Source organism: Tauraco erythrolophus, chromosome 5 (assembly GCF_009769465.1).
Source record: "Tauraco erythrolophus isolate bTauEry1 chromosome 5, bTauEry1.pri, whole genome shotgun sequence".
NCBI classification, from domain to species: domain Eukaryota; kingdom Metazoa; phylum Chordata; class Aves; order Musophagiformes; family Musophagidae; genus Tauraco; species Tauraco erythrolophus.
Genome location: NC_141469.1, coordinates 24,518,261 through 25,671,693, shown reverse-complemented (window position 1 = coordinate 25,671,693; position 1,153,433 = coordinate 24,518,261). Strand labels below are relative to the sequence as shown.

The window sequence follows — 1,153,433 nt, the reverse complement described above, 5'->3', positions numbered from 1 at the left end:
AATCTCCTGAGTACACTGGGGTTTTTTTGAGTACGTTGAATTTCTTTTCACATGTTTCGTTTATCAGCTGGCCTTCTTCGGGTAAGTCACACAATAAGTAAGTACACAAGTAGCAAAAATGCACAATCAATAAACAGTCAGGAGAAACAATAAATCGTTGCTGGTGGCTGCAATGTACGAAAACAGGGTTTTCTCCTCAGCTCTGTCAGAAATTTGTTGTGTGTCTTTGAACTTCTAACTTCTTTGAACCTTAACTTCTCCTCTTCAGTTGATACTGCTTTACAAAGGGTGGTTAGCCCAGAAAGTGATTCAGGGGCCACATACACAAAAAGATTTGGATGCTCAAGAGTGTGATTGCACCTTTTGGGTATCTGACACAGAGTCCAGATCCCTGAAGTATTGTCTAAGCGTGCATCCTCTGAACAAGGAGACATACAAAACCTGCCAATACAAACGACAAACACAAACCTCTTTGTGAAAACATGTTTTCCTCCACCTCTTAGGCACCAGTAAGGATTTAAGGGGGATGCCTTGCTCATGCAAAGCCAGGAATCCCCTTCGAGGATAGGCAAACATGACCGCTTGTTCTGTTCTGTTTGACAGTTTTCAGCGGAGCTGTGATATTGGAAGTAGTGTCACTAGCTAGCTTTGATGGAATAGAGAGTTCACCCAGCATGCTGAAGACACGCTCTTTTCCTTAGCCTCAGGGAATTGCCAGGAAAGTACTGTAAATATCAGGCTGGCAGCCACGATAAGAGGATGAAGAACTTATTTTTTTTCTTAGTAGTTTCAACAGAGGTAGAAATCTTACTTTTTTTTTCCTTTAGATCCAACAGTCCAATGTTTATATTATGTAGAAAGGAAGAACCCTGGAAAGAAGTCATCCAAAGCCTCCCCATCCAATGAGGCTAAGACTGCGCGTAAGGCTACAAAGCCATGTTAATATTTTTTTCTTACTGTATCTCTCCCTTCTCCTGAAAATGATTTTGTAGAAAGCAGTGCAGCTTCACTAGAAAACGTGGATCATATTTCCAGCCCAGCCTCTAAACCTTAAGATCACAGACTGAAAAAACGTTTTCTCAAGAGCAGTTATTTCATCTTAGAAAAACAAAAACAAAACAGTCCTTTCGATTGAATAATTCCAACTAACATGGACAGGTCTACTCTTTAATTAGGCTGCTTTTGTGGAACAATTTACAAAAGTATCTCTTCATTCCTTCTAATACATTCATAGAATCAAAGAATGGTTTAGGTTGGAAGGGATCTCAAAGATCATCTAGTTCCAACCCCCCTGCCATGGGCACAGACACTTTCCACTACACCAGGTGTCCCTGATGTAAAAAAAAAAAAAAAAAGTAGGTGTAAAAATAAAAAAGTTGGTGTAAAAATAAAAGCAGAACAGATGAGAGACACATCTGTTTTACTTAAACCTTCTTTGAATGATGGATGTTGAGTAAAGGTCTTGCCTAGGAGAACAAACTTGCAACTGAACATTGTACTATCTAAAAGCATTACTTCAGAGCATTGATTTTTAACTAAAGACATCACTTCAGAATGATAATTATAACCACATATTTAAACATATTCATCGCTGGAACATGATATTTGATGTTTTCACGTCTGGGTATACATGTAGTTCTTTTTAAACATAGAAATAATTCTCTCATCTGTTTTTTCCTTCAACATATTTCATTTCGAGATCATATTGTGATACACCCCCATAAAACCAGAAAGATATTTTAGAAAAAAAAAAAAACAAAAACCAAATACCAAATACCAAAACAAAACAACAACAACAAACCACCAGCAAAAAACAACAACAAGAAAAGGCTGTGTAACTCTGCTGTGCAGTTAACAGTGGAGGTTTATGAAGTTCAGAAGGGGACTTTTTACAAGAGTGTCCACTGATAGGACAAGGGGAAATGGGTTTAAGTTGAAGGAGAACAGATTTAGATTAGATCTCAGGAAGAAATTCTTCAGTACGAGGGTGGTAAGACTTTGGAATAAATTGCCCAGAGAGGTTGTGGATGCCCCCTCCCTGGAGGTGTTCAAGGCCAAGTTGGACGGAGCCTTGAGTAGCCTGATCTAGTTGAGAGGCGTCCGTGCCCGTGACGGGGAGGTGGGATTAGATGATCTCTAAGGTCCCTTCCAGCCTGTGCCATTCTATGATACTGTGATTTTAACCTTGCAGCAGAAAGGAAGGTCCTTCATCTCCGTTGTTTATATTGCAGAGAAACGTTGTTTTCAGCACAGGAAAGATACGTTGATAATCAGCCCCTACAGCAGAAAGTACTACCATCTACTTACACAAGAGACGAAAACAAGGGGCAAGACAGATAATATGCCCATATGAAGCTGAGACATGGAAAAACCAAATGGTATGTCTGGGGTCTCGGAGGAGTTCCCTTATAGTCTATGGAGAGAAACTGCCTATTTCATACCCTGTCACCCTAACACAGACATTTGAAATAATCTTAACCATGATATGACAGAGAATGCAGCATGCATTAGAACACTTACCTGTATGTAGCGTCCAACAGTGACTTACTCTATGAATTCCCACAGTTAAAAAACAAGCCCTAAGGCTACAGAAATTCCTATGCTGCTTCCCAAACAGCATTTTAAATCCATTTCCTTCTATATCCATATCAAGTCCAATATGTACTTGTCCTAGGTTACGATTTAAGATGTGCCCAAAAGTATGTATTCTATCACCATCTTCATGAGCTGTTGAGACCAGGCGGGGCAATGTTTCCCTTGCCTCCTCCTCCCAGACTGTTTTCTGTTAATGGGCCATCAATGCCTTGCCCATGACTCGTGGATCACTCCCTGCAGGAGCCGTCTCTGTTTGATGGGCAATCAAGGATCTGCGGCCAGACTCCCAGGACAACATCGGCCCCATGTGAGATGCTCCAGCCGGGAGGGGAGGGGGCGCCTCGCGACTGCACCCGCGCGCGGGAAAGCGGCGGCGGGGGTCGCGCTCTTGCAGGCACCGGGGGAGACAGACGGGCGCTGCTCGCTGCTGCTGGACTGGTTGGGACAGAGCGGCCACTGGAGGTTTGCTGCGTGCCGTCCTCCTAGACCTGGGAGGCCTGGGCCGGCCGGCGTTGACACCCCAGAGGAGCGGTTTTTATTCTTCTTCTCCGCCGGGTTCCCGGCGGCAGACCGGGCCATCTGCGGCACCGCCGGCCCTTCGGAGGGGGCCCGCGCCCTTCGGCACGATCGCTGCTTCTGCGGAGCCACGGCTGCCGTTCCAGGAGGGCTGCGGCCACCATTCGATCGGACCGCTGCCAGCACCCTGACCAGCAGCGTGTCAGGTCGTATTCTGACTCTGTCAGTGGGTTGTTTTTTTTTTCTGTTTGGTGTACCATTGCATTTGGGTGGTGGTTGTTGTTGTTGTTGTTGTTGTTGTTTTCCCTTCTCTTTAATCTTCCTAGTAAAGAACTGTTATTCCTACTCCCATATCTTTGCCTGAGAGCCCCTTAATTTCAAAATTCCAGTAATTCGGAGGGAGGGGGTTTACATTTTCCATTTCGAGGGAGGCTCCTGCCTTCCTTAGCAGACCTCTGTGGGTTTTTTTTTTTTCAAACCGAGACAGTACTCCAATAAAACAATGTTGAGTTTAAAGCTCCATACTAATGCAAAAATGAACTGACATAGAAGAAAGCCGTACTTGTTCTGCAAGACTGATACAAACACATCTCACTCTGACAAAACTTCAAAGGAAAAAGAAATCTAGCACTTTTATACATTTGATGTTTGGAGTAAAATTTAGACTTGTTTTTTATTGCTTGTTTTAGAAACTAAAGCCTTCAGTTTAATAACACCTGCCCCTAGAAGGTCTCTGTTTTCCTTAACAAAGGCTGGGTACAAGTTTACAAAATAAAAAGTCTTGATTGCACAAGGATCTATATTTACCGTGTAGGTGCAGATCTTCCGGGAAAAAAGAAAAAGGATGCGAAAGAGCACTAACCTTTGGTTGTGAGCTCCTGTGTTTGCAGTCACGTAGTTATTCAGTTTTTTCATTTAGACTAGAGTTTTGATAATTTTGATGTTGTGTGGAGTGTTTAGAAGAATTTATTTTTTGTAGCTTCTTGTAGCTTAACTCAGTAGGTAGCTTAGCACCTCATAGCCCTTGCTCACCCCTCGTAGTAGAATGGGAGAGAGAATCGGAAGGGTAAAAGTGAGAAAACACACGGGCTGAGATAAAAACAGTTTAATAAGTAAAAGAAACAAACAACTAAACAAACAAATAGAACTTGCTGAGCATGACATCATCTGGTATGGAATACCCCTTTGGTCAGTTGGGGTGAGCTGTCCCAGCTGTGTCCCCTCCCAATATCTTGTGCATCCCCACCTTACTTGCTGGTAGGACAGTGTGAATAGTAGAAAAGGCCTTGATGTTGCAAAAGCACTGCTCAGCAATAACTTAAACATCTCTACGTTACCCACACTGTTTTGTTCACAAATCCAAACCATAGCACCATATCAGCTACTATGAAGAAAATCAACTCTGTCCCAGCAAAAAAAAAACAGTATCCCCGTGCACAAAGCTCCTGTGAACTGCATTCGTCAGAAAAGTGGGCTTTGATTTAAGGGCAAATAGCCACCTGGTTATGTCTTCCTCCCAAACAACATGATATCCCCCTTGACAAGGAACATGAAGATAATACTTTCCATCATCTCCATGAAAAATAAGATATGTAAAAGGTACATTAACTAGCCTATCGAAACCACCCACCCTTCTCCTGAAACAGGAATTTCCTCTCTATTTTCCTTTCCAAGTAAGGGGGAAAAGCTCCTTCATTTCGAAGATAATAAGAAGACATTTGAATGTTTTCACTAGCAAATCCCTTTCACAAAGAGCTTGAAGTTTAAATGTGACTTTGAAGAAAATGTCTAAGATAAAAAATGATTCTTTAGTGGACAGCTATTTAAACAGCAGTTTGTTTGGGCACAATACAGTAAGGCTGTAATCATAACGAAAACATTCAGCCATTGAAACATATGTATATTATAGAGGGAATTACTTATAGGGAGCTGATTATAAAACTTAGCAAGGAACTCCAAAGAAATAAATGAACTCTTTAAAAATTGGTAAGCAAGAAGGCCAATGCTTTAAAAAACGATATCTAAGCTACTCACAATTAAGCTTGAAAGTGTACTCTAAAACTAAAATTTATATATAAAAAGGCAAGCACATTTGAACATCTAAGAACCTGTCTTAACTCCTGCCAATTTTGTTATACTTAAAGAAATCTCAGAACATCTTCATAACACAAGAAAGAGTAAAATCTCTGAATTTTAAAGATGTTCCAGGACTTCCTTTCACAAGAATAAAGATGCGTATCACACAGCGGCACCTGCATTAAGAAATTTCTTAAGCTAATGAGGCTACCAACACCATCCATAAAGGAATTACGGCAGTAAAAAGATGAAAGCAGGTAATACTTTTTTCTTCTCTTCAGACTCTAAAGGAAAGTTCCATCTCCAAAATTCAGTATTATTCTCATCATTTCTTAGTCTATTCGTCCCCTCAGCTCTTTTAAGGAAAGAAGCAGTGACCAGGATACAAAAATTGAAGAATCCTCAAAGTGTCACCAAAAAGAAACAGTCAAAGAGCCAAGAGTCATTTTTTCCAATTTTTGCCATCACTAAAACTTCAGTATCGATGACAAGACAAGCAAAGGTATAATGATTTTCCCCTTCAAAAAAGCTTCCCAAATCAATTCTTTTTTTAATTATTATTTTGATGGAACCCTGAAATGAGATTTCTAGTCTTAAACAGGAACAGCTTCTCTTGTTGAATACCAAAATGTTTTTTAATATATATTCCCACAGAAAAAAAAATATTAAAATTGGTTAAACGAGAAATATTTACATTCTTACTATTCAATATATTGTGTCTCAAGACAGTTTTTTGCAAGACTTCTGTGTAGTAAATGAATTTATATGCTTTCTTTGATTTCATGTTACTTATTTAAACACATCAGGTTTTTTTCCATTTTTAACTGTTTAGGTTATCTCTGAGTAAAAACCAGGACATATCTAGCCATGAGCCATCTAGCTATTTCCACAAATCTATGCAGTATGTATTATCTGTGATGACTTAAACTTGGTGTTTTTTTCATTTTGAATATGACACCTTTAGCTTTAATTAGAAAACAGTATTCATACTAGTAAGGAACTAAATATGAAGAGTGCATGTGTTTGAGAGAGAAGGATAAGAAAGTATGGCAACTGATGAAAATCATTTTCATATTTAGTTTCAATTTTCTTTTCTCATTTTATTTTTTCCTTAATAAGACAAGGATTTAGTAGTGTTGCGATTGTACTGCTTCCCCTGCATTATACTGTTGTTTGACATAGAGTGAACAACCCATATTGAAAGAAGCAACATTAAATACTGCTTCTTGCTTGTTGTCCAGTCATATAGTTGGCTCATGAAAGGGTTCTGCTTCATCAAATTTTCAAGATAACAACCATGGTTTCTTTGATTTGACCTTTAAAGTGTCATTCTGTCCTTTAGTTCCATCATTTATTACATCAAGGCTGACTCAGTCAACCAAACCATTCCAGAAGTGACCTTGCTTTCATGGCTCAAAGTAGCCAGCAATGCAAATTAATCACAAAACTCAAAAAAAAATGATTATTCTCTTAAAACCATATTGAACTGCATACCAGGAGTAATGATCTTACTTGGGATTTTGCTCATAAAAAATGATATTATTCAAAAGCACTTCTGCTTTTGCAATCCCCCTTGAGAAAATGGAATATAAAAATAAAAAGAAAAAAAAGTCTGGAAAGATTTGTTACTGATTCTCTGAATAGTCCTCGCCCTGTGTGGGTATCATGCATAACAGACTTTGATGTAAGGCTCAGGCTAGTTCCTCTGGAGAGATCTAACAGTTATCACATATTGGCCTTATCATTTACTACTGAAGTTTTTCATCCAAGCTCGATGCTTTGCTAAAAACCAGGAGCTCACGCAGGACATCATCACACTGTGCTGCTGTCAAGTTCAGAGATGCTGAAAAGACTGCAGGAAGCAAGGCTTTCCTTCGTGTGGTGGGGCTGGAAAGCAAAGTGGGCTCAGGTGGAGGTTAGAGCAGCCAACGAGGCTATCGGAGAAAAGCTTAGCCTGAGTGCTGCCCTTAAATACAGGGTGCAAAGCCTCTGAGACCCCACACTCACATGAGCATTCAAAACTGAAGAACTTAACCAAAGTGGAACAGCAAAGAATTACTAAGAATGCATACTGTCTGGAGAGTCTTTGACTGAATCTACCCTCTTCGTGATGGAGTTTTGTCCAAGTTACTCAGTTGCATTATTGTACTGATATCAAGCCACAAAATCTCAAATTACAGCTCGCTGCAGTTCAATATATACATATGATTGTTAAGGATTCTGACTGATGAAGCTTTTCTTACAAAGTTTACATAGAAATGACATCAATTCCCCTTGAAATGCAAGATGCTAGGTTTGAAATGTGTTTCTGAAAACAATATGGAAAACTTTTAATCTACCTAAAGACAAAAATCCTACCAAAGATTATCCTCTCCTATATACTCATTCTTTTAGTATCTAATTGTAGTTTGGCCCAGCTGGCACCTAAGCCGGCATACAGCCGCTCCCTCACTCCTCCCTTTTGGTGGGTTGGAGAGGAGAAAATTGTAAAAAAAGGCCTGAGAGTCGAGATAAGAACAAGGAGGGATCACCTACCAACCATGGCCCTTGACAAAACAGGCTCAGCTTGGGGATAAATCCATTTAATTCGTTAACAGTTCATTCAGAGAGGGTAAGGAGAAATAAAGACAGATCTTAAAAACACCTTCTTCCCACTCCTCCCTTCTTCCCAGCTCTACCTCCTCTCCCCAGTGGCACAGGGGGATGGGGAATGGGAGTTGCAGGTCAGTTCATCACACTTTGTTTCTTCTGCTCCTTCCTCCTCAGGAGGAAGACTCCTTACACTCTTCCCCTGCTCCACAGGGGGCCGCTCCTCATGGGAAACAGTCCATGAACCTCTCCAATACGAGTTCTTCCCACAGGAAGCAATCCTTACCCATCAGATTGCTTCAGTGCAGGCTTTTCCCATGGAGCCACAGCTTCTTAGGGAACAGCCATCCGCTCCAGTGTGGGGTCCTCCATGGAAATAAGATGCATCTCTGCTTCATCGTCAGTCTCCAGAAGCATTGGGGGAGTCCTTCCCACAGAGACAATACTGTACAAGCTCCCTTAGGCTCAGGCATCTCTGCTCCGGTGTGGGGTTCTCCACAGGCTGCAGGTGGGTCTGTGCCCCACTGTGTCTCTCACAGGCTGGGGACGGACCGCTGCCGCTTCACCACGAGCTGCAGGGGAGTCTCTGTTCCAGCACACCTCCTCCTGCCTCAGCTTCACTTACCATAGTGTCTGTGTAGTTTCTTTCACATCCCCTTCCTCTCTCAACCAGCCCAATAAACCTCAGCAGTCCCAGCAGGACGAGCTCCGCCCAGCAGGCGCCCTGGGCACAGGGCACTTCGGAGCTCTCCAAGCTGTGCCACTGTGGCCATCTCCAGTCGAGTGGTGGTGGCCCAGTGTGGGCAGCCATCCATGCAGGAAGCCAGGGAGGCCAACATCTCACCTGCCCCCTCTCTTCACTGCAGGTCCCACATGGCTCAGGTTCCTTTGTCCTCATCTTAAATAGAGCATTCACAGAGGTGTTGGTTGGCTGAGCCCTGGCCAGAGGGAAGGGGGTCTGACCTGGCCAGGGACCGGTCCGACTGGTTTTTGGAGCCCAGGAAGCTTCTCACATCTCTTTACAGAGGCCATCTCTGCAACCCCTTCCCTGCTATCAAAACCCACCATATAAACTCAACACAGTGATGATCATTTTTAATTCAAAAAATAGTTTTTAATTCATACAGTTCTATTTAACTGAAGACTGTGTATGTGCAACAATGTGTCTGGGATCTGTTATACCATAAGAAGGAAATTGTAGAAGACAAAGAGACTTCATAGTCCACGACTAAGTCTACTATCTCCTATGCTTTTAAATGACTGACAACTATTCATGCAGTAATAGCAACTGCATTGGAAAGAAAGCAGTCTGTTCTCTCCAAAAAGATTAACAGTTGCATCTTTCAGAATGATGTTTTTTTTCTTGAAATAGCAAAGATAGCAATTACTTCTGTAAAACCTCCTGTATTTTATGCGCACACATTTTTTTCAGTGGTTCGAAATGGACTGTCAGATGTAAGAAAATATGCAAATGGAATGGATCATAAAATGATTCTAGTATTTCTAAGAACAAAACTATTTCTGTTGCTAAGCAGATTAAAGAAAAAGGTGGTTGCTGCAGAAGCAATAAGAACATATCATTGTACTGTTCGTAGTCGTGCTTGTACATCACATTATAAAAAATTTAAGTAGTGTTTTTTTCCAAGATTAACCCATTGTTAAAATGGTGCATTTTTTAAGTAGTAAAAAGCTTTTTATAATTCCTAGATGTTAACTTTTCTTTGAACTGTAAAAACATGGAAAGTTTTTCTTAAAAGATACATTTCTGATGTCTCAAATTACAGAAATATCAAAATATTTCCAGTAGTTTTTCACTTCTACACATTGAAGCTGGGAATAATCAATTTTCTTCTTCATTATTTGTAAGGCAGCAATGAACTCACACAAGAAAATATTGGAAAATAGGAAAAAAAAACCCCACAACTGTTGCCAATATATCAACATTCATAGACAATAAAAATAAAAAGCTTGTAGCTAATAAAAAACCCCAACTTATAAACCGCAAATGTTAAGCGATCATTCTGACTATAATATTTTTGAAAAAAAAAAGGTGCAATAAAAGCAAAGATACAAAAGCAAAATAAATAATTATCATTTTAACTTGAAACTAACATAAAGACGTTTTTCTCTCTTTGTGTTTGTTAAAACAGTAACAGAATTAATAAAGCTTATATAATGCGAACATTGAGGTGAGCCATTATAAACTGTTTATTTTGACAATTCAAGTACTAAGGAACATAATTGTTCAGGTGCTAAACATTACTTGGCACATCAAGTAAGATTATCCTGTTGTTCTTTAAAGTTGACAAAATTGACAGGCTGATATTTGTATTGTATTTCTTTCACAGTATACTGAAACTTAGTAATACAATCTGAATATAAGAACAATTTCACGTACATTGGCTGAAGATAATGTACCTGCATTTAAGAGTAAGGTCATAAATGGCCAAAGATGCAAATCTTATCTAAAAAGAGATCATCTCACAGGAGGAAAATGGAAGGGACTGAGAAGGGACTTCAGTACTTTCAAGTGGTGACTAAAAATTTTGTAAAGTATGTGACTGTTTACAAATTTGACTGTAGTAAACTGAGTCATGACTTTCAAGAAAAGTATATTGTCTTTACAGGACATGATTAATTTATTAGGAGTCTAACTTGACCAAACACTTTTAATACTTTTTATTTAGTACTTGTAGAATTTACTGCACCATTACAGTTCCAAATGCAACAGTACAAAAAAATATGCTTATGCTATAAAAAAACCCCAATCAAATTATAGAATTATGCTACTTACTGATAGGTCTTAAGCAGAAACCCAAAATAAAGTTAACTCTTACTATCCCCTTGAAAGGTTTTATGAAATTGCTAAGAAGAAGTTCAATGAAACATATTACAATGGATAGGCACTGCCATTTTAACAATGTGTTAAAGATTGTAACAATGCTGACACAGTAAGAAAAATGGTATGTCTCTGGAATGACTCTCAAAATAAGATGTTATCTTTTTTTTTTTTTTCCCTATGGTTGCCTTCTTATCCACCCAAAAGACACAGAGAACTGTCAGTGATCTCAGATGCTGGGATTCTCCTCCTTACGAGGCTTAATATATTCTAAAGAACATGCCCTGTCTTCATCTCAGACACCTCTGTGCTCCGCAACGTGGAAAAAGTAGTGAAAGACCCTCAGGATGGACTAAAATACAGAAAATTACATCCCTGAGAGGATATTATGTTAAACAAAACCAATTATTTTCTGCTCATCTAAACTAATATTTTTTAATTTTGTGTAAGACTACCTGAATATGTAATAGCTCTGTTTCTACACAGTTCCTATTTCTACAGTTATAAACAAAAACATGGCTGGGAGGTCACTAAGGCCATCTGACAAGGAGCAGTCTGCACATTATTAATACAAATTCAAGTGCTGCATCCAAACTTCATTCCATGCTGAGGGATGAGATCACCATCAGTGGTGATTCCTATGAACTTCTCCATTCTGCCTCTCAAGTCCCTGAAACTTCAGTCTAGCCTTGCTTCCTTTTAAACATGCTGTGCATCTTAAAAATTGGCATTGTTTTTCCTCTGAGACAAATCATATTGGAACATTCTGGAAAACTGCAGCATATTTTTGCATGGCAGTGGCAATCCCCTCTTCCATCCCTGGCTCAGTTTTTTCAATAGAAAATGGGTTTCCAAAAATCATTGTCTTCATGTAAAATCTGTAATTCCTGCCTTTTATTGCTTACCTACAGTGGGTGGTTTTTAATGGTTAGAAAAGATTAGAATAGAATCGGCATGCCTGGAGTTTTGAAGAAAATAGGTGGCTGCCTCTTGGATTTGGTGCTCACACAGGAGGTTTTTTAATGGAATTTATAGACACACAGAAATGCAGAAGGAGGCGGCACCCTCCTGCACACAGGCAGATGCTTTGATCCATCAGGCTTCAGTCTTTGATTAAAAGCTTTGGGAATTTGCAGGTGTTCAATTAGTCACCAGAGGGAGCCCATATTATTTCATAAACACAATAAAAATACACTAAAAAGTAGAAGGAAGATAACTTTTAGGGTGACAGAGTGATAGAATTGCTGTATTTCACACAAACACCCACGTTTTCCCCCACTCCTTGATAATCAGACACCAATAGTTTGCTATACAGTGCAAGGTGCGTTTTTCAGCGAGGAGTAAATTTTGAGGAAGATAAGCACAAGCCCTCTTCTTCTTAGGCTATAAATGATTTTTTTATTTGCTGATATATTAAAGGATGCTGGCAAGAGATCCAATGTACTAATATACGGTAATAAAGTTCAGATGCTGGTACAGCAAAATCCCAATTATTACAGAGCCACTTGGGTGACACCAAATATATCTGGATAATCAAAAACAATAGAAAGCAACAGGAGATTAGACAGCTTGCCTATTAATCTGTTGTAAGAGGATGATGGGATAATACAAGATTTTATAAAAGGGGTTTTCACTGGGATTTTTCTCATGGCAATACCCCCTATCCTCTGGGAGACGTAGCCTTCTGTGAGTTGCAAGTCAGCTTTTGTTTCTTCCTATACTAACTCGTAACTCATCACCCAGCTTCTGATTTCCTTCCTCACCTTATCAACAAGAAAGATGTTTTATTAAAAGTGGTATTATTTGCGAGTGTGCTGTACTGCTAACAACTCACTGATCCTATTTGGATAACTTCCTTAGTTATTTACCAGGGAAATGGCCTCAAATGTATCACATTTCACTTAGCAGTATTTGTTGTTAGTATTCTCTATGCAGAATTCTCTGTTTTGCCAATAAAGCAAAGAGGAAAAAAAAAAAAAAAAAAAAAGAAAGCTAGTTTAGCTATATGAATTTTCTTGTTTTCACATATTAATTCTCCTGCAGACATCTACAAATGATCACAGTATTTCAGAAGTCTTTGTTTTTTAGGAGTGAATCATTGGTAGTGGAGCTGTCTTCCTGCCTAATAGAAGCTATCACCCTATCTGTGCCTTCACCCTTTAATTGCAAGGCAATTAAATTCCCCACTGTTTGCAATATCTGTGTCCAGAATGAGTCACCTCATCACATCACTTTTTTTTTCCCCTTGCTTTTGCTACGTGCTTAGTAAGATGTAGCTTAATATTTCTCTGTCCCCATGGAGCTGGAGCTTTCTTCCTTAATTGTTATTTTTCTAAGCTTTACACCTTCGTTGGTCAAAGCTCTCTCACATCACTGCATGGGGAAAAAACAAAAAAAAAAAGTCTGTTTCTCACCATAACGCTATATTTTTGGGATGTATCCAATGACACCACATGTAACAGATAAAGTATGTCTGTGATTGATAAGCACAGATTTTAAGAAAAAATATTCCATCTCCCACAAGGCTGGTACAGAGTATCCAGCATTTAATTTTAGATAGGATCTCAAGCATTTGAAGAAACATTATTGCATACTAAGAAGGAAATGGTCTGAAATGGTTTGGGTGTGATACAGAACCGAATCTATACAGACGCTGTCGCAATTTATCAAAGTGGGCTTTATGGCACAGCGACGGTGAAGCTGCATGCTTTATTTGCCAGCATGAACGGGCAGAGTCTTTGCTTATGGTATTGATGATGTCTTTGCAACTTGATCAGTTGCCGCTGTGCTTTGACACCAGTTTTTACTGACAGACCTGATGCAAGAGATACCAGCAGGATGACCAAGCAAAGAACAGTTCGGTTTCCTCCTGCGCTCTGCACTGCGTCCTTACATTAGAGATGGGACACAAGTATATAATATGATACACTCGTGTTGCCCTTATCCAAGCCAGGGTCTTTCCTTAGTGTTCAATGAAAAGAAAATCCCATTTTCTCAGAGTGAAGTGGCTAGATTTAAATATAAAAGTACCAAAGAGGGGGGACAAGGAGGGAAAAGGAGCTTCTCTCTTTCATTTCAGCTGTTCTCTAACAGCAAGCTTACCAGGTTACGACAATGCAGAGAAAGCAGATTGAAGAACAGTTCTGAATTTCCCCTCTTTCTAACTTTGGGAAGGTTTGACATTAATTATATTAAGCATAATATTTACAGCTTTAGTTATTTGCACATAGTTTCTCTGGCTTTTGGATAGATCACTAAGTTTCCTTCACTTTGAAGTCCCATTCCCCAAATCCTCACATTGTACAGTCTATTATGTTAGGATGAAGAGTTTTCCTGGACACGGTAAGCCTCCTGCCCAATTTCCTCTGCAATGAGATGCTCAGTGCAGAATTATATGTACTGTCTTGAAAACTTTTGGCTTACTAGAGTTTGTGACCTAGCTGTGATATCTGCTTTTTTCTTCCATTTGTCTGCAACTGTGCTGCACAGGGTTATTATCGTCAAAAGGATAAGTCCTGTACAAGGGCCTTCATTTTTGCCTCAGATTTATATAATCTTTGTGTTAAAGCATTTGTTTGAAAGTGAAACACTCTTGGCCACCATGTCTGTTGATGTATATGAAGTAAGTTTTGTTGCTGTTGTCATCATTTTTCCTTAAAATATCTTATTTAACCTGCACACTTCTTTGGAAGGGTAATGTTGACTTAAGAAGCATATAATTAATCTTGGAGTTAAAGAAACTTATTATAGGCACATGATAGATCAGATACTGATAACTTTATTCATAATAAACAGCAATCAGCCATGTTGATAGAGCCACTATGTCAAGGGGACCACTTGCAGTGTACGGTATTACTCAAAATAAGTTATCAGCATCTTTTATCACACACTGTGTTCTAGTATGACTGGTATTACTATGAGTAATAATATATCAATAACTACAACAATAATAATAATGGTATTATAATGAATGTTTGGTCTCACGCAGTTTGCAAGCGTTTCAGAAGATGTAAAATCACAGGCAATACCCACAACTGCCAAAATGCAACGCAAATACATAATAAGAACCTGCCCATCCCTGAAGTACTCACAGTCCATTTTAAGAAAAGCTGTTTGGGAGAGAAGTTAGAGAAAATGACATGCCTATAGTGACATGGAAGTTTAGTGGCAAAGGCAAAAATAAAATAAAATCTAGCTTTCTTTTTGTTGATTGTCTCTGCATTGGACCATATCACCTTTTCTGAGAGATCTCTAACACCTGAAATTTTTGCTTTTCCTAAGCTTTTCTTATATTGCTGTCTCTAAGGTTTGCAAAAATAAAGACATTGATTTTTCTGAAAACAATTTTCAAGCCTCTTTTTGATTCCTATCCCAGTGCACCACCAGATCCTAAGCTGTCTCCCCCTCCCACTAAAACTAAGGGGATGGGGAGAGAGAGAGAGGAAAAAAAAAGATTTTTTGAATATATTTTTTTTTCTTAAATCTTGTAATTAATAAAGTTTGTATATTAAAAACTCAGCCAGGCTTTACACTCCACAATCCCATCAGTTAGTGTAGTTTACGTATCTCCATTAGCATGCTTGCTCACTCAGCAACCTTCTACCATATTTCCCTTGTATCAAGTATATTGCTAACCTTTGCCAGGATACTTCTGAATTAAGCTTATTAGCTGCTGTTGCTATTTTTTTCTGAAATTCTTCGGCTTGAGACTCTCCTAATCAAATGCTTAAAATTTATTTCATTGCAGTTTTCTATGATGATATTTGCTTCTTTTAGATACACTTTTGTTCTTTCCTGAATAGTCAGCACATCTCCATCTCACGGCAATATATACTCCAAAGGGTGCTGGTGGCCAAACTTCACAACACTTTTGAGGACTCCACAAGATGATAAATGGAATATAACAGAGTATGTGAACTCCTGCAACTCCCAGCTATATATATTATAATGAAGTGAGAGATGTGCTGATTATCACATAATACAGATGCACTATATACAAAATAGGCACCAAGAGGAAAGAATGTGCTTTGGTTTTATCACTCACTATTACAAGAAGGAAAGGACCTGGGTATATATAATTATAAGCTGCAAATGTCATGCCTCCTCTCCCTCCTTCCATCATCAAGAAAAAACAGCACATTAAGAGAAGCGGCAGTGCCCTGGGTCTTCCTTATTAGCTACACATCAGAGAACAAAAAGCTCACAACTACTGTCTGCAGTAAAAGAGCTTTTATATCTTGGAAGTTACTTTCTGATTTTAGTTCTCATGGGACTCAAGAGAAGAAGAAACATATTTAATGTAATAAAGGATTACTACCCACTAGTGGTCAACAGTAGATGCTTCAAAAGGAAATGCAAGAAATACGAAACAAAGTTTAAGGGACTGAATCAAGCAAAGCGTCTTTCTTGACATTGATAAGGTTTCAATTGAACCACCTCTAACTACCCCGAAAAGCTATAAACCCAATGGATTTTCCATCTCATTTCTGTTTCCTTCCTTTAGAATTCCTTACTACATCTGTAAAATCAAGTGATGATTTCCAGAGATGATGACCATTCAGAGCCATCACTGACTTAGTCTGAAAACAACCGCCAGTGTACTTTGAGCTCACTGTCCACTCTTGAATGCAGACTTTCACAGACAGGATCCTTAAGAGGCACGTCCTTTTCTTATTCTACTGCTCTAATTATTTCAATTTACTTCCAAAAGCAGGTGGAAATCTAATGTCTGCACAGCTGTTTTGATTATAACCTCTTAGTAAAGATGCCATTCACTTGCCTACTCATTTTCACCTACTCATACTGCCATGCTTTGTTTTCTCCTTCAATTTCTTAATATTTTCTTTGCTATTTTTGTCTTCTGACATATTTAAAGAACCTCTTATGTTTATCTTAATATTCTTCAGCAGTACTGCTTCATTATTCCCATTTGTACTTTCAATGCCCTCTTTATAGTCCCTCTGTTTCTTCACATAAAATTCTAACAATACTACAGATCTTTTCTTTCCTATAATTTTTAAAGGTCTGTTTTGCTTTCATTTAACTTAAAAGACATATCAGTCATCCACACTGAAGTTTAATGCTCGGTTTTACATAATGGTATATTCTCCTTCTGAGCTTGCTCTACCATCTCCTAACTTTTTAGTTAATTTCATCCATATTATCTCTTTCTAAAAAGAACTACCTGTTTTGATTACCTATTATATGGTTAATAATATTAAATGTAACTGTTTAAAAGTTTAGTTAACCTGACTTTCTACTCAAAATGTTATCCAACAAGTGAAATTTGAAATGGTATTCAATAGTAATAATAATTATTTCTTATTTAGTGTCTAAGAGTTGCTTCCTTTATCACCGCCTGTTCATTTGCCCTTTTTGATATCTCGTGAACACAGTGTTTTTCCCTCTTTTATCCCTTGATCCTTAGATGCAACAATTCTTTTGCAGTAAATTTAAGTCCTCAGTCGTTACTGTTATTTTAGATCTTTGAGAACACCTTGCCACCTTGGATTGAAGGATGATGAATATTTTCTGTAATGTTACTCAATATCTAATAAATCAGCCCAAACCCTCTCTTAAAGTTCTCTAACAGAGTGTCCTGGTTTTGGCTAGGACAATTAGTTCTTTTTAGCAGTTAGAATAGATCTGTATTTTGGTTTTAGTCTGGGACTATTTATGAGAAGAATGTTGATAATGCACTGATGTTTGTCACTGAGGCACTGAGGTCTCAAGGACCTTTCATCTGCCATGTTCTTGCCAGTGTGCAGGAGCACAACAGGATAGGTGGAGCATGGCCGGGACAAAGGATGCACAACTCCCCTTCTGATTTGAACCTAGATTTAGGACTGAGGGCTAAATTGGCCAATGAAGTATTCCATATCCTACAATGTCACCCAGTATATAGATAAGAGTTGACCAGAAAGAAGGACTCTTGCTCTTCCGGGGGCTCTCACTCTCAGACTCTCGGAGTGCTTTCCCTCTCTCTCTCTTTTCAGGCCTCTCGCTCATCCGAAATTGTGGTGTCAGAACTTAACCTGTTTCAGAATCATTTACAGGATGGGATGGGACAGGCCTTGGTCACTGGATGGTGAGCAATTACACTGCGCATCACTAATTTGTATATATTATTATCATTATACATATATCTATTCATATATTATTATTAAATTGTTCTTATCTCCACCCAGAAGTCTCCTTCCCTTTTGCCCTTTAATTGTCTTCCCCATTCCCTGTGAATGGGGGAGCGTGAGTAAGTGGCTGTGGGGTATTTAGTTGCCAGCTGGGCTAAAACCATGACATAGAGCTGATAGTATTGATAAACAGATTTACACTGGCTGAGGATGCAGTTCCAAGTTTGTACTGTGGTGTAAGCAACGAAACACATTGCATTGCAGACGTGCATTTCTGGGTGTCTGGCTTATTTCTTCAGCAACTTCTGAACCTGTTGACCAATTCTACTCAAATTTAATAGTGTAAAGTTTGTAAATAAAATGACATACTATAAATCCTTTCTTTATTTTCTTTTTTTTTTTTTTAGAGTAGAACTACCCTATTGATTCCTCCGGTGAGGATGAAGTTGAGCTCAATTCTTATTAGACAACAGAGTATGTACATTCACATGTGACATTATGCCTAGGAAAAGGAAGCTTTAGCTGGAATTTGAAGCTTACTGGGCAGCACAGACACAAAGCAATACAAAACCAGGCTTTATTCGTCCCATGCTCCAGATAAAACGTGCATGATTTGTCATGTAATTGTAGTATCCTCTGTCTTTGAGTATGTAGTGATTAAAATTCTTAAATGTATATTTCCTGGGCTTCACATAGCCACAACTGCCAATGAATCTGAGTGCTCAAGATCCTTGAATTCAGGCCCCAAGGATCCTAAACTGGGTAATCACAAAGTGAACGTAAGTAATTACAAGGTGTATTTTTGTCCAATTCTGACTGGAAAATTATTTGCATATTTGATAACACAGTTTAAACTAATCTGTTCTGTAACAATGCACAAAAATTACTTTTCCACACTTAGAACATTTACAGTACTAATAAAGAAGAAAGTATATTTGATGAGAGGGCTTTGTAAAGAGCCACTGAGCACTCATGCCCAATTTTTTTTTATGCTTTCCCATACTGTTAGCAGAGGCCTCCAATCAAACTCTCAGAATAAATAACTTATCATAGCTTCATTCAACTGAAACTATGACACTTCACACAAGCTCCTTTCTGAGAAATATACGCAGCAGTGAAAGAATAGGAACTATTCTAGAATAGGACTTCTGCTTATTTTATACTATTTCTTGGGATACAGTTCTAATCATGGATCTTTTGCTATGATGTATGTCAAGGTATTTCACAGCAGTATTACATCACACCAGGGTATGTTAGTCATGTAACATTGACCCCAAGATCAAATGATGACAGTTTTCCTCTTGGCAGTATACTGTTAATTAGAACACTTAGGGGAGGAGGGGTTGTTGGTCATAAAGTTTTGTCAGAGAGAGGAGGACAAGGAAAATGAGTATTTGTCCTGAGTACAGGGTGCCCAATGTCTTGTGTGAGTAACTAATCTGGGATAATAAACTCAACAGTGACAGCAATAGCAAGAGAAAGCAGGAAGATGCAGATGGTAACGTTTCACAATGCCTTGTGTCCAGAGTCTTCACAATACTATATTGTAGTCCCCCTCAATCACTTTAAAGGTTCTGTAAAACAAAAAAACATAAACAGACCTTTATCAATGATTACATTCAGGCCAGCAACTACATTAAGACTAGCAAATGAAGATACATATATAAATATCCTCAGAAGTGTTTAGTTCAACTTAGCACATTTGTTGTCCTGCCAATACTTCTTTTGTTGGTAAATTGCCAGCACCGAGGGTCCAGAAGCTGAGGATGGATCGCAGGTATGTTCGAACGATCTTACACTGCCGTCCAAGAGAACACCTGTCACTCCAGCCAGCGAGTCGGCTTTGTCGGAGGCCCATCTCAAGTGTATGTACACCAACGCACGCAGCATGGGAAATAAACAGGATGAGCTAGAGATGCGTGTACATGAGCAGGGCTACGACCTTATTGGCATCACGGAGACGTGGTGGGACGACTCCTATGACTGGAGTGTCAACATGGAGGGGTATAAGCTTTTTAGAAAGGACAGGAAGGGGAGACGAGGAGGGGGTGTCGCTCTCTACGTCAGCAACCGGCTGGAGTGCGTGGAGCTTCGCCTGGGGTCGGAGGACGAGCTGACAGAGAGCTTATGGGTCAAGATTAGAGGACGGGGACGGATAGGGGATGTTACGGTAGGAGTCTGTTACAGGCCACCTGGCCAGGAGGACAGAGCAGATGAGGCGCTTTATAGCCAGATAGGAGCAGCCTCGCGGTCACAAGCCCTGGTCCTCATGGGGGACTTCAACCACCCTGACATCTGTTGGAGAGACAATACGGCAGGGCACAGGCAGTCCAGGAGGTTCCTGGAATGCGTGGATGACAACTTCCTCCTGCAGGTGATAGAGGAGCCGACAAGGAGGGGTGCCATGCTTGACCTTGTGCTCACCAACAGGGAGGGACTGGTGGGCGATGTGAAACTTAAGGATAGCCTTGGCTGCAGTGACCACGACACAGTGGAGTTCAAGATCCATGGGGCAGCAAGGAAACCATTCAGCAAGCTCTGTACCCTAGACTTCAAGAAGGCGGACTTCGGCCTCTTGAAGCACCTGATGGGCAAAGTGCCGTGGGAGGCGGCCCTGGAGGGACAAGGGGCCCAGGAAAGTTGGTCCACATTCAAGGAGCACCTTCTCCAAGCTCAGCAGAGGTGCATCCCGACGAAGAACAAGTCGGGCAAAAAGACCAGGAGGCCGGCGTGGATGAGCAAGGAGCTCCTGGACCAACTGAAAATGAAGAGGTTAGCCTACAGAGGGTGGAAGCGGAGACAGATAGCCTGGGAGGAATACAGAGAAGCTGTAAGAGTGACCAGGGATCAAGTGAGGAAGGCTAAAGCCCTAAAGGAATTGAATTTGGCAAGGGATATAAAAAGCAACAAGAAATGCTTCTATAGGTATGTAGGGGACAAAAGGAAGTCCAAGGAGAACATAGGCCCCCTCCGGAAGGATACTGGTGCTCTGGTTACCCGGGACATAGAGAAGGCTGAGGTACTCAATGAATTTTTTGCCTCAGTCTTCACTGGTAAAGCCTCTTGTCTTACCACCCAAGCTGTGGAAAGAACTAGCAGGGACTGTGAGGATGAACCACCGCCCACTGTACTTGAAGACCAGGTTCGAGAACATCTGAGGAACTTGAAGGTGCACAAGTCCATGGGACCTGATGAGATCCATCCGCGGGTCCTGAAGGAACTGGCGGATGAAGTTGCCAAGCCACTGGCTATTGTATTCGAGAAGTCGTGGCGGTCTGGCGAGGTCCCCGATGACTGGAAGAGAGGGAACATAACCCCCATTTTTAAAAAGGGGAACAAGGAGGACCCGGGCAACTACAGACCGGTCAGCCTCACCTCTGTGCCTGGCAAGGTCATGGAGCAGATTCTCCTGGGAACCATGCTAAGGCACATGGAGAGCAAGGAGGTGGTGGGTGACAGCCAACATGGCTTCACCAAAGGCAGATCGTGCCTGACCAACTTGGTGGCCTTTTACAATGGGGTGACAACATCGGTGGACAAGGGTCGACCAACGGATGTCATCTACTTGGACTTGTGCAAAGCTTTTGACACTGTCCCGCACGACATTCTTCTCTCTAAACTAGAGAGTCATGGGTTTGATGGATGGACCACTCGGTGGATAAGGAATTGGCTCAATGGCCGCACTCAGAGAGTAGTGGTCAACGGCTCAATGTCCAAGTGGAGACCGGTCACGAGTGGCGTCCCTCAGGGGTCCGTGTTGGGCCCGGCCCTCTTCAACATCTTTGTCGGTGACGTGGACAGTGGCATGGAGTGCACCCTCAGCAAGTTCGCCGATGACACCAAGCTGTGTGGTGCCGTCGACACGCTGGAAGGGAGGGATGCCATCCAGAGGGACCTCGACAGGCTGGAGAGGTGGGCCCGTACCAACCTCATGAAGTTTAACCAGGCCAAATGCAAGGTCCTACATCTGGGTCGTGGCAATCCCAGGCATAAATACAGACTGGGTGGTGAATGGATCGACAGCAGCCCTGAGGAGAAGGACTTGGGAGTACTGGTGGACGAGAAGCTCAATATTGTGGAGGAATGGTTAACTGAGAGAGGCCACGCAGACATCAGCCACCTAGCTAGACAAGACCTTGGGAAGCAAAGCACCCAGCTAGTTTAATTGGCCACCTAGCTAAACAAGACCTTGGGAAGAACATCCTGTTTTCCAGATGTCTACAAACAAACAGGATGCCTGCAGATAGATAAGGTACAGCAGAAGGGAGAAGGTAACCGCAGATAGGACCCAGGGGAGAAATTGATTTCAAATATATCAACCAATCATGAGCTTTCCTTTTGCAATATGCATGAGCTAATTAAAGCGATTATAAATGTAGTATTGTTTAGCAATAAAGACGAAGCCTGTTGATCACTCATATTGAGCGTCCTGGTCTTCCCTCCGTCGCAACAAATGGCAACAAATGGCGCCCGAACAGGGACCCTAGAGCGAGAGAACAGGGACCCTAGAACAGCGATCACGGAACAGGAACACTAAAACGGGACTTTGACTACGAGCCACGGTACGACGGAGTCCGGGAACCGGTCCTGCTACAGCAGCTCAGGAGGCGAAAGAGGCGACAGCGAAAGCCCCGCGCCCGGGAGGAACTAAAGAGGGTCCCGCCGGCCACGCACCGCCGAGGTCTTGCAAAGGCTGCAACAGCGCTGACGTCAGGTATGGATAGACAAGCGGTGTATGATTTGCTTAAATGCTTTTTAGAAAAGCGAAGCACACAGGGTATAGATTATAAAAAGGAATTGCCAAGTCTATTAGCGTATGGAGTCGCGAGAGGCTATTTCTTAAATCCAGATACAGTTTTCGACCAATTAGAGTGGCGCAATTTCGGTGATAAATTGTTTGAGGAAGTTATAAAAGATAACAAAACAGCGAAAAAACTTATGAAACCTTGGCACGCAGTTTTTAATGCTCTCTTACAACATCGAGCAGAGCAAAAAGCTGCCGCAGCAGCTTCGGCGAGGCTGAATGATCCCACTGGGTCTGGTTCTGCCATTGCTTCCCCAGGAGAAGATATCGGTAATCAGGCGAGTGAATGCCCTTTACCCCCCTCAGTGCGGTCGTTAGTAATCCCCAAAGGTTCCACGGAGACATGGAGTCAACCTCCACCGTCTCTTGACTCTGATCCATCAGCCCCCCCATCGGGGGAGGAAGGGAAGTCTGAGGAGGGACAGGACAAGCACCCGCCGAGCAAAGACAGCGCTAATCCCTCTCCGGATGGAGAGAAAATAGCTAATGAACGGCAGCAACTGTGGCAGCAGATCGCAGAGAATGCCCTTCTTGACGGCGAGCGAGAAGTTGCCACAGGCATTGTTCAAGAAGCCTTTCCCGCGCTGTATTCACCACCGGATGCCCAGGGCAACATTAACGTAGCTCTCACTAATCTAGATTGGAAATTATTGACTCAATTGCGGGCCACGGTGAGTGAATCAGGCATAAAAGGGGAACCCACTCGACAAATGTTAGATTATATTTGGGGAACCAATGTTTTACTCCCAAGCGATATTCGTAGCATAATGAAGCTGATTCTGACTCAACACCAGCAACTCCTGTTTAATGCCCATTGGCAGGCTGCCTGTCAGGAGTCAGTGGCAGTAGTTAGACAACCAGGAGACCCGTTACATGGAGTTACTCTCCACGAACTGCTGGGTCTGGGACCTTATTTCCGAGCCGAAGCGCAGGCACTGCTGGGGCCAGATAAAGCAAAAGAATCAATGCGACTGGCCAGGCTCGCTCTTGATCGTATTAAGGAGCCGGGAGGAATTCCCTCTTACATGGGTATTAAACAGGGAAGGGAAGAACCTTTCGGAACCTTTATCGATCGTGTCGCAGATGCGATACAAGCAGCAGGAGTGCCCGATTATCTTAAGAGTACTATATTGAAACAGTGTGCCATACAGAATTGTAACCCAACCACACGTAACATCTTAGCCACATTACCAGGGACATGGACCATTGAAGAGGGATTAGAAAGAATGGCTCAGGTACCAGTAGGGCCACAAGCTATGTTAGCTGAGGCAATTAAAGAGCTCGGAGTCAGCTTACGCGAACAAGCGAAGACTACTCAGAGCCAAGTTCTTGCAGCCCTTGCTCCTTTGCAAACCTCAGCGCAGCGATTAAACAACCGCGCCCCCTCCCGTCTTCGATGCTTCCGTTGCGGAGTTGCCGGACACATGAGGAAAGATTGCGGAATTAACCCTGTATGGTGTAGGAATTGTCAATCGGATACTCACAATGATGCTGCTTGTCGTCGCTCCAACTCGGGAAACGGACGATCCAGCGGGAGGAACCGCCCCGCGACGACACAAAAAGCGGCCGCCTATCCAGCAACCTGCAATCCTTTTCTCTCCGACCCGCAACCAGCGGCAGCCTCGGACTGGACCTTGCAACAGCAATAGACTGTACATTGATGGACTCTAAATGGGCGACCTGCAATGGCTAAGACCAGTAGTTGGTATTCCTAATGAGTTGCTAAACCAGCTACGTCCACTGTTAAAAGGAACTGATCCTGCGACACCTGTTCAACTCACTGCACAGCAAAAATGGTCCTACAACAGATAGCAACTCTGATTACCACCCGCGCTACCCACCGACGCCTTGAAGACCTGCCTATTGATTTAACCATTCTCTGTGGGGACCAATATTTAATGGCAGCCTTAACCCAGCAAAAAATAAAAACGGGGGAGAAAGGAGGGACCACCGTGGTGTTGGAATGGGTCGCTCCTCCGTTGCAGCCAAAGCGTACGATACAAGAGAAGGTAGCTACGCTAGCGGAATTAATCAAAAGAGGCCGGCGCCGTATCTTGCAAGTGGAAGGCACCCCGCCAAAAACGATCTGGGTACCCATAAAGCAAACAGACTTAGAGTGGTATCTGCAGAACTCTGAAGATCTTCAAACAGCCCTACTTTGTGACGGAGCTGAAATAGTGACAAAACCACTGCCGTCACCCATCCTCTCATGGATGGAAAATGTGGGTTGGATAACTAAGCCGAAACGGTCTAAGCATCCTATTGCCAATGCCCTCACAGCCTTCACCGACGCTGGTCGTCGGTCTCGGACGGCTGCGATCACTTGGAAAGAAAATCAAGAATGGAAACATCAAATTTTGCAAGCTCAACCAGAGGACTCCTTACAAACCTTGGAGCTTTTCGCAGTGGTATGGGCATTTATCAGTTGGAGGGACACACCATTGAATATCGTCTCAGACTCTCTTTATGTCGTCGGCGTAGCCCTCCGCATAGAAGATGCCGCGCTGCGAGAATCAAAAAATCGACGCCTAACGGGACTGCTAGTCAGCATGCAGCTGGCGATCGCACACAGAACTGCTCCTTATGCCGTTATACATATACGGAGTCACCAGTGGGAAGAGGGCCTCGGGGAAGGCAACACTAGAGCAGATCGCCTCGTAACAAACGTTATTGAGGCTCCTCTGTCCCCGCATTCTCGGGCTCGAGAAGCACACTCTATTTTCCACCAAAATGCAAAGGGCCTAGCCCGAGCCTATAAATTATCTATAGAAGCAGCTCGAGCCATTGTTAAAGCTTGTCCTACCTGTAGCTATCACAATTCCGGCCTAGGACTCGGATGCGGAGTTAACCCCAAGGGTTTGAAATCTAATGAAATTTGGCAGATGGATGTTACTCATGTTTCTGAATTAGGCCGGCTAAAGTATTTGCATGTGACAGTAGACACATACAGTCACATGATTTGGGCTACTCCGCAGCCGGGAGAAAAGGTACGGGATGTCAAGCGACACCTAACCAGCTGCTTTGCAGTGTTGGGGGTACCAAAAGTAGTTAAGACGGATAATGGTCCCGCGTATAGCAGTAAGTCTTTGAAAGACTTTATGCAAATGTGGAATATTACCCACACTACCGGCATCCCCCACTCCCCTACAGGGCAAGCAATTGTAGAAAAGGCAAATGGGACGATCAAGCGGTATCTGACAAAGTTCAAGGATGTTGCAGATGTCAGAGAACGGGTACAGAAGGCACTTTTTGTCTTAAATCATTTATGCATATTTGGGGAAAGTAATGACCCCCCTGTGGTCAAACACTATTCTGAAGACAAACCACCCAAACCGTTAGACATGAAGGTCTTTTATAAAGACGCACTCACGGGTCAATGGTTAGGCCCCGTAGAAGTGATATATCTAGGACGTGGTTATGTATGTGTTTCTACCACTACAGGTAACATCTGGGTTCCGAGTCGCTGGGTAAAGCCTGCGGTGGGAGCTGCTGGAAGCCTCGGAAGTCAACAGTCTGGGACCCCCGTAGATGACCTTACCCCTTGAGACGTCAAAAGCACAAATCAAATGCCACGTCTGTGCCACCTGTGACCCTTGGGTTCTGTGCGTATGCTACACCTGTGAACGGAAGTGGTGGTGTCGGCTGTTTCGAGCCCAACGTTGGTGTGAACAGTGTTTAGTAGAGGAAGAAAGAGCAAGTAGAATTTTGTTGGTTACAGGACACGAGTTACCAGATACCCGCAATTATTGGGTTAGTTGCCATAATTGGTACCACATAGTACGTAACCAAGCTCGGGAAATGCTACTCTTACAAAAAGAGTGTAGCAGAGAGTGCTTGGTGCCCGCCTCTTGGTCAGCTGAGAAAGAGGAGTGGGAACAGACAAAGTTAAAGTGTGCGAAACGGTTTAAGTGGAAACGAAAGAAATGGCGTCATTAGTAAGCCAATTATATCTTATTTGCTCAATAACATGCAGCATTTATACGCTTCAAAATAGTATCTTTGATCCAAGAGAAAATCTCTGGGTCACCTTAGCCCGCTCACTTAACACGACTAGTTTTTGCGCAAGCTTAGCAAGCCCCTCTTCTCCCTTTGCAACCTGCCTGATAGGTGTACCACTGAATGAGAGCCTTGAGCCCTTTAACCATTCCATGTCGGAACTAAGAAAACGATATAACATAGAAAATTCCACGAAGTTTGGTTCTTTCAACCAGAATCTTAAAAGCGTATTTGAGAGGTATGATGATTGGGCTTGGAGACTCCCGGTAGGCCCAGAACCCCAAGAGATTGATCTGGTAGATTCGCTCAATGCCAGCTTCTGTATATATATTGGGAAAGGTGCAGATTCAAGCAATAAAACTGCACCAACCATTCTGTCTCCTATTGGTAATGAGACACAATGGCAAACCACTTGGTGCCAAACAGTGGTTCTTAACAAAACCCATCCTGCCTTTGGTACATCATCACCCCGACGCCTTCCACAAGGGTATTTTTTGATATGTGGCAATCGCGCCTGGTCCGGTATCCCCACATACCCGCGAGGGGGACCGTGCACATTTGGGCAACTCAGTCTGGGAGCTCCACTGCGGCACCCTAACGCAACACACAGGTACCGCTATAAGAGGGACATCACTGAAACTTTATCTTCCGACTGTAATGATGGAGTCGAATTGTGGAATGCATGGGAAACCATATTTGCCTCAATTTTTGCCCCAGGTGTAGCTGCCGCCAGGGCACATAATAATATAAACAAATTGGCATGCTGGGTAGTTAAGCAAGCAAATGCGACCAGCAGAGTCCTTTCACTCCTTGCTCAAGATCTCTCTGAAGTGCAGCATGCAGTGCTGCAAAACAGAGCTGCAGTAGATTTCTTATTGCTAGCCCATGGGCATGGGTGTCAGGACTTTGATGGTATGTGTTGCATGGATCTGAACGATCATTCTAAATCTATTCACAAAGAAATTCAGGACCTCGTACAACACTTTCAGAAAATCAAACAGGACACCGGACTTTTTGGATTAGACGCGTTAGGAAATTGGATGGGGTTAAGCGGATGGATCAAAGGCCTTTTACAAACAGGAATAATGATCCTTGTTATGATAATAATAGTACTTCTTTGTGTAAGTTGCACCCTTTCTTGTATTAAGGCTCTCTTTCTGAAAACAACCACTCGAGCGTATGTTGTGCAAAATAAAAACGGGGGAATTGTGGAGGAATGGTTAACTGAGAGAGGCCACGCAGACATCAGCCACCTAGCTAGACAAGACCTTGGGAAGCAAAGCACCCAGCTAGTTTAATTGGCCACCTAGCTAAACAAGACCTTGGGAAGAACATCCTGTTTTCCAGATGTCTACAAACAAACAGGATGCCTGCAGATAGATAAGGTACAGCAGAAGGGAGAAGGTAACCGCAGATAGGACCCAGGGGAGAAATTGATTTCAAATATATCAACCAATCATGAGCTTTCCTTTTGCAATATGCATGAGCTAATTAAAGCGATTATAAATGTAGTATTGTTTAGCAATAAAGACGAAGCCTGTTGATCACTCATATTGAGCGTCCTGGTCTTCCCTCCGTCGCAACAAATGGCAACACAATATGAGCCGGCAATGTGCTCTTGCGGCCCAGAAGGCCAACCACGTCCTGGGCTGCATCAAGAGGAGCGTGGCCAGCAGGTCGAGGGAGGTGATTCTCCCCCTCTACTCTGCCCTCGTGAGACCTCACTTGGAGTACTGCGTCCAGTTCTGGAGTCCCCAACATAAGAAGGACATGGACCAGTTGGAGAGGGTCCAGAGGAGGGCCACGAAGATGATAAGAGGGCTGGAGCACCTTTCCTATGAGGACAGGCTGAAAGAGTTGGGGCTGTTCAGCCTGGAGAAGAGGAGGCTCCGGGGTGACCTTATAGCGGTCTTCCAGTACCTCAAGGGGGCCTACAGGAAAGATGGGGAGAGGCTGTTCAGGAGGGCCAGTTATGATAGGACAAGGGGTAACGGTTTTAAAATAGAGGGAGGTAGGTTCAGGTTGGATATTAGGAAAAAATTTTTTACCATGAGAGTGGTAGAACACTGGAACAGGTTGCCCAGAGAGGTGGTGGATGCTCCATCCCTGGAGACGTTCAAGGCCAGGTTGGACAAGGCCCTGAGCAACCTGATCTAGTTGGAGATATCCCTGTTCCTTGCAGGGGGGTTGGACTAGATGACCTTTGAAGGTCCCTTCCAGCCCTAACCATTCTATGATTCTATGATTCTATGATAAATTACTGTTTTCAGCATTAAAATACTGCCTTAGCACAAGAGGAGCTGTTCTCCATCTTTTCCAGACATCCAACAGCTTGTGCTGTTGGATTTTGGGGAAAATGCTTCCTGCAAGTGTTCAAATTTAGCACCTGAAGAATCTAATATCAGATCTCCTAATGCTGGATGAACCCTGTATAATTTCATGATTCTCAGCCCAGCAATATGGACAACAGGAGGTAATGAAGTCATGCAGATGAGGGGCCAGACTGTCGTACTGGAATTAGCTCTTTTGTATTAGCACAGGTGGTAGGAAAAGGTCCCAGACTTGGCTGTTTCATTACTAGCTGGCTGATAATTCCAGATTTGCTTTCTTCCATATGATATGCCACACAGAAAACAGTACAGAGTGTACCTAGAGATTATCTTGGTTACACGTCATCATGCATTCAGTGCAACAGCTCGCACCAGTACTGAGTAGCTAAACTTATTGCGGCTCCTTAACTTAAGGGAGCCTGGGGAGGGAGAAAAGAGAAACAAAGCATTACAGCTCACTGTATTTTCAGGTGTAATGGTGCTTGAAAAAATATCTTGACTTCTCATTTATTTTATTTTTTTGGTGTTACATTCTGGGTCTTTCATTTGTATCTTGCCTAGTAAATAGAATAATTATTATATAAGTGCAAGGTATTACTACTACTCATGCAGCAGCTTGTCCACAGTGTGTTGGTTTCATTAAAATTCAGGCCTAGATGGCTGCTGAGTGTTGGAAAGTACATTACCAATATAACTGAATTGATTTTGTTGAACCCTTTGAAGGTGAAAGCATTGGGCATAATTTGTCTAGATTTCAGAAAAAAAACCCACACATTTGATACTTTACCACACAACAGATCCATTTATAAAGCAAGACAGCATAATATAGAGTAAACAAGGTCCTGAAAAACAGACACAAAGGTCAGCTAAAGGAAAACATGCAGAACAGAATCTGATTACATGCAAGATGCTACAAAATGCAGATTTAAAATCATTCCTAGTTTTGCCTTTTTAAAGACTATTCCAAACCTTATTCATCTCAGCATGTCATAGTTAGCTCTCCCCACTTTACTGAAGATCAGATGCAGGATGTTTGCACCAACCTTTCAAGGCTGATTCTGGGAGTGCATATCCTTGAAAGTCTGAAAGATACATTGTTTTGGCTCGCTACGCACATCCATCAGGATTACCAGAATGTGGTTTATTCCATCTTGTCATTACTTGGCACAAAGAGAACAGATGAAACAAAATCTTTCCCAAAAATTTATCATCAGAATCACATAGTAAACCAGTATTTGCTAGTGAGGTGCGAACTCAATGGAGTAACTAACTACCCAATGGGGCTCTGCACACTTTTGAATCAGCTGCAAGTAGAACTGATGAAGATACAGCTCATTGGTAGGGATATTTCATGCCTCGTTTCATGACTATCTAGAGTATTTTGTGAATGCAGTAATGGTGTTTTATTAAGAAAGATTGTTGGAGACATGTTAACTATTAAAAAAAATTCTATCTTAAGAAGTAGGTAAAAGAGTGTTATTTCATATTTTTGGGTTGTGAACTGTGAATAAAGATCAGCCATCCTTGACCTACATGGCTGATGAAAAACTAAGTGGGAGGATGAATTCTGATAGAGAGATAAGATGGTGAGAAAAGAAAGGAATGGATTGAATAATGTGTCTGGGTTTGTAACTAATTCAGAAATAAGTCATGGACCGAAGTGTAACCAAGGACTAGAATATAAATAGTTTGAGCAGAACAATGAGAGTCTTGAGTGAAAGTAAAATGACAGGGTCAGTAATGGAAGGAAATGCAAATGAACTCTGAAGCAGGATAAATTGATGGATAAGAGGTAATTTCAGGGGTATTACAGATCTGTGGAAATATAATAATGAGAAATGCAGAATCAACACCAGGAAAATGCCATGTTTTTGGCCAACATTTAGTTAAGACCAGACATTGATAAGTCAGATTTTTATCCATCCATACGGGATCTTATAGACACATTAAGTGCCTTACGGCAAGGGATTATATAAATTATTTATTATAGATTTCATTTATATTTTATCTCCTTCTGACTTTCTTATTCACCTTTCTCAAAGGGGGAAGAGCGGTCTTGCTCATGAGCTAGTGGGTCTCATTGACAGGGCTTTAAACTAGACTTGAGAGGGAGGGTGATAATATCAGGCTTGCCCAAGACAAGCTGAAAGCACCTGAAGAGCAGCAGAAAGGAATTCCAGTCAGCTTCAGCGGGAGCCCAGCCTAAATGCCTCTATGCAAAAGAATGTAGCATGGGGAACAAACAAGAGTTAGAGATGTGTGCACGCCTGCAGTGCAAAGCATTTGACACTATCTCGCATGACATCCTTGTCTCTAAATTGAAGAGACATGGGTTTGACGGATGGACCACTCAGTGGATAAGGAACTGGCTGGATGGTTGTACTCAAAGAGTTGTGGTCAATGGCTCAATGTCCAAGTGGAGGCCAGTGACGAGTGGTGTTCCTCAGGGGTCAGTACTGGGGCCGGTGCTGTTTAACATCTTTGTTGGAGACATGGATAGTGGGATCGAGCGCACCCTCAGCAAGTTTGCTGATGACACCAAGCTGTGTGGTATAGTCAACACGTCAGACGGAAGGGATGCTATCTAGAGGGACCTTGAAAGGTTTGACAGGTGGGCCTGTGCAAATTTCATGAAGTTTAACAAGGCCAAGTGCAAGGTCCTGCACGTGAGTCGGGGCAATATCAAGCACAAGTACAGGCTGAAAAGGAGAATGCATTGAGAGGAGCCCTGAGGAGAAGGACTTGGGGTGTTGGTTGATAAGAAGCTCAACAGGAGCCGTCAATGTGTGCTGACAGCCCAGAAAGCCAACTGTGTCCTGGGCTGCATCCAAAGGAGAGTGGCTGGCAGGTCGAGGAAGGGGATTCTGCCCCTCTACTCTGCTCTTGTGCGACCCCACCTGCAGTACTGCATTCAGCTCTGGGGTCCCCAACACAAGAAGGACATGGAGCTGTTGGAGCAGATCCAGAGGATGGCTACCAAGATGACCAGGAGAGGAAGGGTCTCCAGCCAGGAGAGGCTGGAGCACCTCTCCTATGAAAACAGGCTGAGAGAGTTGGGGTTATTCAATTCTGCAGTGACCTTCTAGCAGTCTTCTTGTACCTAAAGGGGGCCTACAAGAAAGCTGGAGAGGGACTTTTTACAAGGGCATGGAATGATAGGACAAGGGGTAAAGGTGTTAAATTGAAAGAGGGTAGATTTCAATTAGATCTAAGGAAGAAATTCTTCACTGTGAGGGTGGTGAGGCACTGGAACAGATTGTCTGGAAAAGTTGTGGATTCTCCATCCCTGGAAGTATTCAAGGCCGGGTTGGATGGGACTTTGAGCAACCCAATCTAGTGAACAGTGTCCCTGCCCATGGCAGGATGGTTGGAACTAAATGATATTTAATGTCCCTTTCAACCGGATCCATTCTATGAGTCTATGGTTGCATTATTATTTTCCAATTTTTATAAATGCTGGACCATTGTGACACATCCCAAAGAAATTTTTGATCCTGTTGTTCACTTAGAACAACTTGTACTTAAGATGATACAGTAGAAAATTCTAGAGACATGATTGAGAAGTTTTCATCATGATGGGGGGATTAGGGCTATATTTATATGAATATACCTTTAGTCAATCCAGCTACTTCTTTCCAATGTGCTTTTTAAAATCTCTAAACCACCTGTGGTAACAACTGACAGCACATCAGTGGGTATATAATTCTATCAGGTAGTGCTCTGACACACCTGGTAACAGGACTGAGGTCTATATTTCAGATGCCTGTACCTCCATTAAAAATCCAGATTATGATGCATTATCATTCTGTCAGAATAGTTTCCTGGCAAATGTAGGAAACTGAGGCATCATATTGTAAAATAATCTATTTTGTGTTATTCAGTGACTCTGCATTAGGAGCTGGATCCAGACTGCACGGCCCTTGGACCTCAGTCAAGTGTGGAACACCTTCAGAGAATAAGTGCTGTGAAATCTTTCATATGTCCCACCATTAACATTAACAATCTCCCTTAATTATGCAGAAAGACTCAATGAACTTTTTTATCAAATGTGTAGTTTAACTTTAGAAAATGAAATAAGTTCAGAATTTAAATAAAGTTCAGAATAAAATCATGAACAGCACTATTAAGTATTTTGTCTACTTGAGATCTTCTGTTCTTAGGAAATTTTGGCTACCTTCCTCTTCCCTAAAACCTGACAGGTTGGAGGTCTTCAAGAAGAAATAACAAGCTGCTGTACTTTCAAGTTTACATATGCCTTGCATAGAAAATCACATGCTTTTGCAATGAGTAAAGCCAACAGGATAGTATCTTAAATCTTCCCCCTTGAGTGCCAGCACTATCTTCTCCTCTAGTTTTGCAACATTTATGAAGAGCTTTGTAAATTCACTCCACATTATAAACAGAACATCCATATCACTTACGTGCTAATCACGCACTGTGATACGTCCACTCCACAAGAAAGCATCTCCCATTAATCACAGGATGTGGGTAGAAAGTCAGATATACTTTCACTTTTGGATTACTTTAAAAGCACATTAAGCTCCTGAGTGGAGAAAAATTAGTTCCTTCACTGAGTAGTTCAGAGCATCATGATTTTTACTAGTCAAGACCCACAACAATTCGTAGTTTTTCTTATACAAAACCTGTAGTTTCAGATTGGGATGCTCAGGAGCAATGGGGGCTGGAAAGATCCACGCACTGTAATGCTTCTTTCTTAAGACACTAGGAAAAGAAGGAAGAAATAAAAAATCTCTCTTCTCTTCAGACAGATAGGAGATCAAACATGCTATGAAATGTAATTAATGAAATGGAACCAGATAGGATGGGCAAAGAGGAGTCTTAGGTTGGGGGAATACATACAAAGCAGAAAGAGTTGTCACTTTCAGACATTGCTGCACTCTCCCTTAACCTTCCAGGTTTTTGTTACTCCGCCTGATGTTTCAGCCTTCACAGAAATGCTGTTTTAGCAAGATGTGTGTATTTGTCGTCTGTTTTAGTGAAGACTGATGGCTTAGTTTAAATGGTCAGTGAAGGTGAGTTTAAGCTAAACTGCCTGACTTAGCACTGAACCACACCTGCTGGCTGTCCTGCCAGCTCTGCCGGGAGGCAGCAGCCCACAGCAGAGGGGAGGAGCAGACAGCCAGGGACACCAGTATCTCCAGAAGCTCCAGGCAGATCTCTCAGCTTCCCTGACCATACTCCTACCCGCTGCAGGGAACGCAACTGAAAAAAGGATCAAGGGCAAAACAAGAAGAAAAACTGCAACTGTTTGGTAAGGTTTGTTCCCATTACATAGAGATTAACTCTACATATACTCGTAACCCATAGGTCTAGCACATCAGGTCTGGAATGGATTTATGTTTGTAAACCAGTTAACAAAAATTAATATTTTTTTTAAAAATATATATAGTCTTTTGAAAATTTTCTCTTAACATGGGATAGACTTTTAAGCCCTGTAATAGCAAGCACACACCCCCTCATAAAAAGGGGCAAGAAGCTTCACATGGCTGATTTACACAGAAGATTTACATTGTTGTAAATCTATCTTGCATGGACTACATTGGCAATATTGCCTACCAAATAGTACTGTCTTTCTCAGAACTTTCTGGAAATTCATCAAGTGTGGGAAATTGTGGCTTTTCAGAAGAATAGTCCCTTGGCAACATGACTTAGAGTGGAGGTTTTTCACTATGTAAAAGATGTCCCGAGTCTTTTTGAGTGTTTATTCGAACAAGCATACAAATGGAATGAAGATATTACTGGAATAGTATCTTAATTCTTTTTCCCTACCTTGCTTATTTTCTAGGACTGTATAGACACAGCACCATCCACCTTCCACCTACATTAAAAAGAAAGATTTAGTTTGCAGTCAAGATGTGTGAATAAATAAAAAATTTTATTACTGTGATCAGATAGGTGTTCAAGAGATTTCATATAAATTACCCAAGAGACAATCAGGAGAAAGAAGCTCAGTTCCTAAAGTGAAGAATCACAAAAGTGCTTCTATAACCATCCTACTTTAACCTTCCTACGTGCTTGTCTCTTGTGTCTTACCTTGTAGCAGGGATTTTTATTGCAGAATTAGCGTGATTTAAAATAATTTTTGCAGCCATATGCAAGCTCCCAATTAAAGACATTATCTCTTACCCATATGCTCTTAGTTTTTCCTGTTACGTTGTTTTGCATATTGCCAAGAGAGAAGATGGTTAAAGTACGCTTTGCCAAGAAGCAAGTGTAGTCAACTTTCTGTTAGCCATGGGTGGGTCATCCAGCTGGCACTAACAAAACACTGCAAACGTGGAAGCCAGCTGAAGTCTGGGAAAGCTTATTAGCTCATACGTAGACACGTCCTTACTGGTTCTAGACCTAACTTGAATGTCTCTATACCATGCTCTCAGGAATGGAAGGGATTTGTTAACCCCATCTAATACTGACCCTGACAGACCTGAGCTGGCTTTGCACAGCTGCGTGATTTTTTTTTCTTCCTATTGAATACTCCAGCTTTTGGTACTCTGAAGATTTATTACTGTTGCATTAATGTGACTGAGCTATTTCTTGACCTGAGCTGTCACTATGAGTTATGGGACCCAAGCGGCGGGAGATTTATTCCTTGTGTTTTATTGGATGTTTTGGAAAGGGAGGACTTCCATTGCCCCACTCTGAAGGGACTTTATGTTCACTTGCCTGGAGCCAACTGTTGTAATTTGATGTAGTTCCATTGAACTCGGTGGAGTTATGTCAGGAAACCAGGTTACAAGGGAGAAGATTAAATGCCACATAGTTATTTCATATTACTCTTGATCTTTCGTTAATATCTTATATGCTATTTTTACATCTGCTTTTCTAAGAAGAACTATTTCAACCATTTCCTTGGAACAAAAAATTAAGAGTGATTCCTATAAATATATATGATATACAATTTCATTTTGAATAATGTTTAACAAAGAGTAAAACACATGGCACTGAATTCAATTCATGTTATGTGTTTTTTCTCCCTTATGTCCTTTAAAACTCAGACATCTGTTTTAATAAAATTATCCTGCTAAACTAAATACTAAACATAGTATTTTTAATTTGGTAGAGTATTGACTTATATAGACTGTTAGTTTTCAAGGATATAGTCCATCTATGATTTTGGCATAATATGCCTATCCTACACAGCTTTTTTAAAGCTGCAATACTAAATTAATACTTTTTTACTAACAGAGTTTTGATCCATATACACTTCATCTGAGGGAAAAATGAACAAACATTGAACCAATAAACTAAAATAGACTTTTAAAACTCCTCTTGTAATTACCAGTGTTAACTGGAGAAAAGAAATATACTGAAGCATGCAATTTGGCAGTTCTCCTTCAACACTAGCAGTCAAGAGAAAAATTGTTTTAAAAAGTCAATGTAAATATGAAAGAACAGAAATAATTTTTTCTTAAAAACATTTAATTTCTTTGTGGACTACAAAAGCCTAACCCATCACTAGTTTCAAGTGACCAATTTACATAGTACATGTAACACTAGGGTGCAAGATATAAAGAAATAAGCAATTACTCTCTTATCCCCAAAGCAGGTAGGTATGAACAGTGCAGGGAAAGAGAGAACAAATGGATGAGGCATTTGATATTAGCTTGGAGACATTCACCTTCCTATCTGTTGCACTGTGTAAATAAACCCAAAGATAGGCTCATCTTTCAATGCTGTCGTTTCTCAAAGTTATATGCTTTGTGCACACGCAGAGCTGAAACAGAGGAAGCAATGTCTGACAGTTTGCTGCTAGTAAAGACTAGTGACAAGCTCCTGTTCACAGCAGCAATGGTAGATCTATGAAATAACTGATCTGAAGCATTGTAGTTCTTAGGGAGATATTGTCTGAACATTCCAGTGTTTCATAAAACACAGGTTCAAGCTGTCGTGGGTTTAGGCCGATCCGGCAACTAAACTCCACACAGCCGCTCTCTCACTCCAGTAAAGCGGAGAGGAGAAAAATATAATAAAAGGACTGAGGGTCGAGACAAGAACAGAGGGAGCACCCACCAACCATGGTCCTGGGCAAAACAGACTCGGCTTTCTTAAAGCAAAACTTTATTAACAGTTACTTAAAAGAACAAAGACAAGCAAAACCAGTTACTTAAAAGGATAAAAAGAAAACAAGATCAGATCTTAAAAACAACACCTATCCACCCCCCTTTCCTTTTCTTCCCAGCTCTACCTCCTCCCCCCAGCGGCGCAGGGGGACAGGGGATGGGGGAGTGCAGGTCTGTTCATCCCATGCTGCTACTGCCGCTTCTCTTAAAGGAGGAGGAGTCCTTATATCCTTTTCCCTTGCTCAAGTGGATCCCCTACTCACGGGGAAAATCCACAAAGTTCTCTAGCGTGAGTCCTACCTGCAGGATGCAATCCTTCCCCATCGGATTGCTCCAGTGCGGGCTTTACCACAGTCTCGGATTCAAAGGGAGCTGTTGCCACTTGCTCCAGCGTGAGTCGTCCCACGGACTCTGGATGTGTCTCTACCTTGTCGTGCATCCCATGCTTCACGACCATCCTCAGGCCCAGGCATCTCTTCTCCAACGTGGGCTTCTCCACGAGCTGCGAGTGGGTCTCTGCTCCACTGAGTCTGTCCTGGCTGCAGGGGGCCACCTGCCGTCTCACCACCGGTTGCAGGGGAAACAGCTCCGGCACACCTCCTCCCATTCCATCTTCACTGACTTGGTATCCGTGTGGCCTTTCTCTCAGATCTCAGTCCTCTCTGGGTGAACTCGGCCCGGTGGGCACCCTGGGAGCAGGGTGCTCCACGAGTTCCCCAAGCGGCTCCGCCGCCGCCATCCTCAGCGGGTGGCACCAGCCTGGCCAGGTGCTGGGGAGCGGGGGCAGCACCCCCCTCCCCTCTCCTCGCTCCTGAGCAAAACTCCTTTCTGGTTCCTTTGTCCCAACGTAAATAGGGCAATTCGCAGAGGCGCCAATTGGCTCAAGCTCCGAGGGGGATGGGAGTCTGATCTGGTGGGCAGCTTCTGCCACCAGAACCTCCCCACACACATCAAACCATGACACAAGCAGTCAACCTAGAGATATAACAATTGGAGGAGATAAAAAGCAGACAATTCTGGGATATCACCATATTAATGAGTACAGGAGTGATGTCTGTTTCAGGCTGAGCTTAGAGTAGGCAGAAGCAAGCATCAGACCAAAGAAGAGATGGCTATTAATTTTGAACTCCTCCAAAAGAAAAGGGAATGCAAGACTGACCTGCAATGAAAATAACTAATTTACAGCTCTAACAGCTACACATGAATATTCCCAAGCTGTTTTAAACATCATTCAGCCTTCCATTCATCAATGCTTAGAGGTAATAAAGGTTGCAACTTATCCAAGGGTTTAATATCATGTAGACAATCTGACTATAACAAAGACTTTAGCACCAAAGGCCCTAAAACATGGATAAAAATTGAGTTCTTCTACCTGTATACACCGGAAGGTTAACTTCATAATACTTAATAGCATCCTCGATTGGAATTGTGTCAGAGAGAAGGGAGAGCAAGAAGAACCAAACCTCTGGGAATTCATGAACTGATTGCCCCTTGTCGTTGAGGGAAATCTATTTGCAGAAACAAATTGACCTTGCTAGATAGATAGAGACACAGACTCTAAATGTGTGACCAGGCTCCAAATCTGCTGAATCACATGTAGCTCTTGCAGCAGTGAAGAAAATGGTGGAAGCTATTTTTACCAGGGAAATGACATTTTTGATGAAATAGAAGTGTCTCTACTGAATCCTCAACAGATATCTAATGTAAATAATGGGCATATTAAAAGTCCCACTATATTTTATAACTTTATTAGCTTATCTATTCCCAGTGTCATGTTCATGTTTCTATTAAAATATACATCTTCATTTATCATGGTAGCGAAAGAACAATTACAACTGTTGATCCTTACAAGTGAAAACGTAGCAGAAAAAGCAGAAACAGTCTCACCTATAGAAGAGATGAAACACGCGAAACACAGATCTAATCTATTTTTTAACTTTTCCTGGTTTCAGAGGACTTTTTTCTAAAATAAATAATTCTATACAATACTTTCTAATTTTCCCCACACTTGCAACAAAATCCATTCTGCAGGAGAACTTAGTTCAAAAAGAATGTCTTTAATATTTTTAGTGAACTAAGGTTGCTATGGATTGTCAAGGTTTAGATGAGCTTAAAGCAAGGCTGGACCAGTTCATGAAAGAGAAATCCATTGATAACTGCTAAATGCAAAGCCAGCAGTACCTGAGGCTGGAAAGATACTTATAGAAAGCTTATTGTAAACTGATCTTGTTCTATCGCTCTTCTCTAGGCATCTGGTTTTAACCACTACTGCAAACAGGGTTCTGGTTTAGATGAGCTTTTGGTCTGGGCCAAGAGCAATTCTTATGTTTTTGTGACAACCAGACTCAGGAAACACCAGTTTTCAAACAGTGGTTTATGCTGATCTAGAGAAGAAGGTATTCTATTTACATGACGCATTTTAAAAGTCAAACCTAGAGTTTAATATTCCACATATCTGAAGCATTAATATGTATATCTTGTTCACTGTTGCAATATGTCCTAGAACTTTGCAAATAAGGACTTTCTCAGTAAATTCCTTGTTTGCAGGTACCTTTAGTCAATATTTCTTTCGGTTTCAGTACCAAAGACTGTTTTTGACTAAATGTAGAAGGGCAAAGCAAAACTCAACTGAATCACAAATCTGGCTGCCTGCTGCAGCATCCCAGTTTCACACTGGTTTTATGGAAGGACAGAAAAACAGCTTGCTTTAAGTAGAGTCCAGAGAAGAAAGGAACAACTATGTCCACTTAAATCAGCTTCCACTGATTAAACCTTAAGGTTTATAAACTGCATTAGTATTTTACATTCTGATATTGCTTGAAGGTATTAATTTAAGTTCTAAGTTATTAATACATCAAGAAACATTATAATTCCTTATACCTGAAGATACAAACCAAATGTCATTGCCTGGAACAGAGTCACAGTGATGCTTTCAAAGCAGGCTCCCTGCAAATTACCTAGCTTGGGTACAGATACCAGCCTAGCTTGAGCTGTGTGCCATTCAGTTTTGACTTCAAAACCCACCCAAGAAACTCTGTAGACATGCAGAAGGTTGTTTTATCTTGGTCTACATTCATATCTTACCTACGCTGTTACTCTCATCTAAACTCTCATCCAAGCTGGTTTAAGTGGCTGCAGAGCAGATGCAATTGAAGGCAGAATTGAATACAGCAAAGAGCAACATAAGTAAACAATCAAACAATCCTTGTTAGTGACAACCAATGAAATCAGGACAGACACTGTTTAACCACTGCTGCATATCTTTGAGGACTTCATTAAAGAGAAAAGCATTCAGGTGGATTTAAAAGACAACTAAGTGTAGGTAAATATTGATACAACCTCTGATAAGCACCTACTGAATACTTTAGATATAGTAAAAATCTAAACTGACCAAATTTCAGTCATATTTCTTTCTGGGAAGCTAATTAGATGCACCCCTCCATTCTTCTTACAACTCATCGCTTCAGATATTTTAATATCACATTTCTAAAAGGAAAATGGGAAATTACAAAAGCATGTCAATAATATAATGAGTTATATTTATAAGCCTCCTTTTTAGCAAGTGACTCAGGGCACTATACAGACAATTAAAGTCAAATTATAATCACACAAATTGTTATGAATGCATGTTATTAGCTAATTAGAGAAAAAATCTAAACCCCCAAATTAGACTAAAAATAAACAAATGTGGCATTATTAAAAGTAAACAGTAGAGAAAAACAACAAGTGTTTGTCTTAGTGTTGTTTCATGAAGTTTAAAGATCTTTTTAATAATTTTTGTGATTTGTTTAACTTGTATTTTGTTGGGTTTTTACCTTAAAAGACATGAGGCAGGATTGTCAGACATCTCAAATTCTCATGAAATATTTATGCCTGAAACTTATCCATGACTGGAATAGAGAATGCTGACCCTAGGCAGCTGGGCTTTCTGAAACGTGTGCCAAAGAATAGCTTGAAAAATCCCTCCTCTTAACTAGGGAACAACTTGAAGTTGTCAGCAAGAAGGACACATTCCTTTCCAGAATTTGTGTGTGAAAATCATGGCTGCCAGCAACTAACTCTATCCATTCGAGACTGACATCCTGAAATTTTCTCCTCCATCTGTTTTCAAAAAAAAAAAAATATGGAGTCAGACTTCATTGATGCAATGTACAGACTTTGTAAATATTGAAATTTTTGCTATGGAGGTAATTTACTCTGCCTTCCGGCAAGTTCTCTTCTGAAAAAAGGTTGATCTATGTTTGAACCTTCTCTAGAAAAAGGTGAGAATCCAACCAAATATTCTACTGATTTTTACAGATGGCCACACTATTAAAGTTATGTTATCTGAAAAGAAAATATCTAGCATTTCATAGTGGGAAGAGCTTCACATTTCTGATTTGTGTTAGACTCTGAGCATGTTTACTGAAGCCAGGCTTCAGAGATTTAGGCAGGATGGGAGGTGCATTTCAGCTGAGTTTAGACATTGGCAGCATCAATGTCTAACTCTAAGCTAGTCACTTGGGATCTTTCCATTGTCAGGAGGTGAAGTAAGGATTTTCATTGCTCATTTCATCCAATCTACTTAAGTTTCAGACACTTACTTCTCTTCACTGAAAACCATGAACTTACTTCAGTTCCTTTCTGAAAGGGATCCTCTGTTTACAAGGTGGTTTACCAGGCCAAATAAAACCTAATTCACTGATGAAATCCATGGTCACTTGTATTAAACAATAAATATAAATAAAGGATGAAAGCTGCATCAAGTGATGATCTACTATGTCTTTGACTCAAACACGAGTCAAGTAAGCATTTACCATTTCTGACCAATATCTATCTACCCCGGCCTTAAACATTTACAGTGATGGAAATTGTGTAATTTTTTCAGGTGATCTATTAACCATTTCATGATCCTTACTATGAGCCACTAGAACAGTTTCCCTCCAGTCCAACATAAATCTTCATAGATGGAATTTGAGTCAACTGGTTTTTAACTTATCTATGGTCATGGAGAAGAGTTAGTTTCCTGGTCTGTAGCAAAACCTTCTATATATTTCAATACTGCTACCATGTCTTCATTTGGTCTTGTTTGCCACTTTATAACATGAGACTTTCTTACTAACAACCACAATTCAAAATATTTTGTCATTGTTAAAAACATCAAAAAGAAGGAAAAAATATTTTAAATGCTTTCACTGTGTTTAAATACTTAGGCTTTCAATAATTTTGTTTGTTTGGGTTTTTTTTTCCCCTTCAGCTGAACCGATTTTATTAATGCCAATTTGACAGTTTTCAAACACTTTACCTGTTCTAATTTGAAAGAATAAATGTCAGTTCATAGAACTTCATAGCAAAGTTTTATTTTTTTTTCTTCAAATTAAAGCATAAACACACAAATGTGGGGCACAATAAGGAAGAGAGATTTGAAAGAAATTTCTATCTATTGTATTGTCTTTCACATGACCTACAACAGCTTGAGTACAGTGATTTTATTGGTCTTTTTTTTTTTTTTTGGCTGCTGCACATTGAAAGTTCTCAGAAATTGTTGTTCAGTAGTGATATCACAATTTTTAAATACCAGATCCCAAATATCCCCACGAGGTGGGAAGAGGAGGAGAATCAGCCATATATTGCCTGATGACTCTCTAACCGTACAGGTTTTGGCTGGGACAGAGTTAATTTTCTTTGCAGTAGCTCCCATGAGGTGAAGTTTTGGATTTGTGACCAATACACTGCTGATGTTTTACTTCAGCGATGTTTAGCTACTGCTGAGCAGTACTTACACAGCTTCAAGGCCTTTTGGGCTTCTCACACCACCTCATCAGTGAATAGGCTGGGGGTGTACTAGAGGCTAGGGGGGTGCACCAGAGGCTGGAAGGGGACACAGCTGGGACAGCTGACCTCGACTGACCAAAGGGATATTCCATACCATATGACATTGTGCTCAGCAATAACAATTGGGGGAAGAAGAAGGAATGGGGGGATGTTTGGAGTGATGGCAGCTTCCCAAGTAACTGTTACATGTGATGAAGCCCTGCATTCTGGGAACAGGACACTGAACACCTGCCTGCTGATGGGAATTTGTCAATTAATTCCTTATTTTGCTTTGCTTGCGTGTGCAGCTTTTGTTTTACCTGTTAAACTGTCTTTATCTCTAACCGTGATTTTTTTACACTTTTACTCTCTTGATTCTCTCTCTCATCCCACTGTGGGGGAGTGACTGAGCATCTGTATGGGGCTTATTTGCCTGTCAGGATTAAAACTCAACACAACTCAACACAAAACAACTCAACAGAGTAGCTACTGAGGAGTGATAGTATCATTGCACTACACGCAGAAGACAGTACACTGACAGCAGTGATGCACATTTGATTCAATGGCCAAGTACAATGCCATTTCAAACTGACCCTTGCTAGAAATCTTAAAGTTCCTCCATCATTTTTTTTACGTATCCCTAGTTTAATGAATAGAGCCCTAGATGAAAAAAAAATCAGGGTCTGTTTGCTAAAGCGACTTAAGCGAATGTCTTTCTTCACAATTGGGGCAGCCTGAAAACATGCACAGGGTCAGTAACAGTGGTCAAACTAACAACTCGATTGCTTTTGAAAGTGTGCCCGTTCCTCGGTAATCTTTCAAAATATATTTGTTTATGCCAGTTACCACCATTAATGTAAACCTGTTTCTAGCATATAATTTCTTCCACCTGATTTATCCTGGGGTTCAAAAGAATGTAAAGACCTGAAGATAAGGGGGAGGAAAGATGACAGCTCCCTTTTAAATGCAACTTATTTCAGGTAAACAACTCGCGCTTTCATCATTTCAACGTTAAACATGTACTTCATTTTAACAAGCACTCAGGCCCAAGCAAGGAGAAGTAACTAATGCCAAAAGAGACAGAAATAAAACATTTAAATAGCAGTTCTTTTTCTTTCCATTTTTTTCCCGTTCATCCTGGATGAAACCGATTTCATTTTCTGAGCCTGAAATTACATTGTAATCTCAAAGACTTTTCTATTGTTTGTGCTGGAACACAGAGATTGCTGGTTATACCTGTTTAATTTTTTTTCGCCTTCTGTAAAACAGAAGGCTTGCATGAGAACTATTATGACACAGACTTAAAAGAAAGCAAGAGACAGAGCCAGTAGACAAGTGCTTTATAGTCTCGTGTGTGGTGTATGAAAATTGCATTATAGCATAGTAATCTGTCTGGAAAGAAAATATGAGTAGTGTCTCTGTGTTAAACTTCCTTTCAAAATAAGAAGTCAAACTGTGATACAGCCTTGAAGTATTAAGCATTTGGGTGTGAATTTTGGGGGGAATAAAACAAGTCTTCACAAACAAGACAAGATACAGACAAGAAGGCATGAAGACCTCGGTCTCCAGAAATGCATTCGAGGCACCTGTCATGGATTGAGCAAATGAGATCACTACCATATATGACTCAGATTCAAAATTAAGCATAGGTCAAAATGAAAAACACATCAAAGGTCTCAATTTAGTTGCCCGTTAAGAACTCTAAAGTAAAATGCCAATGGTGAACTTCACAGTAAAGTCAGTAGTAGGGAGGGCCATAAGCTAGGGCTTAGTATTGAAAAAAAGCACAATCTCTCTCTTTTTTGTTTTGTGTAGTTCATGTTTTTATTGTAGATTCTGGATAGTGAGGATCACCTGGTCTTTTTGTTCCAACATTAGGAACAGGAATGATTATGGCTGTGCCTGCCCCTACCTACTGGCATGAAATAGAGCCCTAGTCTAACAATCATTCACATTGGCACAAGGAGAGAAGGTCCTCTTTGGAGGAATATCTCTTCTATTGTGTTTTCAAATTTCACCTGATAAACTCTCAGACATGACTATGGTACAAGTCTGGACAGGAATTCTTAACATCTTTCCATAATATAGATGTAACCTGCAGTTATGCCTCTGTGCTAAAAACAGGCTTGCTGTCCCAGAGAGGGACCTTCAGAAGATGAGTCAGCTTTTCCTAAAAAGAGAAAAACTTTTCAAAAGTTGGCTTAGACAACTACTTTTAGAAACAATAAAAATATCCTGAATCATTATGCTGAGCCCTGTCTCTTTCTCATATCTTCACCTACTCTTTATCACAGAGGGCACTAAGAAAACTGGCTGAGATCAATCATCCTCCTTTTATACAATTACATATGAATAAGGAGAATCTCAGTCCTTGGCTTGAGGGGTCCCTCTGTAGCATTTTGAAGTCTACAAGTATGAATACACCCAGCCATTTAGAGAACAAGTGGACATATAGAGGTATTCCCAGGGTGACATACTACTTCCTGAGACTCGTTTTTGTTTCATTGTTGAATAATTTCGTCAGTTCTAAACTTATTTACTTAATTCTGGACATGAGCTCAGCTGTCCAAGCTAGTAGGGTAGCCATCCACCAAACCAATCTACAGATTCTGCTCTAGTAATATCAATATCTGCAGCATGAATGATTGGCATTATAAAGTAAGATAATGTTTTATATTACATAACTTTCCTATAACATGGCATGATGTATGGCACAGGTTTTGCATTTTCTGAACAAATCCACCAATGTCAATGAATCCAGTCATGTGAGAACGACTGCAGAATAGGGATCATCCTTTTGAAACTGAATAGAGAATTAGAGACTCTCAGAGCCTCCTTTACGAGTTTAATAGAGAATGATATACTCATTTTAACAATTTATAGGATGGTTAAAAAAGCAATTTTAGAAAGACTCTCATTTTCTATTAAATTCTATAGGGTTTTTAGAATAATTTCTCTGGAACTTTGTATTTCCATTTCTATAATTTATGTACAGTTACGAAAAGTTTCTTCTTTTATTCTTACTAAATCCACCAGGCTTTTCCAGAAGGATCTATAGCTTCCTATTTTCAATGTGTTTAATTTTGGAAAAGCTGAGGTTTTTGTTTGTTTGTTTTAAAAACACACACACACACACAAAATCTGCTGTCATAAAATTCAAAGTTATCTGTAAAGAATTAAAATAATTCATATCTTCCTCACTCCCACATTGCTGGCAAGCAGCTTCTGATTCAGCTGTTGGTAGACTTGCTGCAACCATATATACACAGAAATTAATAGTATTAGTTATAAAATAAAAAGAAAAAAGAAAAGGCTCCATTATACTTGATATACCTGGGATAGCACAAGGTAAACTGTGCATAGCACATTGTGCATCATGCCTCCTATCTTAGATGAATGGCCAAAGCCTCTGGAAAGCATATGGCTTAAGCAAATTAAGAGAGTCTGGAGCTGTTTACTAATGAGGAAAAACCAAGCAAACAACCCCAAATTTATTAGTCCATCACTAAGTAAAGGGCACTGTATGACAGCAAGAAAATAAACAGATAAATCAGTAAAATCCAGTAATCCTGACAAATAAATCATAGGCTCGGTGACAATTAAACATAGCCTACTTTGACTCATAAATAGCTTCATGTCCTTCTAGGCTAAAAAAAGATTTTGTAAAACCTCCCATGCAATCATGTTCATTTAAATCACCTGAATTAGCAAACAATAGATGGCACTTAATATGAGAGGGAAAAGTAATTTGGCAGAAAGATCAAGGGTTGTTCAGTTTTGATGCTTTCTCGTACTTTCTTAAAAGACTAAGGCCAGGAAAGGCTATTGCAATCATGTGATCCAGGGTCCTTGTGTGTTTTTATGCTCACATGTGAAGTCAGCTTCTGTAAAAGAAGCAGACTGTCACTTGGTCCACACAGCCAGGCACTGCTCTGAGCTCTTCAGTCAATTCCTATCACCCTCTCCACAATAAATCACCCTCTATTTGGACTGTCCACCAAGTTCTAACACTAAGATTCATGGCAAGGAACATGAAAGTATTATGTTTTAGGAATAAAGGTTTCATGCTAGGACGAAAAGCTAATTGGGAGTCAAACCAAGCTCTGATGCCCCAAGATAGTCAAAGGGATATGTTTGACATCATGTAATGTCATCATCTGCCTGCAGGGCAGCATATGGCTTTATGCAAGCTAAGAATATTTCTTAAAAAGCCTTCTGATTAATAAAATACTTGATTTTCTTAGACCAAATGTAATAAGTAAATTTATATTTTCAGAACATACCTTATCCTCATCTTCAAAGTGGAGCCATCAAATCCAGTCAGAGTTCAGACATCCAGTAAAAGCATTATGCCTCCATGTCATGCCTAAGAGAGCTTTTTACTACAGACTTGACTGAAGGCATATTGTGAATGTGTTATTAATATGTTTTTCTGGTATACAATCTCTAATGTTTGTGGGGAAAAAAAAAAGAAATTTCTGTCAGTTTGGAACATAGTGGGCTTACTGGCTTATCTTCTCCACCACAATTCTTTTCACATAGATTCTTCCAGAAATACAAGTATGCCAGTTTATACCTATCCCTCTACAGCACTGAAGTGGTTTCCTGAGAGATGGAGTAGCAGAGATAGAAAGTACTATTGTTTTAATTTTTCAGAATCTTGACAAAAATGGTCTATCAGAAATTACAGCATTCACAAGTCAAATGAAGCACATGATTCAGAAAAGCCAACACAGATTCACCAAGGGCAAATTGTGCTTGACAAACCTGATCATAGATTCATAGATTCATAGATTTCTAGGTTGGAAAAGACCTTAGAGATCATCGAGTCCAACCATCCCTAATCCCCATTAAACCATATCCTCAAGTAGCTCATCCACCCATCATCATCTTCTGTGACAAAGTAACCTGCTTAGTTGATATGGGGCGAGTGGTGGACATTGTCTACTTGGATTTCTTCAAGGCTTTCTATACAGTTTTCCACAGCCTCCTCCTAGAGAAACTGATGTGTATATGGTGAGTCCAGTGGTCTGTGCAGTGAGTGGAGAACTAAGTGATAGGCTGCACCCAGAGGGTGGTGGTACATAGCTCCTCTTCAATCTGACAATGTGTCACAAGTAGTCTCCCAGGGATCGATATTGGACCCAATGCTGTTTAATATCTTCATAAGTGATCTGGATGATGAGATTAAGTGTACCTTGACGAAGTTTGCTGATGATACCAAATCAAGCAGGGAAGCAGAGACTTTGAAAGGGAGAGCCACAGTAGAAAGAACTGTATAGGCTGGAAGAATGAGCTATCAAGAACCCTATGAAGTTCAATAGGACAAGTGAACAGCCTTGCACCTGGGAAAACATAATCCAGGAGTGCAGTATAGGCTGGGATCTACCCAACTGGGAAGCAGCTCTGTAGAAAGGGACCTAAGGGTCCTGGTGGACAGCAAGCTCAATGTGAGGGAACATTGTGCTGCTGCATCAAAGAATATCAACAGGATGCTGGGTTACATCAACAAGGGCATTGTCAGCAGAGATAAAGAAGTCATTATCTCACCGAACTCAGCACTTGTCAGGCCACGCCTAGAATACTGTGTTCCATTTTGGTCCCTGCTATACAAAAAATATGTGGACAGGCTGCAGAGGATCCAAAGCAGGGCCACAATGATGATCAAAGGACTGGGAAACCTGCCATGTGAGGAAAGGGTGAGATAACTGGATTTGTTCACCCTTGAGAAAAGAAGACTTGGGGGAGACCTTATCACCATGTTCCAGTGTTTAAAGGGTGGCTACAAAGTAGATGGAGACTCCCTTTTTAAAAGGAGTCACACGGAAAAGATGAGGGCTAATGGGCACAAGTTACTCCTGGGGAGATTCCAATTGGACACAAAAAGAAAATTTTTCACAATGAGAATGATCAGCTATTAGAATAATTTCCCCAGGGAAGTGGTGGGTTCCCCAACATTGGACACTTTTAAGATTCGTCTGAACAGCGTGCTGGGCCATCTTGTATAGACCGTGCTTTTGCTAAGAAAGATTGGACCAGGTGATGCTTGAGGTCCCTTCCAATCTGGTATTCTATGATTCTATGATTCATTTCTGAACTTACATCTTGCTGTGCATAGCTTTACGGAAAATTAAGGTCAGATTTCTTGCCAAGACATTGTTTTCCATCTGAGACAAACATGGTGAAGAGGTTCTAAGAGGAGAGGAAGAGTGATTAAAAAGATGAAAAGATGGATGCTTCCAGAAAGCAGTTTTGTTTCTAAATAACCATGCTAAGTCTGTATCACATAATACACTTCCATAGTCCCAAGCAAACTCTGATATTTTTACTTGATATAGTGAGATGTTAGAAGGTGTGGACTACTTTGCTGTAGTAAACCTTTTGAAACCACAGACAGTGGGAAATGAAATCTGAAGTCACGTTTAACCTGAGAGCCACAGAGCCCCTGCACCAAATTAAAACTACTGTAATGGTAGTACTGCTCATTAAAAAGAGAGAAATAAAAATGAAAAAGACAAATTAAAAGCACTCAGAAACTCACTTTCCCTTACAGAAAAAAAATGGCATGGGTGAATTTTTATGAGGGAGTCAGTTAAAAAGACAATTAGCTAGAACTACTCGTATGTGGAGATGCTGATATAGAAAACAGGAAAGGTAGGAAACAGAGATGATTTACTGTGAACTAAAGTTTAACACTAGATTTAGAAAAAACTTTTTGTTACGAATGATATCTTCTTATCCAGAGTGTGGAATTTACAGCAACACTTCAGTTCAAAAAGCAGAAACTAATTTTTCAATTTCTAACAGCTTAGGAGTTAGTGTCAGGTCCCAATACATGACTCCAAAGTTTTTCAAAGAGTTGAGAGACTGGGTAACCAATATCTGTCTTTTGTGTTGCACCCAGAGACAACTTAGCCTATGAGACCTAGCAGAAGAACAACAAGAGATTTTAGACTCTATGTAACGCCTTTCTGGGAAAAGTAGTTCACTGTTGCTTTTAGCTATTGTTTTACTGCCTCAGAACTCTAAAGAGAGATAATTATTTGGGCACTGCTGAATTACTCAGAATGCATACATTGCTGAGCAAAATCTGACTTGACTCTTTCATTCGGAAAGCTTGGTGAGAATAATTATCTAATTTACAGACACTGCAGAAAATGGCTATAATAAATGATGGTCCCTGTTCAGAACAGAATGCATCATGCAGCTAGATTAAAATACAGTTAATTGTACAGAATGAGGGGGGTGTAAGGGGACAGAAATAGGACACAATTTACGAAAGAGAAAACATGCTTTAGAGAGGCATCTCTAAAATACATCTCTAAATATAGAGTGATGATAGACAAGAAAACTAAACCCACAGATTTGAACATCTTTGTGGCTTGAAATCCATGTCCAAACTATACAGCTGGTGCTCATCTTGAACAGGAAATGTCATTTGTAAACTTTTAGTATCATTTAATTTTAAGGCCAACCCATCACAACTGAATTCTAATCAACCATGTACCATTTATTTCCTTTCCTTTTATTAATAGCTCAGAATAATAAAGGGTAGAAAAAACAGGGGTAAATATAGAAGTAGTCAATCAGTAACCACATACTTAGAGAAAATGGAGTGTGTAGAATACAAAAATTTGATCTTCACAAGACTTCCATACACTATACCTAGGACAAATATCCGTCTATCTGAATATTCTTCAGACTTGCTGTCAATTAATATTTTGCTCAGGTTCTGTAAAACTGAAAGATGTGATAAATTGTCTAAAGCTGTGAGTTGTTTCAATACCAATGTTATGCTTCCTAAGTGATAATTTTCTTGTGATTTTAGCCATGAAAATAAAAACACAACATAAACTCACAGCACTGCAAGATTCAGTCTGCTCTCAACAGAGAACTAAGATTCCAAGAGTAACTATACAAGGACTTTTAAATACAAAAGTAAACAGCTGCTTCAGTCACCCTAGATAACACAGCACATTTTCATTAAAGCCATTACAGAAACACCACTGTCTTGGAAAATGAGGTAAACTTACCTGGAGTGATCAAAAGTAAAAGTCAGCTAATGCAGCAAGAAATCTAAGGATTTAACCACAGCTCTGAATACAACTCTCAGTGAATCTGAGGAGTGCTCATAAGATCAGCAATTTTTTAATAATAAACTAAGAGTACCAAATAACCAACTCAGTAGAGTATCGACCTTGGAAGGGGATTCTATACATACAAGGAAAATTCACATCCAGCCTTCACACACCTTTTTGGAATCTGACTTCAGAGTCTGTGAGCACCAGTACAATTACAGTCTGTGCACTTCACAATTATTCCTGAATGAAGCTTGAAAGAAAAAAAGACAAGAACACAGTGAATCTTCTAAAAACAAGTACCCTCACATTACTTGACTTATACTTAATTTCTCTCAATTTAAGTATCTTGGCTACAAATTAGGATTAGTGAGCAACAAAATGAGGGGGGGAAACAGGAGGAGAAAAGAATTGGCTGGATTTTCAAGGAAGTGTTCCAAGAGTTTATGGTTCTGACCAAAATAATTTTAAAAAGGATGTTCCAGCTTACTCTATACTCCTCTTCGTGCTGAAGTGCAATGAAAAAATGCAAGAAAACTCTTTGTCATTCCTCCTGTGAGTTAGATGTTATCTGAATTTTGCAGCTGCCCATCAACTGATATGGGTTTGAACAGAAGTCTTGAAAGTAAATGTCTGGAATATAAAAATAAACTAATGCTACTACTAACATTGGCTGTACTATGTTGGAGTATAGAATAACCAGATGCATACACATATTTGGTACATCATAGCTAGCCCTCACATAGCTGGATATCCATTTGGTAAAAACGTGGACAGAGATAAACGATCTTCAGTTCCCAGTGATGGAAACAGGAAAGCTATCAGGCTCACAAAGGGCCAGAGGGAAATTAATGAATGCATCCTGATTGCACCAAACGAGAAGCCTGGACATCTCTCCAAACGAGGCCTATGTTGACAAACATTCTGTGCTAGAAGCAGCACAGGACAAACACGACGAAGACTTGGTGCTGAAAAGAGACCAGAATCTAAAGACTCAGGCTACAGAAAAGTTACAAGAAGGGAAATTCTAATTGGACATACAAGAAAAAAAGTCTTTGTTATGGTGGAGGTTAAGGATTAAATTATCCCAACAGGTTGTAGAATCTCTATCCTTGAAAATTTTCAGAATTTGATTGAATAAAACCCTGAGTAAATTAATATAACTTCCTTAGCCCTCCTCTGAAAAGGTAGCTCACTGGAGGTCTCTTTACTTAAATCTTTCTCTAATTATATTCTATCAGCCTCCCCAGATTGGAATAGGCATGCTGATCTCAAACACAGACTCTCTTTGTGTGTTTGCCTGCATAGAATGCAAATTATTTGAAAACAGTGATTTTCTGATACAGGGAATATTTTCCTGAAGAGAAAAACATCCTGAAACAATTTCATAAAGTGTCTATTTTTCTCCGTTTACTATAGAAGTTACTAGCTTACTAGCAGATGTGTCATTCTGAATGTCCAAAATCAGATTAAACAAATCCTGCTCTCTGTACGTCCGTGAACTCAGAACTGATTTCTGCAAACTGCCACTTGCAAAGGATCATACTATACTCTTTCATCCTATAAGATCAGTATTTTTCAAGTGCTTTTCTCTTCAATCCTATCATCAAAATGAGAGGAAAACAGCAGTTCACTTTAATGACCAGCATAACATTATACTGTTTTGAATCAAGAACCATGTCTTTCATTTAATCATCATCCGTAACGATATTTTTTCTTACTTCATCTAGAAGGGTTAGCAAATTGTTAGGTTTTACTGTAAGTCCTCCTGCACCACATTTCATAAGAATAACATTAATTCTGGCACTTTTATTTGGATTAAGCAAAGATATTCTGATAAAACCTCTAAGGATGTGGCATAGCTGTCCTAATTTGGGCAGTATTTAAGTTTCTTCATGTTCAAATATCACTTTCTGAAAGTTAAATACATCATATAAATTAATGCACATCTATGGATCTTACTTCACCATACATCTTATGGTATGATTACAACTGGTTTTCATCCCCTCTGAATTTGAAACTAATGAAAATGCAGAGTAAAATTAGTTACTTTTGTAGTCAGGAAGACAAACTACATTGTGAATGAATGATCTTGCAATTTCTGCAAGCACAACAGCTGCAATACAAAATATCTTGAACACAAAAAGTGGACGAGAACTTTGTGCAACTCCCACACATCTCATAGACAAAGAAAATTGCAGAATATTAATTCTTGGAATGCTTATGGAGAGAGATTCACCACAGACATGTTGAATTATGAGCCACTCACTTCCCGAAGAAAGCACAGAGAAGGCTGTGTAAACAGTGGAAACTGCAATTTCCTTAGACTTGAATTTATGTCATCAGTGATGCTCACTATACATTTGCTAAACTAAAAACTCTCTTAAATTAGCAGACAATGAACAGTTGAATAGAAAGATTACGAGTCACGGCATCACTTATAGCTTGTGCTGTGATATCTCTTACAGATTCAGGTGGGGTGTTTCATGTCCTGCAGTGCTTTTGTTTCTTTGCTGAAAGTTGTCCAGATATTCTGATTCTCAATCTTCTGTCTCTTCAGATAAATGCTTATCCAGCTTCTTTTTGATCTTAGAGAGAATAGGGAAACCTACTTTCAGGCAGACTATTCTATCTCCAGCCTTCCTAAAGATGCTAAAGCATAAGTGGTAAGATCTTGGTTTTGTAGAAGAAGGAGCTGTCAGCTTCTCTCAATTTTTAAGATTAAAATGTTTTACAGAGATGATCTGAGTACTCTTCTGATACAATAACAACAGTGACTATCTCATTCCTTCCTATTCACCATTTTAGTAAAGATTGATAAAGACATTAAAAGGCTACAGAGATCATCATTTAAACAATGATCATTCAAAAGAATTAGCACAGATTTTACTGATTTTCAGAAAGGAATGCTGATGGCTAAATGAGATTTCATGTGGGCACAGTCAAACACCAAGGCTAGAAGTTGAGATGGATATGATTTTTATTGCTTTTCGGAAAATATGCCAATAATGACCCATAGACTTCTGCAAATGTTAAGTTACACGGGTAAAACATCCGAACTATGTTTGTAGTTGCTAATCTCTGGGAGAAGGAACATACATGTTGTCTTACATTTTCCAAAACTAAAGGACAGAAGAAAAGCATATGATTAGGGCACAGGATTAAACTACAGGTGTTAATGCTCCTTCTCACTAAGAATTTTACTGTAGTCTACAACCACAATTTTTTGGTTAAAACAACAATCTCCATTCTGATTTTTTGGATGATAATCCTCAGAAATATGAATTTAGTATAAAAGGTGTAGATATGAGATTCTCTGGGAAGGATGAGCTACTCTATTCAGCTCAAGGACATTTTCCTGAAGGTATTTCAGGATAGTAACTTAAGTATTAGTATTTGAATGACTGCAATATGAGAAAAAGGTCACATGAGAATTTCCTGAGAGCATTATTTCTTTCTAACGCTAAAGATTAGTAGCACGTAAAAGTTGCTATCACATTTTATCCCCAGCCATAACAAAGCTGAGCCTTTAAAAGCCTTTTAATGCCCTTGGTGATACCATAAATCAGCTGGACTATATCACATCAAGAACATCTGTATAATTCTTTTACTAGTCTGGATTTAATTTGTTGACTTTTAAAGATATAGATTGAGAAAGTGTGCTACTGCTGCTGCCTTCTGAACTATCTCAACTGGCCTTGTCCATGGTCCATATGTTTATACCGAGTTATTTTCTAAAGTTTCAGAAAGACAAGCAACATGAATTGGAGAGTCACAGAGGTGTAGTGAATGTTTGTGTTTTGTTCTTTTTTTCTTAAATTACGTATTTTTGATACATGAATAGTCAGGAAAAGAAAACAAGATATATTAGTTCTTCAGCTGGATCCACTGATTTTACTCCAAAGGACAGATTAATTGTCCTTGACACAGTTTATAATCCCTTACCATATTATTTGCTTCAGTTTAAATAAATAAAAGCAACAGCATAAGAATATTTAGAAAAATATAACATATGTAACATATATCTAATACAAAGTTTCAAGGAAGGAAGCTTTCTGAAGAGAAACTGATCACTTTAGAATCTCCTTTATGACCAGCACAAGGCATCATAATGCTCATGCTGACATCTAGTCTTAGAATTCCATTGGCACGAGAACTCATCTGACTATGTATCTTTACTGCACAGACATCTATGTCTTACATCCATGTTCAAAGACTAACTCTGACACCCTCCAGAAGTCTCCTGAATTCCTTGCACCCCTCCACACTACCCTTCCAGTAAGTGGCAGGACACAATCTCCAGTCATAGGAACAAACTGACCTGGAGATTTCATCCAGTACTTTACCCTGACCAGGCAGTTTGTAACGTCCCCTGCACAATGTCACCCTCACTGGCCTCTCCTCTGATCCTGACCTAAAAGCACTCAATTAGCCTGTTGCTTAGTCTATAGAAAAGCTCTACACACCCGAGCAGCTCTTTCTCATAGAAGGCAACACCCCGCTCTTTGTCTTCCTTGCCTGTCTTCCCTGAAAAGCCTCTATCTATCCATCATAAGAGTTCCAGTCATACAAGCTATCCCACTCCATCCTGACAGTTCTAATGGCATCACAGTTCTGCATCCATATACAGAAGATTTAGCACCTCCTTCTTATTTTCCAGGCTTTATCCATTTCTGTACAGACATTTCCGTGCCCTCTTTTGACCAGTTTTATCCTTCCTGAAACTTTTATTACTGTGTCTTGTGGACTTATCACCCCTCCTGTTGTTTGCTTCATCTTGCTGTAACATGTTAATGCCAACTCTGAACATATATACTTTAAAATTTCATCTGCTTGACAACCCTGCTGGTGAAAGTAGGCTTATACAGTTTGTGGATGGATCCTGCCTCTTGCTCTGTTTTTCAAAGAAAGACTCGTTTGCAAAAGCCAAAGGCTGCCTGCAACACCAGCCACACAGCCACTTACTAACTCACACAATGCATCCATTTCTACTGGAGTTTATCCCCTATAGCAAATCCAACTGAGGACTATAGAGAGCCCATCATGGCTTCCATATCCTTCACTTTTGCTCATAGAGCTCTGTAGTGCCTCTTGATTTGCTTCACACCTCCCTTGGTACTGGTGCTAATGCAGATGGTACTGGTGCAAATGACCAAAGTGCAGTACTAGTGCAAGGGTTGGACAAGCCTCGTCGGTCTGCAGTTTCCCAGATACAGACTCCGAGCAAGAAACAAGCCTTCTGTGACAGCATGTTCCTTCCCTCAGGTAAAGTATTGTATAAGTAGCACCACATAATGCCAGCAGAAGGAAAGAGGGGGGAAAGATACATTTACACAAATATATACAATATAAAATACATACACATTCAGAAATGTATTTATGTGTGTATCAGAAATTACCTGGTGATGGGATCGCATTCTCAGTTTGCATGTAGCTAATGAAATATTTTCTCAGCTGTGGGAGGCAAAGACTACTGCAGGATGGCCCAAAAGCTGAGGTGCTGAATAATAACTGCATATAATCTGCTAACGAAATAAAGTAGGAAAAAAAGAATAAAGAAAGGTAAAATAAGCAACTGTCCTGCTTGTGATGGACTATCTCTATAAGCTTGTGTTTCCCAGGAGAAAAATCTTTTGAGATTCTCTTTTTCTCCAGTATTCAATATGATTCGAGAACATTCATAACCTTACGGCAGAAGACATTAGCAAGTCAAGGGGTAATCAATTGCCCGAGATAATGCTATATTAGTAAAAGAAAAAAAAAAAAGTCATACCTAGGAAGTGGGGCATTTTTGTCCCTGAGAAGAACAGTAATTGAATAGATGTTATGAAACAGAGTGTTATTTCACCTGACTGGGTTCTGAGTCAGATTTATCCTGCACAGCTGTAGTGTTTCCAAAATTTTCTAGCAAAATAAAGGTATGTGTCAGTTATCTATAAGGTCATGGAGTAGCAGTAGACACAAGTATAAATTGAGAGTGGCTGGAGAGCAGCCCTCCAGAAAGGGATCTGGGGGTGCTGGTTGACAGCAGGCGCAAGAAGAGTCAGCCAAGTGCTCTGGCAGCCAAGAGGGCAAATGGCATCCCCAGGTGCACCAAACACAGCATAACCAGCTGGTCAAGAGAGGTGATTATCTCACTGCTTTTAGCCTTGGTGTGGCCTCATCTTGAGTACTGTGTGCAGTTCTGGGCCCTACAATTTAAGAAGGTCCGTGAACACATCCAGAGGAGGGCAACAAAGCTGGTGAAAGGGCTGGAAGGCATGTCCCGTGAGGAGTGGCTGAAGTCTTTGAGTTTGTCTTGTTTGGAGAAAAGGAGGCTGAGGGGTGACCTTATTGCTCTCTACAGCTTCCTGAGGAAGGGAAGTGCTGATCTCTTCTCCTTGATATCCAGTGATAGGATGTGTGGAAATAGTTCAAAGCTGAGCCGGGGGAGGTTTAAACTGGACATTAGGAAGCATTTCTTTACTGAGAGGGTGGTCAAACACTGGCACAGGCTTCCTAGAGAGGTGACCAATGTCCCATGCCTGTCAGTGTTTAAGAGACATTTGGACAATGCCTTTAATAATATGCTTTAAACTTTGGTCATCCCTGAAGTGGTCAGGCAGTTGGACTAGATGATCTTTGTAGGTCCCTTCCAATGGGAATGTTTTATCCTGTTCTATTGGATTCTAGGACTGTCAGGACTTGGATGCAAGATCGACTAGAACCTTCCTTCTTAAAAAGTACATCAAAACCACCATGAGCAGATATTAAAAACAAAACAATAAAAAAGAGATTTTGAGAACAAAAACAAGTATAAGACTTTCTGGAGTGGAAAAAAGTCAAGAAGAGGCAGAACAGAAAGAAAAATCGTTAACTCCACCTGCTCACTGTGTCTTTGCACATTCAAGTTTGTTCTTTTTCATTTAAGCTTGGTCTCAGCCCAAACTCTCTTCAATGGAATCTTGAATTACAATAAGTTTCACCTCTGGTCACTAGGAAAAAAATATTTGCTATTACACAAGGCTTGGTTATGTGTCAGTTTGACCTTTCTCAGCATTTTCTGATCTCTGCTGTGCTATATGTTCCGTATATCCTGCTGTTCATGTGCCCACCTCTGCTCTCCACAAACCTTCTTCTAATCCTACTGTACCCAGTTGTTTTCTCAGAAGAGGCAGTCTGAGCCCTCCTCCAGAAGGTTTCCCTACTGGGAAGCACTCTACCAAGCAGAAGGCAAATGGTCAAACTACCACCCTGGCACTTAGCTGTATCTGTTTAAGAGACCACAATGTGCATATGTAACTGAACAAGTTAAACAGCTGTAAAATCTCTCATGGATATTCTTAAAAGAATCAGAGTTTTATTATGTTATACCTTTCCCTGACACACTTAGTGAGTGGATATAGATAGATATATATCTATCTCTGCGTGGACGACTCCTGAAAATCCTTTATTCCTTACAGTATCATTGCAAAGCTTCTTGCTTTTAATGGGATTTCAATTGTGTAAGCCCAAGGCTTACTCTGCTACTAACATGGATTTACTCTATTACAATGGATGAGAATTTGCCCTGAGAATCTGTTTAAAAATCTATTAAATAAATGTATTTAATTCTATATTTAATAAAAAGAACAGGTTGATTTGATAGAAAGAGAGGAATAGGTAGGGAATGGAAAAAAGCAGCAGCAAGGATCTTCTAGACCAACCAGTCCTTTTTTAAAAAATAATAAAAATATACAACAAAGTTCATAGCTTAGCTTCTGGCTAAGCAATACAGCATCCTATTTCTCTTCAAACCCCCAGGGTCCATGCATGAAAAACTTTGAGGACTATACCCTGAACAGTACAGATAAGCACTTAGCAGATAAGTACATATCAGCTAAAATCATCAGTGTATGGGCACTCTATCTTTCTACAGTAGAAAGATGTAACTTCACATGAAAACTGTATACAACTAAATGTGATTTAAATATACATCCCAAGAAAATGATGCTGATGGAGACACCTGCCTACCTTCAGCATAGCCATAACCACATGAAGGTAGATCCACCTTGCAGGGGGATTCCCGCACGACATTCTTCTTCCCGCACGACATTCTTCTCTCTAAACTAGACAGGCATGGGTTTGATGGATGGACCACTCAGTGGATAAGGAATTGGCTCAATGGCTGCACTCAGAAAGTAGTGGTCAACGGCTCGATGTCCAAGTGGAGACCAGTCATGAGTGGCGTCCCTCAGGGGTCCGTGTTGGGCCCGGCCCTCTTCAACATCTTTGTCAGTGACGTGGACAGTGGCATGGAGTGCACCCTCAGCAAGTTCGCCGATGACACCAAGCTGTGTGGTGCCGTCGACACGCTGGAAGGGAGGGATGCCATCCAGAGGGACCTCGACAGGCTGGAGAGGTGGGCCCATGTCAACCTCATGAAGTTTAACCAGGCCAAGTGCAAGGTCCTACATCTGGGTCATGGCAATCCCAGGCACAAATACAGACTGGGCGGAGAATGGATCGAGAGCAGCCCTGAGGAGAAGGACTTGGGAATACTGGTGGACGAGAAGCTCAATATGAGCCGGCAATGTGCTCTTGCGGCCCAGAAGGCCAACCGCGTCCTGGGCTGCATCAAGAGGAGCATGGCCAGCAGGTCGAGGGAGGTGATTCTCCCCCTCTACTCTGCCCTTGTGAGACCTCACTTGGAGTATTGCATCCAGTTCTGGAGTCCCCAACATAAGAAGGACATGGACCAGTTGGAGAGGGTCCAGAGGAGGGCCACGAAGATGATAAGAGGGCTGGAGCACCTTTCCTATGAGGACAGGCTGAAAGAGTTGGGGCTGTTCAGCCTGGAGAAGAGGAGGCTCCGGGGTGACCTTATAGCGGTCTTCCAGTACCTCAAGGGGGCCTACAAGAAAGATGGGGAGAGGCTGTTCAGGAGGGCCAGTTGTGATAGGACAAGGGATAATGGTTTTAAAATAGAGGGAGGTAGATTCAGATTGGGTATTAGGAAAAAATTTTTTACCATGAGAGTTGTAGAACACTGGAACAGGTTGCCCAGAGAGGTGGTAGATGCTCCATCCCTGGAGACGTTCAAGGCCAGGTTGGACGAGGCCCTGAGCAACCTGATCTAGTTGGAGATATCCCTGTTCCTTGCAGGGGCGTTGGACTAGATGACCTTTGAAGGTCCCTTCCAGCCCTAACCATTCTATGATTCTATGATTCTATGATTCTTTTCCAATTCCACTCTCTGATGCTTTCAGGTCTGACACGGAAGATATTCATCCTGTTCCTTAGATAAGTATCTTGAGATACAGATCTTCACTGAGCTGTTTGTACTGCAAGTAAAAGGTCCTGAAAGTAGTATGTGTTTCCTCAAGGATGGAAATAAGACAGATGTCACAAACTTTTCCACTACAACCACCTGTCTGCAACCATTTTTTCTCCCCACATTTCTTCTGTTTCTCACTTTTTCCCCTGTCATGTCCAGAAACAGAAATAGCTATTCAGGATAGATGAAACATATGAATGAGGTTCCTGAGCATTTCCTCTGTGAAACTGAATCAGAAATAAGAACAACTTATGGAAATATCAGCTAAATCAATGCAACATATTTTTCCAAGCATTTTTGAATGTTGTTTGTATTTAAGTCACAACTGTCCCAGGAAGTACTGAGGCATTTAAATCAGATGTATTCTAGGATCCCGTTGCACCTGTCAGTCATAACTACATGAAGTTTTATGAGACAGACTCTATTCTGATAAGATTTCTTGCTATTTTTCATGTAAGTCTGAATAGTTTCAGAAGTGTTACACCAACGTACACAGACCATAGATTCACTGAAGCAACATCTGTGTTAAGGAACTACCAAAGCAAGATAACCAATTACAGTGCAATAAAATCCTATAATTTAGGAATATTCACCAAGCTCTCTCGGTGAAAGAAATACCATTTTTGGCAAGCAGATGCAAGGAAAAAAGCAAGAGCTGCACACACCAATGTATAATTTCAAATATTTAGAAAGAGTAACAATCCCTTAGAATTCAACTGTGTGATAGTTTGATGGGGTGGGTGTTCTGGTGGCAGGGGAGGGGATTTGCTCCCTGTGCCACCAGATCTGAGTCCCATCCCCCCCCGGGGGAGGTTGAGCCAAATCGGCGCCTCTGCGAATTGCCCTATTTAAGTTGGGACAAAGGGGCGGGAAAGGGCTTTTTGCTCAGGAGTGAGGAGAGGGGCGGAGGGCGCTGCCCTCGCTCGCGGCTCCCGGCCGGGCAACTGCCTGGGCCCGGGCCAGCGCCATGTGCTCAAGATGGCGCCGGGGGAGCCGCATGGGGGGCTCGGGAAGCGCCTCACTCCCCGGGGTGCCCGCCGGGCCGAGCTCCCCCAGAGGGGATTAAGATCTAAGAGAAAACAACCACAACGACCAGGTCAGTCAAGATGGAGCAGGAGGAGGTGTACTGGAGCTGAAGTTTCCCTTGCAATCGGTGTGAAGATGGCAGGCGGCCCCCCTGCAGCCAGGGTGTACTCGGCGGAGCAGAGACCCACTTGTGGCCCGTGGAGAAACCCACGTCGGAAAAGAGATGCCTGAGCACAGGAGAGGTCGTGGAGCAGGGGATGCGCCACCAGGTACTGTTAATAATGGGGCATGGAATGCACGATGAGGTCGTGGAGGCATCTGGAGTCCGTGGGACGACCCTCGCCGACGCAAGTGGCAGCAGCTCCCTAAGAGGCCGAGACTCGTAAAGCCTGAACTGGTGCAATCCATGGGGAAGGATTGCAATCCTGCGGGCAGGACTCACGTTGGAAAAGTTTGGGGACTTTTTTCTTCATGAGTAGGGGATCCACCGAAGCAAGGGAAAAATGGTGTAAAGACTCCTCCTCCTTTAAGAAAGGAGCGGCAGTTAACAGCATGGATGAACTGACCTGCACTCCCCATTCCCTGTCCCCCTGCGCCGCCGGGGGGAGGTTGAGCCAGGAACGAAAGGAAATGGAGTGGGGAGGTGTTGTTTCAAGATCTGGCCTTGTTTTCTCTTTTCTCCTCTCGAGTAACCGGTTTCGTTCCCTTATGTCTCCTGTTAAGTAACTGTTAATAAATTGTTTTGTTTTATGAAGAAAGCCTGAGTCATGTTTTGCCCGGGACCATGGTTGGTGGGTGCTCCCTCTCGGTTCTTGTCTTGACCCTCAGTCCAAAAACCACAACAAACTGTTTCACATAGACAGAGATCTGTTTCTACACATCTTTTCCCATAATCATTCATATAACAGTTATTGCAAAGCTTTCCTAATAAGCCTCAAGACTTCACCCAAAACTACTCACAGTTCAGAAAAATCTTTTCATAATTAAGATCATACTTCAGACTTCACCCAGATAATTGGGCTATCATTTTAAAAGCCAAACACAGTTAAGAGTAGAGTCTCTTAGGAAAAAACAGGGGCTACAAGAAAAAAACTAGAAGAAAGGTGACATGTTGTACCACTACCTGAATTCCACTCCCATCAAAAAATAATCTTGCAAAAAAATCTACCAGCATTATTTTCTATATTATTATTCTAAACCCACTTCATCAACCAAGTATAACAAAACCTGAAAAGTCCCTTTTATTTCATCAGTCCTCCCTAAAGGATGAAATCTGTAGCACTGATGTCTTTAAACAGCGCTGCCAGAGCCCTAAGTACACCAACAGGCTCTAATTGCCCTGAGCTGACTCAACTGGGTCCTCCACCCATCCACAAGTTCCCTTTGGCCAGACACTGCATTTAAGCTTCAGGCACTTGGTTCTAGTGTTTGCTTGAGCTGTATGGTATGTGTGCTATGCTTGATTCTGTGCTGGTCTTAACCTGCTTGTTTGCCTTCCTGATTTGATCTCAGCTCTGTGTTATGCCCGTGTACTTTTTGATGACTAGCTTGTTGGCAAGCTCTTATTGTTGTCAGTGGATCTGCTCCTCTTGTTCGGGTGCTCAAGTGATATATAAATTTAGTTTCCAGTTGGATAGATGTGCACTGTAAATAGAAAGAGCATCATTGGTATCTCTTATCTAGTGCTGGTTTAGATGTTCTAGGCTTTCTGTGCCATGCATCACTTCCACAGAGTTGTTGGAGAACTGTGATCAAGTGTACCGTAAAGCTTTTTTATGTTGTTAAATCCCTGCAAGGGCTACTGGATAGAAAAAAAAAAAAAGTGAGGAAAAAAACTCCTCTACTTCTGACCCTATTTGGCTTATATGAGGAATCTGTGAGAGACAAACACAGGCTCTCTTGTTGTAACTTTCAGTATTATAACTCTTTTTTTCATACTTACTCCTAAATTAAGAGGCGTGTGCTCAGGACCCTCTGACCTTACCTCCACAGAGGTGTAAGTGCCATTAGGCCTACAGGTTCCAAGCTAGTTTGCTGCAGTAAAGTACAGATGCTTAAATAAAAGTTAAAATACATCTCCTTAAAAACATATTTGAAGAGTGAAGCTTGTGTGTGAAGAGTGAAGCAGTGTAGTGCTGAAACCATTTAGAGTTCCAAGACCTATAGTTACACCAAGCTAGCCAAAGTTTAAAGGTAAATATACTTGAACACATCTTTAATTCAAACGTACCAAAAGAGTACTAACCATTGGTGCTATAGATCATCAATAACAGACAGAAGTAAAGCATATTTTTGACTAAAAAAGCATCTGCTAGGTAAAAACAGCTAATAAAAGGCTCAGTAAACAAAACTCAGTTTTGTGTTTTTCCTTCCAGGTTTACACTCTGTTCAGTTTCGAGTGGTAGGAGAGAGATCAGGAGGAAGGAGGCAACAAATTGTTCACAGCTCTTTTTCAGACCTAGAAAAGTTTTATTTGACGTTGTTTAATTATTAGACCTGCATGTGAATATGAGTTTTGCTGGTCTCATTCTCTACTGTGTTAGTAGCAGGTAGATACTAGCATCTCAATTAGACACCACTTACTGACAAAATGTGTTCCAACTTGGAGACTGAGACTCTCTTCTGGCCAAAGGAGCTTTGAGTACGCTTGGAAACTTTGCTCCTGGGTATATAAATTCAAAATACTAATGGAAGCTGAGCTGAAAGTTAGGAAAATATTCTGGATAAACTTTAGCTTAACTGCAAGAATGAGAAAGAAGATTAAAAAAAGTGCTGTCTTTTTGGTGAAATCTAATTGAGGAAAAAACTCAGGCCTTCAGCTTTCAAATCTGTGCTTTTAAGAAATTTGTTTTTTAATCATGCTTGATAAATGTTGAGTTCACATTCTTGACAAACGTATATTGTATGGTCTTTAGGCTGAACTCTCTTCTGACCTCCAGAGCATGAAAGTGATTGGGAGATTTAATTACTTTGGATTTTTGGGTTTTGTAAATGAAACGATAGGTAGGGGAATACCTATCTAAATGACAGATCATTAGAGACAGACTTCAGATGTCCTAGCTCCTATCTTGTAGTAACCTTTCAGATGCAGAACAACCTAGACATTTTCACTAGTTCCATACTTGATTCCCCTGCTGGCTCATATCATCTAGGGTTTGAGCTCATGATCCATGCACAAACCATTAATAATATCTGTTATTTATTCCTCTTGTAATAAGTCCATCTAAATATCATAGCTCTGAGTCTCAGCAGAATGGAACTTAAATGAAATGGACTGCAAGAGATACAAAAACATTAAAATTTCACTACAATGGACAATAATAGCTTTTTCTTATCTTTCTGATGCTTCCTTCTGTGGTATTATTTCTTCATCTATTATCTTGCTCTCCTATTGAAAACAATTCTCAGGGCCATGAGGGATTCCCCCATAACTAGTTATCAATGTCACGGTAATTCATCCCGGATCAAGCAGAAATAGCCAAATAGATAAAAGATCCAACAGTACCAATTGAACATGCAGCGAAAGGATTAGTTTCTACTCTTGTTTGAATGATGCAAGTCCAAACTAGAGGGCTTTCTTCCAGTATACCTATGTATAACTTATTCGGCTATTATGTAACAGCTTGATGAAATACATAAATCTGCTTTAGAAGGAATGAACATGATAAATTTTGTACTGATATACTTACAGATTTGATACACTGGCTATCAGAGTAGGAATATAACTCATAACAAATAATGTATTTGTGTCCTCAGATAAATGAGTGATGCCCATCATAATAAAATCTCAAAAGGGTTTGGGCTATAGATAATCTTCCCCTTGGAGCAGGGCATGGCAAACTCAGATGACTAAACAGGAAAATGTGTATTTGTTGGATGAAGACACTGAATCCTCAAAACTCAAGTCAGGAACTGCATAAATTCCTGCTTTGCGTAACTATTACATCTTTTGTGTTTTTTTTCTGAGATTCAATTATTGTTCACTGTTGTCAGCAGACTGTTATGAAGGTGACTGTAAAATGCCTACTAAATTGCAGGGCAGGAATCCCAGTATGGATCGGAATATTCAAATCAATATATTTATTTATTTTCTGAATTCCTTATATTTGAATGCTGTGCTCAATGAGAAGGAGTGAAAAATATATACTTATGAAAAAGCAGGGCTTTCAAGAAAGTGATTTTCTTGATAAATTAGTTTCACTTCTTGTGCAAAAGTTTTGATTCTTTTAATGATTCATTCAGCAAGAACTCAATACAGACTTTTGCACCCAAGCTTACACAATAATATTTGGTACGCAGAAATAATTGGCTGTGAGAGTGATTTCAGAACCCATGATTTAATTATTGGTGCTCCTGTGACTTCCATTGTCCCTAAGTCTCTTTACACTCACACCATTTTACTTTCATTTTCATCTTTGATGTCATGCTAGCAATTGTGTTAGTGCTGCTCTATGCCACTCAAGATGATGTATAAGCGTTCATATGTGATCACCAGAAATTTCTTAAGCAGCTGCTGAGATAACAGGACAATAACTCTTCCATGAGGTTGTATTTCTGGTTTACAAGTTAAATGATACTCAAGAGGTGGATTAAGCTTTTTTAAGAAGTGAGATTGGTTTTGAGTTCTTTATTTATTAAAAGAAGAAATGAGGGCTTATTGCCAGAGTTTTGGATATCTTCAAACATGTAGTATGAGATTATGACTATTCCCTCAAGGGTGCCCATTTCCACAAGGCTACCCTTCTCCCTTAACAAAGAAGGGAAAGAGAAGATGCCCGTACTAAGATTCAAGAGTTTTGTTCTCTGAGACAGGCAAGAAAAGATGGAAGAGACCTGGAACCTGGGATAAGTTTCCAAATGCCAACCAATTAATTTGGAGGTGATAAAACTTTGAGGATATTAATTTACTTTGTTCAGCACTGCAAGTGAGTTATAATCCTACCAGATCCTGTGGAAATCTTTTAACATCAGCTGTGAAAAAGTTTAACAAATTTGACTACACCTTTACTGAGACTTACAAGTCCCAATACTTCTAGTGTCCTGTAGTCCTCAGTTAGATGATGGAATAGTATGTGAATAATACATGCAGCCAATAAGAAATAGATATTCTACTTTACTAAGCAATACAAGTAAAAGATAAAAAAGTCTGGCATGTTTCTAATGCCACTTGACTCAACATGTTAATAAAGTTGAAGATGTAGAAAAAAGTTACCTACTTTGAAAGTACGTATTTCATCTTGGTGGTAAGGAAATTATGATGATATCATAATTATGAAGTGATTGGCTACCAATAAGCCTAGCAAAAATAACAAACGTTCAACTGGGACCTGCCAAACAATCTGGTAGTCAAGGAAATCACTGGTAAGAGGATTCATTTATTCAGGAGGGTGTTGGTGATCATGGTTTTCCTCTTTTGTAGTCACTCTTTGTCGCAGTTCACGCAAATCCAGTTTCCAGGTCTATAGTCTTTTAGGATTTGGAGCGGAATCTTCTCTTGTTTGGCAGGTTTCATGTGCTTTTAGTAGCACATCCATCTTGAACTTTTATTTCCAGTAACATGTCATTTATCAGGTGATAAACAAAATAGAAAACAGATCAGATTAAAAGTTGATGACAAATTGGTAGTACTATCTTCCACCTGTAAACAAGCAAAAGAGAAAATGACTTGTCCATTTATTGTACAGGTCATGGTGACTCAGTTCCTGTGCAAAGTACTTATAAATTTGAGTAGCCAAAAACTAGAAATGAACAAAACTCCAACCAGACACATTTTCGCATTCTTCCCTCCAAGACCCAGTTCTAGAATGCAAAAATTTCTTTAGCTAAAATTCCCAATTGCTAATCAACTTACATAGGATATAGGGTCACGTGACTGATAGGCTTCATTTTGTGTTTGAGATAAACTCAGAAAAACTGATATAAAGCAGTGCAGAAATGTCTTTAATGGCCTAGCCAGCTCATGGATGCACAAGACTCAGAAGTGACACTAAGCTAACAGCAGTTCTACCAGAAAACTCAGGACAAGTTGAACAAAGGTACTTGTCTGCAATGTCAGGGGAAGACACAGAAGTCATGACAGTAATAGAAAACTTATGTGAGAAAATGGTAAGAAGCACATAAGAGACACAGGTTACAGAATGAGCAGAAAGAGTAGCTGTGAGTGTAATAATGGGTGCTAAGGACAAGCCATAAGGATCCATGGTTGCTGTAAGAAGATCCTTGAGCAGCAACTATGGCAACCAGAGATTAGTTTAAATAACATGCTCTCACCTGCCAGTAAAAACCTTTCCCCTTGGACTTAAGAAGAAGTGATGACAGGACAGGCAGAGATAACAGAGAAAATGAATGATACTGTCCTGGAATTGTGAGACTTATTCTATCAAAGAAGGGGTAAAGCTGACAGTAATATCAATGGCCTTTCCATTCAGGCTTAGATGAGCTTAGAGGTGTAATTCATAACATCTGTAACAGTATTCTCACTGGTTTCTTGAAGAAATCTATTGTTCTCGACAATGGCGCACAAAGCAATTACTCCATTATGAATAAGTTTTCTCTTTAAAACATCAAAAAATAGTAGAGCCAACACCTGACCATGTGTCAATGTCAGTGAGAAATCACCACTGGCACAGCCCTTCCATGGAAAATTAATTCATTCTATTCTTAGCTATTATGAATGCTTTTCACCTAATGATCTCTGTTCAAATTTGTCATTGTCTTTTGCCATCAGATTATCCTCTATAACTGCATCACATCCTTGCAGGAAAGGATCAGAAATAAATATTATTTGCTAATTACAGTTCCAGTAATTTTTGTCTTGAATTGAGTTGATTGAATGATTTGAGTGATAGGTAAACTCTTCAGATTCTTTCTAATTTACTTGTTACACTTTCTTCACTTACTAAGCAATCTGGCATCGATGTTCTCTAGCCCAAGCCTTCTTCAGTACGCCCCAAGCAAGCATTTGAACAATGGGATTTTTGTCTTAGTTCTCTCTCTCAGCTAAGCATGCTGGGCTGCAGGGCATGGCATTCACAATACAGAAAGTATTTAAAGAAAATGGGAAGAGATGGATGGATGAATAGCATTGGCGTTAATTATAAGACTGTTAACGTCGGAGGCAATTCAACTCATCATTCACTTCCAGAATATCATCTGTGTATAATGGACAGCTCCTATTCAAAGTCGGTTCATTCGAAGTTAATGCTAAGGTATGCATTAGATCTGAACAAATGAAAAACCTACACATCATCTTTCAGTGATATAAGACCGTGTTTATACACGCACCAATAAATAATTTTTGAATATTTCTCAATATACATTGATGTCCTTCAATTCTCAAGAATCCTCTTAATTCTCAAGCGTAAAAATAAAATAAAAGGGAAAAAAAAAGTTCTACCTCAGTTGCTGTGGTTGTCATGACTGTTAAAACCAGGAATATTTCACTATAAAATAAGAATTCTTCAATGTTATTGGCTTCCAATTCAAAATGGAAGTAGGATATACTTTGCAAGTGATTACCTGTGGTAAATAGTATATCCCAAATCAACTGAAGAGGGGGACAGAGTTCCATTAGCTAAGCTAGCAGAAAAGGGATTTCATAGCCCCTGAGATGGTTCTAAGGTTTTGTGACAATCAAAGTCAGTCAAGCCCTAAACAGAACAGCTTGGGCTTATACTGCCAAACACACATACGTGCAGGGTTTATGCAAATTAATGTGTCATTTCTAGAATCCATGTTCCATGGGTGCTATAATGCTTCTCTACTCAGTAAGCACTGTGCAGTTTTTAATCAAGTTTGTAATCAATTCAACACCAAAAAATGATTGGTGAACATCTGTGATTTTAAACTCCTTCCTCATAAAATAAGCTGTGTTGTATAACGTAGGTCTAATCAGTTTCTTCTTTCCTGAAGATATTTGCTGAAGCCAGGAAGAGCCGTAACTAAACTTCAGGAGTCTCTGATGTCTAATGACTGACTGGAACCAACACCAGAACATATGCAATCTCTACAGGAACAGCACTGGCCCTTCAAAAAGAAGCTGCAGATAGATAGCTGTGCCCAATATTACTATGCAACACTGTGTTGGGTTTGTGTGGTGGGGTTTTGGCAGTGGGAGAGGGGCTACAGAGATGGCTCCAGTGAGAAGCTGCTGGAAGCCTCCCCAGTTCCAAGTGGAATCTGCCTCTGGCCAAGGCCAAGCTGACCACCACCTCTGTGAGTAACACATTTAAGAATAGACAAAGAAACTTGGGCCATATGGAACCTGCAGCAGAGAGGGGGAGAAGGGCAGGTGGATGTCTGTTCTGGGCCACAACCCGTCGCCTGGTGCAGGGGGCCGGTGGCCATGGCTTGGAGCTCTCTGAAGCACTTGGGGCTCAGCTGCCAACTGGTCTAAACAATGACAGACACAAATGCTGAACACGAAGATAAAGAGTTTATCTTTCCAAATTGTTTTGTCCGTCACTGCTTCAAGGGGATTGAGAAAGATATATTCCATTTCCTATCTGGATTGCTCTCATGCATTTGATTTCAGGTAATTGATAATCCAAGATGTAATTTAATGTGTTGAGTAAGTGTCTTGTAATATAAATCTGTTATGGCTGGCCATCATGAGCTACGGTCCAGTATATAGTACTGAACACCTGAAGGAGTAAAAGAAAGAAATTAATTTCACAACTTATGTTCTATTTTGTGCTCCTTACTGCATTTTTCTTCTCCTGCTTTTTAAGAAATATAATTTATTACCAAAGAAGAATGAGATATTTTTTATGAGATTTCTGCACAGTTGGCCATCTTAGGTACTTTAGGAGACCAGCTAAACTTAAGATGACTTATTTTTAACTCCTGTACTTCATAGAATTTCAACATTTTGTAAGTATCAGCTGGAAGTGACAATGCTGAAAAACTCAAAAGAGGCAAATATTAATTATTTCACCTTTTGCCAACCCAGTTACAGTGGGGAGAAGAACCAACAACTTGATAAGTGTGAGGTTTTAGTGGAGCTGGGTATCTAGATGGTTTCTCTAAGACATCCACTTTGAAATCTGAGCGTAAGCTTATATAATTGAGTCATTACTTGACTTAAAAGATTTAAAGACTGTAGAAAATGGCAGTCACGTTTCACAGAACCATTCTTTCAGGTAATCTATAGACAGCAGCACTTTTTACTCATTTACTTTTCCCCTCAACTTATGTGGACTGGAAAAATAAATCCTTTCTCTTCAAAAAATTATTATGAGTGGATCTCTTTTTTCAGAACCTTGTTCTTCCTCTGAACATATTCTTATGATCTCTCATAGTGGAGAAACACAACTGAAAGACAAGATTAAATTGATTAGCAATGGAAGTCCATCTCATGCTTATCTGATGTAAGAAATATGGAGCAGACAGGTGGAGATTTTCTACCAGTGAAAATTCAGATTGTATAATGAGCTTTCCAGATGGTCACTATATTTATTAATAATGGGGATAAACAGTCTCTGCCATGGACTTCAGTGCACTGGATTTGTTAAGCTTGGCCACATATGTTCAGATGCATCACAGACTCATTGTCAAATTTCCACTACACAAGAATTATTCATGTCAAAATGGAATGGGAAGAATACACATTTGAGAAACTGAGGCACTTTGCATACTTAAATCTGTATTTTTTGCTTTTCTGTTTGATAACATCCAGAGTTACACAGGTTAGAGGCATCACAAAATCAAAGAGTAAGCGGAGAAGGTACACCCTCCACATTTTATGATCCTCATAGAGGAATATGACTTTTCTTAATGTCTTCCAAACAGCAGTTTATTGCATTGAGTTACTTCAGGGATTCAATAAATGTTTACATGAGAGAAAAAGTGCTAATTTTTGCAAAGTGCAGAACATCGTTCCAGGATATTTTTAAGCTGTTTATGAAGCATGTCATCAAGGCAATTCTGATCTGATGGCAGGGATCTAGAACAAAGGGCAGAAATGTGTGGACAAACACACAAATAAATACTGAAGTGCTCAGCAATTGGACATCTTCTTTGACATTTCATCCTGAGGGTTGGTCTATAGCTCAGATGAGTCCTCTCATGCTGATGTGGGAAAAGTTTGGATATAGTCCACAAACACACTTTAGATAATGTGGAACAACTTCTGAGCTGTTGTGCATGAGCCAAGTCCCAGATGAAAATTTCTCCTTGAGAGCCCTACCTCCAAATGTTCCACAGAAATCACTCTCAGCATCATCGCTGAATGTTGAGACTTCCCGCCCATCTGCCAACAGCTTCCTAGAAAAAAGTGTAGAATATTATGTTATTTTTTTTTGCCATAGAATCTTACTTTGAGTTTATAGCTTTTTCACATCAGGGATCATTTACTGAAATAAGGACAACAATTTTCCTTTCAAGAAGACCCAAAATCCTATAAACTCAAGGAAAAAATATTTGTATGATTTACATATAAGCAAGGGCATGCAGCAATAATACTGGCATTGAATATGCAATGATATTGTCATAAGACTAACCTTTTCTAGCATGATGTGTGGTGTACAGAGGCTCTGATTTCTCCTTTACTTTGGGGTTAAACTTCCCTTCTCTGAGTGGGGGGGTGGGGAGAATATAAGAATATGCAATTTTACTTTGCACAGCTAAAGTTCAGCTGACCTCTTAATGATATATCAAATCAGAAAAATGATCTTCTAGAAGCGCTTCAGTGAAGGCACAGTTAAATGTAACTAAAAAGCCTTCATAAAAAATCAGAAACTGAGAACAAACTGAAGGAATAGAGAAGAGTAAGCAGACATGATCATGGCCTGCAGGTACACGTGCAAGAGGAAAGGAAAAAGCTATTAGAATGGGCGTGAGTTTATAGCTATCCACAGTAAAAGGAAGTTTATGAAGGTGGTATCATCTTTCATAGACCCAGTTTAATAAATCCAGTGATAAGAAGATGGGTAAGATGGGAGATTATGATGTCTTAGAGATATGATTTGTAACGTTGCTTCATACCGACTTTTTTTTGGGTAGTGAAGCACTTGTGTAATCAGCTCCTGTAAAATGCAAGGCAGTCATACAAGGAACGTATTTTATGAGCTGTTAAGTACTTGCCCTTTTTATGCTTGCTGTAGGGGCAAAGCAGGATGCATACACTGGTTTTCCTTTAATTTAAGATACATTTTTGTTCACAATGTTCACTATATGACAATGCATGGCAAACACTGATGTCAATCCACAACCATCTGAAACCACTGTGTTAATGAAGAAACTCTGAAAAGAGCATTCCCTTCTCCTCACTTTAAACTTCCAACTCTGCTGATATTGATGAATTCATTAACAGTAAAATTAGTTTGCATTTTCCAGAATCATGTGAAATTCCACTTTCCCTCTTCTACCATGTCTCTCTAGGAAACAGATAGAACAAAGGAGAGAAATGTGCTGTAAACGATCCTGACAGGAATATCTACATTGTATTCTTAGTACCCACAGGGGTGTGCAGGCATTCCTTTTATTTTCCCCACTAAGAAAGCATCATTAAGAATCTTACTGAACTTTGAAGACCTGAAACAGAAAGAGCTTTCTTTCCTTTCCTAAAGAAAGTTTTCAATGGTTACTTCTCAAGTAATGTTCAGAGTTTATTGAGATGGAGATTATTTTGCACTAACAATGATAAAGTCTAATTTTCCCATGAGCTGTCCGATTGTATTCAAAAGTCACAGCATGTGTCAAATTTTATTAAAGCCATGGGAACACTAGCAAGTGCAACTTCATAATATGTTGCTTAGAAGAATTCAATCATCTAGAAATTTACTGTGAAAACACTGAGAATAAGGAGGAAGGTTGGCAGGTTAGACCTCAAACATCTCCTTATTGCAGGCGTACAGTCCCCTGTAATACTGTCCAGCATGCCAGCCTCCCAGGAAGATGTCTCACCTTATTTCTGTCATCCTCGTCAGACAGTGTTTGCAGATGGGAACCAGTATCCTGCAGCTACACATTGGAAAAATTCCTCTACTTTTATGGAATTAATAAAAATAAAGTCATCCCAGCACAAATAAAGTGAGAGTTTTATTTATTTATTTTTTTACCGAGAGGGTGGTCGAACACTGGAACAGGTTTCCTAGAGAGGTGATCAATGCCACAAGCCTGAAAGTGTTTAAGAGGCATTTAGACAATGCCCTTAATAACATGCTTTAACTTGGTCAGCCCTGAGTTGGTCAGGCAGTCGGACTAGATAAGCATTGTAGGTCCCTTCCAACTGGAATAGTCCTGTCCTGTCCTGCTCCATTCTGTTCTATTCTATTCTGTTCTTTTCTATTCTATTCTTGCTTTACCCTTAGAAAACCATCAGTTTAGAAGACCTATAAGTGTTCAAAAGCCATCCTTTGAGGAAAAAGGAGGCACATCTTCAGCTGATATAAGAACGTAACTCCAGTGAAGACTGACTAGGAACTCACCACAATGTGATCCAAGAAATATACCAGCACTAAGTGAGGAAAAAGTAAACTCTGCTTTCAAAATACTGATCTGTTTTGAAAAGGATTAGACGAGCTGTTTCAGAAGCTCTCATCTGCTGTAACATTAAGTTTTCATAGGCAAGATGTCAAATGAATTTTGGTCCTTTGTACATAATGACAATACCCATTTTATTGTGATGGCTCTGGAGCTAAAGAGAGAACAAGATATTTATTTGCTTTATATAATCTAATCACCAAGACTGACATGTTTTCAGAAAATCTGACAACAATAAAAGAAATCTGCTCCATATGGTCAAAATGAACAGTATTTCTGTATGAGTAAGAAAATATTGAAACTAAAGCAGGGAACAGTCTTGAGATATGGAAGACTGGAATACAGTGGCAGATCTGTGCAACATCATTGGGCAGGCCAGTACAGCAGCTCAAAACTTTGTGACTGCTCTTCATATGCAACCAAGATCTGGTATTTACAATATCTACCTGAGAGGTCTGCTTTCATTGACAACCTAATCTTCCCAGTTGAATTCAGTGGATCTTAATTAATGATGTTCTGGATCTGAATATAGCAAACTTGTATACATTTAGTCAATTTATGCAGTACACAATGTTTGTGATTCTCAAAGCACAGTACAGACAGCGAAGGCTCGACTGGGATACTTAACGTCTGACCTGAAAGTTAATGTAGAGTCACAATAAAAGCCTGTGCCTCAAAAAGTCATAACCCTTTCCCATAGAGATGCCAAGAGAGGAATGGAGTATGTAGGCTCCTTTATTTGGTGCCTTTTCAAAATATCACTGGATCCTGTGGCTTTAAAGAAAATCATTGCATACTTGAACAAGCAACTCAGCCATGCCACTCATTACATCTTTTTTAATTCCTTAGTGTAGGATCCTGGTTATTTAGCTGTTCAGTTGGCTTTTCTTCTGGTTTTACTTCTATTTTGTGACTACAAATCTTTGTTATCTATCGCATAGATGTGAAGTGTCTTCACTCTGCTAAGAGAAGCTGTAAAAAATTACTTATCTGTGGAAACATCCCTATTTTCCTGTGAAGAGCTCTTTGCTACACGGACATTCATAAGAGCCACGTTTTTAATTTTGATTTCTTGTGAATGCAAAAGGATCTCACAGCATTAGGACTGCACAAGAGAGAAATCAACCCAGTTTGCTGATAGAAGTGCTAAGATCGTATTCAGTTCTCATATTGTTTCCTAGAATCTACCTGGTTTTGTGTTTCTCATCACTGCTGCTCCCTGTCCCAGAGGCCAGCTTTGCTCAACTGCAAAGTTTCTCATTCCCTGCCTCAAACTTCTGTTTCTCAAGTTTCCTTTTTCGTCTTTCTTACTTTTCAAGTTTAGTAGATCCAGAAATCCTCACCCTTAAGCCTCTCTGGGAGGTGTGACAACTCCAGACTTTGGAATATCTCTATTCCTGCAATTCATAAAACTAAAAATAATTACTACTCAAAAACCCCTGTATCATGTCAATAGCAAATATCTAGTTGTTATGGTTTGAAGTGTGGGGGGGGTCCGGGTGGCAGAAGCTGCCCATCACACCGGACTCCCATCCCCCTCGGGGCTTGAGCCAATCGGCGCGGCTGCGAATTGCCCTATTTACGTCGGACAAAGGAACCGGAAAGGTGTGTGCCTTTGCCCAGGAGCAAGGAGACGGGAGGGGGGCACGGTCCTCGCTCCCGGCTCCCGGCCGGGCCGGTGCCCGGCTGGGCCGGTGCCCGCTCCGTGCCGGATGCCCGCCCCGTCGAGGATGGCGGCGGCGGAGGCGCTTGGGGAGCTCGGGGAGAGCCCCGCTCTCGGGGTGCCCACCGGGCCGAGTTCACCCAGAAAGGACTGAGATCTGAGAGAAACGGCCACACAGATAAGAGGTCAGTGAAGATGGGACGGAACAACGTGTGCAGCGGCTGAGTCCCCCTTGCCAGCAGCCCCTTTGCAACAAGTCCTCCGTGGAGCAAGCAGAGACCCACTCGCAGCCCGTGGAGGACCCACGTCGAGAAGAGATGCCAGAGCCTGAGCACGGTACGCATCTAGAGTCCGTGGGACAACCCCCGCCGATGGGGAGGTGCTTTCTTAAAGGAGATGCCTGAGCCTGAGACTATTGTGAATCATGGGCACAGGTTGAGGCACATTTACGCATCTAAGTCTGTAGGGAGGCGCATTTAAGGTCGACACGACGACCCACGCCGGAGCGCATTTAAAGTCTGTATGATGACCCACGCCAGAGAGAGTGGCTACAGCTCCTTAAAGGTCCAGGACTGGTAAAGCCCGCACTTGGGGCAAATCCGATGGGGTAAGGATTTGCCCCCCCAGCGGGCAGGATTCACGCTTTCGCCATGAGTAGGGGATCCACTGGATCAAGGGACTATGGTGTAAGGACTCCTTTTTCTTTAAGAGAAGCGGCAGTAACAACTTGGAATGAACTGACCTGCGCTCCCCCATTCCCTGCCCCCTGCGCCGCTGGGGGGAGGAGGTAGAGCCGGGAAGAAGAGGCAAAGGGGGGGAGTGGTGTTGTTTTTAAGACCTGGCCTTGTTTTCTTGTTATTCTCTTAAGTAACCGTTTTTGTTTGCTTTTCTCTTTGTAGGTAGCTGTTAATAAATAGTTTTGCATTAAGAAAAAGCCTCTTTTGCCCGGGACCGTGGTTGGTGGGTGCTCCTGTGTTCCTGTCTCAATCCTCAGCTCTTTTATTACATTTTTCTCTCCTCTCCATTTTACTGGACTGGGAGAGCTGCGTGGGTTTAGTTGCCGGATCGGCCTAACCCACGACACTAGTCTAACCTTTTGCATGGTATCAGCCAAAGAATTCTGCTTATGGGTTCCTGAACCTACCACAAGCACTAAAATTTGAAATATAGGGCATCATTTAGGAAGCTAGTGAAAGCTAAACACAACTAGGTAAAATTATAACATATTCCCTGGTTGTCTTGTCAAGTAAACTCCTTATTTGAAAAATAAATAAATATTAAACCTGCCTCATTTCCATTTTGAGTTTTTCTACCAAAGATTTTTATATGTTTATTTTTTGATTATATGTCTTGCTAAAACAAAAACTACAGGATACTTTTGATTCAAAATTTCAGGTCAATTAGGCTTCAATGACAAATTACTGGACACAAAGGTGCTTATTTTCCTCTTCCAAAATATAGGAAAACAGAAAACCAACATTGGCAATAAAACTGTTCTATAATACTAAATCCTAATCCTTTTCCTGTTTCATTTTACAGATTTTTTTTTCCCACTGGATTAAAAAGTAAAGACAATTGATTTAAATAAACCTCAGAATAGTTGGCCATATTTAGCTTTCACACATTATTTTCAATGCATTCATTTAATGGATGTTACTAAAACAAAATTTATTATTATTATTATTTTTTGTTTTTATTAACAGATAAGAAAACATACAGGGCAGAAAACAGATCAAGAGAGTAAGAAAATGTGAGGGCAGGTATTAGATAGAGGGCAGGCAAACACACCACAAATAAAGATCCAGGCTTTACGTGGAGTTATAGAAACTATTTTTAAGTGAATCTGGCTGAGCCATTAACTTCATTAGTCATGCAAAAAAAGATGTCCAAACTTCAAACTGAATGAATTTGGAGAATATGCTTCCTTTGAGGAGGTTTTCCTTCAGATCTCTCTTGTTATCTAACATACATTTTATTTACATTAAACAGGGAAGACTAGTGTCACGAAAGCAGAGGACTGTGGCACTTCAAACTTAAAAATGTACTAATCAGGATACAACAAATGTATCCTGATTGCCTTGAACGCAAACGTATGCATACTAAAATAGTGCAACCAACAACACATAAATTCTTGTAACGCTGTTATAGCATCCGAGCAATGTGCTGACTAAAGGGGGAAAAATTGAAGACATCCACATGATGAAAAAGGTGCCAAGCAAAGAAGAACATAAGCACAAGGTACTGCAAATAGCCAGGACATCCTCTCTAACACACAAGAAGGACTACTGGCAAAATCAAAAACAAGGTAAGCACTGCCAGGAGCAGAGGAGATCTGCTTTTTCTGGCTGGGCAGATTGGGAGGGGCAAGTAGCATAAAACGACGAGTATGGAAAGGAAAGACAAAATACCTACCACAGAAAAAAACTCTGAAAATAAACTAACAGGAAATGGTTTGATTATGATCCAAAAAGTTTCAGGCGACACAAAATGTGAACACGGCTTGCTTTGCCACATGAGTTCTCAAAAACTCTGTTGAAACTATGCCTTATTTGGAGCCTCAACTATGAAATACGATGTCCTTCATTGAGACAGGTAATGTTTTCAGATGTGTCTTGCTGAGTTTCTGTTTTATAAATCCTTCTGATCATTAATGCAAACGTTACCAGGCAATCACCCCAAGAGCCTATGACTGAGCATCAGATTACCTGCAGAGTCAATCTAAAGGATGCTGCTTAACTGCTCATATAGCTGAATCTCATAAACAATCTATATCCCTTTTTCTTTAAAACAACTAAAAGAATTGTGATAAGTTGGTTTGCATCTATGTAGTCTATTATATAATATTTCTGGAAGTCTTCAAGTGATGAATAAGAAAGAGGTATACAGCAGGTTTGTTAGTTGGGAACACCAATCTCGTTAGCAGCACATGTATTTCTTTCAGTAAGCTGTTCCTTGTTGTATAGGGACTGTCTGCAAATCCCTGCACTGCAGTTATCTCTTGCTAGTCATTTTATGATCCTGTGGTCTGAGTTACCAGTGTTTGAAGATGCATTCCTGCTCAAAGAGATGAGGGAGCTCTGTCAGAAAATTAGTAGTGACTAGTACAATACTAGACCAAGTTTAGTCTTGTACAAAAATCTGAAATAAACACATCAGTGTAACTGAAAATACATTCATTTGTCTTTGGTTCATTGCCAATCTTTAAATTTGACCAGCTAATTTGATCAGTGATACCTCTTTTTACTACTCTAATCTTGGCCTCATTGTGTAATTTCTCTTTCTATAAACGTCTGGTCCAGACTTCAGAGGAGTCTCAATGATTTAGAAGCTCAATATCTTCATTTTCAGAGAAGGCTTAATGTTTCCACTAAGTAGCCAGCAGAATTTACAGAAGTGGCTTAATAAATTGTATGTTAAACTCCTACCGAGAATCACCAAACTTCCTGGGGAGACAATGCTGATCATATGAAATCTGAGGGGAAAAGCTTGTCCCCTCCCCATTCAGAAAGGGGACAAGTTAGCACAATTTTTGCTGTTATTGCAACTGCTCATTCTATCTGTCCATATATATCTCCAGTGATGTGCAAGTGAGATGTATTAGCACACTTCGATGGAAGCAGGTTATGGCTACATGTTCTTGTTTTATTAAATTTCTTTAGGAGGGAATGGTATTATGTATTGTATGCAGCGTTTCTGAGAATATAAAGGGGAAAGCACAATGTATTTTCCTTGGAGAATAGGATTTATATGCTGCAAATCTCTGATATGTAGTAATGGTTTTGTGAGGGATTACTGTCAATACTGCCTGTTTATGAATGAAACCCTATTCAGCAATTGTAAGCAGCTGGAAGCTGAACATCTGGGGCAAGAGTCAGCAGAAAATTTTGCTACCTCTAGATACTGTCTTTGTAGGAGATCAGTTTATCTGGGTTGAAATATAGGCCAGCTGTGAAAACCCAAAGTGAGAAATAAACCTCCCTCAATAGAGTGAGGACAGCAAGGTTGACACAAAGGAAAGTATAGAACCTGTTCCTCAAGAACTATTCTCTTTCCATAAATAATATGCATAGGCAGACAGAGATAAAAGAGTTTTGCATATGTGACAGTGTGCTCCCCCCGCCCCTAAACTGACTTTTATATCCTGTAACCCTGATCAAGTGATAACCACCAGTGGCGGCTGTAATAGATGCATCTGGTTGTGATGGCCACCTTCAACTTAAAGTGGATGTGAGGGAGATAGATAACACCACAATGGCCAAGGTCTAATCTGAGCAATGTGCTCACCTAAGCACGGTACCAGTCAATATTCAACTCAAGCCAGATTTGGAAGAAAGTAACATCTACAGTCAATATGCAAAAATGAGTCAATCATCTTACTCCATAAACAGTGAGCAGCCCAAGAGCCCTTTGAGGTCTCCTGCATGGCACTGAGCTGCACGACAGGATCTCCCCTTGAAGCGAGTTACACCTGCTGTAGAGATCCCTTACTCCTTGACTTTGAGAGATTCCTTGCTGCAACAAATCCTTGGTAAGTGACTAACAGCTTGCTAAACTTTGTAAGCTATGTTAAGATTACATCTTAGGTTAATTGTGCACATACAATCCTTCAGACATAAACCATTGACCAAGTAGTCTAGTCCATGGTGGACGAGAAGCTCAATATGAGCCGGCAATGTGCTCTTGCGGCCCAGAAGGCCAACCGCATCCTGGGCTGCATCAAGAGGAGCGTGGCCAGCAGGTCAAGGGAGGTGATTCTCCCCCTCTACTCTGCCCTCGTGAGACCTCACTTGGAGTATTGCGTCCAGTTCTGGAGTCCCCAACATAAGAAGGACATGGACCAGTTGGAGAGGGTCCAGAGGAGGGCCACGAAGATGATAAGAGGGCTGGAGCACCTTTCCTATGAGGACAGGCTGAAAGAGTTGGGGCTGTTCAGCCTGGAGAAGAGGAGGCTCCGGGGTGACCTTATAGCGGTCTTCCAGTACCTCAAGGGGGCCTACAAGAAAGATGGGGAGAGGCTGTTCAGGAGGGCCAGTTGTGATAGGACAAGGGGTAATGGTTTTAAAATAGAGGGAGGTAGATTCAGGTTGGATATTAGGAAAAAATTTTTTACCATGAGAGTTGTAGAACACTGGAACAGGTTGCCCAGAGAGGTGGTGGATGCTCCATCCCTGGAGACGTTCAAGGCCAGGTTGGACGAGGCCCTGAGCAACCTGATCTAGTTGGAGATATCCCTGTTCCTTGCAGGGGGGTTGGACTAGATGACCTTTGAAGGTCCCTTCCAGCCCTAACGATTCTATGATTCTATGATTCTATGATTCTATGACTAAGATTTGATCCAGCTGCACCTAGACTCCTCTGAGTGGGAGTTTAGAAAGCAAAGGGGTTCTTTCTGAACGTCATGACTCAAAGGGAGAGTCTCCCTGACGCGTCTGACTTATCCTGTCCTCTATTCAGTAAATAATCAAGTGTACCTTGCCATCAAATCTTGTTAAACCACTGTTGCATTTACTATCAACCATTGTTAAATCACTATTTTATAGCAATAAACAGATTGCCGCTTCTCTCTTAATGAGTGAAGTGCATCACTCCATCCATGACAGCATATACCCTCTATAGCATACACCAGTGCACTATGGGCAAGAAGAAATGAAGGACAAATGGAAAATAATCTTCTCAGGCAATGGTCTGTAGCTGCGGGTTTAGACTCTTCCTTAGCACAGATTCAAAGCTGGGATTTTAGGAAACTGCAGCTCGTGTCACTGATACCCTTGAGGAGACATCCAGCTTCGCTTGCTAAATGGGTATGTGACTAAATGGGATTGGTCAGGAGAAGATATTTTACCAGAAATACAGTCATTTCTCCCCTAATTGCTAATCTATGCTAAAGAGTTCAGCGTTCTCTCCAGGCTGTACAGGGATATGCCTCTTTTCTTTCTCTAAAAACGTGCAACAAAGTAATTTCAAGCTTTTCTGTTGAATTTGATGTGCTTTCAATTAGACCTTTTAAAAAGTGTCTAACAGAGCTCTTAGCCAGTAATTAATTCTTCTTCTTACCATTAACAAATGAATGTTACAAAAGGCTTCAATTTCAATGACTGCTGAATACTGGGTAGGGAAATTAGTTTTCTCTAGGTCCATTACTAACTTCGGTAATCTGACCCGTTCCCCGGTATCATAACCGTGGTATTATCAAGGTTATCTACTAAAACCAAGATCTTAATTTTGGCCACGTGGAACTTTGGTTGACAAACCTAAAACACTCAAACTGATGTTTTTGCATGCTAAATATCCACATTGGGCTAAAAACATTTTTGAAGATTTCAGCCAAAACGGTCCTGCGCTTCTAAAGACAACATAAGAGAAAAATGCATTTCTTTCGTTAAGAAAGGAATCCTACCTGGGGAGTTTTAAAGCACAACTAGAGGCTTCCTTTAAATCCCACTTAGGTAGTAGAATTGTAAGAGAAAAGAATTTAAAAAGATAACTGGGGTGCAGAAAAATGCAGTAATTATGTCGACTTTCCACTAATCAACTAAAGCTAAATATCTGGTCTAAAATTTTTTAAGGTTTCTTAGCTCAGTGAAGAGAGAGAAACACTACCAAAGCATGTTTCATGCTGAGGATGTTGGGGAGAGCGTAACTAACTCTCTGAAAGCTTAGAGTAGATGGAGATCAACAGGTCACTTCAGAGTAGACTCTGAAATTTAACATAGCTACAGCTATGTAAGATGAATCCTACACTATCTGAGAATTTGGGGACACTCAGAGAGATTGCTGTAGAAGAAAGGGGAAGGGGCTTGGAGGAAATAAAATCTAACTGATTAGGTGAAAAAGATAATCTTGGATTTCCCTGTTCTTGTCATTCAGGAAAAAGGGAAGTCAGTGAGTTAAATGGCTTAAAAGTAGGAGGAGAAAAGATTTTTCTTTCCCCATCAAAGATTCCAGAAATTGGCAGTGGAAACAGATACAGGTGAGCAAGGAGGTGGAGTCAGGCACTGGGTAAAAGCAATACTTAGTCCAGGAGTTGATGGGCAGAAAAACCCAGTAGAGGCTGTTTATGAATTAAAGCTGTATTAAAGATAAGCACTTAAAGGCCAAGGTAAGAGAACCAGAAGAAGCAATGAAGCCAGTTGAACAAAGTAACTGGAAACTAGGTTATGGGATGTGTGAGGGAGAAAGGAGGATGACAGATTTAGAGAGTGTTTGGGGCTCTCTGTAGGCAATCTGAAGGAAAGGAGAAGCTAGGACTTTTTGAGCTAAACAACTAGTACGTGGCCAAAGGAACAGCAAATACTTGGTTATTCAGTGTAAAAAGTGAGCCTAAAATGAGTAGATGCTCACGAGAAAGGCAACCCTGTATCAGGGTCTAGTCTGAAGGCTCAGCTTAAGACAGGATACAGCATGGTCTAGAGAACACTCCTTCAAGGCTCAGTGATGGCCCCAGGCACGGGGGTCTGCCCAGTGGAGGTAAAGCTTCTAGCCTTACTGACCACTCCTGAGGGCATTAGTGTTTCTCCACACAATGCAATTTTTATTTTCAGTTTACTTAGTGGAAAATAACTCTAGGAAAAATAAAGTTGAAACTATGTTAATGCTAATATTCCCTTGTTTTCGTGCACTCAGCTCTGCAACCTTATTTCAGGAAATTAATGGAATTCTCCTTCAATGTAATTATCTGTATGTAATAAGGTTGTGTAAGAGTTTATAAATTCTAATGTTAGTAAACAAAACTTACATTCCATGGCCTGGGAAAAACAGGCTTTTATGTTAATAGCTAGTGTTGCAACTTTTTGTTATGTTTTCATGTTCATTAAGTCATTTTTCTTTACAGCTACTGCAACAGCAAATGGTTCTGTCATTAAGATCTTCATAGAAATTTACTATGATTTTATTGAAATGGAAAAGAGGCAATGCTTTGAGACTTTAAAGAATTTCTTAATGCACTTCACTAATCTCTGCTTTATTTGAAAACTGCTCTTCATTATTAACGCAGCTTCCCCTGCCTAAAATAATTCCTGTTATTGCCATCTCCATATTCCCAGCCATAGAATGGGTCTGCTGGCTTGTCAGATTTAATCTCTAGAAAGCAGAAAAGTTATCAAAATCTGTCAAAAATATATGTGCATTAACATCTGATCTAGCCCACGAATGGCAGGAATGGGGCGTGAAGATTATGGCTGAATAGACTAACGACATTGTAATGGAACTTCAGTTCCAGTTAATAGATCTGTATTTGTCACAAAGTTTATTTCTTTTGTTGTTTCAAAAATTGTCAGTGTTTAACAGAATTCTTGCTGTCTGTCATACTACCTAGAGTAATTCAACGAAATAGCCCATAGCCTCTGCAATTTTGCCATTCTCCAAAGAAGAAAAAAAGTCTGCCACATAATATGTGCTGAAAGGAAAAAAATGGAATGGTAAAGACTACTAATACTGGAATTTTATGTTCTGGGAAGAGACTAGGAAGACCACAATGAAGGTAACAGATTAGGTTAATGTGGTTAATCTATTTTCGTTAGCATGACTCATTTCTATTTGTATTTCAATTACATAGAAGGTTTCCAACCATGGCTCTCTATCTTATCCCAGTCTGGAAGTTTCTGCCTCAACTAACTTCCTGTCTAAGACAATGAGGAGCTTATAGGAAAAGGCATAAAAATTATAAACAGAAGGCACAGCAGGTAACAATCAAGAGTGTAGATTAGGTTCTGTACCAGAGCATGGGAGGAAAGCGTTCCTGTACCAAGAAGCTAACAAAGCTCTGAGTTCAGTGCCTTGAATAAGATAGATGAGATCAACATCAGTGCCCGTACTGAATCATTAAGAATTGTTCTATGTATATGTTTTCTCAAAACTAGAGCGTAAATAGTCACCTGCTTTGCTTCATAGTTTACAGAATCTTTACAATGCAATAACATCATCTCTGTGTTTTATACTCACAGATATAGGGCAGCAAGACAGATTTTGCATTAGTTCATGTAAGTAGAAACATAAATTAATACCTTTTTATAATGCCTGAAATTCTTGAAATGGAAAACTTGGGTTTAATATTTACTTAAAGACAGGAAAAAGAACAAAACCTGCAGACTTCTTAGCATCTTGCCACCTATGTCTACCTAGAAATATCAATATTGAGGTATTATAATGCTTCTGAATCTAGACATAGAATCATAGAATGGTTAGGATTGGAAGGGACCTCAAAGATCATCTAGTTCCAACCCCCCTGCCATGGGCAGGGACACCTTCCACTACATCAGGTTACTCAAAGCCTGATCCAACCTGGCCTTGAACACTGCCAGGGATGGGGCATTCACAACTTCTCTGGGCAACTTGTTCTGGTGCTTCACTACCCCCAGCGTAAAATATTTCTTCCTTATATCCAATGAAAATCTCCCGTCTTTCAGTTTAAATCCATTGCCCCTTGTCCTATCACTATATACCCTTGTAAAAAGTCCCTCTCCAGTCCTGATTTGGTGAACTTTTTCAAATGTATTTCTAAAAGACTCTTCTAACGCTGTGACACACACTTGCACACACAGAGTCACATCCTCTGTATCTTTGTATTTCAGAGCCTTCTGCCATCCTCTGATCTCAGTTTATTGCAAAAAAAAATGACAAGGAAAGATTATTTGGGTGCTTTGTTCTTACAACTTGTGTCCTGTATTGCACCTTTCTTTTATTTGTTTTTATTCTATCTTACAAAAGCAAATAGTTTCAAAGAAAAAAAAAATAAAGGGTTCAAAGAACAGTGACTGTAACACTGCCCAGAATCTATTCCAAATGAGCCGAAGTTGAAAGCAGGAACGATATATTATCAGACAGGAAAGAGAGGAGAAATTCAGGTGTCTCTTCACTGAAGCGGGTTTTGGATCAGATTGTTGCAATTAGTAAACTTACTGTCTGGATATTTGCTTGGTTTTTTAGTGGAGAAAAAAATCACAGACATTCAATAATCAATGCCAAAAATAGCAATTAAATAAATCGAAAGAAAAAGTAATTACACGTGTTTCAGTGACAAAAATGACATAGAACTTCCCTCCTGTTGCTGAACCTGGAGGATTGTACTGGGTGTTTGAGAAAAGCACTTTCTGCTGGCACTCCCGGAAATATGCACCAGCAACTTCCATATCCATGGGACAACTACGACTGTCTGGAGAAGGAAAATCAATTGTTGTAGCTCCAGCATACTTGTGTATCATTTTTCATCCATGCCTGGAGGAATCTGGGGTGCTTTTCCTAATGACAAGGACACATCCATATGGGATGGACCAGACTTCCTAACACACTTATTTTGTGAGAATAGGAATATATATCCAGCAAATAGCTGAGCCATAGGACCTCTAAAACTCTTTGACTTCCAGTGAGTGCTTCCCTCACCTTTCTGGCCCTGGCCTCAGCTTGGTACCCCACTTCTAACACTGCTAACTAAGTACAAAGAACAAAGTGCAGATCGGCTTCCTTGAAGTTTCATTTCCTCTTAGGCGGTCTCAGAAATAACACATGAAAATGTGTGTAGTAGTTTCAGGAATACATAATATATAAAACTATGCTACATGAAAGACCTGCTGATTTGAGGGAAGCTGAGGTTTGCTCTGCTCTTACCTTGTCTTCCTCAAACAACTGGGTTGGGCAAGCAAATAACCGAAGACCAGCCAATTCCAATCTACCCTCTCACAAACCCTGTAGATTCCTTTGAGCAGCTGTGAGGGAGAGAGGCTGAGTGACTTTTCTTAAGCCTCCAAACCAAATTACCTCAAGCTTTTAGAAAATGAGAGCTGTCTTCCAGTCTCAGAAGAATCAGGGTTTCACTCCTCCTGTCTGGAATCAGAGGAGTTCAAGGAGATGCAGTATTTTGGCATGATTTATGTATTCAGCACAGACATATGTCTGAGAAACTTTTGCAAACCAGCTTTGGACATTCTCCAAATTCAGCTCCAGCAGAGATCAAGGTCTGACAAAGCCCAGAGCTTATGGCTTAGAGACAATTATTAGAAAAACATGGGGACCAGGGACAGATAGCTAAGGAGCGTGCTCATGGTCAGTCCCTTTATTGCTTTCACCAAGCCAGCTGCCTCAGTCCTTGGGCAGACAGCCCTCACTCCTAGGCAATGCCAAAATTGGACAAAAAATTGGATAGGATTCTTTCTTGGCTAAGGACAAGTGTTGACAGGGGCACAGTAATTTGGAAGACAAGAAAAAAAATTCTTTCAGCACTTGTCCCTCAGACAGTATTTTGTCCCAGTACACCAGCAGCCTACTTTTGTGGCTCCTTGCTAGATATTCTGCAAAGCAGCAGGGGAAAAGAGTCCTTCCTGTAAAAACTTTTAGGCGACCACAGACTGCTGAGCACAGCACGCTTTTTATGGGTGGATTGAGACAGGCTTTTTCTTTCTCTGTAAGATTTGTGGGAAAAGCCAGTAAAACAGTATTTTTCTTTATATCAATAAACCATCAGGACTCCATCGAGTAGATGAGCTCCTGCCACCTGATGATTTTAGTCTTTTTTCCTGATTCATTGATCTCTGTCCTGGCTTCCATACTCTTCTCTTCTCCCATCCCAAATTAGACGCTGAGACAACTTGAAGTTTTGGGTGCTGGGAAAAAAAGATAGTTTTGGTCACACTTATGATGTGTTCATTACAGGATGAAAATAGCTGGATCCAGTCATTTTCTAGGGAAGTGATGAAAGACATTAAATTGTTCTGTTCTGCTTTATGAAGGAGAGGCTGAGCCAGTGGAATCGGGTTCTCATTGCCCTTCCTTAAACAGGCTACGACATATGAACACCAGTGATTTGATGCAGAAGTCTGTTCCTAGAGGAATCCAAACCTGCCTCAGTTCTCACATGCTTTCCCCACCGCTTTTACTGTGCCGCACTGGCAGATAATGAACGAACCCAGGCCTTTTTGGGGCGTTCCTGCTGCAGGTAGAACGATCTCAAGTCAAGGAATTTTATTTAATTTATTGCTAATCAACACAAACATCTGATCACTGATTCCAGTATTAAGAAAAAGGACACACACTTTTAAAGAAAAATTGAGATGAACATGTATCCTTGCAGCTCCTGAATTTCACATTTCCTTTGTTTTGCTGCAAGTTACATTCAGTCCACCCAAATTCCTCTAGTGAGGTGAGTGACACATGACTCAGAGGACCCTTTCTTTGAGCTGCTTTTTGTCACTTACTGGTTTTCTTCCATACACTGCGTACTGGTTTTCCTCTTGCACTGTTCCTTAGTGGCCATGTCCTAGTGTGTGACATCCACGTCCACAGCCCCTCAAAGGCTGTTCCTGCATGGATCACCCATGGCTGCTGGGCATCTGGGATGTTTCTGCCCCAGCAGTTGTGACCAGCACAGGGCAGTTCATGGTTTTCTTCCACACAGAGCACCACTGCAGCCCCCACAACATTAACCCTATCACTTGTTCCCACAGCAGTGACATGTCACCTGAAGAAATCTGAGATGCTTTGCCATATAGTCTAAGAGCAGAGGTTCCCTGAATTAATGGGTCTTTCTCTTATGATCCACAGTTAGGGGATTTAATCAGACCTATAGGACTTCCACAAAATCACAGAAAGGGCTCGTAACAGACTTAAACTCACATTTTCCAAGTTCAGCATTAGTCCCATTCAATGAACCGTATTTTCTCTCACATTATACATCTGCTCCCTGCAGAGAAGTCTAAGCAAACATTTTTGCTCTGTTTGATTTTGCTCCTCTTATTTATTAATAAGATCAAATTTAATTTCTGAGGAGGTGGCATTTAAATATCATGTAATTTCCCTATGTTTTCTGCTCTCAAGTTATGATGCAATGGTATCTCTGTTGTGAATATTAACCCCCATAGATATTATTTTATTATAGTTATATGTTTTAATAGTCTAGACAACAGAAACACAAAAAAGATATCCAGGTGCTATAAATTGAACAGATTAGCCATAATGTTTTGTTATATTTAGTATCACATAAAATAGATGTGCTTTACAGATTTAAATACAAATAGCTACTTCATTCATGCAAGAAACATTTTATCTGTCGGTTTACTGGACAACAAATCATCAGTCTTGCACTGTGCTTTGCGTTCTTAAAATCTTCGTTTGGTTTTATTTTTTTGTTAACTAGTCTCCCTGTTATAGACTCCTCTTGTCTTGAGTTAACCATGGTTAGGGTCAAATTCCAACCCAGCTGCTCACTTATGCCCCTCTCCTCAGCAGAACAGAGGAGCAAATAGGATGAGAAAGCTCATGCGTTGAGACCAATAGAGGGCCATCACTTATCACTTGCAGTCATGGGCAAAACAGGCTCAACCTGGGGAAAATTAACTTAATTTGCTGCCAATTAAATTAGATCTGAGTAGTGAGAAAAAAAAAAAAAAGACACAACACTGCACAAATATTAAACCATCACCTTTCCTCTCCCTTCTCCCAAGCTCAGCTACACTCCAGCCCCACTCTAGGCAACAAAAGAGGAGAGGTAGAGAGAGATGGTCAGTTCATAACAGTTCCTCTTGGCCTCTCACACTTTTCTCCTGCTCCAGCATGGACTATGCCCAGGCTGCAGTCTTGCAGCAAAAGGTCTGCTCTAGCACAGGCTCTCCATGGGCAGCAGTTCCTTCAGGAAACATCCATCTGCTCTAGCATAGGCTCTTCCACAGGCTGCAGGGGAATTTCTGCTGCACTGTGGAGCAGCAGAAATGGTATCTTCTGCTTTCCCTGACCTTGGTTCCTTCTGTTATTCCTCACTCTTTTCCTTCTCCTCTGGCTATCCAGCGTTTTCTGCTCTTTCTTAGGTGCGTTTTCCCAGAGGCAACCCCTACCTCAGTCTCTTTAGAGTGCTGCAGTCACATCCATACAGCCTTTTGGTATAGCAGGACAAGTTATCCCACTTGTCTCCCTCTTTCACCGTTGCCCGCCTTCGTAGATCCCATGCTCTGGGGGGAGGTTGCTTCACACACCTGGTAGCCACCCCAGCATGATCACAGAGAGGAGCTTCACCTGCAGAAGTCCGGCAGTGTCATTTCAAAGGCTGCTGCATAATCATGCTGCTGCCTCCGACCCTCGTATTTTATTTATTATTTAACAGTTTGGGAGGGTGTTGGCACCCTGGAAGCTCTAAAGAAGCCATTTTGGAACTGGCTACTATTTCCAGTGTCTCTTGTTCCCTGCCTGGTGAGTCGTAACACTTATTTATTTGTTTTATTGAGCATCCCAAAGAACATTATGCTACATGTGAAAATATCACACTAGATTGTATGAAAGTGTCTCAGGTATAAATGGCAGTGTTTTGGTAGTAGGGAGGTCCAAGAGTGCCTTGAGCAGGACGGAGCTATGGGCTGCCCTGTGCTGGTTGCAAATGGCTGCAGCTGCCTGTGAACACTTCCAGGAGCACACGGCGCTGCTGCTCAGGTTTATTCAGGAAAGAGCAGTAACTGCTAGAGGGAGATGTGTGAAAGTCATGGGGTTTGGCTTGGTTTTAGTGGGATTTTTGTGAGGATATGCTCTATGCCAGAGGAGAGGTGACCCTCTGAGGGGGCCGTGAGTGCCTCAGCTCAGGGCGGGGGTGCCACAGGGGCTCTGGCCCTGGGCAAGCAGGGCTGCCTCTGAGGGACCGCAGGGGACTGAACCCAACTGGGTGAGGGACACTCTGAGATACCTGTGCCACAGCAGGAGGAGGCAAGCAGCATGGTGGAAGGGAGTAAGAAGCAAGGAGGAGCAGGAGGAAATGGTTATTTGCTTCCCACAGTGTCCTGCACTGCCTGTTGGTTGCCTCACAGAAGGAATGGGGATGGACAGAGTGTTGCTCCCAGTGAAAACAAGGCAAGTTAAGGAGAGATGGGGAGAAGTGTTGGACTGGGGTTGAGTGTGGGGAAAGGGGAGGAAGGGTGTTTCCTTAAGTGTTGATTTTTTTTATATTCTTCCCTCAATAAGAAATCAGAACTTTAATTACTTGGTACTAAGGTAAGTGAAATGCTCTAAGTTGGGACTGCCCGCTGATGGAGTGCGTGGGCGACATCAGGACCAGGCATGGTGGGGTTGGAGTTCACTGGTTTGCTACCTGCAAACAGTGTCTAAACAGGTGACAAACAGTTTTTCCCTGTGTTTATATTAAGGCTGTGATGATATTGAAGGTAGAGGTTGTAAAACACTGCCTAAATACAGGCTTCGCCCAGGCAAGGGGTGGAATATATTGGGCATAAACTGCAGGTTTTCAGTAGCAGGGGGAGGTGGGTGACCTGTGTGGGAGAAGGCGGTGAACTGCCTTGTGCTGGTCACAGCCATTTCCAGCACTCCCCACTTGGTGCCAAAACATAGCAGGATGAATTTTTTTCATTAAATGTAGAGAGCTAGTGGAATTCTCTTTATATGACATATCACAGTCAGGGCTGACCAGAAATTCTAATTTCTGAGATATATCTGTGGAGTGCAGTGTGGTTTATTTGTTTTTGTGGGGTTTTTAGTATGTGTAGCGTGTTGTTTTGTGGTTTTTAGGGGTTTTTTTTTGTTAGTTTGTTTAGAGTATTTTTTTTTGTTTCGTTTTTTTTTTAAATCAGTTGGCACAGTTCCTACCACTGACCAATTTGGGAGCAGCCTGTATTGTAAAAGTGGACAGCTGACTCTATCCTTATGTTTCTTCAGCAGTGGCTTAGATTAGATAATTTCATACTGATTAGTGGAACGTTGTAAATTGGTGGATGCCACACCAGCTGACCTTCATGTTCTCTTCTTATTTAGGATCGTTGCTATTTCACGAAAGGGAAAAAAAGTGCCATAATTTTGGTTATGAATTCTGACATGGTCATTTGTGACATGATGCTGTATTAGCATGATCTGATTATACAGTCTGACATGGTCATTTGAGATTAAAATCTGAATTAGTGTTAGGTTTTTAAAACTGGAGAGTAACATTGCTAGACTGTAAAATTTAACATTCTGATAGCCTTATGCTTAAAGTTTCCTCACTGGGTAGCCTGCATTAAACTACTATTTTTCCTTCAAATCCTTTCATGCCTTATTGAGAGAATTATTTTCCAGGTGGGAAACTAAACTGCGTGAGATATAATAAAGCTCCCAGATTGTCATTCTGATCAGTGCAAAAGTCATTTATAATTTACACTAGATAGAAGAGGTTCAAAGAGGTTAGTAGTAAAACATTGGAACTTGCTATATATCATGCTAAATCCTTTTCCTTTCCTATGTAATACTTAAAACAATTTAGCCTTTGAGGTTCTGTACGTAGGGACTTTATCTATGTTGGGTCATGTAGCAATTTGTGCATTTGCAAAATTTTGTAGAGTTATCTTTTTATCTTTGTAAGAAAGCCATTTCTTGGTATATAGAGTCAGATGGTAGCAAGGAGAAAAAATGGATTCAGTTTTTTATCTCATAATTCTGAATATAAAATCTGGAAGTTAAACTTTGTATGTTATTTTATAAAGTTTGTATTTCCTGAAAGGCGTGAAGATGACTTTTTATTTTTTTTGCTTTATCTCTTTCAATTTCGTATATATGCATATACTGGAAGTAATTTGTAATTTTCTGAAAACTAATGACCTGTTAGGATATGAGAAAAAAAGAAGAAATATAAAAGCAACAACTCTAGTCTAACAACTTTTTACATCTAGCTCAAATGGAAATAAGAAAAGCTTGACATTTTACATTAAAAACCAAGGGTTTTGTTGCCAGCAGTTTCACAGTAATATTGCGTGACAGTAGTCTCTGGCTGCAAAACTTCACTGACTTGTTAGAAAATACATTATTTTTCAGTTCTGAATTCCAGAACAGATACAGACTGCAATTAGTTTTGTGCCATTATAAAACTAGTTCTGTAAGATTTTCATCCTCGGCTTGGGACAGAGAGAGAACTTTTCATGTGAAATGCAGAATCCTTTTCAAACTTACTAGGTTCATGTCCTGGGAAGGCTTTCAAGTGGTAGAAAACTTGATTTGGTGAACCAGACCTGTTCCGTGCCTTGTCAGAGTTTCATAACAGTTGTCACCTAATATTTACTTTTATGCCTTCAAAAGCAATGAAGGTTTTGTTAGATGACTGAGTAACCAGTAATCTGAATTTTGAGAAATAATGCAACAGAAAGGGCAGATATTTTGAGTTAACTGCCAAAACCTCTGGGGGATGAGGAAAATAATGCATAGATGTCAAATCTTCTGCTATGGTAATTAAAACTGAGGACGGATCAAGTGCATTGTCTTTGTTGTGACAAATGTTTAATTATAGTGATATTTAGGGTAAAAAAAAAAACCTTTTGCTTGTGGAAATCTAAGGAAAAGAAAGGGTAACATACTTTTCCCCGCTGTAAGACATTTTAAATATTTTTAACTTAGATATTTTTAAGTTAAACAGATGCGCGAAGAATGTGCTATCCATCTGTAATCATAAACAAACTATAACTATACCTAACACGGAAGTTCCACTACTTACTGGTGCTATCTATATGGGAAAAAAGTTGCAAAGACATCTCTGATCTATACAACCACTGCCTCGATTTTCTTTTTTTGGCCACTCGGAACCTGATGTTTTAATAGACTGGCATCTTTGCATAGAGTTTGCATAAACGTCTTCCTCATCATCAAAAGTGATGTGCAGGAGGCATGTTTATTCAACAAATGTTCTTATTGCAGAAGACTAAACCCTGCTACAAATCTCTTCTCTGAATTCTGTCGAACAATTTTGCATATCCTTCATCTTTGTTCTATGTCTATATAAAAATCATCGTGGATTTACTAGACAAGTTTTGGGTTTTCTAAATCCTGAAAAGGGTCAGGACATTGTGGAGACTATCTTTGAAAATTTAAGCAAATTGGTGTAAATGGCATATGAGATGCTGGCCATCTGGTCATTCTCAAGTCGTACTTGCAGAGTTAGTTGGGGTTTTTATGTATGTCTATGTGCGTGCATGCAAGAACACAGAGTAGGTATTCCTATAGGGAAAGGAAACGTGTGGGTTTTTTTCTCTGACCTGCAGTAGCTCCTAGTGCCCTGCTGCAGTGCTGTCACCTGTATAGTCTTAAACTCAACTGCATAGCAAGTCTCCAGTTACCACAACTCCCTGTCCCAGATGTAGGTTGCTGACTGATATGCTGTACTATGACCAGGGGAAGAGGTTGGTGGTGGTAGAAGTGTGGGGGTAGGTGGTGATAAGAAGCTAAAAGATCTGCTCAGGCTGTTCAGAGCTCCTGCCCTGTCATCTACTCATGATGCGCTCCCTAGCACATGACATGCAGGTGCAGCCTACAAGATTGCCTATACAAAGGGGCAAGAGGAAGTCTGAGCCGTTCTCATGCAGAGCAGTCCTGTGCTATTTCTGCGAGCACATGCAAAACACAGAAATACTAAGATTATACTTGGTTTCCTTAACAGTGATTTAGATTCAAGCAGAAAAGTTACCTTCAAGTCTTATTGTGTGTCAACAATCAGGACGATAGCTTTTATTGCTGTTCCACAGTTTGCTCTGTTCGATCTCTTGCTTCTGTTGGAGTTCAGGAGCTGGGAGTTCTGGTAGTTCTGATTCATACCATCCATTGTGAGGGTGGTATTTTTGTTTGGTTGTTTTTTTATTTTTAAGATACAACCTTATTCCTTCAAAGCTACTGCATTTCATAAGCAGTCAAAATCTGCCATATATTTGGATATTCAAATCCCATTTCCAAAGCTAGTGTGTTGTGGTTTGAGGCATTCTTTGCTCTCAGATGTGATATATTGTCAGTAAGTTACTAGAGTGACTGAAAGCTACGGTGCAATGATATGAATATAAAAGTTTCTACAGGCATGAAACTCAATAGAGTGCTAACTGGAAAAAGCATTAACATAAAGTTGAAGAGCAGCATTTATGAGTTGGATGTTTGAGGTTCAGATTCAGCTACATGCTCCATGAGCTAAAGTTTCTGCTTTAGGCTTTTATACAAGATAATGTAGTATTGTTGAATTGCCTGTGTTCAAAATGTGTATGTGGAGGGGCTCATAATTTGTCTTCTATACTTTTGACTGACAAAAAAAACTCCCAAGGGGAAAGAATTAAAGCTGAAGATTTCAGTGAGGAAACCTAAATACAATAAGTCTTCGGACTTTAATCCAATATCCATTGAAGTTAATGGAGAAATATTATCATGAGAGGGTATGGAATTACTGATGTATACTCCTACCTGTGAAAGCTCAGCAAATTCAATATTGAGGTTATGCATCAGTGTGTCGTGGGCCAGGTTTAGCACAGGTAAGCTGCAGTTCTCTCTGGTCAAAAACACTGGTTCATACATACTAAAGTTGGTTTCTTAAACAAAACTTGATCATTGCATTTTGTCTACTTGATGAATATTTTTTTTTAATCCTGCAGAAAACTGTATTTCTGTACAGATTTCAGATTTATTGTTGGGTCATGAAGTCTACAAAGGTGTGCCTTTCTAGTAAGGAGCAGCTCAACATTACTTTTCTGATAGTTAAGGTTTTTTTTATTTTTCAATATAAGACTCCATCTTGCTTGTGCAGGGCAGATTCGTGGTGGGAGATGGGGAAGCAGTTTGAGCCAAGCAGTTACTGGAGGTTTTCAGCAAGGCAGAGTATACTTTTTCCCTGACAGTATTTTGGTCTTCTTTCTAGAAGTGACAAAGCAAAGAATGCATATGTATGTTCTACCTTATAAAATGCAAATGAGAGAAGAGAATTCTTTTAAATCGTGATATTGTTTTCAATACTAAATTGTGACACTCATAAGCTTCAGGCCTTGTATCTATTCCTGGGTGTGGTAGGGAGATTGTCTTATTGTCAAAATGTATTAGATCATTTCACTACTCCTTTTTTTTTTTTTTTTGCCTTGGGGGAAAACTCCATCTTCCACCTTTTAGATAGGTTATCAGAGCAGAAAATGTCTCTTTACTGTTTTACATGGGCAATAGATATATCTAACAGAACTGGGCTAAAATCTCAGATGAAATCTTGGATCCCAGCTAATCTGGGTTTTTTAGGAGGAATGTGCTTTTCATAAAGGCCTTGTTTTTTTTTCAGAATGCTTTGATTTCTTTCCATCTGTTTTTGGCAGGTATGGGTATAAAAAAATCTTGTTCTGCATTAGCATATGTTTTACTTCTTGAATGTTTGTTTATAGAAAAGATTCATGTACCATGCAACTTGTAATTGGATTTTACACTATTATTGCTGTGGTTTTTTGTAAAATATGATTTCTACTAAAATGAGTAGAATATTGAGTAGCTCATCTCAATAATAATGCTGGTTTTCACATAAAAATATGACATACTTACCACTGAAGCTTCTTGCTCAGCTGATGGGCAGGTTTCAGTGAAAACCAGTTTGAAACGTGGCAACAGTGCAAGCTTCAGAGTTACTTTGCTGTTCAAAAAGGTGCATGGATGAGCATGGGCACTCTTAGAAGCCTTCAGATATGGTGAGCTCTATCAAATGCTTCGTGTCGTCCTCTCAATTATTGACTTGTTATTTCTTGTCTTCTCACCCAATTTTTGGTGCCTAGGAGCTTCATTACATCCACTAGTTTCCTCTCCAGCGAGTCATAAACTGCAAATTCTTTTTGGAATGAGTCTACTGTGGCCAAGACTAGTGACTGGTGCAGCAGGAGCATTGGCAGATCTATAACCAGGGAGTTTGTTTAACTTGTGAATGAATATAAAGATACTCAGACCTCCAGTTCTTCTGTATACAGCATATAGTTAACTTACCCTGTTGCTGTGAGGATGATTTATTTTCTTAACAAGAGCTCTGCCATGGCTGATGGATTAGGACTGACAGGCTCTCAAATAATCTACCCACCTTTATGCCCTTGTCACTAGAGTATCTGAGCCTAGTTCATTAAGTAAACAATGTCCATATTCTCTCTCCCTCACTCCCTACTGTATCCAAAGAAGCAGGCTGGGGGATTGCTCTGCTCTTTATAAATGGAAAGATTTGAGCTGCTGAAATTGCAGGAAATCTTGGTCAGGCTTTTCATTTGGCTCTTATTGATGTGAGCCCAGATGTTGTTTTTATTCCTTCTGGCTCAGAAATTTTTGTTTGATCCATTTACTACAGAAGTTCTTGCTCCCGCCATCATGACCTGCCCTACACCAGGCAGCAATATCATCATTTCAGGAAAGTCCAGCTTCCCAGAAAAGTAGGCAGAATCGTTTCTTTAAAAAGTTCTGAAAATCAGACCAGGATTCTGGCCAAGGTTCAATAAGGAAGCAGTTGCACAGAACAGTATCATGTACACCTGGTCGTCTGAGTTCCTCCACTGATGAGATGTTACTAGCTGGAAAAAATGTAGTACCTTAAGGACACGCGAATTTTTGTCTAGATAAAGTGGAACTACAGAAAGGATTTGAAAGTGGCTACAGCGGTCTTTGCTCCACCTGGAGAGGAATGACAGCCAGATATAGGAGCTAGCTGGTAAAGAGGTGGAGGAACATGAAGCTTAGTGTTACAAATCAGGCATTTATAACAATTAGAGAAAGATGAGCCAAAGGATAGGTGAAGGTGAAAAAAATCAGCAGAATTGTGCAACAGGAAGAGGCATACCTTAACCTGACATAATAGCTCGTGGAGGATTCAGAGCACGTATGTCACTGCAGTGCATAGAGATGTTATGAGTTCAGATTTCTTAACGATTTTTGGACAGAATGTAAATGACAGAGGCCTGAAAGGGGTTATGTTAACCTGGTTTCTTCCATGTACTCAAATTATGAGGATGGAAAGGAAAGCATGAATTCCTTGGAATAAACAGAAGTTATCTGAAGTCTTAGAGTTTGAAGATACATTTCCATTCTTAAAGTGAACTTTATTGTAGTTAAATAGTTCTTAATATTCCTTCTTCTTGTAAAATACTATCACCAGTCAGTGACAATTAAAACAAAAATGTATGACGCAATCAAAGACAAACCACTGTAGTGAAGCGGTGTTTTTCCTGCCTATCTGGGACTTGTCTGAGTGCTTGAGGTTCAGCCACAGCTCTTAAAAAAAACTAGAATAGCAAAGATGATACCAATATAGCAACTAATTTCTGAAGAATTTATCTGATGCACTGCAAAGTGAGCAGAAAAATTTAATATTACATTCAGCTGTATGTCTGAAGTGTCACTTTAATAACTATATATATAAAAAATGATAAAAAGATTAAAACTTAAGAATCTTTAGCTGCAAGGATTTACTCTTCCTGATATTCAGCACAAGCAATTGGCATTGCTGCCTGTCATCAGTCATCCTTTTGATGGCCTAAGCATGGCTGAAAAATTAGTTGTTCATGGCTTATTTGGCTGATGTTTTGCTGCTGTGTCAGACTCTGTTTGGATACGTAAACTGCAGGTTTTTTTCCAGTTTACTATATCTTTCTCTCTGGATGGTGCTATTAATAGAATGCTTCTTTTGTTATGTGCATAATTGTCTCAAGCTCATAGTATTAGTTATACTCGCTTCATTTGAGTTTTGCCTTGTGCGGCTGGAACATCGTTAATATGGAATCTGTAGTTCAGAGCGAGCACAAACTGAGTTATCAAGTTACCTAGAGAGCACCAGCATCTTAATCTCTTAAAATTTGATATACAGGGAGGTATAGACCATGAACTTGGGAGTGTGAAATCTAAAAGGACAAGATGAGACATGGACACTCAGAGCAGAAGTGACTGGACTTAGAATAGAACAGAAAGACTGCTGTTACTGACCTTTCTGTAAAAGGAGAAAGTAGATGAAGCCTGCCTCTGAGAGATGTTTTTAAAAAAAAAAAAAAGTGCTCTAAGTGAGGGATACTTGCGTGTATGCGAACGGACAGGGTGTCAGTGAGTGGCTCTAAAGAATGTAGTATTCTTAGTGGATTTTTTAGCACCACTAATTCTTATACCATGTTTTATTCATGAAATGACAAAGGCACTCAAGGAATAGGCTTTTGTTAATGTAGATATTAGCAAGGGGTTTACTCATCTCTTCTTACATTCTCTGAATACAGGAAGTTTTACAATACTGTGTGTCTTCTGGATACATTAGAGATTTGTATTTTAGTTTTTGTGGTTTGACTTATTTTTTTATGTACTGTCCTTCAAAATAGTTCATTTGAGCTCACACACTGTAGTAGCTGCATAAAAATCTGAGGAAAGTTGTGATAAGAAAGATGGGAATGTACTGTACAATATAACAGACTTACCACTCACCTTTTGTTCGTCTAGATCTGTCTCCAGGGCCAAATCACTTCTCCCAGATGCAAAGTGCTACCATTGACTCTTTACAAGTGACAGGAAGGGGGTTGGAAGGGATCTTAAAGATCATCTAGTTCCAGCCCCCTGCCACAGGCAGGGACACCTTCCACTACATCATGTTGTTCAAGGCCTCATCCAATCTGGCCTTGAACACTTCCACAGATGGAGCATCCACAACTCCTCTGGCCAACCTGTTCCAATGCTTCATCACCCTCAGAGTGAAGACTTTCTTCCTTAGATCTCACTGAAATCTCCCCTCTTTCAGTTTAAAGCCATTGCCCCTTGTCATATCACATGCCCTTCTAAACAGTCCCTCTCCAGCTTTCTTGTAGGCCTCTTTTAGGTACTGCAAGGTTGCTAGAGGGTCTCCTCAGAGCCTTCGCTTCTCCAGGCTGAAAGACCCCAACTCCCTCGGGCTATCTTCATTGAAGAGGTGCTCCAGTCCTCTGATCATCTTTGTGCTTTGTGGCCCTCTTCTGGACCTGTTCTAATAGTTCCATGTCCCTCTTATGTTGGGGACCCCACAGCTGAACACAGTACTGCAGGTGGGATCTCACCAGAGCAGAGTAGGAGGGGTAGGATCCTCTCTCTCGACCTGCTGGCCACACTGCTTTGGATGCAGCCGAGGATACGGTTGGCTTTCTGGGCTGCCAGTGCATATTGCCAGCTCATGTTGAGCGTCTCATTAATCAACCAGCACTCCCAAGTCCTTTTCCTCAGGGCTGCTCTCAATGCATTTTCCACCCAGCTTGTATTTGTACTTGGGATTGCCTCGATCCAGATGCAGGACTTGTTGAACTTCATGAAGTTCGCACGGACCCACCTCTCCAGCCTGTCAAGGTCCCTCTGGATGGCATCCCTTCCTTTCAGAGTGTCCATCACACCACACAGCTTGGTGTCTGTCATCAGCAAACTTGCTGAGGGTGCATTCAATCCCAGTATCCATATCGCCAACAGAGATGTTAAACAGCACCAGTCCCAATACTGACCCTTGAGGAACACCACTCATCACTGGTATCCACTTGGATATCAAGTCATTGACCGCAACTCTGAGTGCGACCAGCCAGCCAGTTCCTTATGCACCGAGTGGTCCATCTGTCAAATCCACGTCTCTCCAGTTTAGAGACAAGGATGTCGTGTGGGACAGTATCAAATGCTTTGGATAAGTCCAGGTAGACAATGTCAGTTGCTCCTCCCCTATCCATCAATGCTGTAACCTCATCATAGAAGGCCACCAAATTAGTCAGACACGATTTGGCCTTATTGAAGCCATGTTGGCTGTCACCAATCACCTCTTTACTTTCCATGTGCCTTAGCATAGTTGCCAGGAGGATCTGCTCCATGATCTTGCCAGGCACAGAGGTGAGACTGACTGGCCTGTAGTTCCCTGGGTCTTCTTTTTTTTCTTTTTAAAGATGGGGGCTATGTTTCCCCTTTTCCAGTCAGTGGGAACTTCACCAGCCTGTCATGACTTCTCAAACATGATGGATAGTGGCTTAGCAACCTCATTCGCCAGTTCCCTCAGGACCTGCAGATGCACCTCATCAGGTCCCATGGACTCGTGCACCTTCAGGTTCCTTAGATGGTCTTGGACGTGATCTTCTCCCGCAGTGGGCGGTTCTTCATTCTCCCAATCCCTGCCTTTACTTTCTGCAACTTGGGCAGTGTGGCTAGAGCACACGCCAGTGAAGACTGAGGCAAAGAAGCCATTGAGTCCTTCAGCCTTCTCTGTATCCTGGGTAATCAGGTCTCCCATTTCCTTCTGGAGAGGGCCCATGTTTTCCCTAGTCCTCCTTTTATCACTGAAAAACCTATAGAAGCTCTTCTTGTTGCCCTTGATGTCCCTGGCCAGCTTTAATTTTATCAGAACTTTAGCTTTCCTAACCTGATCTCTGGTTGCTCGGACAATCTCTCTGTATTTCTCTCAGGCTACCGGTCCTTGCCGCCACCCTCTGCAAGCTTCCTTTTTGTGCTTTAGTTTGTCCAGGATTTCCTTAGTCATCTGTGCAGGCCTCCTGGCATTTTTGCTGGACTTCTTCTCATCCTTAACAATCAGAAATAAAAAAAGAATTTCAAAACAAAAATTGAAGTGTTTTCACTTCTGGAAGTTTGAAATGATCTGCTCCACATTTTTTAGAGCTTTGTTTGCAACAGAAAGCATTTCACTCATGTTTTTTGTCTATTTTTTTTTTCTTAACCAGCTGTACATAGATATTTGTTGATACTGAATCACATCTAAATATGCTTTTAGAGAGTTTACAGAATATATGTAAAGTGTAATAACACCTGACAGCTCTATTTCAACTGTAACGTCATAGAAGATGAACCAGAACAAGGGCAGGGCTATCCCAAGAGCTTGCATTCAGGAGAATGTGAGTCATGAGCCTGGTGAAATGCCTGTTACCGGAATGAGTATCTCAAAGAACGGAGACTCCACAAAGTCTCTGAGCAAACATGTTACACTGTTCAGTCACCCTCACAGTAGAAAGCGGGTTTTTTTTCCTCATGTTTGAACTCTCAACCAGCTGAGTCTTCCACTGACACATACAGACACGGTGTTTTGCATGGACATTAAAAACCAAAGCATTGCCTTTTGACAATCCTCAGAAATGTCTCTTCTGTCTTCTTGTACACCGTGGTGTACAGGGAGCAACCAAGCATACTGTGGATATACCAGGAGGATTGTCTACTCATTACAGTGACTAACGCAAACTGAGCAATTAGTCAAAATATGAGTCAGGCCTTTCTCATTGCTAAACTAATCAATTGTTACATCTGGGCTGAACTTTTCAGCCAAAAATGCTACGCAGAAAACTGCAAATTTGAATTGATGAAGAAATAACACGATGTCCATGTCAGTGCTGACAAGTAATTTCAATTAGAAAGTATGACCTTAAGAAAATCTGAGATAAACTGAGGGTTTTGATTTAATTTCAACTGCAAGGTTTTCAGCTTTATTAATCTAACTTTTTAATGATGCAAAGCCTCTCTTTTGGTCCTCGAATGTTTATTAAATATTGGCATGATGAAAAAAACAGGTATTTTTTCAACCACATGAACTATTATTTACTTCCATTGTAAAAGATCTTTCTTATTTGTCTTAAAGTCCTGACAAATACAGGACTGTTACAATACTGATCAATTTGAAGAATTGATTAATGTTTTTGATAGACTGATCAGTGTCATCAGTCAGTGTTGTGGCAATGTCTGATGGTCTAACAGTGTTCTTTGGTAGGATGATGGAAAGGTCTGTAATAACATCTTGGAAAAAAGAAAAAAAAATGTGGACTTCACTGAATGCTCCTATCTAATGAATAATAATTTTAGATAGTAGGGAAATTAGGATGTTCTGTGCAAAAATGGTTTTGCTTATCTAAATATTTCATAGGTATTTACTAAGATTACGTCAAGAGCAAAAGATTAGGAAGTTGGGGCACTCAGCAATAACTAGAGAGTAAATCAGGACTTCAAAAATAGTTTTCTTGTGAATAAAACAAAAATATGGAAGGAATGGGGCTAGGCTTTGGGACCATGGTTTGGAAGGGAAGTTTATTAAATGGACCTAAAGGGAACGTAAAATTTCATGTTTCTAGATTTGTATTATTGCTTCCCCAAATGACTGGTCATTATGAGTAAATAGTTGGTGCTGACCCTTGGCACCAGAGTTATAGAAGGGGTCTTAGTTGAAGCGCCTTGTAATAGACCTCAGTCTGACCTACAGAAAACAGAGAACCAGACCCCTTCTTTATTTCAGAGTTATGCAGAGGCATTATATTTCACAGAAAAAGCCCAGAAACACAAATCTGATCGGAATTTTGTGCCCGATTAGTTGATTGAAGAGGTTTTAGTGGCTGCCGAACACTGTATACATCCTTATTGTTTTGCAGTCACAGAATGAGATCTGTATCTAGATCCACTCTCTTAGTAACGTCACTAACAAGTATTAGCATCATGGGAAAATTATTAGAGACAGTTTAGCTACTAGGCGATAAACTTACCAATTTCAGTCCTGGCACTGTTATGTTGTTCTCACCATGGTGGAACTGTCCCATAGCTTTTGCATATCAAAAGAAGGAATGCCTATGGCTACATCACATGTTGAGGTAACTTAACAGCAGACCACAAATAGGAGATGCTTTTGTGACCTGTGATAAGTTGTCTGTTTTTTGCATCTAGACTATGACCATCTCCTGACGTGGCTATTTAAAAGCTCTTTCTTGGTTGTGACTGAAGCACAAATTTGTACGTACTTTAACTATATTGAGAGTCTGTACGTAGGGCATAGCTGGTGAATTTCTGTTTATTAAGGCATGGTCTTGATCTTTGTGATGGGTTGGTGTGAAGGGGTTTCTGGTGGCAGGAGAGGGGATTTGCTCCCTGTGACTTCCCTGGTTTCAGAACCAGGTCAGACCTGGCTCTGGCCACCAGATCGGACTCCCATTCCCCTCGGGGTTGAGCCAATTGGCACCTCTGCGAATTGCCCTATTTAAGTTGGGACAAAGGAACCAGAAAAGGTTCTTTGCCCGGCAGTGAGGAAAGAAGGGAGGAGGGCACTGTTCCTGCTCCCTGGCTCCTGGCGGGGGGCTGCCCACGCCGGGCCGATGCCACCCGCTGAGGATGGCGGCAGTGGAGCCACTGGGGGAACTCGGGGAGTGCCCTGCGCCTGGGGTGCCCGCTGGGCCAAGTTCACCCGGAGAGGACTGAGATCCAAGAGAAACAGCCACACCAACACCAGGTCAGTGCAGATGGAATGGGACGAGGTGTGCTGGAACTGAGTTTCCCCTGCAACTGGTGGTGAGACGGCAGGCAGCCCCCCTGCAGCCAGGATGACTCGGTGGAGCAGAGACCACCTCGCAGCCCGTGGAGAAGCCCACGTCAGAGAAGAGATGCCTGAACCTGAGAGAGGTCGTGGAGCACGGGATGCACGACAAGGTAGAGACGCATCCAGAGTCTGTGTGACGACCCACGCTGGAGCAAGTGGCAACAGCTCCCTAAGAATCCAAGACGGTGGTAAAGCCCACACTGGAGCAATCTGATGGGGAAGGATTGCATCCTGCAGGTAGGACTCACACTGAAGAAGTTTTTGGATTTTCCTTGTGAGTAAGGGATCCACTGGAGCAAGAGAAAAGGGTGTAAGGACTCCTTCTTTAAGAAAAGGAGTGGCAGTAACAGCATGGGATGAACTGACCTACATTCCCCCATTCCCTGTGCCCCTGCGCCGCTGGGGGAGACAGTAGAGCCAGGAAGAAAAGGAAAGGTCGGGGGAGGTGTTGCTTTTTAAGATCTGGCTTTGTTTCTTTTTATCCTCTCAAGTAACTGTTAATGTTTCTTTTTATCCTTTCAAGTAACTGTTAATAAATTGTTTTGCTTTATTCCCAATCCGAGTCTGTTTTGCCCGGGACCATGGTTGGTGGGTGCTCCTTCTCTGTTCTTCTCTCAACCCTCAGCCCCTTTATTACATTTTTCTCCTCTCCACTGGGGAAGGAATGAGAGAGCGGCTGTGTGGAGTTAAGTTGCCGGATCAGCCTAAACCATGACAATCTTTTATGTTTAAATGGAAACCCTACTATGCATTGAAACAAGAACACTTAACTGACCAGGAAATTTCCCTGGAAAAGTGTCTACCTGATAATGTAGCCGGAATGTGAGGACCCTTAAACTAACTGAGAGCTTCCTCTCCTGGTTCATTTTTGAAACTCTTTTTGTTATGTTTCCGTGCCTATCTATTGTTTGAGCTGTCATCCTTCCTCTGAGGTGATCTCTGCTCCAAGGCTGACTTGGCTTCCTTGCAAGTGCCAAAGTGTTTTCCTGAAGAAAAAGCCCCAGGGGGTGATAAGACGACCAAGAGAGTTTTGAGATGTGTGGCTGGGCCTCTGAAGTGCTCTGACGGCCAGACTGCCTGCTGGGATTCCCTTCCTTCTGAAGGAGTGTGCATGAAGTAGCAGAAACAAAATCAGCAGGACTGAAGTAGAAAGGAAAACGTGCAGCTAACCTGGACTCTCCATCTTCCTTGCAGTCATCTCCTCTGCATCTGTCCATGAAGTCCAATCCCGTTTTAGCTGTTTTGTGGATTAGCCAGAAGCTGCAATTACCAGAATTCCTGAACAACAGGAATTAGTTTGTTTACCCTCTCTAGACTACCTCAATTTTCTGATCAATTTTTGTGACTCAGGCTTCATCCTTTCTTTGGCTCCTGGCCCATTGACAAAACACAGTATCTGTTGTGATTTAACCCCAGCTGGCAACTAAGTCCCCCAGAGCCACTTGATCCTTCCCCTGCAGTGGGATGGGGGAAGGAATCAGAAGAGTGAAAGTGAGAAAACTCATGGGTTCAGATAAAGATATTTTAATAGGTAAACCAAAAGCCATGCATGCAAGCAAAGCAAAACAAGGAATTCATTCACTACTTCCCATTGGCAGGCAGGTGTTCAGCCATCTCCAGGAAAGCAGGGCTCTGTGATGTGTAACAGTTACTTGGGACGAAAAATGCCATCACTCTGAAAGTTCCCCCCTTCCTCCTTCTTTTCCCAGCTTTATATGCTGAGCATGATGTCATATGGTATGGAATAACCCATGGCCAATTTGGGTCCGTTGCCCTGGCTATGCTCACTCCCAGTTTCTTATGCACCTGCACACTGGAAAAGCATGGAAGTCGAGAACTCCTTGATTTCTTAGCAACAACTAAAAACATCAGTATATTATCAACATTCTTCTCATACCAAATCTTACTAAATACAAAACACAGTGCTATTCCAGCTACTAAGAAAATTAACTCTATCCCAGGCAAAACCAGCACAGCATCCCACTACAGGCTTAAAAGAAATAATACAATCCCTATTGCTAACTTCAACTTTCACAGTCCAAGCTGTTTCTCCCAGGTTTGTTCCTGCAGGTATTTTTCTACTCATGTAGAAAACTTCTAAATGGGTATTACCCAGGATCTTCACTTTATGTCTGTACAGGCATCTCCTGCTTATGGTCTGCTGCTAATTGACCCTTGACATCAGATATAGCCATAGGCATTCCACTTTTTGATAGACAAAACTTGCCATTTGGTAACAAAATCAGCAAGTCTCCTATGAAACAGCTGTCCCTGACATGGCTGAGTATAAGCTGCTTTCACAAGGAGGCACAGGAAAACCTTTGGGAAGATACTATGAAATGACCTGACCACAGAGGGGGTTTCTGCTAAATCCCCATTAAAATCAGCTTAAGCCCCAAGGCATGTCAGTTTATAATCGTCTCAGAACTCCTGTCATCTCTTTTTAATATTTATAACTCCGGGCATTTAAATGGATAACAGGAATACTCAATCATTTTTTAATCCAGTTAAACCTAACAATGTCTTGTGGCAAAGAGTTCCACAATTGAGCATTCTATTCACTTTTAATCAATTCTAAAACTGCCTATATGAGAGCTTTTTTTGTTTGTTTGTTTGCAAAGATTTTGGATTAAAGATGAACCTGGAACAAAGCCTGACATGAGAAGAAAAAAAAAAAAAAAGCAAGTTGAGTTCTGAATCAAGATCTGGAACACTATGTCCACCCTTTTTTGCATAAACATTTGGTCTTTTTGAATGCTTACTTCAGCTGATGTTTTCAGTCTCTTAGCTCATTGATGACTGAGAAACAGCTTACATGAAGGGCAAAAAAGAAGGGATGGGGTGAGGGTGGACAGACCAGGGTGAGGAATGCTAGAAGGGAACTTACAAATGGGCAAGAAGGGAGAGAGGTTAAAAGGCCTTCACCCATTTCTTTCTATGAAAAGAAAAGGTCAAACAGAAGAAAATATCTTATTTTGGCTGTTTATATCTGTCTTGTTCCTCAGGGTGTTGTTATCTTGTAATGCTCTCACCTCTGAGTTACAAAAGCAATAGGAAACCATAGTTAATGTGCTAAACTCTGGCTAAAGAGCATGAAAAGCTGCACGTTTCAATAGTGGCAGGAATCTTTGCAAAAACTACTGTATTTGATTAAGTCTTGCATAGGGCTGCAGAAGCGAGTGAGAGCCGTAGAGGCAGGACATCCTGTTCTGTTAGTGTTGAGTATGATTCTCCAGAGGAAGAGCACTGTGGGAACAGAGATCGCTGGAGCAGAGATGAGTGGTACCATTTTCCTTAGGCCAATGTTATGCCTCCTTCAAAGCTGGAGTTACATTAATACCAAATATTCTTTTAAGGTTTATAAAGAACACAATTTGAAGCTAAAGTGATGACATTACAGTGAAAATGCATTCTGTCTTCAGATAGTATTTCAGTGAGGATATACCAGGTGTGATACCTTTCTTCCTGGTATTGCATTATTGCATACTTGTGTTTGGCTCTTCAGATAACTTTCATGTCTGTAGAATATGTTCCCTAAATGTGGATTTAACTGAGCTTGTTTGATTGAGTTCCTGACCAAGATGCTCTGATGTATAGAGGAGTAAGTGGGTGTGTACATGTATAGGTAGATATATAAAATACATGTGTGTATGTGAATAGTGTGATTTTATTTTTTTTTTTTTAGGTATGCTATAATGCCATCCCTGTTTGAAATGAAGTCATCACATAGTTACTAGGTGACTACTGTATAAAGTGTAGTTCTTCATATATGGGAGGATAATAGAAACTTTGACGGCACTTTCTGCTGCATAAGTAACAGTTATGAGTGTTAATCATGAGTTTTAAGCTTGGGTTTTCGTTTGCATAAGTTCACATACTATACTGATACCTCTTGTACCTAAGTGCCTTATCATAGTTTAAGCAACATAATTGACATTGTGTGTACCTATCGTCTCCTCTTCTTCTCTTATGGAGAAAAGTGCTAGAAATGAAGGATCATGTTTTGTTATAAAGTATGCAATTTTAATGATACATGCCCGTACTTGCAGCAGAAGGTGGTAACTGAGTGATTATTGGAATATCTACAGACTGGTTTGGGATAACATGGGGTGTTCTGCTGATTTAAGTTGACCTGGGAAATGGTGCTAGGAGCACTAGCTGGTAGTTGCAAGATGCTTTGGCCTTGCAAAATAGGGGGAACAGCAACTACAGCTGACAAATAGAAAAATCTATCAATCAAAATGGTCAAAGCAGTGTGAATGATCTCCCTTAAGTAATGCAAAATAGATGGAGAGAGACAAAAAAAAAAGCTATACAGCCTCAATCACTTACACAGGCATTACAAATGAGCAGAGAATGTCCCTGCATGCATTTTGAAAAACTGATATTAACAGCCAAGCACAAAGACTTCCAATCCTTCATGCTTGGTGTGTGTTGTACAAACACACCATCATGTCCCGGGCTGGAAAGAGTCATGTGTCTAATTCCCTGCAACCTCACAGTTGTTCAGTGTTCCTGTGTTTTTACAAATCTTTCGTTGATACCTCTGTACTGATTGGATTAGTTTCATCTTTCGAAGGGCTACCCTTCTGTTTTGCTTGTCTTCCTTTGGCAAACCTGATACTAATTCTTACTATTTTCATCCTGTCACTAATTAACTCTGGTTCTCAAAGGGCCTTCAAGCATACTGTAGTATGATAGAGCACTTTCATATCTGCTTTTTCTGGATTGCCTCTTCCCCAGGATATATATCCTATTACATTATTTAAAAAATATCCGAACTATTCCATTTTGTGGGTCTGTTTATGATGAGATAGTTTTGCTTTTTCATGTGTTACGAATATTAAAAGAATATAAAACCAAAAGAAAAAGATGATGGGTGTTTTGTGGTTTGTGGTTTGGTTTTTTTTTTTTTCAATACTGTATTTTCCCCACTGTTATTACTATCGGTGTAAATAAACAGTGAAATAATAGTAGTCCTGTACCCATGAAGGTATTCAGGTTAGGAAAGAGCAGGGTAGCACGGAAATAGTCGTCCTTCAGACCTTCCAAGAGATATTTACCTAACTCTGTAATGTAAGCAGAATACGCGACGGTGGTAGGCAAACTGCAAAGCAGGGTAGCTAGATTGTGTTGTGAGAGGAAGAGGTGAAAGCGATTTTAAATTAGTATGCCCAAGTTCTGCAAATTACATGCATGATTATATTCTATTGCCAGTTACGGCACAATCTGTTTATTAAATAGTATAAAGCTCAAAGAGTTCTACCATTATCCAGGTGTTTTCAGAACTCAAGGTTAGTATTAAAGTCTGCTTATTGATTTCCAGGGTCAAATATAAATGCCCTCTGGGCTGTTTTCAATGTCTGTTTGTATTTTAATGCTCAATTAATAGAACCTATTTTAAGGCTTACAGCAGATTTCATATCTGGCTTGTTCCCAGTTCAGGTCTTTAAAGGATTACCCTAAGTAACAGTAATTGTATCCATCAGGAGCAGAATGAAGGGAATCCAGTTGTTCATGAAGACTTTGCTTTTGTGCTCCGTAAAGGCATACGATCATACCTCTCATATCATCTCCTTTTCTGTGAGAACATTAATAAAGGTCTCTTTCCTATAGTAGCTCAAGAAACTTGTACAACTTTTTGAGAATTAACTCTTCTGATAAAAACAGGTGAAAATGAGCAGCCCGATAAGAATTTACTAAGGAGAAATAATTAATGGTAACATAAGCTTTTTCTTGGAGAAGACGTGGAAGGAGACATTGTGGGGTAAATAGCTGGAGAGACAGTCTTGGAAGGAGACACTCCATACTGGAGCAGGGATACCTTGGATGGTAGCTGTGGACCATGGAGTACCCATGCTGTAGCAGGAACAACCCTGAGAGACTTTGGCCTGGGAAAACAATGAGGTGGAGACTGAGAAGGAGAGAGTAGAGGTGTTGTAGAGAGTAGAGCGTTACCTGGGGATATGGTATTTTCTTACATGTCTGTTTAATTGCAAGTTTTGGTTTGTGGTTTTTTTTTTTTCCTCAATACCAGACTCGGTAATCAAAAGTCTGTGTTGATTGGCAATAAATTCAATTAAGTAGAACTCCCTAGTCAAGACTTGTTTTGCTTGTGACAAATGTATAAGGAGTGTCTGTACCTTCCTTTACATTTAACTCCAGGCTTTTTGTGTAACTGCAGGACAAGCTTGAATCCCAAAGCATAGATTTCTTGCAGACATTTCTCTCCCTTCACTGTGTCCAGGGATGTATTTTGCAGACTCTAGGTTATACATATCTCTGTGTTTTCCCATTGGAAAATTTCCAATGGATCCAGTTTTTGAATCCTGTTTCCAAAAAGTTATAGTTAAGAACAGATGGATTGGTCCCTCTTCACCACCTCTCCACTCCTCCCTTCAGTTTTCTGGGCCTAGAAAATAACATTTGAAGTTAATATCTCCTTACTGTCAGCCAGATAATAACAACCCTTCTGAGATGGACTGCAAGAAGCTCTTTTCCCCTTCAATATAGGAGAGGGGGATGTGTGGACTCCTAAAGGAGACTTCTGTTGCACAGGAGTCTGAAAGAGTTTCACTGCGACATGGGATGGCTCTCTTCCCCTTAAACTATTGATTGGTTGGTTTGTTTGCCTTGAATGCCAAAAGGGAAAACGCAGAATTGATGCAGAATTGCAGAGTTTTTATCATGAAACACTGCAAGCTAAATAAATAAAAACCTTGTGCGTTTGCTAGCTGCTTCTGCAGTAAAACCTCATAACCTACATCTGGTTAGTGATGTTGACCTTGGACTTGCAGCACCATCTAATAAGTTTCAGTTGACTAGTTGAAAAATATAAGACTGGAATATTTGGTATTGGACTTTGAGAAATGATTTTTCTTGAAACAAATACCATTTCTAACCTGAATCTTTGCCATGTTCCATTGTACTTGCTTCTGTGTAGCCCTAAGTGTGGCTTTAAATATCTGATTTGCGGTCTTTTGTTGCACATACCTCCTATATAGTTGGCATGAAGAAACTTTTTAAAAGCTGACTTTAATTTACTGATGCTGCATTGCCCAGATCAATATTATTGCATTTGGAAAGTCTATCCTGCCATTAGATTTACCAACCAGAAAATGGGAACCACTAAAAGGCTTGACTTCAGTTCATATTCCTAATAAATCTTCTACAAATGTAGATTATGACGCAGCATTTTTTTGTTCTTTTGAAGTAGCAAAGAGATTCTCCAGCGTTTCACAAGGGCCACTCTATCATCGCCATATATGATCCTACAGGGTGGGATTAAGTAATTGTCTGCGTCTTGCACTGATTTAGAGCCAAACGCTTTCCACTTTACTCATGCAAACAGATCCAAGAGGTATAATAGGACTGCCCAGGAATGAAGGAAGCAGAACCTGGCCTATAACATCTATTTGTACAGTTTGCTTTCTTCTCTTTCTTATACTTCATTATCTGAATACCATTGGCCAGTAAATGTGTTAAGGAAATGGCCATCCTCTATTTATATGTCCAAATTTGTCGTTTCGGTCATGGAGGGTACATTCCTTGGCTATTACTCGATATTAATGATTGAAGTAAAATTGGCAGCTGCCAAGAAACGCTTCTAAGAACTGCCTCTGATCCAGGATAACTACTACTGCTTTTCTTCTTTACCTTCGTTCTCTGGTCACGTTCCCCTTTGGGATGTTCTCTGTTGTTAGTTTCCTTCCACTGCAAACTCACTAAACTTGACTCAATGAAAGAGGAGGACTGAGAGGAGAAAATCATGCAAGCTTGATGTGTTGCACCTGTGTTACCATAGTAATAACTGACTACTCTCCACTATAAAGATATATAAATGATCAACAAGCAGGTTGTGCTGCTGTATAACAAAGTGGTGTAGTTGTATTTCTCCCCCTACGAAAAACATTTTTGTCTTGAAGTCACCCTAACCAACAAATGTTTTAAGGTTACATGAAAGCTTTTCATGATAACTTAGGGATTCATCTCGTAACAAGCAGAAATTGATTTTTATGCTAGTAGCTAACAATTTGCTATGCTTAATATACTTGTATTTCTAATGAATACTTTGAGTCCTCTTTCTTCCTTTTATTGGCTTCTAAATATGGGGAGATGGGAGGGGGGATGTTGGTGAAGGAAGGAGAGAATACTTAATGATCAATTTCTAAGTATCAAAGCATGACTGTGAAATGCGAAGTTCTAATGCATATTCCACATCTGCAGAACTAAAAGGAATTAGCAAGCTATAAAGAGTAAATCTTTGCCACCGTCTAATCCAGCTGCCATCTACCTGGTGGTGCCTTTAAGTCTATAGCCTAGAGTTTCCCAATAGATCTGTAAATGTCTACATACATGCTGCAAACAGAAATATATAGCTCTAAGGTTAGGGGAATAGCATCGATATTGATGCCCTCTAGAGCAGTTATCGTTTCCTTCCAAGAGTTACTGGGCTCCAGGCATTCCTATGCCATACATATATATATTCCCTTCATTTTGAAAATTTCGATGTAAATATCACCATCACCTTTTCTTTGGACCTTCTGGCCTGAAAGTTTTAAATACTTTGTAAGAAATTATTACATATCAGTAAAATGTCTTGCAAACTTTCTCATTGCTCAAGTAGTTTAATTTTCTGCTAGGCCTGCTTTCCATTTCACTAGAACTGTTACGTCCTTTATTTTATTATTTTTATAAATATGAGTTATTCCAGTGACATGGCAGTAGAATGTTAATCTCATTAAAATTATTAATATTCTATGGTTTAGGTGTGTGGGTTTTTTTTACCCAGAAGCTCAATCTACAGAAGTTCAGCAATGACAAAGTTCAGCTGACTTAGAAAAGATGATGCTGGGGACTCGAGGTGTCCCCTTCTTTGCAGTCAGTATTCTGCTACATGCCATGGTGATTCAAGAATTGCAGTGATTTGACAGAAGGGATACATTACAGGTTCTTTATCACTATACTACATAAATTTGTTTTCATGGTCTTCGGCAAATATGCATCTAGAACTTTAACCTCTATCTAGAAAAGATATCAGAAAAGACAGTCATTCAGGTAAAATAATTGCTTCTAATTAGGAAGATGTTCGGTGTAGCAGCAAGAAGACTGATGACTTGGCTTGTGGTTCTTAGGATGGTTATTCAAAACACAAGGTCTGCTACACACTCTTCATTCTTTCTGCTTCTCCATTTTGCCTGTCTATCTGTACCTCCTGCAGGTCACTCCACAGTCTTGCACTTAAATGTATCGTTGTTTTATAGAAAGTCATCTGAGCGTGAGTGGTGGAACGCATCTCATGGAGTAGCCTGTCTAGAAGATAATTATCAGTTTCTGTGTTGGTTATTTTGTCTCCCTCTATAGTCAGTAGCTCTCACTGAGATGTGTGTGAACAGTGAGTGTTTAGCTCATTTCAAAATTATGTTAATTATACAGACAAGTCCTGGAAGTTCTGGGAGCAGCCAGAGTTAAAAATAAATGTAGCCAGGCAAGCCAAATGATTGCTCGGGTCCTCTTCCTCCCGGGGTTCCTGTCAAGAACAGCTCTCTTCTCCAACAAATTACCTTCCATCAGCTGACTTCTGATAACTGATGCTTGCATCTTCTTACCTGCTGTGTATAATTTAGGACTTTCCACTTAATCTTCCTTGGAGTGCTATGATACAGAGTACCTTGCTTTACATTTGATTGGTACAAGAAGCCCAGGGAGCTGCTTTGCCAGATACCAGTTCTTCCTGAATACTAGCAAAAGCGATTAAACACTGAACTGTTCTTTGCCTGTATATGATCTATGTGCTTCGTGCTTGATACTTTTTAAATTCAGTCCCAATGATTGTTTGATCTTTTTTTATTGTCCTTTTTATTTATTTGCTCCTGAAAGATGGTCTACTTGTTGTGTCTGGTGTAAAATGAGGATATAACACTTATTTAACTTTACTATAAAATTCAGCTATAGGAAGATCTAGATCTTTTTTAATACATATCACTTTTCTCTTTTGAATGGTGTCCTGAATTGTTTAAATGTGTGTGTTATTAGTCCAGTAATAAAGGGTTGTGGCTTCATCCAGCAAAGAGAACCTCTGTCAGCAGAAGTCATAGAGACAGCAGAAGCAATGGATTGTGGCTTTTGCCTTTTAAAATGTAACGATGGTCAGGATGATAACCACTCACTCCTAGGTTGGACAGCATGTACTATTTCTATTTTTTTTTACTTCTTATTCCCTAGTAACTTTTATCTGTTTTTCTTTTTTCTTCATCTTTTCTAGCAAGTTTTCAAGATTCTCATCCATAAGACATTGCAGGAAGGGCACGCTGATTGAGAATTTGATAAATTACTTCTTGTAATATGATTTAGCTTTCCAAATGTTCTTCATTCCACCAGCACTTTTCTCCTCACTTGCTCCATATGCTCACTTTCTGTCATCACCAGCTGTAAGAAAAGTTTTTGACTCTTGACTCCAAGATATGTCCACTTGCAAGGACTGTGTTCTAGGCTGTGCATTTGTTAAAATGCAATCTTAGTTTACTTTTTCTTTGTCAGTCTTGCTGGTCATTTACCTGTGTGGCTCTGTAGCTGAATGTTCCACTGTTTACTGATTCTGAGGTAGGAATAAAGTCATTAGTAACCTCAGACTTGATTTACAAGGGCCTGTTTGCTTTAGCAATTATTTTTTTATTTTCTTGTTATTTCTCTTTTTTTTTTCCTTTTTTTTTTGTAAAAATTAAAAAAAAAAAAAAAAACACCTTCCTTCTGGTATAGGAAATTACCAGGGAAAGAGTCTAGGAGAGCTCAGTTTACTATGGTGTAGTTTAGTCTCATGATACACTACTAGTCATGATACTTACATGTCAAAGGATTCAGAAAGCTCCTAGTGACTACGAAAGGATGGAGCTTTTCTTTGGCAATAATTAATGTAGTTCAAACAACTAATGTTATGGTTCTCAGGGCTGGATGAAGTTATGTGCCTTTTCTTGGGCTCTACTTTCTTAATGTATCGACTCAGTCCACTTGGTACCTGAAACAAAGAAGATAAAAAAGGAAATTTGACAGTTAATACTCCCGTTAAACACTAAAAACCATTCCACTTCCCTATAGTAATTTTTGATTCCTGTTAAGTCCAACATATACTTTTCTCTGATGAGCAGATATTCTGCTAATGTGGATTACTGTTTTGGAATTGAGTATTGTCCTAAACTCAGAATTAAACTTAAAACACAGATTCGAAGATGCCCAGATCTGAGTAAAGTTCTTTCTTCCTCCTGCTGGGAATGAGTCAAGCACCACAATGCTAACTGCTCTGAAGCCTTTGGAACAAGTCAAGTAAGAGAAACAAGGTGCGTTCTCTGTCTAGGCAACAATATCTCAATGACACTTATCTACATAAAAATGACTGTTTCCTCAAAGTACTTGGTTTCTTAAGACTTTTACCCTCTCTCACCTGTAGTGCAGAAGTGGATGCATTGCAACGTTGCCATACAACTGGTTTGACAAATGTTTTGAGCTGAACAGAATGATAGAATTACCACACAATTAATCTGCCTGTTGTGAATGAAAACTCCTATCAATTTTAGTCAGTGTTGGTCCTATGGAAAAGCATCCAGCATTGTGCAGTAGCACTGTTCAAGAGGGTTGGTGGTTTTTTTTTGTCATAGAATCATAGAATGGTTTGGGTTGGAAGGGACCTCAAAGATCATCTACTTCCAACCCCTCTGCCACAGGCAGGGACACCCTCCACTACACCAGGTTGCCCAAAGCCTCATCCAACCTGGCCTTGAACACTTCCAGGTATGGGGCAGCCACAACTTCTCTGGGCAACCTGTTCCAGTGCCTCACCACCCTCTGAGTGAAAAATTTCTTCCTTAGATCTAACCTAAATCTGCTCTCTTTCAGTTTAAAGCCATTACCCCATTGTCACCATTAGTTTGTCTCTGAAATAATACAGGGCTTGCTTCTGCTAAGAGATTATCATATAATTACCGAGATTACAACGGGTTACACTCGGTCCAAGTTTTATAGAGCTCTGCTGGAGACTTTTCTATGTGTTTCAGTAACATGTATGTACGTGTTGTTGAAACTTATGTCTAAGATTCTTAAACAGGCTTTTGGATTGCCCTGCATAAAGAGGAGAATTTTTCTCTGGGTAAATTGCAAACAAAGGGAACAATGATAAACAGTAGAAAAAGGCTGCCTATGAGAACGGGCAAAAAAGAGGGAACTAAAAATGAAAGGAAAGAATAAAACAAAGCTATTTGAAAACTAGTGATGGATTAAAAGAGGTGGTGGCAAGGAAAAGAGAGGCTGCTATGTGCTTAGCTATGGGCATTGTATCTGTATGCGTCTTTATGTATCTACATATAGTTGAAAATCTTTCAGTGAATTGCATTTTTCTAAAAAGTAGGGAAGTGGAGCAAACTGCAAAATTATTCAGATGAAGGAAAAGAGAGGTATTAAATATTGAAATAAAAAACTGGTTTGAAATTCAGCCAGCTGCATAGGCTGGGGAGAGCTAGGCTGAAGACCCTTCTGCAGCTGATTTGGACCATGGACTACACATTCAATTTTGAAAATCCAATGAGTGTCCTTATCACTAAGCTATTAAGTGCTCTGAAATACAGGCCATAAATGGAACAAGTGTAAATGTTCCTTCAGATAGCTTCAGATAAATAGCTGAATTGACAAGAAATTGACAAGCTGTTTTGACAAGAAATTTAACTCCCACATAGTCCCTATCTCTGATATTAAGGTTATTCTGTACGTGTCATGAAAGATTTGCTGGTGTCCCAATGGTTACAGCACTCTCCTGCCATAGGGCAGACTAGTTCAAGTTTCTGAAGTAAATGAGGCAGAGAATGGCATGAATATGTCCCTACATCGTGGTAAATGCTTTAAGTGCCTCTTCTGAAATAGGCATTTATTTCAACCTTAGAAGATGTTAAATTTATCTCTCTGCAGATTAAGAAAATGTTCCCAGCCTAGGAAAATCATTCATCACACAACTAGACATCTGAACAGTCTGCCCCTCCATTCTGACTAGAAAAATATGATCTGAATAGTTGCTCTGGGTTGGAGTTTCCAAGCACAGTGAGCAAGGCTCATCCAAATGCCTTAACCTTTCAGTTTAGGAACTTACTGCTCTTTGTCTGGCGGAAGTCCAGCTAATAATCCTGCCCCTTTTGAATTTGCTGTGTTGACAGTATTGATTCAGCTGAGGTTAGTTATGGTGAGTGCCACAGGTGTCATCTTGCTTCTTATAAGTGAACTTCGAACACAAAAATTCAAGAGCATGAGCTCTTCTGCCACAAAGAGCAATTAATTACTACTGAATTTATACCCTTTCATAAGAGAAGTTTTCCAGAAGTAGGATCAAAACAGGAAAGGATTTTCAGGGTGGCAAGAAGCAGACAAGTAGCAATTCAATTCTTCTAGCCACTACTGCAGAGTTTATTTTTCTTCTTCAGTGATAAATACGTCAAGTGGCAGATTTTCTCCAGCTTCCATCAACTGGTTTTAAATGGTGTCATTAGCAGGAGGGGAGGTCAAGAAAAAAAAACCTAAGTGAAAGCTGTCATAGCTCAAAGCTCCAGGTAAAAGCATGTTACAGATGAAAACTCAAATACAGCGTCCCCAGATTACTGAGCAAAGAAGAAAGCCAGGACAGAAGGAAGCATCCTGACTGTACTGTTAAGTGAAGGTCTGTTTTAGTAACAAAACCTTCTTTCTCCATGTCTGTGTCTAATGGCTGAATTCGCTTCCATTATAAAATGTCAGAAGGCTGATAACCCCAATCCTTTAAGGGAGAATCAAATCTGCTAAACGCTGGCAAGGATTCTGACATTCTTTTAATTACAGCAAGTAGGCAAAGGCTCAGTTAACTAGGAGAAGAAAAAATCGTTGGCTTCTATGGAACATTCACTAAAGCTATGTGGCATTTTCTGACAATAACTCATGTTATTAACAGCTCATGATACTGGATAGATAGAACTTTCCAAAGAGATGTGCCAGTTTTGATGGAAGCCTCCCTAGATGACCTTTAATTCCAGATTTGTACTAGAACAACTCATTTCACAGTTCTTATGGCACTCATGAGGGATTCAGCAGATGCAGATTTGCCAAGAATCAAGTGCAAGGATAGACGAATTCCAAAGATTACAAACTTGTCCAAACTAAATGAATCAGACGTAATAGAAGTCTAAAACAATTGTGTAAATATAGCCATATGTAATAATATTTTAAGATATAAAAATATTTTAAAGAAGCTGATTAAATCTGCAAACTATCAAGATTATGTATGTTGAAATAAATACTTCAAGAAATTGGTTTGTACACATATTAGAGTACTGTGTCAGATTGTTCAAGGCACAATGAGAATGTTTCTTGTGCCAAAAATAGTATTAACAAAGTCAAAAAAGTAAGTCTTGTAAACAAATTTCTTTTCATTTTACACACAGGAAATAAGTCAGGGATTAAATTACTTCCCCAAAAGCGTGGACGAGTATACATTGATGCTAATCGAACTGAAGTGTGAAAGCACCAACTCTGAAGCAGGATTACCCTTGGTTCAGTACCTTTCTAAACCAGCAAGTAATAAGAAATAGTGCTCCCGTCCATGCTTGTTTAATGTATTTCTCAGAGGGGAAAAAAAAAAAATCCATGTTTCACACCTTTGCAAGTCAGCAAATTGAAAAAAAAAATAAAAATTTCAGGTTAACCTTTCCTGTAAAAAGTTTCAAAAAGCATTCAGTATTGATCTCAATTTCTTAGAGTTATTTCAAAACAAAAACTTACTACAAACTGAAAATACTTCCTTTTCATCCCTCTGAAAATAGCTGAAATAGAAAATATTTTATATTTTTAGTCCATTTTTTAAATGAATTAGTCGATACTGGCATCCAATAATTTCAGTTCTGCTAAGAATTTTTGGGTGAGTAGGCAGGGAAAGAAATCGCGTTTATCAAGCTGTTGGCACGTATGTCTTGTTTGAACAATTTGTCAGAGAGGAACTCAATTTTTCCCTCTCTTATATAGTCAACTGTGTATTGTAAACTTCTCAGTTTTATATACAAACAAGAAAATCCAAGCTTTTCTTCCATAGATCCTTTATTTCAGGAGTAAGGGTGAAAGATGTTCAGCACAATCCTGTTATCTTTTGGTAGGTGTTGAGCTATAGAAATTTAAGTCTTAAGCACTAAAAATCAGAAACAACTGTATAATAAATATGTATTTAAGAAGATCTGAAATCCTTAGATCTTCTCCAGACAGTTACAGCTACTAGAACTCTTTCCACTAGAGGCACCCAGATAGTAACATAAAGACTAGTTTAGGTTCCAGAACTCTACTTTAAGATGTCAGAATTTAATACATAGGAGCTGAAAAGCTTAATTTATGAATGCATTTCGTAAGCATCTCCATCAAAATGGTTTTCTGGAATTTTCAGGGAGGAGTAAGAGTTAGCCATATTCCAGTTGAAGTAATTGAGTGAGTTAGTTAAATTACTGACAAGAGAGATGCAGGATGGAAGCTGTCTTATTAATTGGAGAGATTAGAATGTTAAAGCCCTTGTCTTCATAGCACAGAATAAAATCTAAAACCAACGGGGACCTAAATTAATAGAGCTTTCATACTTGTCAGGTTATTCAGTTGAAATCCAGCAAAATCAGACTTAATGATATGATAGGTAAATATTAATATATGTTTTCTAGATCAAAACATTTTAAAATGGAAGACTGGTAGACAACTAAGTCAAAGCTGCTTTTTAAATCAATCTAAATCCAGTTAGATTTGACTGGATTAGTCAGGGAAAAAGGGGGGGAGGGAGGGGAAGGGGAGAAATCCCTATGGATGTATTAAGTGAATGCAGATATGTTACTTCCTAGTTCAGTGTTTTTTAAACCAGAAAAGGTGTTTTAGACAATAACTTAATGTTCTGACATGTTCCAGAGATGCTGAATTGTGTTTTATATGAGATTATTGGCACTGCTTTTGTATGTTGTGCGTGTGACCGTACCGTCTGCCTCCGCGCCCAGCTTCCTCCTCCTTCTCCAGAACTTCGGAACTTGTTGGCTTTGTTTCTGCCAACAGCGGGAGGCTGTATGGATCATCCGGCTCATGGATCTTATCAAGTTTTGGCGGTGCCCAGCACGCAGGTGGCACACGGGGGCGCAGCAGCGGCCCAGCCCCGCATCGCCTCGGGGCAGAGCGGCCCACGGGGGGCGGCGGCGATCGCTCGGCCCTGCGGGGTCTGGTGAGCCCCGCGCCGGACACAGCGCCGCTGCGGCATTCAGAGCCCCGAAACTTGGCCGAGCCCTGAAATCCCTCAGCCAAGAACATGCCCCGAGTCTCCATCCAACCGAGTTCTCAGCCCAGTTGCCCGAAGTAAGACAAAAGAAGCTGGAAGGCTTCCGTTCCAGTGACAACTCTGGGTACTCAGACAACTTTGTGTATTCAGACGGTCGATACGGGGAAACTCGCGCCGCACCCCGCAGAGCCCCTCAGGCGTGGGACCTACACAGTCACGTAAATCCGGGGACAAAAGCCCTGTGACTTGGGTTGGGAAGCAGGAGCTGCTGCTCCAACTACACAGCTGGTCTGTGAGGAGCTGCTTCCCCCCTCGACCGGGACGCGGCCGAGGGAACTTCCCGGGGATTGAGAGCCCGTGTCCGGAGGGGTAAGTGAGAATTTAGCGTGCTGGAAGTCTGGTGCGCTGGTGGGGTGTCTCTCGTGTGTGTAAGAGCGCATTCCGTGGCTCTTGTGTGTGTAATAGCGTATATTTTGTTTTTAAATTGCGATAGTGCAGTCCTCCATCCTATCTATAAAAACGTGCAATAGCGGCATGTTGAACCTGCAAGTGTAGTTGGCTTGAAGCTTACAGCTACACCTGCGAGCGCAGTGCACGTAAACCCTTTGCTTGGACCTTGCAGCCGAGTCTCTTTTCGCCACAGAGGGTGAGAATTGAAAGAATAAAGAATAATTTAACCATCTACATAATTTCTCATAAAAAATAATTTTTAAAAAAGCTGAATAAATAGTGAGGATCATTTAAAAGCTATATTACAGTACCTGACAATTTCCACTTTCTGTTAGTAAAGAACCTACATTGGGGAGGGAGGGGGAGTGAGGAAAGGATTTGGCCAGAAGTATGGTAGTGTACCTACCAGCAGCTTGCAGAATTTCCATCAGGTCTTGCACGGGGATAATTCACTAGTGACTCATTCAAAGGCAAAGGAAGAAAGGCTTAATAATTTTCACAGTTTGGGGGAACTTTCTGTGGCGACATGAAGTGGAAGTGATCGATCTTCAGAAGGCGTCTTCCCTCATCGTTTCTGTGCCTTCTGCTTAGATTAATCCAAATAATACCAGAGTTGGAGCTTTTACAAAGCATTTCTCCTGGGGTTCCGTTGAAGGGGTGCTACAATGCATATCTTCAAAATATTTCCCTGTTGTTCATTTGGGACTTACCTGCCACTTTGATGCATACGCAACAGTCAATCATTGTGTATTTTCCCAATGATTTTCATGTGTGTCATTGCAATGCAGCTGGGCATATGGCATAAATTCTAATTCTTAATTGAACAATAGACAGGGAGATGACCTAGAAAGAGGGTTAGTATGAAGAGAAAGATTTTATCTTTTTAGAGGAAATGTTCAGTTTATCCTTACTATTTTTATCCACTGCTTATGTAAATTAAGATTGCAAGACAAGAATTTAAGGTTGTGACAATATGGGTAGAATGAAGCCCTGCTGTTTAAGATGGGCCTGTGGTTTTCTGGCTGTGCAAGCAGAGCTGTGCCATCTGATGTATATTTTGAAGCCCTATGCATAATAATCTGCTCTACTGCCGTTACCACACACAAAAATATCAACACCTCTATCTATTAGTTTGCTTTGCAGCGTAATCGGAGTTTGTCGTGTGGATTTTGGTGGGGCAGTATATAAAAGAACAAGGATTCTTTTTGTGGGTTTTATTTGTGGCTATGAGGAGACACAGAAGGTGAACGGGATATTTTAATTATTCTCATCATAAACCTCTTCCTGTAGAAGTCAGAAAGCCATTGGATAGAAAATTTGGTTTTTCATTGCAGTGAATTTTTGCATTGCATCAGTGCTTCTGAAAATGCTGGAGGCATGAGAATAAAACTATTTTTATTGGTTTTGGTGTTCCTGTGTTATCAGGACAAGAATGGGAACTTGGGGGAAAAGAAAGTTATGTAGGAACTGCTTGCTTATTGACACAAAAGTGTGTCAATTTAAATAACAAGTGAAATAATTCCATAGTAAAAATTTCACTTAGCATACAGAATGTACTGCTGGGTATTTTTTATGAAATAAGCATAAAGTCTTTCCATCTCAATTTTAACCAGTTACACCGTATTGAAGACAGATCTTTGCTATGTATTGCAGCTAATTAGTGTGGGTTTTTTAGTTTGACTTCCTGAAGGAACAAGATGTACCTATATGCTTCCTTTGCAATAATAACCTCTGGATTCTACCTATTTCAACCAAATTTAGTAGAGGTGTTAAAGGTAAGATGTTCCTACAGGCTTTGTGTAACTAGGCAGCCATGTAGCAGACACAGACCATATTCATGGCCTTCACTTCACTACAAGAAAGGTTATACTATTATCTAATCATTTTGTTAGAAATCGGGAAATATGCTGGTGGAAAAGAAGATATTACTGTCCTAATCATGAGTCCATCTTACATTAGAATTTACATATTATTAATCTCATGAAAATCCAATGCTGGAATACAGAATTAGGAAAACAAGTTTCACAGTACTCCTTAATATATTTGAAAGAATGGGAAAAGCACTGAAAATAGTGGCAACATTTGTGCTTTAAAAGGAAGGTTATCACATGGAGCCAAGAAGTGATGTGCAAGAGATTAAATGTTTAGGTGCTTAACACAGCTGTGTTTTCAGAGGGAAAAAAAGCAGCTTGAAACTTGTGTGGTATTTGGATACCTATCCCAGCATCAAGTTTCATCCAGAAGTGTGTGTCTCAGGAAAAACTGAGGAATCAAGCTATCATATAGAGTACTCCCAAATGTTCTCCCTGCTTGCAGCCATTTTAAAGTCAAGTTCTTCTAGAGAATATAGCAGTTTCTGTTTGTAACAATCTTCACCAAACTTTTTATTCAAAACCTTGTACAATCTCTGTTGGAGTCTTTGTAAGCTTTGAACATCTATAGCCTTCTTTGGAAGGGATTCCCCAGCTCAGGTAAATACACAAAAGGCATCCTCCTGCTTTGCATGGTTTTGGTTTGGTTTGTTTTTTTTTTCCCTTCCTCTTAACGTTTGTTGATCTACAGTCATTAGTTCTTCCATGGAAGGTGCCAACATCAGTCTTTCCATAGTCATCTTCTCCTTGTCACTCATAATTTTATATTTTTGTATGATTTACTGCCGCAGTTATCTCTTTCCAATATAAGACAGTGTAATAATGACACCATACCTCTGATACATCCTCACTGTTAATCTTTGCCCTCTTCCCGATCACCTGGTATTGTTCCTGGGATGCTAGACCATACCTACGTAGTTTTTGAGATAAAAGTAAGCTCTGGATTTATATAATGGCATAATACTGTTCTGTCTTCCTTTTCTGATGATTCTGCACTTAAATTTCTGTGGACACTAATAATGTTCTAAGCTTAAGTCCAAGAGTTTTCTTCATTTAGAAAAAAAAAAGTGTCAAAGTTAATTTTAGTTTTCTGTTAAATTTACTTTATATTTTTCAATACTATTTGAGGCTATGGGAGGGAGGAAGGAAGGAACGAAGGATATTGTCCTTCAAAGACATGTTTACTTTCAATGTAGTAATTGTGGTTTTAAAAAAACCCTAAATAAACCAGCTGTTCTGATGACATCAAAATGTTTTGTTTAAGCTTCTAATATAATATTAAATGGATAAGGTATATCTCATTCTGTAGCAGAAAGCTGGGAATAGAATCAAAATGGAATTAAACAGTAAGGTCTGAAAATGATTTCTGCCACTCTGAGCTGTCAGAATAAATAAAATATTCGTAACTTTTATTTTAAAACTGAAATATCCAAAAGTTGTGGTTGGTTTTTTGTTTGTTTGTTTAATTTCCAAAGCAGTTTCTAGTCCACTAGATCATCTTACTCTGCGGAACTGCACACAAAGAACTCTTTAACAAATACACTAGTATATTGCAGGTATGCACACACAGATAAGTGGCAGGAGAAAGCACGAAAATTCGCTCCATACCCAATGAGAAAAGCCAAAGCACAAAAAGAGACATGGTCACCAAGGGACACCAAAAGTAACAAGTAGATTAGTGCTAATAGAAAGGCCAGTAAATTATCTAACTGATATTCAGAAGAGGGGCAAAATAGTGGATCGATATCTTGGTATGCCTGAAGCTTTTCCCCCTCTTTTCCTCATGCATCTTAAGTCTAGGGGCAAAAAAACTGCCAACACATCATGGGGCTATTATACATACCCAGCCACTGAGAAACACATAAGCCCTCAGTGCAGAATATATTAACTCTTTCTAATTGTAATTTAAACATCTTTCAGCTTTTAAACATCTGTGCCGAAAAACTTTGTTCTAGGTACTTGAGAGGTGACAATGATCTTTAAAGCAGTTAAGGTTTGGGGAATAGATGAGGTACCAGAGGATTGGTAAAGGGACAATTTGGTGTTGATCTTAAAAATGAGAAGAGAAGGGGAGGGGAGCTGGGGATTGATCAACTTCAGATTACTTCTCAAAAAATAGAAAAATAAGCGATTCCTATTACTGACAAGAAAACAAGGAGATAAATAGTGATTATGGATCTAGGTCAGTTAATCTAGTTTCCTTCTACAGCACACCAACAAGTGCTTTAGACAAAGGAGTGTGTCTGAAACAAGTTACATTAGCAGCAGTTTTCACCTTTTAGTAAGTGATGATAACAATTTTAGTAAATCTCTTCACCTGACAGATTATGACATTCTCATAAGCAGCCCAGGGATCCATACCCTAAATATAATTTGAAATATGCCAAGATGGATACAAAACTGTCTTGAAAAACATATGGAGAGTAGTTATCAAAGATTTATTATCAAAACAAAAGACATTTATTTATTTATTTATTAAGAAAAGTTTCCTGGAGTTCTTGGGTTTGTTATCAGTCAATATTGTAGTCAATTTTTTAGAAGACAGCCTATGGTCATTAGATTTTCATAGCTGCAGGTACATTGAAAGAAAGAACACGAACGCAAATGATTTTTGTCAGTTTTAAGATACAGTCTGAATATGTTTAAAGGATGCCATTCACTACAGAAAAAGGCAAGGTTTTACTTTGACACACAAGTAACGAGTCAGAAAATCTGAGAGCGGCAACAGCCAGCAAACTGGTAAGACACTTGTGTGACAGCATTCTGGTTTGTGGTGGTGTATTTCAAGAAGGATGTAGAACCTCTGAGTCTGGGGAAGAATAGGTGTCTGGAAACCATTAACTATGAGGAAGGACAGAGTGACCTGAGGTGGTTGTAATTAGAACATGATAGAGAATGATAAAATCATGATATAATCATGACAAAATCATCAGTTGTACAGAAAAGGTGATTATAGGATGGTCATTCAACTTTCTCTTTTCATGTGAAAAATAAGTAAACTGCAGATGTTATGCAAGCCAAAAGCATGAACAGATATGAAAAATAATAAGTTTTTGAAAGTAATGTCAAGAAGCTCTGGGCTATAGCTGCTGAAGTTTTGGGGAATAGTATGAGGGAGATCTCTCTTTGCATATCCAGTGTTTACAGGATTTTTCTGAACCACGTGTCAAGGACTGCTATTGGAAAGATAATATTATGGTAGTTGGCTGTTAGATCTGGCGCAGTCTGGTCATGTAGATGTTTCTGTGCTCTAGAAAGAGTTAATGGGGTAGGGTACAATAATTACACTATCTCCTATATGTGGCCATACAGAAGAAGGTTTTTGCTGTTCATCGGATGTTGATTGCAAAGCAGTGACTTGGTGACTAGGAAAACTCATATTAGGCAATTGCAGGGGGAGGAAGCACTAAAACAAAGGGCTAGTATAATGAACTGCTAGAAAATACGTAACCTTGCCACCAAATTTGGATATTTTTAACAACAGGTTAGAAAAATGAATAATTTTGTCATGAATAATTGCAGGTTGCAGGTAAAGTTGATCCTGCTTTGCAGGAGGATAAACAACAAGATTTCTGAAGTCCTTTCAGTCCCATCAATCTGTGATGGATCTCTCCCTCGGAGAGAACAGATCACAAATAGCACAATTGAAACCTCAGATTTTAGGGGATTTTCAGTGAGATGATGACTGAGTGATGACTTGTCAAATCTGTCTCTGGTCAGCATGCCAGTTGGCAATCGTATTGGCAAAGAGCTCAGTTCCCCTTTTGACACCAAAATGGATAGCTGAATTTTTCCAAAGTATGGAGTTGTTTGATACCAAGCTCCATTCATTAATTTTAGTTTCAGGATTAGAAGTGTTTGGGGTAAGCAATTTCACAGTAAGATGTGAAGTATTATAACTAGCTGACGTATAATATCTTTATATTCTCCTTGAGATTGTAAAAAGAATTAGGAGTGTTAAGTTCTGCATTATCTCTCTCTTGTATTGGAGTACAGGTAATAAGGCTCTGCTCATATATTCTCATTTTCTTCCAAAATGTGCATCACATATAGATTAAACATTTTAAAAGAACCCCAATTAAATTTCTCTCTTCCTTTCTGCCTATGCTTACATTTCAATGGAGCCAAAGGCAAACAATAAGTAAGGTTGAAGATGGATGTCAGTGGTGCTGTGTTAACAGTTTGAGTACAAAGATACACACTTTTGTGCGTTATAGAATCTCACGGCATAGGAGTGTCAGCAAGAGAATACTTCAGATTAGTTCTGTAGGTTCTTAACTGTGCAAATGTGAATTTGGTGTTTGCTTTGGATTTTAATATCCCCGAAAGATTAAATAATATTTTTACCTTTTGGAAGGCAGGGATTTTATTATAAAACCTGCAGAAGAAATAAACATAGAAATATTCACCTAGGGCTTGGTCTAATTCACGTGAAAGCTGAGATAAAAGCTTTTGTTGTGTCTGCTAAAAGTTGGCTTATTACATATAGTTTAGTAATTTTCTTAGTCAATTAGAGTGGGACTACCCTAGGGGGGCTCATCATAAAGATGCAGTTCAGGAGAATGAGAATGTCTCCCTGTTGGATTTCCACTCGTTCTGCTGAGTTTGGCTGTGTAGAACAGCTACTGATGTAACTACCTTCATTTTTCTCATGTCATGTTTTACCTCTGTCCTGAATCATACTTAATCATTTGCTTGCAGTTGTTTAAAATTTTGTGAATGTGAATCTTGCCTACTACTGATAATACCAGCATAGACTAGAAGGATGTCAGGGTTTGCTCAGTTTGTTGCAAGATATCAACTGCTGGATCTGTCATCAAAAAACTCAACCAACGGTAAAAAAACTCAAACCCAACAAACAAAAAAACTCCCCAAAAATCCACACCCAAACAATAAAAAAAAAAATCAAACAAACAAAAACTCACAAAACCAAACACTTTCTCCACTCCAAACTAACAAATAAAACCCCATTACTCCATCTCTCTAAAGTATTTGCAAATATTTATGTCTCATACTTGATCCACCTATGCATGTAAAGTTTTGGAATAAATATACTCACACAACAAATCATACAATCATAGAATGATTTGGGTTGGAAGGGACCTTAAAGATCATCTAGTTCCAACCCCCCTGCCACAGGGAGGGACACCTTCCGCTAGACCAGGTTGCTCAAAGCCTCATCCAACCTGGCCTTGAACACCTCCAGGAATGGGGCAGCCACAACTCTGCTGGGCAACCTGTTCCAGTGTTTCACCACCCTCATTATAAAATATTTCTTCTTTATATCTAATCAAAATCTACTCTCTTTCAGTTCAAAGCTGTTACTCCTTGTCCTATCACTACATACCCTTGCAAAAAGTCCTTCTCCAGCTTTCCTGTAGGCCCCCTTTAAGTACTGGTGGGCCGCAATAAGATCACCCCGGAGTCTTCTCTTCTACAGGCTGAGGAGCCCCAACTCTCTCAGCCTGTCTTCTTCATAGCAGAGGTGTTCCAGCCCTCTGATCATCTTCATGGCTCTCCTCTGGACTCGCTCCAGCAGCTCCATGTCCTTCTTATGCTGGGGACTCCAGAGCTGAATACAGTATTCCAGGTGGGGTCTCATGAGAGCAGAGTAGAGGGGCAGAATCACCTCCCTCGACCTGCTGGCCACGCTTCTTTGGACGCAGCCCAGTATACTGGGCTGCCAGCGCACATTGCCGGCTCCTGTTGAGCTTCTCACTAATCAACACCCCCAAGTCCTTCTCCTTAGGGCTGCTCTTAATCCATTCTCTGCGGAGCCTGTGTTTGTGCTTGGGATTGCTCTGTCTCAGTCCCTGGCAGCGTTTGTTTTTCTAAGTAAGTAGTATTGCAGTTAGCACCCTGTGTTGCTCACCAGCCTGGGCTGCGGCACCAAGGACACTGTTGCATCTTCCACAGCCAGGAGGAAATGGCCTGCCTCTTGTAGGCAGGATCAGTACCTTGAGTTGATTAGTTAATTAGTAGTTCATTATATTCAACTCAGTCCAGCTGGCTAATAATGATCTGATGCCATAATCCTGTCTTTCCCACCCTCCAAATAAGCACTGTGCTTCTTTCTGAATTTGACATCACCACCCCTCATACCCTGCCCACCCTCTCCCCCCCCACCCCCCAAAAAAAAGAAAATGAGAGGATGAAGAAAAAAACAAAATGAAATCCCAAACCGACTCAAAACGAAAACCAGCACCAGAAAACCTTCCAGTGCATAGCAGCTGTTTGAGAGCAGTGATGGGCAAGAACCCTTCACATTAATGGCTTTCCTACACTGTTGTAAAGACAGAGTGACTTGAACCCTTAAAGTACCTCTTTTTCCCTGAATAAAAGGAGAGCCAAGGAATCATAGAATCATAGAATGGCATAGGCTGGAAGGGACCTTAGAGATCATCTAATCCAACCAAATGTAAACTAACTACTTGGGTTAAATTAATCCTACTAAATTTATCTGAAAAAAAGTACATTTCTACATCTACTTACATATTTCATGGAGATATCTCCATGATAATGTTGGGTGTCTTTGAAATGAGTGACATGACCTCCAGTGGATGTAGCTGTACAGTGAACGGTGCTGGAGCCATATAGAAGAATTTCTCCCTTTCAGCCTCCTGTGCTGGTGGCACTTTGCCATTTCACCAATACCCATACTACCTATAACATGTATAATTAGCTCAGGCTTTCTGACAGCTTTTAAGATAACAAAAGTTTGTATGCTACGGCCATGGTCGATTTGTGCCAACTAACTAATGAATCTTCTGCTTCTCTGCCAGTATATATTCTCCAAGGTGTTTGAGTGACAATCTCGAAGCAGGGTATCAAATGCATGGTTATCTTAGTTGCTTGCATATACAGCTCTAGTCACTGGGTAAGCATTTGCACTGAAAGAGAACGTATAGTACCAAAGAGCTCACAACAGGAAAAGTAACCCAATTATTAACTTGAAACAGCCTAGAAACATCAAGTGAGGGAAAGAGACTAATGTAAAGATACTTTTACATTTAAAGAAAAGTAATGACAAATGAATATTGTAGTATTTTACTGAATGTTCGTCTAGCTCGCTGCGATTGACCAGTAAACCTGTATAACAGAAGAACGCTCAGAGGAAATGGGCAACAGTGGTGTGTCCATGAAGCTCAGGCAAATAATGCAGGCTGGGACTGACCACAGCTGTTGCAAAGAATCTGGCTTTTACCTCAACAGCGAGAGGTCTGGAAGGCAACCTTGGGTTTAGAGAAGCAGTGGTCAACAGCTGAGGGGATCAACTCGTGGTATAAGTATTTCTCCCTGTTCTCATTAAGAGTATGAATGTCTCCCTGAGTTAGCCAGACCAGCATGGAGGCGGTGAGTATGTGGCTCAGCCCAACATAAAGTATAAAAACTGAATAACTAACGGAAGCATTTCAAAGAGAGCAGTGGGCTTGAGGTGACTTCAATCCACATATTCCTTCCCAGCTGTTAGGGATACGCCCAGCGTTGTGATGGTGAGCATATTCTAGATACTGGTGAAAGGAACCACCCTGGTATTGTGATTGAACTGTGTGTTACACTTGGCAATATACAGCAATTGCAAGTTACATTCGTATTGTCGTTTTGGTATATTTTGTGCTAAACCAAAAATCGCGTGTAAAATCAGCTCTCTTCAAATATGTAGCTTTTCTGTTAAACATTACATCCTCTGGGTGTGGAATATCTAAAAGAGCCTGGTCAGAGTATTGGGATCTTGACACTCCGCGTTGGCGAGGTTATCAGGAGAGTCTAGTTTGTTTCCAGAAAACGCATGCTCTCCTTTAAGCATAGATGATACAGCTTTATGTAAGGATTGAATTGTTGAGTTTCTGTGGCTTGTGGTGGAGGTCATAGATTAGATAAGAAAGGACATTTCTTTGAAAGATCAGTCACCAATGATCTTTGTAAATAGGTCCTCTTAAAAAGAAAGGTTATGTAGTCTCTGTATGCTTACGTCCGCACTATTACTTACTGAATACCTTAGAGTTCTTTTTTGTTTGTCTGTGTAGTATCATTGATCTAAAGAAAAAATAATAATTCTTTTTACAAACTAGCGTGTCGGGCACATAGTGGTTGTGTCCACATGTATGGGATATACCTGAGCCTGTTCCGGTGTTACAAGCAGTATAACCTCATCAGCAAGGTACTCCAATCTGTCCCTACTCAGCTCTGACACAGGGTTCGAATTGTCAGTTTACAGCAGTATCTTTTGTCATATTTGAGCTAGTTCAATATTTTTGCAAAATGCTGCAGAGGGCCATGTTGGCATCCATTGTATGATTTTCCAGAGATACCAGTGGATACCTGTAGTGCAGGGAAAATCCCAATGCAGGTCCCTCCAGCCCTAAGCTCTTCTTTCTCTTCAGCCAGACGCTCTGCTGTCGTTCAGTAGACAGTAATTCGAGGTGCAAACGCTTTTTCTTTTCAGAGCATTTTCATGAAAGAGCCAGCTTTCTGATGGCGGTAACTAATGATGGCAATTTGGAGACAGTTATGTAATTGCTTTTTTTGAAATATTTTCACATTGGTTTTTGTGAGCATAGAATTACTATTGGCATATTTTCTGCTTAATAAGTAATTCTTCAAGACATTGCCTAACCAATTAGACAACCAGTTATGCATCTCCTGAGAGCAATAACAGTGTAAGTAATGGAAACCACCAGGTATGATGCTGCAAACGGACTGCTAACTATTCCTTACAGCTCCTTCAAAATTGCTCAGGGTGGTGGAATGGATGTCTTTTTGCTTGCTAACAGAAGGACAAAATTATTTGGTTTATTATTATTCTTTTCTAAGCGTAGCTACTGAGCATTCTTGTGCAGGAACATAACAGTTTAGATACATTATTGTGGTATTGTAATCACCTACTGTGTGCCTCGCCACCTGTTTTAGCTCTAACAATTTATTCCTGATTTGTGTGCAGAATTTTCTTATTCGTCAGTTTTAATCTAACGCAAAAGGTAAATTGGATATATAGCATTTCCTTCCATGATACAAAATAAAGAAAGAAAGTTCATCTAGTGATGTAAAATTGGAATTTTGACCTTAAATATTCGTGAAAATGTGCACCTGCTTGCCGGATTCCAGTCCACACTCCCATATGCAGGGATGTTATATGAAGGAAGCTCAGGGTATTAATCATTGTCTAGAGTGGTTAAAAGGAACATTTGATTTGTTTCTAGAATACCACAGACTTGGAAAGGATTCATCTGTTTAACTGCTGAATCAGTGATTTACGTCCAGTAACAGAAATTATTGTTAATATTAACATTGCCAAAAGGATAACTACCTGCTGGAGAGATTCAGAACCCTAAAATCATGGTTTTATGAAGGAGTCCTTTTAGTCTGTGGGAGCTCGTCTTTACAAATGATCATCTCTTAAACTCTCTCTAATTATGACTCTTCAAAATTGGCCCTCATTTGAATGAGGAGTTGAACCAGAGGTCCCTTTCAACCAACACTTTTTGTAAGCCTTTATGATTTCTAAGTGCGTGTGTGTGCATAAAACTTGGAAATTTAATAAGTAAAGGGTAAGTGGATTTCTGGGCTGAAAGAGTTTACAGGAGATAACACCTACGTACCTAACATGAGACCTTCCTTATGTGGAGAGGGTTTACTGGTGAGAAAGAAGTTCGATAGTGGTTTCTGTCAGAAACACTTGACAAAATAATTACAGGTGAGGAGCAGGAAAGTGCTTGAAGAAAAAGAGGATATGAACAGATAATGCAAAGGTACAAGGCAACTTTCTATTCTAAGGACAGAAGTAATCTTGCCACACAATAGAGTAGCTATCTAAAGGTTGAAATGCTAAGTTTTCTGGACGCTCTTTTCAAACAATGGACAGATAATGTTTTAGGGGACAACTTGTCCTGTGTTAAAACAGGGATAAGTTGGGATAGTCACTGAAAATAAGATTTGTTAGCATCACAATAATATTTTCAGTTACAAACTTTTTTTTTTCTTCACGGTGATATCCATGCCAAGAGTTGCATTTAATTTAAAATATTTTATAATGTTAACCTGATTTCAGTTTAAGTGCATTTAAGAATCCCATTAATCTAAGTTGTAGAAATAATTTATCATTTGATGGCAGATTTAAAGCTGAAAACCTTTGGATGAATGCTAATAAATAAGCAAGTCAAACATTTCTTAGTTTTTCACTTGTTCAGGTACTACTGGGAAGAGATGAGAAAATTGAGGTACAGCAGTAGGTTACGTAAAATAAATCACAGAGCAGTTGAGGTGGGAGGGGACCTCTGGAAGTCATATGGTCCAAGCCCCCTTCTCAAGCAGGCAGAGTTGCCCAGGACTCTGTCTAGATGGCTTTTGAGTATCTCCAAGCAGGGAGACTCCACAGCCTCCCTGGGTAACCTGTGCCAGTACTCAGTTGCTCTCACAGTCAAAAGTGTTTCCTGGTGTTCAGAGGAACCCCCTTGTTATTCAGTTTCTGCCCGTTGCCTCTGGTCCTCTCACTGGGCACCAGTGAAGACAGCCTGGCTGTCTCCTCTTTTCACCCTCTCTTCAGGTGTTTATGTACATTAACAAGTCTTCTCTTCTCCAGGCTGAAGAGTCCCAGCTCTCTCAGCCTTTCCTCATAGGAGAGATGTTCCAGTCCCTTCATCGCCATTGTGGCCCTTCACTGCACTCTCTCTGGTATGCCCATATCTCTCGTACTGAGGAGTCCAGAACTGGACACAGTGCTCCAGGAGTGGCCTCAACCGTGCTGAGTAGAGGGGAAGGGACAACCTCCCTTGACCTGCTGGCAAATGTGGTGGACAGGCTTTCAGCACTGCTAGAGACATTCCAACCTTTGTCAAAGGTTGTTTTCCAAGGGCAATACATTATTTAGGCGCTCACCAGCAGCACAACGTGTTCAAATATGTTTTTGTTTACACATAAGCAATCAAGCTTAGGGGAGCAGTTGGTTTTATCTGATCATCTTTTGTGTATAATTCCTCTCTTCTGACAAAAAAAAATGCACTGGCAATATTTAGGGTGAAAGCAATATTTTAGTTCTATGGAAAACGTGTTAAGGTTTTTAAATTTCTGCATTTCAATGAAATCGTTACCATTTGTGTTTTGATGGTCAGATGGTGACTAGGGGAGCAGCCTTGCTTGTGTGAAAACCAGCTTCAGTTCTTTGTGATGGTTGATCCATAGAAGAGGCTTTCACCTGGCTCCTCAGCATAGCACCTGAATCTGATAACATGGGGTTAATGACTATCCTATTCCCACCCATCTCTGTCTTAGAGCAGAAATTTTGTTGTGGGCTAAAAATATTTTCCAGTTGAAAACTTTTTTAATAGGTTTTACTATATGAACTAGCTCTCAGTGGATGCTTTAACCTTTTTTTTCCCAATGACCTCAACAGTGGTAAGAAAGGAACCGAAACTAAACATTAACCATCAAGCACTGATTCTTCTTCCTTCTGCAAATGGCTCTTGTTTGCTTTATGAGCATATAAGTTTTACTGAAGTGTGAGAATCTGGTCAAAGTTACAGGAATGGGCAGATAATTAAGGGAGAGTTTTGACAGAAACAAACTTCGAACAACTAAATGGGAATTATAAGAGACTGGTATCGAGATAACTATATCCATAATACCATTTTAATACCTAGGTATACACATCAGAAATTTGGATACGGATTTGGAAAACTAGGACCAATGGGAGAGAACTGATTATGGCAGTTGTTAATTTGGGAGGACAGAGGGGCAGAGAAGGCTGAATAGAAGTACAGGCATGGGAAAATGGAGACCAGGCAGGATAGAAGGGGTTGGTTTCATGTCAGCAAACTGCTGGTCACTGTGCTTTTCTGGCTGAGACCTGTGCCTGATCACCACAGTCTCTCCATCTGCTTATTAAAGTAATAATTATTCCTCAGTACTTTTGGTGTGAGTATTGCGAGCTGGCAATGTGCTCTTTGAGCCGGCAGTGTGCACTTGCAGCCCAGAAAGCCAACCATATCCTGGGCTGCATCCAAAGAAGTGTGCCCAGCAGGTCGAGGGAGGGGATTCTGCCCCTCTACTCTGCTCTTGTGAGGCCCCACCTGCAGTACTGCCTTCAGCCCTGGGGTCCCAAACATAAAAAGGACATGGAGCTGTTGGAGTGGGTCCAGAGGAGGGCCATGAGGATGATCTGAGGGCTGGAGCACCTCTCCTGTGAAGACAGGCTGAGAGAGTTGGCATCGTTCAGCCTGGAGAAGAGAAGGCTCCAGGATGATCTTCTAGCAGCCTTCTATTACTTAAAGGGGGCCTACAAGAAAGCTGGAGAGGGACTTTTTACAAGGGAATGTAGTGATATGACAAGGGGCAATGGCTTTAAACTGAAAGAGGGGAGATTTCAATTAGATATAAGGAAGAAACACTGGAACAGGTTGTCCAGAGGAGTTGTGGCTTCCCCATCCCTAGAGGTATTCAAGGCCAGGTTGGATGGGGCTTTGAGCAACCTGATTTAATGGAAGATGTCCCTGCCCATGGCAGCGGGGTTGGAACTAGACGATCTTGAAGGTCCCTTCCAGCCCAAACCATTCTATGATTCCTTATGTGTGTGTTTTATGTGCCTGATTTGTCAGGTCAGCTTTAGATTCAACTAACCAGTGAATAGGATGAGATCTGGATGCCCAGCAACTGAGTGTATTGTGGACTGAGTGCTACTGTCAGATGACACCAGAGACTGACTGCTGGAGAGATTTGGGGGGGGGGGGGGGAGGGGGGAGTGTGTGTGTTTATGTTCTGATACCAAACATCAAGCTGGTCTAGCCAAAGAGAAGACCACTAGAAAGACCCGAGATCTGAGATGGTAACTGGGAAAGGGGCGTGAGTCCATGCCTCCCTGGTTCATGGGATTGTGGATAGACTTAAAAACCTGTGCTGGTATTCTAGGCATCCATGAGTATGAGCGTGTATGCTCTGCTTGAAAGCTGCGGTCTTGATCAGCTGGAGAGGAGGAACAGGGTCGGGCTGTGTTGCTCACGTGTGTGTGACAGTGCCTTGTGGTAATGCGTTAACCGGTGTCGTTGGCCGTGTGTATTTTGTGTGTGTGGTTTTGCATCTTTGGAGCGTGTGCTCAGCTTTGCTGGCTAGACCTGAAAATGCAAACCACAGGAGCCTCATCCACCAGACAGAGTGGGAAGAATTCTGCATTCTCAGGCTCTAACAGCCTGGGAAGGAGACCTCTCCTGAGTCCTAAAATCTGTTAGATTTGTGTACCTGCAACAAAGACTGATAAGTTTGTGGGTGTTGTGGTTATACATAAAAACTCTTCAGTGGCACTTGCGTCTTCTCGCTTGGAAGCCAGACATAAAAACAGCAGGGCAGTGAATGAAAACAAATTCAACAAATAATCCATTAATTACAAACAAGACAATTAGTCTGAATGTTAGTTATGTGAATTTCAACTTGAAAGTATATATTAAATTCAAGTTTTATAGTTTCTGAACATGCTTGTATTCTACTCTGGATGCAAGTTAATGGCTTAGAAAAGCTGAATGTGTTACCTTTGGCGAATATGTAATATAATTGTATTATTTACATGTAAATAAAAGTATTTTCCTTTTTCAGTATGACTTGTATGCCACTTGAAGAAAATTGTACTAATATAAAATATTATCTAAAAGTCTCAAATATTCAAACTTCATTCATTTCTTAAGTAAAACGTATAATTTGTTTTCATTCAAAACTGAATGATTTTGATTTGCACAGCTTTTGTTAAAACACGTCTGACGATTATCTTGCAGCTAAAAAGACTAATAATGGACAACTATTAAATCCACAAAGTAATGAGTGATGAACGTTAAAACAGGTGCATTATGGATACTACCATCTGCTTTGAACTGAACTTTGCTGAGAATTCCTATAAATTTCTTCTGGTATTAAAAAGTAAACTGTCTCTCACCTGTAACAATGTGACGCGTACAGATGACAGATGGCTCGGAAAGCCTTGCAGGTTCTTCTTCCTCCATAAAGAAGCGTTCAAAATGAAGCATTTCATCTATTATTTTCCTGTGCCCTTTTTATCACTTTCTGACTAAACAGAAGAGTGATGTATTACAGGGCAGTTGCCCACACGGTGACATTTCAGATATGATTATCAAAACGCAGCACGCTGGTGGTTGAGCTTTTCTAAATGAATGTGACAGGAGTTTGCGTTTCACGAGCGCACGCTGTAATCTCCACACTGCAGTAATTCCTTGGGTTGCCTGTGTGCCACAGTGGGAGTTCCCACAACTTCGCGGCACAAATTTTGCATTTCTTAATCTGTACAAATCTACAGGCTGCTACTGGGGACTTTTCTCAAATTACTCTTAGAAAGCCTCTTTTAAGGGTAGCATACTTTGCAGACTGAAGCTTTCATCTAAGCTCAAGTTCAACCAGTTCACACTATCTGTGTCTCTCAGCAGCTGCTCTCTTCCTCAAGGACAGCATCTTTAAACTATGCAAACTGCACAAAAGAAATCACATCAGTAATCAAAATCTGGATGACTTTTATCAATCTCTGTTTCGGTATTGATTAGACACAGCAACATGGCAAAAGAAACTGTGTTGACTATCAAGAGAAGACACCGGAGAGACCAGAAAGCAATAAGATCACTAAAAATCATTCCGACTAGTGCGCCAGGAAGTAAAAAAAGGCACTAGTTTTGAGCACTACTCAGAAGAAACTTCCATTACTGTCACTTCCCATCACTTTTAAATCTCTTCAGGGAAGTTAAGACCAAAAACTTCAGGGGGAGAAAATTGCTTATTTCTTGGATTATTCCTCTCTCTGGATGTATATTGGTATCTGACTGCCAGGTTGTACAAACATCCCTAATGCAGATATCATGCATCAGTAATAGAACACAAAAATAATATCTCGTATGCTTATAGAAGGTAGCTGCCTACAAGGCACGCTAACAAACCATGGGCTGTCTCTCCACGTGCTGGCAGAGCATCACTGTGAATCAGGTTTTGACCTTCGTGCAGAGACCTGCATCTCTGTGATTCTGCCAGTGGCGGAAACATCACGTCTGTTTCTCTGTTGGAGCTGCTACGGGTGTATCTACCTCTATAGAGTTTTTAAGGTTTTCTTCTCCAACTCTATCAGTTGTTTGGCATTCTCGAATATCCGTTTTACAGCTGTTTTGTGTCAGAGGTGTGAGGGGCTAGGAGATAACCAGCGAACTTCTGTGGAGGTTTGAATTGTTGGAGTTTATGTCTCTTCATAACCCTTTGCTACATAGGTTTTTGTTTCCGCAGGGGAGCGCTTTACAAACACAATTCTTTTTGCATAAACCGGTTCAGTTGGAGGTTTTTTGCATACTTCAGGGAAGATGGACTTTCTTCTATTTCACTATATTCATGGGAGCTTTTTCAGGCATATTATGGGATGGAGTATTTAGTGCTGTTTACTGGAATGGAGGGATTAGAACACACAGGTGATGGAAGTACAAAAACTACCAAAGATCAGCTGTGACTGTAGGTTACAGACATCTGTGGGCTATTTAAATCTTTCATTTGTCTCCGTTTGTTTCTTGTTGGATAAAGGGCTTTGCACTGCACTAAACAATGATTTTTTTATTTTTTAGATTATGTTTGTTGGTAGAGTAGCTCATTCTAAGAAGAGTCAGACGCATGAGTTGGTGCCAATTTCTTATGTCAAACTGAGTAGCTTTATCTTTTATGTTTTGATTAAAATATAAAAGCGCATAAGTTATTCCACCATTTTAAGCTAGGTAAGAGTCAAGATACTCATACAGGCTGTCCATCGCTTCCAGATGTCTTCAATATTTTTCCACAATAAAAAGTGGTTTCAGATTTCTTCTGCTGTTTAAGCTATTTTCTTCTAGGAATAATCCCCACACCCCGCCCCCCAATTGATACATAAAATCTGTAAATAATAACATGAAAAGACCACCACAGAATTATTTAAAGTCACATTAAAACATGGTTGCAAAACACAGAAGAGGGGATACAGGTGATCTAAGTCCTCTGTGAGTATTTAGCTGTATTACAAGTAACAGACAGTTTTCCATTAATGTTGTGATCCAACACTAGTTTTATGGGAACACTAAGCTTTCTGATAATAATTTAGATAAACTAATGTGACATGGATGAAATCCTGCCCAGAACCAAAACCAATATTTGAGAAAGGTGCTGGTCTGCTAAACTCATAAAATAAGGGTGAAATACGACAAATTGGTCTTGTGTCCTTCCTTACCTTGTGGAAAATAGCTGAGGCACCTAATCCATTTTCTTTTTGTTAACAGCCTGAGGAAATACCGTCTTTAACCTTATATTTTATTCTTGATGCACTGTGTACTCTACAGCTAGTTTGACAATAAAATTATAGTTCTTCTTAGATGATGAAGTCTTAGGGAAATAGCAATTTTTTCAACTTTTCAACGTAAGTGTTGCCTCTGGAAATGGAATTATGGAGGGTGTACATGCTGTTGAAAGATTTGAAAGGAACTGAGACTTTTACTGGGAAAGGGGCATTAAGGGATCTTTCCTGCCCCACCTCCTTTCTCCTACAATAATACTTTCAATTCACTGTAACCCAAACTGCTGCAAAATGTCTCTTCCAAAACCCATGCTTTAAAATGAATGCATGGGAGTTTTTTGGTTGGGCGTTTTTTTTATTTGCTTGTTTATTCTTAACAGAAGTGTTGTGGTAAATAATTCAAAATTTTACAGCATTTAGAAAAAAAATCCTAACAACCTTAGTATTTAGATATAATAGCATATTGTATTATTTAAGGCTACTGAAATGTAATAAGATTCTGCAGCGCACACACAAAAATCCAAATGTTGATATCTCTAATTTTTTATACACACATATCATAATTGATTTGATTTTACAGTTCCACAAACTGGGAACATCCATTCTACCCCACTGTGAGAAACATATTAGCAGCTGGGGAATCCAGAATCAAAACATGTTGTGAATTATTAAAGGAGAGTTGTTTGTCCTGCCAACCCATTGATTGTGCGTAGTGATGGGTTGGCGTGGTGCACTTGAGCACATACATCAGCAAGTACTGTCAAAATGAGTTATTCATGAAGAGTAGGCCAATATCTGCCTGGAATCCTTGTTTCATTTGGAATCCTATGGTACGAAAAATGATTTCCACTGGCACTACATCATTAAACTGTGGATTTTAAACTGCATCATATTTTCTGTGTGTGTCTGAAAAAAATTGTTTCTCTAGTAGGAGACGATCCGTCCTTTGTGTTATAACAGTTCTGTATGGGTAACAGATAATCATGAATTTCATGTTGGTTCGTGAGGATTTTTGTACCTCCTGTGTCGATTCCCAGTTTCATGTTTTTATTTGAATTATGGCAATATGCATGCCATCAACTGATAACTTAGCTTCTGTTCTTAGGTTATTATTCAAATGGATGCTTCAGTATTTCCAACATCAGTCTGTGCATTTACAATACACTGCTTTGCAGTGTCCTGCTGTATGCACCAGTTTCATCCTTGTCATTGCGTATACTTACATGATTTCTATGTGCTTTGTTTGTTTTTTTTTTTAAATTATTATCTTTTTCAGCAATGGAAGGGGCATGCAATGTATTTATTGCAGTTTTTCCATTTTCTGAGTTCTTTTATTGGGCCTCTGTTTCAAAAACATCCTTTTGCAAAATCTTTACTGTTGGGGGGGGGGGAACAAACGAAAACACAATGTTACATAGCTTTCTGGGTTTTAGTATATCATCAGAAGGAAATATAAACACTGTAATTATAACTAGCGTTGGTGCTGTTCACTGCATCGCAGCAGGGTAAAGGCAGTAAGTGGCGGTGCCACACACACGACATTTGAATTGGATCTGAAGTATGGATCAGAATTTGCTTCACAGATTGGCATCTGATGGTAACCGTCTACAATGCAGTATCAAAGCTTCCATTGTAGCCACCAGAGGTCATGTCAACAGTGTCAATAAGTATAGTTCAGATAGTCAAACCCTAAAGTGATAAATTGACCCATAGCTGATTGAGTAACTCACAAAACTATCAGAGCCCTGCTCGCTCAGAAGATCTAACGATAATTGCAGTCTTGACAATGCATTGTAGAATACTGAATTTAAGTGAATTTATCCATGGTCTATAACAAGGGGAATAAGGCCTTATTTTGCACCTACCTGACAGCTGATGCCTCCAGTTAAGCCACTTTTTCTGTTAGGTTTTGGTGGAGGGTGAAGGGAGATGAATTAAGGGGAAAACTCAGGCCAAAGGGAAGAGCCAGACTGAAGGACTATGTGGCAAAGTGAGTAAACAAAACCCTTGAAAAGGTTAAAATTATCCAGTGCCCTGATGGCATTTCCCTTCATCTTGTGCAAAATTTAAGTCCTAGAGGACAACCTTCAGTGCAGAATTCAGAGAAATTATACTGAAGGCTTAGGAGGTGGAATAGAATTTGCACTAGTGTAAAGGACAGGGTTTTTTAAAAAAGCTTTGTTTGTTTTGCCTGTCCTTACTGGTTTTTTATGTGTCATTCCGTCTCTGTAATTCTCTCACATCATTTGCCCCCTCCCTGGAGGTGTTCAAGGCCAGGTTGGACAGAGCCTTGAGTAGCCTGATCTAGTTGAGAGGCGTCCCTGCCCATGACAGGGAGGTTGGATTAGATGATCTCTGAGGTCCCTTCCAGCCTATGCCGTTCTATGATTCTATGATTCCATTCAGTGAAATGATCCTGTGTAGTATGAGCTCAAAAATGCATGTTAGAGAAGTGAACATGCAAGCAGATTACTTTATGCAATTAATGATTCAAGGCAACGTATGGCAGAAAACCCATCCTCGTAAAACAGTCAGGTAGAGGAGCAATTTATTTCCTGGGAAAAGAAGATTTAATGTATGGCTGTAAGCAAGTAAGCAGCTCTCCTCACAGCAGCAAAGAGTAAGGAATGTTATGCCTTCTGCTAATAAGTCTCTGAACAAAAAGGCAAAAGTTAATGCACAGAAGTGTGGAGGAATTCCTTTCCGAGACTGGCCATAATATTCTCTCGGGTATGGACAATCCCTGTTTGGGCCCCAGAGCACAAGGTTACCAACTAGATTACTTTTGTCCTTCAAGTTATCTCAATGGCCTTAAAAGGAAATGTAGACTGATAGCCTGCCAAGATGCACGCCTCCTGGATGCCTCTCCGATGACCGCAATGAGGAGACTGAAGGGATGAGCTTATTACCTGTGTTCTGCTAGCGCTGCCCTATCACTATAGCCCACGAGAGTGTGTTTACGCTAAGCAAGCCAATTGTAGAATGTAGTCGTGTCACATCACATTCCGCTATATAACCTGTGTGTTGTTTGTAATAAACGGAGCATGATCTTTTAACCATATTGGTGTATGTTCATGACTCTGGGCCGTCCACAGTAGGGCACTGCAACACAGAAGTTAGTGTGATTCGTAGAGCGGTTTATTATATGCTTCTTTATTGCTGTAAATTAATATTAAAATATGAATGGGGTAGAGGGAAGAGGAACTGAAGTGTAGCTGTGACCTGTCATTTTCATCTCTGCAAGAAAGGGAATTTCTTCTGTAATGTTTTCACTCTCATTAGAAAACACAATTTTAAGTGCATGTATTCATATATATGTATGTATGATTTTCTCTCATGAAACTGTTTATAAATGGCTGAAGCCATGCACGGTGGGAGGAGAGTCAGAAACGTTAGTAATGGAGAATACAGATGCCTGCTGGTGCAGTTGCGTGTTCCTTCCCAGGCTGCAGGACTGTTCCTTGCAGAGGAGCTGTCAGTGGTTTGCTGGCAGCGTTCTTGTTTCCTCTCAACATGCAGAAGCACAAGCCCATTGTCAGCACAGCTTCCAGAGAGAATTGGTAGCCAAAACTGCCCCTTTTTTTTTTTGCTTTTGATGCACAACTGAACATAGGTTGAGCTTCCTCTTTACTTGTGGAGTTCAGCATTTTCCTATGAATGGTATCCTCCCCTGGCAAAGGCTGTGAAAAATCATTTAAACTGTGGATTGCAGAGTTTTCCTGCCTTTGCTGGAAAAAGAGCTAGCAGGATTCAAGCCCAAAGGGCATGTTATCTATAAACGTCATGTATTAAGATGAAAGAAGGAAAGAAGCTCCTGGATGACGTTGTGAGGGAAGCTGGTCTATTCACCCTAATGCCGGCCTAAAGCCAGTGAGGTTTGATGTTACGAAACAGTTGTCTCGGGTTACTAGCTCTCTCTAAATCTATTTAAGTAAAATCTCTCTATTTCAAAGAGCAACGTAGTCCAACTACTCCCAAACATGAGCTATTCTACTTGTGAGAGTCTTGTTTCAGAGTTAGCGTGTAGGCAACAAGCAGCACAGAAGTCCCATGAGTCCAAACCCTAAGGCCCATAGAATCTTTTTCTTCCACTTTCCCAGTTGTAGAAAGTGTTTAGGATAGCTAAACTGCTCACCACTGCGAAGTCCAGCCTAACGTTAAAATTATCTTTTATGTCCAGCAGCAGGCAATTAGCCCTGTGATCGTGACAGCTCAACCCAAATCTCTGGACTGTGCAGTGACAGTCTCTTTTACATGACATTAGATTGAAAAGTGCTGAAGCAAATGTGAGACAATGTGGAATCCTGTTCGGTTAAATTGTGATGAAGATTTTGTTGGACTGTGTCGTGTTCTGTTTGACAAAATGGTACCTCACTGAGCTGTTACCTCAGTTACTTCATGAGTTGTCCTGCTTATCTCACATGTCATGCTAAGCAGTATAAACAGATATCGGTTTTACTCCCAATAAAGTTTTTGGTAACCTGGATGAACTCATAAGAAGTTCCATTTTCAGTTTTGTTCTGAAGGAACTTGGATTCTTTTTACACAGTTATTTGCATGTTATGTGATGTTCAGCAATCCTACTCTAACTACAAGGTTGGATTTGCTGAGATTGCAATCTATGCTCTTCCCATCTTAAAATAGCTACCAAACGTCTGAATACATAGACTGTGTCTTATTCCTTGCTATTTTTGTGGCAAAATAAATTAAAAAAAAAAAAAGAAATGAAACTCCTAAACTTCTTTTCAATTATATTTACTGCCATCAGTTTCTGTCTCAGATCTTGCTTCCAAACTCACAATAACAGCTTCAGGACTGATGTCTTGTTGTCCAGAGCCATCCAAGAAAAGACATCAGGGACAAGAAAAACCAAACAGGTTTAGTAACCAGAGGTTGCTACTGGGTTTTTGAAACGAGTTATCTTGCGTAAGGGATGATTTAAAATAAGAAATATGTTCTGGGGAGAGGCAGAAGCTAGCAGCTTCCAGTGTTTTCTGGGAGGTTAGCGTTACGTCGCAACTAGCACTGGGATGGTTCAGCTGCAGAGTGATCCTTCTCGAAGGGAGCATCTGTAGACTTCACTAGAATAATCACATTACTTTACAGATGTCTTCCAACCATGATGTAATAGAATATCAAGTGCCTGTGGAAAAGGAAGTAGAAAAATGATGACATAATAGTTGGAGTGTTCCAAAGTTACATGAAAGGACAGACAAATAGAGGTCGACTCCTGGGAGTAGCCTCTGGCCTTAAACTTGAAAAAGACTATTAGTTTCATATTTCAAAGGAATTAAAAAGTGGGGAAGGGGTGAAAGGAGCAAGATTACCCCTTACTTAAATTTGGTTCATCTCACTCGGGTCATGTAAGTGGAAGTTCGTAGCAGATACTGCCTTTTTCATTGTAATGCTAGAGCTGCATTGATCAGCTCCTCAGAGTTTAATAGCTGACCTGACTTTGAGCCAACAGCTGCAACAGAGCATTTTGTCACTGTGTATTTTCTATTCACCTGTTGTGAAGATTTTAATAAATGTGAATTGAATCCCACATAAAAAGCCACAATTTGAAGAGAAAAATGAGAAAAGAGTGTTCGATGACTTGCCCTCCTATATCAGATCAGTGTCCAGAAACCTTAACAGTGTATCTCATGTTTCTCACAATGGTCAACATTCCCACTGAGGGATGGAACATGAGAAAAAGGACAAGCATGGTATAACCACAACATGCCTTTCACCAGTGAGGAAGTTAGGGATTTCAAAGTTGGAGACTGTCTGAATTCTTGTGCTTCTTATCTGTAGGTAGCAAATTCTTTAATCTAATTATTTCATCAGCTACAGGAGTTGCTCCTTTACTTTGCTGGGTAGGCATCTACCAGAGTGCATCAAGGTGCTTGAGTGTGTCCAAAGAAGAGCAACAAAACTGGTGAAGAGTCTAGAGCACAAGTTTTATGAGAAGTGGCTGACAGAAATGGCATCATTTAGTCTGGAGAAGAGGAGGCTGAGGGGAGGTCTCATCGCTGCCTACAACTACCTGAAAGGAGGTTGTAGCGAGGTGGATGTCAGCCTCTTTTCCTAAGTAAAAAGTGATAAGACAAGAGGAGTTGTGCCAGGAGAGGTTAAAATTGGATATTAAGAAAAAATTCTTCACTGAAAGGGTTGTGAAGCATCAGAACAGTCTGCCCAGGGAAGTGGTTGAGTCACCGTCCCTGGAGGTATTTAAAAGACGTGTAGATGTGGTGCTTAGGGACATGGTTTAGTGGTGGGCTTGGCAGTGTTGGGTTGACGGTTGGACTCGATGACCTTAAAGGTCATTTCCAACCTAAATGATTCTATGATTCTATTTGGTGTGCATTGACAATGCCTGAAGGAAGTCTTAGTGCCTGCAAATCTGAGGGTCATACTGAGTTTGGCTGGAGTTTTGCTTGTGAAGTGATTGCTCTTTCTTTCAGTTGCCACCAGTAAGAAATGTCAGTAACGATCTTGAGTGCGAAACCACTTTCTTTCCCTTCTCCCTCTGCCCACCACGCACCAATAAAAAGTAAGGCTTGGCTATCCCTGGCTAACAAAGAAAATTAGGAAAGTGACTGCCACTTAGTGATTTTATAAATGATTGCCTGCCACTGTGATAAGTAATTACCACTTTTGTGCTTTAATGCAGTTCATTATATATGTCAACTTAAACAAGTGCACTTCCACAGCTATGAGCTGAAAAATATTAGTAGTTAGAAGAGCAGGGATGCCAGGTCCTTCTCCTGTCACTTATGGATGGAATGTTCAGATTTGAACACAATGATTGTACTCATGACTGTTTTCCTGAAACAGCTTTCCCCTCATATCTGTCTGAACTTAAAAAAATTCTCTTACAACATCTAGAAACACTTAAGTAACATTGTCAGCATTGAGCTTTTTATATTATGTGAAGTGTTTGCAAATCCTTTTTTATTTTTTCCTTTTTTTCTTTTTTTTTTTTAAACCTCCTTCTTCTGTCAAAATCAGAAGTTTAAATGCACTGTGTGAACAGACTAGCCTTGGCTAAGAGGTTTAGGAAAGTAAGTTTAGTAATTGCAGTCACTGGGAGACTGGACTGTTTTTGTGGTCCCTAGGTTCCCGTGGAGTATTCTTGCTTCCACTAGTGGAGAAAACCTATAAAATATGGCCAGGTGGTACATAAATAGCGGGTGATTTAGATGCCTTCAAACTCATGACATAATCATGCAGAAGGACATGGCATTGCCAACGTTTAGGACGTTTAACATCAAACGCTCGTAAACCCAGTAAAATTTAAATTGCATTCCTAATTACTGAGTACATCTCATCAGTTTCTGTCACTCACAGCACAAACATGAAAAGTTGGCAGTTAGAGCACTTTACTACTGTGTTTACTGAAGGGCAAGCTTTATGAATTTACCTCTGGAGAGTAAAAGACTTCCGACTTTCTCCGTGCTACATCAGCTTTTCTGTCTTCTCTTGCATACAAATACTTTACCTGATGCTTCATTATGAAGTGAGCTGCTGTAGAAGTCGCCATCATTTTTATATGGGTAACAGTGCTGAATGATTAAATCCTATTGTCTGCACTTCCTGTAAAAGTCATTACAGTGGAAAAGAGCTACCTCTAAATTGAAATTCTGCCTTCAAGGTCATTATCATTTTAGCTCCTCTGCCTTGCCTGACACATACTGGTGTATACTCTAAAAGCAGAAAATTATACCCAATTTCCAATTAAAAAAACCAAAGCAATACAATCTCTGTCAAGTTAGAAAATGGGAAAATATCCATCTGCACATTGCTCTCTCAGACTTTAGTTTTCATATCAATGACCCAAAAAGCTATTCTCAAAGCTGTCCATTCCTCCTTTTTCCCCCTACATTATTGCTTGTACATCAGCTGATTCTTATGGCTGTGATGGTGATGATCAGTCTGATTCTGTATCCTTCAGCAGAATAACCCCCAAAACATAATTTGAAATGCAAGGAGGCATACGTACCTTAAGCTCTAATTGTTCACCTGTTCCTTAGACTCATTACTAATCCCGAATAATGATTATAGTGATATCAATGAGATTTTAATAGCTTTAGTGGGTAATATCTGATTCAACACTCAAACGAAAATTATCCTGTGTATTAGCTGGCGTGCACCAGCAGCTGGAATTTTCTGGTATTAAATATGGCTTTAATAAAGTAAAGAAAAATAAAGTATACCAATGCCCTCTACACAAACTCTGCTTCTGCAGAAAATTACTGGAGCATGTTCAGCGGAATTGGTCTATCTGAGGGTGAGAAATATCCTTTGACAGTCTATCGAAGTAATCAATCAAGAACTGCAGTAGCCTAAGCAGATTCTCCATGCCGCAGCACTAACTGAATATAATTGGATAAAACATGTAGCCTATGGACCTAAAGTAATAACCTGAGGGAACTCACTCTTACGCAACCGTCATCGTCTTAACCTAACTCTATAAAATCAAAGAAGTGTCATGAGGAGAAGCTGAATTATCCAGCTGGTAGGACATTGGATTAAGACCCTGGGAAGCTGAGGCTAAATTCGTCTTTTACAAAGGGGAATCTAAGCATTAGATGTCTCTGAGGTAGCTGCCCTAAGTACTTCAAGGGGACAGTTCATTTGACCTAAGACATCTACTTCAGATGTGGTTTGATTCTCTCTACGTATTGATTATAAAGGATACAGTAGCTTTGAATTTAAACTGTGATTTTAGGCAGTGAAGAAAAAGCAGGGAAGTCCTACTTATCTGCCCTAACCAGCATTTTGCAAACCTCCACGTTTCCTCTCTACCTTTTACTCGTCTGTATTTAGATTCAAAGCTCATGCAGGGCAGAGGAGGTTCATTTTCTTTAAAAAGGCCTATGGCAATGGGATTGCAGTCTCTTTTAGGTTACTTAGAGGCTACTATTACTAATACTACTACTATTTGTAGTACAAATTGCAGCAAAAGCCCATCTTTATCTCAAGAGTTGGCATGTATATGTGCACACATTCACACACCTGTATATTTGTTTAATGCAATAATATTCTTTATACTTGCTAAGGTCAATGTTTGCTGCGAAGCAAAAGTCTGACCTGTAGTATCTCAACCTACATGCAAGAAGACATAACCCTCGGAGTGAATTATAACTGTTGTGAAAAATAAGTAATTGGTGAATAGTAAACAGTGCTGAAGTGCATGGGAGACATACCTAAGATCTCTGAACATTTGAGAAAGTGAAAACCAGAATTATTGCTGGTGTAACTCTCCTGCCTTAGTAACTCTTCTTTTATTCTTCAAATTACTGGTGACAGGTGATCAAACTCTTCCTGTAAATGACAAAATGTTCTTACCTGCATGGTTATATGCTTAAACAATGACAAACGAAATGATAAAAAGCTTAGTAAATCATTTTTAGTAGGGGTACTTTCAAACATGCACAGGGTTTGACCTACTTTTCCTCCATCAAAATTTTTTTTTTTAATTTTGCACCGTAGTTTCAATGGCAAAGGTCTTATAACTGTTGTCAAAAGGAAGGAGAATCACAGCAGTGCTGATAACTCAGAAACACTCCACTCCTGAATTCATGTGCATTTCGACACAACCAAGTTTTTAAATCAGTATATGGAAGTGACGGACAATTTTGGCCAGTGTATGGAAGTCATGGTCCAGGGTAGTTGTTGCAGCCTATGGCCACGTCCTCTCCACCTTTCTGAGCATCCTTGGATGTGATCAGGTAATTAACTATGGAGCAGGTAAATTTTTCCTGAAGTCCAGTCCTTTCTGCTTTGCATATCAGAGCTACAGTAAGGAAATACGTGGTTTGCCTTAGTAAAAAAAATTTCTGATTTCTTCTCCAAACAAGAGTTTATCTTTCATTATTGGTCTGTGTGAATTTAATCAGCTGGAACAGACATAGAATTAGGAGGAATGCTTGAATTTAAATCACTCTACTCTCATCTCTATGAGCAGTGTGACAGCAGGAAGGCGGCTGTATGTGCTGGTTCCCCTAATCTAACCAAAAAACCAATAATACTAATGTGACCCACAGAGATGCTGGTTGGCTGGCAAGAATAAGTTTTTAGGTTTATCCAGTGCAGATTTCATGAGACAATAACTAGAGTGGTAGTTGAGGGTTTTATTTATTTATTTATTTTTGTCCTTGATTTTCAATCTCAAGTGGCATCCGTATTTGAGAAAGTGAAACTTGACTTTATAAGACAACTTCGAAACTTCAGTGTTCGATTCAGACTTAAGTGACTGTTTCCAACAGTTGTGTTTTGGTTTTTGGCAGGTTTGGTTTTTTTTTTTTTTTTGGAAGCGAGTCATTTATCTGTCTTACAAATGGGATTCAACGTTTCTTTGTTGGAATGTGGAGGTGGTTGGGTTGTGGTGAATTTTTATTTGGATTTCTTCTGTAAGGCATGTTACTTTTCATATTCTATGAAAAAAATTGTACACAGCTAATTTGCTGCAATGACTTTCAAACATTCAAAATATAGGAAGTTTTATGCAACAGTTTTAACCAGCTGGTCTTTTAGCATGCTATGTTATGTTCAGCTACCATGGTAAAAAAGGAGAATCAACAGGGTTATATCTGGGGTGGCTGCAGAGCAGCTGAGATCACACCTGGCCCAATCTGCCAAGGAGTCTTAATATTCCCAGACACCAATCAGCTGTGGTTTCTTTCTGACATCGTGGCTTCTCACAGAGATGCTGCTCACAGCAGGACTTGTTTCTGCTTATATCAAGACCTGTCTTACCTACTTACGCTATTGAATTTGAACCATTATAATCTTCAGAAGATACTTAAGTTCTTTGAAGTCTGTGCACATGCAAAGATTGTTCCTTCCTTTTCTTTCCAGTGGAATATATTGGTGTTTGTTTATCAGATTTATCTTTAGATTTTTACAGTCTCCTTTCTCAATTGCGTACTATTATCACCTCTTTATGCTAATACTCTCCCTAGCTGCCTGTATTATCACCTCTCCATTTATCTTCTTATCATGTGTGATCTACGGTACTCATTAGCTTCCTATTCTCAGATCACTTTTTGCCTTCTCAGCATGCCAGGTGACCCTTTTATCACTCAGCCGTGTTTCACAATAAGCCCAAATAATGCTTCATACTTCCTTACTATTTCCTTAGCTTTTTGTTTTTGTGCTGCTTGTTACTCGTGGCCATTAATTTCTCTCCAACGAGGCTTGTTTTAATGCTTAATCAATTAGACTAGGTTTTTGTTAGTACTCTATCAGTTGTCTTCATTGCCAGGGTAGTACATTATTGATTTCCGTGGTTCAATATATCAGAGTATATAATTCCTAGCAAATTTCTTTCTCCATCAAATTTATTTAATCCACCATCTTTCCAGTCTCCTCTTCAGACCAGACTTCATATTCATGAGGCCAACAGTACATTAACTGCTTAACTCATTGATTCTTACACCTTACAAAGTGCTTCATCCATAATCTTACACATTCTGCCTGAATTCAGCCAACTTGCAATTCTTGCTCTGGATATGGCTACTTAAAGCACTTGCTTGATGTGTATTTTAGGCAATTTATATGCCTGAGTTGATACTTTTGCGGCCACTGCATAAAATGTTTTCAGCTCATTGGCTCCAAGGTACTTAAATTTGTATTTCCCACAGCTCTCTTCAAGTTTTGTGATTGCTCATGTTAAATAATGAGCTTTAAAAAAAAGAAGAGAGTAGTTGTTATTGTTTTATTCTAAAGATTTTTTCATTATCACCATGACTTTTGGAGTCTAGGAGATTTGTAGACTTTTATATATGAATCCTTTTCAAAATGAAGGTTTCCTTGGTCCTATGTAAACCCTCCTCAGTCTCACATGGGTTTTGATAAGGTAATTGCTCAGATATCTATAAATCGAATCGTCCATATAAAGTTCCAAATGCCATGTGCAAACAAATCTGGATATTGCGTGAAATGTCGTAAACTATATAATATGATGACAGAACAAAGTGGAAAAGAAGTTAAATTAAAGACATTTTTGGATAGCAAATAATTTATTGAGCCTAGAGCAAGATTTATGTACTTCATGGGTTGTTGGACTATAAGGAGCAATCCCAGGAATGAATTTTGTGGCTTTAGTTTTTCTGTTATTTTGAATGATTCCCAAAATGTTGGAACTTTTTTCAGTTCTGGATTATGCAGGAATGTAATAATTAGCACAGACTTCTGAAGTGTTGGGACCTTATATTTGGATAGCTCTCCTAAAATGTTTTTTTGAATCCTGTTTTATGAGTTTTTTCAGGCTTGATCGACCTCCTGGATTTGGTGAACAACTGTGATTATGGAAAAGACATGGTTGAGCCAATTCAGAATTTTGCTGAAGAAATAAATAAATACTGCAGCAAAAGAAAGTTCAGCAGTGGAAATAGTGTTGACTAAATGGCTCAATATTGAAGATAATTTCTTTCCATTTCAAAGTTCTGACTCTATGCACATACAAAATGTTCCAGCCACAAATCAATTTCAACATGTCTCATTCCTCTCACAATCAGAATAGATTGAATTTTTTTTGCTGCAAAGCATACATGATGCTAAATCCTGCATCGTTGTGGCTGGATTATCTGATTATAGAAATTGTTATAGTATCCTATGTTCTGTACTGTCCTTTGTCCAGAAGCAGGCAGACAGGGGACAGGAGTGTGGAGTGTAAGTTTGCCAGTCATTTGTTCATCTTCTTTTCCTGTCAGACCAGCAACACATGGGGTTTTCTGGTCATCTTCATCATTAATCACCTGGAATACGTTGTAGTGGTCTGAGAAGTATTTAATTAAGGAAAAAGTAGTTTGAGACCCTTGCTTTGTCAATAAGGAAGCCTAACCAAGACGACTGCAGACTACAGTTGCAATCAAGAGGCATATTACCACTGAGGAAACAGGAATCAGAATCTTTCAAAATTCTTTAAATATTGTATTGGCTTTGTGATTAGAAGCACTCTGTTGGCACTGTTACAGCAGGTACTTAGAGGCTATCACACAAGTGGTGCAGGCTGGAGACTAGCCTGACCTTGAGGCTGTTCTAGTTCCAAGATGGACTGTTGTTCTACAGACACCTACTTCAGGGTAACAAGGAGGTAAATTAAACCTGCTTTTGAAATTGTCAGTATTTTTACCATCCAAGGAGGCAAACCCCTACATCTGAAGTAAGCAGCTAAATCATATTAGTCATTACTGTTATTACTGCCATTATAGCTGAGATGATCTTCAGACTATCACAGATGACCTCATGAGTATGCTGTCTGAAGGAAGGATGAAAACAAACCTCATATTCTTCAGGTAATGGCTGCTTTCCCCATCAGAAATGTCATGAAAGGGCTGTGGTGGAACACGAGAACCTTACAGATTTTCCTCCCAGAAGGACAACCATCTGCAGAGAAGATGCACTCACATGTACATCACACTGTATTGCAGTAGAAACTTACAGTATTTGCTTCCCGTATCCATCTGGTGATGAGTAGCAGCAGTATGGCCTATTTGGTCAGGAAGCTAACTGCAAAACTTGAAATCTTAACACAGATCTGTGATCAATTCTTCATTACCTTCCCTATGCAGAGAAAATGTGAAAGAGGACATCTGCGAATTTTTTGAGAATTATATTGCAGTTTTCTTTTTATTTAACCTGTGATTTTCCTATCAGCCGCAGTCTTTCTGAAAATAAAAATGAAAGCTACAGAAGGGAGGTACTTTGCATAAAATGGGTTTTCCTTCCCTCCGCGAGAAATAAATGCAGGGAGTGGCTAAGGAAGTGTATATTTGTATATGGCTGAAAATCACTGTAAATTCCCATTTTGCTAGTACAAATTATTTGATTTCTTACATTATCCATGGATAAGTAAGTGCCAGTGGAACTGCTGTAGTACACAAAGTTTCATAAATCAAAACAGAAATTCAAATTTTTTTTTATTTCTGTTTTTTTTTTTTCTCCCAGTATATACATGTACTTCCCTCAGAAGGTGTCACACATAAAACAGTGTAAACGGTTTCCAGGTCACGTTACATATTTGAACACCAAATGTGTGAATAACAGGTCTACTTATCAGCATGTAAAATCTATAAATGATCAGATGGAAATAACTTGAATTTGATCTTAAGATAAACTTTTATTTTTTTATACAGTTAGTTTTAATAAAGACAACTTTTTACCTGAAGGAATCTATGGGATAATTCACAGGCTAATGTAAAGGTTACATAGTATTAGAGCCTGCTCCAACTTTGCTGTTAGGAAAGGAGTTAAACATTGTTGTTCTTAGATAATGAGATTCACAGCTTAGTTAAAGGACATGTAACTGCATTATAGATTTCCCCTTACAGTTCCGACCACATAAATTAAGGGATTGGGAAAAACCGGCTCATTCTATATGTCCCATTCAGCCTTGACCTCCACGTAAAGATCAGCACTTAGTACCTGTTGCTATGCTGTTCTTATTGATGGGAGTCAATCCTCTGGGAGTAGGTGTAGGCCACAACTAGTGTTTCGTGGAGAACTGCCTGATGGGACGAGGCTAGGTGACATTTTGTCCTTCTCTGTTGCCAGTTACTGTGTTCTCAGCTTGCCCTGAAGGGAGTACTTGCAGTACTTGCTTGATGCTAGTTGTACTGGTAGAGGTGCAGAGAGAGGTGCTGGAGCTGGTTGTGATAAAATGAAATTATTTGCTTCCAAACCCATCAATTGAAGCTGAGTTACCACTATGCAAAAGGCTTCTCAAAATGATGTTGCAACACGAGCCTACCTGTGTGATTCGAATCTTTTTCCTGTCTTTTTTTTCCTGGACTTTTTTTCCCCCCAGGTTGTACCACTGGTGACCCTGTTGTACATGGAGGTTATATAACACATGCTGTACACAAGGTGAATTCATTTGGCATGTGACAAAGTTATTGTAGAACAACCCTCAACTGGAGCAGAGTTTTTCCAATGTGCTGTTTTGAATTTTAACTCTGCTCCCATGGAAGCACAGGGAAGGTTTGCTGTTAGCATTAGAGAGGCTGGAACAGTTGAAAAGAAGTGAGTTGTTTTAATAATTAAGCAGCTGATTTTTCCAAGTGTTCTAAATTCAGTTTAGACTGCTATATGGAGGTTAAGAGAAAATATATGAAAAATCATAAACTTTAAAAAAGGGTGCTCATTAAAAGAATCACAAGCTAAGCACGCATTAATACATCTTACAAGCTAAGTTTTTAAAGTATAACACTGTGTAATGATGCAACACGTGCATAAAATCATGCCACTTCATCATGCCCACATTTTTTTCATTACATAAATCAGTGCTCTATTTCAAAGTCTGTACAGCTCAACTGTAAGCACATGCAAATTAGGTTTTTATATGACATATAATACCTCTTATTTAGACCTTTGCACAAAAGGCAATTCATACAACATCCCAGGGATGTAGAGAAATATTCTTATCCCTTTTCTACTGAAACCGACCAAGGTGTGGAACAGCCAGGGGAGAACTTTGAAGTGCTCCAGCAGAAAGTCCAGACCTGCAAAGTGGATATGTTGGCTGTTTAGCTTCAAACACATTTACGATTTCCTAGGCCTGAAAATTCAAATAACAAATAAAGATTTTTCTGTTTGTTTCCAAAACTGCATGTCCTGACCAGTTAGTTGACAAGACTCACTAGATTTCTAAGTGAGATGGCACATAAGTTCTGCGAGGTGTTGGCACAGCTTTACACACCATCATGACAAACTCTTTTGTAAGAGGGAGACCTGTCCTGGCAGCCATCACCGAGACATTCCATAGCAAAAGAAGGTCCCACTGTGCTCAGCGTTTCCTCTTGGCGATTTCTAACAGACTTCTTGCAACTGGTAGAATATTTTTTTTTCTTATTTCCAAGGGGACTGTTTAGAGAGTCATGGCCCTGAAGCCTGCTTCCTCAGTTCTCTCTTTCATCTGGAAGCACATTCCTGAAATGTAGATGTTAACACACATAACAGATGTAAAATGAGTTTAACCCTATGAGACTCCCCGTGATGCACACAAGAAATGTGTGGCAAAGGAGAAGGATGAGCTGTAGTCACTTCTCTCTGTCTGACTGCCTTTTTTCTTCTCTTCTCCATACCAGGGAGGCCTCTGAACACACTTGCTCCAAGTGCCTTCAGTGCCTAATATCAAATAAAGGCCCTCCGACTTACAGTGAAGAGCAGCGCAGCAGAGCCGCGTAGGATGTAAATAGATGTAGAGAGCATGGCTGTGTTTCACAGAAGCACAGCAGATGCAAGCATCTTTTGCTACCTTTACATTTTCCAAGTGCCCCTGTGCTCTGGGGATTTGACCCCATATAACTCTCTCAAAAAACCCTCCTTACCCTTCCTCTGATAAGCTTGATTTGTGTTTTAGAAAGAGGATTCACCCATTGTTATTTCATTCGCATCATCTAGCAGCTGTCAGGTGATAGAGGACTTTGGACTCCTATCGACCCAGACTTCCCTTGAACTGACAACTGGAGGTTAAAGGCTTCTTATCCTAGTAGTGATCCCCCTCCATCAGCATGGTTGTTTGTAATACAATCAGCAGGGATTAACCGATACCCGTGCCTCAGTTCAGGCCTGGGCACACACACAGAACAAAAAGAATTTAGTAGTGAGTGCATACAGGGACGAAAATAACTGAGACCCTGTTGACACTGCTCACTCGTTTGACCCTTTAAGCTAACAGGCATTTAGTTTCACTGGGACTTCAAAATCGACATTGAATAGGATTCCCAGTGAGTTTTACATTCCTTGGCAGGTAACCAGATGATACACTATATGTCTAGTAAACCCATTTCCACACTACATTAGGAATTTATCAAAGCAAGTCAAATCACTTCTCCACAAAAATGAAGGAATCTTGAGAGAATTTTGTGTCTGTGCCTTTAGTTCTTCTTTTGTCCCTGGTTATGATTTATAATTTGGCAGTGTGTTTACTTGAGCTGATATTGAATTCACAATGTGACTTTCTTCCATAATAAAAAAAAAAGGTTTCCTTTTTTCGGTGAAACAATGACTATAGAATCGCTGTGTCATAAAGCTCAACTAAATTGAAGCACTAAATTGCCATATATGTAATTCAAAGCTGTATGCCACATCTCTGCAAACTAATCTGAAACTACTTCCAGATCATTGTTTGTCAGAAACAGTACTTTATGTCTTTACATTTTCTTCTGAAAGCAGTGCTATTCTGTATTACAAGAAATAGAGACAAAATAAGATTTACTATTCATATCTTAATAGATTTTACCTTTTTTCAAAGTCATGTAAATTACATTAACATAGCAATGTAAGAAAGAAAGGAAAAGTAACCTATACATGAGTTAGTGAATGTGCTTTTTAAATGCAGATTTTGCTAGTATTCATTGCAATTTCAAATACGTAGCTTGACTGTTTCCACAGTATTTTGCTAACTAGAAAATTCCTATGTTCATTTTATGGAGAAATATGTCTCGAAATCTTGCTTGAAAAAGGTGTTTCAATGAGCAAATATTTCAAGATATTTTTATTTTATTGTGTGTGTGAGCAACGTGTTTGTATGTGAAGCTGTATGTTTTGCTTTGTTTTTGAGGGAAACAGTCTTGTGAGACTAGACAAGGAGATATTTGATCTTTGAGTCGCTCATAGTAGAATTATCAAAACTAGTGCAAGTGTCCTCAAAATCTCCAATAAGAATAGCAATATTTTCTTATTTCTGTGGGAAAGGAGAAGGGGAATGAAATGGCAAATGGAGGATTGGGAAGGGAACAGGGAAAGCATTAGAAGATAAAGCTTGTAGTTCCCAGCATTGCCAGGAATCCTTCAGATTTGGCATTGCTTCACCCCATCCTGCTCTTCCCCAGTAGTGACTCTCAATATACACATTCCCACCTTTCTTAGTGGTTTAGTTTTTTTTTTTAAGGTTCTGAAATAGCTACATGGATGTTTTCTGTTTGCATTGCTACTCTCAGAAATTGATTTTTTTGCCTAATACTGATACCATTTGCTAAAGAGTTTCTAAACAGTTAATATGTAATGAATAGATTAAAAAAGTTTGCTAAATGAATTATTTCAATCTCAGCAGGAAGATGCATGCATTCTGGATTGTGCTCCATAGCAATTAATGGATGTAATTTATTAGAGGAGACTACTCCCTAATTAACCCCATATCAATTATATGAAATTATAAAATATGTATGAATATATGAAAAAGCCTGTATTACACTGTAGTTTGGACTGCACTGGGGTACGGATCACAGAAGTAGAGGGTACCGACAGAACCACTTTGTGGCAAGGAAATGATCAGCACTACTTTGAAATGTACTGAAACACATCAGTGTTAATTCATCCATCTTTTTATGCCTTTTTTTTCCTGGCTTTGACAATCTGTCCCATACTTGAGGCAAAGATGAGATTCGTGGCAGAATCAAATGCTCTGTTATGAACTGTTGGACGGTTTGCCTCTTCTATCTTAAAAGTATCAAATCCAACTCTTTTGGCTTTTCTAAATCTTTACAGTTCCAAAATATGTTCTTTTTTGCTTTGTTCTGGAGGCAGGCTTTTACTGCCTTTCTTCAGCTTTAAGATGGGTTTTACCTATTTACTTCTCTTGAGCTGTACCTCTTTTTTTTTTTTTTTTTTTTTTTGATTCTCTAGTTTGTCTCCTTGCCTTGGTGTCTCTGTTCTGTGGCTTAAGCCTTCTCAATGACATTACATCATAACTCAGATTTTTCTGAAAAAGCTGATTTGTCAATGGCAGATCTAAAACATCTTCAGTCATCAGCTTTACAAAAAGAAATTGTGAGCTTCTGAGAAGATGACCATGATTTTTGAGTCAGCAATGCTGACAAGTACCTCTTTTATGCACACTTATTCAACTGACAAATATTACCCTGCTGCAAATGATAAAAAATAAAAATTACACTGTACAGCACAGTTCTTCTTTGCTTCTTTCAACATTACTTGGACAAATAAGAGACCTTAAAAACTACAGAAACTTCAAAGGGGTGGAACTTCTTGCAGTGGAATCTACCTGCCTGTGACGATCATCTCTAAGGAGGGGGGCTCCACAACCTCCATCATATAGTTGGATATCCTATATAATATGGATTCTTACCTAATGATTACCACAAGTGATCTTTTAAATATGTATATGTTTAGAGTATATCACAAAACAAACAATAAACCTTTTTAGTAAATACTGCTGATTTGAAATATTTCTCCAATGTTTTCTTTTTAGTACTCCGTAGAGGAGTCCTTCAACTTCATATACTTCAAGCACAGCATCCATTATTGTAAGCATATATTTCAGATTTGAATTTAGTTCTGATTTTTCCTGCCTGCTGTTTGTTTTCTCTTTTGCCCAGGATATTGCCTGTGCAAGTAAATGCCTTCAGTATACTTCATCATTGCTGAGAATCTGTGATGAGATACTAAAAATGTCCTTTCCAGACTGATTGCTAGAAGCATTAAGTATATCGTGACTTGTTCTTTCAAAACTAATGAGCAAGCTGTCCTTCCTTTTGTATGTAATGTAGATAATAGAGTACTTTTTATTAACTTTTATTTCCTGTGGAGAAGTATCTATATGTCCTTGTAATTTGGAAAAGATCCTGCCTTTCGGAAGCTGCTTTGACTCTCCTTTCTACTTGGCAGCACAGGCCTCCATTTTAACTCTTGTCTCTGCAAAACAGGTTAAGATTTTCTTTATATATCAAGATGCTCCACATTCCTAGAGGAGACCGGGCATTGTTGTGTATTACCTCAGCTACTTAGCTGACATCAACGCTGTCACTCTTCTTGATCTCCTGGCTTTAAATTCATCAAGGTTAAGAAACGTGTTACCTCCTTTAAGGATTTACCTCAGAGTAGATAACACAGTGTAGGCACATATTTTTCGAAAGCGGTTTTATTGTGAAGCACTGGGCAGGGTTCTTAAGTTTTATAATTTATTCTCTTTTCTTATTTCTTATATGCTCCTTCAACCTGAAGCTTTTTACACTCGTACTCTTTCAGTAAACATTTAGTTCTCTTCTATCTCTCTTCACATAAGTCTTTCTTCCATTTCTTAATTATATCTTACTAGCTCTCAAAAGCTGCATCCTGAACTGGAGATATGATGTTTGAGATGAGGAAAATAGTCTTATTTCATAGAAAATATGTTTTGTTTTCCTTTTTTTCTTATTTTAAATCCATCTGGATAGTACAGACTGAAGATTTAACTCGGACTTTAATGCTGGGCTTCTGCTCTGTAGAATAGAGTAGAAAAAAAATAGAGGAACAGAGGAAAATATAAATAGCAGAATAGAGGAAAAAAATAAGTCCTTCCAGCATTTTTGCAAATGTATCACTATATTATCTTGTCGTGGGTTAGGCCGATCTGGCAAGTAAACCCCACGCAGCTCTCCCAGTCCAGTAAAGTGGAGAGGAGAAAAATGTAATAAAAGAGCTGAGGGTCGAGACAGGAACAGAGGAGCACCCACCAACCACGGTCCCGGGCAAAAGAGGCTGTTTTCTTAAAGGAAAACTATTTATTAACAGCTACCTAGAAAGAGAAAAGCAAACAAAAACGGTTACTTGAGAGGATAACAAGAAAACAAGACCCAATCTTAAAATCAACACCACTCCCCGCCTTTGCCTTTTCTTCCCCGCTCTACCTCCTCCCCCCAGCGGCGCAGGGGGCAGGGAATGGGGGAGCGCAGGTCAGTTCATTCCATGCTGTTACTGCCGCTTCTCTTAAAGGAGAAGGAGTCCTTACACCATTGTCCCTTGCTCCAGTGGATCCCCTACTCACGGCGAAAGCGTGAATCCTACCCGCTGGGGGCAAATCCTTACCCCATCGGATTTGCCCCAAGTGCGGGCTTTACCACAGTCTCGGACTTTTAAGGAGCTGTAGCCACTCGCTCTGGCGTGGGTCATCATACAGACTTTAAATGCGCTCTGGCGTGGGTCGTCATGTCGACCTTAAATGCGTCTCCGTACAGACTTAGATGCGTAAATGCGCCTCGACCTGTGCCCATGATTCACAATAGTCTCAGGCTCAGGCATCTCCTTTAACGAAGCACCTCCCCATCGGCGGGGGTTGTCCCACAGACTCTAGATGCGTACCGTGCTCAGGCTCTGGCATCTCTTCTCGACGTGGATCCTCCATGGGCTGCGAGTGGGTCTCTGCTTGCTCCACCGAGGACTGGTTTCAAAGGGGCTGCTCGCAAGGGGGACTCAGCTGTGGCACACATTGTCCCGTTCCATCTTCACTGACCTGGATGATCTGTGTGGCCCTTTGTCTCAGATCTCAGTCTTTTCTGGGTGAACTTGGCCCAGTGGGCACCCCGGGAGCGGAGCTCTCCCCGAGTCCCCCAAGCGGCTCTGTTGCGGCCATCCCCAGCGGATGGCCCCAGCCCAGCACGGCCCCCGCTCCCTTCTCCTCGCTCCTGGGCAAAGGCACACACCTTTCCGGTTCCTTTGTCCCGACGTAAATAGGGCAATTCGCAGCGGCGCTGATTGGCTCAAGCCCCGAGGGGGATGGGAGTCCGATCTGGTGGGCAGCTTCTGCCACCTGGACCTCCCCCCCCCGCATCAAACCATAACATATCTTTTGTCTAAATGAAGAAATATATTAGCAAAAAGAAATGCAAGAGAGATCAAGAATTCATTGAATTGGGTTCTGTGCTAGGGAGAAAAGAAGGGAAGGAAAAGAAAGAGAACATGCCCCCTTGTCACTCAGTCTCTGGTTTGTATGTTCCAGCACAACTTCCAGATTTCGGGGCTCGAAGCCTGTGAGTTTTGCTGCAGTCAGAGAGTCATAGAATCATAGAATGGTTTAGGTTGGAAGGGACCTCAAAGATCATCTAGTTCCAACCCCCCTGCCATGGGCAGGGACACCCTCCACTACACCAGGTTGCTCAAAGCCTCATCCAACCTGGCCTTGAACACTTCCAGGTATGGGGCAGCCACAACTTCTCTGGGCAACCTGTTCCCGTGCCTCACAACCCTCAGAGTGAAGAATTTTTTCCTTATATCTAATCTAAATCTCCCCTCTTTCAGTTTAAATCCATTGCCCCTCATCCTATCACTACACACCCTTGTAAAAAGTCCCTCTCCAGCTTTCCTGTAGGCCCCCTTTAAGTACTGGAAGGCTTTAGTAAGATCACCCCAGAGCCTTCTCTTCTCCAGGCTGAGCAGCCCCAACTCTCTCAGCCTGTCTTCATAGCAGAGGTGCTCCAGCCCTCTGATCATCTTCATGGCCCTCCTCTGGACCCACTCCAGCAGCTCCATGTCCTTCTTGTGTTGGGGACTCCAGAGATGAATGCAGTATTCCAGGTGGGGTCTCACGAGAGCAGAGTAGAGGGGCAGAATCACCTCCCTCGACCTTCTGGCCACACTGCTTTGGATGCAGCCCAGGACACGGTTGGCTTTCTGGGCTGCCAGTGCACATTGCCGGCTCATGTTGAGCTTCTCATCCACCAGCACTCCCAAGTCCTTTTCCTCAGGGCTGCTCTCAATCCATTCTTCACCCAGCCTGTACTTGTGCTTGGGATTGCCCCGACCCACGTGCAGGACCTTGCACTTGGCCTTGTTGAACTTCATGAGGTTCTCACAGGCCCACCTCTCAAGCCTGTCGAGGTCCCTCTGGGTGGCATCCCTTCCCTCCAGTGTGTCCACAACACCACACAGCTTGGTGTCATCAGCAAACTTGCTGAGGGTGCTCTCGATCCCATTGTCCATGTCGCCAACAAAGATGTTAAATAGCACTGGCCCCAGTACTGACCCCTGAGGAACTCATCAAGTCCTTAAGAAGAAAGTCTGCCAGCACCAGTCCCTAGTGCTGGTCCTCCAGCCTACTGCTTCTTCTCTAAGACTTCTTACAGCAACAGAGAATCCTAGAAAGAAATAATTTGCAGAGTATTTCCTTCAAGGACTCTCCATCACAAACAGTCACTTTTCATAGCTTTATCAAGTGTTTTAAAGCCAAATATAAAAGGGGATGAATGCCTTACAGATTCCAACTTACTCAAAGGGACCTTAAAGTCCCTCCTAAGTCACTTCATGCACATTTGAACTTGAATCCCTCTTAACAGACTGTTAATGCTATCAATGATTTCTACTAATTAATCACAGGAAAATGTTAGCTTTCAGTGCCGTCATCTTAAAAGATCATTTCACTTCAGGTAAAAGAAAATTCAGCATTTAAAAAAAAATTCTAAGAGGATTATGACTAAGAATTGAACCCACGAGAGCAACCTTCCTCTTAAGCCTACAAGAATAACAACAGTCCTTCCTCTTTTTCATATCACCCTGCTCAAGAATTTGGTATTCCAAGCAGGTCAGATTCTGGCAAACATGTAACTTCTTTGCTTGGACTTATCTTCTTACATGCTAACTCTGTTATCCCTATACTTCATGGAAGTAGAATGTGTGTGCATATAACTTATAAAATAATCTCAAGTTCCAAAATTGTCTTTTTTATAAGATGTGGTCCAGTGATCACAGAATCATAGAATGGTTTGGGTTGAAAGGGACCTCAAAGATCATCTAGTTCCAACCCCCCTGCCATGGGCAGGGACACCCTCCACTACACCAGGTTGCTCAAAGCCTCATTCAACCTGGCCTTGAACACTTCCAGGGATGGGGCAGCCACAACTTCTCTGGGCAACCTGTTCCGGTGTTTCACCACCCTCATTAGTAATGATACATTTCCAGTAAAAGCAGTGTTTTCACACAGGATTTGTTCTAATTTACGAGCCAGGGCGTTTCCTCAGGAGAGTGTTTGGAGGATTTGTGGTTGCTTTTAGCTCATTTGCTAACTTTCTTGTATACTGAGGAGAAACCACTTGAATGATTTGTCAGGCAAAGCAAGCGGCAGTCAGAAAGTTTTGTCTGTAGAGGCATACTAATGAAAGGTGAACAGCTGTCAATTAGTTTTGTATTTTGTAGTTCATTTCACTTGAAGTAAATGGTGTCCGTGTCATTTGGGCCTGCTGCCTTCAGGATCTCAGAAGGCATTGTGGTGATTCTCCGCTCAGGCCAGAATTCAGAACTATTAGCGAGCTTAGCAGAACCTTAATGACATAAGTGGTCTAACTGAAAATAACATGGTGGTTTGCACAATCTCATCCTAAAGCATTTTTGTTTCTGTCCACTGAAGCATGTGGAGTTCAGATGGAACTGGATGGGACTCTAACATCTGTTTTGAAACCACCTATTATTGCTGCTACCCTCATACTGTCATCTCTGAGAAGATAAAAATGCATGGCACTGTCCACACTTTCTTACATTACTTACCATTTTCCAGAACGTATTTATATGTTTCTTTCACACTGTTCCTCTGCATGCAAGTCCTAAAAGTCCAGTTTGTGTTTTCTGAAATCTTATTTAGGGGCTTTATTTTGTATTCCTGAAAAGAACTTAAATTCATCACCTGTTTAAGAGGATCAGTGAAGAGACAACAGAGAATAACATTTTATTCTCTCCTTTCCTGCAAAGTTGCTCCCTAGTCAGGGCCTTCTCATTTGTGTTGCTCATAACTATCTGAAAGCGGTCATCCGAATATGAGTTAGTTTTTAATGCTTTTTTTCTCTCCTGATAGAATGGCAATAAAGGGATATGGAGCAGGCTGAAAAGTACTGGGTATTGGCTCTTTTAAATATGAATATCCATAGAAGGCTCTGTATTTATTTAATAGTACTATTGCTGCTGTTGCAGTAATAAAGGCTATTTAAGATGTTTCTAGGTGGTCATTTTGTTTGTTCATCCATTTATATTGCTTCAGAATTACACAATTTTTCCTCCTTAACCTATTTTGCATGAGATATTAAAATGGCTTCAAGCATATTCCAACAGAATCACTGGTGTTTTAAACTTTTGTCCTTGATTTATCCTTTAGAATTCCCTGTAACCACTGAGTTGTGGCAAAAAAAAAAAATCAAATTTTTCTTTTTAACCTTGATAAAAAGTTTGTGTTACTCAGTAAAACTAATGGTTAATTTTTGCCCCTTTTCGTTTTCTTCCATCAAGTCTACCTACTGTGTTGTATGCGATGCCGTGTTACGAGTTTAATCATGAGAAAAGAAACAAAAGATGTATATGTGTGTGTGTATAAATATGCATATACATATGTTCCTGCATGCCTGGGTTCAGGTCAGAAGTGAACTTTTTGCCTTCTAGATTCAAAAGCATGGGTCCTCATTACTCTGGAATCAGGGTACTTTCAAAATTCAGCTCCTGCTTGTGTGGTTTGGACCTATCAGTTGTTTGTCTCAGGTTTTAGCCTTCTTTCTTTGCAGTCACAGAGTTGAAATAAATCCCAGGCTTCAGAAATGGAGTAAAAGGTGTAATGCTGTTACACTATTTCTCGTTTATAGAAGCTGACCAATTGCTTGCCAGTACTTGCATTTGTTTTGATTTCTTGTGATGGAATTTATTTTTAATTTTACTGGCCAATGCAACTCATTGCTTGCCAGTGCTTGCATTTGTTTGGACTTTCTGTGGTGGAATTTATTTTTAATTTTAAAGTGACTTTCTTCTACAGGAAGGGCAAAAAAAGGAACAGTGTGTGTAACGCTGTGATGTCTTACACCTCCATACATCATTTATACAGGTGCAAAAAGAAGATAGAAGACTTGTATTCTCAGCTTTTGTTGTTTCACTCCCTCTGTAAAGATGCAAAATCTTGTTCAGAATATAAGTCAGCTGGCAACTCAGACCTATACTGAGTTAACCAGAAAATAGATATCATTTCCTGCAAAAGCTCAGAAGTTTGTGTTTGGTTCCCCGAGGACAAGTTTTATCAAAACAAAAGCCATATTGGTATAGCTGGAGGTGAATATTCTATTAACAATAAATATATTCTGCCTTCCTAAGCTCCTTGCATAATAAATGGAGATGCACTTACCCTGTTCAACGTGGTTTGTGTTTGCAAGCAGTTCAAATATTCATCTTGCTTTGGTTTGCTAGTACTTGTGATATGAATAGTCAATATCAAAATTGACAGAGAGCTTTTTACCCCTTTCTCCCATTGTCTATCAGGCACACCCTTAACTGCCACTGCAGGTGAAACGGACATGTCTGTTACTCAATAATAAAACCTTTGCTCTTGTTTGCATCTTGAATTAAATCAGTCTTAAAAAGTAATGCTGAGATATAAGTAAGATCGTTGCTTACCTGCAGAGGAAGTAGCTTTCTGCTGTACATTATTTATCTTGTTTGGAATGAAAGGCATGCTGCAGAGAAGCAGTAGAGTGGATCGGGACTGACTAAAACTCCTAGAAGAAGACCAGAGATGGGCTAAAATAATTTCTTACTCTTGTTTTGGCCCTTAGTGCACTGATGGATGTAATTTTGTCCTGCATAACGACTGTGTAAAGAGGTACATAGCAGTCCTTTGATATGCCTTCTTGAGTCCTTTTTATCCTTCTTATTTTTCATCATTACTGTCTTACTGTCCTTTACAGATTGAGAGCAGGAAGTGTAAGGAAAATGTAGAATGTCTTTTTGCAAAAGACATGAAATAGTCATGTAAGAGGTCTTGGAGAAACGAAGTGAAACTTTGTGAGATAAAGAAGTCCACTGAACAGGTCTCAGGAACCTGGATCTTCAGTCTGATTTCTATATACCCATGCAAAGATTTTGAATGAAAATATCAATTCACTTAATCTCGATATTTCCTTGGAAGGTGCCGTGCCCATATAAAGTTAGTGGGAATTCACTTTTTGCTTCAGTGAATGCTGGAGTAGGTTTCATAAGTATACTCAGTTTGCTGTTTTAAGTTACCCAGTGACCCAAATTACCTTGGAACTGGGCTTTATCTTTCCTCTCGTCTCCTATTTTTTGCGGACCAGCTGCTCTTAAACTAATCAAGGCAAACTGGCCTTTGGTCTGTGCTGTAGACAGCACTGTTCTTCAGGGAAGGAAGTGACAGATGGGAATGAATACAACTCTTTGTCGAATGCATGGTTTCTTCTTTTGCTCAGGCATGTAGCTCCATATCTGCAAACTAGAGAGTAAATCAAGTAATTCTTTAAATATGTCAAAAAGCTGCATGAAAGGAGAGAAACTGCTCTGAGTACTTTCGTTGTTCTGGCTTCCATTTGCAGTCTAATGCCTGGTACTTAAATCTATCTTAATTAAGGATGTTTCCACTGAGGTGGAGAATGCATTTCATCTGTACATCCATTAATCACATCCTCATTAACTTAACTGTTATAAGGGTGTTTGCCTCAAACACATTAGTGGGTTTTTTTATCCTACTGTCTGCAGTCATTAAAAGGGGATTGTTTCCCCTACCCTTAGCGGGTAAACCACTAAATGTGCTCGTGTCTCTTCAGAAATTTTTTAAGCGTTTTACATGCTGTCAGAGACAAAAAGCCAGGAAGCAGTTTGATAAATGAACAGGACCAGTGGAAAAAGCAAACACACAAAATAAAAAATAATAAAAAAATTAATACATTATTAAACTAGTTAGAGCCATTGTGACATCCTTCATAACACAGGCTGTAGGACTTCTCCTGAAAGAATTCTTTTTTCTTGGCAATTAGCTACAACTGAAATTGGCTATTATTTTGTATTTCTCTGTTCAGTCTTATTTTTAAAATGGTTTAAAATGGATGGAGAATCAACTGTAACACTGATCAAGTTTCCAGTCATTCACTATTAAATTATCTTTCCTATTAAAAATATAGATTTTACCTATTGCATAAATGAAATTAGCTACAACTTTCATTCATTAAACCTTATCATAGAAATAGTCTCGAATGTGTTTTCAAGAGATTTTCTGGTCCATCCTTCTGCTTCTTGACAGAATCAAATACAAGTTTTCCTTGTCTCAGGGCAAGATCAACTCTATCTACAATATTCTTAACTACAAATGATTCTATGATTCATAATCTCTTCATAATCATGGAATCATAGAATGATCAAACCGCTTACCATGAGCACAAACACCTTTCATTAGATCATGTTGCTCAAAGCCTCATCCAACCTGGCCTTGAACACTTCCAGGGATGGGGAAGCCACAACTTCTCTAGGCAACGTGTTCCAGTGCCTTATCACCCTCACAGTGAGAAATTTCTTCCTTAGATCTAGTCTAAATCTACCCTTTTTCAGTTTAAATGCATTACCCTTTGTCCTATCACTACAATGCCCTTGTCAAAAGCCCCTCTCCAGCTTTCTTGTAGGTCCCCTTTAAGTACTGAAAGGTTGCTAGAAAATCTCCCCAGAGCCTCTTCTCCAGGCTGAACAAACCCAATTGTCCCTCAGCCTGTCTTCATAGGAGAGGTGCTCCAGGCCTCAGATCATCCCTGTGGCTCTCCTCTGGACTCGCTCCAATAGCTCCATGTCCTTCTTATGTTGGAGACCCCAGAGCTGAACACAGTACTCCAGGTGGGGTCTCATGAGTATGGAGTAGAGGGGTAGAATCTCCTCCCTTGATCTGCTGACCACGCTTCTTTGGATGCAGCCCAGGACACAGTTGGCTTTCTGGGCTACAGGTGAACATTGCCGGCTCACATTGAGTTTCTCATCAACCAGCACTCCCAAGTCCTTCTCCTCAGAGTTGCTCTCAATCCATTCTCTGCCCAGCCTGTACTTGTGCTTGGGATCTATTCCAGTACTTAACTATAGTTATCTTTCGAAAGCTTTTTCCCGAGGTCTAACTTAAATCTCTATTTCAGAAATATAAGCCTCTCATTACTTGTTCTATCCATTGTGAAGAATGAAAACAGATTAGTTCTTTTTTCTTCCAGCAGTCCTATATAGTTGAAAACTATGCACCTCCTCTTCTCCCTGCTAGGGAAGGCGCCTCAGTGGGCCTGTTGTTGGCTAACAGAGGAGGACTTGTGGGTGATGTGATGGTTGGAGGCATCTTGGGCATAGTGATCATGAAATTATAGACTTTTTGATTCTTGGAGAAGTAAGGAGAGGGGTCAGCAGAACTGCTGTCTTAGACTTCCAGAGTCCAGAGTGTTCAGTTTTGGGCCCCTCACTACAAGAAAGACATGGAGGTGCTGAATCATGTCCAAAGAAGAGCAATGAAGCTGGTGGAGTGTCTGGAGCACAAGTCTTATGAGGAGTGGCTGAGGGAACTGAGTTTGTTAGTCTGGAGAAAAGAAGGTTAAAGGGAAACCTCATCACTCTCCACAACTACCTGAAAGAAGGTTGTAGAGAGGTGAGTATCAGTCTCTTTTCCCAAGTAACATGCGATAGGACAAGAGGAAACAACCTCCAGTTGTGCCAGGGGAGGTTTAAATTGGATATTGGGAAAAAAAATATTCACTAAAAAGGTTGTCAAGCATTAGAATAGGCTGCCAAAGGAAATGGTTGAGTCACCATCCCTGGAGGTATTTAAGATGTGCAGATGTGGTGCTGAGGGACATGGTTTAGAGGTGGACTTGGCAGTGTTAGGTTAATCATAGAATCATAGAATCATAGAATGGTTAGGGCTGGAAGGGACCTTCAAAGGTCATCTAGTCCAACCCCCCTGCAAGGAACAGGGACATCTCCAACTAGATCAGGTTGCTCAGGGCCTTGTCTAACCTGGCCTTGAACGTCTCCAGGGATGGAGCATCCACCACCTCTCTGGGCAACCTGTTCCAGTGTTCTACAACTCTCATGGTAAAAAATTTTTTCCTAGTATCCAACCTGAATCTACCTCCCTCTATTTTAAAACCATTACCCCTTGTCCTATCACAACAGGCCCTCCTGAACAGCCTCTCCCCATCTTTCTTGTAGGCCCCCTTGAGGTACTGGAAGACCGCTATAAGGTCACCCCGGAGCCTTCTCTTCTCCACGCTGAAGAGCCCCAACTCTTTCAGCCTGTCCTTATAGGAAAGGTGCTCCAGCCCTCTTATCATCTTCGTGGCCCTCCTCTGGACCCTCTCCAACTGGTCCATGTCCTTCTTATGTTGGGGACTCCAGAACTGGACGCAGTACTCCAGGTGAGGTCTCACGAGGGCAGAGTAGAGGGGGAGAATCACCTCCCTCGACCTGCTGGCCACGCTCCTCTTGATGCAGCCCAGGATGCAGTTGAACTCGATGATCTTCAAGGTCTCTTCCAACTTAAACAATTCTATGATTCTGTTATCTATAAATGAGTATGTCGCTCATTCTTACTATTTTTTTAACATATTCAGTGCTAACATGACTTTGAATTATAGTACAGTGCTTAAAATGACTTTGTTAGCCAAAGAGACGAACTCACCTGTCCTATAAATATGGTTCGTGTTCGTTGCATATAGGTAAAATCTAGTTTTCAGAGGAATGAAATAAGATTTATTTTCTTAAAAAAAAGTGACATACTCTACTATTTTGTCTTAGGGCAATCATGGAAAGAAACAAGATCCATGTTCTTAGGGAACAATTTTGTTGATGATCTTGCAGATCTGAAACTTATTTCTTCCCCTACTTTGTAAGAAAAGGTTACGCCAAGTTGCCATCAACTTTTTAGAAACCATTGCTACATCCTTCATTAAAAGCAACAGGCAGGTAGACTTACAGTGGCTTAGAAGTGCCATAAGTCTCTGGTAACCTTATTCAACAGGCCCATCATCCAGTCCATAATATTTTAATAATCTGAATATATTAATTTCAAAGATGTGCTCCATTTTCTCTTAATGGCCATATTTGAGCTGGCAGAGGACTGACACATCTTTGGAAATAACTATTTCTAAGGTGAGATAAACCTTATCTGATACTTTAAATAGTGCTATAAGAGGTGAAGGAGGGGGAGAGGAAGCTTTGGAAGTTCCTTCTTAGGACACTTGCAATTTATGAAGGTGTCTTCAGATGTTCTTGCAAGATTGTGGTCACGATCAAGACTTAGATTAAAGGTAGAGTCATAAGAGGAGCGGGAATAGCAGTAAAAGAGAGTATCTGGAGCCATTTAAATAATGTAGGAGTATTTTTAAGGAGGTATTCCGGTGAAGTAAGATATGATGCTTAGGAAGGAAAATGAAGTGTCTGTTACATGAAGTGTCTGTATCAAGAACAAGGAAAGATGTGGTATTTGGATGTTGCTATGGAAAAGAGCACTCACATAATCCACAAAAGTTGGTATCTATGTAACACCTCCAGAAAGAGCTATAAAAGTGCTTCTTCTACCTTCCGCATTCTACCTCATAGAGATACGCTTATCTCGGGCCATGGAATATCTTTCCCTTCCCATATAATCCGTGACAAACCTAAAACCAGTCGCACAGTATGCTAAAGTCTCAGAAACTTAAATTCTGCCTGAGAGGGGATCAAGAGAAATCAAGGGCAGCTCAGATTCCTGTAGTAGCAGGAAATCTGTTAGATGGAAATGCCCAAGTGAAACATGTCTGTTGGTGGGAACACCACATTTCAGGGACAGTACCTCGAATGTCATGTTTTCAGTCTGCTCACTGTTTCATCTCCTCCTACAGCTAAAAACTTTTACCTACACTTTTTCCTTCTTAGTTCCAGGCCTTTTCTTCCAGTACTCTTAGTTTGAGTCTGAATAATTCCCACATTTCATTTATATCCTTACCTTGAATATATTTATAGACTGAGATCATGTTTCTCCTGAGCTTTTGCTCTTCCAGACTCCATAAATTTAGCTTCCTTACTCTCATCTTATGTCTTATGATCTTCTAGTTCTTATATCAGTTTTGTTTCCTTATTTTGTATTTCCCTACCTTTCTTCTGTTCTTTCCAAACAGTGGGGAAGTATGTTCCCAAACTATTGTTCTGATGTTGTTTTCTGTTATTATGGCATTCTGTTTTGTTTTTTGTTATTCTTTAATCCAAATTACTATAAATAATTGTTATTATGCTCTTTCCCTTTAAAAATAAGTAAATAGCTGATGCCAAGTTTCTCTATATTTATTCAAGAGGACAACATAATTTAGTGTGTATGAAACAGAACTCTTCCAATAAGTAAGCTGTTTTTTTTTCATCTGGACATCCGTAACGAAGTTCTCAGTTGTGAAGTCTCCTGAAGTCTCTGTAATAATAGCTGCTTCCAGCAAAACAACTCCAAATATCCTTTGCAGTTCGTGCTCCTGTATTCACGTCACGAAGGCTTCTGAAAAGGTAGATAAATACAAGTTACTAGGATCTTTGCAAGGGTAATCAGATACAAATATTTCATCTTTATTACACAGAAAACTACATCCATTTATCTAATGGTCTTTTCCGGGTTTAAATTCAGTGAATGGTGTCAAATCCCTTGTATGAACACTCCCATAGTGAATTTAACAGTTCAGGCGTAATTTTTCAGCTTCAAATGTAATGATAGAAAAGATTGGTCTTCCTCTTGCTTGTTTAGTGGCTAGTGAGAAATTGATGAGTCTCTGGCAGCTACCACTTTGAGGTCTTAAATATTTAGCTTAGACAGTAATATTTCATTTTTATAATATTGTTTGCTTATGACTGAAATCTTACTGCCAGCCCAAGCAAAATCAACTTGCTACGAGAATTGAGTGATCTTCTAAACAAATAAATAAAGAAAACTTTGATTAAAACAAATTTAATATTGAGAATGTATATTATTAGCATTACTGTTAAAAGCTTTAGTTTTAAAAATATTATTTAGAAACTTAATAAATTTGGAACAGAAAGCTTCTAAATTCTTATTTGTGAGATACATTGGGATCGCAACCTGAGAGTAAAACTGTTTGGATTAGACTACAATTCACATTTCTTTTATTTTCTGTGACATCTGACTGGCCATGAATAACCCAAGTGTTTACACTAAAGGATTGTCATCCCTGCTGATAAAGATGATTGCTTAGTGATAAATGTTGTTGGGCTGAGATCTAAAACATATGAAAAAACACCTCATAAGGTCTACGTAAGAGTAATGCATAAATGCCATGAGAAATGTCCCACTCTTTGTAAGAAACGGTCCAGCAGTTCCACAGTCTTTCCACTACCCATAAAACCAATTCGGAGACTCTTTGTGTACATTAACAGATTAAAACAAAGCTGATTTTAAAGCATCATGCAAAGAGTAGAGTGGGTAGGTGAAGGAGTAGTGCATGGGAGAGTTGGGTTGTCTTGTCACCACTTTGTGTCAGAAACCTTTGGGAGATGTCTATGCCATTTTACCTCAGTTTACTGTAAGCTAAAAGACTCATGATGACCTTTACAAGACGCTTAACAATGTATCAGATCTGAGAGTTAAGTGAGCCAGGAAGCACTGTTATCATTATTTGCTCATGTAGGTCTGAGGTCATTTAACTAGAACAAATAATAACCAAAAACTTCACTTATACTCCTTTCAGAAAATGCCTCAAGTCTGCTAAATAGTCTTGAACAGAAAAATCAGTTCAAGTCATTTCCCAGGAACTTAATATCATGTTTTTGGGGTCAATCTTCATAGAATCATAGAGTCATAGAATGGTTTGGGTTGGAAGGAACCTCAAAGATCATCTAGTTCCAGCTCCCCTGCCATGGGAACAACACCAGGTTGCCCAAAGCCTCATCCAACCTGGCTTTGAACACTTCCAGGGATGGGGCATCTACAACTTCTCTGGGCAACCTGTTCCAGTGCCTCACTACCCTCAGAGTGAAAAATTTCTTTCTTATATCCAAATCTGGACCCCTTTGGCTCTGCAAGGAATATCCAATATTTGTACTGATGGGAGCAACACAGCTGTGTGGAGCAAGTAGTATAGAGAAAACACCGACTGTCTGGTTGGATACAGAACACTGCCAATAGGATTAAATCAGTCATTTTTTAATGAGATTTAGTTTTATTTGCATGGTATATTCTGATAGATGATCTGTCAGATTGATAAGGTTACGTTTGTGACTTTATTTTACCCATAATGTATTCTGGCAGTTTGAAATATGATTGAGAACTTCAAAGTGTAAACCTCTTGGAAGACAGAGAAGGATGAAAAGCCTATGGAAAGGTGTAAATTGTTTCATGGTTGAGAGCCAGGGTGAGGACTTAGGAGACCTGATGCATTTCTAATTCTGGCACAGTTCTTCGTGACTCTCAGAATGACAGTTCATTTATCTGTGCTTCAGATATCCATTCGCAAATGGAAATAATAATCCTCACATCAGTCAAATCCTTCTCCCTTTCCTATTCCTTTTTGATCTTAATTACAACGTTTTTCAGAAACCTCAGTATTTTTCATTGGTTTAAGTACAATCAAACCTTAAGAACAGGAAAAGAGAAAGAAAATAGGGACACTTTAGAAGAGGTACCGAAAACTGTAAGTGGTGCTAGATGAAGGCAGCTTTTCTTAGGAAATTCGAGTGAAAAGCAGCTTTGTGACAAGAAAGGGACTTTAGCAGGATACTTTGGTTTCTTTTCCTTTATTTGATAGCACTTTTTCTTGAGAGTTTAATTACCAGGTTGATTAGAAGGAAGGAATTTGTGTTCATAAATGGCACTTATAAAAATAATCTTTTCCTTCTTGGTCTCTGAATGAAAGATGGTCTCTGATGTCAGTTTAACTATGAATAATTGAACAAGAGAGCAAAGTATACCACCTGGAAATGGATTCATTATAGTCTACAGAATGCACATCAAAAATCAACTTAAATTTGTTTTTTACGCTTAACAAACCTGAACTTTATATGAATTATAACTTTGTCCGTACACAGAAATATTTATATTCATTACAAAAAAGGCATATTAATACTCTGTATAGCAGTGTTAAAATCAGTGCTCAGGAGTCAACATTAATGTGCAGTTGCTCTTTAGTAATATGCAGTCTTCTGTAAGGGACTGGCTAGGAAAGCTTCATTCTTAAAAAGGAGCTTTCAATATGCAAATAGAAAAAATCCCCTCTACTTCAGACGGGATGCGCTTACTGTGCCGATAGTTACATACAATTTTTTTCTGCATTAAACAAAGGCAGACAGGCTAGGAAACAGCGGAGCTCCCGAGGTAAGGAACAGAGATGCCTCCTTCCCCAGAACACGTACAGTATGTTCAGCAGTCTTGGAACAAACTCTGAGGTTTTGAGATAACAGTGACTCAGCCAGAGCAGCCCAGATCATTGCAAATTCCTAAAAGTGCAGAAAACAGAATCATGTAGCTTTTTCTGTATCAGTACGTTATTATCTCTACACTCAGCTTGAGGGACCAAGGAGAACACATTCCTTTTTCTCTCTCCTATGCAACTCACAGCTATTTTTTCTTAAAAGGCTGTGTGATCGTTGACCGGAGGAGACAGTCATGACGATTTCAGAAACATCTATGAAAGTCACAAAATCCAACTCCAAAATCCAGTTTGGATTGATAGACTGACTTTTATTCTGCTTTATGGGTTGTGCTTTCTCATTACCTTACTGTTTTCTTCCACTAAATGAGTTTGGTGAGTCAGTGTTTTTCCCTGTTTGGCACAATGAGATTTTGTTAGAGCCCTTGATCTGTTTTGTCTTCAGTCTCTCGTTCTTCTTCAGGCTTTCTGTTTGCCTGTTCTTTGTGGGCACTGCTGTTTCTTCTTCATTTTCTCTCTTGATTGTCTTTGCCTTCAATATTGTCTTTTTCTCTATGTTTCCTCATCTTCCTCTTTGCCCTTTTCATCTTTAAACAGTGTCTGTAATGCTATTCAGTTATTATCCTGTTCCCTACTGTGCTGGAATTTCCAGTCCTTAAGAAAACAATGGACCCCTTCTGCAGGCAACCGTTGATTTCATGTACGCAGAAGAGAAACACCACTTTCTGTACAGTACAGAAGCTGTCTTTCTACCACTGTAGGACAGCTGCTGAAATATTATATTAGGTTGCACAGTGCTGCCTGAGTCTGTTCAGTGTCTGCCACTGAACAGAAGTTTTTATTTCGTTCTTTAGAGGAGTCTCCAGGTGACTCTACCAGCTGAGCCAGGACCAGAATAAGAATGTGGACTGCCCAGGGAGTGTTCCTCCTCTGTTTTCACTTATGAGGAAGTGCTGTCTTTCTTGACGAGTCTTGTTTCTGAGCCTGCAGGTTGGTGAGATGAAGGCTCACAGTAGTGGTACACGAACACCCTCAGGGAAAATATGCATCCCTTGATGGGTGGGAGAGACGATCCAGTGATTCACAATGTGGAAGAAACTAAAGTTAAATATTTTGGGGGGACTTAGTTCTTACTGCTCCAAGATATCTCTGCATACCAACAAGATTTGTAAAAGAAAAGGGGCAGCCAGCAGTGAGAGAAAGGATTAGGGACTACCAAGGGAAGCTGAACATGCTCAGCTCTGTGGGATGCTGAAAGAGTTCGCCAAAGTGATTGGCACAAAACTGTCTCTCATTTGTGAAAAAAGATAACAATCAGAGAAGGAGAAAATGCTAATGTTGTACTCCTTTTATTTAAAAAGTCAAGAAAGAAATATGAAAGAGAAGCAGCTAATTGAAAACAATAAACACATTTTCCCAGGACAGCTGAGGCTTGACTAACCTGATCTCCTTCTGTGATGAAATGACTGACTATATGGACAAGGATTTTCATGTCATATTTATATGCCTGTATTTGTATGTGTTTGTCGTGGTTTTAGGCTGATCCAGCAACTAAAACTCACACAGTCTCTCCTTCTCCAATAAAGTAGAGAGGAGAGGGAAAAAAAAAACACAAAAGGACTGAGGGTTGAGGCAAGAACAGAGGGAGCACCCACCAACCATGGTCCTGGGCAAAACAGGCAGCGCTTTTCTCAAAGCAAAACAGTTTATTAATGATTACTTAGAAGGACAAAGGGAAATAAAAACCGATTACTTGAGAGGACAGAAAGAAACAAAACCAGATCTTAAAACCAACACCTTCTCCCCCCCCCACCTTCCTTTTCCTCCCGGCTCTACCTCCTCCCCCCAGCAGCACAGGGGCAGGGACTGGGGGAGTGCAGGTCAGTTCATTCCGTGCTGTTACTGCTGCTTCTTTCTTAAAGGAGAAGGAGTCCTTACACCCTTTTCCCCTGCTCCAATGGATCCCCTACCCACGAGGAAAAATCCACAAACTTCTCCAACGTGAGTCCAGCCCACTGGAAACAATCCTTCCCCACAGATTGCTCCGGTGTGGGCTATACCACAGTCTCCGGTACTTAGGGAGCTGCAGCCACTCGCTCCGGCGTGGGTCGTCACGAAGACTCCAGATGCCTTTCTGCCTTGCCGTGCCCCCAACACGACCATCCTCGGGCTCAGGCATCTTCTCCCCACGGGCTGCGAGTGGGTCGCTGCTCCACCGAGGCCGTCCTGGTTGCAGGGGGGCCGCCTGCTATCTCACCATCAGCCGCAGGGGAAACTCGGCTCCGGCACACCTCCTCCCGCTCCATCCTCACTGACCTGCTGTCGATGCGGCTGTTTCTCTCAGATCTCAGTCCTCTCCAGGTGAACTCAGCCCAGTGGGCACCCTGGGAGTGGGGTGCCCCCGAGTTCCCCAGCTGGCTCCGCCGCCGCCATCCTCCGTGGGCAGCGCCGGCCCGACGCAGGCAGCCGCCCGGCCGGGAGCCAGGGAGCGGGGGCAGTGCCCTCCTCCCTTCTCTGGTCGATCCTGGGCGAAGCACCTTTTCCGGTTCCCTTGTCCTGACTTAAATAGGGCAATTCGCAGAGGCGCCCTATTGGCTCAACCCCGAGGGGGATGGCAGTCTGATCCGGTGGCCAGAACTAAGCCTAACCCGGATCCAAAACCGGGGAGGTCGCAGGGAGCAAAATCCCTCTCCTGCCACCAGAACCACCCCCCCCCCTCCACATCAAACCATGACAGTGTTTTATCACTATATTTGTAGTCCTATACAGCTTAGACGACTATGAAGTCACATGCTAAAAAACTAACTGCGTAACAGTTTTATTTAGGTTACCTTTGAAGGCTTATTTACTTTGGAGCATTTATTTTCCTTATTGTTGCCTTAGGCCTGGCTGGAGTTTTGGTTAGTATATTTACTTTTGTAAAGCCTTTGCCAAAACATTAAGCAGAGTACACCTCATAGAAATAGTGACCAACAGCTGAATGGGTTAAGATGAGTACGCTAATAAAGCAAGGAGAGCAGTATCACAGCTAGAGGGAGAGAATAAGTGATATATAATTATGGCACATCAGATGCTCTTATGACCATGAGATAGTGAACTTCCCAGCCCAAATACAGGTGTAATGTCAACACAGAATCGTGCCGGTCACTGTATATAAGTGAAATCAGAAATTTCACATATTCTGAATTGACCTAGCAGAAATAGTTTTATGCCAATGTACATGCAGGTACATTAACATTTCACGCCTATTAGCATGTTAAGGTTATGCCTTATGATCAAACCGGCTGAATTTCTGCTGCTAAAGTAAACTTCCAACAACGTTTTGTGTTGTACGAGTAGTACTGGCATCTCTGGATGCCACACGCGCTGGTGCTCAGGTCTTCAGGATGGCAGTGGTGACAATACACGCGCACTAATGACAGAAAGGACTAAGGGCCAAGGAGTGCCACGGCAGCTGCGAACTATGTCATGGGCTCATGTAACCTGTCAAGTGCCAGCTGCCCCTAGAAATAATCACTGGCCTTCAGGCCAAGTGTTTTGTATCCCCATTGCTCAGGGTCAGCCTCTGTAAAGAGGACTGACCGACTTTCCATCCAGTACTGCATTGCATTGGCTGAGTTGCCTATGGATTCCATATGGTGCCCCATGGACCCTAAGATATCATGATTATTTCCGTAAGAATTTTAATCAAAGTGACATCGAGGCTACTGTGGAGTGTGAGGACACTGGGGGCATTTTAGGGTGCAAGGGTAGTCGGGTAGATTTTGGAGACAACCTAACCCGTTATAGTCTGTATCCATACTCTACCTGCAACAGAATGTGCAGAAAACCATTTATTCTGCTCTGTCTAGGTTTACTTTAGGACAAAACTAGCTGGTTTCCCAAGAAAGGTACCACAAAGGCTACCTAAGTGGTCAGGAGACCAGAACTCATGAATGAAACGGTGAGTACATTTCCTCGATGAGAATTTACACGTAGCTGTGAGGATATCTTTTAGAGGAGAACAGATTTCAGTCTTGCAGCCTTCCAGTACCTAAAGGGGGCCTACAGGAAAGCTGGAGAGGGACTTTTTACAACGGCGTATAGTGATAGGACAAGGGGCAATGGCTTTAAAGTGAAAGAGGGCAGATTAAGATTAGATATAAGGAAGAAATTTTTCACCTCTTCACATTTTCAGAGGGTGGTGAGGCACTGGAACAGGTTGCCCAGAGAAGTTGTAGATGCCCCATCCCTGGAAGTGTTCAAGGCCAGGCTGAATGAGGCTTTGGGCAACCTAGTGTAGTGGAAGGTGTCCCTGCCCATGACAGGGGGGTTGGAACTAGGTGATCTTTGAGGTCCCTTCCAACCTCAAACCATTCTATGATTTGAACCTTTCCTCATTTTTCTAGTATAGCTGGAAAACATTGCTAATACAAAACATTTGGCTCCAGATTGTTTTCTGAGACCAGCAAATCACCAAAATACATTAGATGATAACGAATGAGTTCAGAATTTGTTTCTTTTGGTAAAAAGCATCATGAAATTCCTCTATCAAAAAAGTATTTGAAAGTAAGTAGAACATCATTAACCTGCAGGACCCCTTATTACATACAGCACAGCCAGGTGCTTACTGTTGTGTCCCCTAAGCCATGCCCTTGTCAAATCCTTCAAAGGCAGAATGCCACATTGTTGTCATGGTACTGCGGGGTGATACCCAGAAGCATGACTGAATTAAGAAATCCAAATCTGGATGTTCATGCAAGACCAAGTTACACATTGCTGCAGCTCGTTGCTGAGCTAATTCAGTTGCTAATTTAGCAAGAGGAATGCTATAGGTGGTGATTCTGCTCAGTGTGTTATGGATTCTGGATTGACATTTCTTACAAAGTCTCACCCTTGACCATGTTTTTATTTCACTGGAATTACCCACAGGTGTGACTGCAGTCACTGTAGCGTGTGGAACCATGTTGAAGTGCAAAATTTAATCAGTGCTTAATGTAACTGCGTTGTAAGTTTCTACATCTGTCAAACAACCTGTTTCCTTCCTTATTGCCTCTGCTGTTTTTAAAGCTTTCTATATAGTTTTTGCTTTACTGAAGAATATATTCAAAATTTTTTGTATCGCTAGCAAAGGAAGTAGGTAGCATTTCATTGACATCAGCAGCGAAACTGGCCTGTATTGATTCAGTGGCACTTAGTATTTATATAATAATTGCTTCAAGAGACATTTCTGTAGTTTACGTAGGAAATAAGTATCATAATCCTTAATTAATGGCTGATGAAAATGAGATTCCCAAAGGCTGGTGGCACTTGTTCACAGTAAAAAAATAAAACCCACTTTATTTCTCTCAAACCCTAGTCCCTGCTCACTGGGATGTACTACATATACTGTAATTATTTTAAACTATGTTTTATAGTGCAGTGTATTATACTTAGCACTGGAGCCATATGCATTAATAAACATATTTTTATTCTCTTTTTATCTGAATATACATCCCCATTCATTACAAATATACTCACGGGAGTTTTCCTTACGCAGGTGTCTATCTGGTCGTATTATTATATTGGTGCATAATGGTATTAGCACTTTACAGTAAGACAGGACAAAGTATCATCTGGTGATATGGATTCTTCCATTTCCTTTCTCATCATCATTCTCTATAACAGGTGTTGTATCATCATTCATTTTACACAAGTTTCCTTTCTTACAAGTTGGGTATCTAACTTGTACGTGGAAAACTAGACTCCCATTGTAGCTGTTTGCAGAGATGGGATTATTTGGATTGATAGAGTAAATTAATTTCATTCTAAAATAAATGTATGAAGTAGGTAGATAGATAATTTGAGGGCTGGAGCTTGATCCAAATAATTCTTCATGTTGACTTCGATATTATAATCATGTATATGTGGACCTGATCAATAGCATAAACAAAATACCTAACTTACAGAGGGTACTAGTCCATTGAGAAGAATCCCATCCTCATATTAAACTGGGGTGAATTTTCCCTCTGGAAGAGCATATATTTTCCCCTGGATTGTAGAAGGAGCCTGAGAACATAGATAAAAGCAAATATTTAAAATGTCTAGTATCAAAAGGAAGACTCTGGAATAAGGAAACCATATGAAATATTTTCTCACTGTCTTTATATGGTTTATTACATTCTGAGGATCATATTAAATCTTTATACACAGGTCTTACCTAACTTTCACTCTTATTTAGAATTTCCCCAGATGCATTTTACTTTTCCTCCACAATTTTGTCCAAGGCAGAATTTATGGATTTTCTACATTTTCTGGGATTTCTGGACATCAACCCCACTAGACACTGTGATCATACTGCAGGAACTCTGGAAATTATTGATCTAGCTGCTATGTATGTAGAAACAGAGAATCTCCAAGCTTTCCTTATCAAAGGTTGGCTAAACTGCAGGTGTGGTAGGATTTTGAACAAACCTTGTTATTTCTGCAGGAGAGGTGGGAACTGGCTAAAAGCAGGTCTGTTGTAGATCCAGTCTAGCATATGCTCACTTTTTACTGCTCCTGCACGAGGCAAGCTGAGTGCATGTCAGACCAAGCCTGTTCCTCCTTTTCTTTCAGCTGTACAACAGAGATCACCTCCACAATCACCTTCTTCATCGTTAAAAAATCTTTCTTCATATGACCTTATGAATCTCTCAGTTAACACTCTGGGTACCCATGAAAACTACCTACTCTGAGCCTCTCACCATAGGTCTTCCAGAATCCTCTGCCATAAGAAGATCATTCAATACTCAGAGCTGTTTATGTCTGTGCTTCTGATTGGGGATATCTGATCGAAGTGTGATATTCTCACCTGCCTTGCTAACATCATTTACTATTTCTCAGATTGCTTCCCCTCCCCGTACACGTTTTTTTTCTTTTAATTCCCCTTCATCTGTCTGTTCTTTATCGCAGCTATTGGATTTGATTCTATCTCCTACGCTCGACTGAATAGGAACAGTTTGTGAGGTATTCCCCAGGGGTCAATCCTCATGTTGTTCTTCAAAGTTTGCATTGTCAGAGCCCTCTTCACCTTCTGTTTCTGAGTTGTCAGAGTTTCTGTTGGGAATTTTGGGTCACAGTGACAACACAGCAGCTGCCTTTAGAGTCTGTGAAAACGTTTATAGCCAAAATGTTCAAGGCAATCGTGTTGCTTCCAGGCAGATGATGCATCACAGGCAAACAGTCCCCATTTTTGTTGGTTTATCTTTTGTGGGCTGTTCACAGGGATAAGATAACAAGAAGTAGTATATAGATGAAAAGAGAAAAATAAAAGTATTTTCTTATATGAACACTTCTCCTCTTGGGTTTTGTCTGTCAGTAGTTATAATAGCAGGGATCGGTGCAGGTTAACTAGCGCCAGCCCAAGGCCATGTAAGGTGTATCTGGTTAAGCCTCTATAATTGCTTTTATCTCGGAAGAAGCCTTAACTGAACTGTGGAATATAGGGCTCTTCTTTTTCTACTCACATACTGGGTGATTTGATTACTGTGGAATTTAGCCAAGAATGGGCTTCTTTGTGGCCTAGAGACAATTTCCCAAGTTCTTAGTTCCAAAAACTTGTTCCTTCCTGAAGGACTGGAGCAGCTACATTGATGAAGCTTACTCCATACAATGGGAGCAGAGATATTCAAATCCGTAATCGTATGTTAACCCAAGACTAGATGACATCAGCAGGCACAATGTGGATCTGTGCAAGCTTCTGTGAAATCTGCTGTGATTCTTCATCATTCTCCTCAGAACTTCCATTTGTAACCAATCAAGTATTAAAAACTTGAATCTGATATACAAGATATTTTAAATGTATTTTAATATTTATTTTGTCACAAACTTCTATTAGTATTCATCACACATAGTGACACATTTCCACAGTTCAGCAATGTAATTAAGAATGTGTTGAACTTTAAACTCTCCAAGAGAGTCAAAATAGATAAGCATGAACTTGAATTTCATGCAGAATCAGGATCATGATCATGTTTACATTAAATGAAGTTATGCTCTCACCTATTCTGTTGTATAGACATTAATCATCTAGGAAATCTTTCCATTTTCCTCAGAATATGCTTCAATATCAGTGTCTTATATCAATTCATAAGATGTTGTTCCCACTGCTTCCTCATAAATTCAAAGTAATTTCTTTGGTCAGTAATAGCTTCTTTGTATAGTTCCTGCCTTCTATTTAACCAAGATTGATTACATTTGCAAAGGGTCTGATTGTGTGACCAATTTCTTTTCATATCATTTACAGTCTTTTCGCGTTTTTAAACTTGATGGGTTCATCCTTATCACTCATCTGCATTTACAAATCGTAGAATCACAGAATAGTTTGGGTTAGAGGGGACCTCAAAGATCATCTAGTTCCAAGCCCCCTGCCATGGGCAGGGACACCTTCGCCTAGATCATGTTGCTCAAAGCCTCATCCGACCTGGCCGTGAACACTTCCAGGGATGGGACAGCCACAAATTTATCTGGACAACCTGTTCCACTGCCTCACAACCCTCAGAGGGAAGAATATCTTCCTTAGATTTAGTCTAAATCTCCCCTCTTTCAGTTTAAAGTCATTACCCCTTATCTTATCATAACATGTCCTTGTAAAAAGTGCCTCTCCAACTTTCTTGTAGCCGCTTTAGGTACTGGAAGGCTGCTCAAAGGTCTCCCCAGAGCCTTCTGTTCTCCGGGCTGAACAGCCTCAACTCTCTCACCCTGTCTTCATAGCAGAGGTGCTCCAGCCCTCAGATCATCTTCATGGCCCTCTTCTGGACTCATTCCAGCAGCTCCATGTCCTTCTTATGCTGGGGACTCCAGAGCTGAATGCAGTATTCCAGGTGGGGTCTCATGAGAGCAGAGGGGCAGAATCACCTCCCTCAACCTTCTGGCCACACTGCTTTGGATGCAGCCCAGGACACGGTTGGCTTTCTGGGCTGCCAGTTCACATTGCCGGCTCATGTTGAGCTTCTCATCCACCAGCACTCCCAAGTCCTTTTCCTCAGGGCTGCTCTCAATCCATTCTCTGCCCAGCCTGTACTTGTGCTTGGGATTGCCCCGACCCACGTGCAGGACCTTGCACTTGGCCTTGTTGAACTTCATGAGGTTCTCACAGGCCCACCTCTCCAGCCTGTCAAGGTCCCTCTGCATGGCATCCCTTCCCTTCAGCGTGTCCACAACACCACACAGCTTGGTGTCATCAGCAAACTTGCTGAGGGTGCACGCAACCCCACTGTCCATGTCACTAACAAAGATGTAAAGTAGCGCTGGTCACAATACTGACCCCTGAGGAATGCCACTCATCACTAGTCTCCACTGGACATAGATCTGTTGACTTCAACTCTTTTGAGTGCGACCATCCAGCCAATTCCTTATCCACCGAGTGGTCCATCCATCCGTTAAGTTCATGTCTCTCCAGTTCAGAGACAAGCATGTAATCAGATTTTCATCTGATGTGTGCTATATAATTTCTGACTGGAAAATGTTACTGCACCAAAATTCCAGTTTGTATGTTAAATATATATATATCTTTTAATATTTTTAAATTTTGCCATGTATTTGATAACTAAGGGATTATAACTTAGTTTTTAGAAACTTCTCTAGTCTAAAATGTCTTATTCGGTGGTTCACATTCGGTTTGAATGCTTTATTTACATTTACTCAGTATTTGAGAAATCAAATTTAAAATTGGGTGTGACTAACTGAAGTCACCAAATCAACCAGCTGTGATTTGGAAATGCTCTTGATAGCAATGCACATGTGAACATGACCTTTGATGTTTACTGTAATATATAAATATATATTTGAAAGCAGTAAGAATTAGAACTATGATACTTATTTGGGGAAGCAGTTGATCAGTGCTTCTCTGGACATCTGTCTCTCAAGTATTAATTTCTACACCCGTCATCAAGAGAAGCCATTTAGACAAATGCATAAATTGGATGGAATATTCCTTTTCCATAAGTATCATAACTCCAAGTGCCTCCTTGAGTTATTTATAGAGAGCTTCCCACCACTTCAACTTTTGCGTGAGCAGAAGAAAAAATAGAATTTAGTAACCACCCTCTTTAATATGGGGTTAAGAGTTAGCTCAGAGAACATGATTTCTAACAAAATCTATTTGACTGTAAGTCAAAAGGAATAGAATTTGATATTAGAGTTTAAAAATTACTACAAGCCTCGTTACTTTGTTTCTCATACAAGATGCTCTCATTAACTTCACTGTCACAAAGATACATAGCACACAATTCAAATCTTTATAGATATATGAAATATTTATGTGCAGAATGTCTTCTCTAGTCACCTACATATCCGTGCGTATGTGTCTAGCACAGTGCTCCTCCTAGCACAGTTTGGAGAAGGTTTGAAACTGGAAGGATGGCTCCAGTCCTCTTCCAGGAGTTGCACACAGCAAAAGCGCCAGTGTGGCTATCCTGTTGTCAGAACATCTTTCTTAATGTCTGGTAACTGACTTCTTTCTCTGTCTCCCATTTCCTTCCTGAGGCAGGTCTCGGGAAGATCGTTGTAAAATATTCAGCGCCATGTGTAAGCGACACGGGATTTGGTCTAACCACAATGCTAAGACACAGAAATCACTCGGATACCACACTGATAACTGAAGCATCTAAAAGATTGCAGAGAAATATGAAAAGTTTACAAAGGGGCTCGATATACCGGGGCTCTAATATTTTCTAGATTATAGGTACCAAATATAAAAGCTGTCTTTGAATATACAAAAGCAAATTCAGTTCATAAAAACACCACCTAGCATTCCTACAAAGATTCGACATCAAAGTTCAGCCTTGAAAATTTAACTCCAGGCAGAGCGCCCAAAACTCCCGATACATCTATACTCTAATTCCAAATACAATCATTTCAAATAGGCTAAACCGTTAACAAAAGAAGTCCAGCCAGGAGTGCAGCTGAAACAGAAGTGTTCTAGTCTCTTGCCGAACACAACAGGCAAGTGGACCTATCTGACCTTCATTTGCCATTACTAAAAGAGCAGAGATGTTAAGTGGTTGCGTTTCGGTATTCTGTCACACATTGCATGAACACAACTGATTAAGCTGGAGGGAGGTTCGGAATTCTAAAGAGGGTGAAAGTACTGATTGAGGTAGGATAAGAAAGTGCTGATGTGCCAAATCCAGTCAGTGACTGGGAAAACGAGCACTGGGTATGTGCCAGAGCACTACACTGATACTATTGCGTTGGGTAGGAGCAAGGTAATTAACTATTTATTTTTGGTTATCTCCTATGGTTCGTATTAATTTCCTGATGTTTTAATAAAATTCCTACTTGTAGTTTACACTGTTCATTGTTTGAAACTTTGTTTCCTGAAAGAAGTAAAACTGAATTACATTGATTTACATTAATTTTACGTGGTAGTTTACCTGTGCTTGAACCAGTGTTTGCATAGAGGATTAAGTTGGGACTGGCTTCCACGATGGTCTCTAGAACTATTGTGACAACAAACAGCCACTTGGCATGTTTGGATTCTTACATTTTTCCTTTATGTGATGTTTCTCTGCTTTGTATTAAAATTTATTATTTGTTGCTGGTTTTGACTGGTTTCTATGAGCTCTGTGGCTACTTTTCAGTCGACTGGAAGACTCGCAACAGGTTCTCCTTATTACCATAAAGGATGTATATCCAGATAGATACTGCTGTGAGGTTCCCTGTATCTTGAAACTGTGTCTTATCAGATTTGATAGACTCATTTATTCAGTACTACTGCTTTGACCACCTCAGTGAGCTAATGTGTCCTTTTCACGCCACTTGTAGACCCGGATTGTGATACCTCAGCAGTGCAAACAACAGGCACAGTAAGAAACAGTAAAGCTGCCTGTTTTCCTTAGCTCTGAAGAACTACTTTAATTTAGAGACAGCCTTGTTCCTTTGTCTAACCGTCGAACTGAAAGTCAAACTCTCGAAACTGTTCTGAGCCTTTCTATTATCGATACTCATTGCATAGCCTCAGACAAATTCTTGTGACCTGTTTGCGTCTCAGTTCGTCTTTCTGCATAACTAAGATAACAAAATTTACCTAATACATAGGAGTGTTAAAAATTAGTTGCTGTTTGTCAAGATGTGTGAAAATACACAGAACTGTGAAAAAGAAAACTACCCATCTTCATAGTAAATTAAAAGAGCAAAAATTATTGTGTAAGGTTTCACCCAAGAAAGACGAAAAGATGAGAGTAGTGATGAGAAACCGAACAAAAGAAAGATAAATAAATGGACAAAAAGATGGCCATCACATAGATAATGAGAAAACTTCACCAAATAGAAACAGTAAGGCTTACAGAGCATTCTGGCAAACTCCATATCTGGAGGTACACAATATACATATCTGAAGTATGAGTTATAGGATGTTTAAAATCATGCTTATTGTGATTATTAATATCTTGCTGTCTGGTGTCTATTTTAGAAACACTGAACTACATATGCATTTTTGGTGGTCCAACTACAAACTGTCCTGTAATTGCAATTAGTGTGTTGGATCTACTTCACACATTAGATATAATTTTTATTTGCCTTTCAACTTTCAGTTCAGAAGAGGATTCGGGTGACATTAGTTGTTGTTTTCAGAGATGCCTAGGTGTTCATGTTTCTTTTGAAACCCTTAGGATCTGCAGAGACACTTTTAACTAGAGTTGAAACAGTAACAAGCACAAAAAAAAGTGGAAGATGTTTTTGAGGTTGTTAAGCTCAGTGAATTTTTGCTAGAAACTGTTTGGCAGAAGGCATCACATGTCTAAATAAGGGTTCAGGAGTTCTTAATTCATCTCGTACTTTTCATATAGATGTCTTCAATTTCCTTAGTCAATTTAACTGTTTCGTGCCTAAATATTCCTCTATAATATATGTATGGGTTGTACTCTACGCGTGTATGCATATAATATTTACAAACAGAAATAGCATATATATATGTATATATACAAATGCATATGTATATATGTGCAAACACAAGTTGCAGAACAAGTGCTGGAATTTGGTGACTGAATGCATGTTGCGGTGTATTTTTGCAACATGTTGCATGTTTCTGCGTGTTGCAAAACACATACTGGAACAAGGTAAATTCCTGTTTGACAGGGAGGAAAAAATTCTTCACCTTGAAGAATTAGCACTGGAAAAGAGCCTCAGAAATTCACAGCTTACAGTTTTTGAATCCAAACTCGAACATATCTTCTCTAACAGTATAATTGTTTCCACTTTGGTTTAGAACTAGTGTTGTACCTGTGTTTAAAATATTCTCATTTTCATTCATGAAAGTTTTCTGCTTCACAATCCTGACAGAAAGCTGACTCTTCCACAGACACAGGAGTGTTCAGAGGAGAGAGAGTTAGTAAAGCACAAAATCAGGATCAGAGGGCTTGGAGGTTTACAGTCTACTGCACAAAAGTGTCTGTGCAGCAAAGACTATATAGGCATGCTCAAGCTAATGCAAACATTGCGGACAGTGAAAATGTGACATTTTCTCAATGAAATGTTTTGATTTGGTTTAAAAAAATGGGTTTCATTTTAGCATGTATTATAGTTTAAAATGTTAGGGAAAAAAAACTGTGTGCATGTGATGGAAGCAGCAAAAAAAAAAAGAAATCCCATTTGTTTGATAGCATATAAGAGTTTGTATTAACCTAAGTATATAACTGATACTCACATTTGAGAAGTCATGGCAGTCCGGTGAAGTTCCCATCGACTGGAAAGGGGGAAACATAGCCCCCATTTTTAGAAAAAGGAAAAAGAAGACCCAGGGAACTTCAGACCAGTCAGTCTCACCCCTGTGCCTGGCAAGATCCTGCAGCAGATACTCCTGGAAAACATACTAAGGCACATGGGAAAAAAAGAGGTGGTTGGTCACAGCCAGCATGGCTTCACTAAGGCCAAATTGACAAATTTGGTGGCCTTCTATGATGAGGTTACAACATTGATGGATAGGGGAAGAGCAACTGACATCGTCTGCCTGGACTTATCCAAAGCATTTGATACTGTCCCACATGACATCCTTGTCTCTAAACTGGAAAGACATGGTTTTGAGGGATGGACCACTCAGTGGATAAGGAATTGGCTGGATGGTCGCACTCGAAGAGTTGTGGTCAACAGTTCAATGTCCAAGTGGAGGCCAGTGACGAGTGGTGTTCCTCAGGGGTCAGTGCTGGGGCCAGTGCCGTTTAATATCTTTGTTGGTGACATGGACAGTGGGATCAAGTGCACCCTCAGAAAGTTTGCAGACAACACCAAGCTGTGTGGTGTGGTCGACACGCTGGAGGGAAGGCTTGCTGTCCAAAGGAACCTTGACAGGCTTTAAACTGAAAGAGGGTAGATTTTGATTAGATATAAGGAAGAAATTTTTTACAATGAGAATAGTGGGGTACTGGAACAAGGTTGCCCAGCGATGTTGTGGATATCCTATTCCTGAAGGTGTTTAAGGCCAGGTTAGATGAGGCTTTGAGCAACTTGATCTAGTGGAAGGTGTCCCTGCCTGTGGCAGGGGAGTTGGAACTAGATGATCTTTAAGGTCCCTTCTAACCCAAACCATTCTATGATTCTATGATTAAAATGATGTTGCAGTTCAGTAACAATTTTTGATTTTGTAATAAATTTGGTCAGCAAACTGGAATTTGAGTTCGCAACCACACTCTCTAATCTGATGGCCTTATCATGCAAGGACTGTTTCTAGAGTTCATCGTTGAAACGTTTGCCTCTCTGCTGTCAGGTAACTAGATCATCACTTGGTAGTGATTGTTACAGGTTTGCATATCAGAAACATTTAAAATCTTGGCTCACATTCCGCAACTTGAGCTAGCTGCCTCTGCTAATCAATAGTGAAGCATTTAAAATACTTGTTTCTGCTCAATGTAATAGCCATGGTAGTTGTAGGAAGAAAGTCGGTCCTGACCTTTTTAATAGATTACTCACAGTAACAGAAGGAATAGGACAAACTGTAAGTGGGTGATCATAGATTTCACATTTACACAATTTCACTAAAATATATGGATTCATTAACTGAAGGGGAAAATGTGAGGATTTAATAGCAATAACATATATTTAAAGAACTTTTCAACTTCACCTAAATCCCGGCCAAATTACTTTGTAAGTCTGTTTTTTCATAGTAAAAATTTCCTATGCAGCTTCGTTGTCTTGGGTTTGTGTGGTGGGTTTTTGGAAGCACGGGAGGAGCTACAAGGGTGGCTCCTGTCAGAAGCTGCTAGAACCTTCCCAGCTCCAAGTTGAACCCTCCACTGGCCAAGTCATATTCACCTCTGGCCAGGGCTGAGCCAATCTGACCCTCTGAGAATAAAATACTTAAGAGGGGACAAAGAAACTTACACTATGTGGAACCTGCAGTGGAGAGAGGGAGAACACGAGTGGCTGTCTGTTCTGGGCCACCCCCCTTTCCCCCTCGCCTGGTGGGTGGGTGGTGGCCATGGCTTGGAGTGGCTTGAAGCTCCCTGCTCCCGGGATGCCCGCTCGGCAGAGCTTGTCCTGCCGGGGCTACCAGAGTTCCTTGGGCCAGTTTGGCGCGGCACAGCTGCAGTGGAGAGAGGAGAGAGATGTGAAAGAAACAACTTTGCAGACACCAGGGTCAGTGAAGAAGGAGGAGGAGATGTGCTGGAGCTGAGATTCTCCTGCAGTACAAGGAGATTAACAGTGGAGCAGTCCATGAAGACGTGCAGCTGTGGAGGACCCCACATTGGAGCAGGTTGCTACTCCAGAAGAAGGCTGTGTGTCCATTGGAAAGCCCACACTGGAGCAGTCTGTTAGTGAGGGACTGCACCCCACAGGAGCAACCCATGCTGGAGCGGTTCATGAAGAGCTGCAGCCTGTGGGAAGGACTTGTGTCAGAGAAGTGAAGGACTGTCTCCTGTGGGCAGGGCTCCGTGCTGGAGCAGGGGAAGAGTGTGAGGAGTCCTCCCCCTGAGGAGGAAGGAGCAGCAAAAACAGTTTGTGATGAACTGACCACAACCCCCATTGGCTGTCCTCCTGCGCTGCTGGAGAGGAGGAGGTAGAGAAATCAAGAGCAAAGTTGAGCCTGGAAGGAAGGGAGACGGTGGGGGAAGGTGTTTTTAAGATCTGTCTTTGTTTCTCATTACCTTCTCTGATGCAATTGGTAACAAATTAAATTGATTTTTCCCCAAGCTGAGTCTGTTTTGCCCATGGCCGTAACTGGTGAGTGATCCCTCTCTGTCTTTGTCTTGACCCACGAGCCTTTTCTTATATTTTCTCGTCCCCATCCCACCAGGGGCAAGAAGTGAGCGAGCGGCCCTGTGGTGCTTAGTTACTGTCTGGGCCTAAACCATGACATACCCAAATGCAAAATGTGATGATAAGTTAAAAACCAAGTGAACTCATACAAGACTGTAACACTAAATAATGCGCACTATGATATTTAAATCAGTACGTCTCCATGACTGCATACTATTTGTGCTGGAGATGGTTTGATGCTCTCATGGTGGGAATAAAGTAGTACAAAACATAAGCATTTTGAAAATAATTGCTAACAAGGCAACAGCAAAACTTCAGGAGAAATAGTTTGGAATATAACATCTGGGGAAATACATATTCAGAAAGATACAGATATAAATGCAAATTTCAATATCATATTCCTCTGTATCTTGGAGAAAATCATGCTAATAATACTGGAGATAGTGGATGATGTGGGAGAATTACTCCAGGATGAGATGCTAAACAAATTGGAACAACATATTTAAGCAGAAATATTCTAATTGCTTACTGCAGTTTTATGTTCTTCTTGGAAAGAGTCTGGTCATTTCAGCACCAGACCTAGCACATAAAATTTTATTGGAGGTTTTTATACAGCTGGTTTTAAAAAGAGAGAGAATTTATTGAAACCAATGAAGTATACTCTTCTGGATGGCTTTTTTTCCCCTCATATACACCAGTTTTACATCATCATAATTCCATGGAAGTCAGTGGGGTTACTTTTGATTTCCACCAGGATAAAAGAAGGAAGAATCATGCCCCTTTCCTTCCTGTCTGTATTTTTATATCGCTACAGGAGTCTTACTATTTAAAAGTCACAAAGAAAAAGAACAGTACAAAGATTTTTGTTTGTTTCTTTATTTTTTTATTCTCACATGAAAAAAGAAAAAATCAATTAGTGGGTTTTTACGGCTTTTTTTTCAGAAAGGCAAGGGGGTTCTAAATCTTGGAAGCATCAAAGGTCAGAGGTTCCACACCCTTTTAACTCTATTGGACCAGTGCTCCACTCTTACTTACCAGTGGATTTAAAGTAAAGATAAAAAGTCTATGACATCTAACTATCCACAGCGGATATGGAGAATAATTTTATTCCTTTCGTCTTTGCAGCTCTTCTCTGCATGTGTATTGTATTTGAAAATCAATACTATGTGTCCTGAAAGTCTTCTTTTAAGATTCTGTAAAATCTTTCCTAGATCATGTTTTCTAGTTCTTCAGTTATTTTTGTTGAGGATCTCTGAATTCTCCGTCATTCTGGAAGTAGTCAGTCAGCAGAACTGAATGCCTTACTCTGAGTGAGGTTCTAGCAGTTCTTGAAGGCAGGAAGGGATATTCACGTTTCATGCAAATATTCATGATCATAAAACTTAAGACAATGTTCCTCTTTCTAGCAGCAGACTGACACCATTGTTTTATATCCATTTTCTAATCACTTGGAATGCCTGCTTCCTAATGTGCTAGTTTCAATCTTTTATTTCACAGGGGTACCTCCCTTTTTGTACCCATCCTAATGAAAGTCTAAGGAGTATATGTGCTGGTTAGACTAGTGGTTAAGAATTCATGACTTTTTTCTTGAGTTATGGCAAGTACTTTCTTGATTTTTAGAACCCCTGATTTAGTTGTTTTCTTCCCAAGATGTTGTCAAAGGTGCGTGTGATATATTTCTGCTACTGATACAGCAGACTACATCTTGCTCGTGTGAGAATATATAAGTGTACTTTCGTCTGGGACAGTTCACAGAGACAAACAGTTCATATGCAGGACCCCAGAGATAAATAACGAAAAAACATTGCAAAAATAAATTGATTTGTTACAGTATTTGTTACCGTGGGTTTTTTTGGGGTGGGTCCAGAATAAGTCACAACTTTTTACACTTTTTTCGCGATCAGTATTTACAAATAGAGTCATTCAGCTATAACTGTCTCTAATAAAACAGCACAAATGTATCATAACCTCATTTCATTCAAAGTGTTTTAGACATTAATTCCTTTAGTGGTGAGGGGTTGTGTTTTTTCAAAAGTTCTCCACATTAGAGGAATAGGGAATTTTTGTGTACTTGTTTTTTTGAAGAGTTCAGGATTTATTTTGGCAGAGTTTGTAGGGGAAAGCTGATTAAGTGATTAAACTTATATGCAAGTTTCATAATTTACTGCCAGTTAATAGCTAAACAGGATTGAACTAAAGGTACCAGCAAGTGTCAGGCAATTGCTTGGCTCCATGCCACTGATCTTGAAACTGTCACTGTTGTCCAGTAAAGGGACTGTCTAGCTCCAGCGAAGAAAGGGAAATGGCAGAATGTGCTGAGATCTTTCTTCCCCTTGCCCTCCGTACTCCGCTCCACATCATAATTCTTCAGGATTCATTGTAAATGGGTCAGGAACAGGGACACTGTTTTGGCAAATACACTGCTGGCAAAGGTCTTGGTTCTTAGACCCTTTTCCTCTTCTCTTCCAACACACTATTCTACCCACTGGACTAGCAACTCTTACGGGAAGGGAATTTATCCTCCATGTCTGTTATGGTTTATCACTGAGCAGAAAGAGCTGTATGGCCAGAAACGGCATATATAATGCTCACCAGAAATTGATTGATCAGCTGCAATCATCTGTGAATTCCTCTCCTCTCCTCTCCTCTCCTCTCCTCTCCTCTCCTCTCCTCTCCTCTCCTCTCCTCTCCTCTCCTCTCCTCTCCTCTCCTCTCCTCTCCTCTCCTCTCCTCTCCTCTCCTCTCCTCTCCTCTCCTCTCCTCTCCTCTCCTCTCCTCTCCTCTCCTCTCCTCTCCTCTCCTCTCCTCTCCTCTCCTCTCCTCTCCTCTCCTCTCCTCTCCTCTCCTCTCCTTTCCCTCTCCCTCTCCCTCCCCCTCTTCCTCCCCCTCTCCCTCTCCCTAGAAAAATGTTTTCATTAATTTTACCTACTTCCAAAATTTATATGGGATCCATGATTAAGAGATGTGCCATTTGCTGAGGAGGCAGAGCCAAGCAGTTAGGGAACTTGGTTTTGAGCCCAGACTGTTCCACAGCCTGTTCGAAGTGCATTTTCTCTGTTTCCTGAACACTTTGTTTTGAACAGTGGTAGTTCCGAACTAAATTTTTGAATCTCTATCTCTCTGCTTCAGCCATTGTGTTGCCTACTGCTTCTCCTGCCCAGACATCTCGTGGAGGTGAAAAGTCCTCTCATCCTGCTTTGAGCTAAAAACTAAAGGATGACTGACATAAGAACGATTAATTATCATTGTCCTAAGTAACTGTTTCCCTATCAAGCATCTTCCCATATCAGCGTCTTGCCAAACAGGTGTTCTGTGCTGAATTTGATATGTACAATTGTTCTTCATAGATGGGCACACTAGTATTCCGTCAGATATATGAAATTTCTTAAAATGTCTGTGTTTATTTTGAGCTGACACCACATTCCTGTAGCACTGATTTCCCTGCAATGACTGGTAAAAATGACATTCACGTTCCAGCCCTACAGGGAGCAAATGTCTTTTTGCTGTGCTCCTTTTGCAATACAGCCTCCTCACCACTGATTGAATAATAGGTGAAGCTGTGCAAATTCAATGAGTCTGCAAAGCAGCAGTGACTGGAGTGTCACATCAAAACTGCAAGTAGGACTAACTTCCCTGACTGAACCTAGCTCCAGACTTTATTTCCACTTTGTTTAGAGTCGTGAAGGACCAACATTCAAATGCTGAATTCTCAGTACCCAGGCAAAGACAATATTTATTTCATTTTTCTCCCCTCTGCTCACACAGTGTCATGCAAAAGAATAGTAGTATCAATTTGCATTTATACACACTTCTGCAATAGCAAATGATCACATTCATCAGATTAATGTTCCATGTTTATAGATCTATCAAGGAAACTTCTTAATCAACAGTGGGGAAGCCCAAACCTCACAATGCTGAGGACTGCATTAGTGATTCGCCAAGAGCCTAAAGCCTGCACAGAATTTACATATTATATTTACATAATATGTTTAATCAAAACAAATGTACATAACTATGATTTACTTCTATTTGCTCCTTACCTGACAGCTGAGTGGCAGCTATTATGGTTTCCCAGTTTTTCTCCTCCCCTGCTTGGTGTATATGAGCTCTCAAAACCAAATGTACGTTTTGGAGAATGGGAGCAGGAAAATGCTGATGTTCAGAGCGCTGGCTGAGATACAGAACTCAGGTCCTACTTTTCAGTGTAAACCTCATTTGGTGACTTTTGACAATTCACCTGACCTTCCTGTAAGAATATGAAGGATATTTGTTTCATATGGATCTCTTGAGCCAAATTGACCCATCAATGTGCACAGTTTTCAAATGAGATGTGTTGATTAAATGGCAAACTGCGGTGAGTTTGCTGCTACTAGATTTTGTGACTCCTCATGTTGTCAGATTCATTTCTGACTTTGATTTTACTGCTATCCTCGATGAATTTGCCACCTTTAAGATGTAATATGACACTAAAAGGGAGTTTTAAGTAACAGAACATTTGAAAGGAGGAAAAGTGGAATCCAAGAGTAATTCATTGTATCTACCCTGGACACCCACATTCAGAGTGGATAAATCATTCTCTGGAGATGTCTGTCTTTCTCTACCATAGTTACAAAGATGGTTTAGAACACTGGATTAGACGCATGGATTGGATTTACTAATGCGTAGAAACCACTTCTGCCTCAGTAAGTCTCCGAGCTAGAAGCAGTTCGCACATGACAGCACACAGGAAATTGTTATATTTTCTGTGATTCTTATCAGGAATCCATTTTTGTCCATCGACAAGAGACAAGTTGCTGAGCTAGGCAGACCATCTTAAGTCTCTATTAACTAGTAGATGGCAGAAATTTGCTGGTATAATTCGGACATGTCCAAATGAGAATGCCACTGAAATGAAGTGAAGCTTCAGCCAAACTAGTTCTACCAGGAACTGATCCTTATTTCTTGACTCACATGAGTTTCACTGGAATGGTTTGAATGGGAATATAAAAATTACATTTAAGACTTGTCTGCCAAAAGGCTTGTACTCGCTAGGTTCAAGTCTACTTGGAAATGATCTGCATCTCAATCAAATTCTTCTTATGTACTAAGTGTGAGGGAAATATAGTGTGTTAAGTTTAAGAACTCTGGTGTGACTGACTGCGTTTTTACTGCACATTGAAATGGCAATTCCCAATAGCTATTCTCTAAAATTTCCATATTTTCCAGGGAAATTTCCATCTTTAACTAGTCCTTTTTACTCAAGTGACTTTCCTTACTTTCACGTTTAGATAATGAGAAACCATCTCGCTAATTACATGCTGCTACATATCCAAAAAGTCATTCATGTATGATGACATAATTCACAAGTCAGCATCATTGCACTACATTGTGGTGCTCCTTGTTACGATGTTGCACTGCACTTTGAAAACCTGCCTACATCTTGCCTGTATGTCCTCTATGAAGTGTAAAATATTTCATGATATTTGCTCCTGATCATGTCGCCTGATCAAATTTAATCACAACTGTGACCTCATGGTCCTCCTTCTGCCTCCCATTAGCACTTCTTCATTTCAGACTGCCAGGACCTGTCGTCAGTAATGATCTTCCTTGAAAGGTGCATGGTATGCAACATCATTACCTCAGTAATAATGTCATGTTTTTCTGTAACGTGGCCGTCTGCATGCAAATGTTTGCCCATTTATTTCTCCTCATCACTGTATCTAGCATTAGCAACAATCTTCCTTATTCCATGGGCTCAACATAGTGAGAACTTCCCCCTGCCCTCTATGGTGTAGTATTAAACCCTGATTGCATGGCAATGAATGCTTAAAGTTTTAACTTCTGAATGCTCTGGGTGTAAATATAGCCATACTTTTGCTCTGCCTACAAAACGTCAGCTTCCGCTCCTTCATCCCAGCGTCCTGTGGTCACGAGCAGTAAACAGAACGGAAATGCAAATGTGGCTTTTGCGGTGCATTTATATTCGCACACTGCGCTGGTCTGTGGAGCTGGGAGGTGACGGAAAAATCTGTCCAGATGGGTCTGAACAAAACTCTCTATGGTTAATACCTGTGGATTTTGATGAAGAAGTTACCTGTGCTAGTCAAGGGCACTTTTAGAGGAGTTTGTGTGGAAAAAAGAAGAGTTTCACACAATAGGTAAGATCAGAAGCACATTAGTTGATCCTGTTGCAGTGTATTGAGGCTTGAGGATCTAAACAATGAAAGCAGGAAGGAGGCTATTGAACAATCCTTTTTTTCCCCCTCATATGCAAATATACTTAAAGGAGATACGCCTTTAAGTATATAAGTATACGCCTAGGATAATACATCTTCCTTGAGATTATAGTGTCATCTGCATCAGGCACAGCACAAGCAGGAATGCTACAGGAGAGACGATAAGCCAAGAGTGACCACAGCGCAGGCAGTGCCTTCACTGACCAAGATGCAGGCCCACAGCATCTGAACACAGCCAGCAGGGCAGGGTGCTGACAACAAGGTCTGCTGACAGTCTCAGAAAGACAAGCTGAGGAACCGTGTTGCAGGTCCATTCGCGGAGTCCTCCACTCAGGAGCAGCAGGAGATGGGGCCAAAGAGAACTGGAGATAGGGCTACAACATAGATCTGAGAGATCTGTATAGGAGGCAGTGTCAGAGACACAACTGGAGATAGAACCATGGAATGGTTTGGGTTGGAAGGAACCTTACAGATCGTCTAGTTCCAACCCCCCTGCCACAGGCACGGACACCTTCCACTAAATCAGATTGCTCCTAGCCTCATCCAGCCTGGCCTTGAACACCTCCAGGGATGAGGCATCCACAACTCCTCTGGGCAACCTGGTCCAGTGTTTCACCACCCTCATTATAAAAAATTTCTTCCTTATATCTAATCTAAATCTCTCCTCATTCATTTTAAAGCCATTGCCGCTTGTCCTGTCACTACACACTCTTGTAAAAAGTCCCTCTCCAGCTTACCTGTAGGCCCCCTTTAGATACTGGAAGACTAGAAGGTCACCCCGAAGCCTTCTCTTCTCCAGGCTGAATAATCCCAACTCTCTCAGCCTGTCTTCATAGCAGAGGTGCTCCAGCCCTTGGATCATCCTTGTGGCCCTCCTCTGGACCCACTCAAGCAGGTCTAGGTCCTCCTTCTGTTGAGGACCCCAGAGCTGAATGTAGTACTCCGGGTGGGTCTCACAAGAGCAGAGTAGAGGGGGACAATCACCTCCCTTGACCTGCTGGGCACACTTCTTTTGATGCAGCCCAGGACACGGTTGGCTTTCTGGGCTGCAAGTGCACATTGCTGGCTCATGTTAAGCTTCTCATCAAACAGCATCCCCACGTCTTTGTCCTCCAGGCTATTCTCAATCCATTCTCCGCCCAGCCTGTGTTTGTGTTTGGGATTGCCCCAACCCATGTGCAAGACCTTGCTCTTGGCCTTCTTCATGAAATTTGCACAGGCCCAGCTCTCCAGCCTGTCAAGGTCCCTCTGGATGACCTCCCTTCTCTTCAGCGTGTTGACCACACCACACAGTTTGGTGTTGTCAGCAAACTTGCTGGGTACACTTAACAAGATACAGCCAAGGTCCATCCAGGAGACGGAAACAGGACTGATTACGCTTAAAATATAGCCCAGGATGAAGCTTAAATGTAGCTCCAAAGCCCATGGGCAAAGGTTGGGGGTAGGGGCCCCAGGTGGGGCTGGTCAGGAAAATTAAGACACATAGCCCCATTTATGTCATTGACACTGTTACTGCTATCTCCCTGGAATGTAGAAATGCAACGAACAAGACCTCAACCAATTTGCTTTTCATCATTTTTGCTTTCTTCTGGCTTTAGGACATCGAAGTCAACTCTTTATAGTTTTTGTATTCTGGATGATGCAGCTAATCTAGACACTTAGATTGCTGCCACCACTGTAGTGTTTCATTAACATAATGCTGTTGTCTTCAGGTTTCTGAGTCTCTGTAAGACCATGATAAGGACTCCAGTACACGTGACACTGTTCTCCTATTCACTTCAATGAGCGTTTTGTAAGCAGATTGGATTTGGCAACAGGCTAGCCTGTTTTCTAGTGCAAAACTAAAAACAGTTTTTCACATGAGTCTTGGGAAACTTTTTCTTTCTTTAAGCCATATTTAGGATTTTGTGTCAGAGCCATTCTCTATTCTAAAATATTTGTGGTAGATGTAGCTATTAAATAGTTCTCCCTCTTTTATTGCTATTCCCTTTAACTGTCAACATGTAGGAGATGAGAATAAACTGTTTCAGCCATTGGTATGTTTGTGTTAGAGCAAAGCACTTGTGTAGACAAGGAAAATCACATTCTCTCTCAATGGAACTTTTTCTTGCTTAAACATAAGGTTACATCTGTCAGCCTGAATCATCTCAAAGGCTTACTGAGCTGCAAATACACTGGTAGCTGAAATGCAAATGAGATCAAAGCCTAAGAACTGTGTCCATTATCAATTGCCATTTTGTCATCTTAATTTAGGGAGGTGTATTGAATGATTTGTCTTCCCTCTTTCTTTGTGTACTGCTACAGAACAGAACAGTGTATGATCTGCGTTGTCTCCTTCACTTCTGGTCCCTGAGGGTGGACGTTATGTGTTCTGATAATTCTGAAAGGAGTTGCAGTTACACAGTCAAGAAGGGAATTTCTGTATTGCCCCTGTGTGGGCTAGCAGGGCACTGGAACTCTTGTGATTCCTCAAAAAGCTCAACATCCAAATGTAGACTTGATCTTTTCCTTCCCAAAGCAAGAGGAAGAATTCTTTTGCAATTGGTCGGTGTGATAAATAAGTTGGTCTCAAACAGGATTTCAATTAAAGTTTACAATTTATTAAGTGAATAGAGGCAAGCAAACAGCGCTGGGTGCGCCAGGAGTCTCTGCTCCACCAAGACGCACACCCGCTGTAGCAGGTTTTTTTGTATTTATACAGACATACTCATAACCCCCCCCAAAAAGGTCAGTCTTGCCCAGGAAATCATTTCCATAGTCCCCGCCTCAGGATCCGCCTCAGGCTCCTCCTTGGCATGCCTTCTGGTGGTCGTGGGCAGGGGTCTTCAGGATGAAGGCCAGAGGTCTTCCTCACTGTGCACTTTTTACCTCTTCCCTAAAATTCCTGATTTGGCTGAGCTTGAAGAGCCAAACCAGTTCCAGCCTGACCTGTCCTTGAGTGGACATCTGGTTGTCTCTTACCTGTCACTGTCTGAAGACAAATGTTAGTTCTTGTTAGTCCTTATCTCTCCTACGTAAACTAGTCTTTGTCTCCCTACAGATGTACGGGTCATGAGTTATAACCTTGCTGGCGTTTATCTTGTCTCTCCTATCGGCCTTCCCTTCAGGCAGCTAGTATTCCACGACAAGGATCAGCATTTTATAACTTCCAACATTTCACAGAGCTAATATAGTCTTATGCCTACTCCTACACCTATCCCCCCTATCGATCCCCCCTTTTCTATTAAATTCTTGGTTGATATAACGCTGTGATTCAAAGGTCTCGGCTCTAACTTATATAACAAAAACTTCCTTATATGGAATTAATGAGGTTGGGTTAACAGCAAAAATAGGTTATTTCACAACTTTTATGTTTCATTTGAATTTCACAAAAACCTCATGACTAGTTAAGGTCTTCAGTCTTCTTTCACATCTGCTTATCCTGGATAAGCACACCTCACTCCCCATCGTCTATTTGTGCATCAATTGTCCCATACTGACATGAATCAAATGAACACATTTCACAGTCGGTATATTTTTTATTTCACATCTATTATATTTGATCAAAGGTGCAATCAGAGAAGCCCGTCCTGCATAAGAACTGGGAAAAAAAGTAAAGTTTGATTCAGGGTAGAAGCTGTAACCCTTCTTCATTGTCAAATCCTTATTCCTGGATCATATTGCAGTAGCTGAGAATCAAGTTCTAGTGAATTCACCTGGTATTTCTCTATCAACATTAAACAATCTACAATCCAAGTAAGTTTTTTATAACTTTTCTGAGGGAGAAATATTCCAAGACCCATACTCATGTTTTCCTCTTCTTTTAAAATTATTTTTCACAGTGAAGTTGAAATGGCAGTGACTTGTTTATGGACAAAAGTAATATATACTCAATGTACAAAGTGGTATAAATTTGCTATTCAAATGGCTGCTGCAATCAATATATCTCCTTGGATATCAAGCCTAATGTGAATTTTATGTCAGACTCACTATTAGAAATTGAGTAACTTAGTTTGCGAAAAATCGAAACATTGGAAAGACAAAAGGTATTCTTCTGCATTGTTTATAAAAAGTCAGATTTGTCACTGCGTTATGTCTTTTAAAGTATTTTCCATGTGTGCAGGATTAAAACAAATTAAGCAGCAGTAGTTTGTAATACTTTTAAAACTGATGAAAACAGTGCAATACAATAGACAGTCAACTTCTTAATGCAGTTGAAGTAACCTGGTGATGTATCCCAGGGATCGTGGAGCAAAATTAGATGCCAGTAGTTTTACTACTTAAAATAGTCATCAGTTTCTGTTGTTAGGCCCCCTAGGTCTTCCCTTTCCCACTTTTCTAAGCTTAGTGTCTCCTCCTCCCTTCCATCCCTCTCTCTTTAACACATACAGGTTTTCCTCTGCCAGCCCTGGAGCTATGCTGGAGCCTGGCCAATTTATACCAGCTGAGGATTCATTCTAATGACACTTTTGGGACTTTCCTCACCCTTACTACCAGACCTCATACTCAGAGCTATGACTGACCGCCTGGCTATACTCTTCAGATGTTTCGGTGAGCTCAGCTCTCTTTGTTCCACCACATTAACCAATCAGTTAATTTGAACTGAGATACAATTGCTTAACACTGAGTGTTGAGTATCTTCTTCCCTTCAAATGCCCAGATCCTCTTGCATTCCCTGGTAGTGCCAGGGGACACTCCATTGTATTCAGAGAGAAAGTCAAGCCAGCAGGACTAAAACGCCCTAACCAGATGAAGAGCCTCAGTTCTGGTAGGTTAAAAGCAAGATGTGCAATGTTCTGCTTTCCTCAGAGGCAAACGCCATGGATATCGAGAACCTGTGTTGCTAGGAGATGGAGTCTCAATAAATACCAAACACATTGTTCTGCTCCTGTCTCCTGTAGAGCACAGTAAATTGACTTACCCAGTCCTAACGAGGAGAAGCCAGTGAAAACCCAGAGAATCCACTAGATAGAATCTCAGGATGTAAGAATTTAAAAAGAATCCAAGAAACGGCAACAAAAACTTTTGTCAAGTTCTAAATATCAGTGGTGCATACGGTAAATACTTCAAGTGCACTCAATTATAACACATCCGTGAACTGGCGATGGAAAAATCCAGTTCCAGCAGCAGAGATGACTTGCAGCTGCAGCTAATAGAGTGAGGGATGTGAATACAGAGAACACTTACATGATGAAGGCAAGACCGGCAATCAGTTATACGCTTCCGAGCAATAAAGCACAATCAGTCTGACAACAGGGTCCCATTGTTAACTGTGGCTTTCTGTTGAAAGAAGTTGCACAATGGTAGGGCTCTGTAAAAGAACAGCCTTGCCCCAAGCCCTATCACATTCTTCTCTGTGTTGCTTTTTTTTTTTCCTTTACCCTCCCCCCCCCCCCCCCAGCTTTTTAGATGAGATTTCCTCATTAGGGGGTAATTCTTCATCATGGTTAAAACGTTATAAGTTTCCTTACCTTGCTTATATTTTGTTCTGCCTTCACATCAGTAGCTCAGGTCACAGAAATGTCTCTCTGCAAGCTCTGGCTGATAAAGAGAGGTGCACCAATAAAGCAGGTGCAGCTCTGTAACATGCAGCGGCATAATGCCGTTTGCATGCTCCATAGTGGTCCGATCAGCATGCAATGTAGCAGAAGACACGGGTGTACTTTTCCTAGGTTTTGGTATGTATGGATTGAACAATGTAAAGATCACTGTTCAGTTATATTAGAAAGAAAATGTTCTTTTTTTCTTCCTCAATCAGCAATTTTTCTATCAAAACTCTCTTTCCCCCCTGCCCCACCATGGACAAACGAATATTAACATTCATGGGCAGATTTAGCTCTTTTCAGCCGAGGTAGCTCTTCAGAATGGCACAATCCTTTCCCTAATCATTGCATAATTCTTAGTTTCTAAAGCCTTTGAAATGTGCCTTTTGTATTTCTGAAAGACCCATCATTTGGAAGTTTCTTAGAGCTACATTGACTTTCAAGTAGTCTCCTGTCCCAAGCAACAATGGCTTCCTGAACGATAACAGCCTGCTTTTATGAAAAGCCTTGACAGGTTTCCATTCGTCCTGATTCCGTTTTTTGCAGCACATAGAGGCATCCCAAACATTTACATAGAAATAACAATTAACGGCTAGCCCCTGAACTGAACATCTCACTGCAGAGTTTAAACATGGATAACCATACAAAGAAATACTTGACAGGGAAAGAGCAAGCACCTAACCACCAGGGAAATGGCTACAAGAAGTTGAAATCACGAGGACAAGATCATCGTCCTTATTACGCCGTCTGCGCAATAACTTAAATTGTGGTTCTGCTCTCCCTGAAATGAATGGCAAAAATCCGCAGTCTTTGACTTCAGCAGGGTGCAATATGGAAGAAAAAATATGAAAAAGGCAGGTGCTGCCATTCTGATTTGATGAACTTTGACATCTGCTTTAGACGCAGTCGTCTTGCAGTGGCACTGATAGCTGCGCTGAGTGCCAAGTAAGTGAGAATTAGCTCTTCAGTGTTAGGGCAAGAACCTGAATGTGTGTGCTTGCACTGTGTGTCTGTCTGGAGATGGGAGAGATTCAGTTTCTCTTTGCTTTTCAGGAACTAAGTTCTAAAAGTCTTCATGCATGTACCATGAAAAAACATCCTTTCATAAGCGAGTAAAGGAAACTGAGGTACAGCGAACTGTAGAGATGTCTCGTTTGCTGTAAAATGCCCCACGAGTTCTGAAGTAGAAAGTTGCAATGGTTTGCTTTGTTCAATGCGCTGTGGTAATCCGACAGCTTATTTTCGGACCTCCAGAGATCTGACTCCGTATGAAAAGGAAACTAGAAGCAATGTAAATCTGTATAAGGAAGTGATTTCACTGGGTCTCGTATGTCGTGGTACGGAGGTAGTAGAAGCCATGCAACGTGCAGAAGTGTTCTGATCCTTCCGTCAGGAAGGACAGATCAAAAACGGCAATGTTCATACCCATATATACCCATGTATATCTCAAAACTAATCCAACTGGGCATAAAAAGGTGTTCCAAATTAAAACAACTGATGATTGATAATGTCTCTTCAGAATAGTACTTGGATACTACAAACTGCAAAACAAAATTAAATCTCATTATTAAAAGCAAAATCGGGGAGGACCCACAAGGCAGTGTCCTGTTTTGTACTCTGTCCTTAGACATCTGCTATTTATCACTGGATGCAAAGGAAATGAACATTTGTTTTAACCCAGTAAAATGATCCTCAGTTTCTCCTTTGGATTTATATAATTTTGTTTTTTTTGTTTAAATCATGACCGAAAATTTGTGATTTCAATTACAATGAATGCAATCATTACAAGGACCAAACTTCAGATATCCGTATTTATTGGCTGAACACACAAGGACTTTGTTGCATTCATATTGAACAGAAGAATTACTTTGCACATAAAAAAAGGAGAAATTAAAAAAGGATATTTTCACTTAGAAAATTGTTTTACTCTAACCTTTAATCCATATGTTAATATTGCCTCCTTCTTTGTCTTGCAAACCATATCTAATTATTTTTTTTCCTTGCAATTAGTATTTTAAACTGTCAGAGAAAATTTGGATTTCTTTTGTTCAGCTAAGTGAGATTATGCTAAGCAAAATCATGGAATCCTCAAAATAAATGACGTGTGCCATGGGCATCTTGCATACATTATTTGCACAACTGGGCAGTTTGCATTAGTCTTCTTGTAATGTGCACCCGAACATGGTTTGTACAGATTGAAGGAAAATTGAAATTCCTCAGGAATGATTGGTGCACCGTAGATCAGTTAGAGGTCATCATGTTATTTAGTATTTTATGGTGAATAAATCAGACGCTCACTTCAAAATCCCCCTTTTATATGAGCTATAATACATGGAGTTCTTTATGGCAAAGGAGTGAATTTTTATGAACTGAAACTGAACCACATTATTCTGTAAAGTAATAGGGCAGCCACACATATAATGAGCCACACTCACCTTTTTTGTGTTCTCTACGTCACAATGAGAGCACAAAAAGTTTGAACCAAGTAGATTGCTTCTTCCTGTGTTCAAACTGGACACTTGAGGCAGCAAGGGTGGGAGTCTTCGTATCTAGTTTAAACATGTAGAGTAAGATGATTGTTTAGGTTCTCCATACAAGGAGAATCTCCACAACCTTCTAAACATAACTCAATCTAGCAGTGAAGTAAGATACCACCAAAAAATACACACTGAACCAACTTTCTAAAGAGATAAGTGAAATAGCTCTTTACTGCTGCTCGGTCAAGTTTCCTGTGAATGTGCACTGAGATGGTAAAGTCTTGGTCTTCAGAGCACTTGGACAAGATTCTTTGAATCTGACCCTTGATTTATAGCTCAAGCTTTTCTGTTACATTGTGTGCTTAATACCTGTTGCTTTTGATCGGTGCAACTGTAAAAATAGTCTGTGAATAGAAAATATTCCAGACCAGTTCTAAGTGACTCGCGAAAGTAGAAGAGTCACATTATACAGCTTGATTCGTCATACACTTCAGATACTACAGGTATTCTTCCACAACCATTAGCTAAACGCAGAGCAGCATGTGGATTGTAAGAAGTTTGTATAAAATTATTTACTTGTTTCTTAGAATTTATCTTATCATTTTCCAGCTGAAATAGGTAAGAAAGGTGAGAAGAATTTTCTTAATAACTGAGGATAGCTTCTTACCCCAGTTTTTGGTTGTTTTTTTTTTTTTTGCTTTTGCTTTATGGTAAGAGGAAAAAAATATTAGTGAATAGATTTAATTTTTATGAGTAAAAGAATGTTACATAGGGTCAGGGCTCATTTGTTCTGAGATTTAAAGGTTTTTTTTGACTGATTCTTAAATAAATTTTGGTATGTGTTGTAAGGAGGCTGTAAATTACTTGATTAATTTTTATGTGCCCATTCCAGCCTCTTATCCTTGAAGAGAATGATACAATTACCTTCATTAGCAATATAACAGCTGACTGTTGCTTCAAACATGCATTTTGTTGACGTTTCTTTTCCCTGCATTTGCAGATCTGAATTGACATGAAATCCACGATACAAATTGTTCTTATGAAAAAACTCCGTTTTCTAGGTTGGTCAGAAAATTTTGCAACCCTACTCCCTCCATAATCAAAGAAGGAAGATCTAAGAGACAGTTTTTTTTCATAGCTTAGTGTAACACAGCTAAGGGTGCAGACTTAGGGGTGATTCATTTATCTTAAAATTCAGCTATCTGAAATTTAGGTGTCTCATCTAAAGTAGCTGTCTACATATCCTGTCAAGGGAATGGAAACAGATAAACAACTCCAGAAGGCAATACATCTTATCTGTGCTGAGTAACATCTTAGAATGGACCTATTTCTCACTCCAATCACTCAAGGTGCCAAGGCATCCAGTTAGACTTTGTGTTTAACTGGTCTTTAAAGAAAGTTACGTTGTTTTAGAAAACTGTAAATCTTTCCCTTTCAAGCATTTAGCAGGCAGTACCTAAGGAACCACTTACGGTGGAAAAAAAAATGTGGCTGCTATGAGATTTATCACTTAGCTTTTCAACTTCAATGCTATGTCAATGCTGGGGTTTAAAACAAAAACGAGAAAAAAAAGATATTTTATAGATCAAATATTGCTTTCACTATAGGCCTTAACTTGAGGCACTGTGAAAAGCAGATGAGAAATGAATGTTTTGGTCTTCTTTTATTATCTAAATTAAAAAAAAAAAGTTAATGTTATTTCAGCTTTGAATAGGTTTAAATATTATTGGTGTAGAGAAAGCCTTACACGGGAACTTTAGATGAAATTTTTTACATTTAAAGAGTCTTCCTTGTTTTTTCCATTGTTCTTTTTGTCTTCCTGCCGGCTGTGTTTTAAAAATTCATCTATTAATAATGTCTGTTCTACCTTTCCACTCTATGAGAGATAGCAGGAAATAATCACATTTTGTCAGAATCTTAGAGAAAATAGAAGCATCAAAGGGCTAAATTTTTTTTTTAGAGAAACAGTGCATACAATATAAATTCATTGCTGTGTTGTTTTTTTATTTTTTTAAATTAGTCATTTGAGGGTTTTTTTTATTACTGCTGCACCTGTTTTGCTTGTAACTGTTTATGAGATAATGTCTTAGATGTCGTCTCTGCTCATTCTCAAATCAATCAAAAACCTGAGCACAAAAAAACCTCAATCAATGAATATAAATATTATAAAAGCAAATCAGTTAGAACAAGAAAGCCATAATAAAATCAAATGCATAGCAAATGCATTTTTCTTAACTGGTTATTAATATTTTTCCTTAGTGGATTTTCCTTTTTTTCTTATTTGAAGGCATCAGTGCAGTGGCTCAGCATGAAAGCTGAGTCCTGATCTGCAGGTCTTAGTGTCTTTCAATCTCTTCGGTCTAGGTATAGGTAGAGACTGTAGGACACAGATTCTGATAGAGCTTCCTCCATTAGAAATACCTGTACAGAATTGGTGGGAACATTGCCATTCAGGTAGCATTAATGACCTCCCCAAGAAAGGAACTAATGAGCAGTTGGCCTTGTAGCTGAGAATATGTTTGAATCTGATTTGCCAATAGCATAAACTATTTCAAAAGATATCTGAAGACTACCGCAAATTGAAGTCGTCAACGGTCTCTGGCAGAAATGTTGAAGTCCCTGAAAAGGCGTAAAACCGTATTTTTGACTAACAGGAGCTTATAAAGTGCGACTCATGGGCTGGAGAGATGAGGGAGAAAAGACTGGAAAATAATTTTCAGCCTAACATGAGTAAGGGCAGCGCAAATACACAAGGACCACCAGAACCCAAACTCTCCTGTGGAGATCTGTAAGATCTGAATAAAACTGTCTTAACTGTAACATAGCTCATTTGGAAAAGGTGTAGAGATAATTTGGCATAACCTGTAGGCTTTGATAATAAAGTCACACTTTACATGATACAATCTATCACAGTATTTGTGCTTTGAAGTGGTGTGATAATCTGTAATAGTCTCTGTAAAAGAGATTCTCCTGCCCACCTCCTTTGAGGACCAGAAGGTAAGTGGACTAAATGTTTTCCCTCCACTAATTGGGCCCAACTTGTGAATGTTACTGGCCCTCAGCTGATTGCAATGGAGACACGAGTCAGATGTAGCAGTCATTTTTGGTATATTTTCTCGGTCACCTCTGCCTGTGACATGAGAATTCACAGTTCAAGTGGGTCACCTCTACAGCAGCTAGAAGTGCTCAAGCTCCAGGTGCTTGAGCAGCCTGACTTTCGCTATAGTTTAACTCTCCCAAGGCAGATTTGCTACAAGATTACATATAATTGACAGAAACTATGGTAAACAACTTGGTAAAGAATGTGGTCCTTTTTGCAGTAGCACAAGAAAGGGAGCATTTTTAAAACCTGACTGCCATGGGCTTCACTCTTTGGCGAACACTGTTGGGGGAGTCCCTGCCAAAATCTGTTAGAGCCAAATCAAGTCACTGTCAAATTCATTGATTTGAGACGGTGAGGGTAGATGATGAAAAACTTAGCAATCAATTTTCAGTCAGGACCCTAAAAGCATCAAAGATACTTAGTAAATTATTTCATAGTCAGAGTACGAGCTATTTTTGAAGAAAACTAACTCTATTCCAGCCAAAACCAGCACGCTTCTGTTTTGACAAACCTTTCCTCCTAGAGGGGTACCAGACCCTTGTTTTAAGATTCTGTGTTTGGTTTTCAGATTGTGTTTGTGGTTTAGAGGATCCTCCTGATTTAACAAACCTCATCTGTCAGTCTTCATGCAACCTTGAAAATTTCAGTCTAACAGGACATCTGAGAAGAAATAGAGCCATACAGTGAAAATAGTGTTGGCAGATTGATAGAGGCATATACAGAGAGATCTTTATTTCATGAGTAGCCTAAGGGAGCGCAGGTTGGTGTAACTTCTGTTTTAACAGGGCCTGGAGGAAGTGCAAATTGCAGCAACGTAGATTCCTCTGATGTTACCCACTGTGTCTAGATATAGTTCCAGCCCTTGAATCCAGTGATGCCTGTTTCATGCAGAGTGGTGAGTGCTAATTGTCTGACATGATATCCAAAGGCAGCACTGAGCAAACATCTGTGGTGCTGTAACTGTGCTCCGATAGACACTGCCAGGCTGGTGTGCTGTGTTCACAGGTAGACAGCTACCGACCTCAGCAGGATCATAGCTGAAGCATCAATGTTTGAAATGGAGGTGCAGCAAATCTTGGGTCACTGTGGTTTATACAATTTAGAGTCCTGGGACACAATTTCATTGGTAGCTTTATCTTTCTGATAGGGTTTTTTCCACCAGAAACATGGAACAGGACGACGTCTCCCATTCACTTGATCTTCCTTAGTTCTGCTTCTTTCTGACTATCTGCTGACCTCTCAACCCTATCTCCTGCCTTGCTCCAACTTTAGTGCTTGTTGGGTCCTTCCATGAAGTTGCTAGCATGCAAGAAAACAATCAGGCTTTTTTTTCTGGACTTAGTTTCTGTTAAATTAGTGGCATAAAGCAGCTTGTAGAACAGTTCAATGGGTACCAATACCTGCTGGGAGCAGGAGGGACTGGGGAGAGGGATGAATAAGAAGGAACTTCCAGTTGTGGTGACAGAGTTACTATGTTGGCTCACCATGTTGCATGGAATGACATTCTTAATGCTATCCACTTCTTGTAGTATATGTTACTCAAGCTGTAAGTTGTGGTTTATAGCATGCTTTTTCTAGGAAGGACAGACTCCAGATTCTGGCTGCGTAGGACAGCTAGTGCTGATAACCACTTCAGGCAACAAAATGCAAACAGGAGCCAGAACTCACAGAGCTGATTGCCATGGAGGAGTGAAACACCTGAGCTCAATGTTATCTGGGTAGGTTAAATTTGTCTGTTTAGTTACAGCAGCACAGGTTTACAAAACACTTCTGAAGTCCAGGATACCTTAGTAGAGGCTGATCACCAAATAACACCTCCATTGTTACTTGGGTATGAGCTACTTACTAGAACCTGGGTTGGTTATCTCTACTTTTTGCTGCAGGGGTTTGTCTGAACGTGTTACAGACATCTCCTTTGAAATGTTAGCTCAAAATTCAAGAAAAGAGTTAGAATTTAAACTACATGTCACTTTGGGGACCTTACGAATTCTGCTTCCAAACCAATGCTTAACTTTGAGACACGTATAACTCATAACCCACCCAAGGACCTTGAGATCGTCTTTTGGGATAGGTGTTTTGCCCTGCTACTCTCAAAAGATAGATGTATTTTATTATTGTTTTAAAGGGATAAACGCTAGAAACAATGCTTAAATATAATAGCTAGAGTTAGAAAGCATTTTGTATTTTGGCTTTCAAACATCTGCCAACAGAGAGTTACTCTCTACAGTATGTTATATTTTTAACTGTCAACATCAGACTGAGTGTCAGTGCCAGGCAAACTGTGACATTAACTAGTCTCCAAGTGTGAAATGGATTCCAACCTAGGAAATTCTAAGATGAGGCTTCAGACTCACATCATAGCTCTATCCATTCATTTATTATTTAGAAAAAAACAGTCTGTAATGTTTTGTTTCAGTAAACTGAACTGATAGCTTTCAGCACTTCTGGAATAAATCCATACAGGGCTCAGTTCCCAGCCAGGCACAAAAGATTTGTTTGATTAACATTTCCAAAGTTCTTGGTCCACGTCTTGTATTATTTAAGAAACACTCTTAAGCTAATGATATTTGGAGAAGCTTTTAAGCAGGCTCTTCGTGTAGGTTGATGGACATATTTGTTTTCTTCTTGCTTTGTCATGCCTTGAGGAATCTGGCAACAGAATCATAGCAAGAAAAGACAAAGAATAGCTTGTAAACTAGGGACGAGTGTTTTCATTAGGGAAACCAGGGTGCACCTTTCACTGGTCTCTACGTGCAGTTTGAGTTGCTTTTATCCCCATCTTTGTCTATTCACACAGGCAGCAGTCAAGCCAGATAAAGTATATGGGAAGATCTTGGTTACTTTACTTACACTTTACTGCAAAAGGAGAAGTTTCTAAACTTCTAGACAATTATTTCAAAAGAGGAAGATGAAATAAATTTCTGCTTTTTTGAACCCTATAAAAATGACACCTTTGCCTGGTTCTTAATACTGTTCTTGACAATACACCACATTTCATTGACTTTTTTGGCTGCCTTTGCATGCTGATCCACTTGTTTTAGAAAACTTTAGTTCAAAGCTTTTCGTCATGTATGCATGGTTTATGTTATTGTTCTGTAGACATATTACTTTACTCCTAACCATGTAAAAGCACTTCTGCCACTTTTTTTCATGATTCACTCAGTTTTATGAGGTCTTTTTGTAGTTCCTAACCCTCAGTGTGACTTTTGGTTACAAGAAAGGGATTAGAAGCATCTGCAGATGTAAATATTTCATTTTCTATACATTTCTCTCAATCAGCAAGTTTGTTTGGTTGCACAACACTAGCTTCAGCAATGTTTCTTATGGGAGATCCTTCTCCAGTTTCCTAGCTTAAATATTTTTCTATGACCTTGCATAGGTCCATTTGGATTAAACATAGCTCTTCCTTCTGGTACAGGTTTTTCAAATCCCACAAAGTTCCCCAATTTGTAGCAAATTCTCTCTTCTCTACACTGACACCTCAGTGCTGCATTGAGACTCTGGATCTCTGCCTGCCTTTGAGGCTTCACGTTTGACAGTATTGTGAAGAATGCTAGCCTGGAGGTAGTAGTAGCTTGAATATAGGTCCCAGAACTACCTTTGTCTACTTTTCTGCTGTTGGTGCCCACACAGACCTCAGACGCTGGCTCCTACACTGCATATCTGTACAACTTACCTTGTGAGGTCTAAAATTTCACCTTTTCCATCCAACAGCAGGTAACGTTACTATATGGTCCTCTCACATGGCACAGATGCAGCCGTGTGTGCGCCTAATAACTGAATCTCCCTTCTTGCTGCCTGCTGCTTCCTCTCCCTGAAAATCCACAGCAGCAGCATCCTAGGTGCAAGAGGGCACTCTGACATCAGCATGTGTCTTCCCAGGTATGACATCCCCCTTTTCAGCTGAATGCCCTCATTCCCTGAGACTTAATGGGCTGTTGTTTTCAAGTTTCACCACATAGATAATATCTATGAGGCAAATTTTGCAAAAAGACACCTTTTCCTTCAGCTGTGCAGATAATGTTTTAATTATCAGTTGCCTGTGATGTGCTGCTAATACTGTATAAGTGATACCTTGCAAGATAAATTCACCTTTCTCTCTGACAGATCGCATAGATTTCAGAAAAGAGTTTTGTGTGTATCTATTTTAGGAAGTGTACAGCTTGCTTTAGGTGCTACCTCAAAATAGTGTTTGTGCATATGCATATGTTTACCTGTCTGCCTAGTGTTTTCCATCTCTGTGCAGGCTGCATGTGTTGTGCAGTGGCTATGGTACTTAAAATAATGCAGGTAAAGCTGATCTCTGGAGGATTAACTAATTCTTCACGTAATTGCCTTCATAGATATGAGGTTAAAAAAATGTCAGTGCTAAGCAACAAGAATTACAATTAGCTCTGTCAGTACAGGGCTTGTATGAACTTCTGTGGCATCCAGCGTATTACTACTTTTTGTGTTGTTTTCCTGACTAGTTCTTATGGGTAATGAAAGAGCCTTGAAGATTCCTGAGCTAAGAAAATAAACCCTACATATGAGAAAATACACTTTCTTTTCAGTGTATCAATTTTAAATTTATTACTTATCCATACATTTCATATTACTTGTGAGTTTGGTGTGTTAGGTACAAAGGTATGACCACTTTGTGTACAACTTGAATATGAAGTCAAGAGTCCAATGGAGTCTGTCTTGATGATTCCTTTGCATGATATGCTCTTAGCCCCTTTTATAGCTGATGGAGAGAAACAGGGATGTGCTGGATGTAATTAGTCCTCCTGCTCCCTTCCAGACATGGGATTGCATCGCATAAATAAAGCATAGAAGGAAAACACATACTAAAATAATGCTGTCAGGATCATATATTACTTTGCATATGCTGATGAATGTGGTATGTACTTGATTCATATGCATTTGTGTACATTCATGTACATAGTTTTCATTTGGACTGTTGGATTGTTTTTGGTAATTTAATTTCCACTATTTATGATTAACTTTTTATTACAAATGATACAGTGGGATCAAATATACCATGGAGTCTTGTCCTACAGATGAAAAATTAAGCACCTGGTGAGTTCTATAATATTCACTTTGGATGTGCAGCAATGTAAAAGAAAAGTAATTTCCATAGTCAACAAGTTAGGGTGTAAAAAACGATATGTTCCTCATCCTGGAATAGATAAAGTAAGAGTAACTAACTTTGTCAGTTTATCTCACACCTGCCCTAGTCCTAAAAAAAACCCAAAAAACCTGTATGCATTGTCGAGTTCAGATCTTTGTGTTCTCACATAGAGGAGGGTTCAAAACAAACTGTCAACATAGCCTTGTAATCCTGAACCACACTGTTTTGAAGACTGGGAAGAGCCCAAAGGATATAAAAGCCAAGGATTAGTAACTAAGAGCAAGGTTATGCTACCTACAGTGGGCGAAGACATATAATGTAGAGACCTCTGACTGATTTCCAAGTTGGCTGGTATCCCCACATGACAGTGCAGGACTGAGAAGGGATAAGAGATTTCTGCAAAGACTCACATTAATATATATCTTATAGTTTTAAAAGTTGGATTGATTGCTGGTCCAGTCTGTGTTATCAATACACAGTGAAACTGATGTGCTCTGTGACCATTCACTGTTAAGGGTAGACATTACTGATAAAGCTGATGGTTGCAAAAAAAGATTTTAGAATGGTTTTTAAGTAAATTTCCACCTCTTGGAAGTCTGAGGTTCTTTACTTTGCAGCAGGACAGAGTAACCTTCAAACTCATGAGCAGCAAGAAAATCTCCCAATATAAAAATGTCTCCTGTTGTGCTGGGTGGGTTTTCCATACATGCACAGCATGCTTTCATATGGAACAACTTCAATTATAGATTAAGAGAATGAAAATGAAGAAAAGAGCAAAGTTAAATGCTCAGACACAGGCTGCACCTGAAATTCAAACAAAATAACAATGGCAATGGTCCTTATAAAAACTAATCAAACAATTATACTTACTGGAAGACTTAATTGACTCTCTGCATCTTTTAAAATGGTAAACTTTATCTCTTGTATTGTCTTCCTCTATTTGGTAAGTAGGTTAGCAATTAAAACACATGTATTTAAATTTTTGTAGTGAGTGACTGAGGAAAAATGTTATGCATGGCATTTGCTCTATTCAATTTTTTAAAGCCATGTTTTACTAAATAGATTATTTTGATTTCTCTTTGAAAAAGAAAAAAAGCAACAAAATTACCATCCTGGGTTGGAACAAATCATAATTATTACTGTGTGGATGAAATCAGGCTTTGCTAATCCAATGAAGGGCTTCTTTAATGGAGATTTAAAACAGAAGAAAGAAAATCCAGTCTTTCCTTCTCAATATGCCCTCCTAAAAACATTTAAGCCCTTTATACAAGGTTAAATTTTTAATAATCTGGACTCCTTCAAGCTTATAAATATCTTTATATGAAAATACGTTCTAAGTGGAAAATGCGTCAAATCCAGCAGAAGAAGCGTCAAAATGCAAATCTAGTAATTCTCGTTCTGTCACTACCAGTTGTCAGTCCAAGGCAGTTCACCATCTAACATGTGGATATTCTCGAATCGTGTGCTCTGATTTTTTTTTTTTATTTCCTTAGTCAAGGCCTTGAAATATAAATAAACACAAACCATTTACAACCCTGACATTGACTTTTGCTCTATGATCACAGCACATCCATGCCTGTGAGATCCAAAGATGGTACAGCAAAGAACGTTTCTTCTCTGAGGGAAGAAACCATATCAATTCCTATGTTTTGGGAATGTTTCTTTTCGTTAGAAATACCTTTAATTGGAATAGAAATACACTATCAAACTCTGGCTACATCACATCCTCTACTAAGCAGCCAGTGCATCTGTATGTAGAAAAAGTACCATTCAGTACCTATTTCAGAAACAACTGCTGTACTTGCAAGAAACTAATTCAGGCCTTGAGGACCAGTAGACCAACGAGGTGGCACGGACAGAAGCACATGAACATGTGTATTACAGTGCATGTACAAGAAGCCCTACACTTGCTGTGTGGATGTGATCAGAGATAATGTTTGTGTGTACTATAGACTACACAGCGATTTTGTCAGATCTCATGGGAAAAAAGTGGACAAACATTTTTGGAAGTGGAAGAAGACATGTATTGGAAAACCTTAAGTTAAAACTAGCCTTACCAATTGCTCTTTTTCTGCAGTTGGTCCAGTCATGCATGGACACATCATCATGGATTGGATTCAGATGTCTGTAGATTAAGATGCATGTGGTTAGGTGTCTATATGTAGGTGTCTACGTGTGAGTTGGTCATCTAAGTTACCATTGCAGTCAAATGGAGTTAAGTCACTAGATCCTTAGAATCCCTTGATTACATCTCCTTGACTCTAATGGGAGCATAGACGAGTATTTCACATGTAGACACTTAAGTGAAAATGCCTAATTTGAGAAGGTTTAATCTTTAAACAATATCACACTCTATACTGAGACTTAGATTCCTCATTCCACATTTGCAGAATATGTGCATTCCTTTTGACTGATGATCAACACTTCTAAACATCAGGCTGATCTGTTAATGTTCAGGAACACAGTTCTCCGTGAATTAAATTAATACCACATCCATAATTTTGTAAAGGGCTCCTGTGCTTGTGCAAATGAGTATCTGTAGACAAACAGATGAAAGTGATATCTCTTGCGTATTTAATGACTGTGTCTATACTAGTGTCTAAACTGGTTCAGTGTCCAGTCTTAAACACTAGTGTGTTGTACAAACTGCTTATTTATTAATACTGTCTCTGACATAGTTTTGACTCATTCTCAGTCTCCCAAACTGCACGTGATCACAGTCTGGTGCGTAGCACAGACCTGCTCTCAAGGAGTCATAGAGTCATAGAATAGTTTGGGTTGGAAGGGACCTTCAAGATCATCTAGTTCCACCCCCCCCTGCCATGGGCAGGGACATCTTCCACTACATCAGGTTGCTCAAAGCCTCATCCAGCCTGGCCTTGAGCATTTCCAGGGATGGGGCAGCCACAATTTTTCTAAGCAATCTGTTCCAGTGCCTCACCACCCTCATTGTAAAAAATTTCTTCCTTAGGTCTAATTGAAATCTATCCTCTTTCAATTTAAAGCCATTGCCCCTTGTCCTATCACTACACGCTCTTGTAAGAAGTCCTCCTCCAGCTATCCTGAAGGCCTCCTTTAAGTACTGAAAGGCTGCTATAAGATCTCCCTGGAGCCTTCTCTTCTCCAGGCTGAACAACGCCAGTTCTCTTAACCTGAAGCTAAGAGTCACTGTAGCTGAAGCAACCTGTTAAGGAGGGAAAGAGTGTTCAGCTATGTGAATGCCATGACTCCTTCCGTTAGGGATAGAAAACAGATAGTAAAGGCACTCACCTATTTTAGTTGCTAATACAGATGCAGCTAATAAGTATTTGACCTCACCTCTTCTCTCTCTTTTCACCCCAAGAGAGAAATGCTCTTCTTCCATGCTGAAGAGCATCTGAAGCAACTTAAGAAAAATAGGCAGATCACCACTGTCCCCAAATGTGTGCGTTATCTGTTGTCAAGCTCATCTGCATGTCAGAAGTGTGCCCCTTTCCCAGCTGCACCATGCTGATAAGCCTGAAGAAGTCCCCAAAAAAATTGAAGGAGCCTGCTGCTTTTGTCTTTGCTTTTTAATCTGGTTAATTTAGAGAACATTTTTAACAGTTTTTGATCAGAATTATAAACCCTTGATGATATGAAGTTAATTAATATGAATATACTTCTCTCTCTAATGTCAATTTCTTTCAGAGGTGAAAAGTATACAGTTGGCTTGTTCCAGACACTTCATTTTTACACAAGTGTGGACACATATAGAACACACACGTGGAAATTGTTTAGCCTCTGTATGAAAAACTTACTAAATACAGACATACTGGAGTTGTTCTTAACCCAAGCTGATGGGGAAAAAAACATATTTAGAAACTTTTCTATTAAATATAAATTAAATACTTAACCTTAAGTGTGCTTAATATTGCATTAATGTTTTAAAAATTGGCATTTTCAGACTGTCAGTCAAAAAGCAGAGGAAAAGGCGGATAATCTGTATGGTTGAAAAGGTTAAGGAGAGAAATGCTTACAAATCTTTTCTTATGTTGATTCTATATTTCTACTTTAAAGTAGCACGAATGAATAAATAAACACAAAGCCACTAAAAAGTAAATTTCTGAGGAACAGACTTTCAGGCTATGTTATTAAGGCCAAGAGATTAGCAATGTCCTAGAAAAGTAAGTAACTGTTGTAGCTGTCAGCAAAAAGATATTTCATGGGTATGAAAGCCTCATTCTTTCTGGTGTAAACTGACCAGCAAGAGCTAGGAGGAAGAGGAGTTATGCCTTCATACACTTATTCTGTAACAACAGTAATTACAAAATTTTTCTGAACTTTTCTTTGGGTCTGAATTTGATGGACCAAATCTGAGTTCAGAGTGCTCGTCTTACAGACTATCACCTCTAAAGACATCTGGTGCAACCTTTGATTTTTTTTATCACCATGTGTTAAGATAGGCCATCATCCTCAGCATCGTAAGAAATACTAATTTGAAAAAGGTTCATTTGTTTGAAGAGCACGTTCTACAAATAATGTATTTTATCCCAACCTTCTTACCAAAGCAGTCCCTGAGCCTTTTCCCAGTGAGCAGGAAGGACCATACACTATTGTCAAAATGATCAGGTATGCCAGTGACAATCTTTGAGTATTCAGAAGATTTGTGTGTTCAGGAAGCATCAGATTAACTGTACATGCTCAGACTGTCTCTTCAAATGTATGGTAGGTCCATCCACATTCCTGCCTGGGCAAAAGGTTTCCAGAAATAGTAACAAGCAAGGGAGACTGCTGCTAGCAGAGCTGGTTACTCAACCCACTCTCAGTTGTCCTCTTTTCTGGATGTTTCTCAGACTGAAGGAACCAGACAGCTCAGACTGCACCAGCCTTCTCCTGATTGCTGTCTTTCGAAAGCTTTTCTGTCCTTTGTACCAGGCCATGTGAAGTGATAGAGATATCTTTTTTCCTCTGCAAAACAGTGGCAGCTGTTGTCCTGGCACCAAGACATTATATTGGAGGCTAACTGTGGAGGATCCCAAGGAGGAAAGGCCGCTTGGATTGTGCCACAGGCCAGCTAATCTACTTTCAGGTCTCTCATGGATCTCAGGCTGTAAGTTAAGGGAGGTCCCTGCACTACTGGTGTCTCTTTGGCTTACTGACACTTTAGAGAAAGTATCCCAGCTCTCTACTAACGCTGCAGTATTTATTTGCTCACTTACTCATCTGCTTGCAAAAACTAGACTCTTCATATAGTTAAACAGTCAAATATATTTTTGGCTCTGGCCACTGAGTATTCTTCCAAATGATTTCCAGAAGAGTATGGGCATTAGAAAGGGCCAGAGATTGCTTTCAGCAGGCAGTTGGGATGCAGCCACTTCTATTTTGAGTCCAAAGAGCACAGACGTAGACCAAACCATGACTGTTGCTCTGAATAACCAAAGAACAGTCCCAAGGATGTTTAATTTTCTATTACAGATGTAGCCATTGTGCATCACCGATCAAACAGAACAGAATAGGAAAAATTGTCTACCAGCTCAATGCTAAATAATCCAAGCCAAGACTCTCTTTTTTTTAATATGTATTGCATCACTCCCTTATGCAGTATATTGTGCACCTCCTAATGGTTTTCATCTTCTCTCACATAGTTTTAAGCAGGTAATTATTCTACCTATATAATCAACATACACACAAAATCCAGGCTGTAGTATCTACATCTATACAGTTTATGCTTTTATATATTTTAGTGACATATTTGGGCATTTTCCAGTTGTGTGTCCTTTCCTACTGAATGCCACATATATCTTTTCTATTCAGTACCCTGTAAATCTTATGAAGGCTTTCACAAGTTCTTCGATGCATTAGACATCCACCTTGTTAGTCTAATATACATCTCCTTCTCAGTTACTGTGTTAAACTCATTATTTCAGTTGCACAGCTACGACAATTAAATTTCTCATCTGTTAAGCTTCCGTAGTACTTATTTCTCCCATATGCTTTTCCTGTTCTTTGTCTCCATCATCTACTTAAAGGAATTGGAGTCATTTTTAGTCTGCTTTTGCGCTGCACTTCGCTGACTGGAGCTCTCTTTCTGTTGGAGCTGTATGCCATATTGTAAAAAAACCCCAGAAAATAGCTGAGAGTGATGTTTTATAATTTTAACATTTCAAATAAAACATAATTTACCAGTATTCAGGTCTTAATTGTTCTCTCTGCATTAACACTGCCCACTGTCATTAATACTTCCCTAAAGATCTATCAGTGCTAATGCTATCATGCGTTTCTCCTGGACCATGGACCAGCTGCACATCTCAGTTATGCAAAGAATTAGGTGTTTAAATTTTCTTGTATCAGCAGCTATGCAGTTGACATATTTTACGGCACTGAGTTGTAAGACAGGCAAGCAAATGACAAGGGAACAATGTACAAGAGACTCGTATTCGGTTTAGTCCTCCAGTGTGAGATTATCCTACAGACATTACTGTAAGAGTAATCACGGTGTAATGAATGTCCTGAAACAAACTTCTTGTGTCTCTGTATCCACTCACGTATAATGTTATTACATAATCTTGTTAATAAGTTCATGAAGCTTCCTTTTAAAATATTTACATTTTTTAACCGAATACTTCTGCCGTGGGACTTTTCTGGAAACTCATAGCTTCGGTGATTAGAAAGGTTTTTGTTTCAAAGCGGATACAGCTATGAACAGTTTATTAATTTCTGTGCCAGCACCGTTGTTTAACTTCTTCCCATATTTTTTACAGTTTGTGGTTTTGTAAACCAAGTTTTACAGAAAACCTGTGTTTTACTAAAGTAAACAAAGGAAATTCTGTTTATATCTCAGACTCTACTTCATGATAATTTTAGCTATGTTTGTCTTAGTGGACAGATTTATGATGTGAAGTAGTAGGTGGGGGAAAATGTTGCAATAATCAAGATAGGAGCTGCTAATGAACTGGTTGAGAGCCATAGTAAATTATATGTGGAGATGATAAGGGGGATAATAACACCCAGAGTACAGACCCAAAGATCAAGATGATTTTGATGATATAGGGGGAGGATACAGAAGCAGGAGAGGCAGGATAATATTTCAATTGTTTTAGCAAATACAGAAAGTCAGTGTCAAAGAACAAAAAGAGGGGGCCATAGCCAGAATCCTTCAAATGCTAAAAACAGGAGAACGAAGAAATAGAGGAACTACTGACAGAAGAGAGCTGTGCTGAGGGAACTAGAGCAAACATCATAGTACAAATAGTAACATCAAAAGAAGCAGGAAGAAAACTATTGTCAAAGTAAGTCAGATAAAAATTTACAATATTATTCACTTAAAATTTTCCATATCTGTGTAAGAGGGATTAAGAAATGGCTTTCTGAGACTTTATGGGAAGAACAGAGTATAAGAGCCTGTAGAAGGCAGTACAGAATCAAAGTGAACTCCCCCACCCCTCAGCTCTGAAATAAAACAAATACATTCAGGAGCAAATACAGGTGTGTGGCTTTGTGCAGTGTGTTAGTTCCCAACCAGCCCGAGACCAGAGCTGATACAAAATAAACACAACAGCATCCTTTCTTTTTAAACTCTGAGCAAAGCACTAAAAATTCAGAGCAACACTGAGTGATAAACATCACTCCTTCTATAAATGACGGGCCTGTTGCTAATGGCAACAGCTCTGTTCCTAAAGTTGGCTGAGCTCGTACAGTGGCAAATTCAGTGTCCTCACGTAACTTGCAGGATTTAGCTCATCAGTTTTGCCAACTCCTGCAGCCGTACATTTAAGCAGAAACTTTTCCTTTCTCTTTGCGTGATATTTATCAAAGAAAAATACAGTTACAGCTAAAGCCTGATTTATAGTATGCTGAATATGGAAATCTATTCAATATTTAGTCTTGCCATTGTGTGATGCCATTTTATCCTAAACAAATGCTTTTTTGGTTTAAATAATTTTCTACAATACACTAGGGCAGATCCTTTAATTCTTGTTAAAGATGGATGGAAGTCATTCGTCGAAATTGTGAGACATCACTAAAAGGGAACTTGGAACTAAACCATGTGTTGCTTAGAGTTTCGAAGTGTGGCAAGCAAGTGTTTGCTGGGATGATTTGGTGGGAGGAGCAAACATCGTATTAGTTTATGGTTTTGGTTTTGCAAACAGATACACGCTATAACCAATCTCCAGAGTAAATGAGATGATGAGGGTAATGCCTTGTCCTGATTTGTGAGCCTTCCTTTTGGTTTCAAAGACCCTTTCATCAAAGTCAATGAGGAGAACGAAAGTATTTACGCAAGAACTTTTTATGGAGAATTCAGAATTCATTTTGAAAACTTTTTGTGTTTCTTTAGACTTTGGTTTTGAATTCCTGTAATTTAGAAAATTGTGAGTTATAAAACAAGATGTCTAAATTGTTGTATTAAACAATGTTTAATATTTTCTTTAAAAATCTCAATTTAAATTTCATTTTAATATCTTTTTAAAATGAAAAAATGCATTTCAAACAATTTTTTCCTCATAATTACAAACTTCTGGAAACGATTCATTTTTCAGCCATGTGTTGGTGACAAAAAAGATAGATGGGGAAAATGTCTAAGTATCAGTTCATAACCTTTACGTTATTGTACTTGGAACTTCATAAACTAAAAAGATAAAATACAAATTATTGCTTTTCCTCTTTTATGGCTTTTCAAAGGAAGGCATAATCTTAAGTCGACACAATTAAAATTAATGCAGTCACAATCAAAAGCCCCAAAGAGAATCAGATGCTGGTAGCATTATGCACTGCAAAAGCACGGTACTGAGATGTGTATCACCTAAACCCATTTCAGGAAAAAAAAAAAAAAAAATCAATGAGCTAGATAACTCTAGGTGAGACCCGTCTGTTCCATTCTGTGCAATTTTATTTCATAGTCATTGCAACAGTGTCTGAGACTCAGTTTTGTAGTGATATTTAGGCACCCACTTCCAGTTGCTTTTTCTGAGTGTTCGACACATAGATGAGGGCTGGGAGGAAGGAGAAAAAAATAAGAGCATACTTTTTTCACTGATTTGCTGTTAACAAGGGATTATGAGTTTTCATGCTAGTTTTACACAGGATGAGATGTCAGCACCAAGAGCTAAAAGACCTGATGGATCAGGTCATGGATGCTACCAAAAAACTCTTTGAGCTTTACAAACTTTACATCTCTTTTCTCTCAAACACTTTGCGGTTGTTACTGCATGTACAGCGTACTTCCCTGCCCAGGTAAATAGAAATCTGTTTCCTGTAATGCTTTACAAGCATTATTTGCTGCCATAAAATATAAATAAAAGCATGAAATATTGAGGAAGATATAATTTTATTGTACATTAAAAGTAAAAAAAAATAATTAACAAGCGTGACAGGTTAACATTTTACAGGCATCAAAGGAGTAGGTGAATTATGGCGTTATCAGCAGCGGAACAAGCTATCTCACGATTAGCCCTGGAGTACTTTATTTTTCCAGCCATTTCTAATTAGTCTTGAAATGAAATCCTGTTAGCAAACCTCTGAATTACAGGCAGCAAAATGGAGATTCAATCCAAATATTTCTGGTGTAGTACATGACTGTGAGGCCAACACACTATGTTTTGCATACAAAGCATTTGAACTGTACATATGTAGAATGATTATGTGGAAAACTAGGGGAGGAAAAAAGAGAATATAACAGCTCACCATGTAGTTGGCCTTTGTGCATATTTGCCGATGGAGAAATTGCCATGTTGTGCAAAGGGCCAAGAATACTCAAAGGCGCTTTGCAGAAAAAAGGGTGAATTTGACATCAGCATAATTAAGAACTTAGGTGCTTAAGGTCAAGAACTAGAAAAATCACAATCTAAAGCAGGAGAGGGAAAGGGAAGGGGAAAAGGAAAGGGAAAGGGGAAAGACTAACAAGAAAAAAAAGCCAAAAAACATGCAATAAAACCCATGAAGCCTCACATTGATAAAATACAGTATGAAACAATATACCATTGCAAGCAAAAGGCAATGTATGTTGGACCAATCTTTCTTTTTACTGACATGCCACATAGGGTGCACAGATGTATATGTATGCATACGAGTGAAAAAGAAAACATCTGTCTTTAGATTGTGTTAAAGTAAACATTACTACAGGTTCATAGTACTTATTTGATATCTATGACTGAACTATATGCTTTTTAAATTTGAAATAAAAAATTATTTAAAATTAATTATATAAATAATCAAAAACATAAAATGAAGAAAGAGATCAAAGTTGGATTCTACTTAGACTGTGGCCTCAGATTTGCTTTTAGCAATTTTATTCTCCAGCCCAAAACATCCAAAGTGTTCGTGTTTCTCCTTGAAGTTAAACCAGTCTCCTGAGCTGTCACTGAGTGAACCCGCTCAGGAAGGGAATTGTTTAGATACTTCCTGAAACTGCATCCTTTGCAGACAGTAAATGTATAAATAAACAATCGGAGGCTCTGATCCAGGATAATTACTTTAGAAACCTAATGTAGATATGGACATGATTAAGTATTAGTTTCTTAGCAGAGGACACAGGAAGGAAACCAGTCATCTGAAATCAGCAGCACAGGTTGCCTGTGTGGTTAGCGAACTGAGGTAGGTGATTCTGTAGGTTTCCAGGGGGTTCTTTGCTTTACCTAAGGACCTAATATCTTTACAGCCAATGAAGTTACTGGTGCCTGTAAGAATATGTAGTATGAACAGTACTGGAAGGAAATGGTGACTTTCGCTTTCAAGACTTTTTTTTTGGAAAGTTAGTGATGTTTTCCTACTATGAAAAAAATTAAGGAGGACAAGAAATGTTGCAGGAAAAAAAAATAAAAGGAAAATATATTACTGAAAAGCTAGAATATGTTTTATGGGGAAGATATAATAAGTAGGAACCGCATGAAGGTCAAGTCAACCACGGTGTCTTTTATCTTATATCATCCAGAAACAAAATAAATAATACACTCTATGAGCAACCAGAAACATGAGAATATAAAGCAAGGGAAAAAATGAGGGAAAGTTCCTTGAAAATTTTGTTTACAAAGTGGTCATTTCACTACTGGAACAGAGATGGGAGATGGCTCTTGGTGCAATTTGATTTTGTTATTTCACACATCTGGCCTTGCTGGATCCGTACAGAAGATAGACAAAGGTTTCTATTTTAAGAGGGAACAGTCCAATAATAGCAGATTCTGCTGTTTGTCAGAATTGTTCTTGTAGTGATAAGCTATATGCTCTGAAACTGCCAGAAACAGAACCAAGTTGCAACAAAGGAAAGCTTTTGATGCTCATTTCATACGCAGAAATAATAAAATATATGAATGGGTCAAATTTGAAAGGAGGTACCAGGTCCGAGAGGAAGTAACTTTTATTAACCTGGTCAGTCTAACTGAATATGCAAATATGAAATGGTAAAAGGAGACCTAGTAAGGAGGAGGGTACTTGCTGATATCAGAGACACTGATCTATTAGTACAATTTCAGTTACATCTAGACCTCACTGTGGTAGAAGCTCCAGCATAAAAAAATTCAAAAAATAGCGATATGACTCCTTTTTTTTCAGTAGCAGAAGGGGAGATAATCTCAGACAATATTGACTGAGTAAAGAATGAAGACACTAATAAGGAAAGAATTCTATTGAATTTACTAGACTAAGAATTGAAAGAACAAGGAATTTGAGTAGGGCAGGGAGACGGAAAATCTGTGGAAGATGTAGTAAAGCAGAAACTACATCTGACAACTGTGTTTAGCAGAAGAAAGAGGATATAGTTCACACTAGAAGGTGGAGCATGGTACAGCAACGTGTCAGTTTCCCAGAATAATAAAAAAAAAGATCTGAGGAATTTTAGCTTTAGGTAGCAGATAATCCTTATTTCTGTTATAATAGAAAAAACTCAATATGAACAGAATGCTGTAATTCTTAACCAAAAATGGTCATCATAATTTCAATAATAATTTGTAGTCAGTCTAAAAATGGATATTTGTAAAAGCAAACGAAAATATGTACAAGAGTAGTTGCATGGAATGCAACATAGTATGTTTGTGGTCAGTATCCAGATGAACAGGAGAAAAATTCAGTCCTTGGAAAAATATAATGCAAAGACTGTTGCTTTCCCACTAGGTGGCCAGGAAAACAGGGTCAAGGATGCATTGGTAGCAAAAAGACAAATTACCGAAGGGATGTAGCCACTTGTCTTTATGGGAACAGAAGAGTTGCCAAGAGAATATAAAATCAAACTTGACATCAGCAATTATAACAACAGCCTCTGACCTCTGTATTTTCTTGCTAGGGAAGGTAAGAAAAGAGTAAAAGAGACTGGAAGATGTGAGAGGTATTTCACAGATAAAAGTATTTAAGGAGTCATATGCAATGAAAGTCCCAAAGATCAGCAGAAAATTAGCATACATATATGGAGGCAAAAAAAAAGCTTCTTTATTAGCTTTTTTATCGTAAACCAAATATTCTCAAAGTTATATACTTTGAAAGTCCTCTTGGCCTTCCTCCTCCCTGGCTTTTTCATGAAAGAATCTAAGCATTAACTGTATTCATCATCATTATATTTGGAAGGTACTGACTGTGTCAGCTGGCTCCCAGTCAGCATCACTCTAGCAATAGAAAATTTCTGAAAAAGAAATCTCAGATGGTGCCAGGTTTGCTTGGCATCCTTTACCATGAAGAAGATGTGTTGGTTTATCACAGAAATAAAACCGAGCATGATGAATTCTGAGATACCTTCAACACGCTGGCCATGCTCTGAACGAGGCCAAGACCTGTGAAAAGGAGCAGGTAAATCGTGTGCTGTTTAGTATTAAGAAATAGGAGGTTCTGGTGAACCGTCACGTTTCTGCAGTTCCAGAAAAAGCCCAGCAAATTTTGTGAATGTAGCAATGTTGCAATGGTCAGAAGGACCAGATTTTGGAAAGCAAGTAACAGAGCCATTTAACATAATTAAAAGGGTATTGATACATCTACCTCTTTGGCACAATATTCTGTATTGTGCCTGTCACCCCGAGGTAAAGACAAGGGACACGTAGCTGTTTGGGGTATGTATATGTATCTTCCCAGCAAAGAAAACCTGTCTCGAGACAAAAAAACACACTCTGTTGTATTCGTATCAAAAAAGTTACACAGAAATAAAAAAATGGTGTGTTCCAGTGTATAGGCTACTCAGAATGCCCCAGGGTCTAGCAAAAGTCCTGCTCTTTAAGTACTTGGTTAGTTTTATAGCACTAAAACTGATCATAGCATCTCTGCCATTGTTGGATTAATATTCAACAAATTACCTTTCCTTTTAGATTCAAAGACTCTGGTCAGAACTGGTGCTTTCTTTTAATCTCTGACAGCAGCAAATATTCTTATGGAAAGTCTTTGTCAAGCAGAAACTCGTGTAAAAGAACAGACTTTTGAGGAAGATGCCCGAGTAGATATATGTTAATATTGACCTGACAATAATGATACTCTGTCCATCAATAGAAATAAAATGTATTGTTTGTTTCATTATTTATTTAATACAAATCAGATTTATTCATTGCTGCCAAAGAAGAGAGAGTCAAAGGGGATGAAATTCCAACAGACCCATTGCCACAGTAATAAGCACAAGCTGACTTTCAGAGATCTTTTTTTTTTTTTTTCTTTTTGCTGTAAAAATCTTGGAAATCTTCTGGTGCTCTTTGTCAGAGCTCCTACTTGTGATGACTGCAAAGGTATTTCTTCAAAGGAATGAAATGGTACGTTTGTATTTCTTGCTGCAGTAAAGAGAAAACAGGTAACTTAAAATGGTGACAGGAGGTAAAAGCAGAGAGGAATGTCCTCCCCCCAGTCCCTCTCTCAGTCTCGAGGAGCTGCACGTAAAAGCGTCAGGAGAACTGATCCAACCTAATCCGAGTTCAGAATTCGATTCAGAGTTAATTCTGTGGACTGGATGAGAAGATATATCGGTGGAGACAGCTTTGAGCCCTTTGAAAATGTTTCAAACTCTTGATTTAAAGAGACAGGACACATTTTAACATGGTGGAAACATTTTTTTTCTTAATTTACTTCATGGGTGTGTCAGTTAATGTTATCAGTGAATTGTACCAGCCATTAATTCCTTTATAAATGAAATTGCTTAGACTTTTTCTTTTAATGATGAGATATGAAATAACTGTTCAAAAAACCTGTCATCTTCTGAAATAAATAGAACAGTATGCGTTTGAATTTAGAACAGCATACAAAATATCAATCATCAAAATTAGAGATACGTTGCATTCAAAATTTTATGCATGGAAAGAAACTGTTCTGAAACTGTGGATGATAGAAAATCTTCCCCTGCATAGTCATACAGTAAGAATTTTGTGATTTAAATATAGTGTTTCATCTCTGTCTCTATAGTTTGTTTAGGTATCATGTTCAGACTCATTCTTATGTATTCAAATGTTTGGTTCTGCCCTGGTTTATTAATAGCACTGTTCTGCATCTTGGGATTTTCCTCACAAAGACTGATACAAAATATACCTGCTTTCTAAATATACCCATTTCTATTCTTTATTATAAGAAATTTTATTTTATATCATTTCCCTTCGCTTTTAGAGTGCGTAGGCGTAACTTTGCACTGCTCCAGAGAATTGAAGTGTATTTCCTTTGTAAATGTTGTAACTGTTGATTTTGTCTCTTTGGGAACAAGAGGCTAGAGAGTTCTTCCGGAGAGGAAAGTTCTCTTATAAACGTTTGACATATAGAGAGATTGATTTGCTAAACCATTTGCTCGTTTGTCGTAAAGATGCATGTCTCATTTTTCACTTGCGTTCCACCAGCACCTGCAAGTCCCAGTCCTGAAACAAGACCCAGCTACGTTTGGCAGTGGAGAAGATCCATTTTGCTCTCTTTTGGGGAACTGGTGTGCAGCATATTTAGTTACCATGCTCCATGACAATTTTGACGTTTGCCAACGAGTGTTTTGCCAGTGAGTGCCCTCTCTTGCTTGTGTAACAGCCTGGCCCTAGCAGCTGTTGTGTGTGAGGCAGCCATACTGAAGAAGAAGAAAATTTAGCTATATACATCCATCCATCCGGTGTTACTTTGCCTGAAAGCTGAAGAATGGACCTTGACTCCTGCTCTTCACTGTATAGATAGATCCTACAAGCCCGCAGTTCTTGGGCAACCACATATTTTAGCTGAGCATGGAGTCAGCTTTATCCTCCACTGGGCTCTAATTGCAGCTTCCTGCCTCAAATACACAAAATCTAGCCGAGGCTGGTGCTTCAGACCATGAAGGAAGGTAAATTGGGCTGACATGGCACAGGACAGGAGTGGTTCATACTCTGACACTGGGCACAGCTGATGCATTTCAGAGAAAAGCTGAGCTTGGGTGGCGTGGCTGCCTTCCAGCATACCAGGGATCACCTGTGTGCAGCTTGATGCTTCCCATGTCCTTTGGTCAACTATGTGCTTTGTACAGTCACTCTGTCATATTTACTTTTCATAATATTCTGCTTTTATGTATTTCAGAGTGCTCAGCCAAGGGTTACTCTTTGCTAAGCTTGATTCTTTACACCTAGTGAACACTTTTGCTGTTTCTGTCTCCCTTTATAAAGCCAGGGGCTAAAGTGCTGCTGTCCCTGAATTTCAACAAGCTGACCATCCCCCTGGTCTCAATGTGTTATATTCCTGCTGGTATCAATTCAGGGTACTCACAGTATCAGGCCATGCAGTTTTATTTTTCCAAAGTAACAGTAGATGAAACGAAATTGGATAGTTAATATTTAAATCTGCAAATGCTAGAAAATGGCTGAAGAAAAAATTCTCCAGCTTCCTAAAGCTCCTCTGTTTTGTTATAGTTCACTTTCTGTGTTTTGCTATTTGCATAAATATGTTTCTTTATGCTTTCAACATTTGGTGTCTCATAGGTGGTGGTAGGGAGGAATGAGTGTGAGTTATTTTCCTAATACGGAAGAGGAAGATTTTTTTTTTTCTTGACCTTGTTAGTTTAAAAGATTTATAACCAGAAGACTAGATGAATAATTCCTCTGAACAATGTCTCGTAACTCTGGGAAAAGATAAATAATTCTCATTTAAATTAATTACATTTTGGAGCTCTGTATTTTTTTATTTTATTTTACCTGAAGCAATCCAATTGAAATTTAATTGGAGCATTGTTTAATTAAAAGTGGAGAAATAGAGCAATTGCAGAAATTGTTCCAATCTCAAAAAATATATATAAATATATTTATTTTGTCGCAACAAAGCCAGTGAGAGGGAGTTTCAGAAAACATCCTCCTCACATGGCTCTTTCCTCTGTGCAACTAAATGGAATAATTCACAATCAGAATTTATTAATGTCTTTGAAACGGCATCTCATTTTTCACCTCAGGTGTCTGTGTCAGAAACCAGTGCCAACAATAAGACGTCAACAGCTGCACAATTTTATCACACATGAAACCTGGTTTTCATATGTCTGCCCGTTAAATATAGGCTTCCATCTATATTGGTTGGCAAGTATAAATGGGGACAGTGTAATGCATAAACTTTTGGGGACTCACAATTTCTTTTATAAATACATATGCGTTTCCTGTGTCTATAAGCAGCAGTTTATGACACAGTTCTTGTGTTTCTGAAGTGCAGTTAATCCTCATCCCCAGAAACATGGGTTCTCCTGGTAGGATCCACAGCTTTGGACCTTTATTTTCTTTAGAACTTATTAGGCCTCTGCTGTTGTAGCATTGGAGCATGTAATGATTTTTAATACAGTTATCCAATCATACCCTGTGAAACAATAGAATACCAATAGCCCCAGTTTATGGTTCTAATCTATGGTGGGAGATTATTTTTGTGTTTGTCTTCCAGTGAAATATATCTAGGCACCACAGCTTGAACTTGTTGCAAGTAAATGCTCTAGGCATCTCCTATGGAAGCTGTGCAGATGTGGGTCATTCTTCAAAAAGACAACTACAGAAGGAGGGAACAGCATCAGATGTGAAGTCCTTTCTCTCAGAAGAGACACACCAAAACTAGAGGTGTTCTAGGTTTGAGTCCTCCCTTTGAGGGTCATTTGAATCTTTCCATCTTTCAAGTGCATTCTTGGCAGAACTGGAAGGAATAAACTCTTTCATTTCTGGTGAATTTGTTCCACTTATTTTGGAAAAAACTTTAATCTTAAAAAAAAATAGACACCTTCATATTCATTTAGTATTTTATGTTGAAGGCGTGTATGGATCAGATGGGCCACCTGAGTACAAGTCTCCATTACACATAATTCTTAAGAACAAACGGAGCCATTGGACATTTTCCTCTTTCTGGCAAATACCTTTTAATTATTTTTTCCCCATCTTATTTACTTTGTTATGCTTTGCTGTCACTTTTGTGGCTTCTGCAGTGATTTGTCAAAAAGGTCTCATCTGCTAGTCCATGCAGAATACTGATTCTGCGTTTAACGTGCTGGGTGAATCACACAGGCCAAAAGTTTTTGTGCCTCTTGGGTGAAAACGGACCTTATGCTGAGCTTATGATTCCTGCTGTACAGCCCTCGGGGCACAGATTGCTGAGGAGCATAAAATCCTGAAAAGGGGAAAAAGAGATTGGTGGTTCTATATTGTATGAAGAAACTAATTAGAAAGCAAAAGGCTATGAAGAGATACTGGGAGGGGAGATTAGCGTAGAAGTGAGGGAGGAAGAACTTTACTTGGAAAGAAGGCAGGCAATTGGGGAATAATTTGAATCCTATATACAAAACAATGAATTTGAGGATGCATATCTTTCTGGTGAGAGAAGATCCAAGGGTTGTCTGGTGGAAGAGGACAGCACAATTTTCTTTTTCCAAGAGAAAATGAAACTTTTACAAAAACAGAAAGTCATAGTTGCATAGTTGCGTATGCTGTGGAGATTTGTTGCCTCTTTTAGGTTTGTCATAGATGGATTTTTTTGATGTTTTTGGAAGCCAGCGAATGTCTCCTCATCAGATGCTGAGATTTATTTTGTACCTAAAATAATAGGTATGAAAATAGCACCTGATACAGTACGGATATCTTTTTCACGCCAGCTCTCCAAGAGGGCAGAGAAGAAGCAGGATCATGACTTCAGTCACAGTGTGACTGCTCCTGAAAGCTCAAACGCTTTCAGCCTGCACTGCGGAGCTACTCAGCTCCATCAGTGTGACTCAGATGTTAAATTATAAGGGCTGCAATTTGCACTTGCAGTGTTGAAATGGGCATTTAAAAGTCAAACCAAACTTGTAAAATGTCCAAATTTGTATATTTAGAGCTGTCTTGTGTCATGTATTTTCTGCTATCTTCAATTACCCTAATAAAATTTTCGTTTAAGGAAAGAGGTTAGATGTAAAACTGGATAAATTCTTTGAGTTCTTTTTTCTTTTTCGGTTATTTATTAGTGATAACAACTCATGTACTGCTTAAGGGTAATGAATCTTATTAAACACATTTGCAGTTATTTCTTAAATTAATACAAGAGTGCAATTCCAGTGCTAAAGACCCACAGAATAAGACTGGCAGAAGAACTAATATTTGCTTCTTGTGAAAGACTCCTTAGTGCCTCCAGCTAAACGATGTATATCCAATCGAGTTCTTGTTCCTGATAGAGATGTAACATATGTAAGCAGATTAAAACATGAGGTGCTACTTAGGGAAGATGTCTATGGGTTTCGTTCAGAGTATGCCCGCTTCTTGCAAAGACTGTATGATAACTCCTACATTGTTTGTGGCTGTTTATTAGTATGTTTAGCAGATTCTCTTGGTAACCTCAACAATTACCTAGCTCATGATATAGTTTAGTGTAATCGTGCTACATCAGGGATTTTTGTCTTCAGGGATAGAATTATTTCTTTAAGATGCAAGCTTATTTTGGAGGTGAAAGTCAGCTTTCTAAAATGTAAGGAACATGCACACATAGCTACCTCAAGTAAATGTGACTTTAGATATTCCCCAGCTTCTCCAGCCAGTTTAACATGGACCTGGCTAATTGTCAGCTCCCCTTATCTTTCCTTCTCTTCTCCTAGCCCTGCTCTCATAATCTTGGCTTTGGCTCTAGAGAAATACTATATGTGACTGTAGTAAGAAAATACTTGATGGGAATAGGTTATTTGCATTCCCTTTAGCCTGAATATCCTATTAATATTCTGTCTCTCAAGCACAATGCCAAATTTTAATTTAAATGCATCTCTGTGGCTCCTGCGCACTATCGGAGATGAGCTACCACAAAAAGTCAGTTTTATTTTAGCTCCTGAACATGAGATAGAGAGAGATTTGAGGAAGGATTATTAGCGAAGAACACTGAGGAAAAAGTCTGGAATAGAATGAGATTAGCTGTTGGTATTTATAGTCAGGAAATTCTTCAATAATTCTGAAGTGAGTAGTTTCCTTAATCTGCCACCACATGCAGCTGGAGGCAATCGCTGCAAATGAAAATGACCAGAATGGTCCAAAACTTTGGCATAATTTGAAGTTTTTATACCAACTTAAAAATAAATTATCTTAGCCATAAAATGCATGTGTTAACAATTCAGTGAACCCATTTCAGTATTGGAATAATTTGTTTATTTCTTATAACTCCCTAGAAAATGAATTGTCTACATCTCCAAAAAGAAAGTTGTTAGTTTTTTGGGTTTTTTTTTCTTGTTAACTGCTTTGTATAGAGTTAAAGCTGAATTCTGAATTTGACAGTTACTTCGTTTTTGATTTCATGTTCTTGACCTTCTGCATAATTTTTTTTTTGTTGTTGTTATGATTTAAATGAATCTTTGCCTTGAAGATTTCAGAACTGGGCTATTACCAGCATTCCTTGGAAACAGATTTAGTTTTTGGAACAATAATAATGTTTTCTTTCTTTTTTTTGTATAAAGTTTTCTTTAAACATTCTTTAATGTTTTCACCTTCTTGTTTTCATTTGATATGTGATATTCAAACTCGTCTGCCTTCTGAACATCACTGTCATCAGCAGTCAATGTCCTGTTATTTTCCCTGTCAGAATTAGTGCACAGGGAAATACGTATGCATCTTGAGCTGTATAGCAATACATGTTCAGAACACACTGTTTAGAAATACATAGTCAAAGCAACTCATAACCAGAGCTGTTACCACCCGATTCCTCACCTGAAAACTCCTCATTTCACTTTATGTGATATATTTTGCACCAAATTAACAAGCCTGTGAGCACTTACTGTAACTACTCCAGTGCACTGCTTTCTGAGCTGTCATATCTGGTCAGACACAACTATGCTCCTCAATTTTCATGGATTCTTGATATTCTTGACTGCTCGCCATATAAAATTTTGTCACATAGCTGCCTATTGTTAAAGGCCGTTGCAGAAGCACAGTGGCCAAGGCCAGAGAAGATCATTAGATCGTCTGAAATGGCCTTTCTATAATAGAGGACAGAGATATATCCAGCAATTCCACTGCAGGGCTCAGCTCTTCAGAGCCCTCTCTCAGGTGAAAACACTTCTGCAGAATCTGAACTTATAAACAAGCAAACAAGAAATCACTCGATTTCTGGAGGTGATGGGAATCAGTACTTTCAGCTGATTTCCGGTGGAAGTTGTCCATGTTCTGTTTATTTAATAGAATTATTCCCATGTAGAAGTAGATTTCCATGCACAAAGAAATCATCAAATGTCTGTGAAAAGTGATAAATACATTTTATAAAACATTTTTTGTGTAAAGCAACATCTGTCCGTACAAAAAATGCCGAATGAATTTGCTGTCAGCATCATTAGGACATGAGAAGGTCTTTTATTTGTTACCTGCGTACCCTTGCACTGATGGGTACATCTATAATTTTGTTTTATAATAGTGTTATCATGCAGTTGGAATAATACTAATTTATTAAGAGTATCCCTTAACTAATACAATACATACTAGAAAATAAGAAGATATCCCAGATAAAGATGTGTAAAAATGTACCATAAGATTCCCCCCCGCCTCCTTTAGTGGTACAAAGGCCATGACCTCTCACAATGATTTTATCAATAATATATCAATTAATAATTAATGTTCCATTAATTATAAACTGGAGACTCAATTAGGTCTTTCTACAGAGTGTAATGACACCTTGGCAATGAAAGGGATGCTGGATGCAGAGTAAGGCTTGATCAAATTGTTGAAATTGTGAAAGTGGATTAGAACAAGAAAAAAACATGCAGCTTAATTGTAAACTGTCACCTAGCCTTTATACCTTGAGGTGAAAATAGTAAGAATAATAGATATGGGTTTAGTTCTTCCTCAATAAGGATGTTTCTGATGACTAAAAAACACTTGACTCTTTTTCTGTGCCATACTTTTTAACTCCCGTGCTACTGTGGACCCAATATTTACAATATACTGTTGTTGCAGATTTGCATATGAAATGCCAAGTGATGACTGGGAGGTTTTTAGTGTGGACAATCAAATGAATTTATTTTGATTAAATAGTAAAAGGCTAATCTTTAAATACCACTTTTAGAGTTATAAAATGATTACCAACAGATAGCGGGAAAACGGCAGAAAGATAGATAGATAGGCAGATAGATTAATTGCTTGCTTGCTTGCTTGATTTTCTTTCCGGATAGCATTCCACATACCATATTATCAAGTTTTTTCCCTTTGTTTAATTCATCAGAGACAATGTTGCTTTGCATGAACCACTGTTAACTTTCACTAAGGCAATTCATGGACTCCTCTAGCAAACATGACCAGTTTTTTAGATGTTTACTAATCATAGTTTGGAAAATGGATAAGATGGTGCTGAGGAAAACTGGATAGTATCTCTCAATGTAAGTTTTATAGAGCATTTGTTTGCACTTGTGGATCTTAAGCATGACCGCAACGAGACACAAAGATCTGAGTCAAGATGTCTCATCTGACTGAACTAGGAGGATCAAATGCCCTTTTATCGCTTGGTCAACTGGAGCAGTGCTCAGTGGTCCGTAACAAGGGCTGAACTTGCACCTGGACACATACATTACCTGAACATGGTTTTCCACTGGTAGATCAGCTGTTCACTTGTGATAATATTTATGATGAATTATTGCTATACCAGCTCTGCACACAGCGTATTTCTCGCTCTTCGTGGACTGTGGAGGGAGCCTCAACCATTAGCTGAGACTAGGTGCCTAATGCTAATGGAGATGGATAAAGAGATGAAACCCTTATGGATCACTACTGGTTGAGGAGGTTTTCACTTTTTCTTTCCTGTTTGCTCAGGCAAAAGAAGGCCTGCAGTTCAGTGAATAGTTTTCAAAATCCCAGTCTTTTTCAGAAATGGGTAAATAATAACGTTTGCCAAACTTACAGGAATGCTTTGAGCATCTTGCAGAAGATTTTGAACACGGAATATAAGGGTGTATTATATGCTAAGCCTCCACTACCTCTGTATTTACAAGAGATAACAACACTGCACATATACAGGGCCCTACAGGTTTTTCTCCCTTTATGAATTTAGGCAGTTTTTCAAACAAAGCATGTATTATGTATGCAGCAAGGGAAATATCTGCTTCAGAGAAGCTGATGTCTCAAAGGTAAACATGTATAAATGTTTATACATTTTTTAACACATATTATTTACCCAGAAGAGCACAACAGCTGCTTCAGAGTTGTTCTGGTCTCAGTGGTAAATAGGTATTTTGGCAGTTGCTTGAAACAGAAATGACTCTTTGGTTCCATTCCATTCTAGCCTCTCCACTTGTTATTCTAATGATTATTCCAAAGGAATCAGGTGTCAGAGTAGATTGATTTCACTTCACATGAGGATTCTCACAGATTAGACTGGTACCTCTATGGAAAGCCCTGAATAGAATGCATCTTTTATTTTTCATTCTCTGAGTCCTAATTTCGTCTCTACTCCTCCCTTGACCTTGTGATTTGCATGGCCTTCAAACAGAGATGAATTCTTTCCTACTCAGTATCACCTGGGGTTATGTGTGTACTTGAATGTGTGTAGGTGTTCACCAATTAGTCTCATCCCAACTAGCAGTAGCAATCCAATTGCAATGGCATGGTACTGTCTAGATCCGATTACTTGCCCTAGTCGCTATCCAGAACACAAGATGAGCTTGAAAGAAATCTGATTGTCAGCTACTGTCAACACAGAGAGAGAGCAAATGCTCTCACGCGTGCTGCAATGACTTTACTGATGGCTGGATAGACAAAATTTGGCTAGACACTTTGAAGACATAGCTAGATACTTCTGCAGCCTGCAGGAAAGCAGGAACTTGCCCCCTCCAACCCGCCTCTCCCGGCGTTGGGACCCGCAGCTCTAGCAGTCTCCCCAGTGGGCAGTTCACAGGTTTATTTTCGCATTCAGGCCTACACTGATCACTAGTTAAGCCCAAGTGCACACATTGTGTGCATCACTAGTGCTTCTACGTGATATATTTTGTAATTCTCCTAGCTATGCTAATTTGTTACGATATCAGCTCACTCTCTTAACTAAAGTCCTCTGCAGTACTAGAGATGGTTGTTAGCTATGATTAGTCCTGTTGTCATGTTTGCCCTGAAGTTTATCACCAAGATCTAATTTCTCTGGTCTGCGGTAGTTGTTCCAGTTGTTTCCTCACATCCTCATGGCTCTAAATGAACCATTTGAACTAGTTGGAAGGAATAGATCATACTACTTCTGTTGCCTTATGTATTTATCTGTGCAAATACAATTCTTTTTCTGAAGAAGAATGATTATCTGACAGTTTGCTCCACTTCACAGAGCACCACATCATTGCAAACTCCTTTTCATTGTGATTTTAAATTCAGCTACTGAACTATTAAGTGCAGCGGCATGTACATTGGGACGTGTTTTCTTAGACTATACTGAGGGTGTGATAAACTCTAAGAGATGGATGTACGGAGAGCTGAGAGCTCTTATGAGTTAAGCTGCCAGAGAAGATTCTCCAGAGCTCATCTGGAGAGCTCATCTCTGAGAATAAACATGATTCATTCAAACACCAGAGTAAATGTTATGAGATGATCCATTACAGTGAAGTGGCTTTCTTACATATCAGGACATAGAGGAAACAGAAATGTCACTGAATTTCTTAAAAAAAAAAAAAAAAAAGCACTTTATTGCTATTTATTCATGAGCTATCTTAACGTTCAGTGATCTACTTACAGATTTGAGTTCTGTCAAGATTTTTTTGAGTATTATACCAGATATGGCAAATAATTCATGCAAAACATTCATTAAAAGATTAGATGGCTCACAGAGTTGGTGATGGGTTGAAGAAGTAATCGTTGTGAAATCACAGATTGAACAGGAAGTCATTAAGGATGTACTTAAGCCAAATAGTTTCAGTATATAGTTTAAGTTAGTTTTGTAGACTTTCTCTGCAGTCAATGAAGAGTATTAGTCACCTCCAGAAAGTAATTCATCTCACCCATCATAGATATTGAGAATGGATGAATTTTGTCTCAGGAGGCGAATGCCACCTTGAAATTAGTTTTCCAATCTTACGGTTATTCAGTAGTCAGCTGATGTGAATTTAGTGTCTTCACTGTGAGTTCATCCAGTATTCTGCATTCACGAACCAACATAACATTTGCTGACAGCCTTAGATTAGATGAAAAGACAGGCCAAAGTGAACAAATGAAATATTTTGCTGCTGCTAGAAGGTATAGATCAGGAAAGATTAGTTCCTCTTGCTCTTAAAAGAGAGCTGTAGTCCTGTACGCAGTTCTCGACAGAATGATGTAGGTAGGTTAATCAGTGTTCACGTTAGCTAGAGAGATTAGTTTATTAGTGGTGTAATTTCCCCTTCAACAGCATCACATTTACCCACAAAACAATATCTGAAGGATTTTATTTAACAGAGTAGTTACTGGAAGTTGGCAAACAAGGGCAATGCTCATCAGATGTAAAAGTGCATGTGTGTATCTAATGACTGAACTGCATTTCAGAGAAGAATGTGCACTTTATAAATACTGGATGTAACGGGATTCAGTTGATAAAAATCCATCTAGGAGGTGACTTTTTGACAGGATGTGAAGGAGGTGAGGATGTTTATGTGGGAGATGGAGTAAAGTATCTGCATTTTCTGCACCATATCATCAGCATCATTCATATAGAGATGTAGTTTAGCCTGCTTATAAGCATCTTTAATTGATTTTTTTTTGTCTATACTGTCTTATCTTAGATTTAAATGTCTTCAGGAACTTTCACATGCGTTCAGATGTTTTAAATTGGAGTTCTCTTGATGTTGTCTGTGAGTCTTAGTCTCTTACGAAACTCTAAAAACATCTGAAACTTTTTTAAACTCTAAAAACATTTCTATCCACATTGAAAAGAAAATTCCAGCTATAACAGTCTCAGTCTACTCAAACTTGCCACACTTGACTCCTGCAAGTCTCAATTTCTGTTCTTGTCTAGGTCAAATATCTATGTTTCCTATAGCTATGAGGGGATCTCAATGTCTTCACCAAACCCCAACCTTTTTAACAATTTTCTTTTTGTGTATCAGATCAGTAAAATAATAGAATCATAGAATCATAGAATGGTTTGAGTTGGAAGGGACCTTAAAGGTCATCTAGTTCCAACCCTCCTGCCACGTACAGGGACACCTTGGCTGGACTTAATGCAGAATATTAGCTCACGTGTCTTCGGCGATTAATTTTCAGCTTTGATTCTTTTCTTCCACGTCTGTACAGTTGAGACTATCAGGTGTTTTCCTCAGCAAACACTGGATGGGACCAGTACCCTGGTTTCAGGAGCAAGCACCATTAGGTACATTCAGTGTCCTGCATTTAAAAGCCTTCTCATTTTACCTGACTCCATTATGTTACAGACAACTGAGTCTTTTTCCTGATAACTTCTGGTCTGCTACCCTGTACTAGCCTTATTTATCAGCCTTTCCATGAGTTTATTAATCCTAAAGCTCCCTCAAAATATCTAATGTCCTGTTCTGAATTCTTTTCTAACAATCTGCAATCATGATTACTGAAAGATTTACTATGGACTTCTGACTTTTGAGTTCTTCATCCCTTCCCACACAGCTCTTTTTCTTATATGTCACCCATTCTAAGCCCATTCTGACTCCAAGTCTCAACTTCTGTGGACCTTCTGGCATGCAGTTAAAAATGCTTCCATTCTTTAAGTGTTCCATTATCTCATTTTTCCATAAAAGCTAGAAAGGAATCAGACCTTTTCTCTTTCAGAAAATTTCAAAGGAAAAAATTACTATCTGAAGTCTAATGTCTGATTGCTGGTCATTGTAAATTAAAGTCAGGACGCGGGCAAATTTCCCAATAGTGGACGAGAAGGATAGGCTGTGGGTCTCTCTAGACTTTATCTTAATTCATCCCATTCATTTAATACTTACTACATGAATCTGGCTTTTATCCTCGTAGACGTTTATCAACGTTCATCACACAACTTCTCTGAAATAGAACTAGGCTATTTCTACTTTACAGGAAAAGATTCATCAGAGAAGTTAAATTAATAGATCAAGATAAGATCAAGATGAAAAAATCAGATTGACCAAGATTTTCAGTCTCTCTCAGCATCTAGCTATTTCCTTTCTAGCTTTTATGGCCAGGACAGACATTCCTTTGTATCTTATCATGCATCTGTAGCTCGGAAGAAAATTTAAATCTAAGCACAGCTACTGTTTCATAGTTGCTGCTGCTACTCATGCCATCGAAGATCTGTTTATTACCTTTTCCTGACACAATGTTTATTTCATTACTTCTGTCATTATGCACAAAAGTCTTCCTCTGCATGCTGAGAACCCGAGGAATGATCGAGACTGAGTAAATCGAGACCATGGATACTGACTGTGTTGATACAGGATCACCTCATAGAACAGTCAGATCTACCAAAAGGTATCATTCTCCTCAGAAATCTGTCCTTTCTCATGCTCTTAGTGCACTTTACTTTTTCCTCAAGACTGATTGAGTGAAAGAAATGATGAATCTAAATGGAAAAGAAGGTGCTTCACATACTGAGGGGCAGCAAGCAAGGAATTACTTATGGATTGAATAAATTATGTCAACTTCTGTGTGATAGTCTTCTGTTCTTTGCAAAAACTTGATATGATATGCCATGGTAGTAGGTTTCAGTTTTAGAACAATAGTTTTTTAAAGTTGGAGAAGACTATTTTGATCCTCGCTATTAACCTTCTGTATGATACAGGTCTTCTTCTATTCTGCTACAACATGCTATCAAATATCTGGCTTCCATTTTATGTAAGTTGCTTGACTTGCTTAAGCCTGGCCTTTGTTGGAGTATCCTACTTATGGTATCCTGTTATTACCCAGCTGGCATGAATTGAAACTAATGAACTAATTAACTAAGGTTGAGACCCTGCCTACAAAAGGCAGGCCATTTCCTCCTGGCTGTGGAAGATGCAATGGCATCCTTGGAGCTGCAGCCCAGGCTGGTGAGCAACAACTGGTGACCCTGATGTGATATGTCTGAGAAACCCTGAGGACTGTGACTCCCTCACTGGAGCCAGAGTAGCTGGAGCCAGGGCTGGAATGAGAGTCCTTTGGTAAAGAAGGTAAAGCTGCAAGCCCCAATGTGGTATTGGCAGGAGGGAAGCATGCTGGAGTCGGAATGAATGGACTGGGTCTCTGCTCACTGTAAAGCCTTCACTTTCCTCTAAAAACAAAAAACTGTAAAACAAAAAGGGGGAATTATGGTATCCTGTTATTACTCAGCTGGCATGAATTGAAACTAATGAACTAATTAACTAAGGTTGAGACCCTGCCTACAAAAGGTGGGCCATTTCCTCCTGGCTGCGGAAGATATGGCATCCTTGGAGCTGCAGCCTGGGCTGGTGAGCAACACCTACTTGACTCAGTGTTGCCTGTGATAAATGCAGCTAAACTGTAGTAGTAAGTAAGGTATCACAGTGGGATCTCTAGTAACTCTTTTATGTGTTGAGAAGAATCGTAACTTTTGAGTTTAAGACTTGCTTTTGCTCACACATCTCCTTGAACAAATCAGTTTGCCTTTGGGGAAGAATCCTTCAAAGTTACAGAGTTAGCAGTACAGTTAGGGCTTTTGCAGGAGTTACACATGGCTGTGAGCAAAACCACCAGGTTTGTTTCCTTGGGATGGGTATCTCATTTATTGTTTGAGCCTTAAACTCTCATTCCTTCTTTTATCATACACTCTTCTTTGGTCTTTCCAAACACAGGAAGCTACAGAAGACCCTGCCTAGGGGCCTAGAAAAGAAGAGTTGGAAATGAGTGTCTCAAATGCTGATGCTATTTGACTCCTACCTTCCCTCAGCCCACGCACCTCCTTAGTTACTTCTTTGGAAAGAACCAGTCAGAAAATATGATTGGTTTATGATCTCATTAAAGCCTTGTACAACTCACTTTTTTTCATTCAATCTTTTATATCTAGCAAGTCTCTTTTTTGAGGAATGTGCTGTTCATACGCAACTGTGAATAAGCCATGTAGAGAAAGGGAGCAGGGAAAGATGAAGGTGAGAGAGAGGTAGAAAAAGAAAGAAAATCTTGGAAAAAAAACAGGTGATTCATAGACTATGATTTGAAAATCAAAGATAGAAAAAACTTTTCTTCTTTCTTTAGCTGTGTGAAGGCAAGAGGCAAAAATGGAGGAAATCTCCTCCCTTGCCCTCCATTCTTTTCTTTACCTTGTCCAATCACCTCCAGCTTGTAGTGCATGGCCAGATGATTGAACAATTTAAGTTCATGTGGTTGAGGGGCCTGACTAGGATTCAGGAGGCCTATTCCGTATTCCCTGCTCACCAGTTGTTTTTCTGGGTCACCTAAGGCAAACTGTTTAATCTTCTGTTCAAATGTCGTGCCTCTAAAACAGGAATAATGCCTCCTATTTCTGCCTTGTTTAGACTACAAAAGCTTCTTAATAAGCACTGACAAGAAAAACTTGTATAGATATGTCAGTGATAAAAAGAGATCTAGGGAAAATGTAGGCCCTTTCTGAAAGGAAACGGGGGACCTCTCTACCCGGTATATGGAGAAGGATGAGGTTCTCAATGACTTCTTTGCCTCAGTCTTCACTGGCAAGAGCTCCAGCTGCACAATCCAAGTCACAGAAGGCAAAGGCAGGGACTGGGAGGATGAAGAACTGCCCAATGTAGGAGAAGATCAGGTTTAAGATCATCTAAAGAACCTGAAGGTGGACGAGTCCATGGGACCTGCTGAGGTGCATCCGCGGGTCCTGAGGGAACTGGCAGATGAAGTTGCTAAGCCACTATCCATCATATTTCAGAAGTCGTGGTAGTCTGGTGAAGTTCCCAATGACTGGAAGAGGGAAATATAGCCCCCATCTTTAAAGAGGGGGAAAAAGAAGACCCAGGGAACTACAGGCCGGTCAGTCTCACCTCTGTGCCCGGCAAGATCATGGAGCAGATCCTCCTGGCGACTATGCTAAGGCACATGGAAAATAAGGAGGTGATTGGTTACAGCCAACATGGCTTCACTAAGGGCAAATCCTGCCTGACTAATCTGGTGGCCTTCTACGATGAAGTTACAGCATTGATGGATAAGGGAAGAGCAGATGACATTGTCTACCTGGACTTATCCAAAGCATTTGATACTGTCCCACACGACATCCTTGTCTCTAAACTGGAAAGATATGGTTTTGATGGATGGACCACTCGATGGATAAGGAATTGGCTGGATGGTCGCACTCAAGGAGTTGTGGTCAATGGTTCAATGTCCAAGTGGAGGCCAGTGACGAGTGGTGTTCCTCAGGGTTCAGTGCTGGGACCAGTGCTATTTAACATCTTTGTTGGAGACATGGACAGTGGGATCGAGTGTACCCTCAGCAAGTTTGCAGGTGACACCAAGTTGTGTGGTGTTGTGGACACGCTGGAGGGAAGGGATGCCATGCAGAGGGACCTTGACAGGCTGGAGAGGTGGGCCTGTGAGCACCTCATGAAGTTCAACAAGGCCAAGTACAAGGTCCTGCACGTGGGTTGGGGCAATCCCAAGCACAAGTACAGGCTGAACGGAGAATGGATTGAGAGCAGCCCTGAGGAAAAGGACTTGGGAGTGCTGGTGGATGAGAAGGTCAACATGAGCCGGCAATGTGCACTGGCAGCCCAGAAAGCCAACTGTATCCTGAGCTGCATCAAAAGGAGCATGGCCAGCAGGTCGAGGGAGGGGATTCTGCCCCTCTGCTCTTGTGAGACCCCACCTGCAGTAATGCGTTCAGCTCTGGGGTCCCCAGCACAAGAAGGACATGGAGCTGCTGGAGTGGGCCCAGAGGAGGGCCACGAAGATGATCCAAGGGCTGGAGCACCTCTGCTATGAAGACAGGCTGAGAGAGTTGGGGCTGTTCAGCCTGGAGAAGAGAAGGCTCCGGGGTGATCTTAAAGCAGCCTTCCAGTACTTAAAGGGGGCCTACAGGAAAGCTGGAGAGGGACTTTTTACAAGGGCGTGTAGTGATAGGACAAGGGGCAATGGATTTAAACTGAAAGAGGGCAGATTTTGATTAGATACAAGGAAGAAATTTTTCATTCTGAGGGTAGTGAGGCACTGGAACAGGTTGCCCAAAGAAGTTGTAGATGCCCTGACGTGCGGAAATAGACTCCACAACTCGGAAAGTTGTAAAGTAGGTATGTTTATTGCAGCGCTGGGTGCACAGGGGATCGCTCCACCACAAACGTGCACCCGTGTGGCAAAACAAGAACCAATTTATAATGCAAAGGCATACATGACTCACCATTGGATCACAGAATGGTCGTTAACAGTTCCCATTATCTTATCTGCTCCTTCTAAGGTCGTTACCCACAGACAATAGGGTTCCAGTAACAGTTCCTGTTACCTTGATGGCTTTAGATGGCTTCAGATGGCTACTGATCTATAGGATTCTTACTCTAGACAGAGCTTCAGTATTTCGCTAAACTATTTGCTGTGTTGCAATGCCCGACTAAGTGTTATTCTCCATATCAGCCCCATCCCCTGCAGTGTTCAAGGCCAGGTTGGATGAGTGTCCTAGGTTACAATGTAAGATGTGCCCAAAAGTATGTGTTCTATCACCATCCGTGCCAACCTCATGAAGTTCAGCCAGGCCAAGTGCAAGGTCCTACATCTGGGTCGTGGCAATCCCAGGCACAAATACAGACTGGGCGGAGAATGGATCGAGAGCAGCCCTGAGGAGAAGGACTTGGGAGTACTGGTGGACGAGAAGCTCAATATGAGCTGGCAATGTGCTCTTGCGGCCCAGAAGGCCAACCGCATCCTGGGCTGCATCAAGAGGAGTGTGGCCAGCAGGTCGAGAGAGGTTATTCTCCCCCTCTACTCTGCCCTCGTGAGACCTCACTTGGAGTATTGCGTCCAGTTCTGGAGTCCCCAACATAAGAAAGACATGGACCAGTTGGAGAGGGTCCAGAGGAGGGCCATGAAGATGATCTGAGTGCTGGAGCACCTTTCCTATGAGAACAGGCTGAAAGAGTTGGGGCTGTTCAGCCTGGAGAAGAGGAGGCTCCGGGGTGACCTTATAGCGGTCTTCCAGTACCTCAAGAGGGCCTACAAGAAATATCGGGAGAGGCTGTTCAGGAGGGCCAGTTGTGATAGGACAAGGGGTAATGGTTTTAAAATAGAGGGAGGTAGATTCAGGTTGGATATTAGGAAAAAATTTTTTACCATGAGAGTTGTAGAACACTGGAACAGGTTGCCCAGAGAGGTGGTGGATGCTCCATCCCTGGAAACGTTCAAGGCCAGGTTGGACGAGGCCCTGAGCAACCTGATCTAGTTGGAGATATCCCTGTTCCTTGCAGGGGCGTTGGACTAGATGACCTTTGAAGGTCCCTTCCAGCCCTAACCATTCTATGATTCTATGATCTTCATGAGCTTCATGAGGGAGGAGGTGCCTCGCGACTGCGCCTGGGCGCAGGAAAGTGGCGGCGGTCGGGCTCTGGCAGTCACCGGGGGGAGGAAGACCAGGTTTCCTCCGCAGCACCGCCGGACCTTCGGAGGCGGCCCGCGCCCTTCTGCCGGTTCGCGGCTTCAGCGGCGCCACGGCTGCCGTTCCAGGAGGGCTGCAGCCACCATTCGATCAGACTGCTGCCAGCACCCTGACCAACAGGGTGTCAGGTTGTATTCTGACTCTTTTTTTTTTTTTGTTCTAGTGCATTTTTTTTTTTTCCCTTCTCTTTAATTTTCCTAGTAAAGAACTGTTATCCCTACTCCCGTATCTTTGCCTGAGAGCCCCTTAATTTCAAAATTCCAGTAATTCGGAGGGAGGGGGGTTTACATTCTCCATTTCAAGGGAGGCTCCTGCCATGGCAGGGGGGTTGGAACTAGATGATCTTTGAGGTCCCTTCCAACCCAAACCATTCTATGATTCTATGACTCACCACATTCCAGCGTGGTCTCAGGATCTCTTTGCTGTAATGATAGCATGGGACGTAATAGTAAAATAAAGATCATCGTGCCTTACTGACCTTCCCAATTTGATGGTGCAAAGCGTCTTGCAGCTCTTGATGTTGAGCTATGGCACGTTCCCATTCTATCTCAATCCCCCACACTTCAGGGCTGTGTTGGAAATGCAAGAGGACCTAAATTCACCCCATCTAACTCCAGGCGTTTGCAAGGAAGTATTTATGTTCCTTGGAAACCCAGGCCCCTTCTGTACCCTGTGGCTATATCTCTAGATCTAATTCACACTTCAGAAATTCCCATTTTGCTTTCTTTTGAATATCTTCTTATAGCAAAAGTCTAAGGTAAATAGATGCCAAACCTGTGTGCCAGGGATAATTCTCTAAAGTTGAGTAAGATGTGTTCAGGCCAATGTCATTTTTATCTCCTTTTTGGATATGTTTTACTGTGTGGTGTTTTCACACAGTGGAAGTTTTCCCTTCCCTCCTGAAAGGAAATTTCCAAACAGAATAAGAAAAGCAGCAGAAGGTAGAACTGAGCTCTGTGAGAGAACTGGCAGGACGATGCTGCCTCATTTAGAATTAATTTGTTTGTGCAGCCTTGTTAAAGTAAAAGTGGCATTTTACTTGCTCTGATGAAGACAGAATTAATTTTGCTGTGATTAGCATTTCTGCTTCTTAGAGATATTCACTGGTGTTCAGCTTTTTTGCCTGTGATAGAGGATCATTTAAAAACATAATTAAGAGTAAAAGCCCCACTGTCTGTACTGACATGACCGTGCTTCCAAATATTGAGTTCTTATCTACTGCTGTGAAGTTTTTGTTTTAATAATTAGTGTGGCTGATGCGCCTAGTCCCTATCCCTTCAGAATGAGGAGCAGTCATCTTTGGCCATGAAATAAGCTATGGATAGTGTTGGTGAAGATTTCTCCTCACTGTACCTTGTGGTGTATCTTCAAGAGGAAGTCAACTCTGTCTTGCATACCTTCATATCCTTTTGTCTATCTTATCTATTCAGGTCGCAAAATCTTTGGTGGAATAGCGCAGCCCTTAGGCAAAGTTTTAATAGTGCAGCATCTAAGGGCGTCTTGGAGCAGAGGTTTAAGATTTGTTGCGTGTTATCCATCTATAAGTGGGTCCTATTCAGGGTGCTGGTTAACCTTAATCTTGCTAGCTCAGTGAAACACTTCAGTTCTGGACAGATCTTGATTAAATTGGTCTTCACTGTGTGTTTTTACTTCCTCTGCCTTGATGGAGGATTTTCACTTCCTCTGTGACGACCACTGCTGAGCAGCTAACATCAGTGACAGCTGTGGAGTTGTTTCAGTGGCCCACTCAGCTGAGCCAATCATCTAGTGAAGCCTACTACTGATGTAGATTAACTTTGTTCTACTATAGCTTAATAAAATGCTCTGTACCACCTCAACATTGCCAGGAGCCAGAATTGAATTGGACACGTGGTATTTTGCACATGTATACTGACTATTTTCTGAAACTGTTGATGCTTTCTTTCTGTTTGTTTGTTGTTTGTTTTTTTTAATTATTATTTATTTTTATTTTAGCAATACCAGCAATGAACTTCTCTTAATCTTATTTGTTCCTAACACTTTTTCACCATAACCTTTCCTGCACCCATGATCTCAGTCCTCAAGTCTTGAACTGTGACTTTTTGGTTTGTCCAGTGCAATGAGTCAGTAGCACAAAAATGCTTCTCCATGCCAAGTTCTGATACTGATTCCAAAGCAGTCATGTTTATTGCGTACTATACGTGCCTGAATGCGCGGTGGAGCAGGAATTTGATCTGATTAAACATACGTTCCTTCTTACTTTCTAATGGCCAGTGTGAAACAATCATGAAGGTTTCTCAGTTTAATTTGGAAGGAGATACAATTAATTTTAAAGTAGTAGATAATTTTGCATCTAGAAAGCCTGACCCTTTTAGGTCGTTAGCAGAGGTGGAGCATCAGCAATAAGCAGGTCATTTTAACGCAAGCTTCAGGTAGCTGATATTAAATTTTGTATTAACTTTCAGTGATAATTAAGTGTGGTCAACAGCCTTTGACTAAACAGTGTGAATCTCTGGAGACTGTAAAACCATGATCTCCGTTTTACATACTGTATTTTCTACACCACAATGAGATTTTAACAAAAATTCAAAATTAGCTGTCAAGTGTACCTTGAAAGCATGTGATACTTCATAAGATAAGAAATAAAAAGAATGAGAACCTAAACTTTTTGTCCTAAATTTGAATTGCTAGTTACTTCTGTTAGGCAGTGGCATGACCATAGATGCCTTGTTAAATATACATTACATACTTTTTAAAGATATACATTACATGGGGTTTTTTAGGAGAGTGAAACCCTTCACGTGGGCACAGCCAAGTGTGTCATGTATCTTACGTGATGGTACAAAGATTGACTTGCTGTCACAGGGTTGTTTAAATAGCTACCACCAGCCATGTCTGATGAATATATTGCTACATATGACCCCCACTTTTCACATCTTTTTGCAAAGATCCTGTTAGATAAAGAATTAGCTAGTTTCCAATACTGCAAAGATTTTAGCAATATCTTAGTCACGTACTGTATTGAATCATAAAAATCAGTTAAATTCACTATCTATTTAGTTTTTACAAAGTGAAGGACTAAGAAAATTCCCCAGTAGGTAAAATAATACATACTTTTGATATGAAAAAAAGTAACTCTGATATTAAAAAAATAAAAGGGGTAAAACTTGGCATGTATTCCAACAATACATTTATACTGTTGAGTGAAGAAGGAATGATCACAAGCAAAATATCACTGATACCATTTCTTCTAAAAAATTTGGACTGCTAAAACTTAAAATGCTTGTGCTGGGTTTATGGGAGGGGCTGCAGAAACAGTCCCTGTAAGTAGCTGTGAAAAGCTTAATGCGCTGGCTTTACGTGATGCAGTGACCCAAAACAAAAAAAAGATCTTGAGAGAAAGTATAACAAGTTACCTCTTTAGTTCATTGCAGACTTCTGTAACTTCAACAGATCCTGCAAGAACGAGACTGTAGACATTGAGAAATATTAGGTCGATAGTCAAATAGGGAGCAAAAGTGTGTTATCCAAAACCAATACTTCTATGAGACAAGGGTTTTGTGTGAATATCAAGAGTTGTTGGATATTTATGTTTTACTAAAATTGAGGAAGGGACTTGCAGAGATAAAACCTGCCAAGAAATAAATAGGCAAGGCTTTCTTGAATTTTCACAAACAAAAGTTTCTGTCTTAAGTCCCATCAAAAGGTGTAAAGGACATTATTATTGAAAGTACTTGCCTTTGCAGTCCAAATATTGGTCCTTGCCATCATGTTTGATATAATATGTACTTCCCTGTTTGATAATCTGAGTCTGCCTGAAGGAATATTCATCTCACCTGTTATGATGAGGACTATGTCTGTTAACTCTATACACACTCAAAAGTCTTGGAAGTTCAAAAAAATTACTGATTTGGAAGCTCCACCCAAGAATGTTACTGAACTCATGTTTCCTCTGTAGTGTACAGTGTCTGGTGTTTCCTGAACGTTTGAGATTACAAACTTCTTTTATAAAGTCTAATTGCAATTACGTACCCATATAATTATACAAGGTATTTATATGATATCTTCCTAGCATTTTCTTATGTGAAAAGTGATCTGGCTTAAGCACTGTCCAAGAAGGTCACCTGAACTATAATATAATATAAAAAGCTCTCTTAAGTATTTAAGGTATGACTATTAATTAAAGAAATGTGTCTAGCAGCACATTATCACTGACTTCATCAGAGTCAGAGGCTGTGTCTATACTAGTAAATTAAACAGTGAAAGAGAATATTTCTGAGCACTTGAACTTGAATGTTTCTACACTTAAAGTTTTAAGACATGCCTACTAGAACTTTTCCAAACAGAAAAAATTCTGCAGTTAGAGCAAAAGGAAGAGACCTTTCCCTTGCAATATGCCATTTGTGTATATATCTCTCTCCTCTATTTTAAAGGCAAGTGGTTTTATTTTTTTTTTCTTGCTCTATTTTTTTTAGATTTTAAGAAGTAAATGTTGGGGAAAAAGCCCACCATTTGAGAGGCAAAGTTTTTTTATAGAAAAAGAAAGGTTGTTTGGAATTCTTTGAATGGGATTTGAATCCAGTAGACTGATGAAAACTGAGTTTTATTTCATCAATTGAAATGAATGAGAGAATAATTTAAAAGACGATACAGTAGCCTAGGAGAGTGGTAGAGTTTTCAAAGGAACGCCTTGGAACTGATTTTATTTGGTTATTAATCTAAAGGACAGGTGAGCAATAAGTGAAATAAAATTGAAAATAATTAAGTTCAAGTTCTTACTTTTGGGACAGAATTAATCTCGTATAACTTTTGCCGCCCAGAAGTGAGGATCAGGATTCAGATGTGTTGTACTGTAGTCACTAGCTTGTACATAAGCATCTGGATCCTACCCCTGATGCATTTGTGTCATGCTGAGGGAAATGGATAAAACAGGTCAGATGAGTCACTCCTCCAAACTGCCTGTTCCTCATGGGAGTGGGAATAGCTGCTACAAGCAGGTATTAACAACATTGCTCGAGGGACCAATGAGGACTCATTTAGAGTATTATCTTCTCCCCATCTTAAAGACTAGAAGTAATCCAGAGACTGGTCACTGGCCTTCTGGCAGGGATGGAAAGACAGTTTACTAGAGGCAATTTTATAGCTGCCTTGCTCAGCTTCAGGAAAATAAGCTGATCAATGATGACATGTCTAGAAACAGCAGTGACATAACTTCCTACGAATAGGAAAAAAATATTTAGGCTGAAAGATAAAGCTGATAGCAAGACTTCAACATGTGAGAAAAGTCTCCTTAAATTTAACCCTTGGGGCAGTAAGAGTCTGGAACAGCTTTCCAACAAGGGTAGCAGAAGAAAAAAGTTTAATTACTTTGAGAAAGAAATAGATCTGGTTAAAGCTCTTGAGGATGACATTGTCTATATTAGAGAGAACCTGATGACCCAAGAGATTTCTTCTATTCATAGCTTCCTTAAAACACAACCCTTAAAAATACACTGAAAATTTCCTGCCCTGAGAACAAGAGTAATCTGCATATACATTAAGTAAGCTGCATATTCATGAACAGAAAGTATTACAAATACTGAGAAGGTACAGAGCTGGTAAAAAGTTGTTAAGATTTCATTTCAAAACCAGTCAAGAATGACTCGGGAGGCCTTGCCTGTTTCCATAAGGTTATAGAAAGAAGGGAGTAGAAATCATGGGAATTAAACAAAGGGCATTTTTGATTAACAGCTATATGTCTTTGGTATGTTTTACTGCTGTTATCTTGGCTGCACCTACCATGTCCGTCAGGCATGGAAGAGAGAATATGCCTCCTGCTTCTTCTTCGTTGATCCATGCCTTTAAGTTGTAGCCTTTCATCCTGATTTTCTTATGAATTTCTCTTCAAGAAATTTTCTTGCCTGGATATGAGTGTCTGGCATGGATTAGCATATACTTTGTGCACTTAATGTTCAGCAAACGACCTTTCACTATAATGCACTGCAATCCATTTTGGTGCTGATAGCTTTTGCATGCGCCAATATGCTGACTGTCTACCAGGTGCAGCGTATGTGGCACTGTACGGAAGAGGGATGTAGGGGAAGAGTAGTTGCCCAAGCCTCAGTTCACAAATCTTCCTAAAGTCTTAGACCTCTAAAAGCCCATAGGGCATGAGTCGATGTGAGGGAAAGGTGAATATTGTCCAACGTAGGCTCGTGTAGATGGTGGAGAAAACAGAGGTACTTTTTTCAATGTGATGCCCCTCTGAGATGGACTCCTGTCCTTGAAAAATAATTCTTCAGGACTAATAATACAATCCATTTGTATCTGCTGTGTAATTTATAGTTTATATTTGCTGCAGGGATTTAACATGGAAATATAAATGAGGATCTGGGCTATAGTTCCACATTTTTTAACTAAATAATTGAGAAAGTTGCTTCAGTCCATGCTTAATCACCTAAATAACTGTTGAAAGTTTCAGAGACTGTGAACACTTATCTCTTCCACTAGTTAAACAGAACATGTTATTGAACAGGCCTTCTGAAAACCAGAACACTCAAGCACCTAAATTTAGAAACAAAATATGACTGATATTTTGTAAGCTAATTGTCTCAACTCATCTCTTAATTTATAATGAATAAATTTAAAAGAATTCAGTCACTAATCTCTTATGATGCCTTCAAGACAGATATGACTAAACATATGATTTTGTTCCTGTCCTTCCTTAGCAAAATTTGCCACTGTCCTATTTTTTTGCTCAGTTCATTATGTTTTGCCTAAAATTAACTTGAAAGTTGTTTAGTACAAGCAATTCCAAGCATACATTTGGGTCCTGCGAAATACTTGAAAATGCTAAAGCAGTGCTAATAACAAAAGTGAGGTGCTGTGAAACTCAGTGATTTACTTGATGTTTCTAAATTGTTTTGGAATACTCAAATGGGGATCGCATTGCTGAAAAAATGATGTCTCTTGTGGTTATGCTATTTTTAGATATCAGTGTTCTCAAAGCAATATGATAACCTAAGAGAGGAAAATCTGTTTGTTTTTTTTTTTAAGGCAACTGAGTGCGATTGCTTTTGTCAATTACATAACATTGAGGATCAAAAAGATCCACAGAATATGGTATTGAAGAAGAAGGAACTTTATTTCAGATGCAACTGTTGTACTCACAGACCGATACTGCTTCCAGAGGACAATACACCTGTATAACACTAGTCAAACCCACCCTGGCCTCACTGTGCGCACCCTGAAACACTACCAGCTCATGTTCCTATTTCAGAGTTACTCACGTTCCTATTTCCAATTTGTTCAAAATTTTTGGAAAGGTAAATTGGATCTAGATGACATTATGTGAGACTGAGTATTGCTCTGCCCTACTGGTGTACCTTTATGCCAAACACAGCTGTCTGCCTGTGGTCAGCATGAAAGTATGTCGTGTGCTCTGGATAGAAACGCAATCATGTGGATCATCAGTTCAGATGAGATCTGTGCTGTGAGTGATCCAATATAGCACTACAGCTTTAGTAAGACATAATTACGAGCATAAAAAGTATCTTTTTTAAATTGTGGATGATTTAGCTAAATGCAGTGGGACACAAATTATAAGGTGACTGACTTTATGAGCTAATCAGGATTAATATAGTATCATCTCTGAGCTCCGTGAAGTTCCTCACGTTTTTGGTAAGTATAAAACTTTGTCCATCTTTTAGAACTACTAATTCGAGCGTGGGGCGATTTCTTTCACATCACCTATTATGTCGAAAGAAAGACTCCATTCCAGATATTGTAGCATAATATACATGTCTTTGTTCGCATTACTCTGTGAAACAGTGACTGGAAGCATTGAGCTGCACAATGTGTATTGTTAATCACTGGGTCATTAACCTTAACAATGTCAATGCGTTCCCCTATCAGATTCAACTAAATGACTGCCCGAGGTAATAGTTAAGAGAACATTTCACACAGATGAACATATTAATGCTTTATTTGGTTCTAAATGCAGTGTGAAGGATTTAGGTAGGAGCTAATATATGTGAAGAGGAAAAAGAAAGATGAAGTACAATTGAAAAAAGAAAGTTAAAACTTCCCAAAATAAAGCCAGTAGTCCCCATTTTTTTTCTGCAGCTGAGAGCTGTATACCTGTCTCACTCTATTTTTGGTTGCAATGATTCAGATTAAAAATTACGCTACTTTGAGGAGGACTTGAATCAAAGGCCTGAGGTTTTGTTAGAAGCCAGAGACTTTTTAACATCAAATCTCTAATTTCTGTAACTTGTATGAGTTCTCTGATCTGATTCATGTTTATAAATATGTAAAGGATGATTGTCATGAGGATGGACATCCAACAATAGGACAAGGGGAAATGGATATAAGCTGGAACATAGGAGGTTCCGCTTAAACATGAGGAAGAACTTCTTCCCAGTAAGGGTAACAGAACACTGGAACAGGCTGCCCAGAGAGGTTGTGGAGTCTCCTTCTCTGGAGATGTTCAAAACCCACCTGGACACGTTCTTGTGTAATCTGATCTAGGTGGTCCTGCTCCAGCAGGGGGATTGGACTAGATGATCCTTTGAGGTCCCTTCCAATCCCTAACATTCTGTGATTCTGTGATTTGGTGTTTCCACAGTAAAATGCAGATGATAAAACTTTCTTTATAAATAGAGTATAGCTGATGGACTTCTGCCTACATCTAGCAAAGCAGGTCTTATACGTCCCTCTGATGTGAGAATATGCCACTACTATTCACGAAAATGTTTCTATCACACATCCACTACTGTTGACCACATACATAAATTAAACACTGCACAAAACTTGTGTTCACTGCTCAATCTGTATCAGAGAAGAGCCTAAAAAGATGTCATCCAGCAATAGACTTCTGCCAGTGTGACTTATTTTGCAAGCTGATCTTTTGAGACCTCTGTCTAAGGCATGTTTCTCAGACCTAGGTTAGAACTGAGTTCCAGCTCATTAATTTTCCTGGTGCTGCTCCTGGATGCCAAATTTCGCAGGGACCTGAAGGAAGCCTTTAGTCATTTCCTCTCCGTCATTTCCACATGAGCATCTATCACCTTGTGAGGCAGCTCAGAAAGCCAGTGGCACAGAATAGCCTATTGCTGTTGCCTGAAAAATTCACATAATCAGCAGCCATTTCCCAAGTTGCATTCAGGAAGAAGGCTGTAATAATGCACTGGAAATTGGATGATTGGTCCTGGTGGTCTGCAAATGGCCTGGAGGATGTGGAGAGAAATATTCAAATTGAAGGCCTTTTAAAACAACTGCGCCAAGCTTTTTCACAGCAAGTCCTTTCAAAAAGCCTCAGTTCTGGGGCTTTCACGCTCACTTGGAAGATTAATGCGCAAAATGACACATTTCAAACACAGTTCCTGTTAAGCTGTTAGGTAGTCTAATAACTTACTTCTGTAAACATGTAGTATTGAGTCACGTTTGCTGTTGAAACTGGTCCATTAAGGTTGCTCCGCTTAGCAATGAGCAAGGAAGTGATGTAAATATCTGACGAGTGTTACCAAAAAACAGATATAGGAATTAATTAGGGTCTCTCAAAATAGAAAGTGTGATATTGGCTGGTGGGTGTTTAGAGGATCAGGCCACTGGTTTTTCTAGCTTTAATTCCATTCCCTTACTTTTACTTATACTTCCCTGAAGGACCTAAAATTTCCAACTCTGTCGTAATACCATTTGCAGACTGTTACCATGTTCTCTTAGTTACCACTTAGCTAAATTATACTGTTAGAAATGGCTACTGAAGTTGAAAACTGGTAAATATTATTACACAAAGGATTCTTTTTTGTTCATATAATGGAAAAGTTCACCTGGTAGTTTTGTAGTTTCTCTCATAGATATAGATCAGTTGTAATTCCTAGTGAATAAACACTGATAATTCTGCAATAGTTGGGCCTTTCTGGTTTCATGGGCTTGGGAGGGAAAATTGGTAGTGTGTTAATTCTAAGGAAGCTTTTTAATGTCCTATTCCTTTTTGGGATTAAGCATTTGGATGTTAATGAGGGGGAGTGAGCTTTTGTCATCAATTTCAGTGAGAATTTATATTTTCTCCTGATTGTATTTAGTTTTTTTTCTTGTTGCTGTTTTATTTTTCTTTATTTCACTCATTCAAGCAGTCACTGTATGAAGGCTTTTTTTAAGTACTCCAAATCTGTTCTGGTAATGAAGAAATGAATGTCAAGCAAAGCAATTTTTTCTAAATTTACAACTAATTCCCTTAGACAAGATCAAAACTGACATAAAGAAAATATCTTTTATGTGTAAAAAAAAAAGACCAAGCTGAAACTCACCAGTTAGATCCACTGGCATATAGTAAAGTAGCGTTCTTAGCCATTAACAATTTGCCACAACTAATCCCAGTTACTGCATGTCACATTTGTTGATCTAAAAATGAGAAAGCATCAGTAGTAATATTTTATAGGAATGAAGCTTCTGCAGCTGTTGATAGGTCCAACAAGATTTAAGTTCTATTTCTGTACATGTTCTTAGCCTCCCATCCTACTCTCCCTCTCCAGGTAATTGGAATTTGGCCCAGTGATGCTAAAAGAAATGAACACCTACTAATACAGTAAGATACACGCCAAGAGTCTGAAAAGAGAAAGCTATTGCAGCAGAACTAGCTGGATATGGAACTGATATCATATTCTTAATATTTATGTGGACCACTGAGATCTGATTTGTTCTGAGACAAACTTTACCTTCTTTTTCTCTTTCAGCATAGTTTTGATTTTTCATTTTTATTTTGTTTTCCAGAACAGTTCTGACTCTCGTCAGCCTGACAGCATTGTGCAAGCAGCATAACCTGCCTTTTGTAGTAGACTTGAAAAATCACTGAGTTATGCGAGGCAAATCTTTGCACTGCTGACAGATTTTCCTCTCTTTTTGCAAGGAGATACTCCTCAAAGCGCCTATAAATTCCACTTGCATTCTGGAAGATATCATGGTGTAGAAGTGTAGTAATAACCAGGACTGACTGTTCTGGGATAAGAGCAGCTTGATCTGGGAGTACTTTGTTTTTCTTCTGTGCTGCTCTTTATTCCACAGTGGAAACAAGCAAGCTGTTGCAGTAGATTTAAGCTTGCAATCCTACTTAGCCTTATGGATAAATCATTAGAACCTTATTCCAAATCTAGTTTTGCTGCTGCAAATCATCTGTCTGCATGCATGGCGAGTCTAACTCTTAAAGATGATCTCAGATGTGCTCCACATGGAGTGCAGACACACTCAAGCAGCATAATAAATTAGGTTGTGACTGGCAAATGAATATGTGATACTCAGTAAGACACGTAGCTATATCTATATCTGCACCATATCACAGAAAACGAGCCAGAGATGGCCAAGATAATGCTTATGGGTAGATGCAGAAATATGGCTGCATCTGCATGCTCTTGGTGTTATTTTAGTAGGTGATGAGAAACAGAGATCGTTGCCTCAGACTCCAGTTGGCATTTAGTGCTTTGGGGTGTTGATTAGTATCTTCTTGTGATGCGGTGTTGTACTGTATCAGCCAACCATCTCAAGTCATCCGTAGCTTCAGGGTCCTTACATTTTAATTTGTTCTGTAGCATAAGCATGTCCTGCATGTTCATAACTGGGAAAATGGAAATGCTTACAATTGTGTCCTCATATGGACATGGCTTTCCCTATGACGGAAGCATGAAATATCTTTTAACTATGTGGTTAACTAGGTGCTATTAAAATGTCTAGGTCTAAAATGCAAAGTACTTCATCAGCATTTACATAACCTGCACAGGCTTACAACTGTCCTTTTTCATTGATGATGCTTTGTCCTTCTAGTAAGTAAACAAATCTGATTGTACGGTTTTGAGTTCTCTATATGAATATTTATATAGATAATGATCTGGGAATGACACTGTGATACTTAGCTGATAATCTGATGTGCTGTTGATTAGTTCCAACTGCTTGAGAGTATCTGGGCTGACAAATTCATGCTCTAGATAGGTAGTTATTTTATTCATTTCCTTAACTTTAATTATGCATGATTCAACCTTCTTTCTAAACAGCGAATACAGCATCCAGGAAAATAAGTTGGTAAATCTATAAAAACTATTGCAATGTTTGTATACTTATCAAAGAAACAACAAAGTTCTAGGTCACACAACTAGGGTGAGTGTCCATGCTGTTTTTGTCAAAATATTCCTTCCACCTATGGTTGGTTTCCTCTTGCAATAACACTCAAAAATACAGACATTCCACTTTCTTTTGCTAAAGTTAGCATTTTGCTCATTGAAGGCCCTCAAGGGAAGTGGAAACTCTGAAATATGAAATGCGATTTATGCTTGCCTTGTAAAATGCCAAGGAAACTGCTTTAAGACCATAATAACCCTTGCTGCTCATTCCATGAACATGCCTATAGAAAATGTTAATTTAATCAACAAATTATAGCTTAACACAAAGCAAGAAGTGTGGAAATACTGGCAGAGGAGGAGGAAAGGCCTCTCATCATTTTTATGATTAGTCATGAATTTGAGACTCTTTATTATTCTTGCATAAACGAAGAACTTCTCCTAAATGGATTATGTTGCGCTTCTCATTCATTTTATTTCCTGATTCACATCTACATACATGTCCTATCAAAATTTATGAGAACTCACTTATGCTGACATGAATGCATTTTAGTGAAACTGTTGTGGTTTTTTGTTTGGGGTTTTTTTTTTTTTTTGGCTTATCAGAGGTGTAGTTTGAGAGGGAGATCAAACAGAGAGCTAGTACTTTCAGAGGAAACCCTGCAGTTTTCACACTGGTTTCTACCAGCATTTTTAGCCCATGGATACTGATCATGGGATGCCTCGCACTGTCTAAGTGTTCCCTGCCAAATGCTGAAGCAATGAAGTTAGAAATAGGAATACTGGAATGAAAAGGAACAGAAATAGATTTCTACAAGTCAGCTTAAATATCCATTTGCAGTAGGGCAATATTACATTTTTCAAAGTCGTATATTACCTGATTAGATCACCTGCAAATGAAGTGTTAATTAATAATATTCATAATACAATGCAATACAATTACATTAGCAGGAAAAGCTGTCAGATCTATTGTAGCTATGTCGTTTAGGCATTAATCCTAAAGATAATGGACCAAAATCTGCTATGGTTTTTTTTTTTTGTTTCAGCTTATATATGGAGTAACTCCAGTGACACAGGCTGGCTGTACCTTTATGTGACTGAATAGTGAATTAGTCCCATTATCCTTTAATGAAAAGCTTTCTGAAAATACCTGTCAGTGAGGCATACTTGGCAAGCCATCTTTTTGGTTGATAATAACTCAAAAGACAAAATACTGATCCTCAGCTCTGCAGTTTGAGATGTGCATACAGGAAGGTCATGGAGGGAAAGACAGTTGCTTCGAGTCAGCTTTATCTGCCCCTAATGCTAAACTCAGGTAATCCTTTTCTTCGCTCTAATTAATGTCTACTTACGGAAAATCTCCAGGTAAAAATTTTGCAGCAGCAGTAGGTGTAGTTCCAAGGACCAAAAGCACAAAGTTTAAATCTTATGTATTAAATCAGTTTAGAAATCCTTAAGTATCAAAACAGCCGACACCTTATCTGGATTCTGTCTCCAGCACAGCAAAAAAAATTGTGTGAAACATTGTTCTGGCCCTTTGCCTTTATATTTACACTTCTCCTCTTGCTATCAAGCTGTCTGAAGAAATCCCCTTGATTGTTGTGTTTGCGCTTCCTGTGATCTGAGTGTCATACCACTTAATGCAGTGGACATCACTGACTCACTATAAAAATAATAACAGTTGAAAAAGTAATGGGCATCATTATCATCCTGCCTTTAAAACATATGGATTTTAACTTAGGAGCTGGAGGCAGGAAGAAAAAAAAAGTGTAGTTTGTCAAAATTATTTCATTTTCAAAAATGCATTAACAAAGTAACAACCAAACTAGACAATTATCAATCAATTACTCTGATTGCAAACAAACATTTTTCCCTATTCAGGGATGAACTGCCTACAGTCAACAGAGAATTATCTGGTTCTTGTGGAAAAGGAATTTCAGTTCATACACCAAAGCTGAAGTCAGGTCAAAGTCCATCTGACTCCTTTGGTACGTGAGCTGCCACCTTGATTGACAAAATGAGAATATAAGTAAGCATATTTTGAATGAAAAGCATGATTTACTGAAGCTGGAGGTTTTCTGAAGATTGTAAAGGCCTCATGCTCTCTATAATTGGTATAGCAGTAGATCCAATACGAGAAGAGGATCCTGTTGAAAAGCCCACGTCTGCTATACAACAGGACACAGAACCAGGTGTTCTTACTATGCTTAGCATTTAGGCTGAAGGGCTGGGAGGAAAGGGAAGATGGCAAAAAGATCAATAAATACAGTTATTTTCCAAAAAGAAATGTGTTTAGATGCAGAAACATCCTGAGTTTCTTTAGATAACAAGCTCTGCAGTGAACTACTAGAATTACTCTAGTAATTTTCATATCAATACCATTAGTTTGGGAATTCACTTTCTTCAGTGATATATTGCTCCTGCTTCTTGTGGCATTTGAGCTCTGTGGAATATATAGTCAACGAAAGGTGTAGGGGAAATGTGATTTTCTTTACTGTGTGCTGCATTTTTAATTAATCAGGTAGGTTGGAAGTGCCCTGAAGCTGCTCTAGATAAACCTGAGAAAGTGAGTACCACATTGTGCTAACTCGGGCTCATGCCTGTATCGAACAGACACTTTAAAATGTTTTTATATGAGCTCCTCCCTCATTTTTCCTCCAAAAAGAAGGAAAATTTTCCACCTCAAAAAGACACATAAAACAAATAAGTAAGATAAAAATATGTACTTTCCCTGTAGAACAATTGAAGAAACTGGGTAACTGCGTATATGCTCTTGACAATAACCGGCATGTAGTGGGTGGTATTTGCCCAAGGTATTTGCATGAATCCTGAGTGACCAGCTGGCAGTTGTCTCTGCTCTGGTTTCAGCTTCCTGGAATCTACAATCCTTTTGCATTTGCTTAACTTACAGAAGAAAACACATATTTTACCTTGCATGAAAAGAACAGCAATCTTTTGTTATTTGACAAACACTTCCCACAGATCTGAATGTGACTCTCTTTCTGAAGTGATTTTTGATCCACACATCTTTAGAAAGCTTCCCCAGTGCTTTTACTTACGTACCTATCTATTTCTTTCTTTATTGTCTCAAGCAAATAACCCAAACTTTTCTGTTACATGTCTCCCAGCTTCACCAGGGGATTCCATGGCACTTCCCGTTACTACCAGGAAGCTTTTCAATGACAGTTCTCAGCTTGCTTTAGTCCATTGCTTCTTTTCTTCTTTCAGTTGCCATTTCTTGTCACACCCTGCTGATCACATCACAGATTCCCATGACGATTCTTAGCAGTGCAGCTATACAAGTGGAGGTTGCCAGACTGAAACTCAAGAGCACCATCTCTTTTGCAGCAAGGCATTCATGCATGCGCCGTGCTGCCGGGACCTCCAGAGGATAGATGCCAGTAATCACATTGAAACTCAGCCTTTATATTCAAACAGTTGTGGAGCTGTAAGGAGTGGTGCTATGGCTTCATTGATCATAGAAAGGAATAAAAGTATATCTATCAAGTGACTTAGTCTATTCATCAGCAACTGCGTTGTTCTCTGGGGTAGCTATTCCACTCCCTGAAGCAGCTGAGATTTAAATATCTAAGGAAGCAGGTCTTCTACCAAAGCGATTGGGAATTTCTGTTAGAGACACTATACCAATGTTGTTATTAATATTAGTCTTAATTGCATTGCGCAAGCCTTGATTGCTAGTGCAGCCTTCAGAGCTTTAATCAAGGATCAGTGCGTAGGAAGAAGCTATGCAAGGGAGAAAAAGAAGTATTCTCCACCTATGGTGTTTTTAGTCTTTGGATCAACAAGGGGTAGTAGCTGGTGAGTTCTCCCAACATAAAAACACAGATGCCAAATTTGAAATGAAATTGAGGAAACTGTGTAAAAAAAGCTTTCCTTGTAACCAGTACAAGTGGGATGAGTAGTCTGAGACAAGGCAGGTTTTAAGGAAGGATTTAAAAACGATAATGGAATTCCTTTGCAAATATTTGGAGTGACTTTTTCAGCAGAGGCTGTAAAGAGTAGAAGTGTTGATAGGAAAAGCAAATGATCAATAGTAGTGCAAAGTTGAAGGCTGATATCTTGTTCAAATTGTAAGTCTTACAGAAATAGTGTAACGTAAATGACTCTTCAAAGGCTAGCACAGAAAGCTTGCTTTGGGTATGCAAAGGATCAAGCCATACATCACTGGGAATGATGCAATCAAAGCAAGGTGCCAAAACCAACAACTTGAATAATAATGTCTGCATAGACTGAGATCCCAGGCGGATGGGCCAGTTGATTAGTATTAAGGTGAGGAAGCAACCACACTTCATGTATGTTTATTTTTAACTCTCAGTGATGGTATAGTAGTCAGATACCAGCAAAATTTGTCAAAATCTCACATAAGAATGACAACTTGATGAATAGAAAACGTGTGATTTTCTAAATCCTAAGTTATTTGCTTATTTAAAAATATGTGTTTCTTCACAGGGCACTGTCATGATGCTGAGTCTAGCTAGTTTTGCAGGATTTAAGATTCAAAGCTCTCGATTTTCACAGCATCTGCGTATGACAAGAATTTTTTTAATTTTTAGGTGGTATGAGGTCAAAAAGGAAGACCATCTAAGCCATGAAATACAGGGCACTACATGAACCAGGGTAATTAACTTATACAAAAATTGTATTGTGTTTGATTCCATTTAGCAGAGGTGAAATAGACTCAATCAACTGTGTCATCAAAATATGGACTTTTCTGAAGTAGCACAATACATGATGCATTAGGAAGAAATGGAATATTGAGTAAACACTGAAGCAACAGCCTGATAATTTTTAGGGTTTGTGAATTGCTAAAGTAACTGCTTTAGCTATGTTAATTCAATAGGTTCATTTCCACCAACAGAAAAGAGAAACTACTGAAAGTAATGAAACTATTGAATTACAATTTAATATAATGAATATAGAGAACACCAAAGTCAACTTCTGCATTGCATCTGGAATCTGCTAGACTCAGAAAAGGAGGTTTACAGAACCCAGTCCAACTTTTGTGTGGGAGCTCCAGGCCTTTTGCTCATCTTTCCCCAATAACCATCCAAAAGACTGAATGAATAAGATTTAATTCATACAGTAAGAAAACAAATCACACATAGTTAGAGACTGTATGGAGGTGCAGAGGAGCAAAAAGATAGGGTTTAGATTGCACAGACCACCTTAATTTTGGCACAAGAAACGTCTGCATATGTAAGTTCAGAAGAGTTAGATGGTGTATGTTACTGATATGGATATTCCAAATTGGCATTTTTAAAAACAAAATCAAACTAAAATACCCCCAACGCTTAATAAGCAGATCCATTTACAGGTAGCAGGTGATTACTATCTTTTATTTATGTGTGCATGATGGCATGATTTGAAACAAGTAATATTCTGTTACTCAGAGAGGTGTTGATAAATATATGACTAAAATGAAAGAAGAAATTAGTAATATGTTGAAAGGAGTTGCTTTTCCATAAGCACATCAAGAAATAATTTCAGTGATTTATAAATTTTATGTAAGTTTTCTCTATTATTTAACTTTCCTACAGGAAAAAACCCATAAACTTCTTGGCTGTGATAAATGATCTCCTCCATCTATCACAAATGTTAGGGGAAAAATTGGTCTTAGGCATTTTCAGAATTTTTTAGCAGTTTTCAGGTTTCAAGGTTTCAGTTATAGTTTTTTTTTTCTCCCCGTCATGGACATGCCCTGTTAATCAACTATGCATTGTAATTTTGGGTCAAAAGTGGTCCTAATAATTTTTTGTTTAATAAGAGGTAATTCTTTCAATACTGTTTCCAAACTATAGATGAACAGCACACTGTGCATGTGAAAGAAACTTCAGCTTCTTGTACAGAGAGAATTTCTTAAGGACTGTAGACCATGCAATATCTTTGCGAACTAAGTGGTATCGCAATTAGTTTTATTTTAGAATTGTTTTATCAAGCAATTAATGATAACATAATTTTGCCACCACTGAAACCTACTATGGTATCTATACTGATAAACTGATTCACTCCCTGTTTACGTCCAGGGTTCTAGCTTCTAGATTATTGTACTAAAAACACATCATTTAATTCCCAGGGTCTAGAATGGAGGGACACAGTTTCCCCTGCTAAGAAACTCAGGAATAAGACAAATCAGAGGTGTATTCAAAAGAAAAAAAAAAAAAACAGAGAAAAAAAATTCTTTAAAATATCAAATGGAAAAAAAAGAAAAAAGACCCCTCCCCATTGAAGTAACCAGTTTGGCATTTTATTAGGTAAGTTTTTGGTTGATGTCGCCATTTGAGCTAAGGAAGAGAAGAGTGATTTGATTTAGGAATGAGAGATCCTCACGTACATCAGAATCCTGCAGTCGGACACTGTTGGGCCGGTGGGATTCTGCACGGGCCCAGGGTGGTTGGTTCACGGTGAACATGAATGTGCGTGAGAAGGGAAATCACAAGGTTAAGCAGCATCAGTCCCAAAAGTCCCAGTGAGGACTGATGACCATGCAGACAACATCTTTTCTATTATAGATCATATTTTGTGAAAGAAATGTGGTCCTACTGTACTCTGTGAAGGACTCCCATATCATTTCAGGAGGGCCCGGATTTCAGTCATGTATCTTGAGTAGGATGCTTAAACCCAGTGTCACAACCTGTAGGTGCTTCTCAATATGACAGCACCACTGTGTTATTTGGGATGGCTGTGTGGAAATGGAGGATGGGGTGTCGCATCTGTACTTTGCTATGTAGAATAATAAGGCTCACCTTTTTAACACTCCCTACTCCAGGGTAGTTGTAGTTATAAGAGGAAGCAGCTACTCTTTAATATTCCCTGTTGTAGAAAGGGAAGGTTTTATCAGAGGTGGGAATAGGACATAGGTCTCGTGATTCACCAGCCAGATGAGCTGAGGTAAGGATTTTTTTTTTAAATGCTCAGTAATTTGCTCCTTACTCTGAAAAAGGAGAGCTGTTGCACAGGCAGCATTCTTGCTAAGCAATGATGAAATCTTTCTTTTCTTCCTGGGATGGTGGCTTCTTGGGGAATAGCTCCTGTGAAGGTAATAGCTCCTGGTAGCTCCTATGCTACCAACTATTGCTGCCCATCTAAGTCTCATCTTGCCCAGTGCTAGACTGCTTTGTCAGTAAACAGGGACAGATCTCGACTTGCCTGAACTTCAGTGGGAGCTGAGGTTTTGTACGGGATGCTTTCAGCACCTCACTTGCAGATCCTATTGCATTTTTACTGCCATCCAGCAGTCTCCATGGCAACCTTCACTGCAGCGTGGTCTCTTACACCTTGCATATGTGCAGCACACGTCTTCTTTACCTCCTGTTTTTAAACACCTTTTTTTTGTGTGTGTGGTAGTTTGTTTTTTTTTTTTCTACAGAAATCATGTCTTTAATACAGATAACAAGCCTGCTGTGTTGCCAGATGAACACTTGTGCAGCTTTCCAATGGTTTTTTCTGAGTCTAAATCATGAACTAATGATCAAGTGACTTTTTCCTACGCTGTTTCCTGAGGTTAGTTTATAAACACATATTGGTAGTTCTAATGGTACAGCACTGGTGTTTGCACTGCTAAATCTACATAAAAACGAAGGCCAATTAGGATGTATGCAGTCGTGCATGATCTTTTTTGGAGCCATTGTACAATATTTATGCTTCTTTATGCTTCATCTGTTCTGAATTAGATGGCTCTTTCAGCTGGAGCCCTGTTGAAAGCCTTGCACAGAGGGTAAGGCTATTATTGTGCAGTTTATTCAGGAAAGCATGAATTTCGCAATATTGTTACCAACTTCAAATCTGCACAAGCAGTATCTGCGTGAATGCAATTTACCCAGTACCCATGGTGCACTGTTAAGGATTAGGAGAATATCATTGGGCAGCCTGAAGCAACCAACATCTGCTTTTGGACATCTCATATTAGCAGGGACATTGACCACAGGAAATAGATTTTTTTGCTACTCGTGGAACTTTGTCTCTCTGGTTCCTAAGAAGTGTTTCTGCAAGAACGGAAAAAGAAAAGAAGAGGAAAAAGAAATAGAAGAGGTAGAAAAAGTAGAAGAAAAAGAATTGGGAGAGAGAGAGGAGAAAAAAGATAAAGTAAAATAAAAAAGAAAAAAGTAAGAAAGAGAAAAAAAAGAAAAAGAGGAAAAGAAGGAAAAGAAAGGAAAATACTTCAGAGGGATAAAAACCCAATTGACAAATGACTAAGGGAGAGTCCTTGGAAAGTAAATAAAAAGTTACATTGATGTTACTATACTGCTTCCAATAGCACGTTTAAAGGAAGTCAATTAAAGTGTGTAGACCAAACATTTAACTTGGCCTGACCTTCTTGAAAGGTCCATCTCTTCCCTTCTCTGATCTCTTGATCTTGTCCAAGTGTTGAGAATGTTGTTTCCAAGAACACAAAAAGGGGAAGGATCCACAAGTGGACAGTGACAGTCAAGGACTTGAAAGAACTGGATACATCCCAAGCTTACTTTGTTTGGGATGTCAGGTAAAACATTTAGGCTGTGTTGTGCAGTGCTACAATGGAAAAATTAGTTTTGAGTGTTTTGCATTGGAAAAATTAGTTTTGATTGTTTTACATCACAAAAATTGTGCAAGGTTAAAATTCTTTGAAGCTCATGAAGCATTCAGCTAACAGTTATTAGTAGAACAGCTTGGAAATAGTTTTACATTACAAAATGACATTTTAATTTAGCAATATTTTTACATCATGTAGATTTTTTTTGTGAAATTTCCCAAGAAATAAAAATTCTTTCCGGTTAACTCAAAGTGAATGGTGAAAGTAGTACAAGTCATCTTATGAGAGTGCTTCTGTGGAGAGAGGAAGCTGGAAATCTGAAATCTCTGCAGTTAAAGAAAGGCTGGAACAAATGTCTTCTGTTCCCGTCTCTAAATGATTCGATAATCCTGTCTCTAAATGATACCAAATGATATATCTGTATGCTAAAAAAACCCTACATGAGTCAGTTTTATCTAAAAGGATGTCTTAGAAGCTTACGTTTGACAGGAAATTTTAGACATGTGTTCCTATCTGATTCCTGAAACTCAACGTTATAGGCAAATGCAAAGAGTCTAACATGAGGCAATGTCACAGAACCACCCTATCTTCCAGTTTTTCCTGCAGGCTAAATTGGACACCCCTATAGCTTGAGTGCAATAGGTATTGCTAAACTCATTCTTATGCAGAGGAACCCAATTCTTCTGAGATACAGTATAAAGAACATAAAAAACTAACTCAAATATTTCAGTCCCACACAGACATTTTGAGTCACTTGAGCCATTCTAAGGATCTACTTTGGAACAGTTTGCTCAACAATATCCAAGAATCCTTGCTAGGTAAGGAAATTGAGCCCAGCTCTCTGGCACCAACTGAGCAGTCACCTTCTGTTTGTACATTATGCAGAGAAAACACACATTCATCCTAAAGCTACGTCAAGTGACACTGGCTGCAACCTTTACTGAAGTGCATTCCCTGGGAAGCGTTTGCCAAAGAAGTAAACGTAACAGTGTAAAAAGCTGCTTTTGCTTTTAATGGACAACATGAGATGAAACTATCTGCCAAGGAAAGATGAAAATGAACTGACTTTTCCTTCTATTCTCACTGCTATGAAGGCATGATACTTCACAGAAAGGCCATATTCAGAAATCCAGTGTACTTTTTGTAAGAAATAAAGCAGCAACAATGGCACAAAGCTTGAAAACAAAAATTTACTTTTACCTTTTTTGTTTCTGTCCTTAAAGATGAAAGATCTCTGTACAAATTATGTATTAGTGAACATGATATGCAAAAAAGTAAACTGTAGATGTAGAAGAATAAAGCCAGAAGGCAGATATAGGAAAACAATTTAGCATTCATAGAAATATTCCTAACAATTTTTTCTTTTGTTTGTTTCCCTGAAAAGTCATTATGTGCCTTATCACAGTCACGTAACATAAATGTCTGGTTCACTGCTAAGTCCCCTGACCGTCCGCACAAAATGTATTTTATTTTGTTGCTGGAATTTCTTTTGCAATAGGGCAACCAGTTTCTTCTGAAATGAAAGCTGAGTGCAGTTCTCTAGAGCACTCGGGAGCTCTTCTGTACTGAAAAAAACCCTCTATTACCATCCTGAAAGGTCTTACATCCTATGTTTGGCAGACTGTGGCACAGCCCTCACATTATTCCATGTATTTTGATCTGGAAAAACAACTAAAAACTCTGTTTTAGCAGAAACAGTCTAGGGCAAAAGTCAAAGTGAGGTCCAGGCAATATAGTGAATGGAATCTGGAGGGTAACTCAACTGATTGAATTCAGGTAACTAGCTCAGGGTAAACTGAATAGATTACAAGATGCTACTGACTCTATTGATCAGATCTCCGTGGAATATAAATGAGATCTTAGGCAGCTACAGTGCCTGCAGACATTGGCATGCAGGTATTTAAATTTTGGCATCGTTAATTTGGAGCTGAATTCCACCTAGGTACTCTCCTCTGCAGAGCAATAGGCTTCAGCCATGAGATCTCAGACCATTCCGCACATCTTAGTGGGAGGTCCTGGGTAGTCCCTGGGCACGTATATGCCTTTACCTCTGCGCCGTGGCCACTGCTTATGGGGTAGTTTCATAAACACTTTGAACAGCTACAAGCTGTAATTGTTCTTCCCCGCTCCCCAACATTTAAATTCTCATAATGAGAAAATTTACTTCTCTTTCTGTTCTTCATGGGTTTCCTGTGAAAAATCAAGAAGTATTATTTTGGCATGAGTGGGTGAGATCTACAAAACCAAAATGAGCACCTGAAGCTGTAGAAGAAGATCTGTGATCTTTAACTTTATTCTTATGATGGAAATAAGTTTTCTCTCACATCCATAACCTTTGTTTAGGCAGGAAACACAGCTTTCTCTTCAAACCAAGGGTCATAAAAGTCATTATCACCTTGTGCTTTATATCAAGTTAACATCTTAGGCTGCTTTCACCAACACAGCAGACTAAATATTTTCTAAGAGAAAAAAAAAAATAGAAAAGAAACAGAAAGAAATGTCTTCAAACTGAACCTTAGGAAAAAAAGCATTCCACGATGCACACGAAATTTTTCCTGAAGAGAAAGGAAAAGAATAAAAATGAACTGCAAATGATGTGTTTTATTCATGTTGCTAATTCTTGAGTCTTAATCCAAGGGTTTATCTAAACCAATGCTAGTATAGAAAGCAAAAGAAAAAAAAAAAAAGGAAAAGAGTGGTGAAGAAAGTTAATCACCCCATTTAAGTAGGCACACTCCTACTGAATGGTTTGCTACACACTTTAAGGCTTCCTCTCTAATCAAAGAACAGAGAAAGGCTTTTTAGGTGCGTGATTCAAAGCATTTACAGTAGATTTTTGCTTTGAAAGAGGGCAGAAGCACAAGGAACTGGTCCCCAAACAAGACTGTCTGAGCTGAATATCACTGGATAGTACAAAGATGCCTCAGTGACAGCATGAAGTAAAACTTCCACACTGATGAATGACACAAACTATTACCCAGTTTTCCTGAGGTAAGTGGCTAACATATTAGATTATAACATTGTTGGATATCTGCCCTGCGTGGTGCCATATATTTATTCTTTTGTTTCAAGTCAGGTACTGTACTTACTGCAGATGAGTGAGAAGTCTTTGAGTTCAAGTGCCAGAGGCTAAAGAGGTTTTGCCTCAGGATAAAATACAGGAATTATTTAAGAACTGAAAAGTATTTTAAATTTAATAACAATCATGAATAAATTAAAACAGCCTAATTAAAAAATAATAAAATGATAGGTTCTGTAAGAAAAGCCTGACTGTGGAAAGTGTTCTGGTCATATGGAACCATTTAACTTTTCCCATTCCAGTGCCCCCCTTACGGGTGATATCTGTACCATTTTTTTTGGTTATGATAACTTGGTGACTTTGTTTGGCATCTTCTTCTCTCATGAAATGCCAAGTTATCTAGTTCAGTTTGAATTATGTACGTACTATACTCCATTGCTTCACCTTTCCATTTACGGCAGTCATCTGCAATCACAAACAAAGAGTAAAACCAAAAACCTCAGGAGTGTCTTCTGTTTCTTAGGATCTTGCTCTCTGAATGGCCGCAGATGCCATTCCAGGAATTTGCTCCTGTTATCTCGTGCAACTGTTTCTCCATTAATCATAATTATCAGCTCCAAACTCTGCTTCTGACTTCCTCTCTTCTAGGTGCTTGTTTATTCTGTCTTGCTGAGACAGAGAGCTTCACTCCGTGTTGGGTTCATCACTCAGAACCCTTTACTACTCCGGCAATAAGTGTAAAATGATGTATTGTTGATCACAGAGCATAATGGAGGCCAGCAGTTTGGTAGCTGAGATCCGCAGTGAGTTGTGGTTCTTTCTTTACCAGCGTATTTGGCCGTTTCCTATACATTGCATCTCACATTAGTCTACAATTTATTTGCCTTCTATCCTGTATTTCTCATGTGCCTGCCATTTGCTTACGTTCTGTCATCACACTTATTACATATTCTTGCTCAGTTACTAAAGCTCTCGTCCTTGAAAGCACCCACATACCATCTGTGAATCAGCTGAATTTGGTGCTCCGTTCATAATGAGAGTACACACCCAGCAGAAGGTAGACCATAACCTTCTGCTTTCTTGTGCTTGGCCCAATGTTAGAAGCAGAATCATCTTGTCTTTCACATGCAAATAGATTTTACCTGTCCATAGTTACAATTAAGTGTCTCATTTCAGACTCAAATTAACCTACGGACAATATTTATAAAGGCAGAGCAGAAATGCTGTATTTTAACATGTAACTAGAATGTTACTGATGGCAGTCAAGGTTTTAAAATTCCATCATGCCCGTGGTTGCATAAGTTTAAAACTTAATGGCTTTTTTTGTTAATTTATTTTTGTATGATGACACGTTAAGTGTTTTTTCTTGACTGTTTTCCCGGTGCTTTTGTCTCATCCTAGAATTTCTGGCAACCTCCACTGGAAAGAAATACATACCCACATGGGTGTGTGTGTATATATATATACACATATATATAATTTTTTATATATACATATATCAATAAGTATTTTCTATAGAGGATCATTCCTGAAGAAAACAGAAAACAGTAAACAGACAAACAAAACCCCCCCAAAAAGAAAAGACATATCAAAAGATAAACTACACAGAAATTGAATGGTATTTTTAAAAGATGAGATGTGAACTGTAATCAACTAAAAAGAGAAAAAAAAACATTTACTTCACACAATGGAAACTGAATAGTTTCAAACACATAAAGCTCAGCAGATTTAAAATCCACTGAAATCTTATTCTGTACAAATCCTCAAAGAGAAAGAAGGTACTGAAGTGAGGGAATGACCTTTCATTGTCTCTGCTTCTCCTGCAGATGAGCTGGACCCTGTACAGCAAAAGCCTGCTTTCCTGAAGGGCTCTCCTTTGCACCAGCTCTCCATGAGATGAACTCATACAAGTGGACAAGACCATTCAAGAGACTGATAAGAAATAAATTTACTGTAAGTGATGTCCTCCATGGTAATTGCAGCTCTGTCTTTTAGGAAGAAGCTGGATATACTTGCTGGCAAAAGTGTACATAGACTCGTAAGTTTATAAGAGTAGTGAATAATTGTCTTGTATGAATACCTACTCCTTCAAATCAAAAGTAAACATTTTATGCTATGGAACAGAATATTCTTAAACTGATCATTTTACTTGTATACCAAGTATTCTGCTCCTTGGGGTTGTTTTTAATGTTATTATTTGTTATTAGCTTCATAGTTGGGATTTTTAAAAGTCATATGTTAACATATGTGCAATTAAATAACTCTATATACACAAGATATATAGTTAGTTGAGTAGTGTCGTGTATATAGTACTTAATATAGGCATTAACTTCTCCATCTAGAGTTCATTCCACCTTTACTGGAAAAAAAACCCTACAAAATATGTCCGGTTTTAACTCTTTAACCGCTTTTTTTATATGTATTTAATCCCATTATAATGCATTGTTAATGGAAAAAAATACTGATTAATATCTTGCTACAATGACTCCCTAATGTCATATTCCCTAACAAAATTCTTAGTTCATCATTTCTCTGAAACAATCACAGTCTTCCAATATGTAGCTGTACTACCCAACAGGGACACCTTTTTTTTGGCTGGATTTCTTTCTTTCCTTTCATGTGTTACAGGCAGAGAGATGGAAGGCTGACAAGGAGCCAATTGTAAATCTTTCATTTCCAAAATTATATTTTGACCAATCTCTGGAACTGAGGAAATTATTATTGCAGGCTGTGATCTAAATTATGCCACAGGCTATGGGTCCCTCAGTGACTGTACAACACTTGAAAAATGCACATTCCTGTCATTATTTTCTTATTACTCTGATAATCCAATCTTTTCCAGTATTCCCAGCTGGAAGGTGATAGCCTGAAGGGCACAAAGGGCAGGACATAAGATCAGAATTTTAGACTTTGATTTTACAGGAATTATTAGGTTCTATGTTTTCTCCAGTTCTTTTAATAAAGCCACAGAAATTTCTAAGTAATTTCCACCACATCCACAACAGGGTGTTTCCCTGGTTTTTTTTTTCCAAGTCCATTCAGTAGATATTTTTCTATCACAGCTAGAAGAACTTGCCGACGGAGATTCCTTCTCTCCCTTCTCTTGGCACAAGGTCCCCCGGGACAGGATTGCCTTAAACAACATCAGGCAGGCAGGGATGCCGTAAGGAAAGCAGTGACTTGCGCTGTTATTGGCCTCTGGAAAACTGTGCCTCTGGAAAGCCTATAGCAGGAAAAATTAAGACTGCACAAAGAACTTTAAAATATTTACAGAGCTGAATCTTGTCACACGCAGGAGGAAGAGATAAGCACAGTTTGTCTGCTACTGAGGTACCTCTGACAGTAAAATAGGAACTTACGGGATAAGGGAAATTCCCACTGATGACCCAGGCTGGTAAAAACAAGCCCTCTGGTTGCGAGAAGTTGATTTTTTTTTTCTGCTTTTTCATTAGATATTAACCCCCTTTTTTTTTCAGGTAGTGACACTGGCTCAGCTGAAATGCCTGCATGAGCCTGTTAAACATATATGAGCTAGCTTTATTTATAAAGTAGATGCCAGGTTTTGCCAGGTGTGGAGGCACCAGCTGCCCCCTCAGGCAGAACCCCTGCTACTCCTCCCGGCTCCTATTGACTAGTGTTAACCTGAGTTAGTCTGATTTCAATTTCCATCTGAAAGATTTTTTATGGCTATGATTTTTACACCGTGGAAACATTTAGTAAAAGAGGTTTTTCCCTGTATAGGTACTTACAGATAATCGTAAATTGTCTTCCAGTCTTTTACTGAAGCACATGAGGTAGACTGAGCTCGTGGGATCTCTGTCCATGAGGCATATGTTCAAGAATACATCCCAGCTTTATACAACTTGTCAGAAATGTCTCCAGTTTTTTAAAAGGCTAGACACCAGAACTGGACATGGTATTCCAGTAACAGCTAAGTGGTGTTTTCTGCGGACAAAAGCCACTTCCTTCCCCACTCCTGTGGGTGCCTGCTCAAATCTTACACTCACATCACACATAGCACTCCCGTTCAGCTAAGATGCTTTAGCTGAGAGGAGACAAAACATTGGTAAGTGCGTTGAACAGATTGCATCTGTACTGTGAAGAGCTGAATGGAATTTCTGATTTACTAATTAATTTTATACTAAGGCATTTATTCACAAGCAGTAAAGCCATGGTAGTACAGAGGTACGGAAGTCCTTCCCTCCGCCCTCGTGCACACAACATGCTAACGTTGGTGCTGCTGTATGGAATTCAGGTAATGTACGGAGATGGGTACGCTGCACTCAGTGCACTATCATGCATTTGCATTTTGCCTTCTTTGTGGGCTACTTAAAACAATGTTTGAATCCTGGCTACCTGAAAGTGGTGTTATTTGGGGTTGGAGGAGGAAGAGTTGTGGTTGGAAACTCTCTGCCCTACAGTAGAAGAAAGCATTCCTCTTGCAAATGAATAGGCTAAGTGAACTGGTTACGTTCCTTTCATCTGACTCATCTAACTTCGCTGCTCTCCACTTCCTGTCAGAGATGTAATTACTTTGGTTCTTGCTTCAGGCCACTACTGCTCTTTCAGTGCTACTCTGCAGCTGTTGAACTCCTGCTATACTTGCCCTATTAGAATTCTTTTTTTTTTTTTTTTTCTTTTTTTTTTAAATACCAGCAATAAGTAGCTTATTATATTAACACTGATTTCATCTGATGGGCAGCTCAATCTGAAACACAGAAGCTCTGTAAGTCTTCCAGCCACATTTCAGCAGAGACATGGATATATGTGTGTAAAGACTTAGGTTTGTCTTCTACTTACAACCTGTCAAAATGCATGTGACACAGACAGGAAAGACTTTGTTTTATACAGGATTTCTATAAATTATCCACTAACTGATAACGCCACATGCAGAAAGGTCCAATATTTATCCTTATAACGTATTCTGAAACTTAATATAGCTTGCAAGGATATGTGAAGTTAGCAAGACAACCTGAATTAAGAGAAAGAAATTTTAGGTTGCATATCACGAACCCACACTTAATTGTGAAAATTACTAGCTTGCTTTAAACTTCAATGCCTCCTATAATCAAGATGATCAATGATTCAAAATATGTCCTGTGATTTTGCATACACTGTCCTTTACAACTCAGGAAAGACAGCAATTTTACTCACAGGATTCATGTATATAGACACAGCTGTCCTTTCCTATGGACAAACCAGTTCTGCATGCAAATATTATTCTGTATATGCTCATGTTTATATCCCTTATGAGTTGAGGTCAGGCAGAATTATTCATGAAAGATGTTTTAGGTGTCTTTAAGCTCATGTCTTTCCATTAACTATTCAAGGAACTTGGGTCTTCTGAAAGACACTTAAATTAACTTTGAAAAGTAACTTAGATAAAACAAACACCCTGGCTGTCAAATTGAGTTGTGAATACATAGCTTTCCAGTCGCATGTGTAGTTTTTTAGATCTGGATCTGTGATATAAAAGTTAAACTATCCACACAACTCCAGATTTTAAGATAATCAGCATCAGTAGTATGGTATGAATGAACTTGATCTATATTAATTCTGATTACACGCTGGTGAAAATGATGCAAGCACTTAGAAATACCTTGTTCAATATATTCTGTCTGCTCCACAAACCCACAATTAACATGAAGCAATTGATAAGCTGGGTAAATGTTTATTTCACTTTTCATAACTGACAGTTTGCAAAGCAGCCAGTGCCTCTTAAAAAATATCCCTCAACCTAGAGACATGAAAATAGACAGGTCCAGTTGCTATAAATCAAACATAACCTCAGGAAGGCAGACAGCAACATTGCCTGGAGGCAGGACACTTCTGTTCCAATCTTTTACCTAGCCTGGGGCAAGTCGCTTCATTTGCTTTGCTTCCTTTCCCGTATGCAAAACACTGTAAACATGGGCTGCCTGTTTTGTTAGAAGTTAAGTCCTAAGCAGCATCATAGGTGTGTAAGTTAGGAGGGGACTTGTGTGTGCTGTTGTGAGCCCTTTGCCCTGGACTAAGACTTTAAAGAGCATTGACTGCTCTCACAGTACAGACATGAACAGAGGGAACTTCACCTAGAGTGCTTCAAGGTCAGTATATGAGATGTGCTATATGAAAGCTGCGTACAATTACCCTTAACCTCTGCATTCTGGAAAAAGTGAATTAAGCTTTCTATTTCCAATGCAACAGTCATGAGTTAGTTCTACTGGTAAAACATCTGACATATTTCAAACAACTTTTAATGCTCAGCTAAGTTATCACTGCCTTATCTGACTCATGAATAATGGGCCTGGTAAACTTTTCATTCTTTAAAATTTGGTCGAGTGTTCTCCAGGAGCAAATGAATATGGGGTACTGTGAAACAACTGAGCAGGAATGGCTTCATAAAATGTAACTGATGTTTGATACATGATGTATATCGCTTTAAACTCAGTTACAGTCTCATTCTTACTTTTTATAGTTGATTTAAAAAAAAAAAAAAAAAAGAAAAAGCCAGGGATTTTTATTTATTGAAAATACACTGGTGATGTGAAGTGATCAGTAGACACCACAGTCATGTGTATAAAAGCAACTGTCTAACCATTTTTGCTTCCCAGTGTATTTACTTAAAGAAATATATCTCATTTAAAAAGAGCAATTAACTTGTGCAATCACTATATACAGCAAGACATTGATTCTGCTCAGTACTACGTTGCTGTTAGACTCGAGCTGAATGCAATAGCTAACCCAAGGCTGACATGTAACAGAGGAAGAAAATGTTTTTATTTCAGAGGAATCTGAACAACTTTCAATTTCCAAATTATTAGAGCAAAGATGCTCACTGTAAGGAATTGACACCATTAGTCATTTTGTTTGATTGCTTTTCTTAATAAGTCTCTTTGTAGCGCTTGGATTTCCCTTTTCTAGTGAAAGGAGAGATAATTTATATTCAGATATGAGTCGCTGTGGTTGCTGTTTATGAACATACCAATATTAATCCACCAAAGTCTTATTTATTGTATCTGACAAATCAGGCAGAAGAAATCTGTAATGAAAAACAGTGTTAAATTTTATGACTATGAAATCCTGTCATAAAAATTTAAAGGCCAAAAAATACAAGGGTCAATAGGTGTCATTAATTTTATCTTCATGTGCTGCATTGTTTTGGTTAGTATTAGTAGGGAGGTCTAGCAGCTACTGACCAGAAATGAGCAGAATGAGTAAGCAATATAAATCTTTACCTACCTATATCTGTGAACTATAAGCTCTCTCGCCTTTTCCTGTACATATACACACATATACACACAGGTGTAGGCAAGTGTCACAAAGTTTTCTCACTTAGAAATCTCCAAATCTGTCACTTCAGCAAATTCAGTGCCAAAAAAAGCATCTTTTTTCCTTCCTCCCAAAATCATGTTCAGGATTTCTTGAATTTTTGAGACCAGCAGTCACAGCGTTCACCCAAAACCTGGCTCCTGCACCTGTCCCAAAAATGACTTTTTGGGCAACATTCACCTACAACTCAGTCGTCAGACCTACTGTAGATTCTAATGGTGCGAGAAAAAGGAACATCCGTGTATGGTCCAGGAGGACTGCCTCCTGCCTGCCTAAATGTAGAAGTTCCTGCACTGAATAAGTTGATATATTGCCTACAGCAGCCACCTGCTCAGTTATCCTGGCTGCTTCTCTTCACAGAGTCTGTAGACAGCCAAAGTCTGACAGTCCTGGATAGGAGAGAGTGAGGGTGAGTTGGAATTGCTTCTTTGCCTCTCTTGACTTCAGACTTGGTGGTTATTGAAGGATTTGTGTTGAGTGTGTGTAGGAGGTGATGTGAAAATCGATGCCACAGGTTTAGCCTCAGCCTGCCATTTTGCTTAGGCACCTCAAGCAGTAGTGTCCAATGTCTGCATGTTTTTTTCTAATGAAAAAAAAGGATTTGATTGCTTCTCTGTTGAGCTGGAAAGAAAGTGTTTGGCTTTTCTTTTTGTTTCAGTAATGTCTCTGATTACTGCTGGAAAGCTTTTTGCAAAGACAAACTGTTCATTCAAAAAATGAAAGGCAATAATATATCTTCTGTTTCTTTTAATAATTATTGGGAGGAAAATTATTTTTATCTTTGCATATAAATGTGAAGTTCTTCTCAGTCTTGAGAGCCATCAGTCTCACAGTTTTTAACTTCACTTAAATTCCATTCTAAGAATTGAAACGTTTCTTAATTTCTGGGACAGGTTCAGGCACGTCTTTTGAAAAGAAGTGGAAGGAAAAGAGTCACTAAGAGAAAACTTGCCAGGTTTTGCAGGGTATTGTGCTATAACATGGCATGTAGGTTTATGAATTCCACACACTTCTTAGGACAATAAACATTTAGTAGAGAGGTTTGCTGAAATCTGAAACAACAAAACAGTTAAGTCATAATGTGACCTCAAGCTACAGCAAGTTACGCAAACAATCTTATCATTTCTGGGTGGTCCGGCAAAAAAAGACCACTCCATCATGCCTCTGCTACCTTCTTGACTGCCAGATTACCACATCCCACTCAGAGGTCACAGGTTGCACTCCTTATGATTAAATTGCCTGACATGTATGAGTTAGAGTCTTTACAAGTCATTTGTTTCCAAGCATATGAGTTTTTTTGGTTACTCATCATTTACTGCTGAACATAATGTGATTGATTATCTAAACGCGTAATCAGTTGGGTTTCAACAATTGGCAACGGCCAATCAATTATGTCTGTGAAAAGTTAACAATTCTGTTTAAATCTCCGTAGGGTTTGGATTTTAATATCTTTTACACAGCAAAGGACTGTTCAGATTCTATTTTGGGCTGAAAAAAAAGTAGCACAGCCAATATACACCTCCTCACTCATGATAGCTTTTAATTATGCCATGTACACTTATATTAAGCAACGAAAAATGTGGGTCACAGCTTCTTACTACACTATGAGAGTGTCACGCTTTTGACTCATAGTAATATCAGACAGAGTAGAGTTTGAAGAACATGTCTGGATGAACGTTCAAAAACTAGCCAAAGCATTCAAATAATATTGTTACCCACTATTGGAATATTGCTGGGCAATATAAAGATTCATATTATTATGTTTTTGACATGTTTGGATAAAATCTGAACATGCAAGCTTTCAGTTGAGTTTGATTTTGTTTAGAGTTAATAGAGAACTGTAGCTTGTTGTGAAACTTAGTGGAACCAAAGCAATGTAGATGAAAGAAAATCGCTTTGCTATAATTATCCAATCTACCTCTAGTTTTGATTTGTAAACTCTTGAGAACAAAAAATGTTTTTTGTCTTTATGTTTGTATATAACACAGCCCAGGTTCATAACTAGACTTGTAGATACAACTGCAGCAGAAATAAAAAGGTATTACTAAAGCCAAGATGAATAAATGTAATACAGTAGAAAGACCAGAAACAAAGTAGAACCTCCACCTTGAACTAAGATGAGCAGGGGTGGTGATTTTTCATCCAGTTTTTATTGTATCGCACCTCTTAACATCACATTGTTAATCCAGTAGCTTTTGTCATGCACTGGTAGCAATGGGTGATGGAGAATCTGTTAATTAATTTTCAAAAGGGGAACATTCCCATGCAACACATGACTTCCCTTAAATTCCTGCTAAAGGATAGACAGTGGGGTTTTGTGGATTTTCTTCCTTCAAATCCACTTATTTTTCACTTCAGATTACCATCATGTGATTGTCACTGACATTTGCAGTATCAAATCTTCCACCAGTATTTGCTTCACAACTCCTATTCGAATGGATTGTGAGGTAGATGGGTTGACTGGGAGAAAAAAATTGACCCATCTGAAAAGTAACATTTTTGTGGAATATTTCAGTTTTCTAACTTTTTCTGGAAAAATAAACACAAGTAACACAACTATACTGGGTCTTTTTCTTTCAGGACATGGAAGAAAATAGGAAAAATATTTAATCTTGGGAAAATTCTATTTCTGAGCACTTTATTTCCCGTCACTTTTTTTGGGATATCCAGTGGAGCTGTAATTAAACTTTCCAGCCAAACTTGGAGCCATGAAAGTTCAGATATTCAGGATATGAACTTGGCATCAGTGTACATAGCCAGATTGTCTCAATTTGAGCCAGCACGGCCATACAAAGGCTTCAGAGCCTTTCAGAGAGCTCAGGTCTTTCTTCCCCATTATAGCTGCATCATGCAACTTGTTGACATTACAAGATAATTGAACAGCCCAGGTTCATAACTAGATTCCTGTAGGAATGAAACAATCCAGACTAATGAAAATGATATTAGTGAGGTCCAGTCTTGGTGCCTAACCTGGGGCCAAATTCCATGATCTCCTTATTCCCTCAGTTCCCTGAGGATCAAGGTTTGTATCTCATGACCCTGAGTCATGAAGATTTTGGTGTAGGATGAGGAAATGCAGCCATCCCTGCACTGTGGCCTGCCCATGCCTCATTGTTTCCCCTGCTGTGAGTAGTAAAATGTGAAGCACGCGGGACTGAACCAAGCTTTATGGAAAAGCACAAAGAGAAATTCCCCCTGCCCTGTCCAAAGCCATATATCCACGTGCATCCATAAACATGCTGGAGTGTTGATTTTGATCAAATGAGCAAAGCTGGCAACTAGTGCTGTATACTTCAGAGTACAAACTGACATTTCCAAGTTAGTATCCATGGGGCACAGCTGTGGTGGGTTAGCCTTGGTCACCAGGTAAACTCCCACCCACCTGCTCAGTCACTCCCTCTCCCTAATGGGACAGGGAAGGAAAATAAGATGAGAAACAGGAACAAAAAAGACTATAGGTCAAGATAAAGATAGGGAGATCATTCACCAGTTATTATTGTTGGCAAAACAGTCAAAACTCGTGGAAAATTAATTTAATTTATTGACAATTAAAATAGATTCAGTAGGGAGAAACAAAAGACGTATCTGCTTGGGCTTCAGGCAATTACCTGCTCCCTCGCTGTCTCCTCCACAGGTGGCAGGGGAATCTCTGATCCTTCCTCATCTCCATTCTCTGATCTTGCACAGAAAGAAAAAAAAAAAAAAAAGCATTGACTGGCTTACTAGGAAGTGAGGAACAGAAAGGTGAACAGGGTTGTATGGAGGTATACAAAAAATAAGAATGAAGCGAGAACAGAAGCCAATGGGAAAGACAGCCAAGTGTTACAATGACATGCATAATGATTTAAAAAAAAAAGGAATTGTAATAAGAATAGGCACAGTTTGAGAAAGGTATTGAAAAGGGTGGGAATGGAAGAAGAGAGATATGTTATCATGACCAGGAAAAAGTATTAACATAGTGATAGGAACTGATGTATTTGGAGAAACTCTAGATTTCTTTTTTTTGCCTTCATTTTTTGTCAGTTACCGTCAGTAAATCTCACCATCAAGTTATATTTTTATTTTTTCTAATCATTGGCCATGTGATGGAAAATGACCTCCTACAGCTGTCTGTTACGGAGGCAGTTGAAGTGACAGATGTTTATTCTATGGTTCTGAGGTCTCTAGTCTGTCCAGTGACCCAAATTGGAACCATTCTGGAGCCATGTGATGCAATAATACACAAGAAAAACCTTCAGATATTTCATGATGAAAAACTATTCTGCAAGATATTCTCTAACGATGCAAGCCCATGGACTTAAAGCTTACTGAATGCCAAAACTGACAGCTGCCTTTTCATCTAACCCACTGGAGTGCTCACATTATGGTCGTCTTCCAACAAAACTCCGTGACATTTTTCTCACAAGACATTTGCTTCTATTAACTCATAAGCTGGAAGAAAATCATTACCTAGATTGTTCTTATATATTTTTAAACTCCTCATTTACTTTCAGAACAGCAATGAAAACACTATGCGAGCTCCCCAACAATCACCTTTAAGACATTCATTCTCATTAAGATTCATTCTGTTTATTTGTACCGTCCTTTTCCTTCCTTTTTGCTCTGCCCACTTTTCTTCAAGTCTCTCACAGATCCTTTGGTACGGATAAGGAGGAGTAATTGCAAGTGGTTGAGTTACTGTGGCCTAATGAGTAAGTCACCTAAACGATGTTAACTGAGCAAACAGCCTTTTCCAGTTTACTGAATATGTTTTAAAAAAAACAAACAAACAAAAACATAGTGGCTTGTGAAGGTAGTATAAGCTAATACACTGCTTGTGGTTGAGATGGACTTGATTTACACAGTTTTGTTGCTTAGTTGGTGGTGAATCCTAACTCGTTTGGAAAGCAGAGTTCGGTTGCTTTAGACCATCTGCCCATCTCTCCTCACATTTCAATCTATGATGAAGAACAGGTTAAGGGACACGAGATCTCTCTGCAATTGTTGCTCTGATCCCTAAATTCTGCAGACTTTCATAGCTGTTGTTCAAACAAAAGATCTACCAAATTGTGTGTTCTGAGTTGTAAGTTTTTTTTATATCAGTTAATTATGATGACAGGAATATATTTTTAAAAATTAAAATAGCACAGACTTTCTGTAAAAGCAAAAAGCAGATTTTTTATGAGTCTCATTTTCGCTGCATGTGATGCTCCATCTCCCCTGCTGCTGCTGCTGTTGGTGCTCTAACAGCTCTGGTTCTCTGTGTGGCTGAGAAGTGAACCAAAGCAAATGCAGAGCCCAGGTCCCTAATCAAGGAGAGCAAACAGGCAGCCCTGAGCAGACCCACGTGAGTCTGACCCTCTCTGCCTCTGAGTCACCTTTCTTCCTTCTGGACGACAAAACTCAGCTTGACTTCCATATCTGGCCTCTCTCTGGATGACTAGCTGATATTTATCACTTTGTTAAAGGATAGACACAATGGAAAAGAGAGGGAGTTACACTCTGCGCGGAATAATAGATTTTTATATCCTGTCAACTGAAAGTGTTTAATGTGTTCTAGAGGGGAGATGTGATAACCTGCATCTTAGAATAAAAAAAAGAAAATGAAACTGTAAGTCTGCTGTCAAGGATTGTTTTAATTAACAAAGGATCGTTCCATATAAATGAAGACTGGCACATGTAATGTCTATAAAAACATGAGAAAATAATTTACTGAGGTCTTTATTAGCCTGTTAATGTGATCTCAGTAGCAGGGCTGTTGTTGGAAATAACCTGGAAATCCAGACATTTGACCAAACTCTGCTTCATTCAGTAATGTCATTCTAACACACTTAGCAGCATATCTGCACATTTTGAAGTTTTTAGTACAAAGTTTAGTTGTGTCAATTGAATCAATCTAAGCAAATAGAAAAAAATTCAACCTCATGTACTGATGATAAACCATCTTATATTAAGCATCTTTCTTCAGTATCTGATTCTGTATTAAAAAGAAAAAAAAATTAAAAAGTATATCTTGCCTTCCAAAAGACCTAACTTTCCAAAAAGCTACTAGTTCTTTTTCCAACTTAATCAGATCAGGAACTATAGCTTTGTTCTAAAGAAAGCCAGCTTACAGGTCCAACTCATGAACCCAAATTGCTGAGCAGGAGGTACAGACCTATGGGCAATCAGGTGATATTGGCAGTATAGAAACTTGTGTCATGGTTTGATGTGGGGGGGGATTCTGGTGGCAGGAGAGGGGCTTTGCTCCCTGTGACCTCCCTGGTTTTGGAACCGAGTCAGACCTGGTTCTGGCCACCAGATCGGAACTCCCATCCCCCTCGGGGTTGAGCCAATCAGTGCCTCTGCTAATTGCCGTATTTAAGTCGGGACAAAGGAACCAGGAAAAAAAAAAAAAAGCTGCTTTGCCCAGGAGCAAGGAGAGAAGGGAGGAGGGCACTGCCCCCGCTCCCTGGCTCCTGGCCGGGCAGCTGCCTGCATCGGGCCGGCGCCACCCGCTGAGGATGGCGGCTGGGGAACTCGGGGAGTGCCCCACTCCTGGGGTGCCCGCTGGGCTGAGTTCATCCAGAGAGGACTGAGATCTGAGAGAAAAGGCCGCATTGACACCAGATCAGTGAGGACGGAGCGGGAGGAGGTGTGCCAGAGCTGTTTCCCCTGCAGCCAGTGGCGAGATGGCAGGCGGCCCCCTGCAACCAGGACGGTCTCGGTGGAGCAGAGACCCACTCGCAGACCGTGGAGGGAAGATGCCTGAGCCTGAGGACAGTTGTGTTGAGACGCACGACAAGGTAGAGAGGCATCTGGAGTCTGTGGGACAACCCACGCCGGAGCGAGTGGCAACAACTCCCTAAGAATCCGAGACTGTGGTAAAGCCCGCACTGGAGCAATCTGTGGGGAAGGATTGCTACAGGTCTGAATTTTTATTTCTGTAAGGTAAGGTTCAAAATTGTCATGTTTTTCCAGCGTTTAACCAAGGTATCCCAAAATATATCTCCACAGTAATGTTTTCCTTCTCATTTTTTTCTTGGTAGTGTCTTCAAAATCATTAGGAATTGACTAAAAAAGTAGATGTGCCATGGGAAAGAAATCCTGGTTTTAATGCCCTTCCAATGCCTTAATCGAGAAATCATTTTTCTCCCTAACACATTGTGGTTTTACTCTTAAAAACCAACTCTTTCTTGCTGTTAGAGTAGAAGTGTACAAGTTCATCTTTGCACATTTTCTCTCTAAGACAGTCTGTCTCCAATGAGCACAAAGCCTTGTCCGCTGTAAGAATTGGATACTACCCTGTAGCATGTGATATTGTTCAACAAAGCCTTGTTTACCCCGAGTAAGAAATTCTTTAAAGAACACAAGATTCCATTACAAGCACAAACAGTTAAGCTTATTTACATTGGCCTCACAGAAATAGTGCGTAGGTTCGTTTGAAGTACAAGCTGGGGTCTTTTCTAGTCATTTTTAGATACCATGTCTTTTGTGCACCTATCAAAAATTTCAGTGCCTTTTTCAGTTCTCAGAAGCAGTGAGAGGTTTTTTCAAAGCAAATAATGCCCTACAGATAAACAGATAAAGCAAGACCCAAGCAATTTCTGTTTCTCTTTGTGATGCCATTGAATTTAAAGCAGCTCAAGGCTTTTACTCCTATGAAAAGCTTTTGAACTGTTGTGTAAATTTATTCTGATTCTGTAGATCTTGAGCAGTTTTGTGTAGGAACTTAAACAATGAGATTTTCAGCACCTACTTTAGCCATTTAAATGTGTTGATGTCTTAGCACAAGCTAATCTGTTAGGTTTTGAAATGCCCAATTTAGGAACCTGAAGAAGAGAGTTTCATTCCAAATAAACTTAAGATCTCTTTGTTCTCGTAACTAGAAGAAGCTTAGATGACTAAATTATAGTAGATTCTAAATTTTATCCACCTAAAGTCACAGGAATTCGAGAGGCCACTCCAGGTAGACTAGTCATTTCAATTCATGTATTTTTTAGAGCAAATCAATGGTTTTTCCTTTGTCACATGTGAAACACTGAAGCTTTTTCAGGGTCTATGACAGGTTAAGAAGAAAATCAGGCCTCATGTCTGTAAACTCATTCAAGGAACTACTACTTCCTTGGGAAACGTTTGAGTTCAAAATCTGAAAAAGTGCAGTACTGTCTCTATTACCAAGACACCAAGCCTTAGTGTCATTAATCCGACAAATGAGTCAGCCATTTACTATTTGCTTTCCAATTTCTGCGTCTTTAAAATAACACAGAAAGACTTGACAGGAATCCAAAATATTTGACAGCAGGAAGCATAAATAAATGCTGGTGTTCTTTAAAGTCTTTTTCACATTTTAAAATGGAGAACTCCCTAATATTATGCCCTATTTAAAATACCTAGTGGTCTTTTACAGTTCTTTGCTCTTAATTAATTTTCTAAAAGGTATCATCATTGATTTGCTCTTTGTGACACAAGTATAAAATTATTTAATTTGTCTGCTGGCTGAGAAAAGAATATGGAGGCATTTCACAAGTCAAAGCTTTTCTATTTGATTCAGAAGATGCTGTATAGCTCTTACCTTGAAACAACAAAATACTTAAAATTCAAAACTCATGTGTTTCAGAATGGGTTTGGGAATTCATTTTGCTATCTTCTTCGATTCTTGTTGTTAAAGCAATCTAGGAATTGAGAAACACATTAGCTTAACCCTAGGGAAATGCATATGTATGCTAAAAGCTGAAAGAAAGCAGAAGGCTAGAGAGATAATGAATTCAGTAAAGGACATATTTTTTCAACTATATCTCAAAGTTATTTGGTACTTTGAGAAATTAACCCTTACCATTGTTCCAGCTCGGATTAAACTGGCCAAGAGACCAGTTTATTTTATGTCCAGACCTTTCAGTCATCCACTTTCCGGTACATGCTTCGTAGCAGAACAAAAGGGGACTTGAAATGACTGTTTAATACTATTTTATCTATGCTAGTTGTAATATATCTGCGAACATGGAACATGGGAAAAGTAGGGCGCTGGTAATCTACATTATTTTTTAAAGCCTTGTGTTTGTGACACCAAGAACTTGATCATTAGTTTTTAACGCTGTACAGGAGTGGGAACCATACTATAATTTTCATTCAAAGAGCCTGATAATATAAATTATCTTCTGTGTTGAAAACTGGTTGTGGCCCTTCTTTTTATCTGTTGAATATCACTGAAGCCATGATTAAATGAGGAAAAAATAATCAAAATAAACCAACTTCAATTAGATTCTGTAAGGTGCCAAATTTTAATTTCTTTGGTATTTTGTGTCCTTTCAGATTTTCAGTATGTATATGACTTGGTTATTTGTCTGTAATGACACCCTCAGTTATTTTTTTCTCTGTGATAGTCAACTTTTACTATATCTAATGCACCATACTGGTATGAATCTTTTGTACTTTTTGATCTGGAAATACAGAATGCAGTGACACCATATTAAACAAAAATTTGAAAACAGTTAAAGCCCTATCATGACCTGTTATGAAATGGCCCATGTTTAGGGAGTATTTCTTCTGAAAATTAATCTTTGATTTCAGGTCAGGCTGAGGCTTCCCAAAATTGTGGTGAAACAGCACCTGTAGAGTCATAAAATCATGGAATGTTTTTTTTTTTTGGAAGGGACCTTAAAGTGTTAAACCATTCTTTCTAAATTTGTGCTCATATGTTCATTCTAAATATCTACACATACTGAAAAAAAAAGGGATTATGTCCTACAAGAGGTGTTTCCTCCATATGCTTATGTGCTGGGTTTATGGGAGGGGCTGCAGAAATGGTCCCTGTAAGTAGCTGTGACAAGCTTAATGCGCTGGCTTTACGTGATGGGGTTTTGGCAGCACGGGAGGGGATGCAGAAATGTCCCCTGTAAGTAGCTGTGAAAACCTTCCCTGGCTCCAAAACTGGTGGGACTGGCCTCTGGCTGGGTGAGACCCTCCCCATCCCCTCAGGGCAGGGCCGGGCCAGTCAGTGCCTCTTCGAATGCCCTGTTTAAGATGGGGACAAAGGAGCCCGAATGGAGGCTGGAGCTGCACTGGAGAGAGCAGGGAGGTGGGGCTGGTCCCAGGTCGGGGCTGCCCACTCTGGGCCACCGCTACCCGACTGGAGATGGCTACAGTGGCCTGGCTTGGAGAGCTCTGAAGCACCCCACTCCCGGGACACCTTCTGGGAGGAGTTTGACTTGCCAGGACTGCTGAGGGTCGTCGAGAGGACTGAGACCTGAGAGAAACAGCCACTCAGACACCAAGGACAGTGAAGATTTAGCAGAAGGAGGGGTACTGGAGCTGAGATTCCCCTGAAAACTTTGATGAGATGGCAGCAGCCCCCCTGCAGCCCATGGAGATTAACAGTGGAGCAGTGACCCACTCACAGCTCTTGGAGAACCCCACACTGTAGCGGAGATGCCTGTGCCTGAAGAAGTCATAGAGAATGATCTCTGTGAGCTGCTGGAGGCTGACAACAAGGCAGAGAGGCATCTGAAGCCCGTGGAGAACCCCACGCCGGAGCAGGTAGCAGCTCCCTAAGAACCCACGACTATGTAGGGAAGGAGCCCGCGCCGGAGCAATCTGATGAGTAAGGTTTGCATCCTGCGGGAAAGACTCACGTTGGAGAAGTCTGTGGACTGTCCTGTGAAGACGGGATCCATTGGAGCAGGGGAAAAGAGTGTCAGGAGTTCTCCTGTAACACTCCCCATTCCCTGTCCCCTTGCACTGCTAGGGGAGGAGGTAGAGCTGGGAAGAAGAGAGGGGTGAAGGGGAAGGTATTTTTGAGATTGAGCTTTGTTTCTCATTATCCTCTCAAGTAACTGTTAATAAATTGAATTGATTTGTCCCTGGCCGAGTCTGTTTTGCCCGGGGCCACAGTCGGTGAGTGCTCCCACCTTGTTCCTGTTTCACCCTCAGTCCTTCTGTGACATTTCTCTCCTCTCCCCCTCACAGAGGGGAGGAGTGAGCGAGAGACATTGTGGTGGCTGAGCTGCCGCTGGGCTGAACCACGACAGCTTAAAAGCGTTGGGTTCTGGCATTAGGTTTACTTAATTTGATGGAGTCATATTTGAGGCAAATTAACTGATGAAGCTTTTTAATACCTGTTCTACCCAACATCAGTTGAGAAATTTGGGGTTTTTTTTTAATTGCCTTTAATTTAATAAACTATCACCTCAAATCAATAAATATTTATAAAGATGACGTGAATTTGCAGGAAACATGAAATAGTGTTGGCTTGGCATACATTCTAATAGCCTTTTTTATTAATAAAACTGAAAGATTTTATTTAATACCTATGTAAGATCTGTTAATGGAACAAATACCTTTCTGCATTGTGGTTCATTGAGATTTATGTGGCTCTCTTCTGGCATGTTTTACAGAATGATCTCTCTCACTCTGTGACTTTCCTTCCAATCTCTGTTACTAAGCACTCTTCATTTCAAAGTTCTTTGGAATAAGCATGCAACAGTAAAGTCATCTTCATTGGCAAGGGCATGTTTTCCTTTAATTTCATCATCAGTTTCTGCTTGTGATAAAAATCAGCCCAGCATTTTCAGGAATAAAGTTTTGCAGATATCTAGTGTAATCCTGGCCTAGAGAAGTCTAAGGAAAAACCCCTTAAATCAGAAGAAAATTTCATCTGTTGAGTTTTTAGACTAAGAACATGCCTTGCCATAGCCGTAACCTAGTCAAACTTCAAATAGACCATGTAATTTTAGCATTTCCACACTGGCTGTGTATGGAATTAAAGTATATATTTTAAAAAGGCTGCCAGTTATTTACTGTCATTGTTGAAATACATGCATTTGCTTGAATTTGGCAAGCCTCAGTTTTCACCCACTGAATCTTAATATCCCTTTCTCTAGTGGATTAAAGAGCAGTGTAGGAACAGACAAGTGGTCCAGTGCATTAGTTTCCTTCCCCCTACTTTACAGGCATTGATTATCGCCCATTAGTAGTGGCACGATATATGGTAACAGATCTCTTTAAGTTGCTTCTGTCAGATACTTCCTGTAACGTTGTGCGAGGTCCTAATCTAAAGGAGTCTTGTGCTCTAAACTTTTAGCCTGTATGCCACAGTTAAAGGCAGAGATGCTCCAAGGTTGCAGTTTCATTTTTCACCAAGGAATTTTTCTACTGTACTTCACTAACTTTGGATGGTCCTGCCACCACAGCAGTCTCACCCACTACAAAAGGCTGTCTGTGTTTTTCTACCTCCTGTCTAGAGCTCCCTGTGGTGCCTTTACATTTTTTTTTTCTTTTTTAAAATCCTTCTTTGAGCCCTTAAACTCCTCACATATCACCTCAATCCCTCTGTCCTGCTTGAAGTATTTCTAGATCTCCAGTCCCTTCTTTTCAGGCAGGTAAGGAATATTTAGTATTCCTGGTTTGTTTCAGCTGCAATAAATGACCAGTTAAGATTTTTTGACCAGCTATTGCCACAAGTTTGACAATAACATAGCACAGCCATTATCAGCAGTATTTGGCATGTACTTGCATAGATGTATCCAAGAGTGTAATAGGCCCATATTAGCAGCTTCAGGAGACTGACTAGAATTCGTTAATGTGCAGTCAGAACTCTCGATTCATCATGGTGCGGCAGAAACAGGACTTTTCTTCTGTGTTCTGTGACACATGGTTGGATGAATATATCTGAGATTCTTCCAGAACGACAGCCATTCTAATTCTCTTGCAAAACTTGTTGCAGCTTTAGAGCTGCAGTGACTTGGAGATGTAAATCCTACAGCCCTGTAAAAAACTATACTCTGCACTTTGCTTTGGAGGACATACTACAAGAGACGGAGAGAACTGGATTTGTTTTGCCTTAAGAATGTAAGACTAGCAGGAGATCATATAGTTGTCTTCAACCACCAGGTGGGAGAATACAGAGGTGACAGAGCCAGACTTTTCTTGGATGAGCACAGGGAAAAGAGAAGGGACAACAGACACAAATTGAAATTCAGGATATTCCAATTAAATATGAAGATTTTTTTTTTCTCTGTGTCAGATCTCCATTCTTTGAGATATTCAGAGCTCAACTGGAGAAGGTCATGTGAAGCATGTGGACTTACTTTCATTGAGGTTGAAGCAGACACCTTCACAGGTCCTTTACAAACCAAATTATTCCGTGATTCCGTGATGATCCTTTTTCTGAATTCATTTCCGTATGTCATTATTTCTTTTGCATGGTCTTTCTGTAGATACAGCATTTTAAGAAAGAAGACATCCCTGTAGCTGTTGCTGGTGTGAAAGGTGCCCAGTGGCAGCACAAGGCACTGCTGTTCTATCTGCCTGCAGATGGGTGAGTTGTAGGTCCCCATTCTCATGACTTCCTCACCTTTACCACGTGAAGTGGTGTATACTTACTTCAGGGTGAATATTAATTAGAAATTTAAATGTGAAAGATAATCTATTTCTATTGCCCATTAATACATGATTTAGTTAGCATGTATTAATCTATTGATAGCAAAGTGGCTTTATAGAACTTTGATTTCCCTCCAGCTCTCTCTATTGAAGGACTTCTAATTTTAACTTATTGAACCAGCCTACCAATGAAGCAAACAGTAAGATTTTTTTTTGACCTTTTCATTCTCTTGTTTAGTGTTGTGCCAAAGTGCTTTACAGAATATTTTAATCAAATACAGAAGCTTATATAACTCTTAAGATTAATAGTTTGTGTTTTCCAATACTATGTCATTGTGTTAACAAACATTGAAATGTTAATTACAAGAATACATTACATGATACAGACCTTAAATAATTCCACCGAATAAAAATGTAGAGTTTTTCCAGAATTATGAAGCAAGGGGCAAAAAGAGTGGACAATAAATTACCACATGCAATAATCACAAGGCAGCACTTTTCATAGATTCATAGATTTTAGAAACAAAAGGGACCAGTATCATCATCTCAGCTGCTCTGCAGCTTAAGAGGCTTCGAATGTCACCTACTGACTCTTGCTTAGAACCCACAACTAGTTGTTCAAATACGACATATGTATGTTCAAAAGTAAGACAATACTCTCTCTTCAGAGAGCATCCAGGCATTATTTCAAAACTTCGCATGACAGAAAATCAGCGATATCCCTAGGTAAATTCTTCTAGTGATTATTTTCACAATAAGAATATAGAGGGTTGTTTCATGCTCGAATGTTTGTAGCTCTCTAGACAAACAATGAAGGACTTGTCATAGGCACTTGTCCCAAAATGGAAAATGAAGTAATACTGTCTAACCACCCTTTACTGCATAGCCCCACCATTCAGGCACTCACTTGGGAACAGGAGATCAAGGTTTAATATTCTCATTTTACTGAGACTGCTCTGTTCATACAATGAAGCATATTTTGCTATAGGGCACTCGCAGTCTACAGTCGGTGCTGCTTATTAAGCCAATGTGAGAGAACAAGGGAAAATAACTCCATAAATTAGGGATTAGGAACTAATCTAGAGTGCTGGGATTTGAGTCCTAACTTCCATGCATACTTAAGCACCATCAAACCAAGTGGAGCACTGTCAGTGGGATAACTTCAGAGAAAGGCATAGAATAAGCGCATGTTGCAAGTTAACTGGGATACACTGGTGAGTAATGAGAGATCTCGGATTTAATCTCTGCAGGTAGAGAAGAAAGTTGAATTACCTGCCCTGCTTCTTGTTCGAGTGCCTGAAACTGTAGATTACTGACTAAAAGACAGGTGACGTTCCTTCCTTAGATGTGTCCAACTGGGGCCTCCAGAATTTAAACTAGGTCTAGATTGCAAATTTCGCTCAGAACTAGTTAACTTCCTTTTGCAGGTAGCGAAAGTAAAGAGCTATTTTTTATCTTTCTGTGCTGAAATATGGAAGCTCTCAACACGAAGCAGAAATTACAGTAAATGCATGTATTGAGCTGAAGTTAGATCAGGTTTGGTAAAGAGTATTAAAAAGTCATGTAAAGCAGATAAAACTTTGATGATAACATGGTCTGGAAATGATTCTTTGCTGTATTATTAGGCAAGTCCGACATAATAGATTTCAGTGTGACTCCATGCTTTCTCTTTTTTCTCACTGATTTATTTTTAGCACAGTCTATTCAATTTCAATTTCATACATGTATGAGGCAAAGACTTTCTTTGCATACAGTCTTGAAAGTGAAGGGGTAGTAACTGTTTCGGAATGGATACAGATCTCAAAACAAAAATACAAATTGTGCTAATCATTTAAGAGAAGCTCCATATAAGTGGAGTATATAGATCTTATCTATATATATAACAGGAGAAAAACTTAAGAACACATCTGTCTTTCAGAAATTTGCCTATTTTCAACATGTATTGTGTCTGCAAAACAGACGGCTGAGCTGCGCTATTTCTATTTACCAGTCTCTCTTTTCTAATTAACAAGAACGTACATTAAAAGTTCAATATACATTCTTGTATTTGAAAATAAAATATGTTTCCAACAGAATTCATATGTCCTATGGGACTAGAGGAGTATATGTTTAATGGGCTGAAACGACAATAAATAGTAAGATTAAATAACACAATCTGCTTTGCCTTACTGTTGTATAAGCTATTCAAAAGTTAACACAAGTATTCTGGACTGAATAAGCTTTCAGCAGTGCAGTGTGCATAGAATTCATAAACGAGAAGGATTTCAAAGCTGTATAGAAACAAAGTAAAATATTTGTGGTCTATGAAGATACGTTAAATACTGAAGTTACCCAAAATTTGACCTAATATATGTAGAAGCACACACCCCCCCTCTATATATGTGCATATATATACCATGTATATACATAGTGAAGTCCAACTGAATATACTAAGACTGATTATCTTTCTTACCCTGACCACTCTATAGAATATGCTAATGGAAATAATAGCTCTGCCCCAGAACTCTGGAAGATTTTCTTTAAAAAAAAGACATTACGCTTGGGGTTTTAGAGTACATTTTCCAAAGCCTCAGTAGTACATTTTTAAAGGGGCCAATTATTTTTCCACAATAAGATCCTGACGTCTTCAGAAAAAGGAAAAGAAAAGACAGACAATGGGACACAGAGAATTGTACAATGAAAAAGTTAAAATGTAGACTTCTTTTAATAAGAAAACAAATAAAATATATTATTTGTTTTTCATGTAACTTATAACAATGTTCTCTCTTGTAATGCCAAATTTAATACCAGTTGTAATTGTTTATTTCCTCTGACTTTTTCACTAGTATTTAGTGACATTATCATTTTGACACATCAGAGTAGGATAATTACAAAATTAGTTGTTTTTTTAGAAACGAGAACAAACTTTAATGAATTTAACCAAAGCAAGAGAGCTATGTTTAGAACTGTCGTGACAGAGACTGACAGGGAAGTAACTTGCCTTGAGTAAAGACCCAAAAAAGGAGGCATGCTTTCACATGAAAGAAGCTAGGCAATTAGTTTCAATGTTTCTAAATTATTACACAGCCATGAGGGAAGTGGGAAAAATACATAGGGATTTGTTCCGTTAAATCGTAAGGTTGTTAGGTCTGTCATATATGGTCTTCCTGTTTGCAAGCTACACAGATGGAATTGTATATGTGATGCATCAACAAAAAACACAGCATAAGCAGGATATAAGCGTTTAAGGCCAGGTAAGTGTTCAAGGCCAGGTTGGATGAGGCTTTGCGCAACAAGATCTAGTGAAAGGTGTCCGTGCCCATGGTGGGGGAGTTGGAATTGGATGATCTTTGAGGTCTCTTCCAACCCAAACCAGTCTATGATTCTCTGACTTCCTCCCAGAAGTTTGCAGTGAAAGCTTTGGTGAACTTTAATCAGTATATCCATTTTGTTTAAATTTCCAATATGAAGGATTTCACATTATGGATGACTGAGCAGTTCTAGCACTTTGAACAAGAAAGTATTATCTATCGAAAAATCATTCAGAGGGTGAGTGTAATACACCCTCTACCTCCTGTTGTGTCCTTGGTTTCGACGGGGGGATGCTTAGTACAAATACGTGCAGCGGTGAACTTTACAGTGGTTAAACTCATTTAGAGCAAGTTGATAAGAAAGCAGTGTTGACATTCCCTTCTGTGTAATTGGGAGGGAGATATTTGCAGATAGATTTTTGAAACCACTAGTGCATTAATCTACTACCCCTTCACTTCATAATTCTTCTTTCCTGACATAATATGCAATGCTGCAGGTTAATTTTTCACAAAGTACCTGCCTTGTACAATTTGTATACAAATACTAAAATAAATATATTTTAAAATAAAAATACGTAATCTGATAGGTAAATTAAACCTAACTACAACTCAAAAAAACCTGTCTGATCAACTGATAACATTATTACTGCATCAACAGCCCAATTAATTTCTCTCAACAGTCTCTCATTGTAGATTGCTATGTGGATAAATAATTTCTTTGAAAAATTAAAGGACACACAGCAGCGTGAGATTGCCATAAGAAAAGAAAGCTGTGATGGTCATTAAGTGTTACAAAATCAAGTATTTTAAAAATAGCAAAAAATTGTAGTGTTTTTTTCTTTTTTTTTTGCTTAGTTCAAAACTTGATAGCTGTTTAATTTTTTAAATTCGAAATTTTTTTAAATATTAATGAAACTGAGTTTCTTACTGCATTAAATATCCTAGTAATTGGTTTACAATTTAAAAATCTGTAATAATTTTAGTGGAAAATACCATGTCCAAATAAATCATTCCCAGATTTTTAGCAGGTACTATTAGCTATCACTGATTTTTAGGTCAAACACACCTCAGCAATGCAAATCCTCAAGTCTTTACGGCTATGTCATAGTCATGTACATTCAACTTTTATACGTGGGCTCTTTATGAAAAGATGGGTTGATTTAGGTCACACTCAGGTCATTATCTTCACTGTGCATAGTTTGCAGTAAGTCCTACTCTCTTTTCAATCCTCAGTCTATTGAATCTGTCCTCCTTATGCTTTTTCATGTTATGTAAAATGCAAAAGACAAATATTACAATGGCTAAGCATATAGCTCACTGTCACCACGTACCTCCATATACCTCCCTCCTACAAAGTACTTAATGATTCTCATTTTACGTGGGTTGAGATGGGAATTACTTTTTGTTGGACTACGTCTAGTCATGTTAAGGCTATATGACTGAATATAAGCATCACCCTACTAACAGAAATACTATTTATATTTAGTTCAAAGACCTCTGAAAAAAAAATAAAGTTTTTTAAAATCCTGCAATAATTAATCCTGTTGGTCCATCATCCTGAAATGTAAAAGAGCTGAATTATTTGATCCAGTATCATTTGCATCAATGTTGAATGGAAAACTTCTGTTTTCTTGATCTTCTCCTGGGCTTCAGAATGGGTACATGGTTTTCATCACAAGCTGCTTCATAAATGAGGAATCTCAGTTACCAAGATCTCTCAAGCATTTCATACCATCTGCCTCATCTTGCTGAAGCATCCCATACCATGATATGTTCAAAGAACATCAGCACCCATTCAGAACTTCAAAATGTCCCACAGCTTTGTGGTATGTCATTCTTAAAGGTAGCCAGAATTTATTGTCATATTGCTGCTTCATTTTTCCAAAGGTTTCATCATTCTCATGGTTTAGCACAACCATTTAAGGTGAAAACCCCCAAAGAGGTACGTAACAGCTTTCTTTTTTCATTCAAGCATCGTGCATCAACTGCTTTCCCCTTTTCACAAACAGCTGTGTCCTGTAGCCTGTGATCATGGCCCAAACACAACAGCCTGGCCATCACTGATTACCTTCTTGGAGCACAGGCATTAACCACTCCTGGTGCACAGAGCGATTATATTTGCTGGGCCTGTTCAGCTGCGTGATACATCATGATCATACCATGAGCTCCTCCACTTGCCCTTCTTACCTGACTGAAATGCTTGGCAATTTTAGACAATTTTGACTAATGCTTTAGAAATTACAGAAGCTTGCAGTCATTTGATTCCTTCAAACACCAATCTTAAACGATAATTCTGTGGTGGAGCAGGGCATCAATCTGCATACATTGCGTGAATATGAACATTTTGGTTAGCCTTGGTGTACTTCCATTGATACCATCTTGTTTGAAGATGCCTTTGTGTAGCCAGTTGCTGCAGCTCAGGAACAAGTTGCCAGTTAAGATGTTAGCCCACATGTCAGCTGGAGGGAGAGAGAGGAATACAGGACTCAGCAGTGTTACCTGTGTGAACAGCTATTGAACAAGACTGCTGTCTTCACCAGTAGTACTTAGCAGTAAAGTGCAGACTGGACATTATGGAGTTAAGGTGGGGAAGTTTCGCAAAACCTAAAGGCAGCATAAAGCTGCAGAAAATTGCTTGACCGAAATGACTGAGACTTGAGGCAGAAACCGTTCAGCAAATTGGAAATTGTGAGTCATTAATGATGCATATTGTTCAATTTACAAATTAAATTAATTGTGTTAAAAGTTCATGGTTGTGAGTCAAGTAATTTTTCAGAGTACGCATCATATTTAGAACCATTAAGAAATTTCTATGGATGGAAAGTGAGCTGTTATTTGATGATTATGTCTCTTGCCTAAGAACTCTAAATTAAATTTTTAAAATGTCAGGCAAATTACCCGTGTGTGCATTTCTGAGGCACAAAAATCTTTTAAGGATGTTATTTCTTCATCTGGTAAGACCAGCTATGCCTGAATATACACAGCACGGTACAGCATCTGGCCTTTTAAGCATTAAAAGCTTCTGAAACTTCTCAGAGGATAAAGTCATTATGAAGTGTATTTTAAAATTAATCCAATAAATTAAGCAAGAGCTTATTCAATTCAATTTACATTGACTTTTTTTTCTGGTACATAATTATGAAAGAAATAAAAGAAAAAAAAAAAGCATTGCTTTGGTTCCTTGTTCACTATCTACTGCACTGCAAGCGTCTAGATGGCAAGTATGTAACTTGTTCTCTTAGTTCTCTTAGCAGCTTTATTTCTCACCAGACATTAATTTATTGGTTTGGTGGTTGTTTGTTTGTTTTTTTTTTTTTTTAATAGCTATTTATTTTTTGCAGACCAGTACAAAGAGAATATTTTCGAGAATATATTCTTCGAATGTTTCAGTGTTTTCTGCCTGCAGAAAATATAATGCATGATAAAAGATCTTACTTGAGAGAAAGGCATGTTGGTGGGTTTTGGTTTTGTATGGCATTTCACTCTGTACTCCTGGTTGTATCAGCTCCTGTTAGGCGATGTGGTGGTTTCAGTTTAGAAGACAGATTTTCATCTGATGCTGAAGAAAGCTTTCTGTCAAAGCTCATCATCTTATTTCTGCTTAGACAGTGAAATTAGCTGCCAGAGGAGTTTGTGAAATTGCTTTCACTGGAAGTATTCAGAACAAAACTCAACATTAAACTGGGGAAGTTTGCAGAGAACAAAATCAGTTATATGATTAAGTGGTAGACACCTAGGGAGATGTAGGAAGGTTTCTCACCAAGGTACAGCACATAGTTCACCTCAGCTGGTGTTTCTTTATAATACCCAAGTCACAGTCTCTGTGGAAATATTCTGGTACAGAAAGGCAGTGCTGCCTTTTTTGATTTGAAATCTGGTTCTATTCTAACTTAATTACCAGCACGCCAATGGATCCTCACTATTTCCTGGCCCTATAAGCAGGAGATAGAGTGTAGATTTTTATGAGTAAAATCAACTTTCCATGATTTAAAAAAAAAAAAAAAGATGCTGAGAGCATCTTAGTGTGAAGAGTCCTAAGACGACTGCCAGAGGAGCAAGGTGGAACAAGAAGGACTCCTACAATGAGTTTTAAACATTGTCAAGATGAAGTGCCTTTGAAACCCATTGAAAGCTCTTCAAATGTAGACACTTCCATGAAGGTAGGTGACTTTCCTGAGCCTCCAGAAAACCCTGTGCCAGTGATACCCAGCATTCATGGAACCATAGGCACTTAAGCAATAACTGCCTGGTAAGCAATATCACACTCACCAGTGTCTTTAAAACAAACCCCAAAACTCTTTGACTTGATGACAAGCCACAAGTTCCGTGACTTGTGACTGTGGCCCACAAGCCATCAGATGATAACATCCAATTCCTCACTACAAAACTGACATTTCTCTCTGTGTGCTAAATGACTGTTATTCCAAAGCAAAGGTTTTTGTTTTGCAGGAGTGACTTGCGAAAAACAGTTGGGTGAAAGATTATAAATATTAATTCTGAAAATGCCAGAATATGTCTGTCTTACTACCCTGTTTCAAAATTAATGTGTACTGTTTGTACTGAAGAATAGAGTCCAGGATACTGGGTAAGGAAAGCCACCCTCCCCTTTACTCGGGAACAGAGCTGAGCAGTCACTGTTGTCATGCCATTCTGATGTAGAAATGTAAAACTAAGGTGCTTCACCTTAAACACATCTTAGGAATCTTTCATGTCAAAAATCAAACTAGCATGTGCTAAAATATGGTGGTACTAGCTGTCACCGCATGAATAGGGTGCTAGGGTGCTATTTTTGATCCAGTCTGACAAGCGAGAAAGATACTGAGTTAATAATCAGTTCCAGGATTAAACACACCTCTTTCTTAGCTTCATGCTGGATGGCACATTCATGTTTTATAAATTCCTACTGTCTAGATCTGAGGAGGTGTGGAATTTTTTATTTTCACCCATGTCTGTAGTGAGTAACTTAAGGGGAAGACAAAACCAATTTTATTCTTCTTTTACTTCGAGAGATGATTGATTCATTCAAAAGGAATAGCTATATGCAGATTTTAACTGTAACTACTTCGAAAATTGAAATAACAATGGAAATATTTAACTTGATGTATGTATTCTGGGTGGTTTGTGCTTTTAATGCATCCACAGATATTTTACAAGTATTCTTACGGATGATAGTTCTTTCACAGAAATTAGTATTCTATTAACACTGATTAGTAGCAAATGGAATAACATATGTAAGCAGCATGCAGATTGCTGCCAAACGGATAACTCATGTCTCCTCTACAGGATAATAATGAAAAGATAAAGATAAATTTCTATGGAGTAGTGCATGACTGTTGGTGCTCCCAAGCTTTGTTGTGTCATCTGGATAGAAGAAAAACAGAGGAGGGTTTGGATATGTGGCAACTCACTGGAGTTCCCTACTCTGCAACGTGTTACCTGGATGACCTTGGCACATCACTGAGCATCTTTGATTTCACCTGTACGGTATACTGGGAGCAGCCTTGAGGCCAGCTGTGCAGTAACACAGCTCATACAGTCACCTTCTGTCTTATTAATACAAATACTACAGAGGTTCATGACAGTATTTTTCCTGTTGCTCTACACACCTTCGCAATACCTCATTTTCTCAAGATCAGAATGAAATTTTCAGTAATCAGGATTTGGGAGCCTCCCATTTTTAAAAATTGAACATGCCTATACAAAGAAAATTTTCACAGTAGTTCAGTGATCAGTAGTTCAAATGAATGTTCTTAGTGGCATTTGAGACACTCGCAAGTACCCTGTCTCATCTCCAGCTGCCACTCCAGAAAGACAGAGGAATCATGTCAGCTCACAACAGTCGGCTCCACTTGGAGATCTCAGATTCCCTACAAAGTCTTTGGTGGCCCTACCAGCCAACTGGGCAACTGAATTTATCCCTAAGATTTCTCTTTTAACTTTAGGAACTTAAAGCAGTTGCTGAGAAAAGTCCTTTGAAATGCCAGTGTCGTATTTGTCAGCTTCACCAAGATGGACATAGAGTAACTTAATTGGAATTAAACGTCTATTTAGGCAACTGAGTTGCATGACAGCTTTATGAAATTAGTAGTGTGATTCAGATGACTGTTTTAAATGCCCAAATATAGGAATCTACGTGTGGGTGCAATCTGTGGTGATTATGACATGCAGTGTATGCTGGTAGTACACACAGAGGGGGTTAGAGAGCTATTCAGCTCCCCCTGAAGTAGATTCCTACATTCATCCAGTCAGACAAATTGCTGTCTCCATGTCAGTGGGCAAATCAACAAGTGGCTTGATAACATTGCTAAAACATCAGCTTCTAGTGTCATGTAAGATTTGCTAGAGTTCCTGAGATGTTTCCCAGGCTGGTAGATGGGATACCAAAAGTTGTTAATGAAAACAACTTCATTGCCTTCAGAAATAAGACTCTGTTAGAGTCTTCTATTTAGAAGAAAAAGAGAATTTGTAATTCTTCATTATGCCTTTGTCCATATGGGTAGATATGTGGAAATAGTGGTTCTCAAAGTTGATGGGACCAGAACTTAGCTCCAATAACCACAGCTAAAAATTTGTTTTATACCAAGTAAACCCACCAAAAAAACCCTCCGTTATCTTTTTCTGTCTCAAAAAATGTGAAACTCACTGGAACTGAAAGAGACTAAAGTACAAACTAGTATTCAGAATTTTTAGGATCACATTGTGGGTACCAGTAACACCTGGATACAATGCAAAGGACTACATGTAAAAGTGTGTGGACACCAAGAAAAGCAAGTCTGCTAATGGTGCTGATGTCCCTGGTATTGGCTTAGGCCAGCCTTCTTTGAATTCTCCCTAAGGACAAATTATTCTCTAGCTTCAAGATAGCGCCTTCAACTCTTACTGACGTATAGATACCAAGCACTGTTGGATACAGGACACTAATTTAGGGATAGATGTCTCAAAGGTATCTAAACTCAGCTATTCTTTGATTCTATAAATGGTGTAGACTTCAGAGCTCTCATTTCTACAACACTGTTTAATTCCCTCTCATTCATTCATACTGACCTTATTTATCACTATCTGAAACTGATATGACATATGACATATTCTTGGTTAAATTCACTGTTCCAAACACAGCTAGCTGTATTTCTACCTGACTGCATTAAGTGAACTTCTCATTGAGTTAAACAGGTTAAGCTTTTTGTGTAGATGCATCTCCACTTTGCATTAATTTGATTTTTCTCTGCCTGACATTGTAGACTGACTGTGCCTGTGTGTCGCTAACCAATCTATACACTGCTCTGCCTTATATTGCTCTTAAATCTGTGTTTAAAGGCTTGCCTGCAGTTCCATGGTATTATTCCATGCACTAGACCAAAAATGTGAAGAGGTTCTTGCTTCCCAGGAAGAGGTGAAAGTATAGGAAACTGTAGGAAAGAACCATTGGAATATAACAATCCTAAAGGAGCAGCTGAGGAGTCAGGCCTGGGAAACGAAGCACTTCTAGGACAAGGAGCTGAAAGTAGATTATAAGAAAGTCAATTAAGTCAATGACCAAAGGAAAAAAATTGCATTTCTGGCAGTGCATCTGCCAACTATCATTCTAATAAAGAATTTAACAAGATTCTGTCAAAGATTGTGGTTCCAGCTGCATTTTACTGAAGATAATGCCAAAGACAGTGAAGATATGAGATTTCAATGATTCTCATTCTGAGGAGGATACATCTCTCGTTAGTCTCACTGAAGCACAAGGGAGTGGGAGACAGCTGGAGACACTAACTTGAAGACATCAGTTTGCTATCCACCCTAGAGGTCCTGTGGAGGGCACTTAAAAAAGAAAAGCTTTCTCATATGGCCATTAAATAGAATTTATTTTAAGTTTTTTTTTTTGTTTTTTTTTTTTTAAATTTAGAGGCACAGGTAACATTAGTTCTATTGTGGTGTCTTCAGTCTTTGAGGCTAATACAAACAGAAAAGTTCCCTGGATAACCTGTCCAAAGTTTTTATCTCATTTTTTTTTTCCCACATGCTCAAAGCAAACATACTGGGTGTCTCAGCTGTAAAAAATATTACTCTTTGTGAATAAGTGGTTCAGTAGCCCCTCACGAGTCCTTTTGCCTGCTTATCTACTGCATTGTGCATACATCGAAATTTCCTTCTCCTATCCTACTATCCAGTCCCCCACTGTCCCTGAAAATTCTAGTGATACAAACTAAACCAGAAATACATTTACCAAGTACTGCAAAAACTAGACACCATGCAAATAAATTTTCCTTGTCGGTTGATCAGTGTTTTGCTTGAGGTAACAAGGTTCATAGAGTTTTTGTTTTAGATGCTGTTTCAAAGTGTCATATCACAGAACTGTGTGAGATGCAATCCATTGTATTTTATCTTTCCATGTGATAAGGTACATTTCAGGATGCTGCATCATATCACCATGTGAGGTATATTTTATAGCATTTTGTCATGTCGTTCAGCATTCGTATTCTAAAGCCATTCACGTAGACATTTTATCCAGTAGAAAGCGTAGCCTTTTAGCAGCAAGGTAAACTCTTCAGGGGAAACATTTCATAGTGTAAGCTTGAACACATGTGAAAGTACAGAAATACCGTAGAGCACAAATGAGGAAGGAATCTGGGAACATTGTTAACCCCTCTGCTTCTGACAAAACGTATTTCACATGTTTGTGTATGGGAAATATGAAGTACAATAAAAGCTACAGGAGCTCTTTGCAGTAGGTGTTCCATTACAAAGCACAAGTGTCTTGGCTGTTTTTCCAGCTATAGCCTGAGAGTATCTCATAAGGGACCATTTTTTATTACTGGCAGCCCTGGTCAAAAAAAAAAAAAAAGTTTTCTTGGTCCCACTGATAAGGGATTTACTCTGCCACCATGAGAAAGGCCTACAAAGCTTTACTTTTCTTCTCCAAGTCTCGGCTGCCATAGCCCCAGAAGGCAAATTTAGCTCACAGAATGTAAAGCATCTGCCCTATTCTGCCCAATTCCTGGTGAAAAAAAGCTATAAAAGTGGCATTTCAAAATCAACAGCGAAAAATGATCATATTTTCATTGATACCATCTTTCACTTCTGAAGCACAAAACCAATAGGCAATGTCCAGCAGCAGAGTTGCTGAGAACTCAACTGAGGGGAAGACGCAGTTTGCTTTCTGGAAACCTATCTATAGGTGTCTGCTCTTCATCTCTGGACACAACTCAGACCAGCAACATAAGCAGATAACCAAGCTCAGAAATCATACTCACATTTTCAAGATTAAGGAGAAACCTTCTACTGCAGTGTTTCTACAACTTGCCAGAAGACAAACTGTGCTGAAAGCCTAGAGCTGCACAGAAAAATATGAAAATATGATTGGTTTTAAAATTTGGTTGAATCGTTTGCTTAGCTGCAGTATGTATTAAAATTTAATGGGAAGATAAATGACATAAAGATAAAAAATTAGAGACAGGAAGTAATTTACATTAAATATTTGTATATTTTCACTTAAAAATAAATAATGGTTATGCTGAAATGTAATCAGTTATGCTTTTACAAATGCCTTTAATAAAATGTCTTATAAAACATATTTTCAAACACAGAAGTGATTTTCATAGAGTAAAAAAAAATAATTATGAAATAGTTCATTAAATACTCAGGAAATATTTTCTTAAATGTTGATGGAATATTACGTAAAGACTAAAGAAATTATTCCTACCATAAGTTTAATAAAATATAAGTTTAAGATCACCAAAATGGTCCCCATGAAATTATTTTGAAATACATCATGAACTATTTCATTACATTGCATAGAATATTAATGAAATTTTATTCCTCAAACATTATAATATTCATGGATTTTCATAGAAATATTATCAAAATGTCAAACAAAGCATAAAGAAGTAATCACAGTCAAAAAAAAAATTAGACATGAAAGTCACTTTTCCATACATAAAAAATATCCTTCTAAGAGTACACTTGTTAAACTCAAATATAAATAGTATATTTGGATTTTCAAAGAGCTTTTGAAAACACTTCTCTTCAAAGGAAACTAAGTTGTCGTGGAATAAAAAGAAAAGTCGTCCCATGGATTAACTACTGATTAATGAACAGGAGAAAAAGGTAGGAAATAATTACGGTTTTCACAATGAGGGGAAGTTGCCAACATAATCCCAAAGGATCTGTGCTAAAATCTGTGCCTTTCAATGTGTTCACAGGTAATCTAGAAGAAGCTACAGATAGTGAGCTGACAAATGTTACTGATGATTCCAACTTCGCCAAAAGAGATAAAAGGGAAAGTTGACTAAGAATGGCAGAAGGAAGTCACTGGTTTGAATGACTGGAAAATACAAAATGAAATTAGATGTTGATAAATGAAAAGCATTGTTGGTAAAAAATAGTCCAAAGTCTGCAAATTAGAGTTTTATTAACACTCAAAACAGACATCTCAGAGTTACTTGAGATAACTCTGAGAAGATATATTTTAATATGCAGCAATAAGTAAAATGTAAAACAATGCCAGGTTATTGGGAAAGAAATAGAAAATAAAAGAGAAATGCCATTAAGCCACTGCCTAGCTTCTTAGGAGTGGTCTCACCTTGAATACTACTTCTCCCTACGTCAAAAAGCATCAAGTAAAAGTGGAAAAGATACAGAAAAGAAAGAAACAAATGACCAAATGCATACAGACATACAGCAGGGTCCAGGTGAGAGATCAGCATGACTACGAGCTAAAACTTCACGACGGAGCAATGGAAGGTGCTATGGAGAGGGATCGTACAAATGCAGGATTTCCATGTTGGTTCATAAACTAAATTATGTCCATCAGGTAAGGATTTAAACTTAGCTGAAAATAGGGACAAACTCCTTTGTGAATTGATACTTAGGAATTCCCCTGCTCCTCTGTATCAGTGACCTTTATCACTGATTCTCATGATTACGCTCATTTTTGCGGTTGTTAAACTACTATCAGCAGTGAAAATTTCTACATCACTTACATGGTCAAATTTGTTGTTGTTTTAATTTTACCTGGAGACAAGACAGATTTTAGGTATTACAACAAAAGCTATCAGTGCAACATCTGGTCTTTATGAAGCGAGTTTGCGGAGCCGTAACTTCTGCCATGTCTCTCCTACACGGCATTCACACCATGTTATAATAAATGGATCGCCTTGTGAAAGGTCTCTGCACACCGCTGTTTAGAATTCTTTGAAGCTAGAGAAGGCAAAAGAAAGGGTAATTGCTTAGCTGATGTAAAACCGGGCTCAAGGCTGCAATTATTTAAACAGTGATGCCTGCTAGCCATGCCTTCAGCTACTAAACAGAGCTGCTTTCTTTCCTTACATCAAGAAAACTCGCAAAGGACTGAATATATTAGGCACAAAAACGTGTCTTTTTCATTCTGAATAATCTCGTAGTTACTTAACTGATGAAAGATTTAGTTTGTTTGGAAATACTGCGTACACAAGAGAACACTTACTCACCGTTAGAAACAAACCTGAAAGGAATGTTTCGATCTTTCAGATTACTCTCCTATGAATTGCCTTTTTTTGGTAGATTTTCCCATGTAGTGAACTAATCATCCTTTAATCATTTTTATGCAACTTCCCTGGACTGACTCCAGTATGTCCATGACTCTCTTGTACTGGGAAGCCCAGCACTGGACACAGCAATCCAGATGTATCTCACCAGCGCTTAGTAGAAGGGAAGGATCGCTTCCCATCACCTGCTGTCAAAGCTCTGTCTAAAATGAATTTAAGAATTTTTTTTAAAGTTTTGTGTTATTTATCAGAATTCTTAGGAATATGGAATTTATAGATGGTTCTGGATCGTTATCTAGATGTACATCAGCAACAAAAAGCACTGTTTTCCTTAAAAGAAGCTTCTTGTCAAATGTTTATGTTGCCATGAAACAGGTTAACACCTACATCTCTTGAAAATTTATTGTAAAGTGTTTTATTAATTTGTTACTTCCTTTTCCTCCATTCTCTTCCCAATAAGTCTAACATATTTTTTAAAAGTGTATCTTTTCAGAAATTTAAAAGCACAGTTTTTGTTCTTTAGTATAAAAGAAGGTAAATAGCACAGTCCTATATGAGACAACGGGAACAGAATGAAATGAAACAGTATAATAAGAGTCAACATGGTATCATATTTGATTTACATACCGAATTAAAATGAGTGCTGACTTACAAAATGAAAAGGTTTAAAAATTCATACTCTTCGTATGTTCCCATGTCGTCTCACTTAAATGCTTTCTGAAGATCACAGCAGAAGCTTTGTCAGAGCTGAAAAGGAAACCCAGATTTTCTTTCCTGCGCTCCCCTGTACTACTTAAAGCTTTCCAAGGTAGCATACCACAATGTAGTTTTAACTTTCTCAATGGTTGGCCAGACACACAGATAGAAAAGTCAAGCTACTGCTTCATAGCCAGACAAGTTTTTTGCAACCCAATGACTACCAGCAATTGTGATTTCCAAGGCAGTCTGTCTCCCAGCTTCCTTTCTACTTGCAGAGCAGGATCTGGAGACATAATATGATCCCATCATTAAAAGTCTCTCCCCTCCCAGCTCCCAGCCCCAAGACTCCCAGGTAATATGTTATTCAAAATCATCCGCAATAATTTGCAGACTCCGTACTGTCATGCTCCAAAACTGACCACTACCTATAATCAACTAGCAGATGACACCACGTATGTGTGAGGGAGTATATTCCATATATGAGGTTAAAAATTCAGTAAGCAAGCAGCTGTCTAACAAAGGCATGCATACAGCCAGCTAAGCAATAAAAGCTACAAGTGAAGAAACATCCACAGGACAGTTTGGGTTTGCTTGAATAGTTGTAAGGGTGGAGTGGCAGGAAAGAGACTCCAGCATCTGCAATCCCTCTGGCACAGGCTGGCTATCAGAAGGAGAAAGCTATCATAGGACAGAGGAATCTTTTGAATTACTGTGATATTGTTTGACCAAATTCCATGGTTCTTTTAAATGGTTCTTTTCCATGGTTAAATACATGCTCTGCTTTCATGGTGAGTCTTCAAGCTGAATGCATAATATGAGATTTCTTAAATTTTAAGAGCTGTAGGGTAGCTCAGCAGGAGCTATGGGGCAGTTTGCAGAGATGCTTTAATAAATCCAAAACTGTATGTGGAGGCATTTCTTCCTTTTGTACACTTCAGTCTTTAGTCCCTGAGATTTTTTATTATTATTATTATTTTTTAATGCATGAAATATAATAGCAGTAAAAATAGTTAAGGAAGCTTAAAGAGAAAAGCGTTCTTGTGTTATAACCATTCCACTGAACACCTGTGAACTGTTGAGTTTAATTGGGTTACAGCTGGTGCTGACTCTGTGCTTGGAGAGAGGGAGAAAAGTGCGTGAGGAGGTGTTTAATGACTTTTTTTGCCATGTATTTACAGTGAGATGCCTTGATTGTTTCTAGCCATGCCCTTTGTTCCCAGCTTCCACTTTCACAGCAGCAGATTAGAGCAGCCTGGACAACAGAGTAACAGTAACTTAGCCTGCATAAACATTCCCCAGTGTTTGCAAAATAAGGAGTTTACTATACTCACTTCCAGAGCTGCATGTTGAGTGTAGCCCTATTACAGTTACTATCTTCAAACTCCTTACTCAGCCAGTGATTTCCCAGTACGTGGAAATGATTTTCATATATTTCCATATGCACAGCTCTCTAGATCTGTAACGGATGATGGTCCTGAGGAAGCGCAGTCCAAAACCAGATGAATTTTATTAATGCAGTTCTGAAACTGTTATGTTCTATACCTATTTGTAGTTTACTTATATTTGCAAGTATTTTTGTATGTACTCTTAGCACTAATTTAATTGTGTGCAAAAATCGGTGCTGCACGGAATGTCAGCTTAGAAAATCATCATGGACCTTCCTGATCTTAATGGAATCCTAACAAAATGTCTGCCAGAGGCTTTCAGTTCATTAGCTATATCAAAAAGTCAAGGCAATTGATACAGAAAGTCAGCAAGAAAGGACCATCCTGAGAGAATACTGAGAGGATACGCCTTATTGTAACCATACATTATAGCTTTCAAAAGCCAAACCCATGGTGTTCCTTGGCCAAAAATCTGAGTAATAATATGATGAAATAAGAGCTATTGGATTGCAGCAGAGTTGTACAAAATATCTTACCATTTAACTCCTTTTATTTGTAACTATGAGAGATTTCATAATGAGCTGTTTCACAAATTATACTGTGACACAGAGATTAGGATTTTCTGAAATAGGCGGACCCCATGAGACATTTAGGAAGAAAGCTGATGTGCAGTCTGGTGTAGTTTCAGTTTCTAAAGTCACTTGAGGTCTGAGCCATTGCATACAGAACGTGCTACAGCTGAGTATCTTTCAAGTACAAGAACATTGTCACAATCTGCCCATTTTAAAATGAAAAATAAAATGGCCCTTCTGGTAACTAGACAAACTTCTAACATAGATGGAATTTCAGTCCATGCAGGAGATAGTACTTATTCCCATTTTTGTTCAGAAATAGATTGAATCCTCACTTTGTCTTTGATTGTTTCTTCTGATTTGCTGCATTATTTCCACTTTCTAAAGTTTTAACTACCATCCAATTCAGTCTACACCATGCACTGAGATGAAACAGATCAGATTATGATTATATTCTTGAGCTTAATCATCATCAGAAACTCTACACATCCAGCAGACAGATCTTGAATAAATCAATAGAGAGGCAGTTGGCTATGTCTTAAGCCATGTATGCTCCTGAAAACTCACTTACCCAAGTGAAAATCTAGCACCTTGGAAGACAGTGTGCCTATTTTATAAGTCTCTTTGAATAGTCTTGAGAACATTTGCATTCAGTTGCAGAATACATACAGCAATGAAGCCATATGTGTTGAAACACTGACATGTCTTCTCATTGAAAACAAAATCTGTGTCTTTATCCTGACACTTGGCAATCTCTAACTCCTGGTCCTTCACTACAGCACTGAATTCATAGAATCATAGAACGGTTTGGGTTGGAAGGGACCTCAAAGATCATCTAGTTCCAACCACTCTGCCATGGGCAGGGACACCTTCTACTACACCAGGTTGCCCAAAGCCCCATCCAACCTGGCCTTGAACACTTCCAGGGATGGTGCAGCCACAACTTCTCTGGCCAACCTGTTCCAGTGCCTCACCACCCTCAGAGGGAAAAATTTCTTCCTTAAATCTAATCTAAATCTCCCCTCTTTCAGTTTAAATCCATTGCCCCTTGTCTTGTCACCATATACCCTTGTAAAAAGTCCCTCTCCAGCTTTCTTGTAGGCCCCCTTCAGGTAGTGACTGAGGCAAAAAAGTCATTGAGTACCTCAGCCTTCTCCATATTCTGGGTAACCAAGTCTCCTGCTTCCTTCCAGAGAGGACCCGCATTGTCCCTAGTCCTCCTGTTATTACTGACATACCTATAGAAGCTTTTCTTGTTGCCCTTGATGTCCCTGACCAGATTTAATTCTATCAGAACTTTAAGTTTCCTAACCTGATCCCTGGTTGCTCTGACAGTTTATTTGTATTTCTCTCAGACTATCTGTCCTTGCTCCCACCCTCTGTAGGCTTCCTTTTTGTGCTTTAGTTTGTCCAGGAGCTCTTTGTCCATCTATTTGTGCCTCCTGGTGTTTTTGCCTGACTTCCTCTTCATTGGGATGCATCACTCCTGAGCTTGGAGAAAGTGATCCTTGAATACCAACCAGCTTTCTTGTGCCACTCTTCCCTCCAGGGCTTTATCCCATGGTACTTAATCAAACAGATTCCTGAAGAGGCTGTTCAGGTTCCTTAGATGATCATGTTACCAGCGAGTCATTAGAACACAAGTCCTTTTTGAAGGATTAAGAAAAAGTAAGGAGGACAAAATAGCAAGGACCTATTTTTAAATCTTAAAACTGCAAACTGTGTCATTGAGCGCACCCTGTACCTTTGTACATGATGACTGCATATCTGAGCTCTACCCTTTCTCCAAGTAGCAAGGCATTCCATAAACAAATAAAAGTCACGTTCAAATGATTGAACAGAATGACAAAATTTCTATTTATTTTGTCAGTAAGAGAAAAAAAAAAGGCAGTTTTGCATTTGGAGATGCATATCGATAGTAGAGACAGCTTAGAGAAAGAAACTGGACTACCATTCAGACAACCAATTTAAGCCAGGTGAATATGACCCTTGTCAGAGCATCTCATGCCCTTTTAATAAAGGGTACCAGTTTCATTTACATGCACAGCTCTAGTTTTAAGTGAATTCATGATGAAAGCATCTTGGTATGCTCTTCTCTTCTTACAAGATGCAGGACACATTCATGGCATTTCTTAACACTCAAAGGAATTGAATTGAACTTTATCCCAGTGGAAAGGGATTTAGGTATTACTGAAGTAGATTAGTGCAAAGCAGGGACTATTTGAAGAAAAAAAGCACAGCATTTACAAAGAAAATAACATATAGTGACATTAATTGCCAGGCTCTGTTCTGCCTGTTTGTCACGGGTTAACCCCAGCCGGCAACTAAGCACCACAGAGACACTTGATCCCTCCCCCTGGTGGGACGGGGGAGAGGATCGGAAGAGTAAAAGTAAGAAAATTAATGGGTTGAGATAGAGTTTAATAAGTAAAGCAAAAGCTGCACACACAAGCAAAGCAAAGCATGGAATTCATTCACTGCTTCCCATTGACAGGCAGCTGTTCAGCCATCCCCAGGAAAGCAGGGCTCCATCACACGTAATGGTGACTTGGGAAGACAAACGGCATCACTCCGAATGTCCCCCCATTCCTTCTTCTTCCCTAGCTTTATATGCTGAGCATGATATCATGTGGTATGGAATATCCCTTTGGTCAGTTGGGGTCAGCTGTCCCAGCTGTGTCCCCTCCCAACTCCTTGTGCACCCCCAGCCTACTCGCTGGTGGGGTGGGCTGAGACACAGGAAAGGCCTTGACGCTGTGTGAGCACCGCTCAGCAGTAACAAAAACATCCCCCCACTGTTTTCAGCACAAATCCAAGACAAAGCCCCACAGTAGCTACTATGAAGAAAATTGACTCTATCCTAGCCGAAACCAGCACACTATTAAAAGTGTGAGGCACCTTGACATGATTTTATAATGGTGCACATGGGTATTTTTGATGCTGTTTTTCTATCTAATATACTCAGGATCTCGCTGGCTTCATTTGGTTTGAACCTCTGTAATGTGCAACATGGTATCCCAGATCAGATAACTAGACCCACCACCATAACTTCTTCTCATCTGCCAATACCTACTAATTCAAAAGAATATAAAAACTGTTAACAGTGATGTGATAGTCAGCCCAATCATATCACAGACAAAGGCAAAATCATTCCTATCTTCTGCAACTGGAGCATGAGAAATAATTTGCTGTGGGAACTACAATTAAAAAAGAGATTACTAGTATGCTGATGGAGTGCTGATGTAACAGTGAAATATCCTGATGAGCATTCTCTGGTGGTTTATCTGTGTTCCTCATCTTTCTGATCTTCTGTTTCTTTTCTCTTGTCTTGTACTTTGAATACAAGGTCTCTAGAGATATGGAATATTATAGGAAAGGCTTGTATTTCATAACTCAAGGGATCTTTCTCAGTCTCATATTCCTTCTTTAATGGTACACAGGGCAATTACGAGCTTTGTTTTATGGAGCTTTTCTCTGGTAGCTTGCTGATTTAAGCCTTCTGAGAAAGAGGAAGTTTTACTATTAACATGTCCATAAGAAGATTTTTCCTCTGCTGAGTCATCTACAGTATGAAAAAGCTAAACGCCAAGGAGAGGGGGCATATACAAGGTAACCAACATAAACAATTTATTTTTAGTGAGAATATAATGATTTACTAAAGTCTCTGTGGCCAGGGTTCCTTTTAGGACTTGATCAAAATCCCATTGAGGTCAGTTGTAGTCAGCATAAAAACTGAACTTGAAGTGGTAACTTTTACTTTAAAATAATAAGAACTTGCACTGAAAGGAATAGAGCTCACATCAGCCTAATGCATCAGAAGCCATTAGAAAGGTCTGAGTGAAAAGCTTGCATTTAAAATACCATGAAGCCCTTAATGGAAAAAAACAACATAGATGGCAAACACATAGGCAAATTGTATTTAAAATAACAAACCTGAAAGATTTTCTGTATGGGATGTAATTAAATTATTTAGATTATAAAAGGGTTCTGACACTGACAGTATTTCGTATAAAGCTGTTTTGATATTAAAATATGGCAACACAAATGTTGTTTATCAGGAACAGTTTCTAAGTAATGATATGAGGAGGTGTTTGCTACATATTTTATTTCCTGTCTAAAATGTTTTTAAAGATATGGTTTTAAATTTAATGGGTTGTGGAGGAGTGAAGAAAAACAACTACTCTGGAATTCAATTTGTAAAATATTTATATTTGTTCACTTTTTCCCTAATTTTACGTTGTCATTGTTTAAGTCTCTGTTTCACAACTGGAGCTCTTCACACTGCAGAAACATGGAGCTTAAAATGCTTCCACAGACAAATTAAGAATTTTGAATCTTATCCATTTACTTGCACTCTTGCTCCCCTAAAACATATATTAAAAGACGTGTTCTCCGCGCAGGAACGATTATACGCCAAGAAAGAAGTTCTTCAGGCTACAGTTTATTTAATTAGAAAACAAACAAACAAAAGCAGCACAAAAGAAAGTCTAATCTAGAACTAGGACAGAGACCTCAAAGTTTTCCACCAAGTATCCAACTTCTTGTCTGCGCAATCTCAACAGTCACAGATGTCCCTCTTTCTGCTTCCCTTGGAGATATATTCTACTAACTCTACATAAAGACAGATATTGAAAAAATTTACCTGAAACTTGAGCAGAGATGACCCATGTAGAGGAAAATAACTTTGTCAGAGTTCCTAATGTCACGAGGGCTCTCTTGCATGTGCCCTCAGTGCAGAAACTTCAAAAACAAGCACAATGAAATTGTTCTTGGATAAAAAAGACACAGTACTTAAAATTTATACTGCTTGGGTGTTCTGCCTGCAGTGCTTTTTCTTTTAGTGAAATTACCTGGATAGAGAATATTATACTTGAAGGTCATTCCTATGTACATGATAGTACATGACACTGAACTAATGAAAAATGCAAATTTGTCTCACCTCTACCACACTGAAAAGATTCACTGAGGCAAAAATAACGTGAATTCAGTTTTGATGTCTTATCCCCAGCAAGTTCCCAAGCGCAATCCCTCAGACAAATTGTGCTGTCTGCTTCCCCCAGAGCAATATATCCCAGCAGGTAGCCCCAAAGTATTTCTGCCCATTTGTACCTGAGCTTCATCTTCCCAGTGCCAGTTCCTCATCTTCCTTTGCTGTCTCTGAGACATTCCTCACTAAAACCTCCATGTGAACACTACTGCACAAAGATGTGGAGGGAGAAATCCAGGTGTCTTGGTTCTCTCACAGCTCCTCTGTCATATTGCCAGCCAGCCCATGCAGATTTCTTGTCCACTGAGACCTTTAAAACAGCACCAGACCTCTAGCTTTAGGCACCTGCACCACTCTCTGAATCTCCTCCTTTGGCAATCGCTTATGGAAAGTGTGCTCCAATCACGAAAGCAGAAATGTTGGACAAGTACACTTCAGGATGATCTTGAGTGAGAGTTACAAGTTTCTCTGAAAAATGACTGGGTAGTTATCTACAATTCAAGGACTGAAATATGTGTTCAAGAAAAATCTGATGACAGGGTGTTTCAAGTTCAACATTTAATCATTACATCTAGCAATTTGTGAATTAACTACACATAACATTGTTGGAAACATGGACTTCCATTTGAATTGCCTTCAGTGCTCGCTGGATTTCTGCACTAATAGCACTAAGTATAATTAGTTCTGTTACCACCTGTAGCGTACTAATTTAATTTTGGTGCCATCCCAGCACCCATCTGCTCATAAACACCAGTTACAACAGCCTGAAGGCTTCTCTGTAGAGTGCCAAGTTCAGGTGTACACATGAGTGTATTACAGTAGATGCAAAATAACTGATAGAGGATATTTGCCTGTGCTGGGATGATATGGCCACAGTTCTACTCTCTGAATGAATGAAACATTGCAAATTAATAGCATGTGGTTAAGTGGCATGTGTAAACAAATATAAAATTCTATAAACCAAAAGACAAACTGTAGCATGACACCAAAAATTCTTATCAAGTACAGTGTGAATAACCAACTTGTTTGCACAAAAAGGCTTATGCTGAATTACAATGTAAAAATACAAGTCAACGTCTTGTTTTGAAAGAGGAGTGACATTAAATGTGCAAGAATGAGTTCTTTAAGCTCTCTCTCTACATCTGTAAGAGATTCCTTCCCAAATAAGTTCTAGAGTTTTCATTTATTATTCTATTAGACACTACACAACCACAACAAAAAAATCACAGTAAGAAAGGTATGAATAGAAAAATGTGAGACATGCTCTGAAATTTAGTTTACATTTGACAGCACTCAAGGTAAAAGTAAAAATATGAAACAAAACCCAGGGATGGAAATTCAGAGATTGAAAATTACCCTGAAAAACACTGCATTTTTTGTTTGGTAGTAAAACCCTACCAAGCAGGAGCTTTAACTTTCTGCTAGACACATCAGAAGAAATCTAAAATCACAACTATAAGTGGACTACCTTATCAGTATGCACACAATATTTGGGTTTATGTGTTTCTTATGTGAATGTGTTTCCAACTTTATAAACAAAACTATAATCTTTCTCGTTCTTTCAATAGAAGCCATTTACTTTGTACTTTTAGCTTATACAATGTTTAAAGTGGAGTCAAGTGCATTTCATACTCACAGCACAGCACTTCTGCAAAAGCAAAGATTTCAAATAAGTCAGCACAGAGAAACAATCACTCCCTGACTTATCTTCATATCTTAAGAATAGGGGGATTTTTCTCATTAAAGTGAAAGCATCGATTTGCCTGTGGCTAGTGGCAAGCATGAAAAGAAAGACAGCTACTGCCAGGCATGTTCTGTGTCATTTTGGCAAGGGACAAACCCAGAGTGCTTGGACATGCCTGTAATGTCTCAAGGAAGACACTCAAGGGAGAAGGAAGGAAGAATGCAAAGGACTCATCCTGGGCACAAAAAGTGCCATCAATGTTTAAGTGAATTGTCACTTTTTGATACACGCAGACTGAGCTTTCGCAGATACCTAGAGAGCTTAGACTTTTAAGTTTTGAATTTTGAGATCCAAGCATCCTTAATCTCCTGCAAAGCTGTGCGCATTTCACAATCAATTTCCCAAATCAATTTCTCATTGTTTTATGACTGTTTAATAGGTTTAAATTAAAGTCACTCATGTTTTATCTGTCAAATCCCATTGACGTGAATTCAGTGCTGTGAATTCCAGCATTACCATTCACCATCCAATCCGCCCTGCAAGCAGCACTGTCTATTTAACATTTATCATTTCTTCCTCTTCAGCAAAGCTGAATACACACACTTCCCTTGACACCATTAATATATCTAAATGCTGGAAAGATTAGGCTCTGTTAGTTTTGTATGTTTTGAGTAGAAGGTGAGGTCATTTTCTGGATTTGTTTGTTTATTTAAAGAAGTACTTTGTGTTCAAAGGAATGGATTGTGAAATCCCAGGAAGATATAATAGGATTTGTGTCTTAGCTTTAAAAGTTGACCTCGTCATATCCATTGAATTATGGAAAGTTTCCAGACTTAGCATGTGGAAACAGTGAAATTGCAAACCCTTGGTGTATAATAAGGCATTCACCTTCAAAGTTCTCTTCATGACCAACTGCATTCTTGAATTGTTGTTTGGATCCTTTCATCGTGATGGATGAGTTGATCTCACCAAGCCTCATATGCGAAAATGCCTTTAATTCAACTAATATTTGTGTTCTATAAGAGACACAGTTAGCAGTTCACTATATGGCATTCAGTAGGAATCAGTATGAATTCTCAGTCTAACATAATATTATGCGTAGGGGCACAGCCTTGTCAGAAGAAAGTTTTTCATGACAGACTTCAATAATCGAATACTAATTTACACCAGATGTTAAATGAATATGCATTTCTAAAAGATTACGGAATATTAGAGACCTTTCAAGGCTAACATAAATATGTATTTCAGACTCTTAATACTTTCATTTTTTGGTGCTACTTGGTTAAGATTTTGGTGGGTTTTGTTTACTACTAGTGTTTTATTCCTGAATTCAGTCTGAGAAGATATACTTTTGGCCAGCCTCAGAATGCAAGGCTCTGTTAGGATGCTTAGTTATGCTTCCTATCGATGACTTAAACAACGGTCAATGTATCTTATTTTCAGTCATACCTTTCCTAAGCTCAAATGCCTGAATGCATCTAAAATGCTTCTGGACATGCAGGACACAGAGATCTCAGTGTTTAGATGATGCTCTTAGTCATATGATTTAGTTTTAGGTAGTTCTGTGAGGCACAGAGAGTTGGGCTCAATGATCCTTATTGATCCCTTCCAACTTGAGATATTTATTCTATGATTCTATGATCCTAGCCAAGTTTTTCAAATGAATCCTGATTCTTGGGAGCACAAATTAAAAAGCTTATTAAGTGTCTAAGTCAAAAAATACCAAACCTTATGAAAAATCAAATTTCTTGACTAAAGTTTTTGGAAGTTATTCACTGGAAAAATTAAGTGTCCAACAAACAATTGTTACTTTTGAGAACTGTATCTTCTTACTGTCTGAAGTGTTGTCATCTTTTCAGATTTCTGCAGGAATCTTACTGAAAGTGGAATTAAGGCACTTGGTTAGTCTGTTCCACAGATTCAATGCAAACTAAATTATTTCAGCCAAAGAGAACTGCTGAGAGCCAGGCTTCATTGGATGACACTCAGAGCTGAGTGCTGTGGGAAGTACAGTGACAAAGATACTTCAGTCTGTGGGGAGAAATCATAGAAAGGGAGAATAGTACATGGAAATTTAAAAATTTATTTCTGACAGTGGTCAGGAATGCACTCAGGAAGCAAATTTTCAGAAGCCAGAGGAAAGAATAAACAATTTCCTTTCCTCATATCTCTGATTGTCTGATCTTCTGGAATTCAGAGAATCATGTATGTGTTGTTTTTTTTTTTCTTTCCTGTAGTAAAGTTGTTAATGTTGTATACAAATCCTCACTTAGATTCTCTTTTGTTTACTATATGTTCGCATGCCTAACAGGAAAACCCAGAGTAATCATATACACAAAGACAAAAAACATCTGGGCAAATAACATGTATCCCCTTTCTTGCATGTCCTATTCCCTATCATACATGTTTCTCCACTCTACTCCCCTAAAAAGGAGTTAGCTTCACTTTAAATATGGTAATTAACCCTAGAAGTAGGAAATGACAATACAAAAATTATTTTGTTTCTGCAGGACTGGACGATAATTGTTATTATTGTACTAATTCTCAGTCGTCAAGTGATAACTCTGAGAAATGGCATCTGCTAAGAAAAAACTTCTGGTTTACAGTATACTTTATTCATATGTGTCCCCCTTTAAAAGCATCTGGCACATAGCCAGGAAGGCTAAGGTCACTAAAGAGACATGCTTTAAGCGGATATGTCATCATAGCCCTTTGCTAGCTTTGTAATAAATGTTTTAATTAAAGGGTAACATTAGACAGTTCAACATCTGGATCAGATTTAACTGTAATTCCTAATTCTCACAGTTCTGTGTCTTCAGCTCTGAGAGAGCTGAAACACCCTCAGCTAATTATCTTTTGCTATTCAGTATTCTGCAAATGCATTATAAATAGAATTTGAATTTTTAAGGTGCAGTGTTATATAAAAGGCAAGGGGAATGTACTGTAAAGATTACACAGCTAACAGTGTCCTTTAAAATAGAAAACTGACAGATTTGTTAAAATAAAGCATGAAATAGCAACATAGAATGTGACCTCATAAAGACCTGTCTTCAGTGACATCTTACAGTCACTTGTTTGCTAAAATGCAGATAGATATTTATTGTAGAAGGGACAATACTGGCCCAAAAAATTGAGGCAAATTTTTTCTGATACTTTAATTGTAAATATTTTGGATCCATGTTGGTCTTCTTTTGCTTGTGTCTAAATTGTGTGGAACAATAGGATAGCTGAAGCATCCATGATCTCTCTCAATAAATTAACCATAATAATAATATTAATAATAATTTCAGTAAGGATGTCTTCTGGTACTTATTCATAACTTTGTAAAACCTTACACTTTTGCACCTACTTTTTATAAATAATATCAAGGAGTCTTTTGGGAAAACTGGAGTGGAGAGGTCTGTCTTTGAGTAGGTTTTGGTGGGTTTCAAAGCCAGATATGTATTAAAAAATGTAAAGACCCCACATTCTCACTTTATTTTACATAAAGCATAGTTGACTGTATGCTTTGATATCTGACATAGAGTGGTTGCTTTGGGAAGAAAGTAGTGAGAATTTCACTGAGAAATTCAGCTTTGTTATGACCAGCTGTGCTTTTGTAAAGCTTTTTGGGTTTTCATCTGGGAAAAATACGTGTGTATCTTCTAACACATTATGCTGAATTACAGGGGAATTTATCTACCTACAATACAATGAACAAGTCTCCTTGTTTAAGAGACTGAGTGTCTTTGTGCTTGTTGTGATTCTGCCCCGCTACTGTGCTCTCGTGAGACCCCACCTGCAGTGCTGCCTTCAGCTCTGGGGCTCCAAAATAAGAAGGAAACAGTTGTTGGAGCGGGTCCAGAGGAGGGCCACAAAGACGATCCAAGGGCTGGAGCACCTCTCCTATGAAGACAGGCTGAGAGAAGTGGGGTTATTCAGTCTGGAGAAGAGAAGGCTCCAAGGATGCCTTCTAGCAGCCTTCAAATACTTAAGGGGGGCCTACAAGAAAGGTGGAGATGGACTTTTCACAAGGGCATGTAGTGATAGGACAAGGAGTAATGGATTTAAATGCAACAAGAGTAGATTTATGTTATAGATAAGGAAGAAATTCTTCTCTCTGAGGGTGGTGAAGCACTGGAACAGGTTGCCCAGAGAAGTTGTGGATGCCCCAGCCCTGGAAGTGATCAAGGTCAGGTTGGATGGGGCTTTGAGCAAACTGATGTAGTGGAGAGTGTCCCTGCCCATGGCAGGGGGTTGGAACTAGATGATCTCTGAGGTCCCTTCCAACCCAAACCATTCTATGATTTTTGGTGGCCTTCAGCAGTCACAAGATGTCAATATAAGGACAGGTGTCCGATTACTTGCACATTAGTAGAATGGAACGAAATTATGATAATGACCTGGATATATGTCTTTCATCCCAGCAAACTAGATCCCAGATAAATCTTGTTAATCACTTCCATCACTACCCCAGTTTTACACCTCGTACAGGTGGTGACACTTCCACTGGCATTTTAGGGCTCCACCATAGAGCAGAGGATGTGGTTCAGTAAAATGACATTGATTCAATACTAAAAAAAATATGAAGGCACAATTAAAAAATAGGAAAAAATGCCACAGAAACATTTTGTTCTACCACAGTAGTCATGTGACTTTGATCTGACCCTCTCACTTGCCTTCTGTATGGGGAAAAAGGTAATGTTAACTGTTACACTGTGGTCCCCTTGGCTCAGCTCTCTCTTGCTTTGTTTTAGACATCAAGTATGTCTCCTACTAAGAAAGTAGGTCACTTCTAGTTTTATAATGGTAAGACAGTACATCTTTCAGGGCAGTTACATAAATGGCAGACAACCATTGGCCTAGCAGCAGTGTGGGGGCAAAATTTTATGAGCACAGATTTTATTAATCAGAAATTGTTAATTTGTAAAATATTTTTAGTTTAGGGAGTAGGAAGGGAGAAGAAACCAAGTCTCATAGAAAATTTAAACATATGTAATAATTTATTTTAATGTCTTGTTTTTACTATGAAATGAAATGTCATTCAGAGATGTGCAGAACCTGGTAAAAATACTCAAAGAGAAAGCAATAACCTGAAGACCTGAAGAAAATTTTAGTGTGTACAAGGTAAATCATAGAGTCCAGAGATTTTAATGCAGAAGGTTTTACACAAGAAAATCATCATACTAGAAATATTTGGACCTCCTCACTGGCAGAATCAACTGATATGCCATCTACTTGCTACTGGCTCCTAATTCTTATGGGAAGCCTTCACAGAATAAATGGAACTCTTTTTGTTGATACGACTTCCTATTTGCTACCTACTTTACAGACTTTATTCTCCAGGATTGTCAATCCTACAGCCTTCTCCAGCACTAAAACATCACTTGATGTTTTAAGGCTAAAGGTTGGGGTAGGGGGAGCTGAGGGAAATTGTATTATTATTTTTTCAAAAGTTTTCTTTTTGTGTATGTTTTTCAGTCTATTCTTCCAAAACACTGTGGCACTTGCTACTTACAGATATCTGAAATAATGTAGTTAGTTTCTTTACTCTGATTTCTTTCGTTGTTCTCATCCTTTTTATAATGCATAAATCTTTTTGCCACGCTCTTCCTCCTGCAATTGATTTCAAATGCATGCACTTCACCACCAGTGTAGATGGAGCTTCTCCTTTTCTACTGTCATCTGTTCTGAATACACAATGAGCTTCATTTCTCAAGCAGACTCTAATATTTATTGATTTTTAAGGTAACCTCGATATCTATCATTATGTCTGTCCAAATGCAGATTCGTGTCCAAAGGGATACCAGTAATGTGCAAATGGAGATCAGTAACAAACAATGCCCCTCAGGGGTCTGTTTTGGGACTGGTACTGTTCAATACCTTTATTAATAGCATAGATAGTGGGATTGAGTGCACCATCAGCAAGTTTGCGGATGATACCAAACTGAGTGTTGTGGTTGATACTCTAGAGGGAAGGGATGCCATCCAGAGGGACCTTAACAGATTGGAGAAGTGATACTATGTGAACCTCTTAAAGTGCAAGGCCAAGTGCAAGGTCCTGCACCTGGGTTGGAGTAATCCTCAGTATCAGTACAGATTGAGAGATCAATGGATTGAGAGCAGCCCTGTGAAGAAGGTCTTGGGGATACTGGAAGATGAAAAATCAGGTTGGACAGGGCTTTGAGGAACTTGATCGAAAGATACTCCTGTCCATAGCAGGGGGATTGGACTTGATGATCTTTAAAGGTCCCTTCCAACCTAAACCATTCTGTTATTCAATGTTTCTATCATCTGCCATCTGATATCTTCGAAAGAGGTTCTATATGCTGTTCTAGTTAGTCCAAGAGAAAAAGGAAAAGGCTTTGGCCTTTTTACCACATTAAAGCTGGTAAAAAGTCACATTTATTGCTATTGCAAAAACTGATGAGGCTATTCTTCCCCTCACTTCATGGCCTTCCTTTATGTAGTTTAAAACTCTTTGAGGGTTTTTAAAAAGTGAAAGGGATAGAAGGAAAGGAATATGAAGTCCCAGTGTTTCAAATTAAAATCTAACTGATCGTTATCTGATTTAGACTGACATGATGTGGAAATATTTTTACTGAAAGTTATGAGGTTTACATCCTTAGAAGATACATTCTGTTCACCAGTTAAATGCAAGACTGTGATGTAGTGTACTACATCCAATAGGTTCATACCTGCATGCTTTAAAAAAGTGAAACAAGTTTAAATATACGTCCTACATTGAACAGCTCACCTTGAAGTCCCTGGAGCCTGTCAGTTTAACCTGTAAGAAATTTAAGCTTAATCTGGCATTTCTAAATAAGAAGCACAAGGTTTGTTAGTAATGTAGGCTAAAAGGATTTTCAAAGGGATGCAAAAAAAAGATAGAAATTCTTTATCTTTTTTAATATGCTAACCCCCCCCCCCCCCCCCCCCCCCCCCCGAAAAATCCACTTCCCTGTCTTATCACTTGATGTTTTTCTACCACGTTTCCTCATAGAGCTCAGGGAAACTGGTCAATTAGTGGAACTATACCAGAAAAGTAAAATGTGAGCAGATGAGAGGGAAAGACTTCCCTATTATACTATACGGCTATAGACTGTGCAACTTTTTGCTCTGTGCTTAAGTTAGAATGAGAAAAAGAATAACAATGAGAAGATAAAATAGATAATAATATAAGCTTAGGATTTGTGCTTTTACCATATGATGTGAATTTTGAAGGCTTAGAAACATGTTTGGTGTTCCTGCTATATTCCAGTTGTGGAATTAGGTGGCAAATTCTTCTTATCCAGCTTTTACATGATTAATTTGTTACTAATTTCTGATGGATGTTTATTCCAGAAGTAGCTGCTTTTCATATTATTAAAAACTCATTGGAAAATATCTCGGGAGACTCTGGGACAGAACAGGAGATATAAATGGAATATCCTAATAATCCATTAAATTAATAATATCTGTCCAACTGAATCACAGTTATATTTCCTACCAGCTTTTAAATACAGTTTATTTATTTTGGTGTTTAAATTCCCATTGTGTAGAGCTGTGCTAGTTTTTTTTTGTTTATCTTGTGTTCTTCTAAGTGTGTGATGGATAAATTATTGAGCTGGAGGCAGAGGTATAAGAAACAGAAGAGTCTAAGGCAAAATAATGATTTTGACATTGTGTCCAAAGCATAACCACATCTCTCAGTGAATTCCAGACTCTATCTGATTACACATTCACACACTGCTGGATGGTTGTTTATCTGCTTTGACAGTGGGTCCAGAGGAGTGTTCAATGAGCTTTAATTGCATTAATTTATATAGATTGGGGGGCTTTTCTGGGATTACATTTCTCATCAGGTTCCAGCCAGACCTCTTCACGCTGGTCACTTCACGTTTCTATAGAATATGTGCCACTTCATCAGATACTCCACCAGGTTTGAAGAGGTGAATAATTACAAAGACTAATAAGAGGGGATCCAATTGCTTCCACCTGTAAATAAAATAGAAACAACCACAGCTGTGGTAGAAACCTGGAAAAGATTAAGCAATTAATGTTATCTGCTTTTCCTGGGTTCTTTAAATTATTATTTTCATTATTGTTGTTATTATTAAATGCAGATACTTTCACTCTAGGTTTGCAGTGGGAGCTACTTCCTTTTTCACAGTTGTACAAGAAAACAGTCTAAGCTGACATTTCAGGGATTTCTTATGGACCTATGGGCTGCATGTCTTTGGTTCTGATTCCCATATAAGTCTGTAGGTATTTTTCTTAAAGCTAAAACTGGAAGAAGAGTAGTCTTGGTACCTTCATTTTGGATCAGTTTTACTACCTTTCTTGTTGCCATTATCAGTGTTACCCTGGAACTTTCCTGTTATCAATAACTAATTCTACCTAAGAAAGATCAAATTTAAATCTGAATAGGTTAACAAATCAAAGCCTAGAAAAGGAACAACAGAAATGATGACAGAAGTTCATTGTATGAGGTGACACTGAAAGTAACGCTGTAAGCTATTGTATAAAGCAACATAATAGAAGAAATGTAAAATGAAAAGCCAGAAGCCTTGCAGGAAAGGGGAAAGTAGGTATCAATCGCTTCTGAAAAAAGAGAGGGAGATTCAAGAATATGATAAGCAGGTAGACAAATTGGGAATGATGGCAGAAGTGTTTGAACAAAGTAGTGGTTGCTCTTCTTCCCTAAGTAGCTAATCGGTTCTTTGCAGTTGTTGTTCTTATAAATTAATATTGTATTTATTATCCACCTATGCTACCATTTTTTTTTTTTTTTTACTTCAGTCAGTGATGATCTCCAGCTGGAAACCTTAATGTTAAAAATACAGAGAATTGTGTAGTTATGAGTCACTGAAAGCAGTAAAAGCAGATGGAGCTTCCAAAGGAAACCTAGTACTAACCTACAGATGGTAAGCGCTGTGCAGACAGCAGGATTTCAGCTCCCGAGCAGTACTTCCTAGTGAAAGCACTTTGCTCTGGTGTCTTTGCTAAGTTTCCAGGGAAACTAATGGCTAAACTGAGTATGTACAGACTGTTCTCTGAGGTGGAGACATTATTTTCATAGATTCACAGCTCCAGCTAAAATTTCCCAGAGGACAAGTGAGCCAGAACAGAAGAGCTTAGATGCTTACACTGGGATTTCAGTGGCTCATGTTAGTGTAATTTCCAGCTTTGCCAGCTCACCTGTCTCACAGTAGGATAATCTAAAGAATTTAATGTTACACTCAATTATCTGGGATCTTTAATATGAGAGATTGTTTTTTTTTTAAAGATAAAAGTTATGCATGAGTTTAAAAGGCACTTTAGCATTGTAGAGGACAGAGGAAAGTGGTGAAGGACAGCATTGCTGCCACATACTCTTCAATTTTGATGTCAAGCAACGTAAGATCCAAAGGCCCATGTCTCTGCAAAAATACACAGACATCGCTCTGTTCTTCTTGACATTTTAATCTTTATTTTTGTAACTATTATTTAAAAAGATCATGGAGATCTTGTTCAGGATGTTGGTGATCAAGAATATGTAGATAATATCTCAGTCAATAGCTTCCTTCCAGTCAGAGTATTAGTTCTAAAATGTCATCTTAATCACACCAAAAGATTTGAAAATTCTGTTTTATAGCAAATCTTCTACTATATATTCGATAAAATAGTTTAGAGGTCACTAAAATACAAAGTATCCCTCCATCTTCCTTTCCAAGGTAGATAGATAGATACCTCAACCATTCGGCTGCGCTGTCATGCTAATACTGTTTGCTTGATAACTTAAAGAAACTTCAATTATCCTGCACAAAGTCAAAGTAGTGCATTAAAGGAAATTCAAAGATATCTACCTCCTGACACACAGGAATAGCTCATTTACTGACGATTAGAAGAAATCTGAAAATGGTAGGAGTTATGGCATTGAATTCCCTGGGCAGTCAAAAAAATCAATAAATCCACATCCTCCATGAGATTTCGTTCCTGTCACTCCTGGCACTAATGGACAGGCATAACAAATCTCAGTTTGTGATTCTGAGAGGGATTAGGCATCTGACAGATGCAAAAGATCAGTTTTATCACGAATAAGATGGGTTTGGAAATACTCCAGAGGAAATCTTAAGACTCCTGGGGAACCTCTGCATCAGCAGTCACGTTGCCTGCAGATCTTCAGTTTAGGACACACAGGAGAGGAATGACATAGGGAGGTGCGGATATCTCAGTTTGGGGTTTATGTCTTGAATGCAAGAGTCAGACTTGACACTTTAATTTTCTTTATGGATTCAATCCTAAATCACTTCCTTTTATGATTAAGCTGTTCTGCTCACAGGAATCTTGTTGCAAAGCAGTGAATTTGACATAGCATGCAGGTAGTCATCTACAGATGGGACTATATCTCCTTGTCAAAGATGCCGAATGCATTAAAAAAAAAAAGAGAGAAAATGTTCACTTATAATGAAAAAGCCAATTTAGCTTCCTGCCAGAAAGGCCATAACATATGACGTGAAATTAATGCCAGCAACGAAGCAACTTATGGTTAGTTTATTACTGATTTAGAATTAACACTGTCCTTCAGAATTTATTTTTTTTTTAAAAAAAGAGGAAAAAAAAAAACCACAACAAAACAGTACATAAATAGCTGCCTGAGCCAAAATTCTCCCCTATCTGTGATTCTCCCACCCTCCAGTCCTGCATTTGGGATTTTTGGATATTTTGGAGATACCTGAATATTTTTATGAGACCCGTGTTTTGTCATTCACTCTTTTTTTTGTGTGTCTGCGATTTACTCTAATGACATTCCAATATCAATGACCTTGAGTCTGTAGTCCAGAATGTAGATCAGATCAGCAACTCTGTGTTCAGAATAAGAAAATTATTAAGGTTCAGAACAGACTTTTATATCACAGAAGCCAAACTAGAATCAGAACGTAAATTGCCACTGGATGTATCATACTTGGCAACTTGCTTAAAAAAAAAAATTAATACATTAACCTGCTTAGAGTATAAAATTATCATCAGCAATTGTCACTGCTGAAAAGCATTACTCTGGAAATGGGAATTTAAACCAAAGTGACTGAAGTCTAGTTCAAAAGCATGACAGAAAGAGAGAGGGGAGATGAATATAATTTAATCACACTGTAAAGTCAATATCTATCTGCAGGAACATTTGCTGTTTACTGTAATTTCCACAGGCCTCTTACAGAGTTTTCATTTTTAAATGGAGATTTGCATAGGTTTTCTTATGCATAAAGTTTGTGAAATAAATGCTGTAAAGCAGCATAGAAGCTAACAGGATGGCTAAATATAAGAATATACATATGGAGAACAAGTATGAGAATTTATGTTGCCATTCTTAAAATTATGCAGGATAGCTAAGATTTTTGAATAGACACACACAAACTTTACCACAAAAGAAAGCAATAAAATAGGAAGATAAGTTTTTTGACTTACTACTTTCTAAGTTTATGGTCCATGAAATGTATTAAAGAGTTCAAGTCATGTCTTCAGGTGATTTAAATTGATAAAGTTCTTGAAAAAGGAAATCTGTGCTGAATTCCACCGTCTCAGGATCTGCCTCACACAGATGCCAAGTTTCCTTCTTCACATTGCTGTCATAGGTCACATAAAGGGAGAGAAGCTGACTTTCCCACAAAAATCAGATTATACGAGGAAGCTGATCTGAGTTGACATGATTTGATTTGGGCTAGAAGATTAATCCAGACTTCAGCTGCCAGAGGCTTTTAGATAAACAGCACTTAGCCCACTTACACTGAATGGATTTTTTTTTTTTTTTTAAAAGGAAGGATTATTAATTAGAACGATGGTAACTGGAAGCGTAAGAAATCTGCAAAGACTTAGGATTCATGTGACAAAGGTTATGAAATACTACTGTCATTATAGATTATTGTATCGATGTTCAAAATGAAATACACGATTCTATGATCTAGTTAGTGACTGTACTTGCGGCTCGTCTGATCAGGAAAAAAATGTAGTATGTAAGAGCATTGAGGAGAAAACAAAATGGTCTAGCCTGCTTCAAAAGGACTATGAAGACAAAGGCTTGGAAACTATTTCAAATGCCACTCGTGACCTGAGGCTGAGTAAAACCTTAATCCAAGACAGGATGAGCCTTGTGACAACTTCACATTTCAGTGCACTGGATGGGTGACATAAGTTTCATGCTGCCAGCAGTCAGATGTGCTCCTTCTACATGCATTTCCTTCTGATATATCCTCTCTGAAATATTTTTTAACATGTCATTACCCAAGTCTCTTCTTAGATCTGGTTATTCCCTAGATAGCAGAATCTTCTGCTAAGTTTCCCCTAAATTAAAACTAGAAGACCAAAAAAAGATAATTTATTGTAATATATGTATATAAAAATATAGGTAATATTTATTATCTTATCTATTGATAAGAAAAAATGGATAAGAAATATATAATAGCATTTCCTGTCCACAATCTCATTTGCAGTAGATAACCCCATTCACCATCATTCTCTTTATAGGATAAAATTTCAGCCATAACATCCCATGGTTTACTGCTCAAGTAAATTCCAGGTAGGTACTTATTCATTTAATTTACATATGATATAAATATTAGAAGTTATTTGGTTTTTTTTTTCTTTTTTTCTGGAGAAGTAAGTTTACTACAAAAAACATATACTATGCTTTTTTTTCCTCTGTCAAGAACACGAATGTGGAACTAATAGTTACATTTTAAAGTACAAATATCTTTAAGGCCAATAAAATTAAGTTTTTGAAAATTACTTTTGGAATGTCTGTTGAGTTATAACAAGCTCTTTCTGAAAGCTCTGGCAGACAGCCTCACACGTTTTCTTTTTAAGATGGTTTATGATTAGAGCCCTGTGTGTAAATCAAGGAAAATTGGTGACAATTTTCATGGGCTAGAGACAGTGAATATAATCAAGGTTCTCTGTGGTCTGCCAAGATAAATACATAGGTAAGAAACTATTAAACTGCATATTTTCACTATTAAAAGTGATTTCACATTTTCAAGCAATAGAGGATAAAGGAAAACAGAAAACTGATGTTCTTCACTATAAGAATAAGTCAGGAAATAATAATAGAAGTTTTTCAGATCTCCTGTCTGATGTGTTTATAATAATATTCAGCTACTTTCTAGTGTGCTTTTCATCAGCAAACTTCAAAGTATTTTTCAAAGCAGGTCATCTGTAGAAATGCTTGGAAAAATTCCAGCTAAAACATGTTTTCATCAGGTTTTACATAAGAAGGAAAAATAAAACAATTTGATTTCCACTAATCTTCCCAGTCATCAGGTAGATTTTTCATAGAATGTACAAACTGCATCTTGGTTTTATACATTGCGATGTTTTGTGTTGGCACAGACATCACAATTGTGTGAAACACTGTTTGTGAAGGAATTTGCAATTTGTTGACTACTTCTTTAAAATTGCTATTAATCCAACAAAATTATATAGAAATAACTTGGTTTTGAAGTAATCAATAGATGGTTGTAATTAAGGGCTTTAAATTTATAGGTATACATTGAGTGGAGATCACAGTGATTAATGTAGGGAAACGTAAGAGGGGTATGCTCAGGTCACAAAACTGCTTAGAGAGGATAAAGAAAGGTCACTATCAGGTCCCACAGGTTAGAGGGAAATAAAATTTTTAAAAGTAAGCTATTGAAGAGGCAAAATCACCTCAATCCTTAGATGCTTGTGTATCTCCCAATGCATAGACAGTTCTAGTGGCAGGGATATCCTGCAATCTGTGAAATACTGTTTCTTTACTTAAAGCCTGAATATTTTATTGTTCTGTGTCAGGGAGATGAAAGGTAAAAAGACCAAACTAAAGTCATTCGCTAAGGTCCTGGCAGAAGCTTTTTCACTGACCAATCTGATAGCTGACAAGGATTATTGTCAAGCAAGAAGGAACAAAAATACCACCTCTCCAAGAGAAAGGTTTTCAATGCATAAAAGATTTTTTGTGTGTGAGATATGGATGCAGAATGTAAGTGTTTGATGACCCCAGAGATGCCCTCTCCTCCTAAGATATATGATACTGTCTCTTACATATGTCCTAATGGAGTAAAGGACTATATTTCTGCAGAGCTCTGGCACTGCAGAAAGGAGATGTATTAATGATGGTGGCTTCAGTGCTGACTATGTGCTGCAAATAGGAACGCAACTGAAATCTCCATATTCATTTCACAAAGGTCAGTGAACAGCTATCATTGCAATACATCTTTTAAGCCTGAGGGATCTGATTCAATGTTGTATCATTTTAAGTTCATGTCAGTTTAACTTCTCCAAAATCAGGCTGACACTGAAATCAGTGGAGTTAGAAATGGCATAAAGCTGGAAGAAAGTAGGGGTGAGTCATGCCTTTTTACTTTCAAATGTAAGAGCCGAGTGTTTACTGTAGTTTCAGCATGAAGCCAGAATAAACATGGAGATCTGGAGTGAGTTTTGATGACTTGTCGGAACCTGTAGCTCAGAAGACATGAATCCATGCAAATCAAAACCAAAACACAGTGCATGCACACATTCCATTGAACAAAACCTGCTGACTTTCACACAGCTTTAACTGAAAAGTCACATTCATTTGACATTTTTTCCTTGATGAATTGTTCACAAAAATCTGCAAGCAATCAGAGTGTTTGCAGAGAAGAACCGCTTCATAGAAAGAATGAAATCAGAAAAGATTTGCTGGTATATAAAGCAGGTAAAAAGAGAAAAAAGCCAAAAATACACTGAAAACAAAAATAGTATTCTCTCAACCTATTTGTGATTTTACAAATTGATCAGGGAACTGCCCACCTTCGAGCCGGAACTCCTTCTGTAGATTATTGTCCTTCTGATTCGTGGTAAAATGTCCAGACTCTATGCATTAAATTCATATGTTTGGTGATGTACAGCGAAGCACGCCACTTCTTTTCAATACAGCTCACAGGTATCGTTCCCTTATCAGTCATACAGGGAGTGATTTAGGGCTGAATACTGGTAAGGAATGAGTCAATATCCCCCCTATGGGTGTTGCAGTACTACTGTATTACTTGGAGAGTGAAGAAATTACAAACCCTTTTTTTAACCCCCTGAAATATAGCTAGGTCCTGGCCTTAAAGCAGTGCAGTAAAAGGGTGTAAGTGTTGGCATGATATACCATACACTCAGCCAATTTGTGAACACTAAGTGTGTTTTAAAGTTTGTGCACTGCTTCTAACCATTGTAGTAAATCTGGATCAATAAAGGTAGAAGCCCTCAATGTCTTTAAGGATAAAAACCCAACATCTTTTTCACACTTTTCTGGATGGAAACTCTTACTTTCCTTCTCCCCTTATACACTCAATGCACAGAGTGAACTTCAATAAAAAACAACTTAAATAAAATTAATCTTCACCTTCTAGCTTATTTATAATCAGTGACTTAGACTTCATCTAGTATCTGCCATCCTAAGACTGGGAAATATTTTATATTCTAATTTTACCATAAAACTGTTCTATATCGGTACTATTTTCAGTGTTGTATAAAGGCAGAAACTGAGGTGCAAATCTTTCCTGAAGCCATCAAATAAGATTGTGGCAGAGATGATTATAGAATCCAGAACTGCCAAATCACAGGCTCATTCTTTTTCCCTTTGAAAACATGTGATGCAAATAGTGAAGTCCAGCAATACTGCCAAGAGAATAATTTGAAAGCAGTGAAGGCTGCAGGTGTGTCTGAATACCATCTGGGACACAGAACTTGCTCATGTGAGAAATTTTTACTCATTCAGGTAGTCCCATGGCAGGCAGTAATAACATTAAACAAGGAGTGTTTTCGGGAACGGAAGCGTATTGAGCTGGCAAATGTAGAAATGCATGTCCAATAGTTATTTTTTAAAGTACTGGCTTTCACTGTGGTGGCTTAAATCACCAGCTAAAACTGTTTAAGAAAACCAAACTCAAACTATGTCAGTGTTAATTCTCTAATATATACTTACCCAGACTAGTGATCAAACCATATACTATAGTTCATTAATTTAAATATACTGCAAAGCACAGAAGTTTGGGTCCTACATTCCGTGTGCAGTTAATCAGGAGAGAGCGGCTATGAGGGGAATACTGCATTGCAGAGCACCTAAGATTTGCTAATGTGGTTGAATAAAGTGCCCAAGATTCAAAAACTACCTTGGAAAGAGGAATTTGCTCTCACGCAAGCAAAAAATGAAGATATAACACTAAAGGAAAATTATTAGTAAATGAACTCCTGATACAGGGGCTATATCTTTCAAACTTTGAACAGGAACCAAAAAAAAAATAATGACATACCTCTACACTAAGAAAAAAAGAGAATTGGGAAAAAGCCAAGATAGTAGGAGGATGCCAGAAGCCTCATAGTTGTATGGATTGTGTGTTCCTTTTGTAGGAACACTTGAGAACAGATCTTCTAATGTTTTCCTCCTCAGCAGGAAATGAGGCAGAGAGAGGCTCTTCATGGAGATGGACTGCTAAAGGATATAGTCCTGGACTATGCAGGAGTTTGGCTGGCAGTAGAGGATAAATGCAAGACATAGGGAAGGAAAGTACTTGAGAATAAATTATATTGCTCTTGCTGGCCTTTTTCTTTTTTTTAAAAAAAAAAAGAAAATCTCAGATGGCTTCCTGTTTTATTACAGATCACCCAGAAACATAGAACTATATGGCTGGAAAAGCCAAATACACAGTTTTTCTGCCTGCTTCAAAGTAGGTTCAGTTGTGCAGGTCATTTCTAAGAGATGTTTGTGTAACCTGTTCGTAATGATCTCCCATGTTGGCAACTCCACAGCTTGCCTAGTCAATATATCCCTGTGTATCACAGCCCTGATAGTCTTTTTGCTCCTAATATTTAACTTGAATTTTCCTTACTGTAAATTAAACACACTACTCTTTTTCTACCTTTCAAGAAGACGGAAAAGATAATTCTGGTTCTCTTTGCTGAATTAACCTCACGGGATGTGTATGTGGGGTTCTGTGATGGCTCTGATCTATAAGCAACACTGGACTATGAATAGGTACTGTGAATAGCTAAAAGGTGACTTCTGACAGACCAGAGCCCAGCACGGTTCTCTTACTTTCTGCATCTTTGAGCAATACTGTTATTGGCATCTTTGGTGTGTAGATGTCAAAATCACCACTAGAAGGTGTGTGTCTTAGTCAACATGAAAAAACATCGTATGTGATTCTCATCTGTCCACTCTCTTGGTTTTTATGACATTACTACAATCCTCAATTTATTTCTCCATTTGAATTTAATACTTTTTCCCCCCTCGTCATATGCCAAATCTCTCCTTCCCTGCTGCTGCTAATTCCCAAAGTGCTGAGAGATCTCAGAGTGTGTGCAAAACTTTGTGTGAATACAGAATAAAACACCAATTTGTGCATTCAACCCGAATGCTTAGCTTTTACAATTTTTCTTTTCAAACAAAAGTTTGTTTGCTCACAGTCCCTCTAAAAGCAAGTAGAGTTGAAAATGTTCACAGAATGAGTTTTCCAGTTTTGTTCCAATTCTTCTGTTTAGTTCTTTTCGGGTTTTTTTTGTTTGTTAGTGGCGTTTTTTTTGTATTTGTGTTTTTTTCCCTTTATTTACCTTTGTAGCTCCTCATCTACAGTGCTGCACAGAATTCGTTGTGGCACAACAAATTTCTTCATGCAACTCAAGTCACATGAGCTCTGTAATGGGAGATGTTAAATGTGGGGTTGAGTTAGAAATGGAATTGCCTGCCTTACCCTGAAACTCACTGGTATACACTAAAACCTGTCTTACTTGCCCCCTCATTACCACGTTAATGAAATTGAATGAGAAAACTGTGGAAATAGGTCAGAGAGAAAAAACAATTATTGAGCCTGGTGGTCATGACCTCACAAAAACACTGCATGTTCTCATCTCTGGAAAAAATGAAGGTTCAGCAAGAGGAAATAGTCACAAATGCAAGGTCATGATGGAGAAAGTTTTATCACTTGACTTTGGGGGTTTAGGATGACATGGTCACAACATCTCACACTGGTACAGGTATCAATCATTCCTCCACAGCACAGAAGCAGCTGCAAGTTCCTCAGGGTAAGAGACATACAGCCATGTATCACAGGATAGAAATGACATTTCACCCCATCTTCAGGAATGATTTCACCAAGAAACTTCTCTAAACAGCACAGTACCAATTTAGCAGAAAACCACTAAGATGCTCAGCAGCACAATACATACTGAAATTCCCCTGCAAGATTTTGAAAGACTCTGGATTTTTTTCCTCTTCCTTTCCAACAGGAAAAACTCCACATTTTTTACTGTACAAGTAGTTCCAGTGCAGCTGAAACTTTTCCTGTACTAAAGCACATTATACTGCTAACTGTTACTCACCAGGCCACAGCTCCAAGGATGTCATTGCATCTCCCACAGTCAGGAGGAAATGGCCCACCTTTTGTAGGCAGGGCCTAAACCTTCATTAGGTAATTACCAATTCAAGCCAGCTGGGTGAAAGCCATAATTCTCCATTTTGTTTTACTGTTTTTTTGGTTTTCAGGAAGGCTTTACAGTGAGCAGAGACCCAGTTCATTCATTCCAACTCCAACATGCTTCCCTCTTTTGGGGTAGCAGCTTTACCTTCTTTATCAAAGGACTTCTCGCTCCAGATCTGGTTCCAGCTCTTTTGGCTCTAACAAGGGAGTCGGGGTCAAGGTCCTCAGGGTCTCTCATGAGGGTATCACATCAGGGCCACCAGATGTTGCTCACTAGCCTAGGCCTCAGCTCTAAGGATGTCATTGCATCTCCCACAGCCAGGAGGAAATGGCCCACCTTTTGTAGGCAGGGCCTAAACCTTAATTAGGTAATTACCAATTCAAGCCAGCTGGGTGATAGCCATAGCTAACGAATCTTTATGACTGTGTTATAAACTAATTGTTCTCTACGGCTGTGAGAAGACCACATTTTAGATGCAAGTTCTTTTAGTGTAGTATTGATGGCTCTCTCTCATTTACCTGTAGCCATAGTGAATCAGTCATATCTTGTTAAACTACATCCAGATAGCGAAGTCGTGTTTACTACATCCCTTCTTAGGCAGGTAGTCCTTTTACAAGGCAGGTTTCACAATACTCATCACAAAGGAGACAGTACCTGTCAACAAAGATTGCATAACTGAATCAGAAATATTAATTTATACATACTTAGTTAAAATGGGTGGGTACTGCAGTAACTCATCTGTGCTGACAAACATCTCCTGCTCTCTGTAGCAACTGAATTAACAGATTTACTCATAGTGTAATAGGAAGATCTACCTAAAGAAGGAGCTAGGATTAGGACTTAAAGAGAGTACAAGCTTCTGGTTTCAGTCCCAGTCATATTCTTAACTGCAAAGTCAAGCTGTGTTTTCATCTAGGCATTGGTTTGAGCTCCTCTCTGCTTACATCTCCAGGAACATGAAACACAGCAGTTTCTTGATGAGGAGAAGATTACAGAGAAGAGTAATGACAATTCCAGGAAAGCAACACCCCTCCCACACTGGAAGTTGCATAAGCAGGGACCACAGTACTGACCTGCGACTCCAACAGTATAATGAATATTAACTGTGCAGAGGAATATCAATCGTATAAACAGCAATCACGATATTTAGATTCTGTCGCGATTCAGCTGCAGCACAGTGAGGAAACATGACTACCAGGAAAGACAAAGAGCTATACTAAACAGATGATGTTAATTCCGGATAAAACACAGGTATTTGTGATGCTGTGAAGATCAGTACATAAGTCTCGAAGACTTTAATACAGAGTCGTGTATTTATACAGAACACTAAGGGTCAACAATGTTTGGTTCGGTGTCCGGCACAGGCTGTGTAAACAGCTCCACAGAAAAAAGCTCAGTAAAATTAGTAAGATCCTTATGAGCCCATTAGCTGTAGATGAGAGGTATCTTACGCTCTAAGGAGAGAGCTTTGCTTTGTGCCAGTGGGGACAGATTGTAACAGAGAGAAGTGGGCTACTGAATGGACAACCTTTCCCAGAAGTTGTTTCAATTCCTTCAGCCAGGAGTGCTGTCTTTTTTTTTTCCTCCTCCTGTGCTGCTGTGAGGCATTGAACAAATCCCAGTTAGTTTGGTTCATTGTTTAATCATAAGCCTTCTATTGAGTGAAGAGATGTTTCCCTGAAAATTATGCACCAGGGGGATGGAGTGAGAATTTTTACCGGGTTTTATATAACATATTTTACAGTTTGTGGAAGGAAAGGTAAACTGTTGGAGGAGAATATGAAAGTCTGAATGAATGGGAGTAAATTAAATTGCAGATCTGTATTTCTTTGCATATGATCCAACAATTGTGAAGAAGGCAAAAATGCAAAATGATTAACCCGTGATTTAATATAATTGCTAACACACAAAAGCAAAGTATGAAAATAAGTACAAGTTAAGAAAATATACTTAATATAGATGACTGCAGAATACAGTCTACGTGTTCTTACATCTGTTATAAGAGATGCGGACCTAAAGAGCCTCCCAACATGCCTTGGATTGTTTAGGTAAACGATCTGTTTGAGGTATTTTGGATATTTTTTTTTTTTTAATGGACTAGAACAGATATTCCTGACAGATTGCTAAGATCTGTCTCTCTCTAGCTGAAACTGAAGTTTAGGCACAGATTTTATTATTTTGTTCAGCAATGTCCTCTTTCGATTTTGAGTGGTGTCAAGAAACAAGGAAGACAAAAGCAAGAGAATCAGGTTTTCCGAAACCTAAGACTAAAGAAAAGGACAGAAATTAAGACTGTGAGTGAACAGAGACTTATTTACCTCATTAATGCTGTATATCTTTCTGTAGACAAAATCAGAAATTATTTAAATAGATTTGTTCTAAATAGAAACATAACTCAAAATTTCTAAAAAAAAACTGAAGCAAAATTGTTTTAGAAAAGTAAGATAAATTCAAGGCTTTGTTATTTTCTGGAAAAGAACAGACACAGGCTGCCTGATTCATGGAGACTCTATGACCAGCTTATATAGAGTCCTCTGGAGTTAGAGATTTCCTCTGCATAATTGACATAACCTATAAATCAGACAACCCTGCATTTGAATCCTTTCCCTGCATTACAGTTCAGAAATCAATGACAACTTGAAATACTAGGATACCTGGAATGATCTTTGAAAATTCATTCCTTACAAGTTAAGCAGATGGACATAGAAAACTTGCTATTTTGGAAAACATTAGTTTAAGTTAATACTTCAATAAAATATTGCCTTTACAGTGAATCCTCATTTTCAGATGAATACACATCGCATAACGTTCCAGAAAACTCTCTAGCAGAAACTTCTCTGATTTCTCCCATGTGATCAAACTCCAAAATAAGATGCAGAAAAAATTACTTAACGTATGTATGGCTATCACCCAACTGGCTTGAATTGAATGAATTGCCTAATTAAGGTTTAGACCCCACCTACAAAAGGCAGGCCATTTCCTCCTGGCTGTGGAAGATGCAACCACATCTTTGGAGCCGCAGCCTGGGCTGGTGAGCAACACGTATGATGAACACTATTCAATAGTCTGCTGGGAGAACAGATATCTGTAGTTAGGAGAGAAAATACCAGCTGCATTGGTTTAAAAATTACGATGATGTGCTGCTTGGCATGACTCTCACGATAACACACACAGAAGTTCTGCCATGAAAATGGAGCTGACATTTCTGGGCTGTATCTGTGTTTATACACAGTACCTACAGGTATAGTTTTGTATGACACTTTCTTGAGGTGAAGTCTTAGCAAATATGTCATTTGCCCAACTTAGAACTAAAGATCTGTAGAAAAGCTCTGCCCAGAATCAAAATTTCCAGTGTATTGCTTCATCCCCAAGACCATGCTTTGCTTCTCTCCCTTCTCAAACACTCTTTAACGTCTGTTGCGTAAAAGGTGGAGGGAGGCCTTATTGATCAACCGCGAAGTGCATTAAAGAAAACTGTCTAAGTACCTAAATAACTTGTTTATACAAATGATCTGTTCCACGGTAAGTGATGAGGTCAAGAGTCCCATTTGTTGTGGTGTGCCGTTTTATTGATGCAGCAGGATACATCGGCAACTGTAATTTTGTCACGGTCTGCTTTCCAGGCCTCTGAAGGATAATCATTCTTGGGCTGTCAGATGCGTCGAATATCCCAGTGCACACTGCATGTTTGATAGACCGCTACCTTGGTCATTAATCATGCATGGAGTTAAATTTCCTCTGTCAATACAGCGATTCTGCAAGGACAAGAATGTGTTATCAATTTTTATTGAAGAAATGACAACAAAAAGTGGGTCAGTGTATGGTTGCTTTAAAGCAGTTCCTTAAGATTATACTGACTAGCTAAATTTCATTACTAGTAAATAATATGATTTAAGTTTGAAGTATTTTCCATATCCTGTTACATACCAAGTCCCAAGGATTGACTTTTTTTTTCCAAAGTGCATCCCCTTCTCAGTGTAATATCACTTCAGGCAGAAAAAAGATGATTTTAAACATTATCCCATGACAAGATCATGGGCTATGGCAATAAAAAAAAAACAGTCTCTGCAGTCTTCCAGGTTTTGGAAAACATTTCAGAAAAATCTGACAAGGACACTTACTAATCAAATCCTCCAAACTTTCAATAGTCATTCAGATTTTCAAACAGAGGCAAGGACTAATATAAAACAATATGAAATACGTCAGGCATTTCAACTTCACATTCCTGTATTAATTTAGTGTAAGAGTCAAAAAGATTATGAAAAATCAAATCAACTTCAGTAACATCAAAATTCAGCTTATAGAATTGTGGATGATCAGTATTAACACAAAAAGATTGCTGAGGGAAGAGACCTCTTTGATCTCGCAGACAAAAGCGTAATGAGACGCTATGGCTGGAAGCTGAAAGTAGACATATTCAGAACAGAAATAAGGGAAATGTTGTTAACGATGAATGTAATTAACCATTGGAACATTCTACTCAGGAGCACAGTGTTTTTTTCATCTCCTGACATTTTGGAATCAGTCATTGCCTAAAAGAAATGCACTAGTACACTTACAAGTTGTTATGAGCTTGATATAGGAATCACTCTGGTGGGGAGGAAAAAAAATAGGCAGGTGCAGAGCATCTGTTAGAGATCTCTTCATAGCTGCAGTATCCTGTTACTAATCAAATGCATTAATTTTTTTTCCTTGTATGTTCTGATTATAGTGATGAGAACAACTACCCATTTTGTGTTTTCCTTACTCCCTATAATACTGTGACAGAAGAAGTGTTAATTCCATTAAAGGTATTTCATCAGAAGTAGTTAAATTAAGGAGCTGTGGTAAGGGATACAGTTATCTGTAGGGGCACTGTTCCATGACACCAAAAATAGCCACTGGCGTTTAGTACTGGTGATGACGTTATACAAACCTTAAAGGATGTATTTTTTTGTTTCCAGGAGAGAGTAACTAGCTTGTAGGATAGGTTCGGGAGTTAGGACATTAGTAAATACGGTAATCGTCATGTGCAGTAATTAATCTTAAAGAGTGTGGATAATGTTCCAGCAGAATCACTTTGAAAAATTGGATTTTTCCTCAAAGAATGGTTAACTGGTGAAATTCTTTGCTTCTGAAGACCCTCTGCTCATCTTCCCGTGGAACATTTGAACAATCTCAGCATGCAACATTTTCATTTGCAGTCTGTGAAGTTATGCACAGAAGAAGATTCATGTGAATCAAATAAAATATTTATTTTGATGTTTATTCTTTCTTACACTCTCTCTACTTCTACACTGAGATACTAGCCAATGCTAAAGAAATCCCAAAGTTCCCATCAAGAAAAGAACAATTTAACCTTACCTGTAGTAGATTTCCCCATGTACAAGGCCATGTGCATTTTCATCAGGGTAAGAAAACATGAAAAATTGCTGAATTCAGCTTGAGTATCACAAAAGACAAACAATACATGACGCTTTATTTAGTTACACATCTGAGAAGAGCTTCATGTCTCACAGAGAAAAAGGAGTCTTCAAGATTCCCTAAACATGACAAGACAAGGAACGCTTTAGGACTGAATATGAAACTGCTTATTTTGGGAAGGATTTTTTGTTTTACTTTGTTTTAGATGTCCCTGTAAACTATTATTGAACCAGAAGGCGTACATGAGAGGGTCACGGGCTTGAATGGTTTTCTCCACATATTTTAGTTAATGTTTTTTTTGGGAGGGAAAAAACTGAGTCTGCTGAACCCAGAGTTGAGCAGGATTAGATTGATGCCTCTATTCTTTGTGCTAGCAAGTGACCCTAATTCACGTATTCTATTTATTTTAATAAATTGTATTATTTATTGCACTGACTCAGTATAGTATTTTTTTAAATATTTATGGAAGAAGCCTTTACATACGTACTGCTGATGTTTATCCTTGGACTGCTGCCAGAGAACGAGCAGCGTATGGCTTGAACAATGAGTTCGGATTATGCAGTACTTATTGCTTTTCTATTTTATCTCTTTCATACAACAGACAGAAGCTTTCATCTGCTATAAAGTACAATACTGTTTTCTCCACATGATAGTATTACTGCCTTACTAAATTTTTTTCCTAACCCACCCTGTCATTTCTGATTTTGAATTTTCCTTTATGCATCTACACATCTTTTTGTGTTAATAGAACACAAATATTTTACTATTTTCTTGACGTCCCATGTTCTACTAATATTTTAAGAATGTCACACTCCATTTAAGTGTCAGGATGAAGACATCTAGTGTAATCTCTTCTTCCTGTAAGTGCTTCTGACTTCTTTTTTGTCTGTATAATTCTGTCTTGCAAGGAGCCTTTTGCAACTAATGTTCTTAAGAACACTGTAGATGAAAACAGTTCACCTATGGCATTATAAAGAAATGAAACTGGCAGTGGGTGAATAGCTGGGGAAGCGAGATATTAGAAAGAAAAAAAAAATTAATCTAACTACAGTGAAGCAGTCTAAAAGCTTATAGCTGAAATGTAGGATAATGAATTAAAAATGAGTAATATGTATTTCTTCCAAGTGAGCTAAATTCTAGTTTGAGCTACCAGACTGACAGTTCTGAAAGAAGTTGTCTGTGAAAAGGATGCTAAGACTAGAAAAGTGCAAGTTTTTCTCCATCACTGGGCATTCCATCTGGCCTAGGAAGGTCTTAGTAAAGGTGAAGTATGCAGCTAGTTTTCTGCGTGCATTCGGTCTTTCTCTTGGTGATTTGGATCTATCAGGCATTGATCAGGAATGATCAAGTAATTTCATGTAAAGTCACCTTCATGTTGTAATTGTTGATGGTTATTTGCATCCTACTGCACAGATTTGTGTATCCTAGGGAATGCTAAACCTTTGTCCGAGTACACAGAAATAGGAACAAAGCGAGTAACATCAATAACAACAATAATAATAACATATGACTTTATTTAGGAGGAGCTTTGGGGAACAGCTTCTCAGTGTGATAAAGAAGTGTGAGTATTATGTCAGAAAACCATAGTTTTATTTACCAGGCTTGTGTAAGACATTTCAAAGGAATCTGTTGGTGATAAGACTAAAGTTTTAACATTTCACTATAAAAATTTAGAAATTCCTGATACACTAAAACAACTGTCTATGAAAAACAGGAGCACAGTAAAGTAGTGATAATAATCACATGAGGGTACCTCAATTTTTACAGTTTGAAACTGTGGGTAACTTTTTCATTAAATTTACAGAACTGAGAGTGTTATTATTAAGCAAGGCAAAATTTGCCACTGTGAAAACTACATGTTAAAACTAGAAATATATTTTCCAAAAATTCCTGGAAAGTAACATTCAGTCTTTTTGGAATGTATATTTTCACATGACCCATCCGGATTGAAGCTGATAGAAATATCACATTGAGAATAGTATCATTCATACACTTCCTTTCCAAAGAAAATGGATGAGCAGATATTAAAGGACTAATAGAAATATGCTTAAGAGCACTGAGAAAGAAGACATTGAACAAAGCAGGCTTTAAAGAGTGGAATTAAGAGAAATTCTGTGCGTGTTTAAAGACTGTGGAATGAAATTATCAACAAATTCATCCCTTGATAAATAGATAAGATTTGAAATTAATGAAATAGCAGTAAAAATAATTAGATTTTCACAGGTTTCTTGGGAGTGACTGTGATTTTTGGAGCCAAACTAAGATGCTGTCAGGGACAGAGAGAGACAGATCCTTTTGTCTCTCTGGTACACTGATCTTTTCCAGTGTAATTTAAACCATCTTAATGTTGACAACCTGAGCATGCATGCTGGAAACACTTCAGTCAACGATGGATAAGCCAGTAATTTCTTACATGGGACCTAAAAAAAAATACTACTTTTCTTCCACCTTCTGGAGGACAGCTCTGTACAACTGATTATTCTATTGCCAAAAGCATAAAATAGAAAAGCTGAACACACACACACACACACACACAGAGCTAAATTCTTGCCCTTACCTCCAGGGAACTAGATTGTCTCCAACAATATATTTCCTGCATTTAGTCTAGAACACTGACCCTGTCTGATACTGGTATTCAACCTATATAAGTAGATGTTACTCTATTCCTTCTATCCACAGCTTTCTGCTTTTACCCTTCTCACTCTGGTAGCAGATGAATTGACATCCAGTATAAACTGAGATAAATTTTTTTTTTTCTTTAAATTTTCCCTATCTCTGTCCTCAGAACACAAAACAATTCCCTGGATATTTTCTGATTATTGCAAGCAGATAAGTAACAGAGTCCAGATAACTAACAAAGTCTTTGCTACGTGAAAAAGAAGTGAATCCATAAGGATAAAATAAACCCATGTAATAAACTGTGCAGCAAAAGACTAGGACCAAAATTCACAGCTTAGACATTAGTAGGATACTTATTTTATAAAGCTTAAAGTAAATGGCTTCTTTACTTTTATTTGAATTATAAAAAAACCCAATAATCTTTAGTGAGAAATGGCATAACCCTGCAGTCTGTAAATATCCATTAATGGAATTATAAGCTATTGTTCATTTTTATTTGTTCTCTTTTACTAATTTCTTCTGTTTTGCTAGGAAAAAGAATCAATTTAACAATGCAAATTAATTCTACATTTACATAAAATCATTCACCAGCATGATTTTTCATCCTACAATTAAATATATCTTGCAGTTAGGAATGGCAGGAAGTAAATTTCTGTGTGTAAATAGGTACTGTATAAATTATTAACCACTTTATAGGTCAAAATAATCAAAACCAATAAATTGACACTAAAAGGTCTACAAAGTAGAAATAGTTGATGCCTCCTATCCTGGTGTAACTTCCGTCACCATACAGTGGTCTGAGATAATTCTTCTTCATTCTACGAGTGGAGTCATTTATTCCAGCTAGACGAACAAAGACATCTGGAAAAAATGTAACTTCCATCATCCCAAATAAAACAAAGGCAAGATTTCTCCATTTAACTTATTAACTTTTTGGTTTCTTCCTAGCCAACAAGCATTTTTTGTTGCCAATTAGTCTGCAGACTTTATCACAGAACATGCTTTATGCCTGTTAGCTACTGGGAGGAGAGAAGTGATAATACTGCATCCCTGAATGTCATCCTGGGATATACTTAGACCAAACAAGGGGTAATCTGGCAAGGCACCCAGGAGATGAGAAACACTTCTTGGTCTCCAGTGTAGATATGCCCAGTAAGAGAGGCAGTTGGGAATCAAGGTGTATGTTTTAGGATTAATGACAAAGAAAAGAGAATGAGAAATTAGATCCCCCGCAACTGAACAAAACGTATCTCCTCAGTGATATTTCTGAAGGAAAACTAAAAAAAAAAAAAAGCCTTTTCCACTGTACAGAGAATGTCAGGTTAGTTCAGGGTGGAAACACAGAATCTTTTTTTAAAATCTGTATAATTAACCATTTTGGTTCAATTAGCAGGCTGGTAGGTAGCTAAATTGAAATTAGTCCTAGAGTTTGTGGAATTTATAATTTCAAATGTTTCTATTTAGAAACAATTCAAGTTTTAGATAATCTAAAACCAATTTAAAGGTTACAGGCATGGACTGTGCTGACTTGGACATGCTTTAACTTGTGGCATCCACAAACATAGTCATAAATTTTTCTTCTGACCTGAAGTTTTTATTTGATATTTTTTCTTTCTTTGTTTAGTTCCTCTAATACTTAAAATAATATATCCTTGCTATTGCACATTGTCTGCTGCAGGCTTAATTGTCTTTACTTATATAAACTCACGTTTGTAACATTAAGTTCAAAAGTATATATTTATTCATACTCCTCTACCCACACTGGTATAAAACTAAGAGAGTCAAGACTATCACTTTACCTTCAGGAAGGACAGGAGTAAATGCCCTCCTCCCATCACACGTCTCATTCAAACAAGAACATGTAAGTGTAATATCTAAACACATCCATTACATGTAAGTGTAATATCTAAACATGTCTTAGAGCATCACTAACTTTGAATGTTTTACCTAACAATTAAGAATGTGTTTGCTAAAAGGTATTAAGAATGTTAAGAAAGGAAGAGCTCAGCTTCTTGTACCTAAATCCTATTCCATATATCACTATGGTTTACTGGCTAGAGGTATGACACTAACAGATTTTTGAGCTCTCTGGTGGTACTGTGGGATGAATCTGAAAAAGAAGAATATAGCCTAGGTTAGTTAGAAAAGTAGGGGAGCATTGGAATATGATACTGTACTTAAAGAAATATCTACTTCATACAACTTTACTCTTGAATGTAATGACAAGTGAAAAAAATGGCTAAAATCTGGAAGCTGAGCTCACTCTTTTTTTCTCTTCTGTCCAGAGAAGTTGTGGCTGCCCCATCCCTGGAAGTGTTCACGGCCAGGTGGGATAAGACTTTGGGCAACCTGGTGTAGTGGAGAGTGTCCCTGCCCATGGCAGGGGAGTGTGAACTAGATGATCTTTAAGGTCACTTCCAACCCAAACCAGTCTATGATTCTATGATTCTATGATTTATGGATGGTAAGAAATGCCATCAACTGTACAGAAAAGCTTAAGAAGTACTGGATTTTTAAGCAAAATTTTCATCATCAGAAATCGTCATTTCCTCAGCTACAACAGTGAACAGTATTACTGCAGAAGCAACTATACAAAAAAAGAATAAATTGCCCTAAACAAAGACAAGAACCAAGCCTTACAATTCCCCTGTCTTATTGCAGGATTATCATCTACACATAAATATCCTACAGGGAAGCACCCAGTGATCTCAGTCTGATCACGTTTTATGGATATGCACCATATGGATGAAGGGGAAATGTCTACATTGACAATATAAAACACTGAACAAACAAAAATGTTATCTCTGGGGCCCAAAGACAGACAAATTTACATAAGAAACGAGTTGCACAACTTAAGAAGAAGGTTAATTAACCATTTCAAAAGTTTATCTAAGAACATGATCAGTTCCATCAGCTAAAGCCTCCAAATCGAGATTAGAAACCTTTTTAAGTGATATTAACAAGTTTAAATAGAAGTTTTTAGGGAATTAATATAGGCATCACTGGATAAAATGTTATAAGCAGAGCATTCTGGCTTTAGAGTCTATAAATATGAGAAAAAAGGCTTAATGATAGTGGATGATTTGTCAAACAAGACTCCCACTGATGTGGAAAATGACCCCAAAAGCTAATTGCAAGCATAAAATATCCTGTAGCTCTTGCCAAATATTTGCCTAAGTGGTGTCTTCGCTTTGGAAAGACTGCATTAACATTTCCTCACTGTTCTGTCTTTTACAATTCATAAATAAATACTCATAAGCTATAGAAATAAGGATAAATTAACCAAAAATTAATCTGAATGCATATCTGAGTACACTTAGACAGAATGAGTGGGCTGTAGCTTTTTATGTTTGCTCATCCCTAACTATGATTAATGATACAAGTGAATCTGAGAGGGTTTGAAGGTTTAGTGATGTAAGCATGCAAAAACCTTTGAGCCTAGTTAAACATATTCGTATCTATCTGATCCATAAACTGGGTTGAAAAGATGAAAAACAAGCTACCCCATGAGAGCTTCAGATTTCAGTTTCCTAATATATTTTGCCATGCCCTATTTAATATCATTTTCATGTTTAATATCCAAAATCTTTTTCATTTACTTTCCTTTTGAACTTAGTATTTCTAGAGAGTATTTTTTTCTGATATATACTAACAGACTAATGTATTTGGACATGGAAACTGTATTCCTCCCCCTGGTATTATTACAGATGCATGATATAACGCTATATAAATGTCATCTAAGCCTCAGAGGACCATCTACTCTGTTTTCTTGAGCCTATCTTTGCTTCTGAAAGAAAGTAAAATTAAGATTGCTACAAGTGATATGTACAAAGCAAGCAAAGAAACTGGTCGGGTCAATAGTCTTAGCCATAAAATGTGTGTGAGCATTCAGCAAACACGTCCTAATACTCACATAGCAGCACTTTGGCTTTGTGATGAAGTTCAAAACTGCTTCTGTGTTCTTAGGGATCCACATGCTTGTTTCAGCCTGCTCGAACTTTGGTTCTGCTATCAATTTTCTCTGCGGTCCACCATGAAATCTTCCATATTTCTCAGCATTTCTCCTTGTTCAGACTTCCCGATTCCTCTACTTGGAAGTACCCTGGAAGAGCCTACCCAAACTCTTTTTGTAGCTTTAAAAGTTTCACATTATTAGATCACCCAGTCAGATTCCTGTATACCACAAGCCACTTAATGTCACTGAATTATCTTTTGACAGACAGCAGTTACTTTTTATTCCATATACTTATAACATTTTGAGGATTTCAAGAGACCGAAAGGTTATCAATGTTTTTGTAGTTTGATGCATTTATTTTCCATGTTAAGGATTTCTACTTTGTTTTGAATTTGTATTAATCTATTTCTAAATTCCAACCATTATACCTGATTAGATTAAAAGTCCTCTAATACTTGGCATTTTCTTCAATGAGAATATTTATGTGCTCTAATGAAGTCACCTCTCAGTCTCCTTGTGAAGAACCAAACATTTATCACTATATGGCATTTCTTGAGCCTTTGAAACTTTTACTTGTGTCTGCTGCCTTCGCATTTTGCATCTTTTTAATATCCTGCTAAAATCACTGGGCATTCACTGAGTACACAGTATTCTAGTGCTCGGCTCGCAGATGCCACAGCAAAGCTACTGTTAACTTTCATTTTTAATGAACTAATCCCTGCTTTGTACATGAGGAATCACAGTCACATCTCTGCGCATAAAGCTTGATTTTCTTGACATCTATAACTCCTAAATCCTTATACCTCCTTATAAATTTCTAGCACGCAGTCTCCCATTCTGCACGACGGGCATTTGTTGGTCCATGATCTCTAACGCTTTATTCAGCAGTGCTGACATATACTTTGTTTGAGAGATCCACAGATTCATCAACATATCCCATACCGTACCCATACCGTACAGGTATTGGCTGTGAACATCTCCATCTCAGTGTTTCCTTTCACCTCAGTATTTTTGACTGAATTTAACCTCGAAGACCTTTGGGAGTTCCTCTTTACTCTGACAGGGGAATAGCACAAGGGATTAAACATCTGTTGAGGTCTCTAGATAGCACCACAATGATCGATAACTTCACATTTGCATTTTTATAAAGGCTAAGAAGAATTTGGTCCTTTCCACATAGCATTTGTCTCACATCCAAAATAACCAAGATCCCTCCTGGATGAATAAGGTTGGAAGTTACAGATAAATACACGTAAGCACATTTGCTTCACAACTGCAACCTTTGAAAACGTGGGAGAGAAAACTGCATTATCAACAGCTGACAACAGGTGGAATCATGACACAAATCTACTTCTTCTGAATTAAATTTAGTCACATTAGAAGTTGATCTAATGCTGTATGGTTGCAGTCAGGAACAAATTTCAGCCTGATACAGGCTTTTTTGTTGTTTCATAATTTTATCATTTACACCTCAGCCATCAGGATGCACAAATGACCTACAAACAGGCAAGTCACAGAGAGCATCTGGCAGCTTTGTGCTCAACCACCCTTCACAGCATGCATCATTCGCAAAATAATATAGGCATACCTTAGGGCACTGCTGTTCACACCAGCAGCTGCATCAATGTTTCTGTAAGGAATACGGATTTTCATGGATTTTAGTTGTTATAAAACTTGCTTTCATACTGATGCAGACTAACTGTCATGAAGGGATTTTTTTTTTAAATTTATTTTTAAAAGAAAATAAAATTGACAGATTTTAAAGAAAAAAAGCACCAGCTGTACGTAAGTCTTGATATCAGACAAGTTCTTAAATACAGTACAGAGTACAAAGCCTGAGCTACGGGGCATTTTATTGGTTTGTTTTCAAGACACAGTTATTTATTCATGGCAGTCTAGGACATCCTACATAGCTTGCAACCACCAGTCCAGAGGACATATGCTTTTCACCGATCATGTGTCACACCCTTCAGACTTATGAAGATGTCACAGATGTACTACCGTGTTTGACATGGCTACAGATGTCTGATTTTCAGCAACTGACTCAAGACTCTCACATATAGGCAGCTACATTTAGATTTATCAGAACCTGCAAGCTGACTCCCACCCAAAATTTTCATGTTTCTCCTAAACCAGGAGAAGTATTAAACCATACAACGATAAAAATAACAGGAACTCTTGGCCTAATTCTGGTTGCAGCCTTATTTTGAAGTCAGGAAATGTTTTAGTGTTCACTTTTCCCCACTGAATATTTGGAACAGAGGATATTCCAAATACAGACTGCTGTTCATTGCTTAATCTTAATTAAGAATCTCCACTTCACAGTGGCTGTGTGTCTGTACATTTTGTTCTGGTTGAAGTAGCTTAAAAAATAGTCACCAGTAGATAGAAAACACAATATATTTGGTTTCCTTAGATGAACCATCTTCCTGGAACATTTCTGAATAATCAAGTAGTCACAGTCTGTTATTGTGACTACTAAGAAAGCTGAAGAGAACTTTGATTTAAAAATATCAGAGTTGTGATTACCAGTTTTACATGCGGGCCTTTTTTCTGGACTTCTGCACGTCTAGGATCTTCCCCAGAAATTCTAGATACAAGTGACCTGTAAAAGTCACAGGTGAATAAAGAGATGAGAGACAAGGTTATTTTGGGGAGTTGAAAGTAGTATATTGCTCTTCCCTATATAAAATCACAGTTCAGCAAATCAGGCTATTGGGGTCTGCAAGAAAAGGCTTTCTTTCCTTTCTCCCTATTCTCTTCTCACTTGCCTTTCTATAAAAATCCTCCAAAACTTCACTGAAGTTAATGAAATGTCACTAAAGTAAAAGGAATCAATTTCAGGCCATTTATGTTGTCTCACATTTGATCTTCTTCTTGATGTTTTACTTGGTCTTTGTCTTCCTTTCTTATTTCCCAAGAGAACAAAATAAGCAGGATCAGAGCCCAGTTCATCACTGGATTTTTACGCCAGTATAAAGCCATTTATTTCCTTGCCTTATGCAGGTATGAAATTTGATTTATCATGTTTGGATGTGCACATCCACAAAGTGATAAGTTGCAAAGGAAGAATGTTAGAGAAAAGTTAATGAGCTGAAATTCATGATGTTATTTTTCAACTTGAAGTTTGTTACGGATTTTTTTTTTTTAATGAAATATCTGAGAGGTAAGGTATCAAATTGAAGATTGTGGAATTGAAATATAGTAAGATCTTTAACTGTCATGACAACAGCAGATAAAGTATCAATAATTTACATTTTGAATACAATCTGAAATTGAATTTCTTTCATTCCATGACAAAGTTGATAACAAAGCAAAATGAAATGTTCCAATAATGTACATTCCATTTCTGAGAATAAATATGATTTCTTTGATGAGCAACCTGGAAATTGGTACATTTCATGTACAGAGACATTAAAGTACTAAAGTAAGCAATGATTTGCAATCAGAGAAGACTGGAACTTCAAATTAAAATTACAATATTGATATGGTCCATTGCCTCTGTGCATTCCTTATGTTATTACCTACAAACTTTCATTTTCTATTGGTTTTGTATATGCAGTTTTTGTTCATGTTTAGGTAATTTAAAACATAGATTCAACAATGTATTCCAGACACAACCTAGCTATGATATTCCTCAGATAAAATGCCTCTAGAATGTTTTTGAATAATCTGTCTTCCTAAGGTATGTCCAAACAACATCACATCTACTGGTGTCAGCTGTGCCAGTAGTTTCACTCAGCATTACTGGAATTGTATTAAGAGTAAAGTCATATTTAACCTCAGAAGGACAACAAAATTTATTTACAGCCATCAGACATAGCTCTGATTAACTTCTGGAAACAAAACTGTCAGATTTGGTTAATATTTTAATAAAAATATTTTAAAGAAAAACACAAGGTTCAGGGAAAAAAACGCAAACAACTTTTGGAGGACGTATTCTGATCAGATTTTACTTTCAGAACCCAGCGTGGAGCATGTAGTTATGCAATATGAAGCTTTTAAGTATATTTGTTTGTGCAGACTTTTGTTGAAGTGCTTATTCTGTACTTCTAAGGGGAAAGAGGAAAAGCAAGGTTTATAATTCTCATTTTTTCACAAAAGCATGCTTGAGTAATACAGAATGATCGTTGAGTAATACAGAATGAACCCGAAGGATTTTGAGAAATCATCTGATGGCATCTAGTATTCTGCCACTTCAAACAGGTGAAATGTTTAACTTTTTGCCAATGAAAACCTTGCAGAAAACTTTGTTTGGATATCTCTCTTAAACTGGAGGATATGTTTTGTTAACATTTAAAATGTATCAACAAGCAAATTTAGCGCTTTTTTTTTTTTCCCCCAGAGGGCAAGTTATAGTTTCCTTAATTTAATTTATTCTGGCCCCAAAGCAACTTGGCATTTAAACGTGCATAACTTTAAATACATGCTTAAAGACAATAAGACTTCTCACGTGCTTGAGTACCTTACGAGACTGGGACCTACAGGCCTCGTCCAATTTCAAACCGTCTTTTCGTTTCTTTTAATGAGTATTAGGCTGAATGCTGTATGAATTTATTTCATCGTTGTCATCTTCCAGTATTTTACCCTGGGGACTGAGTGCAAATACTTGAGATTCAACATGTGTTGCTCATCACTTTCGATTAGAAAAGATGCCATGTTTCCTATCTTCCCGTTCTTTGAATGGAGATGAACACAGAAGGGCTTCCCACAGGATGCCTTCCTGGGTAGATTTCAATCTCCCCTTCTGTAGATGCTCGTATGAGGCTGAGTTTCATTTGCTGTGAACATTTGTGCCAGTAAAACTTTATTGTCTAGGTGTGTGCAGCAAGTGAACACAAAAGACCTGTGAATGTATGAAACCCCTTAGTGCTAAATGCTTTTTACATCTTTCACTATGGCTGATGAACAGATGAGAGCTGGTCACAGGGATGAGCCAGAGAATTTAATTTTGTCCGTCACATTTTTCAATGGGTTATTTGAAATTTCTCTGAATACTAGACTGCAGAGAGCAGTATGAAGGCCAATATAGAATAAAATCTTTCAAGAATATACTAGAATTCAGTTCAGAGTGACAACAGAGATGGCAGTCAGTGCCTCACACAAAGGAATTTTGGAAACTAAATGACAGCTGATGGAAAATGTTTGAATATGCATTAAGTTTAGGAAAGTAGTAAGGCCATTTTCTGTTGAAACTCTCACATGGCACAGATGAGAATTGTTAAATAGCTGCCACATTCAACTTCAGTGGTTCGATTTCAGTGGTGAGAAAAGTGTTTGTGAAGTGTTACAGGCATGCATGAGCTGTATGCTGAATTATTATATTTGATGATAAAACTTGTGAGTAAATACATTAAATGCTTGCAGGAGAAAAATCTCTTTCCAAGACAGGATTATATCAGATAGAATTTGTATTTATCTCTACATGCAAACCTAATATATTATACAATTCTATAGAAATACTTAGAAGCCAAAATAATGAGTTCACTTTACAGATGACCTCATAAATTGTGTGGTGAAGATGTTTGTGTCCACAAATGAAGGAAATTCCCTTCACACTTGAATAATTAGAAGCTGGAGAGCAAGGGCACAGATGAGGAGAAAAGACGAAGATCCATTTCCTGTGGAAATAATATCCTAAAAGCAGGGTTATCAATCCAACAGGACAGATTCCGTAATACAATAGCTACCTTTTAAATTAGCTCCTGTAAATTAACAACTAAACATTGGCAGGATCTTATCACCATAATGCACAATAAAGTCTACATTATTAAAATTCCACTAAAGAAAACTTAGTATGAGATAAGGCAGACATGAATGATCATTTAACATTAATCCTGATGACAACCATTTCCACTTTGCTATTGAAATTCCCTCCTTCCTGCATTTTCATTTCCAAATACAATACAAACAACTTGCTCTAATCAATCATGTATACATCCACCATAATTTTTATACAAGGCTTTGTATCTTAGATATATAAGCCACTGAAGATAATTTATCTTCCCTCTTCCTTTGCAGTCTCACTAGATGAAAGGACAAGTAGAGAGAGGTAAGGTGCTACAAAGAGTTAGCAGGAAAGATATACAGTTTTAGGGACCATAGGTAGTTTCAACACTGACTTTTGTATTCAGAATTCATTTAATGATGAATGACAGATGTTGGTAACAGTCAAACATAGTCTAGTCCAAAAGAGAGATATGTTTGTCTGGCACAGCATCACTTGAATGTGATTATATTGCTTCCAGACTAGGTCTAAATCAGAATGACGCATCTTGATCATCTCTGCAAAGTGATTCCAAGTCCAGGTTTGTCTCATATGGTGTCAGCTTGATGCTCATCGTTCTGAATTCCCCTCCATCCCTAAGTGCAGGACTAAGTTAAGTTTTTAGTCATCACAGGCTATCTGTAGATGTTGGATGTTTGAGAAGAAGAGATGCTTGCATGGCACAGTTCAGATCACTTAAGATGAGACTGGGCTGCTGATCATGTTTGAGTTTGGTGTTTGTAGAGACAGACTAAGATAATGATGCTCTTATTTAATAACTTATGTTCAGGTGGAGTAGATGATATAAAGACCTGTTCATAAATCCCCAGTGTTCACTCTGAATGGACATCAAAATCTGCAATTATATTTGCATTAAGCACTTGCACACATGGCCTACTTTTCAGAGGGGAATTATCAGTAAGAGTAGTTTGTACTTAACATCTCCAGGAGTAAAAATACATCAGAACACATTAACAAGTTTCCAAGAGATGTTTTAGTTTAGTTATCTGAGCTCGGAATGGTGATTTTACTATCCACCAAAAAAAACCCAAAAAAGCTTCATTCTTCTACGATAAAACATGCATGTGAGCGAAAGGACCTAAGTGTCTTCTCCCACTTTGCCCTTAAACTTTCTAGACACTCTTATTTCAGCAAGTCAGCACAGTAAAAATCTCCAATTTATAAAGAAAAATGTAGATGAAAAATACTTTATGAAAATGTGAGTTGATCCCTAAAATGTTTCTATTTAAATAATTTAATTCATCTCTAAGGAGACTGGCAAAAAAAAAGGACAGAAAATCGCTCTTCTACTAAATATGAGGACCCTTTTTTTCTGAAATCTTCCACACAGATCAGTATAGTGGTACCATTGAAAATTTTGCTTCGAACATGATTTGATAAAAATGTGACTTTGATTTTTTTTTTCTATTTTTCCTGGAAAAAACAATTCTACATAGCTACTGTATGGAATAATTTTCTAAATGAAGATGGCATTTCATTCAGTCTCCATCAGAAAATGCAACTGGAGATTTCAAAAGATGAGCAGAGCATAAAATGAGAAGGAAAGAAAACACAGCCAACATTTTTATCACAATTCACAGTGACAATAGAAAAAGATGTTATGGAAAATGTATGTAAAATGATTTGAAAATTAAGCACATATAACAATGGCTCTGAAAGAAACATGAACTAAGAACTAAAATGAAAAAAAGGACGATAAAATGCAACCATGATGCATGCAAACAAGAACAAGGGTTCAATCAACTCATGCAAATGCAAATCAAGACATTTAACATTTTGAAGATGAGCAATACAATGCAGTAGGAAGAATCTGTAGACAAGAACATGTTCCGGGGACCTGATGAATTCCACCTGAAAAGCAATTCACTTATGTTAACCTGAAAAGAAATATTGAGAATGAGTCATGGCTCAGTCTGACTTCTCTGCATACAGAGCAGGTATTGGTAACCATGAACATTTAAACTGACAAAATCAAGAGAAAAAATCTCTATCAAAGGTATATTGTAGCCAAACATCAGGAATAAGACTAGGGAACAAAGTGCCTGATTAAAACGAATCCCCAGGACCTTTCAAATATTTGCCTTCCAGTAATACTGTAGTTATTGATAAATCAACGCACATCTAGGAAAGTTTCACGTCAGAGTTGATATTGAGTTACTTTGTGACAAAAGATGAGATGATCACCTCTTTTATTAGATAAAATGTCTTTAATACCAAAACAGGATTTGATGCATTTAATATATTTGAACAAACAACTGTTATTATCTCCCCATGCCCTCCAAAATGAACAGTGCAGTAAATCTCTAATCTGCTTGTGGGCTGACAAAGGCACGTGCAAAAGTTGAACAGAAAGTGAGACTTGGGGGCAAGAAAATGCTTTCAGGAGAAAGAACAGATAAAATAAATTGAGAGACAGTTTCCAACAGTAAATATGATGGCCAAAAAAACCCACCTGCCCAGATCAGAAGTATCCAGATCTCCTTCAGTGAACAGGTAAGATCTTATATTTACATTGACTGTCTTTGATGTTTTCAAACTTTGGTCAATATATTATCATCATGGACTCTATATATGCCCTAAATGACAAAAATCTAAACGCCACACTTGAATATACTCCTGTCTGCCAACTGTCTCTATGATATATGTTTTATGATATGTCAGACCACTGGCATTTTGTTCCTGATTAGCCTCACACTAAGCTGTCGTCTTCTGTAACACCATAAGGCACTCGATCAGTCAGTTATAAATATTACAAGGCTTTTAATATAAATATTATAATGATTTTCTTCCAGGAAAGGCGTGTGTTTTTCAATTCCATGTCATTAGATCATTGGAAGTAAAAGCTTCTTGATACTGAGTAGTCTTCTCATTTCATTTGGTTTTAAGATCTCACATATTGAGACCTCTTCTGTTATGGCATGTCCTCGCTCAGCAGATGATGTCTCACTAAATTACTTGCATAAGAACAGATTATAATTGCAGTTGGAAGGGACAGTGATTTAGCCCTTGTAAGATATCTGATTTCCAACTAGATAATTTTTTTTCTTCTGAATTGCTTATCACTCATTAATAGGTCTATGTAGAAAAGGTAAAGTTCTACCTTATTTCTCATGTACTTATGTCTCCTGCCTATCTATTCTTCTCAGTTTTATGAAGTTAGATCATATCTTTCAGATAAGCTTGGTAAAAAAAAATCATTTACAATTTGCAAATTATTTTAAGGAGAAGAAGATGTTTCACAAGAAAATAGAAGTTTCCATGGAGCTTTATCTAAGAAAAGTATTTCAGACTGAAATACATCTTTTTTTTGTCAAAATGTTAATTGCTTATATAAGTATATTCATGCATAGAAACATATATTATATACATGCCAGTGCATATATTTCTTATCTATATACATAGATATAAATGTGTCAACATGTATTCACACAAACAGAGAGAGAAAAAGAAACAAAGGAACCAACTAATCAGTAATTTGGTATTTTGCATACTCTTATCATTGGCTATGAAAACTGCCTTTCAAAACCTGTTCGAAATCAGATCTATCGATTCCAGGACAAATATCCTGGCTAAAGATAAGTTCATCTTGGATGGTACTTATTTTTTCTTATTTCTTCACGTTCAACTATTAAAGTTCTTGTTTTCATCTCAATGCAGAAAGGATTTTTAAGCTATCACTAACTTTCATGGAAAAAAAAATATTTTTTATTTCTCTTCTATTGAGTAACATGCCTACATGTAGGGCTGTATTGGTGGACAGCATGACAAACTCCAACTCCTTCTTCCTACATTTGTAACTCTTGTTCTTACTTTGCTGTTTTGCATTATTATTTTCCAGTTTCAGTCAACTGAGGAGCATTATTTAAGGTACGTACTATTTTGACAGTAAATTTACTTCAGCGCGTCACTCTTGGAAATAAAAGGGAAATAGGTCATGAAAAACAAACCAAGGAATACAAGGATCATTTAACTAGAAATAAAAACAATAACTTTCTAAATGGAAATAAAAAGAATCTATAATTTTGGGTTAATCTAAATAAAACTTGGCAAAAACAGAGTTGCAGATACCACTCCAAACTATGCAAAAACATCTCAGGATTTCTTCTGTGTGAGAAATTCCTGCACTGTCAGAGAGTGGATCTATCTTGTTGCTACCAATGTGAATGTCCGCTCTTACAGGATGCACGGCAGCAGGCAAAAATGTCAAGGTACTTCAGTGGGAGTAAACTAAACTAATCACTACAAGCTAAATATTACTATCCTTTTATTTTTTATTATGATTCATTAAACATCAGTTAAGGTCCACACTCGCAGAGGTCTCCACGTGAGTAAACGCAGCACCTTGTCATAGAAACTCTGTAGAGAGAGAACACAGCATTCAAATTTGACTCTGGGGGGCCTTACCCCAGCTGGGCTTCTCAGTAGCATCATAATATATTATAAATATTTAAACTTAATCCAACATCTGAAGAAATGCAAACTGGACTGGGAGAAGACATGAAGAAAGTCAAAACAGCATACAGACTGCAGAATTATTTGATCAGCTTATAAATTAACGCATATGATTTGAGGAAGAATAAAAGGTCCAGAGGTATTTGCTTTACCTGTCCCATAATACTGGAGAGTAGTGAGGCTTAAGGAACAGACAGTCTGAAATCTTCATTGAAACAGCATTAAATACATGCAACAGTGCTACACTTAAGTATTATAGAAATAATTTTAGTTTCCAGTGTCTCTTAGGGCTAGTAAAATTCATATCTGCAAAACCATTATGAACATTCAATCAATTAAAGACAGAAATGTTATCTCCATCAATAACAGTTTCCTCTTCTTATTTTTCAATTTTAGAAATAAAAAGATTCCATAATGGAAAAAAAATTCTCATCAACCTCTTGATGAATAAGTATCTTCCATCCATTTTTGCTACTTATTTCTCCCATCCAACAGATTTTGTTGAAACATGCTTTCACATTGTTTTGAAATCAATATGCAGACATGGAATTAAAAAAAACACATGCTGTTATTCTCACTGTTCTTCTGTGATCATCTCTCCGTGGGTATTTTCTAGAATCATGCAAAAGGTCTGACTTGGTGAGGAAAAAAATAGAAAACATAAAAAGAATACTATTGTAGCTAAGAGCACAGGAAGCAATAGAGGCATCCAGCTCCAGTTTCCCCTTTATTAAAAGCTGGTCACATTCCTGTAGGCAAATTCTTTAAATGAGACATTCTAAAAGTGTTTTATTACCAGCAACTGGGCATAGACACTCAAAAGTGCTTCATAAATGGAAGGCTGCAAACACTTGAAAAAAAATCCAGCCTGGAGGTCTTTTGTAACTTTTGACTCTTCTAGCTCAGTTCTGCAGTTTTCCCCCTTTAAATCAGTGGGAGTTGAGGATACTTGCCTTATTGCAAAATCACATTCTGTCCCTTGTTTTCCCTGTTTGTAGAATAAAGATAAGAAAATATACTCCCTTCAGCACTGTGCAAGGATGATATAATTAATGCTAGGAAAGCTTTTTAAGATTTGTGGACTGAAGGTGCCCATAACTACTCTTAAATGAGGTACATATCCAAAACCAGCTGAATTCTCTAAGCCTTTCAGCTCTGTAAGGGTCTCAGGGCATTTATCTGAATTCTCTCTGAGTCTCTTTCAAGGCCTTTGACATGGTCCCACACAATATCCTTGTTGCTAAATAGAATTTGATGGATGGAGTACTTGATGGATAAGAAATTGGCTGAATGACCATATCCAAAGAGTTGCAGTCAATGGCTACATCAGATCAGTAACAAGTGGTGCCCCTCCGGGGTCTGTACTGAGACCGGTACTATTCGATATCATTATCTATGTCTTTAATGACATAGACAGTGGGATTGAGTGCTCCCTCAGCAAGTTTGCAGATGATACCAAGCTGTGTGGTGCAGCTGATTTGCTAGAGGGAAGGGATGCCATCCAGAGGGACTTTGACGAGCTGGAGAACTGGGTCCATGTGAACTTCGTGAAGTTCAACAAGGCCAAGTGCAAGGTCCTGAGCATGGGCTGAGGAAATTACCGATACCAGTACAGATATGGGTGGTAAATGGATTGAGAGCAGCCTGACAGAAAAGGAATTGGAGATATCAGTAGATGAGAAACCAGACATGATCTGGCAACATGCACTTGCAGCTCAGAAATCCAATTGTACCCTGGGCTGTATAAAAAGCAGTATGGCCATCAGGTCAAGGGAGTTGTTTGTTTGAAAGAAGTCTTGTGTCTTCATCTAGAAAGTTAATTCTAGATGGTTTGGTTTTGAAGGTTCATTTTTATTAAATTCTTACAGGAAAGAGGGTTTTTCAAGATGGAGGAGATTCTGCTTGTTTCAGACATCAACTATCTTCTATGCAGGTAACATAAACAGTGTCAGGAAAAATAATATTTGGGCTCTGTTCTATAGTGATATTATTTACAATATTGTTTAATATTGTCATTTAGAATTATTACCATAATTCTAAATATAAGGAAAAAAAATCCTATAAAAATGAATCCCTACATTTCAGTGTTTAGACCTGCAGAAATTTTTTGGTACAATGCTCTAAAGCAGGGAGTTCCATGTTACCCTTCTCTCTGCTTTTATGCCCTCATTTCTTGCACTATGAATGAAGTATGAACAAAAAACCACAGCAAATTCGTGGTTATGAAAGTCTTTAGATCTGTCATTCTGCTTCACATTAGAGCTATTTGATATGTCAATGTCATAATCAAGGACGGAACCCCAAGTGAGTCTATGGGAAATAACAGGTAATAGAGATACGAAATGAGTCTTACAGCACAAGGGACTATTATGCATTTCTCATCCATAAGAGATCAGAAGTGATATGTGAAATGACTTTAAAAGCCAACAGGAGCAGATACTGATACAGGATCAGATGCATTTGGCTTTTCAAGGTTCTAGGCATGTTTGAGATCCTCTAAAATTTTCCTTGCTATCTTAAATCTCCTATGTGCAGTCTGGTTGAGATTTGAGGTAGTTCACTAGGTCTTTCTTAAGCACTAAGTAATCCTTTCATTACAGACAGATTGATAAATGTCAGCATTATGTCTGCACTGTACAATCAGATTTTTCTGATGCTCTATATTACAAAAAATAAATAAATTCAGAAGCAACCCTGCATGTTGCAATACATTTCTGCAAATCCTACAGGTCATTTTAGATCAATGAACACATCTAACATATTTCTTACAAGAAAACTGTGAGTTTATATATCCAACAGATTGCTGAGTAAAGTTTAGAAGTTTCAATATCCGCCCGACTATGCTAAACCAGTCAGGTTTAAAAAAAAAATAATTTAGTGGTAGAACAGTTTATTCCTTGCTGTGAAAAAGTCTTTTAAAGTAGTCTTTTGTGGTAGAACTCGAATTCCTCCGAATCAGCAATGCAAATGGAAATATTCTGTTATTCACTGAACCCAAACATAATGCAAGGAAAGGAAAACATTCTGTTAAGCAAACTTTCTGACGTATACTTGAATGGGAAATTTCTCCTTCTTTGCGCTAGCTGATTTATAAACATAAGGCACCAGGACTTCTGTGTTGTCTGCTGCTGGGTCTGACACTCAGAAAAAGTGGATTTTTTTGTTCCCAGATCTGCACTGCATCAGTTAAATGATTAAAAATCCCATTATATTCTCCAAACCTGTACAGCACAGTAATACTAGGCTTAAAATTTGGAAAATTATTCTAATTAAATTCATCCATACCTTCACCCTTTGAATCAAAACCGGGCAAACTGAATGCCTTGACATAACTGAATTTGTCTTTTTGTTTGTCATATTGCAAAACACATACTGTCTTCAGTGCATGGGACAAAGGAGAAATCTGGACTGTTTCTCCTTTCAATAGCTTTCCCCAGCAATACCAAGGGAACCAGATGAACTTTAGCAATGAAAAGGCATCTTTTCCCAGAATTATGTGGGCTATTACTCTGTCTAGCTGAATTATCTGAGATCATTTCCCTTCTCTTTTTTATATGACATGATCTGTAAAATAAGGGTAAACCCCTAATATTTCATAAGCTGCTTGTAAACAGTGTGCAGTTAACATATGTCTACTGTACTTATAGCACAACAGACTTTTGTGATTACATTATTTTCTTCCTTGAATAACTGATCAAATTTGCCTATGCTTATGAAATAACTGTCTGTAATAGAATCCCTCAGTAGTTAATATCTTTAAAGGAAGAAAACATAGTTCAGTTGGGGGCCAGGAGGAGGCCTTTACTTTACCTGCAATAATTTAAGAATAACTCAACAAATAAAAAAACCAGACAAAACCACAGCTTTAGTAACCTCAGTAGGTTTATGCTGTAAAAGACAAAAATCAGTAAGTAATATAGGATTGTACTATCAATTATTAAAGTATCATTATCAATCCAATCAACTGGTGCTAAACAATGATAAAGTTTCTTCTGCCACCACCTCTACATACCACAATGGTTGGGTTTTGTCAATTAAAAACACAAAAGGGCTTTTTATAACTTTATTTCTTTTTTATTTTTTAAATGCTTGATTTGAGAAGCTGCAACTCTGCCCTGATCACAAAACATTTTGCATTGTGTAGCAGTATAAGTCTCCATATGCTATTTACTTTCTCCAGAGACAATTTATTAAGATGCAATGTGTTTTGTTTGCTGGACATTGTTTCACAGAAACACAGCAAGCAGCAATAAACCTCATACTGTAAACCTATGAGCATATTACAATACACCAAACTACAGCCATTCAATCAAACTGTAACAAGATTTGTATGATCCTTAAGAGAGTTATAGAAAGAGCAATTCCAATATGAAAAGACTTCATTTCGTTTGTTTCACTGATTTTTTAAAAAATTGTGAAAGTCCTAGATGTACTGCAGTGATAAAACACAAATATCAGCATTGTTTTGGGTGCTTTCTGGTATTCCCTCTCTGTTTTCCTACTCTGCACCAATTTTGTTGGTAAAAATTAATGTTACTGTTTTTCAGCAATTGAATTTGGTTCAACATATTTTGCTCTGCCCTAGGGAAGACACAGCTCCATATACCATTCATATAGAAGCAAACCAGGTTGGCCTTATACAGTACTGTACATGAAATTTTCAGTTCCTTTCATCTGCCTGCAAAGAATTCTCCACTAAGACTCGTGAAATTAAAGGAAAATGCATTTGTCAAAAAATAATGATGGAGCAAGGCCACAAAAAACATAGACTTGGGCAACGATTTATAGAACTAATTTTAAAATAAGTATCCTCCATTTAGAACTAGGTACTAATCAGTCTGTCAACGTGGGATACAGCCTTCTCCGTGCTTCCACAGTTTAGCAACAACTATGATGATAATTAAAACAGACTGAAACAGTAACCTTTATAAATAAACGCAAAACAGCATCTAAGCTGATTATATTTCCTCATTTTATTGTGATTTTGACACAAATGAAGCCAAGATATATTTTATTCATTTTGTGTTTTCTGTTCATGGTTTGCTTTATGGCCCTTGGGGATACTGGAGTACGGATGTAAAGAAGTCTATAAATTAAAACAAAACCATGTTTTATGGTAAGTACTACCACATCTTTACAATACGTTAGTTTAATGTGAGCAAACAACAGTTTTCATGGTAGTTCATTTGCATTTCATTCTCTGTAGGATCTCAGGTATTTTGAGGTATCAGTACTTAGCTCATGGAAAGTATTGTGAGGGGAAAATTGAAAAAAGGCAGAACAATATCCTCTTAAGTTTTCTCACCTCAACCATTTCCCTTCAAGTCATTCTATACCATCCAGGTATAATTCTTCCCTGCCAATAGGTGGAGATGGAGTGTATGACTCTATCTGAAACCTGCTGCTCATTTATTATTAAGATAATTGGAACATAAAGAATATGTCCGAAAAAAAGTTCTGGGTTTGGGTGCTTACTCATGAAGTTATAATGTTTTGAACTTCAGATGTTAAAACTTACAATTTCACATCCTTAACAACCATGTAGTGCTCTCAGTGTATTATTACAGGGAGTATTCAAAGAGCAAAATAATCTGATAAGAAAATATTCTTTTTTCCCTTTTCTAGAACTGTTCTTAGATTCTCTGCATCAAGGCATCAAGGATAAGGACAGAAAGTTGGGGTTTTTTCTCTCTTTTTTTTTGGTTTTTATTTCTTTTTTTCTTTGTTTTGTTTTAATGAGTGACTAAGATTAGTATTTCACACTTTCATGGACACCAATCTGTCTATCTCGGTCTTCATTTTGCACCTTTCTTTGCTCTCCTTAGTCTGAGCACTTCTTTGCCAAAATAGATACCTGCAGACGACAAAAGTCTTAGCTGAACTTTTTCAGTAAAATATGCCAGAGATATCCCTGCACACTCAAATACGTGTGATGACTTCTGAATGTCTATGAATGATGCTCTAAACATAATGAAATTAATGGTTGAACTGATGTCAAAGGGAGAAGGATATCCTGTACCTTCTGCTACTAGAAGTCATGCTCAGCTATCTAGCATCCATAAATATAATATATAGTCATAAAGAGCTTCTATTGGACAGCCAGAGCTGTGCTTTGTAAGGCAGATTTCACTTTACCTAAGAAGAACATGCACATCATAGATGGTATGCAGGACATTTGATTATTTAATAGATACATATTTATACATCATTGTATAATTTCTTGTAACTCTCAGTAAGATCTAAACAGCAAATGTAGTCTCATTTTTACTGCTGGACAGAAGACCAGAAAACAACACAACACTGACTGGTTTAACAGTCTTCCATAATTCATTCTCATATGTTTTCCTTCTCTTCCTGAAAAGAACTACCAGTGTGTCTGTCTCTACATATACACACAGATACATTGTCTGCACACACATGCACACGAAGATATTTATATATATGCATATTTAGTATGTTCTACACAAGAAAAACTGGAAAGATAATTAAAAAAAATTCCTAACACTTTACTGTATCTTTCACAGGTGCATTTTTCTTTCCTGAAATACTCTCACATTTTCCTACACCTATTTTTGTGCCAAAAAATTTGTTATTATGCCTCATTCCTCCTATAGAGAGGATGGGAAGAAAAGCAAATGTTTCATCTCCATATTATGCAGAAATTAATTGAGTGGAAGAAAGTTCTATTGATTCTAGCTAAAAATACCCTACTTTCAATTGTCATCCTCAAGTCATATGCTTTTTAGGTTTTCATGCAAGTGCATGAGATGAGTATACACCCCATTTAATCTGATCATGATTGTCTGCTATTTTAATTAACCTTTATTGGCATACCTATATTGCCAAGAAAATATATTTTGAGAAGCCCCATTAATAACAGTATTATTTGTCAAGAGTTTTTTTTCATTTTCACTCCTCAAATTCTTTAGACAGATAATAAATCTGTGCAGCCTAGGGTTATTGGTAGGCTGTTTTGTTATGTTTTTTAACAACACAGTTAAAAGTTAATTTTCTGGGAAAAGGATGCTTAAGAAAATAATTTCATTCTTCTCTTACAGAGAGGAAAACTGAGGCAGAGATTATATGGCTTGCCCCTCCCTGTACAGTAGGTCTAGCCAATACTGGGTTCAGTCTGTCTCATATGAGAGAGAACCCAGATAATTCAAATGCTCAATTTCCATATTTGATGATCATACCCTCCCCACTTTACGTCCTTCCTTGCCTCCTACTGATATACCCCTACTTGATTATGGATCATCTTTGCTGGGGGCAGGGACATGATCCAAATCATTGTTCAGTTTCAAATCAATCGTTTTTTTCTGACTATGAGGTCTGTATCTCAATATACTTATTCAAATCTCTGAATCTTTCTGCTCAAGTCAGAGACCATCTGTCCACCTTCTGAATCTTCCAAGTTACAGGTCCCCTCATCATAATGGAGTAAAACGAGACATGTTCTTTTAGACTCGCCCAGAAACGTGATAAAATTTGGTGCAGCCTTTGAAGCGCCACGGTGACAATGGAGCATGTATTTCCTTGAGTGGCATCTCTACAGCGAATCACTACTGACCTGAAGACTTGTCACTAGGAAAAAGATAAGGTTGGACAGAAGCTCAGGTGATTAGTTAATCCTTCTTTCTGTCATAAGGCAGGATCCTGTGCCTGCCTGTATTTTCTAACCTACAAAATGAGTTCCCGAAGGCTGTATTTCAGTAGATTTTCTAAGATATTCAAGACATCAGAATTTTTCTTCTTTTCTGCTATTTTTCTTCTTTGGCAATAGACTTTAACTCCATATGTTTCTTCCTTCTACTATAAAGTTATTAAAGAAAGCTCAGCAGAGCTTCTCCCCCTCTTATTTGGATCACTTTCACCGGGAAGACAGAGTACTTTAGATGATAATATGTGGCTGATTAGTTGTTCTCAGTGGAGTCTGAATGAACTGTCTTGACTATCACCTTGCTCTGTATAAGCACAGACTTATATCAGCAAGAGTAACGTCTGCTACTCTGCATCCACCATGGATTGCACACTAAAGAATGAGCCTGGTCTAACTTTGTTTTTAATAGCCCTAGTAAAACACATGTGTTGAAGTGGGATTTTCCAGTTGCTGCCATTTGAATCATAAACACAACCCTCCATGCAAGTACAAAGCGCAGCTCTGGTCTTACGGGCTACTCCAGAAACGGCCTTGTGAACAACAAATCACAATACATCATAAATGCTACTGAATACTGAAACACATGCAGAGATAACAAGGAGAGAATGGGTCCTGTTTGTTCTCAGTTATGCTATCACATTTTTGGCTGCTTACCCTTGGACAAATAAGTGAAATATTTTGTATTTCAACCATGATCTGTAAGTAGAAAAATAAGGCGTAATTTAAGAGCCAGAAATACCAGTTACTTCTTTAGATTTTCATGATCTTTTGAGTAACGTTACTCAGAAGCCCTTTTATTGTTATTTAACATTAGATGAAACATCTGACAAAGTAGCTGGTAGTAAAATATCACATATGAGAGAGACCAATCTTTTCCCTAACTGGAAATGTGGGGACAATTGGAGATTACATGATGGGAACTGAAGAGAAGGAGGAAGCAGTGACAGATAACTTTGGACATTTAGTGTTCTAAATCTACTTTGTCAAAGTTATTTCTCAGTTTCATTGTTGGTGCTATGAGAGAAATCCAAATAATACTAATGGAAAGCTATCACTTGGTTCAAAAGAAGTTTGAACACCAACTCAGCACAAGCCCACTGACAAAGCACTGAATAACCCTAAATGTTTTCCCCATACAAATCAAGAGCCATATGCCATATGATAATAGGAAAAGCAAGTTTCTCCTAATGCTGAACAGTAAGTTTATTAGAATAAACTAAGAAATACTATTCCCCAAAGTAGCTTTTCTTTCCTCCACTTACTATAATGCTTCTGGCTAAAACCATTCTCAGTTCTCTTCTGCCTGGACACCACCTACAGCTTTAAAGAAGCTGTACATGTTTTGTTTCACATGCTTTTCTTTGCTACAAATAAATATAGAGGAAAGAGAACCATCCATTTTAAATCATTCTCCTTCAGAGGGAATTAATTCACAGGAGTCTCCTTATGTATCTTCTGCCCCTTAATTGTGAGGTTTTCCAAGCACAGCCTGCCCCTACCAGAGGGGTATTTTAGGAAAACGCAATGGGACCTACGGGGTATGCTCAGTATGCTACTGCTCTGGTGATACTGAAATAGCCATCTGGTAGTAAAGACTTCTGTCTTCTGCCCTAGAAATGGTGACTATGACCTCTAATGTCTATGCTCCTAAATTATTACCAGACAGGGTGCCACGAGATGGTTCAACTGTATGTGGGTGTCCTAATTTTAGCTGGGACAGTGTTAGCTCTTCTTTTTAACAGCCAGAAGAGCTCCATGTTTTGGTTTTACTCAGAGGCTCGCTCTGAGAAGAATGCTGATAGTAAGTTGATGTTTGTGGTTGGACGTGAAACTCCAAGGACTTTTCAGTGTGCTGGAGTGCAGAAGCACAGCGGGATAAGGGGGGAGCATAGTTGGGACAAGGGGGACACGATTCCCCTTGTGATTTGTGGTGGAACTTAAGACTGAGGGCCAAACTGGCCAATTAGTATTCCATATCGTGCAGCGTCACGCCCAGTATAAAAGTGAGGGTCAGCTGGACAGAAGGGCTTTTGCGCTTTGGCTCTTTCGCCGCTTTTGCTCTTTTGCGCTTGCTGCGCTTTTGCTCTATTGCTTTTTTTTTTCCTCTTCCAGTACTCCCACTCTTGGAGTACTCTCTCTCTCTGCCCCCCTCTATTTCGGGGCCTCGCGTTCGTCCGGGATTGCAGCTTCGGGACGAGACGGGCTGCGGATAAGAGGAGGTGGTGAGCATCTACACTGTGTATTAAATCATCTGTATTAAATTGTTCTTATCTCAACTCACGGGTTTCCCATTTCTCCTTTAATTCTCTCCCTCATTCTTGGGGGTGGGGGAGGGTGAGTGACCAGCTGTGTGTGGAAGGGGGTCCAGTTGCTGGAGCAGCCCAACCCACGACAGTGGGTACTTCACAAATTCTGCAGAACCAAATAAAAGTAACAGTGTGTTTTAAACAGCAGCTTTTGTGGAGCTCGTAATATCATATCTTTCATTTTACAGACAGGCAAAATGGGATACAGACACTGAATTATTTATGCAAGATCAAATAACGCATAAAAAGTTAAACCAGGAACAGAATCCAGAATGTCTCATTGCCGTATCTGAATATGCATTGGTATTTGTGTATTTTAGTGGGAAGATTATCAAGGCCACAGAAGACCCCAAAAGTTCACAAACTGCGTTAGGCACCAATTCTAATATTCTTTGAAAATGCGCTTCTGCATTCTTCCAGTGGTAGAAGACCACCATTATGTGTATGACGTTGGATCTGAACCTCCTTAGCAGGGCACTGTATGAAACTGAGTTAGTTAACCATGCTGCAGTGCTGAGTAAATAGCTTGTTGTTGAACTTCTTTCTACATGCTTAATTCAAGCAGAGAAAACATTTTTCACTGGACAAGGCCAGCAGGACCATTTCTTAATAGCAAGGACTGCTGAAGAGGTTCCTGGATGGACCATTACTCGATTAAAGGGTCGTCATTCACTCGCTCAACTCTCTTCTTTCTCCTGCCATTGTTTAATTTTCTGCCAAATACAGATTAATTTTATGTGTCTGCTGAGTGATGGATGGTGACTTTCAGATAAAAACAGTTTCAGAAAACCTTGCTCACAATGGACAGTACCCTACTTCATGAATAATTGTTGGCCCCACACCAGTAGGCTCATGTACAGCAGCCTGCAGAACTTCTTTTTAGTCTATTCTAGCAATGGCTTTAACGAAGATTTACTGAGGGATTGTTTTACTTCTGTGCATGGATATCCCTCATTTGTTATTTACATAGATAAATAGAGAAAAGATCTGAATAATCCATTTTTGTAGTAACTATGGAAGAAAAAGGTAGCTACAGTCTACAAAGAATCACTTCTCTTATACTAAACAAATGAGCAAAATAACCTTATTTAATCAACATTTAGTAATATACAAACTGAGAATCAGAACAATTAGAAATTCAGGTAGATTTTCTACCTTGTTCCTGGTACCTCACATTTTTTACCTGCTATTGAAGCTCTCCATAAAAGTAAGGGAAGATAACTTCCTTAGGAGAAGTTTTAAAAGCAGTCCAGTCCAGAACTGTTATACACAATGGTATAGTTACTGAAGGGAAGGACAAGGCTGGCAGGTATACTGCGAAATCCTTACCCAAAGTCTTTTCTCAGAAAAAAAAATAGATGTCTATACATATATATATATATAGAAAAATCAACATAAACCAATCAGGAGTAATTCAAGCAGAGATTAGATGAGATATCAACAGCTAAGCTGATATGTCACAAATAGTGAGCTATCACTCAAATAGTGATATCCCACAAATAGTTCGACTGCGTCAAAACTAAAACTGTGTGGCCTTGGGCAAGGCATGACTGCAGCTTTCATTGAACTGACCACTGGAAACCCATTGTTATGTTGATTTTCACAGCAGACGCTTGGTAGAAGCATTAAAATTGGACAAAAAAAATAAATAAAAACAAGGGTTTTTTGTCCTCTGCCTGTAGAAGATGGAGGTAAAGTAATAAAAATAACAGTTAGTTCACATGGAATCAGGTCTTGTCAAATGCTGGTCAGTTCTTTCAGCCCCCAAAAGGTATGGATATTCAGAAATGATTGTAGGAATGCAAAAATTTCTTATTACTTTTTTCTCCCAAAGAACCTAGAGGATTTATCTAGGGCCACAAAGACTTGCATGACTGGAGCTCTCCAGCCCTGCTAAAGTTGATGCTTTATTGTGTTTGAAGCTGAAGAGGTTGGCTCCATTTCACCTGGCTGTGAAATAATTTAGCACTTAATCTTAGTTGCTTTCTAGTAGTGCTGATTCCGAATCTGGCAATAAGCCAAGGTATAAGGACGGGATAAGGAAACAAACGATAACCTGAAGGGACTCTGGACATAAAAAGTTGTGTTCTGTATAATATGCTGTTGTTACTACTGTTAATATCTGTGGCTATCACAGTGCCTAGAAATCTTAGTCCTAAACCATGATCGTACTCCGATAAATGCCACAGTTTCGACAATAAAAAAGTAAAAGACTCCTAACTTCTTTTCAGGAAGAATACATGCTATTTCATTCCTTAGGGAGCATTTTCTGTCTGTTAATAGTCTGCTAATGAAGATAAACCAACAGCATCTTAATTTGGGACGGATGGACTGCTGCATCTTTTTTCCACTGACAGTAACCTTGGGGAATCCAATTTCATGTCAATGCAATGACACCCCAAGTCCTAGCTGTTTTCTCTATGTTCCTGCTACCTGGGAAATTTCAGTTTTAGCGATCAGGAAACTGAAATATAGAAAGGAATTACTTGTCCAAGGTCACAGGGCAGGTTCTGGCAGAAACAGGAATAGGAACTGGATGGCGACTCATGTTACCTATTCTAAATAACAGACCAAAATGTCTTTTCATTCTCCAGCTTTCTCTAATGCATCTAGGCAGTTACAGGGCAAGTGCAAAGTACAATGCCCTTTTCATTTAACTATTTTGTTTGGTTTTTTTTTCCCCTGAATTTTTAAAAAATACAACAACTTTGTTTAGATATCAGTTTGTTATAGAAAATACTTTGAATTTCTTTAGTTCAAAAGGTAAGGAGGAATCAAAACAATTCTATTTAATTACTGCTGTAATTTTGCTTGTTTGGTGTAGAAAAAAACAGTTTATAAAGTTGATGAGGAAGGAATTTATAAACCTGATTGTTGTATTTGAAATAAAAAATATATCACTGAACAACCAAAGAGAAAGAAAAGTTCTGAATTTTTAAAACTGTGCAAAAGGTTGAAATATAGTGGAAAATAACGAATTGTTCCTAGATTCCAATACTAGTGTTCCTCCTTTTCCATCTTAATGAACACTGAAAGAAAAGTATGTCATCAAAGTGTAATCAGAGCTTGTTTTGTAAATCATTGACAGGGACAGAAGCAGAACTTGGATTTTTTTCAATCATCTGACACTAATACTTCAGCGAGACTCTGAAATGCACTGCATTAATGAAGATAATACTTCCTCAGAAATTTTACAAATGCAAATATACAGTATGTCTCTCATTGCATTATATTCATATAAGCTCAACACATCCACACAGAAGTAAGACGGTTTGTAAACTGGAATGGACTGTCCCAAACTAACACAGTAGGATATGAAATCCAAATTACATAATGTATTTATGCCTGAATAATGTTTAACGCTCCATTGGTAGGGGATGATCGACCGAACAGGGATGTAAGAAATACACTGGCTAATCAGAACCCTCATTAGTTGCAAACTGAAGTAGACTCGTGAAAGAAATCAATACCACCTCAGCATCAGGATAATGACAGTGAACCTTCATCTGCAAATCCTCATTCATAGCAATTGAGATTTCTCATGCAGCTGGTCCCTATTCAAGTAAAAGGGAATAACATCGCAGTAAAGATTTATAGGGCAAGATCCACGATGAAGTTTTCATTCTGGTTTTGCCCAGAATGAAGGGTATTGAGTCTCAAGAAATCATTAAAGTGAACCAAGCAGGTTATACCATGAGGACAGCTCATTTTCCTTTACTAAATGGAAAGAATGAGATGTGAAAAAGACCAGAAGATTTAAAGAACAAGACTGGTCAATAGTTGGTATGATCTTTCCTGGACAGGTCTGAATGAGAAGCAGTAACATGAAAAGATGAAGAAATATTCATGGAGGCATCTTGCTCTACTAGTACATACAAATGGGATTTCTGAAGACTGAAGGCTGTGAAATTGTCAAGGACAAAAACATCTAAGTATTTCACAAAAATACTTCACACTGATGCCAGGGGAGTCCAATGTATAACTGATCTCTATATTCTTGAACTATTAGCAGTTAAGGGTATCTGTAATGAATTAGATTATTTATTCTAGATCCTGGGATAAGTGGGGAAAGGAACTGTAGTCATCATGTTTCACCTTAAAGGCTGTACATGTTGGGGTGGTATTTATCAAGATTTCATCATAATGTTTTGGGTGTGATAACTCTAAAATAAAAGCAAGTTCCTTTTGAGAATGAGAGTAGAAAGAGTAGAAATTTACTTTTTGGTTAATACCTAGCAAAAAAAGCGTATTCCTCTTTTCTACTTCTCAAAGTCAGCATTTGATACATAACTCTGCCTCTTTTTTTTTTTCTTTTTTTTTCTTTTTTTTTTTTTTTTTAGGAACAAAGCAACTAACACCTTTATCTTTCCTATTGATTGGAACTTCTTTATTAGACACCTCAGCAATATATACCTGGAAAACAAACTCTTTTTTTTTCCCCCCTCCATCTGCTACAGAAATTTATAATGGATGGGAAGGAATATCACAAAACGAGATAGTGAATTTTGTGTTGTCACCTCCTCCAGTTTCCATCTTCAAAAATCAGCCATAGACTAGAAAAGAATACTTGTGATAGAAATTAATGCCAACCCTAATTGTGCTGCTTTGATGGACAGAAAGTTCTTGACTAGAACTTGTACTAAATTCTGAGCCTCTGTATGGAAAGCTACAGAACAGTCAAAATTTATTTTGATTCATCACTGACCCACAGTGAGTAAGAATTAGAATTACAGAATTAGAAGTAAAATGATCTAACATCTGTTTGAAATGCCTTGTACTTCAGAGATCAATGTTTGTCCTATATTGTATTTTTACTCTAGGTTAGAGAATCTATTGGTTGTATTAGTCATTATTTCTTGATCGCATTGTGGTTTTTATGTAGTAGACAATAAAACAGCTAGTCCTCATTGGAAAACCAGAACTTGCTATTACAAAGCTTAATTCTTTCCTTATCTTGCATAATTAAAAGATGTCCCATCAATAGTGACCTCCATTTTATTTTAAATAACTTTTTTTATTAACTATGTTTGATTTTAAAGCTAGATTGATTATAGTCATTATATTAGCTTAATATTAATTAAGTGATTACTCATAGTTTACCTTGTTTCTCATAGGCCATTTCTGAAGGGAATTGCAGATACATCATTAGAAGTTCTAATGTTATCTGACACTTCAGCTCAAAATCAATTAGTTTTGAATTCCACAATTTTTTATTTCACTTAGAAGATTCACAAGATCATATTTCCAATATTCAGGGTAGACACTATCTTTCTCCCACCTTACACTAAGAAATTCTCAGTTTTGAGGCATCTTAAATGAAAATTCAGGTGTAAAAAGAGACATGAGGTATTACAAGTAGTGAGAAAACAAAGGAGTACACAACATGTCAGACCAAAGGTACAAACAGATTATTATTCTGTTTTCACTGGTATGCAACAGTGGGGGCTTAGGGGGTGAGAATAAGAAGTTGGGCACCCTTAGTATGAACATTCAGTATTATAACACCTAAATTCTAGTCCATGTAGATGAATCAATGATAGTTAGCTTTCTTTTACAAGGCAAGGAAGTGAAAAACCATCAGAAAAAATTTCTAAGATAACAAACAAGGAAACAAAAGCTGAAGAGAACCAAGTCCTGGAGAAAAGCAATATTTGAAACAGAACTTAATCTGCCATTTCCATTACTGAAGATTCAAAACCCTTTCAGCTTTTCTCAAAGATTCCTACAATGATTATGTTGAAATCCTAGTGTGAGACATGGATGTCTCTTTCTTTTCCAAGGAATCACAGAATAATTGAGGTTGGAAGGCACCTCTGGAGGTCATCTTGTCTCAGTGCTGGAGAACATCTCCAATATCCAGAGACTGCTCTCTGGTTATGTCCATAGCATGAGAAAGCTGCATCCCATTTCTTCCAGTGCCTACTGGAGACTCAGAACTGTAGCTCAGCCCCTGAGAGAGGACTTCAATCATCAGCTCAGAGGTGATTGGCACTGGAGATGGAATAGTCTATTTTGAGTAAGACAGCTATAATCCTTAAGCCACAAAGGAGAAAAGGAAGAAGGGAGGAAAAAGAGAAAATCCAACAGTTTGCAAACATGATCCAGATTCTTAAACTCCACATTTGTAGAATTGCCTTTTGACCGGGGATTTCCATGTTGCAGTGCACGCTCCATAAGTAAACCCTCAGGGCACAGCCTCAAACTCCTGCGTACTCATCCTACTTCAACTACTAAGCTATGGAGGCACATTACAATGTGCTCTTTTTTCTCCCTTCCTTGCCAAATGTATACAAATCCTATATAAACCAGTAAATACTCAATAAAGTGCAAAATTTTAAGCTGTATTCCCTATTTGCTTTCAGTGGGAATAAAACACCTAATTTGCAGTGATACCCAAAGACGCAGTGAAGTTCCTATTTATATATTGCTTAAATATATATACAGAAACCCTAGGATATCTGACTTTCTTTGAGAATCTACCCTTCATGCTTTTCGCAACATCAGGGTCTGTAAGAATGTCAGAAGAACAGATGAAAAATCACACCTTGCTAAAATAAATACTATACTACATTATATTACACTATACTAATTCATCATAAACTGCTAGAAAAGTGACAATTTCAGATTGCAGAAACAACATCTTTGTCCTCTAATTTTTTAAACTGAAGAATAGCTTGATATATAACTGGAAACTGGAAGAAAGAGATTTAATGCAACTTCTGTGTTAGTTTTGTATGGGACAGAAATGTTCTGGCAAAAATGATGTCTGATATTGTAACCTAATAGGAAATTTCTCATTTTGAGTACTTTTGGCAACAAAATTACTTTTGTAATTTCTGATAGGAAAATGTTTAGTAGAAATCTTAGCATTCTATCAGGATATTTGTCAGTGTAAAGTTAAGAGTGTGAATATTTTTGACTGTATGATTTTTGTGTTATATAGAATTCTGTAAAAAAAGATACACTCATGTTACTTAGACATAGATGATCTGAGGGCTCCTCCTTTTTCAGATGCTTTCCAAGAGCATACAATTTTTCCTTGGATGTTGAGGGGAATCACTCAAGAAAATGTACATAGTAGCCTCATGAAATGCACAATGTAGTGTGAAGGTCAGCCCTGCATAAAGATACTAAGAGATCTCCTTTAGTTAGGTTCTGTTTTTTCTGGAATGACTCAGGCTGGTCATGAGAATTTATCTCGCTATGCTACCATTCATTGGCTCAAATGACTCAAAGAAGATTATTGGTGGAATCTGTAGATTGTATAACTCAGGGGTATTACAGATTTTCTCTACTGTGCAGCCTATATAAGAACTACTGCCTTTGATATACTAATCCTCCTTTTAATTTCTTGCATTTTCTTGATGGGAAGGGCTGGATGCTTGCCCGAATAGAATCATAGAATCATAGAATGGTTAGGGCTGGAAGGGACCTTCAAAGGTCATCTAGTCCAACCCCCCTGCAAGGAACAGGTATATCTCCAACTAGATCAGGTTGCTCAGAGCCTCGTCCAACCTGGCCTTGAATGTCTCCAGGGATGGAGCATCCACCACCTCTCTGGGCAACCTGTTCCAGTGTTCTACCACTCTCATAGTAAAAAATTTTTTCCTAATATCCAACCTGAACCTACCTCCCTCTATTTTAAAACCATTACCCCTTGTCCTATCATAACTGGCCCTCCTGAACAGCCTCTCCCCATCTTTCCTGTAGGCCCCCTTGAGGTACTGGAAGACCGCTATAAGGTCACCCCGGAGCCTCCTCTTCTCCAGGCTGAAGAGCCCCAACTCTTTCAGCCTGTCCTCATAGGAAAGGTGCTCCAGCCCTCTTATCATCTTCGTGGCCCTCCTCTGGACCCTCTCCAACTGGTCCATGTCCTTCTTATGTTGGGGACTCCAGAACTGGACGCAGTACTCCAAGTGAGGTCTCACGAGGGCAGAGTAGAGGGGGAGAATCACCTCCCTCGACCTGCTGGCCACGCTCCTCTTGATGCAGCCCAGGACGCGGTTGGCCTTCTGGGCCGCAAGAGCACATTGCCGGCTCATATTGAGCTTCTCGTCCACCAGTACTCCCAAGTCCTTCTCCTCAGGGCTGCTCTCGATCCAATCACCACCCAGTCTGTATTTATGCCTGGGATTGCCACGACCCAGATGTAGGACCTTGCATTTGGCCTGGTTAAACTTCATGAGGTTGGTACGGGCCCACCTCTCCAGCCTGTCAAGGTCCCTCTGGATGGCATCCCTCCCTTCCAGCGTGTCAACGGCACCACACAGCTTGGTGTCATCAGCGAACTTGCTGAGGGTGCACTCCATGCCACTGTCCACGTCACCGACAAAGATGTTGAAGAGGGCCGGGCCCAACACGGACCCCTGAGGGACGCCACTTGTGACCGGTCTCCACTTGGACATTGAGCCGTTGACCACTACTCTCTGAGTGCGGCCATTGAGCCAATTCCTTATCCACCGAGTGGTCCATCCATCAAAACCATGACTCTCTAATTTAGAGAGAAGAATGTCGTGCGGGACAGTGTCAAAAGCTTTGCACAAGTCCAGGTAGATGACATCCATTGGTCGACCCTTGTCCACCGATGCTGTCACCCCATCGTAAAAGGCCACCAAGTTGGTCAGGCACGATCTGCCTTTGGTGAAGCCATGTTGGCTGTCACCCACCACCTCCTTGCTCTCCATGCGCCTTAGCATGGTTCCCAGGAGAATCTGCTCCATGACCTTGCCAGGCACAGAGGTGAGGCTGACCGGCCTGTAGTTGCCCGGGTCCTCCTTGTTCCCCTTTTTAAAAATGGGGGTTATGTTCCCTCTCTTCCAGTCATCGGGGACCTCGCCAGACCGCCACGACTTCTCGAATACAATAGCCAGTGGCTTGGCAACTTCATCCGCCAGTTCCTTCAGGACCCGCGGATGGATCTCATCAGGTCCCATGGACTTGTGCACCTTCAAGTTCCTCAGATGTTCTCGAACCTGGTCTTCAAGTACAGTGGGCGGTGGTTCATCCTCACAGTCCCTGCTAGTTCTTTCCACAGCTTGGGTGGTAAGACAAGAGGCTTTACCATTGAAGACTGAGGCAAAAAATTCATTGAGTACCTCAGCCTTCTCTATGTCCCGGGTAACCAGAGCACCAGTATCCTTCCGGAGGGGGCCTACATTCTCTTTGGACTTCCTTTTGTCCCCTACATACCTATAGAAGCATTTCTTGTTGCTTTTTATATCCCTTGCCAAATTCAATTCCTTCAGGGCTTTAGCCTTCCTCACTTGATCCCTGGTCACTCTTACAGCTTCTCTGTATTCCTCCCAGGCTATCTGTCTCCGCTTCCACCCTCTGTAGGCTAACCTCTTCATTTTCATTTGGTCCAGGAGCTCCTTGCTCATCCACGCCGGCCTCCTGGTCTTTTTGCCCGACTTGTTCTTCGTCGGGATGCACCTCTGCTGAGCTTGGAGAAGGTGCTCCTTGAATGTGGACCAACTTTCCTGGGCCCCTTGTCCCTCCAGGGTCACCTCCCACGGCACTTTGCCCATCAGGTGCTTCAAGAGGCCGAAGTCCGCCTTCTTGAAGTCTAGGGTACAGAGCTTGCTGAATGGTTTCCTTGCTGCCCCATGGATCTTGAACTCCACTGTGTCGTGGTCACTGCAGCCAAGGCTATCCTTAAGTTTCACATCGCCCACCAGTCCCTCCCTGTTGGTGAGCACAAGGTCAAGCATGGCACCCCTCCTTGTCGGCTCCTCTATCATCTGCAGGAGGAAGTTGTCATCCACGCATTCCAGGAACCTCCTGGACTGCCCGTGCCCTGCCGTACTGTCTCTCCAACAGATGTCAGGGTGGTTGAAGTCCCCCATGAGGACCAGGGCTTGTGACCGCGAGGCTGCTCCTATCTGGCTATAAAGCGCCTCGAATAGCACTGTTACATTTGCAAAAAGTGATTTCTCTTCCTTCAACTACAAAGAAATTTTCTTTGTAACATTACCTGTTTTGCTCTGGATACTTGTACCCTCTCTAGACTAACCAAAGAATTAAATAAAAAAAAAGGAAGAGAAATATCTGATAAAGTTAGGTATAAATTTATGGTCAAGTCTTTAACAAGAAAATTGAAGTTTGGATTAATTTAAACCTTATGAATTACTGATGAATTAATTAGTTAAAATAATCTTTTTGTTGCCTTTCAGAATTGAATTCTGACTTTTTAACCCAACAGTGCCATTTGTCTATCTTCACATATTTTTGTCTCATTTTTTTTTTCTGAGTACAAAGTATTAGGTTTTTGCTAAAATGAGCAAGTAAAACGAACGTTTCAAATGACCTAAAAAAATGTTTATTTAAAGCTTAATGTTCTGCTTAAACAGGTTAATCTAAAATTAAAAAACCCCACAACCCTGATTAGTCAATTAAATTAACATTAGAAAAATCTGTTACCAACACAGTTCCAGCTGCTATTTAGTGATAAGTGCATTTTTAACTATCGGTTAGTTAGGAAAAAAAAGAGTCTCCAAACGAAACTTTTTTTTTTCCAGAAAATAAAAAAAATCTGAAATAGCAAGATATTATTTTCTTAATTTAGACATATTAAAATATATAACGATTATATGATTTGACAGAAACCTTGCAAGGAAAGTGATTATGACTTTAAGTATAAAAAAATCCCTGTCTTAAGATTTTCACTTTAATAGATGTAATTGAAAATGTCAAATTCAAGAAAGTATGTATGCATAAAACAAGCTCATTAAAGCATGTACATGCTCAAGTTCGATCCAAATGCTGGTAAAATTTATTCTCAAATTTTAAATTAGGTTATATTTATTTGAGGATTTCTGTAAATCCCTTTATTAATCATACAGCTTCCCAGAATAGGTAGATTTCACGGTTCAGACTATGGGCACAAAATATATAAGTTCAGTTTTTCTCTAACAACTTGTTTATGTCTGTTGTGTTTTCACCTACCTCAGCAGTATTCCTACTGATTTTGACCACTTTATCTATGCAGAAGGTCAAAGCAAAGGTCTATAATTTTGGGGCCATTCAGTCTAGAGAGATACGTGAGAATACATATTCTCTGTGTCTCAATTTTCCCATGAGATCTTACAGACTCAGTTGAGATCTATAGGTCACAACTATGTTCTCTAATGTGCTCTCAAACTCCAGAAAGCTTTTTTTGATGTAATGCTGATTACAGGATGACATATCCACCTTCAGCTCCTGTGCTAAGTCTCTTTCTAGCCAGTATAGGTTAAGTGGACATACAATGAGCAACCTCTAGAAGGGGCCCAGGGTGCTGGGCTTTATATGAGAGAGGAGACTCATCCCTTTCCTGACCATAAAAATCTTCATTTATGGCCCACCTGGAGCCGTTTTTGGTGAAAGCAATTAAAATTTATCTCCAGCATCAAACCAATAACGCAGCAACCAAGGTTTATTAAGACATGGGTAGGAGATATGGTGGGAAGTGGGCAGAAGAAAATTAAAAGAACTAAGAATGCTTAATCTAATTATTCTAAGATCAAATTCAAAAGCTCTTTCTTTCCTTCTTTGTGTCTATCTGACGTATTATTGACATTTGCTTTGCTCCCATGGCCAGCAACAAGTTCTCTGGCCCATTCTGTGTGCTCAGGTTGCTGTAACAGGAAACGGGCTTTTCTTGGCAAAGTGTGCTAGTTTTTATGTTCAATCCTTTTCTTAAATCTCCCTGGGGTTCTATTTAGATTAAAATTCTCCTTCCTCCCACCAAACATTATTGATCCTTAATTTATTTAGGAGGCAGTTTCAGCACTCCTTCTTCCAGGTATTGACTGCCCTTACTGCCTTGGAAATGATAACGGCCCTTCAGAAAAATAGGTGCCATCTCTTGTACTTGAGTAGACATAAGAAAAATATTAACAGCTTGCCCCGACTTGGACAGAAAATTAGTAAATCTCTTTGTGAAGTTTCTTCTATACACTGAACCTTATAGTTCATATTAACGTGTAAACTCCTAATCATACATCAATGGAATTGATGCTTGTACCTCATTAGTTAGTGTTGGTTGAGACAGAAGTGAAAGTAAGAAGATAAAAGTAGGTCTTAGTAAAGTTGACTAATCAGTTTGCTTAAGGAAAAAACAAAGCAGGTCTCTCAGTTCTTTGTATCAGGACCTGTAGAAAACCTAGGTCCAATTGCAACATCAGCATTACCTGTCTGAGGTGTCTCGTCAGACCCTACCTCCTGAAGTTACAAGGCACAAGTCCATTATCCTAAAAAAGAGTTCATGAGTTAACTGTAACACCTGCAGGCTTTGCATGTCCTCTCAGAGATCATAATTACATCCTGCCATGGTTATGAAAGACTATTTCTTGTGTATCACCTGGTAGAACGTTAGTCACCTGTTTTAATAACACTTCCAAACCCATAGTCCTTAAAACAATTCAAAGAATGCTCAGAAAACTTCTGTTGCATCACAGTTGACAGCAACTGACTGTCCAGTTTTATTACACTGACATTTAAGGAGGGGATATATATGTTCATCAGCTGTTGGAGACAGGAGAATTTGCAGTTGAATAATAACAGTTCTGCAGAATGGTCTATCCACATTCTAATATGTCCCTTGTTCCACATCTGTGTCTGAGATTGTGTAATTGGTGTTAATGAACTCACCTCCTACTGTAACAGTGATATAGGAAAGCATCTACATTCCTCAGCTTTATGGATGAAGAAATTATTGAGACAAAGAAACCAGGAGCATCTCCACTTTGTGGCACAGAGCAATGACTTGCGTGACCCTGAGTAGTAACACGATTTCTTGGCCATCTCTCCTCTTCCGGCTTCTCTGTATTTACACACATGGCTTGGGGAACAGACAGTGTGACCTTTAAAAAATCCATCATGAAAATTTTCTTGGTGTTTTCACTTCGCCATAAATCAAAGGCAACTACTGTCTGTGACAAACTCTGCTGGGTAGTCACGTTTGGTACAAAACCTGTTTGTTCTCAGCTATTGTTCAGTGTGTTTATTAAAATAAATCAGCGCTAATGCAGTCGCCTCTCAGAGTGAATTCATGTCCTGGCAAAGGATTTCACTTCCAGCCTAGACTATCACTAAACAAGGATGTGGACTTCAACGCATAAAAGCAATATGAATGGACTCTCTGACACTAAAACTTGTCATTAAGGTAATAGGTATCATGCGCCATTACTTTTAATGGATTGATTAATAACAATTATTGCAGCCTTTTCATAATAATTTTGGAAAGTCGTAAATGTGCTAATATTTGGCTTGCAAGGTAAAGCATTCATTTCTAATTGCTACTGTTTCCTGATCAAGTACTTGGCAGAAACAACTGTCCTCCTTTAACCCACATATCCTTTGACTGGAATCCAATGATCAGCTAGATTAAACCATCACTTTCCTGAATCAGCCATCTCATGACTGCCCCTGCATGAAAGGAAAAGGGAGCCTGCATGCTTAAGTGATACAAAACTGGAAGGCTAAAGCCTCCGAACTTCTATGCTACTGAGTCCAACTGTCTTCCCCCTGCAATCTGCCCAAAAATGCTTTCTAGGAAGAAGCTGAATTATTTGTTATGCGTGTGGTGCCAGCTTCTCCTCTATGTACATCTGCACATGTGTCTTATCCTCCAGCAGAAAAAAAAAAAAAAATAGACATACACAAGAAAACGTCATCTTTTCTTTTTACCCCCATGTTTCTGTGTGTATTCATTCCAGATATAGGTCAATACCTAAAACATCTTTTGTCACTGATTTCAGATCACCCATGTTTGATTCAGTTGCCCCATTAAAAATGGTTATGAGTGCTGATTGACTCATCTCAATGTCTGAAACAGTTAGGGCTTATAGTTATATTCTGAATTTGGTAAGCCAAATATGAAAGGAGCAGATAGAAATCCCATACATTTGTGCAAGAAATGTTCAAGAAGAAACAGCCTACCTGTCCTGTAGTTTCTGGCCAGTCTAGCTCATCTTCCCAATTAACAACCAGTATTACATACAGAGAAAAAAAATAACCACCAAGAAACCAAATCCCTATAGTCTGATATTTTGCCAGCACGTAAGAAAAGGTACCTGACCCAAGGAGCTTTAAGTCATGTTCAGCACCATTTTGAAGTAGAGCAGGAACAAGATTCAAAACCACGCAAAATACATGAGAAAGGGTATTGACAGTGTTTTTCAGCCCTGGTATTACAGCCTTTCTAACAATATTGAGGTTTCCACCATTGCAGTTTAACAACTGTGTGTTGTACCTTTTTCAAAGGAAAAAAGGTGCTGAGCTCATGCTCAGTCTGGAGAAGCAGTCATTGCTCCCCACCCCAAACCCCAACCCTCACGCTGTCTGGGCTGGGAGATGTGCTACCCACAGAGCTGTGACTAGCATAACTCCGCAGATCATAAAATATCCTCGAACTTCCACTAAATCGAAGGTGCTCTGGGAGCCGAAATGATAAAGGAATAGTACTGAGCAAAACCAAAACGCTCCAGATCTGATTTATTGGTTTAGAAAAGAAAAAGTCATAACCTTGAAAGAAAGGAGTGACTGCAAACAGAAGGAGCAACCTGCAGGCTTCTACAGTGCTCAGACCCAGGCAGGAACAGTCACCTGGGAATCTCTCCATCCATGGCATCACAGAGGGAATAGCATGTCTGAAGGTGTAATAGATCAGCACCCAGGGCCTGCAGAACGATATAAAAATCTCCCTATGAAATGATTAGTCACAGTTTGAGCCCCAGGACACGTAAGTGTAAGATAAGATGAGCAACAAGAGAGGGAAGTGCCAATCTGTGCAAACTCCAGAAGTGATTACACACGGGAGGAGAATGAGAAAGGGAGATGCTGCGGGGGTTTAGGCAAAATGATAGTACTGCAAAGAACAAAGCAGCCTGCTGTAGCCTCTGTTCTCAGATTCCTTACTCTTAACATTAAAAAACTTTCAATGATGACAGGATGAGGACCCAACATATGTGAGAAAACTTGGGAGTGTAACAACATAAACGTTTTTAAGGTAAATTTTTAAGAAATAATCTCTTCTGTAGAAATGTAGCTGTAAGACACTGACAAGGCAGAACTCAAAATAAGACTTGTTAGCGACAGGTTTAAGCTTATAGCTACAGGCTACTATTTTGCTCTTGAACATATCATTTAATCCCAGATCTTAAAGCTAAATGGGCTTTCCCACAGGAATTACATGCTTGTGTAACTCTGAAGATACAGGCCTTTTTTTTTAAGTGTAAATTGGAGAATAAAGGCGATGTCCTATGCCACATAAATTGTGAGGATAACTATAATAAAGGTTATAAATAAAGTCATGTAATACAACAGTGGATTCCAAGCAAGAACCGTGACAAATGTATTTTACAAACTCTCCATTGTATTTCCAGCAGAAGCAGACATTACTCTTCAGACTCCAGGTAAGATACTGAATTTCGAAAATGAAAACACAGTGTGCAGTACCACGCTGAGCAAAGAGCCCATCTGGACCGCAGCGCACAGAAGTGACTTAAGAAGAACATACAGTACAGTCGATGATAAAACGTTTGTTGTTACCTCCCTGGAAGTTGTAGAAAATCAATACCCCCATCAGTACCAAGCCCACTGGTTTTAACAGGCTCAGCCTTGCTGCAGGCTTTGATTTCTTGCGTTCAGTCTGCATCCTGAGCAGGGAGGGAAGCACTGTGAGTGTGTCGGTGCCTCTGTGTGTGTGTGAGCGAGCGAGAGATGTGCAGTGGGCTGGAAACCAATTAAATTGTAGTGTGAGACAGGTGACGAAAAGGGCTCTATAGAAGCACGATGGTGCCAGGAGCTGGAGCTAATATAGCACCTGGCATACAGTGAATAATATTAACATCAAATATGTTCCGAACTAATTTATTTGTAGGGAGAATTGGAGTGGAAAAAAAACACTCATTCAAACAAAATGTCAAGTTCAGGCAACAAACCTGTAGGAATGTCACATTTGATGCTTAAAAAAATGCCTGATAGTGTAAAAGAACAGTTAACAATGAAAGGCTTGCAGATTACCAAATCCTGACTGCCAAACCTCCATTAAAAGTAACCCTAAAACGTTAAGTGATTGTGATAAAGACTCTCATTAAGGTGTGGTGTGGAGAGTATGAGTCACTACAGCCACTTTGCCAAATCTCTTGAATTTGTCATCAGTATTCTTAAAGGATACTATCCTCAAAAGATAATGATCCTCAAAAGCCAGGATGGCTTTTGGGCAACTGCAGATGGGAATGTGGCATGATTTACCTAGACTTTCAGCTGACCCCACCATGCTCATGGGGCTCCTGCACCTTCATTTCACTTCCTCTCATTCACAGAGAAGAGAGCTGCAATTTCTGCTGCCTCCTAGTTAGTGATGTGGGAGGCAATAGAGACATTAGGAGAGAGTTTCAGCTAGAAAGTCAAACAGTCGTGGTCCATCTGCCTGAGGCAACAACTTGAACTGTTTAGCCTAGAAACCTGATCATCAATGTAGATATGTCAATGGAGACATCAATGGAGGGTCATTTCCAGAATCTGACTGAGGTTATAGGAAGACCACTTCATCGTGCTTTTCATATTCCCTCTCTGTCCTTTATGCACTTTCTACTCTCTTTGCTCTAATCTTCCAGTTCTGGAGCCCCCAACATAAGAAGGACATGGACCAGTTGGAGAGGGTCCAGAGGAGGGCCACGAAGATGATAAGAGGGCTGGAGCACCTTTCCTATGAGGACAGGCTGAAAGAGTTGGGGCTGTTCAGCCTGGAGAAGAGGAGGCTCCAGGGTGACCTTATAGCGGTCTTCCAGTACCTCAAGGGGGCCTACAGGAAAGATGGGGAGAGGCTGTTCAGGAGGGCCTGTTGTGATAGGACAAAGGGTAATGGTTTTAAAATAGAGGGAGGTAGATTCAGATTGGATATTAGGAAAAAATTTTTTACCATGAGAGTTGTAGAACACTGGAACAGGTTGCCCAGAGAGGTGGTGGATGCTCCATCCCTGGAGACGTTCAAGGCCCGGTTGGATGAGGCCCTGAGCAACCTGATCTAGTTGGAGATATCCCTGTTCCTTGCAGGGGGGTTGGACTAGATGACCTCTGAAGGTCCCTTCTGGCCCTAACCATTCTATGATTCTATGATTCTATGATTCATCTCCCCTTCCCGAGCTACTGTAGCTCAGTCTAACTTTGACACCAGGAAAGCTGCAGCACCATTCTCAGAGAGCATTTTGCCTCTCAGGTTACCACATTTATCAGCTGTATAGCTGGTCAGGCATGTCCACCACTTAATTTTCTGAAAGATAAATAAAACACGGCTCTCTTTATTGCCCCAGCTTTACGGGATGAGGAGAAGGAAGGAAGGAAGAAACCTTTCCTCAGCATGTTCAATCTTCGCATTTACCCATGGCTGTTGAAAACAGTCCGGATGCTCAGGGAAAGTATTCAGAAACAGCCTCCAGCCCTGAGCTGCCTGTAACAAGAAGCTGAATAAAAAACTGAACCTGCACGGTATCTCTAAACAAGATAATTTCAGATTCATTTAGAAAAAAAAAAGGCAAAAAACTGAACATTCCCTTGCATGTGTGTAAAGCCACACAGTCACACTGCCATGCTTGCCCAGTACATAGAGAGCTGTGTACACTAGGGAATGGAAATAATCTCTGGGAATTACTGCACTGAACATTTCTGCCACTAGAACAATTATTTGGAAGCAAACCCACACATACGCATGCATACACACTAAAAACAAGGCAAGAAGGGGATCTTTGTGTAAGGAATAAATGAAGCTACAACTAAACCAATTGAAGACTGTTGTTGTTATATAGCCAGACTAATTAGCATTGTTTTGAATGTTTGAATAAAAGAAATAGTTCGGAAAAGATAAGTCAGCATCCTTAATTAGCATTATGCATTGAATAGCAAAGACATTTGTAGTAGGTTGACATTTTGAAAGACAGGAAGGGGACAAAAACTGATTGTTTTGTACCTCCAATTTTACCTGTTGTAATCTCATTATTTTCTACAGGATTGCATTGTCAAAGAAATAGAGTGAAACAATGAATTAAGCTCAAAAATATTGGCAAAATCAGGTGAAATTGTATACAATATTCAAGTTTCCACCTCTTCAGTTTCTTTCACAAACATCAACAAACATTTGAGGCTTTTTAGAAGCTTGCTTCCTTTTTTTAATGTGTGTTATAGCTTCTATGTTCACAGACTTGACGGTATCAGTGCCTGATGCTGGTTTGAAATCAAAGTTCCACTGATTTTTATTGGTTCTCTTCTAGTATTGAGACCTGTTACCTGCTGTGCAAGGTAAATCGCCACTACTGAAATCAACCGGAAAAAAATAAATCCCTCAAACCCAGAGAATTTAAAATAAGAATCTGGCTGGTATCGTTCTGGTATTAGTGATATGAGAATTAGTTGTCCAATTTTAAATTTGGAGCACTTAAAATCAATAAAGGTGCTTCAAATTTGTGCCCGCATGAGAGCAGCATTGCTTTATTCGATGCTTTGAGCAAATGCACAGGCTGAAAGAACAGCCATATTCACAGGTTTTGATGTGGTTTCACTGGACAAGCTTCAGCACAAGACTGAACAGAAGCAATTAAAAGTGGCACCGGCAGGTTATGACAGTAAAACACCTTTGGAGGTTCTTCTCTTTTCAGAATATCTTAGTAATAGCGTTCCCATTGGGATATCTATTTAGATATCCTAAAAAGACAAGTCTTTAAAAGCATAAACGATCCCATTTCACTCCTACAGGTTTGGAAGCTGAATAGCTAACTGTTATATTTCTTTGAATCTCTCAGCCTTAATGGACAAATATAGGAAGACAGAAAAATATATTCCTTGTAACTATAATAGAGATCCAGTTGGTAGCTCACCATTCAGCAATAACTATTCCATTCTGCATCTCTCAGCAAGAAAGATGGGACACAATACTATTTCACCAAATTTATTATAATGGTAGAATAATTGGAATAATTCTACCAGAACACCTGAAGGGACTGATGGAGTACAAATACCATTTCCATTAGGAAGCAGATATGAGTCAAGCTCACCTGCCAGCCAAAAACCTCTCACATCTGCCCAGGATTTAGCTATGCTTGGTATCTCCTGTTTGATTTTTCTAACAGTCAGTATTATTTCTCCTTTCATGGCATACAGGCTTTCTTTTTCTTTTTTTTTCTTTTTATTTTAAGTGAATATGTAGGCCATTATTTATGTATGGTAGGGAATAGTGCAGTGATCTGTCTATGGAAAGAAAAGCACAATTCATGCAATTTGACTGGTCTTTATTTCAATATGGTTCATATAGACTGTTATAACAGGCTGCCAAATTGCTGTTCCTTCATCAGACCCATTTTGCATAAAAAGTAACACAGGAAAATAATTCTGTGGGGTTTCTCTTTAGCTGTAAAACATATTCAAGCCAGTCTTCCTTTCCTCTCTTTTACACACAAATAACTAATTTAATAAAATACCACAGAGCACAACAGAATAGAAAGGGGGAGAACTAATTTTGAAAATAAGTTCCTTTTGAGAATTTTTCAATGCTAAGACACTGTAAAGATCCAATGCACAAAAGCTGTTTAAATGTCTAGTAGTTAAATACAAACCCCACTGTCTCAAGAACTCATTCATGACTGAAAACTTATCTTGAGTAACATAACAAAACAAAACAAAGCAAACAACAACAACAACAAAAAACAAATCAGAGAAGGAGAGCTGTTGCAGTCTGTTATCAAAACATCAGTGAATGAAAACTGAGATGACTGTTTGGGATGACTCTTAAATCTTCTATATGTCCCTGCACTCCACGAGATTCCTCTGTCCAGCAGGAAAAACTGAGTTCTGTATTCCCAAATGCATCACTGTATCCCAAATATTTTAGAATATATTTTGGGGAACTGTGACCATTTTCCCAAGCATCTCAGATCATGCCAACATTCTTCGTATCCCAGCAATCTGTCTTCTGTATTCGTGGTTTGACAAGATATAGGTCATTGGATATGGGAATGGAATAAATGAGAAACAATTTCTTTAATGACATTTTCCCATTAAGAACTTAATTCGAGATCTGTCTGTTATAAATTTATTAATCCACCTAATGTTCTTTGTTCATTCTATGTATGGAAAGTTTCTTTTATTCAAATGTCAGGCAGCCATATGTCAAATTCTTTAGAGAAAACCAAAGTTTCTGTATCACAAACAGACCTTTTCAGCTAGACCTGAAATTCTGTCAAGGAGACAAGCAGAACACTGTTGTGGTTTAGCCCACCCGGCAACTAAGTACCATGCAGCCGTTCGCTCACTCCTTCCCGTCCTCAGTGGGATGGAGAGGACAAAAATATAATAAAAAGCTCAAGGATCAAGATAAGAATAGGGAGAGATCACTCACCAGTCATAGTCATGGGCAAAACAGACTCAACTTGAGGAAAACTCAATTTAATTTGTTACCAATCACTTCACAAAGGATAATGAGAAACAAAGCCAGATCTTAAAAAACACCTTCCCCCACCCCTCCCTTCTTCTTGGCTCTACTTTCCCCCACAGCGGCGCAGGGGGACAGAAAATGGGGGTTGCAGTCAGTTCGTCACATGTCTCTGCTGCTCCTTCCTCTGCAGAGGGAGGACTCCTCACGCTCTTCCCCTGCTCCAGCATGGGGTCCCTTCCCACGGGAGACGGTTCTCCACAAACTTCACCAACGTGAGTCCTTCCCAAGGGCTGCAGTACTTCACAAACTGCTCCAGTGTGGGTCCCTCCCGTGGGGTGGAGTCCGTCACCAACAGACTGCTCCAGCGCAGACTTTCTCACGAAGTCACGGCCTTCTTCAGGTGCAGCCACCTGCTCTGGCATGGGGTCCTCCACAGCCACAGATCTTCATGGACTGCTCCAGTGTTAATCTCCAGCTCCAGAGCAGGCTTCCCACGGAGTCATGGCCTTCTTCAGGCGCAGCCATCTGCTCCAGAGTAGGGTCCTCCACAGCTGCAGATCTTCATGGACTGCTCCATCATTAATCTCCATAGCCTGCAGAGGACAGCCTGCCGTCTCACCATGGGCTGCAGGAGAATCCCAGCACTGACTGGCTTGGCCCTGTCCAGAGGCAGGACCTACTCAGCCAGAGGCAAGTTCAACTTGGAGCCAGGGAAGCTTCTAGCAGCTTCTCACAGGAGCCATCCCTGTGGCCCCTCCTCCACTACCAAAGCCCTGCCACACAAACCTAACAAAATGACTCCCTCTCAAACAGAGCAACAGCCTCTCTCTGCACTTGTCATCATCATTTGCAGTCCATTTGCATTTGACATGAGCTGCTCCTTCACCTTCTGCATCAGCAGTTGTCTCCTCTTTACAAGTCTGAGCAGTCCTCCCCTTATTATCCCCAGACTTGAGGGAAGGCAAAGCTGTTTTTAAGATGTCCTGTTTCATATTTTTTAAATGTCAACGCCTGTTGTAGTTCACCGCTTCCTTTGCTTTCATTTGCAGCATTCCCACATTTTTTTTGTTGGCCACAAATTCTTTGCACACAGCAAACCTGACCAGGCAATAATCATGGGTTAGTTGTAGAGTTGCTGTATTTTAAATTCATGATTAGCTTTTTACTGAGAACATGAAATTTATCCCTTGCTACGGGACTTCACTGTATTTCTGATGTTTTAAGAACTAAATGGGTTTTGCTGTAACATCTAATTAATACTCTTCAGCTAAAATTGCTTAGGGTAACACAATTTTTGATGTGTTTAGGTCGTTCTTAGAGAGATTAGGTAAGTCTATAATAAATTCCCGCCCAGCAATTTCATTACATACAACTTTAATGAATTAGTATTTAGAGTCCTGTAATTCTCAGCAATCTCCAATTATGAGCATCTGATATTGATCCCAGATATTGTCTCTGCATTCCGATTCTTGAGAATCACCGTCTCCATCATATTTCCTTTCTGAATATGGTGTTGGCAACAGTGCATGTATACTCACTGTTAATAGGCAATTTGAGAGTTGACTTTGTCAGATGTAAAGGACTTCCAGCTCAGATTTCAGGCCTGAATATTTAGACATGACTGGTACATTTTTAGCCTTCTTGCTCCTGTTTGTTTAAAGGTCTCTTGACTATGAAAAGATTTAGATGAAGGCCATCACATTCATACAACCTCTTCTCCTTATACTTGACTCAGTATTCCTTGGTCAAAACTATCAGTCTGGTGCTATTTAAACACTTCATTTCACTATCACCTGGCTCATTTCCTGCCTATGCTGCAGGATAGTAGGTTTTCTGGGAAATTCATGGATAGCCTAGATATTTTTAACTTTCATCTTTCTACCCACATCATTTAAGCTTTCCAGACTCTGAGGAAGAGCGCCAGATGCTGTATCACTGAGCCCATTACAGATGGAACCAAAGATGGCCTGTTTTCAGTCCTACAGTCTTGCTGATCCCTGAGTCATGATGTTTGCCTTTGTTCCCAGAAGGGAACAAATTGACTTGATATCCTCCCAACTTTATAATAAATCCTGTCCACTTCTCTTAGCATTCTCTCCTTTGTGAAAACTGTGTTACAGATACCGTATTGGGTTTCCGTGGTGGGCTTTTGGTAGTGAGGGAGCAGCTATAGGGGTGGCTCCTGTGAGTAGCTGCTAGAAGCTTCCCTGGCTCTAAGTTGGACTCACCTCTGGCCAAGGTCAAGCCAGTCAGTGATAGTGGTGGCACCTCTTTGATAACAAATTTAAGAAGGAGAAAAGAAATTGTTGGGGAACCTGCAGTGGAGAGAGACAGGAGGCACACAACGCAGGCAGCTGTCTGCTTTGGGCTCTGCCCCTCATCTGGACTTGGGGAGTGCTCCGAAGCGTCCCACTCCCAGACTGCTGACTGGGAAGAGCTTGTCCCACCAGGGCTGCCAGAGTTCAGTGGGCTGGTCAGGCCTAGAATGGCTGCAGCAGAGAGAGGAGTGGGATATGAGAGATGTCTCTCTCCCAGCAGAAACCAAGGTCAGTGAAGATGGAGTGGGAGGAGGTGAGCCAGAGCTGAGATTCCCCTTCAGTCCATAGTGAGACGGCAAACTGTTCCCTTGCAGCCCATGGAGATTAACAATGAAACAGTCCATGAAGACCTGTGACCATGGAGGACCCCAAGCCAGAGCAGGTGGCAGCAACCAAAGAAGGCCATGTCTCTGTGGGAAGCCTGTGCTGGAGCAGTCTGCTGGTGAAGGACTGCACTCTGTGGGAGAGACCCATACTGGAGCAGTTCGTGAAGTTCTGCAGCCTGGGGGAAGGACTCACAACAGAGGAGTTTGTGGAGAACTGCCTCCCGTGGGAAGGGACCTCACGCTGGAGCAGGGCAAGAGTGTGAGGAATCCTTCCCCTGAGGAGGATGAGCAGCAGAAACAATGTGTGATGAACTGAACACAACCCACATTCACTGTCCCCCTGCACCACTGAAGGGAGAAGGTAGAGAAATCGGGAGAAGAACTAAGCCAGGAAGAAGGGAGGGGGTGGCTGCAAGGTGTTTTTAAGATTTGGTTTTATTTCTCATTATCTTACTTTGATTTGATTGATAACAAATTATATCGATTTTTTCCTTAAGCCAAGTCTGTTTTGCCCGTGCCCATAACTGGTGAGTGATCCCTCCCTGTCCTTGTCTCAACCCACGAGCCTTTGGTTATATTATCTCCTCCCCATTCCACCGGGTGGGAGAAGTGAGTGAGCAGCTGTGTGGTGCTTAGTTGCTGGCTGAGCCTAAACCCTGGCAGACGCTCTGTTAGTCATATCTGTACTTTTTTCTGAGTCGGGCCATTTTGCCTACGTCAACCATTAACGACCTCTCTGCCATATCCTTCTTTAACATAACTGTTCCTTTGGAGGGGGAAATAGGCTGTGACTCACTTCAGCATCTGCTGACACCATAAGGAGATCTGAATGGATGGGTGGATGGATGGACGGACTGAGCTTTCTGAATTCACTAGCCAAACAGACAGTCTTTCAGTTCCAGTGACAACTTCTGAACATGTCATCTCCCAGCTTTCATACCCTCTGTTGGCAGCTGAGTTGAGGACCTGACTCATCAATATGTTACATTCACACTGAAGTTTAAGGACAGAATAAGAATTATGGAGTTTCTGGCATTCGTAATGCTTTTGCTTCTAACATCTTCCTGGCACTGCTCAATGAGATGTTAAAAGAAATTATACTCTTTGTTTTCAGACTTCGCTTCCCTACCCTCCCATGTCAGTGTGGACCGACACGTAGGACACAAGGCTAGTGGAACCTGGTGCTAAGTGTAAGAATTTTTCCCATTATTAAAAGCTATTATTATTTAATTACTAAAAGCGATTATGAAGAGAGTGGTGGATAACAGTCACTTGAAATATGAAGTATGGCACTTTCTGCAAGAACAAGGGTAGCACAGATCATCAAATTTCAGAGCATTACTGACAGCCAAACAAAAACTTCTTCCAGCTCACAAAGTTTAATGTTGATGTACAGAAAGACTGCACATCAATAAGACTACAAAAAATTATGTAGAGCTATACTAGTTAATATGTTCTGAAAGCTTATTAAGCACCATCTTCCAGTTTTAATACAGACTTTGAATATCAGAGATAAAAAAAAGACATAGTGTAAATAACAGATTATTACACTTCTGCCTGATGTGAAATTCTTGTATATTTCTCTGGGATATCTAGAACCATGCACTGTAAGACACTGGATTCTGTACTGAACACCTCAGGTTTGATCATACATTTCCTTTCTAACTTGATAGCAAATATTCCCAGCTGCTTAAGAAACAGCACTGACAGGCTTTAAAAGGGAATTTCTCTATAGTCTTTGCCTAGAAGATGCTGCCTTTTAGGAGACCAGGACTCAAACCAAGAAAGGTAGGGGTCAAATCACAGTTGTTTTCAGAACACCACAGGATAACTAAAAGCTGACAGATGTAGAAGTGGGAGGCAATAGAAAAGGTTTAGAGACATGAAGAGAAAATTTCTCAAAGACTAACAATTTTAATTTGTATAGACAACCTCTCACAGCTATTTACAAATATTGTTTAGGCTACTGAGGTTATTGTATCACATATACCCCTGGGACTTTAACAGTGAGAGTTGTACTGGATTTAGCTAAAACCTTGGCACTCCCGAAAATTTCAGTTAACCTGAGCAAGCCATCCCTGCAAGTGGAATAATTATTAGCTTATTGTTGTAGACTTAGAGACTTGGAATTATTTTCTCCCCAAACTGTATATTAACCATGCTACCATTTTTCTTGCTCCTTGGCCTGAATCCTATGAGCATGGAATAGTCACTCTTGTATTCAAACAAGTACAATCTGTTAAGAAATTCTCTAAAAGAAAGTAGTAACCCAAATGACACACAATGATCACATTTTCCACACCATGACTCTTGGTGCTATCTTAGGGTTTTGCTCTTTCCTCCTAAAATTTGGTGGTAACCGGATGATTGACATCAACAGTGGTAGCATAAAAACCTTACATCTACGTTCAAAGATCCAGTGTTTCCAACTCAGCTAGATTGCATAGATAAAATGGTGACAACCGTGGATAAAGAGGCTCCATATCTTCCAATTAGACTTCATATTAGTCAGAAAGTTGCATCTTTTCTTAATGAATTTGAAAAAGCTTGTTAAAAAGAAGAAAATCATTTTAACCTAAACAAGAGTAATTGTTTTCAATTATGTTAACAAATCTGCCTCGTGCATTCTTTACATCCGCTTAAGTGTTATATTTTTAATATAAAATAACTGCTTGGTCAGAGCTGGATTTCATTTCCCTTGAGTATAGGCTGTAGGGAACCAGTCATGGGCTCTGCTGAAAGCTTTTTACCTTATTTGCAGATGTTTTCCTTTTAAGAAACCCACAACATCCATAGGAAGTGAAAGAAATAGTGTTGGGTAGAAAACATTTTGAAACTTCTGCATTTTGAGCAGCAGAGAAAAATGTCGTTAACAGCTGATACGCTGGGCACATAATTCAAACTGTCCCTCATTACAGACCTAAATTTATCTTCCATCCCACACAGATTTCTACTCTGTCACACTTTTTCTACTCAAAATTATGCACATCAAAAATGTAGGCTCACGAAATGCAGGGTAGCAGAAGTGTTATTTATGCTAAAGAAACCCATCCCACTTCTTATTTAAGCTTTTCAGACTGTGGGTTTATTGTGTCCTTCCTCTTGGGGCTAAGTCCCATATGGTATCTCACATTTGCACCCAAGCAGATTGAGAATATGGTGCCTTTGCCTCTGAGAGCTTGAATTAATATACCAGGACTCAGTCATAAAGTACTATAAAGAGCTAGAGGCTTTATTGACTTTAAGCTCTCTGGATGCATTTTTGACATGTGAATTATTTAAAGGCCTTTGCGAGCTTCCCTGGGGCCTTTTGAAAAGAAACTCACAATCGCCTTCAAATATGCTGTGGCCAGCCCTCCTTTAAAAAAATCTGCTTTCTCTAAACACCATGAATTCTGGCAGCATCTACCCACCTCTGTGAGGGAATTGGAGCCCAGTAGTCTAAATTTTCAGACCGCTATACAGTTAGAAGTAATTCTACTTTAAGTGACTGGCAATTATTTTTTTTTCCCCAAGATAATGGATAAAAAATTCTGCTAATAATTATAGTTGTTCTGATGTCCTGTCTTGCTTCTATACACAAGTTTTATCTTCCTAGGGAATATGGCAAGCAGTGTTATTTGAGAATTGCACATACATGGCATTATGAAGTCATACAATTTCAAAAAGACTCGGTTTCAGTTAATTTCTATTACATCTATTTAGTAAAGCCACCATTATTCAGGAATTATTTCGGAATATAATAACAAGATTTTCTTTTCACAGTCTTTTTCAAGAATAATTTCTCCATGAAAATCAACTCAAAATTGTATGGGGCACAGAAATTCATTATGAAAGAGTTCTGATAATAGAGTCTGATGATTACCCCAAACAATGCTTCTGGGGAACTTTGTTCCCAAAAGCTTTCAGCTGATGAATCCAAGAGTTCAGTCTTAATATTTTCTGTAGAAAATACAGCAATAATAAAGCTAAATCACCACCAGATGAAATATGGCTCTAATTTTTTTTCTCCATCAGACACCAGTGGAAGTATTTTTATTTTTTTTTCTGTTCCTATAAACTGAAGCAACACTTTTTTTTTTATTTATAGCTAATGAGGAAATCATGTTGCAACACATCAGCTAATTCGGGACACAGGGAAGAAGCATCACTACCCTGGTTTATCATCCTTTTTTCTTCATGTCTCCTCTTCATCAGCTATGATGATATCAGCCCCCCAGGACCTGGTTCAGGCCCAGATACAACTTCTTCACCTGTCCATACATGCTAACAGACTCTAAATAAACAATTTTATAGACTATGCCTTCGCTCTCTTTTTCCACTTTGCTTTCTATTTTGAATTTCTGGCTCAGGCAGGATTTGTCTAATGAGTTCATCCAAGTCTTACCAGGGAAAACCTGCCTTGACTTATATTTGTTATGCACCACTTGCAGTGACAGTCTCAATAAATAATAAGTATTGATAATAAGAACACCACCATTACCCCAGCACTTTGCTTGAGCTGACAACTGTGACACAAGCTGCTACAACACAAGAAACCACTTTATTCACCAAACAATCTTGACATTAACTTCTCCAGCAATAAATAACTACCTAAATTATTTGTAAAATTGTCAAGTAGCAACCTGCATTTTCCTTTGCAGATCCCACTTACATGATGAAATTTCCATTAGCAGCGCATTATAATATTTAAATTGAAGCGTCTTGGATGCTTATAAGATCCTACTCTTACCCTGAAGAAAGATCCTGATGCAATGTAAGATTTCTTTCTCCTTTAAAGTTAACACTAGACAGCACTAGATGAGGATCTAGCCTACAGTTTTAGTAGGGCTTGAACCCAACATAATGAGAAACCTACCTAATGTGTCAGAATCAATAGATTTCTTTCTTCCCTGCAGAGAATTCTTGGTACAGAAAAGTATACCACTTCAAGCAACTGTAGGATAATGACAATTTAATCTCATAAGGAAGGTGGACTTTTGAGATTTCTAGATTTCATGCAATTTTATTCCAGGGCTAAAGTTAACTCGCAAAGGTATAATCAGACATTTCAAAGGAAGATCTCATTTCTTGCTAAATTGAGACAATCTGGGACTGCTGTCTCCAGAGAACAAATTCAATGAAATTTCTACTATACATTTGCAGTAATTTACTCACTCTTCTCTCGAATTCAGATTCTGATTCAGGAGAATAGACTAGCCTGATTCTTACTTTAAACTTGGAATTTTCTCTCAACTGAAGACAAAAAATCATCATTATATTGTAGGTCTATATTTACTTTGAAAAATTCACTCATGGATTGTCAGAATATTACTAATAAGGTAGTGATTCTCAAAACAGTATTTTCAGAGTTCTTAAAATAATTTACAACTGTGAAGAAAAATCAATTTCTTTTTTATATATTAAAACAAATTATAGGTAGATGATTTTGAAATCTTTCAATATTGTAGAATATGTAGAATTCTATGAATCATGGAATCACAGAATGGTTAGGGTTGGAAGGGACCTCAAGAATCATTTAGTTCCAACCCCCCTGCCATGGGCAGGGACACCCTCCAATACACCAGGTTGCTTCTTGGACCACTACAATTGTTAGACACTGACCAAAAAGGTATTAGGACAAAACAAACCAGTGGGAAGACATTTCTAGTTCTTAGCTTCTTCTGGCAGTTGAACTCTACATGCATATGCAAGAACATACTGATCATTGTTCTAATAATATATCTGCATCTGAGAAAACTGTCAGGCAAAATCTCTCATTGAAAGTAAAAACAAATACATAAAAAAAAAAACCAACAACAAAATAAAAAATTGCATTGGGAAGAGTGGATCAGAGATTATAAAAGTCACATTACCAAAGTCTGCAAGAGGACTCATGAGACAGAATAAAAAAAAAAAAATTAAACCATTTCCTACTCATGTCCTCATGATCTACCTCTTTTCCAAAAAAACCCTGCCTCAAACAAACACAAATCAGCACTTCGGCATTGTTTCTAGAACAATAGGTCTTTTTATCAGAAGTTTTCTGCTTCTCTCTGTATCCCCTACCCAAGGATCTGTCTAAGTAGGAACGCTTTTACAAACCCTTTCGTTCCCCAAACTAGCCAGAATAACATTTACCACATACACTCAGAGGGACATTATCCGTCAAAAAATGATTCGCACCTAAGTTGGAAAGCAACTTTGGGGCTTCAGTGGCAGTAAGGACAGTAAACATTTCAGACTTGTGGGAAAGGAAAAGTAACTGCTTCCCAACTTACAGATAGGAAAAAAAAAATAAAAAAAAAATCTATATTTTTTCTTTGCTGTTGCATCCTCCACCCTTCATGCCTAACCACGACACAGGGACCATCTGATCCTTCTTGTGCCTGCATCAGTCATTTCATTTTCTGACAGCAGATACAATAGCTTCTGTAACCACTTTGGTTTGTGTTTGCTCAAATTAGGGGAAAAAAATCCATGTGTTTCGATAAATAACCACATCAGATCAGTTTTAAAGTAAATAGTGAATCAATTAATAAATTAAATTACCTTAATCTTTCTTCATCATAGCACCTTAATGAATTCAGGAGATTAAAAATCCTTTAAGGTTACAAAAGTCTGATTTAATGAATGATACATTCTGTAACAACATGTTCTAGATAATGTCAGAGTCATCTACACATTGAGCTTCTGTCCAAGCAGTGCAAGTGGTGGTCTCTCACTCCCCTCCCTTTTACAGCATATAATTCTCCTGTTTAACTCTTACATAAAATTCATATTTTGCACACTCTCTACCTTATTTAACTGTTTGATGAGCTTTCACTGGACCTGAACAGCTTAATATTTTCGTAAGTGATGCAATAAGACTGAACCTGATGATAAATCTGCATGTTAAACAGCAAATGTGATTTCAAAATGGAAAGGTACGAAAATAAGTGATCAAAAATTAAGAAATCATACTGATAAAGCTAAGGCTTGTACCTCTCAGTACGAATTCACTGTCATATCACACTGAAAATACCTATTGAACAGCATATAATCTCATTAACTAAAAGAGAAAATTACATGTAATTCTTATTCTCTGAAGGTATGAGTTATAATAAATCCTACTGACATACCAGTGCTTGGGCCCAGGAGCTGGGATCTATTATAATCTACTTACCCTCTGAGAACCTAATTTCCACTTGAAATAATAATTAAAAAAAACCCCTTAAATACATTGACCTCTAATACATTCAAAATGTTGGAATAAATCAAGTAACAGAGTTAATAATTGACTCTTTACTAATGTGCTCCTAGGAAAGAAAAGAATTCAATATGCTTAGTGCTATCCCTAATTTGAAGTTCTGTCTAACAGTCCATTCTTCATATTATTCATCCTGCCAATTTCCAAGGTAAACCCTTTTAAGCATTTGCACGAGGGAACAAAGGTGAAATAAGAATGTAGTTGTAGCTACAGTACGGTGATTTGAAAGTGTACATAATCCATTAATTTATGCCACAATTCCCACACAAGATAAAAAAATTTGTTGTTCTTTATTTACCTTGCAATAGAAACTAACACTGGAGCTTCATTGTGGCAAATGGTATCATCAGATTTTAAATAGGTGAGACAGAAAAAGATTGAAAGAAATCAAGCCACACTCTCTCCATTTCAGAGAATGAAGTACAGCATGCACACAATAAAATGGGCAAAAGTCACATTAAAAACTTGAGATAAAGCAGAAAGCGCAGGCAATACGTTCCAGCTGTTAATCAAGCAGTCTGGCTAAATAAGCATCCTCCTTCCCTCATCAGTTCCATAGATGATTATCTGCACATCAAATGTAAAATGTGCATACAAACAACCATTCTCATTCTAAAGTTACAAGAGCCATAGATAAAAAAAAAAGATAATCAAGTTCATCTATGATGAAGGTGTTGCTCACCAGCCCAGACTGCGGCTCCAAGGATGTAGTTGCATCTTGCACAGCCAGGAGGAAATCACCTGCCTTTTGTAGGCGGGGTCTAAACCTTAATTAGGCAATTCAATCAATTCAAGCCAGCTGGGTGATAGCCATATGGAGGGAATTTTCAGCATAAATAATAAACAGTAAGAAATACAACGCTATATCATATTTATTGTATTATTATTTGTATCAAGGTGAATCGGACTGAACATTTTTGGGGAGGAACTCACTTTTTATTAGACACATTATCAGAAAAGAAGGGATCATCTACATTGGTTCTGCAACTGAGTTTAATATCAAACCGTATTGAGGTGTAGTACTTATGATATCCTTGTGAAATCTGAGGGCTAGAGCTCCTCTCCTATGAAGATGGGCTGAGAGAGTTGGGATTCAGCCTGGAGAAGAGAAGGTTCTCGGGACACCTTCTAGCAGCCATCCAGTACCCTAAAGGGGGCCTACAAGAAAGCTGAGAGGGTATTTTTACAAGAGGATGTAGTGACAGGACAAGGAGCAATGGCTTTAAACTGAAAAAGGGCAGATTTAGACTAGATATAATGAAGAATTTTTTTACAATGAGGTTGGTGAAACACTGGAACAGGTTGCCCAGAGAAGTTGGAACCTCATCCCTGAAGGTGTTCAAGGCCAGGTTGGATAAGGCTTTGAGTAACCTGATCTAGTAGAAGATGTCCCTGCCCATGGCAGGGGAGTTGGAACTAAATGATCTTGAAGGTCCCTTCCAACCCAAACTATTCTATGCTTCTATGAAATGTAGCACTGTAACAAGCTATTTGGGCTGCCAACTTTGACAAGAAAAACATGAAACATGACGTTTTTAACATGAAAATGTCAATAGAGGTTTTTGCTGCACTATTTTTTGACTGAATAGGAACACAACATATGCAACGATCAATAACAATATGTTCCAGCATAGTTATTTTTATATTCCTTTTTTCTTTCTCTTTTTTCATTTACTATTATTGTGAAGATGAGATGGGAAAAATACCTTTTCTCTTGGAATTGGAGATATTTAAGAAATTATACATGTTCAAAATACTTCAAATTCAGAAACCACTGGATGACATGAAAAATCTCTTTTAAGTATCTGGGACACTATCCAACAACTTCCATTTTAATACATTAGTGTGTTCATTAAATAAATTCATTAAATAAGGGCATTTGTAAAATTCTCAACTGTGATCTTCCCAATTAGAATCTTAATTGATTGTACAGTTGCATAAAAAAAAAACTTTATTATATTTGCAAAGGCCTAGAAAGTCAAGGACAGGGGAAATGTTGAGTGACTGTCATTGACTGTGTACATGTATTATAATTTAATCATACGATTAAAAGCTTCTGGAAAGTATATTCCTGTCATATCTGTGAAAGTATACGCACCACCTTGTCTTTAGCTTTTTGTCATGTTAATTGTCATATAATTCTATACAATGTAGCTCTTTTTGACTCTTACCAGGCACGGATAACACAAGCTACTTGCTTAAGCTCTAGAAGTAGGGGGGCAAAAACGTTTATCTTTAGGACTCTGTTTCTCATTATCTTTCACAGTAATTAGGTGCCTGTTGATTTGGTCAAAAGCTCTTCCATGGATGTTAATTTGTTCAGCTTGGTTTAACTTGATCAACCTTCTTTTATTTGCTTGCCCGTAATCAGATTGTGTGGCCCAACAGACCTAACATGCAAATGTGAATGCCCAAACTGTCAAACTCATCTAAATTACTTTGGAGCTTCAGCAACTTCAAAGCTAAATATTTTGATCCCTAAATCACAGAAATTCTTTTAAAAAACGTGAAGGCAGAGCTTGGTTTCTCAGTTTTCTGGCAAAATGTTAGATTATTGAGACCAGTGCTTATTGCTACGATAATTGTTTGATGCTATTAGTACTTAAGTAACTGAAGCATTTTACCTTCTAGTTTGATTTTAACCTCTTTAAAAGTCAACGTTTTCAGAGAATGAACAAACTGCATCTTGAATTAAAGTATTTATATTTCTAACCTAACCTAGGTATTATCTCCTAGATAAAGAGTTGCTCAGGCATGTGCTGCATAGTTCTCTTCACAACAGGCACTTGTCACTCTGAATTAAGCACACCTGAAGACATATCAAATTGCTAGCAGATTCACGAACTACGTCAAAAGATCACAACATATTTTATACCAGTTGGGTAAACCTGCAACTCTGATTCACTTGGAGTTAATTACTTATGTCTTTCCTTCACATTATGCTGATATTGCAATCCATGTCTTTGGTGCCAATATTACAGGAGGACTTGTCACATCAATGTGTTTTCAAGTTTAAGACTCCCTGCACTGACCAAAATTCTGCACTGTTGCATGGACATGCAGACAATGCTGGGAAGGTCTGGAGTGAGCATTGCCTAGAGAAAGCATGAAAGTGTGAGACAAACCTGTGGTCTTTTCTTTTGCAAGAGCATTGACAGGCATCAGCATTCAAGTCCAGATGCCAAACAGCCAGAAGTCAGATGAAATGATTAATCATGAAACAGTGACATACCCAATCAGGACCTGACCTGATGATACCACAGAGTATAAATTTCAGGATGGACAAGGTGACCAAGTTTGTGAGCTTCACATTCTTGACTATTGGTATCTAACAGTTTTACGTGAAGGGACAAAAGAGAGCGTGGGGAGCAAAGTGACAGTGTTTGTCTTCCTCCAACTGCTGTGTAATGTTGCAGACATTTCTGCAAAATGTGCTAACCTTATATATTTAGCAGTAGGAAATGAGAAAGGGGGAGTAGGTCTCCAACTGTATCTTTGCTGCTCTGAGTAACTGTCTGGCTGGGTAAGCTGTGTTAAAGAGGACCTCCAGAAACCCAGAACGAAGGAGTAGGTAAATACTAACTTCATGTGTTCAAAGGTTTGGCTTTCTGGAGCTTCTTCAGGAAAATAAAGATTGTGCCAAAACTCATTTTTGAGCAATGCACAGAGTTATGGGTTAGCCTTCAGTTACTCACTCATGTAAAGTGCCATTCCCCAAAAGAGTTCTTTGCACCCAGACATTAATTTCGTTTGTCAAGTTGAGAATGTCTATTCCTAGTTAAGTTAAATTTATTGCTATATCTATGAGACGGGGGTCTTTATTTTCACCTCGTTTCTGTCTCCGAGGACTGACAGATAAACTTGACTTTGATTTAATACTAATTACAATTTACTAGAATTTTCATTAAAATTCTTTTCTTTCTTTCCTTTTTTTTTTGCGTTTTGTTTTTTTTTTTTTTTTGCTTTATAGGATTCAATTTCCTTTGCTAAAGCCTGTGATGTCCAAAATTTAAAGTGGTGAAGAGAGATATGCAAGAAGGCATTAATTCCAGGTGATTTCATATTCATTTGCTTATTTCAACTTAAAAGCTAGCAAAGATTAATGTAGATTCAAGCTCATTAGAATGTTTAACACGTTGCACAGAGAGCTTTGCACTGTACCTATCTCTTGAACATTTGACTTTTTCCTGCTACACATCCTGGATCTTTGTTGTAATTTAACCCCAGCCAGCAACTGAGCACCACACAGGCACTTGCTCCCTCCCCATCAGCGTGATGGGGGAATGAATTTAAAGGGTAAAAGGTCAGTTAAAATAGTTAAAATACATTGATATCTTTCAAGGAAAGAATGATGTTTGGAAATATAAACTGTCACAAGTACAAAATCAGTAATCATAGAATCACAGAATAGTTTGGGTTGGAATCTAGAAACAGTTTGCTAACTACTTATACAAAGGAAATGAAGTCTGTCTTCATAAATCAGCAGCAACTGCGGCTCTTCAAGCAACTGAAATTCAGAAGAAGATAATCAGTAACATGCTCTGTTTAGAAGAACAACACAACACTCTTTTTATGAAATGCTACCATAGACCTATGAGCATCGGTAAATACTTGAAAGCTACTTCAGCTTGTATTGAGAGCCATAGCCACACTCTTCTCCTATTAGTGTGTGCATAATATGCTGCAGCTACTATTTCACACTTATCCTTGCAGTACAGCAGTAAACTTTTATTGTTACGTATGCCACTATTTCGTAATTCATATGCAGACTTGCATCCTGTTACTTTTTAAGAGTTTCCATAATGAAACCTATTTGCTCTGCTTAGGTTAATATACATCTCAGCATGGTCATACATGCCATAGATTTTTTTTTCTCCCAGAATCATACAGAAGGTGCCTACGTATCCAAGGGAGACCAGCCCAACCACACTGAGCAAACTGAGTAGGTTGCAGCCAATTTTTTTGTCCCCTTTGACCTCCGTATTTCTCTGATGATGCTCTTCCAAATCAACAGGACCAGCCATGAAAGCAGCAACTGAACTGATCAAGGCTTAGAGAACAGCACTCCTTCCTTCCCTCTTGAAAAGACCTCCACAGTAGTCTCTATGGAGGATATCAGAATCGCTGCAATGAGCAGAGAAGTGCTAAGATGATATAGTTCTAATATAAGGTGCATGCAAGACCTTATAGAATAGAGAGTAGACTCTCTGCCCTAAAAGCTCTCTTAAAAAGACTCTGCTGTAAACAGCTAGGTTTTTAAGATGTGGATGCTGAATTTGGTAGTTAATACATGACAGACAGGCAATGGAAGACAGAAAGTGAAAACACATGCATTCTACACCACCTATGAACTATTCGTAAAAATTGTTGCAGATGAGATTCCTCAAAAGCATTGCCGATGCTCTTTGTAGAATTAGTGGGAGGAGTCTTTTTCATGCAGGCCCCCAAAAGAGCCCAGGCAGAGTTGCCAAGCAAGGACATGAGGAGAAGATGACTTTGCAAAGAATGTGTTAGCTGCATATAAGTAACTCAGTGATAACATAAACTATATCAAAGACCGCAGCAAGTGAAAGAAACATAAAACAAGAGCTAACATTCCATGGAGGATGTGATAAAGTCTCTAGATGAAATTAGCTCTGCTTGTTACTGATATATGTATTAAAAATGGCTGATGAGGCATAGGAGAGGTGAAGAAAACAGTTTGAAAAAATGTAAGAAACAGCACAATAAGCGACAGCACTAGGATGCAAGAACATGAGAACCAAACCTCTCTTAAAACAAAACAAAGTCTCCTAAGACTCACCTTAATGTGGCACTAAGGCATCAATGGGGCACACGTAAGTCTAAAATCTAGGAAAATCTTTCTCAGAGAAGATCTGCAATGATCAGCTTAAGAACTAAGTGAAACTTGTTTGTCTTTTTTCACTGGTATTGGGCATAATTTGTAAAACAGCAAAACTCTGGAACTTTCATGATGAACAAAATCACACAAGAAGCAAGCCACTGTTTATATGGACACAAACTGTTAGTAACACTACTCTACTTTAGATGCTTTGACTCAGTCAAGCAATGCACATCAGCCATAAGCTTGATTTAGCTGTTATTGCTGCTTTTTACTGTCATAGTAAAACAGCTAGACTATATTGATGAATCTAGCCCATTTCTGTACATATTTTATAACCATCATCTAGTCCATCTGCTTTCATAGACAGAGATATTTTTTTTAATACCGGATACTTTCTAGGTCTTTATTTGATTTTTAGACTGCTTTTACAGTCCAATAAGTATCCAGCCTAGGAGATGTATTTTTCTCTTTCCTGTATGTATATTTCAATGTGTTTGCATTTGTCATTTGCTAGATGCACTCTGAACACACCATGGCTTCGATTCCCTAAAGAACTCCTCATATGATACAGTGATTTGGAAAGCAGCTGATGAAGGCACTGGGCTTATTAAGATCCTAGTAATAGCTAAATCCATACGCCTCAGCAAGGTAACAGCAGATGTTAAAATGTGTTATTGCCACTGGATAAGTACAGTTTACAAAAATAATTTCCAGTAACAGGCTTCCAGTTTTCAATTGCCAGCACATTTATTCTGGTTATAAAATATATACAGAAAGCTTTGTAGAAATACTTTCAATAAGTATGCAGCCATCACAGAGTGCCTTGATCACTGTGTTATCATCAGGGTGAATTCCTGCTTAGTCCAGCTGCCAGAACCTCTTGAAACTATCTGAAGAACAATGAGGCATATCTTCATCTTAAATTAATCTGATTTTAAATGAGAAGAGACCAGCGGGAGCAATTCTGCTCCATGACCTAATTGCACTTTCCCATTCATAACTCCTACAGTTAAGACTATGCTACTGGCAACCAAATTCTGCTATCACGTGTGACTCCAGGGTGTATCCAAAGTGACTTCAAAATTAGTACACAACCACTGCAAAACAGTTCTTGTCTAGGAGAATAAAATCTCAAATGCAGACAAGGTACGATGTACCATCATACTCCATATTAGAACACTTAATTTTAGAGGACTTCATCTTCATTAACATAAGGAAACTACTTGGGCTGCCAATTGAGAGACCACTTTTGATATGTTCACCAAGGAGAGCTTAAAGAAAAGCAAGCAGAGCATTCTCAGCAATGTGGGCAAGTACCTGCTCCAGCTTACTGTGAGGCTCTAAAGCACAGACAGAGTAACATGCCATTTCATGAGTATTTCATTATCAAAGACTACAGGATACTGTGTATTTATTTAGCAGCTACTAGAAATTGACAGAGCTATGATTAATTGAGATACTTCAAACATTATGCGTCACCACAGGGGATTGTGGGTCCTCATGTTGTTTTTTGATGTTTTTAGGTCAGAACTTGCTTCCTTCTGTTCCTTTTTTCATTTTCTTCTCTAATTAGTAATTTGTTATAGACTGCTAGTTGCAACTGTGGAACAAATTTCTCTGTCAGAATAGAGGCACTTTCAAACTCACTTGTGTCAACCTTTATCTCTCATTTATTGTGTTTTTGACTGTCATATCACCTGCTCCTTTTGCTTGGATTGTTTTTGGTCTGTTTTGTTTTGTTGTTTTTTTCTTGTTTCCAGAGAGACATGGTCTGGCTATGTAAAAACAGTCAGACAACACAAGTTATGCTTTATTACAGTGCAAGCTTTTCTGCTTGGTTCTTTGCCTGCCAGCTCTATGACTGGGTTACTTTAGATCCTGCACTGGAAATAAGGTACCTTTTAAATTTAACCACTCTCCAGGACTTAAGCATTCAAACAGAAGTACTTTTTATCACTGGGCAACAACAGCACAAACTGTTTTTTCTTTCAATATCACAGCAGCAGACATGCCTTTCATTTAAAGAATAAAAAAAATAGAAGGAAATGTTGAGAAAAATCTCATTTTAAATAAAAGCTTAGTTAGTAGCATGCAACTGTTGTATAGGGAATGGGGAGACTTCCCACCCCTCTTATTGAAACTATTCCACCTCTCATGGATAAGTAAAGTTTGAGTGAACAGCAGCTTTCCTCTTCAATCTGCTCAGATATTCACCTATAGGGTTAAGATATCCACTCACTTTGCTCCAGAGAAACAAGAGCTCTCACCCTTAGATGATGAAGGTGTACTTTCTCTATTGGCCACTGACTCAGGCCTTAAGAAAGAAATTTTTTACATTGAGGGTGGTGAGGCACTGGAACAGGTTGCCCAGAGAAGCTGTGGCTGTCCCATCCCTGGAAGTGTTCAAGGCAAGTTGGATGAGGCTTTGAGCAACCTGCTCAATGAAAACAAAGGGTGAGAAGGAAGATAGAACCAGGTATAGGGTTAGCAAAGAGAGGCTATATTCTCTGCAGATAGTACTGAAACAGCTTCCTGACCATTAACATAATGTTTCTCTTTAAGGCACACTCAAATGCAAAAGGCAAAATAATGCCAGCAATGGTATTTTCTAAAGGAGGACAGCATGCCAGAGGTGTGATGTATGCATCACATGAGAGCTTTGGGAGACTAGTCATGCTAAGAAGCAAAACTTCAGGTGCTTGGGAAAATAGTATTGAAAAAATATTACAGCATCTGGAGTAAAGTGGCAGCTGAATGGAGGGTTTTTAAGGGTTGCAGTTTTGGTTTCAGATCGTCAAAACTGGACGTGGGCTGAAGCTTATGAATGAAGGAAAGATAGCAGGAGGGAAACAAATATGTACTATTTTTATATATGCCTGTGACATTTAATAATTGCAAAAAATATAGTAAGTGAATTCCATCCATCTGTCCCACAAACCACTATTAGTCAGTAGATTTCTTTTAAGTTTAGTATCAGAAATGGGCGTTGAGACTTTTTTTCCCCTCTTTTTTCACTTTCCCTCATGGATCACACTAATGCGTCACTATTTTTCCAACTATTCTCATTTTTTTTCTCCAAAGTGGCACTTCATACTTCTTAATTCCACTTTTAATTATCTCTTAAGTAAGAGGCTTCACTATATGTGATTTATTTTACACGGGAATTAAAAAATAGACAAAGTCCAGTACTTAATTCTTTCCTTCTTACGTTTTTCCTACACTGAATTAAAAAGTACACGGTGAAAATTCATAAGAATAGTCTTCCAGTACATACAAATTTGGTGCCAGTCTTACAAATTGACTGTGGCTTTATGAAACAATAAGTTAAAATAATTAATTAAATATTAATTAAAATATTAATTGTTGTAATAGCTAATAATTAAAATAATACATTGATAGTCAATGTATAGATGCATATGAAAATAGAAAAAAATACTATGTCATAGTAAGTCTCTCTCCTACTTTTAACCTAAAATAATTTCAAAGTCAGAAATACGTATAATTATTGACTATACGTGCAATTCCAGGTCTGAAAAGTGGGTAAGTCACTGCTTATCTTTTGTTCTCGATTAACTTTAAACTGACACAATAAATGACTGTTCTATCATTTAGATTTTTTCCAAGCAAATCCAAATTGTGTGTGGAAGATGGAAATTGTGATTGCAAAAATAATAATAAAAAAAAACCAAACCAAAGTCAGGAAAACAAGGAAAAGATAGGTCTTGGCAATAAGTAAGATCTTATCTATTTCTTAAAAGTATAGTAAATGCATATTTCTATCATGTGTTCATCCAGGAAGAGGAGATCATCTGATTATTTGACAATAAAAGTATCTTTTCTTACCCTTTTATCTGTAAATTATCACAGTTTAGCTACTTCATTAGCTGAACGTTTTGAATATTTTACTACAAATTTTCTCCAAGCTATTGCTACATCAAAATTAAAAACTTGTACTTGACCTAGAATGTATTTAGAAAGTTATTAACTTTCAATTCAAAGAAGATAAATGATAAAGTTGTTGTTGTAATGACTAATGATACTAATTGTTAAAACTGTGCATTTTACAGCCTCTTATATTGTTGTGGTGGTGTTTTTTTTCTTTTCTAATGGACTAAAGTGCCTTTTACTTTCAGAAGTCTGCTCTCCATGTGGATGAATTTATATAGAACATCAGTAGGTCCTCTCTTAACCTTTACTTGCCAAGTTAAATGCTTGAATGTTTTATGCATTTATTTGTTTATTACTGTTAGGCTGATTTTCCAGAACAACTATATCTTTTCCTTTTTCCAAACCTTTTGAATTCAGCAATGTTCATACTTTATCTATAAGCAATAATACTTTTGTATTGCTAGGCAGTATTGCCTTGATTCTACACCCAGCATTTTATTTGCTAATTTAATAACGACTTCATCCTCTAAACCTTATTGCTTATCTTATACAAAGACAATAAATGGTTTGTAAGAATATACACCTTTCCTTTCACCCACTCCTTCCTGTACCATATCACAATTTTAATACATTTTCTGAAGTTTCCAAGTTCCCTAATGTAGAGCAATAGAAAGATATACATAAACACTGAATTAAGGAAATTAAGAGACTTGGCATGCACACCAGTGTGCTCAAAACTTGACTTTGTGGTGGGGCTGGCAGATAAGATGCAGGATCTGGAAAAGACCCGTATCCCTGTGGACCAATAACTGGAGATCAGATAGATGACTTACGGTACTTCTATTGAAACAAGGAGCCTAGTGTGGACCACTGAATTAAGCCAATACAATCAGTGGAATTTAGAAAGTTAAGGAGCTCACCAGATGAACATCCATTGTGGGAGACCCGAATACCTGCACTGACTGTGTTGATTAGATCTCCTGCTCTATAATATGGGCTTAGACAGCCTAAACTGGTAGATGTGCCCACATTGGCAACTACTTCAGGTGTCCAAATCTTGAAGCCAAACCCCACCTGAAATGGCTGCATTGTGACAATTTACAAATGATAGGGTAGAAGAAAGCTATTTCCCTGCTGCTTTGCAATGGAAAACAACTAAGGAAAATGATATTTGAAGTACTAGACATTAGCGCAGCAATTTCTTTCCTGCCTTGTAGTGTATGCTATACTGTAACTCGAGGACCACGCTGTCCTTATTTTCCCTTTTGAAGCTACTCAAAGTTTCTTAGGTAGCATTGACTTATGCCTGTTACAAGCATACGGATATGCTTGGATATGATCTACCAAGTATTTATGGTCCAAACTAAAACTTGCAGGTGAACTTTCCAAGTTTACTTTCTACGTTTGGTGCACACAACTGGAACAGAGTTCCATGTGAAGAAACACTGTTCTCCTTTAAATGTTAGAGCAATTGTTGCCAGAGTGAACTCAGAAAAGCTAAAACTATTTTGTATTTTTAAACCATGTTTTAATGAAGAAAATGTTAAAATTATGAAAATCTGGAGGGGGGGTGGGGGGGGAAGATTGGATTTTGCCATAGTTAACCATCTAAGCTGAGCTTGAAATCTTATATTTTGCACTGTGGTATTTTTGTACCTACTTGTCTCTCTAACAAGAGGAAAACAACCTTCAAATGCTTTTCTCACATTGCTCAGAAATCCATCAGAGCTCCATGATCTGATAGAAAACTGTTTCATTCAAACTCTGAGCATTAAGTGACCAGAAATGTGACCTTCTGTGAGGTCCTTACTGCCTCATAGCAAGGCTGCACCTGATAGTAGCTCATCAGGTTCAAACTTTCATGGAATAGCATAAGCCTCAGTGAGCAAAACATTGATTTCATGATAATCAAAAAGTTGGAATGGTAAAATGAGTTAGAGCAAGGAGCTCCTGACAGTTTATTTTCAAGCCTACTGGTTTTAACCAGGTGTGTAATTACCCATAGACCACAAAACCAGTTTAAAAAAAATCAGTATTAGCCCCCCTGTTCAGCTCTATTTATCATCCCAATAGTTTAAACCACTGAAATCCTGAATGACATTTAGCACCAGGACAGAAAAGAAAGTAGTGTTTTAACAAAATTATGGATTGTGTGTGAAGAAGTAAAATCATATAGGAAACATATGCAAGAGATTTGTTCTACAGAAACCATGGAGTGTGATTCTGTGTGAAGGAGAGATGTTTTTGGCATTTTCCTCAGTCCTCCCACAAATCTGGAGGGAAAGAAGGATAGTAAAGTAAGCCTAAGTTTCTGCAAATCTGTGAATGTCTTTGAAAACAATACAGACAACGAAGCACTGCTGCGCTCCAGACACTTGGTAGGGTTCCACACAACAATGAAACGTCATGCAGATGAAAGATCGTAAGAATCACAGTGCTCACATACTTCATCCATCTAGAATGAGTCACCATCACGATCACCAAACTGTAATATATGGCTAAATTTAAGTACAAGTGCTACACTTCATACCTGAAGGTGGTTTATTAATGGAATATGCAAAAACTAAGATCTACTATATGTTATGAAATCTTTCATAAATGACAACACCTTTTTATGTGCTGGGTTGCGTTGCATTGCTGGTAAAACTGTTATTTTAAAGCTTAGTACCAGCTTCAACAAGCAAACAAAAGAATCACTGTTACCTGCTTTGAAATGAAACAATATGGAAGTTCCTGTCATGAACTGAAAAACTTTCCAGTAGGCAAAGTTTCTCACTGAAATTGGCTGCAATAAGAAAAGTAGTAATTTAAGTCCTGAAGCATGTCAAATCTGTGTATAATCTTTGAAGAAGGTATGTTGATATAAACCTATTAAAAATGAGATGATTGATTAGTTTTATGAACACACTAGATAATCTATGTGGTCTTCTTTTTATGCAGAAGTTCCCAGTAGACAGCCAGTAATTAATAATTCTGAGAAGTAGAGGCTTCAGAGTCTATCCAGTTTCAGTATCAGCCTCAGTAAGTTACAGATTAATGGTGGAATCTCTTTTAAAAAAATCCCTTGGTCTTGATTCAAAATGAACACGGACTGTGAGCATATTATTTATTTTTCCTCAAAGTGTTCAAAATCTGCATTTTACCCTCCTTGTGGCTTGTCCATCTTTTGACTTCGAGCTACTGGATATTACAATGCTTCTTTTAGTTCAAAGACCCTTCCAGTATCAGATACTTTCTCACTTGTGCTATGTCTACGCAGCTAGTTATACTGATTTTATAGAACTCTCCAAGATTTTGAGCAATTTCTGTATCTCATTCATGAAATCTCCAAACCTGTACTTATATTATGTTTGGATACTACAAGATTTAAAACTTCAGGTGATATTATCACAAAAGATATGGATAGAACTGGATTTATAACTAGTCATTGGAAGACTACAATGGATAGACCATCACTAATACATGGTAATACGTCATTTTCTTTAAAATTACCTTTTGAGGTCCAATGTCAAGCCAACTTTTAACATGCCTTGTGTCACGCTAAACTGACTTGTTGTAAGTATGCCATTGACCTAAAAAAAAAATTAAAAGTGTGCTAGTCTCTGAAAAAGAACTAGACAGCTATGTATAATGAGAAAGAAACTGCAGAGTGTTTTGTTGGTATAGGATCACTATAGGCCTAGTAGCCTACCACGAAAAAATTTTTCAGCTCATCACTCTTGAAATTTTAAACCCTCAGAAAGAGAATATCAGGTTATACACGTGAAGCACCTCTTTTGAGAGGAAACCAGCTTTCTAATTATCAGTCCACAGTCACACTTCAAACACAAATATCACTGGACACATATCTTACTTTTAAGTGCTAAGAGCAACCTATTATTCACAGTTTTACTTTTAGTGACAGAACCACTCTAACAGCATTTCTCAGGTCTGTCATTCAAAGTGTCTAAAGATCACACTTAGCACTCAAGAATAAATTTATCTGGAGCTAAAGATAAATTATATTACAAAGTTGACATCAAGTTAAACTATTCAAGCAAGGAAAAAGAGGTTAACAAAACAAAACAAACAAACAAAAAAAGCCAGAACCCTGTAAGAACTCCAAAACAGAACACCCACAGATCTGCAAGTAGGTGTATCAAGACACAAGTGTTGGCACTAGCTTCTCGGGTAGGTCTCATGCTCACAGAATTGTAAATATCTAGACAGAAAAACTGAGACATCTGAATCCTCCAGCTACTAAAAATTAAACTGATGTGAACATGAATGTAAATACATATGTATTTATAAAATCTGGAACATAACTCAGGAAAAGAAAAACATTCCAGGTTAGCAGACAAATTTTCCCTACTGCCTGGGCTGATTAACTAACAATTTCCCACAGTCATTATGATGGAACCAGGAAAAAAAGGAAAACTTTCAAGTCTTGAGGCAGCATCCTGATGTATACAAGACGACCATTGCTTCATTAAGAAAAACACTACTTAAGAAGAATAAAAAGCTCAGATATCTAAATACACAAAACCCATAAATCAACCCAAAAAAACTAAACAAAAAACACCAACAAAGCTTAGTGGAATCTTATCTCTATGTAATGTAAGAGGAGTTGAAAGGTAGAATCATGAAGGATATTCCCAAGGCTATGCAGGTTAGACACTAGTAAACACAGTGATCTATGTAGTAAATACAAGTAAAGGAGACTAGTTTCCTGTGTCCTAGTTCACTCCAGGAATGGACTGACATGGGGTAACTCCTAAACACCTGATGAGGGTATAGACAAAGAAATATAATTTACAACTTCTGCTGTGGAATATGTAACAGATATTTGTTTTTCCTATACACCAAATAAGAGAATTTATGATTTTTCTATTTACCACAGTCTTCGCACACGATCAGGTATGCAACACATTCGAATTCTATACCACGTCAAAACCTAAGGCAAGTAACTGACATCCAGCTTCCAAAATCTGCAGGCTGAACTTGTCTTCTAGTCCAGAGCTATTAATAGGATATAAGAGTCTTTACACTTTTACTTATTACCAGTATTCAGTTCCCAACTGTTCACGTAGTTCCTCCTTTTCCTTAGTCATACAATAATTCTTCTCATAAAGAAGACAACAATATTTCTATATGGTCTGTGCCTTGTCTTGGAAAGGGAAGTATAGAGGCACTTGACAGTAAATTGAAGTGGGTATTTCAGTTGCTGTGGCTTCCAGTACACAAACCAGGCAAAATACCGGATAAACTAAGCTAAACAGCAGTCAAAAAACTAAACATCGCCAACAAAGCACACTTGAACTCTATAGATTTTTTCATTTTCGCTTTATCACACACTTCATCCAAGGATCTCAAAACTCTTAAAAATATTTATGAAATCTTACAGCACTCCTGAGAGGTAAATTATCATGAGTTGCCACTTTAAAGAGTGGTGCACTGAAATTAAAAGCCAACTCAGCACTTGAGCTAGGAAAAGAATTTCACACATCTAACACCTTCCCTTGAGTTCTGAATAAAAATGTCCTAAGTTGTGTACAAGGGAAAGTACTCAGAGACCCATGGCAGCTCTGACAAGACACATTTATATTGTCTGTTAAATTACAAAAATACATGTTTTGAATTAATTGATTTTCTTTCTTGTTATCCCTTCTCTATTCTGGAGAGTCAGCTAAGTGTTATGGTTCTCAGAACTGAACAGATATATGCCTCCATCGCATCAAATGTCTCATCTTAAATAGAATTTTTCAATACAAATCCACAGAAGTAATGAGTTTGCTGTGTCCTTAAACTCAGATAATCCTGAGAATTTTGCTGAAAAAAGTGTATCCAGAACCACTTATGTCCCCATACATACTAATCTGCACTTGAAAATCTGATTGATTTCAACTTTCGGTATTGGAGGTTGACTGAATGTTCGGTGTCACAGGATGATATTTTCTTTATCAGAGTCTCCCCAAAAAAATGTGTAAATGAAATTAAGTTCACTAAAATGAAATGAAACTAAGACAACTCTACAATATTTCCACAGATTTGGTTGAAGTTCCTTTGTGTTATCTAAGTGTAACAGAGCAGAATTTGGCCAAAAACCTTGCATTAACTTTGAAGTACTGAAAAGCGAAACCCAAGAAGGAGGAATTTCACTGAGAAAGACAGAAAATACTACACTGTAGACAAATGCTTTGTGGTGGCTGATTGCAGATCTGATGGAAACATGAGTAAATTTTTTTCCGTAAGTAGTGGCCTGTTCTGTTTAAGAGACAGTAGCTGTTTAGGAAAGGGACAGCCTCTTTGTGCATTTTGCAGATACATAGCCCTGATGCCCATGTCTGGAACTGGAACATTAACAAAAGGACTCACCCTCAATCATGTTTAAAATGCTAAAAACATTTTCAAACATGCTATATACATAGTCCCCAAAGGGAATTTTTCATTGATCAGCAATAGTGGGGTATTTTTTTGTTTTCAGTGGTCGTTTTTTCCCCTAAGCTGTTCTTTGGACAGATAAATTAATTCAACAGAGTATATATTCGTGAATTGAATGAAAGTGAAGAAAAATGGGGATGTTTTGATCTAGTGCTTCTTGTTTCCTTGTGCTATTTTAGGTGTGAACAGTGCATAACTCAGAACTGGCTAAGGCTAACTGTAAATTGCATGGCTGTGCTTTAATCTATTCCTCAGTTTCAGAAAGAAGATAGTGCAAATGAGGGATGGGTTTCTTGAGAAGTAAATACTTTTGGAGAGTTGTTTGGGTTTTTTTGTTTGTTTGTTGTTTGGGGTTGGTACTTTTCCTTTTTCCAAGTGAGATCCATACTTTCTTATTGGATACCAGAAATGCACACCCTTTGTCATGTTTTGGCATAGACTGGGAATCAATGAGATGTGTAAAATGGTTGGACACAGATCACCCATTAAGCAGCTTTCTGATTTAAGTTATAGTGAAAGCTGAGATCTAAGGGCTGTGAAGGGAGGGCAGAATGTGCTTTTAATTTTTTTTTTTTTTTTTTAAGGATTTCTTTCCCTATATCTCACATATAATACTTGCAAGGGAATTCTTTCCCTATTGTGATAGATGTACCTCATGAACACAATTATATATTCTGTCCTTGAGGCTGAAAGTGTTCTCAAAGAGTTGTTCCTATAACTAAGAGGGCGGGGGCGGCGGGGAGAGAATCTTAGAGAGTGCAACACTTTTTACAGTTTATCAATCCCAATGAGTAGGGCTAACTGTCCATTGATTTACTGACAACCTTTAATAAATTTTCAAGAAATGACTACATGTCCTGAAAAAGAAAAAATACTGGTTAGAATTTTTCAGTCCTGAAGGGCATAATTTTTAATACTTTAGACTCTAGCATACTCCTCACTGTCAGCATTAAGGCTCAGTGTTAAACGAGAACTGCAGACCTGCAGATATTTTCTCTTCTATAAGTACATGCGATTGCAAGGTAGCCAATTAGTTTGCAGCTCTACTACTAGGCTGATTTCAATGGATTCACAGGCTAAAAAAAGTGAGTACCTGTTAATATTTAGACAGAAGACTTCCAGCTTATTAACATATGCACATCTACGTGAGCTGCCTACAACACAGCTGTTTTCATAATTATTCTAGTTCTGAGGTAAGGGACTCCTCTGTCAAGAGCTGTACTAGGGTATATCCCTTTCTTAATTGCTCCTTATCATCCATTCTTCTGCTCTTTCTGAGACTGTGATAACAAGATCTGAATATCACATATTCACTGCCAGCTGAACCTTGTATCCTTTGAGAAGGAAGGTATTTTCTTTTTGCAAAGAGATGAAGTGACTTGTCCTTGATTGCTTAGACAAAACATAGACTGTACAAGTGACTCTAGAGCTCCTTAATCTATTGCAAGGCCACAATCATCCATGGCTAAACCTCCTTCCCGCATGCCTGCCAAATGCTTCTCCTCACATGTTGAACCACACTGTATGGATCTTTTCATTCCCTTCCTTTCAATCTTTTCCTGTTGTGGTTTTTTTTTTTTTTTTTTTATTCTTTTTTGTCTCTAAATTTCTCTTCCTCCATGCCCACTTACCATGTGTTGTATTCTTCCTGATTCTACCATCAAATCGAAATCCAAACTCCCATGATTGGCAGGTATTCTTTGCTGTGTCAGCACAGATGGCCTATAGGATCTCAAAGATCAGCTAGACCACCAGCACACAGCCCAAACGAGTGTCCTGCACATCTTGCACCTCTGCCAACAAAGGCAGAATAGCTTTCTCAGTTGTGGACTCCACTTGTTGAGATGGAAGGAACTGGCACCATGACCACTTCGTTAGTTTTCTCTGTTATGCGGGATTATTGCCATTCCTATTATGGAGCACTGGCACTTCACCAGCATGGCTTCTGCAAAGTGTGGTATAGAGACTGTTTCAGCCCTCTGAGACACGTGCCAGACCACCCACAGTGATCCAAGGTACAGAGCTCGTGGCCATCTGTTGCAGAGATACAGATGCTTGTCACTTAAGGAGACATTTGGTATCCGAAGCAATATTAAGCTGCAACTAGTTGAGGATGACATGGCTAATGGACTATTTAGAGAGGTGCAGCCATACACAAGCCAGGCGTAAAATGGCAATCATGAAAGATTCTTGGATAAACCCCAAAAAGGGGTGAAGAAATCCAGCTTCCCATGTTATCACTGAAATGGGAGGAAATAAGGGAAAAGGACCATCTGGTACCCTTTTTTTTGCCTCTGCAAACCTTTAAAAAGATGATGTTGTCACATTAATATGGAGGAATTGTTTAATTTATTGATTCATCTTTAAAAATGATGGGTGATGTTGTGTACCTAGTCATGACATCTTTTCTTAATTTGATGCATTAAGCAATGTTATATTCAGTTTCATTAAATGATCTCCCTTAATTATGACAATGGGTAACGATGGTCATTAAAGTAATGACATTTGTCACCATCAGCAGTGGCAAGAATAATTAATAATGAACAAGACAAAATTTCCACAGAGACTTTATAGTCTTATATTCCACTTAGCAGCAGTCTAGAAAAACACAGAAACCAAATAGTTCCCTGAGGGCAAAAAAAGTTTGAGGAAGCCAACAGAGAAGCTGCTTCTTTAAAATACTAAAACACACTAACCAAGAAAAATACAGATTAATTACGCTGAAAAAAAACCCACCAAAAGTTAAAAATATTGTGAGCAAATCCATCTTATTAGGTCTGCTATACTATCACCCTGTATATTCTTTTCATAAAGAAATACAAACCAGTTTTTAATGCCAGTGGGATAAGAAACAACAATTCATTTTGTACCCTATCGTCAAAAAGTTAGACAAGAAATATATGTTACTGTAACAGTACCTAGACAGCTCGAAAGAGCAGGCTAGCAAGAACAGTATGAAGTTTAAAAAGACAAGTGCAAAGTCCTGCACCTGGGATAGAATAATTAGTGACACCAGTAGAGGTTAGCACCCGTGTGGCTAGGGAACAGCCTTTCTGAAAGGGACCTGGAGGTCACAGAATCATAGAATGGTTAGAGTTGGAAGGGACCTCAAAGATCATCTAGTTCCAACCCCCCTGCCATGGGCAGAGAAACCCTCCACTACACCAGATTGCCCAAAGCCTCATCCAAGCCTCTGAATGTGAGTCAGCAGTGTGCCACTGCAACAACAAAGGCAAATTAGACTCTGAGCTGCATCCACAGGGGGATTATTAGCAGAAATAGAGATATGATCATCCCACTCTACTCAGTGCTTGCCAAGCTGCCCCTGGAGTACTCTTGTCCAGTTCTGTTCCCCACAATTCAAGAAAGACAAACTGGAGATGGGCCAAAGGAGAGCCATAAGGATGATCAAAGGGCTGGAGAACCTGTCCTGAAAGAAAAGACTGAAGGAGTTGGGTGTTTTCTCCCTGGAGAAGAAAAGGCTCTGGGGGACGTTGTCACAGTATTCCAGAACCTAAAGGGTGGCTACAAAGAGGGTGGAGGCCTTCTCTTCATAAGGAGCCAGACGGAGAAGACAAGAGGCAACAGACACAAGTTGCACTTGAAGAGAATTATTCATTTTGATACAAGAAACATTTTTTACAGTGATGACAGCCTCCCCAGGAACATGACAGGGTCCCCATCATTGGAGGTTTTCAAAACATGGCTAGCAAGGGATGCCAGATAATCTCACCTAGGCTCCCTTTCCCACAAAAAGTTGGACCAGATGAACTCTCAAGGTCTTTCTGAATCTGTCCTATGGGCTGTTCTGTGATTTTACACTGCATCCCAGAGGCTGTATAAATCCAGATCTTGAACAAAATAAGAACTGAGTTAAGAATGCAGGCACATATTTTGAGACTAAAGAGAATTATCTTTTTGTCCACCGTGACTCGATCTTACAGTTAACCTACCTCTGTGATACCTCCTGATTTTTTTCCTGCATATAAGTACAATGGATTCCAAACAGGGTAGTCTTTTAATTTCTCTTTTTACATGAACATCCTATGCATATTCAGAAAGGTACTGCACACGTGTCTTATAGTTAGACATTAAACTCTTCTATGAAAACAGATGTAACATGACATAGTGTGTATTTCTGCCAAGAGGCATGAGGAAATGTTTAGGGCAAAAATCAGCCCAGGTAGTCTTAAACTGCGTAACACAAATATCACCAAATCTAGTGGTATGCTTGTTTTCTTCAAACAGAAAAGGACACCAACCACATTATGAGTGTCCATTCTCTTTGCCCAGATGCTCTATGCAACCACAGGATAAAGCAGAAAGGATACACAAACCGAACGAAAACTGTGATTCCAGCTTAACTATTATTATGCACAATCTCTTCTATTACCTGCAGGACCTATTGCCGATTTAAAAACTGGCAGGGAGAACATTAAGGCTGCTCTGACATGTGCTTTTCTAGGATATGACATAGCTCTGCTGATTTAAAATGAAAGTACACTTTGTAATAAACGCCTTGCTAGCTTTTAATCAAATGATACATTATTAGAAAAGATTAAAGGAACTAATTATGTACAGCATGGTTGAATGATGGCTGAGGAGAGAGAGAGAAGATAACTATCTCTGTGTGTTTGAAAAATAAGCACAAAGAAAATAAAGGATTTTTAATTTTTAAGGCAGCAGAAAGGAGACAGACTTCATTTAAAAAAAACAAAACAAAACAAAAGTTGGAAATTCAGTAATGACAATTTTGAGCTCAATATCAAATGACTATTAGTCTGCAGACTAAAACTCCTCAAATTGATGGTGAAATCTCTGTGACTTTGGCTACTGAAAACTCAACAAGAAAAAGTATTTGAGAAGAACTCAAAGGAGTATTTATTAAGTATGGAAACCAGATTGCCTAGATACATCTTAGACATAAGGGACAGCTGTGCTAGGAGAAAGGACAGATACTGGGCATTGAGAATGATAATTCCTCCTGCTACTCTCATATGGGTGTGATTTAGCTGTTATCATGTGGGTGTCCACAGTCTATGATATGAAAAAGATTACATTAGAAGACCAGAATATCATTTTCCTTACAGACAAATCTGTGACTCTCAGACTTCTTTAAGCACAATTTTGACATTGTTTCAATTAAGTGGTTTAGAAATCAAAATATTTAAAGCGGATTTTAAATAGTAGTTGTGACCATTTGAGGTAGTCATATCATCTTTCTGTTAACTGTGTTAGAGCCATACTAGAGGGCTATATAACTATGTTCTAGTATAAAAAAACCCATGAGTTTAAAAGAAATAAATGGCATAAAAGCTATGTTGAAGTGAAACGTAAAAGATAATAGATTTGAGCATGGAGTAAAGGGGTTTTAATAATTTCATGTGGCGTAGATAAAGCATTTCACTAATTTCAGAATGGAGTTTGCTAATTTTACGTTTGCCTGTGAAAGGAGAGGGCTTACTGCAATGCCCCAGAAAATCTCTACCTGCCCTACGTCCCATGGACATATCAAATAAAGAAAAATGTCCATGAACAGAGCCTCAAAAGCAGTGGAAGTTGAAAACAATCAACTATTCCTTCTCACATGCAGCATATATATTCCCATGTACTGCTGGGCAGCATGGAGAAGAGCTGTAACAGTGTTTCAGTAAATGCCCTGTTCTCTTTACCAAGGACAGTAAAGCATTTTCATTCACTGTCTGTTTTCCCATACTCAGACTATTGTTAGAAACAAGCATGACTTAATACTGTTATTTCCCCCTCCTCCCCCACATCACTCTCCAAAGAGCCGAAGTAAAGGAGAAATAGCTGATGTTATTGCTCCCAAGGCAGGGCTCGGTCCATCAGGAAGTCAAACTCAAGCCTATGATAAATGTGATTAATCAGAAAAAAAAAAAAAAGCTTCTTCAGCTTCAAGAAAACTTTTTTCTTCCCCATTATGAATGTCTTATTCAGCTGAGGACAGTAAACAGTGTTATGTTCAGTGACAGATGTTACATTCAAATGGACTGGAAATGTGATGAGCTATCCAGTTTTGTCCCACTACAAAAGGCTACAGGAAGTACTGGAGTGAAACGCTGAGCAAATGGCAACCAACCAGCCTAGATTTATGCACAATCCAGAGGATAGGGAATATGGAACATGATCAAGAACATAAAATATCTGAAGTTCTTTAAAGTATTAAACCTTTAGAACACTATGTTCACTAAATAAGACTTAGTTGACAAAAAAAACGAGCAGGTACAAACATTATGTGGATTAGCTTGGAGATGATTTAGAGTAAACAGTCCAGAGTACATTTTCTCTTCTCATTTGGCTTTCTATTTGCAAATTGTCTGTGTGTAAGAACTAAAAAAGAGGAACTACGAAAATGAATTAGACCAGAATTACTACTTCACATCATATTAAAAAAACCCAAGAAGCTCAACAGAAGCTAAATCAGAAAGGACCTTGAAACAAACAAACAAATAGATTATGTTTGAAGCAGAAAAGGAGGACTCATGGACATCTGGGAAAAATGAGTAATATGATCAGAGCAATGAGGTAGGAAAAGAATATCTTACAGGAGCTTTTGAAATAAATTGTAGGGGTGAGACAAATACTGTCCAGGACATGCAAGGAGGAGGTTGTGGTAATGAAGATTCCAAACAATGAGGTTTGTGAATATTACTTGCAATTTTCAATCAGCTCCAACACAAACGCTACAATCTGTGTGGAGAACATAAAGTTGGAAGCACATTCTTTTTTCTTTTTTCTCTCCTATGGCATGACTGTATTTTTTCTTTAATAGATATTGCAATAGGTCTATCGGTAGGCCACGTACTTTGTTTCCTTACTTTAATGTGGTCCTTCCTAACCAGCAAATTGCAAACAAAAACCAAACCTAACTATTTTATGGTTGATCTCCCAAACTAAGAAATTATCAATCTGAAATCAGAACAATAACACACAATTGTTTATTTTCTTATCATGGTGTTTCCAGCGTGGAGCAGAGTGAGAATCTCAGTTTAATCTGAGTTAGTCTCATTCTAAATCCCCATATCAAATACACTCCTATGTCACAATTTTTGTTATACTTAACAAGAATTCAATAATCTTTCAGAGAGTTGGCATCAAAAGTAGAGGTTTGATAAAATTTTAAGAACCAAGGTAGGTTCTTAGTACAATGGGCATATTTCATCCAGGCGTCATTTGTCTGATTTTAATAGAGAACCTTACTAAAAGCTGACTGTTAAAAGACAATCGGAGTTTATATTAGAAGCATAAAAAACCCACAAAAAATAAATCCAACGAAGAAGGTAAATAAAATCAAATGATAAATGAATAAACATAACCAGAAGCAGCAAAGGCAAAAATTCATGATTGGTGTAATTCCACAAAAGACAGGAATATTAACTAAGAGAAAGGCAATATATGTAGAAATCTTTTGTGTGTTATATTCTGTGATGTGGAAGAATCCAGATAATTTAGTTTTTAATGATTAATGAAGTCAGAATCATTAGCATGTGTTTTTTCCTACAAAGAATGAAGCAGATGGATCTGTCAGAGCTTTTTAAAGTTCAAATTAAAAATGACGGTTTTCCTCTCCACCTTTTGCCTTCATTCTATTGGAGGAGGAGGGCTGTGAGAAGGAAGAGTAACTGCTATTTCTTTGATCAAATCAATTCAGGATTCTGTACGAATTTTGAATAAACTCCGAGCTGTTACTTTTTTTTTTTTTTTAAAGCAGTTGGGTTTTCAAGTGGGTAAACTGCATTTTATTCCTTCTCAAGAAATTTATATTCTTATTTCTTAATAAGTCATTCCCAAAAGGCTTTCAAGGTAGTTGCACTGCAATAGAGGCGTATTGCTATACAGTCGTATTGTCACTAGAATTCAGCCTCTGACTCAATAAAAGGCCCAATTTAATCCAACTTAACATCATCCAAGTTCTTTCAGCAGAGGTATCATTGCACAGGCATTTGGGATCTTTTTAGCTTACATAACTGTAAATCAGAGCAAAATACCCACACTACTCCTGGGATTTCTACAACAGAAACACTCGCCCAAGACATCATACATAGCACACACGTAGCAACCTTGTTTAACATACATGTCCAATCTTCTTCATAGGTGCACAGTGGCTTTTCTCTTCCCTATTGGATTTACTAATCATACCAATTCTTGTTCTGAAGCTTCTTCATACACAGTTGTCACACTGCTGTAGCTCTTGCTCTTTTAAGATCATCAGACTTCCAGATATTCCAAACCAAAGTAGGAAATCCTCACATCTGCTCTAAAATTTTTCTAAATGGAATACAAGCAATGTAAAGGCTACATGCACATCCAGACATGCAGACTACTTATTCAAACAAATACTAGTGCAGATGTTTTATCATACTCCCAATATCTCCTAATTATAAATTGCCTCTGTAGGATTTTTAATAGCTTCCAGGTTGAGCAGAGAGACAGATATGACAATTGATATGTATAAGTTTGTCTCTGGGACTCAAGTGCCCATGTGGCAAACTGAAGGTCTACAATCTAGGTGATGTTCTCAGAAATGCTGTCTCACAACGATGTCCAACTTTTCCCTGGTGAGTCTTGCTACTTCCTGGAGTTTTGGAGTTCAGAGCTGGAAAGGTGGCAGCTCATGGAAGCAAACCTTCCTGTTTGTGCAGGTAAGCTACAGAATTGCCAAAATCATCTGGGAGCCAGACTGCATTACCCTACATGAGCCAGTCGTGACCTTTTCTATGAAACAGAGGGAAAACATTTCTGGAAGAAAGAGTTTGAATGCAAGTTTTTCCCCTGTCCCAAGGAAGCAAGATCATACTCTGATCCCTTTAAAGAATCTTAAAATCTTTTTTTTGCATAGCAACACTGCTCCACCTTACTTGGATTTGATGAAATTTCTAGTCTTTACAGTCTTTTTAAGTTGAAGAGGGCAATACAAGCTAGGTGTGCAGTGCTCACTCCAGCAGTGTTAGGCAGGCTCAGAGGGACAAGATCAGATCCTACAGCAGACTTATGCAGAAGGAATATCACAGAGGCTCAAGCCTCTGTGATATTCAGCCTCTGTGACTTCAGCCCCACCAAGAGGGAATAGTATTGGGCATACATAGAAACAGTGGGACAGCTACAGACACAGCACAGTCCAAAGCTGTGTAGATAATGACTCAAGTTATTTAACTCTGCTCTCTAATAGTCCATCAGACAAGGATAGTGTTAACCTAGCACACATATTTCTTCTAGTCCTGGCATTAATTCATTCACGGATAGCTTAGGCATCTCTCTGTAATAATCCATTGAGTCACATAGACAAATCTTAGTAAATTGATTACCAGTTTTGAGGATCACAGTCAGACACAGGCAGCAAAATGCACATCAAGCCCCTTGGTGCTCCTGTCGATTTTCTCCTCACCCTAATTCAAATACTTATTTCTGGTCATTTGACTTGGAAATGTTGTGTCCCTGGCTGTCAACAGTCTAGGACTTGTCATCATACAGTCACTCTAACACAAAACAGAAATATGACATCAGAGACCAAAGCAAGCTAAAATTAATTAGATTTATCTGGGATTAAAGAATACCTTGTTATAATTAGAATTATTTCCTGGACACTATCTGTTTAATCACACATCAGTCTGCCTGATTAGTTAATTGAATCCACTTAATTAATTTTCCACTGTCCACTACCCCACGTTATTCTGAAAAAAAAAACAAACCCACCTTTCCAGCAGATCTCAAATAAGAATTGCCTAAAAACTTTTCCAAAACTGTTCTGATAGAAATCATCTTAACAAAAACTTGCATACAAAATTTGAAGCAAAATATGAACATGAAGATATTATCCATATATCTTCTTTAAAAATTGTGCAGATTTCAATGTCATTCCAAGCAGTTACCTCAAGAGTTAAGAAAGATTTGTAGATGTACTTGTCTGCAGTACTAGCCTGTGTGTTACAAGAGAAAGAGAGCCTGCTGTAAGAATATAAACCTCTAATAAGATGAGAGACTTATACTAAGCCACTCATGCTTGGAGTCTATTGAAAGATAATCTTTGGTACAGTACTTCCAGAAAAGCAGTGAACTGAAATCAATATTCAGTAAAAAACAGATTTGGAGACCAAACTAAGGAAATCAGAAGTCACTCAGCAGAACAGACATGCCCCTTAAAGATTATCATTCGTCATGAAAGCACGGAGTCTTCTTAGCTCTAGGGACAGAACAATTTCTAAGGATGAGACCCTGTCTCTTCTCTTTCACAGAAGGTATAAGCTCATATATTGCAATTTTAAATCTCCACATTTTAATTTAAAAATACAGTGGGGAAAAAAATAAAGAAGGTTTAGATATCAGCTGATCACAGAGAGAAAATCTTTTTAAACAAAAAAGGAGCTTCTTTTCCTTCATAAATTTGAATATGTCTCTGTATTTTCTCTCTCTGGAAAACGACAATTTCTTTATTCTGGAGATGAAAGATGATCTTGCAGTTGGGAAACTGGATGAACATTCAGCAAAGGTGAGGCTATTGCCAACTTCTTCCGAGACCTCAGGCCAATCTAATTGCTCCACGGTGCCATTTCCATCTGCAAAATGTCAGTAGTAATAGCATGCATCCTTCCCACTCAGATGGCAAACTCTTTGGACCTGCCATAAAGTCTTACTATGAAAGGAAGCATATAACTTCCTAACACCAAGTTACATGTATTGTGATGGCACACTCTGGTTTCTCTTTCTATATACTTAATATTAAGCTCCTATTTTGTCAAGGCACGATTTTGCCTTCCTTTCCCTCTCCTTTGCTATATGTCAAGAAAATCAATTCGTGTTTTTATTTTCAAACTGTGAAAACTAGGAACACACTTCTTTAATCTTCTAATTACTAGAATTAAGATAAGAAAACACAAGATCCAAAGTATCCTGTAATATTTTTCAGAAAATTCTAACAGTAGAGAAAGGCCAAATATCTTTACAGGAATTGCAGGTTTGATTTCATGTCTGAATGATTAATATCAGCAAGTAAAATAAACCTATTTTAGTAGACAGCACAGTTACTTATTTCCACTGTGACGCAGTTCAAATCCTAGTCTATCCGGTACTAAAAATTTTACATAGGGAAAGTAACACCAGCAGGAATTAACATAAAAATCTATTTCACTCTTCATTAAAGTGTATTAAGTATTGAACACTGTTTAAATATTTCCAACACACATCCATAATTTTTTGGGTTCTTATTCAGCAGGGAGCAACTCACAACCTCAAAATAGTAAACTTCAAAAGAAATTCAGATACTCAGTCCAACTCTATGTGTTTACTGTTGTAAAAAGGAAACATTCTTTTTAAAACATATGCCTCTAAATTTGCTTGATTTTCTTGTTCTCTGGATTTTTTTTTTTTTCTGATTTTAAAGCTTTCTTTTGATACTTCCTATAAAGCCAAAAAATGTTTCACTTTCTTAAATGTTTTTTCACTGTCCTTTCCTATTCTTTTTTCTTACCTTTAGAAGAAGTAAAAGTTTAAATATTTAAACACATTAAAGCTCCCCAAATCTTGGCAACCTTGAAATTCTGCTGCCACAAAAATAGACTCTTTTCCTCTCCAGGAAATTTGCTACTTTAGAGTGAAGCTTCTCCTCCCACCATATCCTTCCTTCCACAGCCACTTACATACAGACAATATTTTCTCCTTATGCTTTCAAAAGAAAAAGAAACAGCAAAACATGAAATAAAGGATAACTGAAATTTTCTTCCCAAAAATACCAAAAGGATGAAAACACAGCTTGAAGACAGCAATGACCGGATGTTTGATCCTTTCTCTCTATTCAGTATTAGGGAGACCCATGGATATAATGGAGTGGACTCCAGAAAAGGACCACAATGATGATAAACGAATTGGAGCATCTGTCATATGAGAAAAAGCTGAGATTCTTGGATTGCTCAGCCTGGAGAAGAAAAGGCTCAGAGGGAATCTTATCAACATGGATAAACACCTGATAGGACGTAATGAAGAAAAGAGAGCCCACATCTTCTCAGTGGTGGTCAGTGAATGGGCAAGAGTCAATAGGCACTAACTGAAATACAGGAAATTTCATTTAAATGTCAGAAAAACCTTTTTTGTTGTGAAGGTGATGGAACACTGGAAAGGGTTGCCCAGAGGGCTTTTAGGGTCTCCATCGCTGGTCCCTTCCATTCTCTAAGATTCTGTGATTCTATAGTTTACAGATAAATGCTGAACTTTCAAAAAAAAAAAAAAGATGTAAATACCTCAATTGTTTATTTAATCATATTTTAATAAGCACTACTAAGTATACTGCATTCCAAGTTTGCTTCTAATGTCCCTCACAAGCAAGCAATCCCAGACGTGCCATACCAGTTGTCGAAACCTCCAAGTTTTTAGCTTTTAAATAATCTTCCTGGAAAGCCTTGCTTCTCCACCCAAAAAAAAAAAAACAAACCCAGAAGAAAAAGACACATATTACCTACAAAACAAGGCCTACCTTAGTGCCCATTCAACTTGTGTATGCCCACTCAGCTTTCAGCCATTTCAAATGATGTTTCCACTGACTTTATATCACAAACAGTACATTGGCTAATTCTGTATAGCGGCAGATTACATGAGACTGAGTACAAAAGAGGTGTAGGAAGCTGCAAAGCCACAATAACTACTACGCAATTCAGGGCTAGGCTTCTGCAAACTCCCGTGCCAACTGTACCATCCACTTGTTTCTCCCACCTATAACAAAGGAGACATGCATCCTGTGATCTTTTTGCCTGTCGGCTTTCCTTCTGTTCCTTCCCTCACCCTCCATTCCCCTGATGTTAGTAAAGCTGTATTTTCACTGCAGAGCTTCATGAAGCATTTCTTACGTGTGCCTTGAGTCTCACTCTTAATTGTTCACAGGTCCTCCACCTCCCATGATCAAGCACAGCCTTCAGACTGCATATGTGGTTTCATAGACTTGGCCTACGTAGAGGTTTGAATTTGGGACAGATTGCTGTAGTTCAAAGCAATAGAAGATCCATTCTGAAATGAGGGAATAAACTGAATTTAAATAAACTGAATTTTAATAAACTGAAGGAGGGGAGATTTAGATTAGATATAAGGAAGAAATTTTTTACATTGAGGGTGGTGAGGCACTGGAACAGGTTGCCCAGAGAAGTTGTGGATGCCCCATCTCTGGAAGTGTTCAAGGCCAGGTTGGATGAGGCTTTGGGCAACCTGGTGTAGTGGAGGGTTTCCCTGTCCATGGCAGGGGGGTTGGAACTAGATGATCTTTAAGGTTGCTTCCAACCCTAACCATTCTATGATTCTATGAATATGAGTCCTTTGCATTGACAGCTCTCTAGTTGTTCTACTTCTATGCTCTCCTTGAGCTCTCAGGACCAGACACATTGTCTCCTGATCCATCTCCTACTGAGGTGGCATGTCCAAAAGAGTCACACAAAAAGACATGCTGTCTTTAGGTAGACTTGCATAGCAGCTCTTCCCTCCCTTTTTGACCCAGCAGACTGAAGATGGAGACTCACACCAGCATTATGGCTTAATAAAAGAAGCACAAATTCCTTGCGTGTAACCCGGTATGGTGATTACTTGAAGTCAGTTTGCATGGCAAACATACTCTAAAATAAAGTAAACGTTACAAAGTTCCCAGACAGTACCTACTAAGGAAATTACACCACATCCTTATGTTTGTGTATATCTGAGCTCCTTGTTTTTTTGCTAACTATCTCGCAATTATAAAAGTGCATATGTATTTGCTGATGTCAGAAAGCAAAACATTTTGAAGCTTTCCAGCAGGAGAAGTGTCTGAGAAGGAAAGGTATAAGACAGTTGCATTCAGGAAGAGTCTTGTGTAATCACGTTTTAAATATTTCTTCTTCAGTACATAGTCATAAATGTCAGCTGAAAGTTAAATTTGTTGTTTATTAAATGTATGTTAATAATGTCGTTGGAAATCTAAGTGCTCTATTGATTGCAAATGTAAATTGGCAATGCTGTGGTCTCTATCTGCCAGTCAATCAGCAGTTCGAGTTAGTGAGGTAAAAGCAGAATAACGGAGCTGATTACAGAAGGCATTGAAGCAAAAGATAGATGGCAGAGAATATTTTTGTATTCAGCAATATCATCAGACTCTCTGCAATATAACTCTTCATGCAGCAGCTGATAAAGATCCATTCCTTAGAGCTTATTTCTTTCAACTTAAAGCTTAGATGAGACACACATCCATACCCACTACCACCTCCTTTAGGAAAGAGCAAGAAGTAATGCTGAGTTACACGACAGAGCCCCTCAGGGAGTACTATCTACACCCACAGCTGCTGGTTGGGATCAGGGACTCCTAGAACATCTCTCTTTTCTTCCAAGCTGTACATTTACTGACAAGATTGGCATAAAGCTTTTTGTGCTAAAACTTCTGAAGAGTGACCATATCTAGAGCAAACAGTAGCTAGAGAATAACCACATCTCAAGAAGGTGGTGAGAAAACTTCCTTTGAGAAGAGAGAAGACAGCCAGCCTTCTTGTAATGGTAGTTCGGAGTTTCAATCCTGCTTTTCTATCCAGGATCTACAAAGGTTTTGACAAAATCCTTGTTAGTAAATGTGAACTCCTTAATATTGTTTGATTTTTGATACTGATAAAAATTCATTTAGTATCAACAAAGACTTACCAAGTGCTACAGTCAACAAGCACTTAAAATCTCAGGTTTATATCTTACCACTCTCTGACTTAGATTTCCAGCTATCAAACAGTGTAACATTATTTTGTAAACCTTCTATGTCTTCCTATATTGTTTACAATAAAAAGACTTCAAATTCATTTGAGCTCCTAATTACCAGTGTAGTCTGAGTAATAGTAAATCAGAACCACATTATTGTAGTATTATGCAGAAAGGGTTGTAAGTGCTATTTGATTGATGCCATTTGTTTCCTGTACACAAATAAGAGTCTCCCTCTGAGCACAGCAGATACTGTCTTGAACAATATTGTTATGGAGATAAAGCACTGTAGAGACATCTTGTAGAGGAGAACTAAAATAACTCATAAGCAGCTGAACTAAAGAACCCTGGTTTCCCATGGATTTGAGTCCTATCTCCTACCGCTTTCCTTCATCATCCTTTTCCCTGTTGCAATACTCAGTACAAGGCAAGCAGCTGCAATGCTCCATCTGCCTTGTCATGGATCTGGACTATTCCCTGGGGAGCTGTATCTGATTTTAAGCTACCTATACATCAATCAGCAAGCAGTAAGTGTGTGCTGATTGATACACTGGCTGGCCAAACAGAATAGACGGAGCTTATATAGTTTCTCTTTAACTGGAACCACTTATTTGGGTGGTTTGCCTACTCAGACAGAACTTTCACAAAACGTTCTGGTCTGTATCTCTCTGGAGATGTTGCCATTTCTGACAAATGGAGCAACAACGGCCAACAGATTCAAAAAGGGTAAAGAGGAAATTAAGCATCAGATACACAAAGAACTTGATCTGATCAGCCTCGTTTGCACACAAAATAATTCTAGATCCCTTCTTCAAATCTTTTAAAAGATTTGTTTCAAATGCAAAAAAAAAACTGCTAAAAGTCAGAAAAATATAAAATAATCTGCTAATAATTAATTTATATAAACATATTATCTGCTAATTTCAGATAAATATGCAAAATTTCTAAGACTGGGAAAAAAATCCCAGATAAAGAAAAAGCAGTTTTGTTAGGTACACAATAACAATGCTGTAAAAATATCTGAGATCTTAAAAATGTCAAGTGACAAATTATTTCATAAATGACTGTTTAAGTCAAGTAGTAGTTGACTTGATTTTTCAAAAAAACCTGTAATTGAAGTACTTTACAATTTTTTTGCTGCCTATATAAAATAAAATAATTGCATAATTAGCACATAATTACTTTCAGGAGTGACTAATTTTGGATTCTATTAAGTATTATTAATTGCTATGCTGGCAACTGAAAAAAAAAAGTCAGAAAGTAAAAGCCTTCCCTTATCAAGGTCAGCATTTGCATCAAAAGACAATCAAAATACTGTTAAATCAATTAAATAGTTCAATATTCAGAGGCTGCAAGGCACGAGTCAGTGAAATGGAAGGACAACCATAGGACTCACAAGAGATTGCTGGCAAGATTCAAGTTGACCTCAGACTCAAACGTCTGATGTTGCACCCTATGAAGACAAATGCTTTCGATGACTTTACCGGTACAGGTTTAGGTCTGTCGACATGTTACCTTGTGACTGATGTTCATTAGCTATGCAGAGTCCACTTTTAAACCTCTTGTTCATACTCTATCATATATAAGTACTCCGACCATTCAGGCTGAGGAGTTATGTAAAGATAATTAAATGTCAAGCTCTTCTTGCAGTGGCTTGTTTTATTTCATCTGTAAATGGGAGCAGCTAATAAGGAATGTGAGTAACAAAAGACATTGTCTCATGGTTTTATTCCTTAAAATCAGGAGGACTCTGTTCTCATTTACTGTTAGCAGCCACTCATCTTAGCTAGTAACCAGCTGCATTAACTAGCAGACAATTAATTTGAAAGAGAAGTGCCAGCAACTGGAATCAGCATAAGAATCCGTCCCAGTAAAGACCACAAACCATGAACCACAGGTTCCCTCTATCCAGTATCACTGCTTTAATCTTTCTAGGTGCCCTGTTCCTCACTTCAGCCACTTCATTAATGCCCAGTTTTACAGACCACGACAAACGATATCAGAAAAACAGTCCCCAGGACTGGTCTTTCTGTAAGGAAAATAAGGGATCTAGAAAAAGTTGAGGCCAGATACGGCTTTGACAAATACGTCCTTGTTTGCAAGGGTAAGTAATTGCATAGGCCCAGCTCATTTTGTCCTGCAAACCAGATGGGATGGCCCTTCAGCCAGCGGAAACCTGTGAACTTGTACACAAAACGCAGAAAAGTCTGACCTCCATAGCACTTGCCAATGATCTAGCTTCCTTTGGCCTCACAGATGGAATTGTTTCCAATAAAGTAAGTGAGCTTTTTAAAAAACTCATCTGAAAAATCATGATTTCTCAGTTTACAGAGTAGAATAATGTATAAGGTTCACATCTTAGTCCAACACGATTGTGATTACAGGAACACTGAAACAAGAAAATTGCATAGACTGTTTTTCAAAACCCTAGCTTGATGCTCATGTTCACAATTCCATTTATAAACAGGTAAGTATGACATGTTCTTAACTCCTTTCAAAACAAATGCTAAGCTCTCTTTGGTCCTTTAGCACCACAAGGACAATTTTTGCACATAAATTCTAGCCTGTTGAATGAAATTCCTGTACCCTCTGTCTCAAATTTCACCTCTAAGTGTCTGTGGGTTTTTGTTGTTTTGATTTTTCCTCCTTTAAATCAGCTGCCAGTTCTCACACTCTGAAGATATTTCAGAATAATTACTCAGAACGGGTAGTTCCCTGTCTTTTTCACCCCTAGGCCTGGAAGTTCTTATGCCACAGAGTGCCAGAATAAATACAGGTAGGTAACTGTTTTCCCTTGGCTTTGAAGAAATCACAACTGGTGGTTTTTCTGTGTACAGGCAACATATTTGAAGGCCCATTTTCTCTCAGTTCACACACAAACTGAAACTACTGAGTTTACATTTCAGATGACCCCAGCACTGCTTCTTCTAAGGCAGTTCAAATACCTAGATATCAAACACATCTGAAATAATGTCAGAGGGTATTGATAATGTGTGCAGCTTTCAACTCATAACACATTTGGCTTTCAAAAACAGACAAAAAAACCTTCAGCAACCAAGGCAATATTCTTCATTCACATTTCTTTACCATCTTACTCTATCTGACATTGTGGGTAACAAGAAGTGTGAAGTTAAATTGATGATTCTTTATTACAGCCAGGAAAAATGAAGTTAATAATCGGCAACTTCACAAGTAACTATTTTGAAGTAGTTGTTGTTTTTTGGTTTTGCATCTTAGATTTTCTACTGATCTGGACAACTGTTTTTTCCAGTACTAATCACTCCACCATCACACTTAAAATAATTCTGGAGGGAGTAAGATCAGCCCCACAGGTGATAAGCACACTAAAATCCCTCTATCTTCCTAATGTAATCTTTTGGAAAAAAAGAAACATACATAAACTTGTTGGGCAAGACAACACTTTCTAAAATAATTAATCTCATTGAAAAGCAGAAATATGGCTTTAAACAACAACAAAAAAATGCGTAAGCTGAGCACAGCACAGACAGAAATGCTTTGAAGTCACTTTCTCCTCATTGAGAGGACTGACCTGTGTATTTCCATCTGGTGTTGTGAAAAAAAGTGATTGTTTTAGGTGCACAGTAAGTGGTACAGGAGAGGGTAAAGATATCACTTTATTCAAAAGAAACCAATAATCATTTCCCCTCATGCTGATAAATTTACCAAATTGTATTCTTCAGTGATGACTTCTGCCCTACACAAGAAAACCCATGTTGACCATAATTAAGAAAAGAGTTGTTACGAACAAGAAAGGATTTTTAAGTGTCCTCTCAGCTTTCTTGATTTTAAGAGGTGTTGTGTTAAGTTTGTTACCCAAAGTATATTCTCTGTCCTTTACCAAACAAAGCCTGCAACACTTGAAAATTAGCCTTTAGGTCTCTACTAAAGATTTCAAAAATGACGAAGTAAATATCAATGGATAGTAATGAGATATCCTCTTTTTTTTGTGTAAACATCTATACCTAACTGACAAATAATATCCTTTGGCCTAAATTAATTCAATTCAAAATGTTACGGAGGCATAAGTAATTCAGTCTGATTTTCAAAGACGTTGAAAAAAGCAGGACCTTTTCTCGTAACTGTTGCAACCTTACTGAAAATGCTCATTGCTATATTTATATTTAAGAGAAAACGTCTACCTATGTATGACTGGGGAGCATGTTAAATTTGTGATATCACTAGAGACATCGGGTTAGGCTTCAATACTTATTCCTCCAGGTTTTGATTTCGTTAGATTCATATTTTGGCAATTTGAAGTAGAAGGTGATTAGAAATAAGCCAAAAATTGTTCTACTAGGTGCTGCCTTAGCAAATAATCTTACATATGACATTAGGAAAAGAAACATCTGGACTATTAAGAAGGATCTCAGGGTTTTGGGAAGAATGTTGAAGGGATCGGGGGCCCAAGTAATATTCTCTTCTATCATACCGACTTCGGGACATGACACGGGACGGAAAACAAAGATTGAGGATTTAAATAATTGGCTACATAAGTGGTGTGAGGAACACAACCTAGGGTTCTTTAACCACGGGCTGACCTTAATGCCAGACATTCTATCCAGGGATGGGGCGGGTTTGTCTCCATGGGGGAAAAGGCTGCTTGCTACAGAACTAGCTGGGATCATCAATAGGGCTTTAAACTAGATGTGAAGGGGGTGGGGGGTATTGTCAGACTTAGAGGATTAACAGGCGAGGACGGCCCTCCATTGGCTGATGAAAGGAGTGTAGGCAGGTGCCTTCGGCCTGCTGCCTCAGTGATACTAGGGGGTGATATGTGTAGTCAGGAGCAACACACAAGTTGCCTAGAGGTAAAAGAGAATCCCAAAAATAACAGCTCAGGTAATAAAACTTCCCCCCCTAGGGGTGCAGTGGGGTCGAAAGCCCAACTTACGTGCTTCTATACGAACGCACGCAGTATGGGCAATAAACAAGAGGAACTGGAAGCCCTTGTCATCCGGGGAAACTATGACATAGTTGCCATCACTGAAACATGGTGGGATGACTCGTATAATTGGAGTGCTACCATGGATGGCTGGCTACAAGCTCTTCAGGAGGGATAGGAGAGGTAGGAGGGGTGGTGGGGTTGCCCTGTATGTAAGGGAAGGTCTAAACTGTTTAGAGTTAAATGTTGGGGATGACTTGGTTGAATGTCTGTGGGTGAAAAATCAAAGGGGGGCCTATGAAGGCGGATATTGTAGTGGGAATCTGCTACAGGCCACCCTATCAGGACAGTGAGACTGATGAGCTATTCTTTAAACAACTGGGGGAAGTCTCGCGCTCACTAGCCCTTGTCCTTATGGGTGACTTTAACCTGCCTGATGTCTGTTGGAAGTATAACACGGCAGTCAGGAAACAGTCTAGGCGATTCCTGCAGAGTGTGGAGGACAACTTCCTATCACAACTGGTCAGTGAACCGACTAGAGAAGGTGCTCCCCTAGACCTGCTCTTTGTGAACAGAGAAGGTCTTGTGGGAGATGTGAAGGTTGGAGGACGCCTGGGGCATAGTGACCACGAGATAATAGAATTCTCAATTCTAGGGGAAGTTAGGAGGGGGAACACTAAAACGGCCAAGCTGGACTTTGGGAGAGCTGACTTTGGGCTGTTTAGAAGTCTGGTTAATAAAGTCCAATGGGAGACAGCTCTCAAGGGTAAGGGGGCGCAGGAGGGATGGTTACTATTCAAAAAGGAAATTCTGGAGGCACAGGAGCGAGCTGTCCCTGTGTGCCGGAAGTCGAGCTGGCGGGGTAGAAAACCAGCTTGGATGATAAAGGAGATTTGGGAACATCTCAAAAGAAAAAGGGATGTCTGTAAGTCTTGGAAGAATGGGCAGGCATCCAGGAATCAATACAGGGAGGAAGTTAGGACATGTAGGGACATAATCGGGGGGCAAAAGCCCAATTGGAACTTAGACTAGCCTGCTCCGTAAGGGACAACAAAAAGTCTTTCTATAAATATATTAATAACAAAAGGAGGGCTAAAGATCACCTCCAGTCCCTACTGGACTCAGGGGGTACGTTAGTCACTAGGGATGAGGACAAGGCTGAGGTCCTTAATGCCTTCTTTGCCTCAGTCTTTAATAATAAGGTCAGCAGTTCCCAGGTGAGCTGGCCTTCGGTGTCTGAGAGCAGGGAGGGAGAGCAAATTGAAGCTCCTATGATCCAAGAGGAATGGGTCAAGGATCTGCTCCTTCGGCTGGATGCCCACAAGTCTATGGGGCCTGATGGTATCCACCCGAGAGTCCTGAGAGAGCTGGCGGATGTCATTGCCAAACCCCTGTCCATTATCTTTGGGCAGTCTTGGCTCACTGGGGAAGTTCCGCTGGACTGGAGGCTGGCGGATGTTACCCCCATTTACAAAAAAGGGCGGAAGGAGGATCCGGGGAACTACAGGCCTGTCAGTCTGACCTCGGTGACGGGCAAAGTCATGGAACAGGTTATCTTGAGTGCTATTAATGAGCACATACAGGTTAACCGGGTGATCAGGCCCAGTCAACATGGGTTTATGAAAGGCAGGTCTTGCCAATCAAACCTGATTACCTTCTATGACAGGGTGACCCGCCGGGTTGACGAGGGAAGGGCTGTGGATGTAGTTTTCCTTGACCTCAGTAAAGCCTTTGATACAGTTTCTCACAGTGTTCTGGTTGAGAAACTGATAACTGCTGGCCTGGATAGGCACACCCTCCTTTGGGTTAAAAACTGGCTGGATGGCCGGGCCCAAAGAGTGGTGGTAAATGGGGCTAAATCCGGCTGGAGGCCGGTCACCAGTGGGGTTCCCCAGGGCTCAGTGCTGGGTCCAGTTCTGTTTAACATCTTTATCAATGACCTGGATGAGGGGATTGAATGTACCCTCAGTAAATTTGCGGACGACACCAAGCTGGGAGGCTGTGTCGATCTGCTCGAGGGTAGGGAGGCCCTTCAGAGGGATTTGAACAGACTGGATCGTTGGGCTGAGGCCAATGGCATGAGCTTTAATAAGGCCAAGTGCAGAGTCCTTCACTTGGGGTATAAAAACCCCAAGCATCGCTATAGGCTCGGGGAAGAGTGGCTGGAGAGCTGCCTGGCGGAGAAGGACCTGGGGGTGTTGGTTGACTACCGGCTTGATATGAGCCAGCAGTGTGCCCAGGTGGCCAAAAAGGCCAATGGGATACTGGCGTGTATCAAGAATAGTGTGACCAGCAGGAGCAGGGAAGTGATCCTGCCCCTGTACTCAGCACTGGTGAGGCCGCACCTGGAATATTGTGTCCAGTTTTGGGCCCCTCGCTTTAAGAGAGATATTGAGCTCCTGGAGCGAGTCCAAAGAAGGGCAACTAAACTGGTCAAGGGGCTGGAAAATAAAACTTATGAGGAGCGGCTGAGGGAGTTGGGGCTGTTTAGCCTGGAGAAGAGGAGGCTGAGGGGAGACCTGATTACGGCCTATAAATACTTGAGAAAAGATGGTGGGGAGGTAGGGGAAGGGCTCTTTACATTAGTGATGGGTGACAGAACAAGAGGAAATGGGCATAAGCTTAGTCAGGGGAGATTCAGGTTGGATGTTAGGAAGTATTTCTTCTCTGAAAGGGTTGTCAGCCACTGGAATAGGCTGCCCAGGGAGGTGGTTGAGTCCCCATCCCTGGATGTGTTTAAGAAAAGGGTGGATAATCTACTTAGCGATATGGTTTAATGGGGATTAGGGATGGTTGGACTCGATGATCTCTAAGGTCTTTTCCAACCTAGAAATCTATGAATCTATGAATATATGGCAGTGGAATAATGATTCCAGTAATATACTTATGATCTAAGTAACAGCAGCTGAAGAAGGCCAAATGATCCTTGAAGAGTAGATTGGGGGGACATCTGATCCAATTAATTCTAGCAAACACAGCTAGAACCTCAAGCTGCTCTCTGAACCAACAAACTGGATTTTGGAAAGCTGCCTGTAGAGCAGAAACAAGATCTTCCACAGCTTGGATGCAAAATCAAGTATGCTGCAACTCTGGACTGAATGACAGCATAGATATGGTGCTCTGGTTACCCAGGACATAGAGAAGGCTGAGGTACTCAATGAATTTTTTGCCTCAGTCTTCAATGGTAAAGCCTCTTGTCTTACCACCCAAGCTGTGGAAAGAACTAGCAGGGACTGTGAGGATGAACCACCGCCCACTGTACTTGAAGACCAGGTTCGAGAACATCTGAGGAACTTGAGGGTGCACAAGTCCATGGGACCTGATGAGATCCATCCGCGGGTCCTGAAGGAACTGGCGGATGAAGTTGCCAAGCCACTGGCTATTGTATTCGAGAAGTCGTGGCGGTCTGGCGAGGTCCCCGATGACTGGAAGAGAGGGAACATAACCCCCATTTTTAAAAAGGGGAACAAGGAGGACCCGGGCAACTACAGACCGGTCAGCCTCACCTCTGTGCCTGGCAAGGTCATGGAGCAGATTCTCCTGGGAACCATGCTAAGGCACATGGAGAGCAAGGAGGTGGTGGGTGACAGCCAACATGGCTTCACCAAAGGCAGATCGTGCCTGACCAACTTGGTGGCCTTTTACGATGGGGTGACAGCATCGGTGGACAAGGGTCGACCAATGGATGTCATCTACCTGGACTTGTGCAAAGCTTTTGACACTGTCCCGCATGACATTCTTCTCTCTAAATTAGAGAGTCATGGGTTTGATGGATGGACCACTCGGTGGATAAGGAATTGGCTCAATGGCCGCACTCAGAGAGTAGTGGTCAACGGCTCAATGTCCAAGTGGAGACCGGTCACAAGTGGCGTCCCTCAGGGGTCCGTGTTGGGCCCGGCCCTCTTCAACATCTTTGTCGGTGACGTGGACAGTGGCATGGAGTGCACCCTCAGCAAGTTCGCCGATGACACCAAGCTGTGTGGTGCCGTCGACACGCTGGAAGGGAGGGATGCCATCCAGAGGGACCTTGACAGGCTGGAGAGGTGGGCCCGTACCAACCTCATGAAGTTTAACCAGGCCAAATGCAAGGTCCTACATCTGGGTCATGGCAATCCCAGGCATAAATACAGACTGGGTGGTGATTGGATCGAGAGCAGCCCTGAGGAGAAGGACTTGGGAGTACTGGTGGACGAGAAGCTCGATATGAGCCGGCAATGTGCTCTTGCGGCCCAGAAGGCCAACCGCGTCCTGGGCTGCATCAAGAGGAGCGTGGCCAGCAGGTCGAGGGAGGTGATTCTCCCCCTCTACTCTGCCCTCGTGAGACCTCACTTGGAGTACTGCGTCCAGTTCTGGAGTCCCCAACATAAGAAGGACATGGACCAGTTGGAGAGGGTCCAGAGGAGGGCCACGAAGATGATAAGAGGGCTGGAGCACCTTTCCTATGAGGACAGGCTGAAAGAGTTGGGGCTGTTCAGCCTGGAGAAGAGGAGGCTCCGGGGTGACCTTATAGCGGTCTTCCAGTACCTCAAGGGGGCCTACAGGAAAGATGGGGAGAGGCTGTTCAGGAGGGCCAGTTATGATAGGACAAGGGGTAATGGTTTTAAAATAGAGGGAGGTAGGTTCAGGTTGGATATTAGGAAAAAATTTTTTACTATGAGAGTGGTAGAACACTGGAACAGGTTGCCCAGAGAGGTGGTGGATGCTCCATCCCTGGAGACGTTCAAGGCCAGGTTGGACAAGGCCCTGAGCAACCTGATCTAGTTGGAGATATCCCTGTTCCTTGCAGGGGGGTTGGACTAGATGACCTTTGAAGGTCCCTTCCAGCCCTAACCATTCTATGATTCTATGATTCTATATTCCCTGAACTGAGGCAAAAAGAGAGTAAAGGGCAAAAGTTTCAGTTCAGTTTCTCAGTGTGGCCCTGTTCCAGCTAGGGTTTATAGGAACGAGGTCACCTGGCCTTAGCACTCTTCAGGAAGAGTTATGCTGATCCCGAAGAGCATCTTCCCCTAAGTGAGGTCCTTATACATTCTGCACCCTTCTCTGAACCAGCATTTCAGAGTAAAAATCTCAAAACTTACAGCTGGCAACAGAGTGAAAGTGTAAACTTAACCTACTTCATGGTCTATGCTCATTTTTTCAGACTATTTTCACATTGATTTTATCTGAAGATGTGTTTACCTGCTGCATGTTCAATATAAGCCCATATAAATTATAAGTAGAAGCTCGATATGGAACAACTATTTCTCTTGCATTGCATCCTGTCCAGTATCTGCTTACACATCACCACTGAACTTTGATGTCTCTAAAAAGTCCAGCTCCCAGGCTTTAGTATACATACACACATCACACAGTTTAAGCCTTTTCCTTTCTTGACATCCTTCAGTTAAAATAAATACTTTCCTGTATCTTTGTGTCTTGTCTGGATCACAAAGCAAGTTGGAGACCACATTTTTTTTAAAATAATCCAGTGTTCCATTTACTGAGTCACACTGATTTGTGAATTGTTGTGTTGTTATTAACTGAGTATTTTTTTCAAAGGAAAAAAAAACCAAACAAGCAACCCACACATGAAACAACTGCATTTACATACCATTTTTGTCTCCTAGGACATCAGGAAAACTTAACACATTCCTACAGTCAACTAAATCTATTAGCACTGCATATATTTCTGACAAGACCTTCTTTAACAGGAGGTCAAACTCCAATTGGCCTTTGAAACTTGTTCATTTTTGTTTGTTACAGCTTTGATACCAACACCTCTCATGATCCTGAAATCACCCAAGATAGCTGAGGCACTGATAATATCAGACATCCTATTTTGGCCACCTCTCATTAATATCACAGTAAAAAAAGACCAAGTTAGTATTTAATTTTGTTTAAAAGTCGCAATACAGTGATAGTTCTTTTGCATTTAAACTCATTTAAAAATGAATCAATATGTATTTATCTGAAACATTAGAAGGTCTGTTTGCAGATTTCAGCCTGGTCCTGCTCCCATTAACACTAATCTTACTGTGTCTTTCAGGCAGCTATTTTTATTATTTTTATTTTTTTTTCCTGCGGTTCCTACATTTGATGCTCCACATCCCATCTGTATTTCAGGTATCTCAAAGTGATAATTAGCTGTACTGGTCCATCTCACCCGTAGATGGACCGCAAGTCATATAAACAGCTGTGGAATAATCTAGGTACCTCAAAAATACCAAAAAACAGGTCACTGCTAAAGAAGTTCAAACAATATGAAGGAAGCAATGTGAGTGAAAGACCTTTTTGCAAGCCTTCCAAGGAGGGTGAGCTTCAATATACTCAGATTGTGTGAGAGAAGGCAACTCTTGCCAATGAGATTAAATTGTCAAAGTGAATGAATTTAAACCCTTGGTTTTAACTTCCTACCTATTTACATATCACATGGAGTTTAACGATTAGCAAACTAGACACAAATCATGTGCAAATCAATGCAAATTGCTGGTTCACTCACACAATGTAAACTTCATTTTTCATGTTGGGATGTAGCCAGTTCCTAGTTAACAAGCATATGGATTTCAGATCTGGGGTAAATGAGCTTCTCTGTCACAAGCCAAAGTTTCCTCTCTTTTCCACCTTCCCCCCGCCCCGTTCCTCCATTTGGCACAGAAACACCAGACTTCTCATTCAATTCACATAATTCAGTCAATACTCGCCTTATGTCAGACTTCGTGTAGGCAGGTAGTAACTTCTAGAGTCATTAAATTAGGCTATGCTTTCTCTAATTTGTGGTCTTTGGTTGGAGTTTTGTGGTCACTTACGCTAATTAGAAATGCTCAGTTTATTAATGGAAGACATATATACACTTTGGAAAGCCCCTTGAGATCACTAGAGTATTTCTAGGTCCCTGCAACATTTGGTTTCTTGGCTTTTGTACTGTATTATATGTAACTACTCTGAACTGAGCTGACAAAAGACCTTTGAACCCATTCTCATAATTAAAAACCATTGCATTCAGTTCTTTCTCCATGCTACTTTTTATTTCAGAGGAGATCTCCCTTTCCCCAGGAGAGATTACATACAATAGGAATCACAGAATCAGGCAATAGTTGTGTCTGGAAGCAACCTCCTGACATCTGTTCTGCAAGCTCTTGCTCAAAGCAGGAGCAACCTCAGAGACAAATCAGTTTCCTTGGGAAACTGCAGCTGAATTTGGAAAATCTGCAAGGTCTGCGATTCCACTCCCTCCCTTGTGTTCCTGCGTGTAAACACTGTGATGGGGGGGCGGGGAGGAAATCTCCTAATATCCAGTGGGAGTTTCCATTGCTGAAACTTGTAGCCTTTGCCTCTTGACCTTTCATTGTGCAACCCCAAGAAGAGTCTAATTCTGTAGGCAGTGGAAAGAAGGTTGCTGTAATTCCCTTTGCATCTTCTCTCATCCCATCCACAAGCATCCTGTGCTCCGATGCCCAATCCTCTCTGCAGTACTTACACCAGTTCCTCAGCTTTGGTGGACTCTGCAAGGTCGCACGGACCCCTCAGCAGCAGTTAAAACATACTACTGTCCATCGGTGTGCTGCTGGCAATTATCTGTGAAGTTTGAATAACAAACTTCTGCAATAACCAGCCACATTTTTTGTCTCTCTCAGCAAATCTGCTTTAACAGAGACCTTCCTTAAAGGCCAGGTAGAGAAAAGGGCACCTGGAAAACTCAAAAGCGTTTCTCATTCTCAGACCGACTTTGATGCGCTTCAGACAGGGAAGATCAAAACAGACAAGTCAAGGGAATGTGACCATTGGCAACGTTCAATCCTTAAAACTCCGATGGATGTCTCAGAAAATCCCGCACAATATGTATGTGCAAGAACAGCTGAACTCTGACCACTGCTGAAGTGGCAGCAGCCTCTTACACTGCCTCAGGCTGGAGCACCTAACTGGTCGTGAGCGATTTCAATTCCTATAAGATGTGAATAACACAATCAAAGACATATGTCTTCTCTGACATGACCCTTAATCACTGCAAAAAGAGAGATGCTGACCTTGATTAACATCGTGCTGCTGAATTTGATGTGAGAAATCCCATCGATCACAGATTCGAACAACTGAGGACAGGCAGAGAGCCTTTACTTTCTTCCCTTCATTTAGTACCTATAGAATTTAAGGTATGATCAAAACAGAGGAGAACATTATACAGGCAGCATCCATGATTTTCTACTCCCTGCTGTATATGAAGCTCTTACCTTTTTTTGTTTGAGACAAGAAAGAAATATTCATATAACCAGAGCTCAAGAGGAAATGCCAGTTAAGTTTCCACTGTAATGCATGTGCAGGAGATAAGTTTCTGCAGGTAACTCTGCAGGCAGTATTTTGTTGACCATCGCCTATGTAATTTCTACAACCTAAATAAATGAAGTATGTAGAATTAAAATAAAATTAGAAGATTTCAGCTTTAAGAGTCAGCTTTTAATCAGAAAGGTGTTTTAGTGTTCTGTAGCACATAGTATGTTCTACAACATATTAAAACGTTATTAATTGTATGCTTTTTTGAAAATTCTTAAAATTAACACCTTTCCCATGACAATTTCTTTTATTATTTTTTGTAAGCTTGCTCATTTCATAGCTCATCTTTCTCCTATCTAAGTTGCTCTTTCCTTTACTCCTTGCCTTGCTGCCCAAAGACATTAATTCTGTTATGCCCACAGTTTTGCATGTATAAAACATCAGATATCAGTGAGCACTGTGTGACCTTCTGTTTCGTTCAGAAGTCTGTTCATTATTCTGTGGCTTCAAATAACCAGGTACTATTCATATTTTTTAGACTTCACAGTCATCCATCTGATGTGTCAAATGTTTTAAGAGGCTTAGCCAACAAATGTACAGAAGGATGAAATTTGCAGAAAGCAGTTATAGTCTGAATCCCAGCCAAAAAATATCTACAAATAATTACAGACCTCTTTCATGTGCCCCAGATATAGTCAAAGAGACTAAGGATACAGCTATATTCTAAATTCGGTGTTCCTGCTAACACTTAGAACCCCAAAAGGTAACTGCAATGGAAAGGATGTGTGGCTGTAGGGTCTGAAAAATGACAGCTGAGTGCAAACTGTTGGCAATGACCTCAGCAACGTCCTGACTACTAAATCACGCTCTGAATTTGCTTCACAGAAAGCTTGTTAAGAGAGTTAGGGTCCAGGTTCAGGTCACCACGTGGATATAATCTGCATTCTAGGTCCTGGAGGCAGCACAGGGGAGACACGTGATGGTTAATGATTTTAACAATAGTTAGAAAAATCTTTTTTAGTTCATTGGAAAAGGAACAGGGAGTTACTTGCAGCTTTGGGTACTTAAGTCGCTTTTGAAATCCTGCCCTCCTGCAGATATCCACTTCTGACAACACCTCAGTGCTTTGGGTTTAGGAATTAACCTACATGGGTACTGTAGTGACAGTATTACTTCCTCAGCTGGGAGAGTTCTTCATTTACAGCCCTGCCCTTGAGATTTTTGCCCCTGTTGCAGCATATAACAGAAACTCATTAAACGAAGCGTCTGCGAGCCACTTGCTTTGCATCTAAAAATAAGATCTGTGCCTTGTTTCCACAATGTGATCAACCCAAGAGGGAGGTGTTTTTCTTAAGAAAATAAAACGTACCATCATGAATGTTTTTATCTCAGAAACCATACGGATTCACAAAGCAAAAAGGTTGTGGGTTGCCCCCCACCCCTTTCCCTTTCCTTCCCTTTCTGACCTCTTAAGTCTGGGCATTGTAGAGGAAGGCTGAGCACTAAACTGCATCCACATAGTGCACGCAGCATTACCCAGGCCTGGCTCCAACGCTTCTATTGAATCAAAATAAGCTGACATAAGCTGGACAATAGAATGACTAGTTTTGTGCTGTCATGGCTTTTAAACCGCTGCTGCAGTTGAGCTGTGATCAGACAAGTTTAACAAAATAAAGCAAAGAAACCCTCCTGAAACAACTCTCTCTGGCTTTGAATGAATGCTATTTTTCACTGGAAAACTTACGCTTTTCTTCTATGTGTTCATTCTGAGCACTTTATCTGCTTCCCGGATTGCTTCATTGTAAAGATGAAGACAAGAACGATAGTGCTCTGAGCCATAGTTCCTTTGGGAGGATCTATCAGGCAAAGCCATTGCTTTCTCAGCTTCTGCAGAAAATTCATTCCAAATATACATAGCTCATCCTAAACACATTTGCCTTCCCCCCCCCCCCCCCCCCCCCCCCCCCTTTTAAATATGTATCCCTCTCTCCAAGTAAACGCAACTTCTGTTGTAGCTCGGATGTAGAGCCTTAGATCTGAAGCACGGAGAATCATGATCAGACTTACCAGGACACGGTGACTTTAAGTACAGCTTCCGTTCCAAATTAGCTGCTTTTCCTTCATAACTGTCCTTTTAATCTTTTCCACAGGCATCACCTCCAGACAGTTTTTCAATGATGCAGTTATCTCTGCAGAGCATTTCAATACTATCTTTCCCTTGTGTCCTAAACCACATCACCTTGATATGGTGCTCATTAAGAGTCTGGTACCCATATGATACTTGAACACAAAAATTGTTTCACTTGCATCCAAAGTCTCCAACATGTGCCTTTCATTCAGCTGCTGTCGCAGGTATAGCAATTTATTTGATTATTTTCCACAGTTTCTCATCTCTGCCAGGAATGGAGGAGCAGGGGGGTAGTTTTGTCTCATTCTCACAGTGTCTGTAGGAGCTCTTACCAAGCATTGGGATTAAATAAAATTGAAGAAGAGTTATTACAATCATAGAATCATTAGGTTGGAAGAGTAGAGAAGTCAAACATGAGTCAGTGTGCGTCTTAACCATAGTGACGGTAAACTGCATAGTTGACTGCATTTAAAAGAGTTTGCCCATTCAATAAAGGGAAACTATTGCTCTCCTCTTTCCAGAATTCATGAGACTGTATCTGCAGTACTTTGTGCCCCTGCCCCAGTAAAAGACAGATGAAGAACCTGGAGACATGCACACAAAAGGATGTGGAAGAAGGGGTTGTTTAGCCATGAAGGGAGAAGACTATTAAATTTTAAAGTTGTCTTTATCTAAATGAAGGAAGGTACAAGAATATAGAACACAGTAAAGCACAGGAGGCAACAGTGAAGATTTGCAAGAAAAACTCTGATTAGGTACAAGGAGAGGCAAGGTGGAGGGCAATAAAAGGTTTTCCCAATGCGACTGGTTAAGTGCCAGAACAGAGGTCCAAAGGAGTGATTTTAATCTTCATCCTCGAAGATTTTCAAGACTCAGCTGAACAAAGCCGTAAGGACCATGCTCTGACTTTGAAGTTGACTTTTCTTGAGCAGGAGATTGGACTATAAACCTCCTAAGGTTCCTCACAATCTCTTTTTTTTTTTTTATGATTTTAGTGCTAACCAAATATAGAATCATAGAATCATAGAATGGTTAGGGCTGGAAGGGACCTTCAAAGGTCATCTAGTCCAACCCCCCTGCAAGGAACAGGGATATCTCCAACTAGATCAGGTTGCTCAGGGCCTCGTCCAACCTGGCCTTGAACGTCTCCAGGGATGGAGCATCCACCACCTCTCTGGGCAACCTGTTCCAGTGTTCTACAACTCTCATGGTAAAAAATTTTTTCCTAATATCCAATCTGAATGTACCTCCCTCTATTTTAAAACCATTACCCCTTGTCCTATCACAACAGGCCCTCCTGAACAGCCTCTCCCCATCTTTCCTGTAGGCCCACTTGAGGTACTGGAAGACCGCTATAAGGTCACCCCGGAGCCTCCTCTTCTCCAGGCTGAACAGCCCCAACTCTTTCAGCCTGTCCTCATAGGAAAGGTGCTCCAGCCCTCTTATCTTCGTGGCCCTCCTCTGGACCCTCTCCAACTGGTCCATGTCCTTCTTATGTTGGGGACTCCAGAACTGGACGCAGTACTCCAGGTGAGGTCTCACGAGGGCAGAGTAGAGGGGAAGAATCACCTCTCTCGACCTGCTGGCCATGCTCCTCTTGACGCAGCCCAGGATGCAGCTGGCCTTCTGGGCCGCAAGAGCACATTGCCGGCTCATATTGAGCTTCTCGTCCACCATAGGATTAAGTATGTGCAAGTTATACCCACAAATGCACAGAACAGCTTCACAGACTTTTAGTTAGCTCTGTTCTTGCTCATTGGCTTCAACAGAAAGGTGGACTGAGATGCAGAACCAGTGTCTGCAGGTGGTAGTATTTGATTGTGCTGTTGTTATCGAGCAGAAAGAGGGAGTTGATGGCATTGATTTAGGGTTTGTGATTTTAAATAACTGACAAGCCAGGCTGAGTCTGTGGATGGATGCTTTCTATTGCAGTCAAATCAAAACAAATAATAGAGTTAAGGGGCCATGCAAACTGTTTTGGTTATTGTCATATCATTGCACCATTTCTATTTCTGTCAAGCATTACTTACATTTCAAAGAATGTTTTTTTCCGCAGCTTTCCGTATGTCAACTGCTATCAAAATAAGTGGAAAGAAAATTAAAATGATTATTTTTCTAGTCTCTGATCTTTAGGTGCTCAAAGAAAATCTCAGATGCTGCAATCTGTGCTAAACGTCCAGCTCTACCCACAACTCTAGGACTACTCTACTGTCTCCAAGGATTGTCCAAGCACTAAAGGACTGCACCCTCAGCCCTGCAGCAAATAACAAACCCAGGCACTGCTTCAGTCATTCAAAACATCTAAAAAAGAGGGCTCAAGGCTGGGATCAAGATTTTCCCATTTCATGTAAATGCTAAATATATCAGTCTCTTTACAGAGATAACAAGCTGTTCTATAGTGACAATATGCAGTGTTAAAAAGTTAAAAATAAGAAATCAAAAGGAACAATATATACTCATACAAAGTGGCACTGTGGGAAAATCTGGCAGAGAAGTAATCTTCTAGATGATTATTCAGTCCCTGTACCTGAAATGCCAAATTAGGTTCAGATCAGTCATCTTATGAAGGTACAACCACAGAATGGTTTGGGTTGAAATGGACCTTTAATCATCATCTAGTCCAACCCTCCCGCCATGGGCAGAAACATCTTTCACTAGGTTAGGTTGCTAGAAGCCCTGTCCAACACTTCCAGTGATGGGGCACCTACAACTTCTTAGGCAATCTGTCATCATTGTCTGTATAGGCATCCTAAAAAGCACATTTTGGGGACCTAAGCCAAGACAAACTCCACTTCATTTCTATTGTTCTTGAACTAGTGTGAAAAAGCATTTTACAAGTTTTGCAGTCACCGTAACTCAAGGTTTTGCTTATGCTCTCCTTGCACAAGGTTTTACACAATACAGTTCATCCAGCAAGGTAGCCTAAAAGCATCTCATCCCAAGTCAATACTTATCAGACAATTTAACAACCCCGTGGCAGAATCTCATGAATAGGTGCAAAATTCAGTTAATTTCGAAGAAGACATAATGTTTTCATTACAGTCATACAATACCTGGCTAATTATATTTAAGAAAATACAGTGTTATGTGTGCTGTGTATGGTAGCATGTCCAAAGAGCCACTTTTGAAGGCGATAATACACGGTATAAATGATTAGTCTGAGAAGTTACATGAGCACATAATCATGTATAGTCTTTAAAGTCTCACAAGAATGAACAAGAATTGCTCCTAAATGGCTGTTTAAAGTCAATTTCAGGTCATAAGAAAGAAGGCATCCATCCAACACACTTCCGTTTCATCTAAAACCAAGCTCCAGGGAGCATGAGCAAACACAAAAAGGAGAAAGTGCTAAAACTATTGCAGTTTTAAAGAAGCAAATACTTTTTACGTTAGCAGAAAGGATATTATTCTGGAGTTCTCTCGACCTATTATGGAAAAAGGTTTCTGAAAATTCAGGTAAGTGGTAGGCAGTCTAGTAGGCATAGTGCTAGGTAAAAGAAATTGCTCACTGTAATTAGCAATATAAATGCAGATTTCAACAGGTGAGTGGCAAGCAATTGCTGAAGTTAGATGTACTTTCAGGCTTAAATTCAGATAATACGAGACACTGAGACAGCTACAGCATGCTAATGTAAAAAGCTACTCAAAAAGTTCAGATGAAGACCTAAAGCCTACTTTGAGTATGTACATTTCTGTTTCAACTTCATTGATGGCTACAAATAGAAGAACAGTTTACACGTGCAGTAGCTCTACAGTTCCTGGTCTCGTGTGTAGGAAAAAGCATTAGTGCCAACCCCATGCTAATAGACTGCAGAGAAACAAAAGCAAAGCAAAAGATGATCTACTTTGCTGAGAGATTTAGGGTTTGATACCTGTGAGAAATTTATTTTAGACAGGTTTATACCACACAATCAATAAAGAACTGAGTTTGCAAGATTATGCATACCTGAGCTCACAATGAAAATTTGGCCAACAAATCACTTGTAACCTTGAGTTTCTCACTGGTTTCCCATCCATTGCCCTTTTCTTTCCTCTCTGCAGTAGCACTTACATTATGCATGATCTCTCCCCTTTTCTGCAAGACATAACCCAGATTTCTCCAGTTTTCTTCAGAGGCATTTCTAGATTCCTTATCACTCTTACTGCTTTCTTCTTCAGTTGATCCACGTTAGAGTTGATTATTTCTACCTAAGTACAGAATTTTAAACTTATTGCTGATGAATCTCAACCCATTTTTTTCAGGCTGTATCTCCAATTTGTCAGCATCATTCTGAATTCTCATCGTGTCCTCCCATGTACTTGCAGTTTTTCTCAGTTTGGTGCAGCCTGAAAGCCAATAAGTAAAGTTCCTATTCCATCACCTGGATCTTAATGAAAATATTTAATAGCACCACACTAGGGCATATCCCTGAAGAGCCTCACTTGAGTCACGCTTCCATTTCTGTCTGTGACTTGTTCTAAATACTCTCTGAAAACAGATCTTTAACGAGCTTCGCACCCCTCAATATTAACTTTATATACACCAGGGATTCAGTTTGTTTTCTTACTATCAGATTCATAGAATTACAGAATAGTTTGGATTGAAAGGGACTTTTAAAGGTCATCTAGTCCAACCCCCCTGCAACGAGCAGGGACATCCTCAACTAGACCAGGTTGCTAAGAGCCTCGTCCAACCTGACCTTGAATATTTCCAGGGACAGGGTATCTACCACCTCACTGGGCAATCTGTTCCAGTGCTTCACCACAATCAGAGTGAAGAATTTCTTCCATATTTTGTCTGAATCTACCCCTTTTAGATTAAAACCATTACCCTTTGTCCTGTCGCAACAGGCCCTACCAAATGATTATTATTATTTCCCCTGGGAATGAGTCCTGGAAGACAGTACTATTAGAAATAAAGGTGGTGGATGGCACCAGTTCTGGTAATGACCCGGATCAGGCTTGTTTATGAGAATGTTTTATATTAAATATCACTGTTTCTTCCTGCTGATACCTCCTTTAAAAGAAAGTATTTCTAAGGAAGAAGCATACAGCAGCCTAAGTTAATCAAGCCAAGCCAATCCAAATACATACTTATTATTTGCTTCACATTGTTCTCACAGAAAGAGAACTTACTGTTAACTGATGGTAACTGATCTAAATGGTAGAATCATAGAATGGTTTAGGCTGGAAGGGACCGTAAAGATCATCTAGTTCCAACCCCCCTGCCATGGGCAGGGACACCTGCAACTAGATCAAGTTGCTCAAAGCCTCATCCAACCTGGCCTTGAACACTTCCAGGGATGGGGCAGCCACAACTTCTCTGGGCAACCTGTGCCAGTGTTTCACCACCCTCAATGTAAAAAATTTCTTCCTTATATGCAATTGAAATCTCCCATCTTTCAGTTTAAAGCCATTGCCCCTTGTCCTGTCACTATATACCCTTGTAAAAAGTCCCTCTCCAGCTTTCTTGTAGGCTTCCTTCAGGTACTGAAACACATAATATTTGAGAGGTAAGCAGCTCACGAGTTACAACCTTGCCTTAAATTTAGAAATACCTTTTTTTTCCCTTCTCTTTTTTTCCTTTTTTTTTTTTATAGGTTTTGAAACAATTAAAAACAGTTTTAAATCATCTGATTCAATTAGTCTTTGTCCTGGACGTATTAGCATAGTGCTGGTATTAATGGTATGTGTTTATTTACACAGGCAACTACATAACCTTTAATGTAAAATACCTTCTGACCTTGTACTTTCTATGGGCTAAAATACCTGACGTTTTTGTCAAATACTACTTGTCCCCTCCCAAAATATATTTATTTATCTGCGTAGGCTTTTGTATTTACTCTTATCATATTACACAGATCCAGCCAAATGGAGGCATCTAAGCAGCTTCACATTAAAAAAAAAAAAAAAAAATCCAAGAAGAAAAAGGTTGCTAATTCACTAGACTTTTCTTAGATCTACAGATTTTCAATATAGTTACAGCTGACCTTGAAACTTTATCTCAGATTTGTGGCCTAAGAGATAGTGGCAGAAGTGCTGATAGACTAACTAGTGTTTTGGGATATGAATCTTTGTTGAGTTTACTCCCAGTAGCGGTATATCATTCTGTAGCTGAAGTATTACTTATTCCAGTACTCTTACCTCTGTCAGCACTATGAGTAGTTATCTCCCTCCATATCATTAAGGGAGAAAAATCCTGTAGAGTGGCAGGAAACAATTTACACTTTGGAACAAGAAAAAAAAAACAACACACCAACCAACATTTTTTTTAAAAAAAGGATAACACAATTTGAGTGAGAGCCATAAGCTGCGCTGCAGTGATAAAGGACTGTAGTCACAGAATGACTGAAAACAAGAGCCTGTTGTTATTTTCTATTACAAGAGATTAAAATAATCTTAAAATGCTCCAAGGGGGTGTCTTTTCTTAAATTTCCAAATAATTCAAGATTATTGATTACCTTACTCATTTTCTCAAAGACAGTAAATAAGCAATAAAACTAATATTTTCAGACTTTTCTGTAGGAAATCAGGTTCTCAGTAGCAAGTAATGTGTTCAGCATCTTTCCAAACTATATCACTTACCCCTTAAAATTCTGAGTCTCAAATTCTCATGGCTAAAAAAGCACTGAAGTTCAGTTTAATTATTGGGACTGGATAATGAAAAGAGGAATAGTGATTTACATGCATCTATGTCATCACATCAACTGATATACCATCATTTGTTGAAAGAAAATAAAACAATGCCTAACATCTTTTTGTATCCTAGGAATCAACTGCTTGCACCAGAGCATCAAGTAGCAATGCAAAACTTCCCCCAGGTTCTGTGGGCAATTATTAAAAAAAAAAAAATAATTAGAAAATCCTAAATGACCATATAGCATTTCTGGATGCTTGTAAGTTACTGAACCATGAGTTAGAGGGATCACTTCTGAAGTTATAAAGTTCTTCAGTGTTCATGGCCGTCCAGACCTTGAAGTCTCTGATAGGAAAATGAGCGCAGACATCCAATATTATCAGTTCCCATAGAAGTTTTAAGTAGGTATTTTCCATTTAAAAAACAGACTGATATCTCTGACGCTAAGCAGACTGCACTGGGAGAAGCAACAGCACTGCTACAGAAAGGCTGAAAACTCTTTGTTTAGATGTCTTCCATAAACATGCCAAAATCTAAATAAATGCCTGCATTGATTTCCAGTGATCCATGTCTCCTGGAAGTGAAAGAAACTTTTACTCAAATGATCCTAAATAATCCAGAAGATCTTCTAAGCAAAGGACTGATGGTGCTATGAGACCTGAACAGAGACACAAATCTTCAAAATTGAGTTTGGAGCAAATTACAGTTGTGTCCAAATGAATAGGCTGTACAGTGAAAACTAAGCATCCAAAACAGAGGGAGGCCATACAGCTTTTATTTTTTCAGTACAGTGGTCACAGATTTAGTGATTGTATCATATAATTATGGCTTTCTCAATATTTACAACTTGGCTTAGCACAGGCTAATCCCTGCACATGCCATCCTAGCATGCGCCTAACCAAAACCGCCATTTCCTTGAGTTTACAGAGGTTCTGCTTTCCCTTTTCCTCTTCACTGTTTGGGATACATTAATGGGTCCGGTCATACTCCAAATTATTTCAGTTGTTCAATATTAATCTTTTCTGGTATATTTTGTCCAGTGCTTGTTTGAGGAAACAATATTGAAACAGAACTTTAAAAACAATGGACGAGGACATAGAGAATGCATTGCAAGTTGCACATCAAGATGACCAGCCAGGACAATTTTAAAGCAGCCAATTTTCACACTTCCCTAGGTGAGTCAAGGAAACATACTTTTAATCAATAAACCTGTCTGACACACAGCCAAATATATGTGTTGGACTTAGGGAAGGTCTAAGAATGATTTGTAAATATTTTGCTACCAAGGTTTATTTTGAAAACCTATAACATTGTCTAAATACAGGGAAAAAAAAGAAGCAGGAATATTTAAAATGCATCTCAAAATGAAGCACAGCAAAAGAGTTACTTCCCTGAATTTGAGACCAAATTGGCCAAGCATATCTTAATCCTTCCCTATTTGTGAGAGCCTGCCCTGGGCACCCATGAACCAGGACCAAATAAGTCACTCCAGATACATGCACTGACTGAGAGAGAGGGAAAGGCGGAAAACACAATACCTCATAGTCCCTGACAGTGACCTGGGTTGTGCAAAGATCCTGAAAATATTGTAAACAAGTGAAACCAACAGAAAATTATATTTCCTGTTATAAGGCACAACCACCAGTCTGTGGAGAGGGAAGGCACTCAGGGGTACTGCAAAGGAATGGATGTTGCTGAGCAGATGCTCAGCCCAGCCTACATATCGAAGGGACTATCCAGCCATCTAGGAAATTACTACTCTCAGCATATGCATAGCAGAGCTATTCCTAGCAACCATTAAATATGCTAATGAGGTCATGGGGCTAACTGGAAAAGGTGCCCTCTAAATCAAAGTGGGTAAAGTCACACATAATGTTAGAACATTCACGGAAGAAGTTGCAAGGATAGAAAGCGAGGAATATACCAGCCTTCTTTTACACACTTGATATCTTCGTACACACAATGTTCTCCATTTCTTTTTCTGTCTAAATTCAGACAAACTGAATTCTATTCTATTCCTGCACATTGATTCTGTTATAGCAGTCCAATAAGGTTCCAAACATTTCAAAGCACAAATTTTTACTATACTGTACCATAACTAATTGGATAAGACCATTGAAGATAAAGACAACATTCTACAATCACAAAATAACTGCTTTGCCAGTGAACAGGCTGTTGAGGATCTTGGGTCCTGACTCAAATTTTACTTTTTGCTCTGCAGGGTGGCCTTGGGCTATTGCTCTGCCTCTTCCCTTGACTTTGTTTTCCCACTTCCGCAAAAGAAAACAATCTGCTTGAACAAGTGCTGCCAGAGATGCAGATATTCTTTACCTGTAAAAGGCATGTAGCCAGGTAATGATACCTACTTAACTGACCCTTACCTCCCACGGCAAATATTCTTTTGCCATTAAGAAAAACAATAACCTGGAAAAGGCACCAACAAAGCATGGAATTAAGATTACCCTTATGTTCTTCCAAGACTGTTTGAAGTAGTCACTCTTCCAGCTAGGGAACACAAATTCTGTGGCAATAAAATCTTGACTCTGTGCTTGCTGAGAAGCTCAAAGACTTTGTGTTTGCAGATTATGCATTCTTATGGAGAAGAGGATCCATGATAATTACTGCTTACCATTTAGATTCCCCCTCCCTCGAAAAGGGAGAAGCTGTCTAGCTGAACCCTACTAAATAAGGCACCTGTCATTGTTTGAGTCCCTAGCTTTCTCCTAGGATCACCTTCATAACTCTTTTGTGACCCATTCCATATCATTCCATGCTGCGCTCACCTGCCCACCACTGCAGCTACAGACTGAAAAAGTGTCACACTTTACAGCATCAATGGCGATACTCAGGAAACAAATTCTGAGCCACCCAATATTGACAAGCACTTTCAATCACACAGAAACAGCAGAGCATCACCAGTAGCCGTTGTCACAGCTTTCCTCATCTCACACATCATTGTTTGCCCCTCTCTTAGCTTCCATTACAGCTACAAAGCAAAGACAGTTTAGCGACTACAGGTAGACACTAGAAATTGTCAGTAGCTCGGGTGTAGAAAGAGTCTGCATGGTATTAGTATTTATTATTTGGGTATTTCCTCTTTTTCAAATATCTGAATGTCACTGCTGGCATATAAAGCAGAGAGCAATGTGAACTCTACCTAATCAACTTGTATTAATGAATAAAGGAAGTAGTCTGTAGTGTACTCTTTTAAATTTAAGTTTTTAATTTTTTTTCTGTTAACTGCAATGGTATTAGAACAGTCTCTTTGTACTGAGAAAATGGAATTCATAATTATAATCAGAATTGTATTTTTATTGGCGAGCTAGAAAGAGAACAGAGTCTATAATATGATATTACTGGTGTGCTTCCACATTCACTGCTTATTTATTTCCCAAGAGCCCAAGACATTTTTACTTTCATCAGTAAAAAAGCAGCAACTTCCCTTAATATCTTTCAGGTCATACAATGTCCATATTGAGGCCATTTCATGCTGTTTTTTCATCTGTAGTATTTTGGGGTTTTTTGTTTGTTTGTTAGTTGGTTGGTTTTTGGTTGTGGGTTTGTTTTTTTTTGGGGGAGGGAGAGGGGAGGTGGGGCATGGAGTGTGTGAAGCAGGAGAGGAAACAGCATTTGAGAAAGAATTGTATAACTGAGACTACATCCTCTAGCTGTCAGTCAGCAGCTCCCAGGTAACAAATTCTGCATCCAAGACACTCAATTTTAAATGAAGAGTTAATGAAGGGTCTATTTTTGAAGGGGTGAAAAAGAAGAAGAAGAAAAAAGCATGATTATTCCAACTTTCAGTAATTAAATATTGAACTATAGGATGATTTCACGTATCTTATTCCTGTTTCAGCCTGGTCACGTGCTCCTTAAGAGATTTATATGAAAACCAGTACATAATCATTAGCAATTTGTATTCATCTGTCAAAAACATACAAGTCTCATCCACATCAAGAGTGATCTTTCTGTGTTTCTTTCTGTACATGCAGCTGACAATTGTCACATTCTGAAGCTTTAAACAGCATAAAGGCTTCACTGATACTTTATCTAATGGATTCACACACTTCTGCATTCACATTAATATTTACTGTTAATTACTGGTGTCAATATAGAGCAAGTAAATGAACTGTGGGTTTTGTTTGGATTTCCGAGTGAAGCCAACATTTCATAGCAGTATCTTAAAGCCTCAATACGTCCCATGAAGTTTTATCATACTTGTGCCATCCAGCATAATGGAAATAAATGCCAAAGACATTAAAAATATGGTCCCGTACTGTTCTTTGAAAAACTGGCTCTATGATCACAATATAGCATAGAATGTAACTTTGTACTTCAAATATTTTTAGTTTCCGTCTGTGTGCAGGAGTGCACTGATAAGATAGTGAAACATAAAAATAAGATTTAACTGAACAGCTTTCCTGTATGTGCAGCTATGCAAGTTGAAAAGATCAAAATCAGCAGCGGGAGTAAAGCAACCAAATCACAGTTTATGAAGGTCTTATGGGAAGATTATTGCATTACCTCCAGTGCAGAAGAGATACAGATCTGATTTAAAATGATTCCAAATCTATTTGGACTTCAGAATTGTTTGGAATGATCTGTTTTGCTCCATTTTGCTGTAAGAGCTCATCTTTAAGCATGTATCATAAATAACAGGGTTTCAGAGAGGCACAAAACACCAACCAGTCCACTGTCATTTCCTTGGGCTGAGTCAGCCCTACTTAACTCAGTGATGGAAATTGGGGCAATATCCTTCAGCCAGTCCCTGTAGCACCCGACTGTCAGGGACCACATGTAGAACCCTCCACGATAGCACATCTTACCTGTGACTGACAACTTTGTATCGTGGCCATGGCAGGTGGGTTGGAACTAGATGATTTTTAAGATCCTTTCCAACCTAAACAGTTCTATGAATCTATGGCCACGTCTTTAAACACCGAGCATGTTGTCTGACACAAGATGCTGTGCTGTGGTAAAGTAGACTCAATAGGACTTGGATATTTATGGGAGATGACAGTGACCAATGATACAGCTGGTCACTTAAAGCAAGTTGAGTGAAAGTGGAACAAGTTAATCTAATTAAAAAAATAAACAAACAACAACAACAAAAAAAACCCAGAAAACTACAACACATCAAGATCTTAAACGAAAACATCTTGAACCATACATGTTAGCCAGTATTTCCCACCAAATTCAACAAAGTTTAATTACTAGCTTTCACCCAGTTAGCCTTCTCTTTCCTATCTCATTTTTCCTCACTTCAGTCCCCAAATCCTGCAATAGAGTTCTATTAAGTGGTTAATGGCTGACATGCGTTCAGCTAGAGGAAGCCATGTCAGGTATGTGTTACTGATCCTCGTACAGATTTCAACTACCAGCTCACCTTAAGAACACTTCAAGAGTAAAGTTCACTTGCTTTTAGTTTACTAATGTAAGATTGACTGCTAAGCTGAACGCATTACTGCAGCAAGAAAAAAAATAAAAAGTGATCAAAACAGAACAATGATTTTTCCTCTCTTCTTAAGAAACACCGCAGCCTGCTAAAACCATTCCAGCTGAAGTACTTCTTATCCTGAGAGGTTCACAAATAGCAGGTTTTATTCTCTACACTCACAAGTGGCAAGGTGGTTAGTTTTCAGATTTCATCTTTCCAGCAAGGTCGTTTTCCCTAGTGATTCAGCACTTTTATCATTTCATTTTCCTCTCTAAACATTAAAAAAAGAGGGAAACAATGCTTGGTGGGAGCACACAGATGCATAAATTTTTGGAGACAAGATGGAGAAGAAAAGGGTCAGATGCTTTCGTATCATGCCAAGGAAATGATGACAGTAACTAGTTGCTTTATTTAGATGTAGTGCAGACAACTTGCAGTTTGTCCGTTAGAACCATCTTACTCTTAATTATATTGACTTTTGAAAGCTTTGATTAATTATGATCCAGAGCAAAGGTTTCAAGCAGAGAGATGACTATGTCAGACAACAGCTACTGATCCTAGCCAGTTTAAGTTAATGTTTACAGCATTTTAAGTCCGATAATAAACTAGAGAAAGCCGTCACTAGCAGAACTGTAGATGCTAAGGAACATTTGTACTGATCAAACAAGTCCATGATTACAGAAGAGTAGCAATCAATATATTTATTTATTTCAATTGGCAGAACAGAATGAAAGGAAAGAGATAGATTTTTTTTTTTGGTTCAGTCACTGGAATGAAAATAAATCAGATTAAAGATATGTATTCAATGTAGAGATGGATTTTTTCCTCCCTCATTGAAATGAACAATTACTCATTTTTTTTTTTTTTCAATTTTGAAAAATTCATTCACCATGTGGTCATTGCTTTGGTCCTTATATGGAAGTGAAAGCATTTGAGAGCCTATGTAAACTGTACACAAAGTCAGATGCTTTGTGTGTCTCTATCTCATTTCCATCAAAACCCTCAGTGGCTTTCAGAGGTTGATGCTAGTCCTTTTCAATATCTATGGCACCATTATGAAAAAAATGATATGCTTTCCTGAGTTGCATAAGAAAAAAATTTGCATTCAATTCCTCAAATAGCCATAGAAGGTTTACTTGTCCTTGAAAGCATCACTTAAAGTAGGATTCATTGAAACCAAAATGATAGTAAAGCTTTTCAATGGCTTTAGGAAGCCAACAGGGGAAAATTGAATTGCCCTCTGCAAGCATTGCTGTCTCTCCAGGAACTAGAGATGAAAGCTAGATGACAAGGTTAGACTAGATGCATAAAGTTACAGGACATGTGTGTCTCTGCCTTATTTTTACACCTTTAATTTGGTAATGGCAGCAATTCCCAAGGCTACTATATGACTGCATATTCATTAACATTTCAAGTCCTGCTACTAATGAAAAGTATAGGTGAAAGATTTAAAAGAGTAACACTCTGGCTTCTTGACTGATTTTTGCAGTGCTGATATTTGTGGCTTCTTAAATCTTACTGTTTCAGGTATTCCCATCTTCTCTGTGTATAGTGGTGCGCGTTTTTTTTTTCCAACCCCTTGACAATTTCTGGTACTCTTTTTCTCCTTTACATGTATGTGCTCTTTTGATGTCACTACAGTGATTGCTTTCTATTTACCCCCTAGAAATATACATCCTCAGATTTTTTCTTCTGATAATCAGATATTGATACTTTTTATTATATTTCGGTTTAGCATTACTACTTAAGTTGTAAACTGTAACCTGCAGTTCTAGTATCCAGACAGAAATGTAAGTCTATTAGAATTAGCTTTATATGACGTTTTCCTTTGTCACCTATACAGTTACCCCATCAACCTTCAGACAAAAGCTTAGTGGGAATAGACTGTAGTACTGTTAGCTCAGGCTTCTAAAGCGCTCTGCTTGAATTCCAAGCTCTGATTAAATCTGAACTACTCCCCAACTTTTAAAGTGCTAGTGGGAAGCAAGTCAACTGGGGAAGAAAACAGCCTCTCAGGAGAGCATACATCAGCAGCTTTGGGGGTCAGACAATATAACACAAGAGACACAGAGAAAATTCAAAAGTCAGCTCATGATGTATTGCTTTCCTTACTGCCTTCGAAATGGAGCTCTATCATAAGCAGTACGGTGATATATTGATGCTGCATCTTCCTCATCCACCCCATGAACTCTCCTCTCCAGATTTGACATGACTTGATACAAAATAGAGCCTACACTTTTTCTAAACTAGTCTCTGGTCACTGGGATGTCCCCCTTTGCTTTAGAGAAAGTTTACCACTCAGAGTTCAAGTTTCAGAAATTCACCTACTTGCCCTCACTGGATTTTAGGGACAAGCAGTCATGGGACACTGGAAAAACAAAGCATAAGCAATGTCTTGACGGAAACTACATTTTCAAGACCTTGTAAGAAGTTGCCTTCAGAGAAGGCATACAAACCGCACATTTTCTATGTATAGTGGGGCAACAAATGTTAGAGGAGCATAGTCACCACATAGTCCTTTGTATTCTTCAAAGGCTACACTTCAGATATCAATTCCAGAAAAGTAAAGCGCTCTTAGCAGTGTCAGTAATCAAACTGAGAAGCATTACAAAAAATCCAAAACTCTTTAACAATCATCACTTGAAAAATCATATTCCTCACTTCAAATCACAGTCACACACACAGCTTTCCAATCTGACACGTAGCACTAAACAGAATACCTGATATTACATACCCACTACGCATACTGAGACATCTGTACAGAGATCCAACCACAGGGGAGCACACATAGCCAGCGAGTTAGCAGATGAAACTTCAACAAATGCAAAGACACCTAAGTGAAAGAAGAACTCAAACTTCCCTGTAATTAAATCTTTTCCTCACTTACACAGGATTTGAATCTGACAATGAAGCTGTAAGCATGTTCTGAAAATTAAGAGGTCCAACCTTTCATCTACAGTCTCAGTTATAGAAACAAATTTTATAGGTAACTACAAACATTGAATAGAAATTCAACAAGGAGTTCAATGAAAAACAAAACTATTAAAGCTTGGTTATCTATATTTTCAATTTAACAATCGAATAACAAAACCTACCTTGCTTCTGTCTTTCCTTGCATGGATCTTTCTTATCATAACACCCACCAACTCACCTTCTCTTATCCCTTTCTTCTACTAGGGGATAGAATGGGCTATTTACAGGCCTGCCCATGCTAATTGCTTGAGTAGCTATTTTCTCCTGGCTACCACGTGGGTGTTACATACTGCAGTAATGTGCAATGTATTGCACCTGTTGTAAAAAATGGGCCAACTTTCCATCCTATTGATAAATTTATACCATCTCTTCTGCCTTATCTCCTTAGGGTAATAGGTTCATAACAGGGAACAAAAATGAAAGCACTGAAGGATACCAGGTCCTCAGGAGCACTAAATCAGAAATTCTCCAATGACTGTGGAAGGAGCAGAAAACGAGCTGTTCCTGATAGCAATGATCTTTAAATTACTGCCCTAATTAAACATTTCCCAACCTGAATCCAGAAGTTCTTAATCAGAGATAGGAGTACATATTTCACAAACGGCTATGCCACAGCTGTAGCAGAAGAGTATCCTCTCAGTTTCTTGTATTGTGAGTAACTTCACTCTCTATCTCCTCCTAAGAGTTATTTATATCTGTGCCCCCCAAAAGGCAACCTTTTCCACTCATTCTTAACCCACTTCTCTCCATTTCTAGAGCAAGGCAGACCTACCCATAACATTTTGAGATTCTTTTCCGTGAAAATTCTGTAGTGAATTTTGACCTTATCTCATCTGCCTCAATCCTCTCCCTCTCTAACATGTATGACTTTTTTTTTTTTTTTAAACTTATTATATTCCCATCGACACCTACCTTCAGTGTGGCACTTTGTAGCCTCTGTAACAAAGACAGTACAAATGACCAGGCTCCAGAGAACAAATTCACACAAAATGTTACTCGTGGTTTGTTAGGAGAAGGACAAAACCAAACCAAAAATAAAACAAAGCCTTCTAGGCTGGTATTGTCAAAAACTACCTTGACACTGCTGTCCTCCAAGTCTCACTTAAAAGTAGTGAGATTCAAACTTTTGGTAACACAGATTTTATTTTATATGTTCCTATACTTAATCATCAAGTTCAGCAAAGGCAGCATCTTTTTACTCTGGGTTTGCACAGGACCTAGCACAGTGAATTTTAGAATCACTTTCCCTTTGTGTTACAGATGATGACTACAGTCTCTCTTCTCAAAGAGTAATTTATTTATATTTTTCTAAAGAAGAGTAAATTATGTTCCACTAACGAAGATAGAGATATTAATGTTTTTCTTATTTTGTATTTCACATCCCCATTGGGATTCATCAGAAGAAAGTTTGATGTAATACCTCCTGAGATTTTATTTACACCCTAGATACTAGCATATATATCCGTGTCATGTAATCTGAGAAAGAGAGAAAATAAGAAGAATATATTAAACAGGAGTGCAGTGGTACAAGTAAAACCTCTAACACGATACTCTAAAAACCTAGGTTACACAGCATCTCAGAACTACTCCAGATTCTCAAGTGCTAATGAAATTTCACTGCTAAAAATCATTCTTTTCAATTAGCAGGAAAGAATTTGATGATACTTCTGCAAAATTTTCTTCCTTGTATTGTTTTCAGCTACTTACAGATCTTTCAGATGGCTTTCAAAGGTCAGAAAGAAGAGGGAAGGGTAAACAAACATTTTTAAACTAGGTGTAATTTTCTCCTTTTTCTTTGGTCAGCTCTATTAGATATCTTCTTTATATAGTCTCAAAAGAATAAAGAAAAAAAAGAAAAACCTATCTTCTTAATACTGCTGAAATATATAAAACTTAGAAGGGCTGGAAATACCCAGCTGGGGAAGAACATATAAATGAATTTTATAACATTTTGAAATGCTTAAGTCCTAAATCTGCAAATTTGTTTTTATTTTTAGCTTATATCATGGAGGAAGAGGATATTTTTTTCCAAAGTTCTTTAAAGTAATTTCTGTCATGACCAGTGTCTTGACTTTCAACTCATGTGACATAAAGAATGGTAGCTTAAGATCTCAGTTCCTATTTTACCAGTCACATCATACACTTTACTTTGATCTCAACTTAATTTGGCTGACCTTTGCAACAAAACCAGGATAGAATCCATCCAATTGCATGAAATGTTTAGTCTTCTCAACCTAATTAAGGAAGAATAAGAGAAAAGCAACCACCTGAAGAACTGTTTGGATAACTAACACCACCAAAGACTGAGGATAAATTATTGGGCTGTAGCCAGTCCTAATCTTAATAACACCTTCTCTTCAGCTGAATCAATTAAATCGAAGGGGTTTTTATAATCAGGGAAAGTGTATTGTCACTAGTGAGTTTCTTCTATGGCATCATCTTCTTATTTTCAGGCTACGCACCTATGTTGGTTCCTGCAATTGAACTTTTCTCAACAAGTTCATTACTTTCCAATTTTTTCCCCTCTATCAATGCAAATTTATTTCAGAAATGCTCCTTAGCTCTTCCAGCTGTCCTTTCTATATGCTGAAAAAGACATTCTCCTGTTTTGTGGTTACTTTCTTGCCTACTGGGACTCCTTTCATAGCTTTTTCTGCAAAGATGTAGGATAGAAGGAACTCAAAGCTTTAGTCTCTTTCCCACAAAACAGAATAATACATTTATTCTGTTTTTTTGAACAAGTGCTTAATCTCTCAGGTCTTTATCATAAGTCGTCTTGAAAACACAACTGGAAAATCACACAGCCTGACTACATATTTCCCAGGATAGCCTACTGCAGATACGAGGTTAGCACAAACAATGCAAGTCTGCTCATGAACAGACTTTATCACCGTCACCACCTTTAATTCCATAAGCCATACACATTAGTCACTCATGGGAAGTCCCATTTCACTTTTAGACCACGATCTTGAAAGAACTTAACAGCACTGAGAGATTTCATGTCAGTACTCATTCCTCTGTAAATTACCAGCTGTGGAGAGCAATGTGGGACCTTGACACTGATTCTTCTCTCCCTTCAATTGTCAGAAATCAGTTTAACTTGGTGGAATTGCATTAGTGGAAAACCAGATAATGGTCCTAATTCAATAAAGCACATTATTTGTTTGCTTTTTATCTGGTGCCAGTCCCACTGAAGTTAACCAGCCTTGAGTATATTCCAGAATAGTGATGCTTTTTGAGTAGGGATTGGAATATAAAGCTGTTTAGCCTGAAAACTTACCCCCTAGCCTAATATAGAACTATGTTTATAACTTAAGAACTTGTGATTTAGGACAAAGAGAGAACTTCCCCCCTAACCTAATATAGAACTATGTTTATAACTTAAGAACTTGTGATTTAGGACAGAGAGAGAGAGGGAGAGAGAAAGAAAAAAGAGCTGACATAAATAACTTCATTGAAGTGCTTGTTATAGAAGGCTTTCTTAGGAATGGAGAACCGTTATATAAAATGGCCAAATTGCCAGCCAGTGTCAAAGAAGGAAGCATTGAGAAAGTAAATTCCTTACTAGGAACATCAGTTAACGATTTGTAGTTAAGCAAACTGAATTTGAACTGTTGATCATATACTGACTGCTAATGGAAGATATTAGGCTATACAAGAGACTTGCAGACTCTAGAACAAAGTAAATAACACAGTTGTTGGAGGTTTCCTAATCTGGTAGACCCACAGAGGCAAGGCTGCCACAGGTCCAACCAGTGAGTCTAAACATCCATTCCCAAGAGTCACACATGCACACAAAATACACACTTGAACAGCGTGATGCTATTCCACCTCTGGCTGATCAGGATGATGATCCACGAGTGGGAAATTATTTTAATATATATAATAAATATATAATAATATGTAATATATTATGCACAAGACAGATGGGCCCAGTAGCTGGGCTTAAACAGTCTATTGAGTAACTGGTCCCTTGATCATCCGCCTCCTCTTGCTTCATGCACACACAGACATACGCAAACAGGTCTCTTAGTTGACTCCCAGGCTCCACAGTTCCTCCTGTACTTGGCTTTGATCTTTCTGATCCCCACAGTTGTGAACTTGCAGACCCTTTGATCTAATATCTGCCCCAGACTTAGGTTTTTCTTAATATCAGGCTCCCAAGCCTCTTACTCTACTTGAAGGATAGTCCTTGATTCTCACTAACAATTACAGAGTGACTTCCGCACCTACATTATATGCATGCATATGCATTCTGATCCCTCCAGTTGCTGGCACTATAGACATACAGACCTCCTTGACCCATGGTCTGACTCCAGTTGCTGGCACTCAGACCCTCATACACACATGTGTGCGCATAATAAACTCCCTCTTAGCCAGTAAAATAGTTAGAAATGGAATTTAATGAGAAGACAGACCAGACTGCACTGATCATGTGCAGGGCACAGCCAGACAAGCACAGTGTCCCTTACACATGACCAGCTCCTTTTATCTCCTTATTACATGCTTGCTCCTCCCCAACCTACCTTGATCCCTCCCTTTCTCTGTCTTTGCTTCTTCCCCTAAACATCCCATAATAAGTCTTATGCAAACTCAAATATTCTCATAAAGTAAGTGTCCCATATCCCCTAGGCAGTAAGCCTTCTGGGTCTGTAAGGCGTTCAGAAAAGCCTGTCCTGTTGACTTGTCATGATGGGTGTCATCCTGGCCAATGGAACTGACAGCTCTCCTGGGACAGTCCTGGAACATCTTAATCCTGGAAGAGGCAGAGGTGGTGCAAAAATACACAAGCTAACTCAACCCTATTGTTGTAGTCAAACAGTGCTGTGTTATGCAGATACAACCATGCAAGTCTCAAAAGACCCTCTTGTCTTAAAGCAGAGCTTTTGAGCATCCAAAAACCACAGTTCACCTGATCCTGCCGTTTTGCTAATTTTTTTTCCCCCAAGATTCCCTGAAAAGTTCCACTAAACAGTATGGAAATGCCCATTGGAATGCTGGTAATAAATGGAAACTCATGGTAAAGAACCTTTTATATTATGTTCTTTTTTTAAAACAAAAAAAAAGGTAACTCAAAATTTTAAGTGTTGTGGAGACACAAATGCACCGGTTAGATGAGACTTGGCTTACTATGAAATGCTGATGAAGCTAAAAGTTCTGTTCTCATTTCTGCGAGGTGTCTTCATAAGTGACCATAGCAAGAGCTGAACTTAATTTTTAGTTTTCTTTATTCCAAGAAAGCTTGAATTAACTAACTCAAAATGGACAAAATGCCACCACCAAATATATGAGAACACATCTGACTGTCAAGAAAAAAATACATAATATGTAAAAACAGTGAATTAAACAGTATGAAGAGAATGGCAGAAAGCTGGTTGTTTCAATCACTTTTAGAAACCCTAAATTAAAACACTGGTGCTGCAGCAAACTATTATGCATTGAAAGTAAAACTGGGCTACATATTCTGGAGCATATGCCATCTTTAATTTCAAAAGAGTAAATCCATTGCTCACTTACACCAGTCCAAACCTTACACACCTCAACTAATTAACCAGAAAAGTTAATTGTGTAGTCCAGAGCAAAAATGATAATTTGAAGAAAATCCTACTCTTCATTATTTATTCCTAATCAATTTAAAAATTCCTCTAACTTTATCCCCAAATTAGCTGACAATTACTATCAAACTAGAATCCCTATGGACAAGAGCTCCCTTCCACAGGTTGGCTCACGTCTTATAAAACAAGACTCATAGTAAGTCAAATCTTCAAGTCACATGAAGATTGCATTTTAACTCTTCTCAGACAAACACAGCTGACTGATTGCCTTATCTCTTTAAGCACTGAGACTATAATAAATTGATAGTAATTTACGTAGGTGTCCAATTAACAGGTTATAATGAAGAGGAGATTAGATCGTTGTAAAAACATACTATTTTGAATGAATACAGTCTCAAGACAGATAACCAAATTAGAAAAAATATTTTGATTGCATTCTATATGATCAACATTTCATCTGCTTTGAAAACGGTGAGCAGTTAAACTATATCAGTTGAAGCTAATTTGTGAAGGAGCTCTGAAATAATACACACAGACATAAATCAAAAGCCTTGAAAGGAATATGCAAGACTTTCAAGTCTGTTTGTGAGGCAGGGAAGACAAGAATATCTTCATATTGCTGCTAGAAGAAGGTGTGAAGATTTAGATGTCAAACTCACTTTTTTTTTTCTAACCTAAAGCCTTCTTGAATAGCGATTGTTGAAAAGCACAAGTGACTCTTGACCATAGTAGAGGTTATAAGTTCCATTAGGACAGGTGGAGGATGGCTTGGACTTTGCTTTACAACTTTTAAGATGGGTTAATTTATCTGCTCCTCGACAGACTTCCTTTATGACTTATCTCTTATGCCTCAGTTCCTATTTCTAAAATAAGGATAACAGCCTTTTTCCTGTCTCTCAGGAATTCTAGGTGGATCAATACATTAAGGATGCAAGACATTCAGATATTGAAGTGATGTGGGCTGTACATCTAGATGGATGGCTGCTGAGTGGAAGCCAAAACCAGAGTTTTCAGAATATCAGAGAGATTTATTATTCTGGTCCTTAAACCGTGTAGAGCTGCATGAAGAAAATGTGACCTTGAGATTCTGCAACTCCTATTTTGATTGCCTCAGTGCCTAGAAAAAGACTGTAAATTAACCCAGACCTCCTCAATTTTCTGCTTCATTTGGGATTCCCAGTAAGTGACCATTCACCTGCACTGACCATTACCCTCTTACACTGTTAGTTAAAAGGGGAGAAAAAATATCAACCCTTTAATATAGTCATATACCTTGCCCTGATGTGATGACACAGATCATAACATCAAGTACAATCTGGTGATGCTTTCGGTCTGTACAAAATTACAATTCTACACAGGAAATAAGCCTGTAACCTACATATTAAAGCGTCATTCCTCATATATCAGTAATTCTCATATATCTTTGCCTCTCAGTTCTCCATGAGCCACAAAAAACCCACAAAAAAAACAACCAACCAAACAAAAAATTTAAAAAATAATCTTTCTTTTCTTCTACCCCATATTCCTGATCCATCAAGATATTCCAGCAAAGACTACTGTAAATGTAGACAAATGCAACAAATTTGTGAAAAGATGGAGATAGATTCGGTCCTACTTCATTTAACTTTTTCATTGGACTTCAAAACGTTAAAGCAAATCTACCAATGTAACCTACCAAACTCAATACATGTCTAAAGCAAGATAAAATGGACAAAACACTCTCTTAGAGAACTATTATAGCTGAATTCAGTTCAGGGTTAGAAAGCAGAATTCAGATCATCGTTTCCTAAGCAGATAAAGCAGAGGTAGGGATGTAAAAATCCGTACCTGGAAATCCAGAAATATGGCTAGAAGTAGCAAGCAAGAACAATATCTGAGAGGGCAAGGTGCTAGAAGTTCAAGTTTTATATTCCTCATTTTAAAACGAAAGAAGATTAGGAAGTGTTATTACTTTCCTTATGTTCATTCACAGCACACTGCTAAAATAGCAGAGAGAATTATTTTTTTTTTTTTTGCACTGAGGGAACGGAAGCTATGTCAACTGAAGACAAGTAGGATACAGCGTACATTTTGATCTTAATTAAACACTTTACCATCACATCCTCAGGACAAACTTCATCTGCTGTCACAGAAATATACTGCCAAACAAGAAAGAAAGGGAATGAGTCAAAGTGGCTGAAATCTCAGATAATGCAGCATGAATGGTCACTAGATTAATATTCTTCATACAACAGCTAAAGTATTCAGTGTTTATTGATTTACTTGACCAATACTTGTGTTATATACATAACAAATAAGATGTCAGGGAAAGCAGTATATCATTGTCTGTTATTAGTACATAAGCACTCCAAGAATTCTCACAAAGCCTTAATGTAAGATAACTTAATCATCAACATGATAAATAAAATAGTTAGTTTAGAGTCAGGACTATCTGGCTTGGCCACAAGAAAATTTATAAAACAAAAACTTAGAAATTGCACCAAAGGATTATGAAGGTCACAGAATCAAAATCACAAAAATCAACCATTGTACTCCAGTGTGCATTATAATGTATTTTCTAATTGTATGAGCTCATGCTAATTCTTTTTTGTTGCCTTCCACAGAGTCGATAGTGCTCAGTTTCCTCCTGAGTTCTTCAGTGGTGCTTATCACTATAGTAACCAAATGGTCTATAAACATTAATTAATTTTCAAAACATTTCTGTGGAATTAAAGCCATCTGGACACAGTCCTGGACAACTGGCTGTAGGTGGCCCTGCTTGAGTAGGGAGTTTGGACCAGATGACCTCCAGAGGTCTGTTCCAACATCAAACATTCTGTGATTCTGTGAAAAATACTATTGTCCTTACTTTGTTGAATGGGAACTGAGGTAGTGGGCGATTAAGACTGATCCTTTTGTATCTCCCTCTCAAAACACCTCTGTATAAAGTTTTAGGCGTACTTGCATTTTTCTCTTCAAAGAACAGCTCTCTCCATCTTTAGTTTAGTATTTTTGCAGATGAGATACAGAGTTTTTCCTCAAGTACCAAAGAACTGATAGTCTCAAAATTGAACCAGCACTCACAGAGGTGGGAGCTGGTAAACAGTCCTAACACTGCCTGGGGAGTTCTTAAGATTTACTGGGGGAGAATCCATCTCTGAGGTGTTCCTAAACTTTTTTAATCGTGAAACAATATAGTCAGCTCCATGTTTCACTTGGTAAATCCATCCAGGAACAGCTTTGAGTTAATTTTACATCTCACAAAGTGAATAAAATAATAGTCCCAGGAAGGTGTAAAGGAGACTGTCTCCATGTCCCATATTCCCTTATTGTAATCGTGGTGCCTAAATGCACAGAAACTAATTTAGGGTTGCAGAGACAATCACTGTTCTGACAGTTTCTGACTTTTGTGCTTGAATTAAGACACAAGATACTTATGTCGAAAAAATGAATAAAATTCACAGTTTTCTAATGTTTACAGCTAACTGTAAACAAAAAATACATCCAACCCCAGCATAAGAAATTATACTGACATCCGCATGGTTCACAAGTGAGCTTGGTAACTCATTTCCATGACACAACTCTCTGCTAAGTAAACTAGCAAAGTTACTGATAACCCCAGGGAATATTCAGCCTTTACAGGAATCAATAGAAGCGCAGAATGGACACAGTGAATTTCTCAGATATTTATGGAAAACAGAACTCTTTCCTCAGATGAGGCTTGAAATCAAGCTGAGGTCTAAGATGCCTTACACCCCCAGGATACAAATGTGCTTGTTTGCAGACTTGAGGAGTTCTTCTATGATCTCCCTTTTCTTGAATCTTCTCGCATGTTTCTTTATACCCTGTTCAGTAATCAGACCACCCGTTTCCATTTTCCCTATTTTTGTTTTCTCTTTCACCTTCTTTGATTGATTATCTTCCCTTTCTCCAGCCAGCTCCTGCTTTCAAGTGCCCCCTTTAGCTCTTGAGGAGATCCCGGTCTCTATTCTAGGTCCAACCAGTCAGTCCTCAATCCTGATACTAATCAGTCCCAGATCTTTTATTTTCCTTGGCTGCTCTCCAGTTCTCAGGATGCTCATCCTAATCTATTGATCCCTAAACCTCAGGCTATAATCCTATTAAGGTTCTCTTGCCAGATAGCTTTGTCTAAATTATCATGTCTACATTTTGTATTTACTGTAGGGAAAAAAGGCGGACACTTCTGTTAGTGTCCGTCCTTCTCCAAAACCCATGCTGAAAAATTCAACACAGAGAAGTTGGCAAGAATAGAAAACTTCAGTTCAAAAAAAAAAAAATTAAATCTTGTAAAGTTATAAACAGCTGAACACACAGCTTTATAGCAAGGAGTGTCAGGAAACAATATTATTGAGTCAACTAGAATATAAAAATATCAGTTTTATTAAATGTATTTCTTGATTAGTAAGTGGATTACACAGCTAGGAGCAAACAATGCACTTAGCAAATTTGAAGAGGGCATTATAGTGCATTTTTCATGTGACTAAGCTAATTTCTATCCTGCTCTGTCTCTGCTTTGTGTGCTGAAGTGAGCTTCTTGTTCAACCTGCAACACAGGAATCCAGTGCTAGACCCATACCTTCTATAGCAAAACAAAATGGGAGAGGGGGTTGACTTTTTCCCCCCAAGATTATTGAATTCCAGATGTAGAAATATGGCTACTAGTCTCAAACCATACCAGCACCAGAATGTCAACCTATCATAGCAATCTATCACATTGGAATTGGAGGTCATAGGCTCAGCTGCTGTGAAGGAGAAAAAGGCCAAAAACAACCAAAAGTTTTTAAAAAGACAAAAAAAAAAAAAAACAACTCAAAAACAGATATCTAAAAATTAGAATCATATACAGACAGAAGAAGTTTAATTCACAAGCTACAGCAGCTTCAACCTGTTTCCCAATTAGGTTACAACTACTCTAAATTAGGATGAGATTTTGTACCAGTTGAGCTCCAAAGGTAAAAAAAAGCTTTTTGGGTATGAGCTTTTGTCTAAAGCTTTGCTTCTCTAGTGGAATTTTAGGGGCTAGGGAACTTAATCTTGCTTGACATCACAGCTGAAATAAACAGTTGGTATGACACCAAGTAATTCAGGGATTTTAACAGACCCATGTCAGGGCCAGGCTTCCAGCCCAGGGTCAGAGTTACAAAGTCAGCAGCCTCTGCATAAAGCAAGCTCCAGCGCTGTGCTGGCTTTTTGCAGCTAGGCAAAGCTTTGCAGGTAGCTGGATCCCAGGCTGATGCAACTCCAGCCATCTGGCAGGCAGCAAACTACTTCATCAAACTAGTCCTACTGAGTCCAAATCAACAGACCCTCAGAAACAGGAAGAGATTAGCGATCACAAACTTCCAATTTCATTATTTATAGCAACAACGATGGCCAAATAATTGTGTTCTTGGGAGCCCATATCCCAACAGGCACACTCGCATGACTTTTTCAAAATTATGTGGGTGCCAGATTGAAAGTACAGGTACAATAAGCAGAAAAAGATTGGACTTTTCCTGTTTAAATTAGTATTGTTCTTTCTAGATCTTTCCAGCAACTTCCTAGCCACTATTCAATACTCCCTTTGTCAACACAATGTCAACTTCCAGCAGCCCCACATTCACAGTGGAAGGTCCTAATCCCTATGACATACTCTTTCCCATATATCAACTTCACTGGGTTATGAAGAGCAATTCCACCTACTTTAACACTTCTCTTTCCATGAAGCATATAGGTGGGTCAGGCAGGCAATGCCTGTGTAAAAAACCTGGTGGAATTTAGCAGCTGAAGCAGAAACAGCTGATGAGATCCTCAATATTTTCCCAAACTGCTGACCTCAAGCCATGGTTTTGGGTAATAATGCCAGCAGATTAATTAAATGCTGATGAGACTCTATGAAGCAAGACCAAGTGAAATAGATAGCGTTGCAGTGGGCTCCCCAGACAGTGCGGAACACATGTCTTTTTCACAGTAGAGCCTCTATGATATCTTTGCTTCCTGCACTGTCACAGGTAAACAAAAGCATGAAAAGGAGTAAAAAGAGCTTGTAACTGGTAGAAAAATGAGCATAAAAGTTGCTGAAAGGAGGCAACTACTTTATTCCTTTACAGGACTGTACCTACAGAGTTGGCTGAATTTTTTGTTTCCCATGCTAATTTACTGTCTACACCACTGACTCTCAGTCCTTTTTCATCGAGACCACTCCATGCCTGTCTTTCTTACAGTCCTCATGGGATCCTGCTCAGTTCATGTTGTTTCCTTTTTCACCAGAACTTTAACATGCCCTTTACTATTCACTGTGCTCATTCAAGTGCTAGGTACCATATCCTCTGCCCACCTCGTTTATTTAGGTGACAATTCTTCAGTGCAAGTTTTGTCAATGTCTCTGGGTTTGCACAAAATTTAGCACTAGTTGCCCTACTTTTAATGGCAATTATAACAAAACACACAAACAGTAAAAGGAGTACTTCAAGACTGAAAGTAAGAACGGTCATAGAAGAAAAGCCTTCAGGCTTGTTCAGTCTTGAAAATAAATTAAGAATGGAATTTGTGGCATTATTTAGGACAGCAATAAAGGTGGGAAGTAAGATCCTGTATTATTTTCTTTTTTTTTTTTTACTAGCTATGATCATATAAAAATATTACTTCTTTTACTGAAAAAGTTACAGTCTGTATAAACTCTGGCTAAACCTGTGCTTTCTTGATCTTCCATAGAACTACATGGTTATACTGCACAGGCTTGAGTCTTTGCAGGCTTGAGGCTCAAAACTTCTCTGAAAAGACAGAAAGTTTTGGAAATTGCATGGAAACTGAGTGCAGTTTCCACTAGTTAAAAGTGGTAATAAATCAGGTGTCTCAAGAGAATGTTTTTATATGGCATTGATGTCATGTATGTATTCTATGGTTGCATTTTAAAAACTCCTTTTGAGACAGACAATCTTTATTATTCCCATTTTATAGAGAGGACTGAAATACAGAAAGAAGAATCTATCACCGTACTTGAAATCTGCAGTAGGGTCAAAAATTAAAACAGTGGTACTGTTTAAACCACAAGACTATGTTTCAAATACAACTTGCTAGACAATAAATATTTTCATGAAGTACTAATTGATTATGCAGTACTCTTGATGTTATTTTTAATGTACTACAGATGTTTGGATATTTTACACACTAGATTTCAAATTGTTCATAGAATGGATGACCAGGTGTGGAGAACCTTGTAAGAACATTTAATATCTTAGCTATTATGGGTTTTTTTTGACTTGAGTTTCATACAATGAAGCTAAGGATAATAATAGATTTTTTTTTTTCTCTTCTAATGTGTCTTTATAAGTTATTTCACTGTGCAAACATATACACAGAAATGTAATATATATGCATGTGAAAAAGAGCTCTGTGGTATCATAGAATACTAATGTACCCTGCGGCATTTTTATTACTAAGCTATGAATTGTACCTAGAGAGGCACTGAGATTACTGATGCAGAAGGCAGAACTTCTTCAATGTAGGTCTATTTTTTTAATAATCCAGTTTCACCAAGCGGTAGGCATTCATCCCTTCTGCAGTTATATAAAATGTCTTCACAGCTCTGTTTCAAGTAACAAGACACTACTGCCATTTGGGGTTTAGTGTGGTGGTCAGAGCTATGGCAGAAGCACAGAATAGGTGACCATTCAGATTACTTGCTCTGGTCCTGACCTCCTAGGTGCCCTTTTAGTGACTTCATTTATACTTAAACATCCACATTGAGGCTTTAATCAACCTGATCTAGTGGAAGGTGTCCCTGCTCATGGCAAGGGGGTTAGAACTAGATGATCTTTAAGATTCCTTCCAACCCAAACCATCCTGTAATACTATGATTCTATGAACATTCCCAGATAAATCTCTATATAATATCAGTTTATCCATTACACTGTTTTGGGGTAGATAATTTCTTGAATAGTTGTGTGAGTTGAAGCTGGGGAGTTTGAGACAATCATCTCGTCCTGTTGCTGTTGTGAAAAGTGACAGTAGCAGACATCAGAAGATTCAGCAACCCATATGTGTCAGATCTGCTAAAGTTTTATAACGGATTGGGCTTGGCAGAGAGCCTCTTCTTGGTTTGCATATGGAGAGGTGAAATATCAGTTCCGATGTTTGGCAGGGAACAAGACCACTCATGGGTAAAGGAAAAGGAAGAAAATCTCCAAAACTGAAGGAGAGAAGACATATGTATGTCATTTCTGTATTTTGCCCTGTTTAGATGCTGCACAGAAACATAGATGAAGCAAAAGGATTACCGAGAAAACCCTCCTTCAGGCTAGGGAGACAGGGAAAGTGTCTTTCTTGAAGTCTGCAGCTGAGCAGATATTCCACAGACCTCATTTGCTGCTGAAACATAGGATGTAGGACCAACACAGCAATTAAGTGTCTGAAGTCGTAAGTGGATCAAAGTGCATTTAAGAACAGAACGCAAATATTAAAGTCTTTAGAATTAAGAGTTTTAAATAGTGAATATATATAAGGATTAGGGAATATATATAAATCCTCCACATTTCCTAAGGAGCTTTCCTTGATGCCATGCATAAAATAACTGCCTGCTGTACAGTATTTTGCATTATCTGCTAGCCACCAACAAGCACAAGATGTTGAAGTAAATGAAACTTCAGCTGTGGCCTGATGGCAATTCCTCTTTCCTATGAATAGCCTAATGAAAAGCTCTCTTCCACAAAGAGCAACCCAAATAATACAGTTCCTGAATTTCAGTCAGGGGTATTGAAGTACTCATATTTTGGCATTGTGGGTCAAATCAGACAAAGACTGAAGAGAAGCACAGAACCTACATATGATTTTAACATAATCTTGTTTTCTGAAGGTTGGAAGATAAAAATAAATATCTAGTTAAATCTTAAGATGAGAAATAATTATTCCATTCAAATAATCTAAATAGAAGGCTGCAATTTTAATTATTATAACAGGATGTAATTGTGACTAAATTGAGAAGCTGGTTATTCACAAACCAACTGTGCCATTCTTCTACGAATAAAATGAGACAAAATGTATTTTGTGGTTCAGAAGTTTAGCTAATACTAATGCAGTCACTATATTTACTGATGTGAATCTTATTCATAGTTAAGTGAGTTCCAATCAATTTTCTCATATAAGCTGCATGTACGAATTTTAACTGGCAAATTAGATAGATGTCATCTTTTGCCTCTTTTGGGAAACAAGAAATCCCTCAACAAGATCATCAAATTAGTTTTCACCAATTTATGAAATGATATGAAGTAATACCAGCCTATGTTTTATTTATGCAAAAGTCTGCATCAGGAATTGATAAATCAAACCCAGCAAAATAATCCCATGTGTAATTTTTATGAAAATGTCTATTTGAAACCATTGAGTGAAGGTGACAATTTTTAATTACTTGGGCACCTGTATGACTCACACACAACCTCTGTAACAGATTAGGAGGCAGAGCTAGATTTACATCCCAAATGATCCACTAGAAACTCAGTGATCTGGAGGTATAACCAGGTATAATCTGCTCCTCCTTGATAGGAAGCACCAGATTGTGTAGTCATTTTAAATCATCTGATGAGGGAGATCACCATCCAGTAATAAGCAATAACGTAGGGACGAGAAAGCCTCATAGATCATGCCAGTGAATTTTTGCCTCAAATAGTACCACTTTTAAAACTCTTTGTGTATGTTTAGCCTTTATCCAGGGCTAAATGATAGACAGCTGTTCTGTTGCCCAGTGACCCTTTCCCACCTGAGAAAGGGAATCAGGAAAAGAAAAGAAGACCCGTGAGTTAAGAACTATTTATATAATTGAAATAAAATAAAATGAAAAATAATAATGATAATAATAATTATATAGACAAGTGATGCAATTGCTCAGTACTCCTTGACCAATGTCCAGTCCATTCCCAGCTAGTGACCCAGAGCAGGAAAATCCCAAAACCACAATCCCAGAAGAGAAAGAGTAGGCCTTGGAAGCAGAATGATGGACAAGACCCTCCAAGGATGGCGACCATTAAGGAAGTGAGATCATCCCCAACAAATTTTCCAATTTATAGAGAGCATGATGTTAGATGGATATGGAATACTCATTCTCTTTTACATCTTATGTAGAAACCTAATAGAGTTTACCAAATTAGGTTACTGTAAGATATATATGACTGCATTAATTAGACCAAAGTGTATCTATTAAAAAAAACCCCACAGGACACTTAAATGACATTACAAGTTACTTGTGTGCAAAGATGGAGTGAAATTTGAGATCGGACAACTGCAGCTATCAATTATGAATGAAAAGGGAACTCCGCAAATAAAGACATGTAACCGGAACTAAGTAAAACAATTTTCTAGTGGCATGACTAAACCACTTGGGAACTGAATAGAATAGACTTGTTTTGTGGTCATGTAACTAAAAATTATTTTCTGTTCCCGCTTTCTATATTTTAAACTTCCTCTTAACATTAACTATTAATTATTAATATTAATTTATTTTAATATCTATGCCAATCCAATAGTTGAGGATGTTTACAGTCATTTATAACCTTATTTTGGTTAAAATTACTCATTTTCAGCCTGGACTCAAGAATACTTTAGTTGTTCAATTCCCATTTGTAATACTCATAAAAAATAAAACAAACCAAAGGAACTAACAAACCATTAAACCACCGAACCATATTCCTAATAAATTCTGTAGATTTTCTAAAATAAATATGGTGTGTTATCTCTCCATGCAGTCAATGAGGAGAGGTAGGTACCCCCAAAGGACAAGTCACAGCACAAATTACAGCTGACATAGATAATGCAGACCCTCAACATGTGTCAGAGCAGCAAAGGATGTCCTGAGAGTATATTGTTACAGCCTAATCTCCATGGAAAATACAAAATAGAAAGAGGAATCTGCTTCTCTCACATGCTATTTTATAAATTCACTATGCATTGATCTAAGAATACATATTCAGGCGATTGTTTTAAAAACAAGAGTTTGAAAAGAGTATCTGTCTATATTTTTATCAACAGTGCTAATAGATCATTTCCATATCTGGCACTGGCACCATTTACAACCTTCTAAGTCTTACGCAGTGCCAAAGAATAGCTAGGCTTCTTGCAGTAAGCATAAAAACGCAGTGTTCCCTAGAGGTTTGTAGGTGAGAAATGCATGTCTGCAATCGTGCTTCCGAGGAACCCTGAGTACAAGAACCCCCGAAGGACTGGGTTCAAAGGGGACAGGGAGGAGGGGAAGGTGTGAGAGAGCAAATTGGAGTAGCAACAGAAACACTCAGTGGACAGTGTTCCTTCTCAAAGGCTGCAGTTAACTCATTCTACTTCTATTTTATGTCATTCCCACACAGAAAAATGATATTCACTGTGAACATAATGAATGCATATTGAGAGCTAAGTATAAGTAAACATATAAGTGTTTTAAAAGATACAGCAAAAATTACACAAACAGTGCAATAACTGGGTAAACAAGAGCTGCAAGAGGAAATTCTGAAATACAGTTGATCCGAAAGAATTTTGCTATTTTTTAAAAAAATATTGGGCGTGCACCATATAACCAGAGTTCCTCAAATAACTTAAATGTCATTCTGCCAGAAAGTCCTAAGGGGGGATGACAAATAAACGACCTTTAAAAGAGTATTTATCTGGGACAATAGATAATAAGTAGCAGCAAATACAATCTTCTTAAATTATATCACTGTAGCCTAAATTAGTCAAGGAGATGTGACCGCTGAATCTACAATAGTTTATTTTTTAAAAAGTAATCTTTGTGTATAGTTATGAAATTTAATATAGCAAATGAAATCTGTATGCTGAACTATTTATTCAATAGCCCGTGATTTATAATCCATCTATATATGGTGAAATAAATCACAAAATTCCTACTAACTTCATCAAAGGTATAAATATGTATATGCACACACACATATATATGTGTGTGTACAGAACACCTTGTATAGATACCCAAAGTATCTTTGGTTACGAAATAGAGACTTGGGTCAGAGAGAGATTTGATATTTTAGTCTTATCATCCTGCATAAAGCCTGGGAAGATAAACTTGATGCCACCTTCGGCTGGATTTAGAAAGACTCAAGGAATTGCTCTGGCATAACCCTTAAAGCTTAACTGCGTGTAACAGCTTCACATTCTTCACTTTGGCAAAAGTTACTTCTGCTTGCATGGATTTAGTGACGCAGCAAAATGTCACTGAGTCTTCTGCTTCTATAAAGATTCAACATTTCAGAGGGAAAATCTGGCTGTGCTGGAGTCAGAAAGCATTTTGCAGTGTATTTAAACAGAGCTAAGCTTTCTTCTTTGCATTTGAAAGCGAGGACTGAAGGCCAATGACTATGGCTGATGACTAAGCCCTGGCTAGAGGTCAGGGAAAAAAGAAGGTCCTGATAGCACTGGCAACTACTTCATAACATTGTACATCAGGCAGAGAAAGCAATCGGTCAATAAATAACAACATTTGTCTTATTAGGATACAGGTTTAAACTCATTTAAGATCACTAACTTTTTTCTAATGATTTTGAATGATTTATCTTAAATAAGTTTTATGTCAAACGGTATGATCTCCAAAAAATACTAATTATGTTTGACTCCAAAGATTTGAAAAGTCTCATCACATTTCTCAAATAATTTAAACGGAAAAAAAAATAAAGTACATTACAGAAAGGCCAAAATATTTTGTTTTGAGATACTCCAAGCAAACATTCAATTTTGCATGTTGAAAGAATATTCTTTTCCACTACACCCACAATCAGCATGAAATGGTTTAAAAGAGGAGCTCAGATGGAACCAAAGTGAAACTTTTTTTTTGCACAGCTCCAGGTATGAATTGCATGTTCAGCCAACACTGAGAGGCAGACTCAGCAGCAGAAAGAAATTCAAATGGAAAATGAAATAACGACCTTCTCCTCAGGGTCCTTCTAGATCATTCCTGAAGTACACCGAAGCTTTTACTGTCACTGTCTAGGCAGTACTTGCTTGCTTTGTCATTAAATGGGTGAATCAATCAACACAGGTCCTGAATTTGGTGGAAAAATACTGGTCAGTGGAGCTATGCCAGCTCAGAAAAAAATGGCCCATTGACTTCTGCCTTTTAGAGACAAAGGGAAATGTTCTTTCAGCAACAGGCAGAATTGATGGCCTTTTATTTTTGATTATAAAGGTCAAAAGTCTGAAGGAAAAACATAGCAAACGCATAGGGAAAAACTACTTTGCTAAAGAGCCCATCAACTATCACTGGCACTGAATGTTTTGCTTCAGTTTGCATCAACACCCTCAGAGAGGTTTCTTGACCACCTTCTCTTTGGCCTTATTTACCCCTTAACCGTAACGATATATTAATGATACTGACTCATCTCTTGCTACAAATACGATTCCAAATTTGAAAGCCTTAATCTGATCCTTTGGATCACTAAAACATCCAGAAGTTGTTTCCATGCATCGGTACAGAAATGCAGCAACAAGAAGCACAGTCTGAAGTAACATCGTGTGCATATATTTTCCCCAGGTCCTGTCCTAACATCTGTGATGTCCTCTTGCTGTTTGCACCAGATGAAGCATGAATGATTATCCCCTCCTTTTACAAGGGGAATCAACAAGACTTTGAGGATAAATCATGGATTTTTGTTATTGCGTAGCCGCAGGGAAGATGCTGAGCACACACTGGAGTCCAGGCTTTTTAACTAGCCTCAAAGTCGTAGACTTCCCATCATTTTTGCCCGCTACTTCAACCATCACAACTCTTCTAGTCCAGATTTCTGTAACTGACTTCTAGTTCTTACACTTGCTGTCTTTTTCTGCCTGGATTTGGCACCTGTGTCTCTACACTTGCATTTTATTCCTGGTGTGCCTCCTTATTCCATTTGACAACCTGAGTATCACTGCTATGGTAAATATGAACTGTACATTGTCTGTCTTAATATTTTGAGACAATTTAATTTAGGCTGTAGTTATCTTTTACTGGAGAAGCCAGTGTAACCTCACAGAACAGCAGTATATGTATATATGTAGGCCATGTGAGATTGCATATTTTTTAAAAAATGTGTCACAGATTTTTTATCAGTTGGTTTTTAGTTTGTTTTTTTTTTTTTTTTTTTTTTAATGCAACTGCTTGATCTCTTCAGTGCTAACCCTGTACAGAAAGCACAGTTGCAACATGTACTATCCCAGCAAGATTTCCTGGGAGCACAGAAATAAGTCTCCTTAAGCAGATCAGTTTATGTGCAACTCCAAACACGTGCTAATTTGAACTGATTTATTGATGCCAGCATCTCACCCACTGTGTGGGAGCAGCTGCCCCACTTTAAAGGATTCATAATGTGCCAACGGGGGTAAACGGCTCTGCGTCCTGACATCCTTTCCCTCTTCCCTGCTCCAGGCATTATCTTCTGTGCTAGCCCCTGGGCTCCCTGATCTCAGGGACCACAACTGTGTCTAGCCTGGAGTAGGCTCTCCAGAGGGAGCTGGGAAAGCTTGTTTGCACTCATCTCCCATTTCCCCAGCACCCACACAGGGTCAGGCACAATCAAGCCTGTTGTGTTTGAACAACTCTTCTGTTCATTTTTCTCCCCCTGGGAGTTCACAGCTTGAGTAAGAGCTTATCTTTTATCTGGATGAAAAGAATACCAGCTGAATTTAGCAGCTTTTCTTGCATCCAGCTTGCACTAGGGGGGTCTGATCCAAAACCCGTGGCAGCTTTTCCAGTTATTTCAAAGAGATTTGGATTGTGCTTTTAGCAACAGGATTGTCTTCTGATGAACCTAATTGTTCCACAGAGGCTGATGAGGCGCATGCAGCCAAACTGGCCCAGGCTGTCATTGCCACTCATAAGTTAAGCTAGGTGGCCCTGGAAGTACATCTAAGAGAATGAAAAGTGTTGTGTGACTTTTTTACAAGTGCTGTGATATCTGCAGCTGGCAGAAGGATTATTTGATTTACCCTGGGTAAAAAAGCCAGTCGCTGATTGACTGTGTACTTATTCAGTAATTTATTTCAATAACTCCTTGATTCCACTACCACTACAGAGACCAGTAAACAGAACCCAAGGATTTGTTCAGCAGGTGCCTTTCAGCCTTCTTCTAAAATCTATCAGTGATTATGGGTACTGTCCTGGAGATAACATATCCCTGAAAGTTACTCCACGTTGAACAGGTAAGTCTTGAATCAGAGGTAATTTTTAAAGAGAGATACACACATTCAAGTATTCCTTCGTTTATGCAACATGTTTTAGGAAGATCAGACGGCTGCTGATTCTCTTTGCACACGTAGTAGAAGAGAGAAAAACATAGTGAATTTCTTATGCATTCACGTGATGGCTTCAGCCCACAGGTCTGCATCAGCCTTCTGTGAATGACTTCTGTACAGAGACGATTTGGTAGACGTTTTGACAACCATTAGAGTAAAAGAAACCATATAAATATAACTTCTTTTTAAAGAAGACATTTACTTTTCTCTTAAAAAAATATTTTTTTTCTAATTAAAAAAAAATAAATTAACTAGAATTAAATTATTCAGCCACAGGACATAGAAGAACTAGAATATAAATGCTCAACCTTTTCAAGAGACATCTATTCCCTTTGGTGTACTCTCTACTAAAATCTTTTAAGATCTGAGATCTACTTTGAAGATAACCAGGTACTAGAGAAATCTAGACAAAATCCCACCCCCCCCACCCCCACCCGCCTTTCCTAAGGGAAATATCACTAAGTTGTGATATTAGTTCATTCAAAAAGTGCCATAAGAAGTATATAAATCAAAGAGAAACTATGGTATCTTCAAAGGGGAGAAGAGCTGAGTATGCTGAGGACATCTGAAAACCAATCCTATTGTATTCTATTTCACAGAGCTCTCCACAAATTTATATTTCCTATTCCATAGCACCGGTATCATAAGATTCCTATAATTATTTCCTTGCCTTTGAGAGACATGAAGCTCACTGTGGCATTTTTACCAGTTTTTTGAAGGTATCTGTCTAATGGGGCATATAGTTATCTAAAGAGGTTTTTCAGAAGCTACATCTTGCTGTATGACTTGATAGAAGGAATAATATTAAAGTACCTGACAAACATGGACACCTACCTGCTTTTGATCATCTTTCTAGATTGCTACTTACATTTTCAGGCACTCAAATATGTTGACAATTCACTCCCTTTGCTATTGCCAGTAGAAAACAATATAATAGATAACATCACTTTGTGTTGTAATGATAGCAATACTACACACAGATCCGATTTCCATTCAGTCTAATTTTTAGTTAGACCAATCAGAGTATGAATTGCATGGCATAAAAAGTGCTGTCTCACTTAACCTGGGATGTAGAACTTAAAATTTGTATTGCTTTCTGGTCCAAAGAAGAAGAAAAAATTAAACAAGAATGAAAAAAACTCAAAAATTATCTTTAAAGAAGATATCACTATTTTATAATTATATAATATGACACATTCTATAACATTATTATTATTATTAACCATAAAAATGCAAGCAATGTCAAAGATAAACTACTTTTGAACGATGCATGACCTTAAGAATCAGACCTAGGGATTTTCTTGCAGGAAATAATACTCTTTCAGATTTGTCCTAGTCATCCATTTTCCAAAACAAATAGCTGTGATACTCTTCATTCCCCACATTCAGTTAAAAACCCCATGTCCCAGACCAACTCAAGTGTGCTTCTACCATGTGACTAAGTTGCACAGCAATTTTGCAGTAGGCCCTATGAGAATAGGTAAGGGTTTCTTTCCAAGTAATTTGCAGAGTAGTATAGGGGAAAAAAAAAAGCAGTTAGATAACCTTGTGCTGCTCATATCTATGCCAGCAGTGGAAAGATATTTTTACTTTTTTTTTTCAGAGGGTGGACAACATAAAAACTATTTTTTAAAAACAACAACCACATGAAGTGTTGGTTCCATCTTGCCAATACATCAGCTAAAGGAGCTAAGCCAACCTGAGTGACCACATTAGAAGAACTAAGCCATGCCAAGTAGAAACTGGCACAGTTTCTTATCCTCCAGAGCAAGGAGGAAGCAAGGACCAAGTTTCTGAACTCCTGAAGTTCACAATTTGGATGCAGGTCTGCTTGCTAGGCAGCAAAGCTGTGCACAGCCCCTCAGGAAGGTCTAAAATCACTTCCACTAGTTGTCCCTGTAGTTTGATTAGCAGTATTTAAAGGCATTTTGTAGTTGTACTGTACAACCCAGTAGGCAATACCATCTTAAAGAAAGAATATATATTATATTGTCAAATCGAGGTGAAAATGATACATAAACTCCAGAAGATTTATTGCAAGTTTCCAATACTCTGTGACCTTACATTGTAAAGATTAGAGACAACGCAGTACACTACTTTGGTAAATAACAGTTCTGAAAACTGAAATGCTTCAGTCTTCGGAAAACTCAAGTCTGATCTTAAAAAATCCACCTCATATATACTTACATCTACATTCAGAGGGTGAGACTGAAGTTTCCCTATACATCAAACACAAGTTTTGCACTAAAACGTCAAGCGTCCCAGTGAGAAATCAGCCTCCTCAAGGAAGAGGCTGAAGGGTTATATTACAGCACAATAAGTATTATTATCCACAGCAAGAGGAAAATAGGACCATGTGTCACCTTGCAGAGCACCAGTGGCTGATTTCAGAATGGCCCAATTTCAGTCAGAGCTGCTAGTGACGCAAATTAATAAGGAGATGAATGAAGGAGTTGGCTAATGTAAATGGGTTGGCTTATTCACCAGTATGAATGCCTCGTGAGATTAAAAGGTCTCATCCCTATGAAAGGCAGAAACTCTATTATGAGTTACAGAAAGTGCATGAGATCCCTTTTATTTTAATATTATACTCCTTTAATTCAAAATGAAGGATTCAGTTGATACACACACGTTTCAGCTATTCAGGTACTGTTGAACATTATCTTTTGTTGTTTTTCCTTTCTTCTTTTCTCGTGCAAAGAATAAACTCTGCGTATCTGTCTAACCCTGCTCACCTTTCTAGTCTTAATTTTTTCTTTTTTTTTATTCTATCACATATACTTATGATGATTAGTCAAAAAACCCATCAGATTTTTTTCTTCCCCCCCCCCTCCAAAGCTTTCATTTGCTCTCATATCGCTCTGTTTCCTTTCTTGCATTAACATCAAACAGTTCGTCTGTGAAGACAGTCACTCATCAAAACCACTTGGAGTAATTTCAATTTCACACTGATCACGCAGATCTGAAACCTCTCCAAGCAGAGATTTTCATCATGAGAGAAAATTTGGTCTCCAGTTGGGATTGTTGGTATTTCAGCTCTGTCTCTTGTTAGCTCTTGGAATAGATGTGTCATGGGAGCTTACCTACAAAATTGAAATGATTGCAACAATGATTCAGGATTAAACAAGATTGTTGCATTTCTTTCCAAGGAGCATTTGTGCTGCGTGTTGTCTTTTTCTTTTCTTTTCTTTTCTCTCTTTTTTCTTTGTCTTTTTTTCTCTCTTCATTTTCATTTTGAAACATGGCCATTTTGGACAGTATAAAATCAACTTCTGGTTTTGTCTCACTTGTTTACGGCTTCTTTTGATCCTCTTCTTATGGTGTTTTTATGTTATTAGATATTTGCAGTTACACCTGGAGTCCTCAATCAAGACCAGAGCAGCAGTGATGACAGGTACTGCACAGATTGTGAAGATAATCCCCACAGCTTTCCAATACAAAAACAAAGGCACAGAAAATGGAGCAGAAAGACAAAATGCATTTCTTATGATCTATGAATGTGTCCCAGCTCTTCTGAATTTTCTGGCCGTGCTCTGTTTATGTCTTCTGCTGTATTACTGGCTTTACACAGATTCGCAGCTGTCCTGTAGACTGTGAGATTGTTGATATCGATTAAACTATTTTTTTGGATGTTTGGAAGCTGCCATATGAATATAAATCAATAATTATCCATGGAGCACAGCAACTAAGGTGACTAAATTTTATCATAAGAAAATATTTACTCCTTTTAACTAACTTCATAAAACTAGCCCAAACCAGTTAAATACACTGATTTTGAAGGCATTCTTCAGAGATTAATTCTTCAGTATAGAAGATTATTAAATACTGTAGGTGTTATATTCATACATTTGATGTTTATTCAGATTTCACAAAAGCTTTTTCTTGAACTTAAAACATTTTGGACATGTGCTTGTAAAGGCACATGTTAGATACTCTGATAATAATCTGAAAAAGACACTGATGATTAAGTCACCAGAAAGATGAATTTCCAGAGCAATCTCAACAATGTTACTATAAAAAAAAAGAAATGGATCATGGAGAGAAAATATTAATATTAATCTCTCTTCAAAATTACTCAAGATTGATTAAAGGTAAACAGCACATCAATTTACCCCACTTTTTATGACTTTAAATCTGGCACAGGTGAAGTTCAAAAGCTTGGACATTAACTCATGCTTATCCAATTTCATGAAGTTTTGCCTTCTCTTTCGAACAACTTCATACTTCAAAGGAAATCTTCAGCCTCTACTGTAATCCAAAGAGCTGGTTCTAGTGAATCTCTGCTGTACTCTTTTTTGTGCTTCCATTTTTTGAGGGAGTGGAATTGTAAAGGTCTTCTCTGGATACAGATTTGCCCCAAAATAAGGTTTACATTATATGCAAAATAAAGTTTGCATTATGTGCATTTCTTATTTTGCATTTTGATAGTACTGTCTGGAAACAACGGAAATACTGAAAAAAATCTGTAATCCTCTGGGAGATAAATAAATGCAGATTTATTTATCTGCAAAGGTGTCTGAAGTCATGTAGGTAAGAATCACAGGGGATGAGGCACACTGCTGGATCCAGATGGTGTGCAATCTAGCAAGCCTTGTACTCTTGATCAAGAAATGGTCCTACAGGTAAGCATGCCTTCATGACATTACTTTCACAGGTAATGACTGCTTATCTGTCTTCAGGCATTAATCAGATACCTCTTCATCAGATCAAAACCTTTGGGAGACTTTAGGTATTTGGAGAATAAACAAGGGAGACTGTCAACGATCCGATTTCTCATCTTGTAAATCAGAAATTATCCCATGGATCAATATAAGTATATTCAAAACTACAGACTGAGGGTGATGATCATGAATTGCAGCTAGGGAAATTTCAATGACATATTAGAGAAAACATTTTCACCATGAGGATATTCAGGCACTGGAACAAGTTGTGCAGAGAAGTTGTGGAATCCCCATCCCTGGAGAAATCCAAGGAGCAGGCCTTGAATAACTGGTCTATTTTAAAAGTTAGATGCAGCTTCATGTCTCAATGACCTCCAGACGTCTCATCCAGGTTACATGACTCTGAGTTTATTCTTCAGCTCTTGCTCTTATCCAGAAAAGAAAAGTGTCTCCATTTTCTTTAGCAGCTCAGAACTCAGGGCACTTAGCCGGGATGTGGAATACATGCCTGATTTACTCTTTCCCTGAGAGGATTCAAAACCTCGTCTTTCTCCAGGAGAATGCACTAAGCACCAGACTACAACTATTCAGGATGAAAAGCGGAAAGGAAATCCTCGAACCCTTCCTTTTGGGTCTGTTTCATTTCATATAACGCAGTAAAAGATTCATTAAGTTAGAGGGAGAGAGAGAGTTTAAATCCCTAGCCTAGTGGTTGATGACTTCATCTGGGAAAGTTCTGATTTGTGTTTTTTGCTCCAAGTACTTTCACAGTATTTAATACAGTAACTGTTTTACTGAGAAGTCAGCATCAGTCTTTGCTGTTTAGGTACTGACAGGAAGAGGAAATTAAGTTGTAAACAATAGTGCCATTACAGAATTTTTCTCTTACTTTCATCCCCTATCCTCTCAGACGAATCATTGCTTTCTGTGTATCATATTGAAAAGGTTCAGGAAGTCTTTAACCTTATGTTTAGGTCATGGAGGCATGAAGATGGACAGAAGGGAGGTAACTCCCTTTATTCCACCATGCCTTGAGCACCCAGCTGTATGCAAGTGCTTCACCTTATCACCTCTGCTCCAGTACAGGCAATGGTGGTGACTGTGACTTCTTTAGACCTTAAGATATGAATACAGCTCATTGCAGGGCCCCTCATCAGAGCCTTCATGCAATGCAGGCAAAGGAATTCCTCCTCATTTGTGACTTCTAGCCAGGCTTAGTCACTGATTAAGCTTTGGGAGTTGAACCTAAGGCTACCCAGGAAATCTTTGGGAAAGTTGACCCCCACTTTTTCTATACTCACATTCATACCATCATGAGTGAACTATCCCTGTACCACCTTCCTTATGAAGAATGCGGTGTATAGAGGTAAGAATAAAGAGAACAATGAGAGATATATACATCCAGCTCAAATCTTCAGACAATTCCTCACATCTCTGTTACGTCTTTTGTAACATATGGCTAATTTCAGCCTCAGACACACTATATGAATAAAGCACAACCATGTATTTCCTGTTATCCCTCATTTAGAATATCTGCCTACCAATATTCTGTTACAGCATAATATGCTCGTCTTCTCCTCCATGCAACCAGAATAATCTTCGAGTAACAATAGCCTTGACAAACAAGATATCTTCAAACAGCATCTTCAGTATTAGCTGACTTCCAGTTGAGAGACTGTTATACTACCAAATAACACGATGAACAGGAAAATATTTTTATATATATTTGTTATATAAAACATGAGATATTTATCTTCCTAATCTTTAAAGGTTAAGGAACAACAGATACAATCAAGAAGGGAAAAGCTGTATCAACTTAGACTGCAGACTGAGACATATTTGTCCTATAAAAAAACCCAGAAAGCATGCTAAGAGCCATACGTTGTTTCCAAGGGGTAGAGTAAGCAGCTCTTTAAATGCTGGCAGAGATCTCTTCTTTTTAATTTTCACACTTCTCTCAGTTTTTAGACCTAGGAAATGCTGGACTTAAAAAAACAACAACAACAACAACAACAAAAAAACAAAACACAAAAAACAACAACAAACCAAAAAAACAAACCAACAACATTGCAGTAGTGCTAATCCTGGCCTCCTTAGCTGTGGAAAGTCTTGAAAAGCTAAACTCTTCTCACAAGATGGAACATGCTTTACTCATCCATGTGCTCATCAAGCTTAATTTATCCTTCAGGGGAAGAGTTGATACAAAGTTCATTTTCATCTCAAAACCACCTTGATAGTCAAGAAGAACCACACTAAAGAAATTTTTTTAATTCTCCTACTTCTTTTTTCAGAGAAACTGTTTTCATTGTCTCTTTATTTTTATTAACAAAAGAGTGTTTGTCCCTCACTTGCCTATACATTCCCTAGGGCTCTTTCTTCTAGTGCATATAGGTTAAGATTCACTTCTCCTAAATTTATGTAACTCTGTACCTGAGCAAGTCTTCTCGGGTTCCCTTTTTTTGTCAAAGGACAAAAATAATTGTCTTAGAGTGTGATTTGCCTGACCAAAGGTAGATGTCTACTTTAGGATACAATTAACCGCAGCCTAAATTTGCTTGCTTGTTTTCTTTTACTATAAGAGGAATTTTCAGTCATTCACTCTCATAATTTCAGTATCTGAACTACAGAGATCCATCTTTGGTCAGACAAATTTTATCCCTGACATTAGGCTCATACAATGCATTTTTAGCCAGTTAAGCTCAGAACATTTAATCTTCTCTGATCATTTAGGCTTCCTCTAGAGACATCAGGACTTAATATGCTATTAGATACAAATCAGCCACTTCTATGCTGTGCCTTCCGTGCAATGCCCGTTGCACGTGAATCTTGGTATTTTCAATCACTTTGATTTAAATATCCAGATAATAAAAAAAAAAAAAAACCACAAAAATTTGGAGATTATTTGAATCTATAATTGCTTCCTTTTCCCAAAATACCACAGCGCTCATTTTTGGGGAGGACAGAAGCTCTCTGAAGAATCAGTCTCAATAATGCCAACACTTGTTCGTCTCCCGAAGAAACATGAGACAACAGCAGCCACAGCGTTCCCACAGTGCACAAGAACAGCCAAAACTTTTCACAAGAGAACAAATCAACACCTTCTTCAGTGCTGCCCAGGAGCACAGCACAGTGACGCTATTCTCTTTAGAGCCTCTTATTTTTCCCAATATGCTATTAGCTACTCCTCATTGTACAGCAACTTTTTTAGAGGGTGTAGTTTCACCAAATGGCTTTACATAGGCATATAATCTATTCTCATTTCTTTCCACAAAAACAAGCCCTCGTGTGGCTCATGTCTAAAAATCCTTCTGTAAGAATATGGGGTTTTCTTTCAATTTTTTCCCCAGAGATTTCAGATTTTCTGTGTACTCCTTGTCTCCAATGAAAACCTGAGCAGATCAATCTATTGTCCTCAAGGCTGAATCCTGTTTCATTACTACTGACAAGTGTAAGATTTTAATGACTGAATATAAGAGGAACACAAGACAACAAGAGGTCTTTCTGTGGTCAAAAGTATGAGCTACAAATTACTGGAGAATTCAAGGAGTGCGTATTTAATGGAAACTTAAAGATGTAATAGGTCATAAAACTTCTTTCAGCATAACTAGAATTTTGTTGTCACACAAAATTGCACAAAAAACCAATTATGACACCGTCAAGGGAAGTGATGTTGTCAGAGTCGGTTTGAAAATTTAGTCCTCACTGATTTTTACTTTTCCACTCATATCAGTCATTGATTTTTTTCCCCTCTTATCAGCTTTTCTCTAGTAGGTAAGCAAGATTCCTACCCTTTAACATTTTTTTTTAATTGCCTGTGACTATTAAAGAGCCATTCATTTTCAATCACTGTTTTAGCCCTCTCTCAGCTAAAGACTGTGGTTAACTCACTTTATATTACAGTAATTTTACACACATCAGAAATGTCAATAAAATAAAAACAGGCAGTTACAAGCTTCTGCCTGTTTTATCACATGCTGTATCCACGCACTGTAAAAGGTGTTCTTCCCTGTAAGAGCTGGAAACTGATAAGTTGCTGACATTTAAAGAGGAGGCTGTGTGGTCTGGGAGAGATGTACTTTCAAATTAGAAATGTTGGTAACAGAGACCTCTGAAGTTACGCAAGGAGTTTTTTATGTGTTCACAGATTGTCAGTCGCCATTAGAAAAAGATCTGAATAAATCTAAAAGTATCTAAATTCACCAGATAATTTCATCAAAATCTCATCTAAAAGATCCATTCTCTCTTCAAGCCAGCAAAGCTATTACTGGATTTTCAAACTTAAACATCCTATCTTAGGTGATTTATACGTCTTTATATGCACCATTCCTTGAAATTAAATTTCAGATAGTTTGCACGATCAAATGTCCTGCAAAAGTCAGAGGCAGGAGTCGTGAGATGTAGAAAAGGTATTGGAACAGTACGAAAGGCTAAGGGGAGTCAGAATGTTTGGGGTTATTGGAGTTAAGGGACACATTGCTGGGAACAAGGGATTTCACCACTGAATCTTTCTCTTCGCATTACCTGCCCAGATGTGTAAGTGCAATGGGGTTGGATCAGGGGGGTTTATGCTGTTAATGCTCATGAAAACACCATCTGCATGAACTGCATCTTAGAGGGGTCCTTAATGCCCTCTGCAGTCCTTGACACTGGTGATGAGTTATGACCCAAAGCACTGAAGTCTTAGCGAAGTCTTCCTAAGTTCTCTTGGGGTGTGAAACACATCCAGATCCTGGCCATAAACACCACTAATTTAAATTAACACAGTCTAAGAAATAAAATAATTTTAAAAAGACATAAAAAAAGGAATAAAATCTGAATTACTCTACATGAAGGTGGATTTAACCTGAGAGGGCACTGATGTCTCCTAGGCATTCTCCTTCAGTGATTCTGAACTGTGACATTTTATTCCCATAATCACAAATGAACTGAGGGTCAGCACTGTATGTGGGAAATTAAAAGCAACAGTAGAAGCAACCTGAGAAGGGATTCCTCTGTGAAATTTTCCTGCCAACACATAACTGAAACTTGAACACTGCCAGCCCTGGTAGGCAGCAATATCAGAACCTGGATAGATAAACTGGTAGATTAAATTGAAACCAGTGAGTTAAAGCTAAGGGGAGTTGGAATCACATTTTAACTGGCAGAGGCCTTCAACTGTTTGAAGATTCAACTGTAGAACTGATACTGAGTCCGTAAAATGAATACCCATAATAAAAAATAATAAAAAAAAAGTGTACAAGCAACCAGACAGGCTAGGAAGCGGAGGTGGAGCAGATGGGGGATAGGGTGGAAAGAGACCATCTTGAGCAAGAACAAGCAGTTCTGAGGAAGGGGAATGCTAAATTATATATCTTCAGCTAGTCTGTGATGTCTGATAGATGTTTCCTGGGAGTTATGTAACACAGTAATTGCTGTTATTTTTTTCATACCACGCTGATTTTATTAAACCATTCAGCAAATGCTAATTTCAGCTTTTCCAATTAGTCACGACATTTTATGGGTATCTCTGCTATTGAGCAGTTTCTTCAACCTTTGCTCCTACTGAGTAATGTTTTTAATCCCTCAAATAATGCCTTGTGCTTCGCAGGGTAAAGATGGTAGAATCGGCCCCGAACATTTTGCTGTATACAAGTCATTTGCTTAGTCTTAGGGTCAATGGAAAAAAAGACGACTCTTGCACATGACGCTCTCTGTAGTAAACTGGAAAATCATATCTCAATCTAAACTTTGATAGATAAAACATGCATTTTGTTTTAAACTAGGACTTAAAAAAATAAAATGTTTTCAGGGAAATAGAGATAAGAAATTAGTACTTTTCCACTTCAGTTTAGATGTGACTGTTCTCAATACGTAGATTTTCTTCTGAAAGCTGAAAAAACACCCCTTGATAATTCTCACTTCCAAAAAAAAAACCAACCCCAACCCCTCTTTTTGTCAGATTGCTGAAAACAAATTTTTAAAAAGAAATGTTCAACAGAACATTTTCAAACAGCCCTATTAAGTATGACAACAGCATGCTACTCAATCTTTTTTAGCAGGTAGATATTGCACTGAAGAACGATGACTTATCTGGCACAAGAAGAATGTCTGATCTGTTGTACATTTTAACAATTCCTAGTTTATTTAATTGAGCAATGAACATTAATTTATTATACTGTTATGATGTACCAGACGGTGGAAATGGTATTTTATGATACTTCACTTTGTTGTCTGTAATGTAACTGATTTCAATACCTCTGTCTGTAAAACAGAGACAATAGTTGTGCTTACTTTTTTTCTTCATCTTTTTTCCCTTTCTTAAAAATAAAATTTCACTGATGGGAAGTGTTATATGAGAATCAAAGTCCTTACCCTTGAAACATTTTCAGTACAGTTGTATTTTAGTTAAAAAAAAAAGTCATAATGATTATTTTCAATTATTGCAAGAGACGATTATTTCAATTATTGCAGCAGAGGATTATTTTCACAAGCATATTAAATACATGAATGTCAGGGATTTGAAGTGCATCTTCCTTCATAACATCTCTCAACCTAAGTTCCAGTAGTTCATCATAAGATAAATCTTGTGCCTCCATTACTAGCTGACCCAGCCTTGTTCCTTGCCACATCACAAGAATGAACTGACATAGAAATTTGTATTTCTTAGGGACAGAAAATCACGTGCTCAGCTTTACACAGATGTTGTTAATACATAAACTTAGTGTCTACATCGATGTTCTGCTTTGAGATTTCATGGAAGTTTGCACATAAAACATACTAAGACTTGGAGTTTAGTCATTGTCTCCTTCTACTGTTCAAAAACTTTAAAATGCGTTTTCTTGAGTAAATTGCTTTGCTCATTTTTTCCTCCTTTTCCAGTTGAAAGAGGGCAATTCTGAATATTTTTCAAATTCTTTTAATAAGAAAAAGTAGTTTATTTTCACAAGGTAACAATATGTTCTAAAGAAAGATTTCATGATTAAATCCTATAGAAAAAATGGTCCAATTTTGCACTTATCTGATTTCTTGGGTCTCAGGATAGACAGAAAGCTAATTGTTTTTATTTCACACCTCATGCACAGAGCAGGAAGGACAATGCTCACTTAATCAGCTGCCACTTGATACTCTCATCTTTTAGTTTATTGGCCCTTCTTTTATTTACTCTGCCCTAGTCAACTCCAGCTCCAAAAATATAATTATTAATTTCTTCCTGACCCTTCTATGGTGCTCATCACTGTAGAAACCAAGTGCTTCATAAATATCAAAGAAGTTACCCTTGCTAGGAGGCAACAGTATCTCCATTCTACCAACAGGCAAAGGAAGTGCAACGAGAATAAAGTCAAATATATAAGCTAATTGGGAATGCCCAGCCTGAAACACCTGAAATGTTATTTTTTCAGGGTACTTATCCCTATATGATGGGGTTTTCTTGCAAGCACAGTAGTCAGTGACTTTGCTACTGTAGGAGCTCAGACTCCTGCCAGTCATCACTTACGGTCTCAAGATGACACACTGGGAGGAGAAGGACACTCAAGTAACGATCATTTGTGTCAAGTTTGGTTTTAGGGACTTGCTGGGTACCACACAAGTTGAAGGCAGAGGATGAAACATGATTAACTCCCTAGAGGAGCATGCGGCTACCTCACCATGAAGCTACCTCCTCTTTCTGAGATCCTTTGGCTTGCTCTGTACAGTTTTGACAGAACGTGAGGATGAAGTCTGACAAAAAGCCTCCTCTACTATGCAGTCATGGCATATCCCCAGAAGTCCATCATACATGTGGAATAAGACAGCATCTTGTGCAAAAAAATATTGTCCGTGCTTAAATAATTAAAGATCGTATCATAGTCTAGACCAACAGGGGACAGGAACCGGGCTGGGCGGGTAACAGACAGTCAGACGTCTCAACTTTCAGTTTTGCCTAATTTTGCAGTGTTAAGGATGTGCTGTTAGCTATATGTTGCATGCATACATTTGTGCTTTGTGATTTTCTCCCTGGCAGTCACTAATCATACTACATTTCCCAGAGAAACACTGCTCATCTCACAGGCTTTGACTTCCTTCCATTGTCCTATTTACTTTCTTTGAATAATATTTAATTTGAGAAGTTGTCAGTGTGGACATCCATGAGCAAATCATCCCAAACTGCCTTCACAACCAATAGTGAGAAATAGGCATTTCCGAGGGCTCAGTTAATCTCACATATTTCATGATTATATGTTAGGACATAATGAACTGCAGCTCAGCTGTACCTAGCAGTGTCATCTTTGACTACAAGATTTACGCATCTGCATTAAGCCAGATGAATGTGTGTGATTTCCAATCTTTGAAAAAATAAATCTGAAAACACAGCAATCCTGTGTGCCCTGCATCCACATTCTTCAAGTGGAGATGCTGTTAGTATTTAGATAAACCAAGTAATTACAGGCACATCAGCCTGAGGCTGGTTCTGAGGAAAATAATGGTTGACACAGGATAGAGCAGATAAAGACCTAAAGGAAGGCACTATAATTCGCATCTTCTTCTGAAAGAAGATCTTATCAAGCTAATTTGATACCTTCTTTCATGAAATTGCTGATTTGGTTGATTGTAAAAGTTTATGGTGCCAGTTTTGCATGCTGAGATTTCTACAAGGCATTTTTTACGGCATCACGCACTATCTGGGTTTAAAAAAAAAATAATCAGAATAATATCTAACTCACAGGAAGAATATTTAATGTGTTGAAAACCAGCTAGCAAATAACCTACCTCTTCACTGAGATGCAACTGTACATGAAGAATCATCACTGCAAAATGTGCTATAAGAGAAATCTGCTCTTATTTCTATCATCCATACCTACTTCATCAAAGCCAATGTGACCCTCTCCACAAAGGCTGCGCTGTGCTATGTAAACCCACCTTAGAGGACATTTGAGTTGGTGACACCAATGGCACATTGCAATGCTCCACTTACATGGTGAAGGGAACATGGCTCACAGCGGGCAGTGGTCCTCTTGACCTAGTAGTCCTCTTTGACTAAAACCAGACTACTGGCCACAGGTAAAGCAGGACCATGGATGGTGGGTTCAGCTCCAGATAATGGAGAGAAAACCCATTCTGCAAGGAGACTGACACTGTTTGTGTTTACTCAGAGCAAAACAATACCTTTTTTTCTTACCCTTATCCTGATATGGGACAGAATTGGTCTAGGTGATGTATTTTTTTCACCTGCTTCCTAAACACACAGTGTAGAAATTGTCAGTACTAAAGACTATACTTCAGCAAAATGGCCAGCATCCAAAAAGTGGGTCTTTTAAAGGCATATATTGGATAACTGTTTCAGTAACCAGACCCTGGTGAATCTTACCTATTATACTGCAAGTGAAGATTGCAGTAAACTATCATGTTGTTAAAATCCTAGCAGGTATTAACTTAGAAGACCTTAAAGAGATTAATTTTTGGTGTCAGTGTGGTTGTTCTAATTCTCTTTAAAACAGAACTAGTTGGAACTATATTGTTAAATTTCTCTTCCACAGAAAAAAAGTTCTTTTTTTTTTTTCATAGAAAGCTTTGTTTGATTTAAAATTTGACAGAGGGAAGATCAGTTGCTCACTGTAATCTTTCAATGCCTTAGTATAGATTTTTCTTACTGAGAGTGGAAATAGATTTGGTATTTTGGGAAACTATAGTTATTGGATTTTTCCCCTAAATTAAATGCTCAGAAAAATTTTATGAAATAATGTAATAAATATTTTTTCCTTTCAAAGTAAATACAGACAGTTTCCTAGCCAAGTCTGCTTCAAAAGGATGTGACTCAAAGCAAGTAATATTTTTAACTGTTTGTCTTTTCTTATATTTATTTTAAGGTGCAATTGACAGGAGAGAGGGAGGATTATGCTTAAGGATACAGTATCAAAGAGGTTTCCTCTCAGTTACAGAACTGCTCTTCCTACTAGGAAGATATGGAGCACAAAAATCTTTCAAGCCTTGGATATATGCTATAAACTAAAACCTTCACCAGTAGCTCTTAAAATCTTATTGCAAAATTATTCTTCATTTCTATGGCAGAGGTACTGATATGGCTCATCATTTGAATAACATCTTATTTCTTGTCCTCCTCCAGAAAAATAAATATCCAGGCTCCGCTCAATATGAGAAAGAGATCATTAGAAAGAAACCAGAACTGCCAATGGCTATTTCTTGCATGGAGCATCACAACTCTTCTCTAACTGTCCTGGAAACACAAAGAGTAACAGAAGGCTCCTCAGTTTGCATGGAAGTGTTACAAAATACAGAAATCCAATTGTTTCCAGACTTCATTTTCTCTACCTAGCTATACATTTCCCCTACTTGACATGTCATTCTGTTGGTGTCAAGATGTTCTCTGTTTCAGGAGTTATTCTTAAATACTCCAACTTTAACACGGACACGTACTCATTAGTAACACAGTTCTCCGATTTCCTTTTTAGTTTTATAATCAGAGACAGCGCTGTGCCTTGTACTCACTGTATGCTTGTGAGAGTAGGTTTAAATGCTTTCAGTAAGGCCTCTTTGACTAAAACCAGAAATCTTAGTGAAGTCACAGTGCAATAATAAAAAGAGGACAGCTGTAGTCAATGTTAAACCCTCAGCCATTGATTGCTGATGAAATGTTCTGCTTGCACTTCCATAAGATTGTTTGTTAGGATCTTATTTAGAATTCTCGGTGAGACTTCATCAAATAAACAGTTTTCTACAGTTTGAATACCTTCTAAGTTCACCAGAAACTTTAGGTTGTTTAGGGTTGGGGTCTTTTTTCAGTTTATCTGAACTCACTGACTCAAACAGCCTGCTGTTAAAACCAAAGCTGTCTAAATATGGGACCATATTCTGCTCCTGTTTGCATCAAGAAGTCTACAATATTCGCACAGATGTACAAGTTTACAAATTGTAAACAAAAAAAATACACGAAACTATAGAGATGAATCTGGATCTGATGCTGCATTAGTCTAGTTAAATATCAGTAGTTAGCCCTCTCCCCTGGAGAGGGGCTCAAGAACAGGACTAAGTCATTTCTCAAGCTGTTTTGCATATGGAGAATTTAAAAGGCATAAGATTCATGAAGCTGCTGATCTCTTTAAAGAGAGCCATTGACCACGTTGCCAGAAAAAAAAGCAGGGCAAGCATTTTGAACATGCTCTGTATGCCAGGGATGTCTGCCATGGTGCAAAACAGTCCTTCAGCTACTCCTAACCAACAGCTTCCACCTCCGTACTCTGGTGCTTCTTTGGCTTCTTGCATAATATGGATTACTATGAACTAGTAAAAGGAAAATCTTCTATTTGTATATGTGGTGTTCATAGGTTAACTATTAACTAGGTTACTTAAACTTATAGCACAGTTCTCTGCCCAGTAAGACCAAGCAGCCCAGCTCCAGTGGCCAAGCATCTTCAGAGCTGCCTATGAAAGATGCTAAAGGAAAACCTGGGCTAGCATTTTAAATTTTATAAAAAAAAAATACATCAAAATTGCAACAGGATTCCAAAAAGGTAGTAACCTGCCATCGAACGATATTGATTAACGTAAAAAAAGAAACATTCTCTTCTTTAAAATAAAAGAAAATAAATAATAAAAATAATATAATAATAAATAAATAACAAAAAAAACACCCCACTGCTTATGGAAAAGATGTCCTTGCTAGTACAGATTTAAATCTGAGTCAAATCACTACTGTTAGAGAAAACAGATGTGTAAGAACAAGATCTTTATTCAGTATCAGCATATTATAAGTAAAGCTAATTTATGACTGAAGGGTCATTGTGACAAAATAATTATAGGAAATTTATGCTAAAGAGAGGGTATTTTGAATTTTCTTCTGTTTCATTTGTATACATAAGGGATATAAAGTCATTTAAATGTTACTGCACTGGACAAGAATCCACAGTTATGAAGCATTTATATTACAAAATGATACATGGTTTCTTAACAGAACCTCAGGCAAAGATAATTAGAATAAAGGATGTTTGTGACAATTTCAAATAAGATTAATATAATCTCCTGATAAAATTCTTCACAAGGGGCTGCAGCACTGGTGATATGATTCATCGCTTTAGTATTAGACATCCTTTACTGGCGCTTAATCTGCCAATGTATGGATATTAATATAGAATTAATTGTGGATAGAAGATTTTAGATAGCATATTTCTGAAGTTCCCATTCATTGATACACATATATGACTTCAGAAGTGGGTCTTTTGCAATTTCTCGATCACTTATTGTCAAATTTATATTGATTTCTGAAGCTTCCTCCAGCAGAGAGCTTCTGTGCTCAAGTGGCCTCTTAAAGACAAACAGTCAGATCGTGCAGGTTAATGAGACAGGCAGACAAAAGTGAGAATAAAAGCAGAGCAAATAGGTTAAATAAAATTTCACTGAGATTCATGCTATTACACACAGGCTGCTTCTGGTACCCAACTGTCCTAGTTTTAGTTGGGACAGAGTTCTTAACAGCTAGAAGAGCTCCGTGTTTTGGTTTTACTCAGAGGTTCGCTCTGAGAAGAATGCTGATAGCAAGTTGATGTTTGCAGTTGGATGTGAAACTCCAAGGACTTTTCAGTGTGCCGGAGTGCAGAAGCACAGCGGGATAAGGGGGGAGCATAGTTGGGACAAGGGGGACACGATTCCCCTTGTGATTTGTGGTGGAACTTAAGACTGAGGGCCAAACTGGCCAATTAGTATTCCATATCATGCAGCGTCATGCCCAGTATAAAAGTGAGAGACAGCTGGAAAGAAGGGCTTTGCGCTTTGGCCACCCCCAGTTTCCACGTCTGACACACTTCTATTTATTTTTTTAAGCATCTGACATTTTAGGAAAGCTTAGTTGCACCTCCAAATCCAATCTAACCCAAATAATTACGTTAGATGCCCCAATACTGTCTTTTAAGCCCTACTTGCCGAAAACAATCCAGCAATTTATTGTCATTGAGCATATACATTTCTATACTGCAGACTGCAAGTAAGACTGCAAGGCACCAGCCTAGAAATGGAGCCAATCAAGTGACTATAAAAAATATAACAACACTTCAGGTTCTGTCTGCCTTTATGAAAGATTAAAAGCCTGGGAAAAGAAGATTTACAGGCAAAGGAAGCTCTTGCTAAGAGTGCCAATGCTCAGCAGTTGGTGCACACAGTAAGAGTTGTGCCATGTGATGCACAATTTCAGTTCAGTAGGACATACACATCCCTATCACATAAAACACAAAAGCTAATCTCTCTCATCAAAGTCTGCTTAGAGAAATTGCACCTTGACAGGACACTAACCATGTGAAAAAAAAAAATAAATCCAACCCCCAAAAAAAAAAACAGGGCCAAAATAGAGGGAAAACACAGTCCAGTTTCAAGCTTGAAATAGCTGGAAAATGAAAGGTGTCCCAAAAGTATATGGAATTGCTGCAGAGAAATTGTATGCTCCTCTCTTCTGACTTTAGGTTGCTGGCCCACAGAGGGGAGCCCCTTTGGTATTTTCCTGGGGTATCTCAACCAAGTTACTCTCAAGTACCCGAGCAGCAAACTGAGCAAAGTGGTTTGGCAAAGAGCATCTCAAGGGTCACCACTGAGTTCATTATAACAAGATAATACAGAGAAAGCTATTGGCTCTTTTCTCAGTGGAATTGTCATGGAGCATATAATCCAGAGGAACATTTAGCTTCTGGCAAATAATGTTCTGAAGATGGTCTGGGATAGCTCTGCTTTGGACAATCATAAATCACATACCTGGGACAGAGAGCATGTATTCACCCTACAACAGAGCACGGGGCAGAGAAATGCCAGCTTGGAGTAGACAGAGAAACGCTAGGAAAAGTTGGGGGGAGAAGTAGATCCTCCCTGAAGAAAGGCGGAAATCAGGCTCCAGAACGGGGCCATAAGAAAAGGAAAAGACAAAGGAGCAGGGAGCATGTAGTTCAGAGAAGGGCATCTGTGTGATGCATGGAGCAGACACGTAGCCCAGCAGTTGAAGGAGATGGGAAGGGAGATACTTTGAGTACTGTTTGCTGCCAGTCAGAAAGCCAATGATTGCTGGAAACTAAGCCTGAACTCAAGGCACCAGCTGCAACAATGCAATGGACGAAGGTAAAGTTGTTTGTATTGCTTTTTTTTATTATTATCCTCTTTGTTCAATACATTTTTACATTTTATTTATGTTAAAGAAATATTATGGTATATGTTCTAATGAATCTGGACATATAGATTCTTTTCTAGAGAAAAGACGTCATTTCTGTTGTGAAACCCTTGGGTTTAATAAGGCTGTTATCAGAGTTTTACTTTGATAGAAAATGGCTGTGATGCAGTTACTCTGCTTCTGGTTTCAGACTCAAGACAGGCACAACCGCTTTGCTTAGGTACAAGTCATGCTCTGTGGCACAAGACAGACACAATCTCAGAAAACAACACAAAAAATAAAAGAGAAGCTAGGCTACGGCCTGGAACCATCTGAATGGTGCAAGATGAATATCCATGAGAATAACATGGACCTGCTGGAGTGGGTCCAGAGGAAACCCACGAAGATGATCCGAGGGCTGGAGCATGTCTCCTATGAAGACAGGCTGCGAGAGTTGGGGCTGTTCAGCCTGGAGGCTGAAGGCTCCGGGGAGACCTTCTAACAGCCTTCCAGTATCTCAAGGGGCGACAAGAAAGCTGGAGAGGGGCTTTTGATAAGGGTTTGTAGTGACAGGACAAGGGGCAGTGGCTTTAAGCTGAAAGAGGGGAGATTTAGATTAGATATAAGGAAGACATTTTTTGCAATGAGCACACCTCGTCCCGTTCCATCTGCACTGACCTGGTGTCGGTGTGGCCGCTTCTCTCAGATCTCAGTCCTCTCCGGGTGGATTCGGCCCAGCAGGCACCCTGGGAGCGGGGCGCTCCGCGAGTTCCCCAAGCGGCTCCGCCGCCGCCATCTTGAGCACGTGGCGCCAGCCCGACGCGGGCAGCTCCCGGCCGGGTGCCGGGGAGCGGGGGCAGCGCCCTCCTCCCTTCTCTCCTCACTCCCGGGCAAAGCACCTTTTCCGGTTCCTCTGTCCTTTGTTTTGTAAATAGGGCAATTCGCAGAGGCGCCGACTGGCTCAACCCCGAGGGGATGGGGGTCCGATCTGGTGGCCTGGTTCCAAATCCAGGGAAGTCACAGGGAGCAAATCCCCTCTCCTGCTACCAGAACCCATCTACACAAAACCCAGCACAGACGTCCATCCCATTAGGTTAATGTAAACAATCATTCTTCCTGAACTCAAAATGTTGAGGGGGGGAAGAAAAAAGGTCAGTTGGCTATATTCGAGGCAAAATGCTAGAGAGTTTTAAAGTCATCAAATCATCAGTAATCGAGTATTTATTTAAGCAAGAACAGAGCTTTGAGTAGCTTGACTGCAAACCTAAAATCCCATGGCTTTGGAAGGAGTGCAAAGAATCTGAAAGCAAAAACTAAAAAGCAAGGTGCTCTGCGTGATTGAATTAATAATGTAGAAAAGACTTCCCGAATAAGAAACACCAGCGCTGAAAGGAAAAATAAAACTTCTCTGCAATCTAAAGTAGTTCATCAATAATAAATGAAATTCGCTCTTGAATGAGTTCTGTTAGCTCATTGTTTCCTGTAGAAATGCTGTGAATACAGGTTACCTACCACGAGTAACCTTTGTCATATCACAAAAGATGTACTCCTCTTTCCAGCTCAGCCGTATCCGACAATTGGACTATGAGCCTTTGAAGCCCCTACCATCACCCTTGCAGCACGCAAGTCCACGTACCGAACAGATTAATGTGACAGTCTCCCTTGCCAGTAGCCATACCATTACCACATATTCGGATTCAGGAAGTACCTTTTATTCAACTAAGAAGGCTTTTACCAGGAAAGCCTTAGGGGAAGCAATTAAATTTAATGGGAGGTATAACTCGTAAATAAATCCGTCTCTTAGCCAAGGCATCAGGAAGCGAAGGCCATCTTACTCTCTGCAGCACGTGAGATACTCTGAGACATTCTCACATCCACTTCAGCATTTCCATTTTTCTTTTCAAGTTTAATTTAGGTCCTCATTTCCTAATGAGCTGCACTAAAGCAATAAGCCTTGATGAGGAGGGCATTATCATGAGACAATTTAGTATGCCCAAAACATGATGCTGTACGGGTCAATTATAAGGTCAATTAACAAACCATATTCTCAGTCAGACATTTTTGGTAGAAAGAATGGTATAAATTAACAGGCTTTGGAACTGCCCTAGTAATTTTCTTTTTCTTTAAGTCTGAAAAGCATTTGAGAAGGAGATTAAGAATAAAGTCATTTAAGAAGCCATTTCTTTACATCTTCATTAAACCAAGGCAGTAGCTTCTGAAATGGAGACAAATGTCAGTCTTCTACAGTTATATTTGTGTCTGGAAGCAGCTTTCTGCTTTATCTTTCTGTAGCTGACAGAAGGAACTTAAAAATCATTGCAACTACATGATACAGGAACATGATACTGGCCAGCAGGTCGAGAGAGGGGATTCTGCCCCTCTGCTCTTGTGTGATCCCATCTGCAGTACTGTGTTCAGCTCAGGGGTCTCCAACCGAAGAAGGACATGGAGCTGTTGGAGCGCTACCAGAGGAGGGCCATGAAGATGATCCGAGGGCTGGAGTATCTCTGCTATGAAGACAGGCTGAGAGAGTTGGGGTTATGTTCAGCCTGGAGAAGAGAAGGCTCCGGGGAGACCTTCTAGCAGCCTTCCAATACCTAAAGGGCCTACAAGAAATCTGGAGAGGGACTTTTTACAAGGGCGTGTAGTGATAGGACAAGGGGCAATGGCTTTAAACTGAAAGAGGGGAGATTTAGATTAGAAAAGAAGAAGAAATTCTTCCTGTTGAGGGTGGTGAGGCACTGGCACAGGTTGCCCAGAGAAGTTTTAGATGCCCCATCCCTGGAAGTGTTCAAGGCCAGGTTGGATGAGGCTTTGAGCAACCTGGTGTAGTGGAAAGTGTCCCTGCCCACGGCAGGGGGGTTGGATCTAGATGATCTTTGAGGTCCCTTCCAACCCAAACCATTCTATGATTTTGTGATTCTATGAACATGAGTCAGGCCGACAAATTTTAAATTTAATTTAATTTTAAATTTAATTTTTTTAAATACTTTGACTTTGAAAGAGAGTGACCACAGACTGTAGTTCTTTAAGAAGGTGAGTTGCAGGTGTTGTGTGTTTGTTTTATGCTATAATACTTGCAGATCTGGAAGAATTAATAGACAATTAAATATGTAGCAGAGTGTTCTTTTTGGTTTTATTTTGGTTTTCCTTTTTTGTCTTCAGTGGCTTTTATTGACTTGTACTTGATAGGAAAAAAAACCCCACACAACTGAATTTTTTAAAAGATTCTTTGAAATTACACTAGATAAATAAAAATTAGCTGAGGAAATTGTTGATGTTATAGTAGGATGTAGTAACAAAGTGTGTCTGAACATCTAACCCAAAACAGTAAAAAAAATGTTGGTTTTATCGATGAAATATGTTAAAAAGATTAACACAGATTACTGGTTTACATGTGAGTATCTATGTGGATGTAGACTTAGGTTAATACTTGACATTCAGTTTTGTTTTTCTTACCTTCAACTGGGTTATGGGGGTTAAGTGGGAGTCTCCATTATCTATTTCTCATTCTGGGAAGACAGCAGCCATGATGTTTTAGGACATTTTTAGCCTGGGAATTTATATAAAACCTTTGAAGACTTTTTTTTTTTTTTTAGTTTTAGCTTTTGTTTTCTTCTTGAATATATGATGAAACGTATCTGCCTTGTCTGGGGACCATAGATTGAGCGATGCTGTGCCTGCTAGAGCCCAGGTCTTGGCAGACGTTACAGCCCTCTGCCTTGACCCTGCATGGCCACATGCCAGCTATAGGAGTCAAGATGGTTGATGTCTATATTGGACAAGGTTGGTCCAGGTCTGAGCTCCTACAGATGACTCTTGTGGTGGTGATGTTGCCACCTGTCCAAAACTTGATCCTTAGACCCATGAGATTTACACAAAGTTGGATGGGAAACATTGCATCAGCCTGGGCAAGCATGTGCTCATTCAACTGCTGATGTCACCATGACAAGTCCTTAAGGCAATGAAAAGGGGTGGAGAGAGACTCAAGATGAATTAAAACCTTGTGTTTCTTACATTATTCCTTAAGCTTTATTAAATTTTAAATTATAAAGCCTCCATACACCTTTACTTCTCTTTAAAATTTAACATCAAATAAGATGCATCCAAATAAATACTTCTTTAAAGGTATTTTCACTTTTTTCTTCATTTATTTCCAAGGAAATAGGCATTTACATGACCCTGACAGAACTTTGAAATACTATACCTGATAATTTCCTATTTTAGCTCAGGATTTGTTTTTTCAGACGTCATTCCAGAGTCTTTTCAGAGACACTAGTGCAAAATGCTTTTTCTCCTCCTCCTCCCAAAGATCCTTACTCAAAAGTTTTCAAGGTATAAAGTATAATGGCTTTCACACAAACACTGTCATACAGATATGGAAAATAAACCCTTTTTCATGACACTTTTAGAAATAAAGTAATTAGAAAAATGATTGCTTTTGTTACCGAAAATCCGGAATAAGAAACTTATCAACACCAATGGGATGTAGATAAGCAGACACTTCTTTATTGCGGTGCCGGGTGCACGGGGGATATCTCCTCCTAGCGTGCGCACCTTGCACCAAAATTAAACTTCTTATATAGAGCTTACACATGCATAAACAAATTATTTCCTGAAAATCATTAGCATATTCTTCCCCTATTTCCGATTCTGCGCAATAAAATTTAGAATCATCTGGAAATGAGTCTGGGGTATAATATGGGTAGGTGGTCTATGAGTCGGTGGTCGCGATCTCCCCCTGCCGGAATTACATTTTGCTTAAGTTCACAGTTTCTGGTAATTACCTCATGGTTTCTTGGCAAGTACCCATAACTTGTTAAGGCTGGCCTTCTTCATTCTCATTAACCCAAACCTTGATAGCTACATGCATTCTTCTAGTTCTATGTAAGTATCATAAATCAATGGGTAGGTCAACTTGTACTTGTTATCTAATTTCTACATGATTCTAACTTATCCCTTTGGTCTTGGTACAGGATTATACAAAGACTTTCATAGCAGCATCTGGTTACTGTACGAGCATACTTTTCATTGAAATATTTCTTATAGCTTTATATTATTAAAATCAATTGCAAACTATATTAATTACAAACTATTGATTAAATTCTAATTACTAAAATTCTAAGTATCAGTAACACTTTGATTGTGCCAAATTCAAATACCTAAAATTTTAGTAGGCAAAACAGATATCCGAGTCCTTTTCAATAATGTGACTCTCCACTGTTTCAGTCCTTTAGATGAGCTCTCCTGTCCATAACTTCGATTTACACTTGTACTACAGCTTCTTCATGCTGCAGTGATGTAAGTTTCTGTAAAAGAGAAAGAATGGGTAGAAATGGATTAGTCAAAGCAAGGAAAAAGTATAAAGAAATAAAGAAATAAAGAGGAAAAGCAAGCAGCAGGATCTTACCCAATCCAGTTTTTGTAACTTAAGAAAATACCTATAATTTATGAATTTATATCACTCCTTTCCCTTCCCATAGATAGTTCTTTCATATTGTGCACATGCAAAATAGGTGTTGAGATCTAAATTGGGTTTTTGTTCCACTTAACCATTTGACAAATCACTGTTCTAGCTAAAATTAAAATAAAGGCGCTTTCTATGAACAATAGAAGCACTTGAAGATGCACACACTGAGAAAAGCTAAAATCTCTTCCTATGGAATGGTGACTTATATTCACTGTGCAATATAGCTGATGTATAAGATACGTGTACCACACCCTATGATCTCAGGCAGAGAATGCTTCCACCAAAACATAAATCTGTCGTTTAAACTGCTCCCAGTGAAAGGGATCTCCCATAGTGTATGAGATCCAGCTAATGTGATTTTAGAGATATCATTGCCAGTGAAGACAGATCATAACTGTGTCCCCCTGCCTCACTAACATACATAATTGCCTGAGCACCCACATCGGCTTAGATCAGGGCACTAGGGAAAACCAGAGGAGGTTTTTTTTTTCCACAGGGCGAATAAATGGTTCACTGAAATACCATAGAGCTTCTTTGAGCTCTTAGCTGTGCATGCTGCAGATTTAAAACCCTGTCTCAAGGGACAAATGAAACTAAGAGGCACGTAGGCTTCACATAGCTCTATGACAAAGTCTAGTGATCTTAATTTATTCCACAATTATGGCCCAAATAATGGATCTTCTTTACAGTCTCACATGTAGACCGGGGTCTAATTAATAATGAAAATTGTATATGACAACTAGCAGGGTCTCTGTTAGCTCCTGTAGGTTCCAGACACCGGGCTGCGTAACACTGAGTAATGCTGGGCAGTAACACAGCTGGCAAGCTAATGGAAATAAGGAGCCTATGGCTTAACTGAATCAGGCTTGACTTCCATATCGCCAAATGTATATATATCCACACACGCACATATATATGGATACATATACACACATATATATGCATCTATACACAGATAAATGTATTTGAAGGGACAGGTATGTGAATCTTCAGAGATCTTAAAAACTCAATACATCTTGTACAGAAGGTCTTGTGACATCCGTGTGATGTTCCAGCTAAATAAAGGCAACACTGGCTTCCTGGGGAGCAGGTTGCTACTTGGTAGAGTTTCGGCCATCTAAATCGCTGTGTAGCCTGGGAATTTTTGTGTGTGTGCATGCAAGTACACACAAAAGTACACATTAATAAAAACAGCCACAGTTAAAGAAAAATCATCAAATAGATTAGGAGGAATTAAGATTAAAATAAAAGGATTTTTTCCCATTTATACTCCTGTAAGTAGCCAAATCTATGGTTCAGTGAGGACATGGAGCCATTAAGACAATTTAATATCACCTCCGGAAATGCAGGCCAAAGACCTTTTTTTTTTTTTTTATAATTTCTGCATGAAATGTTTCAGAAAAAAAAAAAAAAAAAGATCAAATACATCCTTCTAGCAAAGTCCTTACCTCTGAATATTCTAGGAGGCTTTAGAAACATTATTGTATTTCTCATTCTTCCTTCTATTTAATTTTCAGCCAGCTGGGATAAAGCAGGTAAGTAAAAACATTTCACATTCTGCAAAGATGCACCTCTTTTCAAGTCCATTAATATGCAGGAATTACCAAACAACACTGGATCTTTGAAATTTTACCCAAAGGAAAGAAAAATCTGGTAGCAGCTACTCACCTATGACACCTCACCTGATTTATCAAAAGAGGAAACATTACTCAAGTAATTATTTATTCCTTTACAAGTATAACTAGAGCATGAAAATGCATTTCTACCTCCCACAGCTTTTATCAAGCTGTCAAGTTCTCCATAGCTTGGTGTTAACTGAGTCAGAAAGGGAAAAATATCTAAAGCAGGAAAAATGTGTGAACCTTTGCTTGAGGATGCACTTGGTCATTCAGCGAGAAACCAGAAAAATTTTTGACGATCCCTGATCTCTGCAGATACAAGTCAGCAGCAAGTTCAGTATGTGTTTAACTTCATGAGAAGTGCTTGAATTCACTGCTAAAATGACATGGGATAATCTGTCTGTCCTTGGACACAGCTTCAGCTGTGACTTTTCTCTTCTGGGCAAACTACTGTTAAGGTATGAACCGATAAAACCTTCTCTTCTTTTTCACTTCCAGCTTCCTTCCTTCTCCACATATGCATTCATCCTCTGCCTTGCAAAAATAGCTGAACAACCAAGTCTGATCTGAAAGGTTCTTTGAAAGCGTATTTACAGAGTGAAAGGAGATACATTGCCTTATTTCCATTATAAGCCTTTAATTTAGTTTCATACTGGGGGGCTTCAAAAACAAACAAAAACCCAAAATGAAAACCCACGATTCTTTTTTGCTTAAAAATCCCATTGAATCTATATTTTAAGCCTGTAAATATACATCTTTATTAAACTCAAATTTCATAGAGACATAGAAAACTTATTTTGGTCGGCTTTTATGCAAAGATATAAAAAAAATATGCCAGATATAGAAATATCTATCCAGTATTTTTGTCTTTGTGGGATTGTTTCTCACTGCATTTCCACACCTTTGTCCATCTGTACTTAAAATGTAAAAGAACTGAACTATTGATTGGTATTTCACACTCTAAGGACACAGTAGCAAGAAAATACTGGATCAAAGTGAATCCATGCTGAGCCTTATCCCCTGCTTCCTTATTATCAAAGCATTTGTTCAACTTTAAGCATATGAAAACTATCATTTATATGCAGCCAAGCACTTAAACTCATGTGTAAGTTTAATGATGTAATTGAGATCACTGAGGATTAAGGATAAGAAAGTGCTATGTATGAGTAATGTACTACTCAAAATAACTAAAGTTATTTTGCTACACTCAGGTTTCTCTTCTTTGCTCTATCCAAAACCTATATTCCTCTGTAGTAATATGCCTTGCTCAGTAGCTCCTTGACTAGTAGCTCCTTGACCTAGAATACATATTCAGGTATTTTAACTCTTCTTCTCACTTTCAAATTCTTAATATTAATAAATAAACCAATACAGAATCTTAGGAAAATTATTTTGATAATTATCTAAAAGTTTTCAGGCTGTTTTCTCTGAATTCTTAATTCAGAAATTGGCTGCTGTTCTTACTGATGAAGTATATTATAAACTTAAATATTCTGCTAATCCTTTTTCCATATTTTATTAAGATGGGAAGTAAGCCAAATCCCTTTCTCTAGCTTTCTCCTCATAGCTGCAGGTCAAAAGATAACAGCAGTTTCTGAAAGAAGTATATAACACTCTTGCAACTTGGGCTTCTAGTTTCTCCTAGACAGGAAACAATTCCTCCCATGTGAATAACAAGAGGAGTGACCACAGCACGGGAGACCACACTAGGATGGAGACTGACCTTAGCGCAGAGACGCCTGTCTGACCTCCACGCTGATCTTGGAACCAGTCATTTGCTGTACATTCATCTGCTGGAAGCAAATAACTATTTAAAAATAACTAAATTCTGCCATCAAGAAACATATAATTGTAATTTCTTGAAACAGCAATGCAATTGCTTCTTTTGCATTGTAGGTATAATTTGAAGAGAAAATTCCCAAGGTTGTATGTATACAGGAATATGTATGGTACCCATACATTTATCTTGTGCACCAAGGTGATAGTCATGAGAAACAGATGTGGATGAAAGGTTGTGGAAGTGTGTAGTTCTTCACTATGCTGTTCTGGTGATACGAGTTCTGTTATGCTAGTGGAAGGCTGGCAGTAGTGAATATTTCCAAAATCCACACACATTATTTTATGCCTACACTTTATATTAAAGGTCTTTGAGATCTTTAAGATCTGCAAGGTTTCAAGATGGAAAGTCTGTGGAACGAATTCTTCAATCATGTAGCCAATGGAATTGTTATCGTTGTGCTAACTGTGACAAAAATGAATTTCACAATTTTTTTTTTTTTTAATTGAACTTGCTGTTTGATAATTCATTGTGTCATTCCTAATTTTTGAGCTATAAAGACCAGTGATTACCTATTCCTTATTTATTCATCTCATAGCCTCACTATTGATGATCCTGAAGAAACTGGAGACTCTTACCTTAATCTCTCCTTATATGAAAGCAATTCCAGAGTTAGGAATCCTTCTCATGTTTCCATCCCACAAGATTTCTTCTTTCAGATGAGTAGATAAAAACCAGAGGAAATATTCAAACATAAGCACATTCTTGATGTATAGTATCATCCAATATTTTCCTCTTTCTCTGTTAAATGTCTTCTCATCAATCTTAATGTTCTATTGGCTTTACTACATGAGCCGAGCACTGACCTGGTATGTTCTGCTTGGTTTTGGTTCTTGTTTTCATATGCATTCCTTTTCATTTTGTCGACACTGGATTTCATCATGCTACCACAAAGATATTTAAAGCATAGATGGGCCCATTGAAAAGGTAAATAATCCAACCTAAAGTAGGACTCTAATTCAAGTGAACTAAGTTGCCCAAAATCATTCTGGGTTTTACCTTCATAAACTCTAATTTCCCTTTGCATTTTGCAGACACCATCACTATTTTGACTGAGTGACTGATAATGGATTCCTTGAATTGCAGTCTTCCTCTTTAACCATGGAGCCCTAATCAGTGGACACTCTGCAAGACATGTTCGTAGATCTTGTTGTCTATATGCTTTCTTCTAAGCATCTCTGGGTGTGGGATGCCTCTTATAGAAACAATATAATTTTAAAGCAACCGTTGGGTTAATTCATCCCAATTTTAGACCAAAACACTTCTGAAGAAGTGCTATTACTTTTGTTTGTGGCCAGTTGCCTATTTTCTTTTTTCATGCACCATACTGAGACATTTTTATTTGTCTGTTATTTGGTATTTTTCCTTTAAACTCGGTATCCATCTTTTGTCTCTGTACTTTCATTTGTAAAGATCCCAATTACTTTTAGGTAGCTTATTGGTACCACAAGTAATGCTACTGTATGTCAGACTACAGGACATGACTGGGAAAGCTCTTTAAGAGGTTCCCCACATCTTCTAATGTATTTTGATCATGTGTACGGGCTACAGTTCTGATTGGGGAACCTTTTCATTATACAGTACAACTAAACAAAGCAAAAATAGTACTTTCCTAAAAGGCCTCTGAGACTATATTTCTTTATAAAGATTGTGTGAGAGGGCAATAGAACAAAATTTGGTACATTGTGATTCTGAAGGATAATCAGTGTATCTGAGAGGCATCAAAACATCTCTCAAAAATACTGTAAGGGACATATCACAGTGTTTTGAATCCCTTATGAGGTCATGAATGTTCTCTTAAGTTGTTAGTGTTTAATTATAGGAAAAATAAATACATGCTCATTATTTTATTTTCATATATACCAAGATCTTTTCAGAACAATAATAAAATCTCTGTAGTTGAGCCAACTGTTGGGGCTGAAAGGGAATAAAAGCAGATAACAATTTATTTGCGCAGTGGTTTTTATACAGGTGCATACAGTGTGGCACAAGAGAAGGTTTCCAAGGTTCTGAGATGTCAACCTTATCAGCTTAATAAACTGAACTATCTTTATGCTGTTTCTGAGCTGTTGTATTTAAACAAACAGTTTCATCCCACACTTGATACATATGTCTCATATGTATTGAGGCTTAAATCCGTCTCAGATTTAAACTCTGTTTTTGATCCACCGACCATATTTGGCTATCCTGGTTACAAAAAAATGAGAAAATGAATGTAATGTTGTCTTTCCTTAACAGAAGAGAAGAGCAGAGCGTGAGGCAAAATGAATAACTGAGTACATCAACTATGATGCAGGAGATATCTGTGCATTAAAAGAAACGAGCCATATTGAGGATTCCAAGATTAAATGAGTTTATTGAGTTAGTGGTTACAATGGTATGTCAGTTACCTGTAATCCAAGCTACACCTACATATTTGCCTCTAAGTTCTCACACTGTCAGTTTCCGTGTCTCTAAACATTCCACCACCAGGTCTTCTATTACTAATATAATAATAATCATAATAATAATCATAATATAAAAGGCAATGTCAATCACCATATTGTGCTTCATACTCCACCATAAGGAATTCAATTGGCAAAAGTAAACTTCTGGTCATATTAATGGGATTAATTGAAATGTGAGCAATCATAACACTGCTAGAATATAAAGAACAAAATATGGTTTAAAAGAAGCATTTTTAAGATGAATTAGTTTGTATGTTTTAAAAATTCACATACTATAATGAAGATGACTTAAAAGTTATATCATTTAATTATTGGGCCACACATTTAAGCATATTGGCTAGTACATTTTTGCACTGGAACAGAAGCAATACAAGCTTTATGGTCTACCATTACAATTCCTTTTTTTTTTTTTCACTTAATATACCTGCCAACCTAATGTTTCTTGCATGCATAAAAATTTCTGGGTTTAGACTTGAATTTACTATTTAACCCACACATACCCCTGTGATGCAAATTCTTTGGCCAATTTAATGCTGTAGTTTAGTTTAAAAATTAAGCTTGGAATAAGTCCGTTTAACATCGGAAGAGAATGCCCTGAATTTTGGCATTGCAGAAAGTTAGTCACTTCAATAGAGTCTCAGGTTGCATGCAAATTGACACTGCTCCCCCCACCCCATGCCAGACGCATACAAGTCGGCAGGTACGCATACAAAAAGAATATAAAACCCTCCTGGTAAAGCTTAGTGGTTTAGAACGAATCCATAGCTTTAAATTCACTTAAGGCCTGTACAGGGGAAATGTGTTTCTTCTGGGACCCTCTTCTCACCCTTGTCTGATATTCTTCTGGTTTTTCTCTCTTTACTAGAGGTTTCTTCTCGGGGGCCTTCATCTTCCAAGATACAACTGGTGAGTTCACTGCAGCAGTACCATAGACCTTCTGGTATTTAGTAGAAGCCACATACGATGCTTTCACTGTAAGGACCACAGCGTTCATCAGATTTTTAGCTGCCTGGATGAGAGATGTGGCACTGTCCAGCTACAAACAGAAAAGAGAATGAAACATGGCAAGGTTACTCCATGACTGCATCACTGAACCGTTTCCTGACTGAAATCTGGATGCTCTCAGATCTCATTAAAGATGAAATGAATCCTCTCCCTCAGGATTAATCAAGTAGCTTGTAGTAACAAGTATCAGCAACAACAAGCATCGAACTGTAAAGGTAAGACTGTGGTACTTCACATTAAATTTTTTAATAATTCAAAGGAAAAGCTTGTGATGGTCGATTTTTTGTTGTTGATTCTTTTTCTACGAGTGAAGAAGTTGCCTCGTTTTTCACGAAAAAGTGGTACTTCTCACTTAAACCTTTAAAAATTTACTTTTACGTGTCAGAAGTCACAAAACAAGTCAACAGGGATTTTTTCCAAGTGTTCAAGTTTGTTCTAATTATTCCTATTAAGCTCAGGATAACAGCCTCAATGATGTCTACAGGAACAGTGTGAAGCCAGTGCTGAGCTTGTTAGAGAATCCCGTCTGAAAAGATGAAAAGAGATTTTGAAACCCCTAAAGAAATAAAAAGATGAAACAGTTAACTGCAGGTTTTTGTTGCTACTGTAATATTTGTAATATGTTCACAAGGAATCTTACTTTATGATTAGCTTTTCATACATATATCCTTGTGTTTCACCCATATAGGAGCCTGCCTGTGGTTCCTGGGTCATCTGGATGTACTTGTTGAACTTCAAACCACTAGGACTTCCAGTCAACAAGCTTCCATCATACACTGAAATCAAGTACATATCACTGGCCAAATTCTTCAGAAGGATTTAAGTATATAATGGGACTTCCAAAGCAATGTTTCAATGTTCCAAAACACGAATTAGGCACTTGCCAAATCCAACTGGACATCCTCAAATTAGTAGGTGCTAAAAATATGGTCTTACGTACTATAGCAACCCAGGTCACTCTTTGGGATGCTCAATTATCCTCTTCCCAAAAATATTAAAAAAGTGACATATACTCTTTGTGATAAAGCTTTTCCTTCTACCATGGAAGTTGGATGAAATTTTCCTAAGTCTTTCACAGTTTCTAGGAAGGAATCATTTTGGATGTAATACTATTTTAAATCTTTAATTCCACCCCACTTCCTCAGTAAGTTCATAGCTATTTTTAATTAGTATAAAAGGCCTTTCTCCCTCCAAACCTTTCCTTATCCACACTTTGGGAGCATATGATTCCTTAGTATGAATTCTAAGCAAGGTAACTAGGATCAATACTCATAAGGCAATAACAAAACACATATTATACTTCACCTCAAGTATTTTGAATCTTCAACAGAAGAAGTGTACAAGAGAAACCTCTTTCTGAAGTGTCAGAGACTGATGTGTGCAAGAATACACATTACAGAAAGCCTGTGTCTGGAACCACGTTGATCTAAAGACTTACCTATTTTTGATTTCCTCAGCTGTGGCTTTATACTCAGTATGATTCATTAAATACATAAACAGCTACATACAGTGGGGTGAAAAACAAAAAAGCATTTTAATGATTTTCACGTACTTGGTGCCATTCCCTGAAATGCATAGTTAATTGCCTGCCCCCAGTAAATATTTTTCCTGAGGACTAATTTGTATTTTCTGTTAGTAAAAGAAACTAAGTTAAAAGATGGAAAATTACATTATATGGCAGAAACATGACTGTTCAATAGGCAGTAATGAAATATAATTCAGTACAGCGTTACTCTATAACCACACTACTGCATGATTTATAAGGCAATCTGTATGTTTGTTGGCAAATAACAGATCATACTCTATTAAATTAGGATATTCTAATTTACTGCAGAGATCTACAATCAAGCATTATTCATTGTTAAACCATTTTTTTTTTTAAACACTGGTGGATTGATATTGAATATAAAGTGATGCCATCAAATAGTATTTACTTCATAATCAATGTGGATAAACTGACTGGATGAAGCCTATATTGCACATTCCTGAATGAATGCTATTTACTGAAGGTTTCTAATAGTCTCACATTTTCCATCATTTCTTTAATGAAAGATTTTTGGTAGCTATTTTCTATGGGGCATATATAAAGGAACAGAATGATTAAAGGCATCATTTTGAAACGAGGAGACACCTAAATTAGATGTTTAGAGATGAAATCTACATCTTTAAACACACTCGTAATTTTATGGACTGTATTGATAAGGGTGTGCAGAAATATGTGCTTCTGCAAGATTGGATGTGGGTTGCAATGAAGTCTTTTAGAAAACCACGTTACATATTTAGATGCCATTTTAGCTACCTCTAGTTTCTATCTGCTCTTATAGTAGATAAGACCTCCCTATTTTCACCATAATTAATCACATTTTAACATGCAGGTACTTAGTCCTTTCCCCTAATATCCATTTATATTGTAAAATGCTTTCAAGCCTTGGACTCAGAAAAGAGACATAAAAACCCCATAATAGTATTAGGCTATGAGTGTTCTCCAAAATCTGCTGGTAGCCATCCCACGTACCCAATTTGGCTACCTAAGCAGTTCCAGTCATTTTCTTATTGCCTCCAGCTCCTTGCTTGTATTATGGCTCAGTAAAGAAGAATTAAACTGAATGAACATCATTTCAATTAACATTTAGCTCTTACTACACCACTGTGTTACTTCAGTTTGAAGCTGTGCATTGTAATCAGCAGAGCTATAGTGGCATAAAGCTGGAACGAGGCAGCAGTGAATCAAACCCTTAGTGCACTAATTCCTTACAAAATCTGGGCACAGAAACATATGCACTTTTCCAAACAGATAATGTAAATAATAATAAAAAAAAATAATAAAAAAAAAAGAAGAGACATTAACATTTCGAATAAAAGTACCACTAGGAAATTATTGCTCAGTACAGAAGGCAAACTTCACTCCCTAGCAATGGTCAGGGAATTATGAATAGAACGATAACTTTCAGGGGTAACAGCTAACAGAGGCTTTGACTTGCTACACAAAGTAATAGTGTTCTGCTACTTAGATCTCTTTATAAATTCGTTTGCCTCCTTTTAGGAAAAAAAGTCCTCTTAAACATAAAAGATAAATTTAGCTTATTGGCCCATAAAACTGAAAAAAAGGAAAATGCTGGTTAAAATTCAAAATCCATAAAGAAACGAAGAATCACAGCACTGGAGCTGGTCACTTATCCAGGTTAAAACTGCCATCTACCCAGGGAAGGCATAAATCATTCAGAAAAAAATACAAAAAGGCTTTGATACAAGCTAACTTTGCAATTAGTGAATGCAAGGGTAGAATACTGGAGCAGCAGAGCCTATTATCTGCCAAGAATATAATTTCAGGGTTTTTCTCCCCTAAAAATCCATAAGGCTTTGAGGAGTTTTTGATCTGTTTATAAGTTGTGCTACATTTTTCTTGCACTATATGCAGAATTTTCCAGAATTTTGTGACAATCAAGATTTCTTGCTTCTTTCACATGTGCAGATAATCTGGGTAAAATAACCAGCAATTACAATACCAAAATAGCTGAAGAAGCAGGAGAGAATCAAGCTGGAAAATTTTCTCCTTAACAGTAAAGCAAAGGAAAAGAGATGTTCTCCCTGCATTGTCACACCACTCTAACAGGGAAGAATTATACCTCAATTTTTAGAAAGGATAAAATTTAATTTCCAGATACATATTCGTATTTATAATCAGAAATATACTGTAAAAAGTAAAGGAAATCGAGAAAAAAAATCTATGTTTCCAGTGAGTAAGGATATCATGTAGGTAGTTTTAAAAGAGCTGGTTAAGAATGTTCTATATCGTTATTGTTAATTTTAATAAACCTTGAAAAGCAGGGGAAGACATCAAAAGAACTGTAGATAGTTCCTTGTCTGGAACAGGGCAAATAAGAATGACCTGTGAAATTATAGGCCAGTTCAGCTGACAGCACTCCCAAATAAAATAACGCAATGTCCGTGACAGACTCCGTAAATAAAGGGACGAAAGAAATCCAGGCAATGGTAACCAAATGGTTTTGTGGGTAAAAATGTTTTCAAAGTAACTCACACCATATTTTGATGTGATTAAACTTTAGGTTGATTAAAATAATGCTGTTGATATAATTGGGCCTTTCAAAGGTGTTTTGCTTGGTACTACACGACAATTTGATCAAAATCTCAGTTGATACAAAACTAACAAGGTACATAAAGAATGATTCAAAATTCTCTAATAGCTATTTTTCCAAAAGTATATATACACACACACACAAAAAAAAAATTGCTGAACAGTGACTTTTGCAGTGGGCTCTTGGAGAAACTATTTGTCAGCTTTACAGTATTAATACTTCTGTTAAAAACTTGGAAAAAGTCACTTGACTGATGAAATTTGCAGATAACAGTTAGGAAAGTAGTAAGTCATACAGAGGGCAAGTGATTGACAGTAAAAGTTAGTAAATTGACAGTAAAAGCTAGTAAAACAAGTCAGTAAAAGTTAGAAATGCAGATTTCCATTTGGTCAACTTCATAGCAGATGATGCCTACTTATTCAATAAGGAGCTTTACCCGTGGCAGGATCCTGGGCAGTCACTCCTTGAGAATACAAAAAGGAGGACACTGATGAAACAGGTTAAATTGTCATATTCAGTTTATCATATGTCCACAATTATGAAATTTTGAGGTCTCAATGCAAGAACAACGCTAAGGAACTGGGAAGAATTTAAAAAACCTCAAGAACAAAACCTGTTTTTTTTTTAATGAGAAATATTCAGTCAGCTCTGTTTTTTCTATTAATGACATGAATGATTAAAAAACGAGTTGATCAAAATTAGCAAGTACATAGTAATAGAAAGCTGATAATATTCCACATATTAGACAAAGATATAACAGAACTTCATGGTGAAAGGTGAAGCAGGTCATTTTAGCTATCAAGTAACTCAAAATTTTTAGCAGTGATATTAATTAACCACAAAAAGTCGTGAAAGATAGTAATTCTATCTCTAGAAATTGTGGAATTAATATTGGATGTTTTTAATATGTACACTCGAGTATAAGTATAGCTATTGGACATTTTTAATGCACATCAATTCAGGGAGCCTATGCATCAGTTATGCAGGAAGACACCTTAAATTAAAACCATGGCCCATATAGACTTTGAAATGTATGAATGCAAAAAAATTAATAGCAGTGATTATTGATAAATAGGGTTGACTTTGCACAGACCAGGAAGAGCAATTGTCATATATTTAACATGCTGAAAAGAACATGTAACCCTTTGAATACTCTTGGCTATGACTTGATTTATATGCCTTTAGCAGGTAATTTAGGCATTGCCTAACCCTTATAGCCATCTGTGAATTCTGGGTGCGTTCCCTGCTTCTCCTTTTAAAAGCAAATTCATACTTTTGTGGACAGGTACAGTTGCTGTTACCACAAGCCAAAAGTCATTAACAGCCTCTAGAGCACCTATGGTTACATGAAACAATTATGAATCTGGAGGTTGAATCAGGAATACTCTTTTCCCAGATCACACTCGTGTGCAACAGAACATTTTCCTCTCAGTTGTGCTTCATAGTGAATCCAGTCCTACATATGTATGTAAGATATATGTAAGAAAAAGATCTTATTCCTAATACTCATGTCTTATATTTCTATGGCACGTTTCATGCATAAACCACGATACTATCAGTGACAACCAATGCGAGAATGGCCTATTTGCTATTCAAATGCACTCATCCCTGTGGTAGGAGACATCTGCTGTTTATCAGCTCTACTGTGCAATGGCTCAGGCGGTACTTCAGTCATTCGTTTGAAAATGCGGATAAGGATTTTGCTAGCTATGGGTCCAATGTGAGAAAACTGTCCCATCTATCTGAAGTTCTATAACAAACAGAACATCATTGTTTGGAATGTAATGTAGTCATAATGGTGGTAAAAAGGGATCTATGGCTACATAGAGAAAATTGTATTGTACCCCTCTTTTCCTAGCTATTTATTTTCATATTTCATTGCGATTAACTTAATCCTTTATACATGTTGAATATTTAATTCATGCTGGGGGTAGTTGTATTTTATAGGTGGCCAATCCACTGAATAACTGGCCTGGCCTCATCTGCATTTTTTCAATTACGGGTGAGAAACCCCAAGATCATTTGGTTGTGTCTAACAAAGGCTGCCATCTCTTAGGACAACAGAAAGCCCACAAGCATACCAAGAACTATGAGTATCTTCTGTCTTCCATAGATCATTGCCATTTTAAAACACACAATTAATTTTCAAGGTCAACAGGTTACTGACTGCTTTCTGCCAGTTTGAAAGAGGATAAGCATATAAAACGCTCCCAATAAAAGACGACAAAGACATAATACAGAAAATTTGTAGAGATTAATTTATACAGTTGATTTACTTATCCCAAGCTATTTTAAAAGAAAAAGGATAAAAGAGAAAACGATATCCCAATTCATTTGCTTTGAGGAGAATACTTAATATGAAACTAAACCCAATATAATCATAATACACAATTCAGCACTGGATATCACTAAAATTGGGGTGGCGGGGGGGGGGAAGTTATACTTCATTCACTAGATGAAGAGGTTTGAAGAAATAATCTGTTCATGATGAAGAATATTAACCCTGTAAAGTTAAGGAATACCACCTAAATGCTCTCAAATGTATCCAGCAATACTACAAAAACAACCTTAATTTTTTTTTGGTGGCAAGACACAGAGGTTACTTCACTGAAGCACCCCGAGGCCTGTGTATCTTTTCTTTCTCAATCAGCATCTGAAATAGTAAACCATGCACCAACTCAGAAATGCTCAGCTAGCAGAGACTGTATTTGAATTCCATAGTGGGTGCCAGAAAGCTTACAAATATATCTTTTTTTTTGAGGAAAAAAGATTTTTTTGCCTTCTGAGTTGAAAGACTGAAACATGGGTTTCAGCATCAGGATCATTTGCCTGTTTACTCTGCTTTGCTTTGCATTGTCCTCTCCCTTGATCGGTAGCTGCAAGCAGATGGATCTTTTAACAAGAAGCGTTGCAAAAAGCCTCACCCACAGGTTACAGGCTGAAGGATACTGAATCCAATTGTCTTTGGCCCAGGAGGATAATATACCATGAGAGATACGAGGCATAGAATCATAGAATCATAGAATGGTTAGGGCTGGAAGGGACCTTCAGAGGTCATCTAGTCCAACCCCCCTGCAAGGAACAGGGATATCTCCAACTAGATCAGGTTGCTCAGGGCCTCGTCCAACCTGGCCTTGAACGTCTCCAGGGATGGAGCATCCACCACCTCTCTGGGCAACCTGTTCCAGTGTTCTACCACTCTCATGGTAAAAAATTTTTTCCTAATATCCAATCTGAATCTACCTCCCTCTATTTTAAAACCATTACCCCTTGTCCTATCACAACTGGCCCTCCTGAACAGCCTCTCCCCATCTTTCCTGTAGGCCCCCTTGAGGTACTGGAAGACCGCTATAAGGTCACCCCGGAGCCTCCTCTTCTCCAGGCTGAACAGCCCCAACTCTTTCAGCCTGTCCTCATAGGAAAGGTGCTCCAGCCCTCTTATCATCTTCGTGGCCCTCCTCTGGACCCTCTCCAACTGGTCCATGTCCTTCTTATGTTGGGGACTCCAGAACTGGACGCAGTATTCCAGGTGAGGTCTCACAAGGGCAGAGTAGAGGGGGAGAATCACTTCTCTCGACCTGCTGGCCACGCTCCTCTTGATGCAGCCCAGGATGCGGTTGGCCTTCTGGGCCGCAAGAGCACATTGCCGGCTCATATTGAGCTTCTCGTCTACCAGTACTCCCAAGTCCTCCTCAGGGCTGCTCTCGATCCATTCTCCACCCAGTCTGTATTTGTGCCTGGGATTGCCACGACCCAGATGTAGGACCTTGCATTTGGCCTGGTTGAACTTCATGAGGTTGACACGGGCCCACCTCTCCAGCCTGTCGAGGTCCCTCTGCATGGCATCTGCAACTCTGCTGTGCAGCCAGCCCTAGGAAGTCATGTGTGCACTGAAATTGCTTTACTGGGTCATCTGGTAACGTAGTGAAAGATCCAGTTTTAAGTCCTGTCAAAGTTTAGGTTTTTGCTATGTGTGATAGGCTACCCAAAACAGTTCTAAACGCACTAGAGTGTGTGTTCTGGACCAAACACATACATGGGGAATATTAACATTGGAAACACAGATGCTTTGTGAGGCTGGAGTTTGAGGATCCCAGCTCAGGGATGAGATGCTTGTACCAGTTTTAGGCAGGACGCAGATGCTTATTTTCTTTTACTTCAGCAAATTTCACATATGATTTGTTGTACTTGTGGGCATCACTAAATGCGCTTCTGATTTAGACATTATCAAAATGTTATTTTTATACCTTTCACTGATGTTCTATATTTTCAGCGTTTGTCCTTACGAGCTAGCACGAAAGCTCATATTTTCACAATTGAAATGGTGAAATGAAAAGCACGACAATTGGAAACAACTAAAAGTAAATGTTACCCAATTCTTTTTGTGAAATGTAATTATTCCTGAGTCCTCTCCAGCCTGGCAGGTCCCAAAAGTGAAAGATATAGTTAGGGTTTTTTTTAGGATATTATATTTTTTCTATTCATCAACTGTATTTACCGTCAATAAATTATTTATCCCATAAGACATTATTGCTATGACAGAAAATTTACAATTTTTCTTGTAGATACCAAACATAACCTAGGTTTTTTCCTTAATATTTAATTAATATATTGTTGCATTCTTTTCAGAATTTAATAGAGGAAAATATTTTGACGCATAATGAAAAATTCCTCACAACCAGTTCTTTTACTTCTGTTCATTATCTGCCACTGCACAGCAGGAAGAAGATGCCAAAACAGTACAATTCATATCATATACCAGAAACACTGTAAGGACAAGCAATCATGTATAGCATTGAATTTTTAAAATAAGCTTGCTTTATCAGTACTTTTCATGCTACAACACTGCCTCAAAACTTTCAGAGTCTGTTACTGAATTAGGATATTTGACATCAGTCTGAATGCCCAAACATCTGGAACAATTCAATAGACCAAGGAAGAAATCCTTAGTCAGTGGAGTCAAAGGAGTTTTGTAGATGAGAACAGGGTTTCCCCTCACAACTTTGCCAGAATTATGGTTGCATATACTACACGTTTTCTTTGCTAAAGTTGAATGTAGAGGAAGAAACATGGGAATGAATCTTCTGCCACAACGGTTCAAGGTTTTCTTCTCTAAATCTGACTCATTCTGCACAGAACTAATGCCTGGAGGATTATGCCTATGATGGAAGGTCATGGACAAAAAATATGATTTTCTAATAGTCATCACAGCTGCATTACTAATTGTAGCCAAATTAGTACAACCATGTTTACAACTTTAAAATCGTTCTGTCCCATGGAATGGTTTGATCTGAATCCTTGGATGTTTAACAGGAACCAGACTTTCATGGGACTGATTTGAAGATAGGCTCCTACCTGATCTTCAAGAAGATAAAAAGCCTGTAACAAAGATGAAGTTTGAACTACATTTGACAGGATAGACTAACTCAAACTATAACTAAGATTTTGTGATACTGCCAGGAGGCTTAATGAAGAAAATTAGCTCAGTATCAGGCCTAATAAAAAAATCATTATTACAAAACTTTATGTAAGTGCCTTGCATATTGCCAGGATTGCACACATCATTTTACACAGGGATTCATACGCCTGAAGTCTACACAAGATATGACATTGTCTGAACCTGATGTCACAGATAGAAAAGCACAAACAGGACTCTGTCAAAAGCATTACAGTACAAATTTCTGTTTTCATATCCAATTGCTGTTAAATCTGAAAGAGGAAATATGGGATATCTAACTAGACTGTGCTACTGATCTCCTTCCTCCTGACTTGAGTTCCGATTTGTATGTAATTTGAATACATCTATCATCTTTAAAAGCACAGAATAATTTAATGCTCCTTCAAATTCAGTTTTGGAAGCAAACCTTTTTTTTTTTTTTAATCTAGAGAACAGGTATAACAACAAGAAAAGCATGTCTGTCTTATAGTCTTACCTGAAGGTAGTCCAAATCATGTCTGGTTGGCTGGAAATTGTACTCTCAGTGATAAAATGCAGGAGACTTTGGATAAAAAGAAATCAATAAAGCATAGAAACACTATATTCTTTACATAAGAATGTGCTATCTCCTGCTATTCCTTCTGATTTTGTCACAATGAAAACAAAAAGAAAAGCAGTATAATGCATGATTTCAGACTGCAATGTTGAGAAATGTGATATTTTCCCAACTTCCTTTTTGATTTTTAGAAGTGTCAGAATGATATCTGTATGTGAGTTATCTCCATGTCTTCAACTGTGAGGATCTGCCACATTTTGAGGCAAATTTGCTCCTTCACCCAGCTTCATATCTCTAAAGTTATGCTTGCCCAGGTCAGCACAGAGACACTTTGAAGACAGCTGCTCTACAGGCATAGCTGGCTTTTCTCAGAAAAGGGCTTGGAAACAATGCATCAAACAGAGTCAAAATGAATAAAACAAAATCCTCTTGTAGAATGGGAGATAGTAGGAGGACAACTGTTCTTTGCTTCCTAATGTTTGCCTGCTGTTGTTCATGTATATTTTATGTCTCATAGAAGCAGATAAAGATATTGATCACTTCTGAGGTCCTTAAAGACTTTTACTTCCTTGGAGTTGAGAGTCCTTGCAGTGTTCCTCAGCTCAATCAGTGGAAACGTTCCTTTCTCTGTTTGATTCCCTGAACACTTTTTAGGACTTTACAACAGTATGCAATGAAATAAAGAAACAAAATTGGATTCCCACAGTAGTGTTCGAGACAAAGCCCCATTTCAGCTTTTCAGAAAAGTCCCGGAACTGACAGAGCTAGCTTAATAATATATGGTAAATTATTTGTCAAGGAAATTCTAACAATTTATTTCAAATACATTATTCACAATTAACTGTTCTATTTGTTTGACCAATTCAATCAATGGTTAAATAACATTAGTAAGTGTTTCTTACTACAAGGTTTTTTCCCTGGTCAATTACTGAGTATACAATTTGTGAATACATTTATTCATTCTATTTTTAACTTTAGCTAACACTAACTGTTATTAAAAACCAGCAAAACAGGTAAGAATAAGAATGACTGGAGACTGCAAACAAATGAAACGAGAACAAACCAGAAACAATTGTAAAGGCTGCTGCAGCTCACAAGGAAAGAACAAAAAAAGATGACAGCAACTTAAGAACAAATTGGAATGAGTGAAATGTTGCTCTGAATTTTAAAGGCTCATTTTTATTACTCACATTTTATTATGCAAATATTCATATAATCATAGAATACCTTAGGATGGAAAGAACCATTTGAGGTCATCTAGTCCAACGTTCTGTTCAGAACAAATTGAATTAGATGAGGTTGTTCAGGATTTTGCTCAAATTCAGAGTATCTCCAAAGATGGATAGTCTGCCACATCTGTGGACTAGAGGCCTCCACCCTGCGCTTGAAATTCACTACCTGTAAAACTTTTTTTCTTATGTCTAATTGGAATTTCCCATTTTTAAATTTGTGTTTGCTACCCCTTTTCCAGTCACTATGCACCTCTGACAAGTCTCGATCTGGCTCTTCTGGATCCTCCTGTTAGGTACTTGTAGACAACTATGTCTCCCCTTAGCCTTCTCTTCTGTATACATGCAAATGTATCTTAAAAAGTAGTATAGAAGATGTTGGCGATCTCATTTTCACTGTAACAAGAGCAAATATCTTATTCAAAGGGAAAAACTGAGTAACTGTAGAAGGGAGGAAAAAATATCACCAATTATTGACAAATATTTAACAGCTTGCTCAAGTTGGTTAAGTCCTGTACTACTCTCTTCAGAAAATACGCGTGTTAGGAAATGCTGATTTATTTAGTTGGTTTTCTTTTGTCATTCAGCACTTTAGATAGCATTTTCCCTGAACAACAAATGCAGAAGTACTTATATCCTCAATGAGTCACATAACCCAAATGGTTTCTGTGGTTTTCACCTCAGGACAATCTTCCCTACACCAAAACAAATTAATTCAACCATATCTCCAAATCTTCCCTCTAATACAGAATTTATGTAAAGGAGATGAAGATACAAACTCAGCTGTTATTTAGAAGAATGGTGAAATGAAAAAGCATTTGCACTGGCTCTCTTATAAAGCTTTTTTGCTTAATTTAAATATTGTATGTTAGTCATGATTATCTAGAGACTTGTCTGCATTTAATTGGCATCAGAAAAATTGTGACTGAATGTCTTTTAATATTCATAGAATCATAGAATGGTTTGGGTTGGAAGGGACCTCAAAGATCATCTAGTTCCAACCCCCCTGCCATGGGCAGGGAAACCCTCCACTACACCAGGTTGCTCAAAGCCTCATCCAGCCTGGCCTTGAACACTTCCAGGGATGAGGCAGCCACAACTTCTCTGGGCAACCTGTTCCAGTGCCTCACCACCCTCTGAGTGAAAAATTTCTTCCTTAGATCCAATCCAAATCTCCCCTCTTTTCAGTTTAAATCCATTGTCCCTTGTACTATCACTACACGCCCTTGTAAAAAGCCCCTCTCCAGCTTTCCTGTAGGCCCCCTTTAAGTACTGGAAGGCTGCTATAAGATCACCCCAGAGCCTTCTCTTCTCCAGGCTGAACAGCGCCAACTCTCTCAGCCTGTCTTCATAGGAGAGGTGCTCCAGCCCTTGGATCATCTTCGTGGCCCTCCTCTGGACTTGCTCCAGCAGCTCCATGTCCTTCTTGTGTTGGGGGCTCCAGAGCTGAACGCAGTATTCCAGGTGGGGTCTCACGAGTGCAGAGCAGAGGGGCAGAATCACTTCCCTCGACCTGCTGGCCACACTGCTTTGGATGCAGCCCAGGACACAGTTGGCTTTCTGGGCTGTCAGTGCACATTGCCAGCGCATGTTGAGCTTCTCATCCACCAGCACTCCCAAGTCCTTTTCCTCAGGGCTGCTCTCAATCCATTCTCCACCCAGCCTGTACTTGTGCTTGGGATTGCCCCGACCCACGTGCAGGACCTTGCACTTGGCCTTGTTGAACTTCATGAGTCAGGGTCCAAGAACTGTTCATAACTGGTGGCACTAGAACCCCCAGAAGCATTTTTTCAGATGTCTGTAATTGAACAGTTTCTCTATGAATGCAGGCAGGAAAAATAGGGCTGCTCGTAAAAACCTTTGAGACAATGTGCTCTGTGACCTAGGCAAGGTTTTTGAAGTTTCCATTTCTATAAATGGTCTTAGCCTGCACTAATTCCAGGTGCTGGACCAAGGCATTCCAGAGTCCTTCTGTGCTTGGTAGAGAAGACCAGGAACCATAGAGCACCTGAGATCTTTCACAGGTTCATTTCATATGGAGATGGGCCACAGTACCTCATCTTTTTAATTATATTTAGAGATCCTAAATTGCATTAGAATCCTAAAGACAGTACAGTGAATCTGGGCAGAGATGCTCAACATCTGCAAAAAATTGTCCTTGTATTTGACCAAATAGTCCCCAAATTCAAAGAAACTTAATGAGTAATTTGTTTTCCTTAGTTCTTCTCATTTGATCCCCAATAGTTTCAAATAGGGGAAAACCAGATACTATAAAACATACTAAAATCTCTACAATTTACAGACATTAATGAGATTGGAGCCCTGAAAGAGCTAATTTATATAGACAAATGCTCTTTACAAAACAATTTAAATACTTCTGTCCAGAAAAAATCAGGCAGTTTCCTTTCTCCAGCAGCTAAGTTCACAGAAAGTTTACATCACTTACACATGAATATATGCCTTGAAAACAGCCCCAAGGCTAAACTCCCTGATTCTATGCTTGTCTGAATACATGGTTTAGTTCTCCTGCCCGTGCCTCTGTAATTTTTTAAAGATGTTAGTAATCTAACCAGTTGTCAGCATCTACCTGAAACAAGAATTTCAGCTTTCTAGAAATGGCTATTGAACTCCGCTAATTATATAAGAAGCCTAAAGTGACCAGCTCAGATGCAGATGTTTACACTTGGCTAGATTAATCACTCTCTACATAGCAACAGAGAGAACAGTCAGAAACTCTTCATAATTCAAGCAAAATCTTTCTGAATAATAAAATACTCAGTTTTCATTACACCATAGACCTACTCTTATCTTTTGCATAACTTGAGTGGGGTAGCCTCCCTCTGTTACTGCAAGATTTTTTCCCAACTTTATCATTTTCAAACCATACTTCTTAACTACACTGAACTTTTTTTCCTGTTTTTATTTTTTTAATTTTTATTTGGACATTCAGAGTGGAAACTGGAATATAGAACGGAAGACAGAAGAAACGCTTGTCTTGAAAATTATCTGAGTCTTGGAGGAGGACATAGTGTTTGAAACTCATCATGATTCTATCGATCTTTTCTGCCATGAGTGTGTGCAGTATTCTCATTTGCAGAAGGGACATAATGACAATATTTGCTTCTGTTTTCAGTTTTACGAGGGTGCACCATCATGTTTGCTTTGAGACACTCAAATGGGATTAATGAAAAGCCAAAGGATTATGATTGAATAGAATCATATTTAATGTCTTTGAGATGCAAGTGTCCCAGAAACAGAAAAGGCCAGGGTGTTAAGGGAGTCCTAGCCTCCTCCTATCACTATGCTCGGCGCAAGTGTTATCGAGCATTTTTGTTGACAATTCAAATGTGCTGAGGTTGAAGTTTAAAAGCATTGCAATTTAAATTAACATGAAGAGTCATCTAGAATGCTGTGTACTATCATTGTGACTTCTTTTGCTTAAACAAGATTAAATCAAAAGTAATTCATTTTGAGTCAATGGTGTTATCCCAGCCTAAAACTGCAGTTAGAGAGGGCAGGCTGATGAGCATCTATCTGCCAGCTGACACAGTTTGTGAACAGATGGTGCATTTCACAGCTCTCCCTCACTTCTTATATAGCAAAGAAGAAGGTAAGAACCAGCCCACAAAGTTTTAATTCAACTTGTAAGAGAAATCAGCCTGGCAAATACAGAAAATTTGGGAATTTTACATAGCCATCTTAATCACACTGAAAAAAATGTTTGCTCCTTATATATGATCTTGCATCATTAAAGTATTGCTCACACCTTGCCGGTACAACTGGGTAACAAATCTGTAATTTAAATGCTGACCTGCTTAAATATATAGGTATAAATATACTAGTTACTGGTTTTGCTTTGAGTCAGTAATACACAATATGCTTGCAAATATAAACGAACAATTTTTAAGAATGCCCTATCATAAGTTTCAGTTTGCAAAACACTGAAGATTTAACTCATTTAAATTAGCATATATTGGAACAAGTCACTTAGATATTTGCTTTCAAAAGTTTTTATATTACACACTAAATAAAATCAGATGGGATCTAGGCCTTATTATGTTTTACTTTAATTTATGTACATGTAAATAATGTACAATTAAAATAAACATCGCAATTGACTGAATACTCATTCAAGCCAAAGTTGTAAAATATAAGAATCTGTGCACTTCAGACATGCTATTTTTTTTTTTTTTTTACAGGGAATTAGCTCAGTAAATGTAATATTACACTATTTATATGATCCCAGTGTTAAGGTACTCAGGCAAACTCACATCCTGGGGTTGCATGGACCAAAATTTGTTATTAAATTTGACACAGGCAGATTCCAGGTTAATTATTACAACGGTTTGTCATTTTGAATATCATTCTCTCTACAAAATCCCCCCTATACATAAGTCAGCCAACTGCTAATTTGCTCATCTTACAAGATAAATTTAGAGAGCAAATTTATCTGGATTTAAACTAATCCACTGACATCTCTGTTCCACAATATCCCCTCAGTGCTGATCACTATCTCTAATTAATCAAAATTACTGGATGGTATCAATTCTGATTTCCTGTTCTTTATCCTCATATCACTTTTAAAGAGTTTCCCTCTCTATGCCACTAAAATGCTTTTGTATCATTGAAGTGAGATTACGGACGCTGTAGATTTGGTCCTTATGTTTTTCCAATTCTGTGCAAAAATTCCAGTCTCCTGCATTATGCAAGAATAATTATGTGCAAAAACAATTTTGTAAACTCATCAGCAAAGGATGTGCTTAGGATCTAAATTAAATTTTAACTCAAAGCATTTGCCTCTGAAAAGAATAAACCTCAAATCGTCTTTAACAGCAGCAATTCCTATAAAGTTTTCCCAATGAAACATTAGAGATTGACTAACCTGTTTTTCCTTTCCCACTTAAAAGCTCAAAGTTTGCTTGGGAAGCTAAATTTGCTAGGCAAGTTCTTGGCTTTGCAAAGGAAGACTTGGAGACGTCAATGTTTGATTCACTAAAGGAATAAGCAGTAGTAATAAAACTCCTTGCACACATTATTCAACGTTAGAAAAGCTACCACCTGACAGGGAGCCAATTTTTATATTGTTTGTCCTTATTTTTCTCTCTGACAGGAAGGGAAACAGTCATTAGTGAAAGTTTTGGTAGCTTTGTAAACAAGACTTTCATCCTCCCAGAATTTCATTCAGATCTCCTATGCACTGATACAAAGAGCATCACTGAGTCATCAGGGAGGAATATCTATCCATCACCACTGACCAATCACCAATACATGCCACTGACCAGAAGATGGAATGGTCTGCATCCTATACCCAATTCCTCAAAGCCACCTAGTCACCTGAAAATAGAAGCACTTCATCAATCAGACTATGGACCACCTCTGCTGAAAAGGCTGTGATTGCACTCTCTTTGTCTTTGATTTATAGAGTATGCATTGCTGCCTTTTGGTGCCTTTCGGTGAGATATGACAAGACCCCACATGGAGCTGGTAAAGAGCTTTAAATGATGAAGAACAGCAAGATTTGCAATATCCCTGGGGGTCAAAATCCTCATATGATCCTTCTTCTGCCCTTCAGTATGAAAGCTCTGACATCTTGGCAGCTTTAATAGGTACCCAAGAGGCAGAACAAGAAAGGAAGACCTTTGTAGTCCATCTTGACTTTTTTAAAATGCTGAGGGATATTAAAACAGTGAAGCAGTAATACTCAAGGCCAAGGGAAATAGGTAAAAAGACAGTGCTTTAAAGTAAAATAATCATGCTTAGGTAGTGACACAAGAAAAAAAACTGTGAGATTCAGTTAGCAATATCACTGCTCATCTCAAATTCTTATCACAGAAAAAATTAAATGCTTTAATTTATAATTCCAAAGGTTGAATTTCAGTTACATCTCCTGGGATTTGATTTCCTGCTTAATGTCAGATCTTCCACAATTTACTTTTGAATTTTATTTCATCTATAAAACAGGTCTTATAATTGGCTTATTGTCAATACATAGCTCCATAAACATTCTGGATAAAGCACATAAAAAACAGTAACAGAGAATATAGAAAATAAAAACCCTCTCCTGTATAAATGGGGATTATCCACAGTTAACAATGATAAATATATAAATAACACCGTCTATCTTTAATCACAAAGTACTTTAGAAAAATGATGGCCCAGCACTAGTGTAATAAAATTAATAGAATTTTAGTAATTGAGTTCAAGGGAACCAGAGTTTGCCTTTTCACAATGCAAGGTAAACATTGAAGGGTCAGCTTAACCACCAGTAAATGGACCACCTCTGCAAAGAAAGGTCATAGTTGCTCTACAGATGACATTAACTCTGGGTTAATTAAAAAAAGAAAAAAAGAAAAGCTAACAAAACCCCCTCCCATTCCCATTCCTCTTCCCTCCACCCCCAGATCTAAAGACAGAGTTAAAGATATAGATGAGACAGGAGGTTACTCACCGTCGAGGAGTCACTGCTTCCGGCCTCAAGCGTAGCTCCCTCAGCACAGGTGGGTGGGTGGGTAGAAAGTTGACTAGCCCTGCCCCCATCTATGACATCACACTCTACCTCATAAAAGGTAGTGAAAGTGCTCTGAACTCCAGTCTGATTTCCGAGAGATACAGAAAAGAGATAGTGAGAGAGAGAGCAAGAGAAATATCGTGCCGTAGCGTAGAGGTGAGGAGAGAGGAAAACGTGTGCTGAAGGAGCTGTGCTTGGTCAAGGAGACAGGGACTCCTCCACGATGAGTAACCCGCTGTCTGGTGGTTCCTCTCACTCGCTCCCATAGCACAGGTCAAGCATGCAAGCCCTGCAGGGTTTGCTGACTGGGAGAGGGGATCAATTTGGGCACTTTTTGATGAAAACCAGAAAGGATAGAAAGCTCTATCTCCATTAAAGGCTGACCGACATCAGATCGGGTGTGAATTTGGTTAATAGACTTTCAGGTGGCATTATTTTGCCCATTGTTTTGAACAGCCAAACTGCACAAAAACATAAACGCTGATGCAGGCAGCTGAAATTCCAGTGACTACAACTGGAATTACGCTTGTGTTCACCAGTGCTGAATAAACGTTACACAACGCAGCCCTCTGGGCTGACCCTTGAACAGAGTAAACCAGAGGGCAGACGACCTACATCACCATATGAAGGAGGTCAGGAAAGAATTATGTTTTGTTTTTTTTTCATTGAAAATGAAAACTGACAAGCTGTGCTGAAGGACCAAGTGAGGGAAGTATAAAAATTCTGGGCATACATTTATTTACAGAGCACACTTTCAAGTTCCAGAAAATATCAACAAAATTGCAAAGAGGTGATGCTTTTAAAGACCATACCTTTTTAGAGAACCTTACAGGCTGAAATACATTTTTTTTTCAAAAAAATTCCCAAGAACTGAAACTGGAGGGCTTAAAATGGGATATTCATTCTAATTTATTGTAAACTGAATTTTTATTAATCATATTCTGGAAAAGCAGTTTCAAGAGTAAACATAATTGCTTATATTATTCACAGGGATTTTCTTAATAACCTAGTTGTATACTAAAATTGAAAAAAAAGAATATATGCTGCTAAACCTAGCTCCATTAAATAAAACTCCTCAGAGAATGGGGGACTACTCAGTTCCAGTAAAGACTGGATCCTGCCTTTTGGAAGATGAAAAATGAATGCTCCTTAAATCTTTTAAGAGTATGCATTAGAAGCACACAGTTAATATTGACGTTTTCCCTTAGGCTTTTTGTTGCTACAAAGATCATGTAAACTGTAATCTAACCATGATTATTTTTTCAGTCTTAGTAATGATTAATGGGTACTTCCCGCTCTGTTTGTGAGGTCTTCATTTCTCTCTCCTTTTCTTCTGTTTAAAAAAAGAAAGTGTGTAACTAATGTCCAGTACCAGTCACTTCACCTAACAACAGAAGTCAAGAATTTATCTTCTCAACCTTCAAAAATTTTATCATCATCTACTCCTATAGTATCTGCAGATGCTACTTTAAACTAGTATATTTGTGGATTTAAAAACTCAATAAATTGGCTAGTCCAGTTGACTAAATGAAGAGCTATTGTGACTGGTAGAGATGACATATAACTTCAGGAACACAATGTAAAACCAGGCTGCATCTGAGTAATGCAAAGTGATGATAGTGCTGTAAATTTCAGTTCGTAATTGAATTAAACATATGTCTGCCTGATTTCTCATTACATGATCTTGATTTCAAGCTATTTGCATGTATGAAGATGGAGAGGAGGAAAAACACCTCTGGTCCTCTGTATTGCATCTGCTCCTCATTAACATGTATGTCTATGAGCCCGCCAAAGAGAAAAGAAAAATTGAACTTTTAAAGGCTTTTATGGTAAAAAGTACCATGTAGAATTCACTTAATTCATAACTTAGGTAACCTATGACTTGACTATTGCACCACAGTTGTTTTTGCCAAATGAAGTAGGAATATGTTTCAAACTCCTGTGACCACCAGACCTTATGAAGCCAAAGCAAGCTTGCTCATTCAGATAAAGAGAAGGATGTTCAGAGGATATATCCTTAAATGTGAGAAATATTACACTTGTACTAGCAGTTCTAAGATCTCCTAAAAAGAAACAAATTGTCTTTTATTGGAATAGAAACATATGGAAGTAGCACAATTAAATTCCGGAAGACTTGAGTATGGCCAAGAATATTCTTCAGTAACAACACAAGATGAGAAATATGGAGAAATATGGTAGATTCCATCATGATAATGCGATATAAACAGTTCAATAGATTAAGTAGCAGATAATATCCCAGATGGTATTTTGGGCTAACAGTGCTCAAATCTGAAATCTTGTTTTGACCTCCTTATTATATCTGTGGTTCATAAAGAGAAAATTTAGGAAACAAAAAAGATTGATTTGTGAACATACACTAGAACACATTACTCTCTTAAACAGTGAACAAAAGCAGAGAAAGAATATACCTAACTGAAAACATTTTAAATATATATATACATGCCAGAAAGGAGAGAAATCCTCCAAGTGTTCCAAGGAATACAACTAAGACAAATTGAATGAACGCATGGAAATGCAAAGAGACAGTAAATGAAGACTTTAATACTCTAAAATATTTTCTTAAGGGATGTAAATTAAGCCTAAGAGCATAAGAAAACTATGTGAACGCAGATCAAGTCATTGATTTAATCACTTGCACCCAGGCATTAGAAATCAAGTTAAAAAAGGGTCCATGTGCAGGTTGACATCAAGGATCTGTCAGAAACAAACACCAAAGTGCTTTCTTTCTTGCTTAAAAAGATAGTCAGATGATGGGGAATGGGCAGGCACCACTAAGGTACCAGGGGCTGCTGTCTATAAAGTTTGAGTACAGCAAGACTGTGAAAAGCTGAAGGATACCAACCATGTAGAAACATTACATGAGCTACTAGCATACCTACAGAAGGTAAAAATGGATATATTTTAAGAAATTGAAGCAACAGCTTGAAAAGGCCATGTAAAAACGCCAAGCTGACACCTATTATGAAAGTTTGAGACCTTAACACAGACACGCCTCTGACCCAAAGATGTCCTGTTGCTGTAGTGGATCAGCTTGATGGATGAATGAAAAAATCTTTTTTGTTCATTATCTGTCACAGCTAAAGAATGATGAAATATGTAACATCCCATCTGAGACTGAGTAAAGCTGTAACTTCTCTTAACTTTTTGACAACGGCAACGTTGAATCTAGTTGCAGGTATAAAAAAAAGATGAAAATGTTTCTGCAGTCTTTTGGATCAGATATTGATGCTCTAATCCAGTTATCCAGTTTTATAGAGTTCCAATTTGGTCTTTGATGAGATTCAGGACAAATCATTTGCATGTTTCGTCTCATTTTCTAGTGATATTATTACCTATCTGGTATCCTAGTTCATATGGCATCTTGACGATGTATTAGTCCAAATTAGAAAGAATTGATGTTAAAAGAAAGCATTTGAGAATATCTAACAGTAATAGGTCAGGATTGATTTTTCTGATACTGGATAGTTTTTTACTTTGACTCCGTATCAATGTCTTGAACACATTATACAAAACAAACATTTTTTGTTGATGTAGCTGCTTGTCAGTTATGTAAGAACAGTGATGTGATGTAAGAACAGACATATTATTTCTTTTGTCCTATGAGGTTCATAAATAGTTAATAGTAATAATATATTCCAAGTGTGGAAGAAAATTAGAGGTTAAAGATATAAAGTAACTTTTAACCTTCCTCACTGAGTTTGATTTCTTCCTAAAGGCCACATTTAATGGAAATACATTCCTATCGTGAATTTTATTAAAGACTTTATCGTAAGTGGTTTTGTTAATATTTGCAATTGATTCTGCTCAGGCTGGGAAAACCTGTTGATGATGTCCCTTGAGGGTATGTCTTGACTGTGAGTGTTTCTATGTGTGTGTGTTACTCATCTGCAACTCAGGTTGTCAAGAACTATAATTAAAGTGAAAGAAATTGATGAGTCTGAACAGAAGCTGTTACTCTTTTAATATCTGCAAAAGCAACATCTGACAGTACTTTTAGAAGTGAGATTAAGTCTCACCACTATCAAAATCAGGAAGTTAAATAATTGCAAAAGCTACAAGAGGAACTTCTGTATAAGGAACACAGTCCAAAACCTCCTATTGTGTGTTAAATCTGTCATTGTGTAAAGTCAGTTCTACATAATTCCACATGCAAGAAACAAACCTAATTTGTATATAAAGCCTCAGGATGTACCTGAGAATGCCCCAGGGAAAACAAATTCTTATTTAATAGAAAATGGTGAAGGTTGGTCCCAAACCATCTCCTTTAAAAGCAGGAAGACAGGAAAAGAAATGAACATGAGATAGCACTGAAGTCCTCTCTTTCTTTAGAGTAATTTTTATAGGAATAGTCCTTTAGGATCATACCTTAGGGTATGTTAGAATGGTCTCTAGGCCTTGCTAATTATTGCAGGGCTGGTGCAGTTTGTGTATTACAAAGCCATAATATTCCCATTCTCTCCCCATCTTATTCATCATGGCCTGGAATAGGAAAACAAGCTGGACTGAAGCCATAACTGCTGTAGCAGGCAAACTTTAGATTTTAGAGTGGTTACTCCTTTCAAAAAAACACCGCAGTATGTAATGAAGAACATACATTAACATTTCCTTCAATTCTCTAATCTTTTTCTATGATCGTATTTGCTTCAAGCCTCAATCTTGAATCCATAACACGTTGCTTTGTTCTCATGGAATTAAATGGCTTAACATTATTTGGTATCAGAAATGCTTTTCTTAGCAGAAAACTCTTCTAATGAGAAATTTCAATAAATGTAATCTTCAGAAATTCATGAATATTTGTTACCTGGTAAAGCACAAGAGCATGTTCCCTGCAGCCAAAATGCTTCTTAATAAGGATAAAAGTCTGACCTGTCTAAATTTTAACCTACTAAACGTAGACATATAGATGGTGTGTGTGCTTCTTGTCTCCATGAATATATTCTAACGAAGACAAGTGCAGTGTGATTTTGCTTTGCAAATGAAATTCTAGATAACTTCTTTCCATTTATGCAGGATATATTGTTTCATATTTACGTTTATGTGTGTTTACATGTCCATTTATATACAGTGAGATATTTTCTTAGTCCTGAAAATAGCCTTCTATCAAAACACTGTAGCTTCAGAAGAACTGAGATTATTTCATAAAAAATGTTTTCTTGTTGATTTTTCAGTCATGTTTTAAGCTTCATTCATTCACTTCTTACATGATGTAACCTCTGCCCACTACCAATCCACCTTCACTCAGCTGCTTTGAAGAAATAACCATAACACTAATAAAAATAAAACAACCTTTCCAGTCTTCTCTGCTATTCTTTATGTGCATCATACTTATGATCCCCCAGATGCCACAGCACAAGGTGCATATTATTGTCCAATCCAGCAACAATTACACAGGCAAAACCATGTGAACTCACAGATGTAGAAATAAGATCCTATGAAACCTTTCACTGGGCTGAATTAAAACACCGTACAAATGTTGCTTGAAAGAGACCTCTGGAGATCTCTTGTACAACTTTTGACTTGAAATGAGTTGATTACCGACATTAGATCCGCTCAGCTGCTGCACTGGAGAGGGATTTTTTACAAGGGTATGTAGTGATAGGACAAGGGGCAATGGCTTTAAACTGAAAGAGGGCAGATTTAGATCGGATATAAGGAAGAAATTTTTCACTCTGAGGGTGGTGAGGCACTGGCACAGGTTGCCCAGAGAAGTTTTAGATGCCCCATCCCTGGAAGTGTTCAAGGCCAGGCTGGATGAGGCTTTGAGCAACCTGGTGTAGTGGAAGGTGTCCCTGCCCATGGCAGGGTGGTTGGAAGTAGATGATCTTTGAGGTCCCTTCCAACCCAAACCATTCTATGATTCTATTGTCTAGCTGTGGCTTGAACCTTTCCAAGGATGCTGATTGCATCAACTCTCTGGGTCCTGATCCGTACTACCTTTACTGGGAAGCAATAGGTAACCTTCATCTAATGAACTAAATCTTTATTATTTTTACATATTTGGAAGGGGTATTGTAAATGGCTCTAAAGCCACTACAGATACACTTATTTATGTCTGTCTTTTTGTCTAGTCTTTGAGCTGTTTCATAATTAGGAACTCTTCACTATTTTAACTTTCAGAAAGCCCCAAGGCAGTGTTTCCATAAAATACATTTTATATAATGAATATATGACCATGAGGATTTTATCAGCACTCATTTTGATTAACCTGCATAACTCACTGATGCCTTTATCCTTTAGGAGTAGTAAATTGACTCGGTGTCAGGATGATGAATTTTTTATATTACCACATCACCAGGTAGTCCCTTTCTTGGACAGTGTATTGAGAGTTATAACCTGTGCCAGCAGGAGTTGGAGACTCCTGTATAAGTAATTTATATATATAAATAAAAAAGCTCAAACAATTTGTGCAAGATAAAGGCTTATCAAAACTTGTATATTTATAAGTATCACGTGCTTCATACAGCCATATATTTTGGAACAGAGTACAGTTACTATGGCTTTATTTCACTCTCTTATATATCAATATGTCTGCATACATTCAAATAGACATGCAGAGATTACTTAAATATATCTTCATCCCAAAAGGCACAGCTGAAACGTCTCCCTGTATTTTTCATTTCTTTCATTTCTTCCAAAGCAGATGACATGAGCTAGTTTAATATACAGTGTAAATCAAGGTCTTTCACTTCTCCCACCTAGCCTCAGCCTTCTTGTCCTGGAAGTTGTCTTTTTACAGTGGTAACTTCAGAGCCGAAATAAGGACCCTAAGTTTTTATTTTCTCTCCTTGCTTGTTCTACTAGAAGAGTAGAGATTATTGTGAAGTCCAACCAATTTTATGGTCCTGACTTTATCTAAGTCCTTTCCCATCATTGCAATTCTTTGATTTCATATTCCTATCTTGCTTTTGAGTTGACTTTTTCTTCCCCCCTGATTTTTTCATATCTCATATTTCAAGTTCCTTGGCTTACTTTCATATTATTTCCAAAGTCTTCTCCTTTATCCACTGTTTTCGTTCCAAATCTCAAAATAGAACTCCTTTCCACCAAGACCATCCTAAATAAATATCTTTAAATTAGTCCTATATCACATTATTTTCACAGTATTGGTACATATGATACACTCTTCATATTTACAAACTCCCTTTTTTGACATTCTAACTTCTTACTACAATCTTGTGGGTGGGTTAAACTGGGTAAAAATGAGAAGCAACTTGCAAAAAAAAAAAGAAGCTTAAATTAAAAAAGAAAATCACAAAAGTCAAATTATATTCTCACGTAATTTAGTAATTATCTATAGGGCCCCAGGGTCCATCATTCCCTTCCCTTTGTCAATTTGAGTATATTCACTTGTGTTATATTCACTTGTTATGTCTTACCATAACCCAAACCCCAGTCTTGCAAAGGTATCAACTTAAGCATAGCACTATATCTCTTCTTTGTGGTGTGTAACTCTTTGAGCACCTGCTGTCCAACAAACACGAACACAGCAGTTATTTAGGAATAACTACTCTTACCCTCAGCTCCAAGCAAATTGAATCACTAGCGGACAAACCACAAAATTTCTGTTACTGGTATCTATTAATCATTAAGTACAGCTAGGTTGTAGCGCAAGTGTTTTCTACTGAAAACACTGACAGCTTGCCAGTTCAAGCAGTCCAGTCCAGAAATATCTACAAACCCTGCTTTGTCAGACTGTTTTCGTGAGTATATGTCATGTAGCATTCTTCCATTTCTGTTATAAATCAATAGTAAAACTTAGTTTGTTGATAGCTAAATAACAGGAGTAACCTTTTTGCTCTTCTGAGAATCTTGAAGAAAAGGAACTGGACAGTTTTGTCAACTTGCCATCTCTCCCTTCAGCAGATCTTCTTTTACATAATTCTAAATTCTTGCCTGATTCAGGAGGAATTCAATTACTTTATTTACCAAACTCCAAACCAACGTTTTCTCCAAACTCTTACGCATTTTAAAAGCAAAGGTTCTCTCTGTTTGCCTATTTGAAAACAAACAAACAAAGCAAAACCCCAGAAAGGCTTTCTGTTGCCGGGAAATGAAGTACCACATCTGTGGCTCTCAAGGAACTACTTATGCACAGGCTTTTAATCCAAATTCAATGAACGACGGCCCTACTGGCTTTTGATAGCAGGCAAACTTCAAATTACCTGACTTTTCTTTGAGCCTCTAGAATTCATAAGTACCAACCTGATACTCCACTGCTCAAACCCATTCCAACTTGCTTTTACAGCATGAGGTAGTTTAGAGCGATTCAGCCTTCAATGAAAGAAAAGTACGACCTTTAAATCGTTTTGTTTTACTAGATGTAAGATCCATAGGCTGAATTGATAGGGAAACTGTTTGCTGCCTCACCTGAAGTAAATGCTGGATGCATGCTGTTATTCTGTGATAAATAGTAAGAGGCTAATTCTTTTTTGATGAGGACTAGCTATTTCCAGTTACCTTATTCTTTGCACTGATCAAGAATTAACATACAGATAATTATTTTGCAGTATATGCTCTATATGTTAATACTTTTATGTATTTGACCTCCCAGTCCAGGTGTTATGAGAATTTTCATAATGTCCTACTCAAAGCTAACGGGGTAGCTCCAGCCCTTTAATCTTCCTTTTTCTCTCAATGTCCTCAACTACATTCACTAAGCAAGAACTCCTGGATAAAGTCACAATTTTAGCTAGATTGTCTTGTATCTTCAAAATGTTATAAGAATCCTTCTCTTAGTATTGTAGCTGAGCCCATTATGCTAAGATAAATGAGCCTTTGAAAATAATTGGAAATTGGACCCAGTTAAAGTATATGTTTGGAGTGTGCTTTGCCTATTGAGTCAATATTTTTGGACAGTGTTCAAAGGTACGTGGTTGTTACTCTGTATGACACTGCATATCTATCTGGCTCAGAAGTTTAAGACTCTTTGGGCAAATTTTCTGATAATACAACTGATTATTTCTGTAGAGTTGTAAATCAAACCTGAACACAATAGAAGGCTGCGTTGGATAAGGGATTTTCTTAGATTGTGTTCAATCTAATCCTGCAGGAAAGACTGTAGCAAAGCTACTAACATAAACAAGAATTTTAAAAAATGCAAGCTTATAGCCTAAATGGATAGTAGGTAAATGAGCTGATCAGCTTCCGAGAAGCAGTAAACAGAACAAATGAATATTTATTCTAGAGTAAGAAATGAATATATAGATCTTTTTTATTATAATGGTCTAGCTAACAAGAGTGAGACAGGAATACTAAAAAAATAAAGCAGCCCTAGAGTTAGAAGTCTGAGTTTTCTTCCAAATAACAAACACCATGGTTAAAACTAATGCTATTCAACAAAAGTAGCTACCACAAAAAGGCTATCTATTAGCATGAGCTAAGTATATGTAAATGGTATTTACTTCACTGAGAGTGGCATATGCTCCACACTTCAAAGGATTCATTCCAATACAATGGTGCAACTGATTACGAAGCAAATACACATTACATTAAAAAAACTAAGGCAGGAAACAAAGAAGATTATTTTGAAGTGCTTTTAGGTTGTGATTTTATTAAAGGAAGTTGTTTATTCTTAGAGGGGAATTAGAAATTGAATATTCAAATTTAAAATTACAGAAATAGATATCTGTTTATGGGTCGGGGTCAGAGAGACTTTTATTAGGAACAAGAATATAATCTTCTTTTATATATATAATATATATTTTTTATATATATAATCTACACAGATTACAAATACTTTTAAAATATTTTTTATTTTTAAAATATTAATTACTTTTTGCTTTTATCTAACTTCCTCCTCACCTCTCTTCTTTACTTTCTTTCCTACAATCTTAGTTTACAAGGCTCCTCACTGAAGAACAGGTATCACACAGTTTTTCCTTATTTCACCTTTCAGAACTCAATTGGAATCAGGAATTAAGAGCCTCACCCTGCAACATAAAGGGCCAAGTCAACAGACAGTCTAAATTGGCCTTGCTCCATTGATATTAATGAGGTTAGGCTGATGTATGCTCTCAATTGCCAGATCTTACTTATCCGGTGAAAATAATTTTGCTATCTGCATGCAGGGAATTTGATGGGAAAGTTCAAAGGAGAGAAAGAGCTGGGGGAAAAGGAATGGAAGAAAGAAAGGGAAAAACAACAGTGGGTTCTTTCCTTTACTCAAATAATTTACACTTCAGGAGCGTGACATTTTCTTACTTTTTGATCTGTTTTTCTATTTGCAGCAAAGTCGATGCCAAAAAGAATCCCTTCATATACTATGCTAGTATCGTATCAATCTATGGAGGAAAAAGCAAACAAGATCAGCTTTATGCTTATTTTCAGAGATAAACCATACTGAACTACAGAATCTTGTGGGAAAAAAAGAAATGGAAGTTTCACCAAAAGATATATAGCACATTATATGTTACGCACACAGTATTTTTGAAGTTGTTGCAACACATTTTTCTGTAACAGAACTATAAGAACTGTGGGGTGGCTTTCATCTGTCTTTTAGGTTTTAATTGGTTTTATGTCTCTTTCCTTTTTACATAAATATACATATGCCCACACAGATTCATATATATATGTGCATACATTCATTTCATTTATAAATATTGATTAATATTCTTAATAATGCAAAAATTCAAGCAGAGATTGTACTCCCCATATTAGTTCTGAATCATAACTCATCTTTTGGATGAATCTGAATTATATTGGGGTTCTTTGTAAACAGAGCAGTAAATTACAATATTGTAATAATCATCCTGGTTCTTGATATTTACATCAAAACTCTTAAATATAGTGAATTCACATGAACTTACTTCTGTAGTCATAGGTTGGGAAGCTTGAATTATGGATTTCTATTGTATTTCTACCATTGTACTGTATGCGAGTTGCCAAATAATGGTATTTCATTTTAACGTAAATAAAATACTGTTTATTTGTAATTGGCTATCCAAGAGAAAATGAAGAAGAAGATGGAAGCAGAAGCAGCAAGTAGACAAGCAGATGTAGATGTGCACTTGGATACCAGATCTCTGGATAGCAAAGGAGCATACAGTACCCAGCACCTTGAAGATAATCAGCTTGGAAAACACTATCAGGAAAGCACTGCACTGTGTTAGACCAGATAACAAGATAATGCTCTCAAAAAGGGATGCACAGGAGTTCGACTCTCTATATCACCTCCTCTTCAGAGCAACAGCTGAAGAAGCAAGCTGGGCAATCTTAAACTTTTCTGTATGTCAGTACTACTGAGTCTTTGGAACAGACTCAAATAATTTCTGTGGGTGAAGCTAGTTTTGCCTTTGTCTGCAAGTGACTAAACAAACCCAACCCAACAGAAACACAATGGTGATGAAGCCTGGTAAGCAGCAGACGCTAACAATGCCAGACTGGAAATGATGGAGTCAAGCGGTTCGGCCACTTAAATTTCACAACGGATGGTGATGTTCCAGTAACAAACAGATGCTGGAGATTCACAATGGCTTATTCAGCATCCACATACACTGAATAAAGAGACTTGAAAAAGAAACACACACAACCACAAAAGCCAAGCTGGTAGAAGCACTGATTTGGGTAATTGTTATAGATAGATGAATATGACAGCTCAATGGGTATGAAAAGCTGGACCCACATGGCAGTAGGTAAGAAAAGATCATAGCATTTACTATGCAGCATAGCTGTCAGCGATACAAGGACAGATCACTCCATTAGTACCAGGAAAATGGAAGAGGATCTTTTCGTTGCTGTGGGAAGATCAAGGTATTAAAATCACATATGTACATACGTCAAGAAGTGAAGACCAATTGCAGGACAGACATAGGAATATTTAAGTAGCTCCTTTTAGGATTGCATATATGACTTCAGAATGTTTGATCCAAGAAAGCCTGGCAAATGTTTAAGACCTGCTATGGTGCTTTGGAAAAAATAAAAATGTTATGTAGTTGAGAACAGTTGCTCTGACTTCTGATATGTTTGAGGAAGGCCAGTGATTTCACTGCAGAATCTTATGGATGAAATGAAGGGCACAAGTTAGTTGTCCTAACAATCTTCATACTTGATTGGGCTTAAACAATGAAAGGGTGCTTTTTCAAAACTGCATTTGAAAACAATCTTGTTTAAAGTATCTTGGGTCTTACAAATCACTATCATTTTGAAAACACACTCAGGAGAGTGAAACATACGTTTACATATATTTGGTCTGTATTTGAGTTAGAAGACAACAAAAGTGTCATGGGGCTAATACTAGGGTGATTAGTTAAAAAAGAAAAAAAAAAGATACTCATGAAGAGCAGCAATTGCTACTGCTTGGTTCTAGTAATCTCCCAGAGGCACAGAGTCCAACATTAGGAGAAGGAAAGAAAAAATAGTTTAAAAATGTAGAAAACTGGTTTATAATATTACTGTTGCTGTACATTCCTGTCTTTATTTCTAAAAAAGGTTGTGTGTTAAAAAGTTTATAGTGTTTATTGAAAATAACTGAAATAACTGGATGTGAATTAGAATATATAATCATTGTTCTTGCCAAACGTATTTGAAAACAGCACGTGCATCAAAAATTAAAATATTTTGCTGGCCTTCCAGAGTTTTTCCTAAACCTAGTGTGCATTGGAATCTGAGTGAATGAAATCCCATTAGTCATCACCATCTTAACAATATACACTTCATACAGAGCTGGCTTCTGAACAGAGGACGGAAATTATCAGTACTAACAAAGGAAAGACGATTTATAATGAGCAAATATATAAAAGCTCCAAATAATTATAATATTCACAGCTTGGCAATGACTTTCTAGGCTATGAAATTACTTTTCTTTTGGAAGAATGAAGATTTCACAAGGTTAGTATAAACAAAGGGTAATTGGAAAATCAAATTGCTCTATGCAAGTTATTGTAAGGTCTGGAATAATGGCGATAACATTTTAAAAAGCTTGCTTATGAGTCACTGTATTTTTGTTTTATACATTATTGCCATCGAAAATCTCCCTTTCAAGTGCTACATGGGAAATATAAATGGCTAAATACAAATACCAGCTTACCCCTGATACAATAAGTTCTCCTCCCAGGTTCTGAACTTCTGCCTTCACTTTGCTGCAGATATTGAGTTGGTGGCAGTAAAGGGCAATGCGCTGCAGGTAGGCTAGCAGATCCTGTTTGCAGGCTGAGTCCGGGCACTACAGGCAAAAGAAATATTTGATTAGATGTAGCTGAGATTATATGATAATACAGAGGTTATCAGAGGAGATAGAGGCAATGTGTGTGTATTAGGTGGATCCATTTCGCTTCGTCTTTACAGGAGATACTTGACAAAATCTGAAAATTCAAACCGTACCTTTCATTTAACTCAAGACTTGTGAATTGTAACTTGAAGATGCACTATACTTTTTTTGTAAAAAGAAGAAATCTGTCAGCAACTAATGAAAGGCAATGAAAATAATACGATTGCTATGTTTGTGGGAGAGGTTCACTTATGATATCAGTTTGTACAGAACAGAAGAACATACTGAGCAACCAAAAGACCAAGTTTAACCTGAAACTCCAAGTTGCCTGCCAGGTGTTCAGGTTAAGAGGCAACAGGGACCAGTTTAAATACAGATAAACCCAGTTCTGACTGACTACATCCACTCTAATGCCAACTCCTGACTGTCCTGGCAGCTTCCCTGGCATTTCTGTAGACCTTCAGAGGACACAGCTCTGCTTCAGACTTGGCAGGGCCAGGCGCCTTACTGACATGCTGAGGACTTGAGAGGAAAAAGTGAGGCTGCTTGGGTTTGGTATTGACAGATTTGGCAAGCTTATTGTTAATGTATAAATACCTTAATTTGTGCCAGAAAAAAATTATTTACTAAAGTCTAAGTGACATATTACAGAGTCTCTCAGCAGATGACATCAGTATTGCAGCCCTTTTCAAGAATGCAATGAGATAAGTTGGCCCCTCTGCATGTCCAAGGGATAGCTCTTCATGCTAGAGGGAAGGTTATCTACAGTCCTCTACCATTTCGGATGTCGTGCATTTCATAGATTTCATAGATTTCTAGGTTGGAAAAGACCTTAGAGATCATCCAGTCCAACCATCCCTAATCCCCCATTAAACCATATCCCTAAGTAGTTCATCCACCCTTTTCTTAAACACATTCAGGGATGGGGACTCAACCACCTCCCTGGGCAGCCTAAGGTATCTCAAACGTGTTTTGACGCAAACAACATTAGGTCAAACGTGGTAGACTCAGAGAAGGTTTTATAATCAATATAACTAGAAAAGGCCCAAGTACAATTTATTCATAGTCTTTGGGATTCTTAATAGAAACAGCATCATCCCCCACAATATCAAGAGCATAATAAACAACACTCTTGTAGTTAATATTCAAAATCTTGCCTCAAGAGAACAGACCTCAGTAATTCACTCTGATGAAACACTGGTAAAAGGGTCCATTGCTAATAGTATGTCTCCAATAAATACTCTTTGTGTCTCTGCAACAAAGTCTGACTGACAATGTTCTTTGATTGCATCGCTTGGGGAACAAAGATTCCAAATATGTCTCTTTAGCATCTTCGAAAGTTTATGCTCAGTTTTTGTAAAATATTATCAGAGCTCTTCAACAAAAACTGATAGAATTAAACACACACGAGTCAAAAGCATCGCAACCTCTGACTTCAGATGACTGCTCTAGCCCCAACAGCTGATACGGGCAAAGCAGCAGTGAAGTAGTTGCATATACTGTCATCTATAACCTTGAAAGCAGTCACTTTGCTCTTTTCTCTCCCTTTATAACTAACAATAAACAAAGCTGGAGGTTCATTGTGGCTGTTAGGTTTAATCTGCTCTATACTTACGGCAATGCTATAATGCCTCTCTTCTCAGGCAGTTGCCACATCTTTCAGGCATGAATCCCTAAGAGACCTCTTCTCTCTACCAGTGACAATTTAATACAGAAATATTTACCCTACTCTTGAAGTCTATGAACTGAAAGAAATGAACTTTAAAGCAATAGTTCTAGAGAGCTGACAAGGCTTTAAATACAAGTACCTTGGAGCGAATGAAAACGTAAAATCTCTCTCATTGGAACAGTAATTAAAAATGCAACTGTCCATAAAAAGTTTATATTGCATGAGTGTCTCCAAAGTTCTGTAAAATATCATTAAAGCGCAAGCATTAAAACAAACACTTCATTCTTACAGTGATTTTACTGTTTATTATTAAAGTGTGCATGCTACAGTCTTCTGAAATTTAAAATGTGTCTCAAGTCACTGCACTCTAAGCATAGCAAGTCTCTTTACTTAGTGTTTCTTTCTTTAAAATATTCCACCTCTGCAGACACTGTAGACTAGGAATTTCATCAGCTGACAGATTTCTCCTTTCTTACGCTAAAATGAACAGATGCTACATTTGAAGAAAGGGAATGGGTTAACTACAAGAAAAATGCTTGCTGACAATGAAGAAAAACTAACCCCCAAATCTCTGAGGTTATAGGAAAACAGGCAGCGTCAGGTTTCTTGCCACTCTGGTCCATATTCCATGGCAGGATGTACTACACACTACTATATGCATAATATTTTCTTGAATAAGAAAAAGAAATACTTATTTTGAAGAGGAAGACTAGAGGCAAGGAAGTTATGGTTCCCACTTCCAGTAAACTTTCTCCTGACAACAATGAAAAGAAAGAAACTATAGGAAGTTTACAAGAGGAAAAAATAGTCAAATTTAATTTGCCTAAATTTAAATTACTTCCCTAGTACCTGGATTTGAAATTTGGGTCTTGACTTTTAATATGATGCTTCCTCTTGCTCTCCAGATGGATACAAAATCCAATTTGAAAGAAAGAGGCTGAATATAGCAAGTTCATCTTTCCATTTGTGACATGATTTTGGTAACGGGACTGAGGACACAGACCCTGGAACATGGAGCAGAGGTGGAAACATGATACCCTAATGCAAAGCAGAAGAAAGGGAGTCAGGGAATCTTGAAAAAGAAAAGTGTAATACCATGGAAAACTACGGGAAGAATGTGCTGAAAAGAATATAAAGATTCCTCAACATATGGCAAGGCTAACAGAGCATCCAAGTCTCTACTGCTTTCATGACAGCAAATATATCAGCTTAATTCTAATACAATCACCTGGGTCCAGAAGTGAGTCTGTGGAACAATTCAGGCACTTCTGAAGTTTAGAGAGATTCATTTATGACTTCCCTGTACTGTAAACCCCAAATTGATTGGTATAGATAAAACAACTTATATTCAATGGGTAGGTCAGTAGCCAGGCAGTGACTTTCAACACGTAATTTTCTGCCAAGTAAAGATAACCTTTTCCTACAAAACTCATAGATAGAAGTTACATTATATTTCTACTCATTTTTGTTGTTACCTGATCAGCTACCGCACGTGCCAATTTGTCCATCCTCGATCCTGCCTCTGCAATCTTCTTGGCTGCATTAATGACATCCGATGTATTCTTCAGGGGACCTTTACCTCTGTGAAATACAATATAATTATGCATAATCTAAATAAAACATGAAAAGCAACAGTTTTAGTGATCCTGTTTAGTGTTTAATTTTAAAATAGTAACATGAATGACTTCTTAATTTATTACGACTTCACCTTCTAACTACTTTATACTACAGCTTGATTAAGAAATCGGTCTGCTATATTTCCTCTCTCTCACAAAATGCCTCGCTAGCAATTTATTCTGATGGTGCCTTCAAGCACATGAACTATACTTACTAGTATATGCATTTTTAAGTGCTCATTAAGCCAACATTCTTTCTGGAATACACAACTATTTCAAAATTATGTTTTTTTTTCAAGCCAGTGCTAAATATTAAGCCTGTCATATCTAGCTCGCATTTTAGAAAACTTTTTCTGGTAGGTCTTTGTGAGAAAACAAAAATACTTGAAGCATAAACCTTATGTTACACTTAAAACATGTATAATTAGCTTAAAGGCTGATCTTTGATTATACTCTTAAGATGATGCACAAAACTCTGATTTTAGTCATTAAAGTTACCAAAATGTATTTAGACAAAAAAGTAAAAAGTCACTGCAAACTTTTCTCAGTTTGCTTCAAACTTTAATTCTCTTTGTAATAGTAAATTTGCTACTGCTCCTGAGAATGGCTCAGATGGAAGTGAGACGATTTTCTTTTTTTTTTTTTTTCTTTTTTATACTATGTGGAGAAATATAGCTTCAGATAAGACTGACAGAAAACCATAATATGATCAAATAGCTTTTTAAAAAAAAATAAAACTGAAGGCATTTTTTCTAAGCACAACATAGTATTACTTTTGCATTTTTTCATCTACAATGCCAAGAAAAACATACTGAAACATATTTCCATTTTGATCTTCTTTTCCAACTTTCATTTCCACCTTAAACAGCTACTGAAACACAAAAATTTTAAGTTCAGCTTTCGTTTAACTTAAACTCTAGCAGAAACCATTCTTAGTGACCTCGTATGCTTCTACATTAATTACGTCAGCAGATCTGACTGCCACAAACTCCATGCATTTGAAAAATTATTCTATTTTAACACTGCTGAGGTTACAGTCAACCAAAAAGGTGTGAAATGCTTTGTTCTGTTTTAATGGAACATATTAAACAAGTTTTTGTTGAATCTGATGTAGACAGAGGTGCACTTTGATTTTTTACTCCTCTCTTTAATTTTCTTCAGTTGTGACAGTTTTCTCTCATTCTCATATTAGTTCTGTTCTTTTGATGGTAGAAAATGTAACTACAAAACTTTCAATTTGATGCTCAATGTATCAAAGGTTGTGAGGGAGTTTGCGGAATGTGTTCATATTATGAGCTGTTGCTTTAGAATATTATTTCTTCATTCCGTGAAATGATGGCACTGTTTGGAGAGTTTTTCACTCTGTTTTTGGGCAGAAGGGTCATAGACCCAAAGACAATACAAATACAAAAGTAATTAAGATTCCTCTTAAATATCATCCTTCACAGGAGGTTCTACACTGTCGCTTGGTATACAGGAGTGGTGAGTCTACTGCAAAAAGAATACTTGTAAAAGCACAAACTGAGAGAAAAACAAGCTGAGAGAATAATTAGTTCGAAAGAAGTATGGTAGTAAGCTATTAAAGTAAGTAAACTTTCTATATGCATATTTAAAAATAAATTGGATAAAAATGTTTGCTACTACCTATTACTAATTAACTACCTATTCAAGTGCAAATAGTGAAGTTATTTGCAAATTAATGGTCTTTATACACCCCACGGCCCCAAGGTATGTGCAAACTCTATACTGTCAATGCAGACACTCTCCAAAATGGGTTAAAGGCTCCAGACACAAGGCATGCAATCAGCTGGAGATTAAGAAATCTATTTAAGCATCTCAGCGAGATGAATAAATGGATGTCTTATTTTAATTCTGAAGAAAAACATGAAGATTTTTGTCCAGTTTTGTCTAATCACATTTTGATAAATATATTTAATCTTTCGAACTCCCATTAAAAATAAACACTGAAAAAACTTTGATTTATTATGGTGATCTGTAATTCAAAGAATCTTGTAAAATGTTCTCCCTGGTGTGATTAATAATATGACTATATTTAAACACAATAATTCTGTTTATATTATATCATTAATGAATGGCCTTTTGATGCTCTGCAATTAAAAAAGAACCAGACATCAGTAGGAAAAAGAAATGAAAGCAAAAAAAAAAATCATTACTGACAGGCTCCAATAAATTATTAGATCAAAACAGTTTCATTTCATTTGGGATTTTTTTGGAAAGAAGTTCAGTGTTCAGAATGATATAAATAGTTTCGCCATTATTTTTGATTGACACAAATTGTGTTGAAATGTTGAAAGTTCAGAGAGGCACATGCATTTAGATGGGTACTAAACGAAATGTCAGGTGACTGTCTGTAAGGTCACAGACTATCTCTGCTGCTGAAATTCAAGATGATCTGCAAATAAAACAGATTCGCAGATAGGATAAAAACTTCATGTGCTTAATCCCATTTGGATTCCCATTTAATCACGTGCTTAATCCTATCTGGTGAAATATATAGAGTAGTTATGTGTAGAGAACTGTACGACTCATCCCAGTATGTATGATGTGTGTCACCTAGCTCTGCATCCCCCGAAACACAGCCCATCATAGAATGATTTGGGCTGGAAGGGACCTCAAAGATCATCTAGATCCAACCTCCCTGCCATGGGCAGGGACACCTTCCACTACACCAGGTTGCCCAAAGCCTCACTCAATCTGGCCTTGAACACTTCCAGGGATGGGGCAGCCACAACTTCTCTGGGCAACCTGTTCCAGTGCCTCACCACCCTCAGAGTGAAAAATTTCTTCCTTATATCCAATCTAAATCTGCCCTCTTTCAGTTTAAAGCCATTGCCCCTTGTCCTATTGCTACACGCCCTTGTAAAAAGTCCCTCTCCAGCTTTCCTGTAGGCCCCCTTTAAGTACTGGAAGGCTGCCATAAGATCACCCCAGAGCCTTCTCTTCTCCAGGCTGAACAGCGCCAACTCTCTCAGCCTGTCTTCATAGCAGAGGTGTTCCAGCCCTCGGATCATCCTCGTGGCCCTCCTCTGGAGGAGGGCCATGAAGATCATCTCGACAGGCTATAAATTGCAACAAAAAGGAAAAACGTGGGATATCTGAAGAAGTCCTCAGTAAACATTATTTTGTCTTACCTAGTAAAGTCTGTCATTTCCATCATAATCATGCACATCTGCTTTGCCAACACAATGATGTCATTACCACTGTCATCCCACTTGGCCACCTCTGCATCCAGTTTGCTCTTTTCTTGGTGGAATATCTCTACCTGCTCGGCAATCTTAGCCTTCTCTTCCTGGGGAAGCTGAGCCATGATAGCCTGGAGAAAAAAACAAGAGAAGTTGGGCATGAAAAAAAGGAAGCTAGAAACTATATACATTCCCAGGGGTTCAAACAGCATTCCCAATTTCTACTTTCTTCTTACGGGATTTGAAGATGCCAAGCAAAATCCAGTAGACATCTGATTTCTGTTAGGATGGGCAAAAAGAAATTAATAGGATGTTTATACCTCATCTTATACCTTCAAGAATTTCAAAATTATGTATGTGCTGCCATGATATACAGATTATTCACCACTCTATACAGGAGGATTTAAGGAATCTCCAGTTATATGTTAATTTTTAGGAAGAACAAAATAAATGAAATCTGTGGGAAAAGGCAGACTGAATTACCAGTTATCTCCCCCAGTCTCATTCTCTTTCAGAAATATAGGTTTTCTGCCTAACCCAACACTATAATAAGCTATGACATGGAAGATAATACATTTGAAGTGAATCGTAATGAATGTACCTTTCAATAATATTTAGTGGTTTAATTGTCTCTTGGAAGATATGCAAAAAGGCATTAAACAGGTTGATACTAATCTGCCTCGACATTACCAGCAAAGCAGAAAGTTCCCAGCCCCTCCAAAACAGCAAAAAGAAAACCCTACAAAATTATAATAATTACTTTTGAAGATCAAATGGACACTTCCAGTAATGATTTCCAAGTTGAGCTACTATTTGGCTGTAGGGGTTCTGAAGACCGCATTATGCATTTAATGGGGTGTGACACATATTTAAGTGTCATTACATTTTTTCTTGTTTATGTCACTTTCAATCAGCTGAAGTCTTTCTCTACGTATTCTTAAAACGCTCTTGGCTTTTAAAAATTCATAATTGACCTTTTCCAAAACCGAAATTAAAAAAAGGTTATAAACAGTAGATCAGAAAAGGAGAAATTTGCAAGTCAATCAAATTAAAATTCAAGATGAGTTTTAATTAGCCCTGATCAATGTAACTCAGCAGTTTCAAATGTTAGCACATTAGTCTCTGCACAGAAAAATGCAGTGTAAGTCAAGCTAACAGAGAAATACATAAAATACATGTAAACCACTAGAACAGACAAATTAACTGAAATGAAGAGAATGTGATAGGAGTGGTAAAATTTGGAAAGCTGATCTGTATGTCTTGCACATGGTTTCTCTCTGTGGGCAGCTTCACCTGCACACTCTTTAAACCGGTGTTCAGTGTTTTAACATTTCTTTTCCAGTTGCTGACATGTTTTCAAATAAGCTACATCCTATAGCGAGTGCAGCTCATATATTCAAGTTTTATTTCTGTTGAAGACCAACACAAGTCTTTCTACTGAAATACTAAGAGCTTTACAGAGTAAGCACATGAAACAAATCTATTACACTCCACAAATAAAAATCCTGCTTTTGCACAGAAAAGGTTCAAATAACATACTATTCTCCTTAGCAGACTCATTTCAATGAGTCACTCAAGACTGTGGACTGGGCAGCTTCTGCTTAGCATGTTTTCATTTCGGGTTTTCATTTTCATTTCATTTGTTTTCTCTTGTGACATATTGCATTCTACACTATTCAGGAATGGGACTGTCTTTTTAATATATTATGTTTATACAGTGTATAGGTGATCAAAGCAGAAGGTTTTAAATGCAGCAGTGATAATATCATAATAAATGTGATAGAATTTAGGACTCTTAAGTCCTTAGATTACCAAGGATCTAGTTCAAAATATATTTTGCCCAGAGAGGTGGTGGATGCTCCATCCCTGGAGACGTTCAAGGCCAGGTTGGACGAGGCCCTGAGCAACCTGATCTAGTTGGAGATATCCCTGTTCCTTGCAGGGGGGTTGGACTAGATGACCTTTGAAGGTCCCTTCCAGCCCTAACCATTCTATGATTCTATGATAACTGCAGTTTTTATTTCGTTTTCAGATCAAGAAAAGATTATATGCTACCCAATTCTAGATGTAGCCCCCCCAAAAATTAAAAAGACTGTATCAAAATACATTTGTACCTGTGACTTAATTTAGTAGTCAATTCTTTGCATGTATCAAACAGACTTTATGTTCCTTAAAATATAAAAATCCCAGAAAGATAGTCAGCTGCATCCAGACATAGTTCTGTTATTGTTCTCAGGGTAAGGTATCCAGGTATCATTCTGCAATTCTCCTGACTGCATGGTTGACATGGTTTAGCCACAGCTGGCAACTAAGCACCTCGCAGCCCCTTGCTCACTCCTACTCGGCCCCCAGTGGGATGGAGAGAAGAAAATATAATAAAAGGCCCAAGGGTCGAGACAAGGAAGGGAGGGATCACTCACTAATTACGGTCAAGGGCTAAACAGGCTTGACTTGGGGAAAAATCAATTTCATTTGTTAGCAATCACATCAGAGACAATAATGAGAAACAAAGCCAGATCTTAAAAACACCTTCCCCCACCCCTCCCTTCTTCCCGACTCTACTTCCTGCCCTTGAGCAGCGCAGGGGGTCTAGGAATGGGGGAGTACAGTTAGTTCATCACATGTCATTTCTGCCACTCCTTCCTCTTCAGAGGAAGACTCCTCACACGCTTCCCCTGCTTCTGCACGGGGTCATTCTCACAGGACCCTGTTCTCCATGAACTTCTCTTACATGAGTCCTTCCCACAGGATGCAGTCCTTACTCAGAGTGCCCCAGCGTCAGCTTTCCCACAGAGTCAAGGTCTTCTTTGGGTGCAGCCACCTGCTTCAGTGGGGGATCCTCCACGGGCTGCAGATGCATCTCTGCCCCACTGTTAAACTCCAGCAGCATGGGTCCTTTCCCACAGGATTCAGTTCTCCACAAACTCCTTTGAGTGCAGCTACCCGCTCTGGTGTGGGGTTCTCCACAGGCTGTGAGTGGATCTCTGCTCCACCGTTAATCTCCATGGGCTGCAGGGTGGCACTTGCTGTCTCACCATGGGCTACAGGGAAATCTCAGCTCTGGCACACCTCCTCCCACTACATCTTCACTGACCTTGGTGTCTGCAGAGTTGTTTCTCTCACATGCCCTTCCTCTCTCCACTGCAGCCGTACTGGGCCCAACTGGCCCAATGAACCTTGGCGGTCCCAGCAGGACAAACTGTGCCCAATGGGCACCCCAGGAGCAGGGCTTTTCAGAGCGCACCAAGCCACACTGCCATAGCCACCACCAGCTGAGTGGTGCAGCCCGTCCAGGAGGCCAGGGGCCAAGCCCCCACCTCTCCCCTCTCTCAGCTACAGGTCCCATATTGTGTGGGTTTCTTTGACCCTTCTTAAATACATTATTTACAGAGGTGCTGATTGGTTCAGCCCTGGCCAGAGGTGGGGTTGAGTTGGAGCTGGGGAAGCTTCTAGCAGCTCCTTACAGGAGCTATGCCTGTAGCCCCGCCCTCGCTACCAAAACCCCACCCACATAAAACCAACACAATGGTTTTCGATGCCAGTTCCTGCTCACCCAGCTCTCTGGCATAAGACCTACAGTCCATCTGCTCTTCCTCTAGGTCATAATGATGTATATGATATGTCTTTGATATACAAGGATAAAATTTTTTGTCCTTGGGATATAGTGATAGAAAACAGCTTTTCTGATACATGGTATGGTTTATTTACCATCTGTATTCAATATTCAAGGAAACTAAGTTAAGAAAAAAATAAACCTCTGCCCATTCCACTGTATTTGTGTCTCACATTCCTCTCATACCTCTGAGTAAGCTTCACTTAGGTTTGTGTTACTGTACTGTTTCATTTCAGGGTATAAAATGCTTATGTCAAACCCTAACATACTGTGGGTCTTCCTACAGCCACTGAAAACTCCTCCTTCCTGGTCCTCTTAATTGATCTTTCAAACCTTCATTGCCTTTTGTTCTTCAGATTTTCAGTCGTACAAAACCTCTCAGAATTCAAGGGAAGAAGTCACCATTTCATTTATCAGCTTTTGCTACAGTGTTTGAGTGTGCGTGGAGAGGATGTTTCTCATTTAGTCCATTACTTCACTTTTACCACTTATCAGAGGAAACCACAGCCATGAAAATCATTCAGGTAATTCCCAGTTCCCCACTGGTTCTCTGCTGCAAAATTTCAATGCTTTTTTTTAAACTCTCTTTCCAGTCAAATATATTCTCATGATGTCGTTTGCCCCCAAAATTGTATTCTCAAGGAGTTTTTTTTTATAATCTGAGCTGAGCAGCCTATTTAGTAAAAGGTAAACATTCATCAGAGAGTGGCATAATCCTGAATGTTAACAAACTTCACTTCTCCAGCACCTGTGACCCCTGAAGCACTCATCAGCTTAATTTGCACTCCCCATGCACAACCGAAGGTCGCAAATCACAATGACTTGAGTTTATCATGATGTAATTACCCCAGTAAAATTACATTGACTCAGTAACAAATGTCTTCAATTACAATTAAATTACAGGGACTACTCAGTAGCTTAAACAGATCTTCTTGACAGGTTTGCACACTGGGAAACATGACTAATGTAAGATTTCTCTACATACAGCACACGGTGCCCTGATGGGAATTTTTTTTTTTTTTTTTTTAAATTAGCTGACTACTCCCACAGTTACAGCACATTCCATGGCTGCCTTGGGCATAGGGAGGCAAAATGATAAGAGTTTTTGATTCTTGGAGAAGTAAGGACGGGAGTCAGCAGAACTGCTACCTTAGATTTCCAGAGGGCAGACTTTGGCCTGTTTCTGAGCCTGGTTGACAGAGTCTCTTGGGAGGCAGTCCTGAAGGGCAAAGGAGTCCAGGAAGGCTGGACATTTTTCAAGAAGGATATCCTACAGGCACAGGGGCAGGCTGTTTCCATGTGCTGAAAGATGAGCCTGCAGGGAAGACGACTGGCCTGGCTGAAGAGAACACTTTCACTGGAACTCAGGAAAAAAACGAGGGTTTATAACCTTTGGAAGAAGGAGCAGGCAACTCAGGACTACAAGGATGTTGTGAGGTTATACAGGGAGAAAATCAGAAGCACCAAAGCCCAACTAGAACTTAATCTGGCTACTGTGGTAAAAGACAAATAAAAAAGTTTCTACAGATACATTAGCAACAAAAGGAGGGCTAAGGAGAATCTCCATCCTTTATTGGTTGCGGGGGGGGGGAAAGGTTAAGTGACAGGTCTGGCACTTGAATCACAACAACCCTATGCAATGCTACAGGGTTGGGAAAGAGTGAGGCTGGAAAGCTGCCTGGTGAAAAAGGACCTGGATGTGTTGGTCAACAGCTGGTTGAATAGGAGCCAGTAGTGTGCCCAGGTGGCCAAGAAGGCCAATAGCATCCTGGCTTGTATCAGAAATAGTGTGGCCAGCAGGACTGCAGAAGTGATCATCCCCTGTACTTGGCACTGGTCAGGCTGCATCTCAAATCCTGTGTTCGGTTTTGGTCCCTAACTACAAGAAAGACATTGAGGTGCTGGAGTGTGTCCAAAGAAGGCCAACAAAGCTGGTGAAGGGTCTGGAGCACAAGTCTTATGAGGAGCGGCTGAGGGAACAGGGGTTGTTTAGTCTGGAGAAAACTAGGCTCAGGGGAGACCTTATCGCTCTCTACAACTACCTGAAAGGTACTTGTAGCGAGGTGGGTGTGTAGCGAGGTTACTTCTTCCAAGTAACAAGTGATAAGACAAGAGGAAATGGCGTCAAGTTGCACCAAGGGAAGTTTAGATTGGATATTAGGAAAAATTTCTTTCCCAAAAGGGTTGTCAAGCATTGGAACAGGTTGCTCAGGGAAGTGGTTGAGTCACCATCCCTGGAGGTATTTAAAAGCCATGTAGATGTTGTTTTTAGGGACATAGTTTAGTGGTGGACTTGGCAGTGGTAGGTTAGTGGTTGGACTCAATGATCTTAAAGGTCTTTTCCAACCTAAACGATTCTATGGAACCTGCAAGGTCTTCTCCTACAGCACTAGCTGGAGGAAGCAGCTGATACGAGGCATCTTATAAGCCTAAGGAAGATCATTCAATAAAGTCAGGACTTTTTGAATAAATGAGGCATGGAAAAACTTTAAATGCTTAGGTTAACTTACTCCCATCCCTTCTTAAGTGACCCTGAAGATTTGAAATCACTGCATTTGCTTTCGGAGGCACAGCTTTTCATTTGTAGCTATACAGACACTTAATGTAGTACATGGGTTTTATACTCACCCTTGCACTCTGGCCAGCAATAAGCTGGTCATCTTCAGTCTGAACACTTGTTCGGCTGCGAACGTCATAATCTTCCTGCTCAAAGTCTGAATCATCCTCTAGCTCTTCAGGGGTCTAGAGAGAGAGAAAGGGAAAGAAAGCAAAAGAGAGGAGATGACAAGCTTATAAAGGATACGGACAAAGTCCTATGTACAGTAAGCTCTTATTTCATCGACTACCTGCCCAGAGAATGCTGTTTCTCTTTCTTTTAAAATTAACTTTTCTGTCCAAGCAGTCAAGAACTGAAATTGAATTGTCTTCTAAATTAAGTTGTTTCAGTTCTAGTTTTCTTTACAAACAGCATTTATCGTTACCTTGCTGAAACTCTTCTTAGCCCTGTTAACATGATGAATGTAGTTCCAGGAACAAATATCCTTTTGAAACAAAAGGAATGTATTATTTCAAAATAATGTTATTTCATATATAAATGGATACTACTATTATATTACTGGAATCTCCACATAATCTTCAAAAGAGAAAGTAAATACCTGGGAAAAAGTAACTAACATCCTGGAAGAAAAAGTTATCAAAGCAAATATGAGATTTCCCCTTGAAAGAAAATGTGAATGTAAACCACATGTCAACTAGTTTTGAAGCAAATGTAAAATTTATAATCTGTTTTAGCTTGTTGGTTCACACAGTTCTTTTCAGATACAGATCTTGGAATTTGTCTCCACATTGTTGTGGTTTAGGCCGATCAGGCAACTAAACTCCACACAGGTGCTCATGCACTCCTGCCCCCAGTGAAGTTGACAGGAGAAAAATATAATAAAAAGGACTGAGGATTGAGACAAGAACAGAGGGAGCACCCACCGACCATGGTCCCGGGCAAAACAGACTCGGATGCGGGATAAAACAATTCAATTTATTAACAGTTACTTGAGAGGATAAAAAAGAAACAAAGCCAGATCTTAAAAAACACCACCACCCCCCCGACTTTTTCCTTTTCTTCCCGGCTCTACCTCTTCCCCCAGCGGCACAGGGGGACAAGGAATGGGGGAGTGCAGGTCAGTTCATCCCATATTGTTACTGCCGCTCCTTTTCTCAAAGGAGGAGGAGTCTTTACACCCTTTTCCCTTGCTCCAGTGGATCCCGTACCCACAAGGAAAATCCACAGACTTCGCCAGCATGAGTCCTACCCGCAGGATGCAATCCTTTCCCATTGGATTGCTCCAGTGCAGGCTTTTACCACAGTCATGGATTCTTAAGGGTTTGTTGCCACTTGCTCCAGCGTGGGTCGTCCCACGGACTCTGGATGCGTCTGTACCTTGTCGTGCATCCCATTCTCCATGACCTCTCTCAGGCTCAGGCATCTCTTCTCTGCCGTGGGCTTCTCCACGGGCTGCGAGTGGGTCTCTGCTCCACTGAGTACACCCTGGCTGCAGGGGGGCTGCTGCCGTCTCACCACTGGTTGCAGGAGAAACTCAGCTCCGGCACACCTCGTCCTGTTCCATCTTTACTGACCTGGTGTCGGTGTGGCTGTTTCTCTCAGATCTCAGCCCTCTCTGGGTGAACTCGGCCCAGTGGCACCCCGGGAGTGGGGCACTCCCCAAGTGGCTCTGCCGCCGCCATCCTCAGTGGGTGGCGCTGGCCTGGTGCGGGCAGCCCCCGGCCAGGAGCCGGGGAGAGGGGGCAGTGCCCTCCTCCCTTCTCTCCTCACCCCTGGGCAAAGCACCTTTTCCGGTTCCTTTGTCCCAACTTAAATAGGGCAATTCGCAAAGGCGCCAATTGGCTCAACCCCGAGGGGGATGGGAGTCCGATCTGGTGGCCAGAGACGGGTCTGATCCGGTTCCGAAAACAGGGAAGTCAAAGGGAGCAAATCCCCTCTTCTGCCACCAGAAACCCCTTTACACAAACCCAACACACATGTCTAAACTGAAACCATGTTATCTCTATTGGTGGCGCTACGAATGGTGAGAGGATCTCTGGGCAGATTGATTAAATCTAGTTATGTATGTGCCATCTTCAGACTGTTTAAAATGTTGGAGGGAAGGAGAAAAAAGATAACTGATGGATCTGTTTATTTGATATTTTCAGCTTCTAGCAAAAAATTAGCAGCAAAAAAAAAAGTTTCTTTGTGTATATTCAGAGACTCAAAAAGCCTACTTTAAACCCTTATTTAGTACTATATTTAATATACATGGTGCAAAAAGAGAAATAGGCTTTAGAAGGAAGATTATTTTCCATTTTATGCCTGAATAACATCCAATAGAACAATCTGGCCATGAGTAACTTTTGTAGGTACAATACATGATCATGCTAATAGAAAAAGAAGATCACAGTAACTGTGCAAAGAAATCCTCACCTTACTGGATACTCATATGCCTCAGTGTTAACCTAGAGGGCCAACCACTACAGAAGAAATCATCCACACTGGCATTTCATGCTTGGAGGCAACGTCAAGTTTGCTAGCAGAGGTGCTAATCATTGCCAGTTGTCATTACAGCTCTGTCTTGAAGATGCTCAGTCACTAGGAACTGGTCCAAACCCTCTAACAGGATGTAGAGAAGTCTTCTGGCGTTATTTATATTACAGCCTGGTTTCCAACATGAAGTGCACATCACTGTTTGTAACGGAAAATCAGCTGCTTTGCTAGCTACGTAGTGAAGTGCACATGATGGGGAGAGTAAAACAGTCATCACACGATCATTTGGCTTAAAGAATGTGAATTCAGTATGTGTTTGGATGCTGAGTGCTGGAGGAAGAAATAACCAAGTATGACAGTATGGTAATGAAACTCAGGCTGCATCTCTGAAGAGATGCATGTACAAATAGTGTATATCACAGGACAGAGAGGAGGTGAAGTTTAGGTGAAAAAATGAATTCTGCCACAGAATGTCCAATGCTCTTGCCTTCCAAGCACTTTTAATCACTTTATTCTCTCTGCTCAGCTGCTTGAGGTTAGGATGGGACTTTAAAATCTGCCATAACCAAAGCAGTTATTAAGAGAATGATGTAATTCCCTGAGTGAAAGAGAGTATTTCCTATCACAGGGCTCAGCTTTTTATCTCCCTAGGCTTTATGGTGAAGAGCTCCTTCTTCACAAACCAGCTGGCTCTTCCCCATCCTCCAAGGCCATTCAACTAGTCAGTTGCACTGGTCATTGTAAAACCAGCACCCTTTCCCCTCCAGGTATACGATTCTTAGTTTCTTTTGTCTACACTTTTATAGATAAGACTATAAAAGACAATGTGCAGCCCTTTCCCAGGCCTTCGTAGTCAGAGTTGCAGTAAAGTAAGGGCATAATATTCACAGCATTACATCTCGACACTGTAACCAGCCAGGACATGAGGATGCCTTTTAAAAAGCTAAAATATTCTGAAAATTCTGCATTTCAATGATTTATTATTTAAAAACATCCAGAAAAAATGTACTGCTGTTACTGTGTGACATTCGAAATTGTAAAATTTGTGGTCTTTAAAAGATTCAAATTTAATGGGAATAGATGTTGAACTCGGAGAAAATGTCGTGCAAAACAAAAGGACAAGTTAATGCAACTGTTAATAATATACTATGAGTGCAAGAAGTCTTGTATTTCCCCTCTCTACAAGTGAGATTTAATTCAAAACGAACTTTCAGATTCACTCACTTAAGGTTTTCGAGTGTGGAGAATTTAACACCCTCATTTTCTTCCAAAAATAGCTACATTTTTCATTAAGACGAAGAACAGCAGTTAACCTTGATCTGCATGCAGCCATTTCAAACATGCTGCATGCTTTTCACTCTTGCACCATTGCTTTGGTTTATCTGGTCTCTTGGAGATGCAGCCCATATATAACAGGCTGTCCTATTTGTTCAGGCACAAAGGAGAAAAAAAGAAATATTGCATTGAAGTACCTTGACTTAAAGATTTTTACTCTTAGCAAGGCCTTCTAAACATACCATAACAACTCTAATTTTTCTGCACGACTAACAAGACCTTGGTATTTAAACCCCAGTTTCCAAGACAACAAAGTCTGGAACTTAATTTATCTGAGTTGGAAGACAGAAGGGCTGAATCCGAGTTGCAGACACCTGAATCTATGGTCACACAAACATAGGAAACATGGATTTGAGATCGGAGACAGCTTCCAAACAAAACTCTGGCAACCACCAGTGGCAAGAAGAGCGAGAGTAATTTTCAAAACTAATAGATTTTAGGAACACATTGATTTTAAGAGAAAAATGGACCATTTTCAGAATTTCCAGTCTGTTCTGTAGCACAGGAAGTAAGACTTCCCAGGACTAATTTTTTTCTAATACGGTATCTCTACTACATATAGAGCATATTCTTCACTTCATTCATCTAATTCAGATGAATTCTCACAGTGTAGAAGAATCTTTCACAATCATGGACAAATCACACAGTAAATATATACTTTCTCTTTTAAGATGCATGCTTTATTTCTAATATGAACTCGATGACTTTCAGTTTCCAATTATTGGATTTTTTTTTTTTTTTAAACTATCTCTCTGGCTGCTAGACTGAATATCTTGCTGTAAACAAGTTATTTTCCATCAATATAATTTTGTTTTATCTTTTGTAACTGCAGTGCAAAAATGCAAATTATGCATGTATAAGTCATAAAATGGCATATATATGCAGATTTATAAATGCTATTTGCTTAATATTTCACCAGTTCAAATATATTTGATAAAGATAGAAACACCACTACTGTACAGTACTGTATGAACTTAAAAAAAAAAAGTAAGATGCAATTATAAGAATTTCAGGACTGTAAACATCAAATCAAGCTAACCTTGTAACGAAAGGAACGAGACTGAAAAGATATTCCTCCATTTTTTACTACAAAAATACCCTCTAATTCTAAAAGCGAAAGAAAAAAAAAGCCCTTATAATATGCTTTTCTATTCAACTCCATGCTATTCTGTACATTTGTTTTTGTACAAAAGCAGTTGCAGCCTTTTAATGATTTACAGTAAAAACTCTCTAAACTCAACCTGACAGCAAGAGGCAGTCAATATAGACAATGGACCTCAGAGCACCCTTTGGAGATAGGTTATTTAAAAAGATGGTGGGATTCTGCACCAAGTCTAGTCTTCCAGAAGATCTAAGATGTAGCACCACTTTGGATTTCATCACAGTGGCTAATCCATAGGTGATAATGGCTAAGCCTACATTGACAAGCGTGGAAGAGCAGAAGAGGATTCATACATCCACACAGTTGGGGCTCAGGACCCCACATTTCCACCACTCTCATTTCATTTTTATTTAGACTCGCTGCAGGCTTCTCCCACAGACTGAAAGTCCCTTAATGATAGAATAGAAGTGCATTTAAGATGCTTCTAGAGCGCATCTCCCAGGACTACCCTAAAGAATGGAGTTCATATGCTCTAAGACTGTAACATGAACTAAACATGTCAAGAGGGAACAACTGGAGATTTGCGCCAAAAGTGCACTTCTGATCCAAACAAATAGAACACTAATGCTGACGTAGATGCAACTTACTGTGAGGTTGCCAATAGCAAAGGTCATGTGTGAAAAGAGAAGACTGGCCTGGGAGATGCATAAGAATGAGAAAAGGTGCCAGTGTGATTCTTCTTAACTGTAGAGAGGGTTTCTTTCTAATAACGGAGGGAATTTCATTAGCAGCTATGGAAAAACAAAGTGTAATTTGATCCCTATGCAGTAATATAAAAGATGTTGGAACCAAGTTATTATTTTCTATCTTAATTTTAGGTTCTATAATTATACTCCTAAATGTATTTATACTATTTCTTAAGTTGGGAAAGAGATTTTTTCTTCTGTACAGATCACAATAATATTCTCCAATGCAAAAACGAGTACTTTCTCCTCCAAAGGGACAATAAAATCTCCACTTTTAAGGGAAAACAGAAGAACAGAGATTATCCCCCTTTCCGTCAGCCTAGTGAAAGTAATAACACCAAAAAAAATTAATTTAAAACGTGGCTTTATTTCCTCCATGGAATGAAGGAATCATCTCACATAAATTCAATCTTTCACGGCATGCACATGAACAATTACTGCCTGAAAATAATTGTTTGTGTCAGATGCTTTAAAAAGTTTGCAATTTTTTTTTTAATAATTCTGCAAGAAGTTTTACAGCCTGAATTAAAAGAGTGCATGAGATTTAATAGATTATTAGATAAAAATATTCTAAAGACTATCTTTTATAGCTTAATACTCAAGCTTTAATTATACATTCTATTTCAATATGAGATGACTGGATGAGAATTTTAAAGTGTCTCAAACTGAAACTAATTTTGTTTTCTACAGAAAATAAGGTTCTGATTTAGCAAATTCTGGTCTATGTAAGTTTATATATGTGGATTTTCCCAGTTAACTCACAAGGATAATGAGTCCATTTATGTGCTTTAGTTCTCTGCCTGGATAAGGAGCACAGCATTTAGCTCCATAAATAAGTTCATTGTCTGAATGCAAAAATACATCTTCCTAATCTGGGTAAGCAGAATTCATTAACTCATATCATACAAGGAGCGGAAAGTGGTAGTGATACAATGGCCAAAGTAACCTGGGATGTTTCTAAGGAGACTGAGAAGCCTGCATGCTGATCAGCTTTCCAAGCTAGTGATTAACATAACAGTAAAACAGCAAAGAAATAACTGAATGTGCTTCCAGAATTTAAAATGGTGCTTTGGCTTAGCAGAAACATCTCACCCAGTATGGACAGTCTCGTGACAAACTCTCTGGGACAGCTCTGATGTACAGGAGGGTGCTGGAAGCCAGAACTCTGCACAAGGGACCACAAAGCGTGGCTCTATAGCAGATCCCACCTGATGTTTGTGTCTCGTGAAGCAGTTTAAAATGACTCATGAGAGATTATAAAAGATCGAAATGCACTCAGAAATGTTCATGTCCTAAAAGAAGTTTGGAAACTGCTGTTACAGACTAAGAAACTGGATAATAGAAGGAAAAACGAAAACCCTTTACTATGCAGATCTTTTGTTTCCATCCCGGTCTGGAAGAGTCGCAAATACCTCAACGTTGCACACTCAGAAAACAGGACAGGTTTGCCTCCATTCTCACTCATGATTATAATTCAGGCTACTTGAGATTGGCACTGGGTATAGGAATGGAATTTATGTTTCGCGGTTATAAAATTAAGCCTGTCAAAAGCTTTTTCTGAAAATGTTAATAGATAGTGACGGATGACTAAAATGAAGCTATTTTGGAGTGCTCCAACTGCCTGAAGTCTTACAGCAGTGCTGTACTCTACTCACAACCACAAGTGTATTTTACCTGTTTGCTCAAAGGATGAGTTGTTGTTTTAGCACTGTTATTTGCTTCATAAGTTCTCCTTTTGTTTTTCGCCACAGCTTTGTTGTATGTGGCTTTCACTGGGGCAGCTTCAAAGGAATTTGAGTTTCAAATGAGAGTTTCAATTGCTAAAGTGATGTCCAAACCCAGTTTGGTCTGGTTTTGGTTTTGCTTTTTTTTTTTTGTTTTTAAATCTTTGACTGTAGACTACACTGAAAAGCAATACACACATCTACTTTAACAATAATTATGTTGTTCTGTGGGTTTTTTATGTATTTGTTTGGGTTTTCTTAAAAGATGCCTAAGCAAATTGAATCAACTGGTTAGTCAAAGCTGAAATGACACATTCTTTACCTCAGTAAACATTCAAAACCATCCCTGCATAGGCTTACTGGAGCAGCAAGATAATTTATTTATTCATTTAGATTTTAACAAGACTTACCTCATATCCTAGGCAGCACACATACATTAGGAAAAAAAAAAACAACAAACAAGCAACAAAATTCTACATAAACTTTGAAGATCTTAGCAAATTAATGGAATTGCTATGGAAACAGTAATGAAGTGTGTATCTATGGGCAGCTGTGACCAAATCTTCTCCTAAGTGATTAACAAATTAATTGTGGTTCATCCCCTAAAATACTCTCATCTCTTTACTTACAAATTCTTTTTTGCTGCACATGCTTTTGTTTCATGCTTGTTTCAATGCCAAGCCTTTCTGACTTATTATGAAACAAAGTTAATTCAAAGAAGCCTTTATATTCCCCTTATCCAAAGTGATACTTCCCTGTAAGTCCCAACTTTTATTTCCCAGGTGCCTTACATACCCTTATCATCAGAACAGCTTTCCTGATGTCACGAACTCCATCATAAACCAAGCGGGAGGCATCGATGAACTCATTCTCTTCAAATGGCTGTGGGACATTCGCACTCAAAGCTTCAATGGCAACTTCAACTTGTTCAGCAAAACGTGGCATAACTAGATTAAACCAAATAAAAGGCAGTAAGATTAGACACTTTCTTTCATGAACATCTTCCCCCTGCCCTTGGGCATAAATACTTTCCAGTAGAGATGGTACATACTGTTGTTACAATTTGAAGACCCAAAAAGGCTCATGGGGTGGGTTTGTATCGACTCTACACACGCAGAGCTCTGGCACATTTTCTGACAGCATGGAAATAGCCATCTCCATAGTCTCTCCTCCAATTGCACAACAAAGAACATAAAACTTCCTTTAACAAGTGTGATTTGCTAACTTTTAAAAGACTGCAAGCTATCTGAGCTATCAGTAAAGTACATTTGAAAGCTTTACAACTTGGAATGAACACAGTATGTATTTATACCAAATGATCAAAGCAATTGTAGCCGTTATGCCTACTAATTTAGATAACTAAGTGCAATCTAGCTTATATTCAATAATTATAATTGTATAAGGGACAAAACATGTTTAGAATGCAAAATCTAGAAAATTACTTTTGTGAAGATATGTAAATGGACATTCTGTTTCTTCACTATCTTCATGTATATAACACAAAAAATAGACATAGATATTAGCTAACGGTATTATAAACTGTGGTATGAGCTTTTTGAATACATATCTTAAAGCAATTATTTACTTATGTAAATAGTATAAAAGCATTCCTTGAAGTAACCAGAGGCTTTTATTCAAATTTTACACCGGATTCCTTTGAATGTATAATCATACACAGAAAGATACATTACACACACAAAAAGATAAATGCTCCCCAAATCACTCCTCTAACAACTTAAACTCCAGTCCTACACACAAGAACATGAACACCAGATCTCACTAATTATAATGCAAATACACTCCTGTATACTTCTATTCAATATTTTAATGCTAATATATGAGCGTTAAGCTTTCATATAACACAGGACAAATAAAATTAATGCTTCAGTAAAAAACTGGATAAAAAAGACATTGGGATTAATTCTTACAAATTAAGGAATTTGGCTTAAGCCTAAGATTTATAGACAGTAATTTTTTCATTATATTCACATCATTTTATTGTTTTCTTTTTTTCTAGCATCTAGGTATCCATATCATATACCATTGGCTTTATTACTTCAGCATAATAACTGGAAGAATGGGAAAAGATTATTCCTAACTCAGTTGCCTTTTTTTTTTTATAATATCTTTCTTTATCGCGTTGTCCCTAGACTCTATTTTTAATACACTTGTTGGTAGCCTGATCCCAACTGATAAATACAAAGGAGAATTTCTATTGTCTTTTTCATGAAGAGCAGTGACAATCTTTCATAGGAAGTAAACTGTTATACTGTGGCAAGAAACCACATTTTCTTCTTGACTTGTCCTTAAATATACTTTACTCATAACGAAAACTATGTTTTATGCATCTTACTTATCATCTGATTTAAAGTGAAAACACACAAAAAACCATGATTCAAGACTAGTTTACATTTTGAAGAACAACTGGTAGCAAGTATGAGCTTAACATTTCTTTTTCAGGCATTTAAGTATTACTCATTGGATGCTAAAGGAGAACCCTTTAAAGGGATATATCTATTCGAATCTTGTTTATTCTGCCTATATATGTCCAAACGTACAGATATATATGCTATATATACACATCTATCTATATGTATATATGTGCTTAGGGACATGGCTTAGTGGTGGACTTGGCAGTGCTGGCTTAACAGTTGAATTCGATGATCCTAAAAAACTTTTCCAATTCAAACCATTCTAAGATTCTCTATATGTGTTTGTTCATGTACACATATGATGAAAGGACAGATTTGTATCTTTCATGTAGATAATGTTCAATAAATGCTTCATATATATTGCAGAAAATAGGAAAAAGTGACAGCAAGAATAGACTTTGAAAAAGTAAACATTAACAAAACATTGCTAGGCAGAGGGGAAATATTTTAAGTAGAAAAAGAGTTTGAGAGCGCTGGAAGTTTTGGAAAGTATTAACAAATGCATATATCAAATTATCTTAATTAACGGAACACTTGAAAGTGTAGTAGGAGATGAATATGATTGCATAAGGAAGTCTTTAGCCTGAACTTCAAAAAGCAGTCATTAAAAATATGACAAAAACAAGCAAACGTACAGAATAGAAGAAAAATTATTTAGGGTCATAGGGATAAAACAAATAAGGCTAGAGATGGAACAATGGCAACAGATAAGGAGGTAAAAAATCTTAATATTTAATGTCCTTAAATTTCTATCTAGAATTTCCTAAATAGCAGAGGTGGTCAGCTATTTAATATAATTAATAGTAAGTGCAACAGATCTGAATTAGGAATTGCAGTTTTGAAAACATTTACATAAGCATAAGAAAATGTATCTATTAAATATGTCTTCAAGTTAACAGAGCATAGTAAAATTTACCCTGGAGTTCTTAAGAAAATAATCAAAGCAATTTCTGAACCATGTTTGAGAACTCAAGAAAAACAATAACAGTGAAAGTTCCAGGGATTTATAAAAAGAAGAAAAAGCACATATCTATTTATATAAAGGTATAGAAGAAAAGAATGAAGAATTACAGGGTATTCAGCCAAATTTCAGTACCCAGACAGAAAATGAAACATGACGTAAAGCAATTACTGTTTAATTATCTTGTAAATAATGAGCAGATGTCGGACAGGCAACAGATTTGTCAAAATACGTTGCATCAAGCTATTACAATATTTTTCTTGACAGGGCAGCTAACTAGTGGGTTGGGGGAACCAGTAGATATGATACAGCTTGATTTTGGTAGGATTTTTGACATGGCCACACATGACATTCTTCAAAACAAAACAAGGGAAATGTAAATTAAATTACTGTAAGGTAGACATGGAACTCATGAAAAAAAACATCTCAAGGAAGAAGTACCTGTGGTACCTTGTCAAACCAGAAAGATATGTCAAGCAGATTCTTGCAGTGTGCCTAACAATGTTATGCTATTGTACAAATTGCAAATGCCAGTCTAGATTTATTACAATATATAGAAAAAGACTTGAGAGAAGATACTGTGAGGCTGCACAGTTAAGCCCTAGTTGCTCTATATCCATTTTTTAAGTACCCAACTGAGATTTCTGTAGCACGCATACAAGAAAGATGTGCAAATGTTTTTTATAACCTCATATTTTGTGGTTGTATCCAAACATATTTCTATGTTTCCATAACATAATTTAGTCCAAATAACATAAATGTTTCTATACCCTTATTCTACAAGCTATTTCTCAATCATATTTAAAATACTCAAATGAAGGAACTTCCACTAACTCCTCAAGGAAATTGTTTATAGCCTGATAGAATTCACTAGTCTGATTTTTTTCCCCAAAAAAAGAAGATAAAGATGCTTATTTTAGTTGACTATTGCAATTAATTTATCTTCTTGCAATATATATTGTAATTTACATTTAACATCTAAACATTTTATTTGGGCTACAATTATTGTTTTCCAATTTTGCTTTTTACTTGGCCTTCGAATATGAAAGCATACAGAAAAAGGAGGCAGAGATACATGTTGTATTTGTCTTGCTAGTCTGGTCACAAGCAGATCCCCTGAAATTGTAGTCTTAGGCCCAGAAATCTACAAGGGAGATACAGAAGTGAAATATTTTAAGAGGGTAGTTACTTGCTAAACCAGAACTCCCCTCCGCCCCGTTATCTGGAAAATTAAAGTATTTAACGGGACGCTATAGGGTCTTTGTTCAGCACAATATCCTGCAAAACGCACTACAATACGAAAACACTCCTCACCAGAAATAAACATTTAATTTCTGAGAGATGTTTGAAACTTATATATTACTTTACTAACACAATGCTATTGAACTTAACGATCACACTTCGCTTGTAATGGATGTACAAGAGGAACAAACAGATGCTGGTCACAGCAGAGTTCAATTGTCAAAGGATGACAAGATCTTCCATATTTTTCCATACTCTTTCTGTATGGGATTTTTTCCTTTCTACCTAAATTCTAAAGTCCTTCAGCTCATTCAATGAATCTTTAAATCAATAGTGTTCTGGATTGAAGCACCACTTGTAATTTTCTCACTATGCCACTGGAAAGATGCCAACAGTCCTGACTCCATTTGTTCGTTCGAGAAGCTGCAGTAGCAGATTCACAAGCACCAGGCCATGGGGAGAAGATGGAAAGTTACATTTTGTTTGTTTCAGTGAACATGCAGCGCTCATTCTTGACCACATGTATTACCACGATGACTGCCCATTGGCTGTGAAAGCTTCTTTCAATAATTTTGACCTTATAGACCTTAATTTACATTAATACATGTGAACATGATCTGCAGTTTCAAAATGGAAATAAATAAACTTTAAGATACATTACCAATTGCTTGCTTGCCTATTGCATTTTTACATCAGTGATCTTTTTTTATTAGACAAGAAAGAAAAAACATCTTAAACTAATAAGATGTTATTACTTATAGTTTCTCTAAGCATATGTTGTCATTTAATGCAGTAAAGTTTGGGGAAATTGAGTTAAGAACTGTATTATTCTCTAGTTAAGGTTATTGGGCCACACTTGAGGAGCTCCACAACAGCGATGTATGGGGAAATACCTAACTGAATTCCACCCACAAACCTCCAGCCTTTCTTATCTGTCATTTACTGCACTAGGAAGGATATCCTTATGCTGACAGTGAAAGAGCTACAAGCAAATTTCAGGCAAAGGCACGCGATCCGTATCTGGACTTGAAACTTGTAAATGCATCAGACAGAGGATGATTCATTTATTAGGTACAGGGAGATTATCTATGAATTTCAGATTCAGAAGCAAACATATTTTCAGGGAAAAATTAAATATCGGTTTCTTAGTTTGAACTGTGGTCTTGAAAACTGTTACGCATACACGTAGACTGAAAAATGTGATCCATTAGCATCTCTCAGTATAACTACATGAATTAATCAGGCACCTGCAAAAATGTTGACAGAATCAGGTCCCAAGTTTACAGCAACATTTCCAATTTACTGACATTGTCATTCTAATAAATAAAGATTTTAAAGCCTTTCTGTAGATGAGTTTTCAATAGCATTAGAAATAACATCACTGCAAACAAAATCTAGGCTGAACTGCTGCTAGAGAACAAGCTGGGAAACAACAAAGATAAAATTACTTCTATTTCACCTATTGATTATAATTCTTTTTTTTAGTATCAGCATAATAGAAAAATAGCATATCACCACGGGTGAATTCGTATCTTGATAAAACCCCGTATTTTCTTGTGAACCATCCTACTCCACACAGAAAATATATTCTTTAAAGCTTTTATTGGTTGTTTTTTTTTTTTCCCCCACCCCATCCATATCTCCTACATATTCAAATTACCAAGTAATTATTGATTTTATAAAAATATTCACTCCACTGACTTTTAATCCTGTGGTAATCAGTTTGAACTGCAATGTTTGTACTTAAAACCATAGCCAAAAATGTTGTTTAGCTACAAGGAGAACAATAAGATCACTTAGGTTACATAATAATATTACTGAGATTAAAAAAAAAAAATATTCAAAAAATGTTTGGTCGTTATTCTTTATAGCATTAGAATATTAAGTTTCATTATATACAAAATTAAATGAATGCTTAGTTAGTTATATGCACTTTCATGGCCTTATTATTTAGGAATGTAAATTCCTCACAAATTTAAGTAGATGTAAACGTTCAGTAACCTAGAAGGGGAGAACTAAGAGAACGAAAAAAAAGTCAAGGTGCCTTCAGGTGCACAGGTTTGTAATTCTTGGTGGCATCAATGGGAGTTAGGAACGTTGGCCTGGCTTCGTCTTACTTCATACATCTTAAAGTTAGAAATTTGTGTTATCCTATAACAAATGGAGATTAGACTATTAATCACACCTACTTTAAGAAAGCAGTTCAAGTTCAGTTGAATCAAATTCGGACATTCTTCTGCCCACTGAATAGAGAGGAAGGACAGATGATTGACCAGATACCTGCTTTCGACAACCAACTTTAGGCATAAATAAATCCCATTCTTGCACCAAATTCTAGAACACTCTTGGCTCGAAATCAGAAGAGAGCCCAGGAGAGCACTGGCTGAGCAAAAAGTGGCTACTTTCCACCCAAATCTCACTGAAACTGTGAAGCGTTCCCAAAAGTCTCCACTTGGGGGCATTTTTTTCTAGCCAGAAGTCTATTTTTGAATGGCATTAGCAGAGCTACTTCTTAGAGCTTCATTTTAAAGAGACAAGCACCCACACTACTCTTTTTAGTAGCCAGGGGTTTGGGTCCAAGGGAATCACCCTTCTGAAAGATGAGAGGTTGTCCTCTGGAGCCAAACTGTCCTCAGTCAAACCAGATGCTTGAGCTCCAGAGAAATGACTGATCTCATATACATTCCTATATTCAGCTTTGCCCTCTGGGTAGCTCTTGGTAGCTCTGCATTCATTTAAGCATTTGTAGTTGTCCTTTGGAAATTTGATTTTCCCTATATATATAAATATATATTCTTTATATTTAGACATAAGGAAGAAATTTTTTACAATGAGGGTGTTGAGGCACTGGAACAGCTTGCCCAGAGAAGTTGTGGCTGCCCCATGCCTGGAGATGCTCAAGGCCAGGTTGGATGAGGCTTTAACCAACCTGGTCTAGTGGAAGATGGGGTTGGAACTAGATGATCTTTAAGGTCCCTTCCAACCCAAACCATTCTATGACTGTATGATTCTATAGCATGTTTATAGAGACTAGACACACACTTTTAGGTGCCAATCACCTGGCTGAAATAGCCCTTAAGTGGCTTTAAAAATCTGGTCTAAATTGAGTAAGATTATTCAAGAATGACATGACAGTCTAAAGGTTTGGACTGATACACTGCTAGAAGTTGAAGGAAGGATCCCTGAAAAATCTCATGCAGAGAATCTGTTCCTAATACACAGTTGTGGATGACAAAACAATAAAACTACCCAGGATGATTGGTGGTATTGTAAGCTGAGACTTATCAGGGGAGACTAATAAAGCGAAAATCCATGAATGACTCACTACATTAAACAAATTATGCTCTGTTAGGAAAAAAACCCAGCCGTTATCCACATTTAAGAGGTTTTAGTAAAAGAAATTCACAAACCTATAGCTTAAAATTTCAGAGTTTTGAATGAAATTTCTTCTAGACTTTTGGTTTGGTCTAGTTTTTTATTTTGTTTGTTTATTTATTTATTAGCCCATTATTTTACTTAATTAACAAAAGAATGAGTTAATACTAGGAAGTTTAAGTATTTTAAAAAGATATTTTAAAAATGATCCCTATGGGATATCTGACCTATTTTGTCGAAGACAGTACAGTTTCTCAATTTAGTTTGAAGGAAGAATAAGGAATCAAACATAATACCTAGTTTAGCTCGAAGTCTTTGTCAAAGTCTGTTTTTAGAAGCACCATAAATTCCTTATCAGAAGATTCTAAATATTTCAAAAAATGTTTATTAAACCCTGGTCTGACATCATGTAATAATTTACAACATTTCAGTCATGGTTATTATATTGCTAATTAAAAAGAAAAAGCTTTATAAAGCTCTAATGAAATAGTATACAATATGTAACAGTATTAAACCAACTGGTTTTCAGGGAAGCAGATTTGATTTAAATATTTTGTTGCTTGGGCTGATGTATGCTTCCATCTACATATCCTCATAGCACAAACTGTGCATAGGCATATCATGCATACACATACGTATATGTCGTGGTTTAGGCCGATCCAGCAACTAAACTCTACACAGCTGCTCTCTCACTCCTTCTCCAGTGAAGTGGAGAGGAGAAAAATATAATAAAAGAACTGAGGGACGAGACAAGAACAGAGGGAGCACCACCAACCACGATCCCGGGCAAAAGTAATACTCAGCTTTCTTAAAGCAAAGCAATTTATTAGAAGTTACTTAAAAGGACAAAGGGAAACAAAACCAATTACTTAAGAGGATAAAAAGGAACAAAGCCAGATCGTAAAAACAACACCCCTCCACCCGCCTTTTCTTTTCTTCCCGGCTCTACCTCCCCCCAGCAGCGCGGGGGGACAGGGAATGGGGGAGTGCAGATCAGTTCATCCCATGCTGTTACTGCCGCTCCTTTCTTAAAGGAGAAGGAGTCCTTACACCATTGTCCCTTGCTCCAGTGGGTCCCCTACTCACGAGGAAAATCCAGAAACTTCTCTAGCGTGAGTCCTACCAGCAGGATGCAATCCTTCCGCATCGGATTGCTCCAGTGCGGGCTTTACCGCAGTCTCGGATTCTTAAGGGGTTGTTGCCACTCGCTCCGGTGTGCGTCGTCACACAGACTCTAAATGCGTAAATGCTTCTCCACCTGTGCCCATGCTTCACGACTGTCCTCAGGCTCAGGCATCTCCTCTAAACAAAACACCTCCCCACTGACGGAGGTCATCCCACGGACTCTAGATGCATACCATCCTCAGACCCAAGCATCTCTTCTCCAACGTAGGTTCTCCATGGGCTGCGAGTGGGTCTCTGTCTCTGCCCCACTGAGTACACCCTGGCTGCAGGGGGGACGCCTGCCGTCTCACCACCGGTTGCAGGAGAAACTCAGCTCCGGCACACCTCGTCCCGTTCCATCTTCACTGACCTGGTGTCGGTGTGGCCGTTTCTCTCAGATCTCAGTCCTCTCCGGGTGAACTCGGCCTGGTGGGCACCCCAGCAGCGGGGCGCTCCCCAAATTCCCCAAGTGGCTCTGCTGCCACCATCTTGAGCTGGTGGTGCTGGCCCAGCGCAGGCAGCCCCTGGCCAGGAGCGGGGGCAGTGCCCTCCTCCCCTCTCTCCTTGCTCCTGGGCAAAGCACCTTTTCTGGTTCCTTTGTCCCAGCGAAAATAGGGCATTTCGCAGAGGCGCCGATTGGCTCAAACCCCGAGGGGGATGGGAGTCCGATCTGGTGGCCAGCTCCTGCCACCAGAACCTCCCCCCCACATCAAACCATCACAATATATTAATAATATTTTGGTTGTCATGGATGAAGACATGCCATATATAATTATGTCTGTGTTTTACATCAAGGGACTGGGTTTTCAGAGTGTTTTCCGTTCTGTTCTGAGAAAAGCGGTCACCAACTTCTTTTACAGCTAAATACTCATCAGTAAAAATGTGAATACTCATCAGTTCTGGATATCAAATCCTACACGCCTCACGTTGGTCACTCAGGAAAGAGAAAAAGCAAATTTAGGGCAAAATTTGCAGAATGCTGGTTTAAGTGCTATGGCATAGAAAAGGATGAAACATCACTGTCTGAAGAAAAAGACCATTTTTTCTCTTCAGGTTGCCTACCAATTCACTTTTCCTCTGATGAAATCGTTAAAGGATAGATGTAAAATAACGAATACTCATGCTTTATGGCATTTTGTAGTAAACACAAGACTTTCAGGAAGAATCAGCCTTCACTGCCAATACACTGAATCACTGGTTTAGCCACAGACTGTAAAAATCAATGTTCTCAGGGTGCCTTGAATTTATGGCCAAGTGCTGACCCTTTGGCCCATATGTGTTAAGTCAGTCTTCTGGCACTCCACTGAAGGCTCCTACTTTATCTGTGGCTATGTGCAAGTACACAATATAGACATGGTAATGCAACACTTTCAGGAAATGTTGGATTTGCTCCTGTGCAGTATGGGCGAGCTGTACATTATAGAAATTAATGGGATGCCTGGAGTTACATTACCAAGTATCATGAAATATAGACACATTTAAAAAAAACCACACCAAAACCAACAAAAACCCACAAAAAAAAAGTATCAAACTTTGTCCTGATTGAATTGTCATTCTCAGAAAGATAAAATGTCAGGGGGGAAGGAAGGCAAGCAGTATCTGCAGGGAGGTGCCTTGTGGCCAGCACAGCAGGCAATCACGTAATAAAAAGGTACATCACAAAGCAGACAAAGAAGGATAACAAATGATGGCAGCAGGGACATACCTGTCTCACCAATTTCAGACGTTTCACTCAGTCTCCTGACTACTCCTGCAAATAAAGACTACCTACAGCGAGTAACCTCACAATATTACTACTACTAAACGGAACTCCCTTCTGGTTATTACTTCAGATAAAAGCTAGCTGCAGCTTTTCAAAAAATCCCCTCAGGAACACAGTTGCGTGCTGTTGGACAAAAAAAATGGTTTATGTAACCCTAGCAAAACACTCCTTCTTTTATAACTTTAGTTATAAGTTTGTGTATATCTGTATGTAGGTGTGTGTAGGCAAGGGGGTGCAAGGAATGCCAGTGCTTTTATTTTTAAAGATCATTGTACAATTCACACTTATCTTCACAAAACATTCTGTTGGAGCTAGTCAATATTCACCGCATTTTTCTCTCTATGTTGTCTAGACTTGGTATTAATTCTTTTTCTACCTCCACAACCATCCTCTTTACTTTAAAAAAACGACTCTTAAGAATACAAGATGTTTTTGAGAAAAGATTTGAAGAGAGACTAAATAATGACGGTCTATGAAAATGGATACTTCTATTATACTAATCTACTATTCATTATGCAAGGTGTCTGGTGCATCCAAAATAGATAATCCTAGTCTTTTTAAAGTCTCCTGGAGTTATTTTGCCTTCAAATCCTCATATTTATTTAATTTTTTCATCCTTATATCTTGACCTTCTTCCAGTTCTGGGAGATCTTTAGATTGTGGAGATCAAACCTGAAACAACTATTCGGGGCATTCAGTGAATATCCTCCTTAATGTACAGGCTAACATCTCTAAACATTGATACAGGGCTGTTGTGCATGGAAAAGGTATTTTTCCCCAGCTGTCCATAATGATGCCGTATTTTTTTCTGAGGGAATGAGTTAGCTCAGAGCCTTCCTGTCAGTGTAGGTAATAGAGTTCGAATTGTTCCACTTACCTAGAGAAATTAAATAAAATTATCTTTTAGCATTGTCTTTCTGATAAGGAAAATTCCCTACTCCCACCAGCCAAACCAGGATTTTCCTTTTGGCAAACTTTGCTTCTGTCTGTTCACCCCTTAATTAATACATTATGCAACACCAACCACAGTGCTGACCCCTGAAGCATCACAGGATTCATCCTTCTGCCTGCTGAGAGATGGTCATTTATGCTTTTCTTGTGACTTGTAACCAGTTCTTAATCCATCAAAGGCCTTAACATTCACTCCACGGTTACCCATCTTCCAAACATCTGTGTGTGCCGGACTTTATGAAAGGCCTTTGAAAATCTAAATCAATTATATTATATTCTATTTTTAAACTCTAAAAGTGGAGACAAAAAAAATGCTTTTTTAAGCTTTTGGACACCATACTGACTTATTCATCTCTATGTGTCACATTTAATTGTTTATAATACATTTTACATGATTTCTTACTGTATTCCTCCGCATATTGAAGGCAGTCTCTCTGCTTAAAAATTCTTTGGATCAAACCAAGAGCTGATGGAACATAATGTTAGGTATTCGCTGGTACTTTTGTAAAATACCTTTTTTTTAAAATAATGTATTAAATGTTTTTTGTTGGTGACACCTTGACCTTTGAATTTCAGTTTAGCAAAACTTTGAAAAAATACTACAGTGCTTTGCAGAATAAAAGCCATAATTTCATAAAAAACCTTGGATAAATGATCTCATGTTCTCAGGATGATGGCACCCATAAGTTCTACTATAACTATCTGAAACTCCCATAAAATATGGATTTAACATAATTTATTTTTTAAATAGGTTCCATTTCGCAATTTTTAGCTCTCCCTCAGATTCAGTATGGGTTTCTTTGATTACAGCTATGCTTAAATTCATCTTCTTGCTTCTACATTTTGTTTCCCTTCATACCACTACTGAAAAATCCATCTTGATCACAATGTAGTATTAGCTTTGATAATATCATTGAGCTGCCTTTTTCTAGTGATAAATATCTTTAAAGTTTGTCCTACTTACACTGATAAAACTCTCACAGGCTTATTGCTGAATTGCCAGAAATACTGATTTTGAACTTTAGTCCCTTCTGATAAAGACAAAATAAAAAATTTAAGTCAAAACAGAAGTCAGAGAGCAATCTATTTAAAAACAGCTAGTTACCAAGTTATTAAGACATTTCTAAAACATGCTAAAAGCTGAAACTCATATTTCTGATTTGAATAAGACAATTTCAAACTTCCAATGTCTATCGGAGGAGTGACTAATCCAAGTACTACTAGCTTCCAGGATGGTTTCCAGGCATCCCAATGCAAACTGAAGAGGAAAAAAAAAAATACTGGAAAGCTTCCGCAGCCCTTCCCAGGTGGTTCTTGTCCCATTTGTTCTGCTTTTCTCCTTCAATTCCCATTCATTCCCTTTCATTACAACCCTGCAAAGTCTACTCAAAGTCTGCCCAATTTAAATTCAACTCTTTGCCTTTTAAAGAATTTCACAGCTTTTTCTCCTCCCTGCATCTCAGAAATCTTGGAAAAACAATATTCAATCTCGTTGTCTGTTATTTAATTTATTTCTATGGACAATTCTTTTCACCTGTTTAGAAATTCATGTTTATTCCCTTCAGTTCTTAGAGCTTCACAACCAATTGCTGAGTAGACTTCAATCTCCTCCTTACTAAAGGCAATGAGATACTCTCAGCTGGTCCCATTCACTGCTAGGACAGGTTGCTGAGCAGTATGAAAGATCTCAAAACTAACATGGAAATTGTTTTCACTGTTTTCTCTTTTTTATTTCCCTTCACATTCTTCTTTGCCTTTACTTTCTCCTCTCTTTTAATTTCCGCCCTTCTCTCCTTCCTGTTTTCATGGACCATCTGTACTAGGATAACTTCATACCTGTCACAAATACTGAATGCCAATATAACGTTTAACAAGAGCCATCAGCATGGCCCTGCCTACCGATCCCTGGACTGTGTCTGACTCCGATTACCCTCACTGGGTCTGATCCTGACTCCCACCTGTGGGCTGACATCCCAGCCTGGCCTCACGTCATCCCTTGCTCCTAATGTCCAGGGCTGGGGCTGCCACCACTGGCCCTTGCCCTTTAGGCAACCAAAGCAAAGCTATCAGTAAAACTTCACAGAGCTCAAAAAAGCAAACAAAAAAAATTAAACCCTGGAGCTCTGGTTTACTCCTGCACACAATTAACATCCACTAAAATCTATGAGTTTTGTGTTTGTTCCCAGCAAGCCCTGTAGACTCTGTGGTTTTATAAGTTTCCGTCTTCGATTTATAAGAAAGTCAGCAAGTGAGAGTCAAGTTTCTATTTGGTTTTAGAGGAAAATAAAAGTACGCAATTTTAAAAAGACTAACTGATACGTCACTCTCTAATACTGCTGTCAGAGATAAGAATCGAGCCTCTACCAAGTTCTTGGCTAGAAAGGCAGTGGGATAGTCAAGGGCAGGCAAGAAAGCACTAAAACACTGAAAAAAGCCACCCCATATATTCTAAAGGCTGTAAATGAAAACAACAAACAAATAAAACTTTAAGGTGAAACTAGTTATTAAAGTAAGGTTTGCATAGTTTCAATTTCTCAGAACCTACCAATATCACTTTCATTAAAGATTAATTTTCTACCCTCCAAAAAAAACATTAGCAAGGTGTTTCTCTTTCCAAGGCATTGTATCTGTAATTCTGCACTATCTGTGGATCAAACATATGAAATCCCTGGAAAAGGGGACTTATCAGAGGCTTTCCTTGTCTGAGCTGACAGGAAAAGTAAATAATAATTATAAGAGAAATGTAATGTGCTCATTTCCTTTTTGTTTTCATTTAACTAAATTTTTTCCAGCTTTCTAAAGCATTTCATTTAAAAATAAATGAGGGTTCAATTAAAAATAAGGAAGAACAAAGATGAAAAAGAGAAGGCATTCATCACTGTGTTTCTCACAGAGATTTTGATATGTGCATCTGTGGGTGGAGCCTGACTCCAGATAAATCACTCTCATCATTCCTGAGTGTTTGACAAAAATCTGAGTAAGATCTCAAGGTGACGAACAGCATGAATATATAAATATACACATGTATTCATAGATTCCCATATCTCTATATCCATAGCTACACTGATGCATATGTAGACAGAGACCATTTCTGGGGGAGAGGGCAGAGTATAAACAGGCAGGGTACAGAATGGCATAGAGTGGTTTAAATACCATTTTCACCACTTTATTCTAGGATGACAAAATGAGTCAGGATATTCTACCTTTTATAATCAACAGTCATAGAGAAATAACAATCAATGCCTTTGTAAACGGTCTGAAAAGCTGCAGATAGAAATTGTGCTGTAATATTAATGATCCAGATCCACGTCTGGCATAAATTGTTTTAGTTTCATTGAATTTGGGCCTATTCCGTCTTCTGAACTTCTGTTGCACAATTTGTACATGATGTACAGTTCTTAACATTTAAAATACGATTTTTTCTTTAATTTTATTTTTTATTCCTCACAAGTTTACTTACATTTTACAAAATAAGTAATAACTTTGACTTTGAGGGACTCAGTCTGAAATATTGAACCCCAGTATTAACAAGTTAATGTTGTCAAGATGCACTTGGTCCAGAGTTTCTAGCACTTAGATATAATTCAAATTATATCAAAAAGTGGATTAAATACAGAACATATTTATTGTGTCTATTATTGATCTATATAACTGTGCTTCATAACTGTTGAAAAATTATTAATAAAAAATTTTACAGAACATTAGGTCAGAATTTTAGTTGAATCAAAAGCCTGAAGATATGTTTTGTTTTGCTTAATAAAGAAATCTTAGTGACAGGAAGAATTCTTCAAAATTGCTCCTTAACGAAAAGGAGACTTTAACACAAGAGTGCAACAGAATATTTTACCATATCAAACCAAACAGATTATTTTCTTTCTGTGAATTTCACTTCATAGACTTTTTAAAATAAGCTAAATTTACAGTGCTCATTCCATTGATCTCTTAATCGGTAGCAAAAAATAGTGAGACCAATAAAAACAATTATCGGATTCACTTTTGCTTCTCTGACCTAAAAACCACATGACATAGAATCGCTAAACTTCGAGGAAAAAAAAAGCAAACCTTATTGCGTTGTCTTCGAGCTGCACAGAGGCAAAACCTGACCCTCTGGGTTCAGCCAGAAAGTTAATTCCTACAGGTTGGTGTGAATGTACGAGCATCGTGAGTGTTCAAGGCACAACTTTCTAGTCATAACCACAATCACATTAATCCACACTTCAGCTCTAAATTTCAATAAATCTTAATGAAAGGCCAGAAAAAGAAGAAATTCTTCGTTTTGGTCATTGGCATTTATCTATGCATATAGGGCTTGGGGTTCCTATTAGGACTAAATATAATAAGCTGAGGACAACAATAATACAAGTAGTATATTAAGTCATCTCAACTTTTTTGTTTTAGCTCATTTTGCTGATTTTTGTGCTTAAATCTAACACAGAGGTTGCCAGAGCTACAACGGTTTTTGCCTTTTCATCACACAGGGAGATGTCTGGGTATTTTGTTCCTTCTAAAATAATCTTGATGTTTTTACAGCCCAGATGAGCAAGTGCAGCCACATAGCAGAGGATCAGCTCAGACATTTTCAGACATCTACACTAAATGCATCTATACCCTAGCTGGTCACTTGTGCAGTGTGTGGAGACCCAGTCCGTAAAGTCAGTGAAATTCAAAGCATGATTCATCTGAACAAATTGTAGACAACTGCTTTAAGATGAGAGCACTTCATAGTACCGCCTGCACTGAACAATTCAGAGGCACATAGCAACAGATAATACTGAGTATAAAGGAGTTTAAAATGACTAGCTTAGATGTAATCACCTACACATAGATGAATGCAACCCCTGCTCTGTGAAGGCAAAACCAGGTTTAAAAAAATAAAATGTTTTCTCCCAGTTTACACATCTAGCAGACTTATTTTTTTATATCATCAATTTATTTTATATAATATATATATTTTATATAATCTAGTAGACTTTTATATTTTTTCAATCAGGTAATACATTTTCAGTTGCAGAAATGTGTTTTCAATGGAAAAATTATTTTGTTTAGAAACACAGCTTCAGTCACCAAGTACATTCACCTGCACAGACCACAGAGTAATGTTTGTAACGATTTTCTAGAGACACATCATACATCATCAACCGTCTCAGAAAGAACGTGAAGAAAAGGCTTTGTATTATTCACTCAAGTCATTGAAACCTCGATGAAGTAGACTAGCCTTGATGAGTTACTGAATCTCTTCTCCTATGCAGCTCTTGTCAATATGACTTCTGCAATAGCATTGAGTAGAAATAAAAAAACCACTCATGGTCATTAATTTGTTTGTTTATATCTTGTTTTCAAGCACAGGTTCCCCTCAGAGTTACAGATTTCAGAGAACTAACTGAAAGTTTTAAGCAACTTAATATTGAACAAAATTTCGATTAAGCTTACCAGTTTCAGAGAGCAGTTTTGTAGCTTCCAGTACCTTCTCAGTATAAACTCCAGTTTCATAGTTTTCCATCTCTGCATTAATAATGTGAATAACTCTGGCGGCACGGCCTCGGATGGCACCTGCGGTTCTGTCCAGTGTATCGACATCACCCTCTTGGAGAGCAATCACACACTTATTCACATCTTCCAGAATATGGTTTTCTGGAATGTAGGAAAAAAATAAAGGCTCATTTGGTTTCATTCTCCCTCATAGCAAAGCTTAGTGATTTGGGTAAATGGCAAATGTTCGTACGTTAAAAAATTGATATCTGCCCTTACCCTGTTCTGCTAAAAAAAATATCATTCTGTGATATTATGCCACATAACTGTAAAAGTCCCAAGTGTGATATTTATCTTCAAAAGGCACTGGGCTACGTCCTTTCACCTATACTGCAAGTATCAACCTGTAACGCTTTGAAAAACAGTCACATTAATTTCAAACATTACACCGAATTCTATTGTAATGAAAGTGTAATAAAAATCAATTCAAAAAGGAAAGTGGTCAAATATTATGCAGATGCTCTAATAAACAGTTGGGCAATTTTCTGAAGATGAATTTACACGTTCTCATAAACGTTTAATACGTTTGGTTCATTTGTGTCTAAATAAGTTAGAAAAGAAAATAAATCATTTTGAAAAGACAATAGCAAATGGCCTTTGTAGATATAGCAAGGAGCCCGTGCACAGGCAGTTTATCTCCTTTACTCCACCTATGCCAGAGATTAAACTGTGAATTTTTCATGACACACAGTATAATTATATGTGCCTGTGCATATTCTGAAATACGAATCGACAACAGTGATTCTGCTCAGCTGATGTAGTATCAAGAAGGTTTATTGAAACCTTGGGAGTTGCATTGTTTTTTCTCAGCTCCAAATCAGGCCATCTACTCTCACGTGCTGCAGTATCATAGTTTATATACTATTCCCAAATACAGATAAAGTGAAGGGATGAAGCAGATTTTGACTAGCTCAGACATTATTTCCCCGCAGCCACTACAGTTAAAAATCATTTCAATAATAAAACTATGCCCAAATTTCTTCTTTGAGCAATTTCACTCTGAGAAACTGAGCGACTCTAAACAGTAACTTACTTTTCTGTAACAGACACCACTAAAGTGAAAATGAAATGCTGTCCTTTGTAGCAGTGATAAACAAAACAAAATCAATCAGTTCACCACTGCTTTTTGTTAATTATCCTTGGCCACAAAATCAGAATGACATACCAGTCTTCGCTGTTAAAAGTCGCAAGGTTGGCTCACTTGAGGGCTTCTGAAATGTTTTACATGACATCGAATTTTGAACTGTAACAGCTCTGAATGAAAAATGAAAGTCCCTGAGCTGTGAATCAGAGTAACTTGCAAGGCAGAATTCTTTGTTTAAAAAACCTCTCTATCCACATTTCAAAAATGTTGCTTTGCTAAAAGATTTCTTCACTATTTCCTCCTCACAATCTCCATTTTCTTTACCATGGCATAGCCGATATTTTGCCCAACAAGAAGTACTTTCTGAACATGAACAGCCACTGCATTTGGAATATAAAGTAACCCATTAAAATTACGGTTAGCCCTCTTTTGGTAGCCACTGTAATAATAAAACATACCATCAACTGTGACACTCAATATGAAGAGGAGGAGGTGTCACTTCATGAGGTATGTTTAACCAGACACCAGCCCATTTTTAATGCTTCACTAGTTTAACATTCAAAAATAAAACTACTCTGTGTAAGTTGAGGCTTTCGAGCTTTCAGCTAGGAGCAACAAGTTTTCTGGAGACATGAGATGTTTTCTCATTTTTAATAGATGGAGATGTCTACGGACAGTATTAGAAAGAAATCTAAAAACAAATACTACTTCTTAGCTGTCTTGGGAAGATTGGATCTGAGTCAAGACTATGTCAGAAGAAAACATGATTTGAGAAAAAAAGAAAATAAAAACGTTATCCATTCAAATAACTTCTGGGTTTATGGATACAAGCACTCGGAGTGAACAAAGTCCTTAAACAAATAACCAAATGGCCATTGAAATGTGCTTGCCATCTCTTTGGCTTGAGAACTGGTTCTGCAGTTCACGGCTTGGTCTGCCCTTTCATTGTAGAACTAGATCTGTTGAAGAGTGCCTGCCACATTCAAATCTCAAATAAAAATCTACATGCTACCAGATTCTGAAGTACTCTTTTATTCTGAGAGTTCATTTTCATCTTCTTTCATGGCTTGAGGTAAGCACTACCAGTGGTGTTGAACAGTGGAGTGTAATTATACTACATCAAATCATTTCCCTTTTACTAATGATAGTGGACTACAATCAAACAAAACAAAGAGGAGGGGAAAAAAAATTAAGGATTTTTCTTAAAGGATAAATATCTTTTTCCAAAGATCTTAAACTTTTACTAGGAAATTTAGGAAATGTCAAAGAAAAGACTTTAGAATGAAACATAAATTTATGGCCAAGCTATCACCTGAAGTTTGATTTTTCTGTGATGTTAGCTTCTAGTAAGCTCAGCACACTTGCCACACTGTATATCCTTATTCACAACAGCAAAACTCACCTTTCAATCCATAATAGGAAAATTAGTTTTCTGCAGCAGACAATTAAACCAAGACATGCAGTACTTGGCAATTATAGTATTCATTGTGTATGCCTATATTACAACAATACACTCTGCTACAAGTTGTAGCACTTTACGAGGAGGATGGAGAAAAGACTGTGACCCAAGAAGTCAACGTCCTTCTCTTCTCCATCTCTTCTTTACGTAAGGGCTAAGATACTTTGTCTATTTTTGTAGAAGAGCTTGCTTTGCATTGTAATCCTTCCAAGAGAGGTCAGAGAAGTGCAAAGATTTGCTGGTTCTTATACCACTCTACTACTTCTCTCCGCTTGGTTGCATTGTTACGCCAACAGCTCTGGGATTCTGAAGTGCTTTCCAGCTCTTCGGAAATGTACACACTGGTCATGTCCTGACAACATACCTAGATGGGACTCATTCATGTACAGCATTTGCCTATTTCCCTTCTTCCTATCCCTCTTCATGGCCTGGTTACCTGGTACAGATGATCAGCGGGCAGGACTGTATGGTACATCTGCCCCACTTAGACATAGCTGAGCTGAGCAAAGCTACAAAATAAAATACGGAAAGTTCATCTTTCCTCCTTTTGCCTACAACTGCATAAGGACTCTAACAGTTTTTACAGATACTGTCAGCTTGTCACAGGTCTGCAATAAATTTTTAAAAGGTGGACAAAATCCTACTTTGTGCCTGAGATGAAATAAAACCTCTCTAGAAATAGAAGCACAAATAGGATGCTGTTTTCTGGGAGATGAAAAGCTAACCATTGCTACCAGGGATTAATTGGCACGGCTTGGTTGCTCCTACTGAGTGCAGATGATCAGCATTCCAATAAGGACAGAGTAAAGGACTAATGATGCTTTAGTAATAATAACTTTTCTCTGCTCTGACCCATTACTTTAATTTAGCGGTATATTTTTAGAAGAATCCCTTGATCCCAGTACCTGAAACGGAGAGGAAATCATCCACCGAAGTGATGTCATCAACAGCTTCAGTGAGAACTCGGACTTGTTTCTCCCACTGATCTTTAAAGACGTCCATGTTGTCCTGTGCTACTTTGCTCTGGGGTCTTGCAGCCAATGTGAGCGCGGCATTTATTACCTGTTATTCAAAATAATTTGTTACCAGGAGGGGAAAAATTTCTTCACAAGGGAAAGAACATATAGATTATGGACTGTGCTAAAAATACTGCATCCGATATACAGATCTCAAGATACAAATGTATTTTTCACAGTTCATGGAAAGCAGACAACAATGTAATGACAAAGGCAAGGCTATAATCTTCGTCTAGGCTGCTTTCCCCATCACAGCTAACCGATGCTTTTTAATGCCAAAAGAGTTCCCAAGTACTTTTTAACAGGAATCTCACTTACCTGTGGGCACAGACTATCAATCTGTGTTGCTGCCATACGGACTAACTTCACACCTTCTTCATTATTCGAGATTGAACAAGCCAGATTTGCAACCTGCAATGAAATCAGCAGAATGAGAATCAAGTCTTAGGCAAGTGGGCCACTTCATACCCTTCTCTCTTCTTATTGAGCCTTGCCTGGAATGAAAGAGTTGCATACAAGAGGAAAGATGCAGCATCTTCTGTGCCGGTGAACAGAAATCCACGTTGATTACGTCCTTACTAGCAAACTGAACTAGCCGCCTCCATTGTATTTTTCTCAAAATCTTCCTACAATGTCAAGTGTTTCACATCCTCCTCTGTAGTTTGAAAATAATCTACTGAGAAGTCGTACGGAGAACGTAGAGCATTCAATTATCTATAAGTTTCCTTTCCTCACCATTTCTTTTTGCTTTTCTTAATTGTGTCCATTATGAAACTAGTAATCAGGCTCATCCATATGCTCTGAGCTTTGCGACATGAAGAATCTTTGATGTCCTAACACATGGAATTGTGCTTTTGAGCCTATAAACAAAACCCTGATATCTTCACTGATACTGGGAAATTACATATTTCTCAAGTATCTTCATTGTTTCAGATCCTGACGGTTTTATGCATTTTAAAATAATTTTAAATCTCAGGTGGACCTCTAGTTTTACATGATTGTCTACCCTAGAGTAAAATGTCCATTATCAAGAGTATCGTAACTTGGTCATGTGAAATTTCTCTGTTAAAAGCCTTATTCTGCCATGTATGCCTGAAGATCCTATTCAAAGATGTAGGTATCTACATGCACTTGTTCTGGTATAGCTTTGAGAAGTCTGAACTGCACAAGACTGCCAGCAGTTTGGATACAATCATAGAATCATTTGGGCTGGAAAGGACCTTAAAGATCATCTAGTTCCAACCGTCCTGCCATGGGTAGGGACACCTTCCAATAGATCAGGTTGCTCAAAGCCTCGTTCAGCCTGGCCTTGAACAATTCCAGGGACGGGGCAGCCACAACTTCTCTGGACAACCTGTTCCAGTGCTTCAACACCCTCAGAGTGAAGAATTTCTTCCTAATATCTAATCTAAATCTCCCATCTTTCAGTTTAAAGCCATTGTCCCTTGTCCTATCATTATCTGTCCTTGCCAAAAGTCCCTCTCCAGTTTTCTTTTAGGCCCCCTTTAGGTACTGGAAGGCTGCTAGAAGGTGACCCTGAAGCGTTCTTTTCTCCAGGCTAAACAACCCCAACTCTCTCAGCCAGTCTTAATAGGAGAGGTGCTTCAGCCCTCGGATCATCTTTGAGCCCCTCCTCTGGACTTGCTCCAACAGCTCCATGTCCTTCTTCTGTTGAGAGCCCCAGAGCTGACCACAGCACTGCAGGTGGGGTCTCACGAGAGTAAAGTAGAAGGGCAGAATCACTTCTCTCGACCTGCTGGCCACATTTCTTTTGATGCAGCTGAGGATATGGTTGGCTTTCTGGGCCACATTTCCAACTGCTGTTGAGCTGCTCATCAACCAACACCTTCAAGTCCTTCTCCTCAGGGCTGCTTTCAATCCACTCTTCTCCCAGCCTGGATTTGTGCTTGGGGTTGCCCCGACCTATGTGCGGGACCTTGCTCTTGGCCTTGTTGAACTTCATGAAGTTCTCACAAGCCCATCTCTCCAGTCTGTCAAGGTCCCTCTGGATGGCATCCCTTCCCTCCAGCGTGTTGACCACAGCACACAGCTTGTTGTCAACAAGCTTGCTGAGGGTGCATTCGATCCCACTGTCCATGTCACCAACAAAGATGTAAAATAACGCTGGACCCAATACTGACCCCTGAGGAACACCATTCATCACTGGCCTCCACTTGGACATTGAGCCGTTGACCACAACTCTTTGAGTGCAACCATCCAGCCAATTCCTTATCCACCAAGTGGTCCATCCATCAAATCTATGTCTTTCCAGGTTAGAGACAAGGATGTCGTGTGAGACAGTATCAAATGCTTTTGGTAAGTCCAGGTAGACGATGTCAATTGCTCTTCCCTTATCCACCAAAGCTGTAACTCCATCATAGAAGGCCACCAAATTAGTCAGGCAGGACTTGCCCTTAGTGAAGCCATGTTGGTTGTCACCAATCATCCCCTTAATTTCCATGCGCCTTAACATAGTTTCTAGCAGCATCTGCTCCATGATGTTGCCTGGCACAGAGATGAGACTGACTGACCTGTAGTTCCCTGTGTCTTTCTTTTATCCCTTTCTAAAAACGAGGATGAACACAGATGAATGAGATGAAGACAGGGAAGATTTAGGGAGACACCTGAGTAAGGTGTAGCAATCAGACCGTGCCTCCAGACACTGCAGAGCTGCACCTGTGCAGCTCAGATGCAAGTGGTAGAGTATGTTTTCCCAGCTCACTCAGTGCTTTTTGAAAAAAATCCATTCCCAAAAGCTTTGTGCCAAGTCCATAAATCTGCCATGGGTTTTCCAAACAGCAATTCACGTCACAGTGCACATAATTAAGCTCATCAGTGATATATAAATCACAAAGGTACATTCTGGGAGGGGAGGATACAAGATTTTTTTTTTAATCATCCAAAAGTATGGCTCTTAATTCTAATCTACATTAAAACAAACTTATAAAATTTTAAATATGCTTCCTTGATATTATTCACTGTGCCTGAAGGCATAACTATCAGTTGGAAATGATTCATGAATTAGTTCAAATACTCCCATCTTTCCGATTTCCCTCCAGTCTCCCCTTGTGGTATTAATCTGTTCTCGTCTCCAGTGCACACTGCCACATTAGCCCTGGTCCATCTGTTCTGCATAGAACCTACTTCACTTCACAGTTATGTAGAACGTGGTTTGCATATATCAGGGTGCCAAAGCCCAGAGAAGAAAAGAACCTAAGGCTTCAAACAGTCTTGCAGGCATCTCCTCCCCGAGATTTTATCATAATGTTGTGATTTTTATTTTCGTTTCATGGTGAGACAAATGAGTTAGTCTGTTTGTTAACAGCCTTACAGCGCTCATGTCGAAAATGTTCTCCTAAGCTGACATCTTCCAATTAATTTACCATCTTCCCTTAATTTACCATTTTCTGTAGTCACTTCTTTGCACACATCAAACAGATCCCTTTAATCTTCATGAAAAACAAAAGCTAAGCAGGATAATAATTAGAATGCATTAACATGAGTGGAAATTACAGACCTTAAAAACTAAGAAATGGTATTAAGTTCAGCAAGAGCCATCTTCCTGTATTTTAAATCAAAGGTTTTTCAGATTGCCCTTTCATATTGTGATTACCCTGATGAAAATCTGTCCAAATGCTTCAGATGCACCATATATCTCACTTTTTCTCAGATAGCAGTAAGACATGTGACTGAAAGGGGCTGGGTGCCATGAAATGGCAATCAAATTATTAAGCAGGTCTTTGAGTTCTCTTGGAACAAATTTTTGCAGAAGAAAAAAAAAATTGGTGAAAATAAAACTCATTTCTTCTCTGTTAATTACTCTTTCAATAGAATCTGAGGAGATAATATTTGTAAAGTGTCCTGGTTTTCCAAGGAAGGATACAGACATAGAGAAAACTTTTTCTCCCTTTCTGTAAAATAATTTAGAGTTCAGTACATTGTTTCAGATGTTACTGTGTATACAGAAGGAGTACACATTTAATCTATGGCTACATTAAATATGCATCAAAAAAGCATTGCAGTTACCTATTTTTTTTTTTTTAAAAAAAAGATACATATCATGTATGTTCCTAATCTAAGCAGTTTCTGTGGTATATTTCAAGTCTTGTATAAATACAGTCCTGTACCATCAGCAGTCAGAAAGCAATAATACTTTCACAAGGCACCAGGGAGTAAGCCAGCCTGTACCGTGGGAAGATCTGATTATGTCAAATAAGCATAGAGATAAGCAGATGCTACAAAGGTAGATGCAATCTGGATAAAATTTAATTTAGCACTACATATCAGAAATATTATGACTTTACCTAAAACTTATTTTTAAAACATGGCAAGAAATAGACATCACTGGCTAAAGCCTGTATTTCAATGCCATCATATAAGCATGGATCTGTGAAACAATACAAGTTTTAAGTGCACTCAATCACCAGATATGACACTATTTAATTATTTTGATTGACTTGGTTATCAAATACACAATCAAGTTATCTTCAGTTAAGATTCTTGGCACAGCAAGGCCCGTATGAATGCTCTCCTCTCAGCTGATAGAAACTGTTACGTAATTCAACATGCTTTAGCCTGTTATAAAGTAAGCAACTTCAGATATTTTTCCTACCTAAAACTATGACTGAAAAAGCTTAGATCCAGTTCCACCCCACTTAGTTGAGACACTTTGGTTAGGTGCCAAACTAATCTCTTTAGATAATGGATAAAAAGAGAAAGGCACTTCCAGAGACTGTTTTAGATCTTTGGTTGACTCTCTGATCCTCTAGATGTGTCTAGTTTATTATTTAATCTTAGATTACAGGTGGCCCTGATGATTGTTGAAAAAGCTATTCTTGAAATAAAACAGGTTTTAATGATTGATTATAACTTGTTTTGCCTGTGCATATTTAATGCAACACACTTTGCAAAGAACCCAGACTCTTCAAGGTTGGGAATTCATTTAATACGCCACTCTTGAGTTGGATGGAGCAGATAGCTTGGAAAGGAAAATAAAAAGGTTTTATGTTATCGTAGCTGTCAATTTGCCAAAACTTTGATTTGACAGCCTTTACCTTTACGCTTCAAGGCTCTGTCTCCAACAAAGCATTGAAGAGGAGGTTTCATGAGAGGCTGTGGAAGTAACCAGGTAATTAATTTTTCTTTTTTTCTTTTTTTTTCCTTCCTTTTTTTTCTGTTTACTAAGTTTCTTGCGCATACCGAATTCACTGATTGCCTAAACAGAACTTAAGTTTGTATTAAGATCAATGTGAACTGTCTGAAGAATATTTATATGAATAAATAAATTTTAAATACCAAAATAATGAACTGTGAATCACCCTCGAAATCCATGGAGAACTAAATAACAGTGAAACGTCTGTGCAGATAAACATTATTGTCCAGAATTTCAGGTCTGCTAAGCTACTCTTACACCATCAAAACAATTGCTAAACACCTTAAACCTGTGCTGCAAGAGCATGGAAAAGTAATGAGTAAGGAAATAATACTCCAGCTCCAGTGATGCTGTATTTTCTGCAATCACCAAAGCCATTGAATCAATATTAAAATTGGGGAGGTGAAAAGGTGCATACAAACGCCTTCATTTTAATTTCCTATCAGTGGCACTGATAGCCAAAGATGCAACTCTGCACCTTGCTTGGTATCTATCTTTAATCATGCAAATAGTTTCATTAGTTTCAGTTATTCAAAATATATGCAGGATCAGTCCCAATAAAATGTATTTGCATGTATTTCAGCCTCAAGCAGTTTTGTGCTGTACAGCAGATGAGGGTGGGGAAGGACTTTGTTTCCAATACAAATCTTTACTACCATTGTTGAAAGGACATATCATGGACAGGATTTATCTAAACATATATTTATATGGCAGCTGGAAATGTAAGTACTGTATGGATAGGCAATGTCTACACTAGTTTTTTTGCTAGGTAGCAACCGAAGTATGGATTAGCATTATTCCATTGCTTTTGCCACACGTACTACTTGGGACAGGAAAACTTTATTTCTGCCATAAAATTGCACTCCAAGTTATGAAAGTAATCCGGGATCTTTCATACTAATTTACTTTACTTTTACACTGATGAAAGTCAGCTGTAGTTGTCTTTCATTATGCTTTTAAACTAGACTATTTCCAATTTTGACTGGAGTTCTTAGTATTATTCAAGGTAACTATGACTATCAAAATGTATTGTCCCCTGGTTCAAACTTAAATTCAAAGATTTAACATGGCCACTCTGAATTTAATGTAAGGGAAAATATCCAAAAAAAGAAATCCATCGCTTAGAGCAAAACTGTGAAAAAAGGAAGCAGCATCTGCTATAGCACAGGAGCAATGTCAACACAAATGCTGCAGAATATTGCAGCTAATGTATATATCCTATTTCTTCTTTTATTCTTTTTTCCCACCGTAGATTGCTTAGAAGAAAAGATACAAAACCCCCTCTATTCAGCTTCCCCAACGTTTAGATATTCTAAGGTAGAGAATGCAATCTATTTATATCCTAGCTTTGTGTATTCTTTGTAAATACACTTTTTTTTCCACTTTTGTTATACATGTCTTTCCTATTTCTGTCATTTATTTTTTCACTGTAATTTACTGATGGAAATATTAGGAAGAAAAAAATTTACAGCAGGTTATTCTTTTTTTTTTTTAGGGAAATATAGAAGAACAAACAAATCCAAGATATCGTCAGACTTACCTGTCTACAGCACACATTCAAGAAACTGAAACTTTCTGAGTTATTGAGCTTGAGTTCAAGGCGGTTAAAGAGATTTCTATACCATTCACAGTGGCCTAAAGCCAAGCAAATAATCAGTTACCATGTTTCAGGTGATGAGTGGTAGCCTGCTGAACTGTGGTATCTTGACTATTCGTAATTATTTATCTGTCCACTCAGTAATTTATCCAGATATCGTTACAATCTCTGAATCTTTCAAAATTTTGACATATATTAATGTTGGTACTTCTGTAGGCAGCCCAGTGATATTCATGGAGCCATAAATAAGATTTTTTCTGAAGGAGAGCCCAGAGTTGAAGCTAAGTAATCCAAGATCTTCAACTTATTTATCCTCACTCTATTCACTCAAGCGTTATATTATGAGCAAAACTCTATTTATCACTAGACAGGATGTTTTTGCACATACACAAACAAGTGCCAAAAATCAAAATGTCACTGAAAGTACATATTGCAGCAGATTCCTCTTCATGCAGTTCAGTGCCAGTTTGTACTACCAAGAAAATATCAGACTGTGGTCTCTTTCTCAGTACCTATTCCATATGGCATGGGCAGAACCTCATACTGGATAACGTTGCCAGTTGTCCCTCATTTATATTAACTAGTCCCATAGTCTTATCTAAAGAAGAGATGTATTTTTAAGTTGTTCACATGTACACACATTGATATGTATTAAAAAACCTAATTGTACGCACAGCAGTAAAAAAAGCATTTCTTTTGGAAATTACTAATGATCTAATTTATTGAGTTTGACGTTTCCTGTGAAAATCTTTTAATATAAAATCCTGAAGTTATTTAATATAAACTGCTCAAACATTTACAATACTCTGTACATATCTAAGCAGGTGGTAACTGCAGGACATTAGAAAGATACAGAGAATTTAAGCACAACAGTTGAATACTTTATTTCATGTCCTATATGCTGCCCACTGAACCTATGAAAAACTGCTTTCACTTCTTAAAAGGTCAACAACATATTCACTCATACTTAGTACAGGAATAAGGCTTTTCCACTCACTCAAACTTCCTTGAGACTTCCTCCATATCAGATTTAGTTGAAAGAGCCTTAGGAGATTTCTGCTTTTGATAAAATTCAAAGTAACTCTGACTTGAACAAATTCAATGGGTCTTGGACTGAGATTTTTGAAACAAATTGAAGTGTTAGAAGCCTCGTGTACTGGAGGCTCAATTCAAAATGCAAAAATCCTAGCTTAGGATAATTTCAGTGACGTGTTGCTAATACAGTCCAAATCTCCTTCATTTCTAGGACCATTCTGGTACATACCATGATTATTGCCTGTAGGTTGGAATAGAAGTCAGATCAAAAGTGAAACACCTTTAGAAGTCCTTCTAGTTGACTGTTTTCACAACTAAAAAAAAATAAATACATTGGTTCATGTTCAATTATAGAGCTGCCAGTAAGGAACAGAAGAAAAGGGTATTGTATTACATCTGATCTTTTAATATTAGACAATAACAATGATTTTAGATAGGAATAAAAAAGGTATTCACCAACAGTAAATACTGACTCTATTTTTTTTTTTCCTTTCTTCTTCTCTTTTTACATGAATTTTCCATTCTCAATGGAATTTGACCATAAAACTGTTTCTTCCTGAAACAGGACAAGTTTCTACACCACACCAATGAGCTTCAACCATGATATATATGCCTGATGGCAAGCACAAGAAATCCCAGACTATGCTCCAAACACCTACTCAAACAAGAGGGGTACGAAGCTAATGTGCACTTGCAAATTTAGACCAACTTTCCAGGTCACTGAGATTTCTGAGCACGGTCAGCCCAAGCATTCTCTACAGAAAACGAGGGAAAGCAAATTGATTAGAGAAAAGGCAGGTGACAGCTTCAGAACATTTTTCCAATTTACATCCGAGAGAAATAATTCTGGAAACCTCTTAAGTTTCATCTGTAAAATCATTCAAGCAGTGCTGTTGGACACTTGAGTGGAGCTCTGTCCAGAACTATCAACCTGTGTCCTCAGCTAGAACAAACAGGCTCAGAGCTGTTCCAGTTACCATTCACAAAGACCCAATCCCATAATCAAAAGTCTAGGTATACATCTGTTATGGGTTCTGCATTCCAGCATACCTCTGAACAGCTTGAAATTCAAGGACTTTAAAAAGTGGGTGCGCATATTAATTCCTAGAGCTGAAATTAATAGAAATGCTTCTGCTTTGACAGAAAACTCTCTTAGGAATTACAGATGAGACTCCCTCATTTTCATCAGAGCATGTTTCTGAGGCATTCAGCTGGAATACGACCAATAAATATTAAGTAGTAGTGGGGAACCAATATACCTCCCAGCTGGCCAGCAGGGAAGGACATGAGGACAGCAGAAAAAGTCTTCTCTCCTGAGGTTCACTCCTGCAGGAGTTCAGAAACGCAGTGGGGCACTCAGCTTTGCATACATGGGACCTCTCCCTTCAACAGTTTTCTCTCCATATTGATGTAATTGCTGAATTTTCTCTGTATACATGTGCATCCATTGCTGAAGAAATAAAGAACAAACAGCTGTAGTAAACCAAGAAGAGGAGCATGATGTAGCCTCAAGAACACAGTTAAGATCAGATTCCTGCTTTAATTTTAACTGGTCTTGAGTGGTATAGCATTGCACTGATGAAACGCAGTAAGTCCTTCTCCTACAAGAAAGCAGCTCATAAAGCCGTAGGGGATTTGCTCTCTATTGTTCATCTATTCAGGTGGGCCAAAAGGCAGATATCCTGTTCTAAACCACATAGAATCATAGAATGGTTTGGGTTGGAAGGGACCTCAAAGATCATCTACTTCCAACCACCCTGCCATGGGCAGAGAAATCCTCCACTACACCAGGTTGCCCAAAGTCTCATCCAACCTGGCCTTGAACACTTCCAGGGATGGAGCATCCACAACTTCTCTGGGCAACCTGTTCCACTGCCTCATCACCCTCAATGTAAAAAATTTCTTCCTTATATCTAATCGAAATCTGCCCTCTTTCAGTTTGAATCCATTGCCCCTTGTCCTATCACTACACACCCTTGTAAAAAGTCCCTCTCCAGCTTTCCTGTAGGCTCCCTTTAGGTACTGGAAAGCTGCTATAAGATCACCCCAGAGCCTTCTCTTCTCCAGGCTGAACAGCCCCAACTCTCACAGCATAGGCTTCATAGCAGAGGTGCTCCAGCCCTCGGATCATCTTCGTGGCCCTCCTCTGGACTCGCTCCAGTATGTCCATGCCTTTCTTGTGTTGGGGACTCCATAGCTGAACACAGTATTCCAGGTGGGGTCTCACGAGAGCTGAGTAGAGGGGCAGAATCACTTCCCTCGACCTGCTGGCCACACTCCTTTTGATACAGCCCAGGATACGATTTGCTTTCTGGACTGCCAGCGCACATTGCCGGCTCATGTTGAGCTTCTCATCCACCAGCACTCCCAAGTCCTTTTCCTCAGGGCTGCTCTCAATCCATTCTCCACCCAGCCTGTACTTGTGCTTGGGATTACCCCGACCCATGTGCAGGACCTTGCACTTGGCCTTGTTGAACTTCATGAAGTTCTCACAGGCCCACCTCTCCAGCCTGTCAAGGTCCCTCTGGATGGCATCCCTTCCCTCCAGCGTGTCCACAACACCACACAACTTGGTGTCACCTGCAAACTTGCTGAGGGTGCACTCGATCCCACTGTCCATGTCTCCAACAAAGATGTTAAATAGCACTGGTCCCAGTACTGACCCCTGAGGAACACCGCTCGTCACAGGCTTCCACATGGACATTGAACCGTTGACCACAACTCTTTGAGTGCGACCATCCAACCGATTCCTTATCCACCAAGTGGTCCATCCATCAAAACCATGTCTTTCCAGTTTAGAGACAAGGATGTCATGTGGGATAGTATCAAATGCTTTGGATAAGTCCAGGTAGATGATGTCAGTTGCTCTTCCCCTATCCATCAATGCTGTAACTTCATCATAGAAGGCCACCAAATTAGTCAGGCAGGATTTGCCTTTAGTGAAGCCATGTTGGCTGCCACGAATCACCTCCTTACTTTCTATGTGCCTTAGCATAGTCGCCAGGAGGATCTGCTCCATGATCTTGCCGGGCACAGAGATGAGACTGACCGGCCTGTAGTTCCCTGGGTCTTCTTTTTTCCCCTTTTTAAAGATGGGGGCTATGTTTCCCCTTTTCCAGTCACTGGGAACTTCACCAGATTGCCACGACTTCTGAAATATGATGGATAGTGGCTTAGCAAATTCATCTGCCAGTTCCCTCAGGACCTGTGGATGCACCTCGTCTGGTCCCATGGACTTGTCCACTTTCAGGTTCTTAAGATGGTCTCGGACCTGATCTTCTCCTACAGTGGACGGTTCTTCATTCTCCCAGTCCCTGCCTTTGCCTTTTGTGACCTGGGCTGTGCAGCTGGAGCTCTTGCCAGTGAAGACTGAGGCAAAGAAGTCATTGAGAACCTCAGCCTTCTCCATATCCCGGGTAGCCAGGTCCCCGTTTCCTTCCGGAGAGGGACTACATCTTCCCTAGATCTCTTTTTATCACTGACATATTTATAGAAGTTTTTCTTTTCCTTGTTGCCCTTGATGTCCCTGGCCAGATTTAACTCTATCAGGGCTTTAGCTTTCCTAACCTGATCTCTGGTTGCTCGGACAATCACTCTGTATTCTTCCCAGGCTACCTGTCCTTGCTTCCACCCCCTACAGGCCTTCTTTTTGTGTCCGAGTTGGTCCAGGAGCTCCTTGTTCATCCATGCAGGCCTCCTGGTGTTCCTACCTGACTTTCTCTTTGTCGGGATGCACTGCTCCTGAGCTTGGAGGAGGTGATCCTTGAATATTAACCAGCTTTCTTGTGCCCCTCTTCCCTCCAGGGCCTCGTCCCATTGTACTCTAGCAAGGAGATCCCTGAAGAGGCCAAAGTCTGCTCTCCTGAAATCCAGGGTAGTGAGCCTGCTATGCATCCTCCTTGCTTCTCTAAGTATCTTGAATTCTACCATTTCACGATTGCTGCAGCCAAGGCTGCCCTTGAGCGTCACGTTCCCCACCAGCCCTTCATTGTTGGTGAGAACAAGGTCCAGCATAGCACCTCTCCTCGTTGGTTCCTCTACCACTTGGAGACGGAAGTTATCATCCATGCATTCCAGGAACCTCCTGGATTGCCTATGCCCTGCTGTGTTGTCCTTCCAACAGATATCAGGATGGTTGAAGTCCTCCATGAGGACCAGGGCTTGTGAACGTGAGGCAGCTCCTATCTGTCTGTAGAGGGCCTCATCCACCCGGTCCTCCTGGTCAGGTGGTCTGTAGCAGACCCCTACTACTACATCCCCTGTCCCTGCTCTCCCTTTTATCCTAACCCATAAACTCTCAGTCAGGACCTCATTCATCCCCAGGTGCAGCTCCATGCACTCCAGCTGGTCCTTGACATAGAGGTCCTAGACATAGTCCTCCTCCTCTCCTTCCCTGCCTATCCTTCCTAAAGAGCCTATACCCTTCTATTCTGACACTCCAGTCATAGGAGTCATCCCGCCACGTCTCCGTGATGCCAATAAGATCATATTCCAACAGGCGCGCACACACTTCTAACTCCTCTTGCTTATTCCCCATGCTGCGCGCACTGACATAAAGGCATTTAAGTTGAGCCCCAGATGAATCTGACTTCCTGGCTGGAGCGGCTGGAATTCCCTTCTTCTGTTCTACAGGTACTTCCAGCATATCTTTATCATTCTTGATATTACCCCCCTCCCCCTTCAAATCTAGTTTAAAGCCCTGTCAATGAGCCCTGCTAGCTTTTGCGCTAAGACCCTCATTCCCCTCTGAGAAAGACAAGTTCTATCTGGTGCCAGTAGGCCTGGTACCATGTGACCCATGCCATTGTCAAAGAAAACAAATTTGTGGCAATGACACCAGCCACGGAGCCACTTATTAATTGACTGAATGGACTTGCTTCTTCCAGTGTCATTGCTCGCAACTGGAAGGATGGATGAAAAGATTACCTGTGCCCCGGATCTTCTTACCACCTGTCCCACGGTCCTGAAATCCCTCTTGATCAACCATGGCCTCCGTGTTTCGGTTTCATCTCCACCCACATGGAAGAGTAGTAAAGGATAGTAGTCTGTGGGCTGTACCAGGCTAGGAAGTTTCCTAGCGACATCTTTAACCCAGGCTCCAGGGAGGCAGCAGACTTCCCTCAGAGCAGGGTCAGCCCGGCATATTGGACCTTCTGTCCCCTTCAGATGGGAGTCGCCTATAACTACTACCCTTCTTTTCTTCCCTGTGGAGGCAGTCTTGATACAACGGGTAGCCCTCTCTGACCCTGGTGACACCTCCAGTGCAGATGGTCCCTCAGCTTCACCATCCATCGACGGGCCTTCCACCTCCAGAGCCTCATACCTCACCACATAACTAACACAACTGATGAGTCTAGGTAGTACAGCTAGAATTGATCAATTTGATTTACTGATTTTCTGAGTTACAGGTATAAATGCATTTTACATTGCAGTGGTACACATTTATTTTCTTCCTTTCACAGAAAGCAAACGTAAAACATCCAACTACAAGAATTCTTTCTGTGTAGGTCGGAGACCAACAACCCACTTCAGTGTTCTTTTACCTCTGTTAGCAGGATCAGGTTACTTTTCTATCTAATTTGACGATAGGCAAAGGTTTTCTTACACCATTCTTCCATACCTGGTCTATTCATACCGAAAAAATAACAAACAAAGAGTATAGAGGAACACCAAAACCTATAGCAGCATCTCTGAAACGTCAGACAACAGAACCTTCGACCAACAGTAACTTCTATGCTCCAAAGCATGCAAAAAGGCCAAAAGAAATTATTATTTTCATATACTAACAAACAAGGAAGGAATTCAGGGTTTGTGTATCATTATTAGTCCTTTCTGGTCAATCTGCAATCAAGGACACTGCTATTAAAATTCACAAGGAATTATGAGCAATGTATACTGAGACACTCAAGGGGTGAAAGGGCAGTTGGTGTCCTATGGAAACAAGTTTTACAAGATTGTATAAGTTGATCCCATAAAGCAATTTTGACAACATACCCCTGGCAGTGCTACAATTAATAGATATTAATAGCAAGCAGTTACCAAAGCAATCCATCTACCTAATAACAGTCGAGTATTTTGGCAAACTACTCAGTGACCCTAGAAGAGGGATGCATGCCTGACTAGGTTGTGATAATTAAACATTAGTTATATTATCAGGAAGCTATATTTTGACAGTTGTTGAAGAAAAAGAGAGGATTGTGGTAGGAACTCAAAAAAGTTCATGATAGTAACAGAAGCTTTGAAGATATTAACACAGTGTGATATCAGACACCCCAGGGTATAAACAAATCACAAATTATAATTACTGATCCCTAAAGAAACATAACTTGCGAGTTAGATGGAACCAATTTTAGAGCTGAAGTTGAGCAGATAAAGGAAGAACTGTATAACAATTGACTACAGCTGCTAGTGATTGATAGCACAGGTGGGAACATCTTTAAATTCTATATAAGCATCCAACAATAGCAACTTGTTGTTCACATGAAAACCTGAAAATTGGGTATGCAGAACCAGTCACCCTGCTATCCTGCACCGCTATCTTTGTAAATATTACTTTATTGTCATTAAGGGAAAACATACCTCTAGTCCTTGTGTTTTATCCATGACCCTGTGCTTTAGCCCAGCTGGCAACTAAACACCACACTTCTGCTTGCTTACCCTGCCCACCCCTGGGGAATGGAGAAGAGATATAAAGGGGAAAAGGAAAAGAGACTTGAGGGTTGAGATAAAAACAATTTAATAATAATCATGATAATATAAATTTTAAAGTAATAAAGATAAAATAATAAAAAAATACGGATATATGTATTATAGTATATTACAAACAAGTGATGCACAGTATAATTGCTCACTACTTGGTGACCAATGCCCTTCCCATCCCAGCAAGTGATCCTGAAACACATAAGTCCTAACACTGCAATTCCACATGAGTGAAAGGCCTGAAAAGACAATGACAGAGAGATAGAACTCCAAGAGAGAGCCCTCAGAAGAGCGAAAGCCTCTTCTCGGTCAACCCTCATCTGTACACTGGGCATGACATTGAACCATATGGAATACTCCATTGGCCAACTTGGCCCTCAGTACTATGTCTAAGTTCAAATCATAAGGGGAGCTATGGGCCCTTTGTCCCCGCTATGCTTCTCCAGCCTGTTGTGCTCCTGCACACTGGCAAAAACAAGGGGAAGCTCAAGTCCTAGAGGCCTCAGTGCCAACTATAAATATCAGTGTGTCATCAACATTCTTCTCACAACAAAACCCAGACTAAATCCCAAACACAGAGCTCTTCTAGCTGCTAAAAAGAAGAGGTAACTCTGTCCCAGCCCAAACCAGGATATTCTGCCTTTGAGGCAACATTAAGATTTGTGATCAGTGAGCTCATCATCCCCTCACTTACATGAAATCCCACATTTGTGTCAAGATAAGCGTCCCACTGAGGGAGAATCCACCTTTTTGCTTTGTTTAGCTTACTTGACAGCCTGGAAGCACTGGTCAGCACAAACACTTATTCAGCCACTGCTCGTACTGCATTTGTCCAGTCAGCAAATGAAACATAGGTAGGAAACATGGAAGGAGGCTTTGAAGATAAGATGAGGAAGTTAATGGGGATGAAAGAATACGGGCACAGATAGAAACTGGAGAGATTGCAATAGCAGAAACAGTGGTACACCAGCATAAGAACTGGAGAAAAACTGTAGGTATTGCATGAGAAGGAACACTGCTAGTGCGAAAGAAATCTGAGATTACCATGGCACGTAGAATGCAAATCTATTTTTAAGAAATTGAGACTTATTAGTTCCCTTGCTCACAGACAAAACCTTGTAAAACGATGATTGCCTTCATAGGGGTGAGTGAAGAGATTTTTATTTAGAGTAATATTTTAAAGGCTTACAAAGTCACATTCAGAGGAAAATGAATTTTACATGTATCCAATTTTTGTGCAATAATAATAGTCTAGAAAATGTTTTTACAATAATTTATTAATGGTTCAAGAGTAATGCAAAATGATGTCATCTCTCCAGAACCAGAATGTGTAGAGAAGGCAACAGAACTAGATGTTCCCTTTTCTATTCCTCCTGTCAGTATGCTTTAACCCTGGCATGGAGAGAACTCATATAGATCATTTAGTTTAGTCATCTGCTTAGTCGCCCTTTTTCCTGCTAATACATGCCCTTTTCTCTCGGAAAAGTCATATTTATGATAATTATTTTTACAATATGAGTCTCTGACACCAAGAAACAAAGACAATTTTGGTTTTGCTACAGTACTAATAAAACTATGGAAATTTTCATCTGAGTATTTAACAGAAAGACATTTTGGGGATATATAAGAGGTATTTTCCTATTTCTATATTATAAAGAACTAGTCAGTCAATTAGTCCTCCCTTTTTGTCCTAATCACTGTGTATCCACAGCTTTTGTATGATCAGAAACAGAGATGACTTACATACGGTTGTTCGACAGTAGCTGCACTTGTAACAGTAAGCTAACCACAGCCAAGACACAGACCTGAGCACTTGCACACCCTCGCTCACCTTTTTCAACCGTAAACATAATCCTTAGCAGAGTTTTACCCTAAACTACCTCATCTGTATAACACGTGGTCTCTCTTATATCTGTTAAAAAGACGTGGGCAAAAGAGATGGCAGTGAGAAACCTTACATCTTGATCTGTTCTTACAGTTAAGTAAAGGACAATGAGGCGAGAAAAACTGCACTTAGATTTAGTCCTCTCTCCTTTTTTGAAAGAGGAATACATTAAAAAACAAACCCAAAACCAACAAACAAAAAAGTCCCAGTATTAATTATTCAATATGTGCTGGAATTAATATCCTTGAATTATATTTTCTCTTAATTTAAGACTGCATTCTTATGTTTTTTTTCATAGAATTTTGTTTTTGCTATAGCACTAATAAAAATATGGAAATTTTCATCTTAATTGTAAACTCAATCATATGGTTTATTTGCTTAAAAACTGTGACATTCTGACTCAGTCTTACTTTTTAGCCCAGTTCTCACACATTTGCAGTTCTATGCATGAAAGCTGATTACCTTTTCAAAGGATCATCATTAGCTCATAAATATCCAAAACCATTTGAACAAAACCAGGATTATTTCTTGTGTACTGGAGTGCTGTTTCTGGCTTTTTCTTTGACTCCTCAAAAAAAATATAAATTATCATATGAATATAACTCACAGGCAAATATTTTTTAATAATGAGGTTTTATATCAAGAGCTCTTCATGTAGACTTTCAGCATTAAATATAAAATGGGAACAAACACATATCTAAGAAATCAAAACTGACATCAAAATTCTAAACAGGACTGCAGACAGAGATCTTTAACTCACTGTGCTCTGATTCATGGTCTTCCTGATGTGCAGAGATCAGTATAGTAAGTCCACTGTCTTTGCTATTAGACTTAATGGCGATATGGGTATGTGTTTGGGCTCCCTTGTAAGCTGCTAGTTCAAACTCTGTGTCCATGGGTTCATGATAAAGCTGCAGGTCTCTCCATCAGTCCACCTTAATTTTTGAAGCTTTTGATTAATGTAATTCGAAGTAACATAAGTTTGTGTCTCAGAAAAATTCAATTCATAGAATTTCAGTGAAAACAGGCAACTGTTTTGAGGACACAAACCTTATTGGCCTCTTAATGCCTCACTGACGAATGAGTTTACCCACGCTGAGGAATTCGAGTAGGTGAGAGATTTCATAAATTTTGTGGGGAAAAGCTGCAGCTGGATCTGACTCTTGACCAGAAAATACAAATCTCTAAGAAACCAGGATTTGTAACATCTAGTGTTTACAGAGCTGCTTGTCTAATAAAAGATCTTAAGTCTTCCTACAAAACTATACCAAGAGCTGCACAGCTAAAAAGTCTTCAACTGGGAAGCAAGAGAGATACTGTGTTTCTGTGGGGTTCCATGTTGGCTACGAGGAGACAGATTTGTAGTAAGAAGATGTTTTAGCATGCTTTTATAGGGACTTCTGACCTTTGTGACACATTTAACTCAAATTTGTTAATATTGCTTTGGACATGTGAAACCCCAGATTGAGCCAAAGAGTTGCTCCACACTTTCGTTTCTTGTTTCTGTAAGAACTTTTCAATAAATCATCCTTAAAATTAGCCACAGGCGAATAAATGAATGGATTATTAGAGAAGATATTTTCCCCTGTGTTGATGAGGAAGCTAGCCTTCATTAAATTACAGCTCATCAATTCAGTTTTCCAAGATCTGTTTTCAGATTAAATAATTCCTGAGATATTATCTTGGAACAGGAAAAACTGAAAAACATAGGAAATGCAAGGACACACACAACAAAATGGAGCAATACTGAGTCTCCTCTCAGGCCCATTCCATGTCATTTTGAGAAGCAGTAATTGTACCCATGAATATGTCTAGATAAGGTGATGGACTGCAAATAGTACATTTTTTTAACCCACAGATTGCTTAGCTGTGGAGCTGGTGAGGAATAACACTTCCCTATGTTCTTCTTTAGGAGTAAGCAAATCAAGTTTCTTTTAATGTTGGGAATATTCTGGCCAAGTTTGATTAGTTTTTTCAGGAGGCAGGAACATCCGTTTCACTACACCAATATTAATATAACATTACTATGAGTTGTGGAAATTGGAGCCAAAATGAGACTTGACAGATGATGCTCCTGTCTGAAGGCAGGATCAGCTATAGCTAAACCATTCCTGGCAGATGTTTGTTTTACGTAGTCTCACGAGTTTACATTGATACCAGTTGTATAGATTTCTATTTCTGTACATGAAACATTTAATTAAGGAAAACAAATAGCAACAGTATGTGATGAGGTCAGATTTACTAGACCAACTGCAATCAGTGTGCACTAATTTGTGCTCAGGGCTCATTCAAATACATATTAAGAGATTGAGTAATGACAGAAAAAATAAAACAAAACAAACAAAACCCCACAAAATCCCATTTTTCTTTCCTCTGCATGTTTCCCCTTTGCAGACTCACGGGTAGCTGAAATCTGGATCAGGGCTATTACACTTTGTGAGTGAAGACAACAAGGAAAAAAACATTTATCTACTGCACAGCAGTAAGGCCATTTGCATCCATTAGGACTATCTTTACACGCTTATAATAAATGCACAGAACTTTAGTACCTTAAAAAACATACAAATCTAAAACCCCTTAAAAAGGGATCTACTGAGAAGCTTTGTATACCAGTGTAGGTGAATTTTTAGCCAAAAGAAATTTTGATATCCCTTCATACCATCTTTTTTCATGTGCATTTCTCCGCTGGAAACACCACCACAAAGGATTATTGGTTAAGTTTAAACAATTAATCTTTTAAATGAAGTTTCCACAGATTACCCAAATTCTTAAGATATCTTTATGTACTTAGAAGACCAAAGGAAAAAAAAAACAAACCATCTTTGAAGGATTTTTCTTTCTCTGACAAGTTATCTTCAGAACAGGTGACATGCTGGTTTCTCTGATCTGTTTAACACAACATTATTGCTGTCTCTACTCAGATGTCTGTAGTATCTTAGTCTCCTCAAATACGATGCTAAAATTTTTGATCACTACTTATATAGTGTTATTTAAAATGTACCATGGTCAACTCTGTTCCATTTATTTGAAAACCAATCCCTGTTCTCACCGTGAGAAACATCAACAGAAGCCCTGAACACATTAAAACGTGCTAGTAAATTTTAAATATAAATTCCTTAAATTGTGTATGTGAGAGTAAGAGACAGAAAGGGTTCAATTGCAGCTATAAACAAAAAAAAAAATTAAGCATTTGCACAGTAAAGAATCACAGCTCACATTCAACATTTAACTCAAGGATGCAATTCTAAAGTAGAAATACAAAATTCACCAACTCTAATATAAATGGACAAGCCTCTTCATGCCATCCATCCATCCAACGAGAGAAACCTGAAGATCCTCAACTGATGTACAGCACCTTTGTTCAACTTCAGCAAAGCTTCGATGATTTACACCAGCCTTTGCTCATACAACACTCTCTCTGGTCAATAAATTGTAGCTTTGACAAACCAAGGTAGAAATGAATTCCACAACCAATCCACCAATGATACACAAACGGCAGTAAACGTTGCTCTGTTTTCACTTCTCTATATGTACAATGGCATTCTAGAAATGTTTATGGGACTCTATGCAGAAATGTCTCTGTGATGCCAACCCATGTAGAGAAAGAGGTAAATAAAAGAGGATTTTCTAAACGTGGCAATTGATCACGAAAGCTTTTTTTCATTGGCATGAAAAAGACATGACTGGTTGACCAGAGAACATGCTGTAGTCTATATATAAAAATGTATATATCGTTGCTACTAGAAATAATGAGTAATGTGTTACAATCATACACTGTTCTTACATCCTTTTGTTCTTCTAACCTGCATCTTTTTAATGGTTAATTTATTATGAATTCACTGAACAACCATTGGCATATATTTGTGCTGCTACAAACTGGAATTTATTCATCTAGTTGCACACTGGGATTTGTTTAGTTATCGAGGGTCAGTGAACATGTAACACAGTTTTATAAACTGATATTGAACAGGAAGAAACTGCATTAGAATGAAGCCAGAATAACAATAAGCCAAGGAGTCAGGTGAGTGTTTCTTGCTTCAGCTGTTATACACACATATTTTTTTCACTGTCAGGAAGCTGATGCCTTTTTTTTTCTTTTTTTTTTTTTTTTTAAATCCTTACTTTCTTTCCATTACATTTCTTTTTTGTTTTTTTGAGCTCTCTAAACCCCTTGGCAGCTACCATGATGACAGCCTCCTGCCAGCTAAAAGGGCAGGGGAAGGAACAGCACAAGAGCGGCCTGATGGCGTGTGGCTGAACCAAGCATACAACAGGGTTTCGGCCCAGAGACAGCGATTCCCAAATGGCAACACAATGTGTTGTGACTTTTCTGTGCTAAAAGCTTTTAACGCTACTTTTTACTCTGTCTTTTTTCAAAACTAAGTTTGCTATCAACTCATTGATTCTCATCTTTCCATATATTTTGCATCCAGTAGTCGTCACCTTCAGTAGAATTAATCTTGATTTACATCATTGTTAGTGACAGAAGAAAAGAGCTCAGTAGTTTGAGGATAACAGCTGTTGAAAGTATTTATTTGCATAAACACAAGGAAATCAATTCCATTTTTGAGTTAATGGAAATATAACCTACCCTAGGCTGCTCCCATCTAAAAACTACCTTTCCTGAGTGAATGTCTGTTGATAGCCTGCAAGTTATTACCTGCTACCTATTATACTAACATTATGCTGCAGACTTAAGAAACATATCAAGAAACAGTGTGAAATCATACAGAATTGTCTAGTAATACAAGAGTGCCATTTGAATTAGGCTGTGAATATGTGGCTGCAATACACGTTCATCTGTTTGGTTAAAATTACAAGAAATAACATCACACACAGACACAGGCACTCACACAGCTCTTCAGGATTCCTTGATTATGAAAAATTTGAAGCAAAAAATATTTTTCAGTTTATCAATTGGGGCCAAAATTCCTAAATTTTCTTTTCCTAGCTGTCAGAATCCAATACAAATAATGGTAATTGGAGTTGCGCTGAGGATATTTGAATAGAACATATGTTGAGAAAAGACTGGTGTACTTAAGATCAGCTTCACTCATTTTAGAAGTTCACAGAAGAACAGCTGATTTTCATGTTGTGTTATTTCCAGTTTAGGCAAGCATTCAATTTGAGAAGGGAGCACAGAGGTGATTTACATTTAATATCTCCATCTCATTTCAAGAGAATGGCTTAAACGCAAACACAGTCAAGTCGAAAGTCTTAAAGTTCTACTTGAATTCACATGATTTGTGAGGAAAAAAAAAAACCAGCAACACACCTACACTGTTTCAACAGGCTGAGAAATGCTAGTTTCATCTACATGGGCTAAAAGAACCCAAATCCAAACAACAAACAAACTAAGATTTAACACTCCAGCTGACATCCGACACTGACATTCAAACTAACATTGCAGCTAAGAATAAATCTTCCTTTGAAAAATCCTAAATATAAAATAGGGCAGATACTGCATTCATCTATACTGGCATAATTAGACAGACTGGACTGAATTAATTTTCTTACTCTGGATTTATGCAGCGTAATTGAAGCCTACCCTCCAGTCTTCAGGCAAATGCCAAATATGCCGCTGAGAGTGCTCAAGTGACAGCTCTTTCTCCTCAGAAACATTGTTCAGACTCAAATTAAGAAAAGATGCCCAAATATGCCTGTGCAAGCCTGCAGTATTATCATGAAAGATTCCAAAGTATTTTGAAGCATTTTTAGCCGTTTTCAGAATCCCTTGTTGGCTTTAGTGAGCTGTTCTTCACATTTGAACTGCACTCATATTCTCAAAAGCCCTATGTGGAGGTACCGCCTTTTCTTTTTTTTTGTTAATACGTGTCTATTTTTCAAAGAATAGCAGTCTCTGCTTTCCAGTTCTCTAGATGTTCACCTTAATATATTCAAGGCCACCATGAGTGGTAAAGTTTGACTATTCCCTTATGGTTCCTTGGATGTCTAGGTCAGACAGCGAGCAAGAGTAGTTAGTCCCTGTCACTCTGGTATCAAAGTGGAGAAAAGTAAAGCTAATCACTCACAAAATCAACCTAATGAGCATCCACAGAGTGACAAGCTTGCTTTCCTGACAAAAGCTGGTGTATCAGACCATAGGCTTCCCATAAAGCTCCCTAAATGTGGGTGAAGAACAAATAGGTGAAGAAGCCACAAGCTTCAAGCAGCTCCCTGAGAGTCTGCCTTTTATAAGGTGTCTAGAGTTTACCTGACAGAATTGAAGTTCTTTGCTTATTGAATAACTACACAAACTCTTTTATTTTCTCCACTTTAATTCTGAGGGAAACTCTTTCCTTTCCACAGTGGGTAAGCCAATGAAACCAAGAATTCTTACCCAACCCAAATAATAACTATTCTATCAAACTGCAGAACAATTTGTGAAGATCTGTGAGACCAGAGGTTTCTTCTCTAGATTACTGGCACACAGGCTGCTTTCAAATTAAATAAGATAATCATCTTCCTTAATATTCACTGATAGCACAGCTGCTGCTATCACAGTTTTCTTCTTTAACAAGCTAAAGCCTCCAGTCCATGGTAAAAAGGTAGATAATGTATAATTAACTAGTCTAAATCTGGAGAGCATTTTAACTTATCAGGGATGTTTCAACTCTGCTTTACAGGGAATTTACCTTTTGTCTGTAATAAAAAAAAGAAGTACGGACAAAGATGAACCAGAGACAATAAGTATCATGGGTTTTTGCTGCTGTGTTATTTTTTTCCAAGCTAGTTCAACATGTCAGGTGGTTACAAAGGGCTATGCAAGTTTGGAAGGGAGGAGCAGGGAGGGCTCAGCTTCTGTCTACAGTATTAAAAATTTGAAACTCAGTTGCTATAGCTAATTAAAAACTGGAGTACCCAAAAGATATTAGTTTTTCTCCAGCTTTATAAATTTATTTAACAAAATCTAGAAAACTATTCTTACTCAAGCTCTCAGATCTCAGCTAGGCTACTATTGCTTTCTGTAGCCAAGGGTTTTTCATTCAGCATTAGCAGTGAAAACTAGCTTCAAGGTATCAGAGAAATTTGTAAGAAACCAAGTTTACAGAACCACAAGCTGGTTTTGCTCTCACAGCACAGATGAGTGAACCAAGGCAAAAAGCCCTCCGTATCAAAGACTCATAGCTGATAACATTTTCCAGGAGGTGAGAATGTACATCCTCTCCCATTTTCCCTCCCTGACTGCAGTGGAATCTCCTTCATTTTGAAATATGTTGGGGAGAGTTAATATATTCCCATCTTTGTACAATAATTTAATTTTTAGACATCTAGGACTATTTCTGTTCTTTGCCTGAACGCGCTCAAGCCCACATCTTTAACCTCTGTAGACAATGCCCAAATAACCAGGCTACAAAGCACTTATACTTGCCACCTTCATCCCAAAGTTTTAACCTATGCCAAAAAACCTTTCAGATTCAGTGAAAAATCAAGAGAAGGTTTTGTTCTGAACTCAAATACAGTCAATTACACATAATTCAGAACCTCCTTCAAATGGAGTTTGAAATAAAACAGTCATCCTTTGGTAAAGCTCAGGCTAAATCAGTTAAAAGTGCTAATGTAAGGAAATTCTAGTTCTTGAAAATCAAAGCAATCCTACCCATTCATTTATGCATCAAAAAGGAAAAATATCAGCATTTGTTTACTGGTGTATTTCTCCCAACAGTTAACGAAACTGAGCTTAATTAAAGACAGTAATTACATGTAATACTTTTTATCTAGAGTATACAATCCTGCATTAAACTGCTACACAGTTTAGGAATACTAACTTTTATATTTTTTCTGATCACTACGACATTAGCTTACTTTTTTTAAAAAATAAAAATAATCCATTCCTTCAACATAAAATACATCTTTATAGGATTTCCTTTCTAACTCAAATTATAGATCATGTATCTCAGACCACTGACTTCCAAATAAAAAAGACAGACAAACATAGGAAATGAAATCTTATAAATTGTTTCCTTGTAATGGTTTCTTTGCTCCTGGCCAGTTGTGGCTAACTGAATACCTTAAAAAAATAAGTTTACATCAAGAAATAACCAAGATCATCTAATTCTGCTATAGTTTTTTTTTTTTTTTCCAAAATTTATGCATTAAATACAGCCTTGAGATCAGTTTTATTTTCTTTAATATGCTATTTTCCATCACACTCACATCTAATAATTCTTTGTTTTTTTCAGGAAAGTCTGGTGGCTTCTATAATGGAGTGTATCAGTGGTTTACAAAAAATCCCTGGCAATTTCACATATCAGCTTAAGGAAGCGAAGAATATATTAACTAAACAAAAACGAGGGGGATTGAGTAAAATAGTTACAATAGTAATTAGTCAGAGCATTATGTTTGCTACTACACACTACTGCAGGAAACATGACCAAGTTTCTAAGATATGCGAGAATTCCCACACAATTTCAAAAGATATTATTAATACATTACTTTACCCTTATATCTTTCCTCCAGATCATTATTGTTAGTTAAGTAGAATATATACATGGGTGAGGGTTGAGCTTTATTATAAACAGACAGATTCAGGAAAATTCTTTCATAATAAGAGAATATAAATACAGAACTGTGCCAGACAGACTATCTGTATGTGAAATATGTGCCAAAAAAATAGAGCTATTTAAATAATATTTTTTTTTCTTTTCAGTGGCTGCAACAAAAAATAATCACAAAAAATTTTCTGAAGTTGACACCAAGAATACTTCTATTAGCCAAATTCAGTAAACTCACAAATTGTTTATGTTGATCTAAAACTGCATTTCTTACCAGGTAAGCATTCATATGAGAGATTTCACACAGCTTCTCTCTAGTTCCAGGTTTTCCTAGAATAACTCAAGCCCGTGATTACCCAGTATGCATTCCTGTACTTAACACCCCCAATGTATATCTGTTTAGAGGGCTCAGAAGACTTCATGTTCAGCTGTACGGATTCAGTGCATCAGCTTCAGAATGGCTCCACCTGTTACTGTGCAAATAAAAGCATTACTTTTACCTGCCACCTACAAGCTTTACCCTTTATTATCAAGGCTATTCTCTTAGTGTTTAGATTAGCGTCTGACATGGCTAACTAAATTTAATGAGCTGTTTTATTTTTCAAGAAAGAGTCCTTTTCGTTGGAAATGTCTACCAATTTTTCACAGAACTGACATTTTGCTGCACCATCCTGCCATTTTTCAGCCTTATATAGTCACTCACTGGAGATGCAAGTCTATTTATCAAACAATTATTATCAATTACCTGAGAGTTCAAGTTTCACAGACATATTATGAATTCCTGAGATTTTTCAGGGTACTGACATGACAAAATACATGTCAGCATGTTATGAAATACTTGAAACTGCATAGCCGAACACGAGGAGGGGAAAAAAGAGAAGTTCAATTTAAGTACCGCTTGCTGCTGCACTTATCTTTAGCATTCTCCCTGTGCGCACTTCAACAAATAATATTCTGGGAAGGAGACTTTCTTTTCAAGAAGGACAGTCTCATGAGAACCTCCAGGTATAAAGTAATTCCCACAAATGACTAAATAGTTTCTCTCTGTCCCTTTAGACTATACACATGTTCCTGATAGATCCTTCTTGTCTTAAAATGCAACTCACTCATGTAACAAGGGATGTAAATAGTTGCTTTCAGAAAGAGATGTTATGCTATGTCTATAATGTTAAATAAGGGAATTCCACTGAATGATATCAGCTCTTGCATTAGCTCTTTGATCCTCCTGTAATCAGAATTATAGACGTACGGATGAGGCTAAAAGGCTCGGACTTAACTCTTCAAGAACTGCCAAAGGAACGTGGATTGCCTCAATGTCCATCAGACCAAGAAACTGCAGAGCACAGAAAAGATTAAGCAGAAATAGAAATTATATTGTCTGATCAATCATAAGGAATGAAAACAACTGACAGGTTACAAGCACAGATGATTATCTATCATAAGCGTCATAGTTGTGTGATCAATTTGAAAGATTAACCGGACCAGATCAGAGATAAAGCATCCAAGACACAGGAACGGATAAAGATGAAGGAAAAAAAATAAAATTAATAGTGACAATTTCAGAAAATATATTAGATTTTTAGTACAAGCCATTGCAAAACTTTACTTAGAACAGTCACATGTGTAAAATGAGCAGTGTGGAGCACATAAGTACAAAGAGATTCTAGGAAGGCTGGGGAAATAGGACATTAGAGGAAGCTACAATAGCATTTTACAAATTCATTTGAGATAAGTGCTTGGAAGGAAAAATAACTAAAGCTTCATGTTCTGGTAAGATTTTCAAAATAAAATTTAGGAGATTTGTGATCATTATGGGTATGAAATTCTAGAATCACCTTCCATATAGCTCTTTGACATAAAGCTTGAAAGTTTCTGGAATTTACATATTAGAAGTGGAACTGGAATTAGAAATTAGATTACGGAATATTTAGAAAATTTGATTTCCTGATTTATCATTCTTGATGATGTTTCTTGCTTTTCATTTCTACAGCATTCAGTATATAAGCAGAGTTTTCAACGTCATCTGTTAAGGCTTTTTTAAAAAAAGAAAGTAAAAAGGCTGTTTGATTTCATAGGCAGCCTCCTGCACCTTCGCAGCAAGTATTGACTAAAATATTCTGCTCTCCTGGTAAGTGTAGGATCTTACACATCCTATGAGAAGAATTTAAGCAAATTCTGGCCTAAATATCTTTTAACATAATGGAACCCCTCTCTTAAACAGATAACGAGATGAAAAAGTAATAATAATAATTACAATGTAAGTATGATAAGAGTTCCAGAATGAGGTAAAAACATGAAACTAATTTGATTACAAAAATTTCTTGAAGATGATTATTTATATAATGTACTTATATACTCTTAACTGTGTAAAAAAGCTTTTTATAAAATGAAAGTAGAGTTTCAAATCAAAATCCTTTTCCTTTATTTCTCTCTCATGCAAGCCTTTTACAAATCAGCTCAATGAAGATTAAATAACTCTCTCTCGCAAGATTCAGATTTCCATTCCTTCATGCACAGAAATACAGATAGGCTTTTTTTTCCCCCCAAATCAATATCACAACAAAAATGCCATAGTTACAGTATGGGATATAAAGAACACACAAGAGCTTGTTTTTATTTATTATATTACTGAAGAAAAAGACAAGCAGGAAGAATGGAAACAAGTACAAAAACTTGTGCAGAAAAAGCTGTAGAGAACCGGACAAGTAAGTAAAAATATAGACTCTGCCTCTCTACTACAATAACTGCTGTGAAACACAGCTTAATTATTAATTACATAAAGTCGTTTTGTCCTTTTTCTTTTGAAAACACTGAAAAAAAAAAGCCATCTAGAACTGGACTTAAACAGTGTGCTCACGTTTGGTAAAGGAAGATCAGTTTATCATGTTTATGTCATTAGATCATAGTACAGGTGTGGTTACATCTGTAACTATGCAGTATAACACAACATTTATCGTTGGTGTAATTGAAAAAAAAAAGACATAAAGGCCCATCTACAAAGTACATGATACGTTCACAGCAGCCCAAAGGAAGCAAGTATTCAAGTATGCTGCTGTGTTATCTCAGTCATTCAGTTTTTTATAAAAAACAAGTATTCCATAAATATTGCACGTTTGTAAAGAACGTGTCAAATATTTCTTAATATATATCCATTGATTTGATTATGTCATTTTCTGGAAATATTTGAAACTCAAACGAGAGTTCGCCAAAGTGTGAGTTGATTCAAAGGCATCCGCGCTTCAGCCCGACAAATGGGATATAAGCTGGAAGGATTGAGCCTAAATTCCTGTATGAAAAATTAATCCTGGACATGAGAAAGTGTAATAATAATCAGCTCTAGAGATAAAAAAAAAGTATTGACAATGGATAAAAATTGCTAATGAGACCATTATCTCTCTGTCAGAGGCCAAGGTATATGGGGCAAGTGTCCTTTTAAAGTGCTTTTTAACAGCTACTGTCTTCTAATCTTCATATTGTAATAGATATATAAACTTACAGTGTTTATTTTTCTTTAGGGAATGGTATTCTTGAGTTCCTTCAGAAAGTCTCTGGCAGAAAATAAAACCTGGCCTGCTAAAGGTTTAGGGCTTTTACCCAGCCTAAAAGGAGGGTAAATAACAGGAGAAAAGAGGGCATCAGGAACTGAAAACAACGATACTAAAAGAAAACGTTCTCAAGGAAGTGATAGTCTTGAGATGATGTGTGTTGAGCACTTTTAGCACAATTTTTGAGTTCCCAGTTGTCGTGGTTCAGCCGAGCTCATAACTAAGTACCACGTGGCCGCTTGCTCACTTCTTCTCCCCCGGTGGGATGGAGAGAAGAAAGTATAACAAAAGGCTCATGGGTCGAGGCAAGGACAGGGAGGGGTCACTCACCAATCACGGTCACAGACAAAACAGACTTGACTTTGGGAAAAAATCAATCTAATTTGTTACCAATCAAATCAGAGAGCATAAGGAGAAACAAAGCCAGATCTTAAAAACACCTTCTCCCCACGCTCTCCCTTCATCCCAGGCTCAACTGTGCTCCCAACTTCTCTACCTCCTCCCCTCAGTGGCACAGGAGAACGGGGGTTGTAGTCAGTTTGTCACATGCTGTTTCTGCGATTCCTTCCTCTTCAGGTGGAGGACTCTTAATACTCTTCCCCTCCCACAGGAGACAGTTCTCCATGAACTTCTCTGACGTGAGTCCTTCCGACGGGCTGCAGTTCTTCATGAACTTCTCCTGAATGGGTCACTCTCACAAGGTGCAATTCTTCACCAACAGACTGCTCCAGCGCAGGCTTTACCACCAAGTCACGATCTTCTTCTAGTGCAGCCACTTGCTCCGGTGTGGGGTCCTCCACAACTGCAAGTCTTCATGGACTGCTCTACTGTTAATCTCAGTGGGCTGCTGGGGGTCAGCCTGCCATTCACCATGGGCTACAGGGGAATCTCTGCTCTGGTGGAACTCTTCCCCCTCCTTCTTCACTGATCTTGCTGCCTGCAGAGTTGTTTCTTTCACATTCTTCTCCTCCCCCCACTGCAGCCGCACCAGGCCTGACTGGCCCAATAAACCCTGGTGGGAAGAGCTCAGCCCAATGGGCACTTCAAGGGCTCCAAGCTGCTCCATCCACGACTGCTGCCCACCCCCTCACCAAGTGAGGGATTGCAGGGGGGTAAAATAGCGCAGACAGCTGCATGTGCCTTGTCCTTTTCTCTGCTGCAGGTCCCAAATGGCACAAGTTTCTTTGTCTCTTCTTAAATACATTATTCACAGAGGCTCTGATAGGCTCAGCCCCAGCCAGAGGTTGGTCTGACTTGGAGCTGGGGAAGATTCTAGCAGCTTTCAGAGGAGCCATGCCTGTAGCCCCTCCCCTACTACCAAAATCCTTCCACAGAAACCCAATACACCAATGTTGCAAGCCTTGTTTGGCCTCAATCTCTTTTCAATGATACTGAGAAATAAGAGTATGACTTCGGAAACACACACTAATGAAGTCCATGTGCACTCCTACCAATGTTATTTTAGCTTCCTTGTCTTGGAGGAAAACGTAAGTTTTCTAGGCATCTCATGCCTATGGTTCTCATCAATGGAAGTATCTTTCAATCTCATGAAACCATTATGAAAACTGACCTCTTTATCTATTCCAATTACAGGATTCCAACTGGCACTTGATAGCTACTCAGCTTGGTCTACATTGTAAGAAGTTCTTGGAAGTTTATTTTATGGTACTGAAATCAGTTTAGCTATTTAAATGCTGAAAGTAGAGGTCAGCCAAGTTGCACTGTGTCCCATCTGTTATGTTACAGTTACATGCCAAGATAGCTTTCAACACACACAAGATGGAAACAGGAGCATCTTTGACAGACACTGCAGACTAAAATAAGCTCAGAGAGCTCAAACAGGTTAAGATGCAATGGACCACAGGCAGTGGCTGCAGGATACTATTCTTTTGCTGCAGCTTAATAAAAAATATACGAGAAACATCTTCAGCTTGCATGAAGTAGAAAATGTTGATGCTCCACTTAAATGGGTGTCACTGGTTGTCTTACTTTCAAAGAGACTTGATATTAAAATTTTATTACAAGGAAATAATTCGATGCAAATGAAGCATTCTGGGCTTTCAAAAGAAAGTAATTACAAGAACATAACATCCTCACTGCAAGTAACTGAGGGCAGAATTAGAAGCACACCAGAGGCAGTAGCGGTGACTTCTGTGGTAAAAATATTTAACCATAGCTGTGATTTTTGTCATTACAGATAGAGGTTCACCATATATTTAACTCAACGTTAGCTGTCTAAAAGGCATTTATTGCCACCTAATTGTCTAGGATTCCTACAAAGCTGTGCAAGAGAGAAAGGTATCTTCAGAGTCAATGCATCTCACGTATTTTGACGGATAAGCCCTACTTTGGAAGGATAAGAAACACCTTTTAGAAGTACATCTCTCTACAGCAATGACCTGGAGGGTGTGGGCAACAGCCATCTAAAAGGCTAAAAGATTAGTCTAAGGCAAAAGTTAGGTAAAATTAATTTCATCATCTATGTTAGAAAGGTTCTAGCTATTTAAAATTAATCTTGGAAGTATACTATGTTTACTTTTACTGGCTTATATATAGTAAAGTGTAGGCTGTATCTAATGGCTTCTAAATGCTCGAAGCTTTTTGCTCACTTGTATCCAGTTTACTATTTTAAGTGATATGTAAATAACCAGTCAACCAAAATTCAAAAGATAGTATGGTTAAAATCTAGAAATTGGAACAAGGAGAGTGAGAGCCTTAGTGATACACCACTGATAGAAATCACAGCGATCAGATTCTTTTTCTCAGTCTCCTACAGGTCCACTAATACACTGGGTAGATAATTTCACCTTCTAGGATGTCACCTACACAGTGGAGATAATATTAATGATTAAATTTAAAAAGAATTTTGAAGTACAAAAAATAATAACTCTGATGTAAGACAGACTTTCGGTGCTTTTGAGCAGTGAAAGGTGTTTGAGGCAAGAACCATCACCCAAATCCCAAGACAACGTAAGCTGTTGTAGTTCTAAATTCTGTCAAGTTAAAAGCCTTGGATTTACACCTGGGTGATGGAGACTGACATTGCACCTGTGAAGATGGACGAAGGCTTATCATTTTACACCAACTGAGCATCTAGTTTTACATGTTTACTTAAGGCTTGCAAAACGCCAAACATTTTTTTTTGTTAAACATTACAAAGTGAGAAGGAATAAACGTCACTACTCTCCTGCTTTGAAGATGCGAGAAGTAATTCTTTGCTAAAAGAGAAAAGTCTTTATGAAGGTAAAAAAGGCATTTAAAGGCAAGGAATGGGATCGTATTCAGCAAAAATACTGGGGAAGAAGCTTTTGTGTTTTTAACTCTAATGCATAGAAATGATAAATCATTCTAATTGTTACCAGATTCGGGTATATTTAGATAACATCTAATTTATTTGCAAATCAACAAACTCAGAAATGGGGAAAGAGATGCAAGTTTTGGGGCAGAAATCTGAGTTTTACGAAACATAAAACTAAAGTATAAGATGATTTTTGGCCATGATATGGTTGAGAAAGAAGGGAACTTCTGCAGAAAATGGCAAAGACAGAAAGTTGTAAAGTAAGACTTAAGGTAAAACTGTACTTGCACATTGCACTCCCGAGCTCCTACTGCTTTCTGGCGTTTTGCCATCTCATTCTCCGTACATCATTTCAGATGGGAAAACTGCTATGAGCGACTTTCAGAAATGAAAATATATGGTGTGACTCAGAAGTTCCTCTCTAATCCAAAAAGGGATGGAGAAGAGAAAAAAGACAGACTTTTACCTGGGGCAGGAGGTGTGTGGAAATAATGAATTCTAGAATATTATAGAACATTTGAAAGATTCATTAACCTCAGTTTTTAATTGAGCAGACAGTAAATATTCAGTAAGACTGACTGAAAATAATCAGATTAAATTAATGATTTATGGCCTTAATGCTTTTATCTGTTAGGCTTTTGAAAATCGTGTGTCACAAATTAGTTTAATTAATATTTCACACTGATGTAGAATCTTTTGTAGGAGGTTGCTAGTGATCTAGTCAGGCTATCTAGATTTACCATTATTCAATGAAATAGGTGAAGATTACATTAATACTGAGATATTTGTACGTGACACGAGGTACAGAATTTGATCTCCTCTTGCTTTCTCTTATACAGACTGTGAACGTGAAATGTTACAGCTTCCTACTTCTGTTACTGAAGTGCTTGACTTTAAATCAGTGGATGTCAAGGTAACTCAGTGATTAGTTCCAATACTGTGTATGATTGCAGGTTTAATATTATACAATATTCTAAGTAAGGCGCTCTGTAGCAGCAACTGCTACCATTTCTGGTGTACACTTTAATTTTTGTAACTCAAACCAACAAAATTATCAAACATTCTTTTGTTAAAAGGGATGTCCTCTGGTATTGTTATTATCCGAGAGGAACAACATAAAACCTCAGTTCTTTTCCTCTCCTACATAAACTCAGCTATATTGGCATCCCAGCAAGAACAATTATCCCGCTGAGGAAGTTACACTCTGAGTAAAATACCATATCATTATTGCTTTTTGCTCATTTTCCCCTCACCTATCTACAAAATTTGGTGTGTTCATTTCCTTGTTCTTTTGTTAATATACATTGCTAAACGCCTGCCTTCTGACATTATGGCAATAGCATTTTTTGGCAACAAAAACACATCCATGGGACTTTTCAGTCATGCCACAAACAGCAGCTCTTACTGTTTCCTTCGGCATGGTAAAATTTGTAAATCCCTTTAAACTATAGAATTGTACCTATTCTGGGTTGGAAAGGTAACAGCTGATCTGTTACACACTCTGCATATCTATGAGTAAGAATTGTACATATTTTAGAATCATAGAATGGTTAGAGTTGGAAGGGACCTCAAAGATCATCTAGTAATGATCAAGTTAACTACAAGTAAAAGAAAAATACTTTAATTACAAGTAAAAGAAAAAACTTTAGTCGTTAAATTGGTACCTCAAAGGATGCAACCACAGAATAATGCACTACAAGGAGACATGTAACACCACCATTTTAGACTCTATAATAAAAGGTTGTCATTATAAAGCAATGACTTGAATTTCTTACCTAGGTATAACGACCCAGACATTAAGGGGATACCACCAGCCTGTAAGTCACTCATTTTTTAGAAGCAGGACCTCTATTCCACAAACCTTTTGACTGCAAGAAGTATGGAGATTGATAAAATCTTGACTTTTCCTCTCTTCTCTACCTTGTGCTTTCAAGCATAACATATCGTAAAGAGATTAAGGCTTACAGAACTGCTTTTCCTGAACTTTTGAAGTCTTGGAACCAATTCAGAATCATCAAAACACAATTTTACCTGTGTACTGTGAAACTAAACTTAATGTTGAGATTACATTTTCATGCTAAAATTCTTTTCTTGGCTACTGATAGGTTTCTTAAGAAGTTGTCTCCAGGCTGAAATTTCTCATGTTTGCTCTGAAGCCATAGGGAAAACTTTCTGGAACTTTGAAAAAAACCCATTTAATTATTTTATTTGATTTTACAGAACTCTGAACTTGGAAATAAACCACTAAAACCAATCATTTTTCATGCTAAGCCATGAAGTCAGTCTTCATTTTTTTATCATCAGTATCACAAAGGATTTTCTACTGAAACGTGATCCACATGTTGACTATGTTATTGTAACAAAGTAGTGAGGTGGTTGTTTTTTATTTGGAAATTTATCTACAAATTAAAGTATAAAAACCATTTTCAAAGTCTAAGGAAACTTGTTATTAAAATTATAGTATTTTAATTAGTAATATCTAGTTATTTTCTGAATGAATTTAGTATTATATTTAACTAATGAGGCATAGTGGGGTTGCAGCACTATAAGTCCTCCAATGTCTCTTTTCCTTCATTGCTGACTTCAAGTTTTTACCTAGTAAGATTATGTCCGAGAATACTTAATTTCTGGATCCATATCTACATTAAATGTTGATTTTTCTTGTTGAATCCATAGGTTGTCAATAAGTTAAAAAAAAAAAAACCCAAACAAATTAATGAGTAAACTCCTGGAAAAAAAAAAAAAAAGTAGTCCTATACATACTTGACATTCAGCAGCAGCACTACAAGCACATATAAACTTCCCAGAAAATTCACCTTAAAACCTTCTCTTCCCCCAACAGCCCCCCCCGACTCTTATTTCTTACAGCCTGCTCTGTGTCCGTTCATTGCATCCCCCTGATCTCTGTTACCATTTCCCTCATGCAATTCTGTAGCTAAAGCTTCCAGCAAGAGATGTAAATTTTGCCCAAATAACACCTATCCTGGGTGAAACAAAGACATGGTTTATTTGACTCTGCTGAGGATCTATTTTGACAGAAAAATATTTTAAAGCCACACAGGCCATCCAAGGCTTAAACTATAGGTGTGCAAACACAATAACAACAGTTATTGAACTTCTCCAAAATGGCAAAAGGTGCATTTCATTACTGAAAACACCTGGAATTCCAGGAAAAGACACAAAACATATTGATATGACAAGATTTTCTCATTCAAGTAAAGCCACAAAACACTATGCCTACAGGTACTACTTCCATCTAGTAAATGCTAAGAAAAAGTAGGACTTTTTATGTTTGTACATAGACATACTCATGAAATTGCTGAAAAAACAGGTAATATAGAGATGAGTCACACAAGTCATTAACCTTTCGGAAAAAAAAAGCTTATAGGAAGAGACCAAAGGACCTCATTTAGCAGCCTAAAGTTTGGGAGCTGTCGGATCAAAATTTGCAAGTATCTATGCAGAGAGCAGATTTATTATAAGAAAGGTTCTTCTTAACAAAGGTGCAGATGAGATCCAGAACAAACTGTAAGGGCTAAAATATATGAAAACCCCATATTTAGACTACAGATAAAGTAATAAACTTCAGTACTGAGGGAAATTCACTGTTGAAGTTATTCAGCGCAATTGATTATGGACTTGGTATCAGTGAAAGTTTTCTAATCAAAACTTGAGATGGGGTAGTTCTGGTCTTCCTAAATAATGAAGACACAAGGGAATTGTAAATATACTGTGGGAAAAGGATGTGAATGCCACTATGAACACTCAAACACAGTTTGTTGCGAAGTTCCCAGCGTACCGCTCTGCCATAGGAACTTTTAAAAGCCAACACAGTCAGCATCACTGACCAGGAACATTGAGGAAATAAGGATTGTTTTGACATTCATGCACAACCAACAGCTACAGTCTTGGCACTGTAGTAGGAGCAGCAGCATATACCTATGATGGGTGCATCATCATAACCACTATGCTTGTTAGAATTTAGCTGATATGAGAGTAAAAATAAAGAATGGGGGTAGCTAGGTGAGGCTGCCTAGAAAATATCACCTTTCAATACAACTAACATGACTTGTGTCTCATTCTCTGTCTTCAAAAGCACGTATTCCCTTCGGATACCCACAGCTGGCAACTGGAAGTAGGAAAGATGTCTGCATTACACAACGCATTGAGGATAGTCACATGAAATGAAGAAATTAATGGATGTAAGCCCTTCTGAATACTAAAGACACAAGTTTTGAAGTCAACACAGTAATAGTAGAGTCTTGCTCTGTGCCCATCCCTTGCTCTGGGTTCATCTTGAAAACTTGTCCAGTGTCCTTACTACATATAAAATGAGTTGAAAGACAAGGACACTAGTAGAAGTCAGCTGTGGCACTAGTTGTATTTCTACCTGTTATATCTAAACTGAAGGATATCCTGTTAGTGCAAAGAGAGGTTCGCTCAAGTTAATCTTTGGCCCTTTTAGCTCCAGCTGCATATCTTGCTGCAGAATGCCCTAACAAATCCTTGTTCCAGTTGCTAGAAAGAACAGCCAATGGGAGAGGAAAGGGTAGTCTCATAAGTGATGCCCTGCTGACACATGAACAAAGCAAGCCAAGTCATAAGACTATCAGAGGCACAGGCAGTTACCATTTTCTTTTACTAACCTCTCTCAAAGGTTAATACCACTTGACGAACTTCCTACTTCCAATCGCAATCCATTTTTTGAGGTAACAGACCATTTTCTTCCATATTGCCAAATAATTAATAGGTTGGTCAGTGTAAAATGTTAGCTATAAATTTCATCCACTAAGCAAAGAGGTTTTCATATTTGCTGCCTAGCAAAAAGAAATATTAAAAACCCCCAAACCTAAAAGAAACTGAAGGTAGGTAAACTACACACCTGCCAGTATTGATTTCTAGCTACTAAGAGTAGCTAGAGCAGTCAAAGTGAGCTGAGCAGTCATGCAGCTGGGAACTTTACGCTGTGTCATCACACAGATGCCATGGATTCATCCTGACAATTTGAGAGCAATGCCTCTGATAACAACTAGTTTTACTTCTCTCATTGATAAGGGAGTAATTAAAGAAGGCTTGTATCTGTCTCAGGAGCTTCCACTTACTTTCATCTCTTCTCTGATAGAAGAGATGACATATCTGTAAATAAAAATCATGTCTATGTCAGAAGTGTTTAAGCTCAAAGTAAAAGGACATTTAGGTTCCAGAGGGCTCCTTCCACTAACAGGTTCAAAGCGATGATTTCCAGCCTAGATGTTGTATGGCATCTCAGTATACTAAGGTAACAAATTCAAACAACTGCTTAGGAGGAGCTAAACACATAATTTATGTAACCAATTAACTAAAATGGTACCAAGAGCTCTTGATTGTATTATTAACGAGTTTGAAACCACATAGACTGCTATGTGATTGGATTGTTATGGTGACATAAACGGATACTAGAGTTTGTAGGAGTCCTATTATTTTGAGAAAATATAACACATGATTCATACAGCAGAGATCAGATGGAGAAGTGAGTCCCTAGCTAAGCAGGTGTTATTCACTAGAAAAATATTTTTATAAAATTACTCAGTGATTAAAAAGGGAGTAATTTAACATCATCTCTTTCACAGAGGCCATAAATCAGCATGGTTAAAAGTTAATTATCTTTAAAAAAAATCAGCTACCTTGATAAATATTGGGAAATTACTAGGAATAATTTTTTTCTGCAAGAAGAAAACTAGATATTTCTTGTGAAAATAATTAGTAGAGTATACGAAGAAAATATATGTTAAATAATTACAGAAAAAAAAAAGTGAAGTGTCTAAAGTACATTTTCATTTGTAGAAAATCCTCCAGCTTTTTTTTCCCCCTCCAAGCAGTAAAAACACATAATACAGTCATTTGCTAATGAATGATGACCTATAGGCAATCGGATAACAGAACCAGCACAGCACTGGCTTTATGTTTACAGCCTCAAAGCTAGAGATGCATTCAAGTTGACATGGAGATTCTGAGCAACCTGTGAGTAATGATGGTTCTTTTCTTCTTCCCAGGAGAACACAAGATTAAAAATTTTTTAAAAAGTGAGTGGTAGATTGCTGAACTTCACGTAGCATTTGCTTATTATGTACATTAAAGAAAGATGCATGAACAAAGAAAAACATCTTTCAACCCTTTTGGTGTTGCTATGAGATGTAGAAGCTTGGCAATATAAGAATAAAGGAAAGAGACAGATGCACAGAAAATAACTACTCAAGATAATGCTAAGAGTCTCCCAGATTCTGGTGTGCTTGTTTACCCGGGTCTTTATTAGCAGGAAGAAATTTTGGAAACAGGACTATATTGCCAAAGAAGCCAACAGATAAGGAAGTTCCTCCCCTTTCAGCCATCCTGGATTCCTGGGTTTCATCAGAAACTTGCTAAGGGCAGGTGTTGAGGGACCAGCATCCAGGGCCTTCAGTATCTGCTGTAGCCAAGTTCTTCATTGCCAAATTGCTTAATTTCACCCATGTTTCTGTGTTAATGATGCAGCGCATAGATCACAGGCAGGTTCTGCAACTGTTTCCTCCTACAGTTGACTTTGTAAGCCCCAGAGCTGGATTCATATTGCCTGAAGGCAGAAATGGCTTTGGGAAGAAAGCAATCTTGAAAATGTAGACATTGATTATTTAACTCCTTTAATAATGTATCTTCTTCAGGGACAGGTACACAAGAGGCTCAAAAAGTCACAAAGCAGCAGTTATTTCTGTGCCTCACCTTTTCTATACGGCAATTTGATTTCATTTCAGCGTTAATCTGGAAACCAGAAAATGAAACTGGCATAGATCCCAGTGGACTACCAACATCCACTGGCTAACATAAGTGAAAAGGCCAGTGGAAAGAAGTCACTAATGACATAGTATTATCAGAAAGTTTTTTCCTGAAAGACAACTCCTGAAAGAGTTCACTTTGCCTTAAAGACATATACACCTCCAAGGTAAGAGATGGACTAACTAGATCCGGCTGCAGCAGGGACTCGGAAGAAAAAAATACAAAGAGTTGAAGCTTTTCATACTCTCATTGCGGATAATTGGACTCGTGGTTTTAGGATTGTCAATATACTCGTGTTGTTTACTAGGAACTAAGAACACCTGTTGCCCATGCAGAGAAGAAAGGCCTGAGATGGAAATTAAAACTAAAATGAGCAGATGAAACACTAGGACACAGAGGTAGCCCACAGCTTTAATTTCAAATAAAATCTTTCAACTCGAAGGGCTTAAATTAAAAAAATCTATGACTTTCTTAACATTCCTTGATTAGAACCAAGGATTACTATCTTCTAAATCTTATTTCTTAACTAGCTTAATGTCAACTAAAGAAAAATACAAAAAAAAAAAAAGAGGTTATCAGTCTATAGGAGGAAACCCAGCTATGTATACATTTTTCATGACAGAAGTTGGATACAGAAGCTATGAAAGAACAGTGACACTTTTTCTTCATTACTAGAAGCAAACAGATAGTTGTATACTGTGATAATGCAGTGATGTACACTTAAATAAAAAATAATAGAACATTTCAAGTATGGACATTATTTGTGAAATGTATCAGTAGGAACACTCTTTGTTCCTTGAAATAAAGTTGCAGAAATAAAACAGCCAATTTTTTTTCCTTTGAGGCTTGTTACTCCGGGTTTTGTCTATCTTAAAGGAAAATCCAACATAGTTCATGAACTTATACAATATTTACAAAAGTACAAATAAAGATTGTTATATATTCCTTATGAAGATCGCTAGTATCTCCTGAAAGTGAGCTAAAGTGCCACACTGTAAACTGTCAGAGCTCCATCAATCTCAAGTGCATTGCAGATTTCCAGAGATCTTCACTCCCTAACAGAAAGTCTAGCTTTGTTTTTCTCACGGATGCAACACTCCCTATGCTTTTCTAACAGATATTTTTCGAAAGAAAAAATACTGGGTTGGATATTAGTTATCTTACTGCTGATATAAATCTAGATTAAATTCACTGTTGACTACTGTAGTAACATTTTCTTTCACATTTTTCCTCTCCCTCCTCATTACTAAATCAAGCAAGCAGGGGTCATTGAGCTGGCCCAATTACTTGTTTTGTGTACTGTGCACACTGGAAGTGATTTTTTTCCCCTCTTGCTTTCAGTGTGCAAGCCTATTTCCACATTTATGATGGGAAAACATACAATCAGTCTGAATTAGGGAACAACAGAGTTCTTGGAAAATAAAGGGTAGCCTGCATTGTGCCTTGTAAAGAAGTTGAGTCTGTTGATTTTTTTTTCCCCTTGACACTGTAAAAGAGAAAATCCAAACCCCTAAACTCCCAAAAGCAATCCCAGTATCCTCTTCAAAGTGGCAATTACACAGTCAGGAGAAAGTTAATAAAGAATCCTGCAAGTCTAATGGACAAAGAGACTATAAAACAGAAACAGAAATGCTGCTGTTAAGTTTCATCTGCTACGAATTACCATCCAACCTTGTGATACTATTGATTTGCTTGTACTATATCAAATTTTAATCAGCATAAACCACTGCCTAGCACAGTTCTTCCACTAGCCAAGCATTCTTAGAGGATAACTTTGACTATTTTGGGTCTCCAGAAATCTTTAAGTTTGTATGAGATGAAACCGATAGATACATATAGGCTCCACAAAATTCTTCATAAAAATTAATTTCTGCAAAATTAGTATGGCATTGTCTTTTCAAAAGATTATATTTAGGTGCTTCAAATTTAGTGCTGCATCAGTTCATGCTAAAGAACAAAATCCCCTTGATCCCAACTTTGTTGGGAATAAGTTGCAAGGAAGAATAATGCAACTGAATTTAACTCTTGTAAATGTTCACTGATAACCAAATAGTGAAGTCTTTCCATAAAAAGAATTTTTAAGATTTAAAAAGATTTAAAACCCAAATCTTGAATCATGAGTAGAACTCTCTTGGACTTTCTGCTATCCTTATGAGGATGGAAAGCCTGATCCAATCCACTAATTTAACTAGAAAGCCCTGTAATCTGTATTTTCACAGTTCTTAATTAAACTTTAAACATGTTGATGTTTCCTATTGAAACCAAATAAACAGCTTGCTATCACGGCTCTTAAGGGTTTACTGGATGCTGAATTTAATCTCCCAGGAATCTGGTTGGATTTAATAATTTAATGTCGTGGTTTTTGGACTGAGGGTCGAGACAAGAACCGAGAGGGAGCACCCACCAACCATGGTCCCGGGCAAAACATGACTCAGGCTTTCTTCTTAAAACAAAACAATTTATTAACAGTTACTTTAACAAGAGACAAAAGTGAATGAAATCGGTTACTTGAGAGGAGAAAGAGAAAACAAGGCCAGATCTTAAACACAACAACCTCCCCACTCCCTATTTCCTTTCGTTCCTGGCTCTACCTCCCCCCCGGCGGCACAGGGGGACAGGGAATGGGGGAGTGCAGGTCAGTTCATCCATGATGTTACTGCCGCTCCTTTCCTAAAGGAGGAGGAGTCTTTACACCATTTTTCCCTTGCTTCAGTGGATCCCCTACTCACGAGGAAAAAAATCCCCAAACTTTTGCAGCATAAGTCCTGCCCGCAGGATTGCAATCCTTCTCCATGGATTGCACCAGTTTGGGCTTTACCAGTCTCGGCCCCTTAGGGAGCTGCTGCCACTGGCGTCGGCGTGGGTCGTCCCACGGACTCCAGATGCCTCCACGACCTCATCGTGCATCCCATGCCCATTATTAACAGTACTTCGTCGTGCATCCCCTGCTCCACGACCTCTCCTGGGCTCAGGCATCTCTTCCCCGACGTGGGTTTCTCCACGGGCCACGAGTGGGTCTCTGCTCCGCCGAGTACACCCTGGCTGCAGGGGGGCCGCCTGCCATCTTCACACCGATTGCAAGGGAAACCTCAGCTCCAGCACACCTCCTCCTGCTCCATCCTGACTGACCAGGTCGTTGTGGTTGTTTTCTCTTAGCTCTTAATCCTCTCTGAGGGAGCTCGGCCCGTCGGGCACCCCGGGAGTGGGGCGCTTCCTGAGTCCCCCATGCGGCTCCCCCGGCGCCATCTTGAGCACATGGCGCCGGCCCGGGCCCGAGCGGCCGCCCGGCCGGGAGCCGGGAGCGAGGGCAGCGCCCTCCGCCCCTCTCCTGTTCCTGGGCAAAAAGCCCCTTTCCCGTCCCTTTGTCCCAACTTAAATAGGGCAATTCGCAGAGGCGCCGATTTGGCTCAACCCCCCGAGGGGGATGGGACTCAGATCTGGTGGCACAGGGAGCAAATCCCCTCCCCTGCCACCAGAACACCCCTCTCATCAAACTATCACATTTAATTTTGTAAGAAACCATCCAGAGTACTAACGGTAAAACCAAGGAAGCTTTACCGAACAGAATAACAAAAAATTATTAATTAGCCACCATATAGTGCTTTGATAGATGAAGGTGCCTGCGTACAGCAGTTAAATGACTTCTCAAGGTCACGTTTGAAGCTGGCAATACAACTCAAGCATTTACTGATTTTCAGTCATTAGAGATAATTTTTATAACGACATTAGAGGAATTCATGAGGTAAAGATCATGACCTAGGAAGGCAACATGACTTCTCTAACTTCAGTTTTAGAAGGCAGAAAAGTTTAGAGATGACTGCTGAAATATGATTTGAAGAAAAGGATTTAGCCATCCAAGTCTGTAGTGATATCATCTAAATTCTGGTTTATTTCATTGTTATTTTTTTACCCCAAGTATCTGTATGACAATTTGAGTCATTCTGGATGATTCACATGATAGTTAAGCTGAGTCTTATTCTTGAGGTGCTCTGCCTTCTTGGACTCTGGAGGGAGTGAGACAAAAAGGCTTTTAACATAGGTATTGCAGATAAAGTGCCTCAAGTTTCACGAGATGACATCTTTACTCTGGGTGTCCAACATAACCCATAGACAAAACTGGCTGTCAGTGAATGTCTAGAAAAATAAGAATTCGTCTTTGTGGTTATTATTCTCAAAAGAGACATGTCACAGCAAGTCAAGGGAAAAGCAAAAGATAAAAAGTTATAAGAGGCAGAGAAGAGAAGACACACAAATAATGAAAGCAGCTCTTAAGAGGTTTAAGTATTCTGCAATGTGGACTATAAAAGAAAGTTAACTTCCATAGGCCTCATTCTTACAGCATGTATTTTTGAAAATATATTGACTACGCAAAGAAAATTTTGCCATTTGTATTCACCAAATATCAAGAAATGCATTTTCTTTTCTCAGAATGATAAAATGTAGCTTTTATATAGAGACGTATTAAAACATAGGTTATTTTTCCTGACCTTTTGATAGACTTTCTATTGAGCTTGGTAAGACATCCAAGAAATTCAGGTTCTGATTTTAAAAATAATGATTAATATTACAGAGCTTTCACAGTATTGGATTTGCAGTGCCAAATTCCTCTAACATAAGCAAGTGCAACTCCACATACTTCAGTGGAACTGTGCTTGCATATATTACCAAGCAATTCTGGCCCTGTGCCTGAGAAAGGATCTTGCATTCCCCAGTCACTTGATTATGTCTCATTTTAAAACCACGTTTTACTATTTGCAAAATACTTGACCCACAAAACCACAGAAGCCCATCTGCTAAAATACCATTGTGCATCGTTAAGTAAAAATTATGTAACTATTTTAAGTGCAAAATCTAGTGTACAAGGGATGTAAATCTATCCCAAATATATATTTTCTTGTGCAGTCTGATGAACCTGAAACTTCAGTTTCAAAATTCTGCTTGCACTAGAAATTAATTTCTTCAAGTTATTTTATTAAGCAAATCAGTAAGAATCCTTACAAATAAAAGATGAAGATCCATTTAAAAGACCCATCCTTGGAAAAGGCTAAGTATGGACCCAAAGGCTAGTACCAGATGTCAGAGACATACAAGAACAATCAAGGATCTGCTTGTAACAGTCTGGATAACCTAAATGGTATAAAATATTAGATATTTTAGTCAGTCCTGCACACAGGTCAGGGCAATCCCAAGCACAAGTACAGGCTGAGTGGAGAAGCAATTAAGAGTAGCCCTGAGGAGGAGGACTTGGGGGTGATGGTTGATGAAAAGCTCAACATGAGCCGGCAATGTGCGCTGGCAGCCCAGAAAGTGCACCATATCTCAGGCTGCATCCAAAGAAGTGTGGCCAGCAGGATGAAGGAGGGGACTTTGCCCCTCTACTCTACTCTTCCAAGACCCCACCTGCAGTACTGTGTTCAGCTCTGTGGATCCCAACACAAGAAGGACATGGATCTGTTAGACTTGAGGAGGCCACGAAGATGATTCAAAGGCTGGAGCATGTCTCTTATGAAGACAGGCTGAGAGAGTTGGCGCTGTTCAGCCTGGAGAAGAGAAGGCTCGAGGGAGACCCTCTAGCAGCCTTCCAGTACTTCAAGGGGGCCTACAGGAAAGCTGGAGAGGGACTTTTGACAAGGGCATGTAGTGATAGGACAAAGGGCAATGGCTTTAAACGGAAAGAGGAGAGATTTTGATGAGATCCAAGGAAGAAATTCTTCACTCTGAGGGTCATGAAGCACTGGAACAGGTTGCCCAGAGAAGTTGTGGCTGCCCCATCCCTGGAAGTGTTCAAGGCCAGGCTGGTTGAGGCTTTGAGCTGTGTGGTGTAGCAGAAGATATCCCTGCCCATGGCAGGGAGAGGAAAACACATAAATAATGTACCTATGGCAGGGAGGTTTGAAGTAGATGATCTTTAAGATCCCTTTCAACCCAAGCATTCTATGATTCTATATTAGAGCCAAGACATCTATTGCTACTAGCATCATTGTTTTATTGGTGCCTAACAGTACCAAAAGATGAATTTATTGGTGCCTTTAGTACCTAAAGATGAAACTCTAGCTTGGACTAAAGTACAAGTCTAACATAATGTTAGGCTTGTAAAACCAAAGCTAGATAACTATAATCACTCTCTTAGTTTTTGTTGGGGTTTTGTTTGTTTGTTTGTTCCCCCCCCACCTCCCCCCAAGTTGAAGAGTTATTTTGATAGTGGGTTTTGGCTTTATTTTTTGGAGGGGTTAACTATAGTCTTTAAAAGATATTTTTGCTCCTTATATGTCACTACCTCTTATCATCTTTTCAAAAAGATCTACTTAGTTACTTTTAACTTTTTAATAATGCTATTAGACCTGTAATTGCAACATTTTGTTGCAAATCTGTGGAGGAGGGGACTATTATAATACCAACCACATATGTTCATTGCATATTATGTATAATGCTACAACTCTGTCTGTCAATACACTATACCTGTGAATATTGTGGAGGGGTTTTCTGTTCATTTGCTTTTTCTTTCTTCATATACTTACTGGCTAGTTCCTTTTTCATTGCGGCAGCTCCAGTCACCAGGCAACAGTAACAAATCTTTGCATAATTGCAAAGAGGAGTCAGGACTGAAAGCTGCCAACAGTCCTGTAGTCCTCTTGCAGATATCAGTAATAAACCTTACTTTATTCAGCATTGTACAGAATCCAGTCAGAGCTTTTAAACCCCAGGACCTCCCTTTAAGTGCCTACAAGTTAAGTACTACAGCAAGCACCTGACTCCCAGGCCCTGAATGCGGTACCTTGACTCCCTGTTTTGTACATGGGAAGAGTGAAATGCTCCAGAACAGCACCTTACTCCCACTAAAAATACTCCCCGCCTTACCTATTTTGTCAGGGAACTGTCTAGCTTTAGTCAGCAGTAACCAAGAAACCCCTACTCATTGCTTCAGCTCAGGTACTAGAGAATTAGGATGGTGTCTGTTTCAAGAACAGAAGTCCTCCAAAGGTATAGTTCAATACCTTTTAAAACAGTAGTTCCCTACTAGCATTTTCCTCTGCTAAAGAACACATGGCATGGCTAGAGAGAGAGGATGTTGCAAAGGGGCTATGTATTCTTCAAAATAATGCTAGTACAGAGAAGTCAATAATGCCACATAATAATATCAAACAAATTACTGAATTATATTTGCCTTCAAGAAATGCAAGCGTTTTTTCATAGTTCTTCATCTGTTAGAGGACAAACTGAGATTAACATCATCATTACTTTATTAAAAGTTCATTCAATGAGCATTCAGGTTTCAATCACTATGTTTTATACTCCTCATGGTAGAACAGAGCTATTTGAATATCGTCCTTAAAGACCTGAAATTATCATTTGACTTTACTCAGTAGGCCTCTTCAGAAAGAGAAGATACTAAACATATATTTGTAATACAGACCTTTCAAGAGCAAAGATGGTCTTAAGGCTATGCCTTCTCTATATGTCCTTTTCCCTTTTTTAGTTCAGCACGACAAGCTCTTAAGTCTGGAGCAGCCTTTGGCCAGTACCAGACACAGTATTGTGAAGCACCTATTTGTCTTTTTACTGAATAGAAATTAAGATCTATTGCACTGTTAGTAAAGCTGAAATGAAATTTACTTCTTGTTGCTCATGACTTTTGACAAAATACTGGAAATACCATTTTTAACACGCTCAATTTCTTTAATGAACTACTAAAGTACAGCACATGCTCTTCTCTGCCAATCATCCAGACATTTTGCTTTGCAATCACTGGGATAAATAAAGTTGGCCAAAACTCCTGAAACCTGTATTGCTGAAATGATACCCTTAACATTTCAGCCAGTATATAATTTTTCTTGCCTCTCCTAGAGAGGCAAGATGGAAATCTAGCTGTGTCAATAAGGTCACTTACCTCAACTAACTTGTTGGCGTGTTCACGGAAGACCTGAGCATACTCCTTCACTTCTTTCTCATTACCGCTTTTTGCAGCCTCAATGAGAACCAGTAATGGGACATTGGTCTCTAGGAACGAATCCGATATATGATCCATTACTGCCTTCCGTAGCTGTGACAAAAGAAAGCAGACCAGTAAATAAAAGGAGAATTATCAATACACATTCCCACTGTATTCATCGGCTACTTTGATTTAAGCATTAATGTGTCACATCTCACAGCACTGTATGAGAGCTTGGGCTTTTGTTTTTTTTTCCTTCTTCCAAGTTATATATTTGCAGCGAGCATACAAATATCAAACACTTAATGGCCCAGGTCTGCAAAACCCTCCTGAGATTCATGCTGATTCACACATCTAATCCTACTGGACTGAATGGATCTATATAGGACGATGGTGATTATCCACATAATACATTGCAAACTGATGAGAATTGAAAGCTGCACGCTACTTTAAAAAACAGTTCAGCTCACTTAAAAGCCAAATATGGATTAAGGAGCTTAACTTCAAGAAACCATTAAAAATATTAGCTGGAATACTTCTAAGCCTTCTCTAATTCCTGTACTGGATTGTATTCTATGCAAAAAATGATAATTTCTTTTAGCACAGGCCTTATGCTTCGTATTTCCTTTCAAATACCTCCGACAGGTACAACCAGAAAACCTGTCTAAGCATTTTCCAGGTGGATTAGAAAACATACAATTTATTCCAAAGGAAAAAAAAAAAAATCACAAACCTGACAAATGACTGAAGATTAAACATCTGTTATTTCATTAAAATATCCGTTTGAAACAATATTACTGTAAGAACGATGTCACTAACTTCTTCTCTACCTTGCTAATAACCACTAATTAATGTCAAAATTCACTAAAATTTGAAAGACAGCCAGAAAGATGACTGAAATTTTAAGTAATTCTTCCTGGAAGCTTAATTGCTCTATAGTGTATAGATCAGAAACGTTCTTAGCATGTTTTCTCCAGCTTTTCAGTTAAGAATGAAAAACTGTGGACTCAAACATAAGCTGGGAGCTATTCAGCCTGGAGGTCTGACTAGCCATTAGTTTTCTTAAATCACGCATTTTTAGTTAGAAGAAACATCAGGGAAGATAATTTTCTCTATTTTGTAGCCCAGACAAGAAAGCTCTGGCTAGACAAGGTGTCATCAAAACACTCAATCATACTGAAAACTGGTATATTGTTAGGCACTGTAAATACATGATCCAAGATGCGTTTGCTGTTTGACAGCAGCAATTGTCATCTCTATTTGAATAAGGAGAAAGCTAACTTTGAATATTTCCATTCAATCCCTGAGTGGTGCAGTGAAAACAAGCAAAGCAAAATAGCGTATATGTGTTTGCATGAGGTATTCCTTTTATTTCTGTTACAACTAAAGCTGCCAATGTATAAGAACACCAATTCTGAATTCCCCTTAAGCATTAATTCCACTCAGATTCTACCTGGAAAGTATTTTTCCACTTCCAGGATGATTAAAGGCACTCAGGATAGCTAACACTAATACATACAAAGGGAAGGGGAAAACAACAAAAAAAGAAGAATATATCAAAGAAATCTGCCAACAGTTAGGAAGCTGGTGTGGGGTTGCTGCTACCTATCATGTTGTACTCTTCCTTTTTTTTTTTTTTTTCTCCTCTCATCAATCTGCTGATATCCACTTGCTGACTCTATTCTTATATTGAAAGCCTTCATCCTTTGGGTCTGTTTGCACAGCATCTTATACAATGAAAGCCTGATCCACGAATAGTTTTCATAGGTACGATCTCGATACAAAGATAAACACTAATATTGCTCCAAATATATCAAAGCATTGCAAAAAAAAAGAAAAAAATATGCTAAGATGTTAAGTGTCAGAGGACAGTGCACCAGCATAGCACAGCACTCTGCATTATATGGCTGATAGGCTTCCAGTCACTGCGTGTATCAATCTTTCTCTGCCAAACGAAGGGTTTCATCTATAGCCAGCATTAAGGGAGAGATACTGCCAGAGAGGGTTTGTCTCATGTTTGCTTAATGACCCTCTGCAGCTGCCCATCTCCCAACACTGCCTGAGAAGCTCTGCTTCCAAGTTAGATGCCTCAGTCCAGTACCTACTGTTAGACTTTTTGAAGTTCACTGGACCGAAATATGGCAAATAGTGGCATTTACAAAGGAATACACAAAGGTTGTAAAGATACCATATGGTTTCCATCTCATTCTCAGAGAAAATCCTTTAAAAAATTCACTTACTCTAGTTCAATGCCTTTATCAATAAAACCTATCATCTACCGCACTGAGAAACTACTTTAAATGTTAAATGAACACTGACATTGTTCTGTTTATGTCGTTCCATAAGGAGGTATCTGTTTCAGAGCGTTGTGTTCAATGAACAAGCAATTCAATTTTTAATCAAGGTTAATGTGGTATTATAGATTCGATTATAACAATATGCCCCATGGAACTGTAAGAAAAGTCTCAGGATGTTCAACTACGCAGCTTATTTTCAGTGGTATTAAATACCTTCAGTCTACAACCACATACTAGAAATCCATAAACAGGACAGTAAGAGCATCAGCTAACCAGCAATTTGTAGTTTATCCAATACACAGCAGAGTTATAGTTGAATAAAAATTAATGAATAAAATGGCTATATTGTTTCTAATGGTAACTGTTTGTTCCCTTCTGCAGTTCAGAGTTGCAGCAGCTGAAAAATACTCTGAATTCTGGCTGTCACGGGTTTGATAAATATAAAATTAACAAATTCTATTTTCCTATGCTGTGTTAATCATAGATGTCAGTAGCATATTTCTGACCCCTCATGTAAACACACATTATAATTTCTTCAGAGATTGGTTATCTGAGTTTTAGGACGCCCTTGCATTGAAGTTGAAAGGTATAGTTAACGTTTTTTATATACGCAGGAGACCACAAATTTTGCTATCCATCACCACAGGCTATAAAGAACGACTTGACAAAATCATTTGTTAAATGTGACGGGAGTATGAACAGAAGACATTCATCCAATAGCTGAAATGGATACATGACAAGGTAATATTAATTGCACAAGACAAGACATTTAAAAGTATTAGCTCAGCATTACCAGTCTATTTGATCCAATTAGGGCTATTCATCACGGTAAAACAACTACCGAAAAAATAAATCTTGTACGTTCCTCTGCATACTGCAACAAAATCCAGCCAACGCGATGGCTTATGCATCCAGAGATTTCACTGTTTCATACAGCTAATCTCAGTTCAGAAGGGAACGAGAGCAGTCTGTGACTTGAATTTAAACGGTCATAAAACAGGCAGCAAAACCATGTCAAGTTTTATTTTAAAACAGAATGAGATCTTGTGCTCATACGTACATTAACAAACGTCTTTGCGATGCCTTAATTGACCCTGCATTCTGATGTAAATATTATGACACAAACTATTACTCATAAGACAATGCTTTAGGGGTTTTATTCTTCACTGAATTTTTCAGTTGGAGGGGATTTCAAAGTGTGGGAAGTGTCCACTACATGAAACTCCATTTGTTGGAGAAGAAAGCAAATTATATAAAGGTCTGTCTTAATTCATTTCGTCAGGGAGAAAAAATTATTAATTAACATGTAGCTAAAAGAATAACAAGTTTGCTAGACCAGCACAAAGATACAAAAGGAAAACATCAAGACCTGCAAATGTTTTTAAAGTATGAATGGTGTATCACAAGGCAGATTTTATGTCTTTCCAGTTCAGTCAATTTAGTCAGTTTACGGTGCAGAGTCAGTTGCTGGTTTTGATAGCATCATGTTCTACTGTTCTAAGCACTATTTAGGGCTGTTTTATCATTGCCGGTTCACAGCTATAATTGAGCTCAAAGAGGTTAAACTGCCCGCTGAAATGATGTTTTCCATGGCTATATAACAATTTTAGAACCAAAATGCCTCAGTGCTACTTACAGCCTAGTAGAGAATTAAATGTCTAATCCTGACACTGGAAGGTAAAGTCACAGCAGGAGATTAATGACTCTAACAGATTGTTAAACTTTATAAAGACTGGCAGTATAAAGCTATCTGTAACAAAAGTTTACCAAGGAGTACCTTATTCACCATTCTCTATTTAATGTGCATTACAAGCTGGACCCAACTCCAGTTTGCAGCTGCAGAGAACTCCCAAACAGGTATTAATTTAACTGAAAGAGATGAAAATAAAGCCTTCTCTGCAGCAGTTAAAACGTGTCTCCTCCAATGTATTGTGAAATTGAGATCTGGAGTATAAGGCAGTGTCTATTAGAAGCTACTGCAGTATAGTGCTAAAGAGAAAATCTCAATCAATTCTGTACACTACAACCCCTGAAGATGTGACTAAAAAGGGTAGACTGGAAAATGTGGACGGTGAGGCCATCAATCATGTCTTCAGCATAAGAGGTTATGCAAAAAAAGATTAACATCTGGTGTAGTGGAGGGTGTCCCTGCCCATGGCAGGGGGGTTGGAACTAGATGATCTTTGAGGTCCCTTCCAATCCAAACCATTCTATGACTCTATGTATCACACTTGGACACTCAAACTACAGATTTCTGGAATATTTAAGTTTTTAAATATTCCATTTAAAATGGAAATAAAACTTAAAAATTTAAAATATTTAAGTTTTGAGCCTAAGAGAAAAACTCAGGAAGAAACGATGTTACAAAGACTGATCATACTTCTTCATATATTTTCCTGTGGGTGAGCTTTCTTCTTTCTAAAGAGAAACTTCCCTAGTCAGGAAAAGATCAGGGACAAATTTACTAATGGAAAGTAACTTGAAGTGACAAGTTTTGACTAGAAATTTGAAAGAGAATAAGACACACACACAAAACCGTTCCTCCTAGTCATAAGTCACTACAAAGAACCTAGTTACCAACTGCTAAGGTACTTAATCCCCACTAATTTAACTTTTTTTGAGGGTGTATGTGTGGGGGCGGAACAGTTTATCATTTTTATGTCTTAGAAATTTTATACTGTTTTTTCAAATAAATCCATTTTTCATTAAGAACAATCCTCGGGCTTGCTAACAACATTAGTGCAGTTACATAAAAGCAGAGGAAAACTTAAAAGCTTGGGGGACAGATATCCGCATAACCCCCAAACATATCAGTGTTTTCAGGGCAAAAACTCTGTCTTGTTTCGTGTTTGGACAGAACAATAAAATCTCAATGTTGGTGGGAGTGCTGGGTCAGTACCAAATATTCATTTTTTCTAAGAATAAAGAACAATATAGAGCATTAAAAAGGTAGAGGACAGTACAGAGATTACCATCAAAAAATGTTGGAAAAACAGGAGGACAGAAATAGAGGCAGGGACTAAACAGTCAGTGGAAAGCACCAGTGAAGTCAAAATAATCCAGAAGTGAAAGATAATTATTAACTTTCACATTCCGTATGACCTGGGAGGGTAGAGTGGTGACAAGGAGAACATAGAAGGATGAAGTTGCAGAACAGGACATTACATGGAGGAACAAAGAAAGGAAAGACTGTAGGAGGTTGCCTCAGCAGGGAAGAAAAGGTATAGGACTTGAAAAATATCCTTGGGAAAACTGAGAACTGTAAAGTGTCAAAAGTGTCACCCAAGACTGCAAGTTAGAGGGTCTGACGCAAAAGAGTTGTGACAAAGAGGATGGTAATGAAGAAGAATAAAAATCATGGATTAAACATCCATGAATTAAACCAAGAACCACAACACATTGTTTATGTGTGGTTACTGTCTCAGGCTCTATTGAAATTATATTTAAATCACGTAGAGTGGCTTTGAAGCTTTACATTTTTTTATAAATACAGTAAATAAAAAAAAAAATGGAGACAAAACTGTTTGGGGGAAGTTAAATAGCTCTTTGGTCACAAATAGGAAGGATGTTGTCTATGAAAACCCTTCACAAAGTTATCCTCACTGTGGTAAGTGTACATGGTAGCTTCACTTAAGAGGAGTTAGACCCAATAAGCTTTAAAGGGTTAATAGAGAAGTGCTACATGTATCATACTTGCATTCTCACCCGCCCCAGCTACATGAACAGGCTGGCATACTAAATATTATCATCAGCTTCTCTAAGACCTAGAGATTTAGGCCCAGTAAAAGCTGATGACAGCTGCCTTTGGTAGATCCATCTATCTGAGTTCCAGACAACAGCTAAAACAAGATTGAAAATTGATTGCATTCCGTAAAAGTGGATTTCTCATCATCCTTCCCAAGAGTCAAAGTCACAAACTGATCCTGCCCCATGGACAGAGATGATTGGTATTTGATACTATCAATTATTATAAATACCTTTCAAAAAAGCCCTTACTGCAGTGAGATCACAGTCTGTTTGGTTTCGGTTTGGGTTTTGTTTGTTTTGGATTTTTTTGTGTTTTGGTCTGGTTTGGGTTTTTTGGGGGGGTGGGGAGAGGCATTTTGTTGGTTTTGTTTTGGTTTTATTTTGTTTTCTTCCTCTTCGGAGTAATTTCTACAAAGCAAAACCTGAAGCCAAAACTTTATATTTCTGGTTGCTTAATAGCAAGTAACATTAAAGACATTTTATAATACTTTAGAAACAGCGTTACTGAACAAAATTAATGTCAATTAAGAAACAAATGCAATGTTGAAATTACATTTGGAAATTAAATTCTACGTACTTTACTATTGCTCATAAATGCATTAGGAGGACAGAATTATATAAGTCTTTGGAAAAGGATTATGTTTTCCTCTGCATTTATAGTGCTCCCTACCTCATGTTACTGCATTATTGATAATGAACATCAAAATTTGTAGCCGTCTTTATGAATCCAAGCTTCTGTAAGCTTCTTTACCTGATGTGACTGCAGGTCATTTTCTGACACTACAGAACAGTGAAAGCTTCTTTATATAAAACTATCATCAACAGAAATTTCTTGGAATAGATTTTTTTTTGTCTTGGTTTGTTTTCTGGTGGGGTTTTTTTTGTTGTTCTTGTTGAGTAGCAACATTAAACACTTCTGTTGAGCTTCTCTCACATTTACAGTGTATCTCATTAAAAAGAGTTTTAAAAAGTCCATACTTGTTTCTCTGCAGTGATTACAGAGCTGTGCATCTTCTAAAGTTCCTGGAGTGAGTACAAAGATTTGCTGAAATATGTGAGCTTTTATGAAGACTCATTATTTGAGGAATAATAGACAAACCATGTGCAGTAATCTACTCTAATGCAATATAGCTGTCACTGAGTTTTTCCTCATAATTCCTCACAAGCCACTTTGAAAGGCCAACTCTCTATGCTCGCAACTTCCAGTTAAAAAAAAAAAAAAAAATCAAGTTCCTGTTTCAAAAAGCAAAAGCAGCTATAGCTACTACACTCTTTGGATTTTGCCAGACAAAAATAATCCATCACGGGTATTATGTTGCAGATCGAAGTTTCCTTCATTTGATGAAAGTGTTACACACTGTAGCCTTACACAAAACTACCTGATACGGGTATAGTTTCCTGAGATATGGCACCATATGTGCATCAGTAAACATTATGTGTAGAGTAAATTAAACTGAGCCTTATAATTAGGCAGTAAGGAAATTACTGCAGACCTGAAAGAGTAAATCAGCAGTATTAAAACACTCTCCATTTCCTCTGAAGCACTTCAGAGCACCATAAAAACCTCAATGTCACAGTGAAAAACATCCAGAAGAAATGTGTTTTGAGGGAGACAAAGACACGTGCATTCAAATAAGTCAAAAATCAAGATTAAGTGCAATTTAAGTAATAGTTCATTGCCTCTAACTCTTTAGATCAGATATTTAGACATTTTTCTTAAACTCCTTTCCTAAAGTAAACACACCAGTTAGTCTGTCAAATGGGAGCAGACAAAAAGCAGATGCAGTATTGGACAGCATGCCAGGGGCTTTTGTTTCTTTGAGTCCAAGCTGGTAAAATTCAGAGTATGCTTACTTCTGTTGCTTTAAGGAATGACTACAAATTCAGTGGAAGCTGAAGGAGCAGAGGACTTGAAAAACTGGAGCATTACTATCTCTGCTTTATAACCCAGTATTACACGAGACTCTTGTCTAATGCATTTGTACAAGCTGCTAGAGGAACCCAGTAAAGAAGTACTGATGTACACACAGTGTGCTGCACCCTCATTAAATGAATACAAGAAATAAGCATGTACTGCCAGGACAGAAATAAATCTGTATTAGCATTTGATAGACTGCTTTCAGAAAGGCAGCTTCCAGATTTCCACAATCAAGAGCACTGGAGTCACCGCAGGTGAAAACATCACCTATTAAGCAAGAAGGAAAAGGTGTTGGTTTTCTAATGAGCAAGGGCTGATGCTGCAGGTGGCCTTAGGTTCAAAGACATTCAGACTGACTTATGGCTGGCTCCCTTTAAAAAAAGGCCAACAGTTTGTCAAGAAGCATTTTCATGCAACAGAATGAGGCAATCTCACCAATCATACTGTGCTTTCCCTTGGGAGCAACCAATACCTCATCTTTGGTAATATAACATAGCCTTAGCAAGACTCCTGTGGATCATCTATTTAAGTATGACCTTGCTTCAACTTTGCCTTCGCAAAATAAATCTTTAGTAAACATTCACACAAGACTAAATTTTGAAGTCACAACCTTCCGGGATGTTCTGCTACTGCTTAACACTTGCATGGAGTTTTGCATCTTCAAAACACTGCATCAACTTTCTTACAAATTCTCACAGTGTTATGTGAGCCAGGTAAGGTCCATGACCCTTCCCCTCTCTGTGTTTTTAGCCCTCCTTAAATTATACAGATCTTGAATTAAAAAAAGACACGTTGAGGATTTATAACCTTAACCGATGCCCTCACTTCTACAACAAAGGGCACATCAGAACCTACTTTCATGGTAACGAGGAGCAGAGCTAGAGCTGCCTTCTCCAGCCCTCCAAGAAACGCACCTATTGCTGTGATGTTGACTGGCTCTATAGCTTGAAAATAAAAGGATTATTCACACAAACCTACCTTCAGGCTCCTATCTTTTGGCTGCCTAAAGGAGGAAGCAGTTTACTTGTGAATCCTTATATGTGAAGAAAGATGAGCTTTTGCAAAATATGTCCTTGAAACCCCAAACCACCTTCTGAAGGTGAACTCTCCATTGAGTATATAGGAGATTGAAGGTAAATCAGCTTCCTTATATTATCACCCAATTTCCATACTTGACATCAGCTGGTGTGAGTTCTCAGAGCTGTCTTTTTCTCTTCCCTCGCTCCCTTAAGATGAGTTTTTATTTCTTTGTATGTGCTGTTCAGCTCCTTAAAGGAGCTCAAAGGAATTGGTTATCTATTAAGTTTAATTAGAATTAGGTTCACTGTTTTCTTCTGAAGATCTTAGTTGTTTTGTTTTCTGAGCACTCATACCTCCCTTGGGCTTATATCTTCATGTGCAGATGCTGTGTACCTCTTCAAATTGGTACAACACAGAATACCTAAGTCGAGGCAGCTTCACCTTCAGAAGCAACCTTACTGTCTTTCACACTATTCTTCTAAAACTGGACAGGAATTCTCACTTGTCTTCATAGGGCATTTTAAAAGGGACAGAGGATAAACAAAAAAATTAAGTCAGTAAATGATGATTCAGGGCAGTAAGATTTAATTTCTAGGTGCCACCGGCCCTCTCTGCAGCATTTGACAAGTCAAATATATATATATGAGACAGTAGCTTTACTGCAAAATGACGATGATAAAATTTCATCTTTCAGAGGGGGTCCTGTGTTTTCTTCAAAGCATTTACATACTGTAAAGAAGCAAACTGTGCATATACTTGAAGAGAGAAAGATTTAAGTCCACAGACTGAACACATTACATAAGTGTCTATCCATAATATAATTTGCATTGTATGGGTTAGCTGCAATAAAATCTGTTCCAACGGAACACGTCTTTTCAGTTTTAGGTGTCCCTTTAGTCTAATTGCATGAGCTAATATTCATGTGTTTTTATTCTGAGAGTCTCTCTAGAGCCTACGTCAATTGTTGGCAGGTTTCAAAGTGCTAAGCAATTTTTTTTTTACCACAAATAGCATTCATAAACAGTAGTGATACAACTTAATCTAAGTGGAAGTGACTGACATAAAGAGCAAATGGAGATACGCTGCCTCTCAAGAGCTAGAAAAAAAAGATATGACAAATAAGCCCAAGAACATTATGAAGCCTGTTATCTAATTCAAGCTGTTGTAACCCATATTAAAGAAAGTACACCAAATTGCGAGTCCTTTCAGAGCCCTATGAAGTAGGCAAAAACTGAATATATTCTCAATAAATTCTCCCCAAGATCTTTGTTCTACCAAATTGGCATGCCTCATCAACCTTTAACCTTTTTAGTTTTTGACTTGAAGCCTGATCTAGTTATTAAAACAGTACTATCAAGGACTAAAAGATAAGAAGTATAATAATTGTAGCTGTGCAACTGAAAGGAAGCATGCTAGAGAATATGGATGATAACAGAATTGATTAGAATACATAAAGAATTGATTAGAGGTATAGGAAGGGCAAATATGACTTGGATTTTTTTATTTTTTTTTTTATTATTTGGCTGCTGCAAAGTATGTTACTGAACAAGTCTAGTGTGTGGCTGGTAGAAAGACACCATAGCACAGTTATTATTAATATTAGTTTATTCCTAAATGGTTAAACCTGGTCCTGAGTACTTGAAAGTGTGTCACCATCCCTAGAGTGTTAGTAGTGGCTACTGGGATAAAGCAGATGCTGAGAAGATGCAATCAATATTCTAAACTCCATCAATATTCATAAGAAAGAGGGAGACTTTCAAATCTATACTGAAATCATGGAAGGGCCTATCTTTCAACTGTCAGCTTACAAAGTAGCTGAGATTAAATAACCAACTTTTAAAGGACAAACCACAGCCACACATGAAAATCATTCTTGGAAAATCATATGAGAAAACAAGTCCCATGGCATGGCAGAAATTATATTGAAGGGTTTCCTTAGGGATGGTAACATGGTACAGTTATACAATACCAATATTACTAGCAAAGTAGCACAGTAGGGTCTCCTAAAATTAAATATATCTCTGAAAATTCAAAGTGTTGTTGCAGACAATGAAGTAAAACAGAACAGGACCATAGTCCTGATCATAAAGGGCGTTGGTTTCAGACTGGTTTTCTCAGGAAATGAGGCTTATTACTGTAAATCTGTACATTTTTTTCAAATACATTTTGTTAGTCAATTTTAAACCAACTGACAGACAGAAAAGGTCTTAAGTATGATAAATAGCTGGAGTTTGATGAAAAATTCTCTGGGCAGGAAAATGCATTAGCGTCCTATTGTTTGAAATTTGAAATTTTTAATTTCAAAGAAATTATTGTTTGAAATTGTTTGAAATTTGTTCTGTGAAATCAGTAGCTGGCTGGCCAGTGTACCAATGTACGTACCAGCTGGCTGACCGCCACGGGGGTACGAGCTGGCCAGTTGGCAGAGGAGGTGCCAAGACCAACCATACATCTTCCTGCATTTCACCAACCAGCTTGGAGAAAAAAGTGAGCTATGGCAGATGAGGTAGTAGCAGAGAGGAGAACGATGGATGTGAGAAAATGAGAAGAAATATGAAAACCAGAGAGCATGAGAATGAACATAGTTATTTCGAGTCCAGAAATGATGGCAACTTTCCACATTCAAAATCACCACCCTAGCTAACTGTGTGTAGCTACTGATAGGATGTTGATGTTACTTTGCTTTTTGTGGTGCCCAGGACATCAGTCTAAATATTCAAAATATAAAATTATTAATCAAAATGCAACTGGTAATGTAGTTATTTCTAGACTTTTCACTTCACAGTTGTTATTAATGTATTTTATAATAAAGTTTTGTTGTGTAAAACTGAAAGGAAAACCAGAAATCCAACTTTAAAAATGTTTCTACTTTGGAAGAAAACCTGAAAATTTCAAAATTATCAAAATGCCTTAAAACAGTGGAAAATGTCCTTGAAAATACTGAAAATATGTTCTTAATTTTCAATATTTATTTATATGTATATAGTTAAATTTGCAATGTGAAGCTAAAATAAACTACTAACTTTCAAAATGAAAATTTGAAACTACTGAAAAAAAACACAAATGTGCCTTTTCAACTGTCAGGCTTTTTTTTATTATTTTCAAAATTAAATTTCTGGATAATTTCTGATGGTTTTCAGTTTTAAAGAAAGTGAAAATTTTCCATTGGGTATTATTTCATAAAGTATTTCTAACTAGCTTTAGTAATGACATAAACCTAAGCCTGCAGGAGGTGAATTAACTGTCCTTAAAAGCTATATAAGCCTATCACTTCCAGTAGAAACTGAGAATCACTGGTAAAAAATCTTCCTATTTCTTTACATTTCCTTCTACTCGGAGGCATACAAACTATTAGTCTGGCTTGAACGGATGAAAACGAAGAATTATTTGATTTCAGTCGACTGTATAGAATACTGCAGGCAGGCTGCTCTGTTAAAATTAATAGGTGTACAGATATCTGCTCTTTAAGAGAAAACTAATGGTTTTGGTTATTATACCTTGCAGGGAAACCGACTGGCTAATACAGCCTGAACAAGCTCAGCTGATCAACTGGAACAGGACACGAGGCAAAGAGACGATGGCAGCAGGGCAGGAGGCAGCGGCACTAACAGGTGGGACACCAGTGGTGGTGACAGCAGAACAGCTGGTGCCGTGCTCATACAACTCCAAATGATCTATAGACCGTGCTGGTCCTCGCTAGGCATCCAGTTTGTGTGTCAGCCAAACTCTTTGGTGTGTCCTTCCTGCTTATCTTTGTTTCAATGTCACCATGGAGTTGCAATGCTTGAAATACTGTGTATGGGCAGCTTTATGATAAGCTGTAGTATTTAAACTCTAGGGTTAGTATATTTTTTCCCCTACGGAGGTAAAACAAATCAACAAAATAACTGGCATCAACAAGCACCCTGCTGCTGGTCTAGTTTGCTATACCACACAGTTGAAGATGCTTTTGTTTAGCTTTTAGTTTTGGTGTTTTTTTTTTTTCTTTTTTTTTCTTGACAGACTTTCATACTGGGGGGGAAAAACACCCCAAATCCTGCCAATTGGCATAACTTGTTATCACACACAGAACTCTGTGCTTTTTCCAATTTGTTCAAAACAAAGTAAGAAATGGCAGCAGTAAGCTATGAGCTGGTGAGACTTGTCTGCTTCCAAGAACTAGTTCAGTCTGACTTAGGTTGATGTTCTTACTGGCAGTTTATATTAAGACATATAATTAGATCCCCGTAATAGTTTTCCAATGCCCAGGAGAGTTTTAATGATGAGTATAAAAGATGTAATTCCATCAGAAAAGGAAATATTGATGTGACTGTAAATTGTGAGATGGGATTTTAGCACCGTGTATCCCAACCACAGTCATTTCACATGTCTGCGTGTTCTGTAGATAATCAAATACAATCTCAGAAATAAAGAGCTAAGTAACCCAGGGCGAGAAAGAAAAATCAGTTTTAGATGGTTGACTACTGAAGCCTTGCAAGGGAGCCTGACTACCACATGAAATATATATACCTTCTTCATTACCAAAACATAGTTTGTAGATTGTCCAGTTTTACGGTGGTAACATTAAGCTTTATAAATGTGACAAGGAAGGCTGCTTTAAAAGCGATTCATTAAAACCAAAAGGCATTATGGTATTCAAAGTTGGTGTTGTCTCCTATGATTTAGTCCAAAATAGAAAGACTGAAATAGTATAACACTGCAATCTCAACTGCGGTTCATTTCTTCTTAATCCTCTCCCCAGCCATTAAACTAAGTCCTCATCGACATCCTCATATTCTGAAATTTAGCAGGGGATGTATAGGCAGGTCTGTGTAGACACGCACGTGTATGCTGTTCGTTATACATACGATGAAGCAGAACATTGATTATGATCCTAAAAGATAATGATTTATAGTCAGAATACACATTATTGAAAGCAGAGACTCCATCTTCCTCTACGCTTGTCCAAAACCCGGCACAGTTATGATCTAATCTTGATTAGTTTACTTGCAACTGCCACAATTTAATAAACATTATACCTACATGATTAACTTTCATAAATATCAGAAACTATATTAAAAGCTTCATCTCCAAGCAGGAAGATATTATATATATGCTTCACTTTACCCCTATATAGAGTTCCAGCCTTTCTGAGATTGAATTCAACACCCATGGGGCTGACTATACACGAGAAGTAGACAGTTTATTAAGAAAGGTGCCATTTTTATATCACGTTCCGGAGTAAATTTGGCTTTAGAGATGAGTAATTCAGGCAACTGTTGAGAGCCTCACACAGAACAGCAACTCATGTGTTAGTCTGCTACTTCCTTCAAGCAATAAGAACAGAGGTGGGAGGCAACACATGGTACAAGCTCCGCTGCAGAACCTAGGATCCCACAAATTTGGAGGTCAGAACAGCAGAGATCTTTCTTCTGTCATTAGCTCAGCAACAGATGTGATGCCAGGCTTTATAAAGGAGAGTCAATGATTCATATTGTCTGTAAGTCCATTGCAATATTTTTATTATCTGGAGAAATAAGATCTGAGAGTCTTTTCCTCAAATACGTTTGCTGAGAGTTGAGGAAGAGATGAAATGAGCTGAGTTTTAGCAGTGCAGAGCACTGATTTCAAAATGCCTATAAGGGCCATTATTTCCAAAACTATCATGTTGCAAATAGGTACTGAAGATACATTTAAGTCTTTACATGGTCTTCCAGATATGTGGATTTTGGATCATTTTCACAGAGGCAAACCTTGATTGGCCAGGTAGTCTTTTTTTAAATTGTTTTTACAGAAAATGCAGAATTAGGGTCATCTCAAAAGGAGAAAAAAGAGGTAAAAGGACGCAATCCCTCTTGCTTTAACTTCAAAAGGGTAAAGAGAAACCTATAGAGGGTTTCTTGCTTTTGTTTTATGTTCTCCCTTCTATTTTTTTCCTGTCTCAAGCTTTTAGAACAAATCTTTCAGTCTGATTGCTAAACACAATGATAAACATGATATAAGAAAGTCAACATTTATGGTTTACACTATGCTTTACAGTTATTCATGAAATCAGAATCATAGAAAGGTTTGGGATGGAAAGGACCTTTAAAGGTCATCTAGTCCAATCCATATCGTGATAAGCACGGACATCTTCAACTAGATCAGGATGCTCAGAGCCCCATCCAACCTGACCTTGAATGTTTCCAGGGATGAGGCATCTACCACCTCTCTGGGCAACCTGTTATTTATTAGCCTTCTGCGTATCTTCATAGGATTTTTATTTAATATGGTAGCTAGAAGTTTTCTTTGAAAATACTCTGCCAATACAAACTTTTTCATATTCTGCTCATCATTCCTGTTATTTCAATGAGAGTATTCAAATAAATACAAATAAGCACATATGCCAGTGTTTTTATGGCTGGGGCTGTGGGCTGCAAAGCCAGTGAAGGTCTGGCCAATCTGCCTACCCTCCTACATATTAAGACCATTGGGGATTACACTTGGAATACGTTTCAGTCTCCCTTTTTTTTTGGCTCAGGAAATACTAGGCCTTTGCTTAATGTCGAGTGTAATGTAGTGTCATATCTAAATAAGGACACAAATTCTTTATACTTCTACAGGTGGTGAAACCAGTATGGAGCTGAAAAGCAATGACTTCCTTGGAAAATTAAGAAGGATTACAAAAAGCTTAGATTACCTGTCTTCGGAGGTCTCGTGTTTTCTTGGTCATTTTGTCAATAGCAATGTTGAGTGGGTCCCCCTTCTCCTTCCTTCCAGTCTGTTGAAAATGAAATTTTGGAGTTAGAGAAAAACACTCCAGAAAATATAAACTTTTTTTTTTTTTTTAAAATAGTACAGATTTATCAAAGGAAATCTATGCATCTCTTTTTGTTTACTTCCATCAAGTTGGCTATTTCCAATGTAATGTTTTTAACATGTTTACTTGCAGGGGGCAGAGCAGATTATTTTAAAACAATCCTAAAATGATAAGAAGAAAGATTAAGGTGACTCACTGGAGAGTTCAGAACTTTTCTACCGATAAATTATGTGCATATATTATAGCCTATGCTCCAAAAATCTGGCAAGACCTTTCACTATAAAACGAATATTAAGAGTTTCTAATCTCCATCCTGCCAGGCACTGGGAATGTTAAACATGATAATAAGCAGCAACACAGCTTGAGGACAGAAGGAAAATGGTCCCTACGCCTGTAACAGGAATCATGTTGGCAGACATTAGGTGCAGTATAAAGAAGACCTCCACTTAAAACATTTTCCTGCAGGAAGTCTCAAAGCGAAAATCCTCACAAAGATTAAAAAAGTGGAAAAAAGCTTTTTGTGTCTCATAATGAATGAAAGAAAAATATTTTTTTAGGTTCAATGGCACAAAAAGCATTAAGTGACTTTGCCAGCTGTATTACCTTTCTCTTAAGAGAAAACTGCTTCTCTAAAGGTTTATCATATCTTTTACCACATTGAACTCTGTTTGATAGCTTTTCATCAAGAATCAAAATGTTCTTCCATTCTTTCTGGCAGCACTCTTTCCTTCCCAACGCTGTTTTCAAATACTGCTATTTAGAACTGTTCCTTGCATATGATTAAGAGGAATTTTCTATTTCAAGCTGAGCCTAATAGCATACATTTCTGGAAACTATTGAGAAGTCACTTTCGGGGTGGGATGGGGATTAAATGTACCCTTTCAATAATGATCTCTCAAATGTACAGCACTGTTATCAGCTACATGGCCACATTGGCAAGTGGCCTGTGTTCCAGCCTTCTGCTTTAAGCATTGATTCAAGGGATACCTGCTTTCTATGATTGTCTGTAATTCTAATTAAGATACAAGGCCAATGCATTTATGATCATTTAGATATCTGTGAAACTCATCCCCTATTTTTACCTAGAAATTCAAACACAAAAATATCAGGTATCACCAGAATCTAATATAAAACACAAATTTACCTCTTAGGTTTTTAAAAAGAACCCATTACAAATTCTGCAGTTAATCATATGGATTGACACCAGAAAATAGAGAGCGAAAGTGTTTGCTATGATACAAGAGAAGGCATCTGTGTAACCCGCTGATATTTTTATCTCACTTTTCTTGTTTTCATCATTTGACTGAGTTCTTCTGGTACCCATCTAAAGAAGAACTGTGGCTCTTTAGCCTAAGCAACGTCAGTACGTACTTTTAGTTTTAGATGCCCTGAATTCAGTCCCTGGTATTTCGTCCAAGACAGCAGCTGTCATATGTGCACACAACCTATATTTTTTCAAGACGAAATTCCACAACAAAACCGAGGCAGACCTGGGCAGATAAGTTTGGTACATGAAACCTCTCCTAACTGTTGAAATGGTGCAACAAGTACTGCCAGATGAGCAAGTCTCAACCAGGTTCCTAATCTCTTAAGAGTACAAAGCTATATTCTAAGAAAATTTTAAATTATTCAGGCTGTGTGCTGTGTACTAGCTGAACCAAGTATCCTTGGTGACATTAGCATTCTGGGATGATTTATTTTCCCAGTCAAATAATTCAATTTCTGTAATATTGTTTAAATTCTTCTCTTCCTTCTCATTGTTTAAGCTTTAATGCATTGACTTAGAAAGATACAAAACCACACAAAACGTTTTAAGACATTTCTTGCAGGGACAAAGATAACCTTTTTTCCCCTCTAAAATCAGGGAATAATTTGCTAAACTGTGCATATTGTAGTGAATATTAACACAACATGAATAATCAAAAAGCAAACACCATGACACTTAAGGCCACATGGGGATGGTATTTTACAGCTCTCAAACAAAGCAACTAGTTAACAATTCTTCTTCACTGATCTCATGCAGTGCAGATGTGTTTTGTGTTCACTGATGTGCAAGGTCAAGCACTTAATGCTTGGCACCCATTTAGGGGGTCAGAATATTGTCCTGAATAGGAACTTGGGACTTCTAGGGTAGTCAGCTACAAGATACAATGACAGTGAATAGATCAGACATCTGATAAAGCATAGTGTTTAGGAGCAAAGGCTCCTGACATTCCCTAAAAGGTCATTGGAAAAAAATAAAAAATTTGAGATCGACGTAAATATTTGTAATTTAGGTTCCTAACCTGGGTGTTTTGTATTGCTTATATGAGGAAACTATCATTGAGAACAGGCCCATGGTAGCCTACATCTAACAGCTCTCCTAAGCCTCTCCTCAAATTTATCCTGTAACTTTTTTAGCCTAGTTTTAAATTACATAAACAGTGGCCCTTAAGGTACATCCTATTGTGAAACATAAGGCAACTGGAGCCCTTCTGTGACCCTTAGGCCACACAACACAAACTGTCAATATCCATCTGGCCAGACCCTTCTCCCTCCAAACCAGAGAAAATCCTGTTCTGCATTGTTTAAAAAAAACTCTCTGCTCTGTGCAATCGCCCGAATCAAGCCTACATGCTATCTGAGATGCTAACTGTCATAAACCAGTCTGTGCTGGAAAACAGGCTACAAGACCAAGTGGACAGAGAGCCAGCTAAGCTCTCTCAAAGGCAGTATTTTATTAACAAATATCATAGAATCATATGAATCACAGAATGGGTTGGGTTGGAGGGACCTTCAAGATCGCTCAGTTCCAAATCCCCGGCCATGGGCAGGGACACCCTCCACTACATCAGGTTGCTCAAAGCCTCATCCAACCTGGCCTTGAACACTTCCAGGGATGGGGCATCCACAACTTCCCTAGGCAACCTGTTCCAGTGCTTCAACACCTTCAGAGTGAAGAATTTCTTCCTAATATCTAGTCTAAATCTCCTGGCTTTCAGTTTAAACCCATTGCCCCTTGACCTATCATTATATGCCCTTGCCAAAAGTCCGTCTCCAGCTTTCTTGTAGGCCTCCTTGAAGTACTGGAAGGCTGCTAGAGGTCTCCCCGGAGCCTTCTCTTCTCCAGGCTGAACAGCCCCAACTCTCTCAGTCTGTCTTCGTAGGAGACATGCTCCAGCCCTCGGATCATTTTCACGGCCCTCCTCTGGACCTGCTGTAAAAGGTCCATGTCTTCCTTATGTTGGGGGCCTTAATATATATGAATAGGGATGAAGTCATAGAGAGACTTCTCATGTTCTGTGCAGTTTTTACTCATACAGGAATTTTAAGTGTCCTTCACCTGTTATAAAACCTTTTAATCTGGACACAAACCCCCTTCTTCACTGTATGATTTCAAAGAAAGAGAAATTTGTTTAGTAAATCACATTATTGAAAAATAAATAGCTTGGCATGTGATGCTACATAGCTTCAGGAAGGTTTTTCAAACACCATCTGGTCTGTGCTGAAAATATAAGTTTATTAAAGTTTATTTATTTAAGTCCTTAAATACTCCTATATTAATGTTGCTCTGTGATAATTTTTGGCCTTCATTCCTAGAAGGGATAGAAAGGAATTTAGTCGTTTCCTGTGTTTCTGAAAAAAAAAACCCACATAAAGCTTGGTATTGAGCCTTATAGCATTTCTCTGTTAATCTGTTTCTGCAAAGCGAAGAAAGATACTTTGGAGACGGGATAAAAAGGAAGTAAAAATTGCTGCTGGCATTGGGTTAAAAAGAGAAGGAGGAGAAATGCACAGAATTCCTTGAATGCCAATATATTGGTATTCAGAGTTCCTGTGGACAGAATTATATCTATTCACAGTGTAATGAGGATAACTTTGTTATAGTAGAATATATTAATCAGGTTCCTGATTTCTAGTGACCATTAACGGCATTTGCTTACTGTTTTTACTCAAGATAATTTCAAACGATTCTCTCAATCTGTGTTACTCCCACCCTAATTTCATTAGAGCTTTTCTCTGCTTGTTTAATTTATTCTGAAAGAGGGTAGAGTTCGATTAGATATAAGGAAGAAATTCTTCACTCTGAGAGTGGTGAGGCATTGGAACAGGTTGTCCAGAGAAGCTGTGGCTGCCCCATCCCTGAGGTGTTCAAGGCCAGGTTGGATGAGGCTTTGAGCAACCTGGTGTAGTGGAAGGTGTCCCTGCCCATGGCAGGGGGGTTGGAACTAGATGATCTTGAAGGTCCCTTCCAACCCAAACCTTTCAATGATTCTATGATCAGGATGAGCTAATTTCCATGGGCTCAGGGGCTGTGCTGTCTGCAGTCCCCCAGGTCATAAATGGGTCTTCCATTGCACTTCTACCCCAAGGCTGAAGTCTCCCTCCCAGATCCTGCAACATAAGATGCAGCTCCCTGAATATATTTTTCAAGTATTTTTTAGAGTTATTTGCCACCTGGCATGAGAAGTTGAGCAGCTTTTCAACCCATCCATGTCCAGTTACTGGAAGAAAACTAGGTAGTGTCCTTTTACTCTAGAAAATGCCTACAATCACAACTACTGTCAACAACATTACTTGAACAATAAAAAAAAAAAAAACAGAATACAATCATTGCCTTCTTTCTGTTCAGCACAGCCTAAAAAGCTTCACAGTTAAAACTTCATAGTATTAAGGTAAGTACTTAGACAGGGAACTTCAACTTCATTTAGTTAGGAAGGGAAAGAATAACAAAAAGCACTTAAGGATGGTAAGAAATTTCAGCATCTGCTAGAATGAACTCTGCTAAGATATGGCACTGTTTTTGCTTTTGAAAAAAAGACTTTTTTCTCTCCCTCCTTTTCTTCTTTTCATGAGCTGTTCACAGTTTATGCTGTTGGAGTAGAATAAAAATCTCCCACAACATTTTTCACAGCTATTAAGGACATTGATATCCCACAACTTGCTCATTACAGAATTCTTTTGATCAGCAGGAGGTATTTAATAGGACACTCCTTTCTAACTCTAGAGAATATCACAGAATCAAGACACGTACAGTCAGGCCAATCAGACTAGAGACATTGCGCATTTTGGATGAGACACAGTCAACCTTGGAAGAAGATGCTCCACACTGGAACTGTGTTGTTAGTTTTGAATAAATTCAAACACGACCAATATGGAAATCATGAAGTTAAAATTTCAGCATATGAGAGAGAGAAAGTGGCTACTACCAAAATTATTATAAAGAGGGCTTAGATAGTATGGTAATAAATATCCTCATATTGAAAAGTTAGGATTACTTACAGTTGTGTAAGATGCAAACCCACTATTTTGAGCATATTATTTAAAAAAAAAATATATAATCAATGACAGATGAACATGGCTGACAATAGAAACCTATTCAAGAAGGGGATGGAATGCCAAGAAACACACAAAAAGAGCAGAAACTGCAGACCTACAATGTAACGTTGCATACAAAAAACTAGTTTGTATGACAATTAAATGAGAGAAATTTGAAAGAACTATTGTCCTTTTGCTTTAAAAGGCATAGTTTAGAAACTAGTATTTTAATATACCAATAATAATGATAATAATAATAATAGCAGCTAAAATGGTGTAAGAAAATTGGAGACCACTGTTTTCACACATTCCTCTGTCTTCTCTGCTGCTTTAGATACAAGCTGAAATACCTGGGAGAGCTCAGTCTCCCAACACATTCCATGTTGCATGTTGAAGATATACTCACTGCTATTAATCAAGTAATTTAGCCTCCAGGAGACAGGTGGAAAGATTATCTATTGATCCAAAAGCTACCAAATCTTGATATACTTTTATATTTTCATCATCCCCTGGGTAGATGGTTCCATTATTTACAGTTTATTCAGAAACTCAATATCACAATGTTTTATTAAGGCGTAAATTGCTGCTCAAAAATATATCTGTCCTAATATTTTATTTTAAATGTTGAACAACATCACTCTTTAAAAACTATGCTCATGTTCAATAGCCCTTTTTAAAGTGATGAAGAGAAGCTTAGTACTAAGACGGAAAACATTTTGAACAACAGACATAAGCTGCATCAGTGCTTTTAAGCAGAAAGCTACGTTTAAATGTACCAATACATAGTCTTCTTCTGACACGTTAAGACTGATTTTGGGTCAGGAAAAGGCTAACCTATATATCCTACCAGAAGTAAGTAGAGATTAAATTTCACTGGGAATTGAAAATTCTACCTATTAGCTAGGGAGATGGGTCAGGAAAACACATTTTAGAAAATCTGTGTGGTCCCTCTATGGATGAGCTGAAGAAGACAGAATAAATAAATTTTTAAAGAAACTGAATGGTGAGAAGTCTCTTAAGAGAATGGTGTGAATGTGAATTACTGTTCTACTCAGCTCTGATTTCATCCATTTTTTATGTAAATTCCTATAAATGGTTTTAGTTTTCAGCATTTATTCTAAGCAATTAGATTGGAGATTCTGCAATCACCTCTTTTCCATCTTCAATTTTGCTAGGGAATAACCTCAAGTAGAATGAAAATTTGTTTATTTGTACATTCTCTTTTCCTCTTAATCATTAATTTTTTTCTTGAGGAGTTAAAAAATAAAAGAAAATAAAGTAAGTTTTGCATAAATGGGACAAAAAAGGTTGCTTAGATATCCTTTCTCTACTCAGGTCTTCTGGCCATTGTTTACGCAGTTGCAAAAGAGAAAGGTTCAGTCACCACAGGGAAAGGACAAGACAGAAAAATTCCAGTATGTCTATTATCTTGCCACTTTGCAATAAAACACTGAATTACAGCCTTTCTTCACGGCGCTTCCACAATACTACTTCAGTTCTAGGATGCCATTCACTAAATAACCTGCTCATAAACACATGTTACGGACAAGAAGTTCTCCTAAAACAAAACAATTGCTTTCAGCAGTTTTTAATTACCTTACAAAATTGTGACCAGATCACAGTGAGTGTAATTGGTTCCAGTGTAGCATGAATAATCACAACTATGCAGAAAACTGGGTAAGCCACATCCTTGCAATCCCATATAGTAAATAAAGCCAATAAAATATAAATGAAGTATGAGCTGGACACGATATCAATACCTCAGGTGTGCAAATCTTGTCGTTGGCCTGGATCCAAGCAAGTTTTATCCAGATCTGTAGACAATTAAAACTAAGTATGTAATGAAATAAAGAGATTATGAAAACTGAGTATGTAAATGGTTGAAGAAGACTCTCTTTTTCTGTTTTATGTATGTTTTTTATGCAGTCCACATCACCATAATATCTGAATGCTTCAAGTGGGGGAACTGGTGAAGTAAGTGGTGTGTTTAATATCAGCCATGTGTGGTTTCTTCTTTTATCTTCTCACAGGAGGGCGAACTTGGGGTGGGGACGGGGGGGGAATATTTTACTTTGGTTGGTTTGTGGCTATTGCTTTTTCTGTTTCGCATAATTCACTGTTGGAACTACTTCTTGTCTTTTGGCAATAACCAAGGATTTTCAGAAACATTATTAATGACAGCAGTTTGATTTGAAAGACCATTCAGGATTAGGGTTTGGTCTTACTAGTTCCCGAGTGGTAGCTGCTACTATTCATAGAATCATAGACTGGTTTAGTTGGAAGGGACCTTAAAGATCATCTAGTTCCAACCCCTCTGCCCACACCCTCCCCAAAGGCAGGGGTGGAGATTGAACTCGGTGCCCTTGGGCTCAGTGTCCCGTGACCTGGCCACTTGTCTATCAGAGATCCCCTATTAATTGATATTTACCCATAATCACGTACTGGTATCTAAGTTTCCTCAAAAAAGAACAGCCTAAAAAATTTATATCTGTAATGATATTAATAGTTGCCTAAACAGTAGAACTTTTTCACTCTTGAGAGGCAGCAATTTGTTGGTTTTGGTGGTCTTTTTTTCATTTGTATATATACTTCATTTGTATATATACTTTGAATATTGCTGTATTTCTGTGTATTTTTGAACTAGAGTTTCCCAGATCACTGTGGTGAGAATACATTCCTCCTCTTCTAGCTACTAGCCTACACTGAATCCTATAGCATACTGAGGTATCAAAAATGCAGAAAAGGCAACTGGTGGGACTTTCCTAGGTAACAAGGCAAGTGTGACATACATATTTCACTGATTTTTGTTAGGTAAAATATGTGCATTGGTTCATTTATTTTTTATTATTTTTTGAGTGGGGGTAAAGTTGTACGTCTACTAGAACTTCTTCCCCAAGGCAAGAATACCCTGCCATCATTTAAGAGTTGTGTCATTTAATTAAATTCAGACCATTATGTAGCACACACTGTCATTTAAGAAAGCAGTGATAGTTTTCAGGGTAGGACCATGTCATTTAATTTTACTAGCTAGAAATACTGAATAAAATCTAGTTATTTGAGCTCCTTCTATATTCAATATATAGCAACAGGCATCTTTAGAGCACCTGTCTGTCTTACATGTCTATTGTAATATGGGACATGTTTCACCACATGGGGTTGCTTCTTTCCATTGACAATGGAGGGGGTTGTGTGGTACGAGATGATTAATTCTTAAACAACTAAGTTGCATGAGATAAAACCCGTTCTTAATAACTACAAAGATTGTCCAGTCCTCCTAAGGATCAAGCTAGTGACTGCATCTTGGACAAATTATGTATGTTTTGAATGATTTTCTCCCCCCAAAATTAAAAATGTTAGCATCGTAAGGGCATCTTTTTTACAAGCTTCCCCAAAAGACATTCCTGTACTTCCAGGTTGTGATTTTTTTAGATCCTGTAAATAATTCACTTTCTTCCCACTGTCTAAAAGAAACACACTCCATAAATCTTAGATTAGGCACTGGATTTTAAGTATCTTGCTGGTTTCTCCATGCTCATTTTCACCCTTCAAAACCCTTAAAATACAAACACATACTCACACACAACACTTCAATACTTTGGTTATCACCACCAATGGCCTTAGGACAACACTGTGTAAAAGCTGTTTCTTATCTTTGTAATAACAGGTGTGATTGCAAGACACAGACAGTTACTGGTCACAGAAACATCACAACCTAAAGCAGAAAACAAACCAATTAAAAAAAAAAAAAAAAACCAGAACCAAAACAAACCCAAACAAACCAGTTATAGCTGGATTTCTCTTATCTGAGCTTTTTCAGATAAAGACATATGTCAGCATTAACCTACTTTGGAACTGAAGGTTGCCGGTAAGAGGGGAAAACAAGGAAATGCAGTTGGAGGAGCCAAGACTGACAACCTGAGACAGGTTTTCTGATACATCCTCAAGAAATCTCTCCAAGACGTGTGTAATGTGATCTATATCTCTGCAAATGCAGGTGATAGGAGTGTCAGCATACTTGTGTACTTCTGAGCCAGGTTTCTGTCCCAATGTCCTTGAGATCTGATGTCTCTGCAGCTTCCTCTCATCCCTCTCTGTTTGAGAGGGGGGGCTTTGTATAAGAATATTGATCTGCAGAATATTTCCTTTAGTTAAAGAGCATCTTTTCCTTTGCAATGCCTCCTCTGAGGACACACAGAGGAAAACATCAGGGTTTTCACAGACTAAACTGCATATTTTTATTCAGACGATGTCAGTACACAAAGTTGATGCTGTTACACTTGCATACATTTAAAAAGTAGAAATTTAGGGGACAGAAATGCGGGTGGTGTACACTGTTACAAAACCATCAGCTTCACTGAAGCCACACTAATTTACACCAGCTGAGAATCCCCCCACTTATCAGTTAAATGAAATCTTACAGATGCTTCCATTTAGAAGGTCAGAAATGTTTACTCCAGAATTTGAAATTATTCTAATTCCTTCACAGACATCCACTTGCAAATGGTCCACTACAAACTCTTCATTTAACCACCAACTGCTTTCCAGCTGCAAACTGCAATCTGCTTTTAAATCATTTCTGCATGGCTTCTCTTAATCTAAAATAAGTGGAGGAAAAGGAGATAGTACACATTTTTTCTTTCCCTTCACATATGGAAGCCCATAGTGAAGGATTATGTAAATGAAAAGTGTTAAAAATGACCTGCTTTAATACAAGCTCTTGAGAGAAGTCTATTCTATTATTATAAGCATAATAATTAATTTTACTAAGTAATGAAATAGTTATTAACAACACCTTATATCATATTTTCTATGAAAATTTTATGTATTGAAATGTTTATATCTGGCAACAAAGAAAAGAGGAGTGTTAGAATAGTCCAGGACATTTATTGGGTAAACCTTTGTTACTCGTCTGTAACCGATTAGTGGGAATAATTGTTAGAAATCTTCACTGAAGTGATATTGGTGTCTGGTATGACCACTAGCCTCGATTTTATGTCTCATTCACTAGAAAGCACTTGCAGACAATCTCTTCCTAGTTGGTTTGAGATTAGTGGTTATATTATGAGTCACGGGGATGAGTGTTATTCACTGAATGAAATGCAGGACATTCTGAGACATCTCAGCATCCCTTAAAAACAACCTTTTAGTATTTTTCAGGTCTCCCTCTTAAGCAGAATAGGAGAACAACAAAATGTTATTTGGTTGCAAGCAAAGATTTTTTTATCTGTTTATGTGTTTAAGAAAAAGCTTCATTTGATGACAATATTTGATCATTACAGAATCATAGAATCATTGAATGGTTTGGGTTGGAAGGGACCTTCAAGATCATCTAGTTCCAACCCCCCTGACATGGGAAGGGACACCTTCCACTACACCAGGTTGCTCAAAGCCTCATCCAACCTGGCCTTGAACACTTGCAGGGATGGGGCAGCCACAGCTTCTCTGGGCAACCTGTTCCCAGTGCCTCACCACTCCCAGAGTGAAGAATTGCTTCCTTATATCTAATCGAAATCTGCCCTCTTTCAACTTAAAGCCATTGCCCCTTGTCCTATCACTACACACCCTTGTCAAAAGTCCCTCTCCAGCTTTCTGTAGGCCCCCTTTAGGTACTGAAAGGCTGCAATAAGATCACCCCGGAGCCTTCTCTTCTCCAGGCTGAACAGTTAGGTTGACTTCTGTAGTGCAGAGCTTTATGCATTTTTTTTTTTTCAGCAAAGCTTTATAAACTAATAGACATCTCTGACAAATGAAGTAACTGTTGGAAGGACATCAGAGTTCACAATGTTTACAGGTATTAAATGAACATTTCTGATTAAAATATTGAAGTTCCAACTATGTCATTCTATTTCGATGCAGAATTGTTGTTAATAGCATAAAGGCAGGTATTATATAGCCTTAGAGTTCAAAAGCCCCAAATCTGGCCCATCTATAGGAGGCACAGAAATGTCTTGACTGCATTTACAGTGCTTTGATTATCATATATCTCTTAAAAATAGGATTTCAACTAGTTACTTGCATCAGTCACTATCTAATAGACCTCCTTATGAGATTTGTCTCAAGTATTACATCCGCATTTCTTTCTTTTTAATTGTGTCACGCTTACACTCCTTGGATGATCCACAAGGAAATGAGGTCTTGTTTATTTCCTATCAAAGATGTGTTCATCAATGTATGCAGCTGAAAGTCAATGCTAACTCAATATTTGTACTTATATCAGAGAACGAAATGCTTTTTCAAATTCCTTGCTACTTTCTTTTCCCTATCTTGCCAGTTCTCTCTAGACCACCTGGGGTTTTTGTTGGTTTTTTTTTGTGTGTGTGTGGGTTTGTGTTTTTTTTTTTTTCTCTTTATCCTCCAACCTGTTCTGAACAATTTCAATTACAGTCTACACTGAAACAATATTTGCAATTATTTCCGTTGATGTTTCTTGCAGTCGGTGAAACCACTGCTACTTTCCAGCTCTGACACCCTACTTGGCAGGGTCCTGTGCGGCCTACACAATATCAAGTTAGTGCATGTGTCAAATTTTCCAAGACCAGTGACATGTGTCTGGCAACAAGGCTTTTGAGGCTGGCAGATCTCCACTGAAGACCTCACCTGCAAGCAAACCACGCACGTGAGATTTAATTGGGCGCATACTGTAACTTTAGCTACCGTTCTGAATGAGTGGAGATAGAGGAAAGTCTGGGAAAGAAAATCACTCAATCCTCATTACAGTAATTAATCAGTCACTTTGAGTACTGGCTTCTTTGTGTCCATGTGTTCCTTTGTAGGACATCAGAACCACAAGGCATTAGTGACGAAATAAACCAAAACAAAATAAAAATGAAAGAACTATTTAAACTCCAACCAGAGACATTCAAAAGAACGCAAGAACAAAGGAACAGCTCCTTCTATATTTACAAAGCAAAGCTGCGGTCTATTCTTGTCACCACCTCAGATCAATGTGCTAAGTGATATCCACGCAACTTACTTGTTAGTTTAATCAGGGGAAGTGAAACACAATTACGAGGCATTAGTGTAAAAGCCAGCACAAAATAACAGAAAGTCCATGTGGGATATCTGAAGCACAAGCCTGTTGAAAATAACTCTGTGACATTTTCATCAACAGTCTCTTTACAGAAAAAGAAATACGAACAAAAAATCTTTGTAAATGTTATTACAAACTAATTAAGCATAAAATAATACTTTATAAACTGCTCAGAGTCCTTATTACTCCTTGTAGATATCAGAATTTTTTTTTGCTTTTGTTCTTAGGAAAAAAGCTAAATGCATAAAGATAAAGACCTTTACTAAAACGATAACTGGTGCTCTTACAAAGCCTCTCAGTGCTCCCTCTCAAGTCATCTTCCATTGGATGACTCGAATACCCACTTTACACGAACACTCCAAATTAACACTGAATATAAGATGTATTTTTGGAATCATCAAACAGATGACTTGGATTAAATGGATGAAATGGGAGTAGGGAAGGGAAGGAACTCCTTCTTCTCCCCTGAAGGCACGGATGCAAGAGTGGTGGATTCAAAAGGACAAGCAAATGCAAACCTGCCCCTAAAGCCTTGCCTGAAGTGGGCTCCAGTGTCTGGAGTCCCTCTGACCCTTTCATCCCAAACTGCACCACAGCTCACTTTCAGCAGATATACCCAGCCTGGCAGTATAAAGGAAAGAAGGATTTCTTAAACACCACAAGAGGGAATCAGACCAAGGCCTCTCATTTCCTCGGTGATACTCAACTATTAAAAAAATGAAAAAAAGGAAAAAGGAGGCAGAATAACCTCTGTGATTTAGATACAAAGGAATCTTACTTAGTCTTCAAAAAAACTCAAACTATCAATACATGTCTTCAGGACTGAGCATAAGCTGGAAAAAGCCATCTCCTTCCAGTCCTAACTTCTTTTTTTTTTTTTTTAAGATCCAAACAGGCTCAGATTGTACTGAGCACAGTTAATCTCCTGGATTGAGGTGACTTCACTTTTTTCAGTAGTCACAATGCATAGCCCGGGTCCTGCTACCCCTGTGGTAAAAAAATCACTTTAAATGTTCATGTTGTAATTCTAAGCTTGTAGACTCCGAGGTTTTTAATTGGATTTGGCCCTTTATCTTTTATATTCATGAGACAGTAATTAATTTGACCATCCCTGCCTGGTCCACAGGGTAATTGAATGAATAGCTCTGCACATCCACATAAATGCCTCTTAAAAGAGTTATTACTATGAATGTGTGATATGACAAGTTAACTTTGTGACGTTGATAATGATGGCATTGAAGCTGTTAAGGTAAGTGCCATTGGAGCCCATCTCATAGCTAATGGAAATGGAAGGAAGTCTATGAATATGCAACATGAAAAAAAACCACTGTAAAATTTACACTCTACCTAGCTTTTTAAAATAAAAAAGATAAAGCTAATCCTATCTTTCAAACTTCCTTGATACACCTTCATCTTCTGGCACAAGTAGAATCCCCAAAATATCATAAAAGGGGTTAAAAGCAAGAGAGTTTTTTTGGTAGATTGCCACAAAGACTTCTTGCAGGAAATGAAGTGTAAAAAATTTTAAAGAATGTTAAATGAAATCACTGCAGACTGAAACCTGTGGTTCCAGTGCAAGACCTGAAATAACTTTGAAACAGATGCTAATTGGCACCATCTTCATTCTGATGTTCATAAATGAAACTGAACGAGCCTTCAAAGGTGCCAGAGGAAGACTAGCCGTCCAAGGAACATTAAAATGTGCTTGGATTTGGTTAGTCAGCTCCTAAGTTATTTATATCCTGCTAGGTTATTTAGATGTGTTTGAAAATTCATCCAATGAGACAAGCATGTACATTTTCAAAAGGGTTGAAAGTCTGTGGAATCTAAATTCTTAAATTATCCTGGATAGATCTGCACTATCAGTTAGCGTTGGCTTTGGGGGTGAACTACTGATCTGAGGTTTTACTGAATTATTCACTGCAGATTTTTTACTGGGCAATAGTGCATGGTTAGTACCAAGAAGAACATGGTACTTGACAAGTCTCGGTACAAATCCTGCACTGTCAAAAGTTATCCACAGACATCTGCAGCTGTTTAGGATACTTTTTAATGGCAGATGCATGCAGACACTAATTGCAAGTGGTAAAAGTGCCAATTGACCTCTACACCTGGTTTTCTTCTTTCCCTCCTAAATAACTTACACTTTGATGTTCGAAATTAAACCTATTTTTCATATAAGGATATAAGCTATTTAAAATAGAATAATTCTAGTAATTCACTAATTTGGCTCTGCAGTGACTTCAGTAGCAATTTTGGTAGCAATGCAATGCAGCATTCCACACTCCCTATTTATTACTTCTATGCAATACACTATAATTTCATTGGCATTATCTACAAAATTATAATTGGATAAATGTTTCCTAGAAAAATCAATGATTTCAATAAAACGGGAATAATCATAGAGATTCTGCATGTTACACATGGTCATGATGCACTCCAGCAAGACAGCAACCGAATCCACAGTCTATGGGAATTAGACTCTTCTCCCAGTTCCCACTCCAGTTCTGTTCCTAATAGACTGTATTGTACCCAAGTTTTCTTTAGTATGGCAATTAGTGTTAAGGGTGAGTCAATTCCACGATGATCAAACACCTAAAGAAATTTTAAAAAATAAACTAAAGCCCAGCAGGAGCAGCTCTGTGGCTTTCCACACCGCATGATGCTTTTCACTTCAAAACTACCAAGTAAATTACTGAGAAGAAGTTACTGTGAATAAAATGGGTTACACTGTGTTAAGTAATTATCTCTAAAGTGTGAAATGGGTAGGAAGCATCTCATCTTAAAGTAGTGCCATGATGCATATTACCTCTCTAGTATAAAGTGAAGTCTTTTTTTTTCTTTTCTTTATCTTGCAGGAGCAAGCCCAGGAATGAAAACTTTATTTTTCTAATGATCTTTTATGTGGGAGAGAAGTGTAAAGACTCAACCTGTGAAACTATGCTGTGCTCTGCTATTTGTACCGCACTAATGTTTCTGGAAGAATTTTCTAGAGTTTCATGAGCTCTCAGGAAATGCCCAGTAAATTATAAATGTATTTGGTTAATGCTCCTCATTTAAGGAATACGTGATGGAGATGCGATCTCCTATGTTAAAGACCAGCATTTCTGGGAGTGTTAAGGGATGCGCCCCAGTTAAGATTAATTTGTGAAACACTGCAGAACACAGCTTGCCTTTAAGCACCTCTTGCAAGTATGTCATGCTGCACACTCGTTCTGTTCCTCAGTCCTGAAAACTAGTGGTAAAAAATGGTCATTTTAATAGAAAAGTTATGATCACAGTATGGGTTAGGAAAATACCTTCATGATGCTTCTGAGAGAACAGAGGGGATATTCTTGCAATTAATTAATACCTAGATGCATAACAATAGGCTATTTCACCAAGAAGAAAAGGTGTTTGGGTTTTTTTGGAGGTTTTGTTTTTTTTTTTTTTTTGACAACTGTTATTAAAAGTTGCAGGGATTGAGGAGAAGAACAAAGAAAACCACACAAGAATCAAAAAAGAGATTTCTCCAAGGCAAAAGGTAAACTGGCAGTAATGAATTGTTTATACTATTTGGGTAAAATACTGCTGTCCATTTAAAGAATAAAGAATTTATGCAGAGTACATCTGAAATTCAGTCCCAGACCAAAACCAAGAGGTAGTAGAGATAAAATAAGAGAGTACTAGTCCGGGTTTAATAGCCAACAAGCACAATTTAGAGAAAATATTTTTCCTTAATAATCCATTTCGGCCACATGTAATAGAGGCTTTTGTTTTGTTTTGTTCATATACATAAGAGATTCATTCCAAAAAGATCAGAAAGGGTTATTTTCACAGATTGAGTATCATATGGATAACAGAATTATATTTTGCAAAGGCATGACTTCTGAAAACACACGGAGCCATTTAGTGACCCCGTTGTTCAGGAGAAAGAGCAAAAGCGTATCCACAAAGTGTAAACTCATTTTGGCCTCAGCCCTGACACTGTCTTTGAGGTCTGACCTTCAGGAGAACCTCACGTAACGCAGATGGGTTGACTAGGGCTGGCCACAGGAAAGCGTTTAACAAGTCAGTGTTGCAAAGCACTCTGTAACGATGCGGAACAAGCCTCTAAATATATCAAGTGAGCTCTGCTGAAATAGCAGTGTGTTACTCGCTTGTTCTCTGGGATCAGGGAGTGTTACCTCCAGGAGGGGAATGGCTAGGACACAGTAATTTCAATGCAGGGTTTCGAAATTATATTTCATTATTTCAAATTTTTACCACTTCAGCATTTGTTTAATCTGATCATGTAATAATTTCATGTAATATTTGAAATAATTTTATAAATGTATATACTTTCAGACACGGTAAATGCAAGGTGTGGTATTTAGAGGTAAGCAATGGCCAGTGCCAAGAGATTTTGGAAGCTTCCCCATAACATTGGAAAACTAGGCAAAGGCAACGATGCTACAGCAGGATGGTTGGTCTGGTCATTGTGTTACACACATTGATGGTTGTAGCCCTGATGTCAGCGGACAAGACAGGGAGAGAACAACCTCAAATCCATGATCACATCAGGCAAGACACCTGTAAACATTTCTGCCAAGCCTGTTTCATTAATATCACAAGCTCATGCAAAACAAAAGGAACTGTGTTTACAAAATTAATGTTTCGTGGGCCTCTCTTTAGGCAAATATCTACTTTTTGTTAAAAAGAGTTGCCTTTTATGTACAACTGTGTACACATTTACAGATATTTGTATACTCAAGGATAAGTTTTCATTGTGTAGAAAACTTCCTAAATCAAGATAAGAATGTCCATCAATCATCTAATACAGCTAAACAGTAGAAATTTTGGGTAAAAGTGCTTTTAAAAAAAAATAAAAAATGAGGCTAGCAGAATCACAGCCTATGCCAGTATTCTTTTTGACCGATGAATTCCAGAGCAGTTTACTACAATAAATAGCATCTCCTAGTAAAATTTTCTGCTTCTAATATCATTCTGTTCTCAAAAAACATATATTTAGACATCAAAAACAAATTGCAACAACATGCAGAAAAACAAGCTGTTGTCTCAGAAACCTATTTCCAATATTCCACATAACTTCAAATATTATCAAGACAAAAAGAAAGCTGCATGACATATATTTATGCATTTGTGTGTGTGTGTAAGGCTTTTATCATTCAAATCCACAATGTATTACCTTTATACAATCAAAATAAATAAATAAATCAAAATAACTATGATTTCTTGACTGGCATATTTAATATTTTCAGTGCTAAGAAGGGCAATGCCCAATATTAGGCATTATGTTAAAGATCTTGTTTGAAGTTCCATTTCACTTTTTATGCCAAAATTTGTTCAAATTGCAGAGCCATACACTTGAAAATAAAATATTAATATTACAGCTGCCTGCTTAGCTAGAATTTCCCCTGTTTTTATCCATGCATGTTATGGTACAGTCCTGATTTATATGATCAGATCTTAATTTTTCCACAGGAGCTCTGCTAATGTGCACTGGATATATGAGTCTCATTTATTGCTCAGTTGTGTATATAGCTAAAATATGTTGCTTGCAAAATTAATATAGATTAATATAGTAATCTAAAAATGTTGCTGGGTTTACTGCGTTCAGCTCTGGGGCACTGAACATCAGAAGGACATAGAACCGCTGGAGTCAGTCCAGAGAAAAGCCACAAAGATGATGCGAGGGCTGGAGCACCTCTCCTATAGAGACAGGTTGAGCGAGTTGGGGCTGTTCAGCCTGGAGAAGAGAAGGCTCCAGGGAGATCCAGCAGGCTTTTAGTACCTAAAGGGGCTGCAAGAAAGCTGGAGAGGGACTTTTGACAAGGGCATGTAGTGATAGGACAAGGGGCAATGGCTTTAAGTTGAAAGAGGGGAGATTTCAATTAGATATAAGGAAGAAATTTTTTATGATGAGAGTGGTGAGGCACTAGAACAGGTTGCCCAGAGGAGTTGTGGCTGCCCCATCCATGAAAGTGTTCAAGGCCGGGCTGGATGAGGCTTTGAGCAACCTGGTGTAGTGGAGGGTTTCCCTGCCCATGGCAGGGGGTTGGAACTAGATGATCTTGAAGGTCCCTTCCAACCCAAACCATTCTATGATTCTATAATTCTACGATATTTCAACAGCTTCTTATAAAACCAAAGCCACAATTTAGCTTCAAGAAAACAGTGTTTAAGATTGTATGCACGGCAGAGCAGAATAACTTTCTCTTTTGAAATTTCAGAGAGAATGTTTCTATAAAGCAAAATGGTATTGTTCTCATTGGCATTAATAGGGTATTTAGAAAGTAACGTGAAGTGTCATGGGGATGTTCAGTTATCACATCTGCTCAGACCTCTTTGCACTTTAGAACAAAAAGAGGCTCCCCAGGAGTGATGGAGAGAGAGTTGAGCTGTAGTGATGCTGGAGTGAACAGTATCAGGAAAGTATTTAAAACTCATGAGATTATGAAATTAATTCATCATTAAGTAAGTATCTGCAGAGAAATGCTGTAGCACAGAAAAAACTGTGGCGGAAAAATATTTTCTTCTGAATACAGAATATCATAAAAGGCTTTGATTTCGTATCCTCATGATTGTAACTTACGTTGACTTTTCATAGATTTCATAGATTTCTAGGTTGGAAAAGACCTTAGAGATCATCCAGTCCAACCGTCCCTAATCCCCCATTAAACCATATCCCTAAGTAGTTCATCCACCCTTTTCTTAAACTCATTCAGGGATGGGGACTCAACCACCTCCCTGGGCAGCCTATTCCAGTGGCTGACATATTAACTGGTTTTACTATCACTTCTGATATATTTTCTTATAAGAAAAGACAAGCATTGTTATAATTGGTTACTTTTGTTAACCTTCAATCTAGCACGTTAAATGTGATCATGATTCTTCCCTTCAGAAATAAATCCTGATAACCCAACTGGATTTACATCAGCCTATTATATAGCATGTTCAAGGATATAGAGTAATTTTCAGTTTCTGGGACCAGAAGTCACGATCACATCTAATCTCCTGTGCCTGACAATAAGTTTATGACGGTGGGTGGAAAAGTTCACTGACTTCAGAAGTCATTGAATGAGATCACATATTATTTTAAACAGCACAGTTATTAGTTAAAAAAATAAATAAATAAAAATACAGTAGAAAGAATAACAGATAAACACTCCTATTGCCTAATGTGTTGCTATACACTACATGGATTTTATAGGCTATATTATTCCTCAGATGACACATTGAAATCAACGTAGAAACTCGGAGCAAATGGAGTTGTTTCTGTTTTTTTCACAAGTATTTTTGGAATTTCAAAGTTCACATTTTGAAGTTGGATGTCCCATGCATGGAAGTGTTCAAGGCCAGGTTGGATGGAGCTTTGAGCAACCTGATCTAGTGAAAGACATCCCTATCCATGGCAGATAGGCCGGATCAGATGATCTTTAAAGGTCCTTTCTGATCCAAACTACTCTATGATTCATTGGGAGTTTGGTATGTACTTTTGTTTCAATATTTTTTTTTCCTAATCAATATAACTAAAATTATCAAATTCTGCCCTCTGTATGACTGGACTAAGAATTAATCCACTAGTCTAGGGAACAAAAGTTGCATTTTTGAAAATATCTCAAGCTTCTTCTCTGCATTCTCCCATACTGTATGGAGTACTTGTGTAGTAGCTGTGAGATTCCAGTTGTGCTCTGCTGGGAAACGATGCACAATGGTGGTACGATCAACTGAGTAATTCAGTGAACTGGAATGAGAATTTGGGCATATGCTCTCTCACAACCAAATAAGAGCCATGTCTCCACTTAAATCGCAAACGATAAGAAAAGCCACTTTGTGACTTCCTGCGCACATAAACATGGTAAAATTGATTAGGTTTGGAAGTAATGCATTGTATCTAACTGAACACTGTAAAATCAGTATTTAGATACAATAGTCTTTGTAAAAGACTATGTTTTGTAAATATGACCTGCAAATACTTATTTTAAAAAGTCAATAACCTAAACATTCTTTTACCCAAGATTGTTTGGGGGTTTTTGTGTGTTTTTTGTTGTTTTTTTTTTTTAAATGACATTTACCATAGCAGCAGAGAGTGATCATACAGCTAAATGAGGCTTTAACCAGCTTATTATAATAAATACTTATACTTACTGACTGCAACAGAATATTTATAAAATGTTTTCCGTTTGATCCAGTTGTAGGACTTAAACTGAACTAGCAAACCAGGGAAAGTAAAATAACTCCTCTACTGATTCCTAAAATCACACACAAAACTATAGTAGGAAACACGTTAAAACTATAGTAGGAAAATTTCAACAAATTTTGATATTTAATATCTTTCCAAAATTCTTTTCTAAGCACCCTTGTGGAATGACTCCCCTCTTTATATTCCTTGCAGATAGCATTAGGATACTGTATTGAACGTAATAAAGATATGATCCCCAGACATAATAATGGCAGTCTGAAGAGTTTAAGATCATAATATAGACTACGAAAACAAAAGAATGCTGCTTAAAATACGCAAGCTTTTAAAAAAAACTAATACTTTTTTGTGTTATGCTTATTTGTCTTTTGGCTTCATGTCTTAAGGAACTATATTTCAAATATTTCTATGCATACCCACCGGTGAGAAGTTTCCTTTATTAAAATAAAATTAAGAATATTTTGCATGAAAGAAATAATATGGGAATTTAGAGAAAATGTGAATATTTGCAGATCCAGAAACAAAAGAGATAGCTGCAGTAACTACAAAACATAAATAATATTTGGAATCCTAATTATCCTCCTACTCTCTCATATCATCAAGCCCCTTTTGTGTTCTAGGGCAGAAACCACCTACTCCCCCTAAATCATTTCAGTGAGGCCTGCAAATGCTATCTAACATTTATTTTCTGTTACACAAACATATGCAAATGCTTATCCATATGCATAAGCACCTAGACACACCTCCAGAATAAAACTCAAATCACTCCATCAAGGTCAGTGTCCTTGGACTCGTAGCTCTCATCCCAAAGAGTCAATTGAGATGTGCATTACAGAGATTGAGGAAGGATGGGGGGAAGGCAGATTGGCAATAATAATACCATTATAGAGGCTAGTTACAAGCATGATAGCTTCATGATTTAGTCATTTGTCTCTTTAGTTCCTGAATTCTTACATTTTTTCTATTTTTTCTTGCCCACATCAAAAGCATGATTCAAGGTTCTCTCCTGTTAGCGGCATTTCTATTGCTTATTGCCTAATTTCTTTCCATAAAAACAATCTCAAATTGACCACCTAGCTAGTGTTATGAGTAATTTGTCTTACAACAGAGTCAAAATTATCTTCATGGTCCTTTTCATAAATTCATTTCCCCCATTCTATACCTCCACTAACGAAGCTGGATTTTGTTTGTTAGACACTTGAAATTTTGAGAACACCTACGTGTGCTCAAGAATTTGCTTCAGTTCCACAACAGTGTGTTTTTATTCCCTGAGCTGAGATGCTACCATGGTTCCATATGCTTTCTATGCCTCCTTGCTCATCCAAGTCATTCTCTTTCACCCATGAAATAGTTTCTGGAGTTGCAACCTGTCAACACCTAAAGAGCTCGTGAGGCTTCAATAGAGACACCTCCTGCTTTGTTAAGGCACTCTACTGAAAATGCAGTCCCCCAAAACAGCTCAGTTAAAACCCCTCCTCTTCCTTGTTACTTCCATTTCTTTACTTCAACGGTGCCCCAAATTTTTCTAGCAATTGACCATTAAGCCTTCAGTCTCTTCTGCAGTACAGGATAAGGATAAAGACAAAGTCTTATTTTGAACAGCGGGCTTGAATGTTGTTCAATGACAAGTGTGACTGTCCTTATAGAGAGAAATGAATAACAATTAAATCTGGGAAGGAAGCAAAAAAAGTATGGGAACATTTCACAAGCCTAGGAAAATATTATTTAGAAAACTGAAATTCTATATATTTTTTTTCAGCAATTTCGTACAGTGATTAGTATTACAGCTATTTGTATTTGTGCAAAAATAAGGAAAAGAACTGAAACACAAAATGTTGCAAACTAAACAAAATAATAGCATCAGTCATCTCTCAAATCATTATCGCACTTGAGAAGCATAATAAAACTCAAGCGTACGGGACTTTCCTGAAAATTTCCCACACACTTTTTAAAGACATATGTTCAAAGCAGAAATGCTTTGGGTAAATTTCTGGAGGGAAAAAACGAAAAAAAACCCCTCTGCATCTTCCTTATTCCCCCTATAGATTACACAGTTTATAGTAACATCTTCGGGGCATGATGTGACCTTTTCTGCTTGTACGAATTTCTCCTGGGCGCAGGGCACTCACAGAGAAGCCCTGAATCAGCTTTACGAAGCTTTTCCATGAGAAACAGAAATGGACTTTTACCTTCGCTTTTTGTGTTTACAGACACAGATCCATATTTAACTCATTTGTCCCCCTTAAATCAAGTGCTTGTTACAAAGGGACATCCCCCACCACCCACAAGAACCCGATGGTGGCTGCACTGTGAACAAATTTCGTTTCTATGCTGATATAAGGATAGCATATTGCACTGATCAAAACCGCATTAAACACTGCCAGATTTACAAACAGAGGCTAGAATTTAATTTAAATGTCATTTTAAATTTCCACTATTAGATTTCCTCACTATTACTACACTTTTCTCCTTATTCCAAGGCTACTGAGTATCTTTATGTTCACAGATTTTGATTTTAATTGCATACTCAACTATCCCGAATTATTAGGCAACATACCAAGGTAGCAGCAAATTGGTATTTTACCGTTTTCTCCATATGCTAAGCAGGTCAAACTACATACCCATATGCTATATTCCTCTCTGCTGTGAGTAAACTCAATGAATATGGTCTTTATATCGCTGCAACAGACTGCAGAATTGCTCCAGTGGATCTTGAGGTACCATCACCAGTTCATAAATCAGTCACATTAGACACATTTTTCTCTTAACAAATACTAGATCACTAAATATGTATATTCATGTAACTTTTGTTTCCAAAATTAAACTGTTTCTACTAGTGCAATCAAATTCCTGGAACTTGCTCACAGTATTAGTACCTGTAAATCTATGGGGTTTTCCCTGCCTTTGTTCAATATTGTGTTTCTCCATGTCAGTAACTTTCATAGAATCATAGAATCACAGAATGGTTTGGGTTGGAAAGGACCTTCAAGATCATCTAGTTCCAACCCCCCTGCCATGGGCAGGGACACCTTCCACTAGATCAGGTTGCTCAAAGTCTCATCCAACCTGGCCTTGAACACTTCCAGGGATGGGGCAGCCACAGCTTCTCTGGGTAATCTGTTCCAGTGTCTCACCACTCTCATCATAAAAAATTCCTTCCTTATATCTAATTGAAATCTCCCCTCTTTCAGTTTAAAGCCTTTGCCCCTTGTCCTATCACTACACGTCCTTGTAAAAAGTCCCTCTCCAGCTTTCTTGCAGGCCCCCTTTAAGCACTAGGAGGCTGATAGATCTCCCCAGAGACTTCTCTTCTCCAGGCTGAACAACCTCAACTCTCTCAGCCTGTCTTCACAGGAGAGGTGCTCCAGCCCTCAGATCACCTTTATGGCCCTTTTCTGGACCTGCTCCAACAGGCCCATGTTCTTATGCTGGGGGTCCCAGAGCTGAACGCAGTATTCCAGGTGGGTTCTGACGAGAGCAGAGCAGAGGGGCAGAATCCCCTCCCTCGACCTGCTGCCCACGCTTCCTTTGATGCAGCCCAGGATGCGGTTGGCTTTCTGAGCTGCCAGCGCACATTGCCAGCTCATGTTGAGCTTCTCATCAACCAACACCCCCAAGTCCTTTTCCTCAGGGCTGCTCTCAATCCATTCTCCACCCAGCCTGTACTCGTGCTTGTACTTTCTGCTTTGAATCCTTCTGAATCAATTCAAGGAATCGTGACTATCTTGGGCTTATTCTGGCCATACGAATGTCAGATTTGGCAGAGAGGAGGAAGGCTTACAAGTATTGTCAGTGGTGCCTGACTTAAAATTGCCAGTTTCTAGGTATTTTGTCCAGTTCCAGCTCTGAGATTCCATTTTTGCGCAGAAACAGGAGTGTTTCTGGGGCTGACTGATTTAGGAACAAAAACTTGGGACACAGAAAAGGGAGCTTAGAGGAAGTACTAAGGGGGAAACATGTAACCCATAAGGGAGGACACTCATGCCCAAAATACACATTAATCTGCAGGGTAAATGGCCCTTTTGGAAGCAGCAGTGGTAAAACTCCTTTAAGCCTAGCTGTGTGTTTGTGGCACAGGTAGGTCCAGGCAAACAAAATATGGTGCAGAGATGTGCTCCTTTATCTGTAACTCACGACAGTGAATGAGTACAAGACATGATGCATCTGATAATACTCAACTGCCATCTAGGAACTGGTCTACTGTCCTTTCCTAGGCCAGTCAAGTAAGACATGGTGAAAAACGAGACATGCACTGCGTTATCTGTTTCAAGGGATGTGCAGATCCCAAAGGCATTGGAATTGCCATTGGGATTTGCCTTTGGGATTGCTCCTGCAGATGCTTCTGTACAGGTGATGCTCGGGTGCTGAAAAAATACCACCTCAAACCTGTGTGGCTGTTCGCATGTGGCCATCTCCTGTTGCAACCCCCCCAAAAAAGCAGTAGGATTGGTTCATGTCCTATAGGAAGCAGTAAGATTAAACGAGAAGAAAATCATAATTAGTAATAGAGATGATAAGATTTCATCATATTGGTAAAAAAATCCCTTAAGCACTTAACAGGGGACATCAGATTTGAAGGTGAACTGGGGGAAATTTCATATTATACAGAGCATTTAAAAACTGTAACATGATTCAGCAAAATCATACAGAGACCTTAAGCCTCTGATGTCAAAAGGATTGAGTAGAAAGAACAGCTCTGAGTTCCCCCGCTGCCAGCCCTTTAAAGACCCCATGGTGGAAATGTAGGCCTAGAAGACAGCAGGACTTCTCTGGTCTACTGAGGGTTGATGAGATGGGGCACGTGAGTGTCTGGGTGCCGGGACAGTCAGTGAAATAGCCCCTGTGTGACAATCAACCTCTTTTGAGAGGCAGGTTCCAACGAAACAAAACCTGAGATAAAAATAAAAGAATGAGAAATACAAAAGAATAAGCCAGGTCTGGACAAGCTGTTCTTTTTTCTTTACACGGCTCATTAAGATATTACGACCTCGCAGACATGAAAACCAAATCGCTATGTGGGGATGTGCTGAGAATGATGTGTTTTATGCAACAAACTACAGAAGAAAAGGGTTGGAGGCCCAGGGTGCCAGTTTATGACTTCTGAAGCACAAATTCTCTGCTTCAGCACAGGATTCCTGTGTGGTGTTTGTCATGTTAGCTTAGTCTCTGTCTACGTTCTCTACCTATTTATAAGCAGGGATATTTCACACAGGTGTTTTGAAGATAAATGACATTAAAAAAAATATTGGAAGTGCAAAAATGCTGTTGTTCTGGAAGCTACAGATGTACTTTAGATAGCTAGAAGTGTCTAAAGTATTGGACAGCTGTCAAATAAATGGAAAGTAATAATATAATAGATTATTCCACATCAGCCAAAGTTTCATGGAAATGCTGTTTAGATAACAAAAAATCCTATCAGTTTGTCATTTACATGGTGTGTGTGGCCTTATAAATAACCATCCCAACAAACCGAAACAAAACTTTTTTTTTGCGTATTCCTGGGAGAACAATGCTGCTGAAAAAAATATCACAAGCTTTATTTCAACACAGCAAACCAAAGCTATGAAAGAGTCTCCTAGTCGAATATATTCTGCATATACGATGGTCATTGACTAACTGGGATGGCCTTGAGGTGTTACAGTTTAAGGCAGGCAAATATACATGTAACAACGGATATAATATATTCCAGGGCTTCACTGAAATAGTTAATGTCTTTGAGAGTTCTCACGGTCATAGCTCTCCGGCTCTATGAATTTTGACACATAATGCACGTAATCAGTAATTCAAATGTTATGTGGAGCTCACAGAGACAGGATATACGAATGTAGCACATCTTCTCACAGAGACTTCACAGCTAGAAATGAGAGGATGTGTCTATTTCCATAGTAGAACACTGAAAATATTTTTTAGAATCTTATTTCATATTAAAATAAAAGCTAAGAAAACATGTAATTCGGCACAAAGCAATTTGTGCATCTAAGTGAAGGCTTGGCCATCATCGAGCTCTATGGGAAAGGCTGTTGCACAATTGAAACGGCGAAGATGAGGGCTGCAGTTGTGTAACCATCCATGGGCTCAGAGCAAATGGGAAGAAAATCCCTTTTATTGTGAGTCCTTGCAGGTTCCTTTATTTAAAGTTTAATCCTACTCTACAGACTTTCAAGGCAGGCGGAGGAACGAAGTATGTCTTACGCTGATTATGAGTGCTACCTCAACACTCTTTCTTTCTCTTTACAGGACTCTTAATGCCCAGCTCAGCCCTAGCGTGAGAAGGAAAAAATCTGTTTCGTTCTTCCTGTGTCCTGCCTGTGAGCTTTAGATGGTAACAAAGCAAAGTCACATAACTTCAGCTCAGGCAAAAATCGAGAGCAGAAAAGGAAATCTTGGTAGAGATAAGTTCTTCTTCCATCCTCACTGTTAGATGTGGACACTTCCTTCCGTTACACAGTTTCATTAATATAATATACTGTAATTACCCATGCCATATAACGAGCTTGCTAGCTAAAAGCAATTCTTTGAGTCACTTAGAAATGACACAGAAAGGTCTTTTCTGGGCCCATCAATGTTTCATATCGTCATTAATGACCTAGGTGATGGAACATGGAATACGCTTATTAAATTTGGAGGTGACACCCAGCTGAGAAGCGTTGAAAGTACTCTGGAGGGCAGAATAAAAATTCAAAATGATTCTGACAAATTGCCCTTCTGTCCTCAAAAAGTTTTAAAAAAAAAGAAAGAGAGAGAAGCTATCCAACAGGGTCATGTGCAAGATGTTCACTCAGTCAGGAATAACCAGCTATAAAAACACAGAACGAGTAGTAGCTATGTAGAAAACCTGCAGAAAAGGTTCCAGAGGGTTTTGTGAATCACAGACATCACAGACTGAACAGGAGCTGTCGGTGTCACCCAGGTGAGGAAAAGGCAGAACAACCCAACTGCAGTCAGAGAGACGCTGTTCTCCGGAAAAGCAAGGTCTCAGCTTGAATACCATGGGAATTTTTTCGCACCATGAATCAAGAAAATGTGGATCATTTAGAATGGATCCAAAAAAGGTCAAAAGCAATTGCCAAAGATCAGTAAAAAACACCACCAACAGTAAAAGCTTGGATGCACTGGGCTTGTTAAACTCTCAGAATTTGAAAAGTGAGGCACTGGAATAGATCTTCTCGAGAAATCTTAAATTCTAGAGTTTACAGAAGAAGTTGATGTGTCAAGAATGACAAAGCAAATAGTGCCTTAGAGCAAAAAGAAGGACTAAGTTATTTCTTAAGCCTATTGCATTTCTACAAACTTATGTCCTTAATTACTGTCTAGTCTCCATATTCTAAAACACCACCACTGAAGTCTAACTTATTTTAGATTAAAAGTAAAAAAAAAAAGATCTTAAAATGATAAAAAAATGACTTAAAATAAGCTCCACTACTGTACTGAACCAGTACTGTTTAAAGCGGAAAGTAAATGGAGAAGGTTCATGCAAAAGGTGATGTCACATATCTTGACAAAAACTGCATTTTTTTTCCTAGGGATTAAATATAACCTAAGAAATGGATCATATATACTGTGTCTATACATATTTTTCCATTTATTGATATTTTGATTAAGCTGACTGGACTACAAATTTTACACGAAGGCATTTATTTCTTTCTACTATGTAAAATGTTGTTTCAGCCTGTTAAGAAAAACTTACCTATACACAGAACTTACTCAATTAGCCTTGCCATAATGTTGTCTAAAATGGTATTCACTAAAATTCCAATACTGAATAAACGCACTGCTAGAAAGTAAATATATTTTTATAGTCTGCTGTAGTTGCTGAACTGGTCTATTCTGTTTTGTAGAGAAACATCTGGAAAATCTACTTTAGAATAAAAAGTAAGGAGCGTGGTGTGTGGTATATAGCAAAAGGAGAAGAATTTTTTCAAGTCCTGCAGTTGTTAGGCTAGAAATAAACTGTGGGAATGGTTGTAGGGAAAATTTCACTGCATATGTATAAATACTTATTTATGTTTAATATTGGGCCACAGACATAGCAGTTAAAGTGCAATATCCATCGTAACATTCACTGTTTGATTCAGATTTTAATGGCAGCTCTTCGGTAATGTTGCGTTTGAAATCTCTGAACACAGCACTCGGGGAAAATCCAGTCAGCAAGAAAAAATAAGATGAGAATACGAATGTGCTTGTGAGCTATCCAAGTAACATGCTGGAAGATTTTTGTCCTTGACAAGCACAAAGAAAAGCCAAACACCTGTCAGCCTATTATCCATTACCAATTTCTTTTTAATATCAAACACCTCTGCATTTCAACAGACACTTCGGTCTGTAAAAACACTGAAAGAGAACAAACGCTTCTATACTACTACATTTTGTAAACGTCACACAATCATTTTAAAAAACCAGACTGGTAATGGGAAAGCTAGCAATTTGGTTTTGGGATCATAAATCCAAAGTCTTAAGTCAATATTTTATCTTACCATCAACATGAGCTGATTTTCCAAATGACAAAACAATCCCAGGAATTGCGTGTTTCAGAAATATTTGATCACATGACGAGGACAGAAATTTTAAGGAAGAAATTTTTTATGATGAGGGTGGTGAAGTACTGGAACAGGTTGCCAAGAGAGGTGGTAGACGCTCCATCCCTGGAAACAGCTAAGGTCAGGTTGGATGGGACTCTGAGCAACCTGATCTAGTTGAAGATGTCCCTGCTCACTGCAGGGGGGTTGGACTAGATGACCTTTGAAGGTCCTTTCCAACCAAAACCATTCTATGATTCTATGATATGTTAACAGGAGAAGCAATGCTGATCTTGACTGGATGACTCAGGAAGGACTTACAGGAGGAAATGGTATTTCCACTCTGCCCCTCTCATAAATATGGTGCTCACACCAAGAAAATGACCTGTAGGATTTTAATTGCTTTTACCAGTAGGAGCACCACAGAAGTTAGCTTGATGCTTTTTTTTTCCTCCATATTTTAATCAGAAATAGCTAGCAATCATCTCCCCAGTGCATAAGATCTTTGGGATGCATTTGTAAACCGCATTCTTCACTGATGTGTGTGGCAATTCAATGGGTTCTTAGTGGAGAAAAATACACAGTCCTACAGTTTGGGTGTAGGGGAAGATCTTAAAATGTATGCTCTGCATTTACTAATAGGAGCACAAGGTCTTTTCACTACTAGAATAGAATTTTTGATGAAGTGCCTGGTGGCGAATTTGAAATACTAGCCTGGGGGCCCCAAAGAGACATAATTCATTCCAGTAGCTAGAACAAATCTAGCTTCTACATCCATTTCTCTAAAGTCATTATTGACCCAAGGGAAAATGCTAGCCTTAAGCAAGTTTTAATAAAGACTCTGGTGGAGTAGTTTCTGTAGCACTAAATGCGATAATGAGAAGCAAGCCACTTAGCTGCAATAGACCCAGGACCTGTATATAACCCGAAAGTCAGTTTTCTGAGGTTCTTGGGATTCTTTCCAGAGATGAAACAGGCATCCAAAAGCAATTTAATTACCTTGCTCACTAATTTGTTACATAAAAATCAGCCAGGCTTAAATGGACCAATATTCTGCTTGTCCTATACGAGTATAATTTATTTTAATACTGTTTCTGTGAAGTAAAAATGTCCACAGATTAATCAAGTTTGGGTTGAAAACCAAGGTTTTTACTAAACCAATAAAAGTGTGAACATCTAAATCTGGCCTTAAAGATTGCTCTGCTTTAGAACCTTTTACAGCTGATTTTAAACAATAAATGTTTGTATCTAACTGTGACCATAAGACTTAGTATCAAACAGCATCACTGATGCTACAGACTGTGGCAGTTTGAAAGTTTCTCACACAATTACTGAAAACTGTCTGTGGATGAAGCAGGTAAACAACATCAACAAAACCTGATAAGCAGCATGTATTCTTCTGAAGTTAGATCTGTATTTATTTTTAAAGAATATATAAAAATTAGCTATCGCTCACTCTGCCCGTTTTTAACCATCAACTGCAAAATAAAAGCTTGCTAGACACAGTGGAAGTGATTCGAAAATTCAGCTACAGTCTTGATACAGAGAGATAGAGAAAGGACACTTTGTGTGACTGTTATGATCATTAGTCTCCATCCCAGGCAGAGCAATCACAATCTTTTGTGCCTGTTGTTGATGTCTGGCATTCAAGAACAGAGAGATGCTTTGTTTTACCTCTTCGAATTCTACAGGCAAGTATTTAAGTTGTGAAAGTCAGCGAAGGAAAATGCGTTGATGCTTTGGTAATACAATTGATGGGACAGAATAAAAGCACAAAGAAGACAGGCAGAATATAGCAGTGCTTTGAGCAAGGAGAGGAATCTGAAAATATCCTCATGTCTAATACAATGCAGTAAACCCCTGGTCCTACTTTTGCTCTCACCCAAGACAAGCTGTATCTGGGTACATCATCATCAAATTCACACAGAAATATCATTTGCAACTTTTAAAAAGTCTGATCAAGTATTTACTGTGCATAGCAAAAATAAATACTTTAACATTAAGGACAGGGAGGTACGGACTATACCCTTGACAGTCAAACCATCAAACTTCAAGCCAGTATGCTGTATTTGCAGCTGAGCCATTCATTTATTTCACATAAAAAGAAGTTTTGGGTACTAATCCTTTTTATGAAAACTCCTAAAATATTTTTAAAAGTTATGGGGGAATCAGTGTGTGCTTTATGATCCAGGAGGATTAGTGCTTAGAGGCCTCTTTTTTTTTTTTTTTTTTTTCTTTTTGGTACCATTTGAGTTCAAATCAGATACTCTGTGGTGATTTCCATAAAAGTAAAATTGAATCACGTTTCTGTGAAACTCGTAGCCATTTATATAGATGAGTTGGGATGGAGGGGGTGGGCATAGAAGATGTTTCCAGTTTGAATTGAGATTAAATGTCAGGAAGACTGGAGTTGCCATCTACTGGAGTGTGCAAAGAATGACAACTGACATGCAAAAATCCCGAACTGAAAGCATTAGTCACAATAACAGTCTGAGTACATCATGTATTGCTCCACAACTAAAAATAAATAAAAAAAAAAAGACAAGGAATTATTCTCCACTCATAGCTTTTGAGAAGTGGGGAGATGCATGAAGGAGGCTGTGTTAAATCAGTCCCATTTTCCTACGTCTTTTATCCACATTCAGTAAAAGATTATATTTATCTTCTCATCAGAACACAGATAATTCCACTTTCTAACTTCAAAAGCACAAAACAATGTCAGAATCTGAAAAGGAATGGTAAATTCTTCAAATAGGAGCATCTAATCACTGCTGCGTTTCTAAACCACAACAGTAACACAAGATAATATTACAGAATACCTTCTGTTGCTGAAACACTGACAAACATAACAAAAATCTTCTTAGAGTTGCTTATCATCAAAGACAGTTACTCAATATTCACTGTGCAGTTCCAATAATGTGTAATAAGTTCATAGGCAAGAAAAAAAGTATCTACTCTTATGCTTGTAAATGATCTGAAGTAGAATTTATATTTGCTAATATACAGGTCTTGCAAAACAAATTATTTACATAAGCAAATTAATAAAATAAGTGTTTACAACTGGACAGACAGACAAACCAGACTTCTCCAGGACAGTTCAGAGAACAGAAAGCAAGAATGTCCTTTGAAGTGCTGTGAATGAAATTACACAAAATTAGCAGGAGATATGATGTTGATGACAGCTCCAGCCTGGAAATACTTGTAGACCTGAGAGCAACACATCCCACCTCACAAGACCAAAACCTGGTGACAAACTATACACATGAACTGGGATTTTTTGAAAGGAGTTCAATGTTTTCTCATATTTAGTGAAGATGTTTATTAATCTCTTAGTAAATGCAGAGTATGAAGTGACTGGACAGAAGTATCCGACATGTGAACTATGTTATTATGATTAATGGAGTTCACATATAAAGGGTTATTTCTCTGGAAGACGTCAGATTGAATAATTATTGGAATTAATCCCAAAGGGCTTTAGAAAATTTTCTGCCCACTTTCAAGTCACATTTTAATCACATTTTTCTTTTGACTAGAGGGCGATCTTTAATTGCAGTTTTAAGTAAAACAAGTACTGTAAGCAATTCATCAAACATCATGAAAAATGATGTATTTTTCTAACAGTCCTTGAAAGTAGCTAATTCACTTTTTACCCTCATCTCTAGGCAATATAGCAAAATGCAATCAATAAATAAACTGCGTTTGTTCTGCCTCTGAAACAAAAGAACATATGTCCCAGTTTTTCATGCATCAGGGTAGGTACAGAATATCCTAGAATTGATATATTGGAATATTACTGGCAATATTATTCAGATAAGTAGGGAACGGATGATAGCATTATTTGGTCTCTAGGATTTCTGAAATTTAGTCAGTGTTTAATAGATACAACAGTGACAGCAAATCCAGAAAGCCAGAGAACACATCTCAAAAGACTGAGCTGAACGTATTTCAGGGAAGTATCCCAAGGTCAGCAATACTTTGCAGTGCTGCAGATGCATCTAACAGGCTTCATGGTCCAGCAGACTGAGGACCAAGAAAAAGCAGCATGTATCAAAGGTTGGGTTGTGGGGTTTATTTTTGTGATAAATACTTTTATAACTGCTATCAATATGATTTTCTTTGGGCAGAAGGTAAAGAAGGAAATATCTCCCAACTTCATCCCTTTGGCACTAGGGAAGCTTCTTCCTACTGCATTTGTAGTATCTTCTAAAGGTCATTGCCTTCATGGCCCTCATGGCCATGAAAACAGCTAGAAGTGACTTCTGCTGACCTCACTTTGGTGCACGATCCAAGCTCAGCTAGCAAAACAGGCTGCAGAAAGACAACGTGATCAAACCTCAGTTGTACAGTTTACACAGCTGGGAGCATTGAAACTCACTTATTCTTGCCTCAAACACCAAAGTTGTGTGGATTATGATCATGTTCATTAGGACATAGCAGAAGACAGACCATGCTGAGCATTATGCAGAGACATAGGAAGAGACAGTCCCTGAAATTAAGAGCTAGAAACAACAACAACAAAAAACCCCAACACACTAGATGTAGGAAGAATAAGGAGATAGAACAAGCAAAAAAAAAAAAAAATATATATACAATTAAAAGAAGCAAAGTGAGGATCAGGACACATAGTACTGCTTCCGGGATTAATCTATTTTTTTTTTTTTTTTAAAGCCAGGTATCTGCTCAGACACTGCTACTTCTAGTTTTTTAAGTACAAAAATGATGCCCATTTGCCATTCTCACTCCCCTTCTGATCTCTGTTGGCATATTTGGCAATCACTGTCGTAGCTTGCTTAATCATCTTTTGTCCCCTACCTGCTGACTTCCTAAATGGGCCCTTGTACAGCAGCGTACATGGCAAGTCTGATATAGATCTGATTCTGGGGGCTGAAGAATGATTCTGAAGGAGATTTGGGAACAGCTTCTCTGCCCCTCATCCACAGGGCTGGGGGGAGAAGGGGAATCACTGCGTACAACATACTGTGGAACATGAACCCTCAGCCAGTGTTTATAGACTACATCAAAGAGGTGCATAGTTCAGGAGTTTCCCACCAAGGGTTTCTCACATCTTTAGGATTGCTGTTAGGAACATTACCACTGTAATAAAGAAAAATGGTTACTCTTCCACAGCCATGCATGCAACGCAGAGTATCCACTTAAGTACATAAACACCTTTTCATAGACAAAAATCTCTGAGTAACGGGGAAAGAACTACAATATATCTTGAGCCACAGGCATTTCCCAGATACTGACCTTTGATTTTGATTTAGAAGCTCTAACTAATAAAGCTTGGCTCTACACCAAATCTGAAGAAGAAAATCAAGCACTCTCTTGTCAAATTATAATTAATTTGCACTACAAAAAAAGAGCAGAAGTAAGCCAAGTGTTCTTTAAAAATGGTCTCTCGAATCCAAACACACAGTAAAATGTCCTATATTTTGAAAAACAGGCGAATCTTTTCCTGGTTTGGTGTTTTTTTTGAGTTGATTACGCATCTTTCCACTCATTTAAAATATAAATTGCATCTTAAGAAACAATAAGCTCTTCATTTTACATGAATAATAAAGATTCAAAATTAGAGCAGTAGGAGAGGAAATACGATTCTGAAACATATCTGAAGTGAAACTTACAGCTTTGTTACTATTTGTCCCCCAAATCTGCTGTTTCACCTTTAAAAACGTATGTCATGTGAGGGTAATCGACATTCATATTATTGTACACATGTTGAGAATGTGGTTTACATATGCTTTCTGTATCTTTGCAGGTATATTCAGGATCTTTGGATATGTTATATATGTTATCGTAACTCACTATAGCTTTCTATACATTTATTGAGAGTAAAGGAGCAACACAAAGTTCTGAATACGTTGCACATTTCTTCCTTATAAGACACAAAAGTCTTTAGCATAGACAGATAAATACATGGAAATAAAACCAAACGAGAGTCAGGAAGGCACATTTCAAAGGCTTCCACTGGATGTCATAAAACTAAATTAGCTGTTAGGCAAAGCTGGGTTTCTAAGATTACACATACACCACACACGAACCACCCCCACCATATGAAACTGTTCAGATTGCCTCAGTATTTTTAAGTTGTTTTAAATAAAAAAAAGGTCAAGTTATTCTCTTTTTTTAGAAGGTATGACTATATTTTGTTATGCCTTTAAATATGTCCTTCTGAGACTCCTGACCCATGATTATTGCTCTTAGACATTACATCAGTTGCAAATAATACGTAATGAAGCCATAAATATTTCAGGTAGTCAAAAAATTGTCGTCTTTAAGTTTGCAACAATCACAATGACTTCTATCTGAAATGTGAGTCTTCAACCTGTTTTCTGCATTACTGCTTCCATGTATGAGCTAATGATTCACATTCCCTCTAACCTCCCAATAAGACGCAGTACACAAATGACTCGGATATTTTATCCCGTTTTCCCTTCAGATTATGGATTATCATGAGAGCATAGGGATGGAAACATAAAAAGCCTGCCTTCTCCATCTGCCAAAATAGACCAAGAAGCACACATAACTGAGAATGATACAGTCTGCCAAAGATCCGATTGCCTGTTTGCTATAGGTGCTCTGCTACAGTCCAACATCTATTTCCAGGACTACGTAATCTAGCTCGTATTGGTCACGTCTTTGGTAAATCCAGGAGTCAGATCGAGGAACAGTCCAAATTATATTATTTCCAGGTAACATTATCCAAAAGCAGAGTTTCCCGGTCAAGCTCCCTTCGGAGTCAATTCAAATGATACCCTCTATGATGGAAAAGAATTCAATAAAAGTCTTTAGTCCATTTCAAAATACTAGTTTAGAAACGATTTTACCACCAACCTGTATTTCTTGTAATAATGCATCTACAAAAGCCAGTATAAGATCTGCTATCTTTTCAGACTGTACTTTAAAATACATTTGGAAAGGTGTAAAAGAAACGTATTAAGAACAACTGATTGTCTAATACTGAGAAGAACAGATTTTCTGCTCTGGGAAAATTTTCCAAGAGCAGTTCATCCATTTGTAAAAAGACTTTCCAAGAGACTGCCAGGAACAGCTTTTAACTTGTTCATCCTAGCTTTTAATAATTGATTTCAGAAGTTCATCTCCATTCTCTCTATTTCCTACACCTCGAAAGTCTGAAAAGTGTTTACTGCCACTGAAGTTATGTCGTTGATAGAAAGAGCGAACTGTTTTGCATCCAGAAGGCTATCCCAACATAACACGAATGACTTCTCTGTAGCAGGAGTTTATTGGCATGATTATGCCTGCATTCTCAGGTGGGACTTGCCAGCTTTCTGAGCAACAGAATTTATTCTGGAGAAGGACACAAAATGCCAGCAAGTCATGGACACATGATGGGTTTGCAGCTATAATCGACTTAGCTACAGGGGAGATTTTTCACAGTCCTAACCAGCCCTGCTATTCTGTCTCTTTGTAGTGTATTCATGGTTGCACCATCATTCACAATGATGGTGCAACCATCTCACCGGCTTGATGGATCTGAGATCAACCAACCAACCAACAAACACAAGATACAATGGCGTCAACAGCCATCTTGGATGAGCTACATCCGTGTAAGAAACGAATCCATTCAGAGAAAAGAGTCTCAAAACACAAATAAAAGACCATTTAGTACTATAGTTTATTAAAAAAATAATCCTTACAGATTAACTATCAACAGTGGAAGAGGGCAAAGTAGATGTATTCAAGCGTATGGATAAGCTGTGGCCCTCTTTGTTCTTAAGCTAATTGGAAATCAATGACAGGTCGTTCACTGGCACATTCAGAAATGCTTGGGAAGGTCTTGAGATAAACCTTTCTGGAGTGTCTAACTTAGGATTTGTGAAGGTGGAACTAATTGATTTCCAATTAAATTTGACTAACTAAAACCTTTACAAACGCTAATCATTGCACTCTGCACACGTTTTCTCCAAGACTTCCCAAGGCATTTTTAGAGATATAAATTAGCACGAGTTAATTGAAAACCAAGATTTAGATTTCCACTTTCCATATAAACCAGGAGTTCCAACAACCCGGTATATATAACAACCCAACAACTTGTCTAAAACACACCAATCTTTGCTGAACCAGAATGCTACATAATCTTCAGCAATACGCTGATTAATCACAAAAGGATAGTTTTAACTTCTTGTCATTTTTCCTTTATAACTGGACGTTCACAACCAATAACACAGCCTGGAGCTTTGACAGCACATATAGAAATCCATAGGCAATTTCACAGCTACTTAAGGGAGTCAGGAACTCTTTAGCTTATTCAAGTAGTCTGCAAGTAATGAACAGAGGAGAGAGATGCTTCATCTTACCACTGATATATTTCCCTAAAAATTGGCATCTCCACACTGCTTTGACAATTTGGCACATAGGTCTTTATAGAGCTGTACATGACTACCTGCTATTGAACGCGGCTGATGATGAGAACGGAGTGACTGCAACGAGAGAGAGAAGTGTTTATCACATTGTCAAAAACAATAAGGTGATTCACATAAGAGTATCTATCATTTAAAGGTGGTAACAAATCCAACACTGGTTTGCACCACAAGAATTTAATGGTAGTTATCATTATCACTTTGACATCTTGAATCACCAGTATTTTGGTCAAAAGCTTGGGTAATAAAAGGCATTTTTATATTTACTAAAGGAAACATGTTACAAAGGTGATGGACTTCTTCTCAGCTGAAACCCTAAATTCCATACAGAAGGGACAGCCGACCAAATGTCAGGGATGACCGAAATATAAATACCAGAGAAAAAACAGATTTAATTTGCTTTACTTGGAGTCACGTCTTTTTCTTCCCTTTTCTGTTTTTAAATGTTTCCTTTATACAAAATGCCACGGTTCAGTGCACTTGAAAATTAAAGACTACCATGTAAGATCAAGGTTTGAGTCTGCCCATTCATGAAAGGAAATTAAAATTGCCACTAGAAATCCCACTTTTTATTATACTGATAGAAAACACTCAGAAAATATCAGAAGGAAGAAATATACTCAGTATTTAAGATACTGCTTTGTCTTTTTATATTTTGTTGGTTAAGGTATTAAAACACGTATATATACACAGTTAGACCTTAGTGGCCAGATTCCGATCTTATGCCCCATCCCTGGAAGTGTTCCAGGCCAGGTTGGACGAGGCTTTGGGCAACCTGGTGTAGTGGAGGGTGTCCCTGCCCACGGCAGGGGGTTTGGAACTAGATGATCTTTGAGGTCCCTTCCAACCCAAACCATTCTATGATTCTATTATTCACTCTGTCTTAACCCCTGGATTGAAAACTCAAGCAGGTTAATATCCAGGTACAAACAGTAATGCCATGCAACACAAGGAATTAGTAAATATGAGATGAATCTGAGGCTAGTTAAACAATATGTGACATTAATCTGAACACAACATTAAAAATGTTTAGACTAAACACATTAAAAAATGTTTTCTTTTTTCTACAATCACTGCAAGGTGTTGCCAATGAACTACACTTGTTGTGACTACAAAAAGTAGTTTCCCAGCTAAACTTTCTAAAACTTTACTTACGTTGCTCTTCTGTAACCTACTTTACATTGATTTAATCAATCTCCATTAAACACATATAAACTTAGTTTGTGCTTCTTCAAATGTTTTATAATAGCGCATTTAATAAAGCTAATTTAAATCTGCTAATTTATAGAGATTTGCCAGAGGCTTTGAAATTTCAGAAAATGTGTAAATTTAACAGTTTGGCTGTGATAACAGCTCAGACAGTGGAAATTAAGCCCTTTGCATTACAATCATGTTCAAAGTGGATTCCTAGTTTTATTGCCAAAAAAAAAAAAAAAAAGTACATTTAAAAAATATAAAAGAAACCTACATTTACAGAAGATATTTCAGGGCTAAGATATATATTCACCCAAATTTGTCTTTGCAGATCCACGTGCCACCATTCTTGAATTTGGACACTACTCTGCCTCAACATCACAGTCCCAAACATACGTTGAGAGCTCTCACTTTAAGACTACCTGGATTCTTTTTTCCGAACGAATTTTGGACAAATAAGTGCAGAGTCTCTCATGCAATAAACCTCTGACAGAGCTGTGAGATAGTGTGCTTTGGGCCATTAATTCTGGGTCCCTAATTCTAGTTGTCAGTCTTCCAGCTGATGCTATACAGGTTTGGTACTGTCTGCTCTAATTTTTACCTCTGGAAACCAAAGGATAATAGATTATATGCCAGTGTGGAATAGGCAGATTGGTTAGGATCCAGGCTGTATCCCAGGTGATAGCAAGAAGAAGCAGTGAAAAAGGGTATTCAGCTCTTCAGAGAGATGTATCAAGGAGTATCATCTCTACTAGAGGAATTCTTCACTTTATACATAGCATTTAGGTGGTAACTAAGTGCTCATTATCATCATCCGATTTGCAGAAAATGCCAGCTTTCCTTGAAGACATAGTTGAAATTTTTAGGGCTACTGTTGCATATCTCTCCCCAAACTGTTATATGAGAGAAGGCATTAAGATCTACCACATGAAGCCTCATAGGGTGGTTGTCTTTTAAGGGATACAACCTTACAGCTTTGAACCTTTTTCGGTATCTGTAAAGTTAAAGTAATCTTTTTGCAGATTTTTTCCTGCTAATTGCCTCGAAATATTCAGAAATGCAATCTGGATTATATTCTTGGATGAGGTTTTTTTTAGACTCTTCTCCTGCTTCAGTGCTCTTTCTCTCGGTTCTGTCATTGCTTTCCCTCCTGCTTTTGTGTACTGAGAAACAGAATTAAGGTGTACTGCAACCAGTGGACACTTGCATAAACATCCTGCTTTGAATAAAACAGCCTGATCTTGGGAAAGGAAGAACACATTCAGCTTTCCTGCCCGAATGCTGAAACATATAAGAGATTCATATAGTATTAAAGCATCACATTTGTGCTTTGAGACCACTGAAAAGCAAGGGTTGTGAACAGCAGAAAAATGTAAATAAACTGAATTGGGAGCATAAAAGCATATTGATTCCCTGGTTCCGAAACCGCAGTCATAGTGTTTTATATTTGTAATTTATTTAAGACTTTTTTTTGGCAAATACATTTGTAATGAACCTCCTTCACACATTTTCATGCATGAGAGCTTAAGTTCTCCGGGACTTGTGTAAAACAACTTCTACTGCATCAAATTACTGCATTCCTTGATCTCTACCAGCACACACTCACAGCAGCCAGCCACACTCAAACACAACCAACACCTCCAGGATTCCATAGACTCTGCAACAGATACTTCAAAAAGAAGATTTTTTTTTTTAAAATTGATATGATTGTGAAAAAGAAAATAAATGTAACAGTTTTGCCCTGCCTCCGGCATTTCACTACCGATGCTGACTTAAAATTAGCAGGAGCTTCTGCAATATTTGTATTTCCTCGTGAAACTTCTTCACAGAGAATTCGTGCAGAATCGTGAGCTGTCAGCTCTGATCGCATTCACCAGCACACAGGCTTTAGACTCTACTTCATAATAGGCAAAGATGGCCAGCCTTTTCCTGACAGAAGTATCGTATATTTTGCAGTCAGTCAAAATTACAGAGAGAGCTCATTGTCGATGCGTTTCCCATAGATAATGAGGACTGCAAATTATCAGGCAAGGATTTGTTTGGTACATGGAACAAAAAAAACAGCACAATCTGCAGAACTTATCAACTAATTGGGTTTTAAACCCCTTCTTTGCATGCTGCCAACACGGTCAGAGTAACCTATACATTGATCTTATTCCAAAAGCACAGCAATCTTTATGCTGCGAGAATCATAGTTTTATGTGCCGTAGCGTACACTGCAAAAAAAAAAAAAAAAAAAAAAAGAAGAAGGAGGAAAAAAAAAGCCTTTAGGAAAGGCATGTAATGAACACACACAAAATATGCAGAACGGAAAAAGACCAAATATAATTAAAGCTTATATGAAACCAGACATTCCTATTTGCAGAGCTCAGGCTGCATTTCTATGAGAAAGAACGCACAGAATTTCAAATCATGCTCTATTTAGACAATGTCAGAATAAAACCACGGTCCCCCCCACACACTCCCCTCCACCCCCAAGACTCCGAAAGGCAAATCTCATCATCAGAATTAGAGAGAAAAAGCAATCCGCCGGTACAGGTTTACATATTCCTTCCCATATCAAGAAATCAAGTATCTCGCTCTCCGGGCTAATAGTTTATAAATTCAGACTTTAAACAAAAGCCAAAAAAACCAACCAACCAAAAAAAAAAAAAAAAGAATCCTAATTCTCAGGCTTCCTACTCAGCACTGCCTGGCTCTCGCCGGTTTGCAGCGCGGCCGTGTGCGCGCGCGCGCCCGCCCGCTCGGAGAAATGGCGAGATAGGCTTAAAGTATTTTCCGTTTCATCAAAGAGCATATATTACTTTGCTGGTTCGCTCGAATGTTGGTTTTATGCCCACCCCTTTTCAATCTGCCCATGTCTGAGATGCACGGTGCAGGCGTACAATCCTGAGCAGCTTACGACACTCAGTGAACACTGGGTGCCTCTGCATGCTCTAGCAACACACTGCTCGGCTGAAGGGAAGGGATTCTCGCTGTCTCTCTCTCGGCTCTAAGCATCACCTAACAAGCAAAGCGAACAAAGAATGGGAAATAAAGCTACCCTTAGCCGGTCAGTGAATGAAGGGTAATCTCTCTATGGAGTAAAGGTTGTGCCGGTCACTGGTCGTTGCAAATGACGGACATTAAAGAGATTGACAAAGCCCGTGGAGTCGTTAGTAAAGAGTTTGGAGTTTTTTTCACGCCACAGTGTTAACCGCAGAGAAAAAGGACAGAGGGAGAAGGAGAAGATCAAGCTCATGTACATAGTTGTGAAACTTGCAGGTCCTAGGAGGCAGCTAAAAAGCTAGCTGGACAAGCCTTGCGCTCTTTGAGCAGAAGCGAAGTGAGACACTGTGAGCTTGCCAGCCTTGCACAAAATTGAAAGGGACTGAATTTGTAGCACAGAGGGGTCTTTTTTAGCTCTGCATATAATTAGTCCAAACACAAAGGAAGCAACTGAATGGAGGTTGTCACTCTCTGGAAAAGGGTGGGTAAGACACTTTTTAATTAAATTCTTTCATGAAGAAAGATTTTTTTTTTCTTTGCTGCAGCATTTAACATGAACGAATTCACTATCATTTTACCTTTGAATGTCTGTGAACTTTAATGCTGCACAGCTCCTGCATGCTGTAAAGTGAAATATTTGCCTCTTGTGTTTGTTCTGTTTGCTGTTTTGCTTTGGTTTTCTGGCTTCGTTTTGTCTTTTTTTTTTTTTTTTCCCTTAAATAAAATATGATGTAGAATTTGAAAAGATTCAATGGACATTCTCAAGCATATTTGGAAATATTCTTGCTAATGGATTTCCTTCTTATCGGTCTCTGTTTAAACTGGCTGCTGAGGAAGCCCCCGGGGTTGATATTGTGTACGCTGGGTATCTTTTCTAAAATGCTTCCAGCCGTGAATAGTGGGTGTCCACAGCTCTGTCGGTGTGAGGGCAGGCTTTTGTACTGTGAATCACTGAATCTCACAGAGATGCCTCGCAACCTGTCGGGCATGATGGGCTTGTCTCTGCGGTACAACAGCCTTTCAGAGCTGCATGATGGACAGTTCACAGGGTTAATGCAGCTCACGTGGCTCTATCTGGATCACAATCACATTTGCTCAGTGGAGGGGAATGCCTTTCAAAAATTGCGGCGAGTTAAAGAGCTCACCCTGAGTTCCAACAAATAAGCCAACTGCCCAACACCACTTTCCGTCCCATGCCCAACTTGCGCAGTGTGGATTTATCGTACAACAACCTACAGTCTTTGGAGCCTGACCTGTTTCACGGGCTGAGAAAACTAACAACTTTGCACATGCGGTCGAACGCCATCAAGTTCGTGCCAGTGAGAATTTTTCAGGACTGTCGCAGCCTGAAGTTTCTAGACATAGGATACAATCAGTTAAAGAGCCTGGCTCGAAACTCTTTTGCAGGCTTGTTCAAACTCACTGAGCTGCACCTCGAGCACAATGACTTGGTGAAGGTGAATTTAGCCCATTTTCCCAGGCTCATCTCCCTGCACTCCCTCTGCTTGCGAAGGAATAAAGTTACCATCGTGGTAAACACCTTGGACTGGATATGGCAACTGGAAAAGATGGATCTCTCCGGCAACGAAATCGAATACATCGAGCCTCACGTTTTCGAAAGCGTACCTCACCTCAAATCCCTGCAGCTGGACTCCAACCGGCTGACCTACATCGACTCCCGAGTCCTCGACTCCTGGAAGTCCCTCACTAGCATCAGTCTTTCTGCAAACGCCTGGGATTGCAGCCGTAACGTGTGCGCCCTGGCCTCCTGGCTGAGCAACTTCAAGGGTCGCTACGACAGCAACCTGCTCTGTGCCACCCCCGAGTACGCCCAGGGCGAGGATGTTTTGGACGCCGTGTACGCCTTTCACTTGTGCGAAGACGCGGCCGACCCAACGAGCGTCAACACCCTCTCGCCGGTAACGAACAACAGCGACCAAGCGTTGGGCTACGGCTCGGCCACCGCCACGTACGACGTGCAGGACGGCGAAGGGGACCAGACGACATACTCCATAACCGTGACCATGCCCGGCGAGAACTCGGAGAACGCCGTGCAGATTCACAAAGTGGTGACGGGGACCATGGCCCTGATTTTTTCCTTCCTCATCGTGGTTTTAGTGTTGTACGTCTCCTGGAAGTGCTTTCCAGCCAGCTTACGGCAACTAAGACAGTGCTTTGTAACACAGCGCAGAAAGCAGAAGCAAAAACAGACCATGCATCAAATGGCTGCCATGTCAGCCCAGGAATATTATGTTGATTACAAACCCAACCACATTGAGGGAGCCCTGGTGATCATTAATGAGTACGGATCTTGTTCCTGTCACCAGCAGCCAGCGAGGGAATGCGAGGTGTGATTTTCCTTGGGGATTTAAACAGTGCGCAACCAAATAACAGCGTGCAGGCAGACAGTGGCACGGGGTGGGGGGGGGGGTGGTTTGCTGTGTTTGCTGGTGATTTCTGAAGCGCTCCTCTGCTGAAATTGTTAAGAGGGGCTGTCTAAAAGACTTGATATTTTAGCTTTATCGTGTCTTAAAAAACCTTCAGGACAGTCAATCTTAAGATTTCATATGCTAATACTCCCTTTGAAGATCTGTCAATATTCAGGAATCTGAGAGTGTAAAAAGGTACCAATTATTGATCTTTTGTAAACTAAGAAAACTGTTTAAAATAAAAAAAAATAGCATTTACAGTTTTTACAGACTGGTGTACATTACATGGATTGTTCCCTGTATACGAAATGCAACAGTTTAACCTCTTTTTCTCTTCATACTGAGTGTTGAATGAAAGTCTAGGAGCAAAGAGGCCACGTAAAATAGAAAGCTTAAAATTAACCAGATGGCTTCACGTTGTAATTAGTCCACGTTCACTTACATCGTGTTCCTGAAGATATGAAGCATGACACTAGAAGTTTATTTTTGTTACCGTGCTACCTGTAGTTGGATGTCAGTACAAGGAGCCAGTGCACCTCAGAAAGGCTAAAGTTTTGAGTGTGTCCCTGGGACAGGATTTCTGAGGATTTTTAAGTACAGCTCACTTGGTAGTTGCTGTAAGATCCCTAAAACCTGCATCATAACCCCTAAAAGTATTTTGTATCAAAACTGATCGTATTGCAAAGTCTCACAAAAAAAAAAAAAACCCGAAACCAACAAACAACAAAACCCAAACAACTGAAACACTGCTAAAATTTACTCATGGCAATTTTCTTTAGAATAAAAAACACCCCAAAATATCTAGATTGAAGGGCTTTTACTAGCATTTCCCACTTTTATGCTTGTTTCAAGACATGCTAAGAGCAAAGAAACCCTTGCTTTGTGCACGGTGGTGCCATGGTGAATGGAGAAGAGTAAAAGCTGTTCGGTTCTCAGTGTGTCTTTCAAGAGCAAAACCTTGGCTGCAACACTGCCAGAGTAAGACAGAGAGTTCTTAAAGCATGCTTCTGGGTCCTAGAGGAAACTGCTAGCAAAGCCTGTTTCGTGTCCCTCCCTTTTACCACCAGCCTTCACTAACAACACAACTCTAAAATCTCTGCAGAGGCTGAAAATATACGAACCCTCCTTACTAATGACTGATAAATGGAATTGATGGATATAAGCAGTGATTTAATAATGTAGAATCACACAGCTGTTCTATTTGACTGCCCTTAAATAAAGGCTTCCTTTCCTTGTATTTTGGATTTTTCATTCCAGTATGTGAACAACCTACTGATTGATCTTTTCAACAACTCCTCTCATACTAATGAAGATGAGGTATTTTATAACATCAGGCAGAGCATCTAGAAATTTTCTTCATACAGCATTACATGCTAATAAAATGTCACGGATAATGAATCGGGTAACATTTCTATGCTTTGTACATATTTCTCTATCTTTAGGTTACCACCAATAGAGGAAAATTTCAGAAACCTAACATGTATTTTAATTTAGCACAGGTTGTTTTTTTTTTTTCTTTTTTACAGCATCAAAGTGCCACCTACTCTTAAAAGGCTACAGCAGAGTTATAAAGCAGAGAATAGGCACAGAACGAGGCATTTTTTTCCTGCACAGCAGGTTTTAGACATTAATTTTGAATATAAAGTGTGAATTGTTTTTTTCTGTCCTGACTGACACTATTTTTAAGGAGTTAGAACTTATTTTCCTCTATTTGGTACATCTCATCCTATTTAATATCAAATATGATGATGGCCTCTTAATGAAAATTTTTATTTAGTGAGAACCAAATGTCATTTGTGAAAGCAATGAGATTATGTATTGGGAGAGGACTTTATTTCATAGAAAATTTCATGAAAAATCAACTGCTTTCTTACTAAAACCGCTGAAAATTCACCCACAGCTTTGGAACAAGCTATCGCTGTTAAAACTAGGCTTTTCTCTCTTTAAACAACTGCACATTTCTGATTTTATGGCTCAAACTCACAAGGGCCTGATCCATTCTGAAACTCCCAAGTCATCTGAGAGGGTTGAGTGCCCAGATATGAAACAGTGAGGGCAGAGAGTGGGTAAGGAGCCCCTTGTCTCCCTGGGTGCTTGATCATATTTTAAGAGAAAACACTTTATGCCATGTTAACTGAGGTCCAAAATATATGTATTTTCCCTGTTAAATCCTTCTCTGAAATCTAAAGGGAATTTAACTGTGAAAAATTGGCTCTCTACTTTTGGATTACATTATATGTTCCTCAGATCAATATGCAGCACTGCAACCAGAAGGACTGATTACAGCTAGTTGCCAGGAAGCTTCCAAAACCAACCAAGATTGTTAAAATACTGTCTGCATACTGTAAAAGAAATATAAATATATATATGAATTAGCTTTATTTCTACAGTGACCTCCTGTTGCTAAAAGGAAACGTATCAGTGCAGTCATGGTTTTGCCCCTGTAAATCTGATGCAAGACTGATACCGACAAACAATCAGCCCTTGGTTGTATTTCTGTGTATTTTTAGCATATTTGTGGGTTGTATTCTAAACACACTAGTGATTGCACCCCTCTGGATTTATTCTTGCTGTTTACTGGTGTTAGCAACCTCAAGCTACATTTTCAAAGACGTGAGCAATTCCACCTTTGGAATTTATTCACCTCTGTGCTTCATGCATCTTGCATTGACAGCTCAAGTAAACTGAACAGAACATTTTTCTTTAAAGGTGCAGTGATTTCCTAAGTGAGAGCTGATTTTGGTATTGCCTGTTGCCGTTTCTCCTGGAGACAGGTAATGACCACCAATGACTTGCCACCCTTAGCAGGATGATGGATGGATCCTCCATATAGAGCACAGCACTTATTAAACTTCAGAAAACAGTATCTTTCCAGATCTTCATGCAGAAACCTTTTCTAAGGGGAGTATCTTCTAGAGATAACCTCCTAATGATCTCCAGAGGATATCTAGATAACCTCTGGATATCTACTGGTGGAAAGAGGGGTGTCACTCCTATTACAGGGCACCAAGGTCTTCCACAGGGTTCCCGCATCTCTTCTGAAAGTTTACATGAAAAATATATGGATTGTAAAGAAATAAAGGAGCAAGTATTTCATTTCAATCCAGCTACTGCAAATCCAGTTATTGATCCTGCTCCAGGCTGCTTGCATTGGTATATATGAGAATTATTATATTTGTACTGCATTTATAGCAACTGCAGGGACAAATTTCCCCTAACTCTTCCAAATTTCATTTTCGCCAACTGTCCAGAGATATGTCATTCCCTCTCTTTTGATGCCCTTATTCTGCCTTACAAAATGGCTCCAAAAAGAAAAAGGAAGAAGGGGGGAAAAAAATGCTTTTGGGGTTAGTTGTGACAGTTTTTTGTTCAGCTTGAGGAATATTGAAGGAATGAAAACATTTTAAATATTGCCCTTTTAATGTTCCACATAAGAGGACTAATCTCCCCTTTATAAGTAGGTAATTAACATTATTTTCTTTTTATTTAGGTGTCTTTTAACATACAAGACAGGGTAAAAGGCAAGCAAAAGAACTTCCCTGTTTGAGGATGGTTAACATTACCAGTGTTATAGATCTCTAATATGCAATCTCTTGCTGCTAACATCAATACACACTCCCAGTGCACCCAGCGATGAAGGAACTGTTGCTGTGTATGCTTTGAATGTATATAAGGGATGATTTCTTTTCTTTTCTGTCTTTTTTCCTTCCTTTCTGTACTATTTTACAAAAACAAAAAGAAAAAGAAAAGTGATATGAAACCACAGAATTAATGCTGATGTACCACATTCTGTTTCTGGCCTGAATATATGAAATACAAAGAAATTCTGTGTTCAAGCTGCAAATTCCCTCTGTTACCACGCTGCCCGAGTACTCCAGGGGGTTAGACCAAGGGGATGATCCCTTCCTCCACGTGCACAGCGATAGCTAGATGCTCTGTACCAGTCTGAAGATGCTGTCCCATGCCTGGTTCATAACACGCCTGGCATTCGTGTGCCAGAGAAAGATCACAAATGATACCTAAGGATATTTTTGTATGCTTTAATATATTCTGTATGTTTGTACAGCCAAGGCATTGAAGCGCCTATTTGATCATTTTCTTTGATTCTGATAAAAAGCCCCTCATTTGCTTTTGAGATGGACTAAATTTATTTCTTGTACGTGTCTCATTCTGCATTAATAGCAAAAGGACACTCTGAATTCCCCTCCCCTTCCCCTCAGCTTCGCCAGTGGCATTCAGAATGGCAAATAAGAAGGAGTATTTAATTAGGAAGCTTATTACTAGTGCTATAATAACAGTAATAATAATAAAAGAAATGAAGAAGAGAGAAAAGAGGAGGGAAAAGAGTGAAGTAACAACAACTAAATCAGGTCGTTGCTAGCTCCCTTTTCCTTTTCTTTTTTAAAGATGGTAAATCTAAAGGACTAGCACAGATGTAAAACCAAGACTGAAGGTGGGTGGAGAAAGGAGTTTTAAAAACCGAGCAAGCAGGGATGAAACAGCTTCTGGAAAGGAGGGTATAAGACTAAATAGCTTCATTGAGCAAGAAAAACAAAAGGGAAGGGTGAAGGGACAGGATGAAAGGGAAGATGAGAACCGGTGAGAAGGCAAAGGGACCACTGTGCACACAAGAAAAACGAGATTTTTCAGTGCCTTCACCTCCCACGTTGAAACTGTGGCAAAGACAACAGCAGAGATTTAAGAAAGATACCCGGCATCTCTCTCTCTCTCTTTTTTTTCCTCCCTGTCTTTTCAAACTCACGGTCACACACACTCTCCCATTGACAGAGGCACAGACGGACAGGCTTTCCCAAACACGCACGCACGCAACCCCGTCATTTCCTCTGCCACCTCCCTGTTCCCTGGGAGCACAATGTCCCCCTCATCCATCATTTTGTTCACTGAACTCCAGCACCGTGCCTCTTTTTTTTGGCTGGACTTCTTAACTATCCTTGTCAAAGCTCACCACAGACTTTCTAGAAAATCAGACTTTTCTACCCAAAAAATCTCTTTTTTTTTCCCCATCCCTTAAGAAATCCCCACTTACAGAGAGGGGTGATCTTGAGCTATAGCAGATTCTCTTTCTAATTATATCTACACTCATTCTCTCTCCTATTCAGCTTTCGTATTCACAGCTATTATGACAAACAGATCAGAGATATTTTTGCTGTGTTCAATTTATCATTATGCACCAAGGTTATATTTTTCCTTGACCTGCTCAACCCAGTCTAATATTAACAAATTGAGCATTTATATGGGTTTCTTCCCAAGCATGAAGTTGATTAGGAATTTAGGAAATGCTGGTGATTTAAAGATTAACCTTTCATATAATTACTGACATAAACCAGAGCTATTAAGGTATTAGAAACAACTATTCAGAGTATATTCTACATTTAAAAAAAAAAAAATCATATTTACAGCCATGGTACTCTCCATACCAGCCAATTTTTTTTTTTTTTTACAGTAGAAAAACCTGGTGAAAGGAAAGGAGTAAACGCAGTCTACCTCTGAAGTTACATAGAGGAAAGCAAGGCTACAAAAATATTACGGAAACCAAGCAACAATCTTTTGCTGGCAAGACGCAGCCTGTAATTGGGTGGGTGGCTGTGAAGATCTGAGCTGAATGCTGCAGAGCACTGTAATTTTATTGCCGTGTGTCTGCTTTAAAGTGAACATATTTGCAATGAAATCTGTATTTCCCTGAGAACAGGGCAATTGTTTTTGTTATAAAGATAACGTCACTTGTTGGCATTCAGACACAATTATGCAGCCTTTAAACCAATTACTGTTCTTATTCGCCTTTGCTGGTGTGATGGTTTGGTGAGACAGGCAAATGTAACAGGCTGCATCGAAAGGAATTTGAGTTCAAAATACCCAGATTTGCATTGCAAGAGACGAAATTCAGTTTAAAATAAGCACCTGCTTTTCACGTTTTCCTCTACTTCTCCTCTTCTTGAAAATCGAAACATGTACATCACTTCTAGAAATTAGACATAACTGGCAGTGGCTAAAGGATAACATTATGAGCACCTGTGCTTGGCAAGCAGCACCTACTATTTTGCTAAGGCACTTTTTATTTTAAACCATTTTGCTGCTCTCATGTTCTTCACATCCTCACCAGACACAGTAACTGCCGCCAGAAAGATGTCTTTCAACATGGGCGCTACGGGAACATGACCAATTCGGTTCTGTTTCTGAGCTAACAAAGACGAAACCCAAGATTTCAAAGGTAATAGGTAAGTATAAAAATCTACTTCATCACCGAATTACCGTTTTTAGCACAGCAGATTTCTCTGACAGCCATGGTTAGACACTAAGCTCAGTCATTCATTTATTACAAACTTTGTTCTGGCCTTTTTCATGATGTACCTTTCTCCTGAGAGTAAACAGAGCATGACATTCGATAAAAAAGTAAAAACTGTGTTTTCAGTAAAATCTGAGATTAATAAAAATGTATAAAATCTATATATAGAACCATAGAATCATAGAATGGTTAGGGCTGGAAGGGACCTCAAAGACCAAATGTCCCTGAAGTTTCACACTTCTGTACCCCGATGGTTACAATAAGGTCTGAGCAAACATCCTCCTAATAGCCGTGGGACTGAAACTGAAAACAGATTTCTGTATATCTTTCAAAATATATACTTTCCCTCTAATTTTTATCCCTTCGTACCAATGCCCAATTTTCATTTCCAGAACCTCACACGCAGAGTGAATCAAAAGTGGGGAGGGAGGGAAGAGGGAAGTCCTGAAAATCCCAAACTAAACTGAAAGACAGTCCCCAGCTATTGAATTCCAGATATTTTAATTATTTTAACAACTTCCAGCCCTTTGAAACACATCTGCTATCAACCCTCTTTGCAAGGCGAGAGGTAAAGTTAGCTCTTGGGAGCAAACCTCAATCTGTCTCTGTAGTTCAGTGCCTCTACTGACAGTCTGGCTTGCTAATAGAGCCTGGTAAATATTAAAGAATGCTAATAATAATGAGATAAACCACCTAGGGATTGTTTGCTCCCCTGCCCCCCTTTATTTTAAACTTGGCTCTGTATTAAAGCTTTTCTTGACAGAAAGTTTACTTCTCTGATCCAGATTATTTCCCAAAACATTTTTCAACAGCAACCAGAAATTTGTGGCCGCTGCTAAAAGGCGTGTAATCCCCATCCTAAAGAGGCCACCACATGTCAAATGTTTACCTTAATTTAATGTAAATTTCACTCCATATTGGACATTCTGTAGTTCTTTACCAGCATATGTAGCTGCCTCCATCTTCACAGATGTTCCCCTTGTGCCATACCTACCTTTACGAACAGCCCAGAACCCAACACTACTGTCAGATCAAATTCCCAAACAACAACTGGATGTAATGAATTTATTATATAATTGCTGTAGTCTAATAAATGGATATGGGCTGAAAGACAGAGAAATAATGGAGACAATAAATGAGTAGAAGAAATGCATCTAACATGCTCTCTATAGGGAAAAAACCGACAAAACCAAAAAAAAACCCTGTGCGGGACATTGGTTAAGCTTGCAGAAGGTGGAAGGCATTGAGCATCGACTGCAAAAAAGGTGACTTACATGGGATAGAGAAAATTACTGCTAAAAAAAAAAGGTGAAAATTGAAAGGGGAACAGTACCTATAGAAGATTAATCAGAAAGAGAATTAGGTGATAATCAATATACGAGAAACTCATCAAGGGAAAACAAAGCACTGTGGTGATATTTGATGACAATATGAGTATATAAAAACGTGTTTGCAGAGAAGGAAACAGCAATCCATAAAATGCCAAGAAGCTGCATCTTGAGCTTATTCCTGTCCATCTTTGCTCCGTCATGATGAGCTTTTTGGTATATTTTTTAAATCTTCACTATTTTATTGCTGTTATGCACAGAACTGGATCCTTGGAGACTCTGCTTTTTACTTTATCTCATATATACTAAGCCAACTGTTGTTTCCTCAATGGATGGCACTTTCAGCCTGAAGTGAGCCCTATTGTACCAGGTTTGAGAATGTGTTTCCCTGATTCCAACAACTGTTAAGGATTATGTTAGGTTATTCTAGTTGGTGGAATGAAGATCTTCGCCAAAAACTTCCCCTAAGTAGTTTTATGAAGTTACACTTTATATCTTTCATAAAAAAAGGAGTCAAAAACTTTTCTCTTTTTTTTGCCCTGGTTATGTTTTCCTACTCTGTAGAATAATCTAGTCCCAATCTGTCCTTTTTCATCAGCAAAGGAGTCAAGCTATGGCTGTTAATGATAACCCTTAATGAGGATTTGATGAATAGGACCTGGAAAATCCACTGTGAAACAAACATTAAAATCTGTTGTTTCCCAGGTAATAGAGATGTTAGCAAGTGGGAAATAAAATTTAGAGCGTTTAAAGCACAAGGGTATTTAAACCAACAAACTGGGACATCCAAACGGTGTTTATAAAAAAAAAAAAAATTTAAAAGCGTAAAAATGAAGTGGAGGAGCTAGTAAAAAAAGAAGATTTCTAGTACAAGTAGCTGTTGCATGAAAACCTGAATAATTAAAATACACTGCAGGTCCTCTAGTTTAAAGCTGATTAGAAATGATCCTAACAGACTGGTAAGCCTTATCTCAGTATCTGACAAGTTCATTTCAAGATTTATTAAGGACTGTATCACCATACAATAGGGAGAAATCGACTGGTTGTCTGTGAAGTAACATCACGTGTCTAATAACCCGTAGACCTGAACTTTTGGACTATCATAATAATATTAACAAAGTGGTGTACGAAAAAGGCAAATTTATATTGGGACTGTTAAAGACCTTTTGACAAAATGCCTGTAAAAGATATTTAGTTTCCCATAAATAAGACAAGCTCCATGGTCATAGAAAACTAGCTAACCACTCAAAAATGTAGTGGTCTTTTATTCAGTACAGCAAAAAAACAGAGCGCTGTCTGGTCCCAAGGCCAGGGCTGCTGAATCATCCTAGCTGCAATCAGGAAATGTATGGCATTTTTCAAATGACAGATTATTTATATCACAGAAAGTAATGAAAATCGTGAGGATGCGTAAAGGGACTTCCAAAAGCTGAGAACTGTATAAGCTTTGATGGATGAAATTCTGAATTGTCAAATACAAAGTAAAAGACAAGATATAAGGAATACTGTTCATCCACGCCTCGGAGATGTAAGTTATATGCAACAATTGGAGAACTATCTTTCTGGATATTGCATTGAAAACCTCTGCTTAGTGTGCAGAGTTTTAAAAAAAAAAAAAAAAGAGGAAAAAAGAAAAATGGAATAATGTCTCTAATGTATACGTAACGGAATCGTTCTCAAGAAATTAAATACCTTGCTATAAATCACTGCTATGCCTTCAGTTCGAAAACAGTCCCCGGTTCTGTTAAGGATGTTAGGAAAGGATATAAGTGCTAGATAAGGCTAGGCTACTGACAAGTGAAAGCATGAAGGATTGGGGAAGGTTTGTACTTAAGGTGAGAGGCGAAGAAACCAGACCTACAACTGCAGCGGAACCGCAAATCGTGTATCCATCCCCCCTCTAGTGGCCAGGCCACACAGGGCTGCCGCAAAACCCCAACCAAACCACCAACGGGAAAGGCAATACGGCGGCAACCGATTTTAAAACAAGCACACCCCCTCTCTTTTTTATTCCCATCCCATTTTATGTGGCTTCGCTTTATATTATTATTATTTGCTGTTCCCATTAAACCGCCTGCTGTATTCCTTTGTTGTTTCTTGTCATTACTTAGCACAGAAGCTGTTTTACAGCAGACATAATTTTTTTGGATATACGCTTGTACCTACCTGCAAGAAGAGGATATGGAGTGTGACAGGGGCCCATGCAGGCTCTACTATCATAAATAATCAGAAATTAAAAGATAAACTTTGGAACTCGTTGTACAAGACATCATTGACGCAAAAAAATAGGCATTAAAAAAAAGGAACTGTTGTACAGAATCGAGAACATTGAATTAATTTCGTACATATGCTCCTAAATCTTTTTCGATTAAAACCAGTGCTTTTTTAGGAACAGCGTCTGGGAGAAGGCACACCACGGTGTGGAAATGGTCCTTTTAATTTCCTATTCACGGACCAGTCACTGAATTTCAGTGTTCCCAACCTGCACAGCCCCAGTCTCCTGGAGAAACTGAGATCAGACGAACCCTTCACATCCCCATGTTTTAAATACACGCATGCTCTTCTTGGTCTGTTACTGCTTCCTTTGTCTTCTAAAGGACATTTGCTAAAACTGAGAATCCCCATTTTTACCAATTTCTCTGAATCATAGAATCGTTTAGGTTGGAAAAGACCCTTAAGATCACCGAGTCCAGAATAATGCAATATAACAGACCATTTTCTGTTCCTACCTTTTAACAATCCCACCCTAGAACATTCTGTGGTCTAAAGGAGCTGAGATGCTAAGCTGGATGCACTCAGGGGTGCTGCTGAGGACTGAAAAGGAGCTGTGCTCTGTTTCTGGTTCAGATCATAGAATCATTGGACGGTTTGGCTTGGAAAGGACCTTACAGGTCATCCAGCCCAACCCCCTCTGCCATGGGCAGGGACACCTTCCACTAGATCAGGTTGCTATAAGCCTCATCCAACCTGGGCTTTAACACATCCAAGGACGCAGCATCCACAGCTTCTCTGGGAAACCTGTGTCAGTGCCTCACCACCCTCACAGTGAAGAAGTTCTTCCTTAGATCTCATCAAAATCTCCCCTCTTTCATTTTAAAGCCATGACCTTTACCCTGTCACTACATGCCCTTGTAAAACGCCCCTCTCCAGCTTTCCTGTAGGCCCCCTTTATGTACTGGAAGACTGCTAGAGGTCTCCCCGGAGCCTTCTCTTCTCCAGGCTGAACAGCCCCAACTCTCTCAGCCTGTCTTCATAGGAGACATGCTCCAGCCCTTGGATCGTCTTCATGGCCCTCCTCTGGACTCATGCCAGACACTTTGTTAGGACTGTATGTTTTGTTTAAGTTCCTCTTCTCCACCAAAAAAAACACCAAAAAACAACACCAAAAAAACAACAAAACAAATCACAAACCAAACCATACGAAATAAAACAAAACCCTGGTGTTTTGAAGCAGAAGTGAATATCCCTTGGTTGCACTTGTAGGGAGCCTACTACATTCTCAAGCAAATAAACTCCGCTGTAACAGGCTGTAGCTATAGGGAAGACGAGAAGTAGCAAGGGATTATGTTTTTCTTATGTAAAATCTTTCCACCACTTCAGTTTTCTCAATTTCTGCTTCAAATGCCACCCTTACCAGTGTTTGTTTAGATATAGGTTAATTTATGTACTAGATACGGACAGATGTGGACTTAACCCTTTCTACAAGTGATTTGCTAAGAAACTGTGCAAGAATGTGTTTCCAATTAAGGCTTGTAACAACACACTATGCACTCTTGTATGCATTGTACTAATTAAACAAGGTTACTGTCCTTCTATAGGTTATTCTGAAATTACCTGTTCACCATCTAAGACCATGCCTTGCTATAGCTTAGAGGTGCGAAGACCGAATACCAGTTTAGATGGAGTTCAGAGCTAGCACTTTTATGTTAATTTTAATACGTTGTTACTAATTTATTCAACTGAAACTAAAGAGTAACACAACAAACAAGGCACAGTTTGACTTCTCATGTCTTAAATTTAAAAAATGAACCAATTTCCAATGTGTCTTAATAATTTTACTTGATTAAAATATTTAGAAAACAGATTATTCAAATGATTTGTATATAATAATGTAAGCAATTTTCTCTTCCAGCATAAAATTAATTCATTACTATCCACAGTCAGAGCAAATTTGATAGTCTATGCCTTACTGATGCAATTTCAGACAACTCTTGTATTCATAATGTCTGCTGTCAAGACAGTTTAAAGAATAAGAATAGAAGAAAGTGTACAGAGAATTAAAAAAGGAAAACAAAAAAAATGAGTACTTTGAGAATTGGTGCAAGTAGAAAGAAAAGCTTACAGGGAAACCTAAAGAAAAGTGATTCTCTGCTCAACATGGAAAGAAGACATCCAGACTGATCCATTAAAGGCATCTATTTTCCCACCAACACTTGCAGAGAGGCATACACAGATCTCCAGCAATTACAGAAGTGATTGCAAGTGAGTGACTTACAGTATTTGGCTGAGCACCTCATACCGGGTGGGAATTCTTTAAGTGCAATAATATGCTCAGTTTCATATAGGAAATGCATATTTTCCAACATAGAAATTATTCTTCTCCACCTTATTGCGTCAAATAAAAAAAAAAACATTTTTTTCCTAGGTTTCTCCTCACAGTAGACAAAAGGGAAATCCTGATTTTTAGCTGAAGAGCTGCAAGTTTCTACCAATTGAAGAAAGAGGGCTTCTTCAGAATGACAGCCTAGTGTAATCTGTGATTTCCCTTGAATGCCATTACTGGGGTAAATTAAGTGTCAGGTTTCAGACTAATTCATCACTTATTAATTAACAATATAAATGATTCTTTTTTTCATTACAGATAACACATTTTACAGACTACCAGAGGCATTTTTTATTACTAAACTTATCTCAAAGGCTCTTCCCCAATATCTGCCACAACTAAAAAAAAAATCAAAAAAACCCCAGAAAACATCCACTCATAATTTTATTGATAGTACATTTTTCCCTTCACTAAAATTAAATTTAAAAGCCATTTAATTAAACTGAATGATAACTGAAGGACTTGAACCATGCAGAGAATTGAAACTAAGGATGCCCTCTCCCCAGACACTAAAATATGGCATATTGTTGTTTTACCACAAGGAAAACAAACCTTAATGAAACAAACTATTCCGAGCAGATGTTTCTTATTCATAAATAAGACTCTTCTTCAATAACCTCATTTCTTTGCATTTTCAATTGCAAATATTCACCTGTGTCTTTTTGTCACACGTAGACTGACAAGTTGTTTAGGTCTGACGATGTTCTCTGAACAGCAAACAGTACAACTTCAAAACAAGGTCCAGGTTCTGTTTGATATCTCACTAATTTTAGTAAATAAGGACTAAGTTTTACGCTAACTCTACCTGCTTAAGTCTCCTGATGTGCCTTACAAACACAACTCCCTTTCCACTATTAAATCAGCCTTGACCCAGCTGCAGCTGCACTATCTATAGTACATGAATGCTTTTTTGTGCAACTTCTGCATGATGTTCAACTCCATCCTTAAAGACTATTTGCAACCAGAAGTAAACACTTAGTTGGAGCAACTTCTTTTTCTTTTTAAATGGTGTATCTATTTGTTCCTACTTCAGAAGTTTTATCTGACTAATTGCTAACCTTGTATGAGCTTCTTTTCCCCTTCCAAGGAATTAAAACCAGACATTTTCTTTATATTTCAAATATAATTTGCTAAGTCTCTTAAGAGTGCATTCAGTGCTTTCAGAGGATTAAAGACATTTTATCACCGAAAGAACAGGAAAATAGATTTGCAGATGCAACAATCTTGCAAAACCCAGAGTTCAGAAAAACATTCGCACTACCATCAAGAAGGAAAAATCATTTCCCAAATTGTCCCTAGTGTCTTCCTACAGAGATTAAAAGGACAATGATGCAACTCCTACACAACTCCTTTCAACTGCTTATAACAACAGACCAGCTTCAATTCCACCCCTGTGATTCTGCTCTCAGGATTATTTCACACCTGCCTCTTGGTTCCTATATTCGTTAATGTTGGCATTTTTTGCAAGGTGAACATGAGTTATTTTATACAGAGGTGTGAAAAGAAGAACTGGTCCTTGATGCATTAGTCAGGTTTCCATCACTACAAAGTAAAGCATCAATTGCGATTAAAACTCTAGAAATCACATTTTTTTGAAAGTCTTGCCAACAACATAATTATGCCCCAAATGATTCTGTGCCAGGTGGCTTTGGCTAACAGATGGAATGGTATATTTGTTCATTCTTCATAAACCAAGCTCCATTCCAAAAACTGCGAGCCAGAAGTACCTAAATTATTGACTGACAGTTAGATATGCCTAATAATTAATTAAACTCTAGCTACAAATTGCAGTGAGTCTTGTGAGCACTTAAGAAAAAAAAAACATACAGAAAATGTGTGATAGTGTCTTTACAGTAAAATTTTTCAATCGTGGCAGCTAAAAATAATGGTATGCAATGATGCACTACAGACAAAAGAGCTTTGGTATGAAGTGTCTCAGAAATGCTTAAAGCAGGATACGTTACACAACATTAAAAATTGTTCCTGTAAGATTATTTTTCTCAATCCCAAACTTCACCAAATGCTTACTAAAACCAACTAGGTCTTCTGACCAGACCTAAAAAACGCAGTCAGGTTCAGAAGACTCTTCCTAGACAAAATATACACTATATCATTGCCTTTGATGCTCTGGAGAGAGAAATCAAACTGAGATCAAACCATGAAATAGCTGTTGCTTTATACGTCCTGAATTAGGAGGCATCTGAGGTTTATGTATTTCTTGCCTGCAAATCCCAGATGGATATATGGGCACCTTTGTCATCAGGTGTATGGCCAGAGACTCCATTTCATTTGGATGTGTCAAAATGATTGTGTATGTGCTCAACCGGTAATGAAGGCAAAGACAGTAAATCCAGCGTGGTCTGAAGGTGCCGGACTCCAGCATAATGCAGATTAATTGTGCTGAGGACGCACAGCAGGCGGTTCAGATTGATGAATGGCACGTGTCATCAGTCATTTTCAAGCTGGGAACAGGCTGGATTTTCTGCTCCTGTGCCCATCAGCTGGGTCACAAAGGTACAAGAAGTCTACAGCGGAGCTGACCCCGTCCCATTAAACATTTCCCTGAACGTCTGCAAACGTCACCGATCTTCCAATCCATGCCACGGTCCGCATCAAAATCCCGTGAAGCTGAGGGTAACAATCTCACCCAACCCCACCATGGGAAAACAGTAATTAATTTAAAAAACAGAAAATGAGAAAAGCTTTTTGTCATAGTATATTAATATCCCTACTTCTGCTATCACAAAGCTGTGCCAGAAACACTGATTTAATGGGCACTGCAAAGCAATTACCATGCAAATAATATTAGCCAGCAATTAATTATTTTTTTAGTAAAGTCCTTGTTTTGGCTAGCAGACCATAGTAACAGATTCCAATAAAACTGGGTAATTGAAAGAAATTTCAAGTGTCTAAATAGCTGTGACATCAAACATATGAAGCAACAGTTCTCAGACTGTCCTGTTGGTCTGCTTGCGATTTCCAGTATGGACAACCTGCGGAGCCAATAAAGGAACAACTAACACAGCACAAAGAGAGCACTGGAGCAACGGGAAAGAAAAATATTTAGGAAAGCTCTCTTTTAGTAATGGTGTTAGGACAGAGAATGTTGGAGAATAACGTAGAGGATTGTAAGCCACTTAGGGAATAGCATCCCTGTCCTAACTCCCTCCTTTGCCTCTGGTCCTCATAAGAAACGTTTTATTTGGAGTAAGTCAGTCTATCATTTTAAGTAACATATACTCATCTATTTATAGCACAGGATTGGAAACTCACTTAGATTCCCTCAAGTGCTATGCTCCACGTTCAGCTTTAGAAGTCACACAGCAATCTTCCTGTCTTGGATTGACCAGAGCTACGCAATTTTATCTAAATCGTTTCATTTTTTTTGTTCTTCATCTCACAACCAGAAAATGAACCAAGCTGCTTAGTTCACATCAGAGTGCTGTGACATTCACTGCAAACATTTATTCCATAGTAAGTGGCCAAAATAGGATGGCTCTTGTTCCTTCAGTCCAACATGATTTTGTCTCATCAAATTAGTGAAATAAAAGATTTGATTGTGTGTTATGTCTGCAACTAAAGATGAGCTAATTAAGATTCAGATTCCAGATACAAGGCAGGACTCAATATTTTTTTCTGATCCCCTTGTTGCAGGATGCTGATTATAGAGCATATAAAAATACAGCATAAGTACACGTACCTGTGCTGCGTTTCCCTTACCGCTTTAAAATTCAGATGCTTCTTTTAATTAACAATCTAAATACCGCAAATATAGAAACACATTTCTGTGTATCTTAAGAGGATAAAAAAAAATCAACACTAGCTTATGTCCTGAAACTTCTAAATATTTTGGGGAGGAACAAAAGAACACTATTTTCTAGTTAAGCCAATGAATATACAAATATTGACATTGTTGTGCTCGAGATCAAGTGCAAATTGAATCTGTGATTTCATTTATGGAAATAGGTAAGCCAGGAAACGCAATTACTATCTATAAATCATTTTGCTATAACCTTCTACTTTAATATCCTTAAATAGCAAAATGCAACTGAAGCTATTTTAGTTAAAGCCTGAACAAAATAAATCCTTGTGGCAACACTCATCTATCAGGGGATTTGATGTTCTCCGAAGTACTTGTTGGTATTAAGCAAGCAATCTCTCACTTCTAACAGACTTTCTTATTGATATGTATGAGCTAAGTAGTTTATTATTTATAGTTAAGTGTGAAGTGATATGTCAAAGAAAAACACAAAATTAAGGAAACTGCATATTACAACATCTAAAATATTTAATTCCCATACAAAATAGCTACTGACAGTTGTGTACTTGGAGACATAACAACGTGGCTAACAATTAAATGATGCCTCCTGGGACATCTGGGACAAGAAAATACGCTACAGTCAAGACTATCATTCCTGGAAAGACCTATGAGGATCATCCTATATACACACACTTTTAAGCAGGTCAAGCAGAAGCCAGAAAGATCACTGGAAAGCTAGTGAAAACGCCACTAGTAAAATAGATTTAAAAAATTTTACACAAATCTTTCAGACTATTTGAGACAGTGAAAAAGTCATCAAATTTCCAGCACTCAATTTACTACAAGACTGAATGAAGAAGCAATGTAATGGGAATGGGAAGATCCTATGTTGTGTAATCCAGGTTTATGCACTACCTCACTGCCTTTTACTGAATCGATCTTAATAGAAGTGAACATAAATGTACATAAAAGGATGTGAGGACGTGCCGTATTTGAAATAGATACTGGTGGTCTTAATTTCTTTATGAGTCTAATAATCTTGTCTTAAGCTTATCTTACGAGGATATCTCTGCTGGTATGATAATTGAATTAATACTTCAGTATTTTGCAATCAAAATCCGCTTCATTTCCTCAAGAGTTCTTCAGGCAGAATGGCAGCTCATGACAGAATCAGGCAGGAACACATTTGGCATTTGCCACAAACCTATATCAAGATACACAGTCTTGACTCTCTAGCTTTGCCAAGGAGTAGGAGTATTCACAGGCAAAGATCCCAGTTTTAGACACAAGTTTTTAAATACAATATTGGTGGTTAATAAAGCACTGACTGTCTATACCTGAATTTAATGCACAACGTCAAAGCTTGTATGCATTTTCAAAAAAAGATGTATCATATTGCTGGACTGATTCTGTCCCTGCTGTTTCGGATGTGATTTTCTTTTGGTGGAACACTAACCTGGGGTCATTGATGAGAAGCTGCCACCAGCATTTCTATTTCCATGTAACGTGAACAGTATGACATCTCCCTGTCAAAACACGGATCAAGTGCTGTGTTTTCCCAGGGAACGGAGGTTGGCTTCAAAGTGCTGTGGTATTAATGTTTGAAATGACAATATCTATGAGTTGATTACACTCCTCACCACAGGAGCCTTAGAAACCAAGCTAACTGTGCATAATGAGAGCTCAATTGCAATATTTCTATTCTGTGTAGGCTTTCATAGCCAACAGGTTATTTCTAGACCTGTCCTGAGAAGTTGGTAGCTCAGCTCGGTTAATTTCAAAATATGATTTTATCACAGGAATTTAAAAGATTGACTATTGCATTAGCATCATGGAGAAACCAGAACCTCTTTGGTTATGAAGCTTTTTCCCTTCACCTCTCTGGTGGGAGTACACCTCACTTCTTCAGATGGGAGCTTTGCGTTTATGATGCTGACTAAACTGCAGCAGGTCTGCATGGATTTGGAGAAAGATTTTTTTTTTTTTCTTAGACCCATCACTCCATCAAGGGCTTGGTTAAATCTCATACCAATCTTGACTTCTCATCTATCAATGCAATGCTCCTAAATAACCTTATTGCTGTCTCGTTTCACTGTCAGTGGTTACCTTTGTTAGACAGTGCTTGACGGCTAGTAAAATATAAACATGGACAGTTAGACCATTCTTTTGGAACTCTATGAAAGAGGTTGATTGTAACATAAAGAGATTTTAAAGAGATTTTATCAGGGCCATCAAAGAAGAATAAAAATACTATGTTTTTTTTCTGTTTTACTTCTGCAATGGTAACTAAAAGGCCTGATTTTCAGAAAACAGGTAGTCTAATTAATCCAGAAGGTTTCCATTTCTCTAGTGATGTTACAGGCTTCATTTTGCTGGAAGTTTCTGCTAAATCTGTATATTCAGCTGGCTGGCTTCAGATTTTGCAAAGATGAAAGAAGTTTCTCCAGAATTATGCTGGCAAGGGAGTATCAGCTTGTCCCAGAGACCTGGAGGATTCTTCAGAGTCTGAAGCTAAGACTATGGACACAACATTTCCTCACACAGATTCTAAATGCCTGGACTCCTATTTTGGAGCTGAAGAGGAACCATCTCCAAGCCACACAAGGACACATATGTCCCAGTAGAGAGAGCAGCAGCTTGCTGAAAGTGACTTTGAACAGCTGCTTCCAGTAGCAGTCATAATTTCGGCAACAAATTCCACTAGAATAACTGAAATCACCTCCAGCAAGGTCCTTTGTCTCTGACTGATTGTGCAATACAAGTTTGCCCATCAGGGCTCAGGAACTGTTGCACTCTAAATCCACACCCTACTTCAGAGCAATTTTCTCAAGTAGGTAAGTAATGCTGTTTGAAATATAGATTTGGTTAATGTCAGCAAAGAAAAAAGAATTCCTTGTAATAAGGTACTGACACTGGCATGTCAAATGACTGAATTAAAGCTAATTGAATACTTCCAATTTAGGTTAGTCTAAGCAGTCAGTAAAATAGCACCAGATGATACTCACAGGATAAGAAACTCTATTCTAGACAAAAGTGGCTCTGAAAAAAAGACACAAAGTTTTCACATTTTTTGTAAGGAAAACTGTGTTCAAACATCCCCAATGTCTACGCAGGATAAGATAAGAAGTAATCAGTTCAATTTTCAACAAAAGAGTTTTGGTTACATTAGGAAATTATTTTCTAACTGTAAATACAGTTCAGCAGAGAAGGCAAAATAAATTCTATTTGTGCCAAGAATTTAGACATTTTAATCCTTTATTGCATCTGAATGGTATTAGGACTCTATCAAAAAACTATCCATATCATATTGCTTTTTAGGAACAACAACAACACTTTGTATTTTAATTTGGAAACTTAAGATCTTTTTCACTTACTATCATGTCATCAATTTTCTTAATTTAAACATCTATACACACAGACGTGTAAGTGAAATACAGATGTGCATGTATGTGTATTCATAAATTTCTGTCAGCATGCAAACTGACACGTAATGAAATCATTAAATTGAGTTAAGGAAACAGTGTGCCTTCACCTTAAAGCTATAGGAATACGTACACCTGCATTGGTACATATGTCTCTGCACAATTTTGAACTGAGAAATTACTGAGTGGCCAACAACCATCAGGCAAGTCAGGCAGATGTAGTGAGAATCTTATAGCAAGGTTTGGTCTAAAAGGTGGCATCATACAAGCATCAGCTCATACTCTTGGTTGGAAGTTCATCTACATATTGTCACTAACACAATACAGATTAAATTTATAAATGTTTTTTTTTAGATATTCAGGATAGACTTAACACTACTTATCTTCAAGTTAATGGAAATGCCTGCTAACAGCACAGGCAGACCACTGCTTAGTGATTTTGAAAATAAAGTGCAAGTTAGAGACAGAAACAAGGACATATGATGTTAGCTTTGTTCTGTTTGCTTATTTTATGCATAACACAAAAGCAGAGTAGGACAGAGGTATAAATCCCTGGTTTTATGAAGCTACTAGTTTATAAATTGGACTACTTTTGATCCCTGCGTTTTTCATTTACCTTTTGTTCCAAGAACTTTTGTTCTTTCGCACTAGTTTAAAGAAGAAAGACTGCCAGGAGAAAGAATAGGTATCACTAACTCAGATTTGTCGTATTCAGAACAGGACAAAAATTTTAACAATTCCAGATGAGATTGACAACAGGTATACGGTATAGTTTAATTCAAAGATGTCTTTATACTTTCCTTTTCTAAAATATTGTGTACAAGTGTATTACATATTATTTTGCTCCTAAAATGATAGAAGAAATAATTGAAAGCATTTTAAGAAGCTATTTAGCTCACTTTCCTGCAAATAGGCAAAATCAATTGTTTCATTCCTGACAAATGCTCAGCTATTATCAAAACCCTCCACTGATAAGGATTCTGCAGTGTCCCCAGGCAATATTCTTCTGTGCTGAACTCTCTTTACTCCTAGTACATTTTCCTTAATTCTAATCTGAACCTTCCTTGCAGCAATGTTATTCCAGAACTATTTCTCCTGTCCAGCAGGAAAGTGAAATCTGTTTGTTCTCCTGTACTTTGCAGGAGCATTTTACATAGTTCAGGACCTAGAGGAAGAATGGTAGCAATTTTCATTTCTCCAGACGAAACCACCACCAAGTTCACTCAATCTTCTCTCATCAGTCATATTTTTCTAGGTCTCCGATCATTATTTTTACTTTCCTTTTCAATCAGACTTCATCTCTCTTGCAATCTGGACCCCAAACTGACACAGTATTTCAGCAAAGGTCTCGCAAACGTGGTGAGCTCATATACTGCACTTGTATCTGGCTGGCCTATGAACAGATTATGAAGTACTGTAACTCACCTACATCCTTTTCTACAGAACCTCTGCTTCCTTAATTAGTTGTTTCTTTTTATAAGATGCTTATTTTGGTATGCAAATATATTTAGAGACACTGAGTAGAACATCAAGGAAACATATCCAGGATTTTGCTTTCTTTCTTTGGAGATATCCCTGTTCCTTGCAGGGGGGTTGGACTAGATGACCTTTGAAGGTCCCTTCCAGCCCTAACCACTCTATGATTCTATGATTATGCGTAAATATTTAAACTATGCATAGCAATGCTTACAAATATATTTTTTTTCTTACTGTAGTCTATGTTTTGTTTCATTAATATCTCAGTTATGTTGATGAATTTCAGTTCTCTCAATACTGTGTATACACCAAACTACATTCTTTCAAGGAATCACTTTTTTTTAATGAAGCAACTCATTTGTCTGAATTGACCACACTAAAATACAATTGCATAAGCTGAGTTGTTAATTTATCTGCCTATTTCAGCCAGGCACTTAACCATATCCTCACCCAGAGATATGCTTTACAGTGATCTAAAACCGACTGGGAATAAGGCAGTCATTCTGTATAAAATCAAAAATCCTTCCTCTCGTAAACTACAGTCTGGAAACACACTGTATTGGAAAACACATTTAAAATTATTTTAAGACAACAATTTCGTTTCAGAAAATAATTTAGTCATTGGAACGACAATATATTGGACAAGACACTACTAACCAATCTTTTTTTTTAAAGCATATTGAGAATTTTTTTTGCCATACGAAGACAGGGGTTTAATTTTCTTATCCCAAGAATGACAGCTCTCCTGACAGCACCGCAGTGCTTCTTCTGGATGTGACCCAAGTAAGGTGACAGTACAGAGCTGAGAGGAACTACATTAATAATTACGAGAAGTCGAAGCTGTCTTCAGAATATCTCAAACAACACCATGTGATTCAGTATTGTGTAAAACATGACAGGGTTAAATTACACCCCAAATATTATTTTGAGCTCTGATATTTGTTGTATGTTGTCATTGTTTGATGTGGGGGGGAGGTTCTGGTGGCAGAAGCTGCCCACCAGACTGGACTCCCATCCCCCTCGGGGCTTGAGCCAATTGGTGCCTCTGCGAATTGTCCAATTTACGTTGGGACAAAGGAACCGGAAAGGTGTGTGCCTTTGCCCAGGAGCAAGGAGACGGGAGGGGGATGCTGCCCCCGCTCCCCAGCACCTAGCTGGGCGGCGGCCCGGGCCGGGCCAGTGCCACCCGCTCAGGATGGCCACAGCAGAGCAACTTGGGGAACTCGGGAAAAGCCCCGCTCCCGGGGTGCCCGCTGGGCCGAGTTCACCCAGAGAGGACTGAGATCTGAGAGAAGCGGCCACACCGACACCAAGTCAGTAAAGATGGAACGGGACAAGGTGTGCCGGAGCTGAGTTTCCCCTGCAATCAGTGGCAAGATGGCAGGCGGCCCCCTTGCAGCCGAAGGCAGTCCCGGGGGAGCAGAGACCCACTCGCAGCCCATGGAAAACCCACGTCGAGAAGAGATGCCTGAGGACGGTACGCATCTAGAGTCTGTGGGATGACCCCTCCCATCAGTGGGGAGGTGTTTTGTTTAAAGGAGATGCCTGAGCCTGAGGACAGTTGTGAAGCATGGGCACAGGTAGAGATGCATTTACACATTTAAAGTCTGTATGGAGACACATTCAAAGTCTGTATGACGACCCACGCCAGAGCGAGTAGCAACAGCTCCCTTTGAATCTGAGACTGTGGTAAAGCCCGCACTGGAGCAATCTGATGGGGAAGGATTGCATCCTGCAGGTAGGACTCACGCTGGAGAAGTTTGCGGATTTTCCTTGTGAGTAGGGGACCCGCTGGAGCATGGGAAAATGGTGTAAGGACTCCTTCTCCTTTAAGAAAGGAGCGGCAGCAACAGCATGGGATGAACTGATCTGCACTCCCCCATTCCCTGTCCCCCTGCGCCGCTGGGGGGAGGAGGTAGAGCCGGGAAGAAAAGGAAAGGGAGGTGGGGAGGTGTTGTTTTTAAGATCTGGCCTTGTTTTCTTTTTACCCTTTTAAGTAACTGGCTTTGCTTGTCTTTATTCTTTTAAGTAGCTGTTAATAAATTGTTTTGCTTTAAGAAATCTGAGTCTGTTTTGCCCAGGACCATGGTTGGTGGGTGCTCCCTCTCTTCTTGTCTCGACCCTCAGTCCTTTTATTATATTTTTCTCCTCTCCACTTTACTGGAGTGGGAGAGCAGCTATGTGGAGTTTAGTTGCCAGATCGGCCTAAAACCACGACATATGTCCGTTTTTAATAAAACAAAATTAACCAAACATCAGGAATAATGCTTTCAGGAGAATGTGACTATTCAGAGGGGAGATGTGGATCTGTTTAACTGATGAGTATGCTAAAATGCTTTCATCCCCTGATTCAAAGCCCACTGAAACAAGTGGAAAGACTTCACATATCAATCAGCCCAGGACCAGCCTCAATAGTCAATACTCACAATGGCACCTCACACAAACTTCTGTTTTTTGTCACAAATTCTGTCTTCTTTTCTCTTCCCACCTTGAAATAGCTGCATGCACACACAAATCTGCCTTTTTCTCTGTCTCCAAGGCTAATGATTTTGGGCTGTTCACCATTCTTATGCACCTTCCCATTTTTTCCTTCTCTCACCACATTTTTCTTGGCTGAAGTGTTTTTTCCACACCTTCTTGTGTGTCACCAGCACCTCTTCCTCGACTCGCTCTTGTCTCCAACTCTGCCCTCATCCACGTTATTACTAGCAAAAACATTTTCACATGTGCTCTCAAGAAAGGGTCTCTCACAATCTATCTCCCTTGGCTACAGACTTGATTTTTAAGCCTGATTTTTCATATCTAGCCACATTCTCATTTTTTCATTATTCTTTACTACAACTCTTCCTCTTTATTCTCTTTTTGCTCACCTGACATATGCATTTCCTGCAAAGCCATTACATCCTCAAGACTAACTGTTCTCAATGCATATATTAAGCTAGAGTGACTTCCAAATTTATCAACTTTCTAAGTATATCTGTGACATCACGTATTCAGGCATTTGATCCAGTTTCTACTTGGGATAGGGACTTTCTACAAGGATGTGTAGTGATAAGTCAAGGGGCAATGGATTTAAACCGAAAGAGGGCAGATTACAATTAGATCCAAGGAAGAATTTTTTTACATTGAGAGTGGTGAGGCACTGGAACAGGTTACCCGGAGAAGTTGTGGCTGCCCCATCCCTGGGAGTGTTCAAAGCCAGGTTGGATGGGGCTTTGGGCAACCTGGTGTAGTAGAATGTGTCCCTGCCCATGGCAGGGGGGTTGGAACTAGATGATCTTTGAGGTCCGTTCCAACCCAAACCATTCTATGATTCTATGTAATCTCTTTGGGACATACTCTGTGTCTTCATTACATTTTGTACATAACATTTGATAAATTGTTTTTAAAAAATGTGGGGTTTTTTTAGTTGTCACTTAAAGCTATATCATAGCTAGTATGTGGAAAAGTTCATTCTTTAGAAAGTTTCTATTCAGTCTTAATGCAGACAAAATTTGACTGGATTTAATGAAATCCCTGACTAAATCCAGGCTGATGTAATACTTTGATCTGTGAACACTGGAAGCTTTCCATTACACAAATGAATCCAGAGAAATAATGTAGACACATTATGAATGAGAATACTTATATATATATATATATATATATATATAATTTAATGCTAAAAACTATCTGATTGGATATACTTTTTTTTTTGTATATGCGTGTATGAGTAACCATAGCCTGGTACCTCCAGAGTTTTACTGCTTTTTTATTAGTTATTCCTAAAAATGATTACTGTGTAGAAGCAGACAGAAATGCTGATTACCACACATTAGAAATTTCATGCTATATATTCAGGATTAAATATATTTTTTATGAACATTATTTTTTAACTACCTCATCTTCAGACTCCAGAGCAAGGACTGCCAAGAGTTCGAAGTCAATCAATTTATTTGGGAGGTCACATGAGTAATTTGTATAAACCATTCTTATATTTCACGTAGACACTCCACGACTGTTAAAAGCAGCAGTTCATCTCTTAACTCCAATGCAATCACCAGCTGAATTAATGAATTCACAGCTTGGCCTTGATACTTTACTATTTGGTTTAGCACAGGCAGGGTAAGTATCATATATAATCTCTCCCACACCCCCCCCTCTCTCTCTAGACATATAAGCATATATATACATGAGAGAGAGAGAGAGAGAGACGTGGAGATATATATTCATCATGACTGGTGTTTCTGTTCCAGCCATGCTATTCACTATTAGTCATGAAAAGCTTGAAAAATATTTTGAATTACTTGCATTGCGTTTACAACTATTTAATATTATCAAGGAACTCATATTTATTAGGTTTCTTTAAAGCTCTTGGAATTAATTTTACCAGTGAAGCTAAGAGTGTGTCCACCCTGCTAAAAATGCAGATGTGGTGAAGAGATTGAGCCTTTCGGAGAGAGTCTCTATTATAAGGACAGAGACAATACTTCCTTTTGTTCCTCGTTATTTATCTATTTTTTACTTAGCTGATGCTATTGCTTTGCCTTTTCCAAATACATGACCTTAGTGAAGGCTTACCAGTGATTACTAGTCAAAATTTGGCAAAGATCCCAATGAGATTTGCAATCTTATCAGACAATAATCCTGCTGCTAAAAGGATTTACTTTACTTGCTCCTTTACTGGCATCTTTATATGGCTTTGCTAAAACATTTTTCTTTCTGACATGTCAGCAGCCAAACTAACAAGACTTCAGTGACAAATGATCTACTTCATCCTCCAGAAAGGAATCCCAACTTTTTCTTTTTTTTTTTTTTAAGGACAGTTTTTGCTTTTATGTCTGAAAGATCAGACAAAGACACATTACCTTTCAAGGAAAGTGATGATGCAACCACAATGTTTGGAAAGAATCTCATTCCACCTGAGTGTTTTTTGTCTTTTTGTTTGATTGCTTTTGGGAAGGAAGCAGATACATGCAGAATGTACTAAAAATTTGATCTGCAATGGTGAGGTTGTCCTAAATTTCCAAGATGCTATTTCCCTAATTCAGTAGGACAAACAAATTATCCATGTTTTTAACTTTAAGAGTCTGGAGCAACCATGTACCTCCACAGATTTTAAGTGTCATTAATGAGTTGATGCAATGACACAGTCAAAAAGAATAGATGTAGATGAGACCTTCGGAGGTGATTTAGTGTCTCCCTTTCTCCTTGGTCATTGTTTCATGACCCTATGTCAACCAGGGAATTTTTTTGTTTCTGAATCTCAGACTTTTAAACAAAGTGAGTTTGCTTCAGTTAGGAGATATACATCAAAGAAATGCAGAGAAAAACACTGGTAAAGACTTACTATTACCTTGCAAGAGTTTTGTTTCAGTGAGGGAGAGCTGACTAAAGCAGTTAACATTCACAGATGCATAAAAAAGTGAACCAGGAGATATCTGTAAAGTTATTTAGTCCTTATACAACTCTCAGAGAAGGAAACTCTCAGTTTCTTACTGATTTCAGCATAAGGTACATTAATTCTATTACCAGGAAAGTATTTTTACCTATGAGTGAACTGGCCAAAAGTCTTTTACTCCTTATGTTAACTGAGCCTGGAGTAATTCCATATTTGTCTTGACTTACCTAATCAAGACATTGTTGATCTCCAGCTTTAATCCTTCATGGATCCATCTCATTTATTCTCACCATCTTACACACCACTGGAACTAACGGTTACATAATCAGCTTCAACAATTTATCTTCTTTTTTTTTAATATCCATGCTTTTCAAACACCTACATACATATCACATCCTCCTTCGTTGCTCTAGATCCAATGTTTTAACTAATTCTTCATGACAAGATGTCAATGTCAAGTATTATTGAGCCTTAAACAGAGTCAGGGCTTGCCAAATGTAATATTTAAGCATCTTTCCAACCATTATACAGCAAACTGTGGAGAGCTGATTGTAGGGAGGGCTTGATTCAGCTGCACTTACCTACACTTCAGAGAACAGATTTTTAACCTCTTTTTTCTGTAAGGTTTGTTTCTGATTCTTTGTTCTGAAGGGTGCAATAATCTATTGCTGTAAGGGCTTATTTCAAAATTATGTTCAATTTTCATCACTGGAGCAGAAAAGGCTACGAAGTCAAGGCACAGCAAAGAAGCTCTTGACAAATAATGCGTGGTCTACTTTCTTTTTTCCTTCACAAACATAATGGAAATGATATGATGGTGCAGTTCACAGGAATTTTTCATGGGCTCTTGAAAAATAGATATGAAGCTTAAAATTGTCTTTAAATTTTGAATTAAATGTCCTTTAACAACCATTGTTAAGGCGGATGATTCATAAATGCATGCTATTACAGGAGCAGGAAAACAAAATTGTGAAAATAGAGCAGATTCACTTTTAAAATTGCTGTAATACATCGCTAAACCAATTTTATACATACATTTTAAGAAAATAATAACAAAAATAATCAAGCCAGGCCACACAAGTAGAAATATGGCATAATTACTACTCTTTTGACAACTGTAAAACTACTATTATCAATTTGTAATTCAGTTGAGCTGATGACAGATTTCATCATCACTGATTTATGAGCTCATCTCGTCAACTTTTTCCCCTTCCTACATTATTTACACAAGTTGAGGCAGTTTTTTTTTCTCTCAGAACAAATGGCAACATTTCAAGAAACACTATCAAATTGTGTAAATCCATAACCGGCTTTTGAAATTAAACAGATTTTGTCTGGATGCTATAGCTTAAGTGCAATTAGCACTAGGAAACAATCAGAAAGAAAAACTAACAGAGCACTGTATGATGAGAGTCTGAATGTCTCAAATGTCTTTCTCTTTTTCTTGCCTTTCTTTTTCTCACTCCAAAGACAGTGCCTCCTACAATGAGCAACTTCATGAGGACTGTTCATTAGGAGCAAGTAGATCACGATAGTATGAAAAGTACAACAGAATCCAAAAATCCAATCTTTCATGATATGCGGGGTTTTGGTTTTTAGTTTGCGTTGTGGATTTGGTCTTTGGCGCTTTTTTTTTTTCTCTTTCAGATGCAATTTGATAATTTATTCCTATACTATTTAAATAAACAAATTTTTATGAAAAGCAAATGAGTGGTTGGATCATTAATTAATACATCACTACTGGGCATATATGTAATAAATGAAAACTAATTTATCTATTATCAATATCAATCCAAAGAAGAGCAGTATTTAATAAGTATTTGTCTTCCGTATTTGTAAAATGTCAGCTGACAATGAAATATTTCACATTCCACAGTAACAAGGAAGATATGAAATGAGAACTCCAATGGAAGTTAGAGATTTAAAATCAGCATGTTTAACTGATTTATAGGAAAGAGTCTTAAAAGAGCTAGATAGTGTTCTGGGACATAAAAGATTCCTCTTAGGTACACAAAGAAGAGTCCGCCCTCTAAAATGAACTTCAGAAGTCAAACCAAACACATGGGGAAAGGGAAATTCTATAACATAGTTATTTTCAGGCTGGAATTTTTACAACTTTACTTTTTAGGCAGTGAAATCTCACTGAACTTCTGAACTTCTTTCCAAATATTTCAAAATCCCAGCATCTAAATTCTCAAAATAAAACATATTGCCCAGGTCTTCTGTCTGTCCTTCCATTATCTCCTACAATTTATATAATTTTTTTGACCTTACACCTTCAATACGAAGGATAAGAGTTGGAAGACAGCGTGTAGACATGTAATTATGATACTTTTATTAGCAGATAGTATATGTCCTTGTGCGAAGTTGCGAAACTATAGCAGATAAAACTGCCTTCTTGATTCTTTTGATTAGCTGAATAATCAAGCTGTTGTTTCTTTGAATGACCTTTCCTGTTATGATTTAGCTTATTATCAGCTTCACTACATTGCCTGTCCTCTAAATACTCTTCTCTCTATTGTAATTTCTTTCTTGACTCAGGAGAATATATTTTCTCCTTTACTTTTCTTCTGTTGAAATTGTCAGCATCTCCCACAGTGCTAACTCTTCGACCTATGAGATCAAGGTAATTGAATGCTTATCTCTTAGTTAAATGATACTATTTAAAGTCTCATTTGAATACCACTCTTATTGCATACTACGTATAATTTACGCAAGTTTCTATAACCCTGTCAGTATATGAAATTTCTTCAGAAATACCGGGGTCAGCTAATGCTTTCAGTTCCCTTGTCAAGCATTATATTACTTCATTTAGCCTGAAATACATACAGGAATTTGTTAATTGTATTCAAATGTCGATGTCTACAAAATCCCAGTAAGAAAATTATTGTGTAAGAGTTTCTTGGGTACATGGTCCAGTAACAGTGGCATGGAAAAGTCCAGTGTCTTTAAATAACAGTACTTGCAAGAACAAGGTTATTTAGTATGAATAACTACTGGCCGGCCAGGTCCATCATATCTATGTGCTTCTTTTTGCTCATGGTCCGACAGAGACAATTTAGTTTGCCTGTCTCAAATTTTGGAAAAAATAAAAGAGTGTGAATAGTTTTTGTTGATGTAATTTATGGAGCTACTTTAGAAAAAAAACACATAATGTCAGCAAAGGGAACTATTTTTATCACAGTATATTGTTTAACAACCCTTCACGGTCATCAAATTTAGTGCACCTATAAAACGCAAGGCAGCTGCAGAGGATGAACCAGCAGTTTAAAAATACTAAAGAGCCAAAAATTATCCAATTCCCTATCTCCCCAATCCACTGACATTGTTAGTTCCACACAGAAGTGATGTGTATATACAGCATTTACAAAAAGTTGTCAGAGTTTTAAAATCAGACAATTTTAAGAAGTAATTTAATTATTAGCATTATGACAGTGAGTGACTCTCCAGAGTTACAAGTTGAGTTAATGTCCTCAGAAATACTTTCTTTTGAATTAGAGCAGTGAAGTTCTTACAAGCCTTAGGTAGGATTAACACCACTGAAGTCCACAGGAGTACGTTGGTGTGAAGTCACACGCAGATCAGATCTAGAGGGCCAAATTCAACGCTTAATGTGAGCTGCTGAATTTCATTAACTTCTGAGGAGCTGTGCTCATTTCCATCACAGTAATACAAAAACCTGGTGCATAACTGTAAACTGTTAATGGCCCAAACTCCCATAAACCAATACTTTATAAAAAATAATATTGTGAGGGTTTTGATCTTAGTTTTGCTTTGATCTGCATTCTGATGGCATGTGTAACAATTAATCATGCTCACTCTCCAATTTACTTGGAGAAAAAAAGGTATTGCTCAGAAAAGCCTTGATTTTTTTTTTCTTGTTTTATTAGTCTTCATCTAGCCTCCAAATATTTGGCTCTGTATTACCGTCTTGTCTTTCAGCTTCCATTTCTGCTGCTGTCAAGCCCACATTCATTCTTTCCCCTACTGAAATCTCCATTATCAGTTCTGCCCTTCAGCCTCCCTACCTGCTCCTCTTCCCATCACTCTTTTGAGATTTCATCTCTTCTCTTGGAGTCAAAGACACAGCTCAAAGATTCAGGAAAAAAAAATACTGCTGTGAAAAGTTAGCTAAAATCCTAAGGAAAAGAAAAATCACAACAGCAAGGAATTGGATGCCTGTTCTAAAATGCAATGAAGAACAATTCTTTCATATCTGGACGAAAAGCTCTGAGCCAGCACTGAGTATGGCATCAGGGCAATGACCATATTAATACTTAGCTGAGTAGTATTTAGCTTAGAAATGCGCTGTGTGCAGCAGCCAATAAATGTTTGCTCTGTACTCTTAAACTGTGTGTACACTGTTTGCAGAGTCTCCCTGTACATGGCAAAAGACGCCCCAAAGAAAGTGGTGCAGAGAGGATGGGATACATAAGCAGCCAACTAGGGCTTTCCTCATCTTGGCAGGGCTAAATTTTCCTAATGATTTTACTAGTGGTAGAGCTGCTGACACATGACCTTACGTCACTGCCAGGATAATCCAATCCCAGCCAAAATCCCACCATTGTGGAGAAAAATCACACCCATCACGAATATTTTGCAGCAGCTTGCCAAGTACTCACTGTATTTATGCAGAGTAACAATTCAATTTTAATTTATGAAACCTGTTTGATCTTCTGTTTTGTGCCGAAACCTTCGAAAGTGTAAAAAACATTCCTGCATCTACCACAGCACTAGATGTACAGAACAGTAAGAGTCTGTAAGGCGGCTGATTCATTCTGCATAGCATCCCTTCCCTCCAGCGTGTTGACCATACCACACAGCTTGGTATCATCAGCAAACTTGCTGAAAGTGCACTCAATCCTACTGTCCATGTCACCGACAAAGATGTTAAATAGCACCAGCCCCAGTGCTGAAGTCTGAAGTACACCACTCATCACTGGTCTCCACTTGGACATCGAGCCATTGACAACTCTTCGAATGCGACCACCCAGCCAATTCCTTATCCACCAAGTGGTCCATCTGTCAAATCTACATATCTCCAATTTAGAGACAAGGATGCCATGCAGGACAGTGTCAAATGCTTTGCACAAGTCCAGGCAGATGATGTCCATAATGTCAATGTAAGCTGGTAGATGATGTTAGACTGGGATGGGCTTCCATAAAAACGGAGCCCTTTCCTTCTCCCTGCTTTCTAATCCTGGGGTCTTATAATGGGTTCAAGAGGAATATTTGGTACAAGAACAAAATAGTATCCTTACCAATATTGTACATGTGGATGCTCAACACCTTTCTGTGAGACTGCAGGAACAGCCTACATTCCTGCTTCCTTGTGCTCATAACTTCCACAAAACTTCACACTCCTTGTATTTGTTTTTGTCAAAAAGATATTTCCACTTCTTTGTATGGAATAAATAGTTCCAATACAAACATGAAAAATAGTGACAAAATGAAATGAATACAAAACCAGAAAATAAGCGTAACGCAGCTCAGCATTTACAGCGGAAATCAGCCTGTGTGTGAGAACTAGCAGGATACACAACGTGAAAGTCCTCTGAATATAACAACCATAGCTCGGAAGACAAACTGAAATTATGGCTGTGAGGAAAAAAACGTGGCTCCTTCACATTTTTGCAGTGTGATGGAATATTCTGTAGATTCAAAGCTTTCCTGAGCTAATTTCAGAGTTAGCCCTGCAAAGCCATGTGCAGGGAATACCCATCAGAAATTCAAATAAATGAATTACTTTAATTTGCTTATTAGAATGGGATAGTTATGGCATTACTCTCAGCTTACTCACTAGCTTCGTTATTTACTTTTTCCAGACCCGTCCATGATACTCTGTCTGTCAAGCTAGCAGGTGACAACAGAACTCGTCTAGGAAGATAAATTGATCTACAGACACATGTTTTTTCCATGCTAATCTTCTCCCTCAAAAAGACACATAAACAGCAGCACTCAGAACTCCTACATAAATCACACCACTCAATAACTTTTCCACCTGCATATTTTTCTGCTGTTATCTTAAAAGATGCTGTGATTTTCTACAACAGAAAAAGGATCTGTAAAGTATTTGCAAACAGAAAATAAACACCAGAGATAATCCCAAACATTGACTTTAGGCTATTTTTTTTTTTTTAAATTAGAGAATCCTGATTCATAAGTATTTGACAATTTTGTCAAGACTTTTCTTCACTCTCCTGAACGCATTCTCTGGAAGGAGGAAGATAGACATAAAATCATTCAGACAGACAAAGGGCAGAATAAATAACTTCTCTCTATGTAGACCAATGAATCTTTAATTGCATCTACAAACTGAAAGCTGCAATGGGAGACACTAATTCCACACTCCTACGGTCCTGGTAATTGTTTTGATTGCCTGGCTCAAATTCCTGTGCCAATTCTGGTACAGCAAAGTCTGCATTTCTCATGTCCCTCAGTTATTTAGTATGGGTCTGTGTTTCAAAATACCTTTTGCATCCCACAAGAAAGCTTCGAGGCATAAGAAATGACTTTTTACCCTCATTTTTAACATGTTTTTCTGGTATATAGACGCACAATCACACAGACATATGTGTATATACGCATAGACAAAGGAACAAAGGCACCATGCAAATGAAAGGCATAACTAAAAACCACAGAGAGTAACATATGAAATTACGATTTGATTAAAAATATTATTTTTATTATTAGAAATAACACTCTATTAGTATTAATTTAAGCCTAAATAACTGCAATGCTTAACTGCTAGATTAATCAAGCAGCAAGCTTTTCTTGGATCCTTTCAATAAACTATCCTGGACAATCAAGGCTGAGATCTCTCAAGGCTGAGATGTTGGGACAGCAAATAATGCAGGGAGTTGGATTTTTATTCTCCTATACTCTTTCTTCAGGGCTGAAAAGATGCATTTTGGGGAGATGGGATGAAGAGCACAGTCGGAGGAAATTCTGGGAAAATAAGACTAGAGAACTGTACAAGTACAATTCTACACAGTAATTAATGAAACTTTTTTTTGGTAAAGTGTATGCTTTTTGCAATCTAGACACTTTAATGTTAAAAACAAACATTAAAAGAAAAAGCTTTCAGATGTAGCTCAACTGAGATTACGTGTAACGGAAATAGAATTCGATTTAATTGGTTTAAAAGACTCTTAACACTCCTCCAACCTACACATCTCTTTTCCATTTAACTTTGCTTGGTGCCATGTACCAAAGGGATTATGGTTGTGCACCTGATAGAAATAATTGATTTAGGATGAGCAAAAGTCTATTTCTAAGGATAGCAGTGATAACCAGAGAAATACATATCCTCTGTATGAATAAACACTGGTCTAGGGAAAATTAATCCTGGATGCTCATTCCAAAGGCTACTGAGAAAGACGTCCCGACATGGAAGTGATACATCAGTGACATCAACGTCATTCTTAAAAGGAATTTTAAAAGTCTAAGGATTGTAGTGAATGTTACAGAAGGAAGTCCTTTGTCCATACTCAGAGGGCTTTCCAAATTGTTTCACTAAATCCTAATTAAGCAGAGACACTAGTAACCACGTTTAGGCTAAGCAGCACAACAAATAACTAGAAAAACAGAAAATTCAATATTAAGTGTATGGTCTGACAGCCACACTCCCAATAGTCTACTGGTGCATACCACAGGCACCATCACTAAATGGTTTGGTAAAGACAGGGTTGTTGAACCAGGTGCAGTTACTCATTCTCATTCTCCCTCTGACTATGCTCAGATTTTCTTCTCCGTTCTCACTCCCCTGGCTCTGTAATGGCTCTTTTCTCACCTCTTAATTTCATATAAATATTTTCCAAAGGCTGCTTCAAATGTGCAAAAAAAAAAAAAGGAATCATTGAAAATCAAGCAAGCTAACCAATCCAAACATTCATTTTAGCCATTTTAGTTGCAAGGAAGGCACTTTTTGCCCACACTGATTTATCCAGCACAACCGTTCAATGCTTCATGGCAGCAGCATCATGGCATCGCCTGATGTTTTTGTTTTGTTAGCAAATAAGTAATAATAATAGCTGAAAATAAATGAGCCTATTAGCATTGATTGAATGGAGAAGGATATAACTAAATTAAAAAGAGAGTTAATACCTCCTAGTCAGTCAGAAGAACAAAAAAGATAGTTTATTAGTAAAATCCCTGCAAAGATTCATAGCTTTTTAAAGTTTTTAAAAAACTTTTTAAAGTTTGATATACCTTTGCACTTCAGAAGCCTCATAAAAATGTTTTATTCTACAATGTCTTTTCAGTAATGATTAGGTAATCAAAGTAAATGTTTGTTGTGGTCTTTTTTTAACATTTAGAGGAAAATTATATATTAAATAATCTGAGATTACTAATCTGAGAAACTGGTTTGACCATTTATTTCAAATAAACTCAGTTTTAAAGGCTAAATCGAACTTCCTACTATAAAGTTACAGACTGTTAGTAACTCTATGAAAAAAATGTACTGTTTTGGTATCCTATATCATGTCTACCATCATTAAAAAGTCGTGACATTCAATTCATAAGCTACCAAAACCATTCTGAAAATGAAAAGAAATTTTGAAACAGATTACATGACCTTCAGTTCTTCACCACTGAACAGAAGCTAAAGTGAAATTACATGCTCCTAATACTCAGAATTAACAATAAAAAAAAATAATACTTAACTGAAAGCATTTACAAGAACTCCAGAAGAATTTGATCACCTAAATTTTTGGAACACTAAAAGTTTGGATGATAATATAGCATGCTTATCAGGATCACATATATTACTCCAACATACTCTTCAAAACCTCATTAAGATCTGTAACATAACTGCAGAAAAAAACCAACTTTTTAGTATCCATGACCTTCAGTAACTCAATCAATAAAGTATCATAAAGGCAGACAAAAATTTCCCACCTATTATCAGTAAGAAACAACAGTAAACACCAGGCACGGTAATTTACAACCTTCATGCTGTCTGAGGATAGATTGCAAACTGTCATCCTACCAAGATCATTTCCTACTGAAGTATTGGTGCATCAAGGCTTGAAATCAAATACCGGTCCTGTGGTCAACACACCATTTTTCTTTCTAGCACATTGTTTGGTCAGCCTGTAGAAATGTGATCTTGAAAATTGGAAAACCCTGACTCGTAGATTATTCCACACCTTTGCCAACTGGGTAGGTACTACAGCAGCTGGAAAGCTTGACTATTTAATCCAGTTTCATGCAACAGTGAAAGCATGTTGACATCCTTGAGCCATATATAAGTGCTTAGCCTCAACTGGATGACTTTACAACTATGTTTTCTCAATATGCAATAGTAACAAAATGTAATAAAAACCTTTAATGAGGTAAATTAAGTGCAAGAAGTTAAATGATGCTGATAATATCGTAACTCTGTCAGCTAGCTTGTGCATAACACTCACACTAAGTTAAAGGAAGGAGGCGGTGTAGCTATTCTGTGTATTGAGGGTGACAGTTTTTGAAACCTGAACCATCTTCTCAGATAATGAATTCACAACAGAAAGTCAGGAAGAAAATATGTTTCAGTAGTGTAGAATATCTTTTGATTAGATTTTAATTTTCTGTTTGATTTAGGCCTATTAAAATAAATTAGAAAAAAAAGAAAGAAAAACTTGTAATATATCCAAATACATGCCAAATAGAAAACAGACTGGATATGTACCAGTGATAGTAATCTGGTCTCTTTCTTCCTCTGCGCTTCTCACCCATTATCACTGGAGCTGGAGCGTGTTTGAATTGCCATGTACCTAAATCGTAAGATACAGTGAGACTCCTCTCATTGACATAATTCTCCTTTCGATAAAATCCTAGAGGAGCAAAATGACAGGCAGAAACTTCACAGCCCGCTGCTGACTCCTCTGCGCCTTTCCCCAAGCTCACACAGCTCCAAAGGAATATATGAATACCAAAAAGCTTCACATGCTGATTGTAAAGTTTAAGGTAAGGAGCCTCTGATTCCTAGAAATGTGGAGCACCTCAATGATCCCAAATGACTTGACTGAAGTTTTCTCAATTTGGAAACTGGAGGAAAAAAAAAAATAAAAGAAAAGAAAGAAAAAAGGAGGAAGAGAAAGAAAAAAATAAAAATAAAGGCACTGAAAACATCCACTCCTACTGAAAACGCTGGCCATGAACTCTGGGTTGCTTCAATATACTGTAGGCATTTTTACCATTTCACAGCAAGCATCAGAAGGACGGACAGAAGCAAAATTTACATTTTATAACAATAAGCTGCAAATTCCTCCTTCCAACTTTACCCTAAAACATGCAGTAGTGATGATTTAAGCACTATACACCTTCCACTGGGTAATTTCTTGATCGTACAACTAGCATGGGTCATGGCTGACAGAAACACCGGCGTACACGCTGTGAGTATATAATACACTGCATCCTGAAATGCTGCGTGTACAGCTAAATTGCAATTATATGCATCTCAGTGCACAGACTGCATACATATTATTTTTTCTTGTCTCTTTTTCATATCCTAATCACTCGCAATCCATGTTCCTTCCTCTTAGCTCTGTGCATGCCATTGCAGCCTATTTTACCCGTTTGTGCTGTTAATATTCCTTCCACACACGCGCTTCCCAACCTGCGGGGCACAGGGTTATCGGCACGGAGTTCAGCACAAAGGCATGGTATTGACTGCCATCATATTTTAATTTACTAGCTTTCGAGTGCGCTCAAGTGGTCCCCAAATAAGAATTAATTCTGGTTTATTTTTTCATGGTTGGATGAGACTTGACTTCACATTGATGGTGAAGGTCTTTGAATTACTTATGTTGAGTTCTATTTGGCTTTCTCGTACCAAGTATTTCTATACCTGCCTGGCCCTAACATTGATCCCTCTTTTACCACCATACTACTATACTTCTATAGTTCTCTACTATACTTACATCTGCTCTCTTGTCCTAGGTCTATAGTTGCTGCATATGGTTTCTGGCTCATCACGGCCTCAGCTGCTGTCTTTCCCAATATATGTGATTTTTTGAGGCCTGAAACATCAACTCATTGTCCATCTCAGTTTCTTGCCTCTTTAGTGCATTAGGCTGCCAACACAAACTCCTTATCTCTTCATAGGTTCTGTCTGATTTTTATTATTACTATTTTCAGTATTTCTGTTGTTCTGGTACTGCTCTTTCTCTGTTGTTCTGGAATTCCTGGCCTTGAGGATATTCAAAATTTACCTAGATAGGACCTTGAGCAACCTGATCTAAGATGACCGGAGGCTTGGATCAGAGACCTTCACGGGTCTCTTCCAACCTAATTATTCTGTGATGATCTCACCATGCAATGGACAACTAAATGAGAAACAGAATCTGGGTTGTCCAGTCTGTCTTGAGTGTTATCCATGAAATCTGTACAGCACTACCCAACTTTGTTCTATATTTTCTTGTCTTGCTTTCTTTTGTATTGAAGTCTTGCTTGCCTTTTTTCCCCTTTGCCACCGTCTTTTGAAACTTTGTGGATATCAGGATGAAGTCATCCTGTACTCAAATTCCATGTATAGCTCGCTGTCCTTGCTATTTGGAGGCATTTCATTTGCTCAGATCTGCTTTTCTCAGCAAATGATTCACAATTCCCATGAACACTCCCGCTTCTAATTAGAGATTCGTTAACATTTTCAAGGCTATTCCCAGATATCACAGTTCTAACACCGCACTGTCTACTCTTTCGATTTTTCATTCCACGCAAGAGAACATGTAGAGAGCTCATGAACAATGTTCCCAACCCATTGAGGGCAGGAGTCATCAAAACACACATAATTCTTTACCTTAGTGCCTCTGTAATTTCTTACCCTATATTCCCCTCAAATTAAGGTAGAAAATTCTTAAGGCTGAACTTATAATTTTTATTGCCTCTATATGTACAGTGTCTGTGTTGGTGGCATGATCAGTAACCTTGGTAGCAATACTTATGGAATTTGTTTGCTTGTTGATCATGCTCTCTTCCACATTTTGGGCTTCACCAGATAGACAGTGATTGCTTGTTTTAGCTTGCTTCAGGTAACAGCATTTAAGAGATTCCACACCAGCATAATGAAACTCTTGCCTCATAAGGGGGCACTGACAGACATTCTGAAACTGAAAGGTGCCTTCAAGACTGACTTTCCCTTGTTTCCTCCAAACTTTTATTTCCTACACCTGACTATTTCTCAGGCTTTAAGACAGAGCAATGTAAAGGCATAATTTAAAAGATGTAAAAAGTTTGCACAGAGAATATTGGGGAGCAGAGATTCACAAATACATTAAGTTTTAGAATATTTGGATTAAGAAAAAATATCTCTTTGGGGAAGAGTTTTATTTTTATAATTTGGCTGTCTTCACTGATTGGGTTTTTAATTCAGTCCCATAAATAATTTCACTGAGAAGAGCAACTGGAGGGCAGCTTTGCATGACATGATAGTGAAAGAGCAACCAAGGATAACTGAAATTCTTAAATCACTTTTTTTTTTTTAACCAGAGGAAGAGTAATGTGAAGCTCTCCCCTAAAGGAAATTCTTATGTAAACTAGAGTGGATTACCAGCATGGCCCCAGCTGCTTGTTTATTAAAACATGTATCCGCAGTTGCAGAAATTGGAATAACCCAAAGCTCTCTTGAAATTGATGTCATTACTACAATGCTATAAAGGATGAAATCTTAGAACCGTATGGCCTGATCAAAATCCTACCTACGTCTAAGAAGAATCTTACTGATTTTTATAAGATTTATCTATTGCTTATTGTATTAGTAGTTGCTTTATTGCTGGAGGAAGACATGTTAAGTTGTTCTGCGTTTATAAGTTAAAAGCATGTTTTGAAAATTTCCCTTAAAAAAATATAGTCAGTTAAAACTTTCTGCTGATCTATCCCACTTAAATTTCATATAGATCATTCAGTAGTAAACCAGATTTACTGCATCAGATTTATTTTTTTTCCTGACCTTTTCCTAATACCCCGAAATGATCAAAATGGCAAACTCTGGAATGAAGGTGGCTATTTTCACTATCTGACTATCAAGTTGTAGCTTTACACTTAGAGTTCACGTCAGGAGTAGCAAGTGAAATAGTGTTTCTTTTCAACAATATTCAACAGCAACAATGGAAAAAATCATAATTGAACACCTTGGTTTTCCTTGCATCAATAAGGAAATGGAAAAAAAAAAAAAAATCAGAGCAATAAAAGTGGAGCTCAGCCAAATGGTAAGGTAGTTCAAGAAAAGTATTTCTGGAGTAGTCGAAGTTAAATCTTCCCTACTGAAATAAAACAATGAAAACTAGGATTGCAAAATATTCATGACTTAAATGCATTCCTGAGGATACCTCAGCTTTAAGTAAGACTCTCAAGACAAAAATACAATTTTATCTATAAAAAAATATCCTTTTTTTTAAATTTCCAGTTATGATGAAAGACAGAGAAAGCAGAAATGTAGGAAAATATAGATTAAAGAAAAATGTAAATATACTTAGGGAGTAAAAATAAGATCCAACATCTATTTGCATATTGGTTTTCTGCATTACTATTACACATCTCCAACGTAGCCTCCCTCTGCTTTGCTGTTTTTAAATTGTCAAGTCTATTCTTTTCTTCTTCACATATTCCATTCTTCACTCTTCTGTCTCTCATTCCATTCTTCCCCCTCTCTTGTCCTTTCCCCAGCAGATAATCGTGTGGTTTTGCCCTTATGGCCCAGCCTAGACAGCACTGCTGCTACCCTGCTCCATCTAGTGGGATTCCTGCAGCCTGTGCTCCAAACCCCTGTATCGCACCGCAAAAGAGACGAAGAGGGCAGAAACCAGTGTGGTCACCGATAACAGCCAGCTTCCAAAGACTGCATGGGCTTCTTACATGGGCAGATTTAACTCCAAAGTCCACAGTTTATTTTACAAAAACATGGAGCGCATTCTAAAATCACTACTTGGATTACCTGAATATCATGGCCAGTGTTACGCTTCTTATAGAACATCGCAACTGGGTTTTTATCTCAACTGTATCAAACAAAAGTAAATGCAGATCAGCAGTTTAATATTAACACCCGAAGAGCCAGCCCTGCCTAGAGATTTATGACTGAAAGGGTATTCCTACAGACTCTGAACTCCAATTTGGTCAATAAAGTATTTAAACCCTCAGCACTACGTGGGCTGTTCTAAGATTAATTTTTGAAAGTCTTTTGCAGCGTAAAAAGGTCTTTAATTTATTTTCAATCTAGGCATCACGGCCACCACCAGCGCAGGAAACTTGCACTCCAGTTATTCTTTTAATATCGAGGCTTTTGTAAGCTGATGGACGAGGCAGAACATATAACTTTTGCTTCTATGTATATTCACTATGCATTTAGCCCAGAAGCGCTGACGCGAGGAGAGTCTGTCCTTAGCACACACTAAATAAATACGAAGCTCACTATCAGGCTCACATTTACTCGCGGTGGTGACAGCTGAGTCAGCTGGTTGGGTGAATCTGGAATTTAAGTTGTTGGGAATTCGGGCCAGAGGAGTGACCTTACCTGCCTCTGTGCCCAGTCAGGAAAGGGTCTGCAAATGGGTTTGCAGAGGCACGTCTCAAAAATTCTAATGGCAGTGTCTCCTACCGAGTAATGGGACATCCAGACTGCAAAAAAACCTCAAGAATATGACCCTGATGTTACTGAAGTTGAGAAGATTTGTGAGGATTGAATGGAAAGCTCTAATTTCAGATTTTGCCTTATGGACTTGGCTCTTGGGACAGTGAGGCTGCCTTCTCCATCCCATGTCAAACACCAAACTCACACCTGCTTCAGTTGGGTGCATGGCTTACACACATACACCCACCCAGACGCAAAATAGCACAGAAATCCAGACATTTGTATGCCAGTGCAGTATACGCAACTGCTTTAAGTATGTGGCAACTTCCAACTTGGCCACGCTGCAATGAAGACAACACTGATAGCTGCCTCTTCTTCAGGAGACATGAGGTGAGTAAACAGTTCCAGAAATTATTCAGCAGAAGCACTTTGAAAGTGCTATCATCTCTTACCAGTGCTAACTACATATGGCTGGTACTACCAAACCCTCTCATGGAACACAAACGGGTTTTTGCCACCTAACTTCAGGCATATAACTGAGCTTGGATTCCTTATATAAGTGATGGAGAAAGGGAGGTGCTGTCAATCACAAGGCCATTCAGAGCAGAAGTCGAATTATTGTCTGCCACAGGTTCTCTAAGTCATCCTAAGTCAGGTGCTGAACATAACATAACCCTTTGGTGCTCTCCATGAATGCTTTTGTGCAACACAACTTCTGTGCCTCCGACTGTAAAATCAGCTGCCTCCACAGGTATCCAAGTGTATTATTATCCCAAAGCAGACCATCTGCTCTGCATTTACACCCGACAATATGTTAATTTGGAGTCTGAACATATTACATCTGTGTTGTGGCCATGTCTCACTGATCTAAACAGAGTACCAACCTGGTTCTGTGGGGTACCAGTGCAGCCACACACATTCCTTGGGGATGGCCATCGCATACGGACAATGAGTGCATTGCACAGCACACGAGTACAGGCCGTACAGTGAGTGGCACCATGAGGGATGGCAGCTCTGGGATATGCTCTGTCTACATGTTCAATGGGGTTTACTCTTGGGTATCTACTCATTTGTGGCTTGCATTTTGATTAAATGACATAAGTTCCTACAGAGTAAATTAAGCACACTATAATGAATGCAAATCAATGGATGTATTAAATTCTTTCCCTTCTACAGCTTCAGAGTTACTTTTTTTTTTTATTTTTGAAGCATGCATTTTAAAGCAACCCTTTCAAGAAACTTGAGCAGAAGATACAGATGTACAAACATCACCACTTTCCAACTGCCACAGTTACCATTTGCAAAGCCATCTAATATTTTCATTAAAATTAATTACATTAAAGTTGCAGCACATCTATAATTGTCACTCACCAGAAGAAGGCTTCAGGCTGCAGCTCTAAAGCAGGTTGTCACTTCTCCCACAGCCAGGAGGAAATGGCCCACCTTTTGTAGGAAGGGCCTTAACTTCAAGGTAATTGATTACAAATTCAGCCACAATTCCTAGCAGCTGGATCAGCTAGATCCACAATTCACCCTTTTTTGTTTACTAATTTTTAGAACTTCATGGTGAGCAGAGACCCAGTTAAATAGAATTCTCGCTTCCCTCTTTCAGGGTAGCTTTACCTTCTTTGTTGAAGAAATTCTCGCTCTGGCTCCAGCGGGGTCTCTTTATTATTCTCTTTATTATCATGTTGGGGTCACCAGATGTTGCTCACCAGAAGAAGGCTTCAGGCTGCACTCTAAAGCAGGCTGTAACTTCTCCCACAGCCAGGAGGAAATGGCCCGCCTTTTGTAGGAAGGGCCTTAACTTCAAGGTAGTTGATTAATTGATTACAAGTTCAGCCACAATTCCTAGCAGCTGGATCCACATATAATCACCCCATAACCAGAATATAAAGCATGGCAACTTGGACTGCTCTCTTGAGTTATCTACTGGCAAAACCACCAAAGTGGTTAAAAGGAGTTTTGGAAGCTCATGCTTGTCCTGAATGCAGTATCCCAGTATCTAGGATATATGGGGAGACCACAGCAAAGCAGAGACTACTGTAGTCATGATTTTGCTGTGGTGTATGTGTAGGTGTTTATTTAATAATTCTGGGGGTTATTCTGACTTCAGCACCCTGCAGTCGCTGACCCAACAGGCCACTCAGCTGGATATAAAAGCTGGGCACAGACTGGCTTGCAGATCCTGTTAGTACTAAGCAGAACTGCTTTGCAAGTCCCATCTGCTGGAAGGTCAAGACTTCATTATCAGAACCAGTAAATGAGAGATTAAAATGGACTCTGGCCAAGTTAGCACATCTGCCATGAAGGAACACCAACCACCAGTGCTTTCAGGGGAGATGGATTATGAAATGAAGTTTCTCCAGAGATATAAAAGGTATGAAAAACAAAAATAATGCATCAGCTGCCTCTTACTGGGACAAGTCTTCTTCCTGATCCATCATCCCCACAAACATCCTTGGATGTATTATAACTCTGTATGTTCACTGAGGTGAATGTGCTCCTATGTCCATCTTGATAAGAAGTAGAGTCATAACTAAATCAACACTAAACTTTCTGGCACATATCTGCTCACTTGATGATCAGGCCCAAAACATAAGTTTTTGAAAAATTCTTCAACGTGGCCCATGAAAAAGTGAGTTGAAGAGACATGAGTTAGACCTATACTAAATAAAAAAAATAAATAAATGGAATCACAAAGATGAATCAGGGAGTGGAGCATCTCCCTTATGAGGAAAGGCTGAGGGAGCTGGGTCTCTTTAGCTTGGAGAAGAGGAGACTGAGGGGGGATCTCATTAATGTTTATAAATATGTAAAGGGTGACTGTCATGAGGATGGAGCCAGGCTCTTCTCACTGGCATCCAATGATAGGAAGAGGGGCAATGGATATAAGCTGGAACACAGGAGGTTACGCTTAAACACGAGGAAGAACTTCTTCCCAGTAAGGGTAACAGAACACTGGAACAGGCTGCCCAGAGAGGTTGTGGAGTCTCCTTCTCTGGAGATGTTCAAAACCCGCCTGGACGTGTTCTTGTGTGATCTGATCTATGTGGTCCTGCTCCGGCAGGGGGATTGGACTAGATGATCCTTTGAGGTCCCTTCCAATCCCTAACATTCTGTGATTCTGTGATCCTGTGTAACATCCCTAAATAATATAATTTCCAAAATGAACCCAAATCACCTTGTAAACAGAAAACAACACGTACCCACTAAGCTGTAGGACAAGTACATGCACGCTGATTACCATGTGATGCTGCAAATGGTGGTTCTATTACTTTATTTCATTTTCTTCAATAAGATTAAGAACTAAACAGTATTTTTATTAGGGAACCCAGTTTGACTATAAGACACTTGTTTCCTTAACCCTGACCTATCTACAGAAAGAAGGAAAACATATTTAATATTTCTCTTTCCGAGTGTTTTGATGAACAATTAAAACAACAGTTAGGGTTTCCAATAAACATATGACTCCAAAGAACCCCTAAAAAACATCTCCTCAGACTGAAGAATAACTGAGTTGTTTGGTGAGGTGAAGCCCAATATAATTAATTCGCTATCATTTTGTGTAATGACACTACATCTTGAGAAAGATGGTGATAGCAGCCAAATACATCAGATTCTCCATTTTTTGTCAGGAAAAAATGCTTTTCTTTTTTATCATAGCACAGTTTGGTATAATAATTCTCATGTAAATATAAATGTATCTTTTTAGAATTAAAAGTAGACAAAAATAGCGTATTAACAATTCTAAATCCTGCAACCTCAAAAAGTATAAAATAAATATTGAACGGAGAAGTATAGAGGCTGAAAAAGGCTTTGAGCTCCCTCTCGTTCCAGTCCCATGGTGAGTGTCACTTTTTAACAGGAACAAGAATTCACTAATGATACAAAATTCTCATATCTGTAACTACAACATGAGGAACGGTAGAGTTCACCAGCTCCAGGAATATTTTTTTCTTTCAACTCCAATCACGAACAACACTCCTGCTGTTAATGTCAAACTCCACTAGGTGTCATCTACCACTGGATTTCTACAGGGAATATGAAAACACTGGCTCCTAAGATATCTTGTGTTAATATTTCTATATATTAGTCATTCCTTCTGCTAAGTTCTCGGGTTGTATCTATAAATTCCCATTCTATATATTACTTATGCACATATCTTATTATTACAACCACTGTTGCTACTCTTAATTAAGCTTATTTTGTAAGAAAATGTATCTTCTTGAAGGTATGGAAAGCTGTCACGTTCTTAGAAAAAAACATATCCAAAGTAACTCCAAAGGCAAACAAAACCTGTTCCGTGCCTTTTTGTACGACATTCCTTATTCCTTGAACAGTGCTATTTCTGGATGAACAAACCATTTCTGAGATACAGCTAGAAATTATTTCAGTCTTTTAATAATTCTACCCTGGATGGTGCTGAGACTTTAGAATCCAATGTATATTCCTGCATGGACTGACAGCATCATCATACCTGCGGAGCTGAGAGGCTGATATTCATCAGACGAGTAGCTGGAGCAGGTTAGCTACTGCAAAAAGAACATTAGTCCGGACACACTAAACCATTTACATTTAGTATTCTGACTTTCTACATGTTGAGACAATCTTTACAACCCCCCTGTATGATTCCAATCTACATCTGGTCATAAATAATGCAAATAAAACATTCAGCTGAGATTTGAAACCAGCAAAAAGCAAGATAAATATGGTTTTCAGATGTATGATGGAGTTCATGTACAAGCCAGTATAGAAGGAGATCATTACTGCTGTGTGAGGCATTGATACTGAAACATGACAAAAAATTTCCATCATTCCCGTTCAAGACCTATAAAGCACGAATGTAAATACTGAAAGAAAATTGCTGTCAGAGCACTCAGAAGCACAGGGTTGTCTAGGCAAGGAACGGGGCCCTGAGGAACTTGCTGTGTTAAGAAGAGCGAATAAAACCAGAAGAACATAATATTATGAACAGCCAATACCTCTAGATGAAGTTTAACCAGGCCAAGTGCAAGGTCCTACATCTGGGTCATGGCAATCCCAGGCACAAATACAGACTGGGTGGCGAATGGATCGAGAGCAGCCCTGAGGAGAAGGACTTGGGAGTACTGGTGGACGAGAAGCTCAATATGAGCCGGCAATGTGCTCTTGCGGCCCAGAAGGCCAACCGCGTCCTGGGCTGCATCAAGAGGAGCGTGGCCAGCAGGTCAAGGCAGGTGATTCTCCCCCTCTACTCTGCCCTCGTGAGACCTCACTTGGAGTATTGCGTCCAGTTCTGGAGTCCCCAACATAAGAAGGACATGGACCAGTTGGAGAGGGTCCAGAGGAGGGCCACGAAGATGATAAGAGGGCTGGAGCACCTTTCCTATGAGGACAGGCTGAAAGAGTTGGGGCTGTTCAGCCTGGAGAAGAGGAGGCTCCGGGGTGACCTTATAGCAGTCTTCCAGTACCTCAAGGGGGCCTACAAGAAAGATGGGGAGAGGCTGTTCAGGAGGGCCAGTTGTGATAGGACAAGGGGTAATGGTTTTAAAATAGAGGGAGGTAGATTCAGGTTGGATATTAGGAAAAAATTTTTTACCATGAGAGTTGTAGAACACTGGAACAGGTTGCCCAGAGAGGTGGTGGATGCTCCATCCCTGGAGACGTTCAAGGCCCGGTTGGATGAGGCCCTGAGCAACCTGATCTAGTTGGAGATATCCCTGTTCCTTGCAGGGGGGTTGGACTAGATGGCCTTTGAAGGTCCCTTCCAGCCCTAACGATTCTATGATTCTAAGAAAGGAGCAGCAAAGACTGATTCAAGTTAGAGGGCGATTCTGGCCCAAGAACAACCAGATAAGATAATAAATTAATTTAGGTTAATTCAGAAAAGATAAATAACCAGGAAAACATTAAGGTTTCTGAAATGACTTCTCAGTCAGGAGTAGTAGCTGGCCAACTATTTTTAAGGTGGACATTTCTCAGTTTATCAAGGTTATATGGTATCATTCCTGTTGGAAGGGGTTAGGGAAAAAAGCAAAAATCAATGAATCAATATTGTTGTGAAGCAACTAAGCTAATGTTAAATTTTATTCACATTGTTGATATAAGCCATGTAAATAACTGCATAACATAAATCTATTTTAATTTTACTTTTATTGTGCTCAAACATTTTACTATCTCAAAACATTTCATGAGTTTTCTTCCTCAATGAAACAACACACTTTGAACAACACACTTTGATGTAGTAATCATTTATCTGGGATAAGGAACCAGATGGTACTAGTCAAGAATAATTTTCATTCCTTCTTATTGTATTATTTGTAAGGAACTGATGTGTGAGCAGCTACCAGAGGGTTTCTAATACATTTTAATGAATTTCTACTGTACTACTGTACTATCACTGATATTTAAGTATACTAAGTATACTAACTAGATGTCATAGAAATATCATAACATGTTTATAATCCTAGGCCCACAAGATGCATTTTTTAAAATGTTGATTTTAAATACTGCAAAATCAACAGTTACCTTCTTTTGCACAGACTTTATGCAACACACTGGACACTGGATTTGCAGGATTTGTAAGACAATATACTCCTCTAATTTACATATTGCCTTAATGCTTGGCACATACTGTACAATTAAACTAGGAAGTATTTTGATTTGTGCTTCACACATGCGGTAGGCACTTCAAAAGAGGGAAAAAAAAGTATAAAAAATCCAAAACAATAAACCCCCAGGTATTACAGGCAAAATGCAAACATAGAACCTTCAGGCTGAAATCTGAGTATTGGGAAAGAATGAAAAAGCCCACATAATGGCTTTAAACTGAAAGAAGGGAGATTTAGATTAGATCTAAGGAAGAACTTCTTCACTCTTGACAGTGGTGAAACATTGGAACAGGTTGCCCAGAGAAGTTGTGCAACCATGCCCCATCCCTGGAAGTGTTCAAGGCCAGGCTGGCTGAGGCTTTGAGCAACCTGATCTAGTGGAAGGTGTCCCTGCCCATGGCAGGTGGGTGGAACTAGATGGTCTTCAAGGTCCTTCCCAAACCAAACCATTCTATGATTACGAAGACGGAAAATATTCTACAAAATTACGCAGAATTTGCCCTGTATGAGATGGACCAACATGTCAGTGGGAAATGGCGCAATTCCAAATACTGTCACATCATGTGCTTCAACATACACCCTCCCCAACAGACGTCAGTGCAGGCAGACGAAGGCAATACCCCTCTCTGCTGCTGTTACTAAAGCACATCTGCTGTCACACTCTTGGATCAGAACAATTTATTACAACCACATAATCTGCAGCTATATTTTTCTGTGATGTTTCATGAAAGAGCCAAACTGAAAACTTTGAAAAGTTTCCAACTTCAAGGTGACTTTTGGGAATCATATTTAGCAAACTAACTCAAATAACGGGTTTGGGGTTTTTTCATTTAAAAAAACCCCCACAACTCACTCTGTAAAGATTTAATTTCTTATTTTTTGTAACTTCATCCATGTAATCACACAATGTTTAACTCAAAGCAAAATGTTTCCTTTATTATTAACAAAGATGTTGCCTTGGGGGCTTCCTATACGAGTCTCTATTGTATCTCTCTTCCTACAGTTTCTCTTTACCTTTTTCTAGCAACAACCTCCTTCATTTCAGTCTTTGTATTAAGAATACCTGTAAAATATCGGTGTGTTGAACAAATAATACAGTGTCACACCATATATTTATACTTTAAATTTCGCATGCTAAATTCGCAAATGAGTTTTCAAATTACTTCTCTCAATAGCAGCTTAGTGAAAAGCTTTATATAGCCCACGGATATCTTAGTATCTGAATCAGCTTAAACTCCCAATATTATGGAAAGCTTTTCCCCCTCCCCTCCATGTACATTTATTTGTATTATTTCCATATAACTAGTGCTTTAGAAAAGATGCAGTAGTCGGGCTGTTGAAAGCATACGCCACTGTTACCTGTGATTTCAGTAGGAACAGCTTGGTCAGTCCTAAAAGCCACTTTTTTTTTCTTTCTTTCCTCACAATAGCTCTGCATAAACCTCTCATTAACCCACATCCTAATTAACAGTGAGTCTTGTGCTGTTCCCCCTTTTCCCACTCAATCAACTCACTATTAGCATTAACCAGAAACATCCCGACTTACCAAATATCTTGCCATTTTCTAGGCAAATCCCACAAAATGCAAGCGCTTCTCTCTGATCTTCAAGAGACATTTGGAAATTTGAGTTGTGAAGACCACAGTCTCTGAAAAGACTGCAAGAGCATACAGGAATTCGAGCAAACTGGTAAAAATTCAAATTATAGATGAGTCTCATGCTCCCAGATGAAAGTATAAGGAAAGATTTATTCTGTTTGCAGCTTGGTTTTTCATGCCCTGAAAGTACAGAGGGATTCACAACATATTCACGACTGAGACCATGTATTTTGATATGAAGCTGTACATCCAGAAAAACCATGTCTAGCACTAAATACTATGAATTGATTGTAAAATCGAAGAGAAATCGCAACTTGAAAAATAGTTTTAATGAAGAAATGTTTCCACAAACCCTCACATGAACCAGATCCTACAATACTTTAACCAATAATACTGAGGCCACAACCTGGGTGATGGGTTTTTCTAACATCGAGCAGGAAAGCTGAAACTTCACCAGAACAGAATATTATACCAAGGTAAGACATTAATCTTGCATGGTGAAGACCTGCTTGTGGTTGATTTTCCAGACACATTGTACACTGTCTACCAATGTAATTATCAAGGTGTAAGAATTATTTACACCCCCTTTCTCTTTGAACTTAAATCTTTCATTGATAAGGGTAAGACTAGAGCAGATACTTAAAGCAAAAGGCTAAAAAAAAAAAAAAAAAAAGAAAAAAATAAGAGTAATAGTTATTTTTTGTAATTAAAAAATATGCATGTCTTTAAAAGGCATAACCCCAGGTGTGTAAATACAGAGGGATTCTAATGGAGGTTCCGATTTCTCATTAACATTTTCCATCTTCAATGGCAGGGCTAAAAATGCAAAATCTCTGCCTTGCATTGAAAGGCATCTGGTTACAATGATGTTACAAACTCTGTCATCATTGTAACTATCCTCCTCAGACTCCTTCCAGCTTTCCTCATATAAATAGTTCAAACAGTCACTACTTATGGGGCTTAGTCTGTATAACAACAGCTAGATAACTGCAGATTTGGTTCAGGAAAGGTTACCAGTTCACAAAGAGATTCCAGATCTCCCCACTCCACTCACATGGCAATGTCCATTTTATCTTTGTACATAAACACACAGCAACATTTGCAAAGTTTCCAAATTATTTCATTTTCTTGGGGGAGAGACAAACTGTAATTGGGTGGGCTGCGTAAGCTCATTCTTCCTTCTGCCAGTTAAGTCACGGACATTCATCTTTCCACAAAGAGCCCAAATTGTTCCCTTCTGTCCGAATGTTTTGTTGTCTCATTTTAACTGACCTATCAGACCATAAAGAGTGGAACCAGGCCTTCACAGCTCTTAATTGGTGTCATTAGGAGTCCTTTCTCATTTCCTATGAAAAGGACTAACATCTCCTAGAGAAGAACTGAAAGCCTCATGCGTGACCTCTCAGTACGGAAGTCAGAGGCAACGCTGATTAAACATAATTGTTCATTAAAAGATACGAAGTAGCTGGGATTGGCTTTTGGGGTACACAGACATTTCTTATTAAATTCAAACAAACAAAGTTTCTCCGGCAGTTTTCTTTATCCGGCATTATTCCCCTCTCAGCACTGGCTGCCGGCTCACTGTGAAGGAGAGCAGCAGGATTATATACACATGACTCCGAAGTTTCATCTACGCCTACTTAATAAAATACGTTATTTCACAGAATCACAGATTTCGTCTCTTTTGTAAAAATACTAGTTCCATGCAGGTGTTTTGGAAGTCTCACAGCAATTTAATCATAGAATCATAGAATGGTTAGGGTTGGAAGGGACCTCAAAGATCATCTAGTTCCAACCCCCCTGCCATGGACAGGGACACCTTCCACTACACCAGGTTGCCCAAAGCCTCATCCAACCTGGCCTTGAACACCTCCAGGGATGGGGCAGCAACAGCTTCTCCATACAACCTGTTCCAGTGCCTCACCACCCTCAATGTAAAAAATTTCTTCCTTACATCTGATCGAAATCTCCCCTCTTTCAGTTTAAATCCATTGCCCCTTGTCCTATCACTACATGCCCTTGTAAAAAGCCCCTCTCCAGCTTTCCTGTAGGCCTCCTTCAGGTACTGGAAGGCTGCTAGAAGATCACCCTGGAGCTTTCTCTTCTCCAGGCTGAACAACCCCAACTCTCTCAGCCTGTCTTCATAGCAGAGGTGCTCCAGCCCTTGAATCATCTTCCTGGCCCTCCTCTGGACTCACTCCAACAGCTCCATGTCCTTCTTTTGTTGGGGACTTCCGAGGTGAAAAGAAGCATCTGGGCCGTAGTCGGCAGGATCCAATATCCCAGCTGCCAGCAAACATATATTGGCTGAAGGCCTTGAAACTTCAAGGAACGAATGACCTGTTGGCAGTGTGGCCTCATGGCGGCCTGCGCACACACACAAAGCGGCACATCGAACTGCTGTTACGGCGGTCAAACGGCTTCACAGCGCACCAAGCGCCTGAAGACGCCCTGTTCTCTTGCTGCCTGCACGAAAGACTTTGTTCCTTCACCATTCCTGCACAACACAAACGGCTCTTAGCGATATGATGGCCGACGCAGAAGGATGTTAATAAAGCTGTGATCCAGCCCCTCGAGAGATCCGTCACTATCTAGGTATTTAATAAGGATATTAACGCGGCGTGAACGTCCAGTAATAAGGTCATCGCTACTTGTCTGGCCTTGCTAACAAGATAAACTCATGATGGCTGAACCGAGGTGGCTAAAAGCATGGAGGAGGAGTGTGCAGGAAGGCTGAAAGGCGGACGAAGCCTTGGCTGCTCCAGCCGGAGCCGACGGCTGCATGTACACAGCAAAGCGGTGGCCAAGCTGTGCCGCCGAAGGGGATACAAGAGCAAAGAACAGACTTGGAGATATTTGGTGGCAGCACTGAAAGGACCTAAATGTAAGATAAATTTCCGACCGCCAGGCACGTTTTTAAACATTCTGGCTTAAGACTTGCTTTACCAATTTTAGCATTTACACCGGGGAACAAAACAACAACTAGAAAATCCCATAATGTATTCAAGTACCTGATTAAATTGTACCATGTAACGATTTTGTTGGACTTTCCGGGGCTGATATCTGTTAATCAGGCACTTTATGGAGCTCTTTCATGGAAACATGTCGTAGCTCAACAACTATTCCGTAATTCTCATTCCATAGGTGATGGGATCTGTCTCTAATGTCTTTCAGAAGCGTATCAGGAGCCTGTTTTCTGACTATCTCACTAATTTTTCTAATTTTAAACAAGTAACAACATCATTTTTGGCAATGTTTGAAAAAGGAAAGCTTTCTCTTGACTGCTAATGATGTACATAATAAAAACAATCTAGGGTTTAATTTGCCCTCTACACAAAACTCTTGCAGTCGCAGAAATGGTATACGCTCAGATAGCAGTAGAATTTCACTCTCAGTTAATAAATAAAGTCACTTGTATAACATAATCAATGAAATAAAGAAGTTGTAGCACTTCTGTATCCCTTTTCATCCAGGGCTATATATTAACAGCTCTCCAAATAAGACTGCCAGACTGTTTTTTGCTAAGGGTTTTTTCCTTTCAATAATTGTCTGATGGATCACAGAGACAGTGAAATCCTATATATCAAGGCGATTTCTGCTCTGTCTGGTCTTGCCAACTTTCATACCCCTTCATTGCCTTGCAAACTTCCCTGGAATCGATGGGTAGCTGGGTCACCAGGTCAGTTAGCTCCCTTCAGCATCCGGATTCTACGCTCTGAAATATCGAAGAGTAAAGGAACAGGAGGGGCCGTCTAGCCCAGGGGCTGCTTCTGCAGAAAGACTAGAAATAGGAGAGATCTCAAAAATACCAGGTTTATTTGGTTCACACCTTGTTTTTCTAAGAGGCACCTTCAGTGGATTCATTATCCCTCATCAGAGCTATTTAAGATAATAACCATTTCCATTGACCAGGCTGAGAGGTAGCCATTACCATAGGGAAGATGTCTAAATTTATACAGTTGAGGCCAGTTGGAGTAAATGTCATGTATTAACCTCAAGATACAGTGAGAGATAAAAACTACAAACATAAGTATATTAGTTTTAAAATACTTTTTCAGAATAATTGATTAAAAATGCCTTGATATAGAAGAAGTCATTATTATACCAGCGGTAATCAGTAACTAAGAAAAACTTATGTCTTATCTGTAGTCGTAATAGCTGCTCTGGACATGTTTTCAGCGTATTTCAAGTGGGACAACTGCACTTACGGACTGTTTGCTGCCAAAAGATGTGGTCTTGCTCCTAGTAACACCAATGAAATACTGTTTGGAAAAAAAAGCCCACAGTTCCACCCCAAAGTGTAATCCCCAAAGAACAGAGATGTAATGTTTTTCTTGGATTTTTTTTAATGTTTTAATGACACTTGGTAATTAATCCCTGGAGGGAGGCAGGTTAATATTAACAGGGTTCATACATCCACATACAGACAAAAAAAAGGCTCCACTAAGTAGCTGTAAGTAGAATTGAGGCACTGAGAACCTAACTGCTTTCCCTGAGAGAGTTTCTAATCTTCAGGTGGAATATTTTGGATATTTATTTTGATAGATTGACTCAAAATCAACAGCCTGCATATGGATAGACTCGTCCCAGATATCTTGCGAGCTTCAGATGAAATGCAAATAGTGTGTCCTCTGATACGATTTCATCTTCAGTTTTACCCCCTTAATAATAAGACAGGATTCTGAATCTACCTGTGATGCCTGATAGAGATCTACTTACAAGATTCAATACTTGGCTATTGGAGCTGAACAAATTCAGAAGACCAAAAAATTCTTAAGCAAGAATAATAAACCCAGAGGAAAACTGATCAAGGCTCAGTGAAATCTTAAGATCAAAGTTGCATGGGAAGGGTTCATATCAACTAATTTGAGCTAGTTAAAGTACAAGACCAGTCTAAAGCAGAGTACAGGCAGTGGGGATGGGCAAGACCCCCAGCGGGCAGCTCGATTTATTGCATTTTAAGTAACTGAACATATGGAATGAATCTTTCTTAAAAAATGCTTGCTTTTTTTTTTCCCACTTCCTTAAGAAAGCTGAGACTATATGACTAGTTTTTTGAGAGACGAAGTTAGGTGAGATACATTATTCATCACCTTTCAAAGAAGCACAGGCTTAATCATCGGACCTAATGCAGGTGGAAATTTATGTCGTATGTTATGCCAAAGGTCAGATTACACATAATCAGAATGGCCCTTTTGACTTTAAATCTATAACAGCTATAGATTAGGAACAGCTCCCTTGAAGGCAACGCAGTTACCTGGATGGGGAATTGATGTGAGATGAAAGTCATTCATGACAACTCTGTTATATTTCTTTTTAATAATGGATGTCCATAAAGAACAGCTCAGTTCATTTTTAAATGACTGAACTTTTTGAAGCGATCTGCTAATGGCTCCGGTGACATTGACAAAAGCTGAACAACATTTATCAGGTACATAAAGCTGAGAACATGGTCTGTACCTTGCATCAGAGAAATTCATCCTAAGCTGTCCCATACTTGCTGACATCTTTAAAAAAATGGCTTTTTTACCCAGTAAATATTAATACTGTCTCAAGAGACAGATGATACAAAATTCTTCCATTTCCCAACAAACCAATATATTTTATCTGTATGGAATATTGGTTTTTGACTTGTGTCTGGAAATAATGCAAACAAGCACTTTAATAAACATAATAACTCAGTTGAGTGGGGGAGGGGGAGGAAGCTGAATAACCCCAGATTTACCTTCTTTTTAAATAATCTGACAATGTTGTAATATTTTACCCCATTCAGTTTGGATATTTTCACTAGGATTTGCCATATGCGGGCACCTAAATAAGCAGGAATGAGATATAACTCTGTACAGGACTGGAATTTGCTGGTAAATAGATGCATCACAATAGAATCAGAGAACATATTTTTCTTAAAACATGTACTATAAACCCTTCATATTTTGGCATCTTCATGATTCGTATTTAAATATGATTATTTTCCTCAGTCAGAACAATAAACCAGACTCTATCTTTTTTTTAAAAAAAAAATGTCAGGAGGACTCCATTGACAAAATAGAATGATGTACTTTAGTCATATACCGACATTTTTATTAATACACTGACATAACAGAAACAAAATAATAAAACACAAGAGATATGATTATTTAGCATGGCTGTGAAGGCTAGAGATGTTCAGCGGATAGTAGAAGCAAGACTGATAGCTACAATTTTCTCTGAAGTATTGTTAGTATAATTTAAATTTTCAGTAATTTACGTATCTGAAGACTATTAAGAAATTACTATAAAACCAATTTGGACTCTCAGAAGAACTTCAAAACTTAAGAATTGAACTGAACCACTAGGCAGCCTGCAACAGATGCCTCAGGGATTATAAAACACTTTTAAAAAACCCTACAATTAAGTTAAAGCCTAAATTCTAAGTGCAAAAGTTACAAGTAAACCTGTCAGTAGGGACATCACATGGCCGTTGTCCTGCCTCCCTTTCACCATATGGATTACAAGGAACAAGGCAGTTCCAGAAAGTAGACCAGACAATTCGGTCCCAAAAATCATTGTTATTTTTTTGTAACAGAGAAAAAATTCTTACTGACCCCAAATCTGGTGACTTTAACATTCTTAGGCAGAAGAACTTAATCCCAGTAGCAGCATCCTGCCTGTAACACATCTTTAGATGAGATTCTCCAACAGCTCACAGCAAGGCAAAAAGAGTCAGAGAAATTATGTAATCAAACTAGGAAGGGGAATAAAGTCTTAATGATCATGAAAAGCCTTGGATTATGAGATGAATATAGTATAAACACACTGCAAATCTTAGGTATATCAAAAGGATGCATTTTCAAGACAAATGTTCTCTGGAAGTAAAAAAGTCTTGTTCTTATCATCGTAATCATTGCTGGGAAAATGGGTAAATAAAGTGCTTCTTTATAGTTGTCTTCAAATTTTGAGTAAATTTACTCAGATTTAGGTCCTGTTTCTCTTCCATTTACTATCAGAATTTTCTTAATTTTACAAATCAGTTTTTAATCTGTTTGTCTCTCCATATTTATCAAGTTAGAGCTTCTAAGATCCATCTACTACATACATACACATCACCAGACAAAGGTAGATGAGCAAGGTATAATTAAGCTTTTTAAGGCAGTAGAACAGTACCACCACATCAGTAGGATTTTGTGACTGATTCCTTAGCAGAATCTCTACAAGAAACTATTCGGTACAAGTGAAAATTCCCTCACAGATTTGTATCCTGTTAAAAAAAATCAAAGTGTTAATTTTCCTAATAAGGGGAAGTTATTAGCAGCATCCCACAGGGATCTGCTTTGGGTCTTGGCTCATCTTTATGCCCATAATTGATCTAGAGCTGGTGAGGCAGTGAAATCTGCGTATATACCAAAATATTCAGCATAGTCAAAACTAATTGACAGTGTGAAAGGTTGCAAGGAGCTCAGAAACAACAACAACAACAAGCTGAAATTCAGTATTAAAGCACTTGCAGGACCCCAACAGTATATTTACAACAGTATTTCCTACTTTAGCAATTCGCTCAGGAAGGAAATCTCATGTCAGTTTGGGTTGTTCTCCAGAAGCACAGCTGTAGTGTTATGGGATGATCAAGAACACAAACCGAAGGAATGATTTTGAAAGAGCTAGAGAACAACACAGACACCATTGTCATGAAACCATACAGATGTGGAGTGTGTCTGTGCCTGCAATGGCACAGGTGACCCAAAGAACAGAAAATAGAGAGAAGAGTAATAAAGGTATAAAAATTCTTCCATTCAAAATGAGCTTTGCGGAGAAAGGAGGGGGAAAAAAAAAGCAGACCTATGCATTTATAAACTTAATGGAAAAGGTGAAGAGCAGGTAATTATTCATTGTTCTCATTATACAAGACCTTGGGGACAACTGCACTGAATGATTAGACAGAGGAAAATAAATACATTCTCACATACAAACATTTGTCACAGATATCTTGGAGCCATTTATAAATGGATTCAAAAAATCAGTAAAGCAAATTCAAGAATTATTACATGAGATGTCCCAGATGCAACTTTTATCTCAAAGGTTCCTTGAATCCAAAAGAGAAGCATCACTCAGCACTTGTCCCGCTTTCTTGTTTACTTAAGCAGCTGTTAGCAGCTATTCTCAGAAACAGGTTAAGCCTAGAGAGCTTTGGTTTCTCTACTTCTGCAGGTATAACTACGTTCTTAAAACACCCTAACTTCTTTCCACTCCACATTCCTTACTCTGAGTCCCCAACATCTCAAACTTCTCTCCACAAAGAACCCATCACTCCATGCTATTCCCAAATCCTCTCTATGTCATTCATAACATCTCTTCCCACCCAACTCTCTCAACCTGAGATGGACCTCATCCATCCCAAACCCTTCCATACAATCCTGAGCTCTTTCCACGCTCCTGCCTCATGTCCCTTAACCCAGAGAGCTGTTACAGCTCCTCCTGCTCTGTTTGACGAGGCTCCAAATTGTGCACCGACAGCCACCGCTGTTAGCTACTCTCTGATGCTGAGCTCTCCTACAAGTTTCACTCTCCCTGGAGAAGTAAAGCCCTTGCACTTGCTCTCACAAAGATCAAAACCCAACAAAACCCCTCAGGCAGAAAGCTGTTATCAAAAAATGACATGATTCCAGAAGCCAAAAAGGAGGACATAAAGGAGAAAAACAGGTATAGCTTGTTTCCAGGCAGAATTGGTTACGGTGACTGATTTTCAGAACATTTGTTTCTCTTTTCAGCGCTTCGTTTGGAAGGGGAAAACGTCCTGCGTCATTTACTAACACAAAATGCTCTGCTGAAATGTGAATGCTTAGTATCTTTAACAATCCGTCAATTCATTGAAATGTCTAAAAATGGAATAATAGAAAATTATTTCCTTTCTGTCAGCTTTAAAAAAAAAACAACAGTACACTGAGATTCAATGGTTTCTGTACTGTTATATCTTAGAAAGGCTTAAAAAACCCCAACCTTGAGAACTCCACAACAAGACCGTGGATGCATTAAACCTTTGTGTTAAAAATGCTTCTTTTCCAGAAGGCATAAATAATTGCTGGGAGAATGATCATAAATCTCATCCAAAGTCAGTAGGAAGATTCCCACTGACATCATCATACCTGGATCAAGCCCAATGTTTGCATTATAGCTTAATGTATTTTTATAGTGGCACTGCAACAAATTCCAACAAAAATAAAGTTTTAAAATGTTAAAGGGGAAAGAACAGGTTACACTGCTAAATCCAGGGATATTTTGAAATGGATGTGCTTCCTACACGCAGAGCATCAATTCTGCTCTTCTATTCCTAAAACAACATAAAAGTCCCAGTAGGTGTAAAAATCTTCTCATAATGCTGTCTCCTTTTCAATACATACAAGACAAAATGCACTCCCTAAACATATTTCCCTTCAGAAACTGCTAGTTAAGTAACAATTTCATCTCCTCTCCTCCTCCTTATTTAACTCCCGTATCCCCCTTCTCTAGCTCTGAACGTTTAAAGCACTTTATACCACTGCTGATCCCTGTTTGATTAAATTTGCGAGGCTGTTTATTTCATGCAGTGATTTGAGAAACAATCTATCAATGGAGCTCTCAGATTCTCAACAGAATATACTTGGGAACAGGTGCTCTCTTCTTTAGGGGATAAATCAGTTTTTCAGATGCCACTGCTTAACTCAGGCTGAGAGGTAACCAAATCAACGGTACTGACAATTTTGGAGGAAGTTTCTTACTGCGGGGAAGAAAAACATTTTGATAAAAGTAGTTGTGCTGTAAGGTGGAAACCTTTACCTACAAACACAAACTATCATCAGGTTAAAAAAACTAATCCAAAATTGAGTACGTTCCTCTAAGGATTATTAGGGATTTCATATTTTGTACTTTCAAAACATGCCACGGAAGAACTGGAGAGCACGTTTACTATACTTGATTAAAACTATAGAGATGTTATGATAGAAAACACGGGAATTTTTTCATCAGAGAAGAAACAGCAGTGAAATCTCATTCCCTCACAAATGTCAGGTCAGCTAGGATCATGAATCTTGAATCTGAGCATTGTTTTTTTCTTACAGTACGTCAGATGCAGCTGCTGGAATTGGGATGCAGTAGATGGTTTGTGATCCAGTGCTGGACACTGTGAATTTCAGAGTGGAATGTTGTCTTAGAGATGAAAGACTGCATGAATAAAAGATTAAGGGCACAAGGGTGTGAACTCATCAATATTTGTACTTCTAGAGGACCTGAACCTTGGCCACACACTCCTGCAGCGTCACTGTATGGCCCTTAAGAAAAACAGCACTTTTGTTGTTTTCTTTTTTCCCCTTGCTTGGTGAAAAATGGTGGTAATTATAAAAAACTGCACAGCTACCAAGAATTTAATTTTGTGCTTTAACAATACAGAAATTAGGCACCAGCACAGCTTCTCTAAATGAGATTCGCTTCATTTCCCTGTCTCCTAGACAGAACGCTCCCTCCTTCCAGAACAAAAGATGCGGAAAACTGCAATAGCCCAAGGGAATCCCCTCAACAATGGATCCCCTCCAGAACATGGGCTCATGGAAAGAGATATGTTGGGAGGCTCCAGATAGAAGCCTGAAGGAAACCCAAGGCATATGCCTGTCCCCAACCACCTACTCTTTTCCTTTCCTCAAATTTAAATAGAATAAATTTTCAGCTTACCCTAAGTCTACTAATTCCTTCGAAGCTCGATATTAAGTTTCTTCAGATGTAGGTTAAACATTTTTCAGCTGGTGAGCTAATGCACAACTGCAGATCACAGTAGGATCCATGTCTTTACTGGTAAATGCAGCAAACTGAGCTCTCTGGAGAGACCCGGTGGGTAGTAGCATTCTGAGAGCAACTCGAATCTTGATCAATAACATCGGCATGCCAGATTATGCCGTATTTAATCGATAGACAGAAGTGGAAATATTGCAGTGGAACAGGATTTGTAAAGAAGGATTTAAGCACTGGAATTTGGGCTGCTTTTGGAGAGCTGTTTTGTTTTTTTAACTTGACCAAAGCTATTATATCCTAAGTGTGAAAAATTTACTGAAAAACTACTGATTGTATTACTGAACGAATCAAATAAAGGGGAGCTATACTTTAATGTCAATATTGCACTGTATTTTAATTTCTGATGTCTCAGTAAATATCATCTGAAATGCCCATCCTTCCTACAATAATTTATCTCGCAGAATTTTTTGGCAATGAATATTAATGCTCTTTGCTGATCTGATGTCACTGATATCAGTATTTATTGCAGTTTTTGATTAGCTCTGCTATTATAATTCACAGAAAACAAGGCACAGCACAAATAAGAAATGCTGTAAATCGCTATAGAAAGCAGAAGCAATCAAGTTCCTATCAAGGAGTGTATTTTAGACGCAGCTCTAATAAAGCACTTCGTTGTGCACATAAACTACACCCATCTATATGTTTTAGGTAAGCACAGAATTTTACTTCCTTTGCCACATCAAAACCAAACTTCCAGATATGTGAATGGAAGAAAGAGTGGTCATTACTAAAAAGTGACTTTGTGCTACCATCAGCACTAGGTTACATGGGAGATATGCATCCCTACCTGGAGTATTGCACCCAGCTCGGGAGTCCTCAGTACAAGACATGGAACTGTTGGAGCAGGTCCAGAGGAGGACCCCAAAAATGATCAGAGGGATGGAACACCTCTCTTATGAGGAAAGGCTGAGAGAGTTGGGGTTGTTCAGCCTGGAAAAGAGAAGGTTCTGGGGAGACTTTATTGTAGCCTTTCAATATATAAATAGAGCTTATACGAAATATGAGGACAGACTTTTTTAGTAGGGCCTGTAGCGACAGGAAAAGGGTAACAGTTTTTAACTACAAGAAGGAAGATTTAGACTACATGTAAGGAAAATATTTTGTACAATGAGGGTGATGAAACACTGGAACATGTTACTCAGACAGGCGGTAAATATCCCATGCCTGGAAACATTCAAAGTCAGGTAGAATGTGGCTCTGAGCAACCTGATCTAGTTGAAGATGTGCCTGCTCATTGTAGGGGCGTTGGGCTATATGACCTTCCAACCCAAATCTTTCTATGGTTCTATGATTCTGTATCAAAGTATTTCCCTTTATTTGGAGCAGTCTAAGATTATGACACCTATTGGAAACTGTTCACATTGTTCCAGTGGCCAAAGGACACCCACTTCTTGAGAGAAGAAGTCTGAATGATAGATATCTGAGAGCACTATAGCAATGTAAACTGATAAATCTCTGTAAAATCTACGAAAAATAAACCAAAATCTTGCATGTTTTGGCAGAGCACCCGTATCTATGAAATAAAAAATAAAAATCATGAAATAACACATACTGAAGCTTTAACCTTTTGAAATATGTTTGTCTTTTTCCGAAGACTGGCATTTGTCCCAGGCTGCGTCAATGTGAGTGCTGGAAGCAATCTTAAAAGCAGCGCTACTGCTTCTCCACCCACATGGAGTTTTACGAGGTTTTTCAGACAGTCATGCCTGCCTCAGATGGCAAACCCATTTGGATTTTCCGTCATCGAACTTAGCATGATGCTTTAATTATTCCTTAGGTGGCAGGCAGAAAAATATAGGGGTGCTTAACTGAGTGACAGCATTATAATGCAAGTTATGCAAAATTTATTCCCCTTTTAAAACACGAGTGCAAATTATCAAGTAATTCTACAGATGACTCAATTTTATGTATTTATTTACTTATTTACTTATGGGCGGAAAAGATGGGTGATTGGTAAATTTATAATTTATATATCCCCAAATTAACCTGACATTATTGCCATGTAAATATCGAATAAGAAGTTCCACAGAAGCTTAAAGAAAGATCACTTGCAAAACGGGGCTCTTTCCACATCTAACATTGGCAATATTTGGCACACTGATTTCTGGAAAATGGAAGTTACTGTTGGAGAGATTTCACTTAAACAAAACTCTATTATAAAGAGCTTGGTTTATAATGAAGCAGACATAAATTGTAGGGAAGCAAAGACCAGAATCCAATATGTGAGGCTGATTAAACATTCTACAGAAGTCAGTTTTATATCATAATGGAGAATCTGCAAGCAAATTTCCATTGCAAATGTCAGTTATCTATAAATATGAATGCGTAAATATTAGCTACCACTATTTCATACAGCTGTATTAATACAACTTGCATAGCCACGATGTAAATGACATGGTTTACTATTTTTAAATTTATTACTTAGACATTTTTTATATAACAAAATTTTATAATTAACAAAATAAAATTATAACACCATGTGCACAGGATGGAACATGAGATTCATCACCACAGGTATACTTACACTTGAGAGCAAAAAATTGTGACCACATTAAAGATAATAGTAAAACATAAACTTCAATGAGCAATATTATGTCGCCTCTTAAGATATAAAATTAAGAATGCTCTGTAGATAACTATAATACTATAACACCAGTTATTACTATAACTATAATACTGGTTGAAACCCATTCAAAAAGAAGCCTAAAACTTTCCAAGCTCTGCCAAGTGGTGTCTGTTTGGAGGTAGAATATATTCCCTGGATGAGAGATAGAAGATCTTTAATTGGCAAAAATTAAAACAGTCAGAGAAAAATCCTGATTTTGTAGGAGAACAGAATGAATGACCTAAAATGGCATTTCATTCATCCTGCGAAACCATTGTCAAGAGATGGAGCAAAATTATTGAACATATTGGTAACGCCCACCTGTAAGCAAATAAGAGTGAATAAGGAGTTCTCGTATCAGCTTGGGATGGACATTCCCACAAAAGAGAGCACCAAAGCAGGACATCCAGTACCAATATGAAGGCAGAAAAAGGGAAGGAGCAAGAAACTTATCTTACCTGATGTGAGCCACTCTAATACTATGCCTGTAAACTGCATTAAACAGGAAAGAGAAACGCACATTCCGAGCCTGATTCCTCCCTAAGAGGGGCACTTAAGGCGATGGATAAAATTACCCTCTTGTCTCCTTTTGCTGACAATATAGAAAACATAAAGATGCTTAATTTTAATTGTCCAGAGAGCAGGTGAAGTGCAGAAGGGCAGAGCCCTGGCTGTGTCCCTGGAACAGCCCAGCTCGGCCAAATCAGCACTGGGTGAAAATTAAGAATAGTCTATAAGCACCATTTTGATTCATTTTCCTTGTGCACATAAAGAATGGCACAGATAAATTTCATCCCTACCTCGCTCCTGAAACAGTGTAATTGCTCCTTTTTCAGGGTGAAATACCTGAGTTTGCCCCAAACATAAGCGGTTGTCATTCTTTTGATCATGCCTAACAGAAAATAAATACATGGGAAAGAACTGTGGCAGGTTTTCCTCACTGTATGTGGTATGAACTGAACTCCACTGTCACACTTCGAAAGTTGGTCTACACATCGTGTTAACTGAATTACGAAAAATATGTGGTTTGGCATTGGTTTGTGTATTAATCAATTAATTAATATATATTATGTTAACTGCACTCTAGGTATGGCATACAATTAAGGAATGCATTTTTACCTATTTAATGCTTTTCACTAAAGACTACGTTTGTCAAAAACAGACAAGTACCAGTGAAAAATACGGTACTGCTGTTGTAAATCCAAAGTCCAGGTCTTAACACGGCCTTTGCAAATAGTTTAAGAAATAGGAATTGCATATAAATGACCAATTCATTCCATGCATACGTAGAAAACCTTAAAAAGAAAAACTATTATTCCAGATGAGAACAACTCCTTCCAGCTGAATCAGTCGGTTCCTTTCCAAATCATAACCACAACATGATGGAGGGCTAAAGATTACCTCCAGCCCCTACTAGACACAGGGGGTACGTTAGTCACTAGGGATGAGGACAAGGCTGAGGTCCTTAATGCCTTCTTTGCCTCAGTCTTTAATAATAAGGTTAGTAGTTCCCAGGTGAGCTGGCCTATGCTGTCTGAGAGCAGGGAGGGAGAGCAGATCGAAGCTCCTGTGATCCAAGAGGAACGGGTCAAGGATCTGCTTCGCCAACTGGATGCTCACAAGTCTATGGGGCCTGATGGTATCCACCCAAGAGTCCTGAGAGAGCTGGCGGATGTCATTGCCAAACCCCTGTCCATTATCTTTGGGCAGTCTTGGCTCACTGGGGAAGTTCCGCTGGACTGGAGGCTGGCGGGTGTTACCCCCATTTACAAAAAAGGGCGGAAGGAGGATCCAGGGAACTACAGGCCTGTCAGTTTGACCTCGGTGACGGGCAAAGTCATGGAACAGGTTATCTTGAGTGCTATTAATGAGCACATACAGGTTAACCGGGTGATCAGGCCCAGTCAACATGAGTTTATGAAAGGCAGGTCTTGCCAATCAAACCTGATCACCTTCTATGACAGGGTGACCCACCTGGTTGACGAGGGAAGGGCTGTGGATGTAGTTTTCCTTGACCTCAGTAAAGCCTTTGATACAGTCTCTCATAGTGTTCTGGTTGTGAAACTGGTAACTGCTGGCCTGGATAGGCACACCCTCCTTTGGGTTAAAAACGGGCTGGATGGCCGGGCCCAAAGAGTGGTGGTAAATGGGGCTAAATCCGGCTGGAAGCCGGTCACCAGTGGGGTTCCCCAGGGCTCAGTGCTGGGTCCGGTTCTGTTTAACATCTTTATCAATGACCTGGATGAGGGAATTGAATGTACCCTCAGTAAATTTGCGGACGACACCAAGCTGGGAGGCTGTGTCGATCTGATTGAGGGTAGGGAGGTGTTCTGGTTTTAGCTGGGACCGGGTTAGCTCTTCTTTTTAACAGCTAGAAGAGCTCCGTGTTTTGGTTTTACTCAGAGGCTCGCTCTGAGAAGAATGCTGATGGCAAATTGATGTTTGCGGTTGGACGTGAAACTCCAAGGACTTTTCAGTGTGCCAGAGTGCAGAAGCACGGCGGGATAAGGGGGGAGCATAGTTGGGACAAGGGGGCCACGATTCCCCTTGTGATTTGTGGTGGAACTTAAGATTGAGGGCCAAACTGGCCAATTAGTATTCCATATCACGCAGTGTCATGCCCCGTATAAAAGTGAGGGTCAGCCGGAAAGAAGGGCTTTTGCGCTTGCTGCGCTTTTGCTCTATTGTTTTTTTTTTCCTCTCTCTCCCAGTACTCCCACTCTCGCAGTACTATCTCTCTCTCTCTGCCCCTCTCTATTTCGGGGCCTCGCGTTCGTCCGGGATTGCAGCTTCGGGATGAGATGGGCTTTGCATACAAGTGGGTGGTGAGCATCTACACTGTGTATTAAATCATCTGTATTAAATTGTTCTTATCTCAACCCACGGGTATCCCATTTATCCTTTAATTTTCTCCCTCATTCCTGGGGGTGGGGAGGGGGAGTCAACGACTTGGGGGCGGGGGGGGGTGGCTAGGTTGCCGGAGTGGCCTAAACCACAACAGGAGGCCCTTCAGAGGGATTTGAACAGACTGGATCGTTGGGCTGAGGCCAAGGGCACGAGCTTTAATAAGGCCAAGTGCAGAGTCCTCCACTTGGGGTATAAAAACCCCAAGCATCGCTATAGGCTCGGGGAAGAGTGGCTGGAGAGCTGCCTGGCGGAGAAGGACCTGGGGGTGTTGGCTGACTACCGGCTTGATATGAGCCAGCAGTGTGCCCAGGTGGCCAAAAAGGCCAATGGGATACTGGCGTGTATCAAGAATAGTGTAACCAGCAGGAGCAGGGAAGTGATCCTGCTCCTGTACTCGGCACTGGTGAGGCCGCACCTGGAATATTGTGTCCAGTTTTGGGCCCCTCGCTTTAAGAGAGATATTGAGCTCCTGGAGCGAGTCCAAAGAAGGGCGACTAAACTGGTCAAGGGGCTGGAAAATAAAACTTATGGGGAGCGGCTGAGGGAGTTGGGGCTGTTTAGCCTGGAGAAGAGGAGGCTGAGGGGAGACCTGATTACAGCCTACAAATACTTGAGAAGGGATGGTGGGGAGGTAGGGGAAGGGCTCTTTACATTAGTGATGGGTGATAGGACAAGAGGAAATGGGTATAAGCTTAGTCAGGGGAGATTCAGGTTGGATGTTAGGAAGTATTTCTTCTCTGAAAGGGTTGTCAGCCACTGGAATAGGCTGCCCAGGGAGGTGGTTGAGTTCCCATCCCTGGATGTGTTTAAGAAAAGGGTGGATGAACTACTTAGGGATATGGTTTAATGGGAGATTAGGGACGGCTGGACTGGATGATCTCTAAGGCCTTTTCCAACCTAGAAAAATCTATGAAATCTATGTTCTCTAGATTAATCACTTACTTTGAAACCATACTTGGAGACCACAACCTGGGTCAACCACACTCTGGTAGTCATTGTATAAAGTCGTATCAACTCGCATATTCTAAGAACGCACAGAGATATTTTCCAGATGACAGTGGGGACTGATGTCAAATATAATTTAATATTTTTCCCGTAATTCATTGACTTTTATTTTCTTAATCGTGGACAGGGGAAAAACGAGGGGAATTTTCTGTCACACACGCAAACATGCATATTCAACTATCTGCAAACCAACATAGCTTGGGTCTGCGTAAAGACAGAGTATATCGCTCCTGAAAAAAATAATAACATATTAAATATGGAACTCAGTACTGGTAATCCATAGCATGGACCCAGTGTTAACACCTGCTAACGTCTCCATTCCCATCCCTTGGAGGCGATACAGACAGTTGAAACATTTTACCCTGCAAATCCCCTACAAAACACAAACAAGAGTGAAAATAAACTTACTTTATTCGGTGTTTAAGTAGCTTTTTTTGGACCATAACTGCCTGTTTCCCTAATCAGAGAAATGGGATATAAACAGTATATTCTGAGAAAAGCTGGGACTATCTGGACCTATGTCTAGGTTAATGTTTTTATATGCACTGGGCCTGCCACTGGTACCGTTATTTTGAGAGTGGTTACTAATAAAGAATTTCTCATGGCCTACACAGTCAATCACTTCCACAATGTAAGAAACTGAAAGTCACTGTCTTAACTATCTTATGATAGCTTTCTATAATTCAAATAATTCTACTGCACAAATAACTGAGAAATAAATGCCAGCATTTGATTAAAAAGTAAAAAATGCAACAGTGGCAAATTCCATCCAATATTCTGTTTAAGAAAATACATAAATGAAGCTATTGCTTTAGGGCAGGAAATGTAATTTTCTTTCAGTGTAGAGCATTTAGCATCATGGGATCCAAATCTGGTTGATAAACATGTCTAGCCAAATAAAACAGTCTTTTCCAGTAAATCTGAATACTTTTAATCAACTTGTTTATCACAGCTAAATATTTATTTACTAATTAAAATCTTAAGCACAGGGCTTTTAAACTTAAAGGAGTTAAGCATAGTAGGTCTGTATTGGTTGGATATAAATCCCATGCTGTTTTTAGTCTGCAGTCTCAAGGAACTAAGGTTTGTGCACTCATGTGTGCCATTGTGAACCTATCTGCAGGCTTTCGAGTTATGTACATGAACTTAAACATTATCATAGCATCAGAGAATCATAGAATAGTTTGGTTTGGAAGGTACCTTTCAAGGTCATCTAGTTCACCTCTTAGCATAAGCAGGGACATCTTCAACTACATCAGGTTGCTCCGAGCCACGTCCAACCTGACCTTGAATGTTTCCAGGGATGGGGTATCTTCCACCTCCCTGGGCAACCTGTTCCAGTGTCTCACCACTCTGACAATAGAGAATTTCTTCCTTCTGTCTCATCTGAACCTACCCTCTTTTAGTTAAAAACCATTACCCCTGTTCCCATCGCTACAGATCCCACTGAAAAATATCTGTCCCATATTTCCTATAAGCCCCCTTGAAGTATTGAAAGGCTGCAATAACATCTCTCTGGAGCCTTCTCTTCTCTAGAATGAGTTCTCTAAATGAACACGTAAACCCTGCTCTCAGCTTCATTATAACTTGATAGAAGGGTAATAGCAGCTCTAATGATATCTAACTTCTGAACATACATATTCAGGAAGGTAGAAAAGAGACATCCTATTTGTTCTATAAAAGGCAGTAATGTCAACTCAACCTTTACTATCCACCAGGGAATCCAACCACAAGCCCTACACCCCTAAGAAACAACTTCAGTAGTACCATTATCCACAAACGTGTTTCTTTTTCCTTCAGTCTAGGCTAGATTTAAGAGTAGACAGTCTATGTTCTAGCTTACTTAAGCTGACATAGCAGAAATCTTTTAAATTCAACTTAGCTAATGAATTTTCCATTTGGAGATGAAATCTTGTCTGTCCAATGATGCCAACAGTCACCTGAAAAACTGAGCTTTTAGTGTTGGGTTTGGTCCAATTCCCATTATCATCAACTGAAATGTTGCAATTTAGATTCCTTTACGGAGAATCAAATCGCACTTCACTGGCTCTACTCTAACCACCATATTTTTCAGTAACTTCTTTTCCTCCTGTACTTTGTCACTGCTGATATTACAAAAAGCAATTAAATACTGAAATAACATGAAAAGAATAAATATTTCAATGCTGATGTATCTTCAGTGGATTTTTTTCTTCTCTCTTCCCTGTTTTGCAGGACTAGTCAGAACTTGACCCCGCTCATAACTCTGAATGGCTTTGGCAATTATTGTTTTTCTCTGATGAATTTTTTGAGAGTGAAAGGAGATTCTTTAATTAATTTCTCAATTCATTTGGGATTTGTTTTCTTGGACGGCTTTGGCTCGTCCAAAGCTTGTTAGGCACATTTTGAATCAGACTTAAGTGACTTTACGTTCACACCCAAGGTAACAAGCAGAAAAGTAGCAAATCATATTACAATAAAAGCAACTGACAAGGGATCCTGGTTTAAAGTTGCTGCTGGAACCTCTCTAGCTAAACAATTAGGATCTGGTTTATCTTTGATTTTCTGCTCAATCTGCTAAATCCTGCCACTTTCCAGCATTTTTACCCACTACTGCAGGATAGGGTTATTAGATTTGAGATACCAGAGTATTATCTTACGAATGGTACAAAACACAACAGTTCACAGAAAGGAATGACTCTGCTATAGCAGCATTCTCCACGCTGTGTGGAATTCTCTCTTTATCCTTTTCCCCAAATAGCCTCTATTAAACCCAATACTGCATATTCCCAAAAGAATCCGAAAAGGATCAGCTCTTGAAAAGCGTATTTATTAGCCAGGGTAAAAGTCAGGGTTGATTCACAAATTCAGGGTCTTATGCAGGGTTGATTCACAAATATAAATAGAGGGGTATCTATGTACGAGCAGGAAAGTATTTCTATAACATTTTCCTTAATTCTGAAAACATATATAAATCTATAGATATACAGAGAGAGAAAGATACATGTGTGTATGTAACACACAATCACTTAGCTCTGAGTACACTCCAAGGTCTTAACAGCACCATATGCTTTTGTTTGCTGAAGCAATAAGGTAGTCGGTAACAGTAAGGTAGACATGAATAATCCACTCAAACAAATCCCATTACTCATGAGTTTAAAGATGGGTATACAGTAAACACCTTTATGGTAAGAAACCTGAATGATAAGAAACTAAAAACGATTCTGGAACAATATATTTTTGGCACAGTTCAATGATATACACAGTCATGCCCTGTGTGTGTCTCTCTCTTTTTAAATGACATGTATACATTTATACATTCGATGCTAAACTATCCATTGAATGTGAAATTCAAATGTAACCTAATGTCTCCTGCTTTTGTTTGAAGTTTCCTTCTTGTGCTTTTCATTCATTCCCTGATGTCTCTTCTTTTCCTTGTAAAAAACTCCCTCATCCTTGCACTCCGTCTGATTTAGCAGATTGTACAGTGGGGAGATCTCATCTTTATTGTTGTGAAATTATTGAATATAACAGCAATATATTCAGGGAAGCATCCCCAGGACAAACCAGTCCTCCTTTACTCTTCCTGGAATGGGCTTCTCACAGCAACTTAACAGTTCTTTGCAAAGGAAACATTACTAGTGGGGCTTGGGGAATACACCGCTACTGAAAACAAGTAGAAGCAAAATATCCTGCCAGATCACATACAGAATCACTCACACAAATAATATTTTTTATTTAAAAAAAGATAAAATTAGACTGCCAGGATTCCAAATTCAGAAATGTAATTAATGCTGCAGCCTTGAAGAAAATCACTGAGCCGTGGAAATCCAGTTTCCTCTGGGACCCACTAACGTAGACGTAGAAAATAAAGAATACTACTAATAAAAAGCCCTCAAACCTATGCCAGTTGGGAAGGCAAAGTATGTTCAGAGCTGCTGTCCGTTTGATATACCTGCAATAGCTGACAGTTTTATATTCATGCAATCTGCAGCATAACGCAGCTCAGAACAAGAACCTTCCTAAACACAGCCCAGACAGGTAACAGCAAAATCCCTTCTTATTGGGGGAATAAAATTTATCATACAGAAAATGGATCTTATGATTTTAACACCACAAATATTCAAAATAGCTATAAATTTAAGCCAGCAATTAAAAGAAGGGGGAAAAAAAAAACCCTAACAAATCAACAAACACTTTTCAGAATATTTACTACTTACACTTTACTACTTAGGGATATGGTTTAATGGGGATTAGGGACGGTTGGACTGGATGATTTCTAAGGTCTTTTCCAACCTAGAAATCTATGAATCTATGAATTTATCTCCATGTTAAAATGGAAACTCGTTGAATTTGTCAAGTGTTTCAATGAGACCTTCTTCTTAGCTTTGAAACAGATTTGATGTCTGAAGAGAAGTCCAGCTCATCAGGCTGCGCCAACAATACTTGCTGACGTATTGTCCCTTTAATAATGTATTATTTTATACTAATAATCTATATGAGCCTTCTTGTCTTAACAACAGGAAATACAGCCACAAAGCAATGAGAAATACCAGCAGGATGATGACACTAATTGTACTGTCTTGACTTGAATTAAAATTGCTGAACAGTAAATGAGATTACTAGCCTAAGGATAATCCTAATTTAAATGTGCAGCTGCATTTATCTCATCTCAGATGCAATTTTCCAAAGTGCTTAAAAAAAATAATATCAGGCAGCCATCTAATAGAAATCTTAATATTTCAGAAGGTTTTAAAGATAATTAAAAATGCCTTCATATAATTTGTTCTATTGTCATATTTTATAACAAGCAGTAATTTGCAGGTCAGAAGAGGAAAATCTTAAATTTCTTAAATTGTTATAACTTCTTCTGTCTTTGATATGGTCTTCTAATTTTTGTTGGACATTTCCAACATGGAATGTCTTCTACGAATAGAAGAAGATCTAATAATTAAAATAGATGAAATTTCACAGGTTCGTGAGTTATGGATAGATTATCCTGGATCATATAATTTTCTTGCAGGCATTACAAAGCGTTAGAAAAGCTTTGTGAAAAATATTTTTAAACCATTACTTAGTCTCCCAATTCTACAAAGCAGCCAACGTGTCAGGTTTTTTCTATTAAAAGTTTATGCCAACAAGCTTAACCAGAAGATTCATAAACAGACACTGTGCTTTCATTGTGTTTGCATATACATCTGTCCCCAGAACATACGAGATTTCACTGAAAACATTTTTTTCTTTCTTTTCTAGCGTTTTGAATCAACACTAGACAATATATTAAAAATATGCAATTGGTAACGGCTCCTACACCCCGCCACATATTTGCAGTCCAAGTTCGTTTGCAGATACTTGGGCAAAAAGGAGGATCTCAACTGGCACTAAGCAAAGCCTCAAAATTAAAAAAAATAAAAACCAAAGTAACCAAACACCATCCAAAAAAGATACTTCTGAACAGATTAAAACTTTGTTTTAACATTTTAAATGCAGATTTGCAGCAGATAGGAAAGTCAGAATCTTTGTGAAAATATCTCATGCCTTCTTCAAGCTCTCTTCCAAATTTCCTAAACACTAATAACTCTGAAGTAATACTTATTTATGTTACTACACAATAGTTAGGGAGTATTTTCTATACTCCCAAAATTTCCAAGTACCTTTTATTCCAGTGTAAATTGGATAAGGGCTGCATGTAGCTCCATTAAAAAAAAACGAACAATATTCAACTGCAAAGACTCTTGGACCTAACATGACCCGGAGCACAGATGGTATATTAAAAGTTTTAAGGGGCATGCAGGCTACCATCACTTGAGCTCTCTTTTTTTCACAAATAAATTCACAACTGAATTCTATGTCTGTTAATGCAATATTTTTTTCACAGTAAACATCAGCTTGAAGAACAATAAACTAGGAGTGCTGTAATAAAATAAAACAGTGGGGAAATTTAGCAATTATTAACAAAAAAAAAAGAAAGAAGGTATTTTAATCTAAGCATAGAAATATATTTACAATATAGATCTCTACTCTGATAGATGTCTAAAGACTTGATACATAGAACAGGGTCAGGGTACTTTTAGGTCACTATAAATTAATCTTCTTATAAATGTGCAAAACACATCAGCTGAACCATGCACTAAAATTTCCTGGTTTTCCCATTAACTACTGGAGCATTGTAGCCAGCTCAGATGTAGGCTTCCACACTGTGAAACTTGAAAGTACAGTGAGATGCCTCCTTCTGCTCTTGCAAACGACTGGTGGCTGTGGCTTTTTGGAAAATAATACGAATCAGCATCTACTTTGGGGTCAAACATGCTACTATGCATCCACTAACCCTCGAAAGGTAACCTTCACTGCTATAGTTGCATAAAATCCTCAAAAGATGACTTACGTCATCATCATCTCTCAATATCCCTTTCCTCTTTGCACAGTTAGAATCTACAAGTACTCTGTTGAACGTCTGCCTTTCTGTGAGCTAGCTGTCCCCCAACGGGTTGCAACGCTCTTCATGTAGACTTTCACACAGTAGAAAGTGGCTTCCTTCACCCTACCATTGCTCGTGCTACTCAGAATACAAATACTTCCCTCCGTTCCCGCATTCGAAGGCTTTTGCGCGTAGCTCTGTTTGTCTCAATACGAGGATTTGTATTGATCTTCATTTGAAAGGCAATGCTTTTTATAATTGATAATCTTTTGTGCCTGCATAACTCCAGGCTGGCATTTAACAACAGACTCCAGCAGACTGTGGAAGTGCTGAAATGTAAAGGTCAAGGACAAAACAGAAGCGTTCACGAATTGCAGCTCTCACACCATGTTCCTCACAAACACGCTTTCTGAATTAGCAAGATCTGTTGATGCTGAGCAGACGTAAGAAAACAGACCTGGTTTGTCATCTGAGATACGTTAAATAAAACATCTTATTCCACCCAGCTCAGAATGCCTCGCTGTTCCGTCCATCCACAGTGCTGGCCTTGAATTTGCCACCTCTCATACAACACACCCGTCAATTCTGAAACAGTTTGTTCTCACAAGTCGCGAAAAGTAAATGCCAACTGTATTTCACGTTGTGATAAAATGTCCCAAGATAGACGAACCAAGGTCTGTAGCAAAAAAATTCTGTTCCTTTCTCCATCTTTGATGGTAAAAGTGGTTCGAGGTTAAATCAATGAAATCCCTTTCTCGCCACCAAATGTACACAAACATTGAGGTAGACTTACCTCTTCCTCAATTACAACTCGCAGTCCCTTAAAAAGTAATAATAAATCCATCTGTCACCCCTCCCAGAAGAATCCAGGTTATATCCACAAGGATCATCCAACTTACAGTCTAGATTTACTTTTTTTAAAAAGCCTCTTCCCTCTGGGTAGATGCAATTGTATATTGGCAAAGGCACATTTTCCCAGTATAATATTCAATTATTAATATTCTTTGCTCCTTTTTCCCCCACACACAAAAACTTACATTTATAAAGTATAATCATTATTCTTTAATTCTCCTACTGATATTATGATATCCAATGACCTATTCTAAGCAAATGCAATCTCTTAATTCAGTATAACTGCACAATATCATATGATTTATTAATACTGACTTTATATTTCTCCACTCTTTATAATGATTCCATGAAAGTTGTTCTATTGATTTTAAAAAAAAATTGTTTGAAAGCAATTCTTATGATGAATTACATTCAAAACTGACGTAAGACTGGTGTTATCTGTTTACATGTACTGCGTAACAGATGATTCATCAGAGCATCTATGGAATTTGATACAGAAAAACCTGCATGCATTCGTATTTTTTCTTTCCTTATATTTCCATTGTCATGATACATTTCTAAAATCTATTCTTTCTTGCTCTTTTATTAATTAGACTAGATGATCTCTGAGGTCCCTTCCAACCCTAACCATTCTATGATTCTAATTGAGGGGGGTAGTTTGTAGTTTATTTGAGTTTTTCTTTCTTTCTTTTTTTTTTAAGAATTCCTAGAATTTAGCATTATGTATTTAGAAGACAGCTTCCATTTAGAGATTTAGCTTGTGGTCTTTGAGTAATTGTTTCATGGCTGTTTGTAAAGATAAACTCTATGGTAAATCAAGTCTATGACTCGTGTAATTAATAGGCATAAAGTGTCATAATAAGGACTTAATTCATAGAGTCTTTCGAACTGACCTTCTGTACTAGCAATGTCTACAGTAACGTTAACATATAAGGCAGCGCGGAGTTGCGAGAAAGCAGAAGGGAAGAGTGGAGTAGAAGGTGTAAAACACAAACACAAAACTGAAAATATTTTAATTTCTTTGGGAAAAAAAATGCAATAATAATACTGGATAGTTTGTTATTATTTTCTTTTAGGAAATGATGGGGGCTATATTGAGTACTCTTGGTCATGATTTCTGAGGAGTAAAATATAAAATACGATTATACATATCAGTTTTTGCCTTCTAAGCCACTAATCACCTATCCTGTTTCTCTGCTTTAGGACTCCTGAAGTGCTGCACAAGTGTATGTTGCAAAACAATCAGCTCTCTGTCATATCTAGTTATTGCTTCTATGGGAAAAGATTAAAATGAAACATTAATACACTAATTTGCATATGACAAATCCGCAGACAGATTAAGGGTTCCTTTAATTTCTTCTAACCATAAACACGTAAAATTGAGGCATCCAGTTTAAGATAGTTATCTAAGCTGTCTTTAGAAACAAGGAAGAGAAGATATCTTTCGAAGATATAGTGCAATCATCACAGGCAACTATTCTAGATTAGGAGGAATCCCCTTCTGAAGATAATTCTGCTGAACGCAGAAGGATCATAAAGAACAAGATTAGATTTGACCCTTGCATTTGAGATGGTTACAGTCTGGAGGCGAATTCTACTCTCCTTGATTTTCCTAAGACTACATAGCATGGCTAAGGCAAAAACAACAGAGTATTAGTCTCATGAGTCCCTTAACCACGAGAATCTTTCCTGGGCAGCTGCATAACTCAAACGTTTTCTGCAACAGACACAGTTGATGCATCACACAAGAGAAACAGACAGTCAATTCAGTTACCAAAAATGACATTTCCAAGATACAATTTGGCCAAGTGGACAACTAAGTTGACCCACATGGATATTTCACAGAACATGGTTGATCTGCTCAGAGAAATAGAGTCCCCAGAGGTCATCCACTCACAGATCGTGATGTATTGAGCATACAGACCTGTAATTAGCTGGTAGAACTCCACATTTCATGCTTTTTTGAGACTAGGTAGAAAACATGAAAGAAAAGTTTTGGCTCCCTATAGACCATGGCCAAACTTTTGGAAAAGTTTGAAAAAATGTGGAACTTAAACAGAAATATGAATTTTACTTTTTCGTTTTCCCCCCAATTTTAAGACTATGCCTACATATCCTTTACCAAGAAGAGCAGATAAATGAAATGTCATCTTTTATCCTTTCCTTTTTCTTAGAATTTCCTCCACACATGTTCTTCCTTTACTGACATAATCTATGTCTACAATGAAATTCAGGTTTCAAGAACTTCTTCCTCTCTTTATCCCAAAACTTTCTAAATATCATGGTAGAAGTCTCCCATGTGCATTGACTAAAATACTCCCAAATTGTTTTTTACAATACTACTTTTTATTAAAAAGTACTTTAAAGTACTTTTAAAAGTATGTTTTATAAGAAAAAAGATGCTACTTGTTTAAGAAGGTCCAGTATTTCGTTTGAAAAGCTAAACATCATTGTCATGGTATGTGATAATAAAGCACCATGTCCATGTCTTAGTAGATGTGTAGTAGGGATTATAGATGAATCTTTCAAGGAGATCTTGTGTTGCAGAAGAAAATGTTAAAAAACTGTTGCTTTTCATTATATTAACTTATGGAATTCCATCCGCTAACATGCAGCCATAAAGTAGGACATGTGTTCCAGAAATAACAGAGAAATTATAATGTCCGAGTCAGTGAATTACTGAAGTGAAGCAAAGGTAGGCTAGGCTCAAGAAAAACCAAGACTTTATCTGTTCTTGCACTTCTGCAATGTCCTCTTGGATCCTTTGAATTATATGACACATATACTCCGATCCTGAAAAATTAAGGGATACTCTCCGGACAGTAAAGATAAACTTGGAGAAAAAGCATCAAAAATAGTATTACATGGACCTTGTTTCCTTTCTTGCTTGAGGAAAAAGCCCCCATTAAATACAACCTGCTCAGCATGTATAAAAACACATGCTTCCCTGGGGCTACAGAAGCCAAGTTCTATTTCACCTCTCCCTTTACATCAATTTTCTAGCACTATTCTGCCTTTGGTTTTTTTTTTCCTCTTTTCTCCAAGTTCAGTCTCCTGCCTGCCTTTCTTTTCCCTCGGTTTCTTAATCTTGAACTAATGTAACAGTCTTTCCTTTATATTTTATTTTACAATCTCCTTCTGTGACTTCACAAGCTCACCTACCACTGAAGTTATTCCTGAGTCAACTACTCCTCCTGAGACACATGAGATGGACCGGATGTTCCTCTACCAAATCTATCTCTCATCTTTACACTATTTCATCCATCACCTCACTTACATACCTTCAGATGAGTGAAATGGTCCATGAAGATATGTTACAATTCCCCTGTTTTGCTCCAAACTTTAACTGTATTGAGATCATCTTGCTTCCCCCACCTATCTACAGTCCTCTCTAAATGCATGCCAATAATGCTTTATGGGACTTCTGTTTTCAAATCCTATTTCTTTTTACATGCATTCTGTCTCTATTGTGAGTATTCCTCCTGATTCCTTTTTCTCTTCTGCATGCTGGGCTCACCTGTCTTCTGCTGGGAGTAAAACCCCTTAACTATTGATATGAGTAAATTCATCACCACCTGCGACACCTACTGAAAACAGTAACCATCTTAGTAACGGCTCCAGTCTCTCTTCTACAGAGTGACATGACTTATTTCAGCAAAGTGTATTTATGGAGAAAATGTCCCAATCTTCTTTGCAATGAGCAGATTTTGTTTTGTTTTGTTTTTAAAAAGCTAAATTAGAAATACAGGACTTAAAATGACATAACACAGCTGAAAATACTGTTCCAGGACTATTTTAGAGTTTTGTGCGATTTTCCAGGTTGCTGTAGCAGTCAGGAACTTTGCTCGAGCTCAGCTCCTTGCTCACTTAAACACAAGCTCGCTAGCACATCCACACTTTCTCAATTGGCACGGAATGGCACCTCTGTGTCACTTAAACGTTTGAGCGTACAGGAAGGAACATGTTCACTACAATGCCTTCTACTGACTACCGCAAAGGTAACAGTGGGACTTTGTGCATGCCTGGAGTAGCCTAGCAGCCGCCAGTACTTACACAGAAAGCCTCCAAGAGCAATCAAAGGTGTTGCCAGAAGCGATGGCGTTGATGCAAGATTGCAGCTGGCCTGCTTCTCTCCATGCCAAGAGTAAACTAAAGACTTAGCACAAACCAAGACAACGGTGAGCTGTCACATGTGCTACTATCAAATGACGTAAAATCAGATAAAGTCTGAAGAGCTTGAGGTCAATGGAGATGGCGAGGTAAGCGTTGCCAGAAAAAAAGACAGAAATCATGGTGTTGTAATTAAGACACTCTGCTGATGAACAGACGTCTTGCATCACTTGGGATATGTCACCAGATTTCTGAAACAAAGATAATGCTGTTCAAGTTAACGGTTATTCTACCTGATGAGACTACTTGTCTAATAAGAAGTTATTTAATAAAACTATCAGCAAAAAGTCTTCTTTCTTGTAGCCAAGCTCTTCATAGTTAGACCGATAAAGTACCCTTTACTTACTGCTTACTTAAAGCGTATGTTTAGAGCAGAATTCTTTCTTTAGGATGTTGTGATTTCTACTGCGATGGGCCTCCGAAGTGCTTCTAATAAATACCTATTTCCACTGCATACTAATTTGTTTAATTGTTTTTTCTTATCCACACTTTCGTCCTCATAAAATTCATATTCTTCAATACTTCCATATTTTTCAAATGCTGTTGTATCTTTTTGAAACTGCTATAACCTTTTAAAGGATGGATATACTGTGGCAATAACTAAAAAATCAGTGCAAGCAAAATATTTTGTATACTTTGAAAGGAAAAAGGATGCATACAACTCATCATTATTTTAAAAACAAAGTACATCTTAGGAGGCACATGGAGATATTCTTCTGCTGCTGTTTTAAACCTAAGAAGTAGAGAGAGAGGGAAAGACACAAAAAAGGGGGGGAAAGGAGAAGAAGACAATAACAAAGAGAAAGAGAAAGTTAAGTGAAATAAATACCATGAAGGTGACTTACAGTGGAAGGAAAATATGTGAGTCTCCAAACACAGTTTCTAAAAGCAGTATAATTTCACTTGCTTTTTGGTAATTACCTTCTCTCAGTTTCTTTTTCCCCTTTTTTGGGAAAAAAAAAATAAATCTTAAGCTTTTCTTGTTTTGGAATATATGCCCAAACAACTTAATATTCCAACCTCAGTTTTACATGATGATAACTTTAATTTCCTTCCCAGGTCCTCTTTAGAATTATCAGAACATATTAGAAAACAGTATCAACCCATTTATTAAGGTCATTTAACAATCCTCATGATATTAATTTCTCCAACTGTGTTCTTAATAACCCTAATATTTTTATAATTTGCAATGGTAGTTCGAAATTTATCCAAGAGTTAGCAGCCATCAAGATGTCCTCAAGCTAACCTGTTTACACTTGGCCAAATTATAAGCTTTATAATTTGCACTGTACTGTGAGACCTTGCCAGAAGCACGCTGCTAAAACCTTTCAAGTGTATCATAAGGTCCATAATTTTCTACTAACTTGATTTGATGAGACTTCTTAAAAATACCTATTGGTGGACCAATTCCTCCACACTACACAAACTAGAAACAAAACCATGTCCCTAATATAAGAGTAGTGTCTCATGCAACACAGTGATGCTCTAAGAGTTGTATGGAAACTGGAATTCTCATTTCAGATAAAAAATCCCTGGAGATACAAAGGAGAGTATTTTTGATCAAGTATCACATTTCTTATCACGTGGAAACGCCACAGTTTCTTAAGAAAACTCAAGCTACCATTCAACTATCCAATATTTTCAGTCTCCCAGAGGTATCTGGAATACCCTCACCATAAGCAAGCACTAAAAAAGTGATCAGGGAAATCGGATAGATGACATAATCAGAATTTAGCCAAAACTGAGACTTTTAATCTCAGCATTTCCCATGGAAAAAAATGTCATACTGAGAAATTTCCAATCAGCTTGGGTTATCATCTTTTCAAAGAGCTCAGCCACACTGCAGATCAAAGGGGAGACAGATCTAGAAGTCGTGTTTCCTTCAAATCATACATGAACATCAGAGGTAACTCACATTTACTTATATTATGATTTTGAAAGCAACTGTCAGGAGTAAAGGAGCTCAGTCTGGGCACTAAGAAAAGGCTGCACACCTTGACAAGTATCACACGAAAAATTTTAAAGCAAAGTATTTCGCATCAAAACTGAAGGCAGGACCCTGAAGCTTACCCACAAGGTTTCTCATCTTTTTCTTTTGTCTTTCTGCTGACTATTCCTGTTCCCAACTCTCGTCTTTCAACTCGTACAGTTAATGAAGTAAGGAGCCTACAGAGGCAACCTCATTCATTATATAACACAGATTTATCTCTAAACATAAGTCACTGATCAGTGGTTATGATCAAAGGCTTAAATATTTAAGCTTAATTAAAAGACAAGTTATGATGAGGCCAATCCCTGTCATTTACCCCAGGAGCTGAAACTCGCCCTTTACATTCAGCCATTCACTTCAGGAGTTTTCCGGGTTTAATTTTTGGGGATCCTCCTTGTCCCCCTCTCCCCATTTTATCTTTCATCATATATATTTTTCATAATCAGATCTTTGTCTCTGAACTTTCATAATACACAATAGTGAAGTAAATAGACTCCTGAGACCTTTCCAGCGTACATTTTATAATAATTAAATTTCTTAATGTTATTTAACAAGATTATGCTAAAAAAAAGATGGCAGTGGTTTGAAATCTTAAAAGCAGAACCATTTGATTATTGAAAATCAAAGATTTTTTTGTTTATTCTGTTGGGTGTATAGTGCTTAAGCTTAATTAGGCAGCTTGCAAGAGAAGAAAATTAAATGCAATTGCAGACATTGTAAACAGTGCAGAGAACTGAGATTATTGCCTTTTAATTGGTAAACTCACCTAAAATACAAAACAGACAGACATCGTTATTATTTGAGGTCAAAGGCAAAGACAGGATGTATAAAATACAGTATTAAAAAGTGAAAAGGGGACATTATGGATTTGCAGTGGTTTATCTCAGGAGGAAGCTATACCAGCTTAATAGTTGCATCCTTTCTGATAGGAAAAGAATTAAAAAATACAACAAAACCCAACAAAAACCTAACAGTCTGTTTCTGTACAGCACATACATGGAGAAGAGACGGACGATTTGTAAACCTGAAATCCGAATCAGCGGACAGAGTTTTTATATAGCAAGCGTAAAACTTTACAAATTATTGTTTAGTCAACTCTTTCTCCTACAGTGTACAATTTTTCAGCACCATATATTTTTTCACTTCCTTCCTCCCACATAATAAATCAGCAGTATTTTCTGGCATTTTCTGGGACAACAGATGCAATATTTACAGTGCTTTCTGATAATGCTGAAAAGTACCTTAAGCAGTAAATATTTAGCTTTGCTGGCAACCACTCTGGTTTTCTATTTCTTAAAAAACATATTTCTACTTTATGTGTATATATATTTATATAAGCTATGAATTTCCTCACACGCGCGCACACACACATTTAGATACATCCATGTTTAAATATCTATTGAAAGATAACAACTTTTAAATGCTTATTAGCTCTTTTTATAAATGCAGACACTTTAGAAAATATTACTATTTTAATAATATATTAAAGGATCTTAATTTTTGGCACAATGTTGCCACCTGTGAAAATCTAAGGAATGGAAACATTTTCATACAGTCCCTCCATCAGTTTGATTTGGGCTGCAAAGTTTCCCAGACTGTCATCCTCCTCTGCAGTTGATGATGCAAAATGAAACAAAATTACCCGTTTTTCAGACGGTTTCAGGTGCAGCTCCGATCCAGTTCTCACTGTAACTAAGACAGTTGAGTTCTGACCTAACCTATGAGCCTCATTAGCCTATAAAAACTGTTATTTTTGCTAACAACTGGAGGAGTTTTTCTTTTCTCTCCCCCCCCCCAAACTGTAGTTATTGATCTTTTAAAACTATTGAATGTTTAAAGAATTCGAATTCCACAGATGTATCACAGTTCCTAACAATTCACAAAGTCTGGACAACTGTTGTGATTTGGGAACATGAAAAATCCTCATGGATAAACATTTTTGCATGATATCAAAGACACTATAACTTCATAGCAAATAGCAAAGCTTGGATAGGCGATACATATGACTAGACAGGCATGCTGTGAGAAGATTTGATACTACATTTTGAAAGAAGGGTTGAGAGTCTCTAGTGGTCACAGTAGAGATTCTTATGTGGAAGATTTTGGGGGAAAAACAAGTACAAAATAGGGTAAAAGCATGATAATTTCTGAGGTAAGTATCAAAACATGAATAAATGCTATGAGGATTGAACAAATACTAAACATTAATATGACTACAAATGCATTTTTTTTGTTGTTTTTTTTTTCTATTTTTGAAGTGCCTTCCCATTTTAATATCAAAATGCCTTCGAAAAATATTTTCTAGGAAGTTCTGCCTAATGCAGTATTTCCCTTTCAGTTGCAGAGTAACAGAAGAAAGAAAAAGAAAGAAAAAGAGTTAAGAGAATAAAATACAAAAGAAATTTACTTAAAGATAAGAGAAAAAAAGAAAAAAAATCTACAGCAATTACACAAAGCACCTTTAGTCTAATGACAAAGCACCAATATCAATTTCACCTATTAAAGAAATATGAGTAAACCCTTCTCCTAGGATCAGCAACAGGCCAAGAATTCTTGGCAAGGAGAGAGGGTGCTAAAAGCTGATTCCTTCTTTCTTTTCCCGAAAAAAAAAAAAAAAAAAGCAAGAAACAGTAATTCTGAAAAGCATCAATTTGAATGTGACCCTGTGACTGAGAAAGCAATTTAGAGTTTATTACTTTTTTTTGAACGGCACTAGAGATTTTATATGTGGTTCAACCCAAAGTTATGAGTGGCAACGGAGATCCAATTTGGGTTGAAAAGTTGTCGGAAGCAGCATGTTCCAACGGACAAAGCATTAGACATGGGAAAACAACTTGGGATATTACTGTAGTCTTCTGTGACTTGGAGTAAAATAACAGACAGTACTTAGTTTCCCTAGCTGCAAAATTCAATAGTGATACTTCTTATCCTTTGTCATGTATTTTGACATCTTGAGATGAAAGGCATAAAGAAAGATAAGTAATATTATTTGTGATGAATGCAATTATCTTCATCCACACAACTTTATGTCTTTTTTTTTCTTTTTTTTATAATCTGAGTAGTTAGTTATAGGGATTTTCAAAATCCCACTTTATGTTATGCTAAGTGGTACTATTTTAGAAAAAGAAAGAATACAAGATCATTACACTTGACAGTTCCAAAGGATAATTTATCCCATCACAAATAGTTATAGTCTTAGTCTATAACTCTTTTTTCCCTTCTGTGTATCTCTCCATTCACTACAGAAGGATGATTATCCTACATTAGGTGTATAACTTTTACACCGCTGCAAGAAGAACCCTATAAACACAGAAAATCAAGATTTGGGGTGTAATCTCACAGCTTTTGAGTTGCAAACTACAAAAGCGCACAGTATTTTTACAGTATACGATTTTGAAGCTAAACGCATTTTAAAAATGGAAGCGTGACTCTTCTTTACTTTTCCAATATCATTAATGTGACGATATGGGGAGTTGAATTTTACTGCTGGTGTGTTATAAAATGATATTTTTAATTGGAGAGAGATAAAAGCATACTAGGGATTATGATGTAGGGTCTTGATCTGTGTATTTTAAGCGTTTATTGCCAATATTTTATTTTGGCTATGGATTATTCCTCTCAGTTTTGTGGAAAAGCTATTGATCACTGATCCACCGCTCAAGGTACTTCTGTGGAATTGGTGTGCCAGCTTCTTTCTTATCAGGGGTATAAAAATAAGTTGGATATAATTATTTGTGAATGAATCTTAAACTGTGTTAAAAATTTCCATTGCTTTATGTTTTTTAGTTTAGTTTCAAAAAACCCACAAAAACACATATTCTACTTTTCTCTTTGCATGTATAGCATTTTGACTTCTCTCTAACCCTTTAAAATCTTAAAGAATCCATCTGCATACAGGTAGGTACTTAGGTACCTATATGAAGTCCCTCATTGTTTAGTATCAACTCATTTCAGAAAAAGAAAATAACAGAAAGTGTTCAAGTGAACTATCTGGTTATAAAACCTGCGTACTAATATATGCATATAAACTCCTCTATAAATAAAATATTCTTTTCCACTCATTTACAAATATACATAATTGTTCATGCTTAGAGTTGCCTTCCCTTTTGAGCTGAAAAGCTGATATAAATAGTTGTCTCTATACAGTTCAGCTACTCAAAATAGCAAAGACATTTTAATATTGCTAATCTGGCTAAAGCTAATATTTGTTCCGCAGCAATAGCGTATGTTGTTTTCTTCTCTACAATATTTTGAACTGTTAGAGAGACATCTCTATATTAAAACTAATGGATTTAAAATTAATTCAACATTTATATTCTGAACACATTTTCTAGCATATATCTGAAAGGATGCAATCTGCTGATGATAAAGGGCTACAGGAAACAGTACTGGCTAGTTTGAATTAAAATGGCTAAATTGAAGCTATTTCAGGCTGAAAGGAGCCTATCAATGCCTTTATTTGCTAGGTGCAGTTAAGTCACTGATACAAGGACCAAGTAGGTGACAACTCAAGGTGTAAGTGGAGCAGGACGGGGTGATTGACCCTTTCAGTGCTCAGCAATGTGAGACACAACTCCTCATACCACTTGCTGCTCTGCGGAGGCTGCTGGGGTTAAAGCAATTGCCACTAGAGTTGAAAACATGCTCCTGCACCATTGCCATGGTGTGATGGTCCTGACTTCTTTGTCCCTTCTCTGGTCATCTTTGCAAAGCAGCCAGGAAAGCTCTGGAAACTTGGTTCTCCTGATTTTAATTATACCACTGCCAAGACAGTAACAGTAAATGGCCACATCCCACAGCTGCGGGGTGACTCGGTCTCATATGTACTGACTATGCACTGGCAATCAATTAATTGTAAGGGAATACACGCATACACAGGAGGGGTAAATGATGAAATCATTGAATCATAGAATGGTTTGGGTTGGGAAGGACCTTAAAGATCATCCAGTTCCAACCCCTTTGCCATCGGCAGAGACACCTTCTACTACACCAGGTTGCTCAACACCTCATCCAACCTGGCCTTGAACACTTCCAGGGATGGGGCAGCCACAACTTCTCTGGCCAACCTGTTCCAGTGCCTCACCACCCTCTGAGGGAAGAATTTCTTCCCTAGATCTCATCGAAATCTGTCCTTTTTCAATTTAAAGTCACTGTCCCTTGTCTTATCACTACACGCCCGTGTAAAAAGCCCCCCTCCAGCTTTCTTGTAGCCCCTTTAGGTACTGGAAGGCTGCTCAAAGGTCTCCCCAGAGCCTTCTCTTCTCCCGGCTGAACAATCCCAACTCTGTCAGACCGTCTTCATAGGAGAGGTGCTCCAGCCCTCAGATCATCCTAAATGCCATATACTAATGTTGCAGATATCTCTTTATGTATATGTGACACAATGATATATAAAATTCTATGCATATGCAGAAATAATTTTTGCATACTATTTGAGGTGTGGCCTAACAAGTGCTGAGTACAGTGCAATAAGCATTCCTTAGCCTCCTGGCTGCTCTCCTGCTGACTCATGTTATATTTTTTCCTGGGCATGCCTGAACTTAATGTACAGGCAGGACACTGTGTCGCAGCCATTACTGGCAATATTATCCAAATAGAAAAAATTTATGCGTCCTTGTTCTTCATCATCATCACCATCATCATCAGAAAGGAATCTACACATTTGTGAGAGACTGGTTTTTTTTTTCAGAAGAAAAGGTAGATGTAGCTACACTACTCATTGCATTTAGCTATATCACACCAAAACACGACAAAGACAATTGCCAAGGGATAACAGTGGAAGCCTCTGTATCAGAATCATTCTGTGGAGCAACACAATAATCAGTAATTGGCACGACTCCATTTTAAGGTCAGAAAGAGGTTTTGTCTTCACTTGCCCTGGCAACCATGATCTGCCTATCAGATAGTTTGAACAGGAAAAAAAAAAAAAGCTGAATCACTACTAGCAAACTCAGTCAGTACTACTAAAAAGTCAGAACTCTGCATTTCTACAGTTTTATCAATATATTTTAATTGTTTGGCATTCCACATTATCTGCATTTGGCCAATTATCTGTACTTGTTTGCAACAATGCCGATTTTCATACTTCTAATGATGCTGGACATCTTCAACAGGTAAAAGGCTATGTATCTACATAAATCAAAATATTAAACCCCCCAAATTTTAAGCTTATTGAAATAGAACTATTTCAAATTATGCTTTAGATATAAAGTTGTCTTGGACATTTCCATAACCCTTTTTTTTTTTCTCCCTAAAGACTACATTTTGACAATTCTTTTATATAAGTATAAAAGGATTTGAGAGTTTCCACTTCAGAACTTGTAATATCCTCCTATTGCTTCTGGGTTTTTCTCCACCACAAAAGATTTGTAGTCTTCTACATGGCTGAAGGTCATGGATGGTTTTATCATCCAGCCAAGCAAATAACCAGAATTTGGCCAGGCAGCAGAAAGTAGTTTTTCAAGTTCTGCAGCTGCCTGCCACAGAGAGATGATCGAGCCTGGAGACTTCATTTTAATTAGTCTCTCTTCTCCCTCAAGCTGATCTTCCTTTGATTTAAAAAGGGTCAAAAACTGACCTCGTCCATGACTGCAGAGATTGTTTGAAAATTTTAATAATAATTCACCTGAAGGTGGGATTAACTGCCTCAAATCTTCTCAAATGTCAACCAGCTACTTTGTACTCAGTTAAGGAAAAAAATAAAATCATATTAACTTTACTTTTTAAGCTATTCTTGTTCCATGAGAGACATCATCTCTTACCCAACACAAGACGCTGCATATACATGCCTTCAAACAAATGTTTGTTTGACAGTGAAAGGCAGTAGTAATATAGTATTTCATGTCGAAACACACATCTGGTCTACAAAATCATCTCCCTCAGTTCATTTCAATCATCTGATTACAATCCTTAACAGGCACACTTTGTGTTATGATTAATAATGTTTACAGCTTCCCAGTGAGACTTATCCAACAATGGCGAATAGTCCACAGTGACTACGGACTGGCCTTTTGCCAGGTGCAAGCAATGATCCTTTACAAGAACAACACTTTTCGAGGTCAAAATAAAACACCAGAACAACACTTTTCTAGGTCAAAATAAAGCAAAGTCATGTGTATTACAGCCTTGTGCCCATGCTAACCAACGGGAACACCTCAAACTCTTATCAGGTCTTCGTTACCATCCAGCAAGGTTTGACTTTCAATTATCGCCTCCAATCATGATCAAATCGAGACAAGTATCTTAAAACAATTAAAAAAAAAATCTATCTAGTTAATCTTTAATAGGATTAATTTTCCAGTGAGTTATACAGCCTAAAACTTACTGATAGATATTAGTTCAGGAACTTAAAAGTTATTTTTCCTTTGTAAAACCTGAAACCAACCTTCCCCCTTCCTGCCGGCAAGATGCCATCACTCTACTGGAAGCTCTAGCTAGAAGAGAGAGGAGCAGTAAAGAGCCCTGATTTCTCAGCCACACAAGCTGCAGAGAGAACAGCAAACCTGTCCTTCACTCCTTTGACAGAGGCAAAATGCTTTACTGCAGGAGACAGCTTTTTGTTGCTTAGCTTGAACGTATAGGGGATAAAAAAATCCACAGAAAATAACGTAAATGTCTATCTTCAACAAAAATATAGAGAAGACCAAAGAATATACAAAAATATAGATACACAGAGACAAAAATAAAGCTATAGATATAGGAAGATGAGGAAACAGATCCGGAGAAGAGTGTCAAGAAAATTAAACATTGACAATACAATGCCTATCTTACAGACAAAAGTATTTTTCCTGTGAAAAGGATTAGAGGAAGGATAAATTAATAGTTCATAGCAGCTGTTTGACATATCACTAAATAAACATTACTGGAAAATACTCCACTACTATGGCAGTGAGATAGAAGAAGCAGAAGCTGATAAGCATGAGATCAAGAAAATTTAGGGATTTCAACAGTTGGACCTTTTAAAAATAATTAATACTTCAAATTTGATACATGAGTATAATTTATATTTTAGAAACGTATTCATTAAGACACAGGTTGCAAAACTCTCAAAGAACAGAGCTATAAAGAATTATCATTGGGAAAGAAAAAACAACAAACAAACAACAAACCCATCTGATTTTCCACAGGGTATTACAAATAGTAAAAAAATGGGGTGGAAAAAAATATGCCTATGCCATGCATTCCATGATAATAAAATCTAATTTACAAGTGTGAGAAGAAAAGAATCTGAATCTGGAGAGAGAGAATCACAGCAATCGGAATGAAGCATTGACATTGGCCAACAGTCACTTCACCTTCCCTACCATCACTTTGATTTTTTTTTTTTAAACACCTTACTGAAAAAGAAAAAAAATCAGTGGATGACTCCAGCTGAATTTCAAGTGTAAGTTGAGCTGTGAACCTGCTAGATCTGCACTTCTCGCTGTCCTTTGGGCTAGTTTTCTCTACTGATCTTTTTACCCGTATCCAGAATTTCAATGGCAATTTTTACTTCACTTTGGCACACAAGCCCACCTTTCACACCAATCCTAAAACCAGAATCCAGATTGACTTCACTACTTTACTAAAGTAAATAGTTTATTCTACCTGGCTATCAAGCACTTACTTTATGCTGGCAGTTCACACATCGGTGACTGAGAACAAAAGACTAGACTCATGTTTCAGTTTTCCCTAGAAATTGTTTAAATTATGATGAAGCTTTTTTCCAAACCATACTCTTTCATCATTCAGTGTAATAAAATCTCATTCAAAAACAGATTATTTTTGTTGTTTTTCTTAATCTGGACTCCTAAATTAAGTCCTCCTGCAGTTAACTCTATTTTAAATTATCTTTCTAATGTGTCATAGGATTCATCTACGTGAGAACACTCTTTCAATTTAACCATTCACAATTTGATTTAGTTGAAAGCAACCTTGCTTTATTTCAATTTATCTTGTTACAGTTTAAGTTAATGGGGAATTGACTGAAGTTCTGGCTCAGCTGCACAGAAGCAAACAGCTGTAGTGATTTAAGATGTTCCTGTTCTCCAGCTGCTCACTCTATCCCTCTGCCAGATATTACTGTCCCTGGAAAAGTGGCAAAAGTGAGCCCATGCTCAAGCCCTGGCCACCAGAGCTGACATTCGTGCACATTGATACAAATGCATCTTCACACACGTTTTCTTTGTTGAATCTACTAAAGGAGCAATAACCTTCAGAGAAGGGACACAACAGAGAATGGACACTGTCACATTTGAAGATGGTTTTCTGCTGCTTACCTCTTGATGAACATCACCATTTAACACGTCATGCAGGAGACCTTCTTGAAACTGTCCTTCCACTGGCCTGAGGAAAGTATCTCACATTGCTAAGTCTCCAAAAGTTTTCAAATCTTTGGCGTAATTAAACAGATTTATTTGTTTGCACTGGTCTGCTTGAATTTCTTGCTCTCACGGAAACTATATGTTTTATATCTGCCAGGCTCATTTCAGCTCTTTTCAATACCAAAAATGTTAATTGATTAAAAAAATGGTGAGAGATTAAATTCTTGATTCTAAAAATGGAAAACAAAGTTACAGAAGACAAACATTTAAGGCAATATCATGAAACGATCTCCATTTCAAGATGCCAAACAGGATTTCTCTGTGAAGTCTCCTGAGAGGGGAACTCAGGGAGACGGAACAGCACTCCATCCCTGAGAAGCTACCTTTCAAAAATGACATTTAAAACAGGGGAAAGGAAGATGCTTCCATCTACTTGACGCTTCAAGTCTAGGACTAGTTTGTTTGGAGAAGTTTTGTGTATCTGTATCCTTCCTTGTTTCCTTGCTCAAGACAGGCACCCAGAAACACATTAGCAGAGGGATTATTTTTAGAATAGTCTTCCTGCCCTTCACAACATTTTCGTGTTTGGTGGAGTATTTTTATAAAACGAATGTGTATCTTTCCCAAGTTATCATTTTGCTGTCAGATCTCCCAAAAGACTATTCATGGCATAGTACAGGTGATAGCTTATGCACGCCAAGTATTTTCTCCAAAATCATCCTCCCACCAACATTTCAGGGCTCATGATGTCATAGCAACTACTTAAACTTCCACACAGCCAGATCTGCCTTAGAGCCCATCTGTCACAACTCTGTCTAAAATTACATTAGTGACTCTTCAGAGAAAACAAGACTGAATGTGAGAGGTTGTATCACTTAACAATTTCATTTTTTTAATAGATACACTGGCTCTGTGGGCAAAGTCGTCGGGAAGGTGGAACAGAAGATCTAAAGTGCCTAAAGATTTTTATATTGGTTCTAGCAATAGGTGACTCTTGTGAAATGCTACTAATCACCATGGTTAAACATGCTGTTAACCACTACCTATCAAAATCTCCTGATACTACAGTAGACGTCAGGTTTTGTTCGTTTCTTTTTCCATCTATTTTTCTTTTTCCCTGAGAACTCAAAGGTTATTTCTTATACTACAAAGCACCTTCAAGTAATTACAGGCATCTAACTGCTTTGGGGCTCCAGCATCACTTTACACTGTAGTCTTGAAAACATTTGCTCTCTGGGGGCTATTATTCTTTAGGTTTTACAGAATTACTTATTGCCTTTTTACTTTTCTTAACTGATTAGCTGACAAAACTATATTATGTAGAAAAAAAAAAAAATCCTACTTCTGCCTTCACCTATTTGTTTTTAAAACAAAACTTCATAAACTTTATTACTGTAGTTCTTCCCTCTAAAAGTACAAAAGCTAAACCAGAAATCCTTTAAAAGAATCACAGCATCTCCAACATTTTCTCTTCCAGCCCTGAATGTGAGATGCAGGTGTCCTACTTTTAAAAACAAAAAAATAAAAATCTAATTTCTTTCTTTTAAGGAAAGATATTTAAGACAACAGATTTTTGTGAGGCTAAGAGGGAAAAAGGTTTATCTTATCACTCCCCATTCCAGGAATAAATAGTGCTATGCCAAGAATTTCCAGCCTTTCTCTCATTGCATGGCTTATAAACCGATATACAATAAATCAAGAGCTACCTCTATCCAGTACTTTTCTGCTGACCACACTTGACTCAGAGTCACAGGAGACTTTGTTTTCTTGCTTTTTTCCACCATCCTGACAAGAAAGATTTTGCCTAAGGTACTAGCCAAATTATCTAACAGGAAGTTCTTCACTCTGCTGGTTACGACACCTCAGTATATGGTAAAGTATCACATACTGTATGTCTGCACTGAATAAAAACACAATACAACAAAGTCTGAGATAGTATAGAACAAAGCTGGAGCATTCAGACAGCGAAACACGGCGTGATACAAAGGTGCAGTTGTTTTTGCTTGGGTGGATAAGTCCTGCTCCTTAAACTGACTGACTCCTACTCTAAAAAAGAATACGTTGGAAGGTCCCTCTGCATAATCCCAAATTATACAGATAAGAGCTTTGATGAGGAAAAAGCCAGACAAACTTTTTTCAGTGTAAGATGAACCAGTGTTACTCTTGCATTAAATCACAAGGACGCTCTTTGTATTGTAACGTGTGAATTATTTAACAATACAGGTAAAAACAGTAAAGTGTTAAGGATACTATATAGCGCATGTATCCGAATACGTATATACATGTATATGTACAAAAGCAAGAACTGATGCTGCAAATTCAGGTTTCCAAATAATGTTTCAAAATTCTTCTATGTATTCCTCCTCTAATGTCAAAAAAAAAAAAAAAAATCTATAGACATGCCAGGAACAATTGGAATTTAATATCACAAAAAGGTGAAGAAATCAATTGATTTCTTCGACACATCCATGGCCACAGGTTCACCCTGCAAGAACATCGTTCCACCCTTCCTCTACTCCATGTACTCCATTTTCTGGTGCTTTACTCCACTTGTTGCAAGCGCAACTGAAGATGGATTGCCAGCACTCTCAAAGAGGGAGGCTGCCCACGTATTTCTACCGCGGCATGCTAAACAGACTCTTAGGGAAAATGAAAATGGAAACTGTTTATGAACAACGCCACAGCATACCACTGAGAAAAGCAAGTTCTGTTAAGCTTTATATAAAACAACAGAGTGAACTGAAAATTTAACATGAAAGGCAATTTACCAAGAAAATTGATACAATTTCATGAGTGGCTAAAGGGAAGAAACAGTCTGGTTAGTGGATTGGAAGACTGACAAATGTTTCTTAGGAATCTGAAAAGGGACAGCACTAGATAAATGCTTAATACTGTTCAAATGAGTCAATTATTTCCAAACCAGTAAGTACGACATAAAGTATTAGGTTAGATACGTGCATTTGCCTGTGACTACTTGAAGTATTTTCATAACTTTTTTCACAGCACACAGGTACTCAAATTCCGGGGTGATCTTATTGCAGCCTTCCAGTACTTAAAGGAGGCCTACAGGAAAGCTGGAGAGGGACTTTTTACAAGGGCTTGTAGTGACAGGACATGGGGCAATGGCTTTAAACTGAAAGAGGGGAGATTTAGATTGGATATAAGAAAGAAATTCTTCACTCTGAGGGTAGTGAAACACTGGAACAGGTTGCCCAGAGAAGTTGCAGATGCCCCATCCCTGGAAGTGTTCAAGGCCAAGTTAGATGAGGCTTTGAGCAACCTGGTGTAGTAGAGGGTTTCCCTGCCCATGGCAGGGGTGTTGGAACTAGATGATCTTTGAGGTCCCTTCCAACCCAAACCATTCTATGATTCCATAAATATTGAAGACCAAACCTCCTCCCAGTCCCCCAGAATAGTATTAAGTCCTTATGTCTTTACCAGCCATCACTGAGTTTCATTGCACGTCATCGAGGTCTGCAACTGGATGTAGAGAAGTGGGGGAAAGAAACAACCAGGAAGGAGAATGGTCTCTGTAGATCTCCCCACAACTCATCTTCTCACCTGCACTCCTGAACAGTTTCCCTAGAATGGTGAAAATACTTATTCCACACCACAGAGTTAATCAATCTTTTCTTCCTTTTGTCAAAGAAGGCAGAATCTGATCTGCAAAGAATTTAATTATGGCGTTTAATAATTTGGTTTTCCTGAATGCACAGTGAAAATAGATTAGACACCATTAATTTTTAACCTTGATTTTGAGGGGGAAAAAAGAGAAATGCATTTAAAATGAGAAACTGTGATTGAGAGGAAAATAAACACTGCAAATCATCTCTTCTAATGTTTTGGTGCAGCATTTCAGCCATCTGCAAACCACCATATAGCCTCCCACTAATCTGACTTTTCTAACACACTGCAGGTTGACATCTATTGGCATCAGACTTTAAAAATGCTTCAATCAGGATCTGTATAATCCTCATAACTAAAATGTCTTTTGTTCTGTTTTATGATCAAACATTTCTGAAAACACAGCCACCAGCCCCAGCAAGCATTCGAGATGCTCACAGGTGAGTTAAGGCACAATAAAAAGCACAGTAATCTGGCAAATCTCCTTGGAGAATGTGTTGTTTATCACCAAGCCTACAGACTCTTACACTACAAACGTACTGGCAACCATTTCTAGCAGATCATATACAAAGACATGAATGTAATTTGAAAAGTTTAGAGATGCACAGAAAAAGCAATCAACAGCCTCAATAGGAAATTTCAGGAAAAAATAAAATGATTTGGTAAACATGAATGATTGTTAAGTCCTTCAGTGGAAAAAAAAAGAGGGAATTGAAGAAGCAATGACCTTTCGTACCCATCCTTCAAGTAGCACGTTTTGGAAACTTTTGTATGGCCCATAAAATTAGCTAGCAGATAAATCTCACTATGGTGATTTGCTCTTTATAAGTCCAAAGCCAGTGTTCTGAGTTCTCACTGTATAATTACTTCAATATAGATAAAGCATGAGTCATCTGTTCTACTCTAACCTTTGCATTTAAATTTGAATTTTAGTCTTGCTTATCTTTTTTCCTAAATTGATATTACTGTCTACTATGTTTATTAAAAACAACTTAAAGCCACAGTGCATGTCAAACTCCGCACCGAGGCATCATTTGTTGTGTTATTTTAATTAACGTGTCTCGGGGAGATTACAATTCTAATCATTTCTATTAACTGTGTCGAAGTTTTCTTTTTCTTAAATGTCAGATTTTGTTTCCCATTTCAAATTATGCCTTAATACCCAAGAGGCTTTCAGTAAATGCCCTGCACACCCAGGTATGAAACTCAGAGGCACTGTCTTGTTTTCCTGCTAGCATCACATGGTCGATAAAGCAGTGTCTTTAGCATGTTCCCAAATTTGTCCCCTCTGCACCTCCTCCTCCTCTTCCATTCTTAGTGAGACAAAATTTCCACGATTCAGAATTCAGAAAAAAATATAGATGGGAAATAAAACACTGAATGGTAACTAAAGTACTTCCTAAACTCCAGGAAATACATTCCTTGGCCAAGAATAAGATCGGCTGGTATTCTCCTTCTCTCATTAATAAGTTCATCCCAGAGCAGGACTGTACTCAGAGAGAAATTAAAAAGAAAGTCCCCAAAATCTAGATGACAGTGACAGCAGATTTTAAGGTTTTCACTGCACATTTTTGCCCACGACTTGCCACAATCCTTCAAACACATACTTGGGTAATAAACTGGATCTCATTGTACTTAAATGGCTGCAGGATGAGCTGCTACAAACAGAGGGAAGATTAAGTTAATACCTCGTTTAAGCGAATTTCTTACAATGCTTGGCCCCAGATATCTAACAGTGGCTCTAAGCCACTGATAGAGGAAGAAAAAGCCCACCTTCCTAGACTTTAGCGGGTTGTGGTTATTTTTAAATGTTCCCTTTTTAAGCCTCGTTTTTAACTCCCCTCTCTTTCAGCAACCCAACCATGGTCTCTATTATTTTTCCCCAGCCATTTTGGAACTGCATAGTAACACTTTCTGCCTATCTGAATAAAAGAAACCACGGCCCTTATTCTGCATTTTGAACAGGATCCCTTTACTTCATTAAATACTCTTGTCTCTTCCACGACCGATGGGTATGAGCCGATCGGAAGAAGCGCTAGGCAGCAGTGAGAGCTCGGTGCTCATCACAGCTGTCAGGCTCCCCTGCAGGGACCTGAATCTGGAGAAGGTTTTGCAAGTCGCTAGCAGAGAAAGCAGACAAAGGCACATCAGTCTCAAAGACTCCCACACACCACACTAAGACACTACATGAATAACATTTTCTAATATCCTTTTTTTTTTTAATTAAAGGATGAGTGGTCCATTTATTGCTATCAAGATAGTTTCACAGCCTGAAAGAATATGAGAGTGTTTAGGCTCTTAGTTTTGAGACAGTGGGATGTACCGACACGTGCAATCTCACTACTGCTAATTAAATTCAACAGCGCTGTCTACCTGTTCCTTTGGAAATCCAAACAAAATTAATTGACTCCAGATTGATGTTTTCCTTAGTCTTTAGAAAAGAAAAAAAAAAAAAAAGGAGATTTGGTAGTAATGTCAATCTTAAGATATATTGTTTAACTAATGTGCAAATATGCAAAAGTAGACCTTTCTCTCCGGATTTTTGTTGGGGTCTTGTTTAGAAGTAGAGGTCAGGATGTTTGAGTGGAAAAGATTGAAGTGTTACCTTCCTGAAGTCTTTGCACAAAGCCAGAGTGTTCTGCCTTCCCTTTTGTTGTGTAACACAGGAGAGACTACAAGAAAAAGTCCATTATCGTGCCTGTATCTGTATCTTTCAGATATTTTTAAAATCAAACAAACTCCCTTAATTCCTGCCAGTTTTGCAGTTTCTAACACACCCGTGGATTTTTTCCACTCGTTTTCTCTAAACTGTTTTCTGGTTTTCTTGACATTTGAATGTAGTTTTCTCACCTTCCCCCTTCTGGTGAAAAAAAACCTTGGTTTAGATTTGAGAGTCCCTCAGCGCATGTTCAGAAAGCACATTTTGAAAACACAGCACACCTAGGAACGAGGAGATGCAAGAGCTCTTTTAGCCTAAAAACTTACAAGTAGACATAGAAAAAATCAACTCAAATCCATCAGCCTTTCTAGCAGTTCTTCAACGGATGCTACAGTAACATCCACGTTTGTTCACCCACAGCTTCAGTCCCTGAGCAAGATATTTTCAAGCACTACTCGAACTGGGGAGAATGGAGGCTGTCTCCCAAGTACAAGGCTGTGTGTCACCCTCTCTACTTAAACCCCCAAGACCAAGATGAAAAAAGGAAAAAGAGGTTCCTATGAGGCTATAGGTACTGTAGATCAATGCCGGTCTTTTTAGACATTGCAATCCTTTCTGGCGCAGCGTGTATAAAGAGTGAGAGTAATTGCTGGGCACAAACATTTCCCATCCCTCAGCTGAGCTTTCCTATAAATGCATTGGAAGAGTACAGCCTGTTCTTAAATCTCCTGCATTAAAGAACTGAACTGATACTGAGTTGAGGTGGAGTAAGAACTTCTCCCTGCCTTCCGACTCTGCTGTAGCCCCAAGGAGACCTTGACCTAAAGTCTCAGAGATCCTGAAGGCAGTTGATGCTGGAAAGATTGCAGAGGGCACTTGAAATGATGCAGCAAACACAAGAGTTTAGGTCTGTCGAGATGCACATCTTTCCCATGCTTGTTTGCCTCGAGTGGCATCGGACTGAAGGAACCAAGCAGAAGTGACAAAAACCACAAAACCAGACAAAATAGCTTTATTGTCTGAAACTCAAAATGCAGCATTGGCCTTGCTTTTGCCTAGCTGGCAAAGGTAGAGGAGAGCAGTCGAGCAAGAGGAAAGAGAAGCAAATAAATTTGGACACCAGGATGTGCTCTGCAATCCATCCTCCTGGGAATGGTGTTGCATAAACATCGCTGAAGAGTTCCTAACATCCTTTTCAGGCCATTGTGGGGGAGTACTGTTTTGAGTTTGTGTGGTGGGGTTTTGGTAGTGGGGAAGGGGCTACAGGGATGGCTCCTGTGAGAAGCTGCTGGAAGCTTCCCTGTCTCCAAGTTGGACCCATCTCTGGCCAGGGCGAAACCAATCAACACCTCTGTGAATAACGTATTTGAGAAGGGACAAAGAAACTTGGGCCATGTCAGACCTGCAGCAGAGAGGGGGAGAAGGTACAGGCATCTGTCTGTGCTGGGCCACCCACACTGTTTCCTGGGGTTAGGTGGGGAGCACCGGCCATGGCTTGGAATGCTCTGAAGTGCCGTGCTCCCAAAACACCTGCTGGGTGGAGTTTATCCTGCTGGGGCCACCAAGGCTTGTTGGGTCAGTTGGGTCCAGCGTGACTGCAGTGGAGAGGAGAGGGATGAGAGAGAAACAACTACACAGACACCAAGGTCACTGAAGATGGAGCAGGAGGAGGTGTGCCGGGGCTGAGATTCCCCTGCAGTTCATGGTGACATGGCAGCTGCCCCCCTGCTGACCATGGAGATTAATGGTGGAGCAGAGATCCACCCACAGCTTGTGGAGGACCCCAGGCTGGAGCAAGTAGCTTTGCCTGAAGAAGGCTGTGACTCTGTGGGAAAGCTTGTGCTGGAGCAGTCTATTGCTGAAGGACTTCCCTGTGAAAGGGACTCACACTAGAGCAGTTCACGAAGAATTGCAGCCCATTGGACAGACTCACTTGGGAGAAATTTGTGAGAGAATGGCAAAAAGGGACTCTACGCTGGAGGAGGGGAAGAGTCAGAGGAGTCCTCCCCCTGAGGAGGAAGGAAAGACAGAAACAACACATGGTGAAATGACTGCAACCTCCATTCCCCATCCCCCTGTGCCATTGAGGGAAGGAGGTAGAGAAATCGGGAGCAAAGTTGAGCCTGGGAAGAAGGGAGGACTGGGGGAAGGTTTTTTAAGATCTGGCTTTGTTTCTCAATATTGTCTCTGATCTGATTGCTGGCAAATTAAATTGCTTTTTCCCCAACTCGAGTCTGTTTTGCCTGTGACCATAATTGATGAGGGATTCCTCCCTTTTCTTGTCTCAACCCTCGAGTCTTTTGTTATATTTTCTCCTCTCCATCCCACCGACGGAAAGGAGTGAGTGAGTGGCTGCCTGGTCCTTTGCTGTTGGCTGTGCTAAAAAACAACAAGTATTTAATAGGTGGAGGGCTCCCCTCTCGCTAAATTAGACTCTGGATTTAGAAACACACCTGTACTGCCTATCTCACTGCAGGAACTCTTAAGCACAACTTTGCCATAAGCCTGCATAGTGACTTAGTGAAGTAGCATTTAAAGCGCTTCATAGAATTTGACAGCTTTCCCAGGATAACCGCTTCACTAATTGGGAAGACAAGGAATGAATTTTTTTCCCAATTTTTCCTCAGACTTCGCTAAAACACAGTGTAAGGAAATTCTGCAATCACAGCTGACCAATAACTAAATCCTGCACTTCAGCAGAAGTTGAGGTGGGAAAAAAAAAAAAGATGGGGGGGGGGGGGGAAAGGCAGGAGAGAGAAAAAGCAGCTTTTAATTCTAAGAATTCAAGACAAATAAGAAAGGAGGCATAAAGCAAATAATGTAAAGGATCTTGTTTCAAGTTAGTGTCCAGAAGAAGACGTGAATTAGAACAGAGAAGAGGGAGAAGTTGAGGAAGAACCCATCTAGACATCTAGGCAAATTATTTTATGTCCATATCCCTCGGTTCAGTCTTCAGGGCATTTGTCCACATAAGTCTTTACCAAAGCCTGCAACACGATGGGACTGTAACACAGTGGGACTAATAAATCAGTAAATTTTTTTTTATTTTTTGTGTGTGTGTCACTGCTGATCCTGAAGCAGTTTCTGAATTGATGACACTGACCTGTGCCTACAAGGTACATATAGATTTGGGCACCATTTCAGTACCAAGCAAAGTCTTGCAAAGGAGAATTAGAACACTTTGCTAAAATTTGCAGAGAATGGCTGAGCCATGTAATTAATGACTTCTTGCTTTTCCCTATTTCGTCAAAATATTCAAAACAATGCGATATGAAATGAATTATTTTTGTTTGTTTGGCAGCTATCCAGCATTTAAATATCAGGGTGGCTGCTACGCTAAGGGTTGAATTGTCCCAGCACATTACATTGGTACAATTGCGTCTCTGTAGTACACAATCAGGCAAGGCAATAACACAAAATTTTTTAATATTCTGTCTTTACAACAAGTAAACAACCCGGAAGAGTGGATTTCAAATTTTGGCTGGGGATTAACATACAAATGTTCTGAAATTTAGAGATATAATTACGTGAAGTCAATTACAATTTTCAATTACCTATTTCCTAAGGCTTTATATTAAGCAATGTTGGGCATCCTGGGCTCGTAACTCCTCTCAGTCCTTTGCCTCATCTATCAACAAAGAAACACCACAAGCAAGTGACTCGAAAAAAAGGTTTTAAGAATTTTGCAGGTGAGTGAAAGTGAAAAAATAGTTGTGTGTCTTAGCTTAAAAAAACTACGTAGGGTAGTCTTGGGGCTCTCGATCATCCAAAGTTCTGGCTATGCTGGTGATAGCAACAGAAAACTATACAGATTTATTAGTTCCTGGATCTGTTTATTTTAGGGTTTAATTGTAACACAAAATAAAGTTACTGGTTAATAACACAGATGTGTGTGTGCGCCTTTCTCAAATTCTATTCACAGTTTATAAGTAACAAAGAAGTGGAAGTCTATTAACTGTATTGAATCTAATCACAAGCCCATAAATTCTTTTTACTGTATTGAGTTACAGCGTTGCCTACTAACGGCTCATATTCATTTCTTTTTTTTTCTCCCCTAGAAGTTTTCTGTGCAACATGGTAATTACGTAAATTGCAGCATTCTTTTTCAGTAGCTATTTGAAAAAAGAAGCTATGCATTTTAAAAGAATCATTGTTTCCTTGCTTTTAAAAGAGTCTCACGTCTGTGCACACATGCCTCACACATTCAAAGTGAGCACTGCAGGGAAATATGAGCCATCTCAATGACTGGAGAATTTATTTCAAATATTCTCCAGAATTAGAAGAGTCGACAATAAAGACAGATAATGACAAAGGAAAAGTGACGGTGGCTGGGGAAGAGATCCTCAGATAAAGCGTTAAGTCCATTTAGGGCATCATATTTTATTTAAGACAACCGTAAACTTCTTGGAGAGTGTACAAAGGGAAACTGCAAGAGTGTTGAAGAGATACAGGAAAGACATCCCATAAGAGAAGATTCTTTGTTTACTCTTATGAAGAAAAAATGTGATGAATAGTTACACATTAGTTAAGTACAGTGTGAGTAATGCCAGTCTTGAGAGGACCTTAGCAGGCTAAAAGAACATATTTTGGAGAGGAACTTTGTTTTATCTTGCTATTAAATGAGCAGAAGGGACAGTGTGATTTCTTCAGTTGCCTTGTCAGCAATTCTACAATTCTTTAAAAAGAAGATGAAAAGGCAAATCTGAAACTGAAAGAAGCCTTAAACTATTTCATATAGGTTTTTAAGTTCTACAAAAGCTAATCAACTTTCATTTCTAGGTTACGTAAACAATAATTTCCTATATATTCGTTACATGATTACAAATAGTCAAAAAGTATTTAAATTATGCATGGCTACAAGAATTGCCATGTTTCTCAAGCAAGTTACTGAATACCTTTAGCACACCTCATAAATGTCTCTATATACTAATGACCAAACTCATTGTTAGTATTATTTCTGCTATTCACTCATTACGGTCCCATTTTGGAATATAAAATGTGCTTGATAAAAAAAGAGTTTTCATCAGTTACGTACTGCCAGCTAGCAAAGCAGAAAATAGAGAAAATGGCCATTTCTATTTCATACTGCTTAATATCCATCACTTTAATGGAAATGAGATAAAGTAGATAATGGTTATAAGAATAGTATTACCAGCACATACATATATTACGTATTTCTCAGAGGTACCATTGTTGTACCATTTACATTGTTAATATTAAAATGTCTCGAGCAGCACAACCCAATGTAACCAATACAATAAATATTACCTCTAATATAAAAGAGTTGAATGAGCTTTTAACCTTGAATTTGATACAATGTTGAAAATAACTTTCATACTTATATGACCTAGCTCATGTGAATAGCTAAGTACTTTTTCTCTCAAATAAATCTTTCTCCAGAGTAAAACTTCCTTGGACTATTCTTAGCTGTAACATCTATTGCACATTAAGTGATCATAGACCTTTTCTGTACCTCTTGTAAGTGTAACTCGGAGGCAGAAATGTCAATTTAGACGAAGCCTTTGCAGGTAATATGAAATACAAAGAAACACTTTAAGAAATGTTCCATTTTAAGATTATTTCATTAAAGAAAAGTGTTCAGGAAGGTTATCCACATGTTCAAATATTCTGAGTCCAAGTAGAAATGTGATTGTCCTGGTTTCGTTGGGATAGAATCATGGGATCAATCTTCTGTTCAGAGAAGCTACATTTCTAAAGTAAGCTGCATTTTTAGAAAGACAGCAACACTGGATTTGGTGGGAACAGAGTTGGTAAGACACTTTGGTTTAGTTTGCATCCAGCCACAGTATGCAGACATCTGTAGTGCTCAAGGACTTTCCAACTTGTTTTTGCTAATGACCCAGCCGTCCAAGAACCTGGGGGGAGTGCAGCCAGGGCGACTGACATCTACATTGTCCATACCATGTAACTCATGCTCACTATAAATTGGAAAGTTTATTGGGACAGGCTCTCTTCGCCTTCTCCTGTTCCTCTTGCTTTCTCTTCCTCTACAGTCTCTTTTCCTGGAAGTTCTCGCTCATCATTCTGCTCATTAGGCCTACTCTCTCTCTTTCAGGACTGCAGAAGTCTTTCAGGACATTTCTGCTCTGGGATCACTGGCCAGGAACAAGCAGGATACTGGCCAAGGGGTGGTGAGCAGCTGCACTGCACATCACTTGTCTGTAGATACTATTATTGCTATCATTATTTTCATTTTATTTAAATTATTAAATAGTTTTTATCTCAACCCACGGGTCTTCTTTCCTTTTCCTGATTCCTCTTTTCTAGTGGGGAGGGGTCACTGTGCAATAGAACAGCTGGCTATTGCTTGGCCACAGATAAAGGTTAAACGTAGACGGTGATTTAAAAGTTTGTGAATCAGAACACTTTACAAAAAAAAAAAAAAAAGGGAGAGGGGAAGACAAAAGGAGAGAGCTTTGATTCTTCAAAATAAGCAGCATTTGGATCATAGAAACATTCAGGTTAGAAGAGCTCCCAGGAGGTCGCTAGTCCAACCTCCTACTCAAAGAAAGGTCAGCTATGAGGGATCAGATCAGTCTTCTCAGGGCTTTCTCCAGTTCATCCCATGTATTTGTAACCTAATGGGCTAAACGCTGAGAATGGGAATTAGAGCAGTAGAAATACATACTGCACTTGGAGTGTGGTTCTGTGCAACTGAGTCTGTGAGAGAGCACGTCTTCACTTTGCTCATCCAAAGGTAACAGGGTCGGGAATAGAGCAAAAATGGGAAGTCTGAGCACAAAACAGTAACGGCAGGGTTAGGCAGAAGGCAATTGTTGGATCCTGTCTGCAGGATGCTGCAATATGACCACGGAAGAAATGGCAAGGCAGAAATAGGGGAAAGGAAAAATAGAAAAATCAGTGCAGGAAAGAGGTAAAGTCATTGTCAAATGCTACAAGCTGGAGATGGACATATAAAGGATATGCTATCATCTGACCCAGGCTCCTGGCCTGACTATTTTTATAAAAAGATGGTTGATGTGGGACATTTTTAATTTCCATTTAACTGAGCAACTATGGAGAAAAAAAACTTCACATTTTCTTTTCTTTCTTTTTTTTTAAGCATGATATACCTGAACTTAACGTAGATGAGACTAAGAAGATAGCACCATCAGATACACATGCTGGCAGTCGTGAAATTTGATTATGCAGAAAAATTGGACAGAATCTTCAATACAAATTTGAATGACTATCGCTGTGAAGAACTAGATAACCATGAGGTTTAAACATAAGACATAGGTTAGAACTTAGGAGTATGAAGCTCAACTTCTCTACACTCGGGACTATTGATACGGATTTGTTGTAAGTCAGATAGTCATCAAGTGCAAATGGCAATGGAGGGAAGACCTATTACTCTAAATAAGTATAATCTACCAGTATAATGCATCTGTGAGTAAGGCAAATGCAATACTAGGAGCGTCGGGTAAGCGGAGATAAAAAATATTAACGGTATTGCATAAGGCAGTGGTGAGTTTTCATCTGGAACACTACGTGCTCCTCACCATTTGCGTTCAAGAAAGAGGAATTTAAATGAACAAAGCAGAAAAAAGGAGTTAGGAGGGCTGCTGAAACAAGCTAAAGCAGCTGGAATTGTGTAGTTTTAGCAAAAGGAAGGCTGCAAGGGGACACTGTAGGACTGCTCTTTTAAAAGATATTATGAAATGAAACTCTACAGAGTAAGTTTTATTTAAGATGAAGGACACTTGGCAGAAAATTAATCAGGTATGACTTGGCTAGGAATAAATACAACTCAAATATTATGATGTTTCTGACAATAACAAGACTGGGGTTCTGAAAAAGCCCTTCAGGAAGTGTTGAGGCAAAAATAACCCTTTTCATGAAAAATTTCATGGATTCACAAGAAGGCTTAAAAGACATGTCTGCAATAGTGGGGGTCTGGTCATAAGAAACGTGAGAGGCTTTTTTTTGGTTTGTATTTTGTCTCTCGCAAATCTCCATATAAACCTGCAAGAACTGTTTATCAGTATGGTGCTTCCACTCCATACGCCGAGATACAAACTCCTATGTCCAAGGTGCAAGAGGAAGAATAGAAAGTCCGCTATTAAGAACACAAATACTGTTTTATTTTTCATAAAATGCCATGATGGAGTGATACAGCAACCAGGAAAAAAAAAAAAATAAAATTCAACTTCAGATCTCCCAAGAATGACATTAAAAAGTTAAGCAGCACTTAGTCTTCTTTAAGATGTCATTTCTGTTCAGTGTAACTGTTAGACGCTTAATGCAGATAGATGGGCTAAGCAGACTCTGCGAAGACAAAATTTCCTCCTTTACAACCACTCTAAAAGCTTTTAAAATCTCTCTGTCAGGAACAATTTGACTGCATATCAATTGCGTTCCCCTACTCCTGCAAAACTTATAATAAGGGAATATCACAGCGAAGAAAAAACACATTTTGATAACTCCGACAGTGAAGTGAAACTCTGTCAATCTAATCAGCTGGAAAGCTGGGACTGTACATTAACCTCACTTTGCTCATTAAAGTTCTCATTTAATTAAAATAGCAGCTGGGATATGTCTGAGTGATGCCACACTGTCCTGCTGCCAACAAGTTCATTTCTGGTGTTTCTCTGTTGACCTCATGAAGAACAGGCTCTGGAACTTCAAAGTTTTCTAGAGTATCCACATGGTTTAAAATACAGATCAAATAACAAAAGACAAATGGCTTACCTATATCCTTGACACAAAGAATGTGCAGTGTCTGTATGTACGAAACAATTCAGACATTTTCCTGCTATTTTCAATGTACAGTCTGAGGTTTTATACACCTGTTCTTTAAGTATAGGATTTATCTAGATAAAACCACTCTGCTTTGAAAATGAAAGATCTGGAATAGGTCTTACTTCACATCCTTCTATTTTTTCTCTGTTGGTTTTCTTTCACAAATTAGAGAAAAGGAGATATGAAGAAGTACAAAATTCATAACGTAGCCTGGAGTTCTCAAAAGAACAAAAAAAAAAAATCAGTTTTATCCACAACAGTATATATTTATCAACATACTAAAAGGAGCATAATTGAATCATCTTCCCTACAGGTATATAAGAACAATCAAACTGATCCCCAGGGTGAGAGGCACCATTTCCCAAATGTCTATATTCTATGTATCAGTAAAATTATAATTCTCCTCGTATAGTCTCCATTTAGCTCAGTTTTCCTAATGCCTCTAATAAATAGCAATAATGGTGGATATTTCCAAAGGACAAACTGGTGGCTTTATTCTCAATTCGCAATACTGCCTAGGCAAAAGTAAAAATGAAATAAATGCTAGACATGCAAGGAAGACTGGGAGCAGCTCCATTAAAGTCAATAGTTATATATAAAAATACATAAAACTGGGGAAAGAATAACAAATGTCTTTAGATAACGTATGAGAATCACAGTATGATCCCTCAGCAGATACATCTACAAAGAGAAGCTAGTCAGGAGAACCAATTTTTAACTTGCCATTTTAAGCTAAAGGGAAAAAGAATAAAAATTTCATAGCATCGGCACCGTCTGAAGAACTCTTTTGTGCTTAAATAGTACGTCTTGAACAATTTTAAAGCTCCAAGTATGGAAATTAGCATCACAATCCATTGCATGTACTGCTTTCATTTGTGAACGGAGGTTGTTTTTTAGCAGGGCTGTCAATTTAGTGACCAATACATTCCTTTAAAAAAAATAGATCTTAAAGTGTTTGAATTATTTTCAAAAGCTTTAAAAAGTTGTATTTTTTCATGGTTTAACAAAGTTGCAAGCATCTCTGATTTTCATCCCTGGACCAACTCAGTTTAGTTAGAAGGAGGGGGAAAAAAAAAACTTTTATTTTGTCAAGACTTTATAACAAGTTTTCGTTTAAAGACATGGTTTACGTAAATAATAGAAACTTGCAAACAATCAGGATTAGCACTAGCAGTGCTGATCTGAACTGCCAGTGTACTGATAAAAGAGACACCCATGACACTTCTAAACCCTGTGTTGTGACATGCCCTTCCACTTTCCTAGGAATACATGAGAGGCTGCATGGAGTTTATTCAACAGAAAATCACCGTAAACTGCTGGACAGGAAAGCTGGACTGGAAGAAGAGATCTACAAGGGCAGAGCAAACAGGAAGACTGATTTCCCAACTTCTTCAATAAATGCTGCACTGCCGTGGTTTAACCCCAGCCAGCAACTCAGCCCCACACAGCCACATGCTCACATCCCCGCAGTGGGATAGCGGGGAGAATCAGAAAGGTAAAAGTGAGAAAACTTGTGGGTTGAAATAAAGACAGTTCAATAGGTAAAGCTAAAACTGTGCACACAAGCAAAGCAAAACAAGGAATTCATTCACTGCTTCCCATGGGCAGGCAGGTGTTCCGCCATACCCAGGAAAGCAGGGCTCCATCATGTGTAACGGTGACTTGGGAAGGCAAACGCCATCAGTCTAAATGTCTCCCCCTTGCTGCTTCTTCCCCAGCTTTACATGACGTCACATGGTCTGGAATATCCCTTTGGTCAGTTGGGGTCAGCTGTCCCAGCTGTGTCCCCTCCCAACTTCTTGTGCAATCCCAGCCTACTCGCTGGTGGGGTGGGGTGAGGTGAGAAGCAGAAAAGGCCTTGACTCTGTGTGAGCACCGCTCAGCAGTAACACAACCATCCCTGTCTTACCAACAGTTTCCAGCACAAACCCAAAACACAGCCCCATGCCAGCTACTGTGAAGGAAATTAATCCAACCAACCCAGCACATGCACTACGCCTTTCAAGTCTTCTCCACTTGTCTGTTTAAAGAGGTACAACAGCTTAGTATTTTGTGTTCTTAAGCAAAAAAAAAAAAAAAAGGAAAAAACAAAACTTGGTAGATTAGAAAGCTCCTGATACATCTCGGCTTGCTTCCACCCAGCAAGAGGTACTTATACAGCTCTCGCCAGCTCAGCATCTTCTCGATTTTATACCCTCATCTTGACTGAGAGTGAGACCAAACAGACATGTTTCCCAACACAGACAGAAGATGTCTATATCAGAGATATCTGTCTAAGATCTCTTTATAGGCAATAATAGGAAATCTAAACTTTTCGGTTGCAGTACTTGGTTCTCTAAAGTATCTCTAAGAGAAGTAATAAGATTCTTTATCTCCTTAAGAAAAATTATTTTCTTCTTTACCTAGAGAGTGAGCCTAGGTAATCATTTCAGAGGAGATGGATCTCACCCAGAATGGCTTATAGAGGCACATCTTCATGAACATACGAGGAGTGTCCTTTCTGTCCCACTTTTCTTGCCAAAGACAGTGGATAGCATTGATGAAAATTGCTCTACCATAAGTACGACTAAACGTGATTCCTGGATGAATTTGTTCATGTGGCTCTAGCAGTGGGCTGCTAACAAGGTACTTTATCCGAGAAAGGAGAGGAGAACGTTTGTATTGGTGATGACTAGATGATCTCTAAGGTCCCTTCCAACCCAAACCATTCTATGATTCTATGATTGCCAGTGACCATCTCCACTGCTCTACCATGATGCATTGGGGTTTCAGTGGTAGGACAGTCTCATGAAAAGTATATTCTTCACCAGTGTTAGTGAAGAGCTTCTGACATTAAGGAGAACATGAACTGATTTTTACCACCATGACAGAATTTCCAGATACTATAAGGAATAGATATAATGACAAAATGAGTTTAAAAGCCCGAAAGGTTTTTAATCTCCAAATTCTTTTGTCTCCTTAAGAAGACAAGAGCTACACAGAACATGTTTTAATGTAACGTGACTCTTCCCGTTTTGCTCCACATGTCTATACTTGGACATCTCTCTTTTTTAAATATTTGTTTCCAAGACCTTTCCCTTGGTGACTAATAATTGCATTCATAACAGCCTTCACTGTTTGTCAGGCAAGGCCACTGAAATGCTGAAAATGTCAGACTCCATAAAACCAGAGTCTTAAAATTATACAAATTCTTTTTTGCTGGAGAAAAAACAATTTAGCAATGTGCTGCATTGAGTCTTCTCTCCAGTTTCCAAGTAACTACCCTGTATACTAGCCCTGGTTTCTTCTCATTCCTCCATCCACCAGCTCCAACTTCTCCCTTTTCCAAATCAGTTAGCATTGAGTTGACCAGTAAAAAGGACGTTCTCCACTGGTACATCACTGCTGTGGTGGATCAGTCACACCGGATTATCCCACGCTATGTTTGTGGGAGTGCAACTGAACGTACAGGGACTGTATTCCCAGTTCTGCCATTTGCCTTTGAACGATGCTATATGAGTCGTACCAACTTTCTGTCCTTCAGTTTGCCATCTAAAATGAAGTTATTAATATTCAATATTTTATAAAGTAATTTGAAGTCTACAGTTGAAATAAGATACTACTAAGTCTTTTTTTCTTATTCATCATTGACTCTTCTGATTTTCTAATTTCTTTCAGTCCCACTCTTCCTTCTAAGTTCCTTGGTGGGGTAGGAAGGAGTTGAACACGTTTGGTAGCATGCTGAGTTACAGTATAGATATATATTTATCTGTGAGCCTTTAAGATGTATACTCAAGCATCAGGATCCAGGAAACTCAAGGAGTCATTACATGGTGAACTCAATCGGTCTAACTTTAACAAATACATTCAAGCTTTAAGGTGCTGCAAATGCTCATCAAACAGTTGTTTGCTTTTAAGTAAGATTTTTAAAAAATAATAGATACACTGAATCACTAAAACGCCATCTCTTGCCGCGTATTTTACACAGCTCTCACCTAGCAGTTCAAAATATTCAACAGATTTGTAATGAACTTCATTGTCCCCAGCTGCACTTGGTTTTTACATCCTTTCACACCTAATCCTCACCATCTGCACATTCAAGATTAGACATGATCCCTAGTGGACCTTGCAACGTATAAGCCTCCAGCTCAGTGGTTCTGAAAAATTTCTCTCATCAGTCAAACCACATCCCGTGCACCTACAATTGCTTCACAGCATTAAAGAGAGAGACTCGGTTGAGTCAGAGAAATACATTAATATTACTTTGCAATTATTCAGTATCTGGGAGAATTATACTTTTAAATTACCCATGAATTGTTAACATATAGATGTTACAGGTTTTCAGGTATTTAAAAATTTTATAACTGAAGTTTAGTGTCTGTTTATCACCATATTAACACGAGGCCTGCCTTCTTATTATACTAGATTTAGAATTTACAACACAAGTTTGACCGTTCAAAACAATCTGCGTACAAAGTGTATGGAAATCTCTCTTAAAGGTCAGTTCTAAAACGGTCATTATGGCTTTGGCATTTTAGACTTTTTGCAATTATTTGAAATCTTAGTCCTAGAGCTATTTGCACAGAAAAATAGGCAAGGCAGTTAGACAACTCTAAGCATCTAAGACAGTAGGTGCCCTTTTACTTCACTTAAAGATACTTCTACAGCCTTCATTAATATTGCAAAGTTAGCAGCAATATTCTTGGCTACAATGCCTTTGAAGTCATTATTATCTCTGGCTGCAAAATCAAACAATAAGCTGGCATATTGGCTAGCTCATTAAATGCTGTCTCCTTTCTTGTTGTTTTTGGGTGGGTTTTTTTTTTTTTTTTAAATATTTTTCTAACAAACAGATTATATAGTCCTTTTTCATGTGGGAATTAAAGCCTAAATGATGCAGTCCAGCATTATGGCCCACGAGATCTATATGACAGTCCAATTATGTAGCTACTTTTATAGGTAGCAATTTAAGAAACAGAAACCTAGGGTTACCAAATCAGTGTGTTTGTTTTTCTTACTGAAAATGCATAATTCAACTAAAGAGCACAGAAAGTAATGGTGATACTGCTCCAAACCAAGGGAGCGACATAAATTTAGATTACCAGCACAGAGCCACTGTAACTGAATAAGACAGCATCCTTTTAACCCTACAGCATCAGTAGATGCCCTAAGTTCATGGCATGCTCCACATCCCAGATGCTTTGGGCTGGGAGAAGGGTTTTACACTCCAGTCGGAACACAGGACTGAATTCATTCAAGTGGTCACACAAAGCCTGGGTAGAAAGCGCTCGAAGCTAGTCCTAACATACAGTTAATGCATGTGTCCACATGGATCTGAGGGCTGGAAACACTCTTGCATCCTTCCGTTTAGAGATATCTTGAAGCCTTCTGTGTCTTTTGTGTCCTTATCACTTCACTAGAGTCCTAGGTGCACCTTGAATGGGGACTTAAAACGCAGTCTGTACCTTAAGAACAAGTTACTATTACAGTAAGAAATAAAAAAGTCTACAGGAGTTAGTCTCCACCACAACATAAAAGTAGCAATATTTTCACTTTAATGTAACAAGTCTCTTCCTCTTTAAAAATTCTGGCTGCCAGAGAAGTTTAAATCTATGGGAAATACCGATTTTGTCCTACTGTATTTTCCTTGTTACTTTCAAAATAATAAACAGCTTTAAACAAGAGAGAAAAGAAAGTTGTAATTTCCTCTCTGGAAAAACACCTCTATTTTCTGAAAAGCAATGAGTATGGTTATCTTCTATGGAAGTACAAGGATAATAGGTATTAATGATGGCACTTCTGCTAATTTCATAACCCTTTCTCCCAGATGAGTGAAACAGGATTTATTCAACGAACCTCAATGAATCCAAATATTTGAACACAGTACTGCAACAGCATTGTACAGCATATCTAAACAGTGCAAATACATATATTTTAGCTAGCTGCAGGATGCAATAGATTAACTATATTTGCACTCCTCAATAGCAAATACTCTTTAAAAATAAAATCAGCCTATAGAAAGAATACTTGAAAAGAGTCAGTGAACCCCCATAGCTTGAGGAAATGCAATGCAAGGTCTGTAATAATATATCCTGTAATTCCATTTTGTTGGCTTTAGGGAATTTTCCATGTATTTCCTCATTCCTAATTTTAGAAAACAATTTTCTCCCTTATCAGTTTCTTCAATATAAAAAAGTCATTTCTAGGAACATGAAATACGAATGTCAAAACCCGCCACGCACTACACAGAGTTATTCTCTCTCAGAAGTAACCATGAGAAAGCAATGAACATCAGCACAAAATTCCTGCTTCATAGATCTGAAATTGAATAGGAATCGTTGTAACAAATGGGAGGCTTATTGGTCTTTGACCTACACAAAATGGGTCAATTGATGATCTTTTCCAAAGTCAATGTGCATCTGTTCAGTACCCGCACATTGAAGTTAAGGTACCTGAAGGTGTAGGTGTACTGCACCAACTCACATCTTGACTGAGGAAAAATTTCTGTCGATGGCAGTCCTGGATTTCTGCAAGTCAACTTGGAAATCAGTTCCTAAAATGCAACTGTAATAAGGAAGACAGTGCCACTGTTTTCACACAAGTATCAGTCTGATGAACGCCGAGGAACTAAATGTTCTTGAGACATCAAGAAAAAATACCCCGGCATAACTATTTCTTCAGAAGTTCCCAAGGACATTAGAGAGATAGGGAAGGACAAGAGACCTGGAAATAAGATCAGGAAGGAGAAAGAAGGACGATCGGATGGCAAAACTGAGTGGTACCGGAGAGGGTTGTCTAAAAGAGGTGGAAATTGGCAGCTGATATGAAGTGAATGAGACAGGCTTTCTGCTGGGATGACAGCGTATGATAGTATAATTAAATATTTACCATAATGAGCAGTCACAAGGGAATGTCCATATGCAAAATCCATATTTCCTTCTGACTGTTTGGCCTTGCAACCCTAACACTGCTCTTTTAGCAATGGGGTCTGTGTGTGTGTGCGTATTAAATGTAATTATACACACACGCACTCCAAACCACATGCCAGTTTTCATATGGGATATTAACATTCTTTACAAATTAATTAAGCCTAACAAGATACCCATAATTAGACTGCTAAGGTTTATTATTTCTGTTTTACTATTGGGAAACAGACCCAGTGAGATTAAGTGCCTTATCTGAGTAAATGAATCTCTAAATTATGGTGGGAACACAGTCCAAAGGCCCTGATTCCCAATCAAATGACAATTTAAACTTTGAAGGTTCTATGTACGGGCAGAAAACAAATTTGTCTCCATTTAGTTTTGAACGTGTTCTTTTTCAGCTGAAAAATTACTTCTAAAATTGCATATTAAATGTTTAAGTTGTGAAGCTTTTTCTTAAAAAATTAAATCAATGCAACACCTTTCACAGCTTCCTCTCACTCATGCTCTTAATTTTGTGTTTGCTTTCAGGTGACTTTTAGCAACACATAGTCCATTTACGTTCATCTATATAAGATGAGAGAACAGTGCCTTTACTAAGCCACTGGTCTAATTAACTGAAATGTTTTTGCAGATTGACAAATACATGACATAAATTACAGTTTTTTCCATCCAGCTGTCTGATCAATTTAGGCAGGAGCACATACAGGTACCTAAGCATCATCTGGTTATTTTTTAACCTTCAGCTATACAGGACTTGGTAAAAAGCAATAAGACTTTAGGGACTGTTTCTTCTTTTAGATCACAAATAAACCCTAATTAAAGTACTGAAACGTGACTTTGAGGTGACCATCGTTTTCACAGGCCATTTTGAACAACCACAGATTTAAATATGGAGAAAAACATATATATTTTTTTTAAAAAAGCTGTAGGTAATGCAAGTTGCAAGAGCACAGAGGAACTGAAAGACCATTAGTATAACCTAAAGTGGAAGGTCCTATAGTCATAACGAAAAGAAGCCATATAACAACCTATAGTCAAATCCATTAGCAAAAGTGCATGACCTACTGACCTCAAATCACATTTTCTTACTTCTGTTTTTAATTGCAAGATCACTGAACAACTGTGATTTCAGATCATCTGCATCTAGGTCCTTATAAAACTTCTACATATGGGTGAGCCCTAACGGGTCCTCGTGACAGAGACTATCACAGAACATGTCAGCTTACCTTTGCCTACCAGTCAAGAACTTGAAAGAAAACAAGGCAGTTGTCTTTTTAGGCTTGAAATCCCTCATTATTGATCCGTGGAACATTAACGTATTTCACGGTTTGTTTGTTCCATAAAAATAGTAACTAGATTGTGTTAAAGTGTCACTTTTTAAAGAGACAACAAAACACAAAACAAAGCAACGCAAGCCTCAGTGGGCAATTAGGTTCCACTGATGCTCTTGGGAAAAGGTCATGACTGTCAACTTCCACTTTAGAAAAGCCAAAGTGATTCCTTTACAGCCTCACAACACCGATGTATTTGTCTCTGCTCTTGGCCAGTCCTGTGTACTGGTATACTCTTCAAAAGGTATAGAAATGTCCTCCGCTTTTCGGGAATCTCTTATGTTCTCTTAAAGCTGCAATTGGACCGAGTTCTTCTGTTCTCCTCTCCCCCACCTCTAAAATCTTCCAAGTGCAACAAACCTGTCCTGGCCCTTCATGTTGCTTCTTTAGATTCCCCTGCCTTCTGCCAAGTAGGTGATGGCTTGGTAACTGTTCGCCCTGTATCAGTGTTTCTTACACAGAGACCCAATATTACCAAATGCAGAATTAATGCCTGTAGTCAACATTCCAGAAAGAGAAATTTGAATTTCTACACTAAGCAGCTATGTCAGCAAACATTGTGGTTTTCCATTTGGTATAACTAGCCTTAGATTTTCCTGCTGCCAAAGCAGTAGGCACTCCATAACCACTCAGTTGCTTTCTTCTTGCCAATGTATCTTCCACTGTGACTTACTGCTCTGCTGCAAGTACTCTCAGAACAGACGGCAAACACGGAGGAATTCAAGAACGACCTCCACCAGCAGTATTGGGAAACAGAATAATTTTGACAAAGTGCAAGTACAGCATCACTCTGTCAAACACAACTGATAATGAGCTTGGAATCAGTTTCCAAGCTACTTGAACCGAAAAAGATGAAAGCTGGCCAAACACTGGTTATTTATTACAAAGTGTTCAAAATCTGTCAGTCACATAGGAACCTTTTGACAGATGATACCTTTTCCTTCTCCTAAAAATGACAGATAAAAAGAAAATATCAAGAAAGAAGGATTTTGTTTACTCAGCTCGCCAACCTGCGAGTTGAAAAGCAGTGCCTGCAAGTCCTCTGGTTTCTCTCCTGATCTATAAAGCCCCTCAGAAAAGCTCCAAAATCAGCTGCAGACATCAAGAGTTATCAACCACTTCAGCTACCTGCTCCCCTAAAGTCCTGCTCTATTTCTGGCCCCAGAAGAGGGAAGTGGGTTAAATGGCAGACAAAAATATGAGAATAAACAATTAGTGTTGAAACTATCAAATTCAGACAAGAAATACATATACTTTTTAAACAATGAGAATAATTAATTGCTAGAAAAGTCTGCTAATGGTTATGATAGATTCTTCATAATGGGCCACTTTAAAATAAAGAAAGGATTTATTTCGGGAAGATATGGTCTACTTCGAATGGGAATTTAATGAGGGAAATTCTTTGCTCTGTGTTACAAAGAGGTCAAAACAGATGATCAAAACGATCTTTCCATGATGCACCATCTGTAAATCTATGTGTGTCTTTTGCTAGGAATTGAATTTATGTGCTTCTAAAGGAGGATAACAATGAAAGATACTTCACTAGGGTGAAATGAATTAAAATCATAGGAAATTTTACTTGTGCTGCACTACAGTCTATACCTATGACAGCAAAGTAATGTTTTTTGTTAAGGCAACATGTTGTGCAAAGGCTATGATGCATTTACCATTATGTAGTGCTAATTCAAGTAGCCTAAATTTGAAAAAATAATTTCAAACTGTTCATAACTCCTGAACTGTTGAAACAGCAAAGGATAAAGCAATCTTTAACTTCATGTGATATGCAATGGTATACTAAATACCACAATTGTAAGATATGCAGAAACACAGAAAAATAGAACATAATTGTAGACTTAATATATAGTTACCTGTCTGATAACGATAAGATTTACAGTATCTTAATGACATCCATCGAATTTGCACACAAGGTAATACGGACTCCTAACTTCTGCTGCGTGTCCGCTCCCCCAATACACAAAAATGCATTTCTTTTAGAAATTAAATGTAAATATTTCTTCTTAGTAATACGATGCTGCTACTGTCTTGAAGCCTTTTTTCCACCTATGGTACCTGGGGTACTACTGGGTTTTGGGTTGTTTTCATTTGTGTGCTTCTCAGTGCTGCTTTGTGGTACATAGGGATGTTGTATTATACTTAGCCCTCTAAAATATTTTTCATAGCTTTATGAGCTCTTATTGTGGAAAAGCAGGACCCAACAGTATCTTTCTTCTCTGCTTGCTAATAAGCTTAGTTCTGAGCAATATTCTGTATATCGATTTTTTCCCCATATTTGAAACAAAAAGCTGTCAGAGCTTAAGATTTACAAACAATGTGCATGACATTCTTCTCACTTATTCCCTCTCCTTTTATTCTCCTTCCTCACTTGTTTAATTTTACCATCTACATTTCTTTTATATATCCACCCTCCTTCCCTTCTCCCTGTCTTTATTTTCTCTCCCAAACTACTCCCGCTTTCTCTAGCAACCCCTTTTCACGCAGCTGGCAGGTGCTTGAATTGTGCAGATGGAAGGGCTAAATCTTGTGGTCAGTTTATCAAGGACATGGAGAGAATGAAAAAAAAAAAATAATATGAGAGAGAGAAAATTACTAAACTTCAGAAAATAAATAGAATTACAATAATTTTAGGCTGAATAATGATGCTTACGCTAAGAACAAAAGCACCGCGAGTCACAGAACAGAAGATCATCCTTTGGAAGAATTTATGTTGGAAATGAAAACCTCGAATTTCCAAAATAAATAAACAAACAAAAGACTCTACAAGATGAATTTTTGATTGTGGATCGAAATAGTGTAGGAAAATACAATGTGGAGGGAGGATTTAAATCCTGTCAGATTTTCAAAGCAACTCTTTCTTTCACTATCTAGAGCTCTGATACTCCCTGTCTGAAAATTCAACTTACATTGGCATTTTCTCCTTTCTCTCCTGGTTTAATTTAGCCCTGAATCACCTGTTCTGCTGCTCCTGGGTGCAAGAAGCTGTTAAAAATTTGACGTTCCTCCCACTGTGCTCTAACCGCATTCCAGCTCTTGCTCCTACTGATTGCAAACGAGGCATAGTGATCTCACAGATAAACATATTTATTGTGGTATCGCAACGCATGGTTACACTTACGCCTTGACAGCTAGCAGTACCTATCTAGCAATGAAAATCTTAGGAAGAAGCAACTCTGACACAGAGCACGAAGATTTGGGATGGACAACTCACATCTCCTAAAATGCAGAATTGTCTCCCAGTGGACTCGTATTTATTGTATGTTAAACGGATAGTAACACAGTTTTATGCTAAAGTGCTTCCAATCTGAAAGACGAGACAACGAGCACGCACCGTGTGATGGAGAATGATGAAACCACAAACGTGTGATCAAATTATAATTGCAAATATGGATGGTAAAGAAATGATATTGATGTCAGTTAGTCTTCACGTCTTTTAGCAAAAATCTAGTGTCCTGAACAAGAGACCAGATATCCAATTCTTACTTTGTTATCTACTTCCACCTGTTTGAGTTTTTACATAATTTTGTGTCCAAATTCCTGTGTAATGTGTTAAATAAATTCACATTAAATCTTTGCTTTGGTCTCCCTTGTACACTTGACTTCAGCAGCAGCCAACATCTCCTTTCCACTGCTGGCTATGTTCATCCTCCAATTACCACTAATGACCACCTTGCTTTAAAAAAGATCAAGGGTGTTGAAGGTACATGAAATAAATATACCTGGAGGTGCAAAATAGCTGGCTGAGATACTGAAAAGCAGATGGAAGAAGAAAAACGTGACAGTTTGGGTTTTTTCTGTCTTAGAGAGGAGGGAAGTGAAGACAATAAAGAGAATACTAAAATTATATTGTTTATGAAAAAAAGAGGAAATATACATATGGAGTTTACAGTGGCTGTTTTTACCTCCTTATATTTACAAATAATTCAACACATGGGGGACATTTGAGTGTGATTTTCTGCCCTCTATCCCCTACTCTCTAGTTAAAAGACAGACTAAAAGAACTCATTTACTGATAAATATATAGAAACTTTAATATTTACCAGAATAAGTGTGCTAAATATAGATACTAAATTAAATGTTAAAGCATAAAATATATATATATATTTCTCATCCTGCTTTTACCTTCCCATTACAGACATATTTTTTTGGAAGGAAGGTTATACTTCTAAATTCTAATTCTCATCCTAACAAATATGTTTGGTTTGTTGTTTTTTTTTTTTTTTCCATGCACAGCTCTGTGCTAAAGAGCAGAAACGTTACACTCAAATTTATCATTCCACAAGCTGATTCAGCAAGCATCATGCCATTTCAGACAACAACAGAAATCGTGACCTAGGAGAGAAGTCTGTCTAAAAAAAAAAATAAATCACAGTATAGGGGGCATCAGCTGAAGGAAACCAGTCCACCATCCACATCCCTTTATACTAAGACCATATGTGAGGAACATCATCTCTCTTTCCTGGAGGCACTCTCCTAAGTGCTGAAGCCAGAGCCATCACACTGCAGACACCACACTAATACCACAGCCTCAGATTTTGACATTAATGGGTTTTCTTTAATATATGATGGAGAAAATGTCTCATTTCTCTCCATCTCTCAAAAAGATTTGAAGTTTCCTTAGTCAGCCATGACGGTGCCACCACGTATGATGCCACTCTTACAATTCTGAAGGGAATTACAAAAAATTTCATGGTGTGGAGAAAGCAACAGCTCACTGTATGCACAGAAAAGAAACCTCCAACTAATGTGCAAAACACTGTTATTTATTTTCACAGGTGGGAAACTGAGGATCAGATATGACTTTAGCGAAGTCACGAGAGATAAAAAAACAGGACAAACAGTAAGTTCAATCCTCGCTGCTTCAAGTCCTCCACAACAGTCCCCAACTGTCATCTCTCAATGTTGCAGGGGTATAACAGCTGCTTATTCTACAGAGAGCTGGAAATAAGAAGACCTATAAGAGGACATTAGGACACATTGCATGTTGGACACTGTAATCCAACCTATTCCCAACATCACAGTTGGCTGACAGCACCCCGAGGGCTGCAGAGGACAAGGCAGCTGCTGGGCCAGGCACAGTGGGCTTTGCCAATCTATGCTGCCAGTTAGCACATGTCTGGTAAATGCAAATTAAAAGCTGATACCAACAGGAAAGAAGAATCCCTGCCTCGCCATGCACTCCTTGTACTCAATCCATGATGCTCCCTTTTCTCTTCACGTGCCATAGTCATAGGATTTGGCAGAAAGACTTTCAAACTACGAAGTTTAGAAGAAGTTACTTATCACATACAGGACATGATGGCTTCCCTTTATTCATTTAAACCCATTAAAATACAGATATTAATTAACTATGATCTATTATCTCACGAGTAGAAAGAAATGCACTCCAGTGTCTAAGTGCTACAGCTCCAGCCCTTTCCTCACATTCTTTGTTGTGAGGAAAAGGCTGTGAGGAAAATTTCATAGAATCATAGAACGGCACAGGCTGGAAGGAACCTTAGAGATCACCTAATCCAACCTCCCTGTCATGGGCAGGGACGCCTCTCAACTAGACCAGGCTACTCAAGGCTCCGTCCAGCCTGGCCTTGAACACCTCCAGGGAGGGGCATCCACAACTTCTCTGGGCAATTTATTCCAAAGTCTTACCACCCTCATACTGAAGAATTTCTTCCTAAGATCTAATCTAAATCTGTTCTCCTTCAACTTAAACCCATTTCCCCTTGTCCTATCAGTGGACACTCTTGTAAAAAGTCCCTCCCCAGCCTTCCTGTAAGTTCCCTTCAGGTACTGGAAGGCAGCTATTAGGTCCCCCCGAAGTCTTCTCTTTTCAAGGCTGAACAATCCCAGCTCCCGCAACCTGTCCTCATAGCAGAGGTGCTCCAGCCTTTCTTCTTCAAAGAAGAAATTTGCATGAAAGTTAAAGAGGACACCTGACACATATGTACAGACACTTAAACATTTTTTTAAGCCCATTCCCACTGTTGTTTAGCGAAATGTTGGCGTCTATCACAAAAGCAGCAATAAAGTAGGCTGTTACAACTTTACTAATGAGAGGAAAAATGTGGATAAATGCTCCTGACTGTAGAAAACTGTAGCAGAGATATTTTAATTGCTGTTTGTATTGTGGCATGTGCTTCAGGCTACACCAAAAACAAAGGGCAGATCCCTACCTGTTACTCATTAAGCCAATTTTCTAATACACAATAAGCCATTAACGTAGTAATGAATATTCTGTAAAAGCAATTGAAGAAAATAGAAGCGCTACACACCATAGTCAAGCCCTTTTCCGTAGCACACAAAATTTGTTCTCTACTTCACGGGATATCCGTGATTTTTCAGTTTTTCTTCCACAAGGTACTTTTATAAGCAAGCCAGAGGATTTACCCTGACTTCGCTCTCTCTCCATACTAAGACAGACAAAAAACTAAGAGCATGTGCTGCGGCACATTTCCTTCTTACAAAACAAACTTCTGGCAACTTCAGCAAGAATATAGATTCCTGTAGCATTCAGTTAACCTCTTGGGCAAAACAGTATTTCTAAGTATATCTCCATGAATTTGTAGACAAGAAACAGGCAGTATAATTTTGTGTTGGCTTTGAAATACACAAAACTATTTTATTGGGCCGACATAGCTTTCGGCACTGACTCTCTGAAGTACCCAGTAACGCAGAAAGAAGAAAAGACAAGGCTGGAATTAATTTACTCTAGTGCCATCGATGGGCTCCAGCTCTTTACATGTAGTACGAAGTTCTATTCCTTTCAATTCACACGTATAATTACGTTTCATTTCTGTTACACAGACTCTGCAGGAAGGCTTTTGTTGGTGGGAGCTTTTCTCCTTTTTCTTCACATTTCTCTTGGCTCACAGGAAGACAGAGGTCATTATGAGAGACAGCAAGAAGTTTTTTTTTTCCCGAAACAAAACTTTATGCCATAAAAGTATAATGCAGCTTTTGTTTCTAAGCCTTTGCATTTGGTGGAATGAGACACAGCTACAAGCTAAACATTCAACATGTCTTGCAGGATATAAAGAAGCCAAGCTAAAATCTTCAGGTTTCAGGTACTATTTTATTTTACTTTATTTTAGAAGTGCACGTTTCTGCCTCAGAGAGCTTTGCCTCCTGTTGGCATTCATAGAATCATAGAATGGTTTGGGTTGGAAGCGACCTTTAAAGGTCATCGGGTCCAACTGCCTTGAAATAAGCAGGGACATCTCCAACTAGACCAGGTTGCTCAAAGCCTCACCCAGCCTGACCTTGAACACTTCCAGGGATGGGGCATTTACAGCTTCTCCAGGCAACCCGTTCCAGTGCCTAACCACCTTTATCGTAAGAAATTTCTACGTTATATTTAGTCTGAATCTACCCTCTTTTAGTTCAAAACCATTATCCTTTGTCCTTTCACCACAAGCCCTATTAAAAAGTCTGTTCCCATCTTTCTTATAAGCCTCCTTTAAGTATTGAAAGGCCACAACAAGGTCTCCCTGGAGCCTTCTCTTCTTGAGACTGAAGAGCCCCAACTCTCTCAGCCGTTCCTCATAGCAGAGGTGCTCCAGCCCTCAGATCATTTTTGTAGTCCTCCTCTGGCCCTGCTCCAACAGGTCCATGTCTTTCTTGTACTGAGGACTCCAGAGCTGGATGCAATACTCCAGGTGAGGGAATTATTACACCTGGTGATGTTACCATTTCATGGCATATCGTCTGATAGCATTGTCTGGCACAATTGCACCAAGGACAGTGTGACTTCCCAGAAACACAAATCCCTCTGTGTGTAGGGGTTACAGATAAGATCGTGGCTTCATCTCTTGCTCCCTGACTCTCACACGTTATTTTTTTTTTAACAGTGCAAAATCCACCCATCTGGAATAGATCAAGGAGATGCAATGACATGAATATGCAAAGCTGATCTGTTCTTAAATCACTGCAATATAGGATTGAAGCCCTAGCATTTCTTTGACGCTGTCTGGATGAATCCACAATTCTGCAGTGGCTTTTTCATATACTTCAGTTTCTGATGACAACGATAATTTAACCTATGCTAATAGATGACTGCCAATTGATGTTACAGTTGTCAGGCAGGAATGAAGTTATGGCTGCTGTAAGTTTGTTTCTCAAAGACGAAATCCTAAATATAACTATAGCAACACAGTATACTAGTCCATAGGATCTATCCTACTTTTACAGTCAGGTAACTCCAAAATATTCCCGCTGTTTCGCTTAAAAAAAAAAAAAAAAAAAAAAAATTCAAAAGTTAGCTAAAAGAATCAGGGGAGGGATTAGACATTCAATGATAAGATGAGTAGAGAGACTTTTTGTGTGACCAGATATCAGGAATCAGAAGTTTTCACTGACTTCACCAAATCATGCATTTTTATCGTTTATTTAGTTCAAACTCAACATCTGACGCATGGTTGCCTTTGATTCAAGACATTCACAGTGACAAGAAAAAAGTTTACTGTTAAAGATTAATCATGTTCTTCTGTTCCCACTCTCCTTCTGCTCTTAGCTTTAGGAGGATGCATTCAACTGTAGCTTTATTTTCATATTATGAAAAAAACTGATTTAGATTCCATTTATTTGTAATTTATTATTCCACATTTCTTACTCAATAGACACAAACATGCATTCTGCATGTAATAAGCATTCATTTCATTCTTTATTTTTGTACTTGACTAATAAATGGCAACTACTTTCACAAATTTCTTCTGTTTATCCAAGATTCTAAAACGTATAAGTTTGTTGTCTTCTTCTTTGCTCTTCTCAACTTTAAAATGTCCTCATGGTCAGTATCTCTAAATTTATTATCACTTGGCAAAATTCTTTCTCCTGCCTTCCTGGTTTTCGTACAGCAAGCATGACTACTTACCCTTTCTCAACTGTTTTAAGGCACAGCTCCAACCCTCACCGTGCCCTAAGAAAATGTACGTGCTGTACACCCTACTTGATCATCCACACATTCTAACATCCAGCTATGACATTTTCCTCTTTAGCATAGATGATTTTCTCCTTTACTCTTGTCATTGAGCTTCAGTCTGTGTAAAGCCTACTATAATCAGGAACAGAGGACCTGCCATTCCAAAACTGACCACCTTTATCAAATCACAGTCATTAATAATAAAAAAAGAAATACATCCAATTTTTTCTGATCAAAATATCTCATGCATTTCTTATCCGGAGCTAACAAAGCTGTATTTTCATGGTAAGTAGCAATACTTCCCACATGATTCCCATCAATGTCTACAGAATTCTAGGCTTTTATTTTAAATGATATTAAAAAAGAGATTGTCATTTATAGTTGCAAAGATAACTGCTGAAACATGAAAGCCAGAAAATCAATGCCATAGCTGCCTCCTAAGCCTGACAGCTGCAGTGCCTCTGCTGATGCTCAGAATGAGATGCCAACCAGCCACAGTGAATACTTTAAAAAAAAAATAATTAAAAACAAAACACAAAAGCAACTTTTCTCACTTTTTCAGACTGCATCCTTCCCGCTTGCTGTTGCTCCTAACGAACTTGCAAACTTGCAAGTAAACTCCTTTCTTTTCTGCTTGTCTAGTGTGCCACTTTCTGATGATAAAAAGACACAATTAGAAAGAACTGGACTTGAAAAGCACTCCTCTTTCTAAAGGCAAGCACAGTGTCCTGCACAAAGGAAAAAAGACAAAAAGATGCGACCAGAGGGGAGGAAGGGGAAGGAGGGTGGATCGCTTAGTTCCACCTTTATGTTCACTTTGCTATTGCAAAGCTTTTTATCTTTTCTGGACTTTCACCAACAGCAGCACATTTCCCCATCTGTAGCTCTTCAGCTGCAGGCAGGTAACAGGTATCCCTGACCTGAAGGGTGCAAAATACATTTGTGTGACCTCTACATACAGCACTGAAGTCACTTCTTTTACCGGTGAAGGATGTAATGGCTGCGACATCAAACGGTAGACCTCTCTCTGAGAACACGATCTGCCCCGCTCAGAAAATGTTACCTCGTCTGAATCTAAGATTCAAAATCCAATTCTCAAAACATTTATTTCAACAAAAAACCCACATCCTCTTTCAACACAGAGGTCATCAAACACTTCAGCTATATAGCTGCTGATGGGTTTACCTGAGTAAATTATTATTAGGAGGACAGATAAATCCATTGGTGAGCTGAGAGTGCTGAAAGAGTGCAGAATAGTAAAACTACCATGCATCAGCAAAATCCTGACAGTCAAGGGGTTAACTACAATATTAGAATGAAACATTTAACAGCAATCCCTTTTTATGGTCAATTATTTGCAAATGGGTAGATAAGCAAAGTAAATGAATGTGACATTTTCCTTTCAATGAACTAAATACTGAATACCACGTCACCAGTAATTAATTAGACAATTCAGCTGTATAGTGAATGAATGAAGTAAATATAATAGTATAAAATATAGTACCTCTTTAAAGAAACTTTATTTCTTACTAAAGGAACAGGCAACAGTGGAATTAAAAGTGGGCAAACCTCAGTTATTCAATTCATCAGCAATTAGAGCAGCCCTACAGAGTCAGTTATTGTCCTATGATTGACTACATCTTTCCATAGTAATGGGCATTGCATTCAGAACTGAAGGATGATATTTTATGGACTGCTGAAAGCTTTTAATTCCTTTAGAGCACATTAAAACATAGTCAGTCTTTTAGCCATTTTAACCTTGTTTAGCACAAATGGTTGAACTTGAAATTCATCGACTTATATGGTCCATGGAAGATATCATTGAGAATTGCTGTACTGGATTTTTTTTTTTTTTTGAGCTTGTAATGCATTTAATTATTAATGTCCCTCTATCATTTATGGCCCATTGTTTTTCAGATTTCCCACATCTTTCACCTTATCTGTCCAAAGAGTTACAGGAGCCATAACATAATATTCCAGATATAGACAAAGACATTTGCTGTTATCACTAGACCCTGCATTAGTCAAAAGTGTCTATACTTTGAGTCTTGGTGGTTATACAAATACCCAAGGTTAAACTGAATAATGACCTGAGGGCAAAGCTATCATATACACAACACAGTCAGTTTTGATACACTATATGCTCATACTCCATAGAATATATTTTTCATGCCTATACATAGGCATTATTTTAGTTGTTCTTCCTTTAGGGTAAGATGACCTCTGAAAGTAATTTTATTTATGTTTCTGCTATCTACAGTACAAATTCAGGAACACGGGTTAACTATCTGATTTTCAGTAACAAGAAGGCCTATAACCTTCACAGGTTATTAATTTTCATAAGTTTGTCTTGAACAACTCCAGTGTTGTTAGATTTTAATCTGTGATCTGCAAAAGCTGATCTCCTTTCTGCAAAATTCAACAGCAGAGTGACAAGCAGGACTTGCCTTTGAAATAGAAAAGGGGAAATAAAAATCCCATAAAAACTAGCCCCATTCATCTAGCCAATACTTTTCTTTTACTCCTAGATATGCTAAAACAATGATGTCTTTTGTAACATTGCTGAAGGAGTCAAGGATGGTTTATTTTTTCCTGTACAAGAAAAAAATCATATAAATAAAACAACACAGTTATATATTCGTCTTTCTTTGAATCATTAGCTACTAGCCACAGTTTTGTAAATAAAACTGGACCATGTCTTAGAATCATAAAATGGTTTGGATTGCAAGGGACCTTCAAGATCGCCTAGTTCCAACCCCCCTGCCATGGGCAAGGGATACCTGTCACTACACCAGGTTGCTCAAAGCCTCATCCAACCTGACATTGAACACTTCCAGGGATGGGGCAGACACAGCTTCTCTGGGCAACCTGTTCCAGTGCCTCACCATCCTCAGAGTGAAAAATTTCTTCCTTAGATCTAATCTAAATCTCCCCCTTTCAGTTTAAAGCTATTGCCCCTTGTCCTATCACTACACACTCTTTCCAGCTTTCCTGTAGGCCCCCTTTAAGTACTGGAAAGCTGCTATAAGATCACCCCGGAGCCTTTCTCTTCTCCAGGCTGAACAACCCCAACTCTCTCAGCCTGTCTTCATAGCAGAGGTGCTCCAGCCCTCAGCTCATTTCTGTGGCCCTCCTCTGGACCCACTCCAACAGCTCCATGTCCTTCTTGTGTTGGGGACCCCAGAGCTGAACGCAGCACTGCAGGTGGGGTCTCATGAGAGCAGAGCAGAGGGGAAAAAATCCCCTCCCTTGACCTGCTGCCCACGCTGCTTTTGGTGCAGGTCAGGATACGGCTGGCTTTCTGGGCTACAAGAGCACATTGCCAGCTCATGCTGAGCTTTTTTTATTGTCTTACAATAAACAAAGACCTGCTGGTTGGTATTTCCCAGCTGCACACCCAAAACTAAATTCTCATCTCTCGGCTCAGTATAATGTACTCCAGGCCCACAAGAGCAGCCCCAAATCAAGCACAGTGCTCTGAGCCTCACCACCATCATCTGCCAACCTCCAAAGGGAATAGTTGGACCCTGTAAGAGGATGTGGAAAGAGTGAAATAGCTGTAGAAGTAAGTCATCAACTGAGTTCATGGAGCAGCCAGATTTAAAATGTATGTGTTGAAGGCCTCAAGGTGACTGATGATCAGGGAAGTCTAGGTTAAAAGGGCTTTTGCACAGGCGCCTACAATTTTTTCAACTTTCTGTCAATGCTACATAAATCGATATGACCCCAAATATTATCGCTATGGGAAAAAAAAAAAAAAAAAACAACAAACAACAAACCAAAACCAGAACGATTATATTGGATGAAAAGAACGGAACAGTAGAGATAAGAGCCCAAAGCTCTGCATACTTGGTAAGTACTAGCATGTATATAAATACATATTATATACCTTGAGTAGAAAAAATGTAAGGGTTCATTTCCTGCAATATAAGCCCATTAATACCATTAAGAAAAAATAAAATTTCAAACTGTTGAAAGTGCTAATTTATATAGATTTCAACAGCCTGTGAGATTGTGTTAACATCACTGATACATCGACTGGATCCCACCTCACCTGCTTTCTTTGCTGATCTTTGAGGAAAATTATCTGACAAGATATCAGGAAGCCCAGAGCTCCCAGACTGCAGCAACTGGTGGAATTAATACTCTCCCCAATTTTGGGGGAATCAAGAAGTCAAGCTGATGCAGGTAATGAGAACATTATGCCGTTTTCAAAATAAATCTAGAAAATACAGAACATTTGGCACTGATCATCAAACTGATGAGAAGTCCTGCATTTTCTGCTGTGGATACAATAAAAGTTGGCATAGCAAGAAGACTGTTTCTGTAAAGAGTATCTGGATATCTTTCAGCTTCACCAGCAAACGCTAATGGCTTAGCTTCAGCAGCTAAGAATTTTTTCATTCCCTTCCTGGGCATGCTCTCACACAATCCTAATTACTACAAAAGATCAATTTAGCACTTTCCAGTGAAGCATTAAGTGGCACAGCTCACATCAGCTTTAATACAAAAAAGCAGACACAAAACAGCAAACTAAGGAGTTCAGTATGGTAAACTCCTTATAACCTTGAACATACCTCTCTGTACATAAAGCAGGATCAGGCACATTAAAAAATATCAAGCTTTTTTTCCTTTCATTTTTCCTTTTAAATTTTTATGTTCTTCATAACTTGTTTGTGATGTTGCTTGATAACTCACAGAAATAAAAGAATTCATTGACTCTTGCAAAATAAAAAAAATCGTGTGAATAGAGAAAAAGCAACAAAGGGAGTAAAGATATTTGAAAACACTTTCCATTGCATAGCTCTATGCAATGGATGTGTTATGTTATGACCTATGCCTTTCAATAAAGATATATTCTCTACTGGAAAACAAAATGAGATAAAATCAAAATTTAAACTTCAGGAAAAATAAATCTGAATCTGCTTAAACTTTCCAAATATAACAAAGTCAGTATAAATATGTGATCCATTTTGAAAAACACATGCATGGAACCACCTTAGAAATAAAATAATGAAAATATTCGTTCATGTATCCTCATATAACTTTGGATTTACTTACCAAAAAAAATATAACAAAGAATAACAGTAGCCAGTTAACCAGAACACCTCATATACACATTTTTAATATCTGCAAAAAGAAAGTACTGGAAATAAAACTTTTCCACTAACTTTTGAACAAATGTATTTCAGTCTCATCTTCCTTTACAAGCTGTGATTTAGCACAGGGTGGGAAAGCATTCTAGGGAACCATCACTCCACGCTTGTTCTATGGATATATTTTTTTTCCTAGGCACCTCCTGTTGCCTCTGCTGTTCTGTTTTCACAAAGCTGTAGGAATCTTCTTAGAAAATGTTTTCCTAAGAAGTTATGTAATTCATTGGGCATATTGAATTACAGGGAAAAAAAAATAGAAAATGCAAGAGCCTAGTCCCACAGCCTTCTTTCAGAGCTGGGAATATAGAGACAGCAGCTTCCATGTGCAAAGGCTTATATATGTACGTGTGTATATATATGTATATTTAGGTCTGGTAATTCAGTACAAGTTGAACAGAATGTATTTTCTATACAGGAAGTAAAAAAATCAAAACAAAAGTAAAACCTGCTCAGTATGGTCACGGAATAGCCAAGTATAGTCCTAAAATTTCTGCATAGTAATGAAGAGAAACCAAAACTTTCAAAGCAAAATAAGAACAAATTTAACACAGTACTACTTTTACATTCAACATCACATTTTATACCCATACAGCAGTATAATGACAGCACCACGTCAACAACTAAGTCTGCTTAGACCCTCCAGTCCAATTTTATAAGAAACCAGAGCTCTAATCGTTCATGCCCTCAGAGAAGTACAGGCAAACTATATACTTCATTGCTCGGATTTTTTCTATAAATAATCCACACTGAATACTCAACACAGAATGACAGTAAGTGATCGAGACTACAGAAGGAGTAGTTTTTAATTTTTAATTTCCGAAGTTTCACTGGTTTGTGTCATAATCGCTCCGTTACCTCTATTTATCTTTCCTGCTTATATCTGCTAATAAAAACGTAATTACTAAGGTATGTGTATTTAGATTATGAGATATAGATGTGTGTGTATATATATATCTCTAAAATGTCTGCTTATTCATTACCTCACCTAAATGAAGCATTACGTCACAAAGAGACTAATCTATGACAAACTATTCCCAAGGGTTTTGAAAAGTTCCTGCACAATATTCAGTATAAATGGAAAATTAATGAGGAAAGTTGTTTAAAAATTGTCTGCGGTTTCCCATGGGCTTAAGATTAAAATTTTGAAAGTGTATGCAAGCTCATTTTGATATGTTATGGTCCTCAGCAATAAATAAGTCATATTGTTTCTCAAAATTACTACTCAAATAATTTTCCGGCATTTTTGTCATTTTTCACATTATCATAGCATCTCAACAGACTGTCTAATACAATAAACGCTTACTGAAACTATATGACCTCTACAAAATAATCCTTTCAGATTTTGTTTTCCAAGTTAATAGACCTAGGAGCGGTTAGCTATATCGTCCATGAGTACGTGTACAGATAATATGTAAACTCTAAATTTAGAGAGACCCAATATGCAATGTGACATAAGTATACGTATGTAAACAGAAAAAAAAGTAAAGAATGAATACATAAACAAATGAAAGAGTAAATATCTGGTCCAATTTTCACAGAAAGAAAAAAAGTCAAACAGGAGAAGGAAGAGAGCGGTGGTTTTCCTTTTTTGATCCTAGGTATTCAAGCTCTAGAGATCATCAGGAGATGCTGCAAACTCCAGTAGACTAAACTAATAAATTATTTTGATTCTAAGACAGAAAGGGTAACAAGCACGATGGTCTTCTGGTTAAATTACTTGCGGGGCAGTTAGAAAGTCTGCTTGTACTATATTCCTACTTTAGCATTCCTAACTTAGCATGATCTCAAAAGACAACAAGAACTTAAACCCCATTAAACGACACGGATAACTTCAGGCTCGTTAGGAGCAATGAGACTTCTTTCCCATTTTTTAGCTTCTGGTGTACTTTCTGATGTCCTAAAGGCATCACAGATTTCCTCTGTGCTGGATTCTCTCAGTTTTACACAGAGTCCGGTTGGAGCTCACTCTTCAGTTTTTCCAAAGAGACAACAGGCAGAAGAGCCATCGCATCACCTGTACTGTAAACCATTTATAGTCCAAAAGTAATTTCAAGCAAACTCATTTTTTTCATTCTACTTGCGAGCTGGGTTTGTGTGGCGGGGTTTTGGCAGCTGGGGAGGGGCTGAGAAGATGGCTCCTGTGAGGAGACATGAGGCGCTTTCCCACCTCCAAAACCCATCGGACCCGTTTCCAGTCAGGTCGGACCCATCCCTCCCCTCCGGGCAGGGCTGAGCCAGTCGCGTCTCCGTGCGTCCCCAGTGTAAGGCAGCGGCAAAGGAGCCGGAATAGGGCAGGACCTGCAATGAAGAGCAGAGGGAGGTGGGGGCTGCTCCCGGGGCATCCACCAGGAGGAGTTTGTCCTGCTGGGACCGCCGAGGTTTGTCAGGCCGGATGGGCCCAGCACGGCTGCAGCAGAGATAGGACTGAGATCTGAGAGAAACAGCCACGCAGACACCAAGGACAGTGAAGATGGAGAGGGAGAAGGTGTGCTGGAGCTGAGATTCCCCTGAAACCTGTGGGAAGATGGCAGGTGGCCCCCTTGCTGCCTGTGGAGATTCACGGTGGAGCAGAGATCCACCTGAACTCCACGATGGGGCAAAGATGTCTGTGCCTATGGGAGGTCACAGAGTATTGTCTTCATGGGAAGGACCCCCTACGCTGCTGGAGACTGACAACGAAGCAGAGATGCATCTGCAAACCGTGGAGGACTCCATGCCAGAGCAGGTGGCTGTGCCCTAAGAAGCTATGACTGTAGGAAAAGCCTGTACTGGAGCAAGCTGATCACTCCTTGCATCCTGCAGGAAGGACTTACATTGGAAAAGTTCGTGGACTGTTTCCTGTGAGGAGGGATCCCACATTGAAGCAGGGGAAGAATGTAAGGAGTCCTCCTTCTTTAGAGAAGGAGCAGCAGAAAAAATGTGTGACAAACTGACCTGCAACCCCCCCATTCCCAGTCCCCCTGCGCCACTGGGGAGGAGGTAGAGCCAGGAAGAAGGGACGGGTGGGGGGAGGTGTTTTTAAGATCTGGTTTTGTTTCTCCTTATCCTCTCTGAATGAATTGTTAACAAATCAAATCGATTTTGTCTCCAAGCCCAGCCCGTTTTGCCCAGACAATGGTTGATGGTGAACCCTCCCTGTTCTTATCTCAACCCTCAGGTCTTTAGTTTACATTTTTCTCCTCTCCACCCCCATTGAGGGGGAGGAGTGAGCGAGTGGTTGCATTGTACCTTAGCTGCTGGCTGGGCTAAACCATGACAAATTGAATTATATAAAAAGCAAGAAAGCCAGGCTACCTGACCACTAGCTAGTCCCTTTTCCTGTTGCACTCACTTTCACAAGGAAATTTCTCTATTTCTCTCAGTTTATCACCTAAATGTTCTTGTTGCTGCTCAAGTATGTTGCTGGAAGGGAAATTACATCATACTTCGCATCCTCTGCTCAAAATGTGAGATACAGATTTTCACTAATGTCAGTGAAATTACTTGTGGATATAGAAATACTGTAATTTTTGCTTCAGTCATCCAAAACACTAACCTATTGACTGGGTGTGAATCAACGATGATAAATACACAATTTCACGTTTCCTCCATAAGAAATTATAGGTCAAATTATGTAACACATGAAGCTTCTCAACTGAGTATTATTTAAGAATATTAGAAAATAGAGTTTTGGAAATGCAATTTTTCCTCTGTCATCAATACTAACAGCAGGGTTTTTTTTAAGCAAAGCATTACAGAACTTGCACTGAACATTTCCTTTCTTTGATTTAATTCTTAATCCGAAGTGAACTATAAGTTTTTGTGCATTATAATCCAACGAAAGTGTTGTAATCAGGCTCATTGTGTGTGTGGGGGGGAGAGGGAATGAGGAACATGCTTGGGTCTGAGTATATTTAAAGGAGAGCTGAGAAATTTTCTAGTGAAAGGCTCTGTTGATAAATGGTGGTTAGGAGAAGAAAATTGGTTATTCAATGAACAAGTGGTGTGTAATTTATTTTACTTCATTAGATGCTGAATTCTTCAAACACTGCTAGGAATTAGAATGCTTTGAAACTAATTATTGTAAGTACATTTAATCATAGCTTTGAAGTTACTTTCAACGTAGCGTGCTCTTTTAGATTAAATTATATCTCTCTGCCATTCCACTGAAACTACCCTGTTCAAGGGCAGAAGAGAAGCAACAAAAAAAACCCTGTTAAATGTTATAAGTAAACATAACAATAGTTTTGCCCTGTTTTTTCAGAACTATTTCCATAATCTCCTACTGCTACAAGTGTACCAGTTCCCACAGAAACTTGAGTACGATTTTGAATACATAAACATTACCATAAAAGTAAACAATTATGTTGTTATAGATAGTACAAATAATTGCAAGCAAAGAAGCAAAATAGCAGGGAGCACAAAGATGAGCAAAAATGCACTTGCAAGGTGCACGGATTTGCTGGAGCAAAGATTAAAGGAGTTTAATACACTCTCTCCCTCACCCTTCCTTCCTTGTACATATAGTACTGGTAATTCAAGCACTCAGTTACATGATATTTCTCTTTATCATGGTAAATGCTTGCTCAAAGGACCAATTTTGGCCTGGGCCTCCTTCCTGCTTGAAAGAAAATTTTGGTTCAGTGATTTAAGCAAGGCAGAGCACCATGAATCTCATCCCTAATCATGAGCTTGACTTTGACATTATCTGCAGATCAAACAAGTTGTTTGTGCGGACACAAGTAACCTGAAATTTTATCAATCTGATGAAAGGATGCAAATGTAGTTTCAAGTAGCTTTGCTGATCTCACTGATTTCCAATCACCTTTCCTATTTTTAAATGTACATGTTGTACTTCAGTGATTTAACTGGATTTTAATTGGTTCTGAATAAAGCCCTAAGCAAAGAGAAAGAACGGTTTTATCCTCTTCTCTCTGACTATTTTTTCACTCTTTTCCCTTGTTCTGTAAATCATGAATACAATAGTGCCGGCATGTGCCTTACATTAGGTACGTCCCATCATCTCACAGACAACGTGATGTAGTAGATAATAGTACTTTTACTTCTATTCTTTCTCAGGTTTTACTGCCTGCATAGCTTGTAACAATAAACAGTAAAACTACCTTATGATAGAAACTCATAATTCATCGTTTAATAGTCTTTTTACAAGGGCATGCAGTGATAGGACAAGGAGTAATGGCTTTAAACTGAAAGAGGGGAGATTTTGGTTAGATCTAATCTTCACTCTGAGGGTAATGAGGCACTGGCACAAGTTGCCCAGAGAAGCTGTGGCTGCCCCATCCCTGGAGGTGTTCAAGGTCATGTTGGATGAGGCATTGAGCAACCTGGTTTAGCAGAAGGTGTCTCTGCCCATGGCAGGAGGGTTGGAACTAGATAGTCTTGAAGATCCCTTTCAACTCAAACCATTCCATGATTCTGTAGTTCTATGATATTACATTATATATTTTCTAGTGTTTCAATCTATACAACTTAGGCACTTTATTGCACTTGGCTGAAAGGTTGGGAAGGTTAACCGGGTAAGATTTATTTTGTATCTTTGCAGAGAAGCCCATACAGCCTTCAATAATCAAAAAAGTCCCACAGACACAGAAAGATATAGGTAAATATCTATTGACAATATTCTCTTAGCTTCATAATAGGAAATATTTAGAAAGCTGTTTACGTGGATCAACAGAACTAAAATGGTCCCAAAACCAAGAAAGGGGAAAATGACCAAGTGTAGCCTGGAGACAGGTACTTGTGAAGGCAGTTAGAAACGTCCTGAGAACAAGTAGGTTGAAGAGGTAAAATAAGAAGCAATGGTTTAGCAGATCAAATACAGGGTTGTCTTAATAGGGATGTAGCAGTATACAAAAAATGAGATATAAAAGGGAAACAAAAGAACGGGGACTGAATATTATCATCAGCATATGGAGAAAAGTATAAGATGAGAGAACATCTCTTCCTCCTTCAAGTCAAAAGCCCAAATAATTGCAACCTAGCCCCAACGTGTCACCCAACTAAAAAGAATTCTTTATGTAACAAAGCAGTGGTTCTGCTTGTTCCTTCTACTTTTCCTTCATTCTTAATGGCATATTCCATCAGTTATGAATTTGTCAGAAACCATGATTAGAGGAGAAAAAAAATATCTTTTGTTATCGTCTATTTCAAATCACCGGTGACAGTGAGTGAAACACAAGCTTACCAAAGCGAGCATTTTTCATTTTGTATGTTTGATATTTATAAATCTACAAGGCTTTGCTAATCTTGCTTCCCAGAACCATCACATCACACAAACTGCAAATATTCAGAAGCATCTAGTTCTATTTTGCCATTATCGAAGGGCTTCAGTGTATAAGCACTGTCTCAAGAGTTGGGGGAAAACAACAAACCAAAACAAATCCCACGAAACCAAAAGTTTCCTGCATTAACAGTAAAAGATTCATAAAATGTTATTAGGTTACCATTTCACACACACTAGGTAACATTCAGTAGCTTCAAGCATTGGCCAACCACTTCAACTCCACTTGTTTTACAAGGAATTTTCTTCAGAAAGATCCCATGCCACTACTCATCCTGGCTTTCCCTTGTGACCTTGAATGTGTTAATCTCTACTGTCATGTTCAACCTATCTTTGAACATCCAGATCACTAGGATCTGAAATAATGTCTTAATGTCTTTTGCACAGGATACTGATGAACCATTACAAACTTCACAATCAAGAATTCCCATTATATAATTTAAATTAACTACTGGATAATTTCTAGCTAAACTGAAAGACTTCCTAACATTTGAGCATCCTGAAGCTGAAGAACAGGCAATTCTAGACAATATTTTGAAAGTAGAATATGCACAATGTCTCTTTTGGCAGAACAAGAAAAAAAAAAAAGTAAAGATTCTTCCACAGACATTTGCAGTTGTGTAAGATTCAGAAAAGAATGAGGGTGGTGAGGCACCGAAGAAGGTTGCCCAGAGAAGGTGTGGATGCCCCATCCCTGGAAGTGTTCAAAGCCAGCTTGAATGAGGCTTTGAGCAACCTGGTGTAGCGGAGGGTGTCCCTGTCCATGGCAGGGGGTTGGAACAAGATGATCTTTGAGGTCCCTTCGAAGCCAAACCATTCTATAATCATAATATTTTAAGTTTTATATGAAATTCAGCCATTGTTGTCATAAAAAAAGTTTAAGTTTGGTGTTGGAACCACATTTTTAGACAGAAAAATCAGGAAATCCTGTGTTTTCTTAAGGACATTTTCAAATTACTTAAATCATAAAAAGCTCTCCATATATAACTTTATTGGGAAAAAGATCATGCGTTAGTAGTTTAATTAACTTTTATCACATATATTAAGTGCAAGCATCCATTCTGAATATATATAAATTATTTTTTTAATAAGATGTGAATATTGAGAAGAATAAAAGTATGTAAACCAAAAGAATATATTTTAATTATTTGAATGCTTACAGTGTTTCCATGTATCTTAAAGCAAGATACAGCAATGAAAACTATCCAAAGGGGAGGAAAAAAACCCCAAACTTAGACAATTTTTCAGCATTTTGAATTCCCTTAAATGAAAGTTTAATAGCCACTAGTTTATGAGATGCTACAGACTGACACATTTATTTTCCAGTCCTTACTGACAAAATTAAATGCAACAGAAAGCACCTCTGCCACACACACACCAAAACCAAATTGCTAAATAAAAAGTAATCTGAAGTTTGTTAGTTGTGAGTCATATAATTAGGAATATTATTTTAATAAGATTCCAGTTTTTAAGCCTCTGCGACTGTTAAGTTCTCAAACAGTAATACACCACTTTTATTGCTTCCATGCTCTGTTTAAAGTAGCAATATTCACGTAAAATATGCCACATTATACATATCTGCATTATATGGGTTTGTGTTTTGTTTATTTATTCTCTAGTTATCTACATCTTCTTTACATTTTACAAAACCAACTTCTCAAATGCGTCAGTTTTAGCTAATTGTCGCAATTGTATATTTCTATATAATTGCCTCTTCTTCAGCTAACACAAAAGACAATTTAGAAAATTTACAGTTATACCTAGACATTTTTTCTTAAATATTCACTTCACTTCCCTTTGGTTCCTTTGTATTATTGTGTGGGAAAGCAGGATGAGCTTTCTGGACAGACTTGCTGGAGTCTCACTATCACAGGGCTTGCAAACTTGCAACTTACAGATTTCTACACTAGATAATGAAAACCTGCATCTAGCGCTGTAATGATGTTCCTTATTCCAAATGCGTAAACTCAATGACAATGAACTACAAAGGTCCTAAAACAACGTCAGAGACAAACAGTCAGAGAACAGAAGGAAGCTGCAGTCATTAGAAGTTGCCATCTACAGCCAAGTAGATGACAACATATAAACAATGCAAAAGGGGTTTCAACAGTTGAGGTAATTTTCAATGTACATATATCAATGTGTGTAAAACCAAAAAAAACCTCCCTGTGATTCTTTTAAAGCCATATGTAGCACTCCCTACAGTTATGACAAGCATTTATAATAGTAAAAATCATCATCATCATCCAACCAGCTTTCACACATTCAAAATTTTCTAAATTATTCTGATCTGGATTTTCTTTTTACCTCATTATTATTTGTGAAGGCATTCTTCAATATTTTGCAGATTTCAAGTTTTCATATACCAATCAGTACTGTTATAACTAGAAGTTTAATTTCCCATCATAATTATAACGAAATGCTAGTCTGCTAAACTAATCTTGCAGACAACTGTCAACCGCCAAATAAAAGTAGTAGAAGAGATGTCCTGTTCAACAACAACAAAAAAAACCACAGAGGAAAAAGGAAGAAAGTTTAATACATTTAAATTCTAATTATAGCAGGAATTCACTTTAAATTTTAAAAAAATTATTTTGTTAATCTGTCTTGTAGATTGATATTCCAATCATCTAAGAGTCTGCAAGATGGCATCATGGAGAGTTTCTCCTAGGCAACTCTCCATGTTAGGAAGCTTGACAATTCAATCTTTTACTCGCATTGAAAAGAGAAACATATTTAAAATATTCTGAAGAGATGCACGTTTTAGTCTCACACTAACTTCAGGACTGTGACCTTCATACAAAGACTTGGCCATCTCCCAGCCAGTACAACTCACTCAGGACACCAAGGAGACCCATTGATGGCCAGCACTGAATTCCTCTGATTAAATTCGAAATACAAAATCAGATTTTCACTGGGCATTTTCTTGTGCTTTCCAAGGTTTGGAATCTAAATTCTCTTTGGCAATTAAAGAATACAAAAAAAAAAAAAAAAAAAAAAAAACAACATTTTAAGAGAAATATTATCCTACAAGAATTTCTCCAGGTACTTTACAGTTTGGCTTAATTTATAACAATAAAGTTCTGACTGTCACTGTAATAACAAGAGTAAGGACAGAAAAAACAACCAGCTAAAAGAAATAAACATGGCAGCGTTGAAGGACGACTTAACAATAACAATACTGTATGTGATGAAATGTTAATGTTATAAATTTAACAGTTATCTTTACCAAACACAGTACCAAGAAACTTGAAAACAGCAGAAAAGTGCAATTAAGAACAGTGGCACAGCGTTGTAACAAATCTATGATGGCTATATGAAATAATCACATTTTAAAAACTCCCTCTCTGATGCGGTAGTTTTTAGAGGAAGTCAACAAAAACAAGACAGTCTGATCTGAACATAAGAAAAACCTCAGAAATATACTATTAAAGGCTTATTAAAGAAAGTAGCCATGAAAATGATTCACTTAGTAGCGGGTATTCTATTATACTACTGTGTTAAAAAAAAAAAAAAAAATATATAAAATTATTCATCCTCCTCCTAATTTTTCATCCGGAGAATGGCAAACTGACCATGCCCAGGCACCTACAACAAATTGAGGGATATTTTGGCTTTTGATTGGAAACTAAAGAGATTTGTGAGAAATCAGAACACAAATATTTACAAGTTATATTTCCGTTAGGGCTTTACAGAATCTTGTCTTACTTCAGTAGTACAAAAGAAGGGATTGGAGTATGAGGCAATGTTCAAGCCTACAAATGTGCCCAACCTCCATCCTCAGTGCTCTCGTGGAAGCTGCATTCACAGCAATCTGAAGAGCCAAGATCCTCAATGGGACCAAGCCAATGTGCAACCAAACTACTGCAAACTGGATAAACCAGGCAAAAGCCATCACTTATTTCAGCCTCAAGTATCCTTGCCAGTTGCTGATGCTGATGGCTCTCCCTACTTGACACCAAGGACTCAGTAAAAAATTTGCTTGTGAACCAGCAGTCTTGTGGTTAATTCCAAAAAACCCTAAACCTTGTAAAACGTAAATAGTATTCACTCGTGTTACTAACATTTTAAATTATCATGGTCAAATTTGAAAGTATGTACCATCATTTATAATTATTTTCATTCTAATATCTAATTGTAACTCTGTAATGAAAGTATCGGCTCTCTAAGGTGAGACTGTAATGCAGACACTGAGCCAACAAGAAAAATCCAATTTGTCTACCATGTTCATCAGAAAGAAATCAAAGTGAAAAAGATCAAGATCACCTGGCAATAACAGATGGTTTATGATAGTTCTTGTCATGGGTTTAGCAATATTTTTCCAAAAAGGGGAAAATCAGAAAGAAGTCAATCACTACTGTGTATTTTTTTTATCGTTATTTATACTGATCTACACTGTTTCAACTCTCATATGTAGAAAAAAAAATACTCTTCACTGCAGAGAATCAGTCCATTGCAAATTTACGAGGGCCTCATATTTCTACAGAAAACATCAAAAATACTTCACATACCACAAGTTAAAACACTGTCTACAATCTACTCACTCTAACAGATGGGCTGTTTGTAGCACAGAAGAAGGGAAGGAAGGAAATGAATTACATCAAAGCACAAACCACAGCGTGCGTCTGACCAGCTGTTCGGCGACGCACAGAGCCTCGGATAACATACACATCACTCCTGCCCAGGTTCTACAATATTCAACATTTTTCAGAACAAATTTGCCACTATTTCCGGGAAATGATTCTATGAGTAAAGGAATCACAATGAACTTCTGCTCTTCTGTTGTCAACAGGTTTGATGCACAGAGAAGAACGGATAGCCTCACGCTGTCAGTCCCTAACTGACCTAGTAGCTAGTATCCAATATCTAGTTTTAAATATTTTTTGATGTACATCTTCTAATAATTCGTATATTAAAGATCAGTGATTCAAAGTAACTAGTTTACTTACTGCTCATTTTTAAGATTAATGTCAAAAAAAGAAAGAAGTAAAATGTCAGTATATTGTTTTTAGACTCTAGATGCAAAAGGCGTCTTAGTTGGCGATGGTTCTACTGCTTCCAAGCACTGCATCCGCAGCAGCATCCAAGCTGCCTGAACACTAAAACCCATTTGTGCAGCCTAAAAATTACTTCCATGATTCCAATACGCTCTGTCACCCAGAGGTACCTTCAGGAATGCCAGCTTTTCTGCCAGCTCTTGTTGCACCCCCTGCAAAGTCCTATCACTGTCATTACACTCCACTTCTATGGCATTCAGATTCATCCTATTAAGGTGAGTCTGACAGTGAGTCTCAGAGCTCTCCTTACTCATCTCATGGGCTACGCACGCACACACTTCCTAGTCTTCCCAAGGTGGAAGAGGAAAAGGGACCTGCAGAAGAAGCTCAAAAGCACCTAAAAGGACTACAGGTCAAATGTCTCCCAAAAAGGGAAATTCAGAGGTGTCCCATATCTGGAACAAGCTTTATTTGTGGAAGAAAGATAAAGGTTTGAGACTTTATAAGTGAGGATAGAGAATGCAGGTGTCTAGGGCAGAAGAATTTCATTCTTGGTAAATGCAAATCACCTTGGGAATGCTCCATAAATAACCTCAGGCAAGAGATAGGCCAGCACAGTTGTACTAAAAATAATATTTCCAGGGTCCTGACATCCTTTGACAATTTAGGAACTATCCAATTTCATTTCTGATGCTGCCTTAAAGTACTCTAAAACTTGCTTGTTAAAGGAAACATAACAGACTGCGACACACCTCTGCAAATCTCAGTGAGCCACCACTCGATATAACACAACCTGAACTAGGTGTTAGTCTTGATGAGCATTGAGAAATGCTTCAAAGGAAAGTTTCAGAGTTTGCTTCTTCTAGTAACATTTTTGTCTCTTGCACGGGTCTAACTTCTTTCTCATAGCTTAAAAAGTTCATTTTAGAGCAGATCTGTAACCGAGAACTTCAGAATTATTGTGATGTTTCTTGAGCTACTTAACATCCCACCACGCAAACTGATAAACCATAAAAAGCCACAATATCATGACTAGCTATGATTTAAAATTAAATGTCCAAGAACGTTGTGTCGTATCTACTAGAATAACAAAACCAGATCCGTTTGTTCAAAGTTGTTGGGTTGTTTTTTTTTTTTTCAAAGCACAGCGTCAAAGTACAAAATAGCATTGGGTCACTCTCCAGGCTTTCATACCGTGCTGCACCCTGCTGTCAAACTATCAATAAACTGTAACAGAAGAAAATAATAATGCTTAAAAAAAGTAGTTTAAGGAAAAGCCTAGGATGCTGTCTGTTCTACACAGACCCTGTTCCAGAACAAACAGCCCATGACAGGTGGTTGGTTTGTTTTTTTTTTTTTTCCCCAGGTTTTAACTCACCTCGTTAATGAGGAAAGTTTAACTAATTGGAAAGTAAAACTTCCAACTTACTTTGCTTTACCTATTGTCTTTCTAATTAATTTCTAGATTTTTCACATTTCTATTTGCATGACTTAAAATAGAAAAATGATGCCCGTGATTGGACAAGTGTCTTAACACACCATATGACGCGATAACTCACAGTTTGACAATGTTTAACAAGAAAAGATCTGCTCATTTCTGCAAATCTCCTGTTGTCCAAGACCTTCACTAGAAAAAATGTTTCTGTGAATTTCAGCAACCTAATTAGCCTGTTTGATTATTTGATTATCTGAAATAAAATTAAGTCTCAGAATTATTAATTTGCCATGTACTTTTCTATCATATTAATTTGTTGTAAGTAGAGAAAACCTGAATAGTTCTCAGCGCACATAAAGAATGACAAATTATAGAATCACAGAATGGTTAGGGTTGGAAGGGACTTTAAAGATATATAGTTCCAACCCCCCTGCCATGGATCTACGTTCATTTGCCCAAGTTAAAACACCAGTGATAACTTGCAATGAGTGGTTCAAGCCCTATTTAAGGCAATGGATGAAAGCAGATTCCTGTCATATGAGGATTAGGGACAGATCGAAGTCTGAGACACCTCTACCTTTAGCTCTTTACTCTTCCACCTGACAGATGGGTTCAGTGAAATCATCTCACACACAGAAAGCCTCCAGAAGTACATGCAACCCTTCCTCTTTACCTCTCACTCCTGCCTGCTCTTCTCATGACAATGATTCTCTGATGGAGATACCATCATCTTGTTAAGGCTTTATAAATCTATAAATTCTTTTAAAAAGAATTTATAATTCTTTTTAAATCATAGCCTGAGTCTTCACCATGTTCAGAAAGCATCGTGAGTGTGGCACACTATTGAGTGTTTATTGTCTACGAACTGTCTTCATTGATTTCGTATCTTCACGATGCTTGGAAGGCAAGGCACTACACCACCTAGTCACTCACAGGGAGGTTTTATCCCTTGATCTCATCTGCTTAGCAATGACATAACACCCCAGGAAAATCCATTCACATGATGGGATACTTTCTTTTTTTTTTAACAGCAAGGGGATGAAAAATGGTATGTTCCACAAAATCCCGTTTTGCTCTTCCATATTAAAATTCTGTTGGACTCCATCCTACTTATGATTAATCTCATTATTCTTCAATTAATTTGAGAAGACCAGCAACTCATTTTCCACTACTGCAATTATTTCTATAATGCTAGCAAAAGCAAAATACCTTAATACATTACAAATTAATATATGATGGCCTACATTAAAGTTTTTTTCCTCTAAAAAAGTACACCTGGATTAAGGAAATCTAAGGAATGTGCCTAACACGCTAAATGAATCCAGGCAAAATGGAGAGAAATCAGCAAACTTATTTTCCCCATCATCACATCCCATTAAACAGCTAGCTGTAACTTTATTACTTTCTCATTTTTTTTCCCAAGCATCCACTTCTTACTTTTATCCCTAGTTTGTTGTGAAAATGGCAGTAATGTTTTACAGAAATAGCCTAAAATTAAGGCATTGTGCTTATTGCTGCAAGTTTTCAATTCCTTCCTCGATATCCTTTTCCAACATTACAATGAAACCTCCCGAAAATCTAATTTCAAGAGTAATTAGCAAATTGTATTAAAAACAAATTAAACTGATCCACCGTGATTTGTCAATATTATTGAGCTGTAGCTAACAGTCAGCCAAAGGTCACTCGAAGATAATTAACATCAGCATAAATTTGTCATATTGTATTTCAGTGCTGCCATTGGTGGCTGTGAACACCGAAGCAGATGACCTCTTCAGATACCCACCACTCCAGTCTGGTACCATTTTCTTACTAACAGCACAGGCAATTCTAAGAAAAAAGTTACCGAAATGCTTGGCTGAAAACAAGCTCTGCATAGATTTGGATTTGACCTCATTCTTTGCAGTCTTGTGAAGATGCAAAGCAATTCTCTTACTGTCCACCTAAGGTTAATAAGTTGTGCTGCATGACTTATCACAGCATCTTTTTTCAAAGATATTATTCAGTTGAGTATGAGCACTGCCTCCACATTTTTTAAATCAACTTATTAAATAGCACCAAGTTACTAAACATTATATGAAAAAGGATAGGTTAAAAAGATAACCATATACGCATTGTAAGACCAGGGTATTCTTTCTTTAAGACTAAAATGACAAATCAAAATATTTATTTGAGGGCTTAGCATCTCTTGAGAGCCTAGTAGATGCAGTAGTTCATGTTCTAAACAAAGAAAATGGTCATTAAGTCAGCAAAAGAGGCAAAGGGACAGATCATTATTTCATAACTTGGCTACTAATCAATAAATTAGGAGACCCAAAATAGGATAATCAGGTAGGACATGTAAAATGAACAACAATAATTACTATTTCATACAATATCTAATTAATTTCAGAAACTGACTGTTGCAGGGAAGCTCCAACATATGAGTAGGTTCAACAAGTCTTCAGAAAAATGAGCGGATTATAGGTCCATTGATGGCTATTAAAACAGTGATTCAGATGCTAATTTCAGCTCAGGAAATTTCTAAATCACGGCTGTGTGGAAGCTTGGAGGACATAGCAGGGAAAGGCTCTCCTCACGCTTTCCTTTTTCCTTGCGCCTTGCGCTCTTTGTCAGAGCATCTGCTACTGGCAAAAATCAGCACCACAATAGCGAGCTAAAGGTCTGCTGGTCTGACCCACCATGACAATTGAGTCCTGGCCTTAATTTTTCTTTTTTTTTTTTTCCCCCAAAAAAATCTCATTTACTTCTTTGTACCTTTTTATTTTTTTCCTTCTAAAAATAAAAGAAAAATACTGAGCCCTTTGTCTTCTAACAGCTCGTAAGAAATTAAAACAATGCTTTGTATGATTGTCTCTCTTAAGAAATATAAAAAAACCTGCTTGTTTGGGTTTTGTTTTCACCTTTGGAGTTAGCTGATGAGCAAATCTTTTCTGCTTAATTTGACATGTGGATATACTCTTAAATATCTCCTAAACATGGTTCTCAATTTTCAAGCACAGGCTTGCTTACTTCTGTGGGCCACTCCTGGCTCATGTGGTGGTGTATGCAAGTAAGCAGATGTGCTGGTGTTGGCTGGGATAGAGTTAATTTTCTTCACAGTACCGGGCTGTGTTTTGGGTTTGTGCTGGAAACAGTGTTGGTAACGCAGGGATGTTTTTGTTACTGCTGAGCGGTGCTCACACAGAGTCAAGGCCTTTTCTGCGTCTCAGCCCACCCCACCAGCGAGCAGGCTGCGGGTGCACAAGGAGTTGGGACGGGACACAGCTGGAACAGCTGACCCCAACTGACCAAAGGGATATTCCAGACCATACGACGTCATACTCAGCATATAAAGAGGAAGAAGAAGGAAGGGGGAAAATGTTTGGAGCGATGGCATTTGTCTTCCCAAGTCACCATCACACATGATGGAGCCCTGCTTTCCTGGATATGGCTGAACACCTGCCTGCCCATGGGAAGCAGTGAATGAATTCCTCGTTTTGCTTTGCTCGTGCACGTAATTTTTGCTTTACCTATTAAACTTTCATTATCAACCCATGAGTTTTCTCACTTTTAGCCTTCCCATTCTTCCCCCTATCCCACCAGGGGGGAACAAGCGAGTAGCTGGGTGGAGTTTAGTTGCTGGCTGAGGTCAAACGACGACAACAACAGATGTTATAATTTTCCACACATCATTCTTAGGATCTTCATAAGTAGGAACCAAGGTTTCAACAGTCAAGGTCACAGACACAAAATATAAAGCTAGCAACAAGAAAGCCTTTTCTTGGGGGTGAGGTATTTCTTCTATGAGTAACAGTGAAAACTATTTCTAAACCCAAAAATTCCACTGGCATTTTCCACTCTAACTCTCCTTTTCAAAGCTATTTTACCAACTTTGACATCAAGTTCACAGTGATTCTGATAATTTCTATCATTTTTACATTCACTGTGCAGTAGTATAATGCTGACCAAATTATAAAAGCGTTAAAAAAAAATTCAATCACCAACACTATTTTGGCCTATAAACAAATATTGATGTATCAAATATAAGTGGTAACAATGACTTTTGAGTCTGTGAGAGAATTCTATTACCTTCCAATTATATCCCAACTCATTTTCATTTTATTTATATACTGAATGTCAAGTAGCCTATAGTCATCAGTGAACCCTAAATTCACTCCAGTTTAATTAAACTTTGCAGTGAACAAGAATGGTACACAACATCTTGATTATGATACATGAGATGGTAATTTCTTTTTGAATGTTTGAGTTGATATAGACAATATCTGCTGGTGGTGACGTAAAAGTTCTCACAAATCACATTCATTTAATGAATTAAACAACTATATGACCTAAACACTTTTTTTTAAAAAAGAATACAACAATCAAAATGCAAAGCACCACAAGTAAATGTCTAATATCGCAAAATTTCAGTACTTTGTTAGTGTGATTAAATCCCCTAGTTAAGATGGAAAAATAATTAGCCATCAATCCCAGGAAAGTGTTTTTTCTGCATACAGACTCCCAAGACAAAGTAGAGTATTTCATTTAATTTTGGAGAATATTACCACCTACCAGAAAAGGGATATAAAATGCAGTAAATCAAATTATGAGCAATAACAATTACTTTTTTTTTTAGTATTTTCATTTTTTATTTTACTTTTGTAGTGACAGCTTTTTTAAATGTAATCGTGTTATTTGAACATATAGGAAACAACACCTGGCACTTAGAATTCCATGCTATTTGTGAATTCTTTTGAAAATAACAATGATTTGATTCATGGGCATCAAGTGGAAATTACTAGTCATAACATGACAGTGAAGAGAAAAATGTTTAACCTGACGAGCGGAGTTATGATACGTGACTCCAAAGCTGGGGTGGGTGGAGATTCATTTGCACAGATGTCTGTTTACAGATGAAACTCTGTAGAGAAACAATTTGGCAAACAAGAGTGACTCTGCATCTGCAGTTTAGAATTGTGCCTCTGTTGGTTCCTGTTTACTGCACTTCGTTTCATACTATGCTGTGATCTTCAGATATATGGGCTGTTCAGATACAACTAAACCAGGTGGTATGATTTGGGAGCTCCAGCCACTGCCAGGTGTCCAGGTCATGAGTCCAGACTGACCTAGGTCCTCACAAACCCTTCTGAAACGGGTATGATGCAGATGTCAGGTCCTCAGCACCAACTCCTTTCTCCTACAGATGCACCCCTTTTTCTACAGGTCCACTCCTATGACCCAACTTTCCACCAGGTTTTTCTCAGCTCTGACATCAGAGTCTTGCTTTACCCTAGAGTAACATGAATTTATTTCGCCATCAGTTTGGTAAGGTAAAGTTGTTGCCAAGGGAAGCCTGTTCTATCGCTTTTTTGGCGCTGTAGGTTTGTCACTTCAAAGGCACAAGGAATTCTTTGGTTTTGATATAATCTTATTAGTAATTTTTTTAGATTAAATCTTGAGATTGGCAAGATAGCATTTTTAGACTGTACACTTCCAGTAAGGTTGAAAATGATTTATACTAGTAAAGCTATGCAGAGAAGTTAACGTTCATTGAGAGCAGCCCTGAGGGCTTGGGGGTGATGGCTGATGAGAAGCTCAACATGAGCGGGCAATGTGCGCTGGCAGCCCAGAAAGCCAACCGTATCCTGGGCTACATCAAAAGAAGCGTGGGCAGCAGGTCGAGGGAGGGGATTCTGCCCCTCTGCTCTGCTCTCCTGAGACCCCACCCACAGTACCGTGTCCAGCTCTGGGGCCCAAAACACAAGAAGGACATGGAGCTGTTGGAGCAGATCTAGAGGAAGGCCACGAAGATGATCTGAGGGCTGGAACACCTCTGCTATGGAGACAGGCTGAGAGAGTTGGGGCTGTTCAGCCTGGAGAAGAGAAGGCTCTGAGGACACCTTCTAGCAGCCTTCCAGAACTTAAGGGGGCCTACAAGAAAGCTGGAGAGGGACTTTTTACAAGGGCATGTGGTGATAGAACAAGGGGTAATGGCTTTAAACTGAAAGAGGGGAGATTTAGACTAGATCTAAGGAAGAAATTCTTCCCTCTGAGGGTGGTGAGGCACTGGAACAAGTTGCCCAGAGAAGCTGTAGATGTCCCATCCCTGGAAGTGTTCAAAGCCAGGATGGATGGGGCTTTGAGCAACCTGGTGTAGTGGCAGGTGTCCCTGCCCATGTCAGGGGGGTTGGAACTAGGTGATCTTGAAGGTCCCTTCCAACCCAAACCATTCTTTGATTCTATGTATATTCTAGATCCATTTTATATATTTTAGAAAAGAATTTAGCTGATGCAAATTCAGAAATACGAGTAACAAATTTGCCCAAATGTGTTAAATTAATACCCCAATGCTCAATAAATAAATATATGCTGCTTACTACCAACTAAAACATACACATTTCTCTCAGAAATTTTACAGTATTAGGAAATGGAGACAAACAAATAAGGCAACAGTACAGAAAAAAATTATATTATTTTATCATTACAGAAGTTCTGCACCATTCTACTGTTTGCTTACTGACAGCTCAGTTTATCTTCTACGCCTTCATTCCCTTTCCATGATCTCTCAATTTTTGATTAGCCTTAAGGTTCAATTCAACATGTCCTTTTCTCTTCCACTGACTCTTTCTCCAACTTTTGGGGAACTTTAGAGATAATGATGAAAAATAACAAACTAATAGTACTGATGGAACCAGAGGAATCAAACTAACTAAAGAGAGGAAAGTCTCCGTTAGACCTTTAACTTAGAATGTACCTTAGTGACATCAGTATGGATGCTTGCTGTACTGGGGAGAAGTAAACTGAGGGAAATCACAGAATAAAAGAGTGCCAGTGGAAGAGATGAAGAATGGGAAATGTAAAGATTTAAAAAAAAAAAAAGAGAGACACAAAACAAAATAAATAAGTAATATACATCATATCTTGAAACAAGAGAAAAGAAGCAGGAAGCAAACAAAACAAGATGTTTCAGTGAAGAAAACAACTCAGCAAAGCGTTTAATTCAAAATGTGAAGTAAGTACAAATAATAAAGCCTGTATACTGATCTTTGAACAGTTTCAAAAATAAGTATTAAACCAACCTTGAAGGAGTTACAAGTCGCACTTGTGAAATCTGAAGCTTCATTTTGAAGACTAAGCAAAGACAAAAGCAAAATTTGTTGAAATGCATTGCTTGTCCACTACTTCTGAAACACTGTAATTGTGCTTACTCTGGATTCCTGCATGCAACATTGAATTCATCAGGCTGCTGCCAGGTTTCCATTCCATATTGTGTATTATTGAAGTGTAAAACTGCTGAATGTGTTCCAGTGCGATTTTAATCATATTATAGAAAATGCTCCAAGCTGATGTAATCAAATGCCTTTAATGATGGCAATCAAACTTATTATCAGTTTACTATTGCTAACCTGTAGTCGGCACACAAAAACCACCCTGAACTGTGCATGGAATAGCAGGGTTTCCTATTTACATGCAACTTATTTCAGCCTTACGCCAAAATGTCTCTTTCAGTTTAGGTACAAATATTTTAGTTTCTCTTTACTGACTGCCTTAGAAAAAACTACTTTAAAGGAAATGTACACTTTGTATAATTTTCAGAAAAAAACCCAGGCATTTCATTTCACAGAAAACTCACTGAAAAAAAAAAACCTACTTCTCGCAGATTCCTGATTACACCGCTGCCTAGTTCTCGCACAGAAGTTTCCATCGGTGTGTCTCAACGCATGCTAAAAAAGAGACCAATGCCAGGATCATGCTGTTGCATATCAAGCCCATGTGGCAAAAGGACCTGTCTTCAAGTACTCAGTGTTGCGGTGGTCACAGAAGGAGCAGACCTCCAGGTGCCTGTCTTGGATCTACAGAGACACAATTACTCTCTGACAGAACAGCTGCTGATGTTATCCATGCTCTTAACAGAGATACTTTATGCTGTATTTTTACATATTCTTACAAAACATAAACAAAAACAAACAAATGGAAAGCTAAGGATGGGAAAACTACTATTTGGGACTACAAGATTAATTTATAAAGCCAACAGTGAAGAAGCCACTACAAATCTATACCTGTTATGGACAAGGAGAAAACACCCCTGGAGAGGAGCGTGCCAAAACTTTGGAAGCAAATGCAGTCAGGCACCTCCTCACACTCTGGACAAACTTCCAGTAGCTAAGCCCACCCTTTAAACTCAATTAAATTTGACTGATGTCCATGTAAAGCCTAAGGTATTGCTAAATTAAGGTTGTCCAAAGAGGCTGTGGAGTATCCAGCCTTGGAGATATTCTAGATGCCAGAGGACAAGGTCCTGAGCAACCTGATGTAACACTGAAGATACCTTTGTTTTGAGCAGTTTTGAATTAGATAGCTTCAGATGGTTCCTCCCAACAAAAATTAATCTCTGATTCTGTGCTACTGCAGTATGGTTACTCATAAACCTCAATTCTACGTGCTAATGTTGAGGGAAAAAACCTCTAATGTTATTACGTTATTGAGAAGATAACTCACAGTGAGAATTTCTAAGAGAGCTTCTAAGAGAGCATTAAGTTTCCTTGTTAAGTACACTGATTTTGATTATTTAAATAAATCACAATTTCTTACTAATCAGACAATCTTTGCAGCACAATATAACAAGGAGCTGCCACAGATACACGAGTGAATCAGTATGAGGGGGCTGTGCGAGTTGTCATGATATTAGGAATTCTATTTAGGGAAATAATTACCCACACATGATGAAAACGATCAATCACCTCGGAGTTAGTAACAAATGTGTAGTGTTAGATGGCTCATTAGTACCCCTGATGCAGATACAGATAACAAAGTTTCTTTGTCACTGATATTTACAAGTACTGCAATATGGTTTTGCTTGACTGAAACAGATAGGAGTTCTATGGAAGAAGAAAACATCCTCTTCTTTGATTCCCAAAATAGTGTCAGGAGTCAGGATTCTTGCAGTGTTGCAAGACTATAAAAGGAAAAGCCTCATCACCTGTGATATGTGACACACTCAGAATATCTGGCAGTATTGTGAAGGTAACTGCCCCCTCAGCTAGCATGAAATAATAGACATGTCTGGCAGGACAACTTGAAACGTATGCGTGACATAGGCACTGGAATATTCACAATAGGATAAGCTCAGCAAGCTCCTCTGAGGATCTACTGCTAGGTTATTTTAGCATTTCAAAGATAGGAATGGGATGCATTGACAGTGCTGACATGAAAGTCTGAGTCATTGACAGGGACTCGCTCATTGACAAAGATTTTAAACTACTTTCCCCAACTGCATTATGCTTTGAAGTTGCACAGTTTGGAAAACTGCAGGTCTAGAAGAGAACTGAATTTAAACAGATTGGGACAAATCTTGGGATACCGGTACCTGAATATAGAAATAGCATGGTTACTGGGTGGCAGGAGCAGCACTTATTTCTCCTCTTAACACAGCCAAACTCTTGTCTTTAAGAAATTATCTTGTTTGCTACTAAAGTAGTTACCTAATTACAAAGACAGCTGTGTTTCTCTAACAGCCCTGATTCCTGACACGAATTGACCTTAATCCATGACTGATTTTTTTTTTTTTTTTTAGTGTGGGAATGGGTATTCAAATATGGTTACTGAACATACATCTTCTAGATCCAGAACCAGTTTTTCTGTCAGAAATTAGATTCATGTTTTTCTTGAGGGAGATGGTTTTCTGGTGATTTTTGTCTGTTGCTGGCTGTGTCTACATTGGTAAGTAGTTGTAGTGTAATAGCAACAGGAGAAATTGAGACAAATGCAAGATTTCACATGGCTCGTGAAATCCTGAATTGAGTAAAGAAGAACTGCCAAAACCAGATTCATAAGAATTTTAAAAGAGGATATTTGAAATCCTAACTTTTTTCTTTTTTTCTTTCTTTTTTTTTGTTTTAGCAATTAAAATTTGTCCAAATAAAAGTAAATATAACAGCAAGTTTTGGAGAGGAAAAAGACATGCTATAGTGGACTGGTTAGTAAGATCAAACCTTGTTGATATGGAAGTTTCTTGGGTTATGTTAACATCAGAACAAAGATAGCCTCCTTACTAACCAGTGGGACACCAGCAAACTACCAGAAGAGGAATTAGAGGTTAGAACTGTCCATGAAAATATCCTTGAAAAAAAAACAAATTCTCCCTCAAAGCCCTAAAAAACCAAAACAAAATCCCATTATAGATCCATGCCTCAAAACTGGATTTGGATTTGTAGACTGGGAAAAATTATTGATATTGATTACTGATATTGATTCTGGACTTTCATTCTTAATTCCAAGAATGAGCATTGCTACCACTGCTGCTGAATATGTTATCTGATGTGAGCTTATTAGAAAATTACAAAAACAATAATGAAAGATAATAGCCAAACATAATTTTATGAGCTTGGTTGCTTATGAAAAACGTGCATTTAAATACACTACCTCAAGGCAAGATTGTCATAATTTTGTGCCAAAAGGTCACCCATTTCGATTCAGATCTTCGGCATTTCTAAATTTATCAGTTGGCATTACTGAATTTCTGGGTAACACTCTGGATCTGAAAATCTTGTCTTCTAGAATCTGTTTAATGAAAAGCTTAGGACCAGATTACCTGACCGAGTACGTTGCAAAGTTAAAAACAGAAGTGTCACAATTTTTTATAAATATCATGAGAAAACTGAAAGAGGAAATGCAGTTTAATAAAGGATCACATAAATTATCTGCAACCAAGGAAGGTGCGGTCTAAACTTCCAACTCATTAAAAACTAGACCTAAGAAGAAAAGTGAACCAGAGATCAACAATGGAAAGAAATGAGCACCATGCAAACTTGTTATCTTGAGCAGCTTTGACTATAAAGCATCTTTGACTTTAAAATACAGAAGAAGTAGTCAGATAACATCTCAAGAACATAATAGCTTATCACTCAACATATTAATTATCTTTTAGTAGGAGAAAGCATAAGGCAACTACCCTTTGAGGCAAACTGCATGGAAACACAACTAGGAACAACCCAAATGTATTTTGGTTGAGAAGATGTATATTTAATATATATTTTAGATTTTCAAATATTTTCTTCACAAGCTCTTTCCCCTAAAGTTTGTTAACTTGTCATTCGTTAAAGAGATCCAATATTTGCAGACAGTCTCAGAAAACTCATTGATCACCTCCTAACAACACTCTGCCAATTAGTATGTACGGCATCTACCGTAACGGAGCGCTGAACTGTGGTGGTGTTACCTACTTCCTTCTGCAATAAACTGCTGTCATCATCATTATTTGTAACGGCAATCCAGTGTAGACGTTTTACAACACACTGGTAAAACACCAGGTTTTAAAACTGTCACCTCTTTAGGAAATGATTTCTTCAAGATCCAATTAGAAGGAAAAAAAAGATACGGGTTCACTAAGTTAATGAAAGAGTTCCACAAATTTAAAATTCAGTGCTGTTTTTCTCTACTTAATAGAACTAGCTAATATGAAGAGGAACTCATATATACCCAATAAGATACCTCTTTAAATCTTGCTTTAACAAGCTGCGTTGACGTGAAGGAGATTCATATGCAGCATATAGAAGTAAGAATTTCTCTGTTTAGCTATTAGCGTGAGTCTGATTTACAGATTAAGCAAAAAACCCTAAAGATTTAAAGAGGATGATTTACTGCAAAGATTTAATTCATTTAAAGGAAAAGACTACAATGCCTGTGAAATAGAGGCAAAAATACTAATATCAAATCTTAGTTCTAAAGGGAAACATAGTTTGTGCAGCACACAGACAGCTAAAATATCCATAGGTTACTTATATTGATAATTAGTAGCAGCCTACACTACCATCACAAATTGCAACAAAGCCTTTCTTTATGAGAACATCTTCTTTTATTTCCAACTAAGAATGTAAAAATATACTACCTTAACTAAAATCTGAATTGCACCACCTCTAAAAATATATTCGTTTCTATATATGTTCCTTCGCTGAAGAAATTTTTAGCGATATAACTAGGCAGCATCCCAACAGCTCTTTCAAGAATTAAAAGGAAGAAGAAAGGGGCAAAAATATCTATTTCACTTAGGTCAGACAGCCTCGTGTAGCATCGTATGATTTCTACAGGCTGCCAGGCAACAACACGCTGTCTGGCAATTCTTATCTCCACTTCTTAAATTTCTGCAATTCAAGGAGCAGAGCAGTAAGAAACGTGCATTAATGAGCAGAGCATTCTCATTTGTGTACCTTCCTCCCCAATTCCCCTCACTAGTTCTCTCCTCTAACTCATTTGTTTCCATTCTTGCAGTTTTTGTGCTTTTAAAGGTTAAATCCTTGGAGTCAAAAAAAAAAAGGGGGGGGGACGACAGAGAAAAATGCATGAATATAGTTCAGTAGTAAATCAACTAGTATAGCCCAAAGGACTGTTAACAGATATTCACTGCTTTCAAAATATCTTTAAGTGATTTGAATATTGCTTAGCAACACCAACACTATTTAAAGAGCTGTTACAACAACATATGTATGAGTAGGTCCAGAAAATAACAGCTTCATGACATTCATCCAGTGCTTTACCCAGAAAGCTGGGATCTTCTGTCTTGTGTCCTTCCTTCCTCAAAGGAGCAAGTTCTCATCCCAGAACCCAAAGAAGATTTATAGGATCAGTATATATAAGACTAAAACGTCACACAGACCATGCACTTCTGGCTTGAAAATGCTTAAGAACACAGTTCTAATAAATAGACTGTCCCTAAAATTACTTTTTCTCCTTTGGTAGGAGAAATTACTACATCACCAGGTTCTGCCCTGTGTTTATGAAACCCCAGAACATCTTTAAAAATGGAGAACATGAAGGTTTGCTGAACAGTTGGAAACAAAGAGGAAAAACAGATGCAGTGAGACTCCAGTTATTGTATCAGGTTATGAAGAAGGAATGGGAGAGGTAATACAGAGATGTTTGTGCCACATCATGTGCTAACTTCTCACAACAGCCTACTTCATTCTCACACAGATCTGGACTATGCAAACCAGATATCCATTGTCAAAACCAAAATGGAGGCGGCGAGTCACGTAACATCAATTTATGAAAAAATAAAGCAGAGAATGAGTCTTTGTACACAGTATGGCTTCAGCAGGTTAATGTAATGTCATTGCTGCACGCGTTTTAGAGTTAACTTATGGTATGGAATTGAAGAACAGATTCCAGCAACAAGAACAAAAGAACTGATACACATTTCACTATGGAATACAACAGCAGACACAATCGTAAGACAAAATATATAGAGAATGGAGATTTGGGGACATTATTCTCTCCAAGTGGTAAATCACAGGCATGAAAGGGATAAGAACTTCAGAATTATTGCAAAGAGTTTTGCAAAAGAAGCCATTTGCAATGCAGCCTAAGTTTTATTCATCCTACAACATCTCCAAACAATGCTGCAGGGCTGCCATCTACTGGGACTCGATAATATACAAATATAAAGACAGCACTAATAAATTAGTGACTCTCGGATGGAGAAAAAGAAGAGGGAGTGGCTGGTTACAAGGGAAATTGTGATATTTATAGTAAGTGCATCCAGATAAAATTGGATTAGATTTAGGCAGCCGAGAAAAGAACAATGCTATACTAAGTCCTTCAGACCAAATTACATTTAAGGATCCAGATTTCAGCAACATCTCTGCACTTATCAGGAAGGACTTTTTTCCAAAGGGTTTTGGAAATGGTCCAAGACATGTAAAAAAGAAGAGTAAACAGAACGCACACCCTAGTGCAGAAGTATTCATCTTAGTGTAATGCAACTCAGCTGTAAATCTCTACCATTATCAGAGTTACAACACTATGAAAACATCAGAAAAGACATGAATTGAAGTGGGTTTTTTATTATTTCTACTGAATAGAGAAGTTACTCTTATTTTTATAGAAATTGATCAACCTAACCTGCATTTCAGGTCTAAAAGCATAGCTTTTCCAAATGTGACAGAATTTCTGAACCAAAATGATATCCAAATATTGATTGTCTCACAACTTAATGCACTGCCGCATGCCTTCCTTTTTTCTTTACTCTGCTGTGCCACCTCCTTTGTCTCTACCTTTTCATCTTCTTCCTACAGTTCCTCTTACTTTTAATGTTTCCATGGCAATCACAGCAAAAGGAAAGATTAAATATCCTTTGTATATTTTTTTCTTTTTTACATAAAATCGTGAAAGACGATGAAGGGAAAAAAATAATATCACGTATCCCTCGGAGAATGATGCAAGAGTCAAGACAATAACTCATTATACAATCACAAAGATTTAATAGCTAACAGCTATTTGTAAGCTCATCTTCATAAATATTTAAACTGAGAATAACACTTCTAAAGATATCCTGCTAAAAATAGAAGGAGAGAAAGTAAGAAAGTGTAATCCAATGGAAAGCAAAAGTTTGTTATTTCTATATTATTAACTATTTAACTAGAGCTCTTATGTGTTAACTAGAGCTTACTGTATTCCTTCAGGATAACGTCCAAAGGGCACTCTGCATTTTTTTCATTGAAGTCTTTATATTATTGCAAAAAGTTGCAGATTTACAAGTTAAGAATCAATGGAGTTTTGCATCTGAAGTTAAAAATTCAGAAATTCACTTAGAGAAGCCTATCCAACATCTGATTTTCTTTTTTTTTTTTTTTTTTTTTAACCCTTCTCAAAGCACAAAGTTCTCTTTACCAGCTTCTTAGTTTGAAAGAGAATTCTGCAACCAGGCTGCAATCGCCACAGCTCAAGAACCTGGTAGATGAACTTCAAAGGTAACTGAGACTGTTTATGATACAAAAAAATCAGAATTCTACTAGAATGAATTCATTCTATTTTTTAAAAAGTCTCCTGAAGCACCCAGGGATCAATAGCAGACATTCCCAACTCTTTCCTCTTAACAAAGACACACTATATGTATTCAATATAACTCTTAAGAAGACATACAGATGTGTACGTCAATGTAATTTAAGAAGAGTACATACCATTTGGGGAACTCAAACTATGATACCTTTGCATTTGCAACTGTGAGAGTTCCCGTAAAACTGAATTTTCCTTCCCCCTGCCTCACAGCCCCTCCATTTTGGTGAATACATTTCCTCTGAAAACGAAAGAGGAGAGACATCCAAACTATTTGTCAAATTAGGTAAAAGGGAATGAAGAAAGGTGGTTTGGCTGAGTTTTGGTGGGGTTTTTTTTTTGTGAGAAAGGCAAGTCAAAAAATTCTCAAATTAAGATACTGACTGTAAACTGGTTGCAACGTTTTGTTTCAGGATTATCTTTCACTTGAAAAGCTTTCAGAGTGGTAACTGGATTCTCCAATTGTTACAATGGACAGAAACATCCAAATGGCTGCTCCCTTTTTTATTTTATTTAAAAATGGTTTAGACCAAAGCTAATTGAGTGTTCCCTCAAGCTTTTTATCTAGATATCCACTTTAAAGTCCTTTAGTCCCTTTTTTAGACAGAGGAATTTGCTGCGAGCCTTCCTTTTCCATTTCTTGCCTCAGTATTCAAACTCCAGTAAATGCTGGTACACTGATATTTAGAGATATATATTAATATTTCTCAGTGAGTTCCAGTACTCAATGTATGTATCCACATACAAGGCTGTAAACCCTAGAAACTCCAGTCTCATGATTTAGATGAAATATTTCCCTTAAGTACTGTTAATTTAATCACACAGTTCTTGTATGTAAATGGAATATACGCCATCTTTCAAAAATTCCAGCGAGTTTGAAGTGATAAGGAAAATTGCTTATTTCCTGCTTATGCAGAATATGTGTTAGCTTGAAAGGTGCAAACATCTTTTGGGCTATTTTCCCCTCTCTACCTCTAGTCCATAAAAGATCCACCACCACCTTAATCAATGTGAAACGCTCCAGTGTTTTGCTCTTGCAAATTATATTGACCAAATAGGTTTGAGTGGTTTAGAGTGAGTTTTTTAAGTTGTCAAGATTCCCACAAAATAAACGTTGTTCTTGTATATATTTGGGTCTTCAAATACAACAGGGAACAATGATCAACCCTTAAACCATAGCGTGATCCACACAGAATTTATCAAACACCCCCAGAAATCTGATTTTTCCAATATTAAAATTCTGGTGACATGTTTAACGCAGCCCTGTGTAAGAAACCAATAAATGTTAGAAAAGTGGACATAACTAGGGACCGATTTCCATCCCATGTCTACAACTGCTTACACAATTAACCTATTTACATGAAGCTTTCTGATTAATAAGAAATCTGGAATGTGTGTGCCAAGAAGTTTAAAAGCTAGTAAGATATATTACTTGATTTGTCTCCAGAAAAATAAGCATACTGGCTTGTTGTTGCATATCTGACCACCTATTTAATGTTCATAACAGAGTTCTTATAATTTGAGCAATCCGTCTTTATAGACTTTTTTGTGACTAGTTTCATTGTTTTCCTCCAGTAAATACTCAGCCAAGTGACAACAGTTACTTTTATATGGAAAAAACTGATGGCATAAGGATATACTGAATTATATTTCAGAATGTAATATATGACATCATATATTTTTCTTAATCTGTAAAGTATATCTGTGTTTCTTTTTAAGTTTGGTGGTTTGTTTTTTTCACTTTGTTTGCGAAGGTTATTGCAATTTAGGGGGCAAGCTTAATTTTGAAATCTTTCAGGCCTTCTTGCCCTCCGATGCGAGTTTTCTGTAGATGGAACTACACAGTTTTATCACTCTTACTTGGAAATCTTCACAGTTACAAGTCACATTAAGGAGTTTGGATTGAAGCCTGTAAACCCTTTTCCTCTAGAAACCTGTGACAGAATAAATTTCCACTAAACAAAACTGTTTTCTTCTAGAAGAAGTTCTTTCCAAAAATAATGCAGAATTTAATTGCAAGGCAAGTACACCACTTCAGAAGATGATTCGTTCTTTCTAACACACACGTGTATTGTGTCCGCTGTTTATTAACTGAACTTCTCCAAATATAATTCAGCTTAGTTCCAAAAATGTCTTTTTTGCACCCAAGAGTCTGTATTACGTAGATCCACTCCCTCTTTTTGTATTGATTTGTGTGTCATTCTGCTCAGGCAGTTGACAGTCCTTTCTCCAGATCCCATCCCTTATTTGCAAGACAAATCCCTTAACTGTCCAGGGGTTTTTGATTGCTTTCTTTGCCGCTTTCCCAATGCTGCCACCTAAAACGCTGCGCACTTCAATAGCACCTTCCTTATACTAATTAGTCTGGCTTCTAAGGTTTAAGTGTTTGCTTGTCTAGATTACTGTTTGGACTGCTACCCATTTTGATCTGATGTAACACAGACTGGATCATCATAAACAGGCAGAGAGAGAAAATACTAAACAAATAATGGTACAAGCATGTTCACAAAGGCACAGAGCTGGGCTCTGCTGGTTGGTTTGTCTTTTCCAGACAAGATGGCACACGGACCTTCTTGCACTGAAAGATTTGAAGCTTTACAGACACAAATAACTGTATCAGGTAATTATTCTGGAGTCAGAACAATCTCAAGCCCCTTCCCTCATCCTTTTGGTTACTCAATAGTTCTTGATATTCATTTCTGTCTGTTCCCTTAAGTTTTTCACTTATGCAGGTCTATCACTTTTCTGCCCATTTATTTAAACATTAATCTTAAAATATTATTTTCCAACACAATGCAGTACTATTCCTCACCTGCCAAGACATCATTGTACGGACTTTTGAAGAGACAAATAGCACATACATCTTTTAGAGCTGGGAATACAGACACCAGCAGCATGATGTAGCTGCTAGGATCATTTCTCAAATAAGCTGGAGGCTAGAAACCCATACTCCTAGGAGAAAAGAAGTAAACAGCTAGGAGTGAGAGAAGGCCAAATACCTATTAACAGCAAGAACAGTTTGGCTCAGCCCTAGATGCCCAGCAGCTGAGTACAAGCAGTTTTAAGTGATATAATTCCTACCTAACACCTTATAATGGCATCATGGTGGTATCAGTGATGGGGATGGATGTGTCTACCAGGAAAGATAATCACGTTGGATTATTTTAACCCAAAAAGGCTGACAAAATGGTAAGAGGAAACTCTCTGAGAGTGGAAAGTATCAATTTGGTCTATCATGTTCTCAGAGTATTCTAAAAGTTTGAATGATTTCCCGCATAATTTTTCAAGCGGGGAAATAACCTCTTGCACTCAAATTGTTTTTAATATCAGAGCACTTGCAAATACATTATCTGGAACTGTACATTCTCATACTCTTACATTTAAGTGAGGTTAAAAAGAAAAAAAATCAAAATCAGAGCTGGGAATATATAACAATAAACTAACTAACTAAGTAAAAATAATTTAAAAATCAATATTTAGAGAAGCCTGTATCATTCCAAAAGGAATTTATAAATGAAAACTACACAAAGGGAGGTTTAAACTGCTAATTTCAAAAACCATGTGAAGGTTGTCTATTAGAAACTATTCTTAATGGTATTTGTGACAGCTTAATTTCCCTATTTAAAATAAATATACTCCAATTCCTTTTTCAAGTGTTCTTCTCCCACTCTTAAATGATACAAGCTCATTTAACAACTGATAGTCAAACATGTTCCAACAATAGCAAAGCAAACTGCTGAGGATTATTACAGGCAAAAATAATTCTGCCATTCTAAAAAAAGTGGCTGGCAATTAGTGATTTCAGTTGGCCTTTTCCCCCACCGTGTTTAGCAGAATGTTATATTTAAGCCTTATTAAAATGTACAGAGATTCTAAAATCTTAAATATAGATTTCCTTGCTAATTCTCTTTCAAAGTCAAACAGATAAAACATAAATGTGGAAACAATCTTAGACAAAAGAAATGGAAAGGCCATACTGGGTTATAAAAGAAATCCTTCTGTTAATACACCAACATCGTCTGTATCGCCTTTTCGTATTCCAGAAAAGTACTTTCTTGAACAGTGAGGTTAAACCTTATTTCTACATAAAGAGTATCTTGAAACCTGACAGGGTCAAGAGGAAATGAAAATAACCACTTTTAGAGTATATTTACACATATTAAATTTAAGCTGTGGGGTTTTTTTCCCCCTCTGAGTTTAAACTCAAACCTCCTCATGGATTTTTTTTTTACACACTAGAAAATCCACTGCTACCTTTGTCAGAAATAGTCTACTCATAATTGAGGGCCTGGAGAAAATGGATGAACTAGAAGATTACCTAGGATTCTTCAAATTCTATTCTCAATTCATTTCTACATTAATCTCAGCATTTCTTTGTAAAATACCATAGCATTAAACGAAAATTTATTTGTTTTGCTTTTTCATCAAAACAAAACGTAGCACCTGATTCTGATTTTGTTACCCAGTCATAACAAGATGCAAGTGCACCACACAACATCACACATTTTGTTTGGTTTTGTCAAAAAGAAAGAAGGGTAGTGAGCCAGGCTATAGTCTTAGAAGGGACTAGCACAGATTGTCTTCAAGGTTTTTTACTTTTGTAAGAGGAATTGGTGGAGGGCATAAAACCTCAGAGCAACTTCCTAATCATCTTTCTACTATGTTTCCAGAGGAAGAAAGTTTATATGGGTGGAAAAAAAAAAAAGTCATAGCAATGGCCCATAACTATATTCCTTGGGGCCATGCATAGGCAGTTAAAAGCTAAATACACACTATGGCCTATCTCTTGGTTGCCCTTACTGCATAAAGAAAGATGATTTAAAGCACTTTTTATGGTAAAGTTCCTTTAGATTCTACAAACTATATAGTCCACTGGAATAAGGAAACAAAGACTGGGTCCAATTAAAGACTACTATTAGATTTTTCTTTCTGATACACTAGACAAAGTGTCAAAGAGGGGTGAAATACCTAGCTATGTTGCATTACTTCTTACAGTATTAGGTTTTAAGAATTTTATTACTTCTTAGCTCTAAGTCTCTGCAGACCACTGCTTTTCCTTACCCGCCCTGCAGGTCCTTCGCCTCCCCAGCCACCTTTGGCATATAGATAATGAAAACCTTGTCCCTGTTCCATTCTCTCTCGATCCACAGTGTGAGAATAGACCCCACCTCTACTTGTCTTCACTACTTCTGTCTTTGCTAGTAATGACTGTTTCTACTGATGGATGGGTTTCTCATTCCCTTCCCCAAATTCGCCTCCACTGCCGCCATGTCAAACCGTAGCATAAATATTGATGTAGAGAGAAATATACACCAGAGAGAAAGTCTATGTCATTAACCAGGCAAGAACAGATTGCCTTCTGGAATATATCATTTCAGTGGCACACCAATACAAGAATGTAATGCAATCTCTGGCAAATGCTTAAAAAGAAACATTTTGAAAAAGTTGCCATTTCCTCCTTTGACTTAACCAAAATCGAACCAAGAAATCCACTTCAATTGCTATAAGATCTGTTACTGACTATCTAGAGAATACAAAAAATTAGAAACACTCCAATCATAAAGAGTGGAATAATAATATTAAAAATTAATGCAATTAACTATGTACTCCTGACTATCCAGCACAAGCATAATCATTTGCCTTCTGTACGCGTTAAGCTTAAAAGTTAGAATAATGTTCTTTTTGATGAAAATTTTATCAAGCAAAGACAGTCTTTGCCCCTTAAAATAAGAAGTTAGGATATGTTTACTAAGAAATTATTACAGGAGGCAAGCCTGCAAGTTAGTGTGATGAAATCAGTTGCAGAATAAAGATAATATTATTTACTGCCTTTCCAAACTTTTGTGCCATGCAGAAAACTTTTCCAGTATTATAAAGGGTACTTCAGAGACAAGTGATAGAACAAAGTTACAAGAACATCTATATTTCCATTTTGATAATGTGTACGTATTGTACATATTAATAAATATCAGTGAGATTAAGTCAAAATAACATATATGGGCAATTGAGCAAGAAGTTTCTGAATCAATGGGGATTGCTAGTATACTTATTTATAGGAGCATTAAACAAATCTGTGATTATATTAAAATACAGGTGAAGCCTACATGAAAGCAGAGGAGGTATAATGAAGACTAAAGAGACAATACACCTATACTATTCTTACAATGAGTAGCCAAAGGAAAAAAAAATACCATTTCTCATTGAACAGGGAAAAAAAAGTCAGTTTCTCAGTTCATTAAGAAGAATAAAGTGAAAAACAAATTTTGCATGTATTAGAAACTGTTCACAGGTTTCAAGGTGTTAACAGTGGAAGGTGCAATTCTGATCACACTTTTTGGCCTTCAAGCCTAAGAAAAGAGGTATGAAATTCCACTCAGTGTTTTGAAACCAGATTATCATCTCTGATACAGGAAATGAGGAGAAATAAAAAATATGCATCTCTCTGTTTCAATGTATTCATACATTATTTCAGATAGTCAACGGTACTTCAGAAACAAGTGACAAATATCTCTAAATCAAACAATTCAATAGATTTTTGTGTTGCATAACTACTAAAGCAGGTTTGCCACTACATAATTTTCCCTGAGACTTGGATCAGAGAAATCCAGGAGTTCTCTTATGGTTCCATTTCTGTTAGGTGCCTTCATGCGTGTGAGATGCTTCACCGAAAGCAAGGGGACACCTACTTACGTGCATCTTCTGAATCAAGACCACAAGGTGTGAGCTGAAGAAACGTATAGCAGCTCAATATACACTAATTAACCAAGATGGAGGTCTTTATCTTAATCCAGTGCTATTTTGGCGCTCTTTACAGAACAGATAAGCACAGGATCTTTACTACATAGAATTGTCAGCAATGAACCAACTGCTTCAATCTTTCACCCTTCTCCTTCAACGTCCTTCTCCTTAGTCAATCAATCCTTGTACTTTCTGGACACTTTAAGCCCCTCTGGATCTCATCCCCCACACAGGTGACCACAGCAGATATATTGCCCATCCTGTCCCACTGAAGATGGAAAAACATAACTTCTTTTCAGCTTCCTTGATGCTATGGCTATGTCTTTTTTCTCTCTAGCAACCTCATTTTCCCAACTCTCAACACTTGAAGGAACATTTCCCTTTTTCCCGTGCAGTCCAGAGTACCCATTTCCCAGACTGCTAGGCTATAAAGCATCACATTTTAGCTTCTGAGAGATGTATTTTGAAGATAACAACTGCATGGTTTTGGATGTGATGAAACATTACACTTTCTGCCCTTTTCTCTCCCCCAGATTTAAATCAAACAGATTGAAACACAACATGAAACCCTCCTCTTTGTTTCAAAAAGCACAGGCAGAATTTATACGGAAGGCTCTCATAACCGTCAGGACATCCTCGCTCAGAAGATGCCTAGGCTGACACTACCCAAAGTGGGTAAGACACCTCACATTTCTCCCCATTCCTCAGACACTCAGTGGAAGATGGAGGATCTAACATACCCAGGTTGGTACGTTTTGAGAATTGACCTTTCTCTAATAAAGAGAACCACCATTGCTGTTTCAACACAAACTTCTCCATCTGGATCCAGGTGAAGAAAATTTCAGCAACACATTACCTGCAGGAAGGACCTAATTAAACAGAATTGATTTCCTCCCAAATGCTAGTTCCTACTTATGGTTTAGGAACTTCACTGCACAGGAGAGCGGTGAAGCAAGAAAGAAAACATCCAAAATGATATATTTGAATGGCAATTATTTTCTATCCCCCAGCTGGTTCCAGCAGTTATTTCAAAATGTCAGAGAATTCATTGCATTTTGATGAAGGCACTTGTTATTTCTTAGTTGTGAACAAGACAGTCCAGGGCACAAAGTTCAAAGCATAGCATTCACAGAAGGCAATAATTAGAACTACTCAACTACTTTAAGATGCTATTGCAATTGAACAGCTCTGTCTGCTCGTAGTAGGGTCAGAAATTTAATGTTGCACCATTTGGTGTAATGGCTATGATAACTGCTCGCTTATTTTCACACCTACAGTGGAAGGTAATTAAAGTAATGTCCTTATATTTGTAATTAGGTGGCAGTACTCATTTAAACTGAATTTAAAAAAAGAGAAAAGTAAAGGATCAGAAAAATGAAGACAGTATCAGATTTTAAAATCTGCAGGTCAGTACCTCCCCTAGCCTGAATTTATGTCAGAAAACAAAACTATTTAGTAAAGGCCTGAGAATTAAACGCCTGTGGACATTTTTTTTTTTTTTCCTTCAAAATATCCAAGAGACTAGAGAAGGAATGGAGTGTGATTTATATATATTTTTAAATGGAGCTTTTATATTTTACTCTTATGAAGCAATTGCATTAAAATTAAAGTAGATAAAAATTATTTTATTCTTTGGTACCACTTAATATTTTGAATCCACCTCCTCCCATTGGGATAATGGGTAAATCCTTCAGCATACATAGAACAAAACCAGGCTCTGAACCACAGATTCTGTATTTGCAAAAAGTTTCCTTTAACAGTTGAATTTCATTTCATAACCTTCCTGGACCTCTGATGAGGTAAGAGCTTGCACTGAGATTAGAAAGGGAATCAGCATGATTTGACAAGCCGTTTGATGTATTTGCCTGTAATAACTTTGGCATTGCAACCTTAAAAGGGACAGAAAGCTGACAGCCAGACAGGAGACAAAGAATGTAGTTCTGTGCCTGCAAACCAGTCTCCGATAAAAGGCTCTGGGGTTTTTATGAGGGGGGAAAAAAAGACACATTTGTAAAACATATTTTTGAAGTTGTCTTATCCTCAAAACAAAGAACATTTCATTGCTAGATACCTAGTGATCAAGATCAAAACTTGTAACAGTTTGAGCATAAAATGGTCAAAACGCTCTGTGCATGAAGACAGTTCGAGTATCTGAATGCAAAAATCAATAGTATATTTCTGTTTGAGGCGTTTTGACTTTTAAATCAGATAAGATTGGAGAAAGAGCCTTAAAGAATTAAAATTGTTTCCTTGTTAATGAGGCAATGCTAGGTTACCAGAAAAACCTCAAAGACTGTTTCTTACTTTTCTTTTTTTCTTAATTTAAATTGTGAGTTTTACTGCTGCTTTGAGATTTTTGTCTTGACCATCTCAAGTACTTTCAGTTGTTTGACTTCAGAAAGGACTTTTGCCTGGCTTACTCTGCTTACACTGAAGATGATAGCGTAGAAAAGTGGAAATCTCTGTAGAAGTCCACACATATTGTATAACACCTTTGTTCAGTTTCTGAAGTATTTTATTCTGCCTGTAAACCTGTAACAATTGGCAAAACTATTTAGGTAATGAAGCATATAAAGAAAAGTGAGCAACACAACCCAATACAATCATTATAAAAATCAGAATAATTCTGGATGGAATTCATTTATGCGTTCTCCACTGCATTAAATTGAAAATATAAGTATCAAGTCACTGAAAATCTTTTTTCATAAACAGGCAGATGTATCTTCCTGGATTTCCCAGTTTTGAGTCATGCAAGCTGCACTTAAACATTAAAATACTGAAATACCATAAACTTAAGGAAAAAACTTTTCCTCAATTAAGTGCAGAAATGGAAGTACAACAACTAAATTTCCTCAACTATTTTTTATCTACTGGGACTTAAAATTCTTCACATAAGCTTGGATGAAGATGAGTATTAATGCTGGGGAGAAATTCCTGAGTAGAGTTACTGGAGGAAGCATTAAGTATTGTGTTATCAAGCGACATGAACTTTGTGTGAAAAAAATCCTAACTATGATATCAATGTGGCACTTATAACTGCATCTTTAAGGAGAGATCATTTATTTCATTTAAAAGGTTTTTAACAGTACTAGGATTTTAGCAGCATCTTCATTTACCAGGGCTAAAAAGGGTAGTAATCTGAAAAAAAAAAAAGTTTAAAAAAAAAAAGAAACGGCTACTAGTTATTTACCAATTCAAGGGAAAGATTAACAAAATAGTTTAATAGTTGTACCACTTAAATTTATACAAAATTACAGTGTTATTAATTTTCCATTATAAATAGTAACGATTTTACCTTTGACAGCACCCAAGATGTATGAGGCAACTTTTCTGTACAAAACCCCTAATTTCCTGTCTTGAAACATTTCTCAGCTAAAGTCATAGGCTTTCCTATACTTCCCTAAACCTGCTTACACAGGTAAAAGTCTGGTTAGAGACAGGAGTCAAAACATCATACAAGGCAGGAGAAATAGTTTCAGCAACTATTAATCAAGTTTCTGTTTTTCTCTCTTAAGCTTTTAAAAATGCAACCCTCTCCTTCAGATGTAGGTATGGCTCCATTAACAAGAAACAACAAGGAAACAACTCCATAAAATATTATTTAATAACACTGTTACTAAAAACTATTTCAGTAATAGTAAATATCAAGCTTGGGAATACTAAATGTCAAAGCTCTTGCAGTCTTACAGCCAGCAGTAGTTTCTGTAAACATGATTTATTCCTTCTACTTAGCATGCTCTCATTTCTCACCTGATTTTGCCTAAGGAAAGAGATTCACAAACTCATAGTATCAACTAAAATTACTGTCAATACGTAGGGAAATGATTGCAAAAGTAGGGCACTGAAATGATGATGAGGTAAAAAGGCAGGACAGAACAACTCCATAAAGACTGAGAGTCAAGCAGAACAGGAACAAAAGAGCAGACATAACCCACCAGCACTAACCCAGTCTCACAAAAAAACAGCAATCTGTACATAATTGGCAGTAGGATTGTACAACAACGTATTGAAAAAGAAACATTTTGGGAAATACTGGAGATATTCAAAACCCTACTAGACATAGACCTGGGAAACCTGGACCAGTCGCTCTGAGCAGAGGGGTTGAACCGGAGGATCTCCAAAGGCGCTTTCCAACCTCAACAGTTCTGTGATATCAGTGAAAAATGAAGAATGAATCAAACTTATCCTATAAAGCTAACTTTGATGGTTTGGGGTTTTTTTTTTTGGACTAGATGTGGGATACACTGAGGTCCAAAATAAGTTCTTTGGAACTCAGAACGTTGGTAATAACGTATAGAGTTTAAAATTGTTGAAAATTGGGTTACAAGAGATATTGTGATGGTACAAATCCCACCCTAGGCTGTAATGTGATGCCAGCACCAGACGACATTCTTCTTGTTTTAATTACAAGTGCAGTAGGCTGGGACAATCTGGCACTTTCTGAACTTGCCTACTGGAGCAGCGAGTTGAAACAGTCCAGCATCTTTTTCTCCTAGGTACAAGTACAGTGAGTTGGGATGACTGGACACTCCCTAACAGTATCTGGAACTCCTGTTGCCTGGGAACCATACCTGAGACCCCTTCTGCCTGGATCGCAGCCCATTCTGAAAGTTGCCAGGATTACCCGAGAAGAATTATGGCCACAATGAACAAAGTACCGACCAAAGTTGGTACTCTTGCAACTCTACAAATACCGATCCTAAGAAACACCTTTAGAGCTCTCCTGGATCACAGCAGGCTGCTACCCCATATCCCTTTTCCTGTTGCCCACTCCCCCTCTGAGTTGGGACACCTCTCGGGGCAGACCATCAGCTAATTGAAGCTGACGAAGGGTAATGCTGTTTTCTGATAAAGCTGATGAAGGGAAAAACCATCCACTAACAGAAGGTGACAAAGGGAAAGAGTAATTCACTATATTTTGATTTTGCAACATTTTAAAATCATTGAGTACCAAAATTTATTATAATCTGCAGAGAATAAACATCTTGATCATAGGTGGACCTCTATATCTGTGTGTGTGTTTAAACTTTTTTGAATCTTTAACTCAGACTCTGTTTTAATCATAAACCGTTGATTATTGATTGATTAAGTGTTGTTGGAAAATCATACAGTCTAATCTTGCAATCTAATCATAATACTGTTCACGAATCTTAAATTGCTGTTACCTTAAAAGTCACATAAGACCCACAACATGTTAAAGCACTACCACTGAAATCCCAGTACCTAATTCCTTTAGACATAAACTGTTGATCAAGTCTAGGACCAGAAATGGATCCAGTCACACTTAAACTCCTCTCTGAGGAGGAGTTTAGAACTCAAAAGGATCCACTCAGAACCTCGTAACTCAATGGGAGAGTCTCCCTCATCCTTTTTCCCTGATCCCTGTGCAAATCACTCCTACCTGATTCTGGTTCGATTTCCTCAAATCTCTGTATAAATCTTTTAAACCTAATTCTGATTTGATTTCTCTTTTGTATACTCCTTCAGTGTAGTAGATAGTAGAGCGAACTTTGCCACCAATCTCTGTTAAGTCACACTTTTACATATTCATATTAAAATCACAGTTACTGATGTCTTTGCAGGTGATTCTTTAAGCGACCTAAATCTCTGTCCTCCATGACAGATATCCTCCACTTTCATGCTGCTGAGATGACACTGTCGAGATCTAATTGACATTCACGGTGGATTTCTTCTCTATACATAAAAAGAAGCCACCAGCACTGAATTTTCTGAGGAGTCCTTGGCCTCCAAAGCTAGCCTCTGATTCTGTTACATAGCCTTGTGTTCTCCCTCTTCTCTAAGGTTTCCCTCAAGATACATTGTTCTGAGTAGGCTGATATATTTAGAAAGAATCTTTTGTTCTCTCAATGGCATTTCTGTCATAGAAGTGCTCACATAGGTGCTTATCCTTGCATTGTCAAAATTCTGAAGCAAATTAAAATCAAATATTAGATGATTTTGAGCTCCAGTTATCTTTTTTCCTAAGATATATAATGAATTAATTAAAAAAACTCACAAAAACAAAACGCCAGGAATATATGTATTTCAGTAGACCATAGAAGAAGAAGAAAAACATTCTTTATAGCAATTATTCCTCCTCTACTCAATAAATGGTCTCAGTAACATGCATCATTCATTAAAAGTCATTCATCTCCCTTGGCCTTTATTCACTGCTTAATGTTTCTAATGAACCTAATGTAGCAAGCGATGTAATCAGACAAAAGCATGGTAAGAGCTCTTTCTGCAACCATAGGCACAATCATATTTAATTAAGAATTTTGTGTTAACTGAAGGTATTAGTTAACTATTACAGACCCAATATATAGTCTACCTTAGAGAAGCAGTTTCGCCATTAACAGACAAGATCTAGGATCTAATTGTTGCCTCTTTAATCTGCCAGGTGCTTTAGGATCTCATTAAATGTGTCTCACAAAACAAAATGATTTCTTTGATATTATTGGACAGGATTAACAAAACCATAAGAAGTTCTCAGAGGCTTTATCCATGATCCATTTACAAAGAAAGAGGTATAACTACCCGTTAATTAATGCATATCTGATAACAGTAAGTAAAATTACATTCCAATGAGTGAAGTATGAATAAAAGTTTCAATCTAGAATCAGTGAATTAATTAGTGAATTGTACATGTTCCTCTGCAGACTGCTGTTAAAACAGCTCCATGATTGAGGAATAACATCTAGCATCTACTAATTTTGTTTTCTATTTCTATATACATTTTAGAATAACATTTTACTTAGATTTCAATATGTATATGTTGATGGAACTCCTTTCTTCTCTATGTCTTACACTATGAAACGAAACAAAACTATAACCGCTTTAATTTTGTGTTTGTGGGTTTTTTTCCTTTCTTTTTGTTTAATTTTGCAAGAAGACAATGAACATTCCAGATCCTGTTCCACTCATTTAATGAATATCCCTTCCATAATTTAATAGATCAGCATCCCTGTGATCACCATGGATAAAGGATATCTGTTAGAAGTCATATGTCTGTCTGTCTGGTTTTAAATGGGCACTACCATCTCTTAAGAGACAGTGCCTTAAATGCTTATTTTTCCATAGCTAGAAAACAAATATTATCTGTTATTAAACAAGTATAGTAAGGCATTCAGGAGATATTTACTATGCCTCATCGCGTTAGACAGAATATCAGATAGCAACCAAGAAAAAATTTCCAGCATGACCTCTAGTAGATCCTTCAAGCAATTTTTACTTAGGGATTCAGTGAGCCAGAGATTGCATCTTTGTTTACAGAGATTAGATCTTGGCAACCCAGATAACAAGAGATGTAAAGCAACCTCATAGTGGTTCTTGACCAATTTTCAATAAGTAAATTGTGCAAGATTATGCTGTGGGAGGGAAAAAAAAAAAAAAGGAAAAAAAAAGGAAGCTGAATGCATGTATGCTATAAAAGCAATTTTGTCTGAATAAAAATACTTTTTAAAAAAGAAATCTCAAAGCTATCAGCATTTTTTTCAGAGATGCACTGATTTTTCACTAGACAGTGTCAACAGGTCAGAAATGTAAATACTATAAAATATTATTTCAGTTTTTTCTCACACTCTAATGAGTAATTTCATCCATTATTGCAGTCTTGAGTGAATCAGAGTAGTTCATATTTCATATTTCATGGAAATGCTTATAAGTAGTTTCCTTTTTCTTTTTAAATTAAGACAGACTTGCTCTCTGTTTCACCTTCAAGAGATAATTATTCCTATGTGAAGGAAAATTACTTTACATTCTGAAGAAAGTCTGATAAAAATCATAGAAATTTTAAATTTACTTGCAAAAGCAATCTTTTGTTTCCAGTTTATGTTCATACACTCGCTGCCATAAAGATGGAATTCAAGCTATTTATAAGACAAAAGAAACGAGACAGCTCTCAGCGTGAAGTAAAATTCAAGAAAATATTCGACTAATAAAAGATGTCAAAGGTCTACTAATGAAAATCATAGTAGCATTTACTGTAATTACTTATAATAAATCCACATTATCACTGCAGTGGATGCACTACCACTGCATAGGGTGCAGTAAACTGCAGATTCATCATGATGAAATGGCTGTGTGTAGTTATATATAAACCAGTTACCAAAGGTGAAATCTTTACCTCACTGAGTACCATCGAAGTTTGATCTTGACTTAAAGAGATGGGTATTCTCTTTCCCCACATCAAATCCTCCAGGATCCTGAAGAGTGTTTTCTACTGTCTTTTGGCAATCACCTCAATTATCTGTATTCGAAACCTGCAGACAGCTCAGCTGAAGGCAAACTCTATCTATTTTTGCTCCTTTTTCTTTTTCGGATATTGTATTCTGTATCAGGGTGGCACTTGATTACCCTGTTTGCTAGCTTTTGTGAATATCAGAAAAGTTCCCATTCTCCCCTCCAAGAAAAATTTTTATATCCTTATTAAATACATTACTCCATACTGAATACGCGAATAAAACATCTTCTTCATGTTTATTTATATAGATCCCCTACAACACTAACAAGAGACAAGAGCACAAATACTGATTAAGAAATTCTTGGGTAGTCATGTGGGAATCTGACAGTGGAAATTTTATGAAAGAGTTCAACGACATCAAGCTATCACATCTTACAAAATGACAACAACAAAAAATAGATACACCAAAGAAGATTGTGTATTCATTGTCTCATTCCTGTGCGCCCTACAGAGAAGCACAGAACGGTTTGGCCTTGAACACCTCCAGGGATGAGGCAGCCACAACTTCTCTGGGCAACCTGTTTCCAGCATTTCACCACTCTCATTGTAAAAAAATTCTTCCTCCTATCTAATCTAAATCTCCCCTCTTTGGTTTAAAGTCATTACCCAGTTAAAAGTTTCGGTTTAAAGCCATTCAAGGCCAGGTTGGATGAGGTTTTGAGCAACCTGGTGTAGTGGAGGGTGTCCCTGCCCATGGCAGGGGGGCTGGAACTAGATGATCTTGAAGGTCCCTTCCAACCCAAACCATTCTATGATTCTATGACCCCTTGTCCTGTCACTCTATACCCTTGAAAAAAGTCCCTCTCCAGCTTTCTTTCTTCTAGGCCCCTTTAGGTAAATGTATAGTTTACTTTTTACTGAAGAAAAAGAAAATGGACTCACACGCTAACATATGAGAAAAATTAAATGTTCAAAATTTTTGCTAGTTTTAAGTGCTGAATTTTACATTAGCCATTACAAACTTATTTAAAAAAACCCACTAAACAAACAAAACAAAACCAAGCCAAAATAACAAATTTAAAAAGAGACTGCCTTGAATAACGGAAGGTAAGAAACAGTCCTAGGTAAGCAAAGCCTGTTCATTCCGATTTTGACAAGTACCACTTACAAAATCAGACGCCTTCTATGAAAATCTGGTTTCTAATACAGACTAGTGGGCCCTATGCAGGTTTTGGTGACATCGTCCCTATCGAAGGTGTAATATTTTCACCCTTTGAGGATTACTCATATCTTGAGTTGAAGTGATTTAAACTGTTGCTAATCTACACATACAAGCACTAATGGACACTGATGCCCTGTAATAAATTTAGGAATAAATAGATCTCATTCACACTCAACTACCATCTACTGCACTCCCAAATACAATATATCATTTAAAAAACAAACAAACAAATGAACAATGCTGTAAATTTATGTTGGAAATAGCATACATATACTATGAAATGCTTAACAACCGTACATTTTCTTCCAACAAATTAGCTTCTGCCATTCAGATTAGACAACGTTTTTCATCCATTGTAGTCATTGCTATTGCCTCCCCCTCTCCTTTTGTCATTTTCCATATTTTAACCATCACAAGAGAAGTTTGGTCTAATTAATATGACTTTTTCATACTATAGCTATGATTTCTGTTATTGCTAGGTGTAGTATGTATTTGGTAAAAAGCTGCAGAAACTCTGATACTACACTGCTGGTGAAGACTAGTTTTAAACAGGCCAGGCAAACACATGTTATTTATAATAAAAATAAAACTTGAAAACAGACCAATATTTTCACATACATTTTTCTGGTATGCTTAGTATTATTAAGTTACTTATACATTATTAAGAAAACTACAAATCACACAGGATGTTAATAATAAAGTTTTATCACATGGCTGCAACTTACTAAAATTCAGATTCTTTTAGACTGACTTGCAATCTGTTCATCTGGCAATTTTACTACAAAATAATGCCCAATCATATTTTAAAGAAAAGTATTTTCTGTGCTTGAGTAACACATTCTTCTAAGTCAAGATTTTTTTTTTTTTTTTTTTAAATGCCCTAACATTTAACCCTAAAAACATCCTTTAAATTACTTTTTGCTATTGCTATAACAATTTCAAAAGCTGGAATAAAAATTCACCTTTCACAAAACATATTGAAAATTCTCAGACCTAAAATATTTGAATTGCTAAATTGCAATTTTCAGCCTTTTCTCTGACCCTTATCTTCTCAACCGCCCACAATTATGTATCTTTATTAGAAAAGTGTTTTCAAGAGTGAGAGTTCTGCTATGGCTAAAACAACTCTAAGCAAACAGCAGAGACAAAAATTAGCACCTTAATGAGCTAAAGGTTTTCTTTCTGAAAAAGGGTAAAGAGATAAGTATTTACAGCACTGTAACCAAAAAGATGGGTGAAAATAAGAGGACTTGCTATCTGTGTGCAGAAAATAATTAATTTCCTGCTCTGAACAGACAATATTTAATACCATGCTTGTGCTTTGTTACGCTCTTCAACATTTAATGTAACATGTTATAACTGATTTAATAAACGGAGAAAACTTAGCTCAGATACAGCAAAGGCTTATGTCAGTGCCTTGCCAATCTCCTGCCTGTACATATTAATTCTTTTGAATATTCAGTAGTCTTTTGTTCAGGATAATTCTTGTGTCATGTGTGAAGTGCCCACAGAAGGAAACAAAGGACAGGAGGCAAAATTAAATATCAATACTGCTAGAATACATCTGAAAATAAGACACTTCAGGGGTTAGATTCAGGTTTCAGACTTGTGAATTCACTTAAGGAGAAGACTTCTTGCTGGAACAAGAGAACTGAAGCAACAGATAAAAGTAGTCCTGTTGCACAGTGTCAGGGACTTAACTGTCAGTATTACGACAGGTTATTTTACTTTGCAGTACCTCAAGAAATGAAACAGAAAAAGATTTTAAATACGGTGTAAGAGAATGAAAATGAGAAATAAATATTAAAATAAAACAGAAGAAAACTTAGTACATTACAAACTAAACTTCAAATCCACACCAGTGAATACGCTTTCAACGCACTCATAATTTCAAGACTATTAACTCCATCATTGATCAAAATAAGTTTGTCACATTTATCTCAAACTATGGAAAAACATACTTGGCTGATTAGAATAAATAGAAAAAGAACGCACGTGCATATCTAAGGATTCTTGCCTGCAAATTCCCACAAAAAGACATAGCTCCACCCCTATGGAAATATCTCAGACAGATTCCCACTGACAAAACGTATTTTGATTTACATTCACAATTAACTCTACCTTTGTGGCTGTCGCAGCCTAGACAACATTTCCTGTTTATTGTGTCAAATGATTTACAGTATAAAGGCTTATTTTGCGTAGTCACAGCACTTAAGGTCAGTGTGAAATAAAATGTAGATCAGTTGTGAGACAGTTGTGTAGATCACTGTGACATCAGTCAGCCGACAAATGACGAGCTGCAGTTGTTCTGTGACTTCTTTCTGTATTATTTATTTTTACTTTTTTTTTTATTGAATAATAAGGCAGGAATTGAAATATGAGAAAAAAGTAAAACAATATTTGGGGCATTTGAGCTGAATTAACTAAACTCTCCAAACAAAACAAACAAAATTCTTACAGTGCAACAAAGCGTGATTTACTGAAGACAAAACCAAGAGCATTTGAAAATTTGACCAGACTTCCAAACAAGAAGTTCTCTTACGTGACAGAACATCTATATATTAGTTTCACACACCTAAGTATATTCCCTTCCTCTACTTAGAGCACCTGTGATCATATAACATTCCTCCCTCATGTTCTTAATCATAGCATTGCAGTCATAGAATGGTTTGAGTCAGAAAAGACCTTAAAGATCATCTCGTTCCAAACCCCTGGCATGGGCAGGGACACCTTCCACTAGATCAGGTTGTCAAATTCTGTTTCCCTTGTTGCCAGTTTTAGAGATTTGCAAGAGCTTGGTTTCCAGGTCAATTTTTTTTTTTATGCTGGACATGAGAAGAACAACCTCTCTTCCTTAATCTCAGATTTAAGAGGAAGCTATTCTGTGCGACTTTCCATGTATTTGAAAGATAAAGAACACAAAAAGTATTTATAATTAAAGGTATAAAATTAAATCACAGACAGTCTTCATTAACAAAGTTGTAGTTTGTGCCTCTTATTAAAGAAAAATAAATATGACTTTCAAGTGCTGAACTATTGTTCTGATTGTATACTAAGAGTTTTATGCTTTTTTCCATGTTCCATAAACTTTTGAATTTCCCTTTTCATCTATCACACTACCTTCCTCTCTTTTTCCAAAATCGTCTCTAATTTCAACTTTTTTGCTGTTTAAACAGTGTTTTACCAGATGTGATGCTTTTATCTTACTATCTTATGCCTATGAAACCATTAACTTCTGTATATCTTAATAACAATTATCTCTATCTGTCTGATTATTGGCATTGAAAGCTCTGACACTTGTTTATTGATTTGCAGGATTCAGTGGATGTTGTCACTAAATACAACGTGAACTATCAGACTTTCAGAACTAAGTAAAGTGAAAACAGCATTTTGCATCCTGTGCTCTAAAATATATTTGGCAATGCTTCCATGTTTACTTGGTTTTATAGTACTTTTTGCAAAGTGTTCCCCTTGAAAAATATAAGCAAACCAGCAAATAATAGTAAATGACCAAAAAAAAAAAAAATCTCAGAATCTTCCTGTTGTCTCCTAAACAAGATATATCAGCTACAGAATCTACTAATGAGTTAAACCTATACACAAGAAAACTAAGAAATTCAGAAGATAGCCTAAAAAATGTGTATACAATATTTTGAATATGGAAAAAAATTAGAGCCAGTGAGGAATTGTGAATAACTAGCAAAACAGGCAATGAATTACTTGCCCACTTTATGTTCAGAGTTGCTTTTTCAATCTACAATGTCGGCCTTATTTTTCAGCTACTGCTAGTTACAGTGACACAAAAACAAGTGTAAAGAAACAGGACTTAATTACTTAATTCAGTTTTCACTAGAACATGAAAATGTTTGATTACTTATCTCTTTTATCTACGGCTAGCAGTAGGAAATTCTTATCAGTATACAACAGTACCCAAATTGCATTGTGGGTTTGCCTTTTCCACTGTTGGATTCAATGTGAATAAACTCCAAAGGCTTTTTATTACTGATTATATACGGTCAAGATTTCACCTACAAGCTCAATTCTAAAAAACTTGCATGTTAAGATGGTAAGTAACACTTAAGGCATTTTTCAGAGATAATTAATTCAAAATAGATATATATTTATAGTAGAAACCAGAGATCTTACTAGGGACAGGACTCATGCCACTGACATTTTCCCTATATTTATTTTTTTTCAATCTAAGGGTATGCCAGCAGCAGAGTTACATACAAGAAAAACAGGATGTAAACCTCTTACCAGCTTCCTTAGCAAATGGTATAATAAACACATACCATACATGCACACACTTTAAATTGGTAACAATGCACCGATTTTATCAGTGACTTAGAACACTCATGAAATGCAGATGACGACCATTGGACACAAAAATGGAAGAAATGTAAGACCTGTTCTTCAGGTGATTATAGAGAACCATCAGGATTAGACACCACCAAACATTCTACTGTCCTTGGATTTATATAAATCTCCTTCGAAATCCTTTAAACTTCTGTATTCAAAACATCTAAAGACAAAGAATTTTGCAAACAGAACATGCAAAAGAAATTACTTATGTCTTGTTTGCTTTAAATCCGATTTCTTAAACTTTTCTCTATTTCTTTTTGGTACAACAAAGTGAATAATCATTCTCAAATTACTTTTGCCGTAATATTCTTAGTTTGAACAGATCTCCTACAATGTCTCCCTTCAATAATTCTTTAAGCAAGAAGAAGAATAATTTCTCTTTCCTTTTCATAACCATATTTCTAATCATCATCATCAATCTTCCTTGAACCTTCTCTGTTCTGCTTAAAATATAAATAGAATTACATTTATTATTCAAAATACAGGTGTACAATGAATTTATACAGTGGCAACAAGACATTTATCATGTTGCGCTCTCTTCCTTCACCTTGTACTCCATGTGCCTTTTGAGGTCACTAAGCAGATGTTTTCACAGAAGTACTCCCAATGACTCCAAGTCTTCTCCCCTTCCTCTCTGTTACCCCGGCCTGCGTGATAACAGCTAATGGAGAGTTTGGGACTGGGATACTTGCTAATTTTCTCATCAATCACATGTTGCATCTCTGCAACGCTGAATTTACCACCACTGTTACAACCAGTTCCCTTCTGCTGGGCTTTTCTGTATAAAGCCATCCTGACTGTTCTAAGCAATGCTGTACCACCTGTGAATTTAATAACTTTATTATTTTCACTTGTTCTAAATAATTTATATATATAATAGAAACATAGAATGGTTTGGATTAGAAGGAATCTTAGAGATCATCTAATTCCAACCTCCCCACCATGGGCAGGGACACCTTCCACTACACCAGGTTACTCAAAGCCTCATCCAATCTGGCCTTGAACACTTCCAGGGATGGGGCAGCCACAGCATCTCTGGGCAACCAGTTGCAGTGCTTTGCCAGCCTCGCAGTAAAGAATTTATCCTTTAGATCTAATAGAAATCTATCCATTTAGCGTGTTAGATAGTCAGACTTGCTAGTCCTAGGTTCTGCCATCTACTCCTTAGGTTTCTCTTTAAAGCTGAGTCATATTTGTCATATTCCTCTCCTCTAGCACCAATGCCAAATTAGGCAAAAGGGAAAAAAAAATTCACAGGTAGTGGCTCAATAGTTTGACAATTATGCCCCTTTTAGACATTTCCATGCTTATCGCTTACTTTGGTGCATTATTTTTCAATACAATACAATCTCTTCTACTGGCATTTCAACTTGAGACACTTTCATCAGTTTATCCATTCTGAAGACTAGCTCTGGCACCAGAACCTCCCTAAGCTCACACACACACAATATTAGAAATTAGATTAAATGTACTCAGGACTTCTTTTAGATCATAACTCACTATCTCAGAGAGATTTCCTTCTTCTGGTATAGTTGAAATCAGCTTGCCCTCAGCAATACGTTACTCATCTCTTGTGGTTTTACGTTCAATTTATGTTTCAGTTATCCATTTTCCTCATTAGCATCTGACAAACTTTTTAAAGAATGTCCTTTTATTTATGGGACACCTTCTCTTTGCTATGGAATCATGCAGGCATGCGTTCATTAAGATTGTTTCTTGGGAGTTTTCTGATTTGCACTTACCTACATGTTTATCAGTATATTTAAAATTCTCCATACTGTTGTAAATATGTTAATTGACTGTTCTTCTAACAACTGGTGGTCTTTTTTTTTTTTGTATGAAAATATTAAGTTTTGGGTGGTGGGGTGCCTTTCATCCCTTCTAATACATTTTGGCAACCACTACAAATCAACTGTTTAGTAGCAATGTCTTGAACCAGGTCTGGTCCCAAAGAACGACCAGATAAATGGTTCTCTACCTTCTTGCTGATTTCTTCACTAGCTGCTCCAAGAACTAATGATTTGGGTGTCTAACACCTTAACATGATGTCCAGCCTATATAGAAATAGATAAGGTAATTTCCAGTGGCTCTAATTGACTTTTCCGATCACAGACACTTTCGTGGAAGTGGCTGGGAATCCAACAAAACAGGTCTAACACTGACAATAGTTCTGTACTCTAAAATTCCTCTATTGGCAATGAGCTTCATTCCAGAGTTTCTATGGCAAATTATTGTACAGTAACTCCTTTACCTGCTTTGACTGAAATGTTTCTTTTCTAAGGCAAAGCGCATGGCACAACTGAGCCTGTTATTCCTATATAATTTCCACCATGGCATTACAGAGTTCATTGCAAACTGTAAGCCCTATTGACAATAGCAGAAATTGTTTTCTGGGTGAGGAAACAGGCTAATACTCAGACAAGTAAATATGTACTCTTTTGCTATTGATCCACTGATCAATAGAAAGCAAAGCCAAAGCAGACCATTAGATCTAGTGTGATACTTAGTATAACTCACATGATTACATTTCATCCAAATATGCTATGTAAAGAAGAATTGAGTTGGGGTCAATATTTCAAATCCTCCCTGTCTTATCCTCCCAAACATACAAACAAAGCATGCCACAGGAAGAAAATAAAAAAGGCATAGGCAATCACAATGGTAGAGAACTAATGAGCAGAGAAATGAGAAAGTGGTGTTAGCCAAAGGGTGCTAGAGAAGGCAAGTGCAAACAAATAAAGCAAGCACAGAAAGTTTCCCTGCCCACCTAAGCTGGGAAAAGATTAAATTACATTTTCATCCCTAGAAGTTGCCCCTGTAAACGCTTCAGGAGTTACATCACAGGAGTCAGGTTCAAAAGGTACTTTATTACTAGAAGACTCAATCAAAATGTTTTAAGCCTTTAGAGAAAAAAAAACACAACATTTTTTTTGGCAGTAAATGTAAATTAAAAAAACACAACCAACCAAACCACAAAAAGCAAAACAAACAAACAAAACCCCAAGAAAACTTAAAAGTAAACTTCATATTTGTGAATATTAAGATATTATACATGACTCCTTCCTGTAAGTTGGTAGCCCAGCTACCCATCCCCAGGAACCAGGCCTGACTCACCAGTCCTCCCGTGCCCACCACCTGTACTCATTCGTTTCCTAGAATGCCAAAGACGGGGACCTCTTGGGTTTCAGTCTAATCTTCCAGAACAAACACGACAGAACAAGCGAGCACGTGGGAATACACAGAAAGGTTTTACATCAGGCTGAACACATCATTGCCTTTAGTCATTGAACAAAACCCAAGCTGTTACAGATCAGTGGAAAAGCTGAATACAGCCTATCCCTCTTGGGGGTTCACTAATTCCCTTTGGTGCTCTGAAAGTCTGTAAGCAATGAGGAAAGGCAGGACCTCATCCAGCTTCTGATACAAGCACCTTACCATGCTCTTGCACAGCAGAGGAGGACCAAAAGAGAGGAAATGGCTCAGAGATCCCTTTTATCATTCCTTTGCTCTGCCACACCTGATTAGCTTTTTTCAGGCAACAATAGAATATTTTGTTGCTAAGGTGACCTCATTTCTCAGAAACCAGATCTCTTCCAGGGTGATTACATTTCCATGCTACAGCTCTGAAGGAAGAAAAAAAACATCAATGCTTGTATTTATTTTAAACTCTGCACTGATCTGTAATTTTTCAAAGAGATATTAGTTACATATTAAAAAATTGAGTTAGTGGCTCACTAAAGAGAAGCAGAATTGTAATGTCCCACTACATTTACAACGGATAAGCAGATTTTCCCAAACTCCTATTAGTATAAAGACAAGACTGTGAGCAACAGATAGGTCACAGACTGTTGAATGTCACTTACCTTCACCCTGGTGAAGGCAGAGAACAAAGGAACAATTCCTCTGTCTGCCCCACATTTCAATTTACCCACTGAATAACATAATCATTATGCCTTACACACTCACCTGAAGTGCTTGGCTTAGAAGACTGGATAACAATTATTGTCTTAAAGTAGAGCGAAAAGTATCGTAAGCATGTTGAGATCCATACAAGAAAACTTGGTTTTCCCCAAAGCCCAGGGAAAAAAGAAGTGAACAGAGAATTTGTGATTTCTCTTACCACACTGAATATAGATATAAAAGATTCTTTTAGAAGCTAGAATGTAATATTCATTTCATTATTCTGAGTCTTCAAAAGTGTGTAAAATCACCATTTTTTGTTTTGGTTTGGTTTTTAAGATAAAGATTAAAATCACGACACGTATAGAAAAAGAAAAGACAAGAATAAAGACGTAAAAAAACAATACTGGAAACAACCCCCTGCCCAAACACATACACACAAACTTTCTACTGAATTAAACTACTTTCACTAGAAAGATTAAAGATACTTTCAGTCCCAGAAAACAGCCAGGCTCCCAGCTAGCACGCTGAGCTATAAGTAGGGATGCTGGGATTCAGATGCTCTCCAAGCAGAGGATGTAACTAACTTTTCCCCCTCCTGGCCTCGCAAGTGGTGAGGAAGCAGAGAGGAGCAATTAAATGACATTACGAATCATCAGTCACATCATCACCCTCAGAAAGAAGAAAAATGAAAGGAAGAGCAGAGCATAGGAGCCTCTGCTTAGAGCCTGAACTGGCAAAAATATGCCTTTTGGAATGAAAACAGAATTTATAAACACAGAATTAGAAAGTTCTTGTTCCTGACCATTATTTGGAAATCAAATGTTCTATTCAACATCATGACTCCAGTCAAATCTTATCAGCGTGGCTTGTCACCCAGGACAAAAGCAGGCACAACTGTATTATTTCTATTATACATCTTTGAATGTAGTCTAAAATGTGTTAATTCTTCTTGTCCTTGCATGGAACATGCAGACCTCTCAATCTCCAACACACCATCAACATCTAAAGAACGTTTCAGGATTTTTCTGTTCCTAAATGAACATCTACAGTATTAATATTTAAATTATTATTAATAGTATCTCCTCTAGTATCTCTTTTTTAATTAAATACCTACTGTTAGTAAAGAAGCTAATTATGTAAACACTAACACCACGATTTAAAGTTATGTCACTGTTACTTTTCTATGAAGTTAAAATTGGAGACAGTCTAACATGCCAATTCCACAGTAAACTGTCACTTAATTAGTTTCAGTAAATTCTTTAAAATAACAAAATGTGAATTAGTTTCTCAACCAAAATTACACTCTTTTCCAATGCCACCTAAGTCTACTTTTCAAACACCTGAGTCCTTTAGAAAGTACCTTGGGCAAGACAAATAGAATATTATTGGCTAGAGCTCTTTAAAAGCTCACTAATTTTAACTGGAATTCTTTTTTGCATGGGATCAAAAGACTCCTTTCGTTTGTTTTTCTTTATATGATGTTAACTTTGGAGATTTAGTTATCTTTTCTATTTTTTTTAAAATATTGTTAATCTTTTTTAAAGGCTTACAGCACAAAAAAAAACCCAAAACCAGCCTATATTCTCAGAAATCACATTTTAAAAGCCTGCTTCCTATAGCAGGCAGCTTCATTGTCATAGTTGGCACATAGTTGATGTGACAGTCAATGTGTTTTAATTGGGTTACCTGAAAACACAACTCACAAGGTACTGTCACAGAATTCAAAGAACATTAATGAAAAACAAGCAATGGAAACTTATTTTAAAGGTGAGTTCTTCACTCATAAATTGGCACGACTGAACACAACCCAATGCAAATCACTGTGTCAGCAGATTTGCTATACAAATACAGACACACTGAGAAATCTGAAGCATTCACAAGGAATCTCAATTTATTCTCTAAAACGAAGATGGCCCTCATTAGTTTTTTTCCTTCATGAAAGACAGGGTTTGCAGAACACCATTTTCCCTAGAATATGCATAAATCAGTCTCTATTGGAAATGATAACTAGCAAAGAACTTATCTGGCAAGTTTCCTTATGTTGTAATGACACAGGTAACATCAGTTAATAGCATGTTACTTTCTTGGCTTGTAGCCTTCAAGCTTCAAATTTAGTTAATTTATTTGCAAACTGCAATTATATATCTGGGGGGGGAGAAAGTGTTCAACGTCCTTGGCAGGAACATAAAGCTGTTGGCAACTTTTAAAGGCAACTACAAATGGACAGAGTGACAGTTTGCAAGTGTGCTTGGGCCTCTTTTACACACGTTACTTTGTCTCACAAGATGCAGAAGCAAAACTATACTGAAAACCAATGGCAAAATAAATGCATTTCTCAGATAAAGCAGCAAACACCTTTTTTTGAAAATAACTGATTATTGCAAATTTCCACCATTTTTGTTCTTTTCCCCAAAGAAATTTCCCAGCAGATAATGAATTCAAGTGTACATGAACGTAAAACCATTAAGCTCCGATGTAAATTCCATTTATGTTAAACATAACAAATCTATACCTTTTTTGCAAAACCATTCATCTTCTTAACTTTGAATAACGTGATAAACATGTGTACCCAATTTCTCAACAGAGGATTTTAATTTTTGGTATTTTTTCAAAGATTAAAATAAATTTTTGAGGCATAGAGAATTACCATTACAAGAACTAGCGTATCTAGCTCCACCAGTAAATTCCTGGTTAACTTAATGCAACTTAAGTTTCTCTATGATAAAATGTACACAGTCATAAAATAAAAAAAATATATATATGGAGAGACAGTCATCCAGATTGGTAAAGTCAGTCAAGATTTTCAAGTAAAAAGACATCAAAAGCTTCTTTTTTGTTGATTTTTTTTTTTGTCATATGTATATTATTCTGAAACATACTTTGTGTGTAGAATTCAGGGCTCACACAAAGAACCAACGCACTTCTGCACTGAATTTACTTCACAAAGCTGCAAGACATTGGTTACAGCTGGCGTAGTAAAGATCTTGGTGTTTGGTTTTTTTTTCCTAATTTGAGAAAAAAAACAAGATAGTAGCACTATGAGCCTTCTCCATTATATTAACCAGCAAAAGAGAAGCAAAGATCACAAAAGTATCCAACATCTGCTTTTAGCTTAAAACTAGGCAGAGGCATATAAGGAATCAACTGTGACTTAAGTGTACCTTTGTGCCATCCTTCTACAAAAAATCAGTATCCATTTTTAATTAATATCCTACTTTTGTGCTGTTTCATCAGCTGATGGGAATGCCAGTTAGACCACACTCTGCAAAATTCCAGAAACACAAACTGGTGTCAGCTGGAAACGTGCAGGAACTCTGAATGTCAAATGGGCTGTCACTGTGCCCAAACCCCCTTAATTATCGTAGCATCATGAAATAATTCAGTGTGGAAGGCACTTCATAAGTCACCTAGTCCCACCTCCTGCTCCAAGCAGGGTCAGCTATGAGGCCAAACCAGGTTGCTCTGAGCTTCATCCAGTCCACTCTTGAAAAAGCTCCATGGATGGAAACTGAACAACCTTTCTGGGCAAATTGTTCCAATGCTTAACTGTGCTCTTGGTGGAAAACTCATAGTCTTGTTAAATGCCAAATTCCTTCATTTTAGGCAAGTTTGCCATATTGCCTTAGAGTTCCCTGCTAAGAGTTCCCTGATAGAAATTACAGGTGCTAGTTAGCCACTCAGGAAGGCACCAACTGGAAGATCCAACCTTCTCACAGGTGTAGACTTCCTTGGAGACTGTCCTGCTTCCCCTACCTCAATTTCATTATGAAGTCCAAGACACTTTTAGCTTCAAAAGTTCCTTTACCCAGGTCAACAAAGCATGCAATGTTCATGGGCAAGTAAACTAGCCCATATGACTCTTGAGCACCCTGGTACAATAACAACGACGAGGAAAACCAGGTACTGATTTCCATGCCATCATCCCAATGCTCTCTATCCTCAGAACAGTATTTTAAAAGAATTTTTTAAAAGCATTCGTTGAAAATATTTCTAAGTTTTAAAAAGCACAGGAAAAAAACAGGTTTTCCAAACAGCCATGACCCACTTCTGCTCCTTTATCTACGGAAATAAATATACTAGGATAGGAAGAATTATTATTTCTAGAACCTAGAGGAAAATTGAAAAATATTTCTAGGTCCGTCAAAACCACAAAATTTCAGGTATGAGGTAAATTTTTTAAAAATTAAGACTGCTACAAAGCAAAACCAGATCCGCTTAGAACTTATCTCAACTACACTTTTACCATCCCCCTCAGAGAAACGTGAACGCAGGTGCCAAATACACTTTAATATCATAAAGTGACAGGTGAAGGTTGCATTTCATATCCCAGTGTCAGGCTCCCTCTGCTCCCTTTCAGCTGGGGTCTTCACACATTATGTTGCAGGTAGATCTTGTCAGTTATATGTCAGGAAATTTGGAAAGGAGACAGGGAAATGAAAATGACTCTACTAAGAGTAATACAGACATCAAGATAGAGATGAAAATGGTAAGACTTGTTCTGAATTCTTAATAACTCTTTCAAAAGGTCATTTCACAACTCTAGAGTTTAGGTCCTTCTTCCACAAAGGAGAACTGAATGAACTAAAAAAAGATGACTTTTCGTACTTTCTTTTTCCAAAGCTTACTAAATAAGCTAAAATATGCCCTTTTGCATCATATGCTATATATGGCACAGTGTACAGAGAGTATATAATTTCTTTTGCAATAACATATCACAAAATGATTAGTCTACCGTCTTGCCTCTCTCTTAATCAAGGTTTTCAGTTCACAAAAAGATATGCAAAAAAATGCTGAGAACATGAACTAGAGAATTGGGCACTATAGCCATCCATATATTTGTAGTGAAGTCTCAACCTTTAGTAGTCCAGTAGCACTCTTTGCATTAGGCTATGACAAACCCCCAAAGGATGCAAGTTTCTCTCTTCTTTGGATTCACAAAATCCTATTATATAGCAACCCTTAGCAGAATGCCATGAATCATATGAGCCAAAATAAATAGGCCTTTGGTAACCAGCAAAACAATGAAAGCAAAATTTGCGTCTCTAGTGATAATTTGGATGTTCAGAATCAAATAAAAAAAACTTCTTTCACCTGGTATTCAGACAAAAGGTTAATAAGGAAGCCAAGGGGTTCTCCTCTCCATGTTGGTGACTTGGAAGATCAGGCTGTTTGTCAAGGGTAAATATTTTGTTTAAAGAAGAGTGATGAGAGATCCAAGCAAAGGCAGTAATTATTTTCTTAAAGAAAACAATTAAATAAATCAAGAAATATCTCTAGGTCAAAGGATCTTGTTGCCATTACTGGGACATATACTTCAGATTGGCAATGTTGGGGCATTGTGTAAATCACATGAACACAGGAGCTCATTTCAGTCTTGTACCATAGAGCCTGTCATAAAAGCCTGTGGAAGTACTAAAAAACAGGTATTTAAGCCAAATGTTTTCAGAGGCTTCATCTAGTACCTCTGTCTCTGCCCACTCCCTGTCTGTCCAGGCTCTGAATCAGATAAAACACACACACACCACACAAACACATATATATACGTATATATGTATGTCTGTCTGTCAATGTCAAGCTGCTGTCTTAAGTTTGAGCTTTAAAAAGTTAACATACAGATAGTAGAGGATTGGGGAAGAAGTATTTTCCACAGTCATGACAGTTACATTGGGGAAATAACAATCCTGACAAAAGCAAAGCTCTTTGCTTTAGAGGAGGGCTGTAAACTAAAAGCAGGTGAATTTTTTAGTTTTTATTTTTTTGGGGTTTTTTTGTTTTGTTTTTTTTTGTCATTTGGGATTTTTATAGTTCCTTACTTTAAAAAAAATGCCCTCAAGACAATGAAAAAAATGACATGACTCTGCTGCTAACCAGCTCCACAACTGATGGAAATCTTTCACACTCTTTATGAAATTTTTCTTGTGCCAAATTTCCAGCTCTCACTAATGTTAATTAACTTTTCTCTCCAATTAAAATGTATTTTTTTATTTTCCTTTATATTTCACCCTCTTTCTAGCTCCAAACCCCTTTTCAAGTTATGCCTCTCCTATTCTCATTATTGAGCCTCTTATGCATGCCAAAACATGCATGGGGATCCGAAAACGCGATCCTACTATCAGTTCATAGTAACAGGGTATTAAAGACACTCCCAAACACTAAAACAGAACCTGGAAAAAGTCAAGATAATATATGCAAGGACAATGTATCAATTATGAATGCTTTAAGAGCCAAATTGCTCCCAGTATCTTGATATTTATGCAGGCAGTAACATTCCAACATTATGACTGCAAACATATAGACTGCATATTTCTTTTTAGGTCAGGGGTTTATTTTATTTATTTATTTTAAGCAAACTTATTATCACTCAGTGACTGAAATAAACAGGATGAATTTTCTATCCAAAGTAATTCTTGACATTGCTTAACAGTTTAGTACTTCAAGGCCATGAAAATTCCAGATATACTGTAATTGTGTAAGCATAAAAGCAGGACCAGATTTATATTTCTCCCACAAAGGGTTGGGGTGTTTTGTGTGTCTGTCACCTCAAATGTGAAAACACTTAAACTTTGTTAAATATTTTGTAGAATACAATTTTCTCAATAGTGTGTTTGGAGATGTATTTATTTTAGGAAGTTTTTGTTGATAATTGCAGAGAAATAAGGTTATCTGATTGTTAGCTGATACAATACAAGAAGTATTGCTACAACGAACATCTATTTTTTATTTATAGCTTGTTGTAAATGAACATTATACAACTATCCGAACTGGTATGTATTCTGTTCTTCGTGGACATCACTTCTTTATTACTGAAGATAGATTTAATTTCATTTCCATCAGCTAGTGTTGCACTTCAGTTATTACAGTTCCAATGAGTGTAATGAAATGTCACTGCGCTGCAATACTAGAGTCAGGAACAACATTATAAAATCAATATGATGGTTAGGCTGTTCTTGGCATTCATAACACTTATGGTTTATTTTATAAAAATAGTGAATGCTAACTGTATTAAAGTGTCTTCCCCTTATATCCTCTAGTTTTCAATTTCCTATGATATTGAAAAACTTCAACTGTTCAACAGAAATTCTCCACATTTGGCTAAACTAGTGTCAGTTTATTTCAGAAAATCTGATAGCTGCTGCCTTTTTGAATAAGCAAGACAAAAGATGCAGAAAACAGCAAGTTTAACTCAATTTAATCCCTATATGGTGAACTGCTGAAAGCTCCCTCTCTTTCTTTCATCGGATTCTGATTTAGGTTGAATAATGACATTTGGCCAGGGACTCAAACAGTGCTTGAGTGGTCAGGAAAATCATCCAGCCTACACATAACTCCATCTGAAATCAAACCTTAATGTCTCCTTTTCCAAGCCCCTCCTGCCTTGTTTCTGCCAAAATCTGGAAGTTTGGATTATTTCGGCCCTGCTGCTGATCACGCAGGACAGTCAGGGACACGTTCATGGCTTGCAAGAGACGATGCATGGCTAAACCACTGAAGCTGGGCACCAAAAAGGTTACACATGGATAGTGGAACTCTTTTGCTCCTTGATTATCCAAATATGCAAACTTCCCAAATATTCTTTCCTGCCAATGCAAAAATTATTCAGCATTTGCCTGAAAAAATATAAGCTTAAATTTGATAAAGATGACGTACACTATTCAAGTTACATACTCATTATTCAATGTCATCATGAATACTCCCGAAAATATATGTATTTGTTACATTTATTAATATGTTTTTGAGAGAAACATATTTCATTGAAGAGTTGGTTACTCTCTTCCAGACATATCAGTTTACAAAAATAATAGTGATGGAAAACTGACTTCAGGCTGAAATAAAACAAACTAACACGGTCTGTGACTCTGTGTGTACATCAGGCAGAGAAAACTGCAAAGATAGGACACAACAAGTCGTTACTGGAATGCATACAAAGCCAAGGAAATGCAACCCAAAGAGCTCCTGCCAGCTGATCTGAACGCCAGTCGCAGGTTATTTAGTCTGATTGTTTTTCTCAATTCTCGCTACTAAGATTAACATCATATCTACTATATTTTAAAGATGTTGCCATGGCAAAAAGATTGGAGTGTCTCATCGTGAATTTGGATGAAAAGGTAGACACCATGTTTTGAAATAGTAGACATGAACAGGACAGAAATCTCTTATTTTACTTGCTTTGTTTTCTTCCTCTTTGTTTTCTTAGATCCACCCTGTAGTGAACATACAATTATAATCCAAGTATTAAATAAACATTCCTCCTTTTCTCCCTGATCAAAATTTTAAAAAAATGACACCACACAGCAAGAATTATTTTAACAACTGCAGTACTGAGGTTTTTCTAAACCCATTTTAGCACTTCTTGAACAGATTCCCCTTCTTTAAGCATAGTCAGTGAGATTATAATGCTGCACTTCACACAGTCACCCTGGTCTGCCTTAGATCAGAGCACGCACATCACTACCCAAACACCTGTATGCGTCGGCTAAATGTTAATGTATTCTGTCAAAACCAGATTACCTTCCACACTAAATTATTCAACGTCATTATCCGTATCGGCCATCTGCAAGCTAATGCCCTTGTGTTCTAAAATTCTGAGCGCCTGCTGTATTATTTTTGTTTTACATTCCTGCATAAATCCGTTAAACTCAATATGTTACAGCAAATTCACAAAATCAAATGCAATCTGCTGCCCTATAAAACACCGGTTACTGAAAATCGAAGGATTTAATATAGTAACAATTCAAGAAGTCAGTAAGCAGCCTTTGTGGGCTGAAGGTCGAACCACCTGCTAAGCAACGAGTTAGATAATCCATGCTGTAAAACAAGGTATGTATTTGCTATACATAGCGTGGCCTTGAACCCATTCGTGTATTTCATATCTAATAAAAATCTGAACAGTTGGTCTGATTGGATTTTAAGTGACGCAAATTTGGAAATCAAATAGGCAGAGTCCCTTTAGACTTGGTCTATTTACACTATAATTGTAAAGAACTGCAGATTACATTTACAGTGCTACTGAAATCTTAAGAGATTCAGTAAGAATTTCACAGAAGGAAAAGTATTTATCATTTTAAATTTGTTATTAACAAATAAAAATGTATACAGCATGTGACACACTATAATTTTGTTATTACAATTTTGCTTACGCTGCAGTAAATGTGTAACCACTCTTCAGTGAATGGAACGCTCTTTAGTTTTCAGAGTCATTTAATTATATTGTTTGACAAAAAACACTCATATTGTTGTTCTGTTAGTCTGGCAACACTGAGTAAAGAGAAAAAAAACACCACTTACATTTCCTAGACTACAAATTAAGGTACAATCTGGAGATCAGATTTGCATTCTCAATTAGAAAAATTGAAGTTCTCTCTTCACAAATATATCTTAAAAGCAATGTGGACTTGAAAATAACTTTCTTCCTAACAATTAATATTCAGTGAGAGACTTGATTTGTCTTAACCTAAGAGACACAGAAGCTAAAAACATGAGCTACATACACACTCCCTCCACTGCCAATGCATTGCAAAATGTGAACTCATAGAAACATGAGCTCAAATCAGGATAAACCAGAAATACACCTCTTCTTTTTTCACTGTGCTCAGTATCTCCATCAGAAAGTGACCCGTGTCCTAGTTCTTGCAGACAGGAGATTTATGAGCATTGGCAAATCACAACAGCGTTAAGACTTTCTTACGCTTTCACATCTAAAATTCGTTTATTTTTCTCATGTTTTGACATTGGTTTTATTCTTCCTCACTGGAGAAAGCTTTCTTGTGCATTTTTGGCCCTGATTCTGACTTTGACTGCTTAGAGAAAAACCCTTTTACTGAAGTAAAGTTTTACTAAACATTTTATAATACTATCTGACAAAGAAAATGTGTTCACCACCTGCATTTTGGTCACACAATGCAGCTACCCTGAAGACGTACTTTCTATCAGGTTTTCTTTTAACACAGTTTGTTTAGGAAGGATGCAGTAGGACTACAGGGTCCCAGACCATCTCCCACTCCTTAAATTCAAGGCTCATTTTCCATGAAAATTTCCCATTGTAGGAAAAAATATTCCTGCTATACCTGTAACTTCCGAAGCAAAAGAGTAGCAGGTGGAAACTAAGCAAGCAAATCTCTATGTATTAGGCTTGAAACATTTAAAAGACATGTGCATCACATGTGCATGAACATGCAGCATGTTCAGTTTTGTTTCAGTATTCAAAATGGAAACGATTGAAGGTTAAGTTAGAGCATGCCTACAAAGCTTGGCTCAAAAATGTTTTAAAATTTCCACAAATAAAACCACTCAAGTGTAATAGATTTCACAGCCCTCCTTTACTTACTAACTCAGTTTCTCCCCTTCTTAATTAATCCTGGACTAAACTAAACATCTTGCAAAACTCAAGAAAGAAAAAAAGGTTAAAAAAAAAGGGGGGCAACGGGTGTCAAAATGATGCAAAATAGCTGTTGTAAAGACCTGTGTAAATCTTTTAAAATCTTAATGCTCCACAGGCCATTTAAGTAAGGATCTTGGATTATTCATTTTTAAACAATAAATACCACCTTTGGTTCAGGAACTCCCTGAACCACAAATTGCTGGAGGCTAAGATAATGAATTTTGCAAAGAAGAATCACAATCACAGTATGTTTGTCAGGTTCTTATACTCTTCTTTAGTCATCCCCCATGACCATTATCAGAGATAAGATACTAGGCCAGATAAAGCTTTATTCTGAGCCATTTTATATTCCTATTCCTTGAAACATAGCCTCCTACTTTGATGAGAAGAGCAATTTTCAGTGCTAAGAACCTATATGCAATTATCTAACATCATTGCAACAAACTCCCATAAGATATGAGCAAATCCTCATACAAAGTTATTCACAGTAACAGATGCTAACAATTTGCTACACCAAAATTTCATTGAAATGTGGGATAGCTGGAAGGACCATGAGTGCTCATTTGTACAGTATGTTTGAAAGACACTTACAAAACCATATTGCGGATGTTGTCCTTCATAAATAGCTGTGCTTTAATAACTCTTCTCTTTGGACCTGTTGTATACATAGATTTTAAAGTCATTTCCAAACTTGCCTTGTGTTGGACCTGTTCTATACATAGATTTTTAAGTCATTTCCAAACTTGCCTTGTGTATGATTAGTCAATGGTAAGAGAAATGCAGAAAATAATTCAGACCACTTAAAATACAGGGTGCTTTGAAGGCATCAATATCTTTCAATGGAGTTGGGAGAATTCACAATGACCTGGTTGCCCAAATGAGCAACTATTCCTCATCTTAATTACATAAAGCATCTTAAATTCATAGAGACATGCATAAATTCTACAGGAAACACACATTAAAAAGCAAATATTACTCTTGCGCTGTCACCTGTACAGAAGCATTCTTCTTTTGCATTTTACACATAAGTACTTTCACACACACTCAGGTATGAGGCAATGAGAATGGGTTTGACTAAGTATCTGTTGAAAAAAAAAAAATCCAATAGAGGTAAAGATAGTCAAACTTTCTATTCAAATCAGTTTCCAGGGAAGATAGTATTTAACAGACTCTGATCACTACAAACCAGCTAAAATATTAGAACTTGATATAAATCCCTAAGTAGTACAGAGTCACCTTAGCCACCTCTTTTAAGGCAAAATACTTTGTGTCACACAGTTTTAGAAAAAGATATCCCTCTAGCTTCTCATTGTAAAAAAAAAAAAAAGTAAGGAAAAGAAAAGCGATTAGCCAAAAATCTAAATCACACTATTGCAGTTCGAATACCGAGGGGTTAGCCATCTGGCTTAGTGGCTCATTAGTAAACAAATGACCCCTACCCATAAAACACAGTTGGGTCATTCCAAGCTAATGAGCCTTCAAGTTTTATTGTTTGGTACAGGAAATGGTTGAACTTAGATCTACTTTGTAAGTCTAGTCTTACACACAATCAGGCATACCTTTCATTTATTCATTCACTTATTTATTTATTTACATCAAAAGGAGAGAAAAAAAATTGCTTGAGGAGAGAAATAAATTTAATGTTCATCAGAGGTAAGGGCAGATTTCTTTAAACAAATTTCCTCAATAGCTTCTGGAAAAAAAAGAAAGCCTCTGTATTTCTGCTTCAAAATTTATTCCACTACCTAAGCCATGATATGAAATTGCAAAACATCAACTTCTTTACACTTTGTTTTTTTAAACATCTGAGTTCATAACTTTCAACTAAATTCACACTGACAAAATGCTCCACAATTGAACATTTGCATTAATCATGTGATAGCTACCCATGAAGAACATATCAGGATGAACCAGCTCCTATGAAACCCAAGACCCAAGCTTTAAATGGCAAAAAATAAGATAAAAAATGATAGAATAATAAATGAGTTCAAGTGCTTGAATTTTCTAACTTACTAAAATTTTGATCATCTGAATGTGCCTATATAGAAAACAAAAGGAAGTCACCAGCAAAAAAAGGTCATACGTCCAACAAAAATTAAAATTCCACTGAGCAAAACCATCATAAGGTAGTTCATAGAGAAAAGAAATACACAAGCAAGCGTTCTGGGCATCTCACATCATAGCAGCTTCTGTTCTGCTCTATAAGAAGCAAAAAACCCCACCATTCCTTAGTCTCAGTAAATTCCCTGGGTGAGTGGTCCAACCAGCTTGGGAAAACTCACTTTTGGACTTTTTCTTTATTTATTTTCTTTCCCTTCAAAATGCTATAATAAAATACAACTAATGCAATTTTCTCCAGCTTCTTGGGTTTACAGTGCTCCAAATAATGTGGTTATGTTATTATGTGATTGCATTAGACACTGCCGTTCATCTTACCTATCACTGTCAATCTCTTTCTACTCATCACGTCTCTTTTCAGCCAGAGATCGCACGGTGTTTAACACAATAGCTTTAAGAGAACCAAAGGTTTCATTACGTTAATATGCTTCTGGTTAATTCTGCTTTATCTACTCATTCAGCTTACCCTTAAAACCCAATTAAAATCTAATTTATCTGATCCCAGGATTCAAATCCTCTCTGGCAATGCATTTGACAGCCTTATAGTAACTACATTACTACACATGATGCCCCGAGGTATTTTAGATCACGTCAGAAAGAGGTCATTGTCCACTTAAAGCTACAGAATTTTATTTTGAGGATCTCAGATTTTACACTGAAATGTATAGATTTCATTGCAATGTTAATGCATAATTACAATTACAATGCATCCACCTGGGTTGTCACTCTCCTAGTGCTGTTTTGTTTTTTTCTTTTTAAATAATTGCTTAACAAATGAAGTAATTGGTCAAGGTAGCAGTCAATTAATCTAACCAACATAAAAAAACCTACATAACATATGTACAGTGAAAATGTGTGGTCAATATGTTACCCTAAATATAACCATAGCTTATTTATAAAGCAGACAAGCTTAAAGTTTTATTATAGACAAATTAAATTTCATTTCATTCTCTTGAAGCCAAACGCATGCTATAATATTTTGAAACAGTTGCAATATCTGTTAAAAGGAAGAGTTCTGACAAAGTCTCCAATTGCTATTAAGTGTTATGAGAATTGGATCAATATTTAAAATTGAAAATTACTTATTCCTCTAGCTCAGTCATCTTAAAACAAATGAAACAATCCTCTTTCCCTCCTACTATTTCACTAAGAAACTTTCAGGGAAGTGATTACAGCAGAGATGTTTTTTTTTCCTGTCTTTCACTTCTCAAGTAAAAATATTAAAATAAACCACATGTGCTCCCATTGTCTGGCTGACACGCAACTCTGGAAAAAGCTATAAGTTACTGAATGTGTCACAAGACATTATGTCCTTGAAGTTCTACTGTAGCTAAGTCATAAGAGAATTTCAAATACCAAATATTTGAAGTCAAATATCAAATCCTGTAAAACACTGATATATCTCATTTCATATTACCATATATTTGACTGTTAATTAGCTTGTATTGCAACACATATGTTCGAGATCTACATCATGCCCTTTCGAAATTATTTCAGATGCACATGTAAGAGAAGCCTGTCAAATTCCTTAGTGAAATCAAAACATCAGTGTCATTCAAACATGCAAGTAGAAATCAACACCTGTTTTCTATTTGATAGTTCATGCACTTAGTGTTAATTTGATTAAGATTTAAAAAAAACCAAAACCTTTTGAATCTATTATTTTTCCTAAAAATCCTGTAACCACCAACAAGGTAACCTCTCCATTTTCTGTATTATTACATTTTCTTTGATTACAGCTATACCACATCGTCATGCGGATCTTCATTGATGTACAAAACATTTCTGGTGTGCAAGTGAGCCCTCTTATGGACACTGAACACCATCCTTTCAGATGACAATTCTCTAAATGATATTGAATTCTTCCATCACTAACTTGCAGTGCCTTGTTCTCATTTTTAAACACACTCCTTGGGTAAATAAAAGAATGCATAATCCAAACCAATGCAGGATACATAAACTGGAGGTTTACACACACACACTAATGCAATTTTCTAGCTTTGTAGTTTTGATTACTAATCAAACTGTAAATACTGTAATGACATTACTAATATGAAAGAGTTTTGAACTTTGCCTGTGGGAAAGCGTATCCTTTACCATCAAAATGATGATCCAATGTACTAAATGGGACAAATTTCACTTCACATCCTCTATCCTTCCCCCATTTCAATGTGACTTCCTACCAGCTTCTAATGAATCATGGAATAGTTTGGGTTGGAACGTACTTTTAAAGGTCATCTAGTCCAACTCCCTTCAATAAGCAGGAACATCTTCAAACAGATCAGGTTGCTCAGAGCCCCATCCAACCTGACCTTGAATGTTTCCAGGGATGGGGCATTTACCACCTCTCTGGGCAACTCGTTCTAGTGTTTCACCACCCTCATCATAAAACATATCTTCCTTCTATCTAGTCTGAATCTACTGTCTTTTAGTTCAAAACCCTTAGCCCTTGTCCAATCACTACAGGCCCTACTAAAACATCTGTCTCCATCTTTCTTATAAGCTCCCTTTAAGTACTGGAAGGCTGCTATAAGGTCTCCCTGGAGCCTTTTCTTCTCCAGGCTGAAAGCCCCCAACTCTCTCAGTCTGTCCTCATAGGAGAGGTTTTCCAGCCCTCTGATCATAACAAGAATGAAGACAGACTAGTACAAAGTGCTCAGATACAAGATTTAATCTATATTGTGATGTTAATTCAGTTGGCTATATCAGAATTTGACAATGCTCAAGAGGAAATAAGTCAATATAGACTTCAGAGCAAACTTGCACTTAACCACACATCGCTGACAGGCACTTGCACCCTTACAAAGATCAAACTTCTTTACAGCTACTCCCTCCTCTGCTCACCTGCGGAATAATAATACCTCAGAGAAATAAGTGTATATAACTAATTTACTCATCATGTTTCCATTGTTGCCTGTGGGTTTTCCATAGGATTACCAGAATTCGGACACATTATGCATACCAAAAAAACCCCTGACCTTAAGTGAACAGAAAATGTTATGTAGCCTCCAGGAAACAGAATTTTGAGGTGGGTTTCTGAAAGCTCACTGATTTCAGTAGGTCCATGCTTGTTTTTCTTTGTTGCATTCCCAATAACTCTATAAGCATTGGGAATATTTTTCTTTTCATCCAAAATAATACAATGCACGACAATGTTAATCTGGACTGTGCAAATATTGAAAGCGAGATTTGTACACCAAAAGCAGGTACACATAGAGCTAATAATCATATGGCTGTTGGTATAGTATAAAATGCATGAAAAACTTCTCTTATACTGATATTGACTTGCAGACATGGAGAAACAACAAATTAATGACCCATAAACGCTAACTTCAGTAGAGAGAAATATTATAGAAGTTATAAATCACGCCATATACATAAGATTAATACAGGACTTTTCTACAGGTGAACAAACAGCTTTAACAACGTTGTTTTCAGATAGCTTAAGTCTTGCAAACATTAAGGCAATGCTTTCCAGCATATTAAACGCACTGATGCAGAAGTCATTACTTCTGTAAGAACACATTTTAGAAAAAACAAAACTAATTAATGCAAAATAAAATAAGCTAAAACATGAAAATCATCAAAAGAAAACTCAGTATTTTTTCTCTTTCCCCCTCCAAATTCATATTTTTTATCTGAATACAGAGAGCTTAAAACGAGCACATACTCTGGTAAGCTATCAGAAGTATAGCCAGATATTTTGTATATATATGCATACATATGAGGTAGAACAAAGGAATAATAAACTCATATGTCAAAAAAAGATAAGTTTTCCAAAGGCAAAGTATTGATGAACTTGGGGTCCACTTAAATAAGTTTATTCCAAACTATGGCATGTAGGAAATTAATATCACATTTTATAGGAGGAGTTTGTGTTGTTGGCCAGAAATAAAACAACAAAAAAATCACCAAAATGAAATCCCATGTAATTCATCTCTGTGACTACTGTGTACACTTCATCCTGTCCCATGTCATTTTTCTCCCAGTTTCAGTTCAATAGGCAAACCAAAGAAATTCGTTATTTGCCCAGTTACAGTAAAAATTCAGTACATGTGCTAAGGAGACTCAGGTAATCTCTAAAGAGGAAGAAATTAAATTGAGATAAATCCTATGCCTTTGAAGGGACAGACATTATGCACACTCTCCAGCAATCAAACACTACAATTATTCAAATATTGTAATATTATTAAAAAAATATATATATAAAAATCTGTAATGAGGGAATTTCAAGGCACTTACACTTTAATGAATTAAGACTGACATGACCTCAATTTTAATGTTGGAGTAATAGAGGCCCAGAAACACTAAGCGTTATGTGAACATACAAAATCCGTGATAGAGGGCAAATAACTTTACTTCCAGGCCTGTCAATTAACCACTAACCATTCCTTCCTACTAAGATAAAGAGCAATGAAAGGAACAAATATAATTTATAGAATCCTCCCATATATTTAATTTTTTTTATGAGACTGAAACATTTGAATTTGCATGTGGAAAGAAGTGCTTCCTGATTAGGCATCCAGTACTGTTTAAGGCAAAGACAGGGTAAAAGTGGAAAATCCAGAGGAAAAAAGATCTGATAGAACTTCAGAGTATATTCCAATTATTATTGATTTTAAAAGATTATATGAGACACCAAGAAAATAATAACTATTTAATATAATTCTTAGAAGTTGAGCTAGCTAATGCTGGATTAACTGTTACTTTCTTATGTGAACTGACAAGGATGTCAAGAGGGATGTGGAAGATAAAATACCTCTGGTTGAACTGGTGGTTTGGAAGCTGTCAGCCCTCGTGAGCCCAAGGAACTCAAACAGTTGATGTAATAAATTTGGGCAAAACATTTAAACTTGTGACTAAATCCCACCAAAACGTAGGAGAGTCTTAATTTTAAACATGTATGTAGTAAAACTGGAACCTGAGAAGTAAAAAAGGATGAAGAATATTAAAAACCAACACCACCACCAACAAAAACACAGTTGTGAAGACAATTCTTTATGGTTTATTTGTAAATCTGGTCATTCTGTATCTAAAAATTTCCCAAAACTTAGGTCACGTGACCTTTTGCTATCATTATAAACAAAGTTATATTTACTATAATAGACAGGTATTTTCTGAAAATGTATTCTTGTCAATCTTTTATAAACTGCTTCGTAGCAGCTGAAAATAAACACAGAAGAATTATCTTTAATACTTCTTGAAAAAAAAACACATATTATATAAAACATAAAATGGCAATTTGTATACATTGCAGTGGTACCCAGACCAAGACAGAGATACCTGTTCCTTTCAAGGTAACAGCAAGAACTTGGATATTGTATATGTGTGATCAAAACTGTGTGTCAATTCTATTGACATCTTTCATTAATCTTGTTCCATCCGCATTTTCCTTGTACTCAATTTCTTGCAAGTGTCCTGTATATTTTATGAGACTGCCCATATTAGGATACACTTACATACACTTAAAAAAACCCCACCAAGTCTCATGTTTCTGTTTCAGATGGGATTCAGATTTTTTTTTCTTTTCAATTCACAGAATTTTGAGAAGGGAAGCAGGAGTTGTCTTACCCATTTCTGTCAGCAATCAATACAAATAAAACACCACTGAAAAAAAAATTATCACTCTTGGAAAGGTGTTTCAGAGGAAAAAAACAAACAAAAGAGTGAGAATGCCTTTGACAAGGTGAACCATTATGTCTCTTAAGCCAGCTCTGTGTGTGTGCAACTTAGATCTAAAATAATTTCAAAAAATAAATAGCCTTTGTCACTTAGTTTAACTCTCTTCTCCAAAACTAGATCAGAAGTACTTCTATCATTCCTCCTATCTACTCTCTAAAAACAGCCAGTGACAGAGATTAGATAATTTTCTTGGGCAAAATATTCACATAATATTACCTGAATTAGAAGAGGTATTTTAGAATGCCACATGATATAGAATCATAGAATCATTTGGATTGGAAAAGACCTATAAGATAAGATACAGTACTTTTTAAAGCTTAATTCCTGTGGACGGAGTCTACTTCTGCTCAAAAAATCATACTGATCCCTGGCTTGCTTTCTGTTTGACTTCTCTACTAATTTCCAATATGAAAAGAGGTTGTGGGATATAAAATCCAGAAAAATCTGAAATAACTATCATCAGCAGCTGAGAACCAAATGTTTCAGATCACAGTTCCAACCGCAGTACCCAAAGTAACACACCAAGAGAAATGTTCAGTGGAATAGACAGGATAAATCCGATCTCATCCATTCTACCTGTGGGGTTTGCTCTGCCAAATGTTACTCAGAAACTATGCTGAGACATTAATGTCACAGACTATGTGAGCTTTCTACTCACATAAATGGAATAAAATAACTGCCGCCCCAACATCCTTCATCTAATATGATTTGGAAAGTTAAGTTGGAAAGCCTCTTAGCTTCATGACCCACCAGCTACTGAGATGTCTGGACAGGAAGAAGTATTGGACAAGTCTACATGCATTAGCCTGTTGCAAAGCTTGCAGCTCCAGAGAAGATTACCTTCACTCCTCAACTACGGAAATACTAAATGAGTGGTTTCATATCATGAGTATGTCTAGATTTAAATCTAAAGAGATCCTTAAAAGTGCGGTTTACTTAATGAAATAACAAGAAAGTGATAATCAGAAAGAATTATTTGAGGCACTGGAATGTAACATGATTTAGACCTTTTTTTCCCCAACTCTTCAGGTCAATCACTGGACTTCAGAAACATATAGAGACATAAAAGAAAGTGGAAAAAGTAAGTCCTTACATACAGGCACTTGGTTGGATTTACTGGAAGCCCGGAAAACTTCCACGCTAATTTGGAGGGAAATATCTTGTCAGAAACATTATTCTACCTAATATAGCGATTCAGCCTTAGATTCCAAAAACCTCATGTGATTTATTTACGTCTTAACAAGAAATACAAAGCTTTTCTCATGACATATCATAGTGTGTTTTTAAAGACAAAGAGAATAAAGGAGGCACCTATAAAATATTCTCCAGCGGAAACCATCAGGAAAAAGCTATCAGCACTGTGGTTCAGAAACAGCATTTCCTCCTACAAATAATAAAGTTAAGTAAATTTTAAAATCTTCTCATCCAAACAGATGAAAAACCACAGAGCTGTGTAAATTTGCAACCACCGGAACCGGAAGCCAAGACAATTTAGTATAATTGTCATTTCCAAGCCAAAAAGTCCTATTTTCTCACAGAGCTTTTCTATTTGTTTCTCATGGAAAACATCAGCATGGTTCTCTGCTTCTCCTAGGAAAACGAAAACAAACACCGAACACGGACTTGTGAAACCAGGAAATACAGGAATGAACAAATAACCCAAAACTCACTGTGCAATTCCAAGTGGTACAGCATTTATCTACAACTATTGAAAAACCTGAGCATCACCTACAAAGCCCTGATGGTATCACCAAAAAAGAAGACAGAAGGTGCCTTAAAAGGTGACTCAAATTATAAATTATATTGTAGGTTGCATACTTAGACAGTGATTTATGCACAGTCATGAGAAGTTGAGGCACTCAGGATGGACACATTAATGCAAAGAAACCTAACTTGACTGAGAAGCAATTAAAATATTTGCCCATTTGGGAACACATCCTATTCCTCCAGTAATAACTACTGTGTTGCTACTTGTCTCTTCCAAGCTAAGGAAAGACAAAACTGCTCATAGAGCAGCCAAAAGAGCCAAGTGAAGAGTGAAATAGCTTATCTCCAGCCGAAAATATTAGGAAGCTTTGAACAAGCCATTGTCCTCTAAGAAATATTCAGAAAGCTAGGAACTTCACGACACTACCAATGGGAAAAAATCCTGTCCTACTGAGCCATCATGCCTAAATCAGTCGATCCTGATGACCCAGCAGTCAATCTCTTGTCCCTTATTCCTGATTACTCATCTAAGGACAGCTATGGACATTTCTCTGTCTCATAACTGCCATTTACTGCTCACTGTCACCCAGATTAACCTTACGCAAGCCAGCACCAGAACTGAACCATACACAAGAATTATTACTTTTCTTTTAAATGTGAATTCAGACGGAGCTGTTTAATATGGAAGCTGGCAGTATCTTGAGAGTTTATTGATTTTCAATTGCTATCATGTTTTTCGTTCTCCAATCAAGCACAAGAACCTCGGCTGTCCGTTAAGGACATTTCATTTTCATGTACTGCAGCACTATTATTTTACTTTGAGCAATTCAAATTTTTCACTGACATATTTGTGAAGAAAAACTGCCTGTAGACATGTGTTTTCTCATTTGTTCTTATATTTTGCATTTTCAAGACATGACATTTTCTTCTCTGTAGGAAGCAGGAATTAAAGCTTAAGTTACAATGAACAGACATCAGAAATGGGTAGTAACTTTAGAGAATAAGACTACAAAGAGCAAACACTAAGCAATGTTATTCCTATGGTAATATCCGTAAAATACCAACAAAAAAAGCCTAGCCTGGAGTGCTCTGGTCCTCAAGTCTACACATTAAACCACCATTAGTAATGCAAGGACTACAAAAAGGACTGTTCAGTCCACTTGAATACATAGCAATATTCTCCGTTCTGCTATAAAAACAAAGCCCAGCTCTTCTGAAATGATGGCAGTGGCTGGGAGCAGGAGCACTGGGTGAGAGGAAAGGAAGGCAGGAGAATGAAAGTTGGCTTAGTAATGAGTCCAAAGGTTTAAGAAGATAACCTTGTACTTGAACTGGATCGGAAGCACCTTTTCAAATGAGGACTTGAATTAATGCCAAGCCAGTATTCAACTGCTTACAGGGGTCTTGAATGGTCATGGCTTACTTGCTTGTCAACAACTTTCCAAATTTCTCTTTGATACACCCCAGCAATGTAAAATTCAGACTTTTTCTGCTTGGCAAACACACTGATGATGTTACAGGGAATTCAAAGCATTCTTTTTAAGCATATTTTTCTAAAGGTATAATTTTTTTCCTTTCTTATCCTAATCAGACATCAACAGAGCAGCACCCTGATGCTTGCCAGAAAGGGTGTCCAGCATTGGGTTATGAGAGTCTGGCAGTCTAATTTAATTCAGGAGTTTAAGAGCTGGAACACCCAGGTTTCTAGGATTTGTGCTTCCTGACAGCCTGAAATAAAAATCATGAAGGATCCAGGAGAATAAACCAGCAGGGAACTAGACCACAATCAGAACTAACCACCCGTTAAATAATTTGTTCATTTAGACAAATGGAAAATAATTCTATTAAGAGCTTCCATAAAGCTGTATTTAGTTCTCCTCTGTAGAATAGAAGTCTGGAAATGTAATTTTATTTTGAAATAAATGATGGGCTTTATCGCATACATATAAGAATCTGAAAAAAAAAAACCCTATTAATTTTCTGTGAGAGATGGAAAAAAGTCATATGACCCAGCAGACAGAGATTCCTCCTGCCCCCACTTCCCAGAAATAAAAGATCTTAGAGTTTAGCAGAGTTAAGCATAGAAATAATAGATACTGGGAAAATATTTTGACAGTTACTGATAAGACAAATGGAACTAATACATATTACCAGATACACAAATAATAACAAAACAGTTTATATCTCATCTCCATAGAAGTTCTTGCAGAGGACTTACGTACTATGAGACTCCAGTCGATGCAATATACTATACAAATACACAATTATTCATAGAATTAGTCATAGAACTGGTAAAGATCCTGGTATCTTATTTGTCCTGCAGCAATAATAATTCAAAAACCTCCCATAACAACAATTGCTTAAATAAGCTCTGAGCTGGGACCAGAATATTTGAATATTTGTGAAGACAGTTTGAAGAAAAAAAAAAAACAAATTGACATATAGGAAATGGAAAAAACCCTCAACATTTCACTGAGGAGAAGGACGGATGAACCAAAACACACCTTTCCAACCATATCTTTTCACAGTCCTTTAAATACTTTTCTGCCACATTTCCTAAAACCTTTATAACAGAAAATAATATAACTGCAATGCCAGCATTATTTTTACACCTCTGCGTTGAAATGTGCCTTATCTTCCTCTTTACAGAATTTTTAAAATGTTTTTTTTGTTGCCAACATTTTCCAAGTTGGTACCTGTATTTTTTTCTAGACTCATACCCTCTGCCTCAGCTCTTGAAGTTCTGTTTCACCAACCATTAAAAACTGGGCAGAAGAATGCGGAAAACAACACTGCTATGTGTGTAAAACTTTCCCTACTTATGTAGCAGAGCATATTGATCCACTAAAGTCTGGTAAAGCAACTAGTGACAAAACAGATCTCACGTGCAGGGAACATACCAGGAGATACAGTGGATGTACTTAAAAAGCCTTGCAGAAACACAGAAGACAAGACATACACTTCTACAGGGAACTTTCTAAGAAAGAGGTGGACACATGGGGGTGTTCTGCAGGTAGGGGAAGATTTCTTTTACATCTTATACTACTTAAAAGGCAGAAGTTCCTATATCGTTCAATTGGAAGCTATTTCCCTTTCTCGCGCACAAAACCTGGGAAAACACTTTTCTCTCCTTGCCTTGTCTTCAGCATTCATCGTTTGAAATGCTAGAAAGCACGATGCAGCATCACATAGCCAACCTTGTATTTCATACCACTGCCGCCAAACCTCTCAGTTTCCAGTTCATGTCTGCAGTACCATCCACTGGTGCAAAAGCAAAAGATCAGTGAAGCTTCAAGAACAATGCCTGCATTTGGATTAAGTTCTTTTGCACTCGATGTTTTACTTAGCTTCTATGGAACTTTAACACATAAGACAGAGCACAAACAACAATCAATCCATATGGGACTCTGCAGTGTAAATATTCAAGAGCTAAAAGGGAATATAGAATGTATTTCACCACCAAAAATAGAAATTTTCTTGTATACGAAAAGAAACACCCCTCTGAACCCAAATCATAGAAGTAGATAAACTTGAAAGGAACTATTTTAAGTTGGAGAAGCGTTGAACTAACATTGATTGTTTGTTGATGAAGATGATTGCCTTCATCATCTGTATCCTTTAAATTTGACCACCAAATATTTAATTTGCTCTATGTTCTCTGTATCTCATAGCAAGCATCAAAAGTAGTATGCACATTTAATCAACAACCACTAGCCAAAAATGATCCATCATTTTCCAGGTATCAAACAGCAAGAAGTCCAAAACATTAATGACTGATTAATTTCACAAGCTTTAAAGCAAGAGCGGGATTGCAGCAGTTTAAGGTTATATGAGCAGAAGACGTTAAAGATGTCCCCCTTTGCCAAATAATCTCAAAACTAACATGCTCTGACAGTCTAGCCAACTCTTGATCAGACTTATAACCGTGTCAAGTTTGGTGTATGCCTCTCGGTTTTAACCATTTTGACACTCATTCAAGCTTTTAAAATAACTTCTCAAGTAAAATCTTTTGTCCTAACAAACATACTTTGCATTAATGTGAACCCAAGAAAACCCATCCCCAGGTTTCAAGCAAATAGTTAAATGCTAAAGCAAATTCTGCCAGGGTAGACAAATCGCTGAAATTCAGTCTCTAGATAGATGTCTAAACAGGAGCTCTGCCTGCAAGCTAGGTATCTAATCTTCTAGTTCATGGGGATTTAGTTAATATAGTCAGACGAGTCTAGAGCTATTTAACTTATCTCTCATTAGATTATAACAATCATCTGAATGGCTTTTCAGTTTCCTCCGTTAGTATCGATCTGATCTCCATCAATTATAACAGGAGCTTAAGCAACTGAGGCTCAAATGATTTGATAAAGGTACGAATCTGGCCATTTTTTCTTCCCTACAGCATCCATGACATGGAAATGGGGCTGGCAGATATGACACAAGACCCATGGTAGATCCAAATGCCTCAGAGCGGCAGATTGAGGAGCCTCTGTTCAAACAGCACTGGACTATTTAAACTGGTAGTTTAAAACAGCACTGGGTATCTGTCCTTATCAACTGAATTGAGACCCTTAGTTTACCTGCCTGTACTTATTTACAGAAACTTATATTTAGGTGTCTTAGTCTGTAAACTGAATCTCATCCCTTGTATCTGCTAACATCAGCTTGGAAGACAACATTTAATGCTGTATCGTTCTCAAATTCTATCATCCCAGCTGTGTTTAAACTAGAAGTACTTCATTTTAGGTAACTTAAGTATATATTCAGTTCTTACAATATTTGCTCAATAGCTGCAAAAAATAGTTTAAATTTATTAAATCCCAATATAATGCAAGAAAATGAAAAAATATAGGAATTACACAGCTCAGACTAATTAGAATAGGCAAAAAAAAAGAAGAAAAAAGGAGGAAGCCAAATTAAAAAAACATACCATGGTAACCATAAAAACAGATGCTCACACCATTATGTGTTTAATTAAAAACGATGAAACTATATTAGCCACCTTCAGTGTGGCCATAAATTCCTACAGTCATTTAAAACACTCCTTCCTCTGTAAATATCTAAGACTTGTATATATAAAAAGAGGCACCACAATCCATCAGTTCTCAAAGTGGTTTTGAAAGACCTTTAAAAATTTCACCTAACAGTAATAGTTCTGCAAAGCAAGAATCTGTAGGAAGCAATCCAGCAAGTCCTCTTCCACCACAGTCTCATCATCCATTATTTAATGCTCTCTTCACAATTTCTAACCCATAACACAACAGCATCACTTTTGCTCACAGTACAAGAACTTTTCAGCTACCACTTGATGAAAACCAAAAAGCAAATAATACATATATGCTTTTAAATTCTGCACCATCAGAAACAGCTATTCCTAGAGGTAACTCTATTACAAGGAATAATACTTTAAAAAAGTCATAGTCATTTTTGAAATGTACAATAAAACATTTAAAGGACTGAGGTTTGCATTATTGATACTATATTGTAGTATATCACTCTACTAAGTAACTATAACAGTACCAACGAAAATACCAACTGAAAGGTTCATCCTTGAACAGTCTCTTCAACATTGTTTTGATGATTCTAGCAAAGCAGAATCAAAACGTGCCACCTGATACGCTGGGAGCAATGACAGACATGGAATAGTAAATCACTGGATGCTTAGTTTTATACCTGTTCGCAAATGTTTCCATTTTAAAAAAAGGCTGTTGATGTTGCTGAGGACTTTCATACACCCTTCAAAGGACACAGCGATAGTACTTACGCATTTTAACACACAATGTTAGGCGGAGAGAATTTTCTCGGATATGTTATGCAGAACAAAGGTTATGCACTACAGGTTAACACCATGTTGAACGATTTAACACCTCTTGAAACCCTACACAGATACTTGAGTTTAAGATACTGCAAGTACATTTCCTAGTGTGAACAGCACTAGTGCTAAACTCACGACTTTCACGGCAACTGAATATTTAAAAGCTCCAGGAGCAAGCAAAGATCTTCCATGGTTTAACCCCCACAGCCAACAGACAACCTCACATGAGTATCCATAGGTAACATCCTAATAAACGAACACAATGACCGCCATCGCACAGTGGAAATCATGTTGAATATTAACTGTATTCAATTTCATTAAGAAAATAATTCTTAGGTGATTTCCCACTTACATTGCTTGCCATCAGTTTTCATTGAAAAAGAATTTTACCTCAAAAGGAATACTTGTTGGGTATTTATTACATAAGAAGCAACTTTAATATTAAAGCTACGGGAAGCACGGAGTTCCTACACAGGTGAAAAAACATTCCTGGGAACTTCTAATTGTACTAAACTTCTATCAAACGTTTGCAATCTATTAAAAAGTTAAATAATTCAAATAGCATCCCCTTTACTCCTGGCATAAAGGCACATTATTGTTTTTGCTAATTACTCAAGTCATAGCATTAGCCTCAGGAAGATTAAATCTTCTACTGCAGAAGAAGTCAGTAATAAGAGCGTGTCACTTACGTTATTCATGTACTCGCTGAGCAGGTCCTGCAGCGCCTGCCGCACGGCATTGCACTCTGCTACGATGCGTTCCCGGCGGTCATCCCGCGTGCACGACGAGTCTGCCATCAGCGCTGCTCCGCTGATGATGCTCTCCAGCCTTTCTTCAAGGGATGGCCTGAAGCGGGCCTCACTGAAAGTCATTGGGTCTAAAATAATTTTGTTCTAAAAAACAAAACACAAGCAGAAAAATTAGGAGCACACATGGGTTTTCGGCATTTTTTAAGTGTTTCTTATTTAAGTGGCTTCGTGTTGGTTTTACTCTTTCATATAAATAAATTATCTACCAAATTTGTGAAAAATCAGTATTACAGAAGTTTCTGGTAGCTCTAAAATCCCAATATATAAACAAAGTTACAAATAATTATATATACAAATAATTCACAACCTGTAGTTATAAAAGACTACTGTCGAGAGCGACACAACTATTTGAAATAGTTATTTGGGAAGCACATAGTAGAAAACAAATCAACACAAACTACTGGAGTGTGCATGCAATATTTGTGTGTATGTCTTGTTACATCTATGTATGATATGTACATATTTCATCTTGAGGCAAACTAAAGCTATTATTTCCTGAATCTTCTGAAAACTTCTTGGATATTCAGGAAATTCATATGAAAGTTGCAAGTTCTTTATGACTGAAGAGAAGTGGAGTATTCTCTGTTAACTAATTCCTTCATTTCCATTATAGTAGACTACACTGCCGAAATGCTACCAGATCATCTCAGCGTTTAATGTGCAAAAAAAGAGGAAATTGTCATTAACACCACAAGAAAACCATTATTAGACAAAGCACACTTGCACAAAAACGTGAAATATCTCTGATTCCTGTTCTGTAGTGCATCTTTCAAATGCCTTTTTCTAAAGGCTCTTGTAAGCATGGTTCTTTGGACTTTGTTTTTAAATCAGGAAAAAAGCACTGGATTACTTAACTAAAGAGAGCACTATGGCAAGGTAGTCTAAAAACATCTTTAATTCATCAAATAGCCTACTGGTCAGCAAAATATCTTTATTTCACTAGGAAAAAAATTTGACTTCCAAGGACTCTTTTCCATCGAAGTCATTTGAATTCTTAAATTACGATCACTGTTAAACACGATCACTGTTAAACACTTGTGTACTTTATATATCAAGTTTGTCACTGAAAATCAAATAGGGCTAAAGCACACAGATTCTATCCCTATCAGTATAGAACTTTACATAATATTATGAGTTTTGGGTCACCGCTAGATTATATTCTCACTTTTCTCCTTTTGTAGTTCAAGGTAACAAACACAAAAGCAATAATCGTCTGCTCCCACTTACAAGCACATTAGCAACACCGTGTAATTCAGTAACCTTTTGCTGCAATCATGCAAAGAAGTTTCATAATTGCATATTGTCTAAAAATGCTCTGTTAGCTGTGCAGTTCTTATTTGAGCTTTAAAAGAAAATATATTATCAAATAGGACTGAAAAAGTTAAAAGTATTCTGTTTTCTAATAATCACACATATTCTAAAGCACATAGGGTTTTTGTTAATGAGCCATTTTAATTTTCACAGCATTTTGATAACTTTCTGATTAGCCTATTTCCTTTAATATCCAAGAGCAATCAACAAGCACGAGCCAAATGATACAGTTAATTTGAAAAAATACACCACAGTGTATTAAAATGTAAATCAGGATTTAGGGACATGATACATAATCAACATCTGTCTTTAACGCTGAAAACTGTAACTGTTTATTGCAAATCAGAACATGCTCAAATGAACTTCTTGTAGGCTAAATTCTGATTCCAAGTGGACATGTTTTCTTTAACTCAGCAGGACAAGGCTTTTACAGAACATCTGCTTATTTCTCAATAAAACTTCTAATTAACCCCACACACAAAAAACATAACTCTTATTCCTATACAGAGAAACAGACTGAGAAATCAATATTTTAACTGAATACATAGCAGTTAAATAGTAATAAACATGAGGATGTCAGGAATTTCATGAAGATTCATTTTTTAATAAAAAGGACAAACAGAAGAACTTTAACCAGATAGCATATTGTTCCAGCTCCAAGAACTGCTGACTTAGCAGAAATAAATGCAGCATCACTCGGAACATAAAATAAAGTCTTACATGTATCTTCGGGGGTCTATGTTTCACAGCAGTAAGCAGAGCAGTTTTACAAGCATCTGAATTGGAAATGGCTTCTCTAAGAGTTAGGCCTACGCATATTTATGTAGCTGTGCTTTTCAGTCAAATGACAATACTTGGGATATTCAGAAACCAACTATATAAATTTAACCTCACAACAACATATTTAATTTAGTAGCAGCAAGACTGAAATTGCGTCGAATTAAATATCTTAGCAATTTATGCCACTAGTAAGAAAAAAATATTAAGGAAATCAACTGCATGTGTTCAAGCTGGAAGTGTTCAAGGCCAGGTTGGTTGAGGCTTTGGGCAACATGATCGAGGGGAAGGTGTCCCTGCCCATGGCAGGGGGGTTGGAACTAGATGATCTTGAAGGTCTCTTCCAACTCAAACCATTCTATGATTTTCAGTGTTTCCTAATTCAAATCTGGTTGTGTTTTTAAAAGACCATAATAAAATAGTCATGTGAATAGTCATGTGATGCATTTTTGTTTTTTTTTTTTTTCCCCACTTGATCATAAAAGCAGTCATTAACAAAGACAGGAAGTACTCTTTACTTGAGATTAGAGGATTTCCAAGAGCCGACATACATCCTACTTGTAGCAAACCTTTTTCTCAATCAAAGCAACATCCATACAGCATTATCACGATTTTCTTGTTTCAGTTACAGCAACATAATCAGTCCTTCCAGCAACATCTTACTTTTCCTCCTCTTCCTGATACGCATAGGTGTAAGGTTCCCTACCCGCAGAGCAAATTTCAAACAGCAGATTTTACACCTCTCAAGCTAGTTATGAATGACATTTTTCTTGTTAGAGGTTTTTGAAGACCCTGTACTGAGTCTTCTAGGAGACTGAAGGACCTACCAAGAATGTATTTCTGGAATATTTCCATGCTTTATGAGCCTTGAGGATGAACAATCTGCAGACCAAATATCTCTAATATCTGATCAATGAAATCCAACTCACTGTTTTCTCAAGCAACTATGTCATAATCCATGACTAAAATTAGGAAATTCTATACAGGCTACATGCAAATACTATTTACATTTTGAACAACAAACTGGGTATCGTTGGGGCGTATAGTTATTCCAAGTCAGTTTTCCTCTGTGTAAAACATAGAAAAGGAATATACTTGTGATTTTATTTTCTAAATAAGAAGAGATCTTGATGATGATCAAACTTTAGCTCGTGAAGAATAAAAGTCACTGAGTCGCACTCAGTATTTTTTCATCCATATCCCACAAGACTTTGTTTACTATTAATTTCTAGACAAAAGTATTCAGTTAAACATTTGTTTGGAATATTCTGTTGACTGCAATTCAAAGAAATCACAAAATATTTTAGGTTGAGGTTATCTACTTTAAACGCCTCCTTAAAGCAGAGTCAACTTTGACATCAGGCCAGGTTGCTAAGGCTTCATCCAGTCAAGCCATCTTCATCTACATCTTTGAAGATCTTCCAAAACTCTCTGCCCCCTGTTTCAGTGTTTGATCACCTTCACAGTTGGGTTTTTTTCTCCCCAACATCCAAACAGAATTTTCCTTGAATCGGCTTGTGGCAGTTGCCTCTCATCCTGATACTGTGAGTCTCAAAGCAGACTCTAGCTCTATTTTCTCTACGCTATGCTACTAAGTTGAAGATGCAAACAAGATCCCTCCTTGAAGCCTCTTATCTGCAGTCTGAAAAACCCCCAGCTCTGCCAGCCTCTCCTGCTTTCATAGAATGGTTTGGGTTGGAAGGGACCTTCAAGATCATCTAGTTCCAACCCCCTTGCCATGGGCAGGGACACCTTCCACTAGATCACGTTGCTCAAAGCCTCATCCAACCTGGCCTGGAAAATTTCCAGGGATGGGGCAGACACAACTCCTCTGGGCAACCTGTGCCAGTGGTTTGCCATCCTCAGAGTAGAGAATTTCTTCCTTAGATCTAATCAAAATCTCCCCTCTTTCAGTTTAAAGCCATTGCCCCGTGCTCTATCTGCTGCTAGAAGGTCTCCCCTGAGCCTTCTCTTCTCCAGACTGAACAGCCCCAACTCTCTCAGTCTGTCTTCATAGGACATTTGTCATATCCTGCAGTCCCCTCATCATCTTTTGGTCTCTGCTAGATCCGCTCAAGTCTTCTATGCACTGTGAAACCCCAAAACGCATCTGGAAGGTCTGATGCAGTTTCACATACGCAGAATACAGGGGTAAAAAAATCACTCTCCTTGACCTACTGCCTACACTCTTACTAATGCAGACTCGTGGGTGGCTAACCTGCACGCCTGCAGAGGTGCACCGCTGACTCAGGCTGAACTTGTTGTCCACGAGGAGCATTAAATGGTGGGATATTCTTTTGCCCCGCTACTTTCTTAACCCTAACATCACACAAAATGACCAGAACTAACTTTTGGGCTTCCCAATTACTTTTATAACAAGAAACACTGCTGGGAAAGAAAACCTTAGAGATTCTAAGGAAAGAAACAGAACCACTACGCTTTGTTTAAAATAATGATGTAGTTACCTTCTGATAGGTGCTTATAAATAAATGATATTTTAGATGTTTATTTTAAACTCTAAACATTTCTCAAATATCTCACAAGGACAACAGGTTTTGAAGCTTTGGGAAAAAGAGAATGGGGATGAGAGCCTTCTACATGACAGCTCTCAATATTTAGTTCCCAAAGAGCCAATATTTTTTGCTTACTAAAGATTTTACTCCTTTACGAGGAAAGCTTGGTATCGAAATGCGACTTCAGACTGTTACTGACACGTACAAAATTCTTATGCATATATTAACATTATTTTAACAGGGAAATAATGTCTTCTTGGAAGGAAGGAAAAAATAACTGCCAGGAAATCTGGCTAAATAAATTCCTTGAAAAGCCTCAGGTTGCTGACACTTCTTGATAGGCAAATAATGAATGATGAATGTAAATTAATTGGAACATTTTATATTTCTAATTAGTTAGCTAACATTAGAGCTATAAATCAAGGACTGACACCATAAGTCAGGCCTTGTAATGAAGTGTTTCAAGCCTCTTTACAACTACAGACAGATTTGTGTAAAACTGTATCTTTGCTATGAATGCACATCATTTTTGGCTTCATTTGCTGAAATGAGGTCCAAGAACAGTAATTTAAATATAATTGGAGACTTATTTGAAAGCTTGTGATAATATCTTCTTTAAGCATATTATAGTTAACTATATTCTCTTGTACTTTTTTTTAATTATATAAAGTTTTGCTTATAGAGTAGTTGCAATGTTTTCATAAAGAATAAAAACTTTCAGAAAATAGACCTCTTCATACAAATTACTAGTATATGCCATCTTTATCTTGCTCAAAGAGCAATAAACTATCACAAGCACTAGTGAAGTATAGGGCACCAATTCTTAAAATCAAAATATCAGACAAATTAATCACACTTCTACTAAAAATATTGAAAATAACCATATACATTTTCCTGCATAAACGCATTGTATTATCAGCACATAATCATTGAAACTTGCTGAAACTCATCTAGATCAGATTATTCAATAATATCAAAAAATCCATTTTAATTAGAAATATAAACAAAAACCAAAATGTTAAATTAAATTAATCTTTTAAAACAATTTTACAATTCCAAAAGAACTATGATTACTTTATCATTGTTTGCATTTTCCAAATTAAGCATGTGTTCTTGCAAAAACTTATTATGTGCATCACCTTACTGTTCACAGAAAATCTACTCATATCTCGGTTTCCGTGAGTCGAAAGTATTACGGAAATCTCAGCACCTTCTTCAGAAACACAGCTTTGCTTACTTTTTAAACACAAGTAATGTTAACAATTTTGGAGGCTAGAAGAAGTTCCAGTTCTGAAGAAGCTGAAAATCAGCCAACATAAAACGTCTCCAAATTCATTCCTAAGTTAATAGATAGACTCATAAGCATTGATACTGCTCAGCATTTTGGCAGCTTTGAAAAAAAGCACATGGAAAGCATCATGTATTCAAAATACGAAATAGCATTAATGGAACACTACTGCTACCATATCCACCTTAGAGCTGGTAACAAAGAGATAGCAGAACTGTAATTTAAGAATCACTAGCAATAAAAACTGGGACAAAAAAAATTTTGGAGAAAGAGGCAACACACCAACAAACTGGTCTGCAGTTTTCTTGTTTGTACAGTTGTGTGTATGTGTGTAACAGGGAAAGTCAGATTCTTACCATCATAGAGATTCCTTCTGGAATTCCCCACTCAATTATCTCCCATACAACCTCTGACTGAGAGAACAAGAAGGCATTCAATATTGCCTAGCACTTCCTTAATTTTTCTATTGTATAAAAGGATGATGAGAGCAATGATGGCCTCTGTTGGACCCTATATACAATTTGTTGTGCTTTGTTCTTTAAAACACACAATAATTCCCATTAAATAAGTTATTTCCTCTTGTAATTGAATAAAAGTGAATTTTGAAAGAAACTATCAAATCATATCAAAGAGGTCAAATACCAGCTTGTTCTCTTCTAATGGAAAACAAATTTCTTGTTTAAGGAAAGGAACATTTTAAAAGCACTGATTAGAAAAAAACACACACCCCCCCAAATCAAAACTAAAAAAAACCACAACACTTCATGCTCTTCTATAGGGCTGTGGAAGGAAGGAAAGTTGAATTGATTTTTCAGACTCCTCAAAGACAGGAACGGCATCTTTGAGGGCATAATACTACAGTTGGGAATCTGAGACTCTGTAAGTTATAAAAAAAAATAAAGTTTGCAAAGTATTTGTACAAGACAACATAGTAGCACAAAACTGAGAAAGCAGCTGCTGCCATCATACCACTGACTAGCTGGAGCAATTGTCCTAGCTAGAATAGAAATATCTTTCAAGTATGAAACTTCTGTATAACAGTTCTACAAAAAATTTACATCTAAGACAATCCCAGTAAACTCAGGTGATGTATTATGTACCACAGCACAGTAGAAGAGACACTTAATTAGAATTTAGGACTTGGTGGTTCCTTTATTGACTTTTGTATTAATCTGTTGTGTGACTATGGGCAAGTCATACCTTCTTTCCTCTCTTCCTCTTTTTACTCTTTATTAATTCATCTATTTAGAATGTAAAACCTTCAGGGCAGAGATCATTTCCTAACATGCTTCTCAGTGACGCTGCACAATGAAAATACAATTTTTAAGGCAAATGCCACTGCAAAGCAAACAATATGTCACAAGAAGGAACCAAAACCACAGCAACAAATGTTATTAAAAAATCAAATTGATAGATACCTTAGATAAAAAAGCATCAAAACCACAAGACAACATGAAAAACTGCCTTTTTGTAAAAAGATGTACATAATATACTGAGGGACCCAGCTTTTCAGAACAACTTGGGAGACAAGACCGTATAAATAAGATTGTTCAGTGTATTTCTTTGTCAGAAGTGCCTGCACAGCCGTGAAAACAAATGCAGTGTGCTCGCAGGCTTGGTTTATGTGCGCGTCAGCGTCCCCCAAAGTGCTAACAAGGCTGTTTAGCTCCTGTTTTGTGATAAATCAAATGTTTCTACCTGTCACTATGCTGCGTTTCACAGACACACTATAAAGCTGCAATTTGAGGAAATATGAGGAGCGTGACAGTCCCATGCCACAGGGAGGAGGACGGTCCCCCTTCCTCTGCCTTTCCCAGCTCCCCAAAACGCACTCCTGCTGCTCACCGTGGCTTTCCATGAGCTGGTTTGACGTATTGAAAAACACAGAGAACTAATTCACAGAAATAAGAGAATGTCTTTCCTTCTGGGACAGTGGGATGACTAAATTCATAGTAGTTTGACGAATATCACACTCAGGTAGAAGCGCACAGCCAAGAGCAGACAAGTAGCAACAGCCTCCACTTTCACAGCCCCCAGCAATCTCCTCCTGACACCCTTCTCTAAACATAAATGGAAATATTGTTTCCCTGAAATATTGGTGGTGTTCACTCATCAAATACTTGAGTTATATAAGTATCTTGCAGGTGCTAAATAAATATACTCAAAATAGTACCAAGTATAGTCCAAATGGAAAATGTCACTTAGTGTTATTTTTGAGCCATTATATGTAACCTGACAAAATTTTAATATATTTTAGATTTAACAGTGCAGATAGTCATACTTACTATTAACGTTGCAATAAGCAACCTGGAATAAACTGAATTATAATGGAATAATTGCATTGCTACAGAAAACATTTCTTTATAGAAATGTCAATTAGTGTGGGTTTTTTTTTTTTTATAGTGTTACCTTTGTGTGTTTCTGCTATCTCTAATAAATTCGTTTGGATGAGAGTTCACTACAAAAACTCCTTTGCAAATAAACTGGTTGCTGTCCTACCACAAACAGGCTAAATGCATTTGACAGGAGAACACACAAAGCACCCGGCATGTTGGCATACTACTTTTTCTACCATCAAAAGAAGCAGTAGCAACATGGTATGGTTAAACTTACAAATACTATTTTTGGTTGTTAAGTCTTTCCACAGTACTAATTTACTTCACAGGAGCATTTTGGGGAGGGGGGGGCGGAATATATATATGTGTGTATATATATATACACACACACTCTTTTTTATATATCTATAAAAGATGCTTAAGAGAGCCACTAGATGGTGCTCTTAGACAGTAAATACAGAGTAGCAGCGCCATTCTCACTGCTAAAGGTGAATGAAGGTAACAAGATCCTAACTGTTAGTAAGAAATGTTACAGAGGTCATATTTCTGCTATACATTTGATACCAAAATTCTACCATTTCCAGTGCTGTCCCTTGTACTCTGGAGCTGATGTTTCCACAATAATGTATATACATTCCTATTCATACATAAGCACAGATAAAACATGAACCATAATATGTCATAAAGCCAATTACTAAGATTAAGAGTAGAATGAACTCCTGAAACTGGTAATTAAAACAATTTAGATCATAGAATGGTTTGAAATGTAAGGGATCTTTAAAGGTCTGTGGTGGTTTTGGACTGAGGGTCGAGACAAGAACCGAGAGGGAGTTCTGGTGCCAGGAGAGGGAATTTGCTCCCTGTGCCACCAGATCGGAGTCCCATCCCCCTCGGGGGGGTTGAGCCAAATCGGCGCCTCTGCGAATTGCCCTATTTCAGTTGAGACAAAGGTGCGGTCTTTTGGCGGTCTTTTGCCCAGGAGCGAGGAGAGGGGAGGAGGGCGCTGCCCTCGTGGGTACCAACCATGGTCCCGGGCAAAATATGACTCAAGCTTTTTTTCTTAAAACAAAACAATTTATTAACAGTTACTTTAACAAGAGACAAAAGGGAACGAAACCGGTTACTTGAGAGGAGAAAGAGAAAACAAGGCCAGATCTTAAACACAACAGCCTCCCCCCCTCGCCCTTCCTTTTGTTCCTGGCTCTACCTCCCCCCCAGGCGGCGCAGGGGGACAGGGAATGGGGGAGTGCAGGTCAGTTCATCCATGATGTTATTGCCGCTCCTTTCTCAAAGGAGGAGGAGTCCTTACACCATTTTTCCCTTGATTCAGTGGATCCCCTACTCAAGAGGAAAAATCCCCAAACTTTTCCAGCGTAAATCCTGCCCGCAGGATTGCAATCCTTCCCCATGCATTGCACCACTTCGGGCTTTACCAGTCTCGGCCCCTTAGGGAGCTGCTGCCACTGGCGTCGGCGTGGGTCGTCCCACGGACTCCAGATGCCTCCCACGACCTCGTCGTGCATCCCATGCCCCATTATTAACAGTACCTCGTCGTGCATCCCCTGCTCCACAACCTCTCCCGGGCTCAGGCATCTCTTCCCCGACGTGGGTTTCTCCACGGGCCACGAGTGGGTCTCTGCTCCGCCGAGTACACCTTGGCTGCAGGGGGGCCTCTGCCATCTTCACACCGATTTGCAAGGGAAACTTCAGCTCCAGCACACCTCCTCCTGCTCCATCTTGACTGACCTGGTCGTTGTGGTTGTTTTCTCTTAGACCTTAATCCCCTCTGAGGGAGCTCGGCCCGGCGGGCACCCCGGGAGCGAGGCGCTTCCCGAGCCCCCCCCATGCGGCTCCCCCGGCGCCATCTTGAGCACATGGCGCCGGCCCGGGCCCGAGCGGCCGCCCGGCCGGGAGCCGGGAGCGAGGGCAGCGCCCTCCTCCCCTCTCCTCGCTCCTGGGCAAAAGACCGCACCTTTGTCTCAACTTAAATAGGGCAATTCGCAGAGGCGCCGATTTGGCTCAACCCCCCCGAGGGGGATGGGACTCGGATCTGGTGGCACAGGGAGCAAATCCCCTCCCCTGCCACCAGAACACCCCCCCACATCAAACTATCACAAGGTCATTTAGTCCAACCCCCCTGCAGCGAGCAGGGACATCTTCAAGTACATCAGGTTGCTCAGAGCCCCATCCAACCTGACCTTGAATGTTTCCAGGCCTGAAGCATCTACTACCTTCCTGGGCAATCTGTTCCAGTGTTTCAACACCCTCATCATAAAAAATTTCTTCCTTATATGCCCTCAATCTAAACTTAAATTGAGTTTCTTGCTGCTAAATTACTCCTGTTCTGCATGAAAAATTCTGGGGAAAAACAACTGAAAGCAGCACACAGAAGGGATTTTAATGGGCAGCAAAGTGCAGCGATAACGTGGAAGAAAAAGCTTGTTCAGCCCCTTAGCATCATCAGGACTCTGAAAATTTACTCTGCTTATTCCTCTCTGGAAAGGTCAGTACAGCATCCTCAACCATATTTTTCTGCAAACAGGCAAAGTTTGTAGGTAAGCTGTAAAATACAACGTTGTGCTGTTGTTCATTATTTTCATCATACGCGAAGGATGACCACTGCGTGATTTTTCCCCACTCACGGGAGATCCGAGGAACGCAGCAAGTGCGAAAGGATCTCAGTACTGAATAGAGGCTTTCGAAGCATCAGGATGCAGCCCTGTTGCCTTCACACGTGAAATGATCGACTTGACACCATCCCAGTTTAAAAGCCTCTTCAGCTGCGCAAGGAAAAAAAACACCCTGCATTTCTTTCCAAGTCAAATATGAGGTTATCCGAATTTGCAACACACTTTCTCCAGTGCACACGAACATAGGCATTCCTAGTTAAAATTCAATATATTACTGCTACTAAACAGAAATAGCCATTTGGCTGTGCTTCCCTAGACACTAGAGCTCAACAAGCTGTGTAGGATGTGCAGTAATATTTTTGCAATTGTATCTTACGATTTCAATACTGAAACAAACATGCTTCAATTCTTATTCTGAAGCTCATCTTTAGTCCTTTCAACTCCAGCATCACAAATCACTACTCTAAAGAACATATTTACAATTAAATTGAAATTCCATAAATATTCTGTGAAATACATTCTCAGGCTGAACATCTAATCCAGTTATTTGTCCAAAAAGCATCAACATTTTAAAGGTAGTGACTTAACGATATAGCATGTCTTTTGTCTGATACCTTTATGTCACATTTTGACTGCTCTTATTTTTATTACAAAAAAAAAAAGCATCCTTTGCTATTGTTGTACCCAAGTATTTTCTCTTTTCTATGTAATTTTTTTTTTCCCCTCCCATTACATTCTCATAAGATCTTTCACTCCATTTCAGGAGCACTGCATACACTAGCCCTGCAAAATATTCCTAAAGGATTATTAATATCTTTGAGAACTATGCTACGACAATCCATTTATTAAGTATGAACTTCATTTTACAGGTAGGAGGGCAGTGACCAGTGTCATCAGACACTTTGTTTCTCATCAAACATAGTCATCTCCAAAATGGTAGACTTGCAGAATTAAAAAAATTATTAAAGACTGAGTTACTCTGCCTGGAGTTTTTCTGTTCAAATCCTTCTCATAGCAAAAAATATGGTACATTATCAGTACCTCGGGACCGATCTCAAATATAGAGACACTTCAGGTACCAAAACTAATTTTAACTACCTCTTTCAGTTCTCAAATAGATCAATTCCTTTATGAACCAAATTATTTTCATATTCATTCCAGACTCAATGCAATTTTGAAATCGGAAAGGGGTGACACACAGGCAGAGCAACTCATGATGTAACATGGATCAATGTTGCTGCAAGCACCTTTAAAGACAAACGGATCTGTGCACACACACAGAAACAATAAACCATTGGAGCATTAAAATAATATCAAGTACAGGGTGTGCCTAGATTAATACGTGTTAAAAAGCAAGCACTATATATACATTTTAACAAATGCAATGTCATTTCATTCCATTGCTAGATACAGAACGTGCCAATTTATTACATACACACAAACACAAAATTCGAGGAGAAAGACAGCTCAGCAGACTCATCAGTTCTGATATTTTCTTTGTGGAGCAATACAAAAGACGAGACCGATTTGCTTTCGGCATCAATGGAAAGCAGGTGTTTTGGTTCTATTTTCCTTTAGATATTTCTTCTCTTCCCTTTCTAAGTTAAAAGCTTTATTCATTTATTTTATCCGTGACTTATAACTTATCGTAAACAATCCAAACCTTGCTCCAAACACAGAAATACTCCTTTTTATGGGTCTATGCTTCATAGTGAATATTTTTATATTTACAAAACTGTTACCCCTACCTTCTCAGTACTGTACAAGAATGATTAGCTCATTTTTCATATCAAAATCTAAAGCAAAATATTTAGCATTGTTTAAAACTTTAAGTATTTTAGGGTGCCCTGTTTGAAGCCCCTAGAATTTGAATTTCTGCAATGGTCAGTGCTTCTAAAGTTTTGCCAGCACATCCCACTGACACAGCCACGTTTCTAGAAACTAAGAAATCACAATCTCAGTCCATATTCTGAACGGAAGCACTCTCCTACATCAGAGATCCCTCTCTGTTCCGTCACGTAGAACATGCCTCCCTCCTATCTGTCTCCAGCCCTTGCAATGGTTTACACCCATCACTCTGCATCTATTTATCTAGTTGCCATTGGCATGTAGACACCATCTATCTTCACCTTAGTTTTCATCTAGCACAGATTTCCTCGTCATTCTCACTTCATTTCTTTGCAGTTAGGAATTTTATTATTTCTTTATCTACCTCCCCACTGCATTTCAGTTTGATGGGTAGGTCCTGTCTCTGGTACACAGCATGATAGCTATGGGGAGCACACAGAACGTATTGGATGAGACAATCCTGCAACACAATATGTGACAACATAGCAGTCCCTTGATACTCAGAAAGGCTGAGACCTTACCACATCAACACTACCATTTCCTGAGCAAAACCAGAGTATTTTCAGAATTCACAATAAGTTCTTAACAAAATTCTCTATGTAACTTGAATAAATTTGGGCAAGTGTCAAAAAGAGGAGGTAAAAGATGCATCCTTAGTTGCAGGAAGAACTCAGAAATGCTTAATAAGCATAAAATATATACCAAATTTTACTAATAGATTTCTTTACTAATGAAACCAGGAATATATGGATCTAAATGATCTAAAATTAAGTCAGGAGCATTTAAGTTAAAGGACAAAAAAGTCATTAAACATGTACTTTTGTAATCAATCAACTTCAAACAGTGCTTTAAAGCAGCAAATACTTATAAGAAACAGATGTGTGAACTCTCTTAGTTTCTACATAAATTATCTCTGAGAAGCAATAAATAACTCTTTCCAAAACTTTGGAAAGAGTAGAGTATGACAATTAATATGACACCCATTTAATCCCAATAGTTGAAGAGCTGAAGATCTGTAGAATAATTATTTGTATTACATGTGATGATATTTTGATTGATAAAGTATTCAGATGATTCACACTTATTTGAAGGGCTTTGAAACGGAATGCTGATTCTGAAGTTTGAAACACTGAAGCCTGAGAAGTTTTAATTATTATGAAAAACCCTATAAACTTATTTTTAATATAGAATTATCTTGTCATATAATACAAGGTTTAGTATGCACTTTGTACTAAATACCAAGTTATCTCATTCAATATTACTGATACGGTAAAATAAATATACTGTAAAATCATTTTCATTAGAGAATATAAACTTTACTTCCCTTGCTGAAGCAATACATTGCCAGCATAAAAATCGAACTTTTTTCTCCACCATTTTTTTTTTATCCATGACATAGTTTCACTAGTCTAGTAATTCTTCTTGCTTTCAAAACACAAAGGTAAATTCAGAATCATCCCATCATTGCAGCTATAAATTTCAGCTTTCCCTGGAGCTTAGGAAATGCCAGACCTGTCACAAAATTAGATGTGAATAAATCTCATGCAACAATTAAGCAGTGAGGCAAATTAGGAAGTATGGTTAGAAAGCAGATAAAACATTAGTTTCAATCTTTGTATCCTCAATAAGTCAGAGAAGAAAGTTTTCATTTTATTTCTTAAAATTAGAGAAATTTCTCAAAAAAGGCTGTTTTTCCACATCTAATTGTGAACAGAACATGATACTATGGCTATATGTCTCACATACGCATTTATGATACCTGCAACATCATGTAAAGCAGAAAAGGCTTTACCTGAGGAGAAAAATGATGAACAAATATTCCCACAGAGAGGCAGTGGACAGTATCAGATGTCTCGCATAGTCTTCACAGACCTATGAATCACTGAATTTACTTCTACTAAGCACAACAACTCTCTTTGCATTGAACAGCCTTTTCCAGAGAGCACCAGCATCATCAGTTTGTCACATGTTTTCTGATACTCTTTGTCAAACCTCTCCTGTCCATAACATGCAAAGTTCCACACAAAAGCCAGAGTACAATCAGACCAAACAGGGATATTATACACAGGATCTTACCAGTAAGGGACCTTATACACAGGATCTTACCAGTAAGGGACCTGTGAGCTGAGAAGGCCCTGACAACCATACAAAAATTCCTTAAATCTTAACCCACAAAAATTTTACAGGAAAAACTATAGATCTAGAAATATAGATATTAAAAAAAAAAAAAAAAGAAAGAAAAGATGAATAGAGTCAATGCAGGCAGTACTGCTTCACTTACTTGAAAAGTATGATGGAACTGGAATCAACCTCTGGGCCCTGGAGTAGTTCTGAATGGCTTTACCCTCTTTGTTTGCCTCTTCCTACATCTATGCACGCATTTTCTGCTATCTTGTTTCCATCTTATCCCCATTTCCCTCTTGCTGTTACTCGTATATTCAATCTCTTCCCTCCCTCAATATTTTACTCAATCCTTCAACTTCCCTTGGTTCTATACTGTTTACCCTTTCTACTACCATCTTCAAAGTAGACCCAACAACAGTAAGCAACAGCTGCAGAAGAGAAAGCCAATCCATTACGATGTGAAATGAATCACCTGTACTACACCTCCACTTCCAGCCTTAAATACAGCAGGATTCAATAGCTCCTGATTGTGTGTGACAGATGCTTGTAATGCAACATGATGGATTAATCAAAGTGAAAAGGACACAGTTCTGTAATTACAGTTTTAACACTTCCCTAAAGTCAGAATGAAAGAGAAAAAACATATTTTCAGATACTATCTGCAATTAACTATTGTCTTTTCCACTTTCTAAAGAACGGTGCTCAAGTGTGAGATAGGGAAGAACGGTAAGACTGGTAATGAAATTAACAGTTAAACAATCAGCTGTTAGAAAAGTTGCTTAAATGAAACTGAAGCTGTTTCTGGAATAGATGCTGCAGCACTTTGCCTGCAGCTAAAGTGACTGGTGTCAAGTGTGTTTGAAAGATGCTTTTTCCATGTTTTTGATTAACATAATTCATGATCGAAGTTGAATGTTCATGTTTCTAAGATGCTTAGCTCCATCACCATCTTTATTTTCTTGTCCTGACATGGCAGATAAATATGATTTTGCCATTCAACAAATCACAAGTCTTGGTCACAGAAATAAAATATCAGATTAACCAGACTTCATAGTATTTGGAACTATGTAGCTAGATTTTTCAAGGACACTAGGGTAGAAGCTGACTTCTTTCTCTCTGTCACAGCTGCTGCATATGAGCACAAATAACTCCATATTATTCAAGTCCATTAGCAGCAAACACCTATTCCTCATTAAAATAACACGAATCAATGTCTGCACTTTGCCTCTGTAGTCTGAGGCAATAGACCTGAATGAAAAGGGAAATTTGAGTCCTGTTCAAGACCCACTTAGTTAAAAGCACTGTAGGTTTCATGGAGAAACATTTCATTTTCCATTCACTTCTGATACTTACATCAAATTCATTTAATGCAGCCGCAAGCTCCCCTATGCCAGTGTGCCCCTTGTTCTCATCAGTGGGTGAGGTGGCCTGGGCAGCATTGGAGATACCAGCAATTGCTTCTTGTACTTGCTTGAAGACATAGTCTCTGTTGGCCCTGGTGGCTGCAACGTCAGGGTGACGGAGAAATGCTTGGGACGCTGTGTACAACATCGTGGCATTCTTCTTCAGAGCACCTCGAGCTGCAGCCATTTCATCCCTGCAGTGAGGATCTTTCAGTTCCTATACAAAACCACACAATTTTTACAGTTGTAAATGAAAGTTTTTGAGTTAAAATGTGTTGTCTCTACAGCTTAAGTGTCTCTGTATAAATATTGTCCAGTGATTTTGCAGAGACGGAATCAATGGCAGAATTTATCATAAATCACAGAAAGAAATCCTCCTCCTGCCCAACAAAGTCCATTCCTTCCACGTAGCTACAGCTGTTACATTCCATTCACAATATCTTCTTATTGAAGAGTCTATATGCTTCCCTTATTCAAAGACCCAGAGAAAATTTATATGAAACATTCAGAATTGCTCTTCCTGACTGACTGGATTCAGTCTGCTGACTCCATAAAGCAACGCGAGTGCGACAATCCTATTGCAGCAAGTGCCATGTTTTGGTAAGTACAATACCTATGTCTTTTGCAAAATCATCATCATCATCATCATCAAAAAGAATCAAAAATATTACACTGATGAATATGTTTTTAGTTCTTAAAGACCTAATAAATATGCCCCTCATTATTTTTGGCCTTTCCTTCATATTTTCTTCTATTCTTCATACCATTTAGTGTTTGTTTTAATTATACATATCTTCTTTTGCTTCCCCTGACAACAAGCAAGAGATATTGTACAATGTTACCAGAATAAGATAACACTGTATTATTGTTGTTTAATCCATTAATTTATTTTCATATAGGATATATCACACTGTCCATGAAAGCCTTTCAAACATTAGGTAAGGTAGTCCTAACAATATTCATAAGGAGTAAGAAAACATTATTACTTCTATTTTAAAACTATGAACAAAGCTTGGAGAGCTGTAGAGTTTACTTATGTTCACACATAGAATCTATGTTCAAAATTAAAAAAGAACCCAGCTATTCTGGGTTTAAAAGTTCTACCTGTTGACTAATTTCAACAACATATGACTGATAGATAACAGCTTTCGGAGAAAATTGAATTCCTAAAAACTTTATCAGGCTGCAAAACAGAAGAGATGAAAGGAAAATGTATGAACATTTAAGTAGTGAGTTCTGATACTGTCAAGATTTTCCACAGTTATATGGAAAACCTTACTGGCATTATAAAAATGCACCTTAAGAAGAAAATTTTAAAAGATTTATAATTAAGATTTTCTATTATCTTTTCATACCTCCGTTAAGAACTCGAGATATATACCTTCATTAGCTTTCACATTTTTCTCTTTTTCCCATATTTGTACCTACACTTCCACAAGGGAAGTGTCTGAACATACAGAGTAGTTCTGTTCAGTGACTAGATTTTGTATTTTTAATTTATTTAATTTCAGTATAACTCCAAAAACATTATACTTCATAAAAAACTACAATAATGATACAGCTGGAAATTGTCATTACTGAAAGGCAGAAGATAAAGTAAACAAATGGATGACTGTGGAAAGCCAGCATGCTATGCAATCCAAAGATGAATGATTGGTGGTATCCAAATGTGACTGAAGTTGGAGAGACCTTACACAACTACACAGTGATAGCGCTGTCTGGACTCTTAGAAAGAACAGTGCTCAGGAGAAAATTATCTTTATTTCAAAGTTGTATAATTGCAGGCATTAAAGAAACGTTATCATGACTTTCTGGTCTTTTTTCAATCTGCCTTAGTAATGAATGGAGTACTTGGGATTTTTTTAAGTATCTGAAAGTTGATAATGAAGGTTTTAAACAGAAAGCAGATTTCTGTTCTTCAGGAATTTGAATTATACCAGACTATGAAAGAGCTTATGCTTTACCATCTGTCAGAGTGACCTCAAATCAGCATAGGTTAGAATTAAATGGGAACAACCATCAAATGAAAACTGTCTTTAACTCCTTGAATCACTTGCCTTTTCACCTTTCATTCTGTCATTAACTGAAGCCACTTGGAAAATATTCTTAAAGAAACTGCATTTTTAAAAAACATGATCACATTCAAAAATCAATGTGATTAAATTATAGGCCATGACACATCAATTACTTACTGCACATTTTAAACCAGACTTGGACATAAAACACAAGATCTTTAGAACCCAGACTAACTTTCTTAACCACTGTACTTACCTGTTGTCGTCTAGCAGCTACATAGTTTAGTTTTACCATCTCTTTTCCAAACTCTTTAAAGCGATTCGCTAAATCTTGCTCATTTGTTGCATTTTTCACTGCTTCTAGTGCTTCCTCTACCTAGAACACAACATATCAACTGTGTTAGCCTTTTAATACACGTGCACTCATTGACAAAGTCTACAACTATTCTACCCAATACTCTCTATTATATGGACCCAATTTAGCTTTTATATGCATCACTGTACAGTGGCTTTACAATAGTCCCACTAGCTTTCATTAGGTTTCTTAATAGAGAAGCTGTCCGATTACCTTTCTGCATTGCTTTCCATTTACTGTACATTGGTATCATGTAAAACTAATGTAAAAGGCACAACTATATTAATTTTCCCACTCACATTTATCAGATGAAATGTTTAATATCTGTGAGTTTTAAAACAAAATAGATTAATATGTTCTTTATGTGTGGTAGAGGCTTTACGGGAAAACAGAAGGAAGTTATTAATTCTGGACAAGACATGACTTTTAAAAAGGAAACTCAAACTTACCACTAAGATTTAAATTAACCCTGATATATTCAAAACACTGAATCTTTGTGAAGTAAATGAAACAACAATAGATACAACCTAGAATATATTTATTCTTTCCTTTTTCTCAGTTTTCAGCTTTCCTCTTTCAGTTACTTTAAAATTGAGAAAAGAATCTACCAAAGAAAACATACCTGCAGTTACTCAGTCATGCTGTAGCCAACAGGTTAAGACATAAAACCCCAGTTATACCAATGAGGTAATCTACCAAATCTATTGTGCAATTTTCCCTTATGTACAGCAAGAAAAAACATCTGAAGGGATAAAATGCTCTTTTCATGCAATAAATAAAGGAAATTTTCCTGTCACTAGATGAAAATTCAAAGTTGTATTTCTCTCCCTCACAAGAGAAAAATGCAATTCCAAGCAAAAGATTGAGAACTGAAAAGCTTCTATTCATCTTTCTTTCTAAAACCCATTGCTTCAATTCAGGAGAATGTGCATAAGCTTTCAACAGACAAATTTTTCCCTCAAAGAGAAACAGCTAATTCTGATGGAGACATGCTCCTATGCAAGAGCAGAGCTTTGCAGCTTACTTTCCAAACACCACTGAGAATCCATAAATTCAGCAGTAGCTGGCATCTAATGAATTTAGAAAGGCACAATTATGTGCAGAACCTGTTTTTTTTTGTCATTTGTGTTGCTTGAACTGTGTTTTCCTACCAGCGAGAGAGGATATTTTTATTGTGAGCTCTTACCTACTTGCTGTGTATGTAAGAATATCCACAAATTACAGGGCAGTAGAAGAGCAAACCCATACATTTATATAGGAAAATGTATAATTCAAGCACATAAATCCCTAGCTGTTATGTTGGAAATTTTATACGAATTCTGAGAGTTGCAAGCTACACCTTATTCAGCATCCAACTACCTCTTATTTCACTCTTAAAAAGAACAGCAGTTTTTAAAGCTGAACTATCTGCCTGCCTTAACCACTAACAAAAATTACAAGAGCATCATTGTATTAACTGATTTTTTCTTGCAGGATTCTCAGCAAAACATGAACATCTTTTTTCAGCTCAAGCATCTGTGTTAAACTAGCTAAAACTTTCCTCTTTAACATGTTTGTAATGATGAGCACAGCCGTGGTAAACTGATAAATGTTTTTGTAAATCCTGCTAGCTCCCTATTAAATAAAATTGTTACAGATTCCACTCTAATAATCAGATTTTGAAAGATGTTGACCCATTGTGCCAGTCTGGGCTCAAGCCCATGAAATTTCAAAATGAAGAAACTTATTATGAGAAGTATTTGAAAGGGCATGAGCACAAACCCCTTTTTTATTATAATTCCTTTTAAAAATTCATATTGGAGCAAGTTCTCCATCCTCAACGAAACATGACTTGCCTCAACTGTACAGATGTCTTCCTCTGATTAACTAGCATGAAATTAATTACAAAAGACTCATAAATCTGTATGTGCATGATCACATACTATATTAGCACACACTGTTTTATGAGTGTTACATAAGCTTCATTGCAATAAGCAATATTGCTAATTTTAGTAATGCAAGAGCGAATATGAAGGTAATAACTGAGTGTCCTTCCAGAAAGCACCTGCATACATTCACTCTAAAACATTAATTAAAATGCATTAATTCCCATGAAGTCTGAAGCATAACTCACTCCTTTGACATGCTTTCAGTAAAAACTGACTACAGTACATGTCAGTATAAATCAGGCTTCATAACTCTGACATGCAGAACGATTTTAGTTTATTAATTTTATGGTTAACGTACATCACTGTTTGAATATTGCCTTTGAGACAATAGAAGAATTTTGTAAATTATAAACACTTTTTTTTTCCCCTAGTAAATTGATTTTTATTCATCTAAAACTGGTTTGCATTATAAAATGGTAAGATAAAAATAAATACACTGCCAACCCTCAAAAATAAATTACTCTTTTTAACCTGAAAAAATGAAACAAAACGAAACAAATTTAAGATTTTTAAGTTCCATTTTGCTAAGAACAACCAGACATGTCTGGCTTCTTGGAAACAGGATTCATAACAACATCTGGTAAATGCAGAGCTTACAAACCCACGTAGCCACACACTGCCCTTGCAAATCTGGGGTGCAAACTGTAAGTAAATACACCCACTTCTGAAACAGTATTGGACATTTGTGTTTTAAATAACAGAGTGCACTGCTGTAACAGGAGGAAGAAATCTCAGCTGTGAGAACAGTATTTCTCATCGCCTATGAAAGATCTCGAGTCTGAATTTTAATCACAAAAATTCTGAAAAATCTGTTGTTTATAATACTGAAGTGTTAGTCTCATTAGCAAAGGATTATTTGATTTACAGTTGCATGGGGTATTATAGTGGGGGAAAATTAAAAGCATATGCGAGAGAGACAATGCTTACACCGCGCACAATCGGAGCCACATGCTGACAACTGCGAGAGCAACATTCTGTTCATTAGAGCAGAGCTCACCAGAATCTGTGCAGGAAAAAACTGCCTTTTTCATTATGAAAACTGTTTTCAAACTATTTAGCTTAACTGCACAGTTTGCAAGTTGAAGGGTTCTCGCTGCTTTTCCAGAACATAATACCGTCATACAGTTACACTGTTAAAAAGACAATTTTTTTTTAAAAAAAAAAGCTTTTGAACAGTTATTAAAGAGAAATAACTCTCCATCTCCTCTGCTAAACTCAAACATGCACTCTGCAGGCTTAAAATACTCATATATATGACTTTCTGCAAAATTTTGTTTTGTTTCAGAGGTTTTGGTTTATTTGTTTATGCAATAAAAATGAAAGAGTCCAATAACTACATATTCACAACATCATATTTCCCTATTTCTTGCAGTCTTTTAAGACACGAATGATGGCAGCCAAAGCGAATATAAATCCACACCAAACTATTTGACAATCTTTCAATCTTTAATTGCTCTTTATTCCATCTTTCCTCTTTGATGACTGATTAGATGCTTGCACTATTGTCTCACTCCAAATTAAAGATTCAGTCTTTTGATACATCCAGAAGTTGTGCAGAGAGAAAAAAAAAAAAAAAAAAAAAAAAGGTATATCACTGTAGTACCTAAACTCCGCCACAGGATGGCAAGACTTTACAAGTACGCAGGTAGTAAACCATCCGGATAACCCGCAAGGTGAGTTGAGTAAACGCATCTGTTCAGTTCAGAGAGCTGCTTAACAGCAAGCAGTACCAGCCCAGGCATCGAACACATCTGATAATTTTTACTTTAAGTCTCCGAAAATTAATTTCTGCAAAACTAGAGAATGAGTAAGACTAATGTAGGAAAGTATATCCTACTTCTTGTTCAGCACTTTTAACAAAAAACAGTGAAATACAGTGAGAAACGTGAACAGTGACATCCATTACTGATTCGTTCCCTATTTTTCTACACACCAAACATGCAAAAGAGTACAGAATATTAAAAATGCGTACAATTTTCAGGTGTGACAGAAGCCTCATGACATCAGCCATATCAGCCAGGATGAGCAGGCGAGTGACAGCAGAAAGCAGGGCGCGAGCAGCCCGCACCATGGTGCCCCGTTTCACCGAGGAGCACGGGTCGTCGGCAAACTCGGAAGAGGCGATTCTCATTGTTTCTCCTAGAATTGAAAAAAAATAGGTAATTAAAGTTAAGTTTTACACTTGCACTTTTTTTCCAAAAAGTATAAACAATTCACTAGTTAAACTAACTGCTGTTAGGAAAAAAAATAATGGCTTAGTTACTGAATATTGAATTGTTCAAGAGAAATATTTTTTAAAAACATGTGAAGCAACTGCCTCGATACTCTGCCTTTTTTTCTTTATTCCCAAACTGCTCTACTTCTAGACCAGTCACTTGTAACAACTAAAAAGGAAACCAAAACACCAAGACAGACAGCTGAGCGCAGCCAGCACAACACAAGAAAACCAGCAGTGTGTGTTGCAGAAATACAGAACGCACTCGCACCCCAATAGTGTCATCCCAATTGCATCTCTCTACAATTCTTCAAACTACATCATTCTCCTTCATTCCTGCTCCTCACTCCTCACCTTCCTGCTCAGATACTTATTCTGCTCTCCTCCACCTCAAAGAGCTATCACTCCTGTAGAAGATTTTAATTTTTTTCCCAATCATAGAATCGCTTATGGTTGGAAAAGACCTTTAAGATCATCAAGTCAACCATAAACCTAACACTGCCAAGCCCACCACTAAACCATGTCCCTCAGCACCACATCTACACCACTTTTAAATAACCCCAGGGATGGTGACTCAACCACCTCCCTGGGCAGCCTGTTCCAATGCTTGACAACCCTTTCAGTGAACAAATTTTTCCTAATATGCAATCTAAATTGTTGTGACCCAAGCGCAGGACCCGGCACTCAGCCTTGTTAAATCTCATGATTCCCTTTGTGACCATCGCTGCTACAGTTTTACTACCCAGTTTTCCTGTTCACCATCCCAAACTGCCTGGATATCCCTAGAGCTGCCTGTCTGCGGACAAAGCAAAACACTCTCTTGCATAACAAATGAAACATGCTGGTGCCTGAACACTTTATTCTTATTTAATTCCAGCAGCAAGGACCTTATTCAACATGGTACTTGGTAAATAAAACAAGATTTTTAAGGACTAACTTTATTTCTTCTTTATAGCAGATAGAAGGATTAAAAAAGAATAAGAATTACTTAATGCTACCAGTACTGAAAGAGCTTGAGTTCCTTCTGTAAAGCTGAAGTCAGCTACTTAAGGAAATACTGCTTTTAAAGGAGTAAGACTAGAACTAGGTTGGAAAACAGTAACAAAATCAGGACAGGTTGTAGCTTAAGGAAATACCTGATCGGAAGGAAAAGTGAGCCAGTGAAGCAGGTTAGATACCAGTGGACCTTGAAATCAGAAAGTGGGAATTTCACACACACACACACACACCCACCCCCCCCCCCCCCGTATTTATAGCAAAGAATAAGTTGCCTAACTGGGCATAAAAGATTTTTGAAAATCACAACCATCTTTCAAAGACTGGATAATCTAATTTAAACCAACAAAGAATATGAAGCTCAACAAAAAAGGTAAATGTTACATTACATTACACTACACAGAAATGTGGTCAATGTCACAAGGAGATCAGGTAAATTCTGATATGTAAGAAAGACTTAATAAATGAAGAACAAACAGCACACTACTGGAAATCAAATAAACTAATACTTTAATGCAGTGATAATTGAAAAAGAATGATATGTATCTTTTCCTTTCACATATGACTTACAGAAGACAATCAAGGGACTTCTGCCATAGGACATCTTTTTTTTTTTTTTTGTAACTACTAGAAAAGTAACAATATAGCACATAGATAACACAAAAATGTAGAACATGTATCAGCTCATAACTTTCCAAAACTATTCCAGACACTTAAAAAATAATTTTTTCACTAATCATCTGGAAAACAGAATGATGCATTTATATTTCACAAATTACTTGCAAAATAATATGGTTTTAGATACAGCAACCGAGACCTGGACCTATCATTAAAATGAAAATCTAGATATTTTTACTAATAAGTATACTGCAAGCATTACTGTAACATCAGAACCGAAATCCAGCTGATTCCTAGTTGTGATGTGAACATCAAGGATGAATTTGACTAGAATATATAAAATGAACTTTATAGAAAATGCTGAGGCCCCTGGAAAAATTCACTGATTCAAAAAAGTTATTAGAATGTTTTTGAGTAAGTCGTAATCGTAAAAATTGCTATGAACTAAAAGAATGGTATTCTAGGCAACAGGGAAAATATGTGTTACTTGCTATTTACCCTCATCCTTGTAGGAAATGGGTGATTACAGCACCTTACTTCTTAACAGCATCGGCTGAAAAATAATCACAGAATCATAAAATCACAGAATAGTTTGGGTTGGAAGGGACCTCAAAGATCATCTAGTTCCAACCCCCCTGCCATGGGCAGGGACACCCTCCACTACACCAGGTTGCCCAAAGCCTCATCCAGCCTGGCCTTGAACACTTCCAGGGATGGAGCAATGAATAAGGGAATGATATGGGGAATGATAATGAACTGAAAATGCATCATTTTCCTTCATAATTCAAGAAACTGGAGGAGAATTATGCATTAAAAAATATAAATTCAGAGATGATACTATCAATCCAATCTATGAGAAAAAAACACGTGTATTTTAAAGGATTTCAGAAGGCAATGGAAAACAACGCACTGCAGAAACCTGGACGCCCAAATCCCAGGTGCTCGCTCTCTCCGCGCTCAGAAGCGACTTAGCTGTGTCTGCACTGTGATGGTTTGATGTGTGTGAGGGGGTTCTGGTGGCAGGAGAGAGGATTTGCTCCCTGTGACTTCCCTGGTTCTGGCCACCAGATCTGAGTCCCATCCCCTCAGGGTTTGAGCCAATCCACGCCTCTGCGAATAGCCCTATTTAAGTTGGGACAAAGGAACCGGAAAAGGTGTGTGCCTTTGCCCAGGAGTGAGGAGAGGGGCGCTGCCCCCACTTCCCCACTCCAGGCCGGGGGCTGCCCGCACTGGGCCAGCGCCACCTGCTCAGGATGGCGGCGGCGGAGCCGCTTGGGGAACTCGGGGAGCGCCCCGCTCCCGGGGTGCGCGCTGGGCCGAGTTCACCCAGAGAGGGCTGAGATCTGAGAGAAAAGGCCACACCAACACCAGGTCAGTGAAGATGGAATGGGACGAGGTGTCCCGGAGCTGAGTTTCCCCTGCAACCGGTGGCAAGATGGCAGCAGCCCCCTGCAGCTAGGAAGGTCTTGGTGGGGCAGAGACCCACTCACAGCCCATGGAGAAGCCCACGTCAGAGAAGAGATGTCTGAGCCTGAGGACAGTCATGAAGCATGGGATGCACGACAAGGTAGAGATGCATCTAGAGTCTGTGGGACGACCCACGCCGGAGCAAGTGGCAACAACTCCCTACGAATCCGAGACTGTGGTAAAGCCCGCACCGGAGCAATCTGATGGGGAAGGATTGCATCCCGTGGGTAAGACTCACGCTGGAGAAGTTTGTGGATTTTCCTCATGAATAGGGGATCCACTGGAGCAAGGGAAAAGGGTGTAAGGACTCTTTCTCCTTTAAGAAAGGAGCAGCAGTAACAACATGGGATGAACTGACCTGCACTCCCCCATTCCCTGCACTGCTGGGGGGAGGAGGTAGAGCCGGGAAGAAAAGGAAAGAGGAGTGGAGAGGTGTTGTTTTTATGATCTGGCTTTGTTCCTTTTTATCCTCTCAAGTAACTGGCTTTGCTTGTCTTTATTCTTTACGTAACTGTTAATAAATTGTTTTGTTTTAAGAAAGCTGAGTCTGTTTTGCCTGGGACCATGGTTGGTGGGTGCTTCCTCTGTTCTTGTCTCGACCCTCAGTCCTTTTATTATATTTTTCTCCTCTCCACTTTACTGGGGAAGGAGTGAGAGAGCGGCTGTGTGGAGTTTAGTTGCCGGATCGGCCTAAACCACGACATGCACACTCTCACGTAGGAGCCGATGAGTCTTGCTCAGAGCCGGTTCTAACTAGGACGGACCGCGCCATGCTGATGACTCCAGACCCAACCTGGTGTAGCCGCGTACGGCCGCCCTGCTGTCACGCAGCTTTACTACCTTCAGACCGGCCACGGTATCTGCAAAACGTGCTGCGTTCTGCTGCGTAGACTTGTCAACAGCATTTAAAAGAAACCAGTCCAGCTATGGAACACAATCCCATCAATATATTCCCTGGAATTATGTTGTGGCTCTGCCAAGCCAAAACTGATTTTTAAGACAATCTACTGACTTAGCTTTCTTTAGACTGTTATCCTTTGCTGAAAAAAAGCTCTGTATGCAAGGTGCTTTTTTTAAAATTCAGCATTCTGTAAACGCAATCATAAACTTTCAGCAGTTTCTATATATAAGTTTTTTCGATATGACCTTCTTCACAAATCACAGTTATTTATTCATGTAATAAAAAATCATCTGCGCAGCTGCATTAATAAGTTTAGAACAGTTTTCACCTCTCTTGCTATTCCACCTCCTGAAAAAACACTCCATGGTATTTTCTCCATGACACTTTCGATCTGGCAGAAACAGCATGTGCTCTGCCTTGGCAGGGCCCAAGGAGCCAACCAGTGGCAAAGACAAGGCTGAATTGCACCTGCCTTGCTCTTGGTGTGAACGCAAGTCTGAGCTTTTGTTGGGTTTTCTTCTCTCTCCAGTTACGGATTTTTTTTATAACTGTTTTTAATTATGTTCACATTTTTTTTGCATAGGTTGAAACTGAACAAAAATTTAAATATATTAGGAGTTACCACCAGATCAATAATTATGCAAGCCTCATTTCCCTAGGAAATCAGGCTGAAAGAAAACACCATTTTGAATGAGACTTTGTATTAACCCAAACTTAGTTAGTAGTAATAAAAAAATCCTGTTTGTCTCCAGTGTAGAAACTCAGAAAGAAAGTACTTCTAACATGAAATCAAAGCATATTTATATTGCTTTTAAGACCATTAAAACAACATCCAAAACAAAGTCCCAGTCGGCATAACTTCCCATAAGACAATGCAAATAGTGGAGGAGACTGCTGCAGTGAATAATTCCCATCAGAACTCTTTTCCTCATTATATTACCATTGAGACTGTGTGTTCTTATTATAATTTGTGTGCAGTGTATCTAGGATGATAAGCTGAAAATACACAATTTTAGTAGAAAAATTCAAATTACTCAGTTCTAAGGCTATATACATTTCTCAGATTTCAATAAGGTTGATAAAACTTTCAAAAGATTTCTTAAAAGAAAAGGAACAAACAGTCATTGTCAGTCGAAGAGACAACAAAACAAATTTCTAAACATGCTTAAATGCTATATTGCTCAGCAGAGCAGAGTCAAAGTCTAGGTATCTGGTCTCTGCAGAGAAACAACAAGGTTTCTGCAGAGGAGGGCCACAGTTTGCAGTACCTACGTTCCCATGTATTTTACCCATGTGCCAAAAATCACTGAAATGAGAAGCAAGGAACTTCGAGGCCACAAAGATTTTTTCTGACACATATTTTAAATCAAACAGTTATCGGAAAAATTTATCAACAACTCTTGGCTGTGAGTGTATTAAAAACTGGGAACGAAATTTCCACAAATTTTTCTTTTATTATTATTCCACGTAAAAGGAGAGGCTGAGAGCGACCACAGAATAGAATCATAGAATCATAGAATGGTTTGGGTTGGAAGGGACCTCAAAGATCATCTAGTTCCAACCCCCCTGCCATGGGCAGAGAAATCCTCCACTACACCAGGTTGCCCAAAGCCTCATCTAACCTGGCTTTGAACACTTCCAGGGATGGGGCATCCACAACTTCTCTGGGCAACCTGTTCCAGTGCCTCACCACCCTCAATGTAAAAAATTTCTTCCTTATATCTAATCTAAATCTCCCCTGTTTCAGTTTAAATCCATTGTCCCTTGTCCTATCACTACACGCCCTTGTAAAAAGTCCCTCTCCAGCTTTCCTGTAGGCCCTCTTTGGGTATAGCCTAGAGTCTAGCATGTGGGCAAGGGTTGGATTTGAATATCCTAACCTGGGACTTTGATTTAAAATATGGACAACTGGATTCCTCTAACCAGCATAACAGTTGGGAAGGCATCATCTTCTTTCCATTTGTTTATTAAAGGAAACCAACTATTGCAGCTTTATGCAGAAAGCTCAATCCAATATGCACTCTTAGAGCATATATAGCCGATGGACTCCCAGGGGATACATGCAATGGTATGAAAAGTCCAGCAAGGCTTTCCCATATTTAAGCTCTAAGTTGGATTCAGATGAGATGGAAGTGATTCTGAGCATCCAGCAACAAAACTTTTGCATGTAATAGTACGTGAACTTTAGGTATATCCAAGGTGAAACGAAATGGCAGGCAAAGCAAGCTTTGGATTTTGGAATCAGACATCTACAAATTGTTTAACTTCCTTTTAGGTACTGAAGAGATTTTACAGTTTTCTGCCAAATTACCAGTCTGTAGTTTCAGATAAATATTAATGTTGAACTATGAAAGAAGGAAATAATATTTTGTAATTGGCCAGTGACACTAGGAAAGCAAGTAGGAAAATTATCTTAGGCTTGACTATCCAAGGAGCTGCAACTAGCAAATATATTTGAAAATCAACACTGGTGGACAGTGGGAAGATACATGGAGGCTCAAAACAACAGTTTCAAAAGTTTGGATTAGTTATTTAACCTTAGAAAGATAAAGTTAGGTGAAATAATCTACTCCAAAATAATTAAACAGAAAGTATTAAATAGACATAAACAAATAAGGAATTCAAAAACAGTATTAATATAAAAGTTCATAGCAAGTTGTTTAAATCTTATAAAGACCTAGTAGTTCACAATTTGAAATACAATAACCTAGATAATCAGCTGTTACTGGAGAGGAAGGATTGTCTATCTGAGTGCCAATCAACATATTTTTATCCTTAGAATCACAGAATGGTTTGGGTTGGAAGGGACCTCAAAGATCATCTAGTTCCAACCCCCCTGCCATGGGCAGGGACACCTTCCACTACACCAGGTTGCCCAAAGCCTCATCCAACCTGGCCTTGAACACTTACAGGGATGGGGCATCCACAACTTCTCTGGGCAACCTGTTCCAGTGCCTCACCACCCTCAGAGGGAAGAATTTCTTCCTTAGATCTTGTCATGGTTTAGGCCGATCTGGCAACTTAACTCCACACAGCCGCTCTCTCACTTCTCCCCCCAGTGAAGTGGAGAGGAAAAAAAAGTCAATAAAGGGACTGAGAGTCGAGACGAGCATCCACCGACCATGGTCCCGGGCAAAACAGACTCGGCTTGGGAATAAAACAGAACAATTTATTAACAGTTACTTGAAAGGATAAAAAGAAACACTAACAGTTACTGAAAAGGATAATAAAGCAACAAAGCCAGATCTTTAAAAAAAACAACCAACCAAACAAAAACAACTACAACAACAAAAAAGCCCAAACACCTGCCCCCTCCACTTTCCTTTTCTTCCCGGCTCTACCTCCTCCCCCAGTGGCACAGGGGAACAGGGAATGGGGGAGTGCAGGTCAGTTCATCCCATGTCGTTCCTGCAGCTCCTTTTCTTAAAGGAGAAAGAGTCCTTACACCCTTTTCCCTTGCTCCAGTGGTTCCCCTACTCACAAGGAAAATCCACAGACTTCTCCAGCGTGAGTCCTACCCACGGGATGCAATCCTTCCCCATTGGATTGCTCCGGTGCGGGCTTTACCACAGTCACAGATTCTTAGGGAGCTGTTGCCACTCGCTTCGGCGTGGGTCGTCACACAGACTCTGGATACGCCTCTACCTTGTCGTGCTTCCCATTCTCCATGACCTCTCTCAGGCTCAGGTGTCTCCTCTCCTATGTGGGCTTCTCCACGGGCTGCGAGGGGGTCTCTGCTCCATCGAGTCCGTCCTGGCTCCAGGGGGCCACCTGCCGTCTCGCCACTGGTTGCAGGGGAAACTCAGCTCCGGGACACCTCGTCCCATTCCATCTTCACTGACCCAGTGTTGGTGTGGCCTTTTCTCTCAGAACTCAGTACTCTCTGGGTGAACACCGCCCAGCGGGCACCCCGGGAGCGGGGTGCTCCCCGAGTTCCCCAAGCAGCTCCGTCGCTGCCATCCTGAGCAGGTGGTGCTGGTCTGGCACAAGCAGCCCCCAGCCAGGAGTCGGGGAGAGGGGCAGTGCCCTCCTCCCTTCTCTCCTCACTCCTGGGCAAAGCACCTTTTCCTGTTCCTTTGTCCCAACTTAAATAGGACAGTTCACAGAGGCGTGGATTGGCTCAACCCCGGCCCGAGGGGGATGGGAGTCTGATGTGGTGGCCAGAACCTGGTCTGACCCGGTTCCAAAACCAGGGAAGTCACAGGGAGCAAATCCCCTCTCCTGCCACCAGAACCCCTTTACATCAACCCATCACATATCTAATCTATATCTACCCTCTTTCAATTTAAAGCCATTGCTCCTTGTCCTATCACTACATGCCCTTGTAAAAAGCCCCTCTCCAGCTTTCCTGCAGGCCCACTTTAAGTACTGAAAAGCTGCTATAAGATCACCCCAGAGCCTTCTCTTCCCCAGGCTGAACAGCCCCAGCTCTCTCAGCCTGTCTCCAGAGCAGAGGTGCTCCAGCCCTCGGATCATCTTCATGGCCTCCTCTGGACCCATCCAGTAGCTCCATGTCCTTCTTGTGTTGGAGACCCCAGAGCTGAACACAGTACTGCAGGTGGGGTCTCACAAGAGCAGAGTAGAGGGGCAGAATCCCCTCCCTCGACCGGCTGGCCATACTGCTTTGGATGCAGCCCAGGACACGGTTGGCTTTCTGGGCTGCCAGCGCACATTGCTGGCTCGTGTTGAGCTTCTCAGCCACCAGCACTCCCAAGTCCTTTTCTTCAGGGCTGATATGGAAAATAACACTTAGTCGGGCATTGCAACCCAGCAAATAGTTTAGCAAAATACTGAAGCTCTGTCACCAGCAAGAATCCTATAGATTAGTAGCCATCTGAAGCCATCAAGGTAACAGTAACTGTTCCCTGAACCCTATTGTCTGCGGGTAACGACCTTAGAAGGAGCAGATAAGATAATGGAAACTGTTAACGACCAATCTGTGATCTGGTCGTGAGTCATGTATGCCTTTGCATTATAAACTGGTTCTTGTTTTGCCATACCCGGTGCACGTTTGTGGTGGAGCGACCCCCTGTGCACCCAGCGCTGCAATAAACATACCTACTTTACAACTTTCCGAGTTGTGAAGTCTATTTCCGCACGTTAGGGCTGCTCTCAATCCATTCTCCGCCCAGCCTGTACTTGTGCTTGGGATTGCCCCAACCCACGTGCAGAACCTTGCACTTGGCCTGTGAACTCATGAGGTTCTCACAGGCCCACCTCTCCAGTCTGTCAAGGTCCCTCTGGGTGGCATCCCTTCCCTCCAGCGTGTCCACAACACCACACAACTTGGTGTCATCTGCAAACTTGCTGAGGCTGCACTCGATTCCACTGTCCATGTCGCCAACAAAGATGTTAAATAATGCACAGCAATAGTATCAAGCTGCTCTTAGGCCAAAAGTAATGTTGGAGCTACAGCTACTGAAATTATTTTTCAGAGAAACCTTTTTATCTGGAAAAAGCCAAACCTACTTTCAGCTATCTATTTCTTTCCAAATTCATTTCAAGTTATTCTTTAATCTATATTAAATTACTTTCAGTGAAAATTAGGTCAACACAAGAAACACAGACATCTTGAGTCATCAAGTCTGCTTCCTTGCCACTGCAGACAGTCATGTCATAATGTAATTAATAATAATCTTAATATGATAATAACTACACTCACAAACTTATCAAGGTCCATCTTAGAAACAGCTCAGACATTTAACCTCAATTAATCCTACTGGAAGCAGGAAACTCCTTCCAAAATGAACTCCAGAATCTGACAGGTTTTTTTCATTAGAGACACTTTAATTCCATACTGACTGTATTTGTAGATAATTTATATCCATTTCTTCTCATGCCCCATTTGTCCTTCAATTTAAATAAGTATTCTTCTTCCACTGTGTTTCCTATTGTCCTTTTTTCGCTTCATGCATTATTGCGATGAGCCATGACAGATTAAAGGCAATACTTTGGTCTCCTTTTATTGCACAGAATATCCATTCCCATAATCATTTCAGCAGCCCTATGAAACAATTATGTTCCTGGAATACATGTAATAAGAACTGCAGTTTTCTAAGAGATATCATTTGTAGCTACGAGAAATACTTCAACTGATACCTTGCAGGATTCATACACCTTTTTCGTCAGACACAGTGCCAGCCATTTTCTCACTAAGACCTGCATACTAAAGTCTTTGGCACCTTGCTTAGAGAAATAAGAGTGCACTTGATCTACGTTTTGTAAATGCAGAGTCTCAGCTGGGTTAGAAAGTGATGTAAAAAAACTAGAATATTTAGTGGAGAAAGTCTCTATTAGTCACATTAAGAAATGCTCATGGTAAAAAGTAAAGAAAAGAAAACAAAACCAAACAAACAAAAAAAACCCACCAAAACCTCTCACTCATCCTCCCAAAAAAATCCCCTCAACACTGAAATACAGCTTAATTCCTGAATTCTAACAATTACTGGTAGAACTGCTGCCTGTGTGAAATTAGGACTCGTAGCTGAAAAACACTTCATGTGCTTAGATCCATTTTGCATGGAGGTGAAAGGGGTTTATTTTAGAATTTTTTTTGCCTAATGCAGCCCAGGATACCATTGGCCTTCCTTGCAGTATTGCCAGCAGGTCAAGGGGATCCTTCCTCTCTGCTCAGCACTGGTGAGGCCACACCTGGAGCACTGTGTCCAGTGCTGGGCTCCCCAGTGCAAGAGAGACATGGACAGACTGGAGAGAATTCAATGAAGGGCCACAAAGATGATGAAGGGACTGGAGCATCTCTGCTATGAGGAAAGGCTGAGAGTTGGGACTGCTGAGCCTGGAGAAGAGAAAGCTCGGGGGTATCTTATCAAGGTAGAATCACAGAATCATAGAATGGTTAGGGTTGGAAGGGACCTCAAAGATTATCTAGTTCCAACCCCCCTGCCATGGGCAGGGAAACCCTCAACCAACCTGGCCTTGAACACTTCCAGGGATGGGGCATCTACAACTTCTCTGGGCAACCTGTTCCAGTGCCTCACCACCCTCTGAGTGAAAAATTTCTTCCTTATATCTAATCGAAATCTCCCCTCTTTCAGTTTAAATCCATTGCCCCTTGTCCTATCACTACACATCCATGCAAAAAGCCCCTCTGCAGCTTTCCTGTAGGCCCACTTTAAGTACTGGAAAGCTGCTACAAGATCACCCCAGAGCCTTCTCTTCTCCAGGCTGAACAGCCCCAACTCGCTCAGCCTGTCTTCATAGGAGAGGTGCTCCAGCCCTCGAATCATCTTCGTGGTCCTCCTCTGGACCCTCTTGAGCAGCTCCATGCCCTTCTTGTGCTGGGGACTCCAGAGCTGAACACAGTATTCCAGGTGGGGTCTCACGAGAGCAGAGCAGAGGGGCAGAATCCCCTCCCTCGACCTGCTGGCCACACTTCTTTTCATGCAGCCCAGGATATGATTTGCTTTCTGGGCTGCCAGCGCACATTGCCGGCTCATGTTGACCTTCTCATCCACCAGCACTCCTAAGACCTTTCCCTCAGGGCTGCTCTCAATCCATTCTCCGCCCAGCCTGTACTTGTGCTTGGGATTGCCCCGACCCATGTGCAGGACCTTGCACTTGGCCTTGTCGAACTTCATGAGGTTCTCACAGGCCCACCTCTCCAGCCTGTCAAGGTCCCTCTGGATGGCATCCCTTCCCTCCAGCGTGTCCACACCACCACACAGCTTGGTGTCATCTGCAAACTTGCTGAGGCTGCACTCGATCCCACTGTCCATGTCACCAACAAAGATGTTAAATAGCACTGGCCCCAGTACTGACCCCTGAGGAACACACTCATCACTGGCCTCCACTTGGACATTGAACCATTGACCACAACTCTTTGAGAGCGACCATCCAGCTAATTACTTATCCACCCAGTGGTCCATCCATCAAAACCATGTCTTTCCAGTTTAGAGACAAGGATGTCTTGTGGGACAGTATCAAATGCTTTGGATAAGTCCAGGTAGACGATGTCAGTTGCTCTTCCCCTATCCATCAATGCTGTAACCTCATCATAGAAGGCCACCAAATTAGTCAGGCAGGATTTGCCCTTAGTGAAGCCATGTTGGCTGTCACCAATCACTTCCTTGTTTTCTATGTGCCTTAGCATAGTCGCCAGGAGGATCTGCTCCATGATCTTGCCGGGCACAGAGGTGAGACTGACCGGCCTGTAGTTCCCTGGGTCTTCTTTTTTTCCCTTTTTAAAGATGGGGGCTATGTTTCCCCTTTTCCAGTCATTGGGAACTTCACCAGACTGCCACGACTTCTGAAATATGATGGATAGTGGCTTAGCAACTTCATCTGCCAGTTCCCTGAGGACCTGCGGATGCACCTCATCAGGTCCCATGGACTTGTCCACCTTCAGGTTCTTAAGATGGTCTCGGACCTGATCTTCTCTTACAGTGGACAGTTCTACATTCTCCCAGTCCCTGCCTTTCCCTTCTGTGACTTGGGCTGTGCAGCTGGAGCTCTTGCCAGTGAAGACTGAGGCAAAGTAATCACTGAGAACCTCAGCCTTCTCCATATCCTGGGTAGCCAGGTGCCCTGTTTCCTCTGGAGAGGGCCTACATTTTCCCTAGAAATATGACGGAGCCAGGCTCTTTCCTGTGATGCTCAGTGACAGGACAAAGAGCAATGAGCATAAACTGAAACACAGGAGGGTCCCTCCGAACATCAGGAAATAGTTTTTTTCACTGTGAGGGTAACTGAGCACTGGAATAGGTTGCCCTGAGCGGTTGTGGAGTCTCCATCCTCGGAGTTATTCAAAAGCCATCCGGACATGGTCCTAGGCAACCAGCTCTATGTTGTCCTGCTTGAGCAGGATGGTTAGACCAGATGACTTCCAGAGGACTCTTCCAACCTCAACCGTTGTGTGATTTTGTGAAACTGATAACAGCCACACAACAAGCCACTTTCCTGCACTAGAAGATGTGTCCAAAGTTATTATTTAGCTTCTGGGATCTCGTCAGCTTGAGAAGGTTCAAATCTACAGCTACCATGTCCCAATATCACTATCAAACCGCTTAGCTTGCTCTGATAGGAGGGGGGGGATCTGCCCTATCTATCCTTCCTTGAGGGGTAATGCAAGATTAGATTTAATCATACTTTGTTACTTTCTTCTAAAAAAGTTGCGGCACTTAGAAATGGAGTCTTTTAGACTTGATTCTCAAAAAAAAAACCCCACCAACTCTTTTCCTTTAGATTTTCGAAATAAGATGTCATTTCATTTTGGTATTAAATTCAGCTACTCATAGGAGCAGTTAAATATGTCTTTACACATACACATTTAACCAGAATTATGTACACATACAAGTCACCTAGTAATCTCTGTAAGGTAATCCAAGTACTACAAGTTTAAATTTTTCAAAAAGTTATCAATATACGATTGCAAAGGTCACCAAAATTCTAAATTATTCAGTATAATTCAAAACTCAAAATGCTCTAAAAAACAAACGTCAAAAAGGCAAAGGAATGTACAATCCACTGCATGTCTCGTGCTGGATCCTATTTAAATTTCTACTTCTAATCATTGAAGTCTTAAAATGGAGTAAGGCCCAAAACACTGGAAAAGTACTTAGTGATTACTACATATCAAAAATTAAAATCAACCTGAGGGGGAAAAAAAAAAGCAGAAAAACAGATGAAGTCAAAAACTCTGTACATTTTTTCCTATAATTTTTTATATATGTATATACATATATATGGAAAAACTATATACACACACATCCATTCAGAAATTTTATATTTTCTGAATATATTTCCAGAAACTATTAGGCTTATTGCTTTCTATTATTTACTGAAAAGAAAATATTTTTTTTATACCAGTAGCTAGGAAAAGTGTTAATAAACAGAAATGTGTAAGTATTCCATGATGTTCTTAGACAGATACAAGCACAAAAATATATGTACATATCTCTGCATGTATATCAAAGAGAAATTAAAGGATGATTACGTTATTTTTTTAAAAAAATAAACGACCTGCAACTATAACTGACAAAGAGCAACCATGCTATTTTCATTAATGTGGGCTTTCATGGGTTTTAATTTGCAAACAAATATTCTGATAAAAGTCTGTTTAAAAACATCAGAGTGGCCATATCAAGTGGAATAACATTGCTAATATTTGCAAAAATAATAACCAGGCTAAATAACCAGCCTTTACTAGTAAGACTTGTCTTTGGGAGGCCCCTGAGAGCAGTGGGGAAGAAGGAAGGCAGGCTTACCCTTGGTTAGGGAACATTTAAATAGACGGGACATGCCTAAGTCCATAAGCACTCATGGATAGCACCCAGAGATGCCAAGGGAGCTGTCCCAGTTTACTCTAAATTGTCTTTCAAAGATCATAGAGATGAATTCAGGTAGCTTCCTGAAGAACACAAATATCACTTGTTTCTTTGAGAAGGGAAAGAAAGTGGATCCAGAGACCTACAGGTCAGTCAGCCTCACCTTGATCCTTGTAAAAGAGATGGAGTAAATACTTCTGGAAGCAATTTCCAAATTTATGAAGGAAAGGAAAGTGATTGGGAATAGTCGCCATTAATTTATGAAGGAGAAACCATGCCCAGTCAGTCTGGTAGCCTTCTACAATGAGATGACAAGGGGAATCATAGAACGGTTTGGGCTGCTAGAAACCTTTAAGAAACCTTAGTCCAATCCCCCCTGCCGTAGGCATGGTCATCTTTCACTAGATCTGGTTGTTCAAAGTCCTGAACAACCTGACCTTGAACACAAGGAGAGCAGGGGATGTTGCTTATCTCAACTTTAGTAAGACTTTTCACACTATCTCCCATAACAACTTTGTAGACAAACTGATGGAGCGTAGGCTTGCTATGTGGATAGTGAGGTGCACTGAAAATTGGCCAAACTGTTGGTCTCACAGGGTTGTGATCAGTGGCATGAAGTCCAGCTGGAGGCAAGTCACTAGTGGAGTATACCATGGGTCAATACTGGAGCCAAGACAGTTTAACCTCGTCGTTACTGACCAAGCTGATGGGACAAAGAGCAAGTTTGTCAATGATACGAAACCTGGAGGGATGGTTGATACACCAGACAATTGTGCTGCCATTCAGAGAGATCTCAACACCCCAGAGAAATGGGCAAACAGACAATTAATGAGTCCAATATAGCAAAGTGCAAATTGCTGCGACTAGGTAGGAGCAACCTTCGGCATCACCACATGCTGAGGGCCAACAAGCTGCAGAGGAGGACTCAACAATCCTGGCAGATAATGACATGAACATGAACCAGCAATGCACCCTTGCAGCAAAGCTCAAGAGCGTGCTGGGCTGCCTTAAGAACACTGTTACGAGCAAGGTCAAGGAAGGTGGTCCTTCTTCTCTATTCAGCACAGGTGAGACTTCACCTGCAGTGTTGTGTCTAGTTCTGGGTTCCCCAATAGAAGAAAGACATGATCATTCTAGAGGAAAAACCCACAAAGAGCCACTAGATGATTAAGGGATTGGAGTATCTATCATACGAGGACAGGTTGAGAGAGTTGGATGACTCAAGGAGATCTTATCTGTGCATACAAACACCTTATAGGAGGGAATGAAGAACAAGGCTCTTCTCAGTAGTATCTAAGAAAAGGACAAGAGGCAATGGACATAAATTGAAATGGATTTTCCATTTTTTTATTACTATTTTTTATTTTTGTTCTTATTGTGAGAGTGATCGAAAACCAGAATCGGCTTCCCAGAGATGTTATGGAGTCTCCATCAGTGGAGATATCCAACCCAACACCTGACTGGGCATGGTTCTGAGCAAGCTGCTCAAGCTGACCCTGCTTTAAGTAAGGGCATTGAACTAGACTATCTCTAGAGGTCCCTCTTAGCCTCTGTGATTCTGTGAAATCTCTCTTTCTTCTAGATATCAAACAACTTCAGGAACGTGCACTACGGCTGATACCACGACAGTGCTGGAATAAGACCCGAACTGTACAATTTCTTAACGCTGAAAGTCAAGATGATCTACTCTCTAGATCTTATCAGATCTTTCATTCAGATGAAATTACATAATGTTTAACAGTAGTGACAAAAGCAAACCAAATATTTTTACCATGGCTTCTTTAGAATTAATATGTAATTTGCGATATCTTGTAAAACAAAGGCACACTTTGTTTTATGGATAGAGAATGAGAAAAATCCTGTTTAAAAGAGGTTACTCTCTTCAACCAATTTTCATATGTTACATGACCAAGTTGGAGTGGCAATAATTGTGTTTCCTTTGCCCACCAAATATATAGACACTTCTGCTGCCTTCACTGTGTCAACTCTGGCAGGTATTTCCCACTATGGTAAACTGGATTTCTATAAGCTGGCAAAAACCTAAGCAGACAAAAAACTACCCATTGTCTAGTTGCTCATCAAACTGAACAGTCTTACATCAGATGAATGCCAAAGCCAACACAATGGGCTGAAAACGCATTGAAAAATAATGCTCAAGTCCACAGTATTTAAATAACAGACTATGAATTTGATTCCATGCAGTTTACAAAAAAGGCCCTATAGAGATAGATATATTTCATATGCACATATAAAAAGTTGTTGATTTTTATACACCATTTGCTATGGAAATCATTGATTGGACTTATCATGGGTAAAGAAGGTATCTTCTGATCAGAGTGTTCGAAAAAGCAATTCCTATTTCAGTCTAATGGAGGTTGCTGGGGATGGCATACAGGAAAGAAGAGTAAAGGGATGGCTGAGAGGTACCTGTGTTGATTATTGGTACATTTTTTGGTAGGAGTGCACAAACACACTGTGCTGAGCTACTAGAACTTTTAGAATCATAAGCAGACTTAAAGGTAGGCATCTATCTATTAAGAAAGGAAGCTCTGAACGGATAATACACTGAGGAAACGCCATTTTTCCAAAGCCTTGAAGTGCTTAGAAAGAGACAGAAGATGGTGGGCACAAAGCAGCGACCCAGAGAGCAGCTATGATCAGGAAGGGATGCTGACAATACTCCAAACACCTAGAAATAATTAAGGAAACAATGACAGTTTGATCGTATGTATCATTCCTGAGCAGTTCTCAAATGGAAGAAATTAATAAAGCTATGGTATAATTAATCCATCTCTTTCAGACTTTGTTCTACATGTGCAAGATTGAGAAGATGTGACAATCGATCCATGACCTAATTAGATTATTTTAGAGTGCTCTCCTTGTAATTAGAGCAAAAGTTTTGTTAGGAAGCTATTCTAAATTAAAAAAATACATAGACCCAAACTGAGTTGCAGATTCCATCTAGAACAGTGTATATGATAATACATGGTAATATGATAGATTTGAATAACCTTTAATTGCTTACAGGGTACATTTAAATAATGTAAGCAGGTTTTTAATCCTTTCCTCATGGATGTCATCTCGTTATTAAAACAAGCAAAACCAAACCCTTCAGGATGCAAAGATCTGCAATTTTATCCCCTTTGGACTTGTCTAGAAACTCATCAAGTAAGAGTAGGACTACCTGCTCTCCATTCTGGTATACTTGTCAACAGTTTCTGATTGAGGAATAACAAACTAAATCTGGTCTTTGATGGTTGGTTTCTCAGTGTCTTTATTCCTCCTACTTTAATAATCACATTGAATATTTACCCCATATCTTAAAACATCATATTTGTCTACAGCATTTTTAAATCCATCCTCCATAATTGAAAATAGTTGATTTCAGTAGTAATGCATATTTGACATTGTATAACCATTTGTCAAAATTTTGGAAGTAATTTGTCGAGTATTTTCATACTGAAGAATGCTGTATACTCTTTAAATATAAATATGCATTAAAAATCCTATTCAGAATTCCCAAATATTCACTTGAATGGCTGTTAAATTTTCATCTCCCCTTCCTTCATACTTTTCTTCTAAATGTTTACTACTATGTCCCCTAAACTCCTTTCCCCTTTCAGTTGCTGCTGTGATTTCATTCTCTGTCTCTGGAAGAATGACCACTGTTCTCATAGTATTAATATATTTCAAGGCCAGAAAAGGCCTTATATGAGCTAGTCTGATCTTTTCCCATTACACTTCAGCTACTAGAGCTGCGTCTCTCTGGAATTGATTATACAGATAATCTAGTTCACTTAAATTTGACTCACTTTACATTTAACATTTAGCTAGAATGAAGGAAGATGAATCACTACATATTTTAAAACACAATGGATATCTTTAAAACTAGTATGTATTTTAGATTCAGTATTCACAGTTAGATCCGTTAGAACACCACCTCATTCACTTCATAGACCATTAAAATGTATAACTTTAATTAACTCAACTACTCCTTTCCTAAGGGACAGTAAAATACCAAGAATACAGAACTTTAAGATATTTAGCTACGTATCTACGACAATCTAAAACAATTATTTCACAAATGTTACATTTTAGAAGGAACTTTTCTAATTAATAGTCAGATTAATAGTGCACTTGAAACACCATTGATACACTTAAGTACAATAAAACATTAATTAAATTTCAATTCAAAAGTAAATTGTTTTGAATGTGAGAATACATTACCATTTCTAATCCCTCTTTGTCTGCAGCTCTCAACTACTTCACAGATTAACATCCATGGGGGACAAACTAAGCAACTGATGAGCCTTCACTGAATTAGAGAGTTCATGAACATCAACATGAAGATTTTAGATGTTTAACACTGTGGTTGGTGCTAGGGAACATGAAAACACATTGGACCTCTTCAAATATCAATAAATACAGAAGCAAATTTAGAAAGTGCAACTCGACTGAATTATGACGTGGCCTTATTTGTATCCTGGCAAAGGTCACACAGCTGAACTTCAATGTTCTACAGAAGACAAGGATAATGTTTCTTTTTATCTCAAAGTAGCATCGGTATTGCCATATTAGCTCTCTCTTTGCTTTGTTCCAGTAGCCTGATCAACTTGATTGTTCCAGGCTGTACACAAGCTAGTTTGCTTTCACACTGCAGCTAAGAGTGAACCCAGCAATATCTTTTCCAAGGAAACCTGGGTGCGCTTGTTTGGATGTGTTGAGATACCGAAAGTGGCAGGACTGTCTTCCAACCATCAGTACGAAGCAGAACAGAATTCTGCCATGCAGCAAGATACTAGGACGTGTGTCTCAGCACTGCAGGAAGCTTGTTGCTTCTTTCTTCAGCTAGTAGTTTTTCTACATGTTTATGTTTATTCTAAAAAATTGAGATTTCTAATTAAAAATAAGGAACGTTTCCTTCTTTATCAGATAGCTGCAGAAGCGAGACAAGAAATATATTCAAAATGATCGGAATATTTCATCACATAAACCAGACAAAGCTATTCAAATAACTACTATTAGCTATTTGAATTTCCTGGCAAATACAGGAAAAGTTGCCATCTTTTTAGTGAACTGTGCATAGTAAATTTATTAAAATAGTTATTGTAAAAAAGGATTGAAATGAATGCAATTGACAAAGAAAAATCTTCTTCTGTGAGTCCTAGCAATTAAAGTCTTCAATGTAATCATTTAATGGGTTTCTGCATAACAATGTATGAATTGTAAAGAGAACTGTGATTAATAAATCCAAGTGAAATGTATCAGGTATAGAAAAGAACAACATTTGAAAAGCACATACAACTTTCTAAAAGGCATAGAAAAGGAAGTGCTTTAAGAAAACTACTGGAGCAACCTCCATTAGGCAGACAGATTCCATCATTCTGGATATTACTTTCATTCTAGGGCTTGAAGAGGCTTAGAAATACTGTATAGCGAGCAAGTTAGTGGGTGGATTATATTTATGCCCTAGGCACTGTGAACTAAGTTCAAAATCATAATTAGAATCAGCTCCATCATCCTCTGTTATCGCATTTAAACTACTGCCTAACGAAAAGTTTAGCTGAAACTGATATTTTTTGAGATAAGCTTCAGTTTCAAAGCGTTGGTATTTTCTAGCAAGCCATGTTTTCTTAACAAAATTTATCAAAAATTCCCTACTAGCTCTGAGAACAGAAGGAGCAGCAAGTTACTAATGTCAACTCATGGGAAGCACTGTGAGGAGGTGGGTAGGGCTGTTGGTGAGATGATTGATCAGTCTAGTGAGGTGATCAGCTCAGTAGATGTTTTAAGGGATCAGTTTTGCATTGCTTTGTACCCCTGCTAATTTATACTTTTTCTTATCCTTAGTTCTTATTTGTGAATTACTTGACTTGAGAGAAGCAGGGACCACCTGGCTCTGAAGAGAGCACATTTCCAAGCGCATTGTAGCCTGGGGATTATTACAGCAAGAGGTATTGCTGCCTGCTGATCACTCAGCTTCTGATGAGCCTGAGATAAAGGAAATGGGCAGATTATGAAAATGATAGAGGGATATAGCAATTTCTTAACATCATTATTAAAAATGTGGGAAACAAACACTGCTGAAAGTAAAAAAGCCTTTCCACAGCACTCTAACAGGGATTAAGAGAAGAGGCATGTTAATGTTGGACAATTTATAGTTTTGTGGTCTAGATAGAAAAAGAATAGGAAAAATTTAAATACAAAAATCGAAAAAGGTACTCCAGCATGAGAAAGAAGAAAAGCAGACCAAGGAGGGTCATCAGCACAGAGAAACTCTATGGTACAGACTCAGGATAAGAAAAGAAAAGATAAAAGAAAGAATTCAACAAAGAATACAAAGGACAGCACTTGCAGGTTTATGTAGATCAAGAGATAGAAGGCACAATAGCACTTTTAAAGAACTAAGTTATTTCATTTCTACTATCTGTTCCTACAATCTCCACATATTATTTACGGTAACCTATATTTGAGACCAAATGCAGTTATTTTTACACGTAAGATAACTTGTCAAGGATTTCTGAAATCATGCCCAAAGCTTCAACCTACAGGAAAACTAAACCTGTCTTTCCAAAATTGGAAATTACATTAAAAAAAAAAAATCACAAACTATAACGATCTTTCATCTAAACTTGACTTGGAAACAATTTAAAACCCTCACACTTCATTTCCAGTTTCAATCAGAAATTATATACCATACAGGTGTTAATATAACATAACCCTTTATATAACTATACACAACATATGAATGTTTCAAAACTGCAAGAGCTTCTGTGCAGCAAGATAAAGAGATACCCGAACTTCATGCCGTGAAATTACACTGGTGCAGGATCAAAAATGCAAAGCCAATCTAGGGACCATCAACGGCATACGGAAAGGCAGATCGGTAAATAAAATAAAATAAATAAAATAAAATAAAATAAAATAAAATAAAATAAGCCAACCCCAACCCGCATATCTTCAGTTTTCACTGAGGCAAAGGTAGAGAAAGGAGATGGGATTAGTCAGGAAAATCATAGCCAAAGTGCAAAGGGGAAAAAAAAAAAAGTGAAACACGGAAAGGAAAGTGGAAATAAAGACGAACACAGAAAACAAAAAGTTTGTCCTACCATGCAACCTCAAGTTATCCTTTGGATAGAATTAAAAATGAGTCAAAATGACTTTTTGAGTATTGTCTATGATCCTTGCACTCAACCAGATCCAATAGCTAAAGAGGGTCTACAAGAAAGCTGGAAAGGAACTTTTTGTAAGGGTGTGTAGTGATAAAACAAGGGGAAATGTCTTTAAACTGAAAGAGGGGAGATTTCAATTAGACATAAGGAAGAATACTGGAATAGTTGCCCAGAGAAATTGTGGATGCCCCATCCCTGGAATTAGTAAAGGTTCTTCCACAGACATTTGCAGTTGCGTTAAGATTCAGAAAGGAGCAACCTAATGAGGGTGATGAAACACTGGAAGAGGCTGTCCAGAGAAGTTGTGGTTGCCCAGAGAAGTTGTGGTTGCCCCATCCCTGGAAGTGTCCAAGGCCAGGCTGGATGAGGCTTTGAGCAACCTGGTGTAGTGGAAGGTGTCCCCGCCCATGGCAGGGGGGTTGGAACTAGATGATCTTTAAGGTCCTTTCCAACCTAAACCATTCTATGATTCTGTGTTGTATGCAGGAATACGGGACTGGAAGGATTCCTGTCTAGCTACTTGCTTCCACCTGCAGTCACAGTACATAGTCTTCCAGTACTCATAAACAGACAGATTTATTCTACAACTCCCTTACCACCTTCTGCCTCTGTTATTGCTATGTCTGGGTTATTCCAGAACCTCATTCCTCTGACTTCGAAACTTTCTTTTGATTTCCCAGTATAAAGTATTTACGAGGAATATATACCTATTTCTTTTAGTTTCAGAATGCTTTATTATAAATTCAATATAATTTCTGCCGTGCCCAGGTATCTATAAAGGGCAGTCCTGATGCTCAGTCATTTTTTTCTATTAGCTGTACAGACTCAGAACAAATATAAAGAGCTTTTCTGCACAGAAAGTGTTCACAAGTGTAGAAGCAATAGGGAAGGAGCACAATACACGAGAAATTAGAGGAGAGAATGGAAACTGCTTCAGCAAGTGGGAAACATATTAAGATTAACTGAACGGTAGCTTAATTCAGGCAGATGTTTGTGGACAATCATATCTAGCAAGTTAGCCATAAAATAACAGCATGATCAAAGGGATAAAATTAAGAGTGATATAAAACAATAAGGTCCAGAAGAAACAGGTGAAAGGAAGATAGAGTTGACATATTTTTGTGGAGAAAAGCAACATATGTTTCATCAAATACTGTAGAAGTTATGGAATAATATAAACAGAGTGTATAAACTGAATTATCTGCAATTAAAACAAACACACAAAAAAAGCCAAGCACAGCTCCGAAAGTCAAATTTGGAACAATTATGGATGAATGAGATTTGCAAACATCACAAATCAAAATCAGTGGAGAGTCTAGACTTTTATTTTTAGTAGTTTTAAAAATAATTCTAAATTCCATAGGCACTATCGAACGGTCTCCTTTTCCAGTTTTCCTATCTAAACAGCAGCCCTAAGATCTTGCAGACCTGAAGTTGAAAAAGCGTTTGTCTCTGATAAAGGGACTCAAACTGAGACAAAACTAAATAGTTGGTGATCAGAATGCTATAATTTGACACTTCTCAGAGGAAAGCAGTGCGTGTTTTTTAATTATAACATTTTATATAACCTCACTCTGTAAAGTATTTCTCAGAATACTGGCCTTTGTAATATGTGAAAAGTGTCCTCCAGATGTATTCAAAATGGTAAATGGAAAGACAATAAATTAAAGTCTTTTATGCATTGACTAAGCACCTTATAAGATTCAGACATCAGAATGTATATTTCAAATTTTCATGCTGTCATTTTTATTACTTCTCTCATCGACTACCACTTTCTGAAACCACACCCAAAACTAAATTCTAATCCATATGGGAGAATGAAGCTTCTTCACAACTGCTTTTAAAGTTAGATGACTGCCACGGAAAATGTAGTCAAAAATAAAGAAAAGGAGGGGAACATATTTTAGGCAAGGAGAAGGACCGAGGAGGGTGCAGGGAAGACTCCCAGATAAAGGTTATTGCTCCAAGGACTGCTTATCTCTTTCTCACACTAGATGTGACTGGGTAAGTAGCAGAAATAATCCTGGTAACACAGATCACAACCCAAGGTTCCCACTTCCTAGGTGAATTACTGTAGCATTTACATTACATTCTCAACCAAGAATGTTTTTTTAAATCGAAAATATATTGTACCATCTTATTTACAACACTTAATCAACAGAACCAAAATTTTTTGAGTAAGTTTGTTTGTTACTTTTTTCTACATAAACATTACTAAATCACTCTTGAAATTTTCCAATTACAGGTTTTGAAAGATTGGAAATAATCCTGTTTTCCTCATTCAGCACAGGGAAGGGAGAGGGACTGGAGAGGTGAAGGCAACAGGGCAGGATAGCGGTGGCAGCGCAGAAGTGTCCCTCCCTTTGGGTGAAGGTTAGCTTTGTAACCCCTCCCCGTATTGTCCACCAGCTCTTCATCTGAAGCAATGTGACTGATGCATACAGTAATAACCAAATCTCAAGCTCATCTCCCTGACTTTCTCCCTCGGATGGCCTACTTCCCAATTTATACCTCCACGACAATATCTCTGCACCACTCCAAATCACCCTCCCACCCAGTTTCCCTAACTCTATCCATCGCTACAGTGGGCAGCTGGTGAAACTCGTATTCTCTTTGCTCTGTTAAAAACTTCCATCACTGATGACAGAAGATTTAGAGGGCACCTACACACAGTCATCTGAGGTCACTCCATTGCCAAGCTGAAAGGAATCTCCTTCCAAATACCTTCAATCCAGACTAAAATAACATTTTTTATTTCAAAGGGTGAATCAAACTTTTCCTCTTTTTTATTTTTTCTTCTTTTTTTTTTCCTAATGTTGGGTTGAACAAAAAGAAATTCAGTTCAGAATTTCTGCCCAATGTGATTTCAAGCATTCAGCTGCGATTCAGATGATGTTTCGCTAGCACATAAATTAGAACAGCTTCAAAAGGAGAGGCCGAGATGCTCATCCCATGGTGCTCCAAAGCTTTACGGTAACAGCATTCTTCTGAGGGGTCAGAGACTTCTCTCGGTATTGAATTACGCACAGAGAGGACTTAAATACAGATTTCATACATGCCAGAAAATCTTCCTGCAGAACATTGTTCATGATATCTCAAAACTTCATCGAAAAGGCTGTACGCTTTATACTGGTGGGGATTACTGTAGGAGTAAACCTACACGCTTTTGGAATTATTGCTGGAAGTCAGAACACAGCAAGGTAACTGTCTATTGTGCCTCTTCCAATCTGTAAGATCCTGTGGTTTTTTTTCTTTTTAAATCCTTGTGAAACTATTTTCCAAATTTGACCTGAATTCAGAAATTTAATGCATGGATAACACTACGCTGTGATGAGTAGTGGAGTAAAATATTTACTGAAAAATATGCCCTAGTTACAATCCCTTGATAGACTTTTTTTTTTTAACTGTGCTGTATTTCTGCAATCCTTTCTCAAATAAAACCTTTCTTAACAGACATATTGCTTCTAAAGGAACAAGTAGCAATTTTAGGATCTGATTTTAGAATTCAAGCCAAATATTTCTGGAAGAAACACTATTTCTATAACTTTCAATTTGTGAGTATAATTTAATTTTTGACAACTGTCAGAAGTTGACATTCTCAAGCAATTTCTTTCTTCCTTGCTATAGAGTCACGATAGCAATAAAATCTTCCAGAAAGACAATATAAATAAATACAGGATGAAAAGGAAAAATCACCAAATATATTAATTTATATCATTTTTCAAACACATATCACCGTGCTTTTGTAAAATCTATATCAAACTGTCATATTTGGGCAATACATCAAACGTCAACTACCCTCTATAACAAACATTTCACAGAGATGTAAGCTGCTTTCATAAATTTAAACTAACGTGAGCTTAAACAAAATATTGAAAAGTGAAATGAATACTAGAAAAGCTCCAGCCAAGGCTGTAACAGAAATAAATCCTTTGAAAATGCTGCAGAGAATAAGTACAGGCTCTCGATTCTCAGCTGGCTTTACCAAGAACCAGTATTATCATCAGTTCAGGACCTCCCGAACTGCCTGAACCATTAAGGATGTGTACAGAAAATCACCTGCATGTGTTCCATTTTTCTCTATTTTTAGCTACTTGCTCAAGGATACAGGACTCATTATGGGATGCAGCAGAAGGACATTTTAGGATGGTACAAGGCTGGTAATGGGATGTTTAGGGGAGGAACCGAATGTGGGGAAAAGGAAGAACCAAGATGATTCAGGGAGAAAGCGGTATGGGAAAATGGAGGGATAAGAGGATAAAAGGGGCCAGTGGTGTGCTGGTCAGTGCACTTGTCTGGCCTTACCTTGGGCCAGTTTTCTGATTTTCAGCTGCTGGAGAGACCACAGCATCTGGAGGTCGACTGAGACATCTGCTTTCATGTGTTTGTGTCTTTTTGAGTGTGGCAACTGGGAAGACCAGGATCCAGGGGCCAATTATGGGATAGACTGAGAAGCTAAACCCAGCTGCTGCAGGGACCTATATTATACTAATCAGCCAGAGAGGGTAAAAGGATAAGACACTTGGTGCTATTGGGTTTGTGTGAGTGCTGAGTGTCTGATGTATGCGGTCAGCCGCGTATGTATGTATATATGAGCTGTATACACGTTTATGTGCACATGGAATATGTGCTCAGCCTTGTTACTGCTTGGACCTGGTGCCACGGAGCTGCAGCAGCCTTGCTGCTGGATTTGAGAACCCCTGACACTACTTATCTGTATAACAGCTCTTTGAGATTCTGTACAATGTCTGCTCTTTCATCAGAAGTGTTTTAAATCATTTTAGAAAAGGAACTTTAATGTCTTTCAAAAGCTACAATCTCTAAGAGCTGAAAGATAATTAATGGAGTTGGAAAGAGTCTAAAAGAGCTAGCATTAGAGGATTTGCATAGAATGACATTTAGCATGCCATATTTCTTAGGATGAGCACTGCAAACATGAATAACAATTGAAGTCGCTTCCAAATGTAACAAGTAATTCAAAACAGAATATGAATATTTTTGAATAACAAGACAGAGTTTTCAGGCTGTAGCTTCAGTGACTTGCTGAATATAGGACTTTAAATCTTCATGCTCAAAGCTTCCTGTTGGACAGGCGTGAGCCATCAGAGAGTTTGGAAAGAAGCCAAGTTGCCAATAGCATAGATGCTATTGATAAAATAGAGAATATGCTTATTCTGTTCTTTCAAAAGTGTAGACCAAGACTCATTCTCCCATTAAGTGGGACTGACCACAAGCCTGAAACAGATAGAAAGTCTAGTTTCTCTAAAATAACCACTTTTCGATCATTTCTTTTTACACACACATACACTTTTTCCTCTATCTAAAAATGGTGTTCACTAACTTATAGAAACAAACAAACTAAAAAAAAAAAAGAGAGTTCTCAATAAATGTAGGGAGAAGAAAGTGAAAAGATCAGATCATTTTTTTCTAAAAATATTTCTCTAACCCCTAACCCAGGTAAGAAGCTATATCTCAGGTTATGTAGACAAATTCTAAGTGAAAAAATATTAGTATCAGGGGGCTTTGGGTTTTTTTAAGGAATCCGTTATTCCTCCTTCATACTTGCCAGATTCAAACTCAGTACCTCACAGTTTGTTCATTCGACTCAGACTTTGGGAATAACAATCAGCCAGAAAGAATCAGAAAAATGCCAAAAAAGCCCCGAAGTAATCAGTGCTTAGTTGTTACAGTAAGAGATACCTTTAAATACCTTCAATTGCAGATCTAGGTTTCGTTTTGAATTCTGTCGCTGGGACTCAAGAGTTGAAAATGGATGCAGAAATCAGAAAATACTCCATCATTTGCTTTCTCTATAAAAAGAATTTCCTTCTCTCTCACATCAAGTGATAGTTCTATTGTGACAAGTATTTCAATGTCTTCTACAGAAACAGCCTTATGAAGTAATTCCACTTCCACATATTTTATAAACTAGGAGAACTACAGAGAGAGCAAGCCTACATCTATTAGTTGAATTCTTATTAACCAAATGAACCTAAGTATACCGTTTTCAGCTAAGCTGTTTTTTTTTTCATATTTTAAATGTAACTTTAAGAATTAAACCCAAACTATTCCAAGAAAGCTTTTAGATACTAATGAGTACAAACCATTTTTTTCTTATATTTTTTTTTCCTTTTTTTCTTTTTTTTTTTTTTTTTAATAAGGAAAGCAGAGAGAGTAGCTAAATCAGGGTAAATCAGGGCTCCTAGAAAGTCTGTCGCAGATGACTCTGCTAAGTGAGGATCAATGTTACACGCTATGTAAGATGATGTTCACACTCTAGACTTAAATGGAAAGAAGATGGGCTTACTAGGAATACTTTCAGTGCAAGGAAGGAAGGAAATTCAGGGGAAAAAGGGATAGAATTAACAAAAATAAGTATATTCAGAAGGATGGGCTAACAGAACAGTGTGAAGCGGGTATCCAGGGTCAGAGAAGGATTCAGAGAGGAGTGTAATCTACTGGTAGAGAAAACAAGAACGACAAACAAGGTACGTTAAGTTTGTAAAGTAAAGAGGAAAACAGAAATCAAGAAAAAGACATCCGTTTTTGTTGGGGTTTTTTTTTCTACTTTGCATTATAAAACCATGACTGAACACAAGAGACAAGGAGAAGGACCCTATATGAATATAGAACTAGGGTATGAGAAGGAGACAGAAGTAAGAAGGGTTAACAGGGAATAAGAGATCTAAAGAGACCATGAGATAGGGGAAATTTCAAGCCCTGAATTGCAAGGAAGACAAAATAAGTGTATGACCACATGAAGGTAGGGAAAAAAAGGAGTGGGAAACAGAGGAGTATAAAGGAGAGCAGCACAGACTCCGTGGGAAATGGAGATGGCTGCTACAAGTCCTCTCTAATGCAGTTTACAAATTAAAACTGATTGGATTAGTGGGCAGAAAACAAAAATCTAAAGAGAGTGGAAAAGTTTTAAGGAAGGCAAAATCTGAGCAGGGATTTTGTGCTTCAGTTGGGAAAGTCAAGACCTCCAGCCAGCAACTCTTACAGACTTGGGATAACATGGCACTGCAAGAACTGGGATTTAGGAAGGAACTGTTGGTCTAACAAGGTCTAACTGAAAGAATATTGTACAATCAGGAAAAGTCTCCTAAAATACAAATTCCCAGCTGAACTGTGATACTGTTTTAAGACTCAAAGAATGGTATGTGTTTGTCTATGAGTTCAGCAGTCTCTGGGAACACAAAATCGAGACAGCTGTGACAGTGTATGTGACATCACAACTACCTGTTGTGATTATTTCTGCGGAGATCCACTTCAGAGCAGGTAAGACTGCGACTGGGGAGAGCTACTGCAGGAAAAAACCGAAGAAAAGCTCTTTTCTAGGGCTTTTCTGGAAGCATTTTCTAGCCGGGACCAGATCTGCCGCTGTTGGGGGCGGTGCCAGCGTAGGCGGGCTGCTGGGAGAGCCGGGGAGGAGCCAGCACACCCGCGGTAAGTTTAAAAGGGCTGTCATCGTGCCTAACGGTTATTTCTGCGGAGATCCACTTCAGAGCAGGTAAGACTGCGACTGGGGAGAGCTACTGCAGGAAAAAACCGAAGAAAAGCTCTTTTCTAGGGCTTTTCTGGAAGCATTTTCTAGCCGGGACCAGATCTGCCGCTGTTGGGGGCGGTGCCGGCGTAGGCGGGCTGCTGGGAGAGCCGGGCGGAGCCAGCACAGCTGTGGGTCACTGGGCTATAAATAGCCTCAGGGAGGGCAGCGACTAGTCACTGCCCACCGAGAAGGAGCTAAGGAAGACTATTGTTCCCGCCTAACGAGGGGACAACTGCTGCAGTCTACAGCTCCTTGGACGGGATTTGAGGTACTTCATCTTATCAGGGAGTCATGGTGGCGACTCGGAGGAGGAAAAATGTGCTTTCAGCACCCACTCGAGGGGATGTGGGTGTTCAGGTCACAGGCTGTGAGGAATGTCACAGCTTATCCTTGGTAGCTGGGAGCAACCCTGAGGAGGGCTGCGTGAGGTGCGAGCAGGTCGATGACCTGCTAAGCCGGGTGGCGCAGCTCCAGGATGAAGTGCTGGAACTCAGGGAGGAGGTGAATAGGTTAAGAATAATTAGGGAAAGCGAGAAGGAAATTGACAGCTGCCATAATCTGGTTGTGGCAGAGCAGAAAGAAGTGGAGAGGGTAAAGGGGATCAGGGAATGTGAGGAATTAGGGGACGAGGAGCAATGGCACAAGGTCCCTGCTCGGCGTGGCAAGCACAATTGCCTGGCAATTCCCTTGCCCCCCCAGGTGACCTTACGTAACAGGTACAGTGCTCTGCGAGGGGAACTGGAAGACAGGGAGGGTGATGGCTGTCCCTGCTTGGAGGTGTCTCCAAAGCCGGGTCGGACTGCCATCGGTATTAAAGCCTCATCAAAAGAAGAAAGCATAGATGAGGGCCCACGCAGAGGGTTGCCTAAGGGGAGTCAGTCTGCTCCACGATTTCTGACTGCCCCTGTTAAAAGAAAAAGGAGGGTAATTGTCATAGGCGATTCCCTTCTGAAGGGAACAGAGGGGCCAATATGTCGACTGGACCCAACCCACAGGGAAGTTTGCTGCCTCCCTGGGGCCCGGGTCAGGGACATCACTAGGAAACTCCCTGCTCTGGTACGGCCATCTGATTATTATCCATTACTGGTCATGCAGGTTGGAACTGATGAGCTAACAGAGAGAAGTCCAAAGGACATCAAAAGGGACTTCAGGGCATTGGGGCGACTGGTCGAAGGGTCAGGAGCCCAGGTAGTGTTCTCTTCAGTCCCTTTAGTGGCAGGAAAGAACATAGGAAGGAATAGAAAATCAGATTTGATTAACAGATGGCTCAGAGGCTGGTGTCACCGACGGAAATTTGGTTTCTTTGATCATGGGGAGGCTTTCGCTGAACCAGGTCTGATGGCACCGGATGGGACCTGCCTTTCTCAGAGGGGAACCAGGGTCTTAGCTCAAAAGCTAGCAGGGCTCATTGGCAGGGCTTTAAACTAGATTTGAAGGGGGAGGGGGGGAATATCAAGAATGGTAAAGATATGCTGGAAGTATCTGTAGAACAGAAGAAGGGAATTCCAGCCAAGAAGTCAGATCTATACCGCTGTCAGCATGGCACCAGTGCCAGCACCGAGGGTCCAGAAGCTGAGGATGGATCGCAGGTATGTTCGAACGATCTTACACTGCCGTCCAAGAGAACACCTGTCACTCCAGCCAGCGAGTCGGCTTTGTCGGAGGCCCATCTCAAGTGTATGTACACCAACGCACGCAGCATGGGAAATAAACAGGATGAGCTAGAGATGCGTGTACATGAGCAGGGCTACGACCTTATTGGCATCACGGAGACGTGGTGGGACGACTCCTATGACTGGAGTGTCAACATGGAGGGGTATAAGCTTTTTAGAAAGGACAGGAAGGGGAGACGAGGAGGGGGTGTCGCTCTCTACGTCAGCAACCGGCTGGAGTGCGTGGAGCTTCGCCTGGGGTCGGAGGACGAGCTGACAGAGAGCTTATGGGTCAAGATTAGAGGACGGGGACGGATAGGGGATGTTACGGTAGGAGTCTGTTACAGGCCACCTGGCCAGGAGGACAGAGCAGATGAGGCGCTTTATAGCCAGATAGGAGCAGCCTCGCGGTCACAAGCCCTGGTCCTCATGGGGGACTTCAACCACCCTGACATCTGTTGGAGAGACAATACGGCAGGGCACAGGCAGTCCAGGAGGTTCCTGGAATGCGTGGATGACAACTTCCTCCTGCAGGTGATAGAGGAGCCGACAAGGAGGGGTGCCATGCTTGACCTTGTGCTCACCAACAGGGAGGGACTGGTGGGCGATGTGAAACTTAAGGATAGCCTTGGCTGCAGTGACCACGACACAGTGGAGTTCAAGATCCATGGGGCAGCAAGGAAACCATTCAGCAAGCTCTGTACCCTAGACTTCAAGAAGGCGGACTTCGGCCTCTTGAAGCACCTGATGGGCAAAGTGCCGTGGGAGGCGGCCCTGGAGGGACAAGGGGCCCAGGAAAGTTGGTCCACATTCAAGGAGCACCTTCTCCAAGCTCAGCAGAGGTGCATCCCGACGAAGAACAAGTCGGGCAAAAAGACCAGGAGGCCGGCATGGATGAGCAAGGAGCTCCTGGACCAACTGAAAATGAAGAGGTTAGCCTACAGAGGGTGGAAGCGGAGACAGATAGCCTGGGAGGAATACAGAGAAGCTGTAAGAGTGACCAGGGATCAAGTGAGGAAGGCTAAAGCCCTAAAGGAATTGAATTTGGCAAGGGATATAAAAAGCAACAAGAAATGCTTCTATAGGTATGTAGGGGACAAAAGGAAGTCCAAGGAGAACATAGGCCCCCTCCGGAAGGATACTGGTGCTCTGGTTACCCGGGACATAGAGAAGGCTGAGGTACTCAATGAATTTTTTGCCTCAGTCTTCACTGGTAAAGCCTCTTGTCTTACCACCCAAGCTGTGGAAAGAACTAGCAGGGACTGTGAGGATGAACCACCGCCCACTGTACTTGAAGACCAGGTTCGAGAACATCTGAGGAACTTAAAGGTGCACAAGTCCATGGGACCTGATGAGATCCATCCGCGGGTCCTGAAGGAACTGGCGGATGAAGTTGCCAAGCCACTGGCTATTGTATTCGAGAAGTCGTGGCGGTCTGGCGAGGTCCCCGATGACTGGAAGAGAGGGAACATAACCCCCATTTTTAAAAAGGGGAACAAGGAGGACCCGGGCAACTACAGACCGGTCAGCCTCACCTCTGTGCCTGGCAAGGTCATGGAGCAGATTCTCCTGGGAACCATGCTAAGGCACATGGAGAGCAAGGAGGTGGTGGGTGACAGCCAACATGGCTTCACCAAAGGCAGATCGTGCCTGACCAACTTGGTGGCCTTTTACGATGGGGTGACAACATCGGTGGACAAGGGTCGACCAACGGATGTCATCTACTTGGACTTGTGCAAAGCTTTTGACACTGTCCCGCACGACATTCTTCTCTCTAAACTAGAGAGTCATGGGTTTGATGGATGGACCACTCGGTGGATAAGGAATTGGCTCAATGGCCGCACTCAGAGAGTAGTGGTCAACGGCTCAATGTCCAAGTGGAGACCGGTCACGAGTGGCGTCCCTCAGGGGTCCGTGTTGGGCCCGGCCCTCTTCAACATCTTTGTCGGTGACGTGGACAGTGGCATGGAGTGCACCCTCAGCAAGTTCGCCGATGACACCAAGCTGTGTGGTGCCGTCGACACGCTGGAAGGGAGGGATGCCATCCAGAGGGACCTCGACAGGCTGGAGAGGTGGGCCCGTACCAACCTCATGAAGTTTAACCAGGCCAAATGCAAGGTCCTACATCTGGGTCGTGGCAATCCCAGGCATAAATACAGACTGGGTGGTGAATGGATCGACAGCAGCCCTGAGGAGAAGGACTTGGGAGTACTGGTGGACGAGAAGCTCAATATGAGCCGGCAATGTGCTCTTGCGGCCCAGAAGGCCAACCGCGTCCTGGGCTGCATCAAGAGGAGCGTGGCCAGCAGGTCGAGGGAGGTGATTCTCCCCCTCTACTCTGCCCTCGTGAGACCTCACTTGGAGTACTGCGTCCAGTTCTGGAGTCCCCAACATAAGAAGGACATGGACCAGTTGGAGAGGGTCCAGAGGAGGGCCACGAAGATGATAAGAGGGCTGGAGCACCTTTCCTATGAGGACAGGCTGAAAGAGTTGGGGCTGTTCAGCCTGGAGAAGAGGAGGCTCCGGGGTGACCTTATAGCGGTCTTCCAGTACCTCAAGGGGGCCTACAGGAAAGATGGGGAGAGGCTGTTCAGGAGGGCCAGTTATGATAGGACAAGGGGTAATGGTTTTAAAATAGAGGGAGGTAGGTTCAGGTTGGATATTAGGAAAAAATTTTTTACCATGAGAGTGGTAGAACACTGGAACAGGTTGCCCAGAGAGGTGGTGGATGCTCCATCCCTGGAGACGTTCAAGGCCAGGTTGGACAAGGCCCTGAGCAACCTGATCTAGTTGGAGATATCCCTGTTCCTTGCAGGGGGGTTGGACTAGATGACCTTTGAAGGTCCCTTCCAGCCCTAACCATTCTATGATTCTATGATTCTACCAAGACAGAATCCATCTCTCTACATGTCGTACTGCTGACACTTACATCAGAAGAGCTTAAATGAGTTTAAAGCATCTCGTGTATGTATGTTTTGGAGTTTGCTCCCATCACCTGAGATATGCAGATTCCCTGCTTTTCTCCCAAGGTAACCAAAGACAGGAGAAAACAGTAAGAAAGAAGACCTTTCACAGGGTTTATTTTAAAATTTTCATTTTAAAAGTTTTAAAAACTAGGTAGTAAAAAGAATTAAAGTAAACCATTAAAAATATTACTTTCTAGTATGTTTCATCACAAAGAAAAATGTTACCAAGAAAGTTAAAGTCATTTTTGTGTGTCAGATATTGACACATACTTTCGTGCTTACTGACAGTCCTGGAGTAATGGATCATATCATATTATTTTTATGCATAAATCTGCATGAGCAAAAAATTAAGTCTACCTCAAGTTTACACTGTCTTCAAACACAAAAAAAAATCATCAGCTATTTTCTGTCTCTTTATTTAAATATAAATTTCAGATTATGGTGCAAAGTTTTATCTACCCTGCTTGAAAAGCAAAAATTTAAAACATGACAACCAGCTGCTAGACTAAATCATGTTTTTAATGGAAGTTTTAGCTATATGCCAGCAAACTTCTAGGAAAATTATATTAAAATCAGGCAGCCACTTGCACTTACAAGCAGCCACATTCTTACAAGACAGACATTGCTGAAGTAATTTAATAGATAAAATAAATTTACATAAATATAATCTACTTCCTTGTCTTGCCCTCCTCGGCACCTCAGGCTGTTTCTTAACAAATTTAATCAGACCTGAGGCCAACAGACCAACAGTTCTTTGTAGATTTTTTGTGTGACTCATACCTGAATGTCTCCTCCGCAGGGAACTTCCTCCTTCTCTAATGATCAATAAAAGACCAGTTACATTTAGATATGTATGCTATGAGAACACACCTGCCTGTTCCCTTCCTCAGACTGTATTTCTCATTTCTGAGTGCTTCTTCACTTCTCAGGCTTTGTAGTTTCAGGGCTTAGGGTTATTATAGCCAAAAAAAATGTATAAAAATCTTACTCTCTCCAAAACTTCAATACACAGAAGAGTGTCTTCATTCCCTTACCTCTAATGGAAGACAACATGAACAACGAACATCAGCATTTCCTAGGTCTCATTTGTCCCTCATCTGGGACATCTTTTACACAGCTCTGACAACATGGGAACAAATACCCATGCAGCAAAGTATTCAATGGCATAGCAATTGGATAATTTTATTCAGATGATTTTGAACTGTAAGGCCAAAGTTTTACTATTATGGAATTATTACGGGATATATACATACGCCCACATACATACATAATTATGAGCTTTATGCCTAAAATATTTACTCCTTTTCATAAAATTGTATGGGGAAAAAAAACACACATTAAAAATCTATCTTCTTGCCCTTTGTTTTTTTAGAATTCAATTAATCAAAACTGTTGATCATCAGTTTTGTACAGCTATCCAAACACAATTTACCCTTCCGCATCACTAAATTAAGAAGCATCTTAAAGCTATATATTCTTTGCATTCACCTTCATTCCAAAGTATTTTCCAAACGATACAGTACATTCATTTCATACCTCTCAATGGAAAGCAACTCTCTCCAGGATGAATTGCAACAACCATCTATAACAGCATATAATAGCGTACAGCAATATAGGGCAGGAAATGAGGGGTGCACCAGAGCCAGCTGTAAATGCAGGAGACATTTTTAGGTTGACGGTGTAATTACCCAAGCTGGAATTTTGCCCAAAAAACCAACTAGCAATACTCTGGCAAAACACAGCCTCAGTTCATTAATCTAGCTCTTTATGTCACTGAGCTAGACATATCATTTCACATAGCACTAAGGCTTTCGCGTGTGCTAATAACGGCGTTTGGTGTCTCCTGCTCTCCTAATTATGGACTCATGTTGTACAGATCCAAAAAAGCTGCTCCACATATTCTGACAGACTTTTTTTCTAGCCTGCAGTGTTGACAAAAGATAAATGCCTGTATCGTTTGAGTAATAACTGTCTAAGATCTTTTTTCCTCTCTGCTTCCTCCATCATTTTTTGAGTTTCTTAACACAGATTTAAAAAAAAAAAAAAAAAGAAAAGGCTTATTATCAATTAAAGTCAGCAATTCAGTCAAGAAGAAAACCAAAACTCTCCATGGCAAATCCTCTCAAAATGCCTTACAAAGCACGAGTCTACAAAGAGATCACTGTTAACTAATACAACGCTCTAATGAAAGATAATAAGGAGCTCTGATACCACGCTAATGAATGTGGTATATTTGACTAGATCAGAGAGCATGCAACAGTGTAGGCTGATGACTTTAACTCAGGAGAAGGCTCCTTGGGAGAAGCTAGTAAAACTGAGTCAGCATCGCAGCCCCAAAGGGAGAGTGCTATAAATTCGGAGAGAACAAGGGCACTCACAACAGCGCTGAAGATGCTGGGCTAGAATTTGACATAACATGAAATAAGTTCTGTAAGCAATGGGAAACTGAAATAGTTGTCAAATGAAACTGCATGCCAGAACAACCAGGCATCAGCATCAAAATGCTAAACCCCCCCCCCCAAAAAACCCCAAAATGGACAACAAAAACCCACCCAAAAAAACCCAAAAGAACAACAACAACAAAACCTAACAGCCATAACACTGTATATATTGTATATAGCAAATACTCAACTTATTATGATGTATTGGTAATTGAATATTTTAAACAAACAAACAAACAAACAAACCAAAGACATAAGAACAGAAAAACAGTGAAATCAAATATACATACAGTGGACAGGAGGAAGAAATAGCCCCAGGATAGAATAGACTGGAATTTTCACTAATCCATTTTTATGTATACAAGATTTTAACCCTGCCTGCTCATATGATCATTTGAGCCCAACTTTCACGAACAAAAAAAACCTATCCTATGAGTGCTGAGAGACTAACTCAATGAAAAATCAGTATTTTATACTTCAGTCTTATAGACTCCTTTCAAAATCTCAGTTGGAGATCTGCCAGGCTTGTTCTAAAACCCAGGACTGATGATACTGGCAGATGGTATCTTTAGATTATAGGACGGAAAAAACCTGAAAGATACTTAATTCTGCTACAGTAAATACAATTAGAATCAAAGTCAACAAAAGGGAAAAGTTTTCTTATGAGCATATATTGAAAACATATTTTTCCCCTACCGCACATGTAAACTTGAAAGCATCTGACATACCTTCTACTTTTTGAAAGAAAATTATCAGATGATATCCATGACATCATGGATAGCCATATTTCTAAGATTTCAAAGCTTTATTTGAAAGCAGTTTCTTATAATACCAATTTAAACTTCAAATATTAAATCATGCAAAACCAGGATTATTTCTGTCAGCAAAGAAAATCCCAAATCTGAGTCCCGTACCCAACTAGGTGATTTTTTGTAATATTGCATATCTTGAAACTGGCAGTTTAATCTATGCAGAATGCAAACTAATGTTAACATTTACCACCTTATCATCAATGTCAAGATGAAAAAACCCAAAACTGTTTAAATATTGCTATTATCTATATATTTTCAGACTTTGATAATCTTTGTGTATATTTCAATATATACTTGAAACCACATGTAATTCTATGTTGCTGTACTATTTGGTTGATAATTGTTAGATTGTTCAGAAATATATGCATCAAAATCCTAATTCCATATTTGCATCCACAGGCTTTAAACCACTGCTCAAATTTAGCAAAGTGAACAATCATGTCATTTGGTTACACAGCAGAGTAAAAAGCAAGTTAGAAATTAAACAATAAGCTTTGCCACTGGGCAGCATGGCTGCTAAGTAATATTGAAGTTTACTATTTGGTGACAGAACATCTAAAAGGAAAAAAACCCAAACAAACACAAAACAAACACATTTTTAAATGAAAGTTAGAACACTGCATTTTTTATATTTACTGCCATTCATGAAGATATAGCTATTTTAATACGTATATGTCATATTCCAGATATACCGTAATATAGGACACACTTTTAATGACATTATCAGAACAATTGATACACTTGTTTTGGAAGAAATCTTGAAAAGCATCATATAAAAGTGTTACACAGTTAAGCACTTTGTTCCACGTACCTTGTTTGCGTACATCCTCTACAGCAGCAACCAATTCCTCCTTGAGATCCTGGCTCTCTTTAGCAATTTGATCTCCTTTTTCCAAAAAGTTTTGAGTGGCCTGCTCTACTGAAGCAGCCAACACATGAGCCTTCTTAGAGCGCCCTTTCTTTTTGCCAGATGGTCCCTTATTGCTTGTGTTAACAAGCGTTGTTACCTTTGAGAAAGAAAAACAAGGTTTTTTGTCAGTTTGAATGAGTCTTCGGATATTAATAGCACAATAGATGGCCACCTAATTCAATATCACTACTATTTTCTTTACCCTTGAAATGATGTAAATGTCACACATACTGAATAAATAAAATTTAAAGTTTAAAATCCAAAGCAGCACATACCTCAAAAAAAGTTTTTCCTTTTAACCTCTATTTAGTCTGGGCTAGGCAAATGACAGTCAAGCAGTGAAGGAGAAAAAGATAAGAAACAGGTATGGAAGGGCATTGGTGCTAAAGCATCATTTTTGTCACTGTTTTTCATTAAAAAAAAAAAAATGGGTAAGTTGATGAAATGAAAACCTAACACAGAGAGGTCAGAAACCATTCAAAAAGCAATCGTCCCTTGAGATAAGTACTGGCAGTTACATTCAAGTGGTGACAAAAACATTGTGGCTGTTTTCCAGACATTAAGGAATGAATAGCTCCTGCTGCAAAGACTGCACAGGCTAAAACTATTCCGTTTAACATTGTTCCAATGTATTTAAAATATAGCGGTATAAGACAACAGAAGACAGTGAAATGATCCCACTATCTCCTCAGTATTTAGAAAGAAAGAAAACCTGCTTCCATGTTTGTAGAATCTCCTAAAGGAATTCCTTGTTGAGCTGTCGATAAACTGATCGGAAACTTTAATCACAAAGCTTAACAATACAGCACAGTGTATACCACAGCTTTTTGCTGGACAAAAAAAAAAAAATAAATATATCATTCCAGTAGTAAAAGGCTGCCTTTCTATAAAACAGGAACACTGACTCAGATATCATCAGGTGTTAAATGCATGAAAAAATAGAAATGGATCCATAGTGCTCAGGGATGTAATTCCCCCTAACCTGGATACAAACCAGGGCAGCCGAAGTGACGTATTGGTGTGCTAGGCCAGAAATTTGCTGTAAGAAAATAAAAACCTTTGCAATAAAGACAGTGCACCACAAAGGAAAAGATTTCAAAATGAAATATAAAAACTCACTGACATCCCATCCTTATTACAAGAAGTGTGACAAAGTGTTTGGTACAGTTGTGAGGAAAGAGGCTTTTGTCACGCTCTTTGTGCTCTATTTTTTTGCTCTTTGAGCTAGGTTTTATTTTTAAAATCACATATAAAAACTATTGATTATGGAAGAGAGACAAAAAAAAAAAAAGATATTATCAGGGCTTGAAAACACCATTGTAGTGGTTTAGGCCGATCCGGCAACTAAACTCCACACAGCCGCTCTCTCACTCCTTCCCCAGTAAAGTGGAGAGGAGAAAAAAATAACAAAAGGGCTGAGGGTCGAGACAAGAACAGAGGGAGCACCCACCGACCATGGTCCTGGGCAAAACAGACTGGGCTTTCTCAAAACAAAACAATTTATCAACGGTTACTTAAAAGGACAAAGGGAAACAAAAAAAAAAAAACGCAGTTACTTGAGAAGATAAAAAGAAACAAAGCCAGATCTTAAAACTGACACCTTCCCCCTCTCCCTCCTTTTCTTTTCTTCCCGGCTCTACCTCCTCCCCCCAGCGGCACAGGGGGACAGGGAATGGAGGAGTGCAGGTCAGTTCATCCATGTTGTTACTGCTGCTCCTTTTCTCAAAGGAGGAGGAGTCCTTACATCATTTTCCCTTACTCCAGTGGATCCTCTACTCACGAGGAAAATCCACAGACTTCACCAGTGTGAGTCCTACCCGCAGGAGGCAATTCTTCCCCATCGGATCGCTCCAGTGCGGGCTTTACTACAGTCACGGATTCTTAGGGAGCTGTTGCCACTCGCTCAGGCGTGGGTCGTCCCACGGACTCCAGATGCCTCACGACCTCATCGTGCATCCCATGCTCCATTATTAACAGCTACTCGTCGTGCATTCCCTGCTCCACGACCTCTCTCAGGCTCAGGCATCTCTTCCCCAACGTGAGCTTCTCCACAGGCTGCGAGTGGGTCTCTGCTCCACTGAGTACATCCTGGCTGCAGGGGGCCACTGCCATCTTCACACCAGTGGTTGCAGGAAAACCTCAGCTCCGGCACACCTCGTCCGGTTCCATCTTCACTGACCTGGTGTCTGTGTGGCCGTTTCTCTCAGATCTCAGTCCTCTCTGGGTGAACTCGGCCCAGTGGGCACCCTGGGAGCGGGGCTCTCCCCGAGTTCCACCGGTGGCTCCGCCACCGCCATCCTCAGTGGGTGGTGCCGGCCCGGCGAGGGCAGCCGGCCAGGCCGGGAGCCGGGGAGCGGACCCCCAGGCAAAGCACCTTTTCCGGTTCCTTTGTCCCAACTTAAATAGGACAATTCACAGAGACACCGACTGGCTCAACCCTGAGGGGGATAAGAGTCAGATCTGGTGGCCGGAACCGGGAGGTCACAGGAAGCAAATCCCCTCTCCTGCCACCAGAACACACCCCCTCCCCCCTTTCCCCCCATCTCACCATCACAACCATATGTATGTACATGGATGTATTGGGTGAAGAATGTGTATTCCAGAGCCGCCTTTAAGGAAGGAGTCTGCCTGGCTACAGAAAGGTAATATTCTTCCACCATCTGTGTTGTTTTTCCGCTATTTAAATTTAGAAATAATATTTGCTTTATTAGCTTTCCCTTGAAATTATTCTTCATGAAATTTCCTGAAGATCCTTTTGTGGTAGATCATTGTCCATTTAAGGATTTAAGAATTTTGTGAATAAACAAACTCGGTTAGCTCTATAACCTAACTCAGGTTTAGCTAATGGAATGGATTTGTCCAGCATATCATAAGGATGACTAAGAAAAGCCTTCACATACAGAAGGCAATCAAATTGTTTAAGTATATGCTGAAATTCACATAGGACACCCAAAGATGAAGAGAGTAATGTCAGAACTTGATCTTAATTATTTGGACTTACTGAACAAACTAGAACTAGACTGCCAGAATAGCTCAGATCTGAAAAAGATCTGAAGTAAAGAAAAGGTGGTCAATAAATTAAGTCAAATCAGATTATTTCAGAGATCTCTATTAGGTCAACAGCTAAAAAGACTGCTCAAAATAGCACAAACACACAGAAATTGTAGCTGGCAGAAGAACTGCTGAAGTCTTATGAAGACACCAAATTAGTTGGGTTACAGACTTCTTTTGGTAGCCTAAAATTTTAGTTTCCCATTAAAAATCACCAAAATCACCATTACTGGATCATAAGTCTGCTCCTTCTGTGCACAATTCAGCTATCAGGTGGGATTCTTTTCATCTAACTTTACTGACAAAAAAAGTTTGTGGATCGAGACAGACAGTCAATGAGACATCATTGATGAGGAAGAGAACCTAGAAAATCAGATTGAGAACATGCAAATAGGTGTTAGATTGCTAAATTAAAGGAAATAAATCCTAAGTAAATATTTTACCATGATAATCTCCAAAATATTTTGGTAGTATGTATAAGTATGTATTTTTAAATATAGATAATATATTTATAGTGTGAGTTCATAACAAAACATTTCTGCACGTTGGATTCTCTAGTACAACAATGGTCTCAACAGAACCACAAACCATTTTACATACAGCCCTCATAACACAATTATCTCCAGGCAATTTTAAATAAAATTAACTTAGAAAAGTAAACATCCTGATTTAATTTACACCAACTGCGTTGAGTGACAAGAGAGGTCTTTCTTTTAAAACTCGTAAGTATGAGGCAAGTCCTGCCAAAATCTGTTTCTTGACTAGGTATGTAAGATGCAAAGGAAAAAATAGCAATTGGTTAAACATACATTGATTTTAATTATGTGTGGTTTTTTTGATGGGAGCTGGCTGGTCATCGGTCTTCTTCGGGAGAGAAAGAAAACTGAAGAGTGTTTTGTTTTTAAAGAAAGTCTGCTCACAGTAAATACGTGTTTCAGCTTTAAATAGTGTTCTTTCTAGCACTATTAGTATTTAATTATGGGCAACTACAGAAAGACAAACAATTCTAAACCACCATAAAACAATATGAAATGTCTATCAGAACTTCCCAAAAATACATAAAAATAATTATAAATTAAAACAATGTATTTTGTAACATTTTCTTCAACATTTTTTTAACATAGGACCATTGCTTTGTCCTATACTGACTAGTACGCAGAAATAAAGAAAAAACACTGAAAGGTGCACGTTTTTCTGTCAGTGCTTAAAATCTTCTCAGTAAAGAATGTTTGTGTCAGTGTCTGTGTAGAGCAGATGTACACGTGTAGGTCTTAGAGATGAAGAGGAACCAGCACTGGCATAAAACCTTTGGTAATGAGCTGAGCTGCTGTGAGTCCAGAAGCAGCACAATGCATAGGGAATTCCTAATTGCCACAGAAGATGGAGACTTTGGCTACCACTTCTTGTAACAGACATGTAGAAAGCAGAATCCCTGACATAAATCACCTTTTTCAAAAGGAGATACTGGTGTATACTTCTTGATCCCTATTTCCTCATAAAAAGTTTTTCTGCTGTTTTTCTTATTCATTTTGGTTTGTTTCTAGCACTAAAAAAAACCAACAAACCAACATTAAAAAATTCTCTAGCATGCCAAAAGCTCAGCCTCAAATATAATCAGAAAATCATTATGAGATGGGCTAGCAAGAGAGCACAACAAGTTCACAAATGGTGCTAGCGACATTGTTAGCCAATGTAACTCAATGATTTGTAAATTTGAAGCAAAGGCTCATAAATTTTAAACAATGGCGATGTACAAACATGAAATACATGAATATCAACATCTCACTACTATCTAAACATCAGATGCTAGTTTGGTTTTTTTTTTATTTTATTTGCTTGCAAAGAGTTGACCCAGCACACGCAGGTAAGATCATTCATATAAAGATCAAGGATAAATCTTGTGTCTAAGTGGACTCTCAGATCAGTTTTATATATATTTAAATTCAACTGAATACAATAAGAAGGAAGTGAATCAATGCTCCTTATCACTACTGTGGTGGTTCAGCCCAGCGGCGGCTCAGGCACCGCGCGGCCACTCGGCCACTGCTCCCTCGGTGCGGTGAGAGGGGAGAAATGTCACAGAAGGGCTGAGGGTGAGACGGGAATGGGGTGGGAACACCCACCCACCGTGGCCCCAGGCAGAACCGACTCGGCCCAGGGACAAATTGATTCCATTTATTAGCAGTTACTTGAGAGGATAGCAATAAACAAAGCAGATCTTAAAAACAATGCCTGACACCCACACCCCTCCCTCCTTCCCACTCTGCCTCCTCCCCAGCGGCTCAGGGGATGGGCAATGGGGGCTGCAGGTCAGTTCCTCACACGTTGTTTCTGCTGCTCCTTTCCCAAAGGAGGAGGACTCCTGACACTCTTTTCCCTGCTCCAGTGGATCCCCTCCTCATGGGGCAATCCACAGACTTCTCCACCATGAGTCCTTCCCGCAGGATGCAATCTATACCCATCAGATTGCTCCGGCATGGGCTGTTACCGCGGAGTCGTGGGTTCTGAGGGAGCTGCCCCTGCTCCGGCGTGGAGTTCCCCACGGGCTTCAGATGCCTCTCCACCTCATTGTCTGTATCCAGCAGCAAACGGAGATCATTCCTTGTGGACCTCCTTCAGGCACAGGCATCTCCACCCAGCAGGCGCCCCAGGAGTGGGGCGCTTCAGAGTTCTCCAGGCTGCATCGCTGCAGCCATTTCCAGCCCCCGCCTCCCCCCTCTCTTTCATGTAGGTCAGAAGCACTTTTCAGGCTCCTTTGTCCCCACCTTAAATGGGGCATTTGCAGAGGTGCTGATGGCTCGACCCTGCCCTGAGAGGATGGGAGTCCGACCCAGCCAGAGACTGGTCCAATCAGTTTTGGAGCCCAAGAAGGGTTTTTTTGCAGCTACTTACAGGGGCCATTTCTGCAGCCCCTCCCCTGCTACCAAACCCCTACCACATAAACCCAGCACAACTATGCTGGTTACAATTTGCAATTTGTTTTTCCAGTATGTAGCTATTTTTAATTTAGTTCTGCAATCTGAGATTAGTACAATAATTAGGCCATATAGGGGACACTCCTTCTATCCGGAAATATTCATGGGCTTATATGAAACCCTAATAGCCTGCTTTCTGGTTTCTAAATATTTGAAGCAGATTTAAAAGCAAATGGAGACGGTGTATTTCCTGATTTTCTTGATAGAACCCACTTCAATAATTAAAATGACTGATGACTGCACACGTTTCTTTTTCTTTTACATTCTAGGTTAGGAAACACCAGTAGGAACAGTTAGATTTTTCACATTACTACTTCAAAAAAATTAATCAACTTAAATGTTAGGAACTTTAAGATAATCATAACATGTTTTTACATGAAAACAAATTTCTTAGGGAAAAAAATATTGAAGATCAAAGAAAAGGTTGATGTATGTTAATGAAAAAGTATTTCTCAGTAGAAACTACAAAGAAAAGGAAGAGCAATATAATCTTAGTGTGCACCTTTGGAACATCTTAAAATCTACTGCTGTAACACGTCCTGCAGATGAGGACAGCAGAGAGAAGACGTCTGTTCCAGTCCCAGCATTGTCACTCAAGTCTCTGACCTTATATACGTCATGTCTCCTATCTATTATTTAATTTCATTTCTCTGTTCCAGAGACTTCAATCTGCTTGGAAATTTATTCCGTATCTCATCCATTTAAATGAACTTAATAGATAAAACTAATTATTTTGCTGAATCAGGGTCCCAAACTAATTTGATTAAAATAATACTATTCATCCATTTCAGACAGTCTCATTTACAGCTCTAGAAGCAAACAGTGGAGGTTAGTTTCCTTAAGAAAAGAAAAAGAAAACACACACTGCACTCAGATTTAATTTAACATATGCATCTTTCAGCTACTTTTAACAGAAGTGTAAATTGAAATCACTGCCACATATAATAATTTGCACATGTAAATATGTGCCCTTCTATATATTCCCAACACACATATTCAAAAGGTAATCAGCATATCAAAACAATATAATGTGAATTTATAAGCATAGCAAAAAGTCTAAAACCTTCAAGTGTCAGAAACTGCATTTAAAGTACTATTTCTGAGTGAATGAGAAAGTCTCTGGGCACGGAAGTGGCACATATAGAAAAGAAAGTATTGGAAGCGGATGCAAAGTGTGTATATATTCTTTCCAAAATGTAAATAGTTTCCAAAGAACATGATGAAATTTCCTAGTCTTATACCATGAGCTAGAAATCCCTACTGTAATTGTTACGCTATGCCTGAAGAGCTGAGCACCTTCTTCTACGAACATTCATGGCCATCTTCCTTATGCATTGATTCAGAGAAAACTGTCATGGACTTACTCTACTACTGGAAGAATTTTATAGTCTTGTGTTCCTCTGGGCTTATTTTTAGATGATTTAATCTCCATATTAGAGATAGAGATGACCTGGTGCCAGCAACAGAGCACACTCTCATCATGTTGCATATGATGGATTGGGGCGATCAGTCGATACGCTTCAGGGCAGGGCTGTCACTCAGAGGAACCCTGTAACAGTCAACAAGGACAAGTGCAGAGTCCTGCACCACGACAGGAGGAACCCCTGGCAATAAAACAGGGGAAGGACTGACTGACTGGGGAGCAAATCTGCTTCAAGGGACCTGAGGGACCTTCACAGACATGTTGTCAGCAGTGTGCCCTGGCACACCTTTAATATTGTGTCCAGTTTTGGGGTCTGTAATACAAGAAAGCCAGGCACAAGTTGAAAGAAGAGAGCTTCAAACTGGGTATAAGGAAAAACTCATGCAATGATTTGTACAAGTAGAATGATTGTCATTTATAAAGTAGATTTTATTCAAGGTTCCTTCAAATATTCTGTAAACTTTAATATGATGGCCTAATAAAAACAGCAAAGAAAAGTAGAAGTTTGGACTCTCCTGATGCAAAGGAAATCTCCCACTTCCCAAGGTATTGTAATCAATGTACTATGCACTAACTGGGATGGTGGGCTTTTCTTCTCTCTGAGAAGCAGGACCATCATGCAGCAACAGATAGAAGACTCATATGACCGAAAAGCATTAAGCAAGGAGAGGAATCATTCTCAGTGTGAGGTTAGGACATTCACTTGGGAAACGGCAATTCTGGAATCCAGTCTTTGAACTAACAGGTTGAGTTCTGCATAATACACAGCCCTTACAGGGAGAAAACCACTCAAAAACTGGAATCTTGCAATTTTGCCCACCTTGTGTCAGCTTCTTCTAAATTACATTAAATTACCAGTTGGAAATGCTAGGAAAGCAGTCTCTTCCAAAATTAGAATTACCATTCAGAAAAGTCAGCTGTATTGGGAGAGGTGAAGGAGGGAGGAAGACTTCTTTTACCAGTGACAGAAAAATCCATGGCGTATTAGCTTCTTTCCCCTTTTTAAAATGCCATATATCAACATATAACTTGATATAAATTTCATGATAAAAAGAAAAACAATAATAACCTGTTATCTCATTAACACCATGCTTGAGTTTTTCAGAAGTGTCTACCCAGAAGATTTTAACTGCATTCATGTTAATAAATAAATAAATAAATAAATAGGGAAAAAAAAAGGCGGGGGGGGGAGAAGGGAAGAAAAAAAAAACAGACAGGAGCATAGCTCAGCTTTCTGGCAGGGCTTTAAAGCTAACTGGTTTATTTTAAATATCTTATCCCACCTATGCTGGTACAAAGGAAAGAATGTCTGTATCAGCTTCTGTTACTAATTAATATAGACCTCACCCAAAATTCTGTACAACTATCAGATACATCACTTGATAATTACCATAAGCTCATTTGGCAATGCTATCATGATCCTGGTTCTGTGATCACACTAGGGAACCTTGCTCTCTTATTTTATTAAAGAAGCTTCACACAGTTTTAGCATAGATCTCTGCTGGAAAAACAGAGCTTCATTAATTAATAGTTCAATCCTATCTTGGATTAAGTCTTCCTTACACAGCTCCAGCAGCACAAAAGAAAGGTGAGGATGTCTTTGCTAAAAGCAGAAAATTCTATTAGCATGGATTTCCCTATTGCAGAGGTCACGTGCAGGCAGGGATGCCAGAAGTGAAAGGGGATAGAGCCAGATCCCGTACTCATCGAATTAATCCCCAGTCAGCAGCTACAGCTCACAGAAAAACATTCCTGGCTCTGCGAATTACAGGATCTTCCCTACAGATTTCTAAAATGCATGGGCCAAAAGTTTAAGAACTGCAATCCTTCCCTCCCTCTCTTTCCTCAATATCTGCTTCAATTGCATTGGTTACTCAAAATTTTACATAACCACATTACAAATATACTTATATTGACAATTCTTTAGGAAAAATGCAAAATATGTGGGTTTTTTTTAAATTATGCTACTAATCCTTGTGGTTTGCCACTGATCACTCGCCTAGGACTGATGCCTTGCTATTGTTTTGTCAGCACAGACTGGGTGATGATAGGATTGAGAGAAGCTCTTCAGAGAAGGACTTGAGGATAGTATGGATGAAAAATTAGATATGAGTCAGCAACTTGAGCTTAAAACCTAGAAAGCCAATCGTATTCTGGGTTACATCAAAACTGCAGCCAGCAGGTCGAGGGAGGGGATTCTACTCCACTGTTGTAAGACTCCATCTGGAGTACGGCATCCAGCTCTGGGGTCCCCCGCACAAGACAGACATGAACCTGTCAGAGCGGGTCCAGAGGAGTACCATGAAAATGATCCGAGGGCTGGAGCACCCCTCCTGTGAAGACAGGCTGAGAGAGTTGGGATTGTTCTGCCTGGAGAAGAGAAGGCTCTGAAGAGATCTTATTGTGGTCTTTCAATATTTAAAGGAGGCTTATAAGAAAGACAAAGAGAGACTTTTTATGAGGCCTGTGTTGTGACAGGACAAGGGGTAATGGTTTTAAACTACAAGAGGATAGATTTAGATTAGATGTTAGGAAGAAATTTTTTTACAATCAAGGTGGTGAAACACTTGAACAGGTTGACCAGAGAAGTTGTGCATGCCTCATCACCAGATACATTTGATATCAGGCCGAATGGGTCTCCGAGCAACCTGATCTAGTGGAAGGTGTCCCTGCCCATGGCAAGAGGATTCAAACTAGATGATCTTTAAGGTCCATTCCAACCCAACCCGTTCTGTGACTCCATGACTCTGTGATTTTTAAATATCAATGACAGAGGCTGTTGGAGTTTTTCAGAGGGTGGACAGGATTTATCTGTTTGCTTGTTATTAATAAACTAAAGCAGGTAAATCAAATATGGTTATGCAAATGGGTACATTATGAAAACCCTTCACACAAATACTTTGGTTTGATTGTTACAAGTGAAATCAATGTAAGAGGGTTTCTCTGAAAGGTCATTAATGATTTCTAAGAAATTTCACTATTCTCCCCTACGTCCCTTCTATTTTCAAGTAAATATTACTTGTTCTTCCCAGTGGCATTTCTTGAATGTAAACAGCTACAAGTTATTCCTCTCTTCTCATACACTCGTACATCACCAAGCTGCTGGAAATACTCAATGACCTGAAAAAAGACAGCCCTGACATTTTAGTGTAAGGGCCCTTTTGCTTCTAGATATAAGACTACCCTTCCACTCGAATGCACTATCTTATTGCCTCACTGGTTATACTAATGGTATCCCCTTGAGCGTTGTTTTTCAAAATCCTCCTGTTTCCAAAAGAAGTTGGTTTCATAAAAAAAAAAATAAAATCACTACAGCTGTCTGGAAAACAAGAATTTTGTTTTCCAAACTGTCTCATGGTTGGGTTTTCTTTTTTTGGTTCCTTTGGCAGTAGGATGAAATGGAGACTCTTCAAAATACTTTGTGAGAGAAACAGATTATGCTATGGGTTAAAGCACTGGCATGGCTGTAGGAAGATCAGATTCAATTCCTTGCTGAAAATGAAACAGAGAACAGACCCCAACACTGTGTTTGTGACCTTCTTCACTTTGACCATCCAGAACCAGAGCAAAAACACATGGGACTTTGCTTTATATATTTCCAACTCTGCACATCATAAACATATTTTATGATATGGCTCTCAGCAGTAGCTTATCAGGTAATTCTAATCTAACTATGAGATATTATTGAGAAAAATACACTAAAAAATACTTTCAAGGACAACTTTGCTGTTCACATACAAAACAGAGAAGCAGCTATCTTGGTTTTCTTTCTATATTTGTGCTTACTCTCTACTACTACATAAAAACCTGTGTTTTTTTCCTTTTTACACCAATATAATTGTGAACACAGATGTTCTGTTGAGCATGATTCGGTCCTTAATATAACTCCTTTTTTTTAATATTAATAGTTCTTCAGTTTTCTCTGTGAACTTAAGTAATTTGCATCTGTCCTTAGCCCATAAATCACAACAGCTTACATAATTAACTCTTTTAATTATCTCTGCACAATTAGCACCAGCTGTCTACCTAATTCATAAAACTGATTTTTTTCTATTATATATAGATATTTGAATTTTCATTGATAGTATAACTTTCACTATCCACACTGAATTCCAGTGTTTTAACCCAGTCTTTTTGTACTCCTTCCAGTTCCCTTCAGCGTTTGCAAACACCTGCTAGTTTGAAGAATTATTAAACATGCAGACTATTCTCTCTAACGTATAAATTATTAGCTAGGGTGCTAAAATATGCCAGTGACACACCCACCTTTTGGATGCAAAGTACATAGATAACTTAGGCAACACTGATTAGAGTCAGTATATTTTAATCCAATCTAGCTTGAGGACAGCTAGCTACTCTGATTCACATTTCCGCTGCCAAATACAAATTCCTGAACAAATTTGCATATTTCTATTCTGTCTACATGATGTACCTTTAGGATGTAATTTAGAGATAGCAACATCGTTACTGTTAATTTATATTTTTCTTATCAGTGGTCACACCATGGGAAGAGGCTTATATCCCAGTCAATGTGAATGAATATTATATAAGGCACTTTTAAAGTTCTTCAGCAAGTATTTTAAAGTTCTTCAGCAAGTTATAATTCTCTGTGGAATTTTCATACTACTTGTTCTGTTAATAAAAAGAAGAAAAAAAAAAACCACAATAAAAAGCACCTCCATCATGCTTATCTTCCTCCTACAAATCTTCCTGAAAACTTATCTTTTATACAACAGACACACAAACCCGTAATATGTTTTCACTCACTCTCCCACTACTGAAACAAGACTAAATATAAGTTAAGCTAATAAAATGTCTCCCCTAATATCTTTTGCCTCTAATTTGTAATAAAATTTGTGACTAAGTTCTACTTTTAATTGGCACTGAACTACTGTGACGCAATTTAGAAGGCCAATAAGAATTCCAGCTTCTTTTCTTATACCTCCATCATATAAGGAGTTACCTGGTAAACTGGATAAAGAGATCATGTAAATATTCCACATGAAAGACAGCAGATTTATATTCCTTAAGTTTCCTGTGGATTCACTTACTCATCGAGTGTGGGTCTTGAGGTTCCCCACACCACCCAGACAACTTGCCTCAACTGTGACCTCAGGAAAAGCCCTAAAGATACAGAAACAGTTGTTTCATTGCTACAGCTCACTCAACCTCCGTGCCAAGCCTGACAAGAAGAATGCCAATTAGTGTCATTTATGGCAGTGCCGCACTGTGGTGTGGACACTTGTCAACTGGTAACGCCACTGAGACCAAGACCATCTCCTGGAACTGGCAGTACAAACAGCAACATTAATTACAAGATACTCTCTCTGTCTCTATGCTGTTAGGATTGCAAAACTTCTCCTTTAAGAATTAAATAATCCCCTTCCTGACTATAGGTTTCTAGTATCTGGTTAGGAATTTCAATAATTCCAGTCTTTGCCAATTAGAAAAGCTTAAGCAGGTGTTTAATTGGAGCAATTACACAATAGGTTACTATCACTTTGAAGAAAGGAGTCTTCAACAAAACCATTGGTTTAATCTAACTCCTAAAAAATCTGCTCAATGACTTTCATGCAAGTAAAATATAAAAGTCAAATTTTAAGATGTTCATCTCTATTTCTAATTCACCATGGTTCTTGTAATTGCACAAAAGGGCTTGCTCGCAGTCAAGTGTAACGGTCAAAGACAGTATGAAATACATACATTGCCATAGAATCCCATAGATTCTGGTTTTTAGGTTACACCAAGCGAGTTAGGCTGTACCATTTCAAAAATTCAAGTTTCTGATTAGTGTTAAACATGAATTTTCTGTTATCTCTTTCTTTGCTATGGATAAGAATAGCTGATGACTTTACTAAGATGGATAGATGAACAAGAATTCTTCCCCACATAATGGCATAATTTTAGCAGGATGACTACCCTACATAGCTTTGAGACCAGGCTATGAACTGGTGGGTACAGCATTGTCTTGGGGGAGGTAAGAAATGTGGGTTTGAAGTACACCTCAGGCTCAGGAGAGAAGTGAAAGAAGTCGTCTTCCTTTGTGGGTGAATACCTTAACATCTTGAATACTACATAAGAAGGTAGGCTGCAACACTAGTGTGGTTGGGTTTGAAAAGAGAAGAATAGACTATTTTTTCACCTAGAAGGACGACTTAGACTAACTCCAAGCAAACTTGGTGTCTATTAGTCACCACATGACATTAGGTCTGCTCTTGAGGCTCAGACTTGAGCATACAAGCTCCAGAAAGGGACAGAATTTCAAAAAGTCCACTCTCTTTGACATATCTTCCACTTGCCATCTTCCAAATCTCACTCCTAAGCATCTCTCTTCTCCATATGTTGAACAGAGAGCCTAATGATACAACTTCAGTTTAAGAATTACACTCCAGGAGCTGGGTGCTGAAAAGGACTTGGCATCTCCATAACTCTGACTCTTCTAAATCAAAGATGCTTATGGGTTTCACACAGCATAGATTGAATTTTAATTGGAGCAACATTTGAAGATACTAATCCTTCCTGCTTGTGATCTTGTGGTCATCTTCCTTTTCTTTACCGTTGTCCTAGTGAGACATCACGTATCCATGTGTGAACTTGAAAACATTGATATCAGTAAAAGCAAGTTAGCTCCAATCCGTCATCTCTCTGCAACTTACCCATGGTTAACAGGTTACAATTCAAAAAATGTTCCCTTAAACAATAAAATATAATGTTTATCTTGTCTCACCTAAAAATAATCAGAAAGCTGAAGTCTGCCTGATAATCAGTATATACACGTTAAGTAGTAGTGACCTCCAAGCGGACAGGAAAGTTAACTTTCAGTGCTGTGTCCAACGGTCTAAGAAACAACTGAGCAGTAATTGAGGATGAAGTAATTTTTTGCATTCAATAACTTTAATTTATTTAACTTCTCACAGTTAATAAGTTACTACTAGTGCAAACCCCCTACTGACATCTGTTGTTATCTGCGTTAATTAAGACAGTAAATGTCACTGATGCTGTAAGTGCATTTTCCTGATTTTCTCCAATTTTACCCATTTTTAATTTGGGACAAAATTTTCTTAAACTACTTTCATAAGTACAAGAAAAGTTGTTATACACAATTTGCTGCAAGGGTATGAAGCCCTCAAGAAAAGCTGCTGGCAACCCACGTGAATTATGAGAAACAAAAAATAACACCATATTAACTCTAATTCGTTCCAAAACTGAACACAGAACTAATACTCAAACTATTGTTGTTTGTGTTGTTATAGAAATGCATAGCATACATGATGTGAGATGTGTAGAGTAGCTAGCTGTGTATTATTATCACAAAATTATGTCTTGTGGTACTCAAATGGTATCAAAAGTAAAAGACTGCTGGTATTATATATTATGCGAGAGAAAATCAAGAATCAGGTTTCCATTTCCATACGTAGAGTGGTCACTATTAATCAATCAGAAATACACAGCCACTTTGCCCCAAATATTAGTAAGTGGATCCTCAAAATCTCAAACCACAAACAAGAAAAACGCACACATCTGTTACTGAATCAGAACTCAAAGCTAGCATATTTGTACTCATCTCCCAATACCAAATTATTTAAGAGCTGGACAGAAAAAACAAACAACAACAAAAAACCAACTACTTAGCATCAAACTAGCTCGAATTTAGCTAATAGTCTTTATTTCTCCCAGTTCTTTAGTAGAAGAGACAATAAACTCAAAGGATGCCTGACTCATTCAAGGACGATATTTCACTTACCCACATGAGGGCACACCACGCTACAGCAACAGTACAACACACAACTTGGGAAATCTCTGGGTTTAGTGTACTTTGTGCTGTATTACTGGATTTGTATGAGACTTGTCACTACAAACGGCACGTATTTTATGAAAAAAAAAAAAGTCTTACTTCCTACCTTAATAGATATTGCATCTAGAACAGAAACTTGAATATTATGTATCTTTGTGTGGTTAAGTTTGTTTGTTTTCCAATGTCTAAGACATTGTATTAGAGGAAATAACAGAAGAGGATTTAAATAATCCTTAACTGGATACTGAACTAAGACAGCAGGCAACTCTAAAGGCAGGTAGCTCTACATTTAAGTTGATCATAGGTAGGCTGATCTCCCCAGGCTTCCACTAGGCAAAGAGGAGAAGCTGGCACTCGTGGGATTGCCCTCCACTAGCTATTGATGGGGCCTCGAAGACTAACTCCCTTAGGGTGATGTGTGCGTGTGGGAACTCTCCTAAACAGCATTTAAAACAATCTTGTAACATCACCAAAAACCTAAGGAAAAATATTTCCCGAGTTTCAGTTTCACTTAATGTGAAGTACTGGAAGTGAAGGAAGCAAAATACTTCAGACATATGCAGTGAGTTAGTACTCTAGTTTCTCGGTTTCTCGGTAATCCATCTTTTTTTAATGAAAACCTTTCCCGTAAAGAACAGGAGAAAACAGAAGTAAGCAATCTTCCACTCTATTTACACAACAGATTAAATCAAAATCCCCCTAAAATGGATATTATTTAATTTTCTGGGAGTTCTATTTCCAATAGTATGAAGAATAATAACAACTTATTCTTCGAGTCTTTTTTTTTTTTTTTTAATAACAAACAACTGGGAAAAATGAAGAAAATATCTAAAATGACTACCAAGAAAATGAGGAATTTTTTTTTTTCCCCAAGAAGACTGTATAAACTTAATTAAGGCAAAACGTGGACAGGTTAAAGCCAATATTATTACCATGTTATTTCAATCTTTATCCAGAATGAATTTATTTAAATGAAATCACAACTCTGCAAAATAGTATGATCTGAGACAGACCAGATAAGACCAGACTATTATACTTTTTGTTTTATTTCACACTAATCTTTACTCCTAATCAACCAATAAGCACACACTCAGGTATCCAGTTTGGAAACAGAACAACTTGAATTATGGAGTTTGAACAAAATAACATTGCTGATCATGAATTTTCATACGCTGCCACGTTTCACCTTCAGCTACTCATTTCATGGTGATGACAACCTCCAGAATAGGTGCAAGTACATAGACAGAAGGAAAGAGTTGTTTCAGTCTTTTCACTTTAGTTTGCCAACTGTTTCAGTTCTGAAATAATTTGAAATGCAGTCTTGAAAGAATCACACAACGGCAGCAACAGCCACACCTCCACCATTCAATTGCAGCCATGCTTCCATTATGAACAGCGAAGAAAACACTGCAGAGATTGTAAATATAGAGCACCTATAAATTCTCACTCCAAAAGGCAGAAGAAATTATTCCCTGAATGGTGCTTTTTTTTTAGGCTGCTTATTTTGCACATTTCACACACTGTATGAAATCTCCTTTGCCAACTTAAAATCCAGAAATCAGATTCTTATATATACTATCATTAGTTAATTTTGGCTGGAAAGGACCTCTGGAAGTCTCTAGCCCAGTCCCTCATCAAAGCAGGGCCAACTTCAATGTAACATAAGGACTTATTTCAGTACAGCAATGTCTTATTTAGTCGTCAGCCCCAAATAGGGCTCAGTCCTGCAAATGTGGTGTTACAACTACTGATTAGAGGGGAACAATCACCTACCTTGACCCTCTGTTTGTCCTTCTGCTAAACCCATCAAAAAAGCTCAGTATGAGTCTGGCCTTCTTTCCCACCTGTTGCACTCCTGTCTCATGTTCAATTTGTTGTTCACCAGGACTCTCATTTCCTTTTCTGCAGAGCAGTGCCCAGATAGCCCATCACCAGCCCATATCATGACATCAGATTATCCCATCCCACTGCAGGATTTCACATTGGCTTTTGTTGATCTTCATTAGGTTTCTATCAGCCCATTTCCTCAGCCTGTTGAGATATTTCTCATGGCAGCCCTGCTTTTGAGCATATTGACCTTCCTCCCAAATTGGTGTTCTCTGGAAATTTATTGAGGGCACATTTCACCCTGCTGCCCAAACCAATGACAACACATTAAACAATATCAGCTTGACACCAAGCCCTGTTGAATGCCCCTGGGAATTGTTGACCATCAATCTTTGACCACCACTCTTGAAGTCCAGAATTCTGACCAGGTTTTGACCTGCTTTGTAGTCCACCTATCCCCTACCAATTGTATTTGCTGAGAAGGCAAAGCCTGTATTTCATCTACAGTCAAGATCCATTCACTTGACAAAGCACTCAATTTCTCTCTATCGTGTACCTTTTGCACAGCTATACAGGAAAGAAAGCTATCCTAAAAAATACAAGAAGAATACAACTGTGTTATTACATACGACTTGCATGAGAGACTTGGAGTTTGTTGACAGGTGGCTTTATTTCTTTCTACGTGTTTTTTTAATATCAACTAGACGTGGTAAAAGATGCTTTCCATAAACCACCTTTGGTCAAACTAGAAGCAAGTACTGGCTTTCTCCCAGGATCTGCCAGGAACAGAAAGCATTTCTGTATTCCTTCTGCTGATCTTGACTTTTTGTTAGAAGAACAGAGCGCAGCAACATCATCCCACACAGATCTAACAGCTATTCTGTCCCACACATTCCACAGATAAATCTAATTGAGTAGACAACAACTTTTTTTTTTATTGTTTGTTTCAACAAAACCATGAGTAATACATCTAATTAGCTTGCTGCATATGGTACCTAAACCTTTCTAATCACCACAGTACTAGGCATTTGTCTGCCTACCTGGCCACTGAATTTGAGTTTGCGTTTTTTCCCCCATGGTAAAGAGATCAGATTGTCTTTCCCTCCTGCTGCAAATGAGAAATGAAATAGTCCTTCCTAACCTGCTGTCTCTTACCATTATCACTATCAGCATCAATTTTCTGGATAGTAACAAAGTAACAATTTCTTTGGATTAAATTTAGCCATATGGAGAAGGAAAGAACAAAATTATGAATTTGAGGGGAAATTATACCAACTGGCAGTGACAGTCAGTAAAAGTCTTAGAGATGTGGAAAAAAAAAGAAACTGATATATACACTCCCATCAATAAGTGGCAATTGGCAGAACAGAACAGCAGGTGCTGAAGAAAAGATGTTATGTCTGAAACATAGAAAGTGACATTAAGCTGGTTTTCAACTCATTCCTGCACAAGCAACAAAGGCACACAAAATAAGCTTGTTATTAAAGAACAAATGTATTAATTAACATTAAAGTATATGGACTTGAGGCTGTATTTTTAATAATAAGCTATTTAACAAGGATGTCATCCTTAACGATATGTAATTCCGTATTACATTTTTGCACCAATTATCTCAGTAGGCTATTACTGCTAAAAAGTTTTAAAAAGCAGATTTTTTTTTTCCCAGTCAGCTTCCTAGCAAGCACCTCTTTACTGTGTTTTCTTTAATTAAGAAAAGAATTTCAAAATGCCATATTCTCCCACATAACTGTTACAGAAGAGAACACAACTGTTCTGTGACATAACTTTCTTCTGCCACTAACTTCTGCCCATGAAAAGAATGGTAGTTCTTCACAAACACTACTAGACATATTGAAAACCAGCCAACATAGCCTTGAGGATGCAATTTCTTCATCTTGAGAGCAATGCATAGTTAGTAGAAATTTGTAAATGTCTAACTAGGAAAAAAAAAGAAAAGATTGACTCACAAAATACTAAAAAATTTGTAAATAAATACATCTGAATGTGCAGTATGGAAAGTTTCAGGCAGTTAATATAGGGAATGAGTAACAGCTTGTAAAAATTACCTGTAGTATAACCTAGTAGTATAACCTAGAAGACTCTAGAGACTGGCAACAGAAATACTAAGGTTAGTATCTGCGAGTGGAAATGAGGGTGTAAGCACCGCAGCCGAAGTAGAGCAAAGGATTAAAAGAACAATCAGTCAATAAAACTAAATAAAAATTCTTCCACCCTGCCACTTGAAAGATTGCCCATTAAGCTAAGTGCTACTCTGACTGCTGTTTCAAGGAGCGTATTTGTACTTGAGTTGGGTATTGTTTGTGTACTTTTATCTTGGATACAATGAAATATATTTTGTATTAATCATGTTAATTGGTTAAAGTTAACTTTAAATATGAATGCATCTCTTGGACTGTTTCTAGGTAACTTCTCCTTTTTGCTAATTGCCGTAAACTGTATGAGTATCATTATCAAGGAAGGAATAAAAGTCATTTTCCTTCAATTTTTTTTTATGAAGCATAGAGTTTTGAGTCGCTACAGAAAATATTCCCTTTTAAATGTAAAGGGAATTATATTTATATAAAGTAGTATATAATTAATCTATGTACATTCTGAAAGGATCTAACAAAAGGCGATTTTGCTGTTGAATCACTATACAACATAATTCTACATCACCAAACATCACTTTCACTAAGATCTATCTAGCAATGCAAAGTCTATAAATTTTTATTTATGGGAATTATCACAAGGATGACAGAATGATGTGTTCAGCCTGCAACTGAAACCAAAATGTTTCTTTACTGCTAATGTCTGAAGTGTTGGAGATGTCACCAAAAGTTCTTGAAAAAGAAGGAATAAAAAAGATATAAAAGCCTAGTGTAAAACAGCCCTGTTTATTTTGGATTCTTATAAAACTGTACTTGAGGCCAGATCTGTGCTGGAAAGATTCACTGTCAGAACTGTTGCTGATTGACGAATCTCCTTTTCCACAAACACCCTGCTCTGCGCTCTGCAGTCTCAACAAGGATTCTTTTAGGCAATGGCACTGGCCCATCATGAACAGGAGTCTGTGACTTGCAGCTACAGATCCTGCCACACCAGCAGACCATATCCACACTGGATTTTAAGATAGCTCACTTAATTTGTCTTATTCACAAATGGATTGAGTTAAACTAGAGCAAAGCCCACTATAGCCAATTACTGTGAATTTAAACTCAAGCATATTTTGCCTTATAGCTTTCCCTGACTACAAATGGCTTAACATCCATAATAATATAATGTCAGTCAGCAGAAGTAAGAGCCCTTACACAAAGACTGATTGCAATACTTCAATGTTGAGATACTGCTATCAAAAATTAACATCTTGCACTTTTTTCCATGCAATATGTAAATCCAGGACTTCTTCAAGGCAATTTTCTTTGGTCAGCTTGACATTTAAACTATAATAATGATAGGAAGAGCAAATCAACTTTCTTACATTTAGTGCAGGTCAACACATTCAGAGTTTATTTTTATCCATTATAACGCTACATTTAAAAGTTCAAACAGGATTCTACTGCTCTTCCTTCCAATTTTTTACTTTGTCTTACTTTTACTTTCGGCCTCAAGTTCTTCTATAAAAAAAACTGTGCAAACATTTATTGTACGCATAAGTTTTCATGATAGAGCATTAAGTAGAAAGTGTTTCCTGAGCACTAGCATTGAAGATTGAAGATTAAAAGTCAGACTTGCAAATTATACTTATTTGGTATCTTTTATTCATAGAATCATAGAATGGTTTGGGTTGGAAGGGACCTCAAAGATCATCTAGTTCCAACTCCCCTGCCATGGGCAGGGACACCTGCCACTACACCAGGTTGCTCAAAGCCTCATCCAACCTGGCTTTGATCACTTCCAGGGATGGGGCAGCCACAACTTCCCTGGGCAGCCTGTTCCAGTGCCTCGCCATCCTCAGAATGAAGAATTTAAGCACTCAGTAAAACAGTTAGTATCAAAAATTCAGTATTCAGAAAAATCCTGAAAAATTAAAAATTCAGAATGCAGTAAAACAGTTAGTATTAAGAAATCCATACTTTTAAGTCTGTCTTTTTTAAGTGAACCAGTTTTCCATTAAATTTTAGGCCAAATAAATGTGATTCACTGCTGACAAACTGTCAGAAAGGTGGAAAGAGGTTTTAGGAGTTGATATGGGACTATGATATACAAACCACATGCCTAAAAAATGTTGAGTTTTGAGGGAGTTTCTTTGTTTTTAATGTCTGAATTTGAAGACAAATTATGGAACACATCCTGTGGAATACCCTTTTGAAAAGTTTGATCAGTTCTACATTATATAGTGCCAGTTACCTGTATTCCTTTGAAAGCTAAATGCAGGTTAGATTTAATTAGGTCATTAGACTATATTTGACATCATTTCATTTGAATTCCCAGTTTCATCTTATCTCAAGTCATGACTCCCAAGGAAGAAAGGGACTGCTCAGTGCATATAGTTCAGCTAAATAAAACTATTAGTACTCTGAAACTGCAAAAACTGTGAGATTCACGAAATCTCCATGCTTTAACATGAAAACAAAGAACCTGCATTTCAATACAAACTGCTTCAAGCCTGCTAAGTAATTTTTTTCAGCTGGTTGGTCAGATTGTTTCTAAAGAGGGAAAACATAGTCTCCAGAAACAAAACAATATTAATTTATGCTGAATTGTTGAGAGCCAATCCACTACTTCAAGAGGGACTTGGAAGAAGAACAATCTAACCGCGCTAATCCCAGCAGATAGTGACACAGGTCTGCAATAGAGCGTCTACGTTCAGAAATACAATAGCAGAATTATTAAAGTTATTAATTTGTGAGGATTTTGCTTCGACTGTTGTTAGCTAACAAGAAACATCTTGTGAGCTAAACGAACATCATGACAACATCAGTAGTTAAGAAGGATGAGTTTAAAGAGAACAAACTTCTTTCTTGGAAGTATTTATATGAAATTAAGAAAGGGATTATACCTATTGAATAGCAGTAAATGCTTCTTTTCAGGAAGATAATAGATTGATCTGCCATTTAAGACTAATTAGGAAGATTTACATTTCCTGGGTGTCATCCTGCCTTATCTAATATTCCTCTGTGTGTTCCAGGTTTGTTGTTATTGTTGTTTTTAAAAGTTTGAAAAATTTTCACCCATGATTGTGAATACAAACAGTGTGGAAATCGATTAATTAAAATATAATCAGGAGGAAAGGTTCCATTCTTAAAAAACAAAATCAACCTAAGTTAACACCCAGAGGTATCTTCCAGTGTTAGACAGACAGAAACTGTTTCTATTAATACATTCAGATTTTTCAGAACAGTTAGAAGCTGCTCAGTGCCAGAATAGGTACTGGTGTGTTTATTGTCTCCCAAAGGCTTGTTTGCGAATTCAAAATTCACAGAAATTTTTGTGCTTTTTAAAAATAATTTTGATTACAAAGTAGATAAGTAAGATAGAATTTAATTACATATAAAATAAAAATTGCCAGTATGGCATGAAAACAAGTGACAAACAACAACTCTTGCCTCTAAACGAGACAAGCTTTACCTCAAAATGACACTTTTTTTTTTTTTCTTTTACAAACAGAATTCACACAAGATCTTCAATATTTCCAGTATCTGGCACCAACAGTCAAAATCGAAGTCTGAATTTAAATAACCTGATGGTTTTCTACATAGACAAATGCAGGCAGTAGTGAGGTGTTCAAGAGGCTTAAATATTCACTTTTGTTTCCTAAATGAAACTGAAATCACTGAAAGGACATCAAGTTAGACAACCTTAGAAAATTACCATAGAAATCCACATTAAGTTTGCTAAATATTCTTGGGCAGATGACGAATGCGAGTAAAATATTTATGATCTCTTTAATGAGTTATGAACGGAAATTTGATTAATTTTAATGTTTGATTGTACAAGTAAAGTAATAGGTAAGATTTTACACCTATTAACTTTTCAAACCCAAAATATTTCCTGTTTAATTATAGATGCTCTGAAGGATGTTTTCTCCCCTTTATTTCAATGTCTTGGAAAAAAATTTGTAGGCAGCATTTTGTTGGAAACAACCCGTTCTTCAACAGCTTTATAAACATTCCCTATGTTGAATTTAAAAGATAGATGTACAAAGAACTAACGAAACAGGAAAGTAGCTCAGACTAAGCGAGTAAAAAGCTCTTGAAAGTATGAACAGTGACTTTGTTGTGAGTTTGTACAGCACATGGCGCAACGCAGCTCTGATCCACAGCAGCACGGGCCAGAAGATCGCGAAGTCCGAGTACGTGACACTATCCATTAGGCATATGATGCTAATGCCGGAGCATTTTGGAATGAATCACAGCTTTACTTCGCTATGACTCGGGGGCACAGCTTGCACTCAAAGATAAAGTCCCCATTTAAAACCCTATTACCACAGAAAGAATGTCTGCTGATTTATCTCCGGCTGATAAATTTCCCGATTTTTAAGAAGGCATTAAGTTGCTTATTAGTCTCAAACTTGAAGCATCAGCTTTGGGAGGGAAGCTACAACTTCCTTACCAAAAATATTAGACTCTTTCAGACTAAGTGGAAGGGAATAATTTATTAGCATAATAAGAAGCCTCACTGCTGACCTGAAATTACAGTCTCTAAAAGTAATAAAAATGAAAACCAACATATATATACACACACAATTCAGGAACACATTCCCTATTTGTTTTTAATACAGAGAAAAAAAAATCACGTTTTCAAGAAATAGTAAAGAATTTTCCCAGAAGAAGGCAAAACACCATGAAGACTCCCACAACATTTAGTTAAAATTTGATTGCTCGTTATTTCTGATTATCAGTCTCTGAGTGAGGACAAACCTTGTGGTTGTTTATTCTTGACCCAGTCCTTGATCTCGATCCCAATACTTAATAAAAATCTTACAGCTTTCTTAGAATAGTAGAATCTGCCAATCTTTTTATTCTTAAAGAAAAACATCTTGAGAATTGAAATGAAAGAAAGGTCAAAAAACCTATTGTGACCTTTCCTGCTTTCTCTATGACAAATATCTTAATACCATGCCTTGTGTTTGTTCACATTCTTTTTTACAGGAAATTGTTCGGATTGTAGTCATAACCTTTCATAAACCCCAGAATAATATAACTCAATAATAAAAGTAATTCTAATGTAACAGCTAAGTTTCCTTGACCCAAGATCTTACATACAGAGTATCTCTGATCATCAAAGGCCTCCATCAGTTTTCTTACTTCCTCTTGGGTCTGCAATAGAGATTATTTTCAACTGAAATACTTCAGCCTTCAAATTTAGCAAAGGAGATGATTAAAAAATACTGGAGAATTCAAGAATAATTTTGGTGTTTGATATATGGTTTGAATAAATAGAAAAGAAATATGACACAGTATGTATAAAATACAATATTATGTTAATGATATTAATTGAAACTAAAGTGGACCACAAAAAAGCACGGAGGACATCTGATATCTGCTACTTCTGATATCTGCTGCAGTTAGTATCAAAATAGTAGATAAACTTCAATACTGAAAATATAAAGGTATGCACAGTGAGGAAAAAATAAGGATATACACAAAGCTATTACTATTCAGAAGAAATTAACGAGGCACTGTGAATGACTCTTTGCATGTCAAATGCTACTACTCACTGATGGTCAAAACAGCAAAGAATTAGAAGGAAAGAAATTCAGAAAAGAGAGAAGAAAAAAAAACAAGCTACCACTCTGTACACCTGCCAAACAAACATTCTGCCACCACGTGCCTGGAATAGACCTCAAAAAAATATCTAGACTATCTCACTCAAAACAGAATCAGCTCTACCTCTGCCATTCCTGACAGTGGTATGGCAGGACCGTTATGCATTCCAGTTTCAAAGACCTTGAATACTGTCCATTGCATGACTTCCTTGGGAAATTCATTTCAAAGCTCCATTAGTCTTACTACGAGAAAGCTTGTTCTGATATCTATCTGGAATCTGCCACTTTGCCATTTAAGTCCATTATTTCTCATCCTATCCACTACTGTCATGGAGAACAAATTGTCCCATTCACTCTTCATGTATTTGAGCACTTTTACATTCCACTTCAGCCTTCTTTTCTTAGAATAACAGCTCCAATTTTTCCAGTCTTTCGTGGAATGTCATGTTTCCTAGACTTCTGAGCTTTGTTATTGCTCTTATCTAGACTCCTTGTAACTGTTCAAATCCCTCCCAAGTGCGGAGTTTAAACTGGACATCATATTGTATCATACTTGACCAGCACACCCCTCCCAGATCTGAAAAGCATGGCAGGATTATTTTTCAGGAAAGTATATTTCTTTTCTACAGCTGAATTTAAGGCATGTCTGTTTAATAAATCATGACACTTTTGACCTGCTCAGCTATGATCCACTACCATTCCTTGCCTCCTCTTCTATGGCAGGTCACTGATGTGTATTTCTGCAGTTAATTATGCCTGGCCAAGTACAGAACTTTCTAATTGCCTGCACTGAATTACATTCTATATTTTCAGATTATCATTTGCAATTTGCCAAGGTTATGTCGACTCCTAATTCTGTCTACCAGCATGTTTACAGCCCTGACTGTAGCTTGATGTTCTCTGAAAAGGTAGTAGGCATCTCTCCATCCCATCGTCTGGACCATTAGTTAAAATACTGATAGAATCAGAATACCATTTGGTTGACTCACCTATATTGGCAGTAAAACCTGGTAGTAAATCTCATCTCATAACAGTTTCACCTAAACGATAGTCTCCTCCTGAGAATGCCATTTTGGGCAGTATTAAAAGTCTTAATGAAGCCAAGATACATGGTACCAAGTTCTTCTTACTCAGTCAAGTGTAGTCCCAGTTACAGGAGGCAACAGCACGAATCCACATTTCATATATCCTTGTACAAACTCAATACAAAGAATTGTAGCTCACTGCTAGCTGAGACTCAAATCGTTCCCTCAAAAAGAATGCAGTGAAGCTGGAAAAACAAAATGAAGAAGAGTGACCAGAGAGAGAAAATCTTCCTCCCTGCACACACACCTTCATGATACCTGCGAAACCTTCATGAACTCTGTGTTCTCCTTCCTCCTCTCTGCCTCAAAGTCTGAGGCTCAGGAATTCTTGGCTCCTGCCAATCGCTGGTTCAAAGAAAATAATCTCTACACATTTACTGAGCTTTACCATCTCCCATAACTATCTGCTGCTGGACGCTGGTGAAGACAGGAGACATGGCAAACCAGAGCTCAGCCTGACAGCCCTTACAAGCATCAGGTCTTATCAAAGTATCTGCCCTTGAGGGTTTTTGCTGGTTTTTAACAGGACTGTGCCTCTGAAAGGGGCTACCTGGACATGGCAGCTATCTCAAAACACTGAGAAATCCTGTGTCAGTGTGTTATAATGTTAGAAGGTTTGAAGGAAATTTCGATAGAACGAATTAGACTTTTTGCCACTGAAAAATTATTTCTTGGCTATGAGAGTAATAAGAATCACATTCAGTCCCACCTGAAAAATCTGTTTAAAAATTGCCTAGCAACTGGGTCATCCAACTGCACCGGTATGTTAACAAATGGTAATAAATCTGCCCAAGTCTACTATTGCCTTTGACAGTGATGAAAGCAAAGACAGTTCAGAGTAGCTGAATGAGTGATGTAAAACATATTACTCATATGTGCAGTAGCAGGGTATGGCAACAAACACCTCTTCTGCAGCACCATTTTTTAATTACCATTTTGCAGTCCCTGTATAGCTATGGACACACTGTATAATTTGTATTCTACAATCTAGACAAAGAGAATTTTAAAGCTCAAATATCCCTTTTAATAAAATACATAATAAAAAAAGGCTTTTATCTATAATGATCCTTCATGAGAAAAAACACTTGCATTTACTTATTCTTTTAATAACTTGATTTTACGTACCTGTAGGAATAAATTTTTAAATCCATATGTGATATAAAATAACTCTAAGGATACTTGTAGAATCTACAAGGTAAAACTCTTATCAGTCCTAATTTAAAAAGAAAAATAAAATATTTTATAGGCAATTTACTGTCACTTGTTAACAACAAAGTTAATGTAATCATTTCAAATATTGCCCTGCAACCATAAAAAGAATTAAGATTATAGCACTTTAGAAAATGTCTATTTATTTAAACCAGGTACAAAAATCAATCTGGGACAGCCCTATTGATTTTCACTGTCACAGGCTAAAAGCAATTGGATTTTTTTTACTTTTTTTATTTTTTTTTTTTTACACTGGCACTTGTATATAACAAATGGGCTAAAAAGAGACAAGGGACTGAAAGTTACAGTTCGTAAGAGGGAACCATCTCAAGGAAACACATGTAGTCAGGATGGCACTTGAGTATTGTACTTAGCATTAAACAAGTACTTAGAGGAGAATTAGCGGGAGTTTCAATTGTTTTCATAAACCAAGTGAAAAAGAGTGAACTAGCACATTGCTCACAGTAAATCCAAGTCACGTAACGGAATTATAAGAAATTGTGTTGTGTATGAGAAGGAAAAGCTGCTTAGACACAATATTTCTAACAATACAAACCTACCAGAACTACAAAGTAGAAATTTGAATTACTCTCAGCACATAAACAAACAAATAGGTAGTAAGAATTACACTTATCTTCCCTCTTGCTCCAGTTTCCTGCTCTGGATGTACATTTTATACTAGATTTTTCTGAAAAGGATCATCAACAACGGTGGTTTTACCATTTCCAGATAAACATATTACAGCCCTTTTGTTGAGGAGACTCAGTGTCTCCACCTCTTGCATGGCAGACATGCAATTTATGAAGGCACAAGAAAGGGCTGCCTAACAAGAATGTGGGGATGGCTGGTTTTGCTTTTAATACCACTTTGAAAATTTTCCAAAATATGGCCAAGTGATTTCTGCATCTCTCTACTGTGATATCTGAAAATGAACAATAAGCAGGAACAATTCAAAAGCTCACAGGATCTTTTCCTAACTTCTTAGTTTTCCACACATACTTAAAAAATAATAATGTCACTCTCCTATATCAGTCTATAAGAAATCATTACTTAAACCAGCATCTTTTGCATAACTCAGTAATAACGATATAATGCTTGCAAAATATGCTGATTTTAGAGTAGCTGATAAACCTTGGCCGAAAAGAATATAATATAACTGTATCCCACAGTTGGGCAACCATTCCAGAAGAAAAAAAAATACTAGTGAAAGCCTATGGAACAAACACTAATGTTTTTTGGCAAATTTATTTCAAAGTGCATTGGTATAACATCATTGCACTACAACAGCACCTCAAAACAGACCTCACAAAACAGCAATATCTCTTTGGAGCTCTAAAAATTTCAAATTGCCTATGGCATTCTCCAAACATTTAGTTTTTTCTGTTAGGTTTTTTTTTCTGCTTTCCAGAAGCAAGAAGACTGCTCATCTGTCTCATCTAGGAGTGTTTTTTCCCTTCAGCCATTTAGGAAGCAAGGCAAAAGCAGGTCAGGTTTTCATTATAACTAGATTATGCTAATCTTTTATACAAGTCTTGTAAGAGACTCAGGGACAACATTGTTATCATACCAAAATTTACCTTGGGAGGATGAGTCTTAAAGCAGTTTCTTTGTTTTGGATGAAGTGCTCAGAATAAGTAAGACAAGACTGTTCTGTGAGCACTTGTTCTATGAGCGTCTCAGTCTCTAAAGCATTTTGTTTTCCCAGCTCCCCATCACTTGCCTCCCAGTATGCCAAATTCACATCCCTCCAGCTGTAGATGGGCTGACTGGCTCACTACTGCTTGCATGGGAATTGATCAGCTGGCTTATATTTCCCTGGGTGGAACAACTTATAAAAATAAAATGTACGTTAAATGAATAAATATGATATGGCAAACAGAAATACCTGATAAATAATGTACTATCATATGCATTTAATCTCTCAGTAGAACTGATTTTAGAATATAAACTGCACTGGGGAATATAATATAATAGAAAGTCTTACATAGGGGGGAAAAATACACAAAATATATTTTCCAAATTCATTTAGGACCAGAACTAAACAATCTGATTAAGCAAAATTTTTCTTCTTTATTTTTATATTTTTCTTTTCTTGTTTGTTTGTTTGGAGGGGGATGACAATGATGGACAATACCCCTCTAAAAGGCCTCCGATAAAAGCAAAAATATTTGAGTGATGTGTGACTCTGGCCATAAAAGTAATTGAATATTCAGCGCTAAGCTGGTTAATCAGAATTGATCAATATGGTCAAGAGAACATGCTGACTTGACCAATATGGAAAATGTAATGTAAAATGCTAGTATTTTTTCATATATGAACCTTATATCAAGATAGAATCTTTACTAAATCCAGAATCTATTAAACCTAGATCTCTACTAAGTCACATAAACATTTGAAATATAACATTTGAAATTAATTAAAATTACTTAAAAAGAAAATGTGTCAAACAAGAATAAAACTCAATAAAAAAACAGCTGATCATATTATTTATGTAGAGTTCTTCAGTGTCTTGTATGTGATTTACTAAACTAAGATAGCAGTAAATAAATTTACAAGGACAAGAAACATCATGAAAATCTCATGAAAAGTAAAAATGAGTTATGCAGTAGTATAAAATGTAATTACAAATGTTAATAAAGGCTTTATGAATATCAAGTTGCCCACACACTCTCAGTGGACAAAAGTGGAACTTTATGAATCCAGCATAAGGCACATTTTGAGAAAACAACTAGCTTTTTGATAGTGTCACCCTCCGTAAATGGAAATGCAGGAACCCAGCATAAGCTTCCCTGTTGGACTTTTGTGAAATTAGATGCTGATTACACATATTCATTTTCTGGCTAAATAAGCTTCTGGCAGAGTGTTCAGATACTGCGGTGACAAATATATCATCTCATATAGAGAGTGCACAGTGACAGTATCAGATGACTGCATAGCAAACCGTATAACCTCAAAGTATACATCATATAACCTAAAGCAACCACTGACAAAGAAATCAATGAAGATAATGTTCTACTACAGTAGAACAGTTCTACAGTATTGGGTAGTGCGAAGGAGGAAAGGAGACATAAAAAAAAAGGATATATTATGTTTAAGTATATGTCTTAATAATTGGCCTTTGAGGCCTCAGCTTTCCGATGGCCACATCCGTGAAAGACACATGTTAGAAAAGCAGCTGATTCACTGCAACTGAGTGGACTCATAAAAAGTATACATTACCTAAATACTTGCCAGCAGTTCAATGAAAAATTTGTAATGAAATTTGCAGTTCAGACTGCCAAGTACACGGAACATTTGTAACATGACTGACTTTCTAATGAATGAATGAGACTTCTTTAAATGAGACTTAATAAAACTCAATATATAACCAGCTGATGAATTCAGACCCAACAGCCTGGTAACCTGAAATAATTTTCTCTAAAACAAGAAACTGTAAACCAGAAAAAGGCAACCCTGCTGATTCCTGCCCTTCTCTGTAATAAAAAACACACTAGACCAAAAACTGTGCCAGAGTGAAGAGCAAAGAAGTATCTAGGAACCAGATGTTACCATGGGAGTCTTAAGAAACTATTGTCATACCTACTGTAAAAGCAAAGACCTACTAAGAGTTTGACAGAGAAAAACATGGACCTCTGTGTGTGTGGCCTGAAGAAAGGCATAAGAATTTCCGAGTTAAAAGTAACTTTTTTATTGCAATGATTTTAATCACCTAGAGCACCTAGATACTATAACCAGGAAGAATTGGGAGGAAGAAAAAAAGAGAAAAAATTGTCACAGGATAATAGACTGATAATGTAATAACTACAAATTTTTTGGCCAAAGGAATATTTGAAGGAGTAGATAGAAATTATCCGATCAACTGAGAGTAGTAAGACAATCCTGCATTAAATTAATATAGGAAGCTAAAAACTGAAATTAAACTTCTAAACCCATCATCTCCAAAGTTCTAAAACTGCTTCTTGCTACAAAATTTCCACTCCATAAAGAACAAGAGATTAAATATTTTCAGTCATTCTCCTTCCAGTTGAAAAGTATTTAATTACACTTTCTTGACATGCAATTCATAAGTTTCATTGGTATCTTGGCACAGAATGGTGCCTGGGGACCAAACCAAGCAATTGTCAAAAAAAAAAATCCAAAGGATTGGAAGGGAGGTGAGAGGACAAGGAGATGAAAGGACTACATTACATAAATGCAAAGATTCTTTGACTTCCCTGTCATACCTCAACATTTGTTATCAAGACCAGTGGAAGGCACAAGCTGTAGGCCAGTAGAAGCAGTAGCAGATAATCGTTTCAGGTCAAGGTTTTGTCCTTCATAGCAGCTCTGCAGTTGCATCTGATTCTAATACAGGATGGAGAAATACTCTCTGTAAAATTAATTACTACTTCTCTGCTATCAGAATACAGACTCCTGAGAAGTATCAAGATTTTTGCATTTTTAAAGCACTTGAGCAAGCCAAATGCTTCTTCAGAATTGAGATTTAAGAAGAAAATACTACCCCAAAATGAGTTTGATCATTGTCTGACTTTTTCTAAGCATGCGCAAAAAAACATATTGGAGTTATGACCATTGGCTATTCTAGTGGCCTCTCTTGATATTGCTTTATATTGGCCAACGAATCCATAACCACCTTTCAGTTGGATGTGACTGTGGTATGTACCTTCGAATAAGTAACTCAAAACTATATAAGATTTTAGAACAGAAATAAAAGGTAGTGTGTCAGAGAACAGTACTCCAGATAGACATGCAAGTGCGGCAATCATTGAAGTCCTCAGTCTCAAGTAGCAGAGGGATTGTAGTGAATAAGGAATTAAGGGAGCAAAAGATTAACAAATACATGTGAACAGCACATTTGCATTCTTCAACTGATGACTTTTAGATGCACAAGACTGAAAAGCTCTCAACCAGCACTCAGGGCCATGCCACTCATAGCAACTTGCTCTTTGATTCCTCACAGGAGCAGTGATTCCATTTCTAAAAGAATTAAGTGCCAAATTATTGGCTACTTAACCGGCCATTTTTGGGAGTCGCATCACAAGAGCATTGACAGACACCTATAGATCTGATTGCAGCTCTCCTGTTAAAATCGGCGGTGGTTTATATCTACTTTCCCAGAGAGAAAAATATCAGTCTTGTTTCCCTTGCTTCCCAGCAGACTTAGAGGAAAGGTTGCTGACAGAAGGATGCATTCTGCTTCAAGGCCAATCAGCATTAGGAGCATCATTCTTAATGAATAGGGAAGCATCACGTAAATCTCTTAATTTATTCTGACTTAGTTTCTGACATAATTGTTTTAGAATTTCCCTGCTAATAGATGTATAGAAATACACCATTCTAACTGTTTGAGTATGCACAAAACTCACACTGCTCAGTACAAACTGATACTCTGGGCTTCCCATCTCATGTCCATGAGAGATGTAAAACCAATGATCTATTTGTTTTGTTAGCTTTTTTTTTTTTTTAATCACCATTCCTTGCTGGCTTATCCAATCTAAAGGTCTATTGCTGGATTGTAAAAACGAAACAGTCACAAAAATTTAAAAAAAAAGGAAAGAAAGAAAAAAACCCAAACAAAACCCACACAAAAACCACAACCAGAAAAGGCAAAATCCCTCACATTAATTGAAGATACTCTTCTAAGTGTAAAGACAAAACTGCAGGGCTAATCACTTGAAAAGAGAACACAATTGTGTAAGTTGATTACACCAATTTTACTCTTGAACATTTTTAGTTCAATGAAAAAGGTTGAGAGGGGTGAAGAACATATGCATTACCAAGCTCTCATTAACAATGTATAAAATATTATGCAGCGACTACTACGTTGAGCTCAAAAATTTCAGTCTTCAGTTTCAAAGTGCTTAGCAACTTTTGTTCAGTAAAATTTAAACACCCACAAAAGCTCTAGGATGATGACTGCAATAACTTCCACTCTTGCAGTTCATCTACTGCAAGAAGAAAGTCAATTTTTATAGACTAAAGACCCTAATGACCAGTACAACTGCTGCAATTGTTAGTGTAGCAAATGACCCACTCCACCTTTTTCTTTAACAAAAATCTCTCCCTACGTTCTACATAATATTAAAAACAAACTAAAACATAAATAAAGAGAAGCCCTCACAATATGCCCTTTGAGAAGGAAAGAAATAGCTTTGAGCTACACCAGTCCATTCTGTGTATTATACTTCTGGCATGTATCTATCAACAAAGTTGACAGGCACTAATGAGAATATGTAAAACTTCGATCATTCTGCCCAAAGAATTTATAATATTTGTGCAACAAGGTATATTAGTAACAAAAATACGCAGATACGCGTACTTCAAAACCAGGTCTGGCCCTTTCATTTTCAAGTAATGGGGTCCAAACTAATAACAGCTGGGGAATGATGATAAAGTCAATGTGATAAAGTGCTGAGGCTCCTAAATTTTACCTTGATTGAGAACAGAAGACCAACTTTTCACTCTCCATGATATGGCACTACAGCTTTCTACCTAGCTTTGCAGCAGGTGACAAACCCAAGAAAACCTGACAATCAGGCAACAAAGCTGAGAACACAGGAGAGTCCCTAACAAAGAGACCAAAAGCCTCTAGCAACGGGCTACCAACCAACACATAAAAAGAGAAGATAACACTCCTAACTCCTTCTTACTTGTGCAAGGAAGCTAGCAAGGAAGTAGGAACTTCTGTCTCCAGATACGTCCGCCACATGGAGAAGTGGCCAGATGCAGCTGACCGCCTGCACTTTCTTTTTCTGTGTCCAAACACACACACAATTAAATTATCTTTCCTGATTTCTCGATACTTGCAATAATACAATTAAAAATGCTCTGGATGAGAAGGCATTTCTGTAAAGTGTCGTTCATTTCTGGTTGAAAATAAATGACGTAACCCAGATACATCTTGAACAAAGAAGCTAGAACGCTGTTGAATTCAGAAACTCCCAAATAAAGACAACTATTTGACAGTGAATTTATTCTTCACATAAGTGACTCATAGAGAAAAGCTTATTTTACAGGACATGGACTACACTATAAAATAGACTAACCATAATCAGCACTGCACAAAGAATATATCTGCATGTTTTCAGTTACTCTAACAAATACTTCAGTTATGTCAGACAGGAACTTCTCAAATAAAGCCTATTTCATTTTCTATAAAGGACGAAAACACCACCATAAACTTTTTTAATCCATCACATTACAATAGTCAACAATACAATATTTTACATTGTGAAAAAATTTCACATTTTACTCAGTGAAAGCACTGAGTCCTTCAGTTTAAAAAGAAATAAAAATATAAATATTACAGTTTCATAGAAGTATTCAAAGTTCTCTTATGAGGTGGAAGATACGAAGGAAGTATATTAAAAGAATATGGTCTGAGTAGAAGATAGGAATGAAAAAAATAAATTTTGTATATATATGTACATATACACATATATGCAGTGCCTCATGCATTCATTTTCCTCAAGCTTTTTGAGCCAATTCCTTTTTCAGAAAAGTAAAAGGCTACCTGGCAATTAAAGTATTTCAAGCAGAGTAGTAACAGCTTAATCATTCTGCACTACAGAGTGCAGATATGTGTAATGAGCTGGAAAAATTCAATAGGTTAATATGTATCCCTTGGAAACAACTGCACATTCGGTAGCCATTCAGTACACTGGATTCATTATGCTTCTATATGAATACCTCCTAATAAAAGAACTCACTATTAGCATAAGCAGATACAATACATTTTCATTACTATAGAGCAAAATGAAATGAATCAGGAAAATTAATTCCTGCTGCAAATCCCATTTCTCCAAAATCCTTCTCTGAAAACTTACAGTTTAATCATTTGTACGAGCAGATAAGGTTTTAGAATAAGAAAGTGCACGTCTAATAATATGATGCTCACAAGCACAGGGCTAGCTTGTGATTTCACTGTTGGAAAGTTCAGTATATTGTTGTATACCCTGAGCATCATCAACTCACTTTGAAAGGTTGACCGACTCACAATCTGATTGTTGCTTTGAGAAGGGAACTACAGTAGATCTGGACTTGGTGCAAAGAGTGCTCCCTAGAAAGTACATGACCAGGTCTGTCAGGAAGACAATGTCGAGGATTCACCTGTTCCCCACTCCTTCCATCCCAAATGCATGCTGCTAGGCAAGGAAACGTTTGGGGGGGGGGGGGGGGGGGGGGGCGGGGCGGGGAAGCAAATAGAAAAATGAAACGTGGGCTCAATACTCCATATGTTGACCAGCTTTCAAGGTGGCGCAAAAGATGGAAAATCTTCAAACGTTGGATCATATGATGCATATATGCATGAGGGAGAAGAGAATAGGTCAAAGGACTCAGGTTACGTGAAAGCTCTGCAAGATCTCAGGTCAACAACCAAGTGTCCTTGGCTGTATGACGGGGCAAGGGGCTACACCAGGCTGCTGCCAAGCAACGGGCAAGTAGGAGGTATCAACCTGGCTCTGCCACAGCTCTTCTGCTCCAGGATCCACCATATCAGGAGCAGCCCACGGCACAGGACACTGCTAAACCACGCATACCAAATATCGGTGCTGCAGCAGGTGATTTGGGAAAGGAGATCAGATTGAGTGCAACGTGAAGAGTTATGTCTGCGGTGACTTCTAGCAGGCGAGGAATGATTTTTGGTTTATGCTCTTCCATGCTAACAATTTCTTAAGCCAAAATTAAACTGTATTTCATGGTTTAAAAGGCTATGTATAATCAATCCCATCTGTTTTCATCTTTAAAACTAATTTCTGAAGAAAAATATTCACATAAAAGAAGGTGTTGGGTCTACTTTGTTACAATTATGCTGGGTTTTTTTTTGCTAAATACCCTTGTATTTAAGAGCTACCTATTGGCCAAGAGTGAAAATTCAAGCAACTAGTCCCTGGCTCCACACTGACCCAATAAACTAAGTGAGAAAGAAAATTCTAGTACTGACCTCATTTAGAATTTAGAAGAGACTTATTCTAAAAACCAGATATCTACAAAAAGGAAAATTACTACTCAGCAGAGCAATATTGCTTGTGGATTCTTCAAGGGTCATCTGCATAATATTGAACACATCTGTGTTGAATACATTAAGCATGAGTTATATATGCTTAATACCATCATGATACAGTAAAAAAAGGTTTGAGACGTCTCATCAGTAAGTGCTGAATGACTATAATAGTACACAGAAATATACTAAATGAGAGAAACTTCAATATATCAAGGGGAAAATATTAATCATCCCATTGAAAGAGACAACTAGAAGAGGACATTTCTTTACAATCTGAGCATTTGCTACTCAGACACATAATATTTAAGAGCATCAACCACTTACGAGGTTGTGGGAAGAGGTACTAAAAATTAATTTACCAAACAGGAAACTAAATATGGTTATTTGGACCATGTGCTTAAGGCAAATCTGCAACACTTTTCTAAATTTCTCTGGCTGGAAATCAATGTCTTGTCTTTAAAATATCCCAAAAGATCAGATCTGTCTAGTTCCATACTACTGCATGTTGTAAAACATTCAAAGATTGCTAAAAAATTTATTTGGATCCATTAAAAGGTGAACACCCAACTGAATCAATATTCAAAAGAAATTAACATAGGAAACAAAAAAACCCCACAAAACAGAAAAGAAAAAAATATCTACATATCCACAACCTGAATTCTTTCAACTGCAAATAAATCAGTCAATCTTCAGAAATACGAATTGAAGGGAAATGGAACAAGAATTGCCATTGCTTTTCGGAACAGGGATCTATTATAATTAGCTTAATTAACACCTCAGAGCAAAATCTTGTAATTAGTTTATTCTTTTTGTAATCAGACTTATATTTTAGCCTTTCTAACTTTTGAAGCTTGATGACATACAGCAAATGAAGCCTTTTGCATCACTTGCAAGAATGAAGCTAAGACAGATTACAAACTTTAAATCCCAAATTGCTTCCGAAGTCGTTAGAACCATACATACTTCATCACGTAGGTTGTGTATCTATTTTCTCTTTTTCCTGTCAAATCTGATCTATGACAGAAAATAAGCAATCCTGTTCCTGCTCCCACCCTGATTCATAAAGTAAGAAGCCCCATTATTGCACAGTTTTTTGTTCTTCCAGTAATTCTTTTCCCAGTTTTATAACTCCTGGTAGATCTGAAGTATTTCCTTCAAAAATACATCCAGTACTTAATCAAAGATTTTGGTAGCACTGAATTTCCCACCATTCCAGGAGAACTATTCCAGCAGGTATGTTACTTAAAGTTTATTTACAGTTTATATTTATTTATGTTTCAGTTTCCAGTGGAGGATTTTGTCAGATAAAAAACCCTTCACTACGATAAAACTTTTTTGCTCATACAGAAATGTTTATTAGTTAAGATCATAATACCACTTCCTTTACTACAGCCTACTCCTGTAAATACTTCAGAATTCTTACTGAATATCATTTTAATGATGGGATGGTTTCATTTCAGAGTGTGAATACCACATTTGAATTTAGATATTGATTCTAGAATATTATTTATGCTACAAGTGTTATCGGAAATTGTCTTAAATTCTATATGGGCAGTTAATTTGAGATGATTTCTTTTTATTGATAAGCCTGCACATAAATCAAATACATCCAAAGTCTTTAGTCTGCCATTAAAAGAGAAAACTTGAATCATTCACATATTTCTTCTCTGGTCTCCTTCCAGTTTGTCAACATCTTTTTTTGAGAATGGGGAATTCTTCCAATAATAATCTCATTAATGCTGTTATAAGAATAATACTGCCTCACTAAATGTACTTTATACCTACCAGCTGATCCACTCAAGGATTATATTATCATTTGCTACTATGAGCTCACAATCAGTTGGATATCATAACAGATATGTTGAAGTTGCTCCTTAACAAACCATTCCACTCCCTGCTCATACTGTTTGTGACGGACATAATTTAGTTTTAATACATTTGATTCGCATTTGGGGATACTAAAAACAAAGCACTGTGACATTATAAAAATGTCCTAGACTTAGAATTATTATAGTTATATAAATTATTGTATTAACACTTACATCTGCTGCAATAATTTTGAAGTCTTTTATTGTAACCACCAGAAAAAAAATGTCAAATACTTTCAGTAAGCATAAGTTTATGATAACAATAACAACAAAAACCGTGCTTATCAGCTAAAATTAAAATCCATTACTTCTTTTGTAACAAGGCCACCGGCTATTAACTATGCAATCATCTTTTAAAACATAAGCTGATCCACCTATTCTGCTTCATTTAGCATTTTTGACATAAAAGGAAAAGATTGTAATTTGCTAATACATTTGTTGACTCTGGGAATTTTTGGAAGTGACGTGCAGCTCACAAGATATTCTGAAAAAACAAAATATATAACTGCTGTTCAAGCAAACTGAAAAGAATCAACTAAAAATGCAACCAAAGCAATTTTTCCCACAAAACCTTTAGATGTTCTCCTTCTACAGCAATGACCCCAATTAAATCAACAGGATTGTTAAGAACCTGCTGAGTTGTATTTCTGAAGATAGAAAAGGCTCAGCTCTGCTTCACTGCATCTTGCTATACATCTTCAAGGGCACAAGTAGAAGAAAGATATTACAATAATTATTCATATTAGTTTGATCTTCTTGCTTAAAGTTTGGAAATTCCAGACAAGAACACAATTATCTGAAAACTCTTCCATGAAACAGTTGCAAGAAAACTACATGCAAGAAAAGAACATGGTTAGGAAAACAGATAGAGAAGTTTCAAAACTCCAGACTGTACTATTTCAATAGAACAGACTTAGAATTAGAACAGACTTAGAATTAGAACAGAAGAGAACATTTCAGTTGGAAGGGACCTAGATGATCATGTAGTCCAACTGCCTGACCACTTCAGGGATGATCAGAAGTTAAAATATGTAATTAAAGGCATTGTTCAAATGCCTCTTAAACACTGACAGGCTCGAGGCATCGACTACCTCTCTAGGAAGCCTGTGCCAGTGTTTGACGACCCTCTCAGTAAAGAAATGCTTCCTAATGTCCAGTCTAAACCTTCCCTGGCACAGCTCTGAACCATTCCCACGTGTCCTATCACTGGATACCGGGGAGTAGTCAGGATGAAGACAGTATCCGGGACTTTCCCAGGTTTCAGCTGTGCAATTGCTTGTACTAATTCTTCCCTGGTGAATACTCTACACTTATAGAAAAGATTCACCCAACTTTCCCCACTCCAATACCTCCACTGCAATACATTCATTGTTGCAATGGAGCCACGATTGGAAATACCAGCAAAATTTCTCAATGTTTACTCTGGCTTGATATTCAGCTATTTGTCTTTTCTTGATGTTTATGTATTATATTTCTGTTTAGTCAAGACACCAGCCTCATTACGATTACAGTCTAATCAGTTATGATGGGAGAAATTTTCAGCAGTTCTTTCTTTCCTGAAGTTAAAACTCAAGTTCTTTGCAAGGACAACTAGCATCTCTGCCAAGTAAGCAATGAGGTTTGGGTCTAATATTAATGTGCACAGTCTACATAAAGCTGTGTTTCTACATGGTGTATGTCTTTTTGTCATTAGCTACATATTTATTCCATGTGTCTCTTCTCTTGGTTTGGCTTTGATGAGAAGACATGAGAAGCCTGGACCCCAAAAGAGAATCCAACTTAAAGAATACGGATGGATCTCAATTTGTGAGATCAGCTCTGTAGGTGGGAAAGAGCACCTACCTTCTGCTCATATAATAGTTCAAGGCCGTGACACAACCTACGTAACTGCACCAAATCGGATAGTTTATTTTTCACTGTATTGGCAAAGACATCTAGCAAATTCCTTCTCAGAACTTACTCATTGCACTTGGATATATTCACGTCATACCCAGCAAACACACTTCATTACGGTCAGACTATCTCTCGGACCGAAGAGTCAAAGCAGTAAATGCTTTTTTTAAGTTAAACTGTGATGAAGATGGTTTTGTGCATACCACAAACTCAAAACCACTTTCTGGTAACCCTGAACCACTAATCACGTGCTAATGATGAAGAAGATTGAAGACTTTCTGAATAAATGGGAAAACTAGCATTTAGTACAAAAAATTACACAGTAGAATAGGTTCTTTTCAGCTATTCGATTTTTCAGTCACCATTTACTGCAAATAGACAGTTTCAGAATAACTTGCATTTCCAGTAATGATACACCAATAACAAATTTTCTCACCATCTCTCCATATTGGCTGTGTGTGGTAGAAAAGAAAAAGTAGGCATGAAGTTACATTGCTTTGAGTTTAGCACCATTATCTCATAAAAACAGAACATGGGAGTAACGGATGAGATCTGAAGCCATCCAAGTCTTCATTCTCCCCCAGCAAATGCTAACCTGCATATGCATAAACTTGAAAGTATAAATACACATATAAACACCTTTAAACACAGAATAAAATCACTGGAAGGCAAACACAGACTGACAAGTCCTGATCTTAGAGGACATTACAAACTATAAATAGTCTACTGGTTTCCAGCAAGGGAGAATAAAAATAGAAAAGATACAATTTCTTGTAGAAATTGTATCAAGAAATTTCTTGTAGAAAAGATACCCCGATGTAAATATGCATCTGCTAGTTTTCGGTTCAAAAATTATTTTAAGTGATAAATAGCCTAATATTGGAAAAAGTGTTGTGGTTTAGGCTGATCCGGCAACTAAACTCCACACAGCCACTCTCTCACTCCTTCCCCAGAGAAGTGGAGAAAAAAAAAAAATAAAAGGACTGAGGGTTGAGACAAGAACAGAGGGAGCACCCATCAACCATGGTCCTGGGCAAAACAGACTCGGATTTCTTAAAGCAAAGCAGTTTATTAACAGTTACTTAAAAAGACAGAGACAAAGAAAACCAGTTACTTGAGAGGATAAAAAGAAACAAAGCCAGATCTTAAAAAAACCCCACCTCCCCACCCCCTTTCATTTTCTTCCCGGCTCTACCTCCCCCTCAGTGGTGCAGGGGGACAGGGAACGGGGGAGTGCAGGTCAGTTCATCCATGTTGTTTCTGTCGTTCCTTTTCTTAAAGGAGAAGGAGTCCTTACCCCCTTTTCCCTTGCTCCAGTGGATCCCCCATTCACGAGGAAAATCCACAAACTTCTCCAGCGTGAGTCCTACCTGCAGGATGCAATCCTTCCCCATCGGATTGCTCCAGTGCGGGCTTTACCACAGTCACAGATTCTTAGGGAGTTGCTGCCACTCGCTCTGGCGTGGGTCGTCACACGGACTCTGGATGCGTCTCTACCTTGTCGTGCATCCCATGGTTCACGACTATCCTCAGGCCCAGGCATCTCTTCTCCGACGTGGGTTTCTCCACAGGCTGCGAGCGGGTCTCTGCTCCACCGAGTCCGTCCTGGCTGCAGGGGGGCCGCCTGCCATCTCGCCACTGGCTGCAGGGGAAACTCAGCTCTGGCACACCTCGTCCCGTTTCATCTTCACTGACCCGGTGTCTGTGTGGCCGTTTCTCTCAGATCTCAGTCCTCTCTGGGTGAACTCCGCCCAGCGGGCACCCCGGGAGTGGGGCACTCCCCGAGTTCTCCCGGCAGCTCCGCCGCCGCCATCCTCAATGGGTGGCACAGGCCTGGTGCGGGCAGCCCCCAGCCAGGAGCCGGGGAGCAGGGGCAGCGACCTCCTCCCTTCTCTCCTCGCCTCCGGGCAAAGCATCTTTTCCAGTTCCTTTGTCCCAACTTAAATAGGGCAATTCGCAGAGGCGCCGATTGGCTCAACCCCCAGGGGGATGGGAGTCCAATCTGGTGGCCAGAGCTGGGTCTGACCTGGTTCCAAAACCAGGGAAGTCACAGGGAGCAAATCCCCTCTCCTGCCACCAGAACCCCTTTACATCAAACCATCACAGAAAGTAAGGTGGATTCTGTTCCTATTCAACAAAATAATTCATAAATAATGTTTAAAGTTCGGTTTTAGCTAGAAAAGAAAAATTTCAAATTCATTTTCTGATAGAATTCAGCTTTGACTCATTGACTCAAATGGCCATCCCCTAATTAGCCCACGGCAGAAACAACTGATGTGCAGTCCAACCTCCCACACTCCCAGAAATGCCACAGATCTGGGAGTGTTCTGGTAGAAACAGACACTAACTTCACAATTGGGAAAACAGTCCTGTTTAAGTAAAAAAAAAAAAAAAAAAAAAGGCAAAATAATATTGACCTCATTGTACAGCTGAATTGAGCTCAAATGATATGTCTTTATATTTCATTTTCCCTTAGGTATGTCTTGAAGACGACTTCAGCTGAATTCAGCTATCAAATGGAGAAATTGCTCAAAAATTTTGTGCAATTACTAACACAAGTATATGAGGCATACAGTGCTCCATCACCTGTTACTGGTTTTCTCAAAATTGTTTGAAACATGCAAACACATTCAGAAACCCTCCAAAAGGAAACCTGTGCACGTACGTACATAGGTGTGGTTCAGATGCAGCTCCTTGACAATAACAATCCATAGTATATTTTTCATGGAGATTAGTTAGCACACCCGATTTAATGTTTAAATGCAATAAGAACAAGGTTCACTGAATATAAATAATATCTGATTAACTGGAATGGTTGAGAATATATTTATATTTCCCATAGTAACAGAGAAACCAGTCCATTTTCCAAATATACTGCACAAGGGATTAGAATAGGCACAAGTCCTTTGAGAAGAAATCATGAAGTGTAACATCAGCCATAATTATGATGATTTTCTGAATAAATTGCTCTAATTAAAACTGCTCTTTTTATCTAATTACTTGTTTATTTTATAGATATAGGTTACTTAATTTTACTGAGTGATACCATATACAAAAATAATTTAAAATCAATTATTTTTATCTGCCTTATAACATACTATTATTTTATTGTAAGCTACTAAAACGGGCATCTTTAAATTTACTGGGAAAAAAAGCCAAAACATGCACGGCAATTCAGAATTGTCTCTTCACAGCAGAGTGAAGTGCTCTTCTTTTGTCCAGAAGGACAAAAATGTGTCATACTGAAGTAAAACATAATCAGTCATGAAAAATCTGCAACAGGAACACTCACTATTATTTGTGTTATTGTTACAATTCTGAAAAAATACATACTAGTCCAAAAATCCTAAACAGCACAAGTGCTGCATGGCTCTGGTAATAAAGGTGCACTTGTAAACCAGCCACTCTGCTATTTAAAATACCTGGGAAAAACTAACAAAAAGAACCACAGGTTGACACTAGAAAATTGAAATCTCGTCAAAAAAGCAAATCTCATCCTCAAAAATTAAAAACAATTCCTTCATCTTTTCATCCATGTGTTCACACATGAGTATTTTTGGTGTTTTCGACAAGAACAAAAAGATTGCATTGCTGTTGCTGGTTTATGGTTGCGTTTTTTTTATGTTGGATTGGGGTTTTTGGTTTTTTGTTTTTTTTTTTTTTTTTTTTTTTCTCTCCTTAACATATAGAACTTGTATTCCTGTCAGTATTTAATTATTATGCAAAACCACCAGTAACCAAAAAAATAACCCCTGAGTCCTTATGGACCCCCTCCACAAGCACTATTTTCCAGCTACACATTAAATATCAGGTAGTGGTAGTTAAGTCCTTCCTAAAAAATGTAATTGTTTTTTCTTATGAAAACCATCTACAGTCTGACAAATAAAATTGTAATTAATTTTGGTTACTACGCATGAAGGTGAGAATAAAAGGCAGTATTACTTGAGGGTATGTTGTAGTTATATATTTCCTTATAAAAATGTCATAGAATTAAAAATTATAAGATCTATACTAAAAGAGGTTAACTATTATAAACTCTCAGAAAAAAAAAAAAACTAGCAGTAAATACAATTACATTATACTGGACATTGAATCTAGAGAAAAGAAACATATTTCAATTATTAAATTCAATATTGTTGAAAAAAGAAATTCCAACAATTTTTTCAATCACACATTTCTTACAAAATCTCAATAATCATAATTTGAGAAAAGCCATGTAGTGAGGCATAACTGTTACTCTTTAAACAAGACAACAAGCACTGGGAAAATAGGTACCCCAGTAAGCTCCGATACTCTTACATCTCTGAAAGCCAGAGAAAGTTTAATTAGTTTGCTAGTTCAGGGCTTCCTAGAATAAATGTAATTCTGTCATTTCTAATGTGTTCTCGTGATCAGTTAATGGATTTTGTTTTCTGGTTTTGCCTCCAGCTCAGACAACCTTCCTGTCTTATAATTTCTTCTAAATCAATTCATAGGTTATCCATATTTTCTCATCTGGAACACTAATGAGCTTGTCTAAAATTCAGGTTTAATGCACCATTCTCCTGACTCACTAAGGTGTTTTTTAAAAATCTACATCACATTTCTCTATTACTCCCCAAAATTTCGGTAGAAATCAGTAGATATGCCACCATTTGAAAATCTGTCACTCATGTAGTGGTGAGTTGACCCTGGTGCCCACCAAAACTGCTCTGTCACTCCTCAGCTGTTCAGGGGAGAGAAAATCTAATGAAAGGCTCATGGGTCAAGATAAGGACAGGGAGAGATCACTCATCAATTACCATCATGGGCAAAACAGACTCGACTCGGGGAAATTAATTTAGTTTATTACCAATCAAGCAAGTGTAGGATAATAAGAAATAGAAACTAAATCTTGAAACATCTTACCTCATCCCTCTTTTATTCCCAGGCTTAACTTTACTCCTGTTTTCTCTGTCTCCTCCCTGCTGTGGCACAGGGAATGGGGCTTGCTCTTAGTTAATCACACGTTGTTTCTGCCACTCCTTCCTCCTCAGGGGCAGGACTCCTCACACTCTTCTCCTACTCCAGCATGGAGTCCCTCCCAGGTGATACAGTCCTCCATGAACTTCTCCAACATTGAGTCCTTCCCACGGGCTGCAGTTCTTCACCAACTTCACCCTTCCATGGGCTGCGGTCCTTAAGGAACAGACTTCTCTAGTGTAGGTCCCTCCCATGAGGTCACAAGTCCTGCCAGCAAACCTGCTCCAGCATGGGCTCCTCTCTCCAAGGGTTCACAGGGCCTGCCAGGAGCCTGGTTTGGGCACCTGATCCTGTGTGGGGTCCTCCATGGGCTGCAGGTGGATGTCTGCTGCACTGTTAACCTCCACGGGCTGCAGGGACACAGCCTGCTTCACCATGGTCTTCACCACGGGCTGCAGGGGAATCTCTGCTCTGGTGCCTGGAGCACCTCCTTCCCCTCCTTCTTCACTGACCTTGGTGTCTATGCAGTTGTTTCTCTCACATATTCTCACTGCTCTTTTCAGCTGCAATTGCTCAGGTGTTTGTTGTTTTTTTTTCCTCTTTCTTACCTATGTTATCCCAGAGGTGCTACCATCATCACTGATGGGCTCAGCCTTGGACAGCGGCAGGTCCGCCTTGGAACTGCCTGGCCCTGGCTCTATCAGACACAGGGGAAACTTCTAGCAGCTTCTCACAGAAGCCACTCCTGTAGCCCCCCTGCTACCAAAACCTTGCCCCACAAACCCACTACACATGTGCCTGTATATACACTTGAGTTCAGAGCCTAAACCACACACACACACACACTCCCCAATACAAAAGGCTTGATCAGCATTTCTGCAGCCCAAAGACTTGTGTACAACCATTTTCTGGGTTGTTTTTTTTTTTTCAAGTATTCTCCAAAATCATACACTGCTTAAAGGACAAGAAGATACTCTAAATATTCAAGTGTGAATGCCAAAATAAAACATGGATTTGTCTTGGTGGTGCTAGAAATTACAGAATCAGAAAATTTTGGCTGTACTGGACCTCAGGATCTCATCCCTTCCAAACTCTTGGTCAAAGTAAGGCTGCCTTCAAATTCAGATCAGGTTGCTCAGGAACTTGTGCTGCACAGTTCTGTTACATTTTGTGGCTGTTAAATCTCTCTCTTTTATTCAGCGACCTATTTTTAATGACTTATGGAAGAACTTCACATCTCTCTGATTTCTGTGTTAAGCAGCTCTTATCAATCTATAGTGGACTTCAGAGCTCAAACTGAACAGGGATTAAATATTTATGTATTTATTTATTTGTCAAGATAAACTTTCAAATCAGATGTTCTTTTTAGGAAGGAAAGTGCTTTGAAATACGTTAAGGCGATCCAAATCTTCGCTGGTGGAATGCGCACAGGGTATGTTGTGGAGGTTGTCACTGCATAGGCAGATTGCAATCTAAGCCCAAACAGAGGTAAACGAGATACTATTCTTGACTTGACCAGACTGTACATGCAATTTTAAGAAGAAAAAAAGAAAAGCCTTTAAACTGGGATGATCGTTAGCTTATCTGAGAAAAACAGAAAGAGCAGCTGAATAACTTAAGCTAAAAATGCAACAGATAAACACCATCTGAAGGTAGCACATTTCTCATCACTTGAAGCTTTTGTGATTATGTTTGTGTGGCTCACAAAAGCCTGCTTTAGTCAAACATACTTTAATGGATTCAAAGTAGAGAAAAATCAGTAAAACCACTTATTTCTCTAATACAAGAAATTAAACTACATGTTCAAAAAGCTTTTTTTTTATATGTCCATACTATCTTGACACCTATGAAATGAAGAAATCAGGATGGAAATATTCACAAATGTTGAAGAAAACTATAGCCCGACATTCCTCTACCCCCTCTGAACACTTTATTTTCTCTAGTCTTCTTGACATACTGCTAAAGTCAAAACACATTGTCCCTCATCAAAATATACAGGTAAGGATCTTGGGCATCTTAGTTTCCACCAATGAAGAAATCCACGTCCTACAGTCCAACTTGTAACTTCTTTATTTACATTTGTTGAGGCGTGCTATCAAACATAGAACTAGCTAAACCAAAAGTTAGCCCAAGCAACTTGAGAAACTACGAAACTACAATGGTATTTCACTTCTTGGCTGATGCATTCTCTTTTCTGTGCAAGGTGTTGGAAAATAAAGTGAAAGGAAAACAGGAAATTCACTCACAGAAGACTCAGTAACTTCTACTTTTCATAACAGATATGGTTCAAAGCAGCTTCACTTCCTATGACAACGCCAGGACCAGAATAATGCAGAGCTCATAACCTAATTTTCAGTTGGTATCGCAATGAATTCAGGATTTTAGTCCATATTCCATATCAACAACAATATTATCAAGTTTATAATGAAAGTTAATTACCATGTTATCAACAGCTATGTGAAACGAAACATACACCTCTTCACCTTTGAGTCCGTAAAGTTGTGTACATTGTTAAAGACCTTCATGTCCAGAACAATTTGTAAAAATGTAATGTATGTTTTTTCAAAAACAAAGAAAGAAGAATAAGTGTGATTTCTTTGGAAAATAATTCACTTTAAGAAGCATAGGAACCATACAGAGGCCTCATTTGGGGGAATTAAAGAAGATTTACATTTCTATCCAGCGGACCAGTCTCAAGATCCACAACATCTCCAAGAGAATTGTTAGTAACAGGTGGATGGACAGATGGAGTTAGCTGGCATTCATTTTTAATATAATCAGCATTCCTAGAAGAAAAATGACTTGTGTGTGTATTGTAAATAATGGAGCTACCCATCTTGAAGCTTACTAGGATAAAGTTATGTAATGAGCTTCCCATTATTAATGGCAACTCAGGAACAGAAAGGCACCAGGCCACGGTCTCAGCAAATTGCACTGATAGTGACAGAAGTTTGATGTCTACTGCCATATTTCTCTGGACCACACGGTTCCTGCCCCTGTCCACACACTCATAGCACACGTCGATTTGTACCGACACAGGGAACGTGATATGCATAGATATATACAGATTTTCTCTGACAAGAAAGAAACCGGTCTACCTGGTTAAAGGCTGGATACCACAAATATATATGTGTTACATCCGTTATCTAGCATCACTTTCATCTTCCTCTTTTTAGAATGTTAGACAAATATTTTAGCTGCTATTAGCAAATTTTATTCAGTTGAAACGTAAATGGTTGAGCATACGCTCCTAATCAATCACAGTGTGAAATGAAACAGGTTTTAATAGTTTCTTTATTGTGGTTGGTTGGTTTTGTTTGGTTTTGATATGAACCTGTCTTCCATGGTATAAGAACAAACTAAGAGTATGTACTCAGTCAGACCCTTGTCTTAAATTGACTGTTTCATAAATTTCTAAACTGCTTTTAAAACACAAACATAACTAAATAGTTGTTGCTACTGTATTCCCACTGATACTTTGAGACTATAAATTATTTAGAACAAGAACTTCTAAACATGTTTGAACAGAGCTTTCCACTAGAGATCACAAACAAAAACTGTTCAAGTTTCCATTATCAAAAATTATTAAATAATTATGCAAAATGAATAAATATAGCATCAGGCTAAAGGAAGAAGTAAAACAAATTGAAGATACTTGCCTGGGTAACGAGTGGCTCCAATAGCCTCTCTACTGTGAGAGTCCTGATTTCCAGACTTTTGGGGTCCCATTTCAAAATGATAGGTGACGTTGCAGAAGTCATACTCCCTAGAACAGACAAAATGAGACAAGATCCATGAATATTATTAATCTAATACCTAAATGCTGCATATAATCTATTTAGAGAATAGGATATATATGCTGTTTCCGTTCACATATAACATACTTCTCCATAATCTTGCTAGTGTTCTCCCTCTCCAAGAACTCCCACGTGCACCATTGTCACATCCACTGAGTGCCTAAACATTTATATTCCGATTTTTTTTCTCTCCCATACCCTTAAGCATAGATAACCTGTCATGCTGTGAATGCCCCATCCCTGGAAGTGTTCAAGGCCAGGTTGGATGAGGCTTTGAGCAACGTGGTGTAGCGGAGGGTGTCCCTGCCCATGGCAGGAGGGCTGGAACTAGATAATCTTGAAGGTCCCTTCCAACCCAAACCGTTCTATGATTCTATGCTGCATACATGTTGTATTGGGTGTACATAGCAAGGTTTTGGTAGTGAGGGAGCTGCAAGGTGGGCTCTGTGGGGAGAGGCCAGGGGCTGTCACGTGTTGGACACAGCACGGACCCACCACTCAGATGAGCCGATCAGCGATGCTGGTGGCACTGCTGGGAAAACACATTTAAGAAAGGACAAAACACTGTTTGGCAGTGTGAGGAGTGAGGTAAAGAAAGCGTGAGAAACTGTTCTGCAAACCCCAAGGTCAGCGAAGGAGAAGCAGGAGGAGGTGATCCAGTTGCCAGAGCAGATATTACCCTGCAGCCCCTGAAGAAGACTATGGTATTTCCCTGCAGTCCATAGAGGACCACATAGGATCAGATACTACTGCAGGCCATGGAGGACCTAACACCGCAGCAGATGGATATATCCTGAAGGAACCGCATCCCATGGAAAGCACAGGCAGGAGCACGTTTAACCTGATGGACCACAGCCCACGGCGAAGATTCACACTGGAGCAGGGCAAAAGCACGAGGAAGGAGCAGCAGAGATGAAGCATTACGAACTGACTGCAAGCCCTGTTACCCATCCCCTGTCCTCCCTGTGCCGCTCAGGGTGGGAGAAGCAAGGAAGTACGAGAGTCAGGAGTGAAGGAGTGAAGTTGAGACTGGCAAAAAAGTGAGGATGGGGGAAGGTGTTTTAGACTTTTTTTTCCTCATGATTCAACTCTAATTAGCAATAAATTAAATTCAGTTTCCCCAAGTCAAGTCTGTTTTGCTTGTGATGGTAATTGCTAAGTGATGGCCCTGTTTTTATCTCCACCTATGAGGTTTTCTTTCTATTTTCTCCACCTGTCTTGTTGGGGATGAGGAGTGAGAGTGCAGCTTGATTGGCACTTGGCAGCCAGGCAAGGTCACCAGCACATGGAATACAACAAATTCAACAAGCCTGTTCAGTTTTTTGAGTAAAAGTTCCCCACAATATTTAGGATTTCTTAATTTTGTACCAAAAAATTTGAAAACAAAAAGGGTTGTCCAGACCATCTTAGGCTTCAAAGCTTAAACAAGGCCTAAAACAAAGGCGACAGCAAGTTGCTGTTGTTTTATTTGCCATTTCAGGTTTTCATGAAATTTTCAAGACAGTTGATTTCATTTTTGAAATTCCAAATACGGAAAAATCCAGCTGTCAGTTTGTAAGAGACATACAATGGACCTCATAGAGCTGGAAAGTGATATAAGTGTTTGGTGACAAGCAATGCCACATGTAAACTAACTTGTCCATAAAAAAAAAAAAAAAAAGAAAAAGACACACAGAAAAAATTGATGAAAATAATGTTCATGTTAAATAATTTTTGTTTAAATATTTCCCTTTATTTTAAAATGAAAATAAAAAAATTGAAGTCCTATATAGATAGAGCACCATGGGAACTCTAGCAGGGATTGTACATTGTGTGAGACTCAAATCAAGCCCCCTGTCTATAATACCCCAAACATTTAAAATTGGAGGGGTTTTATTATTGAAATTAGTTTGTAGGTTAAGCATAGTTTCCTGGAGAAAACAAACAGCAAAACAATTCTGTGAACAAAATCAAAAGTTGTTCAGCTATTGCTCCTTGAATATCAATCCACTTCATAAAGCCTAATTCAATAAGATATGTATTCAGTACACAGCAACATTATCTAGTATAAACAAAATAAGTTCTACTGCTTTATTCAGGAGAATGTCTTGACTAATTACTATCACTCAAAATTAACAGACTTCTAAGTCTATGCAAAATTCATTCACAGTCTGCATAATATTTTCACTGCATTACTAGCAGACAACTTAAAATACTTGTTCAAAAAGAGACGCGTATCAGAACTCCCTAATTTATGTATTTATAAATCATATATAAAACCAGCCCTCAGTCTCCTCTCATTTGCAAACATTCGGTAGCAGAAATACCTGATAAAATAGAGCGTGTGCTGAAATTGCTATTATTCAGTTTCTATTCTTCCGAAAAAAATCATTAGGCTCCATGTTTTTTTACAATGCTGAAAACACCCATACATGTGATTAAAGAAAACTACGAGACAGTCTCTAGTTGCTGTAAATATGGTTAATGTGGGAGCTATTCTCATTTTTCCAACGGACCATGTTCATATCCTTCAGAGCCTCTTTCTTTTTTAATATAAGGATGGTTGCTACTCCAGTTGGCCTCTGTATTCAAAAAACAAGTTTTAAGTAGACAATTATTCTACTCAATAATCTATCAGCCCTGATACTTTTAAATTTGTCAAATACAGTTTCTTCCTTTTTAATAAGCGGTACTTTTCCTCACTATTAACATGGGTACTCAAACATACATCTCTCATTATACAAAAACAAATTCAAAACTGTAATATAGTCCAAAGCCTACAAATGCAAATTAATGTCAGTGGATGGTAATCATACAGGTGGCACAAAAGATAACCTGGATGATCAGTTGTTTCAATCAGAATACTGCCTTGGCTTCAACTTGCACTAAGAAAGAAAAAATCTCCTTCTAAATTCGATATGAAAGGGTGAGCAATACTTTCAACTATAAAAAGGATACATATAAGAAAAAGCCTCATTAAAAACCTAAAAGAAAGTTTTTCATTTGTGGTAAAATCTACCCCATGAAGGCAAATAAGTAAAATTAAAAAGTCCCATTAGTACATTTTCCTCAACATTTCTCCAGCTGCTGTCACATTAGCAATTTTAAATTACAAAAGCCTTAAAAGACACTATCTGCTCGAGTGTATGTATACAAAAAGATGGAATATTTCTTCCTTGTCATTTCTACAACAATTTTCTTAGACTGGACAGTTGAGCAGGGACTGCTTGGGTGATAAAGGAAAGGATGCAAACTATATCTTACCACTATCTGACCAAACATTCCCCAGACTTTTAGTTTTAAGTACTTTACTGAAAACATAAACTGCTTCATAGCTTACACCTGGCTTGAAGTTGTGCAGAACCTGTGAGGAAGATAACCTGTGTGAGCAGAGGATAGTGGCATCCCATAACGTTTTTCATATAAAGATAAAAGTGTATTATGATAGAAGAAAACAGTAGTAGCCACAAGTAAAAGAGATCCTATTACTTATTCCCCATTAACTTCCAGACTTCACTGATATCCACTGGTTTTAACTAGCTTAATTTTTTCATTTTTACATGGAGTGTCCAAATTAATTGTCATTTTTTAAATATTCAGCAACATACTTGGACAACAATCCATTCCTTCTTCAAAATCGTGAAATTAGGATTCTCATCTGAATTCCAACCTCTGTAATTTAGAAACATGTATTAATTGTTCTTTGGGGTAAATCTCACTGAATTAAAATTCACAAAGCATTTTTATGATTGCAGGGTTAAGAAAACATTTTTAGCAGAAAGTTTCAGTGAAACTTATTCTGTGCTGTTCACATATAGTATCAACTGGCAACACATGATTATTAAGTTTGAATCGGAAATTTGATTATTATCAAATAAGGAAAATAAGTTAATAGCACTGTTGATAATACTTCTAAACAAGTAGCAGGTGATTGCCGTCCTAATCCTGGAACTCGCTCCACATTTTTTTCATGAGTATATTTAACAAATTCCATTGCCTAACTGTACTTTTTCACCCTAGAACATGTGCCAAAATAGGTCCATCTCTGGTTTTAACTTTTAGCTTTTCCTAAATACAGCACAACAGAAATGTCTCTATCCAGTCTGGTAACTATTGTTCAATGTAAACATTTGGTTAGGCAGTCTGTCTTCAAAGCCTATCTATAAAGAAAATAAATATTTCCAATTCAACAACTCATTAAAGTGGATTGTTATTTTATAGCTAAAACCTAACTACATCATAGGAATTCTTCATTAACATAACAGTCACCAAAAGTCTAACCCTCAACCGCCCTTATCACCAACCTTTTCAAACAGCAGAATTTTACTGTTTGGAACCTTCTAGAAAACCAAAATATTCTGCACTTGAAATTACTTGTTTGCCTATCACTCCATAACATACTTTTTCTCCACAATAGTCCCACTTTCCATGCAACTTACACAAATGTACATTCTGATGGTCACAAACTGCTCACAAGTGACAGTGCATCTCATTTCTGTGCTGCAACTTCAATGTAACAGTAAAAATGTTTTAACCCTACACGAGCAAAAGCAACAGTTCACATCTGCAATGAAGAAACAGCTGCCAAACATTTCATACTGAATAAAGAAAAGAAAACCTCTACCTGATGCATGGCAAATCTGTAGGATTAATTTGGTGGCAACACTAGATTGGCAATACCAGCAGTACAGTCTGTACAGACAGTATATTTGCTACTAGAAGGCAAAAAATTATCTTCATTGGTAAGAAAGAAAGATGTCCATCAAGGTAGAAAGTCAGTAAGTTGAGAGAAGGCAAAACAAAAAATAATAATAATTTAGCTCTCATTTTCAAATATGAAATTTATAATAGCTCTAATACTTCACGAGATTTATATGGACTATATACATTAAAAAAAAAGTATGCTTTACAATAGGTTTTCCTACATCAATTACCAGCTTGGCTTTCCGTCCAGACGTCCAGACTAATGGGGCACTTCCAGATATGCTTTAACCTGACCTACTCTTGCACAAATGTGAGGCCAGTTCAGCTCTTTCTGCATGTTTCTATCCTTTGCACTTGGTAACAGTGCTATAAATTCCATCAAGAACATAACCTGGTTTAAGGTGATCAGAAACTGAACAAAAGACTGTCTGTGCTTTCTTGGTTTGCTTCCTTAGATTAAGAATGATGTCAAAACAAACACCTCTCTCCACAGAGCCAGGTTTGCGTGAAGAATATGGAATTCCATACAGCAGGATACACAATCTCTTGAGACAGATACAGAAAAATTCTGACTGATTGCCCAGATGCATTTATGTGCTTCACTGAGAGCTAGAAACCTAAACACTTGAATGGTTCCATCCTTGAGGATGCTTACAGAGTATAACAGGGTGACATTAGAGATGCACAAGCTGGCTCTGAATTACCTAGTACGGGTACGGGGTAGGCTGGAGCACAGGACAAGCTAGCTTAGACGTGTAGTGATACGACAAGGGGCAAGGATTTAAGCTGAAAGAGGGGAGATTTAGATTAGATCTAAGGAAGACATTTTTCACTCAGAGGGCGGTGAGGCACTGGAACAGGTTGCCCACAGAAGTTGTAGATGCCCCATCCCTGTAAGTGTTCAAGGCCAGGTTGGATGAGGCTTTGGGCAACCTGGTGTAGTGGAGGGTGTCCCTGCCCGTGGCAGGGGGGTTGGAACTAGATGATCTTTGTGGTCCCTTCCAAGTCAAACCATTCTATGATTCTATGATTAGAAATACTAGCAAAGCACACAGTCCTAGAAACCCCACCTCTTGACTGATCTGGCTGGCAGAGGACCGCAGTGATTGCTGGTGATGTACGTAGCTGAGGTGCTGCTGTTACCTTACATTTACCTGCAGTATTGAGCAATGCAGATGTACGTTGCGATCCAACCTGAGCAGCGTAAAGTGCCATTGCAAGAGCTCTGATACTCAGGAGAGCCTGGTTTCCAGCACTGTTCTCAACCCATTTGCCTATTCTCTGTCTCTACTCATACAATAAAAAACGTAGAGACAGAAGGACGGAGAGAAGAATGAGTGCATAACAATTGCAAAGAAGAGAAATAAAGGGAAAATGTTAAGAGGACAGAGACTAACAATGAGGAGTAAAAGAATAATGGAAAAGTGAGTAGAGAACATTCCTTCCTACAGATAAAAGCACCTCTCATTAGTCAATGACAGGCCAGTAGAGCCTTAAGCAGATCTGACTGAAATGTTCAGAGTTGACATGGGCTGTTCCCATCACCTTGCTTTAAAAAAAAAAAAAAAAAAATGAGAAAGAAGAGAGAAAAGGGAAGAAAAAAAAATAATGGAGCAGGATGGCTTGGAGAAATATCTGTCTCTGCATGTTTGGACAACAAGTTTTTGAGATACTCGTTTATTTTCTTTCATAAATGTGACTCTCTTCCCTACTTTCCTAAAACTTGGGCAGGAAAACACAAGTCAAAATAAACCTTTATGCCCCATTCCCAAGTTTAACCACACAGAGAATTTTTAATTTGGGTTTTTCTAAGCTCTCAATTTCCTTTTGGATTCACAGCTCTCTCCCCCTTTTGCTAACCCTCCACCTCCACGTTGGATTGAGATTCTGGTCTGGCGTCAACAAAACACAGTTCATAAATGGAAGCAGGCCGTTATGCAAACCCAGATTTCTAGCCAATAAACCATCAAGGAAAAAGGCCTTGACAAGGGGAGGATTACCTTGGTAACAAAGCCAGTGGGACGGTGACCATGGAGCGCCCTGACACAGAAACAGGAAATCTATAAAAAGGCAATGCCTGAGTCATTCACACTTTTCACTCACATTATCCAGCTCAGTCTTGGAGGCAACTGCCTACACCAAGACCTGACAGAGCCAGGAGGGCAAATTTCCTTCAGAAATGAAAGCGGCCACGAAGAACTCACAGGGAAAGTGCAAACTGCATTGTAAGGGTCAGTGTAACAGAAAGGTTCCACCTACACCTACACACAGGACCTGCTGCTTCTTCTGCTCTAACTAAAAGCAGTGATAATATGTTTCAAAACTGCATGCGAAGCCTAGTTGTATGCAATGTCCAAACTGTTTTTATCTACTCTATGGTTTAGAAACATAATTCTAGTTTAAAGACTTACACATCTACAGCTATGGATTGACTATCTGTTTGGGCTCTCACATCTGCATTGCCTGAGATGGCCCTGAGGAACGGGGTACCATGATGTGGCAGTGGTCGTACCAACCTACATCCCCTTTGGTCTAGTACACCTCTGAGCTGCATCCAGCCCCTAACAGGTCCATTTCAGAAAGTGGTTTAGACAAACCATAATATGAAACTGAGGACAATCTGTGAACACTGGGACAAGAATCTGGACTATGAGTTCAACTGTCAGGTGAAGTTTACTGCACAGAAGATCCTCATTCTAGGGGGATGTTAGATAGGATACTCAATGAATAACTCTTGGTGCACCTAAAAATCTAATGGTTGGTACTCCATGAGTAACCTGGTGATTTGGGGAGGGCTTATACCTAGGAAGGATGAAAAATAGGGAGATTCACATTTGTTTGCTCTAATAAATACTAGGAGTAGAATTGTTTGGTGTGAAAAGTAATTTACTCCAAGATCAATAAGCAATGAAATCGCTTGAAAGCTGTTTTAAACAGCCACACATAAAACTGCTATATTCGAATAATTTATCTTGCATTATTCATAAGAACATGCTTTTTTCCACTAAATAACTTTCAGTGTCAAGGTAGGGGAGTTACCTAAAATGCTCAGTGAAACAGAAGATTTTAAGGAGCCTATACCAAAAGGGAGCCCAAGCCCCAGCAAAAGATTGCCAAGTCACTTCTGTACAACTGAAGATTTTTCCACAAATCGCTCTGTATTCCCACAGCTCTTCAGTGCCTCCTGATAAAAGTCTCCTCACAGAGTTCTGGACGTGATCAAAGCTCTGAGCTCACTGCTACTGGGATGCTGGTTCATGTACGGTCATATTGCAAGCCCAGGAAAACCAAATGGTTTTAAATCAGGTCTTTGGTGCGGATGCTATGCTCTGCATTCTATCTCCATCATATTTCCCCAAAAATGACTACAAATTTCTCGGTATAGCAAAGTAATACCTTTATAAGATATTCAGATTACCGTAGATATGAGCAATTTACATAAATTGACCTCCTCTTTTGTAATAAAGCTGTAACTTTTCAAAACTGTTTTCAAAGTTCTGCTCCTTCTTCAGACAAACATTAATCTCGTGTCTTGCAAAAAATAAAAATAAAAAGCCACCTACACTTTTATTCACTAAATTTATTGTTATTTTTATTCATTGTATTAAACAGGTATTAGTAATACGAGTTTACATTTTACAAAAGCAGAGAATTATTAAGCATCTTTGGTTTAAAACAAATGCACATTTGCTGCCATGCAACACAGAATTTATATCTCACGTTCCAACAGTTCTTCAAAAATGTTCTTAAATTTGGCTCTAACCATGACTTCGCAAGCTGCTTCTTGTGCATGTAGGGGTCATCCTTTCTCTGAAAGGATCTTATTTACAACTCCTCATACATGGAAACTACAATTAACCTTACCTCTGTATTCCCCTGCAGCTTTTCTTCATTTCTCTGAAAGAGAACTCTCTGTGCCACAAGATCAACCGTTGCTACCTTCAAATGCAACAATTTACCTTTTCTCCTATGGAGAGTCAAAGCTTTAGGGCTTTTTGTGCTTTTTTCAGTTTGGTTGGCTTTTTAAGAAGACTATTTCCCTGCTAGTTTCAGTACAGTAGCAATACTGCTAGTATTTCTCTTTCTCCTTCATTAAGCTTTAAATTATCTATTAATTATTTTAATTAAGAGGTTTTTGCTCTTGTTCCTATAGATGCAACACTATTTTCCTGCACTGAACAAAATATTTTAGTTATCTGAACTACAGATACAGCCAGCCCAAAGCTTGCACAATTTCCCTCTGACACGCTGAATGACAACAGTCTCCCCTTGCCCTTGTAAAGTCTGCAAGCTTCCACATTATGGAGAAGGAGCTGTTCCATTTTCCAACTCCATAATTAATGCATTAAACAGGATTGTTTTGAAACAAAGCCCTGTGGGAGCACAGTTGACATCTTCCTCAGCAATTAATATTAAGAGCCGTTAATAACCTTTCTGAACATTCCCATCAAGTTCTAGATGTGCAGATTATCTTGTTGCTGGTACCTGCATTTGTCAAACTGTTCATTAACTGCCTCTGAGAAATTCCTAAAAATCTTAGAGAAATTTATCATCTAACTTTGTGTTCATTACATCTGCACTTTCTTTAAACATGTTAAAGAAAGATACTCTGTCCCTAGTAAACCCATTCAGAATAGGCCTCATATTCTGATAGAAGCCACATGTTCCATTCCATAATTATTTACCACACTTCCACTAATCCAAAAAAAGGACAAAGTAAAAATCTGTAGTGATGGAAGTAAGTTTGAAGAATAAGAACTAAATTACTGAATTCTGCTTGATCTCTTATAATTGAAACTTTTCTTGATGTTATCCTTATGCCGATGGATGTTTTAAATAAAGCACAATGCACAGACAGTCATCCATAATGATATCCAAAAAACTTTCCAAAAACATAGTCCCCAGCTGTTCTTTCGCTGGATTTGCTGTAGCTTTGTTAGTCCAGCAATACTGAAATACAATGTGGTATAAGAATCACATCACCATTATATTCTCAAACGAATTAATTTAGTTAAAGATAATAAAGATCTGTCTTTCCTATTCAGAACAGTCCTTTATTCAAAAGGAAATAAGTAATGTAGAGAACACACACGATTCTTATTAAAAGATGGCATCCAAAGCCATAACAGTGCAGATGACACAATTAATGAAAATAACTTTTTATAAAAGTAGCTGTTTCTCTCTAAACCTACACAAAATTCCAGAAAAATCTTATGTAAAGAGCGAGTCCAGAGCTCCTAACATCTGTCCTCTCTCTTTAAGCTATTATACAGTTGGCCTAATTTTGATTTTTCCTTAATTTTCCTTAAAATGTGGACTACTGAAGACATTCCAGAAGAGTGGAAAAAAAACACCTTGTGCTTTTGTTTAAAATTTGAAGACAGAGTGACCTCAGAGCAAGGCTGTCAATCCGACATCAGCCTCTCACAAAACAATGGGAAAAGTAGGCACTTGAATCTGTTAACAAAGTATTACATGGAGGTTACAAAGTTACTGTTGGTATCATAGACTGATCTATTTTTAATGAAGAGAATTTTAGATATCATTTTAAATAAATAAATTATTGTAACAGACTCCCCAATCCAGGTCAAGCTATAATAATAACTAATGAGCGAAAGCTGAAATTAAATAAGTTTTTATTAGAAACAAACAGTATTTAAAATAGTTTTAACTAAGGAAAATATTTACAAGAAGCCATTTACAAGGACTTGAGATGGATTTTCCATTATGGCTTATTTCAATTTCTGAATGTCACTGCCTCAGAGGTAAGGATTACTTTAAACAGGCCTGACTTCATTAAAAGATACGGTGCATGTTATGCAGGTGATTACACTAATCACATCTCTTCCTTCCAGCATGCCACTCTGTCAATGTATGAAAAAACCTCACTGCTTAAAGTTTTGTAGAGAGAATGCTTCGTTCAATCAAAATATAAAACTATTACTGGGTTGCACCTGGCGAATCTTGCTACTTAACCTCAAATGCATCACAAGAAATTAAAAAAAAAATCAACAAAACAAAAGCAAAGGATGGGATCTGATTTCATGTCAGAAAAATCTGTACAGCCATGTGAATACTTTGAAGGTCATTCTATGGTACCCAACAAATAACCAGGTTTCCAGAGAAGCCGAGTCAAACTCTCCAGCAATAACTAAATTCAGCTTTTATCGAACTGAATTCCAGAACCCTTGAACTCTAGCAGTGAACACTGCATACAATCTACAACACTACTTTCCATTAAGATAAGAAGCATACAGATTAAGAGCATACAGATTAAGAGCTCCCACTAATTACAAAGGTGCCAGTATGGGTCAGACAGGTCAGTGACATCTAGAGATTCAGGCTCCATGGCAACATAACTCATGTGGCTAGAAAGCCACAGGCACTGACTGGAACAATCCACTATTTCTTTAAAACTACCCATAAAAAGCAGAAAATTATTCGATGTGAAGAATGAACGTGTTGGGGTTTGTTTGTCTGAGGTAATCTTTCTCCAGCCTTAGCAAAAGGGATTACTTACAGAAGCGAGAGATGGAAACATAACAACCTAGTGACAGTTGATATTTGTATTATAAATACAGAGCAATAGCATAAGAAGTTACCATCGTTGTAGCTAATTTCCTAACCATACCACTACTTTGTTTCCTCATTTATATATTACTGTGAAAAAAGTCACTTTTCAAGACAATAAACTTATTTATTTGGCTCACATCCATATCTTTAATAACTTCAGTGTGTGTTGCCAGTCATCACAATGATGCATGAATGTTCTTGGGTTTTACTAGGGTCCTCATAGTGGAATTGAAGAAAAGGAAGAAGATAATTCAATAGCAGCAACTGTCATCATTGTTTCTCTTCATTGCACAGGCATGGAAAGCGTCCAATATCACCATTTGTCCCTGATCGTGGTATGTTCATTCTTTAAGCCTGAGTAGTTTTTTGGGTTTTTTAATACTGTATTCAAATATCTAGTCAATATGTGATTCTCCTCCTCTCACTAATCCATAGCATCCTGTCACTTATTCTGCTGCCACATACAAAGCACTGTAAGCTTTTCCCTTGCGGCTATTTCGTTGTTGTTGTTCAGTTGGCTTTTACTACATGTTTACATCCCACTCCTTAAATTCCTTGTTTGTCTTCACATAATTCCACAGTGCCACACTATTTTTTTCTTTAAACAATTCTTGTCACTGGTGCTCCAGCTTTCTAACGTCTGAGAGCAGACGAGATGTGGCTGCTTGTAGTCTACTCAGCAGTTTTATTAATACTCTAGTTTGCAACATGATACATAATGTATTATCACCAGTTCACATTTTTTGCTTTCTGTGTAGTACCCATAGCTGAACATTTTTTCCCCCACCTCATCCATGAAGGAACTGTAGGAGGAAGGAATCAATCATCCCAAAGACAAATGAAAGTCTAGTACTTCTATTATTTCCCTATTCATACATTTCATGACTTACTCATTCTTTTTTGTCTGAGATGTAATTGCGTTGTCCTTTTAGCATTAATTTGGAGTCCAAGCCAACATTACCTGCAACACCTGCAGAACATAAACCGCCCTTCAATAATATTGTGCTTTTCAAAGGCCTCAAAATCACGTTTTAAAATAATAATCATTTCCTCAGATTTGTGTTACTAACCAACACCTCAGACATGAGAAGGAAGGAAAAAAATACAACAGTGGCAAATCAAATTTTTAATTTTCTAGTTTTCATCAGTCAATTGTTATACATGTGGACATTATCTATACTAGCTAGAACTTCTACAGTCCCTGTTCTAGAAACCTTTAGAAAAATCTTTTTTCTTAATTAGCTGCTGATGTCTATGATATGACCACAAGTGAACACAAGACAGTTCCAATAAAATTAGTGGCCAGTCTAGACTACATCTGCAATTGCTAACAGATTGAGAGAATTTCTCAGATTCATCACCTTGACTGTAATTGTTCTGTACATCAACTACTACTTTGAGCCGGATCTACTTGTAGCTTTTCTTTCAATTAAGTGAGCCAAAAATACTACAAGGGCTTTAAATTAGTAAAACTAGATTTTATTAGGACACAGCTTGGTCATTACAATGAAGAAAATTCAGAAAGACGTTTCAAACTGAAAGTTTCCAGACTTGCTCAGTATCTCACACTGCCTTCCTGATCCACCATACTCTTATAATTCAAACAAATGATAGATAGTTCAAGCCTTATTATGTTCTTTTATGTCCATGTCCTTTCCTCCTCTATTTATGTTCATAAGAACTAATCTGAGGACTGAATACATCTACTGAAGTGTACAATGCCAACCCACACAATCTAATCGTTTAGCTGTTTCTCCTTTTTGCCTTATTTCCAACCAAACAAGAAATTTAGAGCAGAATTGCTTTACAGTTCTTAAAATGGCTATGAAAAAGATAGATGAAATTTAACTTTGATAAATGTAAAGTGATAAAACCAGAAAAAAGAATCAGGATCCTGATTACATGTATCAAGATAGACTCTGAATTGGTCATCAATACCCAGCAATGTAATCGTGAATTATAATAGCTTTATGTAAATACCAGCTTAACACAGAGCAGCAATCAAAAATAAAGTGAGGAATTATTCTGAAAGCAAAAGAGAACAAAACAGAAAACACCACTACGTCATTATGAATCCATGTCACGAATACTATATGGCCATCACTTTTCTACAAAGATTATCACAGAACTGAGAAATACACGGTGGCAACACGGATGATCAAGGACTTCAAGGAACAACTAAATAGATTAAAAATCTTCATTATGTAGAAGAAAAGACTGAGGGAGAATACAGTACAGCCAACAAAACCTGAAGTATCGTGGATAAAATGAAACTATTTTGCTTTTGTCTTTTTCAGTTAGAAAAACAAAAACAAAAACAAACCACCAACCACAGTGTCAAATAAGAACCCTACATGCTAAGCTATTAGCAAAGATTTTGGAACTCCTTGTTACAGGGTACGGCAGATGTTAGAAGTTTACACCAGCTCATGAATTAACTCAATACTTTCATGAAAGTGAAAGTGAAGTGAAGGTAAATAAAAAGCAAGATAAAACAAACAAAAAACTCTAACAGATTGACCCGAAGCCCCTGAGCTGCAGGCTGTCTGAGCTTTGGAGGGCAGTCCAGCAAAGTATCACTGAGTGCTTTCTCTACACTTCTACTCTGAGAAGTCAACCGTTTCATCTCATTAAATGGAGTCTAAATCTGTTGACACCCTGGCCTACTGTCTACAGAGAAAGACAAATCACTCGGAGACAATCTCCAGGAAGATAAGGAAATCTCAAGGGAATAAAAGAGTGGGCCAACTTATTGGTGTGAGATAAATCTACTCCCTTTCCTCTTCTTGTGTGACAAAATAACCAGGGCACGCAGTGCCAAGCTATTAGAGCAGGAATAGCTCTGCCCTGACAAGGCAGATCAGGAATTGAGTAACCCAGTAGACAGTGAGAGTAAACACAGAGATGACAGCTCCAATTTGCCTTTCAAACGTGAACAGCTTCATTTACTAAAAGAGACGCATAGAGGAATCATTCAGCTTAGCACACAGGCACTCAAGAAAATGACTTCATATCATAGATCTACAACATTCCTGGAAGTGAGGAATCAGTACTGAGAATGACAGGTGCACAGAATAACTCAAGTGTTGAACTAGTGGTGACACTTTCTTCTCCAGTATTCAAAAGGCAGCGATATAGTGGTACTGCTTTCAATGCCACTCACCCCACTAGAAGTCAAGAGGAAGGTTCAGGCAACACTCTGTGGGTGGTTAGTGCCAAAAGAGAGAAAACACATCAGAGACAACATATGTAGACCCGGTAGATGTATACATGGCCTACTCGTTAGTCAAGACAAGGACCTTTTCTTTGTCTTGTCCATAGAGGTAATGCACGTGCCCTTCTCTCCCCTACGCCTTGTTTCAGCAACAAAACATAAAGATCGCTTGTTAGCCCATTTCAGGTTGATCAGCTCCTCATTATCATTTTAGTTTGATAGGAAAAAGTTGTAGCCAATCAAATATACACATTATTTTCTGCACTTCTTTCTTTTCCTAGTTCCAGCTTTCAAAGGACCCTCAATAGTTCACGCATTCTCAAAAGCGGCAATATAGGTTTAAATCCTCTAGACTACTTTTGATCCGTTAAGATCTTGCACAATTACTTAATGGTAAGATATGAGCTAATGAGAAAATTCAAAAGAAAGTGAATTAATTTCAAGAAGCAGGATTCTATTTAACAGCATTTAATTAGTTCCTTAGATCACAGAAAGAAACTCTAACATTCATACCAGCAATTAAATGTAATAAGGGCAAACTCTTCTGAAACCAGATATTACTAAGAAAATACTTACCCTTTGAAACATTTTTTTTTTCATTTCTGTGTGTCATGGATAGAGAAGTATCCCACTAGAATATTTGAAAATAATATAATCTGACAAATCAAATAGATGCCTTTGTAATAAATATTTCACTTCATTTCTGGCTGACTCTTGTGATTGTCTTTCATTTGTTATCTACTATAACGTTAGCGTAAAAGACATTGTTTTTCTCCAGACACAAAATTATTACTAAATTAACCCCCCCAAGATTTCTTTTTAGTAAACTATTTCAAAAGTAAATGTCATTTTTTTCTACAATTTAACTTAAAAAAACTCCCAATATATAAAATACATTATAATAAAAAACATATCAATAAACTACTAATGTTCTCATTTTTCCAGCACAGAAAAAAAAAACCCACAACATTCTTAAACTCTCATAGTGGGGGAAAAATTTATAATCTATGAGCTCATACTATGAAATCCTATCAAATTATCCCCAGCTTTCCTGTTTCTATTTTCTTTCATTCTGTTAGAGTGCTTACATGTTTAATTGCTAAGAAAAAACAGCTTGTGCAATGCCCAGATAACTTATCAACTCCAGCTTTCTTACAAAAAGGACTGTAGTATAAATGCCAGAAAAATTACAACAAAAGAAATCCTTCCATACTTTTTTTTTTTTATCTCTCCCTTTAGTTATCTCTAGTGATAGAATCTATGACATTAAAACTTTCCAAGAGCAGTAGCAACAGAAATTTACTGGTTCTTAACCTATTTTGTTCTTTGAATTGTTCCATTAGAACCACTTCTTCAGCTTCCCCTAGAAGTTCATCGTGAATTTGAAACACTGAAACCTCCGATAACTTTTAAATTCCTTGTTCTATAAGAGCAAGATATGAATCTGGGAACATCATCACTCAATTGGCGTAATAAGGAAACTTTTGAGCAAGGATTGGTAACCACTGATGCAATTTGGGGAGAAAAAGTTAGTTCCACATAATTTCACTAGCCTATTTCAAGTAAGCAGAGTAAATAAAAATATTAACTGAAGCTAAGTCTTAGCTATGTAAGCCTTGCAACAATATAATGCATCACAACAAAAATCCCATTTAATCAAATCGTAAATAAATCTGACCTATTTACAAATTTCAAAATTCAAGCCACATGATACAGTATGTTACTGAATCATAAAAAATGCTAATCCCAGAAGTCTACTGTTGCCTTGCCTATCTCTATGTAGTAAAATTTGTTTACAGAAACACAGGTTTGAGACCTATAACCACATGGGGTAATTTAAGGTATTATTTGCTAAAAATTAGAATATTGGCAAGACTTATGGCTTTTGCCAGGACTATCACAGAAATACATGTGTGCGCACTATTTTAAATTGAGTTAGACATGATTTCAACATACTTATTCTTTTCCTACCAAAATAATGATAAAAAGTAAAAATAAAAAAAAAAATAAAAAGCTTAACTTTTTATTTTAAGTGACATTGAAATATCACATTCAAAACCTGAGTTCGAGAAGATCAAATACCACCATTATGGTAAATATCTCACATTATCAGACATCTTAATAGCACTTATTTGGGAAAGTTGGCATAGTTTATGATATATCTTAGTCTTTCTTCTCATTTGTACTCATCTCAGGATAAAAGGATCATTGCCTCTGATGACCTAAAGGAAACAGACTTTCAGCATTCGTCTTCACTTTTATAGTTACATTGTCAGCTTTTACAATTTCTATACACTTCTCTTCAGATTGGGAGCCACAAATTTATCTCTTTTCATCAATATTTTTGATGCTACATATTTTGTTTAGAAACACAGTATTCATGCCTGAGAAGAAAGCGTGAAATCAAAAGAGATTATTTTGTGGAATTTATTTTGATCCTGTCATCAGTGAGACAAGTGCCTATGAGGGAAAAAAAGACAATTTCTTAAATGTTCTTGATACAATCAATGTCCTAATCTCCACCGCTGTGTCTTACTTTCATTCAGGCTTATCTATCCATCAACCATAGCTCCATTCTCTTAGAATGCCTTAAAATAATCTCTTTCATTTTACCAGCAAGTAACAGAGGCGTGAAAAGTAGTTCAGTTTATCGCAGCCAGATAAAAGCCATCCCCTGTAAGGACCTAGCTACTTCTTGTTCCGTTAAAATAAACTTAATTAATTTAAATGTAACATTTTCAGAGTAAGCTTTGTACACAGTTGACCTTGCTCTCTGAAACAACCTTTTACACTGTCCTGTTTGAATCACATAAATTGTCTCCTCTGTCACTTCATTCCCGAGGGCTATGATTTCTCCTTTTCATATCCTGTCCTTATCAGCTGCCTAACGTCAAATACATCTCATAAATTATACTGTCTCAAAGGACCACAGCATAATTTTCTACTGTTGTTGTAAACTACACTTTAAAATTACAACTAAAAATGTATGGAAATCCACAGTTCTATACTAAATATTTAATTCATCTTGTGAGATAATATGAATATATCTCCGTGGCTGAAAGATTGTTGTTATTTTAGGAATTATTTCCTCTTGTTCTTTATTTTTACTCCTCTCCTCAAATATAAAACAAACAAAGGAAAAAAAGTAGGTGTGCTTTAAAATAACCTAGGAGATTGAAGCTCTTCCTTCTAGGTAGAATAAAAAAGCCCACATGTATAGTTGTTCCCGATATTAAAAGACCAATTTGACAAGTTACTCTTAATTTCCACACTCACCACAGGAGAACCGAATATACGGACACGTTTTATTAGGAATACAAAACTGTACAAAGCAACTTTCTAATATAAGACAGAATTCAACATTTTTTGTGCCTTTCATTGTTAAAAAAGAAGGAGCACTAAGTTATTCACCAAGCATTTATACACTCCCTAATTCCTTCTCGTCAAATGTGGCAATTGCCTAAGTGTTTAGACATAAAATTACACATAACAGTTTTAAAATTATGTGTAAATCTTTTCACTCATGATTATATTTTTGCATTCAAAATCAGAAATTCCCTATGACCACTAGTCAATTTTAAAGTAATTTCAATGCTAACAAAGCGATGTTGTTTCGGGATGTTCCACGCATTACCTGCCTATCCCACTGCCCACTTTCAGTTTTCCAGTCTCTACTGGTTTTCCAGTCAGAACTGATAGCACCAGAGCCCATTTTTAATCTCACCTTTTCCAGGGGCCTGACTGACTCAGACTTGCCAAGCCACACAATTCAAGGCAAAATGGGATTTGTCACACGGGATTTTTTCATGTAGCACACAGAAAGCTTAACGCTGCACATTGCTGATCCAACAGAACACTGTAGCAGCTAACTACGCAGAAGCCTGAATCCAAAAAAAACTGAATCATGGCTCCTGTTTATAAGAGTCTGATGAGTTCTTCATGCATTTGCCTATAAGTTACTATTTCCTATTATGCACGAGTGGTTAATTAGTTTTGCCCATATGCCAGCACATACGTAAATCCCAATTATTAGCAGTGTTAGATCATCAGTGTATACAAATCACCTCTAATCCAATTTTTGCATCTCTTCTGGTCTACAAATCTTCCTCCAGATAATAGCATATATGTTTTGGAGGACTTTGTTAGGTCTTTGAAGAGATACATACTTCCTGATTTTTAACCAAGTATTTAAATTGCCATCATATGCATCACCAAGGTCTTCATTACTTCAGCTGAAAAAACACATAGTTTTTCCTAGGCTCACATGCAGTAGTTGAAGGGCACAATAATCCTGCTTCACATATAACATTATTTCTGCTCAACGCAATACTAAAATTTATGAACCTGAGAGCACTGAATGGCACTTCCAACTTCACTTCAACAAAGTAAAAGGCATAGCATTCTTCCACCTCAAATCACTGAAATGTCCATTTATTGAACTCTTACTCTTGGCTCTTCCCTTGTGGAGTAAATCAGAAAAGCAAAAACCATACTTCCAAGAAGAATCTGGCTGAATTTTACATTTCAGTTTACATTTCAGTCAGGTGGAGTAGGATCTGTGCCTGGTCCCAAACCTGTTTAGAAACACTAGCACACGAGTGCATGGTCATACCACAATGCTAAGTTCAGCTTGCTAGATGAATACGTTTGCCCAAACACAGTCCCAAGCTATGACAATTTCTACCATTTTCAGACCAAAATTGTATCACCACTTCCCATCTAGAAAATGAGTAGTGCCATCCGCATAATTCCATCTTACTCCTTGAATCTCATTTTGAAATATATTCTGGTTTACTGCCATGGTTCGGTATAATTCATGTGAATAAAGCATGTAAAAACAGAACCTACAAAGAGTATTTGAAAATGTCGTGTTTCAGACAGACATATTACCTTAATGGTTTCATCTTTATCAAGAAAACGAGGAATTATACTTGATTAACAACTCCACCTGCCACGGTGGAATCCACTGGGCACAGAATACACACTTGCCTTCATCCTGGTGCCATAGCTTGACTTTGTAGGTACTTTTTATAACCTGGGAACTGACTCCGTGGGTAATTCAGATAGTTCATATATGATAAAATGCTCAAAACCAGATTATAAGTAAAATATAGAGTCAGGTTCTCTAATGACTGTTTATAAGTATAATGCAAAGGGAAAAGTAGTTAAAATATGCCAGCAACTCTAGAAAGGCTAAATGAAAAGCTGAGTTCTCATTGACAGCCACATAATAATTTTTTAAGTTTTTCATGACAGGTCTTATAAAAGAATATAATAAATAATAATAAATAATAAGCTTCATAAAATAATAAGCAGAACAAACCAAGGTAAAAATATATATACATACATATATTTTTTTTTTATTTTTATTTTTATACATATTTTATATATGTTTATATATATATAAAATTTCACTTAGGACTGTAGTATTATAAACCACTTCAGCTTTGCCTTATGCTGTGTAACTCCTGCAGAAACTACCCAGTTATTTTCTTGTGCTGCAGCAAAATGCGTTAATTTTTCCCAAAACACCTTCTGGGTTTCTTTCCCTCTCCTTTGTTAACTATGGAAGTGTAAGCCTTAGGTATCAAGGAGACATCTGAATAAGGTTTTGGATGGAAAGAATTTCAGTATCAGTCATGGATACACATATGCTTAGTCATGCCAAAATGTTATAATGGCATTCACTATGTAACACAAAAGAAGCAATCATCTGAAATAAGGACCACACAGAAGACAATCTTGTACCCAAGGAAACAGAACAGCAAAGCATCTCATTTTTCACACCAGATTACACAAGCAGTTACAAATTCTAAAGGAAGTATGCTAAAAGGGCTACTTTCCACTAAAAGAGAAAGGATATGATTTTACAAGCCAAATATTATGTTTTCATTCATGATATCTGGGAACAGGGCCAGACCTGACTGCATACATTCAATTTGACCTTTCAGGAACATTTATTTCACTGTAGAACCTCCACACTAATACGTAACTTTGAATTATACCACTAATGCCAGTCACAGATATCACGTCCCAGTGAAGCAGCAGTAATTTATAAAATCCTTATGGGATCGTCAACCGTAAAGTATCCGTCCTACAGATTACACCAATGAGCCTGGCTGATTAAAGAATGACAGTTTTGGATGTTAATGATGCAATTCACTAAATTGTGTTAATTAACATAGAATCTTACAATAATGGTAGCATCTGTGTCCAAGAAAACAACTCCACTTTTCTACGTTCAGTTAAGGGTGCCCAAACTTTTCAGCCAAGAAGAATATTAGTTTACCTTATTGACAGGAGGTGGCTGCAACTACAGAAAGATCAAGACAATCTACTCGTAGATAGAAGTCATCATAGAGAGAAGTCAAATAATTCATGATGACTATCTGTACAGCACGCTTTGGCAACCAAACCCTACACAGTCGCTCACTCCCCCACTCCCAGGGATGAGGGAGAGAATCAAAGAAGAAAAAGAAAAGAGACCTGTGTGTTGAGATAAGAACAATTTACTACTACCGCTACCAATATATATATGTACGGATATGTACGAGGATAAATATATACAAACGAGTGATGTACAGAGTAATTGCTCACCACCCCTTGACCCAGGCCCATCTCGTCCCGAAGCTGCAATTCCGAAACAGATAAAACCCGATACCCCAATCCTGGATGAACAGGAGGCCCCGAGACAGAGAGCGAGAGAGAAAGAAAGCACTCAGAGAGTCTGAAAGTGAGAGTCCCGGAAGGGCAAAAGCCCTTCTTTCCGGCTGTCCCTCACTTTTATACTGGGCATGAAGCTGCATGATATGGAATACTAATTGGCCAGTTTGGCCTCAATCCTAAGTTCCATCACAAATCACAAAGGGAATCATGGCCCCTTTGTCTCGGCCATGCTCCCCGCTTTATCCTGTTGTGCTCCTGCACACTGGCAAGAACCCGGCAAGCTGAAAAGTCCTTGAGACCTCAGTGCCAACTATAAACACCAGCTTGCTATCAGCATTCTTCTCAGAGCGAGCCTCTGAGTAAAACCAAAACATGGAGCTCTTCTAGCTGCTAAAAAGAAGAGGTAACTCTGTGCCAGCTAAAACCAGGACAGCACTCTACAGCTGTCGCATGCAAAGATGTGTCCCAGACGGGGATTCCTCATCCTGACTGAAGCCAGAAGCTTGTAGTGAGCTGTTGGTAGCAGAACAACACTCACACTTACCTTCTCATTTCCTCAGAGACCTTTTGAGAGCAATCTCTAGCACGGATAATTTTCCTTCTGGGCATATATTAGGTACTTTGGGGTGCAACTGACACAGAACTGTATTAGAAGACACAAAATTCTGTTTGAAATGCTTCCTCAGCTTCAGACTTTTTCAGTAACTTCAAGACATCACCTCATCTGCGTCATTCTCTTTCCTTGCAATAAGCACATACGGTGTTTTCTGCAGTTCACCAAAGTAATGAAAAAATAATTTTGTGATTGTGAGACATTCAACATTGTGATGCCAGAGCCATAATAGCTATACAAATAGGGCCACAAAGATGATCCAGGGGCTGGAGCACCTCTGCTAAAAGGACAGGTTGCGGGAGCTGGGATTGTTCAGCCTTGAAAAGAGAAGACTTCGGGGGGACCTAATAGCTGCCTTCCAATACCTGAAGGGAACTTACAGGAAGGCTGGGGAGGGACTTTTTACAAGAGCGTCCACTGATAGGATGAGGGGAAATGGGTTTAAGGTGAAGGAGAAGATTTAGATTAGATCTTACGAAGAAATTCTTCAGTACGAGAGTGGTGAGACTTTGGAATAAATTGCCCAGAGAGGTTGTGGATGCCCCTCCCTGGAGGTGTTCAAGGCCAGGTTGGATGGAGCCTTGAGTAGCCTGGTCTAGTCGAGAGGTGTCCCTGCCCATGACAGGGAGGTTGGATTAGATGATCTCTGAGGTCCCTTCCAGCCTGTGCCATTCTATGATGATGGTTCTATACAGGTACTGTATTACGCAATAAAATAGAATATATACAATTTAGAATGAAACTTTGGTGTACTCACAGGAAGCGGAGTTGGTCACTCAAAGCAATCAGCATCTCATTTATCCAGAAACTAAAGGAGGGCTCTATTAGGAATACATTTCATTGTATTTCTGACTGTCTAAACGTCTAAACCTTGGTATAACTCAACTTCTCTTATATTCAGTATTCTCTTAATAACAAAGAAATCTAACAGCAATTACTTTTCTGATAATATTCCACTAGTAAAATCGACATAAAAATACCAGAAAATCTGAAACAATATTAGTTCTGGGACACTCTCATTCTTTTATTTGTACCGCTTTTTAATAAATTAGCAATTTACTGGCAATAACTGAAACAATGCATACAATTTGTTAATCTACTGAGCCATGCCAACTAAGTAGATTCACTAAAAACCTCAGCTAAACAAAAGTCAAAAAATCTGACTACTAACATAGTGCACAAATTTCAAAGAGTAATCAGACTTTAATTGGATCTTTTCAGACTTTTTGTCAAGAGCCTAATGACAAACCTAAGACTCAATTCTCAAATGATACCTTAACCTTCTTCATATTACTCGAAATAATTTTAGTTTTCTTTTTAGGCTATACTTGCCGGTACTGCAGTCAATCCATCACATTTAAGTTATAATTATGACCTTGAGTGCTGCAGATTAAGATCTCATTCATCAGTAGTTTGGCAGTTCAAGAGTGTGTCAGACACAAAAGGATCTTAGAAGAGTGGAGATTTTTTTGTCCCCTTACAGATCATGATATGGGCTCCAATCCTGTTTTATTGAAACCATTAGCAATTTTTTCTATTGCCTCCAATGGGAAAAAGATTCGAGTTCCTACTAAAATATCAAAAATTCTAAAACATAATTTACTCCTCAGGCTTTACGAAGATAATTTTTTTCTTTTTTTTCTCCTCCATTTTTTTTTCCCCATTACCTTTCTATTGCATGCACATCTCATTGCTTTATTAATAACCTTTGGAGAATGCTTCTAAATTTGTTTTTTCAGATGACTTGTCCCAATTCTTTCTTCTCTTAGAATCTCTCAAAAGCTTTTCTAAAACCATCTTTTCCCATCAATACAGTATTTAAAAGACATAAGTTACTTTCTGTTGACAGTTCCTGATTATCATGATTGTATTTTTGTTTGTTTTAAAGTCAAGTGTACACTGAGCAAGGTACATTTAAGTGTTTGAAAATAAAGTTAATTCTGTACATAACAAAAAAAAACCCCTAAAACACACAAAGAAATGGGAGGGTAGATTTTGATTCAATCTTCTCCCCTTTTATAATACTGAGTTGATGGTGTGTGATACACGGCAGAACTGAATCATGGATTTCACATAATCCTTCACAATAATCAGAAGAAATTTCTTCCTAGTTACAACGTTACACATTTTAGAACCAGTGATATGAACAATAACCACTGTTAAATTACAATGTCAGAACTTTGTTTACAAATTTTCATTCTAGAAAGCTCATAATGTTTTAAGATCTGACTCAGGGAAAGATCTGACTCAAGGGCAATCCCAAGCAGAAGTACAGGCTGGGCAGAGAATGGATTGAGAGCAGCCCTGAGGAGAAGGACTTGGGAGTGCTGGTGGATGAGAAGGTCAACATGAGCTGGCAATGTGCGCTGGCAGCCCAGAAAGCCAACCGTGTCCTGGGCTGCATCAAAAGAAGGGTGGCCAGCAGGTCAAGGGAGGGGGTTCTGCCCCTCTACTCTGCTCTTGTGAGACCCCACCTGGAATACTGTGTTCAGCTCTGGAGTCCCCAGCACAAGAAGGACATGGAGCTGCTCAAGAGAGTCCAGAGGAGGACCACGAAGATGATCTGAGGGCTGAAACACTTCTGCTGTGAAGACAGGCTGAGAGAGTTGGGGCTGTTCAGCCTGGAGAATAGAAGGCTCCGGGGTGATCTTATAGCAGTCTTCCAGTACTTGAAGGGGGCCTACAGGAAAGCTGGAGAGGGACTCTTTACAAGGGCATGTAGTGATAGGACATGGGGCAATGGCTTTAAACTGAAAGAGGGGAGATTTCGATGAGATCTAAGGAAGAAATTTTTCACTCAGAGGGCGGTGAGACAGTGAAACAGGCTGCCCAGAGAAGTTGTGGCTGCCCCATCCCTGGATGTGTTCAAGGCCAGGCTGGATGAGGCTTTGGGCAACCTGGTGTAGTGAAGGGTTTCCCTGTCCATGGCAGGGGGGTTGGACCCAGATGATCTTTGAGGTCCCTTCAGTGTAAATGAACCATAACCATTCTATGATTCCATGAAAGAAAACAATCTATTTACGAAGAAATACGCATCACTGATGACACCTGACCTAGATCCATTAATTTTAAAGGCCAGGGAAGCCACTGCTGCGCTACTGATCTTGAGGGAAAATAGCTTATTGTACCACTAACACTGAAGTGTATAGTCGATTTGTGAACAGAGCAGATAAAGTAAAAAGGAACAGGACAGTGCCAGGCAACCTAGAATGCCATGATTATTCTGAATATTCCTGCTAGAAGGTTTACTTCTATTTTTCAAACTTTCTCTATAATTTCTTCTGTTATTTAAATCTCTCATTGTGTACATAACAAAAGCCCAGGGAAAAAAAAAACAACACAGAATTTCCATAGCAACTATTCCAAGGAATACAGTTCAGCAATTTATACCATAAAATTTTATGTATTTTGACCAATGTCTGTCTTTATCTAAGTTCAAGTGGAAATATTAATGTTAGTCATGAGGGTTTCATATTCATGCATTATTGAAAACCAGCTTTACTCAGAAGAATGGTCTATGATGCCTACAGAAACTGTGATGTTAACCTTCCGAAGTTCAGCATTTCCAAAACTATAAAGTGATTCTAAAGATATTTCAAGCAAGAATTTGCTTTAATATTTGAAATGTCTACACTGACATCACATAAAAATATAAAGAGAATTTATATAGATTTTTACATTAAACAAGAATTTTCCACAGCTAAAAAAACATACAGAAGAAAAGCTTCTGATTAAGAAGCTACAATCTATATTTAGACTAATGGAATCCAAAAAAATTTATTTTTTTTTCTTTTAAGGTTTAGAGTAGATTAGTTTTGCAAATCCTTTTGGGTTTTATACACTGTCCTTTTGGTCTCTCATGGCAACATGTTACTGGCAGTGTACTACACAGCGTATAATCATTCTTTTAGATAAACAAATACAAAGAATTATTAAACTATCAGTCTTGAACACCTCAGAATGGATTCTGGTTGTACTGTGACCAGAAAAATCATTATTATACTCTTAGTCTCAAAAAAGGGGATTTTTAGGCTCATAACAGCAGAGTTGAAAACATGCATGATATTCCAAAACAAGCTCATTTAACTGAGATTATTTGTTTAAGATACACCTCACTGTGTTCTTCCCAATTACAAAATACATTTATATTAGTTTTCTTTACAAAAAAAACCCAAGTGATAGCTCTTCTTAGGAGAAAATTCCTATCCAACAGTGCAAAATATCATTGCCTTTTCCTACTAGGGAATTTCCCTAATTTAGGGATGAAGGCACATTCCAACAATAATTTTATGAATTTTCTTGTGAAAGAAAAGGTATTAAGTTGGTAAACCAGACTGGAGAGCAGAACTAGTGGACTGTAGATACCTCACATGCATTTTTTTTTGTTGCTTTTACACGATCTGTGTGCCCTTCTGTTGAAGTCATAGAATCACAGAATGGTTTGGTTTGGAAGGGACCTCAAAGATCATCTAGTTCCAAACCCCCTGCCATGGCCAGGGACATCCTCCACTACACCAGGTTGCTCAAAGCCCCATCCAACCTGGCCTTGAACACATCCAGGGATGGAGTATCCACAACTTCTCTGGGCAACCTGTTCCAGAGCCTCACCACCCTCTGAGGGAAGAATTTCTTCCTTATATCTAATCGAAATCTCCCCGCTTTCAGTTTAAAGTTATTGTTCCTTGTCCTATCACTACATGCCCTTGTAAAAAGTCCCTCTCCAGCTTTCCTGTAGGCCCCCTTTAAGTACTGGAAGGTTGCTATAAGATCACCCTGGAGCCTTCTCTTCTCCAGGCTGAACAGCCCCAACTCTCTCAGCCAAATTCATGTGAGTACCTGTCAAAAACATCCTTATTACTGAGTAAAGTCTTATGTCATTCTGCATTGCAAGACTGAACTTTTCTGAAGGAACCTACCAGTGGAGTCCAGTATTTAAACTGCCTCTGTGATAAACAGAGCCTCAAAGAGCCTAAAATTTGCCGCTCTCAGAGCAGAATGACATCTGAAATAGCTGTTTGGAAACAGAAAAGAGTTTATCTTATGCCCCTTTTCTCTTCGAGGCTTTAGGGTTCTGTTTCAGATGAAAGTGCAGCACATGGCAATTCAGAACAGGCAGCCCCCTCCCACAGTAATCCACCCCATCCAAGCAGGGGAGAAGGTCACTCCGAGTTTAGAGATGTAAGATGCACTCATGGTGTCTCATCACCCAGCTCACAGTTACAAGTCTTCATATAGACTGGGAAAAAGCTGCCTTTGATACTTTCCTCAGCCCAGAGCCCTTATTCCCTAGGAAAATATTCTAAGCAGCAGACCACAGCCTCCTTTCCTCTACACCACCCCCCAGTCTCTTTGTCCTTACAGCAGTAGCACTCCCTGACTCCCTTTTTACAGGAGCGCTACTTAGAACAAAACATCATGAAAAAATGATTAAAAAACCCTAATCTGGAAAAAATAATTACAATTAAGGATATGCAAACAACGTGATTGAAGCTATCTCAAAATTCATAATAGAGAGAAATTTCTGGGTTTAAGACACTAAAGAGTAGTGGTGAGTGGGGTTTTTTTTATTGCATTCATTGATAAAGACACTTAAATGCAAAGATATCAAAGCATCTAATGTCCCAGCAAGACACCTGAAGAAACAATTAGTTAATGCTGAAAGTGAAGTCTTCAATTGAAACCAAGACAAAGGGTGTTCTTACAGCTGAATGACCTCAGAAACTGGCAACTCTTTGATTAAAAGCACGCAAATGTGTTTACAGTTTCATAAATAATACTCATTGGTAATTAACTTAAGCACTAGTAGGGATAGAAAAGTGACTACAGATATCTCAACCTTTGATTTAGGTTGCCTTACCATTATGAAATAGGGTTTTTTTTGCATTTAAATGGAATGTGTTAAAAATGACAGAAATTCATGTAAACTTTAAGAGAAAGATAAAATTAAGAAGTCATGGTGGCAAGGAGAAAAGGAGAGTTTGCAACAGGTCTATCTGAGAAGGATCACAAAGTCACAGAAAAAAGAAAAGGAAAATTACTGATTGAAGGAAATACAGAAGCTTTACACAAAGAGCAGAGAGAAAATCTGGGAACTTGAGAAGAGGATGCTCCAAGGTGTCCATCTGCTGCTTTAACTACTTATTTGAAAAAAAAAAAAATTACAGAACCAGGAAATCTGAATCTATCCTAAAGTATTAAAGTCCAAAGACTTTGAATTGTAAATTATTCTCACTAAAAAGTCTATAAATAACAGTGACATACAGGAAAAAAATAAAAAAAGGAAAAGTTAGAACATGAAAAGGCTAAGTATAAAACACAACTTATGTTCTCTTTAATCATATCAATCTCTCAAAAAGAATCAGTTAGAGGAATGCATGAAGCACATCGTAATTTAAAAAAAAAAAAAAAAAAAATTTACTAGCCATGTCTTCCATAAACCACAAATACCTGGAGCATCAGCAGCAACACTGAGGTCTCCACTAAAAGACAAAATTTAAAACAAGAAAGGCCAAAAAGCTCATTTGATTATGCAAAAGGTCTCATTTTAATTAAGCAATCAGTTGATTGCTCTAGAGCAAGAGGTCATTTAAAGATAAAACTAAACAGAAATAAACATCAAATCATTAAAGGAGTGAGGAGGAGAGGTAGGATCAAACAAAAACTTATCCAATCTTACCCAAAAAATGCTTTTAAAATTTGCTCTTCTCCAGCTTCCTAGTATGTTTTCAATCCAGGAACGCATTCTTTACCTAATGTGGACATTTATATGCTTCAGAACCCATGTACATACACGTTGTGAATAGTCTGCATTACTACCTTTCAAATGTGTCTGTACATCTTTTATTCTGTCATGCTCTTGTTTCAAGGAAGAGCAGGTTTGGAAAGCTTTTCCCAAGGAACTGCTACAGTGAGCTCCAATGGAAGACACTGAGCAGATGGTTTCTTGTCAGCAGACAGTCTATAACAGAGGACTTGCAGGTAAGAGCAGAAAAGCATTTTTCCACTGATACATACTCCTCCCCTCCAAAAAACCACAGTATTAGTATTTGCGATCAAGCTTTCCAATGTATGTAATTTACATTCATCATATTTTGGGAAGAAATAGTATTTTTTTTTCTATATTCTGCATAGAGGAAGCTCTTTATGGTCATAAGGACAGCTATAGTAAAAGGAGGGGGTGAGGGGAAGAAAACAAAACATAACATCTTCAGAGGCAACTGAAATACGAGTGGTTACGCAATGTCAGATATATATATTGGAAAAAAAAAATCTTCCTATAGGGAAGCTCCACACTGCAACTGCATTTGCTTCATCTTCCTCATTTTTGCATAACACAGTTCTGAAGTGAAACCTGACTTCACCTTCCTGAGAGATAATTTTAAACTAATATAAAGGAGAGTATTTGTTAGCAAGCTATAAATATTATATTAAATTGAGCCTCAAAAATTAAAATTAGTAAGATGTGATGTGTCACTCAGTGTCCTTGATTCTTATCCTATAACATGAATTATTAAATCTCACTCATCTCAGTGAATTAACAAGATTCTATTGTATTTTGAAACACAAATCACATCAGAGATCACCACCGGTTTGTGCTGTCACATAGTACTTACAGTTTTTAACCACATAGCTTTTAGAACTTCTGATCAATACAATGCACTTCTAGCTCACTAAGATGAAAACTAATGAGCAAAACTAATTTAAATTTGCAAGTTCATAAGTTTATAATGAAGCTGAGGATAAAAAACTGTTGGGTTTTTTCCCCCCTCTAATTGCATGTCTTTGGAAACTAGAATTTTGCTTTCAATTTATAATGACTATTTTGTACGAAGTGGATGTGAGAGAATACTTCATTCTAAAAGTTCAATTAATAGTTTGGTAAAGGGACAGAAACCTGTCAGATCAGTAAAATTAAACAGTGGGATGAAAAAAGGTAGATTCAGAAGACTTATTCGCCGAAAAATATTTGTCGATGTTTTCTTATTTTTTCAAAATAATATTTTATTGAGTTTTTTTGCCATAAATATAATACTAAAATTTAAGTCAAGCCTCAGTATGCTTATTATCTCTGTGCAAAATAAACAGAGAGGTAAAACGTAAAACTGCCCTATGCTCTTTGCAGGAGTTACCAGGATCAGAACTGAACTTCCAGCTGCATTTTTTAGTGCCATGCAAACACTCTGACTCACAGATGGTTTTACGTTTGTACTTTAGAAGATACTTCACATAAATATGCACACGCTACAAAAACCAGCATTATAAAGTTGGCAAACTATTTGAAGAAACCTATCTAGGAAAAAAAGTCATCATAAAGGAGTGCTGGATTGTAAACAAACTAATATGTAAATATAACACATTCACTACATGCACCCTAATGAAAGTCAAACTATTGAAGTGGAGGAATTAATTGTCTAAGCAGCTGGAAGAAAATTCTGCTCGTGAGGCCAAACTTTTCAGGAGGTACAGTGAGAAAACTAATTTTGTTTCAGTCTGTTTAGTCTAATTCCACATCCTTTGCATTGTAAGTTCAGAAACTAACTCCTATTTCAAAATGCCAGAAAGCTCTGTTTCTTCTATTCATTTGGACATTTACAGAAAAAAGATAAATCAATATAATAACCTGAAATCTACCAGAAATCTATCATTTCTAAAACCTAAAGGATATGATGAACCCACACATACATAAAAAAAATAAAATAAAATCATTCATAACTACAGATAACATTTGTTACAATGATTTAAATGATAAGAAAAACAATATATTCATCCTGCATATACATTTTACTGAATTAAGAACCATTTAAATGCCAATTTTTGACATTTTAACTAAAATTTCCACTCAAAAGTTCAAGAAAAATATCAATCTATCAAATAACATTGTTCAGCACCCATTAAATGTAAATTATTTTAAAAAAAAAAAAAAGAGCAAAAGAATTTAAAGAGCTCATAAGCAGACAGCTACAGTAAAAGACCATAAAGGATATTTAGGAGATAAATACATTGGGTCAGTTTGTCAAGTTTGTCTTCTGCATGAAAAATATGTCTCATTAAATTTAATTTCAATTTTAATGGTAGTATTTTCCATAGCTATAATGTTTAGAATAAATTGTTTTTACAGTCATAGAGAAAAACTAATGTTTAAATATGAATACTGCTGGAGCTTCCTCGCCTTATTTTCATTAGGAATTGAAATGATGGATTGTATTTAAATGTAAATCAACTAGTTTTAAAGGTCACTGATCAAGAAGAATGATTTGCCTCTTAGAAAAGTAACTGATAAGGAGAAAAACAGAACAAACTTCAAATTATGATTTTTTTATTTTATTTAAATGACAATCCTTTAACATGAATAAGAAATCAGGCAAGGAAACCACAGAACTGGAGATATATGATATCTTTCCAATGATGATCTGCATTTAGAAACTGTGGAAAAGACTTTTGGAAAGAGAATTTATGATTAGAACAGGCACACATACTTGAAAACATTGTTAAAGGGGAAAAAAATCCCGCATTGTCAAGAAAATAATCTGTACAAACTTGACAAGTCTTTTCCCACTCTAATTGCTGGGATTTCAGGACTTGCAGATCATACATTACCCCACAGCAAAACAGAGCAAGAAGTGTTTAAGACATAGCTCTACTGCCTAAAAACGTCAACAAGAAAATACCGGAAAAGAGATGATCTCCTTTCAAATTTCAATTGTGTCTGCCAGCAGTGTGTGCTTATGCTACACAGATTCACTGGTTGCATTCTTGGGCCCTTTTAAACTAGCTGATAACTACAAACAAAAGCACCCCCATATCTATCAATTACACACTTACTTTTTCACAGAAACGTGCCATCATGTTCCATATCAAATACGGAACAACTTTTCCATACTTGTAAGAGCACTATTAATCTAAACAAAGTGAAATTAGGAAGCTTTATCCACTGTATAAGCTCCATATAGAATCATAGAATGGTTTGGGTTGGAAGGGACCTCAAAGAGCATCTAGTTCCAATCCCCCTGCCATGGGCAGGGAAACCCTCCACTACACCAGGTTGCCCAAAGCCTCATCCAACCTGGCCTTGAACACCTCCAGGGATGGGGCATATAGAAATATACGTCGAGAAAGAAATATAAACAGTGAAATAATAATGATGCTCTAACCATTTTCAGACTGGGTAAGACTTCTTTATTATTCTTGAACTACCTAAGAATACCTCTACTAAATGTAGCTTTGAGATTTTCAAGTAAAATAATTGTGTTCATGATTTATTTCCGCTGTTTCCAAACATTCTACAGTCCGGACTAGTGTTTCAGGCTATTTTCAACCTTTATCTTCTTCTTCAAAAAAAGAAATAAATATTTTTCTACATTGTGAATGCAGTTTTAAAGCAGTCATTTGAAGCCATTCTGGACTTGAATAATTTTAAACGTAACAGAACTTCTGGGGAAACATAGTTGAGACAAAGATGACCAATAAATTCAAACTAAGTTTTAAGTATTTTTCTCACGTATAGAGCCTGCACAGCAAAAGTAGAATAAAATATCTCACAGCTGGCTTTTAATTTCAGGTTCTTCTAAATTCGAGTTTGGCCACTTGGAACGACATTAGCTCTTTGCCTCATGTTGAATGTGGTTGGTTTGCATCGTTGTTTCAGAGAGTAAGGAGGAAACATTTTTTAACAGGAATGACTCAGTGAATTCTGAAAGCAGAACCTGGGGGAAGGAGAGAGAGACCTATCAATCCAACTTCCAGTAATAAGAGACTCAATAACTCCAAAGGCTGAGGCAGAAAAATCCGTATGTCTAAAAATGCTGCAGGTGGGGAAGATGTCCTTTGGGCAGATTTTTCACAGGCAGATTCAGTTAGGGTGTAAGTAATATTCTCAGATCTGAAAACTGAGCCCCACGGGGTACAAACATAACTTCTAACTTTGCCTCAAAGAAAGATTCTCCTACCAACTCTCAGCCTATTTAAGGTCTTTCACTTCGGGATGATAAACTTGGCATCTCTTATTAAAAAAAAAGGTACATACGATTCTTCCAGATCCTCACCCCCATTTTCCATACCTCCCTGTTTAATAAAGCAGGTCTCAAAGCTACATCTCTACACAGCAGAAATGACAAATCCATGTAAACACATGTATGTTTGAAAAGAGTATGGATGTCTGGAGCACGTTCTTCTGCACTAAATCCAGCATGAAACAACCACGTACCAACCAGTCATGTAAACCACGGATATTCTGCCCAATATGTCCAGAGAGGATGGTGCAGTGAAAGGATAACAACCTGCACACCTGTCCTTTCCTGCTTTTCTCTAACCTCAAAAGGTGTAACTCTGTACAAAGTATCTTAACATTGCTGGTGCTCCCTGACCTGCATAAAACCAAAACTGACTCATTTGAGGTATTCTTTCGCTTCTCATTTTGATCTTTTTGAGACCCAAGTCATCGGAATTTAGTTTTTCTAAAATTTGTTTTACCTTTTAAAAATATTTCTACACCAATTTCAGACATTCAGAGGTCAAGAAGTCACAGTATTGCAACTAAATTCAGTCCCCAAATTTTGATTTCTGAAACTCTGGAATAATACAGGAACAATCAGAACTAAAAGACTGATGATTAATTTTTCCTTAATATATGAAAATAACTATGCATCTATAAACTCCATATTCTACAGAACTGCCAATCTTTTCAACAAACAGACCAAAAGAAGAAAGAGAAAGCTGTCAGAGGAGAAATTGGTTAAAGTGCCTGACAGAAAACCAAGGCTTTTCATTTTAATGCTGGTAATTGCAGAAATGAAATAATGCTGGCAACGGCATGATAATAATTATACACAAAAAAAAGGGCGGATTAAGGGGAATAAAATAATTTTAACATGACTTAGAACAGTTGCCTCATGAAAATACATATTTTTAATTTTTTATGTTTTTGGCAGGAAATGGTAATATCCTTTTTTTCCTTTTTTTTGTTTTTAAGATATGTGATTATTGTCCATTTCTCTTAGAAAAAACAGTTCGTGACATCACCTAAAAATTTCAGATCTACATTTTCCAAAACCATCAGCTTCATATCCATAGTCCAATGACAAAACGTAACACAACTAAAAAACCTAGTTAACAAAATTGCTATAGCCCAAAACTTAACCCCAATTAAAAAAAACCCAAACATTTGAAGTAATTTCTTTTCTTGAAGCAGAACGACCTTGATGTGCTGCTTAGAAATCAAAACAGAGCTCTAACTAATTTTTTTTTTTCCAGTTGATAGTTCAAATTTACTACACACTCACATCTCAGCAAAAACCAGTTGAGCGCAGTGTTTGCACATGATAGTGCTGCCAGAGCAACATCATGGTGCAGGAGCAACCTTGTCTTGTCTTATCTTCTCACGTTTCATCCCATCCCAGCTCTTCCACCATATGAGCCACCACATTTCTTTATACACTGTGTCTTGGGCTACTTGAGCATCTCAATTTTATCCATCCACGCAAGAGAAGCTCTAAAAAAGAGTTATGCTATTTTGCAGACGTTAGTGGGAAGAGGTTTATTGAGGGGTGATCTTGATTTCTTGATCTTGCATGCTAGAGGAGCACACAGCTACTGCTCCGAGTGCCCTGACAGTGCTCACAACCAACTCAACTAGACTTCTCACCAATGAGTTGCTCCTCATCAGGCAGAAACACGTGTGTGAGCTTCTTATATATCTCTGATGTGGGTTTACTGAAAAGGGAAACCGAAGGCCTCTTCTTCAGGTCCTGCTCCCACTTCCCGGGCAAATCCTGAACACCACTTTCATCCTTAAGGCAGCAAAAACAGCTGCACGGCCTGAGCAGCTCCCCTTGCACACACCATGGACAACTACCTGTGAACTACAAATGGCCCCTGAATTACGGCAGTAGAATACAGGGATTAAACTCTTCCCAGATGAAATGGCACATTGCAACTTCCAGTTTTCTGTTTTATACTTTCCAGCGTGCGCAAATTAAGGCACTGTTTCTAACCCGAGTCAAAACTAATCTGGTGGAGGAAGGGATGAGAGGAAATTTCAGATACCACTGAACTGGAACATATCTAATGAACTTCCTACTTTCAAGTCCTGGCTACAATTAGAAATTGGATATATCACTTTTCTGGTAGATACTACTCATAAAACCTTCTGCCCAACACAAACTGCTACTGGCTTGTTATGACAATACTTTCTTCCATGGTGAGGCCTGCAACTTCATACCATCGGCAAGATCGCTACAACAGCGCCAAAAGTGCTGTGACTCTAAGTGCTTAGTGGGATCTATTACAATCAGAAGGGGAGGGGGGAGTTCAGCAATTTTTTAAAAATTAAATTAAAAATTAAAATACATGAATACACCCGCTACAATTGTTTCTTGTATCTTAACAATAGGCCCAGGATTTTCCTTTGCCAGTCCCACAGTTCTGGTTCACCATGAAGGGAATCAAGAAATTCCTCCCTGTCTATAAGAGCAACTCTCTTTTTATTCCAGCTTTGCCTTTGCAGGTCTCAGATCAGATTTCCTAATCATTTAAGACTTCATGCCCCATAAAGAAGTTTACCATACAGATGGGAAATTCACCATTTAGGGAAATTAGGAGTTCTTTTCAATGCATTAAATACTTCTTTTTATAGAGAAAGAAATTGACAAAAATATCATTCAAATTGTCTCTCTAGTTTTTTTGTCTGTTTGCTTTTTTAAAAAAAAAAATCATGAGCGCACTATGCTGACTTTAAAAGTATTTGAGAATAGTTTTTAATACCACAATTTCACCATGGAAGAGCTTGACTATATTTGTATTACCTTGTAAAGGGAAAGTTAACTCTCTTAAGCCTGCTAATTCATATAATGGTTTCAAAATCCAATTATATTTTTAAAAGGCAAATTTTGACTACAGAGGCATTTTCAGCCCCATTTAAGCTAACATTAAACTCTTTTTAAATTTCTGCAATGATTCTAAGTTCCTTCAGTCTCTGAGAACATCACACAAGTATGTCCTGCATGAAATCTTTCACAAAATTGTGCCTAGAGTATCCCAGACTTGGGAGGTGGGGATGGGGGTGTTCAATACTAAATATTAATTAAATATGTTCAACCTGATGATTTTCTGTGCCAACTTACAAGTATAATTTAAAGTTCCTTCAAAAACGTGTATGAGGACAAAAATAAATGTATCTGATGATGTATTCATACTTTTCCTCAGGTTTCTACTAATACTATGAGTGCAGCAATAAACAACAACTGATGTAAATTACTGAAATTCTTGGTTACTGTTTGCATACGTCTCCATTCAAATTCTGACTTAATTCTGATTTCAGCCCTTAATCTACACAGAGAGCATACTTTGCCTTGCAGATAACTTCAAGAAAAGTATTAAGTAATGAAATTTTCATTTCTTCCAATACATCCTCTACATTAGTCCAATATTTGCCCCACCTCTATCCTCCCAAGAAACAGAAATGTCATTTAAGAATATCTGCACATCAAAGTTTAATGTGAAGCAACTGGCCTACATCAACATTCAGGTGACCAATATAAATAGCCACGCCAAAGTGTGCTTTACTGCTTTACCTTCCTTTTACCATGACTAACGAGTATTGATCAAGTCAAAGGCTTTAACTACCTGCTACAAGCCTTTTCCAGCACAAATGTGTTCCTGACACGATCAATTTATCTACCTGCCTCAAGAGAATCCCTTTAGATGTTGGTATGATTTCTCAGGAAGAACATTTTTCAGCCTCTTCAGGCTGGAGATCCATTACTCGAAATAAAAGATTTTCCCAAGTACCTTCTATTTTCTACAGAAGATTAAAAAAAGGAAAACAAAAGAAAAACAAACAGGTAAAGTGATAAAAACTGCAAACACTGCAACACTGCAAAGATAAACAGACACAATAAAAATAGTTCAGCCACAAAATCTCAGTTATTTGGTAAACTGGGATCATTCAAGAAAACTCTTGCAATATAACAAAAATGCAAAAGTATACAGCAAGAAAGAAAAAAAGTGGCTACTTCTGAAGAGAATGAGAATAGTGCGAAAAGTAATAATTAAAAAGTTTTAAAGGCCATATAGAAAGCAACAGAACTGCCATATGGCAATCAGTCCTGATATTCAGATTTTAGAGCATTTACCAAGAAACTACAGTGGGATAAAAAGTCACAGAATCATAGACTGGTTTGGGTTGGAAGGGACCTTCAAGATCATCTAGTTCCAACCCCCCTGCCATGGCCAGGGACACCTTCCACTACACCAGGTTGCTCAAAGCCCCATCCAACCTGGCCTTGAACACCTCCATGGATGGGGCATACACAACTTCTCCGGGCAACCTGTTCCAGAGCCTCACCACCCTCAGAGGGAAGAATTTCTTCCTTAGATCTCATCTAAATCTCCCCTCCTTCAGTTTAATGCCATTACTCCTTGTCCTATCACCACATGCCCTTGTCAAAATTCCCTCTCCAGCTTTCCTGTAGGCCACGTTAGGTACTGGAAGGCTGCTAGAAGTCTCTCCATAGCCTCTCTTCTCCAGGCTGAACGACTCCAACTCATGCCAAGTCATACGGCTTCTATACTTTGTGTCTGGAAAATCATATCCAGAGTCAAAAATGAAATTACTATCTCTCTGTCCTGTTATATAGGTATTATTTTTGGATTTCCTTTAATGTCATCCGATCTGTCGTGGGTTAGGCCGATCCGGCAACTAAACCCCACGCAGCTCTCCCACTCCAGTAAAATGGAGAGAAGAAAAATATAATAAAAGAGCTGAGGGTCGAGACAGGAACACAGGAGCACCCACCAACCACGGTCCCGGGCAAAAGAGGCTCTTTTCTTAAAGCAAAACAGTTTATTAACAGCTACCTACAAAGAGAAAAGCAAACAAAAACGGTTACTTGAGAGGATAACAAGAAAACAAGGCCAGATCTTAAAATCGACACCACTCCCCTCCCTTTGCCTTTTCTTCCGGCTCTACCTCCTCCCTCCAGTGGCTCAGGGGACAGGGAATGGGGGAGTGCAGGTCAGTTCATCCCATGTTGTTACTGCCGCTTCTCTTAAAGGAGAAGGAGTCCTTACACCATTGTCCCTTGCTCCAGTGGATCCCCTACTCACGGTGAAAGTGTGAGGTCCTACCCGCTGGGAGGCAATCCTTCCCCAACAGATTGCCCCAAGTGCGGACTTTACCACAGTCTCAGGTTCTTAGGGAGTCGTAGCCACTCGCTCTGGCGTGGGTCGTCATATCGACCTTAAATGCGTCTCCGTACAAACTTAGATGCGTAAATGCGCCTCGACCTGTGCCCAGGATTCACAATAGTCTCAGGCTCAGGCATCTCCTTTAACGAAACACCTCCTCATCGGCGGGGGTCATCCCACGGACTCTAGATGCGTACCATACTCAGGCTCCAGCATCTCTTCTCGACGTGGATCCTTCACGGGTTGCGAGTGGGTCTCTGCTTGCTCCACCGAGGGCTGGTTGCAAAGGGGCCGCTTGCAAGAGGGACTCAGCTACGGCACATGTTGTCCTGTTCCATCTTCACTGACCTGTTATCTGTGTGGCCGTTTCTCTCAGATCTCAGTCTTTTCTGGGTGAACTCGGCCTGGTGGGCACCCTGGGAGCAGAGCTCTCCCCGAGTTCCCCAAGCAGCTCCGTTGGGGCTATTCCCAGTGGATGGCCCTGGCCCGGCATGGGCTGCAGGCCCGGCCAGGTGCCAGGAGCAGGGGCCGTGCCCCCCCTTCCCCTCTCCTCGCTCCTGGGCAAAGGCACACACCTTTCCAGTTCCTTTGTCCCAACGTAGCAGAGTCGCTGATTGTCTCAAGCCCCGAGGGGGATGGGAGTCCCGTCTGATGGGCAGTTTCTGCCACCCGGACCTCCCCCCGCCCCCATCAAACCATGACACAATCCAAGCCACACCTAAATCTTCCAGATATAATACTCTTATGACATTCCGATTCATCCATATAGTTGAAGCTAAGCTTCCTCCCCTCTTCTTCTTGATATTATCATACTGCATCTCACTTTCTGTACCACCTGCTAATGGCAATCCTATTCCATCATACACACTCAAGAAACTATTACAAATATACTTGAGCTTTTTGTAAAGTCAGTGCTTTCTCAAATCTCTTCTCCTAACTAAACCACCTTTCTGCATTGTATTGCTTGCCTTCTCTTTTAAAGCTTTACAAAACTTTACTACAGACACCTATTAGGCTGTAGTTTAATGAGCTTTCCCTCCTGCAGAAGTGACAGTTTCAGCAGTGTCCACCTATTCTTCACCACTCCTTACTATCCCTGTGCTCTGCTCCAAGTTCTGCTTTTACGAGTACTTGTTCAGGTGCATAATGAGTCAGATGAAACCAAGAAAGAAATCCAGGTTTAAAATAAGCATTTTTTAAAATGAAAGTTAATTTAGCACAGATCAGCTGTGCACAAATATTACAGCACAGCTCAGGAGGGAGCACAGAACGCGAATCCTCAACAGCAGCTGTTTAAGTTAGCCCTGGAGCTAAAGAATTACTGAAAATAAGCCTTCTGCAACAGGAAGTTGACTTCAGCTATAAACATTCCATAAAGCAGCTGACTAAAGTGTTAAACAGGTGACTTTGCACCTTCTCAAAAACTGCACTTGACACCTGCAAGGAAACTCTTCCAAGGAGCTGTCCTTTCATTGCTTTCTTTCAACATCCTCCCAGTACTTTTCTTGCCTGCACCAATGAGATATTGGCGTGTATCAAGAATAGTGTGACCAGCAGGAATAGGGAAGTGATCCTGCCCCTGTACTCGGCACTGGTGAGGCCACACCTGGAATATTGTGTCCAGTTTTGGGCCCCTCGCTTTAAGAGAGATATTGAGCTCCTGGAGCGAGTCCAAAGAAGGGCGACTAAACTGGTCGAGGGGCTGGAAAATAAAACTTATGAGGAGCGGCTGAGGGAGTTGGGGCTGTTTAGCCTGGAGAAGAGGAGGCTGAGGGGAGACCTGATTACAGCCTACAAATACTTGAGAAGGGATGGTGGGGAGGTGGGGGAAGGGCTCTTTACATTAGTGATGGGTGATAGAACAAGAGGAAATGGGTATAAGCTTAGTCAGGGGAGATTCAGGTTGGATGTTAGGAAGTATTTCTTCTCTGAAAGGGTTGTCAGCCACTGGAATAGGCTGCCCAGGGAGGTGGTCGAGTCCCCATCCGTGGATGTGTTTAAGAATAGGGTGGATGATCTACTTAGGGATATGGTTTAATGGGGATTAGGGACGGTTGGACTCGATGATCTCTAAGGTCTTTTCCAACCTAGAAATCTAGGAAATCTAGGAAAAGAAACTCCACGGCGGTTGGGTTGGGATGGGTTGTTGTCAGCAAGCCTTACCTTGCTGATCAGTACTAACTCAGACTGTGTTTGCATTCCATCTGCCTCAATCCAGCTGTTGTCTTTCGTTTTGAATAAAGAAACCGAACGTGGTTTTGCCAGGAATTTACACAGCACTTAGCACAAACAGAATGAGATCTTTGTCCAAGACTCAAAATCAAAGGCATTAAAATATTTGAAAACGAGCCTCCCTTTCCCTCTCAATCAGAATCAGAAAAACCATCACTACCCACATTTATATGACATCTACAAGGTGAAGTTCTCTTGCCCTTCTCTCCTCCACTTTTTAAACAGGAATTAAATCTGGAAGCACTGGCATAATGTTACACATTATGAATCAAGTTCTTGTTGAATGGACACAGATATAGGAAGCAAAATAAATGGACAATAATGAAGAACAGAAAAAGAATATTTTCAGGTATTACTAAATAGATATTATTATTTAACTTGAACAGAACTTTAAAAATAATAAAAAACAATAAACACAGCTATATCACCATATACTGAACTTTGAGCATATAGAGTTAAAAGAAAAAACAATTACTGAAAAAATATTTTTTTAGTCCATAAGCTAAACTAATATTTTCTCATCATACAGAGAACCTTAATCTGACACTTCCTTCTTCCTGAAGAAAAGAGTCTGGATTTTTTTTAAGTACAATTTTTGCGAACTGCATATCTTCCTGAACAGGTGGAAAGGCTGTTTGAAGACCATTTTTCTTCAAATAAAATTTGATTGGTTCAACACAGACCTTCCATGCAATGTTCTTATAATAAGTAAATTAGTAGGTAGCATAAAACCCTGAAAACGGAAAGACTGTAATGAAAACCTTAATATGCTTTTTACAGTAACGCTGAAAACAGTGATGCCACGTTTAAGTTGATCATGTTTTTTATTCACACCCCCAGGCAAACCAGCAAAAACTCAATGAGCAGTGTGATTTTATTAAATATATTTATAATGAACAATTTTCATCTCCTTTGAAAACAACTGACTTGAAGGAACACCGTAGCATAGTGACTGCCAACAGAAGTCTGGGTACTACAGGCTTTTCAATTCGCACAGGATTTCCTGTTATTGACTGAAGGTGAAAGAATTACTAACACAGAGAGAGAAGAGAAAAAGCAGTCTTAAGAAGCCAGCAGCACTTGAATTTTAAACAGACAAGAAAAGTACAGCAACTTCGTAGGAGTTGGTGGGAAGCCTGCTACACTTAGAAAGCTGTTCAAACATCTCCTCTGCTGAGCCCATAAGAGGATGCTCAGGACACCCATTGACTTCAAAGAAATTTGCAATCATGGTGGATTAGAAACTGTCCTGATTGCGTCCATTTGTACCAGAAGCAGGACAGCACTTGTCTTGTGAAAGCACTTTACGAAACAGTAGAGAGAACATACTTGGTTTTCCAGAGATAAATCTCTGCTCTTGAGAAGGACGGAGCAAAGGGGTATCAGACAAATACACAAAGTTTACTCAGCTTACTAGGTTTTGTCCCAACTCCATGGAGGGAAAAAACCTCACACCTGGCTGACCTTGAAAATTCAGAAAAATTCATATGCCAGAAAACAAGCAGTACTTAAATATGAGATCTTTCTGTGTCTCTTACATAAAGAGGCCTGAAGAACAGTGCTTGATCCTTAAAATATCTATCACTCTACAACTGTACTTTTTGAACCAGCAGACATATATAAACACACATAGATACAGACTGTACAGTTCCAGTGAGAGAGATACATTGTCAGATATTTAACTGAAAAACCCCAAAATTCATTCATCTGGAAATGTAACAGCCATATCCATATGGTCAGATTACTTAAATCTGAAATGCTTTCAGTTCTGCACTACCAAGTTCTGTAAGTAGTTATTTCAAAATTAATATGAAAATTTAAAAAAAAAACCTTAAAAAAATGGAATTTCAAACAAAAATTTCAAACTTTATTACATAAGGTTCTGTGCAAGGACATTTTAAAGAATTAAAAGCATTTTTTCACTGATGCTATACTTCTATTCTCAGAAGGAAACTGATTTAACCACTAATGGATCTAAGAAGAATCTGTAGAAGCAATACAGAAGGGAATAATATCAGCTCAGAAAAAAAAGAATATCCATAGATATACAGATATTTAACAGCAATATGGGTATAAGCTTAGTCAGGGAAGGTTCAGGTTGGATGTTAGAAAGTATTTCTTCTCTGAAAGGGTTGTAAGCCACTGGAATAGGGTGCCCAGGGAGGTGGTTGAGTCCCCATCCCTGGATGTGTTTAAGAAAAGGTGGACGAACTGCTTAGGGACATGGTTTAATGGGAGATTAGGGACGGCTGGACTGGATGATCTCTAAGGTCTTTTCCAACCTAGAAATTCTATGATTCTATGAATAAGTATTTTCCATGCCTTTGAATCCAGGACAAAAAATACAGTAACTGCAGGGCTGAATTTTGAATTGTTTGCAACCTGTCCAAGCAATTACCATCACTATGTGCCCTGACCACAGAGGAAACCAACATATCTAACCTGTTTCTTTTTCAATCCTCGAAACATCTTTCCAGTCTGACTATAAGGTAGGTCTTACTGGAACTGAAAATCCCCTAAGTTGAGCAGAAAGAAAGAAAAAAAATGCATTTTCTTCTTTACCAACATTAAAACATGAAGTTACTTCTTGGATGAATGCATAAAAATCTGCAAATTATGATGGCATTAATCAACAAATGACTAGTATTTGCAGGTTAAAGGAAATAAAAAAAGTAAACAGGTAACTATGAGGTTCTGGTTCTTCAAAAAAAGCAATTTAGCCAACGTCAGATTAATTTTTCCACAGATGAGCTTTTTGTTTCATACACAGTTTCTATCTTGATAGTGAATCTTTGATCAGTGTGTCTGAAAAAACAATCTCTGTGAAGATTAAGAGAACAAAGGAACTCAGATAAACTTGAAAATGGCAATGAAACTTTTCAGGTCATCAGGTAAATAAACTACTACAGGAACCCCAATGGAATACAAATAGTTTCCAAATAGGATTATAAGGGAAAGTGAAGTAGGTTTTTGTTGTTGTTGTTTTAAAAAAACAACAATAAAAAAAAAAAACAAACCATCAAAAAAAACACCAACGTGAAACTGTCACCTTATATATCTTTTCAAACAAAATAATACATTAAGCATTAATAAAAATTGACAAAAATCAATGTCAACCCAGAAATAATATAAAAAATATGCATAATATATAAAAAATATATAATCTAAAAGACTAAACTAATGAATGCTCATTGTGATGTCAAACCTAGCACTTAAGCCAGTCATTGTATCTTAGACACAGAGAGCAGCAAGTGTGAGAACAATCGTTAAAAAAAATGAATACATGTTGATCTAAACCAATAATCCAATTTTAGTGAACTGATAGTATTCATTGTATCTTTTTCCTCTAAAACACCTTTAATTAACACTTCGGTCTCGGACACCTTTCCTGTAAGCTCCTCTGTGAAAATTCTTCATAAGCTGTTTCACAGTTAACAAGGATGCCCAGAATCTCCCAGGCTTCTCTGCTGGGCCTCGTGCTCTTTGGCTTTACCTTTTCTGCCTCGTTTGTCTACTGGCTGCCAGCTCGCTGGAACACTCTCTGCTTCCAAAGGATTTGAAAGAGATTCGTAATTGGTTTTCACAACTTGAAAATTTTTTGCAGAATTATTTTTGGCATTCCTTATAATATTTTGGGCATTGAATACTTGCAAATAATGACACCTCGTAAAAAAATATTTACTTATCTAAAAATAACTTTCTGTACTGTCCTGATTCCTCATTGTCTTTTCTTCATTTTCTATTTTAATTAATATTATTCATTTTCCTTACTGCCTTGAAATTTCTTAAGAACAAAATCCCAAAATAAGTTAATACGTTTTAGTGTTCTTTTTTAATTGCTTTTTCTTCCTGTATGTGTAGTTCCTTTTGGAGATTAAACACTACTATAGTGACTTTCACTTTTGTTCCCATCTCCTACAAGGCTTTGAATCAAAATGTGTATGAGCATTGTTTCAAATGTTTTCAACAGTAATGCTTTCAGTCCTACGCTCATTTAAAATCAAGAGTCTTCCTCTTCTGTGATCCCTGCCTACAGCTCAGTAAGGCTGTCTTCAGACAGACAACTTCTGCCTCATTGTCAGTGGGATTTTCCTACTTCATCGCAGAATTTCAGTCCATAACAATATAACTATATTGCCTATTAAAATAGTTAATTTGTTTATTTAACTAGATTCTTAGCTTCCCGGAAAGTAAAGCACAACCTCACATCTTCCCTACAAAACTTGTGTAGCATCACTAGTCCAAAGACTGAATTCCTGCCACCTCTTGGAAAAAAAGGAGGTGAAGAGTGAAGTGACTGTTTGCTAACGACAAAAAATAAAATAACTTAAAAAAAAAAGCAAAATACTCCAGTATAAATCTCACTACACAGAACTGCAGATCTGGTCAAGCTCAGTGACCTGGGGCAAAGATGGCAGATGCATTTTCCACCACTGCAAAATATGGGGAAAACAGAGGAAAGCAACTTTACATGCAAAATGACTGGCTTGAAGTTAACAAGTGATCCTGGGGTCACAGCTGGAAGCCCTGTAAAAACCAGCAGTTCTGCAGAACTTTGTTCAAGAAAAGAGAAGAGAGCGTGGGGGGAATACTTGTCACTGTATAAATCTGTTACATGTCTACATCTTTAATGCCATGTGTCCTTCCACCTCCAAAAAGGTCTGATAGAACTAGAAGATGTATCTATAAAGTCTCCATGATCAAAGGCATTGACAGCTTTCCATCTGAAGAGAGTCTAAACACACTTCAATTTTCAACATAAATCACAGAGAAGAAATACGATTAAAATCACGTGAAGACAGACAGCATGGAGATGAATAGAACTCACGATGTTTCCTATGCTACAAGAACTTAGATGCACCTCAAATTCATCAGTCACCAGGTTTCTAAATATCAATTAGGCAGTACTTCTTCCCTCAGATTTGTGGAACCAATTACAGCAGGATGTTCCAGAGATGAAGGGAACATTAATGAGAGAAGTTATGAAACAATAAACGCATCTGTCCTTGGTTAAAAACTATTGTCTGGTTGCTACCCTGAGACTCAGGAGCTCCATAAAGTGCTAGCTCTTGCAGGCGAGGGTGGAATAACCAGGAATGAATCAACCCATACATGTCCTCTTTGTTTTCAACTACCGTTACAGAAAGAATATCAGATTTTGTTATTAACTTTGCCTGTAATCACCACATTTAATATTTTCTGAGTTGCAAAAGTCTTTGTACAACATACACTTGGACTTACGCAGACTTTGACATTTCATATATGTCATCAGATCAACTTACATTTCTGCTAAAATCCTATACTTGTCCTAACACAAGCTACTTAATAGTCAAGGAGCTTCATCAAACTTTTGGCACTCAGTTCACATTCAAACTTTTTAGGCATCCTAGTGTTTGTGTTCAGCTTTCGGAATCAAAGGTCCTTAAATAATGTCAGTGGAGGCACCTCTAAAAATTATTCAAAAGACCTCGGGTAAATATTCCCAGTCATAGTAATGTTCTACTAAATCAAATTAATCCCAGTATTTGCAGACTTAGGAAGTGCTGTCTTACACATTTCTAAGTCTAATTAAAATTTTCCTAACTTGCACATCTGTTAAAAGTAAAAATATGCAAAAAAAAAAAAAAATCCCTCAAAACACAATAATAACAAACTACATGCTCTACTTCACAAAGCTGGATTTCATTCACAAATTTATCAGGTTTTATTCTCAACAGAAGATGACTCACCGCATGTTCGCTCCCTTCAGTCTTCAAACATTCTGTTAATATACGCAGGAAACAGAGCTACAATAGTTTGCTTATGAAAAGGGAGGTTTTATATAAACTAAGAGCTTGGAAAAGGTGGAAGAATTCTACTTGTATAGAAAAAAGTATTCAGTATACAGCAGAATATTTAGTAACAAAGACACACTCATTGGGATTTATCCATGTCTTGTAGAAAAACAGAGAAGCAACAATAACGAGGAATTATTACTACATGAAAGAGAAGTTATCAAATAAGTTTGGCCCAAATCTAGAGGGAGGCATCAACCAATTATTGACAGTGATTGACTGCGATTACCATTTCACTTACGTAAGAAATGAGCAGAAAAACAAAGCCACAAAAGCTTACTCTTAGTCTGAATTTTATAACAATACTCCACTCTTGGCCAAAATGTAATGGAGAAGGTGAGAACGCTGAAAACAGTAAAAAACAGAATTTAATCTCAGTCTTTCATCGCAGTCTATTTTTCTGTTATTTGACAGGAAGCCACCCTAGCAACCCCTAAAAAGTAAAAACATCACAAAGTTTTATTGCCCTTTTCATAGAGACAAAAGCTCATGTTTCATGTGTCTTACTCTACAGTTTTTTACTGTAATGTTAGCTTTTTAAACATACAGGTATTTGAAACTGCCTTTCTTGTCGTGTTTCCTAGTTGCACATAATAGCACCCAACCTCTCTTTCACAAGGCAGAATTCCTTTTACTCGTTTTTATTTCTTAATGCAAGCCAGAAAAAATGCATCAATTACTTTTTAACTCCCCATTCCGTACATAGCAGAAATCTCTGATTTCAAATCAAACAAAGGAAATAAAGACAGTTGTAAGAAACTAGACAGCTTCTTGTAATAACAGAGGAAACATATACAGAGATCTCTGTTTTTCTCAAAAGCACTCAGACAAAGACCTATGATTTTGCTTCTTCTGAAGAAGAAATAAACTCTACAGTTCCCTTAAATCAGGCCATAGGCTACAGCCCACATTATCAATCATAACTATTACTCAAACTTAACTGACTCCAACATCCACAGGCCTTAGTAGAAGCAGTAAGACCATTTTTCAAACTGAAATAATATTTAACTCTAACAGTAGCAGACAAGAGAGAGAAAATTAAAAATAAATACGTAAAACGAACAATATACTCATGTGGGTCCTACCATCCTGTGGCAAGTGACTTGTTCCTCCCAAGTCTTCAACAAACTGAAAGTTTACTTCTGCTGGCTCACAGAGTTGGCGAAAACTACTCATAAAGGTGAGCATGGAATTAGTATCTTAAAATATAAGCTTTTTCTGTAAGCATCCTCCACTATATTTTCTTGAAGGCTGCTTTTCTAGAGCTGCTTGAAATATATACCGGGGGAGAGATTCCAGCTGACTCTTCTCCACCTCTTACTAAATGAGTTTGTCATCACGTTCCATTCCCATGTCTTTGGGTGCACAACCTGTTTTCTGCAAGATCTGTTTCCCCACCCCAAAAGCAGTCTCAGCTGAGGCAAGACGTGGTACATCAGCTGCCAGATAGAGAACTTGACATTTATGACTGTTATAAGTTCTAATAGCCTGAACAAATTACTTGATCTCCATAGCCTCCAGGTTAACATTCTTTTTCTGCTGATATTAAACTAAACCAAACAAAAATCCCTCTAAAAATTGCGGGGTTATACTTCATTTTATATGGATCTTTGGCTAAAAGAAAATGATTGCTATTTTCAAATAACATCTGTTTAAAATTGATCACAAGATCTTACAAAGTCCAGTAAGATTACTCTTTCTCTTCCCTTTTTTCCCTATTTACCACTATATTACCATGGAAAAGGTTCCTTGGGTAATTGCTAATGCTTGACCTCTACATGCAAATTATTCGACAGTGCTTAATGCAGGTAAGTCTCAGAAAACTAGTCACTTGAGCTGCAGGCTCCCAGATAATAAAAATCTGATCAGAAAAGGCTCTCATTTTCTTGCCTATGAATTACCCCAGTCTTTGAGACAGATGTCAGACAACTCCTCATGAAGAAAAAGATCGGCTGTGCTGTAGGGAAAACTCAATTTTTGCCTTAAAACCAGTCCAAACCACATAATCATTAAAAAAAAAAAAAAAAAATCTTAGCTGTTTCTGGTTTATCACCTCTTAGATTTAAATGGAAGTAGAAATACGGGTTCTTTGGTCATTCTGGAATGTTTATGAAACTGCACAGAAATAATTCACTGTGCTGGACTGCGACAGCAAAGCTGTTGGGAAACCAACAACAAAGGAGACTGATTTGATTTCAAACACACTTCAGCAAAGCATAGGTGGTTGCTACTAGAAAAACAGAGAACCATCGTTGCTGGCAAGACCGTTCCAATCTCCTCCTAATCCAGGGCTCCGATTTGGGCAGAAGGGCTCTAAAACCCAGGAGTCATGGATAAAAAGTGACATTCTTTTTCGAGGACAGGCAGCTGTTGCTTAGAAACTGTTTACAGACAGATCCTGCTGGTGTATCTAAAAAAAAAAAATTAGGTCATTCTTGGCTCTAGGTAGGAGAGATCTTTATTGATATAAAATCCTCTATATATTCTCTTTATGTTTACTGTCAATAATTAACAATGCTTTAGGAAAGCTGCTTGGATGCTCTTTTTAGCAATGACTGCACATTCTCAACAGCAGAATTATCAATTTTGAAACAATCTAGAAGATAAAGAGAGTGAATTCACATCACAGTTCACCTGGGGGGCTGAGCCCAGGCTCCAGGCTTAGGGATCATCTTAGGAGAGCACCAGCATCGAAAGAGAAATCAAAAGAGGAAGGGGGGAGCAAAAGTGCAGTTAATCTTCTCATCCATCCCTCAGTTGTTGCGGGGGGGAGAAGCAACACAGAAATTAAGACCATGCCAATATCACCAGACCAGGAAAAATCTCAGTTCTACTTTTTACACATCTGATGAAGCCAGGCCTGCTAAAAATGAAAGGGGAAAGGCCGTAACACTCTTCTTTGAAGCCATGCGGGAACAAAGCTTGCCTTGAAGAACAGAAGGTGAGGTCTGATTCGGATCATTTTATCAAGGGAAATGGTACTAGGAGCTCCTGAGTGTCTAAAACAAAGTTGCAAGCACATCGAGCACTCGCTGCACAGAGAAAACAAATTTGTTCAGAGAAGATGGGAAAGAAAAATTATATCAATCCAGAGCCAGTTTTCGCCCCTGCATAAATAATCCATGCTTGAACAGTTTTTCCTCATATAAATAACTACATTTATAAGAAGCCTCAAGTAAGAAGGCTCTTATATCATTATTCACTTAAAAACCACTCCAAAAATTCAGACAAATCACTGCTTTCTAACTAAAAGAAAATAAAATGCACAGCTTGTGGTAATAAACAGCTCATTGTCATCATTCTAGAGCAAGTCATTTTTTTCTCTTCACTTAAAAATAAACATAGTAGGGGCTTGTTTTCCTATATTAAGCAGATTACATCAGATGAACACCAGGAGAACAAGTACCACCACACGGCACCTAAGGTAGCGAAGGTCCAGCTGCGATGGCGATGACCCCCAAAAACAAAGCTTGTGTTTTAGAACAAGTGGCTCTCGTTTAAACTTCAGGGCAGATCTCAAAGGCAGTTAACAAAGCACACATTCTCTGCAGTGTCAGCACAAGGTCACCATACCACTCTTTAGGCAGGAAAAATAAGGACCACTAAAGCATGTGTAATTTAATCACCGATGCATAATTCGAAGGACAAACACAACCCCATGTTCTAACTCCACGAGCAACAAAAAAGCTCTCTTAAAGATGCCTTGTGGAATCTATAGGTGAAGTTAATGCATAAGATACTTGTTTGGGTTTCAAGGGTTATCACAACACAACACAAGTTCAAAGCCTGTGAAAATTGTTTAACTCCCTCATTCAACGCCTGGCTTCCCACAGAAGTAAGGTGGCTAATGGGATAACGGGATAAGATCCTACTCTCCTATGCTAGAAGTGTAGACAAAAACAACTGAAAAAAAGAAAAACCTCTTAAGAACTACAACTATTATTATCCACAAATTAATCTAGAACTATACTTCACATAAAAATAAGCACGCAGAGCTGTTAATTATTTACAAAATTGAAGATAACGTGGCCCATTTCCCAAAGGCTCCTAAAGCCACACAGGAGAGTTCTGGAGCGTGGATCAGAGGCCAACCTGATTTTTATTCATGTATTTCTGTGCTTATCTACATGGAAGACAGAATTATTTTCTATTTAGCCCTCTGTCAGCTTTTCTGGTTTTAAAACAACTGTTAACGAAATCACAAGCCTTCACCACAAAAAAGCAGGATCAAAAATAGCAACAGGACAGCCAATATTGGACTGCAGCAACTCTGAGCAAGTGCATAGCAAAAAAACCAAAACCATCTAATTTCAAGACAACTGAATGTAACATGAGGAATAATAGATTACACTTTACTGAGGCCTCACTAAATGAGAAGCATTTCCAATTTTCACACAAATACAGCTCTCAAAAACTATTATTTTCCTCTGGCTTAAGGATATAACTTAGAACGAAATAGTTCCGCAGTGGAACTGTTCATTACTTTAACACATATCCAGAAATCACCCAAAACATACATAATTGATTGTAATAAAAAATAAGGTTGTCCATCTTCATCTTTTCCACAATATTCTGCAAAACTCAATTTTAACGTACTCAAATGTTTTTAACTACTTGTTTGTAGTAGCCAACACATAATTTTCATTAAATTACCTAGAACTATCTAGACATACACTTTGTGGACTAAAGTTTGGACTAAAGTTTAGGATTGACAAAAGACAAATACTTTCTTTAATGGAAGTAAAATGTGGTGGGGTTTGGGTATTTTTTTTCTAGTTTTAAATGAGAGGACCCTGATAAATATGGCTAAGAAGACACGACTTTATTTAGTGGTGATTAAACACGTGCAGGGACTGCACATGGCAGTATCACTATTGCGACAGAAGAAATCTAAGTGATCACAAACTTTCACCAGATTCATCTATTTTATTTAGTGGGATCCAAAAATGAAAACACAACAGTTGTTCTTCAGAAACCAAAACTTCCTTGGAGAAACAAATAATGAAATCTTTCTAACCATTCTTGACATATCTTGCATCTCACCTTATAATATTTTCCATAGATCTCTATGTATTTAGAAACACAAGCCCACAACGAATTTAAATTCTTCATGCAGGATATTCTGCACATGAGATACATACACCTATAATACACATAATTTCAAGACAACATTCACAATTTTCCCTATTTCCACTTATCCAAGGGATCTCTGAAACATCAGTGCTCTCACCAAATTTCATAATTATTTAATGTACCTTGCCACACTAAAAACTAACCGAGAATTATGGTTCCTCCTATGGCACTTTTCCACTCATGTTAGCATCATTTGAGAGAAATGTAATAAAGCTCATCAGGTAACTCAATGCTCAGATTGCTCAAAGCCCGGTCCAACCTGACCTTGAATGATTCCAGGCATGAGGCATCTACCACCTCTCTGGGCAACCTGTTCCGGTGTTTCATCACCCTCATCGTAAAAAATTTCTTCCTTCTACCTCGTCTAAATCTACACTCTCTTAGTTTAAAACCACGACCCCTTGTCCTATTGCAACAAGCAGGACACTTGAAGCAAGCCAGCAGCAACAGATACAACACAGGACCTGCATGAGACCCATGACCTACCTGAAGAGCAAGCTGAATGCTATAAGGTGTCTATAACAGTGCGCTATGAGCTCATAGTAATGGAGTCCATCTGTAATTTTTTGTTCAACTGGCCCAACGTGACAGAATGAGTTTCTCAGTTCAGACAAAAAGCTATCTTTAGATCAGAACAGGAACAAAAAAAGAGCTCATTAAAATAAAAGTTGGAGCAGCGCGTATTGTATATTTGCAGCAGATGAGAAATCAGACGCAGAGAAGAGCTGACGTACTGAATGCTTATTGTTACCTTTTTTTTTTTAACTGTTGAAGTGTCAACAAAAAAATCCTGCTCACATAAATCATTTACCTTCTAGAGCATGTAACAGTTACAATTAGTACTCTCAACAGTGCTACAAGGTAACACAGAAAAGGATTTGAATTTTCCAGAGATTTAAGCAACTTACTATGTATCGTTGTAATACCACACAGGACTGACTCCTGCTACACTTAGAAGATGTAGACACAGCCCACAGCCAAAGGCAGAGCCAGCTCCAGAAGCACTGGGTAAGAGCTTTGCAACGTTAATGGAAATTCTGTAATTAATTTTAAAGGATCAAGGATTTAATCTTGCATAATCTGAACACTCAAACTAGTCCCTTAGCTAAGATACCCAGAAACCCAGCTACAATGCTGGAAGAGGCCCCTGGTAAAATAAATCTTTCTACTTGGTCGTGGTGAACTCTTCCTCATGTTTTGCACATTTCTTGAGATTGGAGAAACATATTTCAGATTCAGGGCACTTAATTTCCTACAAAAGGAGTATTATGTGAACACCAGAGCTACAATTCAATATGGGTGGTTTTGTTGTTGGTTTGGTTTTTGTTTTTGTTTTTGTTTTTGTTTTAAATGCATAAAGGAAGTTCATCTATTTAAGACTTTTTTTTTTTTTTTGTATTTGCATACTTTCCTCTTATTTAAAGAAGCTGTATGCACTTGAAGCTGTTGAAAGTTTTTCTGCAGCATACCTTTGCCACAGCAGCTATGCTTTGACTGTATTCCCTGTATCCTAGCTGCAATGGCCAAGAGGTGACTTCAATTCCAAGCATTTTTTCAGTCATTTCTAATTAAAGTTAGGTGGAAATGATTAAAAATACCTTTTTAAAAGAATGATTTCAAAATTCTTTTGTCAGTTACATGATCTTGGCTTCATCCCAATAAAAGTAAAAAAAAAAAATCCAAAACTTCTTAATGGAGAATAGCGATAAAAGAGAAATATCCAAACCAGTGCAGCCAAGGGCTGGGTGGACAGGTCACTCAAAATCTTGGAGATCCAAGATCAAACTCCCAGTTCAGACCACTAATTTCAAGCACACTTGAAGTGTTTAATCTCGAATATCTTATTTCTTTGGAGACTGTGGCTTTCAATCCTTCCTTAGAAGCTGTTCCTTTTGTGTATCAAATACTAATTGCTCCGATCCACCCATTACAGAGTCCATCTCGCTCATACTCTGTTTCAAGAAATACTTAATTATTGTGGATTAGCTCCCAAGGGTGGAGCAGGAAAGGCTTTAGCCATCACAAGTCCAGTGGCACCCTTAGGGTACAAAATAATCTTTCTTCTGGATATCATGGTAACAGAATGGACCTCACACCATCTCCAACATTTATATGGTGCAGAGAGAGCAAAAATAAGAGATCTCAATTTTTACATCATTACAGAAAATAGATTTTTTTTTAAAAAAAAAATTTAAAAAATTAGTAATTTCCAGTGTTTCCCCTTCCGCTTCCTCCTGACTGATATTTTTATGGAAAACCAGCCAAGAAGCTGTTGTTGGGCTATGTCATTTTTTTGTTTGTTTCTTTTGGCTGAATGTCAACAAGCCAGCAAAAATAAACTCATTAAGCTGACAGGAGACCTGAACACACTCATGCTGTCAGTGCATCTCAGCATCACTCTCATGAACCCAAAAGCCATAAAAGAATTAAAATAAAGTTAAGCTGACTCCACCCTTAGGATGCAACCAAGTTTGGGAGGATCTGCCAGTCCAAAGTCGGACTCCTGCAGTATCTGAGCTAAAGGGTAGAACTTCAGCACCTGTCAAGCCAAAACAGTTCTAAAACTAGTAGCAAACAAGGAGAACATGGAGTGCAGAGCCTCAAAAAAGCATTTGTGTCATCATTACAGCTCTCAACCTAATTTTGTTTGCAAGCCTGCTATTTTTGCATGCGAATCACACTGCCTTTCATGTGTTGAATCAGTCCACACATCTATGATTTTTTTTTTTGCTGCCAGCAAATTTGTAGCTTGCTCAACAGCTACCCAGCTTTAGGCTCACATCAAGGCTGGTAACCAGTGGTGTTTCTACTTAAAAGCAAAAACCAAAAGTAGCCGTGGCTACTACAGTCACTCAGCTTTCTCAGCTTCTTCAAGATGTTAATTTTGAAGGCTTTTTGGCTATGTTTGCACAAAATGTATGCTTTCATATTACTCTGTCATGTAAATTAGGCTATGCTGCAGTGCTTGAGATCACTTGGAACCATTCCACCTTGGCATTCCAGGAAGCCTCCGCAAGAAGCAAGGTGATAGTTTCTCTGAGCACATTAAGGAAATTATAATTAAATATATTAAACATAGTAAAAAATAATAATAACATTATATTCCTTACCCTGCCAACCGAAGGTAAATACTGAGTATAGACACCCCGTATATTTTCTCAGGCTGAATTTGTAAACGAAAATACTGTTGGTAGCAAATACAGAATTAGAACAAGACAAGCCAAAAAGTATTTGTAAGGCTGTAGAAAATGCTCTAGAAATGCACTTAAGTCATTTAGAAGATGAGGAAAGCACGCAGTGGAATGATAAAATTTATATAAGGTTGGGTACTGGTTTTCACACAAACAGAGCATGAGTGGAAGACAGTCGTGCTCCGGACTCGTGTCCCGACTGCTGTTCAGCATCTAGAAAGCACCTGCACAGTTCTATTACTCTGACCTTCATGGACTCAATATTCCCCAGGCTCAGGCCTGAATGCAAGGGTTTGGATCTGAGTACAAAAGAAACAACTTTGTACAATGATGCCAGTAACCCAAAAAGTTTTTAGATGGCAAGAGCAGATTAAAGCATCCAGGGATCCAGCATGCTGGCTGTCTTAGCCATGTACTGACTTCTCCCTAAGCCAGGCAAGTGAAATTAAATCATAAAATAGCAACAGTTTTTCTCTTTTTTTTTTTTAAATGTTCCTGTTCTTGCTAGATATCAGATGTGACCCAGAAACAATATTTAGCAAGTCCAAAAGTCCAAAAGTCAGCTGAATGAAATAGGTTTGAATTTTACGGAGAGCATGGGCAGCCCACCCAAGTGCAAGTGACAGCTTTGCATACTGCTGAGCCCTCTCACTAGTGCTCCCAGGCAACGAGAATATTGGTTTGAATCTATTTATTCCTATTCTCCCCCTACACAGCCTCATTCTCCTTCATTCATGGACTTCCTGACAATTTATTTTTCTTAGAAGTATTTCTGCATAGCATCTAAGCACTGTAAATGTAGATTACAGAGATAATAGATACGTTTAAAATTAGACTAAGCAGCTGTAATTCTGAATTTGCATTTCTGACTTGATTATAGTAAGCACTCAAGACTATCTGTGTAAGAACTAGAAATGAGTTCATATGCTGCAATAAAAATACACTATCACTTTGACCTCCCACCCCCCCCCCCCCCCCCAAAAAAAAAAAAAAACAAACAACAAACCTCAGGTAACAAATGGCAATTGTTTCTTTCTAACTGGTAACAAATGGTAGCTGTTTATTTGCAATTCTGTAACTTCATTTTAGAGATTCACCTGTGGATTTTAATTGCGAGATTTAAGTTCACCAGCCTTCCTACATTTTACAAACGGAAGAACTATTCTCCTACTTTCAGATGTAATCTGCTAAATTACTTCAAACAGCACTGCTAATGCTGATGAGTGACAGTCTAATCTTAATCAACAATAGGAAAAACAAATGACAATTGTTTAAAGCCAAGCTTGGCTATGTGCAAGCAGTGCTGGCCCTAAAAGACAGTATTTTTTCAATCATCATCTGTAAAAAAGCAGAAAAAAAGACACTTAAAGCATGCATCCTCCCCGCTATGGATGTTTCTCATTTGAAATTTTAGTTGTTTTCTATTTCAGACTTTTCCTTGAAAGGCTGAACACTCTATTATTTGAACAGTCAACATTTGTAACCATCAGATAACAATTTATGTAGAGTTTTGAGAAATTCCCTATCAAACCAAGCACAGAGGATACAATTCATTTTACTGAAATATTCTGGCACAATTTTAAAAAGCTATAAATCAATCCTTTTCTATTTTGGTAAAAACCAAAACAACCATTTTCATTATATAATTTTTCACAGAGATGCAGAAAAAAAACTCAAAAAGTAACTGGCTTCTATATTCCAAGTTTCTCAGTAACTATGGTGGCATATAATAAAGTGACTACAGCTTTTGTTTCCAGGAGTTTAAGCATGAGATCTAGTCATTTGAAGAGAAAATATGTATTATGCTTCCTTTATCTAACAAAATCATCAGGTGTTCCATTACACAACACTGTCCAAAAGGAAATTTCACCTCCGTGCATTAGCCCCATCTTGCTTACAGCTGTAATATTGCATCCAGTGGGGGATATGTTATGGTTCAGATATGAACTCAGATGAAGAATTAACCACAGGTAACTTGTCACAGCTGGTCATATTTTGTACCAGAAAGAGAGACCATTCAATAAACGTTCAAGGAAGATAATATTTAGTGTCAGAGGACATGACTTCTATTCTCTATTTATTTATATTCCTTAACCTAGTCATTCTCTATTCATTTCTATTCATTAACTTATTTATTCACAAAAAATCTCTAAACTAACTCAAAAGTTAGAGAACACTAAAGAGGAAATCTTACTAGACCAAGCTGCAAAAAACAAAATGCTTCTCCATAAACAGTGAAGGAGCAAAAATTTATCTCAGCAGATAAGTACAGTAGCCTCATATTACTTGAGCAAGTTAAAACTGCAAATAATTTTTATGCCTCTTTTCAAGAGGCTTTATTCATGTTTGTTAATAAGTTTCCTTTGGAAAGGACACAACTATTCCTACTATTATTACAATATTACAGTAGAAATAAAACCAGTGCTTACTAAAATTTTGCAGTAGTATTTCTACTCCATAATCTAACTTGAAAGTTAAATCTTTAGAAAGAGGTCTTCTGGAGTTTGTGTTGATGTTTGGAAAGATTCAGAGAACTGAAAAAAAGTGGTTTTCTCAGCTCTGCACAGGATGGACACAGTTTCTGCCTTTAAAATATAAGGAATAAAATATTTCAAATTGATCCATTTCTTATAAGTACAGCCTAGAGACCGGAGAGATTTAGCTGCCCTTGCTGTGCTGAATGGGCTTTAAGGGAGAATTTCCATAAAGACAGATTCAATGGAATAGAGAGGAGTGGCTTTAATTAGTAAACAATAGAGTACTAAAAATTAAAGTTGATTAGTCACAGAAAAGGACAAACTGATTAATCCATTTACAAGAAGCCCTAAGTAACTTAAAAGCTTAAGTCCCATTCGCAGAAGTCACCTGGGCAACTGGGAGCCCAGCCTGGCCGAAATCACTTCTACTTTCTGCTTATAAAAGTGTATTCAGAATTTAAGTTCCACTTATATTCAGATTGTCTTCTGTTCTAATATTCTTGTCTGTTTGAAGCATAACGTAACATATACTTGTTTTCAAAACATATAGCTACAAAGAAAAGGACAAGCACCCAGAAGAGAGAAATGTCACATCACAGTTATAATAACACCAGCGATGACAACAGATCGGAATATCTATAAAAATAGTTTAAAATACTCTAAGTACAGAGATTCTTTGGTAAAACTGCAAGATCTACTATTTTTCTTACCTCTCAGATTAAAACCCTGTGAGATGTTCTTACTGCTACAGGGTTCAGCTTCACTTGACCGAATAATTCTCATTACTTAAGAAGCCCGAGAACTTGGGCAGTCTCTGCAGCAACGTTGAAAATGTTTCCCTACTGTTCTCAATGCCGGAATACTAATGCAAGGGGTGATGCGACTGAAAAGTGTAGCCAAAAAATACTCCAAAGGGAAAAGAGAACAACTTGCTGTCAGAAATGCTGATTCAGCTGAGTAAAAGTACTTCAAAGAAAGGTGTGCTTTGTCAACACATCTAATGAAAAACTATGGAAAAGCTTTTCTCCTGCTCTCCATAAAGTCTAAATGCTTTGTCTGATGACGGGATATGAAATTTGAAATAAAATGTGTACATCAGGGGTTGGTAGGGGGTGGTGATCTTCCTACTTGGGAAAATAGTTTTCATTTTGCTGGAAATTTTAAGCTTCACCACCTTGTTACAACCTGAAAATAAAGCATTATTCCCAAAGACAAGGATTTTCCCTAACACAAAAATTTACTGTACTGGTAAGTGATACTCACAAGATGTTGATTTCCTGGTGTTTCATTATGTAAATATGACTTCAACTTATCTTACTGTTGGGAAACTTTCCGGAATGCCTTCCTGTACACAACCATTGTTTGGAACCAGATATCTTCGTACTCTGAATGGCTCACATGTGATGTTGAGGAAACCATTTAGAAAACTGAGATGTAGAGCTTTTATCCAGAAACCCGAGACGAAATGAAATTACATCTGTAGATGCTGAGCCTGCCCAACTGAAGACTCAACACAACAGTGTTATCACTCTTTGAGATATATTTAGATGTATTACAAATTCCCATAAGACAGCAGGAAGCTGGAATACAAAAATAAGTTACTTCTTAACCACTTCTTTTAATAGGCCAAAACCTGATTTCTGTTCTTTGTTGTCATGTCTTCAGCTTATTTGTTCCAGCAGTCTTAAACACTTTTGTCTCTTTAGCTTCCAACAATGCTGAAGGCACGCTAGACTTTGAAGCAGTTTGATCACAGTCAGGTTCACGGTGGTGTTGATAGAGCTGGAAGACCTTACCCATCAATAATGGAGCTCCACAGAGGAACTTCAGTCTCAGCCACCACTGCCTCCTGCAGAAGCCTCTGCTGTGTTGGAAGTCGTGCCTTGGGAAAGTTCTCGCTGGTCAACTGACACACTTTACTGTTTATCTAATTCCTCAAGCAAGTCTATCCTAACAAATGTTACATTTATACGAAATAAACAAGTTGGTTTTAGTCAAGAGGCAGCTCTTAGCTAGCATCTAAAACAACTTTCTTTTTGTCACTTTCATCTTCCCCTCCAATTCTGCTTTTTGTTTATAACTTTCTCGCATCTTACCTCAAAACAGCTATAGGGAAACAATTTCTACAGATCTGACCATGAAAACTCCAGTCAAGTTAGGACCCAAGTGTGCACTGTAATTACTATTAGTTTAATGTTGTTGTTCTTTACTTCCAGCCCAAACCATTCTATGATTTCTGTATGCCCGATCTTCATATTTCCAACCACATACTGTATTATTTATTTCTGTATACTTGCCCTTCATATTTCCACTACCATTTGATATTATATCTAAAACCAAATTATGTCCTATACTTTGTACTGCTTATGAATAAAGTATGGAGAAAATAAAGAAAGCTTAGCTTTCTGTAGCCAAGCCTTGAAACATACTATATTAAAAGCAAAAGCCTACTCTTCTGTGAAATGTAATAAATTGTATGGCTGTGTCATTATATGCAGAAAAGAGGAAAGTCTCGTACTCGCATGTGCAGACAGCATGTCATACCTGGAAGGCATTGTCATAACTGCTACAATTTGGCAAAGAAACAGATTTCAATAAATACTGCTATTACAAGTAAGAAGCCATACATAACAAGACAAAAAAAAAAGTATTAAGGGATAACAAATTACACACTTTTCAAATCAGTAAGAGTGAAAAATTGATAGGTGAGGATGAAGACATTTCTTCGCAACAGGAAAAAATAAAAGGGAGAGGGGTTGGAATTTGTAAGAACAAAAGACATCTCAGCCCTCACACATGTATGCTACTGAAGAGGTCTCTGATCTACACTAAGTGCAAAAGGGCAGATATGTTCAGTGAGTAATTCTGCATTTGTAAATAAGTGAGATGATTTACTGGTACCTCATGAGAATGATGAATTACTTCTTCAGTCTCTTATAAGTCCAACGTTACTACTTTGTAAGAAACATTTTTGATCAGCAGGACCAAAGGTCACCATAGAAGAGGGTTCTCACAGAAGTATCCAAGGAGATTTCTATCCCACTGACATGAATTTTTAGCAATTCTGAAAATACTGGGAAAATTTCAGAAGCCTGAATCAATGCTAATGCTACAGCTGTACTCCAAAAGAGCTAGTGAGTGTTTATAGCTATGGGGAAGTCGGAACAATGGCAGTCCTGAGAAAAGCAATGATTTTTAAAAAATTATATGAGATTCAATGATTGTATGAGATATGTCAAAGTTATATAACAAGTAATAGGAAGTAAAATTAATGAAAATAGATCTTTTAAAAGAATCTGGTTTTATTCTTTGATACCATTGATACTTCCAATTGGCAAAAAATTTCCATGTGCATGTGTAAACTTCTATGGCACTTGGTGTAGTATTCTATGACATCCTAAAGAAAAAATAGCACCAACTAAACAGGTCAAGATCTGGTTAAGTGACATCTCAAAAAGAAAGAAATAGCTTTCAAGACAAATGCATCACAACATAACACAGGTTAACATGGAGATCCTCAAAGGTGGAGTCACTGTCATGAAACACTTTTTCAATTATTTGCAAGTCTACATGATCAATTGTGACAAAATTTGCCCAAGTTATAGATTGACAGAATGCTACATAATTGAGATAAATCAGTCACAAAAAGAAATCAAGACTGTTTGGTATATTCAACCTATGCTAGAAACAAAAGATTCTTAAAAAAAAAGCCATGTACACAGTTATGAATAAACAATCAAGAAACACATTCTAGGCTATAAAATAATGAGCTCTTGTGGAAAGAAACAGTCCTGCAAAGGGTTTGGCAGAGTGAGCATACCCAGTGAAAAGGAAATCAAAATGCAGTGCTGCAGATGAAGGGTTAATATGTAAATGTGATGTATAAGCAGAAGAGTAACACTAGAGAGGTAATATTTAAACCCAGGAAACACTCCTGAGACAAGGCATTGGTTTGCTGATAGCTCGCTTTTTCACAAAAGTGCTGAAAAAATGGATTTGGGTAAAAAAGCCAGAGAGTTGGGAGGAAAATGCATACAGTGACAAATTTGAAGTATTTCAGTCCACTTGTTTTTTGTGTTGTTTGGGATTTTTTTTCAAATAGAAAAGACAGAAATTACCAAGTTATAGCAGATAAATACCTCCATGGCAAGAAAATACTTTGAGGTCTTTAGCACAGCGGAGAAAGGCACATCAGTAACAAGTGACTGGAAGCTGAAGCCAAATAACTTAATAAACAGCAGATTCTTCACCTCTTACTGTCTTCCAACCAAAATTCCAATTTTTCTGGAAAATATGCTTCAGCCAAATGCAAGTTATTCACTCAAAAGTGACTGGATAAAATCCAACTGGCTGTAATAGACAAGGGGTCAGAGCACAGGATCTAATTGCTTCCTTTGGCTGTAAAGTCTCAATCTATGAACACTCTTGGTTTTCAGTGGTTCAAAGGCATTTCAGTAGGTCCAGACATGCTCAATATTAATATTAAAAAAAAAAAAAAAAGAGCTTTCCGAAATCTGCATAAATTAGGGTTGCGTTTCCATGTAAGGGCTCAAGTGACACTGGAGCTTTCCTGTTGAGGCTTTTGTCATCAACAGAGCCCATTAATGGAATTACAGATATCTTGTACACAGCTGAGGTGGTGTTTCCGTCAACAATGATTTACACAATGGAGTGCAAAGAGTTCACCCTTCAGGCCAGTACTTTTTCTCCTCTAGAAAGAATTCTGTTTGACCCGGAGTATAAAAACCCTGATACAATAGATAGTATCAATCACAGACACTATTGGTAAAAAGGAAAAGCAGCAGCCTTGGAATAGCCACAAAGCTGGGAAGATCTGCTGTTCGCATCAGCAACATCATTTAAGACTCCTCCTGTTTATGTTACCTCGTACTCCAAACCCCACAGCGTTCGCTGAAATCCCGATAAGTTAACAGCATCAACATTTCTTAGGGAACAGATGCCAAGACAGGGTACAACACGCCTGTTTTAATATTATTCAGACTGACAGAGTTTTGCTGTAGTATCGGCGGCTGTGGCATGTACAGATTTCTAAAATAACAGGGGGTTGAAACCTATCTGTCCTGACGAAGCATAAACAAACTTCTCATTTAGCAAACGGAAGCTTAAAAAGGCTGAAATTGTCCGAAGCACGCTCACGCTCAAATAAACGTTCTGCCACGACGCGACTGATGAAGAGAGAAATACAGCCACCAACGGATCACTCCAACTGACGGAGCACCACGTTCAAAAGGAAACAGGCGAGACACGAGGGAGTACCTTCACCCCTCCAGTCTACGGAGAAGCAGGTGCGTACTACCCACTCCTCCCGTTATACCCCACTGTAAATAGGTAAAAGTTACTTTCCCAAACCCAGGGCGCACGGACGCTCCCCTGAGCACACGCGCCCACGCCACCAACTCCCAAACGGGGAAAGCAGCCAGGGAAGTCTCGCAGCAGCGACGCCGCTTCCCACCACCACCACGGCTGAGCAAAACTTCTTCCACTCCAGAAGCCGCTCAACGAGACACTTGGGCCGTCGCCTTTCAGGCAAAACCCACGCGGCTTTTCGCCATCCCCAGCGCGCTCCACGTCAAGACAAAGCCGCGCTTTAAACTTTCGCTCTTTGCCACCGGAGCAAATCCTTTGACGGGAGTTGGCATCTTTTGGGCTGGATTCCGGCTGGGATACGAAGCGGGTGATTCGAAAGGTCTCAGACCCTGGCAGAGGCCTAGAGGGAGGGGATGGAGGACGCCGCTTTCTGCCGCCGCCCCCTCCCCAGCGCCGCTCCCCGCGCCCCTTCCCCTTCCCGTTCCCCGCCGGCTCCCGGCGGAGACAATCAGAGCAGCAGCAGCAGCAGCGACTGTAAATTACAGAGACGCGCAGTGGATGGATAAAAGGGTGGAAGAACCCTCTGATGCCTGAAGGAAGGAGAATAATTTAAAGAAAATAATAATAATTTTAAAAAAAGACAGACTTAAAATAATACAGAGCTAGGCTGATGCTAGGTAAATAGACGAATAAGTGAAACAACACACCTTTGACCCTTTCTTTTCTTCCCTAAATATAATCCCTCTCTTCCCATAATACACACACCACAAAATGACCATTAATTCAGATCCATTCTTTAAAGGAGAGGGGATTATCTATGTGACCGAGTCTGTCTATTCCGCTCTCCCTCCTTCACCAGGCAAGAATTAAAATCGCATGTAAAAAATGAAAAGGGAAACAAAAAAAAAAAGGCACGATTATAATTTCTGGCGGGTGCGAAATGTGGGTACGGGGAGAAGGAGTCTGGGGAATGGGGAGGAGTGGAGAAAGGTGGCCAAGGAGAGAAGAAAGGAAAGGAGGACCGGGAAGCGCAAGGAAGGATGAGGGGAAGGCGAGATAAGGGGGAAGGAGGATAAGGAAAGAAGGATGAAAGGAAGGAGCTCGGGGAGTGGGGGGGGGAGGAGGGAAGGATGAAAGGGAGGAAGGGATGAGGGGAAGAAAGGAGGATGCTCTGCCCTGGCCTCACCTCAGCTCGGTGGGTGGGGGTGGGAGAACCTCTCGCCGCTGCCGCCGCCTCCTCCGCCTCCTCCTCCTCCCCGGCAGCGCCGGTTACTGACGGGCTGCGTGTGCGGCGCGGCTCCCTCGCAGCGCCCGGCCCCGGCCCCGCCGCCCGCCCTCGCCGCCCGCCTCCTGCCGCCGGCCCGAGCCGCGCTCGCTCGGCTCTGAGGGGACCCGCGAGCTGCCGCCGCGGCCGCCACCCTCCCCGCGGCAGCCACTAGGGGCGAAGGCAGCGCGCCTGCGCCGCCGCCGCCGCCGGGCGCGGGGAGCGGCCCGCCGAGGGGCCGACGGGGCGGGGGGGGCCGCGCCGCCGCTGCCGGTCCCGGCGAAGCGGGTGCCCAGGCCGGCTGCGGGCCGCCCGCAGTGCGCAGTTGCCGTGAGTATGGGAACGGCGTTACCAAGCGGCTGGGAGAGGGAAGGAGGCAGGCAGGGAGGGAGGGAGGAAAAGAGGGGGCGGCGCGGCGGAGGCGGCGCGGGGCTGGGGGTGCGAGGGGAGGGGAGCGGGGCGCGCCGGAGGCGCCCGCGGGGTCGGCAGGGAGGGGGCGGCGGCGGCGGCGGCGGTGCGGGCCGGGAGAGGGCTCGGTGGGAGGCCCGGGGCCGCCGCCGGCGGGGCGCTGACTGAGGGCAGCCTGGCTGGACGGGCGCTGCGGGGCTCGGCGGAAAGCGGCACCGGGAGGGGACGAGGCGTCCCGGCACCGCGGCGGGGCGAGGCGCGCTGCGGTGGCCGCGGCCTGTCCGCCTTGCGCGGGGGATGAGGCAGGGGAGGCCGCGGGGAAGGCTGCGCCGGCGGCGGGGGCCGAGGGGCAGCGCGGGAGGCGGCGGCGAGAGCGGCCGGGAACAAAGGGAAGACGGGCCGGGAACACCGGCTGCGGGGGGAGCCGGTGCGGCGTTTGTTGGAGGGAATTGCGCTGCCGCGGGTGCTGCGCAGGGGGCAGGTGATCGCTCTGTCCGTACGCTGCCAGGGCCGGCTGCAGCAACTTCGGTTCTCCCGTTCTCTCAAACCACGAGGACTTTGCTCTCTTGTTACGTGGGTGTTGCACGGCCCTCCGTTCTCTGCACCAGGTGTCAGGTTTTGTCCTTCTCCGCGAAGCCTTGCACTCTTTTTTTCCTTCTCCTCTTGCTTCACTTGGGTTGCTGATCTTACCAGGCTTAAGTTTTTTTTCACTACGCTGCAGCACCTTCTTCTGCTGTTTCTTTTGGATGGAACATGCTGCCACCATCCTCCTCCAAAATCCCTGACGTCCCGTAAGCCCCAGTGGCGGAGGATCCCTGTGGAGTAGGTGTCCTTGAAGGGATTTTGCCGTTTCGAGGCAGTGTGAATCCCACTGACGTGCTGTTGTTCCACGCATCCTTTGCACTTCTTGAGGCATCCATCTGCTTCGCCAGCTTCTACTTAAACTCACAGGCAACAAGGAGGGGAGGAGGATGAGTCCTTCCACACTTTTACTTTTGTTGCCTGTTTTAGACTTGGAGGCAACTTGCCAAAACAGTTTCCTTGCCTCAGCCTGTAAAGAAATCATGTTTGTAGCACAGGTATCTGTCGGGCCTCAAGTAGAGGCAGTAGTTGCCAGTCTTTTTCTTCTCTCTTCCACAGCTTGAGAAAAATATTGTAAGGATCTATAGTCGTATTTACAACGAATAAATAAGGAAGGGAGCTGAGTTGGAACCTTGATTGTCTTTATCAAGGCACAATGACAGAGTCCTGGGGAGAGTTTGAAGGAGGGAAAACGATTTCTTTGGCAAGAACTCGTTTAAATATGAATTTAAATGCAAATAGATTCATCATGGCACATACTCGGTACAGCCATATAGCAGACGGAGGTAGTCAAAGTCCAGTAGTATACAGAAATACTTTGAATTATTTTAACTTCACAGTATCGTTTAGGACTGAAACATGACCTGTTCTGCATGTGTAAACAGAGATCACACTAGGCTGGCCTGCCCTTTTTGATGATGTGTAAGTTATTGTTGTAAGGCAAACTAGGCATTTAGTTTGTGTCTTTAGTAGGCTTTCAGGTTGCATCAAATTACTTTTCTAGGTACTGGTATTGTCTTTCCCATCCTATTGAATGGAGCCATGTGATGGTAGGAAACCTTCACCTGCAGACGTTCTTTTTCTTGCCTTCATTTCTGTACTCCATGTCTCTTGGATTGCTAGTCCTTGTAGGTAGGGGCAGTGTCTTACTTTGTTGTTACCGGCAAGTCTATTGCGAATATTAGTTGAAAAAAGCAGGTTTCCCCAAGGGAACACAGTAAATTACCTACTCTTTTGTCCCAGTGCCTTACGTCACTAATTGCATGTCAGCTGAATGTTTCTCCAGGCATTTGACTAAAACGAGCATGAGTTATAGTGCCCATATAAGAACCACAAATAGTAAAGAAGCATGATTATGAAAAATGAGGTAACTTCTTCCCTTCACCAGTAACTAAGCTGCAAACACAATCTCTTGTAAATTCGAACCAAAGGTCTCATTCGACTGTCTGTGCATGTTTCTGTTTAAAGTGTGTCAATTTAAGAAACAAATCAGATTACTTACCTAGTCCAGATTACTTTTATCTAAGACAGAACACACGGATTGCTGGACTTTTATTGAGAGATCTGCCAGAACGCGATAAAGAAATCTGAAAATCTGGAGGAGCTGTATGAACTTATTTTTTTCAGCCCTGAAAGGGGGCTCTGTCCACTGTCCAGACATTTCTTTCTTTCCTTTAGGTTATTAGCATATTTTTGAAATTAGCCTTATTTTTTTTATCACTGTTAACTGTCTCAAAGAAAAGGAGGAAAACTGAATTTGTTACCACTGTTGACTGAAAACTGAGATAAGCTGCTAAGCTGCGCTGCAAGTGAATGTAGTTCTTACCCGCCAAGGGAGGCCGACTGACAACTCCTAAGGAACGCTTGCAACTGCCATGGGATCTCCCTCTGCCAATATTTGGCTAAGTATAGAAAAGAGACATCACCAAAGCGTCAGAAGTGTTGGGCACTTTGATTAGCAAGACAGACAAGAAGACTATTCTACTCGGTGAAACATGGTTTTTGTAAATACATGTTGTTTTCTTAGTTCTGTGCCAGCTATGGAACTGTCTGTCACAATACAGAGCATATACTATAATATTAAGCATATACATGGAAAATACAAGTGATTGGAATAAGAACTACAGAAAAATACAAACAAGGTGTGTTTCACATTTATCAGTGAGCCTGGTTCCTGTTGGCCATTTAATCTTTACCTTTCCTTAAGGCTTTCATGTTGAGTTCTGCAATACATAGTTACTCAAAGGAGTAACTGGTCAGATACAAGTTGCGTTCACTGTAGCTTTTACTGTGAGCAGTTGAAGTAGAAAGGAGACGTGCAGAATTCAAGGGAAAGCACACACTTGGAGACCATAAATACTCCTGGGCAGAAGGTACTGGGAGAGTTGAGGTTCTTGAAGCAGCATTCCACAGCATCAGCCCACCACGTGCCAGCTGAACCCTCTGATTGTGCCGGGTCACCTCATGCAGGTGTAGTTAGTCATTATCTATATGAAAGGCCGTCAGGAAGTGAGTGAGATCGTTGCTGAAAGACGTTTATGGAGGACCTAGATCTGTAGTGATGGTGTGATCAACCAGAGGGTGGACGTACAGGAGAAACTAGTGTGTGTTAGGAGCTCTGTAGACAATTTGCACGGCATGGCAGAAAGAGCATTTAGGTTCTGTAAGTGCAGTGCTCTGCTGCTTTTGAAGAACTCGGAGCTGTGTGATCCCTGGGATAATAAAAACTGAAGGAAATCAAGGAAGTTTTACGTTTCTCTGCTTAAGGAGCCGTGTGTTAGCATTTGTGGTTCTATAAGCAGATTGTCCATTTCTAAGGGTACCACATAGTAGTCCCAGTTTTCAAATACTGACCTATAGTTTACTGGTGCCTGGACAGATCTGAACTTGCCTTTCTAAATCATCTACTGAGTATTTTTCTATGGTTTTGTTGGTTTATTTCAAGACAACATTAGATAGCAGGTACCTTGACATGATGTGATGTACTAGAAACTGTTTTCTTCTGCTTAACATTTAAATTTGTAGCAATGAAGCCGTAGTCTGTTAAATGTTATTACAATAGCTGTGACATGATATGCAGCAAACACAGGATTTATCCATAAAATGGCGTGTTACATGTGTTCTCTGACAAAGTAATTTGTGGAGAGTGGGGATAAGAATCTAGAATTTTTATATTCTCCAGCATACAAAAAGAATTTACACTGAGGGTAGATCTAAAATTAATCTGAACATATTTATAAATACAATCACAATATTATATCTTAATGCTAATTCTAGCTTTTTTTTTTAACATAGCAATTTATCTTTTTTTTTTTTTTTTCCCCCATGTTCATCTTAACTACTGGGCATTTAGCTTTTGCTATAATATATCATCTCATTTAGCTCTTTTTCTCTATTTTCCTATAATCCAAATACCATACAGTATCAACTTCTTCAGTAAGTCCTAATATTTGACATGTTTTCAGTCTTAAACCAGGTTAGTCCACTTCTTTACATATTACAAAGTATGTTTTTACCTTTCCATCTAGCACTCATGAAAATAACACAGCAGGAATCCTCCTCCTTACCCCAGCATAAAGTCTCAGCATTGTGTCTGCATGCAAAAAATAAAAAAAAACTCCACACCTTTTGCTCATCTTTTCTCTTGTAGAACATTCTTCTACATGAAGAGAGATTGAAACTGATTTTGATTGTTTGCTTCAGGAACATGATCTTTTTTGAGTTATTTCCTCTGTTACAATCTCAATTCCTCTTCGTGTCTAGATGGACTTCGTTTCTTTCACCACCTAATCCTGAACACCTGTTCCTCTTTGGACAGCATTTGTGCTTTATTGAAAAAGAGAATTTCTGAGAACAGGAAAGCTAAAACTAGTGGGGTTTTTAATGGAAAGAATTAATTAACTGGTATCTAAGTGAGAGAAATTGAGGAGGAGCTGTCTCTCTCAGGCAACTCAAGCAGACTTTGAAAGCTGCAGGTGGAACTTAGAATGCTTTAAGCTTCTTTTAGGCTCAGTTATTTTTAAAGACAGACCAACTAATAGGTTGTTTCTTTAAAGTAGGTTGTTGCCTGCCTGTACTGAAGGGAGATCATCAGCAGCTCTGAAAGATATTTCAGTGCTTTGTATTAGTAAGACATCACCTGTTGGACTTGATTGTCTGAGTGCACTTAAATCCACAAGGCTCGACTAAAATCATTCACTGTCCCTGAGCACATTTGTGTACCTTTTGGGCAGGTATTCAAGAGACCTGTATTTTGGTTTAGAGATGTCATTTTTGGCATGTTATCTTGAGCACAGGGTTGCAAGTATTTCTTGCTTCTCCTCTGCAGCAAGACACTTCTGTGCTAGACATTAGCATGAGCAGCGCAGTAAGCAACAGTAAAGCCTTCACACCCTGCAGGTCATCTAAATTGGATGTTGTATGAAGAGTCCTGTGCACGGTGAGTTCTGACACCAAGAGTCTCCTGCCTGCCGTGCCCTCTGCCACCCCTTTTGACTGTTTTCTCAGGCTCAAAAGAATCTGCCAGGCAGAGCATCCAGTGACTTACCCTGTCTTGTACCTCTGAAGTAACCAGAAGGCAAGTAGCAGATCCAGCTTGTTTTGAAAAAAACACAGGGGGTATGTCTATCCAGTGTTTGATGCTGGAGAGGATAGGGCAACAACCTTCACTTCTTTCAGAAAGCTGACTTTAAAAATCCCAAAGAAACACAAAAAAGACATCTACTTTCTGCTGTTGTCGGACTAATGTTGGTTAGATTAATGACCACCATAGCAGACTATGATAAGGCCTTTTCCTTAAATTGTTACTTCTCAAAACCATAGGAGTCTATTTTAAATTTTGTTAAAATTTTATTTTGAACTTCAGTTGGTGTGATCTATTAGCAGGGCAGGGCTGTGTGTTTGTGAAGTTCATCTCATCCTTTAATTGCAAGAGGGGCAATGTGTGGTAGATGTATTGTGCCTCCGTATTTTGAAGGGGGTTGGAGAAAGAAGGGTTTAGAAATCTTGCATATATTCAGACAATGTGCTATAAACTTCTGAATATTCAATTCAAATGCTATAAAAGTCTCTTTACAATGAATCATGTGTTCTATCTGGACAGGGGTAGCAACTGGGGAAAAAAAATGGGACTCAGGAAAATGTAACTTCTCTTCTTAACTATTCCTCAAGCCTCCTTGAATAACCAACCTAACTTCTTTAAAGCTACCTCAGTTTCTCTGCATCTGTGTTGTCTTAATCACACATATATCAGAAAAAATACTTTTTAAATCTTTTCTTAAAGCTCTTCGCTCCTACAAAAACCTTGGTCAGATAAGCAACTCTTAAGGGAAGAGCGCTGCTCTTCATGTTGACCACCGCCTTCTAGCTGTTTCCCATCTGTTGTTTGTAAACACTTCATGTCTGCTGATGTTGTTAGCTCCTTGGAAAACAAACACTGTTTTCTTATGTTTGCACACTGCATCAAAACAACGGGAAGTCTGTCCGTGACTCTGAATCCTACACAATGCCAGGATATAATTTTTTTTTCTTGCTAAGAATCTCAATTAGTGAAACTTATCAGAGGTAAACAATTGTGTTGCAAACTGCAAGACAGTGTAGTTCATATGTACGCAGAGTATATGTTCAGGTAGTCTTGTCTATGGGGGAGAGCAAGACAAGAGAGAGAGATCAAAGCAGGGAGCTGGGCTGAGTGAGTGGAGGAGCTAGGCAGAAAGTGCACAGGTAAAAAAAAAAAAAACTACAGTATGTATTTTTGGCTCATGCCTTTGCAGAACTAGCTGAAATTGTCTTTTGGAACTGCTCTGTCCCTACAATTTCTTTCTTTTCCTAATCAAAGAAAGGCCTGGGGAGAAGGATTAATATCCAAATCCTAATAACTGTCACAGAGTAAGAAAGACTCTTCAAAATTTTTGGTCTGAGGAACAGAAGGGTTTTGTGTGCTGCCATGGCTCCAAATGCAGTTCATTATGTATTTGTCTGTTGTAGAAAACAGCCAATGGATTTGCTTCACTTCAGGGAAAATACTGTCCTCAGCCTTCTGCTTTTTGGATTATTACATCCTGTTTTGCTTTCTATACGTATGAGGTGGGATGGAAAGCTGTCTGGTACTTGCCCATCCACCTGAAAATTGCTGGATTCCTCCACTGAATCCTGGTGCTTCTCTGCAATGTCATTGAAGAGTGTTGGGCTAAATTTTGATTCTTTCTCAGGCCTTATTAAACAAACTCCTGCTGTCTTTATGAGACTTTTAGTCGGCAAAACATGACGGGGAATAGCCATAGCTGACATTGCATCTTGGTAATCTAGAGGTAACTAGGTTTAGAACTTTTGGTCTACAAGAAAAACAAACTTGTTTTTGTTAATCTTTTTTTTTTTATATAATTTCTGATTTGCACCACATTAAATATTCTCTGTACTTTTAAGGTTTAAAACAAATACTTGTGATATATTACTTGCTAAACATTTTTTATCAGAAGAAATGCCGTCACTGAAATGTATTTTCTATTTTGTGGGTACAAAGCAGTGGTGAGATAGAATCAATATTTGTTTTAGACACAATAATGTTTACAGAAATTATTTCCCATAACGTGAAGTATGTAAAATTTCTAATTTCTTTTTTTTTTCTATTGACAGAAGCCCAAGATGATGCATCTTTCCATTAACATCTGTAAAAAATGCACAAGACTTTTAACTAAAACATGGTCTGAAGAAAGTTAAGGAGGTTATAAGTAGTCTACATCACAAATGAAAAGCCTATGGACAATTCTGGTCTTTTCCTTCAGGTCTTGATGAATCACGAAAATGACAGAAAGTTGATTTCTCTAACAGCTGTAAGTGAAAAAAGGAGAAAACTCATGAAAAAATAAATAAAGGAAAGCTGATGACACGAGCTATTACTGGTTGTGGCCAATTTGCTGCAAACGGAAATTTTCTTGCATTTTAATGGACCTTTTAACCTAATTTACAGAGTCTTTCCTGTTAATTAACTTTTTTAGAAAAGTCAAAGCTTTTTTTTGAAAGGTTTTTTGAAGATCATGTACTTCAACTAAGAAATCTTTTATCATCTACAGTAGCAATACAGCAACATAAATTTCAGGTTTTTTGATTATGAACAAATTAATAAATCATGAGCAGTAAGCCTGGAGTATTTCACACCCCTTTACCCTGTCCTCACTTTTCATTGACAGTTAAAGAATTATATAAAGAATTCCTTTTTGTGTTTGTTTGTTTGTCCTGACCAGTGTGAATAATCACAGTCTTACGAAGACAGTTACCTAGCAGCAGATTCATCCACTTCCAGTTTGAAGATGGACGTAGTTTCAAACAGAAAACGACATTTTGAAAATCCACATGGACCTGTTAATTGTGAGAGAAGTGTGAGAAGAATGTTCATGCCTCGTTTAGATAAAAAACTTGATCTCAATACTGACAATGCTATGCACATTCAAACTGGATTATGCAGCTTATTACTCTGAAAATGGTTGCGCCTCCTGACGGACCAGGTCAAAAGTTACATAAGGCCTTACATGCCTCACATAAATCACACCTGAAATGAGAACGACACTGCAGGAACACTTACATTTTCAAAGCGTTCTTAGTATTTGAATGACAGCTGAATGAACCATCCCTTAAGAGAGAAAGAAAGAAAGCAGAGAATGCTTTTTCATTAAAATACTGAACCTGCTCAGAAATAGCGAAGGAACGTCTAGCAAACAGTAATGAGTATAGGACTTGTAGTAATGTGTTGTGGGCAGGAAAAAACTACCACCATCCTAATTGGGGAATTTCTCTGACAGGGTACTAGGATCCATTCCGTTTCACAATTTCTTCATGCAAACTACATAAAATACTTTGTAACAACTGAGTAATTTCCATCTCAGAATTTTGGCAAATTAAATCAAAACAGGTTGTTATGACAGTTCCTACAAATATTTCTATTTTAGCTTTGTTTTGTATTATAAATATGTCAAGATGAAGCCATTTCTGTCAAAACAGAAATTTTTCCTCTTGGGAAAATTTTCCAGGCATTTTTTCAATGCCCTAAATTTCAAATGCTCTAACTTACATCTACATAATCATAAATCATAAGCAAGAACATAGCTTTAGTCTTATAAATGAGTGATGTCATTACATACAGTATTGTTAGTTTAATTGACTTTGTTTACTGCTCTGTATAACAAATGACTGAAAAATAAATGACAGTTAACATTGGCCAAACCACTTGGGAGGTGATTCTGCTCCTCTGCTCTGCTCTTGTGAGACCCCCCCACCGCCGTACTGCGTTCAGCTCTGAGTCCCCCAACATAAGGAGGACATGGAGCTGTTGGAGCGAGTCCAGAGGAGGCCATAAAGATGATCCGAGGGCTGGAGCACCTCTGCTATGAAGACAGGCTGAGAGAGTTGGGGTTGTTCAGCCTGGAGAAGAGAAGGCTCTGGGGACACTTTCTAGTAGCCTTCTAGTGCAAGAAAGCTGGAGAGGGTTTTTTTACAAGGACGTGTAGCGATAGGACAAGGGGCAATGGATTTAAACTGAAAGAGGGGAGATTTTGATTGAATACAAGGAAGAACTTCACTCTGCAGGTGGTGAAACACTGGAAGAGGTTGCCCAGAGAAGTTGTGTATGTCTCATCCCTGGAAGTGTTCAAGGGCAGGTTGGATAAGGCTTTGAGCAACATGATCTAGTGGAAGGTGTCCCTGCCCATGGCAGGGGAGTTGAAACTAGATGATCTTTGAGGTCCCTTCCAACCCAAACCATTCTATGATTCTAGTGGTTTCTGAAATGGAAGTCAATGGTATAGATATGAGCCATTGCCAGAAAATGTTAACAGTTCTGGTTTTTGTTCCAGTAGCACAGTGTCCAGTGAAATCTAAGTGGATACAAGGAATTGCATCTAATCCTTTGTAAATAAGAAACAGATGAACTCTCAAAGGTACAGATATAAAAATAGCACAGATTTGTCTTACAGACTTCATTGATGAAATCTTACATAGGGAACTCATTGGTGCCGGTGGACCACTGTGTTTGCTGGCACTGCAAGTAAGGTTACATTAAAAAAAAACAAACGAGTGTCTTTCTGTGTCAGTGCATTTACAAAATGATAAAGTTGACTCAAACTTTTTATAGGGAATAGTATTTACCACATTGGGCAATAAAGTTAGTAAATTACTGTTAAAGATATTTCTTTAAGTAAAATGCATAGGTATGCCTCTCTGAAATTAATGCAGTTGTGTCCTATACACGAGTTAATCATGATTTTTAAAGCAAAGGTATTTTTTGGATTATCAATTCATGGTATCACCTAAGAGTAGCTGACGTATATGTTGGTGACCAGGGAGGTCACAGGGAGAAAATCCCCTCTCCTGCCACCAGAACCCCTCCTCCCCATCAAACCATCACAAACATGACAGCAATATATGCTTGAATTCTATTAAGAAATTAGAAATAATTTGATTAACAGCAGCTTATGTCTGGTACTCTGAAGTTGCTAAGAAAGAAGGAAAAGGGATTGCCCAAAGCAAGGAACAAGATAACCAGAGATTGTATTGAAAAAGGGGAGACAGGCAGATAGTATAATATTCTGAAAAAGCAGGTAGAAGAGAGTTGATTTAAGATTGATGAGCTGAGGAATGCAGGAGCTAGTGTTAGCTGCAGTTTTTTAGCACGTGTCGAAAGGCATTGTGCTTGGCAATAGAACACAGACTTTTCTTTTCTTCTTTTCTCCCCCAAACCATCGAGTTGTCTCAGAGATGTTAAGCAGTTGGGAATGGAAGAGAAAGATGGTCCATGTAACTGTGTATGAGGTGTTATGTAGTCCTGGGAAAAACGAATCTTATTGTGAAATGTTAGAGAAGCTCCTGATATTTTTTTTAATATTCATACTCACGCTACCTTCTCTCTTTCCTCCCACACACAGGCGCTGACATTAATAGGACTTCTGCAGTTGACTTGCAAGGTGCAAGATACATTTATTTTCTGCGTTTATTTTAATGCTTCAATGGTTTTGTCCTGTTAGCAGGTTATAAATGCATATGGTTCCAAGTAGTAGGAAGTAAAAAGTAAAGTGCTCCTGTGAAATAGGTTATTTGTATAAAGCTGATGAGAAAAGAAGTGCTTTATGTGAGGGCTCTGACTCTGTTAAAGGATATTTGGCTCGAGGACAACATAAGTGTTGGCACACACACTTAAGTGTGTCTGTTATCACACTGTTTTGAACTAAGCACAGAAAACCAGCATGTATCAGATGCTTTTTATTATGTATCTTTGTTATACATTTCAGCACATATTGGGAATATACAGACTTCTGCTATCAATCATCAGAGCCATTATGCTCTGATTGACAGGGAGGGGTCATGGTTCAACCTCTCTGCTCTGCTCTGGTGAGCATCCAGCTATGGGGTCCTCAGTACAAAACAGACATGGACCTGTTGGAGCGGGTCCAGAGGAGGGCCACAAAAATGACCAGAGGGCTGGAGCACCTCTCCTATGAAGACAGGCTGAGAGAGATGGGGTTGTTCAGCCTGGAGAAGAGAAGGCTCCGGGGAGACCTTCTAGCAGCCTTCCAGTACCTAAAGGGGGTTTGTAAGAAAGGTGGGGACAGACTTTTTAAGAAGATCTGTAGCTATAGGAAAAACGGTAATGGTTCTACACTAAAAGAGGGTAGATTCAGACTAGATGTAAGGAAGAAATTTTTTTTACAATGAGGGTGGTGAAGCACTGGCACAGGTTGCCCGAAGAGGTGGTTGTTGCTACCCCATCCCTGGAAACATTCCAAGTCAGGCTGGGCTCTGTGCAACCTGCTCTACTTGAAGATGTCCCTGCTTGTTGCAGGAAGGTAGGACTAGATGACCTTCAAAAGTCTCTTCCCACCCAAACCATTCTATGATTCTATGCAGTCATTCAGGTTCTAGACATAGAGAAACCAAGTAAAACTGAGAGTCAGCATGCGTAACACAACTTGTTTAGAGACTCAACATTATAAATTTATGTAGTTGTGAAAAGGATGTAAGAACGAAGAATATCTGTAATTGGTACACTTGCTATGAATGTGTTTGAGGGAGCACAATCATAGAAATATACCCATCGTAAGAGCAAATGACAAAATAAAGATGTCCAGAATGATGTGGAAAAGAAAAAACATGAAAGCTTACCATTCAGTATCTGATTTTCCAAAAGTAGATGGCCAATACAGGCCATCCCATGAAGGGTGCTCAAGCTGTACATAACTGATACTTTCTCAACTTACTTCCCTAACAGTAAAAAGCTATCAGAATAGTTCAAATCTGTGGCTTATTTGACACCATAAACATTTTTAAAATCATACTAAAGATTTAAGAAAAAGACATGCAAACAACTATAAAAGATGAGCATTATTTAAAAATAAATGTGGATGTAATGCCTTGACCCATTTAGAATATTAAGAGGTATACTGCATTAAAGTATCAAATATATATTTTCATCATTTATTGAGGTGTCAAAAATATCTTAAGTGCCTTTTAGATAGTTTGTAATAACATCCCTTTCCCAAAAGTGGGTCAAGGCTTGTGTAGCCTGGATTTACAGCATGGGTCCCTCTTTAAAAAAAATCCCAACTGTACAGGAGGAGCTAAGACAATGAAGGGTCCAAATCCTGTACGCCTTTATCTCCTTGATATGCCTAAACTTGGAGCTCTAGCCACAAGATGTGGTCTAGTATATATTACTGACAAATTATCTTGAGTTCTTTCAGTCTTCAGCGCTGCAAGTGCGTGATGATGATGATGTGTACTGGCTCCCCGGTCTGGCTCCGGATGAAGCTCCCTCTTTCACGTTACAAGAACAACAGCCTCTGATGAGAGGAGGGAGGCTGCCAGGTCACTGCCCACAACACCAGACTGTGTAAGAGCAAAGGAGCAGCACAATCTGAATTTGACAAAATGAAGCACCTGATACTAATAACGGTGGTGAAAAGGGAAGGAGTGAGCAGAGGTTGTTATCATAAGATCCTCCATTTGTTCAGTTAAGACCTTAATTATTCTACCTTTTATTAGTTGCAGGCAGTTATAAAGATGTAAATTACAAGGTAGTTTGAGGAGTTATAGCTGCATGCACATCAGATCTAAGCTGAAACTGTGGAAGTAAGATATTGAGCAAATAAGCTTTAATACTATCGTATTATGCATCTCACCTCTCCCCCCTCCTGAGTTTTTTGTAATGTTATTTGCAAACAGTATGTTTCAGGAAGAATGTTTTCTTAGAAAGCAAACATTTAGGTGTTCCAGTACATTCTAATACGCTGAGAACTTTTTTTTTATAACAATCTTTCTTTTTCTTTGTAACGTGACAGTGGATATCTCTTGAAAAATTACTTGATCTCTCTGTTTTATCTCTAGATTCTCTCTGAAAACTATATCATTATAAATTATAATGAAACTCAAAAAGTGACCAGAATAATAATTGAAAGAACATTTGGCGTCTTCAAAATGAGACTTAGATGCTTAGATAAATGTGGTAGAACAGAACTAAACTGCCCTTCAAGAAAGTTCCGAGTAGTCCTGGTAGGTGTCTGTTATGTAATACAGCCATTAAACATGGTTCATCTGTAAAGACGAAAAGGAAGCAATTTATTGAGTCAGTCCAAATTACTGAAGTATATGACCATAATGACGTACACTTGGAAAATTATATCATGATAGGACAGAGGAAATTAAAAAGAAGGTGCTAACTATCTGGAACTAAAATGTAAGCTAAATTAAAACTGACGCCTTTATTCTGAAGTGGTGCAATGGAGTGCTTAGACGTGGGACTGCAGCATGGGAGAGGAGGTGCTGTTTCTGGCTGTTAGGCAGACCTCCTGCGTGTTGGCTCATATGCACCTTCTGAGCCTCCTATGTCTTATAATTTCATCCTAGAACCATTTTAGAGTCAGTAAAATAGAAATAAGAAATACAGGCCTTCCCACAGTAAAGGGAAATGGATTACAGACCAGTAGACTAGAGATTAATGCAATAAATGGATTCTAAGTTCTTCTCATGCCAAACAGCAGGACTGGGGACTGCTCTCCTTCCCCTCACCTCCTGCCATCTACTCAGTGAACAAGAAAGCAGATGCTATAAAACGAGGTTCTTGCTTTTTTCTTTTTTTTTTTTTCCTCTGGCTGTGAAAGTCTCAAAATTACGTGTTTCTGTATGCGTATGCATACACAGTTACAACAGCACTTCCAGCTTTGTTCTCACTCCTTGGAGTGGGAACTGTAGGCTTGAAATCCCTTACACAGACTGGCCTCCAACCCAGATCTTCTTCCCAGGCTCTTGAACAACAGCTTGGCTCTGCCCCTTTACTGGGCTTACCAAGGAAAACAGCTGATCGATTGCTGCTTCTGATCCTACCCATCCTGTGCTGGAACATATCCATCAGCTCAGGTTCCTCAGGTGATCCAAAGGTGCGATTCTGAAATGCATGTAGCCTTGGGCTGCGAATAGCCACTGGTGCAATGAGGATGATACTAATTTGTGCAGCGTAGGAGAAATGTAGGTGATTTACCAAGTTCTATGGGAGGAGGATGTGTGTGCTTAAGGCTTCTCAGGAACCCAAGTAGTTAGGCTAGAACAATATTCCTCTTTAGGAATGAGGTCTTACAATCAAGTAAACATCTTAAGGCACCTGAATTTTTTGTCACTTCTTTTCTTGCTAGATTCTTCATGGTCCTGGAGAGGAAAACACCCCTTTCCATAAAAAGAAACCCCAAACAACTAATATTTTTTGCTCCAAATTTAAATAGAGGGAAAAAAATAATTCAGCCATAGACTGTTTATAAAAATCAACTCAAAATTATTTAATAATTATTTAATTACTTAATAATTAAATAACCTTTATATAGAAAAGATATTGCAGCTTTTGTAGGAAAATTCATGTTAAAAGAACCTAAATATTCAGTTATTCATGCATAAAGTGCAATAAGCTCTTCCATGAATAATATTAAAGGACATGTTTCTGTGGATTTCTGTCTTTCTATATATGCTTCTCAAAATCTTAACGTATCTCCAGCTTTTATTGCGGCCAGGTTTTTGACTCCGTTGTAAGAAGTGAGTTATGCTACATAAAGCTTTGCATATGCCAGTTATCCTGCTAATACGCATATGTTGTCAGACCAGCTGGCTGTTGGCAAACAGCAGAAGTAAATGTCAAGTTCTTGCCTGTCCCCCTACTACGAGGACAGCACGAGACTATTTTTCTGTGAACAGCACAGTATAATTTTAGTCCACTGATTCAATTTCATTTAGATAATTTACAATATTGCAGAAAGTAAACAGCAATGAAGGGGTCAGTCACATATACAGAAAGCAGGACATCCTCTGCACTTAATTTCTCATGAGAAATTTAAATTTTGTGGTTTTAATTCAGGTTTCCCAACTTAATCCAGGTGGTGTTATGCAAGAACTGATGAACAGTCTTCAAAGCTAATGGTTTTTTCCGCTGTCTATAAAAATGTATTTCTTTCTTACTAATGAGAAACAAAGGGCCAAATCAACAGATGGGAAAAAGCTGTGTTACTCCATTCAACTAAAAAGAGATTCATTTGTACCAGATTTATATCTGGCACTTGTTAGTTCTGGTCTGCTTATATGCCTCCAAGGTTGAAAGGAAAAGAAATCTTCCTACATGATTTTGTCATAACTGTCTTGTTGAGGATCAGTTGACCTCCTCCTCCACCATTCACATTTTGGAGTTTTTAGCCGAACCAGGGCCATAACCAAAGTGAAAGGGTTATGGAATAGTGGGGGAGTTGTGCTCTGACATTTTGAGGGGTCATGTACAACTGCACAGCAAGGACAGGTGTTACTGCAGGACTAATCATGGTTCATGAACCTGGGATAGAAAAAGTGTTGAAAATGCTTGTTGTAGGAAAAAAGAGTGAGGAACGTTCTTACTCCCGTGGACTGGATGTGCTGCACAAGACATTCAGAATAAATGGGGCTGTTGAGCAGCTAGTGACATTACACGAAAAGAGCTTTAGCAGGGGAACAAAAGCAGTATTGTTTTCTCTTTACTGCTGATTAAAGTCTGTAAGTACTGTATCTACAAAATTTATGCACATTTTAAACAAAGATCTGCAAGATGTCACAAGCAAGAAAAACAAGTCACAGAGTGCAAGGCAAAGCTTTCCTCCAAGGCATTGATGTTTAATCAATCTGCTGTTACTGTCCCTCTCTCTCAAGTTGTGGACTTGTTGCATTGTGCCAAACAGTTGCCATAATACAGCTGTTTAACGCTTCCCTGTGCTCAGCTGAGACACAGTCAATACTAGGTTTGGAGTAGATAGAAGGTTTTTTAACTGATACTACCTACCTTCCAGTGAAAGCTAGGTTCATCCTGAAATAAGTCACCATATCCAACATCCTCTCCAAATATGAAAAAAAAAAAAAAAAAGCAAACCAGAAACAGCAGACCAGACATAAAAAAATCTGAAAACAGGATGCCATAGGAAAAATAATGACATACTATTAAAGAAAGTCACTCCGTGGAAAGGATTTAGTATAGTAAAAATCAGTCATAGTTTTAAACACGGTAGTACATAACAGAGAAGGAGATCTGGAGAAACTCTGGAGAGAGGTTCACTCTGTAATAAATGATCATGAAACATCTGTACATTCCATCCATCACTGACTATGTGAAAGAACATTTGATTTGGCAAGTTATACAGAGGCTTAAACCTCCAGTTTTTACAGAGAAAAAAAAAAAAACAAAACCAAAACAGGTTATACAACCTTGAAAATATCCATTTTTTCTTTTGTGTACACCAAGGCAAAATGATGTAGTTTTTTGTATACTAGGCAATTTTTGAACAGTTAATCATCAAAAATATCAGTTGTTTTCTACTGGAATGAAGTTTTCAAATATACCAAGAAAATGTGTTTTATTAAAAAAAAAATATAGAGATAAAACTGCACATTCAGATCCCTATGTACAAAGGGCTTCAGATCTGCATTGCCAAACTTGAACCTCTTTTTACAGTTGTAGTCCTAACTCCTATCCCAAACTATTTATTTTTCCTTCGTAATATTTGTGCAGAACCATCCAGAACACTGACCCTCAGCAAAGTCTTTTCTATCCTTATCAATTTCATATTGCTCTGTTCATGTTTATTGAGGTTTTTTAAGTCCTTTTTAAAAGCATCTTTCTTTACTAGTTCTCCACCAAAGCAATTAGAATAGGACATCTGGCAACAGAACCCTCACTACAACAGGCAACTATGAAGTATTACCTAATTTTCTAAGTTTTCAGTCTCGTTCACAAAATAGCAATGATCCTGAATTTTAAATTATCCCACAGCCAGATCTTTGAACCTTAGCCCAAAGTTAGTCCTAGCCCAAGTGTTGCTTTCCTTGGTGCAATCTCTAAGGTAGCCTTCAAGTGGAAAGTACTGAGTCTTACAAGTTACAGTGTGAGATTTCTTCACGCGTGTGCCCTTGCCCTGTGAAAAGAAGTAAGCCAACGCAGATAAGTTTGATTCTCTTTCATTCTAGGATGGCTTAAGACAAATTAACTTTAGCGTTTGCTATGGATGCACACAGGCACAGCAAACCACAATTCTGTCATACATGGTTACATGCTAAGAAGCTGGTAACTTCACCATAAAGCCTTACTAGATGGCTTAAGACATGGAAAACTACTCAGCAGACAGTGTACTAAATGTGTCCGTGTAACATGCTTCCCTAAAGAGTATCTTCAAGATTGAAAGACTGATTAGTCTTTACTCAATCTGACCTGAAGCTGGGTTGCTTGAAATTGCTTTTTGATATGAATAAAGACTATGATACAAGAGCAATGTTGTAGCAAATGTATTTTGGAGGAGCGTCAGAAAAGCATCACCTCAAAGGAATTGCCAGTTATGTTTTCCAGTTCTACAGTGTATAAAGTTTAAGAGAAAAGTTACTTTGAGATCTTGAATCGGGTTGTAACGTTCCCAAAATGCACAGTTAAGCAAGAAATGTCGTTCACTGAAGCCATCATTGAAATGTTTCTAATTACATCCCTGACTAATTACGTTACCGTATACCTTTTAAGTAGAGGTTTTAAAATTACAACAGTTGGCTCAAAATTGATTCCTTATTTTTAGGCAATTCCTACTATCAACTTGAACTAACAGTGCTTAATCAGATGATAAGTTTCCATGTAGAATTGCTGATTATAGTCCCAAACCTGCAAAGTGCTGCAGGATCAGAGGAGAATCAGAGGGGCAGAGGAAAAAAAAAAACCACCAAAAAACAAGATCATTTTGTAATTCAGCTAGGAATAATTAGTGCAGTTATTTTATATGATATCCTAAGGATATACTGAAACTCTATGTCCTTTGAGTGTTATCAAGAAAGGACACTGCAGATCCTAATTGAAAATAGGCCAGAAATTTGAGATCATTGCTCCCACCAGCATTTCTGTTGCTGGATGGGACATTCCCATAGAGCTAGGAAGTTCTGAGTCTGCAGAACGTGTCCTATACCTTAGTTGGTGAGCATAGGAGAAAAATCTAATGCTGTGCCGTTATGTTTTGGTTTTTAAATAGTCAGTTTGGCTATGATGGCATGAAGCAGCTAACCATCATTCCAGAAATCTACAAGAACTTTGCAGTGTCCAGTTCCCACATACAGCCCGGTAGGGAGTGCAGAGCACCAATGGCTTTAGATAGACAGGACCTTTGAAAGCAAGCCCTGACTCAACAAGAATATTGTCTTTACATACGCCAATTAACAAATAAATACGTAGTCTACCCATTTTTTTTATCGGACTGCACTAGATACCTAGGTAAATAGTGGGTTGCTCCTTGGCTGGATGTTTTGTTTTCTGTTCTACAACAGCCATGTGCAGTGAACTCAATACTCCTCAAGTAATTGCACACTTGTACCCAGGAGGGTTTGTCTTTGAAAAGTATTTAAAGCATACCAAAAGGTGAATTTTCCTGTCCGAAGCTTTTCCAGAATTTTTCAGACCTGTAAGCTGACACCTTTACTAAATTATTTGATGTAGTTTTGCTAAAGGTCTAATCTAATAGGTAGAGACAAATCCCTTAAGGAATACATAATCTCTTGCCAATATTCTTGGCAAAATTTATGCTCTTGTTAATAGTTCTGTACTTATACATTAAACAAGCCTTAAGTGCTTCCACTTGGCTATATAAATATGATTATTTTATTCATGTGAATGTTTCTGTCCAGTATATTCGTTGTGAGATACCTGATCTAAGTTTAAATCTGGAAAGAATAGGAAAGGGATTTCCAACCCATGCTGGCATTTGGTTTGGACTATAAATAAAAAGGCCATACTAAGGTCCAGACCTTTTTGTGGCAGGTGTTGCACAAACTCTAAATGAAAGCATCATTGCCCAGCAAATGTTACAGATTAAGACACAAACACATGAAACAAGACAGGAAGATTGAATGTGCACATAAATGAACATAGCAAATAAGTATTATGATGTTTTCAGTTCCATTTATGTTTCTGAGCATGGGAAATTTCTCCTGTTGAATCTATTTGATGATAACAAAAAGAAACTGGATCATGTCAACCAAAATATGCGCATGCTATTTGAAAAAAAAGGGAAAAGCTAGAAAAAAATAATTCTTAAATAAAAAGAATATTTTAAAAAATCAATTCCTTTATAATGAAAAAAAGTGGAGCTTAAGAAACGAATTGAATTACTTTGCTTACGGTCAAGCAAATACTTTTTCAATTCAAAATAATTTCATCATTCTTTTCATTTTTGCCAGACTGACTAGAACTGAAAGGAAAATGAATTATCAAAAGAAAATATTGATTTTTTTTTTGTTTCATTTCAGTCAGAAGACAATAATAAAAATGATAAAAAATGAAATCAGGTATTCACGCATCTCTAGTATTTTCGTTGCTGCTAATGCAAGGGTAGAGGTTGGAAGTAAACAAGTAGTAGAAAAGGAAGGCGTGAGTAGGTTACGGGAGAGAGATGAGCTGTAAATTAGGACTTGAAGAAAGGTAATGTAATCTGAATTTTAGTATAGAACTTTTCCTATATTTGAAGAGTAGTACAAAGGAAAGTGTGGATATACAGGATAAGTTGACAGCTGGACAGTAAAGTCTGAAAATATTGGGAAAGGTCAGCATCCTAACAGGTTAATGGATCGAACAGGCTGGAGCTGGGAAACAAAGGGGTTTGACTTTAAAGATAAGAAGCTATTGTCTGATATAGACACGCCAGTGAAGCTTGCATCTGAGTTATTCTAATATTTGGCAAACTCCCTCACAGAAGAAATGAAAATACAGAATGTCATGGATTTAAACACACTCCATTTGTTTTCCTCACTTACTCCAGTATTACTGTCAAAAAACCCCAATGGCATTGGGCTACTCAGGTGGGTATGGTGCATTCGATTTCAACTGACTTTTCAAAGTAGTTCTTATTTGCCAGAGGGGAGAAAATAAAAAAATCTTATCTCCGGGACTGTTTCTATGGTACTAGAAATGTACAGTGTAATCTCTCTGTTATTTCCCATTACCACCAAGGTCACACCTATCTGGCAAAAAGCCTAGATTAGAGGCTATTTTACCTCACATACTTTAGCTGTTCAGAGTTAAACATTGTTTTGCTATAGTGTGGACAAAGATTATAGTGTTTAAAAACCATGTTCTTCCTCAAATAATTTATTTCTCTTTATTACAGTAAATTTATATATCGATCTTTACTACAGTAGCATCTAACATTGTGTTTAGCATCCATACTTTATCATGAAGGGCTCTGCAAAGCTATGAGAGAAGAATGCAGTCTACATAATATAGTATATATGGAACAATATACTTATATGATTCTATACATATAATTTAGAATTATATATAATATAGAATTATATAGGTATGAAGAAAGAGGGTTTTTCTGGGATCCCATTGACTGTAGCACTTAGAAAAAACTTTCTTTGAGGTTTTTTTATTCCCCTTTCATGAGGATTTTTTTTTCCTCTTACATCAATTTTTTGGCAAATTTCTGAGATTTTCTACTTCTTATATATGTCTACATTTTTGGTTGGTTAGTTCGTTGGTTGGTTTGTTGTTTTTTGGGGGTTTGTTTTTTTTAATATTCTCACAGTTCTTTGCATTTAGAAGGATATCAAAATACTAAAGCAGTAATGCTACTTGTATTGACTCTTTCAATGAAGAAAAATATATTCAGGTATAATAAATAGATGTAGAAGAAAAATTAGGTACTATTTATCAGAAGGACATATAAAAAGTGAGCCTATATATATATATAGGCTCAAGTAATACATAAATGACTTGATGCATACTTTTCTTTTAGTATTTGCAGGAAGATGGATCCCAGCCCATTAAAACTAAAATTTCCAGAAAGACAGGCACTCTGATATATCATCTGTCAAGGTAAGGTACCAAGAACCACTAGCTGACTGATATGATGGATTTACACTTTCTTGCTTGCTTTTAGAAGGAAGAAAGTGTGGAGCTGAACAGCTGGTAACATTTGCTAAAAGATTATAGTGCTGAGATCCTGATTTAAATTTGACTTCTTGGCCATAAACACATGAACAACGCATGAAATGTTCCTATTCCTTAACATATTTTTACTTGAGAAGAACTACAACTGCTTCCTGTATAAAAATCATATAGGACTGAAGAGCAAAGTGGTCTCCAACTGAAAAACCCATGTATTTCCTGCAGAAGGAAGTCATGTAAGAGGCACAAAGCTTTCTTTAGGTTAGCTGCTACCACCTTCTGTAAGACTGTTGAAACACATGTAAATGAGAAGAAAGGTTAAAAAAGAAATTAAAAAAATATTTTGGCAATATAGTAAGACTCTTCCATAAATTGTCTCCTTTAGGCTTAGAGCTACAGAAGCCTTTACTCATATACGTGACAGAGTAACCAAGTCAAAATACCTCTAACTACTCCGCTGTATGATGTAGCTTGGAAATATTTTGGAAATGATGTGAAACCAGCCCGTATGCTGCCACAAATACTGTTAGCACCTCTCATATGTGCAAGTAAAGAAAGTAGTCTGTGGTATTTGCAGCCTCTGACCAGGAAGTATGTAAACTCTACTAGTGATTTTGGTAAATTTTAGAGCAAGATATGTGCTCACTGAAGTTAGATCAAGGCCACCAAACCCATTTAATTAAAAGAAAATAAATAAGTAAATCAAGTCATAGTGTTTTCCAAGCTTTGCCCTCAGAAATTGTCTAAGCAAGCCATCCAGAAGTGAAAAGCTGAACCAGTATGTGGAACTATAATGAAAATAGATACAAGAAAGAATACTTCTGTGTTTTTCTGAGAGGACTCTCAGAATGCAAACATAATGCGAACATACTCTATCAGAAATCTCCAAAAACCTAAATAAAATTTGGATCATAACTGTACTGCACTGTAGACCTGGGGTAAGTGATCAGACAGTATGCCTACACTAATTATAGATGACAGCTTTGAGCTATAAGATATAATTGCAATGAAGGGCTGATTTCACAGAGCAGTCTGAATCATTTGGTGAGGTGGCCTGACTTAAGTTACAGAAGTTCAAAAAACCAGGAAAAATCATACAAATTGAAGCAGAAAATATGTCAGATATTTCAGATATGGAACTTCATCTTGCATAGCAGGGAGTCTAGAAGAGTGTTTGGGTTTATAGAGGTCTGGAAAGCCTTCTTTACAGTCAAAGACTAAACAAGATCGATTTATTTAGTTTATCTGAGGAAAGATTATGATTAAGTCACCTATTAATATATATGTAGGAATATAGAAGACTTCCAATAATGGAAAGCTCTTTAATCTAGCTGACAGAAGCATGGCAAGAGCCAATGGACAAAATCACTTAAATCATTTTGGAAATAAAACACACATTTTTAACCATGGGGGCTCTGTGTAGCAAATTACTAAAGCATGTTATTGATTCCCCATCATTTTAAGTCTTTATGTTGGGATCTTTTTCTAGGAGAAGAGTCATAACGCTGCCAAAAGTTATAGCCTTGATGCAAGAAGTGCTCAGTGAAAGTATATATTATGAACTGTACCAAAGGTCAGACTAGGTGAATGGTGTCTTCTGAGTTTATAATCTATAAATCTTCAATATTAGGCCACGGTTTATGCACTTCTGTAGCTTCTGTGATAAGTCGCATTGTCCTTTGGGGAAAATTAAAGTAGATAATTCTATTGTTTTCTTTTCCTTTTCATTTCATGGCATCTTCTAATCTTGCTGGCTTGTTTGTGCCTGCTGAAAAGGAGAGTTGGTATAATTTAGCACTTCACCAACACGTGGCATATGTTCCTGGGCTTCATTTTGCACCTTACAGCTCACTGGCTCTAAGAATTAATATCTTGTGTCCTTCATTCTCCCACACACTTCACTTTTTGGTTTTTTTTGATTGTTGTCCCTGATGTTTTTAAGAAAAGCAGAAACTTCCTGCAGAGCTACTCCATCTAAATACTCTTATAAGCTTCATTTCTGTGATGTTGAGCCATCTCTGCATCTCTCTGCTGAAGTTGTGGATGAGGTTTTAAAAGTCTTGAGTGGGAGAAATCTATGTGGCAATATTAGAGGATGTTGCTAAGATGAAATACACTGTCGGATCAGTTTACTGAGCAGCAGGCAAGAATTAACAGGATTTGCTAATATCAGTAGTTTATAATTGTTTTGTTTAGTAAAAAAAAAATTAAAATAGGCTGTTTCCATACAGCAAAACCGTAAGGGTGTGGAGAGTGTCTTAAATTAAGTGCTCATCAAACATTGAAAGACTTTTTACTGAGCAAAGATTTGGTAGGAGAAGTCTTCAGAGAGGGTACATCAGTGCTAGTAAACAGAATTGGTGAGAAGTGATTTTAACAAATAATGCAGGAACTGGCAGTATTTTAGCAGTTTTGCTGACAGGGACTGACTCACTCCAACACAGTAAAGACTTTGTTGTTAGAAGTACTTTCACTCACATTAGGATCCTGACTACCTGAAATCATCCCAGATGTAATGGCTTGCTTTGACAGAATGGGAAGCATTAAACAGATTGGCCAATCCAGGGCAAGTAACCATACTAAAATTTGTTGAAAGCCCATTCACCAAATAACATATCCTGCAGTTAAATTCAGTGGCTTTTGGTCTCCATGTACCTAGACCCCAGCCTGTGATTTCAACTCGATAGTACGATTCTGTAAAACACATCTTTGGAAGCCTGTAAAAGTAGTAGACATTTTGGGGCAAGGGCTACATAAAGACAGCACCAACAACAAAATTCTTGTTCTATAAAAAGAAGGGAAACCAGTACACTAACAGTATGATTCATCCTCCTTAACTTCAACCATCCAAAAGGTAGGTGTTGAGTCAAACTTAGTCATCCCTTTTTTGTCACTTGTGGAGGAAGACGTATCCTGCCTGGTTTAGATAGCTACTTTGGGATCTGCTCTTTAGAAAGACTTCCCTCTCTCCATTGCTGGTGGAGGACAGCCAGGGGAGCAGCTGCTGCAAAGTTACATCTTCCAGCTTAAATCTACACAATTCTCTTAAGGTCCACTCTGTGCTAAGACCAAGGATGTGGGGTTCAGTCTGCTCAAGGTATACAAACAAGGGTATGTTGGCAAACAAGGGTATGTTGGCTTCAGTACATCACAAGTTTCAATTAAAATAACTAAATAGAAGAGAAAGGAACGGAGAGCCAGAGGCAAAGTAAAATTAAGTTAACCACAAGACCTCAAGAATCACACTTGCACGATCCTAATCTCAATGAATTGAGACAAGGAGAAAAACTGTGTCCACATGAGGTGATTCAACCAATACGCTGTCATAGTGTTGTTGAGGGTTCATAAATAAAATAAAAATCAGCAGAGAAAGTGTGATAAAGCAGTGAAAGGGAAGTTTAGATTGGCATTTCACTTTTTAACAGCTCGCTGCTTCAGAATGATTTACTGCAGGGTTTGTATTGATTTACAATTATTAGACAGTTATTGTAATTTATGTTGATAAAGCACTAAGGGAGTACTGAAAATATTTATTAAATATGAGAAATTCTGTAACACTTGGACATTAATCAAAGTTGATCATCTACAATATAGGTGATAATAAACTATTAGTGAATATTTAACCTGGAAACACAATACAACAAGCTGATAGATTACCTCCTTCAGGGACAGATAGAATTCACGGGAATTTAGAATTATTTAGCTTGTGACACAGCACAGGATTTAAGAGTGGGAAGCAATTTTACTGTATGCTTTTCTTTTTTAGTGTCTGTGAGTTCCTTAAGAAAAGAGATATAGAACTAATTTTGTTCAAACATCAGCAATCCTGGGTTTTGCACAAATCTTGAAGATATTTATAAGGGTGAGTCAGATACTCCCTTGTACAATGTAATCAGTTGGCCACCTTTGATTTTAATGCAGAAAGGGTAATAAAAACCTGGGTATGAGAACAACTGCATGAAAAAAGCCCAAAGGACCTCAGCTTCTCAGCACTTTGTTGCAGGTGCCAGAGAAAGAAATATTAGGGGTCAGTTTAGCACTTGCATAAGTGTCCTTATTAATCAGAGGTTAAATAATCATTTGTTTGGTAAATGGTGCAACAGACTGGGCATGCTTTTCTGACCAGTTGACCTAGTCTCTTGCTAGGCAGATCTCCATGTTAGGGGACAAGTTTTCATGCTCACCCTGCCCTTGGAATGGTGGAGGGGTGCTGGAAGGGACTCTGGAAAGGACTGCTGGAAAGGAGTTAATCCATTAACACCTCCTGGTTGATTCATTTTCTACTTCAACTCATCTTAATTCTCATTCAGCTGATTGTTTCCTTTCAGGAAGGGCATTTGTAGAAAGGTTATCACCTTCTTGTAAGGATGCACCAAAGCCACCAAACACAAACCTAGCCCGCTTGTCCAGATGAAATGAGCTATAAACAGCTGCAGACAGATCCTGGCTTCGTTGGTGTGAATAGGAGTTTTTCCATCAATGAAGACCAGAATTTGGCCCTAAGCAAAATGTTTCTGCTCTGAGTGACATGCATATTACAAGCATTAAAAAATGGTTGCTTCTAAATTGGAAGGGGGAAGAAGGAAATGGGCTATTACAAACCATATTCAGTAATGGTCGGCCATATAAGGAAAAGCCAATGGTAGTAGCACACTGCTGTTACCAGGGGAGCATAATATGGGATGTGAAACATTAAGCTTTATAGATATGTAGACTCACTACTCAGAAGTTAGGGTTGTAATTACTAGAGGCAATGATAACATTATGGCAGATACAGAGGACATGTATGATGCCTTTATGAGAAAGAAAGTAGTGTGAATTGGAAAGGCTTCCCTTAAACTATCTTAACTAAAAGTCTTTCAAAACTTCCATTAACATCTTTTTTAGATAGGCTGCAAAAGTTCATCATGCATTAAATATTTCTTCTGCAAAGTTTCAATCTATGAACCATTAATATTTCCTTTAATTTAGCTTGTGTGCTATTTACAAATGAGAATTGACTGCGTATGTAAACAGAGCTGTTGTAGGTAGTTATTCCAGTATATGGAATGATTGCTTTTGTTATTCCCCACCACCTCGCCAGTTAAAACCACCAAACTATACTGCTTACTCACAGGAATGACTCTTCACAAGGATTTTTATTCGCAGCTGCAATATTGATACAAAATATATCCAATTCTTAGTAGGTACTCATGGCATACGCTGTAATGGTCCGTCTGTTACTAACACCCTGCTATGCATAACATTTAAACTGTATGGCTTAGAGGTAAGAATAGTTTGTTACTTTTTTTGAACCATACCTATAATTTCCTTAGCACAGTGGGCATGGGAGGAAGGAGATGGTAGCTTGACTGATGTGTAGGTGCTGCATTAGCAGCACATGTAGTAATAATATAATGAAGCATAGCTGTAGATTAGTGGGACTGTTAGCAGAGATCTGGTTTTAAGATGCTGAGATGTTCTGCTACGTTCTCTAAGGACCCTGCTCATAGATGTAATTGATGATAGAGGTATAATCTGTCTGTTTTGTACCATGTCTAGTAACAGCAACATGGATGGTTCCCAAGCCTTTTCCCCACACTACGTTTGCGTCCATTCCTCTGCTGTCTTACTTTGACATTCACAGATCTACTTCTGTTGTTGTTCAGTTAAAAGAAATCCAATCCCTAATAGGGGATGAAGGCTTCTTTCACCTCATACTATTTAGTAAATAAATTTATAAACCAATACAAAGCTGTGAAAGATTTTTTTTTCTTTTTTTTCCCCCAGAAGGACTGCATATCCAGAGCTTCCATGTATGTCTTTGGATATGCTGGGGAGCGGTGGTGAGAAAGACCTTGTAGGTACATCCAGTGATTTTCTTCATGGCAGCATTTAAAAAAGGAAACAAAAAAAGTTAATCCAATACATGCTTCAGTGTGGTAAATTTTAGATGGAAATGCTGCTTGCCCCCAATGTTTTTACAAGTTCCAGGTAGAAGTTCTATGGCCTCAATAATTCAGCAATATCTGGAGATAGCACAAGCCCATCAAAGGTACAGGAATTATCCCAACCCTTCCTTTCTGTTGCCAGTTGAATATGCAGCTAGCAATTCCCAAAGCCTCCCTCCAGCATTTCTCAGTTGGATTCACATAACATGTCAAAGAAATGATTTTTCTCTTTGATTACTGCAGTAAAATAAAAACCACTGAAAGAGCAACATCTCAAAAACTTACCTCACAGTGACAAGAAAAATCCAGCTCCCTGTAAAAAAAAGCATAATAACTAGGCAGTCGCAGTTGTTACTCCTTGTTACAGCACTTTATTATTACAATGCCATTTTGAGACCCTTTAAAGTATGAAAGTAAGAAAGGGCAAGTCAGCAATCAATGTCACAGACCAATAGACTAAGATACATCAACTCCAGCTTTAGTGAGTGTCGAGGTTTTTTTTTTTGGACTGAGGGTCGAGACAAGAACCGAAAGGGAGCACCCACCAACCATGGTCTCGGGCAAAACATGACTCAGGCTTTCTTCATAAAAACAAAACAATTTATTAACAGTTACTTAACAGGAGACAAGGGAACGAAACCGGTTACTTGAGAGGAGAAAAGAGAAAACAAGGCCCGATCTTAAAACAACACCTCCCCACCCCCTATTTTCCTTTCGTTCCTGGCTCTGCCTTCCCCCCAGCGGCGCAGGGAGACAGGGAATGGGGGAGTACAGGTCAGTTCATCCATGTTGTTCACTGCCGCTCCTTTCTTAAAGGAGGAGGAGTCTTTACACCATTTTTCCCTTGCTTCGGTGGATCCCCTACTCACAAAGAAAAAGTCCCCAAACTTTTCCAAAGTAAGTCCTGCCCGCAGGATTGCAATCCTTCCCCATGGATCGCACCAGTCCGGGCTTTATCAGTCTCGGCCTCTTAGGGAGCTACTGCCACTCGCGTCGGCGTGGGTCGTCCCACGGTCTCCAGATGCCTCCACGACCTCGTCGTGCATTCCATGCCCCATTATCAACAGTACCTGGTCGCGCATCCCCTGCTCCACGACCTCTCCTGGGCTCAGGCATCTCCTTCCCGATGTGGGTTTCTCCACAGGCCACGAGTGGGTCGCTGCTCCGCCGAGTACACCCTGGCTGCAGGGGGGCCGCCTGCCATCTCACACCGATTGCAAGGGAAGCCTCAGCTCCAGTGCACCTCCTCCTGCTCCATCTTTGCTGACCCGGTCGTTGTGGTTGTTTTCTCTTAGATATTAATCCTCTCTGGGGAAGCTCGGCCCGGCGGGCACCCCGGGAGTGGGGCGCTTACCGAGTCCCCCATGCGGCTCCCCCGGCGCCATCTTGAGCACGTGGCGCCGGCCCGGGCCCGAGCGGCCGCTCGGCCGGGAGCCGGGAGCGAGGGCAGCGCCCTCCTGCTCTCTCCTCGCTCCTGAGCAAAAGGCCCCTTTCCCGCCCCTTTGTCCCAACTTAAATAGGGCAATTCGCAGAGGCGCCGATTTGGCTCAACCTCCCCCGGGTGGGATGGGACTCAGATCTGGTGGCACAGGGAGCAAATCCCCTCCCCTGCCGCCAGAACACCCCCCCACACATCAAACTATCACAGTGAGTTTGGACTCGGCAGAAGTTCCCTTTGTTGGCCGAACTACAGAGGCTGGAGGAGAATAACAATTTTCCATCCCGTTGGCTTTTTCTGCCTCTTTCCATCTGGCAGTGGTGCTTAATAGTTAAAGCAGGAAATGAAGTGTCAGCTCTAAAGGTCTAAGATTTAGTTGTTGCCTTCTTAAGTAGTCACAGGCAAATATACATCCAGTTTTAAGTCTATTTAGGTGCTTAAATCTTACTAAGGCAATTTGGAATTAGGCAACTACATATCTTTCAGAAGCTTATAGATCCCTTTCAAGTTCTGATGCTGCCTTTTTTTTTTTCTTTCTTTTAAACTTCTGAGACAACAAGAAACGTCTGTGTTAGTGGCTTTATTTTCAGCACCACCAATTAAGTGCTGTTCTAATTAGAGTCAATGAGAGGTGTGGGCTTTTACTTCCCCTGTAAAAACATTACCAAGTGAAACGGGGCATTTCATTCCAGCCTTCTCGCTTGATTCAGCATGTCACAGGTGCAGGACGGTGGAGATGCGAACACAATTTTCGAAGACCTGAGAATGAGGAAAGCAGAAGGAGCTGATCTTGTGCATTAAGAGCGGTGCTACAGCCATTTGATTACTCTGGGAAAGGTGGAACAAGCACACACCGACCCAGGGAGCACGCTGACCTCCCAAACAACTCAGGCTCGGTTATGCAAGAGCATATGGTACAAAAAAAAAGCCCATAAAGGACTCGGGAGAACTTCAGCCCACGTTTCCTTTATTATGCAATAATAACGCAACAACTTCGCAGTTAGCAACGGTTCTGTAATTAGTGTGACACTTTCAATATGGAAGGACATTTGAGGTCAAGTCCTCAGTGTCCCCTGTTCAGCACTTACTGTTTCCCCCTCTCCCCCCAGCTACAATTGCTGCTGCTAGACTTGGCTGGCTCCACACCACCCTGAATTGGCAATTTTTTCTCTTTGTGTTGGACAGCAAATTCAAAAAACAGCTGCATGTATCACCGATAAAAAGGCAGGGAGGGGTTTTAAATCAGCTGGGAAATGCAGAGATTGGAAATGCTTGTTTGTAGGAAAGGAAAACTAATGGGTCTTACTGGGTAGAACAATGTTCACCTCTGCTTTCTCACCCCATCAAGTAGGACTGAAGTTACATGTTTATCTGGGGAAGGATAATGAAGAAACTGCGAGTAGAAGACAAAGAGCTTGTTACAAGTCAAAGATTAGCTCACATTGTAGCCCAGACATCTCCCTGCAAGCAATATAGTCAGCAGAGCATAAAACTATGTTTTACTGCTCAAGGTGCGTTAGAATACTGTAGCGAGAGCAGAAAAACACACAGCTTTTAACAAGACAGCAGAATAACTTAGTTTGCTTATTTGGCTGGGAGATTAATTTACCCACAGCCACAGTTTGCCAGATATTCAATAGGAAAGTGGATTCCTCCACAAACTTGTTTGTCCCATCAAAACCCGAGGGATTGAATTGTCTTTGGGAGGGAATCCTCGTTCTCCTAGACAAGGGGTTTATATCCCAGATGCCTAGATTGGAGATTGATGATTAGCTTGAGAAAATACAGCATGCTTATTTTGAAACAATAGTGAAGTTACTGACGGAGGAAGATCTGACTTGTGTTGTACTCTGCAAAATGCCATAAATGTAAGTCAGCAGTAGTGTGTGCTGTTAAGATTTGTCATAGAGTACCAGTAGAAGAGCGTATGTGATAAAATGTCATTCAGGATACGAGAGGTTCTTTATGGCTTCGGGATGGTTTCTAATTAAAAAACAGAAAAAAGAAAAAGAAGAATAAAACTGCTGGTTCCCATTGGAAATACAGAACAAAGTTATTTAATGAGCCACCATAAAACATAAACAAGTTCAGCTGGCATTATGCAGATAAACTCAAAGAACTTTTTCAAGATAATAATTTAAAAAAAGGGACAGACTTCAGAAGTTATAATAACATTACCTCACAGTCCAGCTGTTTACATTGTACTTTCAGCTTCTTTGAAATGATGCCAAAATAAAGTAAATTTGAATATTATCTGCAGAGAAGTTCTCTACGGAATAATCACCAGAATGCTTTTCATTATAACACAATTATATCATCAGCTTCTAATGATCAGAATGCAGAGCAGCTGATTATTTTCATAATGCAATTACTTCATAATGTTTTAGAAAACTCAGCTGCATGCAAACAGTTCTCTCCAAATACCTCATTTGTCTGATTAATCATAGGATGGGAACTCCTCTCTCTTGCCCCCTTCTAAACGTTCACCTGTTTTCACTGTGTTTTCAAGCTGACTTGGTCGATACGATAATAAACGCTCAGGAGGAAGGTGGAAGGTGGGTTGTACAAAAAACAAAGTCTCAAAACATAGAGACTGATCCTAACGGGTAGATTTTCAAGGTGAGGCAAACGCAATTGTTTGCAGATATTTGCCCTTGCCATTTTTCATGTGTGCAAACCCCAAGGTATGCATATAAATCAGGCATCGGTGCATGGGTTTTATTAGCTTACAAACGCAGATAGCTGATGTGATGCTCCATTGTATACACACCCAAGTACTTGATGTGTCTAGTGGGTATTTTTATATACAGACATTTCCAAATAGCTGACTTTAACCCTCTGGTCCTCGCTGTCAATATGAATCTCTAAGGCTTTTGCTAATAACTGCTGTCTTTCATGTATATTTTAAAATAACTGTAATCCTAGTGGAACTAACCACATAAAATATAAAAGGCTGCAGTATTTGATTGTTCAGCAACATCATTTATAGATAGATGCTGGAACGAAAATAATTAGCACTTCTAGGGACTTTCAGCTGAAGATCTGAAACCTTATATGTAAAAAATGAGTTAGTCTTCAAATGAGTTAGTCTCACATTTAGTCCATTCCTTTTGCAAAAACCAGTGACTTAAATGGAGAGGATATTTGTGGGACATTAACCTGTTTCATTATTGAGGTTTTGTTTTTCTTTTCTTAAGGTGCTTTGCTAAAGTTCACAAATCTTAAATGAGAGGACCAAGAATAGGACTGCATCTCCAGACTCCTAATCTGTCTCCTGGATAGATGACCATATTACCTCTAAGGATCAATAACATTCTCAGAAGGTGAGAAAACTTATGAAAGAAAATATTTCAGGCAAGTCTGCTGAAGCCTAGACATAATAAGCATGATATTTACTTGAAAGGGAATCTGAATTAAACGCACATATGAGAAACAGACTTAGGAGACTTTAAAAAGAAAATTATTGTAACAATTATAGTGGTAATAACACTGTTATTAGAGATAAGACTCCTATTGTAAATGCCCATGTCATTTTTGATGAATAGTTTATTCGTTTTAATTTCCTTAGACTGAAAGTATGCAGGTTATCAGCTTTACTCTAAAGAGTTTGTTCGCAATTTAGAAATGGGAGAAGTTTGTAAAATTGCAGCTACTTAAGCTTAAAATCTAATTACAGTTAGAGAATCCCCTCTGCCTAACATTTTCTTTCATATTGGTCCGAATCCCGTATTCCACACCTGGATTTCTCTGCAGCTATTAGAAGCTCTGCATTTTAATTTTGCTAGGTAAGTGATGAACGGCGAGTCTAGGCTAGGTTTTTAAATAGAACCTTACACTGAACACATTTTTAACATTTCCTATTTAAGAAAGAAAAAAAGCCAATGATGAATATTCCTGCCTATGCTTTGCTCTGAGAAATATGGACCTCACTTAGGAAAAATGATGTGTTTTAAAACAGCTTCCTCCTCTTCCCTGAACATTTCTGAAAAAAATACTTGTTGAAATACAGATTTTCCCCACGTCTCATAAAATCCCCTTCAATATGTGACACATCGTTCTGCCCAGTGGGGGACATCACATCAGGAGCATAAAACCAAACAAACAGCGTGTTTTATCTGCTGCTTAGATTCCAATCTGATGCATTAAATTAGTTGAACTGGCTCTTTACGCGATTCGCTTATAGATTTGAAGAACTTCTGTTAAAGGGTTTACCTAAAGCCAATCTAATTGTGAAAAAAATGACAAAGAGAAGAAAAACACTGAAAGTCAGATAGAGTTCAGAGGGAACTTTTGTCTGTGCTGTAGAAGGATATGTACATCCTTGCTGGATGGCTTTTAATGGGTTATTAGGATGCAGGAAAGCATTTTAGGGAGCTTTAGCTTTAAAGCTGAGGTTGCTAATGACTTGAGCTGTGGAAGCTACTATTCTTATGTCCTCAGTGCATCCACTGCTGGGTTTGGGGCATACATCAGGAGTCTTGCGTATGGAAAACATGTCCTGTTGAATCAGTAAGGCACAAACAGCTTCCTAAACCTGCAGCCAGGTTGACCTCTGACCAAACAGTAGGCAAGATGCTGCCTTTTCCCTCCATGTACTGACAAGCAGATTTGGTAAATACAGAAATAAATTCTTCAGGATTCTCCTTTTTGGGATTCTCCTTCTCAACTTCTTTTATTCCTAGCAGGGCTGGAAGGTTGTTAGTTGAATGCCTTCCCATTTTCTTCAGTGCTTTAAATCAAACCATTTTCAGTTAGTCATTTTTTACACTGTTTTATAAATAAATTGTCACCAAAAGATTGGCTAAATATGTAACAGAAACCCTATGTTTGTGGCAAATAAAGCATTTAAATAATCATTTCAGAAACATCTAAATAGAAAATACCTATTTATGAATAGTTTGAGGGACAAACTTTTCATAACATTCAAAGGAATGAAAAAGTCTTTTGGATCTTCCCAAAATAGCGTGGGAAACATTTTGATGTAATGTATTAACTTCACATCCTATACGATGGGCCAACATACAGTAAAAAAAAGTATCTGTATCCTTCATTAGGTGCTCCATGTGCATGTTGTTTAATGAAGCATGTCACTGCCAGGGTACAAGGGAAAACATACCCTGTGCAAATCTCTTTTTTGACTCAACTGGACTTTTGCCACTGGTTTCAAAGACAGCGTGCTGTCTCCTAATTAGAGAAAACCCAGCAAAACAAGAAAAATAGGTCATCATGTTCAAAACAACTATGATTGGATGCTTCTGGCCAGTTATTTTCGTACACTGTGATTAATTTAAATTAATTTAATTTAGCTTGTTTTAATAATTGCATAACTTTTATCCGGATGCCCGTGCCAGATGGCTCAACCAGCCTGAAAACAGGAAAGATGTTGTAATTGTGGCAGCGTAATAACATTTATTTACTACAAGTCTGACTGTCTCTGATGCTCATCAGAGCTCTGCAATATTGTGCTTTGCAGTATATTGTTTCAGGGCATTCCACTTTTATCCACACAATCGTCTTCCTTTCCAAAATTATTTGAGTAAATTTGGGTTTTTAGTATACTTTTCCCTTTTGTGCTTCTTGCGAGAACTCCACCAGGTCTCCCAGTTATTGGTTCTGCCTCCAAGCCACTGCAAATCATCCATGTTACTTCAAGGTTATGCTGGTGCCAGGCTCAATTCCTGGACTAATCATTGACTGGATTACTTCTATGCTTCAGGAATTATCTCATAACTCGTGGATAATTAATATATCTTCAGATTGTTAATTCCCTGATTCAAAATCGTGGAAATGTTCTACCTCTAGGATGTTACAGAAGATCTTCCCTTTTTAGAACTGGAAAATCAGGATCTTTCTGCTTCCTATGGAGCAGCATTTCCTTTAGCTTGTTTCTGCTTATTTAATCTACATTTGCACACAGTAGGAAGCAAAAGTAATTTTTAACCTCAGATATAACATTAGCGATTTCCAATGTTCCTCTGAGACCTGCAAGTATGAGCATCATCTGCCAATGCACACCCCAAAATTCATGCCAAAACCCTTGCATGAATTTTCAGAGACTCAGCAGAGATGTAAGAAAGATTGAAATGTAACTGAATTAGCTTGTTTGAACGCAAACGTCTGAATTTTGAAGCAATTTTGGTGCATTCCGCTTAGTTTCTGTTCATTACTACTTCGTTGAATTTACTACGGCAGATCATCTGCCCTGGCAGTTTGGTAGCCCACCTAGATGCTCCTAGGCAGAGGGAGGACAAGCATCTACCAAGTGTACTCTTTTGCCAGACTTAACATGTTAGTGCAAATGACCAAAGGCTCTGGTCTCGCAGGAGGTCGTAGATCCGTTCTGTGCAGGCAGTGTAGACATACCTCCTATTCCTGCCCTCAAAGAGGTCACGGGAAAAATTCTTGTCAACTTCAGCTGGAACAGGACCAGGAGCCCACTACTCCGAACAAAACACCGACTCTATCAAGCCACGCACAAAAATTACAGATTTTCTAGAAAAATCGAATGCTGCTGCTGGTTTGCTATACTAATGGAGAAGAAGATAGTTATAAATACACATGTTTAAGCATGTTGATGCAAAACTTTTGCTTAAATAAAATAAATCCATCAGTATGCACTTATTTGGGGCATTTGATGCTGTCATGCCCATCTGTGTTATGCTACCAGAGATCCAATACTTTTGTCAAATACACAACAGGTCCTGTAGAATCACCTTTTTTTCTCACTTTTCTGTATGTAGCAATTTTTATGAAGCTTTTTAGGTAATGGGGACAGTTTTTACTGCTGAAGTGAACCAAATACTTTCCTTAGGAGAACTGAAATCAATTGATTTGAGGAAAGAATTCATTAGCATGGACCAAACTGATTTGCACTGAAATCACATCAGTGGGAAATTTGCTATGCATGATCAGGAGCCCACATTCTAATTACAATTAGTCAGTTATCCGGTGTATTTGGCTGTTCTTTTTCTCCTCACAAATAATTTGCAAATCACTCTGATTTTCTTGCATACTTATTTCTTGTTTGTAATTGTTCAATGACTAATTTAAGCAAACACATTTTGGCTCATGATGTGTTCATGCACTATTTATTTATATTTCAGGGGTTTTTTTGTTGTTTCTCAATGAGACATGCTACTTTCCTTCCTTTGAATAAATGTCTGAAAATCTCAAAGTGGGGATGATTCAAAAAGGAATGATCATAATTCGTTTGGAACACTCATTTTTTTTTGTTGTTTATTGATGAAAAATATGTATTCAGGTTTTCATTTCTCTTCTCTATTATCTGTTAAAAGTCACGGGTGAAGAAAGATAGGGAAAAATAAAGAAGACAATAGCTAAAAATACTGGTGTGTCTTTTTTTTTTCTGTTTGAAAAACCAATAACTGCAAAATGCTGGGCGTAGTGAAAAATGATTCCTCGAGAAATGGTGGTTTTATATAAAAAGAAAAAAAAATCAGTGGTGTCTCATAGGAGGATAATGAATAATGAATGACAAATAACAATAATTTAATATTGTGCACATAAGAATATAGGCAAAGAACAGCTGCTTATTGGGCAAACACCTGATTTTACAGTTTTTAGTAATAAAAAAGGACAGGGGCTTGGCTGAATTGAACAATCATTCTGAGTCTAAATGACTGTTTCTGAATGCTGATTTTACAGCAGTTAAGCAGCTTTAGACTCACTTTCTTGGGAATGGATAAATCGGGATATGATCCAACGGCCATTGAATGTCCATGGAAAAATTCCTCTTGATGTGAATAAACTTTCGGTCAAGAAAGGAAATTCTTGATTTATCATATGTAAAATGAATTTATCATATGTAAAATGAATTTATCATATGTAAAATGAAAAGAATCAGTAATGTGGGAAGGAGCTGTTAGGGCAAGTAAAGCCAGTCTGTAGATGGGCTCTTGTTTATATGTGCATAAGCTGCTATTTTCTAAACCCAACTCTGAACAGGTGTCAATGCTGGGGACTGGCATCCTGTGAACACTTAGCAGGGTACAAAAGACCTTTAGGTTTTACATTTTAACGGGGCTAAATTCTCTAAGCACCTCCAGTTCCCTGTATGTAGCATGTTATTTACTATATCACCTTCGTTCTTGGCATTTTCACAGTTTTAAGTCATTCAGGAAAATGTACAAACGAACTTTCCAAACGTGTTCTATCAGATACCCCATTTAATTAGTCTTTATGGTGTCCCAGGCTGATTAATTATCTCCTGTAAGGGCTATGTGTATCTCAGACTTCTGTTTTACTGATTTTTTAGTAAAAAACACTGGTTTAGTGTTACCTTTTTGTTGCCTGAGAGTGCACCTGCTTCTAATTATATGCAGATGATATACAATTACATCTTTAGAGGGACTCAAATGACAATGTTTCCCTGACTTTTAGTGCTGCCTTTCTGACATAAAGCTCTGGTTCAGTACGGGTATTAAAAAAGCTAAAATCAATTAATCACATACCTTGAAATACCTCGGTTTAGGCATTGCAAAGAAAAAAAAAGAAATCTGGGACCTCTTAATTATGTTGGGCAAATATCAGGGGAAGATTGCATGAATATTTTAATTTTAAGTTCTTTCAAATCACTACAGTATTTCCTTTTCGATAATTCCCATTCCCACAGACAGCAGTACCAGCAGAATTTTGGAAATCGACTTAGAAATTAGTAACAGCCTCATTAGAAACCTAATTCTATGATTTACAGTCATCCAAAAAGTGATTTTAAGCATACAAAATGATGTCTTTGAGCATCACTGAGTCTTTAAATATAGAATCATTACAATCAAATGTTGACTAATGAGCCATAAAAAATATTCAGCTACGGATACAAATATTGTTTTCCAAAGAAGTCATAACATGGATAATTCAAGAAACAGAAATAGATAGAAATCAGAAAATACTTCTTTTTTTTTTACTTAGTAATTTTTTACTATCATATTAGAAGATAACTATTCTCTACATGTTGGTGGCATGTATAGAACTAGGACATGTCAAAATGCATGTGTGTACAGAAGCATTTACTTATTGCATACTGTATTAACACTGCTACTTTCAAAGCAGAAATGCATCAATCCTAAAAATACCTCCTAATTCTCTCCTCCTGCCAGGTGTCTTCATCTACATGCTGCCAGATCTGCATGTTGCCAGGATGATATGTCATGCCAGGAAATACTGCATTTCCACTAGCCATCTCAGTCTCGACAAGTAGAGATTAACGGATGCTTCAAGTCAATTTCTGATTTACATAAACCATTTTGGAGTGACATGATTAAAGACGGCAGTTCAGCCAAAACTGCAGATAAGTTTTTGTTATTTAATAGCTCTGCAGTATCCTTAGTAAGAATAAAAAAATCTTGTTGTTAAGAGCACATGTAGATTGGCAAAAAACATGCGTTCCTGGTACAGAACAAAAAATTTATTGCTGCACTGTTTTTGGCACCATTTATTTATACCTTGTCTAGTAGCTAATACAGAAAGATAATTGTCCTTCCTGGCAACCCTAGACATAAGACAGGGATTCCTCTACTACATTTGAATCAAGCACAAGTGTTTATCTACAAGGTCTCATGGCCCACACAGACACTATAGGATTGATCCAAAAATTCTGGGTGAGGGTCTTGTGTTCAAGTGGAAGGGGGTTGATGAAATCGAGTATAACATCCGTAGCTTAGTGGAGCACCGACAGAAAATTTTGTACTGTGTGTGACATTAATAATTACGATTTAGTCTATTTAGCTGGGAAAGACATGCATAGACCTGTGCTTTAAGAGGATCTGGCTCAAACAAAGATGGAAATTGTTGTTTCATTATACAGTGGCTTCCATCATTTCATGCCCATTGGTAAAAATGCTTGCAAACCTCTAGGCTGAGTAACTACTAAATGATACTTTCCATATCTGCCCTTCCATTACACTCTCCATCCATCTTGTCCCCTTATCACAGAGTGAAACTGAGGCTTTGGAGCTATTTATTATCATTTTCAGTGGAATACAATTGACCTTGTGTTTGCAGAAAACCTCTTTTGACCTATCCACTTTAAAGAAAAAAAAACCACCTCCAATCAGTTTATAATGGTGAAACAGAGGGAGAAATATAACGATATTGATGAAATGGATACAAGATAACCAAGGCTGCATTTTAATTCAGTCGTGGTGCAGTTTGCATCTAATAAAATTCCTCTCAGGAAATTTTTTAAGCTGACCTCTTCAAAGTAAATCACGGCATGATTCGCTGTACACCACACAGCCAGTTTTCATAATCACAGTGTGTGAGATAAAGTAAAATTGCAGTGAAGCATGCAACTAGAGGACAATTGCAAACTATGATCCTACTAAGAATGAGCAGAGAAATTCAATTAATGTTCCACTTTTTAACAAGAATCAGTGAGGATACTTTGTGTTTGTTCAGAATAGGAAATGACATTCAGGATCACAAAATCGTAGAATCATAGAATGGTTTGGATTTGAAGAAACTGTCGTGGGTTAGGCTGCTCCTCTCTTAAAGGAGAAGGAGTCCTTACACCATTTTCCTGTGCTCCAGTGGATCCCCTACTCACGAGGAAAATCCACAAATTTCTTCAGCGTGAGTCCTACCTGCAGGATGCAATCCTTCCCCATCACATTGCTCCAGTGCGGGCTTTACCACAGTCTCGGATTCTTAGGGAGTTGTTGCCACTCGCTTCAGTGTGGGTCGTCATATAGACTCTAAACGTGTCTCCATACAGACTCTAAATGCGTAAATGCGTCTCTACCTGTGCCCATGGTTCACAACTGTCCTCAGGCTCAGGCATCTCCTTTAAACAAAACACCTCCCCACCGACAGGGGGTCATCCCACGGACTCTAGATGCGTACCGTCCTCAGGCTCAGGCATCTCTTCTCCAATGTGGGTTTCTCCACGGACTGCGAGTGGGTCTCTGCTCCACCAAAGACCACCTGGCTGCAGGGGGGCTGCTTGCCGTCTCGACACCGGTTGCAGGGGAAACTCAGCTCCGGCACACCTCGTCCCGTTCCATCTTCACTGACCTGGTGTCGGTGTGGCTGTTTCTCTCAGATCTCAGTCCTCTCCGGGTGAACTCGGCCCAGCGGGCACCCCGGGAGCGGGGCACTCCCCGAGTTCCCCAGGCAGCTCTGCTGCCACCATCCTCAGCGGGCGGCACCGGCCTGGCCCGGGCCACTGCACAGCTGGGAGCTGGAGAGCGGGGGCAGCGCCCCTCTCCTTTCTCCTCGTTCCTGGGCAAAGGCACGCCTTTCTGGTTCCTTTGTCCCGACGTAGATAGGACAATTCGCAGAGGTGCTGATTGGCTCAAGCCCCGAGGGGGATGGGAGTCCGATCAGGTGGGCAGCTCCTGCCACTAGAACCTCCCCCCCCCCCCCCCCATCAAACCATGACAGGGACCTCAAAGATCATCTAGTTCCAAACCCCCTGCCATGGGCAGAGACACCCTCCACTGCAGCAGGTTGCTCAAAGCCTCATCCAGCCTGGCCTTGAACACTTCCAGGGATGGGGCAGTCATGTCTTCTCTGGGCAACCAGTTCCAGTGCCTCACCACCCTGAGAGTGAAGTTCTTCCTTAGATCTGATTGAAACCTAACCTCTTTCCATTTAAATCTATTGCCCCTTGTCCTATTACTACATGCCCTTGTAAAAAGCCCCTCTCCAGCTTTCTTGTAGCCCCTTTAGGTACTAGAAGGCCGCTAGATCTCCCTGGAGCCTTCTGTTCTCCAGGCTGAACAACCCCAACAATCTCTGCCTATCTTCACAGCAGAGGTGCTCCAGCCCTCGGATCATCTTTGTGGTCCTCTCTCCTCTGGACCTGCTCCAACAGCTCCATGTCCTTCTTCTGTTGAGCACAGCACTGCGGGAGGGGCGGTCTCACGAGAGCAGAGTAGAGGGATACAATCCCCTCCCTCGACCTGCTGCCCACGCTGCTTTGGATGCAGCCCAGGATACAGTTGGCAATTTCAAAGGATTCTAGCACTGCTGCCATCCCTCTAGAGGTGATTTTGCTAACGACAAGACTATGGTTCCTCTCCAGCTGTGGCTGGCTGTGATGGTCTGTGGCCATTGCTACATTGTCAAGTAACGTGTTTCTGTAAGAACAGATCTATAAGGTGAAATATTTGGTGCTGAGCATCCAGTGTCCATGTGTTATATGTCTTAAGTGTTTTCACAGAATCATAGAATCATAGAATGGTTAGGGCTGGAAGGGACCTTCAAAGGTCATCTAGTCCAACCCCCCTGCAAGGAACAGGGATATCTCCAACTAGATCAGGTTGCTCAGGGCCTCGTCCAACCTGGCCTTGAACGTCTCCAGGGATGGAGCATCCACCACCTCTCTGGGCAACCTGTTCCAGTGTTCTACCACTCTCATGGTAAAAAATTTTTTCCTAATATCCAACCTGAACCTACCTCCCTCTATTTTAAAACCGTTACCCCTTGTCCTATCACAACTGGCCCTCCTGAACAGCCTCTCCCCATTTTTCTTGTAGGCCCCCTTGAGGTACTGGAAGACCGCTATAAGGTCACCCCGGAGCCTCCTCTTCTCCAGGCTGAACAGCCCCAACTCTTTCAGCCTGTCCTCATAGGAAAGGTGCTCCAGCCCTCTTATCATCTTTGTGGCCCTCGTCTGGACCCTCTCCAACTGGTCCATGTCCTTCTTATGTTGGGGACTCCAGAACTGGACACAATACTCCAAGTGAGGTCTCACGAGGGCAGAGTAGAGGGGGAGAATCACCTCCCTCGACCTGCTGGCCACGCTCCTCTTGATGCAGCCCAGGACGCGGTTGGCCTTCTGGGCCGCAAGAGCACATTGCCAGCTCATATTGAGCTTCTCGTCCACCAGTACTCCCAAGTCCTTCTCCTCAGGGCTGCTCTCGATCCATTCTCCGCCCAGTCTGTATTTGTGCCTGGGATTGCCACGACCCAGATGTAGGACTTTGCACTTGGCCTGGTTAAACTTCATGAGGTTGGTACGGGCCCACCTCTCCAGCCTGTCGAGGTCCCTCTGGATGGCATCCCTCCCTTCCAGCGTGTCGACGGCACCACACAGCTTGGTGTCATCGGCGAACTTGCTGAGGGTGCACTCCATGCCACTGTCCACGTCACCGACAAAGATGTTGAAGAGGGCCGGGCCCAACACGGACCCCTGAGGGACGCCACTCGTGACTGGTCTCCACTTGGACATCGAGCCGTTGACCGCTACTCTCTGAGTACGGCCATTGAGCCAATTCCTTATCCACTGAGTGGTCCATCCATCAAACCCATGCCTCTCTAGTTTAGAGAGAAGAATGTCGTGCGGGACAGTGTCAAAAGCTTTGCACAAGTCCAGGTAGATGACATCCGTTGGACTTGTGCAAAGCTTTTGACACTGTCCCGCATGACATTTTCATGCTGGAGAAAAACTTGTCCTCCAAATATAACATGCAGCAGCTGCTCCAAAACCAGTCCATGATGTGAACTAACATGTGCTAAGAGGAGATATTTCAACTCCAAATCAAATGGTTATCCAAACTTGACATGCAGCCTCTTTGGGCCTGACCTAGAAGGATAAGCAGATACCATCCACGGATTATGAAACATCCCATCACATGGCAATACTTAAATGATGTAAAAAGTGCGCTTTTTGGTTCTGTAAGCTGTGGGTGAATTCCACACTGGTGATCTGAGAAGAAGACATGAGTTTTAATGCTGAGTTTTACACTGTAAAAGGATTTGCAATAAAACCACTTCAAAGAAGAAACAGCTTTAAAATCCTTCTTAACTTAAGCTCTTCTTCCTTCTCCCCAGACTTAACGCAGTTTTATTTACTTTTTAGATAGGGATTCACTTATACGATGGCATTGGATGGTTGCCTCAGACAGGCTCTGTTGAAACTGTATTTGCTTACTGAATATGGCATGTTGTGAGGCTTAAGACAACTTTTAAAGGAAGAAAAATCAACTGCAGTTACTGATTGTTTTCGATCGTGTGGTCCTAATTTCCTCAGATTCAGGGATCAAAATGCAGAGGGAGAGAATGATGAAATAGCAGACTCATTTATAAATTTTATAACAGCAAATATAAGATAGAAAACAGACCTCTCCCCGTTAGTGGTTTGGGTGAAGATAAACAGAAGTTGAATAACTTTTTTTTTTTTCTGGTGAAATTGCATAGGCAAAAGGAAAGGCAAAGACACAGTTCCTTCTTTTCCTCACATCACTCCTCACCTTCATGGGAATGGCTGAATCTTGTTTCTTGCAAGGAAAGGGACATCACTGTCTCCTACTGGGTAGCTTGAATTGATTGCAACTGGGACTGCTGGCACAAGCCAGTTTTCTTCACATTAAAATCAGACTTTTTTCCACTGAAACACTGTGGGAAATACACATGCAAGCCTGAGGGAGTACAGTCAAACTCCAGAAAAAGTAATGAAAACAATATCATAGTTATTTATAGGGAAGATCCTGATGAGTCTGGAGTCATAAGTTGGACTGAATCACTTGTACTTTTTTCACATCTTGGCTTAAGTTCCTATTGCTTCATGTCCAGTTACCTACACCTGTGACATGTGTGACAGATGGTAAAGATGTTGGATTTGTCCTTGTACAATTTGCTCTATTAGCATATGTCCTTTTTACAGTCTGTTTAAACACTGAGAGGGTGGGCAGTGGAGAAGAGGGCTGCTGTTCCTTTCCTGTTGGCAGCTGAACACATCCAGGCTGGAGAAATAGAAAGGAGTTCTACAGAGAGAGACCAAACTGTGCTTTATGGGCAGACTGAATGACCTCTGGGAAGTATGGAGATCTTTTTGGAAGGGACCCAAAGTTAACCTTTGCAGATGATGGGAGAAGGAAGACTCCCAAAAGGACAGTTTTTCAAAGTAGATAAAAAAGTAAAGCTGGAAATCAGTCCTGGGCGAAGTGGCCTATCCTGCAAGGACATAAGGAGCATGCAATTTTAAAGTTATCTGTCATCTGTCTCACCTAGCAAAGATATTTCCCCGTGTATAAAGTTCTTTTTTTTCCAGTTTAGTAGTTTTGTGTTACAATAAACATCATGGGAGCACTTATAAACCCTTAGGGTCTCTTCTTGTAAATGAGCATGATGAAAGTGGTTCCATGTGTCTGTACAAGAGAGTGAGAGTGAAGATGAGTTTCAGCTCAGACTACAGCTTTGCAGATAGCCCTCACAACCCTCTTGGAAAGGGGGACATTATCCTTTCAATTTGCTTGAGGTTCCTTCTCCTCTGTACTCCTTTCAAGCTAACAACTACAAAAGACACACAGCAAGGAAGAATCAATACCCTTTGCCATTTTTTCTTACTCTTTTTGCTTGTAGTTTGGTTGTGTTCCTGTCTTTTTAGCTTGACTTCAAAATACTTTCTCAGAATGATTCCAGTAAATGAAGCTTTGGTCTTTTAAGTTACTAGATTTCTGCTGATTTCAGAGGAGCCATAATTTTGCAAGTGTCATATCTGGTCTTCTGGTGATAGGCTCTATGTGAGATGGGAATTCTGCCTATTGTAGGACTCCTGAATCCTGAGAAGACAAACTGCATAGCCACAGTAAGGTCAGCCACCTATGTTCTTATCTGATCAAAAGGCATTTTATTCCCAGGTTTTTCAATAGCAGTATCAGTTAATTTCCAGGGAATTTGTAGCATTTACACAGCAGTGAGTGACGAGAGATAGAAGAACTTAGGAGACAAACAGAATGGCAAACAGAAGGCTGCAGAAAATACCCTGTTACAGGAAGAAATCCTGATTTGCACAAGTGCCTCATCACAACACAAACATTCTCTCACAGGAAAATCAGGGGATGTAAAATGATGGAAGGAAAATCCACAAACACACCTGCACGTACATGCTTGCAGATCCATTAGCCTACACTCCTATTTTCTAGAAATATATATTCATTTACTGTTGTGAATAAAATGTTACCAAACCAGGATGGCTCCCCAAGTCACCCCTGCAAAGGTGCTTAATTTGACCATCCCGTTATTCTGTCAATTACACTCTTATTGATCTCTTCTTGCCATGGAAGACACAGCGTTATTGATATCTTACAAAACTATAACAATGTCAAGGCTGCCCCAGAACCATCAGCTGGAAAAAACGGACTTGTTGCTTTCAGGTGAGTTCTTATATTAAAATAATTTTTCATCCAGAAAAGAAAAACTACGAGAAATATAAGAAAACGCTATAACTTCCAACAGCTTGATATTGCAGTCTGTAATGACACTCATAGGGACCCTTAAATAGGTTATTTGCCTTATGCTTATTCTTGTCGAAGTGGTTCTGCACAATTCATCTTTCATTAAAAGCAGAATTTCTTTTGTCATGAGCTTTTTAACACTGTAACTTTGAATTTGGAAATCTTTAGATGCAATCAGCACAGAACCCATTTTCACCAATTCTTCTTTGTATCCTTCTTTCTCATGATGGTTATGTATCTGAAAAGAACAGCACGGGGAATGCTCAGCTGCTGGTAGCTGTGATTGTGTTTGAAGCAGGAATGGTTAGCATGAGCAACTTCATTCAATGTAGAAAATAAATAAATTCCCACATGCATTTCAGAGCCTGCCAGAAATCACGCTTCTATTTACAACTGAGCAACCCGAATTACCTTTTTACATGTATAGATGACCCAAGACTCTGCAGGTAATCAAAAGACCATTGCAAATTTTTAGATGCTGATCTCTGAAATAGAATAGCAAGAAGTCCAGAATTGTGTTTAGTGGAAAATTCAAGTTTCAAAATACATTTTCTAGTCTGAGGCAGAACAGAACTGAAGTTTTGCAAATGTATTTTCAGTTTCATATACAAAACAACCCCTTGCCTTCCCTAGAATACATCGACAGTTTGGTGCCTAGAGCCCTACTCTGAAGTGTGGGATGACTGGATTCAAACTCCTTGTCTGCTCAAATGGGATAGAAAGAAGCGATCCCAGGCATTCACCTTCTCAGCGTTTCCTGGATTATTCTGTTATTATCCGATATTGAGTACGTTTTTGGTGAATACTAAGGAAAACTACATTCGAATGGGGTAATTTTTTCACATAATTAATTGCACTCCTTGGGAAAGCTTTCATTTGGACACATGATTTCAAGTCTTGTATGCGTGTGTGTGAAGATGCCCATTCTCTTCTCTTTTGTGCACGCACTCTGCTCTCTGCTAACCCAGCGTGTCACTCTGGGCTTCTGCTGGCACAGTGGCATGCTCTTCTTTGGACAAAGGCAGCAGCGGGATGAACCGCTCACACGCTCCCCAGCAAGGCTCACTAACAACTGCAGCGCCTGTGCCTTCACAAGATGTCCCTCTGAGCTTGAGAAACCCTCATTAAAATTTCAGGTATCCACCACACGACTGTCATTATCTGCAAATTCCCCAGCCAGCTCCATTCTGACAAGATCCGATATCATGTGATGCAAAATGCATATTCATCCTTTTCTTAAAAATTTTATTATGGCATATTGACTTCCATCGTCAGGCCATACTCTAGAACTGATGAGATTGCAGCTGTTTGTAGCATGCATAACCTTAATTTTATTGAGTGCCTTCCACTCCTGATTTTCAATTGCAACAATCCGTCGAAGATGTGATGTTTCACAGCTTGGGGCTCTAAGTCAAAGGGGTTAACATACGTATTGGAAGAGTAAATTTTTTTTTTTTTTTACTTTAAATTGACGGAATTCCTGGATGTATCAAGATGTATCATCTGTATCAAGATGTATCCCAGGATGTATCATCCTGGGATGTATCAAGAGATGTGTGGTCAGTAGGTCAAGACAGGTGATTCTCTCCCTTTACTCTGCTCTTGTGAGACCCCACCTTGAATACCGCGTCCAGTTCTGGTGTCCCCACCATAAGAGAGACATAGATTTGTTGGAGTGTGTGCAGAGGAGGGCCACAAAGATGGTCCAGGGGCTGGAGCATCTCTGCTAAGAGGACAGGTTGCGGGAGCTGGGATTGTTCAGCCTTGAAAAGAGAAGACTTCGGAGGGACCTAATAGCTGCCTTCCAATACCTGAAGGGAACTTACAGGAAGGCTGGGGAGGGACTTTTTACAAGAGTGCCCACTGATAGGACAAGGGGAAATGGGTTTAAGTTGAAGGACAACAGATTTAGATTAGATCTTAGGAAGAAATTCTTAAGTACGAGGGTGGTGAGACTTTGGAATAGATTGCCCAGAGAAGTTGTGGATGCCCCTCCCTGGAGGTGTTCAAGGCCAGGTTGGACGGAGCCTTGAGTAGCCTGGTCTAGTTGAGAGGCGTCCCTGCCCATGACAGGGAGGTTGGATTAGATGATCTCTGAGGTCCCTTCCAGCCTATGTCATTCTATGATTCTATGAAAGTCATAGTTGGGGTAGAGAATAAATAATAAATCTACTTTCTGGAACAAATGTCAGCTCTCATGGTTTCCAGCAATAAAATCAGGAAGGAAGGCCTAAAGACATGATCATTTAAACAAACAAGTTGAAGATCTTAAAGAAGAAATGACAGTGGGAGCTCTGAAAACCATTGCCAACTTTCCAAGAAAGCCTCCTTTGTTTGTTTGGGTTGTTTTTGTACAGGAAGGAGGTAGGAGGAGAGGAAATATTTTAAATAAGGGCTTCCTAACCACAGGGGTTGAGGTAGGAGACTATGTTTTCATACTGGTTGCATGTGGAGAAATAGTTATTTTAAAATTTTAAAGGAGAAGCTGTTAAAAAATAAACAAGGGGCAGAAAAACAGAGAGTAATAACAACCTAACAGCAGAACCTCTGAAACGTGATGCTTTGGGGAAGAGTAAACAATCAAAAATAGGTCACTGCTAGATGTTTCCCTACCATAAGAGAAGTTCAGGAAGAGGACACTGCTCAAATCTCTTATTCATGCCTTCTGTACTCCTTGGTATCCGGAGACTCAACTATATCGACAGATGTATCTGCATTTCTCTTCTGGGGAATATGAGCTTTGGTTCTTGGAGCCTGTGCTTTATAACCCACAGTGATCTCCTTCCTATATGCTCCTGTGATAGCTGAAACTCCACAAGTAATCTTCTGTCTTGGATATAGAGCTGCCTCTCTAAGTTACATGCTTGAGGAAGGAAAATATGACTATATTGCAGGTTCTTTTTTGTCTCTCTTTCTTTGTTTCATTTATGACCCTTTTGCAAGGCTATGCCAAACCTTAATCCAAGACAGGTTCAACAGAGACATCTCTGTTAGAGACAGGGCCAGCCACAAAACTGAAAACACTCGACAAATATGTTACTTATTTTTCACATCTAATGTGTTCTCTTAAAATCTCTGAACTTTATTTGGAAGCAGAGCAAAATGGACCAGGCTCCACTGCAATGTTTCATTAACTTTGGTGGAGTGACACCACTCCTTTGGTGTGCTATGTTATTTAATACTTAGCCATGGACCCCACTGTCAAATGCCAGCATTCTTTCTAGAAAAAGCACCATCCATGTTAAGAATTCACATCACTATTTAATTATTAATCGTCCTTTAACTGCTTGTCATAAATTCATTTGCCCTTTTATCTGCAACAATGATTCTTTGGAATTGTTATGACTGCCTGCAAGTATAAGTCATGAGTTGACTTCAATGCAAAGATGCTAAAACTGTATTGCTGTTACAGCTGAGGCGACTGAAGGATGTTGAGTTGTGGATGTAGTGGGAGGATGGAGAAGTTGCAGTCTTCCACCATTTCAAGACATGATTTTTTCACACCAGAGAACAGCTAGGTATAGATCAGCCAGCCAGAACAGTGACTACAGTCTACACAAACATCTGTTCGTGTAAATGAAAATTAACAGAAAATAATAATAAAATAATAATAATAAAAAAAAAAACAACGAAGAAGCTAAAAAGTGCTGCCTATGAAAAAGACGGGTCAAGTTAACGGACAGGTCGGGTAAACCAGGAAGTTACTGTGCATAGTTGAACTCTCAGGTTGAGCCATAAATCTGACATGGCTTAATGCAATTTGATACAACTAGACAATATAAATCTGTCAGGTAATGCTCTATAAAAGCTGCAAATTTTCTGAGTGTATGGCCACAGCACACCGGAGTTAACGAGAAGAGCTCTTCAGAAAGTAGTCCTGGAAGAAATGCTCTGTGCTCGGAGTCCAGTTCCCCCAGTGCGGGCGGTCTGGTAACAGATTCATAGCCCAGAAAAGTCTCACATCCCTTCCTGTCACTCCTCCCGCACATCACAAGACACAAACTCCTCCACGAAACACCCTATAACAAATACAGATATTTGCACAAAATGCCAAAAGCCACAAAACTATATGGAGGAGCACAAAAATAAATCTTCGTAGCTCTAATGCATAGCGTTTGTGGTTTTTTTTTTTATATATATATATATATAAAATCTGTAAAAGAATGTATGATTCTCCGATTTCTCTAATAAGTTTTCCACTGGAAAATGCATGCAATGAACATAATAATGTGTCCCAGGCCAGTACTAGAACCAGCTGCTAACTTCTGTATGAGCAAGTTGGTGGCAAATTTGATCCAGGTCAGTAGTTAGAGCAAGAACATCCAATTGAATTACATAACTTGGCAAACTCCTTCCTTTTCCAGTCTCCTGCATATTCAGTGTACCTTATTCCTAGCAACTTGAAAGTGCAGGCTTTGGGGGAAGATTTAGCTTTAACTTTGGTTTTCTATATCCTGCTCTGAAGTAACCTCAGCTCCTATCACCATGTCCTACGTTCACTTGAAAGAGGCTCCTTTCGTACACTACAGAATTTTTGCTCACGTGGACCCAACCAAGCTGAGAGCCAGGTGATATCTGACTCCGTTTGCAAGAAGGCAACTTCCCATCACGCTTGCTGCTGCAGACTTTGCTCTCCATCTCCAAGGAAACAGGCAGGGAGAGACGTTTTCATTCCCCAGACACTTTCCAGCGATGCTGCCCGGAAGGACAGGGGTTCTCTCCAGAGTAAGGAACTGGGATTTTTACATTCTTTCACTACCATTACTCCTGAGCTGTTGTGTGACCTTGGGGTGAGTTATTTCCCTCTCTCACTCTTTAGCATTTCTAATTTTTGACTCAATCTAGAGACCTGATTCCTGCCTTTTTTTTTTTCTTTATTTTTCTTATATTAGCTTTTTAAAAAAAATTCAAAACACTGAGATTTTGTGGTGTTCTGAAGTTTTGCAGCTACTACTTGTTGCAAGATGAAAATGAAGGGAAAATAATAAACTCTTTAATATCCATAATGGACATCTTCAAAAAGCATCCCTGATGTCCTACAGGAATGAATAGATCCAAATGCCAGAAGAATTCAAAGAAAGAATGAAACTTTATCCTGCTACAGGATTTCTCTTTCTTGCAGCAAACAGTAGTGAAAAAGTTCTCAATTTCTTTATGCATCTGTGTGTGTTGATTTGGGGGGAGGATTGTTTTTAATTTAATCTTTAAATACGAGGGTCAGACTGATGCAGGAAAGATTCAGAGTTTTTCCTCCCAGGACACCTTATCCCGTGTGTTAGGCAGCTTCTGCCTCCAGCCCACTCACCCACCCACCCGCCTGGCACCCTGCCACGTGCTCAAATAAACAGCACTCACCACTTTCACACCTCAACTGTCAAGAGGCTTCTCTCTTGGCAATGGCAGAGCAAGGAATTTATACCTGAACTCTGCTGAATGATGGGAAGACAGAAAAACTCCACAGAAACACAAATAAAGCAGCAGCAAGGAATCCCCCTCTGATGCTTATCTATTGTTCCAGTCCCATGAGGAAAGCAAGAGATGTCAGACAGCCCAAATCTCCTATTTCTGGCTTGTGGTCTCACCTTTAAAAACTTTGATTCTCCATGCAGAAAATGGAGATGAGCCTCAGATCAAGGGGACGCAAAGGGAATGAATCAGTGTTCGAAATGTGCTTGCAAGAGTGCCAAATATTTGGATTAATGAAAAAATAAATACAATATTGCTGATATTCGGGAGCATACTGAATTCATCAGGTGAAATCGTCAACATCTGTTGGGGTAGCTCCGCTGATTCAGTCCTTTTCCCTTTGTCCTTCTATTCAACATTGCATTGAATGTGTGAGAATCCATGTTCACGTGTCCTCATTAATTATAACTGCCTCAAGTTTTGGGCACACTTTACCTTTTCTGGGTTGTGAATATCTGCAGACTTCACTGATTTCAACTAAATTCGTTGGCATAGAGTACCTTCAGAAACTGACAGCCTTGTCAGTGTTCCATGGCATCCAGAACCCAGAGGTTTTTCTAGATTTTTACAGATTTAGTGATTTGGTCAGGGAAACATAGAAGTGATGTTATTATAAAGCAGGAAAAAGAATCCAAAGTCCAAGCTCCCTAATTTAAACTCAGAAAAGTGTTTTTCTGAAGTATTTCTAAGGAAATGGCACGTTTTCTGTTTTATTTAAGGGAGACAGCATATTTTCCATACTAGTAGTAACACTTTCAAAATGAAAAAGAAGCCATAAATGCACATCCTTTTCCTCAAAAAACTTCCTTCACTTAATGCAAATTTTGCATAATCTAACTTTCCTATACCACTGATATCAGGCTTTATTCTTTAGTAATTACTGGAAGTGCACACAGCACTAGTACTTTTTCATCTCTCCAAAGGATTGAAATTTCCATGTCTAGGATAAGTGGTATTCTTTGCCTTTGATTCATTTAAACTCAAAGCATTTTGCACTCAGAGCAAGTACAATAATTTAAACAAAGTGCTTTTTCGCAGCAAAGTCTCAGAGTCACTATTAATGACAGCCTCAGAAATGAGCACTGTCTTGAGCACTTGTGATGGCAGCAGCTCACATGAGCATCCCCTGTTCAGTCATAGAATCATAGAATGGGGTTTGGGTTTGAAGGGACCTCAAAGATCATCTAGTCCCAACCCCCCTGCCATGGGCAGGGACACACTCCACTACACCAGGTTGCTCAAAGCCCCATCCAACCTGGCCTTGAACACTTCCAGGGATGGGGCATCTAGAACTTCTCTAGGCAACCTGTTCCAGTGTCTCACCACCCTCAGAGTGAAGAATTTCTTCCTTAGATCTGATCGAAACTTAACGTCTTTCAATTTAAATCCATCGCCCCTCGTTCTATCACTACACACCCTTGCAAAAAGTCCCTCTCCAGCTTTCTCGTAGGCTCTCTTTAGGTACTGGAAGGCTGCCAGAAGGTCCCCTCCAGAGCCTTCTCTTCTCCAGGCTGAACCACCTCAACTTCCTCAGCCTGTCTTCACAGCAGAGGTGCTCCAGCTCTTGCATCATCATATTTGCTTGCATTATCCTCTCTTCCATTTACCCTTATATCACTTCCTCATGGGAGTCTACAGGAAAACTTGGCTGCCAGTTGCCCACCAACAGCTGAAAAGTGTTGATCTCCAACAAAACCTCCACCCTACTTTAACCTTTGCATGTTTGGAGAGGTGGAAAATGGGAAACAACGATTCACGTAATGAAAAATAGAGTTCCACCTAGCTGTGCAAATAAATTTGAGTTTACATTGAGTTGTTTGCAGTTTGTCTTTACAGGGTGTTAAGCTTTCTCCCTTGCAATACGTAATTTTTGTCCCTTCTCTTCAGGGAATTCCTATCATTGCATGTGTTTTGTGGCTGATTTTGGGTGACTATTTTTCAGAATAAAGCACTGCGAGGAAGAGGGGCTGGGTGACACTTGCACATGCTCACACACTTAAACCCTGAATTGTTCCATCAGTAGATGGAAAAGCCTCTGGGGCAGTACTGTTCGCCTCAGCATTGCCACTGCCAGCTGCGGATTTTCCAGCCTTAAACAGATTTGTAGCAATCAGCAGTTCCCAGTTTCCAGAGGGACACAGCTCCATGTTCCTGGATCATTGCTATTTTTTTTTCATCTGAAAGCTCTTCCCCACAGAAAAAAATAATTAAAAAAAAAAAATCAGGGCAAAACCTCACATACTTCAAGAACTGGCCTCTTTTCCCAGGTTCCCCTGAGCCTGCCCAGTGTCCATCAGCCTCTTATCACAGCTGCCCAGCATGATGATCTCTCTCTGAAAAGTAAGACAAAAATGAGAGGAAATAAAGCATAGGGAAAAAAATATTTAAAAAATAAAAATAAAAAGGAGAATGAATTGGCTTTTCCTTCCAAAAAGTGATGTTTCAGAATTTTAATGCAAGAAAGCTTAGATATTCCAAAAGCTTTAAACCAGACTTGGTTTGTATTCTTTTATATTTCCTTGTGGATATAACATCTTTATTGAAAAACGTTTGGTTTGAAAAAAACTCTTCTGAGGAAAAAAATGCCCTTTGAAATTATTGACTTTTGCAATGTGGCCTATATTTTTAGTGCAAATATTTTTAGTGCAAATACAAGGCTAATTTATTACAGCAAAATACATGGAACTGCAAACACATGAGGATGTGAGAAGAAAAAAAAAAAGCATGTGTTTATTCCACACAAGAAAATGGAAACCATTTCAATTTTCAAGAAAATAATTTCCCTGTGGTTTTACCTGTTACACTTAGATATGTCGAATAATTGTAATGTATAAATTCTGACAGATTTTTTGAATTACAAAGCCTAATCAGAAGCCTGAGCTGCTAGGTTGTGTAATGCAGGAATGGGAGCAATTGAGGTCAGACAAAATCTGATGCTTGTATGATATTGAGATTATCCAAATAGAAACAACACTTCTGAATTTCTAATTTTCAATAGTCCAGGGGTATACATGGTGAGAGAACAAGTGTATTCAAGAAGAAATAACAAACCCCCGAAAGTAGCTGACAGAACATAAAAGGCAAAAGAAAATTCTCTTAGAGGTGTTTAAAGTTAGAAGCACACTAAGTTAAAGCTCCAACTTTAAACACACTCTTAGAGGTGTTTAAAGTTGGAGCTTGGTGTGACTTGCAGATAAAAAGATAATCTGCAAGTCTTAAATACACACAGATATAGACAGGAGAAAAAAATCACAGATACACCACAGGAATATAATTGAAGACCTTTCCACTTCAGGCATTTCAACTAATTGATCGCTACTGTCTTTTGGCAAAACCCACATCCGATATGCAGTGACTGGCACAAGAGCTGGAGACTCTGGTGATGATGGCTCCTGATGTAGACGATGGAAGGCAGGTCACAATAAAGGACAGATTCTCAGAGAAGAATTTGTGTAAAATTAAAGAACATAGCTCACAAATTATGATCCATATAATCCCTGGGTCTGGTTTTAATGCTTCCTAAAAGCATGTCAGACGTGCATGTCCTCATACAGATGCACCTGTCCTGTAACAAGTATTTTAACATCTGTCTCTGACTTAAGCTGGAATAGAGTCAAGGAATGTTGAGGACCCCCAACTAAGAAACACTTTCATAGGGTACCCAAGGATAGCTATGATTGTGATCTTTGCCTTAAAATATACTTAGTGAACAGTACACTCATCCAAGAGGTGTGAGTCCTGAGCTGAAATCCATCCTCAGCTTGACAGCTTTCAGTCTCATCTGTTCCAGCTTGCAGGAGACAATAATCAACAGCTGACATATATGGATCACATATGGAGTGTCATGGTTTGAAGTGTGGGGGAGAGGTCCGGGTGGCAGAAGCTGCCCACCAGATCAGACTCCCATCCGCCTCGGGGCTTGAGCCAATTGGCGCCTCTGCGAATTGTCCTATTTACGTCGGGACAAAGGAACCGGAAAGGTGTGTGCCTTTGCCCAGGAGCAAGGAGACAGGAGGGGCGCACGGCCCCCACTCCCGGTGCCCGGCCGGGCCGGCGCCTGCTCCGTCGAGGATAGCCCCGACGGAGCCACTTGGGGAACTCGGGGAGAGCCCTGCTCCTGGGGTGCCCGCCGGGCCGAGTTCACCTAGAAAAGACTGAGATCTGAGAGAAACGGCCACACAGATAAGACGTCAGTGAAGATGGAACAGGACAACGTGTGCTGCAGCTGAGTCCCCCTTGCCATCAGCGCCTTGCAGCCAGTCCTCGGTGGAGCAAGCACAGACCCACTCGCAGCCCGTGGAGGACCCACGTCGAGAACAGATGCCAGAGCCTGAGCACGGTACGCATCTAGAGTCCGTGGGATGACCCCCGCCGATGGGGAGGTGTTTCGTTAAAGGAGATGCCTGAGCCTGAGACTATTGTGAATCATGGGCACAGGTCGAGGCGCATTTACGCATCTAAGTCTGTGTGGAGGCGCATTTAAGGTCAATATGACGACCCACGCCGGAGCGCATTTAAAGTCTGTATGATGACCCACACCAGAGCGAGTGGCCACAACTCCTTAAAAGTTCAGGACTGGTAAAGCCCGCACTTGGGGCAATCCGATGGGGTAAGGATTTGCCTCCTAGCGGGCAGGATTCACGCTTTCGCTGTGAGTAGGGGATCCACTGGTGCAAGGGACAATGGTGTAAGGACTCTTCCTTTAAGGGAAGCAGCAGTAACAACTTGGAATGAACTGACCTGCACTCCCCATTCCCTGTCCCCTGCGCCGCTGGGGGGAGGAGGTAGAGCCGGAAGAAAAGGCAAAGAGAGGGGAGTGGTGTTGATTTTAAGATCTGGCCTTGTTTTCTTGTTATCCTCTCAAGTAACCATTTTTGTGTGCTTTTCTCTTTGTAGGTAGCTGTTAATAAACTGTTTTGCTTTAAGAAAACAGCCTCTTTTGCCCGGGACCGTGGTTGGTGGGTGCTCCTGTGTTCCTGTCTCAACCCTCAGCTCTTCATTACATTTTTCTCCTCTCTACTTTACTGGAGTGGGAGAGCTGCATGGGGTTTAGTTGCCGGATCGGCCTAACCCACGACATGGAGTCATGCAGGAACATTACAGGTGAGGTACTTGCCATCATGATATTTTGAAGCTGCTACTCTTTGCAGCCAGGAGCACAGAAGTCAGGGGGCCAGGAAAGATAATCACATGAAAAAGAAGTGACTCCAAATTTTTGCTGACAGATCAGAAAAAAAGGTGATTCTGGGTTCTCTTCATCTTATCTGGACAGTCTGAGCACATTACATGATGACTGTTAACTTACAGAAACTGTCCCAGTAAGCAACTGCAAACCAGACCTTCCCATGTCAAATGACGCACCAGGCTAGAAAGAGACACATTTATGCCATTTTTGTCTCCTGTACACATGTATTGAGTAGTAGCTTTAAGAAGTGAAGTACAAACTACCCAGAGTAGGCCAAAGTTGAAACAGATTAAACTTCTGTTCTGTGAGGTGAAGGATGTGGGCTGAAACCCTTTCTGACTAAGGGTCAGTGAACTGTCTTCTGCTTTCATGTTGAGTTCTTCAACCACCATTAAACAACGTGAAAGGTGAGTAGTGCAACAGTGCAGTTTTAAAAGATAGCAGTGAAGTCTAATCATATTTTTCTAAGAGAAGGAGGCTCAAGAAGGATACCTGAGCTTGGGCACCTCTACTACTACATCAACTGTTCCAACATCTCCTCTATCTGGAATAGTGTATGCAACACCTCTAATGTGGTCATGCTTCAGCTCTGGCGCAAACTTCACAGCTAAGAACCAGAGGTTTCCAGAGTTTCAAGGACTGTGGGTGACTTCTGTTGAATATCCCATCCCTAAGAAAGTCTCATGGTCCACTAGCTCATTTTTGTCAGAGATGCTCTATATTTAAAGGTATTCAGATTTGATCTCAGCAAATTTGATTTTGTTTTGATACTTGTGGAATAACTCCCAAATGATTTTCAAAGGGCATGTTTATTTTTTGTTTTGTGTTATCCCTCTCCTCCTATGTCGTGTGCGAGGATAATTAGTTTGCCCATTTGCCATGGTTGGTATAATTTTGCTGGCTCTCAGTATGTCCATTTGCTTGACATTTCTTACGCTGAAATAAACTAATATTGTGTTACACATAGTTCTGTGGCAGGTTCACCAGTTCAGTGTTGGGACATTATTATATCAGATCACAATATAATACTAAACTGCTTTTGCTTAATTATATTCTGTCTTTCAAGGGGCAAATGCTTCCATTTTCTCCATTTTTTTCCAACTATAACAGGCTCGAAAAATGACAACGTAACACTGCTCTGAAAATACATATAAACATAATGCTCCATTTTAGAATTACAAGGTAATAAACCAGATTTCTACTTGAGAGAAACGGCTCCAAGAAATACACAGAATAAATGAAATCAATGACCGTATGTTTTTATTTCTAAAGCAGTTTCATTGGAGCACTTCGATAGGAGCATAATTCATCATAGCATTGTGCAACAGAGTGGGACAAATAGGAGAAAAAGTATTATAAACATTTATGCAAATAAAAGGTTGGCCAGTTTGTTGCTGAGATATCTGTAACTCAGTTTTGTTCAAGAATGTTCAGGTGGATGCACTACTATTTATCACAATGCAGGCAGAAAACAAAAGCTTCCCAGATACTGTAAGCGTGCCAGAATAGTCTCAATGGGACTGCTCTCACAAACATTTTGGAAAGCTCTCTTTTCAAAAAAATCACTTTGCTAGTTGATTATATCGTGTTGTGGCCATGTCTCATCCTTGCATGTGATTAGATTTAGTGGGTCAGTGAAAATGATTTTGGGACACACAGAAGTTGTGTCTGTCTGCACCATGGGATGGTCAGAGGGAAATATAACAGTAATCTGAGAATGATTATACAGGACCACTCATTTATAGTCCTCATGCTAGTGGCTGGGAACCTTAAAAACCTGGAGGCTTGATTCAGTTCAAAAAAAAAAAAAAACCCAACTGATTCATAACATATAAGAAAATCTGTGAGGGGAGAGGGAGGAAAGAAAGGATTTTCTTATTTTAGAAATCTGTCATACATGGATGATGATATATCCGACACAGATAGACCATGGATAATCTGCTGTGTTCTCCTCAAGAAGACAAGTCTAGAAGTAGAGAAAATCTTCCTACTAAAGACAGCTTGGTATCAGAGCAGGGAAGATGGATTTTTTATCACTATATACTTTAAAGAAGTGGTTAAATCAATCTTTCTCAAGTTAAAACAAGTTCAATTTGTCCGCAAAACATTCGTTTTGCCTCTGTGACTGGATTCTGCAGCAAGATCCATATAGCATTTTCCAAATAGGATTCCAATACATAGGAGATACAAGTGGGTTCAGAAGGGAATGGGAGCATGGCTTTCAAGCTGAACCAAGACAATGTAACATAATTCCCTTTTGATCATGTGCTGTTTGTGCCAACTCAGAATGTCTCATGGAGCAGATACTGCACGGGAAACTTCTCTCATCCAGTTTATTATAGCTCTATGGCAGCTTGGTGGGTGTCACATTTTAAGAGCAAGAACTGAGGCATTTACAAACGGATGACTGTAAGCATAAACTTGTCAATTTGAAATTAAAGCCGAAGATGTGAAGGTTGTCTTCAAAAACGATGTAATTTATCTTGTTCACCTGATCAGGAAGAAAGATATACCCACTGATGGAAAGTGATATATTTAAGAGTTTAAGGAACTTGCTTACTCTTATGTTAACAAATTTGTTGGTTACTCAACAAGCTAGCACAACTATTGCATAGTCATTAGTGAGTAAAAGTAGATCATTGTCTCCACTCACAAACATCATAACCAGATAGGACAATACATGTGGATAACATTCAGACTTACTGTTTTATTTCTTTAAATACCTACAGTAATAGTCATGATTCATATTATTTAGGAAAAAAAAGGTATTTGCTACCAAAAAATCTCAAACTATAAACTGATTAACAGCTTCTTTTATTCCCTTCTTTCCTTCCTCCTTCTCCCTTCTGTATGGCAAAAGACAATGGAAAACATATCCCACCAAGCCAGCATGAAGAGGTGCTATGTTCGTAATTAACAGCAGTTGTCCGTTTTGTCACACTGATACACCAGACCGCAGAGAAACATCTCCAGGATACTAGAGATCAGTAGGAGAAATAAAGTGTGCAAAAGTTAGTATTGACCATATGTTGTTTGGCTTATGTTTTATCATAATAGGAGGAGGAGAGCAGTTTTCCAGCCTTCTAACTTTGAAACTGCCCTTATGGAGCAAAATCTCTACTTCCTGTTAAATATTAATTATTTATGTATTAAAGTCCTCTGAAGGACTCATTGTACGTAGCGATGAGATAACCACTGCTGTCAATAGCTGCTGCTAGCTTGGAGTGCAGGATGCCCTTGTGGCGACTGCTTCACTGTGGCACTGACCTTGAGGTGAAAGATGACAAAAAGGATGGATGGAAGTCAGATGAGTGAAATATGGAAAATTTTGGAGGAAAAAATTCAGAAAAACTCATCTTTTTTTCCATTTTAGATACCACCAACTGCAAAGTGTTGTGTTCTGTATGCTATCAGGTGAGAACCAAACCCAATGCCATAAGATAAACTGTGTCTTCCTAAGTCTCCTGGAAATTAGTGCTTTGACTGTGGTGCAACTAAGCTTATTTGAAATAGTCAACTTCTTGAACTGTCTAGGCAATCATTCACTCTTGAGACAATCAATTTGTATCAGTTTTCACTGATGAATAATAAAATCACCCCCCCAACTTGATCTCAAGATACAAGTAAACAACCACCTGTAGCTATTTTATCATGAGTTATAGACCATCCTCTCAAAGACAGTCACTGCCTTTAAAATCACCCTAGCTGGAGGAGACCTCAGGAGATCTCTAGACCAACCTCCTGCTAAGAGCAAGGTTAGCTGAGAGATCAGACCAGATTGTTCAAGGCTTTGTCCATTCAGCTCTTCAAGGACAGTGTGTACCCATATTCAGGCTCCTTATCCATTGCATGTACAAAATAAAATGTGACCATTTAAATTGAGGAATCATAGAATCATAGAATGGTTTGGGTTGGAAGGGACCCTAAAGATCATGTAGTTGCAATCCCCCTGCCATGAGCAGGGACACCTTCCACTAGATCCTGTTTCTCAAAGCCCCATCCAACCTGGCCTTGAACACTTCCAGGGATGAGGTAGCCACAACTTCTCTGGGCAACCTGTTCCAGTGCCTCATCACCCCCAGTGTGAAAAATTTCTTCCTTATATCTCATCTAAATCTCCCCTCTTTCAGTTTTAAGTTAACTTGTTTTACCTTGTATTTGCAATGGGATAAGAGTATGCAAAAGACCACTGAGTGTACTTTAGCTGATAAACGGCACTGCATTAACCACAGTAACATGAATATTTCTAGAGGCACCTACCTGTACAAACAATATTTAACTGAAGAGACTGTTGACTCAGCTTACAGCTTCTAGATGCTACTGGAAAAATAGGAAATGAACATCACAATAATTGAAGTAAATAATCAAGCATCCTATGGGCTTGAATCATGTTCTTCCATAGCAGGCATTATAAATTTACTTCTGTCTTCCTTTGAGTACAGTTGCAGAGTAGCTTTAATTTTTAACACTATGTATTTCGTACAAAATAGATTATATTGATGACGGCTGTCTCCTTTTGCAAGGGAATGATCTCATAACTATTGAATGCACTAAAATATAGCTCTATTACTTAGCTATATTTACAGGAGTGGCTACTATGTGGACATGGAAAGATTATGTGTCTGAAAGAGCTGCCTAGCAGTGTATTTGTATGTGTGCATTTTTAAGATGAGGCATATCTCTCTAAAGAAAGAAAACAAAGTATTACCCTGGGTTGTTTGGGACATTTCTAAGAAATTGCCTTTTATTTGACGAAATGCAATTTCATCAACATTTTTTTTTTTTTTGAGGGAGGTGGGGGCAAACTAGATATCAGTTTTCTCAGAAAGAGCATTTGGGTGCAGGAAGAATTTCTTGTCAAACTAAAGAAGAATGGAGATAAGGGGCACAGAGACACCATCAGCTATTCCAAAGAGCCATTAGTTCAGTGGAAGAGAGATACCAGGCACTGCATCTTGTATTCATAAGACAAGTAGGTAAATTTGTGTGGTCTAGATGCTATGCATCCTTTAACAGGAGCATGTAGTGACAGGACAAGGGGCAATGGCTTTAAACTGAAAGAGGGCAGATTTTGATTAGATTTAAGGAAGAAATTCTTCACTGTGAGGGTGGCGAGGCACTGGCACAGGCTGCCCAAAGAAATTGTGGCTGCCCCATCCCTGGAAGTGTTCAAGGCCAGGTTGGATGAGGCTTTGAGTAACCTGGTGTAGTGGAGGGTTTCCCTGCCCATGGCAGGGGGGTTGGACCCAGATGATCTTTGAGGTCCCTTCCAATCCAAACCATTCTATGATTTTATGATTCTATACAATAGCAACATTTTACACCACTAGATTTCCTCGGTCTACATTTTTAGAGGAAGCTGAGCTCCCGTCATCTCCCCTTGAGATAGTGTCTGAACCACTCAGGTGTTGATATCATGAAATCTTTTGGAAATCTGTTGGCTTTTACTTTACATAAAATTGAGAGAACGTTAAAACATATTAGGACTTCTCTTTCAATTTGTTCCTTTCCAACCTCCTAACCAGTAGACTTACCTGGGAGATAAGTCTTTCTTTCTTTCTCTCTAATTTTTCACAATTAATGTTGTTTTGAAGTTTGCCTGTATACACACAGGTATCACTCTTCGAATCGCAGACATTTTTGCAAAGACAGAAAACCTGCTTCCTGCCCTGCTCTGATATTAACTGACTCTACCTCAGTTTTGATTCCATTGTTGCTCTCTGCACATAAATCTTGTTTAGTCAATAAGATTTGCCTGCCTGAAGGAATGCATGATCAACTGCATAGAGAAGCATAAAATGGATTTTTGTGCTTCAGATCCTTAAAATGTTTTTGTCGGGAAATAATTCCCAAAGCAGTATTTGGCTAATATTACTTTTCCTTCACTGAACTTTTTTTCTTATACTTTTTGCTTGCTGAAGGATATGAACTTTTGTCTCATTTATCAAGTCTTTTGGTCTAAATTCTACCTTCCCTTCTATATTCTATATTTTAACTCTTATTTTGACATCTTTATTTTAACATTTTGGCACGATGCATTGTCTTGCAAGAAGTTTGTACAGAGTAATGCTAATTCGCCCATCATTTAATTCAGGTAGGTTATTCTAAAGTATCCAGCACAAAAATATAACACAGCACATTGATGCAGTCTGACAACAGGCCAAAAAGCTTAAAATAATGGAATATAGCAATAATGTATAATAGTTAATAGTGAAAAAATATCTATTAGCAAGCTCTGCCGGTGATGTATCTCCACGTGTGCTGGCTATGAGACATCTGTACACATAATACATCTGTTGCAAATAGCATGAATTTCTGGAGGATATACTAGGCAAATTGGAGAACCTGCAGTGGAAAAAACAGAGCAGTCTTTAATGGATGTGAAATATATTCAATAACCTAAACAGAGGGGATGCTCCTTCCAAATGTCCTTATCTGCCATTTGGCTGGTATCTTTTTGGTTGCTTACATCCCTTCCTAGTAATATCTGCCTCTAAGTTTGAATGCTATTGACAGTTATTTTTGAAAGTGGTTAAGCTCCTGAACTGAATTTTTTTAAGAATAGGTTGCACATGTTAATTATAAAACAATTCTCAAAAATTTGCTTCTATCAGCTTGTCTTTTAGATAGTCGCTAACCCCATTATGTGTGCTGCAGGAAGGGGGAAACTGAGCTTTTCAATTCATGTGTTTATGTTGCTTATTTTAATATTACCCTCAGATCTTTTTTCCTGAATCCTTTCTCTTTCCAATAAATTACTTCTGAAGGGAGGCGGCCACAATTGGTCACAATGTTCAAGGTGACTGCACACCATTGACTTAGGCCATGGCGTTATAATACTTCCAGCCTTAAACCCTAACCCTCTCTTAATACATCTTGACATGTTTGCTTCCTGATCACTGCTGTGCACTGAGCAGATGTTTTCATGGAGCTGTCTACAATGACAGCAAGATATTTTTCTTGAATGATTACAGTTAATTTATAACTCAGCTATGCATATGAGCAGTTGAATTGTCCTTTCCAGTGTGTATCACCTTGAACTTATCTGCAGTGAATTTCGTCTGTCAGAAATGTTGTGCAGACAGTTTAGTCTGGCCATCTAGAATTCTCTAAAGTCTTATTTAGTCTTGACTGATCTAAATTGTGTCGCATAAAGTACAATTTTCCTAGTGAAAAAAAAACCAAAAACGTTTTGCTGCTGAAGGCCTTGCTCCAGATTATTAACAGTATTTATTGCTATTTGTCTCAGCTACTGCCTGGACTATGCAAGATATTTTCCAAGTCAAAAAGGAACCAAAAGTTCTTCTCCAAGGAGTTCAGCTATTAAACACAGTTTTGACATAAGAGATTCGCAACAGAAGTGAAATATTCAGGATGATCATTAGCTACACCTTGTTAAAAAAAAAAGCAAGCTGTAATTTTTCATAACTTTTGGAAAAAATATCAGCTGTTCCTAGGTATACTTCAGGCTACTCAGTGTACATAGCTACTATCCCTATAGGCAACACGACAGTTTCACTCCTGTTGTGGATTCGTGTGGCACTCGCCCTTCTGTGATGAAATATGACTATCAAGTCTGATCCTTTTTTTATTTTTTTACCAGTTTTTGACCCCAGGCAGAACTTTACTCCATGATGGATTAGTTTCTTAAGCAGGTTTTTGTAAAGAATGCTTTTTAATAAATAATGCTAACTGCATCTCCTCTAACCACTATTGTAACAACGTCCTCAGGCTTAGATTCAGCAGTCAATCCATATTTAGCAGAACACTTCTTCACAAGCTGAAAACTAAACACATGCCATAGCGCTTTGCTGAAGAGAGTTGGACTTAAGCATCTTTTCAGCGTCGCTCTTACAGAGTAGATTAAGCAGATGCTGAGGAGAAACATTCACATTCAAAATATTCTTTATCTTGTTATCTTAATCTCTCAGTCTTCTTTTTTTCTTTTTTTTTTTTTTTTTTTTTATATTTTTCATCACAGCCACCTGCTGTGTGTGTAATACATTGATTGTAAACCTCCTGGAACATTGACTGCTTTGCTTTGCTACCTGTTTGCGTGACACCTAGTTCAAGAAAACATCGATCCCCACTTGGGTTTTCTAGATGAACCATTGTAGATATCTACAGTACTACTGCTAGCAACCTAGTAGTTAGTAGACTTTCCGGTAATTTGGAAAGGCAGAGAACCCACCTGTGTGCTTGACTACTATTTGTAAATGTAATATCTTCATGGAATTGAGATTGCCACATTCCACTCTTGTAGAGCCTCAGTGGAGAAGTGGCTATCCATTTTAGCTGAAAGCAAGGTGAAAAGCGTTCAGTCTTCTGTAGCTAAATCCCAGTGAGAGACAGTTTCAATATGTTACTTGTACCTGCAGAAGTCTAACATTCACGGTAGCCCACAGATCACCCAAACAGCTTTCAAATGTAGTTCTGTTACATCCTTTCTTCCCCGATTTCATAGATTCATAGATTTCTAGGTTGGAAAAGACCTTAGAGATCATCGAGTCCAACCATCCCTAATCCCCATTAAACCATATCCTCAAGTAGCTCATCCACCCTATTCTTAAACACATCCAGGGATGGGGACTCAAATGCCATATTTATGGCATTATTTATATGCCATAAATGCCATATTTATGCCATATCGATATTCTGCAAATTATTTCAATGTCTTGCAACACAGAAGATTGATGAAGATCAAGCTTCTCAGTTTCCCCTATCACCAACTTGGCAACGATAGCCAAACAGAAGAGCCTTTTTACAGCACTGAATGAAGAATAAATCCATAAAAATTTAATTAACCTCTGCAGAGCTTATTGAATCCTAACCGAGTTTAATCACAGTTTTCGTAACTTAGGAAATGCTTGGCATATTTTTGACTCTTGTACAATAGTTTGGATTGGTTATATATACAAAGCAAATTTGTAAAATGACATTAATAGATGCTGTTATTAGGATTTACTGGTGTAGGAATTGCCACCTGCGTGCACAAGCAAAAAATGGTTTCTGCTGTAAATACAGCTTTAATTTATTTTCCTAAACCAGAGATAACTAAAAAAGAAGAAAAACAAAATCAAAAAAAGGTGCCATGAATCAATGCATGGAAACAAAACAGCAATATACTTTATTTTCTACTGACTGTGCTTAACATGGCTTGTGCTCTTTTGGTCCCAGAGATGTCATTATGAGTCATGTCAGTTCATGCTGAAAGAGTGGGTTGGAAATGAGTTGATCTGGATTGATCCATCCTCCTCCTTTGTTTCAAGTGGATTAAGTTAAAAACCTTTACTCCAGAACTAAAGATCTATCAAAGCTACCTTTGCTATTTATAATTGTTTAAGGCTGTCACATCTCCATCTCAAAGTCATTGACCAAGACTCCATCGAGCAAGATAATGTGTACAAAGCAGGGTAGGGGAGAAGATGTTTTGGCATTGAGAGAATAGCTCTGAGAATTGAAGGAGACAATTGAGTCAGAGGGAAATATGAGGAAGGAATGAAACAGTGCTGGTCAGCCTGGTGGAGTAGGCAGCATGGCTCTACTGAGCTGATGGAAAGGAGTCAGGACTCAACTCCTTGCTGTGGACACAGATAAGCATAGATAGTCAAAATCTTCTTTTCTGTGTGCATTTTGTCCTCTTCACTCAAGCTGTAAGTGAAAGACAACTACTTCCGACACATTGGTGCCTCTTTTTAACAAAGTGGAAAGAAGTTCTTGGACCTGCTTTTCTTCCATTACAATTAAACCCTTGTCCAAGTGTTTTTCTCCTTTTCTAGAAGCCCACAGGAAGAATCCTAGCCTGCCCCACACTGCTGACATAAGATCTTAAAGTCAGTTAGCAAAGTTTCATGCTTTAAAGAAGTCTCATGAAGAAGCCGTGTGTGACAATCAAAGAATCATAGGTTTACAAGGGATCTCAGGTGAGTGCCAAGTCTGTTGTCCTCTCTTGGTACCAGCTAAAAGCATGGCTACCTGCAAGAAGAAGGATTTCCATAGAATGATCATAGAATAGCAGTGCAAGAACCGCAGAGGGAATCGGTCAGTCCTTGCTCGTTCAGTATTGTCATCCCCAGGAAAACGCAATGCATTTTTCCATTTAAAAATATGAGACAACATAATTGTCCCTCCCCTCTTCAGGGCTTTGAGGGAGCAAAGTACTTCTACTTTTGGAGGTGGTCTGAGGGGACAAACCTCTGAATGAAAATCTGGCCCAGAGGCCCTCATACAGTTTCTGGATCTGATACCCACCTTTCTCATCTCTCTCTCCCCTCTCTTATTCTGGTTTTCTCTCTTATAATGTATTTATATTTTTATCATTTTGCTTTGCTGCAGACCTTTTAGCTTCTCTTCCTGATATATTTGAGTAGGATTTTAAAAACTGAGTAGGATTTAAAGTAAAATAAGGATATATGAAAGCTGCCAAATTTTTCCCCCATTTTCCCCATTAAAAAGACTACAATTTTTGTCTTTTTAAATGAACTCTGATTTTTGACTGTGATAGTTTGATGAGGGGGGTGTTCTGGTGGCAGAAGAAGGGATTTGCTCCCTGTGCCACCAGATCAGAGTCCCATCCCCCTCGGGGGGATTGAGCCAAATTGGCGCCTCTACGAATTGCCCTATTTCAGTTGAGACAAAGGGAGGAGAAAAGGTCTTTTGCCCAGGAGCGAGGAGAGGGCAGGAGGGCGGGCGCTGCCCTCGCTCCCGGCTCCCGGCCGGGCGGCCACTCGGGCCCGGGCTGGCGCCACGTGCTCAAGATGGCGCCGGGGGAGCCGCATGGGGGGGGCTCGGGAAGCGCCTCGCTCCTGGGGTGCCCGTCGGGCCGAGCTCCCCCAGAGAGGATTAAGATCTAAGAGAAAACAACCACAACGACCTGGTCAGTCAGGATGGAGCAGGAGGAGGTGTGCTGGAGCTGAGGTTTCCCTTGCAATCGGTGTGAAGATGGCAGGCGGCCCCCCTGCAGCCAGGGTGTACTCGGCAGAGCAGAGACCCACTCGTGGCCCGTGGAGAAACCCACGTCGAGGAAGAGATGCCTGAGCCCAGGAGAGGTCGTGGAGCAGGGGATGCACGACCAGGTACTGTTAATAATGGGCATGGGATGCACGACGAGGTCGTGGAGGCATCTGGAGTCCGTGGGACGACCCACGCCAACGCCAGTGGCAGCAGCTCCCTAAGGGGCCGAGACTGGTAAAGCCCGAACTGGTGCAATCCATGGGGAAGGATTGCAATCCTGCGGGCAGGATTTACGCTGGAAAAGTTTGGGGACTTTTTTTCTTCATGAGTAGGGGATCCACCAAAGCAAGGGAAAAATGGTGTAAAGACTCCTCCTCCTTTAAGAAAGGAGCGGCAGTTAACAACATGGATGAACTGACCTGCACTCCCCCATTCCCTGTCCCCCTGCGCCGCCGGGGGGGAGGTTGAGCCAGGAACAAAAGGAAATAGGGGGTAGGGAGGTGTTGTTTTAAGATCTGGCCTTGTTTTCTCTTTTCTCCTCTCAAGTAACCGGTTTCGTTCCCTTGTGTCTCTTGTTTAGTAACTGTTCATAAATTGTTTTGTTTTATGAAGAAAGCCTGAGTCATGTTTTGCCCGGGACCATGGTTGGTGGGTGCTCCCTCTCGGTTCTTGTCTCGACCCTCAGTCCAAATCCCACGACATTGACTAAGATAGATTCATCACAAATTCTCTATTCATTTAAAGAAAAAATAAGACATATTTATTTTCTGTTCATGAACTCACTTGTTATCTTCAAGAATTAGGATGTAGACTCAGAATATCTAAAAGACCATGTAAATCTCCAGAGTAAATATCATGGACAAAAACTTCATTTCTTTGCCACACTATGACTTTCTTCAATATCGTAAAAGGTCAGATGTGCAGTAAATTCCCTGAGGCCAGGACACCATCCTTATAAATCTTACCATCTTCAGGTCAAAGTGCCAGATATTTGCTTGTTTTTTCTGATTTTTTCACCCCTACTTAAAAATATGTCAATTTACTAAAAGACAACAAGCCTCCACGCACCCTATTTAATAACATTCTAAAAAATAAAAGCAAAAAATGACAACCCTTTGAAAGAGAGGCACTTCACTGCACTTACTTGTCTTTCTACAGGGACAGGAGAAGGACAAATGTGACAAACGGTATTAAGTTGCTCAGTGTGGTATTTGGAAAGTGTCCAGACGTTATGAAGTTGATCTCAACATCTATATAAAAGACTCAAAAATGGAAGAAAATTGATCTTAGACTGGTCCCAAAATTTCAAGTCTACTTGTGAAACACAGATAACATTTTTTCTTCATTCCAACTTCAAAATATCTATTTCAAGAGCTGCCGTTCACATCTTGTAGTGTTTCTCTTCTCTCTCTACTCTGAAATGTAAGTGCTGAAATATCTTCTTTCAGATCAGCTGGCAGAAATCATCCAGTCTTCATTACATACCTATTTGCACCAGCTGCAGTTCTGACCACAGATGCTTTCCTGCCAGTGAGTAGGAAATGAGCATTCATATGAAGCAACAAGAGTAACCTGAAAGCTAGAGAGGCCTCTATAAACTATTCATGATTAGAACAAAAGAAATGCTACATGTTCTTATTTGCAGAAGCTCTAAACTTTTGGAAAACTCTTTAACACTGGGAAGAGGGAAGCAGGACTGTCCACACTTGCAGTACTGCATTACTCGTGATTAGGGAAAACAGATTAAATATGGCTCAGAGCTTTTAGTGACTCATTTTTCATTCCATATGTGCAGTCATGTGCTTCGGTTACCATGAGTCCAGCTAGAAAGGATGAAGAGATAAGAGAAATCTAAGGTAATGTTTGAAAACCCTTTATGTAAAATGAGCTAAAAGAGTGTTTTCTGTAACTGGAGGACAACATACATTAGATATCATACTTCGGGATGTAGGGACAAATGCTGGACCTGTTATTGAGCTGGAGATCATTGGTTTGCAATGACAAAATTCCTTTACTTACTTATAGACTCCGTGTATTATAAGATACTTGATTTTTGACTTGCACAGAAACACTATTGTTCATTCTGTATCAAGTGAGAGCACCCTAATATCAGGCAAGAAAAATTCCTTGTTTAGACAAAATGAAGAAAAAGCCCCAGAAACTTTACAAGGTTATGCTTAAAACAATATAGTGACTGCTTGAAGCCATTCAAAGATTTTGAAAGTTGGAAGGAAATCAGGGAGAGGAATAGACTAAAGGGTACAGTGCAGGTGAGGAAGGCATAAAAATGCGATTCATCACCTGCTTATGAAGTTTATTATGTGAATATCAACACTAGGTGGGTTTTTAAATGAGACGTTCATATATTCCTCAGCCTTTCCAGTAAAACATCATCAGCCTTCACCGTAGTTCAGCGCTGGATGCAAGTGCATTAGAATACAGGATACTGACACTTCTATCCAATATATATACTCACATTTTGCAGTAATGGTCATTACCATGGGCTATAGGACAAATAGGTTTCAATGGGTCTTTTAAAATTCCATTTTAAATACTGCCAGGAAATGACAGATGTGCTATCTAGTTGCAGGGAGAGTTTGAGAAAGAAAAATGTCTTGTCCAAATGTGCGTTTAGCTTAGAAAGGGCACAGAATGCTCCTAATGTTTGTGAGCAATACCACGAGATTAGCTTACTACAGGCTGTCAAGGACTTGTCAATTTATAATGTTTAATTATATATATCTTATGTTATAATTACACCTTGTTAGTAGCTTTGGTTGTTCTATTGTCAAGGCATTTTAATGATTCCCATTTCCAGATAAACCATAACCAAATAAAAATTACCTATTAAGATGATTATCTTTTTTAGCAGAAAACAATTTAGCCCAAATTATTTTTTTAAAGGTCTGCTAATTATTTATTATTTTCTCCTTACTTTAATTGGGCTTTTTTTATTTTTCTGAGAGTAAACATATTTTCTATCCTGGCTCTTAGCCAAAGAAAGGAAAAAGCTGGAGGATAAAAGGAGAGAGAATGTTGGTCATCGATCTGTAGCCTTCATGAGCAGAAAAGCATAATAGATATCTATCACTTTGTTCTGCATTCTCCAGGTAGGGAAAATGGCCATTACTAAGAAGAAGGGTTGCCATACCTAGTGATACATATCAGGCATAACCATTACTGTCAGCTGGCTCTCATTACTAGGAACAAGATTCCTTTCCAAGCCAAATTTAATTTCATTTTCTGTATGTTGGAACTTTTCCCAATTTCCTTTTGTTACTCAAAGCACCATAACTCGGGATTCATAGGCTGCCTTCTATTGCTTCTTAGTCACTTTTTATGGAGAAAGACACTTTTATTATTAGATGCTTTATTTAGGAATTAAGTGTTTAGTCTTCATTCCACACGTGAGTGATGGAGAAAGGCAGATACTCAGCTTGGATGCTCTGCCCTTTGGAGTCCCTATGGGCCATAAACTATGCATTAGTACATAAGTTAAGAGGAGTAAATTTCTCTTTCATAAGGGCTTATCAAAAAATCCCATTTAAGATCAGGGTCTTACTTAGCTAAGTGTGTTACAAACACACAGGAAGAGATGGGCCTTGCTTACCCAGAGAAGAAACAGAGATACAGGAATCTGAAATGGCATTGCTAGTTTCTGACAAAACCTTTTGCTTGGATCTTAAGACTGTCCTCTTTCTGCTCTCCTTGGCTTTTCTTTACAGGTTATTGCAGGGAAAACAAGAATAGAGTTGATAAACAAACCCAATGGAACCAAGAGGAGACTCCAAATTCTGCTCTGTGACCTCTAGAAGAAAATTTAGTAGAAAAGTAAAGTGAAATTTCCATCAAAAAAGTAAGAAATTATTGACCAGCACTCTTCGTTTGTATTATGGTGGTCCTTTAGATGTATTAGGCCCTATGTAAGCACACAGAGACTCAGATTAGGTCCTCAGATAGTGAAAGATATTACATCTTTTGGTGGCTTTTGGGTCTTTACTTCATGGGAATTACACTGGTTGACACCAGATGTAGATGTGATCCTTTTTCTAGCTGGCACTCTCGTCAGAAAGTATCTCATATCTGCTCAAATGCTACTGAGGGCCTCAAAGAGGTGCACTGAGGTCACATCTGTTCTTCACGCAGAAAGGATGGAGTGGAAACTTCAAGGTAAAGTAAATAAAAAGGGATTTGTCAGTATTGCGATGGCTATCAGTGGGGACTCTGCCTGTCAGCATAGCACCACAGCCAAAAAAAACCTCACTAGATGAGAGACTATCATGGGTTTACCTAACCCAGGTTCTTAGGGAAGAGTCATGAATGAAGAAGTGGAAATGAAAAATGGTGGCATTTTGGCTGCATCATTTCAGGTTTCGGGAGGCTTTGCTGCATTGTTTTTAAAGGTAGTAATATGTAGCTCCTCTGGTTGACTGGAGCTTTTCCACTTTTCAAATGGTGACTGGGAGCCAGAATTTCAAGACTGTGATGGGGAGGAAGGAGGATTTCAAGTGAAGCCTCAAGTTGGGTTGTTGCATGGCTCTTATGTGGGGTTTAAATATAGAGAATATTATTGAGGCCACAGCAAGTGTAAGGCAGGGCAGAAGAAGAAGGAATAGAGCTTGAGATTTATTTTATCATAGAATCATAGAATCATAGAATGGTTTGAATTGGAAGGGACCTTAAAGATCATCTAGTTCCAACCCTCCTGCCATGGGCAGGGAAACCCTCCACTACATCAGGTTGCCCAAAGCCTCATCCAACCTGGCCTTGAATGAGGCTTAATTTGTATAATTTTAATTGTATACTCCATGCTTGCTTATGTAGCAGAATTTTGGACACAAAATAATTTCAATCTCTATAGAGATGTTGAAAGACCCAACTGAGTGAGGCTAGTAGAAGAGGGAGGGATCTCTATCTCTGTACAAACTGATCCCTATTGCACTACTTCCTTCCTTTGCACCATCAGATCTTCCTCAGGATAAATTCCTTTAATTTAGACTTCAAAGTTGTAGAAATTAAGATGCAACTGTGGTTTGCAGCCACACTGGGGCACGTGTCTGGTCTTAGTTTAGTTGTGTCTCAGTCTGTTCCCAAGGCCAGACAATGTTTTCAGGAGCAGGGACGTAGCACAGGCCATAACGGAAGAAGTTTTTTACACTGAGGGTGGTGAGGCACTGGAACAGGTTGCCCAGACATGTTGTGGATGCCCCATCCCTGGAAGTGTTCAAGGCCAGGTTGGATGAGGCTTTGAGCAACCTGGTGTAGTGGAAGGCGTCCCCGTCCATGGCAGCGGAGTTGGAACTAGATGATCTTGAAGGTCCCTTCCAACCCAAACCATTCTATGATTCTATGATTCTATAATTCCTTTTAGGGAAGACTGTACATGTTACTGTGTGTGCAGGCTCTCATCCATGTGCTCTGGATGCTCTTCAGCTCATCAGCAACTAGTGATTAAGGGGGTCACAGGCATAAGGTTTCTCTTCTGAACCCACGTTACAATAAGGCAGTTCTTCTGTCTCAGGTCTTAGTGTGCCTTTGCTGTCCGTCCCTTCACTCCTATAACATCAGAAGTCCAAAGCAAGAGCCTCATTTACCAGGGGGCAAAATATCATGGGATGTGATAGAGCAGGACAAGCCCTCAGAAAGCTGGAGAGCAGCAGAGAAGAGCAGGATAAAACTGGGGGCAGCACGGGCCTGCTTTGCCAACAAGCAGCCACTGCTTACGATACAGTCTCCTATTAAATAATGATGACTCACTCTCCAGACAGTAATTTATTTATATGCCTTCTTTAATGTTTTGCAAATCACTGCTTTAAAAAATGTCCAGCTGGAAGACAGGAAAGCTTGAGAGACAGAGAATCAGCTTGATGGAGAATCAGATTAAATAAAAATGACACGGAATTTGACAGCGAGTGCACGTGGTTGGCAATAAAAAACATCACCATCCCCCAAGCAGAAATGCAGCCTCATTGCTGGGACTGGTTGCTATAGCTTGAGAGACTACGTTTTTACTGTGTCTAGTCAAACACAAAAATGAAAAAGATAGGAAGAGGAAAAGAGACATTGGCTTATATTTAGAGACAGCATTTCTTCCAGTCTGAAACGCCTACGAGCTTACATTTTTTCAAGCCCGAAGGGACTACTTTGATATCATAGTCTGAATTTTGAAAAACATGGCTATGCCTTGTAAGGATAGACCAGTGGAACCAGTAAGAGACAGGATAAACTTTTAAAGTGTAATTAATGTTACAGAAATGTGTATAGCTCACAGACAGAAGATTCACATATGAACCACAGGGGAGGCTTCAGTGCATGTTGGAGCAGGTGTGACAGTCTGGATTTGGTATCTGGATCGGCAGCAAGGTAAGGACAAGTAGATGAGACAAGGCTAAAATTCCTATTTGATTTTGAATTCTGCCACCAACGGTTTCCCCTAAGAGTGTGTGGAGGGTAGTGCCTTCCTTTGTAATGTGAATTCAACTTCATAGGTATAAACTGTTTTATAATGGGCCAAAGTGGGGATTTCCACTGGCGCTGTTTCAAAGGCAATGGGGCTGAGCATCAAACATGCTATTGGTGCTTTTGAAAATCTCCTCTATCTGCAATTAACATTAAAGCACTTCAACTGATGCCCTCAGTCACTGTCCCAGGCGGTTCCCGCGTTCCCTTCATGCCTATGACTTACTGGAAGTTACTCCAGTCACTGTGCAACCCTGAACAACTCAGCTCCTCTTAACATTTTGTGATGATTATTAACTTTAATATATCCTGCTTTTATTGACACTACTTTCGCAACTATCCACCTGCCCTTACCCGTGCCTGGACGCCCAACTCAATCTGAGCTACTCTCCCTGTTCATAGCTGGTGCTTTAAACCCAGAGAGGGATTTTATTGTTTGCTGAACAGCAAGAACTTGGCCAACTGCATTCAATCTCTTTATAATCTAAATTACAGTTGCTCCGACAACGCGGTCAAACAACAGGACTGCCTATTGTCCCTCTTTAAAAGGGGTCAGATGCTTCACTGCAGATTTAAATGTAACCAAGGTCATGCCTGCATGGGTGGTGCAGACAGTCCCAGCCTGCTCTGCCCAAGCTCTTAGCTGGCTGGATGTGAGCCAGCTCCTGTCAGGAAACCATAAAGCTCATAATTCTTACACAGTTAGTATTCTCCAGAAGTACTAATGCGCTAATGTGGTTATGAAACTTTCGGATGGGAAGGCAACGGGAGAGACTCAGGTCTCGGTGTGTGTTGGTATAGTATGCATGCATGCAAACACTTGATTTCTTCTCAAGTGTTTGCATGCTGATGCTTCACCTTGTGCTTTCCAGAAAGTTACTGAGAAAGTCTGAACCCCTATATTTTATCCTCACTCCCAGCCACTGACATTGAGATCCCTGTTGCCTTGGTTCATGTTCTCTGCACATACATTTTTTTAGGGATATCCTGGTCTTATTTGAAGAATTAGAGGTCCTTCGATTGGAGGCCAAAAGCAATTGGAAAGAACAACTCATTATTAACAGAATTCTCTTAATTCCAGGATCATAAAGGAGCATAGAATGGTGTATTTTCATGTTAAATTAATATTTTCCATGTTGTTTTAGTTATCAGTTAATATTAGTTATATTTATGTAATATATATTTAAAATCAGTTAAGTAACATTTTTGGATAAATCCATAGGTGCAAAATGAAATGATGCTCTGGATTTGTGCCGCAATCTGTTCTCAGGTGATCCACTTGTCCTTGGGTGAGTGGTTGTCCTAGATGGAGATCTCATTGTCTGTCTTCAGCCTTTGCAAAATTTGTCACCTTATCTTAGGAAGACATGTGTTTTTAAGGGTAAAATGAATGCACCTCTGGAATTACCTGGTGCTCTCCACTGGCTATAGAAGGGGCATAGGTACTTGGCTTGCACTAAACACCTAACTTTAATATCTATGAAGTGACTCTGAGCTTTAGTCTTCAGCAGACATTAGTAACACCAGCTACTGGACACAGACGTGACATGGAGCTCTGATGGGCCACTTGAATTCAGACATTTTTTTACTGTTAACATTTATTTAAGCACTGTTGTTTGAAAAGATTATTAACCACAAAATTAGGAGGAAAACACACAGTAGCTAATGATTTTCTTACATCAGTTCTTCGCTCCTGTGACTCTGAGCTTAGGATTCATGCTGAGCTTTTGCTGTGAACTTCAGTGACGGAGAAATGTTCACTGGTGTAACTGCTGTGCAAAACCTGGAGCTCCTGTTACACATTGGAATAAGTCAGAGCTCCACCAGGTCTGTGCTTTTTGTAGGCAGTGATCTATCCCAGATCACAGCGTAATTCAATTAATGCTGCAATTCGCTTTAATGGGTCCACCAGCAATTCACATCAAACTCGTTCCCTCAGCTCGTTGCAAAGTGCTCATCAACAAATCCTAGCCTAGTGGCTGCTTTAAAAAAGCAAAAAAACATTTGGATTTGGGGCTCAATTGTATGTTTAAGCCACCACCTATGGAAAGCAGGAGAGCACGTGGAGGCACAGCACCATAAGGGAGGGCTACATGCACTGTAGCTGATATAGAGAGATTCCCCCACGAGATCTGGGATAACGCAGGTGACAGCGCCCTTGGGAACTGGAAGCATGGATAGAGGCAGGGGGTGTGTATGGAGCGGGGGGTCCTGCCATCTGGCTTTTGGTACAGATACACACATCCAGGACCCGCATGGGACCCAAGTAAATGTGACCTTTCAAGGTGCAATCCAATTGCTCTCATTATGATTATTGCATCGGGTGCTGTTATCCTCAATTTGTCTGCTTTTCTGCTTGTTACTATCTCTTTATTTTTTCCCTGCTGTTCTTCTCTCTGGCTAGATGGCTGTTGAGAGCGTTCAGTTCCACTTAGTTTTGATTTCAGTGAAATACTCTTTGACATGCAGAAAAAGCTAGGTTGGGGATTTTGTTCCCTGTCCTTTTCCTGAGGTATGTGCATTTGCTGTACTACTGTGTGGGCTATATACAGGCTTTCCTCCTCGAGAGACAGGGAGGAATATTTTTTTGATCTCCAGTCACTTTGCAATGTTATAATCTCTTTGTGCAACACATTCAAAATTTAACAGTAAGAAAAAACAAGATGTGTGTAGGATGGGCTATAGACCACGGCTGGGAGTCCTTGTAATTTTCCATCTAAAATGTGACCTTCAGTGTGACTTAATTTTTATTTTTATTTTCCCTTCTCTTTGCTCCAGAATTCATATCAAAACTACAGCACTGTTCAATTCCTGCTTGCCAAGCCTGCTTTCATTTGGGCCTTGAGTTGGGATCCTGAATTTTGTGGAATTGCCTCACATAAGACCACAGTGAAGAGAGAATTGCAGCTCTTCAGCCTTGGCTCTTTTTCCGAGGCACCCCTCTGGATGTTTTCTCAAGAAACATACACTCGAGGGCTTTTTGGTGGATGTCTGCTAATATGTTGATGGTATATGTCTCAAAGTTGTGCACAAAATATGATGTAGATTTAAAAAAAATGCCTTTTTGATAAATTAGCTGGTCTTTGGTGTCCTGCCATTGGAACGAACTGTTTCTAAAAAGGCAAAAATTAGAATGTGAAACTTGTTGCAATGGAAAATGGTCAAGAAAAGACTTCAGTTATAAAAAGCTCAGCATATCAGTACAGATGGCTCCTGTTGAGAAGGTATTCTTGACCTGGTATCTATAATTACTGCAACAATCAGTAGAAACTTACCTTCCCTCATCTCTCTCCAAGCAAATTAAAAGTATTATTTCCGTCTACATCTATGCCAGATCTGTTTTTTTTTGCTATGACAGTTATTTTTCTACGCTCTGTTTAAATGCAATTTAATAAAATCTAGAACGGCCAGATAGATTCTTCTTTAATTTATCAAAATCCCATCTGGCAAACTTGAAATCAGGTCACTTACTTGCTTTCAGTCCCTGCTTTAATCTCCAGCTTCCTTATTATCTACCTGGAATCTTCTGTGTTTAAAACTTAATTTTAAAAATACACAATTCCTGCCAAAACGATTATACCACTTTTATCACCTGTTCTACCAGTCCAACCCTCATCTTGAGCACAGTGACACCACCAGCAACTTAGAGCAGGTCTTTCTCCTGTTCTTTTTGTATTCTCAGTTATCATTTAACCAGAAAGGACAGAACACATTATGGGAAAATGGAAAAGAAACTCATTTCCAAGATTTCACAGACCACCGTATCTTGTTAGGAAAGAAGAATAACTTGGGTTAACTGGGAAATAAGACACGAGTTTGAGTGGGGTATGTCGTTCTGATAATCTGAAGATATTCATCATTGTGGGATGTGTCTCCTTCAGCCCACCAATATGCTTTTGGTAAATGGCACATTAGTTGAAACCCTATCAGGAGAAATTATTCTCTGTTCACTGTTTGGTCCCACAATGGCTCTTGTAGGCTAGCTCGAAGCATGCTCCAGCTCCTTACATCCCCAGCGTGTGCCAGGTTGCAAACTGCATGGGTTTGGTTGTGAACTGGGTTTGTTTGAACCTATTGCTGCTGAGGAAAGAATATGTCCATGCTTGTCATACTGACCTGAGCTCTCTCTTAACATCAGATGAACTTGAAGAAAAAAACCCATCCTATTCTAAGAAAACAAAGTTTTGTTCTTCCATTAGAATATTGGTCGCATACATAACATTTATAACAATATTAAAGAAGGAAGCACCAATGAAATGTAATTTTAGATCATGCTTTCTTAGCTGCTCGGACACATCTGAAATTTAAAGCCTGGCTGCCTGCTTCCCCCTAGTCCCAATCTTCTTTATACTTCTACTATATCATGAGTCAAAGTGGAATCTCTTGCATCTCATTTTAATTTCCTTCTTCTACCAAACAGGAATGTAATATTAAATGTTTAATATTTTTATTGATCAGGAGTGGCCAGAACTGCATGCGCAGCTCCAGATGAGAAAAGACTGTTGCTTTGGAAAGCACAATTAATACTTCTTTGTGTCTATTTGGAGTATTCAACCTGATACCCTTTAGATTCACATTTGTCTATCCATGGCCATACTATGTGGGTGGCTCACAGCCATGCTCTGATTGACTAATATACCATGTTATATTTTCCTATCAGCTCTTTGCACTATAAAGCTTGAAGCTTTACTAGATAAATTGTTCCTAGTCTCCAAGTATGTGACCTTATAACTTCAAAGTATTAAATCTCATTCCATTTCTGTTATTTCAGTTCCCATTCAATTATTTCAGTAGATTGCACCCTGTGTCAGTGATGTCTCCCAGTTTTTGTCATGAGTTTAATTAGCATATGCCTAATTTTGCAAAGTTTATTAGTCAAAGCATTAAACAAGATCATTGCCAGCACCCAATACTTGAAAGTCTTCTCAGAAAACCTTTTTCCTTCTCCTTCAGCCCAATCCACTGACATCCTTTAATTGCCTTTCATCCTCTTACTTACCTTGTAGCTACCGTTCTTCCCTTGTTCTTCCAATGAACTGAACATTTTCTTTGCAACATCTTACTAAAAATTTCACTTATATTTAAATGAGCTAATCTAACATCTAAATCAGCAGTTTCCAGAGGATGAATGTATGTGACAACAAAGAACTCTTTTCTGTATCAGTGACAAAGAAGAAAATGCTTTGCCCTTTATTATATGAATGTTCATAATTAATGACATATGCCATGCAGTGCGCTATGCCCTTGCAAAGATGACATATGCTTTGAGTACGAGATTGGACTACATGAATCCCTGAGGCCTCCTTCAAAAAGAACTGTTTCCGTGATGAACAATCAGACTTGAGAGACGATGAAAGGAGGATAGCTCTACTGCTTGGCCATGAGAACAGGCTTCCCAGATGGGCCTTTTTCCAGGCTGGACGAAGCCCTTTGTAACTTGTTCTCACCTAAGAGCTGATCCTGCTTTGAGCAGAGACTCATGATGGTCCTACGATCCTACGAACCCACATCCTACTTTATTTCATCTTTCCAAAAATTATATATCTGGGCTCCAGGTTACCCACACCATTGGCAGAAAGACAATTCTGCAAAGGCAAAGCTTACTGTATATACATTCTCAGTTGGTATGAATTGTCTATCATCCTTCACTACCTCCATAGTTTGTAAGAGCTCAGATTAGCTGTGACTTTACATGGTTAAGGTAGATCAAATGAATCCTGCCTCACTGTAGTCCACTGTACCATATATTTCACAAGTTGCTAAGTTAAACAGTTCTGATTACAGTTACACCCATGTAAACCATCACTAGAGTGCCTTGACTGACGTTTTTTGGATGAATATGTTTTTTTACTTCCAGAACAGAGAATGTGAACAAAGGGAAAGGTCTCTGAATATCTTTTGTTGTTTTTTTGGAGAGATTAGTTTGATGTTTTTTTATTTTTTCCCCAATATAATTTGATATGAGAAATTCCTCTTTCACCAGTCTGTCTAGAACTGTTATGAAAAAGCTTTCTGCATGTACATGTTCAGAGAACATAAAATAAAGCTGCCTGAATGGTTAGGAACAAACCTCATGTTCCTTACATACACACAAAACAAACCACCACGTGCATATAACACACCACACTGTCTGTACTCTCTCCCAGCCTATAAATAGTGACTGTGGAGGGAAAATGTGGTAAAATATCACCTAGGGATAGAGGGTTACTGAGATTATGATGCAATGCCTGGAGCTAAAGGCTGAAATTTCTTCATATAACACTGAGGCAGGTTTTTTTTCTATCCTGGGGGCAATATTTCACTCTGCAGTTCCTCAAAAGGCCAAAGAAATATTACAAAGATTCCTCTCGTGATTTTTTTTTGCCACACATAGTTTTATTCCATTTCCTTTTAAACACCAGCTATTAATGAATAATGTGCAGGTTGAATGTGTTTCATATATGTAACAGAAAATAACTAGAAGAACAAAAAGCTCAAGCTGTAAAGTCAAATAAGTAAAACTCAGGAAATGCCACAGTTAAGGTTGTTCATGCAACTTGACCTTGACTCTCTTGTGGCTCTGCCCTCGGTTGCAGTTATTGTGTGTTGCTTTCCAAAAGCACATGTTGCAATTCTGCTATTTCAATCTCCTTCTTTGTGCCCCCACTAAGAAGTATCGCATTTCCAAAAAGCTCCTACTCCACAGTCTGCTTATTTTCACTTTGAGTCTTCAAGCCTTCTATCCCTCTTGTCTTCAACTTCTGCCCTTCCTGAAAAATAATATTAAAAAAAAAAAGTAAATGAATAAACCACCCAAGGAAGGTAGGGCTAAAATATGTCTTGCAGAATTTTTTACTGTGAAAGTAGGAGAGCCATAGGTATTGCTTACTTTAGCATAATTTTGGCCCTTGTGTGAAAAAGTTCTGTTTAAAATTAAGTGGGAGGTGGCAGCAGAAATCTTTACATCCTTCTGCAGGTCCCCTTGAAAAGAACAGCGTTTTCCATTGGATTACTGGGGACTGGCGCTGCTTTGAGGTATTCAGAGCTCCAGTAATGAGTGCTGTTTCTATAGTCTATAGAAAAGTAACTAACTCCCAAGGTTACAAAGGGTGTTTGCTGTCGTAGAGATAGGAAGGGAACACGGTATTGAATCACAGCTCAGCATGTTAATTACAGGACCATTCTGCCAATATTCCCATACTCTTTTCCATCATAATTCCTACATTAAACCCTAGGATTAGCCTAGGGATGAGCATAGTACAAATGCCCTGACAAGACATCTTACGCTGCTCCTAAGATGGTTTTTGAATCTCTTGTGAAACTACATCTCATAGATTTTTTTAAAACTACATTTCTCTCTCTATTAGTTTTCTTTCTTAGCCTTGTAAACACATATGGAGTGAATTAATTTTACACAGTTATTGTCTGTCAGTTATTACTTTACGCGTCATGAGGTTTATTTGGAAAAGAAAATTAGGGTGCTGCTCCTTCAAGCATTAAACAGATGTTCAATGCTAGCAGTGAAAACAGCCCCCCTGAAATCAATTAAATTATTTGTATGTGGGAGGCTAAACAAACCTGCCTGCATTTGCAGGAACAGGGATCTCTTAGTTAAAAATAATGCATGTATTGGGTAAACATCCAAGATTTCCAGTTAAGACAGCTGGTCTAGGACTAGTCATAGAGATACTGCTTACTCTATTTTTTTTTCCCCACTGACCTTCTTGTTAAATGTATGCTGGAAAAAGGGCAGCAGATAGACCTAGTCACAGAAATAGCAATATTTTATTGTGTTTGTCTGTGTATGTTCAGACATCACCAGCATATGGTGACTCCCCCTCTGCAGCCAACCTTCTCCTCCCCCGATCTAATTAAAATTGACTGAGAAGGCAATGAGGAATCTTTTTTTTTTTTTTTTTTTGCATCACATATTAAAAGGTGACAGCTCTATCATATCATAGCAGTGAACCTTTGTCTGATGCCTGAGTCACACTACACTTCTCCAGGCAGAGAAACCTGTTATTATTCTTACACTTTCAAATTATTCTTACACTTTCAAACACATGTGACTACACTGTATGTGTAGTTGCTGTAATATTTTTAGGATTTTGTGCTGCCTGTACTTTATTTATGTAATTTTAAAGCTATTTCCATTTTTAGTTCCTTAGAATGAATTGTAGAACCATTTCAAATGTTCATATTAATGCCTACCCGTAATTTTCAGATATCTAAAACATATAAATATTTGCATTTCTTCTTTTAATTAATTCTTTATATAATCAAAGAAAGTAAAATTATGTGTTTTTTTAAATAGCATATTTGGTTCTCTATTCTTTTAAATAACATTTAATATAGCTTTTATTTTCTTTCTGATAGGAAATAAGGGTGGAGTTGGAGCAGACTCCAAATTTTTTGTCCCATGGTGAGAATCAGACCATATTGCTGAAGTGCTTTGTGCCTCAGTTTCCACATTTGCAAACTAGAAATTCTAATGATGTTGGTTTGGAAACACGACCCATATTAAAGAGATGTCCAAATTTCTGTTAGTACAGAAGAGGAGACTTACTTAACTCCAACTCTGACCAAATATCCTGAGGGGAGTGGAAAAGAGAAAGTGGAGCCTTCCCTCCCCAGTTGAAGAAGAGCACAGCACGCTGAACAAACTGCACTCCTACGCTACCAGTTTTGCACTTTATTTTTACCCAGAGCATTTCTAATTTCCTTGATCGGTGCAGGTGAAGTCCATCTGGGAACCTCTTCTCTTTTCATGCCATGACACGCCTGAAGTCTCTGATAGTAGGATATTTTTCGAGCCTAATAGTCCTCATTGAAATCACCCCTTGACTTATGGCAGCAATAAGAGATTTGAAAATCCCAATGCCTGTGTATCAGGAAGCCAGAGAGCACGCATTTCCTTAAACTTTTGTCTTTATAACGAGGACAGAAAAAGCTGTGGGCACTCGCCCACGCAAATCACAGAACCCGAGATCACCACTCTCTGCAAACTTCAGCTCCTTTGTCAACATGCTGCATATTCTAATTTTTCATGAACAGCAAGTTTCTGGCCCTGAACTGCAATTGCAGATGTAGAAACAATTGCAACAACAACAAAAACACAAAACCAAAACAAAACCCAAAAAAGGGAAAAACGGAAAAAAAGAAAGACCATCATCTTTTTCATGCAGGTTTATAGACCTCTACCTAAGCTAAAAAATTATAGCATAAGTGAGTCATCTTAAATCGAGCAGTTTTTCTAGAGTATTCATTGGCATGACAGTGCAGTAAGAAACTGATGGTACAATTTAACCATTTAGGTTAAATTTTATTTAATGCCTTTAAAATGGAGGAGGTAGGGAAAGAAAGATTTTGGAAGGGAAGAGGTGAGAAAACAATGGAAAAAACTGATTAATATTGTCATGAATAAATAGATTCCTTCAGGGGACAACAAACTGGGTTGATGTACTGTGCATACCAGAAGCTGAAAAGATTCGTGGAGCTTGGGAATTAATTTGCTGCTTTTTCTAGTGTAATCTTGATTTTCTTCCTCTCCTCAGCCCCTAGTAGGGAAAATGAGCTAGTCCAGGGGTTTGGAAACTGAGATGCTACCTGCTGAAGTAATTAATGCAGTAATATATGTTAAATTTTTGATGTGGAGAAAAAAATCTTGCCTTAAATGTCAATCACATCTCTGCTTATTTACATTTATCTTAATCTGTTTCTTCACAGTTAGTCTACCAAAAATCAGGGTCCTGATTCTGTACTACGGCACCAATCATTCTTACCCAGCTGGACTGAGCTGAGATAATGAACTACTAATGAACTAATTAACTACTCAACTCAAGGTACCTATCCTGCCTACAAGAGGCAGGCCATTTCCTCCTGGCTGTGGAGGATGCAACAGTGTCTTTGGTGCTGCAGCCCAGGCTGGTGAGCAACAACTGGTGACCCCAATGTGATACATCCGTGAGACCCTGGGAAGCCCTGACTCCCTCGCTGAGCCGAGAGCCCGAGCCAAAGGAGCCTGAGCCAAAAGAGCTGGAGCCGGGAGCTCGAGTGAGAGTCCTTTGGAGAAGAAGTTAAAGCCGCAAGCCCCGACGTGGTATTCGCGGGAGGGAAGCGTGCTGGAGTTGGATGAATGGGCTGGGTCTCTGCTCACCCATAAAGCCTTTGTGAAAACAAAAATGGTAAAACAAAAAGGGGGAATTATGGCACCAATCATTCTTACCCAGCTGGACTGAGCTGAGATAATGAACTACTAATGAACTAATTAACTACTCAACTCAAGGTACCTATCCTGCCTACAAGAGGCAGGTCATTTCCTCCTGGCTGCGGAGGATGCAACAGTGTCCTTGGTGCTGCAGCCCAGGCTGGTGAGCAACACTGTACAACATACAAAACAAGAAAATAGCACACACTTATGCAAAGCATTGCAAATTAGGTAGCAAGGACTAAACATGAGGCTCATTCAGATGATCCCACTTTGGAGATATTTGAACTCCTTCATCAGGGATCTCAGTGTACAAGCTTGTACAGAATCAGGCCCAGATAGTTGAATTTAAGTGTTAAGGATAGAATAGCACCTTTAGTTTCTTTGGCTTCTTGGCCTTGTTGTCTCATTTCTTCTTTCTCTTGTTGTCATCGTCTTTTATTGAAGGGTTCAGGCAATATCAGACCAGACTTCTTTCTTCTCTGCCATGGCAAAACTCAAACAGTAAAAAAAATGAAATATTTTCCTACTTACACTTTATTCTTCTTTCTCTTTTTGAATTTCTCTCTAGGTGATGAAGAGGGAAGCTTTGAAACAACCAAGCCAGGACATTTTAGAAGCTGATATGCATCCTTAAGCAGATTAATGAACTGCTGGGTCAAATTTTAAGCCTACTCTGTAAGGTGGTGACCTTTCCAGGGCCTCCACCTTGCAGTTGCATCCCAGACACGGCTTCTGCAACCAGCTTGTCCTCCTTGCACCTAAAAATTTTTATTTAAACCATTACCCATTAAAGATAAAAATGAAAAGGGAAAATCAAAGTGAAATGGAAATGAAAGATTTATTCTTGTGAAGTGGCTAATGTGATTAGCTTTATTGTAAAGAAGACCTGGTGAAGCTGCAGTTCTGATCTCTCTCTAGCTTGGGAGTTGTAGCCATGTTCTACAGCACACTTTAAGATCTCAGTGCTCCGGGCAAGGGGATAGGCCCTTTGAAGTGCTTTTTTTTCCCCCTCTCCCTCTCTCTCCTTTTTTCCTTGGGTGGACAGGAAAAAAGGAAAATATATTTAAAACAGCTTAGATTTTTTCACAGTCTATAACTAATCTCTGGGTAGGGATAGTCTTCCCAGTTTGTGCTGTGACCACCAGCGTCAGGACTGTTTGTTTTGAGCTGCTGGCTTTGCACTGAACACAGTGATAACAGTCCCTTAAGTCTCAAAGTGTTTTAAGGATGTAAAAGCACAAGCCTCGTTTCACAAAGGGGATATTTGAGGTACAGGGAGGTTAAGAAACCTCTTAATTTACTGCAGCAAGTCAGTAATGGATCTAGGAATATACACCATGTCTCCAGGCTCCCATCCACTTATTTTAGAAATGAAATACAGAAGTAGAAAGTACACAAAGAAAACAATAGAATCACAAAATAGCTTCATCACCACCACCACCTCCATCGCCAATATGTTAAGCAAAGTACGTGTTTTCTTTAGGAGCTGGAGCAGCTTCCACTGATCCTACTCCGTGTAGAAAAAAATCTTTTTTTTTGTATGGTTCTCTGGAGTGCTGTTTGTCATCAGTGTTGCTGAAGCTTTGTCTCTGTTTTGCTCATTGTAATCGCAATGGTTGTTGCTTTAAACTGGATTTGATGAGCTAAAGTCTGTGCTTTGCCAAGAGGTCTGTGCACACAGCATTTGCTTGAAGTCAGTGAAATTCTTACAAAGAAAGTTGATAAATGCAGCTTGTTATTAACTAATTAGTCAAGACTGCAGTTATTAGTCAAGAAATTTGTCTTTGTCAAGGTCAGTGCAGGACAGAGTCATAGCATCATCTCCTTCTGTTCATGTACTCTGTCTGGGGAAAGGAAATGAGGGACAGAGACAGCTCATCTGACTTGAGGCGTTTACAAGGCAGTTATTTTACCCTGAGCTGGCTGTTAAGCATGTCTTTACAGTCAGCAGAGAGAAAGAAATGCTCCTACAGCATACAATTTATCTCAGCATAAGTAGATACCTAAAGTACTTACTGTGCTGGTCTGTACTGTAAACTGCTGTGAAAGCCATTTAAATGACCAACTCAGATGTGGACATCAACACTACTTAAAGTAAAAAAATTAGAAGGAAAGTGAATCGCAACCAAAATTCCTTTATCTAGTTTTTTTTCAAACTTTATTTCTTGGCTTGTTATATTTTCTTTTGCCTGGGTTAATGTAAATTGTATAGATGTCTATAGGTTTGCATGGAGATATAACTGCAAGAAAACAAAGGCTGAGGAGAGAAAATTTATGTGCTGAGAAGGTAGTGGGTGAAATTTCCCAAAGAATGATAAGCTCTGGATACTAGTGTGATCTGCAAGAGCTGATAAATTCAGGAACCAAGAGGACTATGGTAAAACTGGAAAATTACTTAGATGAGAAAATAAGAATGTTCAGGTAGGTAGCTCATAGGGACCACAGCACTGAGGGGACATAAAGGTGCTGGGAAAACTGGTGGAGAATGGTGCAGAATAGTGAATAGATCAGATTGATAATCCATGGGTGGTGTGGTACGATGTACCTGTGCCCTTGACCTCTACAAGGCAGAACGCCAGAGGCTACGAGATAATGGACCTTACTTTTAACTTAAATTACATTTTGATGCAAAAGGTCTGAAGCATTGTGTGAACTGTCGACAAGGAAATCAATAATGCAGCATTACACAGCAGACCTGAAGATTGCAAACTCTATTATTACTAACTCTGAAAGAAAAAATGACTGATACAGCTTAGTAATTACTAATTATTTGCATGACAGTTATCTCCTACAGATCCTACACAGTGCTCGCAGGAGCAGGCTCTGTCCATGTTTACTGTAAGAAGGTCTGTACCTTGAAGACCTTATTTAGCCTTATACTAAAATGGGAAACAGGTGCAAAAACCACTTGTCCATTAGAAGACTAGAAGCTGTCCTTCCACTCAAGCAGTTTAGTGATCTGTTTGCTGTTTATTACTGTAAATGAGGTCCCTCTGTTGAAGATAAGAGCTCGGTGGTACATGCTTCCTTCTGTTTGTTTTATTTTGCTAACGCAATTTTCTTCTTGAGTCTAACAAAGTGCAAAACATCAAAGTTATGGTTTTATAAGGACAAAGTTTCGTGCAGAGTTTCAGCACTGGAATACAAGGTAAATATACCTTACAGAGCCTCTCTGCAAATTAAAAGTTAAAAATAAGGCTGTAACAGTATATCCGATTGGTGTCTGCAGCTCAGTGTTTCCACCATCAACCTCCCTGTTTTATAGGATTTATAAATCAGCTTTAAAAATTTTCTCCAGGCTAAATTTTGGCATAGAAGGTCACAGCCAAGACTTGGTTTCAGTAAAACTCATTAAAAATGGTTTGATGTTTTAAATTACACTGAAGTAAGAGAGGAAAAATTCTATTTCTGTGGCTTTCAGCATTTCCTCCCCCACAGTCCCATCCAATTTGAATTAAAATGCATCTGAATAATTCCGTTGTGGTACAACTTTCTTTTTTTGTGGTGTTACCATCCAGTCTTTCTGTGGGTAAGACAGTCCCTTTCTAATCTCCAGAATGTGCAGCTCAGCTGCTGAACACGGTTAGAAAACTTTTCTATTTCAGAAGTGGTTTTCCACTTTGAAAATGTTGTAAAATCTATGGCAACCTAATACCATCTGGGTCCAACTGAAAGTCTGCCCAGTTCTCCCTGCTGACCTCAGTGGACACTGGAAGAAGCAGTGTAAGAGCCAAACGTCACCCCTCTGGATAATTTTGTATTTAAATTATGATATGTGTGGCTGGAAGAGGGAATGGCAGACGAAATTAAGCATTGCTAAACACAAAACACCCCAAGTGGAAGCAGCAACCATAAATATCCATTCACAGTGAAAAAGTCTACATTAATTATTGCCATTCGGAGCAGGGATCTTAGAGACATTGCAGACTGGTGCAGTCCTTAGAAGATGCTTAGAGGCAGGAGGGATTTTAGGGAACATTAGGATGAGATGAAGAACTACACCTCCACCACAACTCTGTTTAAATCCACATCTGCAGTGCCTCCTGAGAATTTATGTTATCTCAGAATGAATAATTCCCCTCAGAAGGAGAGGGGAAAAAACCACACAAAGCTAGAAAAGATAGCCAGAGGTGTGTAACAACTTCTGCAATAAGGAAGAACACTACTAAGTCGTCTCTTTAGCTTGGCAACAATTAAGATGGACATAATCAGAGACATAGAAAACAATGAATGATATTGAAAAAGTGAGCAGGGAATTGTTATTCTTCCTTTCTTGAAATACACAGAATAGGGGACAGAGAATTCAATTATCAGGCAAGCGGTTCAAAACAAACAAAGCGAAAGACTTTTTCATATGGAGGGTAATTAAATTGCCCCAGAAAGTTGTGGAAATTTGAATGAAAAGTGCTCAAAAACTGAGTAGACTTTTTCAGTTAGTATATATCAGTTAGGACGTATTAACTGCAGTGGCAAATCCTTATAATACTGACTGCCTGAAGGATTTGCCAGGGAGAAGATTTCACCATAAATGTCATCTTAGTTATATACATTCCCTAAGGATCTGTCACTAGCCAGTATCAGAGATAAGAAATTAACCTAGACAAATTTTGTATCTGACTCTATACCATTGTTTTGAAGTTCTTTTCTTATTTCAGTTTTGGGTTTATAAATTCCAGCACTGGAAAAATGTGTTTGATGAATTAAGGTTTATAGTCTGTGGGAAGAGAAGTCTGTTCTGAAAAGCTTAAAACCACACATAAATCTACCAAGGAATGTTCAGCTTGGGGAGACTATAGAAATGGGGAGGGTCAATTTTGAGCAATAATTGTAATCGAATGCATCCAGTTATTCATGCACTTAGTCCTCATCCTGCATTTGTGCAGGCAGCTTCTACATCCACACTGAAATCTGCAACCATCCATGCCATTGGATGATAGGGATAATGGATGTGAACAGCTGGTGTATTCCTGTTACAAAGCAGAGAAATATATACATTTATGTTGACTTTGGAAGCAGGATGGGACCCAGGATCACACACTTCAAAACCAGTTATTGATCCTGAAAAACATAACGGGTTTATTTATCAGATATGACAAGGTACTAGATTGGTTTTGCCAGCTCTTGAGATGTTATCATTCTTAATGTCACGTCGACAAAAGTCATGTCATTCTGGAGGAATCTCTGTTTACACTCAAGAAAAAGAAATGTAAGAATGCCTATTGCTGAACAGCTAGAAATGAGGTGCTCAGTCTAGGTTTCCTCAATAGGAAATGAAATCACGAGGTCAGTGAGTCCTTAGAGACTCGATCTTGTGAGGTTGTTGGAGGCACTTTCTTTCCATGTAGAGTGACAAGGTTAGATTTAAACTACACTCCAAACTTCAAGAACGTCAGAGATAGCAGAGATAAAGCCTACCTTAAACTCTAGCTGTTTAAAAAAAAAAAAAAAGTGCTGCTAAAAATGAGCCAGAAAGGGCAAAAATACACTTGAAATCACTAGATAAAATAGAAAGATGTACAACTCACCATAACTCTTTTTTTTAAAAGGGTTGGAGCTTTTCAGCCTTGTCAAACATACATGACTAGCTTTGGGAAGGCATGTCAGGAAAAAGAAAGTTCCTATAAAAGGAGCAGCTCAGAAGTGTTGTGAGTTTAGTAAGCATGATAGCTGTGACTACACAGCTTATTATTGCTCTATGGTGTACACATTTACTTTAGTACACCCAAAACTGAAAAGATGACAGGTAAAGAGAATTAATAGTTTGTGACATTTACCTGTTTTTCACAATGTATTAACAAGATATTCTTATCTCATGGCATAGTGTCGTGGTTTTTGGACTGAGGGTCGAGACAAGAACCGAGAGGGAGCACCCACCATCCATGGTCCTGGGCAAAACATGACTCAGGCGTTCTTCATAAAACAAAACAATTTATTAACAGTTACTTAACAAGAGAGAAAAGGGAACTAAACCGGTTACTTGAGAGCAGAAAGAGAAAACAAGGCCAGATCTTAAACACAACAACCTTCCGACCCCCCTTTCCTTCTGTTCCTGGCTCTACCTCCCCCCCAGTGGCGCAGGGGGACAGGGAATGGGGGAGTGCAGGTCAGTTCGTCCATGATGTTACTGCCACTCCTCTCTCAAAGGAGGAGAAGTTCTTACACCATTTTTCCCTTGATTCAATGGATCCCCTACCCATGAGGAAAAATCCCCAAACTTTTCCAGTGTAAGTCCTGCCCGCAGGATTGCAATCCTTCCCCGTGGATCGCACCAGTTCGGGCTTTACCAGTCTCGGCCTCTTAGGGAGCTGCTGCCACTCGCGTCGGCGTGGGTCGTCCCACGGACTCCAGATGCCTCCACGACCTCGTCGTGCATTCCATGCCCCATTATTAACAGTACCTCGTCGTGCATCCCCTGCTCCACGACCTCTCCTGGGCTCAGGCATCTCTTCCCCGACGTGGGTTTCTCCACGGGCCACGAGTGGGTCTCTGCTCCGCCGAGTACACCCTGGCTGCAGGGGGGCCTCTGCCATCTTCACACAGATTTGCAAGGGAAAACTTCAGCTCCAGCACACCTCCTCCTGCTCCATCTTGACTGACCTGGTCGTTGTGGTTGTTTTCTCTTAGACCGTAATCCCCTCTGGGGGAGCTCGGCCCGGCGGGCACCCCGGGAGCGAGGCACTTCCCGAGTCCCCCATGCGGCTCCCCCGGCGCCATCTTGAGCACATGGCGCCGGCCCGGGCCCGAGCGGCCGCCCGGCCGGGAGCCGGGAGCGAGGGCAGCGCCCTCCTGCCCTCTCCTCGCTCCTGGGCAAAAAGCCCTTTCCCATCCCTTTGTCCCAACGTAAATAGGGCAATTCGCAGAGGCGCCGATTTGGCTCAACCCCCCCGAGGGGGATGGGACTCGGATCTGGTGGCACAGGGAGCAAATCCCCTCCCCTGCCACCAGAACACCCCCCACATCAAACCATCACACGTAGGTTCCTCAAGAAGTTCTTTATTGAAGCAAAAGCCTTATTGAGACCAGGTTATGAGTTATTTGTTGAGTCCCATCACATAATTTATGACATCAGGTTATTGTTTTTTCTTAGAGCACCAAACTGTGGATTGTAATGAAGTTTTTGAAAAATCTCTGCTTTTGCCTAGGAAGAAACTGCTGTTCTCATAGTAACTAAAGAAAAGCCTGTAGAGACACCTTGCAATAACATGAATGCTCAGAAAAGAAATAATATCAAACTCAGGTGTTCTAGAAACTTCATGCTATAGGGGCCAGTTTTGGGTTTGTAATACCTATAGAAACTCTTTCTAAACATCCATTTCTCATTTATTCTTTTAAAGATTTTTAATAGTTATGATGTATAACAACAAATTCTGAAAATTTGGATTAAGTTTGGAGTCAAATAAGGGAGCATCAAAAACCTTGCTGTGATTCAGAGGTCTGACTTTGTTAAAATGCCCCTCTACCATCTATCATCAGTATTTTATCTGTGAGGAGTTAGCACCTGTTTAAATTAATGCATTAAGAGTAGTGGAGTTCATGGAGTTAATCTTCAGAGATAGTGAAATTTCATTCTGAAGATTGAGCTTTTTCTTAAAATTAAGAATTTAATAGAATCACAGAATGGTTACGGTTGGAAGGGACCTTCAAGATCATCTAGAACACCTTCCACTGGATCAGGTTGCTCAAAGCCTTATCCAGCCTGGCCTTGAACACCTTCAGGAAACCTATTTTTTATCAGAAATTCTCATTAGATAAAATTCGGTTTAAACCAGTTCTACGAAACATGTTCCTGAAGATGAACACTTGTACAAGTTTGTTGCTATGCACTTGGTTTCTTATTTAAGAGCACAAACTGATGCTGGTTTTGAAAACAATGAGCCCTTCACACATCAGCATTTCTAAAGCTCTCTGTGAGAGTTTTAGTTAGACATTGTCAAGTATTATGCTGGTTGCATTTAGTCAGAACATAGTGCAGAGATTTTACATGATGGTGGCAACACCAGCTTAAGTCTATTTGCTTTTGTTCTAAATACTACTGATCTTTTTTGCCTTAAACCATAGCAAAGTCAAAGTAATGAATCGTTAGACATGAGCATTTTATGGCCTTTTGTTATTGCAGAGGAGAAAAAAAACACCCTGCCTGTATTGTGTTTAATAGTTGCTGTGCACCCAACCAATAATTATTAAAAGATGCAGTCAAATACCAATATGACCTGAAACACTTCATTACATTCTGCTACAGTACCTGCAGCTTGTGCTTTATAAACCATATTCACGAGGATTTAAGTGCTGAACCCAAGTAATATTCGTGTGAGAGTGTTCCCCAAGGAAAACTGAGACACTGCAGTAAGTGATGTTATCAGAGAGTTAGCAGCATTATTGATCACATCTAGTCAGCATAAACCACTCTCACTACACGATGTAAAGCATTGTCACCTCAAAATTATTCTGAAGTGGAGGGAATGTCTGAAAGTATGACTAGGTGAATGAAAAGAGTGTCATATAACGGGAAACTAAACTAGCTCCATATCCCTGGAATGAATGCATAACGTTCTACTACTTCATAGTTAAACAGTGGGGTGTGGAAACAGCTAACGCCTGACACAGGAATTAACAATTTTCATTCTTCATGTTATTTGTAGGCACCTAAAGGTTTCCTAGTGGAGCTGTGAATGCTGTGAAGTTAACACAAGCCTATCAAGTCTGTGCTGGTCGAGAGGTCTCTAGAAGCTCTCTGTAGACTACC

At 38.6% G+C, this 1,153,433-nt stretch overlaps 2 protein-coding genes across 6 annotated transcripts; one reads left to right on the top strand and one right to left on the bottom strand.

The window, feature by feature from the left end:
• Positions 1 to 505,593: 505,593 nt before the first annotated feature.
• Positions 505,594 to 998,006, bottom strand: CTNNA2 (catenin alpha 2). Of its 5 annotated transcripts, none has more exons than XM_086612567.1 (20): positions 997,905 to 998,006; positions 949,368 to 949,563; positions 911,457 to 911,623; positions 907,458 to 907,577; positions 905,137 to 905,403; positions 888,837 to 889,040; positions 794,152 to 794,161; positions 710,080 to 710,105; positions 639,983 to 640,063; positions 624,301 to 624,453; positions 578,236 to 578,328; positions 577,807 to 577,963; positions 574,260 to 574,460; positions 557,738 to 557,889; positions 549,632 to 549,745; positions 543,340 to 543,521; positions 540,047 to 540,152; positions 536,723 to 536,857; positions 523,618 to 523,761; positions 505,594 to 505,881 (listed from the first exon to the last, which is right to left on the bottom strand). In XM_086612567.1, exons 1-20 carry the CDS (start codon positions 998,004 to 998,006, stop codon positions 505,594 to 505,596), a joined length of 2,898 nt encoding a protein of 965 aa, XP_086468693.1. The 5 variants fall into 5 exon arrangements, with proteins under 5 accessions (XP_086468693.1, XP_086468692.1, XP_086468694.1 ...); XM_086612566.1 differs by lacking the exons at positions 710,080 to 710,105; positions 794,152 to 794,161 and adding exons at positions 735,229 to 735,251; positions 746,447 to 746,459; XM_086612568.1 differs by lacking the exons at positions 710,080 to 710,105; positions 794,152 to 794,161.
• On the top strand, positions 682,487 to 684,051 carry LRRTM1 (leucine rich repeat transmembrane neuronal 1). The gene is given in 2 exon segments (XM_009982774.2): positions 682,487 to 682,856; positions 682,859 to 684,051. Coding segments are annotated over 2 exon segments (1,563 nt in total).
• Positions 998,007 to 1,153,433: the final 155,427 nt, after the last annotated feature.

Excerpts from the sequence above, each read along its gene's own strand:
- CTNNA2 (XM_086612567.1), bottom strand. The coding sequence starts at position 998,006 with ATGACTTCTGCAACGTCACCTATCATTTTGAAATGGGACCCCAAAAGT. Across the intron at positions 624,454-639,982 it reads CACGAGACCTCCGAAGACAG|CTACGGAAGGCAGTAATGGA; the intron begins GTAATCTAAGCT and ends CTTTTGTCACAG. Across the intron at positions 577,964-578,235 it reads TTGATAGTCTGTGCCCACAG|GTAATAAATGCCGCGCTCAC; the intron begins GTAAGTGAGATT and ends TTTGAATAACAG.